At 39.8% G+C, this 1,153,433-nt stretch overlaps 3 protein-coding genes, 4 long non-coding RNA genes, 1 other non-coding gene and 1 pseudogene across 17 annotated transcripts; 4 read left to right on the top strand and 5 right to left on the bottom strand.

Moving 5' to 3' along the window:
• Positions 1-164,061: 164,061 nt before the first annotated feature.
• On the bottom strand, positions 164,062-174,121 carry LOC139183629 (uncharacterized). The gene is made up of 2 exons (XR_011567180.1): positions 173,965-174,121; positions 164,062-171,651 (listed from the first exon to the last, which is right to left on the bottom strand). It is a non-coding gene; the product is annotated as an uncharacterized lncRNA (long non-coding RNA).
• Positions 174,122-289,553: 115,432 nt separating this feature from the next.
• On the bottom strand, positions 289,554-530,256 carry LOC109560146 (uncharacterized). The gene is made up of 4 exons (XR_011567033.1): positions 530,107-530,256; positions 354,241-354,483; positions 305,230-305,295; positions 289,554-289,875 (listed from the first exon to the last, which is right to left on the bottom strand). It is a non-coding gene; the product is annotated as an uncharacterized protein (transcript).
• On the top strand, positions 464,410-466,721 carry LOC109560024 (17S U2 SnRNP complex component HTATSF1 pseudogene; annotated as a pseudogene).
• A 10,107-nt stretch (positions 530,257-540,363) lies between the features above and the next one.
• Positions 540,364-642,814, bottom strand: LOC139183628 (uncharacterized). The gene is made up of 3 exons (XR_011567179.1): positions 642,388-642,814; positions 641,382-641,450; positions 540,364-542,684 (listed from the first exon to the last, which is right to left on the bottom strand). It is a non-coding gene; the product is annotated as an uncharacterized lncRNA (long non-coding RNA).
• A 221-nt stretch (positions 642,815-643,035) lies between these two features.
• On the top strand, positions 643,036-881,218 carry ATP8A1 (ATPase phospholipid transporting 8A1). Of its 8 annotated transcripts, none has more exons than XM_070791370.1 (37): positions 643,036-643,400; positions 675,038-675,152; positions 676,853-676,952; positions 678,373-678,471; positions 684,272-684,317; positions 698,978-699,018; positions 708,074-708,147; positions 710,669-710,738; positions 712,267-712,394; positions 716,027-716,138; positions 717,301-717,466; positions 718,699-718,826; positions 720,961-721,038; positions 722,794-722,882; positions 728,811-728,855; positions 737,539-737,611; positions 740,449-740,554; positions 743,049-743,131; positions 748,166-748,215; positions 750,034-750,103; positions 752,747-752,831; positions 755,673-755,812; positions 776,042-776,180; positions 781,375-781,439; positions 800,643-800,815; positions 823,825-824,008; positions 824,100-824,210; positions 830,891-830,965; positions 831,070-831,192; positions 834,574-834,652; positions 840,369-840,430; positions 842,673-842,729; positions 843,618-843,725; positions 868,636-868,724; positions 869,445-869,537; positions 876,080-876,171; positions 877,349-881,218. In XM_070791370.1, the coding sequence occupies exons 1-37, from the start codon at positions 643,352-643,354 to the stop codon at positions 877,444-877,446; spliced, it is 3,495 nt and encodes a 1,164-aa protein (XP_070647471.1). In that variant the 5' UTR covers positions 643,036-643,351; the 3' UTR covers positions 877,447-881,218. The 8 variants fall into 8 exon arrangements, with proteins under 8 accessions (XP_070647471.1, XP_070647472.1, XP_070647475.1 ...); XM_070791371.1 differs by lacking the exon at positions 708,074-708,147 and adding an exon at positions 704,858-704,931; XM_070791374.1 differs by lacking the exon at positions 843,618-843,725.
• Positions 881,219-888,675: 7,457 nt separating this feature from the next.
• On the bottom strand, positions 888,676-893,989 carry SHISA3 (shisa family member 3). Its single transcript, XM_019962676.2, has 2 exons — positions 893,080-893,989; positions 888,676-890,226 (listed from the first exon to the last, which is right to left on the bottom strand). Exons 1-2 carry the CDS (start codon positions 893,354-893,356, stop codon positions 889,787-889,789), a joined length of 717 nt encoding a protein of 238 aa, XP_019818235.2. The 5' UTR covers positions 893,357-893,989; the 3' UTR covers positions 888,676-889,786.
• A 66,057-nt stretch (positions 893,990-960,046) lies between these two features.
• LOC139183627 (uncharacterized) lies at positions 960,047-963,591 on the top strand. The gene is made up of 3 exons (XR_011567178.1): positions 960,047-960,158; positions 960,655-960,832; positions 963,311-963,591. It is a non-coding gene; the product is annotated as an uncharacterized lncRNA (long non-coding RNA).
• Positions 963,592-1,001,703: 38,112 nt separating this feature from the next.
• LOC139183626 (uncharacterized) lies at positions 1,001,704-1,099,573 on the bottom strand. 2 transcript variants are annotated; one of them, XR_011567177.1, is made up of 5 exons: positions 1,048,400-1,099,573; positions 1,023,902-1,033,668; positions 1,016,080-1,022,595; positions 1,008,596-1,012,092; positions 1,001,704-1,007,022 (listed from the first exon to the last, which is right to left on the bottom strand). It is a non-coding gene; the product is annotated as an uncharacterized lncRNA (long non-coding RNA). The 2 variants fall into 2 exon arrangements; XR_011567176.1 differs by having other exon boundaries at positions 1,023,902-1,099,573.
• A 19,930-nt stretch (positions 1,099,574-1,119,503) lies between these two features.
• Positions 1,119,504-1,152,490, top strand: BEND4 (BEN domain containing 4). Of its 2 annotated transcripts, none has more exons than XM_019962672.2 (5): positions 1,119,504-1,120,101; positions 1,127,746-1,128,312; positions 1,141,606-1,141,697; positions 1,144,457-1,144,697; positions 1,148,246-1,152,490. In XM_019962672.2, exons 1-5 carry the CDS (start codon positions 1,119,606-1,119,608, stop codon positions 1,148,461-1,148,463), a joined length of 1,614 nt encoding a protein of 537 aa, XP_019818231.2. In that variant the 5' UTR covers positions 1,119,504-1,119,605; the 3' UTR covers positions 1,148,464-1,152,490. The 2 variants fall into 2 exon arrangements, with proteins under 2 accessions (XP_019818231.2, XP_070647470.1); XM_070791369.1 differs by having other exon boundaries at positions 1,144,457-1,144,626; positions 1,148,246-1,148,388.
• Positions 1,152,491-1,153,433: the final 943 nt, after the last annotated feature.

Below are 1,153,433 nucleotides of genomic sequence, written 5' to 3'. Positions count from 1 at the left end.
TAGCAAATGTGCTATGCAAAAATCAGGACTCAGATTAGGAAGTGAGACCCCAAAACTTTGGTGGAGACACAGGAGTGAAGCAGACAAGAAATTGGGGACCTGAGTTTCCCCCAACCTCTAGGTTTTCAAAACGGGCCCACTCCTACCCATTAAGGGTCAGAATGCTCCCATTTTTCAGATGACACAGAGGCCTCTGCCTTTTAGGAAAATACACACTCCTGAGGATCTCCTTCCACTGATCCTCCTAGTTAACAGACAAAAAATTAGGGGCAACTCACAACATAATCCCCCTGGAGAAGGGCATGGCAACCCACTCCAGTGTTCTTGCCTGGAGAATCCCATGGACAAAAGAGCCTGGTGGACTACAGTCCATGGGGTCACAAAGAGTCAGACACGACTGAAGCGACTTAGCACTTATAACATGATCCAGAGAGATGCTGGCCCGTTAAACAAAGAAAAGTACTTGACAAAAGGAGATATAGGTTAGGGCCAATATATATATTAGTAAGACCCACAACATACATGGTTGTAGAATCTGAAGAGCTGGATCAAGATGGATTAAGTGTAAAGTGAATACAAAGAACTTTTTGACATAGGGACACTTTCCCCCTATCCCTTATGAGAAACTGATATAGGAGGAGAGAGGCCAAGCTCATTTTAGAAACGGATCAATTCTTTACATATATGGGGTTTCCCACATGGCTCAGCAGTAAAGAATCTGCCTGCCAATACAGCAGGCACAGGAGACATGAGTTCAGTCCCTGGATCAAGAAGATCCCTTGGAGAAGGCAATGTCAACCCACTCCAGTATTCTTGCCTGGGAAATCCCATGGACAGAGGGGCTTGGTGGGCTACAGAGCATGGGGTCACAAGAGTCAGACATGACTTAGGGACTAAACCACCACCACCACCAACGCGCATCAGAGAGAACCCACTATAGGAGAGGTGTTGAACAGCCAAGTGGACTGAATGCCTTACTCAGTTGACATAAGGCAGCCTCTCTCTTACAACTTACCTATCTTGTAACAATGAACTCTTCAGCCTGTCTCTTCCAACTTACCTATCTTGTAACAATGAACTCTTGACTAAAGTAGTTATGGTGGCAGCCTCAAAGACTATTCATGGGCCTCATAGCACAAGGTACACCCACCAACACTGATCTAGCTACTGCTGAAACAAAGACCAGCTCTCCCATCCAACTAATAATCAGGTCCAACCCTGCTTAGCTTCCAAGATCAGACGAGATCCAGCACTCTCAAGGTGGCATGACTGTAGACTGAATAAAAACCAATTATGAGTCACATAATGGCAGCATTTCTTTTTGTGACAAGTTGATTCTCAGGACCATCCTTTCTGAGAGGGGCAGCTATCTAACTTGACAGGAATCAACATGTATTCTAGGTATGTGTATGCATTTCTTTCTTTTGGAGTATCAGCCAGCCTCCAGGAAACCTGAACTAGGACATTCATGAAGTTATTGGTTAATGTGTTCCACGAAGCAAAAACGCAAACCAAGAAAGAAAGGAACTCATAGGGTTCAATGATCACAGGCTCCTACAAAAGAGATAAATGAAGTGAATCCCTAGAACTGATAGTTCAGGAAAATCCAAAATCTTCTCTGTGCAGCCATTCTAAAGAGACATTATTCCAGAATTCTCAAAAAGAGACTTCTTACTCAAACTTTATGGGAAAAATCTGTCTTGTGTGTGTATCTGCATACAACACATACTATAAAAATGAATGGAACCACATTTATTTGGAAAATCTTGGCAAGCAATATATCAAAGCAAATAATTTTCTATATAACATGTTTTTTCCTAATTATTTTGTGAATTTATGCCTTACCTTGCTCTTAGAATGTGTTAAACAACCTACTACAAAATTTTGTATATAATTTCCAATTTTTACTCTAACTCAGCAAGGTATTATTTTCACTTGTTTCAGGACATAATCAGCATCTCTGAGAGATTAAATAGCTTGTTCAAAGTAACCCAAGAAAATAAGTCATACTCCAAATCAGAAAAGTAGTTTTGTTAGAATGCTTATAAGTGATTTTTTCTACTTCTATTTCACAAACTTTCTGAAATATGGTTATGCAGATTTTATGGTTAAAATAAGTTTGTAAATAAGAAAAAAAAATTGAACTCAGTAGAGATTCAATACATTTTCATTGACTTTCCAAGTGAAACAGCTGTACAGAACATTTGTCCTTCAAAATCCTCTGGTTTTACTTTAAAGAGACTTGGTTAAATTTCATGGCAGGAAATTGTGTTCTCAGCCTAAATTGTTCATACAATTTCAAGCAAGTATGTCATTTTCACTCTTTAATAACTCTGAATCATTATGTTTAACCACTTAGCTATCTGCATTTGAGAGCTGAGTGAAAAGATTTTTTATTTAAATGGAATTATGGATTTTATGGAACAAATACAGTTTTCTATAAGTAGTCAAAAACAATTTTTTCAAGTAAAACAAGGAAATATTGTCATAATAAAAAAATGTCATATCCATCAGTTTCATTGGTAACTTTTGAGTCTTCTGTCTGTATTTTATATAATGTGCTCTAAGTATTCTTCACACACAATCAAGAGAATAAAATGGATGGTTTTGCAGTCCCTGGATAAATGGACTTCTTGATAAAAGTCACTCATCATGGTCACTGAGGAGATGAAAAAAATACAAAAGTTTGGATGAATTTAGAGAATATCCTGAATTATAAGCCTGAGTAATGCTGCCACTTTCGGAGAAGGCAATGGCACCCCACTCCAGTACTCTTGCCTGGAAAATTCCATGGACAGAGGAGCCTGGTAGGCTGCAGTCCATGGGGTCGCTAAGAGTCGGGCACGACTAAGCAACTTCACTTTCACTTTTCACTTTCATGCATTGGAGAAGGAAATGGCAACCCACTCCAGTATTCTTGCCTGGAGAATCCCAGGGACAGAGGAGCCTAGTGGACTGCCGTCTATGGGGTCGCACAGAGTCGAACAAGACTGACGCGACTTAGAAGCAGCAATGCTGCCCGTTTATATCCTCCCCTTCAAAATTATACATGAATTTTACAAAACAGAGATATTTTTCTAAAGAATATACCATGCATCACAATTGGGCTACCTTAAGAAGTTAAACTGTACCTGCTTAAAGTTTAATGAAATAATTTTCCTCATTTTAGCCACTTAGGCTAAGAATAGCAGCCATGTACTCAACAGTCTTAATCAAAAGTCTTTTTGTCACCATAAATTACTTTAGAAATCATTATTTTAGAAAGTAAGTGGATCGAATATCTCTTGGGTAACTTCATGTACAAAGAAGTGTGTCAGGATATAAGAGGGTCTAATAACTATTACCCTTTTCTTTCAAAACAAGTCCAGAACTGAGTTATGGGTTAAGAATATGAAGGTGAAGATTATCACTTTCATAACTGATAATACAAATATTGGAAAATATGTGTTAAAATAAGTTCTAACAAAGCAAGCTAGTATTTTCCCCATGATTAAAGGAATGAGTAATAGAGAAAAACTATGTGTGGCTCAAATGGAAGATTGAGTCAGATAAACACATGAAGAAAAAAAGACAAAAATCATCTCTTCCATCATATTTCCTTGGCACTTATGTGTCATCAAAATTCTGTAAGATTTAATCACTTTATGAGATCTAGTTACTATGAGATCTAGTTACTATGATATCTAGTTAGTGATTCAAGTGAAGAAGATGAAATCATAGTTCATTAATTGACTAAAATGCTTGTTTCCTGCCCACACTGAAAATTCTTTTGTGGCTGAGATGGGCCTATACATACTCTATTTTTTAGAAAATAATGAGTGAAAAATGAGAAGATTCAGAGAGCAAATGTTTTGGAGAAGTTATAGGTCACTGCTTGGTGGGTCTTCAGGGCCAGTACCCCAGAGGACAGAGGGCTTAGTCAGAGTTTGAAAACAGTGGTATGTGAAGAAAAAAAGGGTATGTGCAGAAAGAAAGGGTATGATCTTTCAGGTAGAGAAAATGGTATGAGTAAAACTACAAGGTGTGTTAATAATGAACAGTATATTTTGAGAAAATGAGTAGACCTTATGGCCTAGAGGGAAAGGGTTACATTGAGATGAAAATGTAACAAGCAGAATGGAAGTCTAGAACTAGACTATTAAAGAAAATGATTTGGGGTTGGAGGAGGGGTTGTTGTTTTGTATTATTGTACAGACAGAAGGGAGCTATAGAAGGTTTTAAAGTAAAGCTGTAATAAAAAAAATAGTAGAATATCACACTTGAGATAAAGAGATAGAAAAGAACAATGACTATTTTATCCCCTCTATTCTCACTCTTATTTTTTCATCTTGGACATCTAGACCCACTGTGATAATCAGACTAAAAGTCTGTGTGTGTGTGTACTGCAGCTAAATAATTTTCCATTTTAAATTTTTTCATCAAAAATTATTTTTGCTTTATCATGTAACTTTGTTTTAGTTGACATAGTCAACTAAATGGTCAGACATTAAAATTAATGGCTAAAATGTATTTATTAATTTTTTGCATCAAAACCAATCTTGATTGTAAAAAAAAAAAAAATTATTTTTTTTGATTGGATCTCCCTTTTCATGAGGTAGAATAGCCAGGACTATGTAAGCCTCTAAGTAGCACTTGAGAGCAGGTCCCATAAGGCAGCTTTGTCTCCCCCTCATATGGCGCCTGAAGAACATATTATATTATATAACCTTTCTCCAAGCCTGCCCCGCTCTGCCCGAAACCCTATTCCTTTATTTTTTTTAATTTTTAATATAAATTTATTTATTTTAATCGGAGGCTAATTACTTTACAATATTGTATTGGTTTTGCCATACATTAACATGAATCTGCCATGGGTGTACACATGTTCCCCATCTTGAACTCCCCTCTCACCTCCCTCCCCATACCATCCCTCTGGGTCATCCCAGTGCACCAGCCCTAAGCATCCTGTATCATGCATTGAACCTGGACTGGCGATTCGTTTCACATATGATAATATACATGTTTCAATTCCATTCTCCCAAATCATCCCACCCTCACCCTCTCCCACAGAGTCCAAAAGACTGTTCCATACATCTGTGTCTCTTTTGCTATCTCACACACAGGGTTATCATTACCATCTTTCTAAATTCCATATATGCGTTAGTATACTATATTGGTGTTTTTCTTTCTGGCTTACTTCACTCTGTATAATAGGCTCCAGTTTCATCCACCTCATTAGAACTGATTCTAATGTATTCATTAATGGCTGAGTAATACTCCATTGTGTATATGTACCACAGCTTTCTTATCCATTCGTCTGCTGATGAACATCTAGGTTGCTTCCATGTCCTGGCTATTATAAACAGTCTAAAATGTATTTAATAGAGAAAGCCCAAAGAAATTCAGGTGTAAAAGGCCCTTGACTAGTTTGCTTTTTCATTTTACTTTTTTTCTCATTCTCTTTATTTTTAAAGTTTATGTACTGTGCTGTCCTCTGCTCATTCACTTCAGTCATGTCTGAATCTTTGTGACCCTATGAGCTGCAGCCCACCAGGCTCCCCTGTCCATAGAATTTTCCCAACAAGAATATTGGAGTGGGTTGCCATGTCCTCCTCCAGGGGATCTTCCTGACCTAGGGATCAAACCTGCATCTCCTGCATTGCAGATGGATTCTTTACCATTGAGTCACCAGGGAAGAACTTAAAGTTTATGAAAACTCATTTATTGGAAAAAGTCTAGAAAATTGACTTTCACATGTGTGACTTGGCCTTGTTCTCTACCAAAGTGAGAGAGTCCATCCTCTTCCATATTCCCTCACCCAGTTAGTCAACACCTTTCCCTTCTTATATTCTAAATATTTACCTTATGTGGTGTGATCATCCTATGGAAGCAAAGTTGACCCTTACTGCTTGGTTTAGATGTCAAAGCTAGTGACACCACACACATTCCAAGTGAGCATTAGAAGTTTTATTACTTACATAATAAAGTATTCTGGGGATTTATGGGAAGCCTTTTTAAGAAAATGGCTTGAGAGAGAAAGGTAAGGATATTGGTTGAGATTTTCTATTGTGGTTAGGATCTAAGGACAAGATGAGGATCCCATTGTGTGGTCAGGGATTTGTGTGGTGTGCATTAGCCACCAGAGCCAAAAGAAAAGTGTCAGAATTTCTTATCAGTTTTCTCAAACAGGGGTCATGAAGGAGAGACAAGAATTAAAAGCCATTATCAAATGCAAAAACTGGATTCAAACTTCTTATTCCATTATGAAACACAATCATCTTTCATTTGCACTGATATCATAACCTCTCAAATACACCCTCTTTCTCTAATCTACACCATCTGCCAATTCATCTTTCACCATTATGTCAACCTCATAGACTTGCAAATCTGATGATGCCATGACCCTGTTCAAAATTCTTCAGTGGTTATGCATCCCTAAGTAGTAATTCTTAAATATTTTCATTAAGAATTAGTGGATAGTGTTTTGCCTATGTTCTCCTCTAAGAGTTTTATAGTTTCATAGGCAAAACACTCTCTGACATAAATCACAGCAGGATCCTCTATGACCCACCTCCCAGAATATTGGAAATAAAAGCAAAAATAAACAAATGGGATCTAATTAAAATTAAAAGCTTCTGCACAACAAAAGAAACTCTAAGCAAGGTGAAAAGACAGCCTTCAGAATGGGAGAAAATAATAGCAAATGAAGCAACTGACAAACAACTAATCTCAAAAATATACAAGCAACTCCTGCAGCTCAATTCCAGAAAAATAAACGACCTAATCAAAAAATGGGCCAAAGAACTAAATAGACATTTCTCCAAAGAAGACATACCGATGGCTAACAAACACATGAAAAGATGCTCAACATCACTCATTATCAGAGAAATGCAAATCAAAACCACAATGAGGTACCATTTCACACCAGTCAGAATGGCTGAGATCCAAAGGTCTACAAGCAATAAATGCTGGAGAGGGTGTGGAGAAAAGGGAACCTTCTTACACTGTTGGTGGGAATGCAAACTAGTACATTCCCACCACTACATTCCACTAGTACATTTCTTATCAGTTTTCTCAAACAGGGGGCATGAAGGAGAGACAAGAGTTAAAAGCCATTATCAAATACAAAAACTGGATTCAATGGGTCATAAGAATTAAGAATTAATTTCTTAATTAATTCTTGGAGAACAGTGTGGAGATTCCTTAAAAAACTGGAAATAGAACTGCCATACGACCCAGCAATCCCACTGCTGGGCATACACACCAAGGAAACCAGCATCACAGCACTGTTTATAATAGCCAGGACATGGAAGCAACCTAGATGCCCATCAGCAGATGAATGGATAAGAAAGCTATGGTACATATACACAATGGAGTATTACTCAGCCATTGAAAAGAATACATTAGAATCAGTTCTAATGAGGTGGATGAAACTGGAGCCTATTATACAGAGTGAAGTAAGCCAGTAAGAAAAACACCAATACAGTATACTAACACACATATATGGAATTGAGAAAGATGGTAACGATTACCCTGTATGCAAGACAGCAAAAGAGACACAGATATATAGAACAGTCTTTTGGACTCTGTGGGAGAGGGAGTGGGGGGATGATTTGGGAGAATGGTATTGAAACATGTGTAAAATCATATAAGAAATGAATCACCAGTCCAGGTTCGATGCAGGATACAGGATGCTTGCGGCTGATGCACTGAGATGACCCAGAGGGATGGTATGGGGAGGGAGGTGGGAGGGCTTCAGGATTGGGAACACGTGTACACCCATGGCAGATTCATGTTGATGTATGGCAAAACCAATACAGTATTGTAAAGTAAAAAATGAAAAACAAAAAACAGGGCTACCTCATTGTATTTCCATAAGGGTTAAAATAATTGTAAAGTAAAAAAAAAAAAAAATTAGTGGATAAAGTCCTGGGGACAGAAGATTATTCAAAGTAGTTCACTATAAGACAAATATTTTTGAAGCCTACTGTTTTATTTTAAATATCATATGGATTTTGTCTTCTACTATAAATTGTCATGTGTTTTAATATATAAAAATATGCAAAAATAATCTTCCACATAACAATTTATACTAAAAATTTATAGTACCCTTACAGTTTCCTGGAGGAGTCACCATATAGATCCCTCAGCTTGTAGTACTTAACCAGGCATACCCTTGAAAAGTGAAAGTATTAGTCACTCAGTCCTGTCTAACTCTTTGTGACCCCATGGACTGTAGCCCACCAGACTCTTCTGTCCATGGAATTCTCCAGGCAAGAATGCTGGAGTGGGTAGCTATTCCCTTTTCCAGGGGAATCTTCCCAACCCAGGGATCCAACCAGGGGCTCTAGCATTGCAGACGGATTCTTTAGGAGAAGCATAACCACCCCCAGTAGACTATAATGGCTTCTATTTAACGTAGGAGATCCTTCATTATCTTGAACCAAATCCACCCTCAGGTTCTGTCATCTTGATCTGCCTCTCCCAACCATACACAAGCACTCTATGTTGTAACACCCTGTGTTTCACTCCTTTATGGCATCACATGGTATCTCTGTCTGAATCACCCTGTTCCCACTCCTCCCTAGATACAACTCCTCTTGTTGGGCTTGATTCTTCAAATTAAGAATTTTTAAGTCCCTCTTTGAGGTGTCCCCCTAGGTTTTCTCTGAATATTGTACATTATAGCAAGGACCATTTTATTTTGTGATTTTTGCATATCTACCTTCCCCAAAGATTTTGTGGACAGGAAGAGTGTCTTTTCAACATGGACTGGCACAGAGCCTGCTGCACAGAGTACCCAATACACCTTTGTTGAGTGAATGAAAAAACATTGTTGTGCCATTTAGAACAATACCTTTTAAATACTGTGAAAGAAACATCTCCAGTAATAACATTGTTCAAATTCTTAATTCACCTCATAGGAAGGGTGATTTAAATATAGTTAAAATTATAGTGTTAGTCGCTCAGTCATGCCCGACTCTTTGTGACCCCATGGACTGCAGCCCACTAGGCTCCTCTGTCCATGAGATTTTCCAGGCAAGGATACTGGAGGGGGTTGCCATTTCCTTCTCCAGGGGATCTTCCCAACCGAGGGATCAAACCCGGTGCCCTTCCCACTGCAGGCAGATTCTTTACCAACTGAGCTACAAGGGAAGCCTTGTAGCTTATAAAATTATAAGGTGCTTTCATTTTAGAGCATTATACAAATGACCTAAAGAAAAAAAGAAAGGAAAAAAACCTGACAACACAACAGCCAAAAAGAAAGTGAAATAAAGAAGAAAAGCGTGAATCTGAGAATAAATAAATAAATAATAAAATAAAACCTCTCTCTGAAAGCTCCCAAGAGTGAAAAACAAGGACAAAGAAAATCTCTCAAGACTGAGTGGTCTGGGAAAGGAAACAGAATTTACACAAACCATGAGGGAATGAACAGGGACAGGAGAGAGGCAAAAAAATTTAAATGTTAAGCAAGCCCATGAAAATATAATTATATTTGCTGATAAGGGGACAGTGGGTTTCAGGTGGGCAGTGAGATAAGTTAATACCTTATCATGTGTATGTGTGATGGGAATATATAAGTGAAAGATGAACTTTTTCACCACGGGCTACAACTTAAAAGGTGCTAAATTCTTATTCAAGTTGATTTGTGCAATGTGTTTCCATCCTTGGAGGATTGAAATTGCGAATCTTAGGATATTTATTTTCTGTATGCCGTTTTACTCACAGAGTGACTATAACAAGAAAAAAAAACAATAAAAATAAATTGATAGTCACACTAATAATATTTATGTTGCAGTCTACAAATTCATTTGTGTTAGAAATATGTTTTCTCTAACATAAGATAATTTCTGTTTTGAGCCCCATTAACTCTCAGTTGAAAGAAAATAATCTTAGTCCTCTTTAGACGTCCCTTTCAATCCAACTCCACAGGCTCAAGAACCTAATAAAAGTATCAGGAGTAAAGAGAGAAAAAGAGGAAGATCTAGACCTCAACAATCAGTTCCCAAGTTGGCCTATGAGATGTCCACTGTCCTGCCCTTAAGGCAGTTCTCAGTCTGGCAGCTCTCAGGAACCTTCTGCTGTTAGACTCACATCTCTCTGTCTTCCTTTCCTTTCTAGAGCTCAGAGTAAGTTACTCCTAGAGGAACTCTCTCTTACTTCAAATTTTGAATAAAGATGTGTTGCCCCTACCCCAAACTCTCCCTTCCGTATGGAAAGGGAAGAAACAGAAAGCCAAGAGAATTGATGACTTTTCTGTCAGCCCTTAAGTAAATAACATCATGTTAGATGGGAAGGGATCAATATACCATAAGAGAAAGAAAGATCAGGTTATCATTTATTGCCTGTGTACTACATGTCAGGCATTGAGATCATTGCTTCATGCTGGTTAGTGTGTTGGCCAGTACTGCTCATAAGACGAATGAATCTCTTGTTATTGAAGCAGAGAAAATTCTCAGGGTAGTTACTAGAGATAATATAAGTTAAATTCATTGATTTCAGAAGCAAGTACGTGGAGGTCAGTGACACACTGGGGTGAAGCAGAAAGATGAAGGAAAAGGAGGTAGGAGTGTAGCAAGTTAAGGGCATCAGTGGAGTTCGACCAAGGAGAGCTCAGGGCTCAGCAAAGATTGAACTAAGAATGAACTACAGTCTGCCAGTTGTCCTTGGCAATAGAGTTCTCTTTTATGAAAATGATGTTAAAGTGGGAAAAGTCATATATTGATTAAATAAGTAGTAACTAGCAAGAGAGTATTTTACAAAAAGATGTAGTTCAGATAGTTTTAATGTGGGAGAGTTGGAAAGAATTTTTTAAAGAATTTCGTGAATCCACCAAAGAATGATATAAAGAAGGAAAGAATCTGAGTTATATAAAATAATTAAATTGGGTCTGTATATTGGTAAGCTTCAATTCCAGTGAACTATTTTGCCTGCTGATGGCCCTTTTCATAGGTCATGTAAATAAAATCAATATGTCCTAGGTCCATACCTCTTCAAATTTCCTTTGCAATATTATTGCTGTATAGAAGAAAGCACTTAAGGGCAAAGAAAGTGAGCTTAACACTTGAGAGACAGCAGAATATGCCACCCCAAAATATGCCACTTTGACACAAGGATTATTTTGAACTGAAGTTACTTGAAAAACAGAAAAAGATTTCTCTGACTGTTCATTTTTGCATTCATATCATCAGAAGGACCACAGACCAGTTTTAATGGGTTTCTACAAGATTGACCATTGCAATGTCCCAAGACAGAGCATTCTTGGTCATCCCAAGCTTCAGACCTCTCTGAGATCCTTCACTGTACATTTTATAAGTGAGAAATGCCATGCAATTTCGATGCTCACATTTGCAAGTGAATTTAAGACTGTTACAACAAGTAATTACCTAAAATGAATTTTATTTCTAATGTATTAGTAAAGAAGTCCAGCTGCCAATAGACAGGCAAGACCAAATGCCAACATGACAATTCTGTCCTCATACTGAATTATTCTAGTGGTTATAAAGACAAAATTCATTCATTTGCTCAATATAACACACATGGACTTGGCAGAAAATACACTGTACATTCAAAAGGTGTACACGAATGAAGATGATTTAATGATGGGAGTATTTACAAATGTATTTGTAGAATTAAGTGAACAAATAAGAAGTGGTGAAGTACCCTGGGACTGGCAAGAATAAGGAACTGCTCACACACATAAACCCAAGAGGGTAAATAGGGGAACAGCATCAAGGAAAAGCCAGAGCTAATCATCAAACCCAGACTGGCTGGCACAGAGGCATGCGGACAGTAAACACCCACAGCTGAATCTTCCCAGCTCCTCAGTCTTCAACCAGTGCTAAACTCAAATGGAAGCCAAAAAGCAAAAAGATAGAGGTGATACAGTCTATGGTGGTCATTTTTCAGGGCCCCAGATTTGGATAGAAAAGAGCAAAGAATGGATTCTGTAGGGGAAAGTAGAGCTGTGTGCTTATTATTTGTCTGGTTGCTCTCAGACCCATTGCTTGTTCTTTCCTAGACCTGACATTAGCACAGGGAATTGCATTTTTCAGACTTTCTTACCATCCTGTTTCTAACCATATCTGGTCATTTAGAAGTGGTAGGAAGAGATTGGAGGACTGAAGGAAATCAAGTCATTCCATCTTTCCACATCTCTCATTACCTTAGACATTATCTCCAAAGTATCTGTATATCCTTGGTAATTCAGTTACCACTGGAGAGTCCTTTTCATCATTGTCCCAAATCTTACAGGGTAAGGCAAAACAGGGCAGGGCAGGGATATCATTTTAGTTTCAACTACAACTCAAGGCTTTTGGACTGAGCTAACACTACCTTCTCTGTTCTGGGGATGGTAGGCTCTTTGTGTACTTCTAATGTTTCATGTTCCTCTGCACAAATCCTCAGGTCTTCCATCACGCATATATCCAGTTACCAGTATCAAATTTCCTCTATTTGCAATACCAAGAGTCATTTCTGTTTCTGACAGAACTCAGATAATATCCTGGGTTAATTTGTAATTGAAAGACATTTTCATAGACCTAGACTTTTACTTCCAAAGTTATTTAATAAATTGAAAGTGTGATTTGACATCACAAAGAAGAATATGGTAAATAACAGTATTGCATTACTTTATCTCAAGCTAATGAGAGAGGAATAGAGACAGAATTTAATAAATGAATCAAACATTGATGTCACATGCAAATGAAGTCATAACATACTATATAAAGAAAACTTTAACAGGTTTGAATAGATAAAATGGTTGGGAAATTGAGTCACTCCTTGGCATGAATGACAATTGAGGAATTAAATACCATAAAATAATCTGTGATTTAGCAGTCAGTTGCATATTCACATTTGAACAGATATATTATTTAGAGCTCATTTTTCTCATGCAAGAGAAAAATGTTTGTTTGTTAAAAGTAGGGATAGTGATAAATGATCAGTGATAGAAAACTCTGGGCAGCAAAGAGAACTGATGACCTATTACTAGATTAATAATTCAGTTTTCCACAGTTCCTCATAGTGGTATTTCTAAAAAACAAATTTCAACATTGAATTTTACCAGTAGGTAAAATACAGAGAAACTAGAGTAGAAGTAGAAATATAGATATAAAAATGGATTGATGGATGTATAGATAGATAGAGATAGATTGATGCTATCCAATATCTATTCATGAAAAGATCTGCTGTAGGGTAGAACTATGCCTATCAAAAATAAATCTTCACCCCCAAGACATACTTGAAGACAATGGTGCTTGCTGATATATAAGCAGAAATAATTGGATGTGGCTTCCAATAAAGCTTATTTGGGGGTTTACTCACCAGGCAGGTACCTTTTGCCTTCCCCTCTCTTTCTGATTCCTTCCTGAATTGTAGGTGTGATGGCTGGCTTTGTAAACATGATGGATGATGGATACCAGTGCAGCCACAATTTTTCAAACATGAGGCAATATTAACAGGGAAGATGCTTGTTAAGAATAGCAGTGCAAATAGAAAGTAGAAGCCTGTACCATTGATTATGCCATGAAGCCCAGTAGAAGTTCTGTACAACCAAACTCCAGACTGAATTTCAAGTGATAGAACAAACCTCTGTCTTGTTTAAACTACTGATATTCAGGCTCTTTTTTCACGTTAGACAAATACAGTTACTAACTGATATCATCTACTTTTATCTGAAGATATTCATCACAAAAATATGATTTGAAATTATTTGATCTGAAAATTATCTTTGAAACTATTCATAAAGGCAAAAAAAATTAAATAAATAAGAAAATATGCTCTCTTTCTTACTGAAAGTGAATGGATGATGGTAAGGCTTTCTATTATTTCCTCAAATAATTTATAAATGATGCAAAATCCCAGCCAAAACAGAAAATATATTTAACTTGAGATATTATTTATAAATTGAATTTAATATTTTAGTGAAAGGAAATAGCTAAAAGATTTAAGAACAAATTTTTCCTTCCAGTTTATTGAGATATGATTAACATACAGAGCTGTACAAGTTTAAGGTGCACAGGATATGATTTGATTTTCATTCATCATGAAATAATTAGCATAAGTTAGTGAACATCCATCATCTCAAATAGTCACAAAATGAAAGGAAAAATATTTTTCTTTGTGATGACCACTCTTAGAATTTACTCTCTTAACAACTTTCATATATGACATACAGCAATGTTAATTGTATTTATCATGGTGTGTTTTACATCCTTAGTACTTATTTATCTTATACTTTTATCCAATTCATCGTCCCTCCATTCCCATCTCTGATAATGACAAATCTTATCTCTTTTTCTATGAGTTTGCTTGTTTGTTTCTGTTTCCACAAGCATTTTATTTTTTTTAATTAAAAGAGTCAAAGTCTTTTAATTAAAGAAGAGTCAAACTCTTGTTGGCATCCACCCTGAGAATTGGGGAGTCTAAAAAGGGGTGGATATATATTTGCATAACTGATTCACTTTGCTACGCAGCAGGAACTACAACAACATTGTAAAACAACTATACTCCAATGTCAATTAATAAAATAAATAAATAAATAAATGAAAAAATAGGAACTTGAGACTAGATCAACACTAACCCATTGTCTTCATTAAAGATTCTAAAACTGCCACTGGAGAGGGCTGAATTCAGAAAACACATGATGGATACTAAATTCATATTATCCTCAGCATACCTTGTTTCTCAGGTCCTGGGAAAGAAAAATATTGGCCAGTAAGAGATAGCATTCTTATTTCACAGTATCTTGTTTTTACCATCAGACATACGGTCTTCAGGGATAGAACACAGCCTCAAACTTTAAGTTGACTTTAGGTTAAAGTCATGAAGTCTCAGTAAGTCCATATTTCCTTGTTTTTGAAGTATAATTGACCTACAACACTATGATGAGATAGCTAGACTGCATCACCAATGCAATTAACATAACTTGGACGAACTCCAGAAGATGCTGAGGGACAGAGAGACCTGGAGTGCTGCAGTCCATGGGGTTGCAAAGAGCTGGACACCACTTGGCGACTGAACAACAACACTATGTTAGTTCCCAGCACGTAACGTAGTGATTCTTTGTTTCCATACATTTCAAAATGGTCACCATGATAATCCTAGTTATAATCTGTTACCATATAAATACGTTGCTTTCTTCTTGACTATACTCCCCACACTACACATTTTATATCCCTGACTCATTTATTTTGTAAGTTTTTACGTCTCAGTTTCCACCACCTATTTCTCTTGTCTTCCTGCCTCCTTCCCCTCTGTCAGACACCTGTTTGTTCTTTGTGTCTATGACTTTGTTTCTGTTTGTCATGTTTATTCATTGTTTTAAGATTCAACATATACATGAAATCACAGGATTTGGCTTTGTCTGACTTATTCACTTAGAATCAAACCCTCGAGATCTAATTCTGCTGCCACAAATGACAAGATTTCACTCTTTTTCATGGTTGAGTAATAGTTCAGTGTGTGTGTGTGTGTGTACACATCACATCTTCTTTACTGATGGGCACTTAAAATTTATTCCACATCTTAGCTATTATAAATAATGCTTCAATGGACATAAGAGCACATATATCTTTTCAAATTAATGTTTCCATTTTCTTCAGATAAATACCCAGGAATGGAAGTGTTGGGTCATAGGTAGTTCTATTTGTAGCTTTTTTTGAGGAATCTAAATACTGTTTGGTTCCTATTCTATTTTTAAAATAATAACTGGCATGCAATATGAATAAAAAATAATTCAAACATGGTAATACTGATAAATAGATATATCATTGAAAAGCATAATCTTAAAACCGACTCAAGGATATTGACTGTAATTGATCAAAAAGCATCTTGCCCATGGAGATAAGAGTAAAAAGAAAAATTTTCCTATGAACTTAGAATTTTCCAAGTCTGTTTCCCCAAAAGAGACCATTGAATACCATGATAATACACATATATATATGAGGTCATCCAAGAAGAAGATAGGGATGGCTTGGTTTGATATTGCCAACACTCCTTCTGCTTACTCCAACCAAAATGCCAGGAATCTAGCCTTGGTGCTTCCATATTTTTTAATTAAAAGCATTGACATACACATTGAAACCATATCACAGTCCTAGAGAATGAAGTCTGGCTCTGCTGACTTTCACTTATGGATATGGGACCATCTCTTTTGAACAAGTACTCCTAGGAAAACTCTTCACTCAAAACTGGGTCAAGGAGAGTTGCTTTCATTGGAGACTGTTTGGAAAATCACTCTCCAAGGAGACATAATTTGAAACAGCCAACCAAATTAGGTACTAACCTATCATGATACAAATTCATTACAAAACCTACAACTCTAAGGCCAATCCAACAACTGCAGATTAAAAATGCACTACATACACCCAGAAAATTTCAATACTGAGGGGCATCCCTTGCCTGAATAGATTCTAATGACTATCAACTAGAATAAAGGTATCGGCATCGACTTAGGGCAGAGTGCTACACTCTGTAAATGAAAAACTTCAGGTAAAATAGTTTTCAGAAGCTATAAAGTCAAAATATCAGGGAAATGTTCAAAACCACAATCTCACTGTAAAAAAAAAAAAAAAGAAAAAGGAATAGAATTAAACAGAGGCAATTACCGATGATACTATTTGTATAGATTTAAATACTTCACCGAGGGACACAAAAGACCTCCTAATTGTTTTTCCTCTACAGAACAAGTACATAAAAGCAAAGATAATTTATTTTATACAATGAATTTTCAGAAATTACTATTGATTTTTTAAGTGAATTATTTAGAATTTATAATATCAATACCATCTTAAAAGAAAAGTCTTGCCTTTATCTCTAGAGCAATTTTTGCAAACTAAAATGCCTGTTATGGGCACACAGATGAATATCTAAATACCTGAGTGTTGATACTTAATGGATGTCTTTAGAAAATCCATTGGTCTAGAAGTCTCATTATCCTACTATTTTGTCGCTGCAAGTTTATAGCTACTGGTGCTGATTTGTGGAAACTTTCCTCTTGAGGTTATTGTGGTTATAAACTGAGGAAAATTAATTATACTGGCATGAAATGCAGAGGAAGGAAAAGAACACCATTTAAACACTTGCATACATACTGTATTAGTTTATTAGTAGCATGATAATAAATACCCAAATAATAAAGCACCCAAACTGGGTGGCTTAAAATATAAAAATTTATTGTCCCACAGTCAGAAACCTAGTAGTGAGAAGGCAAGTTATCATAAGGGCCATGGTCTCTGATGGCTCCAGTAGAGAATACCTCCTGGGCTCTTGCAATATCTGCTGGAAATCTTTGCATTTTTGTTGGCTTACAGGTGCATCTCTCAATCACATGGTGACCTTCTCCCTGTGTCTTCACATCATTTTCCTTCCATGCACGTCTGTCTCTGTGTACAAATTGGCCTTGGAATACAAAACAAAGCAGGACAAAGGCTAACAGAGATTTCCCAAGAGAACGCACTGGTCATAGCAAACACCCTCTTCCAACAACACAAGAGAAGACTCTACACATGGACATCACCAGATGGTCAATAGTGAAATCAGATTGATTATATTCTTTGCAGCCAAATATGGAGAAGGTCTATACAGTCAGCAAAAACAAGATTAGGTGCTGACTGTGACTAAGATCATGAATTCCTTATTGTCAAATTCAAATTTAAATTGAAGAAAGTAAGAAAACCACCAGACTATTCAGGTATGACCTAAATCAAAACCCTTACAATTATACCCTGGAAATGACAGATAGATTCAGGGGATTAGATGTGATAGAGTACCTGAAGAACTATGGATGGAGATTTGTGACATTGTACAGGATGTAGTGAGCAAGACCATCTCCAAGGAAAAGAAATGCAAAAGGGTAAAATAGTTGTCTAAGGAGGCCTTACAAATAGCTGAGAGAAGAAGAGAAGCTACAGGCAAAGAAGAAAAGGAAAAATGTACCCATTTGAATGCAGAGTTCCAAAGAATAGCAAGGAGAAATAAGAAAGTTTTGCTCAGTGATCAAGACAAAGAAATAAGAGAAAAATAATAGAATGGGAAAGACTAGAGATCTTGTCAAGAAAATTAGAGATACCAAGGGAACATTTCATGCACAGATGGACACAATAAAGAACAGAAATGGTATGGACCTAAGAGAAGCAGAAAATATTAAGAAGAGGTGGCAAGAATACACAGAAGAACTATACAAAAAAAAAAAAAAAAATCTTCATGACCCAGATAAACACGATGATGTGGTCACTCACCTAGAGCCAGACATCCTGGAGTCCAAAGTCAGTGGGCCTTAGGAAGCATCACTATGAAAAAAGCTTCTGGAGGTGATGGAATTCTAGTTGAGCTATTTCAAATCTTAAAAGAGATGCTGTTAAAGTGCTGCACTCAATATGCCAGCAAAATTGGAAAATGCAGGAGAGACCACAGACTGGAAAAGGTCAGTGTTCATTCCAATCCCAAATGCCAAAGAATGTTCAAACTACCACACAATTGCATTCATCTCATTTCAGTTCAGTTCAGTTCAGTCACTCAGTCTTCTCTGACTCTTTCCGACCCCACTAATTGTAGCCTGCCAGACCTCCCTGTCTATCACCAACACCCAGAGTTCACTAATACTAATGTCCATCAAGTTGATGATGCCATCCAGCCATCTCATCCTCTGTCATCCCCTTCTCCTTCCCCCAATCTCTTCCAGCATTAGAGTCTTTTACATTGAGTCAACTCATGAGGTGGCATGAGGTGGCCAAAGTATTGGAGTTTCAGCTTCAGTATTACTCTTTTCAATGAACACCCAGAACTGATCTCCTTTAGGATGGACTGGTTGGATCTCCTTGCAGTCCAAGGGACTCTCAAGAGGCTTCTCCAACACCACAGTTCAAAGCATCAATTCTTCAGCTCTCAGCTTTCTTCACAGTCCAACTCTCACATCCCAACATGACCACTGGAAAAACCATAGCCTTGACTAGACGAACCTTTGTTGGCAAAGTAATATCTCTGCTTTTTAATATGCTATCTAGGTTGGTCATAACTTTCCTTCCAAGGAGTAAGTGTCTTTTAATTTCATGGCTGCAATCACCATCTGCAGTAATTCTGGAGCCCCCAAAAACAAAGTCTGACACTGTTTCCCCATCTATTTCCCATGAAGGGATGGGACCAGATGCCATGATCTTAGTTTTCTGAATATTGAGTTTTAAGCCAACCTTTTCACTCTCCTCTTTCACTTTCATCAAGAGGCTTTTTAGTTCCTCTTCACATTCTGCCATAAGGATGGTGTCATCTGCATATCTGAGGTTATTGATATTTCTCCCAGAAATCTTGATTCAAGCTTGTGCTTCTTCCAGCCCAGCGTTTCTTATGATGTACTCTGCATAGAAGTTAAACAAGCAGGGTGACAATATACAGCCTTGATGTACTCCTTTTCCTATTTGGAACCAGTCTGTTGTTCCATGTCCAGTTCTAACTGTTGCTTCCTGACCTGCATACAGGTTTCTCATGAGGCAAGTCAGGTGGTCTGGTATTCCCATCTCTTTCAGACTTTTCCACAGTTATTGTGATCCACACAGTCAAAGGCTTTGGCATAGTCAATAAAGAAGAAGTAGATGTTTTTCTGGAACTCTCTTGCTTTTTCAATGATCCAGCGAATGTTGGCAATTTGATCTCTGGTTCCTCTGCCTTTTCTAAAACCAGCTTGAACATTAGGAAGTTCACAGTTCACATATTGCTGAAGCCTGGCTTGGAGAAGTTTGAACATTACTTTACCAGCATGTGAGATGAGTGCAGTTGTGTGGTAGTTTGAGCATTCCCTGACATTGCCTTTCTTTGGGATTGGAATGAAAACTGACCTTTCCAGTCCTGTGGCCACTGCTGAGTTTTCCAAATTTGCTGGCATATTGAGTGCAGCACTTTCACAGCATCATCTTTCAGGATTTGAAATAGCTCAACTGGAATTCCATCACCTCCACTAGCTTTGTTCGTAGTGATGCTTTCTAAGGCCCACTTGACTTCACATTCCAGGATGTCTGGCTCTAGGTCAGTGATCACACCATTGTGATTATCTGCGTTGTGAAGCTCTTTTTTGTACTGTTCTTCTGTGTATTCTTGCCACCTTTTCTTAATATCTTCTGGTTCTGTTAGGTCCATACCATTTTTGTCCTTTATCAAGCCAATCTTTGCATGAAATATTCCCTTGGTATCTCTAATTTTCTTGAAGAGATCTCTAGTCTTTCCCATTCTGTTGTTTTCCTCTTATTTCTTTGCACTGATCACTGAAGAAGGCTTTCTTATCTCTTCTTGCTATTCTTTGGAACTCTGCATTCAGATGCTTATATCTTTCCTTTTCTCCTTTGCTTTTCGCTTCTCTTCTTTTCACAGCTATTTGTAAGGCCTCCCCAGACAGCCATTTTGCTTTTTTGCATTTCTTTTCCATGGGGATGGTCTTGATCCTTGTCACCTGTACAATGTCACGAGCCTCCATCCATACTTCATCAGGCACTCTATCTATCAAATCTGGTCCCTTAAATCTATTTCTCACTTCCAGTGTATAATCATAAAGGATTTGATTTAGGTAATACCTGAATAGTCTAGGTGTTTCCCCTACTTTCTTCAATTTAAGTCTGAATTGGCAATAAGGAGTTCATGATCTGAGCCACAGTCAGCTCACAGTCTTGTTTTTACTGACTGTATAGAGCTTCTCCATCTTTGGCTGCAAAGAATATAATCAATCTGATTTCGGTGTTGACCATCTGGTGATGTCCATGTGTAGAGTCTTCTCTTGTGTTGTTGGAAGAGAAGGTTTGCTATGACCAGTACGTACGTTTGGAGCAAAAATAATAATAATAATAATAAAGTCCTAGAAAATGAAATCTGTGCTAACAATTTTTAATAGCTTCTCATCAGCTATCAAAATTGGGACAAAAGTCTACTTCAAGGTCCATATTATTCTTACTTTTCTTTGGGATTTATATCCTTCATTGTGTTACATTACTTTTTTAAGGTTGTGTAGGCTCAGATTGAAAGTGTTAGTTGCTCAGTTGTGGTGTCTAATGCTTTGCAACCCCACTACTGTGGCCTCTGTCCGTGAAATTCTCCAGGCAATAATACTGGAATGGGGTAGCTTTTCCCTTCTCCAGGGGATCTTCCCCACCCAGGGATTGAACCTGTGTCTCCTTCATTATAGGCAAATTCTTTACCATCTGAGCCAGCAGAAAAGTCAAATTAGATTAGATTGTAAAATACTTTCAGCTATTGCTGAAAGAGTTCATCTTTTTAACTCTTTAACATATTGTGGTTGCTGAAGTTTATTGTAGATGAAAATGAAGTATGTGAAGACACAAAAAGGAATTTTCTCAATTTGTAAATTGCCTTATAAATGGAATTAAAGAGAATGAGTAGCTCAATACTAAATTTGTTCAAGCTGAAGTTTGATGACATTTTATGAGGAAAATATTATCATTTATTGAACATCTATTGTGTGCTAGGTAAAATAAGTTCAGTTCAGTTCAGTCACTCAGTCGTGTCTGACTCTTTGCAACCCCATGAATTGCAGCATGCCAGGCATCCCTGACCATCACCAACTCCCGGAGTTCACTCAAACTCACATCCATCGAGTCAGTGATGCCATCCAGCCATCTCATCCTCTGGTGTCCCCTTCTCCTCCTGCCCCCAATCCCTCCCAGCATCAGAGTCTTTTCCAATGAGTCAACTCTTCGCATCAGGTGTCCAGAGTACTAGAGTTTCAGCTTTAGCATCATTCCTTCCCAAGAAATCCCAGGGCTGATCTCCTTCAGAATGGACTGGTTGGATCTCCTTGCAGTCCAAGGGACTCTCAAGAGGCTTCTCCAACACCACAGTTCAAAGCATCAATTCTTCAGCTCTCAGCTTTCTTCACAGTCCAACTCTCACATCCCAACATGACCACTGGAAAAACCATAGCCTTGATTAGACGAACCTTTGTTGGCAAAGTAATATCTCTGCTTTTTAATATGCTGTCTAGGTTGGTCATAACTTTCCTTCCAAGGAGTAAGTGTCTTTTAATTTCATGGCTGCAATCACCATCTGCAGTAATTCTGGAGCCCCAGAAAACAAAGTCTGACACTGTTTCCCCATCTATTTCCCATGAAGGGATGGGACCAGATGCCATGATCTTCGTTTTCTGAATATTGAGTTTTAAGCCAACCTTTTCACTCTCCTCTTTCACTTTCATCAAGAGGCTTTTTAGTTCCTCTTCACATTCTGCCATAAGGATGGTGTCATCTGCATATCTGAGGTTATTGATATTTCTCCCAGAAATCTTGATTCAAGCTTGTGCTTCTTCCAGCCCAGCGTTTCTTATGATGTACTCTGCATAGAAGTTAAACAAGCAGGGTGACAATATACAGCCTTGATGTACTCCTTTTCCTATTTGGAACCAGTCTGTTGTTCCATGTCCAGTTCTAACTGTTGCTTCCTGACCTGCATACAGATTTATCAAGAGGCAAGTCAGGTGGTCTGGTATTCCCATCTCTTTCAGACTTTTCCACAGTTACTGTGATCCACACAGTCAAAGGCTTTGGCATAGTCAATAAAGAAGAAGTAGATGTTTTTCTGGAACTCTCTTGCTTTTTCAATGATCCAGCGAATGTTGGCAATTTGATCTCTGGTTCCTCTGCCTTTTCTAAAACCAGCTTGAACATCAGGAAGTTCACAGTTCACATATTGCTGAAGCCTGGCTTGGAGAAGTTTGAACATTACTTTACCAGCATGTGAGATGAGTGCAGTTGTGTGGTAGTTTGAGCATTCCCTGACATTGCCTTTCTTTGGGATTGGAATGAAAACTGACCTTTCCAGTCCTGTGGCCACTGCTGAGTTTTCCAAATTTGCTGGCATATTGAGTGCAGCACTTTCACAGCATCATCTTTCAGGATTTGAAATAGCTCAACTGGAATTCCATCACCTCCACTAGCTTTGTTCGTAGTGATGCTTTCTAAGGCCCACTTGACTTCACATTCCAGGATGTCTGGCTCTAGGTCAGTGATCACACCATTGTGATTATCTGCGTTGTGAAGCTCTTTTTTGTACTGTTCTTCTGTGTATTCTTGCCACCTTTTCTTAATATCTTCTGGTTCTGTTAGGTCCATACCATTTTTGTCCTTTATCAAGCCAATCTTTGCATGAAATATTCCCTTGGTATCTCTAATTTTCTTGAAGAGATCTCTAGTCTTTCCCATTCTGTTGTTTTCCTCTTATTTCTTTGCACTGATCACTGAAGAAGGCTTTCTTATCTCTTCTTGCTATTCTTTGGAACTCTGCATTCAGATGCTTATATCTTTCCTTTTCTCCTTTGCTTTTCGCTTCTCTTCTTTTCACAGCTATTTGTAAGGCCTCCCCAGACAGCCATTTTGCTTTTTTGCATTTCTTTTCCATGGGGATGGTCTTGATCCTTGTCACCTGTACAATGTCACGAGCCTCCATCCATACTTCATCAGGCACTCTATCTATCAAATCTGGTCCCTTAAATCTATTTCTCACTTCCAGTGTATAATCATAAAGGATTTGATTTAGGTAATACCTGAATAGTCTAGGTGTTTCCCCTACTTTCTTCAATTTAAGTCTGAATTGGCAATAAGGAGTTCATGATCTGAGCCACAGTCAGCTCACAGTCTTGTTTTTACTGACTGTATAGAGCTTCTCCATCTTTGGCTGCAAAGAATATAATCAATCTGATTTGGGTGTTGACCATCTGGTGATGTCAATGTGTAGAGTCTTCTCTTGTGTTGTTGGAAGAGGGTGTTTGCTATGACCAATACGTACGTTTGGAGCAAATATAATAACAATAATAAAGTCCTAGAAAATGAAATCTGTGCCAACAATTTTTAATAGCTTCTCATCAGCTATCAAAATTGGGACAAAAGTCTACTTCAAGGTCCATATTATTCTTACTTTTCTTTGGGATTTATATCCTTCATTGTGTTACATTACTTTTTTAAGGTTGTGTAGGCTCAGATTGAAAGTGTTAGTTGCTCAGTTGTGGTGTCTAATGCTTTGCAACCCCACGACTCTGGCCTCTGTCCGTGAAATTCTCCAGGCAATAATACTGGAATGGGGTAGCTTTTCCCTTCTCCAGGGGATCTTCCCCACCCAGGGATTGAACCTGTGTCTCCCTCATTATAGGCAAATTCTTTACTATCTGAGCCAGCAGAAAAGTCAAATTAGATTAGATTGTAAAATACTTTCAGCTATTGCTGAAAGAGTTCATCTTTTTAACTCTTTAACATATTGTGGTTGCTGAAGTTTATTGTAGATGAAAATGAAGTATGTGAAGACACAAAAAGGAATTTTCTCAATTTGTAAATTGCCTTATAAATGGAATTAAAGAGAATGAGTAGCTCAATACTAAATTTGTTCAAGCTGAAGTTTGATGACATTTTATGAGGAAAATATTATCATTTATTGAACATCTATTATGTGCTAGGTAAAATAAGTTCAGTTCAGTTCAGTCACTCAGTCGTGTCTGACTCTTTGCAACCCCATGAATTGCAGCATGCCAGGCCTCCCTGACCATCACCAACTCCCGGAGTTCACTCAAACTCACATCCATCGAGTCAGTGATGCCATCCAGCCATCTCATCCTCTGGTGTCCCCTTCTCCTCCTGCCCCCAATCCCTCCCAGCATCAGAGTCTTTTCCAATGAGTCAACTCTTCGCATCAGGTGTCCAGAGTACTGGAGTTTCAGCTTTAGCACCATTCCTTCCAAAGAAATCCCAGGGCTGATCTCCTTCAGAATGGACTGGTTGGATCTCCTTGCAGTCCAAGGGACTCTCAAGAGTCTTCTCCAACACCACAGTTCAAAAGCATCAATTCTTCAGCTCTCAGCCTTCTTCACAGTCCAACTCTCACATCCATACATGACCACAGGAAAAACCATAGCCTTGACTAGATGAACCTTTGTTGGCAAAATAATGTCTCTGCTTTTTAATATGCTGTCTAGGTTGGTCATAACTTTCCTTCCAAGGAGTAAGTGTCTTTTAATTTCATGGCTGCAGTCACCATCTGCAGTGATTTTGGAGCCCCCCAAAATAAAGTCTGACACTGTTTCCACTGTTTCTCCATCTATTTCCCATGAAGGGATGGGACCAGATGCCATGATCTTCGTTTTCTGAATGTTGAGCTTTAAGCCAACTTTTTCACTCTCCTCTTTTACCTTCATCAAGAGGCTTTTTAGTTCCTCTTCACTTTCTGCCATAAGGATGATGTCATCTGCATATCTGAGGTTATTGATATTTCTCCCAGCAATCTTGATTCTAGCTTGTGCTTCTTCCAGCCCAGCATCTCTCGTGATGTACTCTGCATATAAGTTAAATAAGCAGGATGACAATATACAGCCTTGACACACTCCTTTTCCTATTTGGAACCGGTCTGTTGTTCCATGTCCAGTTCTAACTATTGCTTCCTGACCTTCAGACAAATTTCTCAAGAGGCAGGTCAGTTGGTCTGGTATTCCCATCTCTTTCAGAATTTTCCACAGTTATTGTGATCAGAAGTTTATTGTCATTTTATGGATGTGCTGCAATTTTCATGAGAGATATAATTAATTCCACTGCTATGAAAAATTATATAAGTTGACCAATCTGAAATAACTAGTAAGGGTCTGAGCCTGGATTCAATTCCAATATGGATACCACTGAAGCATGGGTCCTCATTTCAGAGGAAGTCTGGGCTGAATTTCTATTTTAGTCACTAACATCAATGTGATTCCTTATTTTTGGACCACATTAATGTTACTGTACAAGACCATTCCTTGTTTTTATAGTTAGGTATCCTATATGGCATTTAAAACAAAAGACCAAAACTCTGAATTCCCTACATAAATAAGATTCTTTTTGTGTGGTTTATATTTTTATCCTTTTCCTAGGGGGAAAAAAGAAATTAAGACTGTTCATAGTCATACAAGGTGCAATAATAGTATTCTTTATAATCTGAATGAAAAACTGGTAACAAAAATTCTACTACTCCCTATGAATGTGAGTGATTTGAAATTTCATCACCAGTGTCTCTAGAATGAGATTAACTACTTGCAGATAATAATGAAGTCACCGTTGAGATCATTTACATGATTAAATAAAGAATTTGAGAGAGGAAGTCATTGTGAGGCATATAATTTTCTTTTTCTCTCCTATGTTGCATGGATTTAATTCCTTAAATATATGGAGAGAAAAAAGTGTAGTGCCTTAAAATTTCCCACATGAAATCTAGTTCTGTTGCAATGATAGACACTCAGGCTGCAGCAAATATTTTCATTACAGAGCATACTTCTTGTCAAGTTATTTTTGTTGAAAAATGATTTATTAGAAAGTCTACATTTGATTGTTACAGGTCAATGATATCCTGCCTGAATAAATCATGTTGGCTGAATATTAAGGAACTATAATAATTGAATGTAGAGGTAAAATTTATTAACTTTTAAGGCTGTGTGAGTGGCCATCTGATCTACAGCTGAACTCCCTGGTTCCGTACTATCATCAGTAACAACTGGGAATTTGCTAGAAATGCAAAGCTGGGGGCACCCATCCACACAGCAGAAACTCTTGGGAATAGGGCTGTACAATCAGTGTTTTAACAAGCTCTCCAGCAGACACTGACACAGCTCAAGTTTGACAGACACTCGCTTAATTCATGACTGTTATTGTTTAGCTGCTAAGTCATATACAACACTTTTGTGACCCCATGGACCATAGCACCCCAGGCTCCTCTGTCCAGGAGATTCTCCAAGCAAGAGTACTCGAGCGGGTTGTCATTTCCTTCTCCAGGGAATCTTCCTGACCCAGGGACTGAGCCCACATCTCCTGCATTGGCAAGAAAAATCTTTACTACTGAGTCACCGTGTGTGCATGCTGTCATTTCAGTCGTGTCAGACTCTGTGTGATCCCATGGACTGTAGCCTGCCAGGCTCCTCTGTCCATGGAATTCTCCAGGCAAGAATACGGGAGAATACTAGTTGCCATGCCCTTCTCCAGGGGATCTTCCCAACCCAGGGATCGAACCTGCATCTCTTCCTTCTCCTGCATTGGCGGGGGTGTTCTCTACCACTAACACCACCTGGGCAGCCCCCAGGGGAAGTCCAGTTCATGGCTACTGTTTGAAAAATACATGTCTTAACTCCAGCGTTTATCTTTAACAGTGCTTCTTAATCTGGCTGAATGTTAGAATAATCGGTCAGTCCTCTCTTTTAAAGAATACTAATGCTCAGACCTATATCAGACACAATGAACCAACATTTCCCAGGTGGACCTGGTAATCAGTGGAAATTGAGAACTAGTCACATACAGCAGCATAATTTGTGGTGGGGTGAATTTTGAGTATAATGTCAGCAGATCTGGAACAGGGGTCCTGATCAGACTTTTTATTCATGGTATAAAGCAAATCATAAAATTACAAATGTCTATCAAAAAACTTTACAAGTATCCAATCAGTTGAATTATTATGATAATGCATTGGTGGTCCAAATCAGGTAGCACTGCATTTTGGTTAGAGCTATAAAAATTCTTGCCCCATAGAGACTTGAAGAGGCATCTACATTTTAAAGTATACATACATTTATGTTTGTATCATATATACATTTATGTTTGAGAAGCACTGTTATAAAGTATGAGGCTTCTGTCATTATCAAAATGTTAAAAAAGAAACATTTGTGTAATTTTTTATGTAGACTCAAATTATGCTTAGCTTTAAATGAGTGTGGGGTGGAAAAAAGGGGAGACATTTAAAATAAGCATTTCAACTTCACATTTTCACTGTGCATTAATACACTAAAGCTAAAAAGGAAGACTTTATAAGTCTGTTTGTCCAGTAAGATATAAATTAATATAAGTCCCCTTTGGGCTTGCACAATTACTAAGAATTTAGGAGCAACTCTACACATGGTTATATTTAAAATAGATAACCAACACAGACCTACTGTATAGAACAAGGGACTCTGCTCAACACTATATAGTAACCTAAATGGGAAACGAGTTTTAACCCAGGCCTTCTGCATTGCAGGCAGATTCTTTACCATCTGAGGTAACAGGGAAGCCCCTGGAAAAGAATAGTTACATATATATGTATAACTGAAGCACTTTAATGAAACCTGAAACTAATACAACATTGTTAATCAATTACATTCTAATACAAAATCTTTTAAAACATGGAAATGAAAATTGTATCACAATAAAGATATAAAGGCACATGGAAACACACAAAAAAGAATTTAGGAGCAACTCTGACTTCACTTTCACGCATTGGAGAAGGAAACAGCAACCCACTCCAGTGTTCTTGCCTGGAGAATCCCAGGGACGGGGGAGCCTGGTGGGCTGCCGTCTATGGGGTCGCACAGGGTCGGACACGACTGAAGCGACTTAGCAGCAAGTTTGAAGAATAGTTCTCTTCATGGCTACTGTTCAAAGGTTGGCAAAGAACAGGATAATGGAAGGAGGAGCAGATGAACAACTGGGAATAGCAAAAGTCTGCAGGAAAATACTCATCAACAAATACACATTATTATTATTATTATTACTATTACTATCATGGACTATCATAAACAAAACAAGTTTAAACAAACATTATACGTAAATGTTTTTATAATCATCTATTGAAAAAAAATTAAGAAAAAGTACCAGAAAAAAAGTGCCTCACATGTGTGGTTGAACATATTGAATTTTATTTCCTTCAACAGGTACGGCTGGCTGTTTACACAAGTACAATTATTAAGGCACCAGACATGATTTTCCTTGTAATAAAGTTTCTGTATTCCTCTGCTCTTTGGAGAAAGTAATAAACTTCTGGTCGAACAGCAATTCCAATAAATGCCCCCATATACTTCAGCTCATCACTTGTGTAAATTTTATTGACTTACCAGGATCATGTTATTTGGATTTATTGTCTGCAAGGATGAAATGCTATAATAAAAAAGGATAAATGGATCCCACTGGCCCATAAATAACTGTTCCACCAAAAGAGCTGTAGAAGAGCAACTTTGTTTTCCACCATCTGGTGCATCAGAGAATATTATCAAACCAGCAGTAGGTGGTGGTGGGAAAACATCCGTTTCTCTTGCATCCTTGAGAAAACAGTAGCATTTGGAAAACACATGCATCCTTTTTTCCTGGCCAACTACCTAAATACCATCCAACATAAAAGGATTTATTTTTCTAATATTTTTCCACTTTTGTGAGTACTATCATTTATAGATGGGGAAGTGTTAGACTGGGAGACTTGACATCTAAAATGTCCTATTTTCCTGCAAAACAGAAAGAACACATTCATGAATAATGCAGAACTCTAAAGCTGGGGAAAACTGATGGAAACTTTCTGAGTAAAACATGAGTAGGAGCCATTGAATGCCCAGAGGATAGAGAGAGGTCATGCCTCAGAGTTTAAACTGCATATCCTCTGCATTAGTTAAAGCATGCTATGTGAAGTTCTAAACATTACATATTAATCCTCTGATCACTCTTTTTTCTTTTATAATCTAGTCATATCCAACATTTAAATTTAGCACTTCTAAGCCTCAGGCATTTTGAAATCTCATTTTACTGATGAGAATTTTTTTTTTCTTGCTAAATAAATCTGTCTCCATCAAATCCTATTCTTCATAAGCATTGTCTCTTATGTTTTCACAGGTATAGAATCAGATGTACAAAGAGTTGCAATTTAATTTTTTATTTAGTTCTACTTTATATACATTTAGGTCCCATTCTGATGGATGTAGAAAACTAAACAAAGCCTAAATGGAAGGTCATGGTGGAGAAGAAAAAAACATGCTGGCTCATGTTCACTTTGATATCTTGCAGCACTTACATTTAGATGGTAGTAAATGTAATTCTTCTAAATCCTTTTTTACATCTCTTTATCAAAGACTTAGTAGAGAATTCATTGAATGAAAAGTCAGTGAAAAAAAGAGATTTTAGTGTAGGATCTTCTGAGAACTATAATCTTGGGTAAAATGTGTCACTTTGTCTCAGTTTCCAAATGTACAAAATATTTTATTAGATTTGATAAGCACATATTCCTTTAAGCCCTAAAGCTTTAAACTTCTAAAAGTTCATTTATATACACATTAGTTGAAAGCACCTCTAGGAAACAGAATAAAAACATATTGCTGAATGCCTTGTATGTGGCTATACTACTGATAACTTTTAGGCACTAAGAATGTAATCACAGACATGTGGAAATATATGTCAAAAATATCATCATAACCATAACAGACTTAAATACACATCTGTCTCATAGCCTGTCATCTAAAAATATTTTACTTCCATGTATTTAACCCTATGATGTGCCCATTGCTAATTTAATAAATAATTATTAAGCAACTATTTTGTTTACAGCACTCTTAAGACCTTCCCTGGTGGCTCAGAGGGTAAAGCGTCTGCCTGCAATGTGGAGGACCTGGGTTCAATCCCTGGGTGGGGAAGATCCCCTAGAGAAGGAAATGGCAACCCACTCCAGTATTCTTGCCTGAAAAACCCCATGGATGGAGAAGCCTGGTGGGCTACAGTCCATGGAGTCGCAAAAAGTCAGACATGACTGAGTGACTTCACATAGTCACTAAGAATGCAATCACAGACATAAAAAGTGTCTACTCTCATTTAATTTTCATTAGTAAACAATCATAAATTGTGTTGCTGCAATTCTTAGTTAATAGAATCTTTTCTATTAGTTGTATGATCTAAAGGTTTGAAAGGTATGTTAGGGCTAGAAATGCATAGAGCATAGGGGTACCTGGTTTCAGTTAGTGCCAAGACAGGGGAGCCTCCTGCAGAGAGCTAGCTGCTTATAGATCCCCACAGTCAGAACATTATTCTATCTTTATGGGATCTTGGGTGAAGGTCCGTCTTCATGTTAACATAAGCTGCCATATTCTTAGAGTGGAAGATGTCTACATGGGTCTTCAGTAGCTCTCTGCTGACAGTTGTACCTACCCATTTACACTCACAGGCAGAACAAGTTACAATTATTTTTAATGCCCACAAAAATAAAAATTATGATGGACAGTAGTGTTAATCCCATTCTCTTAAGGCCAGTTCTTAGAATTGTGCTAGCCATAGACTCAGTATCTCTCAAAATAAAGCAGTTTATGCCATGGCTGCAGTCTGGTCATTGTGCAATCAGCCCATTCCCTGAAGTATCAGTTACAACTATCTGTAAAACAACTCAGGAATGTGCATCAGATGCTGAGGCTGTGACTCTATTGTCCTAATCTTTAAGCCTGCTCTTTTGTGACTCAGTGAGGCTTGCAAGACTGCAGCTTTTCTATAAACAAGAGGCAAGAGACATGGATGGACCTTTATACTTGCAAAGGAGCATGCAGTGTTCTGCTTGATTCTGTTATGTTTTCCAACTGCTACTCAGTCACATGTGTAGTCTGAGGTGCTTAGGAAAGAGCCACTTAATTATGTTTATTAGTAGAATAAATCATGGTCATTAATAGATAAGAACTCACTATCATACCTAAGGGCAGATCTCATCTTCTACTTCTGAGTATCACATTCTATTCTCAATGTGCATACTAAGACTTAACAGCAGAAAGAAAAAATGTTTATGTTGCTCAGAATTAGTTTATTATTTAGAATTATGTAGGTTTAGGGAGAAATACTGTGATTTCTGTCATGTGCATGATTTGGGGAGATTCAGTTAACTAAGCTTTGTCCTCATAATTTGTAAAAACTGTTACTAATAATTCCTGTTCAACCATCCTTTACGGAAATTAAAATAGATGCAAAAAGACAGAGGGGGAAAGCTTCTTAAATCCCAAAAGGACAAACAGGAGATTTCACTGAAATGTAATCTCCAAAAAGGCAAAGATTTATCTGTTTTGTCTTTCTAAATCCACAGTATCAGATCAGATTTGGCACTGATAAATGTTTATGGAATACCTGAATCATATGTTTGGCAGATTCTTTACTACTGAGTCACCTGGCAATCCAATGATATATTACTGGTGTTGATACATCTATGACAAAGGTAAATTAAAAAGAAATTAAAACCAAATAATTTCTTCTTCTCAGTTTCAGATCTTCAAACTATGGGGTCACAAAGATTTGGACATGACTGAGTGACTAACACTTCCAGGTTTCCTAGATGGTGCTAGTGATAAAGAATCCACCTACCAATGCAAGAGACTTAAAAGACTCAGGTTCGATTTCTAGATCAGGAAGATCCCCTGAAGGAGAGCATGGCAACCCAGTTCAGTATTCTCACCAGGAGAATCCCATGGACAGAGGAGCCTGGAGGGCTACTGTCAATAGATTCGCAAAAAGTCACACATGACTGAAGTGACTTAGCTGCATACAAACTAAATTAACTAAATATGAGGAGTTTGAAGAGTTTCTTAATTTGAACTTGATAAGAGATTTATTTTGCCAGAATAATTGGTAAGTAATTGTACTACTACATCTATAAAGTGAAAATGCAAGTTTCCCTCTAGAATGTTGAAACATGGGTTGCAGTAGAGATTAACTAAGAAAATAAAGAGTATTTCGATGTCTTCTAATGATTGTGTGTGGGAAGTGGGGAGCTTTGGAAAACATTATTTGTTTAATTCAGTAGCTCAGAGTAGGTTCTTTTAAATGTTATCTTAATGTGGTCTATTACATTTACAGTTATCAGGTATTCAAAACAGTGCAGAGCAATCTAGATCATTAAATTCTTTTGGCCTCTGCTTCTGTTTCTACAAGTATTCATTTAGTCTATTCCCTCTAAAATGTATCAGGTCACTCTGTAAGCCTATGCCCTCATTCTAGTGATAGAATCATCTCCCTCTTTGTTTGCCTAAAATGACTGTTATCATAAGAAAGTCCTGAAATAATGGCACTAACACATCAGTTCTCACTATGGGTTTCTAGATATTTGTGCCACTCATGAATTTTTCACAATATAATGGTTAAGCAAGAAATTCATCAAGAGAATAATTCTTAAATGATGTCCTGTGGCTCTCTATCTATTTAAATTTGGGGGGAAAGTAATCTTTACAGAAATATTCAGCCTGGCTGTATTGATTGAAGTGTAGTAAGAGCAAGAATTATTATGATTTCAGTGAATGGAGTAGTATCAGTTTCTCACAGAAATACCCTGAATAATATGAGACATTATATGAATTATTTATCAGTCGCAAGATAATATATGTTAGCATGCTTTGCCAAGGATAGCTGGTTAGGTAGAAACTGTTGCTCTTGAAATAGCTCACCTGTTTCTTCAACAACTGTAACCTGGGAAGGATCCTTATTACAAGTAAGTTATTGAACCAAGGGGAAGGCTGGAAGCTCAGGTCCCAAAGGTTGAGCAGTTTATGTTCTAATTTGTTTCTTCATCTGTCCATAGATAGTAGTACTGTTTCCACTGGAACAGACCATGGTCTGAAGTCTGTAAGGATCTGACCAGATAAAATGGATTTGAGGGAATACCCTGTCTTATTAGTTTAAATGACAACATTCATCAGCCATACCACCATCTTCTGGCTGTTAATAGCTTTAGTTAGTCAGTTCAGTCGCTCAGCTGTGTCCAGCTCTGCAACCCCATAGACTGCAACACCATAGGCCTCCCTATCCATCACCAACTCCTGGAACCTACACAAATTCATGTCCATTGAGTCGGTGATGCCATCCAACCATCTCATCTTCTGTCATCCCCTTCTCCTCCTGCTTTCAATCTTTCCCAAATGAGGGTCTTTTCCAATGAGTCCATTCTTTGCATCAAGTGGCCAAAGTATTGGAGTTTGAGCTTCAGCATCAGTCCTTCCAATGAGTATTCAGGACTGATTTCCTTTAGGATGGACTGGTTGGATCTCCTTGTAGCCCAAGGGACTCTCAAGAGTCTTCTCCAACATCACAGTTCAAAAGCATCAATTCTTTGGCACTCAGCTTTCTTTATAGTCCAACTCTCACATCCATACATGACTACTGGAAAAACCATAGCTTTGACTAGATGGACCTTTGTTGGTAAAGTAATGCCTCTGCTTTTCAATATGCTATCTAGGTTAGTCATAATTTTCCTTCCAAGGAGCAAATGTTTTTTAATTTCAAGGCTGCAGTCATCATCTGCAGTGATTTTGGAGCCCAAGAAAATAAAGTCTCTCATTTTTTCCACTGTTTCCCCATCTATTGGCCATGAAGTGATGGGACCACATGCCGTGATCTTAGTTTTCTGAATGCTGAGTTTTAAGCCAACGTTTTCACTCTCCTCTTTCACTTTCATCAAGAGGCTCTTTAGTTCTTCTTCCCTTTCTGCCATAATGGTGGTTTCATCTGCATATCTGATGCTATTGATATTTCTCCTGGCCATTTTGATTCCAGCTTGTGCTTCCTCCAGTCCAGCGTTTCTCATGATGTACTCTGGATATAAGTTAAATAAGCAGGGTGACAATATACAGCCTTGATGTACTCCTTTCCCAGTCTGGAACTCTGTTCCCAATTTGGAACCAGTCTGTTGTTCCATGTCCAGTTCTAACTGTTGCTTCTTGAAACCGCATACAGATTTCTCAGGAGTCAGGTCAGGTGGTCTGATATTCCCATCTCTTTAAGAATTTTCCAGTTTGTTGTGATCCACATAGTCAAAGGTTTTGGCATAGTCAATAAAGCAAAAGTTAATAGCTTCAGACAATCCCTAAGAATTTCCTATCCTGGGGATTTGAGTTCACTAAAACTAAGTAAAGTCTGCTTTTATTTTAAATACTCATTGACTTTTTTGTGACCCTTACCAATAAAACCCTCAAACATTACCCTCACCTGGTAAGTAGATAAGCATCCTTACCCAAATGAAGAGTTTCCCTACAAAAGTCCAATAGCAGTTTATGAGATAAATAACTAGACTTATATAATGAAAACAGGGACAGAAAAAAAAATAAAACTGGAATTTAACTTTGATATAGTCAAAGGACCTTGATTTTGGAAAGTCACCTCTTTTCTTTGTGTCTGTTTCCTACTTTATCAAATAAAAAAGACTGAATAACTAGACAACTTTTGAAAAACAAAAACCTAAATAAAGATCCAACAGATGGGGGTTACTTGTGGAAGGTACAAGCAACTTCCATACTTTGGTTGCCTCTGAAGCCCTCAGACAGTGCTTTACACTATGAGTTCTAGGTGATGGGGCTAAAGATGACTGAGTCATATGATTTGTTATATTCAGGATGCACTCAGTGAAATGTAATGCCTCTTAGAAACAGTCTTCATAAAATTATTATTATTATTATTATTATTATTATTATTATTGCTCATGTTAATTTCATCCACTATAGAGTAAATGTCACTTCTCTGGGAAATACACTTATGTGGAATTCCTCATATTCTGATATTCTTGAGGCTGAGAGCTCTTCCAGAGGAAAGCCTGGGACTTAGTCTTTTTTCTATTTCCTAGAATCTAGGAAGTTAGTGGCAAGCAGAAGACAAGAAGTGTTTGAATGCATGAATTAAAAGCCTGAGCTCATAACTATTATAATTAATAGTATTATTATATAACATTCTATAAATTATATACACATTATATACATTATATAAATGATATAAAATACATATTTTACAAATATGAATAAATTATATAAAATTTTATATTATCTATAATAGAGAAATACATGATTATCATTATATTATATAACATTACATTATTAAGGCTTCCACAGTGGCTCAGGAGTAAAGAATTCCTGCAATGCAGGAAACTGTTCCTGCAAAGGAATTCCAGGCAACAAAGAACATCCGCAATGCAGAAGACAATCCCAGGTTCAATCCCTAGGTCGGGAAGATCCCCTGGAGGAGGGCATGGCAACCCACCCCAGTATTCTTGCCTGGAGAATACCATGGACAGAGGAGCCTGGCGGGCTACAGTCCATAGGGTTGCAAAGAGTCAGCCATGACTGAAGAGACTGAGCCCCCATATTACATTATTAGTTCATCGGAATGCAAATTATGCTATTCTGGACCAATGGAGGAAAGTGGGAAGTAAGATCCATTTTTAGTTTGAACTTACATGCTGTAAAGCCTGTATAAGGACGAAGAATTCTATGTGAACTTACATACATCAGGATAAATCATCAGTAAGGAAATATACTGCCTTCAAATTAATACCCTAATGAGTCCAGAAAGTAACTTTTCTATAAATTGCTTGACTAAATAGAAAAGAGCATGGGTTAGCAGACATTTGTATAAAATGATTAAATAATAATGATAAAGTATTACTCTTTATTTTTTTCTTCATAGGTCTCCAGCAGATTTTTTTTTTCACTTGAGAATTTTTTCCCCTTTCTCCCACACTTCACTGTATTATCGGTGAATGCACAGACTGTTTTGCTTTGCTCATCTCTAAATCTCAGTGCCCAGCACAGTGAATGGATATTATTTTCTTACGTTTCATTTGTAACCAAAATAAGGACATAATGATGATATCCTTATCTCTAAGTTCCAAACAATTGCTTCAAATTCCAATAAATATTCAGACTTGCACAGCAAAAATAAAACAGAAAAGAAGAAATGGAATCAAAATTTTTTCCTAGCTTTGTCACTACCTAACTTTATAATTTGGGCAAGATCCTTAATTTCTCAGTGCTAATATCTTCATTTGTAAAACATGTGAATACTGCCTGACAACATCCATTAAGGGAAAAAAAGTAGCAAAATTCAGATAATAGAAGCTGAGAAAGACACCTGACCTCTCTAGTCTACAAGTGTTGTCTGTGAGACTAATTACGTCTTTTTAGTTCCCAGCACTCTAATGAAACTGCTTTCTCAAGAATGCTTGTGTTTCCAGAGGAATTAAACTGTATCAGCCTCGTTTTCTGCTGCATCTACAGATGCCTGTCACAAGGTATGAAACACAACAAATGCTCAAAAATATTTGTTAGTGGAATTAGGATACATAGTTGCCGAGTTCAGTGTTCCCTTAATTATTTTCCTCATTCTCTTTGGTGTTCTGGTAACCTTGCTACTTCTACTGATTCATCCTTCTTGAAGTGCTCCTAATAACAGCATCTGCATTTGCTTTATTCTCACCTCATCATCCTTTCCTTCTTGGTATCCTCTTTTTTAATATGTCTTCAAATACAGGTGTTACCCAAGTTCAGCTCATGGTTTTCTCCTTTGTATTCTCCAAAGCTCTTTCAGGCAACTGAACAGACTCCAGTGGTTTCCATTATATGCTTTATTCATATAACTTCTGGATGTACATTTTTGGTGTTGATTTCTCTACCTTCCAATGCCCAGTCTCACATTTCCAATAGACTTCTATAAATTTCCAAATTGAGACCTTCAAGTGCCTTCAAATTAAGTGGCCATAAATGAGCCCATCATTTTCGTTTCCTACCAAAACAGTCTTCCTGCATCTTCTGCATTCTTAACATCATTATTGTTCCCACTATATTTTCCCTAAACTGTCATAGAGAATCTACTATAAAATTCCATCACATCAGTTCTGTTTTATCTTTCAAATATATTGCTTTTTCTGTCCCCATTGTCACATTCTAGTTTAGCCTTAATTTTTGTTACTTGATCTACTATGGTAACATCTTCATTGGTGTTCATCCAGAGGTTCTCATTCTGGGCTACTCTTACCATGGAGGCAAGGGGGAAGAGAGCTAGCATAATATATATTAACAATTGTAATAGTTGATGAGAATACAAACATGAGTAAGTCTGTCTTCAAGAATTTTAATCTTTAGTGGGGAACAGATACATATGCAAAAGAATGCAATAAAATGTGATGAGGCTAAGACCAAAGGTGCATAATGTGCTATGAGGGAATGATCTACAGTAAAGATGGATTCCCTTCTCTATATGGAGCCAAGCTGTCTTCTCCCCAACTCGTATGTTCTGCTGCCAAGATGGGCGCTGGGGCTTAGACCGAAGAAATAATTCAGCCAGTGTTTTTGGCCAGAGCAACCATAAGGAGGCACTGGTGACCTTTGCTAGAGCTTCTTATTGGAGTGACCATTAGGAAAGTCAGAAATGAATGGGGTGATTTCTGAGCTAGAATGAAAGATAGTGACAACAGTGATGGTGGTAGATGCCATGATACGCTGCTGCCAGACATCCCATCAGAAATAACCTCAAAGGTTTATCATTGCCCAGGTGCTGGGGTTCCTTCCAGAAGATGTGCCTGAGCTGTCAGCCCTCTTTCAGACTTGCCCTCAGTCAAAGAAAATTATTTTCCCAGGGTTATTTTTTCCTCTGGGGCTGAGCTTATTTAATGATTGATCAATCCAGAGGTGAAAAGACCTATTTCCATCAACATGGGTCTTTCCAGCTCAAGAGCTCAGGAGTTTCCCATTAGGTCACTGGAGACCCGTGTTGGGGATACATCACAGCTCAAATTTGTTTGCTGTCTAGTCTTATTTTCTACCTTCTAGCCCCCAGCTCAGAGAATGCCTACTAAGAATCCAAGCTATGATAGCTGGTGCCAAGGATGGTCCAAGAAACTAAGATGGGATTTTGGAGCTGAGTAACTTATAAATGTTGGCTTTTGTTTTTTTAGTTGCTAAGTCACATCCAACACTTTTGTGACCCCATGGACTGTAGTCCACCAGGCTCCTCTGTCCACGGGATTCTCCAGGCAAGGATACTGGAGAGGTTTGCCTTTTCCTTCTCCAGGGGATCTTCCCAACTCAGGGATCAAACCCACGTCTCCTGCCTTGGCAGGTGGATTCTTTACCGCTGAGCCACCAAGGAAGCCCCATAAATGGTAGTGGGGGAAAGCATAAAGTACCCTTGGAACATGGTAGCAGGACAATGGTTAAAACTATCTTTGGTGATGATGAACTGGGCCGGCACAACTATGGAAGACAATGCATTATCTGATACAGTGTATCAGGTACTTTAAGAATTTGGGGGGAAATAGTGACTCTGAAGAAAATGGAATCTGGTGGCTATTGCTAAGCCAGATTCATGCTCTGGAGAGAAGATAATTAAAAAGCTGATAGTTATTACTAGGTTATTAAATTCAGTGTGAAAGTCAACAAGACTCTTACCTCCTACAGTGAACTGTCAGAAAATGTTGAGTTGTGGAAATTAGTGGTAAGAGTAGGCATGCACAAGAGAAAACTGAAATTACAACCAAGGCAGGTCTATGATGTCAAAGTCAAGGTGATAATTGGGAAAGAATGAATTCTGACATCTGGGTTGTTTCAGCTAAAAGACTGAAACTTTATATTCCCGTGAAACCCCAGGAGTTTGCAAAAGCAGCCCATTGTTACTAAGGGTTATCACATTCTCTCTCTCTCTATTTTTCACTCTCCATTGACTGAAGACAATTCCAAGATCTGTTCTCTACAAGTTAAAATGTACTTAGAATCTGTTCCTTTCCACCTCTCCCCTTAGTCACTAAGTCAATCATTAATATAAGTCAAAAGATAACCCAGCTGGGGAAACCAGGCCTTATAAGTAAAGGAAAGGGACTATATCCAGAAGGAGTTACAGGGTTTATCCAACAAGTTTCATAAAAGATACAAAAATATACATGGACTGGAATTTCAGGGTGCTAGATCTAGGAATATTGGTTATAAAAGAGAGTATATTGATATGGGAGCACACTCTCATGATATACACTAAATACCCTGTGAAGTCTTGGAGATGGTGTAGGTGTACTGAAAGATGGCTACCCCAAGTGTGGAAAAAGCACTGGGCCACATTAAGAGAGGTAGAAATCTAAAATTGTCATGGTTAATAGAGGAATAAAGAAATACAAGGCTCAGAAAAGTGGACACTTTAATGTGGGTGTTTCACCTAAAACCAGAGGAGAGTATTTAATGATAGGGCCCAGAGGATATACTATTTGTGAAAGCAATAAGAGGTGTGCTGGTGAGAGGTTCACCATCTCCAAATTCAGATATGTGATCCCTGTAGGCCAGGTCTCATAGTAAACCATATGCCATTATTCAACCAGACTACTGGGAACAATGGATATTAATATAAAAGGATCCCCCCAAACAATACAGGGCAGGTAACAGTGCTTGTCAGAAATAACATGATCTCAATTATCAAAATGAGTAGCAAGATGGTAAAAACCATTAAGGGTGCTTGATCCCCTGAGAATTGTGAGGATAGTTCATAGAACTAAGTTTTCATCAGAGTGAACTAAATAGAGAGCCGTCACTGGCATTGCTGAACCCACGCAATCATAAGCAATCAAGGAGGGGAGTTTAAGAGCCAGAGAACAGTTGCCCCAGGGAATATCACAACACTGTTTCTGGTTCCAGACTTGAGTCAGATTTTGGTCCTGATACACAAATACTGAACTCACCAGGCTCCAGGGAGGAAGGACACTCCAACCACACAGCAAAGGAATACTGTAATAATCCCCCCAATCTTTTCTTAGAAGATTTGTAACAGTAACTACACATTTGGAAAAGTAGAATATACCCAGATAATTCAAGGGACTTATTGGATACAGGATCTGAATTGATGTCAATATCCATGCAAGCTGTGCTACTCTGATACATGATCTTAGCTCCAGAGCATCCAGTGAAACTAGCCGTGACTTTGGTTGCAACATAATTGGGATCTGCTCTTTCTCCTGCCCATCTTGTTTACCACTTACTGTCACAGATATTGGTTCCAAAAGCCTCCCCCAAATTCTTCCTATCTGTATTTACCTGTCTTGAATCTTCTCCCAAGAGATTCTTACGCATTACTAATAACTGTTACCCTTCATTCTGATCTCCAGAACAAACACATGTGGAGTGGAGCTAATCCAACAAGCATCCAAGGCAGAGTTGCTCCATGGAGACCATGCCAAACCAAATGATACACAGTCCATCCACATACTGTGAGCATGAGAACAAATACTTATGAATGTAAGTTATCAGGTTGGGGAGGTTTGTAACTTAGCATTGTTATGGAAAAGGGTGACTAATATGAGGCATTTCATTCTACATTTTACAGATGAGGAAATCAAGCCTTAAAAACATTGAGTAATTAGATTATTATAGTACAACTGTTAAGTGTTAGAAAAAGGTTTAAACCACTTCTGATCAGGTTAAACTGCAACTTATCACCAAATTTCTGTGTCTTTGCATTGCATTCTGGATAAGATAATTCTTACCATGGCATCAAAGACCCCTGGAATATGATCTTAACCTATCCATCCAGAATAGCTTTGCAATATACTTTTTTCACAATAGAAACACTTTGGTCAGACTATACTATTAAGTATGTTCTCTGCTTTCGTACATGTGTGCTTAGATGTTCAGTTGTGTCTGACTCTTTGCTACCCCATGGACTGTAACCTTCCAGGCTCCTCTGTCCATGGGATTCTCCAGGCAAGAATACTAGAGTGGGTTATCATTTACTCTGCCAGTGAATCTTCCCATTCCAGGATCAAACCTGTGTCTCCTGTGTTGGCAGGCAAATTCTTTACACTGAGCCACCTTTTCCCTGCTAATTGACTCATGCCATCCCTTCTCATGAAGCATCATTTGCCCAATCACTCATAGTCAGAAAAAAACCATCTCTTCTATGAAAATCACTGATGATTTAAGAACAAAGAGTGATAATTTGAATCACTTTTAAATTATTGGATCACTTATACACCTTCTATGACATATTGCATACTTCCATAAATGACAGTAGAATCTGGTAAGTGCCAAGGAACAGAAGGTCTTTTTCTCTCTTCTGCAAAGAGTATAGAGACCACCAGAAGTAAATTTAAAAATATACATATATATATATATAAAATAAATGACCTGTGGATAATAAAGAATTGTGGGAAAATATAAAAGCTATACACCAATGTATTTTTTCCTATGTTTTAAATTCTAAAGGTTTTATTAAATAAAAAATGAACTTTCAATTGGGGTTTAGTTTGGCAAGATTTTTAATTTCTCAAAACAATAATTCTGTCATTTATTAATTGAGAATAATAGTTGCCATATAGAGTTATTATGAGCACTGAATAAAATACACATATAAAATTACTGGCCCAGAAGTTGTTGAAATAACTGTTAAGTGCTTTCCTCTACTCTTCCTATAGTTTAAAACTTTAACTGTCTTTTCTACATAAGAACTCTTATAATTGGAAATATTTGTTGTTGATTTTTTATTAATAAAGAAACCCATACATCACAATCTGGTATACTGTCTGGTATACATTTATATTCACAAATGAGCATGATTAATTCATAATTTTGTACAGATTATAAACTTCTTTGATATCTTTTATTAAGTTTGTGTAGTGAAAAGTCTACCCTAGATAATACTGAAATCCCTTAATAATTTCTAAAATTCAATCACAAAGCCAAGGTGGGTGAGATATGTGTGTATATGTGTATGTGAGTGTTTGGTTATACATGGGATTCCAGATCATCATCTATATTTATGGCATTAACATTTGCATATTAGTTCATAAAGAGTCATATCACAGATACAATTAGAAATATACAGAAATGTAAAAGGAATAAATATCATGTTATCAGCTATCAGCTAATCAAGTATCTCTAGGCCAGAAATGAGCAAATAACCACATCATCTTATCCACTTCTTTTTGAACTCATCAGTTTAAAAGATGAAAAATCCGAACTATCCCACTACAGGCAGGGCTAGAGCATGCCGTGGAGGTCTGCACAGCAAGCATTCATACTGCTATCAGACTGAACAAGAAGAAATAGCATCCACTATTCCAGGAGCCAGATTCTCTTCTTGGAATGTTTCATCTTCCACTGTTACTCCTTCCTTTCTCCCTTCTTTCCTACTTTCCTTCCTTTTCCCTCTCATTCCTCATGAATAATCAACATGATTTCTTTTAAGTGTCTTCATATTTAATTTCTTGGGAGTGAATAGCTGAAAAAAAATAATGTTCTAATTATCACTAGATAGCCATCACTTTGATAACCTCCATATTAGAAGAATGATGACTCAAAGATGAGGTGACAGAATTAAATACCAGGCCTTAGTTCAATTAATATTAAAAGATAATGATAACAAAAATAGTGAACATCTTTCTATCTTAATGGGTTGGTTATATGAGATCCACTAAACATTTAAAAATAGGCCTCATAAACATTTTTTGACCTAAAAGAGGAGGAACAAGGACTTCTAATTCATTACCTGAAAAAAAAAGTCACCTTTAAAAATACAATGGGAAATTGTATTCTGAAGTTTTATGCTTATCTATTAATATTCTAATCCATGAAAATTGAAATAGGCAAAACAAGGTTTATAAGAAATGAGGGCTTAATAAAATCAAATATGAATTTTATTTTAAAACTTTTTAGTTCATAAAGACTAAACAGCAGGAAGGGAAAAATACAGAACGTGCAAACTTTAAAATAATAATTCTTCTTGGCAGTGAGTGATAGCCAAACTAGGGAGGAGAAATGGAAAAGTCAAAATTATACATGAAAACACCATAGAACATTAACAATTTATGTGAAAACACAACTCTTTTGCTAAGGAAAAGGAACTCTTTTGATTCATGTTAGTTCTCCTTAATACTATCTTTAAAACTAGGTTTTAAATGGTTTGGTCCATCAGCAGATGAATGGATAAGAAAGCTATGGTACATATACACAATGGAGTATTACTCAGCCATTAAAGAGAATACATTTGAATCAGTTCTAATGAGGTGGATGAAACTGGAGCCTATTATACAGAGTGAAGTAAGCCAGAAAGAAAAACACCAATACAGTATACTAACACATATATATGGAATTTAGAAAGATGGTAACAATAACCCTGTATATGAGACAGCAAAAGAGACACTGATGTACAGAACAGTCTTTTGGACTCTGTGGGAGAGGGAGAGGGTGGGATGATTTGGGAGAATGGCATTGAAACATGTATAATATCATGTATGAAACGAGTCGCCAGTCCAGGTTCGATGCACGATACTGGATGCTTGGAGCTGGTGCACTGGGACGACCCAGAGGGATGGTATAGGGAGGGAGGAGGGAGGAGGGAGGAGGGTACAGGATGGGGAACACATGTATACCTGTGGCAGATTCATTTTTATATATGGCAAAACCAATACAATATTATAAAGTTAAAAAAAAAAAACCCTGTAAAATAATTAAAAAATAAACGGTTTGGTCATCTTAATAATTGGGATTCCTTGGTGGTTCAATGGCTTCCCCAGGGGCTCAGCAGTAAAGAATCTGTCTGCAATGCAGGACATAATGGTTAGATCCCTGGGTCAGGAAGATCTTTTGAAGAAGGGAATAGTTACCCACTCCAGTATTCTTGCCTGGAGAATTCCAGGGACAGAGTAGCCTTCTGGGCTATAGTCCATGGTGTCACAAAGAGTCAAACACAACTGAGTGACTAACACACACACACAAAGACTAGGAGCCGTCCAAGTTGGCCCTAGTGGTAAAGAACTTGCCAGCCAGTGCAGAAGACATACGAGACTTGGGGTCAGTTCTTGGGTTGGGAGGATCCCTTGGGGGAGGGTGTGGCAACCCAATCCGGTATGCTTCTCTGGAGAATCCCATTGACAGAGGAGCCTGGTGGGCTACAGTCCACAAGGTCGCAGAGTCAGACATGACTGAAGCGACTTAGCATGCACACAGCACACAAAAGCTAGGGTGAGTAGCTCCCTGAATAATTCCCTTCCATCTCATGCTCATTCCTTGCTCTCTCATAAACGACATGACAAATTGTAAAATATTCAGAATGTGGAAAATGAATAGGTCATCTGCTCAAATGAGATTAACATCTCCATCTGCAAAAGTGAATAGAGGCAGCAAGACTCCCAAATGCCCTGGGTATGCTGCTGCTGCTGCTGCTAAGTCGCTTCAGTCGTATCCGACTCTGTGTGACCCCATAGATGGCAGCCCACCAGGCTCCCCCGTCCCTGGGATTCTCCAGGCAAGAACACTGGAGTGGGTTGCCACTTCCTTCTCCAATGCATGAAAGTGAAAAATTAAAGTGAAGTCACTCAGTCGTGTCCGACTCTTCTCGACCCCATGGACTGCAGCCTACCATCTCCTCCATCCATGGGATTTTCCAGGCAAGAGTACTGGAGTGGGGTGCCATTGCCCTGGGTATACAAAATGCTAAAATACAGAGAAAACAAGGCGTGCTTTTTCTTTTTAGGACCTTGGACTGAAGGTGAAACATGGGCTGCTGTTTGGTAGTTCAAAATTAAGTTGGACAAATTAGATCCAATTGTTGCCCTATTTCCAACTCAACTATCAATCTAATATTCTCAGTGAATTTATAATCCAGGGAACAAAACACATGCAAACAATATTCACTTAAACACAAGAACGTATTCAAAATTTAACATTTCGTGTGAACCTACTGTGGACCAGCTGTTATACTTGGTGCTGGGAATTGTAGAAAGAAAATTAAACTGTTTTAATTTTACAAATTTTAATAAATTCACTAACTTGAATGTTCTGCTTATGAAATTAGGCAACTACAAGGATAAAATTACACAGGTTAGTGCTAAATCCTCTCAGAAGAGAAAATGTCAGAGGAAGAAAATGGATTTGTAAATCAGTACAGATGAAGCAGTTCATTTTCCTGACATTAAAATAAGGCTTCCATGGAAAGAGATCACAGAACTTTAAAAATAGGTCCTTCGAAATCATGTAGTGAAACTCACTACTTTTACCAAAAGAGAGCTAGGTATAAGGATATAAGATGATTCAGCAAAACTTGGGAGATTGATCCATCATTTGTTACCTGTATAAATTTGAGTATGTTGCATTCCCTCTCTGAGTCTCTTGTTTTTAATCTGTAATTTGGCAATAATAATTTTATCCTCCTTCTTGGCTTTTCTTTAGTATTGAATCATAAAAAAATACAGAGTTTGAAACAGTGCATGACAGATATAATGCACTCAGTAAAAGTAAATTCTTAACAGTGATGCTATTGGCAAGGGAGCCAGCACCCAGCTTTTGTGATTCTCAAAAATTTCATGCAGTGCTGTAGTGTACACTTAACGCTTTGCTTAAAGGGCAGGTTTATGGTAAGAGTTCTTATTACAAAAACAAATAATGCTAATAATGAGAATGAGAAGAAACTTTTGGAGATAATGGACGACTATGTCTAAACAGATATGTACTTATCACCAAACTCATCAAATAGTACACATTAGAAAAAAAAAAGTTGTACACATTAAATATGTACAACTTTTGATCAATCATACCTCAGAAAAGTAATTAAAAAAAAGCTCTACTCATCAGATCATGCTGCCCTCAATGCACAATTTGTTTATATGCTTACACTTATAGTCTTGCATAGCACGCCCAGAAAAGAAGGGTCTGCAAATGGTATTTAATAAATGGAAATGATGAAAAAGGAAAATTATACAAAAACAATAACAGAGTCAGAAACAAAAGAATGGAAGAAGGGATTGGTGTCAGGAAAACAAGTCTCAACGTTCTTATTCTTTCTAACGAAAGCAGACGTCCTTATGGGATAGTTGTACTTCTTGAAACCATAGATAACCTTAGGAATCATGGGAGATACGAAAGGGAGAGAACAAGCAAATGTCTTCACTTCTTATTTTGCTTCTCCATCCCTTTCAAAATGATAACAAAGCACTGGTAAGAAGAATTTGAATTTCAAGCTAGGTGAGCCTATGAGAGAGCATCTAACCTCTCAATGAAAATAACAATTCCTGGGGATTTGAAATAGCTTTTTTGCTGTATCCCTAAAAAATTTCAAGCAGTATATACTGCACTAGTTGAGAACAGAGACTTCAGAGTCATATAGAAATTGATTTAACACAAGCTCTGTTCAGTTCCATTATCTGCAAAATGGGGTTAATAATAGTATTTCTCTCCAACGAAAGTTTAACAGATTAAAGAAGTTAATGTATGAAATATGTACCATGGAGTGAGAGACACATGTGAAGTACACAAATGTTAATCATTCCAAAATATATAAGCCAAAACTAGGAAGAATAAAATGTTTAATCTATCTGGTAATTTAAAAATTAAAATAGGTACAGGTCTTATTTCTCAAACTTACAATAGCCAGAAATTAAACCATAGTAGTTTTTGAGGACTATTTGAAGGTGGGCTCGAGGAGTTGGAGGGAAGGTCAGTAGAAGCAGCTCTAGTGATAGAAAAAGCAAGGTAAGGGAGCTTGTGTACAAGAGAAGCAAAAATGACTGCACTTAAAAATTGCACCCCATGCCAAAAGTGACTCTACAGAGATCAAATTCCCAGATAAGTGGAAGAAAGAAGGGGTCTTTTGGTCGCTTTTCTTCAAAACATATCCAGTGTTTGGGACTCCCCTGGTGGTCCAGTGGCTGAGATTCTAGGCTCCCAGTACAGAGGTTCCAGCTTCAATCCCTGGTCAGCGAATTTGATCCCACATGCCACAGCTAAGACCTGGTGCAGTCAAATAAAAAGTATTTTAAAAATATGTCAAGTACCCTAACAACTTTCCTAAATCAATTTGAGATTTGAATATATAAAGAAATTGAAATCCATAGGGAAAGGATTGTCTTGGAGAAATATGACACTTCTATAAACATCGTATGAGAACCGATAGTTTTGGAGGCATTTGCTTGTGAGAAAGGCAATCTGTCATTATCTGAACCATTAGAGGAAAAAACCCAGGGTGGGGGACACATTTGGTTCTGAGTTGCCAGACTGAGGAATGTCACACCTGAAGCAGCATTCTGCCTGAAACACCTCTCCCTGGGAAGGAAAAATGTGACTATACTTCTCCTTAGAAGAAATCAAAAACAAAAATAAAAGCAGTTGCTTTCTAGTGGAGAATACTTAACATTGAAATTCTAATATTCAGTCTTGACAAAAAATATTCAGCTCAGTTCAGTTTAGTTGCTCAGTCGCTTAGTCGCTCAGTCTTTGCGACCCCATGAATTGCAGCCCCCTGTCCATCACCAACTCCCGGAGTTCACTCAGACTCACCTCCATCGAGTCAGTGATGCCATCTCATCCTCTGTCGTCCCCTTCTCCTCCTGCCCCCAATCCCTCCCAGCATCAGAGTCCTTTCCAATGAGTCAACTCTTCATGTGAGGTGGCCAAAGTACTGGAGTTTCAGTTACAGCATCATTCCCTCCAAAGAAATCCCAGGGCTGATCTCCTTCAGAATGGAGTGGTTGGATCTCCTTGCAGTCCAAGGGACTCTCAAGAGTCTTCTCCAACACCACAGTTCAAAAGCATCAATTCTTCAGCTCTCAGCCTTCTTCACAGTCCAACTCTCACATCCATACATGACCACAGGAAAAACCATAGCCTTGACTAGACGGACCTTTGTTGGCAAAGTAATGTCTCTGCTTTTGAATATGCTATCTAGGTTGGTCATAACTTTCCTTCCAAGGAGTAAGCGTCTTTTAATTTCATGGCTGCAGTCACCATCTGCAGTGATTTTGGAGCCCAGAAAAATAAAGTCTGACGCTGTTTCCACTGTTTCCCCATCTATTTCCCATGAAATGATGGGACCAGATGCCATGATCTTCGTTTTCTGAATGTTGAGCTCTAAGCCAACTTTTTCACTCTCCACTTTCACTTTCATCAAGAGGCTTTTGAGTTCCTCTTCACTTTCTGCCATAAGGGTGGTGTCATCTGCTTATCTGAGGTTACTGAGATTTCTCCCAGCAATCTTGATTCCAGATTGTGTTTCTTCCAGTCCAGCGTTTCTTATGATGTACTCTGCATAGAAGTTAAATAAGCAGAGTGACAATATACAGCCTTGACGAACTCCTTTTCCTATTTGGAAAATAGGAAATAGTCTGTTGTTCCATGTCCAGTTCTAACTGTTGCTAAACAGATTTCTCAAGAGGCAGGTCAGGTGGTCAGGTATTCCCATCTTCAGTAACATTCATGAGAACATTATATAATCACAGTGTATTCTTGTTATCTATGGACTTATTTGTTAGGTTAATCAACAACTGAAAGTATGTGTTGTTTATACATAAAATTTCATATCCACTTTCTCTGGGGATCTCAAAAGACTAATCAATAGTGTAAGTAACTGAAAGTCAGAAATCTTTGGTAATAACATTGACTTTATTATATTTTAATATTTTCTTTGATTTATTAAAGAGTATCTTTTGAGTGGATTATCTATCAAGACATCACCATCACAACCCATTATTAAAAGTTAAGACTTACACTAATGCTCAGTCTATACATATATTTTTATGATGTCATTAGCAGTTGTGACTAGTTTGGAAATATCGCAGGCTCCGTAGAAGAGATTTGGAATCTTTATATCTAGTTTTCAATAAGCTTCCATTTCCATAGGTGAACACAAAAAGAGAGAGGGGTCACCATCAATCTCAGACTCTGAGATTGTGTCCTTAAATAGGAGCAGAACTTCTTGAAACTCGAGAAGTGTAAGAATTCTTTGCCTGCCTTTAGCTAAGAAGAAACAGTTTAGACGGTGAGTTAAAAAATGTGTCTTAGTGTTACACAATCAACCTCCTCAGGAATTTTTGAGAATGTAGACACATTTGACAAAGACAGCTGTAGAACTTTATAGCTGACAATTAAGAAGTGCTGAGGCACAGTGGTGTGAAACTGCAGCATTCAGGATCTGAAGCTGCAAGAGCAGCTGTGCCAGTCCCTCAGTTCAGCACTTTCCCTCCCAACCTCTTCCAAGCTGTGAGCATGAACCCAGGGCAGGAGCCAGCAAGGGCAGAGAAGCAGATCTGGCTTTCATTCAAAAGACAGGCCACCAGAAAATGGCATCAACTCCTTTGGAGAAAGTCTCTGCAGATACATGGAGAGAAGAGAAGTAGAGTTTTCTCAATAGATTAGGCTTTATCATGTATGTTTTTGTGCGTGCTCGGTCATATCCGACTCTTTGCGACCCCATGGACTGTAGCTCCCTAGGTTCCTCTGTTCTTGGAATTTTCCTAGCAAGAATACTGGAATGGGTAGCCATTTTCTCCTCCAGGGGATCTTCCTAACCCAGCAATCAAACCCGCGTCTCCTGCAGCTCCTGCATTGGCAGGCAGGTTCTTTACCACTGAGCCACCTGAGAATCCCCAAACTATCACCTCAAGTGAGTTCTGAAGTTAAAAGAATTTTGAATCACTTAACTTGAACCACAATTCTGGTCCAGCCATGTACTAACTGTATCAGTGTGGTCCACCAACTTTGCCTTTTTCAGAATATCAATCATGTAGTGTAGGAGTCAGTAAACTTTTTCTCTAAAGGTCTAGCAGTAAATATTTAAAGTTTGTGGGCCAAGAAGCAAACCTGAGGATATTATGTGATTTATGTAAATAAAAAATATTATTTATTTTAAAAGAAGGAGAGAAAAATGACAAGTATTTCATTCATAAAACTCTAATTAGTAGACAACAAAATTTAAATGTCAGTCACAAAACTTTATTCTTTAAATTTTTTTCCCAGCAATTTGAAAACCATTCTTATCTCATGGGATGTGCACACATAGCTTCTGGGCTGGATTTGGCCCTTGTGCTGTAGTCGGCCAACCTTTCACTTAAAACATATCCTGACTCATGAAAAATTACCAGCAAATGTTACTAATTATTGCTATCGTTATTTATACTTTATTATTTTAAATTGTTTAATAAAAGAGTATTGTTACACTTGGATGTTCTCCTGTTCTGTCAAGTCATGGGCAGCAGCATGCAAATTCATTTGGATACTATCACCAAAATTTCAAACCAAACACACAAACATGTAAGGCACTTTAGTATGCATGATGCATTTTAGTATAAGCATATAGTTGTTTTGAACTATACAACTAATATAGTTGTATAAACTTGTCAATTATTTCTTCTTTAATTATTTTTTAAATTCAAGAATGCATCATTTCGTATACTGAGAATTACAATAACAAGTCCATGTCTTTGGTCTTGGAACTGATTACAGACCAGGAGTGAAGCTGATAGATAAAGATGCAGGATAACTGGATGTGACAGTGACAATTGCCCAGCTGGAGGTTTAAAAAGGAGCATTGCAAACACGTAAGTCACAAAAAAAATTCTTCTCCTATACAAATATATGAATTTTCAGTTCAAAACCTGAAGGTAGTACTAGTCAAGCTTCCATTAATAGAATTTTAGGGAAGTTCCTGGAGGTCCAGAATGTTCAGTTCAGTTCAGTTCAGTCTCTCATTCATGTCTGATTGTGACTCCATGGACTGCAGCACGGCAGGCTTCCCTGTACATCACCAACTTCTGGAGCTTGCTCAAACTCATGTCCATTGAGTCATGATGTCATCCAAGTGTCCCATCCAATAGGTTAGGACTCCTCCATGCTTTCACTGCTGAGCACCCAGATTCAATCCCTGATTCGAGAAATAAAATCTCACATGCTGCGTGGCCAAAAATGAAACAAAATAAAATATTAAATTTGAGACAGATATTTGAAAAGTAAGATTTAAAAAACATTTCTTCTAAGTTTCAAACTGTATTAGAGCAGTAAGGGAATTCAGGCAGAAACTTAGCCATGGAAATGAGAACAATCATCCTCACTCACAGAAAGGAAAGAGGGAAGATAGGTAGAGAAAGAGAGCTTGTTTTTAGGCTGCAATTTGGGAAGGTTATCGGGACTGGACCATTCTCAGGAGAGAATAATAAGTGAGATAAAACTGGTTAAGTTAGACACCTGTGGTGGATATACTAACCAAGAAAGACGTCTTCTCACTGACACCAATGCTCAGGCTAAGGAGCCTCAAGTCATTGAAACTGCATATAAAACTTGAGTAACTTTATCCTCAGCCCATGATAGAGATGGGGTATTGGAAAGCAGAGAGTAGCACCAGAGAAAACCAAAGAAAGAAAGGACACAAGGTTTGGAAGACTGTTGATGGCAACTTGGCTAATCAGGTTGTCCTGTCTCTGTAGGGAGGCAAGTGAAAGCAAGACATACTGATGAACTGAAACAGGGAATCATGACTTAAATGTCTTCTGGGTCCGGGAAATGCAACAAATGAGTAATTAGGAATGAATATGAAACAGGAGCAGTCAGGGCCAATGGCAGTGAGAGGGAGTAGGCTCTGGCTAAATGAGGAAACACAGAAAGGGGAAAAGAAATAAAGAAGGGAGAGGGGTAGGAAGGGAGGGAAGGGTGGAGACTAGAAGGAAGCAAGGAAGAAAAGCTTATCTACTAAATAAAACAGTTCAATTTGATCCTCCAGAGTTTTTGATCCATGAACTGGAAAAATAGGCAGAAGTTAAGGGATTGGAATTTATCCAGAAAGAACGCCGTATGTCTATTAAAAGGATGTGAACTGAAAGCTTGGAAGGACAAGATATATTCAGAAAAGTAAATAAATGAATGAATAAACAAATATGTACACAAACATATTTTGTTTATGGTGAAGAATAAAGCAAATGCCATAGTTCTTTAGCTGCTCTGACAACTGACTCATCAGCATTTCTACCACTTGCATTGGAAATTCCTCCTTGCCCCTGTGCCTTCCCAGTTTCTTGTAGAGAAGAAAGATTGTCGCTGCCAACAGAGCTTGATTACGCAAGAAATAAGACACTTACTAAATTCTTAATACATCCTCATAACAGTTCTGCAAGGCTGGGATTTTCATCCACATTTCACTATTAATGAGAAAACAGAACTCAAAGGGATTAAATGACTTGCTTAAGGCCACAGGATTGTAAATTGTAGTGTTAAGATGAGAAGCTAGTAGGGTCTCTCACCAAAATCTATATTCTCACTATTGGGAACCAAGCCTTCTCCTTGAAACATAGTCCTCTCCACCTCAAGCCACCACTTGTGATCCACTCACATACTATTTGGTGATTTATAACTGGACCCAACATTAACATTAATCCTGCTATCCAGGTTGCCAATGAATTTTATCCATGAAGTAAAATTTTTTGCAAGTAGCCTATATATCCCCCACAAGTACTTGATATAATAGACATGTGGAAGGCCAGATAGTGGCAAATTTCTCTACCTAAAAATAGGTTTCTGCTGAATGTCTCAGTGTTTACCTAATTCCATGAAGCTTTAACTTTCTGGATATAAAGTGAAATCATATGAGCTTTGCAAAGAAAAATTATACATGGCTCCTGCAGCCAGGGATAACTGCTAACACATGCCCAGGGCTTAATTAACCACAGCATACAGTGATTATATTCATAATTCTAAAAAAACAATTCTGTTTTAATATCCTATATTATCTATTTCTGGATTTATAATTCTCTGGGGAAAATGAATAGTGTTTTGTAACATTTGCTCTGGTAGGCAAAGAGCTTACAACAATTTATGAGAAAACAAGATTTGAATATGTAAATCACTAAGAAAAATTGCATCACATTTTATCAGATGCCAAAAGCAGGAATGATATTGTATTTTCAGATAATGTTTCACTAAATACATAACATCTCTTAGAGAAATATTAACTAGCAACAGAAACTTGTTTCAGATCAGATCAGTCGCTCAGTCGTGTCTGACTCTGCGACCCCATGAATTGCAGCACGCCAGGCCTCCCTGTCCATCACCATAATAGGGTATAAAATTTCTGATAATGCTTTTTACTCTATGTAGTGCTTCTTACCAATTTAAAATGTGTATTTTTTCAGGGGTTTGCATAATGATTAAAAGGTTATTTTAGCCTTAAAATGGATAAATAAGCATGTAGACATATATACATAATTAATGTACACATATACAATGCGTCTTTACATATAGACATCTGTGTGTTTTGTGTGCATGTGGTGTATATGTGTGATGTTGAATTCCCATGATTTCCCCAAATACTGACTGGTATGACTGTCAAGTGCCCTTTTGTTCATCTAAAGGGTATTTGGTGATAGGTAAAGATTTATCTTGTCTTAGTTTCCATCTTAGTTGGATTTAAGACAAACAAAAGAATGCAGGCTCCACTGGGGAAAGATTTTTGTCTAATTTATCTGATCACAATTATTGCAAGTAGTGCTTGGGATACAGTAAATATATGCAGAATAAATATAATAAATAAATGGCCTAAATTTTGAGTATTTCTCCATTTATACAAATTGATAATAGGATTAAAAAATTAGGTGTTAGCAACACATCTTGATTTAAAATGAAAAAGCATTTAAAGTTTTGAGCTTTTTTCCTCCTTCTATAACAGATAAAGATTTAGCCCACTTATTTTATTTTTTTATTTTTTTTAATATAAATTTATTTAATTGGAGGCTAATTACTTTACAATATTGTATTGGGTTTGCTCTAAATTGACATGAATCCACCACAGGTGTACACGTGTTCCCGATCCTGAACCACCCCCCGCCCCCACCTCCCTCCCCATCCCATCCCTCTGGGTCATCCCAGTGCACTAGCCCCGAGCATCCTGTATCATGCATCGAACCTAGACTTGCGATTTGTTTCACATATGATAATATACATGTTTCAATGCCATTCTCCCAATCATCCCACCTTTGCCCTCTCCCACAGAGTCCAAAAGACTGTTCTATACATCTGTGTCTCTTTTGCTGTCTTGCATACAGGGTAATCGTTACCATCTTTCTAAATTCCATATATATGTGTTAGTGTACTGTATTGGTGTTTTTCTTTCTGGCTTACTTCACTCTGTATAATAGGCTCCAGTTTCATCCACCTCCTTAGAACTGATTCAAATGTATTCTTTTTAATGGCTGACTGATACTCCATTGTGTATATGTACCACAGCTTTCTTATCATCTGCTGATGGGCATCTAGGTTGCTTCCATGTCTTGGCTATTATAAACAGTACTGTGATGAACATTGGGGTACACGTGTTTCTTTCAATTCTAGTTTCCTAGATGTGTATGCCCAGCAGTGGGGTTGGTGGGTCGTATGGCAGTTCTATTTCCAGTTTTTTAAGGAATCTCCACACTGTTCTCCATAGTGGCTGTACTAGTTTGCATTCCCACCAACAGTGTAAGAAGGTTCCCTTTTCTCCACACCCTCTCCAGCATTCATTGCTTGTAGACTTTTGGATCACAGCCATTCTGACTGGTGTGAAATGGTACCTCATTGTGGTTTTGATTTGCATTTCTCTGATAATGAGTGATGTTGAGCATCTTTTCATGTGTTTGTTAGCCATCTGCATGTCTTCTTTGGAGAAATATCTGTTTAGTTCTTTGGCCCATTTTTTTTTTCTTTTTTTTTTCTTTTAAATAATTTTTAATTGGAGTACAGTTGATTTACAATGTTATGTTAGTTTCTGCTATACAGCAAAGTGAATCAGTTATACATATATATCCACTCATTTTTAGATTCTTTTCACATATAGATCATTACAGAGCACTGAATAGAGTTCCCCGTGCTATGCAGTAGATTCTTTTTTTTTTTTTTTTTTTATTCCTTTATTTCTCATGTGTTCCCCATCCTGAACCCTCCTCCCTCCTCCCTCCCCATACCATCCCTCTGGGTCATCCCAGTGCACCAGCCCCAAGCATCCAGCATCGTGCATTGAACCTGGACTGGCATCTCGTTTCATACATGACATTTCACATGTTTCAATGCCATTCTCCCAAATCTTCCCACCCTCTCTTTGGCCCATTTTTTGATTGGGTCATTTATTTTTCTGGAATTGAGCTGCAGGAGTTGGTTGTATATTTTTTGAGATTAATTCTTTGTCAGTTGCTTCATTTGCTATTATTTTCTCCCATTCTGAAGGCTGTCTTTTCACCTTGCTTATAGTTTCCTTTGTTGTACAGAAGCTTTTAATTTCAATTAGGTCCCATTTGTTTATTTTTGCTTTTATTACCAATATTCTGGGAGGTGGTCATAGAGGATCCTGCTGTGATGTATGTCGGAGAGTGTTTTGCCTATGTTCTCCTCTAGGAGTTTTATAGTTTCTGGTCTTATGTTTAGATCTTTAATCCATTTTGAGTTTATTTTTGTGTATGGTGTTAGAAAGTGTTCTAGTTTCATTCTTTTACAAGTGGTTGACCAGTTTTGCCAGCACCACTTGTTAAAAAGATTGTCTTTTCTCCATTGTATATTCTTTCCTTCTTTGTCGAAGATAAGGTGTCCATAGGTGCGTGGGTTTATCCCTGGGCTTTCTATTTTGTTCCATTGATCTATATTTCTGTCTTTGTGCCAGTACCATACAGTCTTAATGACTGTGGCTTTGTAGTAGAGCCTGAATTCAGGCAGGTTGATTCCTCCAGTTCCATTCTTCTTTGTCAAGATTGCTTTGGCTATTCGAGGTTTTTTGTATTTCCATACAAATTGTGAAATTATTTGTTCTAGCTCCGTGAAAAATACTGTTGGTAGCTTGATAGGGATTGCATTAAGTCTATAGATTATTTGGGAAGTATACTCATTTTCACTATATTGATTCTTCTGATCCACAAACACGGTATATTTCTCCATCTATTAGTATCCTCTTTGATTTCTTTCACCAGTGTTTTATAGTTTTCTATACATAGGTCTTTTGTTTCTTTAGGTAGATATATTCCTAAGTATTTTATTCTTTTTTTTTGCAATGGTGAATGGAATTGTTTCCTTAATTTCTCTTTCTATTTCCTCATTATTAGTGTATAGGAATGCAAGGAATTCCTGTGTGTTGATTTTATATCCTGCAACTTTATTATATTCATTGGTTAGCTCTATTAATATTCTGGTGGAGTCATTAGGTTTTCTATGTAGAGGATCATGTCATCTGCAAACAGTGTGAGTTTTACTTCTTCTTTTCCAATTTGGATTCCTTTTATTTCTTTTTCTGCTCTGATTGCTGTGGCCAAAACTTCCAAAACTATGTTGAATAGTAGTGGTGAGAGTGGGCACCCTTGTCTTGTTCCTGACTTTAGGGGAAATGCTTTCAATTTTTCACGATTGAGGGTAATGTTTGCTGTGGGTTTGTCATATATAGCTTTTATTATGTTGAGGTATGTTCCTTCTATTCCTGCTTTCTGGAGGATTTTTATCATACTACATTTGATCTTAGTCAAAAGACCGAGAAGCGATGGAGGATTTTTATCATAAATGGATGTTGAATTTTGTCAAAGGCTTTCTCTACATCTATTGAGATAATCATATGGCTTTTATTTTTCAATTTGTTAATGTGGTGTATTACATTGATTGATTTGCGATATTGAAGAATCCTTGCATCTCTGGGATAAAGCCCACTTGGTCATGATGTATGATCTTCTTAATGTATTGTTGGGTTCTGTTTGCTAGAATTTTGTTGAGGATTTTTGCATCTATGTTCATCAGTGATATTGGCCTGTAGTTTTCTTTTTTGTGGGATCTTTGTTAGGTTTTGGTATTAGGGTGATGGTGGCCTCATAGAATGAGTTTGGAAGTTTACCTTCCTCTGCAATTTTCTGGAAGAGTTTTAGTGGGATAGGTGTTAGCTCTTCTCTAAATTTTTGGTAGAATTCAGCTGTGAAGCTGTCTGGAGCTGGGCTTTTGTTTGCTGGAAGATTTCTGATTACAGTTTCAATTTCTGTGCTTGTAATGGGTGTGTTAAGATTTTCTATTTCTTCCTGGTTCAGTTTTGGTAAGTTGTGGGTGGAGCTGGTGGGTGGAGCTAGATTTCTTCTCTCTGGAGTGCAATAAAGTGTCCACTACTGAGTTATGAGATGTCAGTGGGTTTGGAGTGACTTTGGGCAGCCTGTATATTGAAGCTCAGGGCTATGTTCCTGTGTTGCTGGAGAATTTGTGTGGTATGTCTTGCTCTGGAACTTGTTGGCCCTTGGGTGGTGCTTGGTTTCAGTGTAGGTATGGAGGCGTTTGATGAGCTCCTATTGATTAATGTTCCCTGGAGTTAGGAGTTCTCTGGTGTTCTCAGGATTTGGACTTAAGCCTCCTACCACTGGTTTTCAGTCTTATTCTTGCAGTCACCTCAAGACTTTTCCATCTGTCACTTCCAAGGAGGTTTCCTCTGTTTTAGCTTCTTGTGTTTGCTGGTCTCTTCAGTGTCTAATTTCCTCCCTGACACAAGGGAGCGGTAGTGGACACTTTTTTAGGCTCACTTGTTCAGTCGTGCTGTGGGGAGGGAGGAACACTGCAAACAAATAACACTGGCATGTGTTCCCAGTGTCTCGGCCACACTGGGTTTTCCCCCGCTCATGGCGTGTGTGCTTTCCCTGTCTACACTGCTTAGGCTGTAGGTTGCTCTGCTGGGAACTATCTGAGGCCAGCTCTGGGTTGTATGACTTCCCAGGTCTAAGCTGCTCAGGTTCAGGTACTCAGGTAGTCCTCAGAGGCTCAGACTCGGTTGGGCCTGCGTTTTGTACCCTTCCCAGGTCTGAGCAGCTCAGGTGACCAGGTGTTTGGTGAGAACGGTCGGTGCGACTTATCGCCTCCGCCATCCCTGCTGCTCGATTTTCTGGGTGTACAACTGGTGCACCTTCTCAGGCGGATGTCGACCGTCCAGAATCCCAAGAAGTCTTGGTTAGCAACAAAGCCTGCTTGCAGTTTGGTAGATGATGCAAACAGCCCCCACATCTCTGGGGCTGTGATTGCCCCCTTCCAGCTCTGGCTGTCCTCGCCTGCCTGTTTCCGGTGAGGGAGGGGCTCGTCAGCAGCCGGCTAGCTCTAGTCAGTCCTTTGTTCTGTGAGTGGGCCTGGTGGTGTCTTAGGTTAGGTCTTTTCCCATGGTAGCTACCCCACAGTCTGGGTTGCTATCTCAAGTTAGTTCCCTCAGACTGCCCTTGGGGCATTCAGGCCCGGTCCTTACTCTAAGCAATGCAGCCTGCGCCTCCCTGCCCAGTCCCCACTTGCTAGTGGCGGATGTGGGTGTCTGCGCTGCTACTCCGCTGGGGGAGTTACCATTGGGCATGTAATCTGTTGGGGTTATTTATTTATTTATTTTTCCCCCCAGTTATGTTGCCCTCTGAGGTTCCAAGGCTCACCACAGACTTGCCAGTGAGTGTTTCCTGGTGTTTGGAAACTTCTCTCTTTTTTAAGACTCCCTTCCAGGGACGGATCTCTGTCCCTACCTCTTTTGTCTCTCTTTTTATCTTTTATATTTTTCCCTCCCTCCTTTCGAAGACAATGGGCTGCTTTTCTGGGTGCCTGATGTCTTCTGCTGGCATTCAGAAGTTGTTTTGTGGAATTTACTCATCGTTCAATGTTCTTTTGATGAATTTATGGGGCAAAAAGTAGTCTCCCCCATCCTATTCCTCCACCATCTTAGGACCACCCCCACTTATTTTATTTTAACTGGAAAGATTATGAGGTAGGCTGACAGCAGAGTGCATCTTTCCTAATGGTGTAATGGAATCATTTTCAGTATCATTAAGATCATTTTAAATAACAGCAGCTAAAGGGTGAATGGATAATTGACACCCATTTTCATTTTTCACATTTTGTTTTGAAATTAAGGCTGCCATTCTATATGAATTCTTTTGCATATAATATATACTTATAGAATCATATAATAGAATTTTATATTTTTAAAATGAGAATTACATTCTTGTAAGCATATTCAACACTAGGTTCTATCTTAAAGTGGAAGCCACATTGGTATAAGTAAGCAATTACAAGCATAGCACTTAAGTAAAGAGGATTGAGAAAATTAGAAGACATTCATCTTTCCTTAAGGGACATACGTTCTTCTCTCTAGCTCCAGAAAAGTACTGACAACAATTCCATTATGAATCTTTTATTAGTGTATCAGATATAGTGCTAAAGCCTACTTAGATTGTATGTGCTACTGCTGAAACAATAGCATTTAATTTAACCTTTAAACTTAAAATCATAAATATTAAATCAAAAGTTTCTATAAAGCCTTATTATTCAGTGCTGCAAATTCCTTTGTAGAATTCTTTTCAAATATATTTGTGGTGAATTCATTAAGGCAGAGAAGTTCATTGGTGAGATCACAAGGGACTCCTTTCAAAAATCAGAAATTTCATCTAGCACTAATTGAAAAAGTTAACCCCATAAAATTGTTTTAATGGTCAATATCCTGCCATTCTGCCTAATTTACCAAAAGAGAACAGTATGGGGCTGATGAGTCAGAAGAATGAGTCAGAACCTCAAGCAGTTTATGGTGGTGGAATCCTGCAAACAATTATCTCATTTCTAGACAACAGTTAGATAAATAAAGCATGACATTATAACCCAGCATGAGACTTAATATTTTGACTTAGGAACAGCTTTGTTTTTTCTTGTTGCACAATTAATGTATGATTAGATGCCACTGTGAATGGTGAATTATTTCTTAAAATGTCATATGATTTCTTTCCACCTCTTCTCTTTGGTGCTTTGTTGCACATCATTTTTTTTATGAACCCTCTATAGGCTGGAAAGTAATACGAGTGCATTCAAGCACCATGGAAATGGCCATGAGACATAAGCCTAAGACCAGGCTTTTCTGCATCACAGAATCCAATCAGATCTCTTGCTAAAAAGGAGAAATCAAAAAACCAGTTTTCAGGGTTAACACTAAGACTCATGGGGAGGTATTTTATTGAGAAGATTTCTTGAATATGGGAAAGTTTTCCTCACCCAGTTTCTATTGACTTTCCTGTAGTTTGTGTGGCACTTTTACATCTGCCCTTACTACTTCTTAGGCTCCAAGTTCATATGTCTACAGAACCATGTGAAAGATGTATTATCTGCCAATGCATTAGCTGGGGGAGAAATGTGCTAGCAAAGCTATCTTAGGCTATAAAAAGAAATATAGCTTGAGTTCCTAGGCAGTCCCCAATAAATCATAGACACTTAGCTCAGACCTCCACAAACTTCTTTCTACTTATAAGGCATGTTGCACTCTCACTCTCTGTTATCACTACCCAGTTGCCGAGATGAAAACCATACAAACTTCAAGAAGTGATATTTGCCCTGAGCAGTTCAAAACAAAGGGCCAGCAAAATCCACAGGTCTGACAATCCCAGGATAAGCAGTAAATATCCACAGAATTGGTTAATTAGAGGGAAGAGATTATAGATTTTATAAAGAACTCTTTAACAACGGGCAGCTTAAATAAAAATTCTTTGAAAGTGAATTAAAAAGCCATCATGGATCAAAGGGCAATGCCACACTCTCTACAAGACAAAGCCAGGCATATGCTATTGAGTTCAGGAGTAGAAGAAATTTTTTCACATATTTTCCTTTGTTTCCATTTTGTCTTCTTGTGTTCAGGCTGCTATAATTGAATACCATCAACTGGGTGGCTTTGAATAACAAACGTTTATTTCTCATTCTTTTAGTCTGGGGAAGTCCAAAATCAAGGAGCCAGCAGATTCAGCCTGTTCTGAGGATCTGTCTTTCTGGTTCTTACTGTGTCCTCACAAGGCAGAAGACAAGGGGAGCTCTCTAGGGTCTCTTTCATAAAAGGCTAATCCCATTCATAAGAATTCCACCTTCATGACCTAATGACCTCGGAGCGCCTCCGCCTCCAAATAATATTTCATTAGGGGATAGAATTTCAGCATATGATTTGAGGGGAGGGGCATGGTGTGCACTTTTAATCTGTTGCACCATTGAAAATCAGAAAGCAGTTGGAAGCAAAAGGAAGAAGAACTTTAATAAAACTTAACTAGAGAGAAATGAGAAAGAATCCATGTAGAGCTGTCAGTGAAACCATAAGTTCTTGACTTTTTTCCACTGTTATATCTCAATTATAAAAATTGTCTCAGGAACAAACTATTGTTCATTTATTCATATCCTCATGTACTCTTTCTCTCTCTCTCTCTTTCATACTGAATTTGAAGGTCTTTTAAAGATTTGAAAATAATTTTTCAAAGATTTTATATAAACATGTGTTTTTCCAGAAAGATAAATAAGTAGACAAATACAATGCACAAACACACATATACTGCTTATTTTCCTAAAGAAAAACTGGTCTTGTGGTATCCTGCCTCAAAACAGACGAACGGATATCCATTTATTAAAGCACCAGCGCATTAATGCCAGAAAGAATCCTATTGAAAATGAATGTGCTGGGGGAAAGAAAGGAAAGCCACAGCCTATTCCACAAACCTTCTTGTAAGTGGAAGAAATATATACATTACTATATAAAATAGATAACTAATGGTGGCTTAGAGGGTAAAGCGTCTGCTTGCAACGTGGGAGACCTGGGTTTGATCCTGGTGTCGGGAAGATCCCCTGGAGAAGGAAATGGCAACCCACTCCAGTACTCTTGCCTGGAAAATCCCATGGACAGAGAAGCCTGGTAGGCTACAGTCAATGGGGTCGCAAAGAGTCGGACACAACTGAGCGACTTCACTTCACTTCACTGTATAGCACAGGGAACTCTCCTCAATAGTCTGTAATCATCTACATGGGAAAAGAATCTAAAAAAGAGTGGATAGATATATGTATAACAGATTCACTTTACTGTACACCTGTAACTAATACAACATTGTAAATCAACTATACCACAATACAATTTTAAATATATATATATATATAAACTCTGAATCACCTATGGCATATTTGGCTTCAAGCAGTCTTTCAGGGAAAAATGACAACTTGAGAAATAATTTATTCTGAAAGTTGCTGAATCTTTCCTGCTGGCATAACTTATTACTGCACTTAATGGCTTTCCTGCAGTTACTATTTTATACTGTATAGGAACCTGTAATGAAAAGGTTAATCAGAGCTTATCAGGGTCTATTATAGTTGGAGGCTATTAGCAGTTTGAATGGAGTACAGGGACTTCAAACCCTCCAGCATAATGAAGAAACCAGTTTTTAAATGGGATCATGCCCTGCATCCTAAGGAGAGCATGACAATTTTCATTCAGAGAAAATCTGGTTTTAAAAGAACATGGAAAAGTTAAAGGGGCTCTTCTAGCACCTGTTTACTGCTTGTAGCATGTTAAGCTTACCATATAAACTAACTGGTTTTTTTTTTTAATTGATCTGACAATTTCCAGATAAGTATTAAGAGTACTAGTTCAGGAGTCAGAATGCCTAGATAAGAAACTAAGTTTTAAAATTTGTATCTGTATGATCCTGGGCCTATTATTTTACCTCAATATACCTCAGTTTAGTTTCTTTATTCAAAAAATGAAGATAATCAAAGTCTTTAATCTTTAGGGTTGTTGTGAAACTGAAGTACAGATCCATAGAAAGGGCTAAGCATGGTGCCTGACACATAGCAAACAGTGAATGTTGGCAATTATTATTATGTTAATATTATCATTATATTTGTTACCTCCCAGTATACTCCAAAATAATTTTTTTAACTTTTCAAAATAATGAAACATATACAAAATTCCATTTATGAATTTCTCAGTACTGAAATGCATCAACATCCTAATTCATCTCCAGAATTCTAAAGAAAATGGGCTATCACTCTTGTATAAATTTTCCACTGCTGACTCAACTGTCTTCCAGTTTGAATAAGGTTTCCATCATGGTTATGGTTATTCACTGAGCTGAATACATCCTTTATCATGGTATGCATGCTAATGGTATGCATTTTTCCAAATAGTGACAATGTACATAATAATTCATAATAGTTGAATGGCAAACGCAATAATAAACTGCTCAATAAAACCATTATACTATAGCTTCCTTATAATCCACATTTTTGCATATGTGTATTAGAATGGAGACAGTATTTCTTTGTAGGTTGATATCATCATGAAATGCTAACTGTTGTTTGCAAAACATTTTCAAAACAAGAGCATTTGAATTTTGTGGTCTGATTTTTTGTCTTTTCAGTTGTTTGTAAGTAGACCCTTACTGAAAAATACTAGACCTTACAGTGTTTGTGTAATTTTCTTCAGTGCTAGAGAATCCTGTCATTTAGTGGTGCTCCTTCCTGTGCAAGTCAGGTCAGCAGTTTAAAATACCAGATGAGAGGATTTGCTACCAGAAAACTGACATCAGTGGGCCATAAATGAGCTAATGATAGTTCTTGTCCAGGACATAATATTTGTTTTCTTCAGTGCCAGTCACTAAATGAAAACTCCAAATTTATTTAATTTGCTTATGATAAGAACTGGTGTAAACTTTTACTTTGATTATTTGCAAGGAGTATATTAAAGATCAGGAAAAGACTCTCATGCTGGGAAAGACTGAAAGCAAAAGGAGAAGGTGGCAGCGGAGGATGAGATGGTTGGATGGCCTCACCAACTCAATGGACATGAATTTGAGCAAACTCTGGGAGACGGTGAAGGACAGAGGAGCCTGGCATGCTGCAGTCCACAGGGTCGCAAATAGTAGGGCATGACTTAGTGACTGAACAACAACAACAACATATTAAATATAGTGGGTCTACTAACGGTCTTATAGACAGCACTTTCTAGGGCCAGACCTTGATGAACAGATTTCTCCTTCCCCTCTTTCACTGACATATTGAAAGCTTATCATCTCCTTCCCTAATCAGACTAAACCACCACCACAAAAGTAAACCAAGCTGGACATGAATGGTAGAGCATTCTACCTGAGGCAAGTTAGGAAATATGAGGCAACTCCTTTCAGGGAGGTGGAGAGGGCAAGATGATGAGGGAAAAAGGAGAAGATTGCAAAGGGCTAGGGAATTGTCAAAGCAGAGTGGGAAGATGAAAAACTAGAATGCTGGACAGACCTGAAGAAAGTATCAATAAGGGATACTCAGGGGTGGAAGGAACACCTCCCAACCAAGGATGAGCTGAACAGAGAGAGGATGATGCACTAAAATGTTATCACTTGCACTCTATTCAGCTTAAAACCAGGACTCAATCCAGAGGAAAAGATTATTTTGTAAATTTTTTGGGTCCCTCCAAAATTTATGTGTTGAAACCGTAACCTCCAGTACCTCTGAATATATCTATATTTGGAGATATCTTTGAAGAGGCAATTAAGTTCAATGAGGTCTTTAATCCAGTGACTGGAAATTTGGACACAGACACACGTGCACACACAGGCCATATGAAGGCAGAAGGAGAGGATGGACAGCCATCTACAAGCCAAGGGGCGAGCCTTCAGAGGAAAACTACTCTGCGGACCTTGATCTTGGAATTCTTGCCTCCAGAACTCTGAGAAAGTAAATTTACTTAAACTATCCTGACACTGGTACTTTGTTATGGCAGTCCTAGGAAACAAATATACCGGGTATCTGTATGCTTTTGTCTAAGTTACAGAAACATCATTTATTAATGAACATTGCTACCCCATTGTTCAGCTTTTAGTAATTGATTCTGGAATTTAACAAATGTCTCAGTTGGTAAAGAATCTGCCTGCAATGCAGGAGATCTGGGTTTGATCCCTGGGTCAGGAAGATCCCCTGGGGAAGGGAATGGCAACACACTCCAGTATTTTTGCCTGGAGAATCCCATGGACAGAGGAATCTGAAGGGCTACATTCCATGGGATCACAAAGAGTCAGACATGACTGAGTGACCAACACACACACATGCACACACAAAGCAATTCGAAGTCTCAGGCATTGAGACACGTGCAAAGATGAAGGTGATATTGTCTGTGCTATCATGTTGTCTACATTCTCATAAGTGTTAAACAGAAATTTAGATGGAAACTGACCAGAGCTTTATGAACAGAGTGTGTGGGAGAACCAAGGATGGATGCCTGCCTGGCCTTTGTACTTGGGGAAAAGCCCAGACTACCCCTTATTGATACTCAGCCTGGTAGAGAAACCTTCTGGTTAAAGTGTCCTTAAACAGTAGATTGAAAAGCAAAGATTGAAACATTACTTCTCTCATATGTAAAGCTTTTATGTATAATAAAAATCGTTAAAACCTAGGGATTTTCAAGCTCTATTATTCAAGCTTGCTATACCCTAATGAAGCAATTCTTTAATGTTTAGAATATCAATAGTATGACATCTCTTATGGCAATTATTGATTCCTGTATATTAAAAAATGACTCTTTTTAACAAATAGAAGACAACCAACTCACACTTTTTTTTTTTTTAAGAAATATGAGAAAATACTGACTCATACAGGTTAAGATTCCAGAACCATGTTTACTTTGAGCACAACTGCATCCAGGAACTCAACTGATGTCGAGGGGACTGTCTTTATCTCTTTCTCTTTCTCTTTCTCTTTCTCTTTCTCTCTCCCTCTTTCTCTTTCTCTCTCACCCCCTCATTCTCTTTTCCATTTCTTGGCACTGTTTTCTTCTAGTTTACTTCCTTCTTACTTAAACTCTGTCTCTATCATCATTCCTGGCACCTCTAGATTTACATCATAATTAAAACTAGAGATATCTACAGACTTAGGTCTTCTTCAATAAAATAGATCAGCAACAGTTTTAGTGTTTTATCTAATTAGAAACATTATTTCGCATGCTCTTCCTGAATGAAATGCAACGGCTAGTGGAATAGAACATACATACCAGTCAGAATTGGAGATATGCCCACCTTAGGAACTCAGGGTATAAACTGAGCCAAAGGCCAATCCCTACATGGGCCATGTGGACAATGTTAAAGTTGAGGTAGTGTTTAGATAAAGGGTAATGGATAAAGCATAGGTGCAAAACAGCAATTATGTACATCCTACTTAATACAGAATAGTTTCTATTTCACATGTGTATATGTTAACTCTCCTACTTTGACTCATAAACACTTCTTTAATTTTTTCTATATTAGAAACAGCAAACATGCATATAGAACATAACCTGTGTCAAGCACTGTTCTTTACACATATTGACTCATTTAATAAATAAAATAAATGTACAAGATATATTTATTATCTCCATTTTATAGCTAAAGAAGCTAAGCCATCAAAGACTCAAGTGACTTTCTCAGGTTACAAAGCAATAGGGGGCGGAGCCAGAATTCAAACTCGCAGCCGGCCTCCCTGGTTTGTCACCTCCTCTACTGTGTTATATTACGGCTTTCAGTGGGCACTGTTTGGTAAATGTACTGAATGATAGAATGATAAAGGCATGATAGATACAGCTTAACAGCAAGGAACTGAATCCAGAATCCCTGATTACCATGATAGGATTTTATCCATAAGGCCATATTATATTTGGAATGATTCACTTTGGTGTTCTTCTGACTTAATTTTCTGAATTAGAGTATCTTAACAATCAGGAAAGGAGTACGTCAAAGCTGTATATTGTCACCCTGCTCTTTTTTAACTTATATGCAGAATACATCATGCAAAAAGCCGGGCTGGATGAAGCACAAGCTGGAATCAAGATTCCTGGGAGAAATATCAATAACCTCAGATATGCAGATGACACTACCCTTATGGCAGAAAGCAAAGAAGAACTAAAGAGCCTCTTGATGAAAGTGAAAGAGGAGAGTGAAAATGTTGGCTTAAAACTCAACATTTAGAAAACAAAAATCATGGCATTCAGTCCCATCACATCATGGCAAATAGATGGGGAAACAATGGAAGCAGTGAGAGACTTTATTTTCTTGGGTTCCACAATCACTGCAAATGGTGACTGCAGCCATGAAATTAAAAGACACTTGCTCCTTGGAAGAAAAGCTATGATCAGCCTAGACAGTATTTTAAAAAGCAGAGACAATACTGTGCCAACAAGGGTCAATCTAGTCAAAGCTATGGTTTTTCCAGTAGTCATGTATGGATGTAGTCCTGAATAACTATTGAAAGGACTGATGTTAAAGCTGAAACTCCAATACTTTGGCCTCCTAATGCAAAGAACTGACTCCTTTGAAAAGATCCTGATTCTGGGAAAGATTACGGAGAAGGCAATGGCACCCCACTTCAGTACTGGAAAATCCCATGGACGGAGGAGCCTGGTAGGCTGCACTCCATGGGGTCGCGCAGAGTCGGACACGACTGAGAGAGTTCACTTTGACTTTTCACTTTCATGCATCGGAGGAGGAAATGGCAACCCACTCCAATGTTCTTGCCTGGAGAATCCCATGGACAGAGGAGCCTGGTGGGCTGCCATCTATGGGGTCGCACAGAGTTGGACACGACTGAAGTGACTTAGCAGCAGCAGCAGCAGCTGGGAAAGATTCATGGTGGGAGGAGAAGGGAATGACAGAGGATGAGATGGCTGGATGGCATCACTGACTTGATGGACACGAGTTTGAACAAGCTCCAAGAATTTGTGATGGACAGGGAAGCCTGGCATGCTGCAGTCCATGGGGTTGCAAAGAGTTGAACACGACTGAGTGACTGAAGTGAACTGATCACTGGTATGCCTTCCATCCTTGCTTCTGGATGAGAAGAAATTTTCTCTTAACCTGTGCTCTACTTATTTTATGTCATTTAGCACAAGATACACTCCTGAAAGCTCCAAGGGTCCAGGGAGTTGCAAATCAGGATGCTAATCTGTAAGATTTATTTTATCAACTGTTAACAGTCCTGTCAAAATATTAAAGATGTAGCTTAATACCCCCCTAGAAACATGATTTCAAATGGGGAATTTTCACAATACTTAGGTCTCTGTCTGTAAGAAAATGGTAACCGTGGCCATATGCACATTCTACTTTCTGTATAAATATAGTCATGTTTTTACACTAGTTCAAAAGGACAATTTTCCATTTTGAATCAACTTTGGCTTCATTTACAGAGTAATTTGGGACTTCCCAAGTGGCACTAGTGTTAAAGAACCCTCCTGCTAGTGCAGGAGACATCTAAGAGATATGAGTTCAGTCCCTGTGTTGGGAAGATCCCTTGCAGGAGGGCATGGCAGTCCACTCCAGTACTTTTGCCTGGAGAATCCCATGGACAGAGGAGCCTAGCAGGTTACAGTCCATGCAGTTGCATAGCATCAGACATGACTGAGGCGACTTAGCACACATGCCCAAAGTGATTTATTATAGACAGAATCCGATTTATTTTAGTCTTAAAATTATGCATTAATAGATATTATAGATACAGATTCTAAACACACACACACACACACACACACACACACAAACCCCTTTAATTTCTACCCTATAGCAACCCACTCTGGTGTCATCACACACCAAATCCTTACTTAATTGGCTCAGAAGAATCAAAAGCTCAGAAGAGATGGCTCTTAAAGTTCTTGTGAGTTAAGAACAAAGTTTGGTCCAAAAGCATCTGTTTAGATAGTAGTAAGAAGTTTGGCCTAAATAGAATCAATTTAAGGTCTCCATTTCAACCAAGAGATACTCCATGTATCAACAGTAAGACCAAGCTTAGAACTCCCTAAAGCCATGTTTCAGCACTCCATAAGCAAGTCACAGTCAAGTTGGTCTTTGCTTAGTTACAACAGGGTGACAGATGACCCAAGCTCTGTTCAATAAACAAATAATCAGAGAATTTGGGGCTATGGATTTCTTTGTTTCTATTTTTAATAAGCTTTCTAATTCACCAGAAAATAGCCAATGCATAACTAAAAGATGAATGATAATGGATGAATTTAACAACTTATCCTGAGTATTATTTGTAAGGAAAAGTGATAAGTTTTTAATACGCCTAAAGTCGGTGTGATCACTCACCTAGAGCCAGACATCCTGGAATGTGAAGTCAAGTGGGCCTTAGGAAGCATCACTATGAACAAAGCTAGTGGAGGTGATGGAATTCCAGTTGAGCTATTTCAATCCTGAAAGATGATGCTGTGAAAGTGCTGCACTCAATATGCCAGCAAGTTTGGAAAACTCAGCAGTGACCACAGGACTGGAAAAGTTCAGTTTTCATTCCAACCCAAAGAAAAGCAATGCCAAAGAATGCTCAAACTACAGCACAATTCCACTCATTTCACACGCCAGTAAAGTAATGCTCAAAATTCTCCAAGCCAGGCTTCAGCAATACGTGAACCGTAAACTTCCAGATGTTCAAGCTGGTTTTAGAAAAGGCAGAGGAACCAGAGATCAAGTTGCCAACATCTGCTGGATCATGGAAAAAGCAAGAGAGTTCCAGAAAAACATCTATTTCTGCTTTATTGACTATGCTAAAGGCTTTGACTGTTTGGATCACAATAAACTGTGGAAAATTCTGCAAGAGATGGGAATACCAGACCACCTGACTTGCCTCTTGAGAAACCTGTATGCAGGTCAGGAAGCAACAGTTAGAACTGGACATGAAACAACAGACTGGTTCCAAATAGGAAAAGGAGTACGTCAAGGCTGTATATTGTCACCCCGCTTATTTAACTTATATGCAGAGGACATCATGAGAAACGCTGGACTGGAGGAAGCACAAGCTGGAATCAAGATTGCCAGGAGAAATATCAATAACCTCACATATGCAGATGACACCACCCTTATGGCAGAAAGTGAAGAAGAACTAAAGAGCTTCTTGATGAAGGTGAAAGAGGAGAGTGAAAATGTTGGTTTAAAGCTCAACATTCAGAAAACGAAGATCATGGCATCCAGTCCCATCACTTCATGGCAAATAGATGGGGAAACTGAAAACAGTGGCTGACTTATTTTGCAGGGCTCCAAAATCACTGCAGATGGTGACTGCATCCAATGCTTACTCCTTGGAAGGAAAGTTATGACCAACCTAGGCAGCATATTAAAAAGTTGAGGCAAATAAATTAGTAAACCTCAAAAAAAAAAAATTAAAAGCAGTGACATTACTTTGCCAACAAAGGTCCGTCTAGTCAAGGCTATGGTTTTTCCAGTGGTCATGTATGGATGTGAGGGTTGAACTATAAAGAAAGCTGAGTGCCCAAGAATTAATGCCTTTGAACTGTGGTTTTGAAGAAGACTCTTGAGAATCCCTTGGACTGAGGAGATCCAACCAGTCCATACTAAAGGAGATTAGTCCTGGGTTTTCATTGGAAGAAGTGATGTTGAAGCTGAAACTCCAATACTTTGGTCACCTGATGCGAAGAGCTGACTCATTGGAAAAGACCCTGATGCTGGAAAAGATTGAGGGCAGAAGGAGAAGGGGACGACAGAGGATGAGATGGCTGGATGGCATCACCATCTCAGTGGACATGGGGTTGGGTGATGGACAGGGAGTTGATGATGGATGCAGGACAGGCATGCTGCGGTTCATGGATAACAAAGAGTCGGACACGACTGAGCAACTGAACTGAACTGAACTGAAAATCTTTAGGATATATCAAACTCAGTCTTACAAAATTACAGTAATCATAATAGCAACAATATAAATATGATAAAGAAAACACTGTGATTCTATTTGAAATCATGAAAGAAATACAATCTGTCAGGAGTGCATATCCCAAGAAGAAAGAAGGAAAGCATAATTGTAGATTAATAAAATTAAAAGCACAGCCAGACTTTAATAATAATAAATATTGAAACTTGCTCTCTTTTATTTTTTTCCTTCAGTGGATATTTTCGTTTCAGTTCATATCAGAATGTTATTTTAAAATTTTGCTTTTCTGTCACCATATTAACTCCAGGAATACATATGTAGCACATTCTGCTTTTGATCAAGAAGGCACTCGATCACACTTTTCTCATTGGTATGGAAACAGCCTATCTTTGAACAGTCTGAGTTGAGTTTGGGAGTTTTTATTTTAAATAAACTTTTTGAACAGCTAAAAAGTATACATATATATCCACCAGATTTTAGTAATATTAAAAATGTTTTAAATGTTCCATTAAATTCAGTTAAGCTTCTGAATTAACTTTAAATAAACTTTATTGCTAAGTCACTTCAGTCGTGTCCGACTTTGTGTGACCCCAGAGACGGCAGCCCACCAGGCTCCCCAGCCCCTGGGATTTTCCAGGCAAGAGTACTGGAGTAGGGTGCTATTGCCTTCTCCAAAATAGAACTTTATATATACATATATATAGACATATGCACATATAATTTATATCATATGTAAGCTTTATATTATATGTACATATGTAATATATATACATGTATGTATGTGTGTGTATTAGTCACTCAGTCATGACTCTTTATGACCCCATGGACTGTAGCCCTCCAGGCTCCTCTGTCCATGAAACTCTAGGCAAGAATACTGGCTGCTGCTGCTAAGTCACTTCAGTCGTGTCTGACTCTGTGTGACCCCATAGACGGCAGCCCACCAGGCTCCCCCATCCCTGGGATTCTCCAGGCAAGAACACTGGAGTGGGTTGCCATTTCCTTCTCCAATGCATGAAAGTGAAAAGTGAAAGTGAAGTCCCTCAGTCGTGTCCAACCCTCAGCGACCCCATGGACTGCAGCCTACCAGGCTCCTCCATCCATGGGATTTTCCAGGCAGGAGTACTAGAGTTGGGTGCCATTGCCTTCTCCAGGGTATCTTCCAGACCCAGGGATGGAAACTGGGGGTCCTACATTGCAGGAAGATTCTTTATTGTCTGAGCCACCAAGGAAGCCTATACATGTATTATATATATTTTAAATTTTTTATCTTTCAAAATCATAAGACCCAGAGCTACCTGAAATTCAGATAAATCACAGAAAATTTAGCCCCATAGTACAGTGAAAATATCTCAAAAATCCCACAAATTTCAATATTGTTTTTTACTTTTAAAAAAATCACCAATAAAATATATTTTTTTTTACTTCAGATGACTATTCTGCCATAAATATTCTCTTAACGATTCCTATCAGTTCTGACCCCATTATACTCCTCTTTCTTTTATAGCCACAAGTTAAGAAGCTATTTATATAGTTTTCTCAGGTGTTAATAGTTCCTCCAGCTGACATCAATGTGACAAGATGAACATTTATAATCCAGTTACCAGCTTTCTGGTCATTTACATTGTCAGTTTCATTCATCTTCCCATGAGCAAGTCAGTATGAAATAACATAGGCCTATCAGAGAAAAATGAACCCATGGGATCCTCTTACTGCTGTCAGTTCCATTCATCGTAATTACTAGTTCATTATACACAGACTTTTGATATTTAGAATTTAGAAAAAAATTAGGTATGATTATTACCAAGAAAAATGTCAATGTCTCAGAGCATATTATCATTTGGAAAATTTGATACATATCAGTGAGCATTAAAAAAATGGTGATAAATTTGAATTTAAAGAAGTAGAAAAAATGGAAATTGCTATCCTCTTTGGGTTCTTGATTGGCTGTGTTTGAAAAGACAGAATAAGATTAATATGCATCTTAACATGGTTGGCCAAGTCCTAGCAAGACACTGAAAAGTCGACAGTAGGTAGGCAGGGAAACTGTGGCACTGAAAATCCTTAGCAAAGGCCCAAAATAAAGGAGTGAAATAATTACTACAATGAATACACTGAAACACGTATAATGGAGTCTTGCAATAATCTTTTTAAACTAAATGGTCAATTGTATACTGGCTGAGGGGAAAACAAATATACACAAGCTTTGAAAGGAAAATAAGGAAAGAAACATGCTGCTGCTGCTGCTAAGTCACTTCAGTCGTGTCCGACTCTGTGTGACCCCATAGACGGCAGCCCACCAGGCTCCCCAGTCCCTGGGATTCTCCAGGCAAGAACACTGGAGTGGGTTGCCATTTCCTTCTCCAATGTATGAAAATGAAAAGTGAAAGTGAAGTCGCTCAGTTGTGTCTGACTCTTTGTGACCCCATGGACTTCAGCCTACCAGGCTCCTCCGTCCATGGGATTCTCCAGGCAAGAGTACTGGAGTGGGTTGCCATTGCCTTCTCCGAAGAAACATGAAGTACTGTCAATCCTGAGCTAAAATTCCTGATTAAAATATGCAAGTTTCCAGCTAAATTGCAGTGTGACTTGAAAACATGATTTGTCTTCCCTGGAAGCTGTAGACTGTATGAGGCCGGGAATCTGGTGAGGTCACACAAGGCCCATTGAAATCCAGTGAAAAATAGAACAGTCAAGCAAAATCCCCTATTGAATGTAAACAGATGGAGAAAACAGTAACTTTGCATGCAAATACCTAGAGTTAGGTGCCTGCTTGGAATTCTATCAAACCATGAGCAAAAGGCAAAAAAGGTCCCAAGAAAGATAAATGAAATCTTAAAAGAAAATCAATAAATACTTGAAAGGAAAATATTTTTGAGCAATTTTGATGTGTATGGTGCTAAAGGCTTTCACATGTTACATAACTCAGTCCTAGAAATAATTTATATGAGGCTTTCAGTACATTTCCTAGGACATGGTAGGGCTCTTCAAGGCAGCAGTGGCCATAACTATGATTATTACTTTTCGGTTCAGTTCAGCCACTCAGTTGTGTCCAAGTCTTTGCCACTTCATGGACTGCAGCATGCCAGGTCTCCCTGTCCATCACCAATTCCTGGTTTTACTCAAACTCATGCCATTTGAGTTGACAATGCCATCCAACCACTTCATCCTCTGTTTTCCCCTTCTCCTCCCGCCTTCAATCTTACCCAGAATCAGGGTTTTTCAAATGAGTCGGTTCTTCGCATTAGGTAGCCAAAATACCGATGTTTCAGCTTCAACATCAGTCCTTCCAATGAGTATTCAGGACTGATTTCTTTTAGGATGGGCTGGTTGGATCTCCTCACAGTCCAATGGACTCTCAAGAGTCTTCTCCATCACCACAGTTCAAAAGTATCAATTCTTTGGCACTCAGCTTTCTTTATAGTCCAACTCTCACATCCATATATGATCACTGGAAACATCATAGCTTTGACTAGATGGACCTTTGTTGGCAAAGTAATGTTTCTGCTTTTTAATATGCTGTCCAGGCTGGTCATAACTTTTCATCCAAGGAGTAAGCATCTTTTAATTTCATCGCTGCCGTGACCATCTGCAGTGATTTTGGAGCTCAAAAAATTAAAGTCTATCACTGTTTCTATTGTTTCCCCATCTATTTCGAAAGAACTGATGGGACCAGATGCCATGATCTTCGTTTTCTGAATGTTGAGCTTTAAGCCAACTTTTTCACTCTCCTCTTTCACTTTCATCAAGAGGCTCTTTAGTTCTTCTTAGCTTTCTTCCGTAAGGGTGGTGTCATTTGCATATCTGAGGTTATTGATATTTACCCAGCAATCTTGATTCCAGCTTGTGCTTCATCCAGTCCAGTGTTTCGCAAGATGTGATCTGCATCTAAGTTAAATAAGCAGGGTGACAATACACAGCCTTGATGTACTCCTTTTCCTATTTGGAACCAGTCTGTTGTTCCATGTTCAGTTCTAACTGTTGCTTCCTGACCTGCATACAGATTTCTCAAGAGGCAGGTCAGGTGGTCTGGTATTCCCATCTCTTTCAGAATTTTCCACAGTTTATTGTGATCCACACAGTCAAAGGCTTTGGCAGAGTCAATAAAGCAGAAATAGATGTTTTTCTGGAACTCTCTTGCTTTTTCCATGATCCAGCGGATGTTGGCAATTTGATCTCTGGTTCCTCTACCTTTTCTAAAACCAGCTTGAACATCTAGAAGTTCATGGTTAACGTATTGCTGAAGCCTGGCTTGGAGAATTTTGAGCATTACTTTGCTAGCGTGTGAGATGAATGCAACTGTGCAGTAGTTTGAGCATTCTTTGATATTCCCTTTCTTTGGGATTCAAATGAAAACTGACCTTTTCCAAAACTGTGGCCACTGCTGAGTTTTCCAAATTTGCTGGCATGTTGCGTGCAGAACTTTCACAGCATCATATTTCAGGATTTGAAATAGCTCAACTGGAATTCCATCACCTCCACTAGCTTTGTTCGTAGTGATGCTTTCTAAGGCCCACTTGACTTCACATTCCAAGATGTCTGGCTCTAGGGGAGTGATCACACCATCGTGATTATCTTGGTCATGAAGTTCTTTTTTGTACAGTTCTTCTGTGTATTCTTGCCACCTCTTCTTAATATCTTCTGCTTCTGTTAGGTCCATACCATTTCTGAACTTTATCGAGCCCATCTTTGCCTGAAATATTCCCTTGGTATCTCTAATTTTCTTGAAGAGATCTCTAGTCTTTCCCATTTTGTTGTTTTCCTCTATTTCTTTGCATTGATCGCTGAGGAAGGCTTTCTTATCTCTTCTTGCTATTCTTTGGAACTCTGCATTCAGATGCTTATATCTTTCCTTTTCTCCTTTGTTTTTTGCTTCTCTTCTTTTCACAGCTATTTGTAAGGCCTCCCCAGACAGCCACCCAGGACTGATATCCTTTAGAATGGACTGGTTGGATCTCCTTGCAGTCCAAGGGACCTTCAAGAGTCTTCTCCAACACCACAGTTCAAAAACATCAATTCTTCGGCGCTCAGCTCTCTTCACAGTCCAATTCTCACATCCATACATGACTACTGGAAAAAGCATAGCCTTGACTAGACGGACCTTTGTTGGCAAAGTAATGTCTCTGCTTTTGAATATGCTATCTAGCTGGGTCATAACTTTCCTTCCAAGGAGTAAGCATCTTCTAATTTCATGGCTGCAGTCACCATCTGCAGTGATTTTGGTGCAAGGAGATCCAACCAGTCCATTCTAAAGGAGATTACTCCTGGGTGTTCTTTGGAAGGAATGATGATAAAGCTGAAATTCCAGTATTTTGGCCACCTCATGCGAAGAGTTGACTCATTGGAAAAGACTCTGATGCTCTGAGGGATTGGGGCAGGAGGAAAAGGGGACAACAGAGGATGAGATGGCTGGATGGCATCACCGACTCGATGGACATAAGTTTGAGTGAACTCCGGGAGTTGGTGATGGACAGGGAGGCCTGGCGTGCTGCAATTCATGGGGTCGCAAAGAGTTGGACACGACTAAGTGACTGAAATGAACTGAACTGAACGGTCTAATAGTTTACCCTACTTTCTTTAATTTAAGTCTGATTTGGCAATAAGGAATTCATGATCTGAGCCACAGTCAGCTCTTGTTCTTGTTTTTGCTCACTGTATAGAGCTTCTCCACCTTTGACTGCAAAAAAATCAATCTGATTTTGGTGTTGACCATCTTTTATGTCCATGTGTAGAGTCTTCTCTTGTGTTGTTGGAAGAGGGTATTTGCTAGGACCTGTGCGTTCTCTCGGAGAAGGCAATGGCACCCTACTCCAGTACTTTTGCCTAGAAAATCCCATGGATGGAGGAGCCTGGTACGCAACCATAGGGTTGCTAGAGTTGGACAAGACTGAGCGACTTCACTTTCACTTTTCACTTTCATGCATTGGAGAAGGAAATGGCAACCCACTCCAGTGTTCTTGCCTGGAGAATCCCAGGGACAGGGAAGCCTGGTGGGCTGCCGTCTGTGGGGTTGCACAGAGTCGGACATGACTGAAGCGACTTAGTAGTAGTAGTAGTGCGTTCTCTTGGCAAAACTCTATTATCCTTTGCCGTGCTTTGTTCTATTAATCATGCTCATTTCTATTCTCTTTTCTTTGAGAGTCAATGATATTAAGTGAAGCAGAAAGTTGTGTGTCTGGAATGGGACTTGTATTTATTCAGTGCTCATAGTATGCCAGAGTTTTAGTGACTTAGTGCATAGCAAATTAAAGTACTTTTGAGGTAACTTTATTTTCCTCGATTTATAGATGAGAATGCTGAAATTTTCTTTTTCCTCTTAAACTTTTTTCTCCTTTCCATACGCTCTTCCTTACTTTGGTCTTTACTTCTCCATTTATATATTTATCTGCTTTCTCTCAGGGAGTCTGAGAATAGTTAGCTAGTTTACCTACATAAACAGGTGTAAATCAAAATAAAATAAATGCTTGTATATATATATAGAGAGAGAGAGACATATATATACACATGTACATATATATATATCTGTGTGTATACATTAATGAAGTGAATCTTAATAAAGAGAAATTGATAATGGAAGATATTGAAAGTTTGATTCAGATGAACAGACCAATGCATGACACTATTAAGAGAGTTGCAAATTGGTCTCTAAGCTTCCTTACATTCATCTAATATATAGAAGCAATCTTATAGGGGTCTTTGCACATTTAGAATAAAAACAAAATACTATAATAAAAATAGAAAATAAAAATATTTTCAGTTTCCTGAAATTCAACTGAAGAGAGAACAGAATTAAAACCATTTTCCTCCCTTCCCTTCTCTAAAGCCACCCTACCAAAGAAGAATAAAAGCAATGTAAAATCTGTCTTAAATGAAACAAGGAGATGTTTTTAACCATAAAACACCATATAAGAGGAAGAGTAAATGACTTAAAGAGGTCAAAACTTAAGGTCAAAACTAAGCAATAGGGACAATATCACTTTCCTGGCCAAACTCCAGAAAGACAGAAATTGCAGGCACAATTTAGAGGCAGAGAGGAGGAGAAATTGAAAGAGAACTGTTCAAACATCCATTTCACAGCAATCAGATCTTCACTCCCCTCATGGTGAGTGGGATTGGTGACTTGTCCTCCCTGTACCTGAAGCAGTAGGAACTATATGGAGAAACTGAGACAGAGAACCCTTGCCTTGAGAATAGAGGATGTGACTGAGGAAGAAATAGGAGATAAGGGTGCCTTAGTGAGTACAGGGTCTGGGGCAGAGTCTCTTTTGCCCTAACTGGCTCAGGACATCCCTAACCCGGCATTTGTTCATTAAGCAGAAGACTGAAGGACCCTTTCCTGGAAAACTGAACCACTCCAGAAAAGAATTCCATAGATACTGACAAGGGGAAAAAAAATTCAGTTCATAACATCACAATGAAATCACTGATCTACAAGCTTGTGTGTGTGCGTAGTTTCTCAGTCGTGTCCAACTCTTTATGACTTCATGGACTGTAGCCTGCCAGGCTACTTTTATGCAATTAATTTTTTATTGCCTCAGTTACAATTATGATCAGTAAACTTTAGAGATGAAAGATAAAGAAAGACAAATAGAAACTAAAGCAACATTTAACTCAGAACAGAGACAACATGGGTTAAAATATAAATACTAACCATATATGTGCATATATATAATTTTCATATAATATTATTCATGTATAACATACATAATATTAGAAAGATATTTTTCAAAGACATTGCATTCCTTTTAAAAAGGATCAAGGTCACATTAAAGAAAGAATATTCAAAGAACAAAAAATAGAGATAAAATCATATCAAAAATAGAAATTTCAATAGAATGAACAAAAGATGTTGGGAAAAGCTAATAATTTATTTTTTAATATTTCTATATAAAATAGAAGAGGGGATAAATGGAGGAGCAATCTATAAGCCCGAACAGCCCAGTTGCAGAAAGAAAAAACAGAAACTACTTGCAGAGAAGAGATAAAGACTATTTCTGTGCTCTAGATGAACATGACTCTCTAGAATATAATCCAAGGAACCAAAAGTTTCTCCCTGAGACACATTATCATGAAATTTCAAAACATCAAGGACAAAGAAAACATTATAAAAAATTTTCAGAGCAAATAAACAGAGCATGTAAAAGAATGGGATATCGGAATTGCAAGAGATTTCTCAAAGGCAACTCTTCAAGCAAGAAAACAAAAAGGAAATTATTTCAGCAAATATCCTCCTGCTGGAGAACTCCATGGACAAAGGAGCCTGGAGGGTTACAGTGCATGGGGCTGCAAAGAGCTGACATGACTGAGCAACCAAGACTTTCACTTTTGCACCTTTTTTCTTCCTTCTGAAGTTTTACACAAACATATATCACTAGTCAAAATTGTGGGTAGAACTGTGACATCTTCAAATTTTCAAAGTCTCTTAAAAGATACTTCCCATACAAATTTTCTTAAGCAGTTCCGAGAGGATATTTTCCAGCAAAAATGAGTTAAGGAACTAAAATAGGAAAGACTCTTTAAAGCAGAGAGTTAGAGGGAATCCCCTAGCAAAGTGTTCTATAGAAGTAAACCACTTCAGAATGAACATGAAGTTGGAGGGTTCCTAGAAAGATATTTTTTTCAGAAATAGCAATAAATTATATGACAGATTTGACTAAATGGAAAATTATATGGACTGATATTATATAGACTCAGTAGGGAGTATGGTAAGTCTCAGATGCAAGCATCCCAACATTGACCTGTCATGCCCTAAACATTTAATTGATATACTATTCACTTTGATGCATTGGAGAAGGAAATGGCAACCCACTCCAGTGTTCTTGCCTGGAGAATCCCAGGGATGGGGGAGCCTGGTGGGCTGCCATCTTTGGGGTTGCACAGAGTTGGACATGGCTGAAGCGACTTAGCAGCAGCAGCAGGAGTTATTGTTAGTTACATCCTGAAAAGCAAGTTCTTCTTTCTTAAACAGGCTAAACAGCATAGAATGTGAGGTGGATAACATTACTTCTCCCCATTTATTATCATTATGAAAGACAGCTTTTTTCCAAGGAAAGCAAGATTTATGAAATTATACAATGAGATGAGTGAAAAAATTTTATTTAACAATTTTATATAATGAAGAAATTTTCATTTCTAAATGAACAGCATGTATTCAGACACTTCCATTTCAGACTCACATTTGTCACTTTCCATAAATGCTGGCAGAAACCAAACTGCTTAGGGCTCTTTCAGGAAACAGCTTGTGATTTTTTTATAAATGTTTATTAAACCATTTCCATGAGCCTGGTATCTAGTGGTAGATTTGTTTTGAGCCCTCAGAAGCCTGTAGCTATCTGGGTCACTGCTCCTCTCTGGACTCTCTACCTCTTGACCATATGCTTTGAGAGTACCTCCCACAAGCTCATGCACAGAAGGAAATGCTCTGGAGTTGGCTGATGCTGTTGCACTGATAGTGCAGATAAAGAAAAATCATACAGGTCCCCAGGCCATGTATTTTTAACTTAAGTTACACCCTTTTGCTGATTGCACCAGAAACTATTCCCATGGAGGTATTAAACTGTGGTCTTCATTATAATCCAAAGAAGTTTAAAATAATTATTTTCCAGTGTCTACCTCTGTGTTAATACCTTACACCTTCCTATTCCTTTAAATAATTAAATATATCATTAGGGCTTCCCATGTGGCTCGGTGGTAAAGAATCCACCCGCCAATGCAGGAGACACAAGAGACGTGAGTTTGATCCCTGGGTTGGGAAGATTCCCTGGAGAAGAAAGTAGGAACCCATTCCAGTATTCTTGCCTGGAGAATCTCATATATCAGAAGAGCCTGGTAGGCTATAGTCCATGGGGTCACAAAGAGTCAGACACAACTGAACACACACACACAAGGATTTTTTAAATCAGATTGATTTCAAGCATATGGAAATCAGAGATGTGAATTAAAAGTGAAGATAAGATGCCTCTGTCTTAAACAATTTTTGAAGACTCTTCCAAATGGATTATTATGTCCCCTCCAAGAAGACCCCTGAGGTCATCTGATTTTGTACCAAATGGTCTGCATGCCTAGGGTGGATGACATTTAAGCCATATTTAAGTTACCTCGTAGGCTGGGATGAAATTTTACTTTAAAAAAGCAAAATTCTTATGGCTCATATTTAGGTCTCACAAAAATAGTGTAAGAAAGAAGATTTTACTTCTACTTTAGGAAATGTTTCAAGAAATCTCTGCATAAAGAAACCAAAGGAAAATTAGAACTTGCTACATTTATGCAAGTTGGTATTTGCTGAGCATTTCCTGATATTCGACATTTTTCTCTTATGTTTATCCCTAGCTTAGGGAAAAGCAGACTAAAGACAGTAGGCAAGAAGAATCACGACGCAGCCCAACCAGAGCACCAAAATCTATTATAACCTATCTGCCACTGGTGAGATGCCCAAGCTTGCAACAAATATACTCTGAAGCCCACTTTGGAGAATTTAGGAAATTTAACATTTGCACAACTAACCTCATTCAAGTGAAGTCCTGAAACCAAAGTTAACTTTAAGCAACATCAGTTAAATGAGTATGTTTATTTTAAAACAGGAATGAAAATCTACAATATTTCCCCTGAAATCAGACAAAAGTCTTAATGGTTGCTAGAGCTTTTCAAACATCTTTCAAGTACATTTTTAAAGCCTCAAGTCTCTTACAATAAATGTTTCCATCTCATTGGAACAAATTTTTCAACTTGTTTATTTTTTTCTACCCTAGGCATAAGCTAACATTTAGCAAGGACTCCAGAGAAAAGTAAGGTCCCTTTATTATCCTAAGAATCTTTCTTAATATCAAAATACATATCACTTGGAGTGGAGTGGAGTAGGAAGAACAGTAAAGCAATCCTGTCATGTAGGAAAATTTGTCATGTTATTTTGTGGAAACCTGAAGTTTCCAATTATAGTTTGCATGACAGTTGGATGAAACAATATTTTTGGACTCTCAAAATTTATTCTTGTCTACCTTTTGTTCATGTCCAGTAAGAGTTAAGATGCCTTTTGAACCCTGGAATTATCTTTAAAATATTTGTCCACGACAAAGGCTTTACTGTGGACAGACTGCATTATTCACAAAGGCCTAGTTTTGACATATGGTTCTCTGCATGAGTTCAGCTGCTGGCTGGCTCTCAATCTGTGAGCTTTACTGCCAGCTAGAATCAATATCATTTTGTAATAGGGGCACAGCTATTATTCTTTTGTAGAAACAGACATTTGTCTCTGGCTTCCGAAGTCATCCATGGTCTGTTCCACACGTTTAGATACTTAATAAAAAAACAGTATCTTATATTCCTTCACATGTCTGTATATTTGATCTCCCAAAGAAATTCACTAAGTCAGGAATTATGTTTTACATATTTTTGAATGTATCATAGTTTTACAATAGTACTAGATACATTGGTGGGACTTCCCTGGTGGCTCAGTGGTAAGGAATCCACCTGCCAATGCAGGAGACACATGCTCGATCCCTGGGTTGGGAAGATATGAAGAAGTGGCTACCCACTCCAGTATTCTTGCCTGCGAAATCTCACGGACAGAGACAATTTAGTAACTAAACAAGTTATAATGGTAAGTGCTTCCAGTTGTTGAATTGAAAACTATATATAGATACTAGCTACAAAATGTGTTTTACATTTTGTTTCTATAATTTAATGGGAAAACCCATAGTAAAATATGAATATTTATGAGTTGTGCAACCTTAAATTTTTTCAGGGTATTAAATCTTTGGGAAGCCTAAGCAGAAAGTGCAGCTTAGCAGCATCACAAGTTAAAGTAAGTGTGTCCCAGAGAAAGGTGGATGCATACTGTTGTCAGTGCTACCACAGGATGTGAGAGGTGGGAGATAAACATAGAAACTTCCAGGCCATCTCACTCCTTTTTTTTTTTTTTTAAACTTAGTAGCAGATTCATTGCAAACTGAGATCCCCTCTAAAGAAATTGAACCAGACAGCTGAGGGAGCAGAATGTAAATAACTCACTGTCCTAATGAAGCAAAGAAAACCATGGCAGAATTGATTACCTAAGATGTAGTTTATGCAGTTATCAGAACAGAAAAAAAATAAGAAAAACAAAGTAGGGCAAAACATAAAAGTTATTCTTGACTAAGAATAAATGTTTTCACAATTGTATGCAAGATCTTTTTCTTGCTTTTTGATTCTTTATTGCAACTGTCTTTTCTTGTTTCATTTTTGTAATAGCTTCTTTTAATTTTCTAAGAGTATCACTTATGTTTCTTTCTTCTTTCTGTTTTTCCCATGCTCTGTCACTATTGCCTCCTATTCACGCTAATCTTCATCTTTCATGATAGAGATTTTCTTGGATGATTCATGGATTTCTGTTCCTATTTAAAGTAAAGCAGGCAAAAGCTCAGTGAGTGTTTTGTGCACATAGAGAGGAAAAACAGATAGCTAAGCGCTGGACTTCTTTAAAAATCATTCTTCAATGCTATTATCTGTATGCTGATCTTTTCTCCCAGCCTTCCCATTTCTCCACAGACAAATCTCAGTCCTTTCCAGGACTGATGCCAGAACTCTCCGAACCAAATGGATAAAGGGGCAGAGCTCTTCCCATTCAAGGTTCAGATTTTCACACAGTCTGCTGTCTTCGCTATGGCAACTCACCCCTGATCAACTCTTCTTGGGACCTGGGCCACAGAGGTTATGAGGATTTACTCTTCATTGAGTAACATTCCCCTCTCCTTCAGGGTGAGGAGGAGAACTCCCTTGGACAGATATCTGGACATCTTCTTGGTTCTTATACAAATGATGTTACATAAGAAAAATTCATGACAGAATCAAACCATTATGCATTTACTGATTTCTCTGTTTAGTTACTTCCTTTTTTTACCTGTTTACTTTGTTATTTGATCTCTCACTATCACTTTAAATTTTATTCATTGATATATCCCCCACCCTAAGGTGAACATTTCCAGTTGACCTCCATACACCCTGGGGTTACTTTCAGACTCATAATCCCCTTTAACTCATAAACTGACTCAGATTGTAATTAGTATGCTCAATCCTAAGAAGTCTTCAGGCCCTATATTTAATTCAGAAATCTTTTCCTCTCCTTTTTTCTTCTCTCTTCTTTAGAAAATAGAAGCTCCTAGTGCAGGAATAAGTATGCATTCAGTTTTCCTTTTATCCATGCCTACCTTTTTATTATCTTTCCAGCTTGCTTAGGTTAGTTTTTATCCTCTTATGTTAAAGATTGAGGAAAGGGCACATTTTCATAAAGAATCATTACTCTGTGAATTGGGGATCTCTAGATTACAGATGCATAAGGCTCACTCTCTCTGGGACACCTCTGTGGAATTCTGGGAAATTCTCACATGTTAACGAAATTCCAGTTCAGCTCCTTAACATAGGAAATGTGTGTTTTACTTTACATAGGCATCACCCCTCAAACTCTGCTTCTTACCTCACAGAGACATCACTCCTGAGATCCACTTGCCCTTAAGCAGAAGACCTCTTGGGACAGAATTAAACAGCCCTGGACTAACTTTCTCACTTTGCCCATACAAATCCATGAACAACATGGTAATCTATATTCTGTTGCCTTGGGTCATTTTATCTTCCTCAATCAAGAATCAGACATCAGCCATTTTTGTTCCCCAGATAAGGAATACATTTCAGTATCTCTAAGTGGTTCAGGGAAACCCTCATCACTAAGGTTAAAGGAAAGAAGAACAACATGCAAAAACTCCCTCAAGAAGCTAGTAGAAAAATGTTCATTCCCCACTCTCCAAACAAATAAGAGAATTGATCAAGGGACAAATTCCTCCCTATTGCTGTTATAAATAATGTCTTTTGTCATCTTGAATCTAACTATGAAATTTCACATTTACCATATAACTGTGTCTTATTAGAAACTTGGATGTAAAACTATTCCATTATACAAACTCTTTATGCCCTACCAGCAGAGGTATTTGATGCCTCTACTTCTGGAGCACATCTGTATTTTGACATATTTATCACCATCTTCTGTTGAGTCTCCTCATAGCCTCATGGATAATTAGGTAAAGAATGGAAAAAATGAATAAACAAATGGGTGAGTGGATGGTTGAATGCATTATAATGAATAATATGTGATAAAAGTCACTACTGGAAATCTGCTGACACCCTTAAAAATCTAGTCCCCGCATCTAGTCCCCTTAATTGAGCTGGATCTGCTGTTTTAGTATTATTTATTTAGTATATAAATAAAATATTTATTTGTTTAACTTCCCTTCTCCACTCAAACTTTATCTTTCTCAGTCCTCAACTAGTCAAATAATAGAACAAGGCTCCCAGTAGCATGCTTACTGATAAAATACATTTAAGTCCATTAAGAACAAAATACTGAATGCTGAAAACTTCAGACATTTGGTGAAATATGGAAAAAGAACGATTTTGGGTCAGAGGCTTTGGAGTATTCCAATATGCTCCCCTTCCTCTTTCTTTTTGGTTCCAAGAGTAATGAGGAGGCTTGATATCTGAGACTCAAGGTACATGGGTTTTCTAAACATCATTCTCAGTTATGGAAAAAAGTACATTTTATAGATTCACCTTAAAGGATAATTATTAAATGAGAGACATTGTTCTAAACTCTTGGGATACAAAGATGAGAGATACCCACACAGCAATACAGGACACGCCTTATTAATGGCAAGGAAAGAGTGAAGTGGGACCACCAAAAATAAATAAATAAATAACTCTCTCTCTCCCCAAAAGAAATAGGGCAGACTTCATAGAGGAAGTGATATTTTATCCAAAATTTAGAAGAATAAGAATTCGAACAGGGGTTTGGAGAAAGCAAAAAAAAGAGAGAGAGAGAAGAGCATTACAGGCAAGAAAATACCTTGAGCAAAAGCATGGGTATGTGAATTAAAAGCTGGGAATTTCTGCTGCATGATACAGCTAAAGGGGACATGTGCTCAGTCATATATGACTCTTTGCGACCCAGTGGACTATAGCCCGCCCAGCTCTGCTGTCCATGGGATTTCCCAAGCAAGAATACTGGAGCAGGTGCCATTTCCTTATCCAGGGGATCTTCCCAACCCAGGGATCAAACCTGTGTCTTCTGCGTTGGCAGGCAAATTATTTAACACTGCACCATCTGGGAAGTCCTATTGGGAATGCTGGGGATAGCAGTCCTAAATCAGGTTATAAGATTGTAAAAGTTCTTTTATGTTGTTTTAAGACATTTACCTGTCTGCTGTAAGTGGTCCAGAGACAACAGAAGCTGTTTTTGTTTGTTTAAAATATTTATTTGTTGAACTGTGTCAGGTCTTGGTTGTGGCACGCCAGATCTTCAGTTGCAGCACACAAACTCTTAGTTGCAGCGTGTGGAATCTAGTTCCCTGACAGGGTAAGGAACCCAAGCCCCCTGCACTGAGATCATGGGGTCTTAGTCACTGAACCACCATGGAAGTCCCAGTAATAGAAGTTTTAAGGGAAAAAAACAATAAGATCAAAACTGTCATTCTGAAAATCAACTTTGAAAACAATTAGAAGGTTGTATCAAGACCAGGAGTAACAGTGCCTGGAACCATTTATTCAATTATAAAATTCTTATTTATAAAATTCATTCATAAAATACTTAGCATCATTATAGGCCAGGTTCCAGGCTAGGAGCCAGAGATAAAGGGAGAAAGGAGGCCTCAGGAACACTCTGTGAGAGATAAACAGAGTGATCTAATAGAGATAACTCCAGCAAGTGGGAAGTGCTTCTTTAGATCAGGTAATCAACGAAAATGTTTCTCGGGATATGATCTCTGAACCACTGGCCTCTGAATCACCTGGGAACCTTGTATCAATGCAAATTCCCAGAGCCCAGGCTCATACTCAGTGAATCAGGATTTCTGAAAGTGGAGACTAGGATTATGCATATGTTAGCAAGTACCTCAAGATAATTCTTAACCATGCTAAAGTTTGAAAACACTACACTCCAGACTAGGAGCTTTGTTAGAGAAACAGTGCACAGAAGGAAGAACATATGAGCAAAAAGGATGGAAAGATTCTGAGAAATTTTAAAGATACTTACAGTGTGGCATCTAGAAGAGGGAAAAATGATCCAACTACTGACCCTGCAATACACAGTCAACTATCAAATAATTTAATGCACATAATGAACAAATTCACATCAAAGTTGTCACAGTTTATGGGTCCTTGATATATTACTCTCCATTTGAAAAAAAAAAAAGTTTATATTATAGCTGAAGATTCCTGAGGAATAAATCTGCAAATGTAGAAATTTAGCCTCCCTGACAGGTGGAGAAAAAAAAATATTTTAGGTTGGCACAAATGATTATGATGAGAGTGAAGCATAATGCGGAAGCACCCAGATGACAAAGCAGGCAGACAATTTAATTCTAGAGGAAAAAAATTACAACTGCCATACTTCAGTTTGAATGCTACTCTAACAGCATGGGCAATTTTTTATACTAAATATTTGAGTTCTTCTGGAAATTAATGTAATTGTAAACGTTGAAGAAAAATTTATGATCAACACAGGCCCCTAGCAAAGTCTTGATTAATCCCAACATTCAATTTTTAAAGTTTAAACCACAGAGGGTGTGAATATATGGCCTTATGGTGATCATATGCATTTTTTGCCATGGTTATGAAAGATGTCCTTGGAAAGACAACACTGAAAGTACTCCTTACATACCAAGAAAGTGGTACATCAGGATCTGTTAACAAAAATCGGAGTCCTCTCTGCCTGCATAGCTTATGTACCCAGTCCTCAAGACCATATGTGCTGAGATGATGCTTACATAGAGTATTATGATACTGCATCTTTTACAGTACTTGGTAACTCAGACAGTAAAGAATCTGCCTGCAACTCAGGATACCTGGTTTGATCCCTGGGTCAGGGATCCCTGGAGAAGGAAATGGCAGCCCACTCCAGTATTCTTGCCTGGAGAATTCCATGGACAGAGAAGCCCGACAGGCTGCAATCCATGAGGTTACAAAGAGTGGGCCTTGATTGAGTGACTGGTACACACACACAAGGCTTAGAGAGCCATTTCATATGCATGAAATTAATGAATTTTCATGGTAAGTTCATGAGAGGTTTTATTATGCCATTTTAGGCATAAGAAGACTTAGGCTTGGAAGGTTTAATAACTAGCCCAAGAATACACACCAAGGTAGTCACACATGGAGGTAGTAACAGGGTCCACATATCAGACCACTCACTTTGAAAAAATGTCTAGTGCTCTTTCTTTGAGAAGTCCCTAATATTAGGTTGCATTAAAGAGAGGAACTTTGCCTGGGCACCCTTTCCCCTTTGTTTTAGCTTATTCTCTCTCTTCTCCTCTCCCTCTCTCCCTCCAGCCCCTTCCTGAAAAGTATACCCTTCCAAGTTCAGGCCAACCCTGCAGGTTATGCTGAATGCTCTCAATGAGAAACTGTTAAAGTTTCCCTTCTTTGGTGATATTCTGAACTTTGAACCTCTTTCTTGGCTTTCAAAGTTTAAAGGTGCTGTTGGCTCATTCCTGGAAGGCTCATTTCTCAGCAGGCCGAAGTAGCACTAGTCAGTGACCTAAACAATTTACACTTACCAAAATGCCATTGCCTGATATTAGCTTAAATTTTTCTCATGGTTTCTAAACTTTAAGTACAGATAAGGCTACAAAGAGACTCAGCCTTGGCCATGAATGCATCTTGAATGTAGCATCCTGTCAAGGAGACAGCTTCTCTTGCCCCTCCCCACCTTTTTCCTCACCACTCATTCTCATCTTATTCAGAGATGCCTAACAGGACATCAAGTATTAAATTGTGCATCAGTCTTCACTGCCTCCTCCTCCTCCTCCTCCTTGTCGTCTTCTTAAGGTAGATCACATCCACTTCAGTCATTGTTGCATTGTAGTGCCTTGCCCATCATCAAGCGCATGATATGTATTTAACAAATATTTGCTGAATGAAGGAGGGAAGAAAGCAATTATAGTGTGGGAAGTGAAAGTGTTAGTCACTCAGTCGTGTCTGACTCTTTGCGACCCCATGGACTATGTGTAGCCTGCCAGGCCCCTCTGTCCATGGAATTCTCCAGGCAAGAATACTGGAGTTGCCATTCCCTTCTCCAGGAGATTTTCCTGACCCAGGGATCGAACACAGGTCTCCTTCATTGCAGGCAGATTCTTTACCATTCTTTGCAGTGGTAAAGAATATTTAATATTTTTCATTAAAAAATCTCAACTATGACAACATATTGATAATTATCAATTCTGGGTAGTGGTAGGTAATATTTATTTTAATATTTTATGCATTTTTTGGTATCTTACAGCATTTCTGAAATAAAAGTAAACAATTTTAGTAATTCTTACTTTACTAGCAAAGAAGAACTGAAGTCTCTTGATGAAAGTGAAAGAGCAGAGTGAAAAAGTTCGCTTAAAACTCAATATTCAGAAAACTATCAATAATTACTGGTTTCCAGAGTGTCTATGGAAATATCTTTAATTTCCTAATATTTATTATGGGAATGAAACCAGCCACTATCTTTAAGTTTTGGGTTTCTATTTCCTACCACTTTGCACATTTAATTTCCTATTCCTTCCCCTCCTCCTTCTCTTCTTCCTCTACTCACCCCTCAACCTCATCCACTCCCCCCCCCCCTTTCTGCTCCGCCTCTTCCTTCCTCCTCCTCCTCTTCCTTCCTCCTCCTCCTCGTCCTTCCTCTCCTCCTCCTCTCTCTCCTCCTCCTCGTCTCCTCTTTGGGGACAACTGGTCTACAATTTGCCATCAGTGTCACCCTCCCCATCAACTTGCATCTTGGCAACTTCACTTATCTATTAGCCTTTCTGGCTTCTGAAAGCATTTGAGTTTGTGACTGCCAATCTAGCTCACTTGCATTCACTTCACTTCCTGTAATCATTTCTCTTCTTTACCTCACACTGACATTTTGTCTCCCCAGTGCTGAAACTCTACCTTCCAACTTGATTTGCTCAACCTTAACTCTTTGATACTTAGCTCACTGTACTTCCTTAACTATAAATCTGAACCAACTTCAACTTTGTAACACATAGTATTTTTCATTTAAAAATGTCAACTATGACAACATATTGATGATTATCAATTCCGAGTAGTGGTAGGTAACTAATACTTATTTTAATATTTTATGCATTTTGGGTATCTTAATGCATTTCTGAAATAAAAGCAAACAACTTTAGTAAGTCTTACTTCACCAGCAAAGAAGAACTGAAGTCTCTTGATGAAAGTGAAAGAGGAGAGTGAAAAAGTTGGCTTAAAACTCAACATTCAGAAAACTAAGATCATGGCATCCAGTCCCATCACTTCATGGCAAATAGATGGGGAAACAATGGAAATAGTGAGAGACTTTATTTTTTGAGGCCCCAAAATCACTGCAGATGGTGATTGCAGCCATGAAATTAAAAGATGCTTGCTTCTTGGAAGAAGAGCTATAACCAACCTAGACAGCATATTAAAAAGCAGAGACATTACTTTGTCAACAAAGGTCCATGTAGTTAAAGCTATGGTTTTTCCAGTAGTCATGTATGGATGTGAGAGTTGGACCATAAAGAAAGCTGAGCAGCAAAGAATTGGCACTTTTGAACTGTAGTGTTGGAGAAGACTCTTGAAAGTCCCTTGGACTTTGAGGAGATCAAACCATTCAAGCTTAAAGGAAATCAGTCCTGAATACTTAATGGAAGGACTGATGCTGAAGCTGAAACTCCAAAATTTTGGTCACCTGATGCAAAGAAGTGACTCATTGGAAAAGACCCTGATGCTGGGAAAGATTGAAGGCAGGAGGAGAAGGGGGTGACAGAGCATGAGATGGTTGGATGGCATCACCAACTTGATGGACATGAGTTTGAGCAATGTCTGAGTGTTGATGATGGAGGGAGGTCTGGCGTGCTGCAGTCCATGGGGTCACAAAGAGTCAGACACGACTGAACAACTGAACTGAACTACTTCACCAAATCCCATACAGTTTAACCCTTGAAAACAGCCATTCACTAGAAGTTTTCTGAGCTATTCCTTCTTCTTCAACCTGAGTATGACGGCTCAGCAGGTAAAGAATTTCTTGTAATGCAGGAGACATATAAGAATTGAGTTCATGTGTTCCCCATCCTGAACCTCCCCTCCCTCCTCCCTCCCCATACCATCCCTCTGGGTCGTCCCAGTGCACCAGCCCCAAGCATCCAGTATCGTGCATCGAACCTGGACTGGCATCTCGTTTCATACATGATATTTTACATGTTTCAATGCCATTCTCCCAAATCTTCCCACCGTGGTGGATTCATTTTGATATTTGGCAAAACTAATACAATTATGTAAAGTTTAAAAATAAAATAAAATTAAAAAAAAAAAAAAAAAAGAATTGAGTTCAATCCCTGCATTGGGAAGATACCTGGAGGAGGAATGGCTACCCACTGCAGTATTCTAGTCTGGGAAATCCCATGGACAGAGAAACCTGGCAGACTACAGACAAAGAGTCAGGCACAACTGAGCCTCTGAGCATGAGCATAAGTGATGTACAGTTTAGATATAATTTTCTCTTCCCAGTGTAGTAAATTACAGCTTAAGATATTTCTGTCTTGGGAATTCCCTGATGGTCCAGTGGTTAGGGTTGAATCCCTGGTTGAGGAACTAAGATACTTCAAGCCATGTATTGTTCCAAAAGATAAAAACGTCTTCCTGTCTGAAGACAGTGTATTTTAACACTATTTAAGGAAACAACGCTATGATTGAAAGGACTAAAATTTAGGGGTGGAATTTCAGGCACCTATTCTCTAGTTCAGAATTTCAAAGCAGGTCATGTACAGAAAACATATATCTGGGGGACTATATCTTTTTAAGATAAAAAATAGGAAACAAGGTGGCTCATTGCTGTTTCATGGCTCTATAATTTGCTTTCTTCCCCCTTGACTGTATCATTTGAGAACTGCCTTTCTGAGCTTCTGCATGGCAGGAATGCTTTACTCTTTACATGCCATTCACTTATCTCCTGCTCAGTCATCATGAATCTACTTAAAGATCACTTTCTCAGACAGATTTGATGTAAAATCCCAAATCAGGTTGGATTCCTGCAGTTATATGCTCCTTTTGTAACTGTAATTAACTCTGTTAACTCTTTGTCTTCCCACCAGGCAAAATGCTACATGGAGACAGGGACCAGACCTACCTTAGTCATTGCTGCATTAGAATGCCTTACCCATCAACAAGCATATGTTCTGGATCAAAATATTTGTTGAATGAAGGAGAGACGGAAGCAAAAATGGGATGAGGAGGCAAAATAGTTACTGGTCTTCAAGTGTCTATGAACTAGTCAACATCTTTGAGCTTTTGGCTTCCTATTTCCTACCCTTCGGCACATTTAATTTCCTCACCTTTTGCCTATGCTGAGATTCTAAATGAAAGTGTCAGGGGAAATATTCATGAAGGGATGATTGTGTCTTTGGTAATTATTAATAACTGAGGGGTTTTTGTGGCAGAAGTCTCAGTGCCCCTCTTGTAGCTGAAGCCTGAGAAGAAAATATTTAATTCTCAGTAATGTCTGTCTAATAAATCGGGCTTCAGTGAAGTTAATTAACTGGAAAGCACATGACTTGGAAAACCCCATTAAACCTCTCCCAAATTAAATGCTGATGAAAGGCTGGACCATACCCTTGTTGACTCTCTGACTTTGCTGTCAATCTTGTGGAATGGGAAAAGTTGGCTGCTGGTGGAACCACATGGTTACAGTGATAAAGAATATGCTAAAGCAACTTCTCAGACAAATGGGTTATGAACACATGTCAAAGTTTTATTCCAAACATGCCCTAAGGGAAAAGGCTCTTAGAAAGACTGTCTTAGTGATTTTTCTTGTGTAGAAATATTTTATAGTAGAATGGATGTTGGGAAAAAAAAAAAAACTGGGGAAGGTGTCTGATTAAAACTAATTAAGAAAGAGAGGAAAGGTTGTCTTCATCGGTTTTGGTTGCTATAAAAAAGTAGTGTTGATGAAGAATTCATTAGTTGATCCAAAAAAGAAATAGAAAATTTTATTCTAGCCAAATTTGAGGATTAGAAGCCAGGAAGAACATCTCAGAAAGCTCTGAAAACTGTTCTGTCAGTTAGAAATCAAGGCACAGTTATATAAGGTTTTTTGAGACTGAGGGCTCTACATCAGATGACAGTTTACATAATCCAGATATAAGCTTCATTCTGGTGGGTCATGAGATCCCTTACAAGATCAAGAAGGAATGCTATCTTTAAAGGAGTTGCCTTGTTGATACTAGGAGAATGTTGCTGTTTGTGGTTGAGCAGGTTTTGCTGCTGATGAGGGAGGTATGGTCAATGCATACTGCAGATACACAGTACACAGTGGGGAGAGAGGTGGCTCAGGCAAAAAGCAGAGAAGAACTTTTATTTTTGTCTTGCCATAAACTGGGAATGATTTTGTATAGTACAATAAGACTAGGTAACTTATAAACAACAGAAATCTACTTCTCAATGTCTGGAGGTTGAGAAGTTGAAGATCAAGTCACCAGCACACTTAATGTTTAGTGAAGACCTACTTCCAGGTTCAAAAATGCCAATCTTATCCAGATAATCCTCACATGAGTGGGAGAAAGAAAGAAAAGGAAAATTCCCACATCTCTCACAAGGGCACCAATTCCATTAATGAGGGCTACATTCTTGTGACCTAATTCCCTCCAAAAGACCTTACTCCCTTATACTATTATGCTGCTGTTGTTCAGTCACTAAGTCGTGTCCGACTCTTTGCAACCCCATCAACTGCAGCATGCCAGGCACTGAGTACCTTCACGATCTCTCAAAATCTGCTCAAACTCATGTCCTTTGAGTCAGTGATGCCATCTAGTCATCTCACTCTCTGCCACCCCCTTCTCCTTTTGCCCACAATCTTTTCCAGCATCAGAAGGGTCTTTTAAAATGAGTCAGCTCTTCTCATCAGGTGGCCAAGGGATTGGAGCTTCAGCTTTAGCATCAGTCTTCCAATAAATATTCAGGGCTGATTTCCTTTAGAATTGACTGGTTCGATCTCTTTGCTGTCCAAAGGACTCTCAAGAGTCTTCTCCAGAACCACAGTTTAAAAGCATCAGTTCTTCAGTCTTTAGCCTTCTTTATGGTCCAACTCTCACATCAGTACATGACTACTGGAAAAACTATAGCTTTGACTATACACACCTTTGTGGGCAAAGTGATGTCTCTGCTTTTGAATATGCTGTCTAGGTTTGTCATAATCTTTCTTCCAAAGAGCCAGCATCTTTTAATTTCATGGCTCCAGTCACTGTCTGCAGTGATTTTGGACCCCAAGAAAATAAGATCCATCACTGTTTTCAACTTTTTCCCTTCTATTTGCCATGAAGTGAAGGGACCAGATGCCACAATATTAATTTTTTGAATATTGAATTTTAAGCCAGCTTTTTCACTCTCCTCTTTCACCTTCATCAAGGGGCTCTTTAGTTCCTCTTTGCTTTCTGCCATTAGAGTGGTATCATCTGTAGGTCTGAGGTTGTTGATAATTCCCCCAGCAATCTTGATTCCAGCTTGTGCTTCATCCAGCTTGGCATTTCTCATGATGTACTCTGCATATAAGTTAGGTAAGCAGGATGGTAATATACAAACTTGACAAACTCCTTTCCCAATTTTGAACAAGTCTGTCGTTCCATGTCAATACTATCATACTGAGGGTTAAGATGTCAACATATGAACTAGGGGAGATACAAGCATCCATTCTATGATATTCCATCCCTGGTCCCTCTAAATCCATGCCTTTATCACTGGTAAAATATATTCATTCATTGGAACACCTCCAAAACCTTTACTTACTCTGTCATTGATTCTAAAGTCTAAAATCCAAAGTCCCACCAAAATATCTCAAATATATATAGATGTGGCTGAGACTTGAGAGACAATCCACCCTGAGGTAAAGTTCCGCTCTAGTTGTGAACCAATAAAACCAAACAGTTGTATTTCTTCAAAATACAATTGTGAGAAAGGCAAAAGATAAATATTTCCATTCTGAAAGGAAGAAATAAGAAATAAGAAGGGATGGTCTTGATGGTGGCCCCAAGCAAATCCAGAATTTAATAAAACAAACTCCCTGAGATCTTAAAGTCCAGAATACTCCTTTTAGGCTTTACTTTTCCCCTCCAGTCTCACTGGGTCCAGTAGTCCCACCTTCTTCCCCACTAGGGCAGTGCTCCTGGCTTCTGTTTAGATGGCTGATTAGCTCTGTGGCTCACATCTGTACTAGTCTCCTCATTAAATGGTAGCATGGCCACACCCTTCCTGTGTTCTTCCAAACAATTTCTCTCTCTCACTTGTTTTTTTTTTTTTTTGGCGGTATGGACAGGCTAAAGTTTCTCCAAATCTTTAAGTTTTGATTCCTTTTTGTTTAACAATTCCTTCTTCAATTTATTTCTCTCCTCTCACATTTTTCTATCAGCAGTCACAAAGAACCAAGTCACTCCTTCAACACTTTGCTTAGAAGTCTCCTTAGCTAAGTATTCAGTTTCATTACTCTCAAATTCTACCTTCCACAGAACACTAGAACATGAACACGATTCAGCCACGTTCTTTGCCACTTTAAAACAAGGATCACCTTTCCTCCGGTTTCCGAATGTGTTAGTCACTCCACTGTGTCCAGGTCTTTGTGACCTCATGGACTGAGCTCCTCTTCCATGGAACTCTCCAGGCCAGAATACTGGAGTGGGTAGCCATTCCTTTCTGCAGGGGATCTTCCTTACCCAGGGATTGAACCCAGGTCTCCTGCATTGCAACCTGATTCTTTACCATCTGAGACACCACAGAACATGTTTCTTATTTCCATTGGAGACCTCAACAGAATGCCTTTTACTGTCCCTGTATATTTCCATCAACATTCATGATTTGGTATTTTCTCTAAGAAGACAGGTTCTCACTACAGCTCCCCTCTTTCCTTTCTGAGCTCTCACCAGAATTGTTTTTAAAAGTTCCTTCACATTAATCTTGGTTTTTAGCATACACCTCAAAACTCTCTAGCCTCTACCCATTACCCAGTTCTAAAACTGCTTTCACATTTTTAGGTATCTGTAATAGTATCTTGTTTCTCAGTACTAATTTCTATCTTAGCCAATTTGGTTTAGTATAACAAAGCACATTTTCCTATCTTCTTCCCATCCTCATTTCCAGAGAAAAACAGCAATTATTGTCAGGAAAGACCAGGAGTGGCATGGGGTCCAAGATACTCTATTCTGTCTCCCTGAGGCTGGCAATGCCATTCCTTTCAAGTATACAAAAGAGCCAGATTCTATGGGAAATGCAGAGAAAACTGGCACAGGCAGATTTAAAACTTTACCCAATACTACAAGGCTATTTAGGGGTAAATCTAGTTTTGAACTCTAGTTGCATCCTTTGCCCACACTCTACAATTTTATTAAACAGGAAAACTATGACAGATGATTCAGGACATAGAGAAGGCAAAGGGCAAGAGAGAACTGGAACAGGAAACAATCAGTTTTCTGAAAAGCACAGATGTGTTGATCAATTTCGCTGTCACAGTCACTTTATAGAGTAAGACAAAAGCTATATCAAATATTTAATAGGAGTCAGGCATTGTGCTGAATGTTTCACCAAGATTATTTGTTTTTCAATTCTCTAATACCACTGAGAGATGAAGACTATAAATTCCCCCATTGTACAGATGATGAACAGAAGCTAAACTTGGCTGCATATTGAAATTGCCTGAGGAAAAAGGAGTTGAAAGTATTGATCTGTAAGTGGTACTCACAGAATTTTTTATTTAAGTGATACGGGATTAGGATTATTCATGACTTTTTTTAATCTTCCCAGATGATTCTAAAATACAACACAGTTTGAAAGCCACTAAATTCAATTACTAGCCCAAGGCCAACCATATAGAACCAAATAGGTCAAATTCATGAACCTAGGCAACACAACTAGGGTGCTCACATCTTAACACTCTAGTATTCTGGCTCTACCTGTGTGTATAACATGACATCTCATACTCACAAAGATCAGAAAAACAGGCAGATTTATCCCTATTTTACAGATGAAACACCTGAGGGAAAAAGAAGTTAACTTACCAGACACATCACAATTCAGTGACAGAGTTGAATTTGGACTCAAGACTTTCTGGTTTCAAAGCCATGGGCAGCTGTCCTTTGTCATTTATCTGCTAGCACCTGCTAGAACCTGTACACAATATAAAGGTGGAAACAAATAACTTGCTCATGATGAGAAGCTGGTAATTTTACCTCTCTGGTGCAATACAAGAAGAAATAAGTTCCTGTTGTTGCAATGTATTTTCTCAGACACACGTGCAGAGGGCTGCATAATACTGATACAGAGTTGAAAGATTTTTCACCTTATAAAAAATCAGAAAGATGTTGCTTAAGTTAATTTCTGCAGACTGGCCTGATGATCTGGATATCATTTACAACATTATTTCTATGGGAAAATAACAAACCCACAAATGAACTTCTGGGTGACAACTACAAGGTGGAGGATTGCCTGCATTATATAAACAACAGATGTTCATATTATAACTGCTAATTTGTGTGTACACAGACAGATGTAAAATGTAAATACAAACCTAATTCATCTTTTTAGAAATATCAGATGACTTCATCTATTTTTTTATCTTCAGAGGCAGACAAAATGACTTTAAAGTCAGTACTATATAGCACTAAAAATTATTTCTTTTAGTTATGTTTCCCTACACCAAGCAGCTAGCATCTGTCATGGGAGCCACATACGGTGGTTAGTGAAGTGCTGGGCTGCGACCCTTGTGCTAAGCGCGGGCGCCTGCGAACGGCGCTAGGCGCCGCCGAGAGGAGCTACCCGACGTCCGGGGTCAGGGGCAGCGGCCGAGAGTGCCAGGCTGCGACGGTGCAAGAACCGCCGAGAGAAGCTGCCCCGCGTCCGAGGTCGGGGGCTGCGACGAGAGGAATTACCCCGCGTCCAAGGTCAGGGGTGCTGGGAGGAGCTACCCCACGCCCCCAAGCCCAAGGCCAGGGGCGGCGGCCGGGAGGACCAACGCCACACCCGAGGAGCCCTGGCTGCCTGGGCCCAGGAGGGCATAGAGGAGCTATTCCACGTTGAAGGTCAGGAAGGGCAGCGGTGAGGAGATACCCCTGGTCCAAGGTAAGGAGCAGCAGCTGCGCTTTGCTGGAGCAGCTGTGACAAGATACCCCATGCCCAAGGTAAGAGAAACCCAAGTAAGATGGTAGGTGTTGCAAGAGGGCATCAGAGGGCAGACACACTGAAACCATACTCACAGAAAACTAGTCAATCTAATCACACTAGGACCACAGCCTTGTCTAACTCAATGAAACTAAGCCACGGCCATGGGGCAACCCAAGATGGGCGGGTCATGGTGGAGAGATCTGATAGAATGTGGTCCACTGGAGAAGGGAATGGCAAACCACTTCAGTATTCTTGCCTTGAGAACTCCATGAACAGTATGAAAAGGCAAAATGATAGGATACTAAAAGAGGAATTCCCCAGGTCAGTAGGTGCCCAATACGCTACTAGAGATCAGTGGAGAAATAACTCCAGAAAGAATGAAGGGATGGAGCCAAAGCAAAAACAATACCCAGCTGTGGATGTGACTGGTGATAGAAGCAAGGTCCGATGCTGTAAAGAGCAATATTGCATAGGAACCTGGAATGTCAGGTCCATGAATCAAGGCAAATTGGAAGTGGTCAAACAAGAGATGGCAAGAGTGAATGTCCACATTCTAGGAATCAGCAAACTCAAATGGACTGGAATGGGTGTACTTAACTCAGATGACAATTATATCTACTATTGTGGGCAGGAATCCCTCAGAAGAAATGGAGTAGCCATCATGGTCAACAAAAGAGTCCGAAATGCAGTACTTGGATGCAATCTCAAAAACGACAGAATGATGTCTGTTCGTTTCCAAGGCAAACCATTCAATATCATAGTAATCCAAGTCTATGCCCCAACCAGTAACGCTGAAGAAGCTGAAGTTGAACGGTTCTATGAAGACCTACAAGACCTTTTAGAACTAACACCCAAAAAAGATGTCCTTTTCATTATAGGGAACTGGAATGCAAAAGTAGGAAGTCAAGAAACACCTGGAGTAACAGGCAAATTTGGCCTTGGAATATGGAATGAAGCAGGGCAAAGACTAATAGAGTTTTGCCAAGAAAATGCACTGATCATAACAAACAGCATCTTCCAACAACACAAGAGAAGACTCTATACATGGACATCACCAGATGGTCAACACCGAAATCAGATTGATTATATTCTTTGCAGCCAAAGATGGAAAAGCTCTATACAGTCAGCAAAAATAAGACCAGGAGCTGACTGTGGCTCAGATCATGAACTCCTTATGCCAAATTCAGACTTAAATTGAATAAACTAGGGAAAACCACTAGACCATTCAGGTATGACCTAAGTCAAATCCCTTACGATTATACAGTGGAAATGAGAAATAGATTTAAGGGCCTAGATCTGATAGATAGAGTGCCTGATAAACTATGGAATGAGGTTTGTGACATGGTACAGGAGACAGGGATCAAGACCATCCCCATGGAAAAGAAATGCAAAAAGCAAAATGACTGTCTGAGGAGGCCTTACAAATAGCTGTTAAAAGAAGAGAAGTGAAAAGCAAAGGAGAAAAGGAAAGATATAAGCATCTGAATGCAGAGTTCCAAAGAATAGCAAGAAGAGATAAGAAAGCCTTCCTCAGCAATCAATGCAAACAAATAGAGGAAAACAACAGAATGAGAGAGGCTAGAGATCTCTTCAAGAAAATTAGAGATACCAAAGGAACATTTCATGCAAAGATGGGCTTGATAAAGGACAGAAATGGTATGGACCTAACAGAAGCAGAAGATATTAAGAAGAGATGGCAAGAATACACAGAAGAACTGTACAAAAAAGATCTTCACAACCCAGATAATCACGATGGTATGATCACTGACCTAGACCCAGACATCCTGGAATGTGAAGTCAAGTGGGCCTTAGAAAGCATCACTACGAACAAAGCTAGTGGAGGTGATGGAATTCCAGTTGAGTTATTCCAAATCCTGAAAGATGATGCTGTGAAAGTGCTGCACTCAATATGCCAGCAAATTTGGAAAACTAAGCAGTGGCCACAGGACTGGAAAGGTCAGTTTTCATTCCAATCCTAAAGAAAGGCAATGCCAAAGAATGTTCAAACTACCGCACAATTGCACTCATCTCACACATTAGTAAAGTAATGCTCAAAATTCTCCAAGTCAGGCTTCAGCAATGTGTGAACCGTGAACTTCCTGATGTTCAAGCTGGTTTTAGAAAAGGCAGAGGAACCAGAGATCAAATTGCCAACATCCACTGGATCATGGAAAAAGCAAGAGAGTTCCAGAAAAACATCTATTTCTGCTTTATTGACTCTGCCAAAGCCTTTGACTGTGTGGATCACAATAAACTGTGGAAAATTCTGAAAGAGATGGGAATACCAGACCACCTGACCTAATTCTTGAGAAATTTGTGTGCAGGTCAGGAAGCAACAGTTAGAACTGGACATGGAACAACAGACTGGTTCCAAATAGGAAAAGGAGTACGTCAAGGCTGTATATTGTCACCCTGCTTATTTAACTTCTATGCAGAGTACATCATGAGAAACACTGCACTGGAAGAAACACAAGCTGGAATCAAGATTGCCAGGAAAAATATCAATAACCTCAGATATGCAGATGACACCACCCTTATGGCAGAAAGTGAAGAGGAACTAAAAAGCCTCTTGATGAAGGTGAAAGTGGAGAGTGAAAAAGTTGGCTTAAAGGTCAACATTCAGAAAACGAAGATCATGGCATCCAGTCCCATCACTTCATGGGAAATAGATGGGGAAACAGTGGAAACAGCGCCAGACTTTATTTTGGGGGGCTCCAAAATCACTGCAGATGGTGACTGCAGACATGAAATTAAAAGACGCTTACTCCTTGGAAGGAAAGTTATGACCAACCTAGACAGCATATTCAAAAGCAGAGACATTACTTTGCCAACAAAGGGTCGTCTAGTCAAGGCTATGGTTTTTCCAGTGGTCATATATGGATGTGAGAGTTGGCCTGTGAAGAAGGCTGAGTGCCGAAGAATTGATGCTTTTGAACTGTGGTGTTGGAGAAGACTCTTGAGAGTCCCTTGGACTGCAAGGAGATCCAACCAGTCCATTCTGAAGGAGATCAGCCCTGGGATTTCTTTGGAGGGAATGATGCTAAAGCTGAAACTCCAGTACTTTGGCCACCTCATGCGAAGGGTTGACTCATTGGAAAAGACTCTGATGCTGGGAGGGATTGGGGGCAGGAGGAGAAGGGGACGACAGAGGATGCGATGGCTGGATGGCATCACTGACTCGATGGACGTGAGTCTGGGTGAACTCCGGGAGTTGGTGATGGACAGGGAGGCCTGGTGTGCTGCGATTCATGGGGTTGCAAAGAGTCAGACACGACTGAGCGACTGAACTGAAGTGAAAGAATTATAGCAGGAAACAACCACCTGATGCAATTAGTCATCAGTCGTTTAAAATGACAAAGTTCTGCTTTGACTGCCAGGGCCTTTGCACTGACTCGATAAACTACGGATGATGCCCTTTGAGACACAAAATGAAGATTGTCTTGATCTTCCCTCTCAACTGCACACTTTCTCTCCTTCTTTCATTTTCTTACGTTTTTTGTTTTGTTTTTGTTTTTAATGTGGATAATTGTTAAAGTCTTTATTGAACTTATTACAATATTGTTTCTGTTTCATGTTTTTGGTTTTTTGGCCTCAAGGCACGATGGATCTTATCTCCCCAACCAGGGATTGAACCTGTACCCCCTGCTTTGGAAGACAAAGTCTTAACCACGGACTGACAGGGAAGTCCTTCTCTCCCCTTCTTGCAAGCCTACACAGTCACCTCAGTCTTTTCCAATCTTCCAGAAGCCATTTTTACTCTTTTGCCATAAAGCCCTTCATCCTATCCATATCCTGTATGTATCTTTACTTTGAGTGGCTGCTGCTGCTGCTAAGTTGCTCCAGTCGTGTCTGACTTTGTGTGACCCCATAGACAGCAGCCCATCAGGCTCCCCCGTCCCTGGGATTTTCCAGGCAAGAGTACTGGAGTGGGTTGCCATTGCCTTCTCCGTCTTTGAGTGGCAGATCAGCGTAAACATCAGGTTTCCCTAGAGCCTTTCCAAAGGCTGACATGTGGAATTTCACCTTCAAGTCCTCCACATCCTTTCAGCACAGTAGATTATGGCTATGCCATCCTGCTCACCAGAGGCCATCTTGCATTCCTCCAAAAATGCAGAAATGCCTGCTCTCTGCTAAGATGTCAGCAGGCACTGGACATATAGGGGAGTAACTTAGATGTTCCTGTCTGGCAAGGGATAAAAATACATAAAGAAATTTATTATAATGGGGTTGGATTAGAATTTTTAATATTTTATTTATTTGAAATAGATCATATATTTATATGCTACAAAAGTTATAAAAATGTAAAACAGTGAAAATTCTGCCTTTTCTTTCTCTCTGGTTATTGAGCTCCCTTCTCCAGAGGTAACCAGTGATAACAATTGTTAAATACCCTCCCAAGGATATTTCATGAATACATAAACAAATTTATAAGCAAATAATGTTTTAAAAGTTAACACCAGTATTATGTAAACCAAACAAGATTTTGCAGCTTGTTTTTTCACTTTATTCTGATATTTTGTGTTATCACTTGGTCAGTACACAATGAACTTTCTCATTTGTTTTTAAACTTGAATATGTACCATTTCATCATACTGATATACCATAAATTGTATATCCAAAACTCAGTTGCAGAGTATTTTGGTAGCTCTCAATGTTTTGCCATGATAAACAATGTAACAGCAAATAATAACCTCACACATATATCATGCATGTGTGTGTGTGCATGTGTTCAGATAATTGATCTTATCTGAACTGCACTGGAAAGTGTAAGAATGCCTATTTTCTCACACCCTTAACAACATGTTTGTGAACTTCTGATCTTTTTCAATTTTATATGGGAAAAGACATCCAAATATCTCAATTTAATTTGCATTTCTCTGATTATTAGTGAGATGAAGACGTTTTTAACATTGAAAAAACATTTCAATTTCCTTTTCCTTGTTTCCTGTATATATTTGTTCCAAGTTTTTCTATCAGGTTGTTGTTTCTTACTAATTTGAAGGAAGGAACACTATAAATTGTCTTCCCAGGTGGCTCATGGGGTCACAAAGGGTCGAACACACCTGGGCAAATGAGCATGCACACATTATAAATCGAGGACATTAACCTTACATGAAGTGAGTTGCACATGTTTTTTTACCCTCAGTTAATAATTTGTCTTTTGAATTTGTCTTTTAGAAATTGGGGGGCTTTATTAAACTAAATTTATCAGTTTCAGAAAGGTTGAGAACTTTCAGATTGAGACATAAAACACTGAAGTCTTAGCTAAACTTTTGAAAATATATCTGGCTTTCCTATTAGAAGAGAGAAGAGAAATTATGGCTTGCTTTTTTGTTTGTTTCATTTCTATATTCACATTACATATATTAATAACAGAGATATATGCCCAAACTAATTAAACTACTTCAAGAAGCAGCCAGCAGAGACTTGTTCCAGTTACTAAAGCTGCAAAACAAATTATCCCAAAACCCAATGCACAAAACCACCACTTTTTATGCTCTCAGATTCCATGAGTTAGGAATTCAGACAGGACATAATAGGAAGGGAGTATCTCTGCTCTAGGATGTCTGAAGTCTGTCGCAATCTCAAAGCTGGAGGCAGAAATTGTATTACAAAAGTTCAGCCAAACACATTAGCTGGGGTTGTTGCCTGAAAATTTCTTCGTATGGTACCCTCATGTAGCTTGGGCTTCCTAATAATATAGATCTGGGTCACAGAAGAGTAAGTATCACAGAAAAGGAGAGTCACAGAAAAGGAGAGCCAGACTGCAGCTGTATCATAAGACACAAAGCATCACGTCTGCTGTACTTTGTTGGACATGCCTGCCCAGGTCTGAAGGGAGAGAAAATAGACTCAGCCTCTTGATAGGATGCAACAAGGTTCAGGAAGAGCATGTGTGACTACAATACTGCTTTGACCTCTTTGAAAAGCACAGTCTATCCTACTTGTTCAGGAAAGTGCCTGGCAGATCTTCAGTCCAAAGAAGACACCAGTCTCAGTCTAACAGGGTGGACTCACCTGTGGAACCCTTTGGAGCAGAGGATCGCTCCTGGCTTTCCTGTTTCAACAGCTAAAGAATTATCCCTGCATCAAGCTCCAGGGCAGGTTCCTGCATCACTTCTCATGAGTGAGTCTGGTTAATGAGTTACTTTCTCCATCAACCATCCCAGGTAATACTGGTAGAAACAAGAAATCTTCAACTCTTACTTATCTGTGTGTGTGTTTAGTTGCTCAGTCGTGTCTGACTCTTTGCAACCCCATGGAGTGTAGCCCGCCAGGCTTCTCTGTCCATGGAGATTCTCCAGACAAGAATACTGCAGTGGGTTTCCATGCCCTGCTCCAGGGATATTTACTACATAATGTAACCTAAAATAAAATGTTGAGTGATAGATTTCAATTTCTATAAACTTTCAGTAAAACTGGTGTGGGTACCAGCTTTACCTTGTCCTGACATTGCAGTATCTGATCAATTAAGTAAAAAATCCTATAAAATCCAGCAATTTGAATGAATTTAATACTTATCTAGGAGCACATCTTTTCTTCTCCTTGCTTTCTGTTGGTGAATTTTGTATTTATTATTCTTTTTATCAAATAATGGGGAAGACAAGATGAAAAAATCCAATCAGCTCATTTGATTATGCCTTAGGTACTCTGGTATGATTGGTGCTAATTTTTTTTAAAAGCTTTTAACCAAAGACAGAGTGTGTGGATTATCTCTTGGCTTCAATTATCCAAACTTGTGGTTTTGTTGTTGTTTTATCCTGATTAAGCATCATTGATTAACCTAAATTTTTAAAAAGTGTTGTATAAAGACTTAATTATTTCATTTGGAATATATCTTACTCAGTCAGACCAGTCAATAAATGCAGCATTTCTTTTGCCTGAAATCTGTAGGAATATTTTAATTAGAAAGCAAACCAAAAAATGAAGCTGTTGATTCATCCCTATGGCTTTTCACTCAACAGCATTAAGAAGCACATTAAATATGAAAGCAGAAATTGCGCATATCTTAATTTGAATAGCTAAGGTATAAAGTCTATTTAAATTCAAATGGACCAAATTGGGATGTGGCATGAAGACAAAGAACTACCAAGGACAATCATCTTGATTGCAAAAAGGGACATCTAGATAGATCAACAGAAGTACTCAAGGGACATCAACAGTTTATTGATTTGTTTTAGAAATTGACAGAAGTAGTCAGCTGATGGGGTCTCCCAGGTAGCACAGGGGTAAAGAATCCCTGCTGAGCAGGAGACTCGGGATCTTCCCTGGGTTGGGAAGATCCCCTGGAGAAGGAAATGGCTACCCATTCTAGGAAATCCCATAGACAGAGGAATTTGGTGGGATACCGTCCATGCGGTCACAAAGAGTCAGGCACAACTGAACAACAATCACGAAGTCAACTGATGGGATAGAGAAGCAAGGAATTCAGATCACAGAACTATGACAATCATTGTAGATAACATTAGTAATCCAGCAGGCACCAAAGCACTAAATCATAAAAGCAAGACCTCATGTCTCAAAGGGTGACCAACAACTGTCAGACAGGTTACAGGGGATAAAATACTGAGCATATTTTATTACTTAGTAAAAGTGGTACATTGTGTTAGAAGAAGCAACTAGCCTAAAATAACAAAGGCTTAGGAAAAATTCAGAGTCTACTAATTGAGGAAATGGGTAGTTGAAGTCAGACCTTGAATTATTGATATCCTGGGTCAGACACATAGAAGAATAGATTCTGGATTATAAATTTAGTAACCCCAAAACAAGTAGTGGGCCATCAGCTTTTGGAGCTGAGCTTATGATTTAATTTCAAGTCCTCATCCATTATTTCAGTTCAGTTCAGTCACTCAGTTATGTCCGACTTTTTAAGACCCCATGGACTGCAGCACACCAGGCCTCCCTATTCATAGCCAACTCCCAGAATTTATTCAAACTCACGTCCATTGAGTCGGTGATGCCACCCAACCACCTCATCCTCTGCTGTGCCCTTCTCCTCCCGCCTTCAGTCTTCCCCAGCATCAGTTCAGTTCAGTTCAGTTGCTCAGTCGTGTCCGATGTGACCCCATGAATCGCAGCACGCCAGGCCTCCCTGTTCATCACCAACTCCCAGAGTTCACCCAAACTCATGTCTATCGAGACAGTGATCCTCTGTCGATGGACGAGCCATCTCATCCTCTGTCGTCCCCTTCTCCTCCTGCCCCCAATCCCTCCCAACATCAGGGTCTTTTCCAATGAGTCAACTCTTTGCATGAGGTGGCCAAAGTACTGGAGTTTCAGCTTTAGCATCAGTCCTTCCAATGAACACCCAGGGCTGGTCTCCATTAGAATGGACTGGTTGGATCTCCTTGCAGTCCAAGAGACTCGCAAGAGTCTTCTCCAGCACCACAGTTCAAAAGTATCAATTCTTTGGTGCTCAGCTTTCTTCACAGTCCAACTCTCACATCCATACATGACCACAGGAAAAACCATAGCCTTGACTAGACGAACCTTTGTTGGCAAAGTAATGTCTCTGCTTTTGAATATGCTATCTAGGTTGGTTATAACTTTCCTTCCAAGGAGTAAGCATCTTTTAATTTTATGGATGCAGTCACCATCTGCAGTGATTTTGGAGCCCCCCAAAATAAAGTCTGATACTGTTTCCACTCTTTTCCAGGAAGTGATGGGACCAGATGCCATGATCTTCATTTTCTGAATGTTGAGCTTTAAGCCAACTTTTCACTCTCCTCTTTCACTTTCATCAAGAGGCTTTTGAGTTCCTCTTCACTTTCTGCCATAAGGGTGGTGCCATCTGCATATCTGAGGTTATTGATATTTCTCCCAGCAATCTTGATTCCAGCTTGTGCTTCCTCCAGCCCAGCATTTCTCATGATGTACTCTGCATATAAGGTAAATAAGCAGGGTGACAATATACAGCCTTGACATACTCCTTTTCCTATTTGGAACCAGTCTGTTGTTCCATGTCCAGTTCTAACTGTTGCTCCCTGACCTGCATACAGATTTCTAAAGAGGCAGGTCAGGTGGTCTGGTATTCCCATCTCTTTCAGAATTTTCCACAGTTTGTTGTGGTCCACAGGGTCAAAGAATTTGGCATAGTCAATAAAGCAGAAATAGATATTTTTCTGGAACTCTCTTGCTTTTTCCATGATCCAGCAGATGTTGGCAATTTGATCTCTGGTTCCTCTGCCTTTTCTAAAACCAGCTTGAACATCAGGAAGTTCACAGTTCACATATTGCTGAAGCCTGGCTTGGAGAATTTTGAGCATTACTTTACTAGCATGTGAGATGAGTGCAATTGTGTGGTAGTTTGAGCCTTCTTTGTCATTGCCTTTCTTTGGGATTGGAATGAAAACTGACCTTTTCCAGTCCTGTGGCCACTGCTGAGTTTTCCAAATTTGCTGGCATGTTGAGTGTGGCACTTTCACAGCATCATCTTTTAAGGTTTGAAATAGCTCAACTGGAATTCCATCACCTCCACTAGCCTTGTTCGTAGTATAGAAAAGGTTATTTTTACTCTGATTTACACCTTGCTCCTTTGCAGGTTGACTTAAAAACTTGGAAAGATACAGAGATATATATCTGTCTGAACTGGAGAAAGGATTCAACAGATGTGATGAAAAGACAGATTCCAAGGAAGGGGCACCAGCATGGTTTTAAAAGACTTAACAGAAAGAACGGTCCTGACCTCAAATGCACCCATTGTTTCTCTCCAGTATATTGTCATTCAAGTCTTCCCCAAAGATTAAACTTTTTTTGATTTCTTTCAATATTTCAGTGACCACTGGAAGTGTAAGTAGGGCATGACTCTGACTGGGCTGTCACTCTGGGCTTGGCAAGCAGCCAGTACATAAGGTTTCACCGCAGCCTCCAGGTAATGGTTGGGGATAACTGAACCCATCCTCCCAGGAGCCAGAGCACCTGGACATCTGATTTTACATTCTGTGCTCTTTTCATAACAAAAGAGACCGTTACAAACCCCTCGTGCTGCCCTGGGCATGTTTTAAATCTGTTGGAAAACTTAATTATAGCTTTTTACACTGATTTTGTGCCCTACATAATCTAAATCAATGTTTCAGTTTTATTTTAAGTTTATATTTGGCTCTTATCTTCAGAATTATTTTGCTCCCTCTCTCAAAGTATTTTTTCCAAGCTGCAAAAAAATTTACCAGCAATTTCAAATTGTCTTCTTATATAAATGAACACATAGGGAAAAAATTTCTCTCTCTCTTTACATATATATTTCATACATTATTTGAGCAGCATGCAGCGCTTTGCTGGGCCTAACATAATTCTAATCTTCATTTTATGTTTTATAGAGCAGACAAATGCAAAATGATAATGATACATGCATGCATGCTAAGTTGCTTCAGGTGTATCTCTTTGTGACCCTGTAGACCGTGGCTTCCCAGGTTCCCCTGCCCATGGAATTCTCCAGGCAAGAATACTGGAGTGATTTGCCATGCCCTCCTCCAGGGGATATTCCCTATCCAGGGATCGAACTGGTGTCCTGCATTGGCAAGTGGGTTCTTTATACCATTAGTGCCACCTGAGAAGCCCAAAATAATGACAGTACACATCTATTAAGGATGTATTTACTCCAGTCACTATTTAAGATTTTTATATATAATATATTTAAATGTCTCATTTTATATGCATATGATATGCATGATAAAATGACTTATTTATGAATAATATTGCATTTACATCTTACAACAGCCTTACAACACATAAGGCTTATTGTAAGTACTATTATAAAAATCCCCATTTTATAGACGAAGACCTGGAGGTTCAAAAAGATAAAGTCGCCTGGTCAAGATCACACAGTTGGCAAATCACGGAGCTTTTCATGTTAACAATTGAGATGAACCACCTATGATGGAAGGAAAGCAACGTCAGGTGGGAGGGCCTGAAGAACGACTGCACAGGGACAGACTGGACCTGATGAAGGGGCTGGAGGTGCGTGCCCGCTGGATCTCAGAATCCCTGTGGACACACGTCTGCTAGCCGTGCATACCAAGGGGAAGAGCAGGGAGAGGTGCCTCTACTGGGAGGTGTGTTTATCACTGACACAGTATCCACTGGCCTGTGCAGGGTTACTAAGAGTGCTCTGGGATTTAGGCAGGTATATTTTTGCTTTTAAGTTCTATATAGACAGCACACTCCTTTATCGTCCACACAGGGGAGACCACCTTATGCCCTCATTTGTTTGTGCCACAGCCCTGCTGCTTCCTGCTTCTTGCTCCCCACCTCGCTCCCAAAAGGTGGAGTTTATTATGCTTATCTGTCCCTCTCTAGTCATGTATGTTGGGTGAGTGTGAGGAAGATAACTGTCCCATTGATTCCCTGGCGTTACACCTTCAGAGGACTTGGCCCGAGGAGCTGTGCCCCAGCCAAGGTACCTGAGGAGCATCATCTGTGCTGTGACCTGATGTGGAGGCCTGAATATGGGACTTGAGCCTGACACAGGTGCCCTAAAAGGATGAGGCCCTTGGAAGTTCTGCAAGGGAGGAGTATATATCTAATGAGGCATAAATGTGGCTTTCTAATAGGAAAAAATGGGCTTGTGGTGGGTCAGCTCTGTTAGTGGCTCTGGTGTTCATTCTCTCTCTGATTCCCCTCTGCTTGCATCTTGACAGACCCTCTCTTCACTCATTCAGATGTGCTTGAAGCAATACTAGGCTGGTTCCATCTCTTTGTTTTGAGAAAGCCATGCAGAGTGTTTTATATTCTTGGGATCCCTGAATTGCCATGTAAGGAATTCAGTTATCATAACAGAAATTGGTGCAGAGGTGGAAGGAAGAGGTCCTAAGATAACAGTGAGAGAGACAGAGAAAGAGAGAGAGCCCAGTCATCTCAGCTGAGCCTTGTCTCCAGCTGGCTCACCAACTAAATGCAGCCCAGGTAAGACCAACAGCCAACCCCAGCCCAGATTACAGATGGGTGAGCAAGTAAGATGATTACTGTTTTAGGCCAACTTTTGGGTAGTTTTTACACAGCAAATTGGAGAAGGCAATGGCAACCCACTCTAGTGCTCTTGCCTGGAAAATCCCATGGACGGAGGAGCCTGGTGGGCTGCAGTCCATGGGATCGCTAAGAGTCAGATACAACTGAGCATCTTCACTTTCACTTTTCACTTTCATGCATTGGAGAAGGAAATGGCAACCCACTCCAGTGTTCTTGCCTGGAGAATCCCAGGGACAGGGGCGCCTGGTGGGCTGCCTTCTATGGGGTCGCACAGAGTTGGACACGACTGAAGAGACTTAGCAGCAGCTGTAGCAGTACACAGCAAATAGACAACTGAAATACCAGTAAATAGTATATGTTTAATATATTTTGGTTGGTACACCTGACAGAAATGATAATGCCAGTATACTAATCCTCAAGGCACTTCAACCCCAGGGTAAGAGACAGACTAATAAATTCATGATTAAGCAAGAGCAAGGTGGGTGCCACAATAGAGTTGTTAACACTGCACAAATGAAACTGTATGAACACTCTAGCCCAAGCTACATAGTGAAATCCGTAAGACTTCTAGAAGAGATGATAAGTGAACAAAATTCTGAAAGGGAAGTAGGAGTTTATTGGGGGAAAAAAAGAAATTAAGAGTCTTTCTCTGTGTCTCCAGCACATCTAAACCATCCCTTGTTCATAAATGGAGAACGGAGAAATGAAAGAATAAATTTGAAAGTAATCAGCATAAACACAGAAAGTAAATTGATTAAGATTGTGGGAGCAAATAAGCTAAGAGAACTTCTTCCTGAACATATTAGGCTCCAACCTTCAATTGTGTAAGATTTTAGCCAAATCAATGTTTCCCTTTTCTTAAGCAGAGCATTCCCACCACTCTGTTAACAAAGTATAGATTGTAGTCATTCTCTATGCACTAACTGCACTAGGGAACTCTGCTATGTTCTGCTTTATGATGTTAGAATCTCTCAGAGGGAACCATGGAGTTATCACTGCTGACCTTCAAGAGCTTATTTTCTGAAAAGATTTTAAAATGAGAGTCATGAATCACGGATACACTCTTGACCTTTATATTTCATGTTAGTACTGGATCGTTGGGCTTCCCAGGTGGCTCAGTGGTAAATAATCCGCCTGCCAATGCAGGAGATGCAGGTTCGATCCCTGGGTTGGAAAATCCCCTGGAGGAGGAAATGACAACCTGCTCCAGTATTCTTGCCTGGAAAAAATCATATGGACAGAGAAACCTGGCAGGATGTAGTCCATGGGGTCACAAAAGAGTTTGACATGACTGAGCAACCCAAGCACAAGCATGCATGGGATCATCAGGAAAAAAATGTGCCACTCTAAGGCTACATCTGGCCTCATTTGGTATGGCTATTCTTTTAATTGAAGAGATCTCTAGTCTTTCCCATTCTGTTGTTTTCCTCTATTTCTTTGCATTGATCACTGAAGAAGGCTTTCTTATCTCTTCTTGCTATTCCTTGGTACTCTGCATTCAGATGTTTATATCTTTCCTTTTCTCCTTTGCTTTTCGCTTCTCTTCTTTTAACAGCTATTTGTAAGGCCTCCTCAGACAGTCATTTTGCTTTTTTGCATTTCTTTTCCATGGGGATGGTCTTGATCCCTGTCTCCTGTACAATGTCACGAACCTCATTCCATAGTTCATCAGGCACTCTATCTATCAGATCTAGGCCCTTAAATCTATTTCTCACTTCCACTGTATAATCATAAGGGATTTGATTTAGGTCATACCTGAATGGTCTAGTGGTTTTCCCTAGTTTATTCAATTTAAGTCTGAATTTGGCAATAAGGAGTTCATGATCTGAGCCACAGTCAGCTCCTGGTCTTGTTTTTGCTGACTGTATAGAGCTTCTCCATCTTTGGCTGCAAAGAATATAATCAATCTGATTTCGGTGTTGACCATCTGGTGATGTCCATGTGTAGAGTCTTCTCTTGTGTTGTTGGAAGAGGGTGTTTGTTATGACCAGTGCATTTTCTTGGCAAAACTCTATTAGTCTTTGCCCTGCTTCATTCCGTATTCCAAGGCCAAATTTGCCTGTTACTTCAGGTGTTTCTTGACTTCCTACTTTTGCATTCCAGTCCCCTATAATGAAAAGGACATCTTTTTTGGGTGTTAGTTCTAAAAGGTCTTGTAGGTCTTCATAGAACCGTTCAACTTCAGCTTCTTCAGCGTTACTGGTTGGGGCATAGATTTGGATTACTGTGATATTGAATGGTTTGCCATGGAAATGAACAGAGATCATTCTGTTGTTGTTGAGATTGCATCCAAGTACTGCATTTCGGACTCTTTTGTTGACCATGATGGCTACTCCATTTCTTCTGAGGGATTCCTGCCCGCAGTAGTAGATATAATTGTCATCTGAGTTAATTCACCCATTCCAGTCCATTTGAGTTTGCTGATTCCTAGAATGTTGACATTCACTCTTGCCATCTCTTGTTTGACCACTTCCAATTTGCTTGATTCATGGACCTGACATTCCAGGTTCCTATGCAATATTGCTCTTTACAGCATCGGACCTTGCTTCTATCACCAGTCACATCCACAGCTGGGTAATGTTTTTGCTTTGGCTCCATCCCTTCATTCTTTCTGGAGTTATTTCTCCACTGATCTCCAGTAGCATATTGAGCACCTACTGACCTGGGGAGTTCCTCTTTTAGTATCCTATCATTTTGCCTTTTCATACTGTTGGGGTTCTCAAGGCAAGAATACTGAAGTGGTTTGCCATTCCCTTCTCCAGTGGACCACATTCTGTCAGACTAGAGATCTCTTCAAGAAAACCAGAGATACCAAAGGAACATATCATGCAAAGATAGGCTCGATAAAGGACAGAAATGGTATGGACTTAACAGAAGCAGAAGATATTAAGAAGAAGTGGCAAGAATACACAGAAGAACTGTACAAAAAAGATCTTCACAACCCAGATAATCACGATGGTGTGATCACTGACCTAGAGCCAGACATCCTGGAATGTGAAGTCAAGTGAACCTTAGGAAGCATCACTAGGAACAAAGCTAGTGGAGGTGATGGAATTCCAGTTGAGCTATTTCAAATCCTAAAAGATGATGCTGTGAAAGTGCTTCACTCAATATGCCAGCAAATTTGGAAAACTCAGCAGTGGCCACAGGACTGGAAAAGGTCAGTTTTCATTCCGATCCCAAAGAAAGGCAATGCCAAAGAATGCTCAAACTACCGCACAGTTGCACTCATCTCACACACTAGTAAAGTAATGCTCAAAATTCTCCAAGCCAGGCTTCAGCAATATGTGAACCTTGAACTTCCTGATGTTCAAGCTGGTTTTAGAAAAGGCAGAGGAACCAGAGATCAAATTGCCAACATCCACTGGATCATGGAAAAATCAAGAGAGTTCCAGAAAAACATCTATTTCTGCTTTACTGACTATGCCAAAGCCTTTGACTTGTGGATCACAATAAACTGTGGAGAATTCTGAAAGAGATGGGAATACCAGACCACCTGATCTGCCTCTTGAGAAATTTCTATGCAGGTCAGGAAGCAACAGTTAGAACTGGACATGGAACAACAGACTGGTTCCAAATAGGAAAAGGAGGACATCAAGGCTGTATATTGTCACTCTGTTTATTTAACTTATATGCAGAGTACATCATGAGAATGCTGGACTGGAAGAAGCACAAGCTGGAATCAAGATTGCCAGGAAAAATATCAATAACCTCAGATATGCAGATGACACCACCCTTATGGCAGAAAGTGAAGAGGAACTAAAAAGCCTCCTGATGAAGGTGAAAGTGGAGAGTGAAAAAGTTGGCTTAAAGCTCAACATTCAGAAAACGAAGATCATGGCATCTGGTCCCATCACTTCATGGGAAATAGATGGGGAAACAGTAGAAACAGTGTCAGACTTTATTTTGGGGGGCTCCAAAATCACTGCAGATGGTGGCTGCAGCCATGAAATTACAAGACGCTTACTTCTTGGAAGGAAAGTTATGACCAACCTAGATAGCATATTCAAAAGCAGAGACATTACTTTGCCAACAAAGGTTCGTCTAGTCAAGGCTATGGTTTTTCCTGTGGTCATGTATGGATGTGAGAGTTGGACTGTGAAGAATGCTGAGCACCGAAGAATTGATACTTTTGCACTGTGGTGTTGGAAAAGACTCTTGAGAGTCCCTTGGACTGCAAGGAGATCCAACCAGTCCATTCTGAAGATCAGCCCTGGGATTTCTTTGGAAGGAATGATGCTAAAGCTGAAACTCCAGTACTTTGGCCACCTCATGCTAAGAGTTGACTCATTGGAAAGGACTCTGATGCTGGGAGGGATTGGGGGCAGGAGGAGAAGGGGAAGACAAAGGATAAGATGGCTGGATGGCATCACTGACTCAATGGACATGAGTCTGAGTGAACTCCGGGAGTTGGTGATGGACAGGGAGGCCTGGCGTGCTGCAATTCATGGGTCGCAAAGAGTCGGACATGACTGAGCGACTGATCTGATCTTATCTGATCTGATTCTTTTAATTTTATATTTCATCCTAATCCACATATTAATATAAATGTACAAATACACTACACTCAACTTACAAATGAGAAGAAAAGAGTTAACTGATTTCAAACTACTTAAAAAGCACTTATTGCTCTATGGCAATTTGAATATTATCTGCTATTTTCCAGTTTTATCATGTGTTCATAGATAGAAATTTGAGGATTTTTTTAAAAATGTATAGTCAAAGATGAGATAGAATAAAGAAATTTTTTATTCCAGTAATCAGTTCATTCCTTCCTAAGATGACTGACAAACTACAATCAATTATCCCTTGGTATCAGAGGGGTACTTGTTTCAGACACTCACCTCAGCACCCCAAAATTCCCCAAGGATATCAAAATCCATGGATACTCAAGTCCTTTATATTAACTAACATAGTATTTGATTATAACCTATTCAAGCACACCCTCTCATATACTTTAAATGAATCATCCCTAGATTGCTTGCAATACCTAATACAATGTAATGTAATTACACTGTATTAATGTAATGTAATGTAAATTCTATGTTAACAGTTGCCAATGCCCAGAAAATTAACATCTTGCTTTAGGGAATTGCCTAGATTTCTTCTGAATAATTTTTATCCCTGCTGGTTGAATCTGCAAATGTGGAAACTCAGTGAATATAGACTATTAGAGGAAGTCCTGTTAAGAAGGTACTCAATATTTGTTGGGTGAATAAATGAAGATGACAAAGGTAATAGTAGGGGAAGACCAAGAGAGAGAAGGCATTCACTGAGAGATGGGAATTAAAGAAGGTCTGAGTGAAGTGTCAGCTCGACGGAGGCCAGGCAAAATGGACAAGGAAATAAAAGAGGAAGAGATCAACAGCATGGTCATTGGAATGAGTGACTGTGAGTGACAGTGGTCTTAACAGCACTGGACCAAAACAGAAAACAAAAATGAAGGTTTAAAAAGAAAGTAGCAATAGCCTTGCTGGGGCCTGTTTATCATTTACAGGTGATAGAGTCAGAGAGGAAGGAACATGCCCCACAAACAGCTTGTTTCCAAAAAGAAGAAAAACATATTCCTAACATCTCCTTCAAAAACTCACTATCAAGATTATGTCTTTACCCCAGAGAAGGACGTGGAAACCCACTCCAGTATTCTTGCCTGGAAAATCCCATGTACAGAGGAGCCTGGCAGGCTACAGTCCATAGGGGTGCAAAGAGTTGGACATGACTGAAGTGACTTAGCATGCATGCATATACCTTTATATTTATTATATATACTACATATATATGGGGCTTCCCTCATAGCACAGTGGGTAAAGAATCTTCCTGCAATGCAGAAGACCTGGGTTTGATCCCTGGGTCAGGAAGATCCCCTGTAGAAGGAAATGGCAACCCACTCCAGTATTCTTGCCTGGAGAATCTCATGGACAGAGGAGAATGGCAGGCTACAGTTCATGTGGTCACAAGAGTCAGACACAACTTAGCAACTAAACCACCACATCTATATATATTTACATTGTAATTGCATATGCAAAAAGTTTTAGTAATTTTTAAACAATCTTAAACTTACATAAAATTATAAAGCATTGCAATTTTTTTCTGAATTATTTGAGGTTAAGTTGCTAACATAATACTCAATGTTTCCTAGTACTTAAATGAATCATAGTGAGGTAATCCTTATCAGCGGGTTTTATTTTATTTTTGAATCAATTTCTTTATCCTCTAAACTTTTTGGTTTTAAAATATCCAAATGGTTAGGTCAGTATCTAATGGTTCCTTTTCATTCATTTTTGTGTTGTTTGTGATGTTTCACAGGCAAAATCAAAGTTGGCAGCAGCTACCTTGGCTATCTGCTGCAGCTATCCTTGCATTATTATTTCAAAATTATACCAAATGACAACATTCATTGTGAACCACTGATCTCAAACTTTCACCACAGTAATATGCATTTAATTGACTCAGATACTGATTGATTTAATTGACACTGATATACAAAATTGAATTAGGGATAACGGTAAATATGGACTCGTGTTCTATGAGCTGTATTTTGTGTACATTTATATATAATTCTGGTCAGCTTTTGAATTGTAAAAAAGTGGTGCTTCAAAGTATATTCCCATTTCTGAAACTCTCCTCTAATATTTGCCACCATTTTTTTTTTCAAAAGTCTAGATTTATCCACTTTTAAGAAAAATAAAATCTTAGAATAAATGGTACCAAGGTTTCCATTTCTTAGCAATTGGATTTGACCTCTCCAAAATTACTAAAAGCATAGAAAAAGGGTCTTTTCCCCAGGTCTCCTGGGGAAAAATGCCTTGTTAGCAGCAACAGTTCATCTACCCAAATCTAATGCCTTCCTGCTTTTTCATAGGCAATTTAACATAGTGTAACAAAAACATCAGTGGATCACGAGTCAAGATTTATGGGACTGCCAAGTGATATTGTGAGTAAGATTGAGATAAGGCTTTAATAAGCCCGCCCATTCATACAGTAAATCAGTCCTCAGATGAGACGTATTCTCATGACCAGTGGCCAGTATTACTACTATTTCCTTTCTCTGGCATCTGGTGACCACCTCCTGCCCACTGTTTTCCTTTCCCACAAAACCAAGGCTTGCTTCTCAACCCCTCGCTTGGCTTCCTGCAGTTTCCTGAGGTGTACCTCCCAGGCTCTCCATTTCAGAGCTCCCATCTCTCCTCAGTTCAGTTGTTAGGCTTTGCTCTTTCTCAAGAACTGCCACTGCTGGTTCTCCACAACTCCCTGCCTTTCTACTGCCTTCCCCTCAGCTGCGATGGCCCCAGCTTTCACATCCCACTCAGTGTTTTACCAAATGAGTCATCACTCGCATTTTTCTGCTTGTGTCACTTACCCTTGAAAAAGCTTAGCTTGAAGTTCTCATTGATGAACCATTCAGGACCAAGCCTGTTGCTCCAGATCCCATGCTCCAAATGCTGCAGAAACTGACAAGAACTGTGGTACTACACTTTCAGTCAAGAGCTCCCTGATGGTAAGTTTTTTTCTTTGACAGGGTCGATGACTGCATACATCACTGAAAACATCCATACCCAGAGCTTCAGCCTGCTGAATGTTCATATAAATTTCTCTTTTCTCTATAAACATTTTTTTTGACAATTTCCTTCATCTGAAGCAGATACTGAACATTTTTTTTGCATTTATTCAAACACGATGCATAAGTGGATATGACAGTTTATTTACCTCTGACCTATTTAAATGTCTTTTCTCTTCATTGGAGAGATGTAGACTAATCATTTTACCTCTTCCCCTCGTCCTGTGTCAGAGCTGGGAACCACAGGCTTATCTAGAGGTTTTGGAGCTTTTGGAGCAGTAATACCAAAGCACATCGTGACCCAGCCACTAAGTTCAGGCTTCTTTCCAAACTCTGTATAGGCGATATGACCATATCAAATACATCCACACATTTTTGTGTGATGATATCTGTGTTGCAAGACCTAGGGAGAAATGGGAGTATAATATAGTCCTCTCGACATTTTAAAAGATTAACTTTTCAGTTCCTGAGGAATAATCTAAGACAATTTGATTAAAATGCCCTTCTTTTAAATGAGGTACAACATTAAAAGCCTAGATAACCGCACAATTGTAAAGACCATATAAGAAGTAAACAAGGGTATTTTATAACTTTTAAACATTAAAGACAATAAAAGGTAATGAAAGGGGAGAGTATAATTTAATTTGAATTTAAGCTTCAGTGTAATAAAAATGTGCTGTGCTACAAAGAGTAGTAATTACTGTGGTGTTTATTTTTTAATTCACAAAATATAAACCAGTAAGATTTCTCATGTCTTCAATATTTCTTAATCACTCATTTTATTCTTATTTATATCAAAACTACCTCCAAAATGATTTTAAAAGATATTGAACAAAATGGTGAGAAAAAAACTTTTAAATGATTATAAAAGCAAAAAGATTTAAGAGAGACATGCAGTCCTATGAAATCATTACCGTCGTCCTTGAAGTTTGACTGCATTTTAAAATTCAGGATTGGCATATAAGATGAAGAGACAGGTGCTGAGGAAACGTGAGTGTAAAAAACAAAGTGTTCTTGTCTTCCAGGAGCATAAAGCAGTGAAGAAAACATGTACAAAGAAACAGTAAAATTATACCATAAAACTGACGGCAGAAATAAGGGCTTGTTTCTGGAAAGGACCAAAGAGACATCGTCCTGTAAACCTGAGGGAAGATGCATGGTGAAACTCCAGACAGACACATTTTAAGGATGAGACAAGAGACTGGAAATAATACATTTCAGAAGACTTTTATCTTCTTACGGACACTATAAATGAGGTTGTCTGCTGTTTTGGAAGTGGGCTTATTGCTTCAGGGTCAGTAGAAAAAGTGCGCAATGGCCATTGGGGAGAACACAATAAGAAACAGATTTTTCATTAGACCTGTCACTAACAGTAGTCTGCCAATAAATAAAAGATATAAACAGCTGATTTTTCTCTTAAAGTATAACAGGAACATTCTCTGATGGCCTTCTTTTAGGTCAGAGAATATCCGGCAGGCCAAGCGATTTCTATTAGCAATTCTGGGTAGACAGTTTTATTTATTAAATATACATTAGAGGAAATGATATTTCTCCCTTTAGAGTCTAGACTTAAGGCACTACAGATGGATTTCTTTAAATATATGGAAACTAGCTATGTTTATTTTATGACTAAGAAAGTCTCATAACTCTCAAGGCCCATCTCCAATTCATATCTCTAATTTTTTTTATAAATTAAAATAAACATATAATCCCTTTTCTGCAAGACATAGTATATTTATCTAGACCAAACAAAGATATTTGAACATGTTAATTTTAGTGAGGTTTAAAATATAGAACTAGACGATGCACGTGGAACCTGCCTTGGACAACATACTCCATTTTAACTCCTTTAGTTCACTATATATATATGTATATATATATACATACATGCTTTTGAGGAGTATTATCATCAGCAGTATAATAACCACCTGATACAAAGAGCTGACTCGCTGGAAAAGACCTTGATCCTGGGAAAGATTGAGGGAAAGAGGAGGAGGGGGTGACAGAGGATGAGGTGTTTGAATGGCATCACTGACTCAATGGACATGAGTTTGAGAAAACTCCAGGAGATAGTGAAGGATAGGGAAGCTGGGCATACTACAGATTATGGGATCGCCAAGAGCTGGACATGACTTAGTGACTGAACAACAACAAAAATCATTAGCAATAATGATAGCAATAATGAGGGCAATAGAAGATGAGATGGTTGAATAACATCACTGACTCAATGGACATGAACTTGGGCAAACTCCTGGAGATGATGATGGATAGGGAAGCCTGGCGTGCGGCAGTCCATGGGGTCGCAAAGAGTCAGACACAACTTGACTGAACAACAATAACAACAAATCATTAGCAATCAGACTTGTAAAAATCTATAGAAATCCCATTATCCCCTTTATAGATCCCAAAATGGAGAGTCTGGAGGCTATCTGGGGCTTGGAAGGGGTTGCTGTGCTTTAAGGGCTCAGAATTTCTTTGGATTTAATCTCTGTAGAAAATTAAGATATAATGAATGATAGAGATAAACAACTTCCATGCAGGTCGCTTTTACTGAATTAGAACTACTGAGGTAGATCCTCTTTCTTAAGTGCGTAGAATACTTAAATACAAAAATTGGAATGAGCCTAAATGTCTCCCTCTCTTATTTTTGATAGTTAAATATTATAGAACTGTATATGCATACAACCAGTAAAACTGTGAAAGGTCTATACATATTGAAATGGAAGTGATCATAAAATATTAAGTTTTTTAAAAAGCTGCAGAACAAGACACAGAGTAAAATCTTGTTTTCATAAACCAACAATAGTTGAAGATATGCATATATGTTTAAAGAGGGCACAAAAATATTTTGGAGGATATACAATAAGCAAACTCAACAGTGGTTACTTTTGGAAATACAATGGGGGTGTTAAAAAAAACTCACTTTTTATTATATGGGTATAATATTTATTATATGTTATGTAAATATTTTATTACATACACATCTATATTGTTTTAATTTTTGCATAAATGTATTAATTAGATTTGATATTACACAAAAGCAATACAAATTTTTAATTAAAAGTAAGTTTATTGAAGGCAAAATAATCTATTTTTATACTTTGGTGATTTCCATATAAAAATAGGAAATATTTTTTAAATAATTATTGATTAACTTATAACTCTACTCTCTGGTATTGTCATTTATGAGTGTCCAATATGCAATATGGGCTTCCCTGGTGGCTCAGTGATAAAGAACCCGCCTGCCAATGCAGGCGATGTGGATTCTATCATTGCATCTGGAAGATCCCCTGAAGAAGGAAATGGCAACCCACTCCAGTATTCTTGCCTGGGACAGAGGAGCCTGGCAGGCTACAATCCTTGGGTGAGTTGCAAAAGAGTCCGACATGACTTAGCAACTAAACAACAACAGACAACAATATACACCATGTACAATTCTTTGAAGTTGTGACCTCAAATGTGCTACTTATAAGGATTTAAGAGTAGACAATCTGGTTGTATCTAAGGTCCTGCAGCTCAAAGTTCTTATTGATAAGCATCAACAGCAGCATCTGAGAGTTTGGTGAAAATCCAAAGTCTCATGTGCCTTCCCAGATCTACTGAATCAGAATCTGCATTTTAACAAGATTCCCAAGGGATTCACATTCGCAGTGAAGATTAAAAAGCACTGCTCCAGAGGGCTCATCTTTTGCTTATGCCCTGTAACAATTTTTTTTTAACTTTTTATTTTGTATTGGGGTATAGCCAATTAGCGATATAGTGATAGTTTCAGGTGAACGAGTAAGGGCCACAGCCATACATGTACATGAATCCATTCTCCCTTAAACTCCCCTCCCCTCCAAGCTTCCACACAATATTGAGCAGAGCTCCATGTGCTGAACAGTAGGCCCTTGTTGGTTATTTTAACTATAGCAGTGTTGCTTATGGAAAGCCTAGAAAGGTGGAGGCAGAGAAGACTGAATAAGGATTAGGAGAGCTAAAGCATTTGACTCGTCTCCATATTACCTTTCTAGGGGTCATGGCTTCAATCATTTCCTTTATATGAAATCACCTTAGAACAGATAAGATCACAGGCGATCACAAATCTAAGTATATAACTCTACTTGTATTCAGATAGAAAACAGCATGATCCTCTATAAGTTTTGACCCTTGAATTGAAAGTGGCTATTAAAAGATATGCCACACATGAAGTATGTTGTTTGTATAAACATTTATTTATTCACATTTAAATGAAAGGTCAGGAAGTAAAAGGCAGGGTGAAATGAAATGTAGTCAGAGTGAAATAAAGGTTAACAGGCTACAAAATGGAAAAAAAAATGCACATACCAGGAGTGCTATTTTCTGAGTGAATTTAAAATATAAATATATTGGAATAAAATAAAAAACAAGGACACTTTAGCAATAGTGATTGACACTGTCATTTCACTAATTTATTTTTTCTATTGATTTATGTGCCACCATATTTTAAAAATGTAAAATAACATTGCCTGTCAAATTGTAGACAGTAAAAGCTTTTGAAACAAATACAAACCTCTTTTGAGTAGGGAAACTTCCATTTCCTGTAATATTACAGATTAGATATTCCAAAAACCCTTCTCTGCAAAGCAAATAGAAATGCCAAGTAAAATAAAACATATGTACTTTTGAATTCAAAGCTGTACTAGCAAGTTTTAAATGAAATCCCCAGGATCCTAAAGCAAAGAGGTCATTGAAAACCAAAGTGGTGGGCACAAGAGTGACACTCTACAGCCTTGGGGAAATTGTTGATATTGATAACATCGAGTGTCAGGTTTTAACACTCCTAGGATAGTGACATGTGTGCAAAATGAAGCCTTGAACTGATATCTCACACAAAGTCAGGGCATGCAAAATCCTACAGCCTCAGGGCAAGGATCAACTTTAAAAATCCATGCACCATCATAAGGAAGAAATGATGAAGTTCATACCCTGGCACTCGGGCTCTGGGTAGAAAAATTAATCTTCTGTAAGGTGACACTAGTGATAAAAAAACTCACCTGACGATGCAGGAGACTTAAGAAATGTAGATTAGATCCCTGGGGTGGAAAGATCCCCGGAGAAGGAAATGGCAACCCACTCCAGAATTCTTGCCTGGAGAATCCCATGGACAGAGCAGCCTGGAGGGCTACAATCCATAGGGTTGCAAAGAGTGAGACACGACTGAAGCGACTTAGCACAAGCACACAAGAATTTATAAGTCACGTGTTGTCAGAGTTCAGTTCCATCCACCTGTGTTTCTGAGACATTAGAAATTAAATACTGTGTTCTTAGGGTAATGATACTCCTAGAGTTTCTGGCCAAAGCAAACTAATATCCTCTCTTGATAAATTATCCCTCAACACAGGCCACATAAGACTCCCACGCATAAAGCCTTCTGATTATAAAAGAGTCAGCAAACAAAAAAGCAGAAATACCAGATATAGATGATACAACAAGTGTGTTTAAAATGATGAGAAATAAACAAGGAAAATAAGTCATGATGAAAAGGAATAAGTAAAGAAGAGAACCAAATAGAATATCTCAAAATTAAAAATACAGTTTTTGAAATAGAAAAGCTTTATCGTAGTGAATTTAAATATTAGATTAGACATAGACAACAATATAATTAATGACCTGAAGAGAGTGTTGGCACACATTCCGGGAAACAAACTCATTCAGAAGGACAATGCAGATAGTGGAGTGCAGTTCATTACACATGCAGGCCCAAGGCAGAGTCTCCTCTTAGCCAAGGACCCCAACCAGTTTTTGTGAAAACCTTGTATACCCTAAGTGTACGTGACCAAACCCACCTCCCCAAATTCCCTGAAACTAGTCTGAACAAAGGAAAAGAAAGATACAATCAAAGTTAACCCATGATTCATATGCCTTATGCCTAGGTAGTTAACAGTGGACAATTATCAATAAGCCTGTGGTCATACCCCAATAAGCATAATAGAATGTATGACTCTATTCGGTTACACAGATAATTAGGGTATTTTTTTTTGGCAATGGAGAGTCTAAGTATGAGCCCTGGGGCTCTTCCTTCCAGGGGCCTGGTTTTCCAGTTGGTATGTCATTTCCATAGATACGGGGCATATAACTCAAAGTCCACACTTCGCCCCAAGACAGTGTCCTGCTTTCAAGATGGAGCCTGTTCTGTCTGTTTCCTCCTTCAAGAGTATTCAGAATGCACCCTCAAAATATAAAATGAAAAGAAAAAAGAAAGAAATTAAGGAGTCTCACATATACCTGATAGGTATGTCAAAGGACAAGAACAGAGAGAATGGAGAAAAGACAATATTCTTAAAAATAATGACTGAGAAATTTCTAGAATTGATGAAAGACATTTTTTAAATTCTAGATTCTCAAAAAGGATGTAAATAAAAATAAATCCACACCTGTAAAAATTTGGGGGGCTTCACGGGTCGCTAGTGGTAAAGAACCCTCTTGCCAGTGCAGGAGACATGAGAGACATGGCTTTGATCCCTGGGTCAAGAAGATCTCCTGGAGAAGGCAATGGCACCCCACCCCAGTACTCTTGCCTGGAAAATCCCATGGATGGAGGAGCCTGGTGGGCTGCAGTCCATGAGATCGCCAAGAGTCAGACACGGCTGAGCAATTTCACTTTCACTTTTCACTTTCAGGCATTGGAGAAGGAAATGGCGGTCCACTCCAGTGTTCTTGCCTAGAGAATCCCAGGGACAGGGGAGCCTGGTGGGCTGCCGTCTATGGGGTCGCACAGAGTCAGACACCATTAAAGTGACTTAGCATAGCATAGCATAGCATAGCATAAAAAGACAATAATAAAACAGCAGACTTTTAAAAATGGAACAGTATCTGAAGGAAAAGAGCTGCTGCTAAGTCGCTTCAGTCGTGTCCGACTCTGTGCGACCCCATGGACTGCAGCCTACCAGGCTTCTCTGTCCATGGGATTCTCCAGGCAAGAACACTGGAGTGGGTTGCCATTTCCTTCTCCAATGCATGAAAGTGGAAAGTGAAAGTGAAGTCGCTCAGTCGTGTCTGACTCTTAGCGACCCCATGGACTGCAGCCTACCAGGCTCCTCCATCCATGGGATTTTCTGGGCAACAGTACTGGAGTGAGGTGCCATTGCCTTCTATTAAGGAAAAGAGCAGCAAACTAATACTCTAAAATATCATCATGAGTGAAGACAAAATAAATTCAGATCATCAAACACTGAGTTTACAGCTTCTTGTTTACAAAGGCTGTAGTATGGAGGAAGAGGAAACATTAACCTAGAAAAATGAAGTAAACAATGGTACTAAATTACCAAACAATCAAGCACAGAAGATGGAAGATGGTAATCTGTGTTAAGCATTTTAAAGTCTTTGTATTATTCTACAGAAAAGTAAAGATACTAATCTTCTTTAAATTGCTTAAACTTCAAACTGATTCAATCAAGCCTGTCATATTAAAATGTTAGAGTAAATCAGTTAAACAAAATAGAATTATGGCAGTCAAATCAGTAGAAAGGAAAAATCAGAATAAGGGAAACTTGAGTAATAGAAAACACATAAGGAAATAGAGGGGGAAAAGATGCAAACAGAAAGAGAAATTAGAAAATTCAACATGATAGGAAAAATGATCCTTAATTCTGGATATAAAAGTTTGATGATATAAAATTTAAGCATCATTCACCCCTACCCCCATACGTATCCCAGACAGAGTTTGAGCTAGTAAGTGGCACCTTCCCTAACATTCCACCCAGCCCTGTCTTAGAATTGTTTTGACTGCAAGCGATATTTGCCACCTCTCAATTATTTAAAGAAAATCACATTTTATTGGAACAAGATGGCATAAACTTACAGATAAAAAGTACAAGAGCTAAAATATCTGCTATCCGAAAAGAGACCCAGGCTGAGAACAAACATTCAGTTTCTTTAGAGCTGTACAATGGGAATGAATGCCCGCCATCCTCACTCAGGCTTCAAATGACCAGTCTGATTATTCAAGGTGGGCATGCATTGGGCTGGAGGTGGGGAACAGACAATTTGATGAACAGATGCACTAAGAAAACAAGGAATCAGCAAAGTAGGAGCAGTGGGTAGGGTTCACCCATGGAAGGAAAAAGAGAGCCTAAGCTGGAGGGGGAGTGGAGGGAGGGTGGAAATGGCCAGAGGTAACAGCTGAATGTTTGTCCAAGTATAGCAAAAATTATTGCATGATATTTGACTTGAGGTGGTATGCATTTCTTGAATAGTTATTAAATTCTTTCTCTTTCTCTTTAAGCATTCAGATCAGTAATCACAAATCAAGTGACTGCTGGCATCATACAACTCAAGGAAACACGTAAAACAATATTGAAATATGATGATAAACAGCAGCTGAATTTCAGTATCAAGATAAAGTCTGAAATGCTGAAGGTAATGGAAAACTGGAGAGCTCCTGACTCAGCCCAAGGAACTAGTGGCTACTCAGTTCAAGCTCTTTGCTGCCATGCAGAAATGCAGACCAATGGAGCCAGAACTTTTTCAAGAAAAATCAAGAATCAGGAATGTATGCAAAATAAACATATTTTTAAATTCAGCAATTGACTCAATTTTTTAAATACAGTGTGAATCAACAGGAAGCAGATCAATCAAACGGAAACAGAACCATTCTGCTTATTTGTATCCATGGATTATGGGTTATGGATCAGAGACTTGTGGATGAATTGTCCGTGCAAGTTAATGGGAAGGAGTTGGGAGAGTCTGTGCATCCACTTCCCTTCTCTCATCTGTTAGGCTATCATAAGCTATGCATTTTATTTTGATCTAGATTAAATGCCTTACATATATTGAACATATATATATATATATATATATATATATGTTATTTGTACCTTTATGTTTAGTATTTATGGAGCACCACATTTCTTTTTTTAAACTACATCTTTTTTTATATAAGTTTTAGGTTCACAGTGAAACGAAAACAGAAATCACAGATCCCCACACGTCCTCCCCTCAATGCCCCAGCACAAACACACACACACACATACAGCTTTTCCTACGATCGACATCCCCCCCACCAGAGTGGTACATTTGTTAAAACTGATGAACCCACACTGACACATCACTATGACCCAAAGTCCATGGTTCACATTAAGGTTCACTCTTGGTGGTGTGCATTCTATGAGTTTGGACAAACACCTAAAGACATCTACCATTATAGTATCATATAGAATAGTCTCACTGCCCTAAAAGTCCTGTGCTCTGCCTGCTCATCTCTCCTTTCCCCCTAATCCCAGAAACTACTGATATTTTTAGTGTCTCCATAGTTTTGCCTTTTTACAGAAAATCATATAGTTGGAATCATGTAGTGTCTAGCCCTTTTAGATTAGATTCTTTTACTTAGAGAACTTGTGTGTGTGTGTGTGTGTGTGTGTGTATCTTAGTTTTCTATATGTATCTTAGTTTTTTTCCATGTATTAATATTTAAGCCCATTTCTTTTAGCACTGAAACATATTCCATTTTCTGTGGTATATGTTTCAGTTTATCCATTCACCTGCTAAATTATATTTTGGTTGCTTTCAAGTTTTTGCAATTATTAATAAAGCTGTTATGAACATCCGTGTATAAGACTTAGTGTAAACCTAAGTTTTAAACTCTTTGGGTAAATACCAAAGAGCAGGTTACTGGATTGAGATGGTAAGAGTATGTTTAGTTTTATAGCAAGCTGTCAAACTGTCTTCCCAAGTGGATATACCATTTTGTATTCCATCAACAATAAATAAGTTCCTTTTGCTGTACAGTATATCTTGAATTTGGTGTTTGTGTTTTCACTTTTGGCCATTCTAATAAGAATGTGGTGGTATCTCATTGGTGTTTTAATTTGCAATTCCCTAATGACATTTGATGTTGAGCATCTTTTCATATGCTTACTGGCCATCTACATATCTACTTTCATAAGGTATCTGTTCGGACATTTTGTCCATTTTTTAATTGGGTTGTTTGTTTTCTTATTGCTGAATTTTAAGGAAAACTTATTTTAGATAACAGTCCTTTATCAGATATGTATTTTATAAATATTTTTATCCCAGGCTTGTCTTCTGATTCTCTTGATCCTCACTTCTTTCTGAAGATCTGATTCTATCTGTTGATCAATATGGTCAGATATCAATCATCACTTCAAAATTTGACATTCTTTTCAGCTATTAAATACAGACTGTAGTAGTTCCTTATATTGACAAAATAGTTACCACAATTCTTACTACTTAATTGATTACTATAGAAGAAGCCATTATAATGTTTTTAAAATAATGAAAGTTAATCTGGTTTATTATTCTTACACATATTTTAAGCAAATATTAAAATCACTCTTAAAAGTCTCTAAACTATAAGTTAAGCAAAAAAAAAAAAAAAAAAATGTAAACAACAGTCTCAAAGGCCCTTGCTGAATCATCTAACTTAGGAGAAAACAAAACAGAACTTTAGGTCCCGCCCTGATGCTCCAGACTGGTTGCATCTATCTGGGACTTATCACCCCCTGCCCAGAAACCTTCCACCCCCTACACCTGCCCAGAAGACTTACCCCCTGCACAACTACAAATGCCATCTCAACTAAAGAATACCCAAAACACCCTGCCTGATTAACGTTTCCCTTATTGCTTCCACAAACTTCCCTGTAGATATGGAGCCTCCCTGATCCCTCTCAGCTCTCAGCCTGGTCATTAGGCCTACTGTCGCCCCTCCTTGCCTGAATAAAGGTAACCTACTTCTGTAGAGGTCGTCTTTCTTTTTTTTCTTGTTCGGCCCAAACTATACCTTGCATGCTGGCATCAGACAACTCAAGGAAACTCAAGGAAACACATAAAGCAGTATTGAAATATGATGATAAACAGCAGCTGAATTTCAGTATCAAAATAAAGTCTGAAATGCTGAAGGTAATGGAAAACTGGAGAGCTCCTGACTCAGCCCAAGGAACTAGTGGCTACTCAGTTCAAGCTCTTTGCTGCCATGCAGAAATGCAGACCAATGGAGCCAGATCTTTTTCAAGAAAAATCAAGAATCAAGAATGTATGCAAAATAAACATATTTTTAAATTCAGCAATTGACTCAATTTTTTAAATACACTGTGAATCAACAGGAAGCAGATCAATCAAATGGAAACAGAACCATTCTGCTTATTTGTATCCATGGATTATGGCTTATGGATCAGAGACTTGTGGATGAATTGTCCGTGCAGGTTAATGGGAAGGAGTTGGGAGAGTACATCCACTTCCCTTCTCTCATCTGTTGGGCTATCATATCTAAGGGGAAAAAGAGGGAAGTAGGGAGGTTCCAGAGCCATTTTTTGCCACTTGACTAAAAAATAAAAATATGTATGAACAGCATTTGAGAATTAAAAAGAATTAGACCTGATTGTCATGATGTTAAACCAGAAATGTCAATGATTGTTAGGAAATTCTGCGAAGAAGTGTTTCTTCCACTCTAGAGGGTCACTGGGAAATTTCAGGCTTCATTATCTTTTGTGAAGGAATAAATATGTGTGTGATGACCCCTTCAGTGATCTTGATTATAGGAATAAACTTGATTAAAGCTTTCGGGGGTTTTTTGTCCTTATTATTTTGTCTTGTACCATTTATTACAGTTTTGCCTTTCTCACAACATATTCGCTCACTCCTCTGAGTAGAGTTTTATTCTAGAGCAAGAACCATCCCAAATTTCCTTTTAAGTAAGCAGATAGCTGTGACTCTGACCTAAGCTAGAACTCTACTCAATGCTCTGTGTGTGTGTGTGTGTTAGTCTCTCAGTCGTGTCTGACTATTTGCAACCTCATGGACTATAGCTTTCCAGGGTCCTCTGTCCATGGAATTCTCCAGGCAAGAATACAGTAGAATGTACACCTAATTTGCTGTACACCTAAAGCTAACACAACCTTGTAAATCAACTATAATCCAATACAAATTATTAAAAAAAAAAAAAGAAAAAGTGACCCACTGCAAGCATGAGGAAAAGGGAGATGGATCCGGAAGTCACAAGAAAAGAAAGCAAAACAGAGGATGAGTGAGCAAATCCAGAGAAAGTGGACAAAGGACACTAGCTATGAAGTAAATGAAATGAATAGCTTGGAATAAATAAACAAAAGAAACCCTTTCGGGAGTAATAGGCCAAAAAAAGTTATAGTATAAGGAAACTGTGGCCTGTTCTTTCATCAGGGAGAAAGTTACTAGTGAAGAGTTCAGTGAAAACACAACCAACAATCAAGAGTTATTTCATCAACTGTATGCCCATGTCCTCACTCAAAAGATAGTATTTTAAATTGCTTTTCTCTTCTGCTGACTCTGTAAATTTCTTAAAGGTAGATGGAGAAAAAAAAGAGAAATAACTTAAGACTTAATACAATTCTCACATAAATTTTTTCACTAGGAAATAGGCCCTAATTATCAGCATGTAGAGAAAAATGTTCTTCAAACATTTAAATAGTTATTATAACTTTTCAGCTGTATTTTAATTATTTGTTTCTTCTTAGAAACTGACCCTCTTTTGGACTGATCTTATTCAGACATGACATAGTGTCATTTTGAAAAACTATATGCATTGGTTGAATTTTAAACAGCAAATGAAATTTCAAGCAAAGAAAAATAATTTAACTCAATTTATTCACCTTAAAAGCAAATGGAAATGGAATTACACTTAAAACAAGCAAGAACTATAACCCTTGCTGACAGAAATAGAAACTCATTCTGGGGAACTGCTGTACAAAGAAGTATTAGCGTGAGAAGCAACCCAATTTCATACCATGTAATTTAAATGCACTGTAAGTAATTAGAATTAATGCAGTTGAAACTGTCTCTGCACCATGATTCAATTAGGTCATTTACCTTAGAAAAATCTAAAATTATTTTTCAGAAAAATAGCAGAGATAATCACTATGCATGTGTGCATGCTAAATTGCTAAAGTCGTGTCCATCTCTTTATGACCCCATGAACTGTAGCCCACCAGGCTCTTCTGTCCATAAATTCTCCAGGCAAGAGTAATGGAGTGCTTTGGCATGCTCTCTTCCAGTGGATCTTCCTAACCCAGGTGTCAAACCCTTGTCTCCTGCACTGTCAGGCAAGTTCTTTACCATTAGCACCACTTGGGAAGGCCTGATAATCATTATATTTCCTCTAATTCAGGTACCTTTTAAGATTCTAACAGAATAAAAGACAGTTTGTGATGCATGTGGCCTTCCTGCTTCAGAATATAGAATAAGCATCACTTTTGGAAGAAACTTTCCTGTTTAGGTGCCTTGGCAAGTTTCTTGGATCCAATATACCCAATGTGAAGAAATGCTTGCAGATCTTAGCCTTTTTTTCAATATCAGAGCAACTTTTTAAAATATTTTCTTTGTACATAAAGGAGAAACCATGTTTTTATGCAACTATACAAATAATACTTTTCTCCTAAAGAGGACTAAGTTAGTGATCTTATAATTTTCTATTTTTTTGTCAAAGTGAAAAGTGAATACATTGAATAAATATTAAATATACAAATAAATGGTTAATAAAGTTGAAAATGTGCTTTTAATGTGATCTGTACTATTCCTTTGTAGTATTTTTATGACTATAAGTAACTATTTTTATAAGTATTCATGTAATTTCATCTCACTTATTAGGCTATGAGGGCAGGAGTCATTATTGTCATTTCAGTACCCAATGCCAAAAATAACACTTGGTATAAAATAGATATCAAGAAAATACTAAATTAGATTAGTATAGTGAATGGAACAGGCAGATAGGAAGTAAATAATAGGTGGATGGATGGATAGATTCTTCAAATTAAAAAGAAATAAAAGTAGCAGTGTTGTTAGTATCAAACTGATACAAAATGAAATGAAATGAAGCAAAGTTACCAAGCATCTGAGTATATAATGCTTGAAAAGTTGCACGTACTATTGGTAGTTTGTATTCCTACATGTGGTCCAAGGGAAAAAGGCATGAGTCTGTTGCATCTGCAACAGAATGCCGACAGAGTTGGAAACCCCTGCACTTGTAGAAAATGGCAGGAGTAGAACTATTTCATTTCCATGGGAAAGGCAGAATAATATGACCAAACACCAAGCTTGAGTCATGCGGTTCCTTTAATATCAGAAATTCTGGAATACTCTTTTCCCTGGAAGCCAAGCCTTAAAGTATTAGAATGTCACTTAAGAGAGGATTCTTTGGAATTAGAGTAGAATTTGTAGGGGCTACTAATAATAACATTTGTTGTTGTTCATTTGCTCCATCATGTCCAACTCTTTGTGACCCCATGGACTGCAACACGCCAGGGTTCCTTGTCCTTTGCTATCTCCCGGAGTTTGCTTAAACCATATCCACTGAGTCAGTGATGCCATCCAATCATCTCATTCTCCATTTCTCCTCCTGCCCTCAGTCTTTCCCAGCATCGGGGTCTTTTCCAGTGAATAATAACATTAATATCTATCTAAATAGAAGACTACAGTGGAAATTCCCACTTGAGCTTAGACTGTGCTTACCCTTGGATTGAGAAAAATGTCTAGAGAAGACTGGAGAGATTGGGTCCCCAGAGCTCTACTTGTATAATTAACTCAGCCTGATTCTGTGGCAGCATTCATCCAGGAGAAAGGTGTCAAGATACATTATAATGTTTTGTCCTTAATACAGACAAATGTCTATCAGTCAAAGCATCTGCTGGCCCAGGTTCCAGAGGTGTTCTTCTGAACCCTAGTAAAAAGCAGTCTACAGAAATGGAGGGGTAAAACTGAAAAGAACTAATACCCTAAACTCCTGAATGCCACTGACTGCAGAAAAAGGTAGAAATGTCTAGTTTGTTTCCAATGTTATCACTTACTTTAGAAAATAGCAACTTGGCAGTAGCAGGAGTCAGCATGGATGGATTTGCAGTGGATTATGCCTGGATCTGTGCACATAACCTTGAGTGTCTGTAACTGCCTTGCTAGAGTCATTGGAAGCATGAAGCATGTGGAGGTATATTTGAGAGCAATTTTAGTGCAGATCATACAATCTGAGAGAAGGAAAACAAAATATTTATTTTCTTCAACTCTTCTATGATTCTCAGTTGGGTGGACTGGAGGAAGTCAGCTTGCAAATACAATTTGCAAGAGCCTTTCTTGTATTTGCAGACATTTAAAGGACAGCAGTAGTCATGTATGCATGTGAGAGTTGGACCATAAAGGCTGAGTGCTGAAGAACTACGGTACTAGAGAAGACTCTTGAGAGTCCCTTGGACAAGGTGATCAAACCAGTCAGTCTTAAAGGAAATCAATTGTGAGTATTAATTGGAAGGACTGATGCTGAAGCTGAAGCTCCAATTCTTTAGCTACTTGATGCAAAGAGCCAACTCATTGGAAAAGACCTTGATGCTGGGAAAGATAGAAGACAGGAGAAGGGAATGGCAGGGGATGAGATGGTTGGATGGTATCACCAATTCAAGGACAAAATTTGAGCAAATTCTGGGAGGTAGTGAAGGACAAGGAACCTGGCATGCTGCAGTTCATGGAGTCACAAAGAGTCGGACATGACTCAAAGACTAAAAAACAACAACCAACAGAAAGATTAGATTCTGAAATCACTAACAAAGGGTAATCTCACAGGTGCACTGGAAACATGCTTCAAAATAATAAAAATACCAGCCCATAAATTTTTTAAGGGCCTACATCAGGTAATGGGAGTTACACATATGCTGTGGGTCATTCTAAGCTGTAATCCACACTAGAATTTTTAGAGCCCTGGAAATAAAAATTATTTCATCAACAATGCATCTAGAAACAGGTGACCTTAGTTTTATTGGCTCTGCTCTCTTCTTTTGTTCCACATTGACTCTGAACACTTTGTTATTACAATTTTCCTTAATTTTGTATCATTTTGATTATTAGTATAATCATGGAAGGGATTTTGGTGATGATCTCTACTTAGGAAATAATTCCAGCATTCAAAAAAATTTTACTAAGAATGATATTCATAATATTCATCTCTAGAAAATACAAAGCAGATTGTTCTTGATGGCTGTAACAAGAAAAATATTGATTTGGGTAGTGAAGTTTTCATTAGAAGATATCAATGTTTTTGGTAGAGCCTATATCAATTCACTTCTTAAAAAGCACAGTAGAAACCATAGAAAGGGTTCAAAATGATGCTTAAAGAATTGGAAATTAAGTCATGCAGAAAGGCTTAGAGAACTGGAATTTCATTTTGGACAAGAGATAAATATAAGGGGAATTACTTTTTCAAAGTAAGAAGGGTTGTTATGAGCAGAATGATAAGCAGTTGTTTTCCATCTCTACTTAGAGCAAGATATAAGGAAAGGGCTCCAAGGAGAGCATAGGGAAGTTGGACTGACTGTTAGAAAACATTTACTGTTAACAAGAGATGGTAACCCTGGAAAACATTGCTGACAGACATTATCCAACATGTGCTTGTGTGTATTTGATGTAAATAATGGGCTGCAAAATTAAAATCCAAAAAGTTGTCTAGAGGTTTCTCAAGATCCTTATATTTATCTTTAAACAGAGAAAAGGAAAAATAATATTTCTACTTCATCATTCCTTTGGCTTAAAAGTATGTCACTATTACCAAGTTGTTATTAACTGGTTCTTTTTCATACGATATTGCTTTACTGAGCTCAGCTTTGGTATAATTTTAGAGTTTCTCAGAGCTCCTGTTAGATATGGAAGAAAATGTCTATGTTGGATACATAAAGTGGAAGATAAATCAGATTAGTGATTTTTAAAACATTTTGCATAGCAGGATCTTTACTTCCAATACCACATTTTGTGAGTGGCCAATACAGATAAGGTACAGATACTTGCGAGTGAGAGAAGAGGAAGGGACAGAGGCTGAGACAGAATCCTACTGACCCCACTCCCCACATCTGCCTTTCCAACAGCCCCCAGAAACCCTGAAGGAACCTCTGTGGCTTTTTGAGGGTAGTTTAAAAATTACCAACCCAAATAAGAATGACATAATGCACTCTTGGAGCGCTTTATAGCTCAAAAAATGATTTAAAGCATAGCATCTCTGTCCTTCCTGTCTCAGCATTTACTTTATATTTAAGAAAATAATTTAAAAGAATCTGGGGGTGGCATTTGAAGGGTGACCATAAGTCTCGTTATATTAAGTAGAACAAGGAAAGAAAAAATACTTTAGAATAGATATTTTTCTTTACAAAAATTATAGGGAGCATTTCTAATTCTATCACTTTTAGATAACATGTAAGATGAAAAGGGTTTATATGGAATAAAAGGACAATGGAAAATGCTGCTTGATTGAATTTGACACTGGGCTAGGGATGACTTCTCCATTAAGCAAAGAAGGCACAGTATCCAGGGTTCACAATACTTTTCAGGGCCCATTAAAATGTTTTATTCTTTTTAAAATCAGAATTTAGAAAATGAACTAAGTCAAAGAAAATGGCATAATATATAATATTATATTAATATGTTGTATTGATCGTCTTCTTATTCATCATATAGATAAGGGAGGGATTGCCGACCTGAGATTATGCTCTTGTTCAGTCGCTAAATCATGTCCAACTCTTTGCGACCCCATGGACTGCAGCATGCCAGGCTTCCCTGTCCTTCACTATATCCTGAAGTTTCCTGGGGTAACTTCCTGGGGTAACTGGGGCAGACAGTAAAGAATCTGCCTGCAATGTTAAAGACCTGGGTTCGATCCCTGGTTCCAGAAAAGCCCCTGGAGGAGGGCATGGCAGCCCACTCCTGTATTCTTTCCTGGAGAATCCCTATGGACAGAGGAGCTTAAAGGGCTACAGTCCATGAAGTCGCAAAGAGTGGGACACAACTGAGCAACTAACACTTTCACTTTCACTTTGCCACCTGAATTATCTTTATAGAATAGTTAATCTTTTCTACTCAAAAACATAATCTCTTGATCTAAATATTCAATTGCTTATTAAATATCAGATTTTTTCAGCATGAAGCCAGGCCTAGATTCTTTTGCCTTGAGTTATAGACCCCCTACTGCTGCTGCTGCTGCTGCTAAGTCGCTTCAATCGTGTCCGACTTTCTGCAACCCCATAGATGGCAGCCCACCAGGCTCCCCCGTCCCTGGGATTCTCCAGGAAAGAACACTGGAGTGGGTTGCCATTTCTTTCTCCAATACATGAAAGTGAAAAGTCAAAGTGAAGTTGCTCAGTCGTGTCCGACTCTTAGCGACCTCATGGACTTCAGCCTACCATGCTCCTCCCAAAAAAAATGGGATTTTCCAGGCAAGAGTACTGGAGTGGGGTGCCATCGTCTTCTCCAATAGACCCCCTACAGTATTTCAATAACTATTTTTCCCATCTTAACCATGTATCATGTCACAACCTTAAACATTCTGTCAGCTGGATTCACAACTCTCTGGAAGACAAACAACATTCTATGTTTCTCTGACCATATTCAAGTTCTTTTTATTCAAAATGTCTGTCTGTGAACTGGCCTCTTAAGTTATGTCTCTCTCATTCTAAATCCAAGAGCTTCCCTGATTGCTCAGTGAGTAAAGAATTTGCCTGCAATGCAGGAGACACAGGTTCAGTCCCTGGGTTGGGAAGATCCCCTGGAGTAGGAAATGGCCACCCACTCCAGTATTCTTGCCTGATAAACCCTATGCACAGAGAAGCCTGGCATGCTACAGTCAAGTCCAAATCTCAGATCTGTTAAACCTTTTTTGCAGCTCCTTCCAAGAAGCCTTTTTCTTGTGTCCTAGGCTTTCGGACTTCTCAACATTTTTCCATTTCTCACTCTTGCATTATCATAATTTATCTTAGAGTAATAAATGTGTGTGTATAATTTTCTGCTACATGGAGAAATTCTGTTTGACAAAAATTAATGTCAGATTATTTTTTCATCTGTAATAGTATATAGAACTATGCCTTGCCCAAGGTGGGTAATCAATAAATGCTACCGAATTGAGTGTTTCCTGAACAGAATGAGGAAATGCCTCTAGGACTTCAGTGTCAGAAAAAATTTCCAATCAGTCATGTCCACCTAAAATGGAACTAAAAGTCAGTGAATGTTGTTGTATACCTTATCTCATTAGTCAGCTTAATTTCCTCCTTCAATTCTAAGTATAGACCTTGCCTACCTTCACACAAGGGATTTTGTGATTGTTAGAAGAAGAATCAACAAATAATGAACTGATTTTTCCCTTATAGCAACATTTTGAAAATATTTCCTTAGAAAACGTATTTCACAAATAAAGAATTCCACAGATACAGGAGTTTTTAAAATTTCAAGTTAAACAAAGTTAAACCAATCTCTTTGCCACAGGATTTCAATACATTTTTAATGCATTGTGAATATCAAAGAGAGACACAATAAATAGAATTCCCTAAACATGTTATTGCACAAAAACCTTTTATCCCAAAGCAGATGGCATATTCGATGGAGGTGTTCAGTGAAGTATTTTGGGAAAGGCTATTTACGAATGTAAATCTGTTTTAACATGAGCATAAAGCTATTGTAGAGACTATATAATTTTTGCAAAAAAGATAGAAAACTTAATTACTAGCAAAGCTAAACACATAAAATATCTCTCTGAAAAACTAAGGATACAATCAAAATAGCATTTACCAAGTAAGTCATACTATAAATTCAATGTAATATTAATAAAGCTGTAACTATATGAGTTAAAATCATTAAATGTTAGATAAAATAGCAAATCTACATTTTTGCAGTATAAGACAACTAAACAATGTTCATAAGCTTTTGAATTTTGTGCATGCCACTTTGACTTCATGGAATCTAGCAATTAGAGACTAAGAAAATTGTTGAACAGTGTGAAGTTATTTAATTTTTAAGCATTTAACTTTTATCCAATAAAATCCTTTGCTTTACATAGACATCAAGTCTATTTTTATGCATCTGTGGTGGTGGAGTTTTCATAATATTTTTATTTTTTATGACTCATATATTCTAAAGTCAGTTATGTGGTAAACATGAGATTCTTGAGGAAGGATTATGGTATGGGGAGGGAGGAGGGAGGAGGGTTCAGGATGGGGAACACATGTATACCTGTGGTGGATTCATTTTGATATTTGGCAAAACTAATGCAATTATGTAAGGTTTAAAAATTAAAAAAAATTTAAAAAAAAAGACAAAAAAAAAAAAAAAGATTAACGCTACCCTCTTAGAAAGAATGGAACACCATAAAATAAGACCATTTTAAATAAATTTAAGTGTTGCATAATTAAAAAAAAAAGAATAAAGAGACAGTTAATCATCACTAGTGTAAATATTTATGAGGAAAAAAGACTAAAATTGAAATGATCATGATAATGATTTAAGTATTGTCTTAATATTGTTTTACTATAAAGTGATGTGATCTTATGAATATGTAACGTATAGTAAACAGTGGGGAAAAGTTGTATTAGTCTGGAATACTTTAAAAGGTTCTGCTAATTGGAGATGCAGGTCAGGAAGCAACAGTTAGAACTGGACATGGAACAATAGACTGGTTCCAAATAGGAAAAGGAGTACGTCAAGGCTATATATTGTCACCTTACTTAGTTAACTTATATGCAGAGTACATCATGAGAAACGCTGGGCTGGAAGAAGCACAAGCTTGAATCAAGATTGACAGGAGAAATATCAATAACCTCAGATATGCAGATGACATCACCCTGAAGGCAGAAAGTGAAGAGGAACTAAAAAGCCTCTTGATGAAAGTGGAGAGTGAAAAAGTTGGCTTAAAGCTCAACATTCAGAAAATGAAGATCATGGCATCTGGTCCCATCACTTCATGGGAAATAGATTGAAAACAGTGGAAAGAGTGTCAGACTTTATTTCTTTGGGCTCCAAAATTACTGCAGATGGTGACTGTAGCCATGAAATTAAAAGACGCTTACTCCTTGGAAGGAAAGTTATGACCAACCTAGATAACATATTGAAAAGCAGAGACATTACTTTGCCAACAAAGGTCCATCTAGTCAAGGCTATGGTTTTTCCAGTGGTCATGTATGCATGTGAGAGTTGGACTGTGAAGAAAGCTGAGCGCTGAAGAATTGATGCTTTTGAACTGTGGTGTTGGAGAAATGCCGGGGTCCAGCCCTGGTGGATCCAGGGAATTCGAAGCAGGGACTGCATCGACGAGGATGAGGAAACAATGCTTAATTAAATGTTAATTAAGGATATAAATAGTGGTTAAATAAGGATAGCTCAGTGAGGAAATTCAGTGGAGAAAAGAGGCTGAATAATTCAGCCAGAAGGTGAGAGAAAGAACGACATGGGGAGACCAAGCTTCGGTGAACAAGGCCCGCACTTTATTTTCCAAAGTAGTTTTTATACCTTACGTTATGCATAGAGGATAATGGGGGAAGGGGTAGAGTCATGCAGCAAGCCAGGCTTTCTTCCTGCAAACTTATCATATGCAAAAGTTTAGGTGATTTGCATCATCTTCTGGCCCAGAGGCCTGTTAACATTTTAAGACCCTTTCTTCAGAAAACTTATTTTTCTCTAAAGGTGATAAGTCAGGCACCACCCTCCAAAAGCATTAGATAAAGTTGCATTCCTATAGGGCAAAGGTGTGGTGGGCTATAACAAGAAAAAGAATTAACTCAAGGGTCCAAGGTTACAAACATTAAAGCTACTACTTACACCAATTATATTAATCAATACACTGCCAGGGACACAGCAGGTAAGGGATATGGAAACTTAGCAGCAAACATTGGCCCAACAAGTGAAAAACCCTTCACCAATACAATTTCTAGTCAATCTTTTAACTGCTCAAAGGAATCTGTATTCAGACAGTTTAGAACATCTCATGCCTCTCATAGTTGGGAGGCTCTGAACAATCACGTGTGGCCGGAAGAACCTATTCAGGAGAGAGATGGTGGTGGGGGACAGCCCCCCGTAAAGTCAAAGGTGTAGGTGAGAGCACAAAGCAGAAAGTAGGCAGACTCTGGTTTTGGGGGTAGATGCTCGAGAATTTCCAGGGGGACTCCTGAGGCTTGATCCCACCTTTGCGTATGCCGAGCCTCCTTCCTCATGACCTTTGCCACGGGCAGAGTTCCTCATGCTGGCTCCCAGCAGAGAAGACTCTTGGGAGTCCCTTGGACTTTAAGGAGATCCAACCAGTCCATTCTGAAGGAGATCAGCCCTGGGATTTCTTTGGAAGGAATGATGCTAAAGCTGAAACTCCAGTACTTTGGCCACCTCATGCGAAGAGTTGACTCATTGGAAAAGACTCTGATGCTGGGAGGGATTGGGGGCAGGAGGAGAAGGGGACGACAGAGGATGAGATGGCTGGATGGCATCACTGACTCAATTAGACATGAGTCTGAGTGAACTCGGGGAGTTGGTCATGGACAGGGAGGCCTGGTGTGCTGCGATTCATGGGGTCGCAAAGAGCTGGACACGACTGAGTGACCAAACTGAACTGAACTGAATTGGAGATGCTGGAACATTGGCTATGGTTGTTGCTATTATCTCAATACTCTTTCTTTAAAAATGTGCACTTATTTATTGCTTAGGCATCATAAAGACATTATATTAATTAACTCAGACTAAAACCAGCTTATGAAATAAAAATGACATGTAATGAACATTTTTACTGTATCTTCCTAGCCCATGAGCTATTAGTAGGATTCAGAGTTGAGTCATGTTTTTTAAGCTGATTCAACCGTATGTGTTCCTAGCTGAGCCAGTCCCACTCATGTTATGGGGAACAGGGTCAGAGCCCTGAAAGACAGCCACTAGGTACCCACGAGGGACTATGTAGCTTGTAAAGCCTGGAATCAGCCTCTTAGCAGCTGAAGGAGGCCATAAGATTCCAGAGAAAGACGTTCTTGCAGGGGAAAGGAAAGAGTAAAGTGAGATAAAATAAATACCAAATAAGAAATAGGAGACAGAGAAAAAAAAACAAGAGAGTGAATAAAATTTCCTATATTTCTGATGACTCAATACTAACTGAAGTAAGTCAGACAAAGACAAATATCATATGGTATCACTTATATGTGTAGCCTAAAAAAAAATACAAATGAACTTACATATAAAACAGAAACAGACTCATAGAGAATGAACTAATGGTCACCAGGGGGGAAGTGCGTGAGGCAGGAGGGATAGACTGGGAGTTTGGGATTGACATGTACACACTGCTATATTTAAAACAGATAACAAACAAGGAACTACTGCATAGCACAAAGAATGCTGCTCAATATTCTGTAATAATCCTATATGGGAAAATAATTTGAAAAAGAATAGATACGTGTATATATGTATAACTGAATCATTTTGGTGTACCCCTGAAACTAACACAACATTGTTAATCAACTATGCTCAAATATAAAGTAAAAAAATTTTAAAGAGCTGTCTTTCTAGGCATTTCTAAAGCCCAACTACAATGCAGTTTTTGCATATTTTGAATCACTCATACATTACACTTTTATTAATTTTAATTTTGTTTAAGCCAGTTCAAGTGAGTGGGTATCTTATAGCATCTTACCTAGAAGGAGAGAAAACTAGATTGATGCTGAAGATATAATTGGTAGAGAAACAGCAGTCACTCATCTTAGCCAGTTTGGGTCACACCATTGCGGTGTGGACAATGTCATATTTTTACAGGTTCAAACATGGTTACTGAGTGGCCTTGTTTTCATCTTGATCCATCATGATCATAGACTCTTCTTGTCTGATAGTGATATTCTACAAATTATGTTCAACAGGAGAACACCAAGACACAGGTCATGATGTCAAATGATACTTTTCTCTTTCTCATCATGAGAAAAGAGCCATCAGGCCTTATGCTCAATCCCTATTCACTATTGGATTAATGACACTTTACCTGCCCTAGTTCACCGCAGTTTACCTTCTCTTGTCATCTAGGCTTCATGTATTGGCAACCGATGTTCTCTGTAACCCATGCTTACCTTGTCTCACACCACTAGGGTAACAGTGGGCATTTTTCTATGTCAAAGAATATAATTCTAGTAACAAAGTGTCAGTCTTTAAATTGTGCTAAAGCTCAAACACCAAGGGCACATCTTCCTCCTCTGTATCTCTAATCTCTAAAGCATGTTATTATTTGCACAGCTTTTTGCAATTTTGAAATATCCCAAATTTGCTTAGCCATAATTGCCAGCTTGAGCCTATTTTTCCACTCATTTCTCCTTCTTCCTCTCTGTTGTTCAGTGCAACAGCTGGCCGAGGTACTCCATGATGGAAAAAAAGTAGCTTTATATCTTCTAATTTTTGTTAGGCAAAAATATGCCTTCCAATTTGAAAACAACTTCCAGGATTCAGAAACTATCAGGAGCAGTGTCCCTAGTAAAATGGCTATGATTATTATTTCATAATATTCTCTATGCAGTTCTATTAAATATCACCTTTATGTGTAGCCATTGGGGGCTTTCTTGTTTAACTGCTTAGTAGATTTTGATTTTGTTTTACTCTTATGAAGATTATTTAAGCACAGATTGAATGTCTAAGGTAAAACTAAAGAGCAGGGATTACTTACCTTACAGTCAACTAGGCATAGCATGAAGGGACCCAAACTAGCACTATTATGCAGAGAACATATTTCCATAGATGCATTATTGTGGCAAACAGGCATTCTCAAGTTGAGCTAACTGAATTGAAGCATTAAGTCTTTCACTTACAAGTGATGTGACTGGTGGGGTTATTTAACTGCTCTTGTCTACACTGAAACCATACAAACAGGAAACTAGTCAATCTAATCACACTAGGATCACAGCCTTGTCTAATGAATGTCAATGAAACTAAGGCACGCCCGTGGGGCAACCCAAGACAGGCAGGTCATGGTGGAGAGATCTGACAGAATGTGGTCCACTGGAGAAGGGAATGGCAAACCACTTCAGTATTCTTGCCTTGAGAACCCCATGAACAGTATGAAAAGGCAAAATGATAGGATACTGAAAGAGGAACTCCCCAGGTCAGTAGGTGCCCAATATACTACTGGAGGTCAGTGGAGAAATAACTCCAGAAAGAACGAAGGGATGGAGCCAAAGCAAAAACAATACCCAGCTGTGGATGTGACTGGTGATAGAAGCAAGGTCCGATGCTGTAAAGAGAAATATTGCATAGGAACCTGGAATGTCAGGTCCATGAATCAAGGCAAATTGGAAGTGGTCAAACAAGAGATGGCAAGAGTGAATGTCAACATTCTAGGAATCAGCGAACTCAAATGGACTGGAATGGGTGAATTTAAATCAGATGACCATTATATCTACTATTGCGGGCAGGAATCCCTCAGAAGAAATGGAGTAGCCATCATGGTCAACAAAAGAGTCTGTAATGCAGTACTTAGATGCACTCTCAAAAACGACAGAATGATCTCTGTTTGTTTCCAAGGCAAACCATTCAATATCACGGTAATCCAAGTCTATGCCGCAACCAGTAACGCTGAAGAAGCTGAAGTTGAACGGTTCTATGAAGACCTACAAGACCTTTTAGAACTAACACCCAAAAAAGATGTCCTTTTCATTATAGGGGACTGGATTGCAAAAGTAGGAAGTCAAGAAACACCTGGATTAAAACGCAAATTTGGTCTTGGAATATGGAATGAAGCAGGGCAAAGACTAATAGAGTTTTGTCAAGAAAATGCACTGGTTATAGCAAACACCCGCTTCCAACAATACAAGAGAAGACTCTACACATGGACATCACCAGATGGTCAAGACCGAAATCAGATTGATCATGTTCTTTGCAGTCAAAGATGGAGAAGCTCTATACAGTCAACAAAAACAAGACCAGGAGCTGACTGTAGCTCAGATCATGAACTCCTTATTACCAAATTCAGACTGAACTTGAAGAAAGTAGGGAAAACCACTAGACCATTCAGGTATGACCTAAATCAAATCCCTTATGATTATACAGTGGAAATGAGAAATAGACTTAAAGGCCTAGATCTGATAGGTAGAATGCCTTATGAACTATGGAATGAGGTTTGTGACATTGTACAGGAGACAGGGATTAAGACCATCCTCGTGGAAAAGAAATGCAAAAAGCAAAATGACTGTCTGGGGAGGCCTTACAAATAGCTGTGAAAAGAAGAGAAGAGAAAAGCAAAGGAGAAAAGGAAAGATATAAGCATCTGAATGCAGAGTTCCAAAGAATAGCAAGAAGAGATAAGAAAGCCTTCCTCAGCGATCAATGCAAACAAATAGAGGAAAACAACAGAATGGGAAAGACTAGAGATCTCTTCAAGAAAATTAGAGATACCAAGGGAACATTTCATGCAAAGATGGGCTCGATAAAGGACAGAAATGGTATGAACCTAACAGAAGCAGAAGATATCAAGAAGAGGTGGCAAGAATGCACAGAAGAACTGTACAAAAAATATCTTCACGACCCAGATAATTACAATGATGTGATCACTCACCTACAGCCAGACATCCTGGAATGTGAAGTCAAGTGGGCCTTAGAAAACCTCACTACGAACAAAGCTAGTGGAGGTGATGGAATTCCAGTTGAGCTATTTCAAATCCTGAAAGATGATGCTGTGAAAGTGCTGCACTCAATATGCCAGCAAATTTGGAAAACTCAGCAGTGGCCACAAGACTGGAAAAGGTCAGTTTTCATTCCAATCCCAAAGAAAGGCAATGACAAAGAATGCTCAAACTACCGCACAATTGCACTCATCTCACATGCTAGTAAAGTAATGCTCAAAATTCTCCAAGCCAGGCTTCAGCAATACATGAACCATGAACTTCTTGATGTTCAAGCTGGTTTTAGAAAAGGCAGAGGAACCAGAGATCAAATTGCCAACATCTGCTGGATCATGGAAAAAGCAAGAGAGTTCCAGAAAAACATCTATTTCTGCTTTATTGACTATGCCAAAGCCTAGGACTATGTGGATCACAATAAACTGTGGAAAATTCTGAAAGAGATGGGAATACCAGACCACCTGACCTGCCTCTTGAGAAACCTATATGCAGGTCAGGAAGCAACAGTTAGAACTGGACATGGAAAAACAGACTGGTTCCAAATAGGAAAAGGAGTCCATCAAGGCTGTATATTGTCACCCTGCTTATTTAACTTCTATGCAGAGTACATCATGAGAATCGCTGGACTGGAAGAAGCACAAGCTGGAATCAAGATTGCTGGGAGAAATCTCAATAACCTCAGATAAGCAGATGACACCACCCTTATTGCAGAAAGTGAAGAGGAACTAAAAAGTCTCTTGATGAAAGTGAAAGAGGAGAGTGAAAAAGTTGGCTTAAAGCTCAACATTCAGAAAACGAAGATCATGGCATCTGGTCCCATCACTTCATGGGAAATAGATGGGGAAACAGTGGAAACAGTGTCAGACTTTATTTTTCTGGGCTCCAAAATCACTGCAGATGGTGACTGCAGCCATGAAATTAAAAGACACTTACTCCTTGGAAGGAAAGTTATGACCAACCTACAAAGCATATTCAAAAGCAAAGACATTACTTTGCCAACAAAAGTCCGTCTAGTCAAGGCTATGGTTTTTCCTGTGGTCATGTATGAATGTGAGAGTTGGACTGTGAAGAAGGCTGAGTGCCGAAGAATTGATGCTTTTGAACTGTGGTGTTGGAGAAGACTCGTGAGAGTCCCTTGGACTGAAAGAAGTTCCGACCAGTCCGTTTTGAAGGAGATCAGCCCTGGGATTTCTTTGGAACGAATGATGCTAAAGCTGAAACTCCAGTACTTTGGCCACCTCATGTGAAGAATTGACTCACTGGAAAAGACTCTGATGCTGGGAGGGACTGGGGGCAGGAGGAGAAGGGGAGGACAGAGGATGATATGGCTGGATGGCATCATTGACTCTATGGACATGAGTCTGAGTGAACTCCAGGAGTTGGTGATGGACAGGGAGGCCTGGCGTGCAGCGATTCATGGGGTCACAAAGAGTCGGACATGACTGAGAGACTGAACTGATAGTTGTTTTATAAATAAAACGGAGAGAAGAATAGGATTTCCTCTCAAGGTCATTGTAAAGATTAAAAGAGTAAATTTGCATAAGGAATTTTTTAGGGGCATAATATTGCTGTTGTTCAGTTGTTCAATCATGTCCGACTCTTTGCAAACCCATGGACAGTGGCACACCATGCTCTTCTGTCCTCTAGTATCTCCCAGAGTTTGCGCAAATTCATGCTCATTGAGTTGCTGATGCTATATAACCAGCTCATCTTCTGCCACTTCCTTCATTCCTTGCCCTCAATCTTTCCCAGCATCAGGGTCTTTTCCAATGAATCGGTTCTTCGCATCAGGCGGCCAGAGTACTGGAGGTTCAGCTTCAGCAACAGTCCTTCCAGTGAATATTCAGGGTTGATTTCGTTTAAAATTGACTGGTCCTAAGAAGTCCTCAGTAATATGCATACATACACACACTGTTCTAACATAAAACAAACTGCTTAATAAAAATATTTATAAAAACAATAAAAGAATGAGCTCATCCCATAGAACAAATATTCATGAATAGTCACAAATTTCACTCAATTTACAAGCACATATGTTCTCTCATGGAGAAGGCAATGGCATCCCACTCCAGTACTCTTGCCTAGAAAATCCCATGGACGGAGGGCCTGGTGGGCTGTAGTCCATGGGGTCGCTTAGAGTCGGACACAACTGAGCGACTTCACTTTCACTTTTCACTTTCATGCATTGGAGAAAGAAATGGCAACCCACTCCAGTGTTCTTGCCTGGAGAATCCCAGGGGAGCCTGGTGGGCTGCCGTCTATGGGGTCGCACGGAGTCAGACGTAACTGGAGCGACTTAGCAGCAGCAGCAGCATGTTCTCTCATCTGTTTATTTCCTAGACTCATAATCTGTAATAGATTCTGGAATACCAAGATAAAAGCACATTCTTTGACATTAGATGGATATTTACTGGCTTAGTTTTCCTATGCAGGTTTACATTGATGCTTAAGGACTTGAAATAGCAGATTCTAAAGGAAATACATACATCATATAAAACTGCTCAAGAAAACACCCTGTAAAATATCACAACCTGCCTGGGATCATTCAAGAAGTAGACATGATTTTTATAAATTCCACATTTTCTGTCCTACCTCAAAAACAGGTCTGTGATAAGAAAGGATATATACTACTCTAGGTCCCAGAGCAGTAAAAAAAAGTAGGCTTATCTACTCAATCAGTGTTTGTTTCTTTTTTTCCTTCCAGAAAGTTGCTTTCATAGCATAATAAAAAAAAAAAGTTACCAAAATAAATCATCCAGATAAAATACTGGAATACATTAAATTCTAGAAGACAGAGTAATACTAGATATTACTTTCCAAAATATATTACCACTTCTATATTTATGTTGCTTTTTTTTAAAGATTGCACATTGTTATTCAAAGTACCACAAGTATTGGTTTACCTTAAGCAAAAATAATAAACACCAGGCAGATATGTGAAAAATGAGATAAAGATCAAAAAGGAGGATTACTCTTAATTATGAGTATGCATGTGGTTTGAAATAAACAATTTATAAAAGATACGCTAGAATATTTTTGCTTTTCTTTCCTTTTAAAAAATCCTTCTCAAAAAAAGAAGTTATATTACAATGTCTACATGTAAATAGTCCAATGGGTGGGAAATGCAAAGTCTTGAGGATACTATTACCTAATAGATAAGTTGTTAAAAATGTTAAATATAAGTACTATTTTTAGAAGTCTCTTATCATTTATATCTGGTGATATACATTGAAAATGCCTCTTAGTTACATTTTAGATGGTAAAACTGATCTGAATAGTATCCTAATAAATTTTTCAAGAAGCTTCAGTGTAACTAGTGATATCTTTTCTGATGAAGCTGAGGCTTTCATAGCAAGCTTTTATAGAGTACTTGTCATGTGTCAGGTACTGTGCTAAGTTCTTTACATACATCATATAAAACTGGCTCAAGAAAACACCCTGTAAAATATAGGATAGCCACCATTTCAAAATTGAGAAACCAAGTCTCAGAGAGCCAGCTGATCTGTGCAAGATCACATGACTAGTAGGCGGTAGAGGAAGAGGAGGTGGCAGACGCATCGCTCCTCGGTCGCTGAGCTATACTTTCCCCCTGAGCAGCCTTACGTTGCATACCCAACATATGCTCAGCCCTCCATTATCTTATTTATCTGTACAACTACTATGCATGGGTAGGTATTGATACATTTTAAAGATGAGAAACAGAATTCAAGGCCACAATGTAAGTTAAATGCATTAATTACAAAACAAGAATCTAAAGTTAAGTTTGTCTAAATCCAATGCCATGCTTGTAATCAGCAAGTCATCCTCCTGAACTATCTTACTTGCTTGAAAAAAGAAATTGTTTTATTCTATGTACATCCTCATTCAGACTAGCATTGCCCTAATAATTGGAAAAATATTTTGGGGAGCTGCAGGAATAATCACTACTATCATTATTCATGTATGTGTGTGTGTGTGTGTGTGTGTGTGTGTGTGCTGTGCTTAGTCGCTCAGTTGTGTCCAACTCTGTGATCCCATGGGCCTCCCATGTGATTCCTCCCATGGAATTCTCCAGGTGAGAATACTAGAGTGGGTGGCCTACCCCTTCTCCAGGGGTTCTTCCCTACCCAGGAATCAAACTGAGGTCTCCTGCATTGCAGGCAGATCCTTTACCAGCTAAGCTACCAGGGAAGCCCTATATATACATATAGTTCCATTCTACTTGAGAAAGACTCTTTTACAAGTGCTTGGAGAATTCTTTGAAAAAGTGTCAAGGATATTAAACTTCATCTTCAGAAACAGATTTGAATATTTGAATTCAGACTTAATAAAAGCAGTTAGAAAAGGAAATGGGAAAAGTAAAAGTGAAAGAATTAAAATTGCATATTTCTGACTCCAGCATGTATACTTTATCACTTTCCTAGATCAAGTGAGAACGTGATGCAGGAAAAATACTACTGTCTCTAACAGTCTCTCTAAATTTAGTTGTTAATAGTGGACTGCATTTAAAACATTTTAAAAGAAATACTGTAAGATTATTAATTTAATGAAATGCTAGTATGCTTCTTGTCACTTGCACTTTGCTGCTAAGTCGCTTCAGTCGTGTCCAACTCTGTGCAACCCCATAGACGGCAGCCCACCAGACTCTACCCTCCCTGGGATTCTCCAGGCAAGAACACTGGAGTGGGTTGCCATTTCCTTCTCCAATGCATGAAAGTGAAAAGTGAAAGTGAAGTCGCTCAGTCGTGTCCGACTCTTAGCGACCCAATGGACTGCAGCCTACCAGGCTCCTCGGTCCATGGGATTTGCCAGGCAAGAGTACTGGAGTGGCTGCCATTGCCTTCTCCCACTTGCACTTTAATTGTGAACTTAATCACAAGCATTTCCACTAAGCTAAGCTACCTATGATTTTAGTCTTATAGGACAAAAACACCTGTATCTACGAATTGTATTTAACAAGCACAATTCAAGGTAAATTTTGTGACAATAGGCAAACACATAATTTAGGAGAATTGTCACCCTTACATACTTTTTTCATGCGCCTCTGTCTTACACTCTATCTCACTTCCTTGTCCAAGGGAGGTGGGCATGGGGGCATGGAAAGTATGCAATTAGATACCAGCAATAGTATGTACTAGCAAGGACACGATGTTGGGTCAGCCTTATCTCAGGTCGATAAAAATGTAGCATCCAGAGTATGAATGATGTTGAAATAAGAAGCATTTAGAAGGAGAGAAATTCTAAATGTATAAATTAGGAGGGTATAAAGAAGAGGATATGAAAGCCATTTAGGTACTAAAGCCTTAAGTCTCTAGAGAAGAAAGGCACAAGAATAATAACTTAGTGGAATGCTAACATGTTTATTATTGCTGTTACTCTATTTGCTTTCCATTCATATAGTCACAGGTGCTCCCACTAAGCTATTATTTTAACTTTGCAGAGCAAAATGCCCCTCCTGAGAGTTTTATTTACTAGGCATATTTTATCTGTGAGCTTTTGTCTTTAAATGTTACAGACATAGCATTCAGGAATAGACTAAACTCTCTTCTCCCCAACTCCAGCTCCCAATTTCAGGTCACCAAAATGAGACTCTAATTGTCCCAGACTGGAAATTTAAGTGCTCACACCCGAACTAATCAGAAGTGGCCAGGTTTCTAGGGCTACAGTACAAATCATCAGAAACCTTTTCTATGGCTATTTGAATGAAGAGTTAATTCTCACAGAAGAACATCCAAGAAAACAAAATGATGTCCTTTACACAAGCTCAGAGCAAGGTTTCAATTCACCTCTTTTTCCAAGGTACAGTTTGAGAAGTAAAGTGTGTTGGACGCCTTTCAGTTTAACTTTTCCTCATTTGAGCTGTCCCTATAGTCAGGAGCTCTGTAAGAGTTGCAGTCTTCTTCCAGCAGCTATAACTTGATCACTCCTTTCTTCTTGGCAGTGCTGTGTTCTCCTTGTGTCCTGCTCTACTGCTCCCCTGTTGAGGGTGTAGAATGCTTCTGAACATCTATTAGTGACCAGAAGGGAGGGGAATTCACATCCCAGACAGCACATCTTTGTTGAGGGGAAGCTAAGAGTGTATAAATTCTTGCCCCGCACCACCACAGTGGACTGTTCTGAGACACCAGTATTTAGCTTCTTAATCCAACAATACAAACAGTCAGGCTCACACAATGGCAGTCAACTCAATAGCAGATTCTCAAAATGATTCTCTTGCCAGATTTCCTCAAGTCTCCTTGCCCCTCACTTCAGCTTTTTGCACTTTCTGATTAAGCAAAAACCATAACCCTTTGCCTAGGCTTACTTAGGCTGCGGAAATCAGACTAAGTTAGAAGGAGTTTCTTTAATTCATTGATTCATTTATCATGCAAATAATAGAAGCTGAGATAATGAAAGCTTTCAAATGCTTTATAAATATTTATTGAGTGATTATTAAATATTAAAAATTATACTTGGTGCTGGGGACACAGTAGTGCTTAAAAAGACACTCTTTACACTCTCCAGAAGCTTACAATCCATTTGGAGATATATAAAACCTAAGTCAAAAAAAAAAAAAAAAAAAAATCGGAGAAGGCAATGGCACCCCTCTCCAGTACTCTTGCCTGGAAAATCCCACGGACAGAGAAGCCTGGAAGGCTGCAGTCCATGGGGTCACTGAGGGTCGGAGACGACTGAGCGACTTCACTTTCACTTTCCACTTTCATGCATTGGAGAAGGAAATGGCAACCCACTCCAGTGTTCTTGCCTGGAGAATCCCAGGTACGGCGGAGCCTGGTGGCCTGCCATCTATGGGATCGCACAGAGTCGGACTTAGCAAGTCAAAAAAACAAAGTAATTGTGTATCAAATTTCAAGAAGGAAACAAAACAATATCCCTGAGGAAGAAAGTATCTAAAGGAGATTCTCTTAGGTAGGGCTGTATTTGATAATGTTTAACAGAATTCTTAGTTGCAAGCAATGGAAGCTGACTCTAGATCTTTACTAGACAACATTTATATTCTACATATATTCATACATTGCTGGGAGGAATGCGGAACCAGACTTTAAGACAAAGCGTTGCAGGACAAGATGTAAAACCACACCACAGAACTGGCCTGATGAAGCAAGAACTGCTGATGTTTCTGCATGACTGCTATAAGTCATTTCTGGTGCTTACCAATGTCACGTTGGTATGAAGAACTCAATGTTTTAATCCCTGGAAAACTGCCAGTTTCCACTGTCGAAGATACCTCTATTGCCTGTGGTGACAACAAAAAGAGAAGCACTCCAAGCTTTGGGGAGCTAATTGAAAGTGTTAGATTGGTGATTCTTGATCATCTATCTGCTTCCTAATGCCTGGGATTCTGAGTTATGATGTTTATGTTGGACAGGTGAAATTCATGATGTAGGGATTCCCATAAATGCAGAAAGGCAGCCATAATAGGACAAATGTCATGAGAAGTATAGGCTTTGGGGAAGTTACCTCAGTAAGTTACTGTGTAGAGAACTAGAAAAAGCTAATATTCAGATCTAGATAGAGATGCAATGGGTCTATGTTAAAGAAGTGCTGTATCTGGATAAAACAAGTCAAAGTGATACCAGCTGATGTTGGAAAGTTAAACGGGACCACATCATGCAGGACATCACCATATGTTGTCTTTTAAACATATTTGCTGTCTAGCTACCTTCTATTCTGTCAACATGGAGATAATTTGGAGTCTATGTAAACCACAACTGTGAACATGAAAACTCATTTTCTCTGCATTGTAAAGAGTTCAGGCACCCATTACATACTCAGGTAGAATGATTGGGTTATACAAATGATAGATTTTCATATAAAGGTTTTGGTCTTAAAATTGAATATTTTAATAAGACCCAAACATGTTCATTTGGATGCTAATATGCTGAAAACCCTGAGTATTATGACTAATAATCATGTTTCTCCAGGTATTTATGATATTTTGAAAATAGAACTGCAGAATATGTTACTGCATTCTCTTTCTATGTAAACTGTAACCATATGTATATTTTCTTAAATCACAATATAATTCCACACATAATTTATATGTGTGTTTACATTAATTTCACATTATTTCATAATGAATAATAATTAATTATTATTTAATAATGAATAAATAATCATTATACATAATTATTATTTATAATACTATTAAATAATATTTATTTACTAATTATGAATATTATTTCATAATAATTATTAGTTCATAATAATTTCACATTATTTATGAAACTGATAAATATGTTGCTGAGTTTCTGCATGCATTCATTTTTCTATCACTAGGAATTAGCTTTTAAACATTCCCTTTAGAAACCCAACCTTGAGCAATATTTAAGGACAAATAGTATATCACATTAAAGCTTTAAAGGTATTAACACATATTTTGTGAAAAAGCTTTATGATGTCACTTCATAGAGCTATTTCATACAACATATATTAATAACTCCAATTTTTATTCTCTATGAAATTACACATGATATAGAAACATGTAGAGATTTTACACTGGGAAGATATGTACTTTTTGTAACAAAGAATAAGCTTAGTTTGAGATATATGGCTAGCTGCTGCACAGTTCCTGAGTTTGTAGCCACAGATTACTTACTATAATAATTAATGGCTACTATTTGCTGAGAAATATTATACACCAGTATGGTCACATGAAACATCACATTTACTCCTCACCTGGGTAAAGTGGTTATTATTCCCATTTTACAAATAGAAGAATGATGGCTTACTGACCTTCCAAATATTGCCAAACTAATATGACAAGGAATGTCACCCAGCCACATGGAATACATGAGGTTGGGGATTCCACACAGCTCCTTGATCAAGGAGCTGATAGTCTTACTTTTCTACACTATCACCAGATTCTGAATATTCTTCAATAAACATCTCTGTTAGTTTTAGTGTGTGTGTGTACATGTGTGTGCTCAGTCGCTTTAGTCGTGTTCCAGTCTATGCAACCTTATGGACTGTAGCCCACAAGGCTCCTCTGTCCTTGAGATTCTCTAGGAAGGAATACTGGAGTAGGTTGCCATGCCCTCCTCCTGGGGATCTTCCAACCCAGGGATCAATCCCATATCTCCTCTGTCTCCTGCATTGCAGGCAGATTCCTTACCCACTGAGCTACCTGGGAAGCCCATTATTTCCTTTCTTCTTTGTAGCTATTTCCCCACTGAATGTGAAGAAAAATCAAAAAGAAGTTTCCATTTAGATTTGGTGAAACTGTTATTCAGAGTAGCTTATTGCTACAACTAGTTATAAAATAGCCATTTATATATATATATATATATAGGCCCATATATATATGGGCTTCCCTTGTGGCTCAGTTGGTAAAGAATATGCCTGTAATGTGGGAGACCTGGATTCAATCCCTGGGTTGGGAAGATCCCTTGGAGAAGGGAAAGGCTACCCACTCTGGTATTCTGGCCCAGAGAATTCCATGAACTATATAGTCCATATATATATACATATATGTGTGTATAAAACTCTACACTCATGTCCTTTCTTGGATGAAAAGAGGGTCAAGAGTAAAGGCATCTCTAAATCAGAGTAACTTCAGAACTCTTCTTGGGAAATTGCCAGAAGACAGAATACTTGCCCAGAAAGGCTTCTCAGGTACAGAGATGCCACATATTATCATTTATTGTCAGGCATCACACATTGTCAGTTGACAGGCTTTATTATGCCTTTGATTCTGATATATGTCATGGTGTTTCCTTTTCAATATAATGTACAAAGGACAACCTCAAAAGTATACTCCTCACTACATAGAGATTCTTCAAACAGAAACAAGAACAATAATAAGAGAAAAGACTAGTGTTTCTCAAGCAATACCATATGCCAGCATGGTCACATAAGACATCACATATCCATCACCTTTGGATGATGTGGCAAAGGCTCCTCTTGCAGGGGGAAGATACAGGAGAAGAAATGTTCAAAGAAGTTGTATATAAAGAGATTAACATGATTTGTTGAATGGTCCAGGCTAATATCAGCTAATGTAAGTCCAGGCTAATGTCAGCTAGCAACCTGACTCTAGTGGTTCTCTGTTGCCTTGGAATTTAAACTTCAAGTTGAAACTTAGTTCTGGAAGCCCCCAGAAGGTATCTCATGTGCATTCACAGATACACTTTTCTGCGGCTGTTACAACAGCAATGAGGTTTTTTATTTTTTAGTTCTTAATGTGCTGAAACCACAAAGGTGTTTTCTGCCAATAAACTGTATTTGAGACACTCTGTTTTTATCAAGTAGCAACCTCTTGAGAATTTCTCAAGGATACATTGTAACAATTGAGAAGTAAGCATCTGGATTCACACATGAATTAGGAGGAGTGAAGGCAATGGCACCCCACTCCAGTACTCTTGCCTGGAAAATCCCATGGATGGAGGAGCCTCGTGGGCTGCAGTCCATGGGGTCACTAGGAGTCGGACACGACTAAGCGACTTCACTTTCACTTTTCACTTTCATGCATTGGAGAAGGAAATGGCAATCCACTCCAGTGTTCTTGCCCGGAGAATCCCAGGGATGGGGGAGCCTGGTGGGCTGCCATCTATGGGGTCGCACAGAGTCGGACACGACTGAAGCAACTTAGCAGTAGCACAGTCTCTCATTGTCTTTCAGTTCTGCTTTATTATCTGAACATCCTAGCTTTCTGGTACTTTCAATTTATTTTAGCTTTTCTTGAGAGATGTATAAAGGTATTATCCACAAATTTCTTCTAGATGTCACCAAGAGAAGCTATTCCAAGCTGATTCTCCATTTTGAAAATCTGCAAATCTGATTTAGTTAGTTAATTCAGAGGGCAGATTCATATCAACAAAATTTTAGAATACTAATTTCTAAATCAGATGCCAACTTATTAATTTATGGGAAGAATATTTATTACCTAGGGACATAAATATTCATGTTTGTAAGTGGACTGTGATTGGAAATTTTCAGTGATTTTAATTTATGATTATATATTTATCAATATCTCTATTTTCCCAGTAATATGAGTGGTCAGAACATTTGACTCTCCCTACTTTATTAGAAAAAAGACATAACACAAAACATGCCTACCAAAGACATTTAAGTCACATATAATACAAAGGTGCCAATAACTATTTGATGCCTGGTCTTTGGATGCCAGTTTTTCAGATGTTTCCATTTCATTGAAAGGATGGACATGAACTAGAAAAAAATTCAGTAGAAAGACATAAATCATTTTTTTTATTTGTGATCCTTTAGAAATTATATTACAGAATCAATTTAGACACCCCGGTAACTGAAATACATTGGTCATTCAAAAGTCCTCAAATAAGAAATTGTAATTTCTTCCTTGACTAGCATTCAAAATAAATTATTAATATTATTTTTACTAAACTCAGATCATACTTCAAATAAAGAAAGGAAAAGTGAAATGTTTTTTTAAAAAGTGGATTTTTTTGTGATTTTAAAATTTCAACCTTTGAATCCCTAAATGTTTTCTACTTCCAAAAAATTAAGGATTTCCTCTTTTGTCCATTATGCAATTATTACTGATGTAATCTCACAGAGATAATGTCAATATTAATGTTCTTAAAAGGCTGAAATGTTGTGCAAGTAAGGCATAATAGCATGCCTTATAGTCATCTCATAATATTATGGCCACAATCTCCATCAAGGTATTAATAATCAAAAGCAAACATAAGAATCACTCAAAGTAGAAGAGGCCTACTATATCAGTTTTACATATAACTTCTACAGCTTTTGTTCTTTATTATCTGTTACTGGGGATTATTTTTTAAGGTGCTTTCTATTCTCCACCCATTGAATAATAAGGTAGACATTTACAAAATAGTAGATAAAGATAGATCAATTTTTATAACATACACATGAATGATAGAGACTTGAATATAACAGACTTGGATATAACTAATGGAAAAATAAACCAAATATTCCACAAATATTATCTAAGGTAAACTCAAGTGACTTGTACCATTATCTCAATAACTCTTTATAGGTAGATCTTTTATCACTTTAATATTGTTTTCAAAGGTAAATCTTGTTCTCTTCTGATAGTGGTTTCAAACATAGTCATAATTATCTCTTTTTCTATTTTAAGAAATATACCTGCTTTTGTTGATTTAGTTGAGTGTCTATAAGAACTCAAGCAGCATATTGAGCACACAGAGAATTATAGCTTTGTCTTAAAGTGAGATTGATATGTCATTAACTGAACAAATTCTCTCATAAATTGTCCCTGGAAATTAAAGATCAGCTCTTTTGTGTAGGAGACTGGAGTCTTCACATTAAAAATTTTGCTTAGTCTTCTTAAGTCTCCACACTGGTGTGTCCAGAATAGGAAGTGAGCTTAGAGCATCTAAAGAAAGCTGAAGACAGCTACGTGCTAGTTCACAGCTTTGCCACATTCTTTTATATTCCTCGCAAATGAATCATGTTTTAAAGCAAGTAAGAAAATGACTTTCTAGGGAAAAAAAATTCAACAAAATAATCACGAATGCCTTTTTTTATTTTAGAAGATAGCTAGTTGAATTTAACCATCACTTTCCTTAACTCTCTTCTGACTCATTATTCAGTCACTAAGTCGTGTCTGACTCTGCTACCCACTGGACTGCAGCACACAAGGCTTCCCTGTCCTTCATCATCTCCCAGAGTTTGCTCAAACTCATGTGCATTGAGTCAGTGATGTCATCCAACACTCTCATCCTCTATTGCCCCCTTCTCCTCTTGCCCTCAGTCTTTCCCAGCATCAGGATCTTTACCAATGAGTTACCTCTTCACAGCAGGTGGCCAAAATATTAGAGCTTCAACTTCAGCATCAGTCCCTTCCAATTACTATTCAGGACTGATTTCCTTCAGGACTGACTGGTTTGATCTCCTTGAATCCAAGGGACTCTCAAGAGTCTTCTCCAGTATCAATTCTTGGCATCAATTCTTGGCAGCTCTCAGCCTTCTTTATGGTCTAACTCTCACACCCATACATGACTACTGGAACAACCATAGTTTTGACTATATGGAACTTTGTCAGCAAAGTGATAGCTCTGCTTTTTAATATGCTGTCAAGGTTTGTCATATCTTTCCTTCCATGGAGCAAGCATCTTTTAATTTCACGGCTGCAGTCACTGTCCACAGTGATTTTGAGCCCAAGAAAATAAAGTCTATCACTGTTTCAATTTTTTCCCCTTCTATTTGCCATGAAGTGATGGGACTGGACACCATGGTCTTTATTTTATGAATGCTGAGTTTTAAGCCAGTTTTTTTCACTCTCTTCATTTACCTTCATCGAGAGGCTCTTTATTTTCTCTTCATTTTCTGCCCTTAGGGTGGCATCATCTTAATATCTGAAGTTGTTGATATTCCTCCCAGCAATCTTGATTTCAGCTTGTGAGTCATCCAGCCCAGCATTTCACATGATGTACTCTGCTTAGAAGTTAAATAAGCAGGGTGACAATATACAACCTTGACGTATTCCTTTTCCAATTTTGAACTCCGTGTGTAGTTCCACGTCTGGCTTCAACTATTGCTTCTTGTCCTGCCTACAGGTTTCTCAGGAAACAGTTAAGCTGATCTGGTATTCTCATTTCTTTAAGAATTTTTCACAGTTTGTTGTTATCTACACAAAGGCTTTAGCGTAGTCAATGAAGCAGAAGCAGGTATTTTTGTAATTCTCCTGTTTAAGCTATGATTCAATGGATGTTGGCAATTTGACCTCTGGTTCCTCTGTCTTTTCTAAACCCAGCTTGTACATCTGGAAGTTCTTAGTTCAAGTACTGCTGGAGCCCAGCTTGAAGGATTTTGAGCATAATCTTGCTAGCATGTGAAATAAGTGCAATCATATGGTAATTTGAACATTCTTTTGGCATTGTCCTTTTCTGGGATTAAAATGAAAACTGACCTTGTTCAGTCCTTGGACCATTGCTGAGTTTTCCAAATTTGCTGGCATATTGAGTCCAACACTCTAACAGCATCATCTTTCAGGATTTGAAAAAGCTCAATTGGAATTCCATCATCTCCACTAGCTTTGTTCATAGTAATGCTTTCTAAGGCCCACTTGACGTCACACTCCAGGATGTCTGGCTCAAGGTCAGTGCCCACACCATCGTGATTACCAAGGTGATTAAGAACTTTTTTGTATAGTTCTTCTGTGTATCCTTGCCACCTCTTCTTAATCTCTTTGCTTCTGTTAGATTGTTTGTTGAAAATATTTAATATGAATATTTATGTATGTGTGTTTATATTTATCTATATCTGTGATATCCTGAAGCTTTGTGGCCCTATATTTTCCTGCTCTTGCAACCACACATTTCAGCAATTTTCCACAAGTTCACACCTACGTGAGTGCTTAACTGTATGCCAAGTCCCAGAAAGAAATTGTAGTATCATAGGGGTCTTCTGCTGCTGCTGCTGCTGCTGCTGCTAAGTCGCTTCAGTTGTGTCCGACTCTGTGCAACCCCATAGACAGCAGCCCACCAGGCTCTGCCATCCCCGGGTTCTCCATGCAAGTACACTGGAGTGCGTTGCCATTTCCTTCTCCAAGGCATGAAAGTGAAAAGTGAAAGGGAAGTCGCTCAGTCATGTCCAACTCTTCATGACCCCATGGACCGCAGCCTACCAGGCTCCTCCATCCAAGGGAGTTTCCAGACAAGAGGACACCGTTGTCTTATTCTTGATCTTAGGGGGAATGCTTTCAAGTTTTCACCATTGAGAATAATGTTTGCTGTAGGCTTATCATATGTGGTCTTTACTATGTTGAGGTAGGTTCCTTCTATGCCCATTTTTTGAAGAGTTTTAATCATAAATGGGTGCCAAATTTTGTCAAAGGCTTTTTTTGCATCTATTGAGATTTTCATATGGTTATCTTTCAATTTGTTAATATAGAGTATCACATTGATTGATTTGTGTATATTGAAGAATCCTTGCTTTGCTGGAATAAACCCAACTTGATCATGGTATATGAGCCTCCTGATGTGTTGCTGAATTCTGTTTGCTAACATTTTGTTGAGGATTTTTACATCTATGTTCATCAGTGATTTTGGCCTGTAGTTTTCTTTTTTTCTGTGTTGCCTTTGTCTGGTTTTGGTATCAGGGTAATGGTGGCCTCGTAGAATGAGTTTGGAAGTGTTCCTTCCTCTGAAATTTTTTGAAACAGTTTTAGAGGATAGGCTAAATTAGCTCATCTCTAAATATTTGATAGAATTCTTCTGTGAAGTCATCTGGTCCTGGGCTTTTGGGTTTTGGGAGATTTTTGATCACAGCTTCAATTTCAGTGCATATAATTAGGTTGTTCATAATTTCTATTTCTTCCTGGTTCAGTCTTGGAAGATTGAACTTTTCTAAGAATCTGTCCATTTCTTCCAGGTTATCCATTTTATTGCCATATAGTTGTTCATAATAGTCTCTTATAATCCTTTGTATTTCTGCATTGTCTGTTGTAACCTCTCCTTTTTCATTTCTAATTTTGTTGATTTGATTCTTCTCTCTTTTTTTCTTAATGAGTCTGGCTAACGGTTTTCCAATTTTGTTTATCTTCTCAAAGAACCAGCTTTCAGTTCTATTATTGTTTCTTTCATTTCTTTTTCATTTATTTCTACAAGGATCTTTATGATTTCTTTCCTTCTACTAATTTTGGGGGTTTTTTGTTCCTCTTTTTCCAGTTGTTTTAGGTGTTAAGTTAGGTTGTCTATTCTATATTTTTCTTTTTTCTTGAGGTATAAATGTATTGCTGTAAACTTCCCTCCTAGAACTGCTTTTGCTTCATCCCATAGGTTTTGAGTTGTCATGTTTTCATTGTCATTTGTTTCTAGAAATTTTTTGATTTCCCTTTTGATTTCTTCAGTAACCTGTTGGTTATTGAGAAATGTGTTGTTTAATCTCCATATGTCTGTGTTTCTTACAGCTTTTTTCTTGTAATTGATATCTCATCTCATAGTGTTGTGGCCAGAAAAGATGCTTGATATGATTTCAATTTTGTTAAACTTACTGAGGTTTGATTTGTGATCTAAGGTGTGGTCTATCCTGTAGAATGTTCCATGTGCATTTGAGAAGAAGGTGTATTCTTCTGCATTTGGATGGAATGTCCTAAAGATATCAATGATATCCATCTCATCTAATGTATCATTTAAGCCTTATGTTTCCTTATTAATTTTCTGTTTTGATGATCTGTCCATTAGTGTGAGTGGGGTGTTAAAGTCTCCTACTATTATTGTGTTATTGGCAATTTCTCCTATTAAGTGTGTTAGTGTTTGTCTTATGTATTGAGCTGCTCCTATGTTGGGTGCATAGATATTTACAATTGTTATGTCTTCCTCTTGGATTGATCCCTGGATCATTATGTAGTGTCCTTCCTTATCTCTTGTGATCTTCTTTATTTCCAGGTCTATTTTTTCTGATATGAGGATTGTTATTCCAGCTTTCTTTTGCTTCCCATTTGCATGGAATATATTTTTCCATCCTCTCACTTTCAGTCTGTATGTGTCTTGAGGTATGAAGTGGGGTTTCTTGTAGACAGCATATATATGGGTCTTGTTTTTTAATCCATTCAGCCAATCTATGTCTTTTGGTTGGAGCATTTAGTCCATTTACATTTAAAGTAATTATTTATATATATATGTTCTTATTGCCATTTTCTTAATTGTTTGGGGTTGATTTTGTAGATCTTTTTTCTTCTCTTGTATTTCTTGATTATATAAGTCCCTTTAACATTTGTTGTAAAGCTGGTTTGGTAGTACTGAATTCTCTTAACTTTTGCTTGTCTGAAAAGCTTTTTTTTTCTCCATCAAGTTTGAATGAGATCCTTGCCAGGTACAGTTAATCTTGGTTGTAGGTTTTTCCCTTTCAATAGTTTGGATATATCCTGCCATTCCCTTCTAGCCTGCAGAGTTTCTGCTGAAAGATCAGCTGTTAAGCACATGGGGTTTCCCTTGTATGTTACTTGTTGCTTCTCCCTTGCTGCTCTTAATATTCTTTCTTTCTGTTTAGTCTTTCTTAGTTTTGATTAGTATGTGTCTTGACATGTTTCTCCTTGGGTTTATCCTGTATGGGGCTCTTTGTGCCTCTTGGACTTGATTGACTGTTTAATTTTCCATGTTGGGGAAATTTTCAACTATAATCTCTTCAAAATTTTCTCATATCCTTTCTTTTTCTCTTCTTCTTCTGGGACCCCTATAATTTGAATGTTGGTGCACTTGACATTGTCCCAGAGGTCTCTGAGACTATCTTCAGTTGTTTTCATTCTTTTTACTTTATTCTGCTCTTCAGAAGTTATCGTCAGCATTTTGTCTTCCAGCTCACTAATTTGTTCTTCAGTTTCAGATATTCTGCTATTGATTCCTTCTAGAGTATTTTTAATTTCAGTAATTGTGTTGTTTGTCTCTGTATGTTTATTCTTTTTTTTTTTTTTGAAATTTTTTTTAATTTTATTTTTTAACTTTACAATATTTTATTGGTTTTGCCATATATCAACATGAATCTGCCACAGGTATACACGTGTTCCCCATCCTGAACCCTCCTCCCTCCTCCCTCCCCGTACCATCCCTCTGGGTCATCCCAGTGCACCAGCCCCAAGCATCCAATATCATGCATCGAACCTGGACTGGCGACTTGTTTCATAATTCTTCTAGGTCTTTGTTAATTGATTCTTGCATTTACTCCATTTTGTTTTCAAGTTTTTTGATTATCTTTACTATCATTATTATGAATTCTTTTTCAGGTAGTTTGCCTATTTCCTCTTCATTTATTTGGACTTCTGTGTTTCAGTTTGTTCCTTCATTTGTGTAGCATTTCTCTGCCTTTTCATTATCTTTTTTTAATCTATTGTGTTTGCAGTCTCCTTTTCCCAGGCTTCAAGGTTGAATTATTTCTTCCTTTTAGCTTCTGCCCTCCTAAGGTTGGTCCAGTGGTTTGTGTAAGCTTCATATAGGGTGAGATTTGTGCTGTTTGTTTGTTTGTTTTTCCTCTGATGGGCAAGGCTGAGTGAAGTGATAATCCTGTCTGCTGATGACTGGGGTTGTATTTTTATTTTGTCTATTATTTAGATGAGGCATCCTACACAGGGTGCTACTGGTGGTTGGGTGTTGCCAGGTCTTGTATTCAAGCAGTTTCCTTTGTGTCAGTTCTCACTATTTGATACTCCCTAGGGTTAGCTCTCTGGTAGTCTAGGGTCTTGGAGTCAGTGTTCCCACTCCAAAGGCTCAGGGCTTGATCACATAGAATGCATAAATTACAGGGGAGGCTGTCACAGATGCAAAGGATAGATGTTTTATTGCTGTGAAGATGAAATTCTGATTCACAGGTGCTAACTGGGTATCTCAGGCCAGGAAGGGAGTCCCATCACTCTGGGACTGCTACAGGGCTTCCCGAGGTCCTCAGTAAGGATGAGAAGAACAGTGAATTCAAAGAGCTCAGGGGCACCTCACTGGTGCTACTAGCAGTCAGCTTCCAAGCCCACTCATCAACAGAAACCCTCTCTCTGGGCTTATATTTCAACTGTGATGGTAGGACTCCAGAGGGCTTGAGCCACGTCTTCTGTAAGTCAGAAGGAGAAGCTTAAGGGTGCCCAGCATCTCTTGTAGACATGAAATCAGTGCAGAGGTTGCTCTCACTCTACTGAGATGGGCCAACACCATCCCAAGATGAGTGGGGTGAAGCCCTGGACACCATGGAAGGCATGGTGGCCCTGGAGAAGAACTTGAACCAGGCCTCTTGGAGTCTGTTTACTGAGCTCTGTGTAGACCAATCCCCAGCTCTCTGACTTGCCAGAGAATTGTCGCTTTTTTTTTTTTTTTTTGATATGGAGTTGCATGAGCTGTGTGAATATTTTGGAGATTAATACACCTCCTAGGTAACGAAAATAAAAACAAAAATGAACAATGGGATGTAATTAAATTTAAAAGTTTTTGCAAAGCAAAGGAAACCATAAGCAAAAAGACAACCCAAGAATATGGGGAAATATTTGCAAACAAAGGAAAGCTGGATTTAACCCTATCTTTTCTAACTTACAAAGTTTGTAAATTTAAAAAAAAAGAGTTACTTCTGTATGAACTTTAGTTTCAGCAGCTAAAAGAGAGTGACTAAAAAAACTTACTACAGAGAATTTTTTAAGGAATTAAAGTACTCACGTGTGCACAAAGTACACATAGACATACACATAGACATATGCACGTAGACATACATGTATGTCTACATATATCATGTATACACCCCTCAGTGCATGTTTCCTTCCCTTAAAAGCTATATATTTTTTAAAATCTGATTGAAGAGATATGTTTTATGGCAGAGAAAAATGGTTTTTGAAAGTTACTGTGAAAAGTGGCTTTTGTATTTAAGAAACATCCTGTTTCAAGCTTTGTCTTCAAGATGTAAACTTTTCTGGTCAGAGGGAAAAATACTAGGTGATTGGTCACATGTTCAATTTATTACTCAGTGTTCCTGGCTTTCCTATATTATCAGATAAGATGTATTTATTGGGATTCTGATAGTTCTACTTCCTGAAATAGGAAAAGCTGAAATATGACATATATTTAAAGGAGTAGATGACAGAAAGCTGTGATACCTGGGCCAGGACAAAAGAAGCCCTGAGTCTCTACTCTTAAAGTTTAATATGTTGTGCTGATAAGAGCAAAGAATATTCAATCTGGACGTCTCCAATGGCCTTTAAAAGAAGATAAAGATAATGAGTGAGAGGGAATAGAAACTTTACATGAGTACTATGGACTGAATTGTTCCAGCCTCTCAAAATAATCCTATGTTAAAGCCTTAATGCTCAGTGTGACTATTTGAAGCTAGGGCCTTTATGAGATAATTAAGGTTAAATGAGGTTATAAGGGTGGAGCCTTTTGTGCATGTGCAGAGTCATGTCCAGCTTTTTGTGACCCCATGGACTGTATCCCACCAGGCTATCTCTGTCCATGAGATTCTCCAGGTAAGAATACTGGAATGGGTTGCCACTTCCTTCTCCAGGGGGTCATCCCAACCCAGGAACAGAAAAGGTGTTTCTTGCATTGCAGGCAGATGCTTTACTGCTTGAGCCACTGGGGAAATCCAACCTGTGGAATTAAGTGTTCTTATAAGAGACACCAGAGAGCTTGCTCTCACTCTCTCACTGCCATGCAATGATACAACCAGAAGTTGGTGATCGTCAAGCCAAGAAGAGAATCCTCACCAGAAAACACCCCTGCCAGACCTTTGTCTAGTACTTCTAGACTCCAGAACTTTGAGAAACTAAGTTTCTGCCATTAATCTATAACATTTTGTTATGGCAACCTGACTAATACAATGAGGGAAGTATTTTATTTTTATCCTAAAAGTTCAGTGGAAGCAACTGGAGAAAAAAATTCATGAAGGTTAAAACAAATAATAGAACATCCTAACAAGTAATTTAGTGAATACACAGCTTAGAACTCAGCAGTTAACAAGTTTATTACCAAAGGCCTAACCCCTGCACAACTTGCTATGGAATATTCCAAGCACCCTTGCTTTCAGAGTCTGCTTTTATTTTGGCTAGATGCAAGTCAGTGAAAGTAAATTCCCCCTTGTTTAATTAGATATATATCCCCTTTTTGCAACACAAATAACAAAGTTCTGATTAATCAGTTCTAAAGCAAAAGTAAACACTCTGCTGCAGTTAATTAAAAATTAAATTCCTCTGGAGAGCTGATTACAGGAGGGAGTCAGGATATGCCTTTATTAAATAAGTGTTGCTTGCAGGACGATGTCAGAGACAGACCTTGGGTACTTGTGCATTCATATAACCGAGAACACACTCAGATATTCAATGAGGTATTTCCACATTTCCATTTTCAACAAAGAATGGGTGTAGAGAGAGGGGCCAAGGGCACTTTCAAGAATTTTTAAAACTACTGAGGCCTAAGGTTCTAGTTACAGTTATCCAGAGAACAGCTGTTCAGTAATCCCCACTAAAAGAAAAAATAGCAAATTTCTTATATATATAAAAATAGCTTGGTCATCTTCCATATTCCAATCTAAATTATAAGTAAAGGTAGCATCCTGATTTACTAAAAGTATAAGCTAGACATTGCAAAATTATCTCAATATTACTGCATCTCAGTTCAGTTCAGTTCAGTTCAGTCGCTCAGTCATGTCCGACTCTTTGCGACCCCATGAATCACAGCATGCCAGGCCTCCCTGTCCATCACCAACTCCTGGAGTTCACCCAGACTCATGTCCATCGAGTCAGTGATGCCATCCAGCCATCTCATCCTCTGTCTTCTCCTTCTCCTCCTGCCCCCAATCCCTCCCAGCATCAGAGTCTTTTCCAATGAGTCAACTCTTCGCATGAGGTGGCCAAAGTTCTGGAGTTTCAGCTTTAGCATCATTCCTTCCAAAGAAATCCCAGGGCTGATCTCCTTCAGAATGGACTGGTTGGATCTCCTTGCAGTCCAAGGGACTCTCAAGAGTCTTCTCCAACACCACAGTTCAAAAGCATCAATTCTTTGGCGCTCAGCCTTCTTCACAGTCCAACTCTCGCATCCATACACGACCACAGGAAAAACCATAGCCTTGACTAGACAAACCTCTGTCGGCAAAGTAATGTCTCTGCTTTTGAATATGCTATCTAGGTTGGACATAACTTTCCTTCCAAGGAGTAAGCGTCTGTTAATTTCATGGCTGCAGCCACCATCTGCAATGATTTTGGAGCCCAAAAAAATAAAGTCTGACACTGTTTCCAGTGTTTCCCCATCTATTTCCCATGAAGTGATAGGACCAGATGCCATGATCTTCGTTTTCTGAATGTTGAGCTTTAAGCCAACTTTTTCAGTCTCCACTTTCACTTTCATCAAGAGGCTTTTTATTTCCTCTTCACTTTCTGCCATAAGGGTGGCGTCATCTGCATATCTGAGGTTATTGATATTTCTCCCAGCAATGCATCTAACTGCATATAATCATCTTATCAGGAGCAACATTTCGTTTTCCCATCCCATGCCTCTAGGATTCTTCACTGTTTCTGAAGAAGAGATATAGTCTCAAGTTAGGGACCACTGAAGATGTAATTCTGATGATAGAAATCAAAATCTTGAACTGCACACATGTATGGAGCTATAAGGGCTTCCTGGTTGACTCAGTGGTAAAGAATCTGCTTGCCAATGCAGGAGGTATGGGTTCAATCCCTGGGTCAAGAAAATTCCTTGGAAAAGGAAATGGCAATCCACTCCAGTATTCTTAACCTGGGAAATCCCATGGAAAGAGGAACCTAGCAGGCTACAGTCCATTGGTCACAAAAGAGTCAGATATGACAGTGACTAAACAACAATAGCAATGGAGCTATCAAACAGATCTCAAGAGTTCAGAGTTCATTAATCCATCCCCGCACAGTGTAGTGACATATGTGTCATTCTGCCACCCGAAAGACTGGTTTCTTTATCAAGCTTGTTCTAAGGCAACATAAATTTTTATGTTAGGAATATAAATTCCCATGTTCTTTGAATGCAAAGAGTGTTCAAATTATTTTTATCCTTGTAGTAAAACTATTTTCCTCTTTCTGTAAAATATTATTAAGCAGCTATATTATGTATCATTTACAGATAAATTTCTTTCAGAGTACTTTTTAAACTCTTGAAAGTACAAATTAGAATAAGAAAATACATGAACAGTCTAATGACAACGTTAAAGTTTGTTTCTATTTCTTTTTCTCTTAACATTATGTATTCTTGAAGCTATAATTTTCAAGTTAAATTTCTTCCTTGGATCTTCTTTTTTTTTTGGATACTGTTCTTAGAAGTCTTATTTAACCATTTGTTTATATATCATTTTTCATGTTTTGACATATTCTCTGAAAATGAAGAAAAACTTTTATGCAGATATATATCAACAAGCAACCCAAACTGAGGAATATTTCCTATGTAATCATCAATGAAACATATTTTGTACATGATAAAAACAACTAGCATACTTATAAATAATCTTAAGTTATATCTTTATGATGGTTTAATGAAAATTCAAAGGGTGATGGCTACACAGCTATCACCACATAGAAATAAGAAAAAATGATAGAAAAGAAAATTCCACAAAGATTCATTCAGTAAAAGATCTTAGAAATGGGGTGTTTTATAAAAGCTATTTTCTAGTTAATTATATTTTCAGTAGAAAACTTGTTTAACTCTTGCTGAAAATGTTGGAAAATGGTGCTTGTCTGAGTTCTTTAAAATAAGTGCCAACCAATTATTTCTTGGTTTAGTAATCAGGATCCCCTTTGTACATTCATTATTGCTGTAGAATAGAATGAAATAGAAAATAAAATTATTCTGAAAGACTGTTGATGCCAAAACATCTTTGGAAGATGTCTACTTTTAAAATAAACTATTTTAAAAAAAGATTGTTTTGTTGTCTTCATCATTTTATCAAACAGAAAGTAAAAATAATTTATTAACAAGCTCAGGTTCTTTCCACTGAAAGATATTTATGCAGATATTATTGAACATAAACCTGTTATTTTAACCTGAATGAATAGGAAAAAAAATGACAATATTGGTTTCTTTTATAAATATTTCAGAGGACTGTCATAGAATACAATAATTAACTCAAAGAGTTTCAAAGAGATGTGAAGCATATCAGAGCTCCCAGCTTGTGAGTTAATGCTGCATTCCATTTGTGATTCAGACAGAATTGAATATATCTGGAAAAATCAGAAGAGTCTACCCCAATTCTGTTTTTGTGTCTGAGTCTTTAAGGGAAAAAGAAAATGAAGACTTGGTGAAGTGGGAGTTAGCATGGATTGAATCATGAATTAAAGTTGAATTTCCATAGGATTTGGTCCCCATTTGACTTAATAAGAGAAATGTTTTTGCTCTTTCATTCTTCTTTGTTTGGTTTTAAAACCAATGTTACTTTTCATTTATATAGTTTAATTAATGAGGAAAGTACTACAATGTAATAGAAATAAAAGGCAGAAATTCCTTATCAGCTGTACAACCCCATCACTGACTGGGGAACCACGTTCAGATTCTTTAATCTCCTTGAAGCTCTGTCTCCTTATCTATAACCTACTTGGAGAGGGTTACATTTAATATATATTAATTAGTTCAGACAATACCTAACAAAAAGAGATGCTAAATAAATATCAATTTTATTTTTTTACAATATTTTCTAAGGGGAAAGTTCATCTTTCATTATTGTTTCTGTTGTAAGAAATTACTTAAATCCATGAAATGAAGAATCATTGATTTTGACTTTCTAAACATTTAGCCAGTGATATCATGGCCTCACATGGCAGAGTTATTAAATAAGGAAATGATTCATGATAAAATTGAGCATAAAGGTACAAGATTTTACACAGTAAGAAATTGGAATGTATCAATAGCATGAAATCTTTTAAATCAGACTATACAAAACCCTAGGTAGATTTCTGCTGTGTAATATAATGAGGAAATAAAGAAATTTAAATAGTTATACCCTCCATATAAAGTCAATATGTTTCTTACAGATGGTACTATGAAATCAACTCTGATGTAATGCCTTCCTTGTGTGACCATAAATTTCCTTGTTCAAAACTACTATAACAATAAACTCTGTTTAAAACATCCATCCAACATAGGAAGTGGTGAAAATCTACCATATATGACACTTTTAATGAAAGATTTCCAAATTAAGAATACATATGATCTAATTATGGAAAATATCAAAAAAAGTACTAAAAACTTTAAGAATAAAATTAAAAACAAATGTCCAGTCAAGCAAGCACAATCACTGAAAAAACTGTAGATTTTATGAATCTGGTAGACTTTTCTAATCAGTCTTATTAATTATTAAAATATGATTATATATATATATATTATTTTTTCCTTCCTTTGTTCTTCTCCCTTTGATTTCCTTACTTTTTTCTCTTCTCATTCACTTATTCCTTCTCCTCTTTTAATTTCCTTTTCTTTCACTAATTTACCAAATCTTTGTGACCCCATGGACTGTAGCCCACCAGGCTCCTCTGTCCATGGGATTTTCCAGGCAAGAATACTGGAGTGAGTATTCCTCCTCCAGGGGATCTTCCCAACCCAGAGGTTGAACACACATCTCTTATGTCTCCTGCTTTGGCAGGTGGATTCTTTACCACTAACACCTCCTGGGAAGCCCAGCAATTGAGAATTTTTCTTATTAAAATAGTCTGCTATATCTGTATCTTCAAACCAGAGACCACATCTGTCTCACACCTACATGAAATTGCTTCAGGTTCATGCTCCTCACTACATTTGTTGTTATTCAGTCACTTAGTCATCTCCAACTCTTTCCAACCCCATGGCCCACACCACACCAGGCTTCCCTGTCCTTCACCATCTCCCAGAGCTTTTTCAAACTCACTTCCATTGAGTCAGTGATACCATCCAACCTTCTTATCCTCTGTCAACCCCTTCTCATGCCTTCAGTCTTCCCCAGAATCAGGATCTTTTCTAATGAGTCAGTTCTTCGCACCAGGTGGCCAAAGTATTAGTATTAGTTTCAACATCAGTCCTTCCAATGAACATTCAGGGTTGATTTCCTTTAGGATTGACTGTTTTGACCTCCATGCTGTCCAAGGGACTCTCAAGTGTCTTCAACACCACAGTTCAAAATCATTAATTCTTCAGTGCTCAGCCTTCTTTCTGGTCCAACTCCCATATTTGTACATGACTACTGGGAAAACGATAGCTTTGACTATTTGGACCTTTGTTGGCTCTGGATCACTGCATAACAGGACAATAAACTGAGACACAAGATGTGTTTGATAGTGAATTTATTAGGAACCAGCAGATGGAGAAAATGGTAGACTAATGTCCCACAGAACCATCTTACCCAAGTTAGAATCCAGGCTTATTTTATACTAAAAGAGGGACAGAAAGTGGGTTGGGGGAGTGGCTAGTTTTTGCAAATTTCTTGCTGCCATCTAGACCCAGAAGGGATATTATTATTCATTGTTCTTGAGTTGTCCCCGTAGATCTGGTCACAATGTTACTGCAAACCACCAACAAGAAAAATGTTATTCTCTGTTCTGCAATGTTGTATCTCTATATAAATGAAAGGTGTTGTGCCTTTAAAGGTCAAGTCTGGGAGGCAGGGGCTTCCCTGGTGGTTCAGACTATAAAGAATCCAAGTATAAGCAGGAGATACAAGTTCAATCCCTGGGTCAAGAAGATCCACTGGAGAAAAGAATGATTACTCATTCCAGTATTCTTGCCTAGAGAATCCCATGGATAGAGGTGCCTGGCGGGCTACAGTCCATGGGGTCACAAAGAGTCAGACATGACCAAGCAGATAACAATGGGAGGTAGAGCCTTGGGAATGAGCTACCATGTGTATTTCAGGCTATACTCAATGTTCTTTACAAAGGTGCAGAGCCAGCATGACTAAGCACAGGCAACAGAGCACAAAATTTATAGATCCAGTGCGGAGTTAGATTTGCTCTCAGTTACAAATCACACTCGGAAAAGTAATTCTGCACAAATGGTCATCAGAAAGGAAGCAAACCTTTCTTTCATGTCTTGAAGAACATTGCAACCAAGTTTCTTGGAAGACCTACCACTCCCAAAGTCTGACACTTTTGCACCTCTCTCACGTTAAACCTAAATTTCTGTAAAACTCCAGTCCCATGCTTTCTCTTATCTTAAACCTGTCAGCCATTTGTTTCAAATTAGTCACCCCACCTGAATTATCCCTTTTCCCCCTGACTCTCAGGCATTATCATATTGTGATTCTGAATCACATATACATAAAACTGAAAGGAAGAAAGGAAAGAAGGAAGAAAAGAGAGAAAGAAAAAAAGGAAAAGAAAGAATAAAAAAAGTCTGAGAACTGGGTTTGCAAAGTCTCGCCTATCCTAAGAAGGTGTAATGAAAGGCTAAGATGGGGTATCCTGTCATGTTAATAAATTTTGTCCCTGTCATGATTATACTAAGTGTTTTTCTATTGTATGAAAAATTATTTGTGAACATATTTTAGTGACCAGGCAACATTAACATAGCATAATTTCCTGAATCCATTTTCTACTATTGAACATTAAGGGTGTTTCCAATGTTTCATTATTATAAATCAGTTCAGTTTAGTCTCTCAGTCATGTCCTACTCTTTGCAACCTCATGAATGGCAGCACACCTGGCCTCCCTGTCCATCACCAACTCCCGGAGTTCACTCAGACTCACGTCCATAGAGTCAGTGATGCCATCCAGCCATCTCATCCTCTGTCGTCCCCTTCTCCTCCTGCCCCCAATCCCTCCCAGCATCAGAATCTTTTCCAACGAGTCAACTCTTCGCATCAGGTAGCCAAAGTACTGGAGTTTTAGCTTTAGCACCATTCCTTCCAAAGAAATCCCAGGGCTGATCTCCTTCAGAATGGACTGGTTGGATCTCCTTGCAGTCCAAGGGACTCTCAAGAGTCTTCTCCAACACCACAGTTCAAAAGCATCAATTCTTCAGCACTCAGCTTTCTTCACAGTCCAACTCTCACATCCATACATGACCACAGGAAAAACCATAGCCTTGACTAGACGGACCTTTGTTGGCAAAGTAATGTCTCTGCTTTTGAATATGCTATCTAGGTTGGACATAACTTTGCTTCCAAGGAGTAAGCGTCTTTTCATTTCATGGCTGCAGTCACCATCTGCAGTAATCTTGGAGCCCAAAAAAATAAAGTCTGACACTGTTTCCACTGTTTCCCTGTCTATTTCCCATGAAGTTAATGGACCGGATGCCATGATCTTCATTTTCTGATGTTCGGCTTTAAGCCAACTTTTTCATTCTCCTCTTTCACTTTCATCAAGAGGCTTTTGAGTTCCTCTTCACTTTCTGCCATAAGGGTGGTGTCATCTGCATATCTGAGGTTATTGATATTTCTCCCAGCAATCTTGATTCCAGCTTGTGTTTCTTCCAGTCCAGCATTTCTCATGATGTACTCTGCATATAAGTTAAATAAGCAGGGTGACAATATACAGCCTTGATGTACTCCTTTTCCTATTTGGAACCAATCTGTTGTCCCATGTCCAGTTCTAACTGTTGCTTCCTGACCTGAATAACAACACAATTATATTTTGGTACACATCCTCGCCAATATGTGTTATTTATGGTCTTTTTGATACTAGCTGTTCTGACAGGTGTATGGAGATATCTCATCATGGTTTTAATATACATGGGGGTATGGGCAAGATAGCAGTAGAGAGTTAAGAGGTACAAACTATTATGTGTAAAATAAAATCTAAAGATATACATACAGCACAGGGAATTTAGACAATATTTTATAATAATATTAAATGGAATACTATCTATAAAAATACTGAATCACTATGTTGTGCATATGAAACTAATATAGTATTGTAAATCAACTAGAATTTAAGGGGGAAAAAAGAAAAACTATATCATTCACAATGCCATCAAAACAAAAAATAATTAAAAATAAATTTAACCAAGAAAGGGACAGATTTAAAAACTATAAGATTTTGATTTTTTTTAATGGACTATTTATTTTTTTACTGTATTAAGGGCATAAAACCCAAGGGTATTTTAACACTATTGCAATATTAATACATGGCCAAGATCTAATATCTATCTGCGAGTAAAGAAAAAAAAGGCAAAAAGCAAATGAGAAAATATCAGCATTTATGTTATGCCTATCACATGTCAAACTTTCAGGATCACTATGGAGCTACTTAGAATCTTCTCTTGCTTAAATCTATTTTGACATATATGTTGCTTACATCATTAAAATCCTTTCACTAAACTGCTCTCAAAGAAATCATTCTAAAACAAAACTAGTCAAGCTATTTCTCTGTTGAAAACAGTCATTGGTTTCCTGTTAATTATAAGATACAGTCCCAATTTAGCAAATAGAAGCATTTATGAAGTTGTATTTAACCAGCTATCTAGTTTCATGACTTATATGTTCCATTGCCCCCAAGATACCAATTTACTTGTGATTACATGTGCCTTTACATTTTCTGCCCATTCTGTTCAGGTTGCCTTCACACTTGCATCTTTATGGAAACACCTAGTAATACCAAGATAGATACCACCCCCTGTCTGAGGGCTACGCACTTCTATTTATTATTTCTGTGTCAAGCATTATGATATTACCACTCTATGTGGTCTAGCAATCATGAATTTTAGTTATATTTCTGCTCCTTTTATTTACTTCATAAAACTGTTGTACATAGCTCAATGTAAAGCACATAGTAATTTCAACAAATGCTTTTTGAACTGCACTGAAATTTCATAAATTCTTACAAATGTGAAGCAGATTTTTTACAGTGCTATAAAGCTGGTTGTCCATCAAAGCAATGAAAGTTATAATTCAAGTTAATTAAAGGGCATGAAGAATCAAAGCAATCAGTTCATACTAAATATCCTTAACTATTCAATTGATTTGTCATGATAAAAACACGATTCCATTTTAGTTGAAAAAAAACTGTGATTTTGGAGGAGAAAATTCATATTCTCTTGATTGGCTGACATTTTCTATTTATCTTGGTGTAGTTTAAATAGACCTTGAATTGCATGGTTTATCCTGCTTTCTTTTTTGTGTAAAGCAAAGAAATACTCAACAATTGGCATACTTTATCATCTAACATTCCAAGGTAATTATTTAAGACTTGTGGCTGTCACTGTAATATTGAACTTCCGCTGTTTAACCAGAAGAAATACAATGACATTTGTCACCATGGTTCAAGGTAATATTAGCTTGAGGTGCTTAAACTTTTAAATATGTAATGTTTAATTTACCCTAGTTTGCTTTAGAAACATTTTATACTTAATCCTTTATCTTCATCTTAGACAACTAATTATTTTTTTAAAATCATACTAATCAGTTTCATATTACATTATATGGTAAGCACTGATAAGTAGCTCTCATTCATCAGAGATATTCATCTATCAAAGACATTCAGCTCTATATGAATTATTTGCAAGTCATAACACTTTGGATAGTAGTTGTCTTTGGTGGTGCTCAAATTAGGTATAGAAAGTAACTGCATGATGAACTGGAGTAAAAATATAAAAATGGAGAATTCAATGAGAATAGGAAAATAATATATTTAACATATCACATAAAATTGCCATAATCTTTAAATGGAAATAAATATTTCATATGTAAATAAAATGAGTGTGACCTTTACTTGAATGATCAAACAGTAGCATTCTTTTTGTTAGTAGTTACATAATGATTGTATTGATAGTTTACTTCTTTATAATTTAATAGTATATTTTCAACATTTATTATTTTTAAATGCAATCTAACTCTCTGAACAAATTTTTGACCTATATGAAAATGAAAGCAAATGAGGCCCACCCAAAGAAAAAAATTATAAAGAGATTGTTTAGAAGCCTTACCTGATGGTGTGTTAAGTGCAATCCTAAGCCACATAGAGTCAGACCATTTTGCTTTTGTTAAGTTTCAGCTTATCTCATGCCTGGACCATTACAATATGCTTCTCATTTCTTAATACTAGACTTCCCAAGCCAGCCCAGAACTGAATATCACTATAGTTCTGTTATTTTTACTAGATGAACAGAATTCTTGGGACTTTAGACTTTGAACCTGTACACTTTGATGTGAGCCAGGCTTTTGCTGTTTTAAAAGCAAAGTCTGCCCCACTCAGTTCTTAGTCTGTGCTTAGAGTGCAAGGAGGTAGCTGCCGTTATGTTTGTAGTATTTGCCCAGTAATTAGGGAATTCCCTTCTCTTCCTCCTTCCTTTCCACATGGGTGCACAGTGCTTTCCAGAAAGGCTGCACTGATCCTGCCAGTGTCTTCCCAGCAAGCGACTGCATAGGTCAGCACCTGCATTGGGGTGACTTTGCCCTGGCTGTTCTCTAGGAGAGAATTGCTGATGGGGTGAGGTCTTTGGCAGCCACACAGTGGAAAATTGAACCCCCCTTGCATGCCACTTCCACTAGGTTCTTTGCTATTTCTCAGCTTCCTCTTTTATGGTCGTTCATAGTTTATAATCATGTGAAGCAAAGCTAAGTTTCAAAAAGACTTTACTGAGTACAATGACTATGTCTAGAACCACGCAATCACCATCTACTACAGAAGTGATAGGCTCAGTGAATTTGAACCATATACTGAAATTAGGTACTACAGTTAAAACCTCTCTAATACGGACTAACAGAAATCAGTTCAATCACTGAGTAAGTGTTGATGAAATACAGATTTAGTACTTTAGTGTAGGCTGCTGCAGCTAAGTCGCTTCAGTCGTGTCCGACTCTGTGCGACCCCATAGACGGCAGCCCACCAGGCTCCCTCGTCCCTGGGATTCTCCAGGCAAGAACACTGGAGTGGGTTGCCATTTCCTTCTCCAATGCATGAAAGTGAAAAGTGAAAGTGAAGTTGCTCTGTTGTGCCCAACTCTTAGCGACCCCATGGACTGCAGCCAACCAGGCTCCTCCATCCATGGGATTTTCCAGGCAAGAGTACTGGAGTGGGGTGCCATTGCCTTCTCCTTAGTGTAAGCATACATAGCATTTGCCAGGGAGAGTTCCCTAGTGAATCTGTGTGCATCCTCAGGCCAGTCACTTCACTTTTCGAAGTCACCTTTGCCCAGTGGTAAGTAGAAGAAATTGGTTGTATGATTTCTCAGATCCCTTCAGCTTTATAACTTGATTCTGTAACTTTACCTTTTTATTTTATGTTTATTTGGCACATAAATTATAGACAGCTGACTATACTCTCCCACAATTCTGTTAATATGGTTCATTTGCTCAGCAAACTCTACTGGTGGATGGGGAGCCTCAACCCACCCTGTGTTCAATTCATCACCCATTTTGAGTTCATGAAATCCAAATGAATTAGACATTATTGTATGTTTGCTAAAATTGTAATAAGAACTACTATCAGCAGTTAAACATAACACCATGTATGATTTGATCAAATCCTTTTTGTTTGCTATTAACCTTAATTTTTTGTTTTTATTTTTTAAAAACCTTTTACATTTCATTTTCTGTTTTAATGTTATGCATTCAGATCTTGACAGCATTTGGTAAACATATGTGCCATTCATTGCCATTGTTCAGATTTATACATGGTATCTGCTTTTCTTTGATGTGCACATGCTGACAGCGTTAATATTTATAGCCACAAAATTATTTTGGTTATTTATTAAGATATAACTGATATGTAACATTATATGCCTCAGTTGTATAATATAATGATTTAATATTTGTATGTACTGATTGATCACCACAATAAGTCTAGTTACCCTGTCACCATATCACCATATACTCTATTTTTAAAATGTGAGTTCATTTGTCTGCAAATTAGTCCTTATTTGAGATCTTTAGAGAAGGCAATGGCACCCCACTCCAGTACTCTTGCCTGGAAAATCCCATGGATGGAGGAGCCTGGTAGGCTGCAGTCCATGGGGTCGCGCAGAGTCGGATACGACTAAGCGAATTCACTTTCACTTTTCACATTCATGCATTGGAGAAGGAAATGGCAACCCACTCCAGTGTTCTTGCCTGGAGAATCCCAAGGATGGTGGAGCCTGGTGGGCTGCCGTCTCTGGGGTCGCACAAAGTCGGACACGACTAAAGCGACTTAGCAGCAGCAGCCGCATAGTTCAGTTCAGTTCAGTCATTGAGTCGTGTCCAACTCTCTGCGACCCCATGAATTGCAGCACACCAGGACTCCCTGACAATCACCAACTCCCGGAGTTCACCCAAACTCATATCCATCGAGTCAGTGATGCCATCCAGCCATCTCATCCTCTGTCGTCCCCTTCTCCTCCTGCCCCCAATCCCTCCCAGCACCAGAGTCTTTTCCAATGAGTCAACTCTTCACATGAGGTGGCCAAAGTATTGGAGTTTCAGCTTTAGCATCAGTCCTTCCAAAGAAATCCCAGGGCTGATCTCCTTCAGAATGGACTAGTTGGATTTCCTTGCAGTCCAAGGGACTCTCAAGAGTCTTCTCCAACACCACAGTTCAAAAGCATCAATTCTTCAGCACTCAGCTTTCTTCACAGTCCAACTCTCACATCCATACATGACTACTGGAAAAACCATAGGTTTGACTAGATGGACCTTTGTTGGCAAAGTAATGTCTCTGCTTTTGAATATGCTATCTAGGTGGGACATAACTTTCCTTCCAAGGAGTAAGCATCTTTTAATTTCATGGCTGCAATCACCATCTGCAGTGATTTTGGAGCCCAAAAAAATAAAGTCTGACACTGTTTCCACTGTTTCCCCATCTATTTCCCGTGAAGTGATGGGACCGGATGCCATGATCTTCGTTTTCTGAATGCTGAGCGTTAAGCCAACTTTTTCACTCTCCTCTTTCACTTTCATCAAGAGGCTTTTTAGTTCCTCTTCACTTTCTGCCATAAGGGTGGTGCCAACTGCATATCTGAGGTTATTGATATTTCTCCCAGCAATATTGATTCAAGCTTGTGCTTCTTCCAGCCCAGTGTTTCTCATGATGTACTCTCATGATCACTATAGTAGAGATCTAAAAGTCAAAGCTGATCACATCCTTCTTATTTAAAAATCTTTGATGATTTTCTATTGACAAGAGAACAAAACTGAAAAAATAAAACTGAAATTCTTCATTATGGATCTAGGAGTCTTTAAATACTTCTCTAGTTTACTTTTCAAACCTAATCCTTATTCCATTTCACTCTAATAAAAATGCTAAGGCTCCTAAACATTGAATTTTCTGTCTGTCTCAATTGTAGTATATTCTTATAAAAGTTATTTATTTATCCATCATCTCCTTCTCCAAAGGGAAAACTCTTAATTCTTCCCTCAAGACACACCTCAAATAGTGGTTTCTTTGTGAAGCATTTAACAACATTTCCAGAAAGATCTGTAGCACTTTCTTATATTCTCACACTAAAGCACTTGTCTTCTTGGCTTGAATTACTTGCTTTCTCTTATCCTAGACTGTGGGTTCCTCAAAGGGAGAGATTATTCTTTTTTCTAGACTTATAGCATCAAACACATAAAAGATACTCAGAAAGCATTTTTTTATTAAATACATGAGTTGGTAAATGAATGAATGGTTTGTTCCATATGTGTGTGTATGTGTGTGTGTGTTTCCAAGGAGGAAATATGGTTCATGCAAAGCACAATAATCCAACAGGAATTTATTAACAAAGGGAGCATTTATCAAGATATCATTGTAGAACAATGACAAGGCATACTGAACTAATCCTAGACAGCAACCAAATTCTTACTAACCCTAGACTCAACATACAAGGAGAGGGAATAATTACTGGAAACAAGAAGGAGAGAGAAATGCAGAGTTAAATGCTTTGGGAGGCACAGTAACTTTCAATCAAGCACATAGACTGTTAGAAACCACAATCATGCAAGTTCATTATGGAATAAATACCTTGATTTCTTATTTCTTCCCTCGAGTATCTGTTGGTAGTCATTATTGGTAGACTTCACCTAGATGCTTAGAGGCCTTGGAGTAACCACATATATTAGTGTTCCAATAATGATCCACATGGTGAAGGATGGAGAGTGGGTCTAAGGAGCAAAGGTAGACATACAACATTGTATTATGTTAACATTATGTTATGAATAATATTATCTTGAAGGACAGCCTAATAAGTAACAATATTATCCTTCCTCTCTACCCAGGTTCTGAAAAATAAAGCTTACATTTCAGTAAGAAAATTGGGAAATCAAACTATCTATACCAATAGCTTGGCCTCTGTGCAATGGTGCCGAATGGAATATCAGAGACAGAGTTTTGGATGAGGTAGTAGATAATAGCTTTACTGCTTTGCCAGGCAAAGGAAGACACAGTGGCCTCCTGTCCCAGCCCAGGGGAGTTTGATGAGGATTTTTTTGACAACAGTTTAAGGGTGAATTATTGCTAAGATTAGGGTGTGTGCAGGGACTACACTCCTCTAATCTGCTTTCAGGTAACCTTGCTGAGCTTCTCTGGTTCTCTTAATGTTGCCTCAAGTGGTTAAGAATTGATGCTTTTGAATTGTGGTGCTAGAGAAGACTCTTGAGTGTCCCTTGGACACCAAGAAGATCGAACCAGTCAATCCTAAAGGAAATCAACCCTGAATATTCCTTGGAAGGACTGACGCTGAAGCTGAAGCTCCAACATTTTGGCCACCTGATGCAGAGCCAACTCATTGGAAGACTCTGATGCTGGGAAAGATTGAAGGCAAGAGGAGTGGAGGGAGAGCAAAGGATGAGATGCTTAGATGGCATCATCAACTCAATGAACATGAGTTTGAGCAAACTCTGGGAGATAGTGAAGGACAGGGAAGCCTGGCATGCTGCAGACCATGGGGTAGCAAAGAGCTGAATACAACTTAGCAACTAAACAACAGTAACAACAGGTGGTTTCTTGGCTATTCCTCCCTTGATTAGCAACTGTTCAAATCTGTCTTTTGGAGCTCAGGGAAGGTCATGAGGCTGGGGTCTGCTCTCTACAAACAAGAAACCAGGGGACAGAAATACTTCTTTGCCCAGAAGTCCCATGGTTTCACTATCCCTTTTCTTGCTGAGAGAGGCTAGACTGAAGAATGTGACTTTAAGTCTGTTTTCCTAGTAGGTTTGCAAATTCTAAGTCTTAATCTGAAAGACTTAGTCATCTATTTTTGACAAACTCAACTGGAATGGTCCTGTGTGGTGCATGTGTGATAGCAGGATTCATGCTCCTTCAAGCAAACTGACCCCAGGAGAAAGAAGGACAGCACTGAGAAAGAACATCCAGTTATTCTTCTCAAATTTACAAATCAGATGTAGTAAATGTTGCCACAATAGATACTCTATTATATAATACTGTGAATTAATGTGTAACAGGTACTGTGAATGACTTTTCTCCTGATTCCAGACTCCCAGTTATTAAGCGGGATAAGATAAAACTCCTGAACCTCAGATGGAGAAAGGTGGAAGAGGTGAGACAAGGAAGCAAAATGGTAAACAGCCCCATCCTAGTAAGCTGATAGGTGGGCAGTGCGTTCTCTGTCATCAGCAGTCATTCTCCTGATCAAATCGGAAATCTGATTATCAGAGAGCTGAAATTAGCACCAACAAACCTAAAGCATTATGATTAGCTGCCTTTCTTTTAATTGTCCCTGTGTATTTTAGGATCCAGAGTGATCTTCATCAATATTAAACTTTGATCAACAACAATCTACAGATTTGGATTGATTTGAAATGTGAAATCAGGTCTTCAGAAATCCTGCCAGCCCACCTTGATCATTTACAAACTGCACGACAACATGACCTGAGCTTTAGCATAACGTTGCTTATGGTATTACAGGGCTTTCCACGTGGCACTAGTGGTAAAGAACCCTGCTGCCAACGCAGGAGATATAAGAGACACAGGTTTGATCCCCGGCTTGGAAACATCCCCTAGAGGAGGGCATGGCAACACATTCTACTATTCTTCCCTGGAGAATTCCATGGACAGAGGAGCCTGGTGAGCCACAGTCTGCATGGGTGCTTGCTCAGTCATGTCCAACTCTTTGCAACCTCATGGACTGTGACCACCAGGCTCCTCAGTCCATGGGATTCTCCAGGCAAGAATACTGGAGTGGGTTGCCATTTCCTTCTCCAGAGTTTCTTCCCCACCCAGAGATTGAACCCAGGTCTCCTGCATTGCAAGGAGATTGTTTACCACTTGAGACCTTGGGGAAAGCCCAAGAACAACAGAGTCATGAGCTACAGTCTATTGGGTCCCACAGTCAGACACAACTGAAGTCACTTAGCATGTATAGTATTACAGAGATGTAGTAAGTAAAGGAGAAAAGACAGGCACTTAGAGAGAAGCCCTCTTCACTGAATCAAGAGCAGAAAAAGAATGTGTATTGCCCCTACTAATATACTTATCTAGATAATAAGGTATTATTTTTTGCTTATTTAATATGTAGAAGGATATCATGACTGAGTGACTGAACTGAACTGAATCTAATTTAAAAACAGAAAATAGTTGTATTGCCAATATTTTAAAATTAACTTTTGCTACCTGTTTTTTAATTGAATTTATGTTGAAAATGTATCATGTGTGTATTTAGGGGTTCTGACCCTGGAGGGGTCAGAATATGTGGAGGAGAGAGTTTCCTCAACATCACCATCAAGCAGTACTCCAGACCAGACGACAGTAGAGTATCCTACTGCTGCTGCTAAGTCGCTTCAGTCGTGTCTGACTCTGTGCAACCCCATAGACGGCAGCCCACCAGGCTCCCCCATCCCTGGGATTCTCCAGGCAAGATACACTGGAGTGGGTTCCCATTTCCTTCTCCAATGCATGAAAGTGAAAAGTGAAAGTGAAGTCGCTCAGTCATGTCCTACCCTTAGTAACCCCATGAACTGTAGCCTACCAGGCTCCTCCGTCCATGGGATTTTCCAGGCAAGAGTACTGGAGTGGGGTGCCATTGCCTTCTCCAGAGTATCCTACAACTGAATTCAATTATTTCACTATCTACCTGGAGGTGGCCTCAGATCCCACAGGCTGCCAACAAGAAAGTTTATTTATGGTCTTAAGAAATTAGACTCCAATTAAAATAAATATAAATCAAAAAAAAAAAAGAAGAAGAAGAAATGCAGTTGAGGAGACACAGATTCTGGTAACCCCGAAAGAGTGCTCTGAGAAAGAGCCAGAGACTCATAAAAACAAAATGCCAGGAGGCTGTTAAAAGTCATCTGGTGAGAATGGTGATTGACTCTGATGCAAGTCAGAAAATATTCATCCTTAAGGACTCACAAGTTGTTTTAACATAGCAGTCTGAAAAACAGATGATTGTCATGAATAATTTTAGGGTAAGGATCTTATAAGCATCCTGAGTTACTGACAGATGTTCTGGATTACTTCATTGAATCAAAAGATCAGATTCCATCCCAACTGAGATATGTATAAATCAGACTTCCTTAATGACCTCCTGGCTCCATTTTTGAGAGCTCTCTAAACAATATCAACCCCATTTCGATTTTCCTTTCACAATCCCCAGAAGATTGTTTTTTGCTGGAAAAAAAATTAATCAGTCTATTTAGTTAAACACCAAGCAAAGTCTCTTTCCAGAAAGGGAACTCTTTGGGACAATTTCATTCCAACACTGTCACAGTCTGTGATGGGTAGCCAGATCTGGTTGTCTGTTGATCATTTCCCTTATGTAACAAATGCTTCTTTATCACATATGGTTGAGTTCTCTATTCATGCCTATAAGTGCACATTTCTGCAGAATTAGGTGTTGTCTGTTTAAACAGTTGCTTGAAGTAGAAAGAGCAAAGAGATAAGGAAGGTGCCATGGGGAAGTAAGTGTATGTCTTTCCTTCACATTCACTGCAGGAGAGACTGTGCTGACCATGGACCTGAACTTGGCACAGTTTGATGGAGTCTGAATTTCCAGTGGTCCTCTCATGCTCTATTGAGAGAGAATGCATCACCTAGATGTTAAGAATAATACTCTGTTTAGTCTAAAATGTATGGGAGTGCCAAAGAACAAAACCAAAGATCAGCAGATCGAGGTTTCCTGATGAAAGGAGCAGTGCTGATTTCTGTCAGTGTTTCCACATACGGTAGTACGTATACACTGTAAATTTCACATTATTTCTATGGTTCTGAACACTATGTAGAGTCAAGTTAAAAGTTAGTGCTTGGATTTTGTGTTTCTGGGTAGAATTGCAAATCCATCTCTCCTAGGTTTGCGATTAGTCACCACAAAGGGAGAGCTGGATCCCTTAAGATTATAATGGTGTTGACAAGAGCATTCACCAGTGAAGGACCGCTGTGCCCAGAGAATGGTGACACCACAACAGCCATCATGGGCAGAGCGGCATCGTGGCAGCATGTCTGGGGGCTGAAGTAGAATCATGTGAAGACTTATTTCTGGGCACCCATGTGACTGCTATCTGTGGAACTCTTCAAAATAGCTAGAGGACAAGTTGAGAGATGCTAATTTCTGTCATTCAAGCACATAGGATGATGCCTTGGAAACTTGGATATTTAGAGTTACTGTTGATGATGTGGGATAGTCATAAGTTGGTCAAGCCAGAGAACACTCGGGTTACATAAGCCTCATTTGTTATGCAACACAAGCTATAGGATCTTCTTTTTCACTTTTATAACCCAATGTAGAGAGATGAAAATTCTATTCTAGCAACTTTTCCTCCTAAGGGGGTCTCTCTGTTTTGGAAGAGGCTTTAGAAACTGCTATTTAACAAAAATCTTTTTTGCTCAAAGAAATTAATTTGTTCCCTAAATAAGTTAGTTTAATATGTATATAGCCAATTCTTGTTTTACTAACAGAATCTCAACTGATGGGTGAGGCAGTCAATTCAATAAAAGTAATAAATTCAAGACACAAAATAAAAGACGGAATTGTCAATCTATTCAGTTAGAAAGTAAATTGATGTTTCTTCTACAAAGTCCACAGGGAATAAGATAGCTGGATTATATCAACCTGGGTACTGCCGATTCTGCAAATAGAAAATAAGATAACCTTGATTTCCATATATTCTCTTATTTCACTGGGTGATGTTGTCACCAAAAGATCACAGAGCTCTTTATGGAGTCGAGATGAGGGTGGAGGAGGAGGAGGAATCATAGGAAAAAATTAATAAATTAATATATTCATTAGTAGTCTTTGTGATAGAAGGGAAGGTTAAATAAAATCATGGCACTTGCCACAGGGGACATCAAATCACCAAGATGTCCTGGACACTATTGCCATGTATGTTTTCCTCTTAATATTCTCTCAATTAGACCAAGACCTATTTTTTTTCTAATACAAAAAAAAAGAAAAAATCAAGGTGGGCGTGAATATATGCAATTTTCACAAGCTCCAATATATACCATCTCTTTCTTCAATCTCTACTTAGAGATTTAAGCAGCCAGGTTCCTCTGCCCATGGGATTTTCCAGGCAAGAATACTGGAGTGGTTTGCCATTTCCTTCTCCAGGGGATCTTCCCCACCCAGGGATAGAACCTGTGTCCCCCGCATTGAAAGCAGATTGAGCCACCAGGGAAGCCCACTTAGAGATGTCAGTTATGTAGCCTGAGTTAAATTCACCATTAAAAAAAATTCAAAGCAACATAGAATTTGAAGTGGTGTTCTCCTTTACCCTGGAGAAAATGTGTGCATATTTTCAGGAGTGTTAAGAAAAAATAACAAACGCCAAATGGTGACATTTGCCCCCATGGCAGCAAACCAATACTTAACTTCAGGTTCAACTCCTCCCAGAAATGTGACCTTTAAAATATCCAATATGAAGTTTTCTAACCAACTCCAGCAAAGAACCCACCTGTCAATGCAGGAGACATAAAGAGACAGGTTCAACCCCTGGGTCAGGAAGATCTCTTGGAGAAGGAAATGGCAATCCACTCCAGTATGTTTACCTGGAGAATTCCATGGACAGAGGAGCCTGGCAGGCTACAGTCCATAGGATCACAAGGATTTAGCACACCTCTATACCAGTGAAGTAATCTGCATGACAAAGAACCCTGCTGTTTTTTTTTTTTTTTTTTTCCCCAAAAGAAGATAACCTGGACTGAATTAATCCTTTTATTTTTCTTGTTAGTAACTCCCTTGCTCCACCCTCCTTCCTATAATAACCTTCCATTTTCTACAACCCCTAAGCACCCTTGCTAGAGGGGTCAGGGGACCTGCTGCCCAAATTATGAATCATTGAATAAAGTCAATTAAATCTTCAGATTTATTTTCTTGAATTTTATTTTTTAACAGTAGAAAACAGTATTCAACATATTGTTTAAATAGAGATAGAGGACATAATGATGTCAAGTGCCTTAAAAATGTTCATTAATATACTAAGTGAGAAATAAAGGAATAATGGGGAAGGGAGAAGGGAAGGAGAAGGAAAAAAAGGATGAAAAAGCAGGGAAAGGAGGAAAGCAGAGAACAAGGGAGAACAGGAGTTAAAAAATCAAATCTGACTGGAGCTCCCTTCCTAAGGCTACATTTTCCTCATCTGTACAGAGGAAGCCTAGAGCCATATGGTCCCTTGGTTCATAACCACTCAAAACAGCACAGACTTTTTTAAAGGTGAGATTCCAACTGCTACTTCCACACATTTTGCTCTTGTTCAGTTGCTAAGTCATGTCCAACTGTTTGTGACCCCATGGACTATAGCATGCCAGGCTTCCCTGTCCTTCACTATCTTCCAGAGTTTGCTCACACTCATGTTCATTGAATCAGTGATGCTATGTAACCATACACCGACTTAGTTCTATACAGTGTGGTGATAAATTGGGAGCTTGGGATTGACATTCACACACTGTGCTGTGCTAGGCTTAGTTTTCTCAGTTGTGTCCGACTATTCATGATCCCATCGACTGTAGCCAGCCAGGCTCCTTCTATCCATGGGGATTTTCCAGGCAAGAATACTGGAGCAGGTGGCCTTGCCCTTCTCCAGGGGATCTTCCCAATCCAGGGTTTAAACCCAGGTCTACCCACATTGCAGGCAGATTCTTTACTGTCTGAGCCACCACACTTCTATGGCACAGGGAACAAGGACCTACTATTATAGCACAGGGAACGATACTCAATATTCTGGAATAATCTGTATGGGAAAAGAATCTGAAAAAAAAATGAACATATGTATATATATAACTGAATCACTATGCAGTGCATCTTCCCAGGTGGGTTTCCCAGGTGACGCTAGTGGTAAAGAACCCACCTGCCAGTACAGGAGATGTAAGAGACGTGTGTTCAATCCCTGGGTCAGGAAGATCTCCTGGAGAAGGAAATGCAACCCACTACAATGCAAGGAAATGCAAGTATTCTTGCCTGGAGAACCCCATGAACAGAGGAACCTGGTGGGCTACAGACCATGGGTTCTCAGAATTAGACACAACTGAAGTGACTTAGCACACACAGTATAATAATCTATATGGAAAAAGAAGTTGACAAAGAAGGAACATGTGTATCTGTATAACTGAATCACTATGCTGTACATCTGAAACTACCACAACACTGTAAAAAAACTATACCCCAATAAAACTAAAAAGAAAAGAAAAGCCACAGCATTTTCATCCTCAGGAAAAATTCCATCGTTTAATTTTAGATCACTCTCCTCTCTCCTTCTCACTGCAAATCTCTGCTATCTTCTACTTTCTCCTCTCCCCTCCAACATTTCTCCACCAATTATCAACACTTCTTCTCCCACTGGCTCCTGTCTCATATGCTATAAACAGGCTCAATCCTCCCTATGCTTGGAAAATTCTCTCTTGATCTTACTATTCCATTGACTCTTCCCATTCTCATCTTCTCAACCAGACTTTTCTTAAACAAATTGAGCACAATGTCTCTGCTTTTGTTTACTCCTTAAATCTACTACAGCCTGATGTCTGCCGTTGCGACATACAACCACCCCCTATAGTGCCTGTGTTACTCGCTTTTCTGTAGTGTAGGACACTCAACTCTGAAGCTCTCTACTTCTCCACTTTAACACAAGTTTTCATGCTTTTTCCTTTCTCTCATCACTCCATCTAAGTCTCTTGCTTGACCCTCAGTCTTTAATATGAGCTTCCCTGGAGGCTCAGCGGTAAAGAATCCACCTGCAATGCAGGAGCTGCAGGAGACGTGGGTTTGATCCCTGGTTGGAAAGATCCCCTGGAGGAGGAAATGGCAACCCACTTCAGTATTGTTGCTAGGAAAACATACTGGAGTGGGTTGCCATTTCCTCCTTCAAATTAAAAAGAAATAAAAGTAGTTGTGTTCTTAGTATCAGAGTGATAGAAAATAAAATGAAATGAAACACAGTTACCAAGCATCTGAGCGTATAATGCTTAAAAAGGAGCACATAATCTTGGTAGCTTGTATTCCTACAGGTCATCTATGGGAAAAAGGCACGAGTCCACCAGCATCTGAATGGTGTGCTGGTGGCCCACCTGCCAAGGCAAGAGACATAAGAGACGCTGGTTCCATCCCTGGGTGGGGAAGATCCCCTGGAGGAGGGCACAGCAACCCACTCCAATATTCTTGCCTGGAGAATCCCGTGAACAGAGGAGCCTGGTGACTACAGTCCATGGGGTTGCAAAGAGCTGACACAACTGAAGCAACTTAGCAAGCATGCACAGGTCTTTAGTATTTCCATGTTTAATTATGTATCTCTTTTCCTTTCACCACATTCAGTCGCTCTAATATCCACTCTTAAATATTTAAATTTTATCTGTAACTACATCAGGATGTGCAATATGGATTTATTATGGGGATAAAATAAAAATGATCTCTGTTCTTTAGTAATTCAAGTCTATGCCCCAACCACTAATGCCGAAGAAGCTGAAGTTTAATGGTTCTACGATAACCTACAAGACCTTCTAGAACTAACACCCAAAAGAAGATGTTCTTTTCATTATAGGGGACTGGAATGCAAAAATAGGAAGTCAAGAGATACTTGGAATAACAGGAAAGTTTGACCTTGGAGGACAAAATGAAGCAGGGCAAAGGCTAACAGAGTTTTGCCAAGAGAACACACTTGTCATAGCAAACACCCTCTTCCAACAACACAAGAGACAACTCTACACATGGACATCAGCAGATATAAATACCAAAATAAAACTGATTTATATTCTTTGCAGCTGAAGATGGAGAAGCTCTATAAAGTCAGCAAAAACAAGACTTGGAGCTGATTGTGGCCCAGATCATGAACTCCTTATTGCAAAATTCAGACTTAAATTGAAGAAAGTAGGGAAAACCACCAGACCATTCAGGTATCAGTTCAGTTCAGTTCAGTCGCTCAGTCGTGTCCGACTCTTTGTGACCCCATGAATCGCAGCACACCAGGCCTCCCTGTCCATCACCAACTTCCAGAGTTCACTCAGACTCATGTCCATCAAGTCCGTGATGCCATCCAGCCATCTCATCCTGTGTAGTCCCCTTCTCCTCCTGCCCCCAATCCCTCCCAGCATCAGAGTCTTTTCCAATGAGACAACTCTTCGCATGAGGTGGCCAAAAGTACTGGAGTTTCAGCTTTAGCACCATTCCTACCAAAGAAATCCCAGGGCTGATCTCCTTCAGAATGGACTGGTTGGATCTCCTTGCAGTCCAATGGACTCTCAAGAGTCTTCTCCAACACCACAGTTCAAAAGCATCAATTCTTTGGTGCTCAGCCTTCTTCACAGTTCAACTCTCACATCCATACATGACCACAGGAAAAACCATAGCCTTGACTAGACGGACCTTTGTTGGCAAAGTAATGTCTCTGCTTTTCAATATGCTACCTAGGTTGGTCATAATTCAGGTATAACCTGATTCAAATCTCTCTATGATTAATTACACAGTGGAAGTGACAAGTGAATTCAAGAGATTAGATCTGATAGAGTGCCTGAAGAACTATGGACAGAGGTTCCTGATATTGTACAGGAGGCAGGGATCAAGGCTATCCCTAAGAAAAATAAATGCAAAAAGGCAAAATGGTTGTCTGAGGAGGCCTTACAAATAGCTGAGAAAAGAAGAGAAGCTAAAGGCAAAGATGAAAAGGAAAGATGTACCCATTTGAATGCAGACTTCCAAAGAATATCAAGGAGAAATAAGAAAGCCTTCCTCAGTGATCAATGCAAAGAAATAGAGGAAAACAAAGAATGGGAAAGACTAGAGATCTCCTCAAGAAAATTGGAGATACCAAGGGAACATCTCATGCAAAGATGGGCTCAATAAAGGACAGAAATGGTATGGACCTAACAGAAACAGAGATATTAAGAAGAGGTAGCAAGAATACACAGAAGAACTACATAAAAACATTGATGTATGGCAAAACAAATACAATATTGTAAAGTAAAAATTATATATATATAATAAAAAAACAAAAGTATCAAAAAATAAATAAATAAATAAAAATTTAAAAATTATCATAATGACCCAGATAACCATGATGATGTGATCACTCACCTAGAGCCACACATCCTAGAATTCAAAGTCAAGTGGGCCTTAGGAAGCATCACTACTAACAAAGCTAGTGGAGGCGATGAAATTCCAGCTGAGCTATTTCAAATCCTAAAAGATGATGCTGTGAAAGTGCTGCACTCAATATGCTAGCAAATTTGGTAAACTCAGCAGTGGCCACAGGACTTAAAGAGATAGGTTTTCATTCCAATCCCAAAGAAAGGCAATGCCAAAGAATGTTCAAACTACCTCACAGTTGCACTCATTTCACATGCTAGCAAAGTAATGCTCAAAATTCTCCAAGCTAGGCTTCAACAGTATGTGAACTGAGAACTTCCAGATGGGCAACCTGGTTTTAAAAAAAGCAGAGGAACCAGAGAGCAAATTGCCAACATCCTTTGGATCATCGAAAAAGCAAAAGAGTTCCAGAAAAAACATCTACTTTGGCTTTATTGATTATGCCAAACCCTTTGACTGTGTGGATCACAACAAACTGTGGAAAATTCTTCAAGAGATGGTAATACCAGACCACCTGGCCTGCTTCCTGATCTGTCAAGAAGACAGATGCAGGTCAAGAAGCAACAGTTAGAAGTGGACATGGAACAACAGACTGGTTCAAAATTGGAAAAGGAATATGTCAAGGCTGTATATTGTCATCCTGCTTATTTAACTTATATGCAGAGTACATCATATGAAATGCCAGGCTGGATGAAACACAAGCTGGAATCAAGATTGCTGGGAGAAATATCAATAACCTCAAATATGCAGATGACACCACCCTTATGGCAGAAAATGAAGAACAAAAGAGCCTCTTGATGACCATGAAAGAGGAGAGTGAAAAAGCTGGCTTAAAACTCAACACTCAAAAAACTAAGATCATGGCATCTGGTCCTATCACTTTATGGCACATAGATGGGGAAATAATGGAAACAATGACTGACTTTATTTTCTTGGACTCCAAATTCACTGCTGATGGTGACTGCAGCCATGAAATTAAAAGATCTTGCTTCTTAGAAGAAAATATATGACTAGCCTAGATATCATATTAAAAGGCAGAGACATTTTGCCAACAAATGTCAGTCTAGTCAAAGCTATGATTTTTCCAGTAGTCATGTATGGATGTGAGAGTTGGACTATAAAGAAAGCTGAGCACAGAAGAATTGATGCTTTTGAATTGTGGCAAAGGAGAAAGGTGTGGTGTTGGAGAAGACTCTTGAGAGTCCTCTGAACTTCAAGGAGACCAAACCAGTCCATCCTAAAGGAAATGAGTACTGAATATTCATTGGAAGGACTGATGCTGAAGCTGAGGCTCTCATACTTTGGCCACCTGATGGGAAGTACTGACTCACTGGGAAAGACCCTGATTCTGGGAAAGATTGAAGGCGGGAGGAGAAGGGAATGACAGAGGATGAGATGGTTGGATGGCATCACCAACTCGATGGACATGAGTTTGTGCAAGCTTCAGGAGTTGGTAATGGACAGGGAAGCTTGGAGTGCTGCACTCCATGGAGTTGCAAAGATTCGGACACAACTGAGCAACTGAACTGAACTGAAATAAAAATAGGCACATAAAATATTTAATACCATGCTTGCAAGATAAGAAATCCTCAACAAAGTGTGGTCATTATTTCATTTCAGAGAACTTTCAACTCTGCTCTAGGTTATTTGATAGTTCCCAAATATGACTCCATCACACAACTCCTTGACGAATGTTATCTTAAATCTATGACTATACACTGCATCTGTATATCCAATGACAACATTCAAGACATATTCAAAATTAAACTTTCATATACTTTCTTACCTGCTTACCTCCATTACCTCCTTCAACCCCCAAAAAAGGTCTGTTGCTCTTCCTTACATATTCCCAATTTTCCCTGAAGGCAACTTGTCTCTCAAATCTAAAACATGTCATTTAAATTCCTTTCTCCTGGATCTTACTCACTGCACATTGACCTCACTTTCCCCACACCCAACCTCTCTCCACACGTGGTAGGGTCTACCCACTCAGCAACCAGAATCCACTCTCCTCTCTAACTGACCCTGTTGACTTCAGATTCCTGTCGTCTCATTTCTGAACTGCAGCAACATCCATATGGTAGCCTCTTAGTCATCACTTCATTAGTCCATCTGAAAATCATCTATCTTTTAAATTCCAAATAATTAGTTCTCCATCCTATAGAGTCTAATTTCCATCATCCCAGAAAAATTAACTGTTATGATCTAATCATTGTTAGGGTCAAGCAACATGAAAGGGTAAGATTCGAATCTGGTTCAGCTTCTTTGTAACTATATGATCTTTAGTAAGACACTTGGCTTCTCTTTGCCTCATTTTCCCCACCTATACAATGCGTGCAGCAGTTACGTGGCCTTGCAGTTATGAATAACCTGAAAAATGATAAATGCTCACTAAGCTTTAGTTATATGTACATGTGCAGAATTATCTAGGTCTTATTAGGCAGTAAATTATCATTTTTGTTGTACTAGGCTGTCTTGTCTTCACTGCTGGATTATAAAATCTTTTAGGAAAGATTTTATGCTATGATAAATCTCTGTATCTCTAAAACTTAAGGCTGTGCCTGACATTTACTAGCTCTTCAATAAATATTTGTTGAACAAATGTATAAAATAATGAATATTTGCTGTTGTTATATAGATATTAGTGAGTGGGAAATAATAAGACTCCTCAGGAGCTCTGTCACAACCGAGAATCCTTTATTAAAAACCTTTGGCTAATCTCCAGTTGCAACAAGAACACATTTGTAAGTCAATATTCTTTATTCTTGGATGCTGCAAAGTATCTTTCTGAAGGTCGGGGAGTGGGAATCAAAACAACAGGCTTTGTTTTAGTTGAGTTTTGCCTTGGTTAAAATGATCACCACTCAGTGTGGTACTACTAATTATCTTAGGGTATTCAAAAATCTAATTAATGATTTTATGAATTTGAATAATATCTTATAACAGCTAATTATTTACACCTAGTAAGTACACTGAAGCAAAAATAAAAACTTCAAATCCATAGAGGAAAGTCAGTAAAAAGGAGTTTTGGGGTTTGCAAGCTTGGCCATGACTGGCTTAATACTGTGATATCAGTAAAGAACACTCTCCTTAACTCAGGGACCTCTCTCCTCTTCTGCACCCCAAGGACAATTTGCAATGCAGAGCAACCACCCCCCTACCCATGAACATTTAGTCCTCAGAGGCCCCAAGGAATCAGTCATCATAGCTTTCTATTTGAATATACATCACTGTGAGGTTCAGTCTCAGGAATTAGAGTTGTCTAGGGGAAGAAAGAATTGGACAAAAGCTTCATATTTAGCAACCATAAATTTGAGGATAAGTCCGTGGATCTGCCTAAGCTTGACTGCTGTGTGAGCTCTTGTGTCTATGTTTGCTCTTCACTCCTCATACCAGCATCCCACCAACGAGGACAAAATGTGATGGACTTTTCTTTGAAGGCATCCAGGTTCATATTGTAGTTGTGCGGTTGACTTCACTTGCTTCATAGTCCTCATTTTGTGTAATCAGCCCTTAGTGGGTAACTGCGGTGCTTCAGTCACTAGTTTACAGAGTTTTGGAGATAAGATTTTATTACCAGAAAACTCTTGGGAAATAGATGGGAAAACAGTGGAAACAGTATCAGACTTTATTTTTGGGGGCTCCAAAATCACTGCAGATGGTGATTGCAGCCATGAAATTAAAAGATGCTTACTCCTTGGAAGGAAAGTTATGACCAACCTAGATAGCATATTCAAAAGCAGAGACATCACTTTGCCAACAAAGGTTCATCTAGTCAAGGCTATGGTTTTTCCAATGGTCATGTATGGATGTGAGAGTTGGACTGTAAAGAAAGCTGAGCACCGAAGAATTGATGCTTTTGAACTGTGGTGTTGGAGAAGACTCTTGAGAGTCCCTTGGACTGCAAGGAGATCCAACCAGTCCATTCTGAAGGAGATCAGCTCTGGGATTTCTGTGGAAGGAGTGATGCTAAAGCTGAAACTCCAGTACTTTGGCCACCTCATGCGAAGAGTTGATTCATTGGAAAAGACTCTGATGCTGGGAGGGATTGGGGGCAGGAGGAGAAGGGGATGACAGAGGATGAGATGGCTGGATGGCATCACTGACTTGATGGACGTGAGTCTGAGTGAACTCCGGGAGTTGGTGATGGACAGGGAGGCCTGGTGTGCTGCGATTCATGGGGTCCCAAAGAGTCGGACATGACTGAGTGACTGAAATGAACTGAACTGAAGATCATGGCATCTGGTCCCATCCCTTCATGGCAAATAGATGGGGAAACAGTGGAAACAGTGGCAGACTTTATTTTGGGGGACTCCAAAATCACTGCAGATGGTGATTGCAGCCATGAAATTAAAAGATGCTTACTCCTTGGAAGAAAGGTTATTACCAACCTAAACAGCATTTTAAAAAGCAGAGACATTACTTTGCCAACAAAGGGCCGTCTAGTCAAAGCTATGGTTTTTGCAGTGGTCATATATGGTTGTGAGAGCTGGACTATAAAGAAAGCTGAGCCCCGAAGAATTGATGCTTTTGAACTGTGGTGCTGGAGAAGACTCTTGAGAGTCCCTTGGACTGCAAGGAGATGCAACCAGTCCATCCTAAAGGAAATCAGTCCTGAATATTCATTGAAAGGACTGATGTTGATGATGAAACTCCAATACTTTGGCCACCTGATGCGAAGAACTGGCTCATTTTAAAAGACCCTTTTTGATTTCTTTCACCAGTGTTTTATAGTTTTCTATATATAGGTCTTTAGTTTCTTTAGGTAGATAAATTCCTAAGTATTTTGTTCTTTTCGTTGCAATGGTGAATGGAATTTTTTCCTTAATTTCTCTTTCTATTTTCTCATTATTAGTGTATGGGAATGTAAGGGATTTTGTGTGTTGATTTTATATCCTGCAACTTTACTATATTCATTGATTAGCTCTAGAAATTTTCTGGTGGAGTATTTAGGGTTTTCTATGTAGAGAATCATGTCATCTGCAAACAGTGAGAGTTTTATTTCTTCTTTTCTAATTTGGACTCCTTTTATTTCTTTTTCTGCTCTGATTACTGTGGCCAAAACTTCCAAAACTATGTTGAATAGTAGTGGTGAGAGTGGGCACCCTTGTCTTGTTCCTGACTTTAGGGGAAATGCTTTCAATTTTTCACCATTTAGGATAATGTTTGCTGTGGGTTTGTCAGATGTAGCTTTTATTATGTTGAGGTATGTTCCTTCTATTCCTGCTTTCTTGAGAGTTTTTATCATAAATGGATGTTGAATTTTCTCAAAGGCTTTCTCTGCATCTGTTGAGATAATCATATGGCTTTTATTTTTCAATTTGTTAATATGGTGTATTACATTGATTGATTTGTGGATATTGAAGAATCCTTGCATCCCTGGGATAAAGCTTGGTCATGGTGTATGATCTTTTTAATGTGTTGTTGGATTCTGATTGCTAGAATTTTGTTAAGGATTTTTGTATCTATGTTCATCAGTGAACATACATACAGTATGGCCTGTAGTTTTCTTTTTTTGTGGCATCTATGTCAGGTTTTGGTATTAGGGTGATGGTGGCCTCATAGAATGAGTTTGGAAGTTTACCTTCCTCTGCAATTTTCTGGAAGAGTTTGAGGACACTAATAGATGGAGAAATATACCAGGCTCATGGATTGGGAGAATCAATATAGTGAAAATGAGTATACTACCCAAAGCAATCTATAGATTCAATGCAATCCCTATCAAGCCACCAACAGTATTCTTCACAGAGCTAGAACAAATAATTTCACAATTTGTATGGAAATACAAAAAACCTCAAATAGCCAAAGCAATCTTGAGAAAGAAGAATGGAACTGGAGGAATCAACCTGCCCGACTTCAGGCTCTACTACAAAGCCACAGTCATCGAGACAGTATGGTACTGGCACAAAGACAGAAATATAGATCAATGGAACAAAATAGAAAGCCCAGAGATAAATCCATGCACCTATGGACACCTTATCTTTGACAAAGGAGGAAAGCATATACAATGGATCAAAGACAATCTCTTTAACAAGTGGTGCTGGGAAAACTGGTCAACCACTTGTAAAAGAATGAAACGATCACTTTCTAACACCATACACAAAAATAAACTCAAAATGGATTAAAGATCTAAATGTAAGACCAGAAACTATAAAACTCCCAGCTAAAGCTGAAACTCCAGTACTTTGGCCACCTCATGCGAAGTGTTGACTCATTGGAAAAGACTCTGATGCTGGGAGGGATTGGGGGCAGGAGGAGAAGGGGACGGCAGAGGATGAGATGGCTGGATGGGATCACTGACTCGATGGACGTGAGTCTGAGTGAACTCCAGGAGTTGGTGATGGACAGGGAGGCCTAGCGTGCTGCCATTCATGGAGTCGCAAAGAGTCAGACACGACTGAGCGACTGAACTGAACTGAACTGAACTGAAGTCACTTCAGTTGTGTCTCACTCTTTGCAACCCCATGGACTGTAGCCCTCAGGGTCCGTGTGGTTCTCCAGGGAAGAATACTGAAGTGGATTACCATGGTCTCCTCCAGGGGATCTTCCTGACACAGGGATTGAACCCAGGTCTCTTACCTCTCCTGCATTGACAAGAGAGTTCTTTACTTCCCCCAGATAGATAGGAATTGTGATATAAATATATGCACTAATATATCACAAAAATTCACTTTAATATAGTATCCTTAAATATGATCAGATCAGATCAGTCGCTCAGTCGTGTCCGACTCTTTGTGACCCCATGAATCACAGCACGCCAGGCCTCCTTGTCCATCACCAACTCCCGGAGTTCACCCAAACTCATGTCCATCGAGTCAGTGATGCCATCCAGCCATCTCATCCTCTTTCGTCCCCTTCTCCTCCTGCCTCCAATCTCTCCCAGTATCAGAGTCTTTTCCAATGAGTCAACTCTTCGCATGAGGTGGCCAAAGTACTGGAGTTTCAGCTTTAGCATCATTCCCTCCAAAGAAATCCCAGGGCTGATCTCCTTCAGAATGGACTGGTTGGATCTCCTTGCAGTCCAAGGGACTCTCAAGAGTCTTCTCCAACACCACAGTTCAAAAGCATCACTTCTTCGGCGCTCAGCCTTCTTCACAGTCCCACTCTCACATCCATACACGACCACAGGAAAAACCATAGCCTTGACTAGATGAACCTTTGTTGGCAAAGTAATGTCCCTGCTTTTGAATATGCTATCTAGGTTGGTCATAACTTTCCTTCCAAGGAGTAAGCATCTTTTAATTTCATGGCTGCAGTCACCATCTGCAGTGATTTTGGAGCCCAAAAAAATAAAGTCTGACACTGTTTCCACTGTTTCCCCATCTATTTCCCATGAAGTGGTGGGACCGGATGCCATGATCTTCGTTTTCTGAATGTTGAGCTTTAAGCCAACTTTTTCAGTCTCCACTTTCACTTTCATCAAGAGGCTTTTGAGTTCCTCTTCACTTTCTGCCATAAGGGTGGTGTCATCTGCATATCTGAGGTTATTGATACTTACTCTTAATGCCTTTTCTGGGGGGGAAAGACCTCCTTTTCTTTTCTTAATACACATGTTTATAGTGCTACATATATCTGAGAAAATAGTTACCAAATTTTGAAACCAACAAGGCTACCTAAAAATTTTAAGTTTCAAAAGACACCAAGTAAGAAAGCCTGGATCCTGAGGGGGCCAGATGTAGGTCCAGGTGTTGGTCTATCATTTGTCTCAGTGAACTAAGCCAGTCTTTTCTATCTGTCAGGACTTCAGTGTTCTCATCCATAAAGTGAGTAGAGTCCTTCTCTGATCATTCTGGCTCCACCTCCAATTCACCATCTGTACCAACAGTCTGCTCCTCCCATTGATAGCACTAATATCTATAATTTTCTCAGCTTGTGATTACTTGATCAAGCTGATGAATACTCTCAGAGCTGAACTCAGCATCCTCGTGCAGCACGAACCCAGATCTAATAGTTAAGTTCAAAGATTTTTTATGATTTTGAAAAAGAGTGCTTGATGTGCCATAATGAGGCCTGGGCTTGAAATTCTTCTCCTCTACATATAAATTTTGTGGCTGTGGGAAAAGAACTGAATTAATATTTTAAATCTAATTCTTCATCTGTGGAAATTATATGCAACATCTACCTACCTTCCTTTATGGAATTGATATGGGTCTTAGAAAAGATAGCTCCACCAAAGCATCTAGCACACATAAAATTCACTAACTGCACCTGAACTTGAAAGTTTCAATTTACCTTTAGGAAAATTCATCATTAGCAAAATTCAGCTTGTTTTGTTCTTCAAGGTCAATGTGAAAAAAAAACAAAAAAAAAATGGTTACTGCTTTTGTAAGAAAAACTGCAGAAATTATTAGTAATGACAATTATATAAAATATTAAAAATATTTATAGAATTATGTGATGTTAGAGTAATTAATCAGTTAACATGAGTCTAGGTTAAGGGAGGATAAAATTTTTGCCGAAGATTAAAAATATATCTAAGAGAAAAATAATGAATTTTAAAAGAAGACTGAAATAGTAAAATTGCAATAATATTGAATTCTGGCTATTAATGTGGCCCAGAGTAACCACAATCTAAGAATTCAGAAAAACTGCAATCCAGCAATAATAACTGCTAATAACAATACTGGCAAATGCAATAACAGCAGTCAATATGCATTTATGACTTCTGATGTCAGAACTATGTTTCTGTGTATTAAATTTCATCGAATTTTCTCTACAGTGCTATAAAGTTAGGTTCTGCTAATACTCACATTTTATAGATGAGGAAACTGAGGCTTAGAGAAATTGAGTAAGTTATCCAAACTCAACTTTGGAGATTCCAAAGTTATCACTAAGAAAACAATACTTGAAGAGCGAATGATTGAAGACAACACTTCTGGGCACAAGGCTATGGCTGCATCCTTCTTTATTTTGCCTGACAGCTTGAGAAGCCATTTATTGCAACTACTCAGTTGCTGAATATTCAAGCATTACATGTGTTAGTAGCTCAGCCGTGTCTGATTCTTTGGGACCCCATGGACTGTAGCCTTTCAGACTCCTCTGTCCAAGGAATTCTCCAGGCAAGAATATTGGAGTGGGTTGCCATTTCCTTCTCCAGGGAATCTTCCTGACCCAGGGATCAAACCCAGGTCTCATGCATTGCTGGCAGATTTTTTACTGTCTGAGCCACCAACTGTCCAAACAAATAAAACTGCTATTAGTCTATTTCCTCCTGCTGAGACACATATAGACAAAGAGTGTATGTCAGGGGACTTTTACTCAGGTAAACAAGAAACCAGGTATCACACTAGCAGGAAGACAAAAGAGCAAGGCCTGTGTGGGTCCACACCGTCTCCAAACCCCTTCCCCCTGACACCATAGGCATCAAATAAGATCTCAATATACCCACTGGAATATTAATTTATTATCATAATTATATAATTAAATGACTAACATTCTTTCTCATTTCTTCCTTGGGTACCATTTAAAATCACAATTATGTAATTTAGTATTTAGAAGTATTGTTTCTTCATTCTTTTTTTTTAAGTGAAGTATTTCATCCAATTTTTAGTTTTGTTGTCAATGCTTTCATTTTAGATACTTTTCATTGGACTCATTCTATAGTTTAATGATCTCTTTGGATTAATATTCAGTCAGAAAACAAAAATATGAATTAAATATACTTTACTCATTTAGCCAGTAATTTAATTTTCATGTGTCCAGCATTGTCTAAAATTTCCAAATTGGTATATTCAACTTTCTGATGGACTAAATATAAAAATAATTGAATATTTTCTTTAATAGATGATTCAGTATTTCACAAGATTCTGAGATACTTTCTATAAACAAACAAAAAACCAGAAGAGATATTACTTTATTTTTCTGTTTGTTTCATCATTAGAGAATCAAAGTGATGAAATGACCTCACCAAGATCACATATCTAGTTAAAGACTACCAGAGCTAGACATAGGTCCCATGTGGATTCCTGATTAGCCTTGCTATTCAATGTGTAATGTGAGGACCTGCAGCATCAGAAGCACCAGGAAGCATGCTCAGAATATAGAATCTCAGGCCCCACCAGATATACTGAGTCAAGATCCACATTTTACAAAATCCTTAAGTGACCTGTGCTGCGTGAAAGTTTGAGGAGCTACACTCTGTAGCACAGTGTCAATTTTCCTGATTCTCTACCTATAAAATACTGTGGCCCTGAGAAGATGAATTAGCCTAGAACTTAAAAAGAAATTTAGAGAAACTAAGGCCTGGAAATCTTTAAAAATTTATATTGAATAATTCCAAATGCATATTTTTGGTTTTAGGCAGCTTTTCAAAGAAATAACTCATGATTATATTTGTAATTACAAATATAAACTGTTATCTGTATATGTGTTTAATATGTATGTATATATATTTATGTATATACTGAAAGAGTTGTGTATCTCAGATTTTTATTGGGCTTCACATTTCTTCATCCCTAGACATCTACACAGGAGAGCATCTGCATAGCCCATCAAGCCATCTTTGACAGATCAGGCCATCACCTACTAGAAGCACACCATTGCCACCTGCTGACACTGCTATAGAAAAGCTAGTGAATTGTCCTCTGCATAGACATGATTACCAGGAAAAGTATCCCAATGTATGATTCAAAAAGTAAAATCAATATACCATGTGCAGTCTACGGACCAATGCACAAAGCCTCATACCTGTGTTAAATGAGTACTGAAGAACCATTAGTTATGAGAAATTCCTCTCTTCATCCCGCCTTGTTCCTTGTCTGTATATGCTCTGTAAAAGGGGTGCTTTCTTTCCCCTATATTTGGTTTAAAATGCATTAATATCATCATACTTTAATATATTTCTATCATGTAAAGACAAAATTTTAACCTCTATTTTATTTTTCTCTTCAACTTTGTTTAATTTATACCCAGAAAAATCTCCGTTCTCTTCCCCACATCATAAAATACCTGACCTTAAGAAAGGCAACTATATAGACAGTTCTAAAAAATTTAAAAACCAGCTTCAAATGATTACTCAGAGTTGATACAATCAGTGGAAAGAACCTTGAGAATCTCAAAATTTTCTCCAAGAAGGCTCAGAAATTCCACTGGTTAGCAAAGATAATTTTGATCACAGCTGTTTTCTTTTTGATGATAATTAATTATGGCATCTTTTAAAGAGATCCATTAAGGGAGAACAATTGCCTACCCCAAATACGTCACCACTGGATAGTGTGATACCCTGTTGAAAAGGGATGCAAAATATCCCTCACATCAGAGTTGCAGTGAAGAAAATGCCTGTATTTCACTTTTAAACATCTTAAGCATCTATGAAGAGAGAATGCTACTTCAGTATTAGCAAAATGTAAAGAGATGAATTCAACAGAGAAGAAACTTAATTCCTGAAGATGTATGTACTTTCAAATCGTAAAGTGTCAATTTAGTGTGTTAAGAAATGACTAAACATAAAACTCTCTAAAGGAATGAGAACAAAAGGAAATTGACTTTTAAGAATTTCTCAGATTAGAATTGATAAGAAATCACTTCCATTTGCATTGGGCAGTTAAACAAACAAGGGAAATTTTACCCAAGACTTTTACAATAGGGAAGACAGATTGAACTCTCCTGGAGCACAGACATCCCCTCTGGCGCTAGCGGTAAAGAATCCATCTGCCAATGCAGAAGATGCAGGAGACATGGGTTCAGTCCCTGGATAAGATCCCCTGGAGGAGGAAATGGCACCCATTCCAGTGTTCTTATTGGGCAAATCTCACAGACAGAGGAGCCCGGCAGCCTACTGTCCATAAGGTCACAAAGAGTCAAATATGACTGAGCACACGCATGCACCGCTACTGGAGCACAGTATGGCAGGTTTCTAAGTGGGGGATGAGCTAGTGGCAAAGTAATGCAGGACTTCAGAGTAGAGGCTGGTCCGTAAGATCAGGCTATTTACATTTGCTAACTGGTGCTTATTTGTCAGGTTCCTACCTTCCCACAGAGATTGAAAGATAGGGGTGCTATGTTTCTTGATAATTACTTTCAAAAGGATGTCTCTCAGGTCTCTGAGAAAGAAATTCCTGGGTTATGAAACTGGCAAAAGGCTAAGAAATGTATATGCCAAGTGGTAAAAAAAAGAATCTATAATTTCAAGTTTCCTAAAGTAAAGGTTCAAAAAAAAGGAGGGATGGGGTCAGGGGCTTATATCAAGGAAGAAACCTAACTAAAGTTTAATCAAGCTGAGGAAGTTAAAGCCTTCTAGGTCAACATCCAGTTGTGTTTAGAAGTGTGTTAATAAGCTTTAAAAAATATTTGTTTTCTGCATTCATAAAGTATGAGTAGGAAATAAATAACCTGGATTTTCTTTACTGATTCATAAACTGACTCTGAAAGTATTTTGAAAAGAGAATTCTTAACTTATAGCAAAAGTATTAAAATAATTGAATGATCTAGCAATAAGAAGGCTCTGAGGGCCATACTCATTCAAACATGTTAGTTTTTGCAAGCTTGTTTTAAAAGTCTATTCATCTAGTGCTGTAGGTGACTCTTTATTTTCATTAGGTAATTCTTATTTTTTTCTTAAATTGAAGAGAATTTATTTCCACTTTGAAATTGTGTTAATTAGCTATTCCCCTAAAATCATTACCATGGAATCATTGCAAATAATGATATTTCGATGACATACAACAATGAATATTTATTTCTCATGCTTTTGCAGGTTCATTTGTTTTAGGTAGGGCTTGATGGAGTGACTTAATATTTGCCCACATCCTTTCCCCACAATTAGCATGCAAGCGCAGTCATATCCTTCTCAAAAGAATGGTAGAAGCACCATAGCAAACAGAAATACACGAGGTCTCTTAAATACTAGGCATTCCATTACTTCTGCCTAACATTGGCCAAAAAAAGTCACACAGCGGAGACCAGCATCAGAGTGGAGAAGCATTGCCAAGTGACAAGGCAAAGGGCACAGACACAGGGACCAGTGAAAAATTAGGGATATTAATGCAATCTACATATTGATGATAGATGTTATTATTAAATAGTCATTGAAAACTTGCTATATTCACAGAATAATATTGAAGATTTCCTTTTTCTCTCATAAAAATATAAGGTCAAAGGCTAAAGGAAACACAACTAGCATTAAAGAACAAACACCATTTAATTGAATGGAAATGGAGAAAAGGCATTTGTGGAAGAGGAAACACTATAAACAGTACACCAGTTGGGAAACACAGCATATTCAGAAAGATTTCATTTGAAAGGAGTAATGAGCACATGAAAAGTAATCATTGGGAATATTGTTGAGAGAAAATATTGATATCCTTCACTAGACCACCACCTCTGTCCCATTGCTCAAACATAAATTGCCCTTGGAGTAAGTTTTCTTTCTGTCTTTACCCTCCTTGGTTGACTCGATGTCAGCACTCAAATTTAAGCAGTCTCACAAAGCTGAATTTCCAGTCATCACCACTCTCCTTATACTCAGCCTCTATTTCCAACTGTTTTCTAAATATCTGTAACAGAATATCCTAAAAAAGAAAGATGCTCTTTACAATTGAGTTTCCCTCACTCCAACACGTTTTGTCTCTTGTATTCCTCATCTCAGGCTTCCCTGGTAGCTCAGCAATAAAGAGTTGGACTACAATGCAGGAGACTGCCTGCAGTCCAGCAGATGCAGGTTTGATCCCTGGGTCAGAAAGATCCCCTGGAGAGAGAAATGGCAACTCACTCTACTATTCTTGCCTGGGAAGTCACATGGACAAAGGAACCTGGCAGGCTACAGTCTATGAGATCACAAAAGAGTTGGACATGACTTAGCAACCAAACTACCGTACCATTTCTCATCTCAGTGATCAGACCAGCAGGTCCCCTTAGCTGAAAACCTAGGTGACTTCCTAACTTCACCCCTCTACCTAATTTGGCCATGTTTGACCACTCAAGTCACATCGATTCTTCCCTTTAAACATATCATAAGTCCCTCTTTCCATTTCCACATTAAGGAGTCTTACTTGCAATATTACGATACTCTGAAAACTTACCTCATGTCTCCAATGCTTTAAAAGCCAGAAGGACCTATCAAAACTGAATTATGTGATCACTATGATTCCCTTGTTATAAAAATTGCACGGGCACAGCCCCATAGTTAGAGAATTCTCTTATTTGATCATTCATTCGTTCCACAAATAGAACTGAGGCTCTGTTTTGCATAAGGTCCCATCCAGGCAGTAGAGATACATAAGTGAAGAACACAGGCAAGACATCTGCTCTCACAGAAATGACATTCTGGTGGAGCAAAAATAATCAAACAAGCAGAGAACAACTACATAACATGATATATTTTAAGAGAATAACAAGCACTGTGAAGAATGTAATGAAGCATAGTGGGTAATGGACAAAAAGCAATCAGGTGTGAAGTGTCTATTTTGGAGTCTGGTTAGGAAAATCATGCTGCTAAGAGTTGATGATGATTTAGATTCAGGCTGGGAGCAGTGAAGAGGTAATGAAAGATATATTGAGATCCAAGGTACATTCTGAAATTTTGAGGTAGAACTGACAGGTCTGAATTATAGGTTGGGTATGAGAGATGAGGGAAAGAAGAATCAAGGACAGTTTCTGTGTGTTTGGACAGAACAATTGGGTAAACGGCTGTGCCACTGGCTGAGATGGGGAATCCTGGGGAGAGAGTAGTTGACAATGGTGGAGTCAGGAGCTTTAATTTTATGATGCTTCATTTGAGGTGCTGATAGTAAACATGAAATAATTGCTTCATGGGGCTTCCCAGGTAGCTCAACTGGTAAAGAATCCACCTGCAATGCAAGAGACCCTGGTTCGATTCCTGGGTCAGGAAGATGCCCTGTAGAAGGAATAGGCTAACCACTCCAGTAATCTTGGGCTTCCCTGGTGGGTCAGATGGTAAAGAACCTGTCTGCAATGTGAGAGACCTGGGTTCAATCCCTAGGTTGGGAAGATCCCCTGGAGACGGGCATGCAAATTCTTGCCTGGAAAATCCCTATGGACAGAGGAGACTGGTGGGCTATAGTCCACGGGATCCCAAAGAGTTGGCCAGGACTGAGAGACTAAGCACAGCACAGTTGCTTCATGATGCAGAAATTAAAGGAATTAATTGATCAGTGAACTATGAAAATGCAATATACTTTAAGTTAAATATGTAACTTTAAGTTAAATATGTAAATTTTAGTGGAAACTTTAGAAAATATATATTAATGCACTTGCCTCTTTTGCATTTCCATCTACATGATCTTGCTAGTCACTAAAACTCTCTTTCTTAATGATGAGGTAAGATGGTGACATGGATCATGATTAAGAGAGGTCACACTGCTGTTTGCGTGTGTGCTCAGTCGGGCAATTGTGTCCCACTCTTTGAGACCCCAGGGACTGTAGCCTGCCAAGCTCCTCTGTCCATGGAATTTTCCAGGCATGAAGACTGGAGTTGGTTGCCATTTCCTCCTCCAGGGGATCTTTTCAACCCAGGGGTCAAACCTGTATCTCTTACATCTTCTGCATTGGCAGGCATATTCTTTACCACTAGTGCCACCTGGGAAGCCCAGAAGTCACTGATGCTGCTGCTGCTGCTAAGTCGCTTCAGTCGTGTCCAACTCTGGGCGACCCCATAGACAGCAGTCCACCAGGCTCCCCCGTCCCTGGGATTCTCCAGGCAAGAATACGAGTGGGTTGCCATTTCCTTCTCCAATGCATGAAAGTGAAAAGTGAAAGTGAAGTCGCTCAGTCGTGTTCGACTCTTAATGACATCATGGACTGCAGCCTACCAGGCTCCTCCTTCCATGGCATTTTCCAGGCAAGAGTGCTGGAGTCGGGTGCCACTGACTTCTCTGTAAGTCATTGTTAGGACCCATTATTATTGAGATGTCCTTCCATTTTGACTAAAAATGTAAGATTTTTAATTGATGAACTATTATACTAGCATATCTATAATTCAGTCTAAAACATCAGATTCTGCCAATCATTTCGGCATATAGGTGAGGTCATCTTTTCACTGATGCAAACAATCATTTAACAAATATGTATTAAGTATTAATACTTCTTATGGACTGGACTCTCCTTAGTTTGGTAAAAGTTAGCCTGAGTCTTGCTACCCAAAGCTCAAAGAAGAGAGGAAGCCATGCAGTGGAAGGAAAAAACACTAAGTCTACTTCTTCTAAACTCAGAAATCGTGAGAAAGGGGAGAGAGAAATGCTCAGACCCTCAGTGCCTATCTCTTCTTACCTCTTCACTCCACATTTCAAGCAGTCTTAAAGTTAAAATGAAGACCTCATTTTAACATCCACATGTGTATGAAGCTCCAAAAAAGATAAGAGACAGAGCCCTGTATTAGGGGGCACAGTGAAAGGAGAAATGTACATTCAATGAAAATGATACCAACCTGGGCTCAGCACCACACCCCTTAAGGCAGGAGAGTGAATTGGGGGAAGTGGCAACAGGAGGCAAATAGAGAAGTGAGTTTGTGCTGGAGGGCCAGGTTCTTCATAGCCTGTGCTTGGAGTGCCTGGTGAGAGAACACTTGGACCAGGAGAGTCCTGGGTGAGAGTAGGGACTGCTTTAAATAGGGCTTCAAGCTTGAGCTCCAATGCCAGAAACACAAAATCCAAGTGGAGGGTCCACTACATGGATGATTTTCAAACTAAGGCTTGTGTAACTGTCAAAGTATTATGTAGGCATAGACAGTTTTAAATAAATTATTTTCCAGATCCTCAACTTTCATAACTTTTCCCCTAAATACTGATATGACTGGGAACATACTTGCATTCACAACGCCCTCATTACAATTTCACAAGAAAGGAACAACCTCACCCATTCCAAATCTTGGTAAGAAAACTGCCCTGCAGGGTGAAATATACAACAAATATATGGTTCAAGTTATTCATTTTAGAGACCCCTTTTTCTGTGATAAATCAAAATGCCATAAGCACAGAGGACTTCTAATTTTCTCTTATTTATACACATTTCTATTAAAGTGGGATCATGATGTTGGTAATGGAGTATTTTGCCCTGGGCTGTAACTTTCTGAATACTGAAAGGTAGGTAGTTGAGTTGGGTAAAGATATCCTTTTGTTTGACAAACTTGCCTCTTTCACGTCAATCTATTGTCAAAGAAGGCATAGATTTTTGAAGCAGGGTCCCATAGAGAAAAGGAAGCATTGAAAATAAATATTGAACACTAAAGATGGTTTTTTGCAGCAATTTGTTTCATGTATTCTCAATACTCATCTCTAGAATTCATCATTTACTAGTTTAAAACAGAAAAACACCTTCAAACAGATGAAGCAGTAAAAGCTTGTGACACTGGTTCTTTAAAGGTAACAAATGTTTTCAAGGACTACCTTTCTTGATGTCTTTCCTGATAACATTGGTTAAAACCCATAGGTAAAGCTTTCATTTAATTACTGCCAGAGTTAGCATTTTTGAACTCAATATTATAATTAAAACCTGTTATACCAAATGAAATATTTGCTCATTTTATTTTATATTACTATCTACTTATTACCATGAAAGAAGTAACATACATGATAGCTTTCAGAATGTTAATTTTAGTGGTATGTATCATTCTCTTTTATAAAAAAATGTATATAGGGAAAATTAGATTCTAATACCTAATGAAGTTAATAGAATTACTTTCATATTATTTCTTAATTCTCATTTCATTGTTTCCAAACTGAAACAACTGAATTAGATGTACATTCTTTAAAGGAGCATCATGACTGTTACATGTTGAAATTTGTCTCTGCAAAAAAATGTTGAAATTCTCATCCCTAGTAACTATGAACATGACCTCAGTTGAAAATAGGGTTTAGCCAGATGACAAAGTTAAGATGAGCCCACTGGGATGGGCCTAATCTGATTTCTATCCTTAACAAAAGGAGAAATTTAGACACAACAAAACATACAGAAGGAAGATGTTATGAAGACATTGTGAGAAAGCATCTACAAACCAGTGGACATCTAATGCTACCAGAAGCTAGGAGAGAGGCATGGAGTTGATTCTTCCTCAAAGCCTTCAGAAGGCTCAATCCTGCAGAAACCTTGATTTCAGACTTCTATCCTCTAGAGCTAGAGACTTAAACTTCTCCTGTTAAAGCCACCCAGTTTCTGGTACCTTGTTATGACAGTCCCAGGAAATGAATGCAATGCCTTTTATCAAATGACATTTCATAAATAACATAATTTCCCAAATACAGTGTATGGCAGAATTACATGTAATAAGAAAAAGCCATCTGCAGTGATTTTGGAGCCCCCAAAAATAAAGTCTGACACTGTTTCCACTGTTTCCCCATCTATTTCCCATGAAGTGATGGGACCAGATGAAATTAAAAGACACTCCTTGGAAGGAATGTTATAACCAACCTAGACAGCACATTAAAAAGCAGAGACATTACTTTGCCAACAAAGGTCCATCTAGTCAAGGCTATGGTTTTTCCAGTAGTCATGTATGGATGTGAGAGTTGGACTATAAAGAAAGCTGAGTGCCAAAGAATTGATGCTTTTGAACTGTGGTGTTTGAAGAAGACTCCTGAGAGTCCCTTGGACTGCAAGGAGATCCAACCAGTCCATCCTAAAGGAGATCAGCCCTGGGTGTTCATTGGAAGGACTGATGTTGAGGCTGAAACTCTAATACTTTGGCTACCTGATGCAAAGAGCTGACTCACTGGAAAAGACCCTGATGCTGGGAAAAGATTGAAGGCAAGAGGAGAAGGGAACGACAGAGGATGAGACGGTTGGATGGCATCATCGACTCAATGCACATGGGTTTGGGTGGACTCTGGGAGTTGGTGATGGGTAGGGAGGCCAGGCATGCTGTGGTTCATGGGGTTGCAAAGAGTTGGACACGGCTGAGTGACTGAACTGAACTGAACTGAACTGCACATCAATTGTAATGCAGTTCTCAGATTAACTGAATATGTTTTCAGAAAAGGATTCTAAAATTCAGTGGTGATTTGGCAACCTATTTGGCTAATACTGAAAAGACATGTGGCAAAGTGAAAAAATAAAGTCAAATAGAAACTGTAAAAAAAAAAATAAGAAAAAGCCTATTGATTTATCTTGAATTACATTATAAAATAGGTGAATTAATTATATTTAGGCATTTCAGTCTTAATTAGACAGCTTCTAATAGTTCATTATGTTATGTCCACATCTGTTTCTCAGGGATTGTGAAGAATATTTTCTCAAGTACATATTGATAAATTTATTTTAATTGAAAATGGATCAGACCACATCTGACAAAACTGCTCTGGTTTGACAGTGGGGGAAGATGTGTAATACAGTTAATTAAGTCCTCAGCCCTCTCTGACTATATTTGGCAGAGCTGCCTCTAAGTAAAAGAGATATTTGTCATGTTATAATTTGGTAACCTCTTTTTAATATATTAATCAGAAATTAACAATGTGAAAAACTAATGACCAAGTAACTAATATTTTTGTAAGTTAGTAAGTTTCGAAATTTATACTCTGAACTCTATTAAAGCAACATCTAATTTAATCAATTATTTTAAATTTTTTAATGAAAAATCACTATTTGGCTTTTGCTTTATTAGTCCAAAAGAAGGGAACTTTCTTGATGCTTCAGCAGGTAAAGAATCCACCTGCAATGCAGGACACACAGGAGATGAGAGTTTGACCCCTGGGTTGGGAAGATGCCCTGGAGAAGGAAATGGCAACCCTTTCCAGCATTTTTGCCTGAAAAATCCCATAGACAGAGGAACCTGAGCTACAGTTCATGGAGTTGTAAAGTCCAAAGGATTGCAAAGAGTCAGACATAACTGAGCAACTAAGCACATATCAAAAAAGAAAACAATGTAATATGTAGCATTGTTATAACAAACTCCTTTCAATCCTGTCATACATTTCAAAATGGCAATAATTTCATCTTTCCTTAATGGTCACACTCCAGCCCTGTAACTCTGAGACTCTTCCATTCTAACTCTGGGCTTACCTGTGACTTTGTTTTGGACAAAGCAGTTAGCAAATGTAACTCCAGCAAATACTTCAAAATTGCTTGTTCATTGGAGTTTTCTTCCCTGCTGCTCTTATAATGCCATTGTTAAGTGAGTAAGTAGTCCAGGCTAGCCTACTAGAGGATAAAAGACACAGGACCTCTGTCACTCCAGCTCATAGTCAGCCAACGGCTAGATGTGAAAATGAAGTCATCTGAAATCAGGCAACAGCCAGCTAATCTTGCTGCTGCTGCTGCTGCTGCTGCTGCTAAGTCGCTTCAGTCGTGTCCAACTCTGTGCAACCCCATAGACGGCAGCCCACCAGGCTCCCCCGTCCCTGGGATTCTCCAGGCAAGAACACTGGAGTGGGTTGCCGTCTCCTTCTCCAATGCATGAAAGTGAAAAGTGAAAGTGAAGTCGCTCAGTCGTGTCTGACTCTTCACGACTCCATGGACTGCAGCCTACCAGGCTCCTCCATCCATGGGATTTTCCAGGCAAGAGTGCTGGAGTGGGGTGCCATTGCCTTCTCCACAGCTAATCTTGGAGACTCATAATTGAGTGCAGGCCAGTTGATATCAGATAAACCTGGTGCAGACCAGAAAAAGGGGTCAGGTGAGTCAAACCCAGATCACTGACCTGAAGAATCATGAGCTAAATAACCTTATTCTTCATTTTTATTTTCTTTTGGATGTGGTGAATGCATATCCTATTCTTAAAACCTGTTCATACTATTCTCCATATGTGAAATCCTTTTAATCCTAGAATATAAGTTCTAAGTGGTCAGAAACACAATGAGATTGGTATCTCATTCAGAGTTACATCTAGATCCTAGCCCAGGTCTTGGGACATAAATGAGGCTCAATAAACATTTTGAATGAGTAAATCTTTTTCATCTATCTCTCCTCAAGTTCCAATGCATGCCCCAGCTGTTCAGTCAAGACCAGTGCTCCCCTTGCTTTTTTATAGCAATGATCAGACTCCTGGGCTGGATGGTATAGAATGAGAATTAGGAGCACAGATTTTGTTGTCAGACCACCCAGGTTCAAGTCCTAGCTTTGCCAACTACCTGATACAGTAAGTAATTTATATTATGTGTGACTATGTTTCTTCATATTTAAAAATATTTAATAATAGCCCCCCTAACTCTAGACTTGTTTTGAAATTTAAATTTGAATTTATATGTAAGACATTAAAAACATCACCCGGTATAATTTAAACACCATGTATGCATCAACGGTTATTGACCAGTCGTGCTATTATCTGGGCTTCCCAGGTGGCACTAGTGGTAAAGAATCCACCTGCCAGATTTGATCCCTGGGTCAGGAAGATCCCCTGGAGAAGGGAATGGATACCCACTCCAGTATTCTTGCCTGGAAAAGTCCATGGACAGAGAAGCCTTGTGGGATACCGTCCGTGGGATCGCAAAGAGTCAGACACAACTGAGCATACACACAGGAAGCAGGAGTGCTATTATCTTCAGTACAAATTTGGCGTTTATCAGTAGATATCTTTCATGTGCTTTGGGCTTGTTTCTTTACTAACTTGTGAGCTCTGCTGCCCTTGTAAGAACATTTCTTCACCGTCTCTACAACCCTGAAAACCCATACTTCACACTTTCTAAGCTAAAAGTTAATCAGTTTATTCAATAAGACATTTTTAGTATTACATGAAATAATATTATAAATCACTAAAAGACTTGTAATGTATACAATTGATTTTTAACAAGTGCAGCATTTTATTAAGTCTGAGCTTAAATTGAATAATCCTTTTTATAGCAAAATGCCAACGGAGTATTTTTTATATATAATTAATAATTCAACAATCTATGGCTGTACAACTACCATTAATTTTGTAATCCATCTCATTGCTGTGGTAATTCTCCACAAATCCTATTTAAAATAATTCACTACTAACCCTACTTCATAATAGTCACAGATTTCTGCTTGCATCCAACTTCCTTATGCATCCTGGCAAAACTAAAAACTTGCTAAAATATGCAATCAGTGAAACATAATTATTAATGTCTTTCTAGAAGGCTTACATCCTCACTTGAAAAAAGTTATGGAGACTTTCTTCCATGAGTCATGGTCCAATGATTTATGAATAAATCTGTTTACTTGCAATTGCATAATTTCCAGAATAAAATCGATGACACATCATTAAGAAATTCTAAGTCATTGACAGCTGCTTCAAGAAGTACTGATTCTATGGTTGTCTGAGGTGTGGAGGAAAGTGAAAGGAAATGGACTTGTGGTCATTGTTTTGGGGCCAAATGAAGTAAAAGAAGTACTGAGATCCATTCAGATGAGACCAGAATCAAGAGAAGACCATGGAGAAACAAGATTTGAAGGACTTCAGCAAACAGTTGAAAGAACTATTACTCAGGAACACCAAGAATAAACTCTGCTGCTTTCTCTTCATGGAAAAGGAGTGGCCTTGTCAGTGCAACTTTGAAGCAAGAATCTAAAGCCTAAAATTGGTAAACATTTTATTTTTCTAAAACACATTAACTATTAATGATTGTATATTAATAGTGAATATAATAGCATAATAATAGTGTGAAGTCCAGTGGTCCTTAGAAGCATCACTGTAAACAAAACAGGAGGTGATGAAATTCCAGCTGAGCTATTTCAAATCCTAAAAGATGATGCTGTTAAAATGCTGCACTCAATGTGCCAGCAGATTTCGAAAACCCAGCAGTGGCCACAGGACTGGAAAAGGTCAGTTTCCATTCCAATTCCAAGAAGGGCAATGCCAAAGAATGTTCAAATTACCATACAACTGCACACACTTCACATGCTAGCAAGACTGTGCTCAAAATCCTTCAAGCTAGGCTTCAACAGTACTAGAACCAAGAACTGCCAGATGTTCAAGCTGAATTTACAAAAAGCAAGAGGATCCTCTGGATCATAGAAAAAGCAAGGGAATTCCAGAAAAACATCTACTTCTGTTTCATTGACAACATTAAAACCTTTGACTATATGGATCACAACAAACTGTGGAAAATTCTTAGAGAGATGGAATACCAGACCACCTTACCTCCCTCCTGAGAAATCTGTATGCAGGTCAAGAAGCAACAGTTAGAACCAGACATGCAACACCAAACTGGTTCAAAATTGGAAAAGGAGTACATCAAGGCTGAATACTATCACCCTGTTTATTTAACTTCTATGTAGAGTACATCATGTGAAATTCTGGGCTGGATGAAGCACAAACTTGAATCAAGACTGCCAGGAGAAATATAAACAACCTCAGATATGCAGATGATACCACTCTAATGACAGAAAATGAAGAGGAACTAAAGAGCCTCTTGATGAAGGTGAAAGAGGAGAGTGAAAAAGGCTAGCTTAAAACTCAACATTCAAAAATAAGATCATGGCATCTGGTCCCATCATTTCACCGCAAATAGATGGGAAAAAAGTGGAAAGTGACAGAGTTTATTTTCTTGGGCTCCAAAATCACTGTGGACAGTGAATGTAGCCGTAAAATTAAAAGTCGCTTGCTCCTTGTAAGAAAAGCTATGACAAACCCAGACAGCGTATTAAAAAGCAGAGATATCACTTTGCCAACAAAGGTCCGTATAGTCAGAGGAGAAGAGGTCAACAGAGGATGAGATGATTGGATGACATCATGTACATAATGGACATGAGTTAGAGCAAACTCCAGGACAGGGAAGCCTGGTGTGCTGCAGTTCATGGGGTCGCAGAGTCAGACACGACTGAGCGACTGAACAACCAAGCAAAACCTGGACAGTGTATTAAAAACAGAGACATTAAAGAAGGCTGAGCACCAAAGAACTGATGCTTTCAAACTGTGGTGTTGAAGAAGACTCTTGAGAGTCCCTTGGACAGCAAGGAGATCAAACCAGTCAGTCCTGAAGGAAATAAACCCTGAATATTCTTTGGAAGGACTGATACTGAAGCTGAAGCTCCAATACTCTGACCACCTGATGCAGAGAGTCGACTCATTGGAAAAGATCCTGATGCTGGGAACAATTAAGGGCAAGAGGAGAAGGGGGTGACAGAGGATGAGATGATTGGATGGCATCACTGACTCATGGACATGAGTTTCAGCAAACTCCAGGAGATAGGTAAATACAAGAAAGCCTGGCATGCTGCATTTCTTAGGGTTGCAAAGAGTCAGAGATTACTGAGTGACTGAACAATAATATAGTATTTGTTCATAGTATATATAACTGATATATATACATCAGTTATCCAAACTGGTTAGGTATGCTTACTGATGGTGTGTGGGTAAATGTTCAACAATCATCTTTCCAGCAAAGGAGATGTGTACATGTGCATATTTGTCTGCATATATATATATTATATATATATATATATATTATATATATATTTGTCTGTATATATATTTATAAATGTTGCTGATATAAAAAATGTGTAGCTCACAATTTACAAATGATAGTAAAGTATGCATTATTTTTTATTGTAAATTCTTTATAAATAATGGACAGTCATAGATTTTTTAATTGATTTTTGTCAAACTCATATCTACAGCCAATTTATGTTTGTAACTGATGATCAAGTGCAGTTTTGACATAGATGTCAGTTATCTCTTTTTGTTTTTGTAGAAGTAAGATAAAAATAAACAATGAAGATGAATAATGGATTTTCACTCATCCATCAAAAATGTGAGTGACATCTTTCCTAAATCAGGCAATAGTTTTGAATAATGGAAGGATGTTTTCTCAATTTTATACATGTATGCCATTCATAATTTAACAGGTAACAGAAATAACACAATTTTCAATTTAATTTACTTTATTAACATTTTCTCTATCACTTCTGAAGACAAAGCAATAAATAAAACAATAAAGCAAATCCTGAATTGTAAAGTTTGCCAATTTCTGTGATATAAAATATCCGTGTATAGATGCTTTCGTATTATAATCACAGTAGTACACTATTATATAAGATTTCCACTACACAGATACAATGGATATAATCTTACTTGAAAGCATTGTCTATACAAATATATAATAGTATAGTTAGGAAGTGATGAGATTTTAGTACAAGTTTTTCCTTTCATCTTTTTGAATACATCATGTCCCTCCCTTCTGGCTTGCAAAATTTCTGCTGAAAAGTCAACTTATAACCCACTGGGAGTTTCCTTGTATATAACTAGCTCCTTTTCTCTGACTGCTTTTAAGTTTTTCTCTTAATCTTTAATTTTTGGTGTTTTAATTATAACGTGTCTGAATGTAGACCTCTTTTGGGTTTTATCTCGTTTGGGACTCTCTGTGCTTTCTGGACCTAATGTCTGTGTTCTTCCCCAAGTTAGGGAATTTTTTCAGTTATTACTTCTCTTTTTTAAAGTTTTTATTTATTTACTTATAATTTTTGGCTGCACCAAGCTTTCTCTTGTTGCAGTGCGTGGGCTTCTCAGTGTGTGTCTTCTCCTGTCATGAAGCATAGTCTCTAGGTGCGCAGAGTCAGTGCTTGGCAGCACACAGGATTAGTTGCTCCGCAGCATGTGGAATACTGCAGGACCAGGAATCAAATTTGTGTCCTCTGCATTGGCAGGTGGATTCTTAACCACTGGACCATCAGGGAAGCCCCTATTATTTCTTCAAATAAGTTATCCACCCTTTTCTCTCTCTTCGTCTTCTGAGACCCCTGCAGCATGAATGTTAGCACACTTGATATTGTCCCAAGAAGTCTTTTAAACTATATTCACTTTTAATTTTTTTTTCCTGTTCAGATTTTTACTACTCCATCTTCCAGATGGTTGGTCTGTTCCTCTGTATCATCTAATCTGTTGATTCCTTCTAGTGTGTTTTTGTGTCAGTTATTATATTATTAAGCTTTATTTAACGCTTCTTTATATTTTATAACTATTTCTTAAACTGCTTACTGTTTTTATTCACTCTTCCTCTGAGTTCAGTAAACATCTTTGTGATCCTTACCGTGAACTCTTTATTGGGTAGATTGGCTATCTCCATTTTGTTTAGTTCTTTGTTTAGTTTTTTCTGAAAGTGAAAGAACGTGAAAGTGAAGTCGCTCAGTCGTGTCCGACTTTTGCCGCCCCATGGACTGTAGCCTACCGGGCTCCTCGGTCCATGGGAATTTTCAGGCAAGAGTGCTGGAGTGGGTTGCCATTTCCTTCTCCAGAGGATCTTCCCAACCCAGGGCTCAAACTTGAGTCTCCTGCATTATAGGCAGACGCTTTACTATCTAAGCCACCTATTCTTCAATTTTGAACATATTCCTCCATCTCCTCATTTTACCCAGTTCTCTGTGTTTATTTATATGTGTTAAGTAGGCCATATGTGTTTCCTGATCTTGGAGAAGTGGCCTTATATAGGAGAGGTTCTAAGGGGTTCGGCAACACCCTTCTCTCTATTTGCAAGAGTTATCTGCTCTACAGGTGCCTCCTCTGTAGGCTGATTGCACACTTTTGTTGTAGTGAGGCTGACTGCTTTGGCTGCCCTACTAAGCTAATCTGGCCTCCAGCCCAGTTACCTATGAGACCATGCCTTGTGCAGTGACTGCCGGCCTGCTAAATGGCAAGGCTGGTTTCATTCATGGCTGTCTGAACAGCCCAGGGAGAATCAAGGCCGATGCCAGTCCACTAGAGGACAGGACTGAGTCCCACATAGCAGTCCTGCATAGCAGCAGAGCCCTGAAAGGGCTCAGGACTGGTGCCAACCTGCTAGAGAGAAAGCAACACGTGCTTTTTTTTTTTTTTAATATATTGAAATTGTCATTTCTGAAAGTAAATATTATATTTACTTTATTTTATTACTGTTGTATGCACAAGGAAGCATTGACTTTCAAAGTAGGTATAGTGTATTAGTCTTCCAGGACTACCATAACAAGATAACACAGACTGGGTGGCTTATGCAACAGAAATTCGTTTTCTCAAAGTTCTGGAGTGTTAAAGTCCATGATCAAATGTTGGCAAATTTGGTTTCTGTTGAAAGCTCTCTTCTTGCCTTGCAGACAGTCTCCTCACTGTGTGTCCTCCCATAGGCTTATCTCTGTTCCGGCAAGGATTAAGAGAGGGAAAGCGATCTGACATCTCTTCCTCTTCTTATAAAGACACCAACCCAGTTAGATTAGGACCCTGCTTTTATAATCTCGTTGAACCTTACCTTTCCTAAAGACCCTATCTCTAAATACAGTCACAGTGGAAATTACTGTTTCAAATATGAATTTGGTGGTGACACAATTTAGTCCATCGCACATAACATTTTAAGAAAAAATAAAACAACTGCAAACACTTAACACTTATTATATGCCAAATACTATTCCAAGAACTTAATGTTTACCAATATACTTATTCCTCACACAACTCTTTTGGCTAGATACTTTTATTACCACTGTTTTCACGTAAGATAACTTAGGCACTGAAATGTTAACTTGCTCAAGTTTGGCCTGCTTCTAAGATAAAACTCGAGTAATAGAGCCAGGGTTCAAACTTGAACTTTCTTCAAAGACCAGACTGAATCAATCTGCTAAAATCATCAGTCATGTTAAGAACGGGGCACTAAATCCCCAGCTTGCTTCTCAGCTTTATGAAGAGAAGGACGGTCAGTATAAAGCAGTTCATACTGAGGCTCATTGGCTTTTATGAAGAGGCATTTTCATTCATCTGTCTGAATTGTAAGAAGAACATTAAGTCTTTCTGGAGAAAATTGTCAGTTACAAGTTGCTTTGCTCACGTACATGCAGTGCAGATATATTTTCCCATTTGAACAACTTACAGTTACTCTCACAAGAGAGGCTTTCATTAGCATTCCATATGCAAGAAAAGAAAATGGAATAATTGAGGAACTGAGCTATGGAGTACAACACTTTATTGAGCCAGCTTGGATCTTTGGTGTCTAAATGGCTTATTAATGAACTCATCTGAATAATTCACTAAATGTATTATGAACATTATGCAGAGGCATTTAAGAAATGTTATAAATGACCTGGCTTCCGTGGTGGCTCAGACAGATTTCCAAACCAGATGACAGTAATTCATGAATAAGGGAAAATTTGCCTTTACGTTCTTTATTTTCCAAAACTTGACCTGTTCACAAAATTAACAGGTGAGAGTTACTTCAGATGACTTCATCAACAAAATTTGTTTTGAAAAGTCTTTCATAGCATTGTCTTCGGAAGAGCATTCCCAACATTAGATTTTAAGAGAGAAGACAGTTAAATATTTCAATTCTTTCCAATTATCTGTACCATTGGGTTGTGATTCCACCAAAACTAACATGTATTTTTTTGCTGTAAAATCTTATCTTCATCTCAAACTAATCAATCTGAATATACCTTCATTATAAGCCTAGCATAAAGAACCCTCACTGAACAATTTTAAAGTGAAAAATATTGGTAAAATTTGTCAGACTCAGTATTACTTATGTATCACAGTTATTTTTTAAAACTTGTTTTTCTTTTATATTTTAACAACTATATTCTAGCTTATTAACTATAGTTTTTTTTCTCAATAATAGATAATAAACTTACCTTTTTAAACAAATATTTTTGAGTAAAAAATCAATATCTAATAAATAATAATAGGAGTACATGTATACACCAAAAACAATAGCAGTGCTTTTCAGTGAATAAGAACTAGGAAAAAACACTTTACAATATACTTTAAAAATCTAATATTATTATTGTTACTCAACCAAATTAAAAAGTTATTTGCAGTATTTGGAAAATGAGAGCCACAAGCTGAAAACTGTGTCAATAAGATTAAAAGTTAGGTGAGCATATGTACGTACAATCTATTGCTACTAACAGGAAAGGAGACCCAAATCCACGGTTATATTTTCTATATAATCTTATTAGAGATTTCACTTATGTACCCTTCTGCTGATCACCTGTATAATCTACTGTCTGTGCAGTAGTTTTTATATTGGTTTAATTTTGTAGTTACTTAATCTGTTTCATATCTATTTCCCCCTATTAATTGTAAGATGTTGGAAACAGGAATTATCTATTGCAGGCATTTTTCATCTAGAACTGCGCTATGCATATGGAGTGGTTAGAGAGATATTTACCAAATAAATTAGCATTACATGATATGGAAAACAACACTACAGAATATGGACTTCTTTCAGAGATCCTCAACTGAAGCCAAGGCCATAAACTTTAAATGTCAACTCCAGTTGTAAACATTGTTGCTTTATCCAAGTGCAAGGGGATGATACTCATGTTGGGCAAGTTGGAGAGACTTTTATCTCTTGCACAAATTCCACAGACATATTTTCCAAGATTCCTGCAAAGGATATTCAGCATCAAGAGCAATCACAGTCAGAAAAGCCCTAAATAATGGCATTACCATCAGTTATTTTATTTATAATTTCTTCAATCCCAAATGAAATTTACCAATAAAATGTGTTTATATTGGATCGGCCAGAGATAATAACATATTAAAGAAAACACCAACCAAACATTTTGACCAACACAATACCGTAAGTAATGCTGTCTAGTAACATAGTTGACTTTTCATCTTTATGAAATTTTCAGAGGAAAAAACTAGGAAGTTAGCTGAGGGTCAAATTTTCATACAGAAGGAATAAACTGTTTAGCTAACTCTTTACACACAGTCCCTTTATGTCTTAAAGTTTTACGATCACACTGTCTGATCAAGAGCAAGCTTTTCAAAGATAGATGAGGTGACTGGAACTGAGGACGGCTCATCTGGGAGTCCATCCCTATTGCTTGTTGCTGTCTAGTTGCTCAGTCATGTCTGACTGTTTGTGACCCCATGGACTCTGGCCCTCCAGTCTCCTCTGTCTGTGGGGTTTCCCAGGCAAAAATACAGGAGCGGGTTGCCATTTCACTCTCCAGGGAATCTTCTCGACCCAGGGACTGAACCTGCTTCTCCTGCATTGGCAGGCAGGTTCTTTACCACTGACCCACCAGGGAAGCCCTCCCATTTGCTTGGGAAATGGAAACTTCTTCCCCTTCTCAGTTAGCCAGTTCCACTAATTACATAACTTTTTCTCCAGTCCTAGTTGTTCATTTCCACATTCCTCTTCCTACTCTCACCCTACTTTCCCCCTCAGGCTCCATTTTATCTACTCCATGGAAATGGAATTTCTGACTCTGCAAGTCCATGGCCAAATATTTCTGCCTTACACTCTGAGTCTTAGCTTCTGCTTCAGTAAAGGCTGGGAATGCATTTGTTAAGCCAACAAGATATCATTGGCTAATGCTTCTTCCATGGTAGGCACTCCTCTGGGAACGGAGGCGAAACAGTGAATGAGACCCATGAAGCCCACGTTCTGAGGGACTTACATTCTAGTTTTGTAGACAGATAATAAAAATACCGAATAAAGAAGCAAGAAAAAAATGTCAACTGTGATGAGGATATGCAATGAATAAAGATTTGTTGAAATGATAGAGTATCTGTATAAACTAACTAATCCTTCCTTTGTGCATTTTACACCATGGTCCACCAAAAAGTGACAAAGTGCAGAGCCCTCAAATTTTTAAATATCTGTTAAGAATGTGTTCAGGTGTATGTAATAGAAAAATATAGTAGATAACTAATGAGAACCTACTGGATAGCACAGATGCCACTCAGTGCTCTGTGGTGACCCAAATGGCAAGGAAATCCAAAAAAGAGGGGATGTATGTATATGTGTAGCTGATTCACTTCGCTGTACAGTAGTAACTAAGACAACATTGTAAAGCAACTATACGCCAATGAAAATTAATTAAAAAGAATAACTTTCGCACACAGTGGACTTAAATAATTGGGACTTTATATTTTTTTCTCAAATCACAAATTTTTTAGTGTTTATTTATTTAGCCAAGCTATACAGAACAGTGTCCCTATGACTCAGTAGGCCTTTCCCTACTGAGAAGTGATCACAAGTGGCTTCTATATTTTCAGATATAGCACTTGTAACTCAGGAACAAAGAGGGAGGAGTCACAGTACATATTTTTTCAAAACTGCCCCTGCCTTTCCCCCAAGAGAATTACGCTTGGAGCTTAATCTCATAAGGGAGTGATATAGTCACTGCCAGCTACAAAGGAAAATGAAAAATTGGGGAAATGTCTAGTATTTTAGGCTTACACAAACTGAGACCTAGGACCTAGGGCCTGCTAGGTTGTTACCTCAAACAAATTCAGAGCACCTTTAGCAAAGAAGCTGCTGCTGCTGCTAAGTCGCTTCAGTCGTGTCCGACCCTGTGCGACCCCATAGACAGCAGCCCAACAGGCTCCTCCATCCCTGGGATTCTCCAGGCAAGAACACTGGATTGGGTTGCCATTTCCTCCTCCAATGCGTGAAAGTGAAAAGTGAAATAGAAGGTAAACATTTGTTGGGCAAATAACAGTGAGTTCCAGTCATTGATTTTTCATTAGCCTAGACTTACAATCTATAAGAAGAAGAAATATACTGCTTGTTTGTCCATAAATTCTGAAGAAACTATGATCTTGAATTTCATTTCAGTCTTTATTTAGAGCCCTCTGCACCAAATACTTGAATAATGCTAGATCTCAAGCGGGATAATGTCAGATTTCCTTAATTCACCCACAGACAAATCAGTAAGTATACACATGCTTTATGTTTGTTTAGAAAATCTTCTGTTCTTCACTTCCTAAAACAAATAATGACACAGGACAGCACTAAAACTCAGTGATAATGAGAAAAAAACAATTATTCTGATATAAGGCTAACGGGCCTCAGCATGAGAGGAACGTGGTGGAGAAAGTTTAAATGTCTCCTCTATGGCCTGAAGGGTATTTCATAACAGGGGGAAAAAAAAACAATTGGGATAAAAATGAAAATTGGGAGAAAAAACTCAAAAGAAGCAGATATAGTTCTTGCATTAAAGTAAGAATTACCATGGCCTTTTGGAAGTGTGAGATAAGATGGTTATACAATTTCCTGATCCACAGGACATCACTTCATTATTTTGTAGAAAAAAATTAAAATGGAAAAGAACTCACAATGACATTTCACTCCACCAGCAATATCAGAATGCACAAATAGAGAACTGCAGTATATGCTTTTAGAATCCTGCCCCAGTCTCTTATTGTATGTTGGCTGGTGCTGCTGCTGCGAAGTTGCTTCAGTCATGTCCGACTCTGTGAGACCCCATAGATGGCAGCCCACCAGCCTCCCCCATCCCTGGGGTTCTCCAGGCAAGAACACTGGAGTGGGTTGCCATTTCCTTCTCCAATGCATGAAAGTGAAAAGTGAAAGTGAAGTCATTTAGTCGTGTCCAACTCTTTGCAACCCCACGGACTGCAGCCTACCAGGCTCCTCCGCCCATGGGATTTTCCAGGCAAGAGTACTGGAGTGGGGTGCCATTGCCTTCTCCATGTTGACTGCTAAGAGTTCATAAATGCACCCTTCTCTAGAGAATTTTTCTCTGCAGGTGAAAGCAACCTATCAGGACAGATTGACCTCCTTCCTCTCTGCTCTCTCCTGCACCATCAAGCAGTCAACAGCCAATGAGACTAGAATGGAAGAGACCACCCTTGCTTCAGAGCTGAATCAACTCTGTCATTTTACTCCAGAGCTCCCTGTGGGATCAGGCAGGAGCTAGCTTCCTGCTGATACCACATCTTCCCTAGGCTACGTGCCCCGTCACTTTCAGAGTCCTTCACTTCTTTCTCAGTAAGATACATAGATCTGAATACTGATTCAGGCTCTGTGGCTTCGGAACTCCACATGACATGAAAATGGGACACCCCTTTCTACCTGTGAAAATTGATAACCTCGTAGGTTAGTGAGGACCACGGAGGCCACTTTCTATAGAAGAGTGTCCCATCAGGGTTTCCTCCTACTCCCTTGGTTGTCGTGCAAGTTGGTAGTAGCAGTTTCTGATGTCATAGGTGTCTCTCCTCCACTGAGTCTCCACAGTATGCACGCATGCTCTGCTGTGTCCAATTCTATGAGGCCCCATGCACTGTAGCCCACCAGGCTTCTCTGCCCGTGGGATTCTCCAAGTAAGAATACTGGATCGGGTTGCCATTTCCTACTCCAGGGGATCTTCCAGACTCCGCGATTGAACCTGAATCTCTTGGGTCTTCTACACTGACAGGGAGCTTCTTTACCACTAGGGCCACCTGGAAAGCACATTGTGTCTCCACAGGGTCATTGCTATTCCTGTAAATTATTGACAAGCAAGCATTCTCTCCTCCAAGTCTGCTCCCCAATGGCTCTCTGTTTTCTTTTAGTCCAAGTAGTGCTTCAACCACCCAGAGTTCTCTATTGCAAATATTGATCCCTTTCTGGGAATAACTTTGCAGAAGAGGAAAAGTGTGAAGAGTCTGAAACTGGCAAGCAGGAAGCATAAGACGCAGGGAAAACAGTGTTTTTTATTTCACTCCTAGATGTTCATCTCTGGATAAGAGAATCATGGCACAGATTTCCAAATGAGCAGTGTTTTTTTCTCACCTGGTCCTGATATAGACAACTAAATGTTGGCATAAGACTTAGACTCTTCTTACTATGACTCAGCAACAGCAGTTCTGGTAGCAGGCTTATCCTTCCAGATAAACACACAAACATATATGTGTTTCTGTGTGTATACATGTGTGGATTATATACATATATATATACACATATATAGTGTATATATCATGCATGAGTGCTCAGTCATGTCTGACTCTTGGCTGCTCCATGAACTGCAGCCTGCCAGGCTCCTCTCTCCATGAGATTTTCCAGACAAGAATACTGGACCAGCTTGCCATTTCCTCCTCCAGGGTATCTTCCTGACACAAGGATTGACCCCCCATCTCCTGCATCTCCTGCAATGGCAGGTCAATTCTATAATACTGAGCCACCTGGGAAGCCCAAATATATATATGTATACATGTAAATATATATGTTCCTTCTGTAAGGTTCATTCTGTAAGCTTTTTATATGTAAATATCGAAGTTCCATTACAATGCTAATTTACTTAAATCCACTCCCAGGGATATGGATTATATGCATATATACATACATATAAGTATAAATATATATATTTACACATATATATGTGTAAATGGACTTCCCAGGTGGCACTACTGGTAAAGAACCCACCTGCCAATGAAGGAGACATAAGATACATGGGTTCAATCCTTGAGTCAGGAAGATCCCCTGGAGGAGGGCATGGCAACCCACTCCAGGATTTTTGCCTGAAGAATCTCATGGACAGAGGAGCCTGGAAGGCTACAGTCTATAGAGTTGCAGAATCAGATGCATACATGTAAATATATATGTTCATTCTGTAATTTTTTTTTACATAAATATCGAAGTCCCATTACAATGTTAATACATACATCCACTCCCTGGGGAAGAAGGAGGAAAGAGCATATATTTCTTTTAATTTTATAGGGAGACAACATGTAAAATATTACTACAATATTTCCTGCATTATTCTAAAAGGTTAAAAGTAAATGAACAGATCGTGTCCCTTTTAATCTCTTCCTATCAATAATTTCATTATTTTATTAACTCTGTAAATCTGCTGGAATTTTATTTTTAAATTCAATTCCTTAATGCTATAATGCAATCCAAGAAAAGCACTTCAGAAAAATTGTTACAATTTCTGGTGGTTAAAATCACTCAGTTTGTGCTGCCTAGTTTAAGGTTTCTAAAATGTTTATTGTGACACAAGAGCCAACTTCTATAATGTCTTCCTTCACAGCAGAGTTGACTAAAAGCTTTCATTTTCCCACATGGAGATTTCAAGGTGATAACTTTGCATAGTAAAGAAAGTTGCCATCATGTCATTTTCAGGAAAGTCAAACACACACCCTGATGAAGCTGTTGACAGAAATATAAGTGAATTATGGCTTGGCAAAGCATGAAGCCATTAAAGGAAAAATGTCCTCCAATTCATCCCTAAGGATCAGCAGATTTTATACTTGACAGCTTTCCTTTGCCTAATGGAGTTTCAGTGGGAATTATAGCAGCACAGTTTGCATTAGATGATTCTTTATTTAATATGTTGAAATACGGCTCCTAGTTAAAGTAAGCTCCAGAGAGACAGAGAATAAGGACCAAGGAGTCTTGCCTAGAAATGCAAATGAGATTTCACTTAAAACCTAACAGTTACACTTGTTGTAAGCAACATTTTAGAGAGAAATGCTTCCTTAAATGAGTGATAGATTGGATGGCTCAAAGGGTTGCTCCTGGTTTTAAGTTCCCTGAGAGTTGTTTGTTTTTTTTTTTTTTTTTTCCTTTGTTTTTACAGTTTTTCAGTAGACTGTGCTCAGTCTATCAAAAGAGGTTTGCTGCTGTTGATGCTAAGTCACTTCAGTCGTGTTCAACTCTGTGCGACCCCATGGACGGCAGCCCACCAGGCTCCCCCGTCCCTGAGATCCTCCAGGCAAGAATACTGGAGTGGGTTGCCATTTCCTTCTCCAATCAAAAGAGGTTTAGGGATCCTTAGACCTAATATTGACTTGACTTAATTTTTTGTCGTAATTGGGACAAGTTATTTTTTTGCTTTATATGCAAGAGACTTACTTGTAGAATCTAGATACAGCTGGCTTCAAAAGAGTGAGAATTTCAAAAGAGTAAATCATAATAAATCATAAAAGGCAACAAAATAATACCATTTACTGTATACCTTGCTTTGACCGTATGCTACTGTATTAAAGGTTTTATTTCACAATGAATTCTTTCGATAAGCCTAAGTACCAGCTGGTGCTCTATTTTATTGGCACTAGAAACAAACTTTTAAAAAATTATAAGAAGTCCATAAAAGCTGTTATTTTGTGTCCTCAAATGAATGTGGTGGGTAATCATTATATTGTTCTAGTTTTATTCGGAAATGCACAACTGAGTTTACTTCAACACCTTTCCTTCCAGGAAAGAGGTTGAGCAAATCTCTGTGGTCCTGGCTGAATTTATTCAAACAGAAAAGAAAAAATGCTGTTTGTGTAGGACCATTGATTGAGCATATATAAAACTTTTATATGTTCTGGATTTAATTATGTATAGTTTCACTTAAGAATGTGCTGATGTGTTTATTTTGGGGTATAAACACCTCGTTAAAGGTTAGCTGGTTGATAATTCTGCTGTGAGCTCCATGTCCATTGTCATGCATTAGGCCCCAGCATCTGTGGAGTACACAGGCCTGTTGTATAGAGACTGTTGTCTTTTTGTAGCTATAAGCTATTAAGGAATGAGAGTGGACCAACCAGTTTGGCTAGATCGACTTTGATGAAATCTGTATTTGAAATAAGAAAAAAATGAAATCAACGTATCTGGAAAATTAAAATCGAACATTGGGAGAGTCCAGAGAGACTCAATATCGGCATGAAAAGTAAACTGAAAGTGAATTAGGGAATCTGGTTGTTAGAGCATTAGTCCCAGTCCTGGCTTTCTCACCACCTGGTTTTGTGACATTTGCTAGGTCTCAGTTTTACCTCTGAAGTGGGGTTGTTGAACTAGATATTTTTAATTTTTCAATAACCTTTGTTTCTCCTGTTTTTAATCTCTTTCAGAGCTCTAAACAATGTACTGAATTGAATACTTGGCTACATGTACATTTCTTTGACCCAGTTTTTCAGCTGAAGCTGATCATGCCAGAGATCACCAGGGAGGTAAAAATACAACTGGGGTCAATTTAACTGTTTAGCATGGTTAATACACAGGCATTTTTTGCCATTTGTGAGCTGACTTATTATTTGTTTTGAGCACCTGCCACACTTAATATATGTACCAATTCTTGCAAATTAGCAAATTGACCTTGAGTAATGCAGGGATTAAGGGTGTCAATTCCCCACACAGTCAAAAATCCACGTATAACTTTAGAATCTCCCTAATTTTAGCTACTAATAGCCTAATGCTGACTGGAAACCTGATGTAAAAGTCGATTAACTTATCTAAACAGTTGATTAACACATATTTTGTATGTTACATGTATTTTATACTATATTCTTACAATAAAGTAAGCTAGAGAAAAGAAAAAACTGTTAAGAAAATCATAAGGAGGAAAAAGTGCATGATATTTACTGTACTATATTTATTGATACTGCAAGTTTGTATCATCTGTTTACAAGATGAATTATCTGTCAGTACCTACATCAATGTTGTCTTACATGATACAAAATGCCGAAGCTGTTATACATATTATTAACACCAGACATCAAAAATGAAAAGATAATGTGAAAAAGAAATGCATACTTATTTACAGATATAACAGTTCACACACTGATAACAAGAAGCAGCAATACGATCGCTATATGTATTAATATATAACATATATTGTCTACTGTAATGGATGTTGCCATGTATGGTATGCAAGGATTTTTTTTGCAAAAGTTTGGGTAAATTTTAACTTTTTATAATAGATTTATGAATATTTTTATGGTAGTAAGTGGAAAAATTGACTAGTATCTACATGTATCTTATGAATTAGTTATATATCTAACATTTTCTTAATTTTTAAGAAAAAATATCTGAGGTTATTGATATTTCTCCCGGCAATCTTGATTCCAGCTGTGCTTCATCCAGCCCACTATTTCACATGATGTGCTCTGCATAGAAGTTAAATAAGCAGGGTGGCAATCTACAGCCTTGACGTACTCCTTTCCCTATTTGGAACCAGTCTGTTGCTCCATGTCCAGTTCTAACTGTTGCTTCCTTACCTGCATACAGATTTTTCAGGAGGCAGGTAAGATGGTCTGATATTTCCATCTCTTTAAGAATTTTCTACAGTTTGTGGTGATCCACACAGTCAAAGGCTTTGGCATTGTCAATAAAGCAAAAGTAGATGTTTTTCTGGAACTCTCTTTTCAGTGTTCTGGATTGTAATTCAGCTGTGTGTGATGCATGCTATAGCGCTTCAGTCATGCCTGACTCTCTGCAGTCTGCAGTCACTCCCCATGGACTGCAGCCTGCCAGGCTCCTTTGCCCATGGGATTCTCCAGGCAAGAATACTGCAGTGGGTTGCCATGTCTTCCTCCAGGAGATCTTCCTGACCCAAGGTTCAAACCTGCATCACTCTCTTACATCTCCTGCATTTGCAAGTGGGTTCTTTACCAGTAGTGCCACCAGAGAAGCCCAATTTGGCTGTACTTTGTAGATAATAAGTACTGAAATAAAGATTCACAACAGCTTTATTAGTAGTAAGTGCTAGGATAAACGTCAGGTATTACCCTATTTTTTGGTGGTGAAAATGTTTAAATATGTGTATTAGATCACATAAATCCATTCCACTGGAATGAAATATCTATTAAATAGTGACAGCTAGAAGTAATAAGATCAACAAATATCAGTATCACTATGTAGTAGTTCTTTCTAAGTGCCCTGCATCATCTCAAGTACTTTACAGATATAATCTCATAATTTCCACACAACCCCATCAGTGTCATCCTGACCCTCATTTATCAGTGAGATTAAATAATTTGCCAAAATTCCCACAGTTGCCAAATGGCAAAAAGTGAAAGTCACTCAGTCGTGTCCAACTCTTTGGGACCCCATGGACTGTAGTCCATGGAATTCTCCAGGCCAGAATACCAGAGTGAGTAGCCTATTCCTTCTCCAGTGGATCTTCCCAACCTAGGAATTGAATTGGGGTCTCCTGCATTACATGTGGATTCTTTACCAACTGAGCCAAATGCCAAAGCTGGAATTCAAACCACGGAGATATGAAACCCAAGCTTACTGTGTGAGCCTGTAAATAAGAATTGTCTGTCTCTAAACAGTGAAAGTTAAAAGAAACAATGTTTTGATAGAAATTTTTCTAGAGCAAGATTTGGAAACTGCAATCTATGAGCCAGTTCCAGCCCTCCACTACTTCTGAAATAAAGTTTTGTTGGAACACAATCATGCTCACTTATTTACACCACGTCTATTGCTGAATTCTCACTATGGTGTCAGGGTTGAGTAGTTAACATCAAGACTCTATGGCCCCTCAAGACAAAAATATTTACTATCCCACCCTTTACAGAAAATGTTTGCAGCCTTCTGGTCTAGAGAAGTCTTACTCAGGCTCTTCATGTCTAATCAACCTTCTCTTTTCCCTCCCCTTGTAATTCCATAATGAAAAGATGTCACAAATTACATATATCCAAACCCATTCTACCCATCTTTGAATTCAAAATACATGGCATTTTTTTACTTTTTTTTTTTTTTACCATCCAAGCCATTTTATTACTTATTTCCTTTTCCTCAGTAATTGTTTTAAATTAACTTTGTTAATATGTATTCTATTATTAACATAGGCTTCCCCCGTGGCTCAGCAGTAAAGAATCCATCTGCAATGGAGGAGTCACAGAAGATGCAGGTTCCATCCCTGGGTCAGGAAAATCCTCTGGAGGAGGGCATGTCCACCTACTCCAGTATTCTTGCCTGGAGAATCCCATGGACAGAGGAGCCTGAAGGGCTATAGTCCATGGAGTCGCAAAGAGTCGGACATTACTGAAGCAACTTAGCACGTAGGCATGCACATTCTATTACTCTATGTTAACAGACATATGTCAGTAAGTGGCTTATCCTCTTATTCTCTTGTGCTGATCCTGGACCAGTTTGCTCTCAGATCCATTTCTCCTCATTTTTCCTTTGCGCCTACCCCAGGGAATCTAATCTCTGCAGGATGTATTTCACAAGCTGTTCTGACACTGAAACCCAGAGGGTTCCACCAATGGATGGCCTCTGCGAGATGGGAGATAAAGAGAAATCAGGGTATTTATCTTCTTCCCTACATCTCCTCCATGGTCTAGTGTGGTTCCAGCTTACTGTTGGTAGGGAGGGTGGGAAAAACTTGGGTTCAAACAATACCCAATTCTCCATTTTTAGATGGTTCAGGCCTCCTTCATGGCTAATTTCTGGACTGTCTCACATTCATTTGGCTTTGTCAGTCTTCCATCTCTTGTGCAGCCATCCCCCTGCATTTAATTAATTATACCTTTAGATGTAAGTTCTTGATGTGATTTTGGTTTTGGGGGGAGAAGGAACTTGACATTGACCTATACAACTCTAATTTTGTTGATCTTTAGAAATAGACTACACTCTTTTTTATCAATATTTTAATTAAAACAGTTGGTTTGCAATGTTATGTTAATTTCTGCTGTACAGCAAGGTGATTCAGTTATACATATATGTATATATAATACATTCTTTTTTAATACGCTTTTCCATTATGGTTTATCACAGGATATTGAATATAGTTATCTGTGCTATACAATAGAACTTTGTTTTTAATAAATAGGCTACACTCTTAACATGTTGTTAATTATCAAACATGACTTTATCAACAACAGCAAAAAAGACCCTGCAAGAATTAGTCAAATCCTTTACATATGACATATGTTCCAAAAATCATACTATCACTAATTTTCAAGCATACCTTTGAAGCATCATGATGGCTTCTGCTCCTGAAGACCTATAGGATGGGCCACTGGCAAGGAAGGCCATTTAACCTGAGCAAGTAACCAGGCTGTCATAGGTGATACTCCCATGATTCCATTAGAATAAGATGTGTTATGTCAATAGAGATACCAAAGCCTACAGACAAAAGGCAAATTGTGAATTTTCAGCTGTGTAGAGAAGGTACATTTACTTCTCAGGAGTAAAAGCCAATATTTAAAAGACATATATTCATTTCACTGAATTTTTTCAGTTGTGACAGAAATGCACTATTTATGGAAATCCTTAAACTTCAATGAAGCACAGGCAGGATACTTTTTGACCTGCTTGCACTGACCCTAAGCTAAAAGTTTACAAGTCAGCTCACAGAAGGATGGGTCAGAATTTCTGCTGCTACAATGACCACACATCTCATATTTTTATTGCAGAGGTATAATGTATAGTCCCATTATTCTATCACTTAGATGTAGGCATGTGTCTTTCAATCAACATTTTAACTTTTATACTATATTCTTTAATTGACTGTCAAATCAAGCACTTTAAGAATTATATATTTTTAATGCTAAGGCAAGAAAGGGCATGTTGGACAAAAGGGAGATAAGGAGGCAGAATCAGGGAAAGTATTCTGTGGTCTCACTTCCAGGAAGGGTAACAGGACTTGAGATTTTTATAATATAGGCTTTTCCTGGTAGGCTGTTCAACTTTGTGGCTTTTTTTTTTTTTTTTTTTTTTTGTGGCTTTTTTTAAAAAAGTTGGTGGCATGCTAAAAAAGAGAGAATGAACCAAAAGATTTCAGGAAATTTAAAACAGATTATCTAAGTCTCTGGTGTAAAACTGGCCCACTTCCTACATCCTGGGACTGGGAAGCTCTCAATATCTGCTGATTTCACCAGGTAAATACCTGAATCCACTCCAAGGCCAGGGCCTATAAGAAACGAGGACTGAAGAAAAAGAGTGTTCCTGCCAGGACAGACTCGAGAGGCGCAGCTGTTAGGGCCACGGCCAGAAAATCCAGAGGGAACACTACAACTTATGACATCTTCTTCTTTGGACATGGAATCCAGGAAGGAGACTTTGTTACATCATGAAGCCCCAACAATGGACATGCTGGGAATGTCCGATTAGCTAGTCTGGGGGCACCTAGAATCAAGGACACTAATAGCAGTGACGGACTGGGGGAAGATGAAAACTTTTTCCTGCTGGAAAGAAAAATCATGAAACTTCCTTTTGGATTATATATGGATCTTGAGTTACTAATCATTTCAGAATGGGGAACCTCAAGAGTGTAATGCTAGCTTCTTGCCAAGCAAACAAGTAATGGTATAGAGTTTGTTCTAGTTCAATGTGAAAATAAACAGGGCCATAGCCAGTCTGTGGCCACAGGACTGAAAAAGGTCAGTTTTCATTCCAATCCCAAAGGAGGGCAATGCCAAAGAATGTTCAAACTGCTGCACAATTGCACTCTTCTCAAACACTAGCAAAGTTAATGCTCAAAATTCTGCAAGTGAGGCTTCAAAAGCACGTTAACTGAGAACTTCCACATGTTCAAGCTGGATTTAGAAAAGGCAGAGGAACCAGAGATCAATTGCCATCTGCTGGATCATAGAAATACCAAGAGAATTCCAAAAAAATTCCACTCCTGCTTCATTGACTACTCTAAAGCATTTGACTGTGTGGATCACAACAAACTGGAAAAATCTTAAGGAGATAGGAATACCAGACCACCTTACCTGCCTCCTGAGAAACCTGTATGCAGGTCAAAAAGCAACAGTTAGATCCAGATATCGAACAACAGACTGGTTCCAAATTGGGAAAGGAGTATGTCAAGACTGCATATTGTCACCCTGTTCAATCAACTTCTAGGCAGAGTACATCATGTGAAATGGTGGGCTGGATGAAGCACAAGCTAGAATCAAGATTGCCAGGAGAAATACCAAATAACCTCAGATATGCAGATGACACCACCCTTATGGCAGAAAACGAAGAGGAACTAAAGAGCCTCTTGGTGAAGGTGAAGGAGGAGAGTGAGAAAGTTGGCTTAAAACTCAACATTCAAAAAACTAATATCATGGCATCCAGTCCCATCACTTCATGGCAAATAGATGGGGAAACAATGGAAACAGTGAAAGACTTTATTTTCTTGGGCTCTAAAATCACTGCAAATGGTGACTACAGCCATGAAATTAAAAGACGCTTGTTCCTTGGAAGAAAAGCTATAACAAACCTAGACAGCATAATAAAAAGCAGAAATGTTACTTTGCCAACAAAGGTCCATCTAGTCAAAGCTAAGGTTTTTCCAGTAGCCTTGTACAGATGTGAGAGTTGGACCATAAGAAGGCTTAGTGTCAAAGAACTGATGCTTTTGAATTGTGGTGTTGGAGAAGACTCATGAGAGTCCCTTGGACAGCAAGGAGATCAAACCAGTCATTCATGAAGGAAAACAGTCCTGAATATTCATTGGAAGGACTGATGCTGAAGCTGAAGCTACAATACTTTGGTCACCTGATGTGAAGAACTAACTTATTAGAAAAGACCCTGATGCTGGGAAAAATTGAAGGCAGGAGGAGAAGGGGACAAAGGAGGACGAGATGGTTAAATAGCATCAGTGACTCGATGGACAAGAGTTTGAACAAGCTCTAGGAGATGGTGAAGGACATGGAGACTTGGAATGCTGAAGTCCATGGGGTCACAAAGAGTGGGACACAACTGAGCGACTGGCTACTGTGGAATATCGTATCCTTTCAATGTTAATCAGTCTCAATGGCCATTAGTAAGTTTTGTCCAGCTTTCATCAGAACAGTAAATTAAAACCTCTTTTCATCTAAATTATCACTCATGATATCAATTTGCACAGTTATTTGGGAAGGAGGTGGACTTAAATTACCACCCAAGAGGTTCTTGCCAAATTACCCCACTTTCTTCTCTGTATTAGATATCTCAGCCCTTTTTCCACTCCATTTACAAAATTCTGCATAACTACTTCAGATTTGTGACCAAACTGCCACATCATATCATAGAAATATTTGTTTTAATTATAGCTGTGCAATTTGCAATTATGCTTTAATTTGACATGATTCCTTCCCATCATATCAGTGTCTGACCATGTCATCCAAGTGGCTCAGAGTTCTTGGTGGATGTATCAGAAGTAAAAGCCAAAAGAGTATGTGCAAACCATAATTTTTGTTAGCTTTTCTGCCGAGTCTTATGTAGATTTTTCAGGTTTCAAATTATGTAACCGATACAGGGAATAAGCAAAATACTTCGAATCCATTCAAAAAATGATATTCTTTATCCCTAATCATCCATTTAGACTTGGCAAGTTCTTTTCCTGAGTTCTGGAGGAAATCACAGTCAGATATCAAACATTTGTTTTGACAGTTTTATTGAGGAATAACAGACATACAGTAAACTGAAAATATTTAAAGTGAACAGTTTGATTAGTTGTGATATGGAAGGTGTAAGTATGTACTATAAAACCCACTGTCACAATCAAGTTAGCATATCACACCCCAAACTTTCATCATGCTCCATTTTATTCCCTCCCACTCTCCTTTCCACCCTTAACTTTTGTCTACAAGCAGCTACTGATCTGCTTCTGACTATGAACTAGTTTGAATTTTCTTGGGTATTTGATAAATGGAATCATGCAGCCTGTATTCTTTTAAATTTTATGTCTTTCACTCAGCATAATTGTTTCGAGATTCATCCATGTTGTAACATGTTTCAGTAATTCATTCTTTTTTTGCCTGAGTAGTATTTCATTGTATGGATAAAACATATTTGCATATTCAGTCACATGTTGATGGACATTTGTGTTGTTTTCAGTTTTTCTCTATTATAAACAAAGCTGCTGTGAACATTCATAGATAAAACCTTGTATGCACATATCTTCTGTATCTTAGGGTTAGGTGAAGATTTCTTACATACAAAATTAAACACAATTCAAAAAGAATGAATTTGAAACTCTACTCTTATTGAAAAAAAATATTTGCAAATCATATATATTATGGACTGACATAACAAACATATATATTTTTAAATGTCAAAACTCAACAATAAGAAAGCAATCAAATTAAAAATCGGGAAAAGATTTAAATAGACACTTAACCAAAGACAATATATGAGTGACAAATAAGCACATGAAATGATGCTCAACATCATTTTTGTTCAGTTCAGTCAAGGAATGCTTAAACTAAAACCACAAAGAGATGCCACTATACACATATTCAAATGACTAACATTTGAAAAACTGACCATATCATCATATGGCATATCATCATATGGTCAGTTTTTCAAATGTTAGTCATTTGAATATGTGTATAGTGGCATCTCTTTGTGGTTTTAGTTTAAGCATTCCTTGGGAGAATGGCATTGAAACATGTATGGTATCATATATGAAACGAGTCACCAGTCCAGGTTCGATGCACGATACTGGATGCTTGGGGCTGGTGCACTGGGATGACCCAGAGGGATGGTATGAGGAGGAAGGAGGGAGGAGGGTTCAGGATAGGGAACACATGTATACCTGTGGTGGATTCATTTTGATATATGGCAAAACCAATACAATATTGTAAAGTTAAAAAATAAAATAATAAAAAAAAAAAAACCTGACCATATCAAGTATCAGAGGAATTCTAGAACAAAAGAGACATTCACACACCACTGGAGAAAAGGTAACATGGTTATAACAACTTTGGGAAATGGCTTAGCAGTTTCTTAAAATGTTAAATATTTATTTCCCATATGGTGCCACAATTCCATTCTTGGTGTTTGCTCATGATAATGAAAATATATGTGCAATATTTTTTATCACTCTCAGGTAATAAAAGTTCCTCTAGCCATATTTAGTCACCTGAATAGTCTTTTTAATAAGTTATATTTCCACCTTCAGGTAGTAAATTTCAAGCTATGAAGTTCAAGCTTCCTCTCCCCACAAGTCTTCCCTGATGGTGGCACCTGAAGAGACACAGGGCTCCGCGACAGCTTCTAATTCTCTCTCCTGCCATCAAACCCTCTACTTTCACACTACTAGCCAAGATATCTGATTCCTCCAGGGTCTGGCCTAGGAGAATAAAAACATATTCAGATTTTAAGGTGATAATATCAGGATTACCTTGTTTCTCTGAATGTTTCATGTTCAAAACTGACTCCCTTTTAATGGTCTTTGGGGATTTTCTGGAGAAATCCTCATATCACTTCGAGTTGCTGAAATGTCTTGTCACAGATTCTTCACATGGGTGTTGCACTTTCTGGATGGAAATCTGTGATTCTCAATGGTTTAGGGGAACCAAGATATAATGGCCCTATATATAGGTGTCTTGAGCAGGATGTTAGATGGTTGCAAACCAGCTCTCTCTGCACACAGTCATAGCTTATCCACAAAACATGCTTATACCTGGTTAAGCTTAAATGACTCCATGAGTCCAGACTGCTGTGAAATGGCTATCTTTCCTCAGAACTAGCCTTAAACAATCAAAGAAATGGATCAAACATAAGTTTTCTGTAGCCCTTGAGTTTCAGGGACATAGTTCAATCTCTCCAAAGGCTGCAGATGAACAGAACATGCCACTAATCTTTCCTCTCTGAGGACAGAGACCAGGACTCTTCATGCCCTTTCAAAATTTATTGATACTGGAAAGTGAAAAAATAATCTTTAAACTTTCCAAACAACGAGAACCTCAGCAACTTCAAATCTTTTATACTTAAAAATGCATGGGGAGCTAAACAGCACAAGACTAATTTGGGGGCATGTCTTTGCAACTCTACTTCATTAAGCTCCCATCATGTTTTGTACTGAAGGGCATTCTGGAGAAAACAAATTCTTCTCCAGACCAGAAATGGAGATGCAGTTCTAGAAAAAGGAAGTCAACTAGAGGTACAACTCTAAACATAAATTACTTCCATGAATCTAGAACTGATCCTGCACTAAAACAGTAGTAAATTTTTTTCTTAAAAAAAAAAAAAGAAAACATTGCAAACAATTGAGAATCTCAAAATACCTGAGAAAATATAACACCATGGGTCATTACTGAAAAAAAAATCAACAATATAATGTACAAATAAGAAACAGATTCTAAAATAATATGAAAAGAACTTTCAAATAAATAATCTAATATCTTCAGGGAAAGATGGGCGAACTTATCTACAAACAACAAGAATGAATACTTATAAAGAAGAAATTAAAAAGAAAAGGAAGATCCAATTGCTAAAACATTTCCTTAAGGGTGCAGATAAACATTAGTTTGAATACAAGCAAAGAACAAATTAATGAGTCAAAATATAAAGAGTAATTTTCTCACTGCTGCTGCTGCTGCTAAGTCACTTTAGTTGTGTCCGACTCTGTGGGACCCCATAGACGGCAGTCCACAAGGCTCCCCCGTCCCTGGGATTCTCCAGGCAAGAACACTGGAGTGGGTTGCCATTTCCTTCTCCAATGCATGAAAGTGAAAAGTGAAAGTGAAGTACTCAGTCGTGTCCGACCCTCAGTGACCCCGTGGACTGCAGCCCTCCCGGCTCCTCCATCCATGGGATTTTCCAGGCCAGAGTACTGGAGTGGGGTGCCATTGCCTTCTCCAACATTATGCTTTCAAAGAATAAATACGTAGAAAACGTGAATAGACAAGAAACAAATAGAATAGAGAATATATAATACTCATACAAAAAGAAAATGAGTTATTGGAAATAATAGTGAGGTAAATATAGGTGAAAAATAAAAGGATGTAAAAAATCTATAGCATACTGACAGTAATCAAAACAAAAATTTGGAATTGCCATATTTTTATAAGACAAGAAGACTTCAGAGCAAAAAATATTACTAGGGCTAAAGGGTGCCATTTCATAACAAAGTGTGATCAATTCATTACATGGACATAACAGCACTAAATAATAGTGCTTCAACTGAAGCAAAAATGAATAGAACTGCAAAGGAAAAAAACAACTCCACAATAATAGCTGGAAATCTTAGCACTCACTCAATAAATGATAAAAATATGCAAAATTCAGGAATGAATGAGAAAAAGGAACCACATTATCAATACATTTAATCCAACTGACACAGAACACTCCACCCAATAACAGCACAATGTACATTCTTTTTAAATAAACTTGGAAATTTTGTCAAAATGGACCATTTTCTGGACTGTAAAGCAAGAATCCACAAATTCATGAATAACTCAAGTAATAAAAAAATACGTTCTCTGATAAAAATTAAGTGTCAAAACCATAAAGGTCTCTGGATAATCACCAAATACTTTGAAACTAAATGACACACTTTTGAATAGCCCATGAGTCAAAAATAAATAAAATGATAGTTTAAAAGTATCTTGAAGTGGATGAAAATAAACATACAATGTATCAAAATTTGTGGAATCCCATTAAAGCAGGCTGCTGCTGCTGCTGCTAAGTCGCTTCAGTCATGTCCGACTCTGTGTGACCCCATAGAAGGCAGCCCACCAGGCTCCCCCATCCTTGGGGTTCTCCAGGCAAGAACACTGGAGCTGGTTGCCATTTCCTTCTCCAATGCATGAAAGTGAAAAGTGAAAGTGAAATCGCTCAGTCGTGTCCAACTCATAGTGACCCCACGGACTGCAGCCTACCAGGCTCCTCCATCCACGGGATTTTCCAGGCAAGAGTACTGGAGTGGGGTGCCATTGCCTTCTCCAATTAAAGCAGGACTTAAACGGAAATTTTTAGCACTAAACACTTGTAGAAGAAAGAAAGTCTCAAATCAATGACCTCAGCCTCTTCCTGAAGCAACCAGAAAAAGAAAGCAAACAAAACCTAAAGTAAGCCAAAAAAATGAAATAATAAAGATCCTACTGTACAACACACTGGATTATATTCATTATCCTGTAATAAATCATAATAGAAAAGACTATATAAAAGAATGTGTGGTGTGTTAGTCGCTCAGTCATGTCTGACTGTTTGCAATCCCATGGACTATATATAGCCCACCAGGGATTTCCATGAAAAAGAATATATACATATATACATATATATATGTATATATATGTATAACTGAATCACTCTGCTGTACAGCAGAAATTAACACAACATTGTAAATCAACTATACTTAATAACATTAAACAAAAAGGTAAATGGATACTGTGATATATTCATACATCAAAATGCTACTCATCAATAGAAGGAAATGAAGTATAGATACATGCCACAACCCAGATGTACCTCGAAATTATTATGCTGAGTGAAAGAAACCAGAAGGAAAAATAAGACTTCATTTACTAAAATTCTGAAGACTGAAAACTAATCTACAGTAATAGAAAGTGGATCAGTTGTTGCCTGGAGGTAGGGGGAGTGATGTGGGAGGGGAGAGTAGAAGGGATTCTCAAGGGACAGAAAGACAAAGGAAAGGGGTGAAGAATATTTTCATAATCTTGATTTTGGTGATGGGTTCCTATGTGTCTAAATATGACAAGAGTTATCAAGTAGCGTTATTAAATATCGTAGATGATGTTAATTGTACCTCCTTAAAATTGCTGAGAATATTTTTAGAATTAAGAGCCACCCATTTCAGGCTTCGCAAGAGTCAGAGTGACCTACCTGACTCACCATGCCTTGATTCAAAGCTCCCAGAGCACGACAGATTCCCTTTCCTGCCCTTGTCACTGAAACCTGTATGTATACCAGTTGGGCACAGCCACCTGCCGTGAGTGGAAACGCCAGTTAGAGGTGGCCTTCCTGCAGACAGCACAGCTTGCCCTCCAGCCCTTCCCATTTGGGATGCAGGGTGTGGCCGTGGACATCTGCCATTAACAGATGTGTCTGAGTCTTGCTACTACCACTTCCAAACTGTGTAATGCTAAATGCATTTGTTCTCAGGCCTCATTTTCCTAATCTGTATAAAGGGTACTATAAAACCTACCCCACAAGGATTCTTAGATGAGGATTCAGTGAGTGAATCAATTTCAGTTTGCAAAATCATTTTTTTTTTTCATGAAAAGCACTGCTGCTGCTGCTGCTGCTAAGTCGCTTCAGTCGTGTCCGACTCTGTGTAACCCCATAGATGGCAGCCCACCAGGCTCCACCGTCCCTGGGATTCTCCAGGCAAGAACACTGGAGTGGGTTGCCTTTTCCTTCTCCAATGCATGAAAGTGAAAAGTGAAAGTGAAGTCGTTCAGTCATGTCTGACTGGCAGCAATCCCATGGACTGCAGCCTACCAGGCTCCTCCATCCATGGGATTCTCCAGGCAAGAGTACTGGAGTGGGGTGCCATTACCTTCTCCGTGAAAAGCACTATTCATCTACAATTACGTTTACAGTAAGATGAGATGGTCCAAAGAGGCTGCTGGTGCTTGTATTGTAATATTAATACATCCTTTCCATGTCAGGGAGGGAAGTCTTGAGAACTATAGATACTCATCATTTCCATTTCTAACAACAACAAAAAATTAAATGAAATACTTTTTAAAGAAAAAAGAAAAAAAGATTATATCAGTTTTCCCTGAGAGTGTACTTTGAGTGATAAAGCACATTGCAACATGTAAACTTAAGTTCCATTTTAAGTGCAATTAACAGACTAGACAAAACGAAGGAATGCAGTTACTACACTGTGGGAAAAATGTTCTTGAGCAAAATGTCTCCTGTTCTGTCACAGAGATGCAGAGTCTCACTAATTTGAATGAATTAGGACTGGTAGGGCTCCCTTGAAGTGGACTGAAGACTGGCTGACGTGTAATCAACAAAGAGTAATGATAAATGACAGTGTGCTGAGTTGGGCTGATGTGATTAATAGAATCTATAGAAGTCCAGGCTGCCTTGTATTTGGCTTTTAGTATTTTTCTGAATAGATTCAAGAAGGAATTTTTTTTTCCAGCACATCAGTTTAAATAAACAGAAGATAGTGGAGGTGACAGATGCTTTAAACCCCAGAAAAGTCAAGCAGAAGATAATAAAGATAATATTGCTTCCCTATGCTCAGATAGAGCTGTTTGCAAAGGGCTCTCACAGTCTTTTATTTAACCCTCTTATTGACATAGTGAATTAGATAGAGCTGGCATTAATCCCATTATATAGTTGAAGAACTAAAACTCAGAAAGCTTGGGTCACAAGTTCAAGGTTGTATTGCTAGTAAATTTCAGAGGTGGGTCTACAGCAAACCGTCTCCTGTATTTTTGTCTGCTCAGCATTAGTTATCTTAAAATCTTATCTTAAAATAGTACCCTGATTTTGTGTGGGCAACCACCACTCTCCCTCTCTAGATCAGGTAGTATTAAAGTGACTAAACCACTCACAGGTTCATAGTGTGTTTTTTAACTCCTGCTGGATTCATAAAGCAAAAGGTGATCTCATTCTCTGCTGGTTGCTTAGCTGGAAACATAGACCTACCAAAGGTCACCACATGTCATGGAGAAAATGTCTACCTAACAACTAATCCCAATTAAAGGAGAACACACAAGGAGATATCTGAGGTCATCATTTAAATTCATGAACGTATTATAGCATCTGAAAGTGAAAGTGTTAGTCACTCAGTGGTGTCTGACTCTTTTGTGACCCCATGGTAGCCCCTGACCATGGAATTTTCCAGGTAAGAACACTGGAGTGAGTAGCCATTCCTTTTTCCAGGCAATCTTCCTGACCCAGGGATCAAAACTGTCTCCTGCATTGCAGGCAGATTCTTTACCATCTGAGCCACCAGAGAAGCACCGAATGTAGCATCTAACTGCACAAAATCAGACTTACTCTTAAATTTTGTAAGTTATATAAGCCAGTAAAGTACTTCTACATTTTGTTTAATTTAGCCTGATTTTGTTTCTGTCACTTTCACTGACAACTATAGGCAAGAATTCAGGTCTTTGGACCCATGTTAGAATTCTTTCCTTGGTAATAACAAAAACTATAAAAGTATGGTAGCTCATATTCATTAACTACTTTGTATATGCCACTACTCTTCACTTGACATATATTAACTCTTTTCGTCCTGACAATAGTCCTGTGAACTGAAATGTGAAATAATGCACATTTTATTCATGAATAAACAGAGCAATTAAATAACTTCACCTATAATACACACCTAGTAAATGGAGGAGCTAGGATTTGAACCCACTCAGTCTGGCCACAGAGTCAATGCTTTTCATTATAAGGTTATACTTATTTTTTTAACCTGAATTATTCTCTGAGCCATATGAGACCAGTGGTTGGGTAAACAATAGTTTCTGGTAAGCAGCTGATAAGACACATGGGAAAGGAAAGCAGCCTCCGTCCACACTCAGTCTGACGGTCAACTTCCATTAGGGAGAAATCCTAGTTGGAATGAAAAATATCCCCTTACCTGCTTTGCTGTTTCCCTGGGTATTCTAACTAGCCACTGAGACAAAGGAGCTTCTAGTTTTTTAAATATTTATTTACCTGACTGTACCAGGTCTTAGTTGTAGCATGTGGAATGCAGTTTCTGGAACCTGGGCCCCCTTCACTGGGAGCTGGGAGCAGAGTCTTAGCCACTGAACCACCACGGAAGTACTGAGATGTAGGAACTTTGATAAAGTTGGCAATCCAATTGGAACAGGTACATTGTATTATAAATTTTTTAAACATCCTGTTTCTTGATGTGCTCACATCCACCAAACTGACTGTAAGCATCCTGTCTGGGTGGCAGATACACCAGTGTGATAATGCTGGTCTTTGCCCCAAGTTCTCTTTCTTGCCCTCCCCAACTGTGACCTCCTGCCATTCAAACACACCCTTACACTTTCGCTGGCCTACTCCACTGTGACTTCCAATAACGGCACTTGCCTACAGCAACCCCCTCAGCACCCCACCTGTTTAGTTGAGCTCTCTCTCTTGGAGTTTTTCCCATGGCTCCCTACATGGGATGCCTCCCTTTTCTAGAAACTGTGCATGTAAAAAATCTATTCCACCTTCATGGGTCTTGCCATAGTGTTATTCCAAGTCAGTACCAGAGAGATGATCAAAAAACCCTTTTAAAAATAATATAATTATTACTTACAACACGTGTACATTGGAGTCTTTCCCACTGACTGCCAACTCATACCTTGGTTTACTTAGCTAATCTGGAGTCATAAGAGTTCTAGACACAATAATTACTTTGAAATGAATTTTACATATTACCAAATGTGTCCCCATACATATTTAATTTGATTGCCCCCAATAGGTCTCTGTAGCAAGTCTGGCAATAAAATCCCCATCTCTAAAGACAAGAAATCAGAGACTCAGATGAGATGTGTCTTGTCTAGGGTCACTCCACTGTTGAATAAGGAGACAAACCAGTTTCCCTTCCTCTATATCACTCCACTTTTTATTGTTTTCTTGGTTGAATGTTATATGCTTCTTCAGTTTAATCTATAAAATATGACCAATTTCCGTCTCCTTAGATATGTTCAACTCCAGGTTCACAATTTTCACCTCTAACCCATTACCTGGTAACCTCACTGACATTTTTATTATTTGTCCTCTAGATATCCCCAGTCGAGTTCAGTGGCCTTGCTGCCATTGGCCTCCATCTTTACTTTCATATTGATAGAATGCCCTAGGGTGGACTTGAGCATCCCAGAGCCTTGGTGAACTTTGGTCATCTTTAATTGAAAAACCATGAACGGTCTTCTTCTCAACACTTAATCTTTCAAACTGCTCTCTACCTTCCCTGAAAGCTCCTTCCCTCACTTCTACCCTCCCCAAACCTCCCAACTTAACTCTGCAGAACAGTCACATGGTCACAGATGAAAGAACTTGCAGTCCACCATTTTTAGCAACTGATAATCTTTTCAATCTACCATAAAGATCAGCATACATGCGCATCACCTACATGTTCAATATGCAGAATAAAGAGAGAGGCTTATACATCCAGGCCTCCTCAAGTTCTATCCTGGTCCCAGATTCAATGCCATTTCTTCAGTCCCCAACAGAGTATACCCATGAGGTATTCCAAAGCCTAAAATGTATAGTATCATAGAGCAAAAATGAATCTGATAGATTTAGGTAGCTTATCTTCAGAGACAAAAGGAGGACCTCTACCAGTTAGGGCAGGCTATTTATTGTAACCCACAACACCAAAATTTACAGTGACTTAGCTATTATCAGGCTACACTGCTACTCTATTTCTCAAATTATAGTCCAGTTTAGGATGACAGATGCATACAGCAGAGGCCCAGGGTCTTTCTATCCAAGCCCCTGGATTCCCCTGTTTTAAACTGGTGGATGGAGAACAGGAGATTTCAAAGGGCCTGGACTGCATCAGGTATACACCGTGCCAGCTCACACTTCACTGACCAGAAGACAGCCACACAAACACATCTAACAGAAAGGGAAGCTGAAAAATATGAGAAAGCTTTCTCAAAAACCACTGGGGAAATGACAATTAAACTTATCTTGGTGATCAATTTAGAGTGTAAAGAAATATTGAATCACTATGTTGTATACCAGGAATCAACAACGAGTCATAGGTCAATTATACTTCAAAAACAAACAAACTCATAGAAAAAGAGATCAGATCTGTGGTTATTCCAGGTGGGTGGTGAGGGAGGGGAAACTGGATGAAGGCAGTCAAAAGGCTCAAACTTCCAGTTATAAGATGAATAAATACTAGGGATATAATGTACAACATGATAAATATGATTAACACTGTCACATGTTATATATTAAAATTGTTAAGATAGTAAATCCTAAGAGTTCTCATTACAAGTCAAAAATATTTTTCTTCTATATCTTTAATGTTTTACTTATATGAGATGGTCAATGTTCACTAAACTTACTATAATAATCATTTCATAGTGAATAATCATTTAATTCCTTCATTTAGAAATCAGCCATGGGTCTCTCCAGGCCAAAATCAAGGTGCTGGTAAGGATGCATTTCTTTCTGGAGGCTCTTAGAATGGGTCTGTTTCCTTGTCTTTTTCACCCACATTCCTTGGTTCTGGCTACTTTCTTCCATCTTCACACTCAACAGCATTGCATCTCCAACCATGCTCATGGAAGTACATGGCTCTCTGATACTCTTCTTCTGCATCCTTCTTCCAGTTATAAATATCTTCATGATTGTATTTAGATACAATGGATCATTCAGGATAATATCTCTATTTTAAGGTCATCTGATCAGGACATTTAATTTCACTTCACTGTGTAAGGCAACATATCCACAGGTTCCAGAGATCAGGACATGGACATTTCAGGAATCGTTGTTCTGTCTGCAGTAATTACTATTTTAGGAGAGCTATTGAAATGGAGAGATCGACTTTGACTGTATGTGCGTTGAGACAGGCTCTCGCCCAAATTACTGTGTGTTCTTATAAAAGCAGGATGTAAGAAGATGGAGATGGCAGTAAAATGTTAGTATTTGCAAAAGAGAAAGGTCAGAGAGTGGCTGAAATAGCTGTTTTTATGAAAGCCTTTGTAAATGTCCAGGCACAAGGAGTACTGCTCTGGAACAACTTTGGGGCTTTGAAAGACAACTCTTCTTGTTTGGGTTCTGGCAATCTTCTGGAGCATCAGAAAGCTCTTTCAGGAAACTTCAAGGGCCAGATAAATCAAAATAGGAGAAAAAAGAAGACTGAAGTACTTATGCTCACTATCTTGTCAGCATAAGGGATATACTTCTTTGGAGAAATAATTGAGGTCATTACTCTGCGGATCTTAAATCCATTGTTCAGATGATAGAAGCTACAGCTAAAATTTGGTCTCAAAAAGCTAATTCCACTTAAAAAACTCCTCAGAGATCTTTAAAGCCTGGACAGGTTGATGATAGATAGACAATAGATAAGTAGATAGACAGAGATATGTAAAATATAATACTGTTTTAATTCCTCTATGTATTTTAATTATCTTGTATCATTAAATATGATCAAAACAATTATCAAAGCATTCACTTAACTACTGCTTCTTTTGTTACCATGTTTCAGGTAGAATTTGAAAGTATCGTTTGTTCTTGTACATTCTGCTACATTTTCATTCATTTAAACAATATTAACTTGTACTATCTATCTATGCATCAAGGATATATTGTAGCAGCACTGAAAGCAAATGAAAGAATCTCCTTCTTTGCTATTGTTTCCCAAAACCAAACCCACTGAATATATGGAGGTGTGTCTCCTAAAGAAAGAGAATAAATTTTACAGTGGAAATCTATCTGAGAACACATAAAGAGAAGGAAGATCTTTCACAGACTGAAGAAAACCCTTTCTGAACACCAGTAATGAAGGCAGTTGTCTGTGGTTTTCATTAGGAGCTGCATGAAGCCTGTCTTGGAGAAGGCAATGGCACCCCACTCCAGTACTCTTGCCTGGAAAATCCCATGGACGGCGGAGCCTGGTAGACTGCAGTCCATGGGGTCACGAAGAGTCGGACACGACTGAGCGACTTCCCTTTCACTTTTCACTTTCACGCATTGGAGAAGGAAATGGCAACCCACTCCAGTGTTCTTGCCTGGAGAACCCCAGGGACGGGGGAGCCTAGTGGGCTGCTGTCTATGGGTTCGCACAGAGTCGGACACGACTGAAGCGACTTTGCAGCAGCAGCAGCAGAAGCCTATCTGAAGCACTGCTTCAGACCGATTTCAAGAGGATGCTAGCCCTTGAAGGGTGCCAGACTGCAAGAGGACACCAGATTGCAAAATGAAATTGCTGCACAGCAGGTTTAGATATTTCAGCCATGTGGTCTCCCACCTCCACAAAACATCTCATGCTTTAGGTATGACCTGGAAGCAGCAGAACCAGTGGGATCCCTGAATGTCAGCAGTGATTGCATCACAGTTTACAAATAACAAGCAGGCATCCTCAGGATCTGGCTGGTAGCATAAAATTCACAGTACATTGCCCTTCCCTGGAGAAAGAGGGACACAGCAATGATGGAGTTGGATTTCCTGCCCCTCAGGGAAAGGGGGCTCAAAACTTAGCTGATTTAAAAAGATCAACAGATGTGTGCTTTTGTGTTAATTTATAAACAAAGATTCTTAATTGGGTCTAGCCTCCGGCTCCCACCCTTCCCTCCATGACTTCATTGTTAGCAATAGGTTGTCTGCAGACACTACCTCTTAAGTATTGTTATGTTACAAGTATAGCTCTTACAGCTTCCCTGGTGGCCCATTGGTAAAGAATCTGTCTGCCAATGCAGGAGATGTGCGTTCAGGCCCTGGGTCAGGAAGGTCCCCTGGAGAAGGAAATGGCAACCCACTGCAGTATTCTTGCCTGGAAAATCCCATGGACAGAGTAGCCTGGAAGACCGCAATCCATGGGGTTACAAAATAGTTAAGACACAACTTAGTAAATGACTAAATAACAGCATAGCCCTTAACTCTACCCACCCTCTATGAAGGAGTAAATTGTTACTTTGGTTTTTTATATATCTACCAAATAAGCTTTCCTGAACCTGTTCTTTCTGTGTGATCACTAACAATCTTCATGAATTGTGGGTTCAACCAGAACGTCTACAAGATGCTAACTTAGAGCACTGAACTAAAGTAATTCAGAGACTACCTCTCCACCCATCCCCAGTGAAAGAATCATGCCATTTTAGAAACCGAGATCCCAGATTGCAGCAAAGGAGAGGTACAATGAATAACTATTGAAAAGCACTTCTCACTGTTGGTCTGGAGGTAAGAAGCACTTCCAGCTCCAAGATGGATATGTTGCTGTTGGGGCCAGTGTGAGGAAAGCAGGAGAGACTCCATCTTGAAGACTGTCATCCTTCTTCAAGACTGAATGTGAACTGGGCCTGAACCCTGCCCAAGAGTGAGGAAACCGTTACTAGTGAAAACCAGGTTTCTTGGAGACTTACCTCCCTACAGATGACAAACGGAGATTGTAGTTGAGGTCAGGCTGCCTCTGTTAAATTAACCATGGAGACATCCCCCCTTGATGTATAATCATTACCGACCCCCTCCTCCCCACTTTAACATTAATTGTTTGCTCTCCTAGCACCTACTTGTTGTAAAACTCAGTATTATACAACAAAGAGGTTGCTAACATGTAACCAGTCATGTAGTGGGGGGTATAAAACTGGGCCTCTCAGAAGGGAACTGATTGGGAACTGTTGGGAACTGATTTCCCTTGGACCCACTGGAGAAATAAACTGTACTCCACTCTCTTTCATGTCCTCTGAGATGTGTTTTGTGACTAGATTCCACAACATTGCAACAAAAGTTGCAACTTTTATTCTGTCTTTAAAGTGTTCATAATGATAGGATTGGCTGATTTTTTTTTTAGAAATAACAGCAAGGAAGAGAAAGAAATATCTAGCGTAATTTTGGACTTGAATTACTCAGATACAAGGGGTCCAATGATCTCTATTTTGTCATTATTGATTCTGAGCTTTGCTTATGGAGAAAGATTTCATGTCCATTATATTTTAGGGTCAACCTTACTTTGTGATTTGCTATCAATCAAAAAAAAAAAAAAAAAACTTGTTTGCTTTTCAGAAGCTGTTAAGGTTCTCGTAGGTAAATAGGAAAGTACTTGGAGAGAAACATAGAGAAGATACATAGCTAGATAGCAGCAACAGAAAAATTAATGCTACTATGTGCTAAAATATGGATTCTCTCATTTAACTGATAAAAAGGTTAGCATGAAATTTTAAATTAAAAACAAGAAGACTTTAAACTCATCCTTCCTATTCATGGGTAATTTCTGTTTACTGAGAAAAAAATCAAAATCTAAAATTTAAGAACTATGTTTTATTTGGTGACAAAAATGAGGATTTAAGCCTGCAACACAGTATCTCGGAAAACTTTGAGGAAGTGGGAAAGGAAGGATTTACAGGAGTTTTTGCAATAAAGACCAGGTACAGAATATCAAAAGAAAACTGTTAATTACAGAAAGCCAGATATCTCAAGGAACTTAGTTCTTTATATGTGGGAAGATGCAAGATTCTGGGCTCACTGAAATCATTCTTTTGATGTACACCCACCTATCTGGGGCCGGTATCCTATGCTTACTCATTCTGAGTCTTCTCAGGGCTTGCCCTTTGGGGACAGCTCTAATGTGATGACTTGATGACTGCAACATCCTTTGTTTACTGATATGGCAGATACCCCAGGTGACGCTAGTAGTAAAGAACTCACCTGATGATGCAGGAGACATAAGAGATATGGATTCCATCCCTGGGTCAGGAATATCTCCTGGAGGAGGGCATGGCAGTATTCTTGCCTAGAGAATCCCATGGACAGAGGAGCCTGGCAGCCTACAGTCCATGAGGCTGCAAAGAGTAGACAGGACTGAAGCGACTCAGCATGCACATGTGGCAGGTAATGTTTTTAATTCACACATCAAACTATTGTTATTATGCTAATTGTATTATTTTATAAATATTTACATTATAAATTAGTAAATATTTTATTTCACACAAATGAAAATAGTGTGAATTTTATCATACATAAAGTTGTTAACACCAGAATTTCCTGGGACTTTTATTTAAATATTTAGAAACATTAAATAATATGAACAGAGGCATGCTCAGATAATGCTCAAAATCCAAAATAGTAAGACCTTCTTAAAAAAATTTTATTCTGGTAGAAAATATTTAAATACAATATTCCTTTCTTTTCTGGTTAATAATTCTCAGTGACATTTTGAGATCAGAATTAGCATATAATTATTCTTTTCCTAAAACCTCTGAAATTAAAGTTGAGCTGACAAAAGAATATTTAAATCCAAGAACTTTTGAAAAATTACTTCTGAGTCAGTAAGAACTAAATTTATTTTATTAAGCTTTAGTTTTTTTTTTTTAAGTCTTGGATACCTCAAGGTGAGTAAGAGGGCTCTCTGATATTGAAAAAATTTACAAAATGGTACAAGGAAACTAAGTTACTGAAAAAGTGAAAGCAAGGTTTTTCTAGGATGTTGAGAATTTAAAAATACTAAGATCCAGCTCCACTGGGCTTCTTTCAGTTCCTTAAATGTACAGAGTTTTGCCACTTGGGAGAATCCCCATAAGCTGCTTCCTCTCCCTAGAATGTTTACCCCTCCCCAGCCAGCCCCCAATTCTTTAACTGCCTAATTTCTACTTATTCTTCAAGTCACTTCCTGAGGCAAGCTTTCCAGACCTCTCAAACAATCTTATGCCTCCCTGGTAAATATTGATATAATCATTCATTTTCACAGTTTATGATACTATCTTTAGTTGTACAAATTGGGTCTTTGTCATCCTTACAAAACTGTAAAATCTATTCCATGAAAACAAGAGCTGTGTTTCCCTCGTTCCCTGCTATATTCCTGTAAGGCGAGTGTGGAGAAAAGAGAGTGAGCCAGGCAGTTAGGCAAAGAAAAGGGAAATTTATTAAAGGGAAATGAGAGGATGACTGGACGTTAAGGAGAACCGATGTCCTCTCTTTCTGACGGGGTCTTTCTTACACCCTCCCTGCCAATGAAAAATTCTCTGAAAGGATGATGGTTAATTTTTAGCCTGTAGCTGAGTCCTGCACTCACATAGCCAGAGATTTGGAATCCAGTGGTCTCATAGCCTTGAGAAGTTAGGCACCAGCAGGGAAACAGAATGTCTATTGGGCAATTTGGTCAATCTCAAGGGTCACTGTGACTTTATCCTTTGTTTGCGAGGTCAACATAATGAGCCATTTTAACAATGAGCACCCATGTAGGCCCTATCAATTCCCAATACTCACCATGATATCTGGAGTATATTATATATTCCATAGATACTTAATGAAGAAATGAGAGAGATAACAGGAATCTTTTGAGAAAAAAATATTATCAATAATGCAAAAATAAAAAATCATTTTATTTACTGTAACTTTGTATCGATAATATCAAATTCATTCATTCTATTATCTAACCAAACCTGTTCTACTCACCCTCATGCAGTGAGGCTTTAAATAAAAAGCCAATATACTGATGCCAGGTAATGATGAAGGAAAGTAAGCATTCACTGCAGGGTGCCAAGCAAGGAATACAGGCAGGTGATGCTCAGAAGATCTGAACTCCCCCGGTGGATCTCAGGGAAGGGTTTTTTAAGAAGGGGTGAGAGAAAGGATCACAGGGTGCCTGATCATCTTGTGACGCTCTTCTGTTTGCTTGGTAATGAGGTCATTAGGAGTCAACATCTTCAACCTGGTTCCAAGTTGTCTGAGGTCTATGTATATGCCTGTGGTCAGTATGCAGTTAAATTTCAATAGCTGGGTTTCAGTATCTGAAACACAGCTCAAGGATATGACTCAGAATGTTATCTATAGCCCTTGAGGAGGAACTCAATGTCTTGGCTTTGCTTAATAGCTAAATGATTATTGTTTTGTCTTGCTTGATTGTTTTCCTTTGCTTTTGCATTTTTTTCATTTCTCTGATTAAATTTTCTCTTTGGAACTTAGGGAAAGCCTAGAAGGATAAAATTTTTCTACAGACAAAAGGCAGGCAGAGGATATGGAGGGGTCTGTCCTAGGAAGGCCCTATAGAGTCCTGCTCAGTTATAATGACCTATTTTCTTCAATCTTGAAGGAACAGGTGCAGGGCAAGAAAAGGAATAAAATTTGGGATAGAGAGATTAATCATAAACTCAGCAGGGAAACTCAGCTTTAGGGTGACTACTGAAAAGGTAGGAAATTTCATCCCATTTTATAGGAGATGAAAGAGGCATAGATAGGAAAGTTCTTTTTCTGAGGTTTCCAGAATTGCAATGGACCCTGAAACCTGGCAATCTAACCACAGAAACCTGTCCATTTTAACTAGTTCTTAATTTATGAAGATAAAATAAGATGCACTTTCTAAATGTCTACCTCAGAATCTACCAACCACTATAGATATTCAATACATGATAATTATTACCTCATTCTTAGTAGCATGCCTTGAAGATTGTCGGGAACTGTTTAATATTACAAACCAATCTGTGTTCATAGCAAAATGCATCACTAGAGCAAACTCAGAAAGCCATTCATCCAGTATTGAATGTCAGGTCTGTGCAAGTCTGTTGGAACTATGCTGTGAGATGAATGATAGGTGATTAGAATCTCTGCTCTCAGTTCACTGCAGTATGAATGGACTCCGAGTTCCATCAGAATGATGAGGCAAGGATTTAAACACAAGCATTTCTCTCAGGAGGCATCCCAGGAAACATCCCTGAGGTTTGGGGAGCAAAACAGAGAAGTGAAAGGAGCCAAAAGAAGTGCATTATCAAGAAATTCACTTTTGAGAATGTCATATTCCATTGGCAAGCAGAGAGACAACAACTTCAGAGGTATTTGTGCCAACGGACAGAGAGACTGGAGTATCCATTCCTCAACTTCCCATCCATCGTTGGTTGTAGGCTGCTCTGGGGGCATTAATTCTCTAGTTCTCAGCTCGCCTTGCTCTGGAGCTGAAAGCCCTCAGATGAAGAGTCAGAGGTGTTCAGCTAGCAACATTGTGTGTATGGAGACCATACTGGGCATGAGGGGCTATGGAAAGGGCACTGGCTGTATCGATAACGTATGTTGAAAATGAGAACAATATAAATCAGAAAGTGATAAATGCTCTGACATTGCAGGGACAAATAAACACTAAAAATTTCCCTGTTAACAGTAAAGGAAAATATATCCCTCCCCTTCTTTTTCTTAGAGCATTTACTTTAGAAAATTTGTAACTGTATATTCCCATCATTACATAATATTGATATATTTGAAAGCATTTCATAAATGTAAATACTTTTACTTCAATTATCTCCTCTGTCTCCCTACATATAACTCTGTTCATGGAAAAACTCAACAGCATGTAATGTATAAACGAAACCCTGTCACTCCCACATCTGTGCCATGGTGTGTGTCATCAAAGGCTATGGAACATCACAAGCCCACCTTTGAGACACTGAGAATCTTCAGAAGAAAACATTTGTGGTTTCAGATCAGGAGGAATACACTGACAAGCAAAACCGCACTGCATCAGCTCCACACTGTCAAAGACCTGAACAGATGATTTACAGGTGAAAGATTAGAAGCTGTGACTCTTTATTCACACTCAAGAAACAAGGAAGGACATTTTATAGGCTCAAGAGATATTTGGTGATGAAAAATAAGCAAAATCTCAAAAGGACAGCTCGATCTCATAAGAGAAAACAATCAGGATGTAAATAGTAACACATATTATCTTGGTACTGAAATCTCAAATAATGTCTATTGTATTGGGAGATATTACTGGGAGGGTGAGGGAGTTGGTTTGTAGAAAATATTCTCCAAGTAGAAAATATTCCGGCGCAATCAGCAGTGGAAGTGAATGACTTATAGTTGCTGGTAAAGAATTAAGCATTTCTGATTTTAAAGTGTCAGGCATAACAAGTTTATGAGTTTATGAGTAGAGCTCATAAGCCATGCTGATAGGAAGTCAAATATATATAAATTTGAGTCTCCATAATTTTTAGTCTGTCTTTGGGAAAATCTACCATAGACTTCTGGTTTCAATGACTTCAACTCTCATATTTGAAGCATTTCTCATCTAGTCCTTTTCAAAGGTGTCATAATTAATTTAACTTCCATTTTTCTGTGGAACAAATATTTATTGAACTCTTCTAGCTAAGCCCAACACTTAACTGCGGGAATTCTGTATTGAAAGACAGGGATCCACCCTCAATGAATCAATTTTTTTTAAGTCCTACTGTATAGAATAAGACACTATATTCAATATCCTATAATAAATCATAATGGAAAAGAAGATATAAGAAAGAATATATGTATGTATAACTGAATCACTTTGCTGTGCAGCAGAAATTAACACCTTGTAAATCAACTATACTTCAATAAAATTTTTTTACATAGAATAATGAATATTAATAGTATAAGCAAAAAGAATCATCAAATGAGATATTGTAAAAACAAAGCAAAACACTTTTTTACATTGTGGAATATATAAATAAAATCATTATTTCATTTATTAAAAAAATAAACTATCACAATGTACTACAGTAAAAACTTCAATGTGGGGTGATTACTGATCCAACTCAGCAAACATTTATTAAGAATTTTCTTTGTGTCAAATAATATGTTAGATGCTGATGAGCAAACAAAATAAACCAGGATATAATCTAGTGCCAATATGTGGCCCCGTTTAGTCATAATGCAAATTATGTTCTAGGGTGTAGACAGACACCTAGACATTTAGATCTTGGATCTGTAGTCATAGGTAAAGTCAATTGCTCTTCAAACATAAGAGCAGCTAATTAAAGGTGGTGTTTGTGAAGTGCATACCATGATATATTTCTCAACAATGATTATTTCCAATGCTTTTCTAAGGCTTGTAAAAGGTTTCTTATGTCATGACTCAACACAAATTCAATTTAGTTTACTAATGTGGCCATCATTCAAAAGAACTGTTGCTATTTATAGCTTATTTATAGCTTATGCCATTATAGCTTTTTACTGACTAAAGGCTACGTAAAGTTTGTTTTCTCTTATTTGTTTATTAGTTTTTGAAAAAGAACTTTCACACTGCTCTACTTCAGAATGTGAAGTGCCCAATAGTCTGACCCTAGGTAGTAGGTCCTCTGAGGGAGAAATGAAATGCTTTTTCAATGCATTCTCCAATTCTTTAGGTCAGCTATTTCAGAATGTGGGGCTTAAGCAACCCCCACTAAAACAACAGTTTCTATTTTTTAAGTAACTAGCCCAGCACATGATTCTGAATCCTGATGTTTATTGATATTATATATATATATATATATATATATATATATATATATATATATCAATTTAGATGTATTCACCCTGGGTGTTTTGGCATTGAATGGAAACAAATTATGAATCAAGTGCTAATGAATGTTGTAGACATTATAATCTCTTCTTATACTCTAAGATCATGATAGAAACTTGGAGAAAATCAAGTAAATATAAATACACAATTATATATTCTTTTTAACTCAAAATAACATTGATCTGCTGATCTATGACCAAAAGATACTCAAGAGTTGGTGGTCATGAGCTTCTAGACTAGTGGGTCACATGTGCAAAATAGGTAGGAGAAAATTTGGCTAAGATTCTGACAGCAACATTCTGGTAGAGAGATGAGCTATGATGGCTCATGGGGGACTCCCAACTTCTTAAAAATCCGCTACAACTCTGAGACCCCAAAATAAGCCAATGTCTGACCTTCATGTATGGCCAAGTTTAGCAAAATTTTAACCGCTAGAGATAAAAACACTTTAAATAAATGTTTAACTGAAAGAGATAAGTCCCAAAACTGAGTTATACCCAGGAAAGAAGTTATTGAATTAACAGCAGTATGCTGGTAATACTGGGCCTGACATCTGGCATGAAGTGAATTAACAAATAATTCTGTTTAGTCTTCCTCAACTTATTCTTGATCTAATTTTTTTCTGACGTTGACTATGGAATTTTTTAAAAGTCACATAAATTTACACTTAAAAACTTTTTTTCATAATTTTCATTAAAACAAAATAACCCAGTCTTAAAACTATTCAAGAGTTCACAGGACAAAACCTGCTTTAGGAGAATATGTCAAATTGGTACTTAATGGGAAGATAAATATACCTGATCACATGCGTTCATCCTAAATCGTTTTAGTTGTCTGACTCCTTGTGAACTTATGGACTGTAGCCCACCAAGCTCCTCTGTCCATGAGATTCTCCAGGCGAGAATACTGGAGTGGGTTGTCATTCCCTCCTCCAGGGCATCTTCTTGACCCAGGGACTGAACTCACATCTCTTATGTCTCCTACATTAACAGGCAGGTTCCTTACCACTTGTGCCACCTGGGAAGCCCTTATACCTGATTATCCCTAGGCAAAAACCATGCACCTACTAAAGTCCTAAGAGGAGAAACGTGACATATGAATTTTAATGTAAGAATTTGTCTTTTTCAGTGAGCATGTTGGAAGAAAATGAGAAATTTAGGACTTGACTTTTTTTCACTTTTGAGATTTCTTTCTCTGCTTAGGAGAGGGAAGATTAGAAAGATGGTAAGAATCTGGAACTAAGTGATGGAAGATATGAAAGGAAAGAAGTGAGCTAAGTGTAAGTTATGAGCGTGAAGAAAGCTTGGGGAAAAGTGATTGAAATCATCAGCCCCTTCACTGGCACAATGCCGAGGCTTTAGAGATGCTGATGAACATGTAGCCTAGTGCTGTGGCCCCTTTTTAAACCACAGGATGCCCATGTTCTTGGCCATGATGTGACCATAAAACTTCAGATACATTCGAAATATTCCTGTGTGAGGTACATTGGCCCTTTGGGGCGGTGTATATGGCAGTTAGCTACAATAGAATCAGAGCTTTACCAGATAATAATTCTTCAGGATTACATTTAGTAAAATCCTTTGCTTTTGTCTCCTAACATTCCTTTAGTTTTCTTCTTCTAAAACAATACTCCAAAGTTCCTGTAGAAAGCTGTGTTCTCCCTACTTTACTAGCTTGCCTGAGGACTCGGGAGGTTTGACTTCAGCAGACAGCTCTAATTAGCCACAGTGGTCAAGGGATGAACTTATGACATATTGAAAAACAGTGAAACATGATGGAGCTTTTGCTAGGACTTCTCAAGCAAAACATTCTATATCTTTCTTCCGCATAGAGGAAGTCTATCGTTGCTATTTTTCCAATGGCATCTGCTCAGTTCATGTCTCTGTGTTACATTTTGGTAATTTGAAATGTTTCAAACTTTTTCATTATTATTATATTTGTTATGATAATCTGTGATCAGTGACCTTTGATGTTACCCTTGAAGTTTGTTTTGAGATGCCATGAACCACATCAATATAGGACAGCAAAATTATCTCAGCAAATGCGTGTCTTCTGATTGCTCCATTCCCTTTCTCTCTCCCTCTCCTTGAGTCTCCCTAGTTTCTGAGACAGAAAGATATTGAAATTAAGTCAATTAGTAACCCTATACTGACCTCTAAGTGTCCAAGTGAAAGGATAGTCACACATCTCTCATTTTAAGTCACAAGTTAGAATGATCAAGCTCAGTGAGGAAGGCATGAAGAAGGTCAAGAATGGCCAAAAACTAAGCCTCTTGTACCAAACATCCAGGTTGTGGATGCAAAAGAAATGTTCTTGAATGAAATTTACAGGAGCAGGAGGACCGAGAGGAGCTACTCCATGTCTGAGGTCAGGAGGGGCAGCCATGAGGAGATACCCCTCATCAAAGGTAAGGAGCAGCTGCATTTTACTGGAGCAGCCATGAAGAGATACCCCACGTCCAAGGTAAGAGAAACCCAAGTAAGAGAGTAGGTGTTGCGAGAGGACATCAGAGGGCAGACACACTGAAACCATAATCACAGAAAACTAGCCAATCTGATCACACAGACCACAGCCTTGTCTAACTCAATGAAACTAAACCATGCTGTGTGGGGCCACCCAGGATAGGCGGGTCATGGTGGAGAGGTCTGACAGAGTCGTTCACTGGAGAAGGGAATGGCAAACCACTTCAGTATTCTTGCCTTGAGAATCCCATGAACAGTATGAAAAGGCAAAATGATAGGATACTGAAACGGGATTCCCTGGGTCAGTAGGTGCTCATTATGCTACTGGAGATCAATGGAGAAATAACTCCAAAAGAATGAAGGGATGGAGCCAAAGCAAAAACAATACCCAGTTGTGGATGTGACTGGTGATAGAAGCAAGGTTCAATGCTATAAAGAGCAATATTGCATAGGAACCTCGAATGTCAGGTCCATGAATCAAGGCAAATTGGAAGTGGTCAAACAAGAGATGGCAAGAGTGAATGTCGACATTCTAGGAATCAGAGAACTAAAATGGACTGGAATGGGTGAATTTAACTCAGATGACCATTATATCTACTACTGTGGGCAGGAATCCCTTAGAAGAAATGGAGTAGCCATCATGGTCAACAAAAGAGACCAAAATGTGATACTTGGATGCAATCTCAAAAATGACAGAATGATCTCTGTTCATTTCCAAGGCAAACCATTCAATATCATGGTAATCCAAGCCTATGCCCCAACCAATAACGCTGAAGAAGCTGAAGTTGAACAGTTCTATGAAGACCTACAAGACCTTTTAGAACTAACACCCCAAAAAGATGTGCTTTTCATTATAGGGGACTGGAATGCAAAAGTAGGAAGTGAAGAAACACCTGGAATAACAGGCAAATTTGGCCTTGGAGTACGGAATGAAGCAGGGCAAAGGCTAATAGAGTTTTGTCAAGAGAACGCACTGGTCATAACAAACACTCTCTTCCAACAACACGAGAGAAGACGCTACACATGGACATCACCAGATGGTCAACACCAAAATCAGATTGATTATATTCTTTGCAGCCAAAGATGGAGAAACTCTATACAGTCAGCAAAAACAAGACTGGGAGCTGACTGTGGCTCAGATCATGAATTCCTTATTGCCAAATTCAGACTTAAATTGAAGAAAGTGGGGAAAACCACTAGACCATTCAGGTATGACCTAAATCAAATCCCTTATGATTATACAGTAGAAGTGAGAAAAAGATTTAAGGGACTAGATCTGATAGAGTGCCTGATGAACAATAGACAGAGGTTCGTGAAACTGTACAAGAGACAGGGATCAAGACTATCCCCATGGAAAAGAAATGCAAAAAAGCAAAATGGTTGTCTGAGGAGGCCTTACAAATAGCTGTGAAAAGAAGAGAAGTGAAAAGCAAAGGAGAAAAGGAAAGATATAAGCATCTGAATGCAGAGTTCCAAAGAATACCAAGGAGAGATAAGAAAGCCTTCCTCAGTGATCAATGCAAAGAAATAGAGGAAAACAACAGAATGGGAAAGACTAGAGATCTCTTCAAGAAAATTAGAGATACCAAGGGAACATTTCATGCAAAGATGGGCTCGATAAAGGACAGAAATTGTATGGACCTAACAGAAGCAGAAGATATTAAGAAGAGGTAGCAAGAATACACAAAAGAACTGTACAAAAAAGAACTTCACGACCCAGATAATCACAATGGTGTGATCACTCACCTAGAGCCAGACATCCTGGAATGTGAAGTCAAGTGGGCCTTAGAAAGCATCACTACGAACAAAGCTAGTGGAGGTGATGGAATTCCAGTTGAGCTATTTCAAATCCTGAAAGATGATGCTGTGAAAGTGCTGCACTCAGTATGCCAGCAAATTTGGAAAACTCAACAATGGCCACAGGACTGGAAAAGGTCAGTTTTCATTCCAATCCCAAAGAAAGGCAATGCCAAAGAATACTCAAACTACCACCCAGTTGCACTCATCTCACACGCTAGTAAAGTAATTCTCAAAATTCCCCAAGCCAGGCTTCAGCAATATGTGAACCGTGAAATTCCAGATGTTCAACCTCATTTTAGTAAGGCAGAGGAACCAGAGATCAAATTGCCAATATCCTCTGGATCATGGAAAAAGCAAGAGAGTTCCAGAAAATCATCTATTTCTGCTTTATTGACTATGCCAAAGCCTTTGACTGTGTGGATCACAATAAACTGTGGAAAATTCTGAAAGAGATGGGAATATGAGACCGCCTGACCTGCCTCTTGAGAAACCTGTATGCAGGTCAGGAAGTAACAGTTAGAACTGAACATGGAACAACAGACTGGTTCCAAATAGGAAAAGGAGTCCGTCAAGGCTGTATATTGTCAACCTGCTTATTTAACTTATATGCAGAGTACATCATGAGAAACGCTGGGCTGGATGAAGCACAAGCTGGAATCAAGATTGCTGGGAGAAATATCAATAACCTCAGATATGCAGATGACACTACCCTTATGGCAGAAAGTGAAGAGGAACTAAAAAGCCTCTTAATGAAGGTGAAGGAGGAGAGTGAAAAAGTTGGCTTAAAGCTCAACATTCAGAAAATGAAGATCATGGAATCTGGTCCCATCACTTCATGGGAAATAGATAGGGAAACAGTGGAAACAGTGTCAGACTTTATTTTTTTGGGCTCCAAATCACTGCAGATGGTAATTGCAGCCATGAAATTAAAAGATGCTTACTCCTTAGAAGGAAAGCTATGACCAACCTAGACAGCATATTCAAAAGCAGAGACAGTACTTTGCCAACAAAGGTCTGTCTAGTCAAGGCTATGGTTTTTCCATTGGTCATGTATGGATGTGAGAGTTGGACTGTGAAGAAAGCTGAGCACCGAAGAATTGATGCTTTTGAACTGTGGTGTTGAAGAAGACTCTTGAGAGTCCCTTGGACTGCAAGGAGATCCAACCAGTCCATTCTAAAGGAGATCATTCCTGGGTGTTCTTTGAAAGGACTGATGCTGAAGCTGAAACTCCAGTACTTTGGCCACCTCATGCGAAGAGTTGACTCATTGGAAAAGACTCTGATGCTGGGAGGGATTGGGGGCAGGAGGAGAAGGGGACGACAGAGGATGAGATGGCTGGATGGCATCACTGACTCGGTGGACGTGAGTTTTATTGAACTCCGGGAATTGGTGATGGACAAGGATGCCTAGTGTGCTGCAATTCATGGGGTCGCAAAAAGTCAGACACCACTGAGCGACCGAACTGAACTGAACTCCAGTGAACACATGAATAATAAGAAAGGAAAGTAAGCTTATTGGTGATATGGAGAAAGTTGTTATGATTTGGATAGAAAATCAAAACAATCACAGCATTCCCTTAAGACAAAGCCTAATCCAGAGCAAAGCACTAACTCTTCAATTCTCTGAAGGCTGAAAGAGATGAGGAAGCTGCAGAAAAAAAAAAAGAAAAAAGAAAAAGCTTAAAACTCGCAAAGGTGGATTCATGAGGTTTAAGGAAAAAAAGCCATCTTCATAACATAAAATACAAGATGAAGCTGCAAGTACTGATGTAGAAGCCATTGCAAGTTATCTAGAAGATCATGCTAAGATAATAAATTAAGGTGACCACATTAAATACTAGATTTTCAATGTAGATGAAACAGCTTTACATTGGAAAGAGATATCATCTAAGACTTTCATAGCTAGAGAGGAGAAATCAAAGCCCAGCTTCAAAGCTTCAAAGGATAGTTTAACTCTCTGTTAGGAGATAATGCAGCTGGTGACTTTAAGTTGAAACCAATCTTCATTTACCATTCCAAAAATATGAGGGCACTAAAATTTATGTTAAATCTGTGCTACCTATAATTATCAATAAAACAACAAAGTCTGTATGACAGCACATCTGTTCACAACATGATTTTCTGAAAATTTAAAGCCACTGTTGAGAGCTACTGCTGAAAAAGAAAAGATATTTCTTTCAAAAAATTACTGCTCACTGACAATGCACTTCATCACCCAAGAGCTCTAATGGAGATGGACATGACTACTGCTAACACAACATCCATTCTACAGCTCATGGCTCAAAGTGTAATTTCAGCTTTCAAGTTTTATTACTTTAGAAATACATTTTGTAAGGCTGCTGCTGCCACAGATAGTGATTCCTCTGATGAGTCTGGGCAACTAAATTGAAAATTTTCTGAAAAGGACTCACCATTCAAGATGCAATTAGGAACATTCATAATTCATGAGAAGAGGTCAAAATAACATTAACAGGAGCTTAGAAGAAGTTGATTCAAATCCTTGTAGATGACTTGGGTTCATTCTTCAGTGGAGGTTCCTGCCACTGCAGATGTGATGGAAACAGTAAAAAAAAAAAGACTAGAATTCAATGTGGAGCCTGAAGATATTACTGAATTTCTGTAATCTCATGATAAAATGTTAGGGGATGAAGAATTGCTTCTTATGAATGAGCACAGAAAGTAGTTTCTTGAGACGGGATCTACTCCTGGTAAAGATGTTGTGAACATTGTTGAAATGACAAGGGATTAGAAATATTATATAAACTTAGTTGCTAAAGCACCCTGGGTTGGGAAGATACCCTGGAGAAGGAAATGGCAACCCACTCCAGTATCCTTACCTGGGAAATCCCATGGACACAGGAGCCTGGCAGGCTACAGCCCTTGGGGATGCAACAGTCAGACATGACTTAGCCACAAAAGCACCATGAAAATAGCATCAGAGTTTGTGAGTATTCACTCCAATTTTGGAAGAAGTTTTACTGTATGTAAAGTGTTATTAAACAATACTGTATGTTACAGAGAAATTGCTCTTGAAAGGAAGAATCAATGAAGAAAACTTCACTGTTGTCTTATTTTCAGAAATTGCTACAATCATTCCTAACCTTCAGCAGCCACCACCCTGACAACAATGAGGCAACCATATATGATCCAATAATCCCACTTCTGGGCATATATTTGGACAAAACTATCATTCAAAAAAGATACATGCACCCCCATGTTCATAGCAGCACTAGTTACAAAGGCCAAGACATGGAAACAGCCTAAATGTTGATCAACAGATGAATGGGTAAAGTAGATGTGTACATATCTACAATAGAATAGTACTCAGCCATAAAAAAAGAATGAAATAATGCCATTTGCAACACCATGGGTGGACCTAGAGATGATCATACAAAGTGAAGTGAGTCTGAACGAGAAAGACACATATCATACAGTATAAAACATGACACAAATTAACTTATTTATGAAATTGACAGACCCATGGGCACAGAGAACCTATTTGTGATTGCCAAGTGGGAGGGGAAGAAAGGGATGGAGTGGGGGGTGAGAATTAACAGATGCCAACTAGAATTAATAAGCAACAAGTTCCTACTGTACAGTACAGGGAACTATACTCAATTTCCTATAAAGAAAACCACAATGAAAAGAATCCAAATGAAAAAACCATAATGAAAAAGAAAAACAAAATGTGTGTGTATGTAACTGAACAATTTTTCTATACAGTAGAAGTTAACACAACATTGTAAATCAATTATACTTCAATAAAATAAATTTTTTTAAAATGAGACAACCAGTGAAAGATAAAGACTAAGAAGATTGTTAGCATCTTTTCAGTGGTAAAATATTTTTATTAAAATATGCAAATTGTTTTTTTAGACATAGTTTAACAGAATATAGTATAGTGTTACCATAACTTTCATGTGCCCTGAAAACCATAAATTCGTGTGAATCGCTTTATTGCAATTTTTGCTTTATTATAGTGGTCTGGAACTGAATCCATAATACCTCTAAATTATGCCTGAATATAAACAAGAAATTACTATATTTTTATTAAGCCAATTTTTTTAATAGTAACAGATTGTGTGGACCTCTGCCCAAAATAAAGAGAGGTTCTCCAGCATAGCAGAAAAGACTTAGACTCGTACATATGTGTGTGCTCAGTTGCTTTCAGTTAAGTTCAGTCGCTCAGTCGTGTCCAACTCTTTGTGACCCCATGAATCGCAGCACGCGAGGCCTCCCTGTCCATCACCAACTCCCGGAGTTCACTCAGACTCACGTCCATTGAGTCAGTGATGCCATCCAGCCATCTCATCTTCTGTCCTCCCCTTCTCCCCCTGCCCCCAGTCCCTCCCAGCATCAGAGTCTTTTCCAGTGAGTCAATTCTTCACATGAGGTGGCCAAAGTACTGGAGTTTCAGCTTTAGCATCATTCCTTCCAAAGAAATCCCAGGGCTGATCTCCTTCAGAATGGACTGGTTGGATCTCCTTGCAGTCCAAGGGACTCTCAAGAGTCTTCTCCAACACCACAGTTCAAAAGCATCAATTCTTCGGCGCTCAACTTTCTTCACAGTCCAACTCTCACATCCATACATGACCATAGGAAAAACCATAGCCTTGACTAGACAGACCTTTGTTGGCAAAGTACCTAGGTTGGTCATAACTTTCCTTCCAAGGAGTAAGCGTCTTTTAATTTCATGGCTGCAATCACCATCTGCAGTGATTTTAGAGCCCAGAAAAATAAAGTCTGACACTGTTTCCACTGTTTCCCCATCTATTTCCCATGAAGTGATGGGACCAGATTCCATGATCTTCGTTTTCTGAATGTTGAGTTTTAAGCCAACTTTTTCACTCTCCTCTTTCACCTTCATCAAAAGGCTTTTTAGTTCCTCTTCACTTTCTGCCATAAGGGTGGTGTCCAACCCTTTGTGACCCCATGGACTGTAGCTCACCAGGCTTCCCTGTCCATGGGATTACCCTGGCAAGAATACTGGAGTGGGCTGCCATTTCCTCCTCCAGGGGATCTTCCCAACCCAGAAATCATATACACATTTCCTGCAGCGTCTGCATTGGCAGCAAGATTCTTTACCATTGAGCCACCTGGGAAGCCCAAGAATCCTACAATCTGTATTTGAACCCTACTTCTACCACTATGAAACGTTGTGTAAGTGAATTTTTGTTAACTAAACTGAAATATTCTGAGTTTGCATGCAAGTTCAGTCATGTCCAACTCCTTACACCCCATGAACTGTAGCCCACCAATTTCCTCTGTCCATGAGATGTTTTCAGGCAAGAATGCTGAAGTGGTTTGCCATTTCCTTCTCTAGGAAATCTTCCTGACCCAGGGATCAAGCCTACATCTCTCCTGTCTCTTGAATTGGCAGGCAGATTCTTTACCCCTAGCACCACCTGGGAAGTGCTGCTTCCTAATTATGACTTTAGGAAAGTTATTCTAGATTTCTTGCCTGACAGCTCAATTGGTAAAGAATCTGCCTGCAATGCAGGAGATCCTGGTTGGATTCCTGGGTTGGGAAGATCCCTTGGAGAAGGGAAAGTCTACCCACTCCAGTATTCTGGCCTGGAGAATTCCATGGACTTAGTCCATAGGATCGCAAAGAGTCAGACATGACTGAGTGACTTTCATTTCACTTCATTCTACATTTTTCATCCCATCCTACCTGGCATAGGTGATGAATTTCAATTTTTCATTTAGTTCTAAACCTCTGATACTATAGTTGTTAGTTAAATTCAATCATTACAAATTAATAATATGTTAATCAGCATGCTCCTTACATAAAAATAAAAAAAGGCACAGTTTGTTCTCTATATTAGGCTTGTTACCCTGAAGTAGCAATTTGGATAGATAACTCCAAAAATTTGTGAGATGACAAGCTATTTAAATATAACTGCCACCCATTTACCTTCTTTCCTTCCTTTCTTTCTCTCTGAATAATTTAGCCATTAGGAGGAGGCAAGCAAGGAAGATGTCAGTGTAGGCTGGGAAGAGTGTGGCCATTTGGAGTGATGAAGAGTGTGTCTGCTCATTGGCAGGTGCTCTGCAGGTCGACAGCAGAGCCTAAGCAAGGGGATAACATCTTCATAAGTAGTAAGGAGGTGGTGGCAGCAATAGGAGATTGGAAACATACTGGAAGGATGAATTCACTAAGGAATACATTGAAGATTATGCAATCGCTGCTGAATTGGAATTGAAGGAATCAATATGACTAGATAGATAAATATCTCCTCTGTCCACTGAGAATGCCTGGAGCAGCAACAACCCAACAGAGACAAACACTAGGTATAGTGTTCAGATACTGGTTTCTAAATACATATTTCCATTAGAAGAAACTAGAGTTCCTTGATAAAATAATCAATTTAAAAACTCAAGCTAAGAACTGAACTGAAGAAAATTGAAAAAATTAGCCTGGAAAATCTTGTATTAGAAAGAAGAAAGTATTTGAAAAATAATGAAGACCTTAAAGAACAAAAATTTTAACTTAAAAATATTATCTAAATAAACCTACCTGCGATTCATGTGGTTGCAAAGCGACACGACTGAGCGACTGATCTGATCTGAAGGAGACAAAGGACCAGTATACAGAAAACTATAAGATACTCATGAAAGAAATAAAAAACAAGCCAAACAGATGAGAAGTATATCATGTTCTTGAATTGGAAGAATCAATATTGTGAAAATGACTGTACTACCCAAAGCAATCTATAGATTCAGTGCAATCCCTATCAAATTATAAATGGCATTTTTCACAGAACTAGAGCAAAAAGTTTCACAATTTATATGGAAACAAAAAACACCCCAAATAGCGAAAGCAATCTTGAGAAAGAAAAATGGAGCTGGAGGAATCAACCTTCCTGATTTCAGACCATACCACATAGCTACAGTCATCAAGACAGTATAATACTGACATGAACACAGAAATATAGACCAATGGAATAAGCTAGAAAACCTAGAGATAAACCCAGGCACCTGTTAATACCTTATCTTTGACAAAGGAGGCAAGAATATACAACAGGAAAAAGAGTGTCTCTTCAATAAGGGGTGCTGGGAGAATCAGACAGCTATATGTAAAAGAATGAAATTAGAACACTTCTTAACACCATACACAAAAATAAATTCAAAATGGATTAAAGATCAAACTAGAAGCTGTAAAACCCTTAGAGGAAAACACAGGACATTATTTGACATAAATCACAGCATAATTTTCTCTACTCACCTCCTAGATTAATGCAAATAAAAACAAAAATAAACAAATGGGACCTAATTAAACTTAAAAGCTTTTGCACAGCAAAGGAAACCATAAACAAGAAGAAAAGACAACCCTGAGAACAGGAGAAAATAATTGCAAATGAAGCAACTGACAAATCCCCAAATATACAAGCAGTTCGTGTAGCTCAAATCAGAAAAACAAACAACCCAATTAAAAAATAGGCAGAAGACCTAAACAGACATTTCTCCAAAGAAGACATACAGATGGCTAATAAACACATGAAAAGGTGCTCAACATCACTCATTATTAGAGAAATGCAAATTAAAACTATAATGAGGTATCTCTTCATACCTGTCAGAATGGCCATCATCAAAAAATCTACAAACAATAAATGCTGGAGAGGATGTGGAAAAAAGGTAACGTTCTAGCACAGCTGGTGGAAATGTAAACTGATAGAGCCACTGTGGAGAACAGTATGGAGATTTCTTTAAAAACTAGGAGTAAAACTACCATATGACCCAGCAATGCAATTTCTGGGTATATATCCCGAGAAAACCATAATCGAAAAAGACACATGTACTCCAATGTTCACTGCAGTTCTATTTACAATAACTAAGACATGCAAGCAATCTAGATGCCCATCGACAGACGAATAGATAAAATAAGTTATGAGATATATATATATATACATACACACACACACACACACACACAATGGGATATTACTCAGCCACAAAAAGGAACAAATCTGAGTCAGTGAGGTGGATGAACCTAGAGCCTGTTACACAGAATGAAGTGTCAGAAAAAGGAAAACAAATATTGTATAACAATGCATATACACGGACTCCAGAAAAATTATATTGACAAACCTGTTTCCAGAGCAGGAATAGAGATGCAGACATAGACTTATGGACATAGTGGGGGAAGGAGATAAATTGAGAGGGTAGCATTGACACATATACATTACCATATGTAAAATAGATAGCTAGTGGGAAGTTGCTGTATAACACAAGCCCAACCTAGTGCTCTGCTGCTGCTGCTGCTAAGTTGCTTCAGTCGTGTCCAACTCTGTGCGACCTATGACAACCTAAAGATGTAGGATGGGTTGGGGGGGTGGGACAGAGACTCAAGAAGGAAAGGACGTCAGTATACTTATAGCTGATTCACTTTGCTGTACAGATGAAACTAACACAACATTGTAAAGAAATTATCTTCCAATTTTTTAAAATTAAAAAAAAAATTAAAGTGGGAGAGTTATGCCCATTGAGACTCTCTGGCCATATTTAGAACAATTTGAATAACAAATAATGACTATTTCCCTGGTGGATCAGATGGCAAAGAGTCTGCCTGCAATGCAGAAGACACACATTTGATCCTAGGTTGGGAAGATATCCTGGAGAAGGGAATGGCTACCCACTTCAGTATTCTTGCCTGGGGAATTCCATAGACAGAGGAGCCTGGTGGGCTATATAGTCCATGGGGTTGCAAAGAGTTGGACACAACTTAGCAAATAACACTTACTTTCATTTTTCATTTAGTAAATAGTCATTAGCAAATTAAAAGCCATTTACAAAAATATGAATCTCTGAATTCATACTAATATAAATGAATGAATGAGTACTGATAAGAGAAAGCATTTTGTCTTGGCATAATTTCAACTAATAAATATGAAGTAAATCGTAGAATTAGAAAAATCACAATATGGTATAGTAATATCAGTTTACCCAAGATATATCAGTGGATGCTAAAATGAATTAAGTTTGATGTACAGTAGGAACGTATATAGTCTCACAGTCACTCTCTAAAAAATACTTATTAATCACAAAAGGACACATGAGTAATTTTACATGGAGAAACATAGCAGATGTCACTTTAATCAAATGGTCAAGTTAACATCACGCATAACTAGATAAATTAAAATGTTGTACCACCTAACTAGAAACAATGAAAAGAAGACAGAGTTGTTTCTCTGATATTATTGCCAAAAAAACGCATAACCTGAATCTAATCATGGAAAAACATCACGCAAAATCCCAACTGAAGAACATTTTACAAGGTAACTGACTCTCATCTTCAAAAATTATTCACATGAGGAAAGGTAAGGACAGACCGAATAACTGTTTCTGATGGAAAGGCATTAAAGAAATTGTAACCTGCACTCCTGGTTTAAACTTGGGAAAACTGGCGAACTTTAAGAAGGGTCTATGGAATCAATGATGATAATATATCAATGTTAATTTTGATAACTGTGATTATGTAGGAGAATGTCCTTGTTTATAGGAATTATACACGAAATTATTTGGGCATAATGTAATATTAGATCATCAACTAATCCTTAAATAACTAGAGGAAAACTCAATTTTTTGTGTATTCTTATACATGTTATCTGTTTGAAATTATTTCAGAATTTCAATTATTTATTTAAGTTATTTTATTAAATAATTTAATTTAATGTAATATAACAAAAGCCAAAAGCTGGAGATAGCCTAAAAGTCCATCAAAAGCATAAACAAGTTGTAGTGCATTTATATGACATAATACCGATAGTTAAGTAAATGCAAAGAAATACTGATGCATGCAATAATAGCAATGAATCTCATAGGCATTATGCTAAGTGAACTAAAGTAGACACAAAAGGATAATTACAGTATGATTTCGTGGGTAAGAAATTCTAAAACATGCAAAACTGCACATAATAATAGAAATCAGGTCTGTCTGATTCTGGAGGATGGGATAGCAAGAGGGACTGACAGCAAATGGGCACAGCAGAACTGTTTGGAAGGATGGAAATGTGCTGTGTTCATTGGGATGGTAGTTAAGCAGGTGTATACTATTGATAAAAGTCTAAATCTTAATTTTATCATATACAATTATATCTCAGAACAGTTGACTTTCAAATAAACTAAAATATTGCCAATATTTAAAAAAAGCAACAAAGGAAAAACCTGTAAAACATTAATAAAAAAAATTTTTAAAGCAAGTTGCAACTGTTCTCTTTGGAGGCATTTAAATAAACAACCCTGAAAGGGTAAATTACCTGTTTATTTACTTAAATTTAATGAGCTAGCAAATGTAATAAGCTTATAAGTATTTAATTTACTTGTCTCTTTTTATTTTAAGGTTATGTATTTAATAAAATCCTATTATAGAAACAAAATTTCTAAACCCAACCACTTCATTATGTAAATGTATTGAAAGTTTGCCTTATCCTAATAACTAAGCTTAATTTTAATTATGCATTGTTGAAACAATGTTGTTGTGTTTTAACACTAAACAATTCAATTCACATAATGATGGGAGCAAATGGCTTGATTGGCAATTGGTCAAGGAAAGGAATTCTGTGACTTCATCATCCACATCTCCTATAAAGTTTTTGAAATATTCTACACCAAAACCTTTGACTCTGGTGTACCTGAACACACCTTATTCTATTCTAACATTGAAAGCATTTTTAATTGCCAAAGGACTAATATCCTTTAGGAGCAATATCCCAAACATTCAAGGGGACTGTCAAAGTGTTAGTCACTCAGCCGTGTCTGACTCTTTGCTACCCCATGTCCTGTAGCCTGCCAACCTCCTCTGTCCATGGGATTCTCCAGGAAAGAAAACTGGAGTGGGTTGCCATTCCCTTCTTTAGGGGGTTTTCCTGACCCAGGAATGGAATCCGGGTCTCCTACATTGCAGGAAGACTCTTTACCATCTGCCTGCAATGGAGATATAGGAACATATAATGTGAAATACAGAGAAAAGGGAAAATGATTTGTGTAAAGTGCATCATACAAGAGAAGCATTGCAAGGCTTTATACTAGCTGGGCCTTAGATTAGGCTACAATCTGCTGCTGCTGCTGCTAAGTCGCTTCAGTCGTGTCCGACTCTGTGCGACCTCATAGATGGCAGCCCACCAGGCTCCCCTGTCCCTGGGATTCTCCAGGCAAGAACACTGGAGTGGGTTGCCATTTCCTTCTCCAATGCATGAAAGTGAAAAGTGAAAGTGAAGTCGCTCAGTCCTGTCTGACTCTAGCGACCCCATGGACTGCAGCCTACCAGGCTCCTCTGTCCATGGGATTTTCCAGGCAAGAATACTGGAGTGGGGTGCCATTGCCTTCTTCTAGCTCCTTGCAAAACATTCCAAAGTGTCGATAAGCTGTTAAGAGCTGATATCTTGAGAGTCTACTCATAACTCATTCCTTTTAAAAGAATTCTTTTCAGACTGATTATACTGGAATAAAAGAGAAAAGACATCTATGATTTAAATATTAAAAATTATGCACCATAATTTTGCTCCTCAGTTCATGGGTGGATTATTCAGTGTCTTTAAGAGCTACCTGTAAATTATTTAAAAGAAACTAATCTAAATTCTTCTGCTGCCTGAATTATTTAGGACATAAATGTTTCCTGTTGAATGTTTCTGTGGTCACATATTGTGTCTTGGCCTAAGTGAATAAAATTAGCTTTAATGCAATAATACAAAAGCAATGTTTAGAAATAATACATGAAGTAATTGTCATTTTTTTCTTATAAAAATGATGAAGTAGATATTGGCAACAATATACGTTTCTTAATTTTTTTTTCAGTAAAGGCTTATGCCAACAAGAAATGCTCCCCTCTCTCTCTCTTTCACTTATTTCTCTTTTGCCTTATATGACAGTCAATTACAATGAAAATTTCTCTGTCAGATTTTTAGCTCATTTCTAAATCTGCCATTCCTGGTTCAGGTTTCCTATTACCTATTACAATATTTTATATTAGCAATAATATTCTTACCAGTGTGGCCAATTATCTTGCTGAAGAGAAGTTGGCAATCTGTCATTTGATGTGAAATTCAGTGCATTGTCTCTGGAGTGTAGCTTTGATTATATTGCTAAGCGATAAAGCTGTACTTTATTTGTCCCACAGGCTTAGGAACATCTACCTTGAAGCCTCTAGAAGCCTCATTTTTTGTAATTAAATTTAATTGTCTCTCATTTACTGGCACTTATAGCAAATCTATAACCACGTGGTTTGAGTTTCAAATTTTATTTCTCTTTTCATCTTCTTATAGGTTAGAAAGATGGGAGAAAGGAGAGGAGTAGTCAGGTAAAAGTTCCAGACTCATAGGACAGCATGAAAAAATAAGAATGTGGAAACGACTTAATGTATCAAAAAAGGAATATGAAGGCAATAATGGCATTATTTTGTTCTTTAAAGACTCTCTTGAGTTAAATTGACATATTCCTGAATTGAATAGTAGTTTAAATGTAATGAACATCCTTGGTTAGTGGTTTATGATTTCAATTAACAGAAGGCAACTTGAGACACATGAAGAAAAATAAAAATATAGCTTAGACTAATGGAGGAGGTAGAATTTGCTAGATAGACACAGATATTTTGCAGAATCCAAGGGTAGTGACTCCAGGTCTCCAAAGAGACTGCAACAAGGAATTGGAAACCTGGAGTCCATAGGTTCTCACAGTCCCATGACTGAGGGACTAAGCGGCAGCAGCAGAGCTCTCACTGCACCCCTAACCTGCTCCTCTCTGGACTTGCTTTTTACTTGTCTGTCTGCATAGAACCTTGAATATTCACTGGAAGGACTACTGCTGAAGCTAAAACTCTGATACTTTGGCCACCTGATGCGAAGAGCTGACTCATTGGAAAAGACCCTGCTGCTGGGAAAGATTGAAGGCAAGAAGAGAAGGAGGCAGCAGAAGATGAAATGGTTGGATGGCATCACCGACTGAATGTACATGAATCTGAGCAAACTCCGGAAGACAGTGAAAGTCTGGGAAACCTGGCATGTTGCAGTCCATGGGGTCGTAAAGAGTCAGACATGACTTAGCGACTGAACAACAACAGATCAGCTTTCAGTCCACATGGCATGCAGACTTTGGCTAGTCCAGAGTTCCCAAGGTTAGCTCTGGTATGTTCAAGAGAAGCCCACCCTTATACCCCATTAGACAATCCTGACATGGAAATATTTACAGATGACAGTTCTTTTGTTCGGGCCGTGGTGACTGCTGAACAGGTTTTGGAAGCAAAATCTCTCCCCCAGGGAACCAGTGCTCAGTTAGCGGAGCTTGTGGCCCTGACCCGAGCTCTAGAGTTAAGCAAAGGGCAGCGGATGGGCCTGATAATCTATGTGAGTCTACTTCTGCTGACTCCAAATATCCTGAGTCTGCCATTTGATCCTCAAGACAATGTCTTCCTGTCCTGGGCTCACTCCTATGCTGCATTCCACAATCGGTCTAACTGCTGGGTCTGCAGAGCGCTCCCCTCTTCGTCATTGGAAGGCTTCCCGTGGTGGACATCCCCACTTCAAGGAAAAGACTTTCTCCAAGTCTGTGAATACCTTCGACAACAATCACATGCGATGCCTCTTCTTCATCTGATGACATCTACCAACCCTAAAATGGACTGGTGCAACACTTTGTACTTTAACTATGGACATAATGTGACTTTTAGTTTTGATTCTGATTGTTTTGTTTTTGCTGTTTGCTCCCTGCATCTGTAATTGTATAACTGGATTTGTTTCTAGCCACATGAAAGCTTTTAAGTTACAAATGGTTGCTCAAACTCCTGCTACTGCTGTAGCTTCCTCCAACTACTATTTGGGGCCCCTGGATCAGATATCCTCAATATGAGGATTAGGAGAATATGTTGCCTCACCAATTTAGGGACAACGTTCCTTGTCAGCTCGGAAGTAGTTATGGAACGAGAATGACACCCCTTTTCCCTAGGCAACATAATTCTCCTAAAAGAAAAGCAGGGAATGAGAGAGTCATTTCCTAGGCAGGTTGATAGGGAGTCTAGGGGTCCCCAAGGAGAGAGGGGTCTGGAATTCTCAAGGAGGAAGAAAGGACAAATTTTTTTTTCTTTCTCCACATTCCTTAGGATTATATAACAATAATGTATCCTGCCTAAGGACAGTCTTTGGATTCAACCTTCTGTTATCTTAAAATGTTAATTATGGGAGTAGACCTGGTCTTTACAAGGATGTATCTTGCCTAAGGACAGTGTTATCTTAAAATGTAAATTATGGGAGTAGGTCTGATGAGGTCTTTACAACCTCCAGATATTCTTTGGATTATATAACTTCATTGTTAACACTAGCAAGCGGGTACTCTTTCTGCCCTCTTCTGATGCCTATGTCAGAAGCTTTCTCTATCTCCTTTATACATTAATAAAACTTTATTACACACACACACACAAAAAGAGAAGCCCACACTCACCTAAAATTCCCTGGAGGAAGAATCTTACAAACTTATTGAGCCAAATGCCTTCCCATGATCCAAGCAACTTATCAACAAGGATTTCATTACGTGGCTTTGGGGACTCGGGTTTTCATAGGTTTCCTTAGCAAAGGAGAGATTATTGGTTCATGAGCTGGGCAGATACTTACTATACACCCACCTTAGAAACCTGTAGCTAAACCACTGTAAAGCAAATTGTCCTTTTAGGTCATGTTCTTTAAGAAGTTCTAAAGTACTTTAGAAGTTTAAAGTACTTTAAAGTTCTAAAGTACTTTACTAAAGTAAAGTAAATTTTAAAGTAATTTACCATAAACTGAGAAGGAATTCTATATTTTGCCTATACAAATAGAAGATACTTTGTACGTTGAATGTTCAATTTTCTTTCTCCAATGTCTACTTTGTCAATATATTTCAGGTTTTTATATCTGAAACATAATTTCCCATATTTCCCTGAAGTTACCATTAACAACTAGGCTGGAGAGTCCACTGTCAATTTATCATGACCTATTTTTCCCCTCCAAAGTCAATTCTAGGACTATAGGTAAGCACTGTAAAGGTAAGGACTATAGTCTATAATTCCCACCATCCTCTCCTTGGCCTAGTTCTGAGTTAGGACTTGCCAGTGAGAAGCATTTGCATGAGATTTGTATGAAGTGATTATTTTTCCAGAGGCAGTTTCTTTCAGATGTGTGGATAAACATGAGACCCAGGGTCTTCCTAGGGAACACAAGAACCACCAGCCTCACCACTGAAACCTGAGCAGGTTGTTGGGACCTTCCTGGAGATGCTTAAGAATTCCAGAAGCTTTCAGATGAGAACTTAACCATCTACTTGAGGTTTCAGACTGAGGTCTTAAATTGTGGCTCCCTTGACCCCAACTCTTTCAATAATTGTGTACCGCTTTAATTTATATATTAAATATTTTATACCTAGAATACACAAAAGATCTGTGTTCTCCATTGCACCACATCTTATAAAAAGATAATTGTAATCTGCTATCAGCTTTGTTTTTCATAAGCTCTACTATGTACCATCCTCCTGAGTCCATGGTCTAGCCACTCTACAACTAAATTCAAGATCCTCGGTTGCATCAGGTTCATCTTAAATAATACTTCTGCTTATATGATCTAGAATCTAATCACTTTCACTCATGGTGAACAAAATTTTCAAACTCAGAAGTCCCACAAAACATTGCTTATATTTCTTTTTAGAATAATATAATGTCATTACTTTCAAAAATATCATTTGCCCTGAATATATCTGAAAGCCGGTGGGAATGAAACTTGGCAACAGTCATAAGTTAGTCTTAAAGACTGACAGTTCAGTCATCATAAAAAAATTGCCTTCAAGACTTCTGCCTTTCCCTTTAAGGTACTACTTTGGATGTGACTGTCAATCCAAGTGTGTCCCCTAAAAGTTTTCAGGGATAAAGCATCTTTAAAAAAAAAAAAAAAAACATTCAGAACTCCTTGGCAACCCTTATTGCTGCCTACTGATAAGGTCCTTAGCATATAACACATGACTCATCTTCCCATACTTTCCTGGTAAGTATTTGTTTTTATTAAAACTAGTTTTGACTGCTGGATTTGCCTTGGATATTGAATTTGTATTAAGTTCACATCAGAGCACTGGGAGGAATAAGCACAGTATAAATAAATCAAATCCAATGAATAAAGTACTAGGTGGGCTGTACAACGGGACAGAAGTCTCAGTATGTTTGTAGGAAATTCAATACAAGATGAATGGTTTGGGAAAACATGTGCACATCTAGGAAGTGCTCCAAACGAGCAGCCCAAAGGCAGTAAGTAAGTCTTTCGTTCACCAGTGGCCCATCCAGCTCGAGTTTCCATGGTCTGTGAAACCCAGTTGCTGAAGCTCTCTTTTCTCTTTGAAACCAAAGGCACTGAATTCTACTATGAATTTCACACATTAAAATAAACATGTCCACAGTTAGCTGATTATTCTCTGGGCTAGAATTTATGAAAGTTACGAGATGAAGCTTATATTTAATTAAAAGATGTTGGTGAGGATAGATTCACAATTATCACAGGTTTTCTGAAAGTCTTTCAGCAGAATCTGACACCCAGCAGTGGGCTGTGCTATATTGTTCCATCCCTAGTTAGAGTTTCAAGCAAAAAATTTGTTTTTCAAGTGGCAGTAATTTCCTTAACTCATTTTCTTACTATAGAACAATGTCTATTAAAGCAAAAACAGGATTCCAGGATGTGGTATGTCAAGAAGTGAAAAGTAGTAATGCATATTTCACCACCATGCACAACCTTTCAGACCATGAAAAATGTCACTACCTTTAACCCAGATCTGCAACGTTGGCAAGAGTTTGAAGATGTCTGTAACACCAAAAAACAAAAACTTATCATTTTATTTCAATTACATTTAATTTTCATGTGTTGATTAACTTTACTGTTTACTATGTAGAGAAAAAAAGTATGAACCTAATTACATGTTTCTATTTTTAACTAATTTTTCCTATATCTTAGGCAGATATACCTCAAATTCCAAAGCATGTTCACCTAGTCAAAATCCAAATTTTGACTTTTTAGAGACTATATTTCAAACTACCAGGGAAATGTTTTGTATATTTTCTGAATATTGTGAAGCATCATATTTTTAGAAAAAATTCTAGTTTATCACTTGGCTTTTCTTAAGACAGCAATATGAGGAGGAAGAAAACATGAAAGAAAATAAGAAATTTCTATTCCCACATGCTGAACTAATCTTCAAAGAAGAGGAAAAAGCAGAAAAAAGAGCAATAGAGGATGATGGCAGGAGGCTGTCATCTGCTCAGAGAAAGTTGAATAAAATTGCTTTTAGAGAAGAGTTAGAGCATCTTCCCCCACAAGCCTTTTATAAGAGGCAACAAAAATTTCAAAAGAGAGCCCCTGTCTACATCAGATCTCAAGAGACATTTTACTAAAAATTTACAGTCAAGTTCCTTGTCCAAAACATTGAATCACATGAGTTTGTTCATATCTCAGAATGTCAAATCTTCTATTCTATACTTGAGCTCATAATCTATAGTGCCACCCATATGCAAAAAAAAAAAAAAAAGTCTAGAAATACTAGTAATCTTTGTGTTAAGACTGCCTGGGCAGGGACGAATTGATAGAATTTTTTGAGCAATACCGTGCAAATGCAGTCAGGGAAATTGTCTGGGGGAAAGTCATATTTATACTTGCCATGAATTTTTGTTCATATTTGTTCACTGGATTGTTATTTTAGCCCATAAACATCACTGAATAATTCAATTTAAAACCTCTTTTAAAGTTGTCAGATGAAACGTCAATACTAGTACATTCCACCAAGCCATATCTAAATCCTATGTTACTTTTCTTTAATAAATACAACTGGATATTCAGTGTGAGGCCAGCCTCAGACTCAGGACCATGCTCATCCCTGTGGACTCAGGCACCAGACTTGTTCCAGCACCAGGTTGGGCCCAGGGGACCCAAGCTTCAGAGCTGCCCCTACAAAGACAGTCTGTAGGCCCGCCCCTATGAACCCAGACACCAGACCCACCTACCCATTATCCAGACAGTGCAATTCTCATAAAAATTCCAATAGCATTGTTTTGCTGAAATAGAAAATACATAAATATACATCGATTCTAAAATTCATTTGGAACCAAAAAACTCTGAACAGTCAAAGAAATCTTAAGAAAGAAGAAAAAAGCAGGAGATATTATACTACCTGATTTCAAAGTATATTACAAAACTATAGTAATCAAAATAGCATGAAACAGGTATTAAAACACACACACACACACACACACACACACACCCCAATGGAACACAATAGAAAGCCCAGAAATAAATCCACATATTTTGATCAATTGATCTTCAACAAAGATGCCAAGAACACACGACGGGGAGGAGAAGGTCTCTTTAATAAATAGTGCTGAGAAAATTGGATATACACATGAGGAAGAATAAAACTAGACCTTTATCTCACTCTTATACAAAATCAACTCAAAATGAATTAAAGTTTGAAATATAAAACCTGAAAATGTAAAACTATTATAAGGATTAGAGAGAATGCTTCTTGACATTGGTTGGCAATGATTTTAAACATCTGACCCCAAAAGTACAGACAACAAGAGCAAAATTAGACAAATAGGACAGCATCAAACCAAAGACCTTCTGCACAGTGAGGAAATAATCAATAGAATGAAAGGACAACCTACATAATATGAGAAAAGATTTGCAAACCACACATGTGATAAGGGCTTAATATCCAAAATACATAAGGAACTTAAACAAGTCAATAGCAAGAAAACAAATAACCTGATTTAAAAATGAGGAAAAGATGGAATAAATGTTCATTCAAAGAAGAAATAAAATGGCCATGAGGCACAGAAAAAGGTGCTCAACATCACAAATCATTAAGAAAATAAAAATAAAGATCTCATATCTGCCAGAATGGTTATTATCAAAAAGACCAGAGATAAGTTTTGCAAAGGTGTGGAGAAAAGGGAATGCTTGTGTATTATTAGTTGGAATGTAAACTGGTGTGGTTGCTATTGAAAACTGTGCTAAGATTCCTAAAATACAAATAGAACTATCATATAATTCAGCAATACTACTTCTGGGTACATATCCAAAGGAAATGAAGTCAATGTCTCAAAGAAATACCCATGCTCTTTTGTTCATTGCTGCATTATTTGTAGTAGCCAATATAATGGAAACAACCTAAGCATCCATTGATGGATGAATGGAAAAAGAAAATGTGGTACTTATATACCATGAAATATTATTATTTAGCCTTAGAAAAAAAGAAATCTTGTCATTTGTGACAACATGGATGGACTCAGAGACTATTCTGCTCAGCAAAATGTCAGGCACAGAAAGACAAATACTGCATGATCTCATTTATATTTGGAATCTAGAAAGTTTACATTTATAATTATATTCATGATGCATACAAAAGCAGAGAGTAAAATGGTGGTGACCAGGAGCTGGGGCTAGGAGATGTTGGTCAGAGGACACAAAGTTTCAGTAATGTAGAATGAAAAATTTCTGAAGCTCTAATGATAGTCACTATAGTTAACAACACTATATGTATTTGAAATTTGCTAAGACACTGGATCTTAAATGTTTTTACCATTTGTTTCAATAGGCTTCCCAATGGCTCATCAGATAAAGAGTCCACCTGAAACACAGGAGAAACAGCAGATGTGGGTTTGGTCCCTGGGTCAGGAAGATCCCTTGGAGAAGAGAAATGACAACCCACTCCAGTACACTTGCCCGAAAACTCCCATGGACAAGGAGACTGGTGGGCTACAGTCCATGGGGTCACAAAGATATTATATTATATATTTGAATGTTGCTAAGAGGCTGAATCTTAAATGCTTTTACTGTACACATACAAAAAGATAACTGCAAGGTGATTAAAAACAGTTAATTAGCTTGACTGTAGTAATAATTTCAAAATGCATACATATTTCAAAATATCACAAGGTACAGTGTAATTATACACGGTTTTTTATTGGTCAGTTATACTTCATTCAGTTCAGTTCAGTCACTCAGTCATGCCCGACTCTTTGCGACCCCATGGACTGCAGCACACCAGGCCTCCCTCTCCATCATCAACTCCCAGAATTTACTCAAACTCATGTCCATTGAATCGGTGATGTCATCCATCTCATCCTCTGTCATCCCCTTCTTCTCCCACCTTCAATATTTCCCAGCATCAGGGTCTTTTCAAATGAGTCAGCTCTTTACATCAGGTGGCCAAAGTATTGGAGTTTCAGCTTCAACATCAGTCCTTCCATGAATATTCAGGACTGATTTCCTTCAGGATGGACTGGTTGGATCTCCTTGCAGTCCAAGGGACTCTCAAGAGTCTTCCCCAACATCACAGTTCAAAAGCATCAATTCTTCAGTGCTCAGCTTTCTTAATAGTCCAACTCTCACATCCATACACGACTACTGGAAAAACCATAGCTTTGACTAGACAGACCTTTGTTGGCAAAGTAATGTCTCTGCTTTTTAATATGCTGTCTAGGTTGGTACGACTGAGCGACTGAACTGAACTGAACTGAACTGAGGTTGCTCATAATTTTTCTTCCAAGGAGTAAGTGTCTTTTAATTTCATGGCTGCAGTCACCATCTGCAGTGATTTTGGAGCCCCCCAAAATAAAGTCTGACACTGTTTCCACTGTTTCCCCATCTATTTCCCATGAAGTGATGGGACCAGATGCCATGATCTTCGTTTTCTGAATGTTGAGCTTTAAGCCAACTTTTTCACTCTCCTCTTTCACTTTCATCAAGAGGCTCTTTAGTTCTTCTTCCCTTTCTGCCATAAGGGTGGTGTCATCTGCATACCTGAGGTTATTGATATTTTTCCTGGAAATCTTGATTCCAGCTTGTGCTGCCTCCAGCCCAGCGTTTCTCATGATGTACTCTGCATAGAAGTTAAATAAGCAGGATGACAATATACAGCCTTGACATACTTCTTTTCCTATTTGGAACCAGTCTGTGGTTCCATCTCCATTTCTAACTGTTGCTTCCTGACCTGCATACAGATTTCTCAGGAGGCAGATTAGGTGGTCTGGTAGTCCCATCTTGTTCAGAATTGTCCACAGTTTATTGTGATCCACACAGTCAAAGGCTTTGGCATAGTCAATGAAGCAGAAATAGGTGTTTTCTGGAACTCTCTTGCTTTTTTGATGATTCAGTGGATGTTGGCAATTTGATCTCTGGCTCCTTATACTTCATTAGTGCTGGGAAATGAGGATGATCGAAATTTACACAGTTCATGCAGATATAGGTGAAAAGTTCTGAAGGAAACATCAAAGTGTGTATTTATGGTAATTTCTTTTTCCTATTGTCCATTGTTTTACAAAAAGCTACAATAGCCATGTAGAAATGTAATATTCAGAAGTAAGTTTTTATATATATCAAAAATCACTTCTACTACTAAGATATTTGAAAAGAAAAATATGCTGGCATAAACCTACTGTAACATTTCTTTGATTTTTTTCGAATTACGTAGGTCAACCTCTTCCTATCAGGGAGTTAGTAAGGAGCAAATATCTCTCACGTAACCTCAGATTTTCCAAAATTCTGGATGGGGAGATTCTGCTTCCCTGAGCATTAGCTGACCATTTAAATCTTTAATCCATTTTGCTTATTTGATTATTCCACTAATGGCATGATTTTCATAATCACAGGTCACTGGTGAAGGAAGATACACCCTACACATTTTGACGACTGGTACTTGTCACTTCTCACTGGGATACACTTACTAATCCAGATTTCTACCCAGGCCACAGTAGAGGAATCAAATCTATACTTTTTTTTAATTCACACTCTCATTCACAGGCGCTTTTCTCCAAAGCACGGTGATAAACTAGCTTAATGTTAAAACAAAACTTTTCTCATCAGCTACAGGATATGCTGGAAAATATTTCCACCAAGAACCTATAAATTTTTTATTCTAACCCAGGTTACCCCTAGATATATGACTGAACTGGAGAAGGAATGAAGCTGACCCAAAGATAGAGACAAAATCTGACATGGTTTTCATATGAAGCTAAATTTAAATATGGACTCAGTTATAAAGGTAGTTAGTAACTCCATACTCTGGAAAATAGTAGGGGAAGGTAAAGAGGTGGAGAGACTACAGAGGTTAGCTGATACTTGTAAAGAAAAATGTAGAGATAATGGGGAAGTGATAGTGTGTGGATCACTACTCTCATTTCTACAACTGGTCATAAAACATGGTTTATATTGACAGATTTCTTCCTCATTTTATTTCATGTTAAGTCTCTCTCAGTCAGCACCTAGTGGGCTGGGTTCTTTTCCTAGTAGAGTGATCCAAACCTGTATTTCCAGGTTATCTTACCTTAGGATCGCTCTGCTTTTATTGTGAGACTATCATCTTCCATTAACCTTTATCACTGACTGTGGCAGCAGGAGGAGGTGTCTGAGAAACTGCCCGGTTCCAGACAGCCTCCTGCCTACACACATTGGATAGCAGCGATACTACTTTCCATTGACAAACAAGACCAATCAATCAAACAGTAACCTTTTTTTTCTGTAGATCTGACGTCATCCAAAGCCAAAAATGACCTTATCAATGTCTCGACTTTCATTTCCACAAACTGTTGTTTTGGCTCCCAATGAAAGCACTCCTTTGAATACTAAGATATCGATAGCCTGACATCATGGGGACAAGAAACAAAAATATTTGAAGCCAAAATATAGCAGTAATATTGAGAGGATTCATCCCTGTTGGTTCCCAGATTAATACATTCTGATTATGCAAAAACCAGTCCCATCTGTACTGGAGAAGGCGATGGCACCCCACTCCAATACTCTTGCCTGGAAAATCCCATGGATGGAGGAGACTGGCGGGCTGCGGTCCATGGGGTCGCAAAGAGTCGGAAACGACTGAGCGACTTGGCAGCAGCAGTCCCGTACAGTGTCATTGGAAAAGAGTGTATATTAAACTTTAAACACTTAAGTTTTTACTTCCCAATTTCCTTACTTCTTTTAACATCCAATTATTGTCTTTTACCAAACCAATCTTTCTGGGAATAGATAACTTGACTGAAAAGGCATCCCTTGCTTACAGGATGAATACAAAGCCCTGTGCTTTCAAAGATTTTACAGTATTCCCAATCTCTAATCCAGTGTGACAGGTACTAAAAAGTACACAAGTACTTTGTGTGTGTTAATTTAATACTCTTAATAACTCTATGAGTTAGTTATTAGTGTTATTCCTATTTCATAAATAAGAAAATTTAGGCACAGAAAGTATAAGAAATTTGCCTAAAGTCACACAGTTGGTAAATGGTAGAACTGGGATTCAAAACCAAGCTGTCCTAATCCAGAGCCTGTGCTCCTAACCACAGTGACATACCGGGATCGTCGTCTTCTTTAGGATCACGTAGAACCTGTGATGGATGTTTGCCAACTGCCCAGCACTGCTGCTAAGTACCTCGTTTTCCACCTGCCTGAGTTCAGAGCTGGGCATGATTTTCCAGCCATCTTTATGTGTAGAAATTCTAGATACTATTAAAGGCACTGCTTAAAGCTAAGCCCCCCCAAAACACTCCCATGTTCAGATATTCTGTCCTTTGGAGCATCTCATACTATTTAGTGTCCTTACCAGACATCTGAGAACCAACAACCTGCATTGAACGGAGTGTGTATTCTATTTAACTGTAACTGTCTTATCCACCACATCATGCTAGGGACAAAGTCACATTATATTCATTTTGTAGCCCTCACAATGCCTGGAACATTTCTTAACTGAGAGTCTCACTTTTAGTTTTGATTCCAGAAACTCAAGAGAGTTTTCGACAATTATTTATCACAATAACATTGTTGATAAATTTAAATATTTTATTCAGAGACTTCTACTTTATAAGAAGGCTCAAAGATCTTCCCCAATTTCCATTTCTGCAAACATAAAAGGAGAAGAAAATGGGAAGAGGACACATTTGGTGGGGGTAACACACTGCTATAATTATTCACATATTTATAACAGCAAAGCATCCATACCAACTCTGAAAAAAATACAGAATACAGACAACCTTACCTTAGGGAAGAATGTTCTGAAATACAGAGAGATTTCTCTTTCCTGTGAATACATGCTACAATATTTCCTAGCCAGAAAGCAAAAATGTGACAGAAAATATATTGACAATTCTTATTTCCAGACAAAATCTACAAGAGACAGGAAACCACTCAAAACAGACTTCTAAAGGCCAAAGCAAATATGTACACTTCACAGCCATGAGTGGCATCTGGTCTCCCAGGAAACAGCACCTTAGATTTGACACCTGTGCTTCTCCCTTAGGGCTTTTCAGGCTTCACATCTTCGTCCATGAAATGCAAAGCAACACACAAAAATATACCATACTCAAAACAGGGACCAAAGCAATCAGCAAATTATTTTTAAAAAGTTTAAAAGATCTCTATTTTCCATTAATCGTAATATTTTCTTTTATTGTATAAAATAGTCACTATATCTAGCACCATTTTCTAGATGATACAGATATTTTGCTTTCTACCTGAACTGTCTTTTTGTATTTTTTTTAAGTGGATCTTATCTTTTAGATGCTCAGATAACATTGATATTAATATTCTTCTAACAAGCGGATGGAAAGAAAAGGTTTAAGATCACAGAAAAGAGAAAGGAAAAGAGTAAATACTTAAGAGCACAGAATGCTAAATGAGGCCTGTGCTGTGTCAAGAATCAATATGGATTTTTCTAGATATTGATTAGTATTAAGACTAGGTTTTGGTTTTGCTACATATAAGCAAAGATTTCAGGATATCTTATATTCTTCTCCAAAAGCTATATTTCTTTTAAAGTCACCTTGCTACTGAATCATGGGTTTTGAGTTTTCCAGTGTGCTCTGTACTATTTTTAATGGAAAAGTTCAAAAAGTTCAGAATAGGGCCAGAATGAAAAGTTTTCATTCTTTCTTTTCTTAGTGGAATTATACTTTGAAACATGGATACTCCTCAACAGTTGAAAAAAAAATGTTTTCTCCCATCAAAGAATTTCCAGTGGTTCTCTGAAGAGGGGTGCTTACTGATAAGAATTCATGAATAGCTTCCAATAAAGCAAAAAAGCTTCAGTATGTTCACTGAGACTATTTTTTAAATGTTTTAAATTTAATGTTTTACTTTAATATAAATTATATATATTTGAGATGTACAACATGATGATTTACATGCATATGCACAGTGAAATGGGGCCACACAAGTGGCTAGTGGTAAAGAACCTGCTTGCCAATGCAGGAGACTTAGACGCTGGTTTGATCCCTGGGTCATTAAGATCCCCCAGAGGAGGGCATGGCAACCTATTCCTCTTGCCCAGAGAATCCCATTGACAGAGGAACCTTGTGGGCTACAGTGCATGGGGTCACAAAGAATCAGACATGACAGGGAGGCCTGGCGTGCTTCGATTCATGTGGTTGCAAAGAGTCGGACACAACTGAGCGACTGAACTGAACTGAACTGAAGCGGTTTATCATGCATGCATATAGTGAAATGATTACTACAGTCAAGTTAACATATCACTTAACCATTACCTTTTGTGTGTGTGTATATGTGTATACCTGCACTCATGTTTGTGTGGTGAGAGCACCAGAAGTCTGCTCAACTAGCAAATCTCCAGTATTCAATACAGGATTACTAACCATGGTCATCATCATATACACTAGATTTACAAAACTTACTGATCCAATAGAACTACCACTTTGTACCCACTGATTTATATCTCTCCATTTACCCCACCTCCCGTTCCCTAGTAACCAATCTTTTACACTCTGCTACTATATATTCAACTTTTTAGATTCCACATATAAATGAGACCATGCAGTAGACATTGTGCTAAGTGAAATAAGCCAGACAAAGAGAGAAACTATCTCTTAAGTGAAGCAGATGTGGAAGTGTTTCACCCTTGCCAAGAACCAGGTATCTTCCAAAGTAATTGAGTCTTCAGTCAAACATAGGCTGCATGCACTTAAGAAAGGCCGGTAGCTAAGCAATACCAGCTGCTGATGAACCTGAAGGGCACTGAGGAAGGTGAGGATGAATGACTTTTAGCATGTTATTAAATGCCCTTGGTTACTGTTACCATCACATCAGTTAGCTAAAGTTTTCTTAGCCAACTTCTGCTTTGCAGACTTTCCAGGTTGGCAGATGCTCCCTACGCCCTCTGTAATACATTCCTTCTGATGCTTCCAGCCTGCTGAATGCTTGCAACCAGGAGAAACACTCCTCTCTGCCTGCATATTTCTGCTAGCAGCAAATAAATCTATCTCTTAGGCATCCTTTGTTTCTTCCCAAATCTGTTGCCTTACAGTTGGGTTTATAAGTATATGTATAATTATATAAGTAAATAACATTAGGGCTTTCCTGATGACTCAGACAGTAAATAATCAGCCTGCAATGCAGGAGACCCAGGTTACATCCCTGGGTCAGTAGATCCCCTGGAGAAGGAAATGGGAACCCACTCCAATATTCTTGCCTGGAGAATTCCATGGATAGAGAATTCTATCCATGGCGGGCTACAGTCCATAGGGTCACAAAAAGTCAGACATAACTGAGGGACTAATTAAGTATAATAGGTTATTATAAATCTGAACACAAAGAGGAATATATTTATTCTATGGAAACTAAGTTTAATACCTTAGAGATTACTTCATGAAGTCACGCACAAACAAAAAATTATTGTCAAATTACTATAGGTGAGGAAATTACAAAATATCAGGTGAAACAATGCCCAAATATAAAAGAATGTTATAATCATATTTCTTGCTGCTGCTGCTGCTAAGTCGCTTCAGTTGTGTCCGACTCTGTGTGACCCCATAGATGGGGACCCACCAGGCTCCCCCATCACTGGGATTCTCCAGGCAAGAACACTGGAGTGGGTTGCCATTTCCTTCTCCAATGCATGAAAGTGAAAGTGAAAGTGAAAGTGAAAATGAAGTCACTCAGTCATGTCCGACTCTTCACGACCCCATGGACTGCAGCCCACCAGGCTCCTCCGTCCATGGGATTTTCCAGGCAAGAGTACTGGAGTGGGGTGCCATTGCCTTCTCTGATATTTCTTGCTAAAAAGTCTAAATTTTTCACTCTGCTTTGAGAAGCTAAAAACTATCTTCTCTGCTATGTCCGAGATCTGTGCATGAGACACCGGACAAAACTGTAATTGATACCAATGATTAATCTTTTAAAAAGATCCTGGGATGACAAGAAGATTTTAGAAATTACCATTTATTTATATTGTTAGGTATGTGTCATCTTTTGATTTCCCCTTCTTAATCTTTTTAAAATATTTATTCACAGCCTGATTGCATTACTCTGTGTCCTTTGCCAACAACCATCATTTCCTGGCTTTTGAAATGAATGAATAGTTGCAGAGAGGAAATCATAAGAGCACAGAAGCATAGGACAGACCTTTGTCTTCATTTCAGCGCTACCATTTTTGTAGGTGTTTATTTTGGGGCAACTTTGCCCTTCACTTGACTGAATTCCCATTTTATCCCCAAAATAAAGGCAGCTCACATGGACACTTAGGGTACGACAAATTTGGGTAAATTTCAAGACTTTAGAGAAATGAATTAACATTCTGAGTCATAGTGTGTTACAGTTGTGAGAATAAATGAGATACCTTCTAAAAAGTCAAGCAGACAGAAGTGTCCAATAAATGTAAGTTCATTTCCTTATCTGGTCAGTAAAAGGATATACTGAAGGTGCATAATTTTCATGGTAATTAGGACTTTATTCTATGCCTCTGTACAGTACAGTGTTTTTAAAGTACTTTCCCATATATTCTAATTAATCCCACATGACAACAGTGCTGAATAAATATATCAGGTTTAATTACCTCACATTTACATTATAAAACTGAGACAGATAGATGTGCAGTGTCTAAACCAAATTCTCTCTAAAAGTTAACACAAATTTATGTTTAAGGCCATTATGAGCGTATTTTCTGAGCCTGTTGCTCTCATTAACTTCTGCAATTCTACGAGATGCCTGAGATTTTCTTTTAAATTTCATTAGTCTTTCATAGTGCTCTTCTTTAGAGCCTCACAAATAACTAGCAGAAAACATAACATTTTAATTCCATGCTAGTGCATGAAAAATAGAATAAAGATAGAAAGCAATTCCTCATGAACACAATTGAACATCAATGAATTTTTATTTTTCTGAGCTCATAGTCCAAGATGGGGCCTGAAAATTAGAGCCCCTTGTACTGTTGTATTTCTCCAGCCCGATTGAAACCCCAGACGAGAGAATGTTTCGACCACAGTTGGACTTGCAGAAACACAGAAAAGTCCTGGGTTTGATTCCTGGATCAGAAAGATCCCCTAGAGAAGGGTATGGCTACCCACTGCAGTATTCTTGCCTGCAAAATTCTATGGACAGAGGAGCCTGGCAAGCTCTAGTCCATGGGGTCGCAAAGAGTCAGACACGATGGAGTGACAAACACTTTCACTTCAGTCACGGCCTGAATAGTCAGGAATGTCTGGATAGGCCCTCAGAACTGTGTTCAAATTGTGATAAGAAACAGTTCACTGATGCAAGAAACTCCTTTCCTATTTGCCATCAGAGAGAAAAATCTACTCTCAAGTAGCGATACCTTGTACCATTGTCTTAATTCTGGTCATACTTAATTTCCTGTTGCCTCCCACCTGTGATGAAGCCATTCTATAAATTAATTTTTCCTATCCTTTAGCTTCATATAAGTGGAATCACGTAGTACGTTTATTTGTATCTGGACAAGTTTATTCATAAAATGATTTTAAGATTCATCCATTCACTAGGCAGTGTCTACCTGTATTAGTACATGACAATTTGCTCATCAATTCTCCTGTCAGTGGGCATTTGAAATCTTTCTGCTTTTTGTCTCTCATGAACACAGCCTCCATGAAACTTTGATACAATGTGGACGTATGTTTTTATTTCTGTTGCATAAACAACTGGGAGTAACACTGCTGAGCATGCAGTTAGAGTATGTTTACCTTTATTGTTGTTTAGTCACTATGTCGTGTCTGACCTTTGTGACCCCAAGGACTGTAGCCCGCCAGGCTCCTCCGTCCATGGATTTCCCAGGCAAGGATACTGGAGTGGGTTGCCATTTCCTTCTCCAAGGGATTTTCCCAACTCAGGGATGACACTCACGTCTCCTGCATTGGCAGGTGGATTCTTTACCATTAGCGCCACCTGGGAAGCACAGGTGTTTACCTTTATTAGAAACAATCAAATGGCGTTCCTAAGTGCTTGCACCATTTAACATTCTCATTAGCAGTGTATAAGAATTTAAGGTATCCCATATATACACCAAACTTTAAGTTTTCGGTTTTTTAATTTTAGCAATTCCAAATTTTATATGGCAGTATCCCATTGTGGCTTTAATTTGCATTCCCCTAATGACTAATGATATGTATTTCCTCTTTGTTTTTGGCCACCTACGTATCTTTTTTTGTGATGTGTCTACTATCCATCTTCTCTCTATTAGATTGTCTTTATTATCAGTTTTTCAGAAATACATATATGTATATATATATATATATGATATGAGGGCTTCCCTTGGTGGCTCAGATGGTAAATAATGTGCCTGCAGTGCAGGAGAAATTGGTTCAACCCCTGGGTTGGGGAAGATCGTCTAGAGAAGGAAATGGCAACCCACTCCAGGATTCTTGCCTGGAGAATTCCATGGATAGAGGAGCATGGTGGGTTATAGTACATGGGGTCGCAAGAGTCAGACACAACTGAGCAACTAACACTTCCACTTTCATATGTGGATATAAGTCCGATGGCAGATATTTATGATGTGATTATTTTCTCCTGGTTGTGGCTTCCATCTTCATTTTTTAAAACATGGTCTTTCAATGAAGAGATTTCAAATTTAATTAAGAACAATTTATCATTTTTTATACTTAGATATCTTGTGACTAGTTGAAAGCATCTTTGCCTACCCCAAGACTGTGAAGATATTTTCTTGATTTAGCTTTAACAAGTCAACAGCTTCTCAATTTAAACACTATTGGCTGGACTAGGCAATCTTTTTTTGAGGGGAGGTGTGGTCCTATGCTTTGTGGGATGTTAAGCAGTACCTTGGTCTCTAACCCCCAGGTGTGGCAGCATTAGAGGTAGTAGCAGTGGTAGCAGTAGTTTTCAAGGTCAATCTTTCCATATAGGAATCTAGTGGTTCCAGCACTATTTGTTTAAAAGATTCTCCATTTCCCATTGTCTTGAACTGGCAAAAATCAATAGAAATCAATTTGATGTTAATATGTGTGTTTATTTCTGTATTTTCTAGTTCACCCCATTGATCTGTTTGTCTATACTTATTTTTCTCTGTTCAAAACTTTCTTGACTATTCTAGAATGCTAGAATTATATATTTAGAATTGTTGGTTGGATTATACAAAGAATTTTATAGGATTTTAATTGAGATTATTTTGGAACTATATACATCTTTAAAATGATGACTTCTGATCCATGAAGTCATGGTATATTTCTCCATGTATTTGGGTTCTATAATTTCTCAGTAAAATCTATGTCATAATTTTAAATATAGACAATTTTAAATATAAACATCTTTTGTAAAATGTATTCCACATACTTGATGTTTTCTGATACTATTATAAATTGTATTGTTTTAGTTTTATACTCTGTTGCTGTATATACTTCTAATTTCTTTATAAAGAGAAAATCTAATTATTTTGCAAGCTTTATCGATGGCACCCCACTCCAGTACTCTTGCCTGGAAAATCCCATGGATGGAGGAGCCTGGTAGGCTGCAGTCCATGGTGTCGAAAAGAGTCAGACACGACTGAGCGATTTCACTCTCGCTTTTCACTTTCATGCATTGGAGAAGGAAATGGCAACCCACTCCAATATTCTTGCCTGGAGAATCCCAGGGATGGGGGAGCCTGGTGGGCTGCCGTCTGTGGGGTCGCACAGAGTCGGACATGTCTGAAGCGACTTAACAACAACAATTCTAGAATTTACTAGTTTATATAATCCTTTTGATTTTCTGTATCACAATCACATTATTTACAGACAATGAGATTTATTTTTTCCAATTTTTATGACTTTTTTCTTGCCTTATTTCACTATCTAGCACTTCCATCACAATGTTGAATAGAAGTGTTAAGAGTGAACATTCATGCACTCTTCTTGATCTTAGAGGTAAAGCATTTAATATTCTACCTTTAAGTGTGCCGCCAGCTGTAGAGTTTCATATTCAACAAACTCCTTTCTCTTCCTTGAGTACTGAGTTTTGTTCTTGCAGGCAATCACATATTGAAAAATATCACAATACCATGGAAATTTGGCTTTAGGTCTTTCAAGGGCAAGTCTGTTTTGTTTCTTCCCTTAGCTTTACAACATAGCCCTTACTTCTTGGCCTTAAGATAGGGCCCTTCTGAGAGTTCAGGAAATATTCATTGTTTACCACTTCAACTTAAAATTCTTACTTTGCAGTACAGGCAGCTGCTGAAATCTCTGCTCAATTCTTTCACCTCCTGGACACTTCTTTCCTCTGTGTATGGACGTTAGGAATCAGCCAAGGACTTCAGTGGAATTTATGAGCAGACTTACATGCTCCCCTCTCTTGGGTTCTCTCATTTCTTAAAATTTTCCATTCAATTCCAGGTACTCTGCAGCCTCAAATTCCAGTTTTATCTTTTCAAATCAGTAACTTTGTATTTTCTTTACCATCTATATTCTGTGCAAACTGGGAAGTGTTCTCAGAGGGTAAGCTGGATAAATGTAGGGTTTATTTTGTTTCCTTTCTTCCAGTGACTGAAATCCTTCTGATTCTTTTCTAGTTTTAGTTGCTTTCCAATATCTTCAACAGTTGTTTTTTCTTATTTTGTTTAGAGTAAATGTGTGTATAACAGGGGGCTTAGTCAGCCAAAAACTGCTCCATTATTACCAGATTATAACTATCCATATTGGATGTCTTACAGTTCCTCAAACAAAAATTTTTCTCTGTTCTTAGAGTTCCCAAATATGCTATTTCTCTACCTAAAATATTATCTCTCTTACTCTTTGACCAATTGGCTTCCAACTACCCATGATGTCTCTTTAAATATCAGTCACTCAACAAGGTCTACTCTTAAACTATTTCCTAACTCATCCAGGTTTGCCTTGCTGCTACACATTCCCAGAGCACCCTGTACTATTTTTGTAGTAGTTATAAGGTTCATCCTGTGTATGGTTATCTATTTAATACTTCCCTCTTTCTTAAGAGTGTAACCTCCATGAAAGCAAAAGCTTTGTCTTGCATTCCACAGCTGGCTGACTAGAAAGTACTTGGTAAATATCTATATCTTTTTCCAAAACCAAGATGTAAAATATTTTGATTAACTTGTCACAGATATTATGAAGCTGATTTATTAAAAATCATTCATAAAGGAATCCATCAGAGCACAGACATGTGTACAGGTAGGTATTAGCTGATAATTATAGTAAAATGTACTTTTGTCTACTTTGCTAATATTTTCTACTATGTGTGCAAACTATATAATATTTTGTGTCCAGCTCAAGAGAGTGGCAATAGTAGAAAACAGCTGTTTAAAAATATAAATTCAGAGAAGTCTGGCAGCTATTGAAATACATTCAATAACATTAATGATTTATCATTAATATCATCAGCCCCAAGACTACTTTTACAGCTTTAAAAATAATTTACTGCTTAAGCATAAGTAAGATATTCTTTTCCACTAACCAGAGCTCTCTTCTCCCCTACAGCTGAGGTTCACATATTAATAAAATGTATGCATCTGGAGAGCTGAATGAACTGATCCTAGACAACAGGGTGGCACTGTGATAGACACCATTGTATATATTTATATTTTCTTTAGAAAATCAAACACAGTTAGGGAATCAGACTTTGAATATCTTGGAATTTTATCAGGTCCTCCATTAATTCCAGTTAGAATCCAGGGTCTAGCACAGGGCTTGGCATACAGTAGCTGTTGAATAAACATTTATTTAATACATCAATGAACGTAGTCACGGCAAAAATTCCAAACAAAGGAAATTATAATAAACAAAGTTTATTGATTAATCCAGAAACATAGCCATTAAAAAAGAAAAAAGTATAAACCAAATTATTGCTTTCAGTCAATGACACCAGGTGCTCTGTGGGTGTGGACTCTAACCCACACAGCTCTTACAGCGCTGAAGACCATTCTCGTTGCAAGCCGTGCACTTCAGGGCCTTGAAAGAGTCTGTAAAGCAGTTTCGAAACACTGACATCTTGCTTCCATGGCAGACAGAGCACGGAAGAAAGCCAAAGCCCCCACAGGAGGGACACTCGTGTGGATGCTGCACTCTCTGGATAGGTGGCAGGAGGACAAGAAGGATAGGATTTGTGTTAGCATGACAATGCCATCAGCCTTCCTGTCTTTCTGTACTATAGACCGTTATAAAACAATACCAACGTATGATGATGGAGGACTTGCAATCATTTACCATTATAATATACAATAGATGCACAGGAAATGCTCTCTAACATTTCCTTTATTGTCTCATTGATGGCCATCAACAACACAAGCTTGGTGAGTAAAGGTTGGTACATTTTAAGTTAAAGGGCACATCATTTGAAAACTTCCAGAAATCCATCATATGAAAACACATATTTACAAATCAAAGAAATTCAGAAGATGGTAATTTGCCCTAAAGGAAAATACTGTAATTTTCCTTTTAGTATCGCTTCCTAGTTTTGTATCTTTGTTTATAGAATAGCAGCACTAATAGTGAGTCTGGAAAATAAGTAAAAATAAAAGATGGATTGGAGGAGCCTCTGTCAACTGAAGCTCCATCATCATATTGAACGTATAAATAATGCTTTGCTTTTTAAAAAGCACTTCCAAATGCATCACTACATAGAATCTTCTCTCATCTTATCCTTCACACATAAGAATACCTTCCTGTGTAAAGCAGCTAATTCAAACATCATTGTGCTGTGCTGTACTGAGTCTCTCAGTCGTGTCTGACTCTTTGCGACCCCATGGACTGTAGCCCTCCAGGCTCCTCTGTCCATGGGGATTCTCCATGCAAGAATACTGCAGTGGATTGCCATGCCCTCCTCTAATATCATTACCTTCCTTTTACATTTAAAGAAACAGACATAGAAATCTTGAGACTTATCTAAGTCCATAAAACTACCCACCATAACTATCAGCCTTTCTACCTCAAGTAAAAATAAAGTACCCATTACAGCATAATGAGATTAACTAGGAAGCGTGCTGTTGTTGTTGTTGCTGTTGTTGTTGCAAGTCATGTCCAGCTCTTGCTACCCTGTGAACTGTAGCCCCAAGGTTCCTCTGTTCATGGGATTTCCCAGGCAAGAATACTGGAATGGGTTGCCAGTTCCTTCTGCAGGGGAGCTTCCTGACCCAGGGATCGAACCGTAGGTCTCCTGCATTTGCAAGTGAATTCTTTACTACTGAGCCAGCATGTTAAGGATATTTTGAAGATTTCCATACACATTTCCGTTCGCTTTTTTGAACATATAACCTCTGCTGGAGTCCACAAGTGTAAACCATCTGCTGGTGGGAGCTTAGGAGCCATTACAGAATGAATACAAAGAGAATGGGAGTTAAAACAAGCTTCTGACTTGCAAAATAGGAACTTTCAGCTATGTCTGAAAGCCAGCTTTTGTGACAAGAATAATTGCCAAAATACACTTGGGAAATATAGATACACACACACATGCACACACAGACACTCAGACAAACATACCTTACATACTTAGACATACATACAGATTTTCTCTGGAAATTCACAATTGTACTTAATAAAGTCTCCAAAAAATCCAACGGAAAAGGAAACCAATTAACTAGGTTTAACCCACCATGTTCCCAGCAAGAAATTCTTTCCTAGAAAGCAACTACAGTTTTCTCATAAAAATGTGCTTTGGGAAAGAAACATTAAGGATCTGATTGCTTTAAAATTTATATATTTCCAGACCACTTTTCAGAGCTGCATATTCTGTATTCAGTAAGATTCATTTACAGTTACCATTTGACTTTGCTATTAGATCGAGATAGCAAAATTCATGTCATATCTTATTTTTAGCAACAGAATTAATTACTTTGATGGAAAGTAGTGATTTCTAGTCTGAAGGACACAAACAAGAAACGTTGTCAAGTTTGTAGAGATTCAAAGCTCTTCCAAAAAGTTGGATTGTATGTAGCAATTTAGTTTCTCTGTAGCTGGATTGTTTGTCATTTCCTTGTGCAAGAGTTGACCAAAAAGTGGTGCATCGAACTTACAATTTTGCATGATACAAAAATGTCTTTAGAAAAAAGCTTTATATAAAAACAAAAGCAGTGAAGAAAGAGTGTAGTCTAAAAACAAAATATAAGAGAATTAGTAAGTAATGCTCTTCTTATCAAAGTTTAGAAAGGCTATGATAAGGTAGACAGACCCTTGACATGCGTTAGAACCAGGCCAGAGATTATGTTAAAAATATTTAATGACTTATACAGAAACAACACCAACTAGTCAGAAAGGACTTATAAAACCCTGAGTCTAGGATGTCACCATAGGATGTACTTGTTTGTAAATAGGTTTGGATTTCAAGTAGAATGGGATCATCAAATTTTGCAACTAAAAATATGTGTTGCCCAGTTAGCTTGTATATCAGATAGACCATAGATAAAGTTTTGTGTAGATATGCCAAAGATTATATGGAACATACTTAAACTAAAAAAATTATTCATAATTTAATTGAGGCTTAAATGTAAGCAGACAGCCTATACTTTATCTGGCAACCCTTATAGGGTAGTTGCTTTTATGGAAGAGGAGAGCTGCTTGGGAGTCTTAGAGTAGTAGCTATTTACTAACTAGTATAAACCTTAACAACAAGTATAAACATTTCAATATTTTAAAATTCTTCAATAGCTTAAGATTTTCCCGTGAAATACATTTGTGCTGGCAAGCAAAGAACAACAAAGCTAGAATGAATGTGAGTGCTAAGGAGTTTCCTAGGCTCATTCACCATCTATGTCACTTACTCCAAATACCAGGCTTTCAACACAGAGAAATAATAATAAACACACAATCAAATTAAAAATTATTGAAACCAAACACAACCCTATAGGCTTTCCTGGGGACAAACACCTTCCCGCATCATCTTCCACCTCTTGTTTATAGAAAAGCTTTAGCCTCCTAGCCTTCTCTGAGTTACAAAGAGTAAATTTAATCAGAAAAGTGAAAAAAAGGCAGAAACAAATGAAAACAGTCAGGCAAGACAAAATAATAATAGTTTGACTGTGTGGATCACAATAAACTGTGGAAAATTTTGAAAGAGATGGGAATACCAGACCACCTGACCTGCCTATTGAGAAACCTGTATGCAGGTCAGGAAGCAACAGTTAGAACTGGACATGGAACAACAGCCTGGTTCCAAGTAGGAAAAGGACTACGTCAAGGCTGTATATTGTCACCCTGCTTATTTAACTTCTATGCAGAGTACATCATGAGAAACTCTGGACTGGAAGAAACACAAGCTGGAATCAAGATTGCTGGGAGAAATATCAATAACTTTAGATATGCAGATGACACCACCCTTATGGCAGAAAGTGAAGAGGAACTAAAAAGCCTCTTGATGAAAGTGAAAGTGGAGAGTGAAAAAGTTGGCTTAAAGCTCAACATTCAGAAAACTAAGATCATGGCATCTGGTCCCATCACTTCATGGCAAATAGATGGGGAAACAGTGGAAACAGTGTCAGACTTTATTTTTGGGGGCTCCAAAATCACTGCAGATGGTGACTGCAGCCATGAAATTAAAAGACGCTTACTCCTTGGAAGGAAAGTTATGACCAACCTAGATAGCATATTCAAAAGCAGAGACATTACTTTGCCAACAAAGGTCGGTCTAGTCAAGGCGATGGTTTTTCCTGTGGTCATGTATGGATGTGAGAGTTGGACTGTGAAGAAGGCTGAGCACCGAAGAATTGATGCTTTTGAACTATGGTGTTGGAGAAGACTCCTGAGAGTCCCTTGGACTGCAAGGAGGTCCATACTAAAGGAGATCATTCCTGCGTGTTCTTTGAAAGGACTGATGCTGAAGCTGAAACTCCAGTACTTTGGCCACCTCATGCAAAGAGTTGACTCATTGGAAAAGACTCTGATGCTGGGAGGGATTGGGGGCAGGAGGAGAAGGGGACGACAGAGGATGAGATGGCTGAATGGCATCACTGACGTGGACGTGAGTTTGAGTGAACTCCGGGAGTTGGTAATGGACAGGGAGGCCTGGTGTGCTGCGATTCATGGGGTCACAAAGAGTCGGACGCAACTGAGTGACTGAACTGAACTGAACCATGTAATAAAGTCAACTCCTTTTGTTACTCCTCAAGGGCAAAAGATAATATCCTGAGCCATATCACTGACCTGAATTGTTTTGCAGATACTAAGATTCCCACCCCCACCTTGCCACATAAAGTGTTAGTTTCTCAGTCATGTCAGACTCTTTGCGACCCCATGGACTTGAGCCCCCCAGGCTCCTCTGCCCTTAGAATTCTCCAGGCAAGAATACTGGAGTGGGAGTGGGTAGCCATTCCCTTCTCCAAGTGATCTTCCTGATCCAGGGATCAAATCCCAGTCTCATGCACTGCAGGTGGATCCTTCACCATCTGAGCCACCAGGGTAGCCTCAAGTGGAAGAAGTGAACTGCATGCTGATCACTAGTATGTAGACCCCAGGGAGGTTGGAATCAGAAGGTTGAGGTTGTTAACTCACCCTGTCACCTCACCACCAACCAATCAGGTGGATATCCATGAGTGGATCAAGCATCCTATGACCTTCTCCCTCCTTTTATCTTTAAAAATCCTTCCTTGAAAGTCATCGGGGAATTCAAATGTGAGCTGTCCATACTTCTTTCTTGGCCCCACACTGGATGCCTCACAGTAAATGCTTTATTTTCCTTCACCACAATCTGGTATGAGTAGATTGGGTTTACTGTTTGGGCAAGTGGACCCAAATTTGGTTTCGTAACATTATCTTATATCATGGGCCTGGAGCATGACTTCCAAAGATTACTTTCGAAGGGCCAAAATATCAAATGTTAAATATATGATGAGTCTGCTATTTAATTACTTCTCTGCAATTCAGAACACATAAATTTCCTAAAATGAAGTTAATATATAAACACTAAAAGCCACAGTGTCCATTTTAAAGGGAATCACAGATAGACCAAGGTCATCCTAAAACAACTTTGTCAGAATTATGCAATGCTATGGTAAAATTTGCTTTTGCTTATAGGGTTGTTGGGACAATTTAATGAGTAAATTCATATAAAGTGAATAGAATACTGTCTGGCACATAGTAGCTACTCAGTAATGGCTAATAGCCATTATTTTATTAATAAATCCTAATCTGAAGAGATTTTTATTAACTGCTGCTTCAAGCTAAATTGCTTGTGGTCACGTGACACAGTCATTTTCTACCACTAATATAGTCATTTTATTTAAACACCACTTCTATACTTGGTCTTCCGGTCTAAAGCATTGCCACTGTAAGAAAAGGAGAGTAAGTGTATTTTGATTCACATGTGAATTCTGATGTCTTGGAGCACAGCATTGGAAAGATTCTGAGGCCATTTCCACTCTCAAGAAAATTCAGCCCTTTAGCCATAAACTTGGGAGAAAAAAGAATGGCTTACCCAGCACATACGGTTGTATGGTCAGGCCACTCAACATGGCTGTTCTCTTGCTCTCTACATCCACTGCTCAGTTAGTCCCTGCTTCACCTACACTCTACTTGCATGACTGACCTTCCTTCATTTTTAAAAAATTTGTTTTGTTTTGTTTTTTTAATTTTTGTCTGCATTCGGTCTTCGTTGCTGCGTGCAGGCTTTCTCTAGTTGCATCAAGTTGGGGCTACTCATTGCAATGCATGGGCTTCTCATTGCAGTGGCTTCCCTTGTTTCAAAGCATGGGCTCCGGGCATACTGGCCTTAGTAGTTACTGCACCTGGACTCAGTAATTGTGGCCCGTGGCCTTAGTTGCCCCAAGGGATGTGGGATCCTCCTGGACCAGGAGTTGAATCAGTGTCTCCTGCATTGGCAGGTGAATTCTTAATTAACCACTGGGACCACCAAGGAAGCCCCTGACCTTCCTTCTTATTTGTAGAGCCTGATTAGTAAATACCTATATACTTGTCCCTCGCCCAAGTTTGTCATTGTTCTAATATTTAGATGAGAATGGCTCCCCTTTGATAGTTTAATGAAGGGAAGAACTCTGCCCCAGGAGGGTACATAGCCTAAGGGGATAAAAGAGGAAATCCTCCTCTGCTGAATTCCCCTAGTAACGAATAAGCCAATCTACAATATTTCTCCCTATAACTGGTAGTCTCCTTATTCTTCCTGGGAGTGAAGACCTCTGCTGCTGTGTCCAGCCTGCCATCCGCCTCCCAGCAGTGGGATGTTGCTCCAGGACCCTTCTGCTTCAGATGTGTTGTTGTTGTTCAGTCACTTAGTCACATCTGACTTTGCAACCCTGTGGACTACAGCATGCCAAGTTTCCCTATCCTTCACCATCTCCCAGAGTTTGCTCAAACTCATGTCCATCAAGTTGGTATTGTCATTCAACCATCTCGTCCTCTATCATCCCCTTCTCCTCCTGCCTTCAACCTTTCCCAACATCAGGGTCTTTTTTCTAATGGGTCAGCTCTTTGGATCAGGTGACCAAAGTATTAGAGCTTCAGCATCAGTCCTTCTAATGAATACTCAGGGTTGATTTCCTTTAGGATTGACTGGCTTGATCTCCTTGCAGTCCAAGGGACTCTCAAGAGCCTTCTCCAACACCACAGCTCAAAAGCATCATTTCTTCAGTGTTCAGCTTTCTTTCTTGTAAGAAAGATGTGTAAGATCTCCCATCTATTAAACTGCTGATGGTCTCTGTCACCTACTGTGGGCTCTTTCTTCAGCAAATATAGTAACTGCAGGCCTGAAGGCTGCAGCCCAACAAGAGTCTATATCCAGTATCTGATGTAATAGAGACTACCTCATTTTACAAATGATGAAACAAAGATTTTTAATGAGTAAAAGTGAATGTTCAGATCACAGAGAAATTTGAAAACAGATTTCCACTTTCAGTGAAGAGGTTGACTATAGACAATTTGATCTTCAAACAGTTAAGAAATCTAGAGTAGCTCTTCAGTGTCCTGACACCCAGCAAAGCTAGAAACCAGGCAGACCTGGTTGATAACAGCACCCAGTAAGAGTGCTGAATCTACAGAATGCCCCCCTCTTCACAGTGGTTTGGATGGAGGCATGTGCTTTAGGGGCAGTAGTAGAGCTCATGCTCAGTCATATCCAACTCTTTAGAGATGGAATTTAAGAAAAAAGGAGTAAGAAATCATCCTCCCTTTTATCTCTATCTGTTCATCTATTCTTGGCCAGGGACTTAAAAAAAAAATCCAGCAGGCTCATTCCACAAATAAGTTCACATTGCTAGGCACTATGTATGGCATAGGAGATACAGCAGTGAGCAAGAAATTTCCCTGTTCTTTTAATAAGTAGCTCTCAGCTACAAATAAGGGTTTATTAGTGAAATATTAACTAATAATGACTAATCTTATTGAGTGGCTATTACATACCAGGCAATGTTCTATTCACTTTACATGAATTCACTCTAAATCTTCTCAACAATCGAGTAGAAGGCTGATCTCATTATAGCGCTGTAGAGATTCTGCATTATTTGAAGATGGCCTTGGTTCCCTGGCGGCTCAGCCGGTAAAGCGTCTGGAAGACTGGGTTGGGAAGGTCTCCTGGAGAAGGAAATGGCACCCCACTCCAGTACTCTTGCCTGGAAAATCCCATGGAGAGAGGAACCTGGTAGGCTACAGTCCATGGAGTCGCAAAGAGTCGGACACAACTGAGCGACTTCTCTTTCTTTCTTTCTTCTTTCTTTCGGCCTGTTTGTGATTCCATATAAAAATGATGATGTAACTTTTAGTATTTATATATTAATTTTATTTTAGGGAATTTATTTGTGGTCTTTGAATATATCCACTTCATACCACAGTCATCTAAATTGAAGCCCCCAAGAATTCCCTAGCCTCTAACAATGGACCAGAGGATAAGAGTGGAGTTCATGAATGATTGTGAAATGGGTTTTTTTTTGTGGCACAAACTCAAATTTCATAAATAAGAAGAGCTTTTTGCTGTTCTCTAATGCAGAAACAGGATGCTAAGATCAAGAGTATTTAGCGTTTTTTTCAAGATTAAGGAATGAATGCAATTCTTATTTTTAACCTCAGATCATCTAATCCTATTTTAGAAGTACTGGGAACTCTCTTAAGTGTTCTGCCAAGGAAGAAGCAACTTATCTGACTCTCTGTAACCATAAACTTCCTCATCCAGGTTATCTATGAATCAGACACTCCACATAACAGATTGTCACAAAAGTGAACACTTGGCCTATGGTCATCTCTGGATGATCCACCTTTGTCTACATACTTTGTTTTAAACTATAGTAAACCATTAAAAGTTGGCTTTAAGCTCAACATTCAGAAAACTAAGATCATGGCATCCAGTCCCATCATTTCATGGAAAATAGATGGGGAAACAGTGGAAACAGTGGCTGACTATTTTTCTGGACTCCAAATCACTGCAGATGGTGATTGCAGCCATGAAATTAAAGGACGCTTATTCCTTGGATGGAAAGTTATGACCAACCTAGATAGCATATTGAAAAGCAGAGACATTACTTTGCCAACAAAGGTCCATCTAGTCAAGGCTATGGTTTTTCCAGTGGTCATGTATGGATGTGAGAGTTGGACTAAAAGAAAGCTGAGCGCCAAAGAATTGATGCTTTTGAACTATGGTGTTGGAGAAGACTCTTGAGAGTCCCTTGGACTGCAAGGAGATCCAACCAGTACATCCTAAAGGAGATCAGTCCTGGGTGTTCATTGGAAGGACTGATGTTGAAGCTGAAACTCTAATACTTTGGCCACCTGGTGCAAAGAACTGACTCCTTTGAAAAGACCCTGATGCTGGGAAAGATTGAAGGCAGGAGGAGAAGGGGACGACAGAGGATGAGATGGTTGGATGGCATCACCAACTCAATGGACATGTGTTTGGGTAAACTCCGGGAGTTCGTGATGGACAGGGAGACCTGGCGTGCTGCGGTTCATGAGGTCACAAAGAGTCAGACATGACTGAGCAACTGAACTGAACAATGATTTAATTCAGCAATTGCTTGTTAAGTGCCTAGGAAGCTATTCTCTGTCTGATCAAGCCATTAATAAGCAGAATCATTCCTGATCCTTGATTTTCAGAGTTATGAAATGCTGACACAGTGGAAATATGTTGTTATATTCCTAAATGTATAAGCCAGATTTGTGAATCTGATTCTTGATCCAATGGGATGTATGGCCACAACCTTATTTAAAAAGATGTTCCAATTTCAGGAAGAGGCACCCAGAGCACGTGGCCTGATTGCTTAGGTAAGTAGATGGTACTCTGCTGCTTTAATCTCTGAACATGCTGTGGCCACCCACTCCATGGAGAGGGAACATCACCCAGAATGTTGCCTCTCCAAGGAGGGTCAGGCCAGCCTTTGATAGCTCCAATGCCTTACACAGACATTGGAGCATGTGCCTTACACAGACATGCACAGCCTGTGCCATTTCCAGCATCCTCGGTGTGTAGTTGAGAATCTTACTTCTGTTCTTCCTGAATGAAAAATCAGGCTTTACAAGGGAAAAAAAAGTACTGAAAGTGAACGCTATATTGGCAGCCTCATAGCAATGACATCAAAATGTTTCGTCAAATCTTTAGAAAAACAACAAGGCAGAAAAGCGCATTAGAGCTTCTCTACCATCTGAGATCTTTAATTCAGCGTCTGCCATAACAAGGTGCTTGCTAATACATCTCAGGGCTGCCCTGACTTCCTCTGTGTGGGTACCAGCAGGATCAGCTGTCCATCTCAGTTATTGTTTGGGGGGAATACTTGGACACTCTTCTCTTTTGATCTTTAGCTTGTTTATTAATATAAATAAATATACAAATAAACTTTACCCCCCAAATGGTGTTTTTATTCATCCTTTTCACCCAAGTATTCTCTTGCATAAAATAAGTCATTTAATCTTCTTTCAGCTAGCCTTATTGAACCCAAGTCTCGTACCAGCTACTGCCACATTTCACTTGCTTCTGCTACCCATGTTTGAAGCCACTGACAAGTCTTCATCAGCGAATCATGCCCCCTCAGTTTCCCAGGGCAAGTTTCACTTGGGTGGAATGTATGCTAGAATTCTTAGGCCAGAAAACTTGAGATGAATTGCTGACACCATTTTTGTGGACCCAGCTGTAGCCACTAAGCCGCTTTCCTCTCCATTACTAGGGTAATTGTTAGAAACTGGGGCATGAATAACAAAGACCAGGGGAGTCATGGTCTGCTATGCAGCACCCTAGTAACAGCAAATTGGAGCTTGGTATGAGCTCTCTGGTTTCTCTCTAAAGGTATTGCTTATTTGCCCATTCTCTGTACAATGCCATACTAGCATAAGAGCCAAGTGTTAAAAATCCAGTCTGTTTCCTGGACTTAATACTCTGCCTATCTCCCAGTAAACTTCTCCCCTGGGTCTTAGGTCCTGTCACATATGGTCAGATTTCCCAGACACCAACTTGTCACTTAATTTGAGAGTGAAGGAGCACAGATTCATGGTTAAGATCAAGGAGTCAGGTTTAGAATTGTGAGTCAAACACTATTTACAAGGTCTAGAGCAACTAACCTAATCATCCGGGCCTCCATTGCCTTGTCTGAAAAACAAAGACAGTAACAGAACCCACCTTGCAGTGTTATTTTGAGGTTTGAATAACTTAATACATATAATACCAGGAATGGGAACAGTACTGGCTACTTAGAAAGAACTCCAATGTTTCCTACCTCAGGAATATTTAACTCCTGTTTTATTGCCAAAAGCTAATCAGAAGAATTGGATGTGCTTGGATATGAATCTTGTCTTTTGTCCACTTTCCCTGGTTCTTCCAACTGCTTCTCCAAGGGTAGTCTCTTTCCCTGGGTAAGTTTGCTTAAACCCTAGCACCTTCACAGGCAGTTTAGGGATATCTGGATGGCTGAAAATTCTCTACCAGTTTTGTTATATGGACAAAGCAGCCCAACAGAGGTATAGCTCTTACAACTCCTATGAATGGTAGAAGCCAGTACCATACCATTGTATTTCAACATTAAGAATAGACTTAAATGTTTCTGGATTATTTATGGCATCTGTAGAATTGAGACAGACTTAATGAAGAGAATAAAATCCTCTTTCCAGGATTCTTTGAGCTGAGAGAGAGAGGTTATGTTAATATACAGCATGATAGTATTAATCAAGTTGCCAAATAAAGGAATTATAGACTCAAAGGAAAAAAGTCCAGGAATAGCTAAGGTAAATCATCAATCTTTAAAAAGAAGTGTAATGAGGGACATTCACTCTATAGGATCCTAAAAAGTGCTATTAAACCACAGGAATAAAAATAGTACAATATTGGTAAAACAGGAACAAACAGATCAAGGGAAATTATTAGAAAGCTCAGACAAAGACCTGAATATATATGGGGAATTATTATAATATAAAATTGGCAGCGAACATTCATTGGATTATTGAAAAAGCAAGAGAGTTCCAGAACAACATCTACTTCTGCTTTATTGACTATGCCAAAGCCTTTGACTGTGTGGATCACAACACACTGTGGAAAATTCTTCAAGAGATGGGAATACCAGACCACCTGACCTGCCTCCTGAGAAATCTGTATGCAGGTCAAGAAGCAACAGTTAGAAGTGGACATGGAAAAACAGACTAGTTCCAAATAGGGAAAGATGTACGTCAAGGCTGTATATTGTCACCCTGCTTATTTAACTTATATGCAGGCAATGGCACCCCACTCCAGTACTCTTCCCTGGAAAATCCCATGGATGGAGGAGCCTGGTAAGCTGCAGGGGGTCACTACAAGTCAGACATGACTGAGCGACTTCACTTTCACTTTTCACTTTCACTCACTGGAGAAGGAAATGGCAACACACTCCAGTGTTCTTGCTTGGAGAGTGCCAGGGACAGGGGAACCCAGTGGGCTGCAGTCTGTGGGGTTGCACAGAGTCAGACACGACTGAAGTGACTTAGCAGCAGCAGCAGAGTACATCATGAGAAATGCTGGACCGGATTAAGCACAAGCTGGAATCAAGATTGCCAGGAGAAATATCAATAACATCAGATATGCAGATGACACCACCCTTATGGCAGAAAGTGAAGAAGAACTAAAGAGCCTCTTGATGAAAGTGAAAGAGGAGGGTGGAAAAGTTGGTTTAAAGCTCAACATTCAGAAAACTAAGAACATGGCATCCGGTCCCATCACTTCATGGCAAATAGATGGGGAAACCGTGGAAACAGTGACAGACTTTATTTTCTTGGGCTCGCGAACTACTGCAGATGGTGACTGCAGCCATGAAATTAAAAGACGCTTGTTCCTTAGAAGGAAAGTCATGACCAACCTAGACAGCATATTAAAAAGCAGAGACACTACTTTGCCAACAAAGGTCCATCTAATCAAAGCTATCATTTTTCCAGTAGAAAATAGAAAATTCCACCCATTTTCTCACATGTATGGATGTGAGAGTTGGACTATAAAGAAAGCTGAGTGCCGAGAATTGATGCTTTTGAACTATAGTGTTGGAGAAGACTCTTGAGAGTCCCTTGGACTACAAGGAGATCCAACCAATCCATCCCAAAGGAAATTAGTCCTGAATATTCATTGGAAGGATTGATGCTGAATCTGAAGCTCCAATACTTTGCCACCTGATGCGAAGAACTGACTCATTTGAAAAGACCTTGATGGTGGAAAAGATTAAAAGCAAGAGGAGAAGGGGACAACAGAGGATGAGATGGTTGGATGGCATCACCAACTCAATGGACATGAGTTTGAGTAAACTCCGGGAGTTAGTGATGGACAGGGAGGCCTGGTGTGCTGCCGTCCATGGGGTCACAAAGAGTCAGACATGACTGCATGACTTAACTGAATTGAAAATTTGCAGAACAAAACAATAAAGAAATAATATATTATTTAATAGAGGATGCTGGAAATCTCACTATGTATAAGAAAATGGAAATGGATTCTCCATTAATGAAAGAACCAGATGGTAACAAGTATAAAGTGAACAGAAGAAAATGTAGGCTGATATCTTCTGACCTTATGACAGAAGGATAATTCATAAATAAAAGTTAAAAAGCACAAAAATAAGGACAAATGGTGGGTTAGGTTATATCAGAAGGTTTCTATTGGATGAAGGACACGAAGAAAGAATCTAAAAATAGGGAAGGAAATATTGACAATTATTAAAACCAACAAAAAGTTAACATCTAGATTATAGAGGATCTTCTGAAAGCCAACAACAACAGCAAAAGTTCCAAGATTTTTAATGGGAAAGGATAAGAATATACAACATAAAGAAAAGAAAGAAAGAAAGAAAGTGAAGTTGCACACAGTCGTGTCAGACTCTGGGACCCCATGGACTGTAGCCTACCAGGCTCCTCTGTCCATGGGATTTTCCAGCCAAGAGAACTAGAGTGGGTTGCCATTTCCTTCTCCAGGGGATCTTCCAGATCCAGGGACCCCGCATTGTAGGTAGATGCTTTATGGTAATATACAACATACAGAAGAAGAAATTTAAAAATTTAACAAGCATACAAGGAAATGCCCAAACTCAATGGTTATCAGAAAAACATTAATAAAATGATAAGGCTATATATCTTTATCCCTACTACCTTGGCAAAAATTATGGAACAATGTAAAACAATTGTGGGGAATGTGAGAACATAGGAAACCTCTTTCTCTGTAGGAGGGAGTATTGGATGGTGCAAATATAATGAAGAGCCATCTGGCACTACCTGAAAAAGTGGGGATACACACAAGCTATTATCCAGTGATTTCTACTCTCAGAGAAATTCACAAACGAACGTAGTCCAGGTTACTCCTTGCAGCAGTTTATTTGAAGGGGAAGTTAGAGGACATCAGTGGATGAGTAGATAAAAAATAGTATGGGAGCCACCTACAGCTGCACTGTCCAAAATATAAGCTATTTGTCAGATACGGTTAATCATATTACTTATTTAAAAATTTTTACTTGATTTGAATTTAAATCAAATAGAGTTAAATAAAATTAAAAATTCAGTTCTTCAGCCACACTAACTATTCTTTAAGTGCTCAATAGCCACATGCATCCAGTGACTACTATGTTGGATAGGATACAGTAAAAACATCTCCATCATCAGAGAAAGCTGGATTCAATTGTACTGTCCTGGAGAAGTATGAAGCAATTTAAAAGAGGGGATGAAAGGTTCACGAAGTAATATAGGTGGTTCTTAAAAGCATAGTGCCTATAGAAAGGAATTTGAAACACAATTAGGTGTGTTACATAACATCATTTGTACAAATAAAAGTATGCAAAGAAAATAATAATACACATTGAGTTAAATCACTTAAATTAAAAGGCACATATTAACCCAAATTGATGGTTTCATCAAATTGATGGGACTGGAGTACAGTATAGGGATGAAAGGAAAGAAACAAACCCATCTATACAGATTTTAGAGCTGAGAGGAGTTTTAGATTATGATGTACACACCATCATTGTATTTGTCCTTCTGGGCAAGATTACAATATGAATAAAACATGATTCCTAACACCAAGGAGCATATAGTTCATTTGGGACACGACTCAAATGTTCAAAGAAAAGAGGTAAGAAAAATTAAGTGACTGTGATAAACACCTGAGAAAAAGAGGGATACAGGAATGCGAAGGTGGGAGAAATCTGGAATGATGTAGGAAAGATGTGATGCCACAGAGGGGCCTTGATGATGGTGGAGAAGAATGAGGCAATGGAACAATAGCAGGCTAGGCAGACAGAAGGAAAGGGACTAAGAAGCCATGAAGTGGAAGGAACGGAAGAAAATCAGAAAAGAGGTCAGCAAAGGAGACTGGACCACAAAGAGCTGGCCATGGCACATCCAATCCATGTAACCATATTGCATGTTTCACCTGGGAAAGTCTGAGTCATGTTCACTGTCCCAGAAAAATTACTAATGCACCTTTTTCACTCTCAAGATGACCCAGTTAGGCTATAAAATATATATAATTTAATTCTACATATAGAGAGAAATAGGCTGATAAAATTGAGAGATATTAAGGACCTTCTGGGTACATACTGATTTGATACATTATATATCCAAATAAATATTTCTGAGATGTTGTAATTAAAAGTACAGGAACAAAATTAAAAGGTGCACTTTTGGAGAAATAAGTTTTTCTGTTATCTTTAGAAATGGCGAGCTGGTCTTTGGGAAAAAGGAAAATAATTTACATAAAAAACGTTATTTGTGCTTCCAGACAATGGCCTGACTTGAAATACCTCATCAACATCTCTATAACAGAGAATTCGGTTCTAATAAAGCTGACTGGAATTTTCACCTAATACTATGAGGTTGTTAGACACTAACACTAAAGTCACTCTAGCTGGAGCAAACCTCATGGCAGGTGGTAGCAAATTAAAACTGCCACACGTATCCTGTTACATATTTGTAAGAACATGCAGGGAAAAATTCAATTAGGGAAACTCAATTACAATCAAAATGTGTTGAACATTTTGATTACTAAAAATAAGTTGCTAAAAGCACAATTACCTCAATTTTGGTTAAGAGGTCTTGCAGTTCTCCTGATTCGTTCATTGACAAAATTTTCTCAGCACCCTATTAACAAGAGAGGGTAGGGGAGAAAGAAAATCCATTTTGTTAGTATTTGAGAAAAAAAGTTCTAGACGGGAAAGTTTAACCCAGAAAATACTGAACAGGATTTTTCACTTCAGATCTGCTGCAGCTACTGCTGCTAAGTCGATTCAGTCGTGTCTGACTCTGTGCGACCCCATAGACGGCAGCCCACCAGGCTCCCCCGTCCCTGGGATTCTCCAGGCAAGAACATTGGAGTGGGTTGCCATTTCCTTCTCCAGTGCCTGAAAGTGAAAAGTGAAGTTGCTAGGTCATGTCTGACTCTTAGCGACCCCATGGACTGCAGCCTACCAGGCTCCTCTGTCCATGGGATTTTCTAGGCAAGAGTACTGGAGTGGGGTGTCATCGCCTTCTCTGTCACTTCAGATCTAAATAAACCTAAAACCAGTCTTCTCTGGAGGCTCAGTGGTAAAGAATCTGCCTGCCAGTTCAGGTGATGCAAGTTCAATCCCTAGGTCAGGAAGAGCCCCTGGAGAAGGGTATGGTCACCCACTCCATTATTCTTGCTGGGAAATTCCAAGGACAGAGGAGCCTGGCAGGCTACAGTCCATGGGGTCGCAAAAGAGTCAGACATGACTTAGCAACTAAATAATAACAATAAAACCTAGATGCAGGAAACCAAAGGAGTAGAAATTTCTCTTCACATATTCTCCCCTCTAGTAAGGCTAATGGTGGGCAAAAGGAGGATTGCCAGCAGAAGTTGAGCGATGGGAACCCACAGCTATCAGATGAAGTCCAGATATGGAAGATTCCAGCATACCCTTCAGAGTTGTTCAGGAAGCTGAAGCCAGCCACCTGGGAAAGGAAGCCTCTGAGCAAATCCCCAGCCTGGGCTACCTCTGCCTTCTTCCAGGCAGTCCTGGACCTCCCCTCCTTAGAGTCATGCATAATAGTAATAATAAAATTACTAAGCATCCACAAAAGTACCTATTGTGAGTAGACACCGACATCATCTAATTTGATGTGGTGGATTCTCATAACAGTAGAAATTGAGCCTCAGTGAGATTAAATAACAATTCCAAGGTCACCCAGAGAAAAAGCAGAGTTGGAACTAGAACACCAGCAGGGGATTTACTTGAGAGCTAATGTTTTCAACTTTTAAAATTTTACTGTGGAAAAGGAAAACAGAGGCAATGTATGCACTTTCCCACAAACCCATCGTGTCTTTTGGAACTACTCCATTTTCCTTTCCCTTCCAGCCTCTACCTACCTTTTCCCACTCTATTTCCCAACATCCAGCCATAGAGGGGAAAGAAGGAAGACATCATTATTTTCTATCAAAGACAAGACCACCTCTGCCTTTTTCACATCATATCCCTGGCAAAAAATAAGTGTTGAATCCATTTTTTATTTGAGGTAGGAAATGGCAACACACTCCAGTATTCTTGCCCAGAAAATCCCATGCACAGAGGAACCAGATGGGGCTACAGTCCATGAGGTCACAAAGAGTTGGACACAACGAGCGACTGAGAATTCATGAATGCCATTTTTGATTAATCAAGACTGCCGGAAGCCAGCATGAGGAACTCCACCCGTAGCAAAGGTCATGAGGAAGGAGGCTCGGCATACGCAAAGGCGGGATCGAGCCTCAGGAGTTCCCCTGGAAATTCTCGAGCATCTGCCCCCAAAACCAGAGTCTGCCTACTTACTGCTTTGTGCTCTCACCTACACCTCTGACTTTACGGGGACTGTCCCCCACCACCTCTCTCTGAAAAAGAGTTAAATTACAGCTCCAGTTAATGAAGTTCTTGGGTGTGATAAGAGTGTTTTAGTTCACAACTGTGAGAGGCATGAGATGTTCTAAATTGTCTAAATACAGATTCCTTTGAGCAGTTAAAAGATTGATTAGAAATTGTATTGGTGAAGGGTTTTTCACTTGTTGGGCCAATGTTTGCTGCTAAGTCTCCATATCCCTTACCTACTGTGTCCCTGGCAGTGTATTGATTAATATAATTGGTGTAAGTAGTAGCTTTAATGTTTGTAACCTTGGGCCCTTGAGTTAATTCTTTTTCTTGTTATAGCCCACCACACCTTTGCCCTGTATGAATGAAACTTTATCTAATGCTTTTGGAGGGTGGCGCCTGACTAATCACCTTTAGAGAAAAATAAGATTTCTGAAGAAAGGGTCTTAAAATGTTAACAGGCCTCCAGGCCAGAAGAGGATGCAAATCACCTAAACTTTTGCATATGATAAATTTACAGGAAGAAAGCCTGGCTTACTGCATGACTCTACCCCTTCCCCCATTATCCTCTATGCATAACTTAAGGTATAAAAACTACTTTGGGAAATAAAGTGCGGGCCTTGTTCACCGAAGCTTGGTCTCCCCATGTCGTTCTTTCTCTCACCTTCTGGCTGAATTATTCAGCCTCTTTTCTCCACTGAATTTCCTCACTGAGCTATCCTTATTTAACCACTCTTTATATCCTTAATTAACATTTAATTAAGCAATTGTTTCCTGATCCTCACCAATGCCGTCCCTGCTTCAAATTCCCTGGATCCAACGGGGTTGGATCCAACGGGGTTGGACCCCGGTACAAGACAGACAGAAATATCATCACATAAAAAAAATACTTCCTGGATTCCTGTTTGTGCTGAGCAGGGTGAAAAACACAAAGACTCATTTAAAAAATTAAAAAAGGCCCTCATGTTAGGAGATTACAATACATTTTTATGTAAACACACAACCAAGTAACCCTCAAGGAGAATGGGAGATGCCTGCTAAATGAGTGATGCAGGAAAAGGATGAACCAGGAGATCCCAGCAGGGAGAAAAGAAGATCTGCTTATGGGGAGCAGAAAAGACTTTCTGAGGTTGGTGGCATTTGATCTGGACTTTGAAGATTAGGTGAGAGCTTTTAAGACAGGCAGGAGTTTGAAGATTAGGTGAGACTTTTAAGACAGGCAGGAAACTCCACCAGGGATGTACAGGAGCCTTTAGTTTTGCATTTCATTTACTTCAGTTTATTTTATATTGGTGCTAATGGTAAAGAACCTGCCTGCCAATTCAGGAGACAGAAGATGTGAGTTTGATCCCTGGATTGGCAAGATCCCTTGGAGGAGGGCATGGTAATCCACTCCGGTATTTTTGCCTGGAGAATCCCATAAGCAGAGGAGCCTGGAGGAGCCCTGGTAGGGCAGAGAGTCAGACAAGATTGAAGTGACTTAGCACACATGCACACATATCATCTTAATCACAATCAGGAATGTCCAACAAAGCATAGTGAATGAATATATAGGGCTACGGAAAACAAATTATATTCCTTTGTTTGTCAGTGGTTTTGCCAGGAATACAGATATGACTGACTTAGAGTGAGAACAAACTAAGGAAACACCAAAACAAAACATTAAAAGCCTAAAATGTGGTGATAACTGGTGTATTTTACTTGTGCTACATTCTATTTCTTTTAGGAGTTACAGGAGACACGGGTTCTCTGCATAAACTAAAATGGGAAAAGCCTCAGGAAATTTGGTACCTGAACTAAGCATTAAGGAGAATATATCACTCATTTTTCTTCAATGAAAGAAAATGTACCCCAGGGACTACAAAACATATGAATGTACCCATGCAGCCATCATGCATCTGCTTCCCAGATCTTTCCTTATCTTAGCAAGGTGCCTTAGTCTGCTGTTTAGAATACCATGCGCAGGTCAGGAAAGGACTATCTCACTACCCTGAGATGCATGAAATTTACTCTCTGCAGCCAAATCATTCCAGCACCATCAGTACTACAGGAGCAGATTTCATGTTTCATGAGAAACTCAGGCTGTGCTCACATAAGCCATGTAATAATGAAAGGCAGGAGAGTCTATGCTCTTGGAGACATCTGCATGCCTGTAGCACAAATGGTAGACCAAGTTCTTGAGGGAGAAAAAGCTCTGCTCTCTAATAGAGACCTAGGAGCTAAGAATTTCCACCCTCCTCACTGCAGCTGCTCAATGCGGCCTCCGCCGCAGCTCCACGTGGCCGGACCTCCCCTGGTTTCCTTGGGAAGAGCCCGCTGGTCCCTGAGCTATGTATTGAGCTGTTATAACAACCAAAATTGCCTGCTTGTCCACAGGGTTCCACATCTGCACCCTCCACCTGACCTTGTCCTTGCTGAATCTAAGTGCAAGATCCTACAGGGAGGACAAAGGCATCAAATGGTGTTCTCTCTGCTCTTCAGCAGCAGCAACAGGATGGGAATCTCAGCCTCATTGGCAAAGACTATGGGCTTTCACGGTGACTCAGCAGTAAAAATTCTGCCTGCCAGTGCCTGCCAATGCAGGGAAAAATTAGATTCCTCCCAACCCGAGACTTGGGACATTTACCAGGGTAACTCCCAACCTGATATTTACCAAAGTAACTCTGTCTGCACTGCATTTACATATTCCAAAGGTCTTATTCCATACTGTTTTCCATCGAGAGCTTTCCAATTATTACTTGGCCAATAATGAAGCCCTTGTGTCCATAAAAGGGAGAGCATTTCCTTAAGCATCAGCATTCTTGGGAAATAGTCTTTTTTCCTGGCTGGTATTTGGCTAGGAATGTCACATGTGAGTTTGTTGCTTTTAAAATATAACTCCACATACAAGTCCACGCAAGTAGAAATTAAGTAATGGTTCTATTGATTGGCGCAGTTTGCCAAGACTGCCAATATACCTGTGGAAATATTTCTAGTATATTTTTCAATTAATGTAGAATCATGTTTTTTTCTGAAAATTAATATCTTCCTGAAAATAATGATTATAGTGATATGTTAAGTGGTTTACAGACACTGGCTCTTTTAATCATCGGTGTGAAGTAAGTATTATTGTCATGATTTTTGAAATGAAGACACTGAAGTGTGATGATAAGGGCAGTATCCCAGGCCTTTCTGTTAGTCAAATACAAGGCCTGGGGTACCTCCCTTATGCTCTTCATACTTTAGTTTCTTCATTTCAAAAACTGTGATAATAATACTTACTTTGATAGTTTACATATGATGATGTGGCATATGTAAAACACAAAATGATATCTATGATTGAGCCTTAAGTTTCATTCTGAGCCAGATCCTCCACTGAAACAAAGTTTCCTTAGCATAGTAGTTTACACAATGCAATGCCTTACATAAGATTTTAGAAGAATTGGCTGATACAATAAATAACCCTTGCCTTTTTATTAACTATAAAACACTAGTATTTGTTTTTGTTATTGTTTAGACCCTAAGTCTTTGTGACCGCATAGACTGTAGGCTGCCAGGCTCCTCTATCCATAGGAGTTCCCAGGCAAGAATACTGGAGTGGATTGCCATTTCCTTCTCAGGGATCTTCCAGACTCAGGGATCAAACTCAGATCTCCTGCATTTGCAGGTATTGGCAGGTAGATTCTTCACCACTGAGCCACCAGAGAAGCCCATAGTCTCCAGGTCAATACAGAAATGGCTCTTGAACCAAACAATATATGATTTCATCTCTCCTGCTTTTCAGGTTCCTTTTCCCTCTCTAATGCCTCCCTGCACTTATTTCTCTCCCCATATTTTATTATATCTTTGAGTAACTGGGATGAAACCCAACATCCTTAGCACCATCTACAAAGGCCTTCACTATCTTTTTGGACCAACCTTTCCAGCCCTGTGCTCTAATACCATATGCTGATACTCTGAATTTCTCCCATTTTCCTGGACACACTGCATCCTTGCATAATATAATATACCTTTGCTCATGTTCCATCCTTTTGCCCAAAGTTTCTCCTATCCTCACCATCCTCTTCTGGGAAACTCCTGTACATCCTTTCAAACCCAGTGGAAATGTTACCTTCTCAATGAAATGTCTTTGATTTTCTAAGACAAAAATCAGTCCTTCCCACCTCTGTGCTGTTAGACCACACTGTGTCCCACTGCACAGCAATCCTAGTGGTGATGACAGGGGCTACAACTTCTTCAAGGACCACCACTTTGTGGGGTGCACTATACACACTCATTAAATATTTGCTAGATTTATGTCTTCTATCTTTTTGTAGTAAATGCAGTAATAAACTCCAAATGGCAGTTTCTTATAATAATTGCCACTTAAAAAGGAAAATAAACAAGGTCATGAATCAACATGTACCTTGGTGGAGGTAAACTTGCAAGGGATCAAAACAGAAAGACAGATACCTAGAGTAGACAGAGGGATGAAGACAATGCAAATGATTTCCTCTAGTTACCACTTCTCTCATCTGGGCACATGATAGGAAGCAAAGAACAAACCACTGGCAGTTGACTTCTGATGAAGCCCAGGAGGCTAGGACTGTCAAGTCCTGGCTGCTAAAGGATCCTTCGGCTGTGCAATCAGGAGAGCAGATGGCAGAGCTGGTGTTTAAGCAACTCAACTACTACGCAGCAGGATGCCTGCCATAGGATGTGTTCAACAAATGTGTATTGTTATGGTTGCCATGTGGCCCAGAATGGAAGGTTACATCCACCCTGGAGATAGGCCACCTGAGCCCAGCTGACAAAGGCAGGATTGACTTTAGGAATTAGCTTTGGATCGTCTCCAGCACATGAGCAAACTCCACCGAGGCCCTGGTATTCTACACGAAACACTTAGACTTGGAAAATGTTCAAAACAGCTGAAGCAGTATCCCACCAGTGTCTAAAAAAACCAGTAAAGGCTCCTGTGGATAATTTCATTCTAAAAAGCACAGTATTCCTCTGTCCCTGGCAGGGAGAAGTAAGCATAAAATTAAACTAGCTGACTTGTTTTGTGCAATTATATAACACAGACTTTTAGTGTTAGAAAATACCTGCCGAAGACTGATTTTAGTTTTATGTAATTAATTTTTTCAGTGTGGTTCTAAAGAACAAAACTTCCTATGGAGGTTAATCTTGATTGTTTTTTATAGTAAATCCATATCATCAAAATAGATGTTCTTAACAATGTGTATTATTGTCTTTCTTATGGAAGAAGGCCACCTCTCCTTTTGCTTTAATATTAATATCAAATCATATAAAAGTGACACCAAGTTACCAAGCTAAAAGAAAACAGTATTGAGGGTTGAGCAGAATAAGCCAGAAGACTGCATTATTTAATAGATTCAGATTGTCACCTACTGTGTCACAAAATTTTCGCCTCGTAAAGTGAATTTTAGAATACAATGATTAAGCTCACAAAGTTTTTTCTTTTTAACTGAGATATAATTGACATATAACATCTAACTATTTTCAGGTGTATAACATTATGATTTGGTATTTGTATATACTGTGAAATGATCACTATAAGAAGTCCAGTTAACACCCATCATCATACATAGCTACAATATTTTTTCTTGTGATCAGAACTTTTCAGATATGCTCTCTTAGCAATTTTCAAATATTCAGTATAGTAAGTACTATTAACAACAGTTACCATTCTGTACATAATATCACATAACCTATTTGTTTTATAACTGGAAATTTGTACCTTTTGACTCCTCTTCACCCATTTTATTTCTGCCCACTATACCTTTGGCAAACATCCATCTGTTCTCTGTATCTATGACTTCGGGGGATTCTTTTTTTTTTAATTTGTCTTGTAGGGGTTAGATTCCACATATAAGTGAGATCATATTGTAGCTTCCTTTCTCTGACTTATTTCACTTAGCATAATGCCATAAAGGACCATCCATGAGATCACAAATGGCAAGATTTCCTTCATTTTTATGGTTGAAAAACATATATGTGTCTTATTTTCTTTAACCACTTATCAATTGATGGGCAGTTAGGTTGTTCTGTATCTTGGCTATTGTAAATAATGCAGAAATGAACACTGAGAGTGCATATATATTTGGGGTTAGTGTTTTTGTTTTCTTCAGATAAATGCCCAGCAGTGGAATTGCTGGACTGTTTGGTAGTTCTATTTTTAGGTTTTTAAGGAACACCCATACCATTTTGCACAGTGGCTGCACCAATTTGTATTTTCGCCAATAGTGTACAAGGTTGCCTTTTCTTCACATCCTTGCCAACACTTGTCATTTCTTGTCTTTCTGATGACAGTCATTCTAACAGGTGTGAGGTGATGTCTCATGGTTTTGACTTGCATTTTCTTGAGGATTACGGACACTGAGTACCTTTTTATATACTTGTTGGCCATCTGTAAGTCTTATTTGGAAAAATGTTCATTCAGATCCTCTGCCCATTTTTTAATTGCACTATTTGCCTTTTCACTATTGAATTTATATTTTGAATATTAACCCCTTATTAGATGTATGATTTGCAAATATTTCCTCCCATTCTGAAGGTTGACTTTTCATTCTGTAGATGGATTCCCTTGCCGTGCAAAAGCTTTTTAGTTTGAGGTAGTCCAACTTGTCTATTTTTACAATCAAAGGATTTTTTAATAAGATGCCAGATTAAATCCCAGTGTCTCCACTTACAAATTAACTTGGACAAAAACCCTTTAAGACTCAGTTTCCTTATTTGTAAATTGTGTATAATAATGTGTACAGTGTTGTTGGAAAGATGGCATGAAATGATATGAGTCTAGAACTTTGTATAATGCATGATAGGAATTCAATAAATAGTAGTCATTTACTTGTTCATTATTATTATTATTCTTGAACTCCCCAAGGACATTTATAAGCTAGAATCGATTTCAAGCTCTCGAAATCTGGTTCACAAACATTTTCCATCCACATTCAATAAATAATAAAAGGTACATGCAAATCAACAAGAGTCTCACAATTGTTTTGGGGTAATGCCACCATAAAGGGACTGTAATAAAAGGGGGGGGTTAAATAAAACAGTGGGATGAAAAACTCATTTGTGTAACCTATTGAAAGGTGACATACTTGAGGACTTTCCAGACAATAAAAGTTCTTAGCTAAGTTGTAGAATGGCTAAAGTATTCTTTATTACGGGAGATTTAGCAAGCTTTCAACTAGGACTCTGAGGAGTCAAAAAGGGACAGTTAGTGAAAAACTTTGTTGATGAAAATTGAGTTGATTATTTTTCTGGGACACATGGATATTTAATTACTCAGCAGGAAAAATATTTGAGAAAGACTCATATGGTGAGAATAATTGAGAAATATAATTAGTTGATCAAAATGTCAGTTAAAATTTCATCAATAGGAGGGAGCTCCTACTTGAATGGGGTTTAACCCAGATGGGATCCAAGGATATTTAAACACAGATGGGTTAACTGAAGAATCATCACTGCAGCAGTCAATGAAAATTACTTTATTTTGTCATTACTGCCTTAGTAAATTTGAGCAAACTCCAGGAGACAGTGGAGGACAGAGGAGCCTAGAGTGCTGCAGTCCAGGGGGTCGCAGAGAATTGGACAAGACTTAGCGACTGAACAACAGCAACATAGTAAAATGATCAAAAGATCAAAGCACCACTCCCACCTAGCTGCTACCTAGAAAGACATCGCTGTAGTGAAATTCATGCTCATGAAATAAAGGAGCTATACTATTTTTTATAAAGTTCTACCATGTAAAAGGGTCATGGGTTATCTAATATTTTTGTTTGTTTAATTTATGAGAATAAACCCAATAAATGCAACTTTCAGGATCCCAGAAGGAAACTTGGATGTACAAACAATTTAGCTGAAGAGCATTTAATGAGGGACCCATTTACAGAAGTATGAACAGCATTAAGTAAACCAACAGGCTTGATGAAGCACCCAAGTGCTGGCAAAAAGAGGAAGCTGTTACTACGTTTGAGTTTAATGTATACAATTCAGTTCAGTTCAGTCGCTCAGTCGTGTCCGACTCTTTGCGACCCCATGAATCGCAGCAGGCCAGGCCTCCCTGTCCATCACCAACTCCTGGAGTTCACCCAAACTCCTGTCCATCTAGTCAATGATGCCATCTAGCCATCTCATCCTCTGTCGTCCCCTTCTCCTCTTGCCTCCAATCCCTCCCAGCATCAGAGTCTTCCAAAGAGTCAACTCTTCACATGAGGTGGCCAAAATACTGGAGTTTCAGCTTTAGCACCAGTCCTTCCAAGGAACACCCAGGACTGATCTCCTTCAGAGTGGACTGGTTGGATCTCCTTGCAGTCCAAGGGACTCTCAAGAGTCTTCTCCAACACCACAGTTCAAAAGCATCAATTCTTTGGTGCTCAGCTTTCTTCACAGTCCAACTTTCACATCCGTACATGACCACAGGAAAAACCATAGCCTTGACTAGACAGACCTTTGTTGGCAAAGTAATGTCTCTGCTTTTTAATATGCTATCTAGGTTGGTCATAACTTTCCTTCCAAGGAGTAAGTGTCTTTTAATTTCATGGCTGCAGTCACCATCTGTAGTGATTTTGGAGCCCCCAAAATAAAGTCTGACACTGTTTCCACTGTTTCCCCATCTATTTCCCATGAAGTGATGGGACCAGATGCCATAATCTTCGTTTTCTGAATGTTGAGCTTTAAGCCAACTTAATGAATACAGAGCCCAACAAAAGATGTAGTCGTGGGAAAGGGACCACAGAGGAATTCAAGGTCTGCCTGAGGTGCACCTCAGAATGAAGGGAGCAGAGAAAATAAATACTGCAGTTTCCTGCCTCCCTCAGATTTCCTGCTCTAGTCTCCTTCTGACTGATGTCAGAGGGCAAAGCACTTGAAATCAGACACTCAAGGCATTTGAGTGGTGCAGTTGGTTAAGTTTGCCCACAGCAGACCAGAGAAGGAGAGAATGAATCTGGAAAGAAAAACAGAAAGTAATGAACCCAAGCAGCCACAAATCAGATGATTCCTTTCATTCTATTAGGAGTCCATTTATTATGTATCTTCAGAACAAGAGAATAAGGATGATGGTAATCCTCCTTTAATCCTAAGGGGAAGGAAATCATACCAGTAACAAGATCTACTGAGAAGGTTGTAGCACTGGGGTTAAACTGGTGGGCTCAGCCACACATTAAATCCTGTCTTGGCTACTTACGTGCTGTGTGAGTTTGGGCAGTTAATCCCTCCAAACATCAGCCTTCTCAGCTATAAAATGAAGAGAAAAATAACTCTATCATGCAGAGTTGTAAGAAATAAATGAGATAATGCCTCTTATGTGTTTAGCATGGCTTCCCTGGTCTCTCAGACAGTAAAGAATCCACCTGCAATTCAGGAGACCCAGTTTCGATCCCTGGGCTGGAAGATCCCCAGGAGAAGGGAATGGCAACCCACTCCACTATTCTTGCCTGGGAAATCCCATGAACAGAGGAGCCTGGCGGCTACAGTTCATGGGGGGTCACAGTCAGACACAACTGAGCAACTAAACAGGCACACATAGAGCCTTGGAAATTAAAATATGTGTTTCTTCTTGTTTTCAGCAAACTTGTATAAGTCATGGATGTTTCATTTAGCTTAATTTCAGAAATGGCATTTGGAAAGACATTGTCAGTTGCTTTCTTTTCTGAAATCAACTGCAGTGACCTTCTCACAGTGGGACTATCTTCCATCTATAATAGTATGGGGAGAATACTAATTACCTCTGCTCCACTGTTATTATCCATGCTCCAGTCTCCTTTGTAGTTAGAAAATCCTCTGAGACCTCTTTGGGCAGAGCATACAGTGAGAGCCTATTTTTCTCAGCCTCTGTGTGGTTAGATGCAGCCATACGACTAAGTCCTTGCCAGTGAGATGTGAGCAGAAGTAATGCAAGCTGCTCCCAAGCCACACTTTTAAATTAGGCAGATTCTCTTATATTTTCTCTTTTAAATAAGCTGGGAACCATGGAGTGAGGCTCACCCTGAAGGGAGGTGCAGTAATTTAGAAGAATCACTTATGGAAAAGAGACAGTCTGTACCCCTGCACTACCTCCAACTCAGACTTCTTTGAGAGACAAATATACATCGTCTACCTTGTTTATAAGAATAACCTATGCATGATTTGGGCTTCCCAAGTGGCACTAGTGGTAACCTGCCTGCCAGTTCAGGAGATGTAAGAGACACAGGTTCGATCACTGGATCAAGAAGATCCCCTGGAGAAGGGCACGGCAATACACTCCAGTGTTCTTGCCTGGAGAATCCAATGGACAGAGGAGCCTGGCAGGCTATAGTCCATGAGGCCACAAAGAGTTGAACACTACTGCAGTGACTTAGCACGCAAACACATGCATGATTCACATAGATGATTGAAAAATATGTATATAGACTGATATAGACATATAGATATGTATGCATATATAAGTATAGATGTGCTTATATATATATAGAGAGAGAGAGAGAGAGAGAGAGATTTATGTTGAGATAACGTAGAGATAGAGACAAAGAGATAGGATGAGTAAGACATCAGAGGGAGTGACTTAGAAACCAGCACAAATTCTTGGGTACTGCCCAAAACTTAAGTTATTTTTGTTGTTGTTGCTTTTAGCTACAAGATTTAGGGGAAAAGTAAAATAGAGTGACAATAATAACCTTGTTCAGAGAGAATTCTTATAGCTATTTTTAGGCTCTTTTCCTCCACTTTACCAGGGGCTTTTCTTGCCAGGACTATCTCCCGTTCCAGAAAAGCAAATCAAGGCACTGATTTTGAAGGCAAGTTCAAGAAGGATGAATCAACTCAGGTCTCTAAATCAGGACTGAGAACAAAGCTTGGTACTCCTTTCTCATCTTCTTTTGTTCTGGCCTCTCTGACCTCCAAAGAAACCTAGCTTACAATTTTCTCAGAGTACAAGGCTTCTGTGATTCATCTCCTGGCTGTTTCAGTGGGTAGGACAATGCCAGGAGGGCAGTTCTCAAGGGATGTGGGAGGAAGGAGTTAGAGCAGTGACACCGTAGCAGAGCCTAGGAGAAGCCTCTCCTCTAAGCAGAAGCTTAATGAACATGTGCTCTGCAAGCATCACTTTTTTAATCTGCACTGCTTCCCTGCAAGCTGTCTTTTAAAATCCTAGTTGTAAAAATAGAGAACATAAGACTCAAAGGAATTGTAAAAGTATTATGAGTACCTGTTCAAGGTCACTCTACAGCTAACAGTTGGCAAGGTCAGGATTGCAATCTAAATCTCTGTGTGTTGGCGGCTCAGTCATGTCCAACTCTTTGCAACCCCATGGACTGTAGCCTGCCAGTCTCCTCTGTCCATGGGATTCTCCAGGCAAGAATACTGGAGCGGGTAGCCATTCCCTCCTATATTTTCCAAACCCAGGGATCAAAACTGAGTCTCTTGCATTGCTGGCAGAATATTTACCATCTGAGCCACCAGGAAAGCTCTAATCTAAGTCTACCTGGCTCCAAAGTCTATGCTTTTCTTCAACAAACTTCACTTTTTTCACTTATAAATATATACATATATATGTTTTAAAAATAATACCTATCTTTAAGGGATACTATGAGGATAAAGCATGATAGTAACACATGTTGTTACTGTTTAATACAGAACATAGAAAGTGGTTAATAATAATATCTGTTAATATACTTGCTATTACTACTATTATTGCACTAAAACACTATAAAAGCAGTATATGATAAATTTTGTCTAATGTTAACTGATAGTAGATAGTAAAGAACATAGATTTTAGACCTTGTCATTTCTTAAGTCTCATGGAGTGTTTCAGCATCTCATTATGCCCTCAGTGCAGGCAAACTTATGCTGTAAATTTCTGACCTGTGCATCTCTATTTCCTTCCTGTGAAGCACAAAAGCAAATAGATGGAAACAGAGGTTATTTGTTAATGGACCTAGGCTCTCGGGACTGTTTCAGGGACTCTAGAGAGTAAATATATAGTCTCTTGTTTAAAAGGTGGGCTAATCCATGAAATGATCATTTATCTTCCACCCATTTAATAAGGCAAAGTACAGTCACAGATAAAAGATAATATACTAAATAATAAGATAAAATAAATTAAGAGAAATGAAAGCATACCTAAAACAGTAAAAGGTAAAATTTAAAAGCAGATTCCAAGAATAAAAAGAAGTTTAATGTAATCAATGAAAACTAGATGAAACTAAGCAAATAAAAACTAGGAAAGATATACTAGTGAAGTAAAATAATATAACCAAAGTCACAGTAGACTAAGAAAAGTAAGATAAAGAGAGCCCAGAAACATTTTAAAAATAAAACAAAAAAAAAAGAAAATACAAAATTAACCAGTTAAGACATTATGAGGTGTGAAAATAATGTCAAGGAATTTTATTAGAATGTATAAATGAGGCTGCTTCTAAGACCCAAAGCATAAATCCTCATATGGAAACTATCCAGGCCTTTAAGGCCACTTACTTAGTTACTAAACTATAAATGACATCACCAAGTAGACAGGTACTCAAATCAACATTCTAGCAGTTGATCTTGACTCCTTACTCATCACCCCACATCCAAGCAATCAAGAAGTGCTATTTATTCACCTACAATGTTTATTTTGAAACCATCCATTTCTCGTCACTTCTATTGCTAACATTCTGTTTCAAAGGTCCACTATTTCTGAGGTTTTATTCATGCTCGCCATCAATCTCTACTCCACGCAGAGACCAGAATAACCTTTTACAAAGCCAGAATGGTCACCTCATTTGCCATTCCCCTCATTAAAAACATTGAATACTTTTGTCTTCCATTTATACCAGAGGCCAGACCTCTTACCATAATCTATAGGATCCTGTGCAGCATGTCTCCTTCTAATTCTCTAAGCTACTTTCACAGCCTCACTTCTGTGTCAAGCTCATGATCTTCCCATTGGTTTTCCCTTTAATTTTCTTACAGCACCCAAAACATGCCAGTTCTTTCCTGCCTTAGAGCATCAGCACCTGCTTGAGTGCACAAAAGCTCTACCATCAGAATTCACAGCTCCCAGGGTGGCTTTTATGGCGGCCTCATTGTAATGTTCCAAGTCTTAGCTTCAAGTCTCAGATCCTAAAACAGACCTCCTCTGATCACCCAAATTAAATAAACCCTTTTTCTAATTACTCTCAATCTTAGACCCTGTTAACTTCATAGTAATTTTCTATCTGTAATTTAGCACATGTTCCTAATATTTGCCTGTTCCTCTCCCCCAGTAGAATGTAAGCTCCATGAGACAGGACAACATCTATGTAATTCAACATTGTATATAACTGGCACTTGGCATGGAGCCAGACACATCTGCATGTCTCCTAAATACTTCTGAATGAAATTTCATGCTGTGGGCTTCCTTTTCAAAACTTTGGCCTCCCTGATAGACAAAAATCCTTCACATCAGAACCAAGGAACAGAAAGCAACATGCTACGTCCTGGTGCCCTTCCCCATATCTGGCTTCTCATGCCCCAAGTGTACTGTCTCCCACAGATATTAGTGTAGGATAACTCAGTGCAGCAAGAGGAAATACTGCAGGCTGGCTCCTTAAAGCCTGTAATTTGCAATCTGGTCACAGTCTCCCTTCCTGCAGCGATTCTTTGTTCTTGAACAACATAAGGTTGAACAACAGGGCATTGCCATTAGTGCTACTTATTATGGTTCAACATAATAAACACACACTGGTCCACAGAAAAGAGGACATATAATTAAAGCTAAAGAATGTGCTACAGATAATAAAATGGACCCAACCAATCTCTCAAAGGTTATTGCAAAATAAAAATATATTTTTAAATTAAAGTTTTTAAGTAAATTAGGATTAAATTTTTTAAATTAACTGAATTAAAGAAAATATCTCAGAGACTAAACTGTCACTCAATACAGGTCTCATTTACATCAGAGCATAAGTACCAGTACCTTTATTTCCTGTGAGACCAAAATAAACTATCATCTCTTTGCTCCTGGTATTTACAAGAAGGATTACAGAGGACAGGAAACAGGAAAAAGCATAGCATTGGTTCCAGTAGGCTGGCAGTGAGGGACAAAATCAGCTAAAATATAAGAAGGATATTCAACACAAGCCCAAACAATTACAAGCAAACCATTCAGAAGTTTTCAGCAAGATACATATACTGCTAAGAGTCTACATTTTGAAGAGTAAAAATAAATAGATTTCTTCTCCAGAAAAACTCCACATAAATTGAGATATCTCTCCTCACAGTGCAAAATAAATAACTGTCACTATTCTTGCTTCCCTGGTGGCTCAGAGGTTAAAGCATCTGCCTCCAATGCAGGTTACCCGGGTTCGATCCCTGGGTCAGGAACATCCCCTGGAGAAGGTAATGGTAACCCACTCCAGTATTCTTGCCTGGAGAATCCCATGGACGGAGAAGCCTGGTAGGCTACAGTCCACGGGGTTGCAAAGAGTCAGACACAACTGAGCGACTTCACCTTCACCTTCATTCCTGACATCAGTGCTTTAAACTGGATCCTTTTCAAGAGTCAAAAACTCAATGAAGGGAATAAGCTGCACCCTTTGCAAAGTCTAGCATCAAGCTTCATGTCAAACTATCCTCCACTGAGTCCTGATGCTCCTTAGCCCTTGCTCAAGGTGAATTCAGAAAAAAGCTATAAGCAAGACAACTTTATTTGGGGCAAGCAAAAGGAACAAAGTAGAGTCTCATTGCAAATGCAGTTGACAGATGACCAAAGAAGGTAACTTTGAAGGTATTATAAAGGTATCAGTAATCTCTGAGAAAGATGCAGGAATTAAATTGTAGAAGGAAAGAAATGCTTATAGCTATACACACTGTCCCTAGTATATGACTGGAAAAAGTATGAACTGATAATATAGTCTTCACCCTTTCCCCAACATGTTTTGGTAATAACCCAATCAGCATAGGCTGATACATCACAACAGGTTAAAAAAATGTACATTAAATAGAAGTTAATCTCCAGCAACCATCTGATATCCAACAATCTTAGGAATTCAGTGGGCTTGTTGTTTACTAACTGATGCTTACAAACCAATAAGCCAACCATATACTCTGGACTGGTTTAAGAGTTTGCTGCTTAGCAGTTAGTGAATTGATGCTATTCTCTTAATTCAGTGTAGGATGATTTTATACAAACTTTTAAATTTTCTAGCAATTGCTCCAAGCAAGATACCTTTTAAGGGTTAAAGCTGTTTTGGGGAGAAGTCCCAATTTGGGGGTATCTTGAGGGAAAAAAGTGGGCCTGGGGCTAGGATAGGAGTAGAAGCTCAGAAGGAGAACAGGAGAATGGCTTCACTGCTGTATAGGAAACAAAGAATCGCTTTCCTTTCAAAGAAAGGGGCGAGGACATTTAGGTTGCTTTCAGGTCTTGGTGATTATAAATACTGCTGCAATGAGCACTGGGGTGTATGTATCTTTTGGAATATGGTTTTCTCCAGATATATGACCAGAAATGGGATTGCAGGATCATAGGGTAGCTCTACTTTTAGTATTTTAAAAAACCTCCATACAGAACAGGCTGCACCAATTTAAATTTCACTAACAGTGTAGAAGGCAATGGCACCCCACTCCAGTACTCTTGCCTGGAAAATCCCATGGACGGAGGAGCCTGGTGGGCTGCAGTCCATGGGGTCGCTAAGAGTCAGGCATGACTGAGCGATTTCACTTTCACTTTTCACTTTCATGCATTGGAAAAGGAAATGGCAACCCACTCCAGTGTTCTTGCCTGGAGAATCCCAGGGACGGGGGAGCCTGGTGGGCTGCCGTCTATGGGGTCGCACAGAGTCAGACACGACTGAAGCGACTTAGCAGCAGCAACAGTGTAGAAGGGTTCCCTTTTCTCTACATCCTCTCCATTCATTGTTTGTAGGTTTTTTTGATGATGGCTATTCTGACCTATGTGAGGTGATATGTCATTGTGGTTTTGAGTTGTATTTCTCTAATAATTTAATGATGTTGAGCATCTTTTCATGTGTTTTTTAACCATCTAGGTGTACATCATGAGAAATGCTGGACTGGAAGAAGCACAAGCTGGAATCAAGATTGCTGGGAGAAATATCAAGAATCTCAGATATGCAGATGACACCACCCTTATGGCAGAAAGTGAAGAGGAACTAAAAAGCCTCTTGATGAAAGTGAAAGAGGAGAGTGAAAAAGTTGGCTTAAAGCTCAACATTCAGAAAACGAAGATCATGGCATCTGGTCCCATCACTTCATGGGAAATAGATGGGGAAACAGTGTAAACAGTGTCAGACTTTATTTTGGGGGGGGGGCTCCAAAATCACTGCAGATGGCAACTGCAGCCATGACATTAAAAGATGCTTACTCTTTGGAAGGAAAGTTATGACCAACCTAGATAGCATATTCAAAAGCAGAGACATTACTGTGCCAACAAAGGTCCGTCTAGTCAAGGCTATGGTTTTACCTGTGGTCATGTATGAATGTGAGAGTTGGACTATGAAGAAGGCTGAGCGCCAAAGAATTAATGCTTTTGAACTGTGGTGTTGGAGAAGACTCTTGAGAGTCCCTTGGACTGCAAGGAGATCCAACCACTCCATTCTGAAGGAGATCAGCCCTGGGATTTCTTTGGAAGGAATGATGCTAAAGCTGAAACTCCAGTACTTTGGCCACCTCATGCAAAAAGTTGACTCATTGGAAAAGACTCTGATGCTGGGAGGGATTGGGGGCAGGAGGAGAAGGGGACGACAGAGGATGAGATGGCTGGATGGCATCACTGACTCAACGGACATGAGTCTGAGTGAACTCCGGGAGTTGGGGATGGACAGGGAGGCCTGGCCTGCTGCGATTCATGGGGTCGCAAAGAGTCGAACGCGACTGAGCGACTGAACTGAACTGAGGTATCTTCTTTGGGGGCCTTCCCAGGTGTCTCAATAGTAAAGAATCTGCCTGCCAATGCAGGAGACACAGGAGACCCCAATTCAATCTCTGGATTGGGAAGATCCCTGGAGGAGGAAATGGCTACCCACTCAGTATTATTGCCTGGAATATTCCATTGACAGAGGAGCTTGGAGGACTATAGTTCAGGGGTCGCGAAGAGTCGGACATGACTGAACAACTGAACGCATGTTTTCTTTGGAAAAATGTCTATTTAGATCTTCTGCTTATTTCTTGACTTTTTTTTTTTTTTTTTAATTGAGCTGCATGAGCTGTTTGTATATTTTGGAGATTAATCCCTTGTTGATTGCTTCATTTTCAAATATTTTCTCCCATTCTAATCTTTTCGTTTTGTTTACAGCTTCCTTTGTTGTGCAAAGGAATTTAAAAAGGTATATGTGCCCAAAATCTACTAATTTGCTAAGCATTTTTAAAGCATTTTTTAAGCCAGTTTGTAAAATTTTCTTTGCAACATACAAAACTGAACCAATGACTACAGGTAAGAAAAATAAAAGTGAAAAATATTTTTCTTCAGTTTAAATTTACATTTTCAGAGGTAATTATTTCTTTTCTGCCTTATGAAAAAGTCAGGAAGCACCTGTAATGTTTAGAACAAATGATTTCCTTTTGGGAAATGTTATAAATGTGGGATTCAAGTTTGTCTTGTTGCAGATTCTGTGGTTTTTCTATTTCTTTTTAAGAACATGAAGAGATTCTTTTTTTTTTTTCTTATAAGACCTCTGATGAATTTATATTCAGTCATTTGTATTTTTAAAACTTATCATTAACTAGCAGTTCTGTAATATATTGTCTTCAGACTGTGATTTTCATATTTTCCACTTTTTGAGACAGATTGAATTGGTCCTTGGCTCTACTTAGTTATATGTACATGGAGCATATTGATTATGAAAAACATATGGAGCTCTCTACTGATGAGGTTGAAGTTTCAGTATACATACCTTTCAAGTTTCTTTCTATACTAATAAAAGAAAGGAATCTTTCAATCAATAAAAATATGACTAGAAAGGGAATGGAGGAATTTGGCAATTTTTTATGCAAAGTACAGCAGAGTGATAGAAAGCATAATCAAGCTTGGTAGCTGGGAGTACAGACTCTGAATTTAGAAAGCCTTGTCTAGGAGTACAAAATGAAGTAGGGCAAAGGCTAATAGAGTCTTGTCAAGAGAATATACTGGTCACAGCAAACACAGTCTTCCACCAACACAAGAGATGACTCTACACACGGACATCACCAGGTGGTCAATACTGAAATCGGACTGATTGCATTCTTTGCACCCAAAGATGCAAAGAATGGCTCTACAGAGTGAGCAAAAACAAGACCAGAAGCTGCCTGTGGCTCAGATCATGAACTCCTTGTTGCAAAATTCAGACTTAAATTGAAATAAGTAGGGAAAACCACTAGACCATTCAAGTATGACCTAAATCTAATCCCTTATGATTATACAATGGAAGTGACAAACGGATTTAAGAGATTAAATCTGACAGAGTGCCTGAAGAACTATGGATGGAGATTCATGACACTGTACAGGAGGCAGAGCTCAAGACCATCTCCAAGAAAAAGAAATGTAAAAAGGCAAAATGGTTGTCTGAGGAGGACTTACAAATAGCTGAGAAAAGAAGAGAAGCTAAAGGCAAAGGAGAAAAGAAAAGATATATCCATTTGAATGCAGAGTTCCAAAGAATAGCAAGGAGAGATAAGAAAGCCTTCCTCAGTGATCAATGCAAAGAAATAGAGGAAAACAATAGAATGGAAAAGGCTAGAGATCTCTTCAAGAAAATTAGAGATACCAAGGGAACATTCCATGCAAAGATGGGCACAATAAAGGACAGAAAAATGTATGGACCTAACTGAAGCAGAGATATTAAGAAGAGGTGGCAAGAATACACATAAAACTATACAAAAACATCTTCATGACCCAGACAATCAAGATGGTATGATCACTTACCTAGAGTCAGACATCCTGGAATGTGAAGTCAAGTGGGCCTTAGGAAGCATCACTATGAACAAAGCTAGTGGAGGAGGTGGAATTCCAGTTGAGCTATTTCAAATCTAAAAGATGATGCTGTGAAAGTGCTGCACTCAATATGCCAGCAAATCTGGAAAACTCAGCAGTGGCCACAGGACTGGAAAAGGTCAGTTTTCATTCCAATCCCAAAGAAAGGCAATGCCAAAGAATGTTCAAACTATCGCACAATTGCACTCATCTCACAGGCTAGCAAAGTAATGCTCAAAATTCTCCAAGCAAGGCTTCAACAGTACATGAACTGAGAAATTCCAGATGTTCAAGCTGGATTTTGAAAAGGCAGAGGAACCACAGATCAGATTGCCAACATCTGCTGGATCATCAAAAAAGCAAGAGAGTTCCAGAAAAACACCTACTTCTGCCTTATTGACTACATCAAAGCCTTTGACTGTGTGGATCACAATAAACTGTGAAAAATTCTGAAAGAGATGGGAATACCAGACCACCTTATCTATCTCCTGAGAAATCTGTATGCAGGTCAAGAAGCAACAGTTAGAAGTAGACATGGAACAACAGACTAGTTCCAAATTGGGAAAAGAATACTTCAAGGCTGGATATTGTCACCCACTTATTTAACTTGTATGCAGAGTACATCATGCAAAATGCCAGGCTGAATCAAACACCAGCTGAAATCAACATTTCTGGGAAAAATATCAATAACCTCAATAGGCAGATGACACTACCCTTATGGCAGAAAGTGAAGAAGAATTAAAGAGTCTTTTGATGAAAGTTAAAGAGGAGAGTGAAAAAGTTGGCTTAAAACTCAACATTCAGAAACTAAGATCATGGCTTCTGATTCCATCAGTTCATGGCAAATAGATGTGGAAACAATGGAAACAGTGACAGACTTTATTTTCTTAGGCTCTAAAATCACTGCAGATGATGACTGCAGCCATGAAATGAAAAGATGCTTGCTCCTTGGAAGAAAAGTTAAGACCAACCGAGAAAGCATATTAAAAAGCAGAGTCATTACTTTGCCGACAAAGGTCCACCTAGTCAAAGCTATGGTTTTTCAAGTAGTCGTGTATGTATCTGAGAGTTGGACCATAAAAAAGCTGAACACCGAAGAATTGATGTTGTTGAACTGTGGTATTGGAGAAGACTCTTGAGAGTCCCTTGGACTGCAAGGAAATATAACTAGTCAATCCTAAAAGAAATAAGTCCTGAATGTTCATTGGAAGGACTGATGCTGAAGCTGAAGCTCCAATGCTATGGCCACCTGATGCGAAGAACTGACTTATTTGAAAAGACCCTGATGCTGGGAAAGATTGAAGGCGGGAGGAGAAGGGGATGACAGAGGATGAGATGGTTGAATGGCATCACAAGTCGATGGACATGAGTTTGAGCAAGTTCTGGGAGTTGGTGATGGACAGGGGAGCCTCGTGTGCTACATAAAATCCATGGGTTTGCAGTCGGACATGACTGAGCGACTGAACTGAACTGAACTGAGATTTTGCTCCACCGCTTCTGCTGTGGATCTTTGGGTAGATTTCTTAATCTCTCACAACCTCAGTCCTTTTATTTTTAAAAGGGGAAATAATAGCATCTACCTCGTAAAGCTCGGAGGATTTAGTGAGATCTTGCATGTGAAGCAGTTACCACTGTGCCTGTCACAAAGGGCTCAATAAATGTAAGATTTTTAAAAAGTAATAAACTTTCTCCTATTTTATAAGTTTTATATTCAGATATGGTGAGGCCAATTAGTAGACAATTAACATGCGACAGCATGCATGCATGCATTGGAGAATGAAATGGCAACCCACTCCAGTATTCTTGCCTGGAGAATCCCAGGGACAGAGGAGCCTGGTGGGCTGCCGTCTGTGGGGTCACACAGAGTCAGACACGACTGAAGCGACTTCGCAGCAGCAGCAGCAGCAGCAACATACAATCAGTTATGTCTGATTCTTTGCAACCCCATGGCTGTAGCTTACCAGTCTCCTCTGTCCATGGGATTCTCCAGGCAAGAATGCTGGAGTGGATTGCCTTTCCGTTCTCCAGGGGATCTTCCTGACCTAGGGATCAAACCTGGGTCTTCTGCATTGCTGGCAGATTGTTTGCCATCTGAGCCACCAGGGGAGCTCTGATAGCAATAATACTCAGAGTTGTCAAGAGGAAGGAGCACACCAGGTCATGCATGGACCAAGCACTGAATACAGGTTTTGACCAAAGAAAATGGGCAAGAGGCTTTCTTGTGGTTTCCACAGGAAAGGCAAAGCAGGCGGAACAGGTTTAGAATTGGCTAATTTGAATAGCTGTAGTGAACCCTGAGGGAAAAGGGTTGTCTAGTGGCCAGCTTAACCTTAGAATGACTGGAGCAAAGGGATAGAGGCCCTGAGTGTGAGAGAGAAGATGGCTGAGGGTATGGTCTCAGGGTCATTGGTTTGCATATGAATGGCTCTCTCTAGGAAGTAACTTTCTCCAGGAGGGCACTCCTTCCAGTGTCAGCAAGGCCCCAGATGTCAAAGCATCAGAAAATACAGAAAAATAGATTTTTTTAAATACAATTTCAGCTACATGCTTGATTCTCTTCTGCCACAGATTTTAGTAGGAGTTTGAACATTTGCCAGGAGATGGCTTGTATAAACAGAACACAATGTTTCTGTTTATTAAAATTGCAATTTCCAGATCTACTCTGTAATCAATAGTAACCATTACCATAAAAGTATCAGGATAACATGTACATCTTAAATTTACACAATGTTATATGCAAATATATTTCCATTTTTTTTAATTAAAAAAGACTATACAGTCTGCAGCTTGCCAGCCTATATATATCCAAAAAGCTATCCAGAGACATACAGAGAACTTTGTACGTCATTCATCTGCTCAACAAATTGGCAAAATGGCTATAGACCAAGTATGATAAGAGACTGAACTAACGTAGTAGGAACTGTTATGAAAAGGAGGAGAGATATATAATATTCAGGAAGTAGAATCAAGACTACTTGAGGTCTAAGAGACAGTAACCAAGGATGGCCATTCCATTGTGAGGAAAGATAAACAGAGGAATATACATGCACAGTATAAGGCAGTCATATTTTAGTCATATGTCTGTTTTATTAGTATAAAATATTAATGTACAAAATTTACAATAGTTACTGGAGTTTATTTTTTATACAATCAGTACGTTATTTCACCGTCTTTCATAATTGCTATTTTGAGGCTACATTACAGAATCATCCTCAAAACACTAATAATTAAAGATGACAGCTCTCCGTAGTAAATCTAAATGTATAGAATTTATGGTTTTGCTGTCTAAATTCACAACAAAGAGAATACTTGACAATTTTTAAGGAAAGAAAAGCTTAGTCACAGGCAAATCTGTTATTTTACTGGAGCTATAAAGATACAGCCTCTAAATAGATTATTAGTCAAGACTTCTTCGCTGTGCAAGCCAAAGGGCCCACATATCAAAAGGCACAAGTTGGGAAAAACTAAGACAATTTATTCTCCATGTAACTTTAGGTCAAAGTTAAAGATGATTTATTAGGATTATAAAATAGCACTGAACATAGTAAATTTATGTCTTTGTTTTGTTCCCTGTCATTTTGTAACCAAAGATATTTCTACTCTGCCATAATGTGTATTTTTAATCAGACAGTATTAGCCACAGCAGAGCAAACCACAAGTCACAAGGACAGATGACTATAATTCTATTTATGTTAGAGATAGAGTTCTGTGACATTGCATATAAAGCAGGATTTATAAATCAAATTAAATTTCTACTTCTCTTCCATAATAATTTTGCTTCTAATGAAATCATTTTGACCCTAAATCTCAACTTGAAAAACATATTTTAAAAAATACATGATTTTTTCTACAGTGGTCTAAAGTAATATCACTAGTCTGAAAAAATAGCATCCATTTATTGATTAAATGCTGCCCATGATAGAGTAGCATGATGAAGAGCCCTGAAAGCTTCAGGATGTTTATACGGGAGGCGTTCTCTGTTAAGATTAAACAGTAGCAGGTAAAGCCTGGTATTGTCTGACATCTGTCCTGGGCAAGTATATCATAGTTTTGCTTTACACAACTTTTAAGCTCTCAGACTAAAGGAGACCTTATCCTGAGCTGACTGACCCTCCAATTTTTCAAAGATAAAAACTGTTTACTCCACACATCACCTTAGCAGAGAACTGCTAACAACCTAAAATATTTCCTAATTTACCAATTCGTTTTATTGATCTAAAGCTTGACTTGCATATACTTCATGTTCTATTTAAAGTATTTTAAATGTGCTTGCATCTTAGTAAGATGTGCACTATACATGGCTTGCCTCAATGCCGCTGGATTCAGCTGTGTCCATAGGATTCTGCATACAGTTTGCAATGAGGGTGTGGTAAACTAGTGACTCCTAGTGGTTGGTACGTAATTGTGCAATTGTGTATTTCCAGCAAAGTCAAAAAGAATGGGAAAAATAGAATATACTACTTCTTACCCTTCCAAACAAAAAAGATTATTGCCACCAGAAATATTTTTAAACAAATAATTTCTACATATGCTAACAAAATACATGTTTAAATAAACATTTTAAAACTCTTTATAATTAAAAGCACATTTCAAATTGTGCAAAGAAGAAAAACTCAAATTTGTTGTTGAATATACTAAGCTACAAAAATAACTCAATTCTCCCATCTCTGGAATTTTGTCTTAAAAGTATAATTCAACAGGAACAAAAGTCTATATTCACATTATTTATAAAGCAAACCTCAAAACTAGAAACCTCAATTTCCAACAAGAGGGAAATTTTTTAACAAATTCAAATGTGTCACCAATATGACATAATAAAATAATTCTCAGGTTTAATTACAAGTACTAGGGAAAGTGAACAGTGCTCTTGATAAAATATGCTTAACACTGTAAAAATGGTCCATTTAATGTGAATGCCTCCATAAAAGTACATATATGCATATATTTATAAACTGGAGGGCAATATGAAACAAAGAACATGATTGCATTAAGGCAATAACATTATATTTTTCTTTTATTAAAGACAATTTTTCTACCATACTTTTAGGTTCACAGCAAAACTGAGAGGAAAGCACAAAGGTTTCCCACATATTCCCTACACATTCACATGCATAGCCTACCTTGTTATCAATATCCCCCACCAGTATGGGACATTTGTGACAACTGAGGAACTTATATGAATGCATCATTATCACCCAAAGTCCACAGTGTACATGAGGGTTTACTTGTGGTGTTGTATGTTCTGTGAATTTAGATAAATGTTTGATTATGATATGTGGCTTCCCTGGTGGCTCAATGGTAAAGAACTCACCTGCAAATGCAGGAGACATGGGTTCGATCCCTGGGTTGGAAAGATCCCCTGGAGGAGGAAATGGTAACCTACTCCAGTATTCTTGCCTGGAGAAACCCACTGACAAAGGAGCCTGAGGGTCTACAGTCCATGGGGTCACAAAGAGTTGGACATGACTGAGCAATTTACACACATAACAAACACGCACACAATGTTTCTTAGTTGAAAATTAATCATTAGAAAGTAAAGCTTACGGTTCAGACATTGACACAATAGGATAAGGTAAAATTCTGTACCCTCACTATATTTTCCCACTTTTTCAGCTCAAGCAGAGATACATCAAGGAATTAATAACCCAGAACCTAGAAAAAGCAAGAAAGAGACGGATAACAAAAAGATGAAGGGAGTGTTTCTGAGATGTTACAGAAGTGGACTACTCCCATCTGGTCAGGAGCATATTTTCAGCTCTTCCTTTAATTTCATGTATGTTTTACCTGTGACAGATAAAACACTCTTCAGTTGGAAGGAAAGAAAGGAAGGAAGAAGAGAAGAAAGGGGGGAAGGAAAAAACAGAGGGAGAAAGAAGGGAGGAAATCCCACCATTGATTAAAGGGAACTTTGCCATTTTCAAAGCTGAAATGCATTTTAATATGTGTGATATTTGCTAAAAAAAAGAAAAGAAGAATAAAAAAGAACTTCTCAGAAAAACTACATTTTTATTCTTCTCCCCAAATTGGGAGTGCAATAAAAAAAAAAATGTAAGAAACTTTAAAAATAGATAAACCAAAGAACCACACACATTTTAACATCTTTATAAAAATACTTTAAAGTCTTTTTAAGAAAACCATTTTAATTATATTTTAGTAATCATAGTAAAACATGTGAATGTTTACACCCCCCACCCACACTCACCTCACTTTAATATTCTGAATGTACTGATACTATAGTATCAGTATCAGTCCACGGGTTCGCAAAAAGTCGGACACGACTGAGCTACTGAACAACAATGAGACCATAAACCATCAGTCCCCAAGGTTTTTGGCAGCAGGGACCGGTTTCGTGGAAGACAGTTTTCCCACAGAGGTGGGAAGTGGTTTCGGGATGATTCAAGTACATTACATTTATTGGCTGCCTCTGACCTGATAGGAGACGGAGCTCAGGTGGTAATACAAGCAATGGGTAGTGGCTGTAAATGCAGACGAAGCTTCCCTAGCTCACCTGCCAATCATCTCCTGCTTTGCAGCCGAGTTCCTAACAAGCCATGGATCGGATCGGATCGGTGCCAGTCCATGGCCTGGGGGCTGGGGACTCCTGCTATAACAATGCAAAGTCATTTTTCTCAACATGCTATTTGCCTGACTCAAGTTACTAAATCTTGTAAGCTTCTGAGTCCCAGTATAAAACAAAAGGGCTTTGAGGTCACTGAAGAAACGGCATGATCCACCATGAATGAATCAAGTATAATGTAAACAAATCTAATTTTCAACCCTTTTCAAAACTAATAATGGAATTCTAAGCAGAGAAATTGTGACCAGAGAAAACAATGAAAGTTATGAATCTGGACAATAAAGTGTTGGCAATTTTCAAAAGTAGGAAAAATAACTGCAGCATAATACATCTTACATTATAACATATAAAGCACAAAATCTCCTTAAGTTAGTCATCTGTGTTGTAATTAATTTGAAAGAGTGACTTTGTGGTGTGCAGAGAAATGGACATTTCAATAAAATGATTATTCCAGCTTTGACTTATAGCACTCCCCTTTCTCCTATTAATTATCGATCACAATAAATTATTTAGCCCTCTGAAGAGGACATTTGATCAGCTTCATTTTAATGCCAAGCCTATGGTTGTATGCCAGAATTTTTTTTGGAAACAGTCATATGGATTTCTGAGTAAGATGGTGACATAGACCCTCTCTCCTCAAGGTCACTACATCAGAAAGCTGAGCTAGATACAGAGATAAATGGATTAGGAAAGAACAGAATCCTATGAACTCAAGAAGTCTTTCCAGATAACTCCATCTTTCATTAATCTTTTTTTCCTTGGATATCCTATAGCACTTATACTCTGAAAAAAAAAAAAAAAACAACTATGTATACTCCATATATATACACATGTCTTCACAGTCTTACAAGTTTCTGGTGTGCAACCATCACAGCTTATTTTACTACTAAATCTTCCAAAAGGCCTGGCAAAATACAACAGGTTCTTACTCATTTATTAATTGGTGACTTCAAAAGTATTTAACTAATCAGTGATGGGAAATTCAGGAAAAATGGATCAAGTGTCTTTCTACAAAATAAAAAAACATAACAAACCCTCAATTATATTTTCACTCGTAATACTCTAATAAGTTAGTATACTATGAATGGTAATGCATTTTAAATATATGTGTTTGAACCTAGGAAAAAAAGTGATGTTGAGAGAATATTTATTGTGAATAACCTCCCTTTAACCTCAGTTCATAAGAGTTGGACTGTGAAGAAAGCTGAGCACCAAAGTTTTGATGCTTTTAAACTGTGGTGTTGGAGAAGACTCTTGAGAGTCCCTTGGACTGCAAGGAGATCCAACCAGTCCATCCTAAAGGAGACCAGTCCTGGGTGTTCATTGGAAGGACTGATACTGAGGCTGAAACTCCAGTACTTTGGCCACCTCATGCAAAGAGTTGACTCATTGTAAAAGACCCTGATTCTGGGAGGGATTGGGGGCAGGAGGAGAAGGGGACAACAGAGGATGAGATGGCTGGATGGTATCACCAACTCGATGGACATGAGTTTGGGTGAACTCCGGGAGTTGGTGATGGACAGGGAGGCCTGGCATGCTGCGATTCATAGGGTTGCAAAGAGTCGGACATGACTGAGCGACTGAACAGAACTGAACTGAACCTCAGTTCCACACCAATTGAAGTGAAAGAGTAGACAGGACTTAACAGTCTTCAAGAAAAAAAGATATTGTTATTTTTTAAGATATTTTATTGCATCCTTTGCCCAAGAAAGGACTGAGATTTGCTGTCATTCTGCATCAGTGCTCTTGGTCAATGACAGAATGGAATTGATTTATTTCTCATTTTTATTAGAAGGTAGCTCTTACCCTTTTTTCCCAGGGATAAAATATAATAGAGTGGAGCCAGGATTCTCAACCAGAGTCCCCATGCCAACATGGCACTCTCCTATACCCTGGTCCTTCAAAACACCTTCTCACACCTTTGGCTACATGTGTGTGACCACTCTCTTGACTCTCTTGACTCACTTGACTCACTCAAGGGAAAATTGAAACCTGAAGCTCGAGGGTCATTTCAAGCTCCAGAGCACAGCACACTCTGAACCATGTGTGACATCTGAGGAACCCAATGAAAAGAACAAGGAGGAAATCTCCTGCTCTCAGTGGACCCCAAAGCCTTTGAGGATTTCTGTCTGGAAACCTCAAAGAAAGATCATAAGGAAACTCAATGCAATCAGTATGGAGTCAAGCTATGTTTATATATGTCAGAGAAAGCTAACCTTTTATAGACATCTAAGTTGAGCTGTTATTTATTCAAGGAAATCCCCATAAGTCCCTAGAGTTCTTTTTGCCCTGGATTTCACCATCTACATCCTTCTCAGAACTCAACTGAATCACATCTCATTAGAAGAAATCAAAGATGTTCACAGGTTAGGCATAGCACTAGATTTCTCTCTAGAGATCTCTTGTGCTAGGAACATGTGTGGCATGAAATTCTGGGTATTCTGCTGCCACTCCTTATTGAAATCCTACTCACTTCACAAGCACAGCACAAATGCTGCCTCCTTATTAGAAACTTCCTTCATTGCCCTGATGGATATGTGTCTTTCTTCTTCTCCTTCTAAATAAACATTTCTTCACCATGAACTTACAACCTAGCACAACTAGCTTTCAATTCAATTCAGTCACTCAGTCGTGTCTGACTCTTTGCAACCCCAAGGACTGCAGCATGCCAGGCTTTCCTGTCCATCACCAGTTTCAGAGCTTGCTCAAACTCATGTCCCTCAAGTTGGTGATGCCATCCAACCGTCCCATCCCCTATCCTCCCCTTCTCCTCCTGCCTTCAATCTTTCCCAGCATCAGGGTCTTTTCAAATGAGTCAGTTCTTCACATCAGGTGGGCAAAGTATATTGGAGTTTCAGCTTCAGCATCAGTCCTTCCAATGAACACCCAGGACTGATTTCCTTTATCTTATTTTATTTTTTTTATGAAACAAGAGTTAATATATTTGATATATTTATAGCTTGCAAATCTAAATCAGAAAAAAGTTAAAATACAATCCAAATGTTTAAAGGACATCAACAGAAGACTAAAAATACACATAGAATGGACTGGTTGGATCTCCTTGCAGTCCAAGGGACTCTCAAGAGTCTTCTCCAACACCACAGTTCAAAAGCATCAATTCTTGAATACTCAACTTTCTTTATAGTCCAAATCTCACATCCATACATGACTACTGGAAAAGCTATAGCTTTGACTAGATGGACCTTTGTCAGCAAACTAATATCTCTGCTTTTTAATATGTTGTCTAGGTTGGTCATATCTTTTCTTCCAAAGAGCAAGTGTCTTTTAATTTTTAGGCTGCAGTCACCATCTGCAGTGATTTTGGAGCCCAAGAAAATAAAGTAGGTCACTGTTTCCATTGTTTCCCCATCTATTTGTCATGAAGTGCTGGGACAAAATGCCATGATCTTAGTTTTCTGAATGTTGTGTTTTAAGCCAGCTTTTTCACTCTCCTCTTTCTTCAAAAGGCTCTTCAGTTCTTCTTCACTTTCTGCCATAAGGGTGGTATTATCTGCATATCTGAGGTTATTGATATTTCTCCCAGCAGTCTTGATTCCAGCTTGTGCTTCTTCCAGCCCAGCGTTTCTCATGATGTACTCTGCATATAAGTTAAATAAGCAGGGTGACAATATGTATCTTGATGTACTCCTTTCCCTATTTGGAACCAGTCTGTTCTTCCATGTCCAGTTCTAACTGTTGCTTCTTGACCTGCTACAGATTTCTCTGGAGGCAGGTCAGGTGGTCTGGTATTCTCATCTCTTTCAAAATTTTCCACAGTTTGTGGTGATCCACACAGTCAAAGCCTTTGGCATAGTCAATAAAGCAGAAGTAGATGTTTTTCTGGAACTCTCTTGCTTTTTCTATGATCCAACAGATGTTAACAATCTGATCCCTGGTTCCTCTGCTTTTTCTAAATCCAGCTTGAACATCTGGAAGCTTATAGTTCACAAACTGTTGAAGCTTGGCTTGGAGAATTTTGAGCATTACTTTGCTAATGTGGGAGATGAGTGCAATTGTGTATGTTAAATGAGTACAACGAGGGATTAGGGGACAGGAGGAGAAGGGGATGACAGAGGATGAGATGGCTGGATGGCATCACCGACTCAATGGACATAAGTTTGAGTGAACTCCAGGAGATGGTAATGGACAGGGAGGCCTGGCCTGCTGTGATTCATGGGGTCGCAAAGAGTAGGACACAACTGAGAGACTGAACTGAACTGAACTGAGCTTATAGTGATATAATATGTATCCATATGTACCCTCCCCCCTCCCCCACAACACACTCTCCTAAAATTTTTACTCTAGAAGGCAGGGCCTATGTATGAAAAAAATCTCTGAATCTAAATAGTGTACAGTGCTTTGTATATAGAGGGCACTCAGCGTTTGCTTAATGACTCATCCCCTTGTTCCTCCCAGGCCTGTCAGGGCAATAACTTTCACTATAGCCTAGAGACAGTGCAAAAAGAAGTATCCAAATCCATCCCATCTGATTGTAATCCACCACTCCCACCCTGTAATTCTCCCACCCAAGAAATTCAAATATGATGAAACTGCTAAAAAAAACTTTACACCTTTCTTTCTTTGTTTTCCCAAGTCCTTCAGCTGAACTTTTTGTTTATTCAAATCTTTCAAGGGAGACCATATGTAGAATACAATAACAGGTATGGATGTGAGGGTTTGGTTTGGCATTTCAAAGAAAGATTGAAATCCCTCCCATTCATACCATCCATCAGATACCCGCTAAGGAAGAGTCAAAGGAACTTCTAGGGAACCACAGAGAACAATTTGATAACCACTAATTCTTATTTTGTTGGCCATACCACTCAACATGTGGGATCTTAGTTCTCTGACCAGAGATGGAACTCGCACCCCCTGCATTGAAAGCGCAGAGTGGGAAACACTGGACCACCAGGGAAGTCCTGATAATCACTAATTCTGATTCAGTCTCCACAGTCCCTGAGACAGGTCACAAGAGTCTAAGAGACTGGTTGAAATTCACAACAAATGGACGAGAACTGGGAAATTTGTTGGTTTCCTGCAAGACCCGTCTTGATTACAGCCCAGAAAGGAGGCGAGTAATGAGCCCCTGACTTTAGTATTTCAGGGCTTGTAGCTGAACAAGTGGTTTGCTTCATTTTATTCATTCGATTCATCCTTTGAATCTGATCCAGAGAATAAACACCATCAGGACCAAACATATGGTCATGTCATTAGCTTAATTTTTTATTTTAGAAAGAAAGGCATCTTGGGCTAAGCTCAACCAAATTGGGAGTCCAAGGAGTGATTAAAAACTCAACAAAACCATAGCACAATGTATCGCAATCCTACCTGAGCATAAGGAAGTGTGCCGCTTGGCACAAGAGTTATTTACCTTGTCAAATCCTGTGTGGGATGTTCACTAGGTTGTAATTATATATGATACCAAAGTAACAAACTAGATATTTATAGAAAAATAGGTCTTTAGGGCTAGAATCTCTCAGAGAAAATATACACGCACTTTCCATTAATTTTTTCCAGTGAAAACATAAATGAATGGTATTAACGTTTGATTCAGGATTTAGCTCATTGTTTTAAGTTTTTAAATTATCATGTTTAAACAGTTCCTCCTATTTCATTTCTAGAAATGAAATCTGGATTTGAAATATTATATGCAATCCATATATTTAAGTTATTTAACTTTTAATTGAACACTAAAAAAGATATATAAAAAATGACTTCTATTTCCATTTATTTTCTTACACATTTAATATATTTTCTTATATTGTGAGAGCCCTCTGGTGGTTGAGAAGATACTAAATCTCTATATACACAAGAGCAGATACAGAGTTCATTATCAACCAAAGTTTTCTTTACTGAGATACTGATTTCAAAATCAGTTTATTAAAACTGATTTTAATCAGTTTTAATTAAAACTGATTTTAATCAGTTTTAATTAAAATTGATTTTATCAGTTTATTAAAAATAGAGACATTAAATTTTCTATTAACTTTCACCTACTCACAGAATGGTACATTAATTTATTTTCATACATTTCTAGAATTTTTTAAAAAATCTTAAATGTATATATTGAAAGTGAAAGTCACTCAGTCATGTCCAACGCTTTGCAACCCCATGGACTATACAGTCCATGGAATTCTCCAAGCCATAATACTGGAGTGGGTAGCCATTCCCTTCTCCAAGGGATCTTCCCAACCCAGGTCTTCCACATTGCACAAGGATTCTTTACCAGCTGAGCTACCAGGGAAGTCTTATGTCTCTTTAAATCCAAATAAGAAAACATGCACAACTACATTTTCTTTTCAGTCAGATTAAGAATATTTAGCAATTTATATCTAAGTTGAGATGTAGATAAATTGGGTCCTGGAGTCCCTTATTAGGTAGCATGTTCTATGTCTTCTTTTAACTTATGCCCAAGTTGAAAATAAACGCTATTTTGTACTTGTATGGAACCATGGTCTGAAGGACAAAATTTAAGACTCAGGATTTGACATATAGAAATAACTAAAAAGTGAAACTACCAGATATTTTATAAGTATCCTGGCACACAGAAAATTACAGAAGGAAAAACTAAAGTGGCAAAATCTTAGGAAAATGTGACAATGGATTTTTAATTTGTAAAATGTGCAAAATGATAAAGCTAAACTGAGGAGGATGCTGTGGGACTTTCATAGGACAGACACCTCCCCCAGCCCATCCTCTGCCTGCCTCTTGTTTGTAGAAAAACTTCTTCAATCAGGCCTTCATTGATTTCCAAAGTACAAATTTAATCAGAGAAGTAAGAAAATGAAGCACAAAGGCAAACAGTCAAGCAAGACAAAATAATAGTAGTTTATCCATAACAGAATTTCAAGGATCTTTAGTTTCCTCTCAAGGACTGTAGACAACATTCTGAGCCATATTCTTCAACTGTTTTGCAGACACTGAAATCCACATCAGGTAAGACAAAGTCAACTGACTGTTGACCACAGCCCTGTAGACCTCAGACCAATTGGAAGGCTGGTGATGTTGACTCTCGAAATACAGCTGGTTACCTCACCATCAACCAACAGAAGGATGTCCACAAGCTAATCAGGCATCCTATGACCTTCTCCCTTACTTTGTCTTTAAAAACCCTTCCCTGAAAGCCATTGGGAAGTTCCACAAGTCTTCTAAGAATTAGCCACCTATACTCTTTGCTTGGCCCTGCAATAAATGCTGCACTTTACTTCACCACAACCTGGTGTCAATATATTGGCTTTACTGCACACAGCCAAGTAGACCTAAATTTGATTCAGTAGCAAAGCCAGGATACATATTAAGGAAAGACTGTATGGGTGAAGCTGTTCCTTAGGTTTATAATTTAGAAATACTTAGTACCAGCATGCCTCAAAGTTCCCCTCTCCTTAATAGACTCTAAGTGTTGAAGTAAAGTTGAATTGTGCATAAACAGATTTCAAGGTACTTACTATTGTATGACTTTTCATGTCATTGAATTAAGTTTAGCATCCAAAATATGAGATGAAGAAACTATAATCATAATACTTCTGCATTACTTTTGTGAAGTTGCTGCTGCTGCTGCTAAGTCACTTCAGTCGTGTCCAACTCTGTGCAACCCTATACATGGCAGCCCACCAGGCTCCCCCGTCCCTGGGATTCTCCAGGCAAGAACACTGAGTGGGTTGCCATTTCCTTCTCCAATGCATGAAAGTAAAAAGTGAAAGTGAAGTCACTCAGTTGTGTCTGACTCTTAGTGACCCCATGGACTGCAGCCTACCAGGCTCCTCCATCCATGGGATTTTCCAGGCAAGAGTACTGGAGTGGGGTGCCATCGCCTTCTCCATTTGTGGGGTTAAGTGACAGAAAAACAAATCTGTGAGGCGAAAGGCAAAGATTTGGTCAATAGATCAAGGATATCACAAGATGTTACTGGAGGGTACAGGATTACTAAAGGAACAAGATGATAGAATGTGACTCTGGAAACTTGAGTGGGATTTGGTACATTGGTTTAGTTCCACACAGATGTACTTGAATGCCAAACTGCTCTACAAATATTTTGAGGGCTTGTGGAGTGCTAAAGTATAATTAAGTAGCTTTAGTCAATCAAAAGTATGCAGTCCTCCAACATGAAAATGTCACTGAGCACACGTGACTCAGGCAGAAAGTCAGGGTTTGATTATGAAGTTCTTCACCCCGGTGGATTGCAAGGGCCACTGTCACCAGCTTACCTCTCATTCTAGGCACACCCTTTCCAATGTGATGCAGGCAGCCCTCCCATCAACAGGTGGAGTCTGTTCTCTGCATCTTAAACCTGAACCCGACAATGTCACCTGCTCTAGTCAACAGGACAAAAACAAACAAGACTCAATCCAAGGCTTGAAGTGGGCTTCAGCTTTAGGGCTTGCTTTCTTTCACTGCTAGAAATCCCATTGCTGCCATTTAACATTCCCGAGCTAGTCTGCTAGGAAAGAGGAAATCTGAGAAGCCAATTTCCACACATGTAACTGATGTCATCCTAGACTACCCACCTCTGGCCAACCGACCAGTAGACCACAAAAGACAGCCAAACCCAGCCAAAAGTGCAGTCTACAAAGTGATTCTTTAAAGCCACTAAGTTTTGAGGTGATTTGTTACACAGCAAAAGCTAACTGTTACAACTATTTTCATCACAGCACCCTAACTTTGACTACAGTTTATTTCAGTCCCATGGGCATATTTCTCTGGGGATGGAAGTTTGAGACATTTGATAACTTCTTTGCTTCCTGATCTGAGGAATGATACTAGCATCAGAATGAACTGCTTACAGAAAGAGAGTGACAGTTATCAAAAATCATAGGTTATATTTCATTAAAAAACATTTATTTCCTGTGATATTAATTACTGTCTAGCAACTACACATCCATGGAAAAGAGGTCTTGGGACCCAGTAAAATGCAACAAAATCCAAGGGTATTAGGAGTTCACTTGAGAAATAGTTCACTTAAAAATTACATGATTCTTTTAAGTGAGCTCAGACTCAGCATGATGATGCTTAAAGTAAACCTAGGCACCACTATTAGAGGGATAGAGATCCTACTGAGGAAATAATCATCTAGAGGATTGGTTCCAGCTTTGGGTGCTGCACTTAAATACTAGAATATGTCTTAAGGAGAATAATTATGATTTTGAAGCTCAGAAAGTCATGAGATAAGAGTAAGTATGAAATAAACCAAGGAGAAAACTTGCCAACATTTTTGTATACAATGTTTTAGTTAAGCGGATGAAGGAACAATTTTAATTCTAATTACTCTTGGTAGAAATAAGACTAATGGGTGAAGGAAGTTAGACACAGGCTTGTTATCAACATGAGAAAAAAAATTCTAATATTTACAGGAGTACCACAATAGACTGACTTGAACAGTATGAGGTTTTGTCACTGGTTGTATTCAAAGATTGTTCATCTCTGCCCAGGGTTATGGTAGAAAGAATTATGCGGTGAGAGGGACATTAGACAGGATGACATGTAAGATTCCTTCCAAGATTCTAATCTTCTGTATGAAACTTATACATGTATTTATCTACCACATTTGAAACCTAGTAATTAAGTAGATCTTCTGCAACCTCATCTTAATAGTTGTCCCACCAGTCTCCCAGTGGTCTTAATCTGAGAGAATATGAGAGAGGGGAGGTGCTAAGAGGAGAATATAAAGCATTAATTCCTTCACCCTCTCTATTTCTTAGTTGGGCACACACTCTAGATTTAATAACTTTGTTCTAGAAATAAGAGCAAATCAGATGTCATCTGTTCATATGTTAATACAATGAAATTCATTCTGAGTTGAATAACGGTAAAATTAGGCTTACTATTAAAAAGAGAGGGAAGAAAATCAAAGTTTCATATTGTAAGGAAAAAACTATAATGGTATAGTGTCTTGTACGTAAACCTTCTCTTTCATTTTCAGAGGAAATAGGTATATTGTTAATAATTTTTAACTCTCATATGTTATAAACTATTATTAATATGTTTTAACTAGCATTTTCAATTGCTTAGTATTAAAATCGAAAAAGTAACACTATTTAAATAACTATGTTTAATATTCATGTAAAGGTATCATGAATGGCAATGGGATATTGCTAGTAGCCCACGTATCAGCTCAAATGAAACTAGTATCTGAAACATGACCTTGATGATAGTTTTTATATTTAAAACACTACCACTATGCAGAAGTTCAGACGCTGTGCAGCTTCCTGCCCTCATAGATCAGACTACTTGGAAATTAACATGTGAAAGTGAACTCAGAATAATACTCTGCACCTTTTCTCCTCTCATGACTTCTTGATCCAATCCTATATTAATTCTCTTCATTCTCTCTTTCCACCTACAGCCCATAAATGTAAAGTTTTCTCTAAAGCTCTTGCTGTAATATTAGCAAAGAATTACTTAGTGTGTGCCATGTTCCAGGCACTGCAAGTTTTTATGCTTCATAATTCTCAAAATACCCAGTCATTAGTATTTTGTTATCTTCACCTTAGAGAGATTAAATAACTAGACTAGCATCCATTCCAGTAAGACAAATAGCTTACTCTTGCATTCAGATGTCTGCTTCCACTGCTTTGCTACTCCTTTATAGGAGGGGCTCCCAAAATGTGAAAATTGAGATTCCATGGAATACAATGTAAATCTTGACACGTGACTAGATATGAGGAAAAGAACGACATGGTATCAAAGAAAACTGAGATTTGGAGTCCAACCGACTGGAAGAATTGTGGGGTCATTTATCAAAACCAAAGAATTGGAATAAAAGGCCAATAATGAAGAAGTCTTCTGTGTTTTTTAATGCCAAAGTAAAATATCTGTAAAAAAATTAACAGACCCTACAAGATTGTGACCGTATACAGACTTGAAGACTAGAAAAAGTGAAAGATAATAACAGATGTGGAAAATAGGAATCAAGAGATGTCAATGAAATTTCTGTTTGGGGGAAATTAGAAAACAATTCAAAGCAGTTGGTTATGTGGACCACAACAGAAAACCAACAAGATATTCTCAGGAGTATTAAATAGTGAGCCTAGATAATGCTGATGATACAACTTTGTTGTAGACTTCTTTGCTAAAATTTTGAGATTTTTTTCCAATAATGTCCTTGATGTGCTGGAATAAGAGAAGAAAAACACAGGAATCTGTACCAGACTGGAAACTGACAAATGTGGAAAGTCAAGAGAGCTGATCCAGTGAGTGAAACAGACTAGATATTATTATATTCATGAATACAGAAATATAGGGAAACGAGTGAGATCAAGTGTGCCTACAGTAGAAACAGGGAAGGATAAACAATACCAATAGTAAAGAGCAAGTTCAATAATGGAGAGAGAGTGAAGGACAGAAAATTGTGATCAGAGCAGGACATTTCTAAGGTCAAGATCTTGAATGTGGAGTGTTTTCAAGTGATGAAATAACTCAGAATGTAAATATGCTGCTGAAGAGTGGAAGTTTGAGCTCTAGAGTCCAACACTCCTAAATTTGAATCCTGGCTTGTGATCTGAACGTATTTAAAGAGTTTCTTATTTTCTCTAAGTTTCTTAATTTGTCTAACAAAATTTGGGGTGATAGAAGTGAGAGGGATACTATTTACACTTTTATTTTAATAGATCAAGGAAGGCTTAGCAGAGTGTATGATTCAAGTTAGCTTTTACTGTCGCTGTTGTTGTTGCTCTCTGGGATAGGCCTGTACACACTGCTATATTCAAAACGGATAACTGACAAGGACCTACTGTAGAGCATGTGGAATTCTGCTCAATGTTATGTGGCAGCTTGAATGGAAGGGAAGTTTGAGGGAGAATGGGTATATGTATATGTATGGCTGGACCCCTTTGCTGTTAACCTGAAACTATCACAACGTCATTAATCAGCTATACCTCAATACAAAAATAAAAAGTTAAAAAAAATCCTCAGTTATTCAGGAAAAAAAGGACAAGGAAGCAATCACATGACAGATTATTGCTTCATTTATACTCCAAGAGCTTGACTTAAAGCTTAAATTTCAAACTTCCCCATCCTGTACTTTCTGAAGTAGAGTGAACAGGCTAGGAACAAATATTCCATGACTCTGCACAAGGATGCTTAAAGATTGAATATCTGCTGTACCTATTACCAAATCAGGTCCATGAAAAATTAGTAGATCTGAAAGCTCAAGGGATTCTTCTTTCATCCAGATCTCTGGGGAAAATGTTAATAATCAAGGAAATGACCAAAAGGATGAATTTCAAAGAAAAAGGAAAAAATAAAGATCTAAAATTCATCTATTCCACAATCAAATGCTAAAGAATCTAAATCAGGTATGATGGTAATTACTTATAATGAAGTGAGTTGCTTACTTGATAAAATACTCAAGGTAACTAAGAAGCAGGGGTATACTTCAGTAGGCACCATCTTGAAAGTACTCCTTTTAATGAAAAGTTAATTATCTAGAGATAAATTCTCAGAAACCCTTGATATTTAAAGAAGATTGTATCTTATGTACAGTGAGGTGGTCTATAACTTTCAACAGATTTTCAAAGCATACAACTCTAACATTTATAAACCACTTCTCACAGGTATATGGTAAATATTTTAAAGAGGTTCAAAACCAAAGAGTTTCAAAACCTAACAAAGCACTTTTACATTGATGGTTTATGAAAATAGTTATTATTGCATATAATGCATTCCCATAAAGAAACACCAAATTTACCAAGGATTCCCTCCCATCTGTCCACCATCTCTGCAACCCTCCTTAACAGAATGCATACTAGGGAGTTGTCTGATTCAAGCAAACACTTAGTGTAAAACATGCAACCTGAAGAAGCTTATTCTAGTCAACTACTCAAAAAGATCTTTGCTCAGTGTGGCAGATACTAACTTCCTACTCAATATCCATGATACTTTATTCTAAGAAAAACCTGGATTTTTTCTCAACATATCAGTGTGTCCCTCTGGAAGAGTACAATTCTATTTTGCAACAAAGGTGAATAATAAAAAACAAAGTTGGGTGAGATTTCTGGATGGATTATTTAAAAGGGCACTCCTTTAGCTAGAATGTACTTCTCTCTTTTCTTTTCTTTCTCATTCCCATCCTGCCTAGAATGCAAGTGTGATATCAATACTTATATTAATTATAGGAACATTAGGTCCATTAAACCTCAAAGATAGAAGGTATGTGCTAAGAACTATAAAATAGAAAGTGGTCTTAGGTGACATCATGGAACTTTATACCCTCTCAGAAGCATCTTCCTGTACATTTTTTTATGTGAGAAAAGATAAAACCCCTAATTTTTAAGGCTTCAGGACTTTTTGTTTGTTTAGAGATGTTTTTTGTAAAAATAAGTCACTGTTATTCAGAAAAATGTAATTCATAAATGGCATGGACATCAAGCCTGAAAATTTCTCTTTGTTATACTGCCGAAAAGTGGACCACTTAATGATTCATTTTGATAAACAGTATAATGGTTTTTAATGGGCTCCCCTGGTGGTTCATATGGTAAAAGAATCTGCCTGCAAAGCGGGAGACCTGGGTTTGATCCCTGGTTTGGGAAGATTTCCTAGAGGAGGGCATGACAACCCATTCCACTACTCTTGCCTGGAGAATCCTCATGGACAGAGGAGCCTGGTGGGCTACAGTCTGTGGGGTCACAAAGAGTCAGACACAACTGAGTGACTGAGCACAAGCACAGCACATTGATTTTTAATGGATTGTTTATATGGTAGTAAACATTAAACAACAAAGAACTATGACCTCTGAGAGGCAGGGAGTAAATGAGTAAATTCTATGAACTCCCAGGCTTATTATCATAATAGCTATTCAAGTTATATTCAAGAAGGGGGAGTTTAAACAGAACCAGGTAGATTCCTTGAGTTAAGGAAATAGACCTAGAGCCCAGGAAGCTAAGATGGCTAGCGTTCATAGGACAGAGAGTAAAGAGCTTCACAGAGAACTCCAGAGATGGGCAGAGGGCCCAGCTTGAGTTCAGCAGAGTAATGTTTAGTACATCCATGTAAGGAAACTACTCAAGGCCAGCAAAGAACCACCTGGAAGTATGAAAAGTGACAGTACTGGGGGGAAGGGTTGGGAATACCACCTGTTTTCACCAGCCAGACTGGGGTATTGAGTAAAGTTATCAAAAGATCACAGCCCCATCAGTTCAGTTCAGTTCAGTTCAGTTCAGTCGCTCAGTCATGTCCGACTCTGCAACCCCATGAGTTACAGCACGCCAGGCCTCCTTGTCCATCATCAACTCCTGGAATTTACCCAAACTCATCTGGTCCCATCACTTCATGGCAGATAGACAGGGAAACAGTCAGACTTTATTTTTTTGGACTGCAAATTACTGAAGATGGTGATTGCAGCCACGAAATTAAAAGACTCTTACTCCTTGGAAGGAAAGTTATGACCAACCTAGATAGCATATCGAAAAGCAGAAATATTACTTTGCCAACAAAGGTCCATCTAGTCAAGGCTATGGTTTTTCCAGTGGTCATGTATGGATGTGAGAGTTGGACTGTGAAGAAAGTTGAGCACCAAAGAATTGATGCTTTTGAACTGTGGTGTTGGAGAAGACTCTTTCAAGTCCCTTGGACTGCAAGGAGATCCAACCAGTCCATCCTAAAGGAGATTAGTCCTGGGTGTTCATTGGAAGGGCTAATGCTGAAGCTGAAACTCCAATACTTCGGCCACCTCATGCGACGAGTTGACTCATTGGAAAAGACCCTGATGCTGGGAGGGATTGGGGGCAGGAGGGGAAGGGGACGACAGAGGACGAGATGGCTGGATGGCATCACCGACTCAATGGACATGAGTTTGGGTGAACTCCGGGAGTTGGTGATGGACAGGGAGGCCTGGCGTACTGCGATTCATGGGGTCGCAAAGAGTCAGACATGACTGAGCGACTGAACTGAACTGAACTGAACTGATGTCCATGGAGTCGATGGTGCCATCCAACCATCTCATCCTCTGTCATCCCCTTCTCCTCCTGTCCCAAATCCCTCCCAGCATCAGGGTCTTTTCCAATGAGTCAACTCTCCGCATGAGGTGGCTGAAGTATTGGAGTTTCAGCTTCAGCATCAGTCCTTCCAATGAACACCCAGGACCCATATCCTTTAGGATGGACTAATTGGATCTCCTTGCAGTCCAAGGGACTCTCAAGAGTCTTCTCCAACACCACAGTTCAAAAGCATCAATTCTTCAGCACTCAGCTTTCTTCACAGTCCAACTCTCACATCCATACATGACCACTGGGAAAACCATAGCCTTGACTAGATGGACCTTTGTTGGCAAAGTAATACTAAGGAATAATTAGTTTTGTATGGTTGGATGGCATCACCAACTCAATGGACATGAGTTTGAGAAAACTCCAGGAGTTGGCGATGGACAGGGAGGCCTGGCGTGCTGCAGTCCATGGGGTCGCAAAGAGTCGGACACAACTGAGTGACTGAACTGAACTGAAACACCTAGAAAATCTTAATAACAAACCCAAAATAGCAAACTATTTCCAAGTAACATGACTGCCTTTCAGCAAAAAGCACAAGGATATATACATATACATATACATATATATTTTTTTTTTTTGGAATACAAAAATATCCCAATAAAAATACTTTTATCCAACCAGGTATATGGAATTCAAGCAAAAATTACCAGGAAGGGAAAGAAGTGGAAAACAGTACTCAGAATTTCAAAACCAACCCATAACTGACATAGATAATGAAATTGTTAAACAGATTAAAAGTTATTATATGATCAAAAAGCTAAAAAAAATATTGAACATGTTAAGCAGAGACATGAAAAATACGTTTTTTAAAGAAATCAAATGTCTAAAGATAAAAATTACAGTATCTGAGATTAAAAAAAAAACACACAGATGGGAGTAATAGAAGATTACATATTACATAAGAAAAGACTAGGAATCCAAGAGACATAGCAATAGAAAGTACCCAAAATGAAATGAAGTAAGCTATGGAACTACTTCAAGCAGCCTGATAGGGATGTAATTAAAGCCTCTGAAAAAAAAAGAGAAAGAAGGGAAAATAAAAATAACATTTAAAAAAATAGCTGAAAGTTTTTCACATTTGATAAAAACTAATAAAACAACTGATTCAAGAATCTCCTTGAACCCTAAGCAAAAGAAAAATGAAGAAAGTTACACTAAGACATACCATAATTGAGGTTCTCAAATCTGGTGATAAACAGAGAAGCTTAAAAGCAGTTGGGGTTGGCAGTGATGAAGAAGACATGTTACAAACCAAGAAATAAAGATCAGGGAAACAGCATATGTTTTATTGGAAGTAATGTGAGAAGATAGAGGACCAACACCTCTAAACTACTGGAAAAAAATCCAACCTATAATTCTATATCCAGCAAAAATATTTCTTAAAGATAAAAATGAAATAAAAACTTTTCAGACTTTTAAATACTGAAAGAATTCATCCACAGCAGACCCACACTACATAGCAGTGTATAAGAAGTCTTTCACAAAACAGAAAAGGGATGTCAAATGGCTATGGTGCTCTATATCAAGGATTAAAGAGAACCAGACATGAAAATTCCAGGGGCTACAGTACTTGCAAACTCACTTGAATGAGGGCATCACTACCCTGATCATGAAACCAGACATAGACATTAGAAGAATAGAAAACTATGTTAAGACAAAGACCCATGTTTAGCAGGTGACTGGGCCAGGAGGAAGGGATTAACTACTAAATGACATGAAGAATATTTGAGGGCTTATGGTAATGCTGTATGTTTTGGATGTGTTTGTAGATACATGGGTGTACACATTTGTTAAACTGTACAATTTAAATGCGTACAATTTATTAAATGTAAAGTGTACTTCAATAAAGCTGGTTAAAATAAAACTAAATAAAAGCAGCATATCCAGCAGATACTATGGTTTGTCTCACTCAGTAACCTACCCCATCACTTTATAGACTGTCTTCCTGTGCTACAGAGAGAATATTGGGATGTAGAGGCTAGAAACCTACAAAGCACATTTCCCATTTTCTCTCACTGCTTTCACGTGTGACTTACTTATTGACCACAAACAGATACACATCACTCAAGACTTTACTTAGGAAGAGAATTTTGTAGAAAGAAGGGTGGAGAACACATCATCTATTTTGCTGGTGAGGACCACGGCAAAGACAACAAGTTACTAGAGCTGGTCACTTCCAGATGGTGGCAAAGGCTTCCTTGGTGACCCATTTCTGCAGAGAAGTGTTGGAAGTAGTCTCTAAACTAGCCTAGAGTCTATATTTCTAGTGTGTCTACTAGCAATGCTCAATAATAATTTCTTCATTCCTAAATTGAATAAAATAGTACTTTAAATAGATACAGAATTTCCAAGCAGTCACAACTCAATATCAGCTAATTTCAGAGACCCCTCTAGACCAACAGCCTTTCCATTCCTCTCTCTGTTAGAGAGGAGGCCCCTGTTTCATTTTACATGTTTCACAGCTATGTTCCAATGTGGATTTTGGAATCCATGTAGGATTCATTCTACATGTTTCATAGCTATGTTCCAATGTGGATTTTGTGGACTCTTACTGTAGAGGTTTTTGGTTGGTCCATAATCAAGACATAATTTCTAACTCATTTCCAACTGGAATTTATAAGATTATTTATGTCCAAACTATTGGGACATAATCTTTTCACATCAAGATTTTCTGATGTCAAAAACAACAGGACACTTACTCCAAGGACTTTGCCAGCAAAGGTCCTTATGGTTAAATCTATGGTTTTTCCAGTGGTCGTGTATGAATGTGAGAGTTGGACCATAAAGAAGGCAGAGCACCGAAGAATTGATGCTTTTGAAATGTGGCGTTGGAAAAGTCCAAGAGAGTCCCTTGGACTGCAAGGAGATCAAATCAGTCAATCCTAAAGGAAATCAATCCTGAATGTTCATTGGAAGGACTGATGCCGAAGCTGAAGCTCCAGTACTATGGTCACCTGATGCGAAGAGCTGACTCATTGGAAAATACCCTGATGCTGGGAAAGATCGAGGGCAGAAGGAGAAGGGGACAAGAGAGGACAAGATGGTTGGATGGCATCACTGACTCAATGGACATGGGTTTGAGCAAGCTCCGGGAGATGGTGATGGATAGGGAAGCCTGACGTGCTGCAGTCCATGGGGTCACAAAGAGTTGGACACGACTGAATGACTGAACAACAATAGCAACTCCAGGGAAGTTCCAAGCTGAATTTGCTTCTACCTCCACCAACTCCCCTTCTACCACTGAGTATCACAGGGCTGTGTAGATCTTCTTTCTAAAGTAATTTCTCTCCCTTGACTGTTCCATTATTTCCATCTTCAGGTTTCAGTTTGGCTGGGGAAGAGAGTCATCAGACAAAAAGAGCATCCTTGTCAACTCTTCCATTCTTGCCCTCAGATGGAGCCCTGATAGCTTCCCTTCAATGAAAACAACTGAGCTCCTTTGGCACCACCCACCCTGAGTCTGTGGCAGTAAAATAGGGTAGCGTGACTTGTCCTTTTCGTCTCTCTTTCCATCTCATGTTCTCCCACACTTTGTCTCCATACCCCTCTGTTTGTGTCTACTTCATTCTCTGGCTCTGGCTGTTTCTATCTCTCTCTATCCTTAAAGGCAGTTGTATTTGTGCAGCTGAGTCACACATCTTTATTTTTCTCATTTACTTAAATGTTAAGTAAATCAAATGGTTCTATATAACTGTTTAAAACATCACAGATGTTAAGGAAACTACCAACATCAGTTTCTCATCCTCTTCCAGAATTATTCTTCACCACATGCCAAAACCCAGCAGAGGGCATCCTTCCATTTCAGATGCACAAATAGGGAAAAGGTTCTACAAGCCCAACAATGTCCTCTATTTGCAATTGTGCATGGAATCTAAATAAAGTGGCTACTGCAGGAGGAGGGGAGTTTGTTATGTAAGTGGTTTTGGACTGTTTATCTCCATTTTGAATTATAAATCTAGAAGTAATTCCTCTTTTATCAGAAAAAGAAAGCGGGGGGGGGGGGGGGGGCGGGGGGTGGAACATCTCTGTGTCTGACCTCTCTTCAGACTTGGGGAATCAGCTTCAAATTTCAGAAGCAACAGAGTAGCATGTGTGTGATTCTTCTACCTCTAGGTTACTTTGTGTGTAATAAAGTGATCACAGAGACAAAGTTATTGAGAAAGAACTCCACACTCAACCTCCTTTGTCTGTCATGCTCTCCCTCTATCCCTGAAACTGAAGGACACACAACAGGAGGGCACTTGGGCAGGTTAGACTGAGAAGTAGGAAGATGAGCATGGTTAAAATCAGAGCAGTGGGTGGGCCAAGCTTATTGACCACTAAGTGATCTTAGTGATCACCCACTAAGATCAACTGTGCAGTTTCACAGAACTTAAAACACCACAGTGAGAAATATCTTACATTGTCAGAAGAATTTTTTCCCAGTTTAAAAAGCAAATCTCACAACCTTTACCAGTGATTTTCTTCCCAGTGTGGATATGTTTTTCAGATTTTTTCCCTTGTGGAAGAATATCTTAAAGAAGGAAAGAATATGAAGAGACAATATAGCATCATTCCTACAGCCATGTAATGTATGTTTTTGAGAGCTTTGTGACAAACTCTGTTCAAGGTGCTAAGAATATAGCAGCAAACAAACTAACAACAATTACTTTCCTTGAGGTGATGTGCCAAAGTACAAGGGTTTGGGGAATTGGACTGACCTAACATGGAGTCCTGGCCCTGCCATCTACCCAGCTATGTTACTTGGAGCAAAAGAACATTCTCTTTTTCAAAACAGGGATGAAAATTGCTACTATTTATTAAAAACATACTTTGATCCGACCATATGAACTGAATAATATTTTATATCATTATATAACTGATACATATAATTATATAATAATGGGGCTTTCCAGGTGGCCCTAGTGATAAAAAAAAAAAAAAAAAAACCCTCTTGCCAATGCAGAGGATACAACAGATGTGTTTCGATTTCAGGGTCAGGAAGATCCTCTCGAGTAGAAAACGGCAACCCACTTCAGTATTCTTGTCTGGAAAATTCCATGGACAGAGGAACCTGGCACTCTACAGTCCATGGGGCCTCAGAGAGGTGGACACGACTAAGCGACCCTGCACACACACGCGTGCATAATAATAAAATAATATAATACATACATATATAATAAAACCCTCACCATTAGCCTAAGAAAAGTTCTACTATTATTCTCATACAAAAGAGGAAACCAGGTACAGAGTGATTTATACATTTCCCAGCATTAGAAGTATCAGAACAATGCTGCCTGACTCCAAGGCTATCTTGCCTTTTAACCAGTGTTCCAGAGAGTTCATTTCTAAAGTTAGACTGATGGTTAGATGAGATAACACATGCAAGCTGAAAGTATACTATAGTGCTTTTTAAAATCTATGTATTTATCTGTCATTATTATCTGTACCATTGTCATGGGTTTCTGGGACCTCGGGCTCCACTGCTGTGGGTTTCTGGGACCTCAGGCTCAATACTTCAATCAAAATTCTTCTCGTTCAGAATCAATCTGTGTCCAGCTCTGGTTGAAAGTAAGACTGCATGATGTCATAGCTAGTGAATCATGGCTTTTCTGCATTAATCTTGCCATAAGATGGCAGACTGCCTCTAACAGCCACAGCTCTAGACAGGACATCAGATACAAGCTCCCTGTAACAAACAGGAGCATTTCCTGCTAAGAAAAATCTCTGGCTTTTTCTAACTTTCCCTGAAACCTGAAAGTTAAGACCAGATTTGAAAAGTTAATATGTACTGATTTCTCACTATACTCAAGGCACCAGAAATATCAAGAAAAATACAGAATGCCGTGTAAATTAATTATTGCAATTCACTTTTTTTGTTCTCTGATCAGTGACCTTGTCAGCCCTACCTCCCAGCCACTGGCGTCCCTCAGCTCTTTGCTCTCCCTCTCTCTAAAGTGTCCCCTCCAGCGCCCCCTTCTTGGGCTTCTTACCGATGACACACATTCATAGATGGATGGGGGTTATTATGCTAACAGTGTTATTCAGAGAGCAATGGAGGAGTCGTGTTTTTTGCTGCTCTGGGAATTCTCCACTCTGCTCACTGTAAGCCTGCATTTGTGTCTCACACTCCTGCATTCCTCAAATCAAGAATCATTTTAAATAACAAGCAGATAAAATTCTGGCTACAGGCCCTATTTCTTATTGATTTCATTTCATGACTGTCATCTCAGTTTCATTAAGTAGGAAATTGAGTGCTTAATGATGTAGTATAGGAGAATTCACAAATGCATATCTCATATTCCATTTTTCTTACCTGCACTTAAAAAAAGTTTTTATCCCATATGTCAAGCTTCTCAATTCAAAACTCAAGTCAACTAACCATTTTTAAAATGTATTTCTATTCAAAAAGACAATTCCATGCTGATTTTGTCTCACTATGACTCTGTAGGGATGAACACTGTAGTGATACATCATTTGGGATAGAAGTAAGTGCCTCAAAACTGCTGGATTGAACTCCGAAAATCAGTAAGTATGCTGGTAGCTATGATGCAAGTTGCTTTGTCATAGGTTTACAGATTTCTATCAACACTGCTGCTGCTGCTGCTGCTGCTAAGTCACTTCAATCATGTCCGACTCTGTGCGACCCCAGAGACGGCAGCCCACCAGGCTCTGCCGTTCCTGGGATTCTCCAGGCAAGAACACTGGAGTGGATTGCCATTTCCTTCTCCAGTGTATGAAAGTGAAAAGTGAAAGGGTATCAACACTGGTTGGGTTCAATAAAAAAGATTTTCCTTAGCAGACACTTACCCCTAGATAATGGCCATCAATGAACACAACAGGGAGGGAAGGAGCTTCAGAAACCCGCCGGCATCGTTCATCTAACTCTTTTCCATAGTCACCATTCAAAGCAATGTTTTTCTCTTCAAATTTGACTCGATGGTTCTGGAAGATCTTTCTAACTAGTTCACACCTTTCAAAGGTCGTCCGTACCACACGAAGGCAAGTGGTATAAATCACTACCCGGTCAAATTCCAGCTCAGTTGATGGTTGCTAAAGGAAAACATTATAGAGTAAATATTTTGCATTTGCTTTCTTCTCATTATTTTAAGACAATTAACATTTCAGCCAATGACTTACACGTTAAATGTGTACAAGTTGAATAAGCACCATATTTGTCAATTCTAAGACATGTCTTTATATTTTAGAACATTTATAATTGCAATACAAATGACAATCAACATAATTTAGATGACATAACTTAATTGACAGTATTTTTTTCTCTTCTTAGTAGTATATCAGATAATGGTGCTCCTTAAAATTGATGATGTCTCACATGGCATGCCATGTGATGAAATAAGGAATGGTAAAATTACTTTTCTCATCTTTTGTAGACATCATTCAATTATGATAGTGGCCTCTTGTACCCAAAGTAAAACATGGGACAGAATAGTCAACATTAAAATTTAACCATTTGAAAATTCTTCTCCTAATCAACTTACCAAATTTTAAGGTTTTTTGAGCCACAATTTCCCGAGAGTAAAAGATCCTATATCCTAGGGCTGTTCTGAGGTTTAAGTGTGTGTGCGTGAGTTCTGCTGAGTGACAGGCTTCCATGTGCATTGAGAGGTCTCCACCACTAGGAAAAAACGTTGAGCGGCTCAGAGAGAGTGTATAGAAACCAAGACCAAGGTGGGCAGCAGGTAAAAGCCAGACGAGGAAAGGAATAAAGGAAATAGTACACTGCAATCGAGGCAAACAACTCTCAAAACCAAGGTGAAGACTCCTAAGAGAATCCTTTTTTGTCTGTGTTTCCTGCTACATTAGAAATCAGTGACTGCAATCCTGCGAAACCCTGCTGACACTGCGAGCCACATATCAGCTAGGTGGTCCTGACATCACCAGGACAACATCATCCTCTTCCTCTTTAGCATAGTCTTACTTGAAGGAGGCTGAACAGAACCCAACTACATATCCTGAGTTCAAGGGATATGTGAGTCTCCACAGGGCTACAGTTGTTGAAAGACAACCACACAACTTGTAAACTCCCATGAAATCAAAACTCTGATTGGAAACCACTCCAAGCAGCTAAATAGTAGAACCAGAAGGTAGGATACTAAGCTCCACCATTTTGTATTCAACGAAATTGAACCACTCAGCCAGATGCAAATACACAGGTAGTCCTAAAAAGGTATGAAGTGATGAAGATGGCAATGCAATGGTCTACACTTCAATGAGAAAGAGGGCATTTTGTTTTTCCTGATGGTAAAATGCACTAAAGACATAAGAATCATTTCTTCCCTCAACAGAATTTAGAGGCTGAGTTGAAAACCAGAGCTCTGGAGGGGCAAAGCCTGTGTCATGAATACTGGAGCAGGCCAGGAGTAAAAGAGGTAGGTGCTAGTGAGAGGCAGGAAGAGTGTCATTTGAAAAGGAAAAAACAGAACTCAGCTTCAGGCAATTTCAGGATTTCAGTCATGTCACTTAGTGTTGTCAGATAAGATTATTGTAAATATAAACCTGACATCTGGATTTTCATAAGAAATTTTCTGCTTTCTAAATAGTGGCACCTCGTTAAAAAATATATTGAGACCCTTGGACCAATATCACTGAAGGCTGAATTTGGCTTACAGACCGGAAATTTATTAACACTGGAAAGGAGAGAGTTCCGAGGAGTTATATCGTATGTTCCTGGACAATGTCTCTGGCCATCTGTGTCTCTGAGAAGTTACTGAGTCATTTAGCTCAGTTTCCTCATCTGTAGAATGTGATAATAGCAGTAGATACCAAACATATTTGATGAGTAGATTAAGTAAGAGAAAATAAGAAAACAACTACTGCAGGGCTTAAAGTACTGTGTTAAGTTATAACTGGAAAATATTATAATCCACATTGTGGAACTTTTAAGATTAAAACCACAAGCAAAAATAAATCAGTGGAAAACATTAGTGAAATTAATAATACAAAAAGGAGGATTCTTACTATGCTTTAGATTAAGAAGCATTGATCTTCAAAGAGGGTAACCAAGTGCCCAAGAGCCTCTGGATTCTCTTCATACGTTTATGGACATGCTGGGAATCAATGAACTCACGGTAAATGTTGCAGCTTTTGGAAAAGCACTAAGGTTATCTTCCTCCTAATGATATTATCTGGGTAATTATGCATTGTTCCTCTGGCTGCAAAGACTTATAACTGCATTTGTTTCTACCAAAATGCTTCACTTCTTTGAATAGTATACTTATTGTTTTAAATATTTGATAAGAAATACAGCTCCCCTATGTGAAGAAATGGGAAAGTTTAAGATTGGACCATTCTGCTACCACCACAACTGACTCACATAGGATTCTCTCTGCCAGGAAACAAATGCTTGGTAACACTTTCCTATGTGTCTCTAAGAAATATACATTTAAGAAACAGTAACACTATGAATCCTTATTTGGTGGCCATGTTAAATGCTGTCTAATGCAAAGGTTAACAAAAATATTCCTATACAGCTATTGTTGAGAATTAGCTTTGTTGCCTGAAATCAATGATTCTACAATAGTATTTGATATTAGAACAACCTAGGAAGCTTTTAAAAATCCCTAAAACCCAGGCCAAGCACATACCGGTTAAATCAGTATCACAAGGTGGGACTTCAAAATTGAAGTTTTTAAAAAAAATTCCTATGGCAATTTCTGGCTTCCCCAGTGGTTCAGCAGTAAAGAATCCACCGCAATGCAGAAGACACAGGAGATGTGGGTTTGATCCCTGACTCAGGAAGATCTCCTGGAGAAGGGAATGGCAACCCACTCCAGTATTCCTGCCAGGAGAATCCCATGGACAGAGGAGCTTGGAGGGCTTCAGTCCATAGGGTCGCAAAGAGTCAGACACGACTGAAGTTACTGAGCACACAGCACATGGCAATTTCAGTGTGCAACCAAGTTCTAGAACTAGTTAGGCACCAGTTGGAAATGCAGAATCGTGAGCTGCGGCCCAGATCTACTGAATCAGAATCTGCTCTTTAACAAGTTTTCTGGGAAATCTGGGTGCACATTCTATTTTGAGGAGCCCTGGTAAGTCACAAAGACAGTTTGACTTGGCAGAAAACCTAGGTTTATGTCCCTTTAAAATAACTGCTAGTCATTTACACAGTCATTAGAATAAGTTGCCAAATATATACTAGGCACTAGATATATAATGGAGAAGGCAATGGCACCCCACTCCAGTACTCTTGCCTGGAAAATCCCATGGACAGAGGAGCCTAGTAGGCTGCAGTCCATGAGGTCGATAAGAGTCAGCACGACTGAGCGACTTCACTTTCACTTTTCACTTTTCACTTTCATGCATTGGAGAAGGAAATGGCAACCCACTTCAGTGTTCTTGCCCGGAGAATCCCAGGGACGGGAAGCCTGGTGGGCTGCCGTCTACGGGGTTGCACAGAGTTGGACACGACTGAAGTGACTTAGCAGCAGCAAATATATAATGGTGACCAAACAAAATAATTTCCTAACAACATGGAGCTCATAGTTTAAAGTAATTTAAAAAAAGCCTAAAATGTTACATAAATAAATATAGAATTATAAGCTGGTAAGTGCTGCAAAGGAAATGCACAAGTTGTTACAAGAGACTATGGCAGAAGGGTCTTTTTTATTTAAAGGTTAAGAAAGCATTTTCTGGTATTTGAGCTCTGATTAAAAGGATAAGAAGTTACAGAAATTAACTAGGTAGAGAGCATGAGGAAAAATATCATAGACAAGTATAAAGAGGTTGACGTGGAGGAAGATGGCATGTTTGAGATTCTGAAAGCAAGTCTTAGGTGAAACACAAAGAAGCAGAATTATAATAATACTGAATGATTTTGGACATGTATATAGGATCAATAGATGTATTTTACAGACACTTTAAAGATCTATGGCCTTTAATCTAAAAGCAATGAGAAATTTCTGAAGGTTTTTAAGGAGTATGGGAGGGGTTTACATATTTTAAAAATAAGTGAAGCAGATATTTGCACAAACCTAGCAAGTGCCATTTTTGCTCTAGTTGTTTAGTCGCTAAGTCTTGTCTGTCTCTTTGGAATCCCGTGGACTATAGCCCACCAGGCTCCTCCATGGGATTTCCCAGATAAGAAAACTGGAGTCGGTTGCCATTTCCTTCTCCAAGGGATCAAACTCTTGTCTCCTGCATTGGCTGGCAGATTCTTTACTGCTGAGCTACCTGGGAGGCTCAAGAACAGTGTCATTATTAGTATAGAGGCAACGCCAAAGAGTGCTCAAACTACCGCACAACTGCACTCATCTCACACGCTAGTAAAGTAATGCTCAAAATATCCAAGCCAGGCTTCAGCAATACGTGAACCGTGAACTTCCTGATGTTCAAGCTGGTTTTAGAAAAGGCAAGGGAACCAGAGATCAAATTGCCAACATCCGCTGGATAATGGAAAAAGCAAGAGAGTTCCAGAAAAACATCTATTTCTGCTTTATTGACTATGCCAAAGCCTTTGACTTTGTGGATCACAATAAACTGTGGAAAATTCTGAAAGAGATGGGAATACCAGACCACCTGAACTGCCTCTTGAGAAATCTGTATGCAAGTCAGGAAGCAACAGTTAGAACTGGACATGCAACAGACTGGGTCCAAATAGAAAAAGGAGTACGTCAAGGCTGTATATTGTCACCCTGCTTATTTAACTTATATGCAGAGTACATCATGAGAAACGCTGGGCTGGGAGGAAGCACAAGCTTGTATCAAGATTGCCAGGAGAAATCTCAATAACCTCAGATATGCAGATGACACCACCCTTATGGCAGAAAGTGAAGAGGAACTCAAAAGCCTCTTGATGAAAGTGAAAGTGGAGAGTGAAAAAGTTGGCTTAAAGCTCAACATTCAGAAAACGAAGATCATGGCATCTGGTCCCATCACTTCATGGCAAATAGATGGGGAAACAGTAGAAACAGTGTCAGACTTTATTTTGGGGGGCTCCAAAATCACTGCAGATGGTGATTGCAGCCATGAAATTAAAAGACGCTTACTCCTTGGAAGGAAAGTTATAACCAACCTAGATAGCATATTCAAAAGCAGAGACATTACTTTGCCAACAAAGGTTCGTCTAGTCAAGGCTATGGTTTTTCCTGTGGTCATGTATGTATGTGAGAGTTGGACTGTGAAGAAGGCTGAGCGCCGAAGAATTGATGCCTTTGAACTGTGGTGTTGGAGAAGACTCTTGAGAGTCCCTTGGACTGCAAGGAGATCCAACCAGTCCATTCTGAAGGAGATCAGCCCTGGGATTTCTTTGGAGGGAATGATGCTAAAGCTGAAACTCCAGTACTTTGGCCACCTCATGCGAAGAGCTGACTCATTGGAAAAGACTCTGATGCTGGGAGGGATTGGGGGCAGAAGGAGAAGGGGATGACAGAGGATGAGATGGCTGAATGGCATCACTGACTCAATAGACTTGAGTCTGAGTGAACTCCGGGAGTTTGTGATGGACAGGGAGGCCTGGCATGCTGCGATTCATGGGGTCGCAAAGAGTTGGACACGACTGAGTGACTGAACTGAACTGAACTGAAAGGAATGATGCTCTCAGGGTTGTGTAATCCACACCGTGAACCATCATTTCCATTCTCATTCCCAACTCCTTTGGTCTGGGAACTCAGACTGAATCTGGGATAAATTCAAGGTAGGAAATAAAGTGTAAGTAATTAAGTAAATAAAAATGATCTTATTGAACAGTTTTTTATATGATTTGAAAGTAGATCTTTCTATAAGTAGAAGCAGGTTGAATGATATCTCAAGGTTGTTTCCAGTTTTATCATATGAATTTTAAATGATATTGTCTTGGGGGAAAATAATCCTCTTCTACACTTGCTTCATTTTCTTTCCCTCAACAGATTTGTCAAAGCATCTGGCCAGAAATCTAAAAATAGCCTCTCAGTGGTTAGCTGTCCCTCTTCTCCCTTCCTCAGTGTTACCATGGGAATAGCGTAATGAAGGATGGAGGCGTCTGAGAAAGCGCTAAGAAGCCACTGGCGTCTGCAGCCTGCCTGTTCTGAGAGAGTCAATCTAGGTGAAGGCAAGCTATTGCCTCCTTTCCATTGATCAAAAAAAGATGAATCTTCAGGGTGCCCCAAAGCCATACAACAACCCACAGCAAAGATAGATGTGTTGTCAAGGGAGGGAACTTGCTGTGAATGATACTGAAGGGTTTCTACATAGCCAACATATATCTTCAAGCTGCACCTTATCTGGCAATCACCACTGTCAGACAGTAAGTTTTGTAGTCATCTAGGCATCTAGGAACAGTTCTAGAACCCCACATCCACTGTAACTCCCACCGCCTCAGGCCAAGAATTAGTCCCCACTGCTCCCCAATAGAGGGTCAGCTTGGTGTAGACTCCCCTCCGCAGGCTTGGGCAGATGTGGTGGGTTATTTCCACTTGACCATTTGCCTGTCCAGGTGGCCCTGGTTTGACAAGATCTCCTGAAATTGAGGTCCCTAGACAATTCCAGGAATTCCATTCTTAAACAAAACTAAAAAATATAATAAAGACTGACATTTTAAAATGCTGATGGCAGTGCGTGTGTGCGTGCGTGCTCAGTTCTGTCCAACTCTGCGACCCCATGGACTGTAACCCTCCAGGCTCCACTATCCACGGGGATTCTCCAGGCAAGAACACTGGAGGGGTTGCCATGCCCTCCTTCAGGAGAACTTCCTGACTCAGAGACCTAACCCACGTCTCCTGCTATGGCAGACATAATGCTAATAACTTTACATTTACTTAATCTTCCCAATAATTTACATGATGTTAGTATATTTATTTATAGATCTAGAAACCTAGGTTCAGAGAGAATAAGTGTCCTTAACAGGATGATGGAGTTAAAGTTACAGCAAAATTAGAAAATTGGAGCCCAGATGCATACACTTCAAAGTCATGTATTTCCACCCAGCCAAGCAGAACCCCTGAACAACGCTGTTGCTTCGTTACCCCTGCCCCAGGATTAAGTTATTGCCAAAACAGACCACTGTAGAACTAATTCAAGGCCCGTGAGATAACACTGATGATTTAAAGAGGTTTGTCTCTTTACCAAATTATGCTCCCACATTTAATAGCAACATCCCAGGAGGGACATTTTTAACTTTTTTTAATTTCAGTCTAAAAAGATTCCTTTGACATGGACAAGGTGCAGAGACCTTTTCTCTGTCTGAAGGCAAAGAGGGGAAGTGATTAGCTCAGAGCCATGCAGCATGTCAGAGGGCTAGCTGGGACTGGACCCAGATTTCCTGATTATTAGGCATTGGGCCAAGCCGCTGGCTGCAGGAATCAATTTTAAATACAAGACACTTGCCTTTGGAAGCAGGGATGTGGGCCTTACTTAGTAAAGGGCAGGAATTCTCTCGCTCTCTCTCCCTCTTCATGCCACTCTGTAAACCCCTGTGGCTGTAAGCGTATTCTGAGATGCTTCTTAATATTAAACTTAAATAAATAAATGAGTTCCTGCCTGCCTTGTTTCAAAGTGCCTTTTGAATTATTTCACTTAACTACTGTGATGTGAAAACCCACTTTATCCACACCGTCCTCCTCTCTTCTCTTAGTTTCTGAATCTGACTCCACTCTGACCATACTCCCTATTCAGTTCTGAGGGTAAATGGTGATTTTCTATGCTATAGCCCCTCCCACACTTTGATCACAAACACCATGAGTACCTTCTCATGTTCCTTTGTAAGACACGGGTTATAAAATAACTGTAATAACTACTATTTGCTGCATGACTCCTGTGTGTGCACACACACACACACACACACACACACACACACACAGTTCCAGGCCTGCAGAGGGGAACTTTACATGTGTAATGTTCACCTATCATAAGAGATAAGGATTATTATCCAAATTTTATAGGCAAAGTAACTGAAACTTGAAGGTAAATTTAAGGTGACTACATGCCTCAGAGGAAAATGGAGCAGAACCAGAATTTTAACCTGAGTCTTCCTCCTAAATTCTTGCTTACAGCCTTAGGAAGATACTCCGCAACCATCTTAAATACAACCAACCAATGGTCACACCATTCCAGAACTGAGCAGTGAATAGTACCACAGAGGGACTATCGGAGGGACTATCAGAGGGACCATCCTAGCAATCCCCATTGCTCCTCCCTCCACTTCATTCCAGTGTCTCTGGTTGCATATCACCTCCTCAGACATACTTCCCTCATCATCCCATGTAAAATAGACCCTCCATCCCCTAATGCAGTTCTTTCTTTTAGAATACTTAGTGCTGCTGCACATTACTGTGTATGTTTATTGGCTTATCATCTCAACAAATAAAACATAACCTAAATAAAGCAAGGGCTTCCCTGGTGGCTCAGTGGTAAAGAATCTGCCTGCCAATGCAGGAGACATGGGTTTGATCCCTGATCTGGAATGATCCTTTGGAGAAGGAAATGGTAACCCACTTCAGTATCTTTGCTTAGGGAACCCCATGGACAGACGAGTCTGGCATGCATAGTCCATGGGGTCACAAAGAGTTGGATATAACTCAGTGACTGAACACACACACACACACAAATAAAGCAGAAATTCATTTTGTACACAAGAACCCAGAATATGACCTGGTACATAGATGCTCAAGAAATACCTCCTGACCTCTTCTGCATACACTGAATTAAGACTTGGTTTGAATCTATCTCTTAGTAACAGCATAATCTTGTACCAGTTAATCTCTTTAAGTCTCAGTTTTTTTATTTGTAAAATAGACATCAATGCTTACTTCATGGGAAATTGTGAAGATTAAATGATTAAATGAATTAAAAAATCCTTAACATGAATCCTGATACATAATAAATAATAAATGTTATTTCTTTATTATTAATATCATTATTACAAAATGTTTTGGACACACAACAGCAATAGTACTATCACCACTATTATTATTATCAACAAGTCCAAATTCACATAAGTCATCAACCTCCTAAGTTTGAATGGCAAAGTTTAACTTTATAATTACATGATGATCATAAAATAAATATCTTTAATGAGTTAAATTACTACTTAAATTTGCTTGGATGTGCCATCAATTCTAAGAGTGGAAAACAATAGAGAATACATATAAGATATCATAAAAATCCCTCCTTTTTTAAGTTCAGCTGCCCTCACGGTGGCATCAAAGAAACACATGAGCATAATCTCTTCACACAAAGATTTTGGTACAGTGTATTCTGTTTTCACAATGCTCCAAGATCACAGAAATAAATGGATTTTATTTTATTTCATTCATTATATTTCATTTCCCTTCATGGTTTAAAAGCTATCTATTTGTCCAAATCAATTACTGAGTTGGCCTAGACATTAATTGAAAAGTCAATGAACCTAATGAATCCTCCAGACCAAAGAGATAAATTTTTCCAGAAAGTTAACCTGAAACAATACTGATTTTCCAGCACATCAGAGTTAATAGAAATGAAGGTGCCCCCTCCCACCCCTTGACCTTGGAGAGGGGGTCATAATTCTGTCAATTTAGCATTAATCTAACACAGGGATATTTCACTTGAAAATTTAGATTTTTGTCTTCTCTTGAAACAGCAGAAAACTTGACAACACTGGTTTTGCTGCCTTCCTCTGCAAAAACAGCTTGACAGCAACTCCTCGCTTTAGATGACACATGGCTCTTGCTGTCACATTTAATACTGTTTCCTTTATATCTAGACAATATCTGTCATTAACATTGCCTGCATCGCCCCTTCAGGTCTGAGTTTGTGATGTCATATTTAGTCCATGGCTTCTCTTGTGGCTCAGCTGGTAAAGAATCTGCCTGCAATGCGGGAGACCTGGGTTTGATCCCTGGATTGGGAAGATCCCCTAGAGAAGGGAAAGGCTACCCACTCCAGTATTCTGGCCTGGAGAATTCCATAAACTCTATAGTCCATGGTGTGGCAAAGAGTTGGACACGACTGAGTGACTTTCACTTTTGGAGAAGTAAATGGCAACCCACTCCGATATTCTTCCCTAGTGAATTCCATGGACAGAGGAGACTGGTGGGCTATAATCCATGCGGTTGCAAAGAGTTAGACACGACTGAAAGTGGCTTAGCACTACCATCTAGTCCATATGCACACTTTACATAGGAAGAAATTGAGACTCACACTTTAATTATTTGAATCAAACTTTTTTTTAGGAAGCAACATGTTGCAGGGGAAAGAAAATCCATCTGGAGCCATTGCTTTGGCACTTAGTACCTGCATGAACTTGAGGAAATCAGTTTACTTTCCTGGGATTACTTTTTCTCTTCTCTCATATAGGTACAGCTATAATCTAGCCCATGAGGGAGTCGTAGGGTCATAGGTAAAAGACATCTGAAAGAAAGCGAAAGTGAAAATTGCTCAGTCATGTCTGACTCTTTGCAACCCCATGGACTATAGAGTTCATGGAATTCTCCAGGCCAGAATACTGGAGTGGGTAGCCTTTCCCTTCTCCAGGGTATCTTCCCAACCCAAGGATCAAACCCAGGTCTCCCGCATTGCAAGAGGATTCTTTACCAGCTGAGGCACAAGAGAAGCCCAAGAATACCGAAGTGGGTAGCCTATCCCTTCTCCAGCGAATCTTTCCAACCCAGGAATCAAACTGGGGTCTCCTGCATTTCAGGTGGATTCTTTACCAACTGAGCTATCAGGGAAGCCCAAAGACACCTGAAGACACTGTAAATTATAAAACTTTACAGACACACCAGCCATCATTATCCCCTGAAGTCACACATCTTGGAGAAGAGGAGCTAGGATCTCATGGAAGCCACCTTTCTATCAAAAAAAAAAAAAAATCTCTCTTCTGACATGAATACTTGGTTTCTATAGAAATTGTCACAAACACGATTTATTGGCATTTGCAGTTCTGCTCATTTCTTCAGGTAACACAATATTGATGTGAATGCCAAAAATCATCATTTCAGGAGCATCCCATCCCAAAATGATGCACTTACCCATAGTGAAAAACCAGGCAGCAAATGAATCAGAAACATCTTACAAATGGAGATACTGAAAAACCACATTGTCCCTCTCATCCTATGAGAGATTCAGGTGACAAAACCAGAAGAAACTGGACTAAAGTGTTTAACAATAGCATCAGAATACTAAGTGCTTGGTCCTGCCTTGACCATTTTCATAGTGCCTTTCATCTTTTTATTTTATAAAAACTCTGGTGCTTTCCTAAAGGGAAAGGTGCCCTTTTTATTCCATTCTCCCAAAGACATACACATTATGAATACAAAATCAAACAATAAAACATTAAAATCTTTCTGGATTTTCTACATCAAAGAAACTGCCTGAATAATCAGCTAAATGTAGTCAGTCCTCTTTAGTGGGTTGGGATATGATAAGAGTCTACTCTGGAGATTGAAATACTTGCATCTCATCTCAGCTTGATGCTTTAATAAATGCCATTGTTATGAAGAGGTGACCTCAGTCTTTGTAGAAGTCCCAGAATCAACTGAGAGTCTATTTCAAAGCCAGTGAAAACTCAGAGGTTGAGAAAACTGGAACCAGCCTCAGGCAAATCCCTCATCCCTGCCTCTTCTTTAGGCTTCCAGGTTTAACTCTTACATCACTCTGACTCTTATGAATCTCATGGTCCCAACCTCACCTAAATATCCTCTTCTCCAGATTCTAAACACTGTATTTAGGGGAAGAAACTGCTGGAGAGCATTGACGGGAAGCTTGGAAGTTGGCACAGAAAGCTGATACATGTATCTTATGAGCACTGAGTCCTTTAATTCTATAAGGAAAGTAGATGCTATCATTATCTTAGCTTTGCAGATGAGGAAACAAAGTAGGTGACAAGCCTAAAGTCAGACAAGTAGCAAGAGATGGAGCCAGTATTTGATCTGAGTAAACCACAGAACTCAAATCTTTATATGATCCTATAGGTCACGTCCTGACTTTGACTCCATTTCTACCCCATCTCATTGAGTAAAAAGAAGTTAGAGGGACAGATACAGGATTTATTAATCCTCTGGAGAAGGAAATGGCAACCCACTCCAGTATTCTTGCCTGGAAAATCCCATGGACGGAGGAGCCTGGCAGGCTACAGTCCATGGGGTTGCAAAGAGTCGGACACGACTGAGCAACTTCACAACAACAACAAAGTTTCATAAGTCACCAGTCCTAAAGGAAATCAGTCCTGAATATTCACTGGAAAGACTGATGCTGAAGCTGAAACTCCAATACTTTGGCCACCTGATGCAAAGAACTGACTCATTGGATAAGACCCTGATGCTGGGAAAGATTGAGGGCAGGAGGAGAAGGGGATGACAGAGGATGAGATGGTTGGATGGCATCACCAACTTGATGGACATGAGTTTGAGCAAACTCCAGGAGTTGGTGATGGACAGGGAAGTGGAAGCCTGGTGCGCTCCAGTCCATGGGGCCGCAAAGAGTTGGGCAGTTCAGTTCAATTCAGTTCAGTTGGACAGTTCAGTTCAGTTCAGTTCTGTTGGACATGACTGAGCGACTGAACTGAAATGAATCCTAAAGTTTAATAATGTTAGTGGCCTAAAACAGAAATGTATTATCTCTAAATTAATTATCTCCAATTCTGGAGGTCAGAAGTCTCAAATAAGTTCCACTGGGCAGAAAGCAAGGTCTTGGCAGGACCACCTCCCCTTTAGAAGCTCCAGGGGGGGAATCTATTGCCTCATTTTCCCCAGCTTCTAGAGGTCACCTGCATTCCTTGTGTCTCCATCCTTTCTGCCATCTTCAAAGTACAGCTGACCCTTGAACAACACAGCTTTAAACTGTTCAAGTTCACTTATACAGTTTTTTTTTCAATAATAAACACTACAGTGTTACACAATCTGATCCAACGTTGGTTGAATCCTCAAATGCAAACTGCTAGTGTGAATAAACCCAGGACGGTGAAGGTTGACTGAATTATACAGGATTTTTGACTGTGTGGAAGGTCAGTGTCCCTAACCTCCATTCTTGTTCAAGGGTCAACCGTATACTGTAACAACCTCTGTTTCCATGGTCACACCTCTTCTCTGATTCTGACCTTCATGCCTCTTTCTTACAAGGACCCTTGTGATTACATTGGTCCCATCCAATAATCCAGAATAATATTTCCATCTCAAAATCCATAGCTAACCACAAATGCAAAGTCCCTTCTGCTGTAAGGCAACATGTTCGCAAACTCTAGGAATTAGGGTGGGGCTTCCCAGGTGGCTCAGTGGCAAAGAATTCTTTACCATTCTTGCCAATGCAGGAGGCACAGGAGCTGCAGGTTTGATCCTGGATTGGGAAGAGCTCCTAGAGAAGGAAATAGCAGCCCACTCCAGTATTCTTTCCTGGGAAATCCAATGGCCAGAGGAGCCTGGTGGGCTATAGTCCATGGGATCTCAAAGAGTCAGACATGACCGAATGACCAAGCATTCAGGAATTAGGATAAAAACAGCTTTGGGGTTAGGGAGACTATTGTTGAGTTTATGATAGATATGCTATGCTATGCTATGCTATGCTAAGTCACTTCAGTTGTGTCCGACTCTGTGTGACCCCATAGACGGTAGCCTACCAGGCTCCCCCGTCCCTGGGATTCTCCAGGCAAGAACACTGGAGTGGGTTGCCATTTCCTTCTCCAATGCATGAAAGTGAAAAGTGAAAGTGAAGTCGCTCAGTCGTGTCCGACTCTCAGCGACCCCGTGGACTGCAGCCTACCCGGCTCCTCCATCCATGGGATTTTCCAGGCAAGAGTACTGGAGTGGGGTGCCATTGCTTTCTCCGTATGATAGATATATAAGCAGGTAAATAGAGATAGATTGACTTTATGGTCACAGATCATAGGTTTAGGAATAAAAAGACTTCAAGTTACACAATCTTAAATCAGGCGGGAAACTTGGAGATCATCTAGCCCAGCTTGCACAAATGTATGACAGCGTCAAGAATACACTCAAACCTCTAGTAGGCCAAATCTTCCTCATTGTACCTATTGGCTTGTTAAACACAAAATACGGGTATTTCTAGTAAGACAGGCATGAAACACATTGTTCTTATAAGACCTCGATACAATCATTTGTGAGCAGGACTTTTCACCAAGTTGCTACTGAAGAGATGGAAAGAGTTTAAAAACAAGCAAGTGCATTAAAGAAAGATTTTCTCTATCTATATCAATTCAGTGTGTCGCATCTCTCTTTTCTACTCTTTCCTACCTCTTACCTTGCAATATGCTTTGTTCAAATTGTCAAACAAGCCTTAGATATTGCTCTGAAAATCAGATGCTAAGCATGATGAAACAAGGGAGGGGCTTTGTGCTACATGAAAAGAAAAGCACAAATAAAAATGTTTGAAATTTCTGCATAAAGCCAGAGGTTGAATTTGTTTGTCTTCCAAAAAGGAACCTAGCTAAGTCTTTCAGTTCAACTTCAAAGCAAATAACCATAAGATTTCAAAAGCAAGAAAATGTTGCCTTTTCATCTCATTTTCCCAAAATTATATTGCTTTAATAAAAGAAACTAAATTGTGAGGCACATGAAGCCTACAGGAGCTGATGTAAAGAATAATACTCAAAACCATAAAAGTCATAATTTTTTTCAAGTGTATTCTGTACTATCTGGGATGACCAATGCAATTTTCTAAAGGAAAATAAGCACTTGATATTGACTGCATATTCAAATAAGAAATAAATGCAGGCATTTTCAAACAAGATTAATCACAGTATTATCAGAAGGAAGAAAATAAAAATATTCTTCACCAGACACTGCTTCCTTTGATATCAGAACTCCTTCAGTTCAGTTCAATTCAGTTCAGTCACTCAGTCGTGCCCGACTCTTTGTGACCCCATGAATTGCAGCATGCCAGGCCTCCCTGTCCATCACCAACTCCCAGAGTTTATCCAAACTCATGTCCATTGAGGCGGTGATGCCATACAGCCATCTCATCCTCTGTCGTCCCCTTCTCCTCCTGCCCCCAATCCCTCAAAGCATCAGGGTCTTTTCCAATGAGTCAACTCTTCACATGAGGTGGCCAAAGTACTGGAGTTTCAGCTTCAGCATCAGTCCTTCCAATGAACACCCAGGACTGATCTCCTTTAGAATGGACTGGTTGGATCTCCTTGCAGTCCAAGGGACTCTCAAGAATCTTCTCTAACACCACAGTTCAAAAGCATCAATTTTTCAGAGCTCAGCTTTCTTCACAGTCCAACTCTTACATCCATACATGACCACTGGAAAAAACATAGCCTTGACTAGACGGACTTTTGTTGGCAGAACTCCTTACTGGAGCTAATTATCAGATTTTGGAAATTCAGTCATTAGGAAAGAGACCTGGCTGAATTATTGAAGGAAATAATGTCTCATTAGGTGGAAGATTTTAATATCAGCCATTTTGTTCATAATTCAATCAACATATGCAGCAGAAAAAACATTCATTGATGAATTTTATGCTATAGGCATCATATCAGATGAATAGATTTATTATCACTATAATTCTCACAAAACAAAATGCAAAAGATATTGCTATTTCATTTTCATTGCCAAAGTAAATAAGTCACAGGGAGACTGCAAACTTGTTCAAAGCACAAACTCATAAAAATGTTTTCCCTTGGCATACATAACATCCATCTTTCCTAGATTTCCTCTTACGTGTCTGGCTATTCATGTTCAGCTAGAGTCACTCTTCCCCTAAGAATTCTCGATCCCGTGGACTCTCAGCTTGGACCACCTCCTTGTCTCTGGATGAGCTCAACATTTCAATAACTAATTGAAGGCTGTGAACTCCCCAGGGTGTAACTTCAGCTCAGACTGCACTCCAGCACTCCAGACTAGATGTCCAGTTATCAGTATAACGTCTCCACCCAGAGGGACACAGCCTTTATACCTTGCATTGAGAATGCCTGAAACTAACATCATTGCCACTAAACCTCAAAGTATGGTCCACAGACCACTTGTTTCAGATCTCCTGGGACGCAGTCCTAGCACCATCACCCCCGCCCAGATTCTAGTGCAGCAGCCCTGTCTGTGCAGCAAGTACCCCGGACAATTCTTATCCAAACTACAGATTGCAAATCCCGGAAACCAGAAGTCTCTCGATATTCTTGCCATCTTTTTAAACAGCATATTCTATTTGTCCCCGTGGAGGGTAAGCAAAAATTCTATAGGAAATTTGCCTAGTCCTTATGACTGTCAACCGATAAGACTTGTCACCTTATTCTCATTGTCTCCTTCTTACTGAAAGAAGAGTTCCTAATTAAAACCTCCCACTGAGTTGACAGGAAGTCAGGTTCAGGTACCTATGCTGTCCTTTCTCAGTTTTGTAAAAGAAATGTGACAGTGAAATCTTATACAAAATCCAATTCCTTGTCAAAGCACTCATCTCATTTAAATAAACGTCCATCTCACCAACTTTTCTGTTTGTATGTGCTGCACATTGCATCCAACTTACCAGATTCAGAGTGTTCAAAATTAATGATGTCATCTTTCTTTCTCTTATATTTTGTAGAAATGATTCATTGTTGTTACCATGCCCACAACCCGAAGAGTTTTCTATTATAATGCCCCAGGCCCACACAAATAATTTTAGCTTGACTCCCTCTTTTACAGAGAGCACAAAAGCAAGCTGTGAACGGAAAACCTTGTGAGCAGAAGTTGAAATGATGTGCTCAGGTTGCTGTTTTAATTTAGGAGCTATGCCAAGTTAATAAGGAAAAAAAAAAATTCTGATAGTTTCCTAACCTGACTCATCTATATCATTTTAAAAAGGGAAGAGCGATATTGCCACATACCTTAAGTCTGTTTTGTTTTGTTTTTTATTTTGCTTCTCAATTGCGAGGATAACTTTGTCCTCAAAAATTTACACATTCTCCCCATGGATATGTATTATAAGATGATAGCTCAATTTTAGGTCCTTCGATCTATTGTCGTTCAAGAGGGACTTGATCTAAGCATTCTAACTAAAGCACGCAGCATGCTGTAATTAATGGCTTAGGAATCAGAAGTCCTGGGTCTTATTTCTACTTTGGTCACAATTTGGAGGCTTTTCTATATCCCTCTGGAACTCATGTGCTTCTCTATTAAATGAGAGGGATGGAGTAGATCAAGGACTAAATTTTCAAAGGTTTTTCAGGAGCTATGCAGGTAAAGCAAATGTGAGAACCAAAATGATAGTATAAGACAATAGGGGGTAGCAGGGATTATGAAAAACTGGATTTTTATGTTCTCTCAAAAAGTATTTAAATTAATTTAAAAACACTGTGTTAACCAAGCCTCTGAAAGTCAAATCCAGCCCACAGACTATTTACAATCCCTAAACTAGATAGTTTTTCAAGTACCTTCTACCTCCAACCATATGTGTTTCTGAAATCACAAGTAATGGTAATTGAAACCACCTTATAATCTAGATAATAATAATTGTTAACATTTATCTGGTGCTTACTATACATCAGTCTCTTAGCTCTTAGCTAAACATTTAATTTACAGTAACTCATTTTAGTCCTTATAACTCTGCAACGAGGTAGGTATATAATATTATTATTATTATTGTTTAATCTGCTTTTCCAAAGGGAAAAATTGAAGCATAGGTAGTTGAAATAACTTGTCCAAGCTAATCCACTGACATTTCTGTATGTATAAGAATTACAATAGTACCAAACAATAGAGCAAGCCAGGCTTAATCAATTTCATAATTACTTCAATATTTAAGTTATAAACCTTAATCAAGAGGCTTAACGAAGGATAAAAGTAATACTTGAAAGTTAGGAAATATTTCATATGCAACATTATTTAATGTTCTACTCCATTAAAATAATAAATGATAAAAGTTATTTTTAATGCCTCTATATTACTGAAATAGCCTTGTGTGCTCAGAGGACTAATTGTTATTAAAAACTAGAGAGTAAGAATAAGGATAATTTTTTATAAAAAGTCAATTGTCTAAAATGTTGATAATTTTTAAAATTAAAGAAATGTGTTTATCAGTGTCATATGAAAGTTAATATAGTCATAAAATCAGAATAATAAAACTAGAAAAAGCTTATAGAAACCAATGATTACTATTCCTTGACCCAATTATTAGACCATATTATAGCTGCAATAATGATTATAGGAATTAACTATTTTAATCCAAAATACCAAATGAGATTGATAACCCTTAAAAGTTAATAGTTTGAATTTCTGGTTTCAACTCCAACATGTAGAGTTTGGAAGCTGTTACTTATAAGAAGAAAAAGTTGTACAAAACTAAAATCAATGACTTTTCTGGGTCCATCATAGAAGTAAGGTTGCAAGGCAAACTGCCACGTTGAAACCTGGAGAGACAGATGCATTCAGAGACAGCTGAGCTCCACTTACCTGGAGCTGAAGTCCTTGGACACTTAAATGATAATTTTGATAAATGTGGACTAGCATGACATTGTGAAAAAGCAAGGGGCTGTTCTTTTAGGTGGCCCCTAAAACTTTTATGAGTTTTATTTGTAGGAACTCCCACAGATTCTCACAGTAAAGAACCGAGAAAGATGCCCTAGGCTCTGGCAGGAGGAAGGGAAAAGAAACCCCTGTGAAAATGCACTCTAAGACAATTCCTCAGTCCTTGAATGTGGGTTACACAGTGACCTCCTCCCAAGAAGCACAGTGTGGAAGATGGGAGAGAGAGTAATCTGACAGGCACTATCTCAGCCAGGTGATCAAGTTTAGCTTCACCTGTGCTAAGTCAAGTCGATAGCATGTACATTAAATACGATGTGATGAAAATGTCGCTTTACCTCTGTGATTTTTTCCCCCAAAACACAGAACTCCAGTCTGATCATGAGAAAAACATCAAATGAATTCCAGTTGAGAGATACTCTTCAACATTCCTGAGCAATATTTCCCCAATCAAGGCCTTCAAAACCAAGGAAAGTCTGAGAAACTAAGTGAAATATGCTATTTAACCTGTGTTCCTAGAACAGAAAAAGGACAGTAGGTGAACACTGAGGAAATCTAAATCAACTATGAAATTTAATCATCAAAAAGTCTACAAATAACAAATGTTGGCAAGCATGTGGGAAAAAAGGAAGCCTTACACTGTTAGTGGAAATGTAAATTGGAATAGCCACTGTAGAAAACAGCATGGAGATTCCTCAAAAAAATTAACAACAGTACTGTTGATATTATACAGCCCATCAATTCCACCCCTGAGTATGCATCCAGAAAAAATAAAAACACCAATTCAGAAAGTTACATGCACCCCAACATTCACAGCTGCACTATTTACAACAGCCAAGACATGAAAACAACACAACTGCCCATCAGTAGATGAACGGGTAAAGAAGATGTGGTATATATCACACAATGGAATATTACTCAGCAATAAAAAAAGAATGAAATCCTGCATTTGCAGCAACAATGACAGACCCAGAGAATATTTTGCTTAGTGAAATGTCATACAGAAAAATACAAATATTATATCACTGATACATGAAATCTAAAAACTAATACAAATGAACAAAAAGCAAAACAGAAACAGACTCACAGATATAAAAAACAAACATGTGATTATCAAAGAGGAGAGGAAAGGTGAGAAGGACAAATTAGGGGTTTGAGATTAAGAGATATACATTATATGCATAAAATAGATAAGCAACAAGGACATGCTGTATAGCACAGAGGTTAGAACTATCAATATTATCTTGTAATAATTTTCAATGGGGTATAATCTGTAAAAATACTGAATCACTATGCTGTATACCTGAAATTAATATAATATTAGAAATCAACTGTATATCAATAAAAACTAAAATGTATCAATATTGGTTTATTAATTATGTTAAATACACTATACTAGTTTTAAGATGTTAGTAATAGGGGAAATTGGGTGTGGGATATTTGGGAACTCTTTATTTTATCCTCACAATGTTTCTATAAATCAAAAATTATTCCAAATAAAACATTTATTTATTAAAAAACAGAGGCTGATAAACATGAAAAACTAACATGAGTAATTAATTAATGTGAAAATATTACTAATTGCTGTAACTCTGATAATTATTCATGAAAATTAGAGAGCTGGATGCTGTTCCCTCATTAAAGGCCAATTTTCACCCTGGTATGTGGTCTTTGAGTGAACTCCAGGAGTTGGTGATGGACAGGGAGGCCTGGTGTGCTGCGATTCATGGGGTCGCAAAGAGTTGGACACGACTGAGCGACTGATCTGATCCGATGTGGTCTTAAATATCAACAGATTCTGGCCTACTGTAATTTTTTATTGAAATGATATCGAAACTAAAGTGACAATCCTATTTTCTAATATTTTTATCATTTGACAAAGAAGCACAATCTCTCCAAAGAAGGATACTTATCATCCTACACGTTGCCCTCACTCAAATTAACATAGGCCAGGACTACAAATCCCAGGAGAAAAGTAAGTAAATATCTGATGGAACAATTCCTAAACTGAATTTTATAAAATGACAATTTTTTCCTCATGGAAATAAAAAGTAGGATGGGAGTTCTTTCATGCAATATTGCATTCTCCCCTTGAAAACCACAGTTAATTTAACATAAGAGTTGGGGAAGTCTTAGAGTTAAAAAAAAACATATTATCCCACTTTGTATGATCATTGTCTAATTTTTCAGAAAGCATTTATTAACACAAGAAGGAATGCCAGACTTCCAAATAAGACAGTGCATTCAGATCATTCAGGAAGAAGAAATTTAATTTAAATAATTTTAAATTCCATTCTGTTTTCTCTGTGACAATATTTCATTAGAAAATAAATTTCAATCAATATGACCATGTCATAAAGTGTGCAAAAGTAGATTCTATTAGCTTGTTCTCTGAAAACCATGATGCACCTACTCACCAGCGGAATTTAAAAGTCACTGTTTAGGAGATCAGAGTAGCAAAATATTCTGCCATCAACAGGATTATAAAGCAGACCTTTACTTTCTTCAAATGAGGCTCTTAAAAGTGGCTTATTCTTGACTTTGTATGATTTCAGTACCTTTAGATCATGAATTCTTGCACCTTCTTTTATGTCTCTGGATATATTCTAGTATCTTCTGGTTTATAGTCTACGGTAACTTGAATAGGATTTGTATCCTACTGTCACTAGATCATGGAAAAAGCAAGAGAGTTCCAGAAAAACATCTATTTCTGCTTTATTGACTATGCCAAAGCCTTTGACTGTGTGGATCACAATAAACTGTGGAAAATTCTGAAAGAGATGGGAATATCAGACCACCTGATCTGCCTCTTGAGAAATCTGTATGCAGGTCAGGAAGCAACAGTTAGAACTGGACTTGGAACAACAGACTGATTCCAAATAGGAAAAGGAGTACGTCAAGGCTGTATGTTGTCATCCGCTTATTTAACTTCTATGCAGAGTTCATCATGAGAAACGCTGGGCTGGAAGAAGCACAAGCTGGAATCAAGATTGCCGGGAGAAATATTAGTAACCTCAGATATGCAGATGACAGCACCCTTATGGCAGAAATTGAAGAGGAACTAAAAAGCCTCTTGATGAAAGTGAAAGCGGAGAGTGAAAAAGTTGTCTTAAAGCTCAACATTCAGAAAATGAAGATCATGGCATCCGGTCCCATCACTTCATGGGAAATAGATGGGGAAACAGTGGAAACAGTGTCAGACTTTATTTTGGGGGGCTCCAAAATCACTGCAGATGGTGATTGCAGCCATGAAATTAAAAGACGCTTACTCCTTGGAAGGAAAGTTATGACCAACCTAGACAGCATATTCAAAAGCAGAGACATTACTTTGCCAACAAAGGTTCATCTAGTCAAGGCTATGGTTTTTCCTGTGGTCATGTATGGATGTGAGAGTTGGACTGTGAAGAAGGCTGAGCACCGAAGAATTGATGATTTTGAAATGTGGTGTTGAAGAAGACTCTTGAGAGTCCCTTGGACTGCAAGGAGATCCAACCAGTCCATTCTGAAGAAGATCAGCCCTGGGATTTCTTTGGAAGGAATGATGCTAAAGCTGAAACTCCAGTACTTTGGCCACCTCATGTGAAGAGTTGACTCATTGGAAAAGACTCTGATGCTGGGAGGGATTGGGGGCAGGAGGAGAAGGGGACAACAGAGGATGAGATGGCTGGATGGCATCACTGACTTGATGGACGTGAATCTGGGTGAACTCTGGAAGTTGGTGATGGACAGGGAGGCCTGGCATGCTGCGATTTTGGGGGTCGCAAAGAGTCAGACACGACTGAACGACTGAACTGAACTGAACTGTTGAGTGAAAATTGGATAAATCTTCATTATTAATATGTTTAATTGGTTCATAGTGCTTTTTGGGTCTACTGCATCCCTCTACATTTCAGTCTATTCATTCTATTAATTTTTGAGAGTCTGATACTGACACCCCGACTAACAATCTTATCTACTTAAAAAATAATTGTAATATATAGTGGAACTATATGTAACTGTGTTCTGTATTTTTGAAGTCTCCTGTAATTGCATAATATTTTCATAATTTAAAAAAGAAAAACAAAAGAGTGGCTGATTCTTAATAGTGATTGATACAAGGCTTGCCCAATGTATGAAGCACAAAAATCTGATTTTATACATTGGTGTAAACAAGCTGCCCTCTGAGAGACTTGAATGGAATGATATAAACCACAGGGGAAAGTTCATGGAAGAACATTCTGTAATAGGTCACATTTGGAAAGGTTCTTAATCCTGCCAGATGCTTCCGCCTAGCATTCATGCCCCTCTATCATACAGTCTACTTATCCTTCATTGCATGTCCAGCCCACATCTCAGACTCCTTCAGCATGAACCTCTGCTCTCACAAAGCTCTTCTCTCTTCATCTGGAGATGAATTTCATTTCTGAGACTTGCTTAAGACTGTGCCTATCTGACAATATTCTGACTATCTAAAAGCCTCCTTCCTCTTCCTCCCCTCCACATTCTGCCCATCTTTCAAAGTCTAGCTTAAGTCACACTATGCAAAAAGCCCTCCTGGACCTCTCCTGGCCTCAACCACTGCTTTCTTTCTTCCTCTAGTGCTTTCTGTCTATGATGCTGACTTTGTCACTTACTGCATAATCTCCAGTTTACTTCTCCAAATGTGTCCCATGGAACAGCCAGCGTTTATTAAGTTTTGTTTTTGCTGACCACCTCTTAGCACTAGAAATCGGTCTACCTCCATCATGGAGAAAATGCTAACTTTGCCATTGTTTACATGTCTCTGAAGGCATACATGTGTCTTTTTCTTTGACAGTGGAGAATGTCTTTCATTTGATGGTGACCTATCACTGGGATAGCCATGTTTAACATATGGAGCATAATAAATACTTGTTGCCTTGACATGTTCCTGAGAAGTCAGGGTTTCAGGCATTTCAAAATAATCTGCTTCTTCAAGAAACTTGTTTAAGAAGTTTTCTCCCCTCATCAGAAGCTAAGAGTATGGAATCTGCTCTGCAGTCTCCAATCAGAATCCCAATCCTCCATAGGAAACATTCTTAACTAGTATTCTATCCCAAAGAATAGAATCTTTGAAAGATTCAAAGAAAAGCATCTTTGACCATAAGAATAATCTTTGTCCATGCTCCTGAGCTTTCACTGAGCTCATTCATGGGACCTCATCTACTCTTATGCAAGTTTCTGTACATGGATCTATCTGTATGTTGCTGTTACTGTTCAGTTGCTCAGTCATGTCTGACTCTTTGTGACCCCATGGATTGCAGCACACCAGGCCTCCGTGTCCTTCATCTCCTGGAGCTTGCTCAAACTCATGCCCATCAGTGATGCACCCAGCTATCTCAACCTCTGTCATCCCCTTCTCCTCCTGCCCTTAACTTTTCCCAGCTCCCATACTTTGGCCACCTGATGCAAAGAGCCGACTCATTGGAAAAGACTCTGATGCTGGGAAAGACTGAAGGCAGGAAGATCTGTATGAGACACTAGTTTTAGCTGTTACATATGTGATTCTTATTCCTGCAAAATTTGCTCACATATCAGGTCTAATACAAACAGGTATGTGAAAATATTTTGTATAAAACAAGAGAAGTCAAGTAAACACTCTACTGAGTGATAGAGCAAGTGACTAGGAATATGTGTAGTGGTCTGTTTGCTAAGATAGAGGAAGAATTTGTTCTGCTTCAGGCAACCCCAAAATCCTCACTCCAAGAGATTAACATACTCAAGAAATTATATGAACTTTATGAAAATAAGTGCTAATCCATGTGTTTAGACATAAAAAACAGACTCTGTGGTTGCTTGTATGTGTGTGGGTGTGTGTGGTGCAGAGGCAGGGTGTCAAATTGAATTACCATTTGTTTCATGATAAAATTGTCCAGTTTATCTTGTCTGCCTTTTTTATTGCTTGTTTATCACTAAAATATCACTTAGGATATGATAAATGGTGTGGGTAATTTTATGTATCTATGATGCCCTATCATACATATATAACATACATGTATGGCATGTATAAAGCAGCATAAAACTGTTTTAGCTTTCCAGCTAATGCTCATAACTTTGCTTTATCAAATACTACTAAGTGAAGAAGCCTACTTAAGGATTCCATAACTGATCTGTTCCTTTCCAATTTAGAACTGCCTCACTTGAATATTTAAAATAATAATAATTAAAAATTAATTTTTAAACTTCAATGTTAAACGTAAAGCAGAGCTTCCCGTTCCCTCAGCTCCATTTGGCTATATCTCTCCTTGCTTTTGGCTCAGTTGGAAGAAGGAGGTAGAGACATCATGTGGTCAGGTTTTTACTTCCTTTTCTCCCTCTACAGAGCATTGGTTCCTCATTCTTGTAGATAAGAGGATGGCAGCCCTCTTGCCTCACTGTGTCAGCATGCTGTCTTCCCCATGATGGGTCATGGCAGTTCTTCTAGCTTCATGACCTTGGACAGATGGGCGTGATGCTGACTCGAATAGGCAATGCAACACCTCTTAACTTTGGCAGTCCCTTGTGAGGTGTGACCATTCTTCTAGCTGATGCCCAGCTCAGGGTTTCAGGCAACATCCCTCTGATTCATGTGCTCCTTGTTCATAAAGCCCTGGTTCCTGAAAGACTGCAGCCTCCACTATCATTGGCCAGGTGTATGGGGGGGCGCACGCTTCCAGACCTACTAAAACTGAGAGGAAGACATGGGATGTGTCCCAGCTTCCTCTCTGCTCAGTAATTTCTCACCATGCCATCTCTCCCTAATTCTCTTTCTGCTGTTTTCCTATGCACTTTGGAAAGTTATAAAACTCTCTCAGGAAGCACATGTCCACTGGTTGAGTAAAGTGGTCATCTCTCCTTCTTTGAGGCTCCCTAGAATCATAGATCATTCTCTCATCACTGACCTTCCTAAGCTTAGTAAGGAGAAAACACTGGTCTCCTTTTTTCTCTCTCCATCTCAAGAGGTAGGATAGTGGTCAATGAAAGAGGAGGTTTTCCCAGCGAACCTTCTGAGAGGTAGGCATCCCCAACTGCTGCCAGCTGTCTAACACTCAGGAGCACATAACGTCTTTCACATTTAGCTTTGGTCTTGGTTGTAATTTCAGGGCCAAAGGAACTGCAACAAATAAACTGGAAACAACTATGAGGACAGAGATGCTTCACATTTCTTTAAGTCCCTGCACATAGCACAGTGCCCTGAACTCCCACTCAAAACAAAACAAAACCAAACCTTGGATTTATCCTAGAGCCACTGTACTGGTACTTAATTGTGTGACACAATCCTTGCATCTTGAGGATGCTCACCTGCTGGTGATGCTGTACCATCCAGAGAGTTTGAGTCATATTTAAATTTGCCTTTATGAATTTTGAGATGCCTTTAACCACATTTGAAGCTGCTGTGGGTGATATCAAATCAGGAAGGACACGTCACCAGCTCTTTGGTATTGACGTTCCAAAAAGGACTGGAGAGTTAAAGGAATGAACTAGAATGCTCTCTGGATATCACAGCATGGTTGTATGTCTCACTTCTAAAAGACTCCTGTCTCAGAGCCGGTACTCAGTAAATTTTAGCTGGCAGGCTGATAGAATAGCTGGATAAGAAAATGTGCATTCAATATGGTAACATACTTAAAAGGCTTCCTGAACTGTGTGGTCAGGCCACCTAAGGCGGCTATTCTTTTGCTCTCCGTACGTACCCTGCTCAACCAGTATCTGCCTCACCTATACTCTAGTCACCTGACTGACCCTCCTTCTTAAACACAAGAGCCTAACCAGTAAATGCCTATGTACTTGTTCCAGACCCAGCTGTAATTGTTTCATCTTTAGATCAGAGGTATTTCCACTATGCTGCTGCTGCTGCTGCTGCTGCTGCTAAGTCGCTTCAGTAGCATGCCCCTCAGCTGGTTCCCATAAGCCAACCAGATGTCAGTTCCTCCTATAATTGGTAACTTCCCCCACCCCCAGTAGTGAAGCCTGCCACCACGTCCTGCCTGTTGTCTGCTGCACACTGCAGGGTATCTCTCCAGGACCCTTCTTTAGACAAGTAAGATCCCACAGCCATTAAGACAGTGATGTCTCTGTCACTGATTCTAGGCTTTTTCTGCAGTCTTGAGGCTGGACAAGTACCGGGCTTGCAGGATGGAGATCTACATGACAACTTTCTCACCATTTGACATTTGACAAAACATTGACATGGGACTCTTTCTGTCAGTTTGACTGTGACCTAAAAGTGAAAATAAATAAGTAGGTGCCAAAAAACCCCTGGATACTAAAAGGATGTTCTCTAGAATGAGTAATCAGTGTGGTGCCTGAACCAGTCACAAGAGCATCACTTGGGAGCTTGTTGGAAATGCAGAATCCCAGGCTGCAACACGAACCTACTGGTCTGAGCATATCCTGAGTGTTAACCTAGAAAACCAACTCCCTCAGTCTCTTTTGAGTACTATTGCCTATTTCAAAGAGAGCTAAGTTAGAGAACTGGGGTTCAAGTCCCATTTGTAAAAAAAAAAAAAGAAGAAGAAGAAGAAGACGACGACCTTTCATCTGTGTTTCAGGAAGGCTGAGCTAAACATGCAATTTATCTTTACCTATATTCCACTATATTTCACGTCATCACTCAGATATAATACTTGCCACTGCTTCTACTGTTTGCTATAGAGTTTACACCTAAGACATAAATCATGTCTTAGGCTCATAAGAAATTTTACTACCTTGATCACCCTCTGATTACTGCTGTTATAGCAAAAGAAAAGAAAGGAAAGAATGGAGGGAAAGAATTAGCATCACTGAGTGCTTTTCTATGTACAAGGTTCTTCCATGTACATTATCTGATTACTATGTCCACTGTAGCTCTGAGAAATCTGAGGTTCAGAGAGGTAATAAATTGCATGCAAATAAACAGAGGAACTGAGATTTTAACCCAGACCTCAGTGACGCCACAATATTCCAATCTGAGGAAACCAATATTATATATATATATATATATAAACCATGAACCTATATTTTGATCACCAGCCTCAGTATTTAACCAGTGAGAGTCAGTGTTAGCGCTGTGATCTGGGTGCCAGAGGCTAATGAACTGCATAGAGAGATGAAGGAAAGCAAAGGCAAAACACACAGAACCTGATGAGAAATGCACGTGTCCAACACAAACTTCTGGATGTGCAAAGACAGGCTCAATGGCTGGTTTAGAAAAGACATTAGAAATTAACCTGCTAGAAGGAAGAAGCTGAAGAAAGAGGAGGAAAGGCCTGATTCAGACAGGGCAGTGGTCTAGAGAAATTCCCCATGATGAAGAGTGGCTGATGAAATTTTAGTACAGTGAAATGTGATAAGTCTTAGGTTGCTCTTTACCAGTGCAGGACTAGTCTGGAACCCCTTTCCCTCAGGCTCTAAGCTTATTGATAATGACACCCCACTCCAGTACTCTTGCCTGGAAAATCCCATGGACCGAGGAGGCTGGTAGGCTGCAGTCCATGGGGTCGCTACGAGTCGGACACGACTGAGCGACTTCACTTTTACTTTCACTTTCATGCATTGGAGAAGGAGATGGCAGCCCACTCCAGTGTTCTTGCCTGGAGAATCCCAGGGGCGGGAGAGCCTGGTGGGCTGCCGTCTCTGGGGTCACACAGAGTCGGACACGACTGAAGCGACTTAGCAGCAGCAGCAGCAGCAACAATCTCCTATACACAAATGTCTTATGATGAAGAAATGAACAAGAGTGATGACAGGTGATAAAGCAGGGCAGATAAAAGTGAGATATAGAATGGACATAGAATTAATGTAAAGAACCCCCTGAAAACCAAAAATCAGAGCTTAGAGTTTAAGGGTCTAGATGCTGGTTGAGTTCATGTCTCAGACATCCTGTCTACCACTAGTACAGGTGACTAAGATAAAAATTGGTACTGAGAAGTGAGGGGCTGCTATAACAAATACCTAAAAATATAGAAATGGTTTTGAAACTGGGTAATGGTGGATGTGAAAGTTGGACTGTGAAGAAAGCTGAGAGCCAAAGAATTGATGCTTTTGAACTGTGTGGTGTTGGAGAAGACAGCAAGGAAATCCAACCAGTCCATTCTAAAGGAGATCGGTCCTGGGTGTTCTTTGGAAGGACTGATGCTAAAGCTGAAACTCCAATACTTTGGCCACCTCATGTGAAGAGTTGACTCATTGGAAAAGACTCTGATGCTGGGAGGGATTGGGGGCAGGAGGAGAAGGGGACGACAGAGGATGAGATGGCTAGATGGCATCACCGACTCGATGGACATGGGTTTGGGTGAGCTCTGGGAGTTGGTGATGGACAGGGAAGCCTGGCATGCTGCGATTCATGGGGTTGCAAAGAGTCAGACACAACTGAGCGACTGAACTGAACTGAATGGTAGAGACTGGAAGAGTTTGAAGTGAACTCTAGAAAAAGTCTAGATTACCAGGGATGGAATTATAAAGGTGATTATGATGAGGACTCAGAAAGAAAAGAGAGTAACTGTAGAGAAAGAATGAATAGAGCTATAGAGCCATCTTCTCAGAGAATACTTAGGTGGTCATGAACAGAATGTTGGTAGAAATATGGATTGTAAAGGCCACTCTGAGTGGTCTTAGATGAGAATGAGGAAGATGCTATTGGACACTGGGGAAAATGCAGTCCTTGTTATAAGGTGGAAAAGAATTTGACTAAATTGTATCTGAGTTGCAGTGGTTTTGTGAAAGGTAGAACTTATGAACAAATGAAATCAGATACTAAGCTGAGGATATTCTAAGCAAGTGTTGAAGAAGTTGCTTGATTCCTCTTGGCTGTTGATGGTAAAAAGCAAGAAGAGAGAAGTAAATCAAAGATGGAATTGTTAAGCAAAGGGGAAGCAGAACTTAATTGGAAAATTATCAGTCTGTCCATGTTGCAAAAAGTGAGAAAGTACGTTTGGAATAGAACACCAAGGGTATGACTGACCAACTGTTTATAAGGAGATTAATATGAATGCAACTACCATGCACTTAACTATCTCAAAACTAGCCAGGAATAGAAATGGGATTATACCAGCAGACACACTCTCAACCGGAACTAAGTGAAAGAGAGAGAACAGGACAAAATGGAGGAAGAATGTCAGACTTCTTAGCTCCTACAGGACTGGACCATGGAACTATTTAGTTGAGAACACAGGTTATTCTTTAAGACAAGGGAAGAGAGATGGCAATACCAGACCACCTTACCTGCCTCCTGAGAAACCTGTATGCAAGTCAAGAAGCAACAGTTAGACTGGACATGGAACAAAGGACTGGCTCCAAATTGGGAAAGGAGTATGTCAAGGGTGTATATTGTCACCCTGTTTATTTAACTTATATGCAGAGTACATCATGTGAAATGCCGGGCTGGATGAAGCACAAGCTGGAATCAAGATTGCCAGGAGAAATAACAATAATCTTGAATATGCAGATAACATCACCTTCATAGCAGAAAGCAAAGAGGAACTGAAAAGCCTCTTGATAAATGTGAAAGAGGAGAGTGAAAAAGCTGGCTTAAAACCCAACATTCAAAAAACTAAGATCATGGCTTCTAGTCCCATCACTTCATGGCAAATAGATGGGTAAACAATGGAAGCAGTGACAGACTTTATTTTCTTGGGCTCCAAAATCACTGCAGATGGTGACTGTAGCCATGAAATTAAGACACTTGCTCTTTGGAAGAAAAGCTATGAACAAACCTGGACAGAGTATTAAAAAGAAGAGACATTACTTTGCTAACAAAGGTCTGTCTAGTCAAAGCTATGGTTTTTCCAATAGTCATGTATGGATGTGAAAGTTGGACCATAAAAAAGGTTGAGCACTGAATAATTGATGCTTTTGAACTGTAGTGTTGGAGAAGACTCTTGAGAGCTGCTTGGACAGCAAGGAGATCAAACCAGTCAGTCCTAAAGGAAATCAATCCTAAATATCCATTGGAAGGATGGATGCTAAAGCTGAAGCTCCAATATTTTGGCCACCTGATGTGAAGAACTGACTCATTGGAAAAGTCCCTGATGCTAGGGAAGATTGAAGGCAGGAGGAGAAGGGGACGACAGAAGATGAGATGGTTGGATGGCATCACTGACTCAATGGACATGAGTTTGAACAAGCTCTGGGAGATGGTGAAGGACAGGGAAGACTGGTGTGCTGCAATCCATGGGGTCGCAAAGAGTCAAACACGACAGTGACTGAACAACCACCTGATATCAAAGAACAGGACCCCAGAGGAGCCCTGGGGGCATGATTCTTACTCCAACAGAGAACCACAGCATGGGTGGGGCCACTGCAGAAAGCCATGGAGTGAGCAGGGCCATGCTGAGCTGTGGGGCTTGTTGCCACTTCAGTAGATCCAGAAGGCAAATCATCAAACCAGGATTAATCATCAAAGAGGACTATTCTGAAGCCTTAAGAACTCATGGAGCTTGCCTTGGTAGGTCTGGGACTTAATTGGAATCTATATCACAAGTCACCCTTCCTTCTTCCATGTTTATCCCTTTTAGAAAAAGAGAGTCTATCCTATGCCTGTGCTACCATTGTATTTTGGGAACACATAACTTGTTTGGTTTTACTAGATGGAAAGTATGGAGGAATTTTGTCTCAAGATGAATCATACCTCAAGATTCACCCTTAGCTGCTTGAGATGATATTTAGATAAAATTTGGACTTTATAAAGTTGATGCTAGAATGAGTTAAGACTTTGGGAACTGTTGGGATGAAATGAATGTATTTTCCTTGTGAGAAGGACATGATTTGGGAGAGGGGTCAAGGTAGAATGTAATGGACTGAATATTTGTATCTCCTCAAAATTCATGTTAAAATCCTAACTTCCCAGTGTGATGGTACTAGGAGGTGGGACTTTGGGAAGATAATTAGGTCATGAAGGTGCAGTTCTAATAAATGAGATTAATGCCCTTATAAAAGGGACCCCCCATGGAATCTCATTGCTCTGTTGTTCCATGTGAGAGTACTAGAACTGCCAATAAACCAGTAAGTGGCCTCTCACTAGACACCAAGTCTGCCTGCACATTGATCTTGAACTTTGCAGTTTCCAGAACTGTGAGAAATCAATGCTGTTGTTTAAGCCATTTGCTCTGATACTGTTTTAGCAGTGGTCTTAGATGAGTACTTGACCTCTTCGTACTTCAATTTCCTTTCTTCTAAAATGGAAATTATAGTAAAACTTGAAGCATATCCAAAGTTGAACTCAAAGAAACTCAGAATGAGGGAAACATCAAAATAAGTTTAACTCTCTACTAGAAGTTTTTTTAAAACTTGTGAAAACCTAGAATAGAGTACTGCCATGTTGAATTACTCTTCCCTTAGGAACAATAGGGAGAAGGCAATGGCAGCCCACTCCAGTACTCTTGCCTGGAAAATCCCATGGACGGAGGAGCCTGGTGGGCTGCAGTCCATGGGGTCGCAAAGAGTCGGACACGACTGAGCGACTTCATTTTCACTTTTCACTTTCATGTTTTGGAGAAGGAAATGACAACCCACTCCAGTGTTCTTGCCTGGAGAATCCCAGGGACGGGGGAACCTGGTGGGCTGCCGTCTATGGGGTCGCACAGAGTCGGACATGACTGAAGTGACTTAGCAGCAGCAGTAGGAACAATAGTAGGGCAGCTAGAAGAATTTAAAAAATATCAAGAATGTATCTTCAAGAAGATGTGATATATATCCACGGAGGAATACTACTCAGCCATTAAAAAGAATGAAATAATGTCATTTGCAGCAATATGGATGCAACTGGAGGTTATCATACTAAGTGTAGTACTAAGTATACACTAAGTACTTAGTACATACTAAGTTAGAAAAAGACAAATACCATATGATATCCTGTATCATGTGGAATCTAAAATATGACACAAATGAACCCATCTATGAAAAAGAAACAGACTCTCAGAGAACAAACTTATGGTTGCCAACAGGGACAGGCTGGGGAAAGGATGACTGGAAGGTTGAGGATATCAGATGCCAACTATTATATACAGAATGGATGAGCAACAAGATCCTACTGTATAGCACAGGGAACTATGTTCAAATGTCTTATAATAAACCATAATGAAAAAGAATATATATACATATATACATGTCTTTGTTGCACAGCAGAAATTAACACTTTACAAATCAATTATATTTCAAAAAATTAATAAATATTAATAAATTGTATCTTCAGGTAGAAAGAGAGACGGCTAGAACGCATTTCAAAGAAACATTTCTCTCAAGAAGATTTGAAATGTTAGGTGAAAGCAGTTCATACCATGGCAATATTTAACGAAGCAATTAATGAGTCAGCGTGAGCTGAACTTCTCCCACCCAGAGGTATTCTATATTGCAGTTCTTGCTCATTTACTGTCAGAAGTGTCTAACTCAGCTTCAGCGTCTGATCTTTGGAGGTGGTGAAAATGTCTGAGGGATCAAATGAACCAGCTGCCTGTCAGTACAACCCCTCCTCCTCCACTTTCTGCCTCTGTCAAAGCAAGTGCTTTCTCTTCTCTCCCACTTGCCCTTCTACTCCACCTCATTAAACCCCTGTAAAGATGGCGGAAGGGCACAAGCCCAAATGACTCCATTTCATTTATACTGTGAAGAAGGAAATTGACTGTAAATTTTTTACATGCACGGATTCAGCATATTTTTTGAAGCCATTTATATCTGAGAGTGCCATTCTAAGAAGGTTATTAAGGAAATCGCTGAAATAAATTACAATGATAAGCAAATTGCTGAAAAAAATAAGAATGAAATTAGCAAAATATGGTTAATTGGTTTGCTGAGATGTATTCTTAAAATGAACCTCTAATTAGGGTGCTGATGCACTTTGTAAAATGACTATTTGCTTCTAGGATTGAATTATTCCAAGGTTTTCTGCAGTCTTTGAGTAAAACAAAGGTGGGGCTTTATTTATGGATCTACAGTTTTCACATTCTGCTTCCATCAGCAATTTGCCCTCCCTAACGCCCTCCCAAATTCCTCACTGACCCTCTCTCTTTTGTCTAATTTTCTTCCTTCTTTCAAAACATGTAATATTTGCCTGAGTTAAAGGGGCATTCAATCTAAACACAGAATCTGTACCTTCTTGCCATATACAACTCAAAATGTTTTTAAGTATCCTCAGACATCTTTCTATGCTTTTAGAAAGGGCTCACAAACTTTTCTTTTTCACTGGGAAGGCTCACAGCACAGGCATACAACACTGTCGATACTGGTGTGGTCAGTCACCAAGTCGTGTCCAACTCTTTGTGACCCCATGGACTGCAGCCCGCCGAGTTCCTCTGTTTATGGGATTTTCCAGCCATCAATACTGGAATGGATTGCCATTTCCTTCTCCAGGACATCTTCCGGACCCAGGGATTGAACCTGGGTCTCCTGTTTAGAAAACAGATTCTTTACCACTCTGCCACCTGGGAAGCCCTACAAACAAATTGCAAAAAGCACCTGAGGGTTTCCTCTAAAAAATGCATACTGTTTACAGGGCCACAGTGGAAATTAGACCCTTCAATAAAGCAGTCCATGTCTTGTGAAAGCATGTCAACTCTTAGACTTCCCTGCCCTCCATACCGGAAAAAGCACCCTGCTCCTGCGCCTGTTGTCTATCACAACTGGCATTCCCAATCTCCTCATTTTATGGAGATTTTGTCATAGAATTTATCACCACCTGAAGGTGCATTGTGTATTAATTTAGTCATATATTTGCTTGATTATTACTTGCTTTCCACATAGATTTAAGTTCTCAAAAGGCAGGAATTTTGGATTGTCCTTAGGGTATACCCAACTCCTGGAAACATACCTTTCACGTAATGGGTGCTTCATTTATTTTTGCTAAGTAAAGGAAAGAAATAGAGAAAAAAGGGACAGCAGAAAATTGTGATTCGGGAAATCGGTTTTAGAGTCAGAAGGGCCTGAATTGCAACACGGGGTCATTGCTTCTTCTGTTCCTGTTACCACTTTTGTTGTTTTAATTCTTTTTATTCCAGCTTTATTGAGGTATAATTGACAAAAAAACTATTAAGATATTTAAAGTGTACAACACGATGATTTGATCTACAGTATTCATTGTGAAAGAATCCCCTTCGTCGAGTTAATTAAAACATTCTATCATCTCACATATTTACCTTTTTTTTAAGTGAGAAGATTTAAGTTTTTGCTTTATCTGTTCATCCACTGATGGACACTTAGCTTGTTCTCATATCCTGGCTATTGAAAATAATGCTGCAATGAATATGGGAGTACAGATATCTCATTAAGACTCTATTTTGTTTCCTTTAGATATGTTCTTAGAAGTGGAATTGCTGTATCATATGGTAGTTCTACTTTTAAATTCTTGGGGAAAACATACTCCATAGTGCCTGTACCAGTTCATTGATTCTTACATGTATGTATTTGGGCAGATTATGTAAGTTCTCTGAGCATCTATTTCCTTATACATAAAATGGAATGGATTTTTATCTCATCAACAGAGTTGTTTTAAGGATTAAATATGATAATTTCGGTAAAATCATCAATCCATCAATTATTACTCCTGGTATATTACATGTGTGTGTACACATATACACACACATGATTTAATATACAGTTCTTCCTTTGTTTCACATAAATATTTCTAAAAGCATGACAACTGTGATGAAGTATGTCAGTAACTGAGTGCTTGATGAATTTGCAAGTAAATTATAGGATCTGATCCGTGTATCTAGAGCGCTCCATAAATTAGGGTCCCTTTCAAGAATCAGATCCTCTCTCTTTGTTGCTCTCTATTGCTTGCTGCATTTTAGATCATCTAGGGAATTTCTTGTCAACTTTAGTATCACAATCAGTTGTGCAACTGGTGGCAGATAGTTTATTACTGATTATAGCTGCATTATTTATCAGGGATTTACCTTTTAATATAGAATAGAGTTCAAGGTTATCCCCATAATAACTTCACGCTCACATTCTAGCTTTTGAAATGTTCCCCTGAGTGAGAGAAGATGCAGTAAAGGTAGCATATCGGAGGCTGTACATCACCTTCCCTCTTGCACATGGAATGATGCTTGGTAAGTGAGCACTCCAGAAAGTGAGTACTCCAATAAGTGAGCAATATCTATTGTCTATGTCTCAGAAGAAAAAATATTGGAGGATCTTTGGAGATTTTTAAGAATTGGTGTTTGTGCAAATACTGTGTATGTGCATTGCCTAGCCTGGTGACAGATGGAGGCATAGAAACATGGGGCCAAGATAGAAAGAGAAGGGATTAAATTGGTAATTTGCTTGTTGCCCAGACACATTTTTAAGCCAAATTACAAGTATGCTATTTGTATAACTGTGAAGTAAAAGAAAATTTCTATACACAGAAAGCAAAGATCAAGATAAATATTTGGCTAAATAGTCCTCTTTCTTTTTTACTGGCAAAGCTACCTACTCTAATAGAAGAGGTATTTTGTCTGCATGCATATTAGGATATTGAGGGATTTTTTTTATTGGCTCTGGAATGGGTCACTCAGATTGTAAACTGAGAAGATAGAGCATAAATTACCTAATAAGAGGGCCCAACAGTCCCTCCTGGGCTTATTAAGAAACAAGTTCTGCCATCCTCCAACTACCTCCCCATCCCACTTCCACCCCTCCCCCCACCTTATATAAGGAGAGGATAAAAGAGACCTGAGGTTCATTACAGAGGCAGTGGTTAGCCTTCTCTCTAAGGACAACATTCTTGCCCTCCTACAGCCATGCCCATCCCTACAAGATGAGGGACAAAGGGACTTGCCAGTCTGCACCCTCTTCTAGGTCATGTTCTGAGTACTCCAGAATTCTCTCTCCAAGTGGTCCTAAGCCTGCTTTCAGAATTTACACAGACCTCTTCCCTGGGTCCATTCCCCTGAAGAATAAAACCTCTATGCCCAAAAAGTAGCCATGGGGTGGCTGTTTGCAGCAGGTGGCAGGAGGTAAAACAGAGCTTGAACTTGTTGGCTGCAGTGACTATTAACAGGGCTACAGGGCAAATGTCAGTGTGAAATCCAGGAAAGATAAAGATGGTAGCCTTGGGCCATGGGTGGAGAGGAGGACAAGGACAGTTCATTCTATGCCATCATGTTAACATACAACATTACAAGGAGTTCATGGACTCCACAGTTCAACTGGCCTTGAGGGTCAATATGAAAAATGTCTATCAATATAAGTGCATGGAATACATCTATTCAATACTTCATTTGCTTGATATACAACTTCTTAGTATTTAGACATAGGATGTCTTGGCTTCTATCCATACTCATAACACAGGCCCCAAAAAATGTTAGGGGTACCTGGCAACAGAGGGGCACCTGGGGAAGCCAACTAGTGTTAGTCAAGAAATAAAAAAGAAACACTTGTCACCTTATATCACTTTTCTCCTTCCTGCACCATAGGCATAGGGACCTAGAAAAGGAAGAGGGTGAAGGAAAGGCATGCAGGTGGTATGTTCTACCACATCTCTCATCTCTCCAGGTCTTCCCAGCCCTAAGTCACATCAGCAGTGGGAGAGAGAAAATCTAAGGGTTAAATAAGAGAAAGAGAGCTTTAAGTGTAGACAAACTTGGAATCATTATCGTATTTGTCTGCGATGTTGATGAAATAAAAAAAGATTGGATTAAACATGTTTCAGATGGTGATATAAAAAAATTAAATCAATGTACTGTTTGAATCCCATCAAGTTCAGACTATTCAATGAGCAGTTTGGTGATGACTGAGTGTGCAGCTACAGGTTTCTCTGTGTACCAATGCCCCACCCCAAATGCTCAGGAGATAGTTACCTGCAGCCCTCTGTCAAAGTGTTTCCTGTGTGGCTCTTCAGTACCCAGAAGCAGGGTATGGTTCTGAATTTCAAAATTTAGAAGATCTTTAGAAAAACAATCTAGAAATGAGTAAAAGTAGGGATGTTGGTACTGAAAGCATTCATTTTCTGGGATAGAGATTTAAAAGGAAATTATTGCAACTCCATAGTGAATGATAACCCCACAGTGAAGTGAGCTAGGAATAATTTATTGATCTCTGCTTACTAAGAAAGACAGAAGAAGAAAAATCAGAGGAAAAGGGTTAAGAATTTCAGAGAGAACTCTTCAGTTCTTCATACTATTAAGTATGAATTTCATCAGGATTAGTGGAACAGCTCAGTATGAGAAATGAGAGAAGAGTTAAAAGTGTTTGATTATCTGAAAAAAATTTTAAAGGTATTTTCTAAGAAATAGAAGAGAGGGGAAAGGGAAGGCAAAGAAAGAAGGAGGGAGGAGGGGAGAAACGGAATCTTAAATCCTGCAGGATTTATTCAGTTTGACAGAGGGGATGCCATCCTGTGCACTGCATGGAGCTGTGATTTGAAGCAGAACCTCTGTGCCCTGTTCATGGATGCTCTGCACATACCAAGTTGACATGTGCTCTAGGCTTTAGCACTTCTCAACATGATACACTGCTCTTTGCTATTTCTATGTGACACCTTGTCCCAACATATATTTCATAATTTCATAACTGACTTTGAAAGTCATTGTTCCTGATGTATGCATTAAGTACAGATGGCAGGGGTAGCAAATTAAGTTCTCATACTAATTCATCATAAGCTGTAAAAGAAAAAAAACTTCTTGGCTGAATGGGCGAGTGTATAGACATGTTCAAGAGTTCTCCGTTGAGATGCTCAGTGCTTCTGCCCCAACCTCCCCCTTCACCTTTCCAACACTGCTGACTTCATGAGAAGCAGCTTCTTCTAGAAGTGTTTGCCTCTGTTTCCATTGTCCTATGATAAACTCCCTCTGCAGTGAAGCAGGAGAAGCACACTACAGAAGAGCTCTGCCAGTGGATGGTCAGCAAGGCAAACCTCCTGCCTACTCCCCAGACGCGAGCCAGACTGGTTACTCGCCTCTCTGAGGTCCAGGCTCCATTCCCTTGGGCCACAAAGGCCGCAGTGCCTTCCAAAGAGCACAGAGGATGAAGGTATACATAATTCTACATATTCTATATATTTTATGGCAAATCACATACTAGGATGCATTAGACTCCTTGACAGATACAGAAATCAGCTGATAGATTTCCAAATCAGTAATATAAATGGAAAGGAACACTTGTAGGAATTTTCATCCCTAGAAATTAAAATTTTAAGCTCCAGATAGAAAATCAACAGTGAGTTTGGGGATTTTTTTTTTTTTTTGAACCAGTATGTGACATGGAAAGACCCTGATGCTGGGAAAGATTGAAGGTAGGAGGAGAAGGGGACAACAGAGAATGAGATGGTTGGATGGCATCGCGGACTCGATGGACATGAGTTTGAGCAAGCTCTGGCAGCTGGTGATGGACAGGGAGGCCTGGTGTGCTGCAGTCCATGGGATCACAAAGAGTCAGACATGACTGAGCGACTGAACTGATGTGACATGTTCTTGGAAATGGCCTTGTGCCTGCCGGTGAAGCAAATTCTAAAGGATCCAGTGAGAACAACCAAGAAAACATGATTTAGTGAGTTTCTCTGTCGTCCAAATATATTATTTTCATATTCTATTGGGCTTTCAATTCTGAAGGCACTGATGGCTAAGAGGTCCAAAACTTTCTATGTAGGTATCACAGACTTATGTTCTATGTTTGGAATCCAGATTTATCCCTGAAAAGGGATGAAAATTCTACAGTGCACCTGTATTAAGTGGAAAAACAAAAGCAAATGGCACACTTTAAAAATACCATGTTTAATAAAGAAGACTAAGAAGCTGGCTTAGGACCCCAGATCCACGTGCCCATGAAAGATAAGCAGGCAACACAAACAAGAGGGACTTGGGCCAAGCATGAGAAAACAACAGAGTGGGTATGAGGATAAACACCAAGAACTCCTGGACTTGGAATTAAGGAGATAATAAAAAGCATTAAGGACAGAGGCATGATGGAAGACGCAATTTTGTCTGACAGGCCAACCACTACACAGCTCTAGCTGATATCGCAAGAGGAAATGCGAACCCAGATTTGTCAAGACATGCCCCTGATACAGACTTGTGTAAAATCTTCTGATTTTAAAATAATTGAAGCTAATTCAAGCTGTCTTTAACTCAAAACATTATTAAATCATTATGGTAGCTATTATTAAAATGACAGCCAGCAGAGCTCCTAGATTGAGCCTTAGATTCACCCTTGGATTTAGCATGTAGACCAAAGGGGAGAGTCTTCTAGTACTTTATTCATGTGAGTAAACCAAAACACCTATTGGAGAAGAACTGATGTATCAGAAGAGAGATGGTCAAGCACAGGAACTTGTTACAAAGTCAATGACAGGAAGCAGAGATGGGAACAAGCATCCTTTCGTTCGTCACCCTCTTCTTCAAATGACAGAGCACACCGGTGCAGAACCCACGGGTACTTTCAGGGGCAGATGCAGGGGGTGTTAGGAGCCTCCACAACAGTGGGAGGCAGAATATGGAGCTAGGAATATAGAGGAGAGAATGGAGGGATACCATAAAGTCACTGGCCAGGTCTAGTCCTCACCAGCACGGTTTTTCAAACAGTAATTTACAAAGGAATCACCAGGGCTCTTGTTAAAATGCCATTCTGATTTAGTAGGTCTGGCTGTGGCCCCAAATCCTCTAACAAACTTCCGGGTGATGCTGATGCTGCTGGTTTTAGATGACATGTTGAGAAGCAAGGAGTCCTTTGACCTGGGGATTTTAGTGCCTCAGGGAAAAAGAGAAAACTTTGTTAAAACTAGAGTTGCTCAAGACATATATGATTGCAGGGGTATACCTGGTGATCCAGTGGTTAAGAATCCACCTTCCAACACATGGGACATAGGACTGATCCCTGGTCAGGGAATAAGATCCCACATGCCACCAGACAACTAAGCCTGTGTGCCACAACTCGGGAGAGAAGCTCACTTACCGCAATGAAGACCCAGCATAGCCAAAAAAAAAAAGGAATACACGACTGTGATTCTAGGCTCCCCCCTTCATGAAAGTGAGGCTGTGTGGCAAGGGAGACAGCACCAGAGGAGTTTTGAGAAATATTTTATGCATACAAGGGCTTCCCCAGTGGCTCAGATGGTATAGAATCTGCCTGCAACGCAGGAGATCTGGATTTGATCCCTGGGTTGGTAAGATCCCCTGGAGAAAAGAATGGCTACCCACTCCAGTATTCTTGTCTAGAGAATTCCATGGACAGAGGAGCCTGGCGGGCTACAGTCCATGGGTCACAAAGAGTCCATCAGCAACTAACACTTTCACTTTATGCATATAAAGTATGTTAGTCGCTCAATCGTGTCGGACTCTGAGTGACCCCATCGACTGTAGCTCACCAGGTTCGTCTGTCCATGGAATTCTCTAATCAAGAATACTGGAGTGGGCTGCCATGTTCTTCTCCTTATGCAGATAAAACTGATTCCAAAACACTGTAACTTCAGATACAAGTGTGTGTTAGCTGGACTGGAATCTTAAAATGCCTATTCACCAGTTAGGTTCCACACTAGATCTCATAATATTCCAAAACTAAAGCTTAAGGTGAATAGTTCGTGGGTTTCCTTTCTTCCTATCATTATGTCTAATTCTTACCTTGCTTCCTATTAGAGACTATGGTGTATGCTTCATAATCCCAGTTGATTCTTTTCTGCCCAGAAATACTAAGGTAGCTTTTATGCCTAGCACAACTTCTTTCACTATGAAATGCATTCACTCTAGGAAGCTCTTATCTAAGAAGCCCTCTGTACCTCCTTCATCCTGACTGGCCACCTGTTTTAGAGACTATTTGATTAAAGCGAGTGTCAGTGGCTCCATTTGTCATTCCCTATGTAAGTGAAAGGAATCATAAAGTCATGAGTCGCTGCCCATGAAGTCCTGGCTGATGAGTCCCAGCTGAGCTGCAGACATACAACATTTTCACTGATAGTTGTTCCAACCCTTCATTTGCGATTAATTACTCTGCAGGAGCAGTCTGCCTGGGACGACAAAACAATTTTCATTCATCAGCAGTGAGTGTGAGATTAATGAAAGCCACAAGCGCATTAGAATGAAACACTAAGCTTTCATTTGTGCGATCAGTACCTGAGGAAACAGAATACTTTATTTTCTTCTCTATGTATTTCTGCTTCCAGCAATAAAATCAGATTAGACTTTTATAAATGCCACAGATTACACTTTTGACTATTCATATGTGTATCTAAGATATATATAATATGGCTATATATTATATGTGATATATATATAATATGTAAGAAAAAATGGCAAATGTATCAATAGCCTGTGAAAGCAATGCATAAAAGCATGTTACAAAAGCCATCTTCCTATCAGTGTTCATTTTAAGGGAGTAATTATTGGCCTGGTTTCCTCCCAAGCTGCCTTCTTTGACCCTAAAACAGCGACACACCATTAAAATGAAAGATAGTCAGGAGATGGAGCAGAAACTCCTATTCTCACAGTTTTCATCAGCACATACATCAGTTCATTGAAAATCTTTAATTAAATTTTAAATACCCTGGAGACTGAGAGTATCCTGGATATGAGAAACAGCAGAAGACTTCAGATCTCAAAAGTTCTTATCAGTGTTCAGATAAGGATGGTTTCCTGAATCCAAATCACTCTACACATCCTTCCCACAAAACTAATGTCAACAAGGAACAAAATAATACCACATATGCTCCATACATTCAGCATCACTAGGAAGGAGAGAAGAGCATGAGCTTCAAATTAATGCAAATTACAATAGTGCTCCCTCCTTCTACCGTCATCATTAGCTTTGTCCACCAAAAAAACAAAACAGATAATGATGTACCAGCAGCAGTGAGCAAATCCACCACCCAGATTTTGGTTTCCAAATACCATTCTTCACTGGAAGGCACCAGAGCTCTTTGGAGAAATGATCGATTCTTGAGATGTGCAGGAAAAGTCAGCCTAGAACATCTTGTGCCACAAGTAAGGAAATGTTCAAAAGATTGATGGAGGCATGTCAAAAAGACACCAGCATCACTCTTAAGGGGCTCCCACTAACCAAAACTGGAATATTTAAAGTATCAAAATAAAAACATTGGTAGATTATAACTCAATGATAAGAATTCATGAGTCTACATACTGATATAAATAGATAAATGAATCCATAACAAAGGAGAAACAAAGAGTCTTCATTACAGGAAAATACTGATCAATCACGTTGGGAAAAAATATCATTTTGCAAACATAATTCTGAAAATTAATGCAGGCAAATATCATTGGGTGCTTAATCTTGGTTGTAAAAATCTGATGAAGAACAAGAGAATCACATAGCCTCAAGTACCTCCCAACAAGTTATTTAGCAAGTAAAGCAAGGAAAATGACTAAGCAGTTGAGAAATTAGAGAACACCATAATAAAGTGATCAAGATTAATATCACTCTTAGGGGAAAATGAATAACATGTACCTTCAGGTATGATATTTTATCACTTAAATAATATCCCAGCCAAAAATGTGTAACTTGAAGAAACATCAAAGAAACACAAATTAAGAAATATTATATTAAACAACTGGCATATATTTTTCAAAATGCCAGTGGCACAAAAGACCAAAAAAGGCTGAAGAACTATCAACTTAAAAATGACAAATTTTATTTGCTACATATTCAGATCATGACTACGTTTCAGCTTCTGTAGTTTTTCCTGGCATTCATAGCTTACTTTCTTTCCTCTGGCTTTCAGTGCCTGTTATCTCAGGTAGCCCTGTTTAAGCAGGAGGACTTTTCTCGACTACCATTTATTCTGTTAATCCAATCTGAACCAGTTGCTGTCTGGATCTGCTGAAGACTTTCATCCTGGAATCTTCCTTTACTGCTCTTCTGAGTGGGATCCAGTATTTCTTAAATTCCAAATCTTCTCATCTCTTGGTTTATACCTTTATTTTTTACAAAAGTACATGCTTAAGTAACATTACTCTTCTGAAACGATGTGAGCAAGGTTAACTCTCTTGAACTCTGAACATGAGGAAATATTTATGTTCTAGGCTTAGACTTATACTGGCTTCCCTCCTAGGTCTGTCGGTAAAGAATCTGCCTGCAATGCAGGAGACATGGGTTCAATTCCTGGGTTGGGGAGATGCCCTGGAGAAGGAAATGGCAACCCACTCCAGTATTCTTGCCTGGAAAATCCCATGGACAGAGGAACCTGGCGGGCTACAGTCCATGGGGTTACAAGAGTCGGACGTGACTGAGTGACTTTCACTACTACTACTATACTTGATTAGTGGATTCATACAGGCGTAGGATTGGGAGTAGAATTATCTGTTGGCTGGAATTTAATTTATCTGCTCAAAATAATTTTCTCTAAGAGATGTCCAATCAAATGGCATTGCAACTTTAGGTTTAGATGTGCCCCAACTCAATGTTCCAAGCAGCACTGTGTTGTATTATTCAGTCCCTAAGTTGTGTCCAACTCTTTGTGACCCAATGAACTGCAGCACGCCAGGCTTCCCTGTCCTTCACTATTTCTCGGAGTTTGCTAAAATTCATGCCCATTGAGTCAGAGATGCCATCCAACCATCTCATCCTCTGTTGCCCCCTTATCCTTTTGTATTCATCCATTTTTTTAAACTAAACAACAATGTATACATTATGTAATTTTATTAGATGAATGGATGAGTATGAAACGAATAGGTAAAAGTAGTTTTATGTTGGTAGAATTATTCGATGATTCTTGTTTCTCCTCTATAATTTTTCTATTTCTTCATGAATTTCTAATAGTGAGAATATCTTTTACAATCATATTAATATAAATATATACGGATATATTAACAATAAAAGAGAAAGCATATCTGGCTAGTTTTCCTTACAGTTTTCATTTACAAGATCCATCTACCTTATTTTTCTTCCTATTCAGTAAAATAAGCTTTAAAAGGTAGCAATTACCTTTCATATAGTACAGGGGTTATTACCTGGGGCACTGATTTTCTCCTAGACAGAGTAGTTTGAAGCTGTCCAATCTCTTCTGAACATAGTTTCTGAATTTTGAAGAGTTTCCCCCTCTGGAATCCCCAGGATATAGCCAGAAGTCATTGTCCTAGGCTTTCTTGATGCTGACATCATACACATAATGGGTGTTGCCAATCAGATGCATAACATTAGTCCTCAGCTGGAAAGCTAATGCTATAAGGATGCTGACATGAATAGCATTTATCCTAGGTGAATACAACCACAGGGGCTCAAAGGTCATCTTTCCCAGCATCAGGGTCTTTTCCAGTGAGTCAGCTCTTTGTATCAGATGGCCAAAGCATAGGAGCTTCAGCTTCAGCATCAGTCCTTTCAATGAATACTCAGGGTTGATTTCCTTTAGGATTGATTGGTTTGATCTCCTTGATGTCCCAGGGACTCTCAAGAGTCTTCTCCAGCACTACAATTTGAAAGTATCAATTCTTCAGTGCTCATGGCAACCCACTCCAGTATTCTTGCCTGGAGAATTCCGTGGACAGAGAAGCCTGGCAGGCTACAGTCCATGGGGTCACAATGAGTTGGACTTGACTGAACAACTAACACACAACCTTCTGTATGGTCCAGCTCTCACATCTGTACATGACTACCAGGGTCCAGCCCTGGTGGATCCAGGGAATTCAAAGGGGAGATGGCTTCAGCGATCAGGATATGATAGAATTAAAGATATAAAAAAGTGGTTAAATAGGGATAGCTCAGAGAAGAAATTCAGTGGAGAAAAGAGGCTGAATAACTTGGTTTACGTGGAAAACCAATAAAATTCCAAGACAAGGAATTTGAGCCACCTATGTAGACTGCAGGCATCCTCCCATTCTCCCGAAGGAGAGGAGACACTAAGGCCTCCCTGGTCAGATCTTAGAAGCCCAGGCAAAATTAGTAGGCTTGGCGAGCCTCCACACTCCAGATGGGAATTCAGCCAGAAGGTGAGAGAAAGAATGACATGGGGAGACCAAGCTTCGGTGAGCAAGGCCTGCACTTTAGTTTCCAAAGTAGTTTTTATACCTTAAGTTGTGCATAGAGGATAATGGGGGAAGGGGTAGAGTCATGCAAGGACAGCAGTCCTTGATCCCTATCGAAGCCAGGCTTTCAAACTTATCATATGCAAAAGTTTAGGTGATTTACATCATCTTCTGGCCAGGAGGGCTGTTAACATTTTATGACCCTTTCTTCAGAAAACTTATTTTTCTCTAAAGGTGATTATTCTAAAGTCAGGCGCCACCCTCTGAAAGCATTAGATAAAGTTGCATTTCTATAGGGCAAAAGTGTTGTGGGCTATAACAAGAAAAGTATTAACTCAAGGGTCCAAAGTTACAAACATTAAAGCTATTACTTACATTCCTATACACCAATTATATTAATCAATACACTCTCAGGGACATAGTAGGTAAGGGATATGGAAACTTAGCAGCAAACATTGGCCCAATAAATGAAAACCCTTCACCAATATAATTTCTAATCAACCCACTATACTATACTAATAATCTTCTAACTGCTCAAAGGAATCTGTATTTAGACAGTTTAGAACATCTCATGCCTCTCACGGTTGGGAGGCTGTGAACAATCACATGTGGCCGGAAGAACCTATTCAGGCAGGCTAGAGGACTTCCAAAGGAGTTTGTGAACTAAAACACTCTTGTCACGCCCAGGAACTTTATTAACTGGAGCTCTAAGTTAACTCCTTCTCCGAGAGAGGTGGTGGGGGACAGCCCCCTATAAAGTCAGAGGTGTAGGTGAGAGCACAAAGCAGTAAAGTAGGTAGACTCTGGTTTTGGGGGTAGATGCTCAAGAATTTCCAGGGGGACTCCTGAGGCTCAATCCCGCCTTTGCATATGCCGAACCTCCTTCCTCATGACCTTTGCCATGGGCAGAGTTCCTCATGCTGGCTCCCGGCACATGACTACTGGGAAAACCATAGCTTTGACTAGATGGACCATAGTCATCAAAGTGGGCTATGTTTTTTAATACACTATCTAGGTCTATCAAAGCTTTCCCTCAAGAAGCAAGGGTCTGTTAATTTCATGGCTGCAATCAATCTGAAGTGATTTTGGAGCCCAAAAAAATAAAGTCTGTCACTATTTCCACTGTTTCTCCATCTATTTGCCATGAAGTGATGAGAACAGATGCCATGATATTAGTTTTCTGAATGTTGAGTTTTAAGCCAACTTCTTCACTCTCCTCTTTCACTCTCCTCTTGATAGAGGCTCTTTAGTTCTTCACTTTCTGCCATAAGGGTGATATCATCTGCATGTCTGAGGTTATTGATATTTCTCCTGGCAATCTTGATTCCAGCTGGTGCTTCATCCAGTCCAGCATTTCTCATTATGTACTCTGCATATAAGTTAAATAAGTAGGGTGACAATATACAACCTTTATGTACTCCTTTCCCAATTTGTAACCTGTCTCTTGTTCCATGACCAGTTCTGTTTCTTCTTGACCTGCATACAGATTTCTCAGGAGGCAGGTAAGGTGCTCTGGTATTCCCATCTCTTGAAGAATTTTCCATGGTTTGTTGTGATCCACACAGTCAAAGGCTTTGGCATAGTCAATAAAGCAGAAGTGGATGTTTTTCTGGACTTTTCTCCCTTTTTCAATGATCCAGCGGATGTTGGCAATTTGATCTCTGGTTCCTCTGCCTTTTCTAAATCCAACTTGAACATCTGAAAGTTCACAGTTCATGTCCTGTTAAAGCCTGTCTTGGAGAATTCTGAGCATTACTTTGCTAGCATGTGAAATTAGTGCAATGGTGTGGTAGTTTGTGCATTCTTTGGCATTGCCTTTCTTTGGGATTGGAATGAAAACTGACCTTTTCTAGTCCTGTGGCCACTGCTGAGTTTCCTAAATTTGCTGACATATTGTGTGCAGCATTTTCACAACATCATTTTAGGATTTGAAATAGCTCAACTGGAATTCCATCACTTCCACTAGCTTTGTTCGTAGTGATGCTTCCTAAGGCCCATTTGACTTTGCATTCCAGGATGTCTGGCTCTAGGTGAGTGATCACACCATCATTGATTATCTGGGTCATGAAGATCTTTTTTGTATTTGCATGAAGTACACTACATTAAATAAACAGGGTGACAATGTACAGCCTTGATGTACTCCTTTCCCAATTTTGAACCAGATTGAAGCAACTTAGTGGCAGTAGTTGCTCCATTTCTGATTTTAAATGTTGCTTTTTGACCTACATACAGGTTTCCAGGAGGCAGGTAAGGTGGTTTGGTATTCCCAGCTCTTTAAGAATTCTACACAGGCAAAGGCTTTTGCATAGTCAATGTGGCATAAATAGATGTTTTTCTACAATTCCCTTGCTCTCTCTGTGATCCAACGGATGTTGGCAATTTGATCTCTGGTTCCACTGCCTTTTCTTTTTTTTAAAAAAAAATTATTTATTTTAATTGGAGGCTAATTACTTTACAATATTGTATTGGTTTTGCCATACATCAACATAAATCTGCCACAGGTATACACGTGCTCCCCATCCTGAACCCCCTTCCCACCTCCCTCCCTGTACCATCCCTCTGGGTCATTCCAGTGCACCAGCCCCAACCATCCTGTATCATGCATCGAACCTAGACTGGCGATTCATTTCATATATTATATTATACATGTTTCAATGCCATTCTCCCAAATCATCCCACCCTCTCCCTCTCCCAAGAGTCCAAACTGCTACTGCTGCTAAGTCACTTCAGTCGTGTCCGACTCTGTGCGACCCCAGAGACGGCAGCCCACCAGGCTCCCCCGTCCCTGGGATTCTCCAGGCAAGAACACTGGAGTGGGTTGCCATTTCCTTCTCCAGTGCATGAAAGTGAAAAGTGAAAGTGAAATCGCTCAGTCGTGTCCACCTCTTAACAACCCCATGGACTGCAACCCACTAGGCTCCTCCATCCATGGGATTTTCCAGGCAAGAATACTGGAGTGGGGTGCCATTGCCTTCTCCAAAGAATCCAAAAGACTATTCTATACATCTGTGTCTCTTTTGCTGTCTCACATACAGGGTTATCATTACCATCTTTCTAAATTCCATATATATGTGTTAGTATACTATATTGGTGTTTTTCTTTCTGGCTTACTTCACTCTGTATAATAGGCTCCAGTTTTATCCACCTCATTAGAACTGATTCAAATGTATTCTTTTTAATGGCTGAGTAATACTCCATTGTGTATATGTACCACAGCTTTCTTATCCATTTGTCTGCTGATGGACATCTAGGTTGCTTCCATGTCCTGGCTAAATTCAGCTAGAAATCTGAAAGCCCTAGGTTCTTGTACTATTGAAGCCTAGCTGGAAGGATTTTGATCATTACCTTGCTAGCATGAGAAATGAGTACAATTATGTGGTAGTTTAAACATTCTTTAGCATTGACCTTTTCTGGGATTGAAATGAAAAACTGACCTTTACCAGTCCTGTAGCCACTGCTGAGTTTCCTAAATTTGCTGACATATTGAGTGCAACACTTTAACAGCATCATCTTTTAGGATTTGAAATAGCTCAGCTGGAATCCCATCACTTCCACTAGCTTTGTTCTTAGTATTGCTTCCTAAGGCCCACTTGAATTCACACTCCAGGATGTCTGACTCTAGGTGAGTGGCCACATCATCGTGGTTATCTGGGTCATTAATACCTTTTCATATAGTTCTGCCGTGATTCTTGCCACCTCTTCTTCATCTCTTCTGCTTCTGTTAGGCCCTTACCATTTCCATCCTTTATTGTGCCCATCTTTGTATGAAATGTTCCCTTGGTATCTACAATTTTCTTGAAGATTTCTCTAGTCTTTCCCATTCTGTTGTTTTCCTCTGCTTTGTTGCATTGTTCACTTAAGAAGGCTTTCTTATCTCTCCTTGCTATTCTCTGTAACTTGGGTTCATTCCCTTTCTCCTTTGCCTTTCGCTTCTCTTCTTCTCTCAGTTATTTGTAAGCCCTCCTCAGACAACAGTTTTGCATTCTTGCTTTTCTTTTTCTTTGGTATGGTTTTGGTCACCGCCTCCTGTACAGTGTTACAAACCTCCACCCATAGTTTTTCAGGCAGACTGTTCTCCAGATGCAACCCCTTGAATCCATTTGTCACTTCTGCTGTATAATCATAGGGATTTGATTTAGGTCACACATGAATGGTCTAGAGATTTTCCCTAGTCAGTTTAAGTTTGAATTTTATAAGAAGGAGTTCATGATCTGATACACAATCAGCTTCTGGTCTTGTTTTTGCTGACTGTATAGAGCTAGCTTCTCCATCTTCAGCTGCCTATACATATGTATAAATACACATATAGGTGTATGTGTATATATATATTTATATATGTGTGTATATAAATATATACATATATATCTATGTATATCAGAGACCTATTTGCTTACTCCTTGGAAGGAAAGTTATGAGCAACCTAGATAGCATGTTCAAAAGCAGAGACATTACTTTGCCAACAAAGGTTCGTCTAGTCAAGGCTATGGTTTTTCCTGTGGTCATGTATAGATGTGAGAGTTGGACTGTGAAGAAGGCTGAGTGCTGAAGAATTGATGCTTTTGAACTGTGGTGTTGGAGAAGACTCTTGAGAGTCCCTTGGACTGCAAGGAGATCCAACCACTCCATTCTGAAGGAGATCAGCCCTGGGATTTCTTTGGAAGGAATGATGCTGAAGCGGAAACTCCAGTACTTTGGCCACCTCATGCGAAGAATTGACTCATTGGAAAAGACTCTGATTCTGGGAGGGATTGGGGGCAGGAGGAGAAGGGGATGACAGAGGATGAGATGGCTGGATGGCATCACTGACTCGATGGACGTGAGTCTCAGTGAACTCTGGGGGTTGGTGATGGACAGAGAGGCCTGGCATGCTGCAATTCATGGGGTCGAAAAGAGTCGGACACGACTGAGCGACTGATCTGACCTGATTTGGATACTTACCTCACTGCTTTCAAAATATATCAATGTTTTAACTTATTTGGAATGGACTTAGATTAGAGATTCTTTTTAGGTAAAAGCAAGGCATCACAAAATCAAAATGCACTCCTTCTTTTAGTCCTCAAGTACCTAAAGAACATTTATTATATAGTCAAGTACTGTGTTAGGTACTCAGGATATGTAAATTTAAAATACAGTCCCTTATGAACCTATGTGGAAGGCTGGGTAGTAAACAGATTTGGGTGTTAGAGTTAGTGTTGTAATAAGAGTTATAATAAGGATATTTCAAGAACTACAGAAGCATTTAGCACTAACTAGGGGGAACCATGGAAGCTTCAAGGAAAACGTCACATCTGGTGTTAGCTGAAAACATTGTGTTAACTAAGAGAAAAGAGTGGTAGCATTTCAAAAAAAGAAATGAGTATACACCAAAAAAAAAAAAAAAAAATCAGGTTATATTAAATGAAAATGTCTGACTAGGATACCTGTTTTGGTGTTGACAGTCTGTAAGGAGACCATGTCCAGGGATGAGACAGGAAGAGTAAAAAGGAAACTCATGGAGAGCCTTACATGTCATGTGTTTCAGCAGACTTTTGTGTTCCACCCCACAATCCTGGCTTCAGGAAACAGTCCCATATAAGTGTCAAGTCACTTTGTACTGACAGAAACTCACTGAAAGTTTGTGTCCACATCTTTTGCTTTCTGCCCTAGGTTTTCTCCAACTCCTCAATGAGAGGCACTGGAGGAAGACCACCCAGCCTTTAGGTGTTACAGCACAGGAGTGTGTGCATGGACGGGGTGGGGGACATGTAAACCTCTTGGGGCAACCCTCACCAAAGGGGAAAAGTTCATAAATACTTACCCTTATGGCTGGTGTGGACTCTGAAAGGTGTTATAGACAATCCCAAGAAGGCCCCAGTGGGAACCAGGATGGAAGGAACCCTAGTCTCCCATGACAGTGATTACGGCATCTCCGTATCGGCTTTATCTCCTTCCTCCCCCACACTCCCCAATCTCTCCCTTCTGCCGTGAGATTACTCCCCAAAAACTACCCACACACGGACCCTTATTTTACGCTCTGATTTTGAGAGGAACTCAGGTTCATATCCCAGGCTGAGAAGTTTTATACGTAAATGCTACAGAAAACAATTTGCTTACTTTTAGCAAGGGAGTAACATGATTAGATTTTTAGTTCCATGAGGAAATGATCAGCCAAAGGCAAGCCTGGGGGCTGGAAAACAAAATAGGAAGAGTTTCTTCATGTCTATTGCAACATAAACTTACTAAGCAATCCCCAGAAGTAAATGGGTTTTTTAATGAGAAAATAACATAATGACCTTAAAAAATGGCTAACCAGATGGCACTTTCTGATTGCATTTTAGGAAAAGGAAAATGCACTAGCTCTGGTTCCAGGAAAAATGACTAATTAGTTAGATTTTGGATTTTGGGGTTCTCTTGCTGTTCACCTTCTCCTATTTTGCGATTCTTTTAAAAAAGCTTCTAGTAGCCATGATCTGCTGGTAAACTGCTTCCAGGGGAGGGGAAAAAAAGCACTAATTTGTAGTATTTGCTGATCTCTGTGCTAGGAACACTCCCACCATGGCCAGTTTCTAACTGCAAAGGTTTTGACAACCAACTTGCAGATTTTATGAATACTTAACCATCTTCTTCCCACCACACCACTGCCATTTCCCACAGGAAAGGACTCAGGCTACTCAGAATTCTCACAACCAACTTCCTTTCTATCAATATGAAACTGCTTTCCAGTGCAGTGCTATAGTGAGAGATCCCAGTATCCTAAATTTTGATCCCTTCCTCACTCAGCATCATTCCTCCACTATCTCCAGATATCATTGTATGTTTCCAGGGTGTAGTGGATGCTGTGGGGTCTATCCCTGACTCTCCCTTCCCTTCACTATTCTGGTACTCTCTGTTGTCATGAGTGGTGGCTGCAAACTGTTCTCAGCTTCCTCTCCCTTTAGACAGAGAATTACTCCCTTCGTCTAGGAGACTTGGGTGGGAGGGCAATTATGGACATTACCCAGAACCACATACTGGCCCACCAGTATTAACAGCTCATCTAAGTAAGACATGATGAGCAAAAACTACTAAGTGCCTGACTGTAAGACACATATGCTCCAGAATGTGGGAGAAAATCCCAATAAAGATCCAAGAATTTGCAACTCCTGATGAATTATTTAGGAGTCTCGTGATCTGGGGCATGCTGGAACTTCCCCTCAAATGGAAAGGATGAGTTGTTGTATTTTGCACCTTTTCTTTTTTGGCCACACCATACGGCATGTAGGATCTCCAACCAGGGATCCACCATGCTCTCCCTGCACTGGAAGCACAGTCTTAACCAGGACGGCCAGGGAAATCCCTGCACCCTCTATCTCTAAGTAAAAAGTGCAGTGCTGGATGGGGTTAGCAGACACACATCCACTCATAAGTGGCACAGAAGGCTGCCAGTCTTACAGTAAGGCTCACAAAAAGAAGGGCTTTGCAACAGCTGCAGGCCAAAGTACAAGTAGCCCTGAAGGACCCAGCAGATCCCATGTTACTAGGGCTGTCTGAAGTGGACAAGGAGACTCTGTCAAATCTCTGGCCAGGAAAGACGTAGCAGCAACCTCTAGGTTCTGTATCAAAACCATGCTGTCTGCAGAAGAAACTATACAGTATTGAAAAGCAGCTTCTGGCATGGCCAGGCCCCTGGTAGAAACTGAGCATTTACCCTTCCAGACTAATATAATTAGTCTGGATGTATACTACTTTACAGATGTATACTGTCACAACCACAAAGTCATTTAAGATCGAGTAGGTCTAGCAACAATTCATCAGAAAATGAAATAAGATCAGGCTTAAGCATGTTCAGAAGGCTCAAGTAAGCTACTTGAATAGGAAGGAACACTGGCCCTACCATATACCACATCATCCAGAACTGGATAGAGCTATAGAAAAGCAGCTTGAAAGCATAGATGATGCATCAGCTTGGTGATGACACCTTGTGGGAAAAGGTATCATTCCTCAGGATGCCAATTACACCTTAAGCCAGTGGTCATTATAAGATGCTATATTGCCAATATCTAGAATTCATGGCTCCAGGAACCAATGGGGAGATAGAAGAATGCTCCCATTCACCATCACTTGCAGTGACTGACCTGTACTTTCCTTTCCTACAACTTTAGCTATCATTAATCCCTTGGTCCCAAAAGGGGCCACTTCCACTAAACAGCATAGGACAGGGCCCATTAAACTTAAAGCTACAGCTGACATGTGGTTACCTTGGGCTCATTATAACAGTGATCCAGCTGTCATAAAAAAGGAGCTATCACACTGGATGGGGTAATTGACCCTGACTGTCAAAGGGATAAACTGCTGCTATATATTAGGGACAGATAAAAATCAGTTTGGTGCTCAGGTGCCTCTCTTGGTACTCACTTGGTTTTAAATGTAAATGGGCAAGTACAGCAATCACTGCCTGATGAGGGTACCAATCACCAGAGGCTCGGAATCCCCTGGGACTGAGAATACAGGCACTCACCCATGCAAGCTATGGTTATGCTAGTTAAGAGGAGGAGGTCTACAGTGGAAAGTAAGAGAGGGATAAAACAAAAATCACTCTAAGACCAGCTACAGTGTGGGGGTTATAATTTATCCCACTAGCTCCCCCATTAACTGGGGCATGGCTGTGCCTGGATGGAATAAATTTCATGGGAGAAGCAAATAAGTCTGAACAGTGCAAGAAGTGGACTATAGTGGATGCTCCAGGTTTCCCCCAAAACGCTGGGTCACCCACCACCACCACCCCCAGCCACTGTGAATAGTGCCTGCCAAAAGCTCACAGCTTCCCCTTTCTCTGGATCAATGTTTCAGCAGAATGGATGATGCCTTTTTACTACAGACATTTATATACACACATAGACACCCAACAGCCAATGACAGACAACACAGGCATGACAAACGCCAGCCCCTTCCTGAAAACAAGGACAAATCCATGGTATAATTTGTATTCCAAGCATTCAGGCTGAAACTGGTCTCTAGACAAGATTGCTTCTTTGCTTAGCTTTCTTGCCACCCTAAACTGTACCCTCCACCCCTTTTCTTCCAAGAGTGTTCCCTTAGTAAATCACTTGTCTCAAGAATCCAATCACAGGTTCTCCTTCAAGGGAACTTCAACTTAAGACAAAGGAGATCTCTGGAGTAAGAAAAATAATGGAAAAATTTCAGATGGAAGATCAAAACAAAGGTCAAAATATTTGAGGACAAATGTTTTTTCATTGCTTTTTCATCAAATCAGGATGTTGTCAGCTTATATCATGTAAAATAAATTAATATCTGACTTCCAAGTTTGCTATAAGGATTGAAGAAATAGTATTATAAGAAAGATGTGTGTGTGTGTGTGTGTGCTCAGTCATTTCCCCCTGGACTTTGCAACCCCATGGAATTCTCCGGGCTAGAATACTGGAGTGGGTTGTCATTTCCTACTCCAGGGGATCTTCCCCACCCAGGGATTGAACCCATGTCTCTTGAGTCCCCTGCATTGGCAGGCAGATTCTTTACCACTGCTCCACCTGGGAAGCCCATAAGAAAGGTACCTAAGTTAAATTCTGTACGTGCAGGCATTCAAAAAAGGATTGCTCTCATTATTAATACCAATAGAATTGTTTAAATAATTTTTTTAAAGCTTGTTTCTGACTAGTGGAATCTGGAAAGCAGCAGCAGCAAGCTAAGAGGCTTGCTGAGAGAGGTCTGCCCCGCTCTGCATGCAGAGAGCTGCTGTCTCATTGTCCTCCTCAAATGGGAAGTGAGTCCCCCTCCCTGCCTATGGAGCCCTGAGGGGATGCTTCCAAGGCAGGCGTGGAGGAGGAAGCTGTGGGAAGCCTCCCCATGACTCTGTAGTTTGACTCTGTAGTCACTGTGTTTTGTATTTTATTTTGTTTCTGATTTAATGAAGGCAAGCAGGAGGGAAAAATTAAAGCCATATGCACTGTATAGGAGAAGTTCATTTCTGTTTCAGGTGGCTCAGCTTAGATCAAGTGTGGCTGACACGCACCTTTTTAAAGTTACACAGTCAGGCCCTACTCTAGATATAATAGATAAGTAATATACTTAGATGTTTATGGCAATGAGTTGATAATAAGTTGTTTACCATCCTCTCATGTCATTTGATGTTTGACGGCATCACTGACGCAACGGACATAAACTTGGGCAAACTTTGGGAGTGGTGAGGGAAAGAGAGGCCTGGTGTGCTGCAGTCCACGGGGTCACAAAGAGTTGGACGTGACTGGACAAATAACATGTCATTTGAGGTTTCTGAAGTTCTAGTATTAGAATAATGAAAGCCATCTGGTAAAAACCTTCAAAAAACTTTTTTAAAAGGTAAAAAGCAACAAGAAAAAGGGCTAGGCCTGAAAAAACAGGTATGGCAGCCAGAAATCAAAAGGAATGGATACTGAAAAAATATTAAGAAATGAACTTGAAAAGACAGGAAAAAACAAGGACAGGTAAAAACAATGCACACAGATTATACTATAAGATCACTATTAAAATGCTTCTGCATGGTCCAATGTGAGCCAAATTGTATAAAGTAAAAATTAAGTCATATCACAGATGTGGATGGAACCGGATGGCTGGGTGGCATCACTGATTCAATGGATACGAGCTTGGGCAAACTCTAAGAGATGGTGAGGGACAGAGAGGCCTGCCATGCTGCAGTTCATGGGGTCATAAAGAGTCCAACACTACTGAGAGACTGAACAACAACAGAGATCTTGGGTAACGGTGTGGCAGGCACAGTTGCCTGCTTACCCAACAGCTGTTTCGAACTCCAGGCTCCATGCTGTCCTCTGCCACAGAGGCAAAGCCATAACTCATATTCCCAGTTTTCTATTATAGCAAGCAGTAGCCATAAAATTCTATTCTGGACATTAACTGTAAGAGAATGCTTCTGAGAAATTTCTAGAATTTTCTTTTCTGATAGAAGAGGCGAACCTACAAAGGAGCTCTCTTTTGCCACTGCTCCCTTTCTGTTTTTGACTCTGGTCTGGCAGCCATCTTGGATCCAGGAGGAATTTCACAAATAAGCCAAGGACGATAGAGCAGAAAACAGGAACTGGGTTGTTTACCCCCTTATCAAGCCATCAAACAACCTCAGCAACAGCCTTTTCTGAACATCGCCTGAACTGATAAAAATGAATGTATTTTAAGCCATGTCTAGTAGTCTACTCTATAGCTTATAGCAAAATACATCCCATATAAATACAAATAATCCCTTGGATTAGGGTTGAAAGGTATAAAAAGTCAATCCAGGCTATTACTAAAGAAGAGATGGGAGTTATCTCTACCCAGAAGGAGCAAGCCAGGCTTTCAGGATGACAGGTGTTGTGGAGGAATGCGCAGACACAAGGCACGTGGGTGGCTGGCTGAGCTCACAGGTACAGAGCCAAACTGACACACCTGTGGCCTAGCAGCCACGGGAGGTTAGAAAGAGAATGGAAGACAAAGGCCCACGCAGGGACCGAGCCAAGACAGGGTCTGGAACGGAGGAACTGGCCTCTGGAAAACAGGTTTGTGTAGCAGAGGCTAAGCCAAGCCCAGGGCCAGCAGCTGAGTTTTTTCCCGAAGAGAAGTGAGTGCAGCCAGCAAAGCTTGCTGTACCATGAAGTCTTTTCAGGAAGTCCCATGCAAGCCCTAGTTTTAAAAGATGTTATATGAGGAGAAGAGCATCTCTAAAGACTTACAGAGTCGGGTCAGAATTCCTGCCTCTGTCCGTTTGTAAACACCACGGTACTCACCATGTTTGACAGGAACTATGAGTTTATCTGCCTCATGAGAAGGAATTTAGCTCCTCTGAGGATAAAATCATGCTTTGTTCATCACTGTGCCCTCACTGCCTACCAGAGTACTTAGTTAGCAATGATTGATTCAGTTTGTTTGAGGGATGAATAACAGAAATAACAGTTTTATTCACCATGTACAATGTGCTAGGCATTATGTTAAATGCTATATACTCAGTAGTTCATTCATTTCATGGGAAATAGTTACTATCATTATCCCCACTTAACTGAAGAGGAAACTGCGGTTTATAAAAGTTAAGTAAATTTCCCTAGGATACTCAGCTCGGAGTTTCAGACTCTGCATCAGAAACCAGGCCATCTCCCTCCAGAGAATAATACTGTTACCCATTAATGGAGGGAAAGAGAGCACAAAAATCATTTAAGACGCTACCAGAGAATTAGGACATTTGTTTCTTCTTTCTCTCAGAAAGGAAATTGAGGCTTTGTTTCTTAGACACACTTGGTTCTTTTCTTACTCTTGGGAATAATTGATAGTGCTGTTTTTAAGAGCCCAGACATAAAATGAAGGCATACAAGATGGCAAACCCAAACGTGCAAACACACTTCAAGCCTCTTCATGTGCTACATCAATAGATGTCATTGTCCAATAAGAGTCACATGTCCAAGACTACAGTCAAAGGTCGTAGAAGTGCACTCCTGTCTTCAGGTGGCAATGGCAAAACTACGTCAGTGTGCCACAGGGAAAAGGGAGAAAAAACAGCCAATAATTTAATCTGCCACAAAACCTTAGTTTTCTCATAGATAAAATAAGCCTACTACACCTACCAGTTGTGGTATATAGACTAACAGCCACTCCAAAGGGGCCATGCCCTAGTCCCCACAAGCTGTGAATACGTTACCTTAAATGGCAAAACAGATTTTGCAGAAGTGATTGTGTTAAATGATCTTAAAGTAGAAGGATTGGCCTGGATTATACTGGAAAGCTCAGTGTAATCATAAATGTCTTTATAAAAGAAAAAAGGAGGTAGAAGAACAAGACAAAGAGATGTAACAGTGGAAGCTGAGGTCACAGTGATGCGAGACCGTGGCCAAGGAATGCGCAGCCTCTGGAAGCTGTAAAAGGCAGGAACAGAAAGATCATAGTCCAGTTAAAACCTGCACTTTATCCCCATAAGACATTTCAGGTTTGTGATCTCTAGAATTGTAAAGTAATAAATTTGTGTTCTTTTAAGCCACTAAGTCTGTGGCATGTTGTTTCAACAGCAGTAATAAACTAATACATTGAGTCATTATCACTGTTCAGGAAAGTCCTGAATATGGATTACTGCAGGCTTTATTTTTCACATACCCAGCATGATTAATCTGGATGCCAAAGGCCTTGTTTTCTTTTCAGGAGGAAATCGTGAGTCCTGCGTCATTGAAAAGAGGAGTGTTTACTTGGGCCAGTTTGGAAGGAGTTCGGCAGAATCTCAGGACATGAGAGGGCATCACTTCCATTAGATGCTCCACAAGCCATATGCTGGTAGCTGTCAAAGGGAGGTGCTCATGAAACAGCCACGGGGTGACATATGAACCTGGCTCTGCAGCAGAGACAGCGAGGAGTCAAGGAGAGCTGCTCTGCCAGCATTGGTTGCTTCTACAGGCCCCATAAGTAGGGTTGTCCACAGCTTCTCCATGCTGACCCAGTTCTAATCCATGAAGCCCAGAACCCCAATCTCTAGACCCACCAACTTCCTCTAAGGTCAAAGCCCATCACCTCTCTTCCCTTCCTAAGATGACCTTCATTTAGTCTCCACCAGTCTGGGACTCTTAACTTCTCCTTATTCTCTTTCTGCTGACCTGTTAAAATATAAATCCCCAGCGCCTCCTCTTCTAACACAGACTATCTCTTGCAAATCAATACTTTGGTTTTCACTACTTTTTCCAACTGTGGACTAGCCAAGCTTTCAGAGTTTTCATATGAGAAAGATCTTTAATTCCATAGCATTTCTTACATAAGAAATACATAATGGAGGAACTTAATTCTTTCATGGCCTAATTTTGTTGTTTAAAGATCAATAAAATAAGGAATTCTTCTCTAATTTGGTCTATTAACTGTGGGGGAGATTACATAAACAAAATGCAAATATTGGGTTGGCCAAAAAGTTCATTTAGGTTTTTCCATCGCATCTTATGGGGAAAAAAAGTAATGAAATTTTAGGTCAATCTAATATATCTACTTCTTTCCTTCTAATGAAAGGTTCTAAGACATAAATAAATTGTCAGCAGCTAGGTGAGATAATGAATTATTAGAAAAATAAAACTAAGTAAAGGGATCCACATTCTTAGTGGAACTGGATTTGTGTATGTAAATAAATTGTCCTTAACCAAAAAATTTGTATATTTTATTCTGTGTATCATTTTGAAAATTCATTCCAAGCAATAATGATTGAGGGGTTCATATAATTGTATAGTATGCCAATTTATACACCATTAAATGTTCATATTGCTTTTATACAAAATCCAAAACACTGGTTTTAGGAGAAAATATCAGAAACTCTGCAAGTGTGAATATGCCACTCAGAGGATGTTTGTCTAATCCTACTGTTAAACTGCTTTTATAAAATTTGGAAACATCAGGTGTTAATTCTCTAATTGTGTGGTAACCATGGGCTGCCAGTAAGAGTTCATCAAACCATTTCAAGTCATCTTGTAGAATCTGCAGGTTTGCTCAGTGTGTTGTTCTAAAGTCAGAATTGAAATAGCTTCATGGGATCTTCACACAATTAATCTTCAAACAAAACCAAGCTCCTACAAATTTAAATTCATGATGATACAAGGATTCTGATAAATAGAGGAAAATGAAATATTCCAATTTAGATATTTATTGCACTAAAGAGACAAGATTTTAATAAGATTCACAGGACTTGGATAAGTGAGTGCTAAAGGGCAGAGTAACTAGTTCTGACTATTGGGGACTTAAAAGGTCAAAATAAGTATCTTTAATTGTATAGATTACCCTTCAGTTCTTATATCAAGATCAGAATGAAATTAGAAAGAAAGCAAGAGTAGCTGAAGAAAAGAATGTAATATAATGACAGTCTGACAAGAAAAAAGACTAAAACTGAGAAAAATATAAGCATTGGCAAATGAAGAATGGGGGCATGGCTATGATAGGTCATTGAGCAAACAGAGGGCGAGAATCCTCTGGAGATGGGAAACAATGCCAGTGTTGTTTCTGAATTCTCCCAGGAATCACTTTATACAACCATTCATAATACACTGCTCAATCTTCCATGGAGGCAGAAATTAAGTTTTATTCCTCATCTTATCTAGCATAGTCCCTGCTCCATAATAGATATGCAGTAAATGGCTATTAAATAAAGGATTGAATGAACATAAACAATAACTCATATCAATTAAAGATAACTCACATCAATTAGAGAATTGATGGGAGCAAGCTACTAATACTTCACCATACAAACTCTATTCCTATCCAATATAAGAAATCTCCAAACACAAAGAGAAGTTAACCACTAAGAGTATGTCACTAAATTCATTAACTCAAAGAAAATATTTATTGAGGTCCTAATTAGTATCACAGTATAAATACTGTTATAAAGAGTACCAAAGGGATGGCACGTGGAAAGTGGTCACAGTACTCTACAGTTTACAACAATTCTTTAATTGTACACAATAATGTATCAGTAGCTGGTGACTCAGCAGTAAAGAATCCACTGGAGAATCCACTGATTCAATCCTTGGGTTGGGAAGATCCCATGGAGAAGGAAACGGCAAACTACTCCAGTATTCTTGCCTCGGAAATCCCATGGACAAAAGAATCCAGCAGGCTAAAGTCCATTGGGTCTCAAAAGAATCAGACGTGACTTAGTGACTAAACGACAACAGTACCAACTTATATTCTGGTGCTTTTTTTCCTGCTTCTTTGATGATGCCACCTAATTTCTTAACGTAGCTTCCTGCACCATTTGAAATTGTATCAAAAATCCTAGACTTTCTTGCCTACTGATAGCTAAGAAGGCAATATTTCCATTAGTAGATGCTTGTTTTGATAAACTATTGTATAAGAATTTCCCCAGATAAATATGATTTTAAATCCCACAATTTAATGTTTCATATACAGAAACGAAGCACAAACTGTATTAATTGATTAATAATGATACTACCTTATAGAGTTGCAATGAAGAGCAAATATGCCAATGCACATAAACAATGGGAACAATGCCTGGCCTTCAGGAAGTACTTAAGCAGCCTTAACCATTGTCATTGTTTTTCCAGAGTGGTCCAAATAAACCACTGGGACTTAAGAGTCATCAAGAGTATTGCTTCCTTTTTTCTGGAGTATTATTTTATTATCAAAGCTAGATTCAGTGAACCAGAGATGGATAAGAAGTATGTCCAGAAGCTTCTGCCAATACAGATAAATAGCTGTATGCTAAAGTCAGTGAGCAAAGCTGAGCAGCTGTTTCCTTGAGTGAATCAAGCCATTCCCCTGCTGTCTCAACTTCTCCAATGTCATGACAATTCAATCAAATGATGTTATAGAATTACAACTTAAAACTGAATAGAAGCTATTTAGCTGCAGAAAAACCTCCCCTAGGTGAAGATTGAAAGTTCAATGGATGATAAATTTAAAAATCTTCTAACCAGTTGTTGAAATTTCAAAAGACCAGATTATATCATATCATGATATATTTATTCCTGTATATCTTCATATCTGTTATTACAATATTTCAAAAGGCAAAGTGAGGAATTTTTGTATAGAGTGTTATACTTTTAAAAATGAACAAAACTAAAACAGTGAAAGACAGTATTCTAGCTTTGGGTCAAATAACTGATTTCTCTGATATCCAGCTATTTAAAAACAGACATCATCATAATAATATCTTCCTTATTTCACAAAAAATTTAGTACAATTAAGCAAAATAATGTTTGTAAAACCCTTTGCATAATATAATTGTTCTGCAAGTGCATTATTATTTTTATTGTATGTCTTGAAATATTAGAATGCTCATAAATACATGTTCACAAGCTAGAGATATGCATAGACATACACAGATGGAGGTTATATGTCTAATTTGAGTTCTTTGAAAAGAGCCACCAAATTATAGTGTGTGCTATAATTACTTTACTTTTTTTGCATCTATTTTTCTCTAATACAGAAATGTCAAATTTGTAGAAAGAGAGGGAACTAAAATTATGGAAATTATTTAGAAAATTCTAACAGAGTATGCTTACCAAGTTTGAAGATAAGATCAAGAAAACATTACCATCTGAAATGTAATTTTATAAGAATAAATCAGAAAACATTAATGACCTTAATTATCTGCATCATTGACCACTGTAAGAGCCTTTGGAAATGATGTTGCTGCTGAGAGAAAAGTGTGTCTCATACTTAATCATATGAACTGGGTGGAGAGCTTGAGCAATACAATTGTGTAATTCATCTTGCATGAGATAACAATGAATAATTTTTTAAACAAAAAATAAATTTTGTAAAATTTTCAAATAATGAGGAAAAGTATTATATAGATAGAAATATTCTTACAGCAGAATTTCTTAAAGATAACTAAAAAAGAACACCTACACTGGTAAGATTTCTGGACCTGTTTCTAAACCAACTAGAGATAGATAAATTAGGATACCAATAGGAAACCTGTCTATCAGTACATCTTTATTTATCTCTGACTCAGTAAAGACCCTCCTGATAGTCTAACCTGATCAGAGTAAAAAATCATAGGTCAATACATATCTTCTTATTTCCTCATTAAACAATGAAGTCATAAAGAACACTATGAAACATTTTTCATTAAAATTTCCTTTTACATCTTGGTCAATAATTCTTGAACTTTACTATATGCAAAGTGAAGTGAAAGTAGCTCAGTCGTGTCTGACTCTTTGCGAGCCCATGGACTGTAGCCACCAGGCTCCTCTGTCCGTTGGAATTCTCCAGACAAGAACACTGGAGTGGGCTGCCATGCCCTTCTTCAGGTTACCATATGTAAGAACAACCTAAACAGCTTCTGATACATGCCTATTTCCAGGCCATGACTATATTCTAGGCTTTCAGATTTCCAAATCGGCCTCTCTTAAGCATTACATTCTGTGATCTCTGGGAGAGATGAAAAAGTCAGGCATCTGAAAAGTCATAATTTAGACCATCACCAGGCCCTTGAGTGATTCACTAACAAACCACAATCTACAAGGGCCGCTGGATAATCTAGGTAACCTTTTCTCTCTGGGTTCATCACCACCCTTAAAAACCTTGATTCATACTGCACACCTTCAATAACCCAGAATTTTATAGGGCAATTAATTGACTAATGAAATAAAAATTTGTTCTAATATCCTTTTTATAGACAACTTCCTATTAATTAATAAATGCTGCTCAGAAGTATAAATGTTTGGAGTAAAAATTATTTCAATGACTATTCTTTGCACAGTTGAAAATTTTGCAAGTCACTTACCAGTGTTTTATGACATGGTAATAACATAATGGAAAACTAATAGAGAGAAAGCAAAGTGATTTGCATGGCTTTTCAAAGATGTTATTTATATTTAGGGTTTCCTCTCAAGTTTCAGGTTGAGTGCTTTAAGATTTTATAACTTAATATCTTAAAGGAAGAGCAGGGAGAACAACCTGATCTTCCAGCACAGTTCCTTTCTTCAAGATTCACTGTGTGAATGTTTGTGAAACTTAACCAAATATCCAAGATAGGACTCCTGACTCCTCAGATTTTCCTCCCTGAGAGAAATTGCTACATTACAGTTCCATCTAGTTAAATCCATCTAGTTAAATTACTTCCCAAGGGATTTGGAAAATATACAGAGATCCAGGGAAGAGGCACTTTTGGCCCCTATACCAACGTATGAGTGTAATTGAATGGTAACTTCCGCTTTTACCTTCTGGGGCTTCTCTGATACTGCATGTGGAATGCCTGTGGACATGACTGACTCAGTCATCCTAAGACATATGCCTAAGACATTTGTCATCCCTTACTGACATACATATCTCTTAGCAAGCAGCGGTATCCAAGTCAGCTCTCAGCATAATACTGTGTGGATGTCTGTGCTGTTCACACAGACAGTGATGTTAATGGAACCCCTTGAAATGGTGCAGCTAGCAGCTCTGATATAAGGTAGAAGCGACTTTAACATTTTGTCCTGGAGAGATGGGCGAATATCCCCACAAAGATGGTGGCAGTGATAATGATGATGTAACTAGTGATAATGGCCACAATTTGTGAATATAACGTGCTGATTTCTTTACAATTATTTAAAAAAAAAAAAAAAAAAAGAATGACCAGCTTGGGGAAAAAAAAAAAAACTGATTAAATATCAAACTTTGAGAGACCTCTGCTAGTAACCATTATTGTCTTCTTAAAGCATGGACTGAATACAATGAGGTTACATTATTAGAAAATGACAGTTTTGTTGGATTTTTATTTAAAAAAATGATGAACCAAATTTTATGCTAGTGTCTATTATTTGTTTTCATACCTTACTCAAGACTCCACATTGTATTTAACTGTGTTGAGCAGCTTCAACTGCATGGAACAAATTCTAGTAAATTCTCTTTTCATTTTTTACTCTATTACCAATATTTTCTAATTTTCCTAATTATGGCTTCTTGGATACACCCATCATTTGAAAGTGGTCATTTAGTTTCCAAGTACATGGGATTTTGTTTATAAACTATGTTTAGTATTAATTTCTCATTTTAATGTTAGTTTTTCATTTAGATGCTTTCTTCTCTGCAATTACCCTCTCTACTTTTCTCAAGCTAACTTTTTTGAGGCATTTCATGACTAAGCCAAAGATCTCTCTTGGTAAAGGTCACACTGCTCTTGAAAATATGTGGGTTATCCTCAAATATTTTTGATATTGATTTCTAGCATAATTCTACAATGATAAGGGAACAGACTCTGTATGATTTCAATACCTCTAAACCATGAAATTTTTGCACCTTGTTTTATGTTCCTGGATATGTTCTAGTGTTTCCAAATTTACAGTCCATTGGAACTTTAATAGAATTTGTATCCTACTGTTGTGTGAAAACTGTATAAATCTTAATTATGTTGAATTGGCTCATAATGCTTTTCAGGCCTAATATATCCTTCTACTTCTCTGTGTATTCATTCTATTAATTTTTGAGGGTTTGATATTGAAACTCCAAGTAAAAATCTTAATTTATCTACTTAAAAAATAATTGTAATATATAGTGGAACTGTATGTAACCTTGTTTTGTATTTTCTAAGTCTCCTGTAAATGTGTTACATACTTTCATAATTTAAAAAAATTAAAATATAAAAAAACAAAATAGGGTGATGGAATTATGCATACAAATCTAAATAAATATTGTAACCTAATCTAGGACTAAAATTTTGACCTTGGAATTTCCTCTATTTTGTATTTGAGTTTATAGCCTCATTAGGATAAAGCCACAGAGAGGAAAAGCTTTCCTCTTGCAGGCTTTGAAGGTTTAAGGTATTTACTCATAAATGATGGGTTTCTTGGGAGATTTGAACAACAAATTCTAATCCAAGGACCAAAATTAGTTCAGTAGTTTTGTAAATTATATTATAAATTATATTTTATAATATATTATAAATTATAATTATAAAGCAAGTGAAGTCATGACAAGCTGAATTAATCACAAGAACGCAAACAGTTACAAATGTGATTGTTATCATGTCTTGCTCTACACTTTAGCAATAACAGTTCCTGCACTGGGAGAAACACAAAGGCACTCAGATGAACTCAGCCTAATGACCAGAACACCACATAGGATTATTGTCAACCTAGTAAAACACTCACCTATTTCTGATGTTTTGTTCTAACCCCCACCCCTAATCTATAAAATCTGTCATAGGTAAATTCCATATACGAAAAAGACCTTTGATCTGAAAAGCTTTTACCCTTTAGTTTCTTTTCTAAATCTTCAATGTGACCTAAATGTGACCTTTCCCAATACTTCCTTTAAATGAAAAATAAAAGTCTTTGGTTAAATTCCTCACCACTCCCACATCCTTATTTAATGTCGAGGCACTGGAATATTCATCACGAGAGATCATTTTATTTAAATATTGAAAATAATATACAATGGTGTATACAATGAAAAAATATTGGCTTGCTACTTTAATGGTAGTGATTATGAATTCCATTCGTGAAATAAAGATTCCTGTTTTTAACAGAAAATCATTTCACCAATGCTCCCAGGCAATTTCAAAACCTTGTATTAACATAAGATCATTGCCAATGGCCCCAGGATGAATAATGCATTCCTACATTATGGTGCATAATCTATCATATTTTAAAGACTAACTTCTTACTATAAAATCTGAATCCAAACTATACTTTTATAGAAGAATAACTTTTTCAAGTATTGCTCTAGAGTTCTTAAGGCAAATTAATGCAGTAAAGTACCTTAGATGAAATCTGCAATCTCACCAGGAAAGGGAGAAAGTCAAATTAGCCTTTTATCTTCATAACATTCCAACTAAATCCAACTCCACTCAATGTAGCACTCAATCTTTTCTAGTTTAAATGTCTATACAAGTGATGACAAATGGTAAACTGGTGTATTAAAGATGATTAACCAGAAATTAATTCCTAAGCTTTGTTCAAATGCTTTGAACACTATAATCTGTCTTCTTCCCTTCCTTGGCTAAGAAACATATATTCTGTTTTAGTCATTATGTACTAGAAGACTACTTAAATGTTAGGAATTTGGCTTTGAGAAATCAATCTAGTTTGCTAAGCATTTGACCATATTTTTAATTGATGGCTGTTGAGACAATAGCCTAGATGCAGAAGCGACTCATAAAATGTGTAATAGTCATGAATAAGAGAGGCTTGCTTTAACCTGGAGAACAGAGGTGTTGAGACAGTGAGTTAGAAACAAAGATCAGGAAGGAAGGACAAAGTACAATGACTTACCTGTAATACTTTGGTCAGATTGTTAAATAGAGCCTGTCCAGCACTGACTTTATATTTAACACCTCTGATTGTGCCATTCTTGCTTAAAATGTTGACTCTTCTTGTCCCAAACCCCTTCTCGCTGGCTGCCCTTGCTAACACCAGCAGGTTATCCTGGTCATTCTCCTGTTCATCACCTTCCGATCCTATGTGGCCATTCTGCTGGCCATCAGACTCACTGAGTCCATCTAGGCCACAGATACTGGCACATTCAGAATCCAGAGAGCCTGCTGGCCGTCCGTCTTCATACACCTCCCTCAGAACTCTCCCACTGTGAGACGATGCTATCCGAAATCGGACTTTCCGTGGCCTGTCAGTCTCTGGCTTCACCTCCCGCTTCAGCATGGTCCCATCCACCCACATAATAAACAGTTCACAGAGTTCTGGCTCCCTTGTTACTGCATTAGTCTACCTGCCACATAGCAATATCAGAGCCTAATTCTACTGACAGCAGCACTTGCATGAAACTAACATCGCAAGGAAAGAAGATTCCCAAGAACTACAGTGCATCTCTGCTATTAATAATGAATGTGTGTGTGTGTGTGTGTGTGTGTGTGTGTGCGCGCGCGTGCGCGCGCGCTATGGTTACCTTTAAACTAAAACCTGCAAAGTGATCCCAACCTTTAAATATTAAATAGCCATGGTGGACTCTTCAGCAAGACAAGTGCAAGAAAGTGGCAAGCAGTGAAACAGAAAGTAAGTACGAGCAAAGAAATGAAAGGCTTGAACTTTAAAGCCAGTGGTGAGTGTTGAAAAGGATTTTAGCAGCAGAAATACCTCTGAAATTCAGAGTGGAAACCAGAAATAAAATACGGAATCAAATGTGTAGGATGGGAGGTGTCATAGGCTTCTCACTTTGCCTATTCCTTCTGTCTTTCACACTCTTAAAAAAGGGCAGTGAACATACCACATGTTTGCATAGGGCTATCAATATCAATTCTTATTAAATCATCAATTAGATTTCACCCACATTTATACAATGAATTTTCAATCTACACCTTCATCTTCATGCACAAGTGGTTTTGCTAAAGAATAGATTTTCAACAGACTGTAAAAAGAAATAACTTTTGTTGCCTTCCCACTCTGGGAGCAGAAAATACTCCTCTCTTTGACAGAAGGAAAGGTTTTGGAAAGGAAATATGGAACTGCACGGGAAGAATGGAAAATCCTCCAAGTCAGCCAGATCAGCCAAGGCAATCCAGGTGATCAGCACTGATAAATGTCATATCCAAATCACCCATGCATAGAGAAGGGTCCTCCTTACACTATGCACGGTAGATTTTCTGTCACTTTGGCAAGCACCTGAAGAAGTTCCTAAGATACAAAGACATATTGAAACTTACACCATAGTTGAGTGCCCCAACCCATCTAAACCTCCAGAGGGAGGACACTCAGCTAGCTCTCACGGACCCTTTTATTTTAATGTTTATAATCTTTTACCTGATTATAAACTTAATATGTGCTTATTGCTTATTTCAGAAAACTCAGAGAGTAATTAACAGTACAGAGTTAAAAATAAAAGTCACAACTACTGTCGCTAGAGATGTTAAAAATTTGGGAAATTTATTCCAGTGTATATGAAGCTGAGATGCTCTGATACATACAGCTACATTGTCTAGCCTCTTGCATTTAAGGGAGAAAGAACAAATGCCTGGCTTTTGCCGAGGGGATGTGTGCAAAAGTGACAGGTATTTGTGGACCAAGGCAGTTGACAAGACACTGTATGTCATTCTATTTCTCTTTCTTCCCCATCTGCTAGCTGGATGACATCAGCAATCGTGCCATATATGAGCTAGTCTGAGTCACAGGGAAATTCACAGCTATGACCACTGCATTGGACTACAAGTAAATGGAAGTATCTGCTGGTATAAGAATATGTGCATCCTAATGTATAATATACCCTAGGTAATTATAATTCACACACTTGTCTTAAGCTAAAATAAAAATCAACCTGTTCTTTTCAGTGGGTAATCTTTGTAATTCTTTTTTCATTCAGGCAATAAATATCCCACAAGCATCTACTGAGTGCCCCCCAAGGGTAGCAGGAGACAATAGTAAATATAAAGATATATAAATTTAAAACCCATACTTTCCATTGGTTACATAATACTAAGAAAAATTAGCTATAGCTCAACACAGCATATTTTAAGATGTACAGAATCCTTCTTTTTTAAAATAACCTAATTTCTAGTCATCACCAATAAAACACACCAATGCTATTCTCAACAGTTTCCACTCTCATTCTGCTTAGAATTTGTTCTCAGCTGCTCAATATGAATATAGCACTTTCCAACTACTCCACTTGCCACCTTTTACCACTATCAGTGTATTATTCCTTGCATTATAATCGAGGCTTCCCTGGTATCTCAGTGGTGAAGAATCCGCCTGCCAAGCAGGAGATGCAGGTTTGATCCGTGGGTTGGGAGGGCCCCTTGAAGAATGAAATGGCAGCCCTCTCCAGTATTCTTGCCTGGAAAATCCTGCAGACAGAAATGCTTGGCAGGCTACAATCCATGAAATCACAGAGAGTTGGACACAACTTAGTGACTAAACAACAACAACATTATCATTGCTTTGCCAGTTTGGCCTCCACCCCTGAGCAAGAATTTCCTTCTTTTCCTTCAGATGTACTCTTACAATCATTTATTCATTTAACAATATTTATTGTGCACCTATTAAATATCAAAGAATTGCTGGATCTATACAAGCATGATCCTTGCCTTTAGAGGTAAACAGATAACAGTCAGTAAAGAAATAGAAGTAATAATAAAAATTGTAACAAGCATTACCAAGGGGGAATGGTGGATACAATTAGAAAATATAAAAGAAGAGAACCTACTTTAGAAGAATCACAGTAAGCCTCTCCTAATAGGAGGCATTAAACTAGGGCCTACCAAAATTAAAAGACTGATCATGAAAGACTTGAAGTGGGCAACAGTAGTTGAAGATACTTCCTCAGCTGAAATGGTAGTTGAAAAGCCCCTGAGGCAGAAAACCAGAAATTTGTTCAAAGAACTAAAAAAAGGCAAAGTGGTCACAGAATAATTCCCATTTCCAAAGCTCTTCTCAAAAGAGGGCATGACTAACAACACCTTTCCTTCCTAAGCTAAGCCTTGATTTATGCAACCCCTCAAAACATGAAAAAACACCCCATTCCCATGAAAAACCACATTACCAATACAGAAATATTTCAAGTTTGACACCACTGGGCATTTATTTATTTAAATATAAAGTTAAGAATTCCAGAAGCTATAGAGGGTTGAATATTGTATTAATCAAGGTAGAACTACTTTGGAAATTAACATTAATGATGTATTCAAAGAAAAATGTACCCCCTGTTCAATTCCTAGTAGAAACAGTACTCTAGCAGCTAGACCTAGGCCTGGATATTTCTTGTTGGCATTAGTTTTTTAATCAGAATATCAAATTACTTCCTTATTTGCAGAGAAATATAACATAAAAATATAATTATGTTTTTCTCATCTTGTCTCCAAATATTGCCACATATACCATTCTGTGTGATTATTACTGCATGGTGAAAAATAATTTTAGCCATATTGCTAGCGTTTGAAGGATAATTGTTTAATCACTTGGATCACAAAAAATATGTGCAAAACGTCTCCATTTGTTGCTATTTTATAGCTATCATATTTACTATTTTATTTATTGGTTTTGCAGAAATATTGCCAGTCACTGGCAAAGTAATGGTCTTTTCTCCAGCAACACATGTCCCTAGAGAAACAATAAATCATGACTTATTCCCAAAGTGCTGTTCTCAGAACTTCTGTTTGAGTGGAAGGAACATATCAATTTTTATTTTCTAACTACATTGGCAATTAGAGGGGGAAAAGATTTACTAACCATCAGTAAGGGCACTAGTGATAAAGAAACCACCTGACAACGGAGGAGACATAAGAGACTCAGGTTTGATCCCTAGATCAGGAAGATCCGCTGGAGAAGGGAATGGCAACCCACGCCAGTATTCTTGCCTGGAGAATTCCACGGACAGAGGAGCCTGGCAGGCTGCAGTACCTAAGGTTCCATAGAGTCGGACATGACTGAAGTGATTTAGCATACACACATGCACAACCATCAGTAAAATAGGGGAAATAAGCTACCCCTGAAACTTTTCAGCTTACCAAATACCGATATTTTCTTAACGAACATGAATTTGCAAATCAAAATTCACAGTTCAATATTCATTTGAAGTGCAGAGAACTTCTAAATCAAAAATGAAACTGAGTACATTAAAGAAAATATTTGTTGAAAACGAGACTACTGTGATCACTCACCTAGAGCCAGACATCCTGGAATGTGAAGTCAAGTGGGCCTTAGAAAGCATCACTAAGAACAAAGCTAGTGGAGGTGATGGCATTCCAGTCGAACTATTTCAAATCCTGAAAGATGATGCTGTGAAAGTGCTGCACTCAATATGCCAGCAAATTTGGAAAACTCAGCAGTGGCCACAGGACTGGAAAAGATCAGTTTTCATTCCAATTCCAAAGAAAGGCAATGCCAAACAATGCTCAAACTACCACACAATTGCACTCATCTCACACGCTAGTAAAGTAATGCTCAAAATTCTCCAACCAAGGCTTCAGCAATACATGAACCGTGAACTTCCAGATGTTCAAGCTTGTTATATAAAAGGCAGAGGAAGCAGAGATCAAATTGCCAACATCCACTGGATAATGGAAAAAGCAAGAGAGTTCCAGAAAAACATCTATTTCTGCTTCATTGACTATGCCAAAGCCTTTGACTGTGTGGATCACAGTAAACTGTGGAAAATTCTGAAAGAGATGGGAATACCAGACCACCTGATCTGCCTCTTGAGAAACCTATATGCAGGTCAGGAAGCAACACTTAGAACTGGACATGGAACAACAGACTGGTTCCAAATAGGAAAAGGAGTACATCAAGGCTGTATATTGTCACCCTACTTATTTAACTTATATGCAGAGGACATCATGAGAAATGCTGGGCTGGAAGAAGCACAAGCTGGAATCAAGACTGCCGGGAGAAATCTCAATAACCTCAGATATGCAGATGATACCACCCTTATGGCAGAAAGTGAAGAGGAACTAAAAAGCCTCTTGATGAAAGTGAAAGTGGAGAGTGAAAAAATTGGCTTAATGCTCAACATTCAGAAAACGAAGATCATGGCATCCAGCTCCCATCACTTCATGGCAAATAGATGGGGAAACGGTGGAAACAGTGTCAGACCTTATTTTTTTGGTTCCAAAATCACTGCAGATGGTGATTGTAGCCATGAAATTAAAAGACGCTTACTCCTTGAAAGGAAAGTTATGACTAACCTAGATAGCATATTCAAAAGCAGAGACATTACTTTGCCAACAAAGGTCTGTCTAGTCAAGACTATGATTTTTCCAGTGGTCATGTATGGATGTGAGAGTTGGACTGTGAAGAAGGCTGAGTGCCGAAGAATTGATGCTTTTGAACTGTGGTGTTGGAGAAGGCTCCTGAGAGTCCCTTGGACTGCAAGGAGATCCAACCAGTCCATTCTGAAGGAGATCAGCCCTGGGATTTCTTTGGAAGGAATGATGCTAAAGCTGAAACTCCAATACTTTGGCCACCTCATGCGAAGAGTTGACTCATTGGAAAAGACTCTGATGCTGGGAGGGATTGGGAGCTGGAGGAGAAGGGGATGACAGAGGATGAGATGGCTGGATGGCATCACTGACTCAATGGACGTGAGTCTGAGTGAACTCCGGGAGTTGGTGATGGACAGGGAGGCCTGGCGTGCGATTCATGGGGTCGCAAAGAGTCAGACACGACTGAGTGACTGAACTGAACTGAACTGAATACATAACAAGAAAGCGGGATGATTTCTTAGTTTATAGATTAGTGGTTAAGAATGGGGGCTGTGGGTATACACAGTGCTGGGTTTAAACCCTGGATATACCATCCCCTAAAATGACCTTGAACCTCAGTTTCTTCATTTGTCAAATAGTAGATTTTATTGCTCAGAATGTTTGGCAAGACTGACTAGAATGATATATATACAACGTGTTCAGAATGCTGTTATCAGATGATAGCTAAAAATTCTTATCATTTACTTAAAACAGCTAAACACACATACAGTCATCCCTAGGTATCTTGAGGAATTGATTCCAAGACTCCCACAGATACTAAAATTTATGGATGCTCAAGCCTCTTATTAAAATATCACAATATTTGCATATAATCTACACACATCCTCCCTTATATCAATTCTTCAAATCATCTCTAGATTACTTATAATACCTAATACAATGTAAATGCTATTTAAATCGTTGGTAGTGTATGTCAAATTTAAGTTTGTTCTTTGGAACTTTCTGGAATTTTTTCAGGTATTTCCACCTACAGTTGTTTGAAACCAAACCATGATTGTGGAACCTTATGGATGCAGAGGGCTGACTATACTGTTTGGAGGATAGTGAGAAGAATGTGGAGTCATGTGAACATGGTTAACTAAAAAGGAATCAAAGCAATTTTTTTCTAGTCTGACTCTAGGTCTTCAAGGCTGAACCAGTCTGTCATTACTTAGATCCTGGGAGAAGGGCTCCAGTTTGCAAAATCTTATTCACTGTATACAACTCTGGACTGTTGACTATATATTAAGTGCTGTACTGGGAGCACAGGTTTTCAGTGCTGGCTTATACCTGTCACCATGGATCCAGAGAGGCATGGTTGTCTCAGAGTCTCCAGGCTGCTCAGCAGACTCAACATGAACCCAGCATTTCTATTATATAATTACCTAAACTCTTTAAAATTAGCATAGCCACCAATGAAGGAGGACCAATAAAGAGTTCCCAGAGAAACAGCTTCCCAAAATAGACTTTTACAGTTCAATTCTCATCTTTAATTTCTCCACTGTATTTTATAGGATGTTTTGCATATAAATAGCAACCAGAAAAATGTTTGCTGAATTAAGACTAGCTAAATTCAGTTTGAATGTCAGAACAAAGTGATCTCACATTTAGGAGATACATAAATAACAGCTAACATGAGTACTTTCATCTCTTTCTATCCTGCTCCCAGTCTACATACAAGGTGGGAATTAACGTCTATTTACTTTCCAGGCAAAAGTCAAAGTTATGGTTTTTTCCATAGCCACGTATGGATGTGAAAGTTGCACCATAAAGAGACTTCATGCTGAAGAACTGCTGTGCTGGAGAAGACTCTTGAGAGTCCCTCGGACTGCAAGGAAATCAAACCAATCAATCCTAAAGGAAAACAACCCTGAATATTCATTGGAAGGACTGATGCTAAAGTTGAAGCTCCAATACTTTGGCCACCTAATGTGAACAGCTGACTCATTGGAAATCTTTCCCTGATTCTGAGAAATATTGAAAGAAGGAGGAGAAGGATGAGATGGTTGGATGTCATCACCAACTCAATAGACATGAGTTTGAGCAAATTCCAGGAGACAGGGAAGGACTGGGAAGCCTGGCATGCTGCAGTCCATAGGGTCGCAAAGAGTCAGACACAACTGAGCGACTGAACAGCAACAACTTTCCAGGCAAAATATCTGAGTCATTTAATGCTATTGGTGTCATTAAAGGCATCATCTACTCTATATTAAAAGTTGTTGAATGCTAGAGAGTAAATAGTATACTCTGCTTGTAGAATCCAGTCCCAGAAAAATCAAAGAACAATGAATGAAGGTTACTTATTTAGGTGTTGAAACCTTGACTTGGCTACCTTCAACTTATAAAAGCCAAGAGATTCAACTTAGCACCAAGTAGCTATATGCTCAGGTTTCATTCTCAAATATAAAACAAGGATTTTGCTATTTTCTCTTGAATAGGGAATTTCCTGTATATTATATAGCTAAGAAACTTCAAAGAAAAGCTCTTTCAAAAGATTGGAAGAAAGGTCACTTTTATGTTCTTCTTTATTCAGATTGTCAGTATATAGAATACTTATAAATATGTCTTATGGTAAAAAGATTTTTTAACTACTCCATTATTACCTGAGGATATTGGCATATGAATCTGATATTTCTTAATTCCCAATGAAGAGGAAATCAATGAGTGAAATTAAAAATACATTTAACTTACACGTGGAATGCTTACTTCTCAATATTCTGCATAGAATGATAACAAAAGTAAATCCAAAGGCCCCAGGATGGAAGAAAGGTCAGATAGGATGAATGAGTATGGCACTCAAGAATAAATATTAATGAATAAACCATCAAAAAGACTGAACTGGGGAGAGTGGCCAAGATGGCAGAGTAGAAAGATCCTAATCTCACCTGCTCTCCTGAGCACACCCAAGCCACAATGACCTGCAGAACAACCATCAGTGAAACAGACTGGAACCTCTCAGAAAAGTTCTTCAAACAACTGAAGACATAAAGAAGGAACACAACAAAATATAGGAGGGATGACATGATATAATCAAATCTCATACTCCATGGATGGGCAACTCAAAAACTGGAGAATAATTATATTGCGGAGGTGCTGCCACAGGTGTGAGAGTTCTGAGCCCCACATAAGGCTCCCCACTCTGGGGCATCTGGCACTGGGAAGATTAGTGCCCAGAACATTTGACTTTAAAGGCCATCAGGGCCTAACTGCAGGAGCCCCATGGAACTGGGGCTCTATTTCCAAAGAAATAGACACTTCACCCTGAAAGGGCACACACAAAATCTCATGTGTACCAGGAAAGTGAAAGTGAAAGTCACTCAGTCACGTCTGACTCTTTGAACCTGTGACTCTTTGACCCCGTGAACTATAGTCCATAGAATTCTCCAGGCCAGAATACTGGAGTGGGCAGCTGTTCCCTCCAGAGGCTCTTCCCAGCCCAGGGATTGAACCCAGGTCTCCCACAGTGTAGGCAGATTCTTTACCAGCTAAGCCACCAGGGAAGCCCTCCAGGCGAAAGGAGTAGTTTGATATGATGCTGGGCCAGACCTCCTTCCTGGTTTTGGAGAGTCTCTTGGAGGCAGGGTGGGATGAGGATGAGGCTCACCCTAGGGATATAGACACTGGTGGGAGAAATATTGGGGAACACTCAAATACTTCCATGAACAATGCTGCTGGGTGCTGCCATCTTGGCCAAGACTTGGTCCCACCCAACAATTGATAGATGCCAGTGCTGAGATGCCTCAGGCCAAAAAACTAACAGTGGAGGGATACAATCCCAATCATCAGCAGACAGGCTGCTTTAAAACTTCCTGAGCCCATAGCCACCTCTAGACATGCCCCTACTCATCAGAGGGCCAAGACCCCACCCCTGGCCAGACATGGCCCTTCCCAACAGTAAGCCTGCACTAGGTTCCAGATGAGCTTCACCCATAGGGGGCATATACCAGAAGGAATGAAACTACGATCCTGTAGCCTGGGGACTGAGCCTACCAACAGCAAGCCAGACCCTATCCTGGGACCAGCTGGGCCCCTCCGACCTACTAACAGGCCAAAATAACCTACAGGACACCCCGGGCCCCATACCAAACTGTGTCAGGAACTCCAATCAATGATCTGAAATGAGCTCTGAGATCCCAGGGACCTGCCATCAGACTTTAGGAATCAGCTGCAACTGCCACTAACCCCAGGATCTGGCTTCACATGCCAGTGACAATATCCCTAGAACATTTGAGATCTTGACTCCAACCCACAGTGAGACATCACTAGCCCTAGGGCCCACTAAGGCTTTGCAACCAACCACCTTGTTACCAGGCCCCACTAAATAGCAGCAAACAACATCCTCATAACACAGAGCCTGGCAACCAACCAGACCAGAGACTAACCAAGCCCACCAGGCTGCCCACATAGTCAGCCTGCTACAACAGAGGGACCCAAAAAACCCATTTAGGGGGAGCCACTAGAGCATATACCTTGGGTGACTGTAGGGGAGTGCACTTTTAGGAAGCATAGGACATCTCTTACAGAGGGTCATTTCTCCAAGATCAAGAAATATAACTAACCTACCACATACCTAAAAATACAAAGAACAACTTAGACAAAAACAGGTAGCAGAGGAATATATTTCAGATGAGGGAACAAGATAAAAACACCAGAAGAAGAACTGAGAGAAGTGAAGATAGGCAATCTATACAAGAAACCATTAACAGTAATTATTATAAAGATGATAAAAGAATTTTCCAAGAAAATATATGCACAGAGTGAGAAGTCAGAGGTTTTAAAAAAAATAGTTAGAAAATATAAAGAACAATCAAATAGAGATGAATAATACAATAACTAAAATGAAAAATATACTAGAGGAAATCAATAGTAGACTAACTAAGAATGGACCAATGAACTACAAGACACAGCAGTGGAAATCCCTGCCACCAAACAGAAAAAGAAAAAGGGCAGTTTAAGAGACCCCTAGGACAACATCAGGAGCACTAATATTTGCATTATAGGTAACCCAGAATCCAAGGAGAAGAGAGAAAACAGAGGTCTGAGAAAATATTTAAAGAGATAATAGCTGAAAACATCCCTAACCTGAGAAAGAAACAATCACCCAAGTCCAGGACGCGCCAAATCCCTTACAGAATTAACCCAAAAAGGAACACACCAAGACATTAACCCAAAGAGGAACACACCAAGACATCCTGTATTCAAAATGACAAAATTTAAAGAATCAGAGAGAATATTAAAAGGATCAAAAGAAAAGCAACATATAATATACAAAGGAACTCCCATAGAGCTATCTGCTGATTTTTCAGCAGAAACTGCAGACTGGAAGGGAATAGAGTCAAATATATAAAATCAGAAATGACTCAAATATATAAAATCAGAAATGAAAAGGGGGAAATTACAATCGACACCACAGAAGTACAAAGGACCATAAGAGACTACTATGAGCAACTACATGCCAATAAAACGGACAACCTAAAAAAAATTACAAATTCTTAGAAAGCTACAATCTCCCAAGACTGAACCAGGAAGAAATAGAAAACATCAACAGACCAGGATTAAAATTGAATCAATAATTTAAAAACTCCCAATAAGCAAAATTCCAGGATCAGATGGCTTCATGGGTGAATTCTCTCCAACACTTAGAGAAGAGTTAATACTTATCCTTCTGAAACTATTCCAAAAAACTGCAGAGGAAGGGACATTTTCAAACTCATTCTATGAGGCTATAATCACCCTGATACCAAAACCAGACAAAGATACCACACACCCACAAAAATTATAGGTCAATACCACTGTGAACATAGATGCAAAACTCAACAAAACACTATCAAACTGACTTCAACAATACATTAAAAGGATCATACACCATAATCAAGTGGGATCTACCCCAGGGATGCAAGGATTTTTTAATATCTACAAATCAATCAATCTGATACACATATTAACAAGTTGAAAAATAAAAAATCATATGGGATGCAGAAAAAAGTTTTTGGTAAAAATAACATCCATTTATGATAAACACTGTCCAGAAAACAGACATAGAGAGAACATACCTCAACATAATAAAGGCCATATATAACAAACCAACAGCCAACTTCATACTCAACTGTGAAAAGCGGAAAGCATTCCTTCTAAGATCAGAAACAAGACAAGGATGCCCACTTGTCACTTTTATTCAACATAGTTTTGGAAGTCCTAGCCACATCAAATAAGAAAAGGAAACACAAATTTGGAAAGAAGTTAAACTGTTACAGTTAGCAAATGCCATGATACTACACATAGAAAATTCTAAAGATACTACCACAGAATGATTAGAGCTTATCAATGAACTTGGTAAAGTTGCAGGATACAGAATTCTGTTGCTTTTCCATGCCCTAAAAATGAAATATCAGAGAGAGAAATTAAGAAAAAAAAATCCCACTTACCATCATGTCTAAAATAGTAAAATACCTAGGAATAAGCCTACCCAAGGGGGCAAAAAGCCTGCATTCTGTAAGGTGTGCAAAAACTGTAAGATTCTGATGAAAGAAATTGAAGATGATACATACAAATGGAAAGATATACTGTGTTTTTGGATTGCAAAATTCAATATTGTTAAAATGACCATACTACCTAAGGCAATCTGCAGAGTCCATGCAATCCCTATCAAATTACTATAGGATTTTTCACAGAACTAGAACAGATAATTCCAAATTTTGTATGGAAACTTAAAGGACCTTCAATAACCAAAACAATCTTGAGAAAGAAGAACAGAACTGAAGGAATCATGCTCCCTGACTTCAGACTATACTACAAAGCTACAGTCATCAAAGCATTACAGTATGGTCATGGAGACAGACATATAGATCAAAGGAACAGGATAGAAGCTCCAGAAATAAACTCATGGTCAATTAATCTATGACAAAGGAGGCAAGGATATACAATGAAGAAAAGACCTTTCATAAGTGTTGCTGAGAAAACTGGACAGTCACATGTAAAAAAATAAAGTAAAACATTATCTAACATCATATACACAAATAAACTCAAAATGGATTCAAGATCTACATGTACAACCAGATACTATAAAGCTCCTAGAGGAAAACATGCAGAACACTCTTTCACACAAATTATAATGATATTTTTTTGATGTATCCCCTACAGTAATGAAAATATTGAATAAAAACAAAAATAAACAAATGGAGCCAAATTAAACTTAAAAGCTTTTGCCCTGCAAAGAAAACCATAAACAAAAAGAAAAGACAATCTACAGAATGGGAGAAAATATTTGCAAACAATGCCACTGACAAGGGATTAATTACCAAAACATACAAATAGCTCATACAGCTCAATATCAAATAATCAAACAATACAGTCAAAAAATGCACAGAAGACCAAAATAGACTTTCTCCAAAGGACACACAGATGGCCAACAGGCACTTGGAAATATGCTCACCATCACTAATTATTGTGTGCATGCTAAGTTGCTTCAGTCATGTTGGACTCTTTGGGAACTGATGGGCTGCAGCCCACCAGGCTCCTCTGTCCATGGGATTCTCTAGGCAAGAATACTGAGGTGGGTTGCCATGCCCTCCTCCAGGAGATCTTCCCAATCCAGGGATCAAACCTGCATCTCTTATATCTCCTGCATTGGCAGGAAGATTCTTTACCACCAGTGCCATCTGGGAATTCCCCACTAATTATTAGAGAAATGCAAATGAAAACTGCAATGAGGTGTCGCCTCACTGGTGAGAATTCCATCATCAAAACTCTGCAAATAATGAATGCTGGAAAGGTTGTAGAGGGAAGGGAACCCTCCTCCTACACTGTTGGTGGTAATTTAAATTGGTGCAACCCTTATGAAAAACAGTACAAGTATTCCTTACAAAGTTGAAAACAGAGTTACCATATAATCCAGCTATATCCCACTCCTGGGATACACCTGGAAAAGACAAAAACTCTAATTCAAAAAGATACATGTACCTCAATGTTCAGAGCAGAACTATTTACAACGACCAAGACCTGGAAGCAGTCTAAATGCTCATGAACAGATGAATGGGTAAAGAAATTTTGGTGGAGATACACACACACACACACACACACACACACACACAAGGGAATATTACTCAGCCATAAAAAAGAATGAAATAATGCCATTTGCAGCACTGGAAAAAGAGATCATCATAATAAGTGAAGTAAATCACAGAGAGAAAGATAAATATCATATGATATCACATATATAGAATCAAAAAATAATAAAAATGAACTTATTTATAAAACAGAAATAGTATCACAGATGTAGAAAACAAACTTTTGATTACCAAAGGGGAAAGCAGGAGAGACAGGGTAAAACAGGAGCTTGAGAAGTTTGGAATTAACAGATACACACTACTACATATAAAATAGATAAATAAGGATCTACTCTATAGCATAAGGAACTATATTCAATATCTTATAACAACCACTAATAGAAAATAATCTGGAAAATAACATGTATATTTGTATTGTTCTGAATCACTTTGCTGTACACCTGAAAGTAACACAACATTGTAAATCAACTATATGTCAGTTGAAAAAAATACTGAATCAGACCCAAAAATACTCAAGGTATTCTTGATATCATAAAGACCAGGTTTATACTTAAGATTTTCCAGAATTAGGACAAAAACAAAAAACACAGGAGCCAAACTATTAGAAACATCAGCAAAAGCCCCCTTTCCAAATCAGCAGCATATTTCAACAGAGTATCAGTGCTGAATGTGATAGCTTGGAAGTGTAAATCCCTAGAGTGTCAATTTACTTTTCTATAGTGACAATGTGCTTTTAGAAAGTAGAAAGAGCTTCAAGAATTTTCAAATCTATTTCAGATAAAATGGCAACTCTCTCAAAGACTACCCTGTTGATAAATTTTTCTTGGTCATTATCTTTAAACTGATGAAAAAGTAGAATGTCAAAAGAAACACGCAAAGCTGACTATATATATATATATATATATGAAAACCTTATCCTGAGACAGACTTCCTGTCTTATTCTTGTGGTTGAACTGTTTTTAAATCACTGAAAGTTCAACATAGATTATCTTTCATTAATAAATGGCATATAGTTAAAATGAATGGATACTGCCACTTTAAAGTACCACAAGTTATATTTCATAATTGTGTTTTCTTTTGCTTCCAAGAGCATGATGCTAGCATGAAGCATTGAGACATTCTAATTCTATTATCCTATCTTTGTTGCCAAGGTAACAGGGCCCTGTTGATTCTACTGTCTGAGATGAAGGTTAAAATTGGCAAGGAAAGGAAAAACAGGGAGCCAGCAAGACAAAAAAAAAAAAATTTCTATGTTCATGTAGAGATCTGGAAATGTTTTTGTGTTCCTGGTAAGATTGTAATCTGAGTCCAAAAGTAAACTAGAAAGTTTTTTAAGAGCACAAAAGTGGTGCCCAAGAGAGACCAAGGGAGTTTCCCTGCAGAGAAGACATGATGGGGTATGAAATGTGAGCTCTTGGTTGAAAAATCACATCACCCCACAAAACACAGGGTTCATTCAACTCTCCCAAAGTACCAAATACACATTAAAGAGATGGACTTTGCAGACATGTATTTGCAGCATCTTTTACTAAATGAGTTCATGCAGTTTCCAAAGCTTTTGAGCTTTTTCATACCTAAGCTTGAAACTTTAAGATAATTTAACTAACTTGGCTTTCATCTGCTTGGTTTGCAAATAGAATCTTTTCTCGCTATGAATATATGCCATGTTAGAAATGAAACTAAATAAAAATAATCATTTACAGTGACTGCCCACCACTAGAAGATATTCACGAAAGATACATGAGATAATCCTTGTTCTCAAAAAGTTTATCATCTTCTTGAGAGAAACAAACTAAGATTAAGATTAAGTTCATACAAAGAAGGAAATATGTGTGCAAAGGGTAAAACATCATTCCTATGAGGCTAAAACTAGTGATAGACCATGGATCATCATACCTCCTCTGCCTCTTCATTTTGCACCAGTTGCAATGCACAGGGATCACTCTTGATTTGTGGCTAAAAGAAGTATGAGAGAGTGATAAGTGATATATTTTGCCTTGGCAAGGAAGGCATGAGAGAGTATAGGTGATGGATGCGAGGGAATAATGGAGATGTTATCTTGGTATCTGTTTACCTCTCAGAAACTTGGAATGCTTTGAAGCCCTAATATTGCAAGGATGACAGCCAGAAACCAGAAGTCTCCTGGAAGATTCAAGGGACTCTGGGAATGAACTTTGCTCCTTTGGGACCCGGGAATAAAATGAGACGAAGAGTTGAGAAGACCATCCTTCATCCCCACTACGCATAAGAACTCCCACATCTCTGACATCCTGGAGATAAAAATCACTGGGAGCTTTAGAAAAGAGTGCTCTTGGGCACAGACACTGTGGGCTCACAAGGGGCAGGGGCAGCAGCTGACACCTGTCAGGCATATTTAGGCAGCTTCAAGTGTGATGGGTAATGATCGGCATAAACCAAAGGGAGAATACGTGCCACACGGGGCTACACTCACAAACAGTTGTATCATTTTTCAAGTGAGACTCACTGAACCCCCTTTTCTTTAATTCTGGAGGTTTTGGAGTTGGGAACCTTGAGGTCCATCCATCCACCCATCTATTGAAGGCTGGAGTCACTGTAACTGAGAAATCACGTGTTCCCTCCAGCTGTGGAAGCTGCAACATATATTCGCCAGTGCATTAAATGTGCAAGACCCAACCTGGAATGCTGTCTAAGGAGTTACAGAGGGATCTGAGGGTCCCAGGATATTTGAGTATTTCATCCATTCTAAGACTTGTGTTTTTCACTGTGTTAACATCTCTGAAATTATTGGGCATCTGACCATCAGATCACCCTGTGACAGTCATGACAAAGCTGTCACTGCCTGCACATTAAACTTGCAGACTCTTGTCACTGGCTTGGAAGAAACTCTGAGACAATGGCATAGCATACGTTTAAGAAACACTGCATCATCAGTACTTCTGATTGCAGGAAGGACTGATAGCCCTATGTTAAAAAGCACACATATCAATTACTCTGAGTGGAAAGGTGATTCGTAACAATTAAACTCTGCATATGAACACATTTAGAAACATCCTAATTAATTTATTTCACATTCATTTGCTTTTATATGTATGTTCAAAAGTAATACACATGAATAATCTATGTAATCTTTAAAGTAATCTTTAAAAGCTTTTTCCATATGTTTAAACTAAAAATTTCAAATAACAAAATATTGTACCTTGATTAAATTAAAAAGCAGGTTTTTTTTTTTACTTTCCTAATGGTTTATAAAATAAAGATGCATCTTACAGCTAATATTAATAGCATCTTAGAGTCAATGAAATATGAGCATATGCCACAATATTCATATACATATCACTTTTATTTAACATCCAGAGTAACAGGCAGCAAAGAACTTCATTACCTGGAAACAGGTATTTTTACTAGAAGCCTGTCAGGACACTGGGGTCCCGAGAATGGTTCATTCACTTATTTGCAGTCTCCATAGAGTCACCTTTCTAGCCAATAAAGTCAGCCTCAGAGGGATATCCAAGACTTCTTCCTCCAGTTCCCATCTCCTCCCCATCTTCCTCCTCTGCTCTCTTCTCCTCCAAGGACCCCAGCTCCATCTGACTCTCACTCTGTGTGATCAAAGCCAGACTCTGGCTCCTCTCACCTTTCTATGGGATAGGCTCGGGTCCGTCAGATATTTCAGAATGAAGCATCTCTGAAGCCACCAAGACTTCTCTTGCCCATGTTGATCACCTCTCACAACACAAATGCAACCTGCCAGCTGTGAGGATGGGGAGGAACGAACTGCGTTAAATAGACAGAGAACACTGCCTTTTATCTTATTTAATCTCATAACATTCATGAGAATGTGGTAGTGGTTTAGTCGCTAATTCGTGTCCGACCCGTGCAACCCCCATATCTGTAGCCCTCCAGGATCCTCTGTCCATAGGATTTCCCAGGCAAGAATACTGGACTGGGTTGCCATTTCCTTCTTCAGGGCATCTTCCCAACCCAGGGACTGAACCATCATTTCTGGCATTGCGAGTGGACTCTTTACCACTGAGCCACTAGGGAAGCCCCTTCCTGAGCATAGGGGCTTATGAAATATCCATTTTATGGATAAGACTAAATAGTAAGTCAGGCACTAACTCTCAGTTCAGTTCAGTTTAGTCACTAAGTCGTGTCCGACTCTTTGCATGAATCACAGCATGCCAGGCCTCCCTGTCCATCACCAACTCCCGGAGTTCACTCAGACTCACGTCCATCGAGTCAGTGATGCAATCCAACCATCTCATCCTCTGTCATTCCCTTCTCCTCCAGCCCCCAATCCCTCCCAGCATCAGAGTCTTTTCCAATGAGTCAACTCTTCACATGAGGTGGCCAAAGTACTGGAGTTTCAGCTTTAGCATCATTCCTTCCAAAGAAATCCCAGGGCTGATCTCCTTCAGAATGGACTGGTTGGATCTCCTTGCAGTCCAAGGGACTCTCAAGAGTCTTCTCCAGCACCACACTTCAAATGCATCAATTCTTCGGTGCTCAGCCTTCTTCACAGTCCAACTCTCACATCCATACATGACCACAGGAAAAACCATAGCCTTGACTAGACGAACCTTTGTTGGCAAAGTAATGTCTCTGCTTTTGAATATGCTATTTAGGTTGGTCATAACTTTCCTTCCAAGGAGTAAGCGTCTTTTAATTTCATGGCTGCAGTCACCATCTGCAGTGATTTTGGAGCCCAAAAAAATAAAGTCTGACACTGTTTCCACTCTTTCCTCATCTATTTCCCATGAAATAGATGCACTAACGCTAACACGGGCCAATAGATTCTGGAGCTAGAGCAGCCCATTAATGGTGACTGATGATGGGGTGAAATAATCTTATATTTTACTTAGAACAGTGATAAGCAGGGTGTTTGTTAATAATAATCCTTCATATATGTTTACAAGTGATTATATACTAATGCATATATATGGAATTTAGAAAGATGGTAACAATAACCCTGTGTATGAGACAGCAAAAGAGACACTCATGTATAGAACAGTCTTATGGACTCTGTTGGAGAGGGAGAGGGTGGGAAGATTTGGGAGAATGGCATTGAAAAATGTATAATATCATGTATGAAACGAGTTGCCAGTCCAGGTTCAATGCATGATACTGGATGCTTGGGGCTGGTGCACTGGGATGACCCAGAGGGATGGTATGGGGAGGGAGGAGGGAGGAGGGTTCAGGATAGGGAACACATGTATACCTGTGGCGGATCCATTTCGATATTTGGCAAAACTAATACAATATTGTAAAGTTTAAAAATAAAATAAAATTTAAAAAAATAAAATAAAATAAAATTTTTTAATAAAAAAAGAAATTTTGAAGCCTTAGAGGTGCTCTAATTTGATTTTAAGCAAAACAGCTATCATTACTTCAATTTATGTTTACACAATTCTTACAGAGACTAAAAGAAGTCTATAGAAATGCATATACTATAGCAACATAAAACAAATTCAAAACAATTTAGAAAAGAGAAGCATAGGGAAAATAAAGATAGGCATTAAATATGAATATATCCACTTTCCAGACTGAAGAAAGTGAAGTGAGACACGAAGAGATAAAACCATTCTCAGTTCATTGTTGACCCCACAGCTGGGTCCTATGTAAATGAAACATTTGAAGTTGAATGCAGGTAACCTTTCAGAAAGTTCCTCATCTTTATATTTTCACTTTTTCCTTTGCAAATTCAATTGCCTAATTTCTCAACTCATTAATTTATTCAGCAAATATTTTTAGCATATTTCATGTACCCAGCACTGGCCTTGGTCCTGCCTGTGCAAACACAAACAAAGCTAATTCTTGCTCATACAGAAAGTGACTTGCTTTACATCTTCCTCTTAAAGTTGTCATACAGTTCAAATACCAACACAGAGTGGTTGAATAGGAATATTTTAACCTCTAACATTTCCCAAGGTACCTGCAATTATTAGTTTTAAAATGGTAGTATTCTAAAAATAATGTTCTTCACAGAAAATAATTCCCTTGTTCCAAGGAAGTAGATAAGAAAAAAGTGAGATATTTCCTAGTATAAATTCTTCTGTGAGCTCTCCTATTAAGGATATAGTTGTCCTTGATAAATAAGTAACCTAAATTATGCTGCTCTGATACAAAGCACAGTGCGTGGTGAACAACATCTTATCACCAAAAGAGAACATTTTTATGTAAGGTTATTTCATTTTTTCCCTAAGTTTTCCTCACTCCCTTAAGAAAAGTCTAGCTAAATTTCAGACGATGCAGAATATTATACTTCAGAAAAGGATAATGACCAGCACTCATCTTTCTTTTTCTTACACTAAGGTTTCTAAAATTCCTTTATGTACATCATTTTGTGCATTACATGCATACAATCTAAAAGGTTAATGACTCTCTTTCAAAGACTTCTTAATCAAAGCCTATGAATCTGCTTAATTTTTGTTTGCTGAAATAAATTCTTTTTAATATCAGATATCTTGCTCAACATGTCAATATTGAATTCTCCAAAAATAATTTATAGCCAATCACTGATGATCTGAAAGTATCATAGTATCACCCTAACATTCAATACAGTGAGTATCTCTTTGTATCAAGGATGGCGTGGGAGAGGGTGTGTGTGAAGGAGTAATCAGTACACACATCAAACACTTGAAACATTAAATCACTGAAGAATATAACACAAACATTGGCTTAATTTTACTCAACTTGATAAGGAAACTTAGAAGGAAGTTTAGCATATGAAAAGTAAACAGTTGCTAAAACTGGGGAGTTTATCATTTTAATTGTATTCTATCTTAAGATAATTCCATCCAATGAGTTTAGGCACTTAGTTTCTGTATCCCTCTACATAAAGGATATGATATACCTGATCGTGTTGTTTATTTCCATTGGCTACATGCATGCACAGCAATTTGATAGAATTGCTCTGGAACTCATGTTCTCATTTCTTTTCAGTTTATCCTTTTACTTAATGAATTACTTCTTTTAATACAGTCAAAATTTCATTAGTTTCCTGTAACCAAAATATTTCATTTATCAACACTCCACGATTGCTAAGATGTAGATCCCAGTGAAAGTGAAAGTTGCTCAGTCATGTCCAACTCTTTGCGACCCCATGGACTGTACTGCACCAGGCTCCTCTCTCCATGGAATCCTCCAAGCAAGAAGACAGGACATAAACAAGTCTATCATTAAGGCAATATGATTATCAAATTAAATAGTTGAATCACGGGTATTTGGACATGAGTCAGAATCTATTTCTTAGGTCCAAATATCCAAGATTCAATTAATTATTTTGATAATTATATTGCCTTAACTGTAGACTTGTTTATGTCCTATCTTGGAAGAATATTTTCTTGAATATTACAAAACAGGGCATCAGTTAAACAAATGATGACAGTCCAATAATTAAGACCTAACTTTGAATATAACATTAGAATATTGTGCTAAATCTAAAAAAAAAAATCCACTGTAGAACACTTTTGGAAGTAATGAGACAAGAAAATTCTATTTTTAAAATATATAGACAGAAAGTAAATTAAATACATAAATGTTTGAAGATGTGTGGAAAACTGAAGGCCTCCTAAAATAACTGATTGGTGTATACACTGAGGCAAACATTCAGGATCTCTTGACCCACAAACCCCACAAACCCACTCACAGGTATATAACCTAAAGACATGACCTCACAGGTCCATAAGGGGTCATGTACAAGGAGGTTTATTTCAATACTGTGTGGATCGCATTGGGACACTGGAAATAATAGCTCTTTCAGTGCTATGTAGAAATTTGGATCAATGCACTAAATTTACACATAATTGTGATACACAAAACAATACACAGTATTCACATTGAGTAAAATAATTCAGAAATAGAATGAGTTCTACAGACAATAACATATCATGCAATAGAAGAAAAACAAATGTATGCACAAATAACAGTACATATTTTACAAAGGCGATATAAATCAAAGTATATTCCATAGGTATATTTAAGACAGAGGAGGGAAACGGTACTGGGAGTATGGGATGGGTGGAGAGGAAAGGCTTTGCATGGATCGAGCACCCAGAACAGCAGGATAGCATTAATCTACCCCACTGTGAGCAGAAAATAGATATGTGATCATCTCATGGTTGAAATATTATGATTAGTATTTGTGTCTGTGTGTCTGCTTTTCTGCGTTTTTAGATGAGAATGTGTTATCTTCATAATAAATAAAGCAGAGTTATTCCTCAGATTTTTCAAGATGTATTTAGACAGGCTTAATTTGCATGCAATATATTTCAACATTTTAAGGCTACAGATTGAGGAGTTTTGACAAACATAGAGGGGCTCCTTGTGTTCAAGTGACTTGCTTGAACCAGATCTTCTGACCCAAATCCAGTGCTCTTTCCACTATGTCAAAATACATTTTAAAATTACTCACAAACTTGCACTCATTTCTATTTGCACTTCATAATACATCATACCATTTTGGGCCTTGAAAAAATAATTACTATAATAAACGCCTCCATAGAACTGCGCGTGGGAGGACATCATGAGACAGGCCCTTTGTTATGTGAAACAATGGAATTGAGAGAAAATAAGTTTTGGTGATGAGAAAGCAGAGACAAGACAGGAGATTGGGACACCACAAGCCTGATATCCACTTTAGTGCATTATAATGACTAACTTTTATTTCCCAGATAACATATGACCCATCTTAAAAGCATAGGAAGCCAAAACTTTACCCATTTAAAATTATGCCATTCTAGAAGGAAAGGTAACTTTCCATTCACTGCCGGTTTCCTTCTCTCCACGTGCCACAGAGCATTTTGGGGCTCCAGGGGAGCTCTGGGAGAAATGTGAAGCAGAGACAAGCAGCTAGACAGGCATGTACAATAAGAGTAACACTGAGGGGCAAGAAAAATGAGCTGCAGGTGTCCATGGCGAGTCAGGACCCAGCAAGATGGATACGGTCTGAGATCAGCCATCCAGACAATGGATGATACTCCTATAGCTGGCAGGACATTGTCCCCAACTAGACTGGCAACAGCTTGTAGTCTGGCTTAGAAATCAGATCTCACTCACCCCAAATAAATTAATTAATACCCACCCCTCTGAATTAAATAGCCCTGTCTGCCTGCCCAGCTTCTGTCAGCTCTTTCTTCTTTAATGCTTGTGCCTTCTCTGAGCTTTCCAACTGTCCACAGAGCTGCCAAGCAGGCACTTCCTGTTCTTCAATTCAGTTTTATCATGTCAGGAGATTGCAATCAAGCCTTAATAACATTCTGCAGCCTGGGAGACATTAGCTGCCCCTAAAGCTCAGCTAACTTCTTCTTAGAGGCATCTGTTCAAGATAGATCGAAGTCTGCCCAGGCTCAGCCAGCACCAAACACACACTCCAGAAAATGGACTAGCACTCTCTGTTTATTCCTTCCTCGGGTTTCTTATTCCTATCAGAAATATGCCACGATCATCACTAGAGATCTCTAATCTAAAAGATGACCAAGGACATCTTGAGAAGCATTTTCTACTAAGCTGTCCAAGTGGCACTCAACTTATCATAAAGCTATGAGAATAAGATTTTGCATTCGTTGAGTCCTTTAGTTTCCAACCGTTCTCACATGCCATGTCTTACACTTCAGGTCAAAGAAATGGGATCAGATGACGCTGATTTTGCAAAAGGATCACTCAAAGAACTTCTTAGTGAGATAAAATTTTAATTTTCAATCAAGTGATGATGTTGGCAGCCAAAGTGGTCAGATATTCCATGAGTAATTATTTGCAAAGTCAGACATCTGTTACCAGAAGCACGAGAAGTAATGTACGGATAGCAGAACAAATATGAGCTTTAAAAATTAAAACAAACACCCAGGTTTAAAATGGGATGCTTGTATGTGTGTTGCAGGAAAATTCATAAAGACATTGGTTTCTCTTTTGTTCTCACTGCTTTGGGAAATAGTAAGCAAAGTCCATCTCTTCATTTTCCAATCACCAAATAAGCCCTCACAATTCTTATATAATTCTCAAGGGGCATACCCCAAAATAATATTTTAATTGAAGTTTTGTCTATCCAAGAGTAGGGGTTCTGAGCAATAGATTTTGTGATTTAGAATCCTTCTAGTCAATGTGTGGTTGACAGAGCATTAGTAGTATCACTTGGCTTGAGAGCTTGTTAGAAATGCTGAGCCTCAGACCCCGCCCAGAGCTACTGACTCAGAATCTGCCATTTAACAAGATCCCCAGGGGATTCCTATGCACATCCAAATTTGAGAAATGCTGGTTTAGAACAAGGAAAGCATAATATTATATTTGTATAGACTATTTCTTATATCCATATATGATGGGGTAAATCCACACCTGCCAAACTTGGATGCTGACTGAACCTCAATTCAAAGAAATGTGCAATTTTTAAGCTATTAATAGTATTGATTTACAGGGATAAACAGTGTGGATTAACCCCATCACTTTATAAGGAAAAGAAGGAAAATATGCTTCTTTACCCTTGATAACTACTACCCTACAGAGGTAAAAGGCATTCATTGGACTTTTAGGTGACAAATAGTACCAGCGTGCCTGAGAGGAAGGGGGATTTCTGGGGACCAGGGACTTCAAGCGCTATAACACAAGTGCCTGCTCGTGTGCTCAGTTGCTCGGCTGTGTTCGAATATGTGTGACCTCACGGACTGTAGCTCCCCAGGCTCCTCAGTCCATGGAATTTTCCAGGCAAGAATACTGGAGTGGGTTGTCATTCCCTACTCCCAGGGAAATGAAGGACGGTCCTAGACTAAAAGGACTGGCTGGCTTGTTGATATCTCTCCAAATGTTTATTTTTCTAAAAATCTTAAGTGATTATTCTTTATGTGTCCATAATCTTTAAATTTTTTTTTACAGATTATAACCAATCTTTCGCACATTACCTAAGGTCAGAACACATCTTATTTTAGAACCAATGCTCCCATTTGTTGGACTTATTTTTCAAAGGAAACCCCGGGGAGCGTGGAAACAGGCTATCACAGCCTCCTATGGCATGGGAGACTGGATCAAGGGAAGGCAGACTGCAATACTGGGGTAAGAGTTAAAGATTCCAGTGAGGAGACACATCAGAAGAGAAAAAAAGCAAAATTCAAACTTCCTGTTTCTCACCCTTAGGTCCAAACGCTCCAGCATCAGGTCAGAGTTCCACAGGACTAGGGCATTTTGGAGGCTCTGCAAATCTCTTACAGCTATATGTTCCAGCCTAAAATCTCCCCAAAGAAACAGTCTGTCTTCTACAAGATCCAGTAGCCAGGAAGTCACAGTGGCAGGACCAATGACCCAGTAGCCAACTGCCTCGCATTAAAATGCCAGCTCTGAGTCAGGGCATGTAGAAATTTTGTAACTTCCCTGAGCTTCCCTTCCTTTGCATGTAAAACCTTAGGTCTAATCAGATGAAACTGTCATTTCTGTAGGTCATAATGATAAGAGTATAAATAACTTCATATGGATAAATCTAGTATTATAACTGTCTTATGGGTAAGTGAAGATTGGAATTTTTAACCAGTGTTTTTAAGTACATGGCCTCAATGAGTCATAGTTATTCATCTCAAGGTGCTGCAGCTGTTGTTACCCAGCACAATATCTCTGTTACCATAGGTGCTTCATGATGAAGAGAAGCTAAGACACCATAAAGGGTCCAACCTCCCCAAGCTGCTAGGCTGCCTAGCTTACTAACCCCAGAGTGTAGTTTTCTGACAGAATATGGCCTTCCTGAGCTGGGCAGGGTACATGGAGAACAGGTGGCAATAAGAAGATAGCTACAGGGTTCTCAGGGAACTAAACTGTGAAAGTCCACACCAGCAGGGTGAGTGGCCCAAGCTCTTTCAGGACACCTGGAAGTAGAGGCTTATGTGTGAGGCAAAGAGCACACCCAGAAAATAGAGGGGGCAGTTTATCCTACAGCAGCCATCAGGCTTTGATTGAGCCAGGTCTCCAGACAGAAAGGACTTCTCAAAATAGGGCCACAAACTGAGTCCAGCCTTTTACAAAGCAACCTCTCTATAACACCATCTTTCTGTACCATAGAGTGGAAAATGCTGCCATCTCAAAATGCTTCTGCTTCAACACCAACAGTCACCTGTATCACAGGAGCCTTCCAAAGTGGCAGGTCAGCCAGTCCTCACACAGCTTATCCTTGGGGGTAGGCAACACCACAGTGCACTCCTCTGATCTTAAAAATTCTGAAGTTATAAGTTCCCAATGACCCAACTCTTTGGGATAATCAAGCATTCCCTACTCCTGAACCACTTCCCCTGAAATAATCACCCCCTCCACTATTTCTCTTGGTGTCTGTTCAAATGTCACACCCTCAGTAAGGTGACCAGGTTGCCTGGGACAGTCCCAGCTTATGTTTGTTATCCCAGGATTACTAAATAATGCTTTTTTGGTCTTCAAAGAATCTCCATGAGACAGTAAATTACACAGTCACCCTGCCTTCCCTGACAACCTAGATAAAATCTGTTACTATTTTTCTTAGCCTGCTTTATTATTCTTCATGTTTTATGATGGTTTTTCTCTCACGGTCTCTCCTTTCCATGTAAGCTGCTCTAAAACAAAGACTTAAGCAATTCTGATAAATTCTATCATCTAAAACAATGACTGGAAGGCTCTTAGAAGGTGTTCCAAAATGTTTTTCAATGAATTTTAAAATTAAGAAATGAGATACTTATTTCAATTATCTGATGAAATTATAATAAAGTTAACCAACTAAGTCCATATCTAGTCTTTTCTTAAAACATTTTCATGTTCTAACAAAGCAGTATGCTTTCACAAATTTGTTTCTCCCAACCTGCCCGGAACCCACCACCCTCCACATACTCAGTGGAAGGTGTGGCCAATGGCATTTAGAAGGGATATTTTCAAATGGTTTGCCTTGGCTGTGCCCCTATACAGAGTGTCTGTTCCAGCACTCTGTTCCAGCCCACTTCTACCAAGTGGGCAGAGACAACCTTGTCCCTTGCCAGCCCAATCACACTACTTGGAATTAGAACACAGCAGTTGCAGAGCTTCCAGCAGAGAAGGTGGAGAAAGCAGCCCCCTGCATTCCTAGGGATTTCCAGCTCTTTCCTCCTCGTGAGGCCTGTCCTGCCATGCATACCTCTAGTTAAGCCACCTGTTTACTTAACCTGGTTTGAATAGCTTTGTGTGGCTGGTGATACAGTGCTAAAGGATCCACCAGCCAATGCAGGAGACATGGGTTTGATCCCCGAGTCAGGAAATTCCCCTAGAGGATGAAATGGCCTCTCACTCCAGTATTCTTGCCCAGAAAATTCCATGGACAGAGGAGTCTGGAGGGCTACAGTCCATGGGGTCACAAAGAGTCAGACATAACTGAACACACCCACACATGTTGCTTACAACCATCAACTTTAAGTCACTGGGGGGATTTCACCAAAATGGTTCTTTCTTATTACTACAAAGCACTGTCCAGGCAAAAACTCCCAGGGGCTCACTTCCCTGGAATCCAAAATTCCAAATGCAAAAATCTTTAACCGTTTGGAGTTGATCTGCACATAAACAGGCTTAAGGAAAATGGAGCCTTTGAATGAAAATGTACTGACGGTACAAAGTCACTTGATGACTTTTCCTTTATTTTTACAAGCCAACCGGGCATTTTCAACAAGATGTGATTATCACTTAAGTGTAAAATATCTAAACTAGAACTTCGTTATTCCTCATCTTCCTCTTTCTAATCATCTCCACTTCTGGCAATAGCACTCCTCTTTTTAGAGGATTTCTACTCTTTTCAACCCTTTTCCCTTCCTTTGTCTCTCTCTACCTGGTCACCAGAGCCATAAGCACTGCTTGTGCCCCATTCAAAATATATCTCAAGTCTGTCCTTTCTCCTCATTCTCAGGAGTATTCACTTAAGCTCAAGTTCTAATGTGCAAAGAAAACTGCATTCAGAATTGGCAAGGTTGGGTTTCTTCTAAACTCTCTACTCATTGTCTTTGGATCCTGTATTTTTAAAAATCAAAATACAAGCCAGAGAATTTGAATGGATAAACCCAGGCCCCAGCCTAACTAAAACAATTGGGTGGATGAATGATTATTTCTTATCCAATAAATTCACTCTTTAATAAAATTCTATGTGCACTTTACTCCATCAAAGTGTTTCCACACACTATTTTTTCTTTCCTTTCTTCTTTTTCATTTACTTTCTTTTCAGTTACCTCTTTCCCTAGTCTCATTTCCTATTTCTATTCTGAAATATCTTGTTTCAGCTTTCTCCGCTCTTGATTTTTATGCCCTGGCACCTGAGCACATGAATCAGTTCCAATTTTAGAAGGCACAGCTGTACTTTTATGGGAAATGGAAAAGGACAAAATTTCTTTTTTAGCAATCTGGAGAGAGCATCTGGCTTTTTTGATTGCTTCTTTACATTTCACTTTTCAAAGGAGTAAATAATATTCTGGTATCGACAAAGCACCAGTGGCCCTGAGTGCAACCCCTTGCTGTGAAAGAAGATAAAGATAAATAACCTGGCTTGTACATTTCAATATTTTATGAATCAGCTCCAGCCTCTGGGAACTACTTCCAAATCAAGTCTAGGCTATAACTCAGTCAATGATTCACTGAATATCATTATTCAGAAGTCTGAGTTTCTTCAACTCCATCAGTGATCCTTAACTGCATCATACCCCATATCTCTTTTTGTACCAAGCATTTTAATACTCCTTTTACTATCCTGGAATAAAATACATAGCACTATAATCCGCCTACATATATATAATACATTCACTACACAGTTTCTTCTCCATAATTCTAAAACCCATAAGCTCTGAAATCTAAAAGCTTTTTCCAGATTTTGGCACCTAACTTCACATGGTTGCATCCCCTCACCTATTCTATTTATCCCACCTATTATGAATATTTGCGACAACAAAATCAATGTGTTTGGTGACAGGGGCTCTCCCATGTTCCTCCAAGAGTGTTACATGCTCTCAGGTGTATGTACTACTTCATTGGTTTTCTAAAATCTGAAAAAGACTGAAAACACTTCTGGCTCTGAGATTCAGAAAATGCCTTTTGGAGCTATGTAACCAACCTTCACACAAAAGCTCAATATAACACTCAACACTAGCATGAAGAAGAAATTAAAAAATGTTAACTGGTAAGAAACCACACATACTTCAATATGTAAGTGCTGAGACCTGACTTAAGGAAGATGTGTTGCAGTGGTCTGGTGCCCGCCACACAACACAGAAGCAGTCATCACTAGTATAATAGGACACACGTGGAAACTGGCAGGGGGTCCTGTCAGCCACTCAAATACACAACCAACACGGTTCCATGATTTTTTGAAATGATGAATGACTTTTGAGAAATTTTCAAACAAAGTAAATATCATACTCTTCTCAATTTACACATCAGTTGCACTTCCTAGTAAATAAACTGCACATTAAAACCACATAAAAAGCACCTGTGTTCACACGTCAGCTGGAGTTCATTTCCAGGTTAAGATTGTTTGAGATGTGCAGAGGATATGTACACATTTGTTGTGTAGGGCTCTCCCACACATGGCAGGACAATTAGAATCCCTGGACCCAACTTTATCAAATGACAGTGAAGATTCCTCCCAAATATTCAACAACCCAAACATGCTCTTCCATAATTTCCAGAATGCCTCCCCCTGCTGGGGGTAGTACTTCCTTTCCTAAGAACCACTGAACTAATGTATATTCTTTCTCCCAAACCACATTATTATAGGGAGATTTGGAAAATAAATGAAGTAGGCACTGAATCCTATCCCAGGCCTTTCTGATACTCTAGAGTTCTCAGATAACTCCCTTCCCAGCTAGTCCCATCTAAACAGGAATCGTGATCTCAAGGATATTAACAGTATTCTGTCTGTGAGCTTGCATACCACCCCTGCTCCTTCCCCAAGATGTTCGTTCTGTTCATTTTTCAACTGTTCATTCCATCCATGTGATCGAGCCCATGTCATGTCAAACAGCAGGGATTCAAAACTTCTTAACTCCTGCCCTTAAAGCATTTCCAGTACAATCTGACAAGCAGCACAGAAGAAACACATAAGTACAGAGGAATACGGAAATAGGCAGAAGAGATGCTTAGTCTTCAGTGTAGAACTTCAGAGGGAGCATCAGCAAAAATTTAGTAACATTTATTCCTGTTACAGCTTTCAAGAATGCTGAAGAAAAGTCTTTATGCAACAAAGTCAAATAGAAATAATTGCTTGCACATTTAAAGAAAAAAAAATTACTTCTTTAGTTAATTTCCCAGGCTTCCCTGGTGGCTCAGATGGTAAAGCGTCTGTTTGCAATGCGGGAGACCTGGGTTCGATCCCTGGGTTGGGAAGATCCCCTGGAAAAGGAAATAGCAACCCACTCCAATACACTTACCTGGAAAATTCCATGGATGGAGGAGCCTGGTAGGCTACAGTCCTTGGGGTCGCAAAGAGTCAGACACAACTGAGTGACTTCACTTTTAGTTAATTTCATCCTCTGAGGAAAGAAAACTGGATAGCAATCCATTCATTCAAAAGCATGGTTTTTAGAAAACCTATAAATACAAGTTTACTGAAGACCTATAAAATATCATATAATTCTAAAGTCATTATTTTTATTATTTTTCCCAAACTAGGCTTTAGATTAGAAAATCTATCCAAATATTTCCTTTTCAAGAGTTCTTAACAATCCACAGATGCTACCTTGGTTTTCCTCACTTTTCTATAAAAAGGATACACACACACATATACACCCATACACACATATAAACACACACATACACACATATACATATAGACAGTTCTTAGCATGGGTATCCAAAAGCGCTATTTGTCCAAAAACATGCTTTCACCATTTCTTTTGACTGTCTACTTAGTATATAAATAAAACAAAGGGAGAGGGCAAACAAAAAGCTCAGTGGTGGTAACTGTTCAAAAAATAGAATTAGTTCCTTAAATAGAAATGTTCCTGCAAATTCTTTTACTATTTTGCAAGTAATATCATAACTAGAACTTACAACTGAGAAGTTGTTTTCATATGTGGGAAGTATAAAAGAATATTCTATTTTCATAGTCTATTTAATTGGTTTAAATCATTTACTGCTTTTAATGCCAACATATTCTTGCTTTTTCATGTGTGAACTACATTTTTCTTAATTTCTCATAAACTAAATTTTGTCCTTTTAAATTGTAAAATCTCACTGAAGATAAGAACTCAGAAATTTAGAAAGTGTAATTTGAAGTGAGAAACTCATTTTAGCTTTTATTGGTATGTTTCCTACTGGATAGACCCATTCCTACTGGATAGACAGTGTGTTAAAAAGCAAAGTCATCACTTTGCTGACAAAGGTCCATATAGTCAAGGCTATGGTTTTTCCAGTAGTCACGTAGGGATGTGAGAGCTGGACAATAAAGAAGGCAGAGCACTGAAGAATTGGTGGTTTTGAACTGTGGTGTTGGAAGAGACTCTTGGGAATCCCTTGCAAAGCAAGGAGATCAAACCTGTCAATCTTAAAGGAAATCAACCCTGAATACTCTTTAGAAGGACTGATGATGAAGATGAAGCTCCAACACTTTGGCCACCTGATGCGAAGAGCTGACTCACTGGAAAACATCCTAATGCTGGGAATGATTGAAGGCAGAAGAAGAGGGAGACAGAAGGTGAGATAGTTGGATGGCAATGGACATGAATTTGGGCAAACTCCAGGAGATGATGAGGGACAGGAAAGTCTGGCATGCTGCAGTCCACGGGGTCATGAAGAGTTGGACACAACTTAATGACTAAACAACAACAGACGCCATTTGGGATGCTTCATAAATAATAAAAAACAATGATATAGCAACATTTACTAAGTATTTCCTGTGTGCCAAAAAATGCTCCATATGTTACCTCTTTTATTCCTTAAAATACGACTATGAAATATGCAACATTGTCCCCATCTTACTGAGAAACCTGATGTTCTGAGAGACTGAATGCCTTAGTCATTAAGGCAGAGCTTGGATTCAAATGCATATCTGGTTGAACCTTGCATTCCAGATTATAGACATCCTGGTTTCAGAACTGAAAAACCAACTCACTGATGCGCCTTTCTTTCACACTTCTGGCTGAAATGGGATTCCTGATTCCACATCCAGAAAATGCAAAAGCCTTCTTATCCTTAAAGTTTCTTCCCTGTATGACCTGTACTCTTCACAGCCTTTGCACAGTAGAAATGTTTCACTCAAATAACTTTTAAGAACCTTTTAGAAGTATCAAGTGGGGGAAAAAGGTCTCTAGAGGGTAGTACAAACTGGACCAGTGATAGGTCTTTCATGAGCCAGATGCCAAAATGTTATGATTTTTATGAAATCAGAGATTAAATACTGCACAAAGTTGATGTGTTTTACAACTGATATAGCTGGTTTCATATGCCATCATCTCCCAATAACTACAATTTTACTTCTGTTCCTGGGACATGTGGAACTCTTTTAAAAAAAAAAAAAAACCTGAAAAGAGCATTTGGCTGAACCCGTAAAGTACAGACTCAATTTTGAGAATGGGCAGTGGGCCATGCTCATAGAATGTCAGAACTAAAAAAGAAACGGAGATAAAGCTTAGCTTCATCAATTTCACCAGTTTTTAAAGAAGAGAATCAGGGAGCTCACTTGGATAGATAGGGACATCACACAAATGAGGACTGGCGTCCACTGGAGACATTGTTCCATGGCCACTGTTCCATGCTACCTAGTCTCAATAATGGCTGAAAGATCATATTCACACTCTCAGGTTGAGTTTTAAGTTCACTGTCTTTATTGCTATGCTGTGTACATCGTTAAATATACAGCAACTTGAAGCTATAAGCATTGTTTTGAATATTCTTTCCTATGAGTTTCTCTTGATGAATGCAGATCACCTGCTTCCCCATTATTTTCCCTTCTATTCCACACCTGTTGGGCTCCACAGCCTCTGGTTTTACTAATTTACCTCAGCATTTATCTTTCTCCCCTCTCATATTTCGATGCCAAACTTTTTCATGTGCCTTTATTTGGAACAACAAGAATGGAAGTGAAGCCTGACAGAAGCCAGGGAAAAGGTTAAGATCAAAGAACAGTCTTCTAATACAGGCAGGCTCGAACAAGGGACCCACTGAGGAGAGGATAGGGATGGGAGTAAGAAGGGAAGAAACTTGGAAAGGACCACATTCGGGTGAGAGAAAACAGACCAAGAGGAGTAATCAGTCTCCAGAAAAGTGTGGCAAACTCACCTTCCATTCAGATTAGTGCCTGTATTTGATGGGCTTCCCAGGTAGCATGGTGGTAAAGAATCTGCCTGCCAGTGCAGGAGATGCAAGAGCCACAGAAGACGTGGGTATGATCCCTGGGTCGGGAAGATCCCCTGGAGAAGAAAATAGCTACCCACCCCAGTATTCTTGCTTGGGAAATTCCATGGACAGAGAAGCCAGATGGGCTACAGTCCATGGAGTCACAGAGTCAGATATGACTGAGCGACTAAGCAGACACGTTCAATGGTGTGTGTTGGGAAAGTTGGGGCAGGGAAACAGCAGAGTCCAGGTAGGGGTCACTTTCAGTGCAGTGTTAAGGTGGGTAAAGGGACCGGGCCAAGCTCGTGAATCATGATTCTCTGGAACAAACACCATCGTGAGACCTAGTAAGTACAAGACCGTTTTCAGCCATGTATGGTAAAGCAGGAGCCAGTAAAGAGGGAGGCAGCGAAGAAAGCTAGGTTAGAACTGGGCAGGTTGTCAGAGACCCATCAGAACACGTTAAGGGTTCAGAACTAAGGGCCAATCCAGCAGAACTGATGCAATGAAACAGAGACAGGTAGAAATCCAGCCGTGTGCAGGGGCCAACAATGCAGATACTAAGGTAAGGTTGCATGCAGCTCAGGGCCTAGTGACCCAGCACTGATTTTGTGGCTTTTGGCAGCAAAATTTGTCTTGTCTTCTATTGCTTGACAGACTGTAGTCTCCTACTTTAGTCTCTATTGAATCAAGAAATGAGTGACTTCAGTTCCCAAAGCTGAGCTAGAGAAAACTGAGGCTGGCCCAGGCCATGTGCAGCATGCAGAGCGACATCAGAGGAGACAGAGAAATTGATGGCAAAAGGAAACACGACTGCTGAACTAGAACTGCAGCACTAACTATGAGAGTAGACTTGAGGTCCATAAAACAGCAGCTTTGAAAATATGACTAAGCCTGCTCAGAGAATTTTCCTTCTCTATGAAACAGGCACTGAACAGGCTAGCTTCCTGGACTCTAACCAGCTCAGGACCCACATGCTCCAAGGCTGTAAAATGTAACTCTCTGTGGTTCACTCTGGATTTACTGCCTGTAGTATCCAGCAGAGCCTGACACCCTGAGAGGAAGATTCCCATGCAGTTTTGGAATCACTGCTTCCATAAACCTAAGTTCTGATCTTAAGCACCCTACAACATATGACAGCTTTGGGGAGCAGCAAGGGATTCCCAGGTAGTACAGTGGTAAACAATCTACCTGCCAATACATAAGGTGCAGGAGACCTGTGCCTTTTGCTTGCCTACCCACAAAAAGAGAGAGGTTTAAAAACACACATATAATTTTATTTTTATTTTAATGGCTTTTCCTTAGGAAATTAATCATCTTTGTAATATGAGGAAGTATAGCAAAGATGATCCTGGTGTGTTTTTAAAGCTCTCTTTTTGTTGGTAGGCCAAAAAAAAAAAAGTCAGATTGCTGTAGTGAAGGAAAAAAGATATTACTATGGAATCACATTTATTTTTTAAGAACTTTAACAAATTCTGAAATTCTTATCTTGCAATTATTCAAATGTAGCATAGTTCTCCACATATGCTCAAAAGGTTATACTTATAGTTTCTGAAAGAACAGGAAAATTTTAGGACACTAGTTTTACAAACCAGTTGGCAATAAACATAAGCATATAACTAAAAAAGATCAATGTGTGATCTTGATTTTTTTTTTTTCAATCTGTCCTGGCTGTTTCATGTAGGCTCTGCCTGAAAGGGTTATCAGTAAGGTTCTTGTCAGGAAAACAGACACAATTCTAGGTTTTTCAGAGAAGAAATTTAATTGAGGGGATTGATTACACCAATGGTAGATGAGGTCAGAGACAAAACTGGGGGTGATGAGGTAACTCAGAAATGAGTAACTGAGTATTCTGTTTCTTGATTTTTGCATATCAGAATATCTCAAGCTTCAGGGGCTCAAAACAACCATTTCTTATCCTTATCTTTCACAGTTCTGGGATCTGGGGTGGTTCAATTCACGTGATGATGGAGGTTGGAGTCACCTTGAAATCTTAATTGCTCACCTGCGTTATAGTTGATGCTGGCTATTGACTGGGACCTTTTAGCGGGGGCTGCTGGCCAGAGCACTCAGACATGTGGCCTGGCTTTCCTTACAACACGACAGTGTCAGACTTCTTCCTGATGGCCCAGGCTTCAAAGGCAAGTAATCCAAGAGAAAGGTTAAAAGATATATCCCCTTATGACTGACCCTCAAACATCACTTAGTGTTCCACCTGCCATACTCTGTGCTTGATTAGTCAGTAAGCTTAGTCTAGATATAAAAGAAAAAGACATAGCCCTCATCTCTTAGTGAGAAGAATGTTAGATAATTTGTGAACATGTTTAAAGACCATCAGACAGAGGAAGTGGCTACCATCTTTATGTCAGGAAGAAGAGAAGGAGTTGGTATTACAAGAATCAAGAACTATTGCATCAGAGCTATAAAAGCCTATGTTGGAGACATGTGCTGGAATCATGGAGAGAGATGGAAGAGAAATCTAGGTCTTGCTGTTCTATGCACAGTGATCCACAGAAACAGTCCTAATTATTTCATCAACTTCTTGCTCTTGTTGTCTGCATCTTATAAAAATATGGCTGACTTGACAAAGTACTTACTGGTGCACTAGTAAAGTGATGAGTAGATTACTGATTTTTGTTATGATAATATTTTTCAATGAACAACACTATGTAAGTAGGCTGTCTGCTTTGTAGAAATGAAATATTTAAGTGTTTGATATATGCCAGTCTCTTTGATAAGTCAGGATCATAAGAAAAAGCAACTGGGCCAAATTAAAATAACCTAAGAGACACGATCTTAGGTTTGGAAACCAGTCCTGAATATTCATTGGAAGGACTGATGCTGAAGCTGAAACTCCAATACTTTGGCCACCTGATGCGAAGAAGTGACTCATTGGAAAAGACCTTGATGCTGGGAAAGATTGAAGGCAGGAGGAGAAAGGGACGACAGAGGATGAGATGGTTGGATGGCATCACTGACTTGATGGACGTGAGTTTGAGCAAGCTCCAGGAGTTGGTGATGGACAGGGAAGCCTGATATGCTCCAGTCCATAGGGTCACAAACAGTTGGACACAACTGAATGACTGAACTGAACTGAAGAGACACAATAACCAAATGTAATGTATGGTCTTAACGTAGACAAATCAACCTTAAAGGACATTTTGCAGCCAATTTTGAAAATTTGAAAATGATCTTGGTATTAGATGAGATAAAAATTTACTGGATAGGAAAGATAAGGATCATTGACTAAGAAAAGCAGCTTACAAAACAGGATGTACAAAATTAATATGTTTACTAAGGCATTAATGGTGCTGATACCTAAGGGAATGAGAATATAATGTTTGTTTTTATTGTGCTCATTTTGTGTTCTAACTTTCTCTAACTCATATGCATTATATCTATATCTATAAAAGAAGTTATTCTATTTAAAACCTTTTAAAAAATATGACATATTTGTGGACTCAAAATCAAAATCATATAGAACCTGTCTCTTAGATTCACAATTTCAAAAGTGCATCATAAGGCTGAGAAACAAATTTATTTTCAAGAACCTTGAATCCAGACAGAACCCAGAGGCAGAGATATGACCCCCATGTGGGGATCAATATGCTTTCTCTTGGATTTAAATAGACATTAGTGATTCTGAACAAAGCACAAAGGAAAAGGAAATTAAAGTGTCCTCTAAACTAATTTCCTCTCTCTTGTCTTAGCACATGAAAATATCTAGGTCTCTCCATCTTAAACTAAACATGATGCCCCCCAACAGTTCTATCCTTGATTTTATCCTTCTTTTTATTTTTATTTTATATATTCTTACAAAGCAGATCATCATCTATAGTGATGACTCCCAAATACATATTTTCATTCCTAATTGCTCTGCTAAGAACAGATAAACATTTCCATTGGAATTCTCAAAGGACCTTAGAATTCAAAATATCTAGCATTAAATTTAATCACTTTTGCTCTTGTGAAACATAATATTAATTTTACATTTCTAATACATATTAATGATAGTGATATCAAGTCAGAAACATAACGGTCATTGAACATTTCCTCCATAATCCCACTACCCATACACATTACTAGTCATTCACAGATACCCTGATAATCTATCTATGCAGAAAATCTATGTAGCTACTAAAATTAATAAATAAGTTTTCAAGGTTTCAGGATAAAAGACCAATGTTTGAAAATCACTGATTGCATTTCTACTAACAACCACTGGAAATTGCAATTAAAATATATTTTTACAATAGTGTAAACACATGAACTGGGAGAAGGCAATGGCACCCCACTCCAGTACTCTTGCCTGGAAAATCCCATGGATGGAGGAGCCTGGTGGGCTGCAGTCCATGGGGTCGCTAAGAGTCAGACACGACTGAGTGACTTCACTTTCCACTTTCATGCATTGGAGAAGGAAATGGCAACCCACTCCAGTGTTCTTGCCTGGAGAATCCCATGGACAGAGAAGCCTGGTAGGCTGCAGTCCATGGCTTCGCACAGAGTTGGACATGACTGAAGCAACTTGGCAGCAAACACATGAACTATGGATAAGGGGCTTCCCAGATGGCACTAGTGGCACAGAATCCACCTGCCAATCTAGGAGATGCAAGAGATGTAGGTTCGATCCCTGGGTCAAGAAAATCCCCTGGAGTAGGAAGTGGCAACCCTCCAATATTCTTGCCTGGAAAGTTCCATGAACAGAGGAGACTGGCAGGCTACAGTCCATGGGGCCACAGAGAGTCAGACACAGCTGAATGACTGAGCACACTTAGGAATAAATATGCTAAAATATGGACACTGGAAACTATAAAATATTGAGAAGAGATATTCAAGAAGATCTAACTAGATGGAGAAATATGTCATGCCTGTGGATCACGAGACTTAATTTAGTTAAGGTGGCAATCTTTTAATGAATGTACAGATTCTAACTAGGTTTCAATCAAAATCTCAGAAGCTTCTTTATAGAAGTTGACAAGTAATTCTAAAATTTACTTGGAAATGCACAGGAACTAATATAGCCAAAATAACTTTGAAAAGAAGAACAAATTTCTTATACTTTACTTAAAAATTTAGCATAAAAGTATTGGCTCCAAGATAGACAGATTGATCTATGGAATAGAACAGATAATACAGAGATATACCGATTGATATATATTTAATTGATTTTCCACAAAACTTCAAAGACAATTCCATGGAAAGTCTTTTTAACATAGATATCTATACGTATATATATGTTAATATGTATATATATAAACTGCAATCGAATTTTATACCATACACAAATATTAACTCAGAAATGGATTACAGGTATAAATATAAAATATAATGCTATAAAACCTCTAAAGCAAAATATAAGGGAAATTTTCTGTGTTTTATTTAGGTCAAGATTTCTTAGATAAGATATCAAAAGCACAATACATAAAATATTAATAAGTTGGATTTCATCAAAATGAAGAGCTTCTGTTCTCAAAAGTGTTTGTCGTTCAGTTGCGTCTGACTTTTTGCAACCCCATGGACTATAGCCCACCAGGCTCCTCTATCCATGGAATTCTCCAGGCAAGAATACTGTAGTGAGTTGTCATTCCCTTCTCCAAGAAATCTTCCTGACCCAGGGCTTGAACCCAGGTCTCCTGCATTGCAAGGGAATTCTTTACTATCTGAGCCACTGTTCTCCAAAGTGAAATGAAGAGAAGTGAAGTGAAAGTCATTCAATCGTGTCCAACTCTTTGAAACCCCATGGAACATACAGTCCATGGAAACCTCCAGGCCAGAATACTAGAGTGGGTAGCTTTTCCCTTCTCCAGGGAATCTTCCCAACCCAGGGATCAAACCCAGGTCTCCCACATTGCAGGCAGATTCTTTACCAGCTGAGGCTCAAGGAAAGCCCAAGAGTACTGGAGTGGATAGCCTATCCCTTCTTCAGCGGATCTTCCCAACCCAGGAATCGAACCAGGGTCTCCTGCATTGCAGGCAGATTCTTTACCAACTGAGCTACTGAGGAAGACCCCGTTCTCCAAAAGGCACCATTAAAAAAAAAAAGACAAAACAAAAAAGACCAAACCATAAACTGAGAGAAAATATTTGAAAATCTCATATCTGATAATGGACTTTTATCCAAATACAAAGAGAAATATCAGACCATAATAAAAAGAAAAAAAAAATTTTTAAAGAGTAAATGATTTGAACATTTTGCCCAAGATTTACTGATAGCAGATAAGCCCTTGTACAATGCTCAATATTATCCATCATTAGGGAAATGCAAATAAAAGCCATACCATACTACTACACACCCATTAGAATGTCTACATTTAAAAGACTGGTCATATCAAGTCATAACAAGTATTAGGGGGTGTGGATAACTGGAACATATGAGAATGCATGTTGCTGATAGGAATGTAAATTGATGCTACTTTGAGCAACCATCTAATAGTTTCTTAAGCTAAACATACATCTACTCATTGGAAAAGACCCTGATGCTGGGAAAGATTGACGGCGGGAGAAGAGGATGGCAGAGGATGAGATGGTTGAATGGCATCACCAACTCAATGGGCATGGGTTTGAGCAAGCTCCGGGAGACAGTAAAGGACAGGGAAGCCTGGTGTGCCGAAGTCCATGGGGCCAAAAGGAGTCGGACATGACTGAGCAACTGAACAACAACAACTAAATAACCCAGTCCTTCCAAGCCTATGTATTTGCCTCAAAGAAATAAAAACATGTGTACATAAAAAAAAATGTGTAGATGGATGTTTATAGCAGCTTTATTTGTAACAGCTAAAAACTGGAAATAATCCAAATGGCTATCACTGAGTACATGGATATAAAAATTGATTCCTCTATTCAGACCATGGAAAATAATTCAGCAGTAGAAAATGAATAAACTGCTAGGACACCAATAACTTAGAAAAATTTCAAAATGATTATGCTGACACCTCATTTTTTAGTAAACACATATATAAACCTAATTAAAAACTGATTTTTATTATTATTAAATATTATTTAATGTTTTTCAGAATACTGAAGTGGGTAGCCATTCCCTCTCCAGAGGATATTCACAACCCAGGAATCAAACCCAGGTCTCCCACATTACAGGAAGATTCTTTACCATCTGAGCCACCAGGGAAGCCCATAATATTATAAACAGCACACATTTATGCACTGTGATTTTCTACTCATCATCTTGTTGGAGGAGGTCATCAAGAAGACATGACTATCAGTTGACTGATGAGCTAGGCAACCAGAGGCTCCTCACTGTCTCCCCTGCTGGAGTCATTTCAAATGTAGATATGAGATAGTATTTTGTTGAGAACATCTACATGTATATGTAATGGACCCAGTTAAAACCTCTCCATAAAATTTTAAGATTCTGGTGGGTAGATGTGGAGCTCATGGGGCTGCCCAAGACAAGTTTCAGATGTAAAATCTCTCTTGCTTATTAAAACTGCCACCTGCCTTGAACAAATGTCTAAGGTCTTCTGGTCTTGGTCTTCTGTCCAGTTTTTAATCAGGTTGTTTGTTTGATTTTGTTGTTCAGTCTCTCAGTCATGTCTGACTCTTTGCAACACCACGGACTGCATCACGCCAGGCTTCCCTGTCCTTCACCATCTCCCAGAGCTTGCTCAAACTCATGTCCATTGAGTGAGAAATGCCATCCAACCATCTCACATTCTGTGAACCCCTTCTCCTCCTGCCTTCAATCTTTCCCAGAATCAGGGTCTTTTCTAATGTTTAAGTTATATGATCTATTTGTATATTTTGAAAGTAAATACCTTATCTGTAGCATCATTTGCAAATATTGATATTTCCTCCCAGTCCATAGGTTGTCTTTTCACTTTGTTTATGATTTTCTTTGCTGTGCAAAAGCTTTTAAGTCTAACTAAAAGTTACCGTTTGTTTATCTTTTTTTTTTATTTCCAATGTTCTAGGAGATAGATCCAAAAATATGTTGCTGTGATTTATGTTAAATAATGTTCTATCTATGTTTCCCTGTAGGGGTCTTTTGTACCTGGTCTTACATTTAGGTCTTAAATCCATTTTGAGCTTATTTTTGTATACAGTGTTAGAGCGTGTTCTAATTTCACTTTCTACATGTGATGGTTCAGTTTTCCCAGTACCACTTATTAAAGAGACTGTCTTTTCCCCCTTGTATATTCTTGCCTCCTTTGTCAGAGATTAATTGCCCATAATTGCATGGGTTTATTTCTGGTCTTTCTACTTTGTTCCACTGATTATGTCTGTTTTTTTCCCAGTGCCATACTGTTTTGACTACTGTAGCTTTGTAATATAGTCTGAGGTCAGACAGTGTGATTCCTCAAGCTCCATTCTTCTTTGTCAGGATTGATTTGGCTATTTGGGGTCTTTTGTGTTTCCATAAAAATTTAAAACTTTTTTTGTTCTAGACATAGAAGGAACCTAAATGTACATCAGCAGATGAATAGACAAGTTGTGGTCCATATACACAACAGAATATTACTTAGTCATAAAAAAGAATGAAGTAATGTCATCTGCAGCAACATGGATGCATGTAGAGATTATCATACTAAGTGAAATAAAACAGAGAAAGAAAAATATCATATGATGCCACTCATATGTGGAATCTAATTGTTTAAAAAAAAAGATACAAATGAACTTATTTACAAATAGAAGCAGACTCACAGATATCAAAAATGACGTTATGGTTACCAAAGGGGAAAATGGGGGGAGGGATAAGTAAGGAGTTTGGGATAAAACCCACACATTATGTAAGATAGAAGACCTATGGAGATCTACTCTATAGCACAGGGAACCCTACCCAATATTCTGTGATAACCTATATGGAAAAGAATCTAAAAAAGAATAACTGAATGATTTTGCTATACTCTTGAAACTCACACAACACTGTAAATCAAATATGCTCCAATAAAACTAAAATATTTTTTAAAAAGAAATACGGAGACTCCAGAAAGACAAGATTAAGAAAATAAAAAACTTTTCAGTAAAACTGTTAGAGGTTTACAAATTAATAAAAATGCTTTCCCCTATATTTAGAATCAAACACCTCAAACTTGCTGCAAAATACTGTAAGCTCTGGGTATAAGACTTGGTTATGGATAGAAAGAAAGACTGAACATTTGTTCCCCTGGAGGAGGAATTAATGATGTGGCTTCTTTGTACCTTCTCTAGGGCAAAAACCACTGAGTTTTATGCACAAGTCAATCTATTAACAAGCCTATTTCTTATATCAACTTGGAAGCAGGCTCTATTTTAGATGAAAATCTAAATGTCAAAAGTCTAGGTAATTTTTATTCTTAACACTCCCTCTAAAGTTGACTATCTTTTTTTATTATGATACTACAGGGGACATTTTAGGTTAGAAATGAAGTAATATGCCCACATACAGTTTTTGAAATGACACTAACCTTCTATTTCTGATTCATCTTCCTTTACTGCCTCATGTTCTTTTTGTAAAGATTGCTTCCAAATGTTCCATTTCTAATCAAAAAAATTTATATCACTCCTAAGAGACTAAATATCTTTTTTTAATTAAGTGATTTATAACAGCATAGAATTTGCTTACAGCTGGTTCAGCCATGTTGAAATTCATGGTCACAGCTTCCACCATCTGGAAAGGCGGTGATTAACCCCTGAGTGTATGCAACAGTTGACATAATGCCATTATGTTCATTTTTCTAAATTTCACTTTATGAACTCAATATTCTTTATATGTTTTTTAAAATTCTTATCATTTGCCTTTGTTTGCTAAGGCTGCCATATCCAAGTACCAAAAACTGGGTGGCACAAATAACAAGGAATTTTTGTCTCAGAGTTCTGGAGGCTAGAAGTCTGAGATCAAGGTGTTAATAGAGTTGATTCTTTCTAGGGGCAAGGAGCATCTGCTCCAAGCCTCTCCTCTAGCTTCTGGTGGTATGCTGTAATAATTGGCATTTCTTGACTTATGTAAGCACCACCCAATCTCTGCCTTCATTGTCACATGATAGTCTTCCTGTGTGTGTATCTGGACCCATACTTCCCCTTTTATAAGGACACCAGCCACATTAAATTAGGGCCCACCCTAAGGACTTCATCTTAACTAGTTACATTTGCAATGACCCTATTTTCAAATAAGGTCACATTCTCAGCTACTGGGGGATCGGACATATGATTTTGGGGGAGACATCATTTAACCCCTTGCAGACATATGCTACATTAGGAAAGTTATATCATTCCATATTGTTGATTTTCTTAAGAAAATCATTTTCATCTTATGAAAACAAGCATGAAGAAGCAGGGGCGGTGAGGCCGGCGAGTGGCCCTGACTTCTGAGGGGCTGCTGGGGCGCCACAGGGAGGCGGGCCAGGGGGCGGTGGGGAGCGGGCTGAGTGTGGCCAACCTCCTTTTCTCTGTTCCCCTCCAGCATCAGCTCGGCCTCTTCGCTCGACCGGACCTTGCCTCTAGGCTAAGTGGGCAACATGAGCGGCAACAACTTGGATGCAAACGACGAGTTTGATGAGCAGTTGCGAATGCAAGAATTGTATGGAGACACCAAGGACAACGACACCAAGAAAGATCCTGGTGGAGAAACCGATTCTTTCGGGCAGCAGCAGACTGACACCCCATACGAGTGGGACCTAGACAAGAAGGCTTGGTTCCCCAAGATCACTGAAGATTTCATTGCTACATATGAGGCCAATTATGGCTTTTCTAACGATGGTGCATCTAGTTCTACTGCAAGTGTCCAAGATGTCAGTGCTAGGACTTCAGAAGAACCTCCGCAAAGACAACCCCCTGATCCCAGTGATCCGAAAAATAAGGGAGAAAAGAGAAAGGCTGAATCAGGATGGTTTCATGTTGAAGAAGGCAGAAATACAAATGTTTATGTGTCTGGTTTGCCTCCAGACATTACAGTGGATGAATTTATACAGCTCATGTCAAAGTTTGGCATTATTATGAGAGATCCTCAAACAGAAGAATTTAAGGTCAAGCTTTACAAAGATAACCAAGGAAATCTTAAAGGAGATGGATTTTGCTGTTATTTGAAGAGAGAATCTGTGGATCTGGCATTAAAACTTTTGGATGAAGATGAAATTAGAGGCTACAAATTACATGCAGAGTTGGCAAAATTTCAGTTGAAGGGAGAATATGACGCCTCAAAGAAGAAAAAGAAGTGCAAAGACTACAAGGAAAAGCTGTCTATGCAACAAAAGCAGTTGGATTGGAGACCTGAGAGACGAGCTGGCTCATCCCGAATGCACCGTGAGAGAGTTGTCATCATCAAAAACATGTTTCATCCAGTGGATTTTGAGGATGATCCACTGGTGTTGAATGAAATCAGAGAAGACCTTCGAGTAGAGTGTTCAAAGTTTGGACAAATTAGGAAGCTCCTTCTCTTTGATAGACACCCCGATGGTGTGGCCTCTGTGTCCTTTAGGGATCCAGAGGAAGTTGATTATTGTATTCAAACCCTCAATGGAAGATGATTTGGTGGGCATCAAATCACTGCCCAAGTGTGGGATGGAACCTCGGATTATCAGGTGGAGGAGACCACAAGAGAAAGGGAGGAAAGGCTGAGAGGATAGGAGGCTTTCCCCAATGCTCCTGAGGCCAACAGAGGCCTGCAACATTCAGATTCCATCCATGCTCCAGAAAGGGCAGGGCCTTCTAGAGTTGGGCATTTTTCTGAGCACCCTGGCACATCTCAAACAAGTGTTCAAGCAGCTGCAACTGAAATGGCATTTGAAGAACCTATAGATGAAAAGAAGTTTGAAAAAATGGAAGATGGGGGAGAAGTTGAAGAAGCTGCTTCTGAAAAAGATGCTAAAGAAAATGGCCCTGAAAAAGAAGCTGAAGGTCCCCAAGAAGAATCTAAAGAGAGCTGCCTCGAAAGAGAGTCTAAGGAAGGCTGTCCCAAAAGAGAGCGTGAAGAAGACTTCCCCGAGAGAGTCTGGAGAAGGCAGCCCTGAGAAAGAGCGTGAAGAGGATAATCCTAACAAATAGTCAAAAGAGACAGCCCCTGAAAGAGAATCCAAAAAGAAGAAACTCAAAATGGATCCTGACAAGAATGGCCGTGAGGAGTCTGAAGAAGAAGGCCCCGGCAAGGAGTATGAGGGGGAGACCAGCCCCCAAAAGGTGGCTTCTGAAGATGACGACTCAGAACAAGAGTCTGAAGACTTCTCAGAAAAGCAGTTTGATGATGGCTCTGAAAGAGTTAGAAGAAAATGGCCTTGAGAAAGGTTTTGAAGAAAATGCCTCTGACAAGGAATTTAAAGAAAACATTCCGGAAAAAGAGTTAGACGAAAATGAGTCTGAAAAATCAGAATTCAAGGATGACAGCTCTGAAAAAGTATTTGATGAAGAAGGCTCTGAGAAAGAGTTTGACAAAGAGTCAGATGAAAAGGAAGAAGAGGAAGATGCATATGAAAAGGTATTTGACAATGAGTCAGATGAGAAAGAGGACGAAGAAGATGCAGAAGAAAAGGAACTTGAAGATGCTGATAAAAAGGACGAAGAAGATGATGCAGATGAAAAGGTATTTGAAGATTCAGACGGAAAAGAAGATAAGGAAGATGGAGATGTAAAGGAAGATGAAGACATAGATGAAAAGGTGTTTGAAGATGATGATTCCAATGAGAAGTTGTTTGATGATGAGTCCAGTGACAAATTGTTTGAAGATTCTGATGAGAGAGGGACTGTGGGTGCTTTTTAGGGAGATTCCATCTCCATTTTGCCTCTGCTGCAGGGTAATTACTCGTAGTACTACATGAATGTGTGCATAGAGGTAGGATGCCATCTGATTAATACAGTGAAGTGTTCATGGTTACCTGTACCTAATGATTTTAAATATGTGTTCATTGGCTGTACAGTTCAAACTCCATAGCATAATGCAAGTTAACTTGCTCCTTGTCCTTTGTCAGATTTCTTAAATGCATGCAAAATAATATTTTTTAAAGTATTCTGATTGAAGTTTGTGACATTCAGAAATAAAGAAAGTTGTTGATATGCAAAAAAAAAAAAAGAAAGCAAAAGTAAGTGCATTTCATTAGTACACTTACATCAACAATATGGAGCAATAATATAATGTAATAGTCAAATAGAAGTACTAAATTCAAATCAATTCAACCAATAGTTCAATTGTAGACCCTCTAGTTTATGTTCAGCTTCCCTTACCTAGCATCTTTTGGTTTTTGTTTGCTGCTTTCTAACTATACACATACATATATATTCACTGTCTCCTGATCAATTTTATAAATATGAAATAAAATAAAATATATGACCTCTAGCTCTGGGTGCAGTCCATTGGTTTTGGTCATCAAGTTTTAAACATAACAGCTCTGTGAAGTGCAGCAAGTGGGACTATTTAAGCTTGTTTCACAAGTATTGACAAGTAGGGTAGCAAGTAAATTTCAGTTCTGTTAGTGCCAACTCTAGTCAGTCAGTTCAGTTTAGTTCAGTTCAGTTCAGTCACTCGGTCATGTCCGACTCTTTGTGACCCCATGAATCGCAGCACGCCAGGCCTCCCTGTCCATCACCAACTCCCAGAGTTCACTCAGACTCATGTCCATCGAGTCAGTGATGCCATCCAGCCATCTCATCCTCTGTCATCCCCTTCTCCGCCTGTCCCCAATCCCTCCCAGCATCAGAGTCTTTTCCAATGAGTCAACTCTTCGCATGAGGTGGTCAAAGTACTAGAGTTTCAGCTTTAGCATCATTCCTTCCAAAGAAATCCCAGGGCTGATCTCCTTCAGAATGGACTGGTTGGATCTCCTTGCAGTCCAAGGGACTCTCAAAAGTCTTCTCCAACACCACAGTTCAAAAGCATCAATTCTTCGGTGCTCAGCTTTCTTCACAGTCCAACTCTCACATCCATACATGACCACAGGAAAAACCATAGCCTTGACTAGACAGACCTTTGTTGGCAAAGTAATGTCTCTGCTTTTCAATATGCTATGTAGGTTGGTCATAACTTTCCTTCCAAGGAGTAAGCGTCTTTTAATTTCATGGCTGCAGTCACCATCTGCAGTGATTTGGGAGCCCAGAAAAATAAAGTCTGACACTGTTTCCACTGTTTCCCCATCTATTTCCCATGAAATGATGGGACCGGATGCCATGATCTTTGTTTTCTGAACGCTGAGCTTCAAGCCAACATTTTCACTTTCCATTTTCACTTTCATCAAGAGGCTTTTTAATTCCTCTTCACTTTCTGCCATAAGGGTGGTGTCATCTGCATATCTGAGGTTACTGAGATTTCTCCTGGCAATCTTGATTCCAGCTTGTGCTTCTTCCTCTAGTCAGTAGGTACATTGAATTACTAACATGCTTAAAGACTGAGGTGTCCTGATTGTTCTCTTCCTCAAATCATGCTTCTCCCTGATTTCTTGTTTATGAATTATCTTCCTCCATACTATCTAACAATACTAACAATCTCTCTGTCCCCACTTCATTGGCCCTTTAAAATCAGCCCTGTGCTTCATTTTCTGGTTTGCCTCTCTTGACTTTTGCACCAAGTATCTTCCAGGTGGTATAATCTGGAAGCGAATTAGGTTAAGATAACGCCTTTTTCCTAAGCTTCCAAAGGTATAAACACAGCAAGGACCATATTCCTGAGCCTCTCAGCTGTGGCTGCTGTCAAGAAAGTTGTGGAAAGATAAGGCCAGCATGCTGCTGCTGCTGCTAAGTCGCTTCAGTCGTGTCTGACTCTGTGCAACCCCATAGACAGCAGCCCACCAGGCTCCCCCATCCCTGGGATTCTCCAGGCAAGAACACTGGAGTGGGTTGCCATTTCCTTCTCCAGTGTATGAAAGCGAAAGGTGAAAGTGAAGTCGCTCAGTTGTGTCTGACTCCTAGGGACCCCATGGACTGCAGCCTACCAGGCCCCTCTGTCCATGAGATTTTCCAGGCAAGAGTACTGGAGTAGGGTGCCACCACCTTCTCCGAAGGCCAGCATACTAGTGTCCATTCTCTGGTTCCATGGACTGAGAGGAAGCGTAAAGGTTTCTTTCTTCCAGTGGGCTCAGAAACAACGGCTTGCCTAGAGGGACACTGATGCAATCTTCTAAAAACATTTCTGAAAACCCAACCTAGCTTGCTTCCTTTAGCTTCTCCAATTATTTTCAAAGCACCTATTTTGGGGGGAAGTAACCTCTTTCTGTTTCAAATACTTAGAGTGATATTCATAATTATAGCAGATTTAAATGAGTATAAGGGATAGGGCAGAGCCATGAAGAGCTTATGCCACAGAAATACAATTTCAAACTGAGCATTAAACATTAGACATTGGACATCTCTATTATTTTCTTTGGATTAATTCCTTGTGGGAGTTTTTGTTGCATACATTATACCATATCAAATCCCAGCTACATGCAATCTCAACCCTTGTTTATAGATTGTTTCTGACTTGCCAAATTCTCCCTAATTGCAGAGAAATTCACTCTCCTCATTTCCCAACCCAAACCTAGTTCTCAGGCCAATTTTGTACACCCAAACCCAGCAGCATGCACAGCAGCACAAAATAATCCATATAACAGGAACTATTCTCTTATACGGCAGTAGTACACAATAATTTCTTCATTCACTAGATGATAATAGTTGATGTGAAAGCCAATGGAACAAGAGCTGATATGTCACATGAGAAGTTTAAAGTGTGATAAAGTGTGACCATATGGTGTTATCAGAGATTATCAAGTTTCCTCCATCACATGACAGGAGAAAAGCTTTATGTACTTTCCAAAGGATACCACTGGCAACCCACTCCAGTGTTCTTGCCTGGAGAATCCCAGGGATGGGGGAGCCTGGTGGGCTGCTGTCTGTGGTGTTGCACAGAGTCAGACACAACTGAAGCGACTTAGCAGCAGAGTAGGAGCAGAATGAAAAGCCAAGTCAGTATCCAAAAGCCTGTTTTTGCTCGCTCGCTCGCTCACGCTCTCTCTCTCTTTCTTTCTCTCATCTCCAGCTCCCAGTTATGGAAATCGATCCTGCCTGGGCACTTCCAATCTGAATACACAGGTCTTTAATCCAGTGCTATTTTTCCAAGTTATGTCAATGGCTGTGTTTCCTTCTATCTATCCCTCTTTCCCTTTTTTAGAATCTCTAGCCTTTATACTTCAGAACTCCTGATGATGCCTCAAAATCTCATAGCTTCTTCCTCATGATTTTATCCTCTTTGTATTTTTGCTGTTTTACAATGTTTTTCTACTTGACCTTCCAGGACGATCTCTATGGTGACTAAAGTGAAAGTCACTCAGTCATGTCTGACTCTTTGTGACCCCATGGACTGTAGCCCACCAGGCTCCCCGGCCATGGAATTTTCCAGGCAAGAATCCTGGGGTAGGTAGCCATTCCCTTCTCCAGGGGATCTTCCCAACCTAGGGGTCAAACCGGGGTCTCCTGCATTGCAGGCAGATTCTTTACCATCTGAGCCTCTAGGGAAGCCCATCTCTTCTCAATTCATCCACTCAGATTTTAAATTTTAAAATTATCAGATTTTTAAATTTCAGAAAGTCTTTGTAAAACTATAATAGAATCTCCTTAAGCTTTCTCTTAAAACATTTTGTTGTGGTTATTCTAGTAGTCATCTGTCTCCTCTAATAGTTTTATTACTATACTAGAAGATTTCGTATCCTTTTATCCATTCTTTCTCTCTCTTTCTCACTCACCCTGCCTCTCTCTCTCCTCTTGTTTTATCTCAAAGACACTGGTGCTGAATCTCCTCAGACTACAATAATTTCTTTAGCATCCCCATAAGTTTATTTACATCCCAAGCTAATGGAGTACCTGTAAGTGATGGAAATCCCCAAGTGGTAGGAAGTATTGCTCTTCACAAACAGGGATATAAAGTGAGAAACTCTTTAGTTCCCTCCACAAACACAAGAAGAAGCATGACTGCTGATCTCCAAATCAGGACGTCAGGAGGGTCACAAGGCCTTGACAGTCAGCAGGTCTCCCGAGAATGACCATGAACGGAGTGGTGACGCTCTTTCTCTGGGGGATCCACAGAACTCAGAGGTACACCTTTCTTCAGGAGCAAAAGAATTCAGATTTCCCTCCCGGGTCAACTGCCAGGCCCAGAACTGAGAATCATCCTAAAAATCCAGCCCCTAGAAAGGTCAAAGTGTTCACACACCCTAAGTCTGGCACCTGTTTCTCTACGGAGACAAGAGTAGATAATTGGGTTAGAGTTGAGAATGGATGTGTCAGGCCACCATCTCATCAGAATTCTGATCATGTTGATGAAAATGGAAGAGACAAAAATAAAGATGACAGGCAAGATAGATTGAAACAGCCAGTATTGTTTGGTTTATGCCTCATCACTTTCCATGAAAGATTTACTATGACTTACAGTAGAGTACACACAGTAAAACAGCAAAATGTAAACAGAGATTAAAAATAAGAACCAAGCGAAACATAATTTAGAAGAAGAGATCTAGACAATGAAAAATGAAATCAGTAACTTTTATCTTGAGCTGGATCAATGGGCAGATTAGCCAGGAGGTTGCCTGGGACACTGATGTCTAATGGATAATAAAACTTTACTGGGGTAAATTCACACAATATAAATTGCTCCCACTCCCATTAAAGTAGATAGAATGGAGTCAAAATTCTAAATACTCCTTAATGTACTACTTTACTTTTTTCCTTCCAGTTTCACTGAAATATAATTGACATACATCAATATGTAAGTTTAAGGTGTACAACAAAATGATTTGACTTACATACATCATGAAATAACTTCCACAGTAAGTTTAATGAACATTTCATATAGATACAAAAATAAAAAGAAAATAAATTTTTTCTTGTGATTAAAACTCAGGATTTACTCTCAAGAACTTTCATATATAACATATTGCAAAGTTAGTTATATTTATCATGCTGTGTATTACATCCCTGCTGCTGCTAAGTTGCTTCAGTCGTGTCCGACTCTGTGCGACCCCATAGACGGCAGCCCACCAGGCTCCCCCGTCCCTGGGATTCTCCAGGCAAGAACACTGGAGTGGGTTGCCATTTCCTTCTCCAATGCATGAAAGTGAAAAGTGAAAGGGAAGTCGCTCAGTTGCATCCGACTCTTAGCGACCCCATGGACTATAGCCCACCAGGCTCCTCCATCCATGGGATAGTACTTACTTATCTTAAAATTAGAAGTTTGTGCCTTTTGACTGCCTTCATCCAATGCCCCCTCACCCTCACCTTCTTGCCTAACCTCTGATAAGCACAAATATGATCTCTTTGCTACTTTATCTTTTGAAAATTTTTCTCCTACCCTTACAAAATTTTAGTGAGTTAGCTGTCAGCAAAACAAGCTGAGGTTTTAAAAACAAAACCAGACGTAGATCTGCTTACGGGGATGAGTAATTCAGTTTATTAAACTTAAAATCTGTACTTCTAAAAAGTTTTCTTGAAACTCTATAACTCCATAACATCTACCAATTAAAAATTATAGCACAAAAAAATGGAAAGATAAAAATTAGATAAATAGAAAAAGTTTGACACATATTTTAGATAGTATTAATGCCTACCTCCTTTTATCATGCTTTGCAGATACTCCATTTATTACAAACTGAAGGTGTGTGGCAACCCTGCATTGTCAGAGGATGGTTAGCATCTTTTAGCAACAAAGTAATTTTTTTGAATTAAGGTATCTTCATTGTCTTTAGACATAATGCTACTACACACTTAGGCTACAATACAGTGTAAACATAAGTTTGACATGCACTGGGAAACCAAAAAAAAAAAAAAAAACTCATGAGACTGACCTTAAGACAATATTCACTTTATTATAGTAGTCTGGCATTGAACCTGCACTATCTCCAAGGAAGGCCTGTATGTGATTCTGTCTGTTATAACTTAGTAGGAAAAAGTTTATCCTCACCACCACTACATAAAAGTTTAAAATAAATTTTTAAAATTTCTGTCTGGAAACAAATTCAAGTCTGTAACCTGCCTATTAAGTCCTACATCTCACTGTGCCCTTATGTGAAGCACATTCAGCAATAAGCCTTATTCAAACAGTTCTAACTCAGTTTCAGCTTTCCCAGAAACCAGAGTCTTTACTACAATAACATATTATCTACCTCGTTCAAGTACCTATCTATGGAAATACCTAGAATTACTTTTAAATTTATAACATTTGAAGGAAAAAAATTGTTTAATTGATAACTACTAGTCAATGGCACCCCACTCCAGCACTCTTGCCTGGAAAATCCCATGGCGGAGGAGCCTGGTAGGCTGCAGTCCATGGGGTCGCTAAGAGTCGGACATGAATGAGTGACTTCCCTTTCACTTTACACTTTCACGCATTGGAGAAGGAAATGGCAACCCACTGCAGTGTTCTTGCCTGGAGAATCTCAGGGACGGGGGAGCCTGGTGGGCTGCCGTCTATGGGGTCACACAGAGTCGGACATGACTGAGGGGACTTAGCATAGTATAGTCACATTCTTTGAATGGGAGCAGGTGAGTTCCTCTATAAACTGCATGAACACTAGAATTCCTAGCAGAAAGTGAGATCAAACCAGTAAATCCTAAAGGAAATCAATCCTGAATATTTACTGGAAGGACTGGTGCTCAAGCTGAAGCTCCAATTCTTTGGCCAATGGATGCAAAGAGCTAACTCATTGGAAAACATCCTGATGCTGGGAAAGATTGAGAGCAAGAGGAGAAGGGGATGGTGACAGAGGATGAGATGGGTGGATGGCATCACCAACTCAATGGACATGAGTTTGAGCAAACTCAGGAAGATAGTGAAGGAAAAGAAAGCCTGTTGTGCTGCAGTTCATGGGGTTGCATGAACTGTTGCTAAGTTCATATCATGACTTAGCAACTGAACAACAACAAAGTGACTACAAACTATACAACTTATGTCATAAATCCCTTAGCTCGATCCCCCAAATGCATAGAGTCTCTCCAAGGCTACACACCATGAGAGAAAGTATGTCAGAGGAAAATTCAGAGTGGAGAAAGTAGTCTTAGCTGATTGCTGTTAAAATACTGTATTTTTTTTTTTTTCAAATTTTACAAAACTGTGACCATTAGAAGACACTGCTAGGGCCCCTCTTTTCAGGGCCTGAGATGGGGCTAGTGCACGTGAGGGGCCCTGGGGCTTCAGCTTCATAGAAAATCCAGCTCTGCAGAGACCCTTCCCCAAAGGCAGGGAACCAACTTAATCAGAAGCCTTCACTTTTGTTGATAAGAGGGAAAATATTTCTAGGACTCTCAAGCAATATCAAAGAATAAGTTAACTTCTTATAAGACCACCTTTACACTACCCTTTTTGAACTTTTAACTTTTTATTTATTTTTACTGAAGTATAGTTGATTACAATGGGCTTCCCTGGTGGCTCAGATGATAAAGAATCCACCTGCAATGTGGGAGATCTGGGCTCAATCCCTGGGTTGGGAAGATCCCCTGGAGGAGAGCAGGGCAACCTACTCCATTATTCTTGCCTGGAGAATCCTCATGGACAGAGGAGCCTGGCGGGCTACAGTCCATGGGGTGGCAAAGAGTTGGACACGACTGAGCAGCTAAACACCACACAGTTGATTACAATGTTGTTAATTCCTATTTTACAGCAAAGTGATTCAATTTTACATATATATTCTTTTTTAATATTCTTTTCCATTATGATTTATCATAAGACTTTGTTTTAATTAACAGACAACTGCTTTACAATGTTGCATTAGTTTCTGCCATACAACAATGTGAATCAGCTATAAATATACATATATCCCTGTTGGGGGCCAGAGTGAGGTACTCCGCCCGTGACAAAGGTCATGAGGAAGGAGGCTCGACATACGCAAAGGCGGGATCGAGCCTCAGGAGTCCCCCTGGAACTCCTCGAGCATCTACCCCCATAACCAGAGCCTGCCTACTTTACTACTTTGTGCTCACCTACACCTCTGACTTTACGGGGGGCTGTCCCCCACCACCTCTTTTGGAGAAGGAGTTAACTTAGAGCTCCAGTTTATAATAATTCCTGGGCGTGATAAGAGTGTTTTCACCTACAAACTCCTCTGAAGGTTCTCTAGCCTGCCTGACAGGCTCGTCCGGCCACATGTGATTGCTCACAGCCTCCCAACCGTGAGAGGCACAAGATGCTTTAAACCCTCTAAAAACGGGTTCTTTAGAGAAGTTAGAAAACTATTAGTATAAGTATAACGGGCTGATTAGAAATTGTATTGGTGAAGGGTTTTTCATTTGTTGAGCCAATGTTTGTTGCTAAGTCTCCACATCCCCTGCCCTTACACACATTAATGAATATATAGAAGAAATAAGTATTAACCTTTGATATTAATCACGTTAGACCTTAGGCTAAGTAAATTCTTTCCTTAGCTAAAACCCACTACACCCTCACCCTGTAGGAATGTAACTTTACTTGGGTGGCGTCTGTTTTGAGAATAATCAGCCCTGGAGAAATAAGTGTCCTGATTGACTGACCGCTGTCACAAGGAGAGGGTCGTAAATTGTCAGCAGGCCCCCCTGGCCAGAAGATGATGTAACACCCCTAAGACCTCTGTATACATTTGTATGAAGCACCTGACTTTGATAAAAGTCAGGACTGCTGACCCCGCGTGACTTTTGCATAACATCTCAGTGTATAAAAGTAGACCATGGAAAATAAAGAATTGGGATCAGTTTCTCGAAATACTGGTCTCCCCATGTCGCTCTCTCTCTCACTCTGGCTGAGTCTCCATCTGGAGCGCGGAACCCGCCATGCTTACTAATTATGCCTGGGCTTCTAAGATCCGACCGGGGAGGCCTCAGTGTCTCCTCTCCTTCGGGAGAACGGAAGGACGCCTGCGGCCTACGTAAGTGGTGCAAACTTCTTGTCTTGAAGTTTTATTGGTCTCCCGCGTAAACCAAGCTACTCAGCCTCTTTTCTCCACTGAATTTTCCTACTGAGCTATCCTCATCCTATTACTCTTTATATCTTTGATAAAATATTTAAATAAATAGGTCGCCGACGCCGTCCCCGCTTCGAATACCCTGGATCAGCCGGGGCAGGTCCCCGGCATATCCCGCCCTCTTGAGCTTCCCTCCCACATGTGCCCCTTTTAATTTACTTATTTTCTTGGATTAGTCTTGTTCTGAAAAACCTGAGGAGCATCCAGACAAAGACAAGCAAACAATTTATAGCCAGGAAGAAAACATATTGATGTATTTGTTGTTCAGCTTATGACATTTTGAAACCGGAGAACATTCTAGAACATTTGGTTTGCCCATGTTGTATTACCATTTCAGATTCATCTTAACCTTGTAAATGCTAAGCTGAAAAGATTCTGTAGCACTTAGCCACAGGTAGTTCCTCTTCTGACTTGTTTTCATTGCAGCATGAACCTCTGAGGAGTCACTGAGTTAATTCAATTTTCAGGCCCATTAATCTGGAATTTCAAATCAAAAGACAGATGATGCAGCTCCCCAATAGGTTGGCAGGGCAAAAGAAAATGTGGCAGCAACATCTTAAAACTCCTCTTGCTGCCTACAAAATTAGTGTGCACGCCATTCCCCAGCCCTGACCTACTTGAGGATGGCTCCTTAAATGTGGTGTTTGCGGGGAGGCCACTGCACGTCTCTTCATTGTTTGTCATTAATCCTAAGGAGCCTAGTCTTTAAGCATTGTGAAATAGACAACGCATGGTTTGTGAATCCCTGTGTCTTCCACTCCAGTCTCTCCAGTTTGACCATCAATTTCCTTAGGAATCCATAGGTCTCTTTATTGTCCTTCTCCCTTCTAGTAACCTGTTTTTCAGGAAGATATCTGATGGAACAGAAAGCAAGAACAAAATGCCCACACTCAGATATCTCAGGCACAAAGCAGTACATTTTAGTGTTTCACCAGCAGTATTTACGGACACTGGCTGCACATTAAAATTACCCAGGGACTTCTAAAAACAATTTCAAAAGCTGGGCCCTGATCCAGACTAATAAAGCAGATACTCTAGGGTCAGATCCAAGCATGGGGACGTTTCTAGTATGTCCCCAGGTGAATCTGTTTTGCCATTTTCATTTTCATGGGGAAAGGAAACAGAAGGGAAAATCTGGAGAACCATTTGCAGAATTTCAGGCAACAGAAAGCAAGGGAGGTATTTGAGGGAACAGATGGCAGAGGGCTTTTTCAGCAGCCTGAAATTCCTAAAGTCCTCGATTTATTCTCCCATTCATAGACAGAGGCTGCTCTAAAATTGCTGCACCTATAGCAACCATGTTAGCATCAAACAGACCACTTGAAGGGACATTATCTTCTAACAATCCAGTCCCAAGACATCTGTGTAAAGTCGCTTTCATATTTCAGTTATGGATTTCACCCACTGTACATTGTGCATGTCACAAAGAGTGACAGCAGATGTCAATACAGGACAGAAATTGTTATTTCTCTGTTAATGTTGTTTATTAGCAAGCATTATATGAGCCCCCACCTAAAGACCTGTCCTAGGAGCCATCAGGAGACTAGGAAACAACGGCAGAACTAATCCTTCCTTAGCTGTACAGCGTTCTATGACTTTGAGGCAAATCTCTCCTATGAATACTGAACACTTTAGAAAGACCTCTTAGAAGATAAAATTTTGGAGTCAACAAAGAGCAAATTATTTCCCCAAACTGTCTCTTTTCTTCTCTGCCTGAAATTCCTGTTTCTTCTAGATGCACCAAAGCAAGTTTCAGAAAGGTAATGCTACACTGTAGCACCTACTGCTCCCTTGACATACATGGGTCACCAGATCACCTAGAAAAAAGTCCCTCAAGGTTTAGAGCCCTGAGTGGGAAAGCTCTATACTAGAAGAAGGGATCAGAACAGTACAAGCCTCAGTGAGGCAGTGTGAACACTGCAGGCCTGGAAAGGACATGGGTGCCCAAAAGAAAAAAGCATTCAGAGAGGGCAGGAGAAAAGGCTGGAAGAATAAGGATATCACAACCTCTACCTACTTCCCAAGTGTCACCTGGATGGGTCGGGGCTCTTTGTTTTCAGGACAATCTGTTGCTGGTTTGAACGTTTTTGGCTCTATGGCCTTCGTGTTATTTGACCATTCTCCACCAGTTTTCACCTGACTTCTTGCAACCCAGCTCCCCCTGCTGCCTGCTCCTGGTTTCTGCCTAATTCTTCCTCTCACCAGCTGCCCCCACCACTGCTTGACCCCAAACATAGGGTAGGATGATGTGTCTTTAAAATAAAATTGAAAAGTGTACAATAGGCCATTGGGAAGCAAAGGAGAAGTAGGGTACATGGTGGCAGTGTGTGTGTGTGTGTGTGTGTGTGTGTGTGCACGCGCATGCACACATGCGCTCAGTTGTGTCTGACTCCTTGTTACCCTATGGGTAGTAGCCTGCCAGGTTCCTCTATTCATGGAATTCTCCAGGCAAGAATAATGGAGTGGGCCGCCATGCCCTCCTCCAGGGGATCTCCCCACCCAGAGATCGAACCCACGTCTCCTGCATTGGCTGGTGGATTCTTTACCACTGCGCCACCCGGGAAGCCCCTGGTGGTAATAGTAATAGCAATTGTATTACTAAGACTCTGCATGTTTATTGTGAACAGGTGTTTCAGCAGTGATCGGGCAATGCTCCCATTTCCAGAATGCGTTCTTCCCTTCCCCCTTCCTCTCAATGGGATATTCTTATACTATTCTCTGTCTGGAAAGACAGTTCGAAGCACATATGAAAAGGTCACATAAACTCCAGGCTGAATGGAGCAGTCTGAGGATGTGTCCTGCTACATAGCGTGTGAGACCTGAGTCTGAATGAACGCGGTTTAGTATTTTTCTGTAGAAATTCTAAGGTTAATGCAATCTGTAGAATTATGGGATATACACATATACAAGGAACTTTTATGACATTGCTGTTACACACTACCTCTCGTGAGCATTCTTAAAGTATTGGTGCCTTGAGAGTAAATTCAGTGAAACAGAGGAGGATGACATAGAAAGAGGTAGCAGATGCTCAGGGATATTCATACACTTGTCCCCTCCTTCCTTTGTATCCAGTGCACAGACTTTGAGCCCATGAAGGACATTGGACCTGACACACTCAGGTTCAAAATCAAGCTCCATTTTTCATAGGCTCTGGCATCTTGAGCATAATATGATGTAAGAGTTTAAGGCCAAAACTGAAGGCTCAATATCCTGTGCTCCTTTCTTATGTATAAAACCAAGACAGCTTCTGATGGCCCAACAGCAGGTCCTCATCCCAGTATGTTCCTGTCACCACGGTCGCCAACCCAGACAAAGCTCTTCATCAGAGGGACCAGGCACAGGGTACCCATCCCTGAGTTTTGAGTTTCAGCTCCCTGAAAGGCCTCACAAATATTCAAATCAAGTCACATCCTCTCCTGGGAACCAGGGGTCACTCCACCCTCTTGATTCTATTAATATACAGCCTGCCTCACAGTCCCTGGTTGTCCATTCTGTTCTTGAGAACAAACCTGCATGGCCCTGACCAGCAGCATGCAGTGTCCTCCTCCCCTTGCTGGGAGTGCATGTGGCTATGAAACCGCTGTCAGTCTCATCTGTCCACTGTCCAGTGTCTTGTGTTCAGCCATCCTCTTCCCCATAACCCTCGGGCAGGAATCCCTCCATCACCAACAGGGTGAGTAGGAGGTGATCAACACATATGCATTACCTCTCCTGTCCTTTAATCTATGAAATAGGAATTAAAATGACATCAATTATCTTGCACAGTCTCTGGAACAAATGTTCCCTTCTTCTCCCTGAAGACGGGAGACTCTGATCTCAAGAACCACTTTCTTCGTTGTGACTTACCTGTCCTTTCTTTGAACTCTTAGAATAACAGTTGTTATTCTAACAATATGTATATTATCTTTGCATATGTATTCATCCTGACTGCCACTCCCAAAACTGTAAAGGAAATAGTATATTTTACACTTCTGTCCTATGCCTCAAAACACTTTATGTATGTTTGTGACCATCTTAGATGTGAGGTGAAATTTCTACATCATGTCATTGATGGTCACTTAGTGCTATTTGGCTGGCAAATGGACTGATCTGGAGGAGCCAAGATAACCTTCCTTTCGAGTCTAGTGCTTCAGTGGAGATGGCTGGAAGGCTGCGCTCATTTGAGACTCTCAACTGCAGTGCTGAGTCATAAGACTGTATTATATACGTGGAAGCACTAGGTTCCAAGAGCAAATACTTTGCGAGTGAAATGGCAAGACCTTTATCACCTATCCTTGGAAGTCACAGGGTGTCACCTCAACATATACTACCGGTCAAGCAGTCACAAGCCCTTCAGTTTCAAAGAGAGGGGACATAGACTCAACCTATTGGTGGGAAGTATGTCATAGAATTTGGGGCCAGTTTTAAAGCCACTGCAGATATTAGTGAAAGTCGCTCAGTTGTGTCCAACACTTTGCAACCCTGTGGACTATACAGTCCATGAAATTCTCCAGGACAGAATACTGGAGTGGGTAGCTGTTCCCTTCTCCAGGGGATCTTCCCAACCCAGAGGTCAAACCCAGGTCTCCCACATTGCCTGTAGATTCTTTACCAGCTGAGCCACCAGGGAAGCCCAATAGATATTATCCCAACTCTAAAAAGAAGTAAATTTGGACTAACAGAGGGATTGAAAACTTGCTATATGTCATGCAGCAGGGGAACCATACTGACAGCTGGACAGGGTATTCATTAATCACAGTCCAAGATAGGGGCCCCTCAGGGACTTGCGTTACCTATTTAATTAAGATAGTATATGTTGAAATCTTTAAATGTTCTTCAAAGAACTCCCAGTGTATAAAGAAAGAGCTGCTTCCTATAGCCCATGTATTCCTGAAACAATTACTCCCACAAGTCAGAGCATATAGTTTACTGTAGAGGGAAAGTTTATCACTTTGCCAGAGCCAGCATATGGTTATAACACCTCTGTAAGAGTGATTGAAATGATTTGGGAAGATATGTCTAAGTCGTGTCACATCACCAAAGATTTTGAGGCACCCTAAAAGAAGTCTGATTTAAAGACAATACGGCCAATGTGGTTGCTGTTGAAACTTGCTTTGAATTTGCATCATTCCTGCCTTGAAACGCAAAGTTACTAGAATCTGACTTTTCCAGAACCTGTTTAATTATCATGTTGAACGTGAACATGAACATGAAAGCTGCTCATTTGTGTCCGACTCTTTGCAACCCCTTGGACTATACAGTCCATGGAATTCTCCAGGCCAGAATACTGGAGTGAGTAGCCTTTTCCTTCTCCAGGGGATCTTCCCAACCCAGGGATTAAACCCAGGTCTCCCATATTGCAGAAGGCAATGGCAACCTACTCCAGTACTCTTGCCTGGAAAATCCCATGGACAGAGGAGCGTGGTAGGCTACAGTCCATGGGGTCACAAAGAGTCGGACACGACTGAGCAACTTCACTATAACTCCCATATTGCAGGTGGATTCTTGACCAGCGGAGCCACAAGGGAAGCCCATCGTGTTGAATATGAGTTCATTTACTACGTGTCCCAAAGGCTAAAGTGTGTGTTGTGCATGTATATGCACATGTGCTTTTTGTTGGGGGGTGAGGCTATTAGAGACAGCATTAGCACATTACTTCAAACACATTACTCTGTGCAAAAATGATCCTATCTGTGGGAGACGCTGACAAGAGAACTGACTTAGAGGGAACATAACAACACGGTAATGGCAAAAAATGCAAAAGATGGTGGCACAGGGACTTAGGCTCCTGATGAGAAATTCACTGAAGAATCAAGGGGCATAGCAATGAGCCAGGGTGACATCATGAAGAGACAACAGAACAACCTGCAGGCCGAGGCTGGAATCCCAGATCAGACACTTCACAGCCACCTGAAATATAACCGACGGCCAAATGTATCTGAGCCTGTTTCTTTACATGCAAAATGGAGGTGACAACACCAAAATAAAGCACTGATGCAAAAATGAAGTGACTGTACTTTCTAGGTACTTAATTAATGCTGTTGACGATGATTAAAAAGTCTCAGTTTCCTCTGATCAACTGTAAATTCCTTGATTGGAAGAAACAGCCATCGAATTCCTTGCTGTATTGAGAGCATCCGGCACCTGGCAGGGCACATGTTAAGAATCTGGTAGCTATTTGATATATTATGCATGAATGAATCAATAGTTGGGACAGAGTAAACAGTAGCAAAAAAAATGGGGCTAGGGAAGAGATGCTGTGGCAGCATCTCCAAGTCAATAAGAACATGAGCTTAGGAAAGAGAAAAGACTTAGAATGTCAGGGTGCCTCTCATAGCTAAGGCAGTTGTGAAGTTCTTAATCCCTCCCTTGTGGGTTGTGGTGAAGAAATGAAGAGCTGTATGCAAAGGGACCTGCACGGTGCAATCTTCAGCACTGACTCTTGCCATTAAGTGTCGTTAATCATCTGGATTAGCGTACCCTTTCCGATTCTCTGGCTTTCCTCCTCACTGTGAATCCAATATACTTGTGCATATACCCAGTTAGAACAAGAATCTGGTGAGCCTGTAAACTTTCATGAACATTCTGCAGACCTACAAATCTGTGCTTTTTTTCTTTTCCTGCTTTAAATGCTCTGGCTGTAGGTTCCTGCTAATGCTATTGATTGCTTCACTGTCACAGCTAGTATTTTTTAACTTAGTGAAGATGTTTAGCATGGCAGGAAAATGAATATAAAGCTCCACACTACAATTATCAAAGCATGCTATTTTAATTCAAAATACAGTGATTCATACTTTATCCCACCTCCACCGCCCCCCCAGCAGTTGACATGTGCGCTTATCTGATTAAATTTTATTTTTTTTGTTCTTTGTAATGGCTTGTCTCCATTAATTATATACTAAGCCCATTTCTCCCCAAACTAGCTGTAACATTTCAGTGTTCTCTTCACAAAATGTCAAACTCAAAATTGATTCTGTAATTTAAATATATGGCTGCATAGTCTTTTGACCTCTGTAAAGAAATGTGTTTGTTGTGTTCCTTTTTACACCAAAACTTGTATTTTTCCACTGTCTTTCTTTTTAAATTACAAAGTCAATACATGCTCCGGTCCACACATCGATTGCAGAAGTCAAAGGTATTCTGTCCCAGTATTATATTTCTTAAATGCACTCTCTAGATTTCAGAGTTTCATTCAAATACTAAGTCTGATTCAGTCAATACCCAGTCTCTTTTCCTTCCTTCATAAAGAGAAAATACTGCAATACTATCTTAAAGGAACATTGTAGGGAATCTTTGGTCTGAATTTTCTAAAAATAAGTCCATGAATAAGATAGTTGCAAAAGAAGAAGCACAAATGTGCAAGAAACACAGGAAACCATGTCACCTTTACTATGGCAAGGAAGGAAAGACTCCTTTCCCCCTAGCCTCCTAGGTTCTCCAGCTGGGGCTCTATAAGTGGCTGGGGAAAAGACAGATTAATAGGAGAAAAGCATACAGGTTTATTTAATATAAATTTTGCTTGACATGGAGCCTTCATAAGGAAATGAAGACCCAAAGAAATTGTTAAACCTGGGCATTTTTATATCAGGTCTGATGAAGAAAGTTATGGGAAAAATATATAGGACAAAGGGGTATGAGCCAAAGTAGTAAATGGGAAACAGCCAGACTGTGTGTTCACATTCCTATCAGTGTCAATCACCTCTGGGATACAGGTATTCATTTCCTCCAGTATAAGGAGAGCACCTCTCACAAGAAGGTTTTATGGTCTGCTTGGGGGAGAAGGGCCAGGTTAGAGACTTATTCCAGGACCTGCAGTTTTCTCACATTCTTTCAGGTTAAAATAGTCAGCATGCCATATTGTGGGGTGGTGTGTTCTGAACCCATCACTATCAAATAAGGACTAATATAACCAGCATGTACCTAGTGCTTCAGGAGATGCTCATGGTAAAGAGCCTGCCTGCTAATGCAGCAGAGTTAAAGAGACATGGGTTCAATCCCTGGGTCAGGAAGATCCTTGAAGGAGGGTATGGAAACCCACTCAAGTATTCTTGCCTGGAGAATCCCATGGACAGAGGAATCTGGCGGGCTACAGTCCATAAGGTCGCAAACAGTCGGACACGACTGAAGCGGCTTAGCACACACACACATGCATGATTCACACAGATGATTGAAAAATAGATATATAGACTGATATAGATACGTATAAAGTAGTATTACATGCAGGGAAAAGAACACAAAAATTTTAGAGAGTAAATTTTTGAATTAAATACATAGATATGCATAAAAATTTATGAAAGATAATGTACCTAAAATTTTAAGTACTGAAAATTTTGTTGCTGGTGTAACCCAGATATGTGCCTGTTTCTTTTTCCTTCTACAGGTTCAGCAGTATTTCTGATATTTAAAACTAGTGCATAGGATCACAGCTCATTTCTCTCCCTTCAAGTTGCAAAGTGAATTTACATAAATATTTGAGCTGAACTCTGAGACTTTCCCTTACACGCACCATCATACTACTGTCTGCAGGCTCATGTGCCGCATTTCCCTCCTTCCCTGAAGGGATGAAGGATGAGATCATCTCCTTTGAGTGAGGTAGCACTTTAGACAGAACTAATTTTTGGATTTCTCCAGTAACCATTTCACCTCGAGAATGATTTAGGCATAAAATCTAGGAACGAAAAAGAAAAGATAGTACTTTTCCTCATGTGGTTCAGAAAGCCATTGTGGCTTGTATTACAGACTGAAAGAGGAGGGAAAAGCAGTCCATTGAGCAAAACTGGTTGATAAAGGAAAATATGCAACGTGCTAGTGCATCTTGAATTTAACTCTAAAAAATTTATGCACTTAAGGATTTAACAAAACAGTACATTTGAAGGATAGATAGCAGTGAGGGACAGGGTTATTTAATTTATAAATGTAAGGACAGTGTTATTTACATTTATAAAGTGAGGTATATTCACTTTATTTGAGGGTCATAATATGACCCTCAAATTTCAGGACATATGAAATTTTAATGTCTTCGTACAATACAATCACTTGAATTTGACAGTGTTTCAGTTCTTATCACAAGAAGGCTTGTCAATTCCTGGCTGAAATACTGTTATAAAAGTTTCTCCTTGATTTTGGACACAGTTATTTCAGTTCCAACCTGTCCACCTGTATTTTACAACATTACTATCAACAGCATTCCTTAAACATTGTTAAAAGTTTTATATGAAGGTGGCAGAATGCAAATTCTAAAAAGCATCAGTTCAGTTCAGTTCGGTTGCTCAGTCGTGTCCAACTCTTTGCGACCCCATGAATCTCAGCACGCCAGGCCTCCCTGTCCATCACCAACTCCTGGAGTTCACCCAGACTCACGTCCAGCAAGTCAGTGATGCCATCCAGCCATCTCATCCTCTGTCATCCCCTCTCCTCCTGCACCCAATCCCTCCCAGCATCAGAGTCTTTTCCAATGAGTCAACTCTTCGCATGATGTGGCCAAAGTACTGGAGTTTCAGCTTTAGCATCATTCCTTCCAAAGAAATCCCAGGGCTGATCTCCTTTAAAAAGCATATAAACTGGCAAAATATAACTAGGTTGTCAGGAAAAAGATTTGTTGGCAACATGTACAGGAAATTCATTTTGCAATCAACCTGGGTCTTATCAAGGTTCTGTTTGCTATACAAACATTGATGAAGTAGAAATCTAAGAGGTGATTGGAGTTATTCACTAAGTAATCACCCACTGTTCTGTGGTTGAGTACATAGCATTAGGTAGAGTTAACAGAAAAGGGACTCCGACAACTCAACAAGCAAGCCACTCTTATCTTCAGATGATTTAAAAAAAAAAAAAGAAAATCTTGTTTTCCCTTATTTAATGTACCAATCGACCCAACACAAAATAAATAGTTGGGCCACTGATTTCTGTTTGTCTTTGCTGCTATTGCTAAGTCGCTTCAGTCGTGTCCAACTCTGTGCAACCCCATAGACGGCAGCCCACCAGGCTCCCCCGTCCCTGGGATTCTCCAGGCAAGAACACTGGAGTGGGTTGCCATTTCCTTCTCCAATGCGTGAAAGTGAAGTCACTCAGTCGTGTCCGACTCTAGCAACCCCATGGACTGCAGCCTACCAGGCTCCTCCATCCATGGGATTTTCTAGGCAAAAGTACTGGAGTGGGGTGCCGTTGCCTTCTCCCTGATTGTCTTTAGAATATGGAAAATCTGATTACTCAGTCATACCCAGAGAGATGGAAAGAAGACGTTAGTGATTTATAGAAAGAAGCCTGAAAGAGTTTAATACTCAAAGAGAGGAGTGGAGGTGAACGTCTCCTCCCTTATAACTGCAGTGGAAGTCAGAATGAAGGACAAAAAGAAAGGGACAACTGCCCAGCTGGCCAGGTGTTTGGTGGCAAAATAGTCCCACATTATCTTGGTAAATCCATCCCTATCTAACATCTGGTTGCCAGATCTATAAACTAAAAATCCTGATTAAAAAAATAATCACTTATAAGTTTTTCTTTTAGCAACAGTGATCTATCAGAGAGAGTTAAAAATTAACTCTTATCCCCAGTATCAAGAAAAACTGTTGTTGATCTCATTCTACTTGCTTTCAGACATTTTCTATGCACAAGTCCTTCGGGAGACAAATGCTACATCAATGTACTACGGGGTCTCCAGATTTATGCTAAATTTTAATTTTAATTAAAATTTAATGTATTCATTGGATAGTTAAGAGTATGGTCTTTGAAATGAGAGAAACCTGGACTAAAATTCAACAGTTTGGAACAATACACATTAAAACACTTCATGACCTTTCTCAATCATAAAAACGCAGAAAATAAAATTTTCTTAGAGCTCAAGATTCAGTGAAGATGTAATGACACAATGTACCATACTTAAAGCACTGCATACAAGATAGGTCATTTAGCAATTCCTAAATCATTAGTAGTTTTTACATTTGTATCTGTTTTAAAATTAGCAGTTAAACAACCTGGAGGTTAATTTGTGCCAAGTTACTCTTTGGAAACTTGGCTTCTGGTCCCTCCAACCAAGAACACTGTCAACCCAAGGCATGTGCCAACCAAGGACTGCTGATACACATCTCCTCTGCAGTTCTAGGCCCATTAGTTAATAAAAGAAGAAAGAGTCTCAAACCATTTCTACTTAAATGAAAGTGAAAGTGTTAGTCACACAGTCACATCCAACTCTTTGTGACCCTATAGAACGTAGCCCTCCAGGATCCTCTGTCCTTGGAGTTCTCCAGGCAAGAATACTGGAGTGGGTTGCCATGCCCTCTTCCAGGGGATCTTCCCAATCCAGGGATCGAACCTGGGTCTCGTGCATTGCAGGAAGTTTCTTTACCATCTGAGCCACCAGGGAAGCCACCCATCATTTAAAATATAGATATCAAGTAGATACATCTTCATTTCCTGATGCTCTACTTACTTATTATGAGCTACAGAGATACCATGCACATGGTAGGTAGAGAACCTCAGTTTGAATCCCCAATCTATGTGCTGTATCCTCCAAGCCAATCACTTAACATCGCTTGATCTCAATTTACTCATCTTTAATCTAGACAGCATATTAAAAAGCAGAGACATTACTTTGCCAACAAAAGTCCATCTAGTCAAGGCTATAATTTTTCCAGTGGTCATGTATAGATGTGAGAGTTGGACTATGAAGAAAGCTGAGCGCCGAAGAATTGATGCTTTTGAACTGTGGTGCTGAAGACTCTTGAGAGTCCCTCGGACTGCAAGGAGATCCAACCAGTCCATCCTAAAGGAGATCAGTCCTGGGTGTTCACTGGAAGGATTGATGCTAAAGCTGAAACTCCAATACTTTGGCCACCTGGTGCGAAGAGCTGACTCATTGGAAAAGACCCTGATGCTGGGAAAGATTGAGGGCAGGAAGAGAAGGGGACGACAGAGGATGAGATGGCTGGATGGCATCACCAACTCAATGGATGTGAGTTTGGGTGGACTCCGGGAGTTGGTGATGGACAGGGAGGCCTCGCATGCTGTGGTTCATGGGATTGCAAAGAGTCGGACACGACTGAGTGACTGAACTGAACTGAAAGATAGTAAGTAAAACTTATAGCAATGTCTAGCACTAGGTAATTTATAACTAGAGTCAGCATCATACAGAGCTTTGTGGGATTCATATCCTGAGAACTACTGATTTAAAGATTGTCTTAGTACTCCCGTGAGACTGAGATGGCTTTTCATATTTCCACGCTGACATTGACAGTCTGTCTTTTTCAGTTGCTGTATGCAGATGGCTGCAGCAATTCCAGATATCCCCAACAGATGTAACTCAGTGAAGGAGAGGGGCATTTCTTACCATGAATATCCTTTTATTGGCAAAGGAAAAGCTGATCAGATGGTAGAGAATCTGCCTGCAATGCTGGAGACATGGGTTTGATCCCTGGGTCAGAAAGACTCCCTGCAGAAGGGAAGTTTCATGGACAGAGGGGCCTGGCAGTCTGCAGTCCACAGGGTCACAAAGACTCAGACACGACTGAACAACTAACACTTTCACTTCAGCAGACCACTCTCAGATCCCACTGACTGGAATGGATGGTCCCTGAGGAGAAGAATGAGACCACCGAGAATGACGTAGATGAGGGATGGCTTGTCCCTAGGCATAGGGGAGAGTGGAGAACTGGAACAGATTTTGTGGGGGGTGTCCGCCTGGAAAATGAAGTGGGGGTGGGGGAAGGAGGCAAGAAGAATGGCTGCCATAGCAAACCACAAAACCTGCCACCAAATCATAATTTCTCAGTAATATCTACCATATGTCAAGCACACACTATGTACCGGACACTGGATTTGCGTGGAGTATAATTCTCATAACCATCTACTCCAGTCTGGCTCTCGTCCCTGTCACTCCAATGCAAGTGTGCTTGTTTTGAGTCACTGTGAACAAACCTTAAGGCCATGTCTCTATCCTCATTTACTAATACCCCTCAGCAGCAACAGACACAAATAACCCCTTCCTAGACATAGAACATTTGCTTGTTTTTATCCATCAGCAAGCTACTCCTTTCCAAACTCTTCAGCTGATTTTTTGAATATGACATTTCAACATTGGAGTGCCCCAGGTCCCCTGATTTCTGCTCATTCTTTTTCCCTGAGCCATCTCTTCAGGGCCTATGGCTTTAAATATCCCTGAGCCATCTATTCAGGGCCTATGGCTTTTAAATAGCAAAATTCTTCATTCACAAATTTATACATCTCCAGTCCAAAGCTTTGACCAGAGCTCCAGCTTGCATATTCTACTTCTTATTCTTAGATATCTATTGATATCTCTACTTGAATCCTAAAACACAACTTAAACTTAACATATGAAAAATGGCACCCTCAGTTTCCTTGCCCAAAGCAGTTTCTTCTCAAATTTGACTCCCATTTGACTGTTCTACCCATCAAAGGGAGGCTTCCCTTGTGGCTCAGATGGTAAAGAATCTGCCTGCAATGCAGGATACCTGGGTTCAATCCCTGGGTTGGGAAGATCCCTCGGAGCAGGAAATGGCAACCCACTCCAGTATTCTGGCCTGGAGGATTCCATGGACAGGGGAGCCTGGGATTGCAAAGAGTCAGACACGACTGAGCAAGAGGCTGCTGCCCAATTCATGAATCATGAGTCACCCATCAAACAAAAATTTAGGATTTATCCCAGACTTCTCTCTTTATTAAACCCCTCAAATTTAATCCATTAGCAAGTTTTGTCATATCTACCTCTAAAATACATCCTGAATCCATATTTTTATCACCATTTCCATTGTTACTTCACTAGTCCCAGCAACATCATCTGGTACCCAGAATACAGGAATAGCTTTCTAACTATTCTTCCTGAAAGATAGATAGCTTCTATCCCACAGTCCATTTTCTACACAGCAGTCAACTTTTTGAAATACAAATCAAACCATGTCATTACATTTCTTAAAAGTTTCCAATGGTTTCCATCGTCCTTGGAGAATATTCAAATCCTTACTGTGGTTGAAATGAACTGCATCATAATCCAAACTCTGCTTTTCTCTAGACCTGACTTCTGTCTGTTCTTACTACAGTCTGGACTTCCTTGGTAGTCCATTACACGTGCAGTGCAGGGAGTATGGGTGTGATCCCTGATCAGGGAACTACGATGCCACAGGCTATACACAGTACAGCCAAAACCAAAAACGTTCCGTGTTCTAACCTACTTTAAGGCCTTTGCATTTCTACGCCCTGTCCACAGAACGTGCTTCCCCGGACCTCTCACAAGAGTAGCGCTGCTTCGTCATTCAGGTCACCTTCAATGTCATGTCCTCAGAGGAGCTTCCCCCAGTCACCTTGTTTGATGCTAGGCTGTCCCTATCAGCCAAGGCATTCTTACCACACTGTCCTGATGTATATCCTATATAACACTTAGGGCTACCAGAACTGTTTGATTCTATGCTGTTTGTCTTCCCCAGATAGAAGGCAAGCTTCATGAGGACAGGGCTTTTGGATGTCTTATTCAACAACGTATCCCAACATTTAGAATAATGCCTAGCACAAAACTGCTACTGAATAAATTTCTGGAGTGAGTCAACAATACACTAGAAAGTTAATATGTTTATCCCTGGTGCACTGATGTTGAAACTGAGAATCAAAGAGGTTTGAAAAATGTTGTCAGAGGTCCTCTAGCTTGTAGGAGAATCCACATTTTAACACTGAATGTTACAAACTTATCCAGTGTTCCTTCCACTACTCCACTGAGAATTTAAATAGTTTGTTTAGAATCAACATTAACATTCTTTTCTGACTACATTATGGGTTTTTTAATGTGACCAAAGGTGGAATACTGCTAAATTGGTAGTAGAAACAATTATTGAAACAGATAAGAGTTAGGACCTGAAACTCTGAGATTAATAAACCTGTTGAGACAAGAATTCCAGGACTTCAATCAAATGTTATCACTGAGCAAACAGAAATCAAATGGAATGATCGTATATGTTAGGCAGTATTTGAAACTCTACAAAAGCACTATCAAAGTACTATGAAATTTAAAACATTTTTAAACAGAAGTCCCAGCTTGAGCCCAAATTATTGGAATGTTTTACTTTTCAAAATCATATTTTGACTTAATAAAGCATATTCTTTATCTTACTACATCTATAAGGTTTCCTTTTATTCCTTCCAAAACTGGGGAGGTGGGGGCTTGTTACAAAAGTCTAGTCCATCAAAACACACATTTACTGAGCACATTTGCTACAGCTGAGGGCTATGACTGCACTGAGACCAAAAAGCTGGTTGTAATTTATGATCCTTTAAAGTCTTAAAAAGAAATATCAGTTGAACTCACTGCAAATTTGACAGTCCAGAAGCTTATTCAGTGTTTCCTCCAAGATCAGAAAGAACCTTGGGGAAAACTAAAATTCACTGGCAGCACTGACATATCAGAAGGAATCTAATAATGTCAGGACCCCCTGCTAGTTAACAGTCCCCTGGGTTTCCTTAAGTCATTCCAAAAAAATATTACCATCCATCACCCGGCTGGACTTTACAGAGCCACATGGTCCAACTGGCTCTGCTCCCAATGATTGATTCAAATGTGGGTTTCATAGGTAGCAAAATGCTTAGCATGGTGTGAAGCTCTGGTTCCCAATGAAGGGAAGGTCGGCATTGCATTCGGCACCATGCTCCACCCATTGCCCCTTGGGTATCTCCAAACATTTGATGTGGCATTGCTGAGCTTTCCAAACATTCAGTGTTATAAATATCAAACATCTCCTTTCACGTGTCACCAGGTTTAGTACCCAAATGAGACGTGCTTTTTCCTGGGATGAGAAGCTGTCATGCTCTGAACGGCTGGTGTGCTGTTTGCTGGGTTGTAGCTGCAGTACCCAGAAACTGCCGCGTGGGGGACAAGCGGCTCTGTCATCTGGGACCTGAGCAGCTTCTGAAAGCAAAGCTCTCTCATCAGACCAATGTCTTTAAATATTAAACAACAAATCTAGAAATGGAACTGCAGAGTCTTGTGTGTATGTAAATATATACACACATATATGTATAAACATAAAGTATATTAATATGTAGACGCTTTCACCTAACAAGACTTGAGAAATTCCCAATTCTACCTGCCCCCTAGCCCTCAAATACGTCTCCACTTTGCTTGTCCTTTTTCCAACCTATAACTGGAATTTCTTGCAGGGAGCTCAAAACAAAGGAAAGGTCTCATCTCTGGAAACCCACAGCTACATTTACATATGAACAGAGCCTAAGATATCTCAAAAGCACAGTTCCTTTAGGACATTAGATCAGAAAAGGTATTTGTGAAAAGTAGGCATTTCCCAGGCGGCTCAGTGGTAAAGAATCCACCAGCCAATGCAGGAGATGCAAGACATGCAAGAGACGTGGTTTTAATCCCTGAGTCGGGTAAGATCCCCTGAAGAAGGAAATGGCAACTCACTCCAGTATACTTACCTGGGAAATCCCATGGACAGAGGATTCTGATGGGCTACAGTCCATGGGGTTGCAAAAGAGTCTGACATGATTTAGCAACTAAACAACAGACAACTGCATACTTTAACATCTGAGACACACAATTGTTGTTTTTTCATGTTCACTTGGAAACATCTTTTTTTTCTTTACTGCTGTTGGTATGAAGAGGGCAGTGTCCAGCATGTACAGATAAATTACACCTCCCATTCTCTGCTCTCTGGGTCCCTGCCTCCCTCTTTATTCACCTTTACACAAGAAACTTTACTCTTGCCAAAAGGGCAGCTGAGATAGAAATTCTAATTTATTTGTGCCATCCCTCTGAAAACTAAAAAGGAACCAACTTATCTGAGGAACATTGTAAGAAAAAAAGGGACCACTATAAATTTACCTATGCAGATAAAACTTTGAACTATGTTTTTTCACTCTGAACTACTTCTTTTCATTCATCTTCCAAAAAAATGGCCAAAGGTTATGGTTTGTGATAACAGGTGTCAGACAGACACACTGAAACTATGATCACAACCATATACATTTACATACACACACACATGCACGCCAAGAGGTCATTCATTCAAATCTTAAGAAGAAAACAGATAAGCAGTGAGGATTTACTGTTTAACACAAGGGACAATATTCAATAACTTATAATAACCTATAATGAAAGAATCTAAAAATATATATATAAAGCTGAATCACTTTGCTGGACATTTGAAGCTAACACAATATTGTAACAACAATACTTCCATTTAATAAAGAAGAAAACCAGAAGACAAGACAGATCAGGTCTTGACTGGTACCATGGTCAAATATCGATGTTGTTGGATTATTAAGACAGAATTATCAAAACAAAGAAAGCGAGGTCAAGCAAGCCACTGGCAGTTTCTTCTAAGCAATCTCCAACCAGTCACAGGCATGCTGTGAACAGCTTCTGTGTGGCTGTAACAAGTGTTCACAGCTGGTCTGGCAAACAGAGCCTAGAGCCCAGAGCAGGAAACACATTTTCTCTTGGTCCAAAAAAGGATACTTGAGGCAAGAAGCCAGTTCAAGAACTCAGAAGCTCTTTCCATTCCAAGGTCACTCTGTCCTGTCTGAGCCAAAGACCAGTTCCCCTATTCGTCTATGAGATTTCCTTAAAGACACATAAGTACATTTAATAAGTAAACAGAAAATAAAAGATGAGACAAAACAGTCACTGCTTCAGCAGTCAAGTTGAGGTGTTGCAGCAAGAGGGACCCTGTTCAGGACCTGAGTGGATTCTAGCCTAACTCTAAGAGATGAATCGTCCAAGGAGACACACATGCCGAGAATAAACCAAGAGACTTTTTGGGAAGAGGTGCCTGGGTGGACAGCTGCAGGGTAAAGGAACCCAGGCAAACTGCTCTCCCCGTGTTTCACAGTCTCAGGTTTTACGGTGATGGGGCTAGCTTTAGTTTGTCTCTGGCCGATCATTCTGACTGAGGATTCTTTGGTGGTGTGCACGCTTCTCAGCCAACATGGATTTCAGCATAAGGGTTTCTGGGAGGTTAGCAGGACCTACGTCTCTTCCCTCCAACTTTTGGCCCCAAAACTCTCCTGTTAGTTTTTGTGGCAGCACTGTGTTTTTTTACCAGGCTCTCCTGTTGTGAGACAGCTCAGGCAAACGGTTATCATTGTGTCTGGCCAAGATGGGTGTTTTCAGTCAACAGTTCCCTAACACAGGGAACCATGGAGTATTTCATTATGAGAGGTAAACTTCTTTCAAATCAAGAATGGCCTACAACTTTATGGTAATGGCCAAGAGGTGGCTGGTTTAAACAATCTTTTGGGAGGTTAATTGGTTTTATTACTTTTCCTGTGTCTGTTAGGATCTTAGGCTCTGGAGTAAATGGTTTAACTTGAGTTATAGAGAGAATTTCCTTATGTTCTAAGCTCTACCACTTGAACATATTATTGACATTTTGAGTCCTGGGATTCTTTGTTGGGGCTTCTTGTTCACTGGGATATTTAGCAGTATCCCAGGCCTCTTTATCTGCTAGCAGCACTCCCTATTCTCTACCCTCCCCCCATCGCCACTATGAAAACCAGGAACATCTACAGATAAAGCAGGTATCCCTTGCCAAATATCCCTTGGAGGGCAAAATCTCCATTAGCTCAAAATGTCAATAGGGTTAATTTTTTAAACTTTGCCCCTAAATATGTCCTGAATGTGTCTAATTCTTTCAATCTCTACTGCCAGCACCTTGGTCCAGTGCATGACCCTCTCTGGCTTTCTTCCTTCATGACCTCCTAAGTAGTCTCTTATCTCCTTCACTCTGCCCCCCACCACCACCTCAATCTTTTTTCCACACAGGGTAATCTTTATAAAACATAAATATGATCCTGTTAAAGCCCTACACCACTATAATACTTTTGTTTCAGTGATGCTATTTTCAATGCGCTCCAAAGCCTCGTCATGGGAAGTCATTCCAAAGTGACTTCTGACACTGGAGGCTCATGTGACCTCACCCGCATTGTTCCATCTCTAGCTGAAGTATCCTTGGCTTCACTCTCCTACCACAGCAATGGGCATCTCTAAAGTAGCAGCATGACGGCCTGTGGACTTCCCTGGTACCTCTGCTGGTAAAGAATCTGCCTGTAGCACAGAAAACCCCAGTTTGATTCCTGGGTCAGAAAGATTTCCCTGGAGAACAGATACGCTACCCACTCCCGTATTCTTGGGCTTCTCTGGTGGCTCAAAGAGTAAAGAATCTGCCTGCAATGTGGGAGACCTGGGCTCGATTCCTAGGTTGGGAAGATTCCCTGGAGGAGGGCCTGACAACCCACTCCATTATTCTTGCCTGGAGAATCCCCATGGATAGAGGAGCCTGGGAGGGTTATAGTTGATGAGGTCACAAAGAGTGGATGAGGACACAGCTGAGCGACTAAGCACCGCACAGAACATGATGGCCTGTAAAAACACTCAACAAGAGTTCTATTCTTTCCCTTTAAAATAATTTATCTTGTAACATTAATTTTTATACATTTCAGAAAGTACATTGTGCATCTTTGTGGAGATGGTGAGATAAATTCTTACAACCTTGAGAACAGTGAGAGCTGTTATAACAGGGAAGCAAAGAGAAATCATGTTTAAAGGTTTGAGTTTGGGGGTTTATTTTTGAAATTCAAAAAATAAGTTCTTGAAGTCTTCATCAGAAGCAATAGTTTTGAAAGTCAAAGCCACTGATTTTCAAGAGTTTTATTCTGTTAAGACGAAAAAAAAAAAAAAAAAAACCACTCGAACTTCAAAAGGGAAGGTCCTAGGAGAAATAGTGTGCAACTGATGCAATAAAAATATGTTGAAATAGAATAGGACTTGAAATCACCCAACCTCTGGGGGGCATCAGATGAGTTTATCTGGTATAAGAAAGGATTGCAAGATGGACTAGAACAAGGTGCTATCCCTGTGGCAGGGACCACTAGATCCTTCAAACCTGACCAGTCTTGGGGGACCAGGTAGAGAGAAATAGAATCACTTTTCAGAGACAATTGAACCCAACTGGTCTCCCACACCAGAAAGCTGCATGGAACAGAAGCAAGCCATCCAAAGGGCAGCCACTAAGGCCCATGTGACTATGTAACATAAATTAATTAACATCAAATGGAACGCAGAGTTCATCTTCTCAGTCTCACTCACCACATTTCAAGTCCTCCGGAGCCACACATAGCCGGGACTCCTGATCTGGACAGTACAGAAACGTGTCCATGATTGCACAAAGTTCTAATGGCCAGCACTGTACTCATCACTCTCCACGTTCAGGAGCTCTGGCCACAGGAGAGACTGAGGCAGAGTAGACACGTACTGCATGCCTGAAGACTTATTCAAGGTCAATTAAAGCTGTTAAATAAAATTACGTTCTTTCCCCTACTTTGACAAACATACTCATAATTACCTGGAATTGCAAATTTAGAATTCTCAGACACTGAGTCTCACACTGTTAGAAGTGTGACGCACATGGAGAGCCCCTCAGTCTACATCCCAGGTCCTTCTCATCTCATTCACAGCTGCTCTGACACTGTGACATAGACATCCCTGTCTATGCATTCAAGTTCCATCACACCTCTGCCAGAAGGAGCCTAGGAGAGTAGGCACAATTGCAGCACAACCCACCCTAAGGAAGGAGAAGGCAGAAAAGAGTCCCATTTGGGTCTCTGGAAATGGGGTCAGGGCCTTTTAGGTCCCAAGATCCCAAATATATAGAACATAATCTACAGAGAGAGGGGAAGGTGCAGGCTCTTGGTAGCCATGTACCCTCTAGCTTACAGACTCCTTAGTTCGTGAAGAATCATAGCCACAAAAAGCCAGAACAGAGCCTTCTAAAGAGTGGGACCCAAGGCAAGTTCCTGTTTGCTCTGCATGTAATACTTATTCTAGGCATGCTGGATGATTCCACTAAAGAGTCCAACACTACAGATCTCAAATGCACACTCAACACTGTCTGATAATCCTATCTCTTTCCCCTACTTCATTCAGAAGGAAATTCCATTAGTTCCCAAAAAACTCTATCTGGTCCTATAACCATGATCTCTTTGTGCTGGGTTATTCCCAAACATGCTCTGCTATTCCCTTCCTTTAAAAGGAAAACACACACACAAAAAAACCCTCACCTAAATACATGTTCCACTTGCAGCAAACTCCTCATGAGATTTCTCTACAGTTGCTAACACCTCTTTCTTATGCTGCATTCTCTGCTCCGTTTACTCTCATCAAAGTCAAGGATATTCTCCATGTCACCAAATTCAGTGGTCATTTCTGGGTCATCACTTGTTTAAATTATCAGAAGGTTTTGGCATAGTTGACTATTCTCTTATTCTTAAGATGCCTTCTTTTCTTAGGGTCTGGATCATAACATTCAAATTTTCTTTACATACTGGATGTTCCTTCTTAGTTTCTTCTGTAAGATCCTCCTCTTCTGCTGCTCAATCCTGAAGTTCCCGAGCAAGGGCTTGGTTCCCAGGCTATCCTCTCCAGCCTGTCTACAGTCTGTCCCTGGATTACATCTTTTATTCAGATGGCTGCAAATGCCACACATATGCTTTCAACTCAATGGAGTCCAGACTTGTATATCCAACTGCTTTCTTGACAACATCATCAGAATGTTTGATTTGTATCTCAGAACAAAACTTGCTCTCTCCACCCCAAACAGGTTCTTCCTCCAGTCTTCCCACCTCAGTAAATTGTCCCACCATTCACCTAACTGCTTGTTCTAAAACCTAGGAGTTCTATTTTATTCCTTTCTTTCACTCATGTCCCATATCCAATCCAACAACAGCCCTGTCAAACTGCGCCTTCAACATATACCCTCAATGTGGCCATTTTTTACCACCTCCATCGCTGCCACCTTTATCTAAGTCAATATTACCTCCCATCTGGACCACAGAAGAATCTCTTAACTGATACCTCTATTCTATACTCACCTGTCCACAATCTATTCTGTCCACAACAGAACTGTTTGTTTATGTTCTTTTTAGCTGCATTTGATCCTGACATTTTCTGATTAAAAGAAGTAGAAGTGTTGGTATAAGGGTGAGCAGTTGTCATACTTTTAATACATTTTAAAGGCACAGATGGCAGGATCACTAAAGGATTGGAAGTGCTCCCCATTATCCTTAGAATAACATCTAAACCCTTGGTCAGGGCCCCAAAGCCCTGAATGAAATGATTTCTAGCCACCTCTTCAATCTTATCCCATACTGCTCTCTCCCTCCATCACTCAGTTCAATCCACACTGATCCTAGTTCTCTTCATAAAAATGCAACCCTCTGAGCTTCTGTACTTGCTGCTCCTTCCACCTGGGATGCTCTGTCTCCATCTTTGCACATCACCCTGGTGTCGACTCAGATGCCACTTTGCACGTCTTTCCTTTACCACCCAAGCTGAAGTGGGTCCCCAGTCACTGTCATCTCACCCTGTTAGTATGTTCATAGAACTTACTGCTACTGCATACTTTGTTCATTTCTGTCTCCTTGTTAATAATGGGAGAAGAATTTAACTTGTTTCCATTTGTATCATCCTCAGGTCTAGAAGACCACCTGACACACAGGAGATGCTCAAGTAGCATTTGTTGTGCTATTAAGTTAGAAAGTTTAAGAGAATATTTTCATGTCATCTTTGATGAGGACCGAAGTTAGTTGTTCTTTTTGTCATCTGCTGAGGGTGTCCCCTGGAGAGAATAAGTCATTTAGTGATTGAATTTCACATGTAACAACTGCAGGCAAAAATGATGCCCATCCATAGCTGAGACTTTGCTAAACCTAATCTCAACTGTCTTAAATAGACACATTCCCCTTTCAGTGACAAAGAGAACCCAAAACACCAAAAATAGGAAATGCAGTCCTTGACATCTAAAATAATAGTGATTCTATGAGAGTCAAAACTTGTATCTGTACTTGAGATAGACTAATTAGGCCAATGAGAAAGGCAATCACTTGTTTTATACTTGTTTACACACTTCCATACACACCTCAGTGCAAGATCTAATACCCTCTGTGAAACAATGCATTGGTTTCATTGGATAACTGCGAGTGGCTATGATGACCAGTATTTTATACAAACCCATCAGGTCTAAATCAAGTACAACAGAATAAAAGTAATCCAGAGGAATGTTTTAATTTAATTTAGTAATTGATCACTTTAGAGTCTATTTATATTACTAATATAATTAATGATAGTTTAGGGGCTACATTTGAGCTAAGGGAAGAATTTAGTAAGCTCTGCTCTAGGACTGGCAATAAATTCAAAATTTCAGCTTTTCTTTTGCCGAAGTGCATTGAGGGAGCTATGAACAATCCAAAGTACTTTGTGTTCTCTATCAAGAGAAGGGACAAGTATATACCACTTCCTGTAGCACAATTTCTTAAATGCCAATGTGAAAAATATCCTTTTCTTTTAAAATTTCTTTTGAGCCTAGTTAATAACAAGTCCCGCAGCCAAAGCCCAGCAGAGCAATCAGCTGTGACTGTGTCTTTTGTCACAGCATTGAGAATGTGCCAAAGATGGAAAGTTCTCCTCTGAGTCTAAATGCTCCCAGGGCATGTCAGGACTACTAAGTCAAATCAGCACATTAGGAAGTGAGGGACAATCATGGTGTCCTAGTTGCAGAGCACCGGGCAAAACAGCCTGGGTGGCTGGGTTCCTCTGCTCAATCTGAGACCAACATAGAAGCAAGAGGGGAGTATCAGTTATAGTAACTAATGCACATACAATATGCATATGCTCATGAAACCCTGGGGATCAAATGCTTTTTCTAACTGCATTGGGTGTGAGAGGTAGAAGACTGACTACAGCCTGGGGCCAGTGACAGCCAAAACCAGTCATAAGAGAAGAAAACCCTCCAGGTTGGCTCTTGCATCTTGCCACATTAGTCTGGGAGATTATAGTCTGGGTTTTTACTATATAAATCAGCAACATGAGTTCAAGTTGCCCTGGTGAAAGCATTGCCAAATCTCTGCTGAATGAATTGTAGATGAAAATATGTGAGCTACCTGGACAAACTGGAAAACCTACCCCTCCTAACCCTTCTTCCCTCAAACTCTAAGCTGCTAGCTTCCAACCTAAAAAGATATGATGTTCTGCTAAAGCTTTGCTATTTTTAATATTTTTATGATATTTATTTTTTAGATCTAATATTTTAATTGAAATATATTTGACAGATAACATTGTATAAATGTAAGGCGTACATTTTTACAAGTATAACAATTTGATACATTTATATATTGGAATATGATTAACATGGTGATAATTAGCATTTATATCACATGACATGATTATCATTTCTTTTTAGTGGTTGGAATAATTAAGACTTAGTCTCTTAGTAATTTTGATGATTATAGTACAACATCATTGTTATATTCATTACACTGTGCGTTAGATCTCTAGGACTTACTACTCATAAGTTTTTACTCTTAAACAACATCTGTCTTATCCCTCCCACCATTTCCTGATAACACTATTGTACTTATCTCATTTAGCATAATGTCTCTTTATTAACTTAAAGGGGAAACTCTGAGTTGCTTGGTGAAGTGATAGCAAATGGGAATGATACAAGCAATGTTTTGTACCTGGAGATCATAGCCTTAATTGTCCTTAAACTCACCATATAGACAATACAAAACCAAAAGTTAATAGAAGGAAATAAATCATAAAGATCAGAGCAGAAATATGAAATAGAGATTAAAAAACAATAGAAAATATCAATAAAAATAAAATCCAGTTCTTTGAAAAGATAAATAAAGTTGATAAACTTTTAGCCACACTAATTAAGAAAAAAAGGTAGAAGACTCAAATCAATAAAAATCAGAACTGGAAAAGGGAAAGTTACAACTGACACTATAGAAATACAAATGATCATAAGAGACTACTACAAGCAACTATACACCATAAAATGGACAACCTAGAAGAAATGGACAAAGTCTTATAAATGTACAGTCTCCCAAAACTGAATCAGGAAGAAATAGAAAATATGAACAGATCAGTGACCAGTACTGAACTGGAATCAGTTATTTAAAAACTCCCAACAAACAGAAATCCAGAACCAGATGACTTCAATAGGCAATTTCTACCAAACATTTACAGAAGAGTTAGCATCTATTCTTCTGAAAGTATTCCAAAATATTGTAGAGGAAGGAACACCTATGATCTCATTCTATGAAGAAACTATCACCCTGATACCAAAGCCAAAGATAATTGCACACACACCCAAAAATTACAGGCCAATATCATTGATGAACACAGATGCAAAACTCAGCAAAATACTAGCAAACTGACTCCAACAACACATTAAAATCATTGTAGACCATGATCAAATGGGATTTATCCAAGAGATGAAAGGATTTTTCAATATCCCCTAATCAATCAATGTGATACAACAAATTAGCAAATGAATAAAAACCACATGATTATCTCAATAGATGCAGGAAAAGCTTTTGATAAAATTTAATGTCTACTGATGACAAAATGAAAGTCACTTAGTCGTGTCCAACTCTGTGACCCCAAGGACTGGAATTCTCCAGGCCGGTATACTGGAGTGGGTATTCATTCCCTTCTCCAGGGGATCTTTCCAACCCAGGGATCAAACCTAGGTCTCCCACATTGCAGGCAGATTCTTTACCACCAGGGGAGCCCAAGAATACTGGAGTGGGCAGCCTATCTCTTCTCTAGCAGATCTTCCTGACCCAGGAATCAAACTGGGGTCTCCTGCATTGCAGGCAGATTCTTTACCAACTGAGCTACCAGGGAACCATTGATGACAAAAACTCACAAAGTAGGCCTACAGGGAACTTGCCTCAACAAAGGCCATATATAATCCACAGTTAATATCATACTCAATGGTTATTACTGTCTTTTAAGAAAAGGTGGGGAGGGGGCAAAACCCCCTAGAATCAAGATGGTAAGTTAGCACTCTGTTTATTTAAACATGCCTGCTTTGAAAAAGCCCAAAGTTGCTCAACTCATTTGGAGGCCTAGTATCACTTTGCTATCAAACTCAGACAGTGCAGAAGAAAAGAAAATTAGAACCTCATTTAACTGACTGCAAAAGATTTTATATTATAAGCATTTACATAGGTTTTATTACATCAGGCACTCATCTAAACAAACCCTGAAATATGTAATTCAAAGACAACTCTCTGACTATTATCTCCATTTTACTGAAAAAGAATTTAGGCATAGAAGGATCATGTGGCTTAATCAAGGTCACACAGCTCAAGGTCACATAGCTAGCTAACTGAATCCATAGTTCATCTGAAAAACACCTGAAAAGTTCACATCATGCTCAAGTGAAATTAATCCTAGAAGTGCAAAATTATTGTAGTTATGCTTGATGAAATTCAACAATGCCATTTATCTCATTGGTAGATGGGAAAATCATATTATTTAAATTATGAAAAAAGACTTTAATCAAGTTCCAGACCTGTTTATTTTTTCAAAAATCTTAGCAAACCAAGACTAAGACTAGAAAAGAAATTTAACTGGGTATAACAACTTAAAAAATCAATAGCACCAACTTACCCCAACAATAACCAATGAGAAAATGTAATAGTAGCAAAAAAGAAAAAAGAAAGAAAGGGGGAAAAAGCTATAAAATATCTAGAAATTAACCAAGAACACACTCCATGGAGAAAACATAAAAATTCTAGTAAAGGTCATACTAGAGGATTTATAAAATTAAGTAGACATTCTATTCTCTTCAACAAGATGACTTAACATTACAAAGATATTCACTCTTCCTAATTCTATAAATTCAATGTAATACCCATCCTATTTCCAGTTGGATTTTTAAACAGCTAAATAAATTTATTCTATTATTTAATAGGAAGCCAAAGTTTTAAAAGATTAAAAAAAAAGTGGCAAGCCACCAGATATGAATACACACTTTAAAATAATGATATTAAAAAAATAAGATACTATCACAAGAATAATTATATCGACCAATGAAACACAATAGAAAGCTCAGGGATATACCATGTATATGGGACATTTTTATATAAGATAAGGATAAAAATCACAAATTCATGGAGAAACAATGAATTATTTAGTAAAAAGGTTTGGGAAAAGTGAATCCCTATTTAATCTTACCTACCAAAGTAGACTACGAAGGAGTGAATATCTAAAGGTGAAGGATAAAACTAGAAAGTTGGTAGAATAAAATGTAGGACAGCTACAGATTTGAATAAAACTTTTTTGTTTAAACAAAACTTCGAAAGCACAAACAGAGACGTGATTAAGTTGTCTACAACAAAATAAAGAATTTCTGGTCAATAAAAGAAATAAAAGACATTATGGATAAAGTTAACATATAGCTGAAAGAATGGAAGAAGATATTGTCAAAGTATAAAACCAACTAGGGACTAATGTTTAGAATATACAAGAACACTTAAAATTCTATAGTGAAAGATAACAACCCAAATAGAAAATGAGTTAGAAATATGAATATCCAATATATAGAGGAAACTCAAGATGCTGACAAGTAGATGACAAATCAAAACAAACAGCAATTACAGCAATACAAGTTAAGTTCTTGGAGGCTGGCAAAAATTGGAAATCTGGAGAACGCTAACTACTGGCAGAGATGTTGGTAGAAATGAAACTTTGTCCATTGCTGGTAAAAATACAGACCAGTGCAAACTTCCTAGAGGGCAATTTGGCACTAGTCCCAATAAATATGTATCCCATGTGGCCCATAAATACTGCACCATTATGTCCAAAAGAAATTCTTATAAGGTCAGAGTTATTCAGCACAGCTCTAGCAACAACACCAGAGTTTCCCACAGCCCATGTGACCAACAGAGAAGGCAGCTGGACTTGACCTATCTTGGCAGGACCCCACTCAAGAGTTCAGTTCACCTGTGACAGAATTCCATCAACAAGAGGCAAAAAGAAGGCTTATTTTGACCAGAGTCAAGGGGGAGTAGAAGGAGAAGGGCCAGACTAGATCTCACCTGCAGAGAAATGTTCAGTATCATCCTCGAAAGCCTCCCCCCAAACCTATATGTGTGTCCTACAAGGAGGAGTCAGTATTTGGTCATTCACCATGCAGAGGGCATTGATTGTAAGTTACCATTAGTCAAAAAATGGCAAAAGAAGGGCATCACCACTGAACAATTGAGGTAAGAGATAATGACCTATTTTTAAGGTGAGTTTGGAGAGGAAGCTATCTCAGAGCTACATTACATCCATCGTCTTTGTGTAACATCATTGTGTAGAGGGTACCCACCAGAGCTGGCCTGTCCAATAACGTGCCCAATCACTGCAGCCCTCAAAAGATGGGAATGAAAGTGTTTATCGGGTCACAGCACACAACTTTGCCTCCTCTCATAGCTGGACCACAGATGTCTAAAAGGATTAGGATGAAGAGGAGAAAGACAGGCAAGACTATCATGTCCCCCAACATCTTCCACTTGCAAGTCCTGGAGTACACAATTATTGATCTTGAACTTGAAATGGAAATTGATGGTTTCAAAATGATAGAGAAAATAAGAGAGTTAAAGGAAGAACCTTACAAAAAGTATAAGGCATTAAATGATGGAAAATGTTCACATTCACCATTTATATCTGGGTGCTCAATGACAAAATGAGTTGTGAACAAAAAAGGTCAGTCTTATTTTTTCAGAATGGGCTTCATGTTTCACAAAACCCATGAGTTACTCTTTTCAAGTCTCAAAATATCCTTAGAACAACTAGACTGAAACAAAATTGAGCATAACATGTATTTTTTTAATCCTGATTTGTTCTTGGTAACATAGCTGGTAACCCATCCAGCTATGGCTGGTCAAACTGCCTGATTTGAGACCTGAAATCAAAATATCATTTCCTGCTTAACTTTGATTGTGTGCCAGATGTTCCAGCTTCAGATGCCCTTGGGAGTTGATTATTAACGTAATTATTACTGAATGCATAAGAATATCCAAATAAAAAAAAATTAAAAAAAAGAATATCCAAATATCTTCAAATATGAAGTTTTGGCCCTGAAATAAGATGACCATATGCAAGTGTGATGATTTGGATTTGAGAAATTAAACAAAATAGAGAAGTAAAGAAAAATATCCCAGATATGAATAGTCGCTAGGTAATGAGGCATGGCATGTGCTTCCCAGGTGGCGCTAGTGGTAAAGAACCTTCCTGCCGGTTCAGGAGACGTAAGAGATGTGGGTTCAGTCCCTGGGTTGGGAAGATCCCCTGGAGGAGGGTTTGGCGATCCACTCCAGTATTCTTACCCAGAGAATGCCATGGACAGAGGAGCCTGGTGGGCTATATAGTTCATGGGGTTTCAAAGAGTCAAACTTGATTGAAGTGACTGAGCACGCATGCAATGGGCCCATGGTATAGTCACATCTCCTGTATATAAGTAAGATTTGACAACATAACAATAAATATCAGGTCAGTTCACTCCTTTTGCCTTGAATAGTCTCCACATTATGAAGGAAAATTTTCCTGTTAAAGCTAAATTCTCAAAAGTAGGACTGGGTACAAAATCTTTCACTTCTGAGTAGCACTAATGAAGTTGGTGGTCATTTTATTTATTATACTCATTCAGTTTTATATTAGGAAAGGAAAATGACATAAAAGAAATTAATTGAATTCAGGGCAAAAGACATCCTACATTTGATGTTTTTGAAGTTCTACATATAAATAAAAGTGTCAAAGCATGTTTCTGAATTTTTATAAGACTCTAATTATACACATATTTAATAGCCCCATTAGGCAGGATGCTTTAGAAAACATTGAAGACTCAGATTATTATGATTAGCATAATAATTAGGTCATTTATCAGGAAAAACTATGAATAATTCATTTTAATTAAGGAACTGATATAACAATAAATTAACCATCAGTGCCAGAGCCTAGTAAGTTATGGATTGCAGTAAATCACCAGTAAAACTAACTTCTGGGTATAAGATAATAAATTAAAATTTGTTCCATTAATTTAAAAAGAACACCAAAATTTTTCTTGAACTTTGCATGTTTGTCACTGAATAGATATTCCCCAGGCATGTGAAACACTTTGCTGCTGCATAATTTGAAAACTAGAAAAAAGTATTAGGTATCAGAGATATGAGAGGAAAATGTGCCTCTCTTCTAGATAATAAACGTTGCCATTGTGTTGCTTTCTTTCTGGCTATGCCAGGTGACTAACTTTTAGAATTAAGAGTAGGAATATGCGTTATATAGAGAAGAAAGAGCCCATGCAGAAAACAAGTATCTGAAACCAACTATTGCTGTCCATAAGTGCTGGTTGAAATGATTCTGAAAAAGAATAAAAGATTTTTTCTCCACATCCATTTAGCTCACAGGAAGAGCAGAGCCAGCTTATAAAGCCTGTTGAGATCCTGGGACTCAGAACAATCCATTATGAGATATTCTGCTGCTGCTTCTGGTTTAGCCAGAAGTAAAACAGTCCAAGAGTCATAATCGCTTCTGGTAAGAGAGATAAAGATCAATTTAAAGATTGTAATAAATGATCAATATTAAGATACAGGGATGCCTAATACACGAAGGCCTAGCTAACTTATAAAAGTATTATTCTGAATTTTAGGATGTGATACTCTTTAAAGCAGTGTGCTTCTATTTTTTTCTTATAATCTGTAAGTTTAAAGATTATCCAGTAGACTTTAGAATTTGAAAAGACCAAATAAGCAATAAAGCTTTAGGGAATATGACGAAGTTCTTTTGAACATGGGAGCTTGGGGACTGTTTTCTGTGCTGAGCAGAGAACACGCTGGACAATTAAGCATTTTATTCCAATACAACTAGGCTGAATCATCCCCCAGTTAACTCTGGCCACAGCCCTGATCCCAGAAATGCCACTGCTGCAATACTGAATGGGGTTCAGAGTGGCAAGAAACAAGGCAGCTGGACATCTGCATCCTATCATTCTTCAGGACAGTCAGGCCACAGACTTGGATGCCATCTCAGACTCCTTCCTTTCAACTTCCTGACCAACTGGTCTGCATGTGCTATGGGTTCAATCTGTAAACATCTTTCCACGCTGTCCCCAGTCACAGTTTTCACCAGAACTACTTTCATTCATGCACGAATCATCTCTTTAGTTGTTGTAATAAAATAGCCTCCTATTGGCTTTTGTGCCCTCCTGTATGCCCTGTTCTATCACAAGTCTGATTGTAGCACTCTGTTACTTAAAATACTTCAATTATTCCTAATTTCTTTGCTTACATTTAGTGACTACTTACTTTTCCAGCACCTGTCTTACCAACCCTAGAGATGACTCAGTTCTTATAGATCTTAGAACATGTCCTGTTCTCATCTCTGAGTCTATATGCATATATTCTGGATTCAGCCAAATTGAAGATTTCACCCCTGTAGCTACTATTTTGAGACAAGATAGCATTTGATTATAACTTCATACTTAAACAGAAGTCTTGAGAGAGCACAGTGGCAGAGCTGATTCCTGCTTACCCATTCTCCTAATTTCCTGTTATCTATAGTGCCAGCTATTAACAACACTGAATTTTGTCCCTCTGCATAAAAGTAAAGGAGCTTTATCCACCCAGACCAGCCAGAACTCAAACTAGCGTAGAATGAGATGACTTAGCATTAAGTGAAGACCAGATAGGGATTTTATGAAATCAGCAGCTAGGCCCCTCTAAAAATAATAGGATCACTGTCCCAAAGAAAATGTCCAGTGCTTTTTATTACTTCACTCAGGAACAAAATTAAGATCCCATTTGACTTCCATTCTTTATATTTTTATAACTTCTTGGGCCACTGGGGACAGATTTTCCCCTAGCCTATTATTCATCAGTTCAGTTCAGTTCAGTCGCTCAGTAGTGTCCGACTCTGCAACCCCATGAATTGCAGCACGCCAGGCCTCTATTATTCATAAATACCCATAAAAGAGGAAGTTAGCACAATTTTCACCAAGAAAAGGAATTTTTAACAAAAGACCCCCAAAACCAAAAAACACACTTTCTGCACTAGAAAGATTTAAGTGATCAATTTCCCAGAAGGAACCCAGCAACACTGGCTAAGCCTGTTCAAAAGGAAGCATTGATATTAACAATTTGCATTAATTTCTGTGTGTATGATAGATGTATTATATTATTAACCAAAAAGTTTTATCCATTAAAGATTACTAAAGTGTTTGCAGATGAAATTATATACGCCTAGAGTTTGCTTTAAAATAATACAATAGGGGAGGTGGTAAACATAAATGAAACAAGGTTGGCCATGAGCTTGATTATTTTTAAGCTAACTTATTAATACATGAGAGTTAATTATACAATTCTCGCTTCTTCCATATAAGTTCCTAAAATTCTGTAACAAAAACTTTTTTTAAAAAGAAAGAATATTTATAGCCCACTGATCCCATTTGTTCTTATAAAAGAAAATGATCAAGGAATCCCAAGAGTGTCTCAGGCCTCCTTTGGGAGATTTTTCTGAGGGTTTCCTTTAATATGATTCTACTATCTCTAGATAGTAGAATTGAAATCATCACTTCTCCCCTCACTCCGCCAACCTGTATTTATTCTCCACAGCTTAGTTTAGACACAGCTCTCTTTGAAAGCCTGAACTTAACATACTCCTCCTTCCCAGGTCAAGGTAAAGTGTTTCTGATATATGCTTTCATAGCACCCCATGTTTCTTTTAATAGGGTTCTTATTACACTAAATTGTGCATATTTCCTTACTTATCTGCCTCTTCCACTAGAATCTACAATAGAATCCAAGGTTTTTGAAGATACTACTACTACTACTACTATGTTGCTTCAGTCGTGTCCGACTCTGTGCGACCCCATAGATGGCAGCCCACCGGGCTCCCCCGTCCCTGGGATTCTCCAGGCAAGAACACTGGAGTGGGTTGCCATTTCCTTCTCCAGTGCATGAAAGTGGAACGTGAAAGTGAAGTCGCTCAGTTGTGTCCGACTCTTAGCGACCCCATGGACTTCAGCCTACTAGGCTCCTCCATCCATGGGATTTTCCGGGCAGCAGTACTGGAGTGGGGTGCCATCGCCTTCTCCCATAGGAAACATCTAATTGATCTTAGAACTTCCCAGGTGACTCAGTACTGTGTTGGGAAGATTCCCCTGGAGAAAGAAATGGCAATCCATTCTGGTATTCTTGCCTGGGAAATCCCCTGGCATACTACAGTCCATGAGGGTTGCAAAACAGTCGGACATGACTCAGAACTAAACAAAAATTTATCTTAAGAAAGAATTTTAAACTACATACTATTTGCTTTATCTTTACACCTATTTTCTCATTGTTGTCTGGATTTAATCTCTTTGCTGGTGATCTTTCTTACCTTGAAAATCTTTCATCATTTGGAGAGTCCAGAAACAAAAAAAACTTATTTAGAATCTAACAAGTCCTTAATCTTTTATGTTTCCTCTAAATTCTGCTTGAAAACTGAACTATTCCTCTTTTAACTCATCCATCTATTTGTTATACTAAGCAGTGAGATGAAGGAAGGTGGCATTGTCAATGTTCTGCCTGGAAATCTTAGCTAGACCATTGGGCTCATCAGTTACATTTGCCGTTTTCTATATTACTACATAGTAGAGTGCTAAAATATAAAGAAAGCTGAGTGCCGAAAAATTGATGCTTTTGAACTGTGGTGTTGGAGAAGACTCTTGAGAGTCCCTTGGTCTGCAAGGAGATCCAACCAGTCCATCCTAAAGGAGATCAGTCCTGAGTGTTCATTGGAAGGACCGATATTGAAGCTGAAACTCCAATACTTTGGCCACCTGATGCAAAGAGCTGACTCATTGGAAAAGACCCTGATGCTGGGAAAGATTGAAGGCAGGAGGAGAAGGGGACAAGAGAGGATGAGATGGTTGGATGGTATCACTGACTCAATGGACATGAGTTTGGGTAAACTCTGGGAGTTGGTGATGGACAGGGAGACCTGGCGTGTTTCAGTCCATGGGGTTACAAAGAGTCGGACACGACTGTGTGACTGAACTGAACTGAACTGAACTGAGAGTGCTTAAAAATTTTCTTCTATTATATAACAAGGGTCTCTTTTCTTCTAGCTTCCAATAGCATTTTCTTTTTCCTCTAATCTCTCGCCAATAGGCTATTTGAGGCCCTTTTAGCAACTGCTAACATGGTCCTCGTGGCCCTTAAGATTTTATTAACATCTCCCCAAGTCTACCCACCATCAAGTCCATATGTTTGACTGTTTTTTATGGCAGTGTCCCATTTCCAAATATCAAAATCTGTTTTTGTTATCTATCACTTTGTAACAACTCATTCTAAAACAGTGGCTTAAATAACCATCATTTTCCAACATTTCATGATTTCTTTGAGTCAGAAGTTTGAGAAAGGCTTGGCTGGGCAGTTCTGGTTCAAGTTCTCCTGGGTAGTTTTAGTTAGTTGATGGCTGGAGCTGAAACAGAGCATCTGGGGACTGTCCAGACATCTCTGTGTCTTTCTTGGTGTATTCTCAGAGCCCCTACACATGGTCTCTATGCCTGTGATGGTTGGGGCTTCCTCACAGCATGATGGCCTCAGAGTGGTCATACTGTTCACATGGTGGCTGAGGGCTCTAAGGACAAATATCCTAGTAGAAAAGGTGAAGGTTACATGACCCCTTAGGACCTACCTCAGCAGTCACATTACTTGCGTTACTTCTTTGTATTCCAGTGGTTCAAACAGTCATAAGAGGTCACCCAGTTTAAAGAGAAGGAAATGTAAAGCCTCTCTTTCAATGCAAACAGTATCACAATCAGATAGCTTAAAAAAAAAAATGGGGTTGGAAACAGGCTGTGGCCATCCTTGGAAAACACAACCTGCACCACTCGGTTGTTTAAATGTAAGTATATTCCAGAGAGCTGTTATGATGATTAAACAAACTATCATAAGAAGCTCTTGCATACAATAGGTGCTTAATAACATTTGTCACCTTCCTTGCCCCTAAGAAATGACACAATACAATACACTTTCAGAGAATTTGAACAGTACATTTTTTAAAGTTAAAAAAAAAAAGCTCAGTGTGGCCAAATATTGGTCTGTCTCCTCCCACTCTGCCCATTATTTCCATATGCTTCACAGGATAACTACAACTCTTCTTATACAAGGGGTGACTATTTTTTAGGCCAGTAATGGTAAATTCACTCCCCTTCTTGGTATTTAGCTTAAGAATGAACAAATAAACACCAACTCTAGCCTTTCAGATCTGAGACGAAAAAAATGTGGAGTGGGAGGAATTCTCGGAAACCCTCCTCACTCAAACAAAGCATCTAGAATCTACTCCCAAACGCCACCACTTCCTGCAGGCATGTCTGACTGCATCCTTGCTTCTTTGTGTACACACACTTCCCTCTCTTAGGCCTCACATTTTCCCAGTTGGGCTTACTGAGATTTTGTCTAGGATATGAGTCTGATATAAGGGGGAATTTTCCATACACATGAGTCTTCAACTTACACATAGTTTGAATGTGTCTATATAAATTCTTAACAAAAAGAATGGGTCTATATAAATTCCCAAGCAAATGGTATAAAAACATGGAAAAGGAAAAAATATACTCATTTGAGTGCAGAGATCCAAAGAATAGCAAGGAGAGATAAGAAAGCCTTCCTCACTGATAAATGCAAAGAATTAGAGGAAAACAATAGAATAGGAAAGACTGGAGATCTCTTCAAGAAAATGAGAGATACCAAGGGAATTTTTCTTGCAAAGATGGGCACAATCAAGGACAGAAATGGTATGGACCTAACAGAAGCAGAGGATATTAAGAAGAGATGGCAAGAATACACAGACAAACTATACAAAAAAGATCTTCATGACCCAGGTAACCACAGTGGTGTGATCACTCACCTACAGCCAGACATCCTGGAATGCAAAGTCAAGTGGGCCTTAGGAAGCATCACTAGGAACAAAGCTAGTGGAGGTGATAGAATTCCAGTTGAGCAATTTCAAATCCTGAAAGATGATGCTGTGAAAATGCTGCACTCAATATGCCAGCAAATTTGGAAAACTCAGCAGTGGCCACAGGACTGGAAAAGGTCTGTTTTCATTCCAATCCCAAAGAAAGGCAATGCCAAAGAATGCTCAAACTACTGCACAATTGCATTCATCTCACATGCTAGTAAAGTAATGCTAAAAATTCTCCAAGCCAGGCTTAAACAGTATGTGAATCATGAATTTCCAGATGTAAAAGCTGGATTTAGAAAAGGCAGAGGAAACAGAGATCAAACTGCCAACATCTATTGGATCATAGAAAAAGCAAGAGTTTCAGAAAAACATCTCTTTCTGCTTTATTGACTATGCCAAAGCCTTTGACTGTGTGGATCACAATAAACTGTGGAAAATTCTGAAGGAGATGGGAATACCAGACCACCTGACCTGCCACTTGAGAAATCTGTATGCAGGTCAGGAGGCAACATTTAGAACCAGACACGGAACATCAGATTGGTTTCAAATAGGAAAAGGACTACATCAAGGCTGTATATTGTTACCTTGCTTATTTAACTTATATGCAAAGTACATCATGAGAAATGCTGGGCTGGAGGAAGCACAAGCTGGAATCAAGATTGCCAGGAGAAATACCAATAACCTCAGATATGCAGATGACACCACCCTTATGGCAGAAAGTGAAGAGGAACTAAAGAACCTCTTGATGAAAGTTAAAGAGGAGAGTGAAAAAGTTGGCTTAAACTCAACATTCAGAAAACTAATATCATGGCATCCAGTCCCATCACTTCACGGCAAATAGATGTGGACATAGTGGAAACAGTGGCTGACTTTATTTTTGGGTGCTCCAAAATCACTGCAGATGGTGATTGCAGCTATGAAATTAAGAGACACTTACTCCTTGGAAGGAAAGTTATGACCAACCTGGACAGCATATTAAAAAGCAGGGACATTACTTTGTCAACAAAGGCCCGTCTGGTCAAGACTATGGTTTTTTCAATGGTCATGTGTGGATGTGAGGGTTGGACTGTGAAGAAAGCTGAGTGCTGAAGAATTGATGCTTTTGAACTGTGGTGTTGGAGAAGACTCTTGAGAGTCCCTTGGTCTTCAAGGAGATCCAACCAGTCCATCCTAAAGGAAATCAGTCCTGGGTGTTCATTGGAAGAACTGATGTTGAAGCTGAAACTCCAATACTTTGGCCACCTGATGCAAAGAACTGACTCATTGAAAAAGACCCTGATGCTGGGAAAGATTGAGGGCAGGAGGAGAAGGGGACGACGGAGGATGAGATGGTTGGATGGCATCACGGACTCAATGGACATGGGTTTGGGTAGACTCCGGCAGTCGGTGATGGACAGGGAGGCCTGGCATGCTGTGGTTCATGTGGTCACAAAGAGTTGGACACGACTGAGCGACTGAACTGAACTCAACTAATCTATTTACTTATTTATTTTTATGCCCCTATTAGTTTTCTCCCCATGCTCCACAGATGATTACTATAAAGTGCTTTTACTAATACGATAGGCTGGATCACCTGTCAGGCTCATGAAACCCACCTGTTAACAAGTATCAAGCTGTACTAGTGATTAGTCAAGTTTACAAGAAAGGAGCCACACATCACAACAGGATACATCTTCCTAAATCTCTTCATCACATTGGGATGTATTTTGGGTTTAGAGCAACAAACACAATGGGCAATACAAAATGACGTAAGGAAGCCCTTTGGTTCTGTGCTTCTCTCGCCTTTATGCTCTCTGGTCATGTGGTAAGAAGGCCTCTGTGATTAACTTCCATTGTCCAACCCAGCTATGGCTCATAAAGCTAAAAAACTCATGAAAGTGTTAGTCACTCAGTCATGCCTGACTGTTTACAATCCCATGGACTGTAGCCTGCCAGGCTCCTCTGTCCATGGGATTTTCCAAGCAAGAATACTGGAGTGTGTAGCCATTCCCTTCTGCAGGCTATCTTCCCAACCCAGGGATTTAACCCAGGTCTCCTTCATTGTAGGCAAATCCTGTATCGTCTGAACCACCAGGGAAGCTCCCATAAAGCCAAAAACTGAAGACTAATTAATAATGAATAATCCAGGTGAACCAGGTACATCCTGCTATAAAGATTCCTTAGATAAGAATTAGAACTTAGTACCCTCAGAAGATCTTCAATTGCCTTCCAGTTAGTAAATTTCATCCATTTGTTAACAAAGACGTCTTCCTAAAGTCAGAACTGTAGATGTGTTTATTAATCCTTTTATGGTATTTACAATTTACTTCTTATTTGGACAGTCTTACATCATGTGTATTATTTGGTGAGCATGTATGGATACACATTTGTATCCAATATTTATTTGTGTTGCATATTTACCTCAAAATTCTATCTCTTACTGGTTTCTTTACCCCAATGTCTTAGGATGCATCATATTGCTACATGAACACCTAATCCATTGCTTCTAACTGTTGCATGCTACTACATTTTATTTACTCCTGTCCTAATGAGGATAGCTGGCTATCCTCACTTCCTTAGTAGCTGGATAGCCAGCTTGCCTCCCTTCCTTAGTACCAGAAACAATGCTGCAGGCAATATTTTTAGATAGGAGAACTTCATTAGGATATTTAATCCAGAGCATTATCTTGGGCAATATGAAACAAATATACTTCACTTTATTAAATACCACCACCTCCAAAATAAATATAGTCAGACTATACTCCCACCAGGGCATGAAGAACCCTATATTCCCACATTCCTGCCAACATTTGCCATTATCCAACTGATTGGGGGTAATAATTACAACAGAGACATCTCATTTTGGGGGGAACTTTAATTACTAGCTATAAGGACCGATGCTAAAGCTGAAACTCCAATACTTTGGCCACCTCATATGAAGAGTTGACTCATTGGAAAAGACTCTGATGCTGGGAGGGATTAGGGGCAGGAGAAGAAGGGGACAACAGAGGATGAGATGGTTGGATGGCATCACCAACTCGATGCACGTGAGTTTGGGTGAACTCCGGAAGTTGGTGATGGACAGGGAGGCCTAGCGTGCTGCAATTGATGGGGTCACAAAGAGTCGGACATGACTGAGCGACTGAACTGAACTGATGGTGAGTATTTTAACACATACTGGTTCCCTTTTGGAATTTCCTCTTCTCTAAATTGTATGTCATGCCCTTAATGCATTTTCCAAATTTTAGTTAAAATGGCACATTCCCAACTTATTTCCTTTTAACTAGATTCAAAAACTTTCCATGGATTCTTGAATATGACACAAAAAGGGAACTGTAATGAAGGGGTAGTCAGAGTGGCAAGAGTTAGTGGTCCTCACTAACTGCAACAAAAATAAATTTTTCTTGCAAACCTCACTAAAACACATAACATCGTGAATATCTTTGGAGGGCCCCTTCCAAAGCAAGGTCAGTTCAGTTCAGTTCAGTTGCTCAGTCGTGTCTGAGTCTTTGCGACCCCTTGGATCACAGCACACCAGGCCTCCCCGTCCATCACCAACTCCCGGAGTTCACCCAAACTCATGTGCATCGAGTCGGTGATGTTATCCAGCCATCTCATCTTCTGTCGTCCCCTTCTACTCCTGCCCCCAATCCCTCTCAGCATCAGGGTCTTTTCCAATGAGTCAGCTCTTTGCATCAGGTGGCCAAAGTATTGGAGTTTCAGCCTTAGCATCAGTCCTTCCAATGAACACCCAGGACTGGTCTCCTTTAGGATGGACTGGTTGGATCTCCTTGCAGTCCAAGGGACTCTCAAGAGTCTTCTCCAACACCACAGTTTAAAAGCATCAATTCTTTGGTGCTCAGCTTTCTTCACAGTCCAACTCTCACATCCGTACATGACGACTGGAAAAACCATAGCCTTGACTAGATGGACCTTTGTTGGCAAAGTAACATCTCTGCTTTTGAATATGCTATCTAGGTTGGTCATAACTTTCCTTCCAAGGAGTTATTGTCTTTTAATTTCATGGCTGCAATCACCATCTGCAGTGATTTTGGAGCCCCCCAAAATAAAGTCAGCCACTGTTTCCACTGATTGCCCATCTATTTGCCATGAAGTGATGGGACCAGATGCCATGATCTTAGTTTTCTGAATGTTGAGCTTTAAGCCAACTTTTTCACTCTCCTCTTTCACTTTCATCAAGAGGCTTTTTAGTTCCTCTTCAAGTAAGGAGACCCGAACCTAAGCTTTGTTTGCATCATAGTAAATCCACCAGTATACAGTAAGTTCCACGTATATATGGGTCCAGTCTGAGCCCTCTATTTGGTTCCATTGATCTATTGGTCTGTTCTTGCACCACACTAGGGCAACACAAGTTTATTAATTTATTTGTAGTTGCTTGAATTTTATCAATAAGCATTATTAACTTATTTTTTAACTTTTAGAATATCACTGAAAATTGCTTATAATCCCAAATAATATTTCATATTTTATTTTTAATTCAAATTTTATATACCCCCACCACCTATCCCCTCACTATCCCTAATAAAATCCTCTGACCAACATGATTTCACACCTTTAGAGTATACCATTCTCTTCATATTCCCAGGGGCATTATTCTTTATAGTTTTTATTATTTTTTATCAATGGTATTATCTAGCTAATAAGACACTGTTTAAAAAAACTCATCTAGCCCCTTTCATACTAGTGAATTAACTCATGCATTCATTTACTCAGTAAATAGTTTTTAAGTGCCTACAATATGTCTAAATGTTATGAATTCAACAACAAAAAACATATGCTGACTCTCATGGAGTTTAATTCTTACCATAAATCATTTCCTTTACAGAGAAGAAAGTAGACAGTATATGGGGATACACAAGTACTTTCTTCCTTCCTTTTATAATATAAAGTTATTAATAACAATAAGCTCTTTCTGATATCCATTGCTGTAAATTTATAGACACTGCAATGCACCAATGGTGGTTTCTACAAAAACAAAGACTTTGTATTTGTTCCCTTTTCCATAGGTCACCTCACCACTTTATACCACTACAGCTGTGTGGGTCTGAGTCACAATGGTCCATGCAAAAATTTGAGTGATCTTTTTAATGCCCCCAATACACATAGTGCTGACTTAGATACTATCTTCTTGGACGACAGTTTTTTCCCATCTGTTCATGCCTCTTTCCCTCACACTTTAAAGAGACAAAACTTTATAAACCATTCTTATATTGAGGAAGATCAACAGGCTCTAAGGAAAACGAGGATGCTTTCACAACATGATTGAAAATGAGTGCATTTTTCTTTTAAACCAATGGTAATGGTGGCCGTAGTGGCTGTTTTCCTAATGTAGAATTCATGACATCACTTACTTATAGATAAATTCAAGCATGTCAAGTTTGGCAGATTCTTTCCAGAAACTAGTTTATCTCTCCAGCCTAATTGTCTGCCTCTCCTGCACTATAATTTGCATCTTGGCAAAGTTCCCAAAATAGAACATGCCATTTCTTACATCAGCATTTCTAGTTTCACTGTGACTTCTACCTGGAATGTGTTTCCAGCATTCATTTCTTCACCTACTTCCACCCTTCATGCAAAACTCAGCCCCAGGGGACATGACTCTTCTCCAAACACATAATGCTACTCTCCTGAGACCCCCAATGTCTTGAATATTCCAGTATCATAACACTGAAATTAGTCTTTTAAAATGATCAATTTACATGCCTGTCCAGTTTACCAGCCTACAAATTTCTCGAGAGTATAAGACTGTGTCATTGTCCCCTTTACATATCCAGCTACTACTACAGTCCTTGCCATATAGCATGCAATCAACAAATATTGAACAGAGCTCAACTCAACTAAAATAACTTTTTGGAACAGAACTTTGAGCTTATGCAATCATAACTATCCCTGAAATGAACCCTGTGGGTAAACCAAATAGCCAACTCCCAACATAAGAAACATGAAGAGCAGAGAAGGCAAGTTAACCCCGCAACTACTTTGTTTGAATTCCTTCCTTATTCTGTAAGTAAAAAAAATTAACATGCCAATTAGTATACTGAGCATGCAACACCTTAATAACCATTAACCCATTCCTTGATAATACAATATTATAATGCCCGGCTTAGCAAAGTGGTTTTCAAACTTGGCTTTTTGAGTTGGGGTGGGGATCACTTTTGTTTATTTTTTGGTGCATATTTTAAGTTGTGATTTTTTTTCTCTAAGTAAAGCATGAACAGAAAAATGGTTACATAGAACAGATAAATGTGAGTGAGCTAGTTGAGGATGGATGGAGAGCTGAGAGAAACTAAGATGGATCCTCGGGATCCCTACTGCTCCTTGAAGATCACATGGACAACCATCATTCATTCACAGTGCTTTCAGTCCTTGGATGGAGCACAAAAAACTAGGCTTGATGACCAAGACCTTTTCCTTCATCCCTCATTCATGATCACATTTTAATTCTATTTTTTTTTTTTTTTGAGTTGGACTCTGAAACTACCAACTTCATTTGTATTCAGAAGGATCAAGTTTCTATCGTTTCTAGGATTCTGAGAATGTTAGAGCTAGAAAGAAAAAAATGACAATGGAGGTCATTCTATCAGTGATATATAATTTCTGCCTCACATGCTTTGTTATACTTTATTATTATTTTACAGGTATTGTATAAAAAGTGCTATAGAGCAGCATTGCTCAATTTTTAACATGCAGAAGAAGCACCTGGGATCTTATTAAAATGAAGGTTCTGACTCAGTAAGTCAGGAGTGAGATAAATACTCTAACAAGCTCCTGTGTGTACAAAGTCACTTCAGTCATGTCTGACTCTTTGTGACACCATGGGTTGTAGCCCACCAGGCTCCTCTGTCTATGTGGATTCTCCAGGCAAGAATACTGAAGTGGGTTGCCATGCCCTCCTCCAGGGAATCTTGGAGGATCTGACCCAGGGATTGAACCCGTTTCTCCTATGGTTCCTGCATTGCAGGTGGATTCTTTACCACTGAGCCACCAGGGAAGGCGACAAGCTCCCAGGTGATGCCAATGCTGCTGGTCCACAGCCCCTGCTCGCCACAAGAGAAAAGCCCATGCAGCAATGAAGACCCAGCACAACCAAAAATAAATAAATAAGAAAACGGCAAAAAAAAAAAAGAGAAAAGTAACATGAAAGAAATCAGGAAGACCCACTCTGTAGGTCCCAAAAGAAACTAAATGCGTTCTTTTTCGGATCCCTTTCTTGTGTGCTTTCTCAGCCAAGTGGTAGAAGGCTGACCTTGTTTACTACCAACATACTTCTGCTTTCTTTTTGCAGAGAGAGCAGTAAAGGAAGATAGACCTCAGAGAATGCCAGCTTCCTCACGGTTTCTGAAAACAGACTCTGAGACTAAGCAAGTATTCATCCTGGCAGAGATGTCACCTTACAGAGACAAAAATTGAGCTTGTTATCAAACAGCCAACCCCACTCTTGGGTGTAGGTGTCTAGGTGTCAAGCTGAAAGGGAAGACAGATGCAGGTCTGCCCCCACACACACGGCCGAGAACTGCTCTGGAAAATTCCATGGTGACAGGTCGTTGCCCTAGTACTCTCACAGTTTAACAGGTTAACAGTTTCAGGGCTAAACTTTCAAAACACAGCTTTACAAACCTGGATTTCTTAGCAATGAAATCAAAAAACCACGTGGTGGAACTACAGCTCAGAGCTCACCCTGGGAACACATGTCAGGATTTCACTCTCAGAACCTCAACTTCTAGGAAACATATACAACAAGCCCCTCCAATCTGCAGGAAGAGTCTGCTCTGAATTTCCTCAAGATCCATTTCTCAGAAAGAACCGTCTATATCAGTGTTTTTCCCTCATCTTTTTTCCCAAGTTGATAATAACGCGGTATAGTAGGAAACACATGGACTTGGAAGAACAAGTCTTTGGGCAGTGCCCCTAAGTCCAGGGTTTTCACGCATAAAACAAAGACAATAAGATCTATTAAAATTACCTAACAGTATATGGTGAGATTTAAAGAAGAAAATGTAAAGAACTGTAAAAATGACAAAATAATAATGGTAGCACCTAATACTTATTGAGTATGTACCTGAAATTTACTGTATGTAAATATATATTTACTGTATGTACCTGGAATTTCCCATAGACTACCTTAATTAATATAGCAATCCAAAAGGCAGGAATCATTATCATCATTTTAAAGTTTTAAAGCACTGAGCCTAGAGAGATTGACTCAACAACATCACGTTGCTAGTAAAAAGCCAAGCATAAGGCACATTTGTTAGTTCTTAGCCCATAGCTTCCACTGTAACTTGCCCACAGGACTCCAGTTTCCTTTTGGGGAATCAGATCTCATTAACAAGTCTTCTGATGCTGGGAAAGATTGAGGGCAAGAGGAGACGGGAGCAATAGAGGATGAGGTGGTTGGATGGCATCACTGACACAAGGGATATGAATTTGAGCAAACTCTGGGAGACAGTGAAGGACAGGGATGCCTGGCATGCTGCAGTCCATGGGAGTCACAGAGAGTCAGACAGGATTTAGCAACTGAACAACAGTAGGTAGCAAAATAGTTGATTTACATTGTAAAAGTTGAAGGACCAGATCTTTCTTCCCACTAGACTGGAACTAGAAGGGTAATAAAATTTAGCCAAACACCCATTTCTGGGACTCCTACCCTTGAAGCATTGGTGCAAGGCTTTAAAAAATAGTGAGGTCCTATCCATTTAGAAGTAAATGAATTGTTTCTGTCTTGAGAAATTTCCTTTAGTTCTTGTTCCTTGCTCCACTCAAAACAATTGGTTTCTTCCTATTTCAAGATGTGGTTCTCCAATTTTTCAGTCTGCCAATAAATTTCCTTTTTTTGCTTAAGTTGGCCATTATTTGCTTCTTTGCAATTAAAAAAAGTTAACTGATAAACCAAGCCAGGACTCAACTCAGGGCTGCCTGAAATCCTAAGCTTGTGAACTAAACCAATAAATTATATTCTGTCTTAAGTGTCACATTAAGTATTAAAATGTGTTTCTCTTCTCCTCCAATCTGCACCTGTATTCATCTATAACCTACCCATTAGTTCATATGACAACTTCTACCTTCTAAAAACATATGTGAAAATTATTTCTTAGGTGATAATTCAGAAATTCTCTTAAGAGCCATGGATTTAAGGTGAATCGTTGAATCATCTGAAAAACTGAAAGAAAAGCTGATAGGAATCAATGAGATCATTGTCACCTAATTTTGTATAAATAGAAATATCATAATAATTTAATGAAAAGTATCAGTACCAGTATCTGGTACCCCACTGCTTAGATGCAATGTATCACAGACAAGTCTCTCCAAATACAAACAGTAAACAGAGACTACAAAGACAAAATTTATTTTTTCTCAGCTTTGTCTGTTTCAAATCTTAAAAATATCCAGGCTCTGCTAAGTAAGCTAGCAGTGTCTCCGGGAGTAGTCTAAGCAATCATCCTGGACATCAAACAACAGGAAGCTTTCAGAAAGAAAAAAAAGGATAAAAGTTCAGCCACAGTTTAATTTCCTCTCTAATTCCAAAGGAATATATTCACTGAGATCCTTGGCAAAGGGACTTTCTTCCACTCTCAACACTTTTTTTTGTTTTTACTAGATGAAAAATAGCCACAACAAATTGATCTGGGCCCTGAGATTCATAAGTTTCTGAACTAGAAGGGACTGCAGGAATGGGCATGTGCTACAAGTTGAGAGGAGAGGAAGGACCCAGAGCCACGGGTTCCTGCATTTGTCTGGAGCTGTTACCACTCACTCAAGGTATAGCCAGTGTTTCATGAAAGACACAAAATGCATGTCGACTGAAAAAATGCATAATCTAAAAGCTGAGAATTATGTTTTACTTGGCAGACTTGCTAAGGAAGTAAACCCAGAAGACAGCCTCTCAGATAGCTATGATGAACTGCTCTGAGGGGTAAGGGATGAGCCAGGATATACAGAAGTTTCTGCAACAAAAACCAGGTAGTCAGAACATCAAAAGATTACTGTTCATAAAAGAAAACCAAACATCTCAAGTTAATGAATTTAGTGCTTTATATGAATGGAAAGATGCAAGAGTCTGGGCTCATTAAAGTCATTCCTCTGATATGCACCCTAACTTCCTAGGGCCAGTATCCTGCTTTTCTCCATCCTGAATCCCCTCAGGGTGCACAGTAGTGGGTGGCTGCAGTGGATGGAGGCCTGGTGGAGGCAACATCCTTTGCTTACCGATGTGGCAGGCAACATTTCCATATGCAAAATAAGTGCATCACATTGGATTGTGTGTTTGAGACTAAATGATATTCTCAAAATTTCCTGCAACATGCAAAAAAGCACTCACATTAAAGGGTTGAAGGATTCTTTGATTTAGCAGGAACATTTTTTAGCACTTTGAGGGACTATATTAAGCATATAGAGAGCTCAAATCAACACCTCACTCACTGTGAAATTCCAAGTCAGAGAATCATTTTATAAAACATGATAGGGCCCTTCTAGTAACACTGATAACCCAATCCTGTTGAATCCTGTTGAAACCATGGAACATTGAATTGCATCAAATATAATATGCTATCAACAAGTAGGCTTTATAAGTTTAAATTTTAGCAAAGTAAATAAAGACAAACTGATTGCACATTAATTTGATTACTTTTATTGAATGTGTGACTGGCATCATATAAATATTATGAATGACTTGGTCTAATACAATAAAATCTATCCAATTGGAATTCTTGCAAAAACATATCCTAAAAAAATTAGAAGAATGAAAAACACTGGCATAGAATCGCCTCAGAAATCTCAAATGGAATTATCTGATGGATCTGGAATGCCATTAGAAAAATTTCTATTCATTTACTTGAAGATCTGTAGAGAGAAGGTTAGAAGTCTTGATATAATGGAACATTATTTCTATGTAGACACTGCAAGAAGGAATAGCTACAATGACACGACCTAAGAACACCACCTTTATCCTGAGTTACTAATAATTTATTTCAAAAGTTGGTCTAATACTCCTACTCTTACTCTTTGATGAACAAACTTTCATCAAAATGGCCTTTCTAAGGGATAAACTCTTCAGTTTACAAAGACTACATTCTATTCTTAAGCAAGCAATTCTGATTTTATATGTGTAGCACCATTAACTAGAAATGGAAAAGTTGCTTTTTATTTTGTACGTTTTTTGCTGTAAATTTTACTACTTCAAACTTTTTTTGTGTCTGCCAAAGGGAAAAAAATAAACAAAATCAATATTTGAGTTTAAACTTGAAAATATGATGAGAAGAAATTAGTGTAGCTACAGTGCATATGGGTGTGTTGTTCTTTGCTTTGTTTTGCCTATTTTCTAGAATGTAAGCTCATGAAACATATATTTACAGACAGCTTCTTCTCTGCCTGTTACAGAGATTAACAATCCCTTTCTCTCGATGAGCATAGATGCTATCATTTACTGAGTAGTTGTTGTGTGCTCCATACTATACTAAGTTATTTAGACTCATACAAGAATTCTATGACAAAGGTCAGATTAAAATGGTGAAAACCTGTACATTATTCATTCAAGAAGTATTTATGGAGCAGCTACTACCAGACATTATTCTGGGCTTTGACAGTATAAGAATAAACAAACAAACAAAACGAACCTTAAGTCACTGTTCCTGTAGAAATAACAAAAATAGGAAAAAGCATTCAGAGATGAAAGAATATTTTTAAATTATGACAATTTGAAAACAAATCAGAAGTTACAATGCTAACAGAAAATGCTGAGAAAATATATTCAAAAAATACATTCAAAAGGCAATCTAGAATTGTATGTCCAGTTCTAGAAAGAGGGGAAAATGTGAAAATCATTAGATGGAAACAAACTGATTCTTCCCATTAATAGATTCTAAATAAAAGCAGTTAAGATATACTTCTAGAAGAGGACAAATCATCCATAATGGAAGGTCAGCAAAGCATACAGGAAGGGTGAACAAAGTAGAGTCCACAAAATACCAATAACAATAGTGGTGGTCACACTATTATTTGTGTATGGATAGGTCCTTACCTTAAAAATTATATCTACAAACACACATCAGTATTTTCTTTATTACCATTATATATATACACACACACACACACACACACACACACACACATATATACATAATGTATACAGTATTATGGGGAAATTTTCCTCTAAAAATTTAACCTGAAATAGATCAATTTATATGAAGAGAAAATTAAGTTCTGTTATCCTTTAAACAAAATTATGAATAATGGCTTCTTCTAGGTGCTGCTGTTTTAATCAATTGTTATTTTTATTGCCTATTTTTATGCTCAAATTGTCACAGCTTAGCCAGTGGGAGGTCTTTTTAAGCTGGCTTCCAAGTCTTGTCAACAGCATATCAGAACATTTCAAAGTGTACTTGCTTGCTGGTAACAAAAATTTCTACCCTAATCTTGAAATATCTCTTTCCCAAGGCATAGAATTATCTCCTCCTAGAAGCACTGATATTTTTAGTTGAGAGTTACCATTTCTCTATGATATCCCTCCTTGAAATTTTAACTCCTCACAAAACTATAATTAAACCTCCTTACTTTTATAGTCTGATGAACTAAATAAATTTTATTAAAATTTATATAATTACTTGATTTTTAAAAATCTGTCAATAAAAACTGCCTAAAAAACAGTGCTAGTATTTTGAGTGATTTGTGATATTTTATTCTGCTATGATTTTATGCACTCAAACTGCATTTCAGCCCAATATCTCTAATTATTTCCAGGAAGTTTCACAATTTTTCAAATTTTTATACAGCAATATTCCTAAAGGTGTTGCTTTCTTTAATATGTTTTATAATTACTTTTAATTATGAGACAAAAATTTTAAATCAACTGCTTGGCAAATGTCAAGACATATACTTCATCCATCTATGAAATAAAGTGAAAATGTTAGTCGCTCAGTTGTGTCTGACTCTTTGAGACCACATCCATGGCAACTGTAGCCTGCCAGGCCCCTCTGTCCATGGAATTCTCCAGGCAAGAATACTGGAGTGGGCTGCCATGCCCTCCTCCAGGGGACCTTCCTGACTCAGGGATCAAATCCAGGACTCCTGCAGTCCAGACAGACTCCTTAGTTTCTGAGCCACCAGGGAAGCCCCCATCCATCTATACACAAAGACTTAAAAAAAAATTTTTTTTGGTAGTACATTTTTTAATTAAAATAAGAAAAGCATTGTATCTGTAAACAATAAGGCAAATTAAAATTGGAAACAATCTTAATTTTTGCTTGGAGAGAAACTAAGATTCTGATGCATGCAAAAGGATGCAATGCAACATGGAAGTTCGGTATCTAAGCCCTCACGGAAAAAGCATCTTCAGATCTCTTTGATGATACTTATATGGGAAAATGGTACCCTCTGGTACAAGACTGATTGAAAGTGACACTTTCAAGTCTATGCTCAAATTGGAAAAAGGTCCCCTAAGGATAGAGAGGCAATACTCAATTAAAGATGCTTGATTGTTAGAGAAAATGATACTGATTATCTTGCCTCTGAACCTCAAATTAATTATGCAAGATAATCCTTACAATTTAAGACTGCCTCTATTTATGTGATCTATTAGAACTATCTTGAACCTCCTGGCCACTTAACATATGGCTTTTCAAAAGTAGCTGGAAAACGTGTTTCTTTCCTAGCCAGAATTTATTCAAAAATTTTAAGGACAATAACTTGAGATATATCATCTAGACACATTAATATTTATAAATCTAGGTTTAGCTTTGCCAAAACAGAGCTGCTACTAGAATCCAAGCTCTCACAATCATTCAGATTTGTACAGTTTAAAAACCAAAAGTAATTTTGGCTGAATCTGAAATGATAATTTGTCCCAAATCATTGCCTTAAGGTCCTATAGTCATTACAATGGGAAAGCAAAGCAAAGAAATTGATCTATAGTAAAATGTAGGCTTCCCTAAGGTTGTTTCTATGCTAGGATCATCAGTTAATACATAATTTTAAATATCTGTATAGAGTACAAAATCTGATGTTTTTTTGAAATACCAACTAGGTTATGTTGCATGCACCAGTTCCAATTATCTGATTCTGAGTAACTCCAGGACTACGTTGAGAGTTCTGAGCCACCCTGACTCCAAGAAACTAGAAAGAATTTCTTAGAACATTACCTCTACCTTTCAAAATATGAACGAATATTCTTTCCACTTCAAATTAAGGTATCTAATACATTTTGATTTCTATAAACATCTTTGAAACTAAATGTTTATTATATCCAAAGATGTTCAATTTAATAGGAAAAAACCTTCACTCAATGCCTACTAAAAGCCTATATACCTAGAAATGGGGATAAAACAGTGAACAAAATAGACACAATTTTTCCATCACTGGGTTCTCATATTAGCAGGAATGTAATAATTTTGATAATAATTATCTAAATAGTAAAAGATCTTCAACACTATTTAACAAACTAAATCCAATAATGCATAAAGAGGACCATACACCATGATTAATTTGGATTCATTCCAGTGTCATAAGGATGATTCAATATACACATCAATCCATGTGATACATCACATTAACAAAAGGAAAGATAAAACCACACAATCACCTCAGTAGATACAGAAAAAGCATTTGACAAAATTCAACATTCATTCATGATAAAAAGTTTCACCAGAGGTAACATATCTCAACATAATGAAAAACCATTTATGACAAACCCACTGCTAACATAATACTCAGTGGTGAAAAGCTGAAAGCCTTCCCACTAAACTCAGGAATAAAACAAGGATGTCCACTTTAATTGTGTCTATTTAACACAGTATTAGAAATCCTAGTCACAGCAATCAGGTAAGAAAATAAATAAAAGGTATCCAAACTGGAAAATAAGAGGTAGAACTGTCACCATCTGCAGATGACAAGATACTCTATATAATGAACCCTAAAGTCTCCACCAAAAAAAAAAAAAAAAAAGAAAACTATTAGAACTAACAAATGATTTCAGCATGGTAGTAGCATACAAGATTGACACATGGAAATCCATTGCATTTCTATACATTATTAATGAAATACCAGAGACAGTAAAAAAAAAAAAAATCCCATTTAAAAACATGCCTAGGAATAAACTTAACCAAGGAGGTGAAAGGTTTATTTGCTGAAAACTATGAGACATTGATAACGGAAATCAAAGGTGATTCAAAGAAATGGAATGATATCCCATGATGTTGGATTGTGGGAAAGCTGGACAATTACATATAAACTAGACATTTTTCCAAAGAAGACATACAGATGGCCAACTGGCATGTGAAAAGATGCTCTGTGTTGCTACTTATTTGAAAAATGCAAGTCAAAATCATAATGAGATATTACCTCACACAGGTCAGAATGGCCATCATAATAAAGTCTACAAATAACAAATGCTGGAGAAAAGATATTTCATCAAAATGAAAGAATGGTTGCTCTTCAAGGGTACTGAACACAGAATAATTACAAATATACTTTAATAAAAATCTTAATATTAAAAGAATGATTACTAAGAAGAGGCTTACCATTTCTAGGCCATTTTATGCCTTTTTGTTTGATGCCAAAATAATCAGCCAAATTTCATGTCTTCTTTATGGCCAATAATAGATGATGTTTCCTTTTTAGAGTCTTTTTTCTTAAATCTTTTCAGAAGACCTATCTTTCTCTTTGAGTTGTTCCTTTGAACTCTTTCTAAGGTCCCTTTGTATCTTTCCAATTTTGAAACAGAGAACTAAATATTAAACTCTAGAACTACCTGACAAATTGTATATGAAGCAAAAGAATGATCTTAGGAACTCAAATGCTCCATATGTTTTCTTTCTTTAATATTGTTTTAGAAGCCTTAAATGAGGAGACTATGCATAGTGGGTCAATGGAGGCAAAGGCCTCCTGCACAGAGGAAATCCTGACTGACAACTTCCTCATCACCTCTTTTCTTATTAGGACCTCAGACCCTGTGCCCTCTGTTTTCTTGTGTGCTACCATGTACTTCTTCCAAAGAGAGTTTTCCATGATCCTAAACAACTCAGCTTTCTCACAGTTTTTGCAGATTGTCCATTGCAAAAATAAAGAAATTAAGATAACCTTAACTAATCATAAGGATCTTATATTTTCAGTAAGTTACTGAGCAAAATAACTCCAACATCTGTAAGACCTAGAAAGAAAACTATGCCTCCAGTCTTTTGGCTCTCTCTCTTCATTCTCTTTGGTTCTGGTGATGTTACACCTCAGCAGACATGAGATAAATATATTTTGCTACTTGGACTGGTGATTCTGATAAGGATGAAAAAAGTTAATTATTTCTTAATGACACACATATCCCTTCAGGGGTGGGCAATAAAGGATCCCGTATTTCTTTGCACACAGCAGTCTCTAAGTAAACATCTGTTGAATGAATGAACTAATGACAAACAAGTTACAGATGACACTGAATCCTTTAAATCATAAGGTCAAGGTAAGTTTCCTCTACATTTTAAGAAATAGAGACTTTTATCGTTTTTTTGGTTTTTGCTTCTGCTTCATGAAAGTAAATTATAATTACCTTATTCATCATTCTCAGACAAGGGATGACAATTCATTCTTCTTTCATGAATAATTAACTCAAAATATTAAAGTTCATAGAGGTAATCTAAGATATTAGGGAAGCAGCTGTTTTTTTCCAAAGGAAATTACAAATCATGGCAGTACAAATCCTTTTTGGAATAAGGCAACATCATAAACCTATAAGTTAAAATGTTTTACTTATCAATTTTTAATTATAATAGGAAACAGAAAATATATTCAGTTAACACATTAATAAGTATAGTCTTTGTTTAGGTTATGAGTAGAAATAGAGAAGGAAGCAAAAGAGATCAAGAAGATGGAGGGAGAGGGAAAATGGAAGAGACAAAAGGAAAGAAAGAAGCATGCAGGAAGAATTGAAATAGAGAATTATATCCTATTAAAGGCTTTTTTTTGGAGAAGGAAATGGCAACCCACTCCAGTACTCTTGCCTTGAAAATCCCATGGACGGAGGAGCTTGGTGCAGGCTACTGTCCATGGGGTCGCAAAGAGTCTGGCGCGACTGAGCAACTTCACTTTCACTTTCACTAAAGGCTTTTTAAGCAATTACTGCTCCAGGCTGTTAAAGTTGGCCTATGGTGTTTCCCCAATAGGATTAAACAGTAAAGTCAAAATTTGAATTTTCCTAAAGAGTCAAAGGATAATAAGCTATGAGCTGAAAGTTTCCTATAATTTAAAGACTATAATAAAATTTTAATATTAATTTAGGGAGAGAAATACATTTTTCCTACTCTATAAATAAGTTTCAACTGCAAGTAAAGAAAACATGATTAAGAGCAGCTTAAACAGTTTCTTTTTTTCCCTCACAGAACAATACGTTTAAGGGAAGGCGGTACCTGTGTTCACTGACTGTTACTGAGAGTTCACAAACTTTTTTCTCTATGCCCTGGCCACAGTAAGAGACCTCTTTTCATCATTGTGGCCTACCAATCTCTTAATAACTCCTGAACTAACAGGCCTCATGACAACAGGTAAGGAAAGAAGAGCGCAACTGGAGAAAAGTAATAAAGAATAAGGCCAAAAGGGCCTTTCTGCATGCCTGTCCCTCCTCATCAGAGAAGCCATGGCATCTGGGACAGCTCACTCAGCCCCTTGGGCTTGCATCTCACAGGCTAGTACCACATCTCATGAGGAGACGGGCTTGTGAATGGGATTGTGTAAATCACCGTGTTCACCACACTCACATTTTTAAGAGTTCTATTTATTTTGCCTGGGGTCACAGCCATTTTTGGTAGTCATGCTGGTACCACAGCTTTGGTAGTCATGCTCCAGTGATCTAGTGGCAAGCAGAAGAAAGATTTTGCCCTCATATGAAATTTAGTTCAGGGACAAATATATTGTCTTGCTATTGTACTCATTCATTCAAAGACACACTCCAATTTACATAACATGGATCTTATAGTCAAATCAATAGCGGGCCTTTGAAATTTCAAAATGCCACCACAATACATGAAACTTCTCCAGTCTGCCAGGTCCTTACAGTTTAAAATGCAAAATACTGTGTGCTCCAAGCAAACTTAATTCTTTATGAATTTAACTTGTCATCTAAGTCTTACAACAGAAGTACTTGACCTTGTGTATATTCAGTAAATACAACCGAACATGAATATTCTCATTTTCTCTCACGGACACTCAGGAAAACACAAGCTTGTAAGACAAATTATGTACTCTTTCTGAGTTCTCTGAACAATAAACCTAATTCAAAGTTAGTATTCCTAATAATTACACACACATACACATTTATATACTAGGGTACATATATATATATATGTGTGTGTGTGTGTGTGTGTATGTATACAACCATATATAAGTATATATAAACTATCACATATAATTAGTATATATAAACTGGGCTTTCCTGGTAGCTCAGATAATAAAGAATCTACCTGCAATGCAAGAGATCCAGGTTTGATCCCTGAGTAGAAGGGAATGGCGACCCACTCCAGTATTCTTTCCTGAAGAATTCCTCAGACAAAGGAGCCTGGCAGGCTACAGTCCATGGGGACACAAAGAGTTGGACATGGCTGAGAAACTAACACACCTAAAAGAAAAAAAAAACAAACTGGTAGACATATTTATATATATAAAACATATAATAAGTTACATATATATAAACTATCATAGATAATGGTTTCTGGCACTTTACTATGGCTTCATGATTATTTTTATCAAAATTCTTATTATCAATACATTATATTAGAAATGTTTGCATATCATGCTCTCCCACTAGTTGTAATCTCTATAAGGATGCAAGGATTTTGTCACTTATTTCTAAATTCATACTCTCTAGAATAGAAATTTCTACCTGGAAATTAGTAGGTACTTCTTTTTCTCAGAATGAATTAATGAAAGAATGAGTTGGATTTTTTACTTTCTCATTCAGGTCAGTGTCAGGTCAGTGATGCTGACCTGAATGAGAAAGTAAAAAATCAAACTCACATTTGATGATTCACATTGCTATGATTGTGCTAATACGTTAGAGTTGCTTCCGACTAAAAATCGTTGCTCTCCGTTGGGTTCCAAAGGTATGAAGTCACTAGTCACTGCAGTCCCTGACCTTCAATAACCTGAAGGTAGTTCAAGGTGAAAATCAGGAATGAGGCCCTCTGTGCTCTGAGAAAAACTGGCAGAATAGGCCTTCCGATAGTTAGATATTTTCAGGAGAAGATTTTAAGAGCTCAATTTCTTGCATCTTTTCATACCTAGAAAAGCCCTGAAATCATTAATGGAGACATTTGCTCCTCATGACTAGCAGCAACCTTCTGCCAAAATGTGTGCTTGAATGCACATATCATCCTTCACTAAAATCATATATACCCTGGTCTTCCCCTCTACCTCTTTGGAGCAGTACCTCAGAGATACCCGAGTGGCTGTCTCTGGGATGTAGTCCTCATTTGACCCCAAATAAAACTTAAGTCACAACTCTCATGTTGTGCTTTTATTTTTTTTAAGTGCTAACATATTTTTGAAAGAAAAAAATTAATGAATCTCTTAATGTCCTTCAGATGCCACTAAGAATAACATGATTTCATATTTCTAACATTGCCTTAGGTCCAATGATTATATAGAAGTTGATATCAAAAGCTGACCTATCACTATTGAGATTCCCCTCTAAAATTACATTCAAGTACCATTGCCAGATAGTGAAAGACAGGGAAGCCTGGAGTGCTGCAGTGCATGGGGTCGCGAAGAGTCAGACATGACTGAGCCACTGAAAAAACCCACCACAATTGCCAAATGCCAACACTAACCTAAACCATTCATTATTTTAATTTTCTATTCAGAAAAAAAGCAACATTTTTATCAACTTGTCTTACAATTACTTAGAAGCAAAAATACAACTTTAAAATAAAAAACAATCAGGTCTAAGATCTGATTTTATTTACAAGCTAATAAATTAGTCCTATTTTTCCCTGGATGCTGGCAGAAGAGACAAAACTCCTGAGTCAGAGACAAAGGGTTTTATTACTCATGGCACAGCAAGCAGCTGGAGCATCAGCATATTTACAATGGTTCTTCTTGCCCCCAGATCTCACAAGGAAACAAGGAGGAGCCCAGATAGACACTACCCATGCAGGGTATGTGCATCCTAACCGAAAAAAAAACTGAGATTGGGGAATCCAAAACCACTTTTATAGAAAGGAATAAACAAGCTTGCCCTTTGTCTGGGGGTAGAAGGAGATATTTTCTCATCTCTCAACCTTATCAATTGCATAAACAGCCCTGAAAAATGACCTCAGTAAACAGCAGTTAGGGCTGAATCTTAGGACATTCAGCAAGACATAAAGGACAACTAGTGACCTACAAAGGACTCCCTCTCCCAGTGAAGCTATTATTACATAAGCACAAATAAATCATCAACCAAAATTTGCAAATTTTTGTTTATTCTGCAGAAAACAGAGAGCAAGCGTATTTCTAAGTAGTTCAATGTTTGGGTTCCACTTAGCTTTTATTCCCACCTACTATGACTAGAGCAAAGAGTTCATAAATGAAATACAAGAAATGAGGCTGCAGAGGAAGTCAAGGTCAGAGGATGAAGGATTTTAAACACCATGATAAGATCATTGGACATACCCAAAGAAAACAGGAGTTACTTGAGGGTTCAAAGTGAGAGAAATTCAATTAGCATTTTAGATAAATGGCAAAAATAGAGGTGGCAGCAGCAGCAGCTTAGTCACTCAGCTGTGTCCAATTCTTTGCAACTCCATGGACTGTAGCCCACCAGGCTCCTCTCTTTATGGGGATTCTCCAGGCAAGAATACTGGAGTGGGTTGCCATGCCCTCCTCCAGGGGATCTTCCCAACCCAGAGATTGAACCCAGGTCTCCCACATTGCAGGTGGATTCTTAGCATCTGAGCCACCAGAGAAGCCCAAAAATAGAGGCAGGAAGGCTAATTTGGAGGCAGTTGAATCATTGTGACTTGACCCAAAGAGTAGGAGTCAGGATGCAGATAAAAGTAGACATGAGATATGTTTAAAAGGTAAAATTGTCCTAATTTAGAGTTTAATTGTATACAAGAGGTAAGGAAGAAGAATTTAAGAAAACTGTCTGCTTCTGGACTTCCCTGGTGGCTCAGACGGTAAAGCGTCTGTCTACAATGTGAGAGACCTGGGTTCGATCCCTGGGTTGGGAAGATTCTCTGGAGAAGGAAATGGCAACCCACTCCAGTACTCTTGCCTTGAAAATCCCATGGACGGAGGAGCTTGGTGCAGGCTACTATCCGTGGGGTCGCAAAGAGTCGGGCACAACTGAGCGACTTCACTTTCACTTTCTTTTCTGCTTAAGCAGCCACAGAATGGTGACACTATTCCTTAATGCACAAAGCACAGAGAATGTAACAAATGAGAGAGTGAAAGTGTTTAGTTCTTTTGATACTATAAGGAGTTTGAGATGTACTGGGACATCTAAGATGTCTAATAGAAGTTGATATGCAGACCTGGTGCTTCAGAGATAAAGCTAGGCCTGTGCCATAGAACTAAATGGTAACTGAAGCCTCTGAAGGAGAAGGAGATCATGTGGGAGCATATGAAGAATAAGAAGGAAAAAAAAAAAAAACAGGCTCAGGTGATAACTTTCAAGAATAACCAAACCCTGCATCACAATCCCTCAAAGACTCAAAAGAATTACAATCAGAAAGAAGAAAGAAAATCAAGAATGCATGATACCACAGTCACTATGATTCCACAGAATATTTCAAGAAAAGAGACATCAGAGTCAAATGCTATGGTGAATTCAATTGACTTCAGGACTTAACATGTTTATTAAATTGAATAAGGAGCTCTTTGATGTGAGCAGTTTCATTGGAATCATGGAGGAAGAAATCATGTCAACAGAAAGAGAAACAGAAGTGAGATGAAGAAATGACAGATGTGTGTGTATGCAGGCAATTGTCTCAAGAAGTGTAAAGTATAAATGGAAACAGAAAATTTCCAGGATTTGTTTTATTTTTTAATGATAGGAGAGATTTGAATATGCTTTAAATGAACATAGGAAGGAACCAATAGATAAAGATTAAAGAAGTGGATATAAGACAGGAGAGATAGTCAAAAGAGATGTTAAAGGAGAATTTTCAGAAACATAAAATCACAACTCTCATACAAATATAAAAAGAACATGTATCAAAAATGCTCTTTGATTTGCTAAACAATGAGGTAACTTGTAAGATATTAAGACCAGCTCAAAGTGATTTAATCAGATGATTTACTTTTAAGTATTACCAAAGAACGGAGAAGGCAATGGCACCCCACTCCAGTACTCTGGCCTGGAAAATCCCATGGACGGAGGAGCCTGGTGGGCTGCAGTCCATGGGGTCGCTGAGGGTTGGACATGACTGAGCGACTTTACTTTCACTTTTCACTTTCCTGCATTGGAGAAGGAAATGGCAACCCACTCCAGTGTTCTTGCCTGGAGAATCCCAGGGACGGGGGAGCCTGGTGAGCTGCCATCCATGGGGTCACACAGAGTCGGACACAACTGAAGTGACTTAGCATAGCATAGCATAGCATTACCAAAGAAAGGCTTCCTGGATAGCTCAGCAATTCAGGGGATCCCAGTTGGACTCCTGAGTCAGGAAGTTCCCCTAGAGAAGGGATAGGCTACCCACTCCAGTACTCTTGGGCTTCCCTGGTGGCTCAGACAGTAAAGAATCCACTTGCAACACAAAAGACCTGGGTTTGACCCCTGGGTTGGAAAGGTCCCCTGGAGGAGGGCATGGCAACCCACTCCAGCATTCTTGCCTGGAGAATCCCCGTGGACTTAGGAGCCTGGTGGGCTACAGTCCCTGGGACACAAAGAGTTGGACACGACTGAGCAACTAAGTGTAGCACAGCACATTATCAAAGAAATGCAAGGACAAGATTGCTTCAGATCAGATCAGATCAGTCGCTCAGTCGTGTCCAACTCTTTGCGACCCCATGAGTAAGTGCAAATTGATTAATATCCTGAAAAGCAAAAACTGAAGTCTTTAGTGCTTTTATACAGAAGAGAAAATTTAGACAGACCTTATTTACATCACTATAGTGTAAAATGCATAAATGAACTATTCATGTAACTTCACTAAGTCTGGGACCTTTAAATCATAATAAACTGTGAGCTGAACAAAGTACATTCCCCTGGATAACCCTTGTGTGGACCTGTAAAACAATGACCCCTTATGATAATAAAAGGACATTCTGTTCACCTTTGATCTTATTTACAAGTTCCAAACAATTTTTTCTTGATGAGTATTTGCTAAGAACATGTATCCTCAAGTTCTTGACAAGTAGCAGAAACACTCAAAAAAAAAAAAAAAAAAAAGAATGAAGTTAATGAGCTGAAATTAGAGACAGGATTATGAAAAAGGAACCCAAACTGGTGAAGGGCTCCTGGGGTCAGCAACAGTGTCACTCCACTAGGTCTGATAACAGAGCAAATGGTTACCATGACCTTTTGAGACCTATAGCTCCAGTGTAAATGCTGTGGACTTTGATAGAGGAACACATTCATCACCAACCCCTGAGCCTGAGAAGGAGGATAATAAGGGCAAGACTATTCCTCAACATTCTCCTGCTCTCTGATTTCTGGTGACTTCCACGGGCAAAATCCAACCTGGTGCCAGAGGGCAAAGGAGCCTTGATATAGGTCCTACAGCTCATTCTCCTGGGACATAAAGCAGGGTAGAAATGGTGGAAAGTGGACGCAGAGGGCAGATGAAGAATATCCAGCTCAGGAAGGGAACTAGAGCTTAGAGGGAAAGATAAGCCTTTGAGAGGAAAGAGGACTTTTAGGTAGCAGGAAGATAAAAGGTAATGAGTGTAGTTATAAGGTCGTTTGTACATTGGAAGGTATTTCTGGGGCTTCTTAATGAATTGAATTTACTATCTTTAAAGTCATTATATGAGGATAGAGTTGATAGCAACAAGGTTGGTGAGACTGGAGGTTTTAAGAAAAGAGGAAAATTTGGGGATGCTCTTGTAGAGAAGTACAGAGGGAACTGACCAGATAAATAATAGTAAGAATTTTTGAAGGAGGGGGTAGAGGTACAGAAAAGGGGAGTTATATGTAAAGAGGATGAATTCATAGTGGAACCCATCTTCAAGATTGTTTGTTTTTTCTCCAAAATTCAGTTATAGCCTCACTTCCTTCGTGACATCTCCTGTGACTTCAGTACAAGTATAAAAGAACAATGACTAATTGGTACAAACCAAAAGAATTCTCTTGATGGACTCTAATATTCATGGCTGTAGTGTCTCATTGCATTCTGATTACAAATTAGTACATTCTTTTATTGCTTCTCAGGAAAGGAAACAGATGGCCAATGGTTATGATTGGAATGAATCCATCTTGTAAGCTAAAATATCCAAGATTATTTCAGGTCAATGTGAATTCAGTAAACTTTGTAATCATATTCATATTATTTTTCATAAATTAACCAAATTAGCAAAACTTGCTCAGGGTATCAAGTGTCGTCATTGGTTCTGAGAAAATACAGTGCCCAGCAATTTTTCATAACACTGACTACTAGGAGTATTTGTAAAATACTGCCTGGATTATGATACCTAATGAGTTAACAAAACAAATTTCCTTTATTATGTTACAGTTTTAGATGTTACATCTTTCATCAGGCATTTTTAACAGAAATCCAGAATGATGTAAAAGGGAAGGCCACAATTATTTCAAAAGAAAGATGTTGAAATGCAGCATATAGTCAAACAAACTGGCTAGCAATGTAGGATGATTTGTTTTGTGCCAAAGTATGATCACGTGGCTCCGTAAGGCACAAGTTCTGAGCTTCTGTAACTTGCTGCTAACACCACTTCCAGTTCTCTTTGGCAATTATTATACATTGCTGTAACATCTACAACAGTATCTTCCAACAGCAAGTACCTCCTACTTGAATCCTGTCATTTTCTATATTTAAATAAGCCTTTTCCTAGATCATTTCAACCAAGAGTTTCAACAACAAATAATTTGTTGAAATATCATGGTAGGCAAAGAACTGTACTATGAACTCACCAAGACTATATATCTAAGTCTCAATAAATGCCATTTTCACGTTCTACCATGTTTCTTATGGATGTGCATACATGTCCTCTCTTCTCTACTAGAATATAAATTTCTTATATGTAAGCTCTAAGGAGATCCAACCAGTTCATTCTGAAGGAGATCAGCCCTGGGATTTCTTTGGAAGGAATGATGCTAAAGCTGAAACTCCAGTACTTTGGCCACCTCATGCGAAAAGTTGACTCATTGGAAAAGACTGATGCTGGGAGGGATGGGGGGCAGGAGGAGAAGGGGATGACAGAGGAGGAGATGGCTGGATGGCATCACTGACTCGATGGACGTGAGTCTGAATAAACTCCGGGAGTTGGTGATGGACAGGGAGGCCTGGCGTGCTGTGATTCATGGGGTCACAAAGAGTCAGACACGACTGAGCAACTGAACTGAACTGAAGCTCTCTCTTATTTACCACTGTGTACCTTGTGGAAATAGCACATTGTGGGCACTCATAAGCATTTGGTAAATATTTGATGAATGAATGGATAGGTGGCTAAATGAATACAAGAGAAAATTAAATGGTCTGTTAATTAACAAATATTTGAAAAGCTCTCATCTATTTATGAGCTTTTCTGGTGGTTCAGTGGTGAAGAATCTGCCTGCAGCACAGGAACTATAGGAGACATGGATTTGATCCCTGGGTCAGGAAGATTTCCTGGAGAAGGGCATGGCATCCTACTTCAGTATTCATGCCTGGAGAATCCCATGGACAGAGGAGCCTGGCAGGCTACAGATCATAGGGTTACAGAGTCTAACACAAGTAAAGCAACTTAGCATACATGTATATCTGTTTATCACCTCAAAGGGAGTAATGTATGCCATTGCTAACTGTTTTACTAGGCATATCAGATGAAAATGTATCTAATTACATTCAATAACTATGTCATAAATCAACTAGAGAACTAAAATGAAAATTTCCTCAATGTGGAAATGTAAAGCATAAACTCTTAATTTTGCTTTATAGATGAGATTATGAAAAACTTAAATGGTTTACAAAATTGACACAAATGCTAAGAGCAGCATTATCCATAATCACTAGAAAGACAAAAGGCTCAAATATCTACCAACTGTTAAATAAATTAAAAAATTCAGTATGTCCATGTAACGGAGTATTATGTAAAATAAGAAAGAGTGAAGTGTTAATATATGCTGTAGCATGGGTGAACCTTGAAAACATTACATAAAGTGAAATTTATATGAAATGTCCAGAGGAGGCAAATCTATAGAAACAGAAAATATTTTAGTAGTTGCCAAGTTTGGAAGCAGAGTGAATAAAGAGTGACTGCTAATGGGAATTAGGTTTCTTTGAGGGTAATGAAATGTTCTCAAATTAGACTGTGACAATTGTATAATTCTGCAAATATACTATAAAGGATTGAATTGTATGTTTAAATGGGTGAATGGCATGAAATATAAATGATATTAAATAAAGCTTCTTTTAAAAAGTAAAGATTAAGTGACTTGTTCAAAATTACATGAATAATTAGTGCAACCAGAACTATAATCTACTTTCTCAACAGGTACAATTATTTCTTCTTACTTTGCTGTTGTCTTGTGTGCAACAGTTGGATTTTTCACTCCTTTATTTTCTGAAATTCTTCATTGCTTTTTTGCCATTTTCATATTTTTATTTAGTTGTCTTTCTCCACCCCCCTGCCATTTCTTAACTTCCTCAAGAACTCTCATGCTGTCCTTTCCAGCTGTTAAATGACCTACATTTTAATGATCACGACTCAATTTCTTATTTGGCTGCACATCAGGATGACTTCTCATGCTATTAATCTATTTCTTTCACAAAAGGGACATTTGGGACCAAGCATGTGAAACTTCCTGGGAGGACTTTGTAGAAGAAGATGACTTTAGCAAAATGTGACCAGCAGGTGGGAAACCACGGAACAAAAGAATGACTCTGTTGCTGGAATCTCATTACATTCATAGAAATGAGAGACCAGCAAGCGTTGTTTAATCTGATCCTCCTACCCAGGAGATTGACTTACAGCTGGTGTGTGAGAAATGCCATTTTCCAGATGACTTCCTCTCCTGTTACAAGTCTGGCTATGGCCCCTGCAAAGTGCTGGATCTTCTCCATCCTTGGGTGTTTGAGACACTTATCTTGTCTTTCCCCTCTGTGCTGGCTCTTTCCACTCATCTTTTTTTAATTTTAAGTGTTCTACTCTAGGAAGATTAATTCTTCTCTATTGAGTTCCATGTCTTTATGAATATATGTGCAGCCATGGTGATAATTTCAACTGGGACTGAAAGAAGGCATAAGGTAAATGGTGGCTCACACTGGTTAAGAAAAGCACAAGGTAATGCATTTTCTCTCTCTGCAGGGCATGACTGGATCCCTTCCTCAAACTGAAGAAATAAAAAATGGACATCTCCTCATCTATCACTGTCAGTCTCTAGAAATATGATTAGAGGTAATTAGCAGGTGACGTTTGTTCTTTTTTTCCAAGTGAAAATGTCCAGTGTGAATCTTTTGCTGGTTTAAACTGTAAAACAGATAGGTTTTCTTCCATTTTTAAAAACATTTTCTGGTGGCTTTAAGCTGTTTTTATTCACTAACTGCCCACAGTTATTATTCACTTTCCTTTAATCCCAAATTATTTGAGGGACTCGTGAAACTTTTATGGGAAAATAGGAGAATATTGGTAAGTTCATGTCGTTCAACCTATAGTACAACTTGTAAATTGTGGAGTGAAGAGGGAAAAAAAGAAGACAACAGAAGAATGTTCTAGGTATAGATATAGTAGGAATAATGGCCCAAAGTGGTGTCTTGATGTTACATTGTCATATTTCACAGAGTTAAAAGAGAAGGATTTTCATCTGTCTCCCTTCTTTCTTGCTAACAGAAGTGCAATGTGTTTTGAGTTGACAGTGTGCCCAGCCGCAAGAACTGAATCATGTCTCATCAATCATGACTTTAATGTCTCTTTTTGATTCCTTCCTATTTGGGATACTCGTGTGCCATAATGATGCTTAGAACTTCAGCAGCCATCTTTCCACCATAATGCAATAAGGAGGATAAAATTTAAATGTGCTTAATACCTGAAACAAAATGGAGTCTTTGATGACATCACTGCACTGATGAACTAGATGCCCTGCCTCCTCCAGACCCTATATAATATAAGGAAGAAAAGTGTCTCAAATGCTCAGTTGGTTGTTTATTAATTGCAGACATACACATCATAACTGAAACAGGGTCAGAGCATTTTCATACCATCAAGAATTTAAAGGATACTAAGAAATTATAGTGATAATTTAAATTTATAGTAATTATAGTAATAATTTAAAGGATACTAAGAATTATAGAGATTATAAGAAAATTTAGGCTTTTGATCAGGCTTAGATAACATAAGCCTTCCATCAAGGTCAACTGATTTCTCAGAGTTGTGTCTTTTCTCTTTTATGCCCTTCTGGATGGCATGACTGAGATGAAAGGCATAGTTATAGATAAGCAATGGATACAGCGCTGGGTCCTCTCTGAATCTTGAGGTATCATTCACAACAAGGACCACTGAGAGCTTATGGCGAGCAGTGTCTGGATTCCTGATCTCTGAAGAAGAGAATTTAGCTTTGGGAACAGAGACGAGGCTTCAACCACTCAGAGCTTCACTACAGTTTTATTACAGTGAAAAAGGGATAGAAAAGCTTCTGACATAAACATCATAAGCATCAGAGAGTGCCCCACTGGCTAGTCTTATCAAGGCCTTATATACTTTTTCAATGGGTTACTAACAATAGAAAGGTCTTACCAAACCCACTCCCACAACATATATCTTAATATAACAGGATTAGTCAGAAGGTTCTTGTTAAGAAGGAGAAACATGTCCTCAAGCAAGATACATTGTTGGTATACAATCATTAATACAGAGCTTACAGAAAAACATACCCTTAAACAAGATAAATTGCTTTGTTGTGTAATCATTAGCTCTGTGCTTAAAGAAAGTTCAGTTCAGTTCAGTTGCTCAGTCGTGTCCGACTCCTTGTGACCCCATGAATCGCAGCATGCCAGGCCTCCCTGTCCATCATCAACTCCCGGAGTTCACTCAGACTCATGTCCATCGACTCAGTGATGCCATCCAGCCATCTCATCCTCTGTCATCCCCTTCTCCTCCTGCCCCCAATCCCTCCCAGCATCAGAGTCTTTTCCAATGAGGCAACTCTTCGCATGAGGTGGCCAAAGTACTGGAGTTTCAGCTTTAGCATCAGTCCTTCGAATGAATATTCAGGACTGATTTCCCTTAGGATGGACTGGATGGATCTCTCAAGAGTCTTCTCTCAAGAGTCTTCTCTTGAGTCTCTCAAGGGACTCTCAAGAGTCTTCTCCAACACCACAGTTCAAAAGCATCAATTTTTGGCACTCAGCTTTCTTTATAGTCCAACTCTCACATCCATACATGACTACTGGAAAAACCATAGCCTTGACAAGATGGACCTTTGTTGACAAAGTAATGTCTCAGCTTTTTAATATACTGTTTAGGTTGGTCATAACTTTTCTTCCAAGGAGTAAGAGTCTTTTATTTTCATAGTTGCAGTCACCATCTGCAGTGATTTTGGAGCCCCCAAAAATAAAGTCAGCCACTATTTCCACTGTTTCCCCATCTATTTCCCATGAAGTGATGGAACCAGATGCCATGATCTTAGTTTTCTGAATGTTGAGTTTAAGCCAACCTTTTCACTCTCCTCTTTCACTTTCATCTAGAGTCTCTTTAGTTCTTCACTTTCTGCCATAAGGGTGGTGTCATCTGCATATCTGAGGTTATTGATATTTCTCCCAGCAATCTTGATTCCAACTTGTGCTTCATCCAGCCCAGTGTTTCTCATGATGTACTCTGCATATAAGTTAAATAAGCAGGATGACAATATACAGCCTTGACGTACTCATTCCCAATTTGGAACCAGTCTGTTGTTCCATGTCCAGTTCTAACTGTTGTTTCCTGACCTGCATACAGATTTCTCAAGAGGCAGGAAACGTGGTCTGGATTTCCCATCCCTTTAAGAATTTTTCCACAGTTTGTTGTGATCAACACAGTCAAAGGCTTTGGCATAGTCAATAAAACAGAAATAGATGTTTTTCTGGAACTCTTGCTTTTTCAATGATCCAGCAGATGTTGGCAATTTGATTTCTGGTTCCTCTGCCTTTAAAACCAGTTTGAACATCTGGAAGTTCACAGTTCAAGTACTGTTGAAGCCTCACTTGAAGAATTTGGGGCACTACTTTACTAGCATGTGAGAAGGCAATTGCACCCCACTCCAGTGCTCTTGCCTGGAAAATCCCATGGATGGAGGAGCCTGGTGGGCTGCAGTCCATGGGGTCGCTAAGAGTCGGACACAACTGAGCGACTTCACTTTCACTTTTCACTTTCATGTATTGGAGAAGGAAATGGCAACCCACCCACTCCAGTGTTCTTGCCTGGAGAATCCCAGGGCAAGGGAAGCCTGGTGGGCTGCCGTCTATGGGGTTGCACAGAGTCGGACACGACTGAAGTGACTTAGCAGCAGCAGCAGCAAGATGAGTCCAATTGTGCAGTAGTTTGAGCATTCTTTGGCACTGACTTTCTTTGGAACTGGAATGAAAACTGACCATTTCCAGTCCTGTGGCCACTGCTGAGTTTTCCAAATATGCTGGCATATTGAGTGCAGCACTTTCACAGCATCATCTTTCAGGATTTGAAATAGCTCAACTGGAATCCCATTACCTCCACCAGCTTTGTTCATAGTGATGCTTCCTAAGGCCCACTTGACTTCGCATTCCAGGATGTCTGGCTCTAGGTCAGTGATCATACCATCGTGATTATCTGGGTCATGAAGATCTTCTCGTATAATCCTTCTGTGTATTCTTGCCACCTCTTCTTAACGTCTGCTCTGTTAGGTCCATACCATTTCTGTCCTTTTTTGAGCCCACCTTTGCATGAAATATACCTAAAAGATATACAGACATATGAAAAAGATACATGAAATATACCTAGAAAATATACCTAAGTATCTAAAAGCAGAGGGCACATTACATATGTAAAAACAAATCCTGGTTACAGAACAGACATGGAGCCTAGGAATGTATCAGTTCAGTTCAGTCGCTTAGTCGTGTCCAACTCTTTGTGACCCCATGAATCACAGCATGCCAGGCCTCCCTGTCCATCACCAACTCCCAGAGTTCACTCAGACTCATGTCCATCGAGTCAGTGATGCCATCCAGCCATCTCATCCTCTGTCGTCCCCTTCTCCTCCTGCCCCCAATCCCTCCCAGCATCAGAGTCTTTTCTAATGAGTCAACTCTTTGCATGAGGTGACCAAAGTACTGGAGTTTCAGCTTTAGCATCATTCCTTCCAAAGAAATCCCAGGGCTTATCTCCTTCAGAATGGACTGGTTGGATCTCCTTGCAGTCCAAGGGACTCTGAAGAGTCTTCTCCAACACCACAGTTCAAAAGCATCAATAGCCATGCTAAATAAAATGCATCCTATTCACTTTTTCCCTCCCCCAGCCATACCCTCAGCCACACACTTTTACTCAATAATGAAAATAAATAGTATTTAAAAAGTATCAATACATTGAATACAGTCTTTATACATGTCTTGCTTTCTTGAGTAGGGAGTTTATAAAAGAAATACAATGATTATGGCCTTTTATCATTTTTCAATTAACACTTTGATCTGTAGGTTTCTTAGGAAGAGAAATATGGTCTGTTAGAATCATTAGCTGGATAATGTTAAGCTTATAGTCATGCAGGTAGCAGTTACTGAGCACCTATAATGTATCAGGGGTTGTATTAAGTATTGAAATGTCAAGGTGGAAGATGTGATTCCCACCATCAGTTTCCCATAGATGATGAAGAAACCCAGTTTTGTACCCCCAAAATTGCATCACATTGTGACAAGGTGCTATAAAAAAGGTTTTGGGGACAGAGAAGAAAGATGCAAGATTCAGATGGGGGTACCTGGGAAGGCTTGGGATGGTAGAAACTTGAACTGAATCCTGAAGGACTAAATGGAACTTTCTAGATGAGGAGAGAAGGATGTTTAACAGTAGGTGGAACTGGATGTGCAAAAACTTCAAGGCAATAGAGAAGCAAGCAGTTAATTATGGCAGGCTCAGTGAAGGATCCACGGAAGGAAGAAGCAGCAGATGGGAAGGGAGGGACTTTGTGGCTGTATGAAAATTCAACCCCAAAGGAGATAAGAAGACCTTGGAGGATTTTAGGCAAGGAAGGAAGTGCTCATTTTGGCACCTTAGGATGAAATGAGTTAAAATGAAGAGAGTCGGGCAGTAGAAGGAAAATAATCCCAACAAAAAATTACAAGAGTGGCACTGGGTACAAATCAAGAAATTTCAAGAGAGAGTCTGAAGGATTTGGTGATCAATTGAATATAAGAGTAACAGCAGCATGGAGGGTTTGAGGATAACTCATTTATTCCTGACAACAAACTGGGATGGATAACATAACATCTGTTATGGATATCATAACATCTGTTATGATATATAATAAAAATGAACTTTGTGTGTAGGGGGAGATGGTAACATAGAATTTCACAGTGTCGAGTTTGAGATGCTTGTAGATCAGAAGTTCCTAAGATTTCAGATCTCACATGCCATCAAACTCTCCAAATAAATGTGAGAAACCAATTTAAGACTATCAATTTTTCATTTTGTTATATCAGGATATATTTCTTAAAAACTATCCACTAATATCAATATTTCATTTTTACAAAAGGATATTTCAACACCAGAAATTAAGGAGTGAATTTTAATATAAAAGGCAATTTTATCAAATTAAGTACATGACCTCATTTTAAAACTACATTAAAATGTTCCTTTATTTTTCATTTCCTCTTGTACCAACATAATCCTCATCACTGACTTACAACATATCACAAATTGGCACTTAAAACAACTGAAATAGATTGTGCATACAGAGATTTAGGGAAAGTGGAGAGTGAAAAAGTTGGCTTAAAGCTCAACATTCAGAAAACGAAGATCATGGCATCCGGTCCCACCACTTCATGGGAAATAGATGGGGAAACAGTGGAAACAGTGAGACTCTATTTTTTTGGGCTCCAAAATCACTGCAGATGGTAACTGCAGCCATGAAATTAAAAGACGCTTACTCCTTGGAAGGAAAGTTATGACCAACCTAGATAGCATATTCAAAAGCAGAGACACTACTTTGCCAACAAAGGTTCATCTAGTCAAGGCTATGGTTTTTCCTGTGGTCATGTACGGATGTGAGAGTTGGACTGTGAAGAAGACTGAGCGCCGAAGAATTGATGCTTTTGAACTGTGGTGTTGGAGAAGACTCTTGAAAGTCTCTTGGATTACAAGGAGATCCAACCAGTCCATTCTGAAGGAGATCAGCCCTGGGATTTCTTTGGAAGGAATGATGCTAAAGCTGAAACTCTAGTACTTTGGCCACCTCATGCGAAGAGTTGACTCATTGGAAAAGACTCTGATGCTGGGAGGGATTGGGGGCAGGAGGAGAAGGGGACGACAGAGGATGAGATGGCTGGATGGCATCACCGACTCCATGGACATGAGTTTGAATGAACTCTGGGAGTTGGTGATGGACAGGGAGGCCTGGCGTGCTGCGATTCATGGGGTCGCAAAGAGTCGGACACGACTGAGGGACAAACTGAACTGAAGAGAAGCGTTAGTTGAAGATCTGGACTCATAAGCCTCTTATTTTGAGTTGACAAAATAGATAATCATAAATGCTATTTATTCACTACCTCTCTATGTCAAGCACTATTGTAAGGGCTTTACATTATTTTTCATTTCAGAATCACAATTCTGAAAAGTAAGGGAGGGTATTTGATTTTTATAGTTGAAGAAATTGAGACTGAAGGCTTTAAGTTGCTCAAGACTGCAAAGCAGAAAGTGTCAGAGTTAATATCCAAGGTTTCTCTAACTTGAAGCTCTATATTTTTAAGTGTGATGTGATACTGCTACCCTGGAAAGAATATATACAATGAGAAGGTCATCAAGGATGTCATCAAGTAGGGAGCTCTAAGGAATACTGACACTTAAGCTGATGCTCCAGAAGGAAAGAGCCTAGGAAAGGAAAAAAAATAAGATCATATAAAACAAAGGAGTGGAGAATTCCAAAAGAAATGTGTTGTCAAAAATTCCAAATGTCATGGAGAAGCAAAGTGAAAGTGTCAGTGGCTCAGTCATGTCTGACTCTTTGTGACCCCATGGACTATAGCCCGCCAGTCTCCTCTGTCCATGGGATTCTCCAGGCAAGAATATTGGATTGGGTTGCCATTTTCTTCTCCAGGGGATCTTCCTAGTCCAGGGATTGAACCTGCATCTCCTGCGTTGGCAGACAGATTCTTTACCGTTAGCACCACCTAGGCAGCCCACTAGAATCAGTAGCTGACTAGAACTCTAACTCTTTTCACAAGTCTGGAACCATCCTGGATCTCCTTTTTTGTTACTGGCTCATTGTAAGGGACTTAATCTGGATCACTTGAGCTGTTAGATTAACTACCATTTGAAGTTTTGACCTTGGTACTTGATCAGTATCATATCAAACCATACTCAAATTTATATCTATTACACAGGATTAGTGCCTCGAATAGAAATATTTTTTTAACAATGTAATTTGTAATTTAGGAACTTTGGATGTAGAATACATTTGCTGCAACCTTATAGCCTGTTATAAAATTTTAATTATAAAGGGCTTCCCTGATAGCTCAGTTGGTAAAAAAAAAACCTGCCTGCAATGCAGGAGACCAAAGCTGCTTCTAATAGGCACAAAGACTTGAAATGCAATTTCAACGTACTATCATTAGGAGGCACTGACACATTGATGTCAGATCAGATCAGATCAGTCACTCAGTCTTGTCCGACTCTTTGCGACCCCATGAATCGCAGCACGCCAGGCCTCCCTGTCCATCACCAACTCCCGGAGTTCACTCAGACTCACGTCCATCGAGTCAGTGATGCCATCCAGCCATCTCATCCTCTGCGTCCCCTTCTCCTCTTGCCCCCAATCCCTCCCAGCATCAGAGTCTTTTCCAATGAGTCAACTCTTTGCATGAGGTGGCCAGAGTACTGGAGTTTCAGCTTTAGCATCATTCCTTCCAAAGAAATCCCAGGGCTGATCTCCTTCAGAATGGACTGGTTGGATCTCCTTGCAGTCCAAGGGACTCTCAAGAGTCTTCTCCAACACCACAGTTCAAAAGCATCAATTCTTTGGCGCTCAGCCTTCTTCACAGTCCAACTCTCACATTGATAACAGTGTTTGAATAATTAAGCCTATACTTTATATTAGGTCTTCCTTGATAGCTCAGTTGGTAAAGAATGTGCCTGCAATGTGGGAGACCTGGGTTCGATCCCCGGGTTGAGAAGATCCCCTGGAGAAGGGAAAGGCTACCCACTCCAGTATTCTAGCCTGGAGAATTCCATGGGCTGTATAGTCCATGGGGTTGCAAGGAGTCGGACACAAGTGAGCGGCTTTTACTTCATACTTTGTATTCAATATAAGTTTAAGACAATCACTTTTATCAAGTCCTAACAGAGATTTCCAATCATGAATTCTTCACCCTTTCAGTGCCTGTCATATATTACTGTCTCTCAGGTCCAAATTCTTTCTTTTTGCCTGCTCTGTGAAAATAGATCTGGGTCCTTTAAATATTTTCCACTGTCAACTGTACAATGTCAAACTTTGTAAGCAGAGATGCTGGAGGGACACTGCAGGGGGAAAGGGTTTTGCATCCTAGTTTTGATGTGCTCACTTGGCAGACTTCTGGGACACATGCCCAGTGTCCAGTTGCTATAGCTCAGGCAGCTTCCAGCACCATGCTCCTGCAGGGTGCCCAGCTCTTCCAAAGCCAGGCTCCTATAGAGTGGCCAGGAGCACAGTGACTGTCACCACCTCTGGACAGTTTTGTTGCATTGCTTTAGGTGATTACCACCTCATGAACAACTTTCCCTGGAGCCCTAGAGAAAGGCAAGTTCCTGAGACCAGATTTCCAGCATATGCCCCCAAGGTAGCATCACAGTGACTGTTCTGACATCCAGAGAGGGCTGTGCCTTCTGCAATAGGTTCCAAATCTCAATCCTAGAATGCGGAGAGGGGAGGACGAGTCGGGGCTCTTCCTTGCATGCTCTTCTCAGCCCTATGGGTAAGGACTGCTCCTTAGACCTATTTTACTGTATTCTTTACAGTTCTCTTAGCAGTGATGGAAGCATTGCTCCAATCTCCTACAATATAGTTCATGATTCTCTATATTAAACTTTCTGTGTTCAAGTTACTATGTGATTTTTCTTTCCTGATATGACCCATACTGATAAATTCCATTTACACTCCCCTTTATTAAAATAACTAAAGTAATTAAATGGGCTTCCTAGGTGGCGCTAGTGGGAAAGAATCTGCCTACCAATGCAGGAGACACAGGTTCAATCCTTGGGTTGGGAAGATCCCCTGGAAGAGGAAATGGCAACCCACTCCAGTATTTTTGCCTGGAGAATTCCATACAGAGGAGCCTGGCAGGCTACAGTCCATTGGGCCCCAAAGAGTCAGACATCACTTTAGTGACTGAGCACAAAAGTAATTAAAAATAATAGTAACTCGATAAATTTCAAAGATAACATCACAACTTTTAAAGAAATAAATAATTCAAATAATACCTTTCCCACTACATAGTAACTTTACCAGTTCACCATGTTTCCCAAGAGGAAAGCAAACACCCTTTCTATGAATTTTCCTTAAGCCTTAAATTTCCTAGACGTTAAAGGAGGAAAGAGGAAGACGACTGAAAGAATCTGATTGAGAGCCTATCACATCCTAGAAATCTATGTAACTCATCTGCCTTAATTCCCAAAGAAAAAAACTATTATTATTCCAGTTTATCTATGAAGAAACTGAGGCCAAGAGAGGTTAAATAACTCACTGAAGATCATGTACCCAGTAAATGGTAACAGAAGATTCAAAGGCAGGTACAGCTGATCCTGAACTTCTTATACTTCCCCACAGATAATTTTTTGTGTGGCTGTGTCTCTTCTCTCTGAATCAGATACAGAGGGAAGCTCACTGTGACCGAACTGTCAGTTTATGTTTTCACAACCTGCATGCCCTCAAAACACAGCTTCTTTTCTTTGCATGCTTCAGAAGAAGAAAAAAGTAGCAACTACCTAGAAAGCATGCAATAACAGAAAAAGCTGTCATGTACATTTCCCTTCAGTCAAAAAATAAACATTTCTAATAACATAAGAGGTGTGAAATTGTAAACTGTTCTTTTTCCAATCAAAACAGGCTACTTAGGTGGCAATGATAATTAAACTTTGGCAACTTTAGCCCTAGACATATTGGTTTATATTATATCAAATTTAGCACATTTTTCAAGTGTTGAAAGAAAGAAAAAAAAAAAAAAAAACTGTCAGCCCTAAATTCTATCCTTCACCAAAATATCCTTCAGGTATGAAGAGGAAAAAAAGACATTCTCAGACGAAGGAAAACTAAGAGAATCTGTTCCCAGTAGACCTAACCTTAAAGAATGTCTTAAAGAAATTCTTCAAACAGAAAGGAAATGACTTCAGAATGGTAGAAATAATAATGCAGTAGGCAAAAAAAAAAAAAAAAAGCAAGGAAAGGGTAAATTTAATAGACTATCCGTCATCTCATGGATTCTAAATCATGTGTGATGGTTGAGGCATCAACTATAATACCAACTCATGGAGTGCTCCATGTGTGTAGAGGAAAGTAATTTTTTAATGGGAAAAGTTAAGGGACTTATTTGAATGGAAACAAGAGTCCTATACTCCACTTGAAGTGGTAAAATGTTTCCCATAGATTACCACTGCATTTATACACATTCATTGTAAGACCTAAAGCAACCACTAAGAAAATGGTACATTTAAAAATAGTTCAAGGAAGACAAAGAAGGACCCCTTTATCACATATTAAGGTCTACTGTAGAGAATCAACTTTAGAAGAGGTGTCCAACACCCAAGAGGACAAGATGTTTCAGTCACCCAGCCTCAGTCTTTAGCATCTCTGGCACTTGAATAGAATAACCATGAACCAGAATGACCATAAAGACTGTCACACTTTTACAGCATCATCTTTTAGGTTTTGAAATAGCTCAACTGGAATTCTATCACCTCTACTAGCTTTGTTCACAGTGATGCTTCCTAAGGCCCACTTGACTTAGTATTCCAGGATGCCTGGTTCTAGGTGAGTGATCACACCATCATGGTTATCTGGGTCCACTGGACTGGAAAAATTTCATTCCAACCCCAAAGAAAGGCAATGCCAAAGAATGTTCAAACTACCACACAATTGCACTCATCTCACACACTAACAAAGTAATGCTCAAAATTCTCCAAGCCAGGCTGAAATAGTACATGAACAGAGAACTTCCAGATGTTCAAGCTGGATTTAGAAAAGGCAGAAGAACCAGAGATCAAATTGCCAACATCTGCTGGATTATCAAAAAAGCAAGAAAATTCCAGAAAAATACCTACTTCTGCTTTATTGACTATGCCAAAGCCTTTGACTGTGTGGATCACAACAAGCCGTGGAAAACTCTTACAGAGATGAAAATAACAGACCACCTTTCCTGCCTCCTGAGAAATCTGTATGCAGGTCAGGAAGTAACAGTTAGAACTGGACATGGAACAACAGACTGGTTCCAAATCAGGAAAGGGGTATGTCACCCTGCTTATTTAACTTATATGCAGTGTATATCATGCAAAATGCTGGGCTGGATGAAGCACAAGCTGGAATCAAGATTGCCAGGAGAAACATCAATAATCTCAGATATGCAGATGACACCACCCTTACGGCAGAAAGTGAAGAGGGACTAAAGAGCCTCTAGATGAAAGTGAAAGAGGAGAGTTAAAAAGTTCGCTTAAAACTCAACATTCAAAATACTAAGATCATGGCATCTGGTCCCATCACTTCAAGGCACATAGATGGGGAAACAGTAGAAATGTAAGAGACTTTATTTTCTTGGGCTCCAAAATAACTGCAGATGGTGACTGCAGCCATGAAATTAACTCAGATGACCATTATATCTACTACTGCGGGCAGGAATCCCTCAGAAGAAATGGAGTAGCCATCATGGTCAACAAGAGAGTCCGAAATGCAGTACTTGGATGCAATCTCAAAAACGACAGAATGATCTCTGTTCATTTCCAAGGCAAACCATTCAATATCACAGTAATCCAAGTCTATGCCCCAACCAGTAATGCTGAAGAAGCTGAAGTTGAATGGTTCTATGAAGACCTACGAGACCTTTTAGAACTAACACTCAAAAAAGATTTTCATTATAGGGGACTGGAATGCAAAAGGAGAAAGTCAAGAAACACCTGGAGGAACAGGCAAATTTGGCCTTGGAATACGGAATGAAGCAGGGCAAAGACTGATACAGTTTTGCCAAGAAAATGCACTGGTCATAACAAACACCCTCTTCCAACAACACAAGAGAAGACTCTATACATGGACATCACCAGATGGTCAACACCGAAATCAGATTGATTATATTATTTGCAGCCAAAGATAGAGAAGCTCTATACAGTGAGCAAAAACAAGACCAGGAGCTGACTGTGGCTCAGATCATGAACTCTTTATTGCCAAATTCAGACTTAAATTGAAGAAACTAGGGAAAACCACTAGACCATTCAGGTATGACCTAAATCAAATCCCTTATGATTATACAGTGGAAGTGAGAAATAGATTTAAGGGCCTAGATCTGATAGATAGAGTGCCTGATGAGCTATGGAATGAGGTTCGTGACATTGTACAGGAGACAGGGATCAAGACCATTCCCATAGAAAAGAAATGCAAAAAAACAAAATGGCTGTCTGGGGAGGCCTTACAAATAGCTGTGAAAAGAAGAGAAGTGAAAAGCAAAGGAGAAAAGGAAAGATATAAACATCTGAATGCAGAGTTCCAAAGAATAGCAAGAAGAGATAAGAAAGCCTTCTTCAGCGATCAGTGCAAAGAAATAGAGGAAAACAACAGAATGGGAAAGACTAGGGATCTCTTCAAGAAAATCAGAGATACCAAAGGAACATTTCATGCAAAGATGGGCTCGATAAAGGACAGAAATGGTATGGACCTAACAGAAGCAGAAGATATTAAGAAGAGATGGCAAGAATACACAGAAGAACTGTACAGAAAAGATCTTCACAACCCAGATAATCACAATGGTGTGATCACTGACCTAGAGCCAGACATCCTGGAATGTGAAGTCAAGTGGGCCTTAGAAAGCATCACTATGAACAAAGCTAGTGGAGGTGATGGAATTCCAGTCAAGCTATTTCAAATCCTGAAATATGATGCCGTGAAAGTGCTGCACTCAATATGCCAGCAAATTTGGAAAACTCAGTAGTGGCCACAGGACTGGAAAAGGTCAGTTTTCATTCCAATCCCAAGGAAAGGCAATGCCAAAGAATGCTCAAACTACTGCACAATTGCACTCATCTCACATGCTAGTAAAGTAATGCTCAAAATTCTCCAAGCCCGGCTTCAGCAATATGTGAACCGTGAACTTCCTGATGTTCAAGCTGGTTTTAGAAAAGGCAGAGGAACCAGAGATCAAATTGCCAACATCTGCTGGATCATTGAAAAAGCAAGAGAGTTCCAGAAAAACATCTATTTCTGCTTTATTGACTATGCCAAAGCCTTTGACAGTGTGGATCACAATAAACTGTGGAAAATTCTGAAAGAGATGGGAATACCGGACCACCTGACCTGCCTCTTGAGAAACCTATACGCAGGTCAGGAAGCAACAGTTAGAACTGGACATGGAACAACAGACTGGTTCCAAATAGGAAAAGGAGTTCGTCAAGGCTGTATATTGTCACCCTGCTTATTTAACTTATATGCAGAGTACATCATGAGAAACGCTGGACTGGAAGAAGCACAACTGGAATCAAGATTGCTGGGAGAAATATCAGTAACCTCAGATATGCAGATGACACCACCCTTATGGCAGAAAGTGAAGAGGAACTAAAAAGCCTCTTGATGAAAGTGAAAGTGGAGAGTGAAAAAGTTGGCTTAAAGCTCAACATTCAGAAAATGAAGATCAAGGCCTCCGGTCCCATCACTTCATGGGAAATAGATGGGGAAACAGTGGAAACAGTGTTAGACTTTATTTTTCTGGACTCCAAAATCACTACAGATGGTGACTGCAGCCATGAAATTAAAAGACGCTTACTCCTTGGAAGGAAAGTTATGACCAACCTAGATAGCATATTCAAAAGCAGAGACATTACTTTGCCAACAAAGTTCCGTCTAGTCAAGGCTATGGTTTTTCCTGTGGTCATGTATGGATGTGAGAATTGGACTATGAAGAAGGCTGAGCGCCGAAGACTTGATGCTTTTAAACTGTGGTGTTGGAGAAGACCCTTGAGAGTCCCTTGGACTGCAAGGAGATCCAACCAGTCCATTCTGAAGGAGATCAGCCTTGGGATTTCTTTGGAAGGAATGATGTTAAAGCTGAAACTCTAGTACTTTGGCCACCTCATGTGAAGAGTTGACTCATTGGAAAAGACTCTGATGCTGGGAGGGATTGGGGGCAGGAGGAGAAGGGGACGACAGAGGATGAGATGGCTGGATGGCATCACTGACTCGATGGACGTGAGTCTGAGTGAACTCCAGAAGTTGGTGATGGACAGGTAGGCCTGGCATGCTGCGATTCATGAGGTCGAAAAGAGTCGGACACGACTGAGTGACTGAACTGAACTGAACTGAGCACTTAAATTACCACTAAATCTTTTCACAAAGTTTTGGTACAGAACATGATGATGCCCTACCTATTGAAATAATGGTTTCTTTTAAAGTTCTTTAGTCTATTTTCCAAGGCCTGTCAAACTTTGACCCTACCCTACCTTCTAAGCTTATCTTTGACTTGTCCTATATGGCCCTGCTGCTGCTGCTGCTGCTAAGTCGCTTCAGTCGTGTCCAACTCTGTGCGACCCCATAGACCGCAACCCACCAGGTTTCCCCATCCCTGGGATTCTATATGGCCCTAGAGACCAACAAAACTGGGCAGTTTACTGTTCCCTTATTGTTCCACATTTCTTTATTTACAGAATAATTTCATCATTAGACTCGAAGAAACTGCTTGGGTTCAAGTTTCTCATCATTATTTGAAGTGAACCTCAAGCATCAGTATCAATTCATCCATAAGTACTTCACTGTATACCTTTAAATACAAGGGCCATTTTTTTCCCCCAAAACACAGCCATGGTGTCATTCATTATCACATCAAAAATATTGAACCATAATTCCTTTCAATAAACATCAAATAAGCAGTCAGTATTCAAATACCCGTGACTGTCTTGTACATTTTTAAATGTTTAGCTTGAATCAGGACTCAAATAAGAATCACACATTGCATTTGACTGTGTTTCTTAAGTTCCTTAAGATTTTTCCATGCCCACCTTTCCCTCTTTGAAATTTGCTTATTAAACAAACAAGATTATTTGTCCAATAAAGTTTTCTACATTCTGGATTTTAATGACTGCTTCCCCATGGTGTCTTTTAACATGTTATTCTGTACCCTATATTTCTTGTAAGCTGGGCTCATAAACTGCTAGTTAAATCTAAAGGCTTGATCTGTTTCAAGGTAAAAATTTTGGCAAGAATATTTTAGAAGTGGTGGTATATACTTCTATCAATAGGTACAATATATAATGTCTAGTAGTTTCTCTTTTTTGTGGTGCTAACAGCTATAACACCAGGGACTTCCCTGCTGGCTCAGACGGTTAAGCATCTGTCTACAATGTGGGAGACCCGGGTTTGATCCCTGGGTCAGGAAGATCCCCTGAAGAAGGAAATGGCAATCCACTCCCTTACTATTGCCTGGAAAATCCCATGGACTGAGAAGCCTGATAGGCTACAGTCCATGGGGTCGCAAAGAGTCGGACACGACTGAGTGACTTCACTTTCACTTTCTTTCACTTCTAACAGCTATAAAGGACAATTTTCTAGATTAAACATATCATTGAGGGTCACAAAATGGTGATATTTGCATCCTATTATTCCTTCTTTGTTTATTGGCTCTGATAATTTTATAGAGAGAAACTTACCCTCATGAACTATTTGACTGCCCTGAGGTGTAGTTCACATAGGAAAAGGTGATTAGATGCTAGGGATAGGATGGGATTGGAGATACGGAGGAAGTTTAAGAGGGAGGGGACATATATATACCTGTGGCTGATTCATACTGATGTATGGCAGAAGCCAGCACAATAGTGTGGGGTAATTATCCTCCAATTAACTTTAAAAAAAAAAAAAAAAAGCTTGAGTCTTTCAATAGAAAGAAAAATTTTAAAGATGATTTTGCAGGCAAGAGCTCTTTTAATTCACTGCCTAATGGAAAGATTTTGTGTGCCTCTTTTCACCTTGAAGCTAGTTATAGGAGCTTTACTGGTACTACTGAAAGAGCTTAGTATGGACACAGTATGGGAAGCCCAGTAGCCTGGAACTCACTCCCACCTGACAGATACAGAGCTAAAGACAAGGTGAGTCTGAGTGAACTCCGGGAGTTGGTGATGGACAGGGAGGCCTGGCGAGCTGCAATTCATGGGGTCGCAAAGAGTCGGACATGACTGAGTGACTGAACTGAACTGAACTGAGCACTTAAATTACCACTAAATCTTTTCACAAAGTTTTGGTACAGAACATGATGATGCCCTACCTACTGAAATAATGGTTTCTTTTAAAGTTCTTTAGTCTATTTTCCAAGGCCTGTCAAACTTTGACCCTACCCTACCTTTCTAAGCTTATCTTTGACTTGTCCTATATGGCCCTGCTGCTGCTGCTGCTGCTAAGTCGCTTCAGTCGTGTCCAACTCTGTGCGACCCCATAGAGGGCAGCCCACCAGGCTCCCCCATCCCTGGGATTCTATATGGCCCTAGAGACCAACAAAACTGGGCAGTTTACTGTTCCCTTATTGTTCCACATTTCTTTATTTACAGAATAATTTCATCATTAGACTCTGGAAGAAACTGCTTGGGTTCAAGTTGGCTGTCGATGACTGAACCCAAGGACTGTGAGGTCTAACTTCACTGCAGAGCTTATCAGGTCAAAGCGTACATCAAGGAGTCCAGTGCATCAGATATGGGTCATGCAAAAAAGAGAGACCCTGAGAAGGTTTATATTATGTCCTATTCAACAAAAACCACTAGGGAGTGCCATGGGAGTTACATATATGGCCTGCTATATTCCTAGCAACTAAGGAGAGAGTCAGAGGAGAGAGCACCACTTACCACAAGAGAACTACCAGTGAGAAGTTCTTAAATATACGATAGGGGTCTCTGAAAATCTCATGAGAGAAAAATTCATCTTTAAATACCTGCTGAACTCAGACAACTCAAAGCTATATTAAGTCATTTTAAGTCCTTCGTTAACAAAACACATTGTTTGTCCATTATGGTTATGGATTTTTTTTCTTTTTATGGATTTTGATCTCTTGGCCATAGATCAAAGTGTTAATTGTGACTGTGGCTGAGAAGTGGGATATTTTTCCTACTGAAATACTACTATCTTTTTTCCAGAAGTTCTCTATTTTTACAAGAACAAAAATTAAGTTATAGGGATTTACTGTTTAGGAAATGAATGAGTAAACTTGTCAAGGCAAATAATGGTCTATTTCTTAACTTATAGACATTTTTGGATTGATTTTCCTAGTTCTCACCCTACTCTGCCCTAAGCTATTTGAAAAGCTGCAGCTAAAATTCATCCTCTACTTTGACTATTTTCTGCCTAGTCATTTTATGCTTCAGCAAAATTCTTGTTGCCTTCCTTAATGGCCTTCTGGGAATGGAAAAGCAACTTCAATAAAAGTTCAATGAATTAAATGATGGTACCAAGCCATTAACAAAACTCTAAGCTTGTCCTATATCCCAGAACATATTACATTAACAAAGCCCCTCTAGCTTTTAACATATTTCTATGTATGCTGCTAAGTCACTTCAGTCATGTCTGACTCTGTGTGACCCCATAGATGGCAGCCCACCAGGCTCCCCCGTCCCTGGGATTCTCCAGGCAAGAACACTGGAGTGGGTTGCATTTCCTTCTCCTCTATGTATATTATTCAATAATCTAACAAACACATGTTTATATTTATCAAATGCTTTTTCTGCATCTACTTAAAGTCATACTTTTTTTCTTTTTTGTCTGTTAATATGGTAAATGCTGACTCGATAGACGTGAGCCTGAGTGAACTCCGGGAGTTAGTGATGGACAGGGAGACCTGGCGTGCTGCGATTCATGGGGTCGCAAAGAGTTGGACACGACTGAGTGACTGAACTGAACTGAACTGATGGTAAATGCTCCAGTTATACTTTCTTATGTTTAGACCTGGGATTACTGGGACAAACTTGATCTGAATAATGAATTATTGTTTAATAACCAAATGTTAGATTGGCTAATATTTAATTTATAATATTGAAACATGACTTAACAAGAAAAATTGGCTTATAATTTTCTTTTATTGCCTTTACGTGATTTTGGAGTGAATACTGCACTAATCTCATTAAATAAGTTGATAGTACTTCTTTACTGGAATAAATTTGAAAGATTAGTTTTCCTTGAAAATTCAGTAGAAATCCCCTTGAACTAAACTGGGGGCTACAAAGTTTTGGTAGGAGGGAGGTATTTTCCCACCATTTTAATGTCTCTACTGCTTATTGACCTATTCAATTCTCTTCATTTGGGCCCTTTATTTATTTTTTTTTTTTCCAAATAGTTAATGACTTCTTACTAGTTATCAAGTAAATATAGTTTATACTATTGATTTTTATTTAAAATATGTTATATCTGTAGTTATTTTTCTTTTTCATTGCATGTTTCTGTTTTCATTTTGTTTTTTTCTTGCTCAGTCTTAGTCTTGTTGATACTTGTACTTCTTTAATTCTTTATTAATTCTTTTATTGTCATTAATTCCTCCTTTCTTTCAGTTTGTTTCTTTGGATTTCCTCTATTACATTCCCAACTTCTTAAATTGAAAGTTGAGCTTATTTACTTTCAAATCCTCTGTATCCTGGTAAATTTATTTGAAATCAAAGGATTGTGTTAGCTACGTCTTAACAAATATAGCATGAGGCTTTATTGTTGTTTGAGTCATAAAACTTCACAACTCCTTCATGATCTCCTTTTTAGCCCAAGGATTGTTAACTAATGTAAAACCTGACATTTAAGATTATGTAAACTATACTTCTTTTCTTCATTAAAATTTCTAGCATTAATCAATTATGGTTAGAGAATGTAGTCCACATGATACTGATTCCATGGAATTATTGAGGCTTCCTTTATGGTCCAGTAAATTTTCCACGTGAGAGAATATTTTGTAAATAATCTGTGTGACCATTTGTATTCTCAGTTGGGTCCATGGTTGAGTTGTATTTTGTGCATATGTGTGTCTGTGTATGTGTATATCTTTGGGGAGACAAAATTCAATCAAGTACACATGACAAGAGGGACTTTGCAGATGTGATTAACTTAAAAATCTTGATGTGGGGTTATCGTCTTAGATTATCCAGGTGCCCACTGTAATCACACAGACATATATAGACACAAACACACATACATACATACATACATCTATGTATATAAAATAGTTCAAGCTTTTCTACTACATTACTCAGTTCTTCTGTGTCTCTAGTGTCTGTCTGTATGATTTATTTGTCAATTTATGAAGAGAGCATGTTAAAATCTCTTGCAACATATGTTGACATATCTATTTTTCTCTACCATTATGCCATTGTTATTTTGTATATTTTGAGGCTGTGTTAAAGCATCTATATAAATGCTGACTATACTTCCTCGCTTTATTATTTTCTTTAACATGCTGCCCTCATAAATTGATCCTAAGTGGCATCTGAGCAGGAAGGGTGTAGCCAGTACTAAGGATTGCAGGGGCAGCACCTCAGAGGCAGTCTGGACCTCTGAACATAGCCAAAGCAACATGGTCCATGCACTGACCTTCACCAAACACCCAGCCAGCCCCTCTTGCTCTAATACTCCTCCCCTCTGCAGCAAGGGTGCTGCGGCTGGGAGAGGAAAGAGCACACACTTCCAGGAACTTGAGCTAGCTGAGGCCAAGTCTCATGGCTTCTGCTACAGCAACACGGGACCTGCTCCTGCCCCTGAGGAGCAGGGACAGTCACTGACTAGTGGGATCTGACCCTAGACACTCCTTCTTCAGCCCCGTCTCCTACCCAGTTGAGAGCTACCAGCACATCCTGACAAAAGGTGTGACTTGTGTTCATATCAAATCCAACTCTTCCACCAAAGCCACTGGGCACACACACTGTATAAGGATACTCCCACAGAAGGACACCCCTTTAAGACCTCCACAGGTAACTGCTGCACTGAATTTCACTGAGACAGACGAAGTTAAGCAAAAAGAGAAGACAGAGGAATGTGCCTCAACTGAAAGAGCAAGAGAAAACCCCTGGGGTGGGGTGCGGGGGTGGGGACAAAGTAACAAAACAGAAGTAAGCAATTTACCAGATAAAGAATGCAAATCATTCATAAGAAGAGTGTTAACTGAATTGGCACAAGGATAGATGAACACAGTGAGAATTTTTAACTAGAAACTAGAAAATATAAAGAGGAACCAAACTGAAGAATATAAAAATGAAATGAAAAGCACACTATAAAAATAATAAATAAATAAACAGTATACTAGGTGATACAGAAGAAAGGCCTTTATGATACATAAAAGACCTGGAAGATAGAATAATGGAAACCTCCCAAACAGAACCACAAAAAAAAATTTTTTTTTTTAATGATAAGAGCTTAAGGGATTCTGAGGCTAACATTAAGCATAGCAACAGCCACATGGCAGGGGTCCAAAGAGAAGAAGAGAGAGAAAATGGGATTGAAAATGTATTTAATGAAATCAAGCTACATGTAACATTTGTTACTTAAAAACATCTTTTCCTTCAACTCTTCTGTTTGTATTCTGTGAGTACTACTATATTCAAATTACTTTAGAGATTCAACATACCCATAAGGAGCAGTAAAAATGAAAAATTTCTCAGAAGAGTTCTGAGAAGAAAAGCAATTTAATGTCTACTAAGCTTTCTTTCAGACAATTTAACCTAGTGAATGACTCCTACTACACAATTAAAGAAGAATTCTTAGGAATCATTTTTTTTCTTTAAATGAATTTCTTACAGTTTGATAGAATATTTATTACTCCAGCTCTACAAAATTAACAAGCATAATTACACACATAGTCTTTCAGAAACCTAAATAATGAGACCCCCAAGAATTACTAAAGAAAGACAAAGAACCAAAAATATATGTGTGAATTAGAACTGTTTGAACCCTGGGTGCAGGATACCAAAGAAGAATAATATGCTTAAAGAAATATAGGAGAAAAATATATATTAGGATTTCCTCCATGCCCTCCCTCCTTTATCTCTCATCACTAGACATAGTTTGTGCCATAAATATTTGCAGTACACATGTTGGCTCAATATTTTTTTATCTAAACCATTTTATTGAAATAATATGACATACAAAAAGCTGTACAAATTATACATATATAATTATGAGTTTGGAAATATGTATATATATCCATGAAACTATCACCATAATCAATGTCATAAATATATCCATCACCTCCATAAGTTTTCTCTCATCTTATCCATCTATCTATTTATATGATCCTAATATAAGATCAAACTACCACACAATTGCACTCATCTCACACGCTAGTAAAGTAATGCTCAAAATTCTCCAAGCCAGGCTTCAGCAATATATGAACCGTGAACTTCCTGATGTTCAAGCTGGTTTTAGAAAAGGCAGAGGAACCAGAGATCAAATTGCCAACATCCGATGGATCATAGAAAAAGCAAGAGAGTTCCAGAAAAACATCTATTTCTGCTTTATTGACTATGCCAAAGCCTTTGACAGTGTGGATCACAATAAACTGTGGGAAATTCTGAAAGAGATGGGAATACCAGACCACCTGACTTGCCTCTTGAGAAATTTCTATGCAGGTCAGGAAGCAACAGTTAGAACTGGACATGGAACAACAGACTGGTTCCAAATAGGAAAAGGAGTTCGTCAAGGCTGTATATTGTCACTCTGTTTATTTAATTTATATGCAGAGTACATCATGAGAAACACTGGACTGGAAGAAACACAAACTGGAATCAAGATTGCCAGGAGAAATATCAATAACCTCAGATATGCAGATGACACCACCCTTATGGCAGAAAGTGAAGAGGAACTAAAAAGCCCCTTGATGAAAGTGAAAGTGGAGAGTGAAAAAGTTGGCTTAAAGCTCAACATTCAGAAAACGAAGATCATGGCATCCGGTCCCACCACTTCATGGGAAATAGATGGGGAAACAATGGAAACAGTGTCAGACTTTATTTTTCTGGGCTCTAAAATCACTACAGATGGTGACTGCAGCCATGAAATTAAAAGACGCTTACTCCTTGGAAGGAAAGTTATGACCAACCTAGATAGCATATTAAAAAGCAGAGACATTACTTTGCCAACAAAGGTCCATCTAGTCAAGGCTATGGTTTTTCCTGTGGTCATGTATGGATGTGAGAGTTGGACTGTGAAGAAGGCTGAGCACCGAAGAATTGATGCTTTTGAACTGTGGTGTTGGGGAAGACTCTTGAAAGTCTCTTGGACTGCAAGGAGATCCAACCAGTCCATCCTAAAGGAGATCAGCCCTGGGATTTCTTTGGAAGGAATGATGCTAAAGCTGAAACTCCAATACTTTGGCCACCTCACGCAAAGAGTTGACTCATTGGAAAAGACTCTGATGCTGGGAGGGATTGGGGGCAGGAGGAGAAGGGGACAACAGAGGATGAGATGGCTGGATGGCATCACTGACTCAATGGACGTGAGTCTCAGTGAACTCTGGGACTTGGTGATGGACAGGGAAGCCTGGCGTGCTGGGATTCATAGGGTCGCAAAGAGTCAGACACGACTGAGCGACTGAACTGAACTGAACAAGGGAAATTACCTTGTTTTTTCAACAATTTGCTGAGGTAAAAAGAGACTGCTGCTGCTGCTGTTAAGTCGCTTCAGTCGTGTCTGACTCTGTGCGACCCCAGAGACGGCAGCCCACCCGTCCCTGCGATTCTCCAGGCAAGAACACTGGAGTGGGTTGCCATTTCCTTCTCCAATGCATGAAAGTGAAAAGTGAAAGTGAAGTCTCGCAGTCATGTCCGACTCTTAGCAACCCCAGGGACTGCAGCCTACCAGGCTCCTCCGTCCATGGGATTTTCCAGGCAGGAGTACTGGAGTGGGGTGCCATTGCCTTCTCCAAAAAAAAAAAAGACGAGGGGAATTTATAGAAAAGAAACCTAAGGGATTTCCCTGGTAGTCTAGTGGCTAAGAAGCTGTCTTCCAGTGTAAGGGATGCAGGCTCAATCCCTGATCAGGGGAACTAAGATCCCACATGCCGCGGGGCAACTAAACCCATGAGCTGCAACATTGAACCCGCATGTCCCAAGTAGACAGAAGCCTACATACCACAACTAGCAACCCACATGCCACAGCTAAGACCCAAAGGAGCCAAAAAATAACTAAATAATTTTTTTTTTATGAGAACCAAGTGAATGTGTGAACATTGTTTGGAAATCAATTCAACAGACCAAGATGAAAAAATGATTCTGGAGACAAGCATGGAAATCTGAACACTGGATATTTGTTGCTATTAAGGAATTTTCCATTTTTAGGTGCAATAATGGTATTGTGGTTATGTTTGTAAGCAATCTGTTATCTTTAAAGAGACAAATATACATGGATGAAATGATAAAATGTGTGAGTCTCCTCAAATAAGGAGAGTATACAGAGAATGGAGGCTGCAGATAGAACTGGGTGGGGATAGACATGAGCCTCCTAGTAAACACACCCAGACCATGAATTAAAATAAGGAAACTAGAAGAATAGCATATAAAGTATACAGTAAAAGTCTGATTTTAGGAAATCTTGAACATGCCATGCTCTCTGTGGAGTGAATTAACATTTCACCTATCACAAGTTCTAACAAGTGCTCAGGAGTCAAAAATTACAAAATATGAAAACATTATTTTTCAGTATGAAACTTTGAGGTTTCAAATATGCATCAATGAGAGGAGTGTCTGTTTATCTCCATTGCAGACTAAACAGTTTCAAGGATACCAAATCCTTTTAATTTATACTTCCTTCTATTTTTTCAAAATGTAACTGGAAAGGTGAGCTTTGTCTTTTCAATTATGAACACAATCTTGGGAACTCCTATGAGATTTATGGTCACCAGTCATAACCCTCAAAAAACAAAGTGTTCTCAGGGTATTTTTAACAACTGGTTTGTGGTGTACTGCTTGTTCTTCTGGATCCCAGATCCTTGACCATGCATGACACAGACACATTTCAGCTGCAAATCATTTGCTTTATTAAACTTTAGAGTCCATAAAAACATTTATGCTACTAAAAAATGTGATCCCTGGGTTGGGAAGATTCCCTGGAGGAGGGCATGGCAACCCACTCGAGTATTCCTGCCTGGAGAATCCCAAAGACAGAAGAGCCTGGCAGGCTACAGTCCATGGGGTCACAAAGAGTCAGACATGACTGAGCAACTAAGCACAGCACAGATTTCCAGGAAGAAAAATGAAAGCAAACTGCCAGTCTGTATTTTTATTTTTAGCAGATTAAATAATCATAATAGAATTACTAGCAACTTCAAAGCATTCAGCCTTTATGTGAACTTCCTAAAAATATATAATACTAGAAATTTTTGGACCAATCTTTTACATGGAAAATAAAAATGTATCTTTAAACATTCAGCCTCCAAAATCCTCAATAACACACAGTTCTCCTAAGTATACAACCACCTTTGGCTTCACTTCTTAAAACCCACAGCAGTTTAAAAGTAATTCTGTAATTAGGTAATGTCCCAGACAAAATGAAGAGAAAACTCCCAGAGTCATGCCATCTCAGCCACATAAATCTAGTCTCCTTTCATTAAAGGATGGGAATCATATTAATTTCCTGGAGTTTCAGAAACAAAGGGCCATAAACTCGGTGGCTGAAAGAACAAAAATGTGTTGTCTCACAGTTCTGGAGACTCAAACGCCCAACATCAAGGTGTCGGCAGGGTTATGTCTTTCTGTTGGTTGTGAAGAAGAAATTGCCCCATGCCTCTCCCCTGGCTTCTGGTGGTCTCCTAGCGATCTGTGGCACTCATTGCTTGTAGAAACATCACCCTGATCTCTGCCTTCATCTTCACATGACATTGTCTTTGTATACGCGGCTGTGTCCAAATTTACCCTTTTTTTAAGGACACCAGTCATACTGATTCAGGGCCCTCCCTACTCCAATATGACCTCATCTTAACTAATTACACCCACTATAGCCCTATTCTCAATAAGGTCACATTCCATGGTGTGAGAGGTTAAGACTTCAATATATGAATTTGGGGGATAAACTAATCAATGTATACCAGGAATCAAGAAAATTTATTTGCTCAGATGGTATGCAAAGTCAGTCAGCCAAGATATACAAAATGCAGGGGAAAAAAAGAGAAAGCCTTACATATCAAAGTTGTAGAGATTTAGTTCATTTCAATAATCCATTTATACATGCATTCAAGAAAACTTATTGAATAATATCAACAATGTAAAGACACAATCAGAGATAAAGGAGTTCACATGCCATTAGGGACAATCTGATACATGTGCCCTGCACAGACAAATAACATTTTAAATGTTTATTCAATACTTGCTTAGTGGCAGTGGAAAGAAACTGATATCCTATTAATAAAATTACATACTTTCTTTATTCCAAAATTATGCATTAAAACTATAATTAACATTTGCTTTTATTTGGGAAATTTTTCCTCTTCACAGTTTACTGTAATTTTCATAATTAAATAGTGTTAATAATCCATACTCATTAACGACGAAGATAAGTTATAAGACTCTAGTTACAGCTACATTATTCAGCAAATATTTGAAAGGTTTTTTTTCTGGCTATCAGGTTGGTAAAAGAGTCTCTATTTTTTTGTAGAAGAAGTCTTACATTTTTTTTTTCTACTTTTTTATAGTTCTTGATCTCTTCTCAGTTTTCTTTTGCAATTTTCAAACTAGATAAAGTCTTGGAAGGCATACTTAAAGGTTCAAACTTCAGATAATAAAATAAATCACCAGGCTTCCCTGGTGGCTCATTGGTAAAGAATCCACTTGGCAATTCAGGAGACACGGGTTTGATCCCTGGTCTGAGAAGATCCCATGCCTCGGAGCACGTCAGCCCGTGCACCACAACTGCTGAGCTTGTGCTCTAGAGCCCAGGAGCCTCAACTCCTGAGCCCTCACACCCTAAAGCAACAAGAGAAGCCACGGCACTGAGAAGCCTGGGAGCACAGCTAGAGAGTAGCCCCTTCTCCCTGCTACTAGAGAAAAGCCCAGGCAGCAACGAAGACCTAGCATGGACAAAAAAATAAATAACATTGTACATAAAAAATAAAATGAAGCACCTAGTGGTAAAGAACCCACTTGCCAGTGCAGGGGACATAGAGACATGGGTTCAATCCCTGGGTCAGCAAGGTCCCCTGGAGAAGGATACGGCAGCTCACTCCAGTATTTTTACCTGGAGAATCCCATGGGCAGAGGAGCCTGGTGGGGTGCAGTCCATAGGGTCACAAAGAGTCAGACCAGTCTGAAGCCACTTATCATGCTCATACCCATTCTCATCAAATAGCACCGTCCAATTCCAGAATTTTAGATGACTGTGTCAACTTCAGGAAACTGTCACAGGCTGGTTTCAGAGTGGGCAGTACAACCCAATGGACCCAGGTATCCCAAACATATTACATGGGGATAAAGAACATTTAGGAGAATCTTCTTTAAAATTTTCATTTGTTGGCCCCGCGTAGTCAGAGGTAGGAAGCAAGGACAATAGACATTTTTCTGTTGTATAAGGAATTATTTATGAAGCTGTAACATGATGCACTGGGGAAGGCAATGGCCCCCCACTCCAGTACTCTCATCTGGAAAATCCCATGGACAGAGGAGCCCAGTAGGCTGCAATCTATGGGGTCTCAAAGACTCGGACACGACTGAACAACTTCACTTTCACTTTTCCCTTTCATGCGTTGGAGAAGGAAATGGCAACCCACTCCAGTGTTTTTGCCTGGAGAATCCCAGGGACGGGGGAGCCTGGTGGGCTGCCGTCTATGCGGTCACACAGAGTCGGACATGACGAAGCGACTTAGCAGCAGCAGCAGCAGCATGATGCACATTGTATTTCCCACTCACTCCAGTGAGCTTAGTATTTTCTTATGAATTAGAGGCCCAGGAAGGTTTTGATGTGGCCCTTAATTAGTTTTGCAAACTAGTAGAGGATATAACCACATAAATCAGGGAATCTCAGATTGGACACAGCTTGTAGGCAGAGGAAACATGCAGAACATCCCTGCAGTCTGTCTCTTCCCAGCATTATGCACCAGCAAAAATAACTGCTGAACGGTGCCCAGACTCTGGAGTAGACATCTGGGCACAGATCCTACTGTGGGCATTTAACTCTGTGACCTTGATCAAGTCATTTGACCTTTCTGTATCTCATTTGCCTCTTGGACAAAATGGTAATAATATCAGTGCCTGCTTCTTGGAGTCTTATACAGATCAAAAACGTCAATATCTGTAAACTGTTTAGAATAATACCTGGCACATACCAAGCACTACCTATTATTTATTCTAAGTTTGTAATTGAAAAGTTAAACTGTTTTGTTGTGGTGTTACATATTGATTTGAACTTTAAACAAGCATATTTCTTAGTTGGCATGGAGTGGGCAGTGAAGCAGCTAGGCATACATTCTACTCAACAAACTTCCTAGGAAGGGAAACACTGCTCTCTCCAGAGTAGGCCCACCTCCCTCCACCCCCAGGAAGATGCTCTCTGATCAGGCTGATCTCGTCCCAGAGGCTTCAGAAAGCACTTTGCTGAACAGAAGAGAACCATCCAGCCTCCTAGGACACACTCAGCTTACTGAGCCATTCTCTTACTTTTTCTCAATTATCAATAGCACACACAGACTTCTACCAGACACCTGTTACGGACTTTTCCTCTATCCTCTTCTGATCATGGAAGATAAGGATCAATCTCATGGTTGTATTATTGCTGTTTAACCTGAAATTATTCTTGACATTCTCGACATTAGAGACAACCAAAAGTAACAAGAATCTAAAATACATTTGTAACCGTGTCTGAAACCTAGAGCCCTCAGCCACCCTAAGATAGACCTCACCATGGTCTTCTGGTCCAATCACTTAACAAATGCTTATATGAGAAGCTATAAAACTTGGAAAAATCATAATCAAGTATCACAAATTATAAATTCCATAAAAAGAACCAAAGTTCCTGAGAGAATAGAGGGAAATGAGCATGCAATTACTAGAGGGAGTAAACAAGGGAGAGGAAAGAGACTGAGGTTTAGAAAGATTCTACCAAGAGAGCATTTGAATGGGCTTGGAGGAATGTGTGACAATGATTTGCAACTTATCTTCACCAAAGAGAGGTGAGGAATAGACCCATTTCCAATATTAAAAATAGCTCACTGTAACAGTGACTACAATAGAACCAGGTTTGCTAGGAAGAGAGTGGCACTGATGGCTTGCAAACAATTTCACCCATTCAGTTCAGTTCAGTTCAGTTCAGTCGCTCAGTGATGTCCGACTCTCTGAGACCCCATGGACTGCAGCATGCCAGGCCTCCCTGTCCATCACCAACTCCCAGAGTTTACTCAAACTCATGTCCATTGAGTCGGTGATGCCATCCAACCATCTCATCCTCTGTCGTCCTCTCTTCCTCCTCACTCACTCCTCATCAATTCCCACACACTTATCTTCTACAGAATCGCTAACAAACAGAAAATAAACTACAGAAAAGGCAGAGATATGTGTTTATCTCACTGGACATGAGCACAGAATCACAAGTTGGAATGGTTAGGACTAAAAGATGAAATTTTATATTGTGAAAATATCCAGACGTAGGATAGCCTAAGCTTTCAAAGCAAAGTCTTGATTATTTTTCTCTGCCACAAGAGATGTCTAATCCTGTAGAATTTCTGTACCAGATGGGTCTTGCAGAAAAGGTAGCAAGATGGAGCAGGAAGGAAACTTTTTTTCTCTTCTTATTTTCAAGTCCCTTACAGCATACACCATAGGAACTACTCTCTCAAGATAGGATCGCAACACATGCAATGCCTTCCAAAAGCAAACTAACGTGACTTTCAATTTATTTGATATTTGGTGTTACTTGTGTTCCCGTCCATGAGAAGAGACATGTTTTCCTACAATGAAACCAAATCAAACTAAACTAAACAAAATTCCCCGTATTCTTAGAAGGTACCAGCATCTCTTTGCTGACTACAGAAAGGGTCCCAAATTCCTGAGCTTGGCTTAGGTCCTTATCTTTTCCTCCTAATTTGTTGAGACAACTCTCCTGACTTTTCCCCAGTTGTATTCTCTCCTCTCTGCCTGCATATTTATTTATTTTCTTTTTTATCTAAATAATACCCATTCTTCAAGTTCCAACCTGCCCTCCTCCTGTGACAAGGCCAGCTATTGCTCTGACTCTTAGGTATTAACATAATACAAAGGGAGGGTCCCGTCTAGGAGGATTGGTTCCTGAAAGAGTGAAAGACTTGTTCACTTTGTGAACACAGAGGCCCGGGCCCTCTTCCCACATCTCACCAGGGTCCCACAGTGTGGCAAGGCCTCTCAGAGTTGGATGTGCATAGGCACCTTTGACACTGAGCAAAACGCCCAATGACTGAGAACTGAGATTGGAATAGAGCAAGAAGAGATTTTGGGACTGTGGATAATGAATCCCCTGACCTTCAAAGAGCCATAGAAAAGATCAGCAGTGACCTTGAAGAATTAAGACCAGAAGCAGTCTTCAAAATTCCTAGGCTTCTTAAAACAGAGAGGATTTCTTAAAATGATGGAAAAGCATCCCCACACATCCTGTTGGATGGGGACTAAACCAATTAAAGTTGATTTGAAAAAATTAAGAAATATGACAGCTGCCACAACTGAGAACATTAGAGCAAACTCATGGCTTTGCTCTGTTTGGCTTCTCTCATTCTTTTAAAGTAGATTCCCTCTCTTCATCTTGAATACAAAATGTTTCCCATTTCTGTGGTACAGCCTGATATATAAATCCCCACATGGACAAATTAGATAGCAAGACAAAGATTACTGGGTATGTCATGATGCCGAAGATTCTATTGCATGCTTAGTCACTCAGTCATGTCTGACTCTTTGTGACCCCATGGACTGTAGCCTGCCAAGCTCCTCTATCTGTGGGGACTCTCTAGGGAAGAATACTGGGTTTCCATGCCCTCCTCCAGGGGATCTTCCCTATGACTCAGAGATAAATGCGAAGCACTGGTAGGTTCAGCGGAAGGAAAGTGGCAAGAATGAAATTGGTATGAATCCCTCAGTTCCTTCTTCTGATGTCATCCTGTGCATCTTCATGGTTAATCAGTCCCCTATCTGACTGCCTTCAGTCGATTCTGATGGACAGCAATGGTCAGGTTCTCTAGTATGTATCAGATTTTGGTAGTCAATGTACTACAACTTCATTACAAAGTGGCATGTGACTATGAAAGCAAGATTTAGCAATCCTCCTGAACGTCTGAACAGTCAGTTAACAAACAGGCACCAAGAGAGTTTGTGTAGCTCCAAGGAGACTACCCCACTCTGCCCCCAGCCAAACTGCCTCATACCTTGCATGCAAACTTCAGTCTGCCCCAAATATATTCTGATAGCAGAATTGACCAGCCTTCAAGTTAGGTGAAGAGACAGACTCTTCTGTGAATCAGAGGGATGCTGGATGCATGAGGGGGCAGAATCTAACCTCTACTAGTGAAGGTGGTGTATCACACAGCTCAGCCAGTGCAGGAGTAATGGGGCATGTGCAAACTTATAACCAGCCGTATATGTTGAATGACCCTCATTCATTAAGGAAATACTATCTCTGTCATCTTTATGCCATGGACAAATACTCTAGCATAAATATTGCCCAGATTTATTAAGGAATAACTGAGAAATAATATTGTATATATGAAAAGTATACTATACGATGATTTGGTATACATTGTGAAAAGATTATCACAATAAAGTTATTTAATACATCCATCACTTCAAACAGTTAACTTTTGTGCGTGTGTGTGTGTGTTTAAGATATAATCTCAGGAAACTTTAAGTATATAATTCAATGCTGTTAACAAGAGTCACGTTATACATTATCTCCTCAGAACTTACTTATACCTATATAGCCTCGTTTGACCCATATGGCCTCATTTCTTCTTCCACCTAGACCCTGGCAACCACCATACTACTCACTGTTTCCATGGGATTGGTGTTTTTCTCTTTATTTTTTGTTTTAGATTCCACATATAAATGATACTATATAGTATTTTTCTTTCCCAGCTAGCTCATTTCTTTTAGCATAATGACCTGCAGGTTTATCTATATTGTCACAAATACCAGGATTTCTTTTCTTATAGGCTTAATAATATTCCATTGTCTATGTATATACATATATAGAGAGAGTTATGTTTTCTTTATCCATTCATCTGTCAAAGGACATAGGTTGTTTCCATACCTTGTGAATAATGCTGCCATGAACATGGAAATGTAAATTTATGTTTTCATTTCTTTTGGATATATACCAAGAAATGGGATTGCTGGATCATATGGTAGTTCTATTTTTAATTTGTTGAAGAATTTCTACCACTGTTTTCCATAGTGACTCTATCATTCTGAGATTTTGAGAATGGTATTTAAAATGCTAAGTGCTGTGGACTAAATGATCATATCCTGACAAATTATGTGTTGAAGCCCTAATCCCCAATGGATGGTATTTAGAGACTGGAGCTTTGGGGAGTGACTAGGTTTAGATGAGGTCATAAAGATAGAATCTCCATGATGGGATTAGTGCACATACAAAACAGAGGAAGAAGGGCTTCCCTGGTGGCTCAGATGGTAAAGAATCCACCTGTAATGAAGGAGACCCGGGTTCAATCCCTGAGTCAGGAAGATCCCCTGGAGAAGGGAATGGCAGCCCACTCCAGTATTTTTACCTGGAGAATTCCATGAGCAGAGAAGCCTGACAGACAGGCTACAGTTATGGGGTCGCAAAGAGTTTGATACAACTGAGTGACTAACACTAACACTTTAAACAGAACAAGGGACCAGAGACTCTTTCTCTCTTCTACCTGAGGATACATCAAGAAAGCAAGCCCCTGCCACCAGGAAGAGGGCACTCAGCAGACAGAAAATCTGCTGGCACCTTGATCTTGAACTTTCCAACCTCCAGAGGTGTAAGAAATGAACATATGTTGTTTAATCCACCCAGTCCCTTCATTTTGTTATTAATAGCCAAAACTGACTAAAATACTAGGGTAACTACTCTAGTTGGTTGTTGATTCTTTTTACTATTGTTGATCCTTCCCTAAGGTACAGAGTAGCGTTTACCTGGGTTCACACTCAGATAACACTGTTTATACCAAAATAAATTTAAATTACAGACTATAAAATGTTAGGGTATTGTTTCTGTATATTCTTTGCCAATAAATAATTGTTAATATATACAAAGCTGATAAGTTGTAATTAGGATAAACATCTATTTTAAAGATGGGAAAACTTAAGCCCAGAAATCTATTTACTAATTTTGGACATTTCTAAGCCGTATAATATATGGTCATTGTGATAAATACAAATGATAAAGTAAATACAAATTTCCTTTCTCAGTACCAGGCATTCAAGAAGCATTCAATGAATTATCATTTCAATATTCTAAATGAAATATAAATGAATTAAAGAATTTTTGAGCCCTCATTTCAATACCTGAGAACATTTGCCTCTAGGCAGTAATAGAATTTTACTTTTACACAAAAGTTTCGAGATAATTTAAGACCAGTTCCTCAAAGAAAGAAGCTTAAAGAAGTCTTTTTACTTGCCTGAGAGAGCAAAGAAAATCTGTTGCTTAGTAGTTTCAGTCTTGAAGAGTGTGCAGCCCTATGGACTGTACCCTGCCAGCCTCCTCTGGCCATGGGATTCTCCAGGCAAGAATATTAGAGTGGATTGCCACACCTTCTTCATAGCTAAAGCCGATCAGGGATCTAATATTGGCTGATAAACAGAACTAGTACATTTTTAATTAAATCCTCTTATGTTTTATTTAGCATAACTATACTCAATGTACCACATCCTAGGATCCATCCCCCGTACCTATGTTTCATAGAAGCCATCCCAAGCATCTTATTACATCAGCTTGTTCATTTTCCTCTGGCTACTTTCCTTATCCTCTTTTTGGTGTTGTCAAGAGATACATGACATCATTCTAGAGGGTTGCCTTGCGGTTCTATTTCTGGCTGTAGTCCACCACTTTCAGCCCTGGCCCAATGCCAGGTTAGTCATATACTGATTCACCAGTTGGCAAGAAACCAAAGTGTTTCTAGCCATGGAAACTACAAGAGAAAATGAAATGGAGAAGGCAGTACAGAAACCCAAAGTCAAAGACTCACTCCCAACTCTTGGCCCAAGATTCAATTTAGAAAGAATATGTGCAATGATGCCAGTAGACACTGGGAATTTTACAGAGTGTTCTGAGTAGTTTTTGGCCTTTCCACAATTTCTGGCATGAACAATGCATTAAAAGAACACTAAATCATCAATGATTTTTTTCTCATTTCTAAAAATCTTTTCAAATGATTTTTCCTTAAAGTCTTAGATTTAAAATGGATATTTGAGATTTTAATATAGTCTTCCAAACAACATCTACTTTCATAACATCTCCCTTAGGGGGCAGTCAGCTACATTGTTTGACAGATCCAACTATTAGAAAGTCCTTAGTTTCATTCAGAAACATCTGCCTTTCTGTAATTTTCAGGTGCTGGTCAGAAATCAATCTTAAGGCCACAGCATTTCAAAGTCGGCAAGAATCTCAAGACTGTTCTGCTCTCTAGATGTCCACAATCATGGGAAATCTCCGTATCACATTAGAACTCATATTAGTTAGCTTTTGCTAGGTAACCAATCATCTCCATCACCCTTAACAAAAACACTTATTGTCTCTCATCTGAGTAATCCTTCCACTGGCTGGCTCAGATGCAGATAGGTGGTCTAGAGTGGCCTGATTCACGTGTCAAGCAGTTGTCAGGCTGGTGGTTCTAGAGGTGACCTCAGCTGGGACAGTTTGTCTTTGCTCCACATGGTATTTCATCATTTCATCCTTCAGTAGACACTCTGGGTTTCTTCACATGATTATCTCATGGGCCAAAGAGCATTACTTTTTCAGCCCCTGATGAACCATGTTTGCTAACATTCTTTTGGCCAAAGCAAATTACATGGGTATATGGGTCTTCCCTGGTGGCACAGCAGTAAAGCATCTTCCTGCCAGTGCAGGAGATGCAGGTTCGATCACTAGGTTGGGAAGGTTCCCTGGAGAAGGAAATGGCAACCCACCCCAGTATGCCTGACTAGGAAGTCCCATGGACAGAGGAGCCTGGCAGGCTACAGTTCACAGGGTTGCAAATGAGCCATGCATGACTTAGCGGACTAAACATCACCAACAACAGGGCTGGATGGTGTCACCCCAACCCTCTTCCTAAGTTCACATCCTTTCCAGAATGTTATAATGTGAACTTATTATAGGGTTATAACAAGGGTTACTGAAGATGTAATTAAAGTGAGGTCATACTGAAGTACAGTGGGCCTGTAACCAGTAAGACTTGCACTTTATAAGAAGAGATACAGAAACACACAGAGAGAATGCTGTGATGACTGCAGGAGATCAAGGATTGCCATTAATATCAGAAGCTAAGAGAAAGGCATGGAATAGATTCTTACATGGAGCCTTCAGAGAGAATATGGTCCCACCAATAACTTGATTTCAGACATCTAGCTTTCAAAGCTATGAGATAAAAGGTTTCTCTTGTTTTAAGTGACCGAGTTTGTGGTAGATTGTTATGGCAGCCCTGGGAAATCAATCACACAGCCTAGCAGACATTCAAGGGATGAGAAAAAACATTACCACTTTTTACTTTTACTTATACTAAGAAGAAATATCACCTTGCAAAGTGATGTAAACAGGGATGGGAAGAATCTGCAGACATGTTTTCAACTTACCAGAGAGCTCTCAGAGCTTTACCAGAGGCACGTGACACTTATATTCATCACCCCCTACTGCCCCCCCCCACCACCGAATCATCCTTTCCAGGATATTTCCTCCCCATTTCTATAACAAGGTCTCAAAATCCCTTCCATATAGGATGCTCTCTTGTATTACAAATTTGTTCATATCCCTCTTTGCCGGGGACCAGCCCCAGCTGATCCAGGGTATTCGAAGGAGAGACGGCCTAGGCGACTATTTATATGCTAATTAGAGATATAAAGAATAATAGAATGAGGATAGCTCAGTAGGAAAATTCAGTGGAGAAAAGAGGCTGAGTAGCTTGGTTTACGCGGGAGACCAATAAAACTTCAAGACAAGAAGTTTGCAACACTTACGTAGGCCGCAGGCGCCCTCTCGAATAGCGGAAGGTGCCTCACCCTAGACACCTTCTCGAGTGGGTCTTAGAAGCCCAGGCATAATTAGTAAGCGTGGTGGGTTCCGTGCTCCAGATGGAGACTTCAGCCAGAATGTGAAAAGAATGGGGAGACCAAGCATTGGTGAGCAAGGCCCATAGCTTTATTTTCAACAGGGGCTTTTATACCCTAAGTTACACATAGAGGATAATAGGGGATGCAAAGTCAGCAGTCTTTGATTCTTATCAAAAACCAGGGTTTCTTTCCTGCAAATTTATCATATACAAATGGTTTAGGTGATTTACATCATCTTCTGGCCAGAAGGCCTACTAACATTTTATGACTCTTGACAAGGACTTATCAACAAAGACTTATTTTCTCTAAGAGTAATTATTTTAAGGTTTGGCGCCATCTTCCAAAGATAAAATTGCATTCCTATAGGGCGGATGTGTAATGGGTTTACAACAAAGGAAAGAATTTATTACCTTAAGGGTCTAAAGTTACTAACACCAAGGCCACTACTTATTTTTTCTATATACCAACTATTAATTAATACATATTCAAGGATGCAATTCAGGGGATGTGAAAACTTGGCAACAAGCATTGACTCATCAATGAAATCCTTTACTAGTCTTATTCTGACAGTTTCTAACTCTCTGAGAGGCTCTAAGCTATTTGAATATCTTAAGCTTCCCGTGCCTCTGGAGGCTGGGAGACTGTAAACAATCGTATGCATAGCTGCAGGAGTCCGGGTAAACTTGTCAGGCAAGTTAGAGAGCCATCTGAGGGGTTTGGATTTAAACACTCCTAATTGCCCAGGAACTTTATTAATTGGAGCTGTAAGTTAACTCTTTGACAGAGAGAGCGAGATGGTGGTAGGGGACAGCCCCCAGTAAAGTCAGAGGTGAGAGCACAAAGCAATAAAGTAGGCAGACTCTGGTTTTTTGGGGGAAGATACTCGAGAATATCCGGGGAGACTCCCGAAGCTCGATCCCGCCTTTGCGTATGCCGAGCCTCCTTCCTCATGACCTTTGTCACGAGTGGAATGTCTCTCGCCGGCTCCCGGCACCTCATGAAATGCAGGGCACAGGCTTCCCTGGTGTCACAGTGGATAAGAATCCACCTGCCAATGCAGGGGACACATCCTGGTCCAGGAAGATTCCACATGCCAAGGAGCAACTGGACCCATGAGCTGAAACCTCTGAACCCACGTGCTACAACTACAGAGGACTACGCCCCTAGAGCCTTTGTGCAACAAGAGAAGCCACCACAGTGAGAAGCCCACACACCACAATGAAACTCAGTGCAGTTAGAGAAGTCCTGGGCAGAGCAACAAAGACCCAGGGCAACCAACAATAAAAACAAATAAATAAAATCCTTAAAAAAAAGAACCACAGGGCAGTAGCTGGGGTGGGGGAGAGGTGAATGAATTGGGAGATTGGGATTGATACATATACACTATTTATACTGTGGGTAAAATATATAACAAATGAGAACATAGTGCATAGCGCAGGGAATTCTACTTAAAGCATTGTGGTGACCTGAATGGAAAGGAAGTTCAAAAGGAAAGGGATATAATGACAACTGATTCCAGTATTCTTGCCTGGAAAATCCCATGGACAGAGAAGTCAGGCAGGCTACAGCACGTGAGGTTGCACAAGAGTCAGGCACTGCTTAGTGACTAAACAACAACAACAACATTTATATGCATGGCTGATTCACTTTGTTGTACAGTAGAAACTAACACAACACTGTAAAGCAACTGCTGCTGCTAAGTCGCTTCAGTCGTGTCCGACTCTGTGCGACCCCATAGACGGCAGCCCACCAGGCTTCCCTATCCCTGGGATTCTCCAGGCAAGAACACTGGAGTGGGTTGCCATTTCCTTCTCCAATGCATGAAAGTGAAAAGTGAAAGTGAAGTCGCTCAGTCGTGTCCAACTCCTAGCGACCCCATGGATTGCAGCCTACCAGGCTCTTCCATCCATGGGATTTTCCAGGCAAGAGTACTGGAGTGGGGTGCCATCACCTTCTCCATGTAAAGCAACTATACTCCAATAAAAACTAACTTTTTTTAAAGGGCAGGGCATTGATATTACTATATGCTCTGGATGTCTTCTCTTGAGCCACAGCACTGAGTTCTGTGTTAGTCAGGCTGTGTTTGGCCACAAGTAATAGAAAAATCTGACTTGCCAGGGCTTATTGTTTTGCCTAAGAAGTCTGGAGATGGCTGGTCCCAAGTGAGGTAACTCCACAGCATCAGGGGTTACGTCAAAATCTCTGAAATTCTCTTAGTCGCCCCTGAATGACTGCAAAAGGTCTACCTCAGCTCTGAACATCGTATTTCCACGTGGCCATGTCCCACGTGAGCAAGGCATTGGAAAGGAGAAATGAAAGAGAAGTTCCCTGACTTGCCTTCGTCATGTCATCAGGAAAGAAATGTTGCCAGGAAGTCTCTCAGAAAATTTTCCCACATTCTCCCAGGCTAGAACTGAGTCACATAGCTACTCCTTGCTACTCAGAGTCTGTGAAAGCAAATTCCTGCTTTGCCAGCTCTACTGAGGGCGCTGGTAAGGGAGAGAGCTATTGGGAAGGGCTATTGGGTATAGCTCCTGGGCAGCCAACCAAGGGTATTAGAGACACTTCCTCAGAAACACATGACATTTTGAGGCAGGTTATTATGGATGTGCTCAATTTTACATAAGGGATTTTTAGAGATGACCAAGAAATTGTCACCAACTCTTTAAATTAGCAACTAATTTGCTTATCATATAAGACAGGGAATAAAATAGAGAATAGGAATTAAGCATGAGGGTTCTGAAGTCAGACTATCTGGGCTGAAACCCTGGCTTTTAATCTACCAGGTGAGTGACCATGGGTAAACGACTTAACTTCTCTATGTCTCAGGTTCTGCATCTTAAAAATAGTACCTACTGTTAGGGTTGCAAAGATTAAATTTATTACACTTGTAACAATGTCTGGCACAAAGTAAGTACTCAAAAAATATTAGTCATTACCTCTATGCCCATCACCACTGTGGGATAAGGTAAGGACCAGATGCAGAACCAGGAACAATGATGTTAGTGGATATATATTTACATTAATAACCTATAAGAACACATCAGAATCTATTAAAAGTAATTAACTTTAGTAGTAATAAAGAGACTTTTTAGTGAATATTTTCATATATTCTAAGTTTGAGAATATATAGTATCCGAGTTCCCATTAAGTATTTAAATCAATTAGGTCATGATTTCAGGAAGTTATAAGGTAAAACATTTTCCCAAATTGCAGCAAGTTACCTTTGAGTGACTGAGTTAAGGATTTTGTTTATATATTTTTACCTTTCTGGAACTCCTCTGTAGAAAGCAGCATGATGCCCCCTTCCCTGCAACTGAAAGATGTCTAGGTCTGAAATGCTGGAATCCATGAATGTTTTAGGTTACGTGACCAAGACGAATTAAGGTGGCAGATAGAATTAAGGAGGTGGCTAATAGTTGACACTAAATAAGGAGAGTCTCCTGGATTATCAGCAGACTCAATATCACAAGATCCTTAAATGTGGTAAGGGGAAGCTGAAGAGTCAGGGTCAGTGCAATGCTGATAGGGACAGGGTAAAGGGACGAAGTAGGTGTTTAAATAGGTAGTAGTTAATTAACCCCACTAAGGGATCATACATAAAGAAAAAAGTATGGGAGAGCCCTGTAATTGAATAATTATTTAAGAAAGCAGGCTTGCCTGATAATAAAACCACGCAACAGAAGTATGAGACACGGCCCAAACAAAAACCAGTGGTAGAATGAGACCCGCAAGCTGCCCAGTGAGGTCAGTAAGTTAACGATTCCTAGAACATGCTCCTTCTCACACACTAAAAACAACAATATAACGGAAGGGTGACATTATACTGAAACCTGAGATGATTTCCCATATTTTAGTAAATGTTACTGCTTTTTTGCTCATTTCAATTGCACCATGACAGTCCTGGTTTGACCATACTGGGGACAAGAAAATTCCCCCACCTGACGTGGAGAAGGAACTGATGATGGAAGTTTGACGTGTGCTCCAGAATGAGGAAAAAGGTGGTCTTCTGTTCCTCCTCCACTTATCCTTTGATTATAAAACTGTAAGTTCATGGGGCAGCATCCTCTTGCTCACCTGCCTGTAAACCTCACAAGTGTCCTATTCTAATAAATCACTTCTTATCTATCATTTTTCCTCTCGCTGAGTTCTTTCTGTGCCATAAAGAACCAGAGCTCTCCTCAGTTTCAGTGCCATGTGAGAAAGACTCAACTGGCCATTGCTGGTGGGGAAGGTAGCAGGGGACGATGAACAAAGGAGAACAGGCAGCCTACAAAAGCCAGGAAAAGTAAGAAAATGGATTTTCCCCTCAATTCATTGTTCAATTGCTCAGTCATGTCTGACTCTTTGAAACCCAATGGGCTGCAGCATGCCAGGCTTCCCTGTCCTTCACCATCTCCCAGAGCTTGCTCAAACTCATGTCCACTAAGTCAGTGATGCCATAGAACCTCAGATGGAGCCCTATGGATCTCAGATCTCTAGAATTTATGGTACTGTTTGAGTTAAGTCATTAGGTTTACAATTATTTGTTATTGAAGCAATAGAAAACTAGTATATATGTTCCCCATGTTTTAAATAATGAGAATGAATCAACAGTCAGAAATAAATACAATTTAAAGAGTTTATATACATATGCATACAAAATGGAAATGGGACCAGAGTATTAAATAACATTTCCTTAATGTATACATGAGATGACACACACCACTAGCTTGTAATTTTTCATAGACATGGGCCCAAGGCACCCAGGCAATTTTCATAAGGCACAAAAGAGGCCAAGTGTATGCTCTCACATGCCTGGTATTAATATTTTTCATTCTACCTATTTCCAAGTCCTTCACAGACTGTTCCACAGCCAGCAGGCATGTTGTATCTACCTAGTCTTCAACAGAAGTGCAGATTTTACAAAAAAAAAAAAACAGGAAAATCTAACTGTAAAAAAGGAAGACATATCAAAAAGACTGATAATACAACATCATTGCTTGAACAGCAGAAAATGTTCTGAGACACCAGATAGAAATCAGTTTCTAATGTAATATACCTAGTTTTCCAGGGAACAGAAAATTGTCTGTTATAAATGCATCATCATGATGAAAATTGGGAAAAAAAAATGTTGTGCCAAATTCCTCTGTTTTTCATCCTACCTTTGAAACCTAGGACCTAAAAAAGATCTAAATACAGTAGCTAGATGTTTTTTAAAGATGAAAATTAAAAGCAGTTGGAAAATCTTTAAAGAGCAAATTGAAGTAGTTGTTATAAGAAAAGTGTTTAAACTTTTTCTTAAATGGTTCAATTCCCTCTTGACCATGAAAGTAATATATATAGATGGTAAGAAATGTCTAAAATATGTACAAATATGTAAAAGAAAATACTAATCATTTGTATTCAGAGGTAATCATTGCTAAAAACCTTTGCTATATTTTCTCCCATTTTGTAGGCTTTTTTCATAGTAAAGATAAAATAATATGTTGTATATACAATTTTTATTTATTCTCTTAACATTAAAATAATAGCCTTTACTTTGAAATACAAAATTGTAGTAATACCATAATTTTTATATTGTATAATTTTCATATTTGTATCCACTGTGTGGATGTGCCACAATATATTCACACTTTCCCTAGAGTTGAAGAATTAAGTTACTTATTAGTGTTCATACTGACAAATAATGCTTCAACCAAAAGCTTTATAGGTAGATTTTTCTATATTAAGGATTGTTTCTTCAGGATCAACAGAAGTAGAATAAAATAGGTAAAACCTAAAAGCTTTTACAAAGCGAAAGAAACATAAACAAAATGAAAAGACAACATACAGAATGGGAGAAAATATTTGCAAATGATATAGCCAACACAAGATTAATCTCTAAAACATGCAAACAATATAAAAAAAAAAAAAAGAAGACATACAAATGACCAAAAAGGATATGAAAAGATGCTCAAAATCATGAATTATTAGAGAAATACAAATCAAAACTACAATGAGCTATCACTTCTCACTGGTCAGAATGGATGTCATCAAAAAGTCTACAAATAATAAATGCTAGAGAGTGTGTGGATAAAAGGAACCCTCTTGGCGGGAATGTAAATTGGCACAGCCACTATGGAGAACAGTATGGAAGTTCCTTAAAAAACTCAAGCAGATCCCATTCCTGAGCATATATCCAAAGAAAACCATAATTCAAAAAGATACACGCACCCCAATGTTCATTGCAGCACTATTTAGAATAGTCAATCCATCGAAACAAACTAAATGTCCATCAACAGAAGAATGGTTACAGAAGATGTAGTATATTTAGACAATGAAATATTCCTCAGCATAAAAAAGAATGAATGCCATTTGCAGCAACACAGATGGATCTAAAGATTATCATACTAAGTGAAGTAAGCCAGACAGAAAAAGACAAATATTATATGATACTGCTTATATCATTAAAAAAAGATACAAAGTAACTTATGTACAAAACAGAAATAGACCCACAAACATAAACTTTGGTTACCAAAGGGGAAAGGAGGTAACCAAAGGAGTTTAGGATTAACAAATGTACACTACTATATATAAAACAGATAACCAATGAGGACCTACTGTATAGAACAGGGAACGAAACTGAATATTTTGTAATAGCCTCTAAGAGAAGAGAATCTACAAGAATATCTTTGAAAATTTAATACATATTGCTAAAATTCTTCCTAAACATGTATACATTTATCTTCAAGCAATACTTGAGATAGTCTATATTACAACTCTCATAAGCACTGAGTATTATTACTTTTAAATCTTTATAAGTTTGATAAACAGAAAATAATATTCCCTTTTTTAAATGTATTTTTTAGTTAGGTTAAACACCGCTCATTTTCTATTAGTACATCCTTTTTTGTAAATTTTCTAGTCACTGCTGCTGCTAAGTCGCTTCAGTCGTGTCCGACTCTGTGCGACCCCATAGACGGCAGTCCAACAGGCTCCCCCGTCCCTGGGATTCTCCAGGCAAGAACACTGGAGTGGGTTGCCATTTCCTTCTCCAGGGCATGAAAGTGAAAAGTGAAAGTGAAAGTGAAGTCGTCTCCGACTCTTCTCGACCCCATGGACTGCAGCCTACCAGGCTCCTCCGTCCATGGGATTTTCCAGGCAAGAGTACTGGAGTGGGGTGCCATCGCCTTCTCCGTTTCTAGTCACATCCTTTGTCAATTTGTTTTTTAGGATTGATTTATTAGAATTTATAGCAGTGGGGCAGAGACACTGAGCAAATGACAAAAGCAAATACTAGTTTATTATGGGGTTAGTTTCAGATCAGATATACCCAGGGAACATCCTCTCTCACGGCAAGAAATGGCAACCACAGAAATACTGTCAAGACCCTGCTCTCTGCGTGCCTCTAGGGAAGCCCTTCCAAAGATCACCCCCATACTGGATGTTTATACTCATAAAAAATCACAAGACAAAATCACACGCATAGAAAATCACAAGACATAAAAATTACTTGCCTGTACTTTCCTAAAAATTCTTACCTTTAGGAGCAAGTTTACGGTTCCAAGGAAATCCAGACATACCTTATCTAGAAGACCTCTAATAGAAGGAAATGGAGGTAGGCAGAGCAGGGCCAAGAGCACTCTATTGGAATAAGACTTCCCAGTCCATTGCATGTCCATGGGGATGATCCCCTTTAAAAAAGAGAGGGGGTCCCTAAGAGCTACCACCGTGGGATGAATAGTGGATCAATGAGTTTCATCAGTTATTTGTACTCAGTAATATAAATCACAAATGGAGTTGCCCTAATGATGTTTTTAGAGTGGTTTCATATAATTTTCATGAACAGTTTGTATAATGACTCTTCACCCTGTTAACAGCTTGGTTTGGCTTAAGAATAATGTAACAAACATTCTAGGTTTGAGGGAGTTTTGGTTTATCTGGGGAGGTTTTGTTGCTTTTTCTTTGGGAGTAGCTAAATAAATCAAATAAAATGGGTTGTTTCCTAAAAATAATACTTAACATGCAATTATAGCTTCAGGGAGGTAGGGGGAGGGGTGTGTGCAGAACATTCCAGGTGGATTTTCAGATCAAAATCTCATCCACTTGAGAATTCAAAGAACAAATAAAGCATGTCATGAAAAAAATAGAGGGGGTCCCTCATTGAGCAAGATGTCTGACTCTTCACGACCCCATGGACTGCATGGTCCATGGACTTCTCCAGGCCAGAATAATGGACTGGGTAACATTTCCCTTCTCAGGGGATCTTCCCAACCCAGGGATCGAACCCAGGTCTTCCTCATTGCAGGCTGATTCTTTACTAGCAGAGCCAGGGAAGCCCAAGAATGTTGGAGTGGCTAGCCTATCCCTTCTCCAGGGGATCTTTCCAACCCAGGAATCAAACCAGGGTCTCCTGCATTGCAGGTGGGTTCTTTACCAGATGAGCTACCAGGAAAGACCCCCTTATTGAGCAAGATACCCTATTGGTAGTTTTGTATGGTATCTACTCCCTGTCCACTTGACAACTTATAATGATACATATTGGGACACGAGTAGCAGGCAGCAAGGCTGTAGGAGGAAGAGGAGACTTGATCTTTCCTCTCTGTTTCCTATTCCTGTGAACATCACCAAAGTGTTTCTCCACCCTGAGGGCAGTTCTTTCTTGAAGTAGCAGTTGAATCCAGCTGGCATTTTTTTCCAATACTTGAAGAGCCAGTTTTATCAAATCCCACCCCAGCCTGAGACTCTAGCAGCAGCCAAGCAATACCTCTTCCTGCCTTGCTCTGAGCTCAGAAACACCAGAACCTGCTGAGCAGCTGCCCCTCCTCAGAGGTCTGAGTTTTGGTTCTCCAGGGTGTGTCCTCTAGGACTCTAGATTTTAGTAATCCCAGCCTCTGCCCACTGTGCCCTCCGCCCTAGCTGCTTCCTGCCATGGCAACCTCCACAACACTTCAGAACTCTCTTGTGGTCTAGAGACAGATGTGAGGCTGGGGAGGAGAGACCACACTATTTCCCCCACTGCCTTTCCACCTCAGGCAGTGTCTCTGTGGCTCCAGCTCCTCCTGGACAGGGTTTCAGCTTCTTTTGGGTAATTCCAGCCCCTGGGCTTTGCTAAGGGCATCTCTCCCCTTAGATGAAGGTAGGTGATGTCTTCCTGCTACTACAAACCCCTGCGTTATGTCACCATCCCCAATTGAGTCTCTCAACCCCTTCAAGAGCTGAGTAATCAAATTAAAAGTCCTCTATTAAAAACACCAGAAGAAGTTTCTGGGTTACTGGTTGAACAGTGGTACAAAGGGAAAGGCTTTTCCTATTATTTCCCACCTTGTGGAAGGAGCTCCAGTTATGGAATAATCCTGGCTTCTCTCTGCCGCGTACCCATGGAACCACTGACAAAGGACTAAATTGATTTGACTGATGAATGTGTAAGCAGAAATTAGGCTCATAGAGCCCAGTCTTTTCTCTTCTCCTTTTCTCGGAATGTCAGTGCACCCTCAGGCAGAGTGTGCTCTATTCCGCTTTCAGCAATATGATAAAAAGAGCCGACCCTAAACAGGATGCTTGCAGATTTCCAGGGCTGCCAATGGCTGGGTAAGTCTGCCTAATTTTAATTTGTGGATTAGGAAGTCCACTGGCTGACAAATGCAAGCGCATTGTTCTTTATCAGCAATGTTTTGATTATTCCATCTTTATCACTCTTGTTTCATATGCCTCAGTACAGAATTCAAACAGGGAAGAGAATCTTATTAAGACCCCTCAGAAACCCAGCATAAATAAAACTCAAATATATTATATTCTAATTAGTCATATTCCTAAATCCCTAGGCCAACTAAAAATAATAGCTAATCCTATAGTTTATAGTATGCCAGGAATCATTCTAAGTATTTTACATATAACTCATTTAATCTCAAACCAATACAATGTGTATTATTTAAAATTCCTGTTTTAGAGCTAAAAAAAAAATATTGAAACAGAGATATTATACAACTTGACCAAAGTCACACAGATAATAAGTGGGTAGAATCTATAATCAAACTCCAAAGGCTGGGCTATAAAATCTATAGCACCATGCTGTGCTGCTTACAGTTTAGATTTTAACAAATGATTCTGCACTTCATCTAATGTGATTTAATTTTAGTCTTTGATGCATTATTTCAAATATTTCATGTAACCCAAAAAAGCAGTCTCAGTTCTTGCTGCACGTCAACTTTGATATAGAACCCTGTATTATTTCCCTCTGCAAGAAGAATCCATTCCCACCAAAGACATCACTAAGCAACATGAGTGCTTGAGAGCTAAGTTGCTTCAGTTGTGTCCGACGCTGAGATTCTATGGACTGTAGCCCACCAGGCTCCACTGTCCATGGGATTCTCCAGGCAAGAATACTGGAGTGCGTTGCCATGCCCTCCTCCAGGGGACCTTCAACCCAAGCATCCAACCCACATCTCCTGTGTTTCCTGCATTGGCGGGTGGGTTCTTCACCACTAACGCCACCACTAACAGCCCACTGAGCAGCGCAGATTTTACCAAAGACTTCACAAAAGAAATGGAAAAGGTGATTTGCAACTAATACCCCATGGCAAACTACAATGTTTTCTGCAATGAACACATTCCTAAAGACTTCAGTCATTCTCCTCTGGCAACCTGAAAGATGATGATGATGCCATAAAAATAAAGGTAAAACCTTTCCTCCAGTATCCTGTGATTCTAGCACCCACCCACACCACACACAAAAGTTTCCACCCTTTATTACACTCTGCAATTTACTCCTGCTTCTTCCTCCAGACCTATTTGTTTAACTCCCTACCACAAAGTTCAACAAAGATCTCCAGTCACAGGGGCCTACCCTTCTCAGAAAAAGGAAGACGTGGACAGAAATAGATTCAAACAGTGTTGTGTCAGAGCTACTCTATACCAGCTTGCAAGAGCCAGCTGCCAAATTTTCAGGAATTCCGCAAGCAGTTCTTAAGTACATTTAATTATAAAAAACTAAATTACATAAACTTACAGTAAACAAACGGCATTAGAACAAAGATAGCAAATACTCAAAACTGACTGCTTCCTAGTTCTTTTGCTATATTTTGCACTTATCTATGCTCTTGAAGTTTACAGTTACCATTTCTGTATGGTGAAAATACTAAATAAAAACGTTTTTGTATCACTTCCCAGCTCTGTATTCAACAATGTCTTATCAGTAGCTTAAAATGAGCCATGGTGGGAGAATTTATGCCATGGAAATAGGCAAAACTTAACAACAAGAGTTTTTTGTTTTTTGTTTTTCCCCTGGAGAGCCTATTATTAAACATGTATGAGCACACCAGTAGAAGACAGTGTACAGATGATAAATTTGTTCAGTTGTCAAGTCATGTCTGACTCTTTGTGACCCCATGGAATATAGCCCACCAGGCTCTTCTGTCCATGGGATTTCCCAGGCAAGACTACTGGAGTGGGTTACAATGCTCTCCTCCAGGGGATCTTCCCAACCCAGGGGTTGAACCTGTGTCTCCTGCATTGACAGGTGGCTTCGTTACCACTGAGCCACCAGGGAAGCCCAATAGATAAATAGATAGATGTATATATGCATACATACTTACTTGCCTATATACAAAGACATGTAGATAAATCAACACAAGTTTCCCTATAAAATATCTCTGTATTTTAACAAAAATTCTTTTAACTTTCAGCTAAACAACTACATACTCTGTATTTCCCATAGATTATAAAACACATGGTTTCATACAGGGCATGAAAATGAAAACTCAAACAATTCACCGAACCTCCTTGCACATAAACAGACAATAGTGGGGAAAGGGAACTAACGACAGAAACCAGGTAGGCTTGGCACAAAAGATTCTTTGAAGACTTGAGGGAAAGGCTGAGCCAGCACAAGTCCCTGGGGGCAGTTATACATTCTAAAGTACAGGTGGTCAGCATAAACATTCTCCAAGAGCAGGGGTGCACTTAGAGACCTCTTTTCTAAACAAGAAAAATGATACTTTAAATTGGGATGGAGGGTAAGCAATTTCTACATCAGAGAGCAATACCAAGCAAATTTGCCAAACCTGTCAGTTAGAGAACTGGGAATTGATTGTTGGGGCAATCTTCTCCAGCACCAATCTAGGTAGACAAAATAGCCTTTTTTAAAATGTGATGATGCTGTATCTCTCTGAGTTTTATTATAATGCTAATGACATACTTCAATAGTGACTGAATTTTATTAAAGTAGTAACTACAGCTTGAGATCCCAAAAAGCCGAGGCAGCGCTGTTTCCCATTTTATTTCAGGTAGCCCATATCTTCTATAGGAATATTTACAAATGCAAAATATTTTTATATGAAATTGTTACCAAGTCCAAGCTTGCTCCACTGGCCACACGATAGCCCAATGAACCTGAAAGACGAGGTGTTGAGGCAAGGAATATGACTTTATTTGGGAAGCCGGCTGACCAAGAAGATGGCAGACTATCATCTCAAAATAACCATCTCAAGATGCCAGGTTCTTTTAGGGATCAAAGATCGGGGGAGGTGAGGGAACAAAGTAAATTTAATTCTTGCAAATATCTCCTAGAATGGCAAGCCTCAGGCAGGGGAATATGTTAGTTTCTTTTCCTTACATTCATTCATAGGTGGGTAGGGTCAGATTATCACCTTGTGAGCTTAAACAAAGGCACTTTAGTTCAGGCCAAGTGGGCAGGGTTCTCTGAAGCAAGCCATTATGCATGGTTATAATAACAAAAACGGGAAAAATAAGGGTTAAAGTCAAGAAACAGATCCAACATGGAGTCTCAATTAACTCCTCCCTGTTACAAAACTTTAAAATGTTAAATGTTTTATGATTACAGCTATAAACATTAAAATAAACATGGTGTAGAAACAGTTCAGTTCAAATATTTTTTTCTCTTTTTCTTTTTTAAATTTTATTTTATTTTTAAACTTTACAATATTGTATTAGTTTTGCCAAACATCAAAATGAATCCGCCACAGGTATACCCATGCTCCCCATCCTGAACCCTCCTCCCTCCTCCCTCCCCAATATTTATATTGTTCAAATCACTGTTGTCATCACCAGGGAGGTAAAAAGATTATTCAACAAGAGCCCCACTTTGCAGATATTTACACTGTGGTTTCAGAGAAGCAACCAAGTGTACCCTGAATAACCTGCCTATCCAACTTGTAGTACAAATACGGTCACACTTTTAATAATCCAATTGCCCCAAGCCTGAATTACATAAGCATTCTCTCCAGCAGAAATCTGGGGGCAGAGCTATTTACTTGGTTCAAAGAGGAAACTTTGAAGTACACAAGACACAATTAGAGAGTTCGATCAGTTTATCAATGAGGCGGTGAGTTGTGAGCCTCACTTTATAATTTTCATTACCTTTGTTCCCACTTCCTGGCCTCACTATTGAAGATGGATCCTCACCTTTGGCTGCTAAGTCATCCTTGCTAGATCAGACCTCTGAAGAGGCTGCAGTTATCCCTTCTGCTTTGTTTTTTAAAGTTTTATCTCCTTTAGCTTGCTTTCACAAGCCCATCATGCCAAACTAAGAAGAAAATCTGCTATATATTCTGTCTACAAAGACAAATGGCCATTTTGGTCCCCTTAAAATGTAGAGTTTCACCAGATATACTGCATCTTAAATAATTCAAAAAGAAATCTGGGCTATGATAAATGTGTACACAAATTCAACAGGAACACAGAGTACAGGGCAATTAAGTTTGACTGAATAAAGAGAGTTTTCCAGAGTCAGTGATATTTGCCCTGAGACTTAGAGTGAGGATTATGAAAACAGAGAAAGGCATTGATCACTAAAACAGCCCAAGGGAAATGAATATTTGAAAATAAAAGGGACAGAAACACAAGGATCATGGGTGACCAGAAATGAGGGAGTTGAAAAGGAAAAGTTAGTTGAAGATCTACCTCTTTTGTTCAACTTTAAATATCATGTTAATGAGCTTGAAGTCTATTCTCAAGACAATGCAAAGCCACCCAAAGATTAAGAACAGAAGAAATGAGGTGCTTGTGTTAGGGGAAACACACTGATTGAACCGTTTACCTTGGCAGGCACCATATGAATCATTTGCATGAGTTATTTTATAACAGGAAGTCCTGGTAAAGAACACAGGATTACTAAGCCATCACCAAAGAGTTCACGGAAGTCAAAAGGAGGCACCACATGTCTTACCAGCTCCCAGAATCCTTCTCACTGGCATCCATCTTAGCTGAACCATGTGTGCAACACAAGGAAGGATCCTGAATCAGAATGATTGGCCAAAGAACGAGACTGTGAGTCACGTAGCAGAGCAGTCCTCCTGGGTTCTCTTACTCAGCTGCTCTCCGCCTGGGCACGCTTTCCAATAAAGTCTCTTGCTTTTTCAGCTTATGTATTTCCTCAGACAATTTATCTCCAAGTGTTAGACAAGAACCCACTCTCAGGCCATGGATGGGGTCCCCTTCCTGCAACACCTGGATCTGTAATTCTGTGAGATAATTGGTCTCTATGCTGAGGAAAAACAGGCTGGAGGCAAGAACCTGAAGCTGTTCTCAGCTATCCAGTGATGAGACGGCACAGCCCTGAGAGTAGAGGCAGTGACAACCCAAGGGAAAGAACTGATTCCACTGGTATTTTAGGACAGAGTTAGAAAACACTAAGGAATACCTGCACGTGGAGTGAAATAGAGAGGGAAAAGTCAGAAATGACACTGGAGTTGGTGGCTAGGCAGACTGAATGAAAGCTATACCATTAACCACGCTAGGAAACATTAGAAGAGGAGAGTTGTAATGGAGCCATGATTAATAGCTTTCCTTTGGCCAGACTGAGTTTGATGTGCCCACAGGCCATACATGTAGAAAAGCACTTTCTAAATTCACATGGTTTAAGAAAAAAAAAAGGCAAATGCTTTTATTTGTCTCCAGGCTTAAAATGGGACTAACTGTGTGGTAAGGACATAAAAAAATACAACCTACAAAATTTCTCATCATATACAAATCTTCTGCTACAAAAACATTTCTGGCACCAATAAGATAGAATAATAGGTTGGAAATACATATTATTTTTTCTTGGTATATTTACAGAATGAAATAGTACAAATTGATGCACATGTAAATGATTAATAAATAGCAAGAATTCAGTTTGCTATTTGGAGAAAATATATGGATTTAGAGCCTTACCTCATATCATAAACCAAGTTAAATTAAAAAGAAATATAAAATAGAAGACAATGAAGGTGAATATGTCTTCAATCTCTGGATCTCAGAATGAGGACTATCTTGTATACTTAAAAACAATGAAAAAAGTCACATAATTTATAATTAATAAATTTGGCTACATAAACATTTATATTTCTATTTCTTTCAATAACAAAAATTAGCTAAGTTAAAAAGATGTAATATATTGAAATTTATAAGCAACAAATTTAACAGAAGAAACATTATATTATATATAAATATCTAATAAGATTCCTTAAGAAAAAAAGAAAAGGGAAAAAGCTACAGATAGATAGTAAATATTTATTTCACTTAGAATGAAGAAATTTTCTAAACTTTTAAAAACTTCATGAGAAAAGCAAACACTAGTAAGTTAGTAATAAACAGACACTCTCAGATATAGCTGATAAGAGCATTAATTTTAATTTTTTAAAAAGCAAAGTGGCAATATTTACCAAATTTGATAACATAATCTGACTTCCCAATTCTGATAACATAATATACAGAAATTATTAAAAATTTAGACAATAATTTACACTATTAAACACCGAAATGCTTATCTTTAAATACATTTAAAGATTTACATATTTCAAAATGTATATTCTGATGTTTATAATCATGAAATATAGCAAGTACTATAAAAGTCTTGTTCCTTGGAATGAAAGCTTTGACAAACCTAGATAGTGTATTAAAAACAGATATATCACTTTGCTGACAAAGGTCCATATAGTGAAAGCTATGGTTTTTCCAACAGTCTTGTATGGATGTGAGAGTTGGACAGTGAAGAATAAAAATTTATATATAATCATCTTAGATGTAATCAATATAGAAGTATGACTGTAAGAGATAATTCTATAAAAAGAAAAAAGATCCACATATATAATGTGTACAAATTCTTGATCCTTCCAGGAAAGGGAAGGACTGTGCCCCTCTCATCCTCTCTTCCCATTCCTACTGGCTGGGATTTGAGAGTACTGGTGGAAGATAGAAATCCTATGTTGATGATTGTTGTTGTTGTTGTTGAGCCGCTCAGTCAAGTCCAACTCTGCAACCTCATGGACTGCAGCATGCCAGGCTTCCCTGTCCTTCACTATCTCCCAGAGTTTGCACAAACTCATGTCCATTGAGCTGATGATTCCATCCAACCATCTTGTCCTCTGTTGTCCCCTTCTCCTCCTACCTTCAATCTTTCCCAGCATCAGGGTGTTTTCCAATAAGTCAGCTCTTTGCATCAGGTGGCCAAAGTATTGAAACTTCAGCATTAATCCTCCCAATGAATACTGAGGGTTGGTTTCCTTTAGGATTTACTGGTTTTATTTCTTTGGAGTCAAAGGACTCTCAAGAGTCTTCCTCAGCATCACAATTCAAAGCATCAATTCTTCAGTGCGCAGCCTTCCTTATTGTCCAACTCTCACATTCATACAAGACTCCTGGAAAAACTATAGCTTTGACTATATGGACCTTTGTCAGCAAAGTGATATTTCTGTCTTTAACACACTGTCTAGGTTTGTCAAATCTTTCATTCCAGGGAACAAGCTTCTTTTAATTTTATGGCTTCAGTCACCAACCACAGTGATTCTGGAACCTAAGAAAACAAAATCTGTCACCATTTCCACTTTTCCTCCTTCTATGTGCCATAAAGTGATGGGACTGGATGCAATGATCTTAGATTTTTGATGCTGAGTTTTAAGCCAGCTTTTTCACCCTCCTCTTTCACCCTTATGAAGAGGCTCTTTAGTTTCTCTTCGCTTTCTGCCATTAGAGTGGTATCATCTGTATATCTGAGGTTGTTAATATTTCTCCCAGCAATCTTGATTCCAGATTAAGCTTCATCCAGCCTGGCATTTCACATGATGTACTCTGCACATAAGTAAATAAGTAAGATGACAGTATACAGCCTTGACATAGTCCTTTGCCAATTTTGAACCAGTCTGTTGTTTGACGACAGCCAATACATAGATAAAGCCTGGATCGTCAAAAGAAGCTCCTCATATCATCCTAGACTTATGTGATGTAGGTGTACCTGGCATACACATGCCACATACATTTAGTGTTCTAAGTGACAATACTGTAGAGCTATATGCAGAAATTAATAACTTTTGCTCACAGATCAAAATTTGGCAACATACCTGTGCAGGTTGGTGTACATATACATGTCAGAGCAGATGGATGAGAAAGAGCATACAGATCTGTATGCCCCTCATTCTTCTTTACTATTTAAGATATCACCTCATTCCCTCCATTCAAAAGGGACAACATCAAAAAATCTACAAATCATAAATGCCAGAGAGAGTGTGGATAAAATGAACCCTCCTGCATTGCTGATGGGAATATAAACTGGTACAAAAACCATGGAGAACATTATACATGAAGTGAAGTGAGGTCGCTCAGTCGTGTCTGACACTTTGCAACCCCATAGACTGTAGCACACCAGGCTCCTCCATCCATGAGATTCTCCAGGCAAAAATACTGGAGTGGGTTGCCATTTCCTTCTCCAGGGGATCTTCCTGACCCAGGGATCGAACCCAAGTCTCTTGCATTGTAGGCAGACGCCTTACCATCTGAGCTACCAGGGAAGCCCATCAGTTCAGTTCAGTTCAGTTCAGTCGCTCAGTTGTGTCTGACTCTTAGCAAGCCCATGAATCAAAGCACACCAGGCCTCCCTGTCCATCACCAACTACTGGAGTTCACTCAAACTCACGTGCATCGAGTCAGTGATGCCATCCAGCCATCTCATCCTCTGTCGTCCCCTTCTCCTTCTGCCCCCAATCCTTCCCAGCATCAGAGTCTTTTCCAATGAGTCAACTCTTCCCATGAGGTGGCCAAAGTACTGGAGTTTCAGCTTCAGCATCATTCCTTCCAAAGAAATCCCAGGGCTGATCTCCTTCAGAATGGGCTGGTTGGATCTCCTTGCAGTCCAAGGGACTCTCAAGAGTCTTGTCCAACACCATAGTTCAAAAGCATCAATACTTTGGCGCTCAGCTTTCTTCACAGTCCAACTCTCACATCCATACATAATCACTGGAAAAACCATAGCCTTGACTAGAAGGACCTTTGTTGGCAAAGTAATGTCTCGGCTTTTAAAATGCTATCCTCAGATATGCAGATGATACCACCCTTATGACAGAAAGTGAAGAGGAACTAAAAAGCCTGTTGATGAAAGTGAAAGTGGAGAGTGAAAAAGCTGGCTTAAAGCTCAACATTCAGAAAATGAAGATCATGGCATCTGGTCCCATCACTTCATGGCAAACAGATGGGGAAACAGTGGAAACAGTGTCAGACTTTATTTTTGGGGGCTCCAAAATCACTGCAGATGGTGACTGCAGCCATGAAATTAAAAGACGCTTACTCCTTGGAAGGAAAGTTATGACCAACTTTAGATAGCATAATCAAAAACAGAGACATTACTTTGCCAATAAAGGTTCGTCTAGTCAAGGCTATGGTTTTTCCTGTGGTCATGTATGGATGTGAGAGTTGGACTGTGAAGAAGGCTGAGCGCCAAAGAATTGATGCTTTTGAACTGTGGTGTTGGAGAAGACTCTTGAGAGTCCCTTGGACTGCAAGGAGATCCAACCAGCCCATTCTGAAGGAGATCAGCCCTGGGATTTCTTTGGAAGGAATGATGCTAAAGCTGAAACTCCAGTACTTTGGCCACCTCATGTGAAGAGTTGACTCATTGGAAAATACTCTGATGCTGGGAGGGATTGGGGGCAGAAGGAGAAGGGGACAACAGAGGATGAGATGGCTGGATGGCATCACTGACTCGATGCACGTGAGTCTGAGTGAACTCCGGGAGTTGGTGATAGACAGGGAGGCCTGGTGTGCTGTGATTCATGGGGTTGCTAAGAGTCAGACACGACTGAGCGACTGATCTGATCTGATCTTATCTAAGTTGGTCGTAACTTTTCTTCCAAGGAGTAAGCGTCTTTTAATTTCATGGCTGCAATCACCATCTGCAGTGATTTTGGAGCCCCCAAAAATAAAGTCTGACACTGTTTCCACTGTTTCCCCATCTGTTTGCCATGAAGTGATGGGACCGGATGCCATGATCTTCGTTTTCTGAATGTTGAGCTTTAAGCCAACTTTTTCACTCTCCACTTTCACTTTCATCAAGAGGCTTTTTAGTTCCTCTTCACTTTCTGCCATAAGGGTGCTGTCATCTGCATATCTGAGGTTATTGATATTTCTCCCAGCAATCTTGATTCCAGCTTGTGCTTCTTCCAGCCCAGCGTTTCTCATGATGTACTCTGCATAGAAGTTAAATAAGCAGAGTGACAATATACAGCCTTGACGAACTCCTTTTCCTATTTGGAACCAGTCTGTTGTTCCATGTCCAGTTCTAACTGTTGCTTCCTGACCTGCATATAGGTTTCTCATGAGGCAGGTCAGGTGGTCTGGTATTCCCATCTCTTTCAGAATTTCCCACAGTTTATTGTGATCCACACAGTCAAAGGCTTTGGCATAGTCAATAAAGCAGAAATAGAGTTTTTCTGGAACTCTCTTGCTTTTTCCATGATCCAGAGAATGTTGGCAATTTGATCTCCAGTTCCTCTGCCTTTTCTAAAACCAGGTTGAACATCTGGAAGTTCATGGTTCACGTTTTGCTGAAGCCTGGCTTGGAGAATTTTGAGCATTACTTTACTAGCATGTGAGATGAGTGCAATTGTGTGGTAGTTTGAGGGAAGCCCATGGAGGTCCTTAAAAACTGAAAATAGAGCTACTCTATGATCCTGCAATGCCATCCCTGGGCACATATCTGGAGAAAAACATAATTTAAAAAGATACATGAACCCCAAAGTTCAATGCAGCACCATTGACATTAGTGAAGACATGGAAGCAATCTAAGAGTCCATTGACAGATGAATGGATAAAGAAGATGTAATATATATATCATTGAACATTACTTAGTCATAAAAAAGAATGAAATAACACCATTTGCAGCAACATGGTTGAACCTAGAAATTATGACACTAAAAGAAGTAAACACATCTATCACATGATATCACTTACATGTGGAATCTAAAAAAAATGATACAAATGAACTTCTTTACAAAACATAATTAGACTCACAGACATAGAAAACAAACTCATGGTTACCAAAGGGGAAGGGAGAGGGAGGGAAAACAGGAGTTTTGGATTAAAATTACACACTGCATGTGTGCTAAGTCACTTCAGTCGTGTCTGACTCTTTGTGACACTATGAACCATAGTCCGCCAGGCTCTTCTGTCCATAGAATTCTCCAGGAAAGAATACTGGAGTGGGTTGCCGTGCCCTCCTCCAGGGGATATTCCCCACTCAGGAATTGAACCTGCATCTTTTATATGTCCTGCATTGGCAGGCAGGTTCTTTACCACCAGCGAAACTTGGGAAGCCCAAAATATACACACTGCTGCTGCTGCGTCACTTCAGTCGTGTCCGACTCTGTGTGACTCCATAGATGGCAGCCTACCAGGCTTCCCATCCCTGGGATTCTCCAGGCAAGAACACCGGAGTGGGTTGCCATTTCCTTCTCCAATGCATGAAAGTGAAAAGTAAAAGTGAAGTCGCTCAGTCGTGTCTGACTCTAGCGACCCCATGGACTGCAGCCTACCAGGCTCCTCCGTCCATGGGATCTTCCAGGCAAAAGTACTGGAGTGGGGTGCCACTGCCTTCTCCGATACACACTACAATATATCAAATATATAACCAACAAGGACATATTTTAAAGCACAGGGAACTATACTCAATATCTTATAAGAACCTATAATGGAAGAGAATGTAAAAAAAGAATATATGGGGAAACAGAGGAAACAGTGTCAGACTTTATTTTTGGGGGCTCCAAAATCACTACAGATGGTGACTGCAGCCATGAAATTAAAAGATGCTTACTCCTTGGAAGGAAAGTTATGAACCAACCTAGATAGCATATTCAAAAGCAGAGACATTACTTTGCCAACAAAGGTCCTTCTAGTCAATGCTATGGTTTTTCCAGTAGTCATGTATGGATGTGAGAGTTGGACTGTAAAGAAGGCTGAGTGCCGAAGAATTGATGCTTTTGAACTGTGGTGTTGGAGAAGACTCTTGAGAGTCCCTTGGACTGCAAGGAGATCCAACCAGCCCATTCTGAAGGAGATCAGCCCTGGGATTTCTTTGGAAGGAATGATGCTAAAGCTGAAACTCCAGTACTTTGGCCACCTCATGCGAAGAGTTGACTCATTGGAAAAGACCCTGATGCTGGGAGGGATTGGGGGCAGGAGGAGAAGGGGACGACAGAGGATGAGATGGCTGGATGGCATCACTGACTCGATGGACGTGAGTCTGGGTGAACTCCGGGAGTTGGTGATGGACAGGGAGGCCTGGCGTGCTGCAATTCATGGGGTCGCAAAGAGTCAGACACGACTGAGCGACTGATCTGATATATATAACTGAATCACTTTACTACATACCTGAAACTAACACAACTTTGTAAATCAACTGTATTTCAAAGAATTTTTAAACAGGAATACCCACAATAAAAGAGAGCAGAGGGGCCGACCTAAGAGAAGGAGCCTGAGTTCCTCATGACTGCTGAGTCTCATTATTAGTAATGGATTTCCTACTTCTTCTTTCTGTTCATGAGAAAGAGAAACAGATTCCTATCTTATTTAACCCACTTTTACCTCAGGCCTCTTGTCAAGCTTAAATGTTAAAAAGATCAAAACCATAACATTGTTCTATGTTCCCATCAGTATCAGAAGAGAATATAAGCAATATAAAATCTACTACTCCAGAAAAATAAATACATAATTTAAAAATTTTAACACAGGAGTCAGTCTCACGGGTCAGTGACATTCACAGTACTCTAAAAATGTCAGTTTTTTGCCTCGTCTTTTAGATATCTGAATTGTAAATCCTGTGATCCATGAAAGTTCCTCAGTCATAGGCTCTCTGCTGACTCATTAAGAAAGCAGTGTTTGTTATTTTACAGTATACTTTGAAGAATTAACTTAGCCTCTTACATTATGAGAAAATTTTAAATATAGCTACTTTCAAAAATTCAACTGTAAAACTTTATAGGCATCCCTGGTAGCTCAGACCAGAGAATCTGCCTGCAGTGTAAAAGGCTCAGGTTCAATTCCTGGGTTAGGAAGATCCCCTAGAGAAGAGGATGGCTACCCACTCCAGTCTTGTTGCCTGGGAAATGGACAGGAGAGCCTGGTGGGATACAGTCCATGGGATGGCAAAAAGAATCAGACACAACTAAGCGACTTCCACTTTCACTTTCACAGTACTATAACAAATCCAGCAATTGGCCCAGACTGAAATGTATTGAGTATTTTTCTGTCACCTGGAAACCGTGTCCCAGCTGGACGTGTGAGAAGGAGCTGCTGTGTATACATGTCCTAGACTCTACACTTGAGAGGGAGTGAAAATAGGAGTTTGGGATTAAAATATACACACTATTATATATCAAAGAGATAATCAACAAGAACCTATTTTAAAGTACAGGGAACTACACTCAATATGACAACCTACAATGGAAGAGAATGCAAAAAAGAAAAAAATATATACATGTATGTGTCTACCTCAGGTGAATGAATCATGGAAAAGTATTACAAACAATGATAGAACTTAGGCAAGTCTCCAAGGTAGCATGTTAAGAATCAAAGCAAAACAAGCCATCTGCCACAGTTGGTGTGGTAAGGAGGCTTACAGTGAGAGTGAGAGTGGAAGTGAAACACAGAGCTAGTGAAGAGCACAAAGATTTCGAGAGATGGAAGGAACTTGGTTCACTATGAATGACCTGTATCAAAAATATTGCCACACATACATACATAAACAAAAAACATATTTCAATAGACATATCTAAAGAAATAAGGGAATTACTCTTTTCAGTGAATCACCACCATCATTTCCCAGATTCCTCCATAAGTGATATAAAGACAATTCACTTCCATGCACTATTAGTTAAATTGCTAACATACCAACGATCACTGGAGCAGAACAATAATAGTAATATAAATTTATATAATAATTGCTGAATTACTAAGGTAAGTCTGATAACAAAAGAGACTAGTTAACTGTTGTCTTGCCTTGCTTCCTTCCAAAAGCAATAGTTTTCAAAAACTCTCAGGAAAAAATTACCATGATTTCGGAAAGTAAGTACAAAGAATGAGAATTTTAAGGTAGCTAAAACCTACCATAAATAATATTTTCATGGTTTTATTCAAAATTGTAATTGCTAAAACTAAAAATCAAGTAGAAATTCCCCAAGCTAAGGGTTCATTAATAATGGGTTGCTCACTTCAAACACTGGAAATATTTCTTAAAACATAAGCAGGTTTTTTTTTAATCATAAAGAGACACGAAAGATCATTCTGTTCTGAGAGATCAAGCAAGATTAAAAGACGATAATATCTGTCATTTTAAGCAAGGAGTGTACCCTTTAGGCCTTCCCATTTCTGATACAATCATGTGGGAACAGCACTTAAAGGAGAAAAGCTCCAAATTACATCAAAACTGTCGCCAGGCTTAGTGAACCTAAACAGACGTATTCTTTGTGCAGCTTACACAAAGGCACTCTTTCTTCTGGACTGAAGCCTCTTGATCCTTATCAGGGCACATGGCTTAGCAATCAGTGTGGCCCCACTTTCCTCTTGGACAGTAGCCTTGTACCAGGGCAAACTAGTCCAACAGTCCTTGGTAGCCCTGTCAGCCTAAAGGATTAAGATGGTTTGTCGCAAATTCTTTTCAAGTGAAAACTCTGGGAAATTTCTTCCCCCTAAGTGAACTGCACAGGACAGATGTTCCCAGAGGTACATACACGTCAATGGAAGAATGAGGGCGAAACTGAAGAAGTTCCAAGCAGCTTTATTTGAAAGAATAGATGATTTGTCTAGAACTTTTACAAATGCACTTCTAATATTTGACTCACTTATCCAACCACTAATTTGGGTACTTTCTGAGTTTTCCCAGCACTGAGAGGGCACAATTTACCAGAAAACCAGAAGAAGCACAGCTGGAAAATCAATACATTCAGTTAGTTTCATTTTTCTAAATCTCCATCTTAAAGAAAATCCTACATTATTGTTCTTAAATTTTTTTTTCTTTTCCTATACATACTTTTAAAAGTATATATAATATTAATGCATAAGACTAGGTCTAAATGATTATAAGTTTTTTTTTTTTAACTTTAAGATGGCATTTCAATATTTGGCAAAGCTAACACAGTATTGTAAGTTTAAAAATTAAATAAAATTTTAAAAAAAAACTAAAACATTACATTTTAAATAATGGGTTCAGTCTTTTTAGCTTAGTGAATGTAATCTATGACCTTTAGTCACAAGTCACCCACTATATCACAAATTGAATTTTATTTTCTCACAATTCATCATGCTTATATTTTGCATGCATTCTAAAAGTTTTTGCCAACCATTGTGATCTATTTAATAACTATTATTCAAGAAACTGAACAGATTTTCTAAATCTTAGTCATTTCTTTTTTCCTTTTAGGAATATTAAAACTTGATGACTCAGATAGCCTAGAAATAAATCCATATACCTACAGTCAATTAATCTGTGACAAAGGAGGCAAGAATATACAATGCAAAAAAAGACAATCTTTTCAGGAAGTGGTACTGGAGATGTTGGACAGCCACATTCTAATCAATGAAGTTAGCACACACCTTCACACCACACATAAAAATAAACTCAAAATGGCTTAAAACTTAAACATAAGACATGACACCATAAAACTCTCAGAAGAGAACATAAGCAAAACATTCTCTGACTTAACTCATACCAATGTTTTCTTAGGTCAGTCTCCTAAGGCAATAGAAATAAAAGGAAAAATAAACAAATGAGATCTAATCAAATTTTCAAGTTTTTGCACAGAAAATGAAACCATAAACAAAATGAAAAAACAACCTACAGAATGGGAGAAAACATTGCAAGTGATGTGACTGACAAGGCATTAATTTCCAAAATATATGAACAGCTCAATAAATACTCAAGAACAACAACAACAACAAACAACCCAATCGAAAAATGGGCAGAAGACCTAAACAGACATTTCTCCAAAGAACACATACAGATAGATGGCCAAAAGGCACATGAAAAGATGCTCAACATCACTCATTATTAGGGAAACACCAATCAAAACTGCAATAAGGTACCACTTCACACCAGTCAGAATGGCCATCATTAAAAAGTCTACAAATAACAAAAGCTGGAAAGGGTGTGGGGAAAAGGGAACCCTCTTACCCTGTTCATGGAAATGTAAGTTGATACAGCCACTATACTAAACAGTATGGAGATTCCTGAAAAAACTAAAAATAGAGTTGCCATATGATCTAGCAATTCCATTCCTGGGCATATATGCAGACAAAACTATAATTCAAAAAGATACATACAGCCCTCTGTTCATAGCAGCACTATTTACAATAGCCAAACATGTAAATAACCTAAATGTCTTTTGACAGAGGAACTGATAAAAAAAGATGTGGTACTTGGTCTATGTACAAAGGAACACTACTCAATCATAAAAAATGAAATAATGGCATTTACAGTCACATGAATGGACCTAGAGATTATCATACTAAGTAAGTCAGAAAGAGAGACAAATATCATGTGATATCACTTATATGTGAAATATAAAATATGACACAAAGGAACTTATCTGTGAAACATTCAGAATCAGACTCATAAACGTAGAGAACAGATTTGTGGTTGCTAAGGGGGAAAGCAGGGATAGAGGAGGGAAGGACTAGACGTTTGGAGTTAGCAGATCCGAACTATTATATATAGGATGGGAAAACAACAAGGTCCTCCTGTATATCACAGGGAACTGTACCCAATAGCCTGTGATAAACCATAATGGAAAAGAATTTGGGACAAATTGGAAAAGTAGGATTGACACATATACACTATCATGTTAAGATGGATAACTAGTGGGAAGCTGCTATATAGCACGGGGAACTCAGCTCGGTGCTCTGAGATGACCTAGAGGGTGGGATGGAGGCTAGCGGGAGAGAGGTTCAAGAGGGAAGGGATAAATGTATAGGTATAGTTGATTCACTTTGTTGTAGAGCAGAAACTAACACAATAAAGCAATTACATGCCAATAAAAAATTAAAATAAATTTTAAAAAGAATATATCCATATGTATATATACGTATATATAACAGAACCACTTTGCTGTATAGTAAAAATGAACACAATATTGTAAGTCAACTGGACTTCAATTAAAAAATTGAATTTAAAAATATCTAGAAAGTTCCAAAATGACAAAAAAAAAACTGATGACTCATATCACCAGAGGAAACATAAAGAACCTCTCCTCATAAAAATTAAATACATATGTATATATATATAAAACATGTTAATATGTCACATTAACAACTATATAAAATATTTGAAAAGACTATTGAACTCACAGAGATGTAAAACCCACCAGAAACCAAGTCTATGACCCAAATTCAAAGCAGATTTCTCTTAAAGGTATGATATAATTACAGGAATTTTTTAAAAAATCAAATATAAGTGATTCTCTCTGGCCATCCCTCTTGTCCAAAATACATCAAAGAAGTCCTAAGGAGTAATAACAACTAGAACAGTTAAAGGCTGAACCAACCCATTTGATACACAAATTATCTAATCTCTTTTCTATTTATTCTATCTAGGTATAAATCCAGTGACCATATAGTTAGCGTCATTCACCAAAAATCATGATGTACTTCTGCATTAAAAGATAACAGATTTATCAACCTGAAACATGAATTTAAAGACATTATTAAGAAAATATGATCAAAGTAAATAGTGATAACACATATATACATAATACTTAGTACACACAAAAATAAAAGAGGAAAATGGGAAAATGATGGAGGAAGGGGTTCTTCCTTCTAGAAGAATGCTAGAAAATAAATGTAAAAGTAATAGAATTTTTAAAAAAATCACCATTTTGTGCAGCATTGGTCATACAGTGGTAAGCATAGCTGCCTTCCAAAAAAATTACCATTTTGCAACCCCCTGTGTGATATCTGATTCAGACAAGGATCCAAATGGATGCTAAACCCGTTGAGTGAAAAATTGTTGAAAAGCAGGATAATCCATCCTATGATCCCATCCCACATACCACTTTGGATTTATAAGAGGAAGAGATTTATAAGATCTCTATGCTGCAGAGATCTAGCAGACATCACCTAACTGAATAACCAAACTGCTCATCAAGAGTGGCACAGACAGACATCATGTGCTTCCTAATGTGATGCAACAGGAAGTACACAAGTGGGAAGTTGGATATTTTTTAGACAACTAGCCCACACTCCAAAAATGCCAGTGGCATAAAAGCAAACAAAAAGAGGCATGGCTCTAGATAAACAAGATGAAAAAGACACGGCAGCAAAATGCATTGCATAATTTTGATTGAATCTTGAACTTTAAAAACATATGGAACCTTTTCTTTAATAATTGGAGAAATTTGAATATAGACCATATATTTTTATTGTATTACAGAACAGTATTGTATTTGTATTTTTATTGTATTACAGAACAATATTGTATTTTATTGTATTTAGTGTCTAGCAGTTTTGTGGTTGTGTTAGAGAAAGCCTCTGTCCTTGGTTTACATGTTAAATTATTTAAAGTTGAACTGTTAAAACTATCTGAAATTTATGTTTAATAATTTGGGAAAATATATGTATGTGAGATACATGTAATTATACACACACAGAAGTAAAAAGCATATGTGGCAAGATGTTAACTGGTAATTCTAAATAAAGATATACTGTTGCTTATTGGACTATTCTCAACTTTCATAGCTTTGAAATTCAAAATAAATTGTGGAAGAAAAAGAGCTAAAAGGAAGAGGAGAGGAAGCTGGTTAATATGGAAGCTCTTCAATATAATTCCATGTAGAATGTAGCTCCTCTTATATCTAAATGCTATGTTAGAGGCAAAATAAATATAGAGTTTTATATAATACAATCCATGACATATGTCATAATATATGACATGTCATGATATGACCTATGATATTCATGATATGATACTCACCTCTAAAGAAAATATCCAAACATATTAACCAAAAGATTAAACTCAGTTAACAGCTTAAAATATCTGGAAGCATACATATGCAACAGTCAAGTTTAATCACAATTTTACTATTTACTAGTTATGTAATCTTGGGTATGATACTTAACATTAATTGACATCTCCTGGATTTATCTTCTGCAAAACAGAGATAATACTTAACTCATGTGGTTACTCTGATAAATAAATGCTGTAACGCTGCAAGTCAATGGGTCTCAAACTTCAGTTGGATCCCACTCACCCAGGTTTGTCTCTACCCCCAGAGTGTCTAATTAATTAGGTTTCAGATGGAGCCTAAGAATGTGCGTTTCAAGTGAGTTTCCACGTGATTCTGATGCTGTTGTCCTACCTACTAGGGACCACACTTTGAGAATTACTGCTATAGATATTCATGTTGGAAAATGTGCACACCCTCTAATAGAGAGAGAAATCTGTCCCTCTACCTCTCAGGGTGACATCTATTACCTTGAGTTGGCTCCTTCACCAACCCACGATCATCTGTATTTTTTTTTTTTCTCTAGCTGGAGATCCTCACCATTCCCATCCTGGTCTTCGGTCAGAACACACATAAGTGTCTCATTAGCCAAAAACTGAAAACACATAAACTGCACTTAGTTCCACTACAGTTTGTTTTTTTTTTTTTTTAGTAACAAGTGTCATATGTAAAAAATTTAGGCTTACTCTGGAATTAACATGCTATATCAGTGCCTGATGTCGGATGTTCAGAGTGAATTGTGCCCCTGTGGTACCTTCAGAGCATCTAGCATAAATCCCAGAGCCATTCTACCCAGCTGGAGGTCTGCCCTGATTCCTAATTTTTATCTATGTTTCCTGCTACACAAATAGTACAGCTGTGGACTTCAGCCTGATCTTGTTAGATCTTGCTCACCCCTCGACTCCCAGCTTGACCTCAAGGATAGACAGAGAAATCAAATTTCTAGTACTAAACTGTACAAACCAGAAAGCTCACCACTGCAGACCTCATGTGCCCCAGCTTAGACCTCATTTTTGCCACTGTTCAGATCATGTTCAAGCTTATTCTGCACTCTGACTTGGGCTTTTGGATCTCAAAACTCGTGGAGGTTTATCAGTTGTTGTTGTTCAGTCGCTCAGTCATGTCTGACTCTTTGCAACTCCACGGACTGCAGCACACCAGGCTTCCCTGTCCTTCTCCATCTCCTGGAGTTTGCTCAAACTGATGTGCCATCCAATCATCTCATCCTATGCCTCCTCCTTCTCCTCTTACCCTCAGTCTTTCCAGGCATCAGGGTTTTTTCCAATGAGTTGAGTCTTCACATTAGGTGGCCAAAATATTAGAGCTTCAGCTTCAGCATCAGTCCTTCCAATGAATATTTAGGGTTGATTTTCTTTAGGATTGTCTTCAACACCACAATTTGAAAACATCAATTCTTTGGTTCTTAGCCTTCTTTATGGTCCAACTTTCACACCCGTACATGATTACTAGAAAGACCACAGCTTTGACTATATGTACCTTTATCAGTAAAGTGATGTCTCAGCTTTTCAATATGTGTCTAGTTTTATCATAGCTTTTCTTCCAAGGAGCAAGGGTCTTTTAATGTCATGGCTGCAGTCACTGTTCACACTGATTTTGGAGCCCAAAAATATAAAGTCTGTCACTATTTCTTGTTGCTTCCCCATCTATTTGCCATGAAGTGACGGGACTGCATGCCATGATCTTAGTTTTCCGCATGTTGAGTGTTAAGCTAGCTTTTTCACTTTCTTCTTTCACCTTCATCAAGAGGCTCTTTAGTTCTTTTTCACTTTCTGCCTTTACGGTGGTGTCATCTGCATATCTGAGCTTATTGATAATTCTCCCAGCAATCTTGATTCCAGTTTGTGCTTCATCCAGCCCAGCATTTTGCATGATGTATTATGCACAGCAGTTAAATAAGCAGAGTAACAAAACACAGGCTTAATGTACTCCTTTCCCAACTTTGAACCAGTTTGGTGTTCCGTGTTCGATTCTTGACCTGCATACAGGTTTCTCAGGAGGCAAGGTCAGGTGGTCTGGTATTCCCATCTCTTTGAGAATTGTCCACAGTTTATTGTGATCCACACGGTCAAAGGCTTTAGCATAGTCCATGAAGCAGTAGATGTTTTTCTAGAATTCTCTTGCTTTGTCTGTGATTCAATGAATGTTGGCAATTTGATCTGTTTATCAGAAGAACAGTATGCTGCTGCTGTTGCTGCTGCTAAGTTGCTTCAGTCGTGTCTAACTCTGTGCAACCCCATAGACGGCAGCCCATCAGGCTCCCCCGTCCCTGGGATTCTCCAGGCAAGAACACTGGAGTGGGTTGCCATTTCCTTCTCCAAATAGATTGCAAAGAGCATGGGTTCTAGAGATTCAAATATTTAAGTTAGAATCCTAGCTTGATTACTAGGTAGGAAACCCTTGACCAAATTACTTAAGGTCTCTTGGGCCTCAGTTTTCTAATGTATACAATGGAAATAACATAACTTGGTTTATAAAATTAAATGAGATAATGTATATGAAAACACTGAATTCAGTATCTGACTATAGTATGCATGAGATAGATTTTTTTTTAAGTCATAGTGATGATGAAGAAGTGATGACAACTGACAAAGGGAGAACAAAAAAGAAAAATATTCCTACTGGTTAAGTTAAATCTGTAGCTATTTTCTGGCCAGCTTCTTTCACACATTTATCCCTCCACGTTAAATCCCACCATGCCTCATAGCTCACAGGACTCTTAGGACTCATAGGACTGAAAAGCTAAATTTAAAAAATCTTTCCAATGGCTGTCCTAAATCCTAAGATCTGGGAATGGACATTATGTTCTTCCCTTGATAGAAAGCACTTAAAGAGTTAATGGGAACAATTACTCTGCTTCCTGGAATTTCTTAATGGTAGAGATGTTCCCAGGGACCCTCTCCTTATGTAGGGTTATGAGTCTGGGGGTTGGAAATATTGCCCCTAGTAAAGCAGACCACACAGTGATCTTCATTGGAAAAGACCCTGATTCTGGGAAAGATTGAGGGCAGGAGGAGAAGGGGGCAACAGAGGATGAAATGGTTGGATGGCATCAACAACTCAGTGGACATGAGTTTGAGCAACCACCGGGAGATAGTGAAGGACAGGGAAGCCTGGCATGCTGCAGTCCATGAGGTCACAAAGAGTCGGACGTGACTTAGTGACTAAACAACAACACAGCGATCTACTCTGCAGTGTTATGAGAGGGGATCCTTAGTGAGAGACACGTACAATAGATGAAAAAGCAACGGACTGGAAGTTAGAACAGCTGGATTTCAGTTGCAATCTCTCACCAATAACCAGCTGTATGACGTTGGATAGTGTTTCAGAATTCTCTCTTTCCTCGTGTGTGAAATACACATGTACTCTGTAGGATCTCTTTTACCTTTCAAAAATTATGGCTACCTCTGTTTTAATTTTGGCCCTGGATTACTCTTCCAACCTGGAAGAAGAATCATAGTTGACATATAAGTTTGTCAGCTTCACAGTTTAATTTATGAAGGCCCTGAGAGTCACCCAATAGCTGGCCTCAAGAACTATATCATAATTGCAATGAACCACCTTGAGTAAAAACACAGAAGGAACTAACACTGCATTCAAGCCAGATTTATGAAAAGTAGTTCAAGGTCTCATGAATATACACTTATTGCATTCACATTTCTGCAGCTCCATTTATATCCTAAAGAATGAAAGTAAATGCTTTTAACCTTTTAAAAAGCTATAATCAAGTAACAAAACAGGTTTCACAACATGATTTGATTCTTAAAGAACATATATACAGTTCTGCACCCCAAGGGTAATAGTGATGTATATCACTCAATGATACAGATTTCATATGTAAACTTTTCTCTTTTCTTTGATTGCCAGCATTTTCTAATCTTCTACCATATGCATGTATTTCCTTTGTAATAAAAGACAAAATACAACATTCTGAATTCCGTTTCTCTTTCAAAGTCTTACGGTTTCTCTGTCTGCAAAGTAATTCAGATTACTAGACTTCTAATCATATTATGGCTAAAAAGGAGAAAAAATACTATCCATGGTTCCCAAGCATGTCTTCCAAGCAGAATACTTGTTTCTATTCAACTTTATCCTATCTTTAAGAATTCCCTTATTGAGGTGTCTTAGGTTACTCCCCTTATTCCTGTTTCTCATAAACAAGCAGAAAATGGTCAGCCTGCCATAAAAAGGGGGGTGGCGTGGGTTGTAGGTTTCAGAGTTCAGATTCACCTGCTTTTTCCAAAAGCTAGTCCATTATGGGAATTTTCGCACTGGGACCCCTTAACAACCTACAGATGGAGAAAAGCAGAGTTCCCTGAGTGCATCTGAATCCTGCTCTAGGTTGAACCATGACTCTACTGTTTCCAAACTGTGTGACCTTGAGTCCTTTACTCCTCTCACCTCTTCAGTTTTCCCATCTGCAAAATGAGTATATAAGGTTGTCAGGACTGCATGAGATCCTACTCGTAAAACAGCACAGTTTGGTGCATGGAAAACAGTAATTACTTATTGGAACATCTGATGGCTCAATGATTAATTCTAAAATATGATGTAGATCTCTACGAAAATAACTTCAGAAACTTAGCTTTTTTTCATCCAGTACAAAACCCCATCCTGTCATCATCAGCTTTCTCCCATTTCTGAGAGAAATAAATATACTTAAGGACTATTTCAGACAATTTTTCTGCCTTGATTTTATTCTATCAAAACTCTACCTACTCAGTTTCTCAATTTTAAAATCTTTTAATGCTCAAGTGGGCTTCCTTGGTAGCTCAGATGGTAAGGAATCCGCCTGCAATGTGGGAGACCTGACTTCGATCCCTGGGTTGGGAAGATCCCCTGGAGAAGGGAACAGCTACCCACTCCAGTATTCTGGCCTGGAGAATTCCATGGACTGTATCAGATCAGATCAGATCAGTCGCTCAGTCGTGTCCGACTCTTTGCGACCCCATGAATCGCAGCACACCAGGCCTCCCTGTCCATCACCAACTTCCAGAGTTCACTGAGACTCATGTCCATCGAGTCAGTGATGCCATCCAGCCATCTCATCCTCTGTCGTCCCCTTCTCCTCCTGCCCCCCATCCCTCCCAGCATCAGGGTCTTTTCCAATGAGTCAACTCTTCCCATGAGGTGGCCAAAGTACTGGAGTTTCAGCTTTAGCATCATTCCTTCCAAAGAAATCCCAGGGCTGATCTCCTTCAGAATGGACTGGTTGGATCTCCTTGCAGTCCAAGGGACTCTCAAGAGTCTTCTCCAACACCACAGTTCAAAAGCATCCATTCTTCGGTGCTCAGCCTTCTTCACAGTCCAACTCTCACACCCATACATGACCACAGGAAAAACCATAGCCTTGACTAGACGAACCTTTGTTGGCTGTATAGTAATGCTCAAATGAGCAAATCCTATTTCTTAATAAAAAGGTGATTATTTCTCAGGAATAGAAGCAATATCTAAACAATCTAACTATACAAACAATTTTTTTGAGCTGGAAGGAAATTTAGAAGTAGCACTATCTTAGGACTTCTTTGGTGGTCCAGTAGTTAAAACTCCACACTTCCACTGCAAGCCGTGGGGTTTGATCCCTGGTCTGGGAACTAAGATCCTGAAGGTCGCCTGGCTCTGCCATTGTTAGTATCAACTTATGTGTACATATTCAAATATTTATATATTCATATTCAGTAGTTTTTAAGCTCCTAACACTGAAACACACAGAAACTCTGTTAAATGCTAGATGCAAAAAAGATGGTACAAAGTCAGTACATCTGCTTAATCTTTCTTAATTATCAAACTATTTTGGTAGCAACTCAGAAGGAATGTCTCCATAAAATGAGAGCAGAGGGATGTTGAAAGGACCATTCACGTTACCTTTAATGTTCTGTTGATTGATATTAATTTGTTGTACTTGCAGAGTACATGCATGCTAAGTCGCTTCAGTCATGTCTGACTCTTTGCAACCCTATGGACTCTAGCCCACCAGGCTCTTCTGTACATGGGATTCTCCAGGCAAGAATACTTGAGTGGGCTGTCATGTCCTCCTTCAGGGGAATCCTTCCCACCCAGGGGCTGAACCCATGTCTCTTACATCTCCTGCACTGGCAGGGAGGTTCTTTACCACTAGCACCACCTAGGAAGCCCACTGTAGAGCAAATGATTCTAATGGTTAATCTTACTAGCAAGGTACTAGCTCTGCTGTATCAACAGGGAAAGTACTCAGCCCATCTTTAAATGTGGTTTATAATAATACCTACTTCATAGAGACATTGTGATGATTATATGAGAAAAATATATAAATCATTTAGCAGAATCTGAATATAAGTGTTTATTAATTTTATGCAATTATCACCATTATTTTTATTATTGAGAAGATACAAGCATTAGAGAAGTTAACGTCTCAAAGTTTCTTTAGAGAAGGATACTTCAGAGAAGATTAAGTTCCCATGACAATAGCAATTTATCCTAGTCTATTTTCAAAGTTCATTCCTTGACAAATTGATTCCTCTTGCTATTCCCTTGAGCCAGTTTAAGAGAAAAACTTAAATTCCCTGCTTTGTTGGTTTGACCCCATGAGAGTTACATTCACCTGGTTGAACTCACCTGGATTCAACTAATTAGCCTTTGCAGTTGATGATCAGGATTTTTTCCCTTCACTATAAAACCATTTAAACATGTAAGAGTACAAAAGGCAATGTGAGGTGTATATGTGACAGTGCTAAAATACCAAGATTAAACATACGCTAATATTTCGCTCTCTTTACTTCAACTCTCTCACTTTGTTTACTTAAGGAATAAAGTGTTACACCTTCATCTCTATCCTCAAGCTGCCATCTTCACGCCCACTATCCTAACGATGGTGTGTATTATATTTATGATGTTTTTCTACTTTATTACATATGCAGCATCCATAAATAGTACTATTTTTTTTTGTTTTTTTAATTTTATTTTATTTTTAAACTTTACATAATTGTATTAGTTTTGCCAAATATCAAAATGAATCCACCACAGGTATACATGTGTTCCCCATCCTGAACCCTCCTCCCTCCTCCCTCCCCATACCATCCCTCTGGGTCGTCCCAGTGCACTAGCCCCAAGCATCCAGTATCGTGTATCAAATCTGGACTGGCATCTCGTTTCATACATGATATTTTACATGTTTCAATTCCATTCTCCCAAATATTCCCACCCTCTCCCTCTCCCACAGAGTCCATAAGACTGTTCTATACATCAGTGTCTCTTTTGCTGTCTCGTACACAGGGTTATTGTTACCATCTTTCTAAATTCCATATATATGCGTTAGCATACTGTATTGGTGTTTTTCCTTCTGGCTTACTTCACTCTGTATAATAGGCTCCAGTTTCGTCCACCTCATTAGAACTGATTCAAATGTATTCTTTTTAATGGCTGAGTAATACTCCATTGTGTATATGTACCACAGCTTTCTTATCCATTCATCTGCTGATGGACATCTAGGTTGCTTCCATGTCCTGGCTATTATAAACAGTGCTGTGATGAACATTGGGGTACACGTGTCTCTTTCTCTTCTGGTTTCCTCAGTGTGTATGCCCAGCAGTGGGATTGCTGGGTCATAAGGCAGTTCTATTTCCAGAAACTATAAAACTCCTAGAGGAGAACATAGGCAAAACACTCTCTGACATACATCACAACAGGATCCTCTATGACCCACCTCCCAGAATATTGGAAATAAAAGCAAAAATAAACAAATGGGACCTAATTAACCTTAAAACCTTCTGCACAACAAAGGAAACTATTAGCAAGGTGAAAAGACAGCCTTCAGAATGGGAGAAAATAATAGCAAATGAAGCAACTAACAAACAACTAATCTCAAAAATATACAAGCAACTCCTACAGCTCAACTCCAGAAAAATAAATGACCCAATCAAAAAATGGGCCAAAGAACTAAATAGACATTTCTCCAAAGAAGACATACAGATGGCTAACAAACACATGAAAAGATGCTCAACATCACTCATTATCAGAGAAATGCAAATCAAAACCACTATGAGGTACCATTTCACACCAGTCAGAATGGCTGCGATCCAAAAGTCTACAAATAGTAAATGCTGGAGAGGGTGTGGAGAAAAGGGAACCCTCTTACACTGTTGGTGGGAATGCAAACTAGTACAGCCACTATGGAGAACAGTGTGGAGATTCCTTAAAAAACTGGAAATAGTACTATTTTTTTAAGTTACATAAATGAATTATACTTAAGTATAATTTGCAACGTACTGCTTTTTACTCAGCATTGCATTTTTGAAGTTAACCATACTTCCTCTTGTAGATCTGGAAGATTTATTTTAAATGTTGCTTAGTAATTGTCTGGCTAAACACTGGCTTATACATTTATTCTATGTTAAGTGGGTTATCTCCCTTGTTACAAACTGTTCAAAGACTCTCCCAGTGCACAAATGCCTGGGGTTTTTAGGGTAAAGATGTATAATGGTAGGATGGAGAGGCAGGTGCAAATTCATCTCTACAAGGTATTCACAATTGCTCTCCAAAGTCATCAACCAACTTACACTCCAACCAACATTCAATATGGTTTCATCTTCCCCTACATTCTTATGAGCACTTGGTATTGTTTTATATATATATATATATATATATATACACACATATATATAAATTTTCTGATTTGTCATTGATATTTTTTCACATGTACCTGAATTATTTGCCAATCCAATCATATGCCAGGAATCTTGTAATGTCACTTTCTAGGAAAAGTCTTTGTAAAATCAGGAGACGGAGCAAATAAATCCATGAGTCTAAAATCCAATCATTCATGAAGGGTATTTTCTTAAAGAAAAAGACAATTTCAAAGAAGGGAATGAGACAACATATGAAAATATAAATATGAACCAAAAATCATGTTCTTACGAGGCAGCTGGAGGTAAGCCAACAAAAGAAATCCTAAAGTTCAACTCCTGCTCTGAAGTTTAGGGTAAACTGGATTGTATTCATTCCTTAACTAACTACAAAAACTGCAATTTCTTTTTTGTATCTTTCAGAAGCAGGGTAGAAATATACGAAGTCCTCATCGAAATTAATAAACATTTTCTGTTGAGATCTCATATGCCACTCAGATGGCAAATTAAGATTGGTTCAAAAATTTATACATCAATTGAGGATAAACTAATGAGCTCTGTGTATGAGGTTGTGTTTATTTAAATGGACTGAATCCAACTCTTCCATGTTACAAATGTGCTCGCTACTTGTCTTCATAAAAATAATAACCACTGTGGTCCTATGAATACGAATGATAATACTGTTTTATACAAAGGAGTATTAAACACAATAATAAACTACTACACATTACTACCTACCAATATTATATTCATTGCCAGACAAAATTATGAAGAATAATTATATTATTGACTTCATAAATGTAATTTGTAAGGTTTAAAAAAATTTTTTAGTTGTTGCCTCTGTCATTTTTGTTTGCTTTTGTTATTCTATTCTGCTTTATATTTCCCACCATTGAAAAATGATAATACTCAGCTATGTAAACTGTCTTTATTATGGTTTCATCACTGGGACATATTCTAGGTAATCTTACTACAAAAAAAATATCCAAATATCTGGAAATAATATCTACACAGATACACAGGAAAATAAAGTTGATGCTTGGTACTGGCCCATTACACCCTAAGGTAGCCATTAAGGTGCTCTGATCTGGATCTTATTAGATTCTCTGTAAAATACTAAAAATAATTTTTTAGAGATTTGCTCATTTCATATTTGATAAAAATATATTGCATGTCCTTTAATTTTCATAACTTGTTTCTAAGGGAGAGTAGGAAAAAGACTGCTTTTATTTAAGAGCCTTTTGAAATTGACAATGCTTGATCACTGGGTGTTCGGTAGAGGCAATGATTCACCTAACTTTCTATTTATAAGTGTAATCATTTACTAAGAAATGATTTTTAACAAGCCAAACATACATATTATTAATAAAGCAATGCAGTGTTTTTAGATATTCATTTTTAAAACAATTTTATAGCTATGCTAAGTCGCTTCAGCCGCGTCCGACTCTGTGCGACCCCATAGACGGCAGCCCACCAGGCTCCCCCATCCCTGGGATTCTCCAGGCAAGAACACTGGAGTGGGTTGCCATTTCCTTCTCCAATGCATGAAAGTGAAAAGTCAAAGTGGAGTTGCTCAGTCGTGCCCGACTCTTCTCGACCCCATGGATTGCAGCCTAACAGGCTCCTCCGTCCATGGGATTTTCCAAGCAAGAGTACTGGAGTGGGGTGCCATTGCCTTCTCCGTTTATAGCTATAGTCCTCTTAAAAATGTTATAGTCTTATAAATGCTATTTATGAAAATATACAAAGTTGTTATAAATTTGCCTTAAAGGAAAGTGTATAACTAGGAGAAGATAATGGAATCAACAGTATAGATTATACTCTTGGTTGTATGCAGCTCACATAATAACTAATAGCATAGTGCACTTCATGGAGCTATGGAGCATACTCTGTGTTTAAAGAACAAAAATAAGTAAATAAAAAAATTTTCCACAGTTTTATATTTCATTCTTTGCTCAAATCTTTTCAAAAAATAAAACCATTCATTGGACTTCTAGATTTCTTATTGTATCCCTGGTACAAAATCCACTTGGTCATGGAATGTCATTTTTAATATATATTTAAGAATTCTATTAATATTTTGTTAAGGATTTCTGCATCTATAGTCATAGGAAACATTGTCTATGGTTTTCTTATTTTTTTGTACTATCTTTGGTTTTGGTATCAGAGTAATACAAGCTTCATAAAATAAATTGGAAGGGTTGGTTCCCTCTCCTCTTTCTTCTAGAAGAGATAGTGTAGAATTGGTATTAATTCTTCTTCAAGTGGTTCGTAGGGTTCTCTAGTGAAACAATCTGGACTCGGAGATTTCTTTTGAGGGTTTTTTTTTTTATTATTACAATTCAATTTATTTAATATTCATCAGTTCAGTTCAGTTCAGCTCAATCACTCAGTCGTGTCCGACTCTGCGACCCCATGAATCGCAGCATGCCAGGCCTCCCTGTCCATCACCAACTACCGGAGTTTACCCAAACTCATGTCCATCGAGTCCGTGATGCCATCTAGCCATCTCATCCTCTGTCATCCCCTTTTCCTCCTGCCCCCAATCCCTCCCAGCATCAGCCTTTTCCAATGAGTCAACTCTTCCCATGAGGTGGCCAAAGTACTGGAGTTTCAGCTTTAGCATCATTCCTTCCAAAGAAATCCCAGGGCTGATCTCCTTCAGAATGGACTGGCTGGATCTCCTTGCAGTCCAAGGGACTCTCAAGAGTCTTCTCCAACACCACAGTTCAAAAGCATCAATTCTTCAGCGCTTAGCTTTCTTCACAGTCCAACTCTCACATCCACACATGACCACTGGAAAAACCATAGCCTTGACTAGATGGACGTTTGTTGGCAAAGTAATGTCTGGGCTTTTCAATATGCTATCTAGGCTGGTCATGATTTTCCTTCCAAGGAGTAAGCGTCTTTTAATTTCATGGCTGCAATCACCATCTGCAGTGATTTTGGAGCCAAAAAATGTAAAGTCTGCCACTGTTTCCACTGCTTCCCCATCTATTTGCCATGAAGTGATGGGACCGGATGCCATGATCTTAGTTTTCTGAATGTTGAGCTTTAAGCCAACTTTTTCACTCTCCTCTTTTATCAAGAGGCTTTTTAGTTCCTCTTCACTTTCTGCCATAAGGGTGGTGTCATCTGCATATCTGAGGTTATTGATATTTCTCCTGGCAATCTTGATTCCAGCTTGTGCTTCTTCCAGCCCAGCGTTTATCATGATGTTCTCTGCATATAAGTTAAATAAGCAGGGTGACAATATACAGCCTTGACGAACTCCTTTTCCTATTTGGAACCAGTCTGTTGTTCCATGTCCAGTTCTAACTGTTACTTCCTGACCTGCATACAGGTTTCTCAAGAGGCAGGTCAGGTGGTCTGGTATTCCCATCTCTTTCAGAATTTTCTACAGTTTATTGTGATCCACACAGTCAAAGTCTTTGGCATAGTCAATAAAATTCACAGGACTGTTCAAATTAATTATTTCATACTGGGTGAGATGCAGTAGTTTGTGTTTTTTTGAGCAACTGGTTCATTTCATTTAAGCTGTCAAATTTCTGTGTGCCAGGACCTCCCTGGTGATCCAGGAGCTAAGACTCTATGCTTCCAAGGCAGGGGGCCCAGGTTCTATCCCTGGTCAGGAAACTAGATCCCACATGCCACAGCTAAGAGTTTGCATGCCACAACTAAAGATCTTGCATGCCTCAACTAAGACCCGGTGCAGCCAAATAAATAAATAAAATACTAAAATGAAAAAATTTCTGCTTGTAGAACTGTTTGCAGTATTCCCTCACTATCATTTTGACGTCTGCATCGGTTTTAGAGATAATCCCCTTTTCTTCCTGATATTGGTGATCTATGCCCTTTCTTCTTTTGCCTCAGTCTTTCTAGAAGACAGTTTTATGGATCCTTTCAAAGATCCAGCCTTTTGTTTCATGATTTTCTTATTTTCAATTTCATTGACTTCTGCTTTTATCTTTATTATTTTCTTCCTTCTGTTTGGTTTCAGTTTATTTTGCTCTTTTTTCTAGGTTCTTGAGGTGAGAGTTTCAGGCTATTGATCTGAGGCTTTTCCTCTTTTCCAATGCATTGAGTGTGGTAAGCTCCGCACTGAGTGCTCTAAGCTTCCCTCTAGGTGCTTTAGTAATGTCCCACAAATATTAATATGGTACATTTTCATTTTCATTCAGTTCAATGCATTTTTTCATTTCCTTTTTGAGGAGTGCAATTTTTGCATTTTTTCATTTCATTTTGAGACTTCCTCTATGAATATTTAGAATATGGGTTTATTTATAGTGTGCTGTTTAGTTTGCAAGTGTTTTGAAATTTTCTTTTGCAAATTTCTCTCTTCTTTTAAGGAATTTAGTGCCTTGTTTATAATCTTGTTTTAATTTAATTACATCTGTGAAGACATTATTTCCAAACAAGGTTATACTCCTGAGAGCAGTATACTCCCAAGGAGTAGGACCTGGATATCTTTGGGGGCCATTATTCAACCTACTACACAGACATTGTTTTAACTCTGAAACAAAGTTTTAAACAAAGAATCATACTGGTTTTTTTAATGAATCACAAACTATGAAAAGATATAATGACTTTTATTCACAACAGTATACAGGATTATGATGCATGGAACTAGAGATGACAGGCAATAAATTGATAACTGACAAAGAATTGATTTTAACTCTAAAGTGTTTCTTCAGTAAATTTGACAATGAATTCCAGATAACACACAATTGTCATTAGCTTTCTTTCATAACAAGATCAAATTTTGTAATGACATAGTCCTCTGGGTAATTATTATTTTAAACATGTCTTTCTCACTACAGATTAACCTCGAGGGCAGGGTCTTGTCCTGCACTGTTGAATCCTCAACATTTACTTTCATGCTTAATATGGAAAAGATTTTCAACAAATATGTGTTCAAGAGACTGAATACATGAAAGCATACAAGTTGATAGGGTTTGCGTGAATTCCTCCTATAATATCAAAGATGAATTCTTAGCTAGGAATGACTATGCTAAAGCTTTTATCTTGGCCCTAGTTCACCACTCTGCTCTTATTATCTAACTCTCTACTTTTATGGTAGACATTTCAAATCCATGATGGTCTAGCTTTTTCTGCTATAAATGTTGATATGCTATGTACAGAGTACTCCACATCTTTCTGTGTTAAAGTCTCCAAAAATTCAGTCCAAAAAACAGGAAAATTTTCTTCATCAATTACAAGATGTCATTTTCTGTATTTTTTACATTTTTCTATTTGACAAATTTTGAAAACACAAAAATATAATTACTGAGATAGCAAACATCCCTTTTCTTGCTATTCATAACGGATTCCAGTCTTATAAAAAGAAATCAATCTAGATATAACTGAAGTCTACTTTAACTCTCTATCCTCACTCTCTCTCTCCATAATCATGACTTTCAGCTGGATACTTTCAGTTCTTTCTAAGTATATATTTACATTTAGATCTTTCATTCATCTTTATTCTTTCTTACACAATTTGAGTAGAGAAAAAGTTTAATTTTTAAATGTAGATAATCAATGGTCCCTACATTGTTTATTCTTCATTCTTTAATTTGTAATGTTACTTTTTAAAAAAAATGAAAATTTCCATTTATGTTATTTAGTGCCTCTTGAATTCTCTATTCTACTCTAGCTTTTTAGCTTATTTTTAGTAACGTAAATTTTAGTTTATTTCTAGTTAACTTCTAGCACATTATTTTAATTACTGCAGTTAACTTCTAGCATATTATTTTAATTACTGCAGTTTTTTATAATGAGACTAGATACCCAATGAGGCAATTTCCCAATCTTTTTCTTTGTCCATTATTCTTGGATCTTAATTCTTCCGTATAAATTTTGGATCAACAACAAATTTCATGGCAAAACACCTAATTGGTATTTTGCCTGGAAATGAATTTATTTATAATTTTATTTACATCATTATGATATGGGATTCCTTGAATCTATGAACATGGCATCTGTCCATTTTCAGGTCTTAAATTTTACATATATAAAATAATTTACATAAAATATTTCAAATTATTATTTCATGAACATTTTATAAAAATGTTTTATAATTTTCTCCAAAAAATCTTTAAAAGGCTCTTGATATCTCTCAAGGATTAAGAATTGTTTTTTAAGTGTTTTCTAAATAACCACTGGAATACTATTAACTAATGTTTTTGCATGCTTATTAGACCAGACACTGTTCTAAATGACTTACCTGTGTTAACTAATTCAGTCCACATAACAACTCTAAGATATATACAGATATATATGTGTGGGTGTGTATATATATTAAGTATTATTAGCTACCATTTTCGGAGAAGGCAATGGCACCCCACTCCAGTATTCTTGCCTGGAAAATCCCATGGATGGAGGAGCCTGGTAGGCTGCAGTCCATGGGGTCGCTAAGAGTCAGACACGACTGAGCGACTTCACTTTCACTCTTCACTTTCATTCATTGGAGAAGAAAATGGCAACCCACTCCAGTGTTCTTGCCTGGAGAATCCCAGGGACGGGGGAGCCTGGTGGGCTGCCGTCTATGTGGTCGCACAGAGTCAGACACAATTGAAGCAACTTAGCAGCAGCAGAAGCAGCAGCTTCCATTGTATAAGTGAGGAAACTGACGCACAGAGAGACTAAGTATCTTGCCCCAAGTTACAAATTTAGTCATTTAGTAGTGGCAGACCTGGAATTTGAGCCCAAGATTCATATACAGATTATAGTTTAATATTGGAAGAAAATTATGGTGCCCTAGCATCAGGTTGCCAGGAAGTATAACACCTGGTAGAAGGTTTCAAGGAGAACTAAATATTTAGAGTAACTGGGGCTATAACAGGGGCCAGGAACAGATCCATTTCTTGTCCACATACTCTGACAAAATCAAATTTTATCTGCTTTTTCAGTGTTATTGGTTAGACTTCAAGCTCATATTAAAAGTTTTATAAATAAAATTATAAAATGTGAAGAAATAAACAGATAAATGCTTTAAGAGCGGTGTTGGTCTAGACTATAAAATCATTTTGTAGCTATTTGGCCAAAGAATAAATACTGAAGAATAAGAAAGTGATTTTTGAAAAGGAGAACCCATTCCTAATGTTCCATAGCAATGTACAAATGGGACAGGGCACATTTTATACCAAACACGCCAATGCAAATCATTAAGAACATTATACAGGCTGTTACCAAGAACCACAAACAAGGAGGAAGATAATCTTTTAATGAGGCAAAAATTAATTATTGTTAACTCTGCCTTGAGCAATAGCTGGACTCAATATACCCATCTTTTTGAGTGGATATCTCCAAAAACACACATTACCGTCTGTTTTGTAATTTTGCTTAGATTGACCTACATATTCATATATTTACCTAGTTCTATTCACTTGTAATTTTTTAAAATTTATTTTTAATTGGAGGATAACTGCTTTACAGTATTGTTGGTTTCTGCCATAACAATATGAATCAGCCATAAGTACATATATGTCCCACCCATCTCCTTCCTAACCTCAACCCTCTAGGTTGTCACAGAGTTACCAGGTTGAGCTCCCTGTATTATATAGCAACTTCCCATTAGCTATCTAACTTGTAAATTTTTTCTTTTTAATTATCTTCTAATGAGAAAACTCCAGGGTCCTTCTCTGTGTTCCTCTGAACCGAGTCCTCATTGCTCTTAGGTTGACAGACTCTTCAGTCATCCTTACAAAACCACTAAAGCTCATGAGCCCCTGCTGGGAACAAATCTCAGGTGCTCAGATAAATTTCTCAGCAAGGTTCTGCAAAACTTAATTAAGAATCAATTCAAACCTTCACCTCAGAAATAAACCATGGCTAGGAAGTAGCATGGAGAAGGCAATGGCACCCCACTCCAGTACTCTTGCCTGGAAAATCCCATGGATGAAGGAGCCTGGTAGGCTGCAGTCCATGGGGTCACTAAGAGTCAGACATGACTGAGCGACTTCACTTTCACTTTTCACTTTCATGCATTGGAGAAGGAAATGGCAACCCACTCCAGTATTCTTGCCTGGAGAATCCCAGGGACGGTGGAGCCTGATGGGCTGCCGTCTATGTGGTTGCACAGAGTCGGACACGACTGAAGTGATTTAGCAGCAGCAGCAACAGGAAGTCGCATCATCATACTTTCTTCTCATTCTTTGCAGCCTCTCATTTTTCAGATATTTGTATTAATGTACCTGCCTTAGAATGGAATTACTCTCCAAGAAGCTAAAGCCATTCAAAAAACAAAGTGAAAGTAAGTCTGCCCTATGGGCTATTTTGTAGCATGTCTTTAATGATTATACTTTTTATACAATATACCTCCAAGTATAACTCTCTCTTAGATAGGAGTTCATCACCCTGTACTATTCTATATGATCATATGATAACATCCATTTTCTTATTAAATTAACTTGTCCAGATAAAAACTAGTCTTAGTTCCCTTATGTCAGGTTACCAGAATATTCTATATCTTTCTAAGGATCACCCCTCAGTGGTAGTGGTCTACAAAGAGATCAGTTGTATTTCTGTGACAGTCAGTTGCTACCCTAGCACCTGCACTTCTTTCTAACCAATCTTTGCTTTATTCATTGTCTTCCATGTAGCCACTCCTTTTAAGGGAGGACAAAATCCATCTCCCTCCCCAGCATGGTTGTCTCATCCCTTTACAAAGCTTTGGTTTGCTTGTGCATGTGACCCAATTCTGTCCAATGAGACATGAGAAGTCTGTTGAGACTTTGGAGGGATAGTTTCCGTCTCTTAAAAGGAGATCCAAGATAAAGATTTCCTTTTCCCCTTCCTCTTGACATATCAGCGTTTGCAATGTCTGGCACTGCTGCAGTCATCAAGCAACAATGAGGAATCTGCATAGCACAGGAAACGGAAAAGTAGAAAGATGGCAAGCATCATGGTTTCTAATGATTTTGTGAGCCACTGCATTAGCTAACCCTGCACAGAGGAGCCTGGTGGTCTACAGTCCATCGGGTCATAAAGAGTCGGACATGACTGAAGCAACTTAGCACGTAGAACAGTCCTACCTGACAGAATTCTGCTAAGAGAATCAGCTAAGGGATGTATTCAGTTAAAAGAAACCTCAATACAGGGGTTTAAACGAATACATTTTTATTTTTCTCTTTCAACATGAAGTCCAGAGGTAGGTACATAGTAAGGTTGGAAGATGACCAACACATGATAATACAGAAAAGCCTATGTTTAAAGTATAGAGCAATATAGAAATAAAAATATGGGTTTATAATAGGAAACTGGGAGAGAATATGAATTAGCCAGGCCACAAAGTTTCATCTAGAATGATGACATGAGCTATGTTTAAGGTTGTTTACTTCAATTTACCACTGAGCAGCCAAAAAATGCAATGCAAAAGATAAATATGAGATCAAGGGAACAAGTGAGTCACTACAGCTCCCTCCTGTGATCCAGTTTGTCATAGATGTACACTCAAAAGTTACGTATGCTTTAATAAAGTGAGGAATCCCATTGGAGGAAACCAGAATTGTAAGCTTTCTGTCTCTTATACTGTTAAGTTATAGAGGGACAGCTCAGGAATCAAGGATGTACGTATTCTTTTATCATAAGAGGAAAAACAATTTATCAAAGGGAAAAAAAAAAAAAAAACCTGGCTAGACCAAATTCTGTGATGATTCCACGGCTTACACGAGACTTTAGAACTATATTGATAAAAGACAGGACTAGATATGGAGAAATAAATACAAAGCACTTGGTCCTTGGGATTCCTGATACGCAGGCTAAAAACCCCAAGTCAGGTGTGTTAGATTTTACTAAGCTGTATTATAGAATAATCTCCGATGGTGTAAAGCCCTCAGCATCAAAAAGGAGAGAAAGTGACATGTTATGCGAGATTTTAAATCCATTAAACATTCAACACTTTTCCTACATTAAAATATAAAGAAGTAACATGCAAGGAAATAAACCAAGCTCCTAACAAAGTTGAAGAACCAAATGCCGCAGGGAACTGAGCAGCAAGTGAAAGAAACTTTCAAAGGGCGGCTGCTGCGTAAAATTTACAAATTCAATACCATAAGCAATGGGTCACAGAGGGTTTTAAAACAGCTGGATGTGTGTTATAGTATTTGAAAGCAAAAGAACACACTACTAGCCTCAAGGGGCAACGGATGGTAAAAAGACAATTTTAAAAAATGGCATTAAAAATAGTCTGGAGTCAGGGTAGGACAGCAGTTCTCAGAGTATGACTGATCTCTGACCAGCAGCATCAACATCATGTAGCAACTTAATATGCCAATTCTCAGCCTCTGAGGTGAAAACCAGCCCTCTAGCCAGTGTTCTAACAAGGTCTCCACGTGATTCTAATGCACATTCAAGTTTAAGAAACACCAGTATATGGGCAAGAAGTCCTAGCCACCAGACAGTGTGGCTAGGTGACTAAAAGCACCAGCTCTGAGTTTGTATCTCAAATTGTCTGTTTCTAGATACATGAAATTCAGCATGTACTTAAACCCTCCAAACCTATTTATAAGTATACCTATCTTAGAGGTTCACTGTAAGGATTACCAATAACAGTCATGAAACCTCCTCAATAAACAATATTAACTATTATTTCATCATCATCTTCACAAGACTGTCTGAAGGCATGACTATACTATTTCCCTGTGTGCAAAGGTACTAAGTACTCAATGTTCAATGTAGTCTGTAAAATAAAACAACAAGGTGAGTACCATTTTGTGGCAATAGTTGTATATGAATGGTTGAATTAATAGTAACAACTCTTCTATGACAACATATTTGGCATTGTTTTAAGTGCTTTACATACATTAATCCATTTAATACTGTTTAATCCTTACAAATCTCTGTAAGATAGAGCCTATTATTGCTCCCACTTTACAGATGAGGAAACTGACCCAGAGAGGCTAAGTACAATGTCCAAAGTTAACAAGTTAGAAAGGGGGAGAGTCAGCATTTAAATACAGACAATCTGTCTCAGAGTCTTAGAGTGTGTACTTAACCCTACCCTATACCATTTCCCTAAGTTAAAACTAAACTTTGATGTTTAGGGAAGAAGTTTCAGCTGTCTAGAAAAATACACTTACATGAAATATCTCATTCTCCAAGGGACTGGAAAAATGAAACTTTCTATTCTTATTTCTGCTACCTGCTCTGTAATCGTCTCTTCTGTATTCATTAAATGCACTCGACTGATTCCATAGATAAGCAGGCGGCCTGAAAAATGGGATGGCTGTTTCCTCTAAGATGGTAGGAAGAAATAAGAGGCAGGGAGAGCCAGTGAGAAATGCACATGGTGGGGAAATTCATCCAGTTCCCCAGCTTCTAATGTTCTCAGAGCAAGGGCATTTCAGGATAACAGAACAAACTATTACCCTCCAGCAGCAACAGTATCTCTGCTATGTCTGAGTCAGATGCTCAGACGGTTGAATGTGCTCAGAGGAAACAAGAGAACAGAGCTCAAGGGAAACAGGTTGATTGCTCTAAGCTGCTCTCTGCATGCCTTAGCAAGCTGCCTGGATGCCTGCGGGTGGAAGGGATGAAGCAGTTTCCTCAACCTCGCTTGATAGATTTTGCCAGGGCTTTCAAATTTTCTTCGTGTTCTAAACAAGAGAATTCAGACTCCAAGCTGCAACAAAAGGAAGTAGTTCTTTGGACAGAAAGCTGAAAAACAGATCAATTTTACCCTTAACTCCTTCAGACTCTGGTTTTTGAATGCCTGCCAAATCCTTGAGGCTTCTTCAAGATGACCAATCCAAAAAATTCACTCAGTTACAACATTCTCAGTTGCCCACTGTTCTAAGATATACGTGCTATGATAAGAAAAAACAGAAACAAAAGCAAAACTCCCTATTTACTTCCCAATGCCAGAAAACAAGCTGCGATGAAATTGAGAGAGTGTGAGATGAGCTTTTCCCCTTATTATTGAGGGTGAAATATGCATTGGACCAGGTTTTTGGCAGAATGGAAATTTCAGTAAGTGTGCTATACCACCCGTTCCCTCTCGCTGAAAGTGATAACTAATTACCAACACTTTCCCTGAATGTCTAATATGTTATGGAAACAGACATTGAAAAAGAAATACCAATGGTTTACTCTATAAAATTTTCCACTAACTAATCTACAAAGAAATACTAAAGATTTCTCATAGGATGAGTAAAATGTTTCCTTTCACTGACTGGGTGTGCAGTCACTCAGTCTGGTCTGACTCTGCAACCCCATGGACTATATAGCCCAACAAGCTCCTCTGTCCATGGAATTTTCCAGGCAAGAATACTGGAGTAGGTTGCCATTGCCAACTCCAGGGGATTTTCCCAACCCAGGGATCAAACCCAGGTCCCCTGCACCTCCTGCAGTGGCAGGTAGATTCTTTACAACTGCAGCACCTGGGAAGCCCTTTCACTATGACTGTTCATTTGTTCTAACACAGAGAGTTTTTCTTAATGAGACTCTTTCCCCTAATTTTCATTCAACTTATCTACAAAGAATTGCTAAAAGTTAAAGAACTTTGAGTTTTGCTAGATGTGTAATAATATTAAGAAATTATATGTTAGTTTTTAGGTGTGATAACAGAATTTGTTAAGATTAGGGACTTCGACCTCCTGCAGGAACTAAGCTTACCACATAACGGAAGGGAAACAATCTGTAAGGTCTAAGGAACAAACTGCCTCAACGTCTTTTGTAAGAAAGTCATTAGGTCAATTACTTAGCAGAAAAGGCTTTCTTAAATGACATAAACCTAAAAAGAAACATCCTCTTATTTTTCATTTTATATAATCCCTTTCAGTAACCCCCAAAATTCTTAACAAAGTACTTTTCATGTAGTTTTGACAGCTGAGTCCTGGGAATTGGAGGGATGAGGAAGTATCAGAATTGGGGGCTCCACGTCATCTCTGGGGTCTTTATTCAGGGTTTCCTTTTCTAAGAATCCATCACCAACCTTAACATCTACTCTCTACTCTCTCTTCAGGATAACTCTCCATTTCTCCATTTGTTTGTTTCCATTCCAATTCACCAACCTCATTTAGGGGAACTTGACTATAAGCTCAAACCTTAAAACTGAAAGGAACCAATCAGAAAATGCATTGGAAAATAAATGAAATCCAATCCAATACCATTAAGTACACATTAATGCTAACAGGTAGGAAAAAGTATGAAAACAATGTAAAATAGGGTAACGTTGCAATAGATCAGTTGAAATTAATCAAATGAATGAAATGTGGACTGTTGTATATGACAAGAAGTATTAGGTAATGGATGACTTGAAATTGGAGGATGAGTCCCATTGATAGCAACAGATGTGAGAAAAATTTCAAGGGTATCTGTAGTTCTGGAGCTCGGATGTCCTGAATGACATCTCTAGTTAATATTCAACCTCAGCCAACTGAAAATGTAACCTCCATCAGTGCTTGTAATGCTAACCCTAAGATTGTTTGGATAATATAATTGTTTCCAAGAAAATTATTAGTTTTAAACCTGGGGAATTAAGTATACATATGATAAAGTAAATCAAACCTCTATAGTACTAATATTCTTTAGCAAAGTTTAGAAACGATGTATTTAAAATAAATTTGCCTATGATAAAAATATTTCAATCTTGTGATTCCAAAAAAAAAAAAATTGACAGGACTGAATACTTGATTTAGTTAAATAAATTATGTTGCAATCCATCAGTATTAGAAAATTTAAGAAAGCCTAAGACTCATTTTTATAAGTTAAATTTGTCCTATTACAATGGTTACTTAAGTACTTGGAAGGTTCTTCCAGGTGAGTAAAGGACTTGAAAACAAAATGCATTGATTTCATATAGTAGTTTAAAAAGTTTAAGGGAGTCTTAGTTTAGAAATAGAATTAAACATTAACACCTCCTTAAAAGTGATTCTTAAAATTTGCTACATTTTTAAGTAGAATAAAATGATTGAATTTCAAAGCTCAAAAAAACTATGTCTTTAATATATAAATTTAATACACTGAATATTAAAAATAAAGTCTGCTTTGGTTAGTCTTAAAATAACCATCAACCAGATGCCCACAGTAGCCCCTTAATGTAATCTGGACCTCTTCCCTCATAGCCTGGACACAGTACGGACACAACTCAGGGACGGATGCTTCTAAAATGCTATTAAGTAGCATTTCTCTTCAGAAACCTGTTCTCTGATTTTTCCCTTTCCTGATTTAAATAAGAAAAATTGAAATAGTAAAAACAATTTTTTTTATTAAATTTATTTAAGCAAACAAACAAAAAAAAGTTCATCCATTTCTCCCACCCTACAACACCCCCTGTCTCTTGCAACCACCAGTCTGATCTCGGTATCTATGAGTTTCTTTTTATTTTTTTTAACTTTTTATTTTATATTGGCATATAACCCATTAACAAAATTGTGATAGTTTCAAAAAAAGATAGCACTAAGTCATGTCCGACTCTTTTGATCCCATGAACTGTAGACTTCTGTCTCCTCTGTCCATGGGATTCTCCAGGCAAGAATACTGGAGTGGGTTGCCATTTCTGTCTCCAGTGGAACTTCCTGACCCAAGAATTGAACCCAGGTTTCCTGCATTGTGGGAAAATACTTTACCAACTGAGCTACACAGGAAGCCCATGATAGTTTCAGGTAGATAGCAAATAGACTCTTGTGTTTTTATTTTTTGTTCATTTCTGTTTTTAGATTCTACATATGAAAGTGATCATACAATATTTGTCTTTTTCTGTCTGACTTATTTCACTTATCATCATGCCCTGAAAGTCCATTTATGTGGTCACACGTGGCAAGATTTCATTGGTTTCATGGCTAAATAATATTCCATTATTATTTAAAACCTGCAATTTCTTTATCCATACATCCACTGAAGGACACTTAAGATTGTTTCCATATCTTAGATATTGTTACTAGTGCTGCAACAACAAAAGGGGAGCATGAATGCACATTCAATTGCTCAGGTGTGTCTGATTCTGCAACTCCCTGAACTGCAGCCTGCCAGACTCCTCTGTCCATGGAATTTTCCAGGCAAAAATACTGAAGCAGGTCGCCATTTCCTGCTCCATGGGATCTTCCTGACCCAGGGATTGAAACTGCATCTCTTATGTCTCCCGCATTGGCAGGTGAGTTCTTTACCAGTGCACCACCTGAAAAGCCCTACCTGACAGCAGGCACATGAAAAGATGCTCAACATCATTAATGAGCAGGGAAATTCAAATCAAAACCACAATGAGATGTGACCTCACAACTGGTAGAATGGCTTTTATTAAAAAGGCAAGAAACAAGTTTGGCGAAGACGTGAAGAAAGGGAACCCTCGTAAACTGTTGGTGAGAATGTAAATTGGTGCAACAACTATGAGAAACAATATGGAAGTTCCTCAAAAACTTAAACATAGACCTGCAGAATTTTCTCAGTTGTTGCACCAATTTACATTCTCACCAACAATGTATGAGGGTTCCCTTTCTCCACATCCTTGCCAAACTTATTTCTTGTGTTTTGTTTGTTTGTTCTTTTATAAAAGCCATTCAAACAGCTTGGAGGTCATATCTCATTGTGGTTTTGACTTGCATTTCCCTGATGGTTAGTAATGAGCATCAATTCCTGTTGTCTTTTTTAAAAAATAAATAAATAAACCTATTTAGATTCTCTGCCTACTTTTTAATTGGGCTGTGTTTTCTTGGTACTGAGTATTCGTTTGTATTTTGGATATTTTGGATATCCTTATTGGATACATGATTTGCAACTATTTTCTCCCATTTAATGGGTTGCCTTTCCATTTTTTTGGTGGTTTCCTTTGCTGTGCAGAAGCTTTGCAGTTTGATGTAGTCCCACTTATTTATTTTTGCTTTTGTTGCTTTTGCTTTTGGAGTCAGATTCAAAAAAAATTATTGCCAGGACCTACATCAAGGAGCTTACTGCCTGTAATTTCTTCTATGAGTTTTATCAGTCCAGGTCTTATGCTCAATTCATTTTGAGTTAAATTTTGTGTATGGTATAAGACACTGATCCAGTTCCACTCTTTTACAAGTGGCTGTCCAATTTTTAAACATCATTTATTAAAGAGATTGTTTTTTCCTTATGGTATATTCTTGGTTCCTTTGTCATAAATTGACCATATATGTGTGAGCTTATTTCTAGGTTCTCTATTTTGTTCTATTGACCTATCTGTCTGTTTTTATGCCGATACCATACTGTTTTAATTACTATAATTCAGTTTGAAGTCAATCCAGTTTTGTTCTTCTTTTTCAAGATTGTTTTGGCTATTCAGGGTCTTTTGAGGTTCCACACAAATGTTAGGATCATTTTTTCTATCTCTTTGAAATGTACAATTGTATTTTGATAGAGACTGTACTGAATCTGTATTTTGCTCTGAATATTAGACAATTTAACAATATTAGTCCTTCCAATCCAAGAACATGAAAAGTTTTTTCCATTTATATAGGTCTTCTTCAATATCTTTCATTAATAACTTGTAGTTTTCAATACCCACTCCAGTACTCTTGCCTAGACAATCCCATGGACAGAGGAGCCCTGCAGGCTGCAGTCCACGCAGTCACGCAGAGTCAGACACGACTAGCGCAACTAAGCAGCAGCAGTAGTTTTTAATTCACAGGTATTTCACCTCCTTAATGAGATTTATTCCTAGGAATTTTATTCTGATAGAATTGTAATTGTTTTCTTAACTTCTTTTTCTGATAGATTATTATTAGTGTAAAGAAATGAAACAGTATTTGTGTGTGTTTATTTTGTATCCTGCAATTTTACTGAATTCATTTACTAGTTCTAACACTTTTTGATGGAGTCTTCAGAGGTTCCCATATATGATATCATGTTGTCTGCAAATATTGACAGTTTTACTTCTTCCTTTCCTATTTGGATGCCTTTTAGTTCTTTTTCTTGCTTAACTGCTCTGGCTTCGAACACTATCTTGAATAAAAGTGTTAAGAGTGGACAGCATTGTTTGGTTCCAGACTTTAGCTGGGAAACTCTCAGCTTTTCACTGCTGAGTATGTTGTCAGCTGTTGTCTGTCATATATGGTCTTTATCATATTGAGGTATGTTCTCTCTATACCCAGTTTGTTGAAAGTTTCTATCATAAATGGAGGTTAAATTTTGTCAAATGCTTTTTCTGAATCTATTGAGATGATCATGATTTTTAGCCTTCATTTTGTTGATACAGTATACCACATCGATTGATTTTCAGTTGTTAAAGCTTTTTACATCTGTGGAATAAATCCCATTTGATCATGATGTATCATCCTTGTAATGTATTACTGAATTCAGAATGCTAACATTTTTATGCTAATATTTTGCTGAGGATTTCTGCATATGTGTTCAGCAAATATATTGACCTATGATTTTCTTTTCTGTGGCATCCTTGTTCAGATTTGGTATCAGGATAACTTTGGCTATGCAGTGCTGTAGCAGGGAGTGGGGGCTGCACGGCGCTGGAGTGGGGAGCAGCCGAGAGGAGATACCCCATGTCCAAGGTCAGTAGCAGTGGCCGTCATGAGATACTCCACGTCCAAGGTAAGGAGCAGCAGCTGCACTTTGCTGGAGCAGCCGTGAAGAGAGACCCCACGTCAAAGGTAAGAGAAACTCCAGCAAGATGGTAGGCACTGAGAGAAGGCATCAGAGGGCAGACAGACTGAAATCACAATCACAGACAACAGGCCAATCTGAACACACAGACCATATCCTCGTCTAACTCAATGAAACTAAGCCATGCCGTGCGGGGCCACCAAAGACGGACGGGTCATGGTGGAGACGTCTGACAGAATGTGGTCCACTGGAGAAGGGAATGGCAAACCACTTCAGTATTCTTGCCTTGAGAACCCGATGAACAGTATGAAAAGACAAAAAGATAGGACACAGAAAGATGAACTCCCCAGGTTGGTAGGTGCCCAATATGCTACTAACGATCTGTGGAGAAATAACTCCAGAAAGAATGAAGAGATGGAGCCAAAGCAAAAACAACAACCAGTTGTGGATGTGACTGGTGATAGAAGCAAGGTCCAATGCTGTAAAGAGCAATATTGCATAGAACCTGGAATGTCCATGAATCAAGGCAAATTGAAAGTGGCTGAAAAGTAAACGGCAAGACTGAACGTTGACATTTTAGGAATCAGCGAACTAAAACGGACTGGAATGGGTGAATGTAACTCAGATGACCATTATATCTACTACTGTGGGCAAGAATCCCTTAGAAGAAATGGAGTAGCCATCATAGTGAACAAGAGAGTCCAAAATGCAGTACTTGGATGCAATCTCAAAAGCAACAGAATGATCTCTGTTCATTTCCAAGGCAAACCATTCAATATGAAGGTAATCCAAGTATATGAGTGACCAGTAATGCTAAAGAAGCTGAAGTTGAACAGTTCTATGAAGACCTACAAGACCTTTTAGAACTAACACCCCCAAAAGACATCCTTTTCATTACAGGGGACTGGAATGCAAAAGTAAGAAATTCAAGAAACCTCTGGATGAACAGGCAAATTAGGCCTTGGAGTACAGAATGAAGCAGGGCAAAGGCTAATAGACTTTTGCCAAGAGAATGCACTGGTCATAGCAAACACCCTCTTCCAACAACACCAGAGAAGACTCTACACATAGACATCACCAGATGGTCAACACCGATATCAGATTGATTATATTCTTTGCAGCCAAAGATGGAGAAGCTCTATACAGTCAACAAAAACAAGACAAGGAGCTGACTGTGGCTCAGATCATGAACTCCTTATTGCCAAATTCAGACTTAAATTGAACAAAGTACAGAAAACCATTAGACCATTCAGGTATGACTTAAATCAAATCCCTTACGATTATACAGTGGAAGTGAGAAATAGATTTAAGGGACTAGATCTAGACAGAGTGCCTGATGAACTATGGACGGAGATTCGTGACATTTTACAGGAGACAGGAATCAAGACCATCCCCAAGAAAAAGAAATGCAAATATGCAAAATAGTTGTCTGAGGAGGCCTTACAAATAACTGAGGAAAGAAAAGACACAAAAGGCAAAGGAGAAAAGGAAAGATATACCCATTTGAATTCAGAGTTCCAAAGAATAGCAAGAAGAGATAAGAAAGCCTTCCTCTGTGACCAGTGCAAAGAAACAGAGGAAAACAATAGAATGGGAAAGACTAGAGATCTCTTCAAGAAAATTGGAGATACCAAGGGAACATTTCATGCAAAGATGGGCTCAATAAAGGATAGAAATGGTATGGACCTAACAGAAGGAGAAGATATTAAGAAGAGGTGGCAAGAATATACAGAAGAACTATACAAAAAAGATCTTCACAACCCAAATACTCACGATGGTGTGACCATTCACCTAGACCCAGACATTCTGGAATGTGAAGTCAAGTGGGCCTTAGGAAACATCACTATGAACAAAGCTAGTGGAGGTGATGGAATTCCGGTTGAGCTATTTCAAATCCTAAAAGATGACGCTGTGAAAGTGCTGTACTCAATATGTCAGTGAGTTTGGAAAACTCAGCAGTGGTCACAGGACTGGAAAAGGTCACTTTTCATTCCAATCCCAAAGAAAGGCAATGCCAAAGAATGCTCAAACTACTGCACAATTGCACTCTATTCACACACTAGCAAGGTAATGCTCAAAATTCTCCAAGCCAGGTTTCAGGAATACATGAAGCGTGAATTTAGAGATGTTTAAGCTGGTTTTAGAAAAGGCAAAGGAACCAGAGATCAAATTGCTAACATCCGCTAGATCATCAAAAAAGCAAGAGTTCCAGAAAAACATCTATTTCTGCTTTATTGACCACATCAAAGCCTTTGACTGTGTGGATCACAATAAACTGTAGAAAATTCTGAAAGAGATGGGAATACCAGACCACCTGACCTACCTCTTGAGAAACCTGTATGCAGGTCAGGAAGCAACAGTTAGAACTGGACATGAAACAACAGACTGGGTCCAAATAAAAAGGAGTACGTCAAGGCTGTATATTGTCATCCTGCTTATTTAACTTATATGCACAGGACATCTTGAGAAACCCTGGGCTAGATGAAGCACAAGCTGGAGTCAAGACTGCCAGGAGAAATATCAATAACCTCAAAGATGCAGATGACACCACCCTTATGGCAGAAAGTGACGAAGAACTAAAAAGCCTCTTGATGAAAGTGAAAGAAGAGAATGAAAAAGTTGGCTTAAAGCTCAACATTCAGAAAACTAAGATCGTGGCATCTGGTCCCATCACTTCATGGGAAATAGATGGGGAAACAGTGGAAACAGTGGCAGACTTTATTTTTCTGGGCTCCAAAATCACTGCAGATGGTGATTGCAGCCATGAAATTAAAAGATGCTTACTCCTTGGAAGAAAAGTTATGACCAACCTAGATAGCATATTCAAAAGCAGAGACATTACTTTGCCAACAAAGGTCTGTCAAGTCAAGGCTATGGTTTTTCCAGTGGTCATGTATGGATGTGAGAGTTGGACTATGAAGAAAGCTGAGTGCCGAAGAATTGATGCTTTTGAACTGTAGTGTTGAATGAAGCCTCTTGAGAGTCCCTTGGACTGCAAGATCCAACCAGTCCATCCTAAAGGAGATCAGTCCTGAGTGCTCACTGGAAGGACTGATGTTGAATCTGAAACTCTAATACTTTGGCCAACTGATGCGAAGAGCTGACTCATTTGAAAAGACCCTGATGCTGCGAAAGATTGAAGGCAGGAGAAGGGGACAACAGAGGATGAGATGGTTGCATGGCATCACCGACTCAATGGACATGAGTTTCGGTAAACTCTCGGAGTTGGTGATGCACAGGGAGGCCTGGCATGCTGCAGTCCATGGGGTCGCAAATTGTTGGACATGACTGAGTGACTGAAATGAACTGAACTTTGGCTTCATAAAATATGTATAGAAGAGTCTCCCTCTTTTATATTTTGGAAGAGTTTGAGAAGAATTGGTATCAGTGCTTTTTCGAATATTTGGTAAAATTCACCAGCCTTGCTGTTTGGTACTGAACTTTTGATTGTTTGGAGGTTTTTGATTATTGATTCAATCTTTCTTGCTAATAATCAGTTTGTTCAGATTTCTATTTTATTATGATTCAGTCTTGGTAAGTGGTATTTATGTTATGAATTTATCCACTTTTTCTAGGTTGTCCAATATGTTTGTATATAAATGTTTACATTTTATTTCTTTCAAACAAAAAGTCAGCTTAATACCCAAGTTACTACATTATCAAATTAATCTGTCTAGTTTCTACTGTGCTCAATTCAATATTATGTTCAATTAGTATTTAATAAATTCTTTGCTAAGCTCCAGAATTTAAAAGCTACTTCATCAAGCCTGTTTTTTAAAATGAAGCAAACTCTATTTCTTTTTCCTTATAAATATTTAAAAACACAATTTGGAAAAAAACATAGGTACACTGCTGCCTAAATAAAAATTAACTTTACCTGCCTCCCCTTCAGCTTGATGGGGCTTTCCAGGTGGCTCAGCGGTAAAGAGTTCACCTACCAATGCAGGAGATGCATGTTCAATTCTGGGTTGGGACAATCCCCTGGAGGAAGAAATGGCTACCCAGTCCAGTATTCTTGCCTTGAAAATCCCACGGACAGAGAAGTCTGGAGAGCTACAGTCCCAGGGGGTTGCAAAGAGTTGGGCACGACTAGCAACTGAGCACCAACACATGATTAATTCCAACACCTCTGCTTATTTGCATGGTCCTCCATAATTTTGGTTTCCATTTGCTGTTGCTCGGTAGCTCAGTCGTGTCTGACTCTTTGCAACACCAAGGAGTGCAGCACACCAGGCTTCCCTGTCCATCACCAATTCCCAGAGCCTGCTCAAACTCATCTCCATTGAGTCAGTGATGCCACCCAACCATCTCATTCTCTGTCACCCCCTTCTCCTCCGGCACTCAACCTTTCCCAGCATTAGGATCTTTTCCGATGAGTTGGCTCTTCGCATCAGGTGGCCAAAGTATTGGAGTTTCAGCCTCAACATCAGTCCCTCCAATTAATATTCACGGTTGATTTCCTTTAGAGTTGACTGGTTTGATCTCCTTGCTGTCCAAGGGACCCTCAAGAGTCTTCTTCAACACCACAGTTCAAAAGCATCAACTCTTCGGCACTCATCTTTCTTTATAGTCCAACACTCACATCCATACGTGACTACTGGAAAAACCATAGCTTTGACTAGATGGACCTTTGTTGGCAAAGTAATGTCTCTGCTTTTTAATATGCTGTCTAGGTTGGTCATAGCTTTTCTTCCAAGGAGCAAGTGTCTTTTAATTTCATTGCTGCAGTCATATCTGCACTGATTTTGGAGCCCAGGAAAAGAAAATGTGTCACTGTTTCCATTATTTCCCCATCTATTTGCCAAGAAGTGATGGGACTGGATGCCATGATCTTTGTTTTTTGAATGTTGAGTTTTAAGCCAGCTTTTTCTCTCTCCTCTTTCATCTTCATCAAAAGGCTCCTTAGTTCCTCTTCACCTTCTGCCATAAAAAGGGTGGTGTCATCTGCATTTCTGAAGTTATTGATATTTCTCCCTCAGATTCAATTTTATTTCTCAGTATTTCTCAACCTACAGGTTTCCCTTTTCCTCTTTCACTGTTATTTTAGATCAGATCAGGAGTGAGTCAGGAGACTCCTGGAGAGAGAGAACAAATTTGTGGTTGCCAAGCGGGAGGAGGTTGGGGATGGATGGAGTGAGAGGCTAGGATTAGCTGATATAAGCTATTATGTATAGAACAGGTAAACCACGAGGTCCTACCTGTACTATATAGTACAGGGAACTACAATCAATATCCTGTGATAAGCCATAATGAAAAAATATTTTTAAAAGATATATACATATATCTATGTTTATATATATATATATATATAATATATAACAGAATCACTTTTCTGTACAACAGAAATTAACACAACACACACAAAGCGCAACTGAGGAGAAGCCAAAAGATGCCAGATCTAGTCACAGGTTCAAAGCAACAAGCATTGCAAACTTTGAGGGGCTATGTAGGCAACAGATCATCGCTGCTTCAATTAGATGATATAAAGCTGCTAAAAGCCTAGGAGGCAAGCTGGAGTTAGAATAGAATGGCTTAGGAGCAGGAAGAAAGAGGTTCCATTTAACAGGCAAAGGTCAACTTTCAAGAGGTCAGACAAAATGAAAAATAGATAAGAGAACACAGGCAGAGAAGAGGGGCTGACATTTCAGGACTGGAAGAAGCAAGCAGATTTCCCCAAGCGGTCCAAGCCTCTGCGCTCAGCCTTGGCACAGGCTCACTGTGCTCTTGCCTCTGATGTGTTCAGCTGCCACAAGCCCTGAATCTACAGCTGGTTTACCTTCTTTATGCGTTTTCTTTACAGTGTTTCCCCCCCTGGCTTCTCCCTTTGGGAGGAATACCAAAATATAATCCTAGGTTAACTATTGATTCTTTCTCCATTTGGTAGATTTCCTCACAGTTCAGAGTTGGCAAGAATCTACATTGATAAACGATTCCTCTTTCCAGCAAATGTTGTTTCTGAGAATTTTTAGGGTCAGAGGGAAAACAACAACATTGTGATTTTCCAATATATCTGCTAAACACTGCAGTGAGTCACGAACCTGAGCAGAGGATATATCATCCAAGAAGCCCAAGTACAATTGGCAAATATAATATTTCATATTTGAAAGCTATGGCTTATTTCAATTAATCAGGAAACCATCTTATTTAAGGCTGGCATTCTTTCCAAATTAAAAGTGATGGAACTAAAAATTATATTACATAATCATAATTATTTATCTCATTTATAGCTATATTCAAATTTTAGTAAACATTCCTATCTTTCAATACTTTTACTTCATTATTATCACCTTTCCTCCCTTGAAATAACACCTAATATGACATGGCAAGAAAAAGAAATTGAGATTTTCCTAGGAGTTTTTTCATTTCTGATATTGACTTTCTGGTAAATATCAAAGAAATAAATTAAAATAAAATTTCTTGTCTTCATTGGCTATCCTTTTCACATAAGAAATATGACACCATTTTCAAGATAAAAACCATAACATCCAGTAGAAACAAAAATTTTATGTATATTTTCAGATATATAACAAAGGTACATAGATGGGGAAACAGTGGCAGACTTTATTTCTGGGGGCTCCAAAATCACTGCAGATGGTGACTGCAGCCATGAAATTAAAAGACACTTATTCCTTGGAAGAAAACTTATGACCAACCTAGACAGCATATTAAAAAGCAGGGACATTACTTTGTCAACAAAGGTCCGTCTAGTCAAGGCTATGGTTTTTCCAGTGGTCATGTATGGATGTGAGAGTTGGAGTATAAAGAAAGCTGAGTGCCGAAGAATTGATGCTTTTGAACTGTGGTGTTGAAGAAGACTCTTGAGAGTCCCTTGGACTGCATGGAGATCCAACCAGTCCATCCTAAAGGAATTCAGTCCTGGGTGTTCATTGGAAGGACTGATGTTGAATCTGAAACTCCAGTACTTTGGCCACCTGATGCAAAGAGTTGACTCATTTGAAAAGACCCTGATGCTGGGAAAGACTGAAGGCAGGAGGAGAAGGGGATGACAGAGGATGAGATGGTTGGATGGCATCACCGACTCAATGGACATGGGTTTGGGTGGACTCCGGGAGTTGGTGATGGATAGGGAGGGCTGGCGTGCTGCGGTCTATGGGGTCGCAAAGAGTTGGACACGACTGAGTGACTGAGCTGAACTGAACATAATTATTTGATCATAAGTTTTCTTGGATCTAGAACCTATTGGTTTAGCTGACCATTCAATCTTAAATACCCAGCTCAGTATCTAGAACATGGTGGGCACTCAATTAACTGCACTGAATGCATGAAGAGAAAGCATGCATATATCTCTAGTTATACATAACAACCATACCAAGGGGCAGTAGGAAATTTCTGGAAGTAATGGATATGTTTATTAACTTGAATGTGGTGATGGCTTCATAGGTGTCCATATGTATGCTCAAACTTGTCAAATTCTACACTTTAAACACATTAAGCTCATTGTGGGTCAATTACACTTCAATAAAGCTGCTTTTTAAAAATGTCAGAATTTACAAAAATGCCACTCTAAATGTATTATCAACGAAGTATATTTGACAATATTTTATAAACGCTCAGCATTATTGGAAATTTGTTAACTTTTGGAAAAGAAACACTACTCCTAAATTAAACATTAATTTTCACTTCCTGGCTCTTGAAAGATAGAAATTTTTAAAGTAGAAATCAGGCCATTTAATCAACCTCTTATCAGTTTGAAATAAGCTTGAATTCAAGATCTCAATACAAGGCCTGTTTTGTCTTGAATGCTCATTTACTTTTTGAGAAAAAATTCAGTAAGTAAACGTTTTTTTTCCAAAAAATTACATGTGAATCAAACACTAATTTAAGTGTACCAGAGAATATTCAAAAATTTTTTCTATTGAGTCTTTTTATATAAAACAAATTTATATTTTAAATTTTATTTCATTTAAACAGGAGTAATGTACATCTTAGTGTTATATGGGTTTTGTTATTCAGTCCAGCAAGAACAAGCTACTCCAATCAGTCTACTGTTTTAAAATTTTGATCACTTGCTTTTAACAAAGGTCAATATAGTATTCAGAAATGTTTTCTGGTGTCAAGTACGTCAGAGCAAATATGTTCTAAATCATTTCATGACAAAGTAATATATTCCAGTATATATGCTTGTGAAGGGTATAATTTATTACCTATTCAAATAAAATACTACCTATTCTTTGACTTATTTCCAGTCTCCAATGTTAGGGAACCAGATCATTCACAGTACACACATTTTCCAGCACATTCATTCATTCCACAAATATTTGTTGATCCTGAGCCACATGACAGACAGGCAATGTTCTTACAGTTAGACAAACTGTGATAAATAAGAGAATAGAGCAACGCCTATTTATCATAAGCAGGGAAACCAACAAACAAGAAAACTTCAGAGATAAGTGCTAGGAGGAAAACAGACTAAGGCAATGTGGTGGTGGCTGGCACTGGGGAACATGTTCAATACCAGCTATGGTGGGGCTAGAGGGAGGGGGGCAGGAACTGAATAATCTGAGCCCAAATGACCAAATAAGAGGTAGAAGGAGATGAGCCTGAGAGGCAGGCAAGGCCTGAGTTTCATTCCAAGTGCTATTGGAAGCCACTGAAGTCTGAAGACATGACATAAATTCATTTGCGTTTCAAAGGAATTAAAATTTTTAATTCATTTGTTTTAAAATAATAACTATGAATGGGTGACAAGTAAAAGCAAGGAAATCAGTAGGAGACTACTATAGGGGCGTGATGATGGTGGCCTGTATAAGAGCAGCATAGATGGAGATGAAACATGGCTTGAAGTAAGACATATTTTTAAAACTGTGCTTAAAGAACATATTAGTGCATTGGAGTGCTATTGATGCATGTAAGGGATGGTGACAGAAAAACAGCAATCAAGATGGGAAGCTTTGAGGAAAAGGGCTTACAAGTCCAATAACATAAATTCCAATTAACATAATATCTTAACCATGCCATAATAATATCATAATAATATCTTAACCATAATAATATCTTCACCATCCAGTGAATCAATATATCAACTATGTACCAAAGGTAACAAGATATTTTCTTACAATAATCAGGTGGTTTCTGACTAGACAGAATTTTGTGATATATCTTAACCTCCATTTTAAAGTAAAAGAAATAATTCAGTTCAGTTGCTCAGTCATGTCTGACTTTTTGCAGCCCCATGGACTGTAGCACACCAGGCCTCCCTGTCCACACCATCTCCCAGAGTTTACTCAAACTCATGTCCATTGAGTCAGTGATGCCAACAACCATCTCATCCTCTGTCATCCCCTTCTTTTCCCACCTTCAATCTTTTCCAGCATCAGGGTCTTTTCCAACGAGTCAGTTCTTTGCATCAAGTGGCCAAAGTATTGGAGTTTCAGCTTCAACATCAGGTCTTCCAATGAATATTCAGGACTGATTTCTTTTAGGATGGACTGGTCGGATCTCCCTGCTGTCCAAGGGACTCTCAAGAGTCTTCTCCAAGAATGAAGAGACGGAGCCAAAGTAAAAACAACACCCAGCTGTGGATGTGACTGGTGATAGAAGCAAGGTCCAATGCTGTAAAAAGCAATATTGCATAGAACCTGGAATATTAGGTCCATGAATCAAGGCAAATTGGAAGTGGTTGAACAGGAGATGGCAAGAGTGATCGTTGACATTTTAGGAATCAGCAAACTAAAATGGACTGGAATAGGTGACTTTAACTCAGATGACCATTATATCTACTACTGTGGGCAAGAATCCCTTAGAAGAAATGGAGTAGCCATCATAGTCAACAAAAGACTCCAAAATGCAGTACTTGGATGCAATCTCAAAAAACAACAGAATGATCTCTGTTCGTTTCCAAGGCAAACCATTCAATATCATGGTAATCCAAGTCTATGCCCCAACCAGTAACTCTGAATAAGCTGAAGTTGAACGGTTCTGGGAAGACCTACAAGACCTTCTAGAACTAATACCCCAAAAAAGAAATAATTATCTAAATGTTAAGTCTAATTTACCCAATTATTTTGTATTTTTCCAAAAGGATTTAGAGTATAACAGCCAGCCCTGTCCAGCATCTGTATTCCATGGTAGATAGTATTCAACTTTGCATTCCTCCTTCTCAATCTGAAGCAGGGTTCACAGGAACATCTCCAACTACCTTCAAGCCATGAGTTCCCAAAGCACTTTTAGGTATATTATGAAGTATAATTTAGTGAGCATGCCTCTGTTGCCTAGTTAGTTATGAGTTCCTCCCAAGTAGGGCAAATCCTTAATTCTCGGTGTTCCTAAGAACATCTTTTTGGCGGGAAAACTATGACAAACCAAGACAGTGTGTTGAAAAGCAGAGACATCACTCTGCTGACAAAGATCCATATAATCAAGGCTATGGCTTTCCAGTGGCGATTTTCCGTTGTGAGAGGCAGACCGCAAAGAAGGTAGAGCATCAAAGAACTCATGCCTTCGAAATGTGGTGCTGGAAAAGACTCCTGAGAGTCCCTTTGACAGCAAGGAGATCAAACCAGTCAATCTTAAAGGAAATCAACCCTGAATACAAGGACTGATGCTGAAGCTGAAGATCCAGTTTCATTCCAATTCCAAAGAAAGGCAATGCCAAAGAATGCTCAAACTACTGCACAATTGCATTCATCTCACACACTAGCCAAGTAATGCTCAAAATTCTCCAAACTAGGCTTGGACAGTACATGAATGGAGAACTTCCAGATGTTCAAACTGGATTTAGAAAAGGCAAAGGAACCAGAGATCAAACTGCCAACATTCACTGGATTAAAGAAAAAGCAAGAGAGTTTCAGAAAAACATCTACTTCTGCTTTATTGAGTATGCCAAAGTGTTTGACTGTGTGGATCACAACAAAGTGGAAAATTCTTAAAGAGATGGGAATACACCACCTGACCTGCCTCCTGAACAATCTGCATGCAGGTCAAGAAGCAACAGTTAGAACCAGACATGGAACAACAGACTGGTTCCAAATTGGGAAAGGAGTATGTCAAGGCTGTATACTGTCACTTTGCTTATTTAACTTTTATGCAGAGTATATCATATGAAATGCCAGACTGGAGGAAGCACAATCTGGAATCAAGATTGCTGGGAGAAATATCAATAACCTCAGACATGCAGATGAAACCACCTTTATGGCAAAAAGTGAAGAGGCACTAAGAAGCCTCTTGATGAAGGTGAAAGAGGAGAGTGAAAAAGCTGGCTTAAAACTCAACATTCGAAAACTAAGATCATGGCATCTGGTCCCATCACTTCTTGGTAAATAGATGGGGAAACAATGGAAACAGTGACAGATTTTCTTTTCTTGGGTTCTAAAATCACTGCAGATGGTGACTGCAGCCATGAAATTAAAAGACGCTTGCTCCTCGGAAGAAAAGTTATGACCAACCTAAATAGCATACTAAAAAGCAGAGACATTATTTTACCACAAAGGTCTGTCTAGTCAAAGCTATGGCTTTTCCAGTAGTCATGTATGGATGTGAGAGCTGGATCATAAAGAAAGCTGAGTGCTGAAGAATTGATGCTTTTGAACTGTGGTGTTGGAGAAGACTCTTGAGAGTCCCTTGGACAGCAAGGAGATCAACCAGTCAATTCTAAAGAAAATCAATCCTGAATATTCACTGGAAGGACTGATGCTGAAGCTGAAACTCCAATATTTTGCCCACCTGATGTGAAGAACTGACTCATTTGAAAAGACCCTGATGTTGTGAAAGATTGAAGGCAGGAGAAGGGAATGACAGAGGATAAGATGGTTGGATGGCATCACTAACTCAGAGGACATGAGTTTGAGTAAGCTCTGGGAGTTGGTGATGGACAGGGAAGCCTGGTGTGCTTCAGTCCATGGGATCACAAGGCGTTGGACATGACTGAGTAAAGGAACTGAACTGAGCAAAGAGCTGATTCATTGGAAAAGACCCCACTGCTGGGAAAGATTGAAGGCAGAAGGAGAAAGACATTAGAGGACAAGATGGCTGGATGGCATCACCAATGCAATGGACATGAACTTAGGCAAACTCCAGGAGATGGTGAGGGACAGGGAGGCCTGTCATGCTGCAGTCCATGGGGTCACAAAGAGTTGGACATGACTGAGCGGCTGAATGCACATACACAAATATGCCGTTAGTACAATATTGAACTTCAATCAGGGTGTGAACCAATAAAAACATGTGTAATGTCTAGTAATCAGAAATGAATTGTACAGAAATGAGTTAGGTAGGGTAATCTTGCTATTATGGGTAAAGTGATAGCATAACTTGGGAAAAGACACATGGTAAGCTATTGACCAGGTCATGCAATGTTCCTCTCTGTATGAAAGACTTATTTCCCGTATCGACTTTGCTTATGGGTTGTTAAGAGGAAGCACACATACACACAGACATATATAAAACAGACTGTTCTACAGAAAACAGAGGTAATCTCTGGAACTTATTTACAAATAAGAACTGAACTTCATTTGGTGGTGCATAGGAATTACAAAGGTTATTGCTCATAAATCAAATACTATTATGTTGCTGTGCACAATTTTTGACTAAAATTGGTTCTGGCTTTATATAAAATTACACCTAAATCAGTAATCACAAAAGCACTGCCTCTTCTCAGGTTTCTGTTCACTAACTTCTAGAACTGATTTTTCTTTCTTTCTTTCTTTTTTTAAACTATTCCCTTGTTGTACTTACCTTTTCAATTTTTTTTCAGATTTGTGTTCACTGAGACAGGGGAAGTCGCCTTTATACAACATCTTGGACCTGGAAAGAGTAAGAAGGGCCAGTGTTAACTGTCCTAAAAAGGCTGTGTGCTCATTTCTTACTTTTAGAAGACCATACTTGCAGATCAACACCATCACTGAAAAAGACACCTTTGAGTCCTGCTCTACCCTGCAATGTTTCATGAACACTGGAATTATATTTTCTTTGTTCTAACCCCAGTCTCTGAATCAGAGACAACTAGAGTGAGTTCTTCACAAATATGCGTTGACTGCCTGATTCAGAATTAATGAAAGGTAGGGCTCTGATTAGCAAATGCTACCTGCAGGAGGCAGAAAAAATACCACAAATAGAGATATGATGCTATGAGCAGAGTTTTATTTTCTTTTTTCTTAAGGCTTGGGAATAATCACTTCTATCTCTGTTTAGACCTTTCCAGATCTCTCCCTTCAGGACCTGAAAGTAATTTACAGTAGAATACTCCATGTAAAGCCCTCTTGCACCCAGTGCTGGAAGAAGAGGGCAAGGAGCTTCTAACAATTTATTCCTTTCTTGCCATTTTAGCCGCTCACCAGAATCTATACAAAACCTTACATCTAAAAGATGAAATCAGCAATAAATATCACACTTCTTTTGATAACTTGTTAATACAGATCTCTGTATATAAAATAAAAGGTAATGAGGTTACGATTATTTCTAGGATTTGTTCAGTTGCTAATTCGTGTCTGACGATTTGCAACCCCATAGACTGCAGCATGCCAGGCTTCCCTGTCCTTCACTATCTCCTGGGGCTTACTCAAACTCATGTCCACTGAGTTGATGATTTCTAGAATATGGAGCAAAATAAAATTTAATGTACTCATGGATTGTATATTTGGATGTCTCTTCCCTTTTTTGGGTAAAACGACTGCTCCCAACTTCCTGAAGGTTTGACTAAAAAAAAAAAAACTCAAACCAAAAAAGTCCTGTTTTGAAGCACCTGGCCCAATAGTTGGATTTTATGCCAAGTCCAGAGCTTTGTCAGGCTGCAGAACGCGCATTAGCGAGAGGCACCGGGCCACTGGCAGGCCGGCCTGGAGCACCGTAGGGAGGAGGAGCCATCAGCGCCCTGGGACCCCGGCCTCAGAGCCTGTTGCTTGTGAACCAGACGACAGAGCAGGTGCGACTCGGGCCGCGAGGGCTGCTGGCGGTGAGGGAGGCTAAAATTCCACCCAGGCGGCGAGCACGCAGACCCCTTCCAACGCTCAGGTTGGAGGTTAGCCATGGGCGCCCAATTCCTTTCTCGCCTTTAGCCTCTCTCCTGCCTACTCAGACCCAAACCCACTCTCCGGACCACGGGCGACCCCACTGGTATTAAAACCAGAGGGTGGCAAAGAATATTTGCAAGGATGAAGGAGCCAGAGCAGCCTTTCTCTTTGGCCAAGGCTTGGAAAAATCTGAAAGCTACTAAGGAAGGACAGGAAGAGCCGAAGTCACGGGGTGGAAAGAGGGCGCCCGGGGTGGAGTAAACCCTCAGCTCCCCGGTCCGGCCCCGCAGGTGGTACAGTCCAAAGCGGGGCGGGGCGACAAAAGGCTCCGCCAGGTCTCACCCCACCCTTCTCCCGCCTTCTCCGCCGCGCTGCCGCGGGAGCGAGTGAGCGCGCGCCCCGACGACCCCCCCTCCGGCGCCAGCGCCGGGGCCCGAGCTCCGCCCCTCGCCGAGCCGCCCCCTGCGCGGCTGCTGGCAGATCTCGCTGGGCTCTGCGGACACTGACACCTTCGTGGTCTCTTCCTCCTTCCGCAGGTGTGCGACGGCCTTTCCCGGCAGAGGCGCTGCCCTGGGTGGCCGGCAGGGCCCGCGCGGCTGCTGATCGCTCGGCGCAGGAAAGGCAGATTCCTCGCCCGCGCGGCGCCGTGACAGGTGCAGGGTCTGGTTTAAGGACCCACCTGCGGCGGCTGCTGCGATGCCCACCATGCGGAGGACCGTGTCGGAGATCCGGTCCCGAGCCGAGGGTAAGTGGCCGCCGCAGCGCCGGGCTGGGTGCGGAGCGCGCGCGGAGGCGACTCGGAGCCAGCCGAGAGTGGGGCGGTGTGAGTGTGTGTCTGTGTATGTCGGGGAAGAGATGCCCGTCCCACCCCTTCCCCCAGGAATGTCTGGCTGTTGTGCCTGGTCCCTGGCGAACCCTTCTCCCTGCACTGTCTTCGGCGCCCTCTCAGACCCCTTCGCGGCTGCAGAGCCCCGAAATTGTTGTCCTCGGTGGGATCCCCACGGCTCTTTATACGCCGCAGCGTGACTGTTCGGTCTCTGCGCTCTCGCCCTGCCCACCTCCCTCCCCAGTATCGCACAAACCTCTAGGTCTCCACTCTGCTTCTCCATTCTAGGGCTGCAGATCCCCAACCCGCCGCCCACCTTTGTGCAGCCCCCACATCACGACACCCCGAGAACTGAAATTGCCTTTCCCAGGATGCAAGATCGTTTGATCCGCAGCCCCTCGCCACTCGGAGCGGGAGGAGCCTTGATTGGGGTTGGGCACTCAGCGGGTGCTGTGCATTAGTCTCTGCAGTTCTGCCTCTTGCAGCGGTGTCTCACCCAGCTCCATTCCCAGGTTTTGTTTTTGTTTTTCCGTTTACCTGATACCTGCACTTTGGCCAGCTGAGTTGACTTTTTAGCAAGGTGGAAGTTATTTTCTTTGCTCCACCCAGGGCCAGCTGTTGAATGACTACACTTGTCAGCAATGAGCAACAGATGCCCGAGGGTAAAGGCAAATACACTTTTGGAGGGCTGAGACTCTTCATCCTCTGAGGAGCCCTCAGCATCCTGCCCAGCATGTGGCCGTCAGTTGGTAAATTTTTGTTTGTTGTTGTTGTTCATGATGAAGCCAAGACTGTACAGATCTTGAGCTTTGTTTTCTTTTGTTTTTCTCTCCCATAAACCCATACTTGAATCCTGCAAAGGGTGGCTCAGGTTCTCATAACTTGTTTTGAGAACTTGGCTGTGGTCACTGGTGTCCATCCTTCACCCCCACCCTTTCCACCCTTTAATGTTTGGCAACTGGTAAAATGATTATAGGAAAAAAGCTATAGAAGTTAGGAGAATTGGATTGCAGGGGGTTGAGACGGGCCATTTTATTATTTTTCCTCCTCTGAGCCTTTATTTTAAAAATGGGGCCTCTGGGCTCTAAAGGGCTTCCAAGGTGGCTCTGGCAGTAAAGAATCTGCCTGCAATGCAGGAGACCTGGGTTTAGTCCTTAGGTCAGGAAGATCCCATGGAAAAGGAAATGGCTACCCACTGCAGTGTTTTTGCCCAGAGAACTTCATGGACAGAGGAGCCTGGAGGACTAAAGTACATGGGGTCGCAAAAACTGGGGCCCTCATAGCTCTGATTTTCTGCTTACAGCACTTTGGAAATGCTCAGTGGGACGTCCCTGGGGAGAAGGCCACACAGGAGTCAGAAAACCTGTGTCCTGCTTAGGAATTTCATACATACTTCTTGTCATTTGTAATATAATGAAAATTATACAGGGCACCTTTTAGATGCACAGTGTCTTTAAATGTACACAGTGAAAAATGTGTGCATTCTTTTTTTACATTTCTGAGTGAAATGAATTTTCTCTTTTATTTTTTCTTCCAGTTTTATTGAGCTATAATTGAAATATGGCATTATGACATATGACATAGTGATTTGACTTCCATCATGAAAAATTACCATATTAAGTTTAGTCAACATTCATCAACTCATATAGATACAAAATTAAAGAAACAGAAAAAAATTTTTTCCTTATGATGAGAACTGTTGAGACTTACTCTTCTAACATTTCATATATAAACATAATTATATTTATCATGTTGTGCATGACATCCCTAGTATTTATGTATCTTATAACTGGACATTTGTATCTTTTGATTACCTTCACCCTCTCCCTGACACCCCACCTCTGGTAACCACCGATCTCATCTTCTTTCTGAGTTTGTTTGTTTTGAAGTATAATTAACCTATAAGAGTATGTTAGTTTCTGTTACAGAACATAGTGATTCGATATTTCTAAATATTTCAAAATGATCAGCATAATGTCTAGTTACCCTCTGTCCACATACAAAGTTATTGCATAATTATTGACTGTGTTTGCCTCACTGTACATTTCATATACAAGACTCATGTATTTTGCAACTGAAAGTTCATACCTTTTAATCTTCATCACCTATTTCTCTACCCTCCCCACACCAATTCCCACTGGCAACCACCTGTTCGTTCTCTGTATTTATGACACTGTTTCTGTTTTGTTATGTTTGTTCACTTGTTTTATAGATTCTACATATAGGTGAAACCATGCAACACTTGTCTTTCCCTGACTTATTTCACTTAGCATAATACCCTCTAGATCCACCTATGTTGTGGTAAATGGCAAGATTTCATTCTTTTGTTTATGACTGAGTAATATTCATATACACACATACACACACACTGCATCATCTTTATTCATTCATCTATTGATTGCACTTAGGTTGCTTCCATATCTTGGCTATTATAAAAGTTGCTGCAATGAACACAGTGATACATATATCTTTTCTAATTAGTGTTTTTGTTTTCTTTGGATAAATACCTAGGAGTGAAATTGCTGGATCATATGGTAGCTCTATTTTTAATTTTTTGGAGAACCTCTGTACTACATTCAGTAGTGGCTGCATAAATTTACATTTCTACCCAACAAATGCATGACGGTTCCCTTGTCTCCTCACCCTCACCAACGGTTGTTATTTGTTGTCTTTTTGATAATAATGAATGAATTTTCTTAATCATCATTTGAGTGAGCCATGAAGGTATGAAAGTATAGTGGTAATAGTTGGGATTGTGCTTTCAAATAATAGCAATTGCTGGATTCCATATCGTGTGAAATGGGAAAAGAGAAAGGACCGGAAAACTGTGTGAAACTTCTACTGTATGAGAGGATTTTATCTGAGAGGCAACAGTATTGTTTTTGATTGACATGTATATTTTTCAAAGCATTTTTACAAAGATTACCCTATAGGACCTTACAGCACTCCTGAAGGTTGGTGAAGATGGTCCCATCTGATAGTTGATGAAACTGTGTCCCAGGTGATTGAGGTGCTTGGTACACTGTCAGAGGCATAGTGGCAGTTGGTGAATGACCCTTCCCCCATATTGGTTGGTCATTTTATTATGTGCTCAGCATTTGGCTTGGGACTGTGGTGAGGACATCGATAATGACACTGTGGGCTGGCGATGTGGCTCATTGCCTGCTCTACCCACACTTTTCTTTCCTAAAGAATAGTCTCTTTTGACAGCTCCTGCTGCCTGATGGCATTGTCCTGAACTGCAGCCTCCTTGGCTTCAGTGGGTCAGACCAGAGTAGGCTTCTGACAAAGAGCAGACAATCCATAGGTGGCTCAACACTTGTAACCTTGGGTTTTGGCTCTAAAAGCCAAGGCTTTGTGGTGATCATCTCTCCCATGGGAAAAGTTGAGCTTAGAGACTTAGAGTGAAGGTTGAAGCAGAAAGGGGCAGAGGAGAATAGGCTAATGGAGGAGTGAATGGCTGGCTGTCTTAGGTTGTGTGGATGCTGCTGGTATGAGGAAGTAGAAAGTGTGCATGTGAACACAGAAAGATAGGAGAGACTGGCCTGGATGGAAGGAATGAGGCAGAGAGACACAGATGGCTGAGAGAGGGCGGCCCGTCTCTAGCCCACCTCCCCCACTCCCCGCCCGGACTCTTTTTTTCCCAATTCAAGGAGTAGCCTTAGAACAGGCTCTTATTTTTCCTTTAAGCGATTTGACTGGGTTTCTATTCCCTGCAACCAGATTGGCCAGATGCATGGCTGCTCTGTGTGCAGGTTATTTACAACCAAATCAAGGAGAAAGAACATCTATGAAATAAGAAATAGTCTAGGAGGGGATGTTATTAATTGAACAGTGTGCTTGCTATGGGTAACAAAGAGCTGTGAAAGATCAGACATAAGAACCTGAAGCCTGCGAGGAAACACTCCTTGAGAAATAATTTGAAATGAGTCCTCATGCAATGCTTCTCAGACTTTAAGGTGCGTACCAGTCACCTTCGGATGTTGTTAGATGCAGCTTCTAGATGAGGAGGGCTGCAGATGCATTTCTGACAAGCTCGCAGGAGATGCTGGGTGATGACCTGCAAGTCATAGTGTGAGTACCAAGGTTCTAAGATAATGGCATCTAGTTCAGTAGTCAGGAGGGCGCTGAGGTTAGAGAGTAACCAACTGAAAAAGTGCTGAACATGACTATGGCTTACCTGAGAGTTCTTAAACTGGCCAGGAACAGAGGGAAACTGAGAAGAAATAGAGCGTACATTTGGATAAATAAACACTTCTAGATTATAGAGTATTTTAAATGCCAGGATGAGTCATTTGGAGTTTGAATCAAATATTTTAGAAGGATCTTAGAGTTCTTCTAATCCAGTTCTCATTCAAGCATGAGGTCAGAGTAAGATAATTCCAAAAGGGCCAGTTAGGAGCCAAATCACTGTAGGGAAGTGACATCCCCAAAGTATGTTGGATGGTTTGTAGGAAATGTAAATAGACTATTTAGTGTGTGTGTGTGTGTGTGTGTGTGTGTGTGTGTGTGTGTGTGTGTGTGTGTGTATTTTAAGGTCTAAAAATGACAAAGACCAGGATTAGTATTGGAGTGGAGCAGTGAGACAGGAAAGGGAGGAATTAGAGCTATTTCTCAATAAATCATTATCTTGTTTAACAGATAATCTATTGAACTCCTATAAGTTCCATTCTTGAAATTTCAAGCAATTTCAAGTACCATACTTGAAAGTAATCAGTGAGCAAACAGAATTTAGAAAAAGCCCAGCCCTGGAGGTGCTAAGATTCTAGTGAGGCAAGAGAGAAAGCAAACATAAGAAGTTAGCAAGTTATAGACTTTGTTATGTGATAAGTGCTATGGGACAAATAAAGAGAAGGTAGGATGCATAAGGTTGGTGGATGAATTGCAACTTTAAATGGGTTGGTTAGGCTAGCCTTCATTGAAAAGTCTATGTGAAGGAGGTGGATTAAGCCTGCTGGGAATCTGGGGGAAGAAGGTTCCAGGCAAAGGCCCCAAGGCAGGAGAGAGTTAGGAGTGTTAGAGGAATGCGGTGGCGGGCGGGTGGGGGGAGAAGGGGAACATAGTAGGAAATGAGGTGACTAAGGTCATGTCATAGAACATTGTGATATAGTGAATATACCACAAAAAAAACATTAAAATAAAAGGAGATTCTCAAGCGATAATTTCAGACTTTAATGTTTACAAGATCCCAGGTATCTCATCAACACTACTGTTTCTTGAGCTGCCTCATGAAGATCTGTTCAGTAGATCTGCCATGGGACTGCATTCTTCACGACCTGCTGGAATGTTCAACTGTAGGTGAAACACATTTTAAGGATGTCTTCTTTACAGTCTTGAACCTGATGGACTGGGAAAATATATTAAAAGATAAGGAAACTGAGAAAGAGTTTCAGTATAGTAAGAGAAGACATAAATTCAAATTCTGAAGCAATTGAGGGACATCCAAATGGACATGTTTTGAGATACTTTGAAATTGAGAGGTTAGATGTGGGGAAAAGCAAATCAGAATCTCTGGTTCAGAGATAATACTTGAAACCCTGGTAGATGAGTTTGCCAGAAAGCAAGGCTAAATAATGCAGAAGACTAAGAATCATATGTCCCTTCACTTTTACTGCAGCTAAATCAAATAAACCTCTGCTGCTGCTAAGTCGCTTCAGTTATGTCCAACTCCATGTGACCCCATAGACCAGGCTCCCCCGTCCCTGGGATTCTCCAGGCAAGACCACTGGAGTGGGTTGTCATTTCCTTCTCCAATGCATGAGAGTGAAAAGTGAAAGTGAAGTCGCTCAGTCGTGTCCGACTCTTAGCAACCTCATGGACTGCAGCCTACCAGGCTCCTCCGTCCATGGGATTTTCCAGGCGAGAGTACTGGAGTGGGGTGCCATTGCCTTCTCCAAAATAGGCCTCTAAATACAGCATTAAAAATCCTAGAAACAGGGACTGAAATAACAGTGGTCTACACAAAACAGAATTTTTCTCGGTGTAAAACTAGCATGAAGACAGTCCAGGTCACCTGTGCCCACCAAATAAAGTCCTAAGGGACATGGGCTCCTTACGCCGTTCCGCCTCATCATCCTAAGTGTATAACTGCCTTAAAGGCATAATCTGGTTGCTGGGGTACCAGCCAGTGTATAGGAGTTCCAGGTCCGAAGAAAAGTGAAGAAGAGTGTGAGACCAGAGGCTTTTCTTGAAAGTACCACGCAAAGACTAATGGTTACTTTGCATTGGCTCGCTTCTGCAAGGAAAGCTGGAGTTTCCTAGTTGGCACTTAGTGTTTTATTATGAAAAGAAAAAGGAAAAGTTGTTATTGGATAGGCAGCTGACAGGCATTGTCACTGTCAGATTGTCAAAGGCTTTGGCTTGATTAAAAGAGGTGTTCTAGAGCTCATGATTTACAAAATAATGGCCATTATTCAAAACTAAGGAAATACACACCAAAAGAAAAAAACCACCACATACCTATCCACTAGGGTCACAAAGAGTCAGACTTGACTTAGCAACTGAACGACAACAACCACAATCCAGTGATTTGTGGTTTACACTGTTGAATATTATAAAGCTAAAATGTAAGGCATTCATTTGATTATGTAAAACATGTACCAAGTGATAAATTTAGAAGTTGTCCTAGGGATTGTTTTCCTAAACTGGCCTGTGTAAATGGCACCTTTAAAATGTTTGTAATTATAAAAAATACTACATTTTATTTACCTAAAATGTAACAAAAGGAGCATGGAGGTAATTTGTATAAAAATTGTTAAAAAGAAAATTTTAGGAGGCTATTTCATTTGTCCAGGTAAAAGAAGGCTAAGATCCTTTCTTCCTTTAACAAGCATGTATTATGCACCTGCTGTGTGCCAGCTAATTGGATGGTGGGATAGAAAGGTATAGCGAATGAAAGATTCCTTAGTAATCATGAAAATGAGTTATAGATTTATAACTGACATGACATTCTTTCACTGAGTGGGTATGTGAGTATAGTGATGCTTTATGTGGTCAATATTTGGGAATTCCCGAAACATGTTATTTTGCCTAGTGTAATCCTGGAGCTATTAAGTGTGGCAAAACAATTATTTTAGTCTTTTTAATCTATTAGTACATTATTCTTTTATTTCACTTATATAATTTCAAAAACAATGAGAACTGAATCAGTTCATACCGACCTTATAGGCTTAAGGAAAGTTTGCATACATAAAGACTGTGCTTTTGAAGTTAATGAAATATTTGCTGCTATATTGGATTTCTAATCACATAATTTCATTACAGTGTGAATGTTGTAAAGGCAACAGATTCATTCTTCACTACTCCCTGGAACCCACATCTTACAATGTTCTTATCCACTGAGTAGTAAGCTCCCTAAAGGCAGGGATATTTGGTCTTTTTTCTTTACTGATATACTGAGGACATTGCCTAGGGCATAGTAGGATTGACTTAAATGAATCTTGTGACCTAAATAAAGACAAGATGATCTACAGATGCCTTATAATCAGACCTACTTGATACCTCTTAATTGGAACCTGACCATTGAAAAGGGAGTGATTTTTTGCGTTATCTGTTCACTGCTGTATTCTTGCACTTACAGCTTTTGTCAGATAAACAGATAACTCTGAACTTTATTTTTAATGACAGAGTTTAGTTTTGTTCTCTTGACTGTAGAAGTAACAGCTGCTCATTGGGAAAAAACTCATACTGCAGAGATGTCAAGAGGACAGTAAAAATCACCCCAAACTCAGTTCAGTTCAGTCGCTAAGTCGTGTCCAACTCTTTGCAACCCCATGAATCACAGCACACCAGACCTCCCTGTCCATCACCAACTGCTGGAGTTCACTCAAACTCACGCCCATCAAGTTGGTGATGCCATCCAGCCATCTCATCCTCTGTCGTCCCCTTCTCCTCTTGCCCCCAATCTCTCCCAGCATCAGAGTCTTTTCCAATGAGTCAACTCTTCGCATGAGATGGCCAAAGTACTGGAGTTTCAGCTTTAGCATCATTCCTTCCAAAGAAATCCCAGGGCTGATCTCCTTCAGAATGGACTGGTTGGATCTCCTTGCAGTCCAAGGGACTCTCAAGAGTCTTCTCCAACACCACAGTTCAAAAGCATCAATTCTTCGGCGCTCAGCTTTCTTCACAGTCCAACTCTCACATCCATACATGACTACTGGAAAAACCATAGCCTTGACTAGACGGACCTTTGTTGACAAAGTAATGTCTCTGCTTTGAATATGCTATCTAGTTTGGTCATAACTTTCCTTCCAAGGAGTAAGCATCTTTTAATTTCATGGCTGCAGTCACCATCTGCAGTGATTTTGGAGCCCCCAAAAATAAAGCCTGACACTGTTTCCACTGTTTGCCCATCTGTTTGCCATGACGTGATGGGACCAGGTGCCATGATCTTACTTTTTTGAATGTTGAGCTTTAAGCCAACTTTTTCACTCTCCTCTTTAACTTTCATCAAGAGGCTCTTTAGTTCTTCCTCACTTTCTACCATAAGGGTGGTGTCATCTGCATATCTGAGGTTATTGATATTTCTCCCGGCAATCTTGATTCCAGCTTGTGCTTCTTCCAGTCCAGCGTTTCTCATGATGTACTCTGCATATAAGTTAAATAAGCAGGGTGACAATATACAGCCTTGACGTACTCCTTTTCCTATTTGGAACCAGTCTGTTGTTCCATGTCCAGTTGTAACTGTTGCTTCCTGACCTGCATATAGGTTTCTCAAGAGGCAGGTCAGGTGGTCTGTTAGTCCCATCTCCTTCAGAATTTTCCACAGTTTATTGTGACCAAAGACAGTCAAAGGCTTTGGCATAGTCAATAAAGCAGAAATAGATGTTTTTCTGGAACTCTCTTGCTTTTTCGATGATCCCGCAGATGTTGGCAATTTGATCTCTGGTTCCTCTGCCTTTTCTAAAGCCAGCTTGAACATCTGAAAGTTCACGGTTCACATATTGCTGAAGCCTGGCCTGGAGAATTTTGAGCATTACTTTACTAGCGTGTGAGAGGAGTGCAATTGTGCGGTAGTTTGAGCATTCTTTGGCATTGCCTTTCTTTGGGTTCTCTATGTGTACGTCTCTATTCCTGCCCTGCAAATAGGTGCGTCAGTGCCATTTTTCTAGACTCCATATATGTGTGTTAATGTACAATATTTGTTCTGTCATTCTGTTATACGCAATGAAAGAATACTGCATTATGTATAACAGGCTCTATGTTCATCCACCTCAGTTGAACTGACTCAAATGTGTTCCTTTTTGTGGCTGAGTAATATTCCATCATATATGTACCACAAGTTCTTTATCCATTCATCTGTTGATGGACATCTAGGTTGCTGAAAATTTGTACTTTTGACCACCTTCACCATGGAAAGAATTTTTTGTCTCTACTGTCACTATTTAAATCCTCAGTGCCTAGAGCACTGCCTGGCACTTAGTAAGTGAAAGTGAAGTCACTCAGTCGTGTCTGACTCTTTGTGATCCATGGACTGTAGCCTATCAGGCTCCTCTGTCCATGGAATTTTCCAGGCAAGAATATAGGAGTGGGTTGCCATTTCCTTCTCCAGGGGATCTTCCCAACCCAGGGATCGAACCCAAGTCTCTTGCACTGTAGGCAGACACTTTTACCATCTGAGCCACCAGGGAAGTCTCAATAATTATTTGTTGAATGCATAGATCATGTATTTTATGGCAGCTTAGCATTATAGATTAGTTATTGTATAATAATTAACTAAGGAATCCTCTGTGGGTAGGCATGTAGGTCATTTCCAGTATGTATTAAAAAAAAAAAAAAACACTTTTGAATAAGCATCTTTATATATCTTTGTACACTTTTCTGATTATTTCTTTGAAAATTCTTTGAGGAAAGGGATTACTGGTGCAAAAGTATGTATCTTTTTTTTTAATAATGGCAAAAGAATGTTAAAAGATGATTCACATTTATACCATCACTGAAAATAAACCAGAGGTCCTACTCTGCTACTCCTTTTCCACCGCTGAATAGTCTGCTTTATCCTTTTGAATATGCAGTGCAGAAAAAAAAACTTTTGCATTGCTCTACTTATAAGATTGAATACATCTTGACTGGTTTTAGTAATTATTTTTATTTTTGTCTGAATTGTTTACTCATTGTAAGTTCCTTTATGAAGATTGTCTTGTATTAAATTTTAAGAGCTTATCATATGCTCCTGACATGAACTGTTTTCCCTGTTAATAGGAAACTTTTAACTTTTTTGATGTTTTCTCATGTACATGGTTATTTTTATAAAGTATAATCGTTCAATTTCTTTCTTAAAATTTCTGGCTTAATGTCATGTTTCTTATGTCAAGATAATGATTATTTTTCACTTATGTTCTTCTTCTAGTATTAATACTTTTAGATTTCACCTTTAAACAGTTACACGTGTAATTCCTATGGGATTTATTTTGTTGTGAGATGTAAGGTAGGGGTCTAATTTTATTTTTTTTCTCAATTTATTATCTATCTGACATGATAACCGTATATTTTATAATCTGTTCTCCCCTCACTGATTTGAGATGTTTCTTTTATATGCTAAATTTACATACATAGTTGAGTCATGGTTGGAGTCAGTCTCTCCCCTTCTTCTCTCCCTCTCTTCTATGTTTTGGTCTGTTCTGGCTCCTTCTATCAAATTCCTTTATTACGTTAATCACCGTTCTTTCCTCTAACTTTTTTTCTGGCTACTTTCATACTTATTTTTCCACTTGAACTAATGAGTGCATCATTGAATAAAGTTGATGTGTTGGAATATTTATTGGTATTGCATTTTATAAATTTATATTGAGAGAACTCATATCTTTCATATACTGAGTCATTTAAGCTTAGTTTTACTATTTATTGGTTTTTCTTTTATGTAGAGGGGAGAGTTTTCTTAAATAAATCCTATCCGTTTTAATGATTTGTTCTTTAGATAGCTTATGTTTTATGAAGATATTGTAAATGGAATCCTTTCTAAAATCATGTTTTTGCTCACGACTGCAGAATATGTAAGGTAGAAGCTGTTGATTTTGAAACTAACCATCAGTCTGAATTCTTTCATTTTAAATAGTTTTTCAGTTAATTTTCATCTCCATAGGTTTTAAAATTATACATCATAAGGTATTTTTAAACAAGCTTTTCAATTATAATCAGATTTGATCAAGTATATTTTGATTACATTATTTTTTCAGTAAGATTTGTTCATTTTTATGTGCTGAAGTTTTAGGTACTTGGGTTCCAATTCACTGCTTCTAAGGTTTCACATGGCCCTTACGCAATAGCCAAGATACTGATCTTTTTTATCCTTTTTGTTAGGGTTAGAGGTCAGAATTTAGACCAGCTAAGATTTAACTAATGGTTTTGTAAAATCTACTCCTATCAAATTGACATTCAGATCTTAGATCAGCACTGAGAGAAATAAAGTGATCCACAAGCACTAGGCACATATGTACTTGTAAATACTCTAGTAGCTACACTATAAAAAAATAAATAAGTGAAATTAATTTTAATAATATATTTTCTTTAATAGATCCAAAATCTCATTTCACTGTGATATAGAAATCAATAACGAAATAGATGGCATTCTTTTCTGTACTGGTTTCTAACTCTGCTCTGCATTTTATATTTACAGTACATCTCAGTTTAAACTAGGCCCCCTTCACACGCTCAGTTTCCACATGTGGCTTGTGGTTGCTGTGCTGGTCAGCACAGCTCCAGATTCTCTCTCTAGCTTGGACTTAAGGATTTACTAGAGTTTTTCAGAACATAAAATTTTATAACAGAAATGATGGCTCAAAGTAAGCTTATTAAAAGTACATGTGTAGATATACTTCTCTCTTAAGTAGAGATTAAGCCTTACTTCCTTTGAACAGAAGGCCTTCTCAAATGTCCTCATAAAAGCTCACAAAATGTGTTAGTGCTTAAATAATACTGCTTGTGACACAGCCCTCATGGCAATTTAGAGGTTTCATGTAAATTCCTCATGGCATCGTTTGAAGCCTGTTGTTTTGGACCCATTAAATGTAATTCTTTTTTAAAAGATCTGATAAGACCACTGTCCAGGACCTTCCTGTTAGTTTTCTTTTCAATGTTAACATGAAATGTGTGTGCATACGATAGTAACTTTGGGTAGTTTGCCTTTATAGACATTGTTGCCGTCAATTTTGTTAATCTAAGGGGTTAACAAATATGGCTTACTGGGTTATTTACACATTGAATGAACTGGGCAAAGGTAACTGGCTGTTTTGAATTGAGCCTCTTCATTGTTTTGCTTAAGCCCATCTTTGAAGACGACTTGTCTTGATCCATTCAGGGTTGTACTTCACGAGACTGGGTTAGTCATGTGGCAGCTTAGGTGGAGACTGTTGCTAAGAAGGTCAAAGTCAATCGAGGCTCTGAACCAGGAAACCACGTTAGTGGGCCAGACCTATTTAGAATACAAGGTTAATCTTCATGAATGAAGCAAGAAAACTGGTTTGCAAGGGTGAATCAGAGAGATGGTTTGTTCTGACACCAGTGTAGAATAATTGAGCTTCTCTAATTAGCGTCGATCTCTGTGGCTAACTCTGGTCTTAAAGCCAACTTGTAGAGGAAATCTCCTTCGAGCATCTGCAGCCCATCTTTTCCCCTTGTCCCTCCCTCACCCCCATGTAGATTTAGCCCTACCCCAGTCCAGAAAACCTTAGCAGTAGGAGACATTCAAGGAGCTCTAATTTACCACTTTGAGGATGTGGCTTGAACCACCCTGTCACCATTTCCTTGACCCTGACTGTTTGTTGCAGCAACTAGAGCTCCAGTACTCAGGGCCCTGCCTGTCTGAGAGAAGAGACCCTAGACTCTAGGACTCTGCCCTGGTGAGGAGTTCAGGTGCCAAGCCAGCTGCCAGGGGCTCTGAGTATCACTTGCTTTCACTTTCCCCCTCGGTACTCTCGGCCAGCTCTTCTGGACAAGCTTGTTGCCCATGTTGGAGTGCAACAGTGTGATACCACACTGTCATTGCAATGACTAGCTGAGCCTTCCCAGTCCCCTTCTAGTCTGTCTCATTCTACTTTCATTTTTAAACTCAGGCCCTGTCCTTCCCTGACCAAAGAAATGAAACCAATCTCTCTCTATAGATTTTACCCAAATTTGACGTGCTGTTTTATACCTTAAGCTTAAGTTGGATTCAGTCCACTCTGATGCCAGAATGGATATGATGAATGTTCTCAGGTGGACTCACTCAACTTTCATAACCTTTTTCCCACAGTTGCGAGTAAGGGTTAGAGAAATGACTTGAGAAAGAATGACTCTGCCGTCTTTAGTGTAGAGTGTGTCTAGTGTGGTCAGGGCAGTGGGAAGCTTGTGTGATGTCAGCAGGTTCACGGTCAAGTGTACATCGGTGGTGTTCAACCCTGGCTCACAGTGAATCAAATGGGAATTGGATGCCTGGACTCACCCCAGACCAATGGAATCAGTCTGGGGCATCAGACGTATGCACTAAGCATTGATATTGTATCTTCCAGGTAATTCTGATGTCCAACAGTGTTGAAAAATACTGATGTAGATCTTTGAATTTCCTTGCTTGTGGAGAGAAGAATAGATTATATAAAGTCATATAGACTGCCAGCCAAGAAACCAAGAGCATATGGATATTTTTGGGGGTAAATTTGTCTATTGCCCAGTTACTTAATGGGTCTAATTGCACTTCTCTAAATTTCACCTGTCAGAAATGATAAAGCTTGTATGATGTTACTCAGTTATTTGGTTTTGAAGAATTTCTTTAAAATTCTGAATTAAATAGTCAATTCAGTACAACCAAATGAAGAGAAAACACATCCCGTTTATTTTTAGCTGGTTCTATATCTACTCTGGGAGCTTGATGAATATGAGCCTCTCTGCAATGTCATTTCTGGTTTTTGCTAGCCTACTTACTTTTAGTGTGTTGTTCTTCATCTCTTTATTCACCTTATATTTGTAGCCTACATGTGTGTAGTTATTTGCACCTAGAAGAAATACCTTAACAAATCAGTAAAAATTTCCAAAACTTCTGTGGCTACTTTCTTTTCAAGGGGTTTATTTTCTTTAGTCTACAGTTATTAATTTATCTCACCCTGGTGTTAATAGATCTTTTACAGGTTAAGGTAAAGAAAACAGAAACTTACCACAAACCCCAATTTACCTGCCTTCCCTGGTTTCTGAAACGAAGCTCATTTTGAAACTCTTAATGTAGCCAGTGTGATTTCTCTGTGGCCTCCTGGATGGGTGCTGGGGTCTGGCTTCAGGATGTGATGATGATGATTTCACACTTCTAGGAGTAGAAAACAAACTCCATAGTCCCTTGTTTTGTTATTTAGTCACTAATTTGTGTCTGACTCCTGCGACCCCATGGACTGTAGCCTGCCAGGTCCTCTGTCCATGAGATTTCCCGGGCAAGAATACTGGAGTGGGTTGACATTTCCTTCTGCAGGGTATCTTCCCAACCAGAGATTGAACCTGCATCTCCTGCATTGGGAGTTGGATTCTTTACCCCTGAGCCACCAACTAAGCCCCTATTGTGCCTTAGGTCAAGTGTATTGTGTCCAACCTTTGTGGGATTTTTTAAAAATTCTCTTCTATCGTTATCGTTTCTGCATTTAGACTTTTCTTTTTTAGGTGCTAATGTTACTTGTACTCCACAGATGGAAATCTTTTTTTAAAAAGAAGCCAGAATTTGATTGGAGGAGGGGGATGGAGTTCTGAATCACTGGCTCAGTTTAACCCCAGATGGCAGTTCGTTCGTGTATTCTGGTTTAAAGTTCAGTGAAAGAATCATTGCATGGGTTGGCCTTTTGTTGACTTCTAAGTGAATGTAATTAGCAAAGAAGGAAGAAGGCCCTCTTAATTTCCCCCGGTACTGTGCTGAATTCCTCTTGATCTTATTAAGTGATTTTCGGGTGAGTGAACTGCTCTCCTATGTTTTAATTTTAACTAAGTCTGAATACCAAGGTCTTCAGTTTGAATTGATAGTTTGTTAGTTTTCTTTATAAGATGTCAGACATTTTCCCATTTATTCAGCTGGAATTATCTTTTTAAAATAATTCTATTGACTCAAACTAATAGAATCATCATCTTTCCTATTTATACTTCATGTGTCTTTAGCCCGTTTGGTACCCAACTATTTGACATAGTAGCCACTTAAAGAGTAGAGTGCATCTGTTGTGTGACACAAACGAAACTGGAGACTAGCTAGCTTAGTGCTGCCCCACTTCCCTGAGTGTCTTAAGGTACTGCTCTGTAAATAATTGACTGGACAGAAAAGGAAATAAGGCACTCAGGGCTCCCAAAGGGCCTGGAGTGATATCTGACTTTGGGGTCTTCTGAGCTCTGTGCCCTTGGACAAGTCATATAACCCCTCTAAGACTCCTGTTTCGCTTTCCCCCAATACAATAAAACCTACCCATAAATCATCTGTCTCCTGGCTAGAGAGTAGACCAAGCCCGAGGGCACATTGGAATCTTCTGAGGAGCTTCAAAATAGCTGATCCTTGGAATTTGCCCCAAGAGATTCTGATTTCATCTTGGCGGTAGAAGTTGATCAAAGAATGTGATTGTGGCTTGAACTACTAGGTATCTGTGGTCAGATGTGGTCAGATTTATAGTATAGTTTGAAGGTAGATCTAACAGATTATTGGTGGGTAGGAAGTAGAGTGTTAAGGATGTTGCAGGTTTGGGGCCCTAAACCCAAAATGATGGCACCATTTATTAAAATAGAAAACACTGGGATAAAGGACTAAAAACCTCCTTGCATCTTAGAAAAGAGTGGGAAGATCCACATGTGCCAAAATAAGTATGTTGCAATACATTTTTTTTTCTTTTTGTAAAGAGGGTTGCTTTTATCCTAAATTCGATCTCCTTCCTCTGTCTTCCTTTCTTTTAGTTTTCTTTAGAAATTCAGTAAACAGAACTACTAGCATCTTGTGCTGTGTACTATGCTTAGTTGCTCAGTTGTGTCTGACTCTGCAACCCCATGGACAGTAGCCCTCCAGGCTCCTCTGTGCATGGAATTCTCCATGCAGGAATACTGGAATGGGTTGCCATGCCCTCCTCCAGGGGATCTTCCCCACCCAGGGATTGAACCCAGTTCTCCCACATTGCAGGCACATTCTTTACCAGCTGAGCCACCAGGGAAGCCCATGAATACTGGAGTGGGTAGCCTATCCCTTCTCCAGGGGATCTTCCCAACTCAGGAATCAAACCTGCATTGCAGGTGGATTCTTTACCAGCTGAGCTGCTGCTGCTGCTGAGTTGCTTCAGTCGTGTCCAACTCTGTGCGACCCCATAGACGGCAGCCCACCAGGCTCCCCCGTCCCTGGGATTCTCCAGGCAAGAACACTGGAGTGGGTTGCCATTTCCTTCTCTAATGCATGAGAGTGAAAAGTGAAAGTGAAGTCGCTCAGTCGTGTCCGACTCCTAGCGACCCCATGGACTGCAGCCTACCAGGCTCCTCCGTCCATGGGATTTTCCAGGCAAGAGTGCTGGAGTGCGGTGCCATTGCCTTCGGGGCCTATTCCTTGTTTCTATGCATTTTTGACATCTGGGAGCAGTATGGATTCATCTCTTTGGAACTGATCACTCTATTGTTTTTTTGGACACCTAGGAACTCCATGGATTCATCTCTCTGGAACTGATCATTCTGTTGCAGAGACTTTTCACTCCATAATCAGAGTTGATGAGAATAGTCTTTATGTCATCATTGTGTTCTTTTGGCTCTCGAGGTATTCCACACTGCAGGAACATCTTTCAGAGTGCAAAATTAAAACACTTGCTATAAAGTAGATGCTAAGCAAATGTTACTTGAATCTGCATCTGGTGAGTGATAGGGATAAGATCAAGCTGTTCACATTTTGGAAGCTGAACTTTTAACATGCTGGCATGGTTTTGAAATCTCATGGAGTTTTCTTATTACCATGTCCGGGCCCATTGCACTTTGCTCAGCAATGGCCACAGATACTCCAGCAGATCTAAGGGGCTGATTTCTTTTTTTTTAAAGACATGGAGGAAATTTACTTTTTATGTTTATTAATTTATTCATTATTTTGAATGCTGGCTCTTTGTTGTAGCACATACGCTTTCTCTTGTTGAGGAGTGCCAGCTCTAGAGCACAAGGACTCAGTAGTTACGGCATATGGGCTTAGTTGCCCCACAGCACATGGGATCTTAGTTCCCCGAATAGGGATCAAACTTGTATCCCCTGCATTGGAAGGTGGATTCTCAACCCCTGAGCCACCAGGGAAGTCCTAAGGGGCTGATTTCATATTTATAATTAGTGGTGGTAGCATGTGGAGGCACAGGAATTGCATTATGGGGCTCTTTCTGCACTGGGTGATTTTTATTTCTGGTGTCAGGAGGTTCTTGAAGCATCCTGAAGCAATCTGGCCTCTCATCATTCTTGTTCTGCCTGTGAACTGGGTAGGGCTGATGGCAGCTGCACACATATGTAGGTATCCTTTAATGTCAACCAGCACTGAGCTTGGCCTTTGAAGTCTTTGCAGCCCACCTGCTGGCATTCATACATCACGGTATAATCTGCTTAGTGGAGGTTTCTCTCTCCTGTTTGAGCCACATCCTGACAAACCGAAGGCAACTGTGCCTTCCGTGCTTTTTTGCCGCTGACTCTTTTTTTTTTCTCTGAGCCTGTCTTGCCTAACCAGTCTTGGTGGGTTCTTTAACACCACCCCCACAGCGCTCACAGCAGCTGAGCCATCCCCCAGCCACTTGTGGCTCCACTCCTCTGTCAAGACAGACACCATGCTCTCAGGATCATGGTGGAGCTCCCCGGTGCCCCCTTAGGGATGCCCTATTTTTCTAGCTGGGTTCATGGACTTGTTGGATATTTCACATGCCAGATTGTGACACAGCTTGTCATCAATAGGCAGAGGAAAGCTTCACTTCTTTCCTAATGCTGGGTAGTATCCAGTTCTATAGAGTAAAAAGCTGTTCTTGCTCATGGTGATTCATGGTGCTGGGTGTGCTGTGCTGACTGCTCCCAAACCACAAATTAGCAGGTAGGCTTTGGTTTCTTCACTGGCTGTTTTTGACACTTGAGACAATGTTTAAAAAACAAAGGTGAATTATATTTTTCTCTCTTGCAAAAGCACAATGGAGATAAATAGGCGCCCATCAAATTCCATTGACTTATTCTGAGAACAATGCAGCAGCAAAATGATGTACACGGGTGTTTTTGTTTCTTTTGATAAAATGAGAACTAGCCTTGGAATCAGAAGACTATTAGCCTATCCACCTGTTTTTCTATTGTAAAATGCACCAGTAGCTCTAAAAATAAAAGTTGTAATAATTCAGATAACTTCATGATTGCTTATTATTCCTTTTTCCAATTTGCTTCAAAGACTGACTTATTCAGAACTTTAATTCAGTTCTGTCTTCCTGATTGTGTTGTGGTGAAATTAACAGGGTTACCTTTCTGCAAGCATTTTTATCAACTAATTCAACAATTTTTTTTCCATATACAAAGTGGTTAAAACTTGCTTGTGCATTGACACTATCTTAGTGGTTCTCTGATGACTTCATAACTGTCTTTTAAAAAAAAAAACTGTTTAAAAAAGATGACATCATGGAATTCTGGAGTTGGAGGGAGCTGTGTGCACTGTCCCTGAGATAGCCTGCTGGCATTTGGTTATCCAGCTCTGGCTTGAAAACCCTTCAGTGACAGGAGTCACACCCCCTTGTCAAACAGCCCTTTCCACTCTCAGACAGTACTAACTCTTAGCAAGTTCTTTCTTGCTAAGAAAGCAATAAAAGCGATTAAACCATTTGTCTCCTACATGTCTTGCTGGGCCAAATATGCTCCGTATTATATTTACACAGTTGATTATTTTAGGCATTAGTGTAGGATCTTCAATTTATTCAATGTCCCAAAATCTTCCTGAGTTGATTCTTTCATGTTATTTGCATATTTACTAATCGTACCGGTATGTTATCCAGTATGAGACAGTATGTTATCCTGTCTCATTGGAACCCAGGCAGTCTGGCTCCAGATCCCTCAGGAAGTTATGCATCTACTTTAACTATCCAGGGATCCCCTTGGATCATAGAAGGGCCCCATGGGACTCAGGCTTTGGGGTCTCTTATTCTATCCAGAGTTGCCCCTGTTTGTCCTCTGTACCTCTACTCCATTGTCTTCATATCTTTGCCGTCCATGTGGCTTCATGGGTGCGGGGGTGCGGGGAGGGCCATCACCCCCCGCAGCCTGACTCCCTGACTCTCCGTGCCCAGCTGGTCCCTGCCCAGTGCCGAGGCTGTCTGCTAGTGTCTCCGGACCCCAAGTCCACTTTCCCAGAAAGAAACCCAACTGGCCCTGCCACTCACGTGCCCCTGTTGACCCTGATACCCAGGGTCAGAGAACTAAGCCAGGAGAGGGGAGTAGGGGCAGGAGCCAAGGGTGACCCAGGGAAGGCTCCATCAGGAGGGCTTGAAAGAAGTGGGGAGCCAAAGGAAAGCTCCTGTAGAAGTTCCTTTATGGATGTTTGTCAGCCAGTAGTGAATCTACATCATTACCTAATCTTGGGATCCAGTGTCTCAGTTTTTTAAGGACAGGGTGTGTCTAGTCTTGTTGAAGTACAGAATGCTAAGGATTTGGCCAATAACATTAATATTCAGGTTTAGGTAGTGTAAAGGACCTTTTTTCCCTGGAGGAGGGTCCCACAACCCACTCCAGTATTCTTCCCTGGAGAATCCTATGGACAGAGGAGCCTGGAGGGCTACAGCGCATAAGGCTCTCGAAGAGTTGGACATGACTTAAGTGACTTAGCACACATGCACAAAGGACCTTTTTTATAGGGAAAAAATTTCCTTCAATCTCTGACTGTACATTTTGGGTATGAGAAACACCACTTTAAAAACAATGAGCTCCTACTCAATGTTAGCTGAATTCTCAATGCAAAAGGAAAGTATTCCTTTTAACTTTCAAATTAACTATTTTTAGAAATTCCCATAAATCCTTTAGAAGCTGTAGATCCCATTATTAAAATCTGTGAACTTTGAAAGCATGACTGTAGACTACACTTTTCATGAACAGTAGTTTATAATGTACAGAATCCATCTACTTTCCTTTTTAAAACACTTTGCCCTTTCCCATGGTTCTTCTGTGATTAGTGACACTTTATTTAACTATTCTGCAAGTTCTCACAGTTTTATAGATTTAAAAATATTGTATATGTGTATACACACACACGCTACAAAACATGAATCTATCAATATTTAGAGCAGCTAGGTACTGCCTTGTCTTTTTTTCTTTTTAAAATAATTCTCTACCATCTCTTTTGCATTTGTTCCTCCAACTACTATTCATTCTAACCTTCCTAGTTTTAGGATAATTATCCTTGATGCCATGAAGTGAAGGAGGAGAAGTAGGAATTGAGGAGTTCTGATTTTTATGATCTGTTAACATCACGCCATCCATTTCAGGCGGTGGACCTATCCCATGAATTCACTGTATTGCAAAGGAAGCAAGGAAGCGCTTTTGTAGCCGCTCAACATTTTTTAAAACACTTTTCCTCCATTCTTAGGTGTCTGCACATCTGTTGTTATTTGCTGTTGAACATGTGAGTCTATTTCCAACCTTTTCCATGATCTTTTAATCTACTTTTCCTTGTCCAAGGCCATGTTATGCTGCAACAGTGGTCTCTGACCACACCTCTCTTTCCCCAAGACAGGACCTTTCACAATTAGTCAGCATGTTACTTCAGCTCTCCGGACTTCTGCCCCTTTTGGGTTTTGATACTAATTTGAAATACATCCTCTTAATCTAGAAGATACGTCTGGCTTAGCCTGGTATTCCCCTCCAACTACCAAAAGTTCCGTGGTACAGTTAGGTTTTCTAAACCTTATCACTTCTGCATTGATTAGAATCCAGTCCATGGTAACAATTCCTCATCTTATTTCCTGTACCTTCTCAAGTGATGAGCTTGCTGCCAAGACGAGTCAATGATGCTTTTAGCTAATTGAGGCTTCTAGGAGATGCCGGATGTGTGTCTGGTGGTTGAAACCCTTCATTGCTAGTTCAGTCTGTTTCTGTGCCAATGTTTAATCTATATTGGGAACATACCACTTATTCTTCTGTCTGACCAAAGGATCTGTGGACTATCCCTAAGGGGATATCATTACATTTATATTATCTTTCATTGTTCTCCTTTTCCTGTTAAGTATGATTTGGCATTAGTGTTTTCTTTAGTATTTGCAGTAACTCAGCATGCCCAAGATGATTGTTTTTCTAGGTTAGTATCCAAAGCTGGGAGCCACAGAAATTGAGTGCTTACTATGTGTGAGGCCCAACACTAGGCATGCACAGGTAGGTTGCCGTGCAATACTGCTTAAGATTAGCCTTTCCTCTGAACGTCAGGAATACTTTTTTCGGTGTCTATCACTCAGAATTGGTTGTGCTATTTTGGAGCTTGTTGCAGTTCAGCATGAGTACAGGGAGTGTTAAACCACTTTATTTTTTCCTGTTTTAAACAAGAAATAATGTCGATTTTCACACTTGTTTATTTTTAGATCAGTTCCCCAAAATACATACACTTAAAGAAAAATATCAGTTAACCATGTATGGTAATGATAGGTCCCGATAGGAAGATATATTCATGGGTATCAGGATGGAGATAAGACTATAAAATTCTGGGAATTTTTAGATGCCTGATAATAAAATAGAAAATTTGGTAAACATTTATTGCATGCAAGGGACTTTCTTGAAGTGTTATTTATGTTACTTCTCCATATCAGAATAGTGTACCTGATGGACATGTGCCCTCATGCCTGGGCTGTTCTCAGAGTTTAAGTCAGGTACATCTGTAATATCTAGTATTATTATTCTCAGTTGACGTATACCTCAGGATACAGGTGAACCGATTAATATTGGAGTGGTCAAAAGACCACTGTATATTCAAAGCTTTTTCAGATGATACTTCAAGGAAGATTGGTTAGGGAGACTGCTTTGACATCTAATAGTACCCACGAGGTAGGAGAAAGTCATGGTTGGAAAAACTATGTTGAGGTGGAATAGGGCCAGTAGAGGAGAAATGGGGTCAGAGGGAGAGGTTAGGTCAGGCCTAACTATGGAATGAATAAATGCATCCCTCAGTGTTAAAGCTCTAGAAGGGACTTGGACTTTACCCATTTCCAAATGTTATCCTGGCTTCTCAACTCACTGGCCCTCTGACCATCAGCAGTTCTCCATATAAGAGCAAAGTTTCTCCATCATTTTGAGAAGAATTGTTGGGGGTGGGGAGTGAACTCTGTAACATGAAAAGCAATTTTTTGAAGCTGATAACTGTGTTTTACATCATCTGGGTAAGTGGATATTCTTTGTTATGGCATTTTGTTATAACTTAAATGGGCTTGGAGATAATGAGCTTACATCACAATTGCATGAACAAGAGGGTAAAAGAGAAGAAGCTAGGTGTGTGGGAAGCTTTTTGACTGTTGTGCAAGTTCCTTAAGGTGGAAAGACCTATAGAATGTACTGGACTCAGGACTTGGATAGGGCAGCTCTTAACATCAGAGATCTGATCCATCAAGCAGGGTGTGTTGGGAAGGGTTCCAGGCAGCTTCATGATATTTGGGGGGCAGGGTAATTGCTTGTGGTTCCAAGTCATTGTTCCATGCAGAGCAGAAAAGCCAGCTTGACTTGGGAAGAGAATAGATTTCGGCTCCTTGAAGAAGAGAGGCCAGGTTTGGGTCCAGTGTCAATGCCCACCTACATAATTAAATGGACATTGGGACAGGACTTGGCGTCTAGCAGAGGACTGAAATGCCTCTGCTTCAATTCATACTATGGAAGCTGAGCATAATATTCAAGTAGGTAGAATAGTTCCCAGAATCAAGTGAAAAACTTTTCCAGGAAGATAAAGGAGCATGCAAAGCAGCTGGACTAATGGACAGGCCTCAGAATCCATCTTATCCATGCTTATTAGCCTTTTCATATGTCAAAACGGCAAATTGCCTGTGATTAGCTTAGCATGGGTCATGTGCCCACCTTTGAAGTCAAAAAGGGGAATTGTATTTTGAGGGACCAGTCCCACTGCCTACAGTAGGGGGAAGGGAGTTCTTCAAGGAAAACCAACAGTTCTTTTCAGGAGAAGCAGATGCTGAACTGGAATGATCAGCAGATGTTCACTGCTTAGAGCCTGAATCAATATTTGGAACAAGAAGGTGTATTGATGCAATTGAAAATTTCATTTCCCCTCTGGCTATTGTAGTCATGGTATAGAAATTTGAGATGCATTGCTGAGTAGCTTCTATTTAATTTCCATGCTTTCAAAGGTGTTTGTTTCTTCAATGCCATATTTGAAATTGTAGTGTGTACATTTTAACCTTTAAAGCACCCAGTTCATTGCTGCCAGAGTGGTGGTTCCTTCCCTTTGTTCCCTCTCTGTCTGGAAACAGCTGCAGTCAGGCTCACAATCGAATGTTTGAAACGACTGTTCCACCCCAACAATGTGGAATATGGGACTTCAAGTCTTTTTTGTAGCTCTAGTAACTGCTTCTGTATTTCTAATTATGTAAACAATATATATGGTAACCACTAAAAACACAATAACTAAAATACAAATGTCTAAATTGTTCGACCAAAGATTGTTTTACTCCAGACACTGGAACCAAAAACAAAAAATTGTTAAACGAGGACTTTTAGTTTATTTTTATTTTCCCCATCGAACAAAATAAAAACCTACTAAACCTTGGAAAGGACCATGGGTAATACTCATAACTTCCTACTGAGTAGCACCTAACTTGAGTCACACCTAAATTCTGCAGCTGTGCCTTTAAAGTCTCTGGCTAGTTTTCTAGTTAGTATTTTTATATTAGACTGTTGTCTAAAGATTTCATTCTAGCTAAGGAAATGCAAGAAACCAATATGGTCTCTTTGGTGTCTAATATTAGAAGCCACTGAGTAAAGGGATATATATTAATAGTTGGACTCTCCTGATTATGTTTAGGAGGCCATATATATATGTTCTGATTCCATTTACAGCCTTGCTTATAATTGTGATAAAGCTAAGCCTGCAAAAGCATACTGGTTCAGAACCATATTACCAGGCAACAGAATGGTTTTGTGTCTTGTTCTCTTCTCCCTCCCACCTACCCACCCCTGCTTCTGTTGCATAACCCCATACAGATGACAATTTTAGGAAAACATGTACTTATTTGATATTAATTTATAAAATCATAGGGTAAAATCTGTTATTTTACTCTCTAGTTTTATTCACTGGTCCCAACTTTAATTAAATATTATCCTCCCAAATTTTAAACATTAGTACCTACCTCAGTAGGTCCCTAAGACTTTCGTTTTTCTCATCTCAAACGTTTTGAAGGAGAGAGTAGCTTTATAATCTCTGGATAGAAGATAGGGTGACAGGGACCGGTTGGATGATAGTATTGTGCTACATTGCTAACATGATCATTTAATCCTCGTGTGAACCCTATTTTATGTGAGGAGGCTGAGGCTCAGATATAAAATAATTTTCTCAGTGCTATATAGAAGTGTCATAATCTGAATCAGAACACAGATCTTACTAGAAAACCTGTTCCTTCTCCCCACAGCCTGCCTTTTTTATTTCAACAGGAAAAATAGTGGCTGAACTATTTATGTGTGCATGTGTGCATGAAGAGCTAGGCACTTATTATCTGGAGTGCTTTTTACATATCCATTATCTCATTTAGTCTGCACAAAATCCTGTGGAAGAAGGTAGGCAGTCAGAGCTAAGTAATCCATCTAAGGACACCATATCTCACAACTAAGGACCTAAACCATCTCTCTGACTCCACGGTGTGTGCCCCAAGCACTATAATGCCTTCCTTGATTAGACTGTGTTTCTGTTATTATTGCTGAACTTGATATAATTAGAGAAAGATGTGTGCTATCTAAGGCTAGAGTTTTCTGGCTGTAAAGAGAATTCTATGAAGTGGTTAATCACTTGCTATATTTAAAGTGCTAAATTTCTTTCCAGTCTTGGGCTTTGGTTTGGAGCATCAGACAGTGGGCACATGTGACATCAGACAGGACGAAATGATGATAGACATGGAGAGGCTGTGAGGGGCAGACCAGCTCCACCTCGCAAAAAATGCCAAGTATAATCCACTTCATCCCTGTCACCACTGTCTCACCCACGCCTCATCGTCTTACCTGAATTAACTTGGCCTCAAAACGATCTTCCTGCCTAAAACTTTTCTGTGGATTCCTACCACACGAAGGATATAAATTCAAGGTTCTTATTGTTTCTTCCAGTCCGGCTCTGTCCCTTCTTGTTTGATGGCTCCCCCTGTTCACAACCACTGGTCCTCCTGTTTCTGGAAATGCCAAGGCCATGCTTGCCTCCTTGGCTTTGTTCCTGCTCATCCCTGGTTTGGTTCACGCTGTCTTTTATCTTTTCTCATTGAGGGCTCAGCTCAGCCTCTCCTTGGAGAGGCCTTCCCTTGCTGCTCAGTAGAAAGCTCCAATGGCAGTAATGACAACAGCAACAACAGTGGGAACAGCTCGTATTTATTGAGCTCTTCTTATTGAATGCAAAGCATTGCTCTCCATACCTATTAACTACCATGTCCTTCACAACCCTCCTTTGAGGTCAGTATCATTATCAAGTCCATTATATTGATGGTGAAACTGAGGCACAGAGAGTTCTGTCAATAATTTGTCAATCACCTGTTTTACTTCCTTCATCCTACATATCATGATCTGTAGTTATCTCGCTTTCTTCCTGAAAGTTAGTTCCTAAGAGAAGGGAACCTTCTTTTAAGCTGTTTCTAAAGCTTAAAAAAAAAAAAAAAATGCCTGGCTTATCGTAGGCACTTAACTATGTTGAATGAATGAATGAGCAAATTGGGTCATGATGTTTATGACAGGAAATGGAAATTTTCAGAGATGTGCTTCTGCTGTAATTGTGTGAGAGGGTGCAAAGTCTTTCACCTTAAGTGTTGAGCATTTTTCTTCTCTACTCATACTGTGTGCATTTAAGCACATGACCGTGTATCTGGGCAGAGGAAGAAAGGAAAACTAGGTGTCAACATCCTTGGTAGCCCAGTAGACACTGGCCAGTGGGTGGGTGCCAGGTGGGTGCTGGCAGCGGCCTATAGTCACTACTTATCTTTTCAAATGTGGAGACTCAACTGGGAGTACAAAGCACTGTTTGACTCTGTGCCTGTGTTTTGGCTGCTGATTATGTAAAGCAGCTGTTACTCTGAAACATCTGGCTCAAGTACAGAGATTTTTTTTTAAATTTTCCTGTTCATCTGAACAAATGAGGTATTCACTGTTTTCTTCTTGGTGCTCAGCAGATTCTAATTTCACAGGATTTTAACGCTGAAAGAGAATTTCAGATTACAGTGAGTCCCTACATGGGAACAAATTCTGTTCTGAGAGAGTGCTCGTAAGTTCAGTTTGTTCACAGGGCCAACAGTCGGGCATATAGTACTGTACTGTAATAGGTTTATAATATGTTCACATCTATGAAATTTTGCACCTTGAGGGTTCATATGTAGGGGACTTACTGTATTTGCTTACATTTCTCATTTTACAAGGAAAGGCAATAGCCCCTAGGGATTATGTGCACAGGATCACATAAGTCCTTAGTGGAAGAACTAGAGCTCACCTCCCAACTACTGAGTGAGTTGAATAATAAATGCTGTCAGGGGAGGATGGACCAAGTGTTCACTTTGGGGCCATGATTGAGATGCTGTCCCACAATCATCTTATGTTTTCTTGATCATGAAAATTATTCTTGAAAATTGAAATAGTCTGCAGGAGGTTGTTGCTTCTATATCCTTATTTAGTAATACAAAGTAATACCTAGTAGTACATTTCAGTAACTAAAAATCGTGTGTGACTCCGTTTACTTATACTGAAATTACTGATCCCTCAAAAGTCTTGAAGTAGCATTTGGTCATTTTATAACCAAGAATGCAGAATTTGGTCTAGTAAAATCCCCAGGTTGATATGTGCTTAGTAAATACTAAGTAATTTTATCATTAATTGAAATAAACTATAATTCAGAAAACAACTGCTTTTCTGCTGGGGGAAATAATCAATTAGGATATTGAAAACACAAAATATGAAATTTTCAGCATGTCCAGAATTCTGAACTAGAGAATCATTGTCTATACTGTTTGGCCTTTTCTTTATTCCAATAAAAGCTGGCCCAGAGTAGTTTATTTTGGGAGACTGGTTTGATTCTTGCTGGTCTTAAATGGGAAGAGAATTTGAAAAAGAATATATGCGTGTATAATATATGTATAACCAAATAACTTCACTATTCACCTGAATTGTTAATCAACTTTGCACCAATATAAAGTAAAAATTGTTTTAAATAGTAAAACTAAAGAGAAAAAAAAAGGCATTGCAGACTTTGGGGAGTGTCACATCAAAATAAGCTGAGGTATTTCAGAAGCCACTATCGAGCCCTTGCTCATTTGTAATCCTTAAAGAGTTAGCTATGTGAAAGTGGCTGAGGAGGTTTGCCCTGCAGATCTGTTAGTGTCAGAAGAATAATGATGCTTCAGTGGATGTCACATGCCTGACTGAACACTGAGGACAGTGAGGCAAACGCCTGAGTGATTCTCCTGGAGAATCCAAAATGTGAAAAAGGACTGTGCGTGTGGTGGCGTGGTCATCGTTGCCTTGTGTACATGCGGGCCCTGTTGAGTTGCTCCCAAGAACTTGCAAAGGGGGAAATAAGCTTGCCTTCTTTTTTCTGTGTAAGATCAGCACATGCTAGGAGCAGAGTTCTGTGCACGAGGGGCACATTTGTTCCTAGGCCTGCAGGTTTGGATGGTAATCCCACTGGCAGATTAAATGTCAGATTGAATTTGGAGATGGAGATGGTCTGGAAAAGAGTGAGTCATGGAGTTAAAAAAACTGGCAGTACTCTCCTTAGCTCTTTGGAGGGGAGGAGACGTGCTGGCCGACAGATCTGGTATCCTAGCCCCATTGCCAAGGTATTCTGACAGGCTGTGAGTTTTTTGGTCCTACAGTGCGTTGACCCCTGTTGTGGAGTTGAGTGCATCAAGCCGTGCTGGCTGAACGCCATTTGGCTCATGTCATCTAGCTACCAGTAGGTTGCTTCGTGTACTCACCAGACACCATCACTTGGTCATTGGACTTTCAGTTCAACTGACTGTGGGACTTCAATTACTCTAGTTCCTATGGCAATTATTTCTCATCATAAACTTACAAATTGTCATTTTGAATTTATGAGTCAGTCTTACAGGCTTGGATAACCTGTGTCTACATCTAAGACAAAGATCTGTTCTTGATACATTGTTAAATATGTTTTTTGCTCATCTGCTAGTTCTTCAGATACTGAGTGCTTACTCTAAGCCATGGGTATGCTATTTAGAAAACTCTCAATGAAACAGGGGAAGCAGATGCAATAACAATTACAGAGTAAAGAGTGATACCTAACTCCTCCGCTGAGAATATCCAGTTATGTTAAGTAAGTACAACCAGAGAATATCAGTTCAGAACAGAGTGGGGAGCTAGTTTTCTGAGGCTTTTTGTCTAGCAAGGTACCATCAACTGTACACTATGGTCTTTGTGCTGCCTTCAGGGAAAATCTAATGAAAGATTTTTAAAACTTTTAATATTGCTATGTCTCTATTTGATAATCTATAACTTGGTCTGTTCTGGCTGCTATAACACAATACCATAGACTAGCTAGTTTGTGAATAACAAATTTATTTCTCACAATTCTGGAGGCTGTGTGTGTGTGTGTGTGTGTTAGTCATTCAGTCATGTCTGACTCATTGCGATCCCATGACTATAGCCCACCAGGTTCCCCTGTCCATGGAATTCTCCAGACAAGAATATTGGAGTGGATTGTCATTTCCTACTTCAGAGGATCTTCCCGACCCTGGGATCGAACCTGGATCTCCTGCACTGCAGGCAGATTTTCTACCCTCTGAGCCAGTAGGGAAGCCCTTTATGGAGGCTGGGAAATCCAAAATCAAGGCACTAACAGATCTGGTGTCTGGTGAGGGCCCACCTTCTGGTTAATACAGGACCATCTTCTTGCTATGTCCTCACAAGTGGAGGGGGTAAGGGATCTCTCTGGGCTTCTTTGAAAAGGGAACTTTTAACTCCTCTTATTATGGTCCCACCATGATCTTGAAAAAGTTTCTCCTCCTGATCACATCGCATCCACGGTTAGGGTTTCAAACTATGAGTTTTTGGAGAAGACAATCCTTATATGAAATTTTGATTGTATACACTAGGGAGGAAAATCCATTGTGTTTAAAATGTGGCATGCTGCTGCTGCTGCTGCTAAGTCGATGCTGCTGCCAAGTCGCTTCAGTCGTGTCCGACTCTGTGCGACCCCACGGACTGCAGCCTACCAGGCTTCTCCGTCCATGGGATTCTCCAGGCAAGAACACTGGAGTGGGTTGCCATTTCCTTCTCCAGCTAAGTCGATAGTGACTGATAATTATTAACTGTGTGAGCATGGATGGCCAAAGCTACTAATAAGTCTAACACTGTACCATGAGCATGACAGTATCTGATTTGGAACCCTGTGACCTCCAGAGTGATGAGTGTACAATGTAATGTCATATTGTATCTCTCTACGTAGAAAGCTTTCAGTGGCTCACTGCCAAGCAGAGGATGCCACCCAAACTTCTTGACAAGCCTGAGAAGTCCCCTGAAACCTGGCCTCCATGCTTCTTCAGCACCGTAGCTCCCCCATCTGTACTTTGCCTTTCGTGTATTCTTCAGCAGCTTTGTCCTGTTTGCACTGATCTGCACACATGACACTGTTTCTCACCCTCCTGGTCCCTACGCTACGTTCCCTCCACTTTGTAGGAAGCCCTAAATGTTTTCTGGTTTCACAGAGTAACAAAAGCTTCCCTGGTGGTTCAGATGGTAAAGAATCTGCTTGCAATGTGGAAGACCCAGGTTCGATCCCTGAGTTGGGAAGGTGCCCTGGAGAAGGGAAAGACTACCCACTCCAGTATTCTTGCCTGGAGAATCCCATGGACAGAGGAGCCTGGGGGCTACCGTCCATGTGGTCACAAAGAGTGGGACACAACTGAGCGATTAACACTAGAGTAACAAAGCCCACTAGCAAGCTTTTATTGCCGAGTAGTTCCCAGCACCTCACTGTGATTTGTGACTTATCAGTGGGTGGAGAGGAATTGACTTGCTCTCAAAATGGCCTCCTAACCACTCCTTTGTCCTTAGGTTTTTATTCAGCAAACAGTTATTAGGTACTTGCTGTTTGTTGGTACTGGTGTTAGAAGTTGAATGACAAGCCAGTAATTGCCCTGGGGAGTTGCATTCTGAAAGAGGAGGCGGACTCAAGGGACAGGGAGGTACAGAGGCCTGTGGAAACACAGGGAAGGCTGCCTTTAAGACAGAGAATACTTCAGAAGAGACCTCCCGTTGGCAGGGCTTTTGGGAGGAGTTGGCACTGGCAAGGCAGAAAAGAGAGGAAAAGTGGGGTTTTGAGATAAAGTACAGTTGGCAACTCTTTCTAGGAAAGCAGTAAGGGACCGATTTAATTCAGTCTTATTTATTTCTCACTAGAAAGTAAAATAAGTAGTTTAATTTTTTTCTGCTCTTCTCGAAGCTGTATGTAAAAGTGTTGTCAACATTGCAGCAAGATGTTACCCAGTTGGAATTGCTTGTATCTATTTACATTGCTTTAGTGACTGTGGGGTAACTGATCTTAAGAAACTTAAGTTCATCTGGGAACATAAATTCTAATTACTGGAAAGATTAAGATGATCATAGTAAGGTAGATCATTGTGGTGGTTACCTGTTTAAACCTTACTGTTTATCTTTTTCTCTATCTTTATCCACAAAGATAGAACAAAAACCAGAAATGCATTAAATGGTATGTTTAAAATTTCAGAATGTATTGTCATTACCTCTATGTTGTTAGTCTTGTCTAAAACTATAAACCATTTTAGAATTCTGTGCTGTTTTGGACGTGTTTATATGTAATGAAAGAACTAAGTTGACCATTTCTGGGGAAGAGTACAAATTAAAAATGGATGTTACTGTTTTTGAATTGGGTCAGCTTTGACATGACTCTTAAATGCTGCCTTTTATTAATAAATGGAGTAGAAATGTTCAATGTGGGGGGGGTTCTTTTTATTAGAACAGAAACAACACCAATAAAGGGGGAACATATGGGCTTCCCTGATAGCTTAGTTGGTAAAGAATCCACCTGCAATCCAGGAGACCCTGGTTTGATTCCTGGGTGGGGAAGATCCTCTGGAGAAGGGATAGGCTACCCACTCCAGTATTCTTGGGCTTCCCTTGTGGCTCAGCTGGGAAAGAATCTGCCTGTAATGCAGGAGACCTGGGTTCGATCCCTGGGTTGGGAAGATCCACTGGAGAAGGGAAAGGCTACCCACTCCAGAATTCTGGCCTGGAGTATTCCATGGACTGTATAGCCCATGGGGTTGCAAAGAGTCGGACACAACTGAGTGACTTTCACTTTCATATAGCTTTTAACAGATTTTAGGCTCTAGGATAGTTAGGAAATGTGGTTTGGGTCTGGATAATACAATGAAGCATTTCTTATCAAATAAAAAGAGTCTCTCTCTCTCTGTAAGGTTATGAGAAGACTGATGATGTTTCGGAGAAGACGTCACTGGCTGACCAGGAAGAAATAAGGACTATATTCATCAACCAGCCTCAGCTGACAAAATTCTGCAATAACCATGTCAGGTAGGAACTACCAAAGAATGATTGGGACCAGCTACCACAACAGGGCTTGGGTGGGCATCTCCCTGGCCCAGCTGAAATGAAAATACTTGCAAAGGAGCTTTCATTAAATCAGTTTAATATTTAAGAGCTTCTTGAAGCAGTGTAGATCAGCTGTTTCTCTATCTTCTAGCCAATAAAGTGATGCTAATAAGAATATAGAAGTAGGAAAGAGCAGAAAGGCTAAGCAGCCATATGCTGCCGATTCTATTTATAGTATCTGAGTAATGAAAGCAGTTCATGGGTAGGTGCCTTTGTCTTAAACCTGTTAAAAGACCTGTGAACTATTGTTTTTGATGAACAGGTTTTCACCTTTTAAAATAAGTCTTTGCAATTCTCTTAGAACTCCTTTGTGTTAAATAGTCTTTAAATATTGACTTTTGATGCTTGCGGAATTTAGTGTGGTGTCCAGGAATGGAGGGTGTGAGAATTCCTTCACTGTTCTATTTTCCTTCCAACAATAATGTAAAAGTATACCTCTTAGAAGCACTGTTCACTGAGTGGCTCCTGGAACCAAGTGAACACCACCCCCATCACCACTACATGCCAGCCCAGTGATTTCCTGGTGACAGAACTCCTAGATTTGTGAAATGACCATTTAAAATTAATTTTTACACCTTCAAATTCTACAGAAACTTCTCTGAGCTTGAGTTATGTGGTTAATCTTCTATTTAATTAACAAGAGGAACATTGGATGTTTCTGAGGCCTAAATGATGGTATCTTCCTGATTATGGACGCATCTGATGTGTTTAGTGTGGAGTCCTACTCAAGTTTCTAGAGCAGCAGTGAAGAAAATTCAAACAGACCCCCAGAAAACTCCCCATTTCACTGATGTGGTCCAGGGAAGCCATCTCAATTTTATATTTCTGGTCCTGCTCAAATTGTTGATTTGGGGGGGCAAGATTTTATTTTCTATTAACATATTATACACTACCTTAGCTAAAGTTGCTCTTCTTTGTAAGCCATTGCTAGTAATGATAACAAGGGGATTGGCCAAAGAGAACAAAAGAAACTATGCAGAAAATTAAACTCTTACTACTTAGACAATTCCTTTTGTTACTGAGTCTCAGCTTTTGCTGCTTGCCTTAGGACAAGCCAGTAATTGACAAGTTGTTGGAAAAGGAATAATGACTTTATTCAGAAAATCAGCAACTGAAATGGTAGGCTCACACCCTTACAGAGAACCCTCTTGCCTGAGTTAGAATTCAGGCGGCTTTTATACCGAAAGTGGAGGGAGTTAAGTCAGATACTTCCTGGTTCCCATCATCCTCAAAGACAATGTGTTAATTTCTTCTTGCAGGCATTTACAAGTGGGCGTGGTCAGGATGTTTCCTTTGAGCTAAACAAAGGTATTTTAGCTTAGTGCTCATTACCTAGTAGGCAGTGTTCAAAGAGATGGGCTATTACGCATCATTTAAGTTTGTAGGAAACATCCCTTTAGTGATTAACTTGTAATATTGTAATTGAAAACAAAAGATTCTTTCTTATTACACTTTCACTCCTTTTCATTGAGGTTACTGACCATTTGCAGTAGTCTTCTGGTTTAAAACAAAGGGCTGTTGTTCATCATCTAATTTTTTATAATAATAATAGAATTTTATAAATATGAGTGCTATTTGTGGAGTAATTAAGTTTTATGCTACTTTTCATTTTTGTTTTCTAGCACTGCAAAATACAACATAATCACATTCCTTCCAAGATTTCTCTACTCTCAGTTCAGAAGAGCCGCTAATTCATTTTTTCTCTTTATTGCACTGCTCCAGGTAAAGTCATGTTGTAAAACCTTAGCTCAGAATAATGTGTTCAGATATTAATAAATGTGTTTCTTAAGCCCATGACCAGTCTTCTGAAACTTATCTAAATGCAGAGAGATAAGCTGGTTTGGGTGGGCATTTCTGGCTCCTGCTGTAAGCCAGGTTAGAATACTGCTGCTACCTCTTCAAGCCTTTTGATTCATTGTCATCAGCTTATTTTCAAGTGAAGTAAAGTAATATGGCAGGGACTTTTCATTTTGGATGGTGAAGAGGGATAGGATTTTTTCTTAAAATAGTAATTTATTTTAGGAACAGCAGTATTGTCAATTATGAACTTTAGAATGCAAAAGTTACCATTTTAAAGCTTTTTTTGTTTTGAACTTGGGTTAGTTGTAATCAGAAAGAAAGATTTGTTTTATTAAAAAGTACTATATATTCATGTAAAAAGAGTAAGAAAATACAACAAAGCATAAAGAAAAAAATAGAACCTCTATTATTTCATCACCAGGAAAACACAGCTACTCTCTTAAAATTTGAGTGTGTATCCTTCTGGTCTTTTTTTTTTTTTCTATCCCAAGCATTGTTAATTGACTTATAAAAGAGGGATCATAAAGTGTATCTATTTTATTATCTGCTTACCCATATAGTAATGTATGGATATTTTTTCCCATATAATTCATTGTATTTCTAAAATACCATTTTTAATGCTTTATGAAATTTTATTGGCTTGGTCAAAAAGTTCATTCAGGGTTTTCCATAAGGTGTTAGGGGAAAATCCGAACAAACTTTTTGGCCAACCTAATTGGAGAAGACTCTTGCAAGTCCCTTGTGCTGCAAGGAGATGCAACCCGTCCATCCTAAAGGAGACCAGTCCTGGGTGTTCATTGGAAGGACTGATGCTGAGGCTGAAACTCCAGTACTTTGGCCACCTCATGCAAAGAGTTGACTCGTTGGAAAAGACCCTGATGCTGGGAGGGATTGGGGACAGGAGGAGAAGGGGACGACAGAGGATGAGATGACTGGATGGCATCACCAACTCGATGCACATGAGTTTGGGTGAACTCCAGGAGTTGGTGATGGACAGGGAGGCCTGGCGTACTGCAATTCATGGGGTCGCAAAGAGTTGGACAGGACTGAGCAACTGAACTAAACTGAATATTGAATGCATGTGCTGTAATTTAGTTAACCAGTCCCCCTTAGTAGGTGTTAGTCCTACATATGACTGCTTCCGTGAAACTAGTATACTCTCTTCCAGCTGCTTACTAGATTCGAGCAAATTGCCTCACCTGGTGTTAGTCCACCAAGTTGGTAAAATCGATGAAGCATATTTTAAGAAGCATTAAGATTTTGTTGTTTTCAAATGTATTATAAACTTGCTAGTTTTACTGAATTTCTCTTCCATTTTTATTTATTTTTTTCCTTCAAATAGCAAATACCTGATGTATCACCAACAGGTCGCTATACAACACTGGTTCCTCTCTTATTTATTTTGGCTGTGGCAGCTATCAAAGAGATAATAGAAGATATTGTAAGTACTTTTTTTTCATAAATGTAACACTGTTATTTTATGTACATATTTTAAAATAGCAATTTCTTTCTAAGTTGTTTTATTCTTGATACAGGCTGTTTAAAATATTCATCTTAAAAGTGTTTAAGATAATGCTCCCATTCCTGGAGTTAATTCCTCTTGATTTCTATAGGATTAATATTACAGAATGCTTGTTACAGTGATCTCTTAAGTTTGTGCCTTTGTGATGAAATAAATTAATTTGAATGTAGTAATTAGCTTAGAGAGAAAACTATATTTGAACATTATTTTCAAGTATGCTCAGTTTCAATTTGAAGGTTATTTCAAGTTAAAACACCATAACCTCCAATTTATATAAGGTAAAAAATTTTTTTTATTTTTTTATTTTTCCATTTTCCGTAGTTTTCACCTCATTAAACACCTTTGATTCTTTTTTTTTTTTTTTTTACTAGTTCTGTTTCCTTTTATTTTATTAAAGGGAAGTAACAGCAAATTTGCTATTTTTATTATTCTGTAGTAGTAAAGAAAAGGGGAAGTCAGTCAGTTTCCCCTTGATAAAATAAGTTGCCCAAAATAAAATTAGGCTTTTCTTTTTCCTCTGTTTCACCATTATTTTAGCTACTTTAGTTGAGGAAGCTAGTATTTTTTTTCTATGCCCTTTAAATACATTGGCTGTCTGAAATGACCATCTGTCAAGCCTTAGGCAAGTCAGATGGTAAGATGAGGAAAGACTGAGACATTCTTTAGAAAGCTCCAATGTAAAGTTGTACAAATATTGATATTATTTTGTAAAGAATCAAATTGGGATCTCATGAAGAACACATGAGCTGTAGCATTGTTAGGCCAATTAGAAACGGGTCAACTGACCACAGAGATCATCAGCCTCACCCAAGTATCTAGGTTGTATGTGTGCATGCGCCTGTGTATAAACCATCATAATCTCTAGTTGAAAATGGCTTACTTACTGGGACCACTAACTGAAAATTCATGAGCCTCTTTTCTTGCCTGTATCACTCTGCGCAGACTTACACTCCTTGACTTGCACTTGGCGGTCCTTGAGAATTGGTCTTTAAAACAGTTGTCTTTCTTTGCCTTTTGCATTCCCCTTTCTTCCTCTGTTGAGCCTATTTTTCATTGAGTACCTCTTATTTGCTAGGTATTGTGCTGTGGTTTTTGCATTTTTTTTTTCAGTTAATTTCCTTCAGTGACTTTGAAAGCTAGATTTTAGCTTCATTTTAAAGTTCAAAAAGCCGAAGCTTAGAGAGGGCATGTAACTTGTGCAAGAAACTGTTAAAATCTGAATTCCATCCAATCCTATGCGCTTCCTCTGTTTTAGTGTGGTGAGTCACCAACAATAATAATAACATTTATTTAGCTTCAGGGAGATGGAGGAGAGGTAGGTTCAGTCCCTGAGTTGGGAAGATCTGCTGGAGGAGGAAATGGCAATCCACTCCAGTATTCTTGCCTGAAGAATGCCATGGACAGAGGAGCCTGGCAGGTGATGGTCCAGGGGATCACAAAGAGTCTAGCATGACTGAGCACACACTACAGACATAACAACCTTCAAAAGATTACTGCTATTATCCCCATTTTATAGATTAGGGAGAGGAGGCACAGAGGGGTAAGGTAACTTGCTCAGGGTCACAGGGCTAATAACTGAGACTGTCAGAAATCAGACAGTTTGGTTCCAGCGAGTTCTGCCTTATAATCACTGTTATAAGCTGCTTTTCCTTTTTTCTTCCCCTCTTTTCTCTAGAAAAACTGCAAGTTCTCTAGCTATTGTTTCTAGTATCCTTTTCTATGAAAATATATGGTAAATAAAATGGTAGGCAAGAAATCTGCTTGTTTTTAACAGAACTCTTATTGGCATAGCGTAATAATTGGGTACTCTTGAGAAGCAGCTACCAGGCAATTCCTGAAGGGTGTAATAATAGTTTTGTGGGCAATAAGAGCACCATGTGAAGTAGTTCTCCAGTAAAAACATTTTTAAGAAATTGACTAAAAATGTTCTGGAGGAGTGGTTTAATACATTTATATCAACCTGTAAAGTAATAGGAAGATTGAAATGTTACTTTCTAGAGAAGGAAAAGCAATAAAATAATAGTCTAGATAGTTGGACAGAGTATCTTTATCAGTAATTATTAATACATTCATTTGTTCATTCATTCAGCAAAAATGTATGAAGCAGTGCTTAGATGCCAGGCATTATTCATTAGGATTTGTATTCGGATGTGTTAAACTTTTGCTGCAGTGATAAATCATGTCCCAAATGTCAGTGTCTTTAACATAAGTTAATTTTTTATGTACTCGAAGACACTGTGCGTTTTTGTCCAGGAGGAAGGCAGGGAGGGAAGTCCACTGTTCATGTAGCCACTTAGGAATGCAGCTGAATCAGGGCTCTGCTTTGGGGGATATCAGTGGTCACCAGAGCAGAGGAGGAGAGAGAACAGAGGGCCTCACTTCTTGTACATTTTGGCCTAGAAACGGTACATATCCCATCTGCTTACAGCACGACATTAGAATATACAAAAGGGAGCTGTAATCTCAGTGTCCATAGGTATTTGTGGTTGTTTAGTCGGTAAGTCATTTTTGACTTTTGAGACTCCATGGACTAGCCCACCAGGCTCCTCTGTCCATGGGATTTTTCAAGCAAGAATACTGCAGTGGGTTGCCATTTCCTCTTCCAGAGGATCTTCCAAACTCAGGGATCCAACCCACATCTCAAACCCGCATGTTCTGCATTGTAGGTGGATTCTTTAACGCTGAGCCACCAGGTAAGCCCTGCCCATGAAGACAGAGGAGAACTAGATATTGGGCTTCCCTGGTAGCTCAGCTGATAAAGAATTCACCTGCCATGCAAGAGACCCCAGTTCAATTCCTGGGTCCGGAAGATCCCCTGGAGAAGGGAATGGCTGTGCACTCCAGCATTCTTGCCTGGAAAACTCCATGGAAGGAGAAGCCTGGCAGGCTTCAGTTGATGGGTTCCCAAGGAGTTGGAAATGACTGGCAATTAAAATTAACACTTTTGGTAATAGTTGGTATGAAAACCAAGTATCTTAGATTAAGTGGTGTCGTAAAGATAAAGAAATATAGAAAAATGAATTCAATATATATTTAAGAATAAAATTGACAAGATATTACCATCTGACATTCTACATATCCTGCTTATCTTATTACTGCTTCATCTCCAACCACTAGTGTGTAAGTTCCCTGAGAGCAAGAGTTTTTGTCTTTTGCTCATTGCCATATCAGCAGTAGTAACAGGATCTGACACAGTGCTTTGCCAACATTTATTGAATGAAGAAATAGATTGCATGGGAATGAAAAGGAGAGAAAGTACTTACGAATCTCAAGTTCCTGGTTTGTGTAAGTGGCTGCTATATGGTTCCATGTCTGAGACAAGTAGCAGGTCTTGGGGGATAAAATCAGAGATTGCCCTTTAGACATAGTTTGAGATGCATTTAAGACTATCAAAGGAAACTGCCAAGAAGGCCACTGAATGTAACCTTCTGGAGCTCAGATGAGAGTCTTGACTGGTATGTTTGATGATGATTATCACTGAAATTATAAATGAGCTGAGAGAGTATTGAGTGAGAAGCAGAGAAGGCAGGGAGTAAGCGTTGAGGAAATCCGTCACTGAGAGCTGAAGAAGGGCCAAGGTGCAAGTAGAACGCCTGGGCTTGATGTCTGAAGACATGCCTTGAGAAGGAAGGGTTCCCAGAATGAAGGGGTGGTCAGCACTGCACACTTAAGTACCGTAAATTTCATGATGCAGTTTATACAGTACAGTTTACTGGAGCACTGTCAATCAAATATTGATAATAGTAAATCATTCACTAGTTCTCAATGATAGTAAATGAATTCTGATTACAACTCAATAGAGGTATTTTAATTTAAGGAATAGCTATATACATTTCTTCCAAACTATATAAGTTTTAAAAGGAATAAGGATCTTCTTTGGAAACAAAGATGCTTTCTTTTTGTAGTAATATGATTAGAATCTATCTGGGTTGGATCCTTATGTATATTCAACACAACAACGTCTCAACAAGTAACCTAATTTATTGTGTGGTAGGAAGGTTGAGGAAGGAGAGGCTCATGTATAAGAATTCTCTGCAGATGGAAAGTAATATTCAGGATCTCCTTAAGTTTCACTAAGATTAAATTTCCAGTTTAAGTTGAATGTTTCATTAATTAGCTTTTATTTGTCTCCCTCAGTTGGAAATCTAACTATTGTCTGTCATAGATGTGCGTTGTTTTGAAAATATTGGCACCACCTTCAAATACCTAAATTTCCCTTGGACTATTATTTTGGGCCAAAATTTATTTTGGGTTGCTTCCTAATTTTCCAAGATTTTTTTTTTAACAAAGAAAAAAAAGAGTAAGTAGTTTAGAGTTTTATCAATCATAAAATATTCTCCACTGATGCTGTAAAGTTAACAGAACTTTAAAAATTTATTTGCAAACCTTTGCTGTCAAATCATGTGCTTACTTTTGGAAGCAATAACTTGTCTATTTAAAGTCTGCATTATGACACTTATTAGCAAGTGTTTTATTATGGGAGAGAATTGTAGTGTGTTCCCACATGTGGATGTGGCAAGAATTCTTTTCAGCAAGCCTTCCCGCAGAGGCGTTCTGAATGCCCCATTTGCATTTTGCGCAGTTCAGTGGCTGATTGTTTGGATGAACTGAGCTCACACTACCAGCTATTATGCTGCTCCTCGTGAGCATTGCTGGGTCTAGGAGTGCTCATCTACAGGCCCAGGCTTTTGTCTGGAAAAATGTTTTCATTTGTGCCCTGTGAGTCCAAAAACCATGTTTCTTCTTAACTCATTTGTTTTGCATTCATGCCAACCCACCTTGTGATCAAATATGTGTAGCTAAACCTGACTGTTGGGCTTTATATGATAGAATCTTTGAGCTCAGAATCAGTTACGCTTAACACTCCTGCAGTGTCAGCAGAGGCAGCTGTGTTATACTCAGTGCTGTAAGTTTAGACAGAAGCCCTGGAAAGCCTCTAGTTGAACTGTAGAGAAGTTAGCCCCCTGACCACTCAGATTCTCACCTTTCCTCTGACCCTCCTTTTCTCTTACTGCTATACAGTCTTGGCTTTGGCAGCTCTTCAGATTCACCCACCTAGATGTAGACTAACTCGCTTGTTTAATGCTCAATTTATTTGTGCTTTGGGAGGAAAGAACATGAGATTCAGTGACTTCTGAAGGTGGGGGAGGGGCTGTTGGGACCAGTGGGTAGAAGCAGTGTTGTGCCAATGGTAGATGTGTTGGTTCTCGTTGTTGACAGACATTGGCACGTCATTAAATTACAGAGGATGTGCTTAGCCTAATTAGATAATGAATTTCATGAGAAACTGAAAATATTTTGGTATCATTGTTCAATGGTAGTTATTACAGATAATTCTCCTGGGCACTCTTCCTTTTAAGTAAGTTATTTAAGCAAAAGTCTAAATCAATCTTTTAGCTCTGTCTTTTCTAATACATTAAAATTTTAATCTTACCTGTGCAATAATGTAAGGTCTTGTTGAGGCCACACACCTGTACTCCTAGAAAGGGAATAAAGATGCTTTGGATTGCACTTTCCATTTTCAAATCCCCACGTACTCTGATTGTTCCCATCACCATACTCTGGGCTTACTTATAAAATTGATACGGGTGTGAAAGGATAAAAGCCTTGAGAAACATAAGTTTAAAGGAAAAAAATCTGACTTTTGTTACAGGTGCTATCTTGTTTTGTTAATCTCATCCACTTTTTCACAGTTTTTGTTTTTGCTTTTAAACTTTAGAAACGACATAAAGCTGATAATGCAGTGAACAAGAAGCAGACACAAGGTAGGAATTTTACATTTTGTTTCTCATATCTGTCAAAAACACTCATGGTGATATCTACCAATCACTTCGATTAAATATAATTCAACTGAGAACACTGTGTATCTCTTAAGTTTTGTTTTGGAGTGTTTATTAGCATGACACTTAAATTCACCTTAGAGTGATTTACAGGGGTAATGTAATATTTTTGAAATGTAAAGTTTTTAATACATTTAAATGCCTCATAGCAATGTATTCACAAGTACTGTCCATAAAATCTGCAGTTGTTTTATCAGTGTTAAATGCTACGAAATGTGTGTGTGTGTGAGATCTATAGATGTTACTCTAGATAAGATTTATAGAAAATAGTCAGGTGTGATGTTACTTGGCTACAAGGCATGTTGGAAGCACTTTGAGTTATCCTGTACTTACGGGTGATAAATGCTTCAGAAATAAGTAGAACCAAGCCAGCTTCTGGGAAGCACATGGCATGCTGATATGGCTCTGTACTGTGGGTCTCATTTTGATAGAGTCGAAACCCAGATGACCTTGAACACAAGCAAATAGATCACTGTTGCTTTCAATTAGAAAAAAAGTACCCAGGGGCATAATGAAACAGACATCTTACCCCATCCCTGAGCTTTCCCCATCTGAGAATATCATCTCTCTCTGAAGTTCCTTGTTGTGGTGAGGATCAGCCATGTCTGCCAAAATTAGCTGGTAATTAAAAATGATATTTTTATACAGCTATGATTTTTGTGGATTTCTGTCAAAATGCCTCATTTCTCTTCTCACCACCTTCTACCAAAGGAATTATCTGCTGATAGTTGATGCATTTGAAGATGGTACATTTATTAAAGCATTACCTAAGAAATTAAACATTTATTGAGATTATACTTATTATCAGACACATGAAAAACTATAAGATGGGAACTCTGTAAAGGTGAAAAATGATCTTGTGTGGAAAATGAAGGGTTCGCATTATGTGATCCCTAGATTTTTGTAACAAATAATGATTTCTGTGTCAAATGCTTTACGGATTCAAAAGCAGGAGAGAGAATTGTGGGGTAACTTGAGCTAGGTTTTGAATTTGGCGAAAAGTTTGGATAAACAGAGGCACTTGGGAAGGGCGTATATTGCCTGTTGTGCTGCCTGAGGAAGGAAGAAGAGACGTTTTCTGAATAGAGATGAAGACAGCCGTTGGGTTGCTTTGTGGAACCACTGCTAGAGGGCCAGATGGAGAAAGAACATTCGTGGCAAAGGAAAGCAAAGACATGATCAGAAAGGTTGTTGTTGTTGTTCAGTCATTAAATCCTGTCTGATTCTTTGTGACCCCATGGACTGTAGCATGCTAGGCTCCCCCGTTCTCCACTCTCTCTTGGAGTTGCTCAAATTCTCGTCCATTGAGTTGGTGATGCTGTCTAACCATGTCATCCTCTGCCATCCCCTTCTCCTCTTCCCTTCAGTCTTTCTAATCATCAGGGTCTTTTCCAGTGAGTTGGCTCTTCTCATCAGGTGGCCAACGTATTGAGAAAAGTAGGTTAAATTTACAGGGCCTTGAGTTCCAAGCCAGGGGATTCCAACTTTTCTTATATATACTGAGTAGCTGGAGAAAGTTTACAAGCCAAAAAGAGAAAAGATAAATATGCAGATTAAAGTTGGAGAGCAGAATGTCATTCAATAGGAGGCTGTTAGAAGCCTGAGGATTAAGCTACTCTAGGAGTTTAGTTAGAAAAGGACAGCCATAGATACTGAAAAGGGGAAAAGCTCAAATGTTTCAGGTATGGGTATTTTTCGCAATGTGCAGTTTTTGCATTTGTTTTCCTGTTACTCAGAAAGTTCAGCAACAGCTTTTAAATCAGAAATATTTAACTTTTTTTTTCCAGTGCTTAATGTATCCTATGGCAGAGGGGTCATAATCTCAGGGACTAGCAGTTAATTATTTTCAAGCCTTGGCCCAAGAATTCAACATTGTACAGTTGGAGAGTAGCCATCATAGCTGCTACTCTAGGCTACCACACCCTGTACTAATCAGTTCTCTGATTTTCCAGGTACTTGCCTACTACCAAAAAAATTCCCTTTTGCCTACTAATCAGGAAAAATACTCTGTCTTAGTTATCATTCTTGTTTCACCTATTCATTCTGGATTAACAGGATTAGCTCTGTAGGTTAAAAGTGAGAGGAAAGGCTTCTATAGTAGCCTCTTCATGTCAAAAAGAAAATATTAAGGCTTACATATGGGCTTCCCAGGCGGTGCTAGTGATAAAGAACCCGCCTGCAATGCAGGAGACATAAGAGACGTGGGTTTGATCCCTGGATCAAGAAGATTCCCTTGGAGTCGGGCCTGGCAACCCACTCCAGTATTCTTGCTTGGAGAATGGACAGAGGAGCCTGGCAGGCTACAGTCCATAGGGTTGCAAAGAGTCAGACACAGCTGAAGCGACTTAGCATGTACTCAGGGCTTACATATAAAAACCATTTTAAGTCAGCAGAATACTTGGAAAGCCCATATCCAAGAAATTATGGTCTTTAATTTGATTTGAATATTTGCTAAGAGAATTGTATCCTTTTTTTTTCTTTGCCCAGTTTGAATATTGGTCATCTTTGATTTTGAAATTGATCAGAGTTAACAGAAACGTTTGAGTAGGATACCACTTGTTGTCAGAGGACTCAGATTACTTTATATGAAAGCCATCTGTTATTAGGCCAGACTGAAATTCGATTTGCTTTCCTGAGTTGAAAGGCAGGAATGGGTGTAGGAGTAGGAAGGGAGTTATTTTTTACAGATAATTTTTGACAGACATTTGAAGTATTTAACTTTAATTTCATTTTCTCAGTGTTTACCAAGACCATGTAGTATATAAGACATCTTTCCCTCAGATTCAAATATTAATCTTTATATATTCTTAGCAAAATGAATATTTTCTCTCCTTATTTTGCATTGAGGCAACAGAGGTGACTATTTCCCTCTGTCATTCCCTAGTGACTTCAGAAACACAAACCCATGATTTCACTTACCACATTTTTAGCCATTTAACTGTGGACTGATACATGTCTGATGCCTCATTTTCACCAGTGAATGAACTCAAGCAGGGATTAAATTCTAGATTCTGCGGAGGGCAGGTCTTCTTCATCTTTATGTCCCCGCATCTCTAGCCCAGGGGCCCATCCTTAACAGGTGCTCTGTGTGAGTAAAGGAGCCACTCTCTCTTTAGATACTTCAGTACCCATACGGAACCAAAAAGAAACTAGGAATGAAAGGAGCCTCCTTGAAAATTCATTATCTAGGCTGTGAGCTAAGTGGAAAGCCGTATTTTCAAAGCACTGTGTCCCAGACTGTTTTGCAGGCACTGATGAAAAACTACTCTGGTGGCAGTTCTTGCTGTCTCTTTACTTTGTCTGTTGAAGTCATTACGTCATTATTTTACTCTGCTCAGTCTCCTGTGAACACAGTGCCGTTTCCACGTACCACTTCCATTGCCCAAAGCCCCAGAGCACTGCCATATTCGGGATGCCCCAGTTTCCCCGACATCTACACTTACCTTTGTTTTCTCTGATTTCTTCCTCAGTATTTGAACTCGCAGTACTCGACGTACCCTATTCCATGTGTTTACATACACTTGGGAGCCAGTCTCTCATTGTAGATCCTTAATTGGATTTTCTTGGCCAAATTTAGTGCTGCAGAAATTTGTAAATGATACATTTGTAATTATCATCATAATATGTATGTTGAAACCAGTTCCCCATATGAATTTGCTCTGGTGGTTGAGCCAGTTCTCTTTTTAAACTGTAAGCATATGCTTTTATTTTTTTGTGTGGGAAACTACTGTAGCTGTCATGCCAGTATTTCAAGAGGAATGACAGTTTCACATAAAATCACAATCAAGAGGCCTGGGAAGGGATGGAGATCTAAAAAATTAAAATGAAATAAGCCTCTTATGGAAGTAGATTTTGCTTTTTTAAAATCCCAGGTTTGGATATCTTCCCTGAAGGGTGGTGTGCATACATCCTGCAGGCGGGAATGTCTGGGAGATGCCTGTGACATCTGGTATCAGCCCATCAGTCACCTGACTGGATGCTGCTGTTGAATGAGGGTCACCATTACTGCTGTTAGTTTGTTTTCATACCTCATTTTATTAGTAGGTATTGATAGCTATTGGATTAGAACAAATCTTTAATAAAGCAGTTTTGCTTTATTTTAATTTAATGGAGAAAAAGACAACAGCAATTTCTTTTTAACTAGGCACATAGCTAAAAATAATAGATCTCATCTCCAGCTGCTTCATTCTTCCCTGGAGCCACATCTGCCTCTTCGGTAGTGGAGTTGAGCAGGTGGCAGCTGATAACCCCTAGCAGGCTACGTCCCTGCAGGGCACATAGTTGCTTATCTCCTACTGGAAGCGATTTCATCTTTAAAGTCCTTTATGAAAAAGACATTGAGTTTTTGTGGGTTGAATTTGTTTTAGGTTGTTAAGGCTGTGGTGACCTACTACCAGGGTTAAATCCATCTGGTTGAGTTCAACTATGTGCTAAGGGATTTAAAATAGCACCATTTTCCTGGCTTATTCAAAAAGCCAGCGTGCAGCTTTTTCGTCTCGCTGAAGGCATCTGCATGTCTGATCCATCCATAAGTCTGGACCTGTACTCTGCTGTGTGTACATAAGTTACCTATAAATAGTTCAAAGATGATATTGTTTCCATGAGCTTAAAATTTGGACTTAAAAATTGAGCACTATTTTACAAAGAATGTTTTCAGATACCTCTAAGATTATTAATATCTTCAAATTAAAATTTAAACATTTTAGGATTTCATAAATTGAACTTGTTAGATATTTTCAACAGAAGCTCTGGTTGAAAAGGATGTATTTATTTAGGAGGAAGTACAGCCCTAGATTGGCTTTCATTTGTCCCAGAAATAAAAGTTGCACACCAAGAAACAAAAAACCCACTGAGGAAATTGAGGGCCATAGATAAAGGAGAAAAACAGGTGTGACTCCAGGTTAGACTATTTATTATTTCACTTCAGTGGGTCTTACTGAATATCTACCTTGTGTAAGACCCAGTGCAGAAAATGCAGAAAGAAATCAGGCTTTGTGCCTGCCCTACAGGAAATTAGAATATGGTAGGGAAGGTAAGATGCTCACTGATATTATAATACAAGATAGAAAAACTAATAAAGGCCAAATGAAAGAGGTGGAGATTTAGAAATGTCACATGCAAGGTTCATAAAGACAAGGGGCCTTTCAGTAAGCAGAGCTGTTGGGATGGTTGCAGGGCTGATCCAGGAGAAAATGGGGAGGCGTGAGGTATATTCTGGGAATAGCAAGTAGAGTTGTCCTTCAGTATCCATTGGGGATTGGTTCCAGGACCCCCACGGATACCACATCCAATGCTCCAGTCCCTTATACAAAATGACAGAGTGAGTCTCAGATGCAGAACCCAAGGAAATGGCAGTGGGCAGGGCTGAATGTAATCTCTTTTGACTATTGCATAGGATACATGACTGGGAGCAGTGGAGACAGGAATGGGGAGACCAGATAGGATAATAATTTGGAGGCTTTTGAAAACCAGAATGAAAAACTTAAAGAGAATTATGAAAGGGATGGCTAGGTTCCCAGTCATACTTTTGAACAAAGAGGGTGACAGCTGTATGGGGAGGTGTGGGGTGAGACACAAAAGGAGACTGAATTTTCATTGATTAGGGAAGAGGAATAGGGCGGTGTTGATGAGAAGTCAAAGGGAAATACACAATGGATAAGTCCAACTGGACTTGCCACCAGAGGGGAAGCCCCATCAAACACCAAGTGCTGCTGAATTAATAGAGGACTGGGACAGTGATACCCACTAAAATGAGCATTTAAGAAGTCCTAAGATAGATAAACAACAAGAATTTACTGTGTAGCACAGGGAATTACAGTCAATATCTTATAGTAACATATAATGAAATATAATCTGCAAAAAAAAAAAAACCTGAATCACTGTACTGTACACCTGAAACTAATGCAGTATTGTAAGTCAGATATACTTGAGTTAAAAAAATAAAAAGTCACAGTTCTTAACTGGAGTTCTAGTTCTAAACTGGAGAGTAACCGGGGAGTCCCTGAGAACTGAAGCCTGGCTGCAGGGAAGGTTGTAATGAATCATTGGCAAAGCAGTGAAGGGAGATTTTTCTTTCAAGGAATTTCTCAGTTATGGGAAGGAAAATGCAAATGATTCATGACTCTAGGCAGGATTGGGGAAAACATTTTGAGCAAAGGAGGTTCCGATGAGTTAGTTCTCCACATCAGGTGGCCAAAGTATTAGAACTTTGGCTTCAGCTTCAGTCCTTCCAATGAATATTCACCGTTGATTTCCTTTAGGATTGACTGATTTGATCTCTTTACTGTCCAAGGGACTCCCAAGAGTCTTCTCCAGCACCACAGTTTGAAAGCATCAGTTCTTTGGCTCTCAGCCTTCTTTATGGTCCAGCTCTCACATCCATACATGACTACTGGAAAAAACCATAGCTTTAACTATTCAGACTTTGTGAGCAAAGTGATGTCTTTGCTTTTTAATATGCTGTCTAGGTTTCTCATAGCTTTTCTTCCAAGGAGCACGTGTCTTTAAATTTAATGGCTGCTGTCACCCTCTGCAGTGATTTTGGAGCCCAAGAGAATAAAATCTGCCACTGTTTCCACTTTTTCCTTATCTATAAGCAAGTTGATAAAAGTAATATTAATTAGTTGAAAATCTCTAAAAAGAATACGGACAAGAGTGGAACTCAAAAAGTTCCCTTTGCCCTTTGTCAGTACACCCCAAGCAGGTTGTTGCTTAACTTGACCTTTCTGGGGAAGTTTATGCAGGAGACTTTTGTGCATTTGCCAGTTTGTGCCACAAGAGGTTTTGGCCTTCAGGTTATCTTTGTAAGTAAGGGTCTATGTAGTGAATGAATTGATGCTTTAATTTGTCTATGTTGGTTTTCCTTCTCTGCCCAGTTCAAAACCGTAAGCTCAGCAGCACTCTTACCCTTCTCAGTGCATTAAAGCTCCTCTTCAGTGGTAACTCCCGTATAGGAGTTGCAGCATGCTGCCTTTGCGGTGGTTTCTCTGTTTTATGTGACAGTGGTAGTGCCCATTGTCCCCTTGGATAACTTGCCTTTTGTTACCTGCTTCAAGAAGTGGCTTGATTGCCCAGGAATAGCAGGCACCCCACGGTACCCCAGTGACTCTTTCTCTAACAGTCCTCATGGTAGACCAGTCAGATGGCTGCGGTAATGGCTTCTCTCCCAGGTGAGCCAGCACCTGTACCTTATGTTCATCAAGTCCTGAAAGACTGACAGTTTCTCCAGAGCCTTTTTTTTTTTTTAACTTTACAATATTGTATTGGTTTTGCCAAATATCAAAATGAATCCGCCACAGGTATACATGTGTTCCCCATCCTGAACCCTCCTCCCTCCCCATACCATCCCTCTGGGTCGTCCCAGTGCACCAGCCCCAAGCATCCAGTATCGTGCATCGAACCTTCTCCAGAGCCTTTGATTAGGGAATTCCCAAGGGACTGTAACAGAATGTTTTCAGAAAAGACAGCCCATTACAACAAAAGCTGTTAAGTAGCATCCTGCTCAGTAAAAACAGGTGACATTTGAGGTGTTTGTTTAAAATCTGAGCTCTGCCATGCATATTGTCAGACTAATTAGCCCATGTGGAAATTATAGCAGGTATGTTTGGGGAACTACTGAGAGGTAGAAGAGGTTTGCATTGTTGTGTGGCATCATGAGACAGGCCATTGGCATAATTCTGTTCCAGCTTGTTCACAGTCCCCTTCACCAAGGCATCACTGGTCATCTCCACGACTCACCTTCTCTAGGGTTATGAAGTAAGTTTACTTTGGGCTCAAGAAAGCTGAAAGCTCAGCAAAGGACCCAGCGTCACTTCTTGCTTCCTCTAAACCTGGCTAGAGCTGGGTCAAAGGAGGTCAGTGATTAAAAATAACTAGACTGCTGTTTCAGTCACCAGTCTATACATGTGATATGGTTTATTTTCATTGTTCTGTGGTTGGATTTTAAGAACCAGTTCAGAAGTAAAGACAGTAATGAATTGTGACTGACCTTTATACTCAGCCAGTATTCAAGCCTTAAATTGTACAGAAACCTTTTCTATGTTGTGAGCTGTGATTTTTAACTTCACCAGAATTCTGTGTTGTTCTCTATATCCTAAAATGGGTCTAGCCTCAAGTTTGAAGAAACTGTGCATCCAGCCTTTATTTCTGTGTTCCAGTTCTGTATGCAAGAACAAATGAAATTGGGGGTAAAATATAGAAAGGATAGAAACATCCCAGGGTCTAAGAAGCCTCCAGGTGATGCTGATGATGCAGATCTGGGGACCACTTGTTGAGTACCCAGGTTCTGTACTACATCCAAAGATGTGTTTCTCTACCTAGTTAGAATTCTAAGTCAGTGTCGGACATTAAGGTAATTTACACTTGTATTAATCCAGTCCACTGTAACTTTCAGAATAAATGCCAAATACTTATCAGATTGACAAAATTCAAAGGACTGATAACAATTTGTGCTTGTCTAAGTTTATTGTCAGTGGGACTTTATATATTGCTAATGATGGTATAGATTGCAGTAGGAATGAATCTGGTTGTATCTGATAAAAGTACGAACATAAATACCCTAGAGACAGCGGTGCTCCTTTGGGAATCTTCTCCTATAGGATACAATCATGTAAATATATTTCAGTGTTGTTTGAGGTGGCGGAAAAAGCAGAAGTCAGAGTTTCCATTGAGAGGAGGATGGTTGAATACACTATGATATAGCTGTTGTGTGAAAGAGTTGTTTCACAGCTGGTCTGAAATAGCTCTATGCTGATCTCAGGGACACCTGGAATTGTGATGCTGAAACTTGGCCAAGAGAAGGACAAGATGGACTAATTGGTGAATTATAAGGTGCTTTGTAGGGTTTGAAACTCCCTGGGGCACCCAAAACTTGCTTCTCTGCTGGGTTTAAGGATGTAGACGAGTGGTAGTTTAACTGAGTTGTAACTTACCTGGTTTAACCTGTAACATAATCTGACTTGTCTAATTGATGAGGGGGTATAAAAGATCCCCTGGAAACATCTTCCCAGGCTTCCCTGAAGTTAAGATTTATCCTCCATATCATGGAGTTTAAATCCATGTCCTCGGTGAATGAGGAAAAACCCTGGAGGGCTGTGCCTAGAAGCTTTTTGGGCTCCTGGTACCTGCCTGGGCTTTTAAGCTACCACTCCTTTTCCAGCTGTACCACATCCTCTAGTTTGATTAAAACTTTTCTTGAATGCACCCTGTGGAGTCTTGTGAGTCTGTTCAAATTATCTATCCATTTGTAACAGATGCAAAGATACAGGGATTATTTTTCAAAAAATAGACTGTCTCCATGCTTTTTCCTGAAAGTATATGTTAAGTGGAAAACCAGGTTGCAGAGAAATACATTTTCTGAAAAGAAAGAAAATAAACATGCATGTGTCTGTGCTTGTCTAGAGGAAAGTATGAGGATGAATCAGTTAGCATTCCTTACCTTGAGAAAGTGGGATGAGATGAGGAGAGACATTCAGCTTTTCGTTTTATATAACTCCTGTTGGCTTGGATAGTAATACATCGATTCTGTAGTTTGGTAGAAAACATTATTGGCTGAATATGTATTTAAAAGCTTCTTAGGCGTGTCAGTTTTTGTAGTAAGACATATTTTACAGTGTGACTCCAGTGATGAATAGAGAGGAAACACTTGGATGGAGAGGAGGAGAGAAGAGGCTAGGTGGATGTACTGTTCTGGTGGAGGCAGGCATTCCCTATGAGATGGTAGAACTGGCTGGTTTATAGAGGGAGGGTGCTGCAGAAGGGTCAGGTAGGGGGGTCGAGGATGTAGATGGGCTCGAATGTGCATGGAGAAACCATCCAAGCAAGGTTGAAGGGGATGAGTATTGGTGGGGGGATGGAGAACTGAAGCAGATTCAGATGGTTTTCCAGGTTTCCATGAAAGTGGCCACGCTTCTAACCTCCCTGGTGGAGCAGACTCCCTGGCATGGTCTGCTGAGTTTGGTGAGCCTGTTGTGACTCTTCCAGCCTGTAAGGGGAACCCAGTGGAGTGGTTCAGAGCTATTTTTGGATGTGAACTGACAAACCTCTTCCAAGTGGCACCATTTCAAGGAGGGTTAGTTAAGTTCCAGAGCTGGAAAGGGTGGCGCAAAGCTGACATCAGAGGACGTTCCTGTCCCAAACACACAGGAGCATTAGTGCATCTACTGGTTGCATAACCATTTCCAGCTGCTCACGTTGGAATCATTTAGGAACTTCTGAAGCTGAGAAGGTTATTTTAAGCAAATGTTTAAATAGTTCATTGGCATCATTTTATGTAGCTGTTCGTTATTGAATTATAATTCATATACTGTAAAATTCATTATTTTCAAGTGTACAGTTCAGTGTTTTTAATATATTCACAGCATTATGCATCCATCACCACTATCTGATTCCAGAGTATTTTCATCACCTCAAAAAGAAACCCCAGACATATAAACAGTCCCCATTGCCTCTTCCAAGAGCCTCTGACAACCACTAATCTACTTTCTATCCATATGGATTTCTCTATTCTGGGCTTTTACATAAAGGGGACCATACAATATGTAGCCTTTTGTGTCTGGCTTATCTTCAGGAGTCATCCAGTTGTCACGTGTATCAGCACTCCATTCCTTTTATATGACTGAATAACATTCCGTTGTGTGGATATACCCCTCTTGTTTAACCATTCGTGGGTGGATGGGCATTTGGGTTGTTTGCACCTTCTCCTTATTATGAACAATGATATGGTGAACAGTTGTGCACAAGTTCTTGTATGAATATGTTTTCAGTTCTTGGATGTACACTTAGGTGTGAAATTTCTGTATCTCATGATAGCTCTGTGCCTAACCTTTTCAGGAGATGCCAAAGTGTTTTCCTCTGCAGCTGTTTTTTAAACATTGTGTGTATATTTTTAACAGGAAATCTACTAGGGAGCAGGGTTGTATCTTTAGTAAATCTACTACTATGGCTTTATGTGACCCCAAACACATAAGAACATCAATGCATCCACTTTCCATCCAGTGAGTATTGACTGAGCACCTTTGTGTTGCATGGAAACACTGGGAATACAGCAGTGAATGGAAAGAGAACGTTCTTGAGTCCCAGATCTTGGAGTCTAGGGGAAGAAATTTTTTTTTTTTCTCATAAGAGCATAAGCTTAAAAATAAGATGAACAATGAGGCATATGAGGACAATAAAACTGCCAAACATAATACAGCATTGTTAACAAACTGAAATTAATTTTCTTAGAAAGTATTGCTATGAAACAAACAGAAAAAAGTCCTACCAGAACTAATAAGTGAATTTAACAAAATTAATGGTGACAGGATCATTGTATGAAAGTTTAATGCATTTCTGTATACCACCAATGAGTAATTGGAAAATGTGGTAAAAAAAAAAAAAAAGACAACTTACAGTATAAGGAAACAAGTCATCAAATATCAAGAAGTAAATCTAATAAAAGACCCATGCACTGTAAAATACAAAAACATACTAGAGAAAATTTATGAAGACATAAATTAATAGAAAGGTATAGCTTGTCCGGGCTTGCAATGAATTGAAACACTTGAGCCCAAAATCAAATTCTTAAGAGGGTTTAGAGGTTTTGTTTTGTTTTGTTTTTCAGAATTGACAATTCAGTTTTAAAATTTACATGGAAATGCAAAGAACTCAAAATAGCCAAACAATATTGGAAAAGAACAATGTAGGAAGACTACCTAAATTCAGAACTTACTGTAGAGTTACAGTGATCAAGGCCTGGTATATATTGGTATGAAAAATGTGTAAATTGATCAGTGGCATAAATACAGAATCCAAAAATCAGTCTCCCGTAGTACCATGTCAATTTAATGGTGGAAATAAACTTTTTTAAACAGAATCTCAGATACACTGTTTGAAACTTCAATACAAAAATATTATGTGGTTCATTGCATGTGACATGCAAAACTAACTTATGGTGAATAATTTATATTTGCCTCTGCGGATGGGAGGATGGATGGATGGTAAAGGCGTACAAGGAGTCTTTCTGGAGTTCTATATCTTGTTCTAAGTAGTGGATTCACAGATGTTTACAGTTTTTTAAAACTCATTGAACAAAACACATAAGGTCTATATAGCTGGTTGTAAGTTATACCTCAGTGAAGGAGAGAAAAACCTCGTATGTGTGAGCCAGGCAGGTCTCCTAAATAAGGGAAGTCGGCTGTATGTCCGGCAGTGGGAAACCACAAACAAGCATGGTGATGGAGTGGTGCGCCTCATCGAAAGTGGGGACCCCTGCTGTCCCAGCCGCAGGTCACAGTGCAGGAATTGACCGGGCTTCTAGATGAGCCTGAAGTCTTCATTTTCATGTCAAGCCTCTTAATTTTAAAAATACTGGATGCTGGTTTTTAAACAGTGGGGTATTGCAGTGGGAAAATGTTTACTTATATGAGATGGGATTAGAAGAAAATAAATGACAACAGTGCTATTGAACAGGATTCTTTTTCTAATTTAAATCTATGCAGATTGTAGCCCCATCATTCAGGGATGTACATTTGAACCGCACTCTTCCAGCGCTCCTTGTTGACTACTTAATATTGTAGCCACTGTGATTGCCGGCAAAATGCTCTCATTTGTTTATTCTTTGTAACAACTGATTTTGAGGAAGATATTGCTTGACACCGATGGAGATGGCATCTAAACCCAGGACTTTTTTTCTCTTAAGCATTGTGCTCTGAGCCCCTTGTACTCTAGGGGCAGTTTTACTGGTGGAATAGTACTAAGTCACTTCAGTCGTGTCCAGGTCTTTGCGACCCTGAGAACTGTAGCCCGCCAGTCTTCTCTGTCCGTGGGATTCTCCAGGCAAGAATACTGGAGTGGGTTTCCATTCCCACCTCCAGGGCATCTACCTGACCCAGGGATCAAACCTGTGTCCCTTATGTCTCCTGCATTGGCAGAAGGGTTCTTTACCACTAGCGCCACCAGTGTGGGTGAACTCTGCAGGCATTAGAGTCTTGTGTTTAGGGCGTAGGGATCAGTTTTAGATGCTGGGCTCAGATCCTTCACCCCCAGCTGTAAACACTGAAACTTAAACTTATTCATATAGTTACTGGAAATTCTTTAGTGTTAGCTCTTCATCTTGGAATTATTTAAATTAATCAAGTTGGTTAACCAAAATTCACTGTAAGATAGATACTCCTCATAGTTACTGGAAATTCTTTAGTGTTAGCTCTTCATCTTGGAATTATTAATCAAGTTGGTTAACCAAAATTCACTGTAAGATAGATACTCCTCATAGTTACTGGAAATTCTTTAGTGTTAGCTCTTCATCTTGGAATTATTTAAATTAATGAAGTTGATTCACCAGAATTCACTGTAAGATACTCCTCCTTGCACTTACTCATCCATTTCACACTGGAGTGTCTTACATGCCAGGAATGCTGCGAAGTGCTAGAGATAAATGAATAAGACATAGTCCCTGGGTTCAGGAAATTTTGAAACACTAAAAGATTATATTTAGATTAGAATATTTTATATGATAGCACTTGTTTTCAGATCTGTGAGTATGTAATTAATGTTAGGTTTGCTATTGCACATTTTAGAGATTATCATTGTGATTTACTTAAGAAGGTTCAGCCTTCATCGCTTCTAACATCAAAAGAAACTGAATCTAATGTTTTCGTGTCTTTAAGTTATTCATCTTGCAAATATTTACCCAGCAGCTACTTAGCACCAGGACTGTACTGTTTCCAGAGAATATTGTATTAAACAAAGCAAATGTTAGCTTTGCCCTCATGGAATTTACTGTAAGGATAATTTGTTGACTGACCTTGACTTACTCTTTTTCTTAACTCCATGCTGTGCTATCTACTTCACTTTATTCTCTTTTCTGTTTTATCTGTTATTGTCTATGGGTATATTCAGTATTATGCCACAGATGCATTGTAGGAATAAAAGAAAAGTAAACCGAGTTAACTTTACTGTTGCAAACCAGTAATAAAACTCTGAGAAATTTCAACCCCTCAATCATAATTTAATTGTAGCCCTCTTCTTTTGTTTCTTCTCAGTAAACCAAATATACAAATATTTGCTATTTTCCATTATTTTAAAGCTAAAAGTACAGATTTTTTTTTAATCTACTGGTTTATGTATTAAATTTTTACTACCTAGTTTGAAATCCATTCCTTCTATCTTAAAATGAAAAAAGAGATCTCATTCCTAGTGGCATGTGGGATGCTTACAAATAAACTTGTAAATCTTTTTTTGATTTTTGTTTTTTTAGCATTGCTACTGTTCTGGCTTCTGAAATGTTTTAAGCTTGTCACTCCCTTTTTCAAACATTTTTGTGGCTTTCTCCTCCAGCCAAGCCCTGTAATTCTTCATGTGCTAAAGAAAGCCCTTGGCGAAAGAGTACCTTGTTAGTAATATTTTACTGTGAGATATAAAATGTACATTGGTTGTTTCTTTGTATAATTTTATGTATCTTTGCTGTCACAATTAGTTTTTAAACCTGTAAAAATTGTTACCAGTTCATTTATTTGAAGCTATTCATTTAAAAATGATCATTTCATCAGAGGTAGGCTTTTGATGAGTAATAAAAACATTCTTAAAACTATCACCTTTTCTCTTTCCAGTTTTGAGAAATGGTGCTTGGGAAATTGTGCACTGGGAAAAGGTATGCACTGGTTTTTATTTTGTTACAGGAGGAGACATGCATAGAGGTGTACTCTAGCAGATGTAATTTTTGTGTATGATATAAGCAAATGTCGAGGATTCCACTGATGTGAAAGCTGTTTAGTAAGTAATGTAAACACACATGGAATCTTCTTCACTTAGTCATTTCCGGTTAATAATTCTGCAATATATTAGAAAGACTACTATCTTAAAGTTATATTTAGAACTTTTTGTTTCTTTCATAGTATATTTTGAGTACTGTTTTCATAGATTTCATTTAACCATGGACTGTTTTGTGTTGTAATTTTTTTGCTTTACTCATCTACTGTCCAAGTAAAACAAAAATTAGATTCTGATAGTTCACATTTGTATATCTTACTTCAAATTCATTTATTGTGGCTAATCACATTAACATATTACTAATTCGTTTTTTTTTAAAGTCTTGCTAACTAAATATCATCTTCTAACTAGCTGGAAATCAGTTCCATAACATCAAGAAGTTAATTTGCTCATAGGACCTCTAACACGACAGTTAATGAGTTGAGTCACAGTTTAGCAAGTGTTATCCAAATGTTTGTATGCTTTTCAGACCCCAGTTTCAAAAGGTAAGCTATGACTGTTAGTTCTCCTTTAGTTCTGGAAGACCATTTAACCTCCAGTCATCCGCAAGGGAATAACCTTCCTAACTTTGTAAGAGACTTTTCAGAACAAGGCCACTCCACCCAGGGAGCTTGTGTTCTGATATTGCGAGGACAACAGGTGTGTAAGTACCCTGAGTTTATTTGCGCCCCAGCCTTTCCCAGTTAAAGGCCATGCCCTTGATTCTGCCTGTGACACTCACAGTCACCTGTGTCCTCCCGGGTAACAGGAAGCCCTCTGAATTCATTGCATTTCAATTTTAAGTCAGTGGCCGGAATAAAGATTGACATCTCCTTTTCTGGATATTTGAAAAGTCATTACTCTCCCTGTCTTTGGCTTTTGACATGAAAGTAACAAAGAGGAAAATACTTTGTTCTTTCCTTATTTCTGTGGCAGTTGCCTCTTTTTCAGAGGCACAAGATAGAAAAAACAAAAAAGCTCAATTTACTGTTTCAAAAGAAGTTTCCTTTATGCTCTTGTATAGTACTTATGAATGTAAACACTAGAGAGAAGGCAAGTAGGATGTAGTCAAGTATGATAATTGATTCTTAATATAAATATATTTCATTTACTAGGATTGTCAGGGTAATTAACATAAATGCATATCCAAAGAAATTGATAACAATTTCTTCTTACCTCGAGTGCTTGCTTAGAAAATAAATTAGTTGTAAAGTCAGGAGATAACCATCCACTACCTCACCCTAAAATTAATTTTAATTCATTTCAATGTTTTATTTTCCTATTGGACAGTCATTATTCCAAGACTGAGTAGATTATTTTAACTTTTCCAATTTTTCATGGACAGAAAATTAATTTACCAGCCCATGATTAATAGCATTCTCAGTTGTCTTGCAGTTCAGTGCCACACCTTCCCTTGATATCCCACTTTGAGAAACAGAGGGGTAGAATTTAACATGTTGCAAAAAGTCATCCAGCCAAAATGTTACTGATGTTACTTAATAGCTGGAAGTAGGCACTTAGCTAATTAGAGTTAATAAAAGTTGGCTCAGTGATGAATTCAAGATAAATATTCAGAAATTGACATGACTTTTTTTTAGCAATAACAATTTAGAAAAATACAATGAAAAAAGACATCTCATTCCTAGTAGCATGTGGGATGCTTACAAATAAACTTGAAATATATATATGACTGCTGTAAAGAAAACCTTGAAACTTTAAGTGTTAAAGTTTCACATAAATAGGCAAATGTGTCATATTCCTAGAAAAACAAAGCCCCACTTCTTCAAAAGTAATGATATATCATAACCTCAGGGAAATTATCATTCCTTTTTCCTCAAGAGTTTACTAAGTTATTCACTGTAACTTCAAAAACAAATAGTTGAGAAAATAGAAGACTATTTTGGAAAATTAACAGTGTGCAAGGATTAAATGTAAATAAAATGAAAAGTTATTAAAATAGTGTGGATCTGTTGCACATATATACTTTGATGAATAGCATAAAACCAAAAAAAAGAATGCCTTGAACTAAAGCCTATTTAATATTTAATAAAAGGGGGGGAAAGTCACCCATAAAAGGATTATTTAATAAATCATGTCGGGACCACAGATTAGCAGTTTCAAGAATAGTACGATTTATGTCTAAATCATAGCCTAGGCTAAAATAAATTTCAATTGACTAGAAGAAAATGTTAAAATATTATTTTTGCAAAACATAGAATGAAAAATCTTAATATTTGGAGAAGAACAAGATCAACATCTCAAGGATTTATGGAATTTGATTACATAAAATTTGAATCTAGTATGCAACACACAAATAAACAGAGAAATTATGGAAATATTTGCACCAAATATGACAAAAGATTGAAATTGTTGTTATCTAGATAGGAAATAAAAGTTGGCAAAAGCTAACAAGAAATATATAATAAGCAACCAGACTCAGTATAATATTCAACCTAATAATACAAGTTGCAAATTTAAACAATATTGAGGTCTCATTTGCTATCAAGGAGAAATTTTTATATTTCAGAATTTGTATGAAGTCTTTTATTCACATAATATTGTAGATTTAGCAATTTAGGTCTTCATATTGACAACCATGAAAAAAGAAAAAGAACATTTCTGGGGATTTATCCCAAGAAAATATTATCATTTAACATTATTTATAATAGCAAAAAGTTAACAATATATGGATATCCAGAAATAGTGAAAGCATTTTATAAATAAATTATGACATTGTATACTCTGGTATATTTTGTGACAAGTAAAAGCTGTAATTTCAAATATTGTGGCAACACACAGAAAAATTTTATAGCATCGCTCAGCAAATACTTACTGAATATATCTGCTAAGCAGTAGGCTCACAATAGAGTCACTGTGTCATAGAAGAATCAGAGGCAAAAGGAATGGGATGGTGTACACCAAGATGCTGGTGACGTAGAAATGATTTATTGAACACTAAAGGAACTGATGTGAAAACAGGCTGGCTGTTGTGTTAGCCAGATTGGAAGGCAAGTGTTTTCTTTAGCTTATGTGATATTTTGTGCAATTAAAAATAAAATCAATAAAGCAAAACCAAGAGTCTGATCCATTTGCCAGCGTAATATGATAAACTTTAATGCAAATGGGCTTTAAGTTCAGGGTTCTTTTTTTCTTGGCCTTTCTGAGTGTGTGGCTACTGCGGTTGCTTTTTAATGTTTCTCAGAGGACCTACAAATTTGCAGTGTCCACCTTGTCATTCATAGATGGGCAGATTTCAGCTCTCAAACACTCGCAGTTTATCCCTCCAGCTTTTGTTTGGAAGCCTTTTCTTTGTTGCACAAGGTTAAATTGCCAGCATCTGGTTTTCTAAGAAAATATTACAGTCACAAAGCCCTGAAAAAGGCATTGCATCCCCCCTCTTGAAAGTCAACAGCTGTCTTCTTTACTCTTACCACAGAGATCAGTTCTTAAAGTTAAGATGCAGTTGAGACTGTCCACATGTTTTTGAAATAGTAGCAGGCAGAAAAATTAAGTGAAGAATCTTAGAATCAACATATTTTTCAGGCTTTAAAGAAAAGCATGAAGTAGTGGGCCATATGCCCCTGCAAAATCACTCTATACAGCTGCTTTCATGCCTGAAGTTTCCACCATGAAATCTAGGTCTTTGGATTAAGAATTCATATCTTCAGAAATTCCTCAGTAAAAATATAAATATGCTGGAGCCTGCAATTGAACATATCAGATCTTCAGTCAGTCTATTATAGTCTGATAACCTTTTTCATAATCCTCAATTATAATCTCTAATGTTAATCGCATGAGAAGGCTCAAGGTAGTGGTCAGAAGCCCTAAGTACTTTTTTAAACTTAAGTATTTGGGGACTAAAAGTGCTTTGTCATGATAACTTTCATTAGAACAACGTGGTCAAAGAATTTTTGGCGTCTTGACTTTCTGTTCTGTCTATTCCTATGCACATACCAGCCTGAAAACAGAAATGAATGGCACATTAGGAAAGAGGTGTTTGAGAAAGTGAGCTAAAACCTAGGCATCAGAAGGAAGGAGTAAGTCCCTTCACAGTGCAGTGAGAACCTTAGCATTCACTGAGCCCTTGGTCTTCCTAAACCCTTTGGGGTACCCATGTGAGACCATGTAAGATACTGATACTTTCTTTTAGTTTTCAGTTTACTAACTATAAGCCTTTCATTGGTCTTATGATGAATGAAGATTTTGGAAAATAGTGCAATTTGTTAGTGTCTAACAGACTTACAAAAATTCCTAACCCTGTAGTATAGGCAAATGTGATTCTGACTTTATAAAGAATACAGTCTGATTGAAAAGCAAGTGTTAACACACAGGAGATAATTAAGCAGCAGTTAAATGGTTACCTGTGTAGAATTCTCTCCTGGTGCTCTGGCTGCAGAGATCTTTGCTCTGTTTATCTTGCTTTTAGTGAGTGCTATCAGAGTACTCTCACATTACTTTAAGGGCCAGTATATACCTATACATGCTATTTTTTGTTTTCCCATTTTCCCCATTTTTTTAAGGAAGGGGATGTTTGATTCCAAGGTCCCTGACAGTTTGTCAATCTCAGATAGTCCAGATTTCATTTGAAACAAATCTCTTTGGAATCAAGGTATTCAGAGTTTCCCTACCTGGATAACCAACATACCTACCTACCGTAGATGAGAAGGTCTCCTCCAGCCTTCCCTAACTTGTCTCCCCCACAGTATAGACTAGACCACAGTGGGCTGTCTCTTATTGTGATTCCCACTGAGGACATCAGGCTCTTCCCCACACCACCACCTCCCCCTGGCCTGTGCAGAAAAGTGTTATTTTGGGATTCAAGGAAAAGTAGAGAGGGGAGAGAACAAAAAGGCTTTAACACCACCCCCCACAATAAAAAGGGCTTTTCTTCACTTGATTAAATAGTAAAACTTTTAGGTTTTCTTGGCTGCTAAGAGTGAGGTCTAATTTCATGGCCATCAGTGTAATTTGCTCAACTTGGCCAGCATACCAATTGCTACTTAGTTGGAGTTACTCTGTTTGCCAAAAGCTCTGTGACAAACCTATCCTTTAAATTACTTCTAAGTTTCTGGACACAGTATGTCTTTGACTTGTCTTCAGATGGTGCTCACACTAATGCTAACAGGTAGTAAAATAAGAAAGAGACTTAAACTGGTTTTTCTTTTTTAATTTAAAATGCAGTGATCATTTCATTATATTTGCTTATGCAAAATCAGACTTTGCAGACAGCTCAATGTGGATTTGAGTCTAAGCTCTTCCTCTATGATCCTGGGAAATAACTGAAAATCTAAAACTCTTTTTTTCCCTCTCTAAATTATGAATTTTAACCAAGATCATCTGAGGAGTAGTGATATACACATACATAGTTTTTCCAGTTGTATTGAGATTGCCTTAAACAGGGTAATGATTTCATTTGGAAAATTCCTCCTTTTTATTTTTATGTCATAGGGAGAGAATCATGAGAAGATGAGATGTCAATTAAGTGGCCAGAGTGGATGAAATTTATTTTTATTAAGCTATGTTACTTAGGTGATACAATACAGATTCTGTATTTGTTTTTTCTTTTTAAAGGATTGCGCCATCCTTGGCCTCACTTCTAGATAATTTTATGCCATTTTGTGAAGTGGTTCTTGTTTGCCAATAAGCATTTTTTACTGTATTCTCTGCTTAAATACAAATGGGTTGTGTATTTGTAACTATTTTCAATGCAGATAATTAACCAATTCCCAGTTTTCTTTCAGGTAAATGTTGGAGATATAGTTATAATAAAAGGCAAAGAGTATATACCTGCTGACACTGTACTTCTCTCATCAAGGTAGAGATACCTACTGATGCTCAAACAGTGTAGAGGATGGTTTCTCTACCCTGCATTGACCTTGTGATTTCTCCAAGGAAATAAGGAATAAACGAAGAATTTTAAGCCTCTCCAATGATTTTGAACTAAACGTTAAAAAGATTGATTGGACTTAGAGGACTCTTTCATGTTTGCCATATAGAATAAGTGATAGGTACTATGCTTTAAAATTCAGAAATTATAATTACAGTTAAGAGTCAACTCTCCCTCTGAATGTGTTCAGATCTGTTTGTATAGACTACTAACTCCTGTAAGATTTCCTATCACTTATTTTATATAATACATGGATTGGGTACTGTTGATTTATCTTGCAATCTTTGTTCGTGATAAATTCCTTTATGATGCATTCATGTATCCCTCCAAAGTTTCTTGATCTTTATGGTGCATTGGTACAAGAAAATGGATAAATGACTTCTTTTTTGTCATCATGTCTTTTGAAATATTATACTCTTCCAACAAAAATTAAAGCACTTTTTTCTTTCTTTTAAGTTCTTTCTTACTGAATTTAGATAATTTTTGTTTTGCTTGTATTTAAAATAGTCATTAATTGGTCATATGGCACTGTTACCCTTTAAAGAATGTGACTTTCAAATGGCTTTAGGCTTAAAAACTGTAAAGCTAGTCCTAATATAAATTAAGAAAAATGTTTTTACTATTTTAGAGGTTGTTTATCATCATTTCCTTGGACAGTTTTATTTGTAAAATCCACATATAAATATGGACAGTGTCCTTTTTTCAAAATCTGTTTAATCAGGTCATTATTTAAACTGATTGAATTTATGACAAATTAGGGAAACTTAATTGAGCAATAAGAGTTTTCTAGATATTTATAGAAGTAAGTCTACAGGTAGTTGAAGTAACTATAGTAATTTTTTTGTATTTTATAGCTGGGAGCTTTTGGTGCCAATTACCTATTGGTGGTCCCCCCCCACAGAAAGATTAAAATTAATAGCTTTTAAAACCAACCTGTATGCTTTTAGTTACCTTTGCTTCTAGCTTTATCAGGGCAAGTTTCTAAAACTGAAGGATGCTGGTAATGGTCCCTGGAGAATGGGTCAACAGTACACTTAATGTCACTGTCAGGTCCTAGAGAGCTTTGCTTAGAAAGCAAATCCCAGGGTTCTTATCTTGGCGTGGTGATTTTGAACCAGAATTACTGTCTCAAACCTTGACTTCACATCTTTCAAAGTGAGGAAGATGGATTAAATGATCAGACTCTTAATACTCCCTGATTCTGCTTTCAGTTTAAGCTGATAGTCTTTTAAGAATGGCTAACCAGCAGAATGATACGCACTTGGTGGTACTAAGTAAAAGTTTGGTGGATGTAATGAATGATGGACCATCTGAATGTCACACAACAAAGTTCAAAAGGATAGTGAAGCATTCCAGCACTTTAGGAAACTTCTGATATTTTCCTGATTAAACTTATTATAGAGACATAACTTATCATAGAAATCATCATATGCTGAAACATTAAGTATAATTTTCATTTTTATGTGCTCAGAAATATGAAGATAATTGACTATGCTACCTCGAATTTATATTTAATTCTAAGTTGAAAGTTCTTAAAATATTTTTCATCTGTCTCTATCCAATCCAAACTCCTAATAAGCTATACGTTTGTGTTTCTTAAACTTGAGGACATTTTTACAGGATTGCTTTTCTCAGCACTAAAAGTGTTTATTGGTGGCTGTCAATATTGGTAGATCAAAATGGTTTCTGTATCTTAATATACATATATAATGATTAACTTCCTTCAGATGATTAATCTTAAAAAGATTATCTGATTCACTGCTTTTTGATATTGAATTTTGTGCTATTAAATATTTCTACCTAGTGACAAAATACCACCTTTCTGGGGGTTTTATTGCTTTTTAAATTTTTTTTTTCTCAAACTATTTTTGCATTACTTGGCTCTTGTGAACCTACATTAGCCTCAATAAGTAGGTAGAAGCTTTTGCCACCATTAACAGAAAGATGATTTTGACTTTGTCTTGTTTTCAGTCATTTCATTTTACCCACTGACTGGGTCAGGATTGGAATACCTAACTCCCAATCTAGCATCTCATTATACTACCCTGTCCCCTATCAAAATAAGGACATGGTGGTTTTCACCAGCAAGTGAGCACCATTTAGCAAAAAGCAAAACAAGAGTTTATAATATTCTAATTTCTAAATTTTTAGTTTATTAATACTAATAGTATTAGTACATCTTCTTAGAGGCAGTTTGAAATTAAACTATGAACATGGTTGAAAGTTACTGTGTTTCACTGATTTTCATTTTGAAATGAAGGAACTGAAATTTTATCATATAACAAAAACACATATATGGGTTCACAAAGTATAAAATACAGTAAAATAAACCAAACTATTAATCCAAATTCAGACAGACTCTTGCCATATCAATTTCATACCTTCTCTGAAAAATTTCTCCTAGATTCAAAGACTTGTTCTCCCAAACTGTTGATTACCAAAACTTTATTAGTAAATAATTCAAAAGTCTACAATTATAACTTCCCAGATCCATGCCTTTGTAGCTTTACATTAAATATATTAAGCTGTCTATGCAATTAACCTTTAAAATGTTTTGGAATCAGAATATTTTAAGGAATATTTTTTTAGTATGTGTGTAGGGGGAGAGATAGTACAGTATACTTTGTTTTTCAAAAGCCTAAAAGTAGTTTTCACCATTTTTTCTTTTCTTCTTGGATAGGAGTGGATATACAATAGATGGCAAGAGAGTGAGGAATTGGAGAAAGGAAAATCTATTAGATAAAGTAGCTCTCTATATAAAAACATGTTTTTATTTAGTTTTCTCAGATATGCTTATGAGTAAAATTTTAGAAATCAAAAGTTTCTGTATTAAAAATTGAAAATTGGGCTTAAAAGCAAATAAGTGATTCTGAAATATTCCATTTTCTTGTTCCTTTAGACCTGATCAAAATAAGTTTTGAAAAAATTGGCATTAGACATTTTTATTAACATGTATTATTTTCTATAATAATTTCAAACTTTCTGTCTCTTTTGTCCATTTGTTTGTTTGTTTTTTTCCCCCTCTGTTATTCATTTTTTTGTTTTAATTATTTTAAACTGGGACCTGTAGGTGGCAGTAGGGGAAATAGTGAAAGTGACCAATGGGGAGCATCTCCCAGCAGATCTCATCAGCCTGTCCTCAAGGTTAGAACCACTGAGTTGTACAGGATGTGTGTATGTGGATCCTCACCCTTCACCAGAAAGCAGCTTGCACCCAAAGATCGTTGAGCTTTGTATCTCTTCCTTGAAAACACAAACATTTTATACTTCTTGGTGATGGATATTTCACAGATGTTTCAAAGTCCTTTTATGAATACATTGTTGAATGATGTTCATCCCTCGAGTGGGCAAATTCAGCTCCTGTTGTTATCAACAGGAGTCGGAGTCCATGAGGCATGCCACTGAAGGTAGATTTTAATTTCCTATGCATCATTATTATATATTCATTTTAACAACTTGCCTAAATACTAAGGCTCCATTTAGTACCTCTCCAGGATACTGCTCTGAACAATGTTAAGATTTACATGAAAAACTGTTATTGAGAAATTTTTATAATTTTAAACATTTGTCATATATTTGAGATTTTGTACAAGTTCAGTAGAATCCCATAGCAGTTGTGGCTATAATTTGGGCTTGTAGGGCTTACAGAGGACCCCCTGCACAAAGCTGGATGTTGTACAGTTGATACTGCATGCTTTGGGATCAGTATTTATCCCACTTGTAACTCGTGATAAAGTGCACGTTACTCTGATCAACCTCAGCTGTCTACTAGTGTCTGTATTGTGATAAGCATCTTGTTTCATCTTTCCACTTACTAATCTAAAAGCCTGCTTTGCCTTTCGGTAGTCTGTGTTTTGAATGTCATCATAATTTGCTGAAATAATAATTATCTAGCATGATTCCTTATCTGAGACTTCTTGCTGCCTTTTCATAACATTGTCAAGAACTCCTGCAAAAACAGTTGTTTTAAGAGATTAAGAATGTTCTGAATTTGGATATATGTTTTATTTACCCCATTTCAAAAAGAAACCCGCCATTTAACTTTCTAACTTGCTTGCCATTTAAGGTTCTAGAAAAGTGGTTTCATGGGAGGAAAAAAAGACCATTATTCTCATTTGATGTGAGAATGGCCTTGGCTATATTGATCAGTAGAAATTTAATGCTTTTCACTGTTAAAATATGGAGTTGGCAGTGGTCATTTAGCATTTGTCATCCTTCTGTATTATCAGAAGATATGTTTTATAAAATTTTATAAACCATTTTTGAGTGTATACTTAAGTAAATTACAAATTGGGAGCAAGTGATAGAACTAAATTACTATTGTGACAGTAATAAAAAATAAAACCTTAATTGATAAAGTGAAAATACAGATATTGAAAAACTTATCCAGTTGGGAAAAAAAGTATCAGCTTTATGGAAGAAGAAAAAAAAAGCCCGTAGAGAAATTAAAGGACTTGTGAGTTTACTTTAAAACGAATCTGTAAAATATTTGATTAATGACCACGAATTTCAGTATTTTTCACAAGTCTTCAAGCTGTAAAACTAAGCAGTGTGCTCATGTCTGAAACTCAGAATCTTCTGCTTTACACATGTATAAATTGGAAGTTGATTAGAAAATTCCAGGTGTTTGTGACTTAGAAATTTCTGTGAGTATACATACTTATCAGAAATTACATTCATAGTTACTATATGATGTTAATTGATTGGCTTTTCATATAAGCAAGTGCTGTTAAGATTGACTTAACTTAAAAATGCTTTTCCTTGTAGTTGAGGATCAGATTATACAACAGGGCTGCAGACTCACCTGGCTGTAGTTGCTGAGCAAGTAAAAGTAGCACATGAAGGGGCAGATCACAGGACATTCAGGGGAGTGTGCCTGTGATAACACTAGAGAACGGGGCCCCTTAACACCAGCCACTGCACAATAAACTTGACTAAAACACTCTGGTGAGGACCCATAGCATGAACCTTCTAGGTTCAGGTCATGGCCAAGTTGGCTGATTTTTTGCTGCTTCACTAATCTCTGAAGCAACTCTAAGAAATAGAACAGAAAAAATAAGGGAAAGAAAGTGTATATCCACTTTCACTGTAAAATATGTTCATACAGTTTTTTAAAGTAGCCTTAAAATTTGAATATTATGGTCCACATAAGCCTATTCATTTTTTCTAAAGATGCAGTATCATACAACCCAAACGTGCAAATGCAAGTTTATAGAAGCAACAATCTGGAATTTTCTAATCCATCTCTTAATCAATTTACATGTGGGCTATGAGCATGAGATCTCACTTGATATTTTTGAGCTAAAGATATGACACAAAGCTGCTTTACATTTCAGATACAGTCTGTGTTGTGTCTATATGAGGAAAGATTTAAGTATAGTGTGACAAATCTAATTATTTACATGATCTTGAAGGTCAGTACTGATTGTTGTCAGGATATTGCTTTGGGGTCCTCTGGCTGAACATCTGATCCATGGGTTGTCATGCATGGGTTCTGCCTCACAGCATTTTGTGGTTAGAATGAAAGATATCAAGAAACTAGGTAACTAAACCTTTGTTTACAATGAAAGGCTTCAGTGAGTCTAAGCATTTTAAATAAGTTATTATTATGGTTTCCTTCCCCAACTAAATCTTTGTGCTTTTCCATTAAAAAAAAAAAAAACAGTGAGCCCCAGGCCATGTGCTACATTGAAACATCCAACTTAGATGGTGAAACAAACCTGAAAATTAGACAGGTAAGATCAAATATCGGTTTATGGAATTATTACATATGTTCTCTTACATGGAATTGAGAACTTTTTTGGAGAGAAAGAAAACTTTACTCTTCTAGGTTCTTCTGGCTGGTCTAAGAATGAAATTGACATGAGACATATTAACAGGAGAAAAATCAAATTCAATTTCATACATAATGGAATCCCACATACATGAGAGGCTCAAAGACAGAGATGCCAATCTGAACTAAGTAATGGGAAGCCCTGAGGGTCATTTACAGGATGATAAGAGCAGATGTTTGGTAATTAGATGTGTGTCCTGCCAGATGGATGGGCCCACTTTAAATAAAGTTTATCTCTTGCAATAACTCTTCTCTGGGAAAAACCCATAATTTAAGTTCTTTTAGATAGATAAGGGAGGGACAGTAGTTTCTCTTGAACCCTCAGGATCTCCACTGCCTTTAGCTCAAAATAAGAATCATGCAAAAGTGAAACATTTTTGAGTTTTGTTCTGAATCCCTATAGCTTTATTTCTTAATATTATTGTCTTGAGTTGAGGCAGTTCTGTTCACTTGCAAGTCTTTTCTCATTGAGCCACAATGAAGTGGTTTTATAAACTGGAAGAGTTAAGTATTATGGAAAATTCAGTTTTACTTGCCTAATTAAATATGATGCATCAGATAGGAATAATTTTGTAATATTTTTAATATTTTATGTAAAAACCAATACTCTGATAATATTAGTAGTTCTAAGTACTTTTACATGTGTTAGCTTGTTTATTTTTCCCTTTTACCTGGCCCATATTTGGTTTTGCCATATGTAAAAGATTCCTAAAGGCTCCCTAATCTCAGAGAATTGGTTAGATTTCTGTATTTATTTCTCATACCTTTCCTAATAGGAAGTCACTGTAAGGTTTTAAAGTTTTAAAAGAGACATTAAAGAAAGTATCTTCTTGGGTTCTAGACAAATAGTGAAAATGACGTGGGAACGCTGGGTTGTGGTGGAAGCAGAGGCTCATCACAGCACCTGAACTCTACCTGCCACGGGAAGTGAAGGCTGCTCAGTGCCCGCCAATGCTTGGTGGACAGAGGGAGAAACTGTTTAGGAGTTTTCCTCCTCCATGGCCTGAAAGAATAAAAACATAACTACTCTCTTGGCATAGATTCTAGTTGTTTTACATTCCCTTTCTGAGATTCAGCAGACAGATTTAGACTGCATAATGCTAAATATCTTATTTTTGGAAGCAAACAGTTCTTTGAAGACTTTAATTCAAAATATCCTTGCAGACTAGTTTATAATCTCTCTAAGATATTTAGAATTTTCGCAAAATCTGCCCTGTTCTCCTAAATACCTACGTTCAAAGAAAAACCTATGTGCAAGTTGAGAGGAAGATATCCGCTAGTTTTGATCTGACAAAGAGAGGGGGGAATAATTGTCCTAAAAGAGTGGGATCTCTTAGATTTTAAGATGTAGATGAATTCAGAATTCCCTGCTCCCTCCCACATACAACTTATTTAATATACTCTATGCTAATTTACAAATTTCTAAACAGGGCTTACCAGCAACATCAGATATAAAAGACATTGACAGTTTGATGAGACTGTCTGGCAGAATTGAGTGTGAAAGTCCAAACAGACATCTCTATGATTTTGTTGGAAACATACGGCTTGATGGACGCAGGTATGTAAATTGGTCTTCATAAAAACACACAAGTCACTCTGCTGTAGGGTATTACTGAAATAGGTACATATTTTCTTATTCTCTAAGTTTGACAACGCAAACTCTCTTTCTTAAGCATTTTGTATTACTTCTACCCAGAGTTCTTTTGTGAAAGTGCTCTTAACCCTGTTCACCTCATATAGCTGAAGGCTTCCCAGGGTTCCTGTCAGCCGAGGAGTTGGATATTTTCCTGGATATGCCAGGCTTCTGGCACATTGTTAAGTGGTTTCTTCTTTGGCCAAAATCCTTATAGACTTAGCCATTCTCTATGACCTGGGTCCTTTCCTGGAATCTCTAATGCCTCGAGGAGTTCAGACTCTGCCCACAGGGGTTCGTTGTGCTGGATAGTTTCTTGTCTTCTCTGTGTAACTGCATTTGCCCTTTTCTAGGCTATTTTATCTGTAGTCACCTTTATACCTGCCTCCTGCCATTCTCCATCCCCTTCTTTTCCCCTCCTGTTTCCTGCCTCTTCCCTCATCCAGTCACCCTGTACCCAGGAGGCCAGGTCAGTTGCAGATTTTAAGGAGATGCAATGGAAAAAGCAGACAAATCTGCCTGACCTTGAGAAACAACTTTCTTGCAGTAAGGGAAGGGCAAACAGACCAACAATAAAATGACAAGAAATTTTTATACTGTGTTAGAAAATGATAAATGCTTTTGAAAAAATTACCCAGAATAAGAGAGATTGGGAATTCGTGGGAGGGAATCACTTTTAGTTAATATGGCTGCAGGAAGGCAAATATTGCTTCACTGAGAAGGTAACATTGGGGCAAACGTAAGTAGGAGATAAAGAAGTCAGTATTTGAATATCTGAAGGGAGATGATTCTAGATAGAAGGAATAGAAAGTACAAATTATCAGCTGTATGGTTACATCATTGGAAAGAGGGAAAGTACCTGGATTGATGATGGTATGTCATCGATGCCAGTGTGGTTGGAGTGGAATGATTGAGGAAGAGGGTAATAGAAGAACAGAGAGGTAATAGTGGGCCAGGTCATACCAGGCTTTGTATGTCAATGTAAGGGTGTTATACTGAGTGAAATGCAGAGCAGCTGGCATTTTTTGAGGGGCAATATCAGCTGTTTGGTTGTGGACCTAAAAAGTTTGTAATGTCCAAACAGAGATATCAGGAGGCAGTTAAAACACATATGCCTGAAATTCGGGATAGAGGTCCAGATTCATGAGATAAATCTAAGAGTATTTGGCATAGATATTTAAAGCCATGGGATTGGAAGAAATCACCGAGGATGAACGGGTACAGTTAGAAACATGGGGAGGGCTGTCTTAGGACAGCATGGAGACTGAGAGGAGGGACTGGCAAAACAGACTGTGATCAAATTGGTAGCATAGAAACCAAGAGAGTGAAGAAACCCATATCAAGGCAGACGGGTGACTGAAGACAATGAAATCAAGTACAGTGAGTCTGAGAACCTACATCTGGATTTAGCAAGTGAAAATCCTTGAGCTCTGTTAGGACTGGTAGATCCTGATGAGAGTTAGTTTGAGATAATGGAAGGAGTTAAAAAATAGACAACTTTTTCAAGGAGTTTTGTTACAAAGGGGAGCAAAGAAATGAGGCAGAACTTAGCAGGAAGGGCAGGGTCTCCTCTGCCTCCCTTCTTTTCTAGTGGGCATTTGGAGTGGCCAACTAAATGTAGCTAAATGCTCTAGCTCACCCCGCCAGCCTGAGAGACTATCAGTGCTTTCAGTATTTTGTAGTTCCAGTATTATAGTATTTAAATATAAAGGACAATTGAATACCCTGAACAGATCCACCAGTCTTCCTGTAAGTTTTGAAGTAATTATATATTGCTGTAAATTTTTCAGAGTGATCTTTCCATGAATATATGGTTATAGACTAATGATAGATTTGGCCATTTATGCAAGTAAAGTTTCTGTAGTCTGATGTTCCTAACTGGCCAGCTTCCATTTCTTATCTGTTCCTCAGCAAATTGATGCCAAGCAAATGCATACAGCGAAGGACAAACTTTATATGATGGTGCCAAGATTTGGGGTGCAGATAGAATTTATATAATATGCTTTAATTTACATGAAATGTGGACATAGATCTTCCATATCTTTGTAGCATATTTGACTTTTACAGTAATTACCTAGTGTTGTCAGAGCCCCTTTAGTTTGGAATGAATGTATTTTAATCATATTAAGGATAAAGGTCATTGTCTATTGCTAGGAACTTCAGAATTCCAGCTCTGATGAAAACTAATAACTAATTCTTATTGAGTCCTTGTAATTGAAAAGTAGTTTTTGCTTTTGTAGAGTGTGTCTCTCATTCCAATCAATCTATACCACAGATGCTGAGCTGACAGTTGCCAGGTCATACCCCTAGATATGTGAGAAACAGTTGGCATTTATGTGCCCTAGCGCATAATCCAGGAGCTTCTGAAGTGCACCCCAAACTTTGAAATGGGTCTGAAAGGCATGTTGTTTTGCATAAGGAATGAGAGTTATAGTTGCTGTGTTCTTTTCTTAAGTTGGAATACAAATTCCTAAGGGTGTACTCACTTAAGTAGATGGCTTCAGGAGCTGTTATTACCCACCCATCTGGGTTGATTTCAACTGAGCCAGTAACATTTGCGTAGCTCCTAAAGGAAGGTCCCAGCCCCAAACTACAACTGGATCCCCTACTGGATTATAAAATCTCACCAGAAATGAAAGCTTCAGTCTCACTTTGCTTCTCTGACAAACAAATTCTGTGTTTCTGGAGACTTTTCTTGGGGAAATGGCTTCCTCTTTCTTCTGGAAGATTTTTTTTATGAATTTTTTCATTATATTTGACCTTTTTTTTTTAATCAGTAAAATGAAGAATAATAGGAATCTTTGAGTCATTAAGTTTTTTACAGCATGTTTCCATTAAGAACCCCACTGTATTTGTGATAGCTTGTACCCTTGTAATAGCTCTGTGAGAGGTTGTATTAATTAACCCACAACTTACCATAATGGGTAGCCTTGCAAAAAATCCACAAAAGACCCAGCTTGGCCCTTATTCACACAAAAATGTGGCTTAAGTCCTATTGGAATGAAGAATCTCAATTTGCTGTCATTTCAAAGGAGTGTTTAAGACTTTCAGATGCTACCATTTATTGAAAATGTGTTCACAGTTCTCAGAAAACTGATCTTCAAATACAATAAATGAATGGTCTAGAGATTTTAATACAAACTTAATCTCTGGATGGGGGGTTGTGGATGGCAATACAAAGTATCTGATGAGATCCACACATTTTCCTACCTTGTGTATTTTTTTTTGTACCTTTATTTTGCACAAAGCTATTTTTAACTTGAAGGAAGGTGAGGGAAGGGAAACAGATCTCCCCTAATCTTACCACTCCTAAATATCTTAGAAACCTAAATGGGCTTGCTAAATCAGGAAAAGTCTTCAACAGGCTTGAGAATGAGCCTCTGAATTCCATACAGAAAATTATTATTGGTAGGAAAATTACTTCTGTTCTAAAAATAAAGTAAGAATGAAAAAGGGTTATTGTCATAACAGAAACTTTCTTAGAACTATATAGTGGCTGTAGAGTTCTTAAGCATTTTGGGAAATGTCATTTCTAATGTCAACATAATCTGTCATAGCACTGTTCCCCTGGGAGCAGACCAGATTCTTCTGCGAGGTGCTCAATTGAGAAATACACAGTGGGTTCATGGAATAGTTGTCTACACTGGACATGACACCAAGCTAATGCAGGTGAGGTTTTTATCTATGAAAACCTTAAGGACCTAGGTGTTTTCAAAATTACTGTCTGTAGCTCTCCATGCTATAGTCCTAATAAATATAGCGGACCATCTGTTATAGATACCTGAGCCCTACACTCTGCATCCAGATCTCATTCTTCAATGGGTAGGGCTGTGAAATGGCTTACTCCATGCAAGAACACTAGAAAGTTCCACCAGAGATCACCAATGCATGAACACCTAATGATTTTGTATACCACTCCATTGGCAGCATTTACTAACAATTGTAGTGATTGGCAAAAATTGTCTGTTTAATGATGAGTGCTCTGCATTAAAGTGTTTATCTTATAATTTTATTACAATGATCAAATTTTAGAATTTATTTTATTTTTTTAAATATAATTGAAAGAAAAACTTGTGAGTCAGATGTTGACTACTTTTTCACAGCATTTTTATGTGAAACCATTTTTAATCAGCTTTAATCCTGGCGCTTAAAATGTTTACACAGGACTATGGGTGCTCCTTCTCTACATTAAGGTATCATGAGTGTTCAGTGGTTACATGGGTGTGGAAAATTCATTCTTAAGATACTAAATGAAAATCTGCTTTCGTACTGATAACTCTGTTCCTTGTAAAGGCACAAAGATGTTATCCACAGGCAAGCAGGACTGCTGGTAATGATTCTTGATAGCCAGCACTACTTAGATTACTGCTGTGCTAAGTACAACAATTACTAAATACCATCAAAAAACCTGGAAACCAGAGTGTCTTCATAGTCTGGAATTTCCACATCTCTGGCTATGGGTCATAAGTCACCTTCTCTGCCTCTCTCTGAGAGCTGAAATGCTAGAGGTCTTCTTCCACCCTGTTTGCTTAGGTAGTTGCATCTTACCTGCCACAGTGCGAAGCTATGTCTTCAAAAGGCATCTTATTTCCTTCTCTTCTTTCTTGTTGTTTTATGTCGTAGAAAAGGGACTGCATGATGTAGTACAGGAAAAGAGGTGGTCAACTTTTGACAGCTTATTACATCTGATTGTTTTCTGCATAAATCTCATGTGTTGAATCGTGTGTAGATTTTGAGTTATGACTTTGTCATGCTCACCAAAATACTAGATACACATTACTAGATTATTTGTACACATTCATTACTACTCATCTTTGTTTTCTTTTTACAGAATTCAACAAGTCCACCACTTAAACTCTCAAATGTCGAAAGGATTACAAATGTACAAATTTTGATTTTATTTTGTATCTTGATTGCCATGTCTCTTGTCTGTTCTGTGGGCTCAGCCATTTGGAATCGAAGGCATTCTGGAAGGGACTGGTATCTCAATCTAAACTGTGAGCATTGAAGTGCTTATTGTACTTATTTTTACTTTCATAAAAACAAGTGTTTGTTTCACAACTGATTTTGGAATTTCCTGTTTCTAAAAAGAAAACTTTGTTGCCAAGATAACAGGACATCTAATCTTTATTTTTCAGTGCACTTTCCAGTAAAAGTTAGGTAAAATGTTACAATCTCTAAAATTTCAGAATCCTTAAAAATATAGTGGTTACTCTAAAATAGTTATATTATTAATGTTATTTTAAATTTATTGATTTCTTTTATTCTTAACACAAGTGGTTATATAGCTATCTGGTAAAGAAAGTAGATTGATTATATTCAAATCATCAAAAAGTATTTTACATGTTTTAAAACGTTTAATGTACTTTCATTTGAACTCATAACTGCAGTGAGTTCTGTGTTGATAATCATCTTTTTTTAGGGAAAGTACTATTAGTTTCCTTTTCTAGCATTTCTCTTTTTACTGGATATTTCTGGGAAATAAGTTTACATTTCCTTTTGGTGAGCACTTGACCAATAAATACTTAAGTTCCAAGAGTGTGTAAACAAATTCGAGTAAAATTTTATGTCAAAACAGATTTTTTCTGTTTTTTTTTTCTTTATGATATTGATTTAGCCTTGTAGTTATTTCAAGGGTCTTGATTTTTAATAAGTCATTGGTTTGCTGTTTCAACATTAGAACTGCTAAGACTACCATCATTTTGTTTCTTCATATACTTTACAATTTATCTGGGACAACTGTTTTATTTACATTATTAAAGAATAAGAATATAATTTACCTAGGGTTCAGACCTACGCTGTTTTTGCTATTTGGGTTGGTTTTGCTGCTGTTATTTTGTTTGTTTGCTTTAAAGACATCTTTCAAGTTAGAAATGCTTTGTAAAAATTTGTTCTACCCAGTTGAGATTCTACCTCAACTAATCTCTCTAAACTTCTACGTCCCTAATACCTCTAAACTTCATGTTTGGAATGAGTTTGAAATATGTGGTGGCACTTTCTCTTTTTAGTACCATTATGCAGTTCTTAATAGGGTTCACAACATCTTGAATATAAATAATGCTATTCTACCTTGAAGACTGTATTTGATAATATGAATATGTTATCAGCACAGTGTCCCTCTCCAACTTTCTAGATATATAATATGAAAAATTCTTATTATGCTAAAATTCTGGTTAATACAAATAAAATATAAAACTGTAAATGACCTTTTTTCTACCTTCCCCAATAGATGGTGGTGCTAATAATTTTGGACTGAATTTCTTGACCTTCATCATCCTTTTCAATAACCTCATTCCTATCAGCTTGCTGGTGACATTAGAAGTGGTGAAATTTACCCAGGCATACTTCATAAATTGGGTAAATATGGATTACTATTGTTCTTCATTATGCTCAACATACATTTTTGTCTTTTCTTTCTTGATAGAATCTTTTGATCTTTCAGAAAAAATATCTTATTTATACCTTACTTTTTATTGACTACATTTCAAAATATTTATAAGCCTAATTATAATCTAACAATAACAAATTTCATTTGACGTGTGAAAATTATAACAGAATCCTCGTGTCAGAATCACACAAGTTTACAGACCAGACATGCTCGGGAAAAATAGGTCTGTGGTTGAGGAAACCCATAGGGTTTAGAGTTAAAACCTAGATTTTAGTTCTAATTCTGTAATACACTAGCTATATGAACTTTGCCAAGCTGCTTGACCTCTTTGAGACTTGTTTTCTTGGCCAGTCACATGGGAATAGTAAAACAAGCTTTACTTGCATCTCACAATATTTATATAGATCAAGGGACTCTTGTGACATAGCAGACAACATTATAAACAATTGAGCACTATAGAAATAATGTTGTTATTAACTTCTCACAGCAACCAGGTTGTCTATCATGTTTTAATTCATCTTTGTAGTTTATTTTTCCACACTATAAACAGTTTCAGCTGTGCTTGAATTTGTATTCTTAATTTTTTTTCTTAATTTTCTAATCTTAGAGAAGTGTTCTAGACATCTGTTTCCTAAGTATTTTGTTTATAAAATGTTACTCTTCTCCAACTAAATTTCAGTTATTTTCACCAAAGTTAAAATTAATAAATTTATGTAAATTAAGTCTTTAAACATAATCTACCAGAAAGTATAATTTTTTATTTTGAGAAATTTTAGTATCTTTTGATTTTTCAATCATTTGAAAGTCTTTCAATATGAACAATATTAAGATTTTTAAAATATGCTACTTTTGCAACTGTTGATTGTCTTTCCATGGTGAATGATCCACTTCAGCCTTTCATCTCCAATTCATTGGTAAAGATCAGTTTAATTTAGAAATCTGAAGTGAGTTGGAAGCATAGCTCAATTTGTTGCTGAAAAAATTATATAATAAAATTTGTATAAGTACAATAAAAACTTATTGAAGGTTTTCTACATATAGAAACAAGTAGCTCATTATGAAAATCAAATAACTAGTCACTTTTTTAAATTTGGATTTTCAAAAGTAATATTTGTTTCAAATAATTACATAATTTTAGTTTTGAATGAACCTAGAAGGCTTGTTTTTCAACTGCTTTCTGATATACAGAGATTTTTCTGACATTCCTGACAGAATGTCTCTTACCAAGCAGCTTCTTCCTTGGGTGAAAATGAGATGAGTAACTGCCTTCCTTTTCTTCTGGTTCTTCCCAATCGATCTTTTATGAAAATGGCTAATCTCGTTTCCAGATGACAACCTTACAAAACATTTGAACTTGGCTACCATGCCTATTCTATCATCCCCACCCCCAACTAAATATTCTCTGTCTCCTTGCAGTTCTTCATTTGACATAATTTCCATCTCAACCCTGTTGTGGTCACCACTCTCTAAACATTGCCCATATTTGTTTACTATCCTTCTTTAAACGAGGTGCCTATTCCAGAACTGGTGTTGATTAGCCTGAAGTACAGATGCAGGGAAGATCAGATTTGGTCCTTTCATTTGACATATGAATCAGTAAACCCTGGCTTTGTCAATAAAAACCCTGGCTTGCATATACTTTATTTTCAAGTGTATACAGTGTAAGAAGGAACTTGGTCAAGACAGTACAACAAGATGGAATTCCTTTGGTAATTTTTTTCAGGGATTTGAAGTCTTAATTATTTGAGCAGTGTTTAGTTACTGTTATTTTAGCTCACATAAAGCATTGTGTCAGACACTAGAGGAGGCACCTTACCTCCATTATCTAATTTAATCCTTATAGTAGGTCACTTATCTAGGAAATGGTGGAATGATAGTAAGCCAAGATTGCCTGATTCCAGAGATGTGCTCTGACTTCAATCTGGTCTGTCCTTACTAAGAAATATGATACTCTGTATTGAGTATTTTTTAGGAAATAATGAAATGGTTAGAGATGGCAAGAGATGAGTATTACATCCATAGCTCACCAGTTAAATAAAATTGTATTCAAATCTCTTATTATGAGTTGTATTTGATGATATCTCTCTTTTTTTTTCTTTTAAGGATCTTGACATGCACTATGAACCAACCGACACTGCTGCTATGGCTCGAACATCTAATCTGAATGAGGAACTTGGCCAGGTAAACTAAACTTCTTATTGATATGTTGAACTCAAAGTCAGATTTGGTGTAATTTCCGCTGTATGTGACAACTTTAGAATTGACAGCTCCTGATTTTCCATTTTTTGAATGATTGGCATAAATAAGTGCATGTTAGTACCTAACTCTCAAATTTCATTTTTAGTGAATATTCTGTTCTCAGGATAAGGTATTTCACAGAGAGATGTCCTTTCGTATATAATCTGATTAGTATATAGAGTATTGGCTGCTTTTGAGTTATAAACTCCCAGTATTAAAATTGTACATAGCTTTTGATCAGAAAGGAAGGAGGTGGAGTGGGGGGGAGGAAGTTTATCAATGAAGTTGTACAAGTCAAACAGGAATTTCAAATTTATAATTCATACTATATTCACATCAGATCAGATCAGTCGCTCAGTCGTGTCCGACTCTTTGCAACCCCATGAATCGCAGCATGCCAGGCATCCCTGTCCATCACCAATTCCCGGAGTTCACTCAGATTCATGTCCATCGAGTCAGTGATGCCATCCAGCCATCTCATCCTCTGTCGTCCCCTTCTCCTCTTGCCCCCAATCCGTCCCAGCCTCAGAGTCTTTTCCAATGAGTCAACTCTTCGCATGAGGTGGCCAAAGTACTGGAGTTTCAGCTTTAGCATCATTCCTTCCAAAGAAATCCCGGGGCTGATCTCCTTTAGAATGGACTGGTTGGATCTCCTTGCAGTCCAAGGGACTCTCAAGAGTCTTCTCCAACACCACAGTTCAAAAGCATCAATTCTTCGGCGCTCAGCCTTCTTCACAGTCCAACTCTCACATCCATACACGAACGCAGGAAAAACCATAGCCTTGACTAGACGAACCTTTGTTGGCAAAGTAATGTCTCTGCTTTTGAATATGCTATCTAGGTTGGTCATAACTTTCCTTCCAAGGAGTAAATATATTTGTAATTCATTTATATGTGTTAGCTAAGAAAGGATTCTACTCTTCTTATGCCATTGCCATTTGCTAAGTCTTACTCTTAAGGTAGCATTTAAACCAAAGCTGTTTTTTTTCCTTACCAATTCAGATGTTGTATGAAGTTATTTTTAATCAAGCAAGCCATCACCAATCCCATAATTGTTTTGTTGAGAAGTGTTGAAAGAGATTTTAGTGCTCGGAATCCCATGGACCAAGGAAGTTGGAGGGCTACAGTCCAGGGGGTCGCAGAGTCTAATAGAATTGAAGCAACTAATGCAGTTAAGCGCATGTTAAGTAACAATAGAGGCACTTACTAGTGCAAATTCAGACTGTTAAGACAGATTCTGTATGGCTGTAGTTTCTCTGCTAGCTTGAGAGAATTTCATTTCATATATGATTCACTGCTAAAAATCTAGAAGAAATAGTTGAAAATATTCCTTGATGATGTGCAGAAAGTAGTCAGTTAATACCATTCAAGAATCCATCTACAGTGCTTGAGACCTGGGTTCGATCCTTGGATCGGGCAGATCCCCTGGAGGAGGACATGGCAACCCACTCCAGTGTTCTTGCCTGGAGAGTTTCATGGACAGAGGAACCTGGCAGGCTACATTCCATGGGATCGCAGAGCGTGAGACATGACTGAGTGACTAAGCACAACACAGTACATTGTGACCCTGCGGTGTAACAAAATTGATTAAAAGAATAATAATGAAAGGGTTTTTTGTTTTTTTTTTTAAGCCCTTCAATAAAAGACTGGCTTAAAATGATCTCTGAAATTTTAATGAGAAATTTTTAATTTTTTTAGGTGAAATATATATTTTCTGACAAAACTGGTACTTTGACATGCAATGTAATGCAGTTTAAGAAGTGCACCATAGCTGGAGTGGCTTACGGGTGAGTTTTTTCCCTTTAATCAGAGTTATGATGTACACATTTAATTAGTGTTAACAGTTTGGTACAACTGGGCGAGTTCTTTTTAGGAAAGGTGTTTTTTTCTTTTTAATCTAGAAAGCAGCTATTTTGACTTCAGCATACATGTACATTTTATGTTTTATAGCTTGGTATTGTTTTTCATTTGGAATTACTATGAGGTAGGCGCCCTACCCAATAATCTTGTAGTATTTAGAGCTGCCCTGCAGATCTCTGTCTGGTAATAAGGTATAAATACACTCCCTCTCCACTGCCATAAACCCACCATGCGGCCTGCCTGTGTTAAAGCACATTGTTTCTCTGAGAAAGTTAGCCCTTCGATTTCTTTTTATCACCTCTCCTCTTTGCAGTCATAGAATCTATCCTTCAGAATGTGCTTGTTGAGTACCCATTTTTATCTTACTTCTAGGTATGCTTGCCTAAACTTCAAAAGCCTCCTTTTTGAAATCCTTTATAGGGTAATGTGAGAAAATTAATTTCTACATCTCCTGAAAAGTCATGATCAAAGATGAAACATCCTTCTGGTTGATTGATCTTGGCCTTTTACCAAATTTCCCAGCGAAAGACTGGTATCTTAATCATGCAAGCAAGGACACTTGCTTTGGGGTTTTTCTGGCTTGTACCTACCCGTTCCCCACTCCTGCTCTGTCTCTAAGCAGTAAACTAGTATAAAAATAGTGTACTGAATTATGAAAATGCCCTTAGGTAAAAGCATAAATAAATAACCACTTGGTAAAAAATTCTAAAAGTATGTGATTACTCCCCTACATGGTCTGTAAAGGGGAATAGATGGAGGCAGCTATCCCTGTTCTTTGGGTTAGTAGAAAGGATGACTGAAAGTGACTTCAAACTTTGTGGGTAAGTGAAGCTAAAAATACATTTGACTGAATGGCTATTTTACACTGTAAGGACAAGCTGCTAATTTAAGAAGCATGCTTACTATCTATTTCCAGGGCGGGATACCCTTTTGCATCTTCCCTCTTTATCTGAAGATCTCCCAGTTCCTTTAGACAAAAGAGACCTTCCTCTCTCCTCCCCCAGTTGCTTCAGGCCTCTTTGTTTTCCTGTTGGTACAGAAGAGGTGTGCCACACTCTCTGACATTTTGCACTTAAGTGTTTGACCCGCAGTTATCCCTGATGAGAGAAGGAAGAGCCTATTGTGATTCTAGAGTTTGTTGTATTACACTTGGTGACAAATTTATGGTGATGTTTGTTTTTATGCACATTCTGCTGGCATTCATAAATGTTATTTTTAGAGGGTTCTGTTTTGGGAATTGACGTCCATTTTTTACTTTGTTCAGTTAAATAAGCCAGTTCTTCAAATTAGTAATTATTGATTGTGAACCTATCAGAACAGAGAACCAGAATAACAGCTAGGTGTTCTTTTCCATTTTACAAGGTTTTCTTATTCCTGGAACAAGTTCTTAAGCGCTTATAGGCAGTAGTTCTAAAGAACAATGTTCTTCATGTGTCTGTGGGTAATACTGTCATGAACACATGTATTACATATTATGATAGACTGGGTTTGAGACTGGTAAATGTTAAAGAGAGGTAAGTATTGTCCTGATTTAGATTGTTTCCAATGAAACAAATTTCCTCTTGGGAAAATCCACATCTCTTAACATTGAGCTGCAGTTGCAAGACTTGCGTCATAGTCCTAACTTTGTCATTAATTCACTGTATTACCTTAGACAGTTCCATTCAAATATTCCGAACTCTTTAAAACGAGTATGGTGAGACCTCCATACTCCAAGATTCTTTTCAGATCTGAAATTCTGTGATGTTTAGAAATTTAAAAATAGTGATTCCTTTATTTGCAGTTTTTAACTGTGAAATAAAAATGGGTTTCTCTTTGGATAATGTATCATATTTTCAAGAATACCAAGAGCCTTGTTGAGTGAAACTTGTTAAACTACTTCCAGTAAATCATGTATGTGCTTATAGGATCCTTAACCCTGATTGAATTTTTTTTCCTTTTATTATTTTATATTTATGGTACCTGCATAGAGATATAGATGTTCTGGAAGTTTCCAGTTCAGAAACCTCAGACTCTCACCCAATATGATAAATTTATACAATACTTAAAAGTACAAAGGCTCCTTTTCTTTAAGAAACAATACTAGAAAACTCGTAAAGTTATTGACACCAGAAGTAATTGTCCCATCCCCTCCCCTAAGCATTTCTGATGGACAGTTGGGATGTCAGCATTGCAGAGAGTTGTTGATACATGAAAGCTTTAGAGAAACAGAGACTTTAGACTACTCAGTTGACTACAGTAGGAGAGACACACAGCTATTACTTAATTCTGTCAAACTCCACAGGAAAAAGAAATGACTGAGAAGCACCTTTCTGTGTGCATTTCCTCTGGGCGCTCCTGGTTTAAAGGAACCATGACATGGTTATACTGTCCCGTCTGCCCATGGAAGTGTGTTACATTGTTTAATATGGGGAGCTCTTATTAATACACGTGTATACTTTCACCTCCAGAAGAAGAAAACATAGAGATTGTCCCCTCAGAGTTTAGCAAAACAAAGGAAAATAACACATAGTTTTATATACTAACAAATGCCTTTGGGGTTATGATTTCAGAGCTGATGCTTCTTAAGCACTTTTTGAGAAAATAAAATCTCTTTCTACCTTAGAGTCCAAGATGAGTTCTGTTGGCTTTTATCAGTTTGAAAGACAAGACTTGAAGTCTCTTGATAGTATAATCTTTGCCTCGTTCAGTGCATTTTATAGATTTGTAGGAAGAAGATATTTAACACTTAAAATAAGGCTCCAAAATTTAGTCTTAGTAAGTTTTCCCTCATTTCTTTTAACTTTGGCCCTAAATTAGATTCATGATGGTCAATGAAATACGAGATTTGTACACACCTGGTACCCACGTAGCAATGATGTTTGTTTTGTAAAGATTAACTTTGTCAGAAGTACCACCATGATTAAACTTGTTAGACTGTTTCATTAGATTTTAATTAAATGTAAATAAATTGTGATATCATATTTATAAATTTAACTTATTACAAACTAGAAATTCTGCTGTTAAACATTTACTAAAGCATAATTTCAACAAGTTACTTCTTATACTAATTCAGTTTTATCACAGTTACTTGAAAGCCAGAAATAGGTAATGAGGTTTTTATGTTCAGTGGGTAGAATTCTCAATACAGTGACTATTCTCGGCTACAGTCCTAAATACTGTCTTTGTTGATCATTTAAAATCTTACTATTAGAATGAGCTGATGAACTGGGACAAGTTTTTTGTTTTGTTTTGTTTTTTTAAGAGTCTGTAAAGGCAATTAATATTATATTTTCATATGGGCAAGTCATTTTAATCAGTATTAAAAACATTTCATTGACTTTTTCCCTTTAAGTGAATACCAAATGCTCCTAATTATAATCTTTATTTACATGTGAAAATAGCATGTGAGTAGTTTTACTTGACAATATTTTGTTTAGCAATGTTTGCTGAAAGAATCGGTGACTTCTTTATCTGAGAGGAAATTCACCATGAGAAACCTCACAATTATCAAAATTGCCCCAAGGTCTATATTATAACCAATAAATGTATCTCACTTCTCACTGTGACTGGTGGATAAAGCTGGGTAAAAACCATTCATTTATTCTCATGCCTCAACAAGTGTTCATCTCTATGTACAGTATGTAGTACTTTGTTAGATGTTGGGGATTTAAGGATCAGCCAAAGTTCACCTGGCTTCCACCCCCCTAAAGTTTATAGTCTAATTGGAGGTTAATGGATGTAATTAAATCATCATGCAGACAATTAAAAAATCATAATGCAGTACAATGGTCTGTATGAGGCTGTGATTGGGGACAGGGTGGAGGGGTGTGATCTAATCACTGAGACCAGGCACTGGGATGCTTAACACTGAGATCAAGAAGGAGTTTAAGAACTTACCAAGCAGATGTAACAGCACTGACGTCCCATGGTAAATAACCAGACAGAAAGTACATATCAGAGCTGCTAGAGCAGTGATCTTGAGGAAACTCATGCAGACAGAATAAAGTAACAGATGTATGGATCACCCGCTGCTCATCTCATTCAGAATAGCCCTGAACATCTGCCAAGATTGAACCACACCCGGGGAGTGCAGCCCTGAGCCTTGAGCTCTGAGGCTCCAGCCCCTCCCCAGTAGGAGATCCAGGGCTGCTGAACACCACCAGGGGAACTTGGCAGAACCTTGGTGCCGTGCTTTTGCTTGGGTAGCATCTGACCCTCCCCTCCTGTAGTTCAGGGACTCATCTAAGCCTTGAAGTTGATGAGAAGTGATTGCCTAGAGCACTGGGCTGCATCTAGTTTTCACAGAGCTTGGCAGGAGGCCATGGCTTTTTCTGGGCTCACTGAGGGCTCATTTAGTCCTTCCCCTCAAGCATCTGAAAACATCCTTTGGTAGAAGAGAGGACAGTGAGTAAGGAGACTGCCCCCATTGTGATTGGAGTGAAGGTGGTGGGTGGAGCCTGCACCGGAGACAGCTGATGCTTTGGAGGTACCTTAGAGTGATGAGGTCCGTGCATGGCCAGTTTGGTGGAAGGGTAAGAAATAGAGGCCACTTAGGAAGTGAGAGGATTTTCCCCAGTTTTCAGTGAACATTGTATATTTATCAAAAACAATGATGTTATACTGAACTCCGCATCTTTAAACTCTACCTACATCTAATAAATTTAATTTAAAGGAAAACTATTGAATGACCTTGTATAATGAAAGAAACAAGAGATAAGGAAATCAGTTTTAGCTGCTGAGAGAGGAGATTTTAAGTGTTCTCACCATAAAAAAAAGAAATGGTAATTAGGTGATGGATAGGAGTGTTAACTAAAACTATGATATGCAGGAGATGTAAGAGATGCAGGTTCAATCCCTGGGTCGAGAAGATCTGCTGGAGGAGAGCATGGCAACCAGCTCCAGTATTCTTGCCTGGAAAATCTGATGGACAGAGGAGCCTGGTGGGTTACAGTCCATAGGGCCACAAAGAGTCAGACACAACTGAAGCAGCTTAGCACACAGGCACATGATGGTAATCACTTTGCAATCTATATTAGTATCAAATCACACTGTATACCTTACACTTGCACAGTGTTGTATGTCTCAAGACAGTGAGAAAAAAATCTAAACAATAAAAAGAAAATTTTAGTAAATAAATATATAAATAAGTAAAATAAAATCTGCTGTGTCATGTATTACGGACCCCTCTGTCACATCACTGGTTGAATTGAAAGCTATACATAGATCCGGTGCTCCGATGAGCTAATGGATGAAAATGAAGTATTGATGAATGTTTTCTTTTTGACGTAATAAATTGTTTAACGGCTGAGTTATGGTTTAAGTGAACATTTTTTAGTATCTTTTAAAATGCTTATCTTTCACGCTGTGGTGCTCTTTAGCTGTAGCAGTGTGATTAACCTTTACTTTACTATACCTGTGTAAAGAGCCACCCCTGCATGGCAGTCAAATTTGTTTCTGAAGTGCACTTGGTAGATTTTATCAGTGTGATAGTTTGTTCTTAATAACATGCTTTTTTTTTATTAAAGCACTTTATTCTCATTATGCATTGTGTGATGAATTTTCCATTGGCTATAGCCTGTATTTAAACTCTAAGTTTAATATTTTCTACTGAATACTGATTTCTGTGCATAAAGTTGGGAAATTTCATGGTGAAGAGGCAAGTTGGCTATTTGAGGAAAGAACAACTTTGTAAATCTGCCTAGTTACCATAAATTATACTTTCTATACTAACTGCCATTCTTTCCAAATCAGCTAAAAGTTTATTTCCTTAACTGACCCATCTCTCAGTACTTCCCTTATTCATGCTTTTGTGTTTCCAGCCTTTCTTTGATTATTTTCTCCTTTCTTTGTGTCCCTCCTCTTGCTTTCTGAAGCCATGTCCCTGAACCTGAGGATTATGGCTGCTCTCCTGATGAATGGTAAGCAGCATGGATCTTTCTGTCTCATTGATCCATTTAAAAGGTTTGCATTTTGTTGTGTTGTTAGATGCATTTTGCTACTTTGAAAAAAATTACTCATCAGGCAGGATGACAATGCTGTAAAATAGTTCTTAAAATCTGCTGAGTAAAAACAAATCTGTTGAATAGCCCTGATGTCCTGTTGAATAACCTTTAATCATTTTATGAACATTTAGTTCAAAGTTTAGGCTTGCTGGTTTTATGGAGCTATGTATCTATAATAAAGTCTATAACAATCAACTTAGAGTCCCTGGGCTGTGGACTACCTAAGATTTCAGGGACAGCTCCATAAATTTTATTTATTTTTTTTTAGCTCAGCACTGCCACCTTCTGCCACTGTTTGTATACTCTACAGAGCTACAGAAAAATGCTACTGAAACATAACCACACACTGTAAATTTCCTTTACATTTATTTTCATTAATTTGCTATGTCTGTTTGGAGGCTATAACATAAACATTTTTTAATGAAATATCTGGAACAAATGTTGGAAAATTATGCTACCAATAACTAGGGTTAACAGGAATATAATTAATTTTAGAATTATTGAATAGCATTTTATAAGCTTAATTTCAGTACATATTGGGTTTTTGTCTTACTTTAAAATCCTCACCATGGTTTACATTTTCATTTAGAATGACATGAGTTTATTTCAGTAATTCATTGCAATCTGGTGGCAAATGAAATTTCAGAAAGCAGATTTCTTTAATGCTGGTAATTGTAAAAAGTAGTATGGCTTTATATGTGATTACATTTCTGTTTTCAGATGACACAGGGTATTTTATGATTAAGCCTTATTTTTCAACTTGGATTTTATTTCAATAAAGTGGAGATTTGGTAACAATTTGCAATAAGCCTCACACTACCTACAGTTAATGACAGAGGCAGCTGTTTGGTTCATGTGATAACTGATGATTCATTACACTTAAGCTCATTGCTTGGAGTGTCATGCATTTCAACACCTATCCACAACTGAATAATTTTCAGTGTCTTTTAAATGTGCCAAAACATCTTACTGTTGGTAGATAATTCAAGTGTAATGATGTAGATATTCTCTTCTACTTAATCTTTTGAGAATGTAGTTAAAATTTTGATTATATCTTTTTATTTGTTGCCTTTCAATAGAATTGAATATATATTTTTATTTTTAGAATATATGTTTTTTCTAAGATAAATCACTTTTTCTTGAGACGGAAATTACCTTCACCTTATTCTTATTAAGATTGGATGAAAATGTTAACAGTTGTTTATCTGGGTCATTTAAAATATTCTACTTTCAGTAGAGGTTGTTTCATGATTTTTATCACTATTGGGAAGAGACATTATTTTATCTATTTAAGTTTTTTATGTAAAACACCCTTTCTGGAAACTTGATATTCTAAACTGGGTAATTCCAAATTTTAAAATGTCATGTTTTTCATAGATTTTTGTATAGTTCCACTTGCAGTTCTGTATAAACTTAGATATTAATGATATCTTAAGAAATAAACCCTAGGGAAGGTTTTTGCCAACTGTTTAATAAAGTAAGCTTTATTTTAAATATCTACTTGGATTTCCTCATCTATCAAATGGTTAGCTATAAGCAGCAAAGATGAAGGAACAGCTACTACTTGAACTTTAGTTGTGTCCTGGGTCCTGAGCAGTTGTCAAGGATGCAGACTTCGATTCTGACCTCTCAGATTCACATCCTGATCCTAATGGGTCCTCATCGGGTAGAATGTAGACATCATAGGGAGGTTGCAAAGATTAAATGAATTCTGTTTTTAAAGTGCTTAAAAGAGTATCTGAGTGTTAGGTCTAATGTCCCTCACTTAATCCTCAAGACATATTTGAGGAGTTGTAATTGACATGAGCCTTCTAAAGCTGGTGAAATTTAGGCAGAGAAGCCAATAAGTAACTTCCCTCAAAGTATACAACCAGTAAACATGGGAGAAAAAGTTAAAACTTTGCTCAACCTGGATATTAAGTAGGTGGTGGTTATATCACTTCCAATAGACTTTAAAGAGCTTCAGAAATATCTGCATTTAGAGAAAAGATATCCTTACTATTTGTTATTTCACTTTTTCTTTCTCGTTTTGTTAAGGTAGCAAGAGCAAGTATAGTTTAACTGATTGATGAGAAGTTAGCCTGGAGGGGGACACAACTTGGCCCAGTCCTAAATCTGGCATTTGCCAGATCTGATCCACTTGATTTCATATTGCCAGAGAAACCAAGATTGAAAGTGTGGGCCTGACTGAGTGTATGCTTCAGGAACCTGGCTATATCTTCATGCTGCTGGTCCTCAGGGGTAAACTGGAGAGTACAGCTGACTATAAATCCAAAATCTGAAAGGTGATTCTTACTGTCAGCAGCTTCACCTTTCAATGTGAAGTTCACTGACTCCATAGATAAAATCTGTGACCTGTACCGTGTATTTCACTATCATTCTTCAACCATATTTGCCACAAAAATACCAAGTTAAAAAACACTTATTATTTAACACATAAGTGTATGTAGATTTTTAGAGTTGGACACAACTCAGCAACTAAACAACAGAAATATGTAGATTATTTACATTTAGTCAAATTTGATGGCCAACTATTACAGTGACAGTTTCAAAAACACTTTCTTAACATTAAAAATAATTGGATAATGGCTGTAACTCTACTTGCTTAAATCTATTAATATAGTTAACAGAGATGAAATCATTTCCCAACCAGTAGCCACTGCTTCCAGAACTGGGATGGTTTTCTTGTTATTGCCAAGTACCATCAGCTGACGTATAACCTTGAAGGTTAATTCATTTCTATTAAAATCTACCATTCTTTAGACAGTATCAATGTTTGGAGGATTGCACAAAAATATTAGCTTATTATAAGCATCTGTGTAGCCCTAAGATATGATTATATTCCAAAGCTATATATTTTGTTACATTTTTTTCTTTTTCTGATTTTTTTTGTGGAAATCTCAAGCATAAATAATAGTAGGAAACAGATGTACTCATTCACTCACTTCAGTAATATGTACTCAAAGCCAATTTCAGTTCATCTGTATTTTCCCCCACTATTACTTTGATGAAACTCCCAAAGTATTCCGTGCTCACTCATTTTACTGTGGTTTTTAGTATTAGCACAGTATCACTGGATGGTACCATTTTCTGGTCTTCTTTTCTCATTTCATTTTGGTCTGTATTTATGTATGAAATGAGCGGTATTTATTTATTCTGCTGCCATCACTGGGCTCACTAAAACATTCTTACAGGTATGACTGAATAGTAACGAAACCTAACACATCCAGATTAGCTAGTCTTCAGAGTAGTCACTTTGACAAGTAATTTATTTATTCCAGTCAAGCGACCATTTCACAGAATGTTATTGGAACTCGTCTTTTGTAATTGCCCTCAGAAATACTTTAGAACCACACAGAAAAGCAGACCACATTGATCAAAACTAGTGTCTAAGAAAAAAACATTATTATTGAACTCAACCACTTGTTTATATTCTTGGACTTGACCTGATGCTGAACAACAATTTCATTTTTTAAAATTAAATCACCCTTTTAGGAATTTTGATTTGGAACAGTAGCACTATTCAAAGCCAGAAGGTACAGATCCATTCAGAAAACAGTGTTTTCAGCCACACTGCCTTTGTCTTCCCATGTATGCATGTGTGTAGTGTCTGTGTGTATATAATGTATACATTGAGTTTGTATGTAGAATGTATGTTTCAGCTCATAGTTGGATTTTGTTCTGGTTTTTAATCTTCAATTTAAATTTGATTTAAGTTCATAATGCAGTAACACATCTCTTCCCTATCTCTGACCCTCCATTTCCCCACCTGAAGGCAGTCAGTGTAACCCATTTCAGGTTTATTTCTCCAGATCTATTCTACTGTGTATGCATATATTTTCTTTCTCATTTTTACCAAAAGTGAAACATATTGTACACACTTTGGTACCAGCTTTTCATTTGACAATACACCTTTGAGATTTGTCCATATTCCGTGGACAGCCTCCTATTTTTTGTATAGTGTTCCATTATTATTATATGGATGTACCACAGTCTTTTTAAGCAGCCGCCCTGGTAAAACTTTGGGTTAGTTCTAACCTTTTGCTGTTAAAAATGTGCTGCAAAGAATGAGTTTGTACATACAGAGTTTTGCACCGGACTGTAAGTACAGAATAGACTGAAATTCCAGAAACTGGAATTTCTGGATCTCAAAGGATTATATTGATTTTAAATTTTGTTAGATATTGCCAATATCAGGGTCTTCCCTGATAGCTCAGTTGGTAAAGGATCTGCCTGCAATGAAGGAGACTCCGGTTTGATTCCTGGGTCAGGAAGATCAGCTAGAGAAGGGATAGGCTACCCACCCCAGTATCCTTGGGCTTCCCTTGTGGCTCAGCTGGTAAGGAATCCGCCTTCAATGTGGGAGACCTGGGTTCAACCCCTAGGTTCGGCAGTTTCCCCCTGGAGAAGGGAACGGCTACCCACTCCAGTATTCTGGCCTGGAGAATTCCATGGGACAAAGAGTCAGACACAACTGAGCGACTTTCTCTTTCATTGCCAATATTCCTTTTTAGAAATTGTACCAATTTTCATTCTCATCAATGATGAATGGTTTAACTGTTTTTCCAAGGTTATAGCAGCAGAGTTGTCAAACTATTTCTGCCACATTGATAGATTTAAATCTCATTCAGATTTAAATTCCCTCATCATGCAGTAACATTGAATATATATTTAAAACCACTTCTATTTCTTCCTTTGTGAACTGTGTGTTTATATCCTCTGCTCATTGTTCTATTGCATTGTTGATCTTTTTAGTGTTAGCTTCTATAAGCCCTTTTTATTCTGAGTGAATTAATGTTTCATCTTGAATAAAGTAACCATTTTATGTGTTGGAAACAGTTTTCTTCCCAGTTTGTCATTTGGCTTTTGACTTGCTTGTAATAGTGTTTGCTATGCAGAAGTATTTTAGCTTTATGCAGACCGTGTTTTCTATTTGTTTTCTGAATACTAGGCCTTTCTACTCCTAAATTGTTTTTTAACTTAAATAAAAATTGTTATTTATCTCTTCATTTGACATGATCTCTTAGTCCACACTGTCATGTATGAAATTAACTGATTCAGTTCAGTTCAGTTGCTCAGTCATGGCCGACCCTTTTCGACCCCATGGACTGCACGCAGCACGCCAGGCCTCCCTGTCTATCACCAACACCTGAAGTTTACTCAGATTCGTGTCTATTGAGTTGGTGATGCCATCCAACCATCTCATGCTCTGTCATCTCCTTCTCTTCCTGCCTTCAATCTTTCCCAGCATCAGGGTCTTTTCAAATGAGTCAGCTCTTTGCATCAGGTGGCCAAAGTATTGGAGTTTCAGCTTCAGCCATCAGTCCTTCTAATGAATATTCAGGAATGATTTCCTTTAGGATGGACTGCATGGATCTCCTTGCAGTCTGAGGGATTCTCAAGAGTCTTCTCCAGCACCACAGTTCAAAAGCATCAATTCTTCGGCACTCAGCTTTCTTTATAGTCCAACTCTCACATCCATACGTGACTACTGGAAAAACCATAGCCTTGACTAGACGGACCTTTGTTGACAAAGTAATGTCTCTGCTTTTCAATATGCTGTCTAGGTTGGTCATAGCTTTCCTTCCAAGGAGTAAGCGTCTTTTAATTTCATGGCTGCAGTCACCATCTGCAGTGATTTTGGAGCCCCCAAAAATAGTCTGTCACTGTTTCCACTGTTTCCCCATCTATTTGCCATGAAGTGATGGGACCAGATGCCATGATCTTCGTTTTCTGAATGTTGAGCTTTAAGCCAGCTTTTTCACCCTCCTCTTTCACTTTCATCAAGAGGCTCTTTAGCTCCTCTTCACTTTCTGCCATAAGGGTGGCGTCATCTGCGTATCTGAGGTTATTGATATTTCTCCCAGCAATCTTGATTCCAGCTTGTGCTTCCTCCAGCCCAGGGTTTCTCAACATGTACTCTGCATGTAAGTTAAATAAGCAGGATGACAATATACAGCCTTGATGTACTTCTTTTCCTATTTGGAACCTGTCTGTTGTTCCATGTTCAGTTCTAACTATTGCTTCCTGACCTGCATACAGGTTTCTCAAGAGGCAGGTCAGGTGGTCTGGTATTCCCATCTCTTTCAGAATTTTCTACAGTTTATTGTGATCCACACAGTCAAAGGCTTTGGCATAGTCAATAAAGCAGAAATAGATGTTTTTCTGGAACTCTCTTGCTTTTTCTATAATCCAATGGATGTTAGCAATTTGATCTTCTCTGGTTCCCAATACTGATCAGGCCACACTTATTGTAATTTATGTTTATCCATAAAATTCTGAATCTTCTCATTTTTTATTGCTATTAGGATTCTTCATTTTTGGATGATTAGGAAATAATTATTTGCAATGTATCATAGCTTTTAAATCAGCCTACAAGAAGCAGTAAATTATATGACACTGTGGGTTAACTGCTCATTTTTCACTTTATCTTACTGTTACACCCCCTGCCTTATTGCTTTTTGCAAAACACCATAATTTCTTTGTCTCCTTATAAGGCAGAGTGTCACTTGAAAACTTCTATGGAAAGTTTTAACAAAATGTAGATGTCGGCTTACACTTTTATGTATGCACAGTTTGCAAATTCAAATAACTTTGTCAGCTAACAATTTATTGGTTCTTATTTTGAAATGACTTTTGAGCTTCCTAATTTTATCTGTTTACTTTTACTAAAAGTGAACATTTTGTGAGATTTCAGACAGGGGTGATGAGAGCACCATGTCTGAGTTATCCAGACCAAGCTGTGTAATTAGCAGATGAAATGCTGATGGGTTTATGATCTTGGAAAGGAAGCTCCTTTCTGGGAGAAGTGTTAGCATTTTCTGCGTCAGAAGGTTTCACTGGTGAATGGAGGGAAGGATGTGTCCGTGTCAACATTTCAGTTGCATATCTAGTGTTATTTGTTATAAATACATTTGAAAGTTTTATCAATTGTGGTAACTGTGACTTATGAAGTGAAAGAATTACTGGTGAGATTAATAAGACACATCTTCAAATTTATAAAAGCTTTTAGTCCAGAATTCTTTAGAAGGAAGATAGACCTCCACATGCAAGTTGTTACTGTGAATATTCCTTGACATTTCAATTTATCTAACAAATAAGTGCGAAAATATAACTAAGAACCAATAATGAATACATTTTATAAATAATAGGGAGATTTTATAGAGCCCTGAATAATAAACTTTTTGAGAATGATAATATTTAGAGGAGAAATGTATGTTAATTTTTTCCGCCTGCCAATTGACAAGTTGTTTAAAAGTTCTTTTCATCTTTAAAACTAAGAAGAGGAGGAGTTTTAATTAATAGATATTAATTTTTTATTTTATAAATAAATTATTATTATTAAAATAATAATAAAATGTGTTCATTCTGTTTCCTACTGATGTTTTTGAGAATTCTAATCTATGTGCTAATAAAGGTGCATTATAATATTGAGAATTAATAGATCAAAGTGTTACACATTAATAAAGATGTGTTTTACAGTAAAATTCTAACTTCTTTTTATGGTGTATGGTTAAAAAGATATTTACATATATTGATGATCTGGTTTAGGTTAAATTATTTTACATTCTTTTTTTTTTTCTTCAATGATTTCTCCTTCCTTTCAAATAGCTGGCTTTAAAATATGAAACTTGATATTTGGCACATCGGCACTGATAATTCTCTTTGTAACCTGTAAAAATTATGATTAAAAGCTTTCTAGATTACAGCTGTTTAATATTGAACACATTATTTTTTCCTCAACGACTTCTGAAATTTCCTTCTGTGCACAAAAGCTTTAGATCTATATATTTTCACTGAACTGTAATAAGTATACTCTTGGGGTTTGACATTTCCACTTAAATGTTCCTTGTCCTTCCTTTGAATCTCAACATTTTGATATTAAATTGCATGGCTATGAAATTAGTAAGAGCTAGATTATAGAGGCAATTCTCATTTGATTTGTTTCATATGGAGTTCAAGTTTGCTGATCTGAAGACAGCCACAACACAAAACCACATATATACTTTTATGGCTTTTTTCTCCTTTACAGAGTAACTGTAATATGTACATAAATATGTAAGATATTTGTTAGTGATAAATGTTAATGAAGTGTGTAATCAGTTTATTCATATTTTTGTTTCATATGGTAATCATATAGTATTACTCACTGCAAATAAATTTTTATGGCTAAAGTAAAACAGTATTATTTTTATAATAACTCCATTAATTCTCAAAATTTTTAAACCTTGGAAAAATTATGAAAGTAAAAAATTCAGTTCCATGTATATTAGCAGTTTGGTTACATTTTTTTAATTAAATTTTTTTTAAATTTCATATGGCTACAACATAATTTTACTCCAGGAAAATGAACAGTAAAATGCTATTTTTTATTAACACTGAAAAAGGCTTTCACAGTTTATAATGTTTGAAAATATCCTATGACTCAATCATGAAATATGTGATATCTTATTTGAAATGTGGACTAAATTATACTTAATTTATTAGATTTAATTTATTAAGAGTTTGTAGGCATAATGATTTATTTTAAAAGTAATTTACAGATAGATCCATGGGCTTGTATAAATGAATTAAATATGCTCCATTTTTTCCCCTTTAGGCAGAACTCACAGTTTGGAGATGAAAAAACATTTAGTGATTCATCATTGCTGGAAAACCTCCAAAATAATCATGTAAGAAGCATAGTACCATTATCTTTTCATTAATAAATGAAAACTAATGAGTGTTTCTCTGAATTACCTTCCATGCTTATATATTCCATTTTTTACTTTCATGATCATTTTTAATAATTATAAAAATCTGTTGTCTCTAAATTATTTTTACTTGGCCAACACGGATCTGTGATTTTTAGAAATTTACTTTTAACACTGTCATTTATTGATACTCTGCTTTTTAAAAATACTAGATAATTTAGAGCTCTATTTATATGAAACAACTCATTGTTAACAACTTCAGAATATCTATAGAAATTAATTACTTGCTCAAAATTATAGGCCAGTGCTAAATCTATACAGTAAGAACTTTAGACATCTGCCACCCAATGTGAGTATTCCACTTATAAAGTTACTGATACTTATTAAATTCCACCTGATTAAATTCCACCTGATCAAATGATATGATCTCTGAAGTTTAAGGGCTTCCCAAGTGGCACTAGGGGTAAAGAATCTGCCTGCCAATGCAGGAGACATAAGAGACTTGAGTTCAATCCCTGGGTCGGAAAGATGCCCTGGAGGAAAAAATGACACTCTCCAGTGTTCCTGCCTGGAAAATTCCATGGGCAGAGGAGCTGGAGGGCTGCAGTTCCATGGGCCTATAGAGTCAGATGCAGCTGAGTGCACGTAGGTTTAAATCCCCAACTTTTTCTCACAATCACTTCAAGCTCAGTGCATCAAAACTTGAAGTCATGCTCATCACCCCAAAACTAGTCCCTACCTGGCACTGGTGGACGTGCCACCTATGCCCCTGGGCGGGGCCCTAGCAGCGCATTCGTGTGGATATTTCTGCTTTCAACAGAACATGAGCTTCAAGATCCACAAAATCTAGACCTAGACCCACCTCTTCCTTCTTGTGTTCTCAGGTTCAGTAAGTTACACAATCAACTATCTTATAACTCCGTCTAGGAACTTAGGGTTGCTTTGTTATGTCTCTTCTCTCCATCTCCAGATCTGTAATGAATCACTAAGCCCTTGTCAATACAACTTTCTTGTGTGTATGTGTACACGTGCATGTGCTCAGTCGCACAGTTGTTGCCAACTCTTTGCGACCCCATGGACTATAGCCTGTCTGGCTCCTCTGTCCATGGGATTTCCCAGGCAAGAACACTGCAGTGGGTTGCTGTTTCCTCCTCCAGGGGATCGTCCCCATCCAGGATCAAAGCTGCATCTCCTGCACCTCCTGAATTGACAGGCAGATTCTTTACCACTGCACCACTGGGAAGCCCATGACTTTCTAGAACATGTCCTAAATGTCTTCTTCACCTCATTCTCACTTTCTCTACCCCAGTCAAGACTACCAGCATCCTCCAGGTAAACTGCCACAACAGCCTCATAACCCTTCTCCTGGTTTCCATTTTCACCCCTTCCCATCCTTGTTGCACATGGCAGCTAGAATGATGCCAGTGGAAATCAAGTCCCAACACACCCCTGTTGAAAACCACTCTCTGGCTTCCCTCTCAACTTACAAAGTTGTGTGATCCAACCTCTGCCTAAGTCACCAGCCTCACTTGGACCTACCCTCCCTTTCTTTCTCCTCAGTGTATACTGGCTTTCTTTTATTTTCTCATACATGCTTCATTCTTTCCTCCTTTAGGACCTTTTCAGTCATGTGTTATTCCTGCTTGATGGAAAACTGTGCTTAGTACTTCATGAGGCTAAAACTTGATCAGCTTAAAGATCACATTGTCTTGAGAACAACCACAAACTGACCCAAATCATATTGTATGATTTTCATACATTTTATCCTTTGTAACCCTCTTCACAGTATAAATAAATGATATGAAATTTGCTCAGTCGTGTCCAACTCTTGGTGACACCCCATGGACTATACAGTCTATGGAATTCTCCAGGCCAGAATACTGGAGTGGGTAGCTGTTCCCTTCTCCAGGGGACCTTCCCAATCCAGGGATCAAACCCAGGTCTTTTGCATTGCAGGCAGGTTCTTTACCAGCTGAGCCACAAGGAAAGCCCCTAAATAAATGATACTTGTGTACTGTTTATCTATGTTCTCTTTTCCCCACAGGTCAAAGCATCAGGGACCTTGTCTGATTTGTCTGCTGTTCTAGCCTGAACACCAGTTTGTTTGTTTTTTTTTTCAAATAATGTTTTGATGTACCTTTCCAGTCATTTTAGTTTTTTGTTCCAAGATCATGGAGGAATTTTTTTCCTTTATTAATTCGAGTGACACTTTTCTTCATCAGAAACCAGAAAAGATGTTTAATTTCGAAAATCTGGTTGCTATTCTCTTATAAACTCAAAAACTCCTTGCAGAAAGGATCCTGTCTTCCTCAGGCCATAACTACACAGGACTTGCTCAGTCAACCCTTTTTTATTTAGTAGGACACTAGTCAGGTTATGGTTGTTGTTTTTGGAAAGAGAGGCCAAAGCATTGTAGAGGAATCCTCTGCCATCATCACTGCGACCCAAAGTAGTGGAACCACAGTAAGATTAGATGCCTAAGATTTAGATCTGATCAGAAATTAGAACCAGGTAAATGAACATTTTAGAATTCCTCTCTTGTCCTCTAATAACAGGATTCAACTATATCTGCCTTTTTCACTGTGCTGTTTCTATTCAACAAGACAAGGTGGCCTTATATAAATGTTTAGAAAAGGAATGAAGAGGTTGCAAAAATGAAGGATTTTAGTAAAAAATATTTTCTCTTCATAGTGTTGATTTCTTGACTTTCACTCTCAATATTTAACAGTTGCACTCAATATACATGAAGTAATACTGCTATCATTGTGTCATATGGTTAAATGGAAGGGGCTAAATGGTGTGTTTATTTCTTACAGCCCACTGCACCAATAATATGTGAATTTCTTACAATGATGGCCGTGTGTCACACGGCAGTACCAGAGCGGGAAGGTGATAAGATTATTTACCAGGCAGCATCTCCAGGTACAAATGAAGCAATTGTGATGTATTTCTTGGTTGAAAATTGTTCTGAAATATGAGGTTGTTCAGAATTTAATTTGAAGAAGTAAAACAACCAGGTCACTTTAGTTTTAGAATAAAAATGTTATTTACTAATTAGAAACATTGGCTTTCAAAATTATACATATATGTACATATTTTAAAATCTATAACTGTAATATTTGTTATATAACATGTTACATGGAAATTTGAATAACAAAATACATACAAGTTAGAAAAAATGGTACTCTAAGTGCATAGTAAGTTTTCCCTTCTTTATTAAGAAAAAACTATTGGTCATAAACTGCTTTTTCACATAAGCTGGCAGAAAAAGGAAGAACTGTTTACCTGAATGGTGTTGATTTTAGAATACCAACTTTTCTTCTTTTGGAAATGATAATCAAGGAGTTTGCTGTGTATTTACTTGAATGAGAAGAGCTTTACACTTAGAGAAGAGACTCCATACTTAGGCTTATTTTCAGTGTAAAATTGGGTAAATAGCCAATTTGAATGACTAAGATTTTAGAAAAGAAGGAACACACTTTAGGGAACTTTTTATGTTTCCTTTAAAAAAAAAAAACTTTTTATTTTGTATTGGAGTATAGTCAATTAGGAGAAGTCAATGGCACCCCACTCCAGTACTCTTGCCTGGAAAATCCCATGGACGGAGGAGCCTGGAAGGCTGCAGTCCATGGGGTCGCTGAGGGTCGGACACGACTGAGCGACTTCACTTTCACTTTTCACTTTCATACATCGGAGAAGGAAATGGCAACCCACTCCAGTGTTCCTGCCTGGAGAATCCCAGGGACGGGGGAGCCTGGTGGGCTGCCGTCTCTGGGGCCGCACAGTCGGACACGACTGAAGTGACTTAGCAGCAGCAGCAGCATAGTCAATTAATAATGTTGTGATAGTTTCTGGTGGACAGCAGAAGGACTCAGCCATACATATACATGTGTCCATTCTCCCCCAAACTCTCCTCCCATCCAGCTGCCACATAACTTTGAGCAGAGTTCCATGTGCTATGATACAGTAGGTCCCTGTTGGTTATCGTTTTTAACACAGCAGTGTGTACAGACCAGTTGCAAACTTCCTAACTATCCCGTCCCCCGTGTTTTAAACTGTACTACAAACCAGCACCTGCAACCTTGTAGAATATACCAGATTCCTAAAAACCATAAGATACACTCTCTATCATTAAGACAGACACTGTATGGATGTTTTCTCTCACACCCTTCCCCCTAAAACAAAAAAGTTCTGATATAACATGGTGATAAGAGTGAATAATATGTAATACAATGAAACATCAATTCATTTGAAGTGAAGTCGCTCAGTCGTATCCGACTCTTTGTGGCCCCATGGACTGTAGCCCACCAGGCTCCTCTGTCCATGGGATTTTCCAGACAAGAGTACTGGAGGGTTGCCATTTCCTTCTCCAGGGGATCTTCCCAACCCAGGGCTCAAACCTGGGTCTCCCGCATTGTAGGCAGACGCTTTACCATCTGACCCCTCAATATTCGTAGTGTTATTAATAGTTTTCCTACATTCAGCATTTTAGGAGGAAAAGGATAAAACTTAAGAAGGTACTTTTGTGCCACTCGTTTTTTTCCAATTTAATTAAGAAATAATTGATATACATCACTGTATCCCTAGTATTTATTTATGTTATAATGGAAATTTGTACCTTTTGATCACCTTTCTCCACTTCCCCTTCACCAACCTTCCACCTCTGATAACCACATCTGATCTCTTTTTACATGAGTTTGAGGTGGGTGCGTTTCTCTTCTCTTTTTTCTTTAGATTCCACATATAAGTGAGATCATACAGTATTTTTCTTTGTCTGTCTGACTTATTTCTCTTAGCATGATGCCTTCTATCCATGTTGTTGCTGTTATGGGGTTTCCTCATTTGTACACATCATTTATTTTAAGAAAAGTTTTGTGGAGAATATGCTGGACCAAGACATACTTTGAAGTTATCCTTTTTAGGTCTGTTTGGCTAACAGTGAGACTTAGCCCTCAAGAATATGCCTCTGGGGTCTATACATGTCTCAGATTCTGAAGATCATTCTACTCAAACCCTGGGCATTGTCATATGATTTTAAAAGAAATGGATTTCAAAAACAGGAGTCAGAATAAAAAGAACTTTAATTCATTTTAAAATTAAGCAGACTATTGTATTGCAGTCTTACTCTCATATTTTGGGATATCTTACTCTAAGACGATAAAGCATTTGCTTACAATGCAGGAGACCCAGGTTCAATCCCTGGGTCAGGAAGATCTCCTGGGAAAGGAAATGGCACCCCACTCCAGTATTCTTGCCTGGAAAATCCCATGGATGGAAGAGCCTAGTAGGCTACAGTCCATGGGGTCGCAAAGAGTCGGACACGACTGAGCAACTTCACTTTCACTTTTCTTTCACTCTCATATTTGGGATAAGTTTTTTCACCATGTATTTGCTTTCTTCTGTTTGCCTAAAACAGATGAGGGAGCCTTGGTCAGAGCAGCCAAGCAGTTGAATTTTGTTTTCACTGGAAGAACGCCTGACTCAGTGATTATAGATTCAGTAAGTTATTTAATTCTCTTTTTTATCAAAGCAATGCGCATGCAAGCTTCAAAGATAAAATAATACCAAAAAGCTCACAATAAAAACAGAGGTTCCCTACTCTAGTTCTCCTCTCCAGAAGCAACAACTTTTCTATTCTTTTAGCTGTTTCTTCAGACATTTATACATCCTTTTTTAATGTGTTGATGAATGAAATATATTTCAATTCTTCAATTTTAGACATATCTACTGACTTTCTATTCAGTTATATTAAATGAGGGATTATTTCTCTTGACTCACCATCCCTTTCCAGTAGTAGTATAATTATATTACAATGCTTGATTAAACAAGTATTTGGACCCAGATGTTGTATGGGCAAAAGATTGGAACAAACATTTCACAAAAGAAGATATACAGATGGCCAGTGCACACATGAAAACACATCATTAATCATCAGGGAAATGCAAATTAAAGTCTCAGTGAGACACTGCAACATACCCACCAAGAAAAGTAAAATTAAAAACATTAATGGAAGCAACCTAGATGTCCATCAGCAGATGAATGGATAAGAAAGCTGTGATACATATACACAATGGAGTATTACTCAGCCATTAAAAAGAATACATTTGAATCAGTTCTAATGAGGTGGATGAAACTGGAGCCTATTATACAGAGTGAAGTGAGCCAGAAAGGAAAACACCAATACAGTATACTAACGCATATATGTGGAATTTAGAAAGATGGTAACTATAACCCTGTATGCGAGACAGCAAAAGAGACACAGATGTATAGAACAGTCTTTTGGACTCTGTGGGAGAGGGAGAGGGTGGGATGATTTGGGAGAATGGCATTGAAACATGTATAATATCATATAAGAAACGAATTGCCAGTCCAGGTTCGGCGTAAGATACAGGATGCTTGGGGCTGGTGCACTAGGACGACCCAGAGGGATGGTATGGGGAGGGAGGTGGGAGGGGAGTTCAGGATTGGGAACACGTGTACACCCGTGGCGGATTCATGTTGATGTATGGCAAAACCAATACAATATTGTAAAGTAATTAGCCTCCAATTAAAATAAATAGATTTATATTTTTTAAAAAAATTTATGACAGCACCTAATGTGCAGAGCAAGGGGCTCACCTATATGTTGCGGGTAGATGTGTAAGATGGTACAGCCCCTTTGGAAAACCATTTAGAATTTTCCAGCACAGGTAAACATGTGCCTGATGCAGCAGTTGTACTTATACTTCCCCAGAAGAAGTAAAGCATGTGTCTACAGAGAAGTGTTTCATGGTATGTTCATAGCAGCTGTATTCACAGTAGCCAAAAGCTAGAAACAAACTAAATGTCCATCACTAGGAGGATGAATTGACAAATTGTGATACACAGTGGAAGAGCTGAACAGTAAAAAAAGAGTAAAATGATTGATTCATTACCAGCATTGATAAGTCTTAGGAACAGGCTGAGAAAAAGGAAAAAAAGCCAGACACAGAGAGCTGCATACTCTGCATTTATGTCGAGGTTGAGATCAGAAAAAAGTGACTTATGGTCTTAGAATTCAGAGCAGTGGTTATCTCAACAGGTGGGAGATTGGAAAGGGGGGCAAAGGAATTTATAAGACAGTGGAAATTTTCTGTGTCTTGATTGGGGTGGTGGTTACACCAAGTATACCTTTATCAAACTATAGAATTTTCATTGAACTACATATTTAAGATCTGTGTACAGTATTGTATATAAATTATATCTCATTAAGCATTTTTATTTAGTGTTTATGTTATTATGCCTGTATTGATATTCCTAGCAAAACATTGTTTTATTCAGCATTTATTTTCTTTGTTTTTAATTTTGTGTTTTCAGATACAAAATTATCTCCTGAAAATAATCTTTTTCTTTAATTCTTAAAAATAAATCTCTTATGTTTTTTCCAAGTGCAACATTTTCTTTCTACCTATTACTAATTGTTCTAATTGTTTCATAACTTCTTAGTGTACTTTTATCAGTGCAGTTACACCAGATAATCTGGCCAGTGGGCAGTTGCAGTCTTTCCCTTGAGACCCCACCCCGCCCCTGTTCTCCTTACTCCGGGCCAGTTTTGCTCAGAGGTCAGCTTCTATGGCACTTGGAATTCCTTTTGATTGTCTCCTGTTTTGGACTTGCTATTTCCCGTAAGTCAAAATTTCTTTCTTAGAACCTGACATTGGTAGAACATGTTTTCTGTCCGTTTCATCCTGTTGAAAAGGTGTTACAGAAGCAGAAGTCAGAGTAGTGACAGCCCTAACAAGCCCAGCTCCTGACTCAGGGCTCCACGCTGCCGTGGTGCACAGCTCAGTCTCACTCATGGTTCTCAAGAGGAAGTGCTTTCCTGTCTCCCTGCGGACTTGCCTTAACTCTCTCCTGTGTTAGATCTTCTGTTTCTGAATCCCATGTCTTCCTTGTTCTTGGCCTATGCTTGTTTTTGTGGACAACTTTCTTTATTGGCTTCTTGAGAAAAGGCACATGGGAAATTACTTGTTGTTTAGCCCTTTTAAGTGTAAACATTTTTATCTGACCTTTATACTTAATTGGTGGTCCTGCTGAATAGAGAATTCCAGGGTGGGAATCAGTTTCCTGAGGAATTTTTATTGCCTGGCTTCCTGTATGCCTAACTGAGAAGTCAGAAGCCACTGTGACTCTAGTTTTTGTGACTTGCCCACTGCCTCCCTCAAGAAGTTTGTGAGATCTTCTTTATCCCAAGAATTCTGAAATTTGACAACCATATACCGTAGTGAGAATATGTTAACTCACTGTCCTGAGCACTGAGTGGACACTTTTCCATTTGGAATTCTACATCCTTCCATTCTGGAAATTTTTCTTGAATGAGTCTGTTCATTTTTCTTCCACTTTTTTCTCTGCTCTCTCTTTTTAGAATTCCTGAGCACATCTTTTAACTTTTCTGTCCTGCTTTTCGTGTTTTTGCCTTCTTGTTCTACTTTTTGGAAGTTTTCCTCTCTTTTATCTTCTTAGACTTCAATTGATTTTCTTTTTGTTTCTGATATTACATGTTTTAGCTTCCAGAAGCTTTTATTGTTTTCTCAATATTAATTTTTTAAATAGTATCCTGTTTTTCCTTCATAGGTGTTGTATTAATGTTACTTCTCTGAGAGGAATAATGATTTTTTTAATGTTTTCTTTTTTTTTTAATTACAAACAGTTTAAATAAGCATATCATTTTACTGGAACATAAAATGGTATTAAGCTGTCATTATAGTTGTTTTGATTATTGCACTGGGAGAAGCATACTTCACCAAAAATTAAACATCAACTTTCACATTTCCTTTCTGGAGTTTCTCATTCTCTACTTAGGAGAAAAGAAGAGCATTTAATTACTGCACCACTTGCATATGAGATGCGTAATAGGCTATGCAAGATCTTTGATGAGAGCTGCAATATGCAGAGAAATAAGGCCAGTCTCCTTCTATGCCACCAAAGAGCATCACAGGATGTGAATCTTAATCACAGAAGCATGACCATTGTTACAGGCAGCTTTTTGTCTCAGACATTATCTTTGTTTTTTCACGGGTCCCATTAACAAGCATATACTGGTGGATCTAGCAATATTTCCAAGGGTGTAAAACACTGCAGAAGGTTTTATGCCTCCAGGAATCCACACCCATCCAGTTCCAATGATCCAACAGAAAATGCCCCACAGAAGCATATGACAAACCACCTAATCCTGGTGTGGAAATGGAGGAAAGAGGCATCCAGGACCTGTCCACCAGCCCTTTGTGCCCATCAGGAAGCCTGTTTTCTTTTGGAATTCTCTTTCTTCCAAACTGCTCTTATCTGTTTGTTTTGGGTATCTGTGATCCATGATAATAGCTGTCCTTGGATATCTGTTCATCTTTGGTTTTCTCACGGTTAAGGGTAAAGAATTTACAAGTTGATATGGCAGTTCTCGGAGAAAGCAATGACACCCCACTCCAGTACTCTTGCCTGGAAAATCCCATGGATGGAGGAGCCTGGTAGGCTATAGTCCATGGGGTCGCTAAAAGTTGGACACGACTGAGCGACTTCCCTTTCACTTTTCACTTTCATGCATTGGAGAAGGAAATGGCAACCCACTCCAGTGTTCTTGCCTGGAGAATCCCAGGGACAGGGGAGCCTGGTGGGCTTCTGTCTATGGGGTCGCACAGAGTCGGACACGACTGAAGCGACTTAGCAGCAGTATGGCAGTTCTGAGTATAAGAGGGTATTTGTCAACATTGGGCTTCACTGTGGGGTGGTCTGGTGGGATTCATTTGGGAAATCATGGTTATCTGTACCTTTAGGACTCAACCCGGGTTTATAGATTCCCGAGAGAACAGTCTTCCACCCTTCTGCCAGGAAATATCTGGTTGCCAGAATGTAGGGGGCCAAGTGAGTTGTGGGGTATTGGGGCCTAGCCTTTAGTACAAATACAATAACAATACTATAGCTTCAGGTGCCAACTTCTAGACAAAAGAAACTTTATGGAGCAAAGCCTCTGGTCTTCTGCCAGTATGCAGGAAAAGCCAGTGCCCAGAACAGCAGCTTTTTCCCTAGTCCCCCCATTTAGGGTGCTCCTTTACCTTCCGGTTCTAGAACTCCCTGTTATTCCTCTTCCCTAGGCCTTTTAGGGATTATCCAACACAGGTCAGGCTGGTTCTCACCTTTCCTCCGTAACCACTGTGTATATAATAGCATTTGCTACTTCTTGCAATCTGCTAAGTAAGCATATCTCACTTATCTGTTTTCTAGCTTCCAAATTTTTAATGCCATTGTCTCTTCTCATATTTTCCTGCCATTGTGAGTTTTTCTTTTTAATTTTTTTTTTTTTTGTAGTTTTGGTGGGGCTTTGGGAAGAATGAAAAGTAATTGCGTTTGTTCAATCTTCCATCTGAACCTGAAAAATTAATAAGTTCAATTAAGGATGATGTATTTCAGAAAGGACAATTTGTGTTGACATTTTTTACATTAAAACTTCATAACTGGAGTTTATTTCCAAAAAGCCAAAGCTACTTCTTACTGTATGTAATCATATTTTCCTTTTCTTCATAGCTGGGGCAGGAAGAAAGATATGAATTGCTCAATGTCTTGGAGTTCACCAGGTAAAACATCTGCTCTGTGGTTTGTGTATGTGATATGTTTCCCTCCATTTAAAGTTTTTCCCTTTTAAATAAGAAGAAAGTGTGCTTTATTTTATTTAAATAAATTTATTTAGACCAAATATTAAAATTTTCAATACAATTTTTAATTGTCATTTGTAAGAAAATCATAAATTGTTCTCTTCAGAGTCTTGTAAGGCATGTCTTCTGGAGGCAGTGTAATAATATTTCTGAACATAACAATCTGCATCACAACTGTAGGGTAGAGGCCCGGGTAGTGATCTGAAAACATTATACTTAGGGGCACCAAGATTTATGCAGAATTAAAATGAATCAGAGTCAGGAACTTGCCATTCTAATTATGTGCTCATTATAACATCTAATTGTCATAGGGATTTCAGAAACTCATATTCATCTCTCTGTTAGGTATAAAACTAGTTTCCATATAGTAGGAATAGAGACAGAAGGATGGTCCACAGTGGATAAACGTGCAGCTGTTCATGGTCAAATGAATAGAAATTTCTTGTTGGAAGCTTCCATCCAAGTGATTGCAAAAATCCTGCATCTGGAGCGACAGGGGCATATTGGAGACTCGAGGAATGGAGAGACCATAAGAGAATGCTCATAGTCCTGTGAGGAGATGCGAGCAGGGTTATTAGAGAAATGTAGGTGACGAGGCAGTGTGGAGCACTCTGTGACCCTGGGACCAAGTGTTTACTAAGCTGTGACAGGGCAGCTTTTCTCCAGCAGTGTCCACTCACTCTGCTGGACCACAGAAGGCATTCCTGTTCACCCATGATGTGGGAGTTTTGTCAGGAGAAGAAAAGAGCAAGGACGTTGATGAACCAGGGACCAGGCCGTCAAAGCTGGATTAAGAGAAACATGAATCGGGAGGGGCGAGGTAGACTACAGAGATGTTGCAGAGGGGCCCAATCAAGTGTGGTCCTAAAGCAGGAATGATCAGAGACACTAATGCAGTGGAAGTACTAGGTGGAGAAAGAGAGGACTAAACAGTCCAAGATATTTCTAAAGGCAACTACGCTATATCTAACTACTGTATTGGATTCGTCTCAGTTTTTTAGCTGCAGAACGTTATAAGGTAGCATGAATAGGCGCTGACACTGGAGAAGTCTTTTTTACCCCTTATTTCTGGAGAGAATGCTTATGCATACTTGATTCCAAGTGAGGCTTATCCCGTGCAATGCCATACGTGTTTATTCTATTCATTGTTAAATTGTAGCCTCTTTGCTAATCCATTGAAAGATGTGTATGTTTGACTAAGAACTTTTATCAGTCTGTATCGCCAACACAATGTTAAGCTGTTTGTGCTCATTAACTAGAGTTTGTAATATGAATTAGGTTTTTTACATGATGCCAGTGGTTTGCTAGTAATTAAAAAATGATAGTTGTGAAGGCTTAAGTAAGTTTTTAAAGTGCTAGTATATGCCTTTTGATTGGGTGTATACTTAAAATTGATTATCATTTCTCGTTTTAATAATTCATCATAAAAGGTTCTGGCTCATCAGAACTCTCCTCTCTCTGCCCTGGTGGGTATTAACTCTTGCAGGTTTCTTGGAAGCTACTTGGTAAATTATTCCTTTAGGGCAGCAGATGGTACCCGCATATCTTGAAAAACATAATGTGACTTTCAAAGGCACTCAGCTACACACTCAGGCGGTGGTTTGTGTATGTGGAGGGATCAGCCTCATAATTTGGTCAAATTTATTTTTTCATTGTGAGCAATAAAATATGTGAGACAGGACAAACATATAGATGCATCTTCTCACTATGATGACACATTGTGGAAAACCTTTCTTTCAGCGCTAGAAAAAGAATGTCAGTGATCGTTCGCACTCCATCCGGGAAGTTACGACTTTACTGCAAAGGAGCCGTAAGTTTGTATTTTTGTCTTTTATGATTTTGATTTATGATGGTTTATAATGTATATGTTAAACATTCTGCTATGGAAATGTAACACAGATGTTTAGCCTGAAGTTGCTGACATCCACTTTTGGAGGTGTTTTATAGTAATAGTGTTCAGCCTCTTCTGGTGAAACTCAGAATTCCTTCTGGGTAAATCTGGCGCTTTGAAAAAGTTTGGCCGAGGTTATTTATATAATTCAGTTTTTGAGGTTTGTATATTATAAACACTTTAGAAGAAAATAATACATAAAATATTTTAAAATTAAATTAGAAATGTAGCAAACTATACCGATTTGAATCTGATTTTTTTAAAGGCAATAGAAATGGGGGAAATGGATTACAGTTATTGCTATAATTTCTTCATGTGGTTGATTACCATTTGTATTGTATTTGCATTGTTTTAATTATAACAGCCTTTCTAACTATTGGTTGGCTTTTGTATTTGGCAGGTTTTATTGACAGGGCAGTAATTTGTCATTCTAACCGAATTTCCCTAGTTAAAATATGTTTATGCTCATGGAAAAAAAAGAAATCTACTCTCCAGGGCCTTTTTTTATTCTTGAAATGAGTTAATATTTCCCTTCAGATTTATCCTTTCCATGTACATAGTATATACTTGGAGTAATCAGGTAACTTACAAACTTGGAACTTTCCAATTTCGAATATAATCAACAGTCTTGCTTTCTCACGTGGAACTTGGGAGATGAACTTGTTAAAAAGCCCAAGCTTATTATTTAAATTCCTGTCGAGAATGTTTTTCAATACCTTGGTTTTAATGCATTGGAACATAATTTTTTAATGCCTTGGTTTTAAAAGACTGGGGAGAGAATAATTTCATGACGTCTTATGAATTTAGTTTGAGTTTCTTTGGTTGTTGAACAAGCAGGTAAACAATTGTAGGGTGAACTCGCTCCAGGTGAAATCATTCAGATAAACTGTTCTGACAGAGGATGTTAGGGCTCAACATGATAAAAAATTACAGTTATTTTTAATCAAAAAGAAATTTGAGGGAGGGGAGAATGGGTTACATGTAAGATAAATTAGAAATCATAAATACATTTAGAAATCATAAATACGTAAATACATTAAGTACATTAGAAATCATAAACACAATTAGAAATGATAAATACATTTCATCAATCAATGGTAGAAGCTCTAGCAGCCTGTCCATCAGGTCGCAAAGAGTCAGACATGACTGAGAGACTAACACATTACCGTTTATGCAGAAGGCCGCATTCTGCCCCCTGCTCTCCTTGATACTGTAGAGAAGGTAGAAAATTCCCCTAGTCTGACCACAATTTCTTCCACTAGAATGCTTAATTACCTTGAGAGTTTAATCTCCCTAGCCTTATTTATTACTCATCACTTTTGTTTTCATGATTTTAATTTTTTAGTATTTTCTTAGTGTTAAAATGGCCTATTTTAATTTCACTGAAAATGTCACTAACCTCTGGGAAAAAAATAGAGTTTGTAAGTTACACAGAACTCGCATTCTCAGAAAGGACCCATGAGGGGAAATTATCATTTCCTTTTGCTTTGCCCGCTTCCCATTTCACCACTGAGAAATGAAAAGAAATTCATAATTGGAGCCTGGAATATTGCATCTGTTCTGAGGTCACTAAGTTCTGTTTCTCTCAAGGGTTCTAAATCATACCTCACTAGTCTGCTTCCAACTCAGCCCTGAGACTCGAGACCCCAAAATGGGTAATACCACTGAGAAAGTAATTGCAGGTAAATGATTTATTTTTTCCTGGTCTAATAAAACCATGAAGGCCAAATACTAAAATTCTTAAAACATTAAACCCAAGCTAAAGAATAACTAAAGGAACAATAGGCAATTTATAAAGGGGCAAAAATTAGAGACATGCAGTGATGCCTCAAGTTAAAGCTGAAAGGGACTTTAAAGATAATACAGTAATTTAATGTTACAGACTAAGTAAATTGAGTCTTAAAGCTAAGGTGACTCAATCAGAAATATTGAGCTGTAAGGCAATGCTCAGCTTGTCCAGTGTCCTCCCTGCCATAGCCACCAGCTTGCTCCATGCATTTAACATGTGTTTCTCAGAGTCTGTTCCTTTGTGGGCACCAACCTCATTCGACGCCCTAAGTCCTAAAAGGTTCAGTAGTTAGGTCTGGGCGTCTATCAGCCCACTCCGTTGGAGCCACTGTGCATTAGCATTTTGAAGGCCCTGAGGCAACCGCAGCAGGACACGCTCTTTAGCTTTGTTCTGACATTTCCCATGCTGTCTGAGTTCCGGACCATTCTTCCTCATAGCACGGATGAATGCTGAAGCCTTCTGCAAAATCTTTGGGGGGCAGTGAGGGGAGATCTAACAGCACATGACAGGTAAGTGACGTGCTGATAGAATATGAGATTTTGAACGTTGGAGTAACTGGATTTATTCAGAAAGGAAAAGATGAAAATACAGGACTAGACCATCTTTCTTAGTGTCACAGGAAAGCAGTATTATTAAGGAAAAATATTTTGTGCTTCAACACTGATGCTAAATTGATTTTTTAAATACTCATTCACTGCTAATAATGTTGCCAACATCAACTTTAGTCAACTCAGAATGCTTTAAGTGTATCATACCTTCTGTTTGTTTTCCAGGACACTGTAATTTATGACCGACTGGCAGAAACTTCAAAATACAAAGAAATTACCCTAAAACATTTGGAGCAGTTTGCTACAGAAGGTGAGTATAATACAATAGTAAACATGACTCAAATAAAATGAAATCATGTATTACTACTATCTTATAGGATTATTCTTATTATTTTACTTGGAGATTCATAAAGTAAGATAACAATAAATGTTGATCATTTAGATCTTACTATATGCTGTTCCCAGCCATTATTTTTATTTTGCTCTCCTGTATTTATTAACATTTTGAAAGACTTTGTCCGCACATTTAAGGGGATGTAGAGCTTATAAATCTGTTTGCTTTTTAGAATGGATACCATTTACAGTTTGAATACTTTACATCTCCAGCAATGTAGAAGGAAAGAAACAAGAGTTAAAGAACTGGATAATCTGAGTAAGAAAGAGGAGAAGAAATAACTATAGTCTATAACTACTGAAATAGTTCTTCAGCGTTAACTCAGGACTTTTTATTAAGCCCCTACCACACGCCAGGCTCTATGTGAGGCCTGAGAATCCATGGTAAAGATAATAGTCCTGACGCTCTGTTTGTACCGAAATGTAGTCTAGGGAGATGATCTAGATGAGATGAAAGAGAGTGAGAGTCGTTAAGCATCAGCGTCAGTTACTACAGGAATTTGTAGAATCTTATCTCTAAACTTAACAAAAGTCACCAGTACTGTATCCGCATCTCCCATCTAAGTTTTCACTCTGGTCTGCTTCTGCCGGAACTGTGGCTGGTGGCACCAAGCCTGACCTCTGAGCCAAACCTTTTCCTCTCAATCCAAGCAGCAAGATGATAGGAATGTTTTTTAAAGCACTAGGCTTTGAAAAGCGGGGACATAATGAACCTTCTACCATTTCTCCTCCAAAAATGGAAGCGCATGGAGACCCACACATCTGTTGAGTTCAGATTCCATAAGGTACGACTTCCGAGGGGACGCCAGGTACAGCGTAAGCTGGCACATATAGCAGGTTCCTTTACTGAGGAAGGAGCGGGTTGGAGGAGCATCTTCCTTTTCTCTCGCTCTGATGTTAAGGATATTCTAGTTCCCAGACCGGTTCCAGCTGGCTTGGCCTCCACCGCCACCCCATTCTCACCCTGGGTAAGCAGCACTCGTATACCGTGGCTGCTGCTGCTGCTAAGTCGCTTCAGTCATGTCCGACCCTGTGCGACCCCATGGACTGCAGCCCACCAGGCTCCCCCGTCCCTGGGATTCTCCAGGCAAGGACACTGGAGTGGGTTGCCATTTCCTTCTCCAATGCAGGAAAGTGAAAAGTGAAAGTGAAGTCGCTCAGTCATGTCCGACTCTTAGCGACCCCATAGACTGCAGTCTACCAGGCTCCTCCGTCCATGGGATTTTCTAGGCAAAAGTACTAGAGTGGGGTGCCATTGCCTTCTCCCATACCATGGCTACCCCAGAGTAAGTCTCCAGCTGGCGGGCTTCCCCCATAGCTCAGTCAGTAAAGAATGTGCCTGCAATGCAGGAGACTTGGCTTCAGTTCCTTGTTGGGAAGATCCCCTGGAGAAGGAAATGGCAACCCACTCCAGTGTTCTTGCTTGGAGAATCCCCATGGACAGAGGAGCCGGTGGGCTACAATCCATGGGGTCGCAAAGAGTCAGACACAACTGAGTGACTTTCACGTTTCCAGCCAAGTGTCCAGAGGAGAAACACATATCCCTAATATGGCCCAAAGAGTTAAGTTCTGTTTGCAGTGCTGTGGCAGCGACAGTGTACTCCTTTCTTGGAACATGGAGTCTTCCGGGCATTTCATGTCCCGTGTTCTTTGCTTTTTTTTTCTGACATGGTCCTGGCCGTATTTGATTTGACTTGAGATCACTAACACCTAATTATTCTGAGAGCTAAATGCCCTTGAGTGAGAACATTGTCTTCTTGGCAACCTAGTTAACTGCTTTTATCGTGGCTGGCAAATCTTCTGCTTCTTCGTTTTTCTAGTCTGTAAACTTTTTTCTGGTTCAGGATCACCTCCAAATGAGTTAGAAAACTGATGGACTCTGAGTACAGGAAGTAGGTCACTTCAGACATCAGCTGTGATTGTTTTCCCAGGTGTTGCTGATGGGTATTCTTTTCTTGTCACTGTCCCTCAATTTTTTAGACTCCTTATACTACAAATCCACTGTAATAAATATAGTTGGAGGAAGGTGGCTCTCCCAGTACACCCCACTGGGGTCCCTCTATTCCTTCCTTCATAAGCATCTATGAAGCCATTATTAATGAGCCGGCCACTGTGCTCAGCGCTGGAGTTACAGATGTGAAGAACTCCAGGACCCTGGAACTCCAGAAGCTTCAAGCTCATGTAGGAGATCACAGAAAAAACACGAAACATTGTCCTTCACACCACAGAAGTGTTGGGGTCTGGGTGAGACGAGAAGGCTTCAAAGAGATGATTTTCAGAACTGAGTCTTAAAGTAGATGCAAGGCAGGCCTTGGAGGGGGATTGGGGGAGAGTGGAATGGAGGGGAAAAAAAGATCAATTTGTGCAAAGACCCTACCATGGAAAGTGGACAGCAGAGAATGAGGTTGAAGGCAACTGATACATGGTGACTGAGCCAGACTTTAGGGTTTGAACTTCATCCTGGAGAATGATTAAAAGACTTCAAGCAAAGGAATAACCTTATCAGATTAGGATTTTAGAAAAGTTACTCGAGGCATGAAGGATGGATTGAAAGAGCTGGGGAATTAAAAGCCAGGTGCCCGTGGTAAAGGCCAGAGGACTGTTAATACACAATTGACGCTAAGGTTCCATCAAGCTTGAGTCAGACTTCAGCGTACGAATCAGTGTTTTTGAAATGTGATTTCGTTGAAAACAAATATGTCAGCTTTCTGAACAAAATCTTATCTGATGTTGCGGGGGGCATGCTCCCTTTTTTCAGGGTTAAGAACCTTGTGTTTTGCCGTGGCTGAGATTTCAGAGAGCGACTTTCAGGAGTGGCGAGCCGTCTATCACCGTGCCTCCACATCTGTGCAGAACAGGCTGCTCAAACTCGAAGAGAGCTACGAGTTAATCGAAAAGGTACAACTCTTCTGCTTGTGAGGAAAGTTTGATTTCCAGAAAACTCCAGCCTTGTTTCAAGGGGCCAATAAAATAAAAATCAAAATGTCTTGACACACCACTGTTGAATCTCCTCTGGTCTAAGCACTGACAACTCAGTTTTTTCCAAAAATTCTCTGGACTTACTTGGTATAGAATGTAGCTCTTTTCACAGTTTTGGATCAAATTGAGGTTGATCCAGTCTAGCAAGCTCCTTGGCAACATCTTCCATTGTGTCTTCATCACACGCCCTCTGCCCACACATAAACATGCATAAAAGCTGCATATAAGTGTGTGTAGATGCAGTGGGCTTCCCTGCCGGCTCAGATGGTAAAGAATCCACCTGCAATGCAGGACTCCCAGGTTCGATCCCTGTGTCAGGAAGATCCCCTGAAGGAAGGCATGGCAACCGACTCCAGTATTCCTGCCTGGAGAATCCCCATGGACAGAGGAGCTGGCGGGCTACAGTCCATGAGGTTGCAAAGACTGAGCAACTAAGCACAATATGTATAATACAAAATAATGTAATAAGTATACAGCACAATATGTATAATACAAAATAATGTAATAAGTATACAGCTGTGTTACTCCATAACCAATGATAAAGAATGTACAAGTGAACAATCCAGTGCTTATACCTGGCCTGTCGTTGTTCACTGAGATACATCCATCATTTGTACCACAACTATAAATATTCTTGCTTTACTGATAAAGAAACCAAGGCTATTCAGCCAAAAAGCCATGGATACACCATGATTGGTGCTTCATAAACAGCAAGAAATCTTGCTTCCCGAATTCAGAATAGCAAACAGTTTTAGGTTGTACTGACTGTGTGCCAGGTGCTATTTGGAGCACTTGAATCTACAACCTACTTAATTAAAAACCTACTTAATCTTCATAGCATTCCTTTGAGGTAGGTAGTGTTAACTATCGCAGCCGTATAAATGGAGAAATCAAGGCACCGGAGAGGTTAAGTGATTTGGAGGGCATTCCTCGGCACATAAGAATGTAAGTCAGAATTCTTACTCTGGCTCAAGTTCAGGCTCTTAAGTTTCCATTAAATAACTTGCTACTTACATAATTCCTTCAACTGTACTCCGGCTTGTAAGGCATAGACTGAGGCTCTGCCTGTTAGCCATAGTTGATCTCACCTTTGGGTGAGTCATGGCTGGCATGTTTTTTTTCTTCCTCTGTCAACGTGCTTCCTGGTCCTTCCTGTCTTGCGTAGTAGCCAGCACTATGGATGCGTCCCTGGACTCTCCCCACATGCCCGCTGTTCCGTGTAACCCCAGGACTGGAATGCTCCAGCTGGAGGTGGTGTCCTCTGCTATGTAGTTACCTGTGACTCTGGATACTGCCCTCCTGTCTCCTCAGTAGACTGAGATCCCCTAGAAGCTAGTTCGTTTGTCATTTCTCCCTTATATTTGAACTTATTTTGTATCGTCCTTATTCCTCAGAAGACTTGTGATGGAATGTATGAAACCTTGCAAGTTGATAAACCCCACCTCCACCACCAATTGTAGATGTGTACACACACCAGGAGACTTGTTATCAATCCACTTACTGAATTTCTCTCTTTCTTTTCTAATATTGTATATATCCTTACGTCTTTGGAATATCATATAGTGACATAAAATAATATTTTATGAGACCATGACCGTAATCTCTTTCATTGTCCCCAAAGTCACAAATTGTTTAAAAGCACTAATGGTATTACTGATTTTTAATCTTTGGCTTTTCTTACTCTTTGAGAGGGTTTCCCTGGTGGCTCAGACAGCAAGGAGTCTGCCTGCAGTGCAGGAGACTGGGGTTCTATCCCTGAGTTGGGAAGATTCCCGGGAGAAGGGAATGACAACGCACTCCAGTATTCTTGCCAGGAGAATTCTATGGACAGAGGAGCCTGGCCAGCCGGGTACAGTCCATTAGGTCGCACGACTGAGTGACACACACACACACATAATCTTTTGAGAAATTAAAAAAGATTACTCTGCTTGGAGATGATTCTTTTCCTCCTGTCTCCTTTCCTACACAGCCTGAATATAATGTAGTCTTTTCTCACGTGGCAATGATAGAATTAATATATAACAACTAACAATCAATATATTTTAAGTGGATTCCAACCATTAAATTTTGTTTCTACTTGAAATGCTCTGGAGCACATTCTGGAGTTGAATGTTTAATGTGACTAATGTTTTTACTGAGAATGTCCTAGAGTTTATAGATTCAGTTTTATAGGCTTAACAGTTGTGTGTGTGTTTAATAACTGTTATTAAATTTTGACTTCCCTCTTTTAACTAAAACAGATATTCAACCTTTCTTCCAGCAGATGGCGATCGTGAGTCACATTGAAATTTAAGCTGCCTGGGGAAATCCATTACATATATTCACATATTTTTAGTTTACAGATAACAGAAGTCTCTCTTAATACCTCTTACCTAAAATAAATTAAAAGAGAATTTATAGCTAATTCCTTTTTTACTTTGTGATGAGTCATGCTCTCTTAATTTTTATTGAAAAATCAGAAAGAGATTGGTTCAGCCAGCTTGTTCTGAATAAGGACTATATCCCCTGAAACTATAGTTTCTTTCAGTAATTAACTTAATTAACTTTCATTAGGTGATTGATAAATGCTAGATATCAGGGACGCCCAACCAAATAAGGAACATTCTGAGTGTCATGGTCTGAACTAATTCCTCCAGGAAATCCAGGAGTGACCCACAAGCTTTCAGGAAGGTGGTAGTTTTTTAAATCAGCCTCAGAAGATTATTTTACCCACTGAAGAAGAGCACAAGTCTTTTAGAAGAAAACGAATAGGAACAAGAACACAGAGGGGTCCCTGCAACTAAAAGCTTTTCTGAAAAAAATGATTTTCCCAACCCTGATCATTTGGGAACTGTAGGTAGTCAGGGTGCTAGCATGTCACCCTTTTGAGCTTCCATTCTTTATTAAAAGCAGCTGGGGTTAGTATTCAGTGGAAGCTGTGGGGAGCTCCTGTCACACGTGGTAATGAGGCAGGTTCCAACATAGCAGAGCAGATTCTTCTGCTGTGTCACTGACTGTAAATTTTTTTTTTTTTCCTGACTGTAAATTTAACTGCCATAGTCCTGAAAGTGAAAGTGTTCATTGCTCAGTTGTATGCGAATGTTTATGACCTCATGGACTGTAGCACACCAGGCTCCTCTGTCCTTGGAATGCTCCAGGCAAGAATACTCGGGTGGGTAGCCATTTCCTTCTCCAGGGGATCTTCCTGATCCAGGAATCGAAACTGGGTCTCCTGCATTGCCAGTAGAGTCTTTACCTTCTGAGCCACCACGGAAGCCTGAGTTTCATCCATTTGGGCTTCTTCCTTGGCTACTTTAAATGAGACTTGTTTATTATATAGTCTGTTTTTCTTGTGATCAGGATCTATTTTTTATATCGACCATAATATTGGACTTGAGCATGTGAGCTAGTGACTTTCAAATTATTTTCAAGTCTCTCTTTTTTTAAAGAGTAGAACCTCTTTCTCAAAGTAAATATTGCCTGAATATACTTCAGTTCAGTTCAGTCGCTCAGTCGTGTCCGACTCTTTGTGACCCCATGAATCGCAGCACACCAGGCCTCCTTGTCCATCACCAGCTCCTGGAGTTCACTCAGACTCACATCCATCGAGTTAGTGATGCCATCCAGCCATCTCATCCTCTGTCATCCCCTTCTCCTCCTGCCCCCAATCCCTTCCAGCATCAGAGTCTTTTCCAATGAGTCAACTCTTCGCATGAGGTGGCCAGAGTACTGGAATTTCAGCTTTAGCATCATTCATTCCAAAGAAATCCCAGGGCTGATCTCCTTCAGAATGGACTGGTTGGATCTCCTTGCAGTCTAAGACACTCAAGAGTCTTCTCCAACACCACAGTTCAAAAGCATCAGTTCTTCGGCGCTCAGCCTTCTTCACAGTCCAACTATCACATCCATACATGACCACAGGAAAAACCATAGCCTTGACTAGACAGACCTTTGTTGGCAAAGTAATGTCTCTGCTTTTTAATGTGCTATCTAGGTTGGACATAACTTTTCTTCCAAGGAGTAAGCATCTTTTAATTTCATGGCTGCAGTCACCATCTGCAGTGATTTTGGAGCCCAAAAAATAAAATCTGACACTGTTTCCACTGTTTCCCCATCTATTTCCCATAAAGTGATGGGACCGGATGCCATGATCTTCATTTTCTGAATGTTGAGCTTTAAGCCAACTTTTTCACTCTCCACTTTCACTTTCATCAAGAGGCTTTTTAGTTCTTCACTTTCTGCCATAAGGGTGGTGTCATCTGCATATCTGAGGTTATTGATATTTCTCCCAGCAATCTTGATTCCAGCTTGTGTTTCTTCCAGTCCAGCGTTTCTCATGATGTACTCTGCATATAAGTTAAATAAGCAGGTGACAATATACAGCCTTGACGTACTCCTTTTCCTATTTGGAACCAGTCTGTTGTTCCATGTCCAGTTCTAACTGTTGCTTCCTGACCTGCATACAGATTTCTCAAGAGGCAGATCAGGTGGTCTGGTACTCCCATCTCTTTCAGAATTTTCCACAGTTTATTGTGATCCACACAGTCAAAGGCTTTGGCATAGTCAATAAAGCAGAAACAGATGTTTTTCTGGAACTCTCTTGCTTTTTCCATGATCCAGCGGATGTTCGCAATTGATCTCTGGTTCCTCTGCCTTTTCTCAAACCAGCTTGAACATCAGGAAGTTCATGGTTCACATATTGCTGAAGCCTGGCTTGGAGAATTTTGAGCATTACTTTGCTAGCATGTGAGATGAGTGCAATTGTGCAGTAGTTTGAGCATTCTTTGGCATTGCCTTTCTTTGGGATTGGAATGAAAACTGACCTTTTCCAGTCCTGTGGCCACTGCTGAGTTTTCCAAATTTGCTGGCATATTGAATGTAGCACTTTCACAGCATCATCTTTCAGGATTTGAAATAGCTCGACTGGAATTCCATCACCTCCACTAGCTTTGTTCGTAGTGATGCTTTCTAAGGCCCACTTGACTTCACATTCCAGGATGTCTGGTTCTAGGTCAGTGATCACATCATCGTGATTATCTGGGCCGTGAAGATATTTTTTGTACAGTTCTTCTGTGTATTCTTGCCACCTCTTCTTAATATCTTCTCCTTCTATTAGGTCCATACCATTTCTGTCCTTTATCAAGTCCATCTTTGCATGAAATGTTCCCTTGGTATCTCTGATTTTCTTGAAGAGATCTCTAGTCTTTCCCATTTTGTTGTTTTCCTCTATTTCTTTGCATTGATCACTGAGGAAGGCTTTCTTATCTCTTCTTGCTATTCTTTGGAACTCTGCATTCAGATGCTTATATCCTTCCTTTTCTCCTTTGCTTTTCACTTCTCTCCTATTCACAGCTATTTGTAAGGCCACCCCAGACAGCCATTTTGCTTCTTTGCATTTCTTTTCCATGGGGATGGTCTTGATCCCTGTCTCCTATACAGTGTCATGAACCTCATTCCATAGTTCATCAGGCACTCTATCAGATCTAGGCCCTTAAATCTATTTCTCACTTCCACTGTATAATCATAAGGGATTTCATTTAGGTCGTACCTGAATGCTCTAGTATTTTTCCCTACTTTCTTCAATTTAAGTCTGAATTTGGTAATAAGGAGTTTATGATCTGAGCCACAGTCAGCTCCTGGTCTTGTTTTTGTTGACTGTATAGAGCTTCTCCATCTTTGGCTGCAAAGAATATAATCAATCTGATTTCGGTGTTGGCCATCTGGTGATGTCCATGTGTAGAGTCTTCTCTTGTGTTGTTGGAAGAGGGTGTTTGTTATGACCAGTACATTTTCTTGGCAAAACTCTATTAGTCTTTGCCTTGCTTCATTCCATATTCCAAGGCCAAATTTACCTGTTATTCCAGGTGTTTCTTGACTTCCTACTTTTGCATTCCAGTCCCCTATAATGAAAAGGACATCTTTTGGGGTGTTAGTTCTAAAAGGTCTTGTAGGTCTTCATAGAACCATTCAACTTCGGCTTCTTCAGCATTACTGGTTGGGGCATAGACTTGGATTACTGTGATATTGAATGGTTTGCCTTGGAAACGAACAGAGATCATTCTGTCGTTTTTGAGATTGCATCCAAGTACTGTATTTCGGACTCTTTTGTTGACCATGATGGCTACTCCATTTCTTATGAGGGATTCCTGCCCGCAGTAGTAGATATAATGGTCATCTGAGTTAAATTCACCCATTCCAGTCCATTTTAGTTCGCTGATTCCTAGAATATCAACATTCACTCTTGCCATCTCTTGTTTGACCACTTCCAATTTGACTTAGTCAATCTAATCACACTAGGACCACAGCCTTGTCTAACTCAATGAAACTAAGCCATACCCGTGGGGCAACCCAAGATGGGTAGGTCAGGGTGGAGAGATCTGACAGAATGTGGTCCACTGGAAAAGGGAATGGCAAACCACTTCAGTATTCTTGCCTTGAGAACCCCATGAACAGTATGAAAAGGCAAAATGATAGGATACTGAAAGAGGAACTCCCCAGGTCGGTAGGTGCCCAATATGCTACTGGAGATCAGTGGAGAAATAACTCCAGAAAGAATGAAAGGATGGATCCAAAGCAAAAACAATACCCAGCTGTGTATGTGACTGGTGATAGAAGCAAGGTCCAATGCTGTAAAGAACAATATTGCATAGGGACCTAAATATACTTACATATTTTTAATACATAGAATATATAAAAGCAAAACTGTGCTGGTTAACAAGCGGAAGAGTGGGGAGAAGCCCCTAACTGGCTGTCCCCTGACAACCCTACCTTGCCCTCATCGTGGTCCATGAGAGGCTTTTCAGGACTTTGAGACTCTGTGGAGCACAGTTTGGAAACCAGATGATAGTCCTCTTGTCTGTGAATTTTTTTTAGGAAACATGCTTCTCAAAATTGCTATAGATACTGTCCCTCACTTTTCAACAAAAGATCAGGTCAGCCTGTGGTCATACATAGGACATTGCAGGACGTATTTGCAATAGCAATGACCAATTAATGGTATTATGGCGTTATATTAAAGACAGTCAAAATACAAAAGATTTGCAGAGCTCTTCCTGAAAACAAGAATGTATTTTAATGTTATAAAATAAATGACAATTGTATAATATGTTTAAGGTTACATCCTGCTTTCTATGTTATCCCTCCAGTGTTTGTTCAAACAAGTAATTCCGTTTTCGAAATTTAGTTAAAGCCTTTTTTCCCCTGGGGGCTGTGAGTCCTAGCATAATCTGAAAAAATTTATCCAGATAGGCCAAGAACCTCCCAGGAGATAATGCCATCTGTCCTGTGGCACAGTGCTTTCTGACGTTTCTACCCAGCACATGTGAGCTCTGGAAGGTCCCCCTTTACCTCCAGGGTACAGTAAGGGAGAGGGAAGGTGGGAGGCTGGACAAAGTGCTCCTGATGGGCTTTTCCCTAGTGACAGTCATAGAGGATTTAGGACTTTTACATCCATCTGTGTAATGCCATCAACATCTCTGCTACACGGTTGGATAGTTTGGACTCCAGCACTTTCATTCAGATGTTAGATTTCTCAGGATTAAAAAGAGATCATTTCTAATGCTATGAGTTGTTTCAAGATGTTCCTGAAACATTTTTTTCTATTACTAAATAAAGGTCAAGAAGGTGACATTTATAACCGGGAAACCCAAGACGTCCAGGAACAAGAAGGCTCACATAGTTAAAATGCAGAAGGGATTATGAGAATCACATCATATACTCGAGGTGTCTTGACCCAGTTTGAGGATAATTGTAGCATCGCTTGGGTTTCGTGGACAGGAAACACCTCTTCGTCTCTGTTTATCACCACTTGAGAAAACGTACAGTTGTTTCATTTTTCAGACAACACGCTTGACCTGCTCTACCTTCTTTAGCCTCTTTCTTTTGAAGGGCAGCGTATTTGGATTTATAATTTAGATTATGAAACCACTTATACTGTTGGTCTGTGTCTTTAAATATTAGATTATTTTTTAAGTTAAGAATTTATTTATTTGTATTTTGTCAGGGAGAAATTGCAAATAAATAGCAGAATAATTATCAAGCCTTATACTTCTTTAGCAGTGGTTTCTCTGAAATGTCTCACCTTCCTGATTGATCTGCTACTTCACATGTATTTCTAAGACAAAATTTATTTGCCTCATACTCATAATGTGCTGATAAGTTCCTTTGAAAACTAGTAGTACAGAGGGGTCTGATCTTACTTAAGAGGAATATTTTGTAATTAAACCATTGTTTGAAACATGAAGGTATTCCTTCATGGTAAATAGAGTTTTTGAAAAATTTTTTATATTTATTTGCTTCAATAGGAAAATGCAATTATATCTTTAGCATTATGTGAATTGCCTTGTAGTCATTTGAGATGCTTACAAAACCGACTTACTTTTCTTGAGCATTGCAGAAAATAGTGAGATATATTATATAATACATGTCTAGATTGGGCAATGATCAAACCAGTATTTCCCTGATGATGACATTGTTCTTGTTTTCTTCTCATATTTTGAGGCATAAATAAATGCTTCTTGAAAAATGAAAATTTATGCTATGCTTCTGCCAACGTGTTTTTTTTTTTTTTTTTTGATTAATTATGGATCAGAGAGGATCATTTTTGAACTTAATACTAATCAGGAAGCTATAGTTTGGGCAGTGTTTAGCTCCCCTTTGAATCAAGCTATGTTGTTTATTATATGTACAAATTTTATAGTTCACAATTAATATCTATCCTCCACTAGATTGAAGCTTCATGAGAGCAGGGTCGTTTTATCTTATTTGTCTCTGTGGCTCCAAGAACTGCCTCATTGAATAGATATTTGATGAATAAATGAATGAGTCAATTAAATAATTAATTCAAAGGCTCAATTTACTTAGTGTTTGCTTAACGAAAGCCTGCCTTCTATTACCCACATAGTGCATGCTTTCTGCACGTGGAATATGTTGATTTCAAATGTGTTGTCACTAAGGATGTGACTTTAGAAAAGTCAAACAGTTAGAAAAGACAGATAAGGATTTTAAAGAATCCATTCGTTACAAATTTAGACTCAGTCATTAAAAAAAAAAAAAACCACCCCTGTTTTCCAAGTTATTTAACATATAAATGTGGGAAGCACGTGGTGGGAAAGGTTCAACAACAAATGCCCATCCCCCAGCGCTTGTCAGGTGCTGTTGTGGGCTCTGGGGGCACAGAAAGGGAAGAGGATGGAAAACTCCTTGTCTTCGTTTCAGTGCTGAGAGTGAGGTAGTATTGAACACTGGAAAATGTCATGGCAGACAGGACCTCGCACCCAGGGCGCTGCGACAGGCACCGAGCTAGGACAGCGAGGTAGTTCGTGATCTTTTTTACATTATTTCCGTGATTCCTACTCCCACATATGGTTGACGTTTCTGGGGTTGTTTTTTTGTTAAAGCCTGCCTTGATGTGGTGGAATGTAGACCAACCATTACACTCTGGTGACTACCAGCAGTCCAGTACCCTACCCAACGTGTGGCAGCGAGCGGTGTAGAGGATTCCTAGAGAAATATAAAGCTTAATGAAAAACAGAACTTTTCCTGAGCATTTATGACTGCCAAATTCACAGTAACTTCTGTATTCGCGTTGAACGCTTTTTCAGATAAAACTGCCCCTGTTCTATTCTTAGTAGCTGCCAATATCACTTTCATTTGTACTAAAACCTGAAATGTACTAGATGAAAATTTACATGATGTACTGGTGATTTCGTGGTTTCGAATTCCAGTAGTTTCCGGTTTTACTGTTTGCTTAAGAACATTTGCAGTCTGTCAGCTTATCTACTAAGGGGACCTGCCAGTTTTAGAGACTTTACTAAGCTCCACGTCCCCTGCTCCTCTGCTCCTTAACTTGATTATTTAGTTCCAGGGCTTCTGACATAGGGTGCGCAAAATGAGCCATTGGGGTAAGCAAGAAAACGTTATAACCTCTGTTTCTACTAATGTTTTATCTCACCTTTTTTTGTTTATAATTTGTTGCATTTTGCAATACATATAATTTATTAATATTAACCAAACAAGTGGGCTATACAAAAAATATAGACATCCCTAGGTCTTAAGTACTCAACATTTTTTTTTACCTGACTACTCAAATAAAACAACAAAAAAAAGAGAAAGTTGAGATAAACAATCAGTTTTCATCCTTATACCAACACTAGTACAGCCATATTATCAGCCTTATCTTGCTAAGTGGGCTTCCCTGGAGGCTCCGTGGTATAGAATCTGCCTGCAATAAGGGAGTGAGTCGAGTTGAGTTGAGTCACTGAGTTGTGTCCAACTGTTGCGACCCCATGGACTGTAGCCCACCAGCCTCCTCTGTCCATGGAATTCTCAGGCAGGAATACTGGAGTTGTTTACCATTTCCTATTCCAGGGGATCTTCCCAACCCAGGGATCGAACCTGGGTCTCCTGCACTGCAGGCAGATTTTTTACCGACTGAGCTACCAGGGAAGCCCAATGCAGGAGACCAGGGTTCAATTCCTGGGTTGGGAAGATCCCCTGGAGGCGGGCATGGCAACCCACTCCAGTATTCTTGCTTGGAGAATTCCATGGACAGAGGAGCCTGGCGGGCTGTGTTCCATGGGGCTGCAAAGAGTCGGGCACGACTGAGCGACTAAGCAGCGGCGGTGGCAGCATATCCAGTAGTTGGCTGAGCAGGGATTCATATCGCAGTTCTGTCTTAATTCCAAATCGCATGTTCCTAATCCATATGTCATTCTGCTAGTGGTTTAAAAGAAAGCAAGAATGTATGTAAAACATTGGCATCTTGAAAAATAAAATGTAACCACTCATACAGTTGAGTCATCATGAAATCAGCTCTTGGAATTGGGAGACATGGTGTGTTCAGGACCTGTCCGCATAGGAAATGAGACTAGCCGTGTGTGCCCTGTGTGATGTAATATATTCTGTCCTCCTTCAGGGTGAAGGTGGGGATTTGCTTGTTGTGATTTTCCCTCAACTCCTCTTTTAGAGTCTTCTTACTGAAAGTACTTAGTGTTCCCTTAGATCTCTAATCCCACGCTCCTCCTTTCTGGCTGATCAAACCCTTATTATGAATGCTTCGCGGTAGACTTTGCACAATGGGTTTTGCTGTCTTCTCACTCAGATAAGATGGATGTGTTGTTTTTGCTGGCTACACCCAATGGCTTCTCAAACCCTGATTCTTTTCAGCTGGGTGTGTGAATTCTGACCTTATTTGGCAAGCCCTTGGCTGTGTGAGAGTCCAAATATGATTTCTTGGTTTAAAAAGCACCAAGATAAAAGCTCCTTCTTGGCCTGGGTGGCACGATTTCTCCAGAACTAGGTCAATGAGGCATGCTGATGATTTAACACTCTTAGTCTAGCCCAGCTTTGACAGAGGTACAAGATTCTCTTCTCTTAAATGCAACCACTTTGTTGCGTGCAAAGTGATTTTGAGAAGGGAAGCCCAGGAGTGAATGATGTCCAGTGGAATGCGGCAGTCTTGGAGAGCCAGCATTATGGAATGCCTCTGAGAGGCCCATGGCCATCAGGGACTCTGTATTCCAGAGCTCCCATATTTTAAAGCTAACAAGTGTGATGACTGCCTTAACCTCTGAACTGGTCTTGCACCCTCCGTTCTTCCCATTCCATCCCCAGTTGGACACCAGTGAACTTTCTGAGATATAAATCTGATCCTGTCCCTCCCCTTCTGAAATTCTTCTCCAGATGCCCTGTGCCTTTGGAATCCCCAACATAAAAAAATAACCACTTTGATTTTCATTCCCTGCCAGCTCTTCCAGGCTCATCGTTTTCCTAACTTACTATTCAGAGTTTGAGATGACTGATCCAATTTTATCATCAGAACAACCCTATTAAATTAGCGTTATTTAAATCATCACATACCTCCCTTCATTTATCGGTTCCATATTGACTAAATGGCAGCTTCTCAAACACAATATGCTTTAGCATACCTATGTCTTCGCACATGTGATGTCTTCTGTTTGGAATTTCTTCACTCATCCCTCCCCACCTCTCCCTAGTACTTGGCTAAGTCTTTATTCTTCTTTAGGATTTAAGGTTAGATGTTAACTGATGTTGGATGAGTTTTTTGAGCCACCCAGACTAAGAAAATACTTATTTCCTGTGTTTATCTTTTGTACGCACAGAAAAGTTTGTGTTTACTTTTAAGATCATATATAGCATATAGTCATGTGATTATTTAGGGAGAGTACTGTTTTTCTCTGATGGTAATCATATATTACAGTTGAGAGGCTTTGTCTGTAGTTTGGGATTGGAAGGAGAGGAGAGAAATGAGACCAGAGAACCTAAGGCCAGGCTAAGGAAGAAGGGTTGGAGCTGACCAAGGAAGTATCAAGACTGATCAGTCAGAATGGAGGGCTGATGCAGAGATGGGCTGCTCACCACTATTCCACATCAAGGGTCTGCAAATTCCAGCCCAAGAACCACTTCCACTCACCACCTGTTTTTGTAAATAAAGTTTCCTTAGAACACAGCGCCACCCATGTGTTTACAAATTGTCTCTACAATGACAGAATTGAGTCATTGCAACACAGAGTGTATGACCCTCAAACCTGAAAATATTTACCATCTGTCACTTGATAGAAGGAGTTTTGTCAGCCTTGCTGGAGATGAGCAGTTAGGTCCTCAAACCAGCAGCTTAGTTACCAGCGCACATTTCCAGGTTTCACGAACTCAGTGAAAAGCTCTGGGTATAGGGTCCGCTGATCTGTGTAATAAGCCCTTCAGGTAAAATATGAAGACCCCTGCTCTCCATTCCTACTCCTGTGGCTAAGTACTTGGGGCTTGATGACTGCCAGGCAGCTGAAGCTAGGAGAAACAGATCCCAATGTGAAGCAAGGAGGGTACAGTCAGAAAACAAGGCAGGGAGCAAACCAAAGAACAGATTCTGAAGCACAGATCCCAGGAAGGAAGGGACTCTGGTTGTGTCCCACTGTCTTGCCCAGAATGGCAAGGGTGTGTGGCTGTGTGAGAGAGAGACAGTGCAGGCATGCATGGGTGTGTGTGTGTGTGTGAATGCAGGCATGCGTGTGTGCTTGGAAGGGAGTCCATCCCAGAGTGTGAATCTGGGGCATACAGGTGGAAAACAGGAAGCAGGCACCCCTGGCCAGAGAGCCTCAGGACTGAGGCTGAAACCCCTTCATAGAAACAGATCAGAACTAAGAACTGAGCAACAGAGACAAATGTTTCAGAGTGTGATGATTTATATAAGATTCTAACTTTCATTTAATCTCAGGTTCACTCCTCATTCGCTGCCCTGGGATGTGTATTATTCTTGGTGTCTTGTTCTTACCATCCCAGCTCAGCTGCACCCTGATTCAGTCTTATATAGTTTACTCAACCTCCCTACTAACTGAAGGAATCAGTGTGAGCACTTAGCAGTATCTGATATTTCTCGGCTACAGAAATGTTTCTTCATTCTCCGAATCACATCTTATTTTATGTTGTCATAAAGGTTGCCAAATGTTACTAGTATTTATCCATATTTACTCCAGTGATAACATTTATTTGCCAGTATTATTTCTTTTATTTGTCTTCAAAGAAACTTCTGCCAAATAGTCCATGTTGTAATCTGAAGCCCAAGTTACTGTGCTTTTTCTCATTTAGAAACATATCACAAACTTTTTTAAAAAATCCAGAATAGATCTAAACCCTGAGACAATATTTGTTAACATGGAATAAATCACTTTGAGGTTCTGTTATTTAGTAAAATATACATACATTGGGGAAAAAATGTAATTTCTAAATCTGTCATAATACATTTTCCCCTAGTTTTTAAGTACTCTGCATGAAGCTTTTTATCTTTACTAGGGTAGATATTTACTAGATATTACTAGATATTTTTATCTTTTTTTAAAAAATTACATCAGAAACATCTAAAAGAGAAATAAGATTATTGAGGACTTTACTGGGTAAATAAATACTATTTCATAATTTTTCAGTGATAACTAAATCTATGTCAAAGAGGCATCAACTGAAACTTTGATAACTTTTGGCACAGTTACATTTTGAAAGTAAAATTAGTGTTTTAGGCTTTTTTTTTTAAATTCCGTAAATGTCATGGGAATTTTATCACGTTTCAACACTTGCTGAATATGTAATTCCCATAGTGACCATTAGTGGCCATCTGTGTAAGGTAATACATGTTTGGGATGAAATTGATTACGGCCTAAACACTCTTGTGTTAAGATCAGGAAAAGCACGCAAAGTTCAAATCTTTTTTCCTAATGATCGTTATGTAGCTAAAGATATTAATTTCCAGAGACTGAACAGTCTATCACTCAAGAGCTAATCTCACAACAAATGACATCGAAGCCAAAGGAAAGGAAGCCGCAGAGCCGTCCACTAAAATTAGTAAGTGCCCTGCTCGAGGAGCTCTCGGGATAAAGGCGAAATGAACAGCTTTCAGATGCAGTGTTTCTTTTACAGGCAGCAAGGTAAACCCACTGCAGTTCTGCTGAATATTCAGAAATGTTTCACTAGAAATTCCTGTTCTCATAGCCACCAGCACACTGCACATTAACCTGCTATGACATTTCTCAACATGTACATTGCTGGCCCTACATCTTTGGTACTTTATTTTTGCCTGGTTTGAAAAATGTTTCCTTTTTACCGGTACAAAACCAGCTGCTTTCCTTCTTTCAAATGTGCTTTCAATATAATCTCCACCAGCGCAGTCATTTTATTTTTATTAGGCTTGTTCACGGCAGTGGATACCCGTGTACTTCCTGTGCTCATTTATCCCCTTAGAGTAGAACTAAAAAACATACAAATATATTTGTTTATTTATTTCTAATTAATGTATTCACATCTTGGCTTTCATATTATCTACCCCAGGGTTTTGTGAAATATTACCAAAAAAAATTTCTTTTTTGGTTTAAAATTTTTGAGAGCATGTATGACTCAACTATCTTCATGAGATCCTTTAAAAATCTTATCATGCCTTCTGTAGAACATCTAACATTTAAAAACGGCTCTATCCTGGTCTTTGCTGGGATGTGGGCCAGAATAATTTAGCTACTAATGCCCTAAGAGTAGCTGAAAGAATTGATGAAATCATTGTCTCGGTGTTGAAATTCATCAATTGTGAGGCTAGCATAGTTGCTGCTGAACTGGTCTTCCTTTTCATTCTTGAACTTCTTGATGATAATTATTCATCAGGTTTTGATAGATTTCAAATCTGCTTCCCATTAAAGATAATAAAGTAATGCCATGTTTTTAAAGAAGGAAATTTGCCTTCCTGTCATATATGTTATATACTAAGAAGTCATGCATCAAGTGTACCTAATAGCTGCGTAAGTTATTTGGAGTATATTGAAGGCAAAATGGTCTAGATTGCGACAGTACTTTAGAACATTTGGATTTGGGTGTTTGGGGTTTTTTGGTTTTTTTTTTTTCTTTGTCATGCATTCTCTGCAAATATGTCAAACTCTGACTATCAGTCTTCTGGGGATACAATATAAAGATGAATAAGACATGGTCCATGCTTTTTCTTTCAATTTAAAACTTCACTTTCTTTATAAAAGACTCCCCAGAGCCCTTCCTCAGCATCACCTCAGTACCTGGGCTTACAGGGTCTTCCTTGAGTCAGCACTTAGTGCTCAGGCCAGCATTCTTAGAAGGAATATGCCCAAGACAGGGCCCTACCCTCCCTGTTGCCAAATTGGGACATCAACCTGCAACCAGAGCAAGACCTCCATTTGTTCCTCTCCTTAATATTACTTGAGTAGAGAAGTACTTGAATAAAGAAGTAAGTACTAGCCCTTAACACACTGATGCCCATTTCATTTACTTCAGCCAATATTTATGAGACTGAGAGCTGACTGTTGTTCTGGACACCATCATTGACAGAAGGGACAAGAATGGGATGGGCAATACAGGAAATCTTGGTTCAAGCCCTACCCTTCTGTAATCTTACCCCAGTATTCACTGTCGTTTATCATTGCCCCTATCTGGGCTTCTGTCACCTCATTTGTAAAACAAGGAGCTTGGAGACATGGTCCCTACTTTTGAACAAAACTACCAGAGTCATACATTTAAGCAGTTAACCTTTATATGATAAATTAAGGGCTTCCCTGGTAGCTCAGACAGTTAAGAATCTGCCTGCAATGCAGGAGACCTGGGTTCAACCCCTAGGTTAGGAAGCTCCCCTGGAGAAGAGAATAGCAATCTACTCCAGTATTCTTGAACAGAGAATTCCATGAACAGAGGAGACTGGCAGGCTATAGTCCATGAGGTTGCAGAGTCAGATAAGACTCAGCAACTAACACTTTCACTTTCAAGATGTGTAAAAATGGCAAAGCTCTATCAGAGCACAGCAGAGGGAAAAACTTGAGTTAAGAAGTAAATGAAAACTTCAAAAAAGCAGTAGCTTTTGAATTTGGACTTGCAGGGTGAGCCAGAGCAGGGCAGTGGGTGATATCAGGGCAGTGGGAGATATGTGTGTATCTATGTCCGTACGTATACATGTAAATATATACATGCGTGTATGTACAAAAACGAACAGAAGCAGAAGATATTAAGGTGGCAAGATAGAGGTGGCAAGAATACACAGAAGAACTATACAAAAAAAGATCTTCATGACCCAAATAACCATGATGGTGTGATCACTGACCTAGAGTCAGATATCCTGGAATGTGAAGTCAAGTGGACCTTAGGAAGCATCACTACAAACAAAGCTAGTGGAGGTGATGGAATTCCAGTTGAGCTATTCCAAATCCTGAAAGATGATGCTGTGAAAGTGCTGCACTCAATATGTCAGCAAATTCGGAAAACTCAGCAGTGGCCACAGGACTGGAAAAGGTCAGTTTTCATTCCAATCCCAAAGAAAGGCAATGCCAAAGAATGCTCAAACTACCACACAATTGCACTCATCTCACATGCTAGTAAAGTAATGCTCAAAATTCTCCAAGCCAGGCTTCAGCAATATGTAAACTGTGAAATTCCAGATGTTCAAGCTGGTTTTAGAAAAGGCAGAGGAACCAGAGATTAAATTACCAACATCCGCTGGATCATCGAAAAAGCAAGAGAATTCCAGAGAAACATCTGTTTCTGCTTTATTGACTATGCCAAAGCCTTTGACTGTGTGGATCACAATAAACTGGAAAATTCTGAAAGAGATGGGAATACCAGACCACCTGACCTGCCTCTTGAGAAATGTGTATGCAGGTCAGGAAGCAACAGGTAGAACTGGACATGGAACAACAGACTGGTTCCAAACAGGAAAAGGAGTACATCAAGGCTGTAATTGTCACCCTGCTTATTTAACTTATATGCAGAGTACATCATGAGAAACACTGGGCTGAAAGATGCACAAGCTGGAATCAAGATTGCCAGGAGAACTATCAATAACCTCAGATATGCAGATGACGCCACCCTTATGGCAGAAAGTGAAGAGGAACTAAAGAGCCTCTTGATGAAAGTGAAAGTGGAGAGTGAAAAAGTTGGCTTAAAGCTCAACATTCAGAAAACTAAGATCATGGCATCCATTCCCATCACTTCATGGCAAATAGATGGGAAAACAGTGGAAACAGTGGCTGACTTTATTTTGGGGAGCTCCAAAATCACTGCAGATGGTGACTGCAGCCATGAAATTAAAAGATGCTTACTCCTTGGAAGGAAAGTTATGACCAAGCTGGACAGCATATTAAAAAGCAGAGACATTACTTTGCCAACAAAGGTCTGTCTAGTCAAGGCTATGGTTTTTCCAGTAGTCATGTATGGATGTGAGAGTTGGACTGTAAAGAAAGCTGAGCGCCGAAGAATTGATGCTTTTGAACTGTGGTGTTGGAGAAGACTCTTGAGAGTCTCTTGGACTGCAAGCAGATCTAACCAGTCCATTCTGAAGGAGATCAGCCCTGGGTATTCTTTGGAAGGACTGATGCTATAGCTGAAACTCCAGTACTTTGGTCACCTGATGGGAAGAACTGACTCATTGGAAAAGACCCTGATGCTGGGAAAGATTGAAGGAGGGAGGAGAAGGAGACGGCAGATGAGATGGTTGGATGGCATCACCGACTTGACGAACCTGAGTTTGCGTAAGCTCTCGGAGTTGGTGACGGACAGGGAAGTCTGGCGTGCTGCAGTCCATGGGGTCGCAAATAGTTGGACACAGCTGAGCGACTGAACTAGACTGAATGCATGTGCACACATCTATGTTTCAGCATTGTGGCGGAGACTGTTAACTGGCTAATTTACTACCTACTCCCATCCCCGTTCTGCCTTGCCACCTCCACTAAGTCTAGAAAAGTTAAATGTTGGTAGTTAGGGACGGCCATGTAGCACCATCTGGCCAGTTGCTATTTTGGGAAATACACTGAGGAATTTTATAAACCCTTCTGCTCTTCAAATAAGAGATGGATACATTTGGTTTCACCTCCTAATTCTTGTCTTCACAGTGGTTGTGGTAGCTGTGACAGTCACATTGAGACATTGAGAGAGATCTAGAGAATAAGTGGAAATATAGTCAAGCCAACCATCTTTGGCCCAAAATACCCACTTCAGTACTAATGATGTAAGAAATATGGAACTTTACTTAAGCTACTTTTAGTCAGATTTTCCTATTATTTATAGCCAAAAACATTCCTAAGTAATAGACTCAGCAACTATACCCACACACACTCTCTCAATTTTACATGTTTGTATATATATTTAACTTTATTTTCCATACCTACCAAGACTTGGGGCTATTTTTAGACTTGGATTTTGATGAAAAGTAAATAGGACTTAATGTTAGAGAAAAAATAGAAAGTGGAATGCCTTCTTCGTTGTTACCAACCCAGACACTATCCTTTGCAATAATTTCCCTTGTATCTGTTCTGTCCTTGTCTGATAGTGGAAATGAAACATGAAGGCAAGCAGGAAGAGAATGGTTGAGAAGAAAGATAAATGCTGAAGTAGTTCATTCTGGAAGTTAGGTTATGGGGAAATGCCTAAGACTAAGAATTAGTTTGTTGTGGCTTGCAGAACACCACTGGAAGGGTTCCCAAGTGGTGACAATGCCTAGTCACATGATAGATAGGTTTAAATCCTAGTCCGTCGTTGCGCATACCTATGTATTTAGGACCAAAAACACCATTAGCTGTTTCCATTTGGCAAGCCAGGGTTCCCTAGCAGCCAGGAGATTGTTCTCCCTTTCCTGCCATTTAGGAAGTTGAGAGAAGAAACCATTCTTCTTTGTCCGAGATTGGAACAGCTTTCCACAGAGTGTTTTGGTTTTGTTCAGTCTTATATGAAAGATACCATCAAATAAGCAAGAGATCTTTAATGGACTCCGACCTTCCATGACACAAACGTGAAACCAAGTTAAAAACACTCAGCCTGTTCTTTCGTTCAGAGACCAGTGCGGTTGCTTTGTTTATTGCTCCTTTATTCATCCTAACTGTATTGTGTGTCTACATTTCCTGACTCTGTATGCGATTGTCATTTAATAATGTCAGCATGTAACTTTGCTCTTTTTCAACCAGGTCACTTGGATTATTCTTCACTGTGGTGACCTTCCATAGTTTGTGTTTTTATTTTTTCTTAGTAGCTGCCTGCTCCTATTTAACTGTTTTTGATTCCCTCCTTCTACGTGTGTGTGTGTGTGTGTGTGTGTGTGTGTGTGTGTGTGTGTGTTCAGAATCAGTTCCTTACCTTAGAGGGGAGGAAGGTAGCTTCAGTGTGTGTGTGTGTGTTCAGAATCAGTTCCTTACCTTAGAGGGGAGGAAGGTAGCTTCAGTGTGTGTGTGTGTGTGTGTGTGTGTGTGTGTTCAGAATCTTGTTCAGACACTTGTTTATGTGACCAAAGGTTATTTCTGAGACAGGAAGTAAGGTTTTGCCAGTTTTCATTGATCTAATAATTAATTCTGATTTTACAGAAAGAGTTTATATTAGTCAGCTCGGGCTGCCATAATCGAATATGGCATATTAGGTGACTTAAGCTTCAGAAAGTTATCTCTTCACAGTCCTAGGAGCTTACCTTAGTGGGGAGGAAGGTAGCTTCAGTCTTCTGTCAGAAGTACTGGTTGAGATTTAGGAATCCTTGAGAGAAAAAACTCAATGGGATAGTTGGAATTCACACTGAATTCATGGATTATCATTTAGTCTCTGATTTTAAAACACTTTAATGTTTTGTTCCTAAAGACTCTAAACCATTTTCTTAATCTTAAAAATGTTGCTGCTCTTTTTCTTCAGAATCTTCAACTACTGGGAGCCACAGCCATTGAGGATAAATTACAAGATCAAGTGCCTGAAACCATAGAAACTCTAATGAAAGCAGACATCAAAATCTGGATCCTTACAGGAGACAAGCAGGAAACTGCCATTAACATTGGTAATTCAGCTAGTTTAAACTTTATGTCATGGTGCTTTTTAACATGTTTTGATACATTTTAGAAGATATATTTGAGGTATTTCAAGATTTGAAAGATTTAGTGTTTTGAGATTTCCTTATTTGTGGTTTCACTTAGCTTATCTATTTACTTATGGCCCCAGTCAGAGAAGGCAATGGCACCCCACTCCAGTACTCTTGCCTGGAAAATCCCATGGACGAAGGAGCCTGGTAGGCTGCAGTCCATGGGGTCACTAAGAGTCAGACACGACTGAGCAACTTCACTTTCACTTTTCACTTTTCACTTTCATGCATTGGAGAAGGAAATGTTCTTGCCTGGTGAATCCCAGGGACGGGGGAGCTTGGTGGGCTGCCATCTATGGGGTCGCACAGAGTCGGACACAACTGAAGCGACTTAGCAGCAGCAGCAGCAGCAGCATGGCCCCAGTGCCCCCTTTAAAGATGCAGTGATTATCTATACAGCCAAACTTTAGCTCTTGCAGCCACATAGTGCCCTCTCTCACCTTTGAACTCTGCCTGCCCCTAATTCACCTCCTTAATTGACACACATGGATGAACTTTCTGCAGTTGTCTGCCAGAGTCTGGAGACTAGAATTATGGCAAGCTTGTATACTGACACTTGTTTATGTGACCAAAGGTTATTTCTGAGACAGGAAGTAAGGTTTTGCCAGTTTTCATTGATCTAATAATTAATTCTGATTTTACAGAAAGAGTTTATATTAGTCAGCTCGGGCTGCCATAATCGAATATGGCATATTAGGTGACTTAAGCATCAGAAAGTTATCTCTTCACAGTCCTAGGAGCTGGAGTCCCAAATCAAGATGTCAGCAAGTTGGTTTCTCCCAAGGCCTCCCCTCTTGGCTTGTAGACGGTCACATCTCTGTGTGTCCGCGCCTGACCTCTCCTCTGTGGATGCTCACAGCGCGTCTGGTGTTCTGTCCTCTTCCTATAAGGACACTAGTCCTGTTGGATGAGGGATCACCCTTATGATCTCGTTTAACTTTAACTCTTTGAAGACCCTGTCTCCAAATACTGTCACACTGGTGGCTGGGGCTTCAACATATGAATTGGGAGGTGGGACAAAATTCAGTCTGTAACAGAGGAGAAAGGTAATGTTTGCTGGTAGAGGCCTGTAGTACCAATAATGTACAAGAAAAATAGTCATTTCCCCCCGCAAATTCAGCAGTAGCATGTTGCCTGAGCACTGTGAACCCTGACATCAACCTCTGGATGATACTGATTATACAAATTACGCACAAAACTCTCCCAAAATTAAAGAAACCATTTCAGGAGTATTCACAAACTAAAACCACATTTTTTGAAAGTCATTAAGTATCATCTATATTAAAAAAAAAGATTTTAGCTAATATTCCTTTTAGAAATGTGAGTAATCAGTATATTCTGTGATAAATACTATACTTATAAATATAGTATTTATATTAAACTATGAATACTATAAATTCATAGTTCAGTTCAGTTGCTCAGTCATGTCTGACTCTTTGCGACCCCACGAATTGCAGCACTCCAGGCCTCCCTGTCCATCACCAACTCCCAGAGTTCACTCAGACTCACGTCCATCGAGTCAGTGATGCCATCCAGCCATCTCATCCTCTGTCGTCCCCTTCTCCTCCTGCCCCCAATCCCTCCCAGCATCAGAGTCTTTTCCAATGAGTCAACTCTTCACATGAGGTGGCCAAAGTACTGGAGTTTCAGCTTTAGCATCATTCCTTCCAAAAAACACCCAGGACTGATCTCCTGGAGATCAGGAGACCTGGAAAATGCAAATATGATAAAGTAGTGTAACTACAGATAGAGGGGGAATAAATGGTGGTTAAGAGTGATCCGTGGGGAAGATGAACAGTCCTCAGGATGGTCCTGGATATGTAGCCAGTGTGAAAATACCTATGAAAAGGAGAGAAGGGTGGTGGTTTCTAGTAACCCTTAACTTCTAGAATCCTAAAAGTTGTTCCTAGAAAAAGGAAAGTAAGATTCATTCATTTAGCAAATGATTATGGTGCCTGTGGTACCAGGCATCAGTTAAGAACACAGAACAAAATGTATCAGAACCTCTGCCATCGGAACTCAGATTCTGGTCAGGGAAACAGACAATAATATAAATGAGAAAAACACATAATATACTTCATGGCAATAATTGTTCTAAAGAAAAATAAAGCAGGGAAGGGAGAATAGGGCATTACACTGCTGCTGTTGCTGGAAAGTGGCTTTAGTCGTGTCTAACTCTGTGCGACCCCATAGACGGCAGCCCACTAGGCTCCTCTGTCCCTGGGATTCTCCAGGCAAGAATACTGGAGTGGGTTGCCATTTCCTTCTCCAATGCATGAAAGTGAAAAGTGAAAGTTTTCACTTTACACAGAGGGGTTCAATTTTAAATCAGGAAGTCAGGAAGAAGTATTGAAAAAGTGAAAGCCCAGAAACAACCTATGAGAAGAAAGGGAGCTTGTCACTCAAATGATTCGGGACAGCTGTCTTCTGTCCAACAGAAAGAGCAGATATGCCCAGGGCTAGAGGAGGAGAAGAGGTGAGCGGTGTAACAGAGCTCAGGTTGGATGGAGCCACCTACACTGTTGTCCAGTCTTGGCATTTACTCTGAGATGGAAAACCACTGCATGGTACTGAACAAAGTGGAGGAAACACTTGATCCGACTTTCCTATTAAAAAAAAAAAAAAACTCTATGTATCTGTCTGGCTGCTAGACTCAGAGTAGACTCAAAGGGAAGCAAGTATTGAAGCAGGAAGGCCAGACACTGTTGAATTCATCCAAGCAGGACATGGTGATGCTTGGACCTGGGTGGTAAAATAGAGGTGGTTAGGAATGGTTGGACTCTGGATGTATTTTTGAAGGTACAGCCAACAGGATTGATTGATAGATTAGACACAGAGTATGGGAGAAAGGAAGGAATCCCAGGTAACTTCAAGGTGCTTTAGCCTTAGCAATTGAAGGATGGAGTTGCCATTAACCAAATGAGGAAGACTAAAGGAGGAGCGAGTTTTCTGGAGGGAAAACTTCCTTCTTTCTGAAGGGAGGTTAAGCGCCTAATTTTAGATGTGTTAAGTTGGAGATGTTTATTTTACACCTAAATGTCTGCTGTAAAGTAGGCACTGCCATGTGAGAGTCCAGAGTTCAGGAAAGAGGGATTTATGAGATCTAGAATGGTCAACATTTCAGTCCAGTTCAGTCGCTCAGTTGTGTCCAACTCTTTGCAACCCCATGGACTGCAGCACGCCAGGCTTCCCTATCTATCACCAACTCTCACAGCTTGCTCAAACTCATGTCCATCAAATCAGTGATGCCATCCTACAATCTCAATCTCTGTTGTCCCCTTCACCTGCCTTCAATCTTTCCCAGCATCAGGGTCTTTTCCAATGAGTCAGTTCTTCACATCAGGTGGCCAAAGTATTGGAGTTTCAGATTTAGCATCAGTCCTTCCAATGAATATTAGGACTGATTTCCTTTAGGATAGACCGGTTTGATCCTCTTGCAGTCCAAGGGACTCTTGAGAGTCTTCTCCAACATAACAGTTCAGAAGCATCAATTGTTCAGTGCTCAGCTTTCTTTACAGTCCAACTCTCACATCCATACATGAATATCTGGAAAAACCATAGCCTTGACTAGATGGACCTTAGTTGGCAAAGTAATATCTCTGCTTTTTAATATGCTGTCTAGGTTGGTTGTAACTTTTCTTCCAAGGAGTAAGCATCTTAATTTCATGGCTTCAGTCACCATCTGCAGTGATTTGGGAGCTCCCCAAAATAAAGTCAACCAGTGTTTCCACTGTTTCCCCATCTATTTGCCATGAAGTGATGGGAACGGATGCCATGATCTTAGTTTTCTGAATGTTGAGCTTTAAGCCAACTTTTTCACTCTTCTCTTTCACTTTCATCAAGAGGCTCTTTAGTTCTTCTTCACTTTCTGCCATAAAGGTTGTGTCATCTGCATATCTGAGGTTATTGATATTTCTCCTGGCAATCTTGATGCCAGCTTGTGCTTCCTCCAGCCCAGCATTTCTCATGATGTACTCTGCATATAAGTTACATAAGCAGGGTGACAATATACAGCCTTGACGTACTCCTTTCCCGATTTGGGATCAGTCTGTTGTTCCATGTCCAGTTCTAACTGTTGCTTCTTGACCTGCGTACAGATTTCTCAGGAGGCAGGTAAAATGGTCTAGTATTCCCATCTCTTGAAGACTTTTCCACAGTTTGTTATGATCCACACAGTCAAAGGCTTTGGCATAGTCAATAAAGCAGAAATAGATGTTTTTCTGGAACTCTCTTGCTTTCTGGATAATCTATTGGGTGTTGGCAATTTGATCTCTGGTTCCTCTGCCTTTTCTAAATACAGCTTGAATATCTGAACGTTCACAGTTCATGTACTGTTGAAGCCTGGCTTGGAGAATTTTGAGCATTACTTTGCTAGCGTGTGAGATGAGTGCAATTGTGCAGTAGTTTGAACATTCTTTGACATTGCCTTTCTTTGGGATTGGAATGAAAACTGAGGAATGAGATCACGAAAGAAATAAGTGTAGATGGTACTGTTTTACATGTGAGCTGGGCCAAAAAGGTTGCCTATTTTTGTCTAGCCATGTTCAGCTGTAGGCAAACAAGTGGGCAGAGTTGGTTTGATCAGCAGGTGAGTTTGCCCTGTACCAAGTACAGCAAAGCAAGAGAGAGCAGGAGAAAAGAAAATGTGATAACAGTCCAAGGGCAGGGAGATAGATAGTGGTGGGATCAATGGTCCAAGAGAAACCCAGACAACCTCCTGCATCCTTCTCCCAAACAACCGTTGGCCCATCTTCTGCTCTACATGTTGGTCATCATGAAGGGTATGCCATAGGCACTTAACAGTTTTCAGAACATTGAGAATCCTTACTGTATTCTCTTTCCATGTTTGTTTATCAAGGCAGCCTTAACCTGTCAGGTGATGTCCTTGTATCTTATCCCCCTTTTATAGCAAGCAGAGTATTTCTTTTTCAAACTTCTGCAGATCCAGAAGACAGCTGACTGCCATCTTTCTTGTTCAAATAGATAGCATTTTAATTTTACCAAAGAATATATATAAAATTCATAAGTTTTGTAGTTTTAGCATTTTAACATCTTCATCTTCTTTCTCTAGAGAAATTAATTATGTCAACCAATTTACTCTGTTTGGACATAGGGCACTCCTGCAAACTTCTGAGGAAGAACATGGGAATGATTGTTATAAATGAAGGCTCTCTTGATGTAAGTAAGATTGTCTTTTTGAAAAACTTTTAGTAACTTACCTTGTATTTTATATTCAGCTAACTTGAGACATTTTGTTTTCCTGGGTTAAAAGGTGCCTTATTACTGTCATTCTGCTGGAACAAATGTACACTGTTTTGAACCACTGATGTAAATAGACACTAGTTTTGTGTCTTTAACAGCTAAAAGAAATTGCTAAACGTTGTGAGACCAAAAAGCTGCTTTACAAAAGCGTTATGTCAAGAGATTGCTGAGTGACTACAGCTTCTTTGTATCTGCCTGAGTATTTTGTATATTTCAGTATTACTACATATTATATATGTAATATTTCAGTATTAATATTTTGCTTCTTTTTTAAAAAAATGTGAAAGCTATTGAACAACACCAAATAGCCAACAGTCAACTCTTTTTTTAATGTCTGAAGTTCAGAATTGACATAGAAATTCCTAGGATATCTTTTTTCATGACTAAGATCGCATGAAGTTATATTTGGAAAAGAGGGAAACATTTTTTAGGAGTATAAAAGATAGAAGTTAACCCCCAAAATGTAGGTCATGACCTGTAAATATTTCAAAGGAAAGATGACTATTTGCAATTTAAGGTGGAAGACAGAACAGGAAAGGTGATATACAGCTGCTTGAAATAGCCCTTGTGACGCAAAGAGCAGAACAGAGGAAACCTGATAACTAGGGATGTTGGAGAAGCTGAGAGGCCACCTCTGTGGAAGGGATGGTGAAGAAGTAGATGTTTAGAAGTTGGGTATAGACAGGAAATTACATGTAAGAAGTACTTTGTTTCTGATTTTTAGACTGGAATGATGATCTCTTCTTTATTATTGTACTTAAAATGCGCTTCCCTTTCTTGTGAGATCTTTGAGCACCTTGTAGCCTGAGGAATAATATATGATTTTGTAATCATGGGAACTGCTTATGCCTTTAATTATTGGAGAAGTGCTTTTTGTGAACCAGGCTTTAATCCTAAAAACACAAACAAAAACAAACAAAAAAAAAAGCCAGCCCTCCAAAAGCTTACAAATATTAAGAGAAGTAAATTGCATACAAGTAATAATGCAAAACAAATAGGTAAGTAAGGTAGATAACTTGCTGTGAAAATATCATGAAGTTTAAGGAACTATTTACAAAGTAAGTGGCATTTAGTTACATAAAGGTGAGTAAAACTTGAGTCATTGAGTAAGAGGAGCGGAAGCAGAAAGTTAGTGCAAGTTAAGTTCCTCTGTTGGGGCCTGAAAGAGGAACATTAAACTTGAACACAAGATTATAATTTTTTAAGTATGTTTTCTTTGAATAAATACAGGCACAGAATGTAAAACTTAAAAGTTAGGAAAAGAGAAAATATAGATGATAAAAAGTGAATCTCTCACCTTTCTTTTTTTATTTTATTGAAGTATAGTTGATTACAATGTTGTGCTAATTTCCACTGTACAGGAAAATGACTCAGTTTTATATATATATGTATAGACACACATACATACATATATGTAGGTATGTAATGTATATATATATACTGTTTCATATTCTTTTCCATTATGGTTTATCACGGGATATTGAATATAGTTCCCTGTGCTGTACAGTAGGACCTTGTTGTTTATAAATCTCCCACCTTTATATCCAAGCTACTAGTTTACCTCCCCAGGGATGGCCGCTAGTTCCAGTTCGTGTGTTCATCCAGAGATGTTCTGCCGTATCTAAGGGATTTATGTGCATGTCAGTTGACACATCCTTTGTTGTTAAACACATTACAGCATCCTGTCCACACTCCTTGATACTGCACTTTGTTTTTCTCACTTAATATATCTTAGCAGTTGTTTTATAATGGTCCGTATGAAGCTACCCAATTCATTTTAACAGTGGGCACAGTATTTATAAGGCGTCCATTAAAAAGTGACAGAGGGGGTTAAACCTGGAGAGGTAATCTCAGGTCAATTGTGGAAAGCTAGGCCAGGTTTGAGAGTTGCCTTCATAGGCAAGGGGCATGACTTCATCAGCCTCTTAAAAGAGGTGTGATGTATAGAAGCAGTTGGCAAGTTGGAAGGGTGCAGACAAGGGACCAGGATAAGAGTCAGAGAGGAGGAAATGGGGGCACAGTGCCAGCAATGTGATGTAAAGTTCAGGGATACTTATCCCCATGGGGGTCCCTGGAAAAGGAGCCATCCAAGGTGGTTCCAGAACTGGGTTGCAGTTGTTCACAGCCTTGCAAAAACTTCAGTGTGAACGTTTCCATAATCCCTATAAACCTTTAGGCCTTTGTCAGCATCATAGGTTAAACGTGATGCACAGACTTTCTGACACTTGAAGGAAACCAGAAGTGGGACCTGTGAGACTGAAGTGAAAGCATGGTTGATCACATGCTTGATGTGACATCCTTTCCTTTTTGTCTGGATTTAGGCTTTCACCTTACATAGAGTGTGCTGGCATTGCTCTTTTTGTTTTCACCTGTTTCATCATTTTTCTCCAGCTCTTGGATAAACACATCCAAATGTTCTTGAAGTGTTTTTAGTGTCAAATGATATAAGCAGTAATCTCAAGAAAAAAAATAAAGAGAGAAAACTGAAATACAGAAAATATTCTGTGCACTGAATCCTGTATTGTTAAGACAGAGGCATTTATTTTCATTTTGAAGTTACCAAGATGGTAACTCAAAAGTCATAGACACTTCAAAGGTTTTTGCACTTTGTGTTGCTACAAGAGCAAACATAAATCATCCCAGGGGAATGCTCAGTTTTGATGAGAGCAAGGACCCCGTCTGTCTATTTTGGTCTGCAATCTCTGTCAGTCTCCAGCAAACTGCCTAGCTCATTGTTGTGGGCGTGCTCAGTTGCTCAGTCATGTCCGACTCTTTGTGACTCCATGGACTGTAGCCCACCAGGCTCCTCTGTCCATGGAATTCTCCAGGCAAGAATACTGGCTTGGGTTGCCATTCCCTTCTCCAGGGGATATTCCTGACCCAGGGATAGAACTCAAATCTCCTACATTGGCAGGTGGATTCTTTACCACTGAGCCATAAATATTTGAGAAATGAGTTACTGAATAATGTTTAATTAAGGGATCCCTTTTTTAAAAATTTGTGTATCAGTTTTAAATGTGGTAATAGTCTATCATATCTGATATTTAAAGAGCAAAGTGATTGGAAATGGCCTTAACAATTTGTGTTGGTTTGGTGTGAAAGATCACAGGCAGATGCTATGGCTGAGCAGATTGACACTGATTCATCCAGCATTGGACTGCCTCTGGTTCTCGCACTGGTGTCTGGAGGAGGCTTTTTCTCCCAGGCAGTTAATCGGTGACTTTAACAGATCTGGCTGTCTGGGGTCAGACCTGCTGCGGTGAACTCATTTGCTTCATAGCAGGAAAGGAAACCCCACTTTGCATCATAGCTCCTCCAGGTCTTGTGTGATACAACCCACGGCTGAGATTTCAGGCAAATCATTAGAATGAGTCTAGGGAAATCATTATTTTTCATTGCCATGGAAAAGCAAAGTATCCTCTGTGTTCACATTTGTACTGATAATAATAAAAGGGTTATCATTCCATCAGCACAAAGCGTAATTAATTTTCAAGTAATAAACTTAGAAACACACCACCTTAGGAAATAATATAATAGGAAATAAATTGTAGGTGTGCAAAGTTTTGTCAAATCACGATTTTAATGAATGTACTCAAATCACTCTGAACAGCAGCACAGTGGTTCAGGGCCCAGTTCTGCCCCACCTGAGTGGTGGATTCTGGACAAGCGGAAATTAGAGAACTTCTCTAAGCCACTTGTACTGCCTCTGAGGTAATGATAATGTTACCCTTGGCATAGGATTGGTATGGTTAGCACAGGGCACAGCACATATAAAATGAATGTTACACAATTTTGTAGAAAAATAGCCTATGTTGAAATCCTGCTCTACAGACCTAATATGGAAATCTGACTTTTCTGCCTCTGTACATTCCCAGCTCCTCTCCCAGAAGAGCAGCACTCCCCGCTAGCATGATGCCTGAGTGCAGAGCTGGGGGTTCTCACTCAGTCACCTACCCAACTATTGCCAGATGCTGACAGTGTCAGCAAGAGAGGTTCTTAGGAAGCTTGATCATATTGCTTTTAATTTAGGAAGTAAGAATTTTATGGGTAAGCATCTTTAATAATCATGTAAAGTTGATCAAAATCTGTTAGATATTTATAATAAGCAGATGATTTAGGTAACATGTAACTTTTTATCATGTAACTTTGAGCTGTTTTATTAAGGGTTCCGTGATATTGATATGAGACGTTTTCTTAAGGGTCTGCTAAAGCAAGAATTTTAAATTACTGGCTTGAAGAATATTTTGTACTTCTCTAAGTCTACAGAAATGCCCAGAAATGATCCCGTTAAATTCTCAGAAACCCCTTTGGCTTAATGACCTAGATCCAGATTCTTCCAGCATCTCTTTTTTTTAAATTTCTATTGGAGTACAGTTTTTTTACAGTGTTGTATTAGTTTTTGCTGTACAGCAAAGTGAATCAGTTATTCATATACATATATCCACTCTTTTTTGGATTCTTTCCCATAAAGGCCATTAGAGAGTAGTGAGCAGCATTCCCTGTGCTATATGGTAGGTCCTTATTAGTTATCTGTTTTACATATAGTAATGTATATATGTCAATTCCAATTTCCCAATTTATCCCCCAGCATCTCTTTTATACTTTTGGTTTGCCATGAAGTAACATGTTCAAAATATATCTGTTAAAACTGGAAACATCTAAAAATGTGAGCTAAGACCTAGGGAATCTCCCATGTGACCTATCTTTAGCTGCCATTATCTAATTAATATATTTTAAAATGTAGTATAATGGGTTTATGTTATATTAAGGAGTGTGATGATTATAGTATTCAAATGTCCCATAGCATTCTAATTCTGTGAATCTCTGAAAATACTTCAGGTGACCCAGAATATTTGTTAATGGATATTATCTAACTTTCTGTAAAAGGTAGAGAGAAAGTGAAGACTGTTTCATTGAGATAGCTCAGGATTTCACTACCCTCATCTGTCAAGTCTGGGTAAGTGGAAGGAACCATAATTTCTCAAGCCATTAACTCTTTAGGTGCCCAAATGATCTTTCTTGGGTCTCACATGATACCCTTGTAACCTTGACCTCTCCTCCTCCTAGCACCTCCTAGGACAACTGTGGGATCTGTCCTGGGAGGCAGCTCTGGACCTTAAATTTGTTCCTATTGTTTCTTCTCCTCTTTTCTACTGTCTGGATTCCCTGGGAAAAAGAAAGGGGCAGAGAGGAAAATTATATTTATGGAATCAACAGGAATGATGGTTAAATATGTATGTGAGGAATTTGGAGAAATAAATTTCCTCTACTTGGAGTCAAAAGGCTTCAAGTCTTCCCAAATTTAACTCCTGAGAAACCCTGCCTGCCTCTCCTTCTGATCATCTGGGCACAGTTGGTTTTCAGTTTCTGCTTCTGTTGGTATTCACATTTAGCCTGATGAGGAGTCAGTACCCAATATATGGGAAGTGCAGAGTATGGATCCGAAAGAAAAATGCAGGCATCTGACTATGTGAAGAGGAAGCTCTGCTGCCCCTGCAGGGTTCTATGCATGGCTGATAGAGTCATAAAAAACACTAGCTTATATTTGGACTAAAGATTTTACAGGGACAATCACATTTACACCTGAAAACATTAGTAGGCAGATACCATTATGCCCGGGCTTCCCTTGTGGCTCAGCTGTTAAAGAAACCTGGAGACCCAGGTTCAGTCCCTGGGTTGGGAAGATCCCCTGGAGGAGGGAAAGGCTACCCACTCCAGTATTCTGGCCTGGAGAATTCCACGGACTGTATAGTCCATGGGGTCACAAAGAGTTGGACACGACTGAGTGACTTTCACTTCACCATTATGCCCAATCTTGAAAGTAAACTTGACCTCTAGTGTTAAGCAAACTCTGGAGGATGTATGTAAGTCATTGGATTCTGGAGTCTAAGCAAATAGAATTTTCTGGAACCTAAGTTTCCAGTGACACTTGTAAAACAAGAGTAATAATAATACCCATCTCTAGGGTGTTGTGGGGGTTAAACCAAACAATACATTTTAAATACAATACCTAGCATTTAGTAAGCACGTTAAGAACTAGGAACCACTGTTGTGATCATCATTATTATTTCTTTTAACATCTTTATTCCCGGGGGTAGAGGGAGTTTCGTTTTGCCAAGTGCTATAAGAGGTGATTTTAAATAGCCGTCCTCCTCACTACTTAAATTTCTCTGCTTAATTTGCAAATATGAACTTAAGCCAGCTTACATTTGATTATGGATACCAGTGTTTTCTCTCACCTGTATATTTTGCAGAAAATGAATTGTTAACCACATTTGATATTAACAAGCACAAGAATATGTATTTTTCAACACCATGGTAAAAGAAAGCCCTTTATAGGATTGCACATTTTTTTCTAGCTAAATTTGGTTTTATAACACCATGTAAGCTTCAAATATAACTTACAAGCATTCATGACATAAATGGCGAAGTTGTCATCTGTACCCTTTTAAGCTCATCTTACATGTATTATGCAGACAAACCTTACTGTTTGGGAAACCAATCACTGTTGAATGGCTTCTGAAAGAAATCCAGAATAAGCAAGTTATTGAATTGGCTCCAGAAAAAGAAGGGGAAAAAGGAGAATTGAGGCTACTTCAGGTTTTGTCTTGATATGTCCCATGAGTCTAATACAATACATTTTGTATTGCTTTGAAAAATAGTTCAGGCAGGTTTTAAACCACAGTGAATTTTCTTCCACTGCCAGCTTTGGATCTTTAGGATTGTGAATTCTCTGTTACCATTAGCAAAGTTGTTTCAGCTTTTTGGCCTGAAAATGTTTAAGAGCTCAGTTTAACGTTTAAGGTGTTAATGTGTCCCTATCAGAAGCAAAGATATGTTTTTGTAATGTCCCATTGCAGGATGATTGTTCAAATACTGTCTGGCACACAGCTTGCTTCAAGTAGCGCTCAGTGAAGAAAGCGAACTTTGTTACATTTGAGAGAAATGGGTTAGTTAAAAAAAAAAAAAGTAAACATTACAAAAATGAAAATAACATATGAACAAATAATCTGTTCCCTTTTCCTCTGATTTAAGATAGTGTCTGCCACAAAGCAGAGTTTGTGGTTGAAAAAGTTCCATCGAGTCCATTGTTTGGTCTCAGAAAAACTAAATGTGTCCCCTTTTCTTAAACAAAATTCAGTAATCTTGGCTTGTGTGCAGAACCCAAAGTGAAGTTGTTCACAAATCCATAGTATTTCTGTTTTGAGAAATTCTTCCTGCCACAAGCTTGAATGGTCTTTATCCCTCTCTCTCTCTCTCTTTTTTTTTTTTTTTTGGCTAAACATCTGAGCTCTTTCAAGAGCTCTCTGAGACCTAGAATTACCGATAAATCCTTTCTAACCAGTCTACCCTCTTGCCATTTCCTCACAGCTTGTGGGCAGTTTTGAGGGGAACAGACTGCTGTGCCTTGGGACTTCTTTGCGCCTCTGCCACCCATGTCTTTTGATGAGTTATTAAACTGACAGTTTGCAGGAAGCTGTGTCCCAGGTGTGTCTGTATGCACTCGCCTCTGTTCCTTTTTTCATTTTGACTCTTTTATTGGCACATAGTTGCTTTTTGCCTCCGTTCCTACATGAATGATGATGTTTGTCTCAATTACAGATGGAGACTATGGGTTCACAGGATTAGCAAATGTGGGATCCTAAATTTTGACCTAGATGACTTTAATCCCAAAATTGTTTTTCCTTTTGTTTTTAAACAACCCTTCCTTCTCCAGAAATAACAGGGCCTTAGTCCCAGAAAAAAGCCTTCTGGGAGCTTCCCCCCAGATTTTCCAACTTGTCTTTGCCTCCCCTTCCTACTCACCACCAAGGCTCCAGAGCAGCTGGGAAAGAAGTGCTCTTCTGGGAATTGGTGATGTTGGGTATCTGGTATTTATGAAATTTACAGAAGACCCTATATTCCATTTTACTATGACAGTTGTACATGGATTTTTTTTTAATTTTATTTTATTTTTAAACTTTACATAATTGTATTAGTTTTGCCAAATATCAAAATGAATCCATCACAGGTATACATGTGCTCCCCATCCTGAACCCTCCTCCCTCCTCCCTCCCCATACCATCCCTCTGGGTCGTCCCAGTGCACTAGCTCCAAGCATCCAGTATCGTGCATTGAACCTGGACTGGCATCTCATTTCATACATGATATTTTACATGTTTCAATGCCATTCTCCCAAATCTTCCCACCCTCTCCCTCTCCCACAGAGTCCATAAGACTGTTCCATACATCAGTGTCTCTGGATTTTTTTTTAAATGGATGTTGAAAATAATGGAAATGGTGTGCCTTTGGAATTTGCAGTGAGAAAACACAGTAGATAATGATTCCTCTGTATTCCTACATGAATTAATTCAAATCATTAGGAAAATGGACCCAACCTTAGCTTTCTTTGTGGTTCTTGGTAAGAATTTCTCACAGACACCAGTTGTTACTTTCTCCAAACCGTTGATTTGGTAATTTGCTTACTTTCAAAAAAATGGTTGTATATTCTAAGCAGTCTCTTCTGGCTGAATTGAAGGCCATACGAGAGACTGGATGTCTGCCCACCCAGTTCCTCCAGGACGCTTCCTCCTGCGCTTGAGTCACTGCCGCCGCTGGAGAATATTTAATACCAAACTCAAAATAAGTGTTTAGGAGGCTTTCAGTGGTGGTTTCAAATAATTACTATGAGGGCTTTGGTAAAAGCCTTTATCCACAAAACTATTTAAATTATATAATTATACCCCCTGCCTCACTCTTCCTTCCTTTCCCGGGGTTTGTCTTTCTTTGCTTGGTGCCTCCATCCTACACTGCAAGACAGACTTGGACCCAGATTAGACACTTCTCAGCCTTTCTCTCTAGGGTACCCCAAACGAGACTAGATGCCTCACAAGGAGTTATTTGCCTGACAGAACCTATCATAACCCCAAATCCCAAACCTCTGCCCAGGGGCCAAGAGCAATTTACCTAGCTCTACAACTTCCTCTTCCTACCTTCTTCCATCCTGTAACCTTTGACCTTTTTCACATGGCATGACCCTATTGGGAGATTGGACCATTTCCTCAATTATAGTGTTTTGTATCAACACCTGCCCTGAAGAGCTCATATCTGCATATCAGCAAAGCATGAGCAAGATTTTTTTGTTTCCCTTTCCTTTATGTTTAGCAATATGTTTTGATTAAATTCATTCACTTGACTCTTTTCCACTAAGCTGTTTTAGAAGACCTCTTTGACCATATGTTTTTTAAACTAATTTATTTGTTTTAATTGGAGGCTAATTACTTTACAGTATTGTGGTGGTTTTTGCCATACATCAACATGAATCAGCCACATGTGTACATGTGTCCCCCCATCCTAAACCCCCCTCCCATCTCCCTCCCCATCCCACCCTTCTGGGTTGTCCCAGAGCACCAGCTTTGAGTGCCCTACTTCATGCATCAAACTTGCACTGGTCATCTATTTTAATATGGTAATGTACATGTTTCAGTGCTATTCTCTCAAATCATCCCACGCTCCCCTTTTCCCACATAGTCCATGATTTCACCTTCTGTCTGCCTTTACCCATTTTGCGAAATTACTTTATGTTGGTTTGATTCTATATGAATATGTTTTTTGAAGGTTATATTCTAATATAGCCTAGGAGTTTAGAAACACCAGATATTTTGGTCAGAAACTGTCCAAGAGAGCTAGTTAGTGATCCTGACTGGGATAAATACTAAATGGACCAGTTGTGTATAAATATAGTTTCTCTTTACTCCCAGGTATATGATCTTTACAGTGTACAGATCAGTTCAACGTACAGCCTGCAGTAAAGGAGTAGTTGATATATGTGTTGCATGGGGGTATATGGAATGTCCTGTGGTTCTCTGAATCAATAACACATTGTCAAAAAATAATACCCAGTGATTTATCCACATTGTTCTTATGGGAGTCATAACTTACTCTTTAAGAACATGCTAACATGGTCCATACTTGTTATGGTCATAGTGTATTATTAAGAATGTCCTTGGAATACTCTGTTAATTTGTAATTTTAGGTTGTGAATACTGAGAGTGTAAAAATAGAGAAAGAATGAAACATTATTTGGCCATAAATTTATAAACACCTCATGTCATAAATGGTGATGAGATAGGGCCACAAACCACCAAAACAGCTAATGAAATATGTTAGTTTAAGATTCTTATATATATCCTCTTATTTGACATCTTATGTCAATTGATAGTAGGTTTTAAAACTAGGTAGGTCAACTAAGGTTTCCCCCTGCCAATGAATATTTATAAATCTGGTTTAAAAAATAATCAGTACCTAAGAAGTAAGGTGATGGTGTGATTGCTGAAAAATATGCCAGCAAAGTGAGTCCTCACTGTTTTCTTTATCATTGTTTTCAACCTACTATTTCTGAGGGTCTCATTTACATATAATGCTATTTACTCTGCATATATATATATATATATATATATATAAAACACTTCACATTCTTTATGGGAGCTTAAACTCTAACATATATTGATGTGGTCATCTGCAAAAAACATAGATAGTAAGAGAGACATGCCAGTCAATTTATAACTTTCAATTTATGTTCTGCTCAAGAGTTATCTCAGGTTAGAGACAGAAATTTAGAGATAAAGAAAAAGTCTAGGTTAACTTGATAAATATTTGTCCTCCTACTCTCTACCAAGAGCCACATATCATGTGGGAAGGGATAATGCTATCTTTTCTATGATTGAGGGAAGACAGGTTCCCAGTTAGTTTTTACATAAAAGAAGTAGTAGCTAGTAGAGTTGAGTGTTAGTAATCAAAAAGTAGATTGAAATAAAATTGCTGTTAGGTGATTTCAAAAGGAAACTGAAAATCCTCAGTAATATACCACTTGGTTTGCACTGATGTTGTGTGGTAATTGACAAGTTGCAGAGCGTTCATTCTTCATCATGTGTGGATAATACAGTTAGATCTGATGTCAGAGGAAGGAAAAGAACTAGTCTTTCTCAGATGTCACCTCTGAGCCAAGCACTGGACAGGACACCTGAGTTAGCACATCTTGTCACAACAATAACCCTATGAAAGATATTAACCCAATCTTATTAAAAAAAAAAAAAAGACTCAGAGAAGTAACCTGCCTAAAGTGGGAGAGCAACGATTCAACCCAAGCCATTTGATACCATATCATTGCCTTCTGCGTGCCTGCATGCTAGGTCTTTTCAGTCATGTCTCTTTGCGACCCTGTGGAGCGTAGCCCGCCAGGTCCCTCCGTCCGTAGGATTCTCCAGGCAAGAATACTGGAGTGGGTTTCCATGCCCTCCTCCAGGGTCTCTTCCCAACCCAGGGATCAAACCTATGTCTCTTATGTCTCCTACATTGGCAGTTGGGCTCTTTACCACTGGTGCCACCTGGGAAGCCCCTGATTGCCTTCTAGAGATAGTCAAATGAAAAAATAAATAAGGAGATAGATTGGAATATACATGTACTCCTGGCAAAAAGTTTATTGATACACCATGAAATGAACTTACCTGTGACATGTGATGTGGGATATAATCCTTTCTAGAACCCTGAGCCTATGTAGCCACCTTATCTAGAAGTATTTTGAAGTTCTTGGTATTTTTTACTTGTTAGTGGTTGAAACTATTCCTTATTTTTCATTTAGTTTTTTTTTTTTTCTTTCACAGCATTAAGGAACTTTTTTTCAAAATAAATATTTCCATTCCAAGGAAGATGAAAAATGTTTGATTACCTTGTTTTCACCTTATACTCTGCAGCTACCAAAAGTTGAGGCATACCTTGAGTTCTTAGCCACAGTGTATGTTTTGTCTTCTGAAACTTAAGTTCTTTGTAATGTGGCTCCATTGTTTGCATCAATGTTATCAATGCCCAGAAGCACCATCTGAACCCTGATGGCCATTCTTGACTTTCTAACTAAAGAAGCCCCATTTTTTATGGTTATACATTTGTCCCTGGCGTGGGAAGATGCCCTGGGGAAGGAAATGGCAATCCAATCCGGAACTCTTGCCTGGAGAATCCCATGGACAGAGGAGCCTTGTAGGCTGCAGTCCATGGGGTCGCAGAGAGTCGGACACGACTGAGCGACTTCCCTTCCCTTCACTTCATTTGTCATATGTTGATGGCTGCCTTCTCTACACTGACTGATGACTTGTGCACATCAGCTGACAAGCTCTGAAAAGTTATTTTACAGTGACTCAACCTCTGGTAAATGGTCTTATTTCATCAGAGTCACCATCTTGCTCAAAAAGATACTTTCCTGTAATAGTATGTTGACTTTTGCCCTTTTGGTGGAAAGTAAGTGAAAACCGAAACCAGAGGTGCTAATACTAAAGTGAAAGGCACAGGCTTCATACACTTATCAAGCCATTCCGACAAGGGTCAAAGTTGTGTGTCTTCCAAAAGTAATTAACATTAGCCAAAATTCTATGCTTCGGTCATTTAACTGGTGGTGAATTTATGATAAAATGATGGTAAGCATAAGTTTACCATTTGACCTGCACACATTTAACAGATTCCCAGGAAAAATACAGGTGCTGAGTTCTTATTTGTATTCAGACCCACACACCAACATATAGTTTGAACTCAATAAGTATATATGTATCCTTTTTTAACTTTTGCTGTTTGGCTTAGCCTCGCTGATGACACCCTCTGGGATAAGATGAGTGATCGCACATTTCCTTCTGTCGCTGTAAGTAACTGCAGCCTTGGAGCAGGGTGTGGGAGCCATGACATTTAGGTGTTACATCTTAGACTGTGTGTAATCTTCACCTCATTTCTGCTGGTTAGACTGGAATAGAGTAGTCTTCTAGTCAAAGACAAGAGGCTTTCATTTTCCTCTGCTTAGGGATGTTGCTACATTCTCTACTAGGGTGTTTCCTGGATATGTTCCTAAGTAAGACTAACTGTTCTATAAACCCCTTAAAGGAATCAGAAAGAAAAGCCAGAAGCTGAAAAGGGCCATTTTTATGCAAGTGCTTTCTGCAACGTTACATTTGGGGCCATCAGAAACATAGTTCTTAGGTGGCCTAACATGTTCTTTGCACATCTGGCCTCTGGGTTCCTTAGGCTGTTCCAAGCAGAGTTTTTGCCAGAATGAAAACGACATCTTGCATGCTAGGATACTTTCCAGACAAGTCAGGGCTTTCCGTTTATTTCACTGTAAAATCGTATTCATTGTCTAGGATGCCCGCAGTGATTTTTATCAAGGATTTCCTTGGCAAAGGTCATGTAAAAGTAATGTTTAAAAAAAATTATCATAAAGCTGCCAGTCTCTGATTTCTTAAAAAATTATTTTATTTCATTGGAGGGTATGTTGTGGCTCAGGGTAGATCCTCTCAAAATATTCCAGACTGGCATATCAAATGTTTTGAATTAAAGTTACTCTAGAAAAACCAACCAATCCAAGAAAAACATTCTGACCCTCCTGTGTCTTTAGAAAGCAAGAAATAAATCTTCCATTTGGAAGGTAGCCTCTCTGCTCCAGGAGGTAGAGACATCCTTATCATCAGAGATAGGAAATTTAGGGCCAAGAAGGCTGTTTAAACAAAACTTGTTACTTCCTCACTAATTTACTACCAAAGTTTAAACTTCTCTATCTTGTCAAGTCTTTATAAATTTATTGTTTCTTTTTCTAAAAAGCATAAAAGCTGCATGCTTTGGCCACTTATTAGGTTCCATTTCTAGAGACCTCCATATACACTAATTAAATTTAAGGGGTTTTTTCCCCACATTAATCTCTCTTGTGCCAATTTAATTATTAAACCAGCCAAAAGAACTCAAGAAAGAGAGGGTGGGAAATTTCCCCCACCGTGTTAGGTATTATATGAACATGTCATCTGTTGGGCCAGGCAATGCCCTGAAGATTCACATAGAAATTTATTAGGGCCCTTTGGTCAGAGTTATCTTTTGTGAAAAATTCTGCTTAATCTAATTATCTGCCAAGCATCATTCTTTTCTTTTTTTTTTTTTTCTTTTTCCAGTATGTTTCTTATAAACCAAATACAAGTTGTTTTCTTCTCATCAATCCACTGTTATATAACCCGGCTTGATCACTAAGTAGCTAGTCTAGGTGCTGATTCCATTATATTCATTAGATAATTTATGTTATATAAGATAGAAGGAGATGCTCGATCATAACCATCACTTTGTTCTCCATTTCCTCTGTCATAAAATAAACACACTAACATTTTATTTACTGCCCTAATTAAGAGTAGCCAAGATTACACGGGAGTTTTACGGGCAGCAAAAAACAATCCTCAGAATAATCACACAACAAAGGATTGTAACTTCCCACATGAGAGTCTCCAGTCATTAATAATTTGGTTATTCCTTTTCCACCAAGCTCATATTAATTGTATTTCATCTCTTTATCAAGGGCCTCAGTCCCAAAGAGACCTAGAGATATAGACAGATAAGCAATTATACATCATGCTGCATTATGTAAGTATAAACAAGTATTTAGAGAGTCTGAAAGGTGGAGGTATTCATCTCACCTGGAGGACTCAAAGAACAGAGTTAGAGGGACTTGTCTCAGTTTGTTTATTTGTTCATTGTTCTCAGTATGTAGTCTTAGAGCATGACAGTCGGGAGAATAAAGATACAAGGGAGAAAAGGGAGGAACAGAGACGAGCAAAGTCAGTCTCCCCCACCACCTGACTACCTGGCTCAGGAGTCAGCAAGGATTAGGGAAACAGAAGTGTTTCAAGTTGAGAGAGGAAAGTTAAGAGAATTCTTTCTTAACTAAATGTTTTTAGCTGTAGTATCAGGGGGTAAATTTGGAGTCTGGGGTAGCCTCAGGAAAGAGTGGAATTGGCTAGACCTGGGGGAAAGGAGCGATCCATAGCAATGAGCACCCATAGAAAAGAGGAGAGCTGGCTAGAGCCTGCCCTCTGGGGGAGGTGATTTTCTTTCTTTCTGTGGGGTCGGAACTAAGAGTAGAGAAGTGTGGGTGGGGGACTGGATTGTGACTTGGCAAAGTAGGAAGGCATGGAGGGAGCGCCTAAGGGCTCTTGATGAGCAGTTGGCTGGGGGCAGGCCGTGAGCAGGGAGCAGATAGCTGAGTGCTCAAATGCATGTCCACATGGGATGCAGTCTGCAGGAGGTGCAGGCAGATCCCACCTTCTCTGCAGCTCCCTCCCGTACCTGGATCCCCATCTGGTGAGACGCCTGGACCCCTGCCTGTCTCCCCAAACTGCCTGTGCTTCTGACTCTCCCTGATTATAGCAACAGATGCTCCTTTTCTTTCCACCCACAAATAAGACTTTGTAGCATAAGGGAGACAGAGCTCTTATTTTGTTGTACTCTGTGGTCTTTTATCCTTTTTCTGAGTTAGCTTTTCATTTATATATTTTCACTTTCACATGTCACTAAGTTTAAATGTTTAAACATTTCCCCCTTCAGTAGCCAAAAAGAAAACAAAGCAACAGCTAATGTAGTAATAAATTTATTTCTAGCTACAGGAGATAAGCTCCAATGCAATATGGCCATAAAGTATGGCTCCTAGGCTTAAGGGAGAAGCAATAAACTTTCATAAATAAAGGAATTTTAAAATACTCCCGGCAGTATAAATAAGGGTCAAATGCAACGTGTAACTGGCAGCACACAGCCGACGACAGATCTGCTTACAAAAGGAAACTGTAAACTAAAATAAGAAAATGTTTGCAGCTTTGCTGTGGTTGTTACCTTGCACCCGAGGTGGGCTGACTAAAGAATTCACTGTGTGAAGATGTTGACTCACCTTCTGAATTGTGACCTCTAGCACATCTCCTGACACCTTTTGATTTCGCTGAAGATCTGCGATAATCACCCAGCAAACCCAGGGGTCCTGACGCCACAAATAAGTTCTCAGCACATCTTATGGTGTTAGAGAACACCCTGGAAGGAGGGAAGTTTGGGCGCCCAGGACTGTGGCCCTCAGGCTGGTTCATGAGGGAGCTTGCACAACTCAGGAGTTCACTTGTCTTCCAGTCTCACTTTGCAGCTAGTCTGTAAGGAAATTGGAAGCCCTCTTTAGGTGCATCTCAGGCTTCATTTGCCTTTTCAGATCAGGAGGGACATGGGCAAAAGCTTAAAAAAACACACACAGAGTGGCGTATGGATGGATGGATAAGTAGGAAGATAGGCAGGCAGACAAATAGATTCACAAATACACACACCTGCATTTTAGTGGGCAGTGCCTTGGTTTGAAAGATGGTTGAAGTAATAGGGATTATTCTTTAGAAAATTAAAGAGCATGAAAGAGAAGTCTGACACCTCTTTCTGTCAGTCTATCTCTCTTTCTCTCAAACCAGAAGTGATAATAGAGGGGAAATGGACTGCTGCAAGTAGGGTGAAATCAGAATTTATCAGTGCTCTCATTCCATAAACATGACTTTTCCTGAGCATCTGTAGTTGCAGGAGCTGTGTTTGTGGCTGGGAACGAGATTAGACATTGTCTGCTCCTCAAGGATCTGGAGGTCTTGGTAGCGTAGACAGACTTAGTAGCATGGAGTGCATCTGGGAGGGTTTGAGAAGGTAAGCTTGGTTTAAGAGACAGTGGGATATGCTCAGGAGAAAAGAGTGGTCCAGAGAGGGGATAAAGGAGTCAAGATTGTAAAGAGAAAAGCCAACGAAAGTTAGTTGGGCTTAGGTTTTGGACTTTATCATGTAAGTAGTAGCAAGCTATTGAAAAATTTGAGAGCAGAAAGAGGCATGATTTGTGTTTCAAGCTTGTTTTGTGAAGAGAAGTCTCTGTTGGCGGTAAAGACAAGATGAGAGACAGATGATGAGGGCTCGGGGGAGACAACAGAGGGAATGATCTGGGGATTCCATTTATAATTCGCTAGGCCTGGTACTGTTGGTTTTGTTTTTGCTGGATAATGTAGAGAAAGACAAGCTGGCACAGAAATTTAACTCTCAGTTGGGTTTCACCATTTAGTAGCCGTGTGTTTGGGGGCAAGGAACTTGAAAGTGTCACGCTTATCATCTGCAGAATGGGGCAGTAGTTATACCTCCTGCATAGGTGTGTAATAAGTGTTAACTGAAGTGTTGTATCTATGTGTGTGCCCTTAGAATCATGACTGGTGTGTGGTACATGCTAAATATTGTCTTATTTTCATTTTTTATCAGTGCATTAATTTGCTTGGTTGTTCATTTCTATGGGAGTTTGCTTCTAAGACAATCCAGAGTAAGAGTAATCAACTATGGATAGTCATTGGTAAATTTTGCTTGCATAATTTTACTGACTTTTTTTCTTTTTTTGCCTCATTTTCTTAAATTCTCTTGGGCCAAAAATTTCCAGCAGGAAATAGGAGGGTGAGGTCTGTAAATTAAAACAGCTCTTTCCCCTCTGATGTAAAGTGTGAACAGAGAATTTTGCAAAGAATGCTGCTATATGGTGGTCCTTCATGTCACTGTGTATAACAAGGAACAGGGGAAGTGTTAAACAAAGTCCCCGTGTTGGGAGGATTGGGCAGTCTTACTTTATAGTACAGCACAGTTCTATTATTTTGATAAACAGATTCTGAAATTCCAGAGCAGAGTGTGAACCACATTTGAAATACGAATGCAAAACCACCTTCAAAAATCCGCAACATAAAATTTTAATTACCTCTGCCTTTGCTTCCCTCTTTGTGAAGATAACTCAGATAACTGTACCACAGTCTTAAATTGGAACAATAATTATATCTCCCATGAGTATAACAAAAATTATTCTATAAGTATTGTTTTTACTATAGGTATATTTTATTCTATAAATATGGATTTGTTAAATTTATTATATAAATAACTACAGACTCCGTTACCATAGCACTCAGAACAAAACTCTAATAGGAAGGCAGTTTTTTCTTACACCTCCTTGTGCAGAGCATGTGTCCTGTTTCTTCGTATTGTCAGGGCTTGGGACTGCCCTGGTGATCCAGTGGTTAAGACTCCATGCTTCCAATGCATGGGACGTGGGTTTGAACCCTAACCAGGGAATTAAGATCCACATGCGACAGGGCAATAAACAAATAAATAAATAATTGTTTAAAAATAATAATAATCATATTTAGGGCTCTATTGAAATAAGCTGTCCCTATTAGGTTATAGGAAGAGTACAGGATTTGGAAAGAAATACGAAGTATCTTAAAACTTTTTGCCTTTGAAGAGCTGGGAAAGCAGTAATTCTTAACAGAGGGAGAGAGATACAACCCCTCTGTACGGTTGAGGTGAACAAAGCCTTCCTTGACACTAAAGGTTCTTACTTTGCCTGAAAGTGAACTCTTCACTGATGGAATGGGTTCTTTTATTGGATCTGCCAAGATTACTAGGGCCACATGTCACCCTCCCCAACTGAAATACAGCATCATAAAATCATAATTGAAATTACAGATGCCAATTCATGAAGTGGCAAGACATTATAGATACTGCCCTTCCTCTTCTGAGTTACTGGGAATTAATTTCAATAGCATTGAATACCTCTGAAAGAAAACCCATTATTTAAATCATATTCTCCAACTTTTCCTCTTGATTCATTTATTGTTGTTCAGTCGCTCAGTCACGTCTGACTCTTTGCGACCCCATGGACTGCAGCACACCAAGCTTCCCTGTCCATCTCCAGCTCCCGGAGCTTGCTCAAACTCATGTCCATTGAGTCGGTGATGCCATCCAACCATCTCATCTGCTGTTGTCCGCTTCTCCTCCTGCCTTCAATCTTTCCCAGCATCAGAGTCTTTTCTAATGAGTAGTCATCAAGTGGCCAAAGTATTGGCACTTCAGCTACAGCATCGGTCCTTGATTCATAGTTAAGCACTTTTGACTAGTTCAGTGTTGTTGTGATTTAAGAAGATACTGTACTGAAAATATTTTCACAAGATTTTGATTATGTGGTTGGAATAATGAGCAAAGATGGCAGGGGAATGGATGACGTATAATCTGATCCCAACCCTGGGAGGAACAGGGTATGACTTACTGTTCCATCAGAAAAAGAAAAAGTCACTTACTTTTTCTGATAATGTTTGTCCAATATTCTCTGATGGGGCTTTTGTGAGAATGGAGATATGTAAAAGCAATTTGAAACATAAAAAGCACTAAAAATAACTAAGTGTAGCTGCTGAACAACCTTAAGACGTCTTGAAAGAACAAATGGGAGTAAGTGTTGAGGGCATTTCTTGTTTAATTTTACAGGGAACACGGGAAACTCTCAGTCGTCACTGCACTACTCTGGGTGATGCTCTTCGGAAGGAGAATGACTTTGCTCTTATAATTGATGGGAAAACCCTCAAATATGCCTTAACTTTTGGAGTGAGGCAGTATTTCCTGGACTTAGCTTTGTCGTGCAAAGCTGTTATTTGCTGCAGGTAAGTTCTCTGGGATTTGTCAGATTTCAGTAAAGAGCAACTAGATCCTGAGCTCTTGATTTTTAACGTTCCTTGAAGTTATTTTATCTCGAACTTGTAGATGTCAGTTATTTGTTAATTCATTCATTCAGGACTCAGGGTTCACAAACTGGGATAGCTTTGAGAACATTGTGACCAAGCCAATGGACAGGTCTATTCTCAGGATTGTCTGGCAGAAATCCCTCATTGACCAGAAATGGTGAGGCTCGTTCATTGACTTTGACATGGAGCTGTGAGAGAATGGATTTAGCTAAGGTGCTATTTTGAAAGTGAGTCCTGATTGGAAGCCCATCATTGATGATAATTGTTCATAATTTGAATCAGCAGGTTTCTTGCCATTCTATGTTTAAGACTATTTATCTGCATTTCTGTCTGGGGTTGTCTCTCTAAAGTTTCTATTTTCTACACTTATATCTTTGATTCTGTGAGTTAGACTTATTTGTGGGGAAATCATGGTGGGAGGCACTAACTGAATCATTTTCCAAATAGCCAAGCATTTTTCTGAAGGCTATTTATTGACCGTACAATCTTCCGCCCTCTAATTTGTAATATTGCGTATATCCTAAGTTAAAGTCTGTTTTGAGTTATCAAGGCCTACTCCATAGAATTGTGCTTCTGTGAACTGTTCAGCTCCAGTGCTTCCTGAACTTCTTGGCAAAGAACCTCTCTCATGTCTTTGAAAAGTGTAAAGTAAATCTATGCCCACGTGCAGTCTCTTCCCTTCTGGTTACCGTGAAACGCAAAGATTTTCCTCTTTGTGACCCACTTGCTGAGTTTAACCAGCTGGTCAGACTAGGTCTGGGGTAGCAGTTTCTCAAATTGCTTTCTTTTAATGGAAGGTGAAATGTTTGCAAGACTTCTAAAGAATTTCTCAGAATCTGTGCTTTTAACATTATCTTGAAAACTGTACTATTGGCCTTTCTTTTTCTTTTAAAATATATTTATTAATAAAAGAATCTTCTGCTTTTAAACTTTTCTTTTTGGTCCAGGCTTTACTTGTTTCTTTATTTAAATATCCTATATATGATATTGTCACCAAACTTACAAGCCATGCCTTATGGATATTTCCTAAATTTCAGTGGGTATTTTTTGTGTGTGAAATATAGTTTAACTCATACTTAATACATTTCCCTGGTAAGTATCATTTCAGCCTATAAAATTATACTCAGAGCATTAAGAGTTGCTTATTATTCCTGTTGTTATGCTCAGTTGCTCAGTCATGTCCAACTCTGCGACCCCATGGCCCACCAGGCTCCTCTGTCCATGGAATTTTCCAGGCAAGAATACTGGAGCAAGTTGCCATTTCCTCCTCCAGGGGTTCTTCCCAGCCAAGGGATCAAACCCGAGTCTCCCTAGTCTCCTGCATTGACAGGCAGATTCTTTACCATTTAGCCACCTGGGAAGCCTTTATTATTCCTAGGAATCTAATTATATCAGTCATTTAATTTTTCTTGTCTATGGCATGTATTAATAAATACTATTTATTACTCTAAAGCTTTTAGGCAATATTGTATTAGATATTTAATATTAGTAATAATCAGATTCAGCTTGAGTGAGTGAAGTTGCTCAGTCGTGTCCGACTCTTTGCAACCCCGTGAACTGTAGCCCACCAGGCTCCTCCGTCCATGGGATTCTCCAGGCAAGAATATTGGAGTGGGTTGCCATTTTCTTCTCCAGGGGATCTTCCCGACCCAGGGATCGAACCCAGGTCACCTGCATTGCAGGCAGACGCTTTAACCTCTGAGCCACCAGGGAAGCAGATTCAGCTTAACCATGAAGAAAAAATATAGAAATTATTTTATCTTGCCTGTCTCATTTTAAAAGCATGAGGATACTCATGATTTCTTAAATCTGCTTTTCCAGGGACTTTCTTGGTTCCTTGCCAATCTCTTGACCAAGTCTCAGTAATGTTCAACTCTGACACTCTCCCATCAGGATAATTTTGTTCCAGACTTGGTTGTTTAATCATTTTCATTAACCGGATCACAAGGATCAACAAAAGATTGCTCAAAAACACATTAAGTGATGTGGCTGTTGGCTCCTGTTCAGAAACAGAACTCAGAGCTGTTCAGATAACAGGACCAGTCCCCTTGAGCCGGCATTCATTCTGTGCCTGCTGTGTGCTGGGCGAGGATGCTGCACACAAGGATGCATAAGACATCCTGCCTGCTCTCCTCCGTGTTTGTGTCTGCCTCTTGTTTTAAACAGACTCACAATCGGTTTGAAAGATGTGGGAGGCCAGTTTCATCGCAGCTGAGCCTCATTCCTAGAGTATTGCTTAACTCGGCACCTCCCACCATTCTTCAAAAAGTCGAACCACAAAATTAAACAATAGCAGAAGGAGAGAAAAACTAGAAAGCAGAATCAAGGGAGAAAAAAAAAATATGTTCCGTGCTTGTGAAATTCCCTCCTGAGATCCTTGTTCTGAAAGCCCACAAGTCTCAGGGACCTCAGGGCCCCTCCAGGTCCCAGGCCCCCTGGGAGGGACTTGCACTCTGCATTGACCGTGCAGCTCAGCTCTGACACTGAACTTATAAAGATGTGTGTGTGGCCCCTTCCTCCCTCCGTCCTGTTTTATGCATGTAGGAGGACTGTGAAGGTCCCTATGCAGACACTAAGAGTTTTATGTAGAGTTTTAGGGGACTTTTTAAAAGTAAAATCGCTTTGGTCTGCTTTTTTCTTCTCATTACCATCGTATTCTGTCTTTTCCCATAAGAACTGTGGTTCAGCTTCCCGTCTGGCTTTGGGAATTCGTCTAAGCCCATAATTATCAATACATCAGTGCCACTGCCCGATCTATGTCTGTGCACCTTCTTGGCCTGGTGCCTCTTGGCATTTAAACTATGGGCACAGACCATCTTCTTGTTATTTCGCTTACTGACCTTGAAGCATCCTTTCCATGATGATTCCTCGCTGGGAGAAGTAGTAAGTGGGCGGTTCTATAGATCCTTCTTTGAAATTGAATGCATGCATTCTGGCTCCTGGTTTCTCAGATGATTGTAATCTCCTTGCCTCAGGAAATTCTCTATTTCACTCCATTATAAGAAACCCTCCACATAAATACCGAATATTATTTCAAAATACAGTGGGCCACTGTTTCCCAAATTCATTTACGTTCATGATGGCTTTCTGGGTTTTCCCCTTAAACTACTTTACAGTTTAGTTCTTGTCATTCCACAGGTGAAGATAATTCAGAATCTGCTCTTCCTCTGCCATCTTCTCTTTGCTAGAGTGGAATAGGGGGAAAGCCTCCCTTAATGGATAATGAGGCTCTGGCCATTAGTTCCATCTTCAGGATTACATCAGCCACTTTCTTCCCTGACATTATCAGCATGAAGGACAGGAGGCAGTTTTTAGTGTTTGCCTAATTGACACAGTTATAAAGATGAGCATTTTCCCTGAAGAGTCTACAGCTGAATTGAAAGAAACAGTTGTTCTCTGTCAGCTGTCATTACATCTCTTACCATCATTTTCTAAAGGGAATACTCAGAGACAGGAATAATCCCCTGGCCCCCAAATTATTCAGGGCTTTGGAGTCCTGGTTTTGGTTTACAGAATGAAGTTGCATGTTCTACATCAGATAATTTTTTCAATTATGGAAAACCCAAGAAGTACAATAAAATCTGTTTTTATCAGTCTTCCAAGTACTGTATTTTCGTAGATGCCACAAGCAGTTTTTGCTTTTATCTCTGTGTAAATTTACCCATATAACCTGAGTAGTTCAATAGCAAATGTCCATCTTATGCTAAGGTAAGTTTTCCTGGTTATAAACTACTCCTCTTGTGGTCCTTCCCTTCTGTTCCCTTCTTGAAGTACATTGATTTTTTTTTTTCCATTCAGTGTGATCACAGATACTTTTGAAGAACAAAGGAAAGGTCTGTACCAATTTTGCGCAAACATGTAAAATTGAATTTGCCATGTTAGAGATTTCACAGGCTCCCTGGAACTCCTTGGACAGGTAGAGGGGAAAAGCTTGCTCCTAGACTCATGGAGATGTGTGTACACAGCTAAAAGCAAGAGGTATTCTGCAAACTAACTGTACCAGGTAATAATTTCTCATCTCAGTGACCAATATTTTATGCCCTAAGGTCTTACAGCTTGTATAGTTGAGGATTCATGAAATATTTGTTCCAACTTTACCTCTCTGGCACTTTGGATACCTGATGGAACCTCTCTCTGGTTTTGTAACTTGTAAAATGGAGAGGTTGCCATATAGCAGTGAAGTCTTCCAGGGAGCCTAGATGTCTGCAGCAGTTAAGATTGGAGCTTCTCTGGCATAGAAAGGTGTGAAGCCCATGCACACATGCACCCTTCCTGGATCAGCTCCTTCCAATGTGAAAGCCACTGAGCCAGGTGACTTCTCGCCCTGTCAGACTTTGGATGAACCCTACCTCTGCTGGCCACTTCTATGCTAGGAAGAATCTGTCTCCTGCTTGGAACTGCCTAATTCAGGGAAGCATCTGGTCAACCTCTTTTAATATCCCCTCCAGAAGAGGGTGGGAACGTTGCAGTGGAGTTATTGCTGTGTGTTAAATGGCATGTGGTTTCTGAGATCCTCGTCAGTTCACATAAGGCAGCCTTTCAAAGAATCTTACATTTTTTCTGCAGTTGTCAGTTTAGTTTAAACATATTTTGAAACTTATGTTCTGTGACAGTTGGTTGAAAATTGGCCTAGAGCCTCCAAGCTTTTAGACTGTCTAGTAATCACCGTTCTCCTACATAATTTATGTACTCATGTCTTCTGAGAAGCAGAAGTTAAATTGAAGTAAGCATTTTTCCCTACTTGCAACATCTCTAATCAAAGTTTAACCCCCTTTTAGGCCATTTTCCCCATAGTGCATAAAAAAACACTTGACTTCAGTGCGTGTCGTCACTCGGGAGTGGCATTCCAGGCAAAACCTTTCACCTTAGTCTGATCGAGGGGCCCTCCAAGAAGAGGTCTAAAGGGACACCTTGGATACTCTTTGTCATTGCCTGAGTGTGTTAAGTAAAGGGTCAAGACAGATCTGCTTCTCGAATCTTTGGGGATTGTCTTAAACTTTAAGGATTTCTCTAAATAAATGTTCTACTTAAAGGGTAGCCATAAAGCACAAATGAAGCTACTAAATGCTCAACAGACATCCCTTTAAAGAAAGAAGTTGGTGAACACGTTGAATGCCAAGCAGATGTCTGGCTTTGAGAAGACTTACAAATTCTTAATGAATGTCAACCCTATATTTGCTTCCAAGGAAATGTGAATAAATGTTGGAAATGTTGAGAGAATATTTCTTTCATACATGGCTAAAAGAGGACACACTGAATAAATTTTATAACTTTATAACTGCATATATTTTGCTTTAATATCATAATATTATCATAATATTATCATCTCATTTGCTTTTCTACCTCTACTGAGTAATGTTAAAGGAACTACGTGGCCATATTACAACCTGGTAGCCAATTATAATGTATGGCATCAAAGAAGTCCATGTTAGGTGGTAAAATATCTAAAAATTTATGAGAAATCTAAATGCTGTAGCATCCCACTGTAATACAGCATTTTATAGTTTTAGATGTGACTCAATTTACTCAAACCACCAACACCAATATACATACATAAAGTGAAAGTAAAGTCGCTCAGTCATGTCCAATTCTTTGTGACCCCATGAACTGTAGCCTATCAGGCTCCTCCATCCATAGGATTTTCCAGGCAATTCCAGGAGTGAATTGCCATTTCCTTCTCCAGGGGATCTTCCTGACCCAAGAATCAAACCCTGGTCTCCCACATTGCAGGCAGACGCTTTACCATTTGAGCCACCAGGGAAGCCTACATACATAAACACACAGAACCACAGGTTGTATAATTCTGATAAAACAGAGGTAGACTGTCCTGGAAGGTGCATCAAGCATAAGTGTAAAGTTCAGTGCATTTTTACAAAGTGAACATACTCCCGTGTCAATAACCCAAACATAACCCACACCCCAGATGACCTTTCGTGCTACCTTTATTTTATTAGCCTCCCAAGGATAAGTGCTATCTTGATTTCTGCCACCATCCCTCCTAAGTTATATCTTACTCATTTCAGTCTCTCTGTTTTGTATCTTGTTTACTAGGAATAAATGTATCTCTTCCATAACTATATTCAAATTCTTTTTTCTGTTGAGCAGTTTGAAGTACAGAGCTCTGAGGCCTTCCACTAAAGGCCTCCCTAAAGCTTTACATCAGTCAATAAATCAGTACTCTCATGTGTTCTTCAGTCAAATACAGATCCACCAAAGAGATGACTTGCAGTCCTCCTTCAGTTCTACCTTGAGAGAATGAAAGGATTTCATTTTCCAGTTTACGAAGGACATGATATATGGAACCTACGGCATTTCTCTGTTCTGTCAAACTAGTGATCGCACCATGTGGGGCAGAGTTAGTTTGATTTAACTGGTTGTCCTTGAACCCTTGATGGATTCTAGTGATTACCTTCTTAGTAATAAGTGGACCCCAGGAGTTGGTGATGGACAGGGAGGCCTGGCATGCTGCAGTTCATGGGGTCGCAAAGAGTCGGACATGACTGAGCAACTGAACTGAACTGAACTGAATAAGCCATGTGAGTGAGCCCCATTTAGGGCAAATTAAAGGTTTGGTGTTTCGAGCCAGACTAGGGTTCCAGGAGCCAAGATCAGGTAGAATAGTAAGTAGGTCGTGGCAGTCTAGAAGCTGTGGGGCATGGAGTGACGATAAAAGAGAAACAGCATCCTACTTCAAAACAAAAGGCATGTTGCCAAGAGAGCAGTGCGAGAAGAAAGACATGAACGTACAACGGACTTTTTACTGAAGCATGAAAGACGAGATGGTTCCAGGTAGCATTTTCCAGAAGGGAATATTTTATGGAGCAAAAGTGGGCAAACTGTTTCTGTAAAGAGCCAGATGGTCTTTTAGGCTTTGCTGGCCATGCAATCTCTGTCACAGCCACTTAACTCTGACGTTGTAGCTTGGGAGGAACTCTAAATAATATGTAAATGAATGGGTATGACTATGTTCTCTCAAGAGTTTAAGCAAAAATAGGATGCTGCCTGGATTTGACCCTGGGACCATAGTCAGCCAGCTCTTTAGGGGGTGTCTGTGGCTCATAAATGAACAGTAGAGGGAGTTGATTCTGACACAGATTTTCCCGTAATTTTGATGGAATTCACCCCCGATTCCCTAGTCTGTAATTTATAGGCTCTTTCTTTTCTTGAAAGCTGAGACGTTGCCCATCTCTCCTCACCTGGCTTGTTTCCCTTCCTCCCCGATTCCTCAAAAATGACTGGTGTTCTTTCTGTGGTGACAGCTGCACCGCATTCTGTGGTGACAGTCTGGCATCTCCATTCAATCTTTCCATGTGTTTGGATTCAAGCAAACCCCTTAAAAACCGGGTATGTCCTGACGTCAGTCTGTTTCAAAATGAAGTGTAAATGACAAGAGATGTATGAAGAACCCAGGACTGGGACTTCCCTCGTGGTACATTGGTTAAGAATCTGCCTGCCAATGCACGGGACACAGGTCCAATGCCTGGCCTGGGAAGATTTCACACGCCACAGAGCAACTAAGCCCATGTGTGGCGACTGCTGAAGCCTGCACGCCCTTGAGCCCGTGCTCTGCAACTGGAGAGCAGTCCATACTCCCTGCAACTAGGAAAAAACCGCACGCTGCAACGAAGGCACAGCACAGCTAAAAACATGAAGAAATAAAAGAACCCAGGACCACAAACGTGGATCCTGCTCTGTCACCTCAGGGCCTTCCCTCTGTTTTAAGGAAAACTGCTAGCAAGGTGCTGAAAGGAAAGAGCAACAAAGGAATCAGGCTGAATTCCTAAGGAGCTGGAAGCATCATAGAGTCTTGAACTGAAGGAAATTCTTCTTGGATCTTTATATATTACTTTAGTGTTTGCCCTACATTCCCAGTCACTTTTCACTCCTCTTTACACAAGCATTCTCATTTAGTATGCTCCTATCTATCTGTGATACTTATTTGTGTATCTGTGTAACTATGAAAAATATATAATATTGTTATATGTGATTTGAATCGAAGAATAGACACTTATTTATAATGACATCCCAGCATAAATTTTTTACCTTTTCTATTTTTCTACATGTTTCCAAGACTTTTTCATTTACCATATGTAGAACAAGTTTATTTTTTTGCACCACTACTAACTATTGCTCTAATGTATATACACCATTTTATCTAGTCCCGTAGTGATCACCACATGGGTTGTCCCAAAATCTTTGCTAACATGGAAAGTGCTGAAATGAATACCCAGTGTATGAACCCAACACAGTAGGATATATCTTAATACCTAGCAATGGGAATCCCAGGGACGGGGCAGCCTGGTGGGCTGCCATCTATGGGGTCGCACAGAGTCGGACACGACTGAAGTGAGTTAGCAGCAGCAGCAATGGGAATGCTTGGCTCTGATATCAGTTGAGTCAGAATTGTCTCATTGCTCCAAAACAGCTGAACTAGCGTGTACTCCCAGTCCATGGAGATAGGCTGCTATTTCCCTACCTTAACACCCACACTTGGCATTCCTTATTTTATAACTTTGCCAATTTGATGTTTGAAAAGTAGCACTTTGTCTCAATTTTTGTTTCTGTGATTGCTAGGGAGACTGAGTAGTTCTTTATTTAACCATTTACCTCTCTGGATTTCTGCTTTTGAAGTGCATTCATTCTTCCTTTTTTTCTGTCATTCATTCAAGGAATGTTTTCAAAGAACCCATTATGTGCCAGACACCTTTATATCTTCTATAAACAGAGCAGTGAATGACAGAAGAAAAAAAATGCTCCCTGCCTTCACATTATAGCTGTTACTCAATAAAATAAATACACACATGCATATTCAAAAGGTAATAACTACTGTGTGTCTGTGAATGGTAATGGTTTATTGTATATTAGACATAAACTCAGTGATTCTACTTGCTGTGAAGAAAAGTAACACATTGAAAAAGGTTGTGTGTTTGTCACTCAATCGTGTTCGACTCTTTGCAACCCCATGGACTGTAGCCCGCCAGGCTACTCTGTCCATGGAAATGTCCAGGCAAAAATACTAGAGTGGGTTGCTATTTCCTTCTCCAATTGAAGAAGGTTTTTTATTGTGTTTCCTATATTTCTTTCTGCTTTCGTATAAGAATTATTTGTGTGTTCTGGATATTGATTCTTTGTTGAGTCTAGACATGGCAGATATCTTCTAATCTGGCTCCCTCTTCTTCTGTCTGTGGTACTCTTCCTTGAGCATAAATAATTGACCCCGAGACAGTCAAATTCCATTAGCTTTTCCCTTTATGATTTGTTGTTTGAGATAGTAAGAACTTCCCAATTACAAAGATATTCTCCTACATTTCCTTCTGTTAACTTGACACATTTATGTTTTTTGCATAGGTCTTTAAGCTTATTTTTAATGTATATTTGTGGTGTGAATGAGAAGGGATCCAATATTATTCATTTCTACATAGGAAGCAAATTCTCCCAATGCCCAGTACTGAACAGTCTTGGGTTCAGTCCCAACACCAAACAGTCCATCCTTTTCCTTCTATTTATAATGCCATATGATCTGAAACTCAAACTCTGAAGCCAAACTTTCCAGGGTTCAAGTTCGGACTCCACCTCTTATTAGCTAAATAACACACTGCTTAACTTCTCCAGTTCAGTTTTCTGTATCTTTGAAATAGAGATAAAGAGGGAGAGGATATATGTATACATATAAATGATTCACTTTGTACACAGCAGGAATGAACACAACATTGTAAAGCAATCAAACTCCAATAAAATAAATAAAAACAAAATAGAGTTAAAATAATTGTTCTTATAGATTTATGAGGAATAAATAGGTTAATATATATACTTGGTGCATTGGTATCTATTATTAAAATTGTTTCTCTTAGAAATCGTATCAAATTTACTTTCACATCATTTCTGATAAGAAGAATATAAAGATTTTTCTCTGAGTAGTATGGACTCTTCTGTGCCCTAAATTCTATACTAATATTAAAATTGCTAACCTGGATTTATTTTGTTTTATATGGCCTTGTCTTTTTTTCCCTCTAAATCCTCTATCTTTCTATATAATGTAGTGACTAAGGATGCTATCCTGTCCAAATTTACACTGCTTGGTGCTTAAAATTCTCCAAGCCAGGCTTCAGCAATATATGAACCGTGAACATCCAGATGTTCAAGCTGGTTTAAGAAAAGGCAGAGGAACCAGAGATCAAATTGCCAACATCCGCTGGATCATAGAAAAAGCAAGAGAGTTCCAGAAAAATATCTATTTCTGCTGTATTGACTATGCCAAAGCCTTTGTGTGGATCACAATCAACTGTGGAAAATTCTGAAAGAGATGGGAATACCAGACCACCTGACCTGCCTCTTGAGAAACCTGTATGCACGTCAGGAAGCAACAGTTAGAATTGGACATGGAACACCAGACTGGTTCCAAATAGAAAAAGGAGTGTGGCAAGGCTGTATATTGTCACCCTGCTTATTTAACTTATATGCAGAGTACATCATGAGAAATGCTGTGCTGGAAGAAGCACAAACTGGAATCAAGATTGCCAGGAGAAATATCAATCACCTCAGATATGCAGATGACACCACCCTTATGGCAGAAAGTGAAGAGGAATTAAAGAGCCTCTTGATGAAAGTGAAAGAGGAGAGTGAAAAAGTTGGCTTAAAGCTCAACATTCAGAAAACTAAGGTCATGGCATCCAGTCCCATCAGATCAGATCAGATCAGATCAGTCGCTCAGTCATGTCCGACTCTTTGCGACCCCATGAATCGCAGCACGCCAGGCCTCCCTGTCCATCAACAACTCCGGGAGTTCACTCAGACTCACGTACGTCGAGTCAGTGATGCCATCCAGCCATCTCATCCTCTGTCATCCCCTTCTCGTCCTGCCCCCAATCCCTCCCAGCATCAGAGTCTTTTCCAATGAGTCAACTCTTTGCATGAGGTGGCCAAAGTACTGGAGTTTCAGCTTTAGCATCATTCCTTCCAAAGAAATCCCAGGGCTGATCTCCATCATGGCAAATAGATGGGGAAACAGTGGCTGACTTTATTTTTCTGGGCTCCAAAATCACTGCAGATGGTGACTGCAGCCATGAAATTAAAAGACGCTTACTCCTTGGAAGGAAAGTTATGACCAACCTAGACAGCATATTCAAAAGCAGAGACATTACTTTGCCAACAAAGATCTGTCTAGTCAAGGCTATGGTTTTCCAGTGGTCATGTGTGAATGTGAGAGTTGAACTATAAAGAAAGCTGAGCGCCAAAGAATTGATGCTTTTGAACTGTGGTGTTGGAGAAGAATCTTGAGAGTCCCTTGGACTGCAAGGAGATCCAACCAGTCCATTCTAAAGGAGATCGGCCATTCATTGGAAAGACTGATGTTGAAGCCGAAATTCCAATACTTTGGCCACCTGATGCAAAGAGCCGACTCATTTGAAAAGACCCTGATGCTGGGAAAGATTGAGGGCAGGAGGAGAAGGGGAGGACAGAGGATGAGATGGTTGGATGGCATCACTGACTCAATGGACATGGGTTTGGGTGGACTCCGGGAGGTGGTGATGGACAAGGAGGCCTAGTGTGCTGCAGTTCATGGGGTCGCAAAGAGTCACACACAACTGAGCGACTGAACTGAACTGAGTGTTGAACTCTGGCTTTACCACTTAGTTGCTATTTTATCTTAAGCTATGTAAATCCCTGTGTGCTTGAGTGCCCTCATTTGTAAACTAGCAATACTAGTAACCTATCTCATATAGTGTTCTTCTGAGAATTGAAAAAATTAAAACAAGTAAAGGGTTCAAAACATAGTGAGCAAATAAATGTTATGTTAGCTGTTATTATTGAAGTGTATCTCTTTTAGACACCATATTGCTGAGTCTTTTTATTTTAATAATGGGAGAATCTCTGTCTTTTAACACATTGTTGACTGGGGGATTTTTGTAGAAACTAAACCTGTGGCCAGCAATTAGTTATGTAAGTGAATACTGAAAGCTCTCCAGTCAATAACATTTGGGTAACAAAAGACGTATTAATTGCCATGGCAAATAAAAGGTGAAAAGGTGGTGACCAGTTTCCTCTTCTTGGGCTCTAAAATCACTGCGGATGGTGATTACAGCCATGGCAACAGAAGATGATTGCTTCTTGGCAGGAAATTGATAACAATCCTAGACAGTGTATTGAAAAGCAGAGACATCACTCTGCCAACAAAGGTCTGTATAGTCAAGGCTATGATCTTCCCAGTGATCATGTACAGTTGTGAGAGCCAGACCATAAAGAAGGCAGAGTGCCAAAGAATTGATGCCTTTGAACTGTGGTGCTGGAGGAGACTCCTGAGAGTCCTTTGGACTTCGACAAGATCCAACCAGTCAAGCTTAAAGGAAATCATCCCTGAATCTTAAAAGAATCAACAACAACAAAATAAGATATGTTGATACATCTCTGGTCAATACGTTGTCAATCAGTGAATGTAACCCATTTATACATATTATATTTATTGCCATATTCAGCCTTATTTCTTTAGTCTTATTTTGTGTTTTCCATTTATTATGCTTTTTATTTCTTTATTCTCCCCATAACTTCCACTGTGTGAAACAGTCAGTCACTAAGTTGTTTCTGACTCTTTGTGATCCCGTGGAATGCAGCACACCAGGCTTCCCTGTCCTTCACTATCTCCCAGAATTTGTTCAAATTCATGTCCATTGAGTCAGTGATGCCATCCAACCATCTCATCCTCTGTTGTCCTTGTCTCCTCCTGCCTTCAGTCTTTGCCAGTGGCAATGTCTTTTCCAATGAGTTGGCTCTTTGCATCAGGTGGCCAATGTATTGGAGCTTCAGCTTCAGCATCAGTCCTTCCAGTGAATATTCAGGGTTGATTTCCTTTAGGATTGACTGGTTTGATCTCCTTGCTGTCCAAGGGACTCTCAAGAGTCTTCTCCAGCACCACAGTTCGAAACCATCAATTCTTTGGCACTCAGCATTCTTTATGGTCCAGTTCTCATATCTGTACATGCTGCTGCTGCTGCTGCTAAGTTGCTTCAGTCGTGTCCGACTCTGTGTGACCCCATAGACGGCAGCCCACCAGGCTCCTCCATCCATGGGATTTTCCAGGCAAGAGTACTGGAGTGGGGTGCCATTGCCTTCTCCAATCCGTACATGACTACTAGCAAAACCATAGCTTTGACTATATGGACCTTTATCAGCAAAGTGATGTCTCTGCTTTTTAATACTCTGTCTAGGTTTATCATAGCTTTTCTTTCAAGGAACAAGTTTCTTTTAATTTTATGGCTGCAGTCACTGTCTGCAGTGATTTTGGAGCCCAAGAAAATAAAATCTGTCACTGTTTTCACTTTTTCCCCATCTGTTTGCCATCAAGTGATGCAACCAGATGCCATGATGTCAGTTTTTTAAATGTTCAGTTTTAAGCCAGTTTTTCACTCTCAGTTTTTCACTCTCCTCTTTCACTCTCATCAAGAGGCTCTTGATTTCCCCTTTGCTTTCTGCTATTAGAGTGATATCTGCATATCTGAGATTGTTTTGATTCTAGCTTGTGAGTCTTCCAGCCTGGCATTTCACATGATACATACAAGTTAAATAAAATTTTCTTTAGCTGATTTGAAAGCTTTACAATCTATATCTATACTGTGCTGATTATCTCTATTGTTCTGATAACCATACTTGTGCTTATTGTCTATATGTATTAAGATGTCTTTCCTTCCCTTCCCTTATAGAGACAAAAACTGAAGATATTAAAGTAATTTTGTGCATGCATCCAGGATTAGTCAGGTTACTTATTTTGTAAGTGATCTACTTTTTCTGTCTAGAGGCTATAGAAATATTTCTTACTCTTAGTTTAACCATAATATGTCTGGTGATAGGAAACTTTTTTCTTACATTTTGGTGCTATATTAATATAGTCATTTCAGTCTAAGGAGATATATATCTTTCTTTAATTCTTTGAAGTTACTCATCATTCTTTTCATTTATCCTTTTTTGTTCTCTTCTTGGATTCCCATTATATATGTGTAGTCACCTTTTTTCCTTCATTTAATTTTTCTCACAATCTATCCTTTAATTTCCTGGTATCTTTTGGGAAATTTTTTAATTTACACTTTCAGGTTATATCAGTTTCCTATTGGTTTCTTTATTTTAGCAGTTACATTTTTATGTAACATTTTTAATTGATTCTTCTTTATAACTGCTTATTTCCGTCTCACATGTCCAGTATCCTCCCATATCTTTCCAGGGTTTTTTTCCCCTCATACTTCTTTTAAATTCTTGTTAGGTTTGTTTTTACAAGTTCTGTTTTCATATAAGTTACTGCATTCCTTTGTGTTCCTGAGCTTCTCCTGTCTTGTAAATATTCCTGTGAGACTACTTTTCCCCATTTGCCCTATGGGGCAGTAATATTCCTTTTGGAGGAAAGATGAAAGCTGGGTCCTAAGTTGAGGCAAATTTGGAAGGGTTCAAATAGGGTTCAGTCTGAGCTTAGGGAATCCTTATTTCACTCCAGTGTCTTTACCCAAGCACTGCTCTTGTTAGAGGCAGCCATATTCTGATGGAATTGCCCTGATGAGGTACCATTCAAGGGTTCTCAGCACATCCATAATATTGGCACCTGTCCCTGCCCTGGCTTCATGCCCTGAGGTTGACCAGAAAGGTATGACTTTCTTCTTCCTAGGCAAGAGTTTAGAACTGTCCTGAGGTTTTAGCTTTAGAACCTTGGAGATAATCCTGAATTTGGCATGTTTTGTTTCTCACATTATTTTGTGGGCTTTGAGTTTCCAGAGATTCTAAGCCTAAGCCAAAGTTCACAGTTGCAAAGAGAGAGGAACCCCTTAGCTCTATCCAGCCCAGTCTCAGCCCTGTCACACTGGTCACCCCAGGCTTGCACAGGGCACCATAGACAGGGTGGAAAGCTTTCCCCACCTGATTGTTCCTCTGTGTCCTCTGGCACACCACTCTTTCTCTCCATGCCATTTATCTGCTGATAGTCATCCGACATTTCCTGTTTCCCCAAAGGACTCTCACAGGTTTTGTGTTGACAGGTAATTGTGACTCTGAAATCTAGTGAATTCCTTTTTTTAATTCATGGCATCATCAGGATTTTATTCCAGTGTCTGTCGGTACCATCTGCTACCACATGTTCCATCTTCCACTAGGGCTTTCTGAGAGAAAGTTCCTTGGAGAAACCCATCTACATAGGAGAAAATTCAAAAACAAGGGAGTAGGGAGGTAGAGGAAGGAAAGAAAGACGGGCAAGCTGATTTTAAGTTTAAAGAAGCTCTAGCTTCCCAGGTGGCTCAGTGGTAAAGAATCTGCCTGCAACATAGGAGACGCAGCTCTGGTCCCTGGGTCAGGAAGATCCCCTGGAGAAGGAAACGGCAACCCATTCCAGTATTCTTGCCTGGAGAATCCCATGGATGGAGGAGCCTGGTGGGCTACAGTCCATGGGTTCACAAGAGTTGGACACGACTTAGTGACTAAACAGCAACAACTAAGACGCTTCAGCTCTTCCTTACCTACCCAGAGTCATGGGAAGAGGGAAGAGAATCAGTGCCCACATGGTCTCCAAACAGATCCAGTGAATGGGAGCTGGGGCCATTGGTCTTACCACTCTTGAGAGCAAGGTCACCATCGGGCAGAGCATGAAGCGGGAGGTCAGTCATCCTTCCTGAGTAGATGTGCTTCCCAGTTGAAAGGCCACCAATGCTATATCATGTGAGGCTCCTAGACAGAGGTGGCTGGGCTGGTCCTTATTGGAGAAACTACCATCTCCTTGTAGCAAGAGTCCATAGAGAAACCACTGTCTACAGGCTCTTAACGTTTAACTCCTGGGTCAGTAGCTCAATAAAAGTCCTTAAGTTAATATCTCTTAGGGGCAGAAGGAGGGTTCTGAGATCTACTCTCTTTTCCTTTCTTCTCCTTATATTCTTCCATAGAAATTTCACCATGTAGTAAAGGAACTGAGTAAATGGACATTTTGCCAAAAAAGAGAAAATAACCTCGTCCATGATGCCAAGATTAAACTCTTATTCATATTTGACAGTTCACAGTTAGGAGGCAGCCTGTTGTATATTTAGAGTATAGAGGAACTAGGTAATGAATACTGGATTCTTCATGCTTTCTCAAATTGAAGGTTGTAACAACCCTGTGTTGTCCAATAATGGTTACCATTTTTTAGCAAGAAAAGTATTTTTAATTAAGGCATGTATATATCTTTTGAGTGATCCAAATTAATATTTTAAGGCATTACTACTGTATTATTTTTTGATTCCTGTTGCTTACAGCAGTCTGCTATATGCTAAGTACAATGTTAGGTCCCAGATAACTGGATAGATGGATGGATGGATGGATTTCTTTTTTTTTAAATGAGCAGTACCACTGTGGACAAACTGTTCTATGGTATGAATACTATAATAAATATTTCTACTAGGAAGTATCTTCTTTTTAGTGCCTTTTATAAGGTATATTTGCCAGTCAATAGTTCAGTGTGCCTGTACACACATACATACATGCATATGCAAACATATATTACTGTCAATATGATCAGTCATTATTTAAAATATCTGAACCATTGAAACTGAAGTTTACTTATAGCCACATAATTCCACAAAAGAGAAGTTTTACATCTAAAATGCATTACAAAAGGAATTAAAGATACTTTCCTTTTGCGTCCTGTGGCCGGGCTATCTGTATTTTGTTTCTGTAGACTGAATCCTTGAATTACAAGTTGCCCTTGATGGCTCTGACTTCACAGTGTATCAGCAGATGCTGCTTTTGGAGACTAGGAAAGCACTCACTCATCAGTCATTTGAATAACACAACTTTCTTACCTAGTAATGGTTGAATGTTTCATTATGTACCCTATGCTAAGAATCGTTTTTAGGATTTGCTATATAAATGGCTGTTTTCATTCCAGTAATAAATTGATGGCGAGTTTCTGGAAGCACTGTAATGGTTATATAATTTTAGTACGTGTAGCCCAAATTATTTTTGCCATGTTTTAACTCCTCCTCAATTCAAAACTTTATAAATGAGCCTACAAATTTTAGTTCAAAGAAGAGTTAAGTTCGGTCTCATAAATTTTTCTCTTAGGTATTTCTCCTTTCGTAATTTCTTTATTAGTCAGCAGAATATGACTCAATGGGGAATAGACTGATATTCGCAAAGAGAAAACTTAGGAAGTTTGTTACAAAAGAAAGTACAACAGATTCCCCACTAATGATCCTGACCTCTAAATAGTCACCAGGAGCAGCTGTCTAGCTTCCTAAATGCAAAGGCTTTACAAATACAAGGTCATTATACAAAACGCTTCAGGATAACGAAGAAATACTGTATTCCTCCATGTTCTCAATGTGTTTTCCAAATTTACTTTGTGAAAGCAACTTTATAGTAATTTTTAAGTTTATAATATGAGTTTTTAAGTTAATATATTATTGGCCTAATTTTTAGTGTATATATGAGATTTTTCTAGGTTATTAACCTAAATATACAATACAGTAAGACAAATTATTGTACTTTTAGCTACCTATAAAAAGTCCTTTAAATATTCTTTAATATGTGAGTGTGTATATATACATGCACATATAATCCTTATCCATATTGCATTTGAAAAGGTGATTCATTTAGCTAATCCCATTAAAAGGGTGCAAAGTGAGGCTCATGTAAGATGGGCCACCATATATACTTTCCAGCTTAAATGGTAAAAATTTCCAGTACTCCAAACTAATGTTCACAGGGCAGTGAGAGTTACTACATAGCAAGTAAGAAAACTAATGAATAACACATGCAGAAACTGCAGCCAAGATAATATCTGAAGAGCATTCTGCACTCGGTGCACTGCTAGGTTGCATCGCAGAGGACCACCCTCTGTTTGTGGAGCCACAGGGAAGAAACCTGGACTTTACAGCACATGCTCGATGTGCAGTCCTTTTCCGCAGAGGCTCTGACTTCTTCCAAAGAAGAAAGAGCAACAGTGGAAGAGAAGAGAACCATAAATAATTTAAGTACTGATGCAGACCCTTGGGTGGTAAAAATACATCTAGGGTAGAAAACAGAGCACTTTTATGATGTCTATGAGTTATGCATTGGATCACTATCAGTATTTATAAAATTTAGGTTTCATATATTCTCAACCATGAATCCGTGGTTTCTGATAGATATGGGGAAGATTAGCTTGTGTGGTAAGGTTGTTCCAGACTATTCAGAAAACTGTACATGTATAGAAGCAAGTATATAAAAGTTAAGAAAGTAAACTAATGAGTGAGGAAAGGACTTTTTGTATGGTGGAAACACACAGTGAAAAGGAAAGTATTCTGGAGAATTTTTAACGTGAAATTTAATGTATGCTATTTCTTTTACCTGACGTGAACTCCCCTCTCCTTGTCAAATTCTGACTCATCAAGGGAGGCTCTTGCAACCCATGCTAACTTCTACATCCTCAGAAATTATGAAGTACTGACAAGTATATCAAAAAGCTTTCTGCAACACTAATGTCTTCTAATTTGGTTTTGCTATCTTGTAAAGGCAGGAGGAGAAGGGGACAACAGAGGATGAGATGGTTGGATGGCATCACTGACATGATGGACATGAGTTTGAGTAGGCTCCGGGAGTTGGTGATGGACAGGGAAGCCTGGCGTGCTGCAGTCCATGGGACTGCAAAGAACTGGACATGACTGAGGGACTGATCTGACTGAATACCTCTTGTAGCAAGAAATAATTTTTTAAATGAGTGCTGTACAAATAGTAGAAGATTGTTTAGCTGATCTCAGCTTGACTAACCTGGGTCCCGTTAAACCACATTTGCTCCCTTAGACATGCTGAAGGCTGCCAACAGCACAGCATACCCGGGGCTGGAAGGACAGTCTTTAGTACATGCCTACACTTTTGCTTCCATGAGTTGACTTGGTGCTTACTAGGAATCCATGGGTGTTCGTTCTTTAATCTATTTATTCTTATTGTACTTCTTAAAGTAATCATCACCTAGATGTTTCATAAGCCACCAAAAAATAGTCTAGCCAAAATTGTTGGTAGATAACCAAATATAATGTTCTGGAAGGACTTTTTGAGTTGCCAGGAAAACATTGCTGGGGACAAGATAACAATAAACTGGGGTGGATGGTATCATGACACTGTAGTTTCCACTTAATGAAACAAGACATGGATTGTGCCTCAAAGTGAGGTTTCTGTAAGAAAAATATGCAGGATTTCAAACACAAACTCCTTTGCAGAGTATGGTTTTTTGCCTTACATCACAAGCTTGTACATTTATATTCTGAGTTAAATTTTATAAGGTATGTATATTTTGTTTTTTGAACTCTACTTAAACCTGATCTCTTTCTTTAGCAACCAACTACTATTTCAGACCCATCAGATACCAGAGCTTCTGCTGTTTGTTGAATCCTCTTCCAAGGATTGTCCTTCCAGTTGTCCTCTTTTATCTTGATAATGGAAGCAGATATCCTTACTTGTGCTACTTGCTGTGTAATTTGGGTTGTCTCTCATCACATCGTTGCCTTTTCTTAAAGAAAAACAGATATTGTTCTTGCCTAGGGAATTCATACTCTGATTTAAGGCCTGAGTTAGTCACATCCATGTTTGTTTTTTGTTTGTTCAGCCTCTCAGTCGTTTCCGACTCTTTGCAGTCCCACGGACTGCAGCACACCAGGCTTACCTGTCCTTCACCATATCCCAGATTTTGCTTCAACTCATGTCCGTTGCGTCATTGATGCTATCCAAGCACCTCATCCTATATCACCCTCTTCTCTCACCATCAGTCTTTCCCAGCATCAGGGTCTTTTCCAGTGAGTCAGCTCTTCACCTCAGATGGCCAAAGTATTGGAGCTTCGGCATCAGTCCTTCCAATGAATATTCAGGATTGATTTCCTTTTGGATTCACTAGTTTGATCTCCTTGCCGTTCAAGGGACTCTCAAGAGTCTTCTCCAACACCAAAACTTGAAAGTATCAATTTTTTGACACTCAGCCTTCTTAATGGTCTAACTCACATCCATATATAACTACTGGAAAAACCGATACAGACCTTTGTCAGCAAAGTGATGTCTCTACTTTTTAATATGCTGTCCAGGTTTGTCATAGCTTTCCTTCCAGGAAGTAAGCATCTTTTAATTTCATGCCTGCACTCACCATCCACAGTGATTTTGGAGCCCCAAAAAATAAAGTCTGACACTGTTTCCATTTTTCCCTTTCTATTTGCCATGAAGTGATGGGACCAGGTGTCATGATCTTAGTTTTTTGAAGTTGAGTTTTAAGCCAGCTTTTTCACTCTCCTCTTTCACCCTCATCAAGAGGCTCTCTAGGTCCTCTTCACTTTCTGCCATTAGAGTGGTATCACCTGCATATCTGAGTTTGTTGATATTTCTCCCAGCAATCTTGATTCCAGCTTGTGATTCATCCACCCCAATATTTCCCTTGATGTACTCTGCATAGAAGTTAAAGCAGGGGGACAATATACAGCCTTGATATGCTCCTTTCCCAATTTTGAACCAGTCTGTTGTTCCATGGCCATTCTAAATGTTGCTTCTTGACCTGCATGCAGGTTTTTCAGGAGACAGATAAGGTGGTCCAATACTCCCATCTCTTTAAGAATTTTCCACAGTTTGTTGTGATCCACACAATCAAAGGCTTTAGTGTAGTCAATGAAGCAAAAGTAGATGTTTTTCTGAAATTCCCTTGCTTTGTCTATGATCTAATGTATATTGGCAATTTGATCTCTGGTTCTTCTTCCATTTCTAAATCCAGCTTGACATCTGGAAGTTCTCAGTTCACATACTGTTGAAGTCTAGCTTGAAGGATTTTGAGCATTATCTTGCTAGCATGTGAAATGAGTGCAATTGCGTGGTAGTTTGAGCATTCTTTGGCATTGCCTTTCTTTGGGATTGGAATGAAAACTGACCTTTCCAGTCCTGTGGCCACTGCTGAGTTTTCCAAATTTGCTGGCATATTGAGTGCAGCACTTTCACAGCATCATCTTTTAGGATTTTAAATAGGTTGGCTGGAATTCCATCCATAGTGTTGGTAAAAATCCTCAGCCAGTTTTAATTTGGGGGTATTAAAAACTATGATGACAAGCAAAGAAAGCAGTGGTTAGTTGTAATAGTCATGAAGAAAAGAAAACAAAGTTTAGTCCAGCTTTTTTCTGATGATTCTCTAAATCATTAATATTAGTTCACCATGCAGAGATTTATCCTTTATTATACATTCAGCTTATGAAAAAAAAAATACTTGTGTTTCTCAGCTCCATTGATCCCATAGTGTGACTTCACAATGTATTTGCGTCGTGAGCCTGTTAAGTTGTAAAGGGAATTTGACAAATGTTTTCAAATGCTTCGCTCTTTTCATGCCCATTTCCCATTTGCTTTTTAGATCATTTCTTGGTGAGCATTCTTTTTTGACATTTACTAAATGTCAGCTATAGTTCATATTTGAAACATTGGCCTAGAGCCAGTAGGCTGACCAATTTATAACAGCCTGTTAAGAAAAATTAAATAAAATGTGAAAATGAAATGAAAATTGCTTCAAAGAAAAATGAGAGCTAACAGTGGAAAAGCCCGTTGATGATGTGATACTCATCCATTCCTTCCCTGTATTCACAGTTCTGTCACTTTGTACTGTTGCCAGACTCTGAAAGGAAATTCAGAGAAAGAATTAAAAATAATTCTTTCATATAGCAAGCATTTATTGAGTACTTATCCTGGATCAGCACAAGTAATACAAAGATGAGGAGACCTGTTCACTCTGCAGGCAACTCACTCTAACACAATGATTCTCAAACTTGAAATAAAGACTGAATCTGTTCTTGGCTAAAGCATTTAAGAAGGGACAGCTGGGCCACCTGAAGGCACTTATTTGAGCAAATACCCACTGCTAGGAATTTTTCCTAAGGAAATAATCAGGAAAATGTGCAAAGATGTATTGAGTCTCAGAGCAATGATCTTCATTTCTAAGTAGGCTAATAAATGGTTTACCAGATGTTCCAGCAGGTATTTACCGCATTTAACCTTGATGAAGAATTTAGCTCTGGGTTATTTCTTTTGCTCACTAACATTGTCTATATTAGTTGTTTCTCAGTAGTTCATTACTGTCTTAATAGTTTGCTGAGCCAGATCACTATTCAGTTTTCCTTTCTTTCTGTCTAAGCACAGAGATAGCATGGATACTAGATTAAGTTAATCATGCAAATAAATATTTTGTCATTGAACTGTAATTGTTGTGGGGTTTTAAGTCTATGATAAGTTGCTCCAAAGTTAATATTAATACCATACAACTTTAGTATGGATGCTGGTGTTCTCTATTCCTGACCCACCTTTATATAAAAGGATGCTTGATTCTACTTGGCCATTGTCAGCAGCTTTAGAAAAGAAACAGGCATGTGAACTATGTAATCAAGTACTTGGTATTTTACTTGACTCACCCGGATGTCTGAGAACAGGTGGGGAAGGTACCCAGTTCCTTATTGTTTATTTAAATTGTTTAAATGTATAAGAATCATCTAAGATCAGCTTATGGAGGTCCAAAACTTTTATTTTCAAGGTATAGAAGAACAATTGGTATTTGAACTATCATTCAACAGCCTTTCTGGCTTTCTTTCTCATTCAAAAGTGAAGAATCAGAAATCTTGATATTATTTGTTAGGAAGTAATGGGATTTCTGAACACAAATGTCATCTTTTAACAAATTTATGCACACATACTGGGAAACTAATATTTAACAAGGCCATTGTAGCTTCTATCTGTCACCTAGAGTTTTGCTTCTGTGACTTTATTTTTCCCTTAAAGTGGCAAACCAGGCTAACAGAGATTTAAACACTTAAGCGTAAGACTTTTCCATGATGATTCTTCAGAGACCTATTCATTTAGCTCTTCTGCTGCTTTCATTCTTCAAGACAATGACATCTTAAAATTCCTTTTTTCAGAAAAAAAGTGATAATTTGTTGTTATTTAAGGGTTTCTCCTCTTCAAAAATCTGAAGTTGTGGAGATGGTTAAGAAACAAGTTAAAGTCATAACACTCGCCATTGGTGATGGAGCAAATGACGTCAGTATGATACAGACGGCACATGTTGGAGTAGGAATAAGTGGCAATGAAGGCCTTCAGGCAGCTAATTCTTCTGACTACTCTATAGCTCAGGTAAACCATCATTTCTGCCAAACACACCATCCATCTTTGTCAGCTGACACTGTGAAGAGGAAAATGTTAATTTTTTCCATTCTTATTTTAGTTCAAATATTTGAAGAATTTGTTGATGGTTCATGGTGCCTGGAACTATAACAGAGTCTCCAAGTGTATCTTATACTGCTTCTACAAGAATATAGTCCTCTATATTATCGAGGTAATTGCAAGTTAAGTTTAAAAATCCTTGTTATTTGCATATATATTTGAAACGTTTTGGGGAAGACATTTCTTCATAATTTTAATGAATCCTTCATCAGCCCACTTTTTTAACTTCTGAATATGTTAAAAAGTTTGTCAGCTGTGGAGAATAATGTTGAAATTCTGGCTAAAACATTATGTTGCTTTGGTAAGGAATGTCGAATTATAATTGCTAATAATGTGTACAGTTTTTAAAAACTACAAACTACATAGCAGTTTTTATAAAGTTCAAAAACATACGAGAGAAAACGGTAAATTGTTAAGGGATGCACATGAGGAAAACTGTTTAAAGAGAAAAGGAAGGGAAAATGGAAGAAAATCCAAAAAAAAGAGGGGATATACATATAGCTGATTCACTTTGCTGTACAGTAGAAAATAACACAACATTGTAAAGCAACTATGCAATAAAAATCAATTTTTTTAAAAAAGGAAAGGAATAGTGGACATAAAACTGAGGATGTCAGTTTTACTAAGGGATCTGCCAAGTCACTTCAGTCTTGTCCGACTCTGTGTGACCCCATAGACGGCACCCCATCAGGCTCCCCTGTCCCTGGGATTCTCCAGGCAAGAACACTGGAGTGGGTTGCCATTTCCTTCTCCAAGGCATGAAAGTGAGAACTGAAAGTGAAGTCGCTCAGTCATCTCCGACTCTTAGCGACCCCATGGACTGCAGCCTACCAAGCTCCCCCATCCATGGGATTTTCCAGGCAAGAGTACTGGAGTGGGGTGCCATTGCCTTCTCCAACTAAGGGATCTAATCAGTAAAAATACACAGGTAGTTTTGCTAGTATTGGTCATCCTATAGTTCTTATTATGTTTCAGGCCTGCATAATTGGATAGAAGTATTCCTTGCTCTTCAGATCGGTTTTGGTGTCTGGATTTGGTAGGAAACAAGAGTCCAGATAATGAGGAATTTGTCTAAAAATTATCAGAATAGTTCAATTACTGTGTCTGGATCACAAGGAATTTCTATATTCCTTTTCATATGGCAAATATAACATTTTTAACATGTAAACTTAACTTGGGTCAGGAATATCATTTCTGAAAGGATGCATTTTATTCTGCAAACATGTTTTGCAGTCTCCACAGGCTGCCAGGCACCAGGGTTAGTTCAGTAACTGAAGTAAATCGCGCGAGGTTTCTATCCTCCAAAAACTTGCCAATAGAAATATAAAGCAAACCACATGTGTAATTTTACATTTTCTGGGAACCACATCAACAACAAGTAAAAATTAAAGCCCAAATTAATTTTAAATTATATTTCATTTAACTCTATATATTCAATATTATTATTTCAGCTTGGAATCTCTATAAAAAATTATTAAAGCAATATTTCACATTCTTTTCTTCATAACTAAGTGTTCACAGTCTAGTGCGTATTTTACACATACAGCGTATCTTAGTTTGGACTAATCACATTTCAAGTATTCAAGAACCACATGGCCAGCGGCTATTCCTCTGGGTAGCACAGCACCAGTAGGTGAATGAGTAAACTGAACACTCAGGATGCGATAAGTAAGTTCTTTATATTTAAAAAGAAAAAATATGACCACCTTTTCATCAGAAGCTGTATTCGTAATGTTTGAACTCTAGGCGTTACCAGTTCCTTGCTCCTCTTGCAGCTTCACAGAGCCCAACAAGGAGCGCTCCATAGCTTGTTAAGAAAGCCCTCCATCTTCCACTCCTGTCAGAGGACCTGCCTACGCCTTCATAAATCTGCCCTGGGCTCCCTTACACATGTTTGTTTATGCCACCTTGCCCTCTACTCAGTTGACTGCTTCTACACATCCATCAGAAGAGGCAGAACCTTCCCATGTGCCATTTGAAAATAATATCTCATACTTTATGCCACAAAAGTAACACTATAAACAAAACGGTCTGTAGACTTTACATTTCCCCTGCTGAGATGTTCGTTGGAAACTGCTGTATGTTTGCTTCAACTGTTCTTTATGCCTGTCAGAATGCTTATCTTCTTATCAAAATGTTGACTGAGCATAGTTCTTATTATGAGTCAGATTAATAAAATTAAGGGCTTCCCTGGTGGTTCAGACGGCAAGGAATCTGCCTGCAATCCAGGAGACCCAGGTTCGATCCCTGGGTTTTTTAGTTTTGAAGTATGCAGGCAGTTTTATTTGTTGGTCACTAAAAATCTGTAATTAGATTGCAACCCACTCGGTAAAATAATCATATACCATAATTAAATACTTGGAAACATAAACAGAATAATCTATGAATTTAGTTATTGTTCATTACTGCTGAATTTGGTCTGAAATAGTCTGTTTTGAAAAAAATACACTTCCAAAATAGCTTATGAGATCATACAAAATATTTTCTATTTATATAAATTTGTTATTCTTTTCTAATAAAATTATTTTCAATTCTCAGTCCCCTCTATAGTCCTAACCTTTCTAGTTAGATTTTTTTTCTCATCCCTCAACATTTATCGGCATTAGAAAGAATACTAGTTTATACAGTTTATTTACATATAATCTTGAAGTATCTGGGAATTTAAAGCCACTGGCAGCAATAAATCTGCTTGCAAAAATATAATTGTGTAAAATGAAATGAGTACTCAACTTGCCACTTTTTAAATCTAGATTATTTGACAATCAACAATGAAGTGGTCAAAATTACGTACTAATGGGAGACATAAAATATATCAAACTCAAATGAAAAACTAAATCTGCACGCTCTGTTTCAAATCCACAGTTATGCAATTTGTGGTTGATTAGCCCTAAATTTCACTTGGCTTTGAATTTAAAGCCTCTTTGAGAGATAACTAGCACTGATCAAATTCTTTACACATTGGAAAGGAAATCAGTCCTAAACTTTACTGGAAATCTCATTCTTAAGTTATTTTTCTTTTAGCAGTTTATGGAAATGTATTTTGAATATAATTCAACTATCTTGGAAATGAATTGACCTTTTAAATCAATTCCCAGATACCCAACTTTTGCCAGCTAAAACAGGTTCTGCAGATGTTAATGGCTCATGTCAATACTGTGAATGAATAGACAGAAAACACATCATTGAATGTCTCTAGTGAGGACAACTGCCAGTCTCGAATCTCCCCTTTCAGTTTTTTGTGCTGATCGGGCGTGGGAGCAGAGGGCTCATTGACTGTTTGTAAGCTGCTGTTTAATATGCAGAAATGCTCCATCAGGGAAATGTTTGTGAAGCTGTAACTGCCACGCCTCTACTGGGACGCGAAAGTTAGAAAATAATACCAGGGCAGGCAGGTCTGAAGTTTCTTTGCTAATAAAGAAATAGTATGGAACACTATGGGTTTTAGAGACTATCTGTAAAAACTGCTTTTCCCATTGCTGTACTGCCAGGAATGTCACCGTCTAGCTACTCCATTGCCATAAATTATAGCCAAACAAATAAAAACAGATTTGGCAGGTGGCGGTATAAAGCACTAGCTTGTGGTGGCCACTCAGCAGCGACTCTAGGTGTTCATTGGAATGGCTGGCATTCACTAGAGATTTTAGTTTCTCTGAAACATCTGACTCCTTGCTAGCAAAGTAAGACCTTTTCTCTCAAACAGTTGGTCACATCCAGGTTTTCCGGTAAGATCCCAAGGCAGTGTAGCGTTTCTGATTTCCAGAAGCTTTGATTAAAGTCAATGAGGTGATACTTTCCCACCAAGTTGTGCTGAGATATGGATTTCCTGTGAATTTAAATAATTTAGATACCTCCCCAGAGGGACTCATGTTTTCTTTCTGCATCCATGGTTTTGTTGAGTCAAGGGAGGGACTTTTATGTGTTTATAGTAGTTTAGGTGTTGTTTTATTTAGTATGGGATGCATTTCTAATGTATCTTTAAACTGCAAATCTCAGACTAACTTGAAATCAGCCTTCTGGTAGACGTCTTCACTGTTAAAAATCTCTCTTTCCTTTAAAATACATAAACTTCAGTGCCAAAATATTTATATTAAGATGTGGGTACTATATTAGAAGAGTCAATTCCTATCTAGTCATTTCTCCTTTTAAAAAAATTAAAATATTAACTTTTTAAAGCACAGGAAGAGAGTTTCTAGAAACATGTTCACATACCTTTCATTAGGAAAAATAAAAAGGCAAAAATGCTTTGATAGCTTTCAACTTAAAATGTCTACATTTTTCTCATAAACCAGTTAGTAAAGTAGTGCATTTTAAAATAAACTTGGACTGCAAGTGTGTTAGCTTATTTGCAAGTTATTTTGAATTGGAAACTGAATATAAGTATCCATTGATTTAGATTCCTAAATTTCAAATTTAGATTCCTCAATTTCAAGCTCCTAGTGGTGTTTTAATCACCAAATTTACATACAAAGAAGCCAGGAGACCATTCACATTTACAAATGTTTATCCACACACAAATTTATTAACATAAATGTCTCCTATTATACAGTATTGATGTTTGCAAATGCATTTATAACTAACCTTTGAGCCAAATCATGTCCCTTAAAGGAATTTGGTATGTGTGCAGCTTCAGCTTTCTTCAAACCAATGAAGATTAGGCTGCGTCTTCATAGACTATTCAGGCCACAACTGAAAGTTTGTGTTTAAAAATTCCTTATATTACCATCATACCGTAAGAAATCTGAATGAGCTTCACAGTCACCTACAGGGAAAACATTACCGTCACCCAGAGTATCACAAATATGTATTTACAGAATCCACATCTCAGAAGGGCCAAATGTGAAAACACAATAGATGGCGTTGAAGTCTGTCCTGTCAGTTTGTGTCTACTTAACGCTTTCCAAAAAAAAAAAAAAAAAGTTTAAAGTCTGCAAGGAATAAAGGAAGTCTCCAAGGAATACATTTAACTTCACATGAAGATGCTAAGTACTTTTGCATGTAGCAGTGAATGGTCTGGCTTCTAGTTGAGAGCACAAGTTCAAATCTTTTCTGTAAATATATGTGGCAAGCAAGTGAGAATTTCAGATTTGCCTCCCATTTCTATGCTTTTGTTCTTGTTGTCGTTAATGCATGTTACAACCCTGACACAATCTGGACTTATTTTTCATGTGCTATTGCTGCTTTGTTCTCTTTTCCATCTCATGAAGCCGACATTGGTTTTTATATACGCTCAGTCATTCCTTTCCCTATAAAAAGGAAAAAGATCAATGTGTGTACAGAAACTGTTCATAGGGAGGCCAGCCTGGGTACATATTGATAAATGGTGAATTTGTAGCAATTCATGCTTCCATAATGAGGTTAAATGAAACGTGAAGTGTAGCAAAGTCCGTGCAACTCCAGTTCAAAAATTCACTTAACCAGCACGTCCAGACTGCTGTCCCCTAACAGGTTCTTGGTTGTTGTTGTGATAGTTTGGCTTTGTGTTTGTGTTTATGTCTTGTTGGGCCAGACATTTTTCTCTTCCAGATCAATATGATTTTTAATTACATTTTAGTCCTGCTTTTTTTTAAAATAACACAGGGATTATGGATTTACTAACATTCACTTAAATTTTCCACTTGTCTTAAATATGCTGGAGAAAGTTTCTCTTTATTGTCCCTTAATTTTGTAGGCAAAGTTCAGTTTTCTGCTTTTAGGAAACTGCAAAATATATAAGAATATGTCACTCTATTAAAGATTAGTTTTTAATCAAAGTATAAATTGAAGTTACAAAATATTTTTAATATTATAAACTCAAATTTTGCATTCTGATGGCTATAATTATCAAGAAATATTTTTTAAAAAGGTTAAATACGTTGACACATTAATTCTACTTCTAAGAATTCATTCCAAAAGGAAAAAGAATAGGAGGAAATTTTGGGAAATGATGGGATATGTCTGTTACCTTGATTAGGTGATAGTTTCATGCATATGTCCAAATTCACCAAATTGTATACATTAAATGTGTGTCATTTTTGTATGTCAATTTTACCTCAATTAAGCTATATTTTACTCAAAGTAATTCAGCCTAAGAAATTGAGATATTTAGGATTTCTGAAAGAAAATTCAGTTCTGAATTAAGTATAGTAGAAAAAAACAGAAGCAAGCTAAATATCCAAAATAGTAGGGGATATATATCCATTTCCATTAACATCTTTTAAAGGGTATGTAACAACTTAAGAAAATATGTATTATACAATGTTAAGAAGAAAAGGAACAGGACATGATGCTGCATATAGGTTTCCATAAGATAAATCGTTGAATGTATATAAATGAGCTACATGAATATAACCAAAGCAGAAGACAATAAATGGTGATGGTATTAGTATAGGAAATTATTTTATTTTCTAAATAAACAAAAGTTTTAATTATGATTAAAAAAATCTTTAACTACCAGAAGATAGATATTTTAAAGAGGAATTAAAGGTCTAAAATGTTAATGGCATAAAATATACTCTCTAAAGTGTCTTTTAGGAAACAAGATTATACCTAATTTTTTTTTAATCTATGATTGCCTATTGGTATAGTTCTTTTTTGATTCAACAAGTGGAACCAATCCTGACCTAAATAGCAAAGACCTTATGAAAGAATCCCTTCAAATTAAAAAGTAAAGCAAAGAAACGCCATTTTCAAGAGAATCATGAAAATACTGTGTCAGTGAAGCTCTTATGCACTGGTTGAGTAACAGCAGATTTTAAACACTGAGTTTATGGTTTCTGCATTCTAATTTGGAGGTTTGGACTATTTTCTTCCTAGATCTGGTTTGCCTTCGTGAATGGCTTTTCTGGACAGATCCTCTTTGAGAGATGGTGCATAGGTCTTTATAATGTGGTAAGTTTAGGACTTTTAATTACTCCTGTTCTATTGAATACTTTGAGATAGAAGATCACCCTGCGTTTGGCTACCTGGTATAATGACTAGTTTGTGCACTTTAGATGTTTACAGCAATGCCACCCTTAACTCTGGGAATATTTGAGAGATCATGCAGAAAGGAGAATATGTTGAAGTATCCTGAATTATACAAAACATCTCAGAATGCCCTGGACTTCAACACCAAGGTAGGAACCAGTGCCCCGGCGGGACTTGCTTTATTGCTCCAGTTGCTTGGGGCATCAGTCTTCTAAAGCCAAGGAAACTCCAGGGTCCTGACCATGGCAGGCCAGATTTGCTTAAGGTTCTGATATGACCTGAGAAGGTGTTTGGTTTTGCTGTGAATTTAACCTGTAACCACAATTCACTGGAGTTTGCCAGGCAGCAGTAAAGTGGGCCTGGCAGGCAGAGGGGGTGGCCCTCTGACTTTCTGTTTTTGTAGTTTTGTGGGGAATGCGCACTGTTCTCAGAGGTCAGTCATCCAGGACTGGCATGGACAGTCTTTACACATACAAAGTGATGAGGGATGATATATCATTCTTTACCCATTTTCTGTTTTATGAAATAACTTTGTCTTCATTGAAATATTAGATTGTATTAAGCATTAAAGATATCGTCTCTGGTAGATAACTCATTTACCAATAATAATCATTATTTACAATCATTATTAAGCCATAAAACTTAATATAAGATAAAATATCCAACATTTTATCTAAAATCATATTCTGAGTTTGTAGCCTATATAGCAAGCCACAGACTTTTGTCATCTTTGTGATCCACAGTATTTCTTCATCCCAGCAACAAAAATATCTATTTCCTGCATAGTTCACTCTCCTGCAATTATGTATTCTAAAGTGTTTCCACTAGTGTTTGTTAGAAATTCGGGTTTCTATCCAGTGTAACTGAGGAGTTTTGTTTGTTGTTTTTTTGTTGTTTTTTTTTTAAGTTTTGTAACAGTCAAGGTAGATGTAATTTTGAAACTATAATAAAAGTATCAAATACACCTTCACAGAATTTTTTCTCATTTAATATAGTACATGTTGGTTATGTTATGCATGTTATGTTACCAATAATTATATGTAACCTTAATTTGGTGTTTTGAATTTAGGAAATTAATGTAGGATATTTTAAATTTTATTATTTCATAAAACTGTCAAATGACATTTGTTCTCAGTATACCAGGGCAGTAGAGCGAGACTGGTGTGGCAGCGCCTCTAACCTCATACAGTAAATGATGGTGTTAAGTTTATTGCCAGGATGTTATTCATCTTCTGAGATGAGGTCTTCATGAATGCACTGTGCATACATGTCCCAGTGTGCAGATGCGTACAACTTGAGGGATGGGATAACTGAATTTGGTTAAGTTAAAAAAAAAAAAAAAAAACTTAACTACAAGGTTTTATGTAGAGTGGAGAACAAGTGGGTTTTTATAGAGCCCACTAGTTCTATAAAGTATTTTAGTGGTCTTTTAAAACTGTTGCTATTTATAATATGCAATGTCTGTGCTTTAATTTCTTAATGTTTTATTTTTTGCTTTTTTAAAAATTTACCTTTGATGTCCAATTTGTGTTAAATTCTACTGCCTTGCTAAAAAGCTTTCCATTACCTATGGTGAGTATTTTCAAGTGACAGAAAGCTACAGTTGGGGCAGATACAATGGATCATGAGCTCTTGTTTCCTTGAAAATGTAATCTGAGAGCTAGGAAGGTTCCAGACTTTCTGGCAGGCTAACAATAACCCTCACCAGCCCAGAGTTACATCAACCTCAGCCACACGTCCCCATCTCCCGTTGCTGAGGCTCCGTGGTGTCTCTTGAGAGTTAGCTTCCCAGCCCAGAGTACATCCACCTCAGCCACCCGTCCCCATCTCCCGTTGCTGAGGCTCCGTGGTGTCTCTTGAGAGTTAACTTCCCAGCCACTGCCTTGACCTTGCTCCTGTTGCTTATAAACCGGTCGTCACAGGATTACCCAAAACCATTCCTAGAAAGTCACATCCTTTTGTACCCTTTGTATATGGCAACTTGGAAAGTCTTGTGGCCAGTGAGAAAGTGTAACTGGTCATATATAGTTTTAACGTGAGAGCAGCCTTCCTTGTATTTTTTGCTGTTCTTGTATACAAAGTGTCTCATAGTCTGCAAAGCCCTGGCATTTAGAAAAGTCACCATATCAATCCAAATAGAGTATACAACTTCTGTATTCATTTAAATATTTATAGATACACAAGCTGCCAGCAATTTTTATAGGGTTTATGGATTTTTCTAATGATTTCAGTGAAAATTGTTTGAATAAATCCCATATAAACATTTTAAAATTCAGGAACAAATGGTTACAGAATGCACAGTTGTATACACAGCAGTTGCTCCAGGTCCCCAGTGTAGAAGCATTGTTACCCTGAATGATGACGATTACGTTTGTTATGGTAAAAAGGGTCGGAGGTGCTGAGGTCGTGACAGGGGTTAAAGGATTAACATGTGACAATAAGTATCGGTCAGGAAAATGGAAAAGTAGAACTAATTTTTCTTGCACCCACCTGTGCTTTCTGTCAAATAAAAACTTGCAGTAATGACATAGTGAGGAGAAGAGACAAAGGTTAATGAGTAACATAAGTTCAAATGTGTAATGTATTGGAGCGTAAATTGGATCATACAATCCAGTGTGGCTGGGTGAACTAACAAAGGAGATTGAGATCACAGTGGAAAATTTTGGGAGGCAGGCAACTTAATTTCTGTTGTTTGAACAGCTTAAAACTATTTTAATACATGCCAGTTTTATTTGGCATACATTTTGTTTGCAAGAAGCACTTCTGAGGGACAAAACTGCAGCCCTTCAAAGGGCTGTGAGCGTTCTAAACAGTTTTTCTATAACTTAATCTTTTACATCCATGTTACAAAGAAAAGGCTAGTGATACTTGCTTTCTTGTTAATGAAATACAATAGATGAGAAAGCAATAACTATTAAATGATATTATAATTGTATGAAGTTTGATGTTGACAGGTGTTTTCAAATTGTGAAAGTCTTTTGTAACTTAAGTCCTGGTAAAAGGGCTTTGCTTTGAGGAACTATGCAATTTAAATGTTACACTTGTTATTTTTAGTGTTGTGCTGTGGGTGTGTTTGGAAAAAGAGAATGCACTATATCCTTACCATTTAAAAGTTTACACTTTTATTGCACATGGAAAAGAAAAAGTAGGGATCTCACCAAATTACAATCTCTTCAAAAGTCTGTTCGTCTGGAATTATGAAAATAGTCCCACTTAAAGAGTTTCATGATCTAACAGTAATTTTAAATTTTATTTTCTTCTTCAGGCAGAAATTTAAACTTTTAATCCTTGGTTTTTAGAAAGTAGAAAAAATTTCAGTGAAGCTGAAAAAACATTTAGAGAAACATAAAAATAAATAAATGACCCATGAAGGTCTAAGAGGCAGAAAGTGTCTGTCAGTTCTATTAATTCACAGTGGTGGCCCGACAGAAACACGTTTTGTGAATCTAGCTCACAGATAAAAAGAAAGGTCAGAGTTCACAGAGCTAGTTTATCGCAAATGGTTCTCATGGATTTTTGTTTTCCCTCAGGTTTTCTGGGTTCATTGTTTAAATGGCCTCTTCCACTCAGTTATTCTGTTTTGGTTTCCACTAAAAGCCCTTCAATATGGTAAGTAGGAAGGATATGAATGCTAAGATGTGACTTTTTACTTTTTTAGAAAAATAATTCATTGTCAATATATGTTAAAAATTATAGCGGTGTTTCATTTTATGATGTTTCTTCCTTAACCTAAAATACATGCATTTAAAAGTTGTACACACTTTAAAGATTTTTACTATTCCTTTGGGAGCAAAGTGATTTAATATATGCAAAGCCTTTCTTCTCTACTTCTCATGTTTTTCAAACTTGCAGAGAGTGAAATTTTAGGGTTTTTTTTCCCCTCTGTTGATGTATAGTTAGGAGACAACAGTGCTGATGTTTTACGTCGTCTGTTTATTATACCTGTGAGACTTGTATCAGCTCTTTATACTGAACCTCATCAGACATGCTAGTATTTTCAAGTACTTGAGCTGCAGCTTTGAATGAGATTTTCAGTATGTTATTATGTTCGTCTTGGAGTGTAAGCTTTTATCTCTGCTTGTTTTGAGGGGGTGATGTTATTGTGTCAGTTTTGAGAGATGGGATCATGGTGAATTTCCTATACACATAAAAATGATTAAGTAGTCACTTTAGAGAAGAGGTCCCTGGGATGCTTAAGCTGGTGTTGCTATGTCCGGAGCAGACCTTGCCCTGGGATCCGGAGGAAGACGGCTGAACATTCAGCTCACAGACATGTACCTCAAACAAGACACACACAACACCCGAGATCTGCGCGCCCTTCAGAGGTACTAGCTGTTCTCGCGGCTGAGTTAACACTGGCCCGTAAGGTGCAGGGCCGGCTCTTCTGTCCCACCAACAGCCTCCTCTCCAAGCTGCCAGAGGCATCCTCATAAAACGTAAATCAGACCAGATGCCTCCCTGCTCAGAACCCCACAGACTCGATCACATTTAGAACCAAGTCCATAGCCCCAGCCTTGGCCAACTTGGCTCTCCTTCCACCCCACCAGTGCCGCCCCTGCCAGCTCCCACCCTCGCTGTGCTCCAGCCCATAGGCCATCCATCCGCTCTTCCTCGTCTTCACCAGGTGTCCAGCAGCTCTCTCCTCCCACCCTCAGGTCTGTGCTTGGAGAAGCACTCCCGGATCACCCTGCCTCAGAGACCCTCCAACCCCGCGCCCTCTGCCCCTGACTCTCTCTCCTCATCCTCTTGTATCTTCTTGGTGCTTGCCTAGTGGGTGTGATATATTTGCTTTTTTTTTTTTAATTACCATGCTCCTCTGTTAGAACCAAAGCTCCAGAAGGGCAGGGTACTGTCTGTTAAGTTCGCTGTTGTTTCCATAGTGCCCACAACAGCGCCTGGCTCACTGTGAGCACCCAGTCTGTCACAGACGCCTTCATGAGAAGCTGCGGCATGAGTCGGGGAGTGCGTATCGCAGACAAGGCAGCAGCTTCGTGGCCTGGTCGAAGATTTTCATCTCCTTCCTACATTCATTGCTCTGCCAGCACAAAGTGAATAGATTCTCATTACTAGACCCTGGAAATAGCTGTAGTAAAATCTAATTAAATATAAAATATTGACCCAGTGGGCCAGGAGAATCATAATAGCATTTTTTAGATAAAATTTACATACCATAAAATTCACTCTTTTAAATTATATGATCCAGTGGTCTCTAGTATAGTCACAGAACTGCCCCCACTCTCTGATGCCAGAACAGTTTCATCACCCTTTATGCATGAGCAGTCACTCCTCATTTTTCTATCCCTCTCCCCTAGCCCCTGACAACCATTGGTTTTTGTCTCTGTGGATTTGCCTATACTGGCATTTCATAAAAATGGAGTTGTGATACAAGAATTTAACTGATCCTTATTGTGGCATAAATCAGGACTTCATTCCTTTTTATGGGTGAATAATATTTCATTGTATGGATAGAACACATTTTGTTTATTCATTCACTCATTGATGGACATTTGGATTGCTTTCACTTTGGGGAAATCCAGGGTGTTGAATCCAGGGTACAATATAGGACTTAGGTAAGTTTTCTACGTAGTTTATTTTCCTAACGCAAAATCAGTGTAAGCATGAAAAACTAGGAATGTCCATCATCAAAGTTCAGTTCAGTCGCTCAGTCGTGTCCGACTCTTTGCAACCCCATAAATCGCAGCACGCCAGGCCTCCCTATCCATCAACAACTCCCGGAGTTCACTCAGACTCACGTCCATCGAGTCAGTGATGCCACCCAGCCATCTCATCCTCCGTCGCCCCCTTCTCCTCCTGCCCTCACTCCCTCCCAGCATCAGAGTCTTTTCCAATGAGTCAACACTTCGCATGAGGTGGCCAAAGTACTGGAGTTTCAGCTTCAGCATCATTCCTTCCAAAGAAATCCCAGGGCTGATCTCCTTCAGAATGGACTGGTTGGATCTCCTTGCAGTCCAAGGGACTCTCAAGAGTCTTCTCCAACACCACAGTTCAAAAGCATCAATTCTTCGGCGCTCAGCTTTCTTCACAGTCCAACTCTCACATCCATACATGACCACAGGAAAAACCATAGCCTTGACTAGACGGACCTTTGTTGGCAAAGTAATGTCTCTGCTTTTGAATATGCTATCTAGGTTGGTCATAACTTTCCTTCCAAGGAGTAAGCGTCTTTTAATTTCATGGCTGCAGTCACCATCTGCAGTGATTTTGGAGCCCAGAAAAATAAAGTCTGACACTGTTTCCACTGTTTCCCCATCTATTTCCCATGAAATGATGGAACCGGATGCCATGATCTTCATTTTCTGAATGTTGAGCTTTAAGCCAACTTTTTCACTCTCCACTTTCACCTTCATCAAGAGGCCTTTGAGTTCCTCTTCACTTTCTGCCATAAGGGTGGCGTCATCTGCATATCTGAGGTTATTGATATTTCTCCCGGCAATCTTGATTCCAGCTTGTGTTTCTTCCAGTCCAGCGTTTCTCATGATGTACTCTGCATATAAGTTAAATAAACAGAGTGACAATATATAGCCTTGACGTACTCCTTTTCCTATCTGGAACCAGTCTGTTGTTCCATGTGCAGTTCTTAGCTGTTGCTTCCTGACCTGCATACAGATTTCTCAAGAGGCAAGTCACATGGTCTGGTATTCCCATCTCTTTCAGAATTTTCCACAGTTGATTGTGATCCACACAGTCAAAGGCTTTGGCATAGTCAATAAAGCAGAAGTAGATGTTTTTCTGGAATTCTCTTGCTTTTTCCATGATCCAGCGGATGTTGGCAATTTGATCTCTGCTTCCTCTGCCTTTTCTAAAACCAGCTTGAACATCTGGAAGTTCATGGTTCACATATTGTTGAAGCCTGGCTTGGAGAATTTTGAGCATTACTTTACTAGCATGTGAGATGAGTACAATTGTGTGGTAGTTTGAACATTCTTTGGCATTGCCTTTCTTTGGGATTGGAATGAATACTGACCTTTTCCAGTCCTGTGGCCACTGCTGAGTTTTCCAAATTTGCTGGCATATTGAGTGCAGCACTTTCACAGCATCATCTTTCAGGATTTGAAATAGCTCAACTGGAATTCCATCACCTCCACTAGCTTTGTTCATAGTGGTACTTCCTAAGGCCCACTTGACTTCACATTCCAGGATGTCTGGCTCTAGGTCAGTGATCACACCATCGTGATTATCTGGGTCGTGAAGATCTTTTTTGTACAGTTCTTCTGTGTATTCTTGCCACCTCTTCTTAATATCTTCTTCTTCTGTTAGGTCCATACCATTTCTGTCCTTTATCGAGCCCATCTTTGCATGAAATGTTCCCTTGGTATCTCTAATTTTCTTGGAGAGATCTCTAGTCTTTCCCATTCTGTTGTTTTCCTCTATTTCTTTGCATTGATCACTGAGGAAGGCTTTTGCTACCTAAGTCACTTCAGTCGTGTCCGACTCTGTGTGACCCCATAGACGGTAGCCTACCAGGCTCCCCCATCCCTGGGATTCTCCAGGCAAGAACACTGGAGTGGGTTGCCATTTCCTTCTCCAATGCATGAGAGTGAAAAGTGAAAGGGAAGTCACTCTGTCGTGTCCGCCTCTTGGCAACCCCATGCACTGCAGCCTACCAGGCTCCTCCATCTATGGGGTCTTCCAGGCAAGAGTACTGGAGTGGGGTGCCATCACCTTCTCCGGAGGAAGGCTTTTAGGTACTCTAAATTAGAAAAAAAAAATTTTAAGTAGCACAAAGCAGACAGCATCCAAAACACCTTACCAATTCAAAACACTTTAGCAACAAGAGGTTTGAAAGGAATTCCCAACTAATTCCAGCCCCAGAAAAACAGATCCCAGGATTCCCTTTGCATTTGTCTGGGGAACTGCCAAGCCGTCCAGCCTCAGCAGAAGAAATTCACAACGGGTGCTGCCTGGGGAACCCAAATCTAGCCAAGTCCAGAGAACATGCACTTCCTCTTTTCAAGAGATAAATGACACATAGCATAAATTGTGTTTTAACATTCTACTTTTTTTCAGTTTTTTTTGTTTGTTTGTTTTCAAATAAGAAGTTTTTGTTTTCTTTAGCTTTTGAAAAGATGAGATAGAGAAGAGATAGAAATGGTTGTATAATATCTGGCTAAACATTCACTCACTTGCTTCAGTGTTTTTCAAAGTATGGTCTATAGACACCTGAGAATACTCAAGACCTTTTGAGGTCTATGAATGAGGTCAAAATTTCATAGTTTCAAATTTTTTATATTATCAAGACATTATTTGTCATTTTCATTGCTGCTGCAAAAGCAGCAGTGGGCAAAATTCCTGGTACCTTGACACAAACAGTGGTACAATTGTACTAGAAATCATTATATTCTTCACTACCACACACCCACATTAAAAAAAAAAAAAAAGTTTCCCTTAAGAATACCCTTGAAGAAGCTGTAAACCTAATACTTTTATTAAATCCCGAAACTTGATACACATCTGACTAATATTCTGCATGACCAAATGGGAAGTATGCATGAAGTACTTCAGCCACACATCAACAGGCAGCAGCTTTATCCACTAGAATGTCTGGGGGATTGTTTGAGTTATCAGCTGAACCAACTACATCCATGAGGTTACAGAATCATGCATAAGTAAAAGATGCATTCAGAATGAATTTTTCCAATGAATTTTTTTAAGGTTGTGTGTTCAGTCGCTTTAGTCGTGTCTGACTCTCAGTGACCCTAAGGACTGTAGGCCACCAGGCTTCTCTGTCCACGGGATTCTTCAGGCAAGACTATGGGAGTGGGTTGCCGTGCCCTCCTCCAGGGGATGTTAGGAGTATTTCTTCTTGTAACATGGGTTTAGAGCACTATGCAAGTTTCGTGTGTACAGCAGTATATCTCTACTAGTTCTGCATATGCTGCAGCGTGTTCACCAGAAAAACAGTTTCAGATTCCGCTGCAGCTAACCTTTCGGAAACTACCTCCACATCTTTAAGAAATGACTTGAGTTTTTAAGTAGTATCAGGGAATAGTCACAGTTACTAGAAAAGGTTATCAAATACTTGTCTCCTTTCTAACTCCATCTCTCTGTGAAATTGGATTTCCCTCATATGTGAGGACTTCCCTGGTGGCTCAGACGGTAAAGCATCTGCCTACAATGCAGGAGACCTGGGTTCAGTCCCTGGGTTGGGAAGATCCCCTGGAGAAGGAAATGGCAACCCACTCCAGTGGCTCCATTGTGTGACCCCGCTTCCCCTCCTTTTGTTCAACACTCCTAAATTGATTATTCTTTGAATGGATTCTGAATTTATTTCCTTTCCCAACAAACCTCTCTTCTTTTCATGTAGGCACTGTATTTGAAAATGGGAAGACTTCTGATTACCTGCTGTTGGGAAACTTTGTTTACACAGTGAGTGTGGGACATTTGCCTCGTTTGCATATGAAATTGAATTACTTCAACCAAGCTCATTTTGTTTTCAAATTTAAATGTGTGCATTTCTGTATTTAAGGGTTGTTCGCATATCCTTTTAAAAATGAGATGAGATGTTTTGACTGTTGAGAGATTATCTTATATTAGGTTATAAAAATGTCATTTAGGTTCACTGACTGTATAGGCCTTTGGTTGTTCTTATTTTCAGTATTCCTTCTTCATTCTTATTGCCTCACTTTCCCTTTTTGTCTCCTTTGTCCCTTTTTCCTCAGGATTGTTTTATTGCCCTTGTTCGTATTTCCTTGCTTTCCTAAATTCATGGCAAATACTACCATACTAGACTTGGGTGTTTAACAGCTAATTATTCTAGAGTCGCATTAAAAATAAAATGCCAAAAAAATTAAAAATAAAAAATCTCCATTTTTTTGAGATATTTAAGCCACGCAAGACATGGACTCCACTGTAGGAAATCACTGTATAAACGCTTATGAGGGATGCACAGATGAGTGTGAGCCCCACCCTGCCACTCAAGAGCCAAAAAATGTTCTAAAACCATTTTTTCATCTAAAGTCAAAAGCTCCACTGGCATACTAGTGCCAAAGGTCATATAGTTAGTCTCCAAAAGATGTGCCCTCCAGCCTTCAACTCTGAATTCTCAGGCCAGTGTCCTTTCCTCTCCTGTGACCCCTCCATGGCTCCACAAGTGGGGACCGTGTGCTGTCCTAAATGTTAAGCGGGCACTGATACGACTGATTCCGTTGGTGGAAAAACTATAATGTGATGTTTAAATAACTGATTAATAGGTAGTTAAGACTACTGAGTAACAGAGAGAGAAAGTTTTTGGCAAATCCAGGCTCTCCTTTCCATTGACATCAACCCACTCAAGTAGTAAAAGAAAAAAAAAAGGAAAAATACATTTGGGAGCCTAGTGGTTTGTTCTCGTACGACATGAGCGCAAAACAAATAATACTTGGTGGACTAAGTTTAAATATAAACCAGTAGATGTCATTGGATGTCTCAGAGACATTTTAAAGTATCCAAGTCTTAATAGGGAGTATTTCCTTCATTTTGTGTCAAAATCTCTCTCATTTCGGAATTTTTTATATAGTCTAAATTAAATATTTAAATTTTAGTAAATGTTTTATTTCTACAGCTCTTTATCCTGAATTGCTATTAGATATCCTGCTGAGAAAGCCCAAGTGCTTCACTTTATCCTGACTTTATGACCCAGTGGGCAGCGTCTAATACTGTGTATAAACCCTACAGTAAGCAAAAGTAAGACTGTGCACTTAAGCACTCACTAATCACCAGCGCTAGGCAAGCACACACTTCCATCCTGGCAAACTGTTGGAAGTGCCCCGATTCCCTTTGACTACTAGCAGTATTCAGTATGTTATTTTTATCACAAATAGATAATCATAGATAATGCTGCAGTGCTAAGCACCATTCTTGGTATTTTGCCTATAAAGGGATAAGTTTTATCAGATCCCAGTTTATAGATGAAGGAGATGAGACCCAGAGAGCTCAAGTAACCTGCCTTGTTCCTTAACAGAACAGCCAATAAGTGATGGAGTCTTGAGCACGCATAGTCTGACTCCAGGGCAATGTAGTCTGACTCCATTTAAACGTTGCGCTATCCTATGGAGAACACAGGGCAGTTCATTAAGTCTGGGTCCCATGCTGTAGGATTAATAGCATGGCCACCAATGACAGTGGATGTATACCGCGTGGAGATGTAACACGCTCCTACATGCCACTCCACAGAGTTTCTAATAAGTCAAGTTATAGCATAAGTGTTCAGATTTCTAAATATCCAGTTATATGACTTATAATTCATCTTTAAAATTTAGAAAATGAAGTCTTGTACTACAGATGATGTCAAATAAACTTAAAGCAATCTCAGGAACCCAAGATTACTGTGGACCTTAGACGATTGTCGATCACTACTCATGAATTTTACGAGAAGTAGGCAGGCCCATGCTCAGAAGGCTTGTGGCTGGACTGTCGGACGACGACGATGAGGAGAGGGCAAGGAAGAGAGGCAGGAGTGTAAGGCTGCGCGTGGCAGTTCCAGCTGGCCACAGTCGTAATGTTCAGCCCTCAGCTAACTCACTCATTTCTTTGCTGGTTCGACGTACAAGTCCAGCTGTGAATAGTCTACCAGCCCATCTTATGAACTATCATATTTGTGAAGTAAAATAACGTCTCCCTTCTGTTCTAGTTTGTGGTGATAACTGTGTGCTTGAAAGCTGGATTGGAGACATCATATTGGACCTGGGTAAGAGGATCTTTAGTCACAACCAAGGATATCACATTTATTCATGCATTATCATTAATATTTGTTGTTTTTTGTTATAACTTGATGTGTCTCTTTACTCCAGTTCCACAAGTGGTTCTATGGGGGTTCGGGACTGGAGGGAGGAAAACGGGGCACTCTAGTTTGGAAACATTGAGTAAAAAATAAGTGTATGTATCACAAGACTTCTCAGAGCCCTTAATATATGGTTGTACATTGTAAATACGCCTGAAAGTGGGAAGCCTTCAAACCTATTGATAGGAATCTTTTCACGGTAGAGTATGTCACAAGACATGCTCATTGGAAAACCCATTGGAAAACGATTCTGAAGACCATTAATATTAGTGAAAGATTTGTCCTCAGACACTTGCAGATCTCCAGCCTGAATAAAAGAAGTTCCACTTTAGATACATTAGTGTTGAAGTACATTCACATCCAGGTAAAGAGACACAGTAAACAAAAAGAAAGTTAGATGTTCAAGGGAAAGGTGGGAGCAAGAAATTTGGATTTGACAGTCCTTAGCACAGAGATTAGTATTCGCACAAGTGTCTTAGCATCTTTCAGTCAGAGCATACAGACCAAAACTAGGGAGGCTTAAAGATGGTAGCAGATAAAACTGATAAGAGTGAAAGGTGAGACCCACCAAAGGAGGTGGGAAAGGAACATACCGCAGGTATTATATCATCATAGAGGAGATGTATTTCATGCAAGATCCAGTTAAAACACGCAAATATTTAGTTAATAAGTGCCATAGATAACATTTATGGATACAGTAAAATAATAATAATAAGGAAATTTGTGAAAGCTTCACCAGTGTGTGAGTCCTCTGTCCACCTGCAAGTCTCTGACACAGATTCCCTCCCTCCACAGTTCAGCCACATAGCCATCTGGGGCAGCATCGCACTCTGGGTGGTGTTTTTTGGAATCTACTCATCTCTGTGGCCTGCTGTTCCAATGGCCCCTGATATGTCAGGAGAGGTAATGTATCCTAATAACAGATAATCTGGCAAACCATAAGAATTGGCATTCATTAATGAGCCTTAATTGCTTGGCTTGGGTTTATATTAAAACAGTATTCACCAATTTAAAAAGCTATTTTTAAATTCCACAGTTGTGAGTGATAAAAATTGAGAGAATATTTTAAACTTGGGCATTTTACTTAAATCTGACTTACCCTTTCATAACCATTGCTGGGATAATAAAATATGGTTGTCAGGAGCTTGAATCCTGTTAAGACTATCTATACAGAAGATGCCATTTTAAAATTAGACCATCAATCCACACATACTTTTTGAATAAGAGATTTAGGGAAATGGTGAGTTTATGTCTTGGGACAGTCTGTCTTTTCTTCTGTTATCTTTCATTCTAAAGAAAAAGGCTACTGTCCTGTATTAAATGCACTTTTAGAGTTGTCTTAATGACATCAGTTTGGTTTTCATTTTGAAAGAGTTAGGCTATCTGACATTTTAGCCTTATCATGGTCCACTTTCAATTCCATCTGTCACTTTCTCGTTATACTGGTAGGAATTGAGTTATTAGGTGTTCGTGGGGGAGTGTCATAAGATCTCCTTTCGTACAGAAGGGATTCCAGCAGTAGGAGAGTGTATTATTTCAATTGCAGGAAATTTGACATAAAATGTATAAAAGAAAATGTGGAAAACATTTCAGGATTTCCTGTGACCTCACAGTAACTTGCAAATTGAGGTAACGTGAGCTCCGTTACAGCACATTGTTTTCCCGCAGTCACAGGAAACCTTTCCAGGGGTTTCTATTATTTGTTTCCCTAAGTACTGCCTGAGTACCTTTCACTTTTGACAGTCTGGTTTATAGATCATTTTCATGAAATTTTATCTGACAGCATCCTGCTTTTTATAAATTAGCAGAATGCAGACACATTAAAAAAAATTTGTGGCTAAATTTATTAGAGAGAGGCATTATATACTATTACAGCAAAACCAGACGTATCGAGGAGTATGTACTTCCTTCCACCAAAGGGAAGGCTCCTTCTGAAACATGGACTGTGAACTCAAGAAAATTTACAGCATGTATTTTAAGGAGAACAGAAAGAAAGCTGTGAATCCGTCTCCTTGCCTTGATTTGCGTCCTTTTTTCTTGAAGGAATAAAATCAAAGATTGTATATGTCCACTTACGCCACCTGGAAATTCCAATCCTACTGTTTTTATTTGATGTGCACTGTCTGATTGGACCTGCTTTTCCCCAAGGTCGATTCTAACTTAATACCTTTTTCATTAGACCTCATTTTGCCTCATGTCTGAATGTTTTATTTTCAAAATGAATGACACAAAAGATTTTGAAATCGAGATAGTTTGAGCAGCTGTAGCCAATCGCTTTGAAGACAAGAACAGAGTTTTTGACCACCTACTTCCAGGACAAGTGTGAAGTTTGACTGGCTTTTAGCCAACCAAATATAATTCTGCCCTTGCCTATAGAATTCCTGGTATTACCCAAACACAAAACTTAATAATTTCTCTTGAGATTTGCGGTGATGCTGTGTTTAATTCAAAGTGAAATGAATGTCAGTACCCCATCACATTTCTGTTCACTTCATATACAGTGGGAAGTGCTAACAGGGCTTCTTTTTCTTCTTTTATTGCTACTAATACTTTGAATATAATGTTTAAAGAGCTAATGCCCCATGGAAAATAGAAAGAATGGATTAATTCAGCTGTTGGCTTGGCTAACTTGTCCAAGATGTAAATTTGTTTAATGTATTTAAAGGAAAGAGTAATACTTTAAAATTATGTAGTACTTGGTGCTTGCAGAGTGTCTTGGTGTGCATATATGTGTAAATGAGCTTCACGGCCACTCCAGAAAAGGAAGATGACAAGAGCACCACTCACATTCTCTGGGAGAGAGAGTCTACATTCACGGTTTCCTGGGCACCAGGGTTTTAGAACCCAAAATATTATAGCAATACTCTACTTTTGAATCTTTTTATTGTGCACAGTCACTAATTCTATTACAATCCAGTTAATTTCAGAAAGTAATAACTACCCTTAGATTTGCATTTTTCATCGTAAAATTCTACATTTCAACCAAGAATGTAGCCAAATGCATATATGTGAAAAATTCATTTATGTGCCAGGAGTTATACTTGTGTGTATGTATATATATATACACACACACATATATACACACACACATATATCATTGGCCAACTATCTTGAGTAAAACTTACTTGTTCATCCTTCTAACTTTCACAGCAATATACTATTACAGTGTATATTACATATATTTTATTGTATATTGCAAGTAGCAATATAGTGTTCTAAATAACACGGGGATAAGTACAAATATTAGCGTTCCCTGACTTGACATGTTTTACGTAATCCATATAATGAAACACAACCCCAGGCATTTTCCAGAAAATAATAACGCTGTTCCAAAGGTTCCTGGTGTGCTATGAAGGTAACTTTCTGTCCCCACCAGCAACAGGGTCGTGAGTGTCTAATCCAAGGACCCTACCCCTAGAATTCCACATCTCTCCTGTTTTGATTTGGTGGCAGCTCCTCCCTAAAGTAAATAATTAAATACATGTGTATGTTTGGGTTGTCTAAAAGGCATAACAAGGCCATCCGGCATAGTAAAGCATTAATAGAGATGGTTAAGCAGACTAAAAACAGCAACCCCAGTCCCCCCCATCCTGGATCAGGTGGTATTTTGGAGGATGAGGTACTAGAGGTTTAAAAGGAATTGACACAATAGAGAAGTCCTTTAAAAAGACAGCTAAGTTGGACTGGAGAGCCTGGCTGTGGAGTCTCCAACTCGGCCACTCATGAGCTGTGTGACCCAGGGCTAGTTAAAAAAATAAAAAAATAAAAAATAAAAAGACACCTAAGATCTGGGAAAAACAATGCTAAAAATGCATAAGGTCTATTGAATGCTTTGAGTGTTTTATATGCATTTATTCTATCGATTCAGCAGCTGTTTGTTGAGATTCTACTGTGGGTCAAGCACTGTGGATTCATTAGTGAATAAAATAAATAAAAATCCATGCCCTTCTCAATGTTTCTACTGGAAGGAGACAAAATAAGTGAAATATAGAGGGATATAAATGCTATAGAGAGAACACAGCAGGCAGGAGAAACTGAGAACCGTGACTCCCATTGTTACCCACACCCTGTGGCTTTCACTCCTGGTCCAGTCACAGGCTCTGGAGGGGCTTGCGAGAGGGTGTCCTGATCTGACTTGTGCTTTAGCACCAGGACTGTGACCACGGTGTTATGAACCACCTAGGAGATTGTTGCAAGAACCTAGGCCGAAAGTAACGGTGGTTTGGGCCAGGAGGGCGGTCATGGTGAAAGGGGTCAGAGTCTGAAGCTAATCTGAAGGTAGAGCCCGTAGGATTTGCTGACAGATTGGATGTGAGGAGTGAGAGGAAATGAAGCCGAGGGGGACGCCATGGTGTTGGTTGTGACCATTAGAACGTGCTTGTCCTCAACTCACCAAATCCTCCCAGCAAACTTATTACCGTGCTCGTTTTACAGATGAGAACACAGAGGCCTAGAGAAGTTAAGTAAGTGCCTCAAATGATAACCCAATCTGAAGTGACAGAGGACAGACTTAGCCGTGTGGTCCACGGTCAGCTGCCCCGTGCTGCTCCTCTGATCGTGTTTATTCAAAGGAAATCTGAGGGGACTCTCCCTCGTTGCAGCTATTTCAAGGATCTGTGTGGATGAGATCTCTATTTTCTGGTTCCTGACAGCAATGGCTCCTCCGTGCTTCTCTCCCTGTGGGCATGGCAGTGTCCTGGCCTTCCTCCGTCCACCCTCGGCATCCCAGCCGCTGAGCTCCACCTCCTCCTCACGTGTCCACTGCCCCTTCGTGTCTTCACTGATCTGCTCTGACATAAAGATGTCGAGTGCCCCATTAGTATTCAGTAAATGATTGCGAGGTGAAACTGCTTTTTTTCCATGCTTGTTTGTTTTGAACAAACACACGAGAAACAGTGGCGTGGAGGTGACAGAGAGACAGAGTTCGGCTCAGATAAGACCCTGGTGCTGACATCCAGAGGTTTTCCGGCAGCAGAACAGGATGCTGGCCTCTCTCACCCCAACCGCAGTCCCTGCCACTAGCGCTGCTCAGCAGAGCCATGCTCATCTGCGCTGTGCAGCTCCTTCCCGCTCCTGGGGTTCAGGTGCTCTGTGGACCTCTCTCCAGTGTTTTGTCTTCAGACAGACATCGTACATGTTGAAGGGCACAGATTATTCTGCTCTAATTAGTGCTAACTGGAGCACAGGGTGCAAATTTTAGACCACTTACAAGTATGGGTCTCAGGCTTCTACATTCAGCCTGGACACATACCCATACACTGATCAGGGTTTTATAGTTGTTTCCAATCTGTGTTCTTGACGCGTCCTTTCAGCCATCTGGAGACAGAGCCATTTCTCTCACTGTGTTGAAAGAAAACCCTTGTTCACGAAGAAGGGAAGGGAAGAGAACTAGCATTTATGGTGCACCCTTTTATTCTCCAGGCACTGGTTTTGATCCCAGGCGTTCATTGTTTCATTTAAATCCATATCACAAAGCTATGGAGTAAGTAGAGCAATAGCAAGTCACCCAGAGAATTCACCCCAGGTTTTCCTCTCAAATCCCTTCGGTTGCTCTAACATCCTGAGGAACTAAATACCTTCTCTTTAACACCCATTCCTGTTCCTTACTCTCAGATGGGGACTCTCTTTTCTCCTTGCAACCGTTTTCCTTGCATTCTGTTGATTTCCCTGATATATCTGCTATTTCCCAGGATACCCAGAGCCCTGATCAATTTCCCCCAGTTTGTCAGATACAAAAGCATTCCCATCTCTCTTTAAAAGTGCCTAGATTTTTAATTCTCCCCCCTCAACACCACCTAACTCCCTCAACACACTTCTAGAGACTGTGTCTCACTTTGTATCCCAACTTCTCATGTCCTCTTAGCAATATCAGCGTGTCTAATACCCACTCGTTAAATACATATATGTATAGTATATATATATAAAATTGAAAACTAATCAACCCACATCATCAGAGAATGTACAGTTGCCACTCAGATGAGAGTAGGACCTCACTTACTGAGGGTCAGTCACTGTCACAAGTACTTCTCATATCTTCACTCGCTTAACCCTGAGAACATTTAACGCAACACTGTGAGGCAGTTTCTGTCACACATTTCACCGACACAGAGTGGTTAAATAATTTTCTCAAGGTCACACAGCCTGTAAGTCATCTCTGAGCTGCCTCTGGAAAGCAGCCAGTCTTTCCCCTTTACCACTATACACACTGTTCTCTGTCCCTTTTACATTTTTCCTCTCGCCTTTTCACTTCTCTGCGTTTTTCTCCCAGCCGTTTGTATAAATGCCTTTTAATGTCAGTTCCCCAAAGTACTTACTTCCATCTGGTTGGTCAACTAAGCCATGCATTATCTGCATATAATATTTCCATCTTCAGCTGTGCTCAGCTGCCTGTATCACTAATCAGGCATCGTTACCTTCCTCCTTCCTTCAACACATTCTACATGCCTGAAATTACCAGAAATCCATCCCCTAGATATCTGAGCCTTTAGGCCAGACATGAGCCACTCCAGCCAGGGCCAGAGAGGACTCTTCTCAGTTGGTGGGCAGGGTGTTGCCATTTGGGAGACATTCCTTCCTATAGTTTTGTTTCCACTATAGGAATTCTACATCTCTGCCCATAATAAGCTTCAAATGATAATGATTAACAAGCATTCCAGTACCACAAATATTGAAATATTTAGCTATTAAGAAGGAATTACGACATCACAGCAGGGGGAGAGTAGATTCCACAAAGGTGGAGAATGAGACAATAAGAAATTATTTAGAAAAGGAAAAGAAAGAGAAAATAGCATGACAAGCTTGACTGCGACTTTAAATATGTCACTGTCTTCCCCTCCTCTCACAAATATGGTTGTGATTTAAGGGGAAGACTTTTTTTTTTTTTTTTTTTTTTCAGACCTGACTTGTATTTTTTCACACCAGTACAACAATTTATGGGGCAAGGTAGACTCTGGGGAGAAGTGCTATGTTATATAAACACATGCTGGCCTGCTTTTTCTGACTTTTCTCAGTGATGTTACTGAGTATTTCTTGAAGTTTCAGAAGGAAATGTTTTAGGCACTCTGATTAGTACACCAGATTACAAAATAAAAAGCAAGTTCCATCAAGGATCATTTCATATCACGATGAATACCAGGAGGTTAGCAGTGGCAGAACTTTCCAGGGCATCACGGCCGCACAGACACACTGTACAGTCTTCCCGAGCGCCATCTGGTCCTGCTCTCCCTGGCCTGAGGGATCTATAAAACTACTGAAGGAAATTGAAGTTAAGGAACGAGCATGTGTTTTACAGAATTTCAGATCTCTTGATTGAGGTTTGTAAAGTCTCTCTAAAAAACAATAAAAGTCTTTGTTGAACCCTTTACTGTCACCCCTGTAGGAAAGGTATTAATAAACCACATTAGTGATATGATTTTCCTAAATTGTGCTGTTGCCCATTTTACCAACACAGTGAGTTACTTTACATATGGGGAATTTCCTGGTTTCAAATAGTACTTATTCATCTCTCAGCTTTTAATTACCTAGATAGCATGTAATAATTTATAGGTCCTAAGACCTGCCCTGGTAGATAGGGTGGGGCAGTGTTTTGATATGAAGGAATTTCATCCAAGATTACTGGGTTTAGCCAAGTAGCCTGGGGAGAACAACTGCTCCAAACTCTATCAGATGTTCTTCAGTCAACCAACAGTTGGGATCCCATCCAATAAAACATGCCATTGGTTGCAGTCCTCAGAGCCCTGACAGTGAATGAGACAGGCAGACTATCACAGATCTTAAAGAAGCTGGCCACATGGCCACTTCCAAGCCCATTTTGTAAAGAGAAGTCTTAAAGAAATGCTGGGAAGCAGAGACATCAATGTGACTAATGGCAAATCAGGACACGGGCACACACATGGGCATAGAGTGCTCTTTTGAGTCGCTGTGAGAGCTGGCATTGCTTTTTGTAAGCACAGCACCTTTTCCTACAATACGGAGCACACGTGTATTGAGCATCTAGGGTACATGTGTTGCTCTGTGTTAAGCAGTGGAGGATGCACAGGTGAACAGAATTGGTCAAGGTCCTTAAGGATTTTGTTTTTAATAATGGGATATGGATGTCATAAATATGAGGGATGATGCAGTGCACCCCAAGTGCCATGATAGGGAGCAAGGCATGAAAAGCTGAACAAAGCTGCTCTTAGTATGACAGAACTTTGGCTGTTTGTTTTCTAGAGTCAGTACATTCTTGCATTCATTCATTCCATAATTATGCATCAAGTATGTAGTTGGTTCTAGGCATGGTGTCTGCATAATGGATTAATTAGGCAAGATCCCCATGAGTGTTCAGGTTGAGGGGACCTGGGAGTAAGAGGGGAAAAGTCACTAAATCAGTTAACAAATGGCTAAATGCTGAATGATTAAAGATGATTTCACAAGGTGATAGGAAGAAAACAGGGTGATATGATAAGGGACAGGATTGTAATGGCTGCTCCAAGAAGGTCTTTTGGAAGAAGGGACAATTAAATGATCCAGAGATAGCTTCAAGTGAAGAAGAGCATTCCAGGGCTGACAGAGCAACTCATGCCCAGACTCTGAGGCAGGACTGAGGCTAATGTGTTCAAAGACTGAAAAGTCCATGTCACTGGAGTTGAAAAAGTAGGAAAGAGCACTATGAAATGGAGCCAGTGAGATGGGCAGAAAGTAGATCACCACTCCTGGCTTAGCCTCTAGCTCGTAAGTCAAGTACAGCTTGTTTTTTGAGTTGCATGCCAGGGAACAATCAGAAATGCTCATAAAAGAAACCATGAATGTCATGTGCCATCTGCTTCAATAAAGCTCATAATTGGACACAACTCTTGCCTTCTGTGATATGGTAAGAAACATTGTCAATGAGTTCAAAAGCTAGTTGGCTCCAAATTATCACTTAGCCCCCCTAGTGTGTATCATGCAAAGCAAGTTATTTTATGGCATACTTTTGATGTTAAAAAAAGTAACTGGATTAAACAAGATAGAAACATTTCTCTCTCATATGAAAAAAAAAGGTCCAATGGAGCCAGATAGTTCAGGACTGGTGTGGCAGCTGCACAGTCATCAAAGACCAGATTTCTTCTATCTTGCTGCATAGTGAACCTTAGTGTACTTCCTCATAGTCCATAATGGCTGCTTAAGCTCTAGCCATTTTATCAACATTCCAGCCAACATGAAAAAATTAACCCTTTCTCTTTGAAGTTCTTTCCTAGACATTGCCCACCATATTTCTACTTAGCTCTCATTAACCAAAGCTAGTCACATGGTCATACTTAGCTACAATAAGACAGCCAGAGGAATATAGTCTGAGCTGGAGGAAAAGATGATTCACGATTCAAGTGGTTGCACCTAAGAAAGTGAGCAGAGACATACTAGGAGGCAACTAGAAGTCTCTGCCGTGATAGTCAACAATGTTTCTACGTAAGCCATATGTCAGTTTATGTCTTGCCATAGGTAAATCTTTTTTGAAGTTTTGAATTTTTAAAATATAATTTCCTAAAACAGATGGTAATTAGAAGATGAATGGAGATGTTAGTTAGATGGTGGTGATTTTGCAATATATAAATGTATCAAATCAACACATTGCACTCCTTAAACTTATATAAGGTTATATGTCAATTATATGTCACTAAATTAGGAAAATAAATTTTTTAAAGAAAAACATTTCCTGCCATCTGCAATATAGGCCATATATGTTTCACAGATTGAGTTACTAGTAATCAAAGAATTGATGCTTTATGAGATGGTTTTTTGTTTTTTTATTTTTGCTTGTTTGAACTTTCCTTTATATTTTCATCTTTAAAATGAGAATAAAATAGTACCTATCTCATGGTATTGATTTTTTTACCTTTTTTTTGAGATGGCTTTTAAGCAGATAAAATATAGAGCTGTCACAGAATTATAAAAACTTGTAAGAATGATATAACAAGTAAACAAATTGACCACTGAGATACGGTACATTATCTTAATATAACTTCTCCAGTAGCATCAGAATATTTTTAAATTGTATTTCTCATAGCCAAAAGAATATTTTGTTACTAATTTTGTCCTCATTTTTCTGGTACTTTTAAGTTTTTTAAATAGCACAGTGAAGAAGATTAAAATAAAACAAGCAAAACAAATTCTGTTCTTAATTACTTTTACTGTTCCGGAAACTACACCCCTAGAAAAGTTTCAGTGCAGTTTCTAATGCTCTTGATTGCTTTTTAAAAAGACTGTTTTGCATGTTCATTTCTCAGTATTTATTGATACATAGTCAAATTTTACTTTAAAAAAATAAAGTTGGCTTCTGATTGATCTGATTGATCCTGGTGGCTCAGATGGTAAAGAATCTCCCTGCAATGCAGGAGACCTGGGTTTAATCTCTGGGTTGGGAGGATCCCCTGGAGAAGGAAATGGCTACCCACTCTGTTATTCTTGCCTAGAGAATCCCCATAGACAGAGGAGGCTAGCAGGCAGTCCATGGGTAGCAGAGTCAGACAGGACTGAGCGACTAAGCACAGTCCTGTTGTGTTGATACACAGGATTGTATCAACCACAGTTGATACACAGTCAACTTTTACTTTAAAACAAAGTTAGCTTCTGATTGATCTAGGTCCCAAGTAGCTCTTCCTCCTTTTCCTCTGATAATCTTTTTTAATCATTTGTTTGCAGAGAGTGGAGATACAAAGGTTGTTTCTCGCACTATTCAGCTGGATTGAATATTGATTGAGTCCCACAGGGTGATCATGCCTTCTTCAGTTCTTCACCACCACCCAGGAATGTCCAAGGGGAAAGAGCACAGAAACGCTGTGAACTGGCATCTCATTTGCATGTTTTCTCAGATTTTCTTTGCTTGGAACAATTTGCGTATTTTCTAAAATTTTTGTTTGTTTGGGATAATCCAAGCGAAGGGCTTTCTTTGTCTCAGAGTAATCAAGAGCTTCTGGTAATAATTGCAAACATATTGAAGTTTATCCAAAACACCCTTCTCCTTAGTTATTTTCTGGGTGTTCTGCCCTGTCTATTTTTACGGAGAAAGTAATTCATCCTGTATAAGAGCCCAATTCAGCTCAGTGCAACTGAGATTTATGGAGCGCCTCTGCATCAGGACCTATACTGGGTGTCAGTGGATCAAAAGTTGACAAAATAGAGTCCCTCTTTGGAGCCTGAGTTGTGAGTAAACCAACAGATCAACAGAACATTAGAATGTAAGACACTAGTTATTATGATCAGGATGCACAAGGGCTGGCCCAGGAGAGGCCACTCTGCACACTATAGCTTGGAGACTTTAGAACAGTTTCTTGGAACTACTGTTCCCCACACTGTTCAGGAAGGCAAGAGAAAGAAGGACTTTCAAAGCAGTGTGTGTTAGTCATGTCCAACTCTGTGACCCCATGGACTATAGCCCACCAAGCGCCTCTGTCTATGGGATTCTCCAGGCAAGAATACCAGAGTGGGTAGCCATTCCCTTCTCCAGGGGATCTTCCCAACCCTGGAATCAAACCCAGGTCTCCTGCATTGCAAGCAGATTCTTTAGCACCTGAGCAAACAAGGAAACCCTTCGAAGTAGAGAGCAGCCCAAGCAAAGAGGGAGGTTGGAGTTGCTGAGGGAGGGGATGGTTGGAGCTAGAACTGAAAAGTTTAGCAAGGACTAGGTCACAGAAAATTACCCAGTTATCATTTACATCATTTCTTTGAACCATGGCAGATTGCTTTTCTTTATGAAATACATAGTATTCCAGAAAGTACCGAGGCCATAGAGTACAAATTGGGTCATATAAATGCTAGTAATAAGCCAGTGAGTGATTAAAAAATTTTGTATTTTGGCATGAATATCTATCACATAATTGAAATTTTGTAAGAATGCTGTTGTACTAAAATAAGACATCAAAGACCTATCTCAGTGATAACCACTAGAACATAGAACTTGGCATGTGCATTCCTCTGTCTTCAGGTTTTATCAGAGGGAAGTTTCAAGCCTCACTACCCAACATGAGCAAACGCTGAAAACCTTCCATGGAAGTTCATCTCTTCAAGCCAAAGTCCACATGAGCTTGAGATTTGTCTCTGATTAACGTGCAGAGTGATGAATTCACCATTTAGTGTTGACCCAGTGATGCCTGCTATGTACCTGAGTTCAACTCCATGCCCAGGTACCATAACAGATTCAGACAGAAAGAGTTAAGTTTCAGAGACAGGCTCCCACAACTTGGAGACCTCTGTCACACCATGGTGTTTCCCAGGCCTTGGACACAAAGACACTTATTAAACATTTGCAAGTTTAAATTCAAGTAACACAGTATTACCTGAAAGCAGATTTGATTTTGATGAGCTCATATCAGGTTTTCATACATCAAGGGCAGTGTTGCCAGGAGAAGGCACAATTTTGATGCAGTAAAACCATTCTATTTATATGACATTGGTATTTTGCCATAAAAATACAGATGTTCAGTTCAGTTGCTCAGTCATGTCCAACTCTTCGTGACCCCATGGACTATAGAACACCAGGCTTCCCTGTCCATCACCAACTCTCAGAGCTTGCTCAAACTCATGTCCATTGAGTCATTGATGCCATCCAACCATCTCATCCTCTGTTGTCCCCTTCTCCTCCTGCCTTCAATCTTTTCCAGCATCAGGGTCTTTTCCAATGAGTCAGCTCTTCGCATCAGGTGGCCAAAGTGTTGGACTTTCAGCTTCAACATCAGTCCTTCCAGTGAATATTCCGGACTTACTTCCTTTAGGTGGACTGGTTAGATCTCCTTGCAGTCCAAGGGACTCTCAAGAGTCTTCTCCAACACCACAGTTCAAAATCATCAATTCTTTGGTGCTCACCTTTCTTTATAGTCCAACTCACATCCATACATGACTACTGGAAAAACCATAGCTTTGACTAGATGGACCTTTGTTGGCAAAGTAATGTCTCTGCTTTTTAACATGCTGCCTAGGTTGGTCATAGCTTTTCATCCAAGGAGCAGGTGTCTTTTTTTTTTTTTTTTAATTTACACTATTGTATTGGTTTTGCCAAATATTGAAATGAATCAGCCACAGGTATACATATGTTCCCCATCCTGAACCCTCCTCCCTCCTCCCTCCCCATACCATCCTTCTGGGTCGTCCCAGTGCACCAGCCCCAAGCATCCAGTATCATGCATCGAACCTGGACTGGCGACTCATTCAATATATGATATTATACGTATTTCAGTGCTATTCTCCCAAATCATCCCACCCTCTCCCTCTCCCACAGAGTCCAAAATACTGTTCTATACATCAGTGTCTCTTTTGCTGTCTTGTATACAGAGTTATTGTTACCATCTTTCTAAATTCCATATATATGCGTTAGTATACTGTATGGGAAAGACTACGCATCTCTTCAAGAAAATCAGAGATACCAAAGGAACATTTCATGCAAAGACGGGCTCGATAAAGGACAGAAATGGTATGGACCTAACAGAAGCAGAAGATATTAAGAAGAGATGGCAAGAATACACAGAAGAACTGTACAGAAAAGATCTTCACGACCCAGATAATCACAATGGTGTGATCACTGACCTAGAGCCAGACATCCTGGAATGTGAAGTCAAGTGGGCCTTAGAAAGCATCACTACGAACAAAGCTAGTGGAGGTGATGGAATTCCAGTTGAGCTATTCCAAATCCTGAAAGATGATACTGTGAAAGTGCTGCACTCAATATGCCAGCAAATTTGGAAAACTCAGCAGTGGCCACAGGACTGGAAAAGGTCAGTTTTCATTCCAATCCCAAAGAAAAGCAATGCCAAAGAATGCTCAAACTACCGCACAATTGCACTCATCTCACACGCTAGTAAAGTAATGCTCAAAATTCTCCAAGCCAGGCTTCAGCAATATGTGAACCGTGAACTTCCTGATGTTCAAGCTGGTTTTAGAAAAGGCAGAGGAACCAGAGATCAAATTGCCAACATCCACTGGATCATAGAAAAAGCAAGAGAGTTCCAGAAAAACATCTACTTCTGCTTTATTGACTATGCCAAAGCCTTTGACTGTGTGGATCACAGTAAACTGTGGAAAATTCTGAAGGAGATGGGAATACCAGACCACCTAATCTGCCTCTTGAGAAATTTGTATGCAGGTCAGGAAGCAACAGTTAGAACTGGACATGGAACAACAGACTGGTTCCAGATAGGAAAAGGAGTTTGTCAAGGCTGTATATTGTCACCCTGCTTATTTAACTTATATGCAGAGTACATCATGAGAAACGCTGGACTGGAAGAAACACAAACTGGAATCAAGATTGCCAGGAAAAATATCAATAACCTCAGATATGCAGATGACACCACCCTTATGGCAGAAAGTGAAGAGGAACTCAAAGGCCTCTTGATGAAGGTGAAAGTGGAGAGTGAAAAAGTTGGCTTAAAGCTCAACATTCAGAAAACAAAGATCATGGCATCCGCTCCCACCACTTCATGGGAAATAGATGGGAAAACAGTGGAAACAGTGTCAGACTTTATTTTTCTGGGCTCCAAAATCACTACAGATGGTGACTGCAGCCATGAAACTAAAAGACGCTTACTCCTTGGAAGGAAAGTTATGACCAACCTAGATAGCATATTCAAAAGCAGAGACATTACTTTGCCAACAAAGGTTCGTCTAGTCAAGGCTATGGTTTTTCCTGTGGTCATGTATGGATGTGAGAGTTGGACTGTGAAGAAGGCTGAGCGCCGAAGAATTGATGCTTTTGAACTGTGGTGTTGGAGAAGACTCTTGAGAGTCCCTTGGACTGCAAGGAGATCCAACCAGTCCATTCTGAAGATCAGCCCTGAGATTTCTTTGGAAGGAATGATGCTAAAGCTGAAACTCTAGTACTTTGGCCACCTCATGTGAAGAGTTGATTCATTGGAAAAGACTCTGATGCTGGGAGGGATTGGGGGCAGGAGGAGAAGGGGACGACAGAGGATGAGATGGCTGGATGGCATCACTGACTTGATGGACGTGAGTCTCAGTGAACTCCGGGAGTTGGTGATGGACAGGGAGGCCTGGCGGGCTGCGATTCATGGGGTCGCAAAGAGTCGGACACGACTGAGCGACTGATCTGATCTGATCTGATCTGATACTGTATTGGTGTTTTCTTTCTGGCTTACTTCACTCTGTATAATAGGCTCCAGTTTCATCCACCTCATTAGAACTGATTCAAATGTATTCTTTTTAATGGCTGAGTAATACTCCATTGTGTATATGTACCACAGCTTTCTTATCCATTCATCTGCTGATGGGCATCTAGGTTGCTTCCATGTCCTGGCTATTATAAACAGTGCTGCGATGAACATTGGGGTACACGTGTCTCTTTCAATTCCGGTTTCCTCAGTGTGTATGCCCAGCAGTGGGATTGCTGGATCATAAGGCAGTTCTATTTCCAGTTTTTTAAGGAATCTCCACACTGTTCTCCACAGTGGCTGTACTAGTTTGCATTCCCACCAACAGTGTAAGAGGGTTCCCTTTTCTCCACACCCTCTCCAGCATTTATTGCTGAGCAAGCAACTTTTAATTTCATGGCTGTAGTCACCATCTGCAGTGATTTTGGAGTCAAAAAGAGTCTGTCACTGTTTCCATTGTTTCCCCATCTATTTACTATGAAGTTATGGGACCGGATGCCATGATCTTAGTTTTCTGAATGTTAAGTTTTAAGCCAAATTTTTCACTCTCCTCTTTCACTTTCATCAAGTGGCTCCTTAGTTCTTCTCTTTCTGTCATGAGGGTGGTGTCATCTGCATATCTGAGGTTATTGATATTTCTCTTGACAATCTTGATTCCAGCTTGTGCTTCCTCCAGTCCAGCGTTTCTCATGATATACTCTGCATAAATGTTAAATAAGCAGGGTGACAATATAAAGCCTTGACGTACTCCTTTCCTGATTTGGAACCAGTCTGTTGTTCCATGTCCAGTTCTAACTGTTGCTTCTTGACCTGCATACAGATTTATCAGGAAGGAGGTCAGGTGGTCTGGTATTCCCATCTCTTGAAGAATTTTCCATGGTTTGTTGTGATCCACACAGTCAAAGGCTTTGATGTAGTCTATAAAGCAGAAGTAGATGTTTTTCTGGAACTCTCTTGCTTTGTCAATGATCCAACAGATGTTGGCAGTTCGACCTCTGGTTCCTCTGCCTTGTCTAAATCCAATTGGAACACCAGGAAGTTCACGGTTCACATACTGTTGAAGCCTGGCTTGAAGAATTTTGAGCATTACTTTGCTAGTGTGTGAAAAGAGTACAATTGTGCAGTAGTTTGAACATTCTTTGGCATTGCCTTTCTTTGGGATTGGAATGGAAACTGACCTTTTCCAGTCTTGTGGCCACTGCTGAGTTTTCCAAATTTGCTGACATATTGAGTGTAGCACTTTCACAGCATGATCTTTTAGGACTTGAAATAACTCAACTGGAATTCCATCACCTTCACTAGCATTGTTCGTAGTGATGCTTTCTAAGGTCCACTTGACTTCGAATTCCAGGATGTCTGGCTCTAGATGAGTGATCACACCATTGTGGTTATATGAATCATTAAGATCTTTCTTGTATAGTTCTTCTGTGTGGTTTTTAGCATTCAAGATTCTAAAGGATATCACTGTATCTCAGGTTCAGTGAATCAGCTCCTCTCATCCCCTGAGAAAGGGAGCTCAAGGAGAATGTAACCGTGCAGGTAGGCTAAATGAGATGGGACTGAAAGTGAAACACAACAACAGAAACCTCCAAAGAAACGTTCAACTCATACAGCAGAGACAAAACACTTAAGAGCAATAGGAAGGGAAGATCCACAGCTTGGTGGGAAAGATCTAGAAAGTTTGTATGAAAAGAAGCAATAAATGCAAACTTGAAGTTGGGCACTGATTTTTGTTTATTTTGATGAAAATGATTTCATGAAGAAGATGGTCTCAGAGGAGATCAGAAGGGTGAACTGAGACATAGAGGAGATGGAAAAGTGAAAGTGAAGTCACTCGGTCGTGTCCGACTCTGCGACCCTGTGGACTGTAGCCTACCAGGCTCCTCTGTCCGTGGGATTCTCAGGCAAGAGTACTGGAGTGGGTTCTCATTTCCTTCTCCAGGAGATCTTCCCAACCCAGGGAGATAAGAGTTTAATTATCTATCAACTGAGTAGATGGCTCTGAAAAGAGAACAGTGGAGGTTGTGGGCTTTGAGGCTCACAAAACCATATCACAGTACAGACCATCTCTGAATAGTGGTTCTACCCAACTGTTTCAGAGAAGCTGTAGCCAGAAAAAACACTTAAACTCTTGGATCTGAAGCCACACTTGACTGAATCCTAAGCAGCACATGATAGGATATATAAGCTGCATATAATACAAGCTTTGGGAGTTTTCAAAGTATTGTGAACCTATCCCAGTACAGTACTATATAGCTGACCGTGTTAGCTGAGTACCTGGGCTAATTTCACTGGACCTATGAACAAAGTGGGCATACAAATGTGCTCTCAAAATGGAACTCGTTTGTTTGTGGTGAACTTACTCTATATTCTCCAGCACACGGATGGTGAGTGCTATGGAGAACCCCAGTGCAGGAAAGAGGATGGAAAGCCCTGCAGAGGGGTGGGGTGCTGTTCTACGTGGAGTGGCCGTGGGAGAGCTCTGAAGATGGCCTCTGAGCAAAGACCAGAGCAGGGTGGGCAGGACCTATGGCTCCCTGGATGAAGATAGTCACAGACAGGAGGAGCAAACACTGATGAGGCCAGAGTGTGAAAGCAGAGCAAGGGAAGGAGGGGACTTCCACTGGCAAAAGATGGGCAGGGAGCTGGGTCAAGCCCTACTCCTCTCTCCCCAGATCACATAAATATCTAGTTATGATTTCTCCCACAATAGCTCCATGCCAGAACACAAGAAAACCAAGAACATCTCAGGAATATAGTCCCAAAGCTCTGATGGTTTTTGGCTTTTAATCATTCTAAACACTAAGTTGTAAGAACTTACTTATTCAACAGTTATTTATTAACACCTGATTGGTGGTTAAGCACTTGAGTTGTGAGAATTCATCAAGATGCATTCCCTCTTCTTACAAGGATCATAGTCTGTAATTAGAAAATGGATAATAGTTACCCATTTTGGAATAATTACCCAAATTGGAAGCACAAAGTAGAGTCAGCTAACCCAAATCTAAGGATAGAAGTGACACTCAATGTGAAAGTTGAAAAGCCAACAAGAATTATAGACACAGGGGCTTCAGGATGAGAATCAGCTTGGGCAGCTTCCAGGATCTGAAACACGTGGTGTAGCTAGAGATGAGGGCTGTCTTGAGAGATGATATGGGAGAAGTAATCAGAAGTCAAATAGGAAAGGTCATGAAATCATATTATGGAATTTTGTATGCCATCCTGGGGGTGGTGTGAAGCCACTGAAAGGGTTTCATCCAAGAACTGCTCAAATCTTAATTTACACTGTGGAAACATCTCTTTGGCTACAGTGTGGGGAGTGACTAGAAGCAGAGCAGGACTGGAGTCAACAAGTCCACCCACGTGTCTTTAAGGAGGACAAGCAAAGTTTGGACTGGAATAATGGCAGCGGGTGAGAAAGAAGCAGACAGGTCCAAAGTTACTAGAACACAGGAGAACCAGGCTATAGGGTGGATGTGGTACCAAGAGACAGTTCATGAATACAGTCCAGGTTTCTGTCTCACGAAGGTGGCAATGAAGCTGTTCTCTGAAGAGACTGCACAAAGGCAGAGCAGGTCTGGGAGGGAGACAGTGTGTGCTGGGGATGTATTAAGTTTGAAGTACCTATGTAGCGCCGTCGGTAAAGAGTCTGCCTGCAGTGCAGGAGACCACAGTTCAATCCCTGGGTCAGGGAGATCCTCTGGAGAAGGAAATGGCAAACCACTCCAGTATTCTTGCCTGGAAAGCCCCAGTCCATGGGATCACATGAGTCAGACACGATTTAGCGAATAAACCACCATATGTAACATTCAAGTTCAGAACTGGATAAGCTGTGTTTGAAGCAGAAGCAAGAGATGTGAGCCACAGGGAGGGACCATGATGATCCCCTTGATGATCCCCTTGTAGATAATAGAAACCGTCAACCTTCCCAGGGAGGGTATATATGTGATAACAGAAGACTCCTGAGAGAATGCCAGGATAATCCACCTCTCTGTTCATTCAGGGATCATCCAGACAATCAGCTTCCTAATAATTACATTCTGTGAATAGCTTGGACAATATTATCTTGTTGTTGTTCAGTCATGAAGTCATGTACTAGGCTTCCCTGTCCTTCGCTGTCTCCCTGAGTTTGCTCAAACTCATGTCCACTGAGTCCGTGATGCCATCCAACTCAATATCTCATGCTCTGGCACCCCCTTCTCCTCTTGCCCTCAATCTTTCCCAGCATCAGGGTCTTCTCCAATGAGTTAGCTCTTCGCAACAAGGGCCCAAAGTATTGGAGCTTCAGCATCAGTCTTTCCAATGACTATTTAGGGTTGATTTCCTTTAGGATTGACTGGTTTGATCTCCTTGCAGTCCAAGGGACTCTCAAGAGTCTTCTCCAGCACCACAGTTCAGAAGCATCAATTGTTCAGTGCTCAGCCTTCTTTACGGTCCAACTCTCACATCCATACATGACCACTGGAAAAACCATAGCTGTGACTATGCTTTTTAGTACACTGTCTAGATTTGTCATCACTTTTCTTCCAAGGAGCGAGTGTCTTTTAATTTCATGGCTGCAGTCCCCGTCCACAGTGATTTTGGAGCCCAAGAAAATGAAATCCAACACTGTTTCCACAGTTTCCCCATCTATTTGGCATGAAGTGATAGGATCAGATGCCGTGACCTTAGTTTTGTGAATGTTGAGCTTCAAGCCAACTTTTTCACTCTCCTCATTCACTTTCATCAAGAGGCTCTTTAGTTCCTCTTCACTTTCTGCCATTAAAGTGGTATCATCTGCATACATAAGGTTGTTGATATTTCTCCCAGGAATCTTGATTCCAGCTTGTGCTTCATCAAGCCCAGCATTTCTCATGATGTACTCTGCATAGAAGTTAAAATAAGCAAGGTGGCAATATACAGACTTGACATACTCCTTTCCTGATTTGGAACCAGTCTGTTGTTCCAGGTCAAGTTCTAACTGTTGCTTCTTGACCTGCATACAGATTTCTCAGGAGGCAGATAAGGTAGTCTGGAATTCCCATCTCTTTAAGAATATTCCAGTTTTTGTGATCCATACAGCCAAAGGTTTTAGTGTAGTCAGTGAAGCAGGGGTAGATTTTTTTTGGAATTCCCTTGCTTTATCTATGATCTAGCGAATGTTGGCAGTTTGATCTCTGGTTCCTCTGCCTTTTCTAAATCTAGCTTGTACATCTGAAAGCTCTCAGTTCTCGTACTGCTGAAACCTAGCTTAAAGGATTTTGGTATAATTTTGCTATAATGTGAAATGAGTGCAACTGTACAGTAATTTGAGCATTCTTTGGCATTGCTTTTCTTTGGAATGAAAACTGACCTTTTCCAGTCCTGTGGCCACTGCTGAATTTTCCAAATTTGCTGGCATATTGAGTGCAGCACTTTCACAGCATCATCTTTGGGGATTTTAAATAGCTCAGCTGGAATTCCATCACCTCCACTAGCTTTGTTTGTAGTGATGCTTCCTAAGGCCCACTTGACTTCACACTCCAGGATGTCTGGCTCTAGGTGAGTGATCACACCATCTTGGTTATCTGGGTCATTAAGACTTTTTTTGTACAGTTCTGTGTATTTTTGCCAACTCCTCTTCGTCTCTTCTGCTTCTGTTATGTCCTTGCCGTTTTTGTCCTTGTGCCTATCTCTGCATGAAATGTTCCCTTGGTATCTCCAATTTTCTTAAAGAGATCTCTGGTCTTTCCCATTCTGTTGCTTTCCTCTATTTCTTTGCATTGTTCACTTAAGAAGGCTTTCTTATTTCTCCTTGCTATTCTCTGGAATTCTGCATTCAGATGGGTATATCTTTCCCTTTCTCCTTTACTTTTACTTCTTTTCTCAGCTATTTGTAAGTCCTCCTCAGACAACCACTCTGCCTTCTTGCATTTCTTTTTCTTGGGAATGGGTTTGGTCACCACCTCTTGTGGAATGTCCATGTAGTTTTTCCTATGAGTTTCACTGGTGTTTTACTGTTTTTAAGAAACTCACAGTGAATATTTGCAGTTCCCAAAATTAGTTCCTTGGGATATTAGTAAGCAATATATGGGGAAAAGTATTCCATGGTCAATAAATACATCTTGGAAACCTTGGTTTAAAAAACTATTTAGTAGGTTCTTTATTATGATTTCTCAAAGACTTAAAAAAGCTCCTCTTCCCTGTGACTCACCAGGACTGGAGGCTGCTGTGGTTTGTTTGAGCCATGACAAGCTTTTGGAGGAAGTGCTTTCAGGACTAGTGACCACAAACAGTTTAATGGGATAGTAACCTCTACCCAAAAACTGTACCAAATTTCAACACATAGTTTCAGAAATTGAATTATCAAATTAACAGGAATGAATGCTTGTGTTCTTGATGCACATGTCAGTTGCCTTTCCCAAAGTGAGTACGTTTATTATGGAAGTGTGAATTACCACCCAGACCTGTTTCACCATACCATCCCACTTCCCCAGGTGTGATTGTGAATTGTCCAAATCTGATCTAATTTGGTAATGTTTCTGCAACTGTAGAGAGGCTCGACATTTTCCCATGTTATTGATTACTTGCTGCTGCTTTTGTGAATACCTTCTCAGGTCCTTTGCCTGTCTATTGGGATCTTAGCTACTCTTATGAAAATAAGTGGTCTATTTTTATAATCAGATATTAATGCAGAATTTCATATACTTCTGGCAGCCATTTTCCAAGTTCTTATGTATCGTTTATTTTTTAGTTAGGTTATTTTTGAACCTGTGGTGCGTCTACATTTTAATGGATCAGTTCTTTAAAGCATTTCTTTCTATAGTTTTTTTTTTTTGAGTAGGTTTCTTTTTTTTTAATTTATTCATTTTAATTGGAGGCTAATTACTTTACAATATTGTAGTGGTTTCTATAGTTTTTTTTTACCATTTTAAGGCTTAGAAAATCCTTTTATAAAGTTTTATCTAGACACTTAGTAATCACTTCTTGTTTTCTGTTGTTAATATTAACTCTTAACTCCTCTGGAGTTATTAGTATATTAATTTTATTATTATATTATAGATTAATTATATTGGTTATTAATTATTATTAATTAATTATTAATATATTAACTTATCTTACACCCTTCCCCCTCCCAGAAAACTAACCAAGTTTTACAGCAGTATTCTCTGAATAATTTTCCCTTCCAAATTAATATGTAGTACCCATACAATCTTGAATAATTTTTATGAAATAAAAAACATTTATCTCCATTTATTAAATTAGCAAATTGAGATGAATGGCAATTTATTAAGATTCAGTTACTTGGCCAATTTCAGTCTGGAGAGGAGTAGATGTTAATGTGATGAAAACTATGACATTTATAAACTTGCATTTAATTTGATGTTGTGATAAAAAAACTTCCTTCCTTGAAGCTCATGGGAGAGATCACTAAAAGGAACACGAGACTAGAGAGCTTAGAGGAATTTGAAAATTAAAATGAAGAAAGGAACGTTTGTTAATAATCGATGTTAGTAATGAAAGCAGCCACTTTATAAACATTATTGGTTTAATTCTTATAATCCACTTTACAGCTGAGGAAGCAGAGACCCAGAAGTGACTTCCTCTGGCTCTGAGAGCCGGGACAAACAGAGCCAGGACCGCTTCCAGGGCTGTTTATCACCAGCCCTGGTCCAGTTGGGGTCTACGGATATAGTTTTAGCACTCCCCAAGGGGCCTTCTTACAGCATCTGTACTTTAGCAAAGAATCAGCATCCTATTCGACATTTATAGGGTAAAAGAGGGGACAGATTTAAGAAGTGCATTGCTGAAAGTTTGTAGGCAGGTAAGCACATTGAAATCCTCTCTCTTCCGAGCCTGAACTTGGAGGACCCTGCAGGTGAAAGAGTGAGTGTTCCTGTCTGTGTGAGAACATGGGTACCAAGGGGTCATCTCACTGTGGGTCAGAAGGTAAGCCTTCCCATCCGCTCACTGCACAGGAGCTAGGCTTTTCTCAAATGTTCTTTCTCCGCAAGTTCATAGGGAAATTTCAAAACAATTCCCTGGTCCTCTGTGTCTTCAGGCAGCGATGGTTCACTTTTGAAGGCCGAGGCCGATGCCGAGGCAGCATTGCTCTGCAGACACGCAGTTGTTTGTTCCCAGAGCAAGGCCTGTGCCCTCCGCTTTGCCGGCTTTGCAGCTCCCTGGGCTGATCCTCTCAAGTCCCCTGGGAGCCACTTTTGTGGCAGATTCCATTTGGTTTCAAAGGGCCTCGAGAGGGGCGGCGGGGCCACTTGGCGTGATCCCCCCAATCTCCCACGTTAAGAGTGACTTGCAGGCTGCCCTGGCGGGAGCCCGAGCCCAACCCCAAACAGGCTGCCCCTGTTCCCCCCATTGTCTGCGGACCCGGCGTCTTTTCCCAGCTGACCTGCCTGCAAGTGGAGAGATGTGAAAAGTTAGAAACAAAAATGGTCTCTACAGAGTGAGAGAGAGCTTTCTTGTACAGAAAGGAAGGAAATACCTCTGTGGGATTTTATTTTTCCCCCCCTCTTCATCCAAAAAATACAAAGAGACTCTCTGTCTTTAATGCGAATGTCGGCTTTAAATCTCTTAGGTTTGGATTAACTCTGCAAAAGAAAAAAAAATCTGACAGGCTTTCAGATATGACGCAGAAAAACTTTTTTCCCCTCAATTCATGGTGTGCATTTGCAAAGCCAAAGGCTGGTGGACTGAATAGTGGGCGCCAGTCTCCCCGTCATAGTTAACATCACAATGGTCAGAATTAGCAGCCTCTGTCCCCACCAGGGGACATTTAATACAAGGTGGCAAAGGCGAGAATAAACCTCTCTTCTCTTGCCCCCCAAATTAAAAGAGATTAAAATTAAACCAAAGAAACAACGTTATTTTCAGTTACATGACTTAGACTTATCTTACCTTTTTCCCGCGAAAGGAAAAAGAAATGTGGCATTTTGCAGTCATTACCTAACTCAAAAGCTTCCTTCCAACTAAACAAAACCCACTGACTTGATGGACATTTCCTATTACACAGTTATTGTTGGTTTTCACTATTGAGGATGTCAGCAAGCATGTCGAAGATCATGTTTTGCTTATAAAATAAAATGACTTTTATGTGAATATCTTTCGTCTTGGTGGTGTCCGGAAAGTGGGTGCTGTTCCACTGAATCCACGTGGCGATGTTTATTTTCTGAAATTTGGGGTAATAGCATGTTCTTATTTTTAATGTATTCAGGGCTTTTTCATCCTAGATACTGGAGTATTCTGCACCAAGAGTCAGTATCAATAAGCTTGTGTTAATGTAGAAAATTTTTAAATAGCAGCTCCCAGTTTCCAAATGAGAGTCAAAATGAATAGGTAATCTGAAGCACAACTTAAAATTAGCAGTCTTTATATTTGATAAGGATGGATTGATTAGGACTGTTTATGTATAATTGTGAAACCACCTATATAAATTAAACTCTAGATCATTTTTAATTCCTGACCCACACCTAGTTAAAAAAAAAAAGTTTCTTGTGTGATACTTAGTGGGATGTAAATGGGTGTGCATTAGTTGGCTACTATATAACAGAGTTATAACAATACGTTTATGGATTTAAATAGGTACTGCAAATTTGTTCTTGATAAACAAATAGACTCAAAGGGAAATAAAATATTACTTTTGGTTTTATTTATTTATATGACGCTATCCACTTTAAGCTCTAGGTAATCTGATGACATTATAAAGGGATTTTTATTATAATCACAAACAGCTAACAGAATTTATTAATTTTTATTATAGAATCATTTTCTTTGCAACCCCAAAGGCTCTGATATAGCAATTTGGGATTTAATACAAATGAAAGTGTGTTAAAATAATTTTTCAGAATACACTGAAACAAGTTATGTAAATCTTTGAACAAAAATTAGTATTATTCCTGCTGCTGCTACTGCTGCTAAGTCGCTTCAGTCGTGTCCGACTCTGTGCGACCCCATAGACGGAAGCCCACCAGGCTCCCCCGTCCCTGGGATTCTCCAGGCAAGAACACTGGAGTGGGCTGCCATTTCCTTCTCCAATGCATGAGAGTGAAAAGTGAAAGGGAAGTCACTCTGTCGTGTCCGACTCTTAGCCACCCCATGGACTACAGCCTACCAGGCTCCTCCATCCATGGGATTTTCCAGGCAAGAGTACTGGAGTGGGGTGCCATTGCCTTCTCCTACATAATATCAAATTGTTATTTTTCATAGATACCCTAACTTGTTTATACTGTATTCATGATATATCTGGATGATGTTTTAGTATCGTGTAATATTTTAGAAAAAATAAATTTTTATTTTCCAGAAATAGTAAATTTAGTTTCTAATTAGGATTGATTTTATGTATTGTATTGTAAGAGAATTTAATCCAGCATATGTTTGAAGTTTGCTCAAAAAGATAATTTTTTATATTCTAAGTTATAAAAGAAGGTCAAAGTTTATTACTCTGTGTTTTGGTCACAATAATAAAAAATTCATATAAAAATATGAAAAGATTTGGTACATGATAAAACTTTTCTGTATTAGCTACTGAGGGAAAAATAGAAAGGCATGTTTTCATAAATTAGGCTTTTAATTCCAAATATTTCACAAGTTTGAATTCAGAGTTATTTTATGCCCTCTTTCAGAATGAGATTCTTAAAATTATTTTACTTGAAATCATATAACAACTGAATTTTTATTTGCTGACGTATTTTTATGATTTTTAAAGTTATACTGTTTCTGATACTTAGGCAGCCATGTTGTTCAGTTCTGGAGTCTTTTGGATGGGCCTGTTATTTATCCCTGTGGCCTCCTTGCTCCTTGATGTGGTGTATAAAGTGTAAGTATAATACTCAGTTATGTACATAACAACATAGATGGCATATTAATCCTCGGATTTCTCTAGTTGTAACATCAACTCTAATATAGAGCTTACAAGATAGGAATTAGAAATATTAATTAATTCTATGTAAATACAGGAGAAAGGATTGATTGAGGAACTAGAAAACTATATTAGTTTAAAAGAGCCAGCAGAAGTAAAGCAAGTAGTTTCAATTAACATTTTTATTAATCAGCCTGAAAAACCCCTTCAAGGTAGAAGAAAAAATTCTGTTATCTCCAAACACACGCACGCACACACACATACACATAAATTTTTAGTGAACAATAATTGTGAAAGGAAATTTTTGCTTGCCTGATTCTAAACATATATAAAATAGAGACTAGAAGAATCCACAATTTTATTAATCCTTCTCAAGGATTGTAAGTTTTAAAATGTTCTCTCTTCCCACAGAAAAGATATCGTTAAAGTTAGTTAATGTGATGCTTGTTCAATAACTATTTATTACTATCAACCTAAACCATTTATGACTATTGTTTCTATAATTATATTAATGCCCAAAATTACTATAATTTTTTAGATTCTATGAAAAAAATTCCTTATACTCTGATTACTATTGTACTTAGAAGCAGCATGACAAAAACTTGTTTTATAATGTTTTAAATCTTCACACAAGTACTCCTATCCTTTTTCTTTTCTTTCCCTTTTATGTTTTTGCAGTATCAAGAGGACTGCTTTTAAAACATTAGTAGATGAAGTTCAGGAGCTGGAGGCAAAATCTCAAGACCCAGGAGCAGTTGTGCTTGGAAAAAGGTAAAATACACACTGTGTTCTTTTCTCAGCGAGCTTTACATTTTTCTTTTGCTAGCGGTTGGAAATAAGCAGTTAAATTTGTATTTATCTGTTAACGTGGAGCTGGCAGTGTCGCTGAGAGATTTTGGAATCAGAGAGATGCAGATTCAAATCAAATCTCTCTTCACTGAGCTGCCTGCGACCTCAGCCAGGTTGCTTGGTGCCACTGAGCCTCAATTTCCTCATCTACACAATGGGAGTGGTCGTACCTCCCTCACAGCCAGTCGTGAGAATTGAAAATAGTGTCAGTGAAGCAGGTGGCTTGGGGCTTAATGAGCATGAAATAAATGGTGGCTACAGATAGTGTTTATTATTAAACTGAAAAAGAAAATGCAGTATTCATAATGCAATAGAATACAATCAAAGTCAGAGGTTGACACAGAGTCAGATCTCTCAGTTACCTTCATGGTTCAGTACTTTATTGGGAACTGAGCTGGGGGTCATATATGAAGTGAGTTATGTCTTCCAAGTCCTCTTCATCACCACCACCCACCCACCCCCAAACCAAAAAAAAAAAAAAAGCAAGGTTAGAAAGCTAATCGAATTTACTAAACTTCATAAAGCATTACAAAAAAGAAACTAAAATTATTCGAAAGCACTCTATAATAATCCACAATTCTGATGAAAATACCAGGAATTTATTCTCCCTCTCTCTCATCACACTAAAGTGAGCTGGCGTTTTGTCTCGACCCTAGGAAACATTTTGCCCTGGTCTGTGTCACCTTCATCATGATTCACTGTCATTACTCAGTTTGACACAATGGAGTAAGTGTCAGACTGGGAACTCGGGCTGAGACCTTGGCTTCCAGCCCGCTCTTGCTCTCATTAGGCCAGAGGGGCACGTCATACACCAGTCTGCGCCTCTCTCCTAAAATTAACAGCACTGGCATCTGTGGGGCGGGCACCCCAGGCTAGGCACTGCACTCCTCACTTCATAGCTACTGTCTCATTGAATCGCCATGACATTCATGGACAAATCCATCATCCCCATTTTTTCCAGATGAGGAAACCGGGGCTTAGAGAGACCCAAGTTCTCCAGGTCAGAAGTGACTGTGCTGGGCCTTGAGCCCGTGTCAGTTGAGTCTAGAAACCCTAAGCATGCGCTATTCTGCCTCCTTTGGCTGCTTTTCAGGACTGTAGTGGCGTGGCACAGACATAGCCTGCCTGTAACACGACAGTTCTGACCTTTCCATGTCAGCGTCCCTGTGCACATGATGAGTTGGTGACACCTACCTTCAGATGACAGGAGTAGCTCCTCTTCCCCGCGCTTTCCCCTCATCTCTTCCCTTAACCTCCAACTCTACACCAACTCCACTGTCCTCTCGCTTTCCCTCTAGCTATAAAAAGGATATGGTAAGAGTTCTCGCTCTTAGGAAAGAATGGGTGCGTGTATATGTATGACTAAGTCCCTTTGCTGTGCATCTGAAACTATCAAAGCATTGTTAATCAGCTGTACTCCAATATAAAATGTTTATTTTTTTTAAAAAAAGAGTTCTATTAATAGTTCACAGAATCATGAATAAAAATATTCACAATTATTAGGGAAAGTCCACTGATAGTACTGTTACTTAGTAAATTTCTCCTATTTGTATGTTAATAAAACTTACATCAAGCCCCTTCACGTGATACTCTTTTTCATCATTTATAGTATTTCAGTGACTTCAACAATTCATAAGTCAGACTGAGGGTTCGATGTGATGACCTCTGGTCTCTGGGTCCTAAAGAGTCAATGAGTCTGTGATATGTGTAATCCCTTACATTAAATAAATAAATCAGAGAGCCTAAAAAGAAAGAAGTGAATTCTGTGTAAATGACCACCAACTTCTCCATAGAAAATGCATCTGATAAATTTCCTGCTGCTGCTCAGCTCATTTGCCTAAAATAGTGGTTCAGCTTATTTCGGGGACTCAGGACTAAGTTAGTTGTTAGCTGAATAGCCCAGTCAAAAACTCCTAGTTTGGTATGGACCCCATGTTGCTATTGCTGCTGATTGGTGAGCAAAATGATGGTGATGGTCAGCCTGGCCATGGTGTCTCCCTGCTGAGTGGCAGCTAGAGAGGAAGATCTATGAGAGAGGAAAAGTAGCAACTGGTCGGCAAAGCCTTCACATCAAACTGCGTTCTAAGGCAGATTAGCAATTGTCAGATTGATTTTATTGACAGAATTGTTTTAGGAACCTTGGAGAATGAGTGAGTGAGTGAAGTCGCTCAGTCGTGTCCGACTCTTTGTGACCCCATGGACTGTAGCCCACCAGGCTCCTCTGTCCATGGGATTTTCCAAGCAATAATGCTGGAGTGGATTTCCATTTCTTTCTCCAGGGAATCTTCCCAACCCAGGGATTGAACCCGGGTCTCCCGCATTGTAGACAGATGCTTTACCGTCTGAGCCACCAGGGAAGTCCATGTCAAATTTTCAAACATGAGCTGATTTCATCTGCACTTTTCAAAGAGGGAAAAATGATGATTTCTGTGTATTCGAGTGACACCAGGCTTCCTTGAGGGCTGAAACACGCACATGATTTTATGCTTCCTGGCCTCAGCCTGTGCTGATTCCTTGTCTAGAAGCTGAGACCCTCTTACAGACTTGTAATCCAGTTCCTGGCTTTCAAAACCCAGTCCAAACGCAATTACCTCAGCATTCCACAGATAAAACCAATTCCCACTCTGCTGTCTCTGCATTTGGCTTATTCTTCTGCCTCTGCATCTACCACAGTATACCAGAGTGTATGTCTCCAACCTGTGTTTGCTTGTGTCCCCTACTAGACTGAGCTCCTTGTAGGAGAGGCCTCTGTCTCAGTCTTAATGGCAACCCAGCACCAACCACAGAGCCAGGAACGTAGTAACACTCAGTTAATATTTACTGAATGGGTGAATGAATGGTCAGGAGAAGGAACCAAAGAATAAATTCATTAATGGAAGGGTAGGTGAAAGGCTGGTTGAGTAGTGGGCCAACCTGTGGGTAGTTAATGGGAAATGTGATACACAAGGGCATAGAACTGTCTAGGTTGCACTTGCCCAGCTAGCAAGCTCCAGTGTAATGATCGTTTACTTTTTGTCACAGAAGGATGCAGTTCTTAGGAATGACCTTATAAGTTGATCACCCCAATTGTTTAATCTTCACTAAGCACTACTATGAAGTCAAGCTAGGTGTAAACACGCAGCTTCTCTGTGTCAGAGAAACTAATGTGTAAGCACTGTATCCAGATTAGCATTTACAATAATTCATTTCTCATCTCTACTCATTTTCAAAAATTAAAACATCTTGGTTAAAAGAATTAGTCTTTTTTTAATAGAAATAAGTATGCCATTTATCATATTATTATCCTGACTTCCCTGGTGGCTCAGATGGTAAAAAAAAAAAAATCTGCCTGCAGTGCAGGAGACCCGGGTTCAATCTCTGAGTCAAGACGATCCTGGATTTCCCAGGCGAAAATACTGGAGTGAGCTGCCATTTCCTCCTCCAGATCACTGTGTAGCCATGGCTGGTTATTTTGGGTAAAGAAACTAACTCGTAAGCTATGAAACTGTCCTTTGCTGTTACTTTCTATGGACATGCTCCAACACTAAGGAGCAGAAGCATCTACATTTCCAAAATCCAACAAGCTTTGAAGTTCAGTTTTTTCTACAAGCTTATAGCGAAATTTGCTGGATTTTCAAAACAATTTCTTCTCGAAATATAAGGACATTGATAGTGTTTATTTTTCTGCAGTGTAAATATGTCTGTGTTTTATAGCAGAAATATTAATTTGGGGGATACGGGTCTCTAAGGTCTCACTTGGGAGTATTACATATATAAATCGTGTGTAACATATTACTTTCCTAAAACAAAACAAAAATATGAATTGAGAACCCCAAAGTGTTAAAGTAATGGATTGCGGACACTGGGCTCATTGGAGACAGGCAGTTATTACTGGATATCTTTCCTGTGGGTGTGAAGCAATGCATCTTATAGTAAGGCCAAGTATGAATAATGAAAGTCATAATTTTTTACACCTATCTATAGATATTAGCCAGTATAACATCATCAGCCTCTACTAAATAGTATTTTAGCCCAGGATCTTCAGGTCAGTCCTCATTAACTTGTTCATCACCACTGTTTGGCCCAAAGCCTGAGCTTTTTAAAGTAGGGAAATATAGATGTCAGATAATTTGGTCATGGAGACAGTGATGGTGGTGTCTCCTAGCTTTTCTCTGTGTTGTTTATCTTAATGAGAAACAAGAGGTTCGATGTAGCTAAGGCAAAAGACAAAGCCTAGTAGCTTTCCTAAAGAAGTGGAGTGGGGGACATTAGAAATTAAAACTCATGTTTAGCAATAGACTTCTCTTGTTGAGTCAATGTTGAATATGAACCCAGGCATCAGAAATGATCCTCACAAAGTATCTTTGCCTTGTGATGATCTCTGTTGTAGTTGGTTTGTTGTTGTTTTCTTGGGATCGAGGGAATAGTAAGGATGGGAAGAACTAGTGTTTCTAAGTGGCTGAGTAGTTCCTAAGTACCGTCTTCCTGAATCTTCCATCAGCCCGAGGTTAGGAACTGTCCTCCTAAACGCCATGAGATGTCTGAGAACGGCTGCCTAAGGCAGTCCAGCTAATAAATAACAGAATTAAATCAAAGACTGCAGAGACCAGGCTCTTTCCACAGTAGTGTGCTTCTTTCCCCAGAAAGAAACTTCTTTCTTCAAATAAACCCTAGACGTTAATGCGACATGACAGCTGAGTGAAAATATAGCCTTAAATGGCCATTACAAAACAAAATTACATTGTCTCATATATTTTGGTTGCCATAATATGAAAGGGGCACTTCTATATTGAAGGATCATGCATTTAAGAAGGCCAGCCTAAAACCTGGAAAACGTATTTTGGGAAGAAGAAGCTCCATCATGATACACTGCTGTCCTCTAGTCTTCTGTAGTCATTCATTTCGGTTTTAAACACCAGAGACTTCCCAGCACCCCATCCACAGTGCTCTGCTAACAAAGTCAGACCACCTGCTGCTAAAGCTGCTGACTTCCTCAAAGCAGTTAGATGTTTTAGTGTCCCTCTGAGTCCCCAGGTCTGTAATGGTAGATCATTTTAAGAGTAGAGTAAGAAAAGTCTGTAAAAATGGCTCTTTCTTATTCCCCATATCTGTTTATTTCACTGGCAAAAACAAGTTTTATAAGTTTTTGCAAAACTGCTAGAGTTTTAAGATTAATTAGCTTTCTTGCCTTAATTCCCAGTGACAATAAAGTATGTCTAATAAGTACCAGTTAACACCCCTAGACTTTTAAAAAATATCTGTGGAAGATTACTACAAATGTCAACATTTCCAAATATTTTACTTCAGCAAAAGCCTAAATGTTTCTGTAATTACAATGAGTTCATTTTGCAGATGATCCTCTTTTTTTGTGTATGATAAATATTGTTCCATTTCAAGGTCTTAAAAAAATTGGCAATATACAGAACTAACATAACTTACAGCAGTTTAACCAAAGCTTTAAAATGGGGAAGCTAAAAGATGGAAATTTGTCCACTGAGTCAGTTCCAGTGATTAAAACAAAATTGCATAAACATTTGGTGCAACACATGTGGATTACTTATTAGCTCTTCATGCTTGTTATGTGGCTTAATATCAAAGCAAAGTTTTATAAATCAACCAGTGGAGAAATGGCATGACTGGGAGGATTGATGGTGTTTAAAAGTGCATTTCAGAATTACTATTCAAATTTATTTATTTGACAGATATTTGACTTCCCACTGTGTGAAACAGTATTCTATGAGCAGGAGAGAAAAACAGACGCAGTATTTCCTGCACTCTGCTTTTAGAAGTTATATAATTACATGGATTCATTTCTGCAGAAAAGATTATTCTAAATGTTTATTGAAAATAGGTGTTCTTCCTTGTCACTTTACCTAGTAAATTATTTTCTGAAAATACTTTTTTTATTTTAAAATGAGATTAAGGAACACATTTCATACCATATTAGAGTGGTAATGGAATTTTTTCTAATTAAAAAGTCTATGAGATTTCTTCTTTACATATTTTTTTTTATTTTTCTGTATAAAAAAATTAATTTATACCAGAATATATGCAAAGTAGGAAAAAGGTATAGTAATGGTTCTTTTTTTTTAATTCTCAAATGCCATACTTGCTATATGTAGTAAGTCAGCTAAGATTTTAGAAGGTACCATCACTACTGGTGGATTTTGTGTTTTTTGTTAATTGTATCGTGCAGGTTCTGTATCTCTGTTTGACTTAAAAACTGGGGTTGCGGACATCTTTTGCCTGCACTATTGGGGACAAAACTCTTCTGAGCTGTAGGGGAAAATGGCCTCTAAAGTATCTGTCTAAATACTTGAACCCTCATTTGCTGTCTGAGAAAAGAGGGTGAAAAAGAATCAGTAGACTACAGATTTCTCAAACAGTCTTTTGTTTAAGTCTGACTCTCTCTGGTGGTCCTGTGGGCACGCCGGGGTCTCTGCCGAGTTGATAATTCATTTCACACGTTTGCACCTGCTCTGCAGCCTCACAGAGAGGGCGCAACTGCTCAAGAACGTCTTTAAGAAGAACCACGTGAACTTGTACCGGTCAGAATCACTGCAACAAAACCTGCTCCGTAAGTATTTGAGTTCTGATTTTTAAACACGTTCTCCGCCATTACCTCATAGCGTTTGTAAGAGCAGTATTTTGACTTGAAGGATATTTAACTATTTACAATTAACACCTCAAACAAATCATGCACACTTGCAACATAGTGTATAAATATTAAGAACAAATGTTTACAGAGTCTTTTGACCACAGCCATCTCACTTTCAGCAGAAAAGATAGAGCATTTGAAAATCTTGCTGCTTTCACTGCACAAAAAATATTTCTGCATGCCCCTTACCTCCTTAAATCTTAAAAAAGAACCAGTAAAATAAATCTTAACTCTTAAAAGCTTACTCGGTATTGTTATCTTTTCTACTTGAATAACTTTGCAAGAGCCTTTTCAGCTTTCATACACAATGACATGTGTGTGAAACAGCACACAATGAAACATATTTTCCCCTTCAAAAATATTTATGCATATTTAGAGTTGTAAGAAATTATTAGATATCATGCCCTCTTAAAATTTGAAGGATCTCAAAAAGAATATGATATATAAAGCCCTGTAGTAAATGCATTTGTGTTGGTAATATGTCTTTTGTTTCATGTTGTCTCCACATGTAATTTATTTTCATGTATATATACTCATGTTTAATGCTTTTGCTCTTTATGCTTCAAGAGGCCTTCTCTAAAGATGAGATCCCCTCGGGGGTCATCTCTTATCCCCAGGCCCCCTGTGACCAGGCTAGGGCATGAGTGAGTTTATTTGTAGATGCTGAGAGTCCAGAACCATGTCTTCTGAGGGAAGTTGTGTGTGTTTATCTCCTCGCTCTTATTCTTCCTTCACTCTCATCCGCCTGATCTATCTGGAATACACACTCCCACTTGACTGCACCCCTTCCCACCCCTCTGCTAGCAGGAAGCAGACATTGGAGGAGTTGGACATGATGTGCTGAAGGGAGAATGGAGGGGGGCTACAGCATCTGTTCATCCAGGGAGCAGAACGCCAAGGATCTAAGCCACCATCGTCTCACTCTTCATTTTGCAGTTGAATCTATCGTTTCCAGACATTAAAAATTAGTGTCTTTATGCTTTCAAAGGCAGGGAAGGATGCATTAGCTCCCCAAGTTAGAAAATGAACACTCAAAACTCAGAATAACAGAGACTTCCTGTGACTTCAAGCTCACCGTTTCTGTTTTAATTTACAGATGGGTATGCTTTCTCTCAAGATGAAAATGGAATCGTCTCACAGTCTGAAGTGATTAGAGCATATGATACCACAAAGCAGAGACCTGATGAGTGGTGATAGGTCGAGGGGCTGCAAGGCCAGCTTCGCTACGTCTCTAAGGAGAGTCCCAGGTCTTCACCAGAATCTGCTGACCAATTCCAGTCTGGTCCAAGGAGGGGAAATGGATCTGAGCTCATCTCATTGACTGACATTCAGATTCATGTATATTATAGACGTAAGCACTGTGCAACTATACTGTAACACCATCTCTTTCAGATTTTCTAAAGTATTTGCTAAGTCTTTGTAAACAGACATTGAAAATGACCTTGTATCTTGCCAGAGTGTTTTTTTCAACTGAGAAAAGGTCAGTATTCTTTTGCTGTTACTCTGGAGCTGTAACTATCAGTGTCTTGGATACACCACAAGGCTATTCACCATTAAAAATCTGTAAAATGGTAGTAAGTTAGAGGGACTCTTGATATCCAAATTTAGATTTCAGAACATGCTGGGAGGGGGCGGGAAACAGCCTTCTTAAGGAAGCAACTTACTGAGCAAAATTTCTAAACAAGACATTAATGATAAGTGTTTGTGTCAAAAATTGTCTTGATAAATGTCTGCCAAAGAAGTTCAATAAATGTATTACTATTTCTCCTTCAGTAGTCATTTGCCCAGAAATTTACAAGAAAGTTTACCTCCAGTTCTGCTGTAAGATCTGCATGCCTGACTTTTCAAATCTAAGACTGATTTGTAAAAATGAGTATTTCAAGGCATTTGCTACTAATATCTGTGATGTTGCACCTTTGGCCTTACAAATGCTTCTTTCTCGTTTGTCTTGTCTGTTTGTTCAAGTGGAAGTGCACAAGTGGTTATGTGACTGTCGTTACAATACTGATTTTTAAAACTGTACTTATTGTGTCTCCGTCCTTTCTAATGAGGTTTCATCATCATTGAGATTTTTCTTAGAACCTGGCTTCTGCTGTAGATTAAGTGATGTCATTTTGTCTTTGAGTTTTCTTTTTTTATTTTTAAGAAAAATGTACTTAAGTGTTTATGTGAGATTTCCAATACTTCTGTGGAAGTGTTTGAAAAACCATGGCAGATAAATGCCTGGGCTTTTGTAACGCCTGTAGGCTCAGCTTTTTGTCCTGTGTCTTGGTTTTCCCTAGTAGTGCCCATTCCAGATGCCTGTGGTCCTGGATGGCACGCCCCAGGTTAAGATGACTGCCCTGAACTTATAACCAAGAATAGCTGAACAGTTCACTTGTCAAGCAGCTCCCAAAATTAGTCACATGCTGCTTACTGGAACAAATAAGTAGTACTTTCCCCTCGTTTTAAAAACACCTATTTTATTCAAGCCTATAACTTTACAAAGAGATCTGTTCATCATGAGTAGATTTTGTTAACATGCTTTAAAATATAGATTCCATTTAATTGTTGCGGTATTTCCAAGATATCTCCTGAAAATGCCTATTTTGCTATGCCAACAATTAATGGAGAAGGGGCTGTTTAAAAACCACAACCAGTTTTCTACACTATTTTTAACATAATGCTTTCATGTAGAAATAAAAAGAATTCTAGCTTTCAGATACATTTCAGAGATTGAAGCAAACTTTTTGCCTTGTATTCAAAAGCCTGTTTGCCTTTAAGTGGACTTACCAGCAAAACAGATAGAACTTCCTCTTTAAAAAAATAAGTCAACTACAATTAAGAAGAGAGGTGATTTTCAAATCACTCCTTGAGTTTGATAATTTCACATCTTTTTCACCCTTTTTCTCAATCTAGATTTAAAATTTTAGTCTATATATTATTTCCTTCTCTGAATTTTTAGCTCTTTAGTTACATGTATGCCTCCCACATTTTCTACAAATGTGAGAGGTTATGACATACATAACTTGATTTAAAAGGGTTAAGAAGGTGACATACTTCACTCTCCACACCCTTTCCATTCGGAGTTCAGATTATGAAAAGCATGAATTCAAATATGCAAGACCACAGGTCTAAGAGTCTAAGATCATCTTCAAAATTCAGATGTCACAGTGTTTGTTACTGAATGGCTATTCAGAGCATCTGGGCCTCCGTGATGACAGGTGAAGTCAAACCACAAAAAAATGGAAAACAAGAATCAAGTAAAAGGAATAAAGGGTTTTTTTTTAAAAAAAAAAAAGAAGAATGAAATACATCCCTCGGGAGAAACACTTAATAGCAGTTCCAGAGAAGGGCTGCTTCCATTTCCCCTCACCTCACAGGTGACATCCTTCTCCATAATTTTAATGTAAAAATGTGATGAGTGTAATAGAACTGAATTTTCTGACTTAAGAAAACTGGAAGCTTTATTTTTACCTTGAAAGATGATTTGTTTCTGTGGAGCTCTTCAACATGAGTGGAGGACTCATGGTTAATAATGTGAAAGAGCATGATCTGAAACATGACTGATTTATGCCCTTTTGTCCCATGGACCTGTTTTTGAGTTATCAACATTAAGTAAATCTCTTAGCTTCTCGGTAGGGAGTTGAGGGGTAGGCAGCAGGGAGTGACCACCTTGGTAAAACTTAAAAGACAACATTGCAACTGCAGTGACTTTGTAGTGTTAGAGAAAACCCTCCTTTTTTTAACCTTCCTAAGTGGGGTGGGGGTGGGGGTGGGTAACACAGTTTTACCAGGATTAAAATAAATAGTTGAAGTGACTTTTAATGTGTATTTTCTGAAATAAGGGACATACTTCAACTAAAAAGTCCCTTATAGGGACTCTTGCAAATGCTAACACCATTGCTTTACAATGTTTACAGTTCAGAAAATACTACTCACAGCAGAAAATCCTCATTTATTTTGCATTGAAAAGTTGGAAGTTGCTTCTTTAGCATTGACTAGTACACAGTGATATTGAGCATGAACTTTCTAAATGTTTTATATATACATATAAAAATATATTGGTATTTCACACCCAGAAAGATGCTATATGGTAGAAAGTATGAGCAGGAAAAATGGTGTTTCTCAGGAATGTAGTAAATTTTAAATGGAATAAGCGCCATCCACCCTCCCACACAACACTCTGGCTGACATGAGCCTGCTTGGGCAACGTGGTGAAGTTAATGGAAAACTTCTTCTAATCAAGTCAGGTGAATGTGTATTATATTCAGTATTAGCCATTTACGTGAATTGTGTGGTCACTGAATGGAATCAGCAATTCCTCTTTATTTCCAGGGGGGAAAAAATGAATTCAAGAAATCTACATTTATTCTGGTCATTACATTTTATATTTTAATTTTGCAGTCCTGCATCCTAAATATCCAGTGTGAAAATCATGTGATAATTTGTTCTGCATTGTGTATGCTGTACATCACTTATCTGTCACTTAAAATGTTCTTTCAGGAAATGAATACTAATCTGAATGTACTAGATTGCATATTCACAAATTTTTATGTATAACAAAATCATCGTTATTACAAAGCTAAATAATCATTAGTGTTTATTTCTGTGCAGTTTGCCCCTTGATATGTCCTGGTTCTAAGACTTATATCATCTGGTAAATCTATAATCATGTACAAAATTTATTGAGCAAATTGCCACCCTGTTCACATCATATGAACCAGGCCCATGGAATTCTTTTGTAAATTACTTAATGTAAACACCATGCAGTCTGGTGCCTAATAAATGCTTTTTAATGATGAACATTACTATAATGCCTCTTAAAGAGACCATAGTCTGATTTTTCTCACATTAAAATAAGTGAAGTCACTTGTGAAACTGTTATACTTTGCTGCATTTTAATTAACCTTCAACAGCTATTAAAATGGAATGTAAGTTGAATTTTGAAGGAAAGGAAATAAATGTTTTCCATTTTTCGTCTTGATTTATTTTCTGTATGAGAGCAGCTGTGTTTTTGATAGGTTTATGGTTTGCATGAATTAATATTTAAAGTGGTCTAGGCCAACGCATGGCTATTGCTGTAAATCTTGATGTTTATTTCTGCCTTATAAAATTCTCTCATGGCCTACCTGAGACTTAATATTCAATGGACAAATTAACTGGTCCTCCACACAACTTTTTTTTTAATAAGTAAATTATTTTACAAACAAATTTGAACTAATTTAATTGAAACTTTTGTTTAGCTTGCCTCTAAGAACTTTGCTTAATAAAGCTCACAAAATTTCTCAGCAAATAAATCTCCCTTAAGTAGGGGGGAAAAAAGCTAGATTTCATACTTGCTTACTTTGAATTAACAGCGACTTTCCATAGGTAAATCTGCTCTTGCAAAGATGTGAGCAGAATATTTAAAAGTACGTGTTTTTGTTTCATAGTTCTAGACTAGAAGCCATAAATGCAGTAAATACTATTTGTTGTTTGTTTTACTACTTCAAGCTTCGTTTTTCACATTTTCAAGTTTATTAGGTTAAAATAAAAAAAGGCAGCCTTGGAAGGCAGCTACTATGGAAAATTGCAGTTTGCATTCAAAATAAAATAGAATTTTCAGCTCCATGAAAAACCATTCCTGCTGAAACTGCTATAGAAATTGTGAAGCTGCATGAGTGGAGAGTACCGAACCTGTGTTTATAGTAGTTTTCTCAGGTGTGTTTATCTCGATATTCAATGCACTGTGTTTTATAAATAGTTATTAAAGTCGAGTAATATTCAGTTCTATGCAGTGTTATATGTCACTGGCCTTTTGTGAATGTGCATGTTTTAAACTGCAAATTTTAAACATTTTTGTCCTCTTATTAAAAATGAAATAAACTGTACCATTACATAAAGAAAATTGTTCGTTTTAATTGCTAGTTTTAGAAACTATATTTCTTCATAAAACCTTCAAAACTGCAATAACTGTAGTTTGAGCAGGTGTATATCTGTTTAATAACAATGTTGACATTTTATCTACAACCCCAATGATAATTGAAAATATCCCTGCATTGTAAATCCCATTCAATGCAATATAAAGTGGGGTATATTAACTCTAATTTTATACAAGTTGGTAGTTAAATAATTATCAAAAAATAATTTTTTGGACTTCCCTGGTGGTCCAGTGGTTAAGACTCCAAGCTTCCAATGCAAGGGCTGTGAGTTCAATCCCTGGTCCAGGAACTAAGATACCCACGTTCTGCACAATGTGGCCAAAATAATGACAAAAATAAAATAATTCTAAATAAAATTACTATATTTTGACTCTTCAATCAGAAAGCCTCCAAGATTGTCCTCGTTACAGGTTTAAATCAGCCTGTAAGTCAACAACTAACTCATGGCTCCTTCTTTCACACAGGATGAAGTTCTTAAGATTTCTAAACCCACTGAAATTGTTTCAGTGTTATGACAGAGTGGCCACATTTGGCCCATAAAATTTGAAGGAAGTAACCAGAAAATAGTAAAATTGCTACGTGAGACAAAATACAGGAAAACCTTGGAAATGAGGACAAGACAATCAAAATAATCACCATTTGATAAAAGGAACGGGGGAAACTGCAATTTGGAAAACTGTTAGAACAGGATGAGTTCACGGAGACCCCCTGGGGAAGCAACGTGAAGAGCCTCCGGTTTCATCAGAGTGAGGAGCAGTGTATGCGTCCTTGTCTGGGACCCCGCTTCCCTCCCCACAGCCTTTCCCTGGGGGCAACAATTGAGTATGGGTCCCCCATGCAAAACCACAGCAAAACAATGTTCAGAAAAGTAACCTGTGAATTATGCCAAATATTTTCACGTTCAACATCATCCCTCTTAAAACAAGCACCACCATCTAACACCACCATAAGGAAACAGCAAATTTGAAATACATAAATCCAGTACATCATCCCCATTTAAAGATTGTTTTTATGTGCTTAAGGCATCTCAGACCTAAAGCTTCTATTTCAGTATACAGAACCACTCATTTTAATGAAGAAAGATCTTTCTAACCTGGATCATTTCACTAGTAAGCTAATAAAAATTGTTGGAAAATGTAATATTTTTTACTATTCAGTCTCTATTTCAAGTACAGACTATGTAACCAGCAATTCAAATATAAACTCTTATCAGAATAACTTCATTAGCAACTGTTTAACTGAAATTTTGAAAGTCTTATACATATAAAAATATGTGTTTGTTGCCTTAATAGTTTAACATGCTCGTAAATCCTTATTCTTCCTGAACATGTACTAAATAAGCCTTTTAGGTTATGCACAAGTAAACTGATCCAGAGCCAGTGAAATGCATCGTACTCCTAATTGTGATTGTACATATTCTCAGGAACCTTTTTGGTTAACTGGTTTTAGAAAGAAATTTTCCTATAGATTTAACTCAATCTGGCAAATTCTCTTCCATGGGGAATAGCTAAAAAAAAAAAAAAAAAAAATCAGTGAAATATAGGGTGGAAAAATAAGGAAAAATCTATGCATTGGGGACAATTAAAATTACAATCTATTAGTTTTGAAGTGAATAAAAGCAAGTTTATTAAATACGTTTTTCTGAGTGCAGGGTGGGAGGATGCTTGCTGTGTCTCAGGCAATAAGGAGTTGGCCAGGTATCATAGGAGGCCATGGATTACCAGGGACTAATTCTATCAAACCTTTGGGCCATTTTCTCTGTTTCATGCCCTCCAATCAGTGTTACATCTCCCCTTCCACAGTACTCAGCCTTGCTTTTATATGTGAGGATATTTCATCTGCTTTCTATTATGGACCATGGACTGATGACACTGCTCCCTCCCCACTCCCTCCCCAGTGCAAGTCACTGGGACAAAGATTCTGACTTCTGATTCCTTCAGACAACCCTCAGCAGTAGGGTACAATGAACATCTCCATTTTACAAATATAAAAAAAATTTTTTTTTTTTCCTAAGAAAATTAGGACTTCCAGGTACACACCATAAAGAATGTAGGGTTTCAAAGCAGACAGCGGGCCTGGGTTCAAATCTTGGTTTTGTTATCATCAGTCTTGGGCACAGTGTTCAATCTTTCTACTTTGATCTGTTTATCTGCCAAACAAGCATGGTAAGAGTCCCGACTTCAGGGTTAGGAAGATTAAATGATACATGTAATACTTTAATAAATGTTATCCATTATCTGCAACACCTGGAGTAACAGGCACACATGGCCTTGGAGTACAGAATGAAGCAGGGCAAAAGCTAATAGAGTTTTGCCAAGAGAATGCACTGGTCATAGCAAACACCCTCTTCCAACAACACAAGAGAAGACTCTACATGTGGACATCACCAGATGGTCAACACCAAAATCAGACTGATGATATTCTTTGCAGTCAAAAATAGAGAAGCTTAAACAGTCAGCAAAAACAAGATAGGGAACTGACTGTGGATCAGATCATGAACTCCTTATTGCCAAATCCAGACTTAAATTGAAGAAAGTGGGGAAAACCACTAGACCATTCAGGTATGACCTAAATCAAATCCCTTATTACTATACAGTGGAAGTGAGAAATTTAAGGGACTGGATCTGATAGAGTGCCTGATGAACTATGGACGCAGGTTCATGACATTGTACAGGAAACAAGAATCAAGACCATCCCCAAGAAAAGAAATGCAAAAAGGCAAAATGGCTGTTTGAGGAGGCCTTACAATCAGCTGTGAAAAGAAGAGAAGTGAAAAGCAAAGGAGAAAAGGAAAGATACACCCATTTGAATGCAGAGTTCGAAAGAATAGCAAGAGAGATAAAGCCTTCCTCAGTGATCAATGCAAAGAGATAGAGGAAAACAATAGAATGGGAAAGACCGTAGATCTCTGCAAGAAAATTACAGATACCAAGGGAACATTTCATGCAAATATGGGCTCAATAAAGGACAGAAATGTTAGGGACATAACAGAAGCAGAAGATATTAAGAAGAGGTAGCAAGAATACACAGAAGAACTGTACAAAAAAGATCTTCACGACCCAGATAATCACGATGGTGTGATCACTCACCTAGAGCCAGACATCCTGGAATGTGAAGTCAATGGGCCTTAGGAAGCATCACTACGAACAAAGCTAGTGGAGGTGATGGAATTCCAGTTGAGCTATTTCAAATCCTGAAAGATGATGCTGTGAAAGTGCTGCACTCAATATGCCAGCAAATTTGGAAAACTCAGCAGTGGCCATAGGACTGGAAAAGGTCAGTTTTCATTCAAATCCCAAAGAAAGGCAGTGCCAAAGAATGCTCAAACTACCGCACAATTGCATTCATCTCACAAGCTAGTAAAGTAATGCTGAAAATTCTCCAAGCCAGGCTTTAGCAATACATGAACCATGAACTTCCAGATGTTCAAGCTGGTTTTAGAAAAGGCAGAGGAACCAGAGATCAAATTGCCAACATCTGCTGGATCATGGAAAAAGGAAGAGAGTTCCAGAAAAACATCTATTTCTGCTTTATTCACTATGCCAAAGCCTTTGACTGTGTGGATCACAATAAACTGTGGAAAATTCTGAAAAAGATGGGAATACCAGACCACCTGACCTGCCTCTTGAGAAACTTGTATGCAGATCAAGAAGCAACAGTTAGAACTGGACATGGAACAACAGACTGGTTCCAAATAGGAAAAGGAGTACATCAAGGCTATATATTGTCACCCTGCTTATTTAACTTCTATGCAGGGTACATCATGAGAAACGCTGGGCTGGAGGAAGCACAAGCTGGAATCAAGATTGCTGGGAGAAATATCAATAACCTCAGATATGCAGATGACACCACCCTTATGGCAGAAAGTGAAGAAGAACTAAAGAGCCTCTTGATGAAAGTGAAAGAGGAGAATGAAAAAGTTGGCTTAAAGCTCAACATTCAGAAAACAAAGATCATGGCATCTGGTCCCGTCACTTTATGGCAAATAGATGGGAAAACAGTGGAAACAGTGGCTGACTTTATTTTGGGAGGCTCAAAAATCACTGATGGTGATTGCAGCCATGAAATTAAAAGGCACTTGCTCCTTGGAAGGAAAGTTATGACCAACCTAGACAGCATATTAAAAAGCAGAGGCATTACTTTACCAACAAAGGTCCATCATGTCAATGCTGGTTTTTCCTGTGGTCATGTATGGATATGAGAGTTGGACCATAAAGAAAGCTGAACCCCAAAGAATTGATGCTGTGGTGCTGGAGAAGACTATTGAGAGTCCCTTGGACCGCAAGGAGATCCAACCAGTCTATCCTAAAGGAGATCAGTCCTGGGTGTTCATTGGAAGTACTGATGTTGAAGCTGAAACTCCAATACTTTGGCCACCTGATGCGAAGAGCTGACTCATTTCAAAAGACCCTGATGCTGGGAAAGATTGAGGGCAGGAGGAGAAGGGGACGACAGAGGATGAGATGGCATCACCGACTCAATGGACATGGGTTTGGGTGGACTCCGGGTGATGAACAGGGAGGCCTGGCGTGCTGCAGTTCATGGGGTCACAAAGAGTCGGACACAACTGAGTGACTGAACTGAACTGATTAACTGCATAGCTACCTTTCAAAATATAGAACTTCTGTTCTTCAGAGATCCTACAGTGCATGAGACAGTTGGCCCAACAAGACTTGATGTCCATGAGCAGGACTTTGAAATATCCCTCCATTCCTATCAGTGGAAAAATCTAGTCCCATTTTATCTAAGTATTTTCTGTTTCTGCGCTGCCTTAAATATACACTGTATTTTCCAGATATATAACTATGATACAGATTAAAAGATCAAACTTTGGGAAAAAAATCTCAGTAACAGTAGGGCAACTCTGGAGTGTAAATTGATAGTGTTGTAAGCTGCGTAGGTCTGGACGGGGAGCTGTCACATCTCACTGATTCCTGGGTGAAGAGGTTCTCCTGTGAGTCATCCGTTAAATCTGCTGAAGCTTTTACATTATGAAATAATTCTCCTTTTCGTTCTCCTTTCTATTTACCATTAAGACATTATGTTGATTGTTTTCAAGTATATGTGTAGTGAGTAATATGATCTAGGAATTTCACTTTAGGAAAGTTCAAAGTGAAAGTGTTAGTCGCTGAGTCGTGTCCAACTCTTTGCAACCCCATTGGACTGCAGTCCGCCAGGCTCCTCTCTCCACAGAATTCTCCAGGCAAGAATACTAGAGTGGATTACCATTCCATTCTCCAGGGGATCTTCGCAATCCAGGGATCAAATCTGGATATCCTGCATTGCAGGCAGATTCTTTACCATCTGAGCCACCAGCACAGCTTGTGGACAGTTAAAGGCATGACACAAAATATCTGTTGTAAGGAAAACTCACTAGATCCAACAGAGTTAATAATCACTGTCGTGGAGAGAGGCCCTGAGCCTCATGCTTTACTTGTCAGTGGATTGTGTGCCCAGAGACGATTAAAGAAACCTCAAAGCTGGTGTTCCCTTGCTGTTGAAATCTGGTTATGCAGACAGCTCCAGGACTGACTAGCTGAGGGATCGTGGGCAAGTTATTTCACTCCTGTGTGCCTTGGTTTCCAAATCTATAAAATAGGAATTAGAATACCTCCACGCTGCATTGTTTGCGGGGGTTGGTGGCTGGGGAAGAGTTAGTGCATATAAATATTTAGAATACTGTTTGAGTCATAAGAGCCCAGTAAAGATTAAAATAGCAAAGGAACCATATGTAACAAACATGAATAAAGCCAGCCTAATGATATGAGAGTGAATTCCAGAGCTTCACACAAATGTTTATCCTTTACATTCAGCCTTTCCTCCCTCCTTCCCTCTCCCGCTCCCTCCTTTTCTTTCCTTCCTTCCTGCCTTCCCCACTCCCTCCCTTCCTTCCTATGTTTATTCCTTAATTATCTGGGCTAACTTTGGGTACCTGGATGAGTTACAGGAGAAAGCAGGAGACCAGAAGTCAGAGCTCCTGCCATCAGTCTGGGCAAAGACACAGCATCTTCCAACTTGCTTCCTCAACTAGAAAACAAAGAGTCAAGGCCAAACGACTTTTCTTAGGTCAGCATTCCACCTCTAAAGGATCTGTATTTGACAAGAGCTATTGAGGATGACATACAATGGTATGAACCCATATAAACCTGGGTTTCCAAAGGACACCCAAGGGGCCAAGAGGCAACAAAATGAGGGAGATGGGCCAGGCTAGGGAGACCAGGCAGAAGGCTGGTGGAAGGCAAGGACCCTATCTGAAAAGGACCTCCTACCCCCGGCAAAACAGCACCCTTGGTGCCGCATCCTCTTCATGCCACGAGAAGCCAAAATTCAGATTCTTATGAGAAATGTCCCAATTTTTAAATTTATGCAAATAACACATCTGAGGATTGCAGCCCACGGGCTGATATCTCTATAAACGTTCACTTCCTTGGCTGCTTTCAGGCGTCCCAATGTAGAAAACAGCTTTAGAACATAATACAACATTAATGTAGGATTTTTTTTTTCATTTCAAATTATGAAGTGTTAGGTAAAGACATTTCCTTTTATTGAATAGCAGAGAGTACCATTAAGGAGATACAATGAAGCACTTTGATCTAAAGTTTCAAAGAGATTTCATGAAAACATAAAGCATTTTATTTATTCTAATCCAGCAGGATATATGCCCAAATATTTAGTCATCAGACATGGAATTCAGTGGCACTTAAGATACATAATATCAGATGATTATAGCCAAAGCTGAACTTTGAACTCCACGATTATTAACATAAAAATTACAGTGTGACTACTAAATAATTAGTACCATCAGTGTAGTAAATACATTAAATTACAAATCTTTACATTTGTACATAACTCATTTTACAAATAAATGTTTTAGGACCCAACTGTTCAACTTTCATTTAAACACTAAATGTTGCTGAACAAAATGTCTGCAATAAATATTCCCTTGGGCAGGTGGGGGAAATGCTTTTACATAAGATCTCTGTTACAATGTATATCTAAGTAAATATTTAAAATGTTAAATTTCTCATGCAGTTATTGAAATCTTCTGAAGACACTCTTATATCTCCAACAAAATTTAGCTATTGATTTAAAAAATAACTGTTCTCATGATGCTAATATTATTCCCAGTTAAGTCGCTCCCCAAATTATAAACAGGCTGTTCACTGTCTCTTCAGTTTACTTAGCAGTTAATTTTTCAAATGAACCTTCGATAATTACAATCAGGTACAACTTCTTTGCTTATTTATGTATATATTTGTATTATGACTCACTAAAGAACTTATAACGAAAAAAGAATGCATAGGCCTATGTAGGATAGGTGAATTGTCCAATAAAATGGCTTCAGCCAATTTGTAACTTTCAAGTCGGACTACTGCATATTTTGAATAAAAGTAGCATAAGTTGAAACGTAATAGTCACTGTGCTTTCAAAGCCAGAAAGCAATTTTCTTGATACAGCTGTTCTGTGACTGCAGCCAGGAACCTCAAGACTAAGAGGTGCTGTATTTTCCTTGCACTTTCCTCCGTGACGTTGCTGGTCCAAGTGAAATTGTCTTCGATTCCTGGTGGCCATGGCAGCAGCATCCACAGGCATGCCATTGCACTAGACGATGGATCTGTAGCCATGGCCTGTCAACTGGAACTGAAGTCTGGACAGCTCTTCCCGGGCAGAGGGGGCTCCTGCTGGAGCGGGTAAGCGAAGTACTGGGGTGACACCAGGAATCCGGACGGCTGGGTCAAGTGGATTGGGTGGCCCGTGGTGTAAGGCGGGGGCGGTGAGGGCACCAGGCAGCCTGGTTCTGCCCGGGCAAAGGAGAACCTTCGGATGGAGCCCCCAGTGGAGCTGGAGCTGGTGGCGGTGCTGGACTGCCTGGAAGGTGCCCTGAGGTTCGTAGAAGTCAAGATCATGGGGAGAGTCTCTGTCTGATAGCTGCGGAGTGAGAAGCGGATTGGCTGCTGCGAGGGTTCCTTAGGTCTCAAGCAGGTGCAGCAATAAATAGCCACTAAAGAGCCTAGGATGATGAAGGCAATGAAGATGGAGCCAACAATCAGGAAGGGAACGTAGACAGGCTCTAGAAGGCAAAAACAGGCACAGGTACTCGGACGAGAGATTCCCAAACTCTGGGCTGCTCACGGGTAGGAGGTGGAAGGTCCATTCAACCACCTTGTCAGCCCGGCTTCTCAGAGCTTGTTACTGGTAACCTCTGAATTGTAAACTGTGATAATAGAATATTCTTGCTCCTAGCAGGGAGGAAGCAGACTGATACTGTAGACTCTGTTAGCAATTAGCCATCATACTGCACATCTGGAAATCAGAAGGAACAGACTCTATCCTGTCCACGCACTGGAGGGAGGGAAAAGATGAGTTTGGGGGGTTACCATAACACTGGCTTTCAATCCAGGTTTTAGGAGTTTTATCACAGTGGGGTGCTTAAGGACGCTAAGGCTGAAAATCCATCTCCTAACCAAGAATCTCTGATCTGAGCAAAGACAGCCGGACCTGTTAAGTGAAACCCCCAGGATTTTACAAGACTACAGAAAGAACAGTATAAAGAAATCCATAGCAGGCCCCCATTAACTGTCTCCTACCACATAACAGACTGTCCTGTCTGGATACCTCTTTCAATTTGGGATGCGTCCTTCAACCATCACGCTCCTGCCTCTCGATCCCCACTCAAATTCTGGGAAGGTCAGACTGAACTTTAGCTAGACTGCGGTGTGGTCCTTGGTGTTGGTGACCCACACTTTCTGGGAGTGCACCTTTTTGACAGAGTTAACCCCAGTTCCCTTCTCTCTCTAAGGCAGACATAATGTTTCCCACCCAGAGGCACATCCCAAGCAGTCCTCCAGGTGTGGCCCCTGCCTGATAGAGCTGCCTTGGGATGCAAACCTCTGGCTTAGAGGTAGAAGAAAGCAAGTCTGCATTGACTAAGACCCTGCTGCTGCTGCTGCTGCTGCTGCTAAGTCGCTTCAGTCGTGTCCGACTCTGTGCGACCCCATAGACCACAGCCCACCAGGCTCCCCTGTCCCTCGGATTCTCCAGGCAAGAACACTGGAGTGGGTTGCCATTTCCTTCTCCAATGCATGAAGGTGAAAAGTGAAAGTGAAGACGCTCAGTCGTGTCCGACTAAGACCCTACTGTGTGCCTATTTTGTATTTATTATCAGATTCATGTAACCCTGTGAAGCAGGAATGATATGGTCTAGTCTCCAGTTGTGGAAACATATTGGAGAGTTGCTGAGTTTCCCAAAGACACACAGGTGATGAGTGACAGGGAACTATCCACCCTAAGATCTGTGGGCTCCTGGGTGTAAACTCTTCCAGGTGCCACCCACTCTGCCCTGTCTTACTAGAAGAAGGTTACTACTACTTCTACTGCTAGAAGTAGTAGAAGGTTACTAGTACTTCTTACTACTTCTTGCCCTGCAGAAGGCAAGTCTAAAGTGACTACTCACTCAGCACCTTGCTGAGCATCCATACACTCATTTATTTCACAACCTAACTCCTCTGAGAGCAACATGCCCACTTTAGAGTTAAGCGGCCCAAAGCAGTTAAGTAACTTGCCCAAAATGACAAGCTGGCAAGGGAAGGTCCTGAGGCTTTGCCAGACCCCAGTCTGGGTGGGTGCATAGACTGCCCCCTTTCCTGCCACAGAGCACTGCGGGAGGCCAGGATGGGGTCCCCGAGGTAGACCCGGCACTTAGCACTTGCTCTGCAGAGAGGGCGAGTGACTGTGAAGCCAGTTTGTACTTTCCAAACAGGCCAGGCCGCCCTAGAGTTCCCTACTTTCCACTGAACATCCTTCCCCCAGAAGCCACTTCCTCAATCCTCTAGACTGGTATTTTGCACTCCAAAGTTAATTCCTTGAAGGTCTAATGGAGTTCTAAGGTGGGACCTCCTTTCCTCTGGGTTGTCAGTCTCGGGACTGGAGCTCCAGCACCGTTAATCATCTCTCCAGCCTCTCCTGCCTTGCCTGGGGACCGTCTTTGGCCGGCTTCAGACCCCCGCTCTGGAGTTCTGGGGTGTCAAGGCTCTCTCTTGGCTCGCCCCGTCCCCTGCCCCCGCTCCTCCGGTTTCTCGGCCGTAAAACCATCGCCTGGAGCTCTAAATGGTCTCCCTGAAGTTCCGATTCTGGTGGAAAGTTTTTTTTTTTGTTTTTTAAGGTGTAAAGTTCCTCTGCTGGGGTTGTGATTTATTCCGCTCTGAAGTAAGCGGAAACTTGACCCGTGTTTTCCGACGTGAGAATAGAGGGCGGGGAAGCCCCTGAGACCCCAGTTTCTAAATATCCAACCGGAGGACCTGGGCATTTCTGAAAAGCTTGACAATAGGGGGTGGGCTGGAGTGGGTAATTCGATGCAGAGAAATGAAAGGAAGTCGTGAGAATGGGGCTTAGAAACACTACCAAACGGCCACACACACACACAAATGTGGCTTAAGTTCCTTACCGCCGTGGGGTACAGATAAACGCACCCCAAGAGTTGCGTTCCCTGCGCCATCAGCACTTCTCAAAGCTCCCGGAGCTCCCAGGGCGCAGAGTAGGGCACCCTCACCAACCCTGAAAACTCAAGTCCAGCCTGGCGCTGCCCTCAAAGCCCTTCTCTGAAATGTCGTGAGCGCCCAGGGCTCCCTCTTTCTCGCCGGGAGTCACTGGGCGCACGCCCCGCGGTCCTCGCGGTCCGTTGTGAACTAGCTCCTGGGCAGACCGGCGGAGACCGCGTGTGGCGGGAATCGGGACTGCAAAGGAACAGCGCCCCTGACCTGAAACGCGACCACCCACTTCTCCCTTGATCCCCCCACTTTCTAGAGTCCCCTTTGCGCAGACCCGGGAAGGCCTGGCACGCCTCTTTGCGCGCACACCGGTCGGCACACACGGCAGCCGGCCACGCGGCCGGGCAGGGTCTGCCCCAGCTTGGGCCCGTACTCACGCGCCGTGATGCCCGGGTGCTCCAGCTCGCCGCGGTCGTTGGTGCAGCCGCCCTGCTCCAGCCTGGCGTCGGCCGCGGCGCAGCAGTAGCGCAGCGCGCAGGAGCCGCAGCAGATGGTGGCGTCCAGCGTGTCGAAGTCCTCCGGGCACTGGAAACCCTCGTGGTAGTTGCCCTGCACGTCCACCCAGCCGTGGCAGTACTCTCCGGGCTGCTGCGCGCCCGCCGGCCCACCGCGCAGCCAGCCCAAGAGGAGGCAGAGCGCCAGCAGCGCCCCCATCGCCGCGGGCGCGCCGGGCGGCCGGGAGGGGGACGCGGCTGGAAAGCGAAGGGCTGAGCCGGGGCTCCGCTCGCCCCGCGGTTCCGCCTCTCCTGGGGAGCGGCCTGGGGAGCTGCCCGGGCGGCCCAAACCCGTCCCCTGCGGGTTAGCGGGGGCCAGGGAGGAAGCAGGGGCTGCGCGGCGGGCTCAGCCGGCCAGGGGTCTGCATGGTGCGCGGGGGCGAGTTGGCGAGGGCCCGCGGGAGGCGCTGGCCGGGGCTGCGGCTCGGGCTGATGCTGCGGTCCTTTGCCCCGCTCATAACTCTCCGGGCGCGAGGAGCTCGCCCAGCCCTCGGCCACCTCCCACCCCACTCCTCACGGGAGCCATCGCGTCCGGGGCTGGCAACTCCCGGGCCGCACAGCACCTGGACTCGCCGCCGTCGCTGGGTCCAGAGTGGAGCCCAAAGCAGGAGAATGTGTGATGCCCACGTAAGGGGCTTCGGGACAGGCGGCCCCTCAGCCCCCGCCCCTGTCTGTCACGGGAGTCAGCCTGGCCGGGCCAAGTACAAACGGCCTCCCGGTTGCTGACAGCTCTGCCTCCACGACGTCCTTTAAAAAGGAAGAGGGAGGGGGAGACAGCGAGGGTTAAGAGAGAGTCCGCCTCCCGGGTCGCGCCGCCCGAGCGCGCGCGGCGCGGCTGCGTGTCCTGCGCGCCCTCTGGTTCGTGCGCCCTCCTCCGCCTTTCCCGGGCCACCTCTTCCCCTGGCACTCCCCCGGGACTCGACTCGACCCTAAACTTGGGGGATCAGGCCCTCTCCACGCACACACACACACAGACACCCCGCATAGTCCTGCAAACTCCGCAGAGGGCCAAGGCCTCCGGGTCTCCGTCTACCCACGCGAGTTGGCGCGCGAGTGGGGACCTGAGGTTTGCTTTTTAAGGATGTAATCAAACATGAACTGGGCGACTGAGGTTTGTCGAATCATCTGTCACCTGTTGCACAGATCCGGCCTCGTTCCTGGGACGCCTGTTCTAAGGGTTCCGGACGGATGGCTTGACTTTTCGGGCCCGCCACATTTGCGCTGCGTTTTCCCCTTGGGTTTCCACTTTCTCCAGAAGGGACGGCACGTTTGACAAATGCGCATACACTCGCACTCTCCCCCGTCCTCATAACCTGCGTGCCGCCGGGTGAAAAATCGAGGGTCACCTCCGCCTGCCCGGGGCAACTCACAGAACCTCAAAGAGCACAATTTCTCCATTCGCGCCCGCAAAGGATATAAAAGAGCAAAATTAATGATAACTGAGCAGATCTGAACTTCTGTTCGGGCAAAGAAACACATTTATTTAAATGATGTGTCCCCCGTGTGCTATTTTCTGGGGCACAGCGCCTTTAGCCGGGTAAGTGCCCTATGGAACTGGCGTTATGTGAAACCTGGGCTCAACTCAAGAATTTATTTTTACGGCATCTTGAACTTCCTCTCACCATATATTGGTTCGTGTGAATATGTTCCGCGTATCTCGACCTATTTGTCCAAGGAAACGCCGAATGCCCGTGTCACTGATTTAGATGTTGGCAAGTTGAGTGAAACAAAAAGACAAACTTTGCTGCTCAGCAGCCTTGAAAGTGTGCGGTCAAAAGCATTCACCACGCTCGAGGCTTCGCGAGGGTCCGAGTCGGTTCACAGAAGCTTTTTTTTTTTTTTTGGTAACTCAATAAAACGGTTTCTGTTTTAAAATATAAGTTCAAGTATATTACAAGGAAAGATTCACTTCTGATTTCTGACTTTAAATATAGGGATTAGCATTTAGTTATAAGAATGTAAAAATAATGCCCAACATTTCAGATGTTAGGTAGGACTGTGTAAATATTTAACTTTATTGCTCTGTTAGATATTATGTGGGACAATAATATGCTACTTAGTAAAACCCAATTAAGTTCTGGCTTTTATCTACAAACAAACAATGAGACGTCTTTCTTGACTTAAAGAACTTAAATAAGCATATGGGAAATTGTTTTTGCAGAAATTTCTTAGGTACTGTGTTTTTACTTACAAAAAGAAAAGTCCTTGCCAGACTTAAAGTGTTTTTTTTTTTTTTAAGGAGTGTTGTTTGGATTGTATAAATCCTGAGCAATTAAGGAAGAAAGTAGTGTGGAACCACACAGCACCAGTGAGATATAATGATCGTGATAAGATGACAAAACTACAAAGACATGTTTACTGCTAATAACTTTCCCAGAACCACACCTCTTAATAATATTTTTGTTAAATTTAGAGGAATTTCATGACATCACAACTACACACAGTTCTGCAGCAACCTCTGCTAGTCCCCCAAGGGTCAAGTTTCTCTCATTATCCAGCTGTTCTTTGATAGCATTAATATTTTAGGGAATGATTTGTTGGCACGTACCTCCCAATAATTACATTCTCTGTGCCACCTTGGGATTATTTTCCTTACGACACTGGCTATATATAATTGATTCCCTCATTCAAAGCTCCTGCCTATTTGACTTATTTAGAAAGCATTTTATTCAAATTTAGTTGGACATTTACTCATAGAAAATAACCACACCTCCAAATTACTTGATACTCCTTAGATCTGATGTGTGTGAGCAGAAAGCAACTGTATACCATGCCTTCTTTACTAGGTCTTGATCCAAAGCACCTTTAAACCATCATAACAGTCAGCTCAGGGGGTTTGCACTGGGGGGGGAATGTGTTGGTTCCTGTAGTAGAAACTCTCTTCCAATTGCACATTTACAAATTTCTACTGCAAAAGCAATGCTCTCAGAATGCTCTTTGAAACAAGAAGATAACATGCATTTCCTTTGGGGTTTATAAACATCCAAGATTGCTGTTATTTTGTTACTACGTGAATAGTAAAGGAAGATTAAAAAGTTCTCATAGACCCCCCTCAAAGACTCAAGGCAGAAGACCTAGAGATGGAAAATCAAATCTGCACCATCTGGGGTATCCTGTAGAGGTTTGGGGAAATTCTATATTTTCCCTTATCGCGGTAACACAAATTCCATATTTTGGTGAAGAAAATAATCATAAGAGATCATTTCCTCAGCTTATATTCTCTTGTGGCCCTCCCTGCCTCCGGGAAATGGTATAGGAAATGAGTTAAATGATATGATGTCTGGGATTTGCTTTAATAAACGCCAGAGAAAGAGAGAGTGGGAAGAGGGAGATTAGAGGGGAGAGAAAGAAGCAAGGAGGAGAAGGAGATGGAGAAGAAAAGAGAGAGAGAGAAAACAGAGTGAAGGAAAGAGAAAGAGAAGAGGGAAGGAGAAAGAAAGGGGAAATTAAAGTTAGGGGAGAAATGTCAATGTGAAGACAGAATAAAGCAGCTAACACACAATAGCCAATGTGTTGATAATTGTAACTGGGTGAAGGGTACTTGCAAAATTGAAATGCAATTCTATTTTTATGTATGAACAAAAATTATATATTTTTTTTAAAAAATTTAATAGCTTGGAATCGGTAGCATCATGAGGTTGGCACCAGACCATATTTTTCACCTTTGTCCCTTTCACTTCTCTTTGTTTTATGTTCTTTGAAGCAGAGTGAAAGATTTAAGAAAAGCAATACAGAGAAGTATGGAAAAACAGGGCAAAATGAATGCATCAGAACGGACTGGGAACTAAAATATCCTAAGGAAAGAGGGAGAAAAGGCCAAAGGAATGCAGAAGTGAAAAAAAATAAAGAATTTTTAAAAGACAATTAGCTTTGGCTATGGAAATCCCCTCCACTATGGGCAGTGAATCCAGATATGAAATAAGAAACAATAAGGTTTTCAACCCTCCCTCAAGTCTTTTCCTGAGTGATGTATTTTCTCTACCCTTCCTTTCATTACTTTGCCTAGGACTTGGAATTCTCTTCCTTAGATTACTTACTATAAATCTCTTAATCCAGAACCCTGTCAATCTGAGATACTGAAAAAGGTACATTTTTCTCAAATTTGCTTTGGCACATATTCACCACTAGAGAATATGAGGCGCCCAGAAGTGTACTTTCAGACACCGCCAGCAGCCCAGCCCCAAGCTGTGCCCCTCCCCTTGCATGTTCTTTGACCTCAGACTCATCGTTTGTAAAGAGGGGATTAGACATTAGGGCCTTTAGAGCAGTGTTTCACAAACATGCATGCGAATCACCTGGAGTGCTAAGATGCAGATTTTGATTCCCACGGTCTGAGAAGGGGCTTGAGATTCTGCCTTTCCACCAAGCTCCCGGGTGATGCCGAGGCTGCTGTCTGAGGACCAACCCCTGCATGCTCTTGGCCTCCTCTGCCCTTGTCCCCACTCACAGGGGAATGAATGAGTGAAGCCAACGAAGCAGGCCCATCCAAAGCCTGTACCACCCTCTAGGCCTTAAGCACTCCCTACTCAAATAGACCCAAGCTGGCTCATAGGGTTCGCAAAAGCTTCTTGTGAAGGCAGGCTGTGCTAAGTCGCTTCAGTCATGTCCGACTCTTTGCGACTCCATGGACTGTGGCCCACCCGGCTCCTCTGTTCATTGGATTTCCGGGGCAAGAATACTGGAGTGGGTTGCCATTTCCTCTCCAGGAGATCTTCCTGACCCAGGGATTGAACCCACATCTCTTAGGTCTCCTGCATTGGCCAGTGGGGTTCTTTACCACTAGCACCACCTAGGAAGCCCCAGAGGTAGGCTAGGGTGTCCAAACATGGATGTGAGAAGCCCCCTGCAGTGCAAGAGGGACTCTGGGATGGGCTGGGGAAGGAGGATAGGCAGATTCAGGCTGGTAGCCTCTACCAGTGCCCGGACTCACACATGGCAGAGGGGGCCTGTTATGTGGCACAGCCCAGGGACTCAGTAAATAAATAGTCATAGAGGGAATCAGTGAATGATCGCATGAATGATGAATATTTTCCTTTAGTAACTTCAAACATTTACCACACCTCATGGTAGTTTTATGACAGGCCAATCCATCTTCTCCGTTGGCTTGACCTCCTTTCTTGTTACTGCATCCTGGGACCTAGCAGAACGCCTGGAACATAGTGTGTGTGTGCTCAGACACTCAGTAGTGTCTGACTCGTCACGACCCCAGGGATGGTAGCCTGCCAGGCTTTTCTGTCCTTGGAATTTTTCAGGCAAGAATACTGGAGCAGGTTGACATTTCCTACTCCAAGGGATCTTCCCAACCCAGGGATTGAACCCGGGTCTCCTGCATCTCCTGCATTTGCAGATGGATTCTTACCACTGAACCATCTGGAAAGCCCTTGGTAAATAGTAAGTGCTCAGTATATGTTGAATGAATGACTGTAAGTAATTGGCAACTGGCAAGAACTTGTGACAACTGACTGATACTCGTTTCACCACCATATAAAGTGAGTGGAAGCTGGATTAGTGGACAGCAGGGTGAATTTCCTGGGCAGGGACTATTTGTGGAGTCAATTCTGGTGATTTAATTGTAAATGTAGCTCATCAAGACTTACCCAGAGTGTCAGCACTGCTTAGAATAGGGCAGTCACCAGCCAGTTGTTCAGTCTGACTCTTTGTGACTCCACGGACTGCAACATGCCAGGCTTCCCTGTCTTTCGCTATGTCCTAGAGCTTGCTCACATTCATGTCCATTGAGTCAATGATGCCGTCCAACGATCTCATCCTCTGTCCCCCCACTTCTCCTGCCTTCAATCTTTCCCAGCATCAGGGTCTGTTCTAATGAGTCAGCTCTTCGCATCAGGTAGTCAAAATATTGGAGCTTCAACATCAGTCCTTCCAACTAGTTTGATCTCCTTGCTGTCCAAGGGACTCTTAAGTCTTCTCCAGCACCAGTTAGAAAGCATCAACTCTTTAGCACTCAGCCTTCTTTATGGTCCAACTCTCACATCCATATGTGACTAATGGGAAAACCACAGAACTATGATGCAGAGAAAATCAACCAGCATAATAGAAAGAACATTCCAGCTTTGAGTCAGAAAAGTCTAGTCTTGAGTGTGCCTCTTTCTGACCACATGACCTTCAGCAAGGTCATTCTCCACTTATTGAAACCTCAGCTTCCTGTCTCTAAAATGAGGGAGCTGGGAAGGAATAACCTCTACCTTGAAGGATGGTTGGAAGGATTCAAAATAAAACATAGCAATTCTGGCTCTGAGTAAGGGCTTCAGAACCAGTAGGTATTACCTACCACCAGCTGGTTTGAATCTCCAGTGAAATAATCATGGCAAGTTTCCTGCTAACCAGTATGGGCCTATGCCCTGATTAACTTGAGTGGATTATTTACAGTTCTCCATCATTCATTCCCTTATTCATTCAGTGTACCCATTCATAACCCCTGGCAATTGAATATCGATTATTCATTTTTGGAGTTGTTCTCCTGAGTCATGCACCAAAGCCCGGAGCAGAGGGAATAAGGGTGGGTGTCAGATGATCACAGGGTTGGGACAGGCCCTCCCGGACAGATCTTATTTCTGTTGGGTTTCTATTATATAAGGTGTAACCCCAAGCACAGGTGGGCATTTAATAAGTATCCGATTAGTCTGTGATTCCATACTATGTCAGTGGAGATGTAATTTATTAACCTGGGCTCCTGGCATCCTTCCAGTGCATGTATAATAGAATGATATTTTTTCATGCAGAAATATAAATTAAATTAATTGGCATCCATATTTAATTGAAACTTCCGTGACAGTAGATGGATTCCCCCCCCCACACACACAACTGCCACCCCTTTCTCAGCAAGGGGCATTTCCTTCTGAGTGCTTGCAGACTGAAGAGAGGCCAGCCCCAGTTTCTGGAGCTCCCCAGGGAGCTGGCTTTCAGCAGGGTTTAGAGCAGCACAGAAAGTGAACTGACCCTGGAAAAATGGTAAGTTGCTGCTCAATAGCCATGTGTTCTTTAGGTGGGGGAAAGGTTTACAGAGGAGAAAGAAAACACAGAGGTTGCTTGTCTTATTTCTGTCTTCTTACTCCCCTTCTCACTCTTACCAGCCACACCAGAATGTTTTGAAAAACTTTAAGTCACCCTTAAAGTTTGGAAATCACATAGAATTCTTCTGAAAGCCACTATACAATGGCTGTCAAAGGTATCGTTTAAGTGTTCTCCTTTATTAAATAGCCCGTATTTTGTTAGCTCTGTGGGCAACATAAGGGCCAGTGAGGCAAAGGTCATAATTTCCATCCCTGTGGGTCAACTAAGTTTCCTCTGTCTAAGGGATGCAGAATGCACACTTGACCTTAGCTGGCAAACACCTGCTGTGAGTTGTTTGAAGGCACCAGTCAGAGGACTTGGATGTGACTGACACTGCTACTGTGCAGCATGGAAAATAAACTGAGTGTTCCACACTCACAGCACACGGGCCCACAGCGTCGCCTTCCTAACGCACAGCTCATCCTATTCTCAGAACTGTGCTGTGGAATTCTGCTTTCTATGTTCCACCATCTCATTTTACATGGCCATTCATTTTGTACAATCGTTCCACTTTATACTTCTTCAACATACTTTTTATATCAAGGACAAGAAGAAAACTCATCCTTGGTTTGTTTTTTTTTTTTTTTTTTTTAGTTTCTCCTCATGAACTGGGCTTGAAGTGGAGATGACATTTGTAGCTGTCTGCACGGTTATTCCAATTTAGTATAAAAACCTAGGATTCAGCAATACTTCAGTGTGTGTGCCATCTGCCTCTTCTATCCACAGCTTAGCTATATGACAGCCTCGGCCCTCTTGAAGACAGAGGAAATCTAGGAAATTATCTTCCCTGTCCCCACCCCCATCCCCCAGCACCTTGTTTTCCTAAGAAAGCTTAAGAAGTTACAAGTGAAGTGAAATGAAGTCACTCAGTCGTGTCCGACTGTTTGCAACCCCATGGACTGTAGCCTACCAGGCTCCACTGTCATGGGATTTTCCAGGCAAGAGTACTAGAGTGGGTTGCCATTTCCTTCTCCAGGGGATCTTCCTGACCCAGGTCTCCCACATTGCAGGCAGATGCTTTACCGTCTGAGCCACCAAATTTAGCTAATTTTATTAATAAAAGAGTGTCTTCCCTGGTGGCTCAGTGGTAAAGAATCTGCCTGGAATGAAGGAGACTCAGGTTTGATCCCTGGGTTGGGAAGATCCCCTGGAGAAGGGAACGGCTACCCACTCCAGTATTCTTGCCTGGAGAATTCCATGGACAGAAGAACCCAGTGGGCTATCGTCTATGAGGTAGCAAAGAGTCCAACATGATGACTGAGCGACTAAGCACATTGATAAGAGAGTGGTTTACACTCTCACACAGGGCATATCTTTCTCTATGTACTCATCTCTCTTGATTTTTCTCTTGACCTGACCTGAGCAGAATTTCTCCCCCTAATCTAATAGCCTACTCCACTACCCTCCATTCCATGTGAGCCTGAAGGAACTGTCTTGGTGTTCTACTCCTAGCCAGGGTTGGGTACGAGACTTTAGTGAAGCAATGAGAATTCCTGTCTCCCTGGAATCTGTGATTAGTTCAGGGGTGTGCACTTGACTCAAGCAGGGCCGATCAGAGACCTTTCATGAGTTTTGCGTCTGCCTACAATGCAGGAGATCTGGGTTCAATCCCTGGGTCAGGAAGATCTCCTGGAGAAGGAAATGGCAACCCACTCCAGTATTCTTGACTGGAAAATCCCATGGATGGAGGAGCCTGGTAGGCTACAGTCCATGGGGTCACAAAGAGTAAGACACGACTGAGCTACTTCACTTTCACTTTCACTTTCCCATCTTTGTAGCTTGTGAACAGTGGAGATGTTTGCCTGGAGCAGTCAAAGACAAGATCTTTGCCTTATAAAGCAGGCCTAACTGAGAATAACATAACTCACAGAGACAGGAGAAAAATCAAAAGGGAGAGATTTAAAATGTTTGAGCCCCTGGATGCAGCACTGCCTGAAGCTTGCCATATCCTGATCTTCTCTGTTACGTGGGAGGATACATTCACTTTTGGCCTAAGCCAGTTTGGGTTGGGATTTGATCACATGTGATGGAAAGCATCTTGACTACTACAATAAATATTATGGGGGCGGCTTTAATAAATAACTGCTGCCTGCAATTAGGAGGGGCAGTAAAGTTTTTGAAATAAAACAGGAAAGCACAACATCTGTAGCTATATTGTGAAGGGACAAATGTTTTATTTACCTCATTAGGCCTCCATGCTTAGTTGCTCAGTTGTGTCTGACTCTGTACAGCCCCATGAACTGTAGCCTGCCAGGCTCCTCTGTCCATTCTCCAGGCAAGAATACTGGAGTGGGGTGCAATTTCCTCCTCCAGGGAATCTTCCTGATCCAGGGAACGAACCCATGTCCCTTGTGTCTCCTCATTGCAGGCAGATTCTTCACCCCTAGAGCAACCTGGGAAGCCCTGCATTACAGGGCTTTAGGATAGTACATTCCAACCTCTTGGTCACATCATATTGGGTGGATTATGAAATCAGTTTACCAAGACATCAGTGGCATTTGTTAAAAGAGTATAATATAAAATAGAGAGTATGTCACCATAGTAAAGGTAGGTTTGATTTCACAACATTTTATTTCATGTATTTATGTTCGTATCTATGTACTAGATAGGGATATAAAATATTTTTTCTCTGAGGGGCATGATTGAAACATTTGAAAGTCACTGCTTGGAACAAAACTATACCAAATCGCTGAATAAAGCAGAGGAATCAAAATATTTAGCATGTTACTATTCCTGTGCTCTAAGAAAACGTGGTTGCCCATCTTCCATAACTACTCCTTCAGTCCTGACCTTGCTAGGGATGCACGGGGCAAGAAGGTAGGAGTCATGCATGGCATTAAAGTAGTTAAGTAAAGATGTGAGGCTCTTCTAGTTTAAGACTGCTTCCTGTGAGTCATTTATTCAGTTGCAGTTCATCTCTTTCTCAGAGCTGTTCTGGCCCCTGGTCCTCCCCTTGGCTATAAGGGGTGGAGGAGAGTGGCCACTTACCCCAGCTTTCGAGGGCAGGAGAGAGAGTCTGGAATGCTCAACCTGTTCTCCAGATGTTCACAGCTCACCTTTCTCGGGGGTGCTGGTCCACTGAAGTCTGTGATTGGCAAGCACACGATGTATTCTGCTTTTCCTGGCCCCACCTCGGCTCTCAGCCGTGATGTGAACATCTCTATCTTCCCCTCTCCCATCCGCTACCTCAGGTCTAGCTTGTCCTGGGCCGTGGATCCCTGGTCCTTGGTTAATGGGTAAATCACCCTCAGCACAGAAACGCCCCCACCCCCACCAGTATCATCAGCTATTTTCCATTTCTCCATTCAGTTCAAGGGAGTTTTAGATCCTTCCACAACACACAAGTGCCAGGAGAGGTTCCAGAATCATAACTCAGGCTCACTCTTTGCCTGTTCACGCTGACTGCCACCTTAACTGGCTTCCTCGTATAGGAGCAAGACCACGCACGCCATGGTTGGCTACCCCAAGAGTCCCAAAGACAGAAGGAGGCAAACTCTGCTCTTGACTTCACTCCGAATTTTCTGACTCCTTTCCATCTCTGTTTTCTTTGGGAACAGGGCTTGGAAAGCAGCAATCAGAACACACTGTCTCACCAGTTGCTTCTTTTTTTTTTTTTTTAGCAGTGCCATGTGGCATGTGGGGTCCCAGTTTCCTAATCAGGGATCAAACCTGTGCCTCTTGCCTTGGAAGTGTGGAGTCTTAACCACTGAACCACAACTGCTACCACATACCCCAGCTCAGTGGTTAGGAATCTGCAGGAGACGAGGGTTCGATCCCTGGGTCAGGAAGATCCCCTGGAGAAGGAAATGGCAACCCACTCCAGCATTCTTGGCTGGGAAATCCAATGAACAGAGGAGCCTAGGGGGTTGCAAACAGTCAGACAAGATTGAGAGACTAAACAACATCCCAGGGTTATCCATACTTCCCTGGGCTCCAGTGGAGGATGCTTTCTCTTTTTCCCATGGGTCAGGGGGACCCTTACATTTACTGAGTTATTTCTACCAATGACCTACCATAAGCCTAAAATCACACAAGATAGCTCTTAATGAATAAAGAAGAGCTTAAGGAATTTTAAAAATCCTCAATATTCTCAGGACCGTTTTTCTCTATGGACTTGAAAAATGCCATATTGGTAGCCTAAACCTGGACACTGACCTTTCCTTTCTCTTTTTTCCCCCCATTTTAACAAATTCTGAACACCCTGGGAAAAATGGATGCCCTTGGCTGGCTATGGGAAACACCACAAAAATTGAGATATGTTGTTTAAATTACTGACATAATTTAATAAGTATTATCCTTTTACAAGAATAATTTATGTTCATAATTACCATCACATGTGGTGGTCAGCTTGAACTACACTTAGGTATTTTAAATACTTAGTTTTTGTACACATAAACACATACATACATTCTTAGTATTTCCACCAGGAATTTAGGGGTAATTCTTCACCCATTATTTATAAGAGTGGGTGGACTTTTATAAGTATGGGAATAGCCCTACTTCTCTGTACAAAAAAAAAAAAAAAAAAGAAATTTCTACACAGAAGACAAAGAAAATTTATCTTTCTAGACCAGTGGTCAGCAAATTTTTCTATAAAAAATGTCTGATAGTAAATATTTTAGGCTTTGTGGACCATATGGTCTCTTTCATAGCTACTCAACTCTGATGTTGTAGCACAAAAAAACAGCCATAGATGAACATAAATGAATGGATGTGCCTGTGTTCCAATAAAACTTTATTTATGGAGACTGGAATTTGAATTTCATGATATTGTCAATTGTTACAAAATATTCTTCTTTTGATTTGTCTCAATGTTAAAGACATAAAAATCACTCTTTATCATGGCTTATATGACATGGGCAGCAAGCTAGATGTATCCTCCAAGCTACACTTGCCAGGCCCTGCCCTAGATCCCCTTTTGAAATTTAGACATTTTAATGTTCCCTCTCCTCCCATTTGGGAGAAGGCAATGGCACCCCACTCCAGTACTCTTGCCTGGAAAATCCCATGGATGGAGGAGCCTGGTAGGCTGCAGTCCATGGGGTCGCTAAGAGTTGGACTCAACTGAGCGACTTCACTTTCACTTTCCACTTTCCACTTTCATGCATTAGAGAAGGAAATGGCAACCCACTCCAGTGTTCTTGCCTGGAGAATCCCATGGACAGAGAAGCCTGGTAGGCTGCAGTCCATGGGGTTGCACAGAGTCGGACACGACTGAAGCGACTTGGCAGCAGCAGCAGCAGCTCCTCCCATTTATGATTCAAGTTAGTGTAGCAATGGCAACAACCGAGGCCAGTTTTAGCTTTACCATTGCCTCTCTGCTTGTTGGCATGTAGAAGAGAAGAGCTGTCACACCCCTGCACTAAAAGTGAGCTGTGACCTGGACGTTCTGGGTGACCTCCTTCTGGATTTGCAAACTAGAGTCAACTGACCCACAGACATTGTTGGAGAAAAGGGCTATGGCTCTTGATGCCTCTGCACCAGTCCCCCAAGTTCCTTTCCTAATTGCACCCTGAAAGACAGAGGCCAGATCATGCAGGACTCCGAAAAAATGCAAAAAGGGAACGTGGTATAACATTATTCTGCTGGAACTTTCATCTTTGCTGATGTGGATGGTATCCCTGCTGAAACCGTCTCCTGTGGCTGGTCAAGGGAATTATAGTCTTCAGCTTTTGGACAATTTATAGGAAAAGAGTCCAACCAGGAGTAACATGGAGGGAATCATTCAAATACCAAGATCTAGAGCTGATTCCTTAACATCCAGGTCACAATTAGTCATTAAGAAAAGTCTGCCTCATAATCTTTTGCAACCTGTTTAAGAAAAAAATAAGTGTATGACACAATTAGTAAATGTTCCAATCCAAATAGTGGAAGTGTTCACTGTTTTGTTATTCTAAATCAGCTGTCTGGAACATTCAGCTATCCAAAACAAGTCACTCTGAGCGGGTCTGGGATACCCCTACTTTGCTGCAAAATTGCCTTCTGGGAAATTTGTCACTGTCACTCAGAGTGTAGGATTTGCCAGAGTCATTTATGGCAGTATGTGTGAGGTTAGATACAACTAATTTTTATATAACACTATTTTTATTACCCCCCAAATTTTTATTACCCAAAGAAAATTCTAACTAAATAAACCAATGTGTGAAATATAATTTCTCACCAGAATTATTGGCCATCAGCCTTCTGGCCATCATTCATTTTCACATTACATAATTTAAGTTAATTGAATGAAAATATTCTAACATCTTGATAGCATAGCTAGATATCAGAGGTTTCATTATGAGAAGGAAAAATTAAGTTATTCACACAAGAAACACTGTTTAGGAGAACTTTATATAAAATTGATGATAACTAGTGAATATTGTGGAGAAGGCAATGGCACCCCACTCCAGTACTCTTGCCTGGAAAATCCCATGGATGGAGGAGCTTGGTAGGCTGCAGTCCATGAGGTCGCTAAGAGTCGGACACGACTGAGTGACTTCACTTTCACTTTTCACTTTCATGCATTGGAGAAGGAAATGGCAACCCACTCCAGTGTTCTTGCCTGGAGAATCCCAGGGACAGGGAGGCCTGGTGGGCTGTTGTCTACGGGGTCGCACAGAGTCGGACACGACTGAAGCGACTTAGCAGCAGCAGCAGCAGCAGTGAATATTGGGGGGTTTTGATTCACTAAATGTAACTTTCTTTGTGATCACTTTTTTTGTAAATGAAACATTAACTTATCTGCATTGAATTAAGTTTTTGGTATAGATTTTTTTTTTAATTCCCCTGAATATAAAGGTCACAAAATGACAGTTAATTTTATAAAACACTCTTTGAGGGGGAGGGTCTCACTGAATAATACACAGAGTTCCTACTTTGTATTAGGTACTGTAGTACCTGTTTGCCATGTTACCTTGCTTAATGGTCACATCAACCCCGTAAGACTCAGAATTTAAGTAACTTGCCCAGTGTGCCATGTTCTCACCAACTCGAGTCTAAATTCATTCCCTGGGTGGCCTACTCACTATGAGTTTGCTGTACAATGAAAATAGGGAAATATTTAATTAATCAAGGCTGTTTGATGTATGGGATATTAAACTTCCAGTTGATTCCTTTTCTTCCAAAAAATAGAATATCTTTTTTTGTTTGTTTATTTTTACTCAATTCACCCAACATAGTTTAAGATTTAATATATTGATTAGCTTCTACTTGGGGAGCCCAGGCCCTCACACAGTTCTTAAGTCACTTGGCAAATTTGCAGAAAGCTAAAAAATTAGACTTCTCCAACAGCCCCTTCACACGGAACATTACACACACCTTAGCCTGGCAGACAGTCTAAAACGTGTTAGTGCTGGAGGGAGTGCCATTCCATAGTTTCATTTTTTAATTAAAAAGCTCAGATTTCAAGGATCAGAACTGAATTAAGTTTTCATCCTTAGATATTTCTTTCTGCAATTACAAACAATTTTTTTCAGTAATAGATCAGTTATACAGTATATTAAAGTTGACTTTGGGGATTTCTTCTTTCATTCACACTTGTGTAATACTCAACTCTTGCTAAATGTTGTGGGTTGAAAAAGGGCCTCTGGAGGAGAGTTGTTATGTAGGGAGAAGAATAAGCAGACTCCCAAATAAAAGGATCTGATAGCTTATATCTAGCTTGAAATCATATTTCCCTGAGAGAGGGCAAAGAACACTTTGTGGAAAGGCCATGAGCCTGGTCATGGAGGAGCAAGGGGTAAAGAGAGCCCTTGAGAAGCCAGAGACAGAGATGGAGACGTGTGCATCAGGCTAAGGAATTTGCATTTTATTAAGAACATGCTGGGAAGCCATTAAATGATGTTTATCATAGAAAAGGTATCAATGAGATTCACATTTTTATTTTTAAAGGTTTGTTTCTTTGGCTACACTGGGTCTCAACTGTAGTCCACAAGATCTTTGTTGCAGCCCATGGGCTTAGTTGCCCTGAGGCATGTAGGACCTTAGTTCCCTCCCTGACTAGGGATCGAACCCAAACCTCCTGCATTGGAAGGGGGATTTTTTCCCCTGGACCACCGGGAAAGTCCCTAGATTCAGATTCTTAAAAGGTCACTCTAGGCACCAAGTCTAGAAATTCTGTAGGGGATACAGTACAAGGCATGGAGTTGGAGAAACAAAGACTGGGTGAGAGATTCTGAGTAATTCAAGAAAAATTAATCAGTCCAAACCTGAAAAAGCTGAGGGAGATATGTTTGAAAGTGTATTTAGGATAACAGCCAGGTCTAGTTTTGTGGCATTTCCACTAAAAAGCAAATCTAAGTCCATATCCTAACTGGTGTGTTAGATGCTCTGCAAGAAGATCATGCATAAAACATTATTTTCCATGCATTACTGGGATCTAAAGATGAGGGAAATTTTTCAAAAGGAAAAAAAGAAAGAAAATTTTAACAGTAACTACATGCAAAACTTTGCCATCAAGTCGTGTCTTGGTGAGTCCAAGCCTTGGACTCGTTGCAAAGTGAGAGAGCTGAACTGCAAACCCTCACATTAGGCTGGAAAAAACTAGAAAGAGGCTAAAATTGCCACAGGTATTTTAGATTCTCTGGCAAATACATATCCTCTCAGGAAAAAAAAAGTACCTTCAAGGAGGGAAATTTCCTTCCTACTTGGGAGGGAAAATGCCATAAGTAAGAGCAGATATAACAAAATATATATTAAATATTTAGACCCACAAAGATTTCAGAGGCTCCTTGTATCTTCTATCTAATAATTAAAACAAGTTCATATATGTTAGTAATCACAAAAAATATATATAAATTAACTAAAACTACTGAAGACTTTTTGACTGGAAGGAAAAACAAAAAATTAATTTGACTGTCTTTACAAGAGACACACTTAAAACATAAAGACTTAGAAAATAGAAAGTACTGTTGAAAGAAGAAAGTACTGTTGAAAGTAAAAAGATTTTTTTAAAGGCCAGGCAAATATTAACTTTATAAAGCAGATAAAGTTATATTAATATCAGACAAAGTAAACTTAGAGATGAAGGCATTATTAGGGAATCAAGTCTTGTCTTGGGCTCCACCAAGACAAGACCTGATGGCGTTTGCATGTAGTTAATATTAACTGACATTATATTTTGATAAATTCACTGGGGATATAGAATAATTCTAAACTTGAATGTTCTCAATAATGAAACCTTCATGTACATTGAAAAATTCAATAGGATCACAAAAGAATATTGACATATAACATATTGGGAGAGTTCAATACACCTATCTCAATTATTCACAAGTCAAGAATAAGTCTTTGGAAAATTTGAAAATGAACCATCAGTTTGATTTATTAGGCAGTTAAAAAAAAAACCCTATCTTTAATAGTTAAAGAAAACACAATCTTAGAAAAAAAAATTAGAATACATATAGAATATTTTGAAACTTGAACACATACTAATTCATAAATCATCTCCAAATATTACCTATTTCAAAGACAATATTATATAGACTAGTCCTGAATATTCATTGGAAAGACTGATGCTGAATCGGAAGCTCCAATACTTTGGCCACCTGACACGAGGAACTGACTCATTAGAAAAGACCCTGATGCTGGGAAAGATTGATGGCAGGAGGAGAAGGGGTTGACAGAGGATGAGATCATTGGATGGCATCACTGACTCTATGGACATGAGTTTGAGCAAGCTCAGGGAGTAGGTGATAGACAGTGAAGCCTGGCGTGCTGCAGTCCATGGGATTGCAAAAAGTCAGACATGACTAAGCGACTGAACTAAACTGATAGTCTATAAAAACTTTTCATGAAATTCAACAAATGTTAGTGGAACAATAGATTATCCACATAGGAAAAAAAATACATTGGATTTTTACCTCACACCAATGGGCTTCCCTGGTGGCTTGGACAGTAAAAAATCTGCCTGCAATGCAGGAGAGCTGAGTTCGATTCCTGGACAGCTAGGAGATCAGATCAGTCAATCCTAAAGGAAATCAACTCTGAATAATCACTGGAAGCACTGATGCTAAAGTTGAAGCACCAGTACTTTGGCCACCCGATGTAAAGAACTGACTCACTGGAAAAGACCGTGATGCTGGGAAAGATTGAGGGCAGGAGGAGAAGGGGATGACAGAGGATGAGATGGTTGGATGGCATCACCGACTCAACGGACATGAGTGTGAGCAAGCTCTGGGAGATAGTGAAAGAAAAGGAACCCTTATGTGCTGCAGTCCATGGGGTAGCAAAAAGTTGGACACAACTTAGTGACTGAACGACAACAGGAAATGAATATATCATGAGGAGTCAAGAGGTTGGGATAGTGAAGTCCAATACAAATGCGACAATATTGGTTAATGTGCTGTCTTCTGTTAAGCTTCATGAATATCTATCTTATAATTATGCTTCATAACTTACATAACTCATGTTCCTTTTTTAAATATAAAATATTATACTGAATAACTGAGACACACCCACAAAGGTAAATGCAGAAGGGCAATAGGTTTGGGGAGAGAATAATGAGTTTTTTTCCTTTCCCCACATGTTGCATTTGAGATACTGATGGAACATTCAAAAAGAAAGGTTCAGCAGGTGGAGACAGAACTCAGGAGCTCAGGAGAGACCTGGAATCTTCATCCTGTGGGTGGTAATTGAGTCAGTGAGTGAGTTACAAAGCCCTGGGATGAGCCTCCATTAAAGAAGGACAGAAGAAAGCCAAAAGGGCAACTGAGGAGCATGCTCAGATGGAAGAAAACACACGGAGAATGATTGCTGTGTTATTTAAATATTTAGTCACTTGTGTGCATAAATTTTAAAGTTCATTTGTGGTGCTATTCTCCAGAAATACAGTGATAGCCTTCCTGGCAAAGTAGTGGCCATTTTAGATACACCAGAACATGGGTGGATCTCACAGATCTTCCAGGAAGGCTCAGACTAGTCCTGCTTGACCCCTTCTGAAACCTCAACCAGCAGGCTTTCATGCGGAGTGGGGTGCTGTCAGTGCTGAGCACTGTGGGTATCTATTGTCCTGCTCCATTTACAGCAAGACACAGTCACTTTGAAAGTACCTACTTTCTTACCTTTGACCCATCACAATTATTTCAGGGATGTATCCACATCTGAGATAGAGACTTCCTGATGAGACCAAAAAATAACGGTGGCCATAGCCACTCTTCTCAAACTTTAAGGCAAATAACTGAACACTGTGAGTCATGATGCCCTGCTGTCCCATCCGTCTTATGTGTGACCACGACTCCACGCTCATGGGAGCTGCCAGGATTGACTTTTCACACACTATTGTCTCAGGACACATCCATTCACATCTCAGGTCTGCAGGTGGTGAAATAACAGTCACAGGAACTTATGGAAATAACAAGCAGTTCTACAGAAAATCAAAGTAATTAGGGGTCATGGTGGAAACACTATTTACATATGGCACTCAGATGAATATTTTACACTTTGGGTGTGCAGACCGTACGGGTTTGGGACTTGTTACGTCTGTTTTGGCTTTTTAAGCACACTGTGTGTTTAGTCCTTGTCACTTTCAGTCTGAACACACTGGAACTGCAAAATGCAACATCTGCTCTCTAAAGCATCATGCCAGCGCTCCCAGTGTCTGCAAAACCTCCTGGGTTTCATTGCTGTTGACGGATGTTAATCTCTGAGGGAGAATGAGTTAGCAGCTTGACTTCTTAGGATTCACAAATATTTTAATAGTGATAACTTGTGACTATTTTCTTTCTCTTATCCTCAAGTCAATCTTGTTTTCTTTTCTTTCAAGGTCTGACCTAAGGAAAGGGTCTAAGTTAAAGTTAAAAAATAATAGACATTTATAATAAATAAATACATATAAACATGCTTGAATAATTCAACTATAAATTTAAATGAGCTAAATATATTCTCAGGGATCCCATTTTCCCTCCTAACCAGCCCTAGAAATCAAGAATTAAATGTATTAACGTCATCCCTGCTGCTGCTAAGTCATATAAACTCATATGGGAAACAGCACGGTGCCATCTGTTGGTGAATTCTTGGGTATTGCTAGCCCCCTTAGTATTTTCAGGATGTTAAGATTATCTTTACTCATTCATTCAGTTATACCATTAATAACACTTTTAATGCACCAGAACCTACATGAAGTACTATGGAAATTAAGATAAGACATGATGACCAAAGTTGAATACAAACTTGGCATCTGTGTTCTATTCCAAAGTTCTAGAATTCCACACACTTCTACTGCAACCCAGATAATGTCATTTTTTTTTTTAATTTTAGGTTACTGTGTACAATCCATGTGCCAGATTTAGTAATCTTAGACCTTAGTTCATAATGATTCTTTGGACCAAGTAAAACGCAGGTACTCATTTAAAATTCTTAGCATTCCTCCAACTCTGATTAAATAAAATTAGAATTATCCTGCTAGTTAATGGATATTTACAAAATGACTTATTTAGGTCAAAAACTCAACAGAGAATTAAAAAATAAGTAACTATTATAAAAATATATTTCTCATTAAATAAAAGGTCATTCCTTGAGCCCCTATTCTCCAATATCTCAATTATTTTGCTTCTCTGCAAATCAGAATTTCCTGAAGGAATAATTAGTACTTGATTTTTTTAATAATCTACTCCAGTCAGTCTTTTGTGCCCCCTGCACACACACACACACACACACACACACACACACAGAAATCAAGTTCCCTAACAGTCTCCATGTTGCTAAATCCAGCTGCCAATTCTCAGTCCATGTTGTACCTAACCCCTCAGCAGCTTCTCATACAGTTGCTCACTCTCTGTTTCTTAACACGTATTTTTTCACTAGGTTTGTAGAACACTTCACTGTCCTTGTTGGTCTTCCTTCTTTCTGAGGCTTTTTCATAGGATTATCCCTTTCTGCAAAACCTCTAAGTCATAGACCTACCCCAGGATTCAGTCCCCAGATATTTCTTTTTTATTACACTCTCTGCTATTCAGGAGAAAGCTAATGCAAGCCACATATGTAATTTTTTAATTTTTTAGTAGCCAGATTGTTTAAAAAAAAAGACACAGGTAAAATTAATTTTCATGACGTATTTATTATGTCAGTATATCCAAAGTATTATCATTTCAGCATGTAATCAATAAATATTAAAAGCAGTGGGTTATTTTACATTTTGGTGCCAAGACTCTGAAATATAGTATGTATTTTACATTTAGTACATCTTAATTTAGAATCTCCACTTTCATAAAAAAAGTCTGCTCTCCATTTCATAGGAAATACTCTATTTTGTAACACTTACAGTTAAAAACTATTCCTAAGTTTTCCAGTAACTGAGTTGTGTTTTTTTTTACATTTAAATGTAAATTAAATAACATTAAATACAATTCAGTTCCTGGTTCCTCTAGCTACATCTTAAGTGCTCAGTGACCACATGTGGCTACTAGTAGCTACCACATTGGAAAGCACAATTCTAGATAAGATGTTTGCTTTATAGATTTAAATAACATCTACCCCAAATTAGATCTCCAACATGAAACTCTCCCCTGTCCAAATGCTTATTCAACATCTTACTTAGATATCTAATAGGAAAACCAAAGTTCATATTTGATTTCATTTTGGCATCCCTTTCCACTTGTGGGCCTTGCCTGGTGGCTCAGCGGTACAGAACCCACCTGCAATGCAGGAGACTTGGAGAATGGAGATGCAGGTTCGATCCCTGGGTCGGGACGATCCCCTGGAGAAGGAAGGGGCAACCCACTCCAGTATTCTTGCCTGGGAAATCCCATGAGAGAGCCGTAGAGGAACCTGACAGGCTACAGTCCATGACGTTGCAAAAGAGTCAGACACAATGGAGCAACTAAACAAACAGTAGAACCTTGTACCTACCCCTGACAGGCGACGTTGTTAAGTCACTTCTGTCGTGTCTGACTTTTTGCGACCCTATATACTATAGTCTGCCTGGCTTCTCCATCCACGGGACTCTCCAGGCAAGAACAGTGCAGTGGGTTGCCATGCCTTCTTCCAGGGGATCTTCCCAACTCAGGGATCAAAAGTGTGTCTCTTGAGTCTTCTGCATTGGCAGGTGGGTTCTTTATTACGAGTGCCACCTGGGAAACCCACCCCTGACAGGGAATATCTTTAATTTCTCTTTTTCTCTCACACTGCTACCACCAGTCCATCAACTCTACTTTAAATATATTCAGAATCTGACCATTTTTCACTCCTTCCACTGGGCCCCAGTCAAGTCATGTCACCACTCTCTTAGAAAAGTGCAGTGGTTCTTAATCTCCCAGCTTCTATTACCCTTGTCCTCTTATAATCCATTCTCCACGTGGCACTGTAACAAAGGTATAACATGAAAATCAAATCTAATCTCTTTCTGATTCAAAATCCGTCACTGTCTTCCTGCCATTCTTTGACAATATATTCAGGTCCTGCGTGATCTAACTTCTGAATCCTTCTCCAGTCTCAGCTCTGGTCACTCTGCCCCTAGCCTATCAAGTTCTGGTCACACTGGCTTTCTAATCTTGTCAGATTCATGAGGGTCCCATAGCCTGGGATTCTGCTGTTTGTGTGGCTTGCTCCTTCCTTCCAGGCTCTGCTCACGTGTCACCCAGCCATCCTATCTAAATAGCCACCCTCTTCCATCCCCTACCCCAGCCCACCTGGTCCTCTTTCTGCCACTTTATTTTTCTTTCCAATAGCCATCACGACCTGAGAGTCTAACCTAGGTTTATTTGGTTGTTTTCTGGCTTCCCCTCTAGGCTTCCCTTAAGATTCTTGAGAGCAGAAACTGAAATGTTTCTTTTGTTCCTCTGGAGATTTCTGATTCCACGTGTAAGGAGCTTCAGTTCAGTTCAGTTCAGTCACTCAGTCATGTCCACCTCTTTGTGACCCCATGGACTGCAGCACCCCAAGCTTCCCTGTCCATCACCAACTCTTGGAGTTTGTTAAAACTCATCTCCATCGAGTCGGTGATGCCATCCAACCATCTCTGTTGTCCCTTCTCCTCCTGTCATCAATTTTTCCCAGCATCAGGGTCTTTTCCAATGAGTCAGCTCTTCGTATCAGGTGGCCAAAGTATTGGAGCTTCAGCTTCAGCATCAGTCCTTCCAATGAACACCCAGGACTGATCTCCTTTAGGATGGACTGGTTGGATCTCCTTGCAGTCCAAGGGACTCTCAAGAGTCTTCTCCAACACCACCGGGCAAAAGCATCAATTCTCTGGTGCTCAGCTTTCTTTATGGTCCAACTCTCACATCCATACTTGACTACTGGAAAAACCATAGCTTTGATTAGACAGACCTTTGTTGGCAAAGTAATGTCTCTGCTTTTTAATATGCTGTCTAGGTTGGCCATAGCTTTTCTTCCAAGAAGCAAGGGTCTTTTAGAAGTCACCATTCTGTCATGCATGCATGCTCAGTTGCTCAGTCATGTCTGACCCTTTACGACCCCATGGACTGTGGCCCACCAGGCTCTTCTGTCCATGGAATTTTCCAGGCAAGAATAATGGAGTGGGTTGCCATTTCCTCCTTCAGAAGATCTTCCTGACCCAGGGATTGAAGGTGCATCTCCTGTGTCTCTCACATTGGCAGGCATATTCTTTACCACCGTGCCACCTGGGAAGCCCTACCATTCTGTCATAACAAGTAAAAAGTTGAACAGACTAAAAGTCAACAACTCTTACTGGACCCATAAGAGAGGGAAGGACAGGGCAAAACACTGCCCCTCCAAGACTAGAAAGACTGACAGTTGAATAATGGGAATCACAGCTTAGTGGATCAGACTCAGGAGTGGAAATCCCATGAGAACCAGGACGAAACTAGGAAAACCAGGACTGTAATTGAATTCCTGGCAGTTGGATGCAGACAACTCTGACAGCTACAAATCCAGAAGTGGGAGTAGGGGCACAATATTCTGGATGGATAATGTCAAAATGCTTATAGCAATTACTTTTTGTTAATATTTACACTCTTTTTTAAAATATTTTTTAAACACTGGCATGACTTCTAAATCAGGAAGAAATATCAATAAAAATATTACTCTTTTTAAAAGAGATATCCTATTATAATGGCTCTCAACTGGGACGATATGGTTCCCCCACCTCACCTCAGAACTCTGGGAAATGTGGGTGGGGATTATCATACTGACTGGGATCCCTATGCACATTAGGGTCAGGATATTAAAGTCCTTCAGAACAAAGAATTATCCTACCCAAAATGATGAGGCATCCCTATTGACAAAATACATCTAACTCAACTATTTTATAACCAAACATGTTTGAAATCAAAGAAGTGAGGTGTCCAAGGTAACACAGCAATTAGTTCTAAGTCAGAACTAGAATCTAGATCTTCTGGTTCCCAGTTCAGAGCTTTTTCCTTTTCTTACTTCAGTGTAAAATGTGGCATTTGAGATGGGTTAGACGGATGGGTAGTGAAGTAGGTGGGGCAATGGCCCATGTCCTGAAACCTGTAAATTTAAATGTGTGAAACTAAATAAAGGAAGCCACATTTAAAATGGAGTTGGGGATTTCCCTGGTGGGTCAGTGGTTAAGAACCCGCCTGCCAATGAAGGGGGCGTGGGTTTGTCCCCTGATCTGGAAAGATCCCACATGCCACAGGGCAGCTACGCCCATACACCACAACTACTGAGCCTGTGCTCCAGAGCTCGGGAGCCACAACAACTGAAGCTCACGCACCGTAGAGCCCATGCTCCACCATAAAAGAAGCCATCTCAACGAAAGGCCGGTGTATCACAACTAGGGAAAGCCCCCGCACAGCAAAGAAGACCCAACACAGCCAACAACAATAAATAAATACATAAATAAATAAAATATTTTTTAAAAAATGGAGTTGGGAGGCCAGCAGGGGGAGGTCTCACAGGCTACCTCTCAAGGTCAATTAGAGACCCCAACAGGGAAAGAGGTATTTGTCATTCTGGGCAGGAAGGTTACTACCTTTACTGCTGAGCAGGAGGAGGATTTTTTTGCTCGCCCAGCAACAGCCCAGCCCATGAGAGACCGTCACATTCAGCCAATGGAGAGCCACTATACGATGACTCCCAGTCTCCCCCAGTGGACTCTATTTATACCAGCCCTTTCCAGCTTCCCCTTTTCCTCTATAAAAGCACAGTTGCTGTCCTTTATGTCTCCACACTTGCCTATAGTTTTTAATACAACATGCTTGTCCATAACTGCAGTTTTCTACTATTCCCAAATAAACCCCTTTTGCTGGTCAAGTAACTGGTAATAAAATTGGCTGTTTCATTTTAAGATCTAACATGAGGAAAAGACCCTGATGCTGGGAAAGATTGAGGGCAGGAGGAGAAGGGGGTGACAGAGGATGAGATGGTTGGATGGCATCATCAACTCAATGGACATGAGTTTGAGCAAGCTCCGGGAGATGGTGAAGGACAAGGAAGCCTGGTGTTCTACAGTCTGTGGGGTTGCAAACAGTCGAACATGACTTAGCAGCTGAACAAAAGCAACAACACGAGGTAAAGGGTCCTTGCAAATGTAATTAAATTATGTATCTTACCATGGGGACGTTGTCCCAGATTATCTGGGTGGGCTAGAACCCATCCACAAGTTTCCTTATAAGAGAGAGGCAGAAGGATATGAGACTCACAGAACAGATGCAGTATGACCATGGGGCTGAGGCTGAACTGACATGCCCACAAGTTAAGAAGTACCAGCAGGGCAGTGATAAATTGGGAGAGTGGAAATGACATATACACAGGTTGCACAGTGGTTAAGAATCCGCCTGCCAATTTAGGAGATGCAAGAGACTCAGATTTGATCCCTGGGAAGATCTCCTGGAGTAGGAAATGGCAAACCACTCCAATATTCCTTCCTGGAATATCCCACGAACAGAAGAGTTTGGCAGGCTACAGTCCACGGGGGTTGCAAAGAGTCAGACACCACTGAGCGATTGAGCACATGCACGTGTGTAAAAGAGATAACAAAGGCCTACTGTAAGCACAGGACATTCTGCTTAATACTCTGTAATGGCCTATATGGGAGAATAATCTTTAAAAAAGAGTGATATGTGTATAACGGATTCACTTTGCTGTACAGCAGAAACAACTATACTCCAATAAAAAAATTTTAAAAGAATGACCAGCAGCCAACAGAAGCTGAAAAAGCAAGGAATGAGTTCGCACTTAAAGCCTCCAAAGTGATCATGGCTGTGCTGACATGTTGATTCAGCCCAAAGAAACTGATTTCATATTTCTGACATCCAGAACATTGAGAGAATAAATTTTTGTTCATTTAAGCCACCAAGTTTGTAGTAATTTGTCACAGCAGCATCAGGACATGGTTAGGTGTCTAATATGGATTAGATTTGACAAGACCCCCAGGAAGTGCATGGTGACATGAAAATGGAATCTGAAGAGATATCACGAGCAGAGAGATAATAGTGGGAATGACTGCCCTCAGGAACAGTGAAAAAAACAGTTGAAGGCTAGAATGCCTTTCCATGGAGTACGGTGGAAGACAATCTCCCTGGAGTCTCTCATAATTCTGCAGCATTTGTAAAGGTTAACAAATGCAGAGCACTTCATTTAAAACTATCAAAAAGCCTGATGCAATATGCTGGTTTCTATTGCTTTCTTATATTTGCATTCTGTGAAACATAAACAAACTACACAAACTAAATATGTAAAACATAACAAGTTGAAATCTTATGTATACATTTCTTCTCCACTGAAAGGCAATTTACATAAAACGCAAACATAAACAACATCTGTGTATATCTCCAGTAATATATTAAGTGACAACGATGTTCTCTTTAACCAAAAATGTACTTATGTATTCAAAATTACCATTTACATAGAATTTTGGGGAAAATACACACTTTCCCATGGAAATTACCCTAATGTGTCTTAAAATGTGTAAACATAACCTAGATATATCAGAGTGATATTTGTGAAATATCACACATGTTCAGAGCTTACCCAAGTAATTATATTTTACAGCTTTTAAAATGGCATGTGTCTCTGAAAGAACACACACACAGAGTCAGAGTCCAAATTTGAATATAATGCTTTTGTGATTCCTTCTCGGGACAATTAAGACACTGAACTTTTTTTTAACTTTGATTTTTATTGCAGTATAGTTTTTTTTTTTTTTACAATGTTGTGCTGGCTTCCTCTGTACAATGAAATGAATCAGCTACATGTATACATATATCCCCTCCCTTGTGGCCCTCCCTCCCACCCCCACCCCACAACCAATCCCGTCCATCTAGGTCACCACAGAGCACCTAGCTGAGCTCTTCGCACTATGCAACAGGTTCCTACTAGCTGTCTGTTTTACACCTCGCAGTGCACATATGTGAATCCCAGTCTCTCAATTCATCCCGTCCCCAACCCCATGTCCATATGTCCAGTCCCTATCTGCATCTCTATTCCTGCCCTGCAAATAGGTTCATCTGTACCATTTTCCTAGATTCCCACATATACATGTTAATATATGATACTTGTTTTCCTCTTTCTGACTTACTTCACTCTGCATGAGAGACTCTATATCCATCCAAAAGACACTGAAAATTTTACCAACTTTTCCAGGAATAAAACTTGCATTTTCAGGTGATGGAAAAATGGCACAGATTTTATTACACCTCATCTGAATCCCAGGGACTAAATACTAATCGCTTACTCAATCAGGTTCCTGAGACCCATCTACAAGGATACAGAAGGAGGATGCTTAGAACCAGCAGCCTCACCATTCACAAAGCCACCTTCATAAAATGAAAACCCTTAATTATAGGCAGTATCAAAACTCAGGGGTGAGTATTACTCTTACCTTTACTGTCACCTCTTGCCTAAAATCAGTCTTCTCCATTCTCTTCCACCCTCTCCTTTCCTACCCAGTCCTTGTGAATCACCAGTGCCATGAATTGTCCAAAGACTGTCTTGGTAGAGTCAGGGTGATGTAATGGTTAAGCACATGGGCTCTAGAGCCACATAGTCTTGTGCTTAATTACTGACTTCCACACTTATTAGCCGTGTGACCTTTGGCAGATTATTTACAGCCCCAGTTTCCTCATTTGTGAAATGGAGAGGATGCTATAATGCCAACTTCACTGTGTTGTTATGAGACCTGTATGAGTCCCGAGAACAGTACAGGTATATAGTGTGAGGGAAGGATCCAAGTGTAGCCCGTCACCTCTCCTGTGTTCCCAAGAAGTACCTGTGCTGCATACAGGATGAGTTGACAAGTTCACTAATCACATTGCATGCAAAGATCTCAGGGCACAGTCGGAACACCTCTAATCTCTCTGTATGAGACTCAGGCAAACCTTTCTCAGGACTGCTTAGCTCTCTACATGTGCTCATGGCCCTCACGTATGCCCCCAGCTTTCTTTATTTCAGACCTCACAGAGCAAGGGTTAGGGTCCTCTGGAGCACCAAATTGTGTATGTGTAGCAACATCACCCATGAACTACATCATATCTAAATGGCATCAATTGTGAGAAATGTCAGTGTTTTGGTTCCAATAAGAAAGTAAAAACACCTCCAATCATATGTGACATGTCATGATTGTAAGATACCCTCTGACTTAAGAGGTATTAAATGTAAAAATAATGTGCAGCCTAGAAGCCATGAAATACCAAATTATTATAAGGAAAATGGATGTGGGCATAAGAAGGTCCTTGTGCCTTCTCTGATTAGATAGGGAAAATGCTTTTTTATAGATGCAGAAATGAATCTAAATATCAGTAGGCATGAGATGATAAGTGACATCCAGTTCTTAAATCCCTCTAAATTATCCCTGCCAAGTCCCTTGCCACTGTCATTTTTACATATTTTACATATTTCACATATTTTACATATTTCCATTTGGAGTCTGACTTTTGGTGCCATCAGCATTTAATTTCCCTTTGGACACCTTTTATTTAAATAATCTCCATTACTGCTCTCTTGCTCTCCTACCTGTACCTTCCTTCTATTTCAATAATATTCAAAAATCAGAATCTTAAAAAAAAATTATTAAGTGACGATGAGAAGATGAGTTATCAGATGCACAATTTGCCTTGAAATGCTGGTTTTTGTTATAAACTATTATTCACTCGAGGGCCTCAGCCTTAATTTGAGCCCCTAATCAGAGAGGACAAGATCCCCTATCTTATATTCTCTTTCCCCAAGGGGGTCCCTGCCAGCTTCTCTCGGGGCTGCTTCTTCTCAACGGCGCCCCTTCATTAATAGGGGCTTTTCTGGGCAGTGGTTTTGCCTGCGATTAATCATCGTGAACCCAAGATGGACCTTTGGCTTTCTGGCTCTTAGCTGAGTAGCCAAGACATTTCTCTATACTGAGATAGTTGGCTTCAGTTCTAATTAATGATCAGTTGTTATCAGCTTAGTTTAGACTTCTTGCTCTCTGACTTTTTGGCGGGGTAGCCTAAACACTTCCCAGATCCAAAGAGCTGACTCAAATTTATGTTCCTTTTTTTGGCACTGTCATGATCATTCGGATGCTTTCCCGGATCTGGAAAGAGATTTTAATTGTTTACAGTCTTGATTAATGGGTTTGCTGTTGCTTTGATGGTCCATCATTTATAACGATAAGAAACCAAAAAACAAATGGGCATGTTATATTGCTCTTCTGGGATATTTTGGCCAATCTCTTTTAAGGAGTTACTGTTTTCTTTCCTTCTCTATTACTATTAACTTACTAATAATTTCATTATACTTTAACTTTAAAATATCACTATTTCTAACTCCTTTCTCCCTATGGTATTTATTAGGTTGTAGAATTTCTTACTGTTATTTCAACAGAGTCTTTTCTCAGAGTCTCCTGGCTATCTATCTGAAATTAGCTGCTCACGTGACAGTTTGGTATCAGCTTGCTTGCAAATATTCTTTTTTTTTTTTTTTTTTTTTTTTTTTTTTTTTTTTTTTTTTTTTTCTCCAATTTTATTTTATTTTTAAACTTTACATAATTGTATTAGTTTTGCCAAATATCAAAATGAATCCGCCACAGGTATACATGTGTTCCCCATCCCGAACCCTCCTCCCTCCTCCCTCCCCATACCATCCCTCTGGGCCGTCCCAGTGCACCAGCCCCAAGCATCCAGCATCATGCATTGAACCTGGACTGGCAACTCGTTTCCCACATGATACTTTACATGTTTCATTGCCATTCTCCCAAATCTTCCCACCCTCTCCCTCTCCCACAGAATCCATAAGACCGTTCTATACATCAGTGTCTCTTTTGCTGTCTCGTACACCGGGTTATTGTTACCATCTTTCTAAATTCCATATATATGCGTTAGTATACTGTATTTATGTTTTTCCTTCTGGCTTACTTCACTCTGTATAATAGGCTCCAGTTTCATCCACCTCATTAGAACTGATTCAAATGTATTCTTTTTAATGGCTGAGTAATACTCCATTGTGTATATGTACCACAGCTTTCTTATCCATTCATCTGCTGATGGACATCTAGGTTGCTTCCATGTCTTGGCTATTATAAACAGTGCTGCGATGAACATTGGGGTACACGTGTCTCTTTCCCTTCTGGTTTTCTCAGTGTGTATGCCCAGCAGTGGGGTTGCTGGATCATAAGGCAGTTCTATTTCCAGTTTTTTAAGGAATCTCCACACTGTTCTCCACAGTGGCTGTACTAGTTTGCATTCCCACCAACAGTGTAAGAGGGTTCCCTTTTCTCCACATCCTCTCCAGCATTTATTATTTGTAGACTTTTGGATCGCAGCCATTCTGACTGGTGTGAAATGGTACCTCATAGTGGTTTTGATTTGCATTTCTCTGATAATGAGTGATGTTGAGCATCTTTTCATGTGATTGTTAGCCATCTGTATGTCTTCTTTGGAGAAATGTCTATTTAGTTCTTTGGCCCATTTTTTGATTGGGTCGTTTATTTTTCTGGAGTTGAGCTGTAGGAGTTGCTTGTATATTTTTGAGATTAGTTGTTTGTCAGTTGCTTCATTTGCTATTATTTTCTCCCATTCTGAAGGCTGTCTTTTCACCTTGCTAATAGTTTCCTTTGATGTGCAGAAGCTTTTAAGGTTAATTAGGTCCCATTTGTTTATTTTTGCTTTTATTTCCAATATTCTGGGAGGTGGGTCATAGAGGATCCTGCTGTGATGTATGTCGGAGAGTGTTTTGCCTATGTTCTCCTCTAGGAGTTTTATAGTTTCTGGTCTTACGTTTAGATCTTTAATCCATTTTGAGTTTATTTTTGTGTATGGTGTTAGAAAGTGGTCCAGTTTCATTCTTTTACAAGTGGTTGACCAGATTTCCCAGCACCACTTGTTAAAGAGATTGTCTTTAATCCATTGTATATTCTTGCCTCCTTTGTCGAAGATAAGGTGTCCATATGTGCGTGGATTTATCTCTGGGCTTTCTATTTTGTTCCATTGATCAATATTTCTGTCTTTGTGCCAGTACCATACTGTCTTGATAACTGTGGCTTTGTAGTAGAGCCTGAAGTCAGGTAGGTTGATTCCTCCAGTTCCATTCTTCTTTCTCAAGATCGCTTTGGCTATTCGAGGTTTTTTGTATTTCCATACAAATTGTGAAATTATTTGTTCTAGCTCTGTGAAGAATACTGTTGGTAGCTTGATAGGGATTGCGTTGAATCTATAAATTGCTTTGGGTAGTATACTCATTTTCACTATATTGATTCTTCCAATCCATGAACATGGTATATTTCTCCATCTATTAGTGTCCTCTTTGATTTCTTTCACCAGAGTTTTATAGTTTTCTATATATAGGTCTTTAGTTTCTTTAGGTAGATATATTCCTAAGTATTTTATTCTTTCCGTTGCAATGGTGAATGGAATTGTTTCCTTAATTTCTCTTTCTGTTTTCTCATTATTAGTGTATAGGAATGCAAGGGATTTCTGTGTGTTGATTTTATATCCTGCAACTTTACTGTAGTCATTGATTATTTCTAGTAATTTTCTGGTGGACTCTTTAGGGTTTTCTATGTAGAGGATCATGTCATCTGCAAATAGTGAGAGTTTTACTTCTTCTTTTCCAATTTGGATTCCTTTTATTTCTTTTTCTGCTCTGATTGCTGTGGCCAAAACTTCCAAAACTATGTTGAATAGTAATGGTGAAAGTGGGCACCCTTGTCTTGTTCCTGACTTTAGAGGAAATGCTTTCAATTTTTCACCATTGAGGATAATGTTTGCTGTGGGTTTGTCATATATAGCTTTTATTATGTTGAGGTATGTTCCTTCTATTCCTGCTTTCTGGAGAGTTTTTATCATAAATGGATGTTGAATTTTGTCAAAGGCTTTCTCTGCATCTATTGAGATAATCATATGGTTTTTATTTTTCAATTTGTTAATGTGGTGTATTACATTGATTGATTTGCGGATATTGAAGAATCCTTGCATCCCTGGGATAAAGCCCACTTGATCATGGTGTATGATCTTTTTAATGTGTTGTTGGATTCTGATTGCTAGAATTTTGTTAAGGATTTTTGCATCTATGTTCATCAGTGATATTGGCCTGTAGTTTTCTTTTTTTGTGGGATCTTTGTCAGGTTTTGGTATTAGGGTGATGGTGGCCTCATAGAATGAGTTTGGAAGTTTACCTTCCTCTGCAATTTTCTGGAAGAGTTTGAGCAGGATAGGTGTTAGCTCTTCTCTAAATTTTTGGTAGAATTCAGCTGTGAAGCCGTCTGGACCGGGGCTTTTGTTTGCTGGAAGATTTTTGATTACAGTTTCAATTTCCATGCTTGTGATGGGTCTGTTAAGATTTTTCTATTTCTTCCTGGTCCAGTTTTGGAAAGTTGTACTTTTCTAAGAATTTGTCCATTTCTTCCATGTTGTCCATTTTATTGGCATATAATTGTTGATAGTAGTCTCTTATGATCCTTTGTATTTCTGTGTTGTCTGTTGTGATCTCTCCATTTTCGTTTCTAATTTTGTTGATTTGATTTTTCTCCCTTTGTTTCTTGATGAGTCTGGCTAATGGTTTGTCAATTTTATTTATCCTTTCAAAGAACCAGCTTTTGGTTTTGTTGATTTTTGCTATGGTCTCTTTTGTTTCTTTTGCATTTATTTCTGCTCTAATTTTTAAGATTTCTTTCCTTCTACTAACCCTGGGGTTCTTCATTTCTTCCTTTTCTAGTTGCTTTAGGTGTAGAGTTAGGTTATTTATTTGACTTTTTTTCTTGTTTCTTGAGGTGTGCCTGTATTGCTATGAACTTTCCCCTTAAGACTGCTTTTACCGTGTCCCACAGGTTTTGGGTTGTTGTGTTTTCATTTTCATTCGTTTCTATGCACATTTTGATTTCTTTTTTGATTTCTTCTGTGATTTGTTGGTTATTCAGCAGCGTGTTGTTCAGCCTCCATATGTTGGAATTTTTAATAGTTTTTCTCCTGTAATTGAGATCTAATCTTACTGCATTGTGGTCAGAAAAAATGCTTGGAATGATTTCTATTTTTTTGAATTTACCAAGGCTAGCTTTATGGCCCAGGATGTGATCTATCCTGGAGAAGGTTCCATGTGCGCTTGAGAAAAAGGTGAAATTCATTGTTTTGGGGTGAAATGACCTATAGATATCAATTAGGTCTAACTGGTCTATTGTATCGTTTAAAGTTTGTGTTTCCTTGTTAATTTTCTGTTTAGTTGATCTATCCATAGGTGTAAGTGGGGTATTAAAGTCTCCCACTATTATTGTGTTATTGTTAATTTCTCCTTTCATACTTGTTAGCATTTGTCTTACGTACTGTGGTGCTCCCGTGTTGGGTGCATATATATTTATAATTGTTATATCTTCTTCTTGGATTGATCCTTTGATCATTATGTAGTGACCTTCTTTGTCTCTTTTCACAGCCTTTGTTTTAAAGTCTATTTTATCTGATATGAGTATTGCTACTCCTGCTTTCTTTTGGTCCCTATTTGCATGGAAAATCTTTTTCCAGCCCTTCACTTTCAGTCTGTATGTGTCCCCTGTTTTGAGGTGGGTCTCTTGTAGACAACATATGTAGGGGTCTTGTTTTTGTATCCATTCAGCCAGTCTTTGTCTTTTGGTTGGGGCATTCAACCCATTTACATTTAAGGTAATTACTGATAAGTATGTTCCCGTTGCCATTTACTTTATTGTTTTGGGTTCGAGTTTATACACCGTTTTTGTGTTTCTTGTCTAGAGAATATCCTTTAGTATTTGTTGGAGAGCTGGTTTGGTGGTGCAGAATTCTCTCAGCTTTTGCTTGTCTGAAAAGCTTTTGATTTCTCCTTCATACTTGAATGAGATCCTTGCTGGGTACAATAATCTGGGCTGTAGGTTATTTTCTTTCATCATTTTAAGTATGTCTTGCCATTCCCTCCTGGCTTGAAGAGTTTCTATTGAAAGATCAGCTGTTATCCTTATGGGAATTCCCTTGTGTGTTATTTGTTGTTTTTCCCTTGCTGCTTTTAATAATTGTTCTTTGTGTTTGATCTTTGTTAATTTGATTAATATGTGTCTTGGGGTGTTTCTCCTTGGGTTTATCCTGTTTGGTACTCTCTGGGTTTCTTGGACTTGGGTGATTATTTCCTTCCCCATTTTAGGGAAGTTTTCCACTATTATCTCCTCAAGTATTTTCTCATGGTCTTTCTTTTTGTCTTCTTCTTCTGGAACCCCTATGATTCGAATGTTGTAGCGTTTAATATTGTCCTGGAGGTCTCTGAGATTGTCCTCATTTCTTTTAATTCGTTTTTCTTTTATCCTCTCTGATTCATTTATTTCTACCATTCTATCTTCTAATTCACTAATCCTGTCTTCTGCCTCTGTTATTCTACTATTTGTTGCCTCCAGAGTGTTTTTAATTTCACTTATTGCATTATTCATTATATATTGACTCTTTTTTATTTCTTCTAGGTCCTTGTTAAACCTTTCTTGCATCTTCTCAATCCTTGTCTCCAGGCTATTTATCTGTGATTCCATTTTAGTTTCAAGATTTTGGATCAATTTCACTATCATTATTCGGAATTCTTTATCAGGTAGATTCCCTATCTCTTCCTCTTTTGTTTGGTTTGGTGGGCATTTATCCTGTTCCTTTATCTGCTGAGTATTCCTCTGTCTCTTCATCTTGTTTAAATTGCTGAGTTTGGGGTGTCCTTTCTGTATTCTGGCAGTTTGTGGAGTTCTCTTTATTGTGGCGTTTCCTCACTGTGTGTGGGTTTGTACAGGTGGCTTGTCAAGGTTTCCTGCTTAGGGAAGCTTGTGTCGGTGTTCTGGTGGGTGGAGCTGTATTTCTTCTCTCTGGAGTGCAATGAAATGTCCAGTAATGAGTTATGAGATGTCTATAGTTTTGGGGTGACTTTGGGCAGCCTGTATCTTGAAGCTCAGGGCTGTGTTCCTTTGTTGCTGGAGAATTTGCTTGGTATGTCTTGCCCTGGAACTTGTTGGCCCTTGTGTGGTGCTTGGTTTCAGTGTCGGTATGGGGGCATTTGATGAGCTCCTGTCAATGAATGTGCCTTGGAGTCAGGAGTTCCCTGGAGTCAGGGTTTGGACTTAAGTCTCCTGCTTCTGATTATCGGTCTTATTTTTACAGTAGTTTCAAAACTTCTCCTTCTATACAGCACCATTGATAAAACATCTACATTAAAGATGATAAGTTTCTCTACAGTGAGGGTCACTCAGAGAGGTTCACAGGGTTACATGGAGAAGAGAAGAGGGAGGAGGGAGTTAGAGGTGACCCAAATGAGATGAGGTGAATCAATAGTGGAGAGAGTGGGCTAGCCAGTAGTCACTTCCTTATGTGCACTCCACAACTCGACCACTCAGAGATGTTCATGGGGTTATACAGAGAAGAGAAGAAGGAGGAAGGTAACAGAGGTGGCCAGAAGGATAAAAGGGGGGAATGAAAAGGAGGGAGACAGATCCAGCCAGTAATCAGTTCCCTAAGTGTTCTCCACCGTCTGGAACACACAGAAATTCACAGAGTTGGGTAGAGTAGAGAGGGGTTAGGGAGGAGACACAGGCGACCTGGTGGAGAAAAGGGAGGGTCCAAAGGGAGAGAGAGCAGTCAAGCCAGTAATCTCACTCCCTAGTGAAAAATGGGTCCTGAAGATTGGGTCCTTATAGGTACAAAATTGGTAACAAATACATAAAAGCAAAAATTAAAAATCTAGAGTAGAGTTTGGAATTTCAAAAATACGATGTTAAAGAAAAGAAGAAGGAAAAGAAAGAGAGAAAGAACGAACAAACAAAAACAAACAAGGTCGCGAAAATTATAGAGAAAGTACAGGTACAAAATTGATAACTAATACCAGAAAGCGAAAATTAAAAATCTAGAGTAGAGTTTGGAATTTCAAAAATACGATGTTAAAGAAAAGAAGAAGGAAAAGAAAGAGAGAAAAAACGAACAAACAAAAACAAACAAGGTCGCGAAAATTATAAAGAAAGTACAAGTATAAAATTGATAACTAATACCAGAAAGCAAAAATTAAAAATCTAGAGTAGAGTTTGGAATTTCAAAAATACGATGTTAAAAAAAAAAAAAAAAGAAGAAAAATAAAGAGAGAAAACAAACAAATACGAACAATGTCACAAAAATTATAAAGAAAATACAGGTACAAAATCGATATCAAATACCAAAAAGCATAAATTAAAAATCTAGAGTAAAGTTTGGAATTTCAGATATACAATGTTATATAAAAGAAGAAGAGAAAGAAACAGAGAAGAAGGAAAAAAAAAAAAAAAAAAGTCACAGAAATTATATAAAAAAAAAACTATAGGTACAAAATTGATAACATATACCAAAAAGCGAAAATTAAAAATCTAGAGTAGAGTTTAGAATTTCAAAAATATAATGTTAAAGAAAAGAAGAAAAAAACAAAAACAAACAAAAAAAAAACAAGGTCAAAAAATTATAAAATACATATATATGAAGTTTGCTGAAGAAGAAAAAAATAGGGTCTTTTTTTTTTTTTTTTTTGCAAAGTAATAGGATATAAAGGTGAAAATTAAAGGAACAATAGAGGACTTAAAATTTTTTTTTTTTTAATTAAAAAAAAAAGAAAGAATGATCGTAAAAATAATAAAAATATATCTAGGACTTTTTTTTTTTTTTTGTGGGTGTTGTGGGTTCAGTTCATTTTTGGCTAGTTCCTTGGTCAGATTTATATTTCTCAAGATCTATAGGCCCCTTCCTATGTAGTCCGTAGTAACCACAGGGTTTTGATCTATTGCCTGTAGCTTCCAAGGCGTTTCCCTCTGTTATATCTTCTTCTGTTTGCTAGTCTCTTCAGTATCTGGTTTCCGCCCTGACTCAAAGGGCACGGTGGAGGACACTTTTTTTTTTTTTTTTTTTTTTTTAGGCTTACTTGTTCAGTCGCGCTGTGGGGAGGGAGGGAGGGATGCTGCAAACAAATAACACTGGCGTGGGCTCGCAGTGCCTCAGCCACCCTGGGTCTGCCCCCGCTCACGGCGCGTGTAGCCTCCCTGTCCACACTGCTCGGACTCTAGGTTGTTCCGCCGGGAACAATCCGAGGCTGGCCCTGGGCTGCATGCACCTCCCAGGTCCAAGCCGCTCAGGATCAGGCACTCGGGTAGTCCTCAGAGGCGCAGACTCAGTTGGGCCTGCGTTTTGTGCTCTTCCCAGGTCCGAGCGCCAATTTGCTCTTCCCAGGCGAGCGCCAATGCTGCGACTTATCGCCTCCCCGCCACTCGGTTATCTGGATGTAAAACCGGCGCACCTTCTCAGGCAGATGTTGATCGTCCAGACCCCCAAGAAGTTTTAGTTAGCAAAGAAGCCTGCTTACAGTTTTATAGATAATGTCTCTCTGGGGCTGCGATTGCCCCCTTCCGGCTCTGGCTGCCTGTCACCGGAGGGGGAAGGTCTGCAGCCGGCTATCTCTGTTCAGTCCTTTGTTCCGTGCGCGGGCCTGGCGGTCTTAGGTTAGGGCTGGCTTTTCGCGTGGTAGGTATCCCACAGTCTGGTTTGCTAGCCCAAATTATTTCGCTCAGATAGCGCTCAGGGTATTCAGGCCAGATTCTTACTCTCAGCGATGCAGCCCACGCCGCGCCTCCCTGCCCAGCCCCGGTTTGCTAATGGCGGATGCAGGCGTCTGCGCTGCTTCTCCGCTGGGGGAGTTACCGTAGGGCTCGCAATCTGCGAGTTTTAAATTGTTTATTTATTTTTTCTCCCTGTTATGTTGCCCTCTGTGGTTCCAAAGCTCGGCACAGATTCGGCAGTGAGAAGGTTTCCTGATGTTTGGAAACGTTTCTCTTTTTAAGATTCCCTTCCCGGGACGGAACTCCGTCCCTCCCTCTTTTGTCTCTTTTTTTTTTGTTTTTAATATTTTTTCCTACCTCCTTTCGAAGAGTTGGGTTGCTTTTCTGGGTGCCTGATGTCCTCTGCCGGCATTCAGAAGTTGTTTTGTGGAATTTACTCGACGTTTAAATGCTCTTTTGATGAATTTGTGGGGGAGAAAGTGTTCTCCCCGTCCTACTCCTCCGCCATCTTGGCTCCTCCCCTGCTTGCAAATATTCTTAATGCTTCTTTTCACAAAGCTTAGTGAAACTGACTTTTTACTCTCTATCAAATAAATGGATCCTTTAGACCCCATAATCACTCTTCGGTTAATTACTACCTTTAACCAAGTAAGTAAACTTACTCATTTAAAGTGGAACCCCAAGTTCATTTTCACTAAAGAGCTTTACACTGCGCTCAGATATTCATCTCAGTTCTAGTTCATGGTAGAGGCACCCCTTGACATTCATTTATTATTTATGAAGCCTGTCCTGTTGTGAATTAATACATTGTTAACAGAGCCTAACTGTCCTCTGGTTTCCAAACACTTGGCTTAGAAGAATATATATGTTTTCTCTGCAGGAATTCTCTGTAGCTGCTTTCTTTGTTTCCATAGGGAAAAAAATAGAAAAAGAAAAAATACAGAGTATTTGATGGAGGTGAAGATGTCTGATTTCCTATTTTAAAATGATTTTTGTGCATCCAGTTTCCTATGATTTTCTTGACAATGACCCCAGAAGCCAAAGTTTCTCTCAGTTCTGTTTCGTGCTTGAAATCAACAGACCCCTGTCTCTACTGTTAATTAAGGTCTGTATGATTTCAGAAATGGTATGGACCTAACAGAAGCAGAAGATATTAAGAAGAGGTGGCAAGAATACACAGAAGAACTGTACAAAAAAGATCTTCATGACCCAGATAATCATGATGGTGTGATCACTCACTTAGAGCCAGACATCCTGGAATGCGAAGTCAAGTGGGCCTTAGGAAGCATCACTACGAACAAAGCTAGTGGAGGTGATGGAATTCCAGTTGAGCTATTTCAAATCCTGAAAGATGATGCTGTGAAAGTGCTGCACTCAATATGCCAGCAAATTTGGAAAACTCAGCAGTGGCCACAGGACTGGAAAAGGTCCGTTTTCATTCAAATCCCAAAGAAAGGCAATGCCAAAGAATGCTCAAACTACTGCACAATCTCACACGCTAGTAAAGTAATACTCAAAATTCTCCAAGCCAGGCTTCAGCAATACGTGAACTGCGAACTTTCAGATGTTCAAGCTGGTTTTAGAAAAGGCAGAGGAACCAGAGATCAAATTACCAACATTCTCTGTATCATCAAAAAAGCAAGATAATTCCAGAAAAATATCTATTTCTGCTTTATTGACTATGCCAAAGCCTTTGACTGTGTGGATCACAATAAACTGTGGAAAATTTTGAAACAAATGGGAATACCAGACCACCTAACCTGCCTCTTAAGAAACCTGTATGCAGGTCAGGAAGCAACAGTTAGAACTGGACATGGAACAGCAGACTGGTTACAAATAGGAAAAGGAATACGTCAAGGCCGTATATTGTCACCCTGCTTATTTACCTTCTATGCAGGGTACATCATGAGAAACGCTGAGCTGGAAGAAGCACAAGCTGGAATCAAGATTGCCAAGAGAAATATCAATAACCTCAGATATGCAGACGACACCACCCTTATGGCAGAAAGTGAAGAACTAAAGAACCTCTTGATGAAAGTGAAAGAGGAGAGTGAAAAAGTTGGCTTAAAGCTCAACATTCAGAAAACGAAGATCATGGCATCCGTTCCCATCACTTCATGGCAAATAGATGGGGAAACAGTGGAAACAGTGGCTGATTTTATTTGGGGGAGCTCCATAATCACAGCAGATGGTGACTGCAGCCATGAAATTAAAAGACACCTACTCCTTGGAAGGAAAGTTATGACCAACCTAGACAGCATATTCAAAAGCAGAGACATTACTTTGTCAACAAAGGTCCATCTGGCCAAGGCTATAGTTTTTCCAGTGGTCAGGTATGGATGCGAGAGTTGGACTGTGAAGAAAGCTGAGCGCCAAAGAATTGATGCTTTTGAACTGTGGTGTTGGAGAAGACTCTTGAGAGTCCATTGGACTGCAAGGAGATCCAACCAGTCCATCCTAAAGGAGATCAGTCCTGGGTGTTCACTGGAAGGACTGATGTTGAAGCTGAAACTCCAATATTTTGGCCACCTGATGCGAAGAGCTGACTCATTTGAAAAGCCCATGATGTTGGCCAAGATTGAAAGCAGGAGAAGGGAAGGACAGAGGTTGAGACAGTTAGATGGTATCACTGACTCAATGGACATGAGTTTGGGTAAACTAGGGAAGCTGGTAATGGACAGGGAAGCCCTGCGTGCTGCGGTCATGGGGTTGCAAAGAGTCAGACAGGACTGAGTGACTGAGCTGAACTGAATATGATTTCAGTTATCTTTATATCTTTTCTGTTGGATCTTAATAGAAATTTACATTGATAGCTTAAGTTGACCCACTGAGAGAAATTCTAGGTTTCTTCCCTAATCTCGTTCTTTTTGACCTCTCTCCTAAGACTGATACTGTTGACCCTTTAAACCCTCCTCTTCTTTGGTCTGAGTGACCCTACAGTGGGCTTCTCACGTGGCGCAGTGGTGAAGAATCGCCTGCCAATGCAGGAGACACAAGAGGTGTGGATTCCATCTCCAGGTCGGGAAGATCCTCAGAAGTAAATGGCAACCCACTCCAGTATTCTTGCCTGGAAAATCCCATGGACAGAGGAGCCTGGCAGACTGCAGTCCATGGGGTCGCAAAGAGTTGGACATGACTGACCAGCTGAGCACATACACAGGCTCCTCCTCCTTAATCATTCTGTCTCCTTCACAGACCCCTACTAGATCTCCCATGCTTTCATACTAGACCCCCAGGGGCCTATCCTTAGCTGTGTGCTGCTCTGTCCCTACGCATCTGCCTCGGGAATGCATAGCCTCCCATGGGTTAACCATCATCTCTACACTAATTAACTCATTACAATAAATTCAGTTCTCTCAATTGAGTTCTGATTGACATTTCTGTTTAGAGACTTTCCTTTTGAGTATCCTGTTATCATCCTACATTTCACTTATTTATTTATTTAACTAATATTTGTTGTGTGTCTGTGATGTGCCATGTACAACGCAAGACCCTGAAGTACAGCAGTAATCAAAATACCATTTCCATTCTCCAAGATCTGATAGCTGAGTAGAGCTTAAGGTCAGGACATTATCAGTTACTTATAAATTAAAACAAAACACAACACAGCACAACTCATAGTGCTCTTCTTTTCCCCCAGATCTGCTCTGTTTCTCTTTTCCAAGTCTCTCTTTGTCAATACAGTCAGCCCCTGGTTCTCCCAATCACTCAAGCTGTAATTGTTGGCCCTATTCTTTGTACATTAGATCTCTTCTGTAATAATCTGTATAACCAACATCCTCAACTTTCAGCATCTTATGAGCATTTATTTAATAATTATAATAGGCCTACCAATACGTTGCATGAGCTTTCCAGGTGACTCTGTAATAAAGAATCTACCTGCAAAGCAGGAGACACAGGAGACATGGGTTCAATTCCTGGGTCAGGAAGATTCCCTAGAAAAGAAAATGGCAACCCACTCCAGTATTTTTGCCTGGAGAATCCCATAGATGGTGAGCCTGGAAGGCTATAGTCTATAGCATCACAAAGAGTCAGACACGACTGAAGTGACTTAGCACATAGCACACATCAATGAGTTGCAACTCAGCTGATCTCCTCTGGGATTAGCCAGGCTGGGCTGGACTTTGGGTTGAGATCTGCTCCATAGATTTTTCACTTTTCACCCAGAGCAAAGGAATAACAGTTACCTGGGGGGTATGCTCTTCTCATGGCAGGGAATGGATGTTTCAGGAGTGTGTCTGGAAACCTGCCAAACCTCTTTTCCCACCATCTATACTGAGATATAACTGACATATAACATTGTGTAAGTTTCACACATACAACATGCTGGCTGGGTAAAATTATATACTGTGAAATGATTATCACCGTAGTATTAGCTAACACCTCCATCACCTCACATAATGACCATTTCTTTTCTGGGGTAAGAACATTTACGATCTACTCTCTTATCAACTTTAAGTCTATAGTGCATCTTGTTAACTATAATTACCACACTGTTCAACCCTGTTGTCCTCGCTGTGGTCAGTGGTCTCTGGGAGCAGTTGTTGCTGGATTACCCAAGAAGAGTTGATCAGAATGCTTCCCTGGGATTATAAGGTGGATATAACAAAGCAAAGTTTTCTCCTACTGGAGTTTCTGAGCTGAAAGGGTCAAGTGAAGGAGGAAAGAAGAAGGCCAACCCATAGAAGAAACTGGCCTGACAATAGTCTCACTCGCCTGAGTCTAGGGGTTGTCATGTGACCCGCTATCATCCTAATGACTGTAAGGCTGGGAATGTTTAGTTCATTAGCAGACAGAAAATCTTACCATGAGATACTCAGGCTAAGCACAAAACCCAAAAGATGGTAAAAGAGTTCTCAACTCCTCTCCTTGAGTTTAATCTGGTTTCTCCTCTCTGGTTTCCTTCTGTCCTCTCTCCAGAGTCCCTTGGGTCTTTCAGGCTCTCTTTCTGCATCCCTGGCCTTGCTGCTGCTGCTATTTCACTTCTTAATTTAGCTTCTGTTCAGGTTTCCCGAGGGAGCTGGAACAGGGAACTTTGTAGCCTGTGCTTCTGGGGAAAGAATGGAGGGAGAAGCCCTCTCCTGGTCAGGCTTGTGTAAACCATCTACAGACAAATCTAATGAGACAGATATAAATTTCACTCAACAGCACATTATTTTAATACATCAAATGAAGTCTGAGTCCCAGACCACATGCTCCAAGGTGGTGAGAAATTTAATTAGAGCAGTTTAATTAAAATAGTGGAGGACAATATAGTCTAAGTTGGCAGCTTCTTGAGAATTTGGCTTGGTTCAAGGGCATTTGGAAATTGTCAAGGTGGTCTTGAAATATGTTGGCTGATTGGCCTCTGAGGGCAAGCTAGACTCCAGTTCATCGCTGGTGGAAAGGAACATTAGGACTTGGGGCAGCCCTGATTCTCACCCTGCTCTCACTGCTCTTTCCCGAGCTCCGCCATCTCATGTCTGTAACCGCAGTGGAGATGGGTTGTGGTAAGGGACAGCTTGCAATTTCTCTATCTGTGCATCTGGCTGGTGAGTAGCTGGTAGAGGATTAGGCTGGAGAAGAAAGTCCTATGCGCCTTTCCTCTTGACCACTGATAAAATCCTCCTCTCCCCTGCTTGGGTTCCCCATCCCTCTGGGAGATCTGAGCTCCCCTCATTACAAGCTCCAATGAAGATGCTGCCGTTGGTTTACAAATCCAACACACCACATAACTGACATCTTGCTGGGGTCAGAGTAAAGAGATACCCTTTTCCTAATAGCCTTTCTTTTCTTCTACTGTTGTATTTAATTTGAAAATACCTCTCTACACTTATGTCCATATGAATAATCAGACTGCCCCATACCTGATCTTCTCAGGACTGGTGTCTGAGGGGACATTGTATGAAAAGACCCCCGTCCCAGCTTCCCTTCCATGGAAAACAGTTTTGTTACTGGGATTTCAATGGACATTGGCATGACGCATAATTCTCCATTTGGAGGGAGGAAAGACAAAATCTAACTAGATTAAGAGCTCATGATTGTGATTTACTTTGGCTTTTTAATTTGAATATTTTAATTGCTTAATTTACAAACTGAGCTTTAAGAAAATGAAATCATAAAATAAAGATTTGTAACTCTGAGTCTCCCTTCAAAGGGCTGTGCTTTGTGATTTCTTCTAAGCAGAGAAGCTCTATGTCCCTGCATTTCCAACTATTCTTTCTCTCCTTTTCTCCTAATCTCCAATTTTCTGTTCATCCTTTATCTCCCTTTCATTAAATTTAAAGTCATTTAGTTCAGTTCAGTCACTCAGTCGTGTCTGACTCTTTACAACCCCATGGACAGCAGCACGGGGACCTTTAAAATCATTAAAGGACCCCAAACTGCAATTCTCTGCTTATCCCAAATAAATCTATCTCTGCTGGAGAAATTTCTAGCAGTCTATTTGTTTTAAGACAACAGCTGATGTATATAAAGTCAAGATGATGGTGAGAAATAATCTTTTTATTTATGAAGTCAACTTTCAATCCATGAAGAGTATATGTTGGGTGGATATCTAAGAATGACCCTTTCTCTGGTCTTACCTTCCTTTAATCCCCCACTGTCCTTTCTATCTTTCTTCCTCCTCATCCCTTTCTTCAGGTCCATGCCTCACCCTAGAGAATAATATCTTAATTTCACCATGTGCTGCTGAAGAAGTCTTTTAGCTCTTATATTTTTCAGAGTAGCAATAACAAAGTAATAATACACTTGATCCTTGAACAACCTGGGTTTGAATTGAACAAGTTTGAAATCCACTTATACGTGGATTTTTTTTTTTTCAATACATAGGTACTACAGTACTACATGGTTTGAGGTTGGTTGAATCTGTGGATGAGGAACCCCAGAAAAGGAAGACCACCTGTAAAGTTATATGTGGTATTTGATTACTGACTGCCAGCCCCCCTAAACCTCTGCATTGTTCAAGGGTCAACTGTAATACAAAATCTTTAGGATTGGATTCAACTGCAGAAACCACACGGCTTAAACAAGATAGAGATTTTTTTCTCTCTCTTCTAAAGCAGTTGAAGGGGGGCAGTCCAGGGCTGAGATAGTAGCATCTCTGAAGGGGCCAATGCTCCTTCAGTCTCTCTTCTCCACTTTCCTTCATTTGTCACTTCCATCTTAGAGGTCCAAGATGGCTGCTAGACTTCTGGTTCCAAGCAGAAAGTAGAAAGAAGGGGGAAAAAACAACAGGGTATTTCTGCCAGTGGAAGTAGTCCCCTTTTATGTGGTTTCCCAGAAGCCTCATCCAATGACATCACATGTGCTGTGTGCTTTGCTGTTTAGTCGTGTCTGACTCCGTGCGACCCCATGGACTGTAGCCTGCCAGAAACCTCTGTCCATGGAATTCTCCAGGCAAGAATACTGGAGTGGGCTGTCATTCCCTTCTCCAGGGGATCTTCATGACCCAGAGATTGAACCCAAGTCTCCATCATGCAGGTGGATTCTTTACCATCTGAGCCACCAGGGAAGCCTCTATTGGCAAGGATGAAAAGGAATGTTGTCTTTTAACTGAACACATTGCTGCCCTGATTGTCCTATTATTATGAGAAAAAAAATTAAAAGAAAGAGAATGGATAATATTTAACCCAGTGGTTCAGAGTAGTGTCTGATTCAACTGTATGGCTTATTAAAATATAGACTATTAACTACCATCCATGAGGTCACAAAGAATCAGACATGACTCAGTGAGTGAACAACAACAAATTAACCCCTGGACTACCAGGGAAGTGGACACAGTTTCGATCCCTGGTCTGAGAAGATTCCACATGCTGGGGGGAACTGAGCCCATGTGCCACAGCTACTGAGCCCACCCACCCTAAAGACTGTGCTCCTCAACAAGAGAAACCAGCAAGATCAGAAGCCCGCACACTGCAACTAGAGAGCAGCCCCAGCTCACAGCTACTAGAGGAAACTTGTGTGTAGCAATGAAGACCCTGAACAGCCAAAGGTAAATAATTTTCTTAAAAACACAGACCATTGTATCCCCAGAGTTTCTGACTTAGAAGGCCTTAAGAGGATACTGAGAATTTGCATTTCTAATGAGCGCCCAGGTGATGCTAAAGCTGCTGGCTTGGGGACCACGCTTGGAGAACTTGAAGAACAACTAGCATTTTCTTCTAAACAAGACAAACTTTTTTTTTTCCTTCCTGATATTATCTATTTATTTTAACCTCAAGACATAATACTTTGGCCACCTGATGTGAAGAGCTGACTCATTTGAAAAGACCCTGATGCTGGGAAAGATTGAGGGCAGGAGGAGAAGGGGACGCCAGAGGATGAGACAGTTGGAAGGCATCACTGACTCAATGGACATGGGTTTGGGTGGACTCTGGGAGTTGGTGATGGACAGGGAGGCCTGGAGTGCTGTGCTTCATGGCATCTCAGAGTCGGACACAACTGAGTGACTGAACTGCACTGAACTGAACTCAACAAGACATTATTTTATAGACAAGTCCCAGACAGACTCTTTACCAAAGAGACCCTTCCCATCAGAGACAGATGAGGGAAAAAGGATGTCAAGTCTTGCCAACAGAATCATGGCTGGAAACCTGCTCTTTCTCACCCTTTGGCAAACCAGAACATCTAAGCTGTTGTGTGGAGCTGAGAAGCAGACTGAGAGGGATGGGATTTTAATGGCATCAATTATGGACACGCAGCCAATGAAACAAGAGCTATAAATAGAAGCTAAAAAACAACTTGGCAAGTGAGGTCCCTGAGGACTAGGGAACTTCCTAAGGGTCACATAACTGGTCTTCCTTGCTACTGATGGTTCAGGGTTACTAAGTGGATTCATTGTAAGCAGAGAGATGGCATTATAGACTGACAGCTGACAGGAGTAGGGAGAAAAGGATCACGGGAGAACTTGAAGAACCACTAGCAGCTCCTCTAGCCTGCCGTAGGGACTTAATCCCCTGGATCAAAGTCCTGTACACTGCAGCCAGGGGCACTGCCTTCCTCTGCCCTCCCTTCTCGATTTCTCCTAGCTGTTTTTTGTTTTTTGTTTTTCTAATTTGCAGAGTGAAGAAAGAAAACAAGGATTTTTTTCTGTGCCTCCACCTAAAGAAATAACGATCTCCAAATCCTTGGAGACTTGTAGGAAGAGTAGAGGAAAAATTAAAGAAACCCAAAGGAGAAGTGGAAAGTTGGGCCAAAGAAGTCAGAGGCCACTTGTCCAGTAGTATAGCAGCTCCTTCTGGGACTGTTTACCACACAGGCTCTTTTTTCTTATCATTTGGGGGAATTTTCTGTTTTGTTTTATTTTATGGTATAATTCCCATACAACCCATTCTCCTAATGGGGTCTGATTTGAATGTGATGATCTATGGTTCCAAGCTGGTTGTGTGTGTGTGTGTGTGTGCATTTTTAAAAAAATTGTTCATTGTCAAAAGGACAGTGTAGAGTCCTATGCCTTCATCTTCTCTTAAGGATTTAGGCCTCCGGAAGGTAACAACAAGCACTTCTAAATTCTAGATATTTGGAAAAGTTTTTTGTGGAAAACAGAAACTCAGAATTCATGTTAAGCTCATTTTAATTGAGTTGCAGTGTAATTTAGACCTTGAACTTCTTCAGCCAGCCACATAACTAAGGAGAGAGGAATCCTCTTCTCATTCCTTCAGAGAGGAATCCTGCAGAACTCACTAAGAGCTATACGGATACAAAATGTTCACAGTAGAGCAGACCTTTACTGATCAGCACTTTCAGGGATAAGTGGTGATCCCTGAAAACGAATCCACTTTGAGGCACGAAAGTGAGTTGGCTGAAGGTCACCAGCAGTGACTTTCCAGTGTCTACACTTTCTCTTCCTAAATTTGTAAGGTCTGCACTTTGCTCTTCCCAAATCCTTTTTCTACTCATACCTCACTAACCAGTATTTTATGAATCTTCACAAAGTTCTGAAACTTCATAAATATTTTGGTAACTGGAGTTGTTTGTTTTAATTAATTAAAACAGTTCTGACTTTGCATCAGACATTGAGCTAGAGGTTAGGTTAGAGGGACAGTAAATATAAACACCACTTTCCCTGTCCACAGGGAACTCTTAGTCTATCACGAGAGATAAAGTGTACCCACTGCCAGCATGCCGTGTATTTAGAGCCTCTGCCATAGGAGACGCAGAGAGAAATAGATGGGGGATTCTGAGAATTGCTTCCCAGTGGGAGGAAGTGTTCATCGAAGAGGTGGCTTTTGGGCTGCCACAGAAGGTACCTGGAGATGTGCCCATGAACTAGACTGAAACAGGGAGGAGCCCACCGCGTGGATGAACAGAAGAGAAACCAGCTGTGACAAGGTGCATGAAGGACAATAGAGGATACAATGCGTAAAGGCAATTGATATGATACAAACACCATTCCTGTGGCATTGAAAAGCAAATTTCTTAAAATAAAAACCCATGGATTCATTTGTTGCTGCCATAACAAAATATTACAGACTGGGTGGCTTAAACAACAGAAACTCCTTTTCACACAGTTCTGGAGGCCAGAAGTCCAAGATCAAGGTGTGGGCAGCTCTCGTTTCTCCTGAGGCCTCTCTCTTTGTCTTGCAGATAGCCACTTTCTTGCTGTGTCCTCATGTGATCTTTTCTCTGTATGCAGGCACCCCTGGAGTCTCTTCCTTGTCTTATAAGGACACTAATCATACTGGATTAGGGCCCCACTCTTAAGACCTCATTAAAACTTAATCATCTATTTAAAGGCCCTCTATCCATATATAGTCACATTCTGAGGTATTGAGGGTTAGGACTTCACATGAATTTTAGGAAGACACAATTCAGTCCATAGCAACCACTACTCTGTATAATTACACTCCTTCAAGATGGATTACCCAGAATTAAGAAAGCTTATTAAAACAGGCTACACATTTACTCTCCCACACATTTTCTCTGAATCTTTTATTCAAGTATATAAAAGTAGAGACTCAAATACTACATAAAATCTTAAGAAAACAACCCTGCATGTCTACACCTAGGAATTTACCCAAAAGAAGTAAAAAATATATGTCTACATAGAGACCTGTACAACAATGCTCATAGCAGTATTACTCGTGATAGCTAAAATGTGGAAACAACTCAGATATCCATCACCTGTTGAATAGATAGACAAAATATGGCTAACCCACATAATGGAGTACTATTTGGCTATAAAAAGGAATGAAGTACTGATATATACTACAACACAGATGTACCTTGAAAACATTATGGTAAGTAAAATAAGTCGTATGGAAAATACTACGTACCGTATGATTCTATTTATAGGAAATGTCCAGAAAAGGCAAATGTATAGAGACAGAAAGTATATCAGATGTTGCTTGGGGCTGGAGAGGTGAGTGAAGACTGAAATAAGTGGGCACAAATGCACTTTTTAAGATGAAGGAGAAGTTCTGAACCTGGACTGTGATGGTTGCAGACCTCTATGCATTTACTAAAAAGCAATGAATTATATACTTACAATGGGTGGATTTTATGGTATGCAAAGTAAACTTCAGTAAAGCTGGAAAATATTTATGGAAAAAAGACCTAGGAGAAGTAGAAAAGATTACAAGACAATAACATGATCTTTAAAAACTTCCTGTAATTAGGGAATCCAGCTGTAGCCTGCAGAAGGAAAAAGCCTACCCCTGATCCCAAGTGGGTCCCAGGTTCCACGCAGTGTGGGGTAGAATTCTGCAGCTCAGGGGCCGTGTATACTGTTTCTCATCCACTGACTAATTCCTAGTGAAGTCCAGCAAGTGATAAAATCCTGGAACAGCCGCCCTGGGAGGGCCCTCAATGACTGTCTTGTGCAAAGCTCTCATTTAATTGACGCCGGAGTGGAGGCTCAGAGACCTTTATATAACTGACTTGCTGAAGACACCACAGGCGGTGAACAGCCAGGTGGGACTCTATCCCAGGTGCCCTATTCCTGGCTCAGAGTCCTCCTCCACTGGGCTCAACCCACATCTCTTAGCCTCTCTCAGCCCTTGTTATCTCACCTGCAAATGAGGACAAAAAATATCTGCTCCTGCCTGTTTCACAGAGCTGGGCAAAGAGCAAGTGAGATCAGTGATGTGAAATACAAGCTTTCATAAAGCAGAAAGCAGAGTGCTGTTGTAGTAGTATTAGCAGGTCAATTGTGGGTCAACCTAGCTCAAAATCCAGACTCTAGATCTCCAAGAATACACTTCTAGGAAATGCATGTGTCTGTCCTGATGTGACCATAAATCTCTGCTTAAGGCTGCTGCTCCCCAGCATCACAATGGGGTGGGGATAGGGCAGTTTAGCAGCATTCCTTTAATTTTCCAGAACATTCTCTCAATCCAGACCATCATTATCTTTCTCTTGTCCATCCATGACACCTTACCAAATTAGATGACAATGAGATTTAGTCTGTGTGCATTCAACTATGATGCCTCAAGTAACAGATGAAAATGAAGATTGTGTATAGATATCTGTACCTAAAATTTATTTATTTTACCACAGTCCTGTGAAAACTTATCCATTCCTGTTGGGACACCATAAAGGACTCTGTGTGTCTGATAACACCTGGAGCTCCCCAAGACTGTAAACTAAGGGTATTTTGGGGTGTATTCATCCCTGCTAAAGAATCCCCTCAGTTCAATCCCCTTCCTTGAACCTCTTCCTGCCCACACAGGGGTGGATCTCACTAGGAGCCCTCAGTGAAATGAGAGCCCAGCAAACCAGTCGTCGGCTGCCAGCCCAGAGAGAACACCAGGTGCAGAGCCCAGCACAGAATGTGATCCGGGAAAACACTTATAAATCAACAGGTCCCAGGGAGTGAAAGTACATGCTAGCAAAAAGTAACAACAAAGTAGACACGAAACGTTAAATCAGACCAAACCAATAGCAAGCTAATTACTGTGGCCTCTGTAGAAAACCCAGGGTGAAGACTGAATGATAAGCCTGGGGAAAGCCTGAGAAGCCGTCTCACCTCCCACAACCAGTTACTTTTTATGTATTGGGAGGACTGGCTCCTTAACTGTGATATATGCTCCAAGTGTTTTCCCCCATTGTCTTAGGGCTTTGACATGTTTTTTTTTTTTTTTTCACATGCAAATATATTTTACTTTTCAGTCCAAATTATCTGTCTTTTCTTTTGTTGCATCTGGATTTTGAGCTGTATTTAGAAAGCACCTTCTCAAACTTGCATTATAGAGAAAGTCACCCACATTTTCTTCTAACACTTTCCTCTAACACTTGATCCATCTGGAGTTTATTCTTGAATATGGCTATCCAGTGGCCCTCCTAACATTCATTTATAAAGTTCAAGATACCATCTGTATCGTGTACTAAATCTCCATTTATATTTGGGTCCTTTTCTTGACTTTCTATCCTACTCCATTGGTGTCACTATCTATCCAAGTGCCAGTATCACACTATTCTAATTATAGAGGCTTTAGTACATTATGGAGTAGGAAATGGCAACCCACTCCAGTTTTCTTGCCTGGAAACTTCCATGGACAGAGGAGCCTGGTGGGCTACAGTCCATGGGGTCACAAAGAGTCGGACACGACTGAGTGACTGAGCATACCTGAGCACAGTACATTATAATATCTGGTAGACAGCTCTCAACTATTCTTGCATGTCTTGTTTTGTTTTTCTGTGTGAACTTTAGTATCAACTTGCCTAGTTCCAGAAAAAAGGCTTATTGGTATTTTTATTGGGAATCATATTAACTTAAAAAGAACTTACATCTCTATGATCCTTATGATATGAAACCATGTTATCCAAGAACCATTTCTTTCCATTTGTCCAAGTCTACTTGTATGCCTTTCAAGAGTATTTTGAAGGTTTTTTCTATATAAAATCTGCAAATTATTTTTAAGTTCATTCCTAAGTGTTATATCTTTTTTTTGTTGCTACATCCCATTACTTGTTGAAGCCACGCTGATCCAGGCACTTGATCTCGGGTTCTCAGTAAGGAGTAGCATATTCTTTTCCACCCCCTCATTTTGTTTTCCCTTGTCTCCTTGGCATTGAGGGTTTCTCTATTGACCATGTTGGGAGAATAAGAAATAATAGTAGGTCTAAGGTTTAAGACAAGACGACATAAGACAGTGGTGAATAAGGTCTCCAGGTCTTAGCAAGAAAGAATTCACATCTGTCTGGAGGCAAAGATAAGAAGTTGCAGGACTCTCGCATATTTAAAAATCTTAAATTGGATTTAACTGGTCTGCTTTTCTCAGTCAAGTAAACTCTATCAATCTTCATGACATCTTAGACAGTCTTCTAAATCCTCTTTCCTCTTCCTGGTCTGATATAATACAGTATACTTATGAGTAATAGTATTGAGTTGATAAATCCCTTCTATAAATTCTCCTTTCCTAGTATTTCCCTAATACTTTCATAATCTAAACTCCATGTGGCCAGAGGAATCTCTGATAGATCGTTGTCTCAGAGAGTCTCCAAGGCTATCTGCAGAAGCATGTTAGAGCCAGGCCCCGTGACTTGTGGTACACATCTCAGGCATTTCTGCCAGATTTCTGTCAGATTTCAGACTCAGGGGTCTCCAGCTGCTCTCTCAGGTGTGGTTGGTACACGGTCCTTCTAAAACCAAGACCAGTGGCTAGATTTTACTCAAGGCCAGCTTGAGCTCTCCTCTCTCCCAGCACCTTTCTTCCAAAGGTACTTTAATCCCTTGGACCCAAAGAGGACTAAGTAAGACATCGAGACAGGTCACAGGAAATGCTATGTTGAAAAAGCAATTGGAGACTCTAAGCCTTGGCAGGAATGAGAAGCAAGACCCCTGCTGGGCCCTTCGCCTGTAACACCTCCTTCTCAATCAGTTTCAATGCTGAACTCCTAAACACCCTTCAAGATCAAGTCTAACCATAACCTTTGGTACATAATTCTTCATGACACTCCTCCACCTCTCGAAGATGTAATTGCTCCCTCATCTGTTTTCCCAATAAATTTTAAACATGTTTCTATTATCATTTTAATCACACTTCACTACAATTCTTTCATTATTTATTTATATCCTCTCTCTACCAACTAGGATTCAGATTCCTGGAGGACAGAATGTCTTTCATTCATCTCAAGATCCTCGAGATACAGCAAATAAATTAAACTGACCAGAGGAAGAGACTTAAACTTATTTTTTCTGTTCACTGTTTGAGATCCATTAGTTACAGTCTCAGCAAGAAACAGTGCTTGTGAGTATTACCTGGCTCTCATTTGCACCATGAGACCCAAGGTGGAGCTCTCTGATGGAAGTATGCAATGAGCTCTGAAGCATGGCTCCCTTTCAGTCTACTGGTGAATTCTTAGTTGGAAAAATGTGAACTAGGGCTTCTCTGGTAGCTCAGTGGTAAAGAATCCACCTGCCAATACAGGAGACACAAGAGATGCATATTCAGTCCCTGGGGTTGGGAAGCTCCCCTGGAGAAGGGAATGGCAATCCACTCTAGTACTCTTGCCTGGAGAATTCCATGGAAAGAGGAGCCTGGCATGCTACAGTCCATGGGCTCCCAAAATAGTAGGACGCAACTTAGTGACTAAACAACAACAATGAAATGTGAACTGTTACGAGGATTAAGTAAGATAATTGATCTAAGATACATGTGAAATATTAATTAAAATATTAGTAAAATATCAGTAACATACTGCAGACTGATAAGAAAAATCAGAGGACAAAGAGTAGAGCTATTAAGTGAAAGGAATTCCCATAATAAATTGCTATGTGACCCAACAATAGTTCCCCTCCTTTTCCCCTACGACTGCGTAGAAGATGAGCTTCCCTGGTAGCTCAGTGGTAAAGAAACTGCCTGCCAAATGCAGGAGAGGTGGGTTCGATTCCTGGGTCAGGGAAGATCCCCTGGAGAAGAAAATGGCAACCCACTCCAGTATTCTTACGTGGGAAAGCCCATAGTCAGAGGAGTCTGTCTGGCTACTGTCCTTGGGGTCCTGAGAGTCAGACACGACTTAGTGACCAAACCACCACCACCACATATAAAATGGGTCATGCCACACGTGTGACGTATTCTCAGTACGGGCATGCAGCTAGGGATACATGCAGATGACAGGCAATTTCAGGTGCATTTGCTGGAACTCTCTATGCCCTTTCCCCATGTCTCCAGAAAACACCCTGAAATGTCTGTGAATAAGAATGGCATAGTGATGAAAATAGCACATCTACTCTAATTAATTTTTAACACACAAAACTCTGTTCTTCGTTATTACTAACACATTACTCCAGCATACATCTGTTTTGACACATCAGAATTCTGTGAAACCCAGTTGCTAAGGTCCATTTTGACTGACCCTGGGAACTTACGGTTGACCACTGTCACACTGGGAGATGTTCACAAACTCTTCCGCACATGACATTAATTATGAACGGTGGACTCTGACCAATGTGTCATCAGAATATCTCATGCATAGTCATGACACAGAATGAAGCTGCATTGTCCCCTAACATGTTTTAAAGCTCAGGGTCCTGGCAGGAAAGAGATGGCAAACTCAAAAGGGGATGTTGAAGAGGGTTTGATGAAGGCACTGTTTAAAAGGCTTGGGTGGCTATTATAAACAGTGCTGCGATGAACACTGGGGTACACGTGTCTCTTTCCCTTCTGGTTTCCTCAGTGTGTATGCCCAGCAGTTTGATTGCTGGATCATAAGGCAGTTCTATTTCCAGTTTTTTAAGGAATCTCCACACTGTTCTCCATAGTGGCTCTACTAGTTTGCATTCCCACCAACAGTGCAAGAGAGTTCCCTTCTCTCCACACCCTCTCCAGCATTTATTGCTTGTAGACTTATGGATTGCAGCCATTCTGACTGGCGTGAAATGGTACCTCATAGTGGTTTTGATTTGCATTTCTCTGATAATGAGTGATGTTGAGCATCTTTTCATGTGTTTGTTAGCCATCTGTATGTCTTCTTTGGAGAAATGTCTATTTAGTTCTTTGGCCCATTTTTTGATTGGGTCATTTATTTTTCTGGAGTTGAGCTGCAGGAGTTGCTTGTATATTTTTGAGATTAGTTGTTTGTCAGTTGCTTCATTTGCTATTATTTCCTCCCATTCTGAAGGCTGCCTTTTCACCTTGCTAATAGTTTCCTTTGTTGTGCAGAAGCTTTTAAGTTTAATTAGGCCCCATTTGTTTATTTTTGCTTTTATTTCCAATATTCTGGGAGGTGGGTCATAGAGGATCCTGCTGTGATGTATGTCGGAGAGTGTTTTGCCTATGTTCTCCTCTAGGAGTTTTATAGTTTCTGGTTTTACATTGAGATGTTTAATCCATTTTGAGTTTATTTTTGTGTATGGTATTAGAAAGTGGTCTAGTTTCATTCTTTTACAAGTGGTTGACCAGTCTTCCCAGCACCACTTGTTAAAGAGGTTGTCTTTAATCCATTGTATATTCTTGCCTCCTTTGTCAAAGATAAGGTGTCCATATGGTTTATAATAGCCAGGACATGGAAGCAACCTAGATGCCCATCAGCAGATGAATGGATAAGAAAGCTGTGGTACATATACACAATGGAGTATTACTCCGCCATTAAAAAGAATACATTTGAATCAGTTCTAATGAGATGGATGAAACTGGAACCTATTATACAGAGTGAAGTAAGCCAGAAAGAAAAACACCAATACAGTATACTAACGCATATATATGGAATTTAGAAAGATGGAAACAATAACCCTGTGTACAAGACAGCAAAAGAGACACCGATGTACAGATCAGTCTTATGGACTCTGTGGGAGAGGGAGAGGGTGGGGAGATTTGGGAAAATAGCATTGAAACATGTATAATATCATGTATGAAACGAGTCGCCAGTCCAGGTTCGATGCACGGTACTGGATGCTTGGGGCTGGTGCACTGGGATGACCCAGAGGGAGGGGATGGGAGGGAGGAGGGTGGAGGGTTCAGGATGGGGAATGCGGGTATACCTGTGGCGGATTCATTTCAATATTTGGCAAAACTAATACAATATTGTAAAGTTTAAAAATAAAATAAAATTTAAAAATAAATAAATAAATAAAAGGCTTGGGTGGGTTTAAGATAAGCCAACAAGGATGGAAACGAAATTGGGCTTATGCCAACAGGAAGTTGATACTACCTACTTCTTGAAGGAGTGAGCACAGAATCAGCTACTGGAACCCAAAGAGGGCTGTAGCTGTCAGAAGAGGCTGCCTGGGAGATGCAACTGCTGACAAGCCCTGCCCAGTGGCAGTGAACCAGGGGAGTAAGTAGAGCGTCCCTGGTGGCTCAGATGGTAAAGCATCTGCCTGCAATGTGGGAGACCTGGGTTCAATCCCTGGGTTGGGAAGATCTCCTGGAGAAGGAAATGGCAACTCACTCCAATATTTTAAGTACGCCAGTGTTTTTCTTCTTCCCCTTCCTCTGACTCCACTGGCCAAACCCAGATGGAATTCGGAGGGTGTGGACCATAGATGCAGTCCTTAAATGTAGTCCTCTCAGACAGAGCAGGCTGAGGGATGCAAAGAGTATCTGGGGAGACAAATGGAAAACATCCAGCACAGAAGCCAACTAGCTTTTTTCTTCTTGATTCTGCATTGTGATTTGGAGTCTGTTTTTCAGAGGTACTAGACAAGATTAGAGTCGTTTTCTTTCCGGCCTGAAGGAGAAAGCCCTTTTTATCGGCAAAACTAAAAACAACTAGACTCACAGGTGTGCAACTAAACCCTGGCAATACACGACCTCATCTCCAACCTAAATGAAAAGAAATCTCAGTCGTGTTTCCCAGGCCACTGTTATTAACTTTTGTCCTGAAAATTCGAAATGTATTATTTTCTTTATCTCTGTTTTCAGGTCATCTGCTGAGCAGAATGGAAAAGATAAACCTTTACAGAATTTACTCTGAAGAGAAGGAAAAACCCTGAAAAAGAACGGAAAGATTACAAAGGGATGTTTTTCACCCTTTTCTCTTTTAATTCTTGTCGTATGTACTCAATAGGATTTTGATGGCTGACAGAACTAAAAGTCCCAGTATTCCCTTTGATGATGGATCTCCAGCTCCAGCTGGAATCCTTCTCAAGAGGTCAAACTGGCCCTCCTTGCTGGGCAGGTGGATGCTCCACTGTCGGCTTAAGCTAGCTCATCCTGAAGTTTTGAAAGGACATCAAGTATTTACACTTTTTAGTACTACATTTTTATTTATTGTTAAAATAATAATAATATATTGTGAGTTGTGTTATTAGTCACTCATTCGTGTCCGACTCTTTGCGACCCTACAGACTGTAGCCCACCAGGCTCCTCTGTTCATGGGATTCTCCAGGCAAGAATACTGGAGTGGGTTGGCATGCCCTTCTCCAGGGGATCTTCCCCACCCAGGGATCAAACCTAGGTCTCCCGCTCTGCAGGCAGATTCTTCACCGTCCGAGTCACTATTAATCACATATAATTTGGAAAGTACAAAAAATATTTTTAAAAGAAAATAGAAGCCTTGTGTATTCTTACTTAACAGGGGCAACTCTTGTTAACATTTTCTTACAATGTCTTTCACTATTTTTATACATAGATTTCCCAGCTAGGCATTACACACACAGTTCTGCATGGTCCTTTATTATGATTAATATTATAGAACAATATTCCCCACATCATTCAGCAAATTTTAAAATAACAAAATTTAAAGACCGTAGAACCCCTTATATGTGGATAATATTTTAGTTCATGGGGGCTGCTATAATAGAATACCATGGACTAGATGACTGAAACAAACGTTTATTTCTCATGGTTCTGGAGGCTGGAAGTCCAAGATCAGGATACAGATTGCCCGCTGTCAGAAAATGGACCGTTCCTATGAAAACTTTCATAAGCCAAAACGGCGTAAAGTGAAGAAACAATAACCTTTTCCCATATTTTTCCTAAAAGTGAAAATCCTGTAGGATTTCTTTCAGTTAGCAAAAACACATACATATAGGTCTTCCCTACAAGTGAAGTGGTGTAAAGTGAACTTCTGTAAAGCAAGCAGTACCCATATCAGTATGGCCAGGTTCTGCTGAAGGCCTTCTTTCTGGTTTACAGATTGCGGTTCTCTCCTGCATCCCCACACGTGACAAGTGTGAGAGCTAACACTCTTCCTCTCCTTGTAAAGGCACTAATATCACAGGCCTCCATGCTCACGACCTAATTACCTCCCAAAGGCCCCACCTCCCAGTACCATCCAGCTGGGGGGTAGGTTTCAACACATGGACGAAGAGACACAAACAGGCAGTTCATAGCAGATGTTTAACCCCAGTGTATTTAACTCTTTTATTATTGCCCAGTTAGGTTTTCCCAATTTCCCAAGCTCTAAACGAGATTGCAGTGAAACACCTTGATTTGAAATTTTTAAGAAATCTATGATACATTTCTGAAAATAAAGTTCTTGAAGCAGACTGGGAAAGTTTCACTTCAGATCTTGCCAAATTGTAATCCAAGAAGATTGTGCTAATATACATTCCTGACCACAGTGTACAAGAGTGCCCGTTTTTTTATTTTATTTATTTTTTTAAACAGAATCTGGCTGATACTGAGTAATGGAAATTGTGTTTATCTCTGTCAATGGAATGTTTTCTTGTTTTAACTGACGTTTCTTTGTTCAGTGAGGTTGAACATTTTTTTCACATGCTGTAGGCCATTTAACTCCTTTCTTTGTGAATTGTATATTCCTGCAGTTTGGCAGCTAAATTTACTTCTAAAGTTTTGTTCCTCTCTGGAGAATCACAAAACATTGTACAACTTTATTCCAGTTCATTGAGTGTTTTCAGATGGTTGGTTGCTTTTAACAGAGTGAGCTGATTCCAAATATGTCATTTCAGTTTGGGTTTTGACAGAGAAAGGCTATATGTTCCGTTGAATGCTGCCCAGACTGTTTTCCAAAACCATAACTAAAGCTATCTTAATTGTCTCTCTGAATATATTAAAATACACAGTAGCCCACAGTTTTCAGTTCATAAATCCAAAGCTCTTGGAAACACGTTTCTTTTGTGGGCCTCTCTAGGCCTAATTAGGACTATATGATCCTTTTTAGGTACTGGAAAAGAGTGACCAAAAAACAGTCTGGTCAAGCACAGGTCTTTGACATGTATTCTCAACTTGATACGAAGCCCAGAAATGTTACTACAATGTGTTCTTGAGAGCCTGGGAGCTTCCCTACCATTTCTATGGTAGGTGAGTGATAATGAGATTATTCCTATGCTTGGGCACACCTGTCAGTAGCTACTAGAAGATAGTGATCCTAAAGGAGGGACCACGAAAGCCCATGGCAGTTAAGTTCGTAGAATGATTTTCCGTTGCAAGTTGACTAGGAGTAGCAAGGAGCATTTGCTCAATGCCTTCTGTCTTACAGGGCATTTTCTCATACACAGTCTCATTTGATACGCACCACCAGCAAACGGAATGTTTGATACCATCCCCCTCATTTTTCAGGGATAAGGGACTTGCTCAAGTCACACAACTAATATGTTCAAGCTCCTGGCTTCTGTCTGTGGACCTGATTCTAATTCTAATCTCCTCCTACTTTGCGACTTTGTTTCCCGAGAATCCTGTAGAGGTGGAATCGGATCATGGGAACAAGAAAAGAAAAGTGAACAACAGCAAGAAGTCACACACACACAGCCATGGTCACTCCCCCATTCAATGGTCTGGAGAGAAGAAATAAGAGAGTTGTGTACTCTTCAATGAGCAGTTCCATGCTTGGTCTTTGCATATGCCTCTCATTTCATGGCTATCATTAAAGTACTCGTCTATCCTGTGTCCCATTGAAAACCTTGACATTCCTTTCTTTGCTCTGTCAACCCAGCTTGAACTTTAACAACGTTATGGTCATTCCTGACGGTAAAATATTCTGTGGGATTTGCTTAGGCCAGAGCACGTGGACAGACAGGTGGATGAGAAAACCGGAGTAACCACATTGTCGTGAACAGTGTCATTTCTGCTGAAAGACCTACTGTCTTTCCTCATCAGCATCACATTTGCCAAATGTGAGGAATTTTGAGGCTGAACATACATGTAAGAGGCCTTACAGTGGTGGGGCCAATGGTGGCCCCAATGGTGTGTTTGGAAATTATTTCTCACAACTTTTCCCTTCTCAGTGGGGACTTGGCTGCTTGATGGTGACTAAAGATAAGTATAAGTGTGTGTCTATGCAGATTCCTAAAAATGGTTGAACTTCCTGGAGAAAAGGAATTTTTACTCTAAATCCCTGTCTTCATTACCAGGAATATGCAAAGCAATAGACCGGTCTCAGTCCTACAGAGACCAGACTATTAGAAGATATCATGTGGTTTCTATTCAGAAAGCCTCACTCAGAATGTCAGAGAACCCACGAAAGCCCAGGTGAGCAGAGGCTCTGAGTAGTCCATACTAAAGCCATCACAACTACCCAGGCATTTGCCCTGGAGTCATTATCTGTGGGTGCGCATCTATTGAAGGACTGGCCAGAGTTTCAGTAATGGTAGTTCTCCCCTGGTTACCCCTTGAGTGTTTGTCGCCCAGTCACATCTGATTCTTTACGAACTCACAGACTGTAGCCCGCCAGTCTCATCTGTGCATGGAATTCTGCAGGCAAGAATACTAGAGTGGGTAGCCACTCCCTTCTCCAGGGGGTCTTCCCAAGAGAGTAATCGAACCTGTGTCTCCTGCACTGCAGGCAGTTTCTTTACCATCTGAGCCACCAGGGAAGCCCTGGTTACCCCTTGGTTGAATATAATATAGGAATGAGAGAGTCTTGTTATTCCCACTCTTAACAGGACTGCTGAACCACCTCAGTGCTGTGATGATCAACGGGGCAAAAGTAGAGATAAGATGGAAATTTGGGCAGCTCTGCTGTGGTTGTAGAATTGCATGATTCCCTCTTTCTCCACCTCCTATACTTTCTGCCCTGGTGAATGGCATCCTTCTAGAAAAGCCTCCAAGATGGTGGAAGAATGGAGATTAGGATTGGGACTGTTGAGTTTCCTGGCTCTCACTCCTGCGCTCCATGTCACCCCACTGTATCCCCCTAACTGGGAAAGTGTTTAGCAGTCCTGAGCGAAATATTTGCAAAATGAAGTCTGTAGAATTTGGCTCTTTAAAGTTTAATGACTCTGAAAAAAGAAAATATCTTTACTTAAGAGGCATTTCTCCCCCTGTCAAACAGCAAGATCTACCTATTAACTCACGTCTCCACATCTTTTAATTCACAGCATGAAAGTTAGGTTTGGTACAGCAGGTAGGGACATGTGTATAAAACTATCATATTAACGTGACAGTAAAAGTAAGACAGGAGGCATTCTCCTGCCTGCAGGAGTCCAACATGCCAGCAAAATGCCTTCAGAGAATTGTGCAGCTCAAATGCAATTCCATCAGAGCTGACCATTTTCAGGCACATGATGAAGGTCAAGTGCTATCTAGGGATACGCTGGATATTTTCTTCGGAAGTGCTAGAGTTCTCCCGTTAACTTTGTACCCATTTTCCATTCTTTCTAACATTTAAAGATAAAGTAACTCTCATGAGCAAATTTAAACTTTTTCAAAATTAAAAATGCCTCTCAAGACATTCAACATATTTATGTTGGTATCACATAGTAATCAAACAAACCTGAGATAGAAGTGGTCATTTTTTTCTGACTTCTATAAAATGTATGCTTATACTTAACCATATCCGTGATCCTTTCTTTCTTCATCATGGAATCACCACTGTTTCACATGAGACAAACATTTTCTGATTTTTTAAATGACAGTGGCAATTATATTAGTAAATAGTATATCATTTATGGCATGTGCTATTTACATAACCCAGTTTCTAAACACAACTAAAATTCATTTTTCTACTATAAGAGTGCATTACAGAAAGTGTTTATTTTATATACCAAAATATATTCCAAAATATTCCAAAAATATTCCACGAAACTGACAGTCTATCTTTAAGCTGCCATTCTTCCACTGACATTGGAGTAGTTTAATACTCCTAAAATCCCAAGATGATGTACAGAGAACTATCAGATTTAGATTTATGTTCACGCCACATTTTTATTAGCAACAGGTGAGACTGGTTACTTTGGAAGGTCAAACATCTGTCTTTACTAAGTAACAAAGATTACACTAGACTTTTCAATTAGGTGACCTGATTAATCCCACTTCCTCCCCACCCCTACATGTTTTTTAATTAATTTGACTTATGCTTCTGAGATTTGCATACCATTAAGATCTGATTAATACAGTATCTCCAAAAATATGTTGGCCAAGAAAATTTGAAAATCATCTGAACTAGTTAATAGGTAACTTTTATAACTGCTGCTGCTGCTGCTAAGTCGCTTCAGTCGTGTCTGACTCTGTGCAACCCCATAGAAGGCAGCCCACCAGGCTCCGCCGTCCCTGGGATTCTCCAGGCAAGAACACTGGAGTGGGTTGCCATTTCCTTCTCGAATGGATGAAAGTGAAAAGTGAAAGTGAAGTCGCTCAGTTGTGTCCGACTCTTCAAAACCCCGTGGACTGCAGGCTACCAGGCTCCTCCATCCATGGGATTTTCCAGGCAAGAGTACTGAAGTACATTGCCTTCTCCCAACTTTTATAACTAATCCATGACAATACCAACTTTATGATTAAATTTTCTTAAGTAATTTAGTTATAGGGTTTCTTAAGTTTTTAGAAAACAGTTATTCTGTACATTAATTAATCATGATTATACTTATTCCTTATTCTGGATAAAATATTTATAAGGAGAAAAGAGAATGGCAATGGCCATTTTCACCAATCCAAAAACTGTGGTTACTTGATTTCGTGGGACTTCTCTTGTCACTCTATTTTTAATTTGTAAAAATCAGTGTCTGTACTAACTGAAAGCTTGCCGGCTTCAATTTAGTTCCCATCCTGCTAACCTGTAATCAAATAGTCCCATTATCACTTTGTTTCATCCAGTGGGAGCAATGGGGGCCCCAGTGTCATCATTACCATCTGCGGCAAGCAGCACTTTGGGAATTATCTGTGCGAAGGCAATGGCACCCCACTCCAGTACTCTTGCCTGGAAAATCCCATGGACGGAGGAGCCTGGTAGGCTGCAGCCCATGGGGTTGAGAAGAGTTGGACACGACTGAGTGACTTCACTTTCACTTTTCACTTTCATCCATTGGAGAAGGAAATGGCAACCCACTCCAGTGTTCTTGCCTGGAGAATCCCAGGGACGGGGGTGCCTGGTGGGCTGCCGTCTATGGGGTCGCACAGAGTCAGACATGACTGAAGTGACTTAGCAGCAGCAGCAGTGCTGATAAATCCAGGAACTGACTGTACTTCTCAAAGGTGGGGCAAATCACCACTGTTTTACCCAAATATTTTATGCGAATATAAGCCTCACACTTTTTTCTTCAGTTTCCCCTATTGCAGATAATTAGATGGCCTCCCTTCCTGAGCTACATGAGCATTTTAGGAAACAAGTTATTCTTTCTGGCTGTTAAGGTCCTGAATAGATCATTGTATTATTCAATTCTTAGAAATGGTTTTGTAACACCCGGGGTTTCATCAATTTCTCAAAAAATCCTCAAAGTGAAATGAATTTTATATCCAGTTAAATATTTAAAACGAGCCTCCTGACACTTTCAGAGCATGAGGTAACCATGAACTCTAACAAATGACATTAGGACATCCCACTTCTCAGCAAGTTGGGACTGTCTGTACTAAACAGCACGCCTGACCCCTGGAAGGAAAACCAACTCCCCCTGGTGACTAATTCACAACCAGGAAGTAATCTCTCCACTGAGAGCCTGTGGATCAACAAAGACTGTTCTCAGTGTCCTCCCCGGGCTGCCGTGACCAGGGAAAGGGTGAGGGAGGACGCCCTTTCTGCAGGCAGAACACCCCCCAGGCTCCCGCAGGGGCTCTGCAGAAGGAGATGCTCCTCTAAAACTGCTCAATTACTCAGGGTAATGCTCTGAATCTTCAAACATCACAATGAGCTAGTTTTAAGAAATATTTTAAGTAGACTTCAGGTTTCCAGTAATCCGGTGGATAAAGGAGCCCTGAATGACTATTATCCCACAATATACTAGGAAGAGAAAGGAGTCCCTTGTTGGCTGGCCTCTCCCCTCTGGCCCAGCTGGCCCCTTCTCCTCCCTCAGGTCAGCTGGTCCTGTGACAGACCATCCCCATCTTCCTTGCTCCTTATTACATCATCCTAGCTGGTTCCTTCACAGGTCTACTGTTGATCCATAATTATTCTGTTTCCTTAGTCTATCCTCTCCATACAAACACAAGCTTCAGAAGACTAAGTGTCTGCCCACCCTTGTCCATGCCTTAGCCCCTGTGTCTGACACCATGCCTGGCACAGAGCAGATGTTCAATGTGTGGTAAATGATGAATGTTCTAAATGATAAGCAGGCAAACCTATACCCTCCGAGCCCCTGTTGACCAGTGCTCTTGGGTGTAGGACATATTGTAGACTAGATCAAGCAATAAAATGGTGACCTACAGAATATTACTTTCCTGAATATTCACTCTGGCCTAAACAAGCATAAGGAACCCTGAGGAATTACCCTGCAAGGCTGATTTAGTAGAATCATTGGCACTTGTGTGAAATTTTAGAGAATAATATTCGAAGCACAGATGCTGTTTTTAAGAACTTAACACCAGGAAAAACGTTCTGGGGCTAACTCTGTGGGAATGAGGCCCTTTTCATGTCATGGGTGATGTATGAACTGATGGCTCATGAAAGGTGAAGCTCAGACTAAGTTATCGGACTTTTTCCTTCTGAATTATAGCTCACCAAGCAGACTTGACCGATCATAGTCACTGACAAAAGCTGAGCAGTCTGTGGGCTTGGTTTGTGTTACCAAAAAAAGTGACAATATGGCCCAATTTAGGGCCTACAACCCCGCATAACTAAACAAATTCTCCTACCAGTCCAAGTTGAGGTTCACCTAAACCAGGCTGGATTTATGAGAAGCAAATGCCAAGGACAGCCAATCAGTCTACAGTGCTTGTTTGGGGTCAAGCTGCTTTAAAAAGCCACAAATTAGGACCCTCTAGAAGCTGCAGAGGAAGAAACCTCTTTAAATGATGCAACTAGATTTCTGGCATCTGGAGCTCACTCGTGTTGGGCAAGGCTGTTTGCAGTCGTAAGGGAAGTTCACAAGGTCACCTAGAGCCACCTAACCAGGAAGCATCTCACAGAGGCAGAAAGACTCAATAACTCAGAATCCAGGAGGGCTTCTGCTCGGCTGTGGACTTTTAATGACAACATTCATCACTGAGTAAAGGGTTTCAAGGACAAAGATCTCCTAGAAAAGGCAAGTTTACCTGAACTGTGGGCAGGTCCCAAGATGGGGGTCCACTGGGCCGAAGACACTGGACTTCCTCTCCGGAGGGCAAAAATAAACATTTGTGGGGGAAAGGAGCTGCACAAAAATTTAGATCTTTTTTACTGCTACAACTTCTGTGTTAAAAAGAGTGGGAAAAGTTCCAATTAAATCTGCCTCCCATCCTCTTGCAGAAATAAATTGTATTTAGGTCCCAAGTGGGATAGAATTTCTACATCCATCTTCTCTCAGAAAAGTGTTTCCTATCCTTTGTTGGGGAGGGGCATCACAGAACCCCATTAATGCTGTGGAGCCTCTAACTGGAGAAATGTAAACCAGTTTCAGGGGCCCATGCACTCCCACTTAAAACCCATTTGTGGACCCACTAGAGATCCTATAAGGATAATATAAGAGATCCTATAAAGATCATAGAGATCCTATAAAGATAATGTAATTATTGGAACAGAAGTGCCCCCCTTTGGGGTCAAAACTGGAGGATGTTGTCAAGAAGAGACTTTATAGAGCAAAAGATAGGAGAGAAGGAAAGAGAGACATACTTGCTCTGTGCTCCCCAGAAACCTAGATTTCTGAGTCCCTATACAAAAGTTAATCAGATGCAATGACACACAGGAATGACTTGGCAGGAGGGAAACTGGAAAAATGCACCCCATTGTTTGGCTACTAGAGTGGTTTCTGGTAAGATCCAGTCACTGTGTGTGATTCCCCTCCTGCTTTCTGCAATTATAAGTGGTTCAACGAGGTTTATGGCTAAAAATAACAGCCATGATAGGTACACTGAACACTAGGAGAGGGGCTTTACTGCTGCAATCGTTGAGATGGTATTAATACTGTTATTTTACAGGTGAAGCCATAGACTATGGAGTTGGGGAAAAGTAGCATTTTTAACACCCTCTACACTCATTATTGAATAAAATTCAACAGTCCTGAAAGTTGTATATTAATATGCCAATTTTATTAAGAGAGAACTGAGTTTAGAAAGTTTAGATATTTTCCCAGCGTCACACAGCTAGCAAGTGACAGAGAGCTAGGAGCTGACCCCTGAAGTGGTTGACCCCCAAGTCCCTCCTCTCTCATTCAGTGGCACCACTCAGCCAGCGAACTTAGTTTCTGCTCTTCCAGGATCATCTGCATCCCAGAGCATACTTCCAGATTCCCAGTCTTTTTATGGTACAGCCCTGGGGTCTGTCACCTCTCCCTGTTGAATGTCAGATCATCAGAGCAGCCATATATTTTCTTGTTTCATCTGTTCAGACACCCTGGAAGAAGATATTATTGGCACCATTCTGTAGCAAGAAAACTGGTCTTAAAGAGATAGTGTCTTATTCAAGGTCACGCAGCTGGGCTTCTATCTCCAAACTTTGTTCTTCTTATCATATTGTTCGGCTCCATCAAGAAACTGAGGACTCACTTTGAGCAGCAGTCTCTTTAATGAGCGTTAGTCAGGTCTTTGCCATCTGGGGGTTGGTGTGCTAGCCTGCACACCATTCATCCCCATAGTGCAATCCCCAGCTCCAAGATGCTTTGGTGTTTGCTTCACCAAAGGCCAGCTCCATTAGAAAAATGGAGTGTGCTTAGAGTGTGCTCAGCCTCAGAAAAGTAAGCCTTTAGTGCTGAAGCTGTGGTTGCTTTTGTAAAGCTGAGTGGATGCATCAAAGGGCACCCAATGTTGCAGCTCTTAACAAGAGAGCCACAGAAGGACTTTGCCAGCCTTCCCAGGTCTTCCTTCCATATTACAGCTGGTGGTCCAGAGGGAAGGGCGATAAAGCATGGTAGTTAGGAGAATACATTTGATACCAGGGGCTTCCCTGGTGGCTCAGATGGTAAAGCATCTTCCTGCAATGCAGGAGACCCGGGTTTGATCCCTGGGTCGGGAAGATCCCTGGAGAAGGAAATGGCAACCCACTCCAGTACTCTTGCCTAGAAAATTCCATGGACGAAGGAGCTTGGTAGGCTACAGTCCACGGGGGTTGCAAAGAGTCGGACACAACTGAGCTACTTCACTTTCACTTCTCTTTACTTTGCGACAGTGTCCTCTCACAAGCTGGGTCACCTTCAACAAGCTACTGAACCTCTTTGTGCCTCAGCTTCCTCATCTGTACAATGGGACAGATACGTCATAAGGTTGTTAGGAGAACTACTGGAGAAGAATCTTGAGAGTCCCTTGGACTGCAAGGATATCAAACCAGTCAACCCTAAAGGAAATAAACCTTGAATACTCATTGGAAGGGTTGATGCTGAAGCTGAAGTGCCAATACTTCGGCCACACAATGCGAAGAGCCGACTCATTGGCAAAGACCCTGATGCTGGGAAAGATTGAGGGCAGGAGGAGAAGGGGGCAACAGAGGATGAGATTGTTGGATGGCATCACTGACTCAGTGGACATGAGTTTGAGCAAACTGTGGGAGATAGCGAAGGACAGGGAAACGGTGTGCTGCAGTTCATGGGGATCTCAAAAAGTCGGACACAACTTAGTGACTGAACAATAACAACAACATCTGAAAAGCACCTGGGGAGTGCCAGGGAAATGTTGGTTAAATAAAATATGCACAAACCTGGGGTAAGCTGCTGTGGCCTGGTATATGTTACTCCCAGAGTAAGTCAATCTATTGTCTAGAACTCTCTTTAGTCATAAAGGGCAGAGTCTAGAACTTGGCAACCGTGGAAGCAGAGGCTGGATGCCGACTTTCTCAGGCCTCCTGAAGCACAGCCCAGCTGATGCCCATCTTGGCTGTAGGCCAAGCAGCTGATGCAAATCTTAGCCCGGCTGGTACCTTCCAAGGGGTTGGTTTATCCCAGGCACCCTCTTGTTCTAAGCCCCACGATGCCCATCTTGCTGCTGCTGCTAAATCACTTCAGTCGTATCCAACTCTGTGACCCCATAAACAGCAGCCCACCAGGCTCCCCCATCCATGGGATTTTCCAGGCAAGAGTACCTTCTCCGATGCCCATCTTAGCTTGAGGGAAAACGAAAGAGACTCAGAGCCCAGCAGCCACTGAAGCCCTGGTTTCAGGATCTACGTGAGAGGTGTGGTAGGTTCTGGGGCCCCATGCACAGCCGCTTGGAAGGCTGAGTGAGGACATGTCCTTTCCCAGAAGCCCGGGCTTCTCCCTCAACACATCTACTGTTTCCTCGCTGACAGGCCGTATCTCAAGTAGCGTCCTGACGACCTAGGGGAGGGCTCTGCTTCTACACTCGGGTAGTCAGTGAGCACTTCCACACTCTTGCAGGGAAAGGTCACTGCTTGGGTTAACAGCTTCTCATCCCCCTCCCACCCAGGCCGCCCGGCCCCACTGTCTGCAGGTCATGGTTCCTACCGCACTGAGATCTGAGGGGCAAGAGACCCCCTCTGGCTTGTGGACCAACCTCAGTCCTGAAGCAGCGAATTCCTTCAAGTTGGACACCAACCACTTCAACCATGAGGGCTGCAGCTGAAGCTTCTCAGGTGTGGCACCAGGTTCGTCCCTGCCCTCTGAGCAGCCCTCTGAGCTCAGGAAAGAAGAGGGCAGACTTAACCTATAACCCCCCACCCAGTGTAAAGGAACCTGTCCCAGAGCTCTCCTTTTCTTTTTGGTGGTGGTTTAGTGACTAAGTCACGTTCAGTTCTTTGTGACCCCATGGACTGTAGCCTACCAGGCTCCTCTCTGTCCGTGGGATTTTCCAGGCAAGAAAACTGGGGTGGGTTGCTGTGGAGAAAGTACCTGACAATATGGCGTCAGCCAGGCTCTCCTGCTCTGCTCTCTCATGGCCTCACACCTTATATTCTGTAAACAACTATATTGCTGACCTTGGTAGCACTGGGCCTGCGTGCCCACTGGCCAAGGGCCACTTTTGTCTGTCCTGTATATCAGTAGCCTTTGAAGACTCACTGCTGCTGCTCTGCTGCTGCTGCTGCCCAGAGAAAATAAACTTGTCTGCAGTCCCCACAGCACCCTGAGTCTTCTTCCAGCTTCCCTGGCTGCGCCTCATCTACCCTGGGTCCAGTGAACCATGTGAGCAGCAGGACAGTTACCATTTCCTTCTCCAAGGGATCTTCCCCACCCAGGGATTGAACCTGGGTTTCCTGCATTGCAGGCAGATTCTTTACCAACTGAGCCACCAATACACATAGCACCTAATTTACCATTTTAACCATTTTTATGTGTACAGTTCTGTGGCATCAAGTACATTTACATGGTTGTACAACCACCACTTCCATCCATCTCTACAATACTTTTCATCTTCTCCAACTGAAATTTTGGGCCCATTAAGTAATAACTCTCCATCTCCCCTTTCTCAGCCCCTGGCAACCACTAGCTCACTTTCAGTCTCTATGATTCCAGAGAATCATACAATGGAATCACAATGTTTGTGTTTTTGTCACTGGCTTATTTCACTTAGCATAACATTCTCAGGGTTCATCCACATTGTAGCATGTGTCAGAATCTCCTTTTTTTTAGGCTGAATAGTACTCCATCATATGTATGTAACATATCTTGTCCACTCAGTTACCAACAGACATTTGGGATGTTGCCACCTTTTGGCTCTTGTGAATAATCCTGTGAGTGTACATATATCTGTTCAAGGACTGCTTTCAGTTCTTTGGGGTGTATATCCAGAAGTGTAATTGCTGTATCCTATGGCAATTCTATGCTTAGTTTAGAGGAACCAGCATCTGGCCTCCATGGCACCTGCACCATTTCACATCCCCACCGCTAGCACATGCACACTTACACCTTTCTCACCTGCTGCGCTCACCTCCTACTTTGTTACTGTCTCCCTCCCAAACCAACTTCTCCTTCCCTGCTTTGGAAGAGATGGGATGAGATGGTACAGAGAGAAAAGACTTTCTGGTCAAATAAATCAAGCTTTGAGGTCTTTTTCTTTAGGAAACTCAAAAACCACTGTGCTTTCTTTCCAATAAAAGTTCAAGATGATGCTGCAGCTAAGATGCTGCTCATCACCTCTGGATGCGACCTTGGGTCATTTACTGGGCCTTCCCATGCCTCAGCTTTATCATCTCTAAGGTGGGCGTGATAAGTAGTATCCACCTTCTCATGTTATCGTGAGAATTAACAAGTTAATATTGCCAGGAGAAATATCAATAACCTCAGATATGCAGATAACACCACCCTTATGGCAGAAAGTGAAGAGGAACTAAAAAGCCTCTTGATAAAAGTGAAAGTGGAGAGTGAAAAAGTTGGCTTAAAGCTCAACATTCAGAAAATGAAGATCATGGCATCCGGTCCCATCACTTCATGGGAAATAGATGGGGAAACAGTGGAAACAGTGTCAGACTTTATTTTGGGGGGCTCCAAAATCACTACAGATGGTGACTGAAGCCATGAAATTAAAAGACGTTTACTCCTTGGAAGGAAAGTTATGACCAACCTAGATGGCATATTCAAAAGCAGAGACATTACTTTGCCAACAAAGGTCCATCTAGTCAAGGCTATGGTTTTTCCTGTGGTCATGTATGGATGTGAGAGTTGGACTGTGAAGAAGGCTGAGCGCTGAAGAATTGATGCTTTTGAACTGTGGTGTTGGAGAAGACTCTTGAGAGTCCCTTGGACTGCAAGGAGATCCAACCAGTCCATTCTGAAGGAGATCAGCCCTGAGATTTCTTTGGAAGGAATGATGCTAAAGCTGAAACTCCAGTACTTTGGCCACCTCATGCGAAGAGTTGACTCATTGGAAAAGACTCCGATGCTGGGAGGGATTGGGGGCAGGAGGAGAAGGGGATGACAGAGGATGAGATGGCTGGATGGCATCACTGACTCGATGGACGTGAGTCTGAGTGAACTCCGGGAGTTGGTGATGGACAGGGAGGCCTGGCGTGCTGCGATTCATGGGGTCGCAAAGAGTCGGACACGACTGAGCGACTGAACTGAGCTGAACTGAACAATATTTGGCATACAATTAGACATGTAAATTTTTTTAATTATTTTTTTCACAGGTATCACAGCTCCTGGTATTTTGTTTGAAAGAAGATAATTCAGAAGATACATCAAAAGCAGTGTCTTCAAAGGCATTGACTTAACCAAAAAATCCAAGAAATGTTATGCCATCTTCCAATACCATAAACCACTAGAATATAAGCTCCCTGCAGGCAGAATGGGGTTTGCCTGTTTATTTCTAATTTTTTCCCTATATTGTTTGTCAGTTTCAGAACCTGAAACAGCCAGCCTGGCATAGAATAGGCAATAAATTAAAATGTGTCAAATAAACAAACCAAAATGTGTCAGAATCCCTGGCTCCTTTAATGTTTTTCTTAATCCAAAAATCACATGTCAACATGAAATATTCATCAAGAGATATTTGAAACCCTAGCCTGTATCCTCAGACGCCTGGAAACTTTACATAAAACAGAATACGTTGTGCAATATTTAAAATAGGTTGGTTATTTTAAAAAAAAACAAACATTTAATCGTGTTGCAGTACATAGCCAATCAGCACCTACCATACACCAATTACCATAAAAGATTCAAAAGAGTTCAGTCAATGATTCCCACTCATAAGGTAATTTAATCTGGAGTGACAGGCAAGAATAAGTTCATGGAATAATGAAGACCGTGTGTGTGTGTGCATGCTAAGCTTCAGTCATGTCTTACTCTTTGCACCCCTACGGACTGTAACCCACCAGGCTCCTCAGGCCAGGAGATTCTCCAGGCAAGAATACTGGAGGGGGTGGCCATGCCTTCCTTCCTCCAGAGGATCTTTCTGACCCAGGAATCAAACCCTGGTCTCTTATGTCTCCTGAATGAAAACCATATAAGATGGCGAATACTGCCTGAGAAGTCTGAGAAAGGAGAAGGCAGGATGAATCTCTTTTTTAAAAAGTCACACACTGAGCACTTGATATGCTAAATATGTTGTTGTTCAGTCGCTCAGTCGTGTCTGACTCTTTGCGACCCCATGGACTACAGCACGCCAGGCTTCCCTGTCCTTCACTATTTTCTGGAGTTTGTGCAAACTCATGTCCATGTGAGGTCTAACACCACAACAATCTACTGCTCTTCCCATTCACAAGCGAGAAAAACGGAGCTCAGAGAGGTTAACTTCCCTCAGATAAGACAGCTCGTGAGCAGCAGCGCGGGCATGTGAATCCACACGAGGGTAACCCCCTCGCCTGTGCTCTGTGTGATGTTTCCCCACGTGAAGGCTGGATGGCTGAGTTCTGTTGAACCTGGGAGGAAAGGCCAGGCACAGCATGAGCAAAATCTGGATGCTTAACCAAAGGAAAGGGCTTGTGTTGAAAAGCAGAGAAGGCTTAGGCTGTCCAGAAGGAAGGAGCCGTCTGATTTGCACAGATGGTAGTCAAGTGGAATTTAAAGATTCCTCTCTCCTTTCATTCCAAGCACTGCAACGTATTTGCAACAATAAAATTCTGAAAGAGCAGAACAGAGAAGAGTGGGTTATGAGAGGAAGAAATATTGCTGCTCTTATTGGCGGCGACAGCCAGGCTGTGAGCACAGATGGAAGGCTGGTGTGGACAGGACCGTCCCAAATGGCTCACTGACGTTGTCACACGGCCTGCCAACGAGATTTCACAGGGAGGTTTTACTGCACCACTACCCGCCTCCCTGACTGATTCTTGGCTCAGATTACAAATAACAGGCAGTGACAGGCTGGACACCTCTGGGACAGCTACTTAGACTCTCTCGCTCATCTTTTTTGAAAGAAAACGTTTGAGAAAAAGGGAGAAAGTAGCATGAAAACCCACACAGGTATATCATCAGCTCTTCCCTTTCAACAACGTCCCTTTGGTTCCATCTTTTTTCTTTGATGACTCTTTTTCCGTTTACCACGTCTTCCAAATGCTAGGCATCACCTTGCTTTAATAAAGGTCAAACAAAAGGTTAAGCTCTTGTTAATATTTTCCTAAGAAGACATAGCAATGAAAATCTCGAAGTTTCAAATTAAATGTCTAGACAACATTCCAAATCAAGACTTAATTCCTTGTCTCTGTAGCTCTGACTTGGCAAGCTGCCCTTCAGGAAAGCATTCATTCCTGTATCTAGTCAACTTGTTTGGTCCATAAGTATTTATTGAGTATCTACTATATGCCAGGCACTGTCTGAAATTCAGTCTAATTGGTGAGAGAAAGAAGTGAAAACAATGCACTATGAGGAAAATTTTACGAGTTTTGCCAGCACGTAGAAGAGATTCCTATTTTTATGCTGGAAGCAACGCCAGATTGACATGGTGACCTTAATTCTTTACCCCTCCCTGTATCCAGACTCTTGTCTTGGTTTTATGATGGGTGTCCCTAGGCCTCACGCTTGACCATGTGACTTGTTTGGCCAGCAGCATGTGGGCAGAAGTAATGGTGTGCAAGTTCTGAGCCTAGGACTTAAGAAGTGTCACATGTTTCCAGTTGCCCTCTTGCACGTCTACCATTCTGATGAGAGGAATGGGGACCAGGGGCTCACTGACTGGTCCAAGGAAAAGGTGAGACGTGGAGCTGAGCCTATAAGCTGAGGCTCTGTCAATCCATGGACATGTGAGCAATAATAAATATTACTGATTTGGCGCTAAGGTTTGCAGTGGTTTGCCATGCAGTAATACAAACCCGTGCACAAACTGGTGCCTCAATAAAAGCCTAAAATACACAGTATTAGCTTTAGGCTTAGAACGCGGACGTGTGCGTGCAGACTAAGTCGTTTCAGTCGTGTACCACTCTTTACAACCCCGTGGACTGTAGCCCGCCAGGCTCCTCTATCCATGAGATTCTCCAGGCTAGAATACTGAAGTGGTTTGCCATGCCCTCCTCCAGGGGATCTTCCCAGTCCAGGGATCAAACCCACGTTGCTTGTGTCTCCAGCCCTGGCAGGCAGGTTCTTTACCACTAGTGCCACCTGGCAGAGGCTCAAAAAATTAGCAAGGAACAATTAAAAAGACTAGGAAAAACTGTCACCTAAGTTAATGGCAACCCACTCCAGTACTCTTGCCTGGAAAATCCCATGGACAGAGGAGCCTGGAGGGCTGCAGTCCATGGGGTCGCTAAGAGTCGGACATGACTGAGCAACTTCACTTTCACTTTTCACTTTCATGCAGTGGAGAAGGAAATGGCAACCCACTCCAGTGTTCTTGCCTGGAGAATCCCAGGAACAGGGGAGCCTGGTGGGCTTCTGTCTATAGGGTCACATGGAGTCGGACATGACTGAAGCGACTTAGCAGCAGCAGCAGTGGAGAGAAAACGGCTCCCCTGGTGGCTCTGACAGTAAAGAATCCACCTGCAATGCAGGATACTTGGGTTTGATCCCTGGGGCAGGAAGATCCCCTGGAGAAGGGAATGGCAACCCACTCCAGTATTCTTGCCTGGAAAATCCCAGGGACAGAGGAGCCTGGTGGGCTATAGTCCATGGAGTCACAAAGAGTTGGACACAACTGAGCAGCTAACACTTCCACTTTCCTGGAGAGAGACTTCCCAGGTGGTGCTAGTGATAAGAATCTGCCTGCCAATGCAGGAGACGCAAAAGATATGGGTCTGATCCCTGGATGGGGAAGATCCCCTGGAGTAGGAAATGGCAAACCACTCCAGTATTCTTGCCTGGAAAATCCATGGACAGAGGAGCCTGGTGGAGCACCATCAATGGGATCACAAAGAGAGAGACCCCGACTAAGCACACATACAAACACACACACAGAGAGAGAAAGACAGATACAGAGAGGCATGTACCAAGTGAATTTTTGACACATGAGTAGACAAGAATAGCTCTTAGAGAGATCGGAACACCAAACCATCTTAGCTGTCTCCTAAAAAATCTGTATGCGGGTCAAGAAGCAACAGTTAGAACCCTGTATGGAACAACTGATTGGTTCAAGATCTAGAAAGGAGTACAACAAGGCTGTCTGCTGTCACCCTGCTTGTTTAACTTATATGCTGAGCACATGAGAAATGCCGGGCTGGATAAATAACAAGGTGGGAATCAAGATAGGTGCGAGAAATACCTCAAATATGCAGATGATACCACTCTAATGGCAGAAAGCAAAGAGGAACTAAAGAGCCTCTTGATGATGATGAAGGAGGAGAGCGAAAGAGCTGGTCTAAGAGTAAATATTAAAAAACCTAGGATCATGGCATCTGACCCCATTACTTCATGGCAAACAGAAGGGGAAAAGGTGGAAGCAGTGACAGATTTCCTCTTCTTGGACTCCAAAATCACTGCAGACAGTGACTAAAGCCATGAAATCAGAAGATGATTGCTTCTTGAAAGCAGTTACAAACCTAGACAGTGTGTTGAAAAGCAAAGACATTACTCTGCCAACAAAGGTCCATATGGTCAAGGCTATGGTCTTCCCAGCGGTCATGTACAGTTGTGAGAGTCGGACTGTAAAGAAGGCCGAATGCCAAAGAATTGATGCCTTCTAACTGTGGTACTGGAGAAGACTCCTGAAAGTCCCTTGGACAGCAAGGAGATCAAACCAGTCAGCCTTAAGGGAGATCAACCCTGAATAGTCACTGGAAGGACCGAAGCTAAAGCTGAAGCTTCAGTATTTTGGTCATCTGATGCAAACAGATGACTCACAGGAAGAGTCCCTGATGCTGGGAAAGACTGAGGGCAGAAGGGGAAAAGGGCGTCAGAGGATGAGATGGCTAGATGGCATCACTGATTGCAATGGACATGAACTTGGGCAAACTCCGGGAGATGGAAGACAGGGAGACCTGGAGCGCTGCAGTGCATGGGGTCACAAAGAGTCAGACACGAGTGGGTGGCTGAACAACAGCAACCAACAGTAAAAGACATTTCTAAAAACTCACAAAGCTCTTTTCCTCGGTTTATTTTCTTCTTTGTTTATAACAGTATATGTGCTTAGAAAATTGTGCCCTTAAATGTAGTTTAATGGGAATGGAAAGAAGGTGGTTAAAGCCATGCCATTCAATTCTTTGAAATTCTTCTGAAGTACATGCTAAGATCACAGAGTAACCATTTATCAAAGCTAAATTTAAAATTATATCAATTGAAAACCCAGTTAAACTCTATTGTAATTTACTTAAGTGCAAAGAATTAGAAACCATTAGATTTGCATAAAGATTGTACCCAGACATTAGTCATTTACTTTCTCAGTGGTTGTGACATATTCTAAAAAGACTTTCTTAGGACTTACATGTTAGCTGCTAATTATACTAATTGTACTCTTGTTTTTGCTGAAAGACACCTTGTTTAACCTGAAATACTTAGAAAGATTTGGAGAAATTAAAATATCTATTTCAACACCCTACTACCAAGATACTTGTTATAAATTATTTTATTAAGTATATATTTTGGTACAAATCTTAAGTTACTTAAATCCCTAAAACTATGCTTAGGGAAATAATGGAATAAAATTTCAGTTGGTCTTCTCAACCACATCTTCAACAGTCTTAGTCATTTAATGAGGAAGTAACCTTTCTGCAGAAAGTGTCAACTAAATTGATAGCTCAAACTACAGCAGAAGTGGCAAAAAAAAAATATGAAAAGATGCTCAACATCATGTGTCATTAAGAAAATGCAAATTTAAACAATTATAAGATACCACTTATTTGCCTATTATAGTAACTAAAAACCGAAACACTGACACCATCAAATACTGGTGAAGACATGAGGCAAAACACGAATTCTCATCACTGTGGGTGGGGATGCAAAATGGTACTGCTACTTTGGAAGACAGTTTCTTACAAAGCTAAACATCGTCTCACATCAGTACATGACTGCTGGAAAAAACCATAGCTTTGACTAGAGGGACCTTTGTCAACAAAGTGATGTCTCTGCTCTTTAATACACTGTCTAGGTTTGTCATAGCTTTTCTTCCAAGGATCAACTGTCTCTTAATTTCATGGCTGCAGTCACTGTCCGCAGTGATTTTGGAGCTGCAGAAAATTAAGTGTTTCACTGTTTCCATTGCTTCCCCATCTATATGCCATGAAGTGATGGGCCCGGATGTCATGATCTTCGTTTTTTTGAATGTTGAGTAAAGCCAGCTTTTTCACTCTCCTCTTTCACTTTCATCAAGAGGATCTTTAGTTCTTCACTTTCTGCCATAAAGGTGGTATCATCTGCATATTTGAGGTTATTGATATTTCTCCCAGCAATCTTGATTCCAGCTTGTGCTTCATTCAGCCCAGCATTTTGCATGATGTACTCTGTCAAACCATAGAACTATACAACTGTACAACAGTAAAGTGAACCCTAATGTAAATGATGGGCTTTAGTTAATAATAATGTATCATAATTGGTTAATCAATGGGAGTAAATATACCACACTAATACAAGATGTTACTAATAGGTAAAACTGTGGAGAGGGCTAGAAAGGAAATGTATACATGAGAATTCTCTGTACTTCCTGTTCAAGGTTTCTGTAAAATCAAAACTTCTTTAGAAAATAAGGGATGGTATGGGGAGGGAGGAGGGAGGAGGGTTCAGGATGGGGAACACATGTATGCCTGTGGTGGATTCATTTCGATATTTGGCAAACCAATACAATATTGTAAGGTTTAAAAATAAAATAAAATCAAAAGTAAAAAAAAAAAAAAATCTACAAAAGATCTCAAAAAAGAAAAAATAGAAAGAACCCTGAACAGTCTTTAAAAGAAAAAGTCATAGAGAGTAGGGCACAAGAAATCAAAGAATGTCACAGGCAGAGGACAGTATGGACTAAGGCTGGTGATGAGAGACAGCAGTTCACAGTCTCAGAACTGCATTGAGTGCAAAGGGTTATGGGAGCAGATGGAAATCTGACTCATAAGACGTTGTACACTGTGTCTCTTAGTCAAGTCAGCTTGAGCTGCTGTAACAGAATATGACAGACCAGGGGGCCTATAAACAACAGGAATTTATTTCTCACAGTTAGGGTTAGGAGGCTAGGAAGACCAAGATCAAGGAGCTGGAGGACTTGGATTCTGATGAGAACAAGCTTCCTAGTTCACAGGTGGCCCTCTTCTCCCTGTGTCCTCATGGGGCAGAAGGGGCAAGACCCTCTGAATCTCTTCTATAAGGGCACTAATCCCATTCACAAGGACTTCACTCTCATGACCTAATCACCTTCCAAAGCCCCATCTCCCATACCGTCACACTGGGGATTAGGACTCAATACATGACTTTGGGGAGCACACAAATATTCAATCCATGGTGCCATGTTGAGGAGTTTTCATTTTACCCTGAGGGCAATCAGGAGTCATTCAAGGGTTGTAAGCAGGCAGTGTGACTTGGTGAGTTCTGCTTTAGAAAGAGCCCTCTTGTCACATTATGGAAAATAATATGGTGGGAAGCTTTGGAGAGGCCTTGGTGGTGCTGTCTCCTGTTTTCCTTACTCATCATTTGAGCCTCCAGATTTGCACCCTGCCCTGCTTTGTGCTCAAGGCTGTCCATGGGGTCTGCATCTTGGGGGTTCCCTCAATACGGCTTTCAATTGGGTTTGGCCAGAAGGAGGTGCCAGTGGAAGGCAGGAGAAGGGGAGGAGAAAAGGAACTGCCTTCCCCACTTTGATGCTGCACTCCCTTCCAGATCCCCCTCTCCACCACAACAGCTTCCTCTGGGGCTCTCACTGGGCTTTGGGAGCACAGTGTCCTCACAGGGTCCCTTGGCTAGGACTGGTAATGGTATCCAACACCCCTGTTCCCTGGGTACCTCTCTCTGGCTCATTTGCTTCCTTAGCCCTGACCACACCCCCAACATTGCCTTCCCATTGAAGGCTTTGTTCAAACTGTCTGGGGTGAAATTTATTTTCCTATTAAACTCAACTGATACTGTTGCCTTAACTTGGGTAGTGGTTAGACAAAAGGAAATCCCTGTAGAGGTGCTTAGGGGATGAACTTGACAGCAAAACTTGGACACAGCAGGGACAGAAAGGGAAGTGCAGGTAGGAAAAAGTACAACCATTGTGTGCAATGACGCTTAGCCTGGACCCCCGGGTGGGTGGTGATGCCATTTTCTGGCTTTATCTTGGTGCTGCTTCTTGATGCTGGTGATTTAGGAGAAACCACAATTAGAGTGACCATAACTTGAACATTAGTAAAAATTGCTTTTTGCTGGCATGTTGCTGCTGCTGCCGCTGCTAAGTCGCTTCAGTCATGTCCGTCTCTATGCGACCCCATAGACGGCAGCGCACTAGGCTGCCCCGTCCCTAGGATTCTCCAGGCAAGATCACTGGAGTGGGTTGCCATTTCCTTCTCCAATGTGTGAAAGTGAAAGTGAAGTCGCTCAGTCGTGTCCGACTCTTATCGACCCAATGGACTGCAGCCCACCAGGCTCCTCCGTCCATGGGGTTTTCCAGGCAAGAGTACTGGAGTGGGGTGCCATTGCCTTCTCCGTGCTGGCATGTTACAGTCACTTTTAAAACATACAGTTCAGTGATTCACTTCGCTTAAGAGCCAGTAACTCTCCAGGCCTATTTAAAGATTTCTGAAAACATCTGTCCTCGATTAAATAACAGATACTACTTACAGACCATGTCTGTTTTCAAGGGTTTCAGAGCAGTAATTAATCAGGCAAATGAAAAAGCACAGACCTCATCTTTTTATCCAATTAGAGAAACCTCTTTAAGTCTAGGGCACCAAACTGTTTGGTTTTACTGAAATGCATTGTGATGAGTGACTGGTTTTATATCTTAGAAAATATCAATATTTACTTTAAACTTACAGCTAAATTAAAGAAAAACAAAGTTTATGAGTTAACTGTCACAGAATATATGGAGACTGCTATTGGGTGGCTACTGCAGGGCACCATGAGCAAGACGACGGACTCCCAAGCTCTTGGGCTCCCCTCCAGCTGGGGACATTTCGGGTTTCCTCCCTGGCACTTTGCCTTTCTGTCTCCCATCCATCATCCACACATGATGGGCTTGCTGCCACCGCTGCTCCTTTACCCTCAGGTCCTAGGCTGTCCTCCTTCCTCCATATCCATCTACGCCCCACACTGCCTTAAAAACATCACTCCAAATACCAATTCCAGGAAGCCCTGTTATAGAGCCACCACAGGACTTTACTTCCTTTACTCAGCAGGTGCAAGAGCTATTCTCGGACTTAATCTGAACTGCCAACTTTCCAGGTAATTAAATTGCTCTAGTCTAACAAAGTCAGCTGAGGCTAATGGGTTGCCCTATTTCCCCAATGACTTCCAGAACGCACCAAAGATTCACTCCAGCCTAGTCCTGGAAGGGGTGGTAGACTACTTGTACATCAGGAGGCTGAGACCCTCAGTGTTTGGTGGTGTCAGAACCAGAACTCACCCTTGAAATTCCTAATCCAAAACTCTTTCCATTCAACTCTCAGATGAGAAGTTGGCTGGGTCTGTACTTTTGGTCATTAATCTACCTCCGTCTCAGCTGGACACATCTGCTGTGGAGGAATTCCCAGGAGTAAAACGAAGTACAAACAAAAAATATCATAACTATTTGAAATAAAAGTTGTCTGTACTATACTGAAGGAAACAACTGTTCTCATAATTTAAAAATTAAGAAAACACCCACACATATGAATAAATTCTACTTCTTTTCATATTATAAAAGCAGAACATGCTTACTGAGGATAGAAAAGAATGTTAAAATAACCCATAATCACATCACCCACAGACTTGCTAGCATTTTACTATTATTTCCTCCAAGTTTTTTTTAATCTCTTCATGGCAAAAAAATTAATTTTAATTTTCTCCTCATATATAAATGAGAAAGTCATTTTAATTTTGAAAATCTCAAACATATTAAAAATCATACTGCTGCTGCTGCTGCTGCTAAGTTGCTTCAGTCATGTCCGACTCTGTGCGACCCCATAGATGGCAGTCCACCAGGCTTCCCCGTCCCTGGGATTCTCCAGGCAAGAACACTGGAGTGGGTTGCCATTTCCTTCTCCAATGCATGAAAGTGAAAAGTGAAAGTGAAGTCGTTCGGTTGTGTCCGACTCTAGCGACTCCATGGACTACAGCCTACCAGGCTCCTCCGTCCATGGGATTTTCTAGGCAAAAGTACTGGAGTGGGGTGAAATCATACTATATGTACTCAAAAAGGTATAAAATAGAATAACAGAAAAGAAAGATAGCATCTTGTGTCAAGGACGTGGGTAAAATGATTTTTTGTGAAGGAAAGAATAGAAGGTACTTCCTAATTTATGGTTATTCACATGGGATTCTGTTAAAGTGTACTTTAAGCCTCAGGATGGTCGTTCTGGGGCTCCATGCACTTGTGCTCTGTCTGGTCATTGCTTTGCATACTCTCAGGGTCTTGGAATCTTCTGGAAGGCAGCCAGAGACCCCAGCTGACAGTTGATGGCCTTGTCTGATGGCCCAATAGCAGGGACCATTAACCACTCTCTGGTCTCCTTTGTATCCCGTGAAGTTCAAGCCAGGTCAGAGGAAGGGACAGGCTCAACAGGGGGCCACAGAGGGCACTCGTTTAGTTAAGAGGGGTTCTGTGTTCTCATCTCTAAAAGCATAACTGCAGAAAAGAGCGGCCACACCAATCATCCACAAAACTGAAAATGGACCTCTCTACTGAGTTGCAAGTGTGGGCCAGGTCCTGGGCAAATGTACTATAAATCCAAAAACACAAAGGGTCCCCAGGCTGAGGGAAGACGTGGGGTCACATTGACGCAGATGCCCAGATTTCACTGAGTTTTCTAATCACCCAGCGACGCGGGAGACCTAGGTTCGATCCCTAGGTAACAAAGATCCCCTGGAAAAGGGTATGGCAACCCACTCCGGTATTCTCGCCTGGAGAACTCCATGGACAGAGGAGCCTAGTGGGGTATAGTCCACAGGGTGGCAAAGAGTAGGATACAACTGAGCAACTAAAACACATTTGCAGGAATTTAGCTCCTCCCCACTCCAGGGCTCTCCAAGGGCAGAGGTGGGATGCTCATCAGTGCCCAGGAACCCTGACAGGGTCCCTGGTGAGGAGGCAATCTGGAGTAAGGGTCAAGAGTGGTGGCTCTGGCATCTGATGACCTGGATTCAGATACAGGCTTCCCTGCTCTTTGAAAGCAAAGCTTTCCTGTGAATCCTTTCTTAAGCTGAAATGGTGTAAAGTGAAGAAGCAATTACCTTAGGACACATCTTGCTAATGGATGCACAAAATTCAGTTGGGATAAAGCACAGATGCTCACAGACACAGTCCAAAGCTATGGTGGTTTGATGCTGAGACACTGAGCGTAGTTCCTGGGGAAGGAGGCTGGTGGTACCACTCTCTGCTGGGGGTGCATGCTGCCTCTATAACTGCTCAAGGCAAAACAAACACTAAACTCGACTTGCACTTTTTACCTGTTTTCTTATAAATGGAAATCCTCTTTATATTTCTTTCAGTTTGCAAAAACAGATACTAATGGAGGTTTTTCATAAAAGCAAAGTGGCATAAAGCAAACATTCAAAAAGCAGGGTAGACCTGTACAGGTCCTGCCAGTTACTCTCTATCACAGTGGAGGAATTATTTAATCCCTTTTTGCCTCTGTTTCCCATCTGTAAAACAGGGATTATAAATATACCAGTGGTTGTTGTCATAAGATTGCTGTGACCATTAAAAGTGATCCTGTATGTAAAGTGTTGGCAGAGTAAGGGAACCTGTGACTTTCAGTTGTTACAGTACCTAAAGGGCTCACCCTTCACCCCCTACACTCACTCATTTCATGTCCCCCTACTCTGCCCCCCACCAACACCACCCCCCCGACCCAGGTTTCTGAACTTCCTGAAAATGCTGATCTCCCAGACACAGCCCTCTTCTTTCAGCAGCCCTGGAAGCCAGGGCAGAATGCCACAGCAGGAAGCAGATGGAGTGGGGGCTCCAAAACAGCCCTCCTTGTGCCTAGACTTGCATGGTCGTTCACTCAGTCAAGTCTTTCAGCCATTCCCTCTCTTTCTACTGGATCTCAAACCGGTGGGAACAAAGCCTTTTCTTATATGGCTCCTCTGAATAACTCCTATGGCCCCTCTGTGTGAATCTTCAAAGCTGACACAACCCTGTGTCCGGGCATGGATTTCCAGCCCACCTGCCCCTTTAGATAGGATCTCTTTACTGTGAAAACCTGGACCATGTAGCCGGCATGGGAGGGCGGTGTCCATGCCACCACCCCCTTCATTCTTCTCCTCTCCTTTCTCCCCGTCACCAGCACCCTACCCCAAACTACCCCTCCCCTTTTCCTGAGCCTCCTCGTGAAGCAACATGAACCATACAAACTTTAATGCATGTCAGCTCATGCAAACAGACACTTGGACGGGAGTAAGGAATATCAATTACACATTGTAATTATACAGAATGTCAACCAGGGTTCATCCAGTTTACCCTATTAATATGTATTATCTCATTTAATCCACTTGGCACTCTTACGAGTAAATTTTATTATGATGTTCACTTCTCAGATGAGGCCAGAGAAGTGATCTACCAAATGTAACACAGTGACAAGTAGCAGGGATTATCACACTCAGGCATGTTTTGCATATTATGCTTATAACCACTGGTCAGATATGTGTGTGTGCACGTGGGAATGCTCAGTCGTGTCTGATTCTTTGTGACCCCATGGACTGTAGCCCACCAGCTTCCACTGTTCATGGAATTTTCCAGGGCAAGAATACTGGAGATGGTTGCCATTTCCCACTCCAGTGGATCTTCCTGATCCAGGGATCAACCCCGTGTCTTTTGTGTCTCCTGCATTGGCAGACAGATTCTTAATCACTTAGCACCACCTAGTCAAATATATCATAGCTAATATGATCCAACTTCCCAATGGTTAAAACAAGAGCTACTCAAAGCAATCAAATATTAAGATGCAATCAGATATTATCAAAGCATAGTTATACAAAGAATTCTGTGAAATAAATAAAATATGAATCAATATATTTATCAAAAGTGATCAAAGTATAATTAGGATGGATAATCAAATCAATCATGTATTACTATGCATTAGCATTTTCAACATCTAATCATAGAGCACGTAATCAAAATATAATGGCAACAGGACTAATAAGCCACTCTTCAAAGTTTCTCATGTAAAAAAATCCAACATTCTTATCCACCTAGAGCCAGGTCCAAACTTTCTAAAGACTCTGATGGGTGTTGCTTGGGATCCTGCCCTGATCCCACAAAGATCCCTCTAATTAGGGTGCCCCCAAATTTTATACTTTAAGTTTGAGAGTGAGAGAGGAGTTTATTAGTACTTGCATGCTGTGCTCAGCCGCTTAGTCATGTTTACTCTGCAACACTATGGACTGTGGCCCACCAGGCTCCTCTGTCCATGAGATTTTTCCAGGCAAGAGTACTGGAGTGGATCACCATTCCCTGCTCCAGGGTGTCATCACAACCCAGCGACTGAGCTTCCGTCTCCTGCATTGCAGGTGGATTCTTTACCACTGAGCCACCTGTATATTTATATCACGTCAGTAGGTTCTAGGCAAACATGAACATACGGACAGCCTACCTGTAATCAGCTCTGGTTCATTCCATTTAATGCAATTCATGCCAAATTTAAAAACATAGTTACTAAGCCTATTTTTTTGCAGAATTGATGCCAGATATTAGAATTATAATACGCAGCAAAATGTCGTTTCTGGCCTCATATTTTCTACTAGGAAAGACAGACAATAGCTATTAAGAAATTAAGCTACAGTGTCATAAGGTCTCTGGTGGGGACAAAATAGAGCACTATAGCAGCATAGATAGCATTGTTGCAATTATCTGCTGCTACATGGACTTCCCTGGTGCCTCAGTGGTAAACAATCTGCAATGCATGAGACACGGGAGATGTGGGTTGATTTCTGGGTTGGGAAGATCCCCTGGAGGAGGGTATGGCAACCGACTCCAGTATTCTTCCTTAGAGAATCCCCATGAACAGAGGAACCTGGTGGGCTACAGTCCATAGAATCACAAAGAGTCGGATGCAACTGAAGCGACTGAGCTCATACGCACACACTGCTATGTAACAAACCACCCCCAGAAACTAGTGGCTTAAAACAACCACCATTTCATTATAGCTCATGGTTTTGTCATCACAAGTACACTCAGTTGGGTGATTCTATTCATCATGGCATACACGGAGGTCACTCACTGGTATGCATTTGACGGGTGGGCTGTTCTGGTGGGTACAAGGCAGCCCAGCCATATGCCTGGCATCTTAGTAGAGATGGCCAGAAGGCTGAGCCCAGCTGAAACAGTCCACTGAGGCATCCGCACGTGGCCTCTCCAGCTGGGTGACCTTGGGTACTTGGATTCCTTACATGGCATCTCAGGGCTCCAAAAGTGAATATTTCTAGCAAATAAGGTGAAAATTACATGAACTTTTATGACTTTTCAGAGAAGGCAATGGCACCCCACTCCAGTACTCTTGCCTGGAAAATCCCATGGATGGAGGAGCCTGGTAGGCTGCAGTCCTTGGGGTCTCGAAGAGTCGGACACAACTGAGCGACGTCACTTTCACTTTTCACTTTCATGCATTGGAGAAGGAAATGGCAACCCACTCCAGTGTTCTTGCCTGGAGAATCCCAGGGGCAGGAGAGCCTGGTGGGCTGCTGTCTATGGTGTCACACAGAGTCGGACACGACTGAAGTGACTTAGCAGTAGCAGTTATGACCTTTAGCTTTAGAAGTCACCTGCACCCTACTCTACTGACTGAACCAGTCACCAGTACACCCAGACTCAAGGGGAGGTGACATGGTATCCTCCTCTCTAAGGATCAAGTGTCAAAAAATTTGCAGCCTTCTTTAAAAAATAGCTTTAGAAATGAAAGCCAGTCTGAGGACAGGGGAAGGACTCTTCAGCTCAAAGAGAGAGCAGAGGGATGAGTGGAGCTTTGCAAAGGCCCCTGAGATGAAAGACAGCGTGGATTGTTCAGGGAAGTGAAAGTAGTGAAGCAGGAAGTGTAAGGAGGGAATGGAGGAGAAATTTGCACTGAAAGAGATGTGCACCGCATCAGCACAGTAAGTTCAGAGTGTGGCACATAGAAGGTGTGTAATAAGCGGGAATGAATTAACAGGTGAATAAAAGAATAAACATTATAGACTGGGAAGAGCAGCATGATAGTTCACTGCAGTATTTTCCGACTTCTTCAAACAGACACCTCAGGAAAAATCATATTTGGCATCACAACCTAGTACACACAAGCACATAAGGGTGTGTGTGTGTGTGTACACAATGGAAATGAAAGTTTCAAGAAACAATATCTACCCATATTATAGGTAATAAACTCTGAAATCTTCTAATCTAACACTGTTTCATTATTTTCCAAATGTTGGTCATAACCCACTGAGCTGATTTAAGGCTCACCAAGGCCTAGAGACCCACAGCTGAAAGCCAGTTGCCCGAAGCAAATAGTTTAGAGACTGAGGGTTAAATCAAGGCCTGATTCCAGTAAATATGACTTGAGCAAGACACACTTATCTACTTCACTTCTGTAATGTTTTTCACAAAGTTGTGAGATAAAAAAAAGTCAACAAAAAGCTACTGAGGTCTATAAGGCATAAAATATGTAGGTTTCCTCTATTTCCTTTCTTCCCTTTTCCCCCTAATCCTGGGAATCTGACTTTCTGGGGAGCATCGTGATTTTCAAGCTGTGGGTGGGGCTGGAAGTCTCCAGAAACTGGACAGGCAGAGGGATGCCCGCTGTTCGCCTGCCTGTCAGATCCCTCATCTTCCTCTTCTTGGGGGCTTCCCACCATGTGCTCAAACTTCAGGAGGTTGACCCTAACCAGCCTCCCTGGTCTCTGGCTTCTGTTTTGGTTTGACTAAAGGACAGGAATCAAGATTGCCAGGAGAAATATCAATAACCTCAGATACGCAGATGACACCACACTTATGGCAGAAAGCAAAGAAGAACTAAAGACCCTCTTGATGAAAGTGAAAGAGGAGAGTGAAAGAGTTGACTTAAAACTCAACATTCAGAAAACTAAGATCATGGCATCTGGTCCCATCACTTCATGGCAAATAGATGGGGGAAGCAATGGAAACAATGACAGACTTTATTTTGGAGGGGCTCCAAAATCACTTCAGATGGTGACTGCAGCCATGAAATTAAAAGACACTTGCTCCTTGGAAGAAAAGCTATGACCAACCTAGACAGCTTATTAAGAAGCAGAGACATTACTTTGCCAACAAAGGTCCATGATTTTTCCAGTAGTCATGTATGGATGTAAGAGTTGGACTATAAAGAAAGCTGAGCACCGAAGAATTAATGCTTTTGAACTGTGGTGTTGGAGAAGACTCTTGAGAGTCCCTTGGACTGCAAGGAAATCCATCCAGTCCATCCTAAAGGACATCAATCCTGAATATTCATTGGAAGGACTGATGTTAAAGCTGAAACTCCAATACTTTGGCCACCTGATGCGAAGAACTGACTCATTTGAAAAGACCCTGATGTTAGGAAAGATTGAAGGAAGGAGGAGAAGGGGTCGACAGAGGATGAGATGGTTAGATGGCATCACTAACTCAGTGGACATGAGTCTGAGTAAGCTCCAGGAGTTGGTGATGGACCTGGAAGCCTGGCATGCTGCAGTTCATGGGGTCACAAAGTGTCACACACGACGAAGTGACTGAACTGAACTGAACTGAACTGAAAGGACAGGAAGAAAAAGAAACAAGAGGCTCAACCTTCCACTCCTCCCTGCCCAGCCACAGAGTCGGCAGCGGCTGCATCCCATTATGGCCACAGTTTCCATCTCATGGGTTCAGTAACATTGCCCCACCCCAGCTTCATCAAGCCTGGGGACAATAATAGGTACCACCATTGCCAGTTCTGGGGAGCATCACCTCCTCTGGGGGCTCCCTTGAGTAAGTGGCCCCTTCAATAACTCTCCCCAGTTAGACCTTCCAAGCACGCCATGTGTCCCTTACGTGATCCTGGCTAATACAAGAGGTTTGTGAAAACAGGCCTAGGACCCCCTGCACTTGTGGACATGGAAACCAAGAGAGAGGATCAGGGGGCTGGGTGACAGCCTTGCTGGGCACCCTACACCCCCCACAGTGTGTTTATCCCCTCACCACCTTAGGCAGACTATGATTTCAAAGCCAAAGGTGAGGCCTGCTCCCCAATCCCACACTCTCTCCCTGTCTGAGCTATTACCTGAAGTTACTGACACCAAAGACAGAGTGGTCAATCAGGTGATCAGGCATCAGAAACCTTGAAATGAACACGATTTGGTTTCAGGTGGGATCCAATTTGGAGGGTCAGCTCCCTTACACTCTGAATAAGTGGGACCTTGAGAAGGAGATATGTGTGTGTGTGTGTTTGAGAGAGAAGGAGAAAGTGTGTGTGTGTGTGTGTGTGTGCTGGGGAGGAAGGGGGACAGTGTCACCTTTAAGGATAAAAGAGATGTCAAAGCAGAGTTGCACAAGGGGAAGACAAGCAGATGATAACACAGTGCTGCCTCCTGCTCTGGGTAACCTTCTCAACCGTAAGGGATAAAGCTCCACCTCTTCCTGGCCCCTAAAATCCCAGGACTCAGCCCACCTCCCTAGCCCAGCAGCTGGGACCTGAAGCTCCTCCTGGCCGTGAGGCCCACCACTGACCCTGTTCTCTCCCATCCTTTTCTGCCTCCCCTCTTTCCCCTTCTCCTTCCTTCCAAGTTCTTATACTGTTACTTTGGGAAACAATATTCTGAATATGCAGTACTCAACCAACTAAAATCAAGATGATTTTCCAAAGCTGTTTGTTAAGCCCTTAATGGCAGGTGCAACATTGGGCTGGCTCTCAAATATTAGTCATTTGTACATCACCTCTGCAAATTTTCCTGTGTCCAAACCATCAGTGTTTTTAAAAATTTCATTTGAAATTTATTGTTGATGTGCTTATTTCTATCATTTCTGCCTTAATCTTTTTTAATATTCTTTGAGTTTATTTGCTATTATTATTATTTTTTTTATTTCCATGCCAAACTGCTTGCTGGGATCTTAATTCTCTGACCAGAGATCAAACCTGTGCCCCTGCAGTGGAAGCACAAAGTCTTAACTACTGGACCTCCAGGGAAGTCCCTGAATAATCAGTATATTTTTTCTTTAAATTAACTAGTTAACTTCAACTTTATTTCAGCCTCATTCTAAACAGACAAATTAGTGAAATTACAGACTTGATGTGCCCATGGTAGTTTTTATCTTATTAGAATTAAAATATTTATAAAACATAATGCCATAAAATAAATATATTAAGAGAAAAATATTTGTTCACATCCCCCTTAAACTCGCCACACTTACCACCAATGGTGTGTACACCATATTTGGAGACATATTGCTAAAAAAGAGATTTCTTTAGGAGTACAAGGCACAGTCTTCACAGTCACAAAGTTTTCCATCTTGTGAGAGATAAAAGGAGAGGAAGATTTCACAGGAAGCAGTTAGAAGATGAACAAGGCAGACTAATTAAATCCCAAAGCGTGTGGCCAAGGCAGGGAAGAAATGGAGAGGTCAGAGAAACAGAGAAGTCAGTGGGGGAGAGGGGCTGCCTGCGAGAAAGCATGAAGCCACACTGAATATATTGATTTGGAGGTGAGACTTAAACTCCTCTGCTGCTGTTGTTGCTGCTGCTAAGTCGCTTCAGTCGTGTCCAACTCTGTGCGACCCCATAGACGGCAGCCCACCAGGCTCCCCTGTCCCTGGGATTCTCCAGGCAAGAACACTGGAGTGGGTTGCCATTTCCTTCTCCACTGCATGAAAGTGAAAAGTGAAAGTGAAGTCGCTCAGTCATGTCCGACTCTTAGCGACCCCATGGACTCCAGCCTACCAGGCTCCTCCATCCATGGGATTTTCCAGGCAAGAGTACTGGAGTGGGGTGCCACTGCCTTCTCCTCTAAAGGCCCCCAAAGCTGCAAGGCAAATGGCGAACTCTTCAGCACACCCACCCCCTCAAGAACTGCCTCTGTCCCCCCTAGGGTCTGGGATCTCAGGCTCTCCCAACTGTGTGTCTTTCTGCCAATACACCCGTCCTCTCTCCCTCCCCAATTCGTCTGCACTCACTACTCCCTGTGCCTGCAAGACCCTCCGCACTTCTGTCTTTCAGTCCATTTCTATCCAGTCTTTTTTATTCAAGGTAAATTTTCTTTACTAGAGTATAGTCACTCAGTCGTGTCCAACTCTCTTGTGACCCACCTCCCCCAACCATGGACTATTGCCCACCAGGCTCCTCTGTCCATGGAATTCTCCAGGCAAGGATACTGGAGTGAGTAGCCATTCCCTTCTCCAGGGGATCTTCCCAACCCAAGAATCGAACCCAGGTCTTTTTGCATTGAAGGCAGATTCTTTGCCACCTGAGCCACCCTTGCTAATCCTAAGTTTGTTTTCTACACCTGTGACTTTATTCAATATTTTAAACTCAGTTCAAACGTCCTTTCCTCTCTCATGATAGCGTGGAAATCATGACTGTGCAAACTAGAAAGGAGTTACTTCCTCTGGGTGTTAGCATAAAATGCAACCCTTCCCTGGGTGTATGTCGTGCTGCATCAGGGTCCTTGGGCTGGGTTTCTGTCCCCTGGCTTGGCACCCTTGTGCAGTGCACAACATAAACGGCAGCCCTGCCTCCTCCCCACCACACAACCCAGGTAGAGGCAGCTGCATTCCCATCTCCATGTCCGCTGATTTATTCATGTCCTCCAATAAACAGTCAACAACTGAGGAGGGAAAGGGCCTCATCCGCCTCTGTATCTCTGGCAGCTGAGAACTCATGAGGTAGAGCAGAACAAATATTTGTTGGGTAAATAGTGATCAATCAACAAATTCTTGTTGGAATAATCTGAAATTGGAGTTTTAACTCTGCCTTTCCACATTGCCCAATACATAAATTGTGCTACCTTCTTATATAATGTGAGCAGAAAATACACATTGTGCAGTGAACAACAATGACAAATCTTCCCCAGAAAGAAGAATGGCCTGCCCCTCCCTCTAGCCCATGGATGCACCAGTTGCTTAGGGAAAGGACTATCCCTGGGCCAACTAAAGAATGTCACTTGCCATCTAGTTCTACAAGAATGAAATCACCAACTACTGTAGTCACCGATCTTCAACCCACCCTGAAAGGACTTCGAGGTGGAGACATATCAGGAATGAGGCCCTCTGTGCTTGGGGGGAAACTGGAGAACAGACCATCAGATAGTAGGATATTTCCAGGAGAAAATGTAAAGAGTCCAAATTCTTACATCTCCTCATGCCTAGAGAAGCATTAAAATCATTAACAGTGACATCTGTTCCTAGTGACTAGCAGCAGCCTTCTGAAACCACAGAATACATCTCGGGACTTGGTAAAGCAGGTTCTTCTGTCTCAGTGCAGAAAGAACTCAATGAAAGGCAGAGTGACAGGTAAGGAAAGAGACACTTGTGAAAGACACAAGTGGATGGGCAAGGTAGTACCACCCCAAGAACTTAGTGGGCTACAGTTTTATAATCAAAGGAAAAGTGGGAGTTGAGGGAGAAGACCACCTTCTTCCTCACTCTCGAATAGACATCAAACTTCCATTATTAGTTCCTCCTTCACGTCGGGCAGCAGTTTTCTGGTCCCTATACAGTCAGACTGATCTCGGATGGCCTCGGGCAGCAGTGGTTTGAAGCAGGGTTGGGGTTTTCCAGCCACAGGTTGAAGTCAGGCCATGACAGTGAGAGCTCTGAATCCTAGACCACTGACAAGGCCCTGGCCCATCAACTGCATAGAAATGGATTTCCACAAAGAGACAGAAAGTAGTGAAACAAGTAAAGTGCTTACTAGGAGGAAAAAGAGTATAGTACATGTGGATAGACACAGAAGCAGGCTCAGAGAGATAGTAGTCAAACTATGAGGTAGTCTGAATCACTTTGATGGAACATTTCTTCCAGATTTACTTTGACCAACCCTCTTGCTTTGCCTGACTCTGAGTCTATAATTCATGTATCTCAGGGCCCTCCCATGTATACATGCATCTCTTAGTCCAGATGGATTCCAACAAAAAGGCTTATGGGCAGTTGGCATGGCTCACTGCAGGGTGGCGCCTCCTCCCTTTTTGACCTCCCAGGAGCTTTTCTGTGCATGTGTAGTCAGGGAGGTCTCCTGATTTTAAGAGTGAGAAATATGTGGTCTCTTCGATCCGGGCAGGACCCAGCCTCTTCCCTTGATTTCGTTTTCATCTTGGAGTATCAGTCTACAGAGAACAAACTCCAGCTGTTTGCCCCAGGAGCCCATCTATCTCCTGCCTCAAAACCAGGACTGTCATGACGCTATTCAAATCAGCAGAAGGGTGGTTTTGAACCAGAAGCAGAACATACACTAAAATATAGTAAATCATCTCAGGTTTCAGCATGTTATCTTATCTCTATGTTTCTGTTTTTGGTGAACCTGGAGAAGCATGTCCTAGGAATTATTAACTTACTTCCTGTGGGCAGGATGTGGGGCTCATGGCACCATTGTTTTATTTTGGGGGGGCAAGTCTCATGCTCCTGCTACATGGCTTTGTTGTTAAACAACCTGCTTTCTTGACTGATGATTAACTTACATGGGTCTCTCATACTTTTTCTCTATTTACAATCTATATTTCTTTCTCTATATTACAATATTTACAATATTTTCTCTATTTACAATCCTCTGGTTGGACTATTTAATCGCCCACTCCATCTGTGTATTCTGCCCCTGTCACTTCCACTGAGATGTGTGTTGGATGCATGTACCCTCTTCACCAAAATCACATATGTAATGACCTTTGGAGCAGTTCCTCAAAGCTGTCTGAGAGGCTGTCTCCTGGGCTATAGGCTACAGAGCCTTAAAGAAACTGAACTCACAGCTCCCACATTGTGTTTTTTTTCCAGTCGACACCTGTCTTGAGACACCTGTCTCATTCCATGCTATGACCTTACCCATGCCCATTCCATTACTTATAGTTAAATAATGATGGGTAGAAATATAGGGGTTTAGTAGACCTAACACTGTAATAAAAGCAAAATTTACATGATGCCTCAGTGAAAAAAATAATCTATTTTGTCACTTTTACTGCTCACATTGTGATCTTGAGCCCCCTCTCCTATTGATTGTAGAAAAGAAACTTAAACTTGCAAGTTAAAAATAGTTCAATCTCTTCTCATTTAAAGCAGACCCTCTCCATCTAACTCAGTCTTCTCAGTGTTCACTTGATTCAAAGACTGACTTTTCTGTCAGGGCTCTATCCTTTTTCCAAAAGTCTGGCCAGAGTGCCAGGGGAAGCTCACACATCCTCATGATGGCCCTACTGTGGTGTGGCTAGTCTACTCTGATTTGTGGGTTCCCATTAAGGCCAACAGGTTCCTTCTTGAGCATCACGTGGGGTGACCCCCCAACTGCTGCAGGCCCATTCTGAGCCCAGATTCTTCCTTCTTCATCGCTCTTCTCCAGCATCCCAGGACACATATTCCCTGGCTTCTCACCTTGGTATCTTCCCCAGCCATTTTATTTTTATTTATAACTTTATTTATTAATTTTGGCTGTCTTGGGTCTTCTTTACTGTGCAGGCTTTTCTCCAGGTGCAAAGTGAGGGCTTCTTATTGTGATGGCTTCTCTTGTTGGTGAGCACTGGCTCTAGGGCTCTCAGGCTTCAGGAGCTGTAACACATGGGCTCAGTAGTTGCCGTTCCCAGGCTTAGAGCACAGGCTCAATAGTTGTGGCACACGGGCTTAGTTGCCCTGTGGCATGTAGAATATTCCCAGACCAGTGGCAGGCAGATTCTTTACCACCGAGCCACCCAGGAAGCTCCCTTTTGCTAACTACACCCTGGGTGCCTCCATGAGGCTCCAGCTCCATGCTAAATATAGAGCTCCTAGAAGGGGCTGACAATTTTCCATGTTATTCTTAAGAAACAGGAACACGAACTGATACACTAGGAACCCGCTTCTCTCTGCACTATATTTTATCACCTCTGCCCCTCTCCCAGGGAGAAGGGCCAGGATCCTCCTGTGAAATTTCAAGCTTCTTTCTTTCCCTTTCATGGATCTCCTTTTTGACTACTGGCTCTCAAAACTGTATAATTTTCCTTATGGCACATCCTGAGTTGTCTGTCTTTGGTTTAAAATACAACTCTCAGTTCAGATCACCAAGTTGAATGCATTCTTTTTCCACTCTTGATATATAAAAGAAGCCTTTGTAATTGATAAATCCCTTTTTTCCTCTCAACAAAGCCCACTTTTCAAGACTGTTGTTTGATTATAGAATTCAAGATCGTGCTTTAAATTCAAAGCTGCACACGATTCCTTCTTTATATTGGGATTCCTGCTAGGGTGCTTCTGGCTAAGTATGGAGAAAGCCCATTCAAGGGTGTGAAGAGGAAACCAGACATACGTATATTCTAACAAGTAGAATCTGTTACATCAGCAAATTTTAAGTCATAAAACCTTCACGACCTGCTAACTTCTGCAACCCTTGCTGAAAGGGTAAAAGGTCAGGTGACCCTAAACTCCTGTTCTGGTATGATTGGACCAAATTCCTTTCCAGCCCAGCTTTTACTGGCTGGTCACTGACTAATCGAGGTTCTCAAGAATATGAACCAAAGAAACACAGATGAGAGCCAGACACAGATTCTGGGCCTCAACGTCAGGTAGAGTCAGAGCCAAGGTCAGCATTTTGGCAGGATAACTTCAAGCACTTGCCCCAGAACCACAGGGAAGTGGAGGAAGCATTGAGCATATGCCCCAAGAAAAGCAAAGCCCAAAGACCTCATGATCCTAGTGAGACAACGCTTGCCTGGCTTTCATAACTCTCCAGGCTGGACTTGATTTGCAAGAGATTCCCTTCCCCCATACTCTCAATAAAGCTTTGTGGATAAATTCTTGCCCCTTACCAAGACCCCTAACTGGAATACTTTAAAAATCCACAGGCACCTTGAGCTAAGGAGTAAATGGAGAACAAGCTTTTGAAGGTGAGAGAGACCATGGACCCTTTGCTTTACCAAACTATTATTTCCTGAGCCATCCCTTGGGAGCTCTAGGTTCAGAACTCAAACACTCAAATCGAGCCAAACTGCTTTTCAGACTCAATAGAGCTTGTTATCCTTTCTTAAGGGGTAGCTGCCCAACCCTCCAGAAGACAGAGGTTTGCCAAAGGTTGGCTACCCAAACATTACTAACACAAATTGTCGATAAGACAAACTGATTTTATCACCTCCTCATTAAGGGAGAATGTCATCTTGCAATGGTTTGGCAGTATTTCTGAGGGAGGAATCAGGGAAGCTCCTTTGCAAAGCAGGGAGCCTGTTAGGATTAGGTAAGGATCATAACACAACAGACCTGGCGGAAATAACAAGCCGAGAATGCTAAGGCATGGGATTCAAAGACGCTCGCGGGCACTCGTTGTCTGTTGATGTTGCTTTCCATTGAAGACTTGGGAAGACTCTTTTGGAAGTTCCTTGATGAACAATCTACTTGCCTGAACAGAAAGACTTCAGGAAAAATAAAGTTTTGCTAAGAAAAGCAGCATTATCTCCACCATAGTTTGGCCTCAGGTCAAATAACAGGGAGGGAACACAGCCCCGCCCTTCAACAGAAAATTGGAGTAAAGATTTACTGAGCATGGCCCGGCCCATCAGAACAAGATCCAGTTTCCCTCTTAGTCAGTCTCTCCCATCAGGAAGCTTCCATAAGCCTCTTATCTTTCTCCATCAGAGGGCAGACAGACTGAAAACCACAATCACAGAAAACTAACCAATCTGATCACATGGACCACAGCCTTGTCTAACTCAACGAAACTATGAGTCATGCCGTGTAGGGCCACCCAAGATGGACAGGTCATGGTGGAGAGTTCTGACAAAACGTGGTCCACTGGAGAAGGGAATGGCAAACCACTTCAGTATTCTTGCCTTGAGAACCCCATGAACAGTATGAAAAGGCAAAAAGACAGGATACTGAAAGATGAACTCCCCGGGTTGGTAGGTGCCCAATATGCTACTGGAGATCAGTGAAGAAATAACTCCAGAAAGAATGAAGAGATGGAGCCAAAGCAAAAACAACACCCAGTTATGGATGTGACTGGTGATGGAAGTAAAGTCTGATGCTGTAAAGAGCAACATTGCATAGGAACCCTGAATGTTAGGTCCATGAATCAAGGCAAACTGGAAGTGGTCCAACAAGAGATGGCAAGAGTGAACATTGACAATTTAGGAATCAGTGAACTCAAATGGACTGGAATGGGTGAATTTAACTCAGATGACCATTATATCTACTACTGTGGGCAAGAATCCCTTAGAAGAAATGGAGTAGCCATCGTAGTCAACAAATGACTTTTGTTGACTTTTGTCAACAAATTAAGTACTTGGATGCAATCTCAAAAATGACAGAATGATCTCTGTTCATTTCCAAGGCAAACTATTCAATATCACAGTAATCCAAGTCTATGCCCTGACCAGTAGTGCTGAAGAAGCTGAAGTTGAATGGTTCTATGAAGACCTACAAGACCTTCTAGAACTAACACTCCCAAAAGATGTCCTTTTAATTATAGGGGACTGGACGAAGAGCATGGCATCTGGTCCCATCACTTCATGGGAAATAGATGGGGAAACAGTGGAAACAGTGTCAGACTTTATTTTGGGGGGCTCCAAAATCACTGCAGATGGTGACTGCAGCCATGAAATTAAAAGACGCTTACTCCTTGGAAGGAAAGTTATGACCAACCCAGATAGCATATTCAAAAGCAGAGACATTACTTTGCTAACAAAGGTCCGTCTAGTCAAGGCTATGGTTTTTCCTGTGGTCATGTATGGATGTGAGAGTTGGACTGTGAAGAAGGCTGAGTGCCGAAGAATTGACGCTTTTGAACTGTGGTGTTGGAGAAGACTCTTGAGAGTCCCTTGGACTGCAAGGAGATCCAACCAGTCCATTCTGAAGGAGATCAGCCCTGGGATTTCTTTGGAAGGAATGATGCTAAAGCTGAAACTCCAGTACTCTGGCCACCTCATGGGAAGAGTTGACTCATTGGAAAAGACTCTGATCCTGGGAGGGATTGGGGGCAAGAGGAGAGGGGGATGACAGAGGATGAGATGGCTGGATGGCATCACTGACTCGATGGACGTGAGTCTGAGTGAACTCCAGGAGTTGGTGATGGACAGGGAGGCCTGGCGGGCTGCGATTCATGGGGTTGCAAAGAGTCGGACATGACTGAGCAACTGAACTGAACTGAACTGGAATGCCAAAGCAGGAAGTCAAGAAACACCTGGAGTAACAGGCAAATTTGGCCTTGGAGTACAGAATGAAGCAGGGAAAAGGCTAATAGAGTTTTGCCAAGAGAATGCACTGGTCATAGCAAACACACTGGTCATAGCAAACACCTTCTTCCAACAACACAAGAGAAGACTCTACACTTGGACATCACCAGATGGTCAACACTGAAATCAAATTGATTATATTCTTTGCAGCCAAAGATGGAGAAGCTCTATACAGTCAGCAAAAACAAGATGGGGAGCTGACTGTGGCTCAGATCATGAACTCCTTATTACCAAATTCAGATTTAAATTGAAGAAAGTAGGGAAAACCACTAGACCATTCAGGTATGAACTAAATCAAATCCCTTAGGACTATACAGTGGAAGTAAAATAGATTCAAGGGATTAGATCTGATAGACAGAGTGCTTGAAGAACTATGGACAGAGGTTCGTGACATTGTACAGGAGAAAGTAATTAAGACCATCCCCAAGAAAAAGAAATGCAAAAAGGCAAAATGGTTGTCTGAGGAGGCCTTACAGCTATGAAAAGAGATGAGAAAGCAAAGGAGAAAAGGAAAGATACACCCATTTGAACGCAGAGTTCCAAAGAATAGCAAGGAGAGATAAGAAAGCCTTCCTCAGTGATCAATGCAAAGAAATAGAGGGAAACAATAGAATGGGAAAGACTAGAGATCTCTTCAAGAAAATTAGAGATACCAAGGGAACATTTCATGCAAAGATGGGCACAATAAAGGACAGAAATGGTATGGACCTAACAGAAGCAGAAGATATTAAGAAGAGATGGCAAGAATACACAGAAGAACTATACAAAGAAGATATTCACAACCCAGATAATCACGATGGTGTGATCACTCACCTACAGCCAGACATTCTGAAATGTGAAGTCATGTGGGCCTTAGGAAGTATCACTACCAACAAAGCTAGTGGAGGTGATGGAATTCCAGTTGAACTATTTCAAATCCTGAAAGATGATGTTGTGCAAGTGCTGCACTCAATATGCCAGCAAATTTGGAAAACTCAACAGTGGCCACAGGACTGGAAAAGGTCTATTTTCATTCCAGTCCCAAAGAAAGGCAATGCCAAAGAATATTCAGACTACTGCACAATTGCACTCATCTCACACGCTAGCAAAGTAATACCCAAAATTCTCCAAGCCAGGCTTCACCAGTACATGAACCATGAACTTCCAGATGTTCAAGCTGGATGTAGAAAAGGCAGAGGAACCAGAGATCAAATTGCCAACATCCACTGGATCATCAAAAAAGCAAGAGAGCTCCAGAAAAACATCTACTTCTGTTTTATTGACTATGCCAACGCCTTTGACTGTGTGGATCACAACGAACTGTGGGAAATTCTTCAAGAGGTGGGAATACAAGACTACCTAATCTGCCTCCTAAGAAATCTGTGTGCAGGACAGGAAGAAACAGAACTGGACATGGAACAACAGACTGGTTCCAAATCGAGAAAGGAGTACGTCAAGGCTGTATATTGTCACCCTGCTTATTTAACTTATATGCAGAGTACATCATGAGAAATGCTGGACTGGATGAAGCACAAGCTGGAATCAAGATTGCTGGGAGAAATATCAATAACCTCAGATATGCAGATGACACCACCCTTATGGCAGAAAGTGAATAAGAACTAAAGAGCCTCTTGATGAAAATGAAAAAGGAGAGTGAAAAGTTGGCTTAAAGCTCAACATTCAGAAAACAAAGATCATGGCATCTGGTCCCATCACTTCATGGGAAATAGATGGGGAAACAGTGGAAACAGTGTCAGACTTTATTTTTTGGGGCTCCAAAATCCCTGCAGATGGTGACTACAGCCATGAAATTAAAAGACCTTTGCTCCTTGGAGGAAAAACCATGACCAACCTAGACAGCATATTAAAAAGCAGAGACATTACTTTGCTGACGAAGGTCCGTCTAGTAAAAGCTATGGTTTTTCCAGTAGTCATCTATGGATGTGAGAGTTGGACTATAAAGAAAGCTGAGAGCCAAAGAACTGATGCTTTTGAACTGTCGTGTTGGAGAAGACTCTTGAGAGTCCCTTGGACAGTAAGGAGATCCATCCAGTCCATCCTAAAGGGAATCAGTCCTGAATATTCATTGGAAGGACTGATGCTGAAGCTGAAACTCCAATACTTTGGACATCTGATGGGAAGAACTGACATTTGAAAAGATCCTGATGCTAGGAAAGATTGAAGGCAGGAGGAGAAGAGGTTGACAGAGGATGAGATGGTTGGATGGCATCACCAACTCAATGGACATGAGTTTGAGTTAACTCTGGGGGTAGGTGATGGACAGGGATGCCTGGCGTGCTGTGATTCATGGGGTCGCAAAGAGTCGGACATGACTGAGCAACTGAACTGAACTGAACAAAAGCAGAGGAGTAGTAAAAAGTCAATTTCACAGAGACAGGAAAGTATGGTTCCAGTTCTCAGAGTCCAGGCTGAGTGTGAGGGTAGAGAGGTTTAGTTCCGAGGTAGATAAGAAGACTGACTAGATGGGTTTGAATATTCAGAAAGGCATCCCAGAGAAACCTCTTCAGCTTTGAAGGCAAACTCTATGTCTCCAGGATTAAGGATAGAACAGAATGCAAAGATAACATAGGAATGAGCATCAAACCCACTCTTTGAGAGTCAGTAATGTTAGACTCTGATGCTGGGAGGGATTAGGGGCAGGAGGAGAAGGGGATGACAGAGGATGAGATGGCTGGATGGCATCACTTACTCGATGGACGTGAGTCTGGGTGAACTCCGGGAGTTGGTGATGGACAGGAAGGCCTGGCAGGCTGCGATGCATGGGGTTGCAAAGAATCGGACACGACTGAGAGACTGAACTGAACTGAACTGAATGTTAGTGAACCACTGATCAAAACCAGCCACCTTGGCCAGGCACATTGATGACCACTTGCATGAGTTGTCTCCCAACAGGAGTCCTGTCCAGGAGAATTCGGGAGGTGCCCAAAGAAGAGAGGAGACACCAGCCCGTTACATTGTCCTGCCCACCTCCCAGAATCCTTCATGTTGTAATCCATCTTGGCTGAAAGATGTACATGCCACCAGAAAGACCCTGAGTCAGGCCAGAAAAGGGCCAAGCAACCCAGAAACCAACCTCATTACCACAAAACCTGAGACTGTGAGCCACGTGGCAGAGCCGTTCTCCTGGGTTCCCTTACCCTACTGCTCTCTGCCCGGGCACCCCCTCCCAATAAAATCTCTTGCTTTGTGCCTCCTTGGACAATTCATTTCTGTATGTTAGATAAGACCCCTGAAATGGGTCTCCCTTCCTGCTACAGTAAAGCTTCTTAGAGGAACAAGCACCCAAGCTGAGACTTACAGCAAGAAAAACATCAGCCAAGCTAAGGAACATGTATGTTGTGGGAGGGTACATTCAGGTGGAAGGGACAGCACAGACCTGGCGGTGAGAGACCCAGGGCTCTCCATTGCACTGGGGAGCTACAGGTCATTCAGGAGGAAGGGCTGAGGGGGCAGATCACGAAGAGTCTTGTTAATTGTGTATGCTAGGAAGTTTGGGCTTTTTCATGAAGGCAATATGGAGCCTTTGAAGAATTTTAAGTGAAAAAGAAAACCATGATTCATATACATTTTTGAAAGATCACACTGGTTGCTAGAGAATGGTTTGGGGAGGGGCATGACCAGAGGCAAGGAAAACACTTATGCCATTTACAATGCTGAAGTCACATGGACTCATTTTTATGTTCTCCTCACTTCAGAATCTGAAAATTCATGGAGTTATAGGCCCTAAGAGCTGAGTGTGACTCTTTTTGACCCCATGGACTATAGCCTATCAGGCTTCTCGGTCCATGGGATTTTCCAAGCAAGAGTACTGGAATGGGTTGCCATTTCCTTCTCCACTAAGAGTTGACAAGAACCCTTAAAAATCATCCAGCCCGGTACTTCCCTTGCAAATTATACTGCAGACTCACAATGACTCACCCCTTCCCCTGACCCTGAAGGGGAGTGGGCAGAGGGCATGGAGGGGCCAAGCAAGCTCCCTGTCACTGGGGAGGCTGAGAGGCAGAGCAGATCTTGGGAAACAGCATCCTGGTCCATCCACCCACCCAAGGAGTGATTGACTTCGCTCTACCCTGATCTCATCCAAGGAAAACACAGGTCTTTCAAAACATGGAGAAATGTGTACCCAGAGTGTGCTTCAGCAACTCAAAAGCCAATTATGGTCCATCTAATCTAAACCGAGCTGATTTCCTCAGGTGGCCAAGTGAGAGGTCAAGAGGCCATTCCTGAGGATTTCCACAGAGCTCAGCCAGAACATGAAGTTCCCAGCATGTCCCCAGGGCCGACAGCTCAACTGCTGAAGAGTTAAGCAGTTGAATCTTTTAATTTCCCTCCTTCTCATGATAATTATAAATATGACACAGTGAACTACAGCACACTCCCTTAGAGGTAAGGATTCAGTATTCTTTCACAAAGGAAACAAGAAGAAATTGTCCATATTTTACATTCCCACATGTGCATGGTTTTCACTGATGCCTATTTGAAAAAGACAAAGAGGTATTATTTTATAATGAAAAAAGTAACCTGCACATCCACGTATCTGTTTATGTGACTCTCTTTTTGCAGTCTGCCGTTTCTGTAAAACCGTGATTTCGAGAGCAGTTCATTCATGGAGAAGCTGTGAGTGCCCTCTAGAGGAATTTTGCCTCCATTGCAGCTACACACTGGTAGGCGGGGTACATCGAGCCGCTCTTGTCCAGGCTGAATCATGGACAGCGTCCATTTCTCAGGATATGTGCGCAAAGTTTAGGTCCATTTTCAGCTTCTCTTTTTTTAATTCAGACCTGAAGTCAGTACTGATGATCATAGTAAGAGCTGGGCTGGATGAAATTTGCGTGCATGTGTGCCCAGTAGCTCAGTGGTGTCCACTCTGCGACCCCATGGACTACATGCAGTCCGCCAGAATCCTCTCCATGGAATTTTCCAGACAAGGATACTGGAGCGGGTTGTCATTTCCTACTGCAAGGGCTCTTCCTGACCCAGAGATTAAACCCGTGTCTCCTGCCTGGCAGATGGATTCTTTACCACTTGAGCCACCTGGGAAGCCCAGATGAAATTTAGTGAACATTATTAACTATCGTGAAGATGCTTTTCTCTCTGCTGGGCTGATCCCAGAGCACAGCACAGCTCAGCCCCCACAGAGGGATTTAACCAGGAAAACGTTAAGCCCATGGTGTGGACAGTCCTCAATTCCATGTTGGCAAGAACCATTACTGCCCTAAAGGTGAATCGCTAACCCCTACAAGACCATCTTGTTCCCTTACTCGGAGGTTGCACAAATCAGGGCAGAGGACCAATCAATGCCATTTAGGATCAATGTCACCAGGACCCTGGGCAAGTCAGGTAACTTTTTAAAATAAAGGCTGAAAATATCCTGGAAATGTTGCATCAGCAGATTTGGGGATAGAGGGCTGGCTATAAGCCAATAAAATCTTGATAGAAATGCATTTTGAACTCTTTCCTCTGCTTGAATATGCTGCCCAATTTTGAGAGCAATCGAACAACACCAATGTGTGAAAATTCACTTCAAATAGATGAATAATTCTTCTGTGAGAAGCTCTGATATATGGTGTGATTGGAAACTGTGTTATCTTGAAGTTATTTAAGTCTTCATGGGAAAAAATTATATTTTACTGACAGAGAATACCTCTTTTGTATAACACACTAAAAATATTTTGAAAGATCCCTGGTGATTTGGCTCAATAAAATCTCATAAAGTTGAATGGAAATGGGGATTTCCCTGGCAGTCCAGTGGTTAAGAGTTTGTTTCCATCAGCAGAGAGATGGGTTTGATCCCTGGTTAGGGAAGTAGGATCCCACATGCCCCCGGGTGTTGCCAATAAATAAATAAATAAATGGAATGGAAATGAATTGACTTGGTTTGAATCGTGGAATATTTTAAAACTAATATTAGGCAGCTTCCCAGGTGGCACTAGTGATAAAGAATCCACCTGCCAATGAAGGAGACCTAAGAGACACTGGTTCAATCCCTGGGTCAGAAAGATTTCCTGGTGAAAGGAATGGCCAGGAACCTCATTCCAGTTAAATTCCATGGGCAGAAGAGTCTGGTGGGCTACAGTCCGTGAGGCTGCAAATGGTTAGACACATACAAACACAGATAATTCAGAGATAGCATTTGCTTCTGATTATGTCAGATTCTGGATCTGTTAATGTAATTTTGATGTAGTGAAATGAACAGTTCTTAGAGCCAGAAAACTCCAGGTTCAATGCTGTTTGAGGCTGCAGATCCCAGTCCACAAACATGAAACTTTTTAGTTGGTCTAAGGATAGTTCAGCTGGTAAAGAATCCGCCTGCAATGCAGGAGACATGGGTTCGATCCCTGGGTTGGGAAGATCCCCTGGAGACGGGAAAGGCCAGCCACGCCAGTATTCTGGCCTGGAGAATTCCATGGACTATACAGTCGCAAAGAGTTGGACAGGACTGAGCCACTTTCACTTTCATTTTCAACTAAGCTTAATTTCTGTAATGAGCTCCTGTTCCACCAGGGGGCAGAAATGTGCTCTGAGTCAATCACAGCTTCTCTACGCTGGCACCTGATGGGGATGAAAAGGGGATTTTGCCGTGACATAACATGGCAAGCTGGCTGCTAGTCTTGATCGTTACCTCTGCTCTCTGGCACATCCACTGAGCTATTCCCTTCCCATCCAGTGTTAAGCTGCATCACTACACAGTCATTGCCAACATCCCCTGTGTTCCCAGAGACTCCTACCTTCCGGTCTGGTCCTCCCCTTCAGGATCCATGCCTTTCCGGGAAAAACGGGAGATCACTCTGCTGCTGGGGAACTCAGTGAGGCTGCCTCAAGCCCCACTGCCAAGGCACACCACAGCCAAGCTCCTGGGGGTCTCACCGCTACCTGGAAAGAGGATCACAGATCGCTCTGCACTTTGACTCTGCCCCGCCCCCAAAACTAGAGGGGCTCTTGTTTTCCCCTGATCCTCACCCCCAACCCACCTGGAAGATTAAGCACAAGGGCCTTTCTTTCTGGGGCACCCACAGTGTCTCCTCCCTTTCATTTCTCCAGTTCTCCCCACCCCACACCCCCCAGCTGTGATGGCTGATTTTATGTGTCAACTTGGTTAGGCTAGGGGATGCCCAGAAAGCTAAAGAAGCATTATTTCTGGGTATATTTGGGAGTGTCTCCTAAAAAGACTAGTGTTTGAATGCTACTAGGTTAAGTAAAGTTCAGCCGCATCAGTGCAGGAGGGCAGCGCCCAACCCCTATCTGTCTGTCTATCATCTATCTATCTTCCCTGGTGACTCCATAGTAAAGAATCCACCTGCCAATGTGGGATCCCTGGGTTGGGAAGATCCCCTGGAGAAGGAAATGGCAACCAATTCCAGTATGCTTGCCTGGGAAATCCCATGGTCAGAGAAGCCTGGCAGGTTATAGTCCATGGGGTTGCAGAGTCAGTTATGACTTAGAGACTAAAACAACAACATCTATCTTATCCATCCATCCTCTACTATCTACCCTATTAGTTCTGTTCCTCTGGACAATCTTGACTAGTACACCCAGAGAATCTCTACCTAGCCTGAGAGGGTTTCCCCTGAGTCATGAAGTTTTTCTGTGCCCTGTCTGTTTCCTGCAAAGTCCTTTCCTATGATTATGATGGTTGTGATGCCAGGGAATCTAGGTGCTACAGGAATTGGTGGAAGAATCAAGAAACACTGAAGAGAAAACAATACGTTACAGCTCCAAAACTTACTGTAGACCGTAGGCAAGCTCCTTATTCTCTCTGAGCCTCAGTCTCTTCATCAGTCAAAAGGGAAATGGTATCTATCCCATAGGGATGTGAGAAGGGTGGACTGGAAACTCTTAGCTCAGCTCCATGCGCACTGACTCCCACATCCTCTCCTCATTCTGTTAGCACTGCTGGACAGCAGAGAACAGAGATCAGAGTGTCCAGAGCAACTGCTCTCCAATACAGAGAAAAGGCTGGAGGGAAAGTACATAGGTAGAATACTGGGAGAAAGAGGAGCCTGCCACACATTTGGGAAAAGGAAAGAACAGAGGTGCAGAGTGACCAGGCCCATAAGCGCTGTTCCAGCCTGACACATGCCATTCATTACCTTGCTCTGCCAAACCCCGCCATCCGGATAATGCATCTGCCACCACAGTGCGCATGCGCATGCTCGGTCGCTTCGGTTGTGTCCCACTCTTCGCAACCCTATGGACTATAGCCTGCCAGGCTCTGTGTCCACGAGATTCTCCAGGCAAGAATCCTGGAGTGGGTTGCCAGGCCCTTCTCCAGGGTGCCTTCCCAACCCAGGGACTGAACCCGCGTCTCTCATGTCTCCTGCACCGGCAGGCAGGTTCTTTACCACTAGCACCGCCTGGGAAGCAGCCACAGGGACAGGATTTTTTTTGGGGGGAGGGACAGGATTTTTAAAACAGATCATAGCTCAGCAGCAGTTACCTAGTCCTGAAGCCTCACTTCTGCCACCTGCTGGGCAAAGTCCTAAGCTGGTGGTTTCTCTGACTTTCTATTCTGATCCAGTTGATTAATTTCATGAAACCCGACCATACATTTCATCATTTCTCTCCCCAAGCTTATTTCATTTTTAAATGAGAGCTCTTTGGCTTTATATATCTTTAGCAACACTATCTCACCCAACCAATAATATGGTAATTAAAGGATTTCCCAAAACTCTGGTTCCTTGATGTCAGAAAGCCATTTGCTTTTCTCCGATGCATCTATTAGCCTATTATTTTCATTTAGCTTATTTGTACACCGCATTCAACTTCTCTAGACTCTCAAATTACTGATTTTTATGCTTTTTCCTTAGCACTTAATGCAGTTCATAAATTTTACTCTTAAAGTTTAGGCATAAATCACACTAAAAGCCCAAGCTGCTGAAGAAAAGTGGCACCAAATCAAGTTTGGAATATCAGCCACCAGCATCAGTTATCAGTTCTATATTCACACACTGCAGATTAAGGTTTTTCCCTGTTGTCTAAATATACGCTTTCTTAAAACTTTCCCTGACTTTATATCAAGCCCCAAACTTTAAAAAATTTAAAAAGAGAAAAGAAACTCAAAATATCCACTTGTTTTTTGTTGTTGTTCTTTTTGCTGTTATTCAATACTGGACTTTCTGAGGTATATGCATAAAAATCACCTCAGGATAGGAAAAAAATGAAAAAAGGTGCTCCTGAATTAGAGCACTGGTTCTCAATCAGTGTATTGTAGTAACCTAGGGAGGCTTAAAAAACACTGATGCCTGGTCCCCACCCCAAAGATTCCTATTTAGTTGGTGTGGGTTTGGTGGATATTTAAAGAATAAGCAATCAAGATGAGAACGGCATTAGAAGTAAAATATAATAGAAGTGTATAACACTAATGGCTTCCCTGGTAGCTCAGCTGGTAAGGAATCCACCTGCAATGCAGGAGACCTTGGTTCGATTCCTGGGTTGGGAAGATCCCCTGGAGAAGGCATAGGCTACCCACTGCAGTATTCTTGGGCTACCCTGGTGGCTCAGATGGTAAAGAATCTGCCCACAATGTGGGAGACCTGGGTTCAATCCCTGCATAGGGACAATCCCCTGGAGAGGGCATGGCAGCCCACTCCAGTGTTCTTGCCTGGAGAATCCCAGGGACAGGGGAGCCTGGTGGGCTGCCGTCTCGGGTCTCACAGAGTCGGACACAACTGAAGCGACTTAGCAGCAGCAGCTGCAGAGCGCCTTTCACTTATAACACTTAAAATGCTAATTAATTTAGTGGTTCACAGAAATAACGTCATCACCTTTGAGAGGTAGAAAATTTAAAAACTCAAGTTTGTAATTTTTGTTTTCATCATTTCAATATTTGTAACAAAGTCACCACTAAATCTAGCTAAACTAATACATGATTGAAGAAAATGTAATGACGTTTTTACAAAGAAAAGAAGAAAGATTTCCCTGAGAAACCACAACTCACTCCTGGCCAAGGTTGTAAGTTCAAAGTGTTCTGAAAGGGAAAAAAATTATATATACAGCTCTGAGACCCTGTATATGATTTCAGTCGATGTCAGTAGCTTTTGAGGTAACAGGTAACTGACAAAAGGCAAAGCCATCGGTGCTTCTGGATAAGAAGACAAACCCCTTGCTGACAACAGCCTGGACGTGGACCTTAACCAGGTCGCCCAGCTACATTCCATGGTGGCAATGTGGTCATGTCTTTTAAAAACAGATGAAAGAGCTTCAGAGAGCTATTTTATATGCTCAGTTGCTTCAACAGTGTCTGAGTTTTTGCAACCCCATGGACCCCACCAGGCTCCTCTGTACACAGGATTTTCCAGGCAAGAATACTGAAGTGGGTTGCCAATCCCTTCTTCCCAACCCAGCGTTCGAACCCGGGTCTCCTGCATTGCAGGCAGATTCTTTACCGTCTGAGCCACCAGGAAAGTCCATTCTATGTAGAGATATTTTTCTCTATTGGTAAATGAGTATTCCACCTGTGAGATGCAGAACATTCAAATGAAACATCAGTGACCATTCTGCAGCTCCCTTTAAATGCCAGAATATTTCACTTAGACAACATAATAATAATAATAATCAGCACTTGCATCCTCAAAGCAATTTTTGCACATTAACTAATCAATCTGTCCAACATTTGTGTGAGGCGGATGAATAAGGATCATTATTTCCATCGGGAAGCGAGAAATGATGAAAAAAGTTGAGTGGAGGGGGTGCTCAGCTGATGTCTGGAATATCCTGGGCTGAAAGGCAGGGCACCCCACTTCCAGACCAGTGTGGCTTTGGGATTATAAGACAAGAGAATAGAGGCTGAGGATCAATTCAGAAAATATTGCAATATTCCAGTGCTCTCCATGTGATGGGGACAGTGGTAGAAATGAAAAAAAAGAGAAGCCAGAATGCCATGGGAGACTATCAGACCCTACCAAGAAAGCAGACTTTCATTTATTAACTAACTCACTGACTCATTATTTGACTCTCTCCTCAGTACCTCACTGAAGATGTGTTGGCTGAAAAATGGAATTTGTCCATTTACCATGTATTGGGTATCTGCCAGGAGCTGTTAGGTTTGGGAGATATTTAATGTAAAATACTCAACCCCCTGATCTTAACTTCTTAATCTATGACATTGAGATAAAAAGAGCTGCCTTCTCCCCGTCAGAGATCACTGACTCCTGTCAACCCCTGTCAGCCTCTCTCGGCGGCCCAGCCCATCCTCTTTATCATCATCTCTGCAGTGGTCCTTTCTCAGATCCTTGTCATCTCTGGCTATAGGTATCTGTCCTCAGATCCTGCTTCTCTTTTGTTTCTAGAGTGTTTTTCCAAATTTCAGACGTCATGCTAACATTCTCTTGCTTAAAGGCCTTCAGTTAGGGTTCATGTCTTCCAGAATAAATAAAGCCCTTTCCATTCAGATTGATGCCACTTCCTCCAGACTCATTTTCCTTGTTCCTTATAATTCCGCCATATGGAAATATTTTCAATTCCCTGAACTCAATATGATGGGTGTGTGCATGTGTGTGTGGCCTCTCTGAGTTGGTACGTTTTTCTTTCTGCCTGAATTGCCCTCCACTGGACCTCTCCACCCGACCTGTATGCTGAACTGCCACCATGCAGCTCTCCCTTGGCCGGCCCTGCTCCCATTTGGAGCAGCCCTCCACAACCTTTCCAGGCAGAGTCCATCACTCTCCTCTGTGTGACCATGTTAACTTATGCCCACTCCTCTGGAAATTACAGAGGACCTTGCTATCTGAGGACTCATTATATGAACATTTGCTGTAATGACTTGCAAAAATGTTCACCCATCAGTCTCTATCCAAATCAGGAACCCATTACAATAAATCTGCATAGTTATGCATGGAAATGCAGGCAACAGGGAGTACAGTGCCCTGTGGTCATATGTCAAATGTTCTCCCAAAACTGTCTCATCACGAGCTTGCACTGTTCTGCACTGTGCATCATTGCTTTCACGTCTCTCCCAGTCTTAAGGGAAAATGTCGCCAGAGATGTATCAGAGGAAGCATATTAATGGAAGATGCCTGGTAGAAGTCCGTATATTAGAAGTGACAAAGAACAGAGAGAGCTAAACACACAGAGGACACAAGTTTGGCCGTGTATACATCGCCATCTACTATGAATATTATTCTTGTAGCTATATTTTTCTTTGCAAATATTTTCCTTTTTATTTTTTATTGAAGTATATTTGATGTACAGTAGTACACCATACAAAGACATTACAATATTGCTGACATTATTCCCTATGCTGTACAATATATTCTCGTGGCATTTCTTCTATAGATGGAAGTTTGTTCCTCTTAATCGCTTCAGCTATTTCACCCAATCCCCCATGATTTGGCCCTCTGGCAACCACCTGTTTTCTGTAATTATAAGTCTATTTCTGTTTTGATTTTTTTAGATTCAATATATAATCGAAACCATATGGTATTTGTCTTTTTCGCTGACTTATTTCACTTATACCTTCTCAATCTATCCATGCTGTTGCAAATGGCATTTTTCAGCTTTCAGCTTTTTACCATTGAATATGATGTTAGCTTATATGGTCTTTTTTATGTTGAGGTATGTTCCCTATACACCCACTTGTTAAATTTTGTCAAATGCTTTTTCTCTATTGAAATGATCATATGATTTTCTTCCTTCTCTTTATTAATGTGGTATACCAAGTTGATTGACCATCCTTGCCTCCTTGGGATAAATCCCACTTGATCATGGTGTATTTGACGTATATTTGTATTTGGTTTGTTAACATTTTGTTGAGGATTTTTGCATCTATATTCATCATAGATACTGATCTGTAATTTTCTTTGTGTTGTCTTTGTCTGGTTTTGGTATCAGGGTAATGTTGGCCTCACAAATGAGTTAGGAAGTGTTCCTTGCTCTTCTATTTTTTATAACGATCTGAAAAGGATAGGTATTAGTCTTCTTTGAATGTTTCGTAGAATTCACCTGTGAAGTTATCCAATCTTGGATTTTTGTTTTCGGATGTTTTTATTACTGTTTCAATCCTGTACTAGTGATCAATCTATTCATATTTTTCTGTTTATAGATGATTCAGTCTTGGAAGATTGCATGATTTTAAAACTTCATTCATTTCTTGTAGGTTGTCCTGTTTGTTGACATATAGCTGGAGAAGGCAATGGCACCCCACTCCAGTACTCTTGCCTGGAAAAGCTGCAGTCCATGGGGTCTCGAAGAGTCGAACACGACTGAGCTGCTTCACTTTCACTTTTCACTTTCTTGCATTGGAGAAGGAAATGGCAACCCACTCCAGTGTTCTTGCCTGGAGAATCCCAGGGACGGGGGAGCCTGGTGGGCTGCCGTCTATGGGGTCGCACAGAGTCGGACACAACTGAAGTGACTTGGCAGCAGCAGCAGCTGTTCATAATTTTCTCCATGGGAGAAGTTGTGCTCAGGATCTTTCTATTCCACCATCTTAATTCCAACTAATGCATAAAAATTTTGAAAGTGTTTTTGGTTCTGGACATGGCAAGTTGTCTTTTAAATCTATAGAAAGATCACACAAAGTGGACTGATGGCCACAATCTGAATGAGACACACTGAGGGTATGTCCTTTGCAATAAAAGTAAAACACGATTCATGTCCAGTGCCCATCCATATCACTATACACTTCACAAAACCATAAAGAGTTCATTAAGTGCTAAAAAATCACGATTGACATTTAAGATGTTTTATATTAAACCAGAAATCTTTAGTGGATGGTTGCATAGGTGTTTAGAAGTGTTTTGAGATATTTTTTGGAGCAATTTATTGGGGTTTTTGAATGGGATTTTGTTGTTCAGTCCTAAGTCATGTCTGACTCTTTGTGACCCCCTGGACTGATGCATGCCAGGCTTCCTTGTCCTCCACTATCTCCCAGAGTTTGCTCAAATGCATGTCCATGGAGTCAGTGATTCTATCTAACCATCTCGTCCTCTGCTGTCCCCTTCTCCTTTGGGGACACATTATTTTTCCAATTTAAAACAGTGGAGTATATTGAAATACACCTGACCTGAAAATACGCAATCCAGCACTGTTTTAAAAGGTTAAATTTGGATGATGAAGATGCCTACATTCACTTATACAGCCATCTTCCCTTCTTCCTAACAAGACTGTGACCTCCCAAGCCAAGGACTTGGGTTTTGTTTACCTATATATCTCCAGACATCAACGCAATATCAGGAACTCAGTAAATGGGTAATGGATGAATGGACAGATAAGTGGATGTTTCAATTGCAATATTACTAAATGTCCATTTCCCTAGACTCTACCAGTGGACACTCAGCCTCACTCTGCTCTCATACATAGCCAAGAATATGATTTTTCTGTCTGGCTCATGGTGTGACGCTGATGAAAAAAGAGAAGGAAGTTCTTGAAAGGCTATTTTGAGAGTGCCAGACATTAAATAAATACAAGTGATTTAACAATTGTGGATGACTGAGTAGAAATAGAAGCAGAATCCTAGCTGCATTACAATCACTCTTGATCCTCGTTTTTGCACTTGATTCAATTTACAGTGAGGTGGATTCTTCCAGGAAGAATTCCCCTTTCAGAAAGAAAAAACCAACAGGGTTCTTTTCCAATGCGTGTGTGCTCAGTCGCTCAGTTGTGTCTGACTGTTTGTGATCCCAAAGAATGTAGCCCTCCAGGCTCCTCTGTCCATGGGATTTCCCAAGCAAGAAGGCTGGGGTGCATTGCCATTTCCTCCCTCATCCTTTCCCCATTAGAAAAATTCCTCTTTGCATTATCAGTGTCCCAAAAGAAAATTACGTTTGCTCTCTGCTCAGGATTGTTTCCGTAGCCACCTACATGTTTAGTTCAGTTCAGTTCAGTCACTCAGTCGTGTCCGACTCTTTGCGACCCCATGAATCACAGCACGCCAGGCCTCCCTGTCCATCACCAACTCCCAGAGTTCACCCAGACTCACATCAATCGAGTCAGTGATGCCATCCAGCCATCTCATCCTCTGTCATCCCCTTCTCCTCCTGCCCCCAATCCCTCCCAACATCAGAGTCTTTTCCAATGAGTCAACTCTTCACATAAGGTGGCCAAAGTACTGGAGTTTCAGCTTGAGCATCATTCCTTCCAAAGAAATCCAAGGGCTGATATCCTTCAGAATGGACTGGATGGATCTCCTTGCAGTCCAAGGGACTCTCAAGAGTCTTCTCCAACACCACAGTTCAAAAGCATCAATTCTTCGGTGCTCAGCCTTCTTCACAGTCCAACTCTCACATCCATACATGACCACAGGAAAAACCATAGCCTTGACTAGATGGACCTTTGTTGGCAAAGTAATGTCTGCTTTTGAATATGCTATCTAGGTTGGTCATAACTTTCCTTCCAAGGAGTAAGTGTCTTTTAATTTCATGGCTGCAATCACCATCGGCAGTGATTTTGGAGCCCCCCAAAATAAAGTCTGACACTGTTTCCACTGTTTCCCATCTATTTGCCATGAAGTTATGGGAACGGATGCCATGATCTTAGTTTTCTGAATGTTGAGCTTTAAGCCAACTTTTTCACTCTCCACTTTCACTTTCATCAAGAGGCTTTGTAGTTCCTCTTCACTTTCTGCCATAAGGGTGGTGTCATCGGCATATCTGAGGTTATTGATATTTCTCCCAGCAATCTTGATTCCAGCTTGTGTTTCTTCCAGTCCAGCGTTTCTCATGATGTACTCTGCATAGAAGTTAAATAAACAGGGTGACAATATACAGCCTTGACGTACTCCTTTTCCTATTTGGAACCAGTCTGTTGTTCCATGTCCAATTCTAACTGTTGCTTCCTGACCTGCATACAAATTTCTCAAGAGGCAGATCAGATGGTCTGGTATTCCCATCTCTTTCAGAATTTTTCAGTTTATTGTGATCCACACAGTCAAAGGCTTTGGCATAGTGAATAAAGCAGAAATAGATGTTTTTCTGGAACTCTCTTGCTTTTTCGATGATCCAGCGGATGTTGGCAATTTGATCTCTGGTTCCTCTGCCTTTTCTAAAACCAGCTTGAACATCTGGAAGTTCACGGTTCCCGTACTGCTGAAGCCTGGCTTGAAGAATTTTGAGCATTACTTTACTAGTGTGTGAGATGAGTGCAATTGTGCGGTAGTTTGAGCATTCTTTGGCACTGCCTTTCTTTGGGATTGGAATGAATACTGACCTTTTCCAGTCCTGTGGCCACTGCTGAGTTTTCCAAATTTGCTGGCACATTGAGTGCAGCACTTTCACAGCATCATCTTTCAGGATTTGAAATAGTTCAACTGGAATTCCATCACCTCCACTAGCTTTGGTCGTAGTGATGCTTTCTAAGGCCCACTTGACTTCACATTCCAGGATGTCTGGCTCTAGGTCAGTGATCACACCATCGTGATTATCTAGGTCATGAAGATCTTTTTTATACAGTTCTTCTGTGTATTCTTGCCATCTCTTCTTAATATCTTCTGCTTCTGTTAGGTCCATACCATTTCTGTCCTTTATTGAGCCCATCTTTGCATGAAATGTTCCCTTGGTATCTCTAATTTTCTTGAAGAGATCTCTAGTCTTTCCCATTCTGTTGTTTTCCTCTATTTCTTTGCATTGATTGCTGAAGAAGGCTTTCTTATCTCTTCTTGCTATTCTTTAGAACCTACATGTTTAAGGTTCTGTTAATTAGGCCTGTAAATCAATAAGCATGAAACCACAGGCCACACTGCGCTATCAACTGAGTATTTATAAACAAAAATAAAAAGATTCCCTAAGGGTTTATTGGGTTTAGAAAAAAATATTCTGTAGCCTTGATTATAAGTAGTAACCTTTACTACCTATTATATGAGCTAAGAATCCAAGCACCAGTTACCAGGAATCAATATGTACTCAAATTGATCCATCAATATGCATGATCATTTATTCCCTTCAAGGTTATCTCAGCTCCTTCAGGGCAGATGCTCATTTTCTCCATTATAGCCTTGCCTTTTAGGTTAGATGAGACAAGAGTAAGGAAGAAGCCTCTCGTACAAGGATATCATCTTGTGCGTTTGCAGCCCTGGGAATCAGGCAATGACGCCAGTAAGAATGGGAGTACATAGCCAGTATCTCCACTTATTTTTCTGGTTTATCCATGGAATTTGTTCTCCTAAACACATCCTCTCCAGGATCGCCTCAGATAGCATCAAGGTCACCAACCGCATGGGTAAGGTAAGAGCATAACCATCTTAACCTATTTTGTATTGGAGCTCAGCACTTATGCACATAATAAATGTTCATTGTGTGAATAAAACATGCTTTGTGGAGAGACAGTCTGGGTTCAAAATGAACCTGTGCTTCTTACTAAATTCATGTTGTTTAATTTCCCACAGAAGTTTCTGTTTGTGGGTCCCAGCTCTGGTAAGCTGTGATTCTCCGTATGTGTCTGTTTCTCCAGCTTAGGGTATAGTGCCCTGTGATCTCACTGCTCTGACATACCCAAGAAGAGTTGTTAATTTCCGGTTTGTTTCGTTTTTTCCGCTTGTTAGGATGGAGTGGTGACATCTCAGCTCCTCCATGCCAAACAGGAAACTGGAAGTTGGAGGCATGATTCTTACTTCATAAATCTGGACAAGCAAGAAACATCCCATTATTTTATATTTATTTATATTTATTAAATATAAATATATATAATGCTTATTACTGCCAATGCAGGAAATGCGGGTTCAATCCCTGGGTGGGGAAGATCCCCTGGAGAAGGAAATGGCAACCCACTCTAGTCTTCTTGCCTGGAGAATCCCACGGACAGAGGAGCCTGGAGGTCTAGCAACAACAACATGCCAGACACTTTCAAGTACCTTATAATCATAAATTCATTTTCTTTTCAAAAGAGCCCTAAAAACCTTCAAAGGGAGGTTTTAATATCATCTTCATTTCATAGGTGGAAAAACCAAGAGGACACAGGGTTTTGGCCCCAGACTCTATGCAGGCAGCCCTTTTAAAACTCAATTTAATTTTGATCTAAGCCCTCGTGCTCCTAAACTGGAGATGCCTGTTGCTGCTTGAGTTGTAGGGAGTCATATTTTGAGTAGATGGTGGGCGGAGGTGGGCGGTAGTAGGGGTGAGGGGAGGGAGGGTACCCGGGCTGTCCCTGAAGAGCTCCTGAGTCTAACTCCCAGGGATGAGTAGCTCTGCTGATGTGTGTCCCCAGGTGGGCCCGGAGTTTGTTAAGGACTCTTGGAGGTGGTATGAACATAAAATCATTTCATTTCTTCCCATAATTTCTCCAACTGTGCTACTATATCAAATCACCTTCCTTGTTTCTCCATGAATCCTGGGTCAATTTTTATAACTTACAGTCCTTTTTGATTATTAAAGTCCAGTTCAATGCAGGGTTTATCTAAAAGGTACTTTAAATCCCACTTCTTGCCCTTTCTTCCAGCGCAGGCAGCAGGGCGCTGGCCTGAGGTCGTGCGGAAACATTTCCAGCCTCCTCCCCTCATGGCTGGCTTCTCGGGGTGGGAGCGTGGTGCCATCATAGGGAGCTTCCCAGAGCTCAGTCTGGTCTGCTCTGGCTTTATCTGGCAGTCTCCTTACAGATGATGGAAGTGGTTTTCTTGGGGTGCTTTCTGTTCAGCTTCATTCCAGCTCCTGTCTCCAGAACTATCTCAAAGAGGCAGTCCTGATTCCTGGCCCCACCAGGAATCCACCCCTTCAGCCAGTTCTCTGAGTAAAGATATTGCCTGGCCAGACCCAGAAGCTCCCAGGGTCCCTCCCCTAACTTCCTGCCCCTTCCTGGGGTCTGTGGGGAACACTTTGGTCCTGCTCCATTTCCTCCATATCCTCTAGAGCAGCAATCCCCAACCTTTTTGGCACCACGGACCAGATTCATGGAAGACAACTTTTGGATGGGAGGGCTGGGGGTGGAGGGATAGTTTCTGGATTATTCAAGCATATTACATTTATATGCACTTTGTTTCTATTATTATTACATCAGCTCCACCTCAGATCATCAGGCATTAGATCCCAGAGCTGGGGACCCCTACCCTAGAGGCCTTTGGGATGTGCACAAGATGGCCTTCATCCTTCACTTCCAAGATTTACTCATGACTTTCCTACTTCATAAAAAATGTGGGACTAATTTCCATGTTTGAACACAACCCCCACCTTCAGGTTATCCTGAGGGATCCTTCAACTCACCCAATTCTGCCCCACTAGAAGCTCCAGGGCTGGAATGACAGCTCAGTTGGGCAGCAAGATGTCTTCTTTTCTTTGGTACAGACAACTCCCAATCTCTACAGAGTCTCTTGAAGCCCACTGCCTCCAGTTAGGCTTGAAGGTGCGGGAAGGCCCCCTCTTTCCTCTCCTACAGAGAAGAGAGGAAATGTTCCTGTGGCCAAGACCACACTCTGCAGATGGAAGAATGTGGCCACTCTCTCTCACCTCCACCCCATGCTCGATTCTGGGGAGGTGGTTGGTGGCTCAGTGTGTCGTGGTGCTGGTGCCACCCCTAGCCTCAGGGAAAGCATGGGGCACCTAGATTGTTGGCAGCTTGCTTTATCACGTGCATGCCATGCTCAGTCTCATCCGATTCTTTGCGACCCCATGGACTGTAGCCCACCTGGCAGCTCCTCTGTCCACGGGATTCTCCAGGCAAGAATACTGGAATGGTTGCCATTTCCTACTCCAGGGGATCTTCCCACCCGAGGGACTGAACCCGTGTCTCTTTTGTCTCCTACAGTGGCAGGCGGATTCTTCACCACGGTGCTACCTGGCTGTATTTAGTTCCTCTAGAAACTGGAGGAAAAAATGAAATGGAAATTGAGTTTTCTACCACCACTTTCAGATGCTTTTCTAAGGTTACTCTTCCCGATAACCCTATGCACACTAGACATAGGAAATAATTGAAGCCAGCAACTTGCCCCTGTTTTCAGACACCAGTCTGTCTCTGAAGTCTCTATCTTTCTAGCATAACCTGGCGTGTGAGGTGAACTCCGAGAGCCAAAGAAATCCACGAGGGAATGGACTTAATCATAGGATGCTTCTTATATGATCAATTGCTGTTGCTATTAAGCTTCAGTGTTGATGTTAAACATATTATGCCTGTGTATTTTATCTCCCAAACTATACTTTTTCTGAAATCAGGAACTTATTGATCTTCCCCAGCCCCATGGCATTTAGAACAATGCCTAATGAATACACATGAGAAGTTCTACAGTGCTTGTTTAATGAAGGAATGAAAGATTCAAAAACAAAAAACACTGTACCCAAATATCCAGACTCCATGACCTTATCTCAATAATGGCACAGTGTGAGTAGCAAGTATTCAATAAAGTTCATGGAATGGAATAAGGTGCATAGAGTCTCCTGTGTGTGGCAGGTTTATGTTGACGATGAGTCTCCAAGGACACAGGTACTGATTTCACTGAGAAACAGAATTTGAAGATTAGGACCTAGGAACAAACCAGATAAAGCTGTGACAGAAATGAAATCAAACCCTATTTGTAAATCTTCTCCAGGCCAACCTGATTCTTCCCAACAGTTTTAAATGAAACTATTAGTTTTACACTAAGCAAAATAATGCTTCTTAAAGCATGTGTTCTAATCTGACTGCAACTCAATCATTTCAAATTTTCTTAGTCTCTTACCCAGGATGATTATAAAATAATGAGACTGATATTTATGTGTGGCCTGTAGAATCAGTTTTGTTGTTTTATAGCTGCATATATTTGCGAAAGATCTTTCTGTAGAATTTGAAGCCATGGCATGTGATCGATATCCAATCAGTTTCTACAGAATATGATGATGAATTTGAGACCACTAGGGTCTGGAATGGTTTGATGCCCCAAAAGTCAATAAACCTCATTCATTCATTCAACAAACACCTACTGCACACTTACTGGTCACTAGGCATAGAAATATACAGACAACAGATGCAGTTTCTCTCCTCAAGATGCCAGAATTATCGGGAACTCAGATGGGTGGGCAGCCTGCCTAGAAAGGCAGTGGTTAAGTGCCACAGCAGAGACAAGTAGGGCTGTCCCAGGACCATGCAGGCTGGGACCTACTCCAGGTTTGGGGGTGTCAGGAGAGGCTTTCTGGAAGAGGTGATGGATGAGGAGTGTTTTGAGGGAAGAAGAATTTGCAAGATAAAGAAAGGGACAAAGTGTACCCAGGCAGAGGAGAAAGACATAGGAGAAGACACAGGTAAAGCTGTGATAGAAATGAATCAAATCCTATTCGTAAATCTTCTCCTGGCCAGCCTGATTTCAGTGTGAACTATGAGGACACGCTGTTCCCCCTGGAATCCAGGCAGAGTGAGAGGGAAATTTTCAAGCAAGTAGCATCCATTGCTTATTGTCAGGAGTAAAAGCAAGGATCGCATTGCATTCTTGGCACTTAAAACAAACAAACAAACAAAACAGTGTGTATCTATAATAGGGGAAGATCCCCTCGAGAAGGAAATGGCAACCCACTCCACTATTCTTGCCTGGGAAATCCCATGGACAGAGGAGCCTGGTGGGCTATGGTCCATGGAGTTGCAAAGAGTCAGCCACAATTTAGTGACTAAAAAACAAAAATCTATACTAGACATATTAAAAAAATCCAGGATTTAACTGTGAGTAAGACAGGTGCACAGACCATGTATAATCCCAGGAACCATAAAAACAGAAGTGCTGGATATTCCCAGAGTTTTTTTGTTCCTGTTCCTCCCACCAGAAGCACTTGGGGATCAGGCAAGTGCCACCACTGCCATCATGGCTCACCAGCTCCTGAGGGCTCTGCGCATGGCTCTGGGCCCACCCTCAGCCCTTGGCACCCGGGGCAGGCAGCTCCACCCCGCCATGATCCACCTGTGCCCACACGCACCTGTTCTTGTCCAGGTAGATCTCAGGAAGCTAAAGCCTGGGTCTGGGAGGTCTTGTGTCACCTTTCTCAGCACCCAGCCTCAGGGCTGGGTGTGAGCAGAGAAGTTAGGGGTTCAGGCAGGAAGCCCAGGACAACCCCCTTAATCTTGACACCAAGGGTCCCGCAACCTCAGTGCCCAAGCTCGGGAGGCAAGCTCAGTCGTAGGTTTGCTTTCTAGGGGGAGGTAAAAGACACCACTCCATCTGAGTGTCTGACAGCACAGAGAATTCAGGTTATGTCTGTTCTGAAAGGATCTGGAGACTGGGAGAACTAGCAGAGTCTCTGGGCAAGAGGGTGACAATTTTCTAAGTCCAGGCTGTGCTGGACTTAGGATGGAATAGGATCCTGGTCAGAACATGGGCAGTAGGATCCAGCCCTGATGGGGAAAGAACTGACAGCTCCGCATCAAGGGTTCAGGGCATAACTGGAGTGTCAGAGGTCAGAGGGTGATTCCGCGTGAGAACCCTCCTGACAGCTTCCTTCTCTTGCATGAGTCTGTGTCAAGGTCATAGGTACAATCTCTGCTGACAGGCTGCCTCCATCTCCAAGTTGCCACAAGCTCTGATTTCCCTTTATTGATGGGTTACACACAAAAAGGACTTGAAGAATGTCTTTTATTGCACCATTATGCAAATCAGTGTCAACATTAGGTGCCGATACATTGGTAAAGTTCTCTTGGCCATTGAGCAGGGCTGGGGAAGGAAGCCAGTCTTACAGCAGTTGGTACACCATTCACAAGCAGCCAGCCAGATGCGATGAAACCCAAACACTGGCACTTGGCCCCAAGTCTGGAAACATATGAATAAACAGGTCCACCTAAGTTAGAAGCAGAGAAGGCAATGGCACCCCACTCCAGTACTCTTGCCTGGAAAATCCCATGGATGGAGGAGCCTAATAGGCTACAGTCCATGGGGTCGCTAAGAGCTGGACACAACTGAGCGACGTCAAACTGAGCGACGTCACTTTCACTTTTCACTTTCATGCACTGGAGAAGGAAATGGCAACACACTCCAGTATTCTTGCCTGGAGAATCCCAGGGACGGGGGAGCCTGGTGGGCTGCTGTCTATGGGGTCGCACAGGGAGGCCTGGTGTGCTGCGATTCATGGGGTCACAAAGAGTCCGACACAACTGAAGCAACTTAGCAGCAGCAGCAGCAGCAAGTTAGAGGGCCATTTAACCCTTTACCATCCCCACCCTCCCTGAGCTAGCTCACTTAGCATCAGATGTGAAATCCAGGGTCAGTTCAGTTTAGTTCAGTCGCTCAGTCATGTCCGACTCTTTGCGACCCCATGAATCACAGCATGCCAGGCCTCCCTGTCCATCACCCGCTCCCGGAGTTCACCCAAACTCATGTCCATCGAGTTGGTGATGCCATCCAGCCATCTCATCCTCTGTCGTTCCCTTCTCCTCCTGCCCCCAGTTCCTCCCAGCATCAGAGTCTTTTCCAATCCAGGGTCAGGGGTAGAATTTTAAGAGAAACCTGTAGATTATGGTTAATGGAGGGGAAACTAGATTTAAAATATAGCTAGTCTATGACTACGTCTTCTAATTGTCAGACATGTATAATTTAAGTGAGGGATTCAGTCCTCAATGATGCTTAGTCAAAATAGGAGTTCCATTCTGTTAGACATGCTCAGTGAAGCAGTATGTTGTTGCTGTTGTTTAGTCATTAAGTCGTGTCCAACTCTTTGCGACCTCATGGATGGTAGCTCACCAGGCTCCTCTGTCCATGGGATTTCCTAGGTAAGAATATTGGCCTGGGTTGCCATTTCCTTCTCCAGGGGCTCTTCCTGACCCAGGGATGGAACTCGTGGCTCCCACCATGTATCCTGCATTGCAGACAGATTCTTTAACACTGAGCCACCAGGGAAGCCCATAATGCAGTATATACAATTATAAACACAACATACATTAGTTCTATCTTTTGCTGGGAACCTCATTAGCTGCTAAATGTTAGCTGCTATAGTGAAAGTTGCTCAGTCGTGTGTGACTTTGCGACCCCATGGATATACAGTCAAGGGAATTCTCCAGCCCAGAACCCTGTAGTGGGTAGGCTGTCCCTTCTCCAGGGGATCTTTTCAACCCAGGGATCGAACCTAGGGCTCCTGCATTGCAGGCACTGCAGGAATCCCATTAAACAGAACTCAATAGAATTCCTGTATTTGTAGGTACAAGCTTACAGTGGCACAGTAAACAGGGACTATTTTTGTTGTTTGTTTCTTTTTAAAATTTTAACTGGAGGATAATTACTTTACAATATTGTGATGATTTTTGCCATACATCAACATGAATTGGCCATAGGCATACATGTGTCTCCTTCCTGCTGGTACCCCTTCCACTTCCCTCCCCACCCGATCCCTCCAGGCTGTCACAGAGCACCAGCTTTGGGTTCCCTCAACAGTAAACATTAATACCTCTGTATGTGAAGTCACATGTTTTGTGTACCCCAGTGTACACCAGATCAGACTTTACTGTTTCTGATACATCTTGTGCTGATCAAGTGTGGCAGCTTCCAGAGGTGCCCCGCAAATCTGCCACCAACACAGCAAAATGGCCCGCGAAACAAGGGCTCCAGTGATAAAACTCATAACTTACTACATGCGATATGAATAATTTGATTACACAATTATATAGCTCAATACAAATAGCAGCCTTCCAAAAAATGCATTTGTATTCCTGTTTTTTATGCCTTCATTTCAGATTCATTGTTTATATTTTTGTAGATTTTTGATAAATATGATGAAGTGAAACATCCTGGTGGAAGCCAAAAACTCATTTGAAAAATTTGTTGTAATTGTCTATCCTTTTAAATATTATAATTTGTAGTGATTTATTTTCTCATTGTAAATACTCACTCTCATGCCTAAATGTATATATATAATTTTGTATTCTTTCTTTTAAAGAGAAACACCCCTATTGGATAAGCTTCAGATTCCATAAAACTGGATCTGACCCTACTAGTTAATCACTGTGATGTTAACTTGTCATGCCCAATTTGCGTACTCTTGTCTATAAATATTAAATGAGTTCTTACATGTGCCAACCACTGTATAAAATATTCAGAAAATTTTATTTGTTTTTCAGGACTAATCCTTTATAGAAAACTATCAGAATATCTTCCTGGTATATCTGAAAAATAATAGAAATATCTTAAATTCAGTACATTAGAGATTTTTTTTTAATGTGTGGATTCCTTGGAAACACTTTTAGCTATAAGAAAATATAAGGTAGAATTCTATGGAGTTTGTGTTTTCTTCAAAGGTGAAATTTTCTAGGTCATATACGCTAAATCTGCTTTTTTACAAATCAGTTGTATTTATTTTGGTCACATCATGTGGCTTGTGGGTTCCAAGTTTCCCCACCAGGGAACGTACCCAGCCATTGGCAGTGAAGTGTGGAGTCCTAACCACTGGACCCACCAGGAAATTCCCAAATTGTTTTTAATTTGGTTGATCATGTATAACAGCCTTAAATTCTCTTGAAAAACTAGATGAACAAAATTCTGGGATTGTGCAATAGTTAAATATTACATTTTTTAAGAAAGGAACACATACACTTTCCTAGCATAACCTGTAATGATCAAATATAACTTCCATGCAAAAGAAATTTTAATTAGAAGTTTGACTGCATTTACATGACATCCAATAATATTTAACAGTGGCAATACACAGAGTAAATGGGCTTCCCAGGTGGTGATAGTGGTAAATAACCCAATGTGTCCCTTGCCAATGCTAGGGACACAAGAGACACAAGTTCAATCCCTGGGTCAGAAAGAGGAAGATCCCCTGGAGAAGGGCATGGCAACCCACTCCAGTATTCTTGCCTGGAGAATCCCATGGACAGAGGAGCCTGGTGGGCTCAGTCCATGGGGTCATAAAGAGTAGGACATGACTGAAGCAACAGTGCACAGCACAGCACATGGCACATAGAGTAAAGAAAGTATGTTTTTTTCTTACAGGGCTTCCCTGGTGGCTCAGACAGTAAAGAATCCGCCTACAATACAACAGACCTGGGTTCAATCCTTGGGTTGAGAAGATCCCCTAGAGGAGGGCATGGCAAACCACTCTTACAGTCGTTCCCGGAGAATCCCCATGGACAGAGGAGCCTGGTGGGCTCAGTCCATGGGGTAACAAAGAGTCAGACATGACTGAGTGACAAAGCACAGCTCACAATGCAGCTTTCACACAGTATTTCTATCTCACTCTCTATGTTGCTGGGCCCTTAGCCCTATGATTCGTCTTTTTCGCTAGTGCATTTCTCACGCCTGGTCTGGTGCCTGGCATGTAGCACACACTCAATAAATATTTGTTGGACAAATGAATGAGCCATTTCATAACTTTCCATTGAGGAAATAGGAGTGTTTTCCACCCTCCCAGCCAGAAACCTTTGCTTGTTCCAAAACACTAACTACCAGATCTTTTAAACTATTTGTTTCTTTTCTTCCTGCCTAAAATCAGATTTAGAAGCATTATCCCAACACGGGGTGCCTGGATAATGTATGTACTTTATGATGTTTTTTTACCCTCTGTCAATATTCAATTCAGAAATGACAGCCTTACAGTTTTGTAAGCATCCAGGCAATTTGTCTCTTCAAATTTGTGAATTTCAGCAGGCCTCATAATGCAGTATGATATGTTCTGATTATGAAATTTCAGCCATACATATAATGATGGAAGCGATCAATTGCTTTAACAATGCCTAATAGCTCTTTCCTGGTGCTCAGAAAGTTTCTAGCTGAAGTACTTAGAGTTTGATTATAGTAAGTGATTATTACCTTAACAAGAATCATCTTATGTCTGCAATGGTTTTCTTTCTGACAAGGAAAAAAGGTCCCGTTAATCTTCAAATCATCCACACTTCATTTTTCTTCCAATTCCATCCACTGCGACTCCTTCTTAGCTTCATCCTTTCTGATCCAGAACATTCATATGGTGACCATATTTACAACAAGCCCCAAGTCTGAATTCATGTTCCGACAAATCGTGCTTTTTATTTGTGAATTTATTTTTAGAAAGCCTCAAAAATTAGAAAAATTAAATTTTGTATGTTCTACATTTAACCAATCACCTTTTACTGACAAAAGTTAATGTACATGAGAATGAATACAAAATTCTGCAAAAAATTACAGACGGGTTAATACAACTTTTGTCATTTTCATAATCCCTGTTGAAGCTGATAACAGGATTTCACATTTTTATGTTCATTTGTAGAATTCAACTCGGAAGTTAAAATTTATCTTTTCAAACATCTCTTGGAAAGTCTGAGTAATTCATTTGGTTTATCAAGAGAGATTTTATATCAATTACTTTAGTAATTCCCAAGTTGTTATTAAAAATGACCTGATGAACTGGAGTCATAAAAGGTGGTGTGAAACTTTGAAGCATTGTTTTCCATGAAAACACTTCTGGAAGAATTTTGTTTTCTGCTCCTACTTAGCAAACAAGTATTCAAGTAATTAAAGATAAGGATCTCATTTTGAAAAGTCTTCATAATAATAGAAAATAAAATATCCTAGAAACTATTCCATGCTTTCTTCAGATCATTCTTTTTCACAAGTTTCTGTTGTTTCTCCAAATAATATAAAATTGTTAAAGGCTTTTTTTGTATAGGTTGATAAGTTAACTCCTGTTCCCTTATCAGTTTCACTAAATCCACATCACAATGAATATTTAACATTACTATTTTCTTATGAAATTCTTTTATTTTTAGAATTAAACCATTAACATTATCTTTCTCTTCAATTCTTATTAAAATGCAGAAATTCACACGGAGAAATATTCTGTCCCTCCATTTTGAAAAAAATGTCACAGAAAATTGCAATGGTATTGTTTTGATTTAGGATCTTTGGAAAATGTCTTGACAATGGAACTCTTTCAACTGATAAAAACTAAGCCTGTAATGGTTGAAACATTATTAGTATTCTGAGAACAGGCATCTGTATCAGAAATCTTATGTTTGAATAGGACCAAATTTGTCTTTGATAAAATCACAGGGTTATTTCAGTATCTTCACTCATATTATAGAAATGTAACAAATTTTGAATAATTTTACAATAACGTCTACATCAATTGAGAAAATCTGATGAATTATTAATACAATTGTTGCAAATGTGTGCCATGCAACTGATCCTTACTGATATTCTGATATTGGTATTATTGGAAAAGAATCTCAAAGCTGGCCTTAGGAATATTGGATGACATGCTAACAAGCTAATCAACAAGCCTGACGTTTAGACTAGAGGGAAGATGGTCATTTAATTTGCCACTTCAGTCACCTGACAGGAGGTGACCTTCAAGAACTTTCATACCAATTCCAGAATTTTCACTGAAATATCTTATTAGTTATTTGTACACCATGAATAACATCAGCGTATTCCAGAATCATTTTAAAATTATTACTATATGCTGGAGAAGTAGCATAGGATAGTAGCTGAGAGAACAGATTGTGGAATGAAATTGCTAGGGTTCAAATCCCAGGGCAGCTACTTACTAAGCAGGAGATATTCATCAAGTTACTACTTAATTGTCCTCCGTGTCTCTGGTTCCTTATCAAGGATGATAATAATAATATATCTTCAAAGGGTTATGATCCAAATAAATTAAAATTTGTGCCATGCTTAGAACAGTGCCTGTAAGCACCATATAAGTACCCAGTAAGCACTATATTTCTTGAGAAATTTGTATGCAGGTCAGGAAGCAACAGTTAGAACTGGACATGGAACAACAGACTGGTTCCAAATAGGAAAAGGAGCACGTCAAGGCTGTATATTGTCACCCTGCTTATTTAACTTATATGCAGAGTACATTATGAGAAGTGCTGGGCTGGAAGAAGCACAAGCTGGAATCAAGATTGCCTGGAGAAATATCAGTAACCTCAAATATGCAGATGAAACCACCCTTATGGCAGAAAGTGAAGAGGAACTAAAAAGCCTCTTGATGAAGGTGAAAGAGGAGAGTGAAAAAGTTGGCTTAAAACTCAACATTCAGAAAACGAAGATCATGGCATCTGGTCCCATCACTTCATGGGAAATAGATGGGGAAACAGTGGAAACAGTGGCAGACTTTATTTTGGGGGGCTTCAAAATCACTTCAGATGGTGACTGCAGCCAGGAAATTAAAAGACACTTACTCCTTGGAAGGAAAGTTATGACCAACCTAGATAGCATATTAAAAAGCAGAGACATTACTTTGCCAACAAAGGTTCGTCTAGTCAAGGCTATGGTTTTTCCTGTGGTCATGTATGGATGTGAGAGTTGGACTGTGAAGAAGGCTGAGCGCCGAAGAATAGATGCTTTTGAACTGTGGTGTTGGAGAAGACTCTTGAGAGTCCCTTGGACTGCAAGGAGATCCAACCAGTCCATTCTGAAGGAGATCAGCCCTGGGATTTCTTTGGAAGGAATGATGCTAAAGCTGAAACTCCAGTGCTTTGGCCACCTCATGTGAAGAGTTTACTCATTGGAAAAGACTCTGATGCTGGGAGGGATTGGGGGCAAGAGGAGAAGGGGACGACAGAGGATGAGATGGCTGGATGGCATCACTGACTCGATGGACGTGAGTCTGGGTGAACTCCTGGAGTTAGTGATGGACAGGGAGGCCTGGCGTGCTGCGATTCATGGGGTCGCAAAGAGTTGGACACGACTGAGCGACTGAACTGAACTGAACTGAAGCACTATATAAACATTTGATAAGTACATTTGTGGCTAAAACAGGATATCATGATTTTAAGATCTAATATTTCACACAGTACTATTACAGGTTTGGTTTTTTTTTTTTAGCTTCTGCTCCAAGAATGTTTTTCACATCCTTAATCTTTTTGTTTGTGCAGACGAAAATTTGGATCTGAACAATATGAAAATTAGCCTAGATGTACAACCCAAATATCTGAAACAATAGTGCCTCGTGATGTGAAAAAGCAAACGATTGCTTCTTATGCCATAAATTCCATTGCAGCAGAATTACATTTACAGTGACATTAAAAAGCATGCTGATCTTTGACTATGTGAAGTTGCAGCAGCCTCATAGAGGATTTGATTGGGCACTTGAACAGAAAAATACAAAGATGCTTCAGTTTACATGAATAAGCACAAAGGAGACACATTCAACACATTCATAAAGCAACTGAGAGATATGGGGCTGGGGGTGTGGGTAGCCCCGGCTTCCCTGTGTCCTCACAGGGGGCGTACACTTAGGGTAGTGACTCTGATGTTGGTCTGTTCAGGCTTAGATCTTTCAAAGTCACAGGAAGAACCTCTGAGAGAAAGGATCTAGTGTCTTATACCCCAGCAGGTGACCCTTAAACTCCAGCTTTGCTTCCATATATTACAAAACCATACCTTCTGGATCCAGCATCTGGTTTTGGGGACCATTTCTTAGCAGGCTGCAGGGCTATCTTAACTCCATTTTACAGATTATATCAGGGATGGTCAACTATGGCCTACAAGCCAAATCCAACTAGCTGCCTATTTCTTGAGTTTTGTTTCTTCAGCCCACAAAAATCATTTTTACTTTTTTTAAGGGTTGAAAAAATAATCAAAAAAATTATTTTGTGACAGAATATCAGAAATATTATTTTCTGATACTCACATTTCAGTGTCCATTAATTCTAAGACAGCCCCCAATATTCCCACTCTCTAGTATATACATGTCCTGTGAAATCTCTCCTCCCGTCAAGTGTGGGTTTGAAGAGGAAAACTTAAAAATTTGCACCCAGCTAGAAATAACCTCCGGAGAAGGCAATGGCACCCCACTCCAGTACTCTTGCCTGGAAAATCCCATGGACAGAGGAGCCTGGTAGGCTGCAGTCCATGGGGTCGCTAAGAGTCGGATACGACTGAGAGACTTCACTTTCACTTTTCACTTGCATGCATTGGAGAAGGAAATGGCAACCCACTCTGGTGTTCTTGCCTGGAGAATCCCAGGGATGGGGGAGCCTGGTGGGCTGCCGTCTATGGGGTCGCACGGAGTCGGACACCACTGAAGCGACATAGCAGCAGCAGTGGAAATAACCTCATGCTGGTTATGCTTCTGCAATTCTGCAAGCTGCTTGCAAAGTCACGTAAGTTACATAGTTTGGGTGGGGGGCTTGGGGGAAGGACAGAAACTTAAAACAATCCTAGGAGCTGAAACTTACCTCACTCACCCTTGTCAATTACCCAGTTCCTGAAATCTGGCTTAACCACTTTCCTTTGTGTAAAGGTCTGGCATCCCCCCTGCTGTGTCCATGCCCAGAAACCGCTAGATTGAACTAGCCTATTAACAGCACTACCCACTAATGCCTGGTGTCATGCACTGTTTATAAAAACTCTGTAATTCCTTTGTTTAGGGCTAAGAGCTACAAGTGTTAACTACTGTGGGCCCCTGGTGTAATAAACCTGAGTTCTCCAACTCCCCCAGTGTGGTGCTTGGTTTCCCAAGGGACCGACTTCTGCAACATTCTGGACCTGTGAATATGATGCAATATCATTCCTATAGATCATGTTACCTTAAATAGCAAAGATAAAAAGATTTTGCAGATGTAATGAAAGCCTTTAATCGGTTGATTGCAAGGTAACTAAGAACACCCTGGGTGGGCCTATCCTAATTAGGTGAACATTTTTAAATGGCTTAGGCTTTTCCTGAGCCTCTTGCTGAAATGAGTTAGATGAGATAGATGATACCTTGTCTATCATTAGTAAGCTGCCATGAGTTAGACAGCTGCAAGTAAATGAATTCTGCCAACACACACTTGAGAGAGGATCCCAAGCCTCAGATGAAACTTCAGCCACTACCAACACCCTGATTATATCCTTGTGAGACCAGGAGCAGAGGACCCAGCAAGCTGATTCCTGATCTATGGAAACTATATGATAATAAATGTCTGCTGTTTTAAGCCACTGTTTGTGGTAATTTATTACACAGTAATAAAACAATACAACAGTCATGCTCTTTTTCTTGGGGGGGGGGGGGGGCAGCTGCATCACCCGGCATGTGGGATCTTAAATTCCCTGACCAGGCATCAAACCCACACAGCCTGCAGCAGAAGCGCAGTCTTAACCACCTGATCACCAGGGAAAACCCCAGTCATGCTCATTTTTTAAGTATTGTCCAAGGCTACCTTAGGGCCTTAGCAATGGAGAGACTGCTATAGCCCACAAAACACTGAATATTTATTTAAAGAAAAAAGTTTATAAACCCCTGGGTTGTATCATTATGACCCAGCATCACACATCCCAACCATACTGCAACTAGATAAAAGGGAAGGGTCTGTGGATGCATGCAGTGGGGTGAAGACTGGCGAAATAACAGATGTCTTGCTATAAGTAGTTTATCAGTTTAGCTACAAAAACTTACACGTGGATTGTTTAAGAAGTCATATTCTTTCAAATAGTCTCATGATAGGGCTCCTTTTTCCCTAGTCCCTGTACACCTCTGGAAACAAACTATAATTTTATAATTAAGTAATCTTGAACTTCAAACAACTTTAAACTACAGACAAAATAACTATGCTCGATTATACAAGAAATGCTCAATATTGTTATCACCTTTCATTGCAAACAACCTTGCCTGGCAGCTATAATTACACGGGTGCTGTTTGGGTGAGTTCTACATGGAGAGGCACAGAGCACCCTCGCAGCTCCCACATAGCCATGACCGGAGGAGCCCGCTTGGGCACAGTTTCCCAAATCACCACAGTGTCTCTTCTACCAGTGCCCTTTCCTGCCACCTTACGGAATGTCCACTCTCTGCCTGCTAGGCAGTCAGTGGTAAATAGGACAGAGGGGGCTACTGCTACATGCCTCCAATCTCGTAAGGAAGATATAGAACAGGACAGTAAAAATGAAAGTGATACTGACCAGGGTTCTTGTTGTTCCCCAATCAATAGAAATTAACTATAGCGTCCAGGCAAGAAATTCAGGCAAGGTTTATTGGAGCTTCTGCACTGGCTGAAGAAAGCGAAAACAAATAACAAGTTGGAGGGGAGCTGTGAGCTTGTTCCTTACCTGGGGTAAGGGTCAGGGTGTGTCCAGGGATTGGTGGCTTAGGTGGTTTGCCCACCCTTTGGTGGTGTTCAGCGCAGGGGGTCACACAGAGTACACTGCTTTTGCTCCCAACACCCTGTTTTTGCTCCTGGCTTTTCAGAAGTGGCAGTTGGGCTTTTTGTCTTTGTATCTTTTGGTCCAGAATTTCCCCAACTGAGCATGCACACAGTTATTTTTAGTCCCTTATAGTTTCTTTGTATTTTGTAGCTGGAGGAGGGGTGTGTCCAGGTGCAAGCTTTGCAGCACTGCACCAAAGGGTCCCAGGTCCCAGGCCTGTGTCAAAAGAAAAAATATCTAAGTATTTATTCTAAATATATGTATGTACAGGAACATACAGGCTTCCCTGGCAGCTCAGTGGTATAGAATCTGTCTCTCAATGCAGGAGATGCAGGTTCTATCCCTGGGTCAGGAAGATCCCCTGGAGAAGGAAATGGCAATCCACTCCAGTATTCATGCCTGGGAAATCCCATGGACAAAGAAGCCCAGCAGGCTCCAGTCCATGGGATCACAAAAGAACTGAGACTAAGCAACAACAACAACATAGGAACATACATCCAGGATCCTAATTTAGTTGGTATCCTGGAAGTCTTCTCTAAGAAGTACTGTCCAAACTGTGACCTAAGAATCTAGAAAAACTATAAACAAGGCTGTTCCTAATTCAGTGAAAACCTCACAGCCTCAGTCATGCCTTAGAATCATCTGGGAGAGTCTGTTTAAAATCCTGATGCCAAACCTGTACAACACACAAAACAGAATCTCAGGGGACTTCCCTGGCAGTCCAGTGATTAGGTTTCACCTTCTGATGCAGGGGGTGCAGATTCCATCCCTGGTCAGGGAGCTAGGATCTCATATGCCTGGTGGCCAAAAAACCAAATTATAAAAAAGAAGCAATACTGAAACAAATTCAATAAAGATTTAAAAAATGGTCCACATCAAAAAATCTTTAAAAAAAAAAAAAAAAACAGAATTTCAGGGCTGGGGCAGGTCAAAGTACATATTTTTGAGCTTCTTAGGTGATTCCAATAAACACCCAAAGTTGACAACCAGTCAACTGGTTTTCTATACCCATCTCTTCCTGAAGGAGTGTTCCCTTTGCCAAGCTAAAGCCAAGTCTTCCTAATCATTCTTTTAAATTCCACCCCACCCCCACACACACTTTCGCAGGAAATCTATTGACAATTTCATCTCCTCTTTATTCAACATTACTCTCACTATTAGCATTTAATCATGTTCAGTCTCACCAATATTTTCTTAATCCTCCTGATCCCGCCCCCCTCCCCTTCTGCTACCAACCTGTCTCCTCTTTGCAGCCGTACTTCCTCAAAAACTTTTCCCCAGTTTGTCTAATCCCACTGACTCTTTCCTGGTGGGACTTCCTGGTGGCTTAGACGATAAAGAGTCTGTCTGCAATGCGGGAGGCCCAGGTTTGATCCCTGGGTCAGGAAGATCCCCTGGAGAAGGAAATGGCAACCCACCCCAGTATTCTTGCCTGGAAAATCCCATCAATGAAGGAGCCTGGAGGGTTACAGTCACAGGGGATGCAGAGAGTCAGACACGACTGAGGGACTAATACACTTACTCTTCAGTGAACACAGACTTGATGTCAGCCTTCATGTCTTGCTGAGATTATCAGTAACCTTCTGGTCACTAAACACAATGAATCTTTTCAATTCTTATCCTACAAGAAGATCTCTCAGCAGCATCTGCCGTAAATGGGCACTCCCAATCCCATGTTCTGGCACTAGTCTTTCCCCTTGGAATTTTCTGGGGTTTTAGGCTGGATCTTTTTTTTCTTTTTCTTACTCCACCCTCTTCTAAAGATTTTTTCTAATGGTGACCTCACTTCCCCCAGTGGCAACTAATACCATCCCTATTCTGCTGAATTTTTAAAGTTCTAGACTAGAGTTTGTCAAATTATGACCTCTGCAGAGGTTTAAAGTTCAGATTCCATAGGTTAACTCCAGACCTACCAAAGTAGAACCTCTAAGACCAGGACCCAGGAATCTGAATTTTAACAGTCTCCTTCAGATGATCCTGATCCAGTCAAGTCTGAGACTCACCGTTCCAGATCTATGTATCCAAATGCCTATAGGATATTTCCACTTGGACATTTCAGGGGTATCTTAAATGCATCAAATGTGTGATGGGCATTCTTAATGTCCACGAACGTCTATATGTCCTTTTTCCTGGGCACATAGAAGACAACACGTTATAGCCCTCTTTGCAGATAGGGAAAGCCATATGACTATCTCTGCACAATGGACTGTGAACGCAAGTGAATGTCACTTTCAGTCTCAGGCAGTGAATGCCCACTCTCTCTTCCACTGCGTCAGCAATCTAGAAGTCACCTGGAAATCTGGAAGTTGTGGGAGAGACCACAGAGCCACAAGATGAAAATGAGTGGCTTTCTTTCCTGCTTGGAGAGGAGCTGTTCCAGCAAGCTGCCAAAGGCACAACAGACATTGTGTGAGCACGAACTAAAACTTTGTTGAGGTGAGTCCCTGCGATTTTGTGAGTAATTTATTATAGGGGCATAACTTAGCTTGTCCAATATGGAAGTCGTCTGATCTCTCTTTTTCTTTCCATTTCCAACCTGCTCCTCTTTCTAGTGTTCTCTCTCCACCCAACTGATGAGGCTAGAAACTCAGGGCTAGCAGTGAGTAGATATGCTCATCTATTTTTCATGTGTTCTTAGAAAAGAGGAGTCCTGCACCGTACACTCCCGTAGGGAGAAGCATTGGAGGACTCTTCCACTCGTTTCTCCACCATCTCCTAGAAGGCGAGTGGGAAGAATGAATCGCCTACCTTGTTAGAGTCACTGAACCACTTTTACTGTCACTTATTTTACATGTCCTGATACTGTACGTTAAACCTAACCTAGTTCTCAGCTCTGGGCTTAGTTGACACAGGGCCGAGAGGGAAGGAAAAAAGAAATGGTGGTGTTCCTAATTAATACAGACACCACAGCTGTCTTGTTTTCCTCTGTATTCGCAGCACACAGCATATGGAAGACATAAATATTTGTTGATTCATCGACCAACTTCATTTAATTGCTATTTGCTGAGATACTAGAATTTCCATGATACTTTAACTATTTATGAGAAAACAGTATAAGACTGTCACATTTTAAAAGTTGGGTCATCTAGGCCCCAGGCTACCTTTATCCCCAGTGTTTCACTGAGCACAACTTAATTTTTCAGGCACATGAGAAGTAAAACTAGGCTCACAGTATCCTTCCTGCTTCCTATCTCCTTTTTTTCAATTTTTGAGGCTGATTTTCCATGATTGGGGTGGTTAACAGCACAATCAGTGCCTGTCTTTGTCTAACGTCACTGGGTATTACTATGTTTGTGAAGTTTTCTGAATCTTATTATGTGGTGCATTATTTCTTTGCTCTTATCTTTTAAGAATTTAAATTAAACTAAAAGCTGACCTTGCAGCATTTTCCTCCTTGTTTTAAATTCCCTTTATTTTGATTTTGTAGGGTCCTGCAGAGCAATAATTGCACACTAACCTATTTCAATTACTTATTAAAACATTTCATGATAGTCCACAAGGTGTCAGGCATTGAGGGCTAGATGTGGGGGAAAAATGGTGAAAAGAAACAAATGCAGTACCTGCCATGAAAGAATTTACAGTCAAGTTGGGGCAGTAGACACATTAATTAATTTATTGCACTAATGAAAGCAAAATTAGAGCGATAAGAGCTCTGGAAAGAAAATATGATTCTACATCAGCATTTTAACAAAGTCATCTGACAGAGACTGGAAGCCACCAGCAAAGGCTTCCTGAGGAAGATATAAAGGAGAGAGAAAGTACAAACAGAGGTGCCAGAGGAAGTAGAAATGGGGGTGTGGGGGGAAAGGGCATCACAGTCAAAGCTCAGCAAGGAACTGACCATCCGAGGAACAGAACAAAGGTGAGCGGCTGACACACAGAGAAGCAGGAACTCAACACAGGAAAGGCTCAGGGGCAATGGAGTGAGGAAGTGACCAGAGACATATTTTCAAGGGATTTCTTGGGTTTCAGGGTGAAAAATAGATGGCCAAGGGCTGTGGCTAGTGAATTCGGGGAGGCCAAGTTAGGAGGTCCATCCATCTTTTTTGACAAACATGAGGATAAATTGATCTAAGGGGTGTCAGCGGAGAAGGAGAGAAGTGATCGATTGGAAAAATATTTGGAAGGTAAAATAATCAATAACCTTTGAATAACACTTACTGTGTGCCTGGCACTGTTCTAAGCGTTCTGCAGCTGCACTGCCCCTTCCAGGAGCCTCCAGCCATGCAGGGCTATTAAGCATGTGGAAGAGGCCAGTCCAAACTGAATGTGCCTGTAGGTATGCAAGACACACCAGATTCCCAAGACTCAGAACAAAAAATAATGAATGTAAAATACCTCACTAATAGTTATATATTAATTTCATGTGGAAACGATAACATTTTGAATATATTGTTGTTCTGTCGCTAAGTTGTGTCTGACTCTTTGCAACCCCATGGACCGCAGCATGCCAGGCTTCCCTGTTCTTCACCATCTCCCAGAGCTTGCTCAAACTCGTGTCCATTGAGTCAGTGATGCCATCCCACCATCTCATCCTCTGACACCCCCTTCTCTTACCCTTAATTTTTCCTAGCATCAGGATCTTTTCCAATAAGTCGGCTCTTTGCATTAGGTGGCCAAAATATTGGAAGCTTCAGCATTAGTCCTTCCAATGAATACTCAGGAATGATTTCCTTTAGGACTGACTAGCTTTATCCCCTTGCTGTCCAAGGGACTCTCAAGAGTTTTCTCCAGCACCACAATTCAAAATCATCAATTCTTTGGTGCTCAGCCTTCTTTAAGTTCCAACTCTTGGGTTAAGTAAAATATACTATTTAAATTAATTTTACCTGTTCCTTCCCACCACAAGCAGCAATGCAGACCCAGTGCAACCAAAAATAAAATAAATAAATAAGTGCTTAAAAGAACTTATAGCATTGTTGCCAGGATTAGATAATACACATCAATTTAGAACAGTATTTGACATAGAGTAAGCCATTATTATTACTAAATGGACTTATATTTTTAGTAAATATTTTGCTTTGTATTTTTAATTTGTTTCATTTTATTCTTTATTTACCTTTTGCCTCTTATTTTACTTCTTAGCTTATGCTACTTGTTAAGTTTAAAGTTAAGTGTAGTTTGGCTGTAAATAAAGAGTTAGAATGCTCATCTGAAGTCTGTACAAAAATATGCTAGCACTTTTCTTACTGTCCTAGAATTGGAAATAAGGCCCGATACACCACATTGTAAGCATGGTCACTGTAAGTAGGTGTGGTCTCCTTTCTCCAAGGCTTACAAGAATTGGCAAGAAGTATCTTTGGACTGGCTTTATCACCAACTGCCTCCATTTATGTCACCCCAGTCAATATAAAGAGGTGATCTTAAGAATGAGGAGGTGGCATTAGGGGGACTGTAGTAAGACGTTTCCCTCCATTCATCCCAACAAAGGCCTCAAGAGATGCACTGGTTGAGAAAAGCGTTCCTAAAGGAAGAGCTGACCCACCTTTCATCACCTAGTTAGACGACTGCTTAGCTAGGAGACTTGTGATTTGGCTCCAGTGCTTGTGACCATGAACAAAAGAAGTATGAAAATGTGACATGGCAGGGTAGGAGAGGCAGGCATGAAACTGTCAGGGGAAAGGAAGCCAAGACCTTTAGTTTTTGGAGGTGAAAGGTACAGGGGGTGGAGCCTATAATGCTGGAGAGTTAGCTCCTGGAGCAGAGACTGGGGACCCTCACAGCATGAAGGACAATGAGGTGCACACATCAGGGAAATGCAATGGTATACCACTAGCCAGGCTCTGTGTATAATGCACTGTATCTTGAAAGTGAGAAAGTTTTAGTCGCTTAGTCTTTGCGACCCCATAAACTGTAGCCTGCCAGGTTCCTCTGTCCATGGGATTTCCCCAGGAAAGAACACTGGAGTGAGTAGGCATTCCCTTCTTCAGGGGATCTTCCCGACCCAGGGGTTGAACCTGGATCTCCCATATCGTAGGCAGATTCTTTACTGTCTGAGCCACAAGGAAAGCCCAGAATCTTGAAAGGATTTGCTAATGCTCAGGGAACTGCTTGGGCATGAGCCCTTGGTCAATAGACAATAACAAATGATTACCATCAAAATCACCACCATTCCTACATGGACACTGAGCAGGAAGAGCGTTGATGGCCAACTGAGAGGCGGATGAAACTTGCCCAGAATGGCAGGGAGGTATTTGACCTTTTCTTCCCTTTGCTCCCAGCACCTTGGAGAAGCGAGTTCTTAGAAGAAGGAGGAGCTGTCCAAGAGCAAGACCAACTCCCCTCCATAAATACACACACACAGGCACATACCATGGTTATCACATCCATACACACTTACACCTTTACACATACAATTAGATACACTTAAACAAGTTTACACATACTGTGCAGGTACACTCTTACCCATACTACAAGAGAGGGAAGGGCACAGATCTAAATCACATGCAAGACTGACTTTTTTTTCAAAGATGAGCCCTGGGAGGAGGGAGGAGGGTTCAGGCTGGGGAACATATGTATGCCTGTGGCGGATTCATTTCGATATTTGGCAAAACTAATACAATATTGTAAAGTTTAAAAATGAAATAAAATTTAAAAGAAAAAAAGCAAAGATAAAAAAAAAAAAAGACGAGCCCTGCATGCGTGTGTGCTAAGTTGTTTCAGTCCTGTCTGATTCTTTGCGACCCCATGGACTGTAGCCTGCCAGGCTCCTTTGTCCATGGGATTCTCTAGGCAAGAATACTGGAGTGGGTTGCCATGCCCTCCTCCAGGGGATCTTCCTGACCCAGGGATTGAACTTGTGTCTGTTATGTCTCCTGCACTGGCAGGTGGGTTCTTTACCACTAGCAGCCACCTGGGAAGCGAGTCTTTAATAATACAATTGGAGCTATTCTAGTAATCAGAAGTGGATGACAAGTTATGGAGTCAGACTGAGAAGTCCTGTGGGAGACAATACTGAACAGGAAAAGGAGGTTCCAAATACATAGCTGAGAGCATCCGATGAACCAGGTTTAGGGAGAACTGAATAACTGACCTGCTCTCATTGTCTCCATGGGCACCACAGTGGTGTGGGAACAGAGAGCCTCATCCTTTGCTGACATTGGGAGTTAAGAGTTCAATCACCCAACAGATATTTATGAAGCACCTAGTATCATAGCACAGGATTCAGCATAGATGCAGAAAGGATTAGGACCTGGCTCCAATCTTTAAGGGGCTGAAGGAGACTGTTAAAAGATCTTGGCAGGGACTGAGGTGACTCTAAATCCCACCCAAAGTGAGTGGTCTAGCGTGGTCACTCTCCAACTGTCTAATCACCTTTAGTCTTTTCAGAATTCTAAGATCACTCCCTACTGGAAATTATTTGATGTTATACAGATATCAGTAAGTCAAACAGCTTTCCCAATGATATTCTCTGCATTATGAATTACAACTTCTTTGCAGTCTCGCAAGGTTTTCAAGATCAACCTGGCTCCCCTCGTTTTCCTTCATCTTTGTTTCTCTCCCTGCTCCCTGTCTGGTAAAGACAAACAGGACAGGCATCAGGATGGGAGAGAAGAATGTATCTAGACATCCATTTTAAGTTCCACTTAAAAAAACAAAACAAAACTGGATTGAGATCTCCACACTACCTGCTGGTGGGTTGAAATTATTCATGTAAACATGCTAATGATTTTCTAGTGGAATTGGCCCAAGGGAACCCGAGAGAATAAAAGCAAAGGCTACTTTTTAGTAAACCAATGACTTTTCATACTATCAAATTTCAACCACTTCAGCCTTGCACAGTCAAAAGGCATCCATAAACCCACATTTGAAATCTCTGAAGGTAATTCCATCATCCTCACTAGAATCTTGATACATTAGCAACTTCATTCTGATGTATGGGCTCCTCCATGACAAGTGATTTTTAACGATATGCCCCATAGTCAGTGCGTGCCAGTATAGACATAACAACTTTGCCTTGAAGAGAATTCGTAGGAAAGCTATAAAGGTACTCGGTGCTTTTGTCACCGCTGCTGCTGCTGCTAAGTCGCTTCAGTCGTGTCCGACTCTCTGCGGCCCCATAGACGGCAGCCCACCAGGCTCCCCCGTCCCTGGGATTCTCCAGGCAAGAACCCTGGAGTGGGTTGCCATTTCCTTCTCCAATGCATGAAAGTGGAAAGTGAAAGTGCAGTCGCTTTTGTCACTATGACACCCCAAAACCAAGAGTCTACCCACTGGAGCAATGAAGCTGGTTGACAAGCAACTAGGATGCTAATAAGAAAGGATAAGAAATTATATGCTGTTTTAAAAGGCTCTATGTCACCTAAAGAAGGAAGAGAATGAACAGCTACATTGCTTCTACATATTAACTTAAATGAAAGAGACGACTGGCATCAAGGGCGAGTTTATTGATGATAGATGTTACCAATTTCGTTTTTTGCCTCGTTATGGTTTTTTCTAAATCAAATAATGGGGAAAAAAAGGGAAATGTTATCCACTATTTTAAACCAAAGTCCTTTGGGACAAACTGTAAATGTGACATTTGCAGTAGACACATTATCCAAAGGTTACATGTGAGACTGAAGTTTTAAAGGGACAGAATAGACAACCAAAATATTTCATTTGAGTTCTCTGTGGAGACTGTTTAATAACCACCAGGAGGGGTCAAAGGAGATAGCCTTATCTGCTGCAACAAGGATTCAGGTCGGCACACAGGGAGGGGTGGGTGCACTGCAGTGAGTGCCAGTTCACCTGACCTGGGTTCAAAACCAGCCCTAACGCCCTGCTTGTGTGGCCTGAGAAAATCCAAGCCTCAGTGCTCCCATCTGTACAATGGACAGTCCAGCTGTTGAGAGGATTAAATGAGGTAATGAAAACAAATATTTAGAAAAATAATGCCTCCTGCACAGTAAGTGCTCAATAAATGTTAGCTGTTAGTACTATTACAAAAGTTACTGAGCAAATGGTCCCCAAAGGCCACCTGGCCACCCCTCCTCCTTTCTCTATTGATAAAACAACACTGCAGTATCTACTTTTCTAAACCAAATGGAAATCATAGAATTCTAAGCTTCTCAAAGCAAAGTTGTTTGCAATATAAACCCCTTCATGGTGAATAATAAGCAGCAGCCTGTTGGCCAGAGGAGGCTCAGAGACCTTCCCAATGCCACTCCAGAACCACTTGACACAGACATTCTGTGGTGCACTGTGGCGCACTGGCCTGCCCCTGACAGGTGCTGGACACAAGTGGACAGTGCCCAGACCCTGCAGCTGAGGGCCCAGAGCCCAGACACCAGGCCTGGGAGACAAGCTTGCGGACTGGCAGAAGTACAGCCTTAGGAGGTAGCATAAGTGGTTTCCCAGCACAAAAGACAACAGGCCGCTAGTTCTTAATCCTCTGAGTGACCTGGGGTCGTCTGACCAAGAGTAAAGCCCTTAGAGTGCTTTTTAATATTAATAGCTTTGGTTAAAAGTCAGAATAAAAGCAACCTTGAACTAAGTTGGAGCCATCCTTTCAGCCATACTCACACCCAGTCAGGCCTGGCCCACATACATGCCACGGCTCCTCCACCCCGTCCCAGGGCAGACATTGCTAATAGATCACAGCACACTTTCCAGCCAAGTATAAACACACCTCCATCATTCTTTCAACACTGTACTTCAAGCAACTACTGCCATCCAGCCAGAGCTAGCAAGTGAGTTGGATCCAACTTCCCAACTCTGACCAAAACTGTATTTTACTGAGAAGACAGAACTTCTAAATAACTCCAAGTTAAAGACATTAGGAAACCCTTGCTGCTATTTTTCAAACCAGATGGGGCAAACAATAAAAAATATTGCTCTGAATAGGCAATCTCACTTCAAATTTATATTGTTTTCAAGGCTTTCCAATCTCACATCTATTTTTAAAGTTTCCTCTCCAAGTATTTTTGACTCATTCCATGCTCATCTCCTCTTAAAGGTGGTGGCCATTCAGTGGCTAAATCTGGCCTCTCCATCTATGAAGCACTTCTCCATTTCAGACCTTTCAACACTTAATACCCTCTCAGTGTCACTATCGGTAGAGCTATGAGTGAGCTCAACCTTTCCCTGGAAGTGGTGATTTAACGTGTGAATTATATGGTTATTAGGATGGGTGTCAGGGAAACAGTGTAATATATGTAATGTGGAGGCTGATGGGGCTGGAGGAGCTGAAACAGTCTGGATGATTTCTGGCGCTTCTTTTAATGCTGTGTCAATTATTCCTACGACCGATCATTCAAAGCTGTCTATTACCTTCTAATAATAATAATAATAATATTTTTCACTTAACGTTGCACCTTTCACCAGAGGATTTCAAAGAGCTTTGCAAACATTCATTAGCACTTTATGAAGTGGGCAGGTAATATATAAATACCCAGTCACATGTCCCTAAAGAGCAGCCATTAATAGTTCCCTTGACACCACATTCAGGTTAGGGCAGAAACAAAAAATGAAAAGCATTTATATATGAAAAGCCAGGTGCCATCAGCAGCAGCATTTTCTGGGCATCTGTAGAATTCTAGCAGAGATGAGCCTCATTTTCTTGTCTCTCAGGGTGGCAGCATGGCGGTCCTTTTCCCTGCTCTTGCCATCTGTCCTCAAACACACAAACACCTCTTCCTAAGACACAGCACAGACCAACATGCAGACAATCCAGATACTGGATTCTGTCAGAACTCTTAGAAGCCCTGCTAAGAGAAGACATCCCAACAGGGGAAAATTCTGACTGCCCTAGAGATGATTCTTACACAAGAATCCTAAGTACCTTCAGTCTTCTCCTCAGGACAAAATGAAATGAGGGAAATGTACCCCAGAGGTGAGGAAGGAGAGGCTGCCAGATCCCAGGTAAGGGAAGTTAGAACAAAAAGTGTGGGTTCAGGCAAGGACCACCTGAGAAACACGAACAGCTGGTAGCTCCAAAAGCTGAGGTTACAAGTACCCAGTCGAGCAGTGGACGGCAAAAGGCAGAGGAGGGGATTCACCCTTGAATCCCCATCCTCTATGCCATTTGTCTGACTTAGAAGATAATTAGACACAGAACCAATGGCATATTTTATACATTCTTCTCAATTTACGTGTGTGTATGTGTGTGTTACTCAGAATAGGCTAGCTTAGGCTGTGGCAATAACCATCACCCAAAAATCTCCAGGCATTAACACAACAGAACACACCAAACCTATTGCAGACCTAGATGGCTCTTTGGGACATTTATTCTCCATGTAGTGGCTCATCATTTCAGGCTTTCATCTTAGGCATTCTCCATCTCAGCATGATGCTTCCTGGTTCACCCTGCTGGGAGAGGGAAGATGGGAAATAACACACCAACACTTATTGTTTTTCCCAGGAGGGACACACATCATTTTTATTCCTAGCCTATTGGCTGGAATTAGTCACATTGCTCCACCCAAAACTCCTGGAGGGGCAGGAATACATAGTCTCTCCTATGTCCAAGGAGGGGAGGAAACTGGAAATATCAGTGGGCATTAGTGAAATCTACTAGTAAGTACATAGTGCTGTTTTAGTTTGAAACCAGGGCAATAGAATCATCTCTAAACCTCAAAGACCTCAAAATATGGGATAAAAGTGTTATACAAGGCTTGCCTTGCCCCATGCTCGATGGACATGGTTGGTGTGAAGGTACAATATCTTCCATGTGATACTATCCAGATAGAGCTAGGGGTGGCTTTGTGTTTTTCTGCACAAACCTTTCTGGCAACAATTATTCCTCTCATGCTTTCTTATTTTTACCAAAGAAAAATCTTGGGTTACCATATTCCTCTCCTTCCCCAATCCCAAATTTCTTTTACATAGAGGATGTTCTCGGACTACAAAAACAGCATGCAGAGAGCAGAAGCCCTTTGAGCCAATATTTCCATGTTCTCTAAGAGAGTTCTATCCTCTGTCCTTAAAAGCCAAGAAATGAAGATCATTACACTCACTACTCTGCAATATTCACTCTTGATTAACCACCAGTGCGTTATCCATATTGCTTCCTAATCATTGTTGACTGGTTAGAAAGATATTTTTTAACTCACTCTCTCTTATCTTGGGCTTCCCTGGTGGCTCAGATGGTAAAGAATCTGCCTGCAATGTGGGAGACCTGGGTTCAGTCTCTAGGTTGGGAAGAGCTCCTGGAGAAGGGAGTAGCTACCCACTCTAGTATTCTGGCCTGGAGAATTCCATGGACAGAAGAGCCTGGCAAGCTACATCTATGTGGTCACAAAGAGTTAGACATGACTAAGAGACTTTTTTCTTAAACCAGAACAGATTTGTGTTCACCATATCAGAGTGTGAAACACAAATGAACCAATTCCTTTCCTCCCACTCCATTTGGGCTCAGTGGCCCCATCCCATCAATCCTTCATTCTCATTGGGAAGCTCTTTCAGAGCAGGGCCTACTGTGTTGGAGAAATGCCAGGAAGGAAAGGAGAAGTCCATTAGGTTCCAGATGAGTTCCCAGCAACCGTCCATTCTAATTCTGTCTAGCAGGGGAAAGAAAGGATTTGAGAGAGGTACAGGATTCTCTCAAACAGAGAGAATTGTTTCACAACTGCCTAGCTATGTGACTTTGGATGATTTACTTAATCTCTTGGTTAATCTGTTTACCTCTCTATAGAAAAGAAACAATAATACTGCTGACATCATATGCTTGTCATAGGGATAAATAAGACTGTATATGTGCAATGTCACAAAGAAGAGATTAACATTTATCTCCCCTTCCTAAAAAGGCTGTTCCACAACAGAGGGCACATAGCCAGAGTTGTATCACAACTATAACCTTTAAAATGTGTGAGTTACTATATTGTACAGCTGTAATTTATGTAAAATTGTGCATCAACTAAACTCCAATTAAAAAAAAAGACTGATCTATCTTACAGGCAAAATGGCAATTCTTCAGTCCTTGTCCTCCAAAAGGAAAGAGTTCAATTGAGAGACATAGAGAAGTTTCACGTAGCAAGGGTTTATTAAGCAAAGCAAAATACACTTCCAAAAAAGAATGAGAGCAGGCTGTCTGGGAACCAGAAACAGCTCTGTAATGGGCTATGCATGCGTGCTCAGTCATGTCCAACTGTTTGAGACTCCCTGATCTGTAGCCAGCCAGATCTGTCCATGGGATTTCTCAGACAAGAACACTGGAGTGGGTTGCCCTTCTAGTCCCTAGGGGATCTTCCTGACCCAGGGATTGAACCTGCATCTTCTGTGTTGGCAGGCAGATTCTTTACCACTGAGCCATCTGGGAAGTAATGAGGGTGGAGTTGGATGTTTTAGAGTGGTGATCCCTCCCTTCGTCCTGTGTTATTTGACTGACAAGTTGATTGACAGCTTTAGGTTATATAACTTTTCTCCTAGAGCACAGGTACTTAAACACAAGTATGTGAATGAAACCATGGGGGAGGGGGACAGTAAAAACCACAATGCTAATTTATTACAAATATCGCTTAATGAACCCTGGGTCACTCTGAGTCACTTTTTAGGTCTTGGCATGCCTGTGCCAACCTGTGCTGTTGAGTTTTATCTCGTTTGGTCCTGATAAGGCTGAAAATGTAGCAGTCCTTGACCAGAAGCGGGAGAACCTCCTGGTGCCTTCTGATCACTAGCATCCAGGTGGAGAGGGAACGAAGATCCCATCCAGAATTAGGTGGCGACCTACTCATGTCTGACTACTTGCCTAACACACCTACCACTCCCTCTTCTTTTCCCAACTTCTCTCTCTCTCGCCCCCTCTCTCCCTCTCCTCTCACGCTCTAACTTTTCCTGATGCAAAAACTGAGAGGCCCACAGTGACCATTCTTCCCCCAAGGTCTAATCCCATTTGATCTTAAACAAGGAACCAGTCTCTCACTAATGATATTAAGAGGCATCAAGAGAGGAGAATTCCTAGTAACAAATCTGCATATATCATTTGTTGCCCCTTAATACAAGCACAGATGCAGTGATCCTTGGCATCTCTTCCTTAAGAAAAACAGTTTTAATGTTGACATTCTGTCTTCTGACTTGAAGCAAGAAGTATTACATAAAACGGCAGCTAAGGGTTTTCAGATGCCACCTCCAGATGGTAACGGTTCCCGGGGAACCCCACCTTCTAGTTTGCACATTTCTGTTAAAGTACCCATCTTCTGGGTACTTTAACCCAGAAACTGCAGCCTCTCCTTTCAGAGACTGGTCTCAATCCTGAACGAATCCCCTCCCACACACCAATCCAAGGTGTATCTCTCTAAGTCTGAGAGGTGAGTGCACAGCAGCACCTTGACCCAAGCTTCAAGAGGAGGGTTGGAAGAGGCAGGCTCTCAGCTGCTCACCACTGTATAGCATGCAGAGGGCACAGACCTGCCAAAGTAAGTCCATTCATGGTCTTCTGCCCCATCAGTGTGAACTGAGGCACATCTATATATTTTCCCAATTTTATAGCTAATAACTGTTGGGCTACACAGACACATCCCCTAAAGACAAAGAATTCTCATTCATTTATTCATTCATTCATTCTACAAATATTTATTGGGCACCTATGCATGCCAGGAACTCTCCTAGATTTTGGGGACCATTGTTCCTCTTATGAAGCCTGCATTCTAGTAGAGGCATGTGCTGGATATTGAGTACCCTCTGTCTGCCCTGCCAGATCCTCTGTCACAAGCCTACTGTGTGTCACGGAGACCCACCTTTGCAGATCGCATCAATAGGCAGCCTTGCCCTTTGGCTTCTGGGTGGGTTGGGCCAATGAGGACCTAGCAGAAGACGGGGTGGAAGCAGCAGAGCCAGATCTGAATGTCTACCCTGCTGACGTCCTCTCCGCTGGGCCACAGTACCACCAGATGGCCTCTCCTGTAAATTATTTCTCTTCTGTCCAGTTTCAGGTAGCTGTTCCCTGCCCCTGCCCCATTCAGATCTAGAGATGGCAGCCTTCCCTGATGTTGCTACCAAGACCACCATCATCACTTGTTGCTTTCCCTTTACCCACCTATATCTTTGTAAACAATCCCTTTATTAATTTCCTTTTCACTATTTCATTTGAGTGGGATGTTTCCTTCTAGAACCTCATTGATGTAAGGAAGTAATCAAAATGATTCCAGGCACTGTTTATAAAACCTGTGCATTTGGCATGGGAAGGCATTATACAGCACGGTCAGGAAGGACTCTTTGAGTAGGTAATGTGACTAATGAGGAGTTCAGCAATACTCTGGAGCAGAGCCTTCCAGACAAAGGGAAAAGCAAGTGCAAATGACCTGAAGCAGGAAATGAGCTCCATATATTCAAAGAAGGAAAAAAGAGTTCACTGTAGTAAAGGAGGAGGTGTGAGAACCTTGATGTGATGGAGAAGCAGGCAAGAGCCAGACCAGGTGGAGCCCTGGCCATGCTGAGCGGCTGACTCCTAATTTCATAGGAGACGTTAGAGGGGTTTAAGCGGGAGAGTGATAGAATCAGATTCACGTCTTTGAAAGAATTCCCTCAGGCTGATCTGTGAGAATAGATTCTTGGGGACTAGGGAGGCAGAAGAAAGATCAGTTGGAGTCTCTGGCAGCAGTCCGGAGGAGACCTGATGGTCACATGAACGAGGGTGATGGCAGCGGAGATGGACAGTGAACAGTGTCTGGATATAATACATTCTGGAGGAAGAACTCTGAGGACTTGCCATTGAATGAGCTGTGAGGAGTGAAGCAATAAGAGGAATCAAGGATGATTGGGAGGTCTGGGACTTGAGCCACTGTGTATGTATGTGATGGTGCCATTTACAGAGATGGCGAAGCCAGGAGAGGGGGACAAATCAGACAGAACGTACACATGGGGATGTCAGGCTTGGAGACATAAACATGGGTATCGTCGGCAGACAGAAAGGACTTAATGCATATTGAGGGGCTGGGCAGGCTTGATGTGGGGAAGAGATGCATTTCATCTGCGACATCTTAACCTGGACAGATGAAGAGAAATCATTTTCTAACTGCTCAGCAATTTCAAGACGCTGCCCTCTCAAAAGAGTCAGTGCATCCCATCAATAGGCAGGACACTGTTCCGTTCTTTTCTTCATTTTCCACTTCCAAACCATGTCTCCTCAGACCCACAGAAAATAAGAAAGACACCCAGCTCTGAGCCATATATTTTTAATAGCTGCTCCCTTAGAAATGCAAGGAGAAGTCTTCAGTTCAAGGGGTAATGTGATATATTTTAATTGGATCCTCTACCTCCTCAGTTTCTGTCTGGAGGAAAGGGAGAGATGGCTTTATTCCTTCAGATTTCAACAACATTTATTGATTACCTATTGTGGGCTGGTAGCCAGGTGCCAAAGCTACACTAGAGAAGGAAACAAACAAAGATCTCTGCCCTTACAGAACTTGCTTCCAGTGGGACAGACAGAAAATAAACAACAAACATAATATTAAAAATTAGATGATACCATGTCTTAGAAACTGGTAAGTGCTATGGAAAATCCAGAGCAGGAGAGGAGGCACTCAGAGCATGGAGGTGGACTCTGATTTTAAATGGTTTCAATATCAAAAGATTGGGACCGGGAGGGAAGGGTGAGGAAGCTTCAGGTGATTAAGACTCGTCTGAAAGATGAATAAATTCTCAGAACAGTACAGGGGGTGTACCTAGAGACTGTCATACCGACTGGAGTAAGTTAGAAAGAGAAAAATAAGTCTTGTATATTGATGCAAATATGTAGACTCTAGGAAATGGTATAGATGACTTCATTTGCAAAAATAGAATAGAGACATCTCTACGACAGATGTAGAGAACAAACGTATGGATACCAAACGGGGGAAGGAGAGGGTGGGATGGATTGGGAGATTGGGATTGACATATATACACCATTGATACTATGTATAAAATAGATAACTAATGAGAACCCACCATTTAGCACAGGAAACTCTATTCAGCACTCTACGGTGACCTAAATGGGAGAGAAACTCAAAAAAGAGGGGATATACGTATATGTATAGCTGATTCACTTTACTATCCGGTAGAAACTAACACAACATTGTAAAGAAACTATAGCCAATAAAAATTAATTTAAAAACTAAAAACATAAAATAAAACAGTACAGGGCAGCCTGGTGCCTCAGGGAAGAGAGTGGACAGTAGAGAGAAAAGGGGAAAAGGCGATTTTTGTAAATTTTGTGACTTTAAAATGTTTCATCATGTGAATGTATCAATATTATTTGTTTATGAAAATGAACAACAGTTCAGGAGACACTGTTTTAGTAATGGTCTAACTAGGCTGGCAAAACTGACAAATGCTTCCTCTCTCTTCAATAGCTTTTTACAAGTTGAAAAGGAAAGTTGACGTCCTGGTAATCTGCAGCATCAGCTGGAAAGAAGTAACTTGACTTCCCAAGTAGTCTTCAAAGTGTCTCCTTTTCCACCCCATCTGATACAACCTGAGAAATCAACGTGGGCAATATTATAAGAATACTTTTCCTTCCATCTCCATGTTCTTACCCTGAACCATAGACAAGGCTTCATCTCTGGTCTCTAGGGGAACACTGGAGCATCTGCACGTTCTCTCCTCAGTTACTGACCCCTTAGGACAATCATGGGCCATTTTCAGGAGTGGGGCCAGCTTGGGCCCACCCTTCTCACTTGCCCTCCGCCTCTCAGATCTGCATGGGTTCAACAAGATGGCTGGCTCCTTCCTCTCCCAACTAGGCAGCGGACAGATTGAGCCTGGTCAGGCCTCAACCTTTCCAATATGGGCTGAGCACAAATAGGTCAGGACTGGGATAGCATTAAAGGTTCTGCTTTGGAGAGGGAGATTAGAGATGTTGCCACATCCTCCAGCCTTGCTCATAACAAAGCTGATCAGCATTTTACTCCTTGTGTTAAGAACCTGTAGAAAGGGGACAGTGATTAATTAGCACCCTCAGACTTCCAGCACAATTGAATTCTCCTGATAACAAGGCATCTTAGCAGAAGTCCCTAAGATATTTAAACATTTAAACACATCAGCACTATTGCTAGTGATACAGACCAGAATGATGAATCTACAACCATTTTTCCAAGAAATGGTGGCAAGTCTTATGGTTGTAATGTTTCATGTAGTAAGGTTTTCAAGGAGACTTTTCCAACTAAGAAATACTCCAGAGTCTTCATGTTAACGAATAAGAAGTAAAACTATTAGAAATATTTTTTAATGCCAATGAAAATGTTCAAACTGACATTGCATATCCCCTGTGATGAGGCACTGACAAGGACACAGCCTCCCAGCAGGGGCATTCCTGACAAAAACGGAACAGACCATAAAGAAACCATCAGACAAACCCACACTGGGGGACATCTTACCAGATGAGGGGCCAGTACTCTTCAAAAATGGCAATGTCAGGAAATAAAAAAGAAGGTCCAGGGAAAGCTGCAGATTAAAAGAGGCTAAAAAACACAACACCTAAACGCAATGTGTGACTCTAGAGTGGAAAAAAACAATGGCTAGGAAGGATACTTTTAGAACAAATAGAAAAATTGGAATATGGATGGCGTAATAGATAATAGCCTTGGATCAATGCGAAATATGCCAGATTTGATGGGTTCACAATGTCAGTGTTCTCAGGAAACACTGGCTGCCACCATCACTGCTTCTGCAATTTACTTTCCAAGGGTTCAGCATGAAACAAAGAAATAAAATATATTACATATCATCTATGATAGAGATATGCATAGATAGAGCAAATGTACAAAAATAATAACAGGTTGGCCAGGTTAAGATATGTGGCCATTCACTACATTACTCTTGAACCTAGCAATAAATGAAACTTTACAAATTAAAAGGTGAACAGTTTTTTAAAAGGATACTCCCAACAAGATACCATAATTTTTATGTGTTCTTCAAACTTTGAGAGAGGATTAAGTAAGTCTTGAGGATGCCATAAGAGAGAAAAGATAATTTTGTAACAAATCCCCTGTGTCTCCGTATACAGAGGCTGTAATTCAGGTCACCTCACAAGGGGCTCTAACCATCAGAGCCACTGCTTTCCAATCTGAGAGTCAAGCACAGACTACCTGACTGCAGATAGAGAGGGGTGCCCCATAAATATTGAGGCTTGCTCTGACTGATTCCATATGGGGGCCATCCCTCCTGGGGCTTAATCCCTTCCATCTTCTCCATTTTCCTTTAAGTCTTTCATTATATTAAAAACTCAACTGCACCTTCATAAGGGCTTTGAAAAAAAATCACAAAATTACGCAACACTCAGACTCGGCTATATCACAGATTCTGTTTTTAAAATATATTCACACTGCCCTCAGGCCTTTGCCACAGAAATAGACATGCATAAATCCACCTGTATGACAGGCTTTTTTGTTAAACCAGCTTTTAAAAATTTTCTTGAAAAAAAGTCCATGACAGACATGCCTTATGCCAAGTAGTGTTAAGGTGAGGTTTCAATCTATAATTATGACCATTTCATGTAATTCATTTCTGTTATAAATACCAAGTAATTTGCAAATCCTAGTTTGGTTACATGGCCACGATAACCTTCATCTCCTCTCCCTCAGCATATTTGCAAGGCAACAGGGTATTTATAGACCTTCACTATATATCAGGCACAACACTCTACAAACAGTACCTTGTTGGATAGTCTCATTATTAGGAATATGGGATTATCTCTGTTTCACAGATGAGAAAACTGGGGCTCAAATGGTCATTTGCCTAAGGACATACAACTTGTTAATAGCAGAGCCAGAACCTGAGCCAGACCTACCTGACTGCAAGGTCCAGATTTAGCACCACTACATCTTAGCACACCCATCTCCCCTGGTCTTCACAGCACCATCTTGGCTTACATCACACCAACATGAGGCCATGTGGACACTCTCTGGAATTGAGAAGACTCAAGGAGACACCAAATAGGAAAACAAAGGCATCTCCTACCATAGAAAGAATAAAAGACCTTTTTTCATTCTTACTGGCGTACAGTTGCTTTACAATGTTTGGTAGTTTCTGCTCTACAGCAAAGTGAATCAGCTGTATGTATTCATATATCCTCTCTTTTTTGGATTTCCTTCCCATTTAGGTCACCACAGAGCACTGAGTCGAGTTCCCTGTGCTATCCAGTAGGTTCTCATTAGTTATCTATTTTATACAATAGTGTATATATATTTAAATCCCAGCCTCCAAATTCATCCCATCTCCCCTTCCCTCTTGGTGTCCCTATGTTTGTTCTCTATGTCTGTTTCTCACAACTTTTATTAACTCTCACTATTTTTGCCCAAATCACTTAAACGTCACACATAGGAAAAAAAGCTAATATATTTTATTGCCAATTGTTCTTTTCCTGAGATTTTCCTGAACCATTTAGGTTGATCTTTTGAACCTGAATCAAGTTCTTCTGCCACCATCCACAACTTCAAAATGCCAATTTTGTACAGACTGCACCAAAGCTCAGGATATAACTCACAGTATTATACATTTCATATTCAATACTGAATAGGAAAATCTGAAATACACACTGCATAAGTAATGGCAGTAAAAAGCCAATGATATTTTAAAGATATTTTAAAGATTTAGTATTTATCATTGTAACACAGCTTTTATGTTTGATGTTCTATGAAGCCATGAGCTCACTTCTGAATCAATGCTATTTTATCGCTTGCTGTTATATTTATGGAATGTTACTGTGAACAAAGCAAAGCAAGCCAAGTCTATTCCCAACATAACCTATAAATAATGTAAGTAAATAAACTAAGCAAATCTTCATGAAGCAATGCATTATTTACTATTCCTTGTTGCTGAAATATGAGTTTAAATTTTGGTTACATATTAATGTAAAGTCTTAGCAATTTCTAGATCTCCCTAGGGAGAAAATCCTGAAGCTTAACTCAGAATTCACCTTGCATGCTTTCCCAACTCGGTAACTAAAAGCCACACTCCTGTCCAGAGTCAGAAGCAACCTCTCCACATAGGCCAATGATCTGCACTTATCCTAAGAAAGTCTAAGTTGGCATCATGGTGTAACACCCAAGTGGGTGTTCTACAGTCTTTGACCAGTTAGATATTGTAAGACAAAATCACTATGACTATAGTGATCAATTGCACTCATCTCACATGCTAGCAAAGTAATGCTCAAAATTCTCCAAGCCAGGCTTCAACAGTATGTGAATTGTGAACTTCCAGATGTTCAAGCTGGATTTAGAAAAGGCAGAGGAACCAGAGATCAAATTGCCAACATCTGCTGGATCATCAAAAAAGCAAGAGAGTTCCAGAAAAACATCTATTTCTGTTTTATTGACTATGCCAAAACCTTTGACTGTGTGGATCACAATAAACTGTGGAAAATTCTTCAAGAGATGGGAATACCAGACCACCTGACCTGCCTCTTGAGAAACCTATATGCAGGTCAGGAAGCAACAGTTACAACTGGACATGGAACAACAGACTGGTTCCAAATAGGAAAAGGAGTATGTCAAGGCTGTGTATGATCACCCTGTTTACTTAACTTATATGCAGAGTACATCATGAGAAATGCTGGGCTGGATGAAGCACAAGCTGGAATCAAGATTGCCGGGAGAAATATCAATAACCTCAGATACGCAGATGACACCACCCTTATGGCAGAAAGTGAAGAAGAACTAAAGAGCCTCTTGATGAAAATGCAAGAGGAAAGTGAAAATGTTGGCTTAAAGCTCAACATTCAGAAAACGAAGATCATGGCATATGGTCCCATCACTTCATGGCAAATAGATGGGGAAACAGTGGAAACAGTGTCAGACTTTATTTTTGGGGGCTCCAAAATCACTGCAGATGGTGACTGCAGCCATGAAATTAAAAGACACCGACTCCTTGGAAGGAAAGTTATAACCAACCTAGACAGCATATTAAAAATAAGAGACATTACTTTGCCAACAAAGGTCCATCTAGTCAAGGCAATGGTTTTTTCAGTAGTCATGTATGGATGTGAGAGTTGGACTATAAAGCAAGCTGAGCACTGAAGAATTGATGCTTTTGAACTGTGGTGTTGGAAAAGACTTGAGAGTCCCTTGGACTGCAAGGAGATCCAACCAGTCCACCCTAAAGGAGATCAGTCCTGGGTGTTCACTGGAGGACTGATGTTGAAGTTGAAACTCCAATACCTTGGCCACCTGATGCGAAGAACTGACTCATTTGAAAAGACCCTGATGCTGGGAAAGATTGAGGGCAGGAGCAGAAGGGGATGGCAGAGGATGAGATGGTTGGATGGCATTACCAACTCAATGGATGTGAGTTTGGGTAAACTCTAGGAGTTGGTGATGGACAAGGAGGCCTGTTGTGCTGCAGACCACAAGGTTGCAAAGAGTCAGACACGACTGAGCAACTGAACTGAACTGACAGTGATCAAGGCTATTTTAATTTTCATGTATTATACTCAGAGTAAGAGTAGCTCAAACTTTCTCCATGTTTTAGTGTATTTTTAGTGATTCACCTATTCTTTCAAAATTATCAGGTAAGTCCTACCATGGTTTCAAGTCCTGTTCATGTTAGGATGTCACAGTGAACAAGAAAGGTAAGAATCTCTTTATAGAGACTACAGTCGTGGAGAAGTAGAGAATTACACAGCAAACAAGTAAAAAAATTAACAAGATAATTTCAGTAGTGAAAAAAACAAAGAGAGTACTATGATAGAAAATGATAGTCATTTTAGAAAGGGAGGTTAGGGAAGGTTTGTATAAGAAACTAACATTTGAACCAAAGCACCCTGAAGACAGACTAGCACATTTTATCAGTTTCTCCTTCTTCTCCTCCCACTTCTCCTTTTTGTCTATTTAGTGCCAGCTAAGATCCATTGATATATGAGGAAGGGATAGTAGAAGCCCTAGTGAAAAAACATTCCAAGATAAGCTGGGGTGGAGTCCTCTTGGAGAGAAAAGGTAAGTATAATGCTAGGCAAGTGCCAACAGGCGGATGGCCATCTCTCACTGAAAGAAACCACTCAAAATGATGCCTGGGCTCATAATTCAGGGGTGAGAGATGGATTTGTGCAGTGAGCAGGTACTGCACAATAATGGTTAAGTAATATTTGCAAACAAACCACAGGTAAGTCAGCCATGGGCAGCTGAGATGGGCTCAGGAGGAAAAGGGTTGGGATAGGGGCTGAAAAGATGCTACTGAGCTGAAGGCAAGAGGTCCTGACCTAATGGCCAAGCAGAAGTCATCATTGCCTTCATTCACTCCTATGTGGTCTCTGCTTGGGACCACCCACAGAAAAAGTGGTCTACTCACAGCCGGAGGATGCTGGAGGTCTTCCTTCTATTAGAAAGATAATAATATTTCATCTCCTAACCATGCTTGAAAGATTCTACAGCTTTACCATTCATGATTATTGCCCCAATAGGTTTAATTATCTGAAATAAAAAGGAGAAAAGATCTCCAGAGGGTTTCCAATCAATGCCCTGCCACTAGAGAGAATAAATAAAGAAACTATCCAGAACAAAGATTAAAAGTTCAGTTAGCTGACCAGACCCTAGGCAAATTTGTGAAGAGGATGAAAGCTGTCTTTCTATCTACAGTTATAGCACCCTTCGCTGTGTGAGGTTAATGGGCCTTATTTTCCTCATGCTTAACACTTATTTAAAGCTGTCTGCACCTATTCTCTTTATTAGGCCGCCTCCTCTGTAAAATATAAGGTGGAAAAAACTGTAACAAATGAAGTCATTCTAAGTAGTCAAGGACTCAAAACAGTTTGTAAGTCATCCTTCGGTATCCACAGGGGGTTGGTTCTAGGACCCCTATGAATAACCAAAAGCCAAGCCTGCTCAAGTCTCTTATATAAAATGGTGAAGTATTTGCATAGAATCTGTGCTTATCTGGAATACTTTAATCATCTCTAGATTACTTATAATACCTAATGCAATGTAAGTGCTATGTAAATAGCTGTACATACAATGTAAATAGCTGTACATATCATGGAAATGCTTTGTAAATAGTTGTCAATGTGTGGCAAGTTCAAGTTTTGGTTTTTAGAATTTTCTGGAATTTTACTTCCAAATATATTTAATCCAAGATAGTCTGACTCCATGGATGCAGAGGATACAGAGGGCTGACTGTAACACTTAGTCAGTTGCAGCCCTGATTACAGATTTACCTGGAGGATGGAAGTGTCATGGAGAAAGAACAGTTGCCGTCTACCACAGACACTAAAGCAGGTAAGAAAGGCACAAGAAATGGACTTTTCTTTTTACGTTTTTTTTGGGGGGGGAGGTTCTTTTCTTATTGAGGTATAGTTGACACATAACATTATATTAGTTTCAGATGTACAACATAACTATTCAATATTTGTATACTGTGAAATGACAACCACAGTAACTCTAATTACCATCAATTACCACATGAAGTTAAAATTTTGTGCGTGGATGACTTTGTTCAGTTTCTGAAAATTTCATCTACCTGTATAGTTATGATAGGTACATATATATGTGTGTGTGTGATGAGAACTTTGAATATTTATTCTCGGCAACTTTCAAATATGCACTGCAATATGTTTGGCTATAGTCACAATAATGTACATTACATCTTTGTTACTTCCTTATTGTATAATTATTGACATATACATAAGAAAAATATACCTATCATAAGTATACAGGTAGATGAAATTTTCAGAAACCGAACAAACTCATAAACTCAGCACCTAGATCAAGAAATTGTGACCAGAAACCCCTTCTTGCCCCTTCCTGTCATTCCTGCCTCAGGGACAGCCACATTCTTGACTTCTGACACCATTGATGAGTTTTGCATGGTTTTGAATTCTATATAAGCGGAATCATAGAGTGTATTCTTTCATATCTGGCTTCTTGTGACTGATATTATGTTTGTGTGATTTGTTCATAATACAGCATGTAGTCAAGGTGAGGGCAGGGGGCCTGGAACCAATCCCCCATAGATACGAAGGATGACTGTATTTACAGTTATTCATGCTGTATAATACAAGAAGTCATCTCGTAAATGCCAATAGTTGACCCTCAGAACTGAATTCCAGCGAGACAGCAAAAGAGACACAGATGTATAGAACAGTCTTTTGGACTCTGTGGGAGAGGGTGAGGGTGGGATGATTTGAGAGAATGGCGTTGAAACATGTATGATATCATATGTGAAATGAATCACCACTCCAGGTTCGATGCATGATACAGGAAGCTTAGGGCTGGTGCACTGGGATGACCCAGAGGGATGGTACGGGGAGGGAGGTGGGAGTACACCCATGGCAGATTCATGTTGATGTATGGCAAAACCAATACAATATTGTAAGGTAATTAGCCTCCAATTAAATAAATTTATATTAAAAAAACAAACAAACAAACTGAATTCCAAGCATGCTTAAAGAGGAAACAGAAACTTATCCCCAGAGTAAAATTAACTCCCTTGGCTAAAATCTTTTTCTATTTTGTTCATTGAGCACTGAGCTCATAATGCATTCTCTCAGACTTTCTTATTTAATTTGAAATTTACGTCTGAGCTACTCTTAACATCAGGATACAGATAGATGAGGTTGAGTCACAATCCTTTCCCACTACTCAAGGAATGAAGCCAAGCTGTTCTCTTGCTCAAATTTTATTTCTTCTCTCACAAGTAACGATGCTTAAAGGTACACCAAGAACAGCTGCCAACAGCCCATCCTCTGGGACACTCATCCAGCTTAGCCAGTCAATTGCTGGCATCTGCTCACAGGTTGCAAACATCAGGACGTGCTTGTGATCATTATCGAGGCAATTCTAAGCCTTGCAAACACACACACACGAAGGCCTGGGCTGGTGTGCCTCTAATCCTGGAGCATGTGCTTCATCCATTTCACCAGCTTGCCTCCCCAGGCTACCCTGGCCCATGTCAGACACCTAGAGATTCATGGCACTGGACCAAGAGGCTTCGGTTCTCACCAGACTGCAAACCATCTCTAACTTTCACCGGATCCGCAGTAAAATGAACAAGACAGAAGCTGGCATCAGTTTGACTGCAGGTGTCGTGCCAGGTCTGGCAGAAAATGGTCAGGGCCAGCCTATGAAAATGTTTACTTCAGTGTCTTGAAAACCAAAGAGTTCAAAACAACACACCATCCTCAGAGCTATGTGATACTCACAGTTTAGGATAGGAGTCTGTAAAATGTTCAGAGGTCTTCTAAATTGGTGGGAGAGAAAATATTTCCATTTTGGAGTAGGTTTGGTGCCCTTTGTCCAGACTGAGAGGTAGTATGGGGCCCTAGAAAGAACAGATTCTCAGTCAGGCATGAGGGGGCCCTAGCATTCCCAAGTGGAACCCCAATATCCTTTCAGAATTCCACAGGCCCTACGATCTGTTCCTTTGGAGACTGATCTCATGTCATTTTCCAACCAAAGGGTTTTTAATTGTTTTCAATTGTTCTTATTGTCCAATGTGGCTTCCCTGGTGGCTCAGTGGTAAAGAATCCACCTGCCAATGCAGGAGATATAGGCTTGATCCCTGGGTCAGGAAGATCCCCTGGAGCAAGAAATGGCAACCCACTCCGGTATTCTTGCCTGGGAAATCCCACGGACAAAGGAGCCTGGCAGGCTACAGTACATGGGATCACAAAGAGTCAGACACAACTTAGGTACTAAACAACAAACAACATTGTCCAATGTACTTTTTTAATATTAGTAATTAGAGACTATGTGGATGCTAACCACATGTGGATAATATCACTCTAATGGCAGAAAGTGAAGAGGAACTAAAGAGCCTCTTGATGAGGGTGAAGTAGAAGAGTGAAAGAGCCAGCTTAAAACCAAATATTAAAAAAAACTAAGATCATGTAATCCAGCCCTATTACTTCATGGCAAATAGAAGGGGAAAAGGTGGAAGTAGTGACAGATTTCCTCTTCTTGGGCTCTAAAATCACTGTGGATGCTGACTGCAGCCATGAAATCAGAAGACAATTGCTTCTTGGCAGGAAAGGAATGACAAACCTAAAACGTGTGTTGAAAAGCAGACACATTACTCTGCCGACAAGGTCCATATGGTCAAGGCTTTGGTCTTCCCAGTAGTCACGTGTGGTTGTGAGAGCTGGACTGTAAAGAAGGCAGAACACCAAAGAACTGACACCTTCAAACTGTGGTGCTGGAGAAGACTCCTGAAAGTCCCCTGGACAGCAAGGAGATCAAACCAGTCAATCTTAAGGGAGATCAACCCTGAATACTCATTGGAATGACCGATGCTGAAGCTGAAGCTCCAGGATTTTGGTCATCTGATGTGAACAGACGGCTCACTGGAAAAGTCCCTGATGCTGGGAAAGATTGATGGCAGAAGGAGAAGAGGGCGTCAAAGGATGAGATGGCTGGATGGCATCACTGATGCAATGGACATGAACTTGGGCAAACTTGGGTGAGGGACAGGGAGGCCTGGTGTGCTGCAGTCCACAGAGTCTCAAAGAGTCAGACACGACTGGGTGACTGAAAAACAATTAGAGTCTGAAGGGAAGTAACTGGGATTTGAAGAGCTGAGATTCTGGGATTCTTTAGGAAGGCTTACTTCATGGAGTATATTTGGAAAAATATTATTTAATTAAAGAATTGGCCCATTCTCAATAAGCTGATTTTCTATTCTAGGGCAAAAAAAAAAAAAAAAAAATTAGGCAAAGGCAAGAAATAATGCCAATCAGACAGAGCATATCACATCTACTCTCATTCGGTCATTAAATATTTTTAATCATTTTTAAAATTTTTAAATGAACATGTGCTCATTGTAACCAGTGATACAATCTAACAACGTATAAAGAAAAAATTATGCATCTCTCTTTAAATCTTCCTCTATTCTCACTCTCTTCCCAGAGAAAACAGATATTAATGGCCAGCTATACACTTTCAAACCTTTTTATGTGTATATAATATATAGATACAAAAATTGAATCATACTCTTCACATAATTTTGCAGTTTGCTTTTCTCCTTTAATTACATTATAGAAATCCTTCCAAGTGAACAATTAGAAGTGGAATTCATTCTTTGAAACGACTGCATAAAATTCCAATGTATGGATCTTCTTATTCAATAGTTGTTTTGATGGAAAGTAAGGTTGTTTCCAATTTTTGTTTGTTTGCCAATGAAAGCAGTGCTGTAATAAATATTAGTACACACGTCCTTACATACTGGTGCTTTAATTCTATTGGCTAGAATTCTACTCACTCTGCAAGGTCGGAGCTTAGGTACATTACTCGTTTTAATAGCTATCGACATATTACTTTCTTTAATCCATCTGGACTTTATCTTTTGTATTAAGAGGTAGGAATTACAAATTTTGCTTTCTGCCACATGTTTAGCCAATTTTGCCAGCATCATTTATTAAATAAGCCACCCTTTTCATAGGTTGCAATGCCACTTTTAACATATGGGCAATTCTCATGAACACCTGGATCTCTTTCTGGAGTTTCAATTCTGTTTCACTGCTACATTTATCTGATTTTATGCCAATAACAAGCCATTTTGACTACAGTGGCTCTAAAACTAGGCTTACTATCTAGTGAGGGAAGTATGTCTTATTATTCTTTTGCATTTTGTACTCTAAGATGAGTTTACCAGATGTCTCAGTGGTAAAGAATCTGCCTGCCAGTGCAGGAGACACAGCAGACATGGGTTCAATCCCTGGGTTGGGAAGATCCCCTGGAGGAGGAAATGGCAACCCACTCCAGTATTCTTGCCTGGAGAATCCCATGGACAGAGGAGCCTGGTGGGACTACAATCCATGGGGTCACAAACAGTTGGACAAGACTGAGAGACTGAGCATGCACCCACTTTAAGATACCTATTCTTCCATTTGAACTTAAATTATTTTATTCAACAAAAACATTAAAAATTCTGAATGAAACTGCAAATATTTGTTTATTGAAAGAACAGAAAATTACACAGCTTTAAGTATTCCTTATAGATGATTGTACATCTCTCCATTTATTCAATAAGTTGTTTTAGGTTTTTTTTTAATATGGGTTCAAATCATGTAAAACTATTCTTCTGTATTTTAAATTTTGTGCTTATAATTGGGATTTTTTTTCAAAGTCTATTTCTAGCTTACTGACACTAGTAAAAAAGAAAAATTACAGATTTTTTATATTTATCAATTATCCAAGTGAAAGTGAAAGTGAAGTCGCTCAGTCGTGTCGGACTCTTAACGACCCCATGGACTGCAGCCTACCAGGCTCCTCTGTCCATGGGATTTTCCAGGCAAGAGTACTGGAGTGGGGTGCCATTGCCTTCTCCCATCAATTATCCAAACACCTTATCAAATCTAGAACATTTTTTAGTCTCCATGGGTGTGCTAAGTAACCAATCAATATCACTACAAATACATTATCTCTCCTGATATTTATATCTATTACTTACTTTTCTCATCTTATTACATTAGCTAGTACCTCCAAATCAATGTAAATAATTGCAGTCATAAAAGGGAGCTCTATTTTGTTCCTGAGTTTAAACAAAATAACTTCAACACTGGACTTCATATTAGATTTGCTAAAAGGATTTGATAGTCTTTTCATGTTTAAGTAAATATCCCTATAATCCTATTTTGCTTATAGTTTAGTCAAGAATGACTATTTAATTTTATAAAGTTATGTTACAGTATGTTATAATTTAAATCCATGCTTGTTTCTTCTTTTAGTTTGCTCATTTAAAGAACTTTTATGTAGATAATACAGCCTACTGAGTTATGGTGTGTTATTCATTTTATACAGGGCTAGATTTGGTAAACCAATGTTTTAATTAGACTTTTGCATCATGTTTACAAGTGAAATCAATATACACTTATCAGATTACATTAGTTTTATAAAATGAACTAAAGGACTGTCTGTTTTTTCCTAGGGCCTGAAATTATTTACATAACATAGGAATTTTCATTTTACTTCATAATTTTACTTCATCAACTTAGAAAGGTATTATTAGATATTATGAGAGAGGGTATTATTATTATTTTTCTTTGGAGCAAGGGTATTATTGTTATGCAACTTTTAAACATGACAAGGAGTAGACGTTCAGAAAGGTATGTAGGCTGACTAACATGAAGCAGCTATTATGTATGAAGTTAGGAATGAAATACCAGGGTCGTGATTCCAGGCCTGGACCTTGGTCTAACCGTGTACCACCTCCTCTCTCCAGGATAAGCCTCAAATCCTGACCGAAACAAAGACATCAGAAACTCTACAGCAGGACCAATGAAAGAAGTCACCTTTGGAGAATACCCAGTGGAGCAGTCACAAGCCTTACAAAGAAGAGTTGTGAACTGCTGAGAAGCCACAACCAGAGAACGATCTCCTTGGTATCTGATCCTTTGAAATGGGATCATCCAGATGGAGCAAATGGACCACAAACAGTGATTTAAAATAGTGGATTCATGAAGGGCAACTGTGTAGGGTTGTATAAAACTATGTTAAATAATGATAATTCATGTACATATCTTCTTTTTGTAATTTACAAAGAGTAAGTTTAAAGAGGTTAATCGTTTGTCAAGGATTACACTCTATATCTTAAAGGTGATGCAACACTCCATATTCTTCATTTTCCCCCCATACTTTTTAAATCATGCTCTTTGTGTGTTTCCTTCATAGCAGTTATCACTCATCTTGCAATTATTTCATTTATTTATGCTACTTGTTCTTTGCCTACCCACTGCCCTCCCCAGTTACAATGGAGGTAACATAGGAGGTCATATTATACTATTGCTTTATCCACAGGCCTGAATACAGTGAAAAGGCATTCAAAATGTATTTATTATAAGAGTGAAAAAATAAGTACCATACACCATTTATACCCAAAGTGATCCCTGCTTGAATCCTATCTAGAAAGGACAACAGCTTTCCCTCCAGAAATGGTGGTCCCACTGCACACACAGTTAGAAATAATACTGTTTGCTGCTGCCTTTGTAAATATAAAATAGGCTATGCATCCAAGTCGGAGATCTCCATATCAATCTTATACAATCACTTTATTTGACAGAGACATTCTTTTTTAAAGGCAAATCAGTGTGAACTCTCAATATCCCAAATTAGATCGAGCACGCAAGTTCAAATGAGTTAGGCATTAATTACTCACCACCACTGGCCTAAGTTTGAAACCACCAGATCTCATTTTTCACTGGGCTGACATCCTGAAAGGCACCATTTGTCAGGAGACCTCCCTTGTATTTTTTTCTTTTCCTTCCATTGTTTCACTGAATTAACCAAAGCAATATTAAACAAGTTGCTAAATACAGGTATTAGCTCATTTGTAGCTAATTATTACAGGTAAGTGGTGCAGTAAATGAAGCACCCTTCACCCTCCCCAGTCTTTTTTTTTTTTTTCTTTTTTTTTTCTTGAAGCTTTTGTGATGTTCTCCAGGTAAATCCCATGCATAATGTAAGAGTGGCAATGTTGTTTGCATAATAAGCTATTTTCTACCACAGAAGCAGAAACATTTTATCGCTATAGAGAAAGCTCAAATTATGAATACATTTTCATATAAGTTGATTTATGTGAAAATTACAAATAAATGCAGAGCCGAGCTGCAAGTGAATTGTTTGTTCCCAGTTCAAGGAGTGGTGTTATTTGAAATTAAAAAAGAAAACAACCCACCACATCCTGCTAAGAGAAATATTTTTAATGTTATTCAGACTGAAGCACATATCACATGACCCAAGAAGAAAAACATCATCTGGTCCAGAAGTAGGACCTGAGGTTGCAAAGGCTGATTTCTGAAGCCATATATATATATGTACACACACACACATATATACAACATTTATATTATCCATGATATATGCATTTTTCTTGCACTTGGGCTGCAAAGATTCTCAGCAAACTCTATAACTACTTCTTTCAATAGTCAAAGGAAGTTAAAAGAATAAATGGAGGCCCATTATCACTTCTGCAAGAGCTAAATGTGTATTAGACATGAAAATGGTTTTGTGTAAGACCCAAAGTTTCTCAGACAACTGCAGGGCTCTCAAAGTGGGATGCACATTTCTAGTCCAGGCAGAATCGTGGAGGGTCGAGAACTTACCTTGTTAGGACACCCCTCCCCCATTACACTAGCATCTGGCATCTGGGTGGTTGATCCATAACAGGAATATGAGGCTGGTCACAGAGCTTGGGCTAATGTCCCACACCTAGAGGAGACAGGTTTTAGGGAAAGGAGATAGTGACATGGCACCTTGGACAAGTCTACATAGTAAAATACTTGCAACTTGTTTAGCAATTTGGGCACCATATGCCTGTAATTTTCCTAGACCTTTAAACTTGCCTGGATTACACTCATCATGGGCCATGATCACAGAAAACATCTCATCCTGGCTGTTGCCCAAGACTGCAGCCCAATTATGTCTTAACTGTTACTTAATAAATCCTTAGCTTTATAGTTCTTGATTCTGATAATGATCTCTGACCCTGTTTGCATTTCACAACCCTTCAGACCTCTTAAACCAGCTTACTGAACTTGGATGTCTTCTTCAGCTCTTTGCTCATGTGTCCCCCAGAATCTCAGGATGCTCAAAGCCACAAAGGAGAATCCTGTTTCCTGGCCTTGCTCATGGAGCTGTGTGACCTCCAGCCACTCCATCTCCCCCTTTTCCTCCCCATACCACAGAGAGGGGAATTTGAGTAATACAGACAACTAATCTAAACACAGGTCTCAAAAGTCTCACCTTTACTGTTCTCAATTTATTGGCCTGTCAAGACATGTTACATTTGTAGATCTGACTTTTTACAAGCCCCCTCTGCCATCTCCAAACCACTAAATAAAAAAAAATTTTTTTTGGCAAGTATGTTGTTGTTGAGTCTCCTCGTCATGTCCAGCTCTTTGGAAGCCCATGGACTACAGCATGCCAGGCGTCCCTGTCCTTCACCATCTCCCAGAGTTTGCCCAAGTTCATGTCCATTGAATCGGTGATGCCATCCAACCATCTCATCCTCTGTCTCCCTATTTTCCTCTGTTGCTCTCTTCTTCTGCCTTCAATCTTTCCTAGCATCTGGGTCTTTTTCAATGAGTCAGCTGTTCGCATCAGGTGACCAAAAAATTGGAGTTTCAGCTTCAGCATCAGCATATTTCAGCCCAAGCATAAACGGGAATCATGTAACTTGCCTGGCCAGTCTCATTCGATCAGATAGACCAGAGCCCACCCTTCTTTGGGCCCCAGATTCAGGTATTACACAATTGCCCAAGGATCTCTGCCACATTCATTTTGTCTTTATTTCTTATTTGCATTCCGTAGGTTGACTCTGTGCTTTTGCTCCAATACTATGCTGGAAATCTGTGTACAATGTAAAAATAAATACATCATTTTTAAAATACATTAAAACGCTGTTTTAATTACATTGTCCTGGATTTTCACATTCAGTAGCTCGACAGTTGGAGAAGAAATACCTGGATAATTTCTGTACCACTCAAATTTCAGTCTATCAACAAACCTTATACTTGAGGCTTAAATGCCAGGTGCCTGAAGAAGACTCTTCTCTGTTATTCTCTGGTTCTATCAATATAAACAGCCAAGAATAAGCACACATGTGTGCATGCCTGCTAAGTCGCTTCAGTCGTATCCAACTCTTTGTGACATTATAGACCATAGTCCGCCAGGCTCCTCTGTCCGTGGGATTCTCTGGGCAAGAATACTGGAGTGGGTTGCCATGCCCTCCTCCAGGGGATCTTCCTGACCGGGGATCGAACCTGCATCTCTTTATGTCTCCAGCATTTGCAGGTGGGTTCTTTACCACTAGTGCCACCTGGGAAACCAAAGAATACGCATACATCCTTTTAAATTAGATACTAAGAAGACACCCATGAACACTACCATGTAGTTTGTGTCCCTTGCTAATACAGAAGGATAAAGTAAAACGGTCTTTAAAGAACAAACACTGGAAGAGTCCACTCACTGAGGCAGAAAGCACAGTGGCAGATGCCAGGAACTGGGAGGAGAAAGTGGGGAGTTAGTGTTTAATAGCTACAGAGATTCAGTTCTGCCAGGTGAGTTCTGTGCATGGATGGTGATAGCACAATACTGTGAGTGTATTTAATACAACTGAACTATATGCTTAAAATGGTTAAGATGATAAATTTCATGTTAAGCGTGTTTTACCATAAAAAAATAATAAAAGATAATTATTGAACCACATTTTTAAACTAAAAAATATCACATTTTCAAATTCTAATACAGCTATCGAGTCATTGTTTAACACCTACTCTATATGCCTTGTACTCAGCTAGGTCCTAGGGATACAATATTTACCGTGAGAGACCCATGCTCTGTGCTCGTGGAGCTGAGAGCTAGTCGGGAGAGATGAATATTTCAAAAAGCTAGAATCTGATGAGGACTTTGAAGGAAAATTGAAAGCTGTACAGGACCATTTGAAAGATGCCATCCTCCTGACCCAGCCCACAGGAACAGACAAACCTTCCTGGGGAAGAGGCATTCAGTGGAACTTGAGGAATGAAACAGAACTCATAGGAGAAAAGGGTCTAAGGGATGCTTGATCATGGAACATTTCTCAACACACCATCTCCCCACTGAGGTCTCTTGAGCTCTGGATTTCTGTAATACTTGTCACCCAGCAGTATTTTAAAGGCCAGATTCACACCAAAAACAAGTATCTTTCTCTGGAAAGTGAAAGTGTTAGTCATTCAGTCGTGTCCAACTCTGTCTGACCCCATGGACTATAGCCCACCAGGCTTCTCTGTCCATAGAATTCTCCAGGCAAGACTACTGGAGTGGGTTGCCTTTCCGTTCTCCAGGGGGTCTTCCCGATGCAGGGCTCAAACTCAGGTCTCTTGCATTGGCAGGAGGATTCTTTACTGTCTGAGCCACCAGGGAAGCCCTCAAATACCAACAGAGAGTCGGACCTAGACACTGGGCAAAGTCAGTAATAACACTGTTGGCATTTTAAGGGCCTCCTTCAACTTTCCTTTCCAAAGCTCTCATTGGCACACACTGAAGAGCAAAATTCTGTAAGGACCCAATAAGGTTCTTATAAAGCTCAACATTCAGAAAACTAAGATCATGGCATCTGGTCCCATCACTTCATGGCAAATAGATGGGGAAACAGTGGAAACAGTGTCAGACTTTATTTTTTTGGGCTCCAAAGTCATTGCAGATGGTGATTGCAGCCATGAAATTAAAAGATGCTTGCTCCTTGGAAGGAAAGCTATGACCAACCTAGATAGCATATTAAAAAGAAGAGATATTACTTTGCCAACAAAGGTCCGTCTAGTCAAGGCTATGGTTTTTCCAGTGGTCATGTATGGATGTGAGAGATGGACTGTGAAGAAAGCTGAGCACTGAAGAACTGATTCTTTTGAACTGTGGTGCTGGAGAAGACTCTTGAGAGTCCCTTGGACTGCAAGGAGATCCAACCAGTCCATCCTAAAGGAGACCAGTCCTGGGTGTTCACTGCAAGGACTGATGCTGAGGCTGAAACTCCAATACTTTGGCCACCTCATGTGAAGAGTTGACTCATTGGAAAAGACCCTGATGCTGGGAGGGATTAGGGGCAGGAGGAAAAGGGGATGACAGAAGATGAGATGGCTGGATGGCATCACTGACTTGATGCACGTGAGTTTCGGGAGTTGGTGATGGACAGGGAGGCCTGGCGTGCTGTGATTCATGGGGTCATGAAAAGTCGGACATGACTGAGTGACTGAACTAAACTGAACTGAAGGTTGGAATAAATTCTAAATGTTTGGCAAAATGTTTGGCTAAAAGTTTGTCATTAATTGCTGAATAGCATGTTACATATTTTAACTTACATTTCCATACTCTCATGTCTACTGATCACCCAGTCGACCTTACACTTGGAGCCGTTTTCCAGCATCTTTGACATCTGCGTTATATGTAACACATGGTGCAAGTTTGGAAGCAATACCCTCACACTCTCAGCGCTGCAAAGCACACACACATTTTCCCATCTCTGCTCTGAACCTCACAAAGGCAGGGCCCTCGTTCTATTCCCTAATGAATACTCTCAGTAGTTCCTACAACATCATAGGTGCTCAGTAAATATTTTATAACTGAATCCCCTTCTTGGTCTCAGCTTCTGAAATTCTTTTCACACATTGCTGTATTAGAACCCCCGTAACATCTAGATGTGAAATCGTAAGGCTCTGGGAGTCAGACAGAACCTAGGTTTAAATCCTGGCTCTGCCATTTACTGAAACTATGAATTTAAGTCAATTACATTAACACTCCAAACATTAATGTCCCCATCTGTGAAATGGGAACAATAATACATTTCTCAGTGATGTTAAAGGACACAAGCAGATGATGAACATGTGTTGCACATAAAAATGCTGTGAGGAGGCACCGGTTGTTAGTCCCCCTTTACAAAAGAAGATGGTATGACCCACTGAGCTGAAATAACTTCACCACAGATGCACCTTCATCAGCTTCATATTCTTGACTTTAAGGAAAGTAAAAGGGGGAAACAGTGCAATTATTGAGACTAGGGCTTTTTTTTTTTCTTTTAATATTTACTAATTAAATAGTAAAAAATGCTCTCATATTATGTACTGGTTAAATACAATAGACTGACCTAACACCTTGTACCTCTGAGAAGGGTCTACACATCAAGACATATAGCAGCATATGAAATAAACCTAGCAGTGCTTCTCAAAACCTAACACGTAAATCAATCGCATGAGGATCTTGTGAAAATGCAGATTCAGCTTCACTGGGGTGGGAACTGAGAGTCCCCATTTCTCACAAACTCTCAGATGCTCCCCAGGCTCCTGCTGTCTGCACACCACACTTTGAGTAGCAAGGTTTTAAAGCACCACACAAAATATTAGGTATTATCACTCCAAAGTGAAAACGAAGGTTGCTCAGTTGTGTCTGACTCTTTGCAATCCCGTGGGCTATTCAGTTTGTGGAATTCTCCAGGCTAGAATACCGGAATGGGTAGCCTTTCCCTTCTCCAGGGGATCTTTCCAACCCAGGGATCGAACCCAGATCTCCTGGGTTGCAGGTGGATTCTTTACCAGCTGAGCCACAAGGGAAGCCCAAGAATATTGGAGTGGGTAGCCTATCCCTTCTCCAGGGGATCTTCCCAAGCTAGGAATTGAACCAGGGTCTCCTGTATTGCAGGCAGATTCTTTACCAACTGAGCTATCAGGGAAGCCCAGCACTCCAAAGGCCGTACCATTATAATGATGGCATCAAACCATCTCATTTCTGTGCTCCATGCAATGATTTCCCTAAAGTCCTATGATTTTCTTTCATTGTTGCTTAAATGCCATAAACTCCTACTTTGACCCTGACAATGATCATAATAAACCCATCTGAATAAACCCCCCCTGAGCTCCTGCTCGGCAATATCTCTCAGCTGAGCACTACACTGCTTATAGTTGCCTTAGCTCTTCTCCTCTTTAAACTACCGTCAAGTCAGAGAACCAGACTCACATCAAAGTCAATTTGAATTCATTTTGTACAATTTCAACAGATACTATTTCAAAGGGCTCTGCTAACTTCAAAAATAATATTCATTACCTGGTTGTTGAAGGAAACTGCTCTCAGGATATTGTACACTGCCATCCCCTAATTTGGTAATTCTATCAGGAAAAGCAATTAAGTTTGTCTGACATGACTTGTTTTTATAAATCCATGATGCTTACTGCTCTTAATTTAATTCTCCTCTTACCACTTATAATTTCATTCTCATCTGACAGTTCATATTTTCTCTCTGAGTGATTTTTCCCCCCTTTATATTACTAATCACAGAAAACTCAGTGAATAACATCAGCCTTTGGTTTGGAAAGAGACTGGAAAATTATGGGCAGCACACAGGCTCCCTTCAGGGAGGGCAGGAATTTTGTTCCTTATGATTCCCCCCACCCCTAAAGTAGTGCTTGGCATACAGATGGTGCTCAATAAATACTAGCTATCAGTTATCATGCCAAGCGCTGCAAAGGCAAAGAAGACCCAGGTCTTTCCCCATATTTCGCATTAGTCAGAAGGCAGACGTTTTAAAAGATGATTACAAAGCAATCTGAAAAAAAAAAGGTACTGTGACAGGACTGCCAGTGAGAGCTGGACCTTACGATTTTATATTATTTTCAATGTTGGAAAAACGTCCATCAAAAATGTTGCCAGCGATGATGTTTTATTGATTGGAGACCTGTACTGCCTGCGATGATGTGCAAATTACAGCAGCACAATTGAGGGGATGGTCCGCTGGGGGGTGATTCTGGAAAACCTGAGGTCAGGGAAGGCAATGGGTAGAAGTCACCTGGTGAGTTTCAAGCGATGAGCTGTGGTCACAGGACAAAGGGAAAGAACACGTTTTATGAATAAGAAGGAGTGTGGGCAAAGACACAGACTTGTGTCACTGGATGCTGTGTTCAGAGGACTGAAGGCATCTGCTCAGGAATGTGGGGCTCAGTGAGGAAGCAGCCAAAGATGGAGGCAACAGGGCCAGGAGCCAGATCCTGGAGACATTCTGTGCCGAGCTTGAAGACAATCAGGAGGCAATAGGGAGCCACTAAGATATTCTGGGCCTTCCCCGGTGGCTCAGATGGTAGTCTGCCTGAAATGCAAGAGACCCAGGGTTCGGTCCCTGGTTCAGGAAGATCCCCTGGTGAAGGGAATGGCAACCCACTTCAGTATTCTTGCCTGGAAAATCCCATGGACAAAGGAGCCTGGCAGGCCACAGTCCATGTGGTTGCAAAGAGGCAGACACGACCAAGTGACAAACATTTTCACTTTTTTGTTTTCAAGGTGTTTTGGGCAGGAGAGTGAGATGATAAGATTGTGTTATGAGAAAAATCAGTCCTGACTGAAAGAATTTAAGGAATGGATTTGATGGGAACAAGACTGGATGTAGAAGAACAGGAGACAATTGCCATTGTTGCTGTGGGCATTCAGTCCCCAAATCATGTCTGGCTCTGCAACCCCATGGACTGCAGCACGCCAGGCCTCCCTGTCCCTCACCATCTCCCTGAGTTTGCCCAAGTTCATGTCCATTGAATCGGTGATGTCATCCAACCAATTCAATCGATGCAGAAGAACAGGAGACAAAGAATGAGGAAAAGAGGAGGCTTAGGAAGAATGTTAAAGAGGTAGGATGGGAGCCAGAGAGAATGGTGTCAAGACAACCAAAGGAGAAAAAAGTTTCAAAAAAGAATAAAGTGGTCAACATTGTCAGGGGCTGTTCAAGATATACTCATTAAATATCTTTTGGGAAAGCATCAAGAGTTCATTCAACACATAGGGTCTACTTCCACATTGCTGTAATCTCTACCAAAAGCTTTCTTGCTCATCAGACTACGGCAACATGGTGGATGAAAAAGTACCCTCTGAAACTAAAGGTAAAAAAAAATCAACATCTAGTAATTGAGCTTGGCCATTTATCACAAGTAACTCACAAGTAACAAGTAAGATGGTCCAGAAATGTGATTAGGAGGGTATGAACATATCGTGAAAATATAAAAGAAATTACCACTATATTATGTTGTGACTTGCCTAGTATGAAGTTATGAAATGTTAAAGTTGAGGGGGAGCATGTGCTTCTAATAAACAATCAAAAATGGGTATTGGAGAATAAATGACCTATAAGCATATGAAATGATGCTCAATGTCACCAACCATTAGGGATATTAAAATCAAAACCTCAGTGAGATACCACTTCACACCCATTAGGATGACTACTATTTAAAAGCAATCACAAAAGTATAAAAATAGAATCTCAAAGGTGTTGGCAAGGTTGTAGAGAAATTGGTAACCCTTGTGCATTATTGGTGGAAATATAAAAGGGTGCAGCCATTGTGGGAAAAAGTACGGTGGTGGTTTAGTCGCTAAGTCATGTCCGACCCTTTGCAACTTCATGGCCTTCAGCTTGCCAGGCTCCTCTGTCCATGGGGATTCTCCAAGTAAGAATACTGGAATGGGTTGCCATTTCCTTCTCCAGGGGATCTTCCCCACCCAGAGACTGAACCTGGGTCTCCTGCATTGCAGGCGGATTCTTTACCAACTGAGCCACCAGGAAAACAGAATATGGCTCCCCAAAAAAATCAAACACAGAATTAACATATAATTTAAGAATTCTACTTCTAGGTCTATAGCAAAATAACTGAAAGCCAGGACACAAGTGGATATTTGTACATTCATGTTCTTAGCAGCATTATTCACAATAGTCAAAAGGTAGGGAGCAACCCATCCATGTATGAATGGGTAAACACAGTATGGTATAAACATACAATGGAACATTTTTCAACCTTAAAAAGGGAGAAAATTCTGAAACATGCTCTAACATTAACAGACTTTGAAAAAATTATGCTAATAAGTCAGTCTCAAAGGATAAATATTGTAGGTCAAAATAGTCAAATCATGAAAACAGAAGTCAAAATGGTGGTTGTCAGGAACGAGGAACAAAGGGGACTGGAGAGTTATTGTCTAATAGGTACAGAGTCTCTGTTTGGGAAGATGAAAAATGTTCTTGAGATGGATGGTGGTGATAGTTTCATAATGATGTGAATGTATATATTCACATATATACATTTGCTGATTAGACTACTCCTGGAGTTTAGGTCTGGGCATCATGCTGTGAAAAAGATGGAGATCAATCAGGCATGATCATCAGAAAGAGGCCACGGTGATGAATGAACTTGAATCCACATCATGGAAACAATGACTGAAAGCCTATCTTCCCAACCTGTGTGCCTTGGCATTCCTGTGCTCCGAATCGTGTGCAGCTATGCCTGGAGATGAATTGTTCAGTCCTTGAGCATGACTTGGAATCGTTGAAGACTCCATACCAGCCAGGTGTGGCCAAGGCAACCCTAGTAGGGGCTCTGCATTGTTCAAGCACAATGGGTCTGAGGATGCCTTTCATGATTCCCTGAAGGAAAGCACAAGAAGTAACTATTTTAGGCTGTGCTGGGTCTTCCTTGCTGCGTGCAGGCTTTTCTCTAGTTGTGGTGAGTGGAGGCTACTCTCTCTGTGCAGGCTTCTCATTAGAGTAGCTTCTCTTGTTGCAGGGTCTACCCACGTGGTTCTAGTGGTAAAGAACTGGCCTGCAATTCAGGAAACATAAGAGATGCCGATTCAATCCCTAGATCGAGAACATCCCCTGGAGGACGGCACGGCAACCCACTCCAGTATTCTTGCCTGGAGAATCCCATGGACAGAGGACCCTGGTGGGCAACAGTCCCTAAGGTCACAAAGAGTCAGACATAACTGAAGTAACTGAGCATGCTCTTGTTGCAGAGCACGTGCTCTGGAGCACAGGCTTTAGTGATTGTGGCACGAGGGCAAAAAATGACTCTTGACCCTGATTCTCAGCCTGGATATACTGAGCATAAACAAGGTGCTGTACCACCTGAGACATCCCCCTTGGCAGCCAGAGTCAGAGCACACTGTTGCCCATCCTGAAAGCGGGACCGAGGAACCTGATGTTGAGGTAGTTCATATTCCAGATGCCCAAAGAGCATGTGTCTGACCCTAGGTGCTGCCAGTCAGAGACAGTGGGTTGGGGAAGGAAGCTGATAGGTGCCCCAGTGGATGTGGTTCCAGGGCTGTTCAGAACCTTTCTTTGCATACAACAGCTACTTCTCTCCCTGTGGAGCTCACATACCCCTCCGGGAGGCATTGGTACCACTGGCACCAGCTGCTCTAACAATGCACCTGCATTCTGCAAAATAGAGCTTCAGCATATTTTGAAACACTTAATAGGAAAAAGTTCAACTGGATTAGAAGTCTTTTCTCACCAACATTAGAAATTTACACATTGGGTTTGTCAATGAAAGTAAAGAAAGAACTATGAGAGTCTTTAATTATATCTGCAACTGTCATACATTTTGAAGGTTGTAAAAAATGGTATTATATTTTAAATCATTGTTTCTTGTCCATTATGGCTACCAAGAATTTGAAGAAACCAGCATTAACAAGTCTTGATCAGGAATTATATGTAGCCATTTCAAATGTCAAACCTGATATCACAGGTTATATTCATGGAATCAAGCTAAGTTTCACTGTCAAAGCTTCAAAAAGATTTTATTTGGAAGCTTTATACAAATTCAATATTTAATCTCCTGCCTAATATTTTATATTTATTTTCTTATCATAATTATATACTACTAAAAAGAAAATACAATGAGTTTTTCATTAATCTCCAGACAGACATCCTTAATTCACTTCAGGTTCACCCCAGGATGTCATGCAAATATCATTTTCTGTATCAGCCTCGGAGTTCAAAAGCCTCGGAAACACTACTAGAAAAAAATTGTTCATGTAGGAGAAACATCATGGAAAACCAAATCAGAAGAATAGCGATGGGGGCCAAAAATTCAGTTGTTCTGAGTCTCTATAGTGGTGGACTTGTAACTCAAGTAAAGGCTTCAGGAAGATGAATTTCAGTCAAATCTTGAGCCAGCTCTGCCCAAAGAGAGGCCACAATATTCCAATAGCATCTGATGACCACTTATCAAAACGTCATATATGGAGATTCAAACTTCACAGTATGACTGGCCTGAGGAAACTGTAAAACCTCTTCTGACCTTTAGATTCAATGATTCTGAACCAGCCAGTTCAGGAAGGCTTCCAGCCTCTCCTTCCTTGACATTTCTTAAATTCTCTGATTGGAAAGACAAGCAGTCATCAAGGAATAAAAATCCATCTGTATGCCATGACTGGCAGAAAGATGTTGAAATAAGATTGATACAATGCACACAGAAGCCTCTCTACATCTACAGTCTTTACCCTTGAGAAAGACGTGGGGGGAGACAGACACTGATCATGGCTCAGGATTCTAGACTTTACCAATCTACCCTCTAACTATTAGATACTGGAAAAGTCAACTTCCTTTTAATTAAATTTTCTAATCAATACAAATAGTGGAGATGAGGTGGAGAGGTTTAATTGATTTCTAAGGGTTTTCCTAGCTGTAAATTTTTATCTAAGATTGTTGATATACGTCTTTTGGTTTAATTGTTCCTCGTATGTCTAATGACTATGGAAGGGCCTCTATATCACAGGGTAGTTGTGCCATTCATTTCAACGTTTACTAAATAAACATACATTGTATGTCAGGCCTTGTGCTGGACACAAAGGTATCAAGTTATAATAACAAGGACAGACTACAAAAAAGGGAAGTTAAAGGACAGTGTACCCAATGATACCCTGGAGGACCTATAGGCATTTAAATAACTCTCAAGTTATATGAGGAAATGATATGGAAGAACAAAACTAAGATGGCAACCATCAAGGAAATGAAACAAATTCTCCCTCCCAATCCTCCTTCCAGAGCATCACAGCAACCACTATGTATGTCTCAAACAAAAAGCATGCTGGACAGGCCATAGCTTCTTCATTACCCAGGGCTTCCCCAGAGGAGCAGGAAATAAAACGCTGGACGATGAGCAACACATAGGCATGGGTGGCACCAACAGGAGAGGTCCCATCTCGTGCACCTGAGACAAAACTGAGAAGAATCCCTGAAAGCTTACTGATGGAGTTCTAGGACACCAGGAGGCTGAGTGAAGATGCACACATGTTCGCCAAGACCTTGTTAGTGTACTTGAGAAAGAGAATACAGTGACAGTGGCTGTGGATGAGTTTTGCAGACTGGGTCATCCAAGAATTCCATGTGCAAATTCAATCCACCTGTGTTAATGGGACATGGTATTTTCTGCTCATTTATCAACTTAATTTAATCATATGGTTTTGCCATAGCAGTATTTGTTCTTTATGCCAGATAATCCCAAAAATGCTGGCAAAGAGAGATCTTTCCACCTGGCAGTGTTCTTTGAGACAAATTACTTGTACGTGAACAATTAAATGGAAAGAGGAAGGGTTTCATAAAATGAGAAAGATCGAGTTCCTGCAGTCATGGAATTCAAACACTAACTGGGTGTGCAGATATGGATTCAACTGTTAATGTGAAAATATTGTGAAGATTAAACAGGATAACAAATGTCAAGTGTGAGATAAACACGAAATCACAACACATATCACATATAAGGTGTAGAGGTAGTAGTAGTAATAGTAGCAGTAGGGGTATTATCACAGAGAAGTTCCTATTTAGACTAATTTCCCTAAAATGAAGGTGCATAACCTTTTTCTCCTGATCATTTGAGCAGCATTGTTTTAGAAACAATGTCTGTTTCTAAAAATCATTATTCTAGGCAAGGCTATGTTTGTCATTCAGCTGTGCTGTGTCCTTTTAACCAAGATGTCTAACACCACTTCAGTCCGTTATGTAACCCCCAGTTTTCCCCCATTTTGATTGTCTCTGTTGTTTACTGTTCTGCTCTCACAGAGGACTTGTCTGAAAGGTCCGGATGCTTTCAACTGGGCCTTACCAGAGATCATGGTTATAGGAACTCTCTGTATTTTATGGCTTCCATCTCATTAATGCCAGCACTAATTTGTGGTCCAATCCAATACCACCCCCATAAGATCTGCATGAATACACACTGGATTTCAATCTGCCATTCAACAAGCATGAAGTCCTTTATGTTCATTATTGGCCAATCAAACAGCCCCAGTTTCTTTTCTTTGCATATTTTCCATACTGAAATCATTTTGTTATCCCAAAGCAGTAGCTTGATAGGAAATATTAGAAAAAACAATCACAATAACAGCCCTGCCTCCTCTTCTTTTTCTCCAGTAAATGCAACTGTTTTAACCTGGAAACTCCAATGCAAATTGAGTTGCCAATTTGTTTGTGAAAATGCTCCTTCCCTAAAATAGCTCTTACCCTGAGATAGTTTGTGGTATATTATAAAATGGGCCTACTTTTTGCCCTCAAAGGAGAGGAAGGATTGTTGAGATTAAAACTAACTCATGCTCTGGCAGAGAATCAAACCAGGCTGCCAAATGCAAGTGGACTGATGGATCTAAGATGCCACATGTGTCAGGGTGATCTGATTCTGATGCCCACCGTTTTCATTTCTTAAAAACTGAGGCCTGGAATCATTAACATGGAATTCTCCTTTGTTCACTTTATATGCTTAAATGATATCCCTTTTGCATCATTTCAACCCCATGCATTATTACCAAAAGTACTCCAGTCTCCTGTAATGTTCTGTGCTTCCTGTTCCAACGAATGCCCTGTCCTTTAAGTTCCTTGTGTAATTTTCTGTTCCACAAAAATTTCAATGGCGAAATGAATTCAAGTAGGCTTGGCTATTTGTATTTTGAGATAAATTAAAACTAGAGTGAAAGTTGGTAAATAAAAGGAAACAACAAACAGCAGAGTAGTTCCACCAAAAGAGATGGTAAATTCCAAGAGGGTCATTTCTTTCCTTTAATGAACAAGGACAGGAAATCTCAGAAGTGGGTCTTCTCTCATACAATAAAGACCTGGAAACTATTTTTTTTCCACTTCCCACTGAGACCTGGCTCTGCAGTTGGGTTCCCCAGGAAGTAGATTCTGACAGGATGATTTAGGTGTGGGGTTTATTTAGGTGAACACCCTTTGGCTCAACCCCTGTGGAAGGAAGGAGGGGAAGGAGGATTGGACAGGGGAGGAATTGGGTGACGGTGCAGGCACAGCAAGGTCTCAGCCAATGCCACAGCAAGTCTAGAGCAGGAATGGACCTCAGAGCTGTGTGTCCAGTCAGGTAGTCAGGGGAAGAGGGGCCGGGCCTCTATATCAGCATCAGGGGAAGGGGGTTGCCCCCAAAGCGGGAGTGGGACTCCCTTTCCACCTGATGGCAATTCCCACAGAGAGGCCAACAACTTTCCCCGGAGCTAAGGGGCTGAGCCTTTTAGTCCTGAAGGGCGGATCTGGGTGGTACAGCAATAGCATCCAAAGCACAGGGTGTGTTTGTATTCAGTCACTAAGTTGTGTCTGACTCCTTGTGACCCCATGGTCTCTACCCCACCATGCTTAGCACAGGGTAACCCCATATAATATGAAATATTTGATTATTTGCCTAAAGCTGAAACAGGTTCCATGAAATGTTTTGCCAAAGCAATTTAGATCCTATTGTGACTGTTGGCACCAATGGCTGCTAAACATTTTACTCTTTTGGAGTTTAAAAATATATATTCATCCCTATTTTCACAAAGCACATGAAGAAAAAAAGAGCCAGGTTTGTGCCTAAGATCAGCTACAACTGTACCTTAAAGTGACACAAATGGTCTAAGACTCTGCTTCTTCACCAATAAAACAAGGATAATCTCATTTACTCTAGCCCCCTTATCAAATTACTAAAAGAGACAATGAATGTGGAAGCACTTGCTAAACATAAAATGCTGCATAGACAGAGCTTCTAATGTCTAGCACAGAACAAGTACTCAAAAATATATATGTTGAATAGATAAAGGAGTATGATTCTAATACCCCACATCCCACCAAGAGCCTGGCTTCCTCCCAGCACCTGGCTAGTCTGGTCTCTCAGTCTAGCAGCCTGTGTAAGAAACAGGGAGGACTTGGTGTGAAGTGAAAGGACACCCTCTGCTGTGACAAACAGCTCAGCACGAAGACAAGCATTCTCTTTATACTGAAGGCACAGCTTTTGCCAGGGAAACCAGGAGAGATCTCCAGAAGCATCTGATATCAGTGCCAAGTTGAGTCTAAAATATGGCTCTTTATCAATTATGCCTAAACAAAAAGCATTTTTCTAATAGATGTACTCCAGTGTTCAAGCAGAAAATATTAAGCTCATCTGGCAAGTCAATTGTTTTTCAGGAGCTTCAAAACATTATTGTGTGATGTGAGTCTGCAATTCCTTAGCCACAATTCCAAAATCCAGAGCTCTGAAAACGAAGTTTTTCCCAAACTGATTTGGTGGCAAAAACTGACCTGAACGAGTAGGAGGTTATGGTCTTTATTTACTCCTCTTAGTGGATTTCACTGTAGAAATATGACTGTATTTGATTACCAGGGATGTTATGCAGCATACAGTACACATTCTGTAGGCCTCAGATATGGAACCACAGTGAACCTGTAAGTTCAAGACTTACTGAGAAGTTGGCCTTTTATAAGAGCTGGACCGTAAAGAAAGTAGAACAGCAAAGAATTGACGTCTTCAAACTGTGGTGCTGGAAGAGATTCTTAAAAGTCCCCTGGACAGCAAGGAGATCAAACCAGTCAATCTTAAGGGAGATCAACCCTAAATATTCACTGGAAGGACTGATGCTGAAGCTCCAGTATTTTGGTCATCTGATGTGAACAGACAACTCTTTGGAAAAGTTCCTGATGCTGGGAAAGATGGAGGGCAGAAGAAGAGGGCATCAGAGGATGAGATGGCTGGACAGCATCACTGATTCAATGAACACGAACTTGGGCAAACTTAGGGAGATGGTGAGGGACAGGGAGGCGTGGCGTCCTGCAATCCACAGGGTTGCAATGAGTCGGACACAACAACATTGAACAACAACATCGAAAAGTTGCTACATATCAGAACCTATTCTAAATGCTTGACATCTATTATCTCAGTTAATCTTCACAGAACCTTACAAGGTTTATCCAAACATCTGTCCCATTCTACAAATGAAAAAACTGAGGTACAGGGAGAGTAAATAAGCTGTCAAGTCACAGAGCAAGTAAGTGGTGGAGCTGAAGGCTGAAATCTACTTGAAGCAGTCTGCCTCCAGAGTCTGCCTCTTCTCTTTGCAGCAAACTCATCTTGGTAAATCCTACAGGAGTTAGCAACAGGCAAAGCTAGTCACACCTTAGGAGATATATTGAAAATCTGTAGCGGCGGAGGTGTTCAGTAATTTCTACTTGACTTAGTTAGGGTGTGTGAATGTGTGTGTATATACATATATGTATATGGGGCGGGGGGGGGGGTGGTTAGGAAATTGGCTTAAGCTGTTATAGGGCTGGCAAATTCAAAATCTTGAAAGCTATAGGATAGGCCAGCAGGCTGGAGACATATGGGAGGGTTGATGTTTCAGATTGAGTCTGAAGATTCTGGAGGCAGAATTCCCTCTTTCCCATGAGACCTCAATCTTTTTTCTCCTAAGGCTTTCGACTGATTAGATAAGGCCCACCTACATTAAGGATGATTTGCTTTGCTCCTGCTGTTGCTGCTAAGTCGCTTCAGTCGTGTCTGACTCTGTGCAACCCCATAGACGGCAGCCCACCAGGGTCCCCTATCCCTGGGATTTTCCAGGCAAGAACACTGGAGTTGCCATTGCCTTCTCTGAATTTGCTTTATGTGACATCTATTAATGTAAACTTTTTTAAACTAATGAGTGATACCATGTATTTTTTCTTTTATTTTTGGTTGTGCTGGGTCTTAATTGCTGTGCGTGGGCTTTCTTTCGCTGCAGTGAGTGGGGGCTACTCTTCATGGTGGTGCATGAGCTTCTCACTGCAGTGGCTTCTCTTGTTGTGGAGCATAGGCTATAGGGCTTGTGGGCCCTAAAGCCGTGGGCTTCAGTGCTTGTGGCACACAGGCTCGAGCTTGCTCCAAGGCACGTGGAATCCCTCCAGGACGAGGGATCAAACCTGTGTCCCCTGCACTGGTAGGGAGATTCCCATCCACTGTCCCACCAGGGAAGTCCTACTAATTTAAATGTTAATCATATTTCTAAAATATCTTCAAAGAGACATCCAGACTGGTATTTGAACAAGTATTTGGGTATCATGGCACAATCCAGTTGACACAAAAAATTAACCACAAGCTACTTTTAAAATAATCCAATCTAAACTGGATGTGTTAATGCTTAACATTATAGTTTTATGTGAAAGGTAAAGGAGAAAAGGAAAGATATACCAGTCTGAACAAAGAGTTTGAGAGAACAGCAAGAAGAGATAAGAAAGTCTTCTTAGGTGAACAATGCAAAGGAATAGAGGGAAAACATAGAATGGGAAAGACTAGAGATCTCTTCCAGAAAATTAGAGATACTAAGCGAACAGTTCATGTAAAGATGGGCACAATAAAAGACAGAAATGGTATGGACCTAACAGAAGCAGAAGATATTAAGAATAGATGGCAAGAATACACAGCTGCTGCTGCTAAGTTGCTTCAGTCGTATCCGACTCTGTGCGACCCCACAGACAGCTGCCCACCAGGCTCTCCATCCCTGGGATTCTCCAGGCAAGAACACTGGAGTCAGTTGCCATTTCCTTCTCCAATGCATGAAAGTGAAAAGTGAAAGGGAAGTCGCTCAGTCGTGTCCAACTCCTAGCGACCCCATGGACTGCAGCCTACCAGGCCCCTCCGTCCATGGGATTTTCCAGGCAAGAGTACTGGAGTGGGTTGCCATTGCCTTCTCCAAGAATACACAGAACTATACCAAAAAGTCTTAATGACCCAGACAACCACAGTGGTGTGATCACTCACCTAGAGCCAGACATCCCGGAGTGTGAAGTCACTCCTTAGGAAGCATTACTACCAACAAAGCTAGTGGAAGTGATAGAATTCCAACTGAGCTATTTCAAATCCTAAAATATGATGCTGTTAAAGTGCTGCATTCAATAGCCAGCAAATTTAGAAAACTCAGCAGTGGCCACAGGACTGGAAAAGGTCAGTTTTCATTCCAATCCCAAAGAAGGGCAACGCCAAAGAATGTTCAAACTGCCACACAACTGCACTTATTTCACATGCTAGCAGGATAATGCTCAAAATTCTTCAAGACAGATTTTAACAGTACATGAACTGAGAAGTTCCAGATGTTCAAGCTGGATTTAGAAAAGGCAGAGGAATCAGAGATCATATTGCCAACATCTGTTGGATCATAGAAAAATCAAGGCAATTCTAGAGAAACATCTACCTCTGCTTCCTTGACTACACCAAAGTCTTTAACTGTATGAATCACAACAAACTGTGGAAAATTCTTAAAGAGATGGGAATACCAGACCACCTTACCTGCCTCCTGAGAAACCAGTATGCAGGTCAAGAAGCAAAATTAGAACCAGACATGGAATAACAGACTGGCTGAAAATTGGGCAAGGAGTACATCAAGGCTGTATATTGTCAACCTGCTTATTTAATTTATATGCAGACTACATTATGTGAAATGCTGGGCTGGATGAAGCACAAGCTGGAATCCAGATTGCCAGGAGAAATATCAATAACCTCAGAAATGCAGATGACACCACCCTAATGGCAGAAAGCAAAGCGGAACTAAAGAGTCTCTTGATAAAGGTGAAAGAGGAGGGGCGGTCCTAAGATGGTGGAGGAACCACTTTCTCCCCCACAAATTCATTGAAAGGTCATTTGAACGCTAAGCAAATTCTGCAAAATAACTTCTGAACACTGGCAGAGGACACCAGGCACCCAGAAAGGCAGCCCATTGTCTTCGAAAGGAGGTAGGACAAAATATAAAAGATAAAAAGAGAGACAAAAGAGTTAGGGATGGAGACCCGTCCTGGGGACAGAGTCATAAAAGCGGAGAAGTTTCCAAACACCAGGAAACCCTCTCACCGGTGGGTCTGTGGGGAGTTTTGGAATCTCAGAGGGCAACATAACTGGGAGGAAAAATAAATAAATAAATAAAACCCACAGATTACGTGCCTAACAGCAACTCCCAGTGGAGAAGTAGCCCAGACACTCACATCCGCCACCACCAAGCAGGAGCTAAACAGAGAGGCGCGGGCTGCATTGCTTAGGTAAGGACCAGGCCTGAATGCCCTGAGGGCAATCTGAAGGAGCTAAGGTGAGATAGCAACCCAAACTGTGGGATATCCAGAGGGAGAAAAAAAAGAGGAGAGAGAGAGAACTTTCTCACGAAAAGCTCTAACCTAAGGCACTGCCAGGCCCACTCACAGAACAAAGGACTAAGCAAATGCGAGAGGAGAGCTAGCGGGCAGCGGACCAGCCTATCCCCCACCAGAGGCAGGGAGGCAGGCGGGCAACAGCCAGAGCCAGAAGGCTAAGGGCAAACTCAGCCCCAGAGATGGCAAACTCTACCAAACTGCAAGCAGGCTCCCAGTTGCTAACCAAGTCTTCCTGGGATCCTGGACGGTTGACATCTGCCAGGAGGGTTGCAGCCAGGGATCAGCTCCCCCAAAAGAGACACACGGCACACCTGAGAGATGGTGCTTCCGCTACACACCCAGGAAACTCCTGACTCCAGGGAACATTAATCGACAAGAGCTCATCCAAAAGCCTCCATACCTACATTGAAACCAAGCTCCATCCAAGAGCCAACAAGTTTCAGAAGCAAATTCTCCAACTATGCAGGAACATTACCCTGGGCACAAAAATACAGGTGGCCAAAAGTCACACCAAACCCACAGACACCTCAAAACTCACTACTGGACACTTCGTTGCACTCCAGAGAGAAGAGATCCAGCTCCATCCACCAGAACACCAATGCAAGCTCCCCTAACCAGGAAACCTTGACAAGCTATTCATCCAACCCCACCCACAGGGAGGAACCTCCACAATAAAGAGAAACCACAAACTTCCAGCATACAGAAAGGCCACCCCAAACACAGCAACCTAAACAAGATAAAAAGGCAGAGAAATATTCAGCAGGTAAAGGAACATGATAAAAGCCCACCAAACCAAACAAAAGAGGAGGAGATAGGGAGTCTACCTAAAAAAGAATTCAGAATAATGATAGTAAAAATGATCTAAAATCTTGAAAACAAAATGGAGTTATAGATAAATAGTCTGGAGACAAGGATTGAGAAGATGCAAGAAATGTTTAACAAGGACCTAGAAGAAATAAAAAGAGTCAATCAATAATGAATAATGCAATAACAGATCAAAAACAATCTGGAGGGAACCAACAGTAGAATAACTGAGGCAGAAGATAGGATAAGTGAGGTGGAAGATAGAATGGTGGAAATAAATGAAGCAGAGAGAAAAAAAGAAAAAAGAATGAAAAGAAATGAAGACAACCTCAGAGACCTCTGGGACAAAGTTAAATGCCCCAACATTCGAATCATAGGAGTTCCAGAAGAAGAAGACAAAAAGAAAGGCGATGAGAAAATACTTGAGGAGATAATAGTTGAAGATTTCCCTTAAACGGGGAAGGAAATAGCCACTCAAGTCCATGAAACCCAGAGTCTCAAACAGGATAAACCCAAGGCAAAACACCCCAAGACACATATTAATCAAACTAATGAAGAGCAAACACAAAGAACAAATATTAAAAGCAGCAAGGGAAAAACAACAAATAACTCACAAGGGGATCCCCATAAGGATAACAGCTCATCTTTCAATAGAAATTCTTCAGGCCAGAAGGGAATAGCAGGACATACTTAAAGTGATGAAAGAGAAAAACCTATAACACAGATTACTGTACCCAGCAAGGATCTCATTCAAATATGAAGGAGAAATCAAAAGCTTTACAGACAAGCAAATGTGAGAGAATTCAGCACCACCAAACCAGCTCTTCAACAAATGCTAAAGGACCTTCTCTAGACAGGAAACACAGAAAAGGTTTATAAACTCGAACCCAAAACAACAAAGTAAACGGCAATGGGATCATACTTATTAATAATTACCTTAAATGTAAATGGGTTGAATGCCCCAACCAAAAGACAAAGACTGGCTGAATAGATAAAAAACAAGACCCCTATATATGCTGTCTACAAGAGACCCACCTCAAACCTAGGGAAACATACAGACTGAAAGTGAAGGGCTGGAAAAAGATATTTGATGCAAATGGAGACAAAAAGAAAGCAGGAGTTGCAATACTCATATCAGACAAAATAGACTTTGAAATAAAGGCCATGAAAAAAAGACAAAGAAGGACACTATATAATGATCAAAGGATGAATCAAAGAAGAAGATATAACAATTATAAATATATATGCACCCAACATAGGAACACCACAATATGTAAGGCAAATGCTTACAAGTATGAAAGGGGAAATTAGCAGTAACACAATAATAGTGGGAGACATTAATTCCCCACTCACACCTATGGATAGATCAACTAAACAGAAAATTAGCAAGGAAACACAAACGTTAAATGATACAAGGGACCAGTTAGACCTAATTGATATCTGTAGGACATTTCACCCTAAAACAATGAATTTCACCTTTTTCTCAAGTGCACATGGAACCTTCTCCAGGATAGATCACATCTGGCCATAAATCTAGCCTTGGTAAATTCAAAAAAATTGAAATCATTTCAAGCATCTTTTCTGATCACAATGCAGTAAGATTAGATGTCAACTACAGGAAAAACAAAAACTATTAAAAATACAAACATATGGAGGCTAAACAACACACTTCTGAATAACCAACAAATCACAGAAGAAATCAAAATATGCATAGAAACGAATGATAATGAAAACACAACAACCCAAAACCTATGGGATTCAGTAAAAGCAATGCTAAGGGGAAGGTTCATAACAATACAAGCCTACCTCAAGAAACAGGAGAGAAATCAAATAAATAACCTAACTCTACACCTAAAGCAACTAGAAAAAGAAGAAATGAAGCACCCCAGGGTTAGTAGAAGGAAAGAAATCATAAAAATTAGGGCAGAAATAAATGCAAAAGAAACAAAGGAGACCATAGCCAAAATCAACAAAGCTAAAGGCCGCTTCTTTGAGAAGATAAATAAAATTGACAAACTATTAGCCAGACTCATCAAGAAACAAAGGCTGAAGAATCAAGCAACAAAATTAGAAGTGAAAATGGAGAAATCACAACAGACAACACAGAAATACAAAGGCTCATAAGAGACTACTATCAGCAGTGATATGCCAGTAAAATGGACAACTTGGAAGAAATGGACAAATTCCTAGAAAAGAATAACTTTCCAAAACTGAACCAGGAAGAAATAGAAAATCTTAACAGACCCATCACAAGCATAGAAATCAAAACTGTAATCAGAAATCTTCCAACAAACAAAAGCCCAGGACTAGATGGCTTCACAGCTGAATTCTACCAAAAATTTAGAGAAGAGCCAACACCTATCCTACTCAAACTCTTCCAGAAAATTGCAGAGGAAGGTAAACTTCCAAACTCATTCTGTGAGGCCACCATCACCCTAATACCAGACAAAGATGCCACAAAAAAAGAAAACTACAGGCCAATATCACTGATGAACATAGACGCAAAACTCCTTAATAAAATTCTAGCAAACAGAATCCAACAACATATTCAAAAGATCATACATCACGGCCAAGTGGGCTTTATCCCAGGGATGAAAGGATTCTTCAATATTCACAAATCAATCAATGTGATACACATTAACAAATTGAAAGATTAAAACCATATGATTATCTCAATAGATGCAGAGAAAGCCTTTGACAAAAGTCAACATCCATTTATGATAAAAAAAAAAAACCCTCCAGAAAGCAGGAATAGAAAGAACATACCTCAACATAATAAAGGCCATATATGATAAACCCACAGCAAACATTATCCTCAATGGTAAAAAATTGAAAGTGTTTCCCCTAAAGTCAGGAACAAGACAAGGATGCCCACTCTCACTACTACTCAACTACTATTCAACAGAGAAGACAAAGAAATAAAAGGAATCCAGATTGGAAAAGAAGTAAAACTCTCACTATTCACAGATGACATGATCCTCTACATAGAAAACCCTAAAAACTCTAAATTACTAGAGCTAATCAATGAATATAGTAAAGTTTCAGCATATAAAATTAACACACAGAAATCCCTTGCATTCCTATACACTAACAATGAGAAAACAGAAAGGAAAATTAAGGAAACAATTCCATTCACCATTGCAACAAAAAGAATAAAATACTTAGGAATAAATCCACCTAAAGAAACTAAAGACCTATATATAGAAAACTATAAAACATTGATGAAAGAAATCAAAGATGACACAAATAGATGGAGAAATATACCATGTTCATGGATCAGAAGAATCAATATAGTGAAAATGAGTATACTACCCAAAGCAATCTATAGATTCAATGCAATCCCTATCAGGCTACCAACAGTATTTTTCAGAGAACTAGAACAAATAATTTCACAATTTGTATGGAAATACAAAAAACCTCGAATAGCCAAAGCAATCTTGAGAAAGAAGAATGGAACTGGAGGAATCAACCTGCCTGACTTCAGGCTATACTACAAAGCTACAGTCATCATGACAGTATGGTACTGGCACAAAGACAGAAATATAGATCAATGGAACAAAATAGAAAGCCCAGAGATAAATCCACGCACCTATGGATACCTTATCTTTGACAAAGGAGACAAGAATATACAATGAAAAAAGACAATCTCTTTAACAAGTAGTGCTGGGAAACTGGTCAACCACTTGTAAAATAATGAAACTAGAACACATTCTAACACCATACACAAAAATAAACTCAAAATGGATTAAAGATCTAAATGTAGGACCAGAAACTATAACACTCCTAGAGGAAACATAGGCAAAACACCCTCTGACGTAAATCATAGCAGGATCCTCTATGACCCACCTCCCAGAGTAATGGAAATAAAAGAAAAAATAAACAAATGGGACCTAATTAAAAGCTTTTGCACAACGAAGGAAACTATAAGCAAGGTGAAAAGACAGCCTTCAGAATGGGAGAAAATAATAGCAAATGAAACAACTGACAAATAATTAATCTCAAAAATATACAAGCAACTCCTGAAGCTCAATTCCAGAAAAATAAACAACCCAATCAAAAAAAATGGGCCAAAGAACTAAACAGACACTTCTCCAAAGGAGACCTACAGATGGCTAAAGAATACATGAAAAAATCCTCAACATCACTAATTATCAGAGAAATGCAAATCAAAACCACAGTGAGGTACCATCTCACACCAGTCAGAATGGCTGCTATTGAAAAGTCTACAAACAATAAATGCTGGAGAGGGTGTGGAGAAAAGGGAACCCTCTTACACTGTTGGTGGGAATGCAAACTAGTACAGCCACTATGGAGAACAGTGTGGCGATTCCTTAAAAAACTGGAAATAGAACTGCCATACGACCCAGCAATCCCACTGCTGGGCATTCACACCAAAGAAACCAGAACTGAAAAAGATACATGTACCCCAATGTTCATTGCAGCACTGTTTACAATAGCCAGCACATGGAAGCAATCTAGATGTCCATCAGCAGACAAATGGGTAAGAAAGCTGTGGTACATATACACAATGCAATATTACTCAGCTATTAAAAAGAATGCATTTGAATCAGTTCTAGTGAGCTGGATGAAACTGGAGCCTATTATACAGAACTAAATAAGTCAGAAAGAAAAATACCAGTACAGTATATTAATGCATATATATGGAATTTAGAAAGATGGTAACAATGACCCTATATGCAAGACAGCAAAAGAGACACAGATGTAAAAAACAGATGTTTGGACTCTGTGGGAGAAGGTGAGGGTGGGATGATTTGAGAGAATAGCATTGAAACATGTATATTATCATATATGAAATAGATCGCCAGTCCAGGTTCTATGCATGAGACAGGGTGCTCAGGGCTGGTGCACTGGGATAACCTTGAGGGATGGGATAGGGAGGGAGGTGGGAGGGAGGGTCAGGATGGGGAACACATGTACACCCATGGCTGATTCATGTGAATGCATGGCAAAAACCACCACAATATTGTAAAGTAATTAGCCTCCAATTAAAAGAAAAAAGAAAAAAAAAGTGAAAGGAGAGTAAAAAAGTTGCCTTAAAACTCAACATTCAAAAAACTAAGATCATGGCATCTGGTCCCATCACCTCATGGGAAATAGAAGAGAAAAAAGTGGAAGCAGTGACAGACTTTCTTTTCTTGGGTTCAAAATCACTGTAGACAGTGACTGTAGCCACAAAATTAAAATATGCTTGCTTCTTGAAAGAAAAGCTATGACAAACCTAGACGGCATATTAAAAAGCAGAGACATTACCTTGCCGACAAAGGTCCATCTAGTCAAAGCTATGGTCTTTCCAGTAGTCATGTATGGGTGTGAGAGTTGGACCATAAAGAAGGCTGAATGCCAAAGAACTGATGCTTTTGAACAGTGGTGCTGAAGAAGACTCTTGAGAGTCCCTTGGGCAGCAAATCAAACTAGTCAATCCTAAAAGGAAATCAAGCTGGAATACTCATTGGAAGGACTGACAGTGAAGCTGAAGTCCAATACTTTGGCCACATGCTATGAAGAGCCAACTCATTGGAAAAGCCCCTGATGCTGGAAAGATTGAGGGCAGGAGGAGAAGGGGATGACAGAGGATGAAATGGTTGGAGGGCATCATCAACTCAATGGACATGAGTTTGAGCAAATGCCAAGAGATCATAAAAGACAGGGAAGCCTGGTATCTTGCAGTCCACGGGGTTGCAAAGAGTTGAACACAACTAAGTAACTGAAGAACAACAACAACGGTAGTTTTATGGGTTTGCAAACTGAGTATTTAAGCAGATAACCTAATGCTGCCCCTAGAGAAAGAGATGTTCCTGGTTGTAAGCTCCATTTGACCCACCTCTGAGCTGAAAGGCTAGGAGCTGATCAGATACAAATTGGGCCCTTCATTTTTGACTAGTAGGCTGCCTCCTACATCTACTACATTGCATTTGTTAGTACTGTTTGACTCACAAGCGAAAGAACTCCAACTTGAACCAGATTAAGCAAACAGGAGGTATATGATCAGGACACTAGAACCAGTGAAGATAGACAGACTCTCCCCCTTCAATACTAAAGTCAAACAATTAGCAGAAATTTCACCAATATCAACCAAACATGGGGAGGGCAGCTAATGAACGAGAAAGAAGTTTCTGATCTAACACAGCTCCCTAATATGACCTTTGGACCATATCACATCCAGCCATACCATCACCCTCCCCTGGTCCCCCACAGATGCAGTAACAGGGAATCAAAAAAATCCTAAACTTCAGCTCCTTTATTTTCAACCAGGAGAGAATGGATTGAGGGTATATCTTCATATTTTCCCTCTTCTTATTGAGAGGGAATAAGAACGGCTCCCAACAGAAGAGGAGAGAATAGAAAATAGATGGACGGATGAAATAGGAAGAGACACCCAGGGCCCATTTTCTCTGCTAGAAATGAAAGCTTCAGGACCCTCCAGTGAATCTAGGTCCTAGAGGGTGGGGATGGAATACTCTGGAGCTCTAACACATGGGAATGTGATCCACTCCAACTAACTGGGGTGAATTATCATAAAGTACATTTGACAAAATTAACAGACAAAACAAAGCATAGGCTTTCTGGTGGAGATTTCCCACATCTTCAGCCCCATCTTCCCTCTTTTTTTTACCCATTCTCAAAGGATAAAAAAAAAAAAAAGGTGGAAAGAAAACAAGATACCTATCCTTTAAACAACACAGAATAGACGATGATTAGGTTTCAGACACAGGGGAAGGAAAGGGTCGAGAGGAATTCATCCATGTGGAATTCATCCACATGACATGAGAGTAGATATCATTTGGAAAATCTTCTCGGAGTAAGCCTAAGTATACCAATAAAATGAAAAGAGATGACAAGAAAGCTTCCACACAAGCTACGGCAAAGGAGGAGGGAGAAATGTGAGGGGAAAAGGGAGAAAAGGAGGAAGGAAGAGGGAGGAAAGAAGAAAGAGAGGGATTGTCCAGTGGGAGAGGGATCCTGAGGTGCATCCTAGCCAGGCGCTCACATGGCAGGACCTCAGCTGAGTTTTCTCATTGCTTCATCTCTCTCAGTTCCTGCCCACCTCTGAGCAGGCTTCCCCTACCTTCCCACTTGTGAGACACCCAATATCCTTCTGATCAATTCCTCTTCTACTTAAATTAACCAAAGTTGGGTTTTGTTGTTTGAAATCACGAATCTAAATTGATACAGATGGTGAGCAATTAATCCATTTAAACAGAAAGCTAAGATAAGTAACTGAGGGAATTCACAGGTGTAGATGTTACAGAACTTGCCAATATATAATAAAATAATATGACCAAGAAAAACAGAGGGGGATGTGGAGAAAGAAGTGGGAGTGTTAATTCCCTCACCTTTCCTAGCAGGGAATTAATAGGTACTAATTAAAATGGAAATATCATTTTAAAAACATAATGACTCATAAGGTTTCTCATAATCATTTTATAAATCTTAGGGTGATACTCGGAGAAGGCAATGGCACCCCACTCCAGTACTCTTGCCTGGAAAATCCCATGGACGGAGGAGCCTGGTAGGCTGCAGTCCACGGGGTCACTAAGAGTCGGATATGACTGAGCGACTTCCCTTTCTCTTTTCACTTTCATGCATTGGAGAAGGAAATGGCAACCCACTCCAGTGTTCTTGCCTGGAGAATCCCAGGGATGGGGGAGCCTGATGGGCTGCTGCCTATGGGGTCGCACAGAGTCGGACACAACTGAAGTGACTTAGCATAGCATAGCATAGGGTGATACTTTAGGGGATGCAGGTGAGGAAGTTTAAGTTCAGAAATGATAACTGACTTAACCAATATCTAACAGCTGGTTCATTCAAAACTTCAGCAAATGTGCCTCCTAGATGCTAAGCATTATGCTAAGTGTTGGGCTCACTATGGAGGACAATCCAGCATGGTTCCTGCCTTCACGGGGCTGACAGTCTAGTGGGAGAGCCAGACATAAACAAGAACAAAGGCATAAATATGAAATCACCACTGTGATCAATGCTGTGAGGGCAAAGAGCAGCATGCTATGTAAGAGAATAACAGAGGTGGAGACACACTTGATAAAGGGTGGCCAAGACCCTCTTGTCTATAGGAGGGGAGACATGTACAAAGAGACTTCACAGTTGAGAAGGAACCAGCCTAACAAAGACTGAAGGGAAGATAATCCCAGACAGAGGAACAGCGTGTATCAAAACCCCAAGGAAAGTGTGTAGGCACCAATATCTTGTAAACAAAAGAAATTTATTTCTTAAGTTCTGGAGGCTGAAGTCCAAGAGCAAGGTGCTGACGGATTTTGTATCTGGTGAGAGCCTGCTTCCTGGCTCCAGACGACTGTGTCCTCCCATGGCAGAAAAGATGGGGGAGCTCTTCAGAGACCTAATCACCTCCCAAAGACCCCATCTCCTAGTAACATCATGGTAGGGGTTAGAGTTTCAACGTATGAAATCGAAAGAACACAAATATACAAACTATAGCCATTCACCTCTGGCCCTCCAAAATTTATGTTCTTCTCACATGAAAATAGATTCATTACATCTCAACAGCCCCGGAGTTTCAACTCATTCCAGCAACAACCTTAAAGTCTAAAGTTCAAAGTCGCATCTAAATATCATCTAAATTAGACATGGGTAAGATTCAAGGCATGATTCATCTTGAGGAAAATTACTCTTCATATGAGAACCTGTGAAATTAAACAAGTTGTATGGCTCCAAAATATAATGGTGGGACAGGCATAGGATAGACATTTCTATTCCAAAAGGGTGAAACAGGAAAGAATAAAGTGTTAATGGGTCCGAAATAAGTCCAAACTGCCAAGCAAACTCCATCAGATCTTCAGTTCAGTTCAGTTCAGTTCAGTCGCTCAGTCGTGTCTGATTCTTTGTGACCCCATGGACTGCAGCACGCCAGGCCTCCCTGTCCATCACCAACTCCCACAGTTTACTCAAACTCATGTCCATTGAATTGGTGATGCCGTCCAACCATCTCATCCTCTGTCGTCCCCTTCTCCTCCTGCCCTCAATCTTTCCCAGCATCAGGGTCTTTTCAAATGAGTCAATTCTTTACATCAGGTGGCCAAAGTATTTCAGTTTTGAATATTCAGCTGAATATTTCAGTTTCAGCTTCAACATCAGTTCTTCCAATGAACACCCAGAACTGATCTCCTTTAGGATGGACTGGTTGGATCTCCTTGCAGTCCAAGGGACTCTCAAGAGTCTTCTCCAACACCACAGTTCAAAAGCATCAATTCTTCGGCACTCAGCCTTCTTTATAGTCCAACTCTTACATCCATACATGACCACAGGAAAAACCATAGCCTTGACTAGACGAAACTTTGTTGGCAAAGTAATGTCTCTGCTTTTGAATATGCTATCTAAGTTGGTCATAACTTTCCTTCCAAGGAGTAAGCATCTTTTAATTTCATGGCTGCAGTCACCATCTGCAGTGATTTTGGAATCCCCCAAAATAAAGTCTGCCACTGTTTCCCCATCTATTTCCCATAAAGTGATGGGACCAGATGCCATTATCTTAGTTTTCTAAATGTTGAGCTTTAAGCCAACTTTTTCACTCTCCTTTTTCACTTTCATCAAGAGGCTTTTTAGTTCTTCTTCATCTTAAAGCTCAAAAATAATCCTCTTTAGCACAATTCTCTGTGCCCCAGGCCTATTGAAACAGAAGTCCTACCTTTCAAACCCACTAGGGCAAGAGTCCCACCTTCTGGACCCACTGGGGGAGTGATCCACCCTGATCTGAAATTCTGTCCTGCAGGGGTGGGGACTCCCAGGTTCTGGATGGCCCTATCCCCATGGCTTTAGGCAGAGGTCAGCTGGCCTGCTGAAAGTAAGGCAATGGTTCTCCCTTTTGAAACGAAGGAAACAGTCCTAAAGATCTCTGTCACCTTTGAGGTCATTTCCCCTTCATCTTAAAGGATAACACCTGGCCTCTGTCTAGATGGCTGATGAGGTCCGTGTTGCAACCCTTACTAATCTCCTTATCCAATGGTCAATTGGATATACCCTTAGAGTTCTTTCCTGAACACGCTTTCTCACTTTTTCTGATATGGATAGGCTGAGAATTGTCCAAATCTCTAAGTCTAGTTCCTTTCTCCTTAACAATTCCATCTTCCATTCATTTCTCTCTTCTGGCATTTACTATCAGCAGTCAGGAAGGGTTGAGCCATACCTTCAATACTTTGCTTAGAAATCACTTCAGCTAAATGATTGCGAATCATTTACATGGCTCAGTGGTAAAGAATCTACCTGCAATGCTGGAGACGTGCGTTCAATCCCTGGATCAGGAAGATACCCTGGAGAAGGAAAGGACAACCCACTCTAGTATTCTTGCCTGGGAAATCCCATGGACAGAAGAGCCTGGCGGGCTACAGTCCATGGAGTTGTAGAAGAGTCAGACACAACTTAGCAACTAAACAACAACAATCCGTGCAGGGCAGGCTTGTATGGACATGGAACAGTGTTCAGTTTTTATTCCAAAAGAACAGAAAGTCTCTAAATAGTCTTTATCAGAGAAATGGAAGGATGAAATCTACATTGTGTAATCCACTGTGGCAGCTGGGTAGAAAGTGGTTTGGAGAGCTGCAAGAATATAATTAGAAAGACAGGTTAGGAACAAGTGGCCTAGAAGTGAAGTTATATTGGTTGCACTTTGTTGATGGCAGTAGAAATGGAGAGATGTAGCCTAATTGCAAAAATATTTTGGAAGTCAAGTCCAAATGTGATGTATTAGATATGGAAGGTAAGGCAGAGAAAAAAAAATCAAGAAAAATCCTGAACTTCCCTGGTGGTCCAGGGGTTATGAACCTGCCTGCCAATGCAGGGAACACGGGTTCAATCCCTGGTCCAGGAAGATTCAATATGCCAAGGGGCAACTAAGCCCACATGCCACAGCTACTCAAGTCCATGTGCCCTACAGCCCATGCTCTGCAACAAGAGAAGCCACTAAAATGAGAAGTCCATGCATTGCTAATAGCCCCCATTCGGCACAACTAGAGAAAGCCCATGAGTAGCAACAAAGACCCAGTGCAGCCAAAAATATTAAATAAATAAACTTAAAAAAAAAAAAAAGACTAACTCCCAGGTTTTTCAGCTGGTTTACTATGTATTACCATTTCCTGACATGGTAAAGAGTTTGAGATAAATATTTTGAGAAGTGGCTATAAAGAATTATAGACATTTCATGACTAAGATCTATGCAAAACATCCAAGTAGAGATGTCAGATCTTCATCAGTTCTGAAGTTCAGAAGAGAAAGTGGAGCTGGAATCATCATCACTCTATCAGCTCAGTTCAGTTCAGTCACTCAGTCGTGTCAGACTCTCTGTGACCCCATGAATTGCGGCACGCCAGGCCTCCCTGTCTATCACCATCTCCCAGAGTTCACTCAAACTCACTTCCATTGAGTCAGTGATGCCATCCAGCCATCTCATCCTCTGTCATCCCCTTCTCCTCCTGCCCCCAATCCCTCCCAGCATCAGAGTCTTTTCCAATGAGTCAACTCTTCACATGAGGTGGCCAAAGTACTGGAGTTTCAGCTTTAGCATCATTCCTTCCAAAGAAATCTCAGGGCTGATCTCCTTCAGAATGGACTGGTTGGATCTCCTTGCAGTCCAAGAGACTCTCAAGAGTCTTCTCCAACACCACAGTTCAAAAGCATCAATTCTTCGACGCTCAACTTTCTTCACAGTCCAACTCTCACATGACCACTGGAAAAACCATACCCTTGACTAGACGGACCTTTGTTGGCAAAGTAATGTCTCTGCTTTTGAATATGCTATCTAGGTTGGTCATAACTTTTCTTCCAAGGAGTAAGCGTCTTTTAATTTCATGGCTGCAGTGATTTTGGAGCCCAGAAAAATAAAGTCGATACTGTTTCCCCATCTATTTCCCATGAAGTGATGGGACCAGATGCCATGATCTTCGTTTTCTGAATGTTGAGCTTTAAGCCAACTTTTTCACTCTCCTCTTTCACTTTCATCAAGAGGCTTTTTAGTTCCTCTTCACTTTCTGCCATAAGGGTATATAGATGGTATCTAAAAGCATGGGAATGGAGATGATGATGTGGAAAGATAGCATGGAAAAAAAGAGGGCCTATGACCAATTCCTAAGAAAATGTGATACTCAGACTGTATAAGAAGACAGATATAAAACTAGAAGGCAGTGTACCTCGTATTAAAGAGGAGTTTTTAACTTTGTTGACTTGCTGCTACTAAGCCAAACAAAATGAGGACTGAACAGGGTCCATCATATTAGGCAATCGATGAAAATGAAGAGTGTTTTTGGTGGAAATACAGAGACAAAAGACAGCCCCTTTGAGAAGTTTGACAATGATGAGAAGCAGAGAAATGGAGCAATTACAGGAGGAAGATTGGGTCAAGGAAGGAATTTGAGGAGGCTTCTATGCTTCATTAAGAAGAGGAGACAGTCAGGTAGGGAAAGAGGAAAAGGCACAGAGATAGCAAGTACAGGAAGTACATGACAGAGGGAGAGCCAGGATGATGCAGACACAGAAAGGTCTGTAGATACCATAAGGGAAAGATAAAGGAGATCTCATTTGATGGCTTCTATTTCTCCAAGAAGATAATTTCACCAGCTGACAACTACTTGGAAAAAAATGGAGGAAGGGTTGGGAAGTCTGGGTATCAAGCGAGTCATAAAATGTCACTGGGAAAGTAGGAAAGCAAGCGTATTTCATGTTAAGGTAAGACCACCACAGGTACAAGGTAGCAATGCCCAAGTATTCAGGTGTAAGGCTAGAGAAGGCAAATGCTTGGGTTCATCCAAGGTCAGAATTTTACCACGTAAGAGTAACAAAAGATGAAAGAATCAAGGGAATTCACGATATCTATTAGACGGTGATCACAATGATGTGCCGTGGAATCTAAGTTAGATAATGAGGGAAGGAAAGGGCAGGAGGGCTCCGCAAGATACAGAGAAAGGAGTTTGATCAGTGGACCAGCCATCTCAATGACAGCAATGAAATGTTACAGCAGGGAATCAGGCAAAACAAATGGAAGTATAGGAGGTTTCAGTTAAGGAGTGGGATGAGTGGAGCAGTCATTTTGGAATGTTGCAATATTTGAAGATGAGTAGTATGGCAGCTGCAATGGGATGGAGATGAAAGTCATTGGCTCAGATGTCGGATGGATCAGCTCTTAGAAGCTGAAGTCATCAATGATGACAAGCATAGGGGTGACCAGAAAGACCACTGGACAAAAGACTTCAGGAAGTGAGTAGGAATGGTGGAGCTAAGATGAAAGGGCAGGCACATAGCACCAGGTCCAGCATCAGTACCTCTTCACCAAGTGTTTCCTTGTTTGGCTTCTGCTCCTAGAACTCCCCTGCCTTTTACTGCTGAGGAGCTCCATTTGATTTCCTCCAGTTTCATGCTCACAGGTGAGCTTGAGATGAGGCGACAGTGGGATAAAGATGAGGAGACAGTGGGATATACAGACATCAACTCTGACTCAATATATGTGGGGACCAGAAAAATCAAGTTATATTTGTTCCCCATGGAGAGTCCTCATTAGGGGGTCATGGCCACTCGAATCAGAATGGAGACAACTCAGATAAGGCTGTAAGGTCTACCAATGGGAGTGCTCTGCCTAGGGGGAAGAAAGGAAGACCGGGATAGCCGACAGAGGGACCAAGACAGGAGACAGAGGGAAGAACAGAAAATATACATTAAATCAGCACCTACTATGTGCCAGACTTGTGAATAGCTCTCCAAGTCACACTCTGCACAGCAGCACCACATTCAAAGTGTAAACACCACAGATTTGACTATTTAGTCTGACAATTTTTTGGCAGACAGTAGTGTTACGGAATGAACTGTGTCCCTTGTAAATGCGTACGTTGGAGTCCTAACCCACTGTAACTGTATTTGGAGATAGGGCCTTTATCAAGGTAATTTAAGTTAAATAAGATCAAAAGGATGGAGCCCTAAACCCACAGGACTGGCGTCCTTACAAGAGGAGGAAGAGACAGCAATGGTGTATGCACACAGTGAGTCCATGTGAGGACAGGGTGAGAAGGCGGCCGTCGGCAAGCTAAGAGGAGAGGCCTGAGGAGAAATCAACCCTGTCAGCACCTGGATCGTGACTCTATAGGCTGCAGAACTATGAGAAATAAGCTCTTGCTGTTTAAAAGCCACCCAACATGTGATATCCTGCCATGGTTCTGGGAAATTAATGTAAGCAGTAAAGTGTTTTGTTCTAATTATTAGTAAATTAGGAAGATTCTTTAATAGGCAGAAGTCAAACCACTTGGAGAAGGGTTTGATTTTTGCAATTCATATAAAGATGTCATATAGGCCAGCAGTGACTCTGAGAGTCACTATGCCAGATGCTTTCTTCTTTTATGCTATCTCATTTAATCAATATATAACTTTCCAAAATAAAAGTGTGAAGATGAAGACAACAAGACTCAAAGGAGTTCAGTCAACCAAGCTCTGGTAAGAAGCTGAGCTAAAATTTGTATCTAGATCAGCCTATTCCAAAACTCACTTGTCTCCCACTCCACTATACTGTCACCCATTACAGATCCTCATTATTAAAGAGATGCTACCAACATCAATTGCACTTTTACTCTGCCTCAGACACTCTGCTAGATGCTTCCCCATACAATAATTAAGTAGGCCCAGTTAACCCTGTGTGGAAAACTCAGCAGTGGCCACAGGACTGGAAAAGGTCAGTTTTCATTCCAATCCCAAAGAAAGGCAATGCCAAAGAATGCTCAAACTACTGCACAATTGCACTCATCTCACACACTAGTAAAGGAATGCTCAAAATTCTCCAAGCCAGGCTTCAGCAATACATGAACTGTGAACTTCCAGATGTTCAAGCTGGTTTTAGAAAAGGCAGAGGAACCAAAGACCAAATTGCCAACATCCGCTGGATCATCGAAAAAGCAAGAGAGTTCCAGAAAAACATCTATTTCTGCTTTATTGACTATGCCAAAGCCTTTGACTGTGTGGATCACAATAAACTGTGGAAAATTCTGAAAGAGATGGCAATACCAGACCACCTGATCTGCCTCTTGAGAAACCTGTATGCAGGTCAGGAAGCAACAGTTAGAACTGGACATGGAACAACAGACTGGTTCCAAGTAGGAAAAGGAGTACGTCAAGGCTGTATATTGTCACCCTGCTTATTTAATTTATATGCAGAGTACATCACGAGAAACTCTGGGCTGGAAGAAGCACAAGCTGGAATCAAGACTGCCGGGAGAAATATCAATAACTTCAGATATGCAGATGACACCACCCTTATGGCAGAAAGTGAAGAGGAACTACAAAGCCTCTTGATGAAAGTGAAAGTGGAGAGTGAAAAAGTTGGCTTAAAGCTCAACATTCAGAAAACGAAGATCATGGCATCTGGTCCCATCACTTCATGGGAAATAGATGGGGAAACAGTGGAAACAGTGTCAGACTTTATTTTTCTGGGCTCCAAAATCACTGCAGATGGTGACTGCAGCCATGAAATTAAAAGATGCTTATTTCTTGGAAGAAAAGTTATGACCAACCTAGATGGCATATTCAAAAGCAGAGACATTACTTTGCCAACAAAGGTCCTTCTAGTCAAGGCTATGGTTTTTCCAGTGGTCATGTATGGATGTGAGAGTTGGACTGTGAAGAAAGCTGAGTGTCGAAGAATTGATGCTTTTGAACTGTGGTGTTGGAGAAGACTCTTGAGAGTCCCTTGGACTGCAAGGAGATCCAACCAGTCCATTCTGAAGGACATCAGCCCTGAGATTTCTTTGGAAGGAATGATGCTAAAGCTGAAACTGCGGTACTTTGGCCACCTCATGCGAAGAGTTGACTCATTGGAAAAGACTCTGATGCTGGGAGGGATTGGGGGCAGGAGGAGAAGGGGATGACAGAGGATGAGATGGCTGGATGGCATCACTGACTCGATGGACATGAGTCTGAGTGAACTCCGGGAGTTGGTGATGGACAGGGAGGCCTGGCGTGCTGTGATTCATGGGGTCGCAAAGAGTCGGACAAGACTGAGCAACTGAACTGAACTGAACTGAGACATAAGGAAGGGCTTCTCTGGTAGCTCAGTGGTAAAGAATCCACCTGCCAATGTGGGAGATGCAAGAAATGTGGTTTCGATCCCTGGGTTGGGATGATCCCCTGGAAAAGGAAATGGCAACCCACTCCTGTATTCTTACCTGGGAAATCCCATGGACAGAGGAGCCTGGCAGGCTACAGTCCATGGGGTTGCAGAAGAGTTGGACCTTACTGAGTGACTAAACAACAACAAAGATAAGGAAGCAGAGAAGTGAAGTGACTTGCCCTAGACCACACAGTTTGGCAAGCCGTAACCTGTCTGTTTAGTGCTCCTTTTCCCCCCTCTTCACCTCATACGCCACCACTGAACATAACTGCTGCTCAGATGTAGGATTTTCCAGGCAATCCAAAAACACAAAATAGCCCTTCTCCTGCTCATCATAGTATTCATATCCTTTTAGCAAAAACAACATCATCCAAAGTCATTTACAGGGACTCCCCTAGTGGTCCAGTGGTTAAGAATCTCTCTGCCAGTGCAGGGGACAGGCATTCAGTCCCTGGTCCAAAGACAGATCCCACATGCCATGGGGCAACTAAGCCTATGCACCACAACTACTGAGACCCTGTGCTGCAACTACTGAAGCCCGAGCGCCAAGAGGTCATGCTCTACAAGAGAAGCCACTACAATAAGAAGCCTGTGTACCACAACAAAGAGTAGCCCTGGTTCACTGCAACTAGAGAAAGCCTGTGCACCACAAAGAAGACCCGGCACAGCTAAATAAATAAATAAATATTAAAAGTCATGTGCAAAGTAGATACGGTAGCAATTGTCTGATAATGCATTTGTTCCCCAAAAGTAAACAGATGAAGATCAAGTTGAGTTAAGCAGCAGTTGCAATTCATTGAACAAATTTCTAGCTCTTTTGCTTGATGTATGTAGTTTTTATTTGGTTGAATTATGAATTTTATTCTAAAGATTAATTTGGCCCTCTATAAAGAGCATAAGAATTAATATTCAGCCAAGATATGAATCTTTTTTCATTTTAGTGGAAATCAATTTGTTAAAATATTGTTGAGTGTAATTTGTTACTTATTCACTCCCACTTTCCTGCTCAAGTTGAGGTATTTGGAAAAATCTACATAAACACTTTGTCAATACTACCAAGATTTATCTTGCCAAGTTCCTATAATTGTTATCTTTAAAAGCACTCTGAATTATGCTATGTGATGTTAGATTTTATTGAACTTACATAATAAAGAAATGATCAATTAGAAAAAAAATCACAAGGATTTTTGTCTCCAGCAGGCAGTATGTAGAAGTGACTTCTAGGTCATTTGATCAAAGAGATGCAACCAAAACACTGGATGTAGGGCTCTACAACTTGCCTAGTTGGTTCGGAAGCATTTCCACATATCCTTTAACAAATCTCCCACGGTGGTCACTAAGCAGATGCTGCTGACATTACCACCCAGCCAGAGCCTTCGACTTAGGCTTTATTCAGGTCTCCTCTTCCCATCCCTCCCTTCTCCTCCTCTGTTGTCTCTTTTTTCCAGGGCTCCCACATCAAAGTACTACTTAAATAACGGAAGTATTGTCTCACAGTTTGGGAGGACAGAAGTTGGAAATCAAACTGTTGCCAAGGTGATGGCCTGCTGAAAGTGCTAGAGAAAGACCTGTTCTAAGTCTCCCACCTCAAGTCCGGTGGTTTGCTGACAATCTTTGGTGGTCCTAGGCCTGTAGACACATAACCCTAAGCTCTGCCTTCCTGTTCATATGGCATTCTCTCTGTTTGCATATCTCCACACAACATTTCCTTTAAGGCTTCCCCAGTGGCTCAGCCATAAAGAACCCACCTGTGAAACCAGTCATATTGGACTAGGGCCCACCCTACACCAATATAACCTCATATGAATTAATTATATCTCCAAAATCCCTGTTTCCAAATAAGTCACAGTCTAAGGTACTCAAGGTTAGAACTTCAGCACATGAATTCTGGAGGACACAATTCACCCCATAACATTCCCCTACTCCCTCAGTATATAAGCATGCTCTACTAATCCTTTCTCATAAATAAAACTAAAGAATAATAATGGCCCCTACCATAACCTGAATTCTTTCCATCCTTTCACAGCCAGCTTCTCAAAAGAGTCATCTCTCAATTTCTTCATCCATCTATTCCTAAACCCACTGTAATCTGGCTGGGCACCCCGTGTTCTCAGGGAGGCTGCCAACAACTGTCTAACCTTTAAACATCTTTCTTTTTAACCCTGATCTTGCTAAACCTCTTTGTGGCTTTTCAACCTGTGAAGCACGTCCTTCAGGAACTGTATCCTTTCTCAGTGTCACCATCACTAACCAGAGCTTCTCCTGCCCGTGGGCACTCTCCACTGAAACCTCTGGAAGCATTCTGGTAGTACCATTCTTAGGTCACCTCTCTTCTCTCCACTCTCTGTCACTCACCCATCTTGTGTCATCACCCACCTCCTGTCCTTTGATGTTTTAAGCCCATGGATCTAGCACACTTCTCCCCTGAGTTCTAGGACATCCCAAGGATTTACTTTCCACCTCCTTCTTCATTTCAATATGCAACTATGTGATTGCTTGTGACATTAAAAGTATTTTCTTAAACACTTACTAAACAGGTTTTTTTTTCCCAGCAAAATTGATGTTAAGTATGTTCATCATTCTGTTAAACTATGATATTGGAAGGATGATTTTTTTCTACTCAGAAGGGCTCCTCATATAATAAAGATAATAACTTTTATAAGATTGCATATCTTGGTCCAAGTTTACATGTCTTTCAATTGGGTATTATATTTTTAATCATATACAAGCTCTTAATTAAAATTTAATAAAATCAATCAACTGTTCCTATTTCTACTTTAGAGTTATGCTTTAAAAACCTTTTACCATCCTAAGATATTTCTTTTCTTTCTAATATTTTATGGAGCTAAGTTTTTACATGAAAATCTCCTCCAAATGGAATTTACTTTGATGTAAGCAATGAGAAAATACCTTGTCATTCTTTTTTCCTAAAGAATTAGAAAATGACAGAACAAATTAATTTTTAAATATCCATCCAGTCACTTTCTCACTGATTCTGTTTTCCTTTACCCAACTGGAAGTAATCTGATTCTTATCTTCTAATCTAATCTCCTGCCTAATGAGAAGAGCTGACTCAGTGAAAAAGACCCTGATGCTGCGAAAGATTGAAGGCAAAAGGAGAAGGGGACGGCAGAGGATGAGATGGTTAGATAGCATCACTGTAATGGACATGAGTTTGAGCTAACTCTGGGAGAGACTGAAGGACACAGAAGCTGGGTGTGCTGCAGTCCATGGGGTCACAAAGAGTCAGACATGGCTTAGGGACTGAACAACTGCTGCCTAATCCCTGGTCAACTACTGTTTTAATATTTGTAATCTCACAATGTGTTTTCAAATTACTAGGTTAAGTTCCCACTTTCTATTCTACTTTTTTTTTGTAATTTTGTTGGTTATCCTAGTACTTTTTATCTTTCAGCTAAAAGGAGGGCAACAGAGAGACAGAGAGAGACAGAGAGAGACACACTCAGACAGAGAAGGTAGAGAGGACACTGAAGAAAACTGACTATTTTCATTCTTCCTCAGCCTGATTCCTCCAGCTGAAGAACTTCAGATTCCATCAACATTTAATGAACACACTGTGACCCAGGGGCATTCACACAAGTAATGTCTGTTCCTTCTCCTTAGTGTCAATACCTAACTTTTAATCCATTTCCATTTTTTTACACATTAAAACCCAAATATTATAGACTAGGCTTTTATGTTTTCAGGATTAAGAAATAAATTTATTCAAGCAAAGAACATTCTAAGGACTGATATTCCTAGATATCTTGATTTCTTGAGGAAAAAGATATTGACAAACATATCTTAATATCAGGGGTTCACATCTAGCAACCCAGTATGTAGGCAAGCACAATTAGTATTATTTTATGGCTATCAAAATTCTGAGGGTTCATTAGGTAATTTTTTTAAAGTTACTTCAGATGGTAAATATCCATCCCCAGAAGAACCCCAAGATGCTGATCTGCAAAGGTTCCAAACCCCAGAGCATTAGGAACGACTTTCATATGTGGTCACAGGATGACAGGCTCACGTGAAGACAATTTCACAAAGGCACAGAGGCTGTGAAATTTCTGTCACCAAGATCTGGACCACGTCTGGAGAATTCCAGACAAACCACCCTTCCCTTCCTGGGAGAATGGCTCCATGCAGCCACAAAAGGGCTGGCCTTGAGGCTGACAGATCCATTTCCCAAGCTCAGCTCTCCTAGTCGGGGTCAATCATTTTACTTTCTGTGACTCAGTTTATCTGTGGAACGTGAAATAATGCCAGATTCTGGGTGGCGGTGGAGATTAAAACACCTAATGCATATAAAATGAACGTTCAACACAGAGGCTAGCAGAGAGCAAGCTTCCTTTCAATAATGACATACTTTTACTGAGGTTTTGAGTTTTAAAGATTTATGTCTTTTTAAATCAATCGCATTAAAAACACACACCCTATCATATTGTTGTCACTTAGTCAATGTAGCCAATAACTTAATAATACCTTAAAAATACCTCTGTGAGATAATGAATTTAAAAATTCATGAAAATATTTTAAAATATCAATTTTTTAAAATTCCGACATTAGATTTTTTTCCTACTCAAAAAAGTAATGCAAAAGGCAAGAGGCAAAAATGACAAGTTCTATCTAAAATGTAAATTTACAGCTTATGTTTTTAAAGCTCAGTTTTGCACTGCACAAGGAATCCCCATCTTGACTACATGTGTTCTTAAAGATGGATGTGAACAATCCACTTGTTTTGAACAGCCTTCTATCCCCACCCAACTGAAAAGTATTATAATTTCCCTACATAATCCTCCCCCGTAATTTCGCCCTTTTACTTTGTAGTTAACACAAAGGAACAACCAAACTGGTCTAAATGCAGATGGTCCAGCTGCATTTAGAGGTTCAGATTGACCGCCCCTGCCTTCATAGTCGTTTCCATGTTTGTCTTCTCAATGGAGTAAAATGTATGAGATACTCATTTCCTATTACTTTAATTTTTCCACTTGCCACTCATTTCTATGAATATCAAAAGTAATATAAAACAACAATTTTCAGAAGTTTTTGAAATAATGAGAACCTTTCTTTTAAAAATTTCTATCCAGAAGTCAAACACGTGAAGTAGACCAAAGTGAGGTTGCCCTGGTTAGAGCGAGGTGGGAGTCCTGGAGCCCTTCCAGGGACAACCACTCGCAGTCTGACAACAAAGGCCTCTGCCATTCTGGGATCTCTTGGATGGAACCTAAGTTGGATCATGTCAGACCTTGCTCAAGACCTTCCAAGTCCTGCCCATCACAGAGAGTTTGTTAAAACCTTGCCTGACTTGTTCTGGCCTCTGACCACTTCTCAGACTTTTATGTCCCAACACATTTTCCTTCCCACCCACCATCATCTCAATGCCCCATCCCACACCCACAACTGTGCTTACTATTCCTTGAACAAGTAAAACATACTCATTCCTCAGTTCTTTGGCATTTGCTGTACCCCCTGTGCAAAACCATGGTGGCTCAGTGATAAAGAATCTGCCTGCCAATATATATAATGCTTATTACTGCCAATGCAGGAGACACAGGTTCGATCCCTGAGTCGGAAAGGTCCCCTGGAGAAGGAAATGGCAACCCACTCCAGTATCCTTACCAGGAAAATCTCATGGACAGAGGAGCTTGACAGGCTACAGACAGTCCACAGGGTCACAGAAGAGTTGTGCATGACTTAGTGACTAAACAACTGTGCAAAATGCTCTTTACCCACAAAACCATGGCGTTTCTTCCCTTATTTCTTTCAGGTCTCTGCTAAAATGTTATCTCCTCAGAGAGGTCTTCTTGGCTGCCCTGTACCAAGTAGTATACCCTACTCTCATCACTCCCTATCGCTTGTCATTTTTTTTGTTCTTAGCACTTATATTATTGACATATTTCTCTCTTTATAATACATATATACTTGTTCACTGCCTGTGCCTCTCAGTTAAATGTGAGCTCATTAGGATAGGAAATTTGTTTTGTTCACCACCAGCTCATAAAAGAGCACTTGATAAACAGTGCTTATTGAGCTTAGTCGCTCAGTCATGTCCGACTTTTTGTGATCCCATGAACTGTAGCCAGCCAGGCTTTTCTGTCCACGAGGATTCTCCAGGCAAGAATACTGGAGTGGGTTGCTGTTTTCTTCTCCAGGGGATCTCCCCAACCCAGGAATCAAATAGGGGTCTCCTGCATTGCAGACAGATTATCAGCTGAGCTACAAGGGAAGCCCCATATTCAATTAGTACAATAAATATGTGCTGCTTGAATGAATGAATGGATGAGACACTTATGCATGGCTCATGAGGCAGTTTTAAAGTGCTATGCATAAGTCAATACTATTCTATAGACAAATATGGGAACTCTGTGAAAATTGGCATAAAAAAGGGACACTGGAGTGTCATATAGACAAATATGGGAACTTATGAAAATTGGCATAGAAAAGGGACACTTGGGTGTTATCATGTACATAACACCCAGGAGTACAAGTTGCTTGGATATCCAAAGTTTGTATCCTTGTCTTAGATGCAGGAGACACAGAGATGGGTTTGTGGATGGTGGAAATAAATCTCAGGAATGCAGATTAGTTTTACTCACAAGCTTCAGGAACTATCAAAAAGGATATGAGGACTTCCCTGGTGATCCAGTGGTTAAGAATTGGCCTGCCAATGCAGAGGACATGAGTTCAATCCCTGGTCCAGGAAGATCCTGCATGCCTCGGAGCACCTAAGCTGGTCCACCACAGTTCCCACAGCCCACTTGCCCAGAGCCCACGCTCCACCACAATAGTCACCGCCACGAGAAGCCTGTGCACTGCAACCAGACGGTGGCTCCCACTCACCACAGCTTAAGGAAGCCCGTGCACAGCAACGAAGACCCAGCACAGCCAATAAACAAATGAATAAAACTGTAAAGATAAAAGAATATGAGAATGACAGAAGCAAAGGCTACTGCTGGATGTTTCTGGCATCCACCATGATTCATGAAAACTCCAGTATGTCCAAAGGCTGCACAGAAAGGCTTCTTAATTCTACTTCACCCTCTTCCAGAAAGGTCATGTCAGTTCCCAGAAACAGTTATACCTGTACGTGTGCATGTGTGCATGCTAAGTAGCTTCAGTCGTGTCTGACTCTTGATGACCCTATGAACTGTAGCCTGCCAGGATTCTCTGTCCATGGAATTTCCCAGGCAAGAATACTGGAGTGGTTTGCCATGCCCTCCTCCAGGGAATCTTCCTGACCCAGGGATCAAACCCGTGTCTCTTACATCTCCTGCACTGGCAGGGGGGTTCTTTACCATTAGCGCCACCAGATAAGCCAAAGAGCAAGAAATGTGCTTATCATCCAGCTGCCTCACTGTGCCCTGATGTCCAAGCTCTCCATACTGAAATTCTTGCTGCACCTTTCTTACACAACATGTTTTTTTCCTTCATTTGTGCATCAAGACACAGAAATTTCCTTACATGTACACTTAGGGGCTTTTCAAGCACTGATCCAGCCCACCAAAGCACAAAGCTGATGACCACTTTAAAAAACATACCAAGAAATTCCATGGTGTAAGCAAAGGACTAGGCTCTGGACATGGCTTATTTTTCGGCTGCATCGTGCAGCTTGTGGGATTTTAGTTCCCTGTGACCAGGTATTGAACCTGGGCTCTCGGCAGTGAGAGTACAGTCCTAACCACTGGACTGCCAGGGAATTCCCTGGAAAATGACTTAAATTATCAAAAACTAAACAAAAACAAAAACAAAAAAAAACAACCCTGATCAACCAAAGGGTCCTGACATTCTCATAAATATTCACTTACCACAGGTTTTGCAGAGCAGGAAGCAGGTACAAAGAAAATGTATCCTGAGTCACTGGGAATAAGATGGGTTATTTTGGATATTATTATTACTACAACCCATGTTTAAACTGAATATGCTGCAGTCAGCCATTTTACTAGTGATAAATTAATGTTTTACATATTTTATAGATTCCCTGATACCTTGATCTTAAAGAATTTTTTATCTGCCTAGAACATCATTCTCCTCTTTACTCCTGTGTAACTCCTACCCATGCTTCAGGTCTCGGCTTCCCTCTTTCAGTACTCAAGGGGGTGCTGTCCCAGAACCCCTTTCCCACAACCCAGGAGACTGTCCCGGTACCCCCTCCCCATACAATCTTAATAAACCTGGCTTTTCCTTTAATGGTCTTAACTCATCTGTAATCAATGTGCATTTGATTGTGTAATACCTGCCCCCTTTTTAGACCACAGGTGGACAGGAGTCATGTTTGTATGGTTCACTGTTGTCTTCTCAACAGGTCATGGAGTAAGCGCTCAGTGGATCTGGTGAATAAAGGAATGAATGGAACACAGTGTGAACGATGCGCTACCACCACCATGGATCCTTACAACAGTCGGCTTCACTGGGGTAATGGGTTCTACAAGAATAAAGCAGCGATTCTTAGAGCAAGAGGAAGATCATTTTCTCATGGCTCTCATTCCCAGACCTCCCCCCATGGGGTAATTCAAATCCTTGCAAGCTCAGACAGCATCAAGAAGCTCATGTGGGGCTTCCCTGGTGGTTCAGTGGTAAAGAAAATCAGCCGGCCAGTGCAGAAGACATGGATTCAATCCGTGATGTGGCAAGAGCCTACATGCTGTGGAGCAACTAATCCTGAGCATCACAACCATTGAGCCTGTTATCTAGAGCCCAGGAGCTGCAACTACTGAAGTCCGTGTGTCCTAGAGCCTGTGCTCAGCAACAGGAGAAGCCCATGCACTGAAACTAGAGAGTAGCCCTGGAGTGATGCAACTAGAGAAAAACCCTAGCAGCAATAAAGACAGCCAACACAGCTAAAAATAAATAAAATTATTTTTAAAAAGAAGCTCATGTAGAATCTTGGGTTTGAGTTCTGATTAAAAGTTGACCTTAAGATTTTTGAAACATTGGTAGGAATGGTAGAAGTCAAGTCAACCATCACTTCAAAGCTTTAAGAAGACAATAAACAAACAGCAACCAAAAAAAAAAAAAAGCACCCAACAATGCTTTTCAATATCCGGAGGACCAAATGCAGCAATATCCTTGGCCCACGGTCATTCCTCCACTTCTCAGCAGTGAGAACTCCAGAGGACTGGCAGCCTTGGGAGCATCAGGGAGCAGCGGCCCCCAGTGAACACCACCTGCACTGATAATGATGAGTCCTTCAAGAGATGTCTTTGGCACTGGACCTGGATTATGGACAGCTAAAGCAGGAGAGAAAGAATACAGCAGACACCGAATGGTGTCTACAGCTGACATTCAAGTTGTGGGGCTCACCTTTGAGGACTCTAAGAAATACCTATTAGGAAAGACGGTTTCAGGGCAAGAGACTCTGCAGCATAAATGAGGGTAAGAACAGGAAATCTAAACTGATGCTGTGCTTCATTTCTAACTGTAAATTGTAAGATGGTGTGCTTGATAACCTTGAAGGATATCATTATACATTAGGCTCTCAGAGAAAGAAAGGAGAGGAATGATCAGAACAATGTATAACATGGAATGAGGGGATCCTGGCAGCAAAAACGGAGAAGGCAATGGCACCCTACTCCAGTACTCTTGCTTGGAAAATCCCATGGACGGAAGAGCCTGGTAGGCTGCAGTCCATGGGGTCGCTAAGAGTCGGACACAACTGAACGACTTCGCTTTTTCACTTTCATGCGTTGGAGAAGGAAGTGGCAACCCACTCCAGTGTTCTTGCCTGGAGAATCCCAGGAATGGGGGAGCCTGGTGGGCTGCCATCTCTGGGGTCACACAGAGTCGGACACAACTGAAGCAACTTAGCAGCAGCAGCAGCAGCGGCATCAAAAAAAAAAAAAAAAACCCAAACCCTCCTTGGAGAGAGAGGGGCAGCATTAGAATTGTCACTGTGGGCTATAAGTGTTGTACAGAAGCAAGAATGGACAGGTGAATGCCAAGGCAGCAAGTAAACACAGCATGACAATGATGCCCAGAATGTCATAGATTTGGAAGCTTTCCTAATCCTTGTTTAATCTTCTGGGAGACTTTTTTCATAGAAATGCATCTCTAATTTCATTATGAAAATCAAGAGGTAAACAGATTTGATTTCATAGCCAACCTACAAAAAAAAGACCTATTCCATTAGTGAGTGGACATCTGTATTTATTTATTTTTAATGGGGGGGCAAGGGGGTTTCTAGGTAAGGATCATTTAGCCTCTGAAGAAATTGCCATCAATTCATTAATTCAACAAATATTTATCGAGCCAGGCAGTGTTACAGATGCTAGGGATACTGCAGAGAAAACCACCATCTCCAAGGAGCTTCCTTTCTAGCGAGGGGAGTTACACTGCAAATGCAGGAGGCAAGCAGAAAGAAGTAGTGATCAACTCTGGACAGGAAGTGGTGAGCAGGTCAGGGGAGCAGAGATGATCTCAGTGAGAACTGAGGGTTTGCTCTCTCACTCAGGGCCTGCTTTACCTACACGGAGAATTTGATCAAAGACTTAAAGAAGGAAGGACTTCCCTGGCAGTCCAATGGTTAAAACTCCTAGCTTCCACTGCAGGGGACATGGGTTCAATCCCTGGTTGCGGAACTAAGATCCCACATGCTATGGTATGGCCAAAAAAAAAAAAAGAAGCTGCTGCTGAAAGAGCAAGTTGTGTGGATATGCAGGGAAGAGAATTCAGGCAGAGGGAACAGCCAGTGCTGAAATGGCAGCCCCAAAAGTGACCCCCAGAAACAGCAAGGCTGGTGTGGATGGAGTGGGGGGAGCACAAAAGGGTGAGAACAAGACAGGGCACAAGATGGGTGGATAGATAAGGAAGTTGTGGCACATATACACAATAGAATATTACTCAGCTAAAAAAAAAAAAGGAACACATTTGAGTCAGTTCTAATGAGGTAGATGAATGCAGAGCCTATTTCTACAGATTGAAGTAAGTCAGAAAGAGAAAGACAAATATGGGATATTAATGCACATATACAGAATCTAGAAAGACGATACCAACCATCTATGCGTAGGGCAGCAAAGGAGACACAGATGTAAAGAACAGATTTTTTGACTAAGTGGGAGAAGGAGAGGGTGGGATGATTTGAGAGAAAAGCATTGAAACATACACATTGCCGTACGTAAAATACATAACCAGTGGGAGTTTGATGTATGATGCAGGGCACCCAGAACCAGCGCTCTGTGATAATCTGGAGGGGTGGGGTCAGGGGGGAAGAGGGAGGAAGAGACACATGTGTGCCTATGGCCAATTCATACTGACGTATAGCGAAAACCAGCACAATATTGTAAAGTAATTATCTCCAATTAAAATGAATAAATACAGTTTTTAAAAAAAAGAGGGGTGGATAGTAAGGGCCTTGGCAGGCATTGCATTGGCTTTGGTTTGAGTGAGAGCAGAAACCACTGGGAATCTGAGCAAAGCAGTGATGACCCAACTTCCCTCTAAAAATCATCCTCTGGGGCAGCAGTACAGGCGCTGGATACATTGACCTGAAGTTCCCCCAAAAGATGAAGATCAGCTTCCAAAGTTTGTACCCATCCACCAATTCAAATTCAACATTCCCACTGAGATATTCAAAACTGGACTGAGAGGTCACTTGGCAAAGATGCAGAAAACAGCCATTCTGTCATTTTACACATACTACAGAGAAGACCAGAGCAGTCCAGGGTGGGGTATAGAGCTGCCCCTCCACGGGACGTCAGGCTCTGTGTGCATCCAAGTCTAAGCCTCTGGACCACACTCAGAGCTCAGTTTTGGTCCAGGCAAAGGTTTGCAAGTACAGTTGCCGAAAGGAACCTGAGGGGAGAAGAAAGGAAAAAACAAAAAGACTGCACCTGACCCAAATCCTAAAATTCAGTCTTGATGACAGAACCAAGGATTACTGCCCCAGACGGCAGCATGCCCTCTCTACCAGGAACTCAGCACTTACTCTGATGTTGGATGGTGACCTCCAGTTCTAGAAATCCCAGGACAGTCGTGGTTTCATAGTTTGTATCCCACTGGCCCCACGAATCATCTAAACGAACCTAAAGAACTTCCCACAAAGCTGCAAACAGAAAGCATCAGGGGTGTCTGTCACAGAGAGAGGAAAGAGAATGGAAGGCTGGAGGAGGAGAGATTCTTTCAAGGGAAACTAACTCAGGATTGGTGAGGAAGTGGACAGAGGAGATTTAGCAGGGCACAGTGGTTGAGCCCTAGGCTGGAACCACTATTCATTCCTGCGTTCCTAGGTTCACAGTTCTGATTAAACAAGATAATGTGCATATACCCAGGCACTTAAAAAGACCAATTCTCTTCCCTCTCTCCTGAGTTATCCTATCACCTTTTAGAATGGCTGCTACTGCTGCTGCTAAGTCGCTTCAGTCGTGTTCGACTCTGTGCGACCCCATAGACAGCAGCCCACCAGGCTCCCCCGTCCCTGGGATTCTCCAGGCAAGAACACTGGAATGGGTTGCCATTTCCTTCTCCAATGCATGAAAGTGAAAAGTGAAAGGAAGTCGCTCAGTCGTGCCCAACTCTTAGGGACCCCATGGACTGCAGCCTACCAGGCTCCTCTGTCCATGGGATTTTCCAGGCAAGAGTACTAGAGTGGGGTGCCATTGCCTTCTCCGAAGTTGTATGCTATGATTTCATTTTTGCTAAACATACACATCAACACACACGCACATACTAACAAAGAACATCCAGAAGAATGTAAGTCAAGTGTTTACAGTCGCTTTCTGGATAGTGGTATTATGGGTAACATTTTGTTGTTCATTTGTATTTTTTCCTTTTTCACAATGAACACAGACTGCTCACATTTTTTTTAAGAGACAGGAAAGTATGCATTATATTGTAGAAGGTTCCAATACAAATGGTTCAGATAAAAAAAGCAAGTCCCTGCAAAGCTAATGTTTTGTTATCTAAATCCTGAATCACTGATCAGGAAGCTGGGTTTGGGTTTTGGAATATAGGACTGCCATGTAATCCAACCCATAAACAGACTAGTTTGAGGATGGCATGGATGTTGGGGATCAGAGTATGTCTTCCACATCTCCTAAAGTGAATGTGCCATACCCATCCTATTGCTTAATTATAAGCTTGCCAGTAAAACCACTTCAAGTCACTGGATCTTGGAAGGGTTTCACTGCTAGGGGAAGGACTGCCTCCTGTCCCTGTCTATCTAGCAGCATATGGAAAAGGCTAAGGACCAGCCACTGACACTATTTGCTCTCCATTTTCCCTTTTCTCTAACTAGGAGTTTTTATGTGTCTATCTTCTTTTGCCTCCATTGTGATACACCCATTGATATCCATTGGGTATTTTGGAAATGGTTAGTCACAGGTTTCTGGGTCATAAAGAGCCACACATTGGAGCTAGATGTGGTAACTGGACGTGACATCAGGTTGCTTCTCTCAGAGGGAGTATGTGAGTGCGTTTTGGTTGAACATGGCACAGTTATGATCAGTGAATGCATGCTAGTGATTGTATGATATGCTCATCATACAGACAAGGGGTGGACTGTCCTGGATTCAAATAACAACTATTGGATTGCCTCTTTTCTGGGAACTCACTCTCTGTCCTGGCTACAGTAGGAAGCATCAGACCCAGGCCAACCAATCATAATATCCATCCACATAGAAGGACTGGTCCAGGGAGTAGGCGTATGTTCCAAAGCAGAGCAAACTTGCTTCCTCACCTGGGATCTACATACAAACACAGGAAGGGTTCCCAGGTGGCTCAGTGGAAAAGAATCCACCTGCCAATGTAGCAGACTCAGGTTCAATCCCTGAGTCTGGAAGATTCCCTGGAGTAGGAAATGGCAACCCACTCCAGTATTCTTGCCTGGAGAATTCCATGGACAGAGGAGCCTGGTGGGCTACAGTCCATGGGGTTGCAGAGTTGGACACAACCGAGTGACTGAGCATACAGTGGACAAAAGGAACTCTCTTTACCTGGGTACTAAGCTGAGGTTGAGGGTGGCTGTGTGCTCTGCCATGTGGACAGGGTGGATCTTCAACAGGAGAGACTAAGGATCACTTACACAGAAGCAAGACAAGCAGGGGGACTTCCCTGGTGGTCCAGTGTCTAGGACCCCATATTCCCAGTGCAGGGGGCCCACGTTCAAACCCTGGTCAGAGAACTAGATTCCACATGCCACAACTAAGAGTTTGCACGCCGCAACTAAAAGATTCTACCTGTTGCAGCTAAAATTCAATACAGACAAATAAACAAATATATTTTTAAAAAAATAGGCAAGCAGGGATAAAGTGTGGATGAGGAGGGAAGAGGCCTGCCAGCACCAACCCCTTGATGCCAGTGACTACAACCTTGACTGCTGTAGTAAATCTGTTACCCCATATCCTTCCCAGCTACGTCAATTGACACAGCCCTAAGCTCCTTCAACTGGTCTGAGTTGAATTTATTGATGACACTGCAACCCAAGGACTTGGCCAGAATAACTATTATCAAAGAGGCACTGATCCCAAACCCACATTTTTGTCACAAAAGAAGCCAAACTAGTTCATTCAAATCCACACTGATGTTCCATAGTTTCCTATTCTTAGGCTTCCTTCAATTGGTGTTAAAAGGCCTCACGATTACAATGAGATATCAAATAAAGAACATAAACATTTTGTCATTTGGACACTCATTTCAACATTTCTCACAGCAACCACTGTGGGTAAGATAGACTTATGCTTCCTCTGTGGAATTCCCTGGCAACTGAGCATAAATAAAGAAATCAGTCACAAGAGGGGGGCCCTGGATCACGGGGTGACCAGAGTGGGGAGGGATGGAGTTCAAGGCTCAGAGGAGAACCATGTTTCCTGTGCTACCTCAAAGACCCAGCACCTCGCAGGAGTGCAACCTTGACAAATATGCAGAGTGTAGTCTCTCACCACAGGAATTACCAAAGAAGCTAAAAACAGAAACACGCACTGCATAATCTCTAACCTCAGGGGACAACAAAAACAGAGAATTGCTGTGTCAATCTCATTTCCTTGTTAGGCGTATTATCATAAGTGCGGGCCTTTCGTTCTGAACGCCACACTTCACTAACATTTACTGGGCTCCAGCTTCTGAAATATTGAATTCCATAGTAATTTTATTTTTTGCTTTTGATCTTTACTGTTTTGCTCATTTATCCATAAACATGAGCTACTGAACTGAGCTGAAATTAAATAGCTGAGGTTAGAACCTGAGGCCATCCAGATAGGACTAAACCAGTAGCCCAAGAAGGACCTCATGCTGAAGTGAATAATAATAATAAATTTAAAATGTCTATCTTTGGATGATGATCCATGTCTTGATTTATCATAGTTAGGGAAGGGAAGAGATTTCTACGACATGAATTTCCCTGGGTGTGGATGTTTCTCATAAAGTGAATTTTGTAAATCCTCCCCTTTTGTCAAAACACCCTCTTAGAGGATGGTTCTGTGAAGGGAAATTGCTAGAACCGCTCCGCAAAGCAATACTTTGTATCACTTGACTAATTTTAAAAGTAGCTCATTCAACCAATTTTGGCAGCTGAACTATTTTCTGAAATCCAGAATAGCAAAAACTTGAGAGCAAGATAGAGACAAAATGGGAGACTGTTAAAAACAAGAGCACTGTAGGTGTCTTCCGTCTACTGAAACATTACCAGTGTTGGGGGAGAGAGGAAGGCGAGTGTGGAGTGCCTCTGACCTGCTGGCTGCTCACCACTGCTGACCTCAGGCCTGGGGCAGCTGCCAAGTGCCGCCTCACTGACCTGCCCGCCCAGTAAAGCCATAAGTGTAGCAGGACCATCCTGGCTACAGGACCAAGGATGATGGGATGCACAGGCACGCCTAATCTGCCTGAAGTCACAAGACTTGCCCATATTTCAAAGAGTGGTGGAGCCTAAATTTGGGTTCAGGGCTGCTGGTACCAAGGTCCATGCTCTTTATGGGGCTTGGGAAGAGGCCAGCAGAGAAGCATAAGCTTCACAGATCCCTCTTTGGGGCAGCTGTTCCTTTGGGATTAAGATATAGCCAAAACACTTTACTTGATTGTATCTAATGATACAGACAATGGTAAGAACTACAGACAATGGTAAGAACTAATCTTGACCAAATGTTTTCTGTGTGCCAGGCTCTGCTTATGTGCCACATTCCTTTCACCTTCAGGACAATGCTGCCAAGCTGCCACTACTATTATCCCCATTTTAAAGATGGACAAACCAAGGCAGTAAGGGTTAAGTAACTGGTGCAAGAATATATAGCTGGTAAGCAGAAGAGCCAACATAAAACCCAAGGCACTGGCTCCAGAGCTCATATTCCTAATTTCTATTCTATGTTTTCTACTAAGACACATGGATAATGAATGGTTAGCCCAGCCCAGAACTTTGTAATTGTACATTGTACCACTCAGACTTTTACTCATGCTATCCTTCTACTAGCAAAAATGAGACACCTGGGATATGGAGTGGCTTACAAGTTTCTAAACAAAAGGAGATCTCTTTCAACTTTACATCATAGAAAAACAAATCTATACACTTGTAACCATATCTGTGTTCTTGGAAATCAGAAACATCTACAATAGTTTCAACAGGCTGAAAACACATGCCCCCAAGTTCAAGTCTCCCCAAGGTGGGTGTCACATCCATAGGTCTGTTCTTACCTTCCAAATTCATGGATGACCTTTCTTGGGAAGCCTGGAGTTCCACTGGGAGAGAAAAGCAAAACAAAACCACTAGGCTGTATCATTAAAGGGAAAATAACTAACCTAAGTAACAGCTGTTGTCATGCATGTTACAGAAAATGCTGTACCTGGTTTACAGAGCAGGTACAGAGTGGCAAGAGTAAGTCAAGTCCTTGTTTGCACAGGTACACCTGTCCTTGAACAAACAAGTCCAGAACAGTCCTAAATTTCACCAACTAGAAGAGAGAAACAGTTAAACCTAAAACCATTTGATTCTCACTCTTGATATTCAAGCTTGTCTTCTGTTGTCATTTCATTTTTCCCTTACATTTCCAAAGAAGGCTTTTTCCTTGATTTAGGTAGCATTCGAATCCCATAAAAATGGTTTTTATTAAAGGCTGAAAGAAGAGCTATTAATTCACTCTCAAGATGGGGTAGAGAACAGTTGTTTTTGTCTACCTGCATCCCATCCTCAGGGAATCACTTTCCCATGTGCAGTACCCCGGCCTAGCCCATAACAGAACCCTCTCTCCAAAACAATGAAGACCGAACTAAGGATGGCTTGAGACAGCCATCTTTCTGTTGTGGATTTTAAGCTAGTAAGACAACACTTTGGGTCTACTGGAGGCCATCTCTCATGCAACATGGAGAGATGAGAGTTAGATGGAGAGAGAAAAAATTCTACCGTCAGTGAGTCCCTTTTTCTAATCTCAAAGACTAATTCTTGCAGTCCTTTCACCTTTCCTATGAGATATCTTAGAAATCCTTCTGAGCTGAATGAGTCAATAAACTTCCCTTTTTGCTTATCTGGTTTGAGTTGGATTTCTGTCTCTTGCAACCAAAAGAGTTATAATATTAAAGACTCAAAGTTTAAAACCACTGCCTTGACCTCTCATGAAGATGCCTATTTGAGCTGACTATATTTTCTTCTCTTGCAAAGGACTGAGTTTCTTTCATACCCAGTAAACCTGTTTTCTGGCTAGTCTCAATCTCTTCTGCATTCAGTCCATTTCTTCCTATGTTTCAGCCCTGCTTAGCTCAGACTCCAGGCCAATATGATTGCTCTCTAACTGTATCAGTTTATCTTTGGGGCAACAGGGAGATATGTTGTTCACTCATTAAAAGCAAAATGCTCAAGCATCCCAATGTATTCTAGGCTTCCACACAGCTACCTTGATATAATGATGTCTAGAGAGTTGGACTGTGAAGGAGGCTGAGCGCCGAAGAATTGATGCTTTTGAACTGTGGTGTTGGAGAAGACTCTTGAGGGTCCCTTGGACTGCAAGGAGATCCAACCAGTCCACTCTAAAGGAGATCAGCCCTGGGATTTCTTTGGAAGGAATGATGCTCAAGCTGAAACTCCAGTACTTTGGCCACCTCATGTGAAGAGTTGACTCACTGGAAAAGACTCTGATGCTGGGAGGGATTGGGGGCAAGAGGAGAAGGGGACGACAGAGGATGAGATGGCTGGATGGCATCACTGACTTGATGGATGTGAGTCTCAGTGAACTCCGGGAGTTGGTGATGGACAGGGAGGCCTGGGGTGCTGCGATTCATGGGGTCGCAAAGAGTCGGACATGACTGAGCGACTGATCTGATCTGATCTGATATTCTAGTGACACTGCTGTTGCTTCAGTCGGTGAGTCTAAAGATAGCTCTATATTGACATCATCCAAAGAGATTCTTAAACCACCAATGACAAGGCCCCACCCCAGACACTGTTTTGACTGGTCTGAGGAAAGATCTAGGCAACAGTATGTTTGAAAATTCTCCCAGCAAAGTTAAATCAGCCAACATTAAGACTGGCTGACTAAATATATATTTATACATGCTTTTAATAAGTTTTATGTGTGACTCAACTTGTTCTCTGACCATACTTTTTGGGGTGGGGTTGGAGAAGCATAGAGGTATTAGCTCTGAGTAACTCTCGTTCAGCATTTTCAGGGATGTGCTTGAATTCATTAAATTCAAGGGGCATGATGGGAATAGTCAAAGGTCCCTGCTCATAAACTCACTTACAATTGGCCCTGTGAGCTGTAGCCTTGTGGGAAGCCACTGTTTATGCCCAATTGTGCATATCTACTGTGTGCAAATGGAGAAGGCAATGGCAACCCACTCCAGTACTCTTGCCTGGAAAATCCCTTAGATGGAGGAGCCCGGTCAGCTGAGTCCACGGGTAGTGAGGAGTCGGACACGACTGAGCGACTTCACTTTCTCTTTTCACTTTCATGCACTGGAGAAGGAAATGGCAACCCACTCCAGAGTTCTTGCCTGGAGAATCCCAGGGACAGCAGAGCCTGGTAGGCCGCCATCTATGAGGTCGCACAGAGTCGGACACAACTGAAGTGACTTAGCAGCAGCAGCAGCAGCATTATGTGCAAATAAGTCTTCCAGCAATGTATTTTAAATCATACAAGTTCTAGTAGTCTTACTTTTAAAAAAAAATCAAACATTTGACCTTTCTGCCATAATTCATTTTTGTTACTAGAGATTATCATATAATCTGCCTAAACGGTACGTGTGTTAGTTTGCTAGGGCTGAGGCAAGAAAGTATAGAAAGAGAAATTTGAACAGAGACAGGCACACAGGGATAATGCCACAGGAATATGAAGGCAGAGTTGGGGTGATGTTTCTACAAGCCTAGGAACACCAGAGACAGCCAGCAAGCCAACCACCAGAAGTCAGGTGAGAGTAGGGGCCAGGTTCTTCTCATAGTCCTCAAAAGGAAACCAACCTGGCTGACACCTTGATATCAGATTTCCAGCCTCCGAAATTGTGAGAATTTCTGTGATTAAAGCCACTAAATTTGTGCTACTTTATTACAACAGCCCTAGGAAACTAATATCATTTCTTATTGAAAAGCAAAGTCTATGATTCTACAATCAGTCATCTTTGAAGCTATTGGGGGGTGGGGCACCTAGAAGTCTGACTAACCTGAAAACAAGGCCAAAGTGTTATCATTAATATTCATGCAACACATGACATTTATTACCAGTTGCTTTTTGAAGACAAAAGCACAGGGGGGAAAAATAAAACTTTCCTGTTTTGTAGCCTTGAAAACAGATACAAAAAGCCCAGCTGCCTGGACATTATAGAATTCAGCTAGAAAATTATCATAATTTTTGCAGAAAAACATATTTCTCTTGGTTTTCAAAAATGGGTATTTAAAGAAGCCTCATTAAGGGCTTAATTTCCAAAATATACAAACATCTCATATGATTTAATAACAACAACAAAAAAAACCCAATCAAAAAATGGGCAGAAGACCGAAATATACATTTCTCCAAAGAAGACAGATGGCAAAAAAACACATGAAAAAATACTCAATATCACTAATTATTAGAGAAATGCAAATCAAAACTACAATGAGGTATCTCCTCACACCAGTCAGAATGACCATCATTAAAAAGTCAACAAATAACAAATGCTGCAGAGGATGTGGGGAAAAGTGAGCCCTCCCACACTGTTGGGAATGTAAATTAGTGCAGCCACTATGGAAAACAGTATGGAGTTCCCTCAAAAAACTAAAATGAGAAGTACCATAGATCCAGCAGTCTCACTCATGGGCATACATCCAGATGCAACTCTAATTCGAAATGACACGTGCACCCCTATGTTCGTAACACTGTTTACAATAGCTAAGACATGGAGGCAACTTAAACTGTCCATCAATACATGGATGAATAAAAAAGATGTGGTATACAAATGTATAATGGAATATTACTCAGTCACAAAAAGAATGAAATAATGTCACTTGTAACAATATAGATGGACCTAGAGATTATCATATTAAGTAAGTCAGAAAGAGAAAGACAAATACTATATGGTATCACTTATGTGTGGAATATAAAGTATGATACAAATGAACTTACCTATGAAACAGAAACAGACTCACAGACATAGAGTACACGCTTGTAGTTCCCAAGGGGGTTCAGTAGATTGACAGTTTAGGATTAGAAAATGCAAACTTTTATATGTGTATGTGTGTGTGTGTGTATGTGTGTGTGTGTGTGTGTATAACTGAACCACTTTGCTGTATGTCAGAAACTAACACAACAGTGTAAGTCAACTATACTTTAATAAAATTTTAAAAGTAAATAAAACAAAGAAGCTCTGTTAGCAAACCATGAAATACTCCAAGCAGCCAGGACAACAGAAAAATAACTTTCTTGGTTCGGGACATATGGCATGCATCAATTTGTAAAAATTCCAGTAAAGCATACAATGTGTGATGTCACAAAATCTCAATATTTAACTGCCAAATACTTCAGATTGCATTTCACTCGCTCATTTCAGGACCTTCTGCATGGAAGTTGGTCCTCTGGTGGTACTATGTACTAAAATTCTGGCTCAAATGCTAATTAACATTAGGAACTGATCGTTTCCTGTTGTGATACAATACTCATACAAAAAATTTAAGAGGGACTTCCCTGACTCTGTGCTTCCAATGCAAGGGATGCAGGTTTGATCCCTGATCAAGGAACTAAGATCCCACATGCCACACAGCCAAACAATTTTAAAATTAATTAATTAAAGAAATTAAGAGAGGGCAAAATGGAAACTGACCTTGCTGGTGAAGACTGCAAATTTTTTAAAACCTGAATCACCCACAGTTCAACTTACTATTACTAGATCTCCTCAACTTTCCCTTAATAACTTGCTCCTCCTTTTGCCCTCCAGGCTTTAATATCCAACTTGATTTTCATATACTTCTCAAGCTCATACTTCTGTCCAGGGTGCTTTCAGCCCTTTGGGAGGAATGTTCGTTCAGAAATTGGAGGGAAGTGAGCAATAGAGAGTAAAAGATTATATTTACTAAGCTTAACAAGTTATATTTGCTACTCTGATTAAACATAAGAATCTTCACTTGAGTTAAATTCCAATTAATTCACTTTTTTACTTCGGGAAAATTCCTTCATTTCCTTGTTCTCTAGTTCTTTTCCCCTTAAGGGAAACAGCCCCAACATCATAACACTGGAAGGATCAAGGAACAAGTAAACTAATCAAGACACAACAAAACAATGACGGTTCATTCTGGCATTTCCCTGGAGCTGACCGAGAAAAGGGGCTCTCTTTTCACACAGGTGATAACTGCTGGTGGCCAGATGAACACCACAAAGGAAGAGCCTACCAGAAGATGAATAAACAGAAAGAAATTTGAAGGCAAGCAATGGAGAGAGGTAGATTCCTAATAATACTATATGAGCATATATATCTGCTCTACACATGGCCTACTTCTAGTCTTCAGGGTTATGACAGCCATAAGCATCTTTATGCAGAATTCATTTGTGTTGGGTTTCTGCCACATGCTACTGAAAGAGTCCTAATGAACACAGAATCTTATTAGTGAGAAAAATAGTAATTAGACCAAAGATGTCTATCCTAATCTACTGTTTAAAAGGATGGATCCATTTCAAATAGGTCCTAGGAACCATCAAAGGAAGGAAAGAAAAAACGTTGTAAGATTTCATTCTAAATTCAAGTTAGGGAGAGTATTAAACTTCTTCTGAATAGCCCCAACAGCCAACAGTTAGAAGAAGAAAATTTGGGCTTGACATAAGCATAAACTTTCCACTTTCCAAAGCTGTATAAAAAGGAACAACTGCCTCTTGAATATATTCTGCATTTATCTATTTCCTTCCATTGAAACCACCACTGCACTGGTCCAAGCAGTACAAGTTCTCATTTGGACTATTGCCAGCACGTCCTAAAGTCACCCATTCATCCAACAAGCCCTTCCTGAGCCTCAACTCTGTGCTAGATGCTACTCTAGATGCTGCAGACTCAAGGAACAGAACAAAAACAGAACTCCTACCCTTACGGAGTTTGCATACTACTCACTGGAAGCAAAAAATGAGTGAGTTATTCCTCAGTATCGGTTCCAGGATCCCCTGAAGATACCAAGAGCCTCCAATGCTTAAGTATGTTACATAAATGGCTGCACAAGTCCCATATACAAAATGGCTGTTCAAAACCCTACATAAAATGGCTGCACAACTTCCTACATAAAATGGCTGCTCAAGTCCCATATACAAAATGACTGTTCAAAACCCTACACAAAATGGCTGCACAACTTCCTACATAAAATGGCTGCTCAAGTCTCTACATAAAATAGCTGCTCAAGTCTCTATATAAAATGGCTACACAAATCCCATAAATAAAATGGCTGCACAAGTCCCATATACAAAATGGCTGTTCAAGACCCTACATAAAATGGCTACTCAAGTCTCTACATAAAATGGCTGCTCAAGTCCCCTCCATAAAATGGCAATGGTACAGTCAGCTCTGCGTATCAGTAAATCAGATTTTGAAATTCAGTCCTTGGTTGGTTGAAATCAGATGGGGAATGCAAGGATATGCAGGGCTGACCGTGTAATATACATGATATTACACAGCATATAGTCTGCATAGCATGACAGACGGTGATAAGTGCTGGATAGAAAAAGCGGTGGGGAGTATGGGGAAGGGAGGCGGGGCTTCAATTGTAAATAGGGTGACTAGTGAAGGGCTCATTGAAAAAGAGATACTAGAGCAAAGACTGGAATGAGATAAGGTACGGAGTTATGCAGACATCTGGAGAAACATTTTAAGCAGAAGGAACATTAAAGGTAAGAATCTTGACGTGGGACATTTGGAACCCTTATGGCAGTAAGTGAAGAGGAACTCAAAAGCCTCTTGATGAAAGTGAAAGAGGAGAGTGAAAAAGTTGGCTTAAAGCTCAACATTCAGAAAACGAAGATCATGGCATCCAGTCCCATCACTTCATGGGAAATAGATGGGGAAACAGTGGAAACAGTGGCAGACTTTATTTTGGGGGGCTCCAAAATCACTGCAGATGGTGACTGCAGCCATGAAATTAAAAGACACTTACTCCTTGGAAGGAAAGTTATGACCAACCTAGATAGCATATTCAAAAGCAGAGACATTACTTTGCCAACAAAGGTCCATCTAGTCAAGGCTATGGTTTTTCCTGTGGTCATGTATGGATGTGAGAGTTGGACTGTGAAGAAGGCTGAGCACCAAAGAATTGATGCTTTTGAACTGTGGTGTTGGAGAAGACTCTTGAGAGTCCTTTGGACTGCAAGGAGATCCAACCAGTCCATTCTGAAGATCAGCCCTGGGATTTCTTTGGAAGGAATGATGCTAAAGCTGAAACTCCAGTACTTTGGCCACCTCATGCAAAGAGTTGGCTCATTGGAAAAGACCCTGATGCTGGGAGGGATTGGGGGCAGGAGGAGAAGGGGACAACAGAGGATGAGATGGCTGGATGTCATCACTGACTCGATGGATGTGAGTCTGGGTGAACTCTGGGAGTTGGTGATGGACAGGGAGGCCTGGCGTGCTGCGATTCATGGGCTCGCAAAGAGTCAGACATGACTGAGAGACTGAACTGAACTGAACTGAAAGACCATTAAGGCTGGAGTGGAGTGACGGGGGGAGAGGACAGAAGGAATGAGGCCTGAGAGGCAAGGGATAGTTGTAGCTCCTAATGGGACTTTAGCAGGCAATGGCACACTCTGGATTTTAAGGAGGGGGAAGACAATGGAGGGCAGTGGAAATACATGATTGTATTTTGAAAGGGTTACTCAGTCACTGTTTGGAAAATAAATGTCTCCCTGCTTCCAGTCTGATCCTCTACAGTCCATTGTTCACAAAGCAGAAGGAATCTTTTTAAATATTGTAGAAACACTCAGAGAAACAAAACTTGCATCTACACTAAAACCTGTGCCAGACTATTCAGAGCAGCTTTATTTGCAATAGTCCCAAACTGAAAGCAACCAAAATATACTACAACAGGTGAAGAGTTTAACAAATTGTGGGATATTCACTGTGGAGTACTAGTCAGCAACGAAAAGGATCAAACTGATGATACAACAACATAGATGGATCTCAAGGGCATTAACGTAAGTGAAAAATCTCAGAAGATCACATATTGCACGATTCCACCCTTTGGAGGAAATGGATGAAGGGTACCTGGGACCTCCCTGTACTATCTTTGGACCTTCCTGTGAATCTGTAATTATTTAAAAATAATAAGCTTATTAATAAGCTTATTCTAAAACGAAAAGTTTAGAATCTATAACTGTCAAAATTAAAAGGTTTTTTTAAAAGTATTGCAGGAAGTAAATTGTATTTCATTGGAAAACTGCATTGTCTACGTACAGCACACCTTCCCCAGTTATCTGAATCTACTCTTTCATTGTCTTTGAACTATTTTTACAATTTTGAAAGTTTAGATAACTGATAGATACACAAACCTTCCTTCATGGTAGAGGTTCCCTTTCAGCTGTCACCCACATCCCTCGTCGGAAAACCAACTAACATACACAAAATATTTATGCATTCAATTCAGCATTCCTTCTTCCACATCAAATTGTCCTTTGAATACTATGATGGCACTGAGCAAGTTAAATAAAAGCTTTAACATCTGTTCATTTTTATGTATGGGAGTCATGATTTTACCTTTTCTGAAAATTATCTTTTAAAAACATAAATCTGGTCATGTTACTCCCCAGCTTAACTGCCTCCAAACTTCCAAACTGCTTTCGGAATGAAACCAAACATTTCCTCAGATGGATAAGGCCCTGCCCAGCCAGGGCCCAGCCCGCCTCTCGGACCTCATCTCCTCACTCTGCCCTTAGCCAGGACACTGGGACTACTGGCCTTTTTTCCAGCTCTCTGAGAACTTCAAGCCTGTTCCTGCCTTATGGCTCCACAACTATTGTCCCTCAGCCTAGACTGCTCTTCTCATCAGTTCAGTTCAGTTCAGTCGCTCAGTCGTGTCTGACTCTTTGCAACCCCATGGGCTGCAGCATGCCAGGCTTCCCTGTCCATCACCAACTCTCAGATTTTACTCAGACTCATGTCCATCAAGTCAGTGAAGGCATCCAACCATCTCATCCTCTGTCGTCCCCTTTTCCTCCCGCCTTCAATCTTTCCCAGCATCGGGGTCTTTTCAGATGAGTCAGTTCTTTGCATCAGGTGGCCAAAGTATTGGAGTTTCAACTTCAGCATCAGTCCTTCCAATGAATATTCAGGACTGATTTCCTTTAGACTCTTCTGATGGATGGCTCTTTTTTAGGAGTAACTCTCAACTGGGTGGTTCCACCTCAAACAACTCTTCTCAGTCACCCTATCAAAAGTAACATCCCCATGCTGTTTTTTTAATCATAATTATTTCTATCTGAAATAATAATAATAGTGTTATTATGCATTATATATTATTTAACATTTTAAATATTATATAAGCATAATAATTTATTTTTATAAATATATTTGTTATATAAATATATTAATATCATTCAGCTAGCTACTTGATTATTTACTACCTGCCCACCCCAATTCTATCATAATAGGATCTTGATATTTGGCTCCACTATATCCAGAGCTTACCAGGTGGTGCTATTGGTAAAGAACCTACCTCCAAACTCAGGAGACTTAAGACATGTGAGTTTGATCCCTGGGTCAGGAGAATCCCCTAGAGAAGGGAAAGGCAACCCACTCCAGTATTCTTGCCTGGGAAATCCCATGGACAGAGAAGCCTGGAGGGCTACAGTCCATGTGGTTTCAACCAAAGCCACTTAGCCTGCGTATTGTCCACTGCCTAGAAAGATCCCAGGCACATAGTAGGCACTCAATAAATATTTGTTGAATAAATCTCTGGGTGAATGATGCTCCTAGAAGTAGTGAAGTCCTCATCACTGGAGGTATTTAAGCATGGTTTATACAACCACTTGACAGGGTCTTAGTAAAACTATGGGCATAGACTCAATCACAAGAATAAAAGACCATTTTGATCCCTCTAGGACTGTGAGCTTATGATTCCGTGGCTACCATGCCCTTTCTACTATGCAAATGGGAAAAGTAAAGGAGTATTCCTCAGTCATTTTCCACGGAGTGATAGTACGCACACCCCTGTTCCTGCTGCAATATCATCTCAGCATTAAAATGTTGAAGCTAATCAGACATTTAATTTCAAAGTGGAAGGTCATTATCTTGTCACAAAATTTTATTCCAATTACTTTTTTTTTCTATTATACGAAATGAATTAAAAGTAGCACAAAACATTGGGAGATCAAACAGTCAATCAGAAGCTCATTAAATATCATTGAAATTGGTGCAATAAAAAGCATTTCCCATGGCTGACTTATTATTTAAAAGCTATATTCTGGATGGCTCAAGGAATTGACATGCTGCCAATCAAAAAATCACCCTATCCATAAATAGCCACTTGGCTTTTTAAAAGTTCATTATCTTTTTTTTTTTAAGTAAGAGTAAATATATAACAAGATTTAAAGCATGGGTGTAATTACCATCCTGTCAGCCCCTTAGACCCTAAAGAAAGGATATCAGCAAAATCACTGATAATTTGGACTAAAATTTACAGTAAGATGCTTACAAAAGTGCTGCCAATGATTTTATAAACACCTCAATATATTACATTTATATACAATACTCAGGTATGTACAACCCCAGGCAGGGAACAGTGGTCACTTACAATTTTAAAATTGAGTTCAACTCCACACTTGGGAGTAAATGCCCATTTCATTTTCTAAAACGTGATTATTAAGCACTTCATTTTTCTATGGATCCAGATATAGGTGACTGCTAGCATGTGGACCTAAAAGCTGGTCATTTAAAAAATTCTAATATTTTTCCTCTAGGGTTTCTTCTTATTTTTTTAGCTAAACCACTAATTTTACCATTCAGTATTATAGAAACATCCACTTTTCAACATACAGAATGGCAGATCCTTTTCATTGGTAAACCATAACAACACAAGTACTGTTCCCAGTCTCTTAAGGTGCTTAAGTGGTGAGGCTGATACAAATTAAAAATACATAAGAGAAGAAAAAGCTCCCAGGTATAGGAAATTATTTCTTCAGTAGTAGAACTGATGAATTTCTCCCCTCTAACCACCCCCTACCTACTCACACTGGCACCACCCAATTTCCTTTCAAAAGCCAGGACTTATTGGCAAATTATCTGGGAGTAAAGTGGGAGGAAAACATTTCAATGCAAAATTCAGAACTGCTTTATAGAAAGAAAAGTGTGGGGAGGTTTGTTATCATTTATTTCCTCCAGTGTATCATTCAATTTCAGCTGTCTCACCTCTGAGAAGAAGCTCCCCCATTTTTCACTTATGTGCCTAAGAAACATCTCCCTGGCATCTCATTCTCTTTCCCTGTCTTTCACCAGCATTTCATTATTTCTTAACTGTCCCTCTCATGCTTGTCTCCCTTTTTCTTACTGATCCACGTGTCCTCATTTAGCAGTTTTCAGAAGCCAGGGAGAAACGTTGCAAATAATGTTAAATATGATTAATATCTTGAATTCCTTGAAATATGACATGCATGAGTTACAATGAAACCTCTTTTATTTCCCCATGAAATGCTTTTGCATAATGAGAAAGAAAATGTCCTCTATGCCCTAATCAGCCCTGACAGTTCCTGGACTCCCAAATACTTTTATTTATGGCATTATTTATTTCATCTCTAATAAATGGAGGGGAGAAAACCGCAGCAGGATCTGAGGAGGCCGCAGGAGAGAGGGAGACTATGGAGGGTGGAGGAACGCAGAAGCTGATCCCGCAAAGAGAGAGGTTTCCAGAGGAAGGGAAGTCTGGCGAATGAGAGACCAAGGTCCTCAGCCCGGAGAAGAAGAAAATAGGTCACTCTTCCAAGACTAAAAGGAAACTAACTTCACAGTGGAGAGATGACAGTCACACATCAAGGAGGAGACATACCCAGAATTCTAACCTGGAGAGTGAAGATTGAAGGCTAGAAACCAAACCTGGGAGGGAGTTGCTGATATTGGAATTAACCTAGGGGAGGGGAGATTTGTTCCCAAAGTGGCTGGGAGAAGCCAGGGCCGTCCTCTAGATTAGAAGACATCTCTAGCCCATGGGATCCTTCTCTGAAACACAGAGGCGCTTCCCTCATTCAAACAACTACTGAAATTGTGTGTCGTCCAGAAACCCTGCCCTGGTGGCCCCAGACACAGTGAGGAGCTGCCTGGGCAACGCAGAGAGCCAGAGCTTTTGGGCAATCTTGGTCCAACAAGGGCACGCGCGCGCGTACACACACACACACACACACACACACACACACACACCCCCCAAACGATATTGTTGCGAGTATCTAATCACCATCCCCAAAGGGGGTATCAGGTCTTTTTTTTTCCCCTAAATTGCAGTCTACCTGCTACAAGAAGTGAGAATTTGCATATCTGGGTACATCTGTGTAACTCAGCCACACACTTGAGTATCTGACTATGGGCAATTTCCTCAAAGAGCCTCAGTTTTCTCATCTGTAGAATGGGGAAACGGATTCTCCTATGCCCTCTCATAGGAATCTAATGAAATAATGTAAAAGTCTGATGCTTAGTGTGCTCTTATGACAACATGAACTCGAAGGCCATGAGCTGGATATAGACAAAAGCCCTTGGGCGCGCAAACAACTCGCAGCAACCTAGGTCAAGCCTTCAAGATGTTCTTTTCAGAAGGCTGGCGCAGCAATTTCCCATAGGCAGAAGAACGCGGTGTATTATCTTCCCAAGGTACACACGCACTCCAGCTACCCCAACCCCGCCCCGCCCCAACTACTCCCAGCTGGGTGCAACCCGAGAGTTTGGGGTCGTGCAGGGGTCGCCAAGAGCTCCTTCCTAAAACCGGGCCCCGCCCATAACAGCAGGAGCCTCAAGTGCACGGGGCTCCAAAGTCTCGTCCCGGCCAGAACCTCGCGCTGTTACCAGGACGCCCTCGGGGTCCCGGCTCTTTCCTTCCCTTCCCCCGTCGGAGGCGCACACCAGGCTCGGCGACCACGCGGGCGGCAGCGGCGGCACCAGGCTCCGCCCCCGCCCCCATTATCATTAGCAGATATTACCCTAAACACTTGCTCTTTACCTCCTTTCTCCCTCCAGGCATTGGCGAGGCAGCCTGTCAATCAGGGCTCGGGCGGCAGCCCCCCGCGCAGGGGTTCGGCGATGCCAGGCTTCGCGACAGGCGGCGGCGGTGACGGCGGCCGCGGCACAGACACCCACCCTCCCACACGCGCGCACCCGGGCAGAGCCGGCGGGCGGGCGGCAGCGGCATCTTCGGAGCCCGGCGCCGGGCGCCGAGGGGGCGTGCGGCCGGGAAGCGGCCGGGAGGCGCAGGATGGAGGAAGAGATGCAGCCGGCAGAGGAGGGGCCCAGCGTCCCCAAAATCTACAAGCAGCGCGGCCCCTACAGCGTCCTCAAGACGTTCCCCGGCAAGAGGCCAGCGCTGGCCAAGCGCTACGAGCGACCCACCCTGGTGGAGCTGCCGCACGTGCGGCCGCCCCCGCCGCCCTTCGCCCCGCACGCCGTGGTCTCCATCAGCAGCAGCGAGCCGCCGCCGCCGCCGCCGCCGCAGCAGCAGCAGTTCCAGGCGCAGGGATCTTTCCCCCCCGGGCCCGGCCGGGCCAACGCCGCCGCGTCGTCGTCGTCTCCGTCCGGCACCCCCGCCGCGTCCCAGGGCCACCTGAGGACTACGGCGGCGCCGCCCGCGGCCGCCGCCGCCGCGTCATCATCCTCCTCGTTCGCCGCCGTCGTCAGGTACGGGTCGAGCCCGGCGGCCTCCGCGGGCAGCAGCAGCACGGGCGGCGACGGCGCCAGTCTGGAGCTCAGCGCAGGTACCAACTCTCGGGCGCAACTTTCCGTCCCGCCACGGCCGGGGAGAGGGGTGGGGCCCCGGGAAGGAGAAGCCCAGGGACCGCGGAGAGCCTGCGGCGCGCTGGGCCCAGCGGGAGGGCCGCGAGGGGAGCGCGGGGGTGGGCAGGGGGCGCGCACACCGGCTGAGGGAGGATTCGGACCTCCGAGCGCATTCCGGAGGCCTCCACGCGCTGGCGGCAACTTCTGGCGCTTCCCGGCCGCCGCCGCCGCCGCGTCCCGGGCTTCCGACGGCGCGCGCGCGCCTCTTAACAGGTGTCTCCGCCGCTCGCCTCCCGCTCGGCGCCCGGGGAACGCGGCGGTGGCGATGGGCGACCTGGCTGGTGGCGGGGGGAGCCGGGGGCCGCGCGCGAGCTGGGAGTGGGGGCGGGACACCCTCGGGTGGCAGCGGCGGCCGCTCCGGGAGAAGCTGGCGCTCTCCGGCGACTCTCGGGGAAGCCCTCCCTTTCCTCTCTGCGGCTTCACTTTTTCCTTCTACTTCTTCCCTTTATCTCTCTCTCTCCCCTCCATTTGCTTTTTCTCCTCTTTCCTTCTCGTTTGCTTTCTGATTCTCCCTCGCTCTGTCGCGGTCACTCAGCGGGCCCTAGGGCAGTTTCGTTTTTTCTGTGTGGGCGCGCGCGGTCTCTGCCTGCCCGTTTTCCCCCCAACCCCAGGGTCCCCCGCGGGTGGCTGTAAGACGCGGGGCTCCCCCCGCAGCAGTCACGCGGGTGGGGCGGGCGGCCGCGACTTCAGGGACCGAGACTCCTGCCCCTCCCCCAGTACCGAGAACCCCGGGCGCTCCAGGTCCCGCCGCCCTCCCCGCACCGGGTGGGCGCTGCTGCACGCCGGGATCCCGCGCCTCTCGAGCTTTCTGGGCCCGGGCCCCTCAGAAATGCCTTTCGGGGAGCGCTCACCCCGGGTACGAGACTTCTGGTAGAAGCCGGTCCTCCTGCCCAGCTGCGGGGAGGGAGGCGGGCTGATGGAGAGGCCGCAGCCTGGGGCCTGGCCCAAGGGTGCTTTCTGCTCCCTGAGGACGCGCAGCCCCGTTTATCCCGCTCCTCGGAACTAAAAAGTTCCTGCTCAGGCCTTTTACTGCACTTTGGAGCCCTCCGAATCCTGCATATAAGTGAATCCAAAGGGTTTTTTTTTCCCCTAATGAAAATAGGAGCATTGTCTTGAAATGAGTTATAGAAGTCTAAGCTCATGTTCTGTTGTTTGTCAATATTTTGACACATGAAGGATTGGTTTTTGAGAAAGAAAATCTAATTACAGGTTATAGTGAAGACTTGTCCTGTCACATCCCTCACTGATTTGGAGGGGTTCTTGTGTGGATGTCCTCACTGTTTGCAAGAGGTGGTTTTTTTTCCCTGTGTTTATATTCTGTTGTACTTTTGTATTCGTTGTTAGGCTATCTACTTTCATTTTCCTTATTTTTCTAGTGTTTTCCCGCTTTCTTAGGTTTGTGTGCTTTCTGGGTTTGGGTTCTGATTTTCTTATAAACTACTTCATGGTCATTCCTTGTTAATTTCCTAGCTCTGCTTTCTTGTTCAGAAGTTAGGGTCTTTTTCCCATATTCGGTACTTGGCGTACCCCTTAGCACAACCTCCAAGCCATCGTGTTCATTGGGGGTTTCCCCCTCTTTATCCGCCCACTTCACTCTTTAATCTCGTCTTGCTTTCTCCTTTGAGACTTTGCTGACTGTCTTTCAGTCTTTTACCTTTTTTAAGACCGTGTAAGTCTGCCCCCTTTCATTTCCGTGTTCATCCATAGTTTTAACCTTGCTTTTTCCTGCTGTTTTTCCTGTATTCTGTTTTCTGCACTGTTACTTGCTATCCTTTCCAGGGTCCCTTCTACTCTGGTGGCAGTTTCCCCACTCTTATCCATAAAGAGTTTTTGTTGTTTTGTTTTTCCTTCTTACCTTGTTCTGAATGACCTCTCTCAGTGTTTACTCTGATGGCCTGTTAGTCTGTCTCTGTCCCCAGGTGGAAATCATGTCACTGAATCTAAAAGAGTGAAAAGGAGCTTGCTGATGCTCCTCAGATTCCCTGTATTTCTTATTTCCCTTTATTTTCAACATTTCTTCTTATTTTTTTTTTAAGAGAGCTCCTGGAGTAGTAAGCTTGATAGCCCCAAGAATAGGATGCCATGTGCTTGTTGGAAAGACAGGAATTGGGTTGTAGGTTTCTTCTTCTCAGTAAGGAAAATCAGATCAGTTCAGTGGCTCAGTCGTGTCCAACTCTTTGTGACCACATGGACTGCAGCACACCAGGCTTCCCTGTCCATCACCAACTCCCGGAGCTTGCTGAAACTCATGTCCATTGAGTTGGTGACGACATCTAACCATCTCATCTTCCCTCGTCCCCTTCTCCTGCCTTCAGTCTTTCCCAGCGTCAGGGTCTTTTCCAGTGAGTCTTGGCAAATGGTCAGGGGCAAAAAAAAAAAAAGACCTTAGTACTAGACATCATGAATTTTGGTCATAATATTAATCATTGGGGACAAAGCCATCTCTTAATGGGCACAGTGGCATTAGTGGCCCTCAGAAGGACAGGCGCCTGAGGAGTTGATTGGCTCTTTGAGGAATTAGTGGCGCCACTTTGAACCAATGAGCATGTGTGCCCAGACAGCCATGTGAGCATACTTGGTGGAGTGGAGGCAGGGTGGTGATTGGCTTGTTGCACCCTCACTGCAGTGTTACTGCAATGTCTCAGGCCCCCTGGTAAACTGAAAATAATCAAAACATCAATGAGATGAAATAAGTGAAGGATGGAAGAGAGAGAACTGAGTGTCCAGAGTAAATGCTGTGAAAAGATGAAAGGGTTGAAGTGAACCTTATTTGCCATTAAGGGCCATAAACCATTGAGAGGAGACACGTGTTTTAAAATAGATTTTTCAGTGTTCTTATAAAATCTCCTGAAGAGAATAATTTTCCTTAAAAGGGGTAATATACCATGGTTCTAAAAGCATATTTTTCCTCTGTGGGAGGCTTAGAGTTAAAACCCACGTAGATCTTGATATGCAGCCTAAATTTGGCATCAGGAAATGGGAAATTGCATCTTTAAGCAGAGTACAATCAAAAATGAATTACAATAAATCCTATATAATTGCATAGGTCATTCTCTTTAATGAGATTTTATTAACCTGACTGTCAAGCTTTTGAGTCAGGCAGATATTTTATCTTCTTCAACTGATAAAAGTGTCAGCTATAAACCACCATATAAATATTCATAAATCTACACATCTGTGGCAGCCTATCAGCATCATTCTTTTGGACATTAAAAGCATTCTAATTACTTTCTGTCTAGCAGAGCTGAAATGCTGCCTGTTATAGTATGTGCTTGGCAGGCATGATTGCTTTTGTTTGCCATCACAAATAGCAGCATCCTATTTTATATACCGATGGTCCAGAAAATATTCAGGGATTGACTGAGCAGGATGAATATTAGGAAGCACCATCTGGTTTTGATAGCACCGAGTATATTAACTCATCTGTTAATTTTTGACACATCATTGATTTATTTATTTAGAAAAATTGCATCCTGTTTTGCTGTGTTGATGTTTGCCATTAGGGAAAAAAAAACTGATGGCATTTTTTTTTTTTTAAGACATACAGTAGTTCATTGATTTAAGAACAGGATGATGCTTCCAGAGATGCTTTCATTTTGTAACTTCTATTTTCTACGCCACAAAGTCCTCCCATAGAAAGAAGTTATATTAATGTTTTAAGAAAATCATCCATTTTGAGCTAGTTGGAAATCCTTTTGGTAGATTGTAATAAATATATGGATACGTGGTAGTATAGGTCACAGAAATTTTTTTCTGCTTCTGCATTTTTAATATTAATATATTTCACCCTTCACTGGGCTAAAATCAAAAGGTTACCACTAATCTTGACTACTGTGATCTCCTTCATAGAAGCAGAATACTCTTGGGGATCTGCTGTGATGGGCAAATTCCATTCAAGGCTTTACTTACAAAGAAGGATGTTAAAGTAGGGAGCCTGTGTTTCATTGCTGAGTTCCCATCCCTCTTCACTTATCAGATTTAGGATGGATTAAACCTCTTAAATTCTGAAGAATTTCTAGAAATGATTTTTTGAATTACAAAAATAATCATGGGTTCAGATTCTGGAATCAGACTAGGCACAATTTGCAACATGATGTTATCTCCAGACAGGTTTTACAAAAAAGCAAAATAAATTTGAGAAATGTGGTCATTTTAGAGTGCTTTATGATTGTGATTTTTTTAAAAACATTTTATGATCTTTCATTTTAGAGAAGTTAGGGATAAAGTAGGTTGTGTTAAAGCCTCTCTGTAATCTGTTGACTTTGTACTTGCTTGCTATCACTTGAGTGGAACATTCTGTGACTAAGGAGGGGGGGGGGGAGTTCAAAAAATTTAAAATACACGTTCACACTGCTCAATTAAGAATCATGGATCAGTGTGTCATACAACTGTGTTCATATAAAAACAGAACTTTTCTCCATTTCTTAGCAGTAAGGGGCATTACACAATACCTGCATTTCTAATTATATTCTGTCTGGAAAGGTGAAGTATTGCTGGCTGCAATATGTGTTAAGTGGAAAGATTTGCTGTTTTCCACCAAGTATAATAGTAACATTTTTCATCACACTCTTCAATGTATTGACATAAAATACTATTCAAATGTTAGAAGGTACTGAAAAGAAGAAAATTCAGCCTTTTAATGGCTACAGTGGCTATTTTTACATATATCAGTTCTGAGAACAAATTCTGAATAAAACATTTGGAAAACCTGCAAGCAAGAACTGTTTGGTGGCTATAACTATTCTCTGATGTTCTGAATGCACTTTAATACATTATCTTCATAATATAACATAATGCATAATGACTTTTTCTCAACATATTACGAGTTTATCCTTCAGTTAAGAAAACAAATCATGCTTGTCTATACATCAGATTTTTTTCCCCTTAAAATCTATACTGTAATGTGACTTATCAGTATTCAGACAACTGAACTCCTTTTAGGAAACTGGACAAATATATTCTAGCTGTTCTTTCTAAGCAATTCTGTTTTCGTCTTTCCTTTCATATTTTGTTTCTTTCATCAGGGTTGTATTAAAGGTGTATAGCCTATGAATCGATTAGGACTGTTCTGATTAAAATGCAAACAGTAAGTACAACTTCAGGTCTGAAATGGGATTATAGGATTAAATGAATGAAAACTGCTAATGTGCCAGAATTGAGAATCCCCAATCGATATTGTCCTTTGATTTCACTAATAAAAGAACAAAAACCTGGGAGTGAAAAATGAGAATGCAACATCTTAAACCTCCCCACTTGTATGGTTCAGCTGTTTACTTTCTGATTTATTCAGTTTTGGCCATTGCAAAATATAATACCCAACTATTTGAAGTCTTTCTCCATTATGATTCAGTTCAAATCATGAGCTTGTTTCTTCCTTTCCACCTGGCTGGGGGCAGAGTCATCATGACTTCCAGTGTTTGATGTAGGAAAGATAGTTCCCATATACACATCCCCTTTTCTCCGAAGTAGCAAGCCAACTTTATCTCGGCTGCTACTTGGGTCAAGTTTCACGGCCCATCAGTCAGCTCTAGACAAACACTATACGTGGCATCTCGTTCTTTCGTTAGCACTCAAAGTAATTGTGGTTAAAAAGCAGGCCTGTGCCTAATATTTGTGGGATTCAGGGTGAGGATACAAATGCTGTAAACTAAGATACTATTTTAGCTATAAGAGTCCCCGCATGTATTCAGTAAATACTTCTTGAGATACTGTGCTGGCCCTCAAGCTCGAGTCCACTCATAGAATATACAGTCTCTTAGGTCTCTGCTGAGCTGAAGAGTACTGGACTCTGTGTTCTGACTTGTCATTTTTCCTGAGGGTTTAGGAATGCTAGCATTTTATAGATTTGGGAGATGTGAGGGGTGCTTCCTATATGCTCTGGGCCTTAGATAAATCATTAAATAATTAGAAAAGGAGACTTGAACCCCCTCCCCCTGATATCTTAGTTACTTTAGGAAGACTAGTAAGAAAAAACAAAGAAGAGCATGAAGTACTGCATGGAGGTTTCTAAAGGTTGGTTTTGCTGGTCATTAACCTGGGTTTTCTAGAGAAACCAATTTTCTTAAGTCACAATTATTCTGGTTTGTTGTCCCCAAAGAAACCCTTGAGCATCTCACCATTTTTCACTTTTAAAGGTCTTTTTTTCCTCAGTAAAGATACAGCTACACAACATTTCCAGGGACAACAAGCAACTAGTTGTTGTTTCAGTCACCGAGTCGTGTCCGACTCTCTGAGACGCCGTGGACTGTGGCACGCCAGGCTTCCCTGTCCTTCACCAGCTCCCGCAGCTTGCTCAATCTCACGTCCACTGAGTCAGTAATGCCGTCCCACCATCTCATCCTCTGTTGTTCCCTTCTTGTGCTGCTTTCAATCTTACCCAATGTCAGGGTCTTTTCTAACGAGTAGGCTCTTTGCATCAGGTGGCCAAAGTATTGGCGCTTCAGTGTCAGTCCTTCAGTGACGTTATATTTCTATAATAAACAATAGATATTGGCATCTAGAATCTACAGTATTTTGTTTGTTGCCACTATTTTACATAGAGGGGAGAGGAAATAAGAGGCACCCTCATTGCCAAATATAAACCCTAAAAAAATATCTCTCTCTGGGTATTTATAAATTGCCCATTCTGGGTGGTGGTCTACAAAGAGAATATTGATGTAGCATTTACGTTTAGGGTGAATTTTCAAAACCCTTGGACTGACAACATTGAGTCACATCTTCACAATACTGACTGGGGCGGGGCGCGGGGGCCTTTCCATATTTTTTCTTTTTGAGGTGAACTGATTGCTTTCTATCCGTTTTTTGCTTTCCACTGATTGACAGTTAACATGCTTTGGAATACATTTGTGGAAACTGACTGGCCCTGTCTGTGCATGCCAGTTAAGAGATTTGGTGGGAGAAGCCCTGAGAAGGGCCTTGTTGCTTTTCAGATGCTACTGCTATAGATCAGGCTAAGGTATCAGATACAGGAAAGGATTGCCAGCCCAGATGGTGGATGACAAAGTGTTGCTTTGGGGCTCCTCCTCATTTGCCTCAGGCCCACTCCTTGTTTTTTCTTAGGTGTTTGTGAGCACTTCACAGACACCTCTCGTTCTTCTCCAGTTTGCATCTGGGAGCAACGTACTCTCAGTGGGGATTGTATCAGCTGATTAATAGCAAGGGCATGAGGGCACTCCAGAAATAGCAGTAATGATTGCTGTAAGCTCCGCTGTCAATGAGGAGTTGAGTCTGCAGGGCTGGCTTGATTCATTAGAGTGAGGATGTTAATGAAGCCAAAGGTGTGAGTCCAGAGCTGTGCAGGCCAGCCAATGCCATTGAGAGGGGGGTCTCTATTCGGTTCCCCAGTCCCATCCAGCCATTTCCCAGAATCGAGTTGGGGTGGCTCATCAGGAGTGACAGGAAGCTGTGCGTCCAGGTACATGTGGATTCACTATGTCACACTGTTGTGCGGCAGAGAGTAGAAGTCCATGTTTCTGACAGTTTCGAATGTTGAACTCCAAGTCGAGGACCCTCTTTGTCCCTTGTCTTGGCTGTGAGTCTCTGATGTGTCTTCTCTTCTGTTTCAGAGAGTCGTATGATCTTGGACGCTTTTGCTCAACAATGCAGCCGAGTCCTTAGCCTCTTAAATTGTGGAGGCAAACTTCTAGACTCCAACCATTCTCAATCCATGATATCTTGTGTGAAGCAGGAAGGCTCAAGTTACACTGAAAGACAGGAACCATGTCCTGTTGGCAAAGGGGTCCACAGTCAGACCTCAGACAATTTAGACATTGAAATGCAATATATGCAAAGGAAACAACAAACTTCTGCATTTTTGAGAGTTTTCACTGACTCCCTGCAAAATTACCTGCTCTCAGGGAGCTTTCCAACTCCAAACACCTCCTCGGTCAGCGAGTACGGCCACCTGGCGGATGTGGATCCTCTGTCAACATCCCCCGTGCACACGCTAGGTGGCTGGACCTCCCCAGCAACATCTGAATCCCATGGTCACCCATCATCATCTACGCTGCCCGAGGAGGAGGAAGAGGAGGAAGAGGAAGGCTACTGTCCCCGATGCCAAGAGCTGGAGCAGGAGGTGATTTCACTGCAACAAGAAAATGAAGAGCTCAGAAGAAAGTTAGAGAGCATCCCAGGTACCCTGCCCTGTTACTTAAAAGCCACTTGCTGCCCATTTTCCATTGTCCCATTTGTGTGTGTGTGTGCATGTGTATATGTACGTGTGGTTTCTGTTGTTGTCTGTTGGAACCAGTGATGTAGAAAAGTTGGAAAAACAGGCATGCGCAGTTTTAGTCTGCCAGCGCCAAACGAATTTCAGGTTGAGCTACTAATCCTGTCCTGTGTTTAAGTCACAGTCCTCTAGGGTATAGACCTGAAGGCCATAGTCCTATTAAAAGATGTCTCCATTGATACAAACATGATCCCAAGGTGTAGTGCAATGTGATTGAAATAGGCCATGTGCTGTGGGCTTGAGTTTTCTTCAAAAAGTGATCCTGTTCCTTTTAAATAGCTTTTGTATCTGTAAAGATTTTGATATATGTGTTTTATCAGTCTGTGATAGAAATTGAAATGAAATGACACCTACAAAGGCAGCACTCAGAGAACAAATTGTCTCTTCTATTCCATTAATCTCTCGCCTTTCTTGTTAAGTTTCAACAGGTGTGGTTTCTTTAGCCTCCAAACTCCCCTTAAAGTTAACAAGCTACTGTGAACTAAAAGGAATAGTTCAAAGATAGGCTAGTTGGTGAAGGCAATGGCATCCCACTCCAGTACTTTTGCCTGGAAAATCCCATGGGTGGAGGAGCCTGGTAGGCTGCAGTCCATGGGGTCGCTAAGAGTCGGACACAACTGAGAGACTTCCCTTTCACTTTTCACTTTCATGCATTGGAGAAGGAAATGGCAGCCCACTCCAGTGTTCTTGCCTGGAGAGTCCCAGGGACGGGAGCCTGGTGGGCTGCCATCTCTGGGGTCACACAGAGTTGGACATGACTGAAGCGACTTAGCAGTAGCAGTAGGTTAGTCCCAAACCAGTTGTGCTCCTGGCTAAACATGAGGCATTCACTGCCTCTCAGAGACACTAGATATGCAGAGTAGTAAAGTCATTTTTATGGCAAGATCTTCTGTGGGTTGCAAAGCCATTTTTTCCTTATTTGGGAAGGTTCTGATTTTGTATATAGCTTTGACTTCATTACTACATGTCTGTGGCTTTGCAGAGAGACTGGCACGATATTGTAAATCAACTAAACTTCAATTTTTTTCAAAGAATATATAGCAATGCTAAATAAATAAAAGACAGTAAAACCTTTTTTTATGGGAACTCTGGCTGTCCAGTGGTTAGGACTCTGCTTTTATTGCCAAGGATTTGGGTTTAATCCCTTGTCCAGGAACTAAGATCCCGGAAGCTGCAAGGAATGGCCAAAGAAACAAGAGACAATAAAACCTTTGTAATCATGCAGCCCATTGATAAAAAATTTTGAGCATGTATCCACCAGTGTACACATCCATTGATTATTTACCTGCATGTACTACTATACTAATATATTATGTTCAAAGTAAAGCATACATAATACATTTAAAATTTTTAAGGCTGATCCATAAACAGAAGTTATGTTTTTTTCCTCATTCGATGTCTTTGCATCACAAAATTTGGCAGCTTATGTAGAAAGAAGGAAATGTTGACTAAAGTTACCCACTTGTTTATTAGAAGTGCCAAACAAAAAGTCTGCTTTGCTCCTGTCCTTTCATTTAAAGCATTTCCTGGATAGTGCTGAGTTTTGGCTCAGAATATCTTGGAGTTAGATTGAGTGCAGTTTGTCCTTCTGGGAGACAAGCAAGAGGTGAAGTAAATCCATTCTTGGTTGTTGCAATTGAGCTCTGGAGTTAGATGCAAAGTCTTGGCATTGTCCCTGCCAGGCAGACTGATTACAGGAGAGAGACTGGCGGAACCCAGAACAATGCAGTAGAACCAGAGCCCTATTGGTTTCTCCTGGTCAGAGAGATATGGGTGCAGCTAACAGACTGAAATTTTACAGCTTTCACAGTTGTGTGAATTATGATCCATTAACTGTGGGTTTTAATACCAAAAGGGTATGTCACATCTCACTCCCCACTGCTGTTTCATTAGGAGAGAACACGGTGTCCTGGGGTCAGCCAACTGCAGGTTCTTGAATTAGCCATTCAGCACTGTGGGTAGGGGTTTCATGGTGCAAGGATGGGTGACTCGCACGCAGAGTACTGCTGCCCAACTCCTCATCCTGAATCTGTGGCAAGCTGTCTGTCCTTGGTAAACTTACTCAGCCAATGTGGGGTTCACTCCACCTGCTTTTTCCTGAATCTGCACAGGTGCAATGTCTGTGTCAGGAGTAAATCATGGCTGGCCTGCCACTAATCATCCTTTTCGACTGCCCAGAAAAACAAAAATGCTGCAATTTCTTGAGTCCTCTTGATGGCCAGACATTGAATGACTCTTGCTGAAAATAGGCTAATGATCCCCACTGTTAGTGTAAACACCTACCACTGCTGCTATAGAGAGTCACCTCCAGGAACTTGAATGATTAGCCATTCTACATAGAGAACCTTGATTGCTTTAATTAGTCCATGTGTTGTTCAGTCACTCAGTTCTGTCTGACTCTTTGTGACCCCATAAACTTCAGTACCCCAGGCTTCCCTGTCCTTCACCATGTTCCGGAGCTTGCTCAAACTCATGTCCGTTGAGTCAGTGATGACATCCAACCATCTCATCATCTCTCGTCCCCTTCTTCTGCTTTCAGTCTTTCAAGCTTCAGAGTCTTTTCTAATGGGTCAACTCTTCCCCATCAGGTGGCATTCAGTTTCAGCATCAGTCCTTCCAATGAATATTCAGGTTTGATTTCTTTTAGGTTTGACTGGTTTAATCTCCTTGCAGTCCAAGGGATTCTTCAAGAGTCTTCTCCAACACCATAGTTCAAAAGCATCAATTCTTCGGCGCTCAGCTTTCTTTATGGTCCAGCTCTCACATCCGTACATGACTACTGGAAAAACCATAGCTTTGACTAGACAGACCTTTGTTGGCAAACTAAAGTCTCTGCTTTTTCATATACTGTCTAGGTTAGTCATAGCTTTTCTTCCGAGGAACAATCATCTTTTAATTTTGTGGCTGCAGTCACCATCTTGCAGTGATTTTGAAGCCCAAGAAAATAAAGTTCGTCACTGTTTTCTATTGTTTCCCCATCTATTTGCTGTGAAGTGATGGGACTGTATGCGATGATCTTTGTTTTTTGAATGTTGAATTTTAAGCCAGCCTTTCCACTCTCCTCTTTGACTTTCATCAAAAGGCTCTTTAGTTTCTCTTTGCTTTCTGCCATTAGGGTGGTGTCTTCTGTATATCTGAGATTGTTGCTATTACTCCAGCAATCGTGATTCCAGCTTGTGCTTCATCCAGCCCAGTATTTTGCATGATGTACTCTGCATATAAGTTAAATAAGCAGGGTAACGATATACAGCCTTGATGTACTCCTTTCCCCATTTTGAACCAGTCCGTTGTTACAGGTCTGGTTCTAACTGTTGCTTCTTGAGCTCCATACAGGTTACTCAGGAGGCAGGTCAGGTGGTCTGGTATTTCCATCTCTTTCAGAATTTTCCACAGTTTGTTGTGATCCACATAGTCAAAGGCTTTAGCGTAGTCAGTGAAGCAGAAATAGATGTTTTTCTGGAATTCTCTGCAATTTGATCTCTGGTTCCTCTGCCTTTTCAAAATCTATCTTGAACATCTGGAAGTTCTCAGTTCACGTCATGGTGAAGTCAGGCTTGGAGAATTTCGAACATTACTTTGCTGGCATGTGAGATGAGCACAGTTGTATGGTAGTTTGAACATTCTTTGGCATTGCCTTTGGGTTTTGAATGAAAACTGACCTTTTCCAGTCCTGTGGTCACTGCTGAGTTTTCCATATTTGCTGGCATATTGAGTGCAGCACTTTTAACAGCATCATGTTTTCGACTTGAAATAACTCAGCAGGAATTCCATCACCTACACTAACTTTGTTCGTAATGATGCGACGTAAGGCCCACTTGACTTCACACTCCAGGATGTCTGGCTCTAGGTGAGTGATCATACCATCGTGGTTATCTGGGTTTTAAGATCTTTTCTGCATAGTTCTATGTATTCTTGCCACCTCTTCTTAATATCTTCTGCTTCTGTTAGGTCCATACCATTTCTGTCCTTTCTTGTGCCCATCTTTGCATGAAATGTTCCCTTAGTATCTCTGATTTTCTTGAAGAGATCTCTAGTCTTTCCTATTCTATTGTTTTCCTCTCTATTTCTTTGCATTGTTCACTTAGGAAGGCTTCCTTATCTCTCCATGCCGTTCTTTGGAACTCTGCATTCGGTTGGGTATATGTTGACCTTTCTCCTTTGCCTTTCACTTCTCTTCTTTTCTCAGCTATTTGTAAGGCCTCCTAAGACAGCCATTTTGCCTTTTTGCATTCCTTTTTCTTGGGGATGGTTTTGATCACCACTTCCTGTATAATGTCACAAACCTCCATCCATAGTTCTTCAGGCACTCTGTCTATCAGATCTAGTCCCTTGAATCTATTTGTCACTTCCACTGAATAATCATAAGGGATTTGATTTAGGTCATACTGAAGGAAATCAGTCCTGAATATTCATCGGAAAGACTGGTGGTGAAGCTGAAACTCCAGTACTTTGGCCACCTGATGCAAAGAACTGACTGAGTGGAAAAGACCCTGATGCTGGGAAAGATTGAAGGTGGGAGGAGAAGGGGGATGACAGAGGATGAGATGGTTGGATGGCATCATCCATCGAATGGAATCATCGAATCAATGGACATGAGTTTAAGTAAACTCTGTGAGTTGGCAGTGGACAGGGAGGCCTGGCATGCTGCAGTCCATGGGGTCACAAAGAGTCAGACACTTGTGAGTGATTGAACTGAACTGAACTGATACCTTAATGGCCTAGTGGTTTTCCCTGCTTTCTTCCATTTAAGTCTGAATTTTTGCAATAAGGAGTTCATGATCTGAGCCACAATCAGCTCCCTGTCTTGTTTTTGCTGACTGTATGGAGCGTCTCCATCTGTGGCTGCAAAAAATACAATCAGTCTGATTTCAGTATTGACCATCTGGTGATGCCCATGTGTAGAGTCATCTCTTGTATTGTTGGAAGAGGGTGTTTGCTGTGACCAGTGTGTTCTCTTGACAAAACTCTATTAGCCTTTGCCCTGCTTCATTTTGTTCTCCAAGGCCAAATTTGCCTGTTATTCCAGGTATCTCTTGACTTCCTACTTTTGCATTCCAGTCCCCTATGATGAAAAGGACATCTTTTTTTGGTGTTAGTTCTAGAACGTTTTGTAAGTCATCATAGAAACGTTAACTTCAGCTTTTTTGGCATCAGTGGTTGGGGCACAGACTTGGATTACTGTGATATTGAATGGCTTGCCTTAAAAATGAACAGAGATCATTTTGTCGTTCATGAGATTGCACCCAAGTGCTACAGCATTTTAGACTCTTGTTGACTATGAGGGCTACTCCATTTCTTCTAAGGGATTCTTGCCCACAGTAGTAGGTATAATGGTCATTAAATTAAATTTGCCCCTTTAGGTCCATTTTAGTTCACTGATTTGTTAAATGTCGATGAGTTTAGTTGCTTTTAGCCCAGACTGAAACTCAACTATATAGGTAAAAGTCACTTTGTCCATTACGTATAGTGAAAAACAGTGTGAAATGCAGGAAAGACCAGCTATTTTTGATTACTTGACTCATGGATTCATTGCCTAGGGACATGAGTGTTGGGCGTCAGGTTGAAAGTGCCACTTAAGATGAAAACTTGAATCAAAAGGACATCATTGAGCTCTTGCCCTCACCCCCCAAGCTCCATCTTTGGCTAAACACAAACCAGACTGTAGGTGATCACCCAAGAAACCAGTCTGGCTAGCTGTTCTGAGCTAGTATCCCTTTGGTGTTGGGGGTCAGGGGAATCTGTTATTTTTTACCCATATGAAGAAAAGTGTGGCAGATAATGTCTGGTTTTGCACATAACAAGAGTATTTTGCAAGCAGTAACTTTCCTGTGAGACTTGGGGTCAGTTTTCCCTAAGCGGTGTCCATGCTTCCCAGCAATCACAGTGGGCCTTTGTTATCCTAGAGGCCAGTATATTTCCGTGGAAGGACCTGGGGCTTTCTTTTCGTAGGATCTGCCCTTGTGTCATAGGATCACTCTTCCTGCAGCCAAGCAGGTGGATGAGTACAAAGAGGAGAGGAGCATGCAGAGTGAGCAGAGGGAGTCAGGTGCAGGACATGATGGGGGCACCCGTCGTGGGTTGCAGTAGGGGCGGAGTTCCTCGGGCACGTCCCTCTCTCCAGAGTCATGCTGTTGAGCAGCTCTGAGATTCCAGTTTCTTCTTGTTTTTCCCCAAAATAAGGCATTCATACCTGGGAGTAGTTCTTGAACTAAGAATTCAAAAGAAATGAGTCTATTTAGTCTACAGGGGGAAAGTACTTTTAGCTATAAGAGGGGGACAGGAAGGCGACAGCCCTCACCTCAAGGAAAGAGACTGGGAAGAGGTGTTCTTTCCAGCACCACCTGAGACAGCCTTTGTTTATTGTATTATTTGTGAAACATCCAACAAAGTTGTATTGAGTATCAGCTACATGCAAGCGAGGGGCTTCTAGAAAGTACTCTGTAACTTACTTTCCAGAGTTATTTGCAGGTGTAGGTAACTTAACATTTTATCCCAGGAGGTAGCATTAGCACATTTTCTTTTGTATTAGAAGTTACACTTGACATTACACTAGATAACTACATCACACTAGAAATTACAGAGTCTTTGGAAGTTTTTTTTTTTTTTTTTAAGAAATAGGTTAAAAGAAAGAAGTCACAAAAGGAAGATACTGGGGTCAGGGATACAAAGAGCTGAGAAGTTATTAAAAGAAGAAAAATGATGGGCAGACATCTCAGTGGAGAAGGTATTAAGTTACAGTAGTCACTTTTATTTAGAAAGCTTGCAGTCAGCACTGGTTAAAGGGAACTCATAAAGGAGATGGGTATAAAATACCATATTTCATCTAATTTCAACCTTCATTGAATGTAAGACACACCAATAGTTTATGTTCCATTAAGAAGAAAAAACACTTCAAATCTTAATTGCCCTTTATAATTGTCTTTGAACACCAAGTTTAGAGATTTTAAAATATGATAAAATGTTGGTATTAAAAACATAATATATGGTAATTAAAAAACCACTTCCAACAGTACTCTATACAAAATAGATAACCAACAAGGATCTGCTATGTAGACCCAGGAACTGTGCTCAATATTATGTAATTACCTATATGGGAAAATAATCTGGGAAAAAAATACATACATATATATATATATTCATACATACACACACACACATTTATATGTAACTGAGGGCTTTCCAGGTGGTGCTAGTGGTAAAGAACCTGCCTGCCAATGTAGGACATAAAATTGCAGGTTTGATCCTGGGTCAGGACGATCTGCTAGAGGACGGTGTGGCAACCCACTCCAGTATTGTCTGGAGAATCCCATGGACAGAGGAGCCTGGCAGGCTACAGTCCATGGGGTCTCAAGAGTCGGACACGACTGAGTGACTTTCACTTTCATGCATATATAACTGAATAACTGTGCTGTACACCTGAAACTAACATGATATTGTTAATCAACTACAATAAAATTTTAGAAATAATGGTAACTTCCAAAGTAAAATAACTATGACATTAAAAATACCTTCAAATTTTCTAAGTGCAGATATAGGGAAGGTAGACTTAACTGTTGATATTATTAAAGAACATTCTCCTTTTTTAAATGTACATTTTTTATCATCTCAATTTATCTTTATAAGTCCAAAAATTAATGTTCACATTTTACAGAGCTAGTTTATTACCCTCTTCCACCCTCAAAATATAGTCGATTCTTGTTATTCACTGTATTCTGTGCAGCCTCAGGTCGCAATGTTTTTGTCAACCAATCAATTCATAACCTCATTTTAAGTATATTTTTGTTTAAAGGGGCCTTGTTTAATATATAGTGCTGGTCAGTTGACACTGAAGTCACAGTCCTGTGCCTCACATCTGAACAAAGCTTATCTAATACACGTCTCCCCTGGAAGCGCGTCCCAGCCTCGTGCTCAGGACACTAGACAGCACTTCAGCCCTGCGTTGGGACCCACTTTAGCAGAATCACCAACAGGAAAAGCACGAAAATGAAAAGCATGGCACTAACTAGACCATGAAAAGAACCCTCACTGTCATATGAGGGCTGAAAGAAGCGGGCAGAACGTATCCGTGCTCAGCCTCAGCTGAGAGTGTGTGATCCCAGCAGCTCGGGTTTCTTGGTGACCTGCCAAAGCCCACCAGTGCTAATTTGACCATTACAGATTCGTGTCAGTGGGTCGTGTGCGCTAAGTCACGTCATTCGTGTCCGACTCTGCGGCCTATGGACTGTAGCCCACCAGGCTCCTCTGTCCATGGGATTCTCCAGGCGAGAATACTAGAGTGGGTTGCCAGGCCTTCCTCCAGGGCATCTTCCCGACCCAGAGATCGAACCTGAGTCTCTCGTGTCTCCTGCATTGGCAGGTAGGTTCTTTACCACTAGCACCACCTGGGAAGTCCATTAGCGAGTAGGCAAATGTACAGAGTCTGCAAATAATGAGGATCAATTGTACTAACTCACAAGGCTACACGCTGGAGAACTAGCCTTGAATTACGCAGTCTGATCTTAAGGATATTCTAAGAAGGTTTTAAAAAGATAAATGTGTCAGTTTCTGGATAACTGGTTTTGCAAGAACAAAAAGCCCCTGGAGGAGCTGCAGTGTCTCTGCGCCAGTGCCTGCCGTGCTTGCACTGCCCTCCAGCTCACGCGCACCAGAAGTGCCTGTGGGAGAAGGCTCAGGTCGACTTCCAGTCCTGACAAACACAGTGATCACATTTAATGCGGGCGTTCTAGGGAGAACGAAGAGACACAAATATGTTCTGAGTAAAAAAAAATTAGATAAGTGACAGGAACAGAGGAGTAAACAATTGAGTTCTTTGACTTAGGATTTGGTAAAAGTCACACCGCTCTTGCTGTAAGCTGTGAGAGAGACTATGGGACACAAAAGAGCATGAGCCGAAGAAAATGGTTTTAGAGTCAAACCTGGGCTTGGATTCCTGCTCCTGCTACTTGCTAGCAGTGGTTTGGGCAAATTGCTTAACCGTTCTGAGCCTCAGTTTCTGTTTTCTGTAACATGAGGTTAGTAATACCGGAATGCTGAAGCATTAAGTTCATCAAGTAACAACGAAGTGCCTGCAGGATCGTCTAGGAAACACTCCGTACAGAGCAACCTTGAGAGACCGAGAGGGACACTGTCCTGTGCCTGAGAATACAGAAATCTTAAGTGGTTTTCTTAGATTGGTGGTGGTTGTAAAGAGGTGGTAAAGAGGTCAGCGTTCAGTTAGTTACCCGGGTGGGGAACTTCAGCTCCATTCATAAGCATCTCTGTTCCTATTTCATGTCAGTCTTCTGTCCTTTGGATTCCACCTCGTATGTGCCCATCGGTATGGAGTCCTCCTCTCTCTCCCCACGGCTTTCATCCATGCCTGACTCAGAACGTGGCCTCTTGCAGTATCTGTTCAATCCCAGGCTCTCCCAGTTGAAACAGCCCACATCACCCTCTGCTGAATGCCTCTTTGCTTCACGTGGTCCACGGAGTAAATTCCAGCACCTGTAGTGTGGCACGGCATGATGTCCTTCACTACCCGCGTCTTCCTGTTCATTTTTGGAGGCTCACCCCTGAGTTCCCACCATGCCCCGAGTGCTCCAACCCCTCTGGACAATTTATGATTCCTAAACCTCCATGCACTTGCTTCTGCGTGCTCAATCACTCAGTCATGTCTGACTCTGCAATGCCATGGACTGTAGCCTGCCAGGCTCCTCTGTGCATGGAATTTTCCAGGCAAGAATACTGAGGTGGGTTGCCATCTCCTACTCCAGGGAATCTTCCTGAACCAGGGATTGAACCCACATCTCCTGCACTGGCAGGCAGATTCTTTACCGCTTGCTTCTGGTCTTCCCTTAACTTCTGCTGTCCCTCCAGTCGAAGGACTTACCCTCCCTTTTCCCCACTCGAGGAGCTCCTACTCATCCTTCAGTACCCTAGTCGGGTGGCACTTCCCTAACAGACCCGTCCCCCAGTTCCCAGGCAGAATTGACCATTTTCTATAGCACATCATGCTTGCTTCTCTTGAAGTCAGTAGCAGGGCAAGTTTTTACTCTTTGTCTCTCCTGGTGTCTTGGTACAAGGAGAGGCAGGCCATGTAAGGTTCTTGAGGGCAGAGACTTAAGTCAGAGTCATCCTTGATTTCCAGCCCAGTTTCAGGTATGTTCTGTTATAACATCTATACATATCAGTTAAATTAATCAGAGACAGAACATTTTCATTATCAAGAGAACAGCCATGTGTCTGTAGGCTGAGTAATATTTAAAGCTCACTGTTTATTTCTAGATGTTTACAATTCAGGAACTTATACTCTCCAGAGACAGTGTGACTAGGACAGACACTAGTACAGCACACAGATGGCATGCTTGTCGGGATGGTAAATAATTTCATTCTCCCTATAAAACAGTATGTGCTGGATTTCGAGTAAATGTTTTGAGTCTTTAAAAACAATGATATGGCAGAGTAGATTAAATAATGCAGAATGAACAAGAAGAGAAGCTGATCAAGACGTTAATGCAATGATCTGTCAGGAAAATTAGGTACTTGACACCCAAGCATCCTTAACAAGGGCAAAGAGAGCAGTTTTCTGTGAAGAACCTTACTTAACAAGCCTTTCAGACAATCAGCAGCCAGAGTCGATTCCAGTAGCTAGACCTGAGCTGAGTCTTGTCCTCAGTGCTCCTGGCTTCAGCCCTGCGCCCAGATATCAGCCCGCAGGACCCACTTGCCTTCAGCAGAGCCCCATGGCCGGTAAATGCAGGTGAAATTCCGTTTTCTTCCAGAATGTTTGGGTCAACTGGCCTTGCTCAGAGGTTATCACTGCTTCTGAATATTGGGGATGTAGAAATGGGAGAGTCTGCCTCCAAGCTTACACAGGCAACACTGAAGGTCATAGATGGCAAAGGAAGAGGAGATAACAGTTATGTAGACATTCTTTAAACAACTTTGAAGTTATTATGGTCCATGCCCACTGTAGAAATTTTTTTTTAATTGGTCTTTACAAGGATGGTAAAGGATAAAGTTTTTAATTATTTTAAATTAATTTTTAAAAATGATTTTAATTTTAAAATCATTTTTAATTATTGACACTTTGGTTTATTTCTTTCCAATCTCTTCTCTTTGCACATAATTATTTTTTAACACGGTTGAGGTCACACTGAATATTCAGTTTTATAAGCATTTTGTTCTTAAAACATTTTTTCTGTAAACATATGTAAAATATGGATAAAGTAGCAAAAGGAGTTTCATTCAAATCCTAATTAGTCGGTGAGTATTTACAACTTTTACTAAAACTTCCAAACTAAATCCAGAATAATACCTCACGCAGGTTGCTTGGCAATGCACTGACATATATACAGTTGCATTGCTGCTACTGAAACCCCTATATTTGGCAATGTACAGAAGAGACAGACACAGAAGTTAAATGGCATCCCAAAGGCCACACAGTTAGTGAAAAGCCAGAACTCAATAGCAAACCTGTTTCCTGTCTCCATTAGCTTCTCAAGTCTTCTACGCTTTTCCTGTAATCGATTCCCGTTGCCAGAAGATCCACTCTGACTCACTGTGGCGTCAGCAAGTGGGTCGGATTGTCTGTTTATGGAACAAGTGGTTGGACTTTTGCTTATGGACTCTAGTAATGTGGAAAGTACCGTTTGTCATTCAGTTAGCTTGCCCAGACTCTTCCATGAACTTTGCACACCTGGGCAGAAATGATATGGTTTAGAAAGTGGAGTTTCTAGCTCTCAGTGACTCAAACTCCCTACTCAGCCATATCCAGGGTAAAAGTGTCCATCAGAACACAGAACTGTTATCCAGTAAGTGCACCCCTTAAGAGGAATTTGGGCGAGATTTGGCAGAATTGTAAATCACAGGATTTAGTTACATCAGGATGGACTTTAAAGTGAGTTAGGCTTTTAATAGAGTGGTAAAATTAGAGATACTTGACAGGTTTTATTGAACTTTGGCTTAGTAAAAGTCCTGCTTCAAACTGAAACACATATGCCTTCTTTTTGTTGACTTCTGTGGTTGTCCCCAAAATGCTTCTTTAATTTGAAGAACATATTCAGATGACTATGCAAGAGTGACCTGTGACACTGATGTGTAAGACAAATCTGTAAGGATGTTATTTAAGAAAATATTTCTTGGCAAGAAGAAAAATTTCCTAACCTACTTCTACTCATTCACATTCTCCCAAAGGATGTTGATACAGTGATTTCTTATGTTGCAGTGTAATGTCACCTAAAAAAACCCAGAGCTGTTAGCAGGGGATAAAGATGATAACTTCAGTTTGCTCTCTTAAAAAAAAAATGTGAGAGAAAAAGTGAAGAAAGCTCAGTGATAATACTTTAAAATTAAGGTTTAGGTTAAATATTTACTATTTTCTCTAACGTGATGAAAACATTCTAAGAAAACACATAGCCAGGACAGATAATGCCAGTGATCCATGTCAGTTAGGTTATTAACTAATCTACTGAGACCTTTAAAAGCAATTAGTTAATACTCCAGAAAGGGCTCTAATATAAATCTTAAGATGTAAGAATTATTTCTGCAGTGGTACAAAAATATGTCAGGCTCCATATTGGGCTCGTGTGTTCAGTTTTATTGTAATTATTTGATAACTCTATAAGACTATGCCTCAAAAAATATAATACAACAGTTAATGATATACATACTGACTGAATCTGAATTGGACCAGATCAGGTGAGTGTCTGGAGAGAGGATGCGCTACATGGTCAGGCATGTCCATGTCAGGAAGCAGGTCTAAAGTGCATGACTTACTGCTTTCCTGAAGAACTAGGGATGAATGGCACTAATAATGAGCATTGTATCATCGATTTTAAATGAGTGAAACATCACAGTCTTCAGTACCTTAATTTTCAAAAGCACCATTGGGTGCTCATGTTACAACTTGAATCAGAGAAGACATGTCTGTTCTGTGACTTGTTCAGTGTGCCATCATTATTATTGACCCAAATTCATCTTAGAGTCAGTTTGACTTAAATTGTGCTGAACCCGAAATTTCTCCCCAAACTGTAGCATCTGTTCCATGTTTACAAACTGAAATAACTGCGGATGTCAAATGAAAGAAGATTGTTTCCTTTAGAAAATCTTTTTTTTTTAGATGTTTACATCAAAAATCTTTTTAAACCTTAAAAGAAAGCTTTCTATTTTCCCAGCACAGTTCAGCTCATGTGCAATTGTTGCAATTTCTTCCACCCAGTGCCCTGCCAGACTGTCTTAGATTACCTGAAGATGGTGCTCCAGCACCACAACCAGCTCATGATCCCACAGCCAGCTGACCAGCCGACCGAGGTAGGTCTCCAGTGGCAAGGTAAACGGTACACCATGTGGAAGGGCCCTAAGATGAAGCATCTCAGTTTTTAACCACCTATACACCAGAACAGATTGGCTAACAGAAGACCTGGGAGACTCTGAGGTTTATGAGTGAGGATATATCCTGCAGAGGAAGGCCATGCATCATGAAGTACATTCACCTCTGTACTCTGAGGGCGGGAAACAGAAGTTCAATATTGTGGGCAATATTCTTTTGGCTCAGAGGGACCTGAAATGGGAGAACCCACCTGTCATTCCCTCAGGCAGAGACAGTGTTTGTTCCAAGTCTTCCCACTCTGAAAATCAGCCCCTCTTTGATGCTCCCTCCCTCCCTCAACGATTATCTTTTCTTTCTCCTTCCGTCACCCAAAGCACCCTGCGGCACTTTCATCCTAACACCACAACGCATCCTGCTCCTTGAAGGGTAGGTTCAGGCCTCAGCCCTGTTGCCTGTCATTGAAGGCACTTGCTGAATGGTAACCTCAGTGATCAAACCCTTGAAAGACTGATCTGTCTTCATTTCTCCAGTCTCATTTCCGTTTGCTCTGCCCCCACCCTGCCCTGTCTGTAGTCTGGCTCCACCTCCACTCCTTGTCAGAATGCTCTGAGAGAGCTGCCCCCTCCCCACCCCAGGCTACTCTCCCAGTTGTCCCGTCCAGGGCCCATTTCCCAGCCCTCATCATCCCCAGAGTCTCGCCTCTCCTCCCTGCTGCACCTGCTCTCTTTCTCTAGGCCTTTGTGTCAGGACTCCCTTCTGGTTCCCCTTTCCTTTCTCTTTTTTCCCCTTTCTTTCTCTCTTTATTTTATTTTTGACTGTGCTGGGTCTTCGTTGCTGTGCATGGGCTTTCTCCGGTTGAGGCAGGTGGGGACTACTCTTCATTTTGGTGTGTGGGCTTCTCATTGTGGTGGCTTCTCTTGTTGCATCTCCCAGGCTCTAGAGTGTAGGCGCAGTAGTTGTGGCTCATGGATTTGGTTGCTCTGCAGTGTGTTGAATCTTCCCAGACCAGGGGTCGAACCTGTGTCCCCTGGACTGGGAGCACAGAGTCTTAACCCCTGGACCACCAGGGGATTCCCTGCAGTAGTCATTCAACAGATGTTCATTGCACCTGCTGTGTGACAGACACTGTTCCTCATTAGTATCTGCCTCCCCATCCCCCAGCCATAACCCTCTGTTGCTTATCTTTGTGGAGGACGTCTTGTTTCACCTGGGAATCGGCAACACCTCAGTCCCCTGTAGCCTGGCTCACGGGATTGGTTGCCTCACCCCCTTGGTCTTACGTCTTTCAGCCTCGCTTTCCTGTCTGCACTGCCACACATGCCAGTCAACCCTCTGTCTCGCCCCTCCTGCCATGAAACAGCAGTCTGGGCTAAGAGGCCCTTAGGAACCTCTGGGCTCCTGCCCGTCTTTTGATCATATGTAGGACACAGCCAAGGGCTGGTTTATGCTCCCAAATACTCATAGTTTAAACCTATGATAGCTTAGTTCTTCCTCTCAGTTGAAGTAACTTGCTCAAGAAACACCAAGTAAGATGCAGAACTAAGATTCAGTTTAAACCCAAACTGACTAAATTCAAACCTCAAACCCTGTCCCTCAGTTGCTTTCTATAAAAAAGACACTCAGTCGCACGCCTGCTACTTCACGGGAGTATGACACTGCGGTGCTGAGTTTCTGTGGGTATAGTCCAGTGACAGTTTCATAGCTGTGTCTGCTGTCTCTTCCTTTCCTGTTGGCTCCTGTACCATTTGCCCTCCTCAGACCTTGTGAACAGAGCACTTTTTAAAATAAAAACCTGTGAGACCCAAACAGTGCCAATTTATAACCTATAGTAAATTTGCAAAGTTGTAAAACTGAATGAGTTTCCCTTCTTTATTTTGTACACCTTAATTACTGGGGAAGAAGTACATTAAAACTGAGATCATGGGTTAATTAATTTGTCCTGGACTGTAGACTTTTATGGACAACCAGAACTAAAATAATGGTTGTGTAGGTGCAACTGACTAAACATGGCTTATAAATGTTACAGAAATTCCTATAATTAGTCCCATTGCAGCTATTTAGCCTGGGAATTTTATAGCAGACATAAATTATAAAGGTGAAAAGTAAGAAAAATTTTGAGTTGATAAAATAGTGGCATTTGCAGAAGCTATAATTTGAGGAAACTTGTTTTGCATTATTATTAGTGATTTTTTTTCTGTTTCCACAATTCCACTTTTTTTAAATTCACTTTTTAATGCTGTTTCACTGAAATGCAACAGCTATCAGATATTAGGTACATTAAACACAAAAAAAAAAGACCTTATGGAAATAACCCACCAGCGTCATTTCTAAAAGTACTTAACCACCAGCCAAAAGATGAGGAGACCTGTTTGATCACACTCTTCAAAGTCATTTTTGCATATTTTAATAGATTGAAAAGGAAAGTTACAGGTTATATTTAAATAGTGTTTCCTGTCATTGGATCTTGACACGTTTTAACCTACCTGTTAAAATGCAAGTTAAAAATAGCTCCTCTTTCAAAGGTGTTCATTAAACCTCATTGGCTCTTGTTATAGAAAATGCAAATGTAATTTGAAAAGTGCCCGTTTTGAGAGTGAGCAATTACTTGTGCTCTTCAGTACCCGGTTCATTGTCAGCATAGCCACTTGGTTAAAAAGCATGTTTGCCTTTGAAATGGAGATCGCCTGGGCTGCCGGCTGGCCAGCTAAGTAGGTAATGAGAAAATGTTTCGCTTTTCCAGGGAAGCAAGCAGCTGTTGAACAACTATCCTGTCTACATAACGAGCAAACAGTGGGATGAGGCTGTAAATTCTTCAAAGAAAGATGGGAGGCGGCTCCTTCGATACCTCATCAGATTTGTTTTCACTACCGATGAGCTTAAGTACTCATGCGGCCTTGGAAAAAGGAAAAGGTCAGTGCAGTCAGGAGAGACAGGTCCTGAGAGACGCCCTCTGGATCCAGTTAAAGTAACATGCCTCCGAGGTACTGCATCCTTCCGCTCAGTGTCCATCTGTGATCTCATTTCACCGCATTGGCTGTGGCTCCCCGTGCAAGTGTTCAGCCTTGACTGTATTTTGGTTTTTTTCCGCTGAGACTTTGTAGGCTTCATGTAGCCCATCTCTTTGGTATCGAGAAGTTCTTTAAAAATTCTTTGTTTGCTTTAGCGCTTAGTGGCACATAAGCACTGCATAGCACCTCATGTTTCACGCTTTAAGTTCAGATTTTCTTTGCTGCCTGGGAAGGCCACCTCCAGGAAAGCTGGAACACTGGGTAAAGCACACAGGAAAAGAAGACAAGGGATTTTAAAATTTACCCCGTTTTCATTTGAAGCCTATGGCACCCTCCCCCAGTCTAGCTACCCTTGTCGAGAATACTTGCCCCTGCTCCTTAAATTTATTTAGTTAATTTTCCATAGGCCTAAAGTATTTCTCGCCCAGTCAGATTCTGTTCTAGTTTTTTTTAAGTTTCCGTATTTAAAAAATACTGCTCAGATAACACCACGTCATCAGTATTAAGAGCTGATTACTCTAGCCGATGCACACTACGGATAGGCCAGGCAGAGGGTGAGGAGGAAGAGGCCAGATGTAGATGGTTGACCGGGTGGGTGCAGATCAACACAGACAAGTGCAAACGTTACAACGCCAGCGTAGGCTCTGTTCACACCTGAAAAGTCCGTATCAGAGTGTTGACTTGTATACAGTTCAAGAGTGATTTTATTGCTTGGAAGACTTAATAATGATTTACTCCTGATAGGAATCAAAATATTTCCTGGTGAAGAAGTCACAGTGGAAAAACCTGATCACTGATAAGGCCTTCCTCATCAGAAGGACACTCACTCCCGCACCCCTGTCCTGACGCCCACAGTGACTAGGGTGCCTGTGCAGCATTCGTTAGCAACAGAGATCCCCAGAGCCACCCTGAACTTCCGACTGAGCGGGTCTGGGGGGGAGGACAGGAGAGGCGTGCATTATTGCACCTCGCAACCTCCCCAGGTGATTGATCCAGGTGGCCCAGACTTGACAGGCCACCTAGAATGAAGATGCCAGCATTATGGACAACTTGGCGCAGGTGCGCTGGAGCGCACCCTGTTGGCCAGTCTAAAAATTCCATTTAGAGTGTCTGGGTGATGGACATTTCCAGTGTCTGTCTTAGCAAACTAGCCACACGTTCCTTTATTCCCCAATATCGTCAGAGCAGACAGAGGTACCAGAGGGGTGGTAAGCTTAGCAGGGGGAGGGGGTCTGCTGAGAGCATGCTCAGTATGTATTCAGGAATTTGCCGTGCGGCTTGTGAAGAATCAGGATAAGGGGGCTCACTGTCCCTTTCCATAAATCCTTGTTAAACATTTTACATTTTAATGAGCAAGTCTTTGAAACTGAGGGATTAACTTACATCCCAAAGCACTAGTGTTGCTGCCCTGGGAATGCTGCCAGGCCCGCTGGGACACCGATGCAGCCCAGGCTGCCCAATCAGAACATGTACTCTCCAACACAGGAGAGCTGCGCAGGACACACAGGCCTCCCCTGCCCATGGGTGGAGAAGGCATAGGCAGGAACTGCTGATGTGTCAGGGCAGCTGGTTAGAGCCCTTGTGTGTGTCCCAAAGGCTGAAATCTTGGGGCCTTCTTTGACCTAAATGGGATTCCCTTCCTGAAGGCTGAGGTGTGATGACTCCCAGGGTGACGTCCTTGTGGTCAGCAAGTATAGGAGGGCCAAGGAAGTGGCAGATGTTTGGACACTTGAGGGATGGAGAGCAGGGTGCTTCAGGGAGTGAAATCAAATTCTAGGCGGGCCTGTTCCCTGGGGTGGTTTGACTCCAGCAGGAAGAGAGGGGTCAGGGATGTGACAATGCTTCCAGTCTGTGTAACAGAATGACCTCTCCTTTGATCTTGTAATCATCTGGCACAGTGTTGGAGTAAGTCCTGTCACAGCAGTGGGTGCTAAGGAGGGGGCAGTGTAGGTATCACAGAGCAGCACGTTCTCAGAGTGGCAGGGCTACAGCGCCCTCGACAGTTAGCCTTGATTCCTGCTCACAGGCACCTTTCTTTCATTTCTTTATGTTCCTATGAGAATGGGGCATCTGGACAGAGGTAGGGGAACTTCTTAAACAGTTATGGAATACTTGTAAACACTTGAGGTAGGAGACCTGAGAAAGGCAGAGAGGAGGAGAAAACAGAATCCCTGACTTGTGGAGCTCACAGCCTAGCTGGAGGCGATCTGAGGACAGTTATAGTTGGGAATAAGTGTGAACACAAGGAAGATAATAGGGAGAGATCTAGCTATGTGAGCCCTAGTGGTCCCATTTGCTTTCTCTCTGTTCAGCGTTGTAGTGACCATGACCCGGGTTTGAGGATGTAGGTGTCCTTCGGTGTTTCCTAGGCTTGCACCCCACCATCAGCCATCTGGTTCCTGACGATTTTGCAGGATGAGATGCTGAATAAACACAGTTCTCAACCCCAGCGAAGGCCACCGGAGCTGGGACTTGAACGAGATGAACGAGTCTCTCACCTCAGGCATGAAATTGAAGGGAATGCCCCTGTTTATCTGCTAAGATAGACACAGTTCAGTTCATGAGATTTTTCTGGTCCAAGTTCTTAAAAGCATCAGCTTCAAAGGGCAAATAGGATCAGGGTTTCATAAATAAATTTCAGACAAATCCAATCCTATGACCAGAACCGTTGTCTTATAGAGGGAGCAGTGCTGGAGAAGAAATGATGTGTAAACAGCAGTCACCCTGAACTTTGAATCAGCTGTGCAAAAAATAAAAAAACACAGTTTGACTTAGGACCTTTTCCAGAGTGCTCAGTTCAGCTTTCAGATGCCCATGTTATTAATGAAACAGCTGTATGGGAACTCTGCATGTCCCCTGACTGAGAAAACAGGATAGGTTGATCTGAACTCAGCTGGAGGGAGGCCAAGATTGTTTTATTGGAGTCTTAGCTACTCTTTATACACTTACCTCTTCCTAATTGTATCTGGTGAAATTAAATATTTAGAGGAAAACTCATCTAAAAAATATTTGTCAGTACATGTATAGATATCATAATTAGAGACATAAATACAGCCTGTAATAATGTGGAAATCTCTTCTGAACCAAAACTTATGCAGGTTCTTACTGAGATTTTATTTTCTTGCACTTAATCTACAAATTAGTAGCTGGTTAAAGAATACCATACTAATGATACTTGCTGTGCTTCTGGAAAGAGTTAAAAATGTGGGCATGTAACAACAGGGTTTGAACCTAGCATGGTGCAGACCATGCTTCACAAATCAGATTTACCATTCATAGCAAATGTGTCTTAGAGGGATCACTCACATAATTTTTATTTTTGCACGTGAGTAGAAAATGTAGATGGTGTAAGTTTTAAAGTCTAATAAGTGACGTCATCATGGCACTACATCTGATGTCCCATAAAGCTTTCCTTATAGAGCTGCTGTTAAAGTTTAAGCATCCTTGTCATCCACTGCAAAAACCAGCTGTTTCTCTCTCTCTTTTTTTTTTCTTTTTTACTGTTGTGTATATTCCCACAGAATTCATTAGGATGCACTGTACCTCCAACCCCGACTGGTGGATGCCCTCAGAGGAGCAGATAAACAAAGTGTTCAGCGATGCTGTGGGTCACGCCCGGCAGGGGCGAGCCGTGGGCACTTTCCTGCACAACGGAGGTTCCTTTTATGAAGGGATCGATCACCAGCCTTCCCAGGATGAAGTCTTCAATAAAAATTCCCAGGATGGATCTGGTGATTAGTGGACAAAATCTTTCCACACGAGCAGCCAGTCCTCTCAAGTTCCAATGGTGAATGTTCTGTTACCATCACTTTAGAATCCAAAGCATGTCACTCTGTCAGACTTTACACATCCTAAACCTTAACTCTCTTGACCTACTGCCAAACAGCTCCCAATACAAGTTTGGAAAGTGTATGGAGCCTGCAGAGGTTTTCAGAATACTATATTATACAAAGAAAAAACTACGGTTGATTTCAGTTAGATGGTGAGGGTGAAAAAAGATAGGTAAGTTCTTGTTCGCCTGTCTCATGCCTTCAGGTAAGCTCTGCTTCGTGAGCAGGGCTGGTCCCCATGGAGGTTGGTGTGGTGCTCATGGGAGAAGCTGGAGACGCAGCATTGTCCTGAGGGACACGGAACAGGCATTCTCATTTTAGTTCAGATAAGTTGTCTTTATGTTTTCCAAAGACTTGAATTTATACTTCTCAGCAAAGACATAGGATAGGTGACATTGTATGTTGTGTCTGCATTGACAAGAACCTGTTACTAAAACAGAAACCAGAGATCAGAGGTCACCTCTAGACAATGATGAGTTGGAAGCTAGCTGTTTCTCTCTGTTACTTTTTACCAAAAAATAAAATTTCTACTGTGTTGATAAGGAAGGCACTATATGATCTCTGGAGTTGACGAACAGTAAAAGTTTTCACTGTGTTAGTCAAGAAACATCCAAAGATCCAAAACCATTTTCAAATGCTCAACTTTGTAGGTTCATAGATGCACAATTTCCACAGCCTTAAATCAGGCTCTGTTGACACAATGCCAAAGTGATGGGCTGCACAATGAGAGTTTCAATCAGCTAGTCGTTCGGTGCGCTGAGGACCAAACAAATGGTGAGGCCGATGGTGTTCACTGAATTTGTTCTGGAATTGTACACACACAGTTTCAAGGCCATTCTGACAACTATGCAACGGGCGTGTTTGTAATGTCTCTGAAATTTGAGGGTCTTTTTGTGCTGAGTTGATCTTTAGAATTTGCATAAATCTTGTTTCTCTTTGTCACCAATGGAAATGTTTCACCCCAGTTGTTGTACTTGCTTCCCTCCAGTATTCCCCTGAATTTCTGGCCTTGGCTGAGTTAGCACTGACCTTTCCCACTACTTTCCCCAGTTTAATTTGTTGAGCTCAAGTTTGTAGTAATGTCTTTGGAACCATTTCGTGTCAGCAGATGCTCTAGAGATGATAGAATCTGTTTCTGCTTCAGGTGTGGGTAGGAGGGGAGGCTTCCTTTATCACCCTAATCCAGATAACTGCATTCTTTGTAAAGCTTAGGGCTAAATGGGCAGCTTTTATTAAAGGCTGCTGCTGTTTTAGGCTTCACTGGGAATGGAGAGGATAACGTTAGAGCATTTGTTTAAAAAAAAAAGTCATCATCTCTTTTGATAGGGAAATTGAGAGATGTTATATATGTGGCTGCTTCACAGCCGTAGAGCAAGTGGGTGATTTTATATTCTGGATCTTTCTTAGCCCTTCGTTAGTCACAAACATTGACTGTGTAGTCTTCTGTCAGTCATAAACTCATTGACCTTCATCAGAATTATAAGGTGATATATTAGTATATTATTTGATCCAGCTTCCCCATGTGTCAGATAGCAATAGGATGATTACGTCCAGTAAATTCTTATAATAGCAGATTTTTTCCCCAAAATCTAGACAACAGTACAAACTGGGGAATCTGCAAGTTCATGATGTCTGCATCTTCCTGCCGCTTTGAATGGCTTGACCTCCTGATGCTCTCAGAAAACAAATGGAGTATCAAGTAGGAAGCATGCACTGTTTTCAGAAAAACAAGTGAATATTGCCCTCATTTGAATTCTGTCACTCAACATGAACTCTAGAACCTGACCTGATGCCCACAGACCACCTCCTTAGTTTTTCTTAGATTTCATTCATTTTAAAAAAGTCTCATTCTTGGATAGCTTCATTTTTAGAAAAGATTTAAACTTTTCTCATTCAATGCTATGTCGTCTCACCATACAGATGCTAATTTTTGACAGCTCTTATATACCAATTTTTAAAACGTAATAGTGATTTTCAACATATGGTGCAAGTCTTGCTGGTGTGTGTTTAATGTGGTGACACTTGCCAAAACTGCTTGGCAAAACATGTCAAATAGGATGCTTGAGTCAGAACGCTAGTGGAAATGTCTCTAAACAGCAGTATGTATCATTATGATATATTTTTGTAAACATAGTGATGGCTTCTTTCAGTCATGTAAGTACTGGATAAAAATAACCACTTCACTTGAAATAATGTGGAAAATGCCACCCAGTTGAGGGCCCTCTGCAGTTACTTGAATTATCAGCCAGTGGTTAGACAGTGGAGAATTAATGCTGGACAACATGAAGTGCACAAGTAATAACTCACCAGTACTTGCCTCCTAATTAAAATTCAAAACTATAAAGAGTATATTTACCTGTTAGAGACCACTTTCACCCTCCATGGTGTATTCAGTTGCAGAGAACACTCAGAGGACTTCAGTCATCTTAACGACCAGCTCGGTCAGTATGGCTTATTGATAGCACTGAATTACCATATCTTTGTGGTAAAAGCACCAGATTAAATTTCCTCATGACTGTCCAAAACTGGCTAATAGAAGCACTAGGCTTTCACTGAATCACAGTTCCCCAAATTACAATAAAAAATACATCTGGTAAGATGACTTACTCAAAAGCATGTTCATTGTCAGAATTGGCCCAGTACAAGTAGCCTGATGGGTCTTGCCTGCATTGGAAACTCTTCAGACCCATTCAGAACCACTGACAAAGCTATAGCTTATAGTTCAGAGTCCTGTGTGCAGGTGTTTTGCTAAGCACTTTATGCCTCCTCTCATTTTAATCCTCACAAGCACTCCCTAGGCTGTTATTGTTATCCCATTTTATTGAGCTTATTATTACTCAGCTAGTAAGGGGAAATCTTTGGGTTTAGAAAGTGGAATGACTTGTTCAGTTTTCTCCAATAGTTCCAGTTTTCTCCCGTTCTCAAAACCCATCAACACTTTGGGGATAGATTTGTTGTTTAATCGAAGTAGTGAATAAAATGACTAATTTGTTCACATTTCCATCATAGGGTTCCCAGTACAAAAATGCAGGGATATAAAAGCAAAACTTTGAACTCAGTGAAGTGATGTTCTTTGGGAACAGATAGATGTTAGACGTGGCACTGGACATCATTAGCCAGCATTCATTCACTTTTCACATCAGTTGTATTCGTAGCCTTAGATTTGATGAGTCTGGTTTGGAAGAGAGGGTTCTAACCATGATGTCACTGTGAGCATTGTCGTGAAGGTTTTGTAGGAAAATACAGTAATCTGTTGATCCTTTCCTTTAGTTGTGGCTTTAACACCTCTGGCTGTGTTTGAAGTTTCAAGAGCTTGCCTCGGCCATCAGTGCCTGGCTTTGTTTCTAGGGAACAGGGCATGCCAGGCCGTGAGAGGGGTCCTGAAACCCTGAAGGTCGCTGCTCCAGTCCGACCCTGCCCCATGTAGGCATTGCCTTTGTGTGTGTCTCCTCCCTGGAACTCGTGTAGCAGCCTGACACTGGGGCCAACTTGCCTTTACTCTATTTTCTATGAAGAACACATGTGCAGAAACTGTGACAAATCCATTGATCCTGATATTTTTATTGTTGAAGTCTTGTTGATTCTTTATTAATAATTTCTATTTGATTGTACTGTGTAGAGTTAATACCCACTAGAGATATGTTAATAAAGCTATAAATGCATAGTGTAATACAGGATAGCAAGATTTTTTGTGAACAATTTATATAGAAGAGTAAGTTGTTTTTTAAGTGTTAGGCACATTTCTTTTAGGAACTTAAAATGTTATAAGAGTTTTTTAAACATTCAATATTTTTAATTATAAGCAACATTTGTTACTAGAGCCAGTTATTTCAGGTGTTCTAACTGGAGTATTGATTTTATTACTTCATATACCTCTAGAATGCCACTTGTTCTGTTGGAGATAAAGTTGCACAATAAATGTCAAGTTTATGTTAAGTGTTTTAACTTGCTTTTTGCATCTTTCTCAAATTTATTCAAGACGCTTTTCTGGGTGTTTTTTTCTTTAACAAAACTTTTTTTTTTGCCTTGACACTAGGGCTTTTCTGCATGACTCAGAATGCCAAGAAAATGTTACATGCTTAATACCCATATAAAAGATAGTTATGTCCGGGAACTGACCAGAACTCATCCAAAAAATCCATTTGATCTAGTGAATGAAGGGGACAACCAGTGATGAAGTGAAAGTGACATGTGACCCAAAATTTCTGTCCAGCATTTTCTGCATTCACACTTTAAACGTACATGCTTCTGTAGGTCCATTGCTCCGGGAGAGGACGAATGCTACAGTTTCTTCTCTTGACCCTTTAACAGTGAAAAGATGTTGATTGTTTATGAACAGTGACCTCATTACAAAAGCAAAGTAGCTATGGCTAAATAAGATGGCATGGTGGCTTCCCACTAGTTACTACATAAAATGAATCTAAAATACCAAATACTATTGAACAATGAGACTGAATGTATCATTCATAAGTTAGACCAAGTAAAAACTAATACATTTTTTCATTTAGGGAAAAGGTTTTATTTTTGCACTACAAGGTGAGTGTCCTAAACAGCAGTTTTGGATGGAAAAACAATTTAGTCCAAATAATTTGAGTTTGAATTGGAATATAAATTAAAATGAAATTTAAATTATTTTGCTATTCTAAAGCATTGAAACAGGATTATTAAGTCACTTTGGTTTTTAATATTTTGTAGCAGGTCACACAGTAAAAGCTACAAATCAAACAGATGTTAGGAACAAATTCAGCAAGGTTGCAGGAAACAAGATCAGTATATGAAAATCAACTCTTCTATGCACTAGCAACACTCTGAAATTTAAAAAACAATTTTATTTTCAATCATATCAGAAACAAACCCTTAGGAATGAACTTTTAAAAAT

This window comes from Bos indicus, chromosome 6, assembly GCF_029378745.1.
Source record: "Bos indicus isolate NIAB-ARS_2022 breed Sahiwal x Tharparkar chromosome 6, NIAB-ARS_B.indTharparkar_mat_pri_1.0, whole genome shotgun sequence".
NCBI classification, from domain to species: domain Eukaryota; kingdom Metazoa; phylum Chordata; class Mammalia; order Artiodactyla; family Bovidae; genus Bos; species Bos indicus.
The sequence above is the reverse complement of the archived record's forward strand: the minus strand, read 5'-3'. Positions and strand labels throughout refer to the sequence as shown.

Coding starts and splice junctions, on each gene's coding strand:
- SHISA3 (XM_019962676.2), bottom strand. CDS start 893,356: ATGGGGGCGCTGCTGGCGCTCTGCCTCCTCTTGGGCTGGCTGCGCGGT. Junction 890,227..893,079: donor GCACCCGGGCATCACGGCGC/GTGAGTACGGGC, acceptor TTTGCCTTCTAG/AGCCTGTCTACGTTCCCTTC.
- BEND4 (XM_019962672.2), top strand. CDS start 1,119,606: ATGGAGGAAGAGATGCAGCCGGCAGAGGAGGGGCCCAGCGTCCCCAAA. Junction 1,141,698..1,144,456: donor CAGCTGACCAGCCGACCGAG/GTAGGTCTCCAG, acceptor TCGCTTTTCCAG/GGAAGCAAGCAGCTGTTGAA. Junction 1,144,698..1,148,245: donor TAAAGTAACATGCCTCCGAG/GTACTGCATCCT, acceptor ATATTCCCACAG/AATTCATTAGGATGCACTGT.
- ATP8A1 (XM_070791370.1), top strand. CDS start 643,352: ATGCCCACCATGCGGAGGACCGTGTCGGAGATCCGGTCCCGAGCCGAG. Junction 678,472..684,271: donor AAGAGATAATAGAAGATATT/GTAAGTACTTTT, acceptor TTTAAACTTTAG/AAACGACATAAAGCTGATAA. Junction 842,730..843,617: donor AGACATCATATTGGACCTGG/GTAAGAGGATCT, acceptor CTCCCTCCACAG/TTCAGCCACATAGCCATCTG.